General features: G+C 48.7%; 1 protein-coding gene across 3 annotated transcripts; it reads right to left on the bottom strand.

Annotated features, from left to right (window-relative positions):
• Nucleotides 1-232,144: 232,144 nt before the first annotated feature.
• On the bottom strand, nt 232,145-780,453 carry OBSL1 (obscurin like cytoskeletal adaptor 1). 3 transcript variants are annotated; one of them, XM_086954344.1, is made up of 28 exons: nt 780,357-780,453; nt 722,397-723,493; nt 637,744-638,013; nt 626,324-626,584; nt 612,850-613,152; nt 589,239-589,520; nt 582,266-582,541; nt 575,196-575,471; nt 574,739-575,011; nt 562,990-563,262; nt 561,502-561,774; nt 548,713-548,985; nt 543,433-543,708; nt 537,455-537,730; nt 477,464-477,739; nt 470,592-470,867; nt 434,580-434,855; nt 431,764-432,039; nt 427,460-427,726; nt 379,971-380,240; nt 376,257-376,523; nt 367,040-367,306; nt 330,991-331,103; nt 328,185-328,338; nt 312,348-312,509; nt 287,710-287,814; nt 266,746-267,012; nt 232,145-235,194 (listed from the first exon to the last, which is right to left on the bottom strand). In XM_086954344.1, the coding sequence occupies exons 2-28, from the start codon at nt 723,487-723,489 to the stop codon at nt 235,187-235,189; spliced, it is 7,389 nt and encodes a 2,462-aa protein (XP_086810470.1). In that variant the 5' UTR covers nt 723,490-723,493; nt 780,357-780,453; the 3' UTR covers nt 232,145-235,186. The 3 variants fall into 3 exon arrangements, with proteins under 3 accessions (XP_086810470.1, XP_086810469.1, XP_086810468.1); XM_086954343.1 differs by lacking the exons at nt 470,592-470,867; nt 637,744-638,013; nt 722,397-723,493; nt 780,357-780,453 and having other exon boundaries at nt 626,324-626,581; XM_086954342.1 differs by lacking the exons at nt 477,464-477,739; nt 637,744-638,013; nt 722,397-723,493; nt 780,357-780,453 and having other exon boundaries at nt 626,324-626,581.
• Between the last annotated feature and the right edge of the window lie 372,980 nt (nt 780,454-1,153,433).

The following is a 1,153,433-nucleotide window of genomic DNA, read 5'->3' as shown; positions in this document are numbered from 1 at the left end:
CGTAATACATAGTGACCCTTAAAGTCACGTAGAAAAAGTCTAACTCCTTCCGGAGAACAACATATCACAGCTCCTAGAGCCTTCAATGTCTTGATACCTAACAAGTTTTCTGGACATGATTTCGTGAGTAACAAGTCTGTAACGCGTGATAATGGACCTACTGCTAGGGGGACTGGTTTCGATACTTCATTTACAATAGGCTGTCCTGAAAAACCAAGGGAAACATTCTGTGAGCCTGAGAGGGGTGCCCCTGGGACTTCATCATGGCTGATTGTTGTGCGGCTTGCCCCTGTGTCAATTAAAAACTTTCTGTCTTTTCCCAATACTTGACTGTGTACATAAGGACCCTCTTGATCTACAGGAATCTCAATAAGAGGCAAGCCAACCTCCCTCTCTAGGCTGTTTCATGTGTATCGCTGATAATCGGGATAATCAGATTGGGCATACTGGCTCATCTGCCGTGAAACTTGCTGCGTCGCGGCAATAGGCTGTGGCTGTGGCTGTGATACCGCTGCGGTCTGTACTGTATGTGGTGGAGCATGCATAGGCTGTGTATTCTGGGAAGTCTGTTGCTGGACCTGGTCTTGTCTAGGCTGACGCGGTCTTTCTTTAGTTTTACCAGTTGATATATTGTGTTTCAGGACTGGACATTCGTGTACCTAGTGACCCGGCTGTTTGCAATAGTTGCATGTCCCTTTAACGGGAGCTGCTGAATTACCTGTCTGGGTCGCACCCTTTCTCTGACCGTCGGCTGGAACCGACTGGGCCACTAGCATTTTCATTTTCGTGTCTTTCATACGTTTCTGTTCGTGATCCTGTTCTTCTCTAATTCTGTTCTGGTGGTATTGTAACATTTGTAACATCTGGGATGGCGTATTTGCTTGCCATGTACTTTCAACCTTATATACACGATTCTTAACTTGTGTCAGGGAATTCTCAACTAATTTTGTTACAAAAAGATGTGGGTATGACTCGCTACCTGGTTTCAGGCCACTATTAATAATGAAACATTTCTCGAATCTTGAATAGAAATCACTAGTATCTTCATCGTGTTTCTGTTTACAGGCTGAGATTGCGTCCCAGTCTTCCTTTTTAGTTGTCAATAATCTTGGCAAAACCTGTACTATTAAACCTGGTAATGCTTTAGCTTTGTCCCCAAAGCCTAGCCCTGGAGTACGACCTTTTTCCTCGTCTTCTATTTCAGTCCAAATAATCTTTTTATCTCCCACCTCCCATTCTTTTTCCTTGAGTTTCTCGTAAATGCCGGTGGGCAGCAGTACTTTTAACAATTTTATAATGTCTGTGTATGTGTAATCTCCCATGAGTAACATGTCTTTAAGTTCTCGGTGAAACCCTGCAGGGTCTTTATCATGACAGGGTACTAGTTTTTTCATTTCTAACAATTCCAACTTTGTTAAAGGTGTGTACACAAACACACGTTCCAAGGCGTTATTGGCATTCATAACTGGGTGTACTTCTCGTAAAGGATTCTGCCTGTCAAAATGAAACATTTTTCTTTCTGGGGGTGGAGCTGAAACATATTGTGGGCCTAAGAAAGTGTTATATCTGCGGCGTTGTTCTAGAATTATTTGAATTAACTTGGTACTTAGGCCTCTCCATCTATTCATAAGTAGTGCTTCTAATGTATCAGGTAAGGGACCTGGATCAGAATGTTGTTGTCTGTATAACGTGATGAGATGCTGAATCATGTATACACCAGCTAATTTCTGCTCGTCTGGGGAAAGGTTCAGAAATGTCTGTGCTACTGTATCATCATTGTATGTGCTAGGATTGTCAGCCCATAGTACTGCTGACCGGGCTAGTTCTTGTTCATCCATAGAATTGAGTACATGGTACCCCATTTGTTCTTGAAGAATTCTATCGGTACCCTGAAACAAATATTCAGGAGAACTCGGTTTTGATATGCCAGAGAGAAAAACTCTCTTGCTTTCTGGACGAATGCCTTTCTTAAGGTAATTTCCCTTACCCACATACGCTATCATTTCTTTAGCCGTGTCATGTTCTTCAGGTCCGTCCTCCTCGGAGGAGTCATTCCTGTCACTTTCTTTTTCTTTTTCTTGTTCTTTTTCGTGTATTTCTATTACTGCTTTTCTGATTTTCTTGTACATACTTGCTATACAATTCAGTTTATCATGGTTTCCTTCGGCTATATTTTGACCCCACCTGTTTAGTGCTTCCATCTCTTCCTGGTCTACTCCAGGCCTGTCTCGTTCTCTTATTAAGCAATTTATGAAGAAACGTAATATACAACCTTGAGTGTCAACTTTCTGGTGAGCCAGGGCCTCCTTAATACTTTCAGGATTTTCCCCAGTCTGGATAAAATGATATATTCTATCTAGGTGTTCAGTCATTCCTGGAAATAACACTAGGTAATCTGTAACTTTTCGTAAACGTAGGGATGCTAACAACATTCTATCGTCTTTACCGGGTACTGGATCGTATCTGCAAATTGGAAGGGGATCTTTAAGCATGTCTAATCTTGGTGTTTGCTGTGTACGTTGCTTCATTATGTCCCTAAGGTTCAATCTGTGTGTTGGTGGCGGGGTCTGGAGACCTCCTGTCGCACCTCCTGTGGCGGATGCTTGAAAATTGTGTGTCTGTGGAGTCGGTATCTGTACCTGAACTTGTCTCTTATTAGGATCAGGCGCAATCGGATTTAGTATATTAATCTTAGATGTGGGAAGTGGTGGAGGTGGAGGAGCAGGTGGAGCAGGCTGTCGAACGGGTGAACTTTGTTGCGGCAATGGCTGGACATTGTCTCGGAGCGGGTTGCCACCTCCGTCACCGTCAGTAGGCGGTACGTTGGCACGTGGATTGGTGTAAGCGGGAGCTACATCGTCTAGATAGGAAGCAAGGAATATGTCTTTGGTGGTCCTGTGACTTACTTTAGTCGGAACCAATGGCGGCGGCAGATCTTTCGGTATTTCTGAAGTGGCTTCAGGCAAACCCTCGGCCACAAAGTACATGCCATTTACAAGATTGTTTCGCATGCGGTCTACTTGTTCTGCTTTTACTCGGATCCCTTCATTAACTAATTCGTTTTCTCGGACTTTATCCGACTCTTCTCTATGTCTGTCTTCTTTTCGGAGTGCTTTTTCGGCACGTTTATGTGATTCTTTACGCCACAACTCTATGGCATCTTTCTGAGATTGTCTGGCTTTCTTTTTCCATAGCGCTTCTTCTACTTTCATGATGCACTCGGCATCCCATGTTCCTGTAACGGGCCATCTGTGTCTCTCCTCTAGGTGCTTGGTATAATCGGCCCATAAATCTAGATACAGTATGGCATCTAAGCCATGCTTATGGTACATAAAACTTCCAGGAGTGTCCCTAGGGGGAATAGGAATTTCTTCCTCTAGTATCCCTTTCCTAGTTCCTATCTGTCTTAATTTATTGAAAAACGGCATCTTGTTACTTAGTACTGGATACTCGATACTTGTTACTTACTCTGAACACAGCTAGTTACACAAAAACACAGTAATGTACATCAAACAATCACTCATACCACGACATTAATCACATGAAAACATTTTGAACACATATGACTACCCTTGATACTAGATGTACTGCTAAACAGCACAGATACACTGTCGAGAACAGTGCAAGAACTTGAATGCCTGATGTACTGCTAAACAGTACAGATACACTGTCTAAAACAGTGCAGACCGTGTTTGTGTACCCAAACCCGTCTTTACCGGATACATAATAATGCACCCGTCTAGATGCGTCCCCAGCAATGGTACTCACCGGGAAGCACGGAACAGAAGGCCTCGGAAAACTCGACTGGACTGGACCGGACTGGACTCGACTCGACTCGACACGTGAATACTTCGGAACTGGTGGGCCTCTTGACACCTCGGACCTTGCTTCTTTCCGCTAGGCTCTGGTCGGGATCCTCCGCACTCCTCACCGCCTCGTCTGGGTGCTGATCGCAGTCTCCGTCACCTCCGTAGGCCTGAGGGAGATACAGGAAATCCTGCGGGTACGCGTAATTGTCCGTCTTGACTTATGGCAGGGGGCAAAGGTTGCAACGCACCAACCGGCGCGTAAGGTGGGGGAGGGGTCCCTATTCGGGCGCCAAAATAGTGTGGTAAATATTTAATTACCGTCCTAATTTCTATGCAGGTAAGTACTAAAAACAGAATAACTCAATCGGAAAGAAAGACGCAGAGTCCGTGGTGTTAGAGTTCTTAGGGGTTTTAGTCCTTAAAAAGGAATGGTTCTTGAACCGGATATCGGGTTCCTGACACCACTGGGGTTCAGGAAGGGATAGAGCAATGCTTTATTGACAATACATAACTTTTATACTCAAATCATATAATGGAAACCAATACAGTAGGCGTAACAGCTGAGAGAAACAAGATAAAAGCACACACGTGTTAGCAATACGTAATCAGAAGGCGTGAACTAGGCGTGAACATAGAGGTGTGTGCTAGAAACGTCACATGAAAGTGTCACAAGTGGGTGGGTACATAGCAGAATCTTGCAATGTCAGCAGAAATCTGAGATTTGGATGCGCGCGCAGCTGCATGACGTGTGATTGACGTGGAGCTGGAGGGTGCAGGGGACTTGACATTTACACTAGAGGAAAGAGACAGAAGTCTGGCATGTCAGATCAACTTGTTCCTATATCATATCTGATATCTGATGTTTGGGAACCATATTATCTAGAGGGAAAGGTCTCTTGGGCAGAGGCTATTCTATACTGACTGTGAGTGCGTGTATAAGCGTCTACGTGTCTGCATGAGATGCGAGGGGGCATGGGCCTTCCATGGTAACAGGAGCTATGAATTACTTGCACGGAGACAGTGAGGCCGGGCCCTTTGCTCTGCAGCTGGAAGGATGTTTACTTGAACTAGTAGGCAGGAATGTATTTTTCGAGGAGCGGAGCAGATAATTCGAAGGTTGAATACAGTCTTGCAGGCAACAGGCTGAGCTAAGCGCCGTTAGCCGCGCAGGGAGTAAGGCAGAGGTCACGGGTACAGAGGCAGGCCCAGGCTGAGGCATTCAGAGTCAGAAGGCAGGAAAAGGCTCGATGGCAGAATTTAGGGCCTACTTCGCCAGAGCTGAAAAACGTGTAAAGTATACCATAAAAAGACGTTGGCAAGGCATACTTAGGAACGGAATGTTCAACCCATTCAGGGTGGATCTGAAAGAGGACATGTTAACGTTGGACGCAAATGTATTTGCGTCTTCATAGCTGGCACAGGAGGGAAGTTACATGCACTTTAAGCTCATACATGAAGACGGTGGGGTACACGTTAGGGAACATTTCTTGACCATAAAATGTATATTTCCTCAGATGGAAGATTGCACTTCCTGCCTTCTGTGAGATAGGGAAGCTTGCAATAGTCCAACCTGCTGGATCTGTTCTGCAGGGGATGGAAGATTGCACTTCCTGCCTTCTGTGAGAGAGGAAAGCTTGCTGTAGTGCAATCTGCTGGATCTGTTCTGCAGGGGATGGAAGATTGCACTTCCTGCCTTCTGTGAGACAGAAGCTTGCAATAGTCGGCTCTAATGAATCTGTTCTGCAGGGAATGGAAGATTGCACTTCCTGCCTTCTGTGAAAGAGGGAAGCTTGCACTAGTCCAACCTGCTGGATTTGTTCTGCAGGGGATGGAAGATTGCGCTTCCTGCCTTCTGTGAGACGGAAGCTTGCAATAGTCGGCTCTGACAGATCTGTTCTGCAGGGGATGGAAGATTACACTTCCTGCCTTCTGTGAGAGAGGGAAGCTTGCACTAGTCGGCTCTTCCGAATCTGTTATTCAGGGGATGGAAGATTTCACTTCCTGGCTTCTTTGTGAGACGGAAGCTTGCAATACTCGGCTCTGATGGACCTGTTCTGCAGGGGATGGAAGATTACACTTCCTGCCTTCTGTGAGAGGGAAGCTTGCAATAGTCGACTCTTACGGATCTGTTCTACAGGGGATGGAAGATTGCACTTCCTGCCTTCTGTGAGAAGGAAGCTTGCAATAGTTGACTCTGACGGATTTGTTCTGCAGGGAATGGAAGATTTCCCTTCCTGCCTTCTGTGAGAGAGTAAAGCTTGCAATAGTCGGCTCTGACGGATCTATTCTGTAGGGGATGGAAGATTACACTTCCTGCCTTCTGTGAGAGGGAAGTTTGCAATAGTCGGCTCTGATGAATCTGTTCTGCAGGGGATGGAAGATTGCACTTCCTGCCTTCTGTGAGAGAGGGAAGCTTGCACTAGTCCAACCTGCTGGATCTGTTCTGCAGGGGATGGAAGATTACACTTCCTGCCTTCTGTGAGAGGGAAGCTTGCAATAGTCGGCTCTGATGAATCTGTTCTGCAGGGGATGAAAGATTGCACTTCCTGCCTTCTGTGAGAGAGGGAAGCTTGCAATAGTCAGCTCTGACAGATCTGTTCTGCAGGGGATGGAAGATTAAACATCTTGCCTTCTGTGAGAGGGAAGCTTGCAATAATCGACTCTGACGGATCTGTTCTGCAGGGGATGGAAGATTGCACTTCCTGCCTTCTGTGAGAGGGAAGCTTGCAATAGTCGGCTCTGACGGATATATTCTGTAGAGGATGGAAGATTGCACTTCCTGCCTTCTGTGAGAGAGGGAAGATTGCAATAGTCGGCTCTGAGGGATCTGTTCTGTAGGGGATGGAAGATTGCACTTCCTGCCTTCTATGAGAGAGGGAAGCTTGCAATAGTCGTCTCTGATGGATCTGTTCTGCAGGGGATGGAAGATTAACTTCCTGCCTTCTGTGAGAGAGGGAAGCTTGCACTAGTCAGCTCTGCCAGATCAGTTCTTCAGGGGATGGAAGATTGCACTTCCTGCCTTCTGTGAGAGAGGGAAGCTTGCAATAGTCAGCTTTTACAGATCTGTTCTGCAGGGGATGGAAGATTGTGCTTCCTGCCTTCTGTGAGAGAGGGAAGCTTGCACTAGTCGGCTCTGACGGATCTGTTCTGCAGGGGATGGAAGATTGAACTTCCTACCTTCTGCGAGATAGGGAAACTTGCAATAGTCGGCTCTGAAGGATCTGTTGTGCAGGGGATGCCTTCTGTGAGAGGGAAGCTGGCAATAGTCGGCTCTGATGGATCTGTTCTGCAGGGGATGGAAGATAGTACTTCCTGCCTTCTGTGAGAGAGGGAAGCTTGCACTAGTCCAACCTGCTGGATCTGCTCTCCAGGAGATGGAAGATTACACTTCCTGCTTTCTGTGAGAGGGAAGCTTGCAATAGTCGGCTCAGACAGATCTGTTCTGCAGGGGATGAAAGATTGCACTTCCTGCCTTCTGTCAGAGGGAAGCTTGCCCTAGTCAGCTCTGACGGATCTGTTATTCAGGGGAAGGAAGATAACACCTCCTGCCTTCTGTGAGAAAGGGAAGCTTGCAATAGTCGGCTCAAACAGATCTGTTCTGCAGGGGAAGGAAGATTGCACTTCCAGCCTTCTGTGAGAGAGGGAAGCTTGCAATAGTCGGCTCTGACGGATCTGTTCTGCAGGGGATGGAAGATTAAACATCCTGCCTTCTGTGAGAGGGAAGCTTGCAATAATCGACTCTGACGGATCTGTTCTGCAGGGGATGGAAGATTAAACATCTTGCCTTCTGTGAGAGGGAAGCTTGCAATAATCGACTCTGACGGATCTGTTCTGCAGGGGATGGAAGATTGCACTTCCTGCCTTCTGTGAGAGGGAAGCTTGCAATAGTCGGCTCTGACGGATATATTCTGTAGAGGATGGAAGATTGCACTTCCTGCCTTCTGTGAGAGGGGGAAGATTGCAATAGTCGGCTCTGAGGGATCTGTTCTGTAGGGGATGGAAGATTGCACTTCCTGCCTTCTATGAGAGAGGGAAGCTTGCAATAGTCGGCTCTGATGGATCTGTTCTGCAGGGGATGGAAGACTACACTTCCTGCCTTCTGTGAGAGGGAAGCTTGCAATAGTCGACTCTGACAGATCTGTCCTGCAGGGGATGGAAGATTGCACTTCCTGCCTTCTGTGAGAGAGGGAAGCTTGCAATAGTCGTCTCTGACGGATCTGTTCTGTAGGGGGTGGAAGATTACACTTCCTGCCTTCTGTGAGAGAGGGAAGCTTGCAATAGTCGGCTATGATGGATCTGTTCTGCAGGGGATGGAAGATTGCACTACCTGCCTTCTGTGAGAGAGGGAAGCTTGCACTAGTCCAACCTGCAGGATCTGTTCTGGAGGGGATGGAAGATTGCACTTCCTGCCTTCTGTGCGATAGGGAAGCTTGCACTAGTCCAACCTGCAGGATTTGTTCTGCAGGGGATGGAAGACTTCACTTCCTGCCTACTGTGAGAGAGGGAAGCTTGCACTAGTCCAACCTGCTGGATCTGTTCTGCAGGGGATGGAAGATTGCACTTCCTGCCTTCTCTGAAAGGGAAGCTTGCAATAGTCGGCTCTGACAGATCTGTTCTGCAGGGGATGGAAGATTACACTTCCTGCCTTCTGTGAGAAAGGGAAGCTTGCAATAGTCAGCTCTGATGGATCTGTTCTGCAGGGGATGAAAGATTGCACTTCCTGCCTTCCGTGAGAGATGGATGCTTGCACTAGTCAGCTCTGACGGATCTGTTATTCAGGGGATGGAAGATTACACCTCCTGCCTTCTGTGAGAGGGAAGCTTGCAATAGTTGGCTCTGACAGATCTGTTCTGCAGGGGATGGAAGATTACACCTCCTGCCTTCTGTGAGAGGTAAGCTTGCAATAGTCGGCTCTTACGGATCTGTTCTGTAGGGGAAGGAAGATTGCACTTCCTGCATTCTGTGAGAGAGGTAAGCTTGCTCTAGTCGGCTCTGCTGAATCTGTTATTCAGGGGATGGAAGATTGCACTTCCTGGCTTCTGTGTGAGACGGGAGCTTGCAATAGTCGTCTTTAATGAATCTGTTCTACAGAGAATGGAAGATTGCACTTCCTGCCTTCTGTGAGAGAGGAAAGCTTGCAATTGTCGGCTCTGACGAATCTGTTATTCAGGGGATGGAAGATTGCACTTCCTGGCTTCTGTGTGAGACGGGAGCTTGCAATAGTCGTCTTTAATGAATCTGTTCTACAGAGAATGGAAGATTGCACTTCCTGCCTTCTGTGAGAGAGGGAAGCTTGCAATAGTCAGCTCTGAGGGATCAGTTCTGTAGGGGATGGAAGAATGCACTTCTTGGCTTCTGTGTGAGAGGGAAGCTTGCAATAATCGACTCTGACGGATCTGTTCTGCAGGGGATGGATGATTGCACTTCCTGCCTTCTGTGAGAGGGAAGCTTGCAATAGTCGACTCTGACGGATCTCTTCTGCAGGGGATGGAAGATTACACTTCCTGCCTTCTGTAAGAGAGGGAAGCGTGCGCTAGTCAGTTCTGCCAGATCAGTTCTTCAGGGAATGGAAGATTGCACTTCCTGCCTTCTGTGAGAGAGGGAAGCTTGCAATAGTCAGCTTTTACGGATCTGTTCTGCAGGGGATGGAAGATTGTGCTTCCTGCCTTCTGTGAGAGAGGGAAGCTTGGACTAGTCGGCTTTGATGGATCTGTTCTGCAGGGGATGGAAGATTGAACTTCCTACCTTCTGTGTGAGATAGGGAAACTTGCAATAGTCGGCTCTGAAGGATCTGTTGTGCAGGGGATGCCTTCTGTGAGAGGGAAGCTGGCAATAGTCGACTCTGACGGATCTGTTCTACAGGGGATGGAAGATTGCACTTCCTGCCTTCTGTGAGAGAGGGAAGCTTGCAATAGTCGGCTCTGACGGATCTGTTCTGTAGGGGATGGAAGATTAGACTTCCTGCCTTCTGTGAGAGAGGGAAGCTTGCAATAGTCGGCTCTGATGGATCTGTTCTTCAGGGGATGGAAGATTGTACTTCCTGCCTTCTGTGAGAGAGGGAATCTTGCACTAGTCCAACCTGCTGGATCTGTTCTCCAGGGGATGGAAGATTACACTTCCTGCTTTCTGTGAGAGGGAAGCTTGCAATAGTCGGCTCCGACAGATCTGTCCTGCAGGGGATGGAAGATTGCACTTCCTGCCTTCTGTGAGAGATGGATGCTTGCACTAGTCAGCTATGATGGATCTGTTATTCAGGGGATGGAAGATTACACCTCCTGCCTTCTGTGAGAGGGAAGATTGCAATAGTTGGCTCTGATGGATCTGTTCTGCAGGGGATGGAAGATTACACCTCCTGCCTTCTGTGAGAGAGGTAAGCTTGCAATAGTCGGCTCTTACGGATCTGTTCTGTAGGGGAAGGAAGATTGCACTTCCTGCCTTCTATGAGAGAGGTGAGCTTGCACTAGTCGGCTCTGCCGAATGTGTTATTCAGGGGATGGAAGATTGCACTTCCTGGCTTCTGTGTGAGACGGGAGCTTGCAATAGTCGTCTTTAATTAATCTGTTCTACAGAGAATGGAAGATTGCACTTCCTGCCTTCTGTGAGAGAGGGAAGCTTGCAATAGTCGGCTCTGACGGATCTGTTCTGCAGGGGATGGAAGATTACACTACCTGCCTTCTATGAGAGGGAAGCTTGCAATAGTCGGCTCTGATGGATCTTTTCTGCAGGGGAAGGAAGGTTGCACTTCCTGCCTTCTGTGAGAGAGGAAAGCTTGCAATAGTCGGCTCTGACGGATCTGTTCTGTAGGGGATGGAGGATTGCACTTCCTTCCTTCCGTGAGAGAGGGAAGCTTGCAATAGTCAGCTCTGAGGGATCTGTTCTGTAGGGGATGGAAGAATGCACTTCCTGCCTTCTGTGAGAGAGGGAAGCTTACAATAGTCGGCTCTGACGGATGTGTTCTGCAGGGGATGGAAGATTAAACTTCCTGCCTTCTGTGAGAGGGAAGCTTGCAATAATCGACTCTGACGGATCTGTTCTGCAGGGGATGGAAGATTGCACTTCTTGCCTTCTGTGAGATAGGGAAGCTTGCACTAGTCCAACCTGCTGGATCTGTTCTGCAGGGGATGGAAGATTGCACTTCCTGCCTTCTGTGAGATAGGGAAGCTTGCACTAGTCCAACCTGCTGGATCTGTTCTGCAGGGGATGGAAGATTGCACTTCCTGCCTTCTGTGAGACAGAACCTTGCAATAGTCGGCTCTAATGAATCTGTTCTGCAGGGGATGGAAGATTGCACTTCCTGCCTTATGTGAAAGAGGGAAGCTTGCACTAGTCCAACCTGCTGGATCTGTTCTGCAGGGCATGGAAGATTGCACTTCCTGCCTTCTGTGAGACGGAAGCTTGCAATAGTCGGCTCTGACGGATCTGTTCTGCAGGGGATGGAAGATTGCCCTTCCTGTCTTCTGTGAGAGAGGGAAGCTTGCAATAGTCGGCTCTTACGGATCTGTTCTGCAGGGAATGGAAGATTTCACTTCCTGCCTTCTGTGAGAGAGGGAAGCTTGCAATAGTCGTCTCTGACGGATCTATTCTGTAGGGGATGGAAGATTACACTTCCTGCCTTCTGTGAGAGGGAAGCTTGCAATAGTCGGCTCTGATGAATCTGTTCTGCAGGGGATGGAAGATTGCACTTCCTGCCTTCTGTGAGAGAGGGAAGCTTGCAATAGTCAGCTCTGACAGATCTGTTCTGCAGGGGATAGAAGATTACACTTTCTGCCTTCTGAGAGAGGGAAGCTTGCAATAGTCGACTCTGACGGATCTGTTCTGCAGGGGATGGAAGATTACACTTCCTGCCTTCTGTGAGAGAGGGAAGCTTGCAATAGTCAGCTTTTACGGATCTGTTCTGCAGGGGATGGAAGATTGTGCTTCCTGCCTTCTGTGAGAGAGCGAAGCTTGCACTAGTCGGCTCTGACGGATCTGTTCTGCAGGGGATAGAAGATTGAACTTCCTACCTTCTGTGAGATAGGGAAACTTGCAATAGTCGGCTCCGAAGGATCTGTTGTGCAGGGGATGCCTTCTGTGAGAGGGAAGCTGGAAATAGTCGACTGATGGATCTGTTCTGCAGGGGATTGAAGATTACACTTCCTGCCTTCTGTGAGAGAGGGAAGCTTGCAATAGTCGGCTCTGATGGATCTGTTCTGCAGGGGATGGAAGATTGTACTTCCTGCCTTCTGTGAGAGAGGGAAGCTTGCACTAGTCCAACCTGCTGGATCTGTTCTCCAGGGGATGGAAGATTACACTTCCTGCTTTCTGTGAGAGGGAAGCTTGCAATAGCCGGCTCCAAAAGATCTGTCCTGCAGGGGATGGAAGATTGCACTTCCTGCCTTCTGTGAGAGATGGATGCTTGCACTAGTCAGCTCTGACGGATCTGTTATTCAGGGGATGGAAGATTACACCTCCTGCCTTCTGTGAGAGAGGGAAGCTTGCAATAGTCGGCTCTGACGGATCTATTCTGTAGGAGATGGAAGATTACACTTCCTGCCTTCTGTGAGAGAGGGAAGCTTGCTGTAGTCAGATCTGCTGGATCTGTTCTGCAGGGGATGGAAGATTGCACTTCCTGCCTTCTGTGAGACAGAAGCTTGCAATAGTCGGCTCTAATGAATCTGTTCTGCAGGGGATGGAAGATTGCACTTCCTGCCTTCTGTGAAAGAGGGAAGCTTGCACTAGTCCAACCTGCTGGATCTGTTCTGCAGGGGATGGAAGATTGCACTTCCTGCCTTCTGTAAGTCAGAAGCTTGCATTAGTCGGCTCTAATGAATCTGTTCTACAGAGAATGGAAGATTGCACTTTCTGCCTTCTGTGAGAGAGGGAAGCTTGCAATAATCGGCTCTGACGGATCTGTTCTGCAGGGGATGGAAGATTGCCCTTCCTGTCTTCTGTGAGAGAGGGAAGCTCGCAATAGTCGGCTCTTACGGATCTGTTCTGTAGGGGAAGGAAGATTGCACTTCCTGCCTTCTGTGAGAGAGGGAAGCTTGCACTAGTCGGCTCTGCCGAATCTTTTATTCAGGGGATGGAAGATTTCACTTCCTGGCTTCTGCTGGGGGACGGAAGCTTGCAATAGTCGGCTTTGATGGATCTGTTCTGCAGGGGATGGAAGATTACACTTCCTGCCTTCTGTGGGAGGGAAGCTTGCAATAGTCGACTCTTACGGATCTGTTCTGCAGGGGATCGAAGATTGCACTTCCTGCCTTCTGTGAGAAGGAAGCTTGCAATGGTTGACTCTGACGGATTTGTTCTGCAGGGAATGGAAGATTTCACTTCCTGCCTTCTGTGAGAGAGGGAAGCTTGCAATAGTTGGCTCTGACGGATCTATTCTGTAGGAGATGGAAGATTACACTTCCTGCCTTCTGTGAGAGGAAGCTTGCAATAGTCTGCTCTGATGAATCTGTTCTGCAGGGGATGGAAGATTGCACTTCCTGCCTTCTGTGAGAGAGGGAAGCTTGCAATAGTCAGCTCTGACAGATCTGTTCTGCAGGGGATAGAAGATTACACTTTCTGCCTTCTGTGAGAGGGAAGCTTGCAATAGTAGACTCTGACGGATCTGTTCTGCAGGGGATGGAAGATTACACTTCCTGCCTTCTGTGAGAGAGGGAAGCTTGCACTAGTCAGCTCTGCCAAATCAGTTCTTCAGGGGATGGAAAATTGCACTTCCTGCCTTCTGTGAGAGAGGGAAGCTTGCAATAGTCAGCTTTTACGGATCTGTTCTGCAGGGGATGGAAGATTGTGCTTCCTGCCTTCTGTGAGAGAGGGAAGCTTGCACTAGTCGGCTCTGACGGATCTGTTCTGCAGGGGATGGAAGATTGAACTTCCTACCTTCTGTGAGATAGGGAAACTTGCAATTGTCGGCTCTGAAGGATCTGTTGTGCAGGGGATGCCTTCTTTGAGAGGGAAGCTGGTAATAGTCGGCTCTGATGGATCTGTTCTGCAGGGGATGGAAGATTGCACTTCCTGCCTTCTGTGAGAGAGGGAAGCTTGCACTAGTCGGCTCTGCCGAATCTGTTATTCAGGGGATGGAAGATTTCACTTCCTGGCTTCTGCTCGGGGACGGAAGCTTGCAATAGTCGGCTCTGATGGATCTGTTCTGCAGGGGATGGAAGATTACACTTCCTGCCTTCTGTGAGAGGGAAGCTGGCAATAGTCGACTCTGACGGATCTGTTCTGCAGGGGATTGAAGATTGCACTTCCTGCCTATTGTGAGAGAGGGAAGCTTGCAATAGTCGGCTCTGACTGATCTGTTCTGTAGGGGATGGAAGATTACACTTCCTACCTTCTGTGAGAGAGGGAAGCTTGCAATAGTCGGCTCTGATGGATCTGTTCTGCAGGGGATGGAAGATTGTACTTCCTGCCTTCTGTGAGAGAGGGAAGCTTGCACTAGTCCAACCTGCTGGATCTGTTCTCCAGGGGATGGAAGATTACACTTCCTGCTTTCTGTGAGAGGGAAGCTTTCAATAGCCGGCTCCGAAAGATCTGTCCTGCAGGGGATGGAAGATTGCACTTCATGCCTTCTGTGAGAGATGGATGCTTGCACTAGTCAGCTCTGACGGATCTGTTATTCAGGGGATGGAAGATTACACCTCCTTCCTTCTGTGAGAGAGGGAAGCTTGCAATAGTCGGCTCTGACAGATCTGTTCTGCAGGGGATGGAAGATTGCACTTCCTGCCTTCTGTGAGAGGGAAGCTTGCAATAGTCATCTCTGATAGATCTGTTCTGCAGGGGATGGAAGATTGCACTTCCTGCCTTCTGTGAGATAGGGAAGCTTGCACTAGTCTAACCTGCTGGATCTGTTCTGCAGGGGATGGAAGATTGCACTTCCTGCCTTCTGTGAGAGAGGGAAGCTTGCTGTAGTCCAATCTGCTGGATCCTTTCTGCAGGGGATGGAAAATTGCACTTCCTGCCTTCTGTGAGACAGAAGCTTGCAATAGTCGGCTCTAATGAATCTGTTCTGCAGGGGATGGAAGATTGCACTTCCTGCCTTATGTGAAAGAGGGAAGCTTGCACTAGTCCAACCTGCTGGATCTGTTCTGCAGGGGATGGAAGATTGCACTTCCTGCCTTCTGTGAGACGGAAGCTTGCAATAGTCGGCTCTGACGGATCTGTTCTGCAGGGGATGGAAGATTGCCCTTCCTGTCTTCTGTGAGAGAGGGAAGCTTGCAATAGTCGGCTCTTACGAATCTGTTCTGCAGGGAATGGAAGATTTCACTTCCTGCCTTCTGTGAGAGAGGGAAGCTTGCAATAGTCAGCTCTGAGTGATCTGTTCTGTAGGGGATGGAAGAATGCACTTCCAGCCTTCTGTGAGAGAGGGAAGCTTGCACTTGTCGGCTCTGCCGGATCAGTTCTTCAGGGGATGGAAGATTGCACTACCTGCCTTCTGTGAGAGAGGGAAGCTTGCAATAGTCAGCTTTTACAGATCTGTTCTGCAGGGGATGGAAGATTGAACTTCCTGCCTTCTGTGAGATAGGGAAGCTTGCAATAGTCTGCTCTGAAGGATCTGTTGTGCAGGGGATGGAAGATTGCACTTCCTGCCTTCTGTGAGAGGGAAGCTTGCAATAGTCGGCTCTGATGAATCTGTTCTGCAGGGGATGGAAAATTGCACCTCCTGCCTTCTGTGAGAGAGGGAAGCTTGCAATAGTCAGCTCTGACAGATCTGTTCTGCAGGGGATAGAAGATTGCACTTCCTGCCTTCTGTGAGAGAGGAAAGCTTGCAATAGTCAGCTTTTACGGATCTGTTCTGCAGGGGATGGAAGATTACACTTCCTGCCTTCTGTGAGAGAGGGAAGCTTGCAATAGTCAGCTTTTATGGATCTGTTCTGCAGGGGATGGAAGATTGTGCTTCCTGCCTTCTGTGAGAGAGGGAAGCTTGCACTAGTCGGCTCTGACGGATCTGTTCTGCAGGGGATGGATGATTGAACTTCCTACCTTCTGTGAGATAGGGAAACTTGCAATTGTCGGCTCTGAAGGATCTGTTGTGCAGGGGATGCCTTCTGTGAGAGGGAAGCTGGCAATAGTCAGCTCTGATGGATCTGTTCTGCAGGGGATGGAAGATTACACTTCCTGCTTTCTGTGAGAGGGAAGCTTGCAATAGTCGGCTCGGACAGATCTGTTCTGCAGGGGATGGAAGATTGCACTTCCTGCCTTCTGTGAGAGATGGATGCTTGCACTAGTCAGCTCTGATGGATCTGTTATTCAGGGGATGGAAGATTACACCTCCTGCCTTCTGTGAAAGAGGGAAGCTTGCAATAGTCGGCTCTGACAGATCTGTTCTGCAGGGGATGGAAGATTGCACTTCCTGCCTTCTCTGAGAGAGGGAAGCTTGCAATAGTCGGCTCTGACGGATCTGTTCTGCTGGGGATGGAAGATTACACTTCCTGCCTTCTGTGAGAGGGAAGCTTGCAATAGTCGGCTCTGACGAATCTGTTCTGCAGGGGAAGGAAGATTGCACTTCCTGCCTTCTGTGAGAGAGGAAACCTTGCAATAGTCGGCTCTGACGGATCTGTTCTGTAGGGGATGGAAGATTGCACTTCCTTCCTTCCGTGAGAGAGGGAAGCTTGCAAAAGTCAGCTCTGAGGGATCTGTTCTGTATGGGATGGAAGAATGCACTTCCTGCCGTCTGTGAGAGAGGGAAGCTTGCAATAGTCGGCTCTGACGGATCTGTTCTGCAGGGGATGGAAGATTGCACTTCCTGCCTTCTGTGAGAGAGGGAAGCTTGCAATAGTCAGCTCTGACAGATCTGTTCTACAGGAGATAGAAGATTACACTTCCTGCCTTCTGTGAGAGGGAAGCTTGCAATAGTCGACTCTGACTGATCTGTTCTGCAGGGGATGGAAGATTACACTTCCTGCCTTCTGTGAGAGAGGGAAGCGTGCACTAGTCAGCTCTGCCATATCAGTTCTTCAGAGAAACTTGCAATAGTCGGCTCTGAAGGATCTGTTGTGCAGGGTATGCCTTCTGTGAGAGGGAAGCTGGCAATAGTCGACTCTGACGGATCTGTTCTGCAGGGGATTGAAGATTGCACTTCCTGCCTATTGTGAGAGAGGGAAGCTTGCAATAGTCGGCTCTGACGGATCTGTTCTGTAGGGGATGGAAGATTACACTTCCTGCCTTCTGTGAGAGAGGGAAGCTTGCAATAGTCGGCTCTGATGGATCTGTTCTGCAGGGGATGGAAGATTGTACTTCCTGCCTTCTGTGAGAGAGGGAAGCTTGCACTAGTCCAACCTGCTGGATCTGTTCTCCAGGGGATAGAAGATTACACTTCCTGCTTTCTGTGAGAGGGAAGCTTGCAATAGTCGGCTCCGAAAGATCTGTCCTGCAGGGGATGGAAGATTGCACTTCCTGCCTTCTGTGAGAGATGGATGCTTGCACTAGTCAGCTCTGACGGATCTGTTATTCAGGGGTTGGAAGATTACACCTCCTGCCTTCTGTGAGAGAGGGAAGCTTGCAATAGTCGGCTCTGACAGATCTATTCTGCAGGGGATGGAAGATTGCACTTCCTGCCTTCTGTGAGAGGGAAGCTTGCAATAGTCATCTCTGATGGATCTGTTCTGCAGGGGATGGAAGATTGCACTTCCTGCCTTCTGTGAGATAGGGAAGCTTGCACTAGTCCAACCTGCTGGATCTGTTCTGCAGGCGATCGAAGATTGCACTTCCTGCCTTCTGTGAGAGAGGGAAGCTTGCTATAGTCAGATCTGCTGGATCTGTTCTGCAGGGGATGGAAGATTGCACTTCCTGCCTTCTGTGAGACAGAAGCTTGCAATAGTCGGCTCTAATGAATCCGTTCTGCAGGGGATGGAAGATTGCACTTCCTGCCTTCTGTGAAAGAGGGAAGCTTGCACTAGTCCAACCTGCTGGATCTGTTCTGCAGGGGATGGAAGATTGCACTTCCTGCCTTCTGTGAGACGGAAGCTTGCATTAGTCGGCTCTAATGAATCTGTTCTACAGAGAATGGAAGATTGCTCTTTCTGCCTTCTGTGAGAGAGGGAAGCTTGCAATAATCGGCTCTGACGGATCTGTTCTGCAGGGGATGGAAGATTGCCCTTCCTGTCTTCTGTGAGAGAGGGAAGCTCGCAATAGTCGGCTCTTACGGATCTGTTCTGTAGGGGAACGAAGATTGCACTTCCTGCCTTCTGTGAGAGAGGGAAGCTTGCACTAGTCGGCTCTGCCGAATCTGTTATTCAGGGGATGGAAGATTTCCCTTCCTGGCTTCTGCTGGGGGACGGAAGCTTGCAATAGTCGGCTCTGATGGATCTGTTCTGCAGGGGATGGAAGATTACACTTCCTGCCTTCTGTGAGAAGGAAGCTTGCAATAGTCGACTCTTACGGATCTGTTCTGCAGGGGATGGAAGATTGCACTTCCTGCCTTCTGTGAGAAGGAAGCTTGCAATAGTTGACTCTGACGGATTTGTTCTGCAGGGAATGGAAGATTTCACTTCCTGCCTTCTGTGAGAGAGGGAAGCTTGCAATAGTTGGCTCTGACGGATCTATTCTGTAGGAGATGGAAGATTACACTTCCTGCCTTCTGTGAGAGGGAAGCTTGCAATAGTCGGCTCTGATGAATCTGTTCTGCAGGGGATGGAAGATTGCACTTCCTGCCTTCTGTGAGAGAGGGAAGCTTTCAATAGTCAGCTCTGACAGATCTGTTCTGCAGGGGATAGAAGATTACACTTTCTGCCTTCTGTGAGAGGGAAGCTTGCAATAGACGACTCTGACGGATCTGTTCTGCAGGGGATGGAAGATTACACTACCTGCCTTCTGTGAGAGAGGGAAGCTTGCAATAGTCAGCTTTTACAGATCTGTTCTGCAGGGGATGGAAGATTGAACTTCCTGCCTTCTGTGAGAGGGAAGCTTGCAATAGTCGGCTCTGATGAATCTGTTCTGCAGGGGATGGAAAATTGCACCTCCTGCCTTCTGTGAGAGAGGGAAGCTTGCAATAGTCAGCTCTGACAGATCTGTTCTGCAGGGGATAGAAGATTGCACTTCCTGCCTTCTGTGAGAGAGGAAAGCTTGCAATAGTCAGCTTTTACGGATCTGTTCTGCAGGGGATGGAAGATTACACTTCCTGCCTTCTGTGAGAGAGGGAAGCTTGCAATAGTCAGCTTTTATGGATCTGTTCTGCAGGGGATGGAAGATTGTTCTTCCTGCCTTCTGTGAGAGAGGGAAGCTTGCACTAGTCGGCTCTGACGGATCTGTTCTGCAGGGGATGGAAGATTGAACTTCCTACCTGCTGTGAGATAGGGAAACTTGCAATTGTCGGCTCTGAAGGATCTGTTGTGCAGGGGATGCCTTCTGTGAGAGGGAAGCTGGCAATAGTCAGCTCTGATGGATCTGTTCTGCAGGGGATGGAAGATTACACTTCCTGCTTTCTGTGAGAGGGAAGCTTGCAATAGTCGGCTCTGACAGATCTGTTCTGCAGGGGATGGAAGATTGCACTTCCTGCCTTCTGTGAGAGATGGATGCTTGCACTAGTCAGCTCTGATGGATCTGTTATTCAGGGGATGGAAGATTACACCTCCTGCCTTCTGTGAGAGAGGGAAGCTTGCAATAGTCGGCTCTGACAGATCTGTTCTGCAGGGGATGGAAGATTGCACTTCCTGCCTTCTCTGAGAGAGGGAAGCTTGCAATAGTGGGCTCTGATGGATCTGTTCTGCAGGGGATGGAAGATTACACTTCCTGCCTTCTGTGAGAGGGAAGCTTGCAATAGTCGGCTCTGACGAATCTGTTCTGCAGGGGAAGGAAGATTGCACTTCCTGCCTTCTGTGAGAGAGGAAACCTTGCAATAGTCGGCTCTGACGGATCTGTTCTGTAGGGGATGGAAGATTGCACTTCCTTCCTTCCGTGAGAGAGGTAAGCTTGCAAAAGTCAGCTCTGAGGGATCTGTTCTGTATGGGATGGAAGAATGCACTTCCTGCCGTCTGTGAGAGAGGGAAGCTTGCAATAGTCGGCTCTGACGGATCTGTTCTGCAGGGGATGGAAGATTGCACTTCCTGCCTTCTGTGAGAGAGGGAAGCTTGCAATAGTCAGCTCTGACAGATCTGTTCTACAGGAGATAGAAGATTACACTTCCTGCCTTCTGTGAGAGGGAAGCTTGCAATAGTCGACTCTGACTGATCTGTTCTGCAGGGGATGGAAGATTACACTTCCTGCCTTCTGTGAGAGAGGGAAGCGTGCACTAGTCAGCTCTGCCATATCAGTTCTTCAGAGAAACTTGCAATAGTCGGCTCTGAAGGATCTGTTGTGCAGGGTATGCCTTCTGTGAGAGGGAAGCTGGCAATAGTCGACTCTGACGGATCTGTTCTGCAGGGGATTGAAGATTGCACTTCCTGCCTATTGTGAGAGAGGGAAGCTTGCAATAGTCGGCTCTGACGGATCTGTTCTGTAGGGGATGGAAGATTACACTTCCTGCCTTCTGTGAGAGAGGGAAGCTTGCAATAGTCGGCTCTGATGGATCTGTTCTGCAGGGGATGGAAGATTGTACTTCCTGCCTTCTGTGAGAGAGGGAAGCTTGCACTAGTCCAACCTGCTGGATCTGTTCTCCAGGGGATAGAAGATTACACTTCCTGCTTTCTGTGAGAGGGAAGCTTGCAATAGTCGGCTCCGAAAGATCTGTCCTGCAGGGGATGGAAGATTGCACTTCCTGCCTTCTGTGAGAGATGGATGCTTGCACTAGTCAGCTCTGACGGATCTGTTATTCAGGGGTTGGAAGATTACACCTCCTGCCTTCTGTGAGAGAGGGAAGCTTGCAATAGTCGGCTCTGACAGATCTATTCTGCAGGGGATGGAAGATTGCACTTCCTGCCTTCTGTGAGAGGGAAGCTTGCAATAGTCATCTCTGATGGATCTGTTCTGCAGGGGATGGAAGATTGCACTTCCTGCCTTCTGTGAGATAGGGAAGCTTGCACTAGTCCAACCTGCTGGATCTGTTCTGCAGGGGATCGAAGATTGCACTTCCTGCCTTCTGTGAGAGAGGGAAGCTTGCTATAGTCTGATCTGTTGGATCTGTTCTGCAGGGGATGGAAGATTGCACTTCCTGCCTTCTGTGAGACAGAAGCTTGCAATAGTCGGCTCTAATGAATCTGTTCTGCAGGGGATGGAAGATTGCACTTCCTGCCTTCTGTGAAAGAGGGAAGCTTGCACTAGTCCAACCTGCTGGATCTGTTCTGCAGGGGATGGAAGATTGCACTTCCTGCCTTCTGTGAGACGGAAGCTTGCATTAGTCGGCTCTAATGAATCTGTTCTACAGAGAATGGAAGATTGCTCTTTCTGCCTTCTGTGAGAGAGGGAAGCTTGCAATAATCGGCTCTGACGGATCTGTTCTGCAGGGGATGGAAGATTGCCCTTCCTGTCTTCTGTGAGAGAGGGAAGCTCGAAATAGTCGGCTCTTACGGATCTGTTCTGTAGGGGAACGAAGATTGCACTTCCTGCCTTCTGTGAGAGAGGGAAGCTTGCACTAGTCGGCTCTGCCGAATCTGTTATTCAGGGGATGGAAGATTTCCCTTCCTGGCTTCTGCTGGGGGACGGAAGCTTGCAATAGTCGGCTCTGATGGATCTGTTCTGCAGGGGATGGAAGATTACACTTCCTGCCTTCTGTGAGAGGGAAGCTTGCAATAGTCGACTCTTACGGATCTGTTCTGCAGGGGATGGAAGATTGCACTTCCTGCCTTCTGTGAGAAGGAAGCTTGCAATAGTTGACTCTGACGGATTTGTTCTGCAGGGAATGGAAGATTGCACTTCCTGCCTTCTGTGAGAGATGGATGCTTGCACTAGTCAGCTCTGACGGATCTGTTATTCAGGGGTTGGAAGATTACACCTCCTGCCTTCTGTGAGAGAGGGAAGCTTGCAATAGTCGGCTCTGACAGATCTATTCTGCAGGGGATGGAAGATTGCACTTCCTGCCTTCTGTGAGAGGGAAGCTTGCAATAGTCATCTCTGATGGATCTGTTCTGCAGGGGATGGAAGATTGCACTTCCTGCCTTCTGTGAGATAGGGAAGCTTGCACTAGTCCAACCTGCTGGATCTGTTCTGCAGGGGATCGAAGATTGCACTTCCTGCCTTCTGTGAGAGAGGGAAGCTTGCTATAGTCAGATCTGTTGGATCTGTTCTGCAGGGGATGGAAGATTGCACTTCCTGCCTTCTGTGAGACAGAAGCTTGCAATAGTCGGCTCTAATGAATCTGTTCTGCAGGGGATGGAAGATTGCACTTCCTGCCTTCTGTGAAAGAGGGAAGCTTGCACTAGTCCAACCTGCTGGATCTGTTCTGCAGGGGATGGAAGATTGCACTTCCTGCCTTCTGTGAGACGGAAGCTTGCATTAGTCGGCTCTAATGAATCTGTTCTACAGAGAATGGAAGATTGCTCTTTCTGCCTTCTGTGAGAGAGGGAAGCTTGCAATAATCGGCTCTGACGGATCTGTTCTGCAGGGGATGGAAGATTGCCCTTCCTGTCTTCTGTGAGAGAGGGAAGCTCGAAATAGTCGGCTCTTACGGATCTGTTCTGTAGGGGAACGAAGATTGCACTTCCTGCCTTCTGTGAGAGAGGGAAGCTTGCACTAGTCGGCTCTGCCGAATCTGTTATTCAGGGGATGGAAGATTTCCCTTCCTGGCTTCTGCTGGGGGACGGAAGCTTGCAATAGTCGGCTCTGATGGATCTGTTCTGCAGGGGATGGAAGATTACACTTCCTGCCTTCTGTGAGAGGGAAGCTTGCAATAGTCGACTCTTACGGATCTGTTCTGCAGGGGATGGAAGATTGCACTTCCTGCCTTCTGTGAGAAGGAAGCTTGCAATAGTTGACTCTGACGGATTTGTTCTGCAGGGAATGGAAGATTTCACTTCCTCCCTTCTGTGAGAGAGGGAAGCTTGCAATAGTTGGCTCTGACGGATCTATTCTGTAGGAGATGGAAGATTACACTTCCTGCCTTCTGTGAGAGGGAAGCTTGCAATAGTCGGCTCTGATGAATCTGTTCTGCAGGGGATGGAAGATTGCACTTCCTGCCTTCTGTGAGAGAGGGAAGCTTTCAATAGTCAGCTCTGACAGATCTGTTCTGCAGGGGATAGAAGATTACACTTTCTGCCTTCTGTGAGAGGGAAGCTTGCAATAGACGACTCTGAAGGATCTGTTCTGCAGGGGATGGAAGATTACACTTCCTGCCTTCTGTGAGAGAGGGAAGCTTGCACTAGTCAGCTCTGCCAGATCAGTTCTTCAGGGGATGGAAGATTGCACTTCCTGCCTTCTGTGAGAGAGGGAAGCTTGCAATAGTCAGCTTTTACGGATCTGTTCTGCAGGGGATGGAAGATTGTGCTTCCTGCCTTCTGTGAGAGAGGGAAGCTTGCACTAGTTGGCTCTGACGGATCTGCTCTGCAGGGGATGGAAGATTGAACTTCCTACCTTCTGTGAGATAGGGAAACTTGCAATAGTCGGCTCTGAAGGATCTGTTGTGCAGGGGATGCCTTCTGTGAGAGGGAAGCTGGCAATAGTCGGCTCTGATGGATCTGTTCTGCAGGGGATCGAAGATTATGCTTTCTGCCTTCTGTGAGAGAGGGAAGCTTGCACTAGTCCAACCTGCTGGATCTGTTCTCCAGGGGATGGAAGATTACACTTCCTGCTTTCTGTGAGAGGGAAGCTTGCAATAGTCGGCTCCGACAGATCTGTTCTGCAGGGGATGGAAGATTGCATTTCCTGCCTTCTGTGAGAGAGGGAAGCTTGCAATAGTCGGCTCTGACGGATCTGTTATTCAGGGGATGGAAGATTACACCTCCTGCCTTCTGTGAGAGAGGGAAGCTTGCAATAGTCGGCTCTGACAGATCTGTTCTGCAGGGGATGGAAGATTGCATTTCCTGCCTTCTGTGAGAGAGGGAAGCTTGCAATAGTCGGCTCTGACGGATCTGTTCTGCAGGGGATGGAAGATTACACTTCCTGCCTTCTATGAGAGGGAAGCTTGCAATATTCGGCTCTGACGGATCTGTTCTGCAGGGGAAGGAAGATTGCACTTCCTGCCTTCTGTGAGAGAGGAAAGCTTGCAATAGTCGGCTCTGACGGATTTGTTCTGTAGGGGATGGAAGATTGCACTTCCTTCCTTCCGTGAGAGAGGGAAGCTTGCAATAGTCAGCTCTGAGTGATCTGTTCTGTAGGGGATGGAAGAATGCACTTCCAGCCTTCTGTGAGAGAGGGAAGCTTGCACTTGTCGGCTCTGCCGGATCAGTTCTTCAGGGGATTGAAGATTGCACTACCTGCCTTCTGTGAGAGAGGGAAGCTTGCAATAGTCAGCTTTTACAGATCTGTTCTGCAGGGGATGGAAGATTGTGCTTCCTGCCTTCTGTGAGAGAGGGAAGCTTGCACTAGTCGGCTCTGACGGATCTGCTCTGCAGGGGATGGAAGATTGAACTTCCTACCTTCTGTGAGATAGGGAAACTTGCAATAGTCGGCTCTGAAGGATCTGTTGTGCAGGGGATGCCTTCTGTGAGAGGGAAGCTGGCAATAGTCGGCTCTGATGGATCTGTTCTGCAGGGGATCGAAGATTATGCTTCCTGCCTTCTGTGAGAGAGGGAAGCTTGCACTAGTCCAACCTACTGGATCTGTTCTCCAGGGGATGGAAGATTACACTTCCTGCTTTCTGTGAGAGGGAAGCTTGCAATAGTCGGCTCCGACAGATCTGTTCTGCAGGGGATGGAAGATTGCATTTCCTGCCTTCTGTGAGAGAGGGAAGCTTGCAATAGTCATCTCTGACGGATCTGTTATTCAGGGGATGGAAGATTACACCTCCTGACTTCTGTGAGAGAGGGAAGCTTGCAATAGTCGGCTCTGACAGATCTGTTCTGCAGGGGATGGAAGATTGCATTTCCTGCCTTCTGTGAGAGAGGGAAGCTTGCAATAGTCGGCTCTGACGGATCTGTTCTGCAGGGGATGGAAGATTACACTTCCTGCCTTCTGTGAGAGGGAAGCTTGCAATATTCGGCTCTGACGGATCTGTTCTGCAGGGGAAGGAAGATTGCACTTCCTGCCTTCTGTGAGAGAGGAAAGCTTGCAATAGTCGGCTCTGACGGATTTGTTCTGTAGGGGATGGAAGATTGCACTTCCTTCCTTCCGTGAGAGAGGGAAGCTTGCAATAGTCAGCTCTGAGTGATCTGTTCTGTAGGGGATGGAAGAATGCACTTCCAGCCTTCTGTGAGAGAGGGAAGCTTGCACTTGTCGGCTCTGCCGGATCAGTTCTTCAGGGGATGGAAGATTGCACTACCTGCCTTCTGTGAGAGAGGGAAGCTTGCAATAGTCAGCTTTTACAGATCTGTTCTGCAGGGGATGGAAGATTGAACTTCCTGCCTTCTGTGAGATAGGGAAGCTTGCAATAGTCTACTCTGAAGGATCTGTTTTGCAGGGGATGGAAGATTGCACTTCCTGCCTTCTGTGAGAGAGGGAAGCTTGCACTAGTCCAACCTGCTGGATCTGTTCTGCAGGGGATGGAAGATTACACTTCCTGCCTTCTGTGAGAGGGAAGCTTGCAATAGTCGGCTCTGATGAATCTGTTCTGCAGGGGATGAAAGATTGCACTTCCTGCCTTCTGTGAGAGAGGGAAGCTTGCAATAGTCAGCTCTGACAGATCTGTTCTGCAGGGGATAGAAGATTACACTTTCTGCCTTCTGTGAGAGAGGGAAGCTTGCACTAGTCAGCTCTGCCAGATCAGTTCTTCAGGGGATGGAAGATTGCACTTCCTGCCTTCTGTGAGATAGGGAAACTTGCAATAGTCGGCTCTGAAGGATCTGTTGTGCAGGGGGTGCCTTCTGTGAGAGGGAAGCTGGCAATAGTCGGCTCTGATGGATCTGTTCTGCAGGGGATGGAAGATTGTACTTCCTGCCTTCTGTGAGAGAGGGAAGCTTGCACTAGTCCAACCTGCTGGATCTGTTCTCCAGGGGATAGAAGATTACACTTCCTGCTTTCTGTGAGAGGGAAGCTTGCAATAGTCGGCTCCGACAGATCTGTCCTGCAGGGGATGGAAGATTGCACTTCCTGCCTTCTATGAGAGATGGATGCTTGCACTAGTCAGCTCTGATGGATCTGTTATTCAGGGGATGGAAGATTACACCTCCTGCCTTCTGTGAGAGAGGGAAGCTTGCAATAGTCGGCTCTGACAGATCTGTTCTGCAGGGGATGGAAGATTGCACTTCCTGCCTTCTGTGAGAGGGAAGCTTGCAATAGTCATCTCTGATAGATCTGTTCTGCAGGGGATGGAAGATTACACTTCCTGCCTTCTGTGAGATAGGGAAGCTTGCACTAGTCCAACCTGCTGGATCTGTTCTGCAGGGGATCGAAGATTGCACTTCCTGCCTTCTGTGAGAGAGGGAAGCTTGCTGTAGTCCAATCTGCTGGATCTGTTCTGCAGGGGATGGAAGATTGCACTTCCTGCATTCAGTGAGACAGAAGCTTGCAATAGTCGGCTCTAATGAATCTGTTCTGCAAGGGATGGAAGATTGCAATTCCTGCCTTCTGTGAAAGAGGGAAGCTTGCACTAGTACAACCTGCTGGATCTGTTCTGCAGGGGATGGAAGATTGCACTTCCTGCCTTCTGTGAGACGGAAGCTTGCAATAGTCGGCTCTAATGAATCTGTTCTACAGAGAATGGAAGATTGCACTTTCTGCCTTCTGTGAAAGAGGGAACCTTGCAATAATCGGCTCTGACGGATCTGTTCTGCAGGGGATGGAAGATTGCACTTCCTGTCTTCTGTGAGAGAGGGAAGCTTGCAATAGTCGTCTCTTACGGATCTGTTCTGTAGGGGAAGGAAGTTTGCACTTCCTGCCTTCTGTGAGAGAGGGAAGCTTGCACTAGTCGGCTCTGCTGAATCTGTTATTCAGGGAATGGAAGATTTCACTTCCTGGCTTCTGTGTGAGACAGAAAATTGCAATAGTCGGCTCTGTTGGATCTGTTCTGCAGGGGATGGAAGATTACACTTCCTGCCTTCTGTGAGAGGGAAGCTTGCAATAGTCGACTCTGACGGATCTATTCTGTAGGAGATGGAAGATTACACTTCCTGCCTTCTGTGAGAGGGAAGCTTGCAATAGTCGGCTCTGATGAATCTGTTCTGCAGGGGATGGAAGATTGCACTTCCTGCCTTCTGTGAGAGAGGGAAGCTTGCAATAGTCAGCTCTGACAGATCTGTTCTGCAGGGGATAGAAGATTACACTTTCTGTCTTCTGTGAGAGGGAAGCTTGCAATAGTCGACTCTGACGGATTTGTTCTGCAGGGGATGGAAGATTATACTTCCTGCCTTCTGTGAGAGAGGGAAGCTTGCACTAGTCAGCTCTGCCAGATCAGTTCTTCAGGGGATGGAAGATTGCACTTCCTGCCTTCTGTGAGAGAGGAAAGCTTCCAATAGTCAGCTTTTACGGATCTGTTCTGCAGGGGATGGAAGATTGTGCTTCCTGCCTTCTGTGAGAGAGGGAAGCTTGCACTAGTCGGCTCTGACAGATCTGTTCTGCAGGGGATGGAAGATTGAACTTCCTACCTTCTGTGAGATAGGGAAACTTGCAATAGTCGGCTCTGAAGGATCTGTTGTGCAGGGGATGCCTTCTGTGAGAGGGAAGCTGGCAATAGTCGGCTCTGATGGATCTGTTCTGCAGGGGATGGAAGATTGTACTTCCTGCCTTCTGTGAGAGAGGGAAGCTTGCACTAGTCCAACCTGCTGGATCTGTTCTCCAGGGGATGGAAGATTGCACTTCCTGCCTTCTGTGAGAGATGGATGCTTGCACTAGTCAGCTGTGACGGATCTGTTATTCAGGGGATGGAAGATTACACCTCCTGCCTTCTGTGAGAGAGGCAAGCTTGCAATAGTCGGCTCTGACAGATCTGTTCTGCAGGGGATGGAAGATTGCACTTCCTGCCTTCTGTGAGAGAGGGAAGCTTGCAATAGTCGGCTCTGACGGATCTGTTCTGCAGGGGATGGAAGATTACACTTCCTGCCTTCTGTGAGAGGGAAGCTTGCAATAGTCGGCTCTGACGGATCTGTTCTGCAGGGGAAGGAAGATTGCACTTCCTGCCTTCTGTGAGAGAGGAAAGCTTGCAATAGTCGGCTCTGACGGATCTGTTCTGTAGGGGATGGAAGATTGCACTTCCTTCCTTCCGTGAGAGAGGGAAGCTTACAATAGTCAGCTCTGAGTGATCTGTTCTGTAGGGGATGGAAGAATGCACTTCCTGCCTTCTGTGAGAGAGGGAAGCTTGCAATAGTCGGCTCTGATGGATCTGTTCTGTAGGTGATGGAAGATTACACTTCCTTCCTTCTGTGAGAGAGGGAAGCTTGCACTTGTCGGCTCTGCCGGATCAGTTCTTCAGTGGATGGAAGATTGCACTACCTGCCTTCTGTGAGAGAGGGAAGCTTGCAATAGTCCGCTTTTACAGATCTGTTCTGCAAGGGATGGAAGATTGAACTTCCTGCCTTCTGTGAGATAGGGAAGCTTGCAATAGTCTGCTCTGAAGGATCTGTTGTGCAGGGGATGGAAGATTGCACTTCCTGCCTTCTGTTAGAGAGGGAAGCTTGCACTAGTCCAACCTGCTGGATCTGTTCTGCAGGGGATGGAAGATTACACTTCCTGCCTTCTGTGAGAGGGAAGCTTGCAATAGTCGGCACTGACAGATCTTTTCTGCAGGGGATGGAAGATTGCACTTCCTGCCTTCTGTGAGAGATGGATGCTTGCAATAGTCGGCTCTAATGGATCTGTTCTGTAGGGGAAGGAAGATTGCACTTCCTGCCTTCTGTGAGAGAGGGAAGCTTGCACTAGTCGGCTCTGCTGAATCTTTTATTCAGGGAATGGAAGATTTCACTTCCTGGCTTCTGTGTGAGACAGAAAATTGCAATAGTCGGCTCTGTTGGATCTGTTCTGCAGGGGATGGAAGATTACACTTCCTGCCTTCTGTGAGAGGGAAGCTTGCAATAGTCGGCTCTGATGAATCTGTTCTGCAGGGGATGGAAGATTGCACTTCCTGCCTTCTGTGAGAGAGGGAAGCTTGCAATAGTCAGCTCTGACAGATCTGTTCTGCAGGGGATAGAAGATTACACTTTCTGTCTTCTGTGAGAGGGAAGCTTGCAATAGTCGACTCTGACGGATTTATTCTGCAGGGGATGGAAGATTACACTTCCTGCCTTCTGTGAGAGAGGGAAGCTTGCACTAGTCAGCTCTGCCAGATCAGTTCTTCAGGGGATGGAAGATTGCACTTCCTGCCTTCTGTGAGAGAGGAAAGCTTCCAATAGTCAGCTTTTACGGATCTGTTCTGCAGGGGATGGAAGATTCTGCTTCCTGCCTTCTGTGAGAGAGGGAAGCTTGCACTAGTCGGCTCTGACGGATCTGTTCTGCAGGGGATGGAAGATTGAACTTCCTACCTTCTGTGAGATAGGGAAACTTGCAATAGTCGGCACTGAAGGATCTGTTGTGCAGGGGATGCCTTCTGTGAGAGGGAAGCTGGCAATAGTCGGCTCTGATGGATCTGTTCTGCAGGGGATGGAAGATTGTACTTCCTGCCTTCTGTGAGAGAGGGAAGCTTGCACTAGTCCAACCTGCTGGATCTGTTCTCCAGGGGATGGAAGATTGCACTTCCTGCCTTCTGTGAGAGATGGATGCTTGCACTAGTCAGCTCTGACGGATCTGTTATTCAGGGGATGGAAGATTACACCTCCTGCCTTCTGTGAGAGAGGGAAGCTTGCAATAGTCGGCTCTGACAGATCTGTTCTGCAGGGGATGGAAGATTGCACTTCCTGCCTTCTGTGAGAGAGGGAAGCTTGCAATAGTCGGCTCTGACGGATCTGTTCTGCAGGGGATGGAAGATTACACTTCCTGCCTTCTGTGAGAGGGAAGCTTGCAATAGTCGGCTCTGACGGATCTGTTCTGCAGGGGAAGGAAGATTGCACTTCCTGCCTTCTGTGAGAGAGGAAAGCTTGCAATAGTCGGCTCTGACGGATCTGTTCTGTAGGGGATGGAAGATTGCACTTCCTTCATTCCGTGAGAGAGGGAAGCTTACAATAGTCAGCTCTGAGTGATCTGTTCTGTAGGGGATGGAAGAATGCACTTCCTGCCTTCTGTGAGAGAGGGAAGCTTGCAATAGTCGGCTCTGATGGATCTGTTCTGTAGGTGATGGAAGATTACACTTCCTTCCTTCTGTGAGAGAGGGAAGCTTGCACTTGTCGGCTCTGCCGGATCAGTTCTTCAGTGGATGGAAGATTGCACTACCTGCCTTCTGTGAGAGAGGGAAGCTTGCAATAGTCCGCTTTTACAGATCTGTTCTGCAAGGGATGGAAGATTGAACTTCCTGCCTTCTGTGAGATAGGGAAGCTTGCAATAGTCTGCTCTGAAGGATCTGTTGTGCAGGGGATGGAAGATTGCACTTCCTGCCTTCTGTGAGAGAGGGAAGCTTGCACTAGTCCAACCTGCTGGATCTGTTCTGCAGGGGATGGAAGATTACACTTCCTGCCTTCTGTGAGAGGGAAGCTTGCAATAGTCGGCACTGACAGATCTTTTCTGCAGGGGATGGAAGATTGCACTTCCTGCCTTCTGTGAGAGATGGATGCTTGCAATAGTCGTCTCTGATGGATCTGTTCTGTAGGTGATGGAAGATTACACTTCCTTCCTTTTGTGAGAGAGGGAAGCTTGCACTTGTCGGCTCTGCTGGATCAGTTCTTCAGTGGATGGAAGATTGCACTACCTGCCTTCTGTGAGAGAGGGAAGCTTGCAATAGTCAGCTTTTACAGATCTGTTCTGCAGGGGATGGACAATTGAACTTCCTGCCTTCTGTGAGATAGGGAAGCTTGCAATAGTCTGCTCTGAAGGATCTGTTGTGCAGGGGATGGAAGATTACACTTCCTGCCTTCTGTGAGAGAGGGAAGCTTGCAATAGTCCAACCTGCTGGATCTGTTCTGCAGGGGATGGAAGATTACACTTCCTGCCTTCTGTGAGAGGGAAGCTTGCAATAGTTGGCTCTGACAGATCTTTTCTGCAGGGGATGGAAGATTGCACTTCCTGCCTTCTGTGAGAGATGGATGCTTGCACTAGTCAGCTCTGACGGATCTGTTATTCAGGGGATGGAAGATTACACCTCCTGCCTGCTGTGAGAGAGGGTAGCTTGCAATAGTCGGCTCTGACAGATTTGTTCTGCAGGGGATGGAAGATTGCACTTCCTGCCTTCTGTGAGAGGTAAGCTTGCGATAGTCAGCTCTGATGGATCTGTTCTGCAGGGGATGGAAGATTGCACTTCCTGCCTTCTGTGAGAGAGGGGAGCTTGCAATAGTTAGCTTTTACGGATCTGGTCTGCAGGGGATGGAAGGGTGAACTTCCTGCCTTCTTTGAGATAGGGAAGCTTGCAATAGTCGGCTCTGAAGGATCTGTTGTGCAGGGGATGGAAGATTGCACTTCCTGCCTTCCGTGAGAGAGGGAAGCTTGCAATAGTCCAACCTGCTGGATCTGTTCTGCAGGGGATGGTAGATTACACTTCCTGCCTTCTGTGAGAGGGAAGCTTGCAATAGTCGGCTCTGAATGATCTTTTTTCTGCAGGGGATGGAAGATTGCACTTCCTGCCTTCTGTGAGAGATGGATGCTTGCACTAGTTAGCTCTGACGGATCTGTTATTCAGGGGACGGAAGATTACACCTCCTGCCTGCTGTGAGAGAGAGTAGCTTGCAATAGTCGGCTCTGACAGATCTATTTTGCAGGGGATGGAAGATTGCACTTCCTGCCTTCTGTGAGAGGTAAGCTTGCGATAGTCAGCTCTGATGGATCTGTTCTGCAGGGGATGGAAGATTACACTTCCTGCCTTCTGTGAGAGGGAAGCTGGCAATGGTCGACTCTGACGGATCTGTTCTGCAGGGAATTGAAGATTGCACTTCCTGCCTATTGTGAGAGAGGGAAGCTTGCAATAGTCGGCTCTGACTGATCTGTTCTGTAGGGGATGGAAGATTACACTTCCTACCTTCTGTGAGAGAGGGAAGCTTGCAATAGTCGGCTCTGATGGATCTGTTCTGCAGGGGATGGAAGATTGTACTTCCTGCCTTCTGTGAGAGAGGGAAGCTTGCACTTGTCGGCTCTGCCGGATCAGTTCTTCAGTGGATGGAAGATTGCACTACCTGCCTTCTGTGAGAGAGGGAAGCTTGCAATAGTCCGCTTTTACAGATCTGTTCTGCAAGGGATGGAAGATTGAACTTCCTGCCTTCTGTGAGATAGGGAAGCTTGCAATAGTCTGCTCTGAAGGATCTGTTGTGCAGGGGATGGAAGATTGCACTTCCTGCCTTCTGTGAGAGAGGGAAGCTTGCACTAGTCCAACCTGCTGGATCTGTTCTGCAGGGGATGGAAGATTACACTTCCTGCCTTCTGTGAGAGGGAAGCTTGCAATAGTCGGCACTGACAGATCTTTTCTGCAGGGGATGGAAGATTGCACTTCCTGCCTTCTGTGAGAGATGGATGCTTGCAATAGTCGTCTCTGATGGATCTGTTCTGTAGGTGATGGAAGATTACACTTCCTTCCTTTTGTGAGAGAGGGAAGCTTGCACTTGTCGGCTCTGCTGGATCAGTTCTTCAGTGGATGGAAGATTGCACTACCTGCCTTCTGTGAGAGAGGGAAGCTTGCAATAGTCAGCTTTTACAGATCTGTTCTGCAGGGGATGGACAATTGAACTTCCTGCCTTCTGTGAGATAGGGAAGCTTGCAATAGTCTGCTCTGAAGGATCTGTTGTGCAGGGGATGGAAGATTGCACTACCTGCCTTCTGTGAGAGAGGGAAGCTTGCAATAGTCCGCTTTTACAGATCTGTTCTGCAAGGGATGGAAGATTGAACTTCCTGCCTTCTGTGAGATAGGGAAGCTTGCAATAGTCTGCTCTGAAGGATCTGTTGTGCAGGGGATGGAAGATTGCACTTCCTGCCTTCTGTGAGAGAGGGAAGCTTGCACTAGTCCAACCTGCTGGATCTGTTCTGCAGGGGATGGAAGATTACACTTCCTGCCTTCTGTGAGAGGGAAGCTTGCAATAGTCGGCACTGACAGATCTTTTCTGCAGGGGATGGAAGATTGCACTTCCTGCCTTCTGTGAGAGATGGATGCTTGCAATAGTCGTCTCTGATGGATCTGTTCTGTAGGTGATGGAAGATTACACTTCCTTCCTTTTGTGAGAGAGGGAAGCTTGCACTTGTCGGCTCTGCTGGATCAGTTCTTCAGTGGATGGAAGATTGCACTACCTGCCTTCTGTGAGAGAGGGAAGCTTGCAATAGTCAGCTTTTACAGATCTGTTCTGCAGGGGATGGACAATTGAACTTCCTGCCTTCTGTGAGATAGGGAAGCTTGCAATAGTCTGCTCTGAAGGATCTGTTGTGCAGGGGATGGAAGATTACACTTCCTGCCTTCTGTGAGAGAGGGAAGCTTGCAATAGTCCAACCTGCTGGATCTGTTCTGCAGGGGATGGAAGATTACACTTCCTGCCTTCTGTGAGAGGGAAGCTTGCAATAGTTGGCTCTGACAGATCTTTTCTGCAGGGGATGGAAGATTGCACTTCCTGCCTTCTGTGAGAGATGGATGCTTGCACTAGTCAGCTCTGACGGATCTGTTATTCAGGGGATGGAAGATTACACCTCCTGCCTGCTGTGAGAGAGGGTAGCTTGCAATAGTCGGCTCTGACAGATTTGTTCTGCAGGGGATGGAAGATTGCACTTCCTGCCTTCTGTGAGAGGTAAGCTTGCGATAGTCAGCTCTGATGGATCTGTTCTGCAGGGGATGGAAGATTGCACTTCCTGCCTTCTGTGAGAGAGGGGAGCTTGCAATAGTCAGCTTTTACGGATCTGGTCTGCAGGGGATGGAAGGGTGAACTTCCTGCCTTCTTTGAGATAGGGAAGCTTGCAATAGTCGGCTCTGAAGGATCTGTTGTGCAGGGGATGGAAGATTGCACTTCCTGCCTTCCGTGAGAGAGGGAAGCTTGCAATAGTCCAACCTGCTGGATCTGTTCTGCAGGGGATGGTAGATTACACTTCCTGCCTTCTGTGAGAGGGAAGCTTGCAATAGTCGGCTCTGAATGATCTTTTTTCTGCAGGGGATGGAAGATTGCACTTCCTGCCTTCTGTGAGAGATGGATGCTTGCACTAGTTAGCTCTGACGGATCTGTTATTCAGGGGACGGAAGATTACACCTCCTGCCTGCTGTGAGAGAGAGTAGCTTGCAATAGTCGGCTCTGACAGATCTATTTTGCAGGGGATGGAAGATTGCACTTCCTGCCTTCTGTGAGAGGTAAGCTTGCGATAGTCAGCTCTGATGGATCTGTTCTGCAGGGGATGGAAGATTACACTTCCTGCCTTCTGTGGGAGGGAAGCTGGCAATGGTCGACTCTGACGGATCTGTTCTGCAGGGAATTGAAGATTGCACTTCCTGCCTATTGTGAGAGAGGGAAGCTTGCAATAGTCGGCTCTGACTGATCTGTTCTGTAGGGGATGGAAGATTACACTTCCTACCTTCTGTGAGAGAGGGAAGCTTGCAATAGTCGGCTCTGATGGATCTGTTCTGCAGGGGATGGAAGATTGTACTTCCTGCCTTCTGTGAGAGAGGGAAGCTTGCACTAGTCCAACCTGCTGGATCTGTTCTCCAGGGGATGGAAGATTACACTTCCTGCTTTCTGTGAGAGGGAATCTTTCAATAGCCGGCTCCGAAAGATCTGTCCTGCAGGGGATGGAAGATTGCACTTCATGCTTTCTGTGAGAGATGGATGCTTGCACTAGTCAGCTCTGACGGATCTGTTATTCAGGGGATGGAAGATTACACCTCCTTCCTTCTGTGAGAGAGGGAAGCTTGCAATAGTCGGCTCTGACAGATCTGTTCTGCAGGGGATGGAAGATTGCACTTCCTGCCTTCTGTGAGAGGGACGCTTGCAATAGTCATCTCTGATAGATCTGTTCTGCAGGGGATGGAAGATTGCACTTCCTGCCTTCTGTGAGATAGGGAAGCTTGCACTAGTCTAACCTGCTGGATCTGTTCTGCAGGGGATGGAAGATTGCACTTCCTGCCTTCTGTGAGAGAGGGAAGCTTGCTGTAGTCCAATCTGCTGGATCCTTTCTGCAGGGGATGGAAAATTGCACTTCCTGCCTTCTGTGAGACAGAAGCTTGCAATAGTCGGCTCTAATGAATCTGTTCTGCAGGGGATGGAAGATTGCACTTCCTGCCTTATGTGAAAGAGGGAAGCTTGCACTAGTCCAACCTGCTGGATCTGTTCTGCAGGGGATGGAAGATTGCACTTCCTGCCTTCTGTGAGACGGAAGCTTGCAATAGTCGGCTCTGACGGATCTGTTCTGCAGGGGATGGAAGATTGCCCTTCCTGTCTTCTGTGAGAGAGGGAAGCTTGCAATAGTCGGCTCTTACGGATCTGTTCTGCAGGGAATGGAAGATTTCACTTCCTGCCTTCTGTGAGAGAGGGAAGCTTGCAATAGTCAGCTCTGAGTGATCTGTTCTGTAGGGGATGGAAGAATGCACTTCCAGCCTTCTGTGAGAGAGGGAAGCTTGCACTTGTCGGCTCTGCCGGATCAGTTCTTCAGGGGATGGAAGATTGCACTACCTGCCTTCTGTGAGAGAGGGAAGCCTGCAATAGTCAGCTTTTACAGATCTGTTCTGCAGGGGATGGAAAATTGAACTTCCTGCCTTCTGTGAGATAGGGAAGCTTGCAATAGTCTGCTCTGAAGGATCTGTTGTGCAGGGGATGGAAGATTGCACTTCCTGCCTTCTGTGAGAGGGAAGCTTGCAATAGTCGGCTCTGATGAATCTGTTCTGCAGGGGATGGAAAATTGCATCTCCTGCCTTCTGTGAGAGAGGGAAGCTTGCAATAGTCAGCTCTGACAGATCTGTTCTGCAGGGGATAGAAGATTGCACTTCCTGCCTTCTGTGAGAGAGGAAAGCTTGCAATAGTCAGCTTTTACGGATCTGTTCTGCGGGGGATGGAAGATTACACTTCCTGCCTTCTGTGAGAGAGGGAAGCTTGCAATAGTCAGCTTTTATGGATCTGTTCTGCAGGGGATGGAAGATTGTTCTTCCTGCCTTCTGTGAGAGAGGGAAGCTTGCACTAGTCGGCTCTGATGGATCTGTTCTGCAGGGGATGGAAGATTGAACTTCCTACCTTCTGTGAGATAGGGAAACTTGCAATTGTCGGCTCTGAAGGATCTGTTGTGCAGGGGATGCCTTCTGTGAGAGGGAAGCTGGCAATAGTCAGCTCTGATGGATCTGTTCTGCAGGGGATGGAAGATTACACTTCCTGCTTTCTGTGAGAGGGAAGCTTGCAATAGTCGGCTCTGACAGATCTGTTCTGCAGGGGATGGAAGATTGCACTTCCTGCCTTCTGTGAGAGATGGATGCTTGCACTAGTCAGCTCTGATGGATCTGTTATTCAGGGGATGGAAGATTACACCTCCTGCCTTCTGTGAGAGAGGGAAGCTTGCAATAGTCGGCTCTGACAGATCTGTTCTGCAGGGGATGGAAGATTGCACTTCCAGCCTTCTCCGAGAGAGGGAAGCTTGCAATGGTCGGCTCTGACGGATCTGTTCTGCAGGGGATGGAAGATTACACTTCCTGCCTTCTGTGAGAGGGAAGCTTGCAATAGTCGGCTCTGACGAATCTGTTCTGCAGGGGAAGGAAGATTGCACTTCCTGCCTTCTGTGAGAGAGGAAACCTTGCAATAGTCGGCTCTGACGGATCTGTTCTGTAGGGGATGGAAGATTGCACTTCCTTCCTTCCGTGAGAGAGGGAAGCTTGCAAAAGTCAGCTCTGAGGGATCTGTTCTGTATGGGATGGAAGAATGCACTTCCTGCCATCTGTGAGAGAGGGAAGCTTGCAATAGTCGGCTCTGACGGATCTGTTCTGCAGGGGATGGAAGATTGCACTTCCTGCCTTCTGTGAGAGAGGGAAGCTTGCAATAGTCAGCTCTGACAGATCTGTTCTACAGGAGATAGAAGATTACACTTCCTGCCTTCTGTGAGAGGGAAGCTTGCAATAGTCGACTCTGACTGATCTGTTCTGCAGGGGATGGAAGATTACACTTCCTGCCTTCTGTGAGAGAGGGAAGCGTGCACTAGTCAGCTCTGCCATATCAGTTCTTCAGAGAAACTTGCAATAGTCGGCTCTGAAGGATCTGTTGTGCAGGGTATGCCTTCTGTGAGAGGGAAGCTGGCAATAGTCGACTCTGACGGATCTGTTCTGCAGGGGATTGAAGATTGCACTTCCTGCCTATTGTGAGAGAGGGAAGCTTGCAATAGTCAGCTCTGACGGATCTGTTCTGTAGGGGATGGAAGATTACACTTCCTGCCTTCTGTGAGAGAGGGAAGCTTGCAATAGTCGGCTCTGATGGATCTGTTCTGCAGGGGATGGAAGATTGTACTTCCTGCCTTCTGTGAGGGAGGGAAGCTTGCACTAGTCCAACCTGCTGGATCTGTTCTCCAGGGGATAGAAGACTACACTTCCTGCTTTCTGTGAGAGGGAAGCTTGCAATAGTCGGCTCCGAAAGATCTGTCCTGCAGGGGATGGAAGATTGCACTTCCTGCCTTCTGTGAGAGATGGATGCTTGCACTAGTCAGCTCTGACGGATCTGTTATTCAGGGGTTGGAAGATTACACCTCCTGCCTTCTGTGAGAGAGGGAAGCTTGCAATAGTCGGCTCTGACAGATCTATTCTGCAGGGGATGGAAGATTGCACTTCCTGCCTTCTGTGAGAGGGAAGCTTGCAATAGTCATCTCTGATGGATCTGTTCTGCAGGGGATGGAAGATTGCACTTCCTGCCTTCTGTGAGATAGGGAAGCTTGCACTAGTCCAACCTGCTGGATCTGTTCTGCAGGGGATCGAAGATTGCACTTCCTGCCTTCTGTGAGAGAGGGAAGCTTGCTATAGTCAGATCTGCTGGATCTGTTCTGCAGGGGATGGAAGATTGCACTTCCTGCCTTCTGTGAGACAGAAGCTTGCAATAGTCGGCTCTAATGAATCTGTTCTGCAGGGGATGGAAGATTGCACTTCCTGCCTTCTGTGAAAGAGGGAAGCTTGCACTAGTCCAACCTGCTGGATCTGTTCTGCAGGGGATGGAAGATTGCACTTCCTGCCTTCTGTGAGACGGAAGCTTGCATTAGTCGGCTCTAATGAATCTGTTCTACAGAGAATGGAAGATTGCTCTTTCTGCCTTCTGTGAGAGAGGGAAGCTTGCAATAATCGGCTCTGACGGATCTGTTCTGCAGGGGATGGAAGATTGCCCTTCCTGTCTTCTGTGAGAGAGGGAAGCTCGAAATAGTCGGCTCTTACGGATCTGTTCTGTAGGGGAACGAAGATTGCACTTCCTGCTTTCTGTGAGAGAGGGAAGCTTGCACTAGTCGGCTCTGCCGAATCTGTTATTCAGGGGATGGAAGATTTCCCTTCCTGGCTTCTGCTGGGGGACGGAAGCTTGCAATAGTCGGCTCTGATGGATCTGTTCTGCAGGGGATGGAAGATTACACTTCCTGCCTTCTGTGAGAGGGAAGCTTGCAATAGTCGACTCTTACGGATCTGTTCTGCAGGGGATGGAAGATTGCACTTCCTGCCTTCTGTGAGAAGGAAGCTTGCAATAGTTGACTCTGACGGATTTGTTCTGCAGGGAATGGAAGATTTCACTTCCTGCCTTCTGTGAGAGAGGGAAGCTTGCAATAGTTGGCTCTGACGGATCTATTCTGTAGGAGATGGAAGATTACACTTCCTGCCTTCTGTGAGAGGGAAGCTTGCAATAGTCGGCTCTGATGAATCTGTTCTGCAGGGGATGGAAGACTGCACTTCCTGCCTTCTGTGAGAGAGGGAAGCTTTCAATAGTCAGCTCTGACAGATCTGTTCTGCAGGGGATAGAAGATTACACTTTCTGCCTTCTGTGAGAGGGAAGCTTGCAATAGACGACTCTGACGGATCTGTTCTGCAGGGGATGGAAGATTACACTTCCTGCCTTCTGTGAGAGAGGGAAGCTTGCACTAGTCAGCTCTGCCAGATCAGTTCTTCAGGGGATGGAAGATTGCACTTCCTGCCTTCTGTGAGAGAGGGAAGCTTGCAATAGTCAGCTTTTACGGATCTGTTCTGCAGGGGATGGAAGATTGTGCTTCCTGCCTTCTGTGCGAGAGGGAAGCTTGCACTAGTCGGCTCTGACGGATCTGCTCTGCAGGGGATGGAAGATTGAACTTCCTACCTTCTGTGAGATAGGGAAACTTGCAATAGTCGGCTCTGAAAGATCTGTTGTGCAGGGGATGCCTTCTGTGAGAGGGAAGCTGGCAATAGTCGGCTCTGATGGATCTGTTCTGCAGGGGATCGAAGATTATGCTTCCTGCCTTCTGTGAGAGAGGGAAGCTTGCACTAGTCCAACCTGCTGGATCTGTTCTCCAGGGGATGGAAGATTACACTTCCTGCTTTCTGTGAGAGGGAAGCTTGCAATAGTCGGCTCCGACAGATCTGTTCTGCAGGCGATGGAAGATTGCATTTCCTGCCTTCTGTGAGAGAGAGGAAGCTTGAAATAGTCGGCTCTGACTGATCTGTTATTCAGGGGATGGAAGATTACACCTCCTGCCTTCTGTGAGAGAGGGAAGCTTGCAATAGTCGGCTCTGACAGATCTGTTCTGCAGGGGATGGAAGATTGCACTTCCTGCCTTCTGTGAGAGAGGGAAGCTTGCAATAGTCAGCTCTGACAGATCTGTTCTACAGGAGATGGAAGATTACACTTCCTGCCTTCTGTGAGAGGGAAGCTTGCAATAGTCGACTCTGACTGATCTGTTCTGCAGGGGATGGAAGATTACACTTCCTGCCTTCTGTGAGAGAGGGAAGCGTGCACTAGTCAGCTCTGCCATATCAGTTCTTCAGAGAAACTTGCAATCGTCGGCTCTGAAGGATCTGTTGTGCAGGGTATGCCTTCTGTGAGAGGGAAGCTGGCAATAGTCGACTCTGACGGATCTGTTCTGCAGGGGATTGAAGATTGCACTTCCTGCCTATTGTGAGAGAGGGAAGCTTGCAATAGTCGGCTCTGACGGATCTGTTCTGTAGGGGATGGAAGATTACACTTCCTGCCTTCTGTGAGAGAGGGAAGCTTGCAATAGTCGGCTCTGATGGATCTGTTCTGCAGGGGATGGAAGATTGTACTTCCTGCCTTCTGTGAGAGAGGGAAGCTTGCACTAGTCCAACCTGATGGATCTGTTCTCCAGGGGATAGAAGATTACACTTCCTGCTTTCTGTGAGAGGGAAGCTTGCAATAGTCGGCTCCGAAAGATCTGTCCTGCAGGGGATGGAAGATTGCACTTCCTGCCTTCTGTGAGAGATGGATGCTTGCACTAGTCAGCTCTGACGGATCTGTTATTCAGGGGTTGGAAGATTACACCTCCTGCCTTCTGTGAGAGAGGGAAGCTTGCAATAGTCGGCTCTGACAGATCTATTCTGCAGGGGATGGAAGATTGCACTTCCTGCCTTCTGTGAGAGGGAAGCTTGCAATAGTCATCTCTGATGGATCTGTTCTGCAGGGGATGGAAGATTGCACTTCCTGCCTTCTGTGAGATAGGGAAGCTTGCACTAGTCCAACCTGCTGGATCTGTTCTGCAGGGGATCGAAGATTGCACTTCCTGCCTTCTGTGAGAGAGGGAAGCTTGCTATAGTCAGATCTGCTGGATCTGTTCTGCAGGGGATGGAAGATTGCACTTCCTGCCTTCTGTGAGACAGAAGCTTGCAATAGTCGGCTCTAATGAATCTGTTCTGCAGGGGATGGAAGATTGCACTTCCTGCCTTCTGTGAAAGAGGGAAGCTTGCACTAGTCCAACCTGCTGGATCTGTTCTGCAGGGGATGGAAGATTGCACTTCCTGCCTTCTGTGAGACGGAAGCTTGCATTAGTCGGCTCTAATGAATCTGTTCTACAGAGAATGGAAGATTGCTCTTTCTGCCTTCTGTGAGAGAGGGAAGCTTGCAATAATCGGCTCTGACGGATCTGTTCTGCAGGGGATGGAAGATTGCCCTTCCTGTCTTCTGTGAGAGAGGGAAGCTCGAAATAGTCGGCTCTTACGGATTTGTTCTGTAGGGGAACGAAGATTGCACTTCCTGCCTTCTGTGAGAGAGGGAAGCTTGCACTAGTCGGCTCTGCCGAATCTGTTATTCAGGGGATGGAAGATTTCCCTTCCTGGCTTCTGCTGGGGGACGGAAGCTTGCAATAGTCGGCTCTGATGGATCTGTTCTGCAGGGGATGGAAGATTACACTTCCTGCCTTCTGTGAGAGGGAAGCTTGCAATAGTCGACTCTTACGGATCTGTTCTGCAGGGGATGGAAGATTGCACTTCCTGCCTTCTGTGAGAAGGAAGCTTGCAATAGTTGACTCTGACGGATTTGTTCTGCAGGGAATGGAAGATTTCACTTCCTGCCTTCTGTGAGAGAGGGAAGCTTGCAATAGTTGGCTCTGACGGATCTATTCTGTAGGAGATGGAAGATTACACTTCCTGCCTTCTGTGAGAGGGAAGCTTGCAATAGTCGGCTCTGATGAATCTGTTCTGCAGGGGATGGAAGATTGCACTTCCTGCCTTCTGTGAGAGAGGGAAGCTTTCAATAGTCAGCTCTGACAGATCTGTTCTGCAGGGGATAGAAGATTACACTTTCTGCCTTCTGTGAGAGGGAAGCTTGCAATAGACGACTCTGACGGATCTGTTCTGCAGGGGATGGAAGATTACACTTCCTGCCTTCTGTGAGAGAGGGAAGCTTGCACTAGTCAGCTCTGCCAGATCAGTTCTTCAGGGGATGGAAGATTGCACTTCCTGCCTTCTGTGAGAGAGGGAAGCTTGCAATAGTCAGCTTTTACGGATCTGTTCTGCAGGGGATGGAAGATTGTGCTTCCTGCCTTCTGTGAGAGAGGGAAGCTTGCACTAGTCGGCTCTGACGGATCTGCTCTGCAGGGGATGGAAGATTGAACTTCCTACCTTCTGTGAGATAGGGAAACTTGCAATAGTCGGCTCTGAAGGATCTGTTGTGCAGGGGATGCCTTCTGTGAGAGGGAAGCTGGCAATAGTCGGCTCTGATGGATCTGTTCTGCAGGGGATCGAAGATTATGCTTCCTGCCTTCTGTGAGAGAGGGAAGCTTGCACTAGTCCAACCTGCTGGATCTGTTCTCCAGGGGATGGAAGATTACACTTCCTGCTTTCTGTGAGAGGGAAGCTTGCAATAGTCGGCTCCGACAGATCTGTTCTGCAGGGGATGGAAGATTGCATTTCCTGCCTTCTGTGAGAGAGGGAAGCTTGCAATAGTCGGCTCTGACGGATCTGTTATTCAGGGGATGGAAGATTACACCTCCTGCCTTCTGTGAGAGAGGGAAGCTTGCAATAGTCGGCTCTGACAGATCTGTTCTGCAGGGGATGGAAGATTGCATTTCCTGCCTTCTGTGAGAGAGGGAAGCTTGCAATAGTCGGCTCTGACGGATCTGTTCTGCAGGGGATGGAAGATTACACTTCCTGCCTTCTGTGAGAGGGAAGCTTGCAATATTCGGCTCTGACGGATCTGTTCTGCAGGGGAAGGAAGATTGCACTTCCTGCCTTCTGTGAGAGAGGAAAGCTTGCAATAGTCGGCTCTGACGGATTTGTTCTGTAGGGGATGGAAGATTGCACTTCCTTCCTTCCGTGAGAGAGGGAAGCTTGCAATAGTCAGCTCTGAGTGATCTGTTCTGTAGGGGATGGAAGAATGCACTTCCAGCCTTCTGTGAGAGAGGGAAGCTTGCACTTGTCGGCTCTGCCGGATCAGTTCTTCAGGGGATGGAAGATTGCACTACCTGCCTTCTGTGAGAGAGGGAAGCTTGCAATAGTCAGCTTTTACAGATCTGTTCTGCAGGGGATGGAAGATTGTGCTTCCTGCCTTCTGTGAGAGAGGGAAGCTTGCACTAGTCGGCTCTGACGGATCTGCTCTGCAGGGGATGGAAGATTGAACTTCCTACCTTCTGTGAGATAGGGAAACTTGCAATAGTCGGCTCTGAAGGATCTGTTGTGCAGGGGATGCCTTCTGTGAGAGGGAAGCTGGCAATAGTCGGCTCTGATGGATCTGTTCTGCAGGGGATCGAAGATTATGCTTCCTGCCTTCTGTGAGAGAGGGAAGCTTGCACTAGTCCAACCTGCTGGATCTGTTCTCCAGGGGATGGAAGATTACACTTCCTGCTTTCTGTGAGAGGGAAGCTTGCAATAGTCGGCTCCGACAGATCTGTTCTGCAGGGGATGGAAGATTGCATTTCCTGCCTTCTGTGAGAGAGGGAAGCTTGCAATAGTCATCTCTGACGGATCTGTTATTCAGGGGATGGAAGATTACACCTCCTGCCTTCTGTGAGAGAGGGAAGCTTGCAATAGTCGGCTCTGACAGATCTGTTCTGCAGGGGATGGAAGATTGCATTTCCTGCCTTCTGTGAGAGAGGGAAGCTTGCAATAGTCGGCTCTGACGGATCTGTTCTGCAGGGGATGGAAGATTACACTTCCTGCCTTCTGTGAGAGGGAAGCTTGCAATATTCGGCTCTGACGGATCTGTTCTGCAGGGGAAGGAAGATTGCACTTCCTGCCTTCTGTGAGAGAGGAAAGCTTGCAATAGTCGGCTCTGACGGATTTGTTCTGTAGGGGATGGAAGATTGCACTTCCTTCCTTCCGTGAGAGAGGGAAGCTTGCAATAGTCAGCTCTGAGTGGTCTGTTCTGTAGGGGATGGAAGAATGCACTTCCAGCCTTCTGTGAGAGAGGGAAGCTTGCACTTGTTGGCTCTGCCGGATCAGTTCTTCAGGGGATGGAAGATTGCACTACCTGCCTTCTGTGAGAGAGGGAAGCTTGCAATAGTCAGCTTTTACAGATCTGTTCTGCAGGGGATGGAAGATTACACTTCCTGCCTTCTGTGAGAGAGAAGCTTGCAATAGTCGACCCTGACGGATCTATTCTGTAGGAGATGGAAGATTACACTTCCTGCCTTCTGTGAGAGGGAAGCTTGCAATAGTCGGCTCTGATGAATCTGTTCTGCAGGGGATGGAAGATTGCACTTCCTGCCTTCTGTGAGACAGAAGCTTGCAATAGTCGGCTCTAATGAATCTGTTCTGCAGGGGATGGAAGATTGCACTTCCTGCCTTCTGTGAAAGAGGGAAGCTTGCACTAGTCCAACCTGCTGGATCTGTTCTGCAGGGGATGGAAGATTGCACTTCCTGCCTTCTGTGAGACGGAAGCTTGCATTAGTCGGCTCTAATGAATCTGTTCTACAGAGAATGGTAGATTGCTCTTTCTGCCTTCTGTGAGAGAGGGAAGCTTGCAATAATCGGCTCTGACGGATCTGTTCTGCAGGGGATGGAAGATTGCCCTTCCTGTCTTCTGTGAGAGAGGGAAGCTCGAAATAGTCGGCTCTTACGGATCTGTTCTGTAGGGGAACGAAGATTGCACTTCCTGCCTTCTGTGAGAGAGGGAAGCTTGCACTAGTCGGCTCTGCCGAATCTGTTATTCAGGGGATGGAAGATTTCCCTTCCTGGCTTCTGCTGGGGGACGGAAGCTTGCAATAGTCGGCTCTGATGGATCTGTTCTGCAGGGGATGGAAGATTACACTTCCTGCCTTCTGTGAGAGGGAAGCTTGCAATAGTCGACTCTTACGGATCTGTTCTGCAGGGGATGGAAGATTGCACTTCCTGCCTTCTGTGAGAAGGAAGCTTGCAATAGTTGACTCTGACGGATTTGTTCTGCAGGGAATGGAAGATTTCACTTCCTGCCTTCTGTGAGAGAGGGAAGCTTGCAATAGTTGGCTCTGACGGATCTATTCTGTAGGAGATGGAAGATTACACTTCCTGCCTTCTGTGAGAGGGAAGCTTGCAATAGTCGGCTCTGATGAATCTGTTCTGCAGGGGATGGAAGATTGCACTTCCTGCCTTCTGTGAGAGAGGGAAGCTTTCAATAGTCAGCTCTGACAGATCTGTTCTGCAGGGGATAGAAGATTACACTTTCTGCCTTCTGTGAGAGGGAAGCTTGCAATAGACGACTCTGACGGATCTGTTCTGCAGGGGATGGAAGATTACACTTCCTGCCTTCTGTGAGAGAGGGAAGCTTGCACTAGTCAGCTCTGCAGATCAGTTCTTCAGGGGATGGAAGATTGCACTTCCTGCCTTCTGTGAGAGAGGGAAGCTTGCAATAGTCAGCTTTTACGGATCTGTTCTGCAGGGGATGGAAGATTGTGCTTCCTGCCTTCTGTGAGAGAGGGAAGCTTGCACTAGTCGGCTCTGACGGATCTGCTCTGCAGGGGATGGAAGATTGAACTTCCTACCTTCTGTGAGATAGGGAAACTTGCAATAGTCGGCTCTGAAGGATCTGTTGTGCAGGGGATGCCTTCTGTGAGAGGGAAGCTGGCAATAGTCGGCTCTGATGGATCTGTTCTGCAGGGGATCGAAGATTATGCTTCCTGCCTTCTGTGAGAGAGGGAAGCTTGCACTAGTCCAACCTGCTGGATCTGTTCTCCAGGGGATGGAAGATTACACTTCCTGCTTTCTGTGAGAGGGAAGCTTGCAATAGTCGGCTCCGACAGATCTGTTCTGCAGGGGATGGAAGATTGCATTTCCTGCCTTCTGTGAGAGAGGGAAGCTTGCAATAGTCGGCTCTGACGGATCTGTTATTCAGGGGATGGAAGATTACACCTCCTGCCTTCTGTGAGAGAGGGAAGCTTGCAATAGTCGGCTCTGACAGATCTGTTCTGCAGGGGATGGAAGATTGCATTTCCTGCCTTCTGTGAGAGAGGGAAGCTTGCAATAGTCGGCTCTGACGGATCTGTTCTGCAGGGGATGCAAGATTACACTTCCTGCCTTCTGTGAGAGGGAAGCTTGCAATATTCGGCTCTGACGGATCTGTTCTGCAGGGGAAGGAAGATTGCACTTCCTGCCTTCTGTGAGAGAGGAAAGCTTGCAATAGTCGGCTCTGACGGATTTGTTCTGTAGGGGATGGAAGATTGCACTTCCTTCCTTCCGTGAGAGAGGGAAGCTTGCAATAGTCAGCTCTGAGTGATCTGTTCTGTAGGGGATGGAAGAATGCACTTCCAGCCTTCTGTGAGAGAGGGAAGCTTGCACTTGTCGGCTCTGCCGGATCAGTTCTTCAGGGGATGGAAGATTGCACTACCTGCCTTCTGTGAGAGAGGGAAGCTTGCAATAGTCAGCTTTTACAGATCTGTTCTGCAGGGGATGGAAGATTGTGCTTCCTGCCTTCTGTGAGAGAGGGAAGCTTGCACTAGTCGGCTCTGACGGATCTGCTCTGCAGGGGATGGAAGATTGAACTTCCTACCTTCTTTGAGATAGGGAAACTTGCAATAGTCGGCTCTGAAGGATCTGTTGTGCAGGGGATGCCTTCTGTGAGAGGGAAGCTGGCAATAGTCTGCTCTGATGGATCTGTTCTGCAGGGGATCGAAGATTATGCTTCCTGCCTTCTGTGAGAGAGGGAAGCTTGCACTAGTCCAACCTGCTGGATCTGTTCTCCAGGGGATGGAAGACTACACTTCCTGCTTTCTGTGAGAGGGAAGCTTGCAATAGTCGGCTCCGACAGATCTGTTCTGCAGGGGATGGAAGATTGCATTTCCTGCCTTCTGTGAGAGAGGGAAGCTTGCAATAGTCATCTCTGACGGATCTGTTATTCAGGGGATGGAAGATTACACCTCCTGCCTTCTGTGAGAGAGGGAAGCTGGCAATAGTCGGCTCTGATGGATCTGTTCTGCAGGGGATGGAAGATTGTACTTCCTGCCTTCTGTGAGAGAGGGAAGCTTGCACTAGTCCAACCTGCTGGATCTGTTCTCCAGGGGATAGAAGATTACACTTCCTGCTTTCTGTGAGAGGGAAGCTTGCAATAGTCGGCTCCGACAGATCTGTCCTGCAGGGGATGGAAGATTGCACTTCCTGCCTTCTGTGAGAGATGGATGCTTGCACTAGTCAGCTCTGATGGATCTGTTATTCAGGGGATGGAAGATTACACCTCCTGCCTTCTGTGAGAGAGGGAAGCTTGCAATAGTCGGCTCTGACAGATCTGTTCTGCAGGGGATGGAAGATTGCACTTCCTGTCTTCTGTGAGAGGGAAGCTTGCAATAGTCATCTCTGATGGATCTGTTCTGCAGGGGATGGAAGATTACACTTCCTGCCTTCTGTGAGATAGGGAAGCTTGCACTAGTCCAACCTGCTGGATCTGTTCTGCAGGGGATCGAAGATTGCACTTCCTGCCTTCTGTGAGAGAGGGAAGCTTGCTGTAGTCCAATCTGCTGGATCTGTTCTGCAGGGGATGGAAGATTGCACTTCCTGCATTCAGTGAGACAGAAGCTTGCAATAGTCGGCTCTAATGAATCTGTTCTGCAAGGGATGGAAGATTGCAATTCCTGCCTTCTGTGAAAGAGGGAAGCTTGCACTAGTACAACCTGCTGGATCTGTTCTGCAGGGGATGGAAGATTGCACTTCCTGCCTTCTGTGAGACGGAAGCTTGCAATAGTCGGCTCTAATGAATCTGTTCTACAGAGAATGGAAGATTGCACTTTCTGCCTTCTGTGAAAGAGGGAACCTTGCAATAATCGGCTCTGACGGATCTGTTCTGCAGGGGATGGAAGATTGCACTTCCTGTCTTCTGTGAGAGAGGGAAGCTTGCAATAGTCGTCTCTTACGGATCTGTTCTATAGGGGAAGGAAGTTTGCACTTCCTGCCTTCTGTGAGAGAGGGAAGCTTGCACTAGTCGGCTCTGCTGAATCTGTTATTCAGGGAATGGAAGATTTCACTTCCTGGCTTCTGTGTGAGACAGAAAATTGCAATAGTCGGCTCTGTTGGATCTGTTCTGCAGGGGATGGAAGATTACACTTCCTGCCTTCTGTGAGAGAGAAGCTTGCAATAGTCGACTCTGACGGATCTATTCTGTAGGAGATGGAAGATTACACTTCCTGCCTTCTGTGAGAGGGAAGCTTGCAATAGTCGGCTCTGATGAATCTGTTCTGCAGGGGATGGAAGATTGCACTTCCTGCCTTCTGTGAGAGAGGGAAGCTTGCAATAGTCAGCTCTGACAGATCTGTTCTGCAGGGGATAGAAGATTACACTTTCTGTCTTCTGTGAGAGGGAAGCTTGCAATAGTCGACTCTGACGGATTTGTTCTGCAGGGGATGGAAGATTATACTTCCTGCCTTCTGTGAGAGAGGGAAGCTTGCACTAGTCAGCTCTGCCAGATCTGTTCTGCAGGGGATGGAAGATTGCATTTCCTGCCTTCTGTGAGAGAGGGAAGCTTGCAATAGTCATCTCTGACGGATCTGTTATTCAGGGGATGGAAGATTACACCTCCTGCCTTCTGTGAGAGAGGGAAGCTTGCAATAGTCGGCTCTGACAGATCTGTTCTGCAGGGGATGGAAGATTGCATTTCCTGCCTTCTGTGAGAGAGGGAAGCTTGCAATAGTCGGCTCTGACGGATCTGTTCTGCAGGGGATGGAAGATTACACTTCCTGCCTTCTGTGAGAGGGAAGCTTGCAATATTCGGCTCTGACGGATCTGTTCTGCAGGGGAAGGAAGATTGCACTTCCTGCCTTCTGTGAGAGAGGAAAGCTTGCAATAGTCGGCTCTGACGGATTTGTTCTGTAGGGGATGGAAGATTGCACTTCCTTCCTTCCGTGAGAGAGGGAAGCTTGCAATAGTCAGCTCTGAGTGATCTGTTCTGTAGGGGATGGAAGAATGCACTTCCAGCCTTCTGTGAGAGAGGGAAGCTTGCACTTGTCGGCTCTGCCGGATCAGTTCTTCAGGGGATGGAAGATTGCACTACCTGCCTTCTGTGAGAGAGGGAAGCTTGCAATAGTCAGCTTTTACAGATCTGTTCTGCAGGGGATGGAAGATTACACTTCCTGCCTTCTGTGAGAGAGAAGCTTGCAATAGTCGACCCTGACGGATCTATTCTGTAGGAGATGGAAGATTACACTTCCTGCCTTCTGTGAGAGGGAAGCTTGCAATAGTCGGCTCTGATGAATCTGTTCTGCAGGGGATGGAAGATTGCACTTCCTGCCTTCTGTGAGACAGAAGCTTGCAATAGTCGGCTCTAATGAATCTGTTCTGCAGGGGATGGAAGATTGCACTTCCTGCCTTCTGTGAAAGAGGGAAGCTTGCACTAGTCCAACCTGCTGGATCTGTTCTGCAGGGGATGGAAGATTGCACTTCCTGCCTTCTGTGAGACGGAAGCTTGCATTAGTCGGCTCTAATGAATCTGTTCTACAGAGAATGGAAGATTGCTCTTTCTGCCTTCTGTGAGAGAGGGAAGCTTGCAATAATCGGCTCTGACGGATCTGTTCTGCAGGGGATGGAAGATTGCCCTTCCTGTCTTCTGTGAGAGAGGGAAGCTCGAAATAGTCGGCTCTTACGGATCTGTTCTGTAGGGGAACGAAGATTGCACTTCCTGCCTTCTGTGAGAGAGGGAAGCTTGCACTAGTCGGCTCTGCCGAATCTGTTATTCAGGGGATGGAAGATTTCCCTTCCTGGCTTCTGCTGGGGGACGGAAGCTTGCAATAGTCGGCTCTGATGGATCTGTTCTGCAGGGGATGGAAGATTACACTTCCTGCCTTCTGTGAGAGGGAAGCTTGCAATCGTCGACTCTTACGGATCTGTTCTGCAGGGGATGGAAGATTGCACTTCCTGCCTTCTGTGAGAAGGAAGCTTGCAATAGTTGACTCTGACGGATTTGTTCTGCAGGGAATGGAAGATTTCACTTCCTGCCTTCTGTGAGAGAGGGAAGCTTGCAATAGTTGGCTCTGACGGATCTATTCTGTAGGAGATGGAAGATTACACTTCCTGCCTTCTGTGAGAGGGAAGCTTGCAATAGTCGGCTCTGATGAATCTGTTCTGCAGGGGATGGAAGATTGCACTTCCTGCCTTCTGTGAGAGAGGGAAGCTTTCAATAGTCAGCTCTGACAGATCTGTTCTGCAGGGGATAGAAGATTACACTTTCTGCCTTCTGTGAGAGGGAAGCTTGCAATAGACGACTCTGACGGATCTGTTCTGCAGGGGATGGAAGATTACACTTCCTGCCTTCTGTGAGAGAGGGAAGCTTGCACTAGTCAGCTCTGCAGATCAGTTCTTCAGGGGATGGAAGATTGCACTTCCTGCCTTCTGTGAGAGAGGGAAGCTTGCAATAGTCAGCTTTTACGGATCTGTTCTGCAGGGGATGGAAGATTGTGCTTCCTGCCTTCTGTGAGAGAGGGAAGCTTGCACTAGTCGGCTCTGACGGATCTGCTCTGCAGGGGATGGAAGATTGAACTTCCTACCTTCTGTGAGATAGGGAAACTTGCAATAGTCGGCTCTGAAGGATCTGTTGTGCAGGGGATGCCTTCTGTGAGAGGGAAGCTGGCAATAGTCGGCTCTGATGGATCTGTTCTGCAGGGGATCGAAGATTATGCTTCCTGCCTTCTGTGAGAGAGGGAAGCTTGCACTAGTCCAACCTGCTGGATCTGTTCTCCAGGGGATGGAAGATTACACTTCCTGCTTTCTGTGAGAGGGAAGCTTGCAATAGTCGGCTCCGACAGATCTGTTCTGCAGGGGATGGAAGATTGCATTTCCTGCCTTCTGTGAGAGAGGGAAGCTTGCAATAGTCGGCTCTGACGGATCTGTTATTCAGGGGATGGAAGATTACACCTCCTGCCTTCTGTGAGAGAGGGAAGCTTGCAATAGTCGGCTCTGACAGATCTGTTCTGCAGGGGATGGAAGATTGCATTTCCTGCCTTCTGTGAGAGAGGGAAGCTTGCAATAGTCGGCTCTGACGGATCTGTTCTGCAGGGGATGCAAGATTACACTTCCTGCCTTCTGTGAGAGGGAAGCTTGCAATATTCGGCTCTGACGGATCTGTTCTGCAGGGGAAGGAAGATTGCACTTCCTGCCTTCTGTGAGAGAGGAAAGCTTGCAATAGTCGGCTCTGACGGATTTGTTCTGTAGGGGATGGAAGATTGCACTTCCTTCCTTCCGTGAGAGAGGGAAGCTTGCAATAGTCAGCTCTGAGTGATCTGTTCTGTAGGGGATGGAAGAATGCACTTCCAGCCTTCTGTGAGAGAGGGAAGCTTGCACTTGTCGGCTCTGCCGGATCAGTTCTTCAGGGGATGGAAGATTGCACTACCTGCCTTCTGTGAGAGAGGGAAGCTTGCAATAGTCAGCTTTTACAGATCTGTTCTGCAGGGGATGGAAGATTGTGCTTCCTGCCTTCTGTGAGAGAGGGAAGCTTGCACTAGTCGGCTCTGACGGATCTGCTCTGCAGGGGATGGAAGATTGAACTTCCTACCTTCTTTGAGATAGGGAAACTTGCAATAGTCGGCTCTGAAGGATCTGTTGTGCAGGGGATGCCTTCTGTGAGAGGGAAGCTGGCAATAGTCTGCTCTGATGGATCTGTTCTGCAGGGGATCGAAGATTATGCTTCCTGCCTTCTGTGAGAGAGGGAAGCTTGCACTAGTCCAACCTGCTGGATCTGTTCTCCAGGGGATGGAAGACTACACTTCCTGCTTTCTGTGAGAGGGAAGCTTGCAATAGTCAGCTCCGACAGATCTGTTCTGCAGGGGATGGAAGATTGCATTTCCTGCCTTCTGTGAGAGAGGGAAGCTTGCAATAGTCATCTCTGACGGATCTGTTATTCAGGGGATGGAAGATTACACCTCCTGCCTTCTGTGAGAGAGGGAAGCTTGCAATAGTCGGCTCTGACAGATCTGTTCTGCAGGGGATGGAAGATTGCATTTCCTGCCTTCTGTGAGAGAGGGAAGCTTGCAATAGTCGGCTCTGACGGATCTGTTCTGCAGGGGATGGAAGATTACACTTCCTGCCTTCTGTGAGAGGGAAGCTTGCAATATTCGGCTCTGACGGATCTGTTCTGCAGGGGAAGGAAGATTGCACTTCCTGCCTTCTGTGAGAGAGGAAAGCTTGCAATAGTCGGCTCTGACGGATTTGTTCTGTAGGGGATGGAAGATTGCACTTCCTTCCTTCCGTGAGAGAGGGAAGCTTGCAATAGTCAGCTCTGAGTGATCTGTTCTGTAGGGGATGGAAGAATGCACTTCCAGCCTTCTGTGAGAGAGGGAAGCTTGCACTTGTCGGCTCTGCCGGATCAGTTCTTCAGGGGATGGAAGATTGCACTACCTGCCTTCTGTGAGAGAGGGAAGCTTGCAATAGTCAGCTTTTACAGATCTGTTCTGCAGGGGATGGAAGATTGAACTTCCTGCCTTCTGTGAGATAGGGAAGCTTGCAATAGTCTGCTCTGAAGGATCTGTTTTGCAGGGGATGGAAGATTGCACTTCCTGCCTTCTGTGAGAGAGGGAAGCTTGCACTAGTCCAACCTGCTGGATCTGTTCTGCAGGGGATGGAAGATTACACTTCCTGCCTTCTGTGAGAGGGAAGCTTGCAATAGTCGGCTCTGATGAATCTGTTCTGCAGGGGATGAAAGATTGCACTTCCTGCCTTCTGTGAGAGAGGGAAGCTTGCAATAGTCAGCTCTGACAGATCTGTTCTGCAGGGGATAGAAGATTACACTTTCTGCCTTCTGTGAGAGAGGGAAGCTTGCACTAGTCAGCTCTGCCAGATCAGTTCTTCAGGGGATGGAAGATTGCACTTCCTGCCTTCTGTGAGATAGGGAAACTTGCAATAGTCGGCTCTGAAGGATCTGTTGTGCAGGGGGTGCCTTCTGTGAGAGGGAAGCTGGCAATAGTCGGCTCTGATGGATCTGTTCTGCAGGGGATGGAAGATTGTACTTCCTGCCTTCTGTGAGAGAGGGAAGCTTGCACTAGTCCAACCTGCTGGATCTGTTCTCCAGGGGATAGAAGATTACACTTCCTGCTTTCTGTGAGAGGGAAGCTTGCAATAGTCGGCTCCGACAGATCTGTCCTGCAGGGGATGGAAGATTGCACTTCCTGCCTTCTGTGAGAGATGGATGCTTGCACTAGTCAGCTCTGATGGATCTGTTATTCAGGGGATGGAAGATTACACCTCCTGCCTTCTGTGAGAGAGGGAAGCTTGCAATAGTCGGCTCTGACAGATCTGTTCTTTAGGGGATGGAAGATTGCACTTCCTGTCTTCTGTGAGAGGGAAGCTTGCAATAGTCATCTCTGATGGATCTGTTCTGCAGGGGATGGAAGATTACACTTCCTGCCTTCTGTGAGATAGGGAAGCTTGCACTAGTCCAACCTGCTGGATCTGTTCTGCAGGGGATCGAAGATTGCACTTCCTGCCTTCTGTGAGAGAGGGAAGCTTGCTGTAGTCCAATCTGCTGGATCTGTTCTGCAGGGGATGGAAGATTGCACTTCCTGCATTCAGTGAGACAGAAGCTTGCAATAGTCGGCTCTAATGAATCTGTTCTGCAAGGGATGGAAGATTGCAATTCCTGCCTTCTGTGAAAGAGGGAAGCTTGCACTAGTACAACCTGCTGGATCTGTTCTGCAGGGGATGGAAGATTGCACTTCCTGCCTTCTGTGAGACGGAAGCTTGCAATAGTCGGCTCTAATGAATCTGTTCTACAGAGAATGGAAGATTGCACTTTCTGCCTTCTGTGAAAGAGGGAACCTTGCAATAATCGGCTCTGACGGATCTGTTCTGCAGGGGATGGAAGATTGCACTTCCTGTCTTCTGTGAGAGAGGGAAGCTTGCAATAGTCGTCTCTTACGGATCTGTTCTGTAGGGGAAGGAAGTTTGCACTTCCTGCCTTCTGTGAGAGAGGGAAGCTTGCACTAGTCGGCTCTGCTGAATCTGTTATTCAGGGAATGGAAGATTTCACTTCCTGGCTTCTGTGTGAGACAGAAAATTGCAATAGTCGGCTCTGTTGGATCTGTTCTGCAGGGGATGGAAGATTACACTTCCTGCCTTCTGTGAGAGAGAAGCTTGCAATAGTCGACTCTGACGGATCTATTCTGTAGGAGATGGAAGATTACACTTCCTGCCTTCTGTGAGAGGGAAGCTTGCAATAGTCGGCTCTGATGAATCTGTTCTGCAGGGGATGGAAGATTGCACTTCCTGCCTTCTGTGAGAGAGGGAAGCTTGCAATAGTCAGCTCTGACAGATCTGTTCTGCAGGGGATAGAAGATTACACTTTCTGTCTTCTGTGAGAGGGAAGCTTGCAATAGTCGACTCTGACGGATTTGTTCTGCAGGGGATGGAAGATTATACTTCCTGCCTTCTGTGAGAGAGGGAAGCTTGCACTAGTCAGCTCTGCCAGATCAGTTCTTCAGGGGATGGAAGATTGCACTTCCTGCCTTCTGTGAGAGAGGAAAGCTTCCAATAGTCAGCTTTTACGGATCTGTTCTGCAGGGGATGGAAGATTGTGCTTCCTGCCTTCTGTGAGAGAGGGAAGCTTGCACTAGTCGGCTCTGACGGATCTGTTCTGCAGGGGATGGAAGATTGAACTTCCTACCTTCTGTGAGATAGGGAAACTTGCAATAGTCGGCTCTGAAGGATCTGTTGTGCAGGGGATGCCTTCTGTGAGAGGGAAGCTGGCAATAGTCGGCTCTGATGGATCTGTTCTGCAGGGGATGGAAGATTGTACTTCCTGCCTTCTGTGAGAGAGGGAAGCTTGCACTAGTCCAACCTGCTGGATCTGTTCTCCAGGGGATGGAAGATTGCACTTCCTGCCTTCTGTGAGAGGGAAGCTTGCAATAGTCGGCTCTGAATGATCTTTTTTCTGCAGGGGATGGAAGATTGCACTTCCTGCCTTCTGTGAGAGATGGATGCTTGCACTAGTCAGCTCTGACGGATCTGTTATTCAGGGGACGGAAGATTACACCTCCTGCCTGCTGTGAGAGAGAGTAGCTTGCAATAGTCGGCTCTGACAGATCTATTTTGCAGGGGATGGAAGATTGCACTTCCTGCCTTCTGTGAGAGGTAAGCTTGCGATAGTCAGCTCTGATGGATCTGTTCTGCAGGGGATGGAAGATTGCACTTCCTGCCTTCTATGAGAGAGGAAAGCTTGCAATAGTCGGCTCTGACGGATTTGTTCTGTAGGGTATGGAAGATTTCACTTCCTGCCTTCTGTGAGAGAGGGAAGCTTGCAATAGTCGGCTCTGATGGATCTATGCTGTAGGGGGTGGAAGATTACACTTCCTGCCTTCTGTGAGAGGGAAGCTTGCAATACTCGGCTCTGATGAATCTGTTCTGCAGGGGATGGAAGATTGCACTTCCTGCCTTCAGTGAGAGAGGGAAGCTTGCAATACTCGGCTCTGAGGGATCTGTTCTGTAGGGGATGGAAGATTGCACTTCCTGCCTTCTGTGATAGAGGGAAGCTTGCAATAGTCGGCTCTGACGGATCTGTTCTGCAGGGGATGGAAGATTACACTTCCTGCCTTCTGTGAGAAGGAAGCTTGCAATAGTTCACTCTGACGGATTTGTTCTGCAGGGAATGGAAGATTTCACTTCCTGCCTTCTGTGAGAGAGGAAAGCTTGCAATAGTCGGCTCTGATGGATCTATTCTGTAGGGGATGGAAGATTACACTTCCTGCCTTCTGTGAGAGGGAAGCTTGCATTAGTCGACTCTGACTGATCTGTTCTGCAGGGGATTGAAGATTCCACTTCCTTCCTTCCATGAGAGAGGGAAGAGTGCACTAGTCAGCTCTGCAAGATCAGTTCTTCAGAGATGGAAGATTGCACTTCCTGCCTTCTGTGAGAGAGGGAAGCTTGCAATAGTCAGCTTTTACGGATCTGTTCTGCAGGGGATGGAAGATTGTGCTTCCTGCCTTCTGTGAGAGAGGGAAGCTTGTACTAGTCGGCTCTGACGGATCTGTTCTGCAGGGGATAGAAGATTGAACTTCCTACCTTCTGTGAGATAGGGAAACTTGCAATAGTCGGCTCTGAAGGATCTGTTGTGCAGGGGATGCCTTCTGTGAGAGGGAAGCTGGCAATCGTCGACTCTGACGGATCTGTTCTGCAGGGGATTGAAGATTGCACTTCCTGCCTATTGTGAGAGAGGGAAGCTTGCAATAGTCGGCTCTGACGGATCTGTTCTGTAGGGGATGGAAGATTACACTTCCTGCCTTCTGTGAGAGAGGGAAGCTTGCAATAGTCGGCTCTGATGGATCTGTTCTGCAGGGGATGGAAGATTGCACTTCCTGCCTTCTGTGAGAGATGGATGCTTGCACTAGTCCAACCTGCTGGATCTGTTCTCCAGGGGATGGAAGATTACACTTCCTGCTTTCTGTGAGAGGGAAGCTTGCAATAGCCGGCTCCGACAGATCTGTCCTGCAGGGGATGGAAGATTGCACTTCCTGCCTTCTGTGAGAGATGGATGCTTGCACTAGTCAGCTCTGACGGATCTGTTATTCAGGGGATGGAAGATTACACCTCCTGCCTTCTGTAGGAGAGGGAAGCTTGCAATAGTCGGCTCTGACAGATCTGTTTTGCAGGGGATGGAAGATTGCACTTCCTGCCTTCTGTGAGAGGGAAGCTTGCAATAGTCATCGCTGATGGATCTGTTCTGCAGGGGATGGAAGATTGCACTTCCTGCCTTCTGTGAGAGAGGGAAGCTTGCTGTAGTCAGATCTGCTGGATCTGTTCTGCAGGGGATGGAAGATTGCACTTCCTGCCTTCTGTGAGACAGAAGCTTGCAATAGTCGGCTCTAATGAATCTGTTCTGCAGGGGATGGAAGATTGCACTTCCTGCCTTCTGTGAAAGAGGTAAGCTTGCACTAGTCCAACCTGCTGGATCTGTTCTGCAGGGGATGGAAGATTGCACTTCCTGCCTTCTGTGAGACGGAAGCTTGCATTAGTCGGCTCTAATGAATCTGTTCTACAGAGAATGGAAGATTGCACTTTCTGCCTTCCGTGAGAGAGGGAAGCTTGCAATAATCGGCTCTGACGGATCTGTTCTGCAGGGGATGGAAGATTGCCCTTCCTGTCTTCTGTGAGAGAGGGAAGCTTGCAATAGTCGGCTCTTACGGATCTGTTCTGTAGGGGAAGGAAGATTGCACTTCCTGCCTTCTGTGAGAGAGGGAAGCTTGCACTAGTCGGCTCTGCCGAATCTGTTATTCAGAGGATGGAAGATTTCACTTCTTGGCTTCTGCTGGGGGACGGAAGCTTGCAATAGTCGGCTCTGATGGATCTGTTCTGCAGGGGATGGAAGATTACACTTCCTGCCTTCTGTGAGAGGGAAGCTTGCAATAGTCGACTCTTACGGATCTGTTCTGCAGGGGATGGAAGATTGCAATTCCTGCCTTCTGTGAGAAGGAAGCTTGCAATAGTTGACTCTGACGGATTTGTTCTGCAGGGAATGGAAGATTGCACTTTCTGCCTTCTGTGAGAGAGGGAAGCTTGCAATAGTCAGCTTTTACGGATCTGTTCTGCAGGGGATGGAAGATTGTGCTTCCTGCCTTCTGTGAGAGAGGGAAGCTTGCACTAGTCGGCTCTGACGGATCTGTTCTGCAGGGGATGGAAGATTGAACTTCCTACCTTCTGTGAGATAGGGAAACTTGCAATAGTCGGCTCTGAAGGATCTGTTGTCCAGGGGATGCCTTCTGTGAGAGGGAAGCTGGCAATAGTCGGCTCTGATGGATCTGTTCTGCAGGGGATGGAAGATTGTACTTCCTGCCTTCTGTGAGAGATGGATGCTTGCACTAGTCAGCTCTGATGGATCTGTTATTCAGGGGATGGAAGATTACACCTCCTGCCTTCTGTGAGAGAGGGACACTTGCAATAGTCGGCTCTGACAGATCTGTTCTGAAGGGGATGGAAGATTGCATTTCCTGCCTTCTGTGAGAGAGGGAAGCTTGCAATAGTCGGCTCTGACGGATCTGTTCTGCAGGGGATGGAAGATTACACTTCCTGCCTTCTGTGAGAGGGAAGCTTGCAATATTCGGCTCTGACGGATCTGTTCTGCAGGGGAAGGAAGATTGCACTTCCTGCCTTCTGTGAGAGAGGAAAGCTTGCAATAGTCGGCTCTGACGGATCTGTTCTGTAGGGGATGGAAGATTGCACTTCCTTCCTTCCGTGAGAGAGGGAAGCTTGCAATAGTCAGCTCTGAGTGATCTGTTCTGTAGGGGATGGAAGAATGCACTTCCAGCCTTCTGTGAGAGAGGAAAGCTTGCACTTGTCGGCTCTGCCGGATCAGTTCTTCAGGGGATGGAAGTTTGCACTACCTAACTTCTGTGAGAGAGGGAAGCTTGCAATAGTCAGCTTTTACAGATCTGTTCTGCAGGGGATGGAAGATTGAACTTCCTGCCTTCTGTGAGAGAGGGAAGCTTTCACTAGTCCAACCTGCTGGATCTGTTCTGCAGCGGATGGAAGATTACACTTCCTGCCTTCTGTGAGAGGGAAGCTTGCAATAGTCGGCTCTGACAGATCTTTTCTGCAGGGGATGGAAGATTGCACTTCCTGCCTTCTGTGAGAGGGAAGCTTGCAATAGTCGGCTCTGACGGATCTGTTATTCAGGGGATGGAAGATTACACCTCCTGCCTGCTGTGAGAGAGGGTAGCTTGCAATAGTCGGCTCTGACAGATCTGTTCTGCAGGGGATGGAAGATTGCACTTCCTGCCTTCTGTGAGAGGTAAGCTTGCGATGGTCAGCTCTGATGGATCTGTTCTGCAGGGGATGGAAGATTGCACTTCCTGCCTTCTGTGAGAGAGGGAAGCTTGCAATAGTCAGCTTTCACTGTTCTGTTCTGCAGGGGATGGAAGATTGAACTTCCTGCCTTCTGTGAGATAGGGAAGCTTGCAATAGTCGGCTCTAACTGATCTGTTGTGCAGGGGATGGAAGATTGCACTTCCTGCCTTCTGTGAGAGAGGGAAGCTTGCACTAGTCCAACCTGCTGGATCTGTTCTGCAGGGGATGGTAGATTACACTTCCTGCCTTCTGTGAGAGGGAAGCTTGCAATAGTCGGCTCTGACAGATCTTTTCTGCAGAGGATGGAAGATTGCACTTCCTGCCTTCTGTGAGAGATGGATGCTTGCACTAGTCAGCTCTGATGGATCTGTTATTCGGGGATTGAAGATTACACCTCCTGCCTGCTGTGAGAGAGGGTAGCTTGCAATAGTCGGCTCTGACAGATCTGTTCTGCAGGGGATGGAAGATTGCACTTCCTGCCTTCTGTGAGATAGGGAAACTTGCAATAGTCAGCTCTGAAGGATCTGTTGTGCAGGGGATGCCTTCTGTGAGAGGGAAACTGGCAATAGTCGACTCTGACGGATCTGTTCTGCAGGGGATGGAAGATTGCACTTCCTGCCTTCTGTGAGAGAGGGAAGCTTGCAATAGTCTGCTCTGACGGATCTGTTCTGTAGGGGATGGAAGATTACACTTCCTGCCTTCTGTGAGAGCGGGAAGCTTGCAATAGTCGGCTCTGATGGATCTGTTCTGCAGGGGATGGAAGATTGTACTTCCTGCCTTCTGTGAGAGAGGGAAGCTTGCACTAGTCCAACCTGCTGGATCTGTTCTCCAGGGGATGGAAGATTACACTTCCTGCTTTCTGTGAGAGGGAAGCTTGCAATAGTCGGCTCTGACAGATCTTTTCTGCAGGGGATGGAAGATTGCACTTCCTGCCTTCTGTGAGAGATAGATGCTTGCACTAGTCAGCTCTGACGGATCTGTTATTCAGGGGATGGAAGATTACACCTCCTGCCTGCTGTGAGAGAGGGTAGCTTGTAATAGTCGGCTCTGACAGATCTGTTCTGCAGGGGATGGAAGATCGCACTTCCTGCCTTCTGTGAGAGGTAAGCTTGCGATAGTCAGCTCTGATGGATCTGTTCTGCAGGGGATGGAAGATTGCACTTCCTGCCTTCTGTGAGAGAGGGAAGCTTGCAATAGTCAGCTTTTACGGATCTGTTCTGCAGGGGATGGAAGATTGAACTTCCTGCCTTCTGTGAGATAGGGAAGCTTGCAATAGTCGGCTCTGAAGGATCTGTTGTGCAGGGGATGGACGATTGCACTTCCTGCCTTCTGTGAGAGAAGGAAGCTTGCACTAGTCCAACCTGCTGGATCTGTTCTGCAGGGGATGGTAGATTACACTTCCTGCCTTCTGTGAGAGGGAAGCTTGCAATAGTCGGCTCTGACAGATCTTTTCTGCAGGGGATGGAAGATTGCACTTCCTGCCTTCTGTGAGAGATGAATGCTTGCACTAGTCAGCTCTGACGGATCTGTTATTCAGGCGATGGAAGATTACACCTCCTGCCTGCTGTGAGAGAGGGTAGCTTGCAATAGTCGGTGTGAGAAGTTGGCCTGATATACAGTGCTCACTATTCTAGTGATCACTATGTATCAGTCCAAACAACCCTTATTGATGATTGGTTGTAAGTCAACCGACAGACCAGCTATCCTAGTAGCATGGACAAGAGCAGTCTTCGGGCTAAACTCTAGAGGGCGTGTTAAGCCAGCTGTTATACCATCACATATACCCCTTGAACACCAAGTGGAAGGACACCACACAAGTGTTATGAAAATAAACAGTGTATTTATTTAGATCACAACAGCCCTGTACTCTTTATGAGGACAGGGTACTAAGCACACAACAAAACTCTTACGAAAATACTTTAAGTTACACAATTTACACAAATGCCCGAGGGGCACGGAAAACCATATACTATGGAAGTGGAATGCGAAAATACTAGCAGGTAAGTACTGGACAAATAGGCTTTGGAATCGCTAGGACTACGTTACTGAACCTTCAGATTACTAGTAGGAGGCCTAGGGGACTCGGGTGCAGAGTTTGCACTCTCACGCGGGATGCGGGACAAAGTCTATGGAGGCTAGTAAAAGCAAAGTTAGTGTTCTCGGGCGAACCCTATAAAGTAGGCTGAAAGCGAAAGTGGATCTGGACCCTTGGATAGTGAGGCTATGCTGGGGCACCGAAATGCCGAAGTTACCTAGCCCAGGGGCTGCGGCTGCATAGGGTTCAAGTGTCGTCGGAAACCCTCGTTGACGAACCAGGAGCCTCAAAGAAGGAGTTGCTGGCAGGCGACCAGTGAAGATTGTTCGGTGGATCCAAGCCTGGATCGAAGATGGAAGACACCTGTAAGCAGAGGGGACCAAGTCCTGAATCACTAGCCAGTGATCAGTTGGGCACCAGGATGGCACCGGATGGAGTCACCTCGACCAGGTGAGTGGGCGACGCTGGGCTCTGCAGTCTCACGGACCAGGAGGCGTTGTCGGCGACCAGGATGGAGGTGCGAGCTGTCCCACGATGGTTGATGCTGTCAACATCGCTGGACCCAGGATTGGGGCAACAAGTCTTGGCAAATTCAAGCCCACGCGGTGGAGCTAAAATGGTGTCTGGAGTGGACCAGGAAGGTCCGGGGTGCTCCTCTTTTGGAAGGGAGCAAGGGCCAGTCTGGAGCAACCAGACTAGCAGTGGTGATGTCGTCGGTCATCGTCGGGAAGGCCACAAGCCAGCGGGCTACTAGCCAGACAACGCGGTGAGCAGCCAAAAAGCAGAAGGGCCCCACGCAGATCTCGTGGATGCTGGGGGGCTGGTCTTCGGTGCTAGAGCTGCTCAGTATTGGGGCTTCTCGGACCCCAAAGCACTCACCAGAGGATCCCTCGGCGGTCGTGCTGGATAGAAGTCGTGCAGTTCTGATGATGGCCGGTCCCTCGAGGTCTCGTCGCACCTACGGTTCTCAGCTTAGCTGTAGAGGTAGGTAGAGGTCAGAGGTGTCAGGGAAGCCGGGTCTCGTCGAGCTGGTCAGTCGGATTCCTGAGGAAGGACGTGCAGCAAACCGCAGAGTTCTTAGATGGTGCCTGCGGATGCAGGGTGACTACTCCTTAGTCACAAGGGAGAAATCTTGAGAAGAGTCGAGAGTTCCTTTCGCAGAAAGTAGTTTCTTGATTCAAAGATGATCTAATTTGGAAGGGTCCCCGCTCCTGCCTTTATCCTAAAGAAAGGGGTGGGTACGCAACTAGGTCCTGCCCTAGGGGTGGGACCAGGAAGGGGGGTGGTTACACCCCTCTCCCATGCCGGACTTTCCCCAGCTCAGGGGCTGGTGTGTCCCTGGAACTGGTTCTAGCCGGCAGATGCGTAGTGAGCACCGGGGTGCCACTTGCAGTCACCTTCCTGTAAAGCCCTGCCTACCCAGGATACACACAACCCTGTCTAGGATGGTGCTAGCACCGCCCCTGACAGGAAACCCTTTGTCCAAGCTCCCCTCGCTGGAAGGACTCCCAGCTGCAGGGGGTCAGACTTGTGTCTGTGGTGGGAGCATCCATTTTGTGATGCTGAGGCTTGAGTTAACTTTAACCGGGGTTCACAGTTACATACATGTCGTGTCCCTCTAGAAGGGTGGAATGCTAACCCCGTCGCCAGAATTGGCGAGGGGTTAGTATTCCAATTTGTTTGACACCTTACTCGACATGTTTTGATAAAGCGATACCAAAGATAGCATTTAACCGCGTGGATTATAATGCACTTAAGAGTATATGTACGCGTTATCATGGAACAGCTATTAGGACTTGGTTCCGCAAGCTGCAAACGGGCTCAGCTCATGCCAGAGCACCATCTCACACGATTCCAAGCACTCTGCCTTCAGGATTGTCAAGGCCTGCCATAGGAGTGACTGATAGGAATCTGTGTGTCCATTTTTAGGGTTAGATATAGGTATACTATATCTAAAGCAAAGGGTGATTACACCACCTTGCCCCAGCTGTCGTGCAGCCAGTTGTGTCAGATTTAGATGGCCAGCCAGGGGTGGCATAATACATGCTGCAGCCCTTGGTAGGCCCTGGGTACACCTATGCCCTGAGTTACAGGGTCTGATAAGGTGGCCCAGTACCAATTGGTAAATGCACCTAAGGTACACGTTGTAATTTAGTGAGAGAACAGCTAGGCTGTGGATCTGATTAGCAGGCTCACAGCCAGAGAAAGTCGTAAACCAGTGAAACAAAAGCAAAAAATCTGGGTGATCATAGGATTGCAGACCCTACTCTCCTACATGACCCCCCCCCCCCAAACTTTGGGACAATAAACTAACCTTGACCAGGTGAGTCTTCTTGCTCTAAGTGGAAATACCTGGAGAGCCCATCTGCATTGCCATGATCAGTGCCAGGTCTATGCTCCACTGTAAAATCCATCCCCTGTAGGGAAATGGACCACCTAAGCAGTTTGGGGTTTTCACCCTTCATCTGATTTAGCCACAAGAGGGGCTTATGGTCGGTCTGAATCTTGAAATGAGTGACAAACAAGTATGGCCTCAGTTTCTTCAGGGCCCAAACCACAGCAAAGGCCTCCCTCTCAATAGCTGACCAATTCTTCTCTCTGGGGGTCAGCCTTCTGCTTATAAAAGCAATGGGCTGGTCATTACCATCAAAATTCAGTTGAGATAGAACAGCTCCCACACCCAACTCAGAAGCATCTGTTTGGACAATGAATGGTTTGGAGTAGTCTGGACTCTTTAGGATAGGTGCTGTGCACATGGCCTGCTTTAGGTCATCGAATGCTTTTTGACAGCTTGCTGTCCACTGAACTTTCTTTGGCATCTTCTTACTTGTCAGTTCATTAAGTGGAGTCACAATTGATCCATAATTTCTGACAAACTTTCTATAGTAACCAGTCAGGCCCAAGAAAGTTTGAACCTGAGTCTGGGTGGTTGGAGGAGCCCAGTCCCTGATGGACTGTATCTTGCTCTCCTGTGGCTGAACTTGGCCTCCACCTACAAGGTGGCCCAAGTATACAACCTGTGTCTGCCCTATCTGGCACTTTGTGTCCTTGATAGTGAGACCTGCTGCTTGCAGTGCCTCTAACACTTTCCTCAGGTGGACCAGGTGATCCTCCCAGGTGGAACTAAAGACAGCTATATCATCAAGATATGCTGCACAGAAGTCATCCAGCCCAGAGAGAACTTGATTCACCAGCCTTTGGAAGGTGGCAGGTGCATTTTTCAGACCAAAGGGCATTACCACAAATTGATAATGTCCACCAGGGGTTGAAAATGCTGTCTTGGGCTTGGCATCCTCAGCTAACCTGATTTGCCAATACCCAGCTGTCAGGTCAAATGTACTTAAGTAGTTGGCAGAAGCCAATCTATCTCTAAGCTCATCTGCCCTTGGTATTGGGTGGGCATCAGTCTTAGTGACTGCATTGAGACCTCTGTAGTCTACGCAAAACCTCATCTCTTTCTTACCACCCTGGGTGTGAGGCTTTGGCACTAGAACTACTGGACTAGCCCAAGGGCTATCTGAGGGCTCAATGACTCCCAGCTCCAACATTTTCTGCACCTCTGTTTTGATGCAGTCTCTAACATGATCAGGCTGCCTGTAGATTTTACTCTTGACTGGCAGGCTGTCACCAGTGTCAACCTCATGGGTGCACCAATTGGTTTGACTGGGTGTCAGAGAGAACATATGTCTCAAGGATTGAAGAACCTGTTTACAATCCTTCTGTTGATGGTCAGAGAGGCTGCCACAAAAGACAACACCATCTACTGATCCATCATCAGGATTCTGAGTGAGCAGGTCTTGGAGAGGGTCACTCTCTTCCTCCTGTCCCTCATTTGTGGCCATGAGCAAACTCATGTCCTTCCTGTCAACATATGCTTTGAGCCTGTTCACATGAAGCACCCTGTGGGGGCTTCTGGGAGTTCCAAGGTCCACCAGGTAGGTGACCTCTCCCTTTTGCTCAAGGATTGTGTGGGGCCCAGACCATTTGTCTTTGAGTGCTGCTGGGGCCACTGGCTCCAACACCCACACCTTCTGTCCAGTCTGGTACACAGTCAGGACAGCCTTTTGGTTATGCCAAGCTTTTTGGCGTTCTTGGCTAGCCTCAAGGTTTTTGGAAGCCTTTTCCATGTACTCAGCCATCCTGGAGCGGAGACCAAGTACATAGTCCACTATGTTGGTTGCAGGCTTTCTGAGAGGTCTCTCCCATCCTTCCTTCACCAAACACAGAGTTCCTCTTACAGGATGTCCATACAAAAGTTCAAAAGGGCTGTAGCCAACCCCCTTCTGTTGGACTTCTCTATAAGCAAATAAAAGGCAGGGTATCAGGACATCCCATCTATGCCTGAGCTTTTCAGGTAGTCCATGAATCATCCCTTTTAGGGTCCTGTTGAATCTTTCAACAAGCCCATTGCATTGTGGATGATAGGGTGTAGTGAATTTGTAGTTGACACCACATTCCTTCCACATAGCAGTTAAGTAGCTTGGCATGAAGTTTGCACCTCTGTCAGAGACAACCTCCTTAGGGAAGCCCACTCTGGAGAACACTCCAACTAGGGCTCTTGCCACAACAGGTGCTGTAGTGGTCCTAAGGGGAATAGCTTCAGGATACCTGGTGGCATGGTCCACCACCACCAGTATAAACTTGTGCCCTGATGCTGTCTGGGGTTCCATTGGTCCAACAATGTCAATCCCCACTCTTTCAAAGGGTACCCCCACCACAGGCATTGGTATAAGGGGGGCCTTTGTTGTGCCACCTGACTTACCACTGGCTTGGCAAGTGACACAGGAGCGACAAAACTCCTTGGTATCCTCATTCATGTGAGGCCAGTGAAAGTGTGAGACAATTCTGTCCCAAGTCTTGTTCTGGCCTAAGTGACCTGCAAGAGGGATCTCATGGGCCAAGGTGAGAAGGAAACCTCTCAGAGACAAGGGGATGACCAGCCTCCTGGTTGCACCAGGCTTGGGGTCTCTTGACTCAGAGTATAGGAGTCCATCTTCCCAGTATACCTTGTGGGCACCTGTGGCGTCCCCTGTAGCCTCAGCAGCAGCTTGCTGTCTGAGGGGTTCAAAAGAAGGGCAGGCTAACTGTTCCTTCCCCAGGTCTTCTCTGGAGGGTCCCCCCTGAACCCAGAAACTCAACCTGATCAGGTTCAAGTTCTTTAGGCTCTGTTTCCCTCAGCTCTTTGAGGTCAGCCTCCTCTGAGACTTGATCCTCAACCTGGGGCAAGGGGGAAGGCAATGCCTTTACCCTCCTGCTCTTCTTCTTGGAAGGTGTCTGGTCCATTGTTCCAGGATCCAGCACCTCTTCAGTGGGGCATCTTCTGGCCTGTGACCTAGTCACAGCAAGCACATGTGCTGGCAAGCCTAACATCTCCATGTGAGTCCTCTGCTCCACTTCTGACCATTGCGATGACTCCAAATCATTGCCCAACAAACAATCCACTGGGAGGTCTGAACTAACTACATCCTTCTTTTGGCCATTTACCCCTCCCCAGGAGAAAGCAACAATCGCCATACTATGACTGGTAGTGACGTTGCTGGCATTGGTCACCAGGAAATCTATACCTGGCATGATCTGTCCAGGGTCCACAAAGTTAGGTGTCACCATGGTGACGCTGGCACAAGTGTCCCTATAGGCCTGAGCCATTTTGCCATTTATCAAAGGTGTCTGCCTGTATTTGCCCAAAGTATTGGGACTGACATCAGGGGATATATCCACATCCCCTGTACAGACAAGGACAGCCTGAGTGAGTGTGCCAACTAAGTTGTCATACCCCTCAGAACTCAAGGTTAACCCAACTAATCCCTTGGGAGGTGCACTACCACTGCTGACTGTACTAGGGGGTGCAGTTGCCTTAGGGGCTGCAGTGGCAGGAGTTTGCCCTCCTTTCTTGGTGCACTCACTAAACCAGTGAGTTTTACTTTTACAGTATTGGCACCACCTTTTAGACTGGCCTTCTTGAGTCTTCTTCTTCTGGGAAGCCTGACCCCCCCCCCTCTTTGTTTTGTTGGGGACCTGTCGAAGACTTCTGGTCATTTTGTTCACCTTTGGTATCTTTACCCTTCTGGTCTGCTTTCTTCTGACCACCCTGGTTCTGGCCCTGGTTCTGCTTAACCCTTGTTCTGCCCCATCTGTCTGCCTTCTTTCCCAATTCTTGGGGAGAGGTCAGATCTGAGTCAACAAGGTGCTGATGCAACAACTGGTTCTGACAATTGTTTAAAATCTGTTCCCTCATGACCAGATTGTACAATCCTGTATAATCAATAACCTTACTGCCTAGCAACCAGCCCACCAAAGCCCTAGTGGCACAATCCACAAAGTCAGACCAATCCTGAGACTGAGTTTTCTGGGTATCCCTGAACAGCAACCTGTACTGGTCAGTGGTTAGGCCAAACCCATCTATCAGTGTACTCTTCAGGACTTGGTAATTGTTAGCATCCTCAGCTCTAGTAGTGAGGAGCTAATCTCTACCTTTACCTTCAAAGGAGAGCCACAAGACAGCTGCCCACTGACTCTGGGGGACGCACTGGACAGTGCAGGCCCTCTCCAAAGCAGTTATCCATTTGTGGATATCATCCCCTTGTTTAAAGGGGGGGCACTATCTTACTCAGGTGTCTAGTGTCTAAACTCCTGTCTTTTTCTCTTGGGAGAATGCTGCCACCAGTGAGATCTAACCCACTTAACTTTTGCTCTCTAGCAAAGGCAAGCCTCTCTTTGGCCAGGGCAAGTTCTTCCCTTTCAATCCTCAGATTGGCTTCCCTCATTTTAGCTTCATGCTCCCTTCTCTTAGGGGATGACCTCCCTCTATGAGAAGAAGTCTTAGAGCCATTGGTTCGAATTGATCTGTTAGAGCCTCTGGATAGAGATCTATCTCGTCCATTCCCAATCTTAAGTCTGCCTGAGAGTGGCCCTGGGGGTCCCCCAAATCCATTCTCATGCCTACTTAAGTTGGTCCTAGTGAGTCTACTGACTTCTACCTGACCTTTGTCTGCTTCATCCCCTGATAACTCATCTTCTTCCTCCTCCTCAGCATCATCTGCTGCCTGAAGGTGGGGTTCAGGGTCACCAAGGGTTCCCTCTAGGGGGGCATATTCCCATCTGGATGAGAAGGATCTGTGTTAGCAGACCTCCTGGCATCATAAGTCTCTAAGAGATCAATCAGAAAGGGAATGGTAGGGTTAGGACCCTGTTTTAGCTTCCTGGATGTACAGATTTGTGTCATCTCCTGGAAGCTAAGAGCAGCATATCTGGAAGTGACCTGTGGAGGGTCCACAACCACAAGAGGGGTCTCTGAAGACTCTCCGTGGTTAGACATGCTTCTAGTGTGGTGTAAGTGATGCACCTACCTACACTATTTGTTTGCCTACTGATCCCTTGCTAAGAGTTGTAGTCAAGGTGTGCTAAGCCTTGTTAAACTACAACAGCTGGTTCAGTAGAACTCAGAGTATTCTAAGCTGAGTTATATGTACCTTAACTTATGTGATCTTTCACAAAGATATTCTTAGGATACGTGTGGTAAAACAACAGCAAGCTCAAATCCCAACCGCTGCTCACCAATGTGAGAAGTTGGCCTGATATACAGTGCTCACTATTCTAGTGATCACTATGTATCAGTCCAAACAACCCTTATTGATGATTGGTTGTAAGTCAACCGACAGATCAGCTATCCTAGTAGCATGGACAAGAGCAGTCTTCGGGCTAAACTCTAGAGGGCGTGTTAAGCCAGCTGTTATACCATCACATATACCCCTTGAACACCAAGTGGAAGGACACCACACAAGTGTTATGAAAATAAACAGTGTATTTATTTAGATCACAACAGCCCTGTACTCTTTATGAGGACAGGGTACTAAGCACACAACAAAACTCTTACGAAAATACTTTAAGTTGCACAATTTACACAAATGCCCGAGGGGCACGGAAAACCATATACTATGGAAGTGGAATGCGAAATTACTAGCAGGTAAGTACTGGACTAATAGGCTTTGGAATCGCTAGGACTACGTTACTGAACCTTCAGATTACTAGTGGGAGGCCTAGGGGACTCGGGTGCAGAGTGTGCACTCTCACGCGGGATGCGGGACAAAGTCTATGGAGGCTAGTAAAAGCAAAGTTAGTGTTCTCGGGCGAACCCGATAAGGTAGGCTGAAAACTGAAGTGGATCTGGACCCTTGTAGTGAGGCTATGCTGGGGCACCGAAATGCCGAAGTTACCTAGCCCAGGGGCTGCGGCTGCATAGGGTTCAAGTGTCGTCGGAAACCCTCGTTGACGAACCAGGAGCCTGAAAGAAGGAGTTGCTGGCAGGCGACCAGTGAAGATTGTTCGGTGGATCCAAGCCTGGATCGAAGATGGAAGACACCTGTAAGCAGAGGGGACCAAGTCCTGAATCACTAGCCAGTGATCAGTTGGGCACCAGGATGGCACCGGATGGAGTCACCTCGACCAGGTGAGTGGGCGACGCTGGGCTCTGCAGTCTCACGGACCAGGAGGCGTTGTCGGCGACCAGGATGGAGGTGCAAGCTGTCCCACGATGGTTGATGCCGTTGACGTCGCTGGACCCAGGATTGGGGCAACAAGTCTTGGCAAATTCAAGCCCACACGGTGGACCTAAAATGGCGTCTGGAGTGGACAGGAGGGTCCGGGGTGCTCCTCTTTTGGAAGGGAGCAAATGCCAGTCTGGAGCAACCAGACTAGCAGTGGTGATGTCGTCGGTCGTCGTCGGGAAGGCCACAAGCCAGCGGGCTAGTAGCCAGACAACGCGGTGAGCAGCCAAAAAGCAGAAAGGCCCCACGCAGATCTCGTGGATGCTGGGGGGCTGGACTTCGGTGCTGGAGCTGCTCAGGGTCGGAGCTTCTCGGACCCCAAAGCACTCACCAGAGGATCCCTCGGCGGTCGTGCTGGATAGAAGTCGTGCAGTTCTGATGATGGCCGGTCCCTCGAGGTCTCGTCGCACCTACGGTTCTCAGCTTAGCTGTAGAGGTAGGTAGAGGTCAGAGGTGCCAGGGAAGCCGGGTCTCGTCGAGCTGGTCAGTCGGATTCCTGAGGAAGGACGTGCAGCAAACCGCAGAGTTCTTAGATGGTGCCTGCGGATGCAGGGTGACTACTCCTTAGTCACAAGGGAGAAATCTTGAGAAGAGTCGAGAGTTCCTTTCGCAGAAAGTAGTTTCTTGAATCAAAGATGATATAATTTGGAAGGGTCCCCGCTCCTGCCTTTATCCTAAAGAAAGGGGTGGGTACGCGACTAGGTCCTGCCCATGGGTGGGACCAGGAAGGGGGGTGGTTACACCCCTCTCCCATGCCGGACTTTCCCCAGGCCAGGGGCTGGTGTGCCCCTGGAACTGGTTCTAGCCGGCAGATGCGTAGTGAGCACCGGGGTGCCACTCTGCAGTCACCTTCCTCTAAAGCCCTGCCTACCCAGGATACACAAAACCCTGTCTGGGATGGTGCTAGCACCGCCCCTGACAGGAAACCCTTTGTCCAAGATCCCCTCGCTGGAAGGACTCCCAGCTGCAGGGGGTCAGACTTGTGTCTGTGGTGGCATCATCCATTTTGTGATGCTGAGGCTTGAGTTAACTTTAACCGGGGTTCACAGTTACGCACATGTCGTGTCCCTCTAGAAGGGTGGAATGCTAACCCCGTCGCCAGAATTGGCGAGGGGTTAGTATTCCAATTCGTATGACACCTTACTCGACATGTTTTGATAAAGCGATACCAAAGATAGCATTTAACCGCGAGGATTATAATGCACTTAAGAGTATATGGTACGCGTTATCATGGAACAGCTATTAGGACTTGGTTCCGCAAGCTGCAAACGGGCTCAGCTCATGCCAGAGCACCATCTCACACGATTCCAAGCACTCTGCCTTCAGGATTGTCAAGGCCTGCCATAGGAGTGACTGATAGGAATCTGTGTGTCCATTTTTAGGGTTAGATATAGGTATACTATATCTAAAGCAAAGGGTGATTACACAACCTTGTCCCAGCTGTCGTGCAGCCAGTTGTGCCAGATTTAGATGGCCAGCCAGGGGTGGCATAATACATGCTGCAGCCCCTGGTAGGCCCTGGGTACACCTATGCCCTGAGTTACAGGGTCTGATAAGGTGGCCCAGTACCAATTGGTAAATGCACCTAAGGTACACGTTGTAATTTAGTGAGAGAACAGCTAGGCTGTGGGTCTGATTAGCAGGCCCACAGCTAGAGAAAGTCCTAAACCAGTGAAACAAAAGCAAAAAATCTGGGTGATCATAGGATTGCAGACCCTACTCTCCTACAGTCGGCTCTGACAGATCTGTTCTGCAGGGGATGGAAGATTGCACTTCCTGCCTTCTGTGAGAGGTAAGCTTGCGATAGTCAGCTCTGATGGATCTGTTCTGCAGGGGATGGAAGATTGCACTTCCTGCCTTCTGTGAGATAGGGAAGCTTGCACTAGTCCAACTTGCTGGATCTGTTCTGCAGGGGATGGAAGATTGCACTTCCTGCCTTCCGTGAGACCGAAGCTTGCAATAGTCGGCTCTGACAAATCTGTTCTGCGGGGGATGGAAGATTGCACTTCCTGCCTTCTGTGAGAGAGGGATGCTTGCACAAGTCAGCTCTGACGGATCTGTTATTCAGGGGATGGAAGATAACACCTCCTGCCTTCTGTGAGAGGAAAGCTTGCAATAGTCCGCTCTGACGGATCTGTTCTACAGGGGATGGAAGATTACACCTCCTGCCTTCTGTGAGAGAGGGAAGCTAGCAATAGTCGACTCTGACAGATCTGTTCTGCGGGGGATGGAAGATTGCACTTCCTGTCTTCTGTGAGAGAGAGAAGCTTGCAATAGTCGGCTCTTAAGGATCTGTTCTGTAGGGGAAGGAAGATTACACTTCCTGCCTTCTGTGAGAGAGGGAAGCTTGCACTATTCGGCTCTGCCAAATCTGTTAGTCAGGGGATGGAAGATTACACTTCCTGCCTTCTGTGAGAGGGAAGCTTGCAATAGTCGACTCTGACGGATCTGTTCTGTAGGGGATGGAAGATTGCACTTCCTGCCTTCTGTGAGAGGGAAGCTTGCAATAGTCGGCTCAGACTATTCTGTTCTGTAGGGGATGCAAGATTACACTTCCTGCCTTCTGTAAGAGGGAAGCTTGCAATAGTCGGCTCTGACGGATCTGTTCTGCAGGGGATGGAAGATTGCACTTCCTGCCTTCTGTGAGAGGGAAGCTTGCAACAGTCGGCTCTGATGGATCTGTTCTGCATGGGATGGAAGATTGCATTTCCTGCCTTCTGTGCGATAGGGAAGCTTGCACTAGTCCAACCTGCTGGATCTGTTCTGCAGGGGATGAAAGATTGCACTTCCTGCCTTCTGTGAGACAGAAGCTTGCAATAGTCGGCTCTAATGAATCTGTTCTATAGAGAATGGAAGATTACACTTCCTGCCTTCTGTAAGAGTGGGAAGCTTGCAATAATCGGCTCTGACGGATCTGTTCTGCAGGGGATGTCGGCTCTTACGGATCGGTTCTGTAGGGGATGGAAGATTGCACTTCCTGCCTTCTGTGAGAGAGGGAAGCTTGCACTAGTCGGCTCTGCTGAATCTGTTATTCAGGGGATGGAAGATTGCACTTCCTGGATTCTGTGTGAAACAGAAGCTTGCAATAGGTGGCTCTATTGAATCTGTTCTACAGAAAATGGAAGATTGCACTTCCTGCCTTTCTGTGAGAGAGGGAGCTTGCAAAACTCGGCTCTGATGGATCTGTCCTGCAGGGGATGGAAGATTACACTTCCTGCCTTCTGTGAGAGGGAAGCTTGCAATAGTCGGCTCTGACGGATCTGTTCTGCAGGGGATGGGAGATTGCACTTCCTGCCTTCTATGAGAGAGGAAAGCTTGCAATAGTCGGCTCTGACAGATCTGTTCTGTAGGGTATGGAAGATTGCACTTCCTGCCTTCTGTGAGAGAGGGAAGCTTGCAATAGTCAGCTCAGACGGATCTGTTCTGCAGGGGATGGAAGATTACACTTCCTGCCTTCTGTGAGAAGGAAGCTTGCAATAGTTGACTCTGACGGATTTGTTCTGCAGGGAATGGAAGATTTCACTTCCTGCCTTCTGTGAGAGAGGGAAGCTTGCAATAGTCGGCTCTGACGGATCTATTATGTAGGGGATGGAAGATTGCACTTCCTGCCTTCTGTGAGAGGGAAGCTTGCAATAGTCAGCTCTGATGGATCTGTTCTGCAGGGGATGGAAGATTACCCTTCCTGTCTTCTGTGAGAGAGGGAAGCTTGCAATAGTCGGCTCTTACGGATCTGTTCTGTAGGGGAAGGAAGATTGCACTTCCTGCCTTCTGTGAGAGAGGGAAGCTTGCACTAGTCGGCTCTGCCGAATCTGTTATTCAGGGGATGGAAGATTTCACTTCCTGGCTTCTGTGTGAGACGGAAGCTTGCAATAGTCGGCTCTGACGGATCTGTTCTGCAGCGGATGGAAGATTACACTTCCTGCCTTCTGTGAGAGGTAAGCTTGCAATAGTCGACTCTTACGGATCTGTTCTGCAGGGGATGGAAGATTGCACTTCCTGCCTTCTGTGAGAGGGAGTTTGCAATAGTCGGCTCCGATGGATCTGTTCTGTAGGGGATGGAAGATTGCACTTCCTGCCTTCTGTAAGAGGGAAGCTTGCAATAGTCGGCTCTGACGGATCTGTTCTGCAGGGGATAGAAGATTACACTTCCTGCCTTCTGTGAGAGGGAAGCTTGCAATAGTCGACTCTGACGGATCTGTTCTGCAGGGGATGGAAGATTACACTTCCTGCCTTCTGTGAGAGAGGGAAGCGTGCACTAGTCAGCTCTGCCAGATCAGTTCTTCAGGGGATGGAAGATTGCACTTCCTGCCTTCTGTGAGAGAGGGAAGCTTGCAATAGTCAGCTTTTACGGATCTGTTCTGCAGGGGATGGAAGATTGTGCTTCCTGCCTTCTGTGAGAGAGGGAAGCTTGCATTAGTCGGCTCTGACGGATCTGTTCTGCAGGGGATGGAAGATTGAACTTCCTACCTTCTGTGAGATAGGGAAACTTGCAATAATAGGCTCTGAAGGATCTGTTGTGCAGGGGATGCCTTCTGTGAGAGGGAAGCTGGCAATAGTCGACTCTGACGGATCTGTTCTGCAGGGGATGGAAGATTGCACTTCCTGCCTTCTGTCAGAGAGGAAAGCTTGCAATTGTCGGCTCTGACGGATCTGTTCTGTAGGGGATGGTAGAGTACACTTCCTGCCTTCTGTGAGTGAGGGAAGCTTGCAATAGTCGGCTCTGTTGGATCTGTTCTGCAGGGGATGGAAGATTGTACTTCCTGCCTTCTGTGAGAGAGGGAAGCTTGCACTAGTCCAACCTGCTGGATCTGTTCTCCAGGGGATGGAAGATTACACTTCCTGCTTTCTGTGAGAGGGAAGCTTGCAATAGTCGGCTCCGACAGATCTGTTCTGCCGGGGATGGAAGATTGCACTTCCTGCCTTCTGTGAGAGATGGATGCTTGCACTAGTCAGCTCTGACGGATCTGTTATTCAGGGGATGGAAGATTACACCTCCTGCCTTCTGTGAGAGAGGGAAGCTTGCACAAGTCGGCTCTGACAGATCTGTTCTGCAGGGGATGGAAGATTGCACTTCCTGCCTTCTGTGAGAGAGGGAAGCTTGCTGTAGTCCAATCTGCTGGATCTGTTCTGCAGGGGATGGAAGATTACACTTCCTGCCTTCTGTGAGACAGAAGCTTGCAATAGTCGGCTCTAATGAATCTGTTCTGCAGGGGATGGAAGATTGCACTTCCTGCCTTCTGTGAAAGAGGGAAGCTTGCACTAGTCCAACCTGCTGGATCTGTTCTGCAGGGTATGGAAGATTGCACTTCCTGCCTTCTGTGAGACGGAAGCTTGCAATAGTCGGCTCTGACAGATCTGTTCTGCAGGGGATGGAAGATTGCACTTCCTGCCTTCTGTGAGAGGGAAGCTTGCAATAGTCGACTCTTACGGATCTGTTCTGCAGGGGATGGAAGATTGCACTTCCTGCTTTCTGTGAGAAGGAAACTTGCAATAGTTGACTCTTACGGATCTGTTCTGTAGGGGAAGGAAGATTGCACTTCCTGCCTTCTGTGAGAGAGGGAAGCTTGCACTAGTCAGCTCTGCCGAATCTGTTATTCAGGGGATGGAAGATTTCACTTCCTGGCTTCTGTGTGAGACGGAAGCTTGCAATAGTCGGCTCTGACGGATCTGTTCTGCAGGGGATGGAAGATTACACTTCCTGCCTTCTGTGAGAGGGAAGCTTGCAATAGTCGACTCTTACGGATCTGTTCTGCAGGGGATGGAAGATTGCCCTTCCTGCCTTCTGTGAGAAGGAAGCTTGCAATAGTTGACTCTGACGGATTTGTTCTGCAGGGAATGGAAGATTTCACTTCCTGCCTTCTGTGATAGAGGGAAGCTTGCAATAGTCGGCTCTGACGGATCTATTCTATAGGTGATGGAAGATTACACTTCCTGCCTTCTGTGAGAGGGAAGCTTGCAATAGTCGGCTCTGATGAATCTGTTCTGCAGGGGATGGAAGATTGCACTTCCTGCCTTCTGTGAGAGAGGGAAGCTTGCAATAGTCAGCTCTGACAGATCTGTTCTGCAGGGGATAGAAGATTACACTTTCTGCCTTCTGTGAGAGGGAAGCTTGCAATAGTCGACTCTGACGGATCTGTTCTGCAGGGGATGTAAGATTACACTTCCTGCCTTCTGTGAGAGAGGGAAGCTTGCACTAGTCGGCTCTCACGGATCTGTTCTGCAGGGGATGGAAGATTGAACTTCCTACCTTCTGTGAGATAGGGAAACTTGCAATAGTCGGCTCTGAAGGATCTGTTGTGCAGGGGATGCCTTCTGTGAGAGGGAAGCTGGCAATAGTCGGCTCTGATGGATCTGTTCTGCAGGGGATGGAAGATTGTACTTCCTGCCTTCTGTGAGAGAGGGAAGCTTGCACTAGTTCAACCTGCTGGATCTGTTCTCCAGGGGATGGAAGATTACACTTTCTGCTTTCTGTGAGAGGGAAGCTTGCAATAGTCGGCTCCGACAGATCTGTTCTGCAGGGGATGGAAGATTGCACTTCCTGCCTTCTGTGAGAGATGGATGCTTGCACTAGTCAGCTCTGACTGATCTTTTATTCAGGGGATGGAAGATTACACCTCCTGCCTGCTGTGAGAGAGGGAAGCTTTCAATAGTCGGCTCTGACAGATCTGTTCTGCAGGGGATGGAAGATTGCACTTCCTGCCTTCTGTGAGAGGGAAGCTTGCAATAGTCAGCTCTGATGGATCTGTTCTGCAGGGGATGGAAGATTGCACTTTCTGCCTTCTGTGAGAGAGAGAAGCTTGCAATATTCGGCTCTGACGGATCTGTTCTGCAGGGGATGGAAGATTGCCCTTCCTGTCTTCTGTGAGAGAGGGAAGCTTGCACTAGTCCAACCTTCTGGATCTGTTCTGCAGGGGATGGAAGATTGCACTTCCTGCCTTCTGTGAGAGAGGGAAGCTTGCTGTAGTCCAATTTGCTGGATCTGTTCTGCAGGGGATGGAAGATTGCACTTCCTGCCTTCTGTGAGACAGAAGCTTGCAATAGTCGGCTCTAATGAATCTGTTCTGCAGGGAATGGAAGATTGCACTTCCTGCCTTCCTTGAAAGAGGGAAGCTTGCACTAGTCCAACCTGCTGGATCTGTTCTGCAGGGAATGGAAGATTGCACTTCCTGCCTTCTGTGAGACGGAAGCTTGCAATAGTCGGCTCTAATGAATCTGTTCTACAGAGAATGGAAGATTGCACTTTCTGCCTTCTGTGAGAGAGAGAAGCTTGCAATATTCTGCTCTGACGGATCTGTTCTGCAGGGGATGGAAGATTACCCTTCCTGTCTTCTGTGAGAGAGGGAAGCTTGCAATAGTCGGCTCTTACGGATCTGTTCTGTAGGGGAAGGAAGATTGCACTTCCTGCCTTCTGTGAGAGAGGGAAGCTTGCACTAGTCGGCTCTGCCGAATCTGTTATTCAGGGGATGGAAGATTTCACTTCCTGGCTTCTGTGTGAGACGGAAGCTTGCAATAGTCAGCTCTGACGGATCTGTACTGCAGAGGATGAAAGATTACACTTCCTGCCTTCTGTGAGAGGTAAGCTTGCAATAGTCGACTCTTACGGATATGTTCTGCAGGGGATGGAAGATTGCACTTCCTGCCTTCTGTGAGAGGGAGTTTGCAATAGTCGGCTCCGATGGATCTGTTCTGTAGGGGATGGAAGATTGCACTTCCTTACTTCTGTAAGAGGGAAGCTTGCAATAGTCGGCTCTGACGGATCTGTTCTGCAAAGAATGGAAGATTGCACTTCCTGCCTTCTGTGAGAGAGGGAAGCTTGCAATAGTCAGCTCTGATAGATCTGTTCTGCAGGGGATGGAAGATTGCACTTCCTGCCTTCTGTGAGATATGGAAGCTTGCACTAGTCCAACCTGCTGGATCCGTTCTGCAGGGAATGGAAGATTGCACTTCCTGCCTTCTGTGAGACGGAAGCTTGCAATAGTCGGCTCTAATGAATCTGTCCTACAGAGAATGGAAGATTGCAATTCCTGCCTTCTGTGAGAGAGGGAAGCTTGCAATAGTTGGCTCTGACGGATCTGTTCTGCAGGGGATGGAAGATTACACCCCCTGCCTTCTGTGAGAGAGGGAAGCTTGCAATAGTCGGCTCTTATTGATCTGTTCTGTAGGGGATGGAAGATTGTACTTCCTGCATTCTGTGAGAGAGGGAAGCTTGCAATAGTCAGCTCTTATGGATCTGTTTTGTAGGGGATGGAAGATTGCACTTCCTGGCTTCTGTGAGAGAGGGAAGCTTCCACAAGCGGCTCTGCCGAATCTGTTCTTCAGGGAATGGAAGATTGCGCTTTCTGGCTTCTGTGTGAGACGGAAGCTTGCAATAGTCTGCTCTAATGAATCTGTTCTACAGAGAATGGAAGATTGCACTTCCTGCCTTCTGAGAGAGAGCGAAGCTTGCAATAGTCGGCTCTGACGGATCTGTTCTGCAGGGGATGGAAGATTACACTTCCTGCCTTCTGTGAGAGGGAAGCTTGCAATAGTCGGCTCTGAAGGATCTGTTCTGCAGGGGATGGAAGATTGCACTTCCTGCCTTCTGTGAGAGAGGAAAGCTTGCAATAGGTGGCTCTGACGGATCTGTTCTGTAGGGGATGGAAGATTGCCTTTCCTGCCTTCTGTGAGAGAAGGAAGCTTGCAATAGTTGGCTCTGAGGGATCCGTTCTGTAGGGGATGGAAGATTGCACTTCCTGCCTTCTATGAGAGAGGGAAGCTTGCAATAGTCGTCTCTGATGGATCTTTTCCTCAGGGGATGGGAGATTACACTTCCTGCCTTCTGTGAGAGGGAAGCTTGCAATAGTCGACTCTGACGGATCTGTTCTGCAGGGGATGAAAGATTGCACTTCCTGCCTTCTGTGAGAGAGGCAAGCTTGCAATAGTCGGCTCCTACGGATCTGTTCTGTAGGGGATGGAGGATTACACTTCCTGCCTTTTGTGAGAGAGGGAAGCTTGCAATAGTCGGCTCTGATGGATCTGTTCTGCAGGGGATGGAAGATTGCACTTCCTGCCTTCTATGAGAGAGGGAAGCTTGCACTAGTCCAACCTGCTGGATCTGTTCTGCAGGGGATGGAAGATTGCACTTCCTGCCTTCTGTGAGAGAGGGAAGCTTGCACTAGTCCAACCTGCTGGATCTGTCCTGCAGGGGATGGAAGATTACACTTCCTGCCTTCTGTGAGAGGGGAGCTTGCAATAGTCGGCTCTGACAGATTTGTTCTGCAGGGGATGGAAGATTACACTTCCTGCCTTCTGTGAGAGATGGTATACACCTGTTACAACGCAACTTTTACAACTACCTACTATTACAACGCAACTTTTACAATGCATACCATTACAACGCATTGCGCTGGGGGGCGCTCTAGGATAGGGAATAAGTATAATTTACTATCCAACACCTTCCCTAGTGTCCACGGGGACTGGAGTTAGAATAGTAAATTATACTTACCACTATCCAGCACCTCAAAGCGCTATGCGTTGTAATGGTATGCGTTGTAATGGTCGTGTTGTAATAGTAGGTAGTTGTAATGGTATGCGTTGTAACATGGTACATCCGTGAGAGATGGATGCTTGCACTAGTCAGCTCTGACGGATCTGGTATTTAGGGGATGGAAGATTACACCTCCTGCCTTCAGTGAGAGAGGGAAGCTTGCAATAGTCAGCTCTGATAGATCTATTCTGCAGGGGATGGAAGATTACACTTCCTGCCTTCTGTGAGAGGGAAGCTTGCAATAGTCGACTATGACGGATCTGTTCTGCAGGGGATGGAAGATTGCACTTCCTGCCTTCTGTGAGAAGGAAGCTTGCAATAGTTGACTCTTACGGATCTGTTCTGTAGAGGAAGGAAGATTGCACTTCCTGCCTTCTGTGAGAGAGGGAAGCTTGCAATAGTTGGCTCTGACGGATCTGTTCTGCAGGGGATAGAAGATTACACCCCCTGCCTTCTGTGAGAGAGGGAAGCTTGCAATAGTCGGCTCTTATTGATCTGTTCTGTAGGGGATGGAAGATTGTACTTCTTGCATTCTGTGAGAGAGGGAAGCTTGCAATAGTCGGATCTTATGGATCTGTTTTGTAGGGGATGGAAGATTGCACTTCCTGGCTTCTGTGAGAGAGGGAAGCTTCCACAAGCGGCTCTGCCGAATCTGTTATTCAGGGAATGGAAGATTGCGCTTTCTGGATTCTGTGTGAGACGGAAGCTTGCAATAGTCTGCTCTAATGAATCTGTTCTACAGAGAATGGAAGATTGCACTTTGTCTCCTTCTGTGAGAGAGAGAAGCTTGCAATATTCTGCTCTGGCGGATCTGTTCTGCAGGGGATGGAAGATTACCCTTCCTGTCTTCTGTGAGAGAGGGAAGCTTGCAATAGTCGGCTCTTACGGATCTGTTCTGTAGGGGAAGGAAGATTGCACTTCCTGCCTTCTGTGAGAGAGGGAAGCTTGCACTAGTCGGCTCTGCCGAATCTGTTATTCAGGGGATGGAAGATTTCACTTCCTGGCTTCTGTGTGAGACGGAAGCTTGCAATAGTCGGCTCTGACGGATCTGTTCTGCAGGGGATGGAAGATTACACTTCCTGCCTTCTGTGAGAGGTAAGCTTGCAATAGTCGACTCTTACGGATCTGTTCTGCAGGGGATGGAAGATTGCACTTCCTGCCTTCTGTGAGAGGGAGTTTGCAATAGTCGGCTCCGATGGATCTGTTCTGTAGGGGATGGAAGATTGCACTTCCTGCCTTCTGTAAGAGGGAAGCTTGCAATAGTCGGCTCTGACGGATCTGTTCTGCAGGGGATAGAAGATTACACTTCCTGCCTTCTGTGAGAGGGAAGCTTGCAATAGTCGACTCTGACAGGTCTGTTCTGCAGGGGATGGAAGATTACACTTCCTGCCTTCTGTGAGAGAGGGAAGCGTGCACTAGTCAGCTCTGCCAGATCAGTTCTTCAGGGGATGGAAGATTGCACTTCCTGCCTTCTGTGAGAGAGGGAAGCTTGCAATAGTCAGCTTTTACGGATCTGTTCTGCAGGGGATGGAAGATTGTGCTTCCTGCCTTCTGTGAGAGAGGGAAGCTTGCATTAGTCGGCTCTGACGGATCTGTTCTGCAGAGGATGGAAGATTGAACTTCCTACCTTCTGTGAGATAGGGAAACTTGCAATAGTCGGCTCTGAAGGATATGTTGTGCATGGGATGCCTTCTGTGAGAGGGAAGCTGGCAATAGTCGACTCTGACGGATCTGTTCTGCAGGGGATGGAAGATTGCACTTCCTGCCTTCTGTCAGAGAGGAAAGCTTGCAATTGTCGGCTCTGACGGATCTGTTCTGTAGGGGATGGTAGAGTACACTTCCTGCCTTCTGTGAGTGAGGGAAGCTTGCAATAGTCGGCTCTGTTGGATCTGTTCTGCAGGGGATGGAAGATTGTACATCCTGCCTTCTGTGAGAGAGGGAAGCTTGCACTAGTCCAACCTGCTGGATCTGTTCTCCAGGGGATGGAAGATTACACTTCCTGCTTTCTGTGAGAGGGAAGCTTGCAATAGTCGGCTCCGACAGATCTGTTCTGCCGGGGATGGAAGATTGCACTTCCTGCCTTCTGTGAGAGATGGATGCTTGCACTAGTCAGCTCTGACGGATCTGTTATTCAGGGGATGGAAGATTACACCTCCTGCCTTCTGTGAGAGAGGGAAGCTTGCACAAGTCGGCTCTGACAGATCTGTTCTGCAGGGGATGGAAGATTGCACTTCCTGCCTTCTGTGAGAGAGGGAAGCTTGCTGTAGTCCAATCTGCTGGATCTGTTCTGCAGGGGATGGAAGATTACACTTCCTGCCTTCTGTGAGACAGAAGCTTGCAATAGTCGGCTCTAATGAATCTGTTCTGCAGGGGATGGAAGATTGCACTTCCTGCCTTCTGTGAAAGAGGGAAGCTTGCACTAGTCCAACCTGCTGGATCTGTTCTGCAGGGTATGGAAGATTGCACTTCCTACCTTCTGTGAGACGGAAGCTTGCAATAGTCGGCTCTGACAGATCTGTTCTGCAGGGGATGGAAGATTGCACTTCCTGCCTTCTGTGAGAGGGAAGCTTGCAATAGTCGACTCTTACGGATCTGTTCTGCAGGGGATGGAAGATTGCACTTCCTGCTTTCTGTGAGAAGGAAACTTGCAATAGTTGACTCTTACGGATCTGTTCTGTAGGGGAAGGAAGATTGCACTTCCTGCCTTCTGTGAGAGAGGGAAGCTTGCACTAGTCAGCTCTGCCGAATCTGTTATTCAGGGGATGGAAGATTTCACTTCCTGGCTTCTGTGTGAGACGGAAGCTTGCAATAGTCGGCTCCGACAGATCTGTTCTGCCGGGGATGGAAGATTGCACTTCCTGCCTTCTGTGAGAGATGGATGCTTGCACTAGTCAGCTCTGACGGATCTGTTATTCAGGGGATGGAAGATTACACCTCCTGCCTTCTGTGAGAGAGGGAAGCTTGCACAAGTCGGCTCTGACAGATCTGTTCTGCAGGGGATGGAAGATTGCACTTCCTGCCTTCTGTGAGAGAGGGAAGCTTGCTGTAGTCCAATCTGCTGGATCTGTTCTGCAGGGGATGGAAGATTACACTTCCTGCCTTCTGTGAGACAGAAGCTTGCAATAGTCGGCTCTAATGAATCTGTTCTGCAGGGGATGGAAGATTGCACTTCCTGCCTTCTGTGAAAGAGGGAAGCTTGCACTAGTCCAACCTGCTGGATCTGTTCTGCAGGGTATGGAAGATTGCACTTCCTGCCTTCTGTGAGACGGAAGCTTGCAATAGTCGGCTCTGACAGATCTGTTCTGCAGGGGATGGAAGATTGCACTTCCTGCCTTCTGTGAGAGGGAAGCTTGCAATAGTCGACTCTTACGGATCTGTTCTGCAGGGGATGGAAGATTGCACTTCCTGCTTTCTGTGAGAAGGAAACTTGCAATAGTTGACTCTTACGGATCTGTTCTGTAGGGGAAGGAAGATTGCACTTCCTGCCTTCTGTGAGAGAGGGAAGCTTGCACTAGTCAGCTCTGCCGAATCTGTTATTCAGGGGATGGAAGATTTCACTTCCTGGCTTCTGTGTGAGACGGAAGCTAGCAATAGTCGGCTCTGACGGATCTGTTCTGCAGGGGATGGAAGATTACACTTCCTGCCTTCTGTGAGAGGGAAGCTTGCAATAGTCGACTCTTACGGATCTGTTCTGCAGGGGATGGAAGATTGCCCTTCCTGCCTTCTGTGAGAAGGAAGCTTGCAATAGTTGACTCTGACGGATTTGTTCTGCAGGGAATGGAAGATTTCACTTCCTGCCTTCTGTGAGAGAGGGAAGCTTGCAATAGTCGGCTCTGACGGATCTATTCTGTAGGTGATGGAAGATTACACTTCCTGCCTTCTGTGAGAGGGAAGCTTGCAATAGTCGGCTCTGATGAATCTGTTCTGCAGGGGATGGAAGATTGCACTTCCTGCCTTCTGTGAGAGAGGGAAGCTTGCAATAGTCAGCTCTGACAGATCTGTTCTGCAGGGGATAGAAGATTACACTTTCTGCCTTCTGTGAGAGGGAAGCTTGCAATAGTCGACTCTGACGGATCTGTTCAGCAGGGGATGTAAGATTACACTTCCTGCCTTCTGTGAGAGAGGGAAGCTTGCACTAGTCGGCTCTCACGGATCTGTTCTGCAGGGGATGGAAGATTGAACTTCCTACCTTCTGTGAGATAGGGAAACTTGCAATAGTCGGCTCTGAAGGATCTGTTGTGCAGGGGATGCCTTCTGTGAGAGGGAAGCTGGCAATAGTCGGCTCTGATGGATCTGTTCTGCAGGGGATGGAAGATTGTAATTCCTGCCTTCTGTGAGAGAGGGAAGCTTGCACTAGTTCAACCTGCTGGATCTGTTCTCCAGGGGATGGAAGATTACACTTTCTGCTTTCTGTGAGAGGGAAGCTTGCAATAGTCGGCTCCGACAGATCTGTTCTGCAGGGGATGGAAGATTGCACTTCCTGCCTTCTGTGAGAGATGGATACTTGCACTAGTCAGCTCTGACTGATCTTTTATTCAGGGGATGGAAGATTACACCTCCTGCCTGCTGTGAGAGAGGGAAGCTTTCAATAGTCGGCTCTGACAGATCTGTTCTGCAGGGGATGGAAGATTGCACTTCCTGCCTTCTGTGAGAGGGAAGCTTGCAATAGTCAGCTCTGATGGATCTGTTCTGCAGGGGATGGAAGATTGCACTTTCTGCCTTCTGTGAGAGAGAGAAGCTTGCAATATTCGTCTCTGACGGATCTGTTCTGCAGGGGATGGAAGATTGCCCTTCCTGTCTTCTGTGAGAGAGGGAAGCTTGCACTAGTCCAACCTTCTGGATCTGTTCTGCAGGGGATGGAAGATTGCACTTCCTGCCTTCTGTGAGAGAGGGAAGCTTGCTGTAGTCCAATTTGCTGGATCTGTTCTGCAGGGGATGGAAGATTGCACTTCCTGCCTTCTGTGAGACAGAAGCTTGCAATAGTCGGCTCTAATGAATCTGTTCTGCAGGGAATGGAAGATTGCACTTCATGCCTTCCTTGAAAGAGGGAAGCTTGCACTAGTCCAACCTGCTGGATCTGTTCTGCAGGGAATGGAAGATTGCACTTCCTGCCTTCTGTGAGACGGAAGCTTGCAATAGTCGGCTCTAATGAATCTGTTCTACAGAGAATGGAAGATTGCACTTTCTGCCTTCTGTGAGAGAGAGAAGCTTGCAATATTCTGCTCTGACGGATCTGTTCTGCAGGGGATGGAAGATTACCCTTCCTGTCTTCTGTGAGAGAGGGAAGCTTGCAATAGTCGGCTCTTACGGATCTGTTCTGTAGGGGAAGGAAGATTGCACTTCCTGCCTTCTGTGAGAGAGGGAAGCTTGCACTAGTCGGCTCTGCCGAATCTGTTATTCAGGGGATGGAAGATTTCACTTCCTGGCTTCTGTGTGAGACGGAAGCTTGCAATAGTCGGCTCTGACGGATCTGTTCTGCAGGGGATGGAAGATTACACTTCCTGCCTTCTGTGAGAGGTAAGCTTGCAATAGTCGACTCTTACGGATCTGTTCTGCAGGGGATGGAAGATTGCACTTCCTGCCTTCTGTGAGAGGGAGTTTGCAATAGTCGGCTCCGATGGATCTGTTCTGTAGGGGATGGAAGATTGCACTTCCTGCCTTCTGTAAGAGGGAAGCTTGCAATAGTCGGCTCTGACGGATCTGTTCTGCAAAGAATGGAAGATTGCACTTCCTGCCTTCTGTGAGAGAGGGAAGCTTGCAATAGTCAGCTCTGATAGATCTGTTCTGCAGGGGATGGAAGATTGCACTTCCTGCCTTCTGTGAGATATGGAAGCTTGCACTAGTCCAACCTGCTGGATCCGTTCTGCAGGGAATGGAAGATTGCACTTCCTGCCTTCTGTGAGACGGAAGCTTGCAATAGTCGGCTCTAATGAATCTGTCCTACAGAGAATGGAAGATTGCAATTCCTGCCTTCTGTGAGAGAGGGAAGCTTGCAATAGTTGGCTCTGACGGATCTGTTCTGCAGGGGATGGAAGATTACACCCCCTGCCTTCTGTGAGAGAGGGAAGCTTGCAATAGTCGGCTCTTATTGATCTGTTCTGTAGGGGATGGAAGATTGTACTTCCTGCATTCTGTGAGAGAGGGAAGCTTGCAATAGTCGGCTCTTATGGATCTGTTTTGTAGGGGATGGAAGATTGCACTTCCTGGCTTCTGTGAGAGAGGGAAGCTTCCACAAGCGGCTCTGCCGAATCTGTTCTTCAGGGAATGGAAGATTGCGCTTTCTGGCTTCTGTGTGAGACGGAAGCTTGCAATAGTCTGCTCTAATGAATCTGTTCTACAGAGAATGGAAGATTGCACTTCCTGCCTTCTGAGAGAGAGCGAAGCTTGCAATAGTCGGCTCTGACGGATCTGATCTGCAGGGGATGGAAGATTACACTTCCTGCCTTCTGTGAGAGGGAAGCTTGCAATAGTCGGCTCTGAAGGATCTGTTCTGCAGGGGATGGAAGATTGCACTTCCTGCCTTCTGTGAGAGAGGAAAGCTTGCAATAGGTGGCTCTGACGGATCTGTTCTGTAGGGGATGGAAGATTGCCTTTCCTGCCTTCTGTGAGAGAAGGAAGCTTGCAATAGTTGGCTCTGAGGGATCCGTTCTGTAGGGGATGGAAGATTGCACTTCCTGCCTTCTATGAGAGAGGGAAGCTTGCAATAGTCGTCTCTGATGGATCTTTTCCTCAGGGGATGGGAGATTACACTTCCTGCCTTCTGTGAGAGGGAAGCTTGCAATAGTCGACTCTGACGGATCTGTTCTGCAGGGGATGAAAGATTGCACTTCCTGCCTTCGGTGAGAGAGGCAAGCTTGCAATAGTCGGCTCCTACGGATCTGTTCTGTAGGGGATGGAAGATTACACTTCCTGCCTTTTGTGAGAGAGGGAAGCTTGCAATAGTCGGCTCTGATGGATCTGTTCTGCAGGGGATGGAAGATTGCACTTCCTGCCTTCTATGAGAGAGGGAAGCTTGCACTAGTCCAACCTGCTGGATCTGTTCTGCAGGGGATGGAAGATTGCACTTCCTGCCTTCTGTGAGAGAGGGAAGCTTGCACTAGTCCAACCTGCTGGATCTGTCCTGCAGGGGATGGAAGATTACACTTCCTGCCTTCTGTGAGAGGGGAGCTTGCAATAGTCGGCTCTGACAGATTTGTTCTGCAGGGGATGGAAGATTACACTTCCTGCCTTCTGTGAGAGATGGTATACACCTGTTACAACGCAACTTTTACAACTACCTACTATTACAACGCAACTTTTACAATGCATACCATTACAACGCATTGCGCTGGGGGGCGCTCTAGGATAGGGAATAAGTATAATTTACTATCCAACACCTTCCCTAGTGTCCACGGGGACTGGAGTTAGAATAGTAAATTATACTTACCACTATCCAGCACCTCAAAGCGCTATGCGTTGTAATGGTATGCGTTGTAATGGTCGTGTTGTAATAGTAGGTAGTTGTAATGGTATGCGTTGTAACATGGTACATCCGTGAGAGATGGATGCTTGCACTAGTCAGCTCTGCCGGATCTGGTATTTAGGGGATGGAAGATTACACCTCCTGCCTTCAGTGAGAGAGGGAAGCTTGCAATAGTCAGCTCTGATAGATCTATTCTGCAGGGGATGGAAGATTACACTTCCTGCCTTCTGTGAGAGGGAAGCTTGCAATAGTCGACTATGACGGATCTGTTCTGCAGGGGATGGAAGATTGCACTTCCTTCCTTCTGTGAGAAGGAAGCTTGCAATAGTTGATTCTTACGGATCTGTTCTGTAGAGGAAGGAAGATTGCACTTCCTGCCTTCTGTGAGAGAGGGAAGCTTGCAATAGTTGGCTCTGACGGATCTGTTCTGCAGGGGATGGAAGATTACACCCCCTGCCTTCTGTGAGAGAGGGAAGCTTGCAATAGTCGGCTCTTATTGATCTGTTCTGTAGGGGATGGAAGATTGTACTTCCTGCATTCTGTGAGAGAGGGAAGCTTGCAATAGTCGGATCTTATGGATCTGTTTTGTAGGGGATGGAAGATTGCACTTCCTGGCTTCTGTGAGAGAGGGAAGCTTCCACAAGCGGCTCTGCCGAATCTGTTATTCAGGGAATGGAAGATTGCGCTTTCTGGCTTCTGTGTGAGACGGAAGCTTGCAATAGTCTGCTCTAATGAATCTGTTCTACAGAGAATGGAAGATTGCACTTCCTGCCTTCTGAGAGAGAGCGAAGCTTGCAATAGTCGGCTCTGACGGATCTGTTCTGCAGGGGATGGAAGATTACACTTCCTGCCTTCTGTGAGAGGGAAGCTTGCAATAGTCGGCTCTGAAGGATCTGTTCTGCAGGGGATGGAAGATTGCACTTCCTGCCTTCTGTGAGAGAGGAAAGCTTGCAATAGGTGGCTCTGACAGATCTGTTCTGTAGGGGATGGAAGATTGCCTTTCCTGCCTTCTGTGAGAGAGGGAAGCTTGCAATAGTTGGCTCTGAGGGATCCGTTCTGTAGGGGATGGAAGATTGCACTTCCTGCCTTCTATGAGAGAGGGAAGCTTGCAATAGTCGGCTCTGATGGATCTGTTCCTCAGGGGATGGGAGATTACACTTCCTGCCTTCTGTGAGAGGGAAGCTTGCAATAGTCGACTCTGACGGATCTGTTCTGCAGGGGATGGAAGATTGCACTTCCTGCCTTCTGTGAGAGAGGCAAGCTTGCAATAGTCGGCTCCTACGGATCTGTTCTGTAGGGGATGGAAGATTACACTTCCTGCCTTCTGTGAGAGAGGGAAGCTTGCAATAGTCGGCTCTGATGGATCTGTTCTGCAGGGGATGGAAGATTGCACTTCCTGCCTTCTATGAGAGAGGGAAGCTTGCACTAGTCCAACCTGCTGGATCTGTTCTGCAGGGGATGGAAGATTGCACTTCCTGCCTTCTGTGAGAGAGGGAAGCTTGCTGTAGTCCAATTTGCTGGATCTGTTCTGCAGGGGATGGAAGATTGCACTTCCTGCCTTCTGTGAGACAGAAGCTTGCAATAGTCGGCTCTAATGAATCTGTTCTGCAGGGAATGGAAGATTGCACTTCCTGCCTTCCTTGAAAGAGGGAAGCTTGCACTAGTCCAACCTGCTGGATCTGTTCTGCAGGGAATGGAAGATTGCACTTCCTGCCTTCTGTGAGACGGAAGCTTGCAATAGTCGGCTCTAATGAATCTGTTCTACAGAGAATGGAAGATTGCACTTTCTGCCTTCTGTGAGAGAGAGAAGCTTGCAATATTCTGCTCTGACGGATCTGTTCTGCAGGGGATGGAAGATTACCCTTCCTGTCTTCTGTGAGAGAGGGAAGCTTGCAATAGTCGGCTCTTACGGATCTGTTCTGTAGGGGAAGGAAGATTGCACTTCCTGCCTTCTGTGAGAGAGGGAAACTTGCACTAGTCGGCTCTGCCGAATCTGTTATTCAGGGGATGGAAGATTTCACTTCCTGGCTTCTGTGTGAGACGGAAGCTTGCAATAGTCGGCTCTGACGGATCTGTTCTGCAGAGGATGGAAGATTACACTTCCTGCCTTCTGTGAGAGGTAAGCTTGCAATAGTCGACTCTTACGGATCTGTTCTGCAGGGGATGGAAGATTGCACTTCCTGCCTTCTGTGAGAGGGAGTTTGCAATAGTCGGCTCCGATGGATCTGTTCTGTAGGGGATGGAAGATTGCACTTCCTGCCTTCTGTAAGAGGGAAGCTTGCAATAGTCGGCTCTGACGGATCTGTTCTGCAAAGAATGGAAGATTGCACTTCCTGCCTTCTGTGAGAGAGGGAAGCTTGCAATAGTCAGCTCTGATAGATCTGTTCTGCAGGGGATGGAAGATTGCACTTCCTGCCTTCTGTGAGATATGGAAGCTTGCACTAGTCCAACCTGCTGGATCCGTTCTGCAGGGAATGGAAGATTGCACTTCCTGCCTTCTGTGAGACGGAAGCTTGCAATAGTCGGCTCTAATGAATCTGTCCTACAGAGAATGGAAGATTGCAATTCCTGCCTTCTGTGAGAGAGGGAAGCTTGCAATAGTTGGCTCTGACGGATCTGTTCTGCAGGGGATGGAAGATTACACCCCCTGCCTTCTGTGAGAGAGGGAAGCTTGCAATAGTCGGCTCTTATTGATCTGTTCTGTAGGGGATGGAAGATTGTACTTCCTGCATTCTGTGAGAGAGGGAAGCTTGCAATAGTCGGCTCTTATGGATCTGTTTTGTAGGGGATGGAAGATTGCACTTCCTGGCTTCTGTGAGAGAGGGAAGCTTCCACAAGCGGCTCTGCCGAATCTGTTCTTCAGGGAATGGAAGATTGCGCTTTCTGGCTTCTGTGTGAGACGGAAGCTTGCAATAGTCTGCTCTAATGAATCTGTTCTACAGAGAATGGAAGATTGCACTTCCTGCCTTCTGAGAGAGAGCGAAGCTTGCAATAGTCGGCTCTGATGGATCTGTTCTGCAGGGGATGGAAGATTACACTTCCTGCCTTCTGTGAGAGGGAAGCTTGCAATAGTCGGCTCTGAAGGATCTGTTCTGCAGGGGATGGAAGATTGCACTTCCTGCCTTCTGTGAGAGAGGAAAGCTTGCAATAGGTGGCTCTGACGGATCTGTTCTGTAGGGGATGGAAGATTGCCTTTCCTGCCTTCTGTGAGAGAAGGAAGCTTGCAATAGTTGGCTCTGAGGGATCCGTTCTGTAGGGGATGGAAGATTGCACTTCCTGCCTTCTATGAGAGAGGGAAGCTTGCAATAGTCGTCTCTGATGGATCTTTTCCTCAGGGGATGGGAGATTACACTTCTTGCCTTCTGTGAGAGGGAAGCTTGCAATAGTCGACTCTGACGGATCTGTTCTGCAGGGGATGAAAGATTGCACTTCCTGCCTTCTGTGAGAGAGGCAAGCTTGCAATAGTCGGCTCCTACGGATCTGTTCTGTAGGGGATGGAGGATTACACTTCCTGCCTTTTGTGAGAGAGGGAAGCTTGCAATAGTCGGCTCTGATGGATCTGTTCTGCAGGGGATGGAAGATTGCACTTCCTGCCTTCTATGAGAGAGGGAAGCTTGCACTAGTCCAACCTGCTGGATCTGTTCTGCAGGGGATGGAAGATTGCACTTCCTGCCTTCTGTGAGAGAGGGAAGCTTGCACTAGTCCAACCTGCTGGATCTGTCCTGCAGGGGATGGAAGATTACACTTCCTGCCTTCTGTGAGAGGGGAGCTTGCAATAGTCGGCTCTGACAGATTTGTTCTGCAGGGGATGGAAGATTACACTTCCTGCCTTCTGTGAGAGATGGTATACACCTGTTACAACGCAACTTTTACAACTACCTACTATTACAACGCAACTTTTACAATGCATACCATTACAACGCATTGCGCTGGGGGGCGCTCTAGGATAGGGAATAAGTATAATTTACTATCCAACACCTTCCCTAGTGTCCACGGGGACTGGAGTTAGAATAGTAAATTATACTTACCACTATCCAGCACCTCAAAGCGCTATGCGTTGTAATGGTATGCGTTGTAATGGTCGTGTTGTAATAGTAGGTAGTTGTAATGGTATGCGTTGTAACATGGTACATCCGAGAGAGATGGATGCTTGCACTAGTCAGCTCTGACGGATCTGGTATTTAGGGGATGGAAGATTACACCTCCTGCCTTCAGTGAGAGAGGGAAGCTTGCAATAGTCAGCTCTGATAGATCTATTCTGCACGGGATGGAAGATTACACTTCCTGCCTTCTGTGAGAGGGAAGCTTGCAATAGTCGACTATGACGGATCTGTTCTGCAGGGGATGGAAGATTGCACTTCCTGCCTTCTGTGAGAAGGAAGCTTGCAATAGTTGACTCTTACGGATCTGTTCTGTAGAGGAAGGAAGATTGCACTTCCTGCCTTCTGTGAGAGAGGGAAGCTTGCAATAGTTGGCTCTGACGGATCTGTTCTGCAGGGGATGGAAGATTACACCCCCTGCCTTCTGTGAGAGAGGGAAGCTTGCAATAGTCGGCTCTTATTGATCTGTTCTGTAGGGGATGGAAGATTGTACTTCCTGCATTCTGTGAGAGAGGGAAGCTTGCAATAGTCGGATCTTATGGATCTGTTTTGTAGGGGATGGAAGATTGCACTTCCTGGCTTCTGTGAGAGAGGGAAGCTTCCACAAGCGGCTCTGCCGAATCTGTTATTCAGGGAATGGAAGATTGCGCTTTCTGGATTCTGTGTGAGACGGAAGCTTGCAATAGTCTGCTCTAATGAATCTGTTCTACAGAGAATGGAAGATTGCACTTTCTGCCTTCTGTGAGAGAGAGAAGCTTGCAATATTCTGCTCTGGCGGATCTGTTCTGCAGGGGATGGAAGATTACCCTTCCTGTCTTCTGTGAGAGAGGGAAGCTTGCAATAGTCGGCTCTTACGGATCTGTTCTGTAGGGGAAGGAAGATTGCACTTCCTGCCTTCTGTGAGAGAGGGAAGCTTGCACTAGTCGGCTCTGCCGAATCTGTTATTCAGGGGATGGAAGATTTCACTTCCTGGCTTCTGTGTGAGACGGAAGCTTGCAATAGTCGGCTCTGACGGATCTGTTCTGCAGGGGATGGAAGATTACACTTCCTGCCTTCTGTGAGAGGTAAGCTTGCAATAGTCGACTCTTACGGATCTGTTCTGCAGGGGATGGAAGATTGCACTTCCTGCCTTCTGTGAGAGGGAGTTTGCAATAGTCGGCTCCGATGGATCTGTTCTGTAGGGGATGGAAGATTGCACTTCCTGCCTTCTGTAAGAGGGAAGCTTGCAATAGTCGGCTCTGACGGATCTGTTCTGCAGGGGATAGAAGATTACACTTCCTGCCTTCTGTGAGAGGGAAGCTTGCAATAGTCGACTCTGACAGGTCTGTTCTGCAGGGGATGGAAGATTACACTTCCTGCCTTCTGTGAGAGAGGGAAGCGTGCACTAGTCAGCTCTGCCAGATCAGTTCTTCAGGGGATGGAAGATTGCACTTCCTGCCTTCTGTGAGAGAGGGAAGCTTGCAATAGTCAGCTTTTACGGATCTGTTCTGCAGGGGATGGAAGATTGTGCTTCCTGCCTTCTGTGAGAGAGGGAAGCTTGCATTAGTCGGCTCTGACGGATCTGTTCTGCAGAGGATGGAAGATTGAACTTCCTACCTTCTGTGAGATAGGGAAACTTGCAATAGTCGGCTCTGAAGGATCTGTTCTGCAGGGTATGCCTTCTGTGAGAGGGAAGCTGGCAATAGTCGACTCTGACGGATCTGTTCTGCAGGGGATGGAAGATTGCACTTCCTGCCTTCTGTCAGAGAGGAAAGCTTGCAATTGTCGGCTCTGACGGATCTGTTCTGTAGGGGATGGTAGAGTACACTTCCTGCCTTCTGTGAGTGAGGGAAGCTTGCAATAGTCGGCTCTGTTGGATCTGTTCTGCAGGGGATGGAAGATTGTACTTCCTGCCTTCTGTGAGAGAGGGAAGCTTGCACTAGTCCAACCTGCTGGATCTGTTCTCCAGGGGATGGAAGATTACACTTCCTGCTTTCTGTGAGAGGGAAGCTTGCAATAGTCGGCTCCGACAGATCTGTTCTGCCGGGGATGGAAGATTGCACTTCCTGCCTTCTGTGAGAGATGGATGCTTGCACTAGTCAGCTCTGACGGATCTGTTATTCAGGGGATGGAAGATTACACCTCCTGCCTTCTGTGAGAGAGGGAAGCTTGCACAAGTCGGCTCTGACAGATCTGTTCTGCAGGGGATGGAAGATTGCACTTCCTGCCTTCTGTGAGAGAGGGAAGCTTGCTGTAGTCCAATCTGCTGGATCTGTTCTGCAGGGGATGGAAGATTACACTTCCTGCCTTCTGTGAGACAGAAGCTTGCAATAGTCGGCTCTAATGAATCTGTTCTGCAGGGGATGGAAGATTGCACTTCCTGCCTTCTGTGAAAGAGGGAAGCTTGCACTAGTCCAACCTGCTGGATCTGTTCTGCAGGGTATGGAAGATTGCACTTCCTGCCTTCTGTGAGACGGAAGCTTGCAATAGTCGGCTCTGACAGATCTGTTCTGCAGGGGATGGAAGATTGCACTTCCTGCCTTCTGTGAGAGGGAAGCTTGCAATACTCGACTCTTACGGATCTGTTCTGTAGGGGAAGGAAGATTGCACTTCCTGCCTTCTGTGAGAGAGGGAAGCTTGCACTAGTCAGCTCTGCCGAATCTGTTATTCAGGGGATGGAAGATTTCACTTCCTGGCTTCTGTGTGAGACGGAAGCTTGCAATAGTCGGCTCTGACGGATCTGTTCTGCAGGGGATGGAAGATTACACTTCCTGCCTTCTGTGAGAGGGAAGCTTGCAATAGTCGACTCTTACGGATCTGTTCTGCAGGGGATGGAAGATTGCCCTTCCTGCCTTCTGTGAGAAGGAAGCTTGCAATAGTTGACTATGACGGATTAGTTCTGCAGGGAATGGAAGATTTCACTTCCTGCCTTCTGTGAGAGAGGGAAGCTTGCAATAGTCGGCTCTGACGGATCTATTCTGTAGGTGATGGAAGATTACACTTCCTGCCTTCTGTGAGAGGGAAGCTTGCAATAGTCGGCTCTGATGAATCTGTTCTGCAGGGGATGGAAGATTGCACTTCCTGCCTTCTGTGAGAGAGGGAAGCTTGCAATAGTCAGCTCTGACAGATCTGTTCTGCAGGGGATAGAAGATTACACTTTCTGCCTTCTGTGAGAGGGAAGCTTGCAATAGTCGACTCTGACGGATCTGTTCAGCAGGGGATGTAAGATTACACTTCCTGCCTTCTGTGAGAGAGGGAAGCTTGCACTAGTCGGCTCTCACGGATCTGTTCTGCAGGGGATGGAAGATTGAACTTCCTACCTTCTGTGAGATAGGGAAACTTGCAATAGTCGGCTCTGAAGGATCTGTTGTGCAGGGGATGCCTTCTGTGAGAGGGAAGCTGGCAATAGTCGGCTCTGATGGATCTGTTCTGCAGGGGATGGAAGATTGTACTTCCTGCCTTCTGTGAGAGAGGGAAGCTTGCACTAGTTCAACCTGCTGGATCTGTTCTCCAGGGGATGGAAGATTACACTTTCTGCTTTCTGTGAGAGGGAAGCTTGCAATAGTCGGCTCCGACAGATCTGTTCTGCAGGGGATGGAAGATTGCACTTCCTGCCTTCTGTGAGAGATGGATGCTTGCACTAGTCAGCTCTGACTGATCTTTTATTCAGGGGATGGAAGATTACACCTCCTGCCTGCTGTGAGAGAGGGAAGCTTTCAATAGTCGGCTCTGACAGATCTGTTCTGCAGGGGATGGAAGATTGCACTTCCTGCCTTCTGTGAGAGGGAAGCTTGCAATAGTCAGCTCTGATGGATCTGTTCTGCAGGGGATGGAAGATTGCACTTTATGCCTTCTGTGAGAGAGAGAAGCTTGCAATATTCGGCTCTGACGGATCTGTTCTGCAGGGGATGGAAGATTGCCCTTCCTGTCTTCTGTGAGAGAGGGAAGCTTGCACTAGTCCAACCTTCTGGATCTGTTCTGCAGGGGATGGAAGATTGCACTTCCTGCCTTCTGTGAGAGAGGGAAGCTTGCTGTAGTCCAATTTGCTGGATCTGTTCTGCAGGGGATGGAAGATTGCACTTCCTGCCTTCTGTGAGACAGAAGCTTGCAATAGTCGGCTCTAATGAATCTGTTCTGCAGGGAATGGAAGATTGCACTTCATGCCTTCCTTGAAAGAGGGAAGCTTGCACTAGTCCAACCTGCTGGATCTGTTCTGCAGGGAATGGAAGATTGCACTTCCTGCCTTCTGTGAGACGGAAGCTTGCAATAGTCGGCTCTAATGAATCTGTTCTACAGAGAATGGAAGATTGCACTTTCTGCCTTCTGTGAGAGAGAGAAGCTTGCAATATTCTGCTCTGACGGATCTGTTCTGCAGGGGATGGAAGATTACCCTTCCTGTCTTCTGTGAGAGAGGGAAGCTTGCAATAGTCAGCTCTTACGGATCTGTTCTGTAGGGGAAGGAAGATTGCACTTCCTGCCTTCTGTGAGAGAGGGAAGCTTGCACTAGTCGGCTCTGCCGAATCTGTTATTCAGGGGATGGAAGATTTCACTTCCTGGCTTCTGTGTGAGACGGAAGCTTGCAATAGTCGGCTCTGACGGATCTGTTCTGCAGGGGATGGAAGATTACACTTCCTGCCTTCTGTGAGAGGTAAGCTTGCAATAGTCGACTCTTACGGATCTGTTCTGCAGGGGATGCAAGATTGCACTTCCTGCCTTCTGTGAGAGGGAGATTGCAATAGTCGGCTCCGATGGATCTGTTCTGTAGGGGATGGAAGATTGCACTTCCTGCCTTCTGTAAGAGGGAAGCTTGCAATAGTCGGCTCTGACGGATCTGTTCTGCAAAGAATGGAAGATTGCACTTCCTGCCTTCTGTGAGAGAGGGAAGCTTGCAATAGTCAGCTCTGATAGATCTGTTCTGCAGGGGATGGAAGATTGCACTTCCTGCCTTCTGTGAGATATGGAAGCTTGCACTAGTCCAACCTGCTGGATCCGTTCTGCAGGGAATGGAAGATTGCACTTCCTGCCTTCTGTGAGACGGAAGCTTGCAATAGTCGGCTCTAATGAATCTGTCCTACAGAGAATGGAAGATTGCAATTCCTGCCTTCTGTGAGAGAGGGAAGCTTGCAATAGTTGGCTCTGACGGATCTGTTCTGCAGGGGATGGAAGATTACACCCCCTGCCTTCTGTGAGAGAGGGAAGCTTGCAATAGTCGGCTCTTATTGATCTGTTCTGTAGGGGATGGAAGATTGTACTTCCTGCATTCTGTGAGAGAGGGAAGCTTGCAATAGTCGGCTCTTATGGATCTGTTTTGTAGGGGATGGAAGATTGCACTTCCTGGCTTCTGTGAGAGAGGGAAGCTTCCACAAGCGGCTCTGCCGAATCTGTTCTTCAGGGAATGGAAGATTGCGCTTTCTGGCTTCTGTGTGAGACGGAAGCTTGCAATAGTCTGCTCTAATGAATCTGTTCTACAGAGAAGGGAAGATTGCACTTCCTGCCTTCTGAGAGAGAGCGAAGCTTGCAATAGTCGGCTCTGACGGATCTGTTCTGCAGGGGATGGAAGATTACACTTCCTGCCTTCTGTGAGAGGGAAGCTTGCAATAGTCGGCTCTGAAGGATCTGTTCTGCAGGGGATGGAAGATTGCACTTCCTGCCTTCTGTGAGAGAGGAAAGCTTGCAATAGGTGGCTCTGACGGATCTGTTCTGTAGGGGATGGAAGATTGCCTTTCCTGCCTTCTGTGAGAGAAGGAAGCTTGCAATAGTTGGCTCTGAGGGATCCGTTCTGTAGGGGATGGAAGATTGCACTTCCTGCCTTCTATGAGAGAGGGAAGCTTGCAATAGTCGTCTCTGATGGATCTTTTCCTCAGGGGATGGGAGATTACACTTCCTGCCTTCTGTGAGAGGGAAGCTTGCAATAGTCGACTCTGACGGATCTGTTCTGCAGGGGATGAAAGATTGCACTTCCTGCCTTCTGTGAGAGAGGCAAGCTTGCAATAGTCGGCTCCTACGGATCTGTTCTGTAGGGGATGGAAGATTACACTTCCTGCCTTTTGTGAGAGAGGGAAGCTTGCAATAGTCGGCTCTGATGGATCTGTTCTGCAGGGGATGGAAGATTGCACTTCCTGCCTTCTATGAGAGAGGGAAGCTTGCACTAGTCCAACCTGCTGGATCTGTTCTGCAGGGGATGGAAGATTGCACTTCCTGCCTTCTGTGAGAGAGGGAAGCTTGCACTAGTCCAACCTGCTGGATCTGTCCTGCAGGGGATGGAAGATTACACTTCCTGCCTTCTGTGAGAGGGGAGCTTGCAATAGTCGGCTCTGACAGATTTGTTCTGCAGGGGATGGAAGATTACACTTCCTGCCTTCTGTGAGAGATGGTATACACCTGTTACAACGCAACTTTTACAACTACCTACTATTACAACGCAACTTTTACAATGCATACCATTACAACGCATTGCGCTGGGGGGCGCTCTAGGATAGGGAATAAGTATAATTTACTATCCAACACCTTCCCTAGTGTCCACGGGGACTGGAGTTAGAATAGTAAATTATACTTACCACTATCCAGCACCTCAAAGCGCTATGCGTTGTAATGGTATGCGTTGTAATGGTCGTGTTGTAATAGTAGGTAGTTGTAATGGTATGCGTTGTAACATGGTACATCCGTGAGAGATGGATGCTTGCACTAGTCAGCTCTGACGGATCTGGTATTTAGGGGATGGAAGATTACACCTCCTGCCTTCAGTGAGAGAGGGAAGCTTGCAATAGTCAGCTCTGATAGATCTATTCTGCAGGGGATGGAAGATTACACTTCCTGCCTTCTGTGAGAGGGAAGCTTGCAATAGTCGACTATGACGGATCTGTTCTGCAGGGGATGGAAGATTGCACTTCCTTCCTTCTGTGAGAAGGAAGCTTGCAATAGTTGACTCTTACGGATCTGTTCTGTAGAGGAAGGAAGATTGCACTTCCTGCCTTCTGTGAGAGAGGGAAGCTTGCAATAGTTGGCTCTGAAGGATCTGTTCTGCAGGGGATGGAAGATTACACCCCCTGCCTTCTGTGAGAGAGGGAAGCTTGCAATAGTCGGCTCTTATTGATCTGTTCTGTAGGGGATGGAAGATTGTACTTCCTGCATTCTGTGAGAGAGGGAAGCTTGCAATAGTCGGATCTTATGGATCTGTTTTGTAGGGGATGGAAGATTGCACTTCCTGGCTTCTGTGAGAGAGGGAAGCTTCCACAAGCGGCTCTGCCGAATCTGTTATTCAGGGAATGGAAGATTGCGCTTTCTGGATTCTGTGTGAGACGGAAGCTTGCAATAGTCTGCTCTAATGAATCTGTTCTACAGAGAATGGAAGATTGCACTTTCTGCCTTCTGTGAGAGAGAGAAGCTTGCAATATTCTGCTCTGGCGGATCTGTTCTGCAGGGGATGGAAGATTACCCTTCCTGTCTTCTGTGAGAGAGGGAAGCTTGCAATAGTCGGCTCTTACGGATCTGTTCTGTAGGGGAAGGAAGATTGCACTTCCTGCCTTCTGTGAGAGAGGGAAGCTTGCACTAGTCGGCTCTGCCGAATCTGTTATTCAGGGGATGGAAGATTTCACTTCCTGGCTTCTGTGTGAGACGGAAGCTTGCAATAGTCGGCTCTGACGGATCTGTTCTGCAGGGGATGGAAGATTACACTTCCTGCCTTCTGTGAGAGGTAAGCTTGCAATAGTCGACTCTTACGGATCTGTTCTGCAGGGGATGGAAGATTGCACTTCCTGCCTTCTGTGAGAGGGAGTTTGCAATAGTCGGCTCCGATGGATCTGTTCTGTAGGGGATGGAAGATTGCACTTCCTGCCTTCTGTAAGAGGGAAGCTTGCAATAGTCGGCTCTGACGGATCTGTTCTGCAGGGGATAGAAGATTACACTTCCTGCCTTCTGTGAGAGGGAAGCTTGCAATAGTCGACTCTGACAGGTCTGTTCTGCAGGGGATGGAAGATTACACTTCCTGCCTTCTGTGAGAGAGGGAAGCGTGCACTAGTCAGCTCTGCCAGATCAGTTCTTCAGGGGATGGAAGATTGCACTTCCTGCCTTCTGTGAGAGAGGGAAGCTTGCAATAGTCAGCTTTTACGGATCTGTTCTGCAGGGGATGGAAGATTGTGCTTCCTGCCTTCTGTGAGAGAGGGAAGCTTGCATTAGTCGGCTCTGACTGATCTGTTCTGCAGAGGATGGAAGATTGAACTTCCTACCTTCTGTGAGATAGGGAAACTTGCAATAGTCGGCTCTGAAGGATCTGTTGTGCAGGGGATGCCTTCTGTGAGAGGGAAGCTGGCAATAGTCGACTCTGACGGATCTGTTCTGCAGGGGATGGAAGATTGCACTTCCTGCCTTCTGTCAGAGAGGAAAGCTTGCAATTGTCGGCTCTGACGGATCTGTTCTGTAGGGGATGGTAGAGTACACTTCCTGCCTTCTGTGAGTGAGGGAAGCTTGCAATAGTCGGCTCTGTTGGATCTGTTCTGCAGGGGATGGAAGATTGTACTTCCTGCCTTCTGTGAGAGAGGGAAGCTTGCACTAGTCCAACCTGCTGGATCTGTTCTCCAGGGGATGGAAGATTACACTTCCTGCTTTCTGTGAGAGGGAAGCTTGCAATAGTCGGCTCCGACAGATCTGTTCTGCCGGGGATGGAAGATTGCACTTCCTGCCTTCTGTGAGAGATGGATGCTTGCACTAGTCAGCTCTGACGGATCTGTTATTCAGGGGATGGAAGATTACACCTCCTGCCTTCTGTGAGAGAGGGAAGCTTGCACAAGTCGGCTCTGACAGATCTGTTCTGCAGGGGATGGAAGATTGCACTTCCTGCCTTCTGTGAGAGAGGGAAGCTTGCTGTAGTCCAATCTGCTGGATCTGTTCTGCAGGGGATGGAAGATTACACTTCCTGCCTTCTGTGAGACAGAAGCTTGCAATAGTCGGCTCTAATGAATCTGTTCTGCAGGGGATGGAAGATTGCACTTCCTGCCTTCTGTGAAAGAGGGAAGCTTGCACTAGTCCAACCTGCTGGATCTGTTCTGCAGGGTATGGAAGATTGCACTTCCTGCCTTCTGTGAGACGGAAGCTTGCAATAGTCGGCTCTGACAGATCTGTTCTGCAGGGGATGGAAGATTGCACTTCCTGCCTTCTGTGAGAGGGAAGCTTGCAATAGTCGACTCTTACGGATCTGTTCTGCAGGGGATGGAAGATTGCACTTCCTGCTTTCTGTGAGAAGGAAACTTGCAATAGTTGACTCTTACGGATCTGTTCTGTAGGGGAAGGAAGATTGCACTTCCTGCCTTCTGTGAGAGAGGGAAGCTTGCACTAGTCAGCTCTGCCGAATCTGTTATTCAGGGGATGGAAGATTTCACTTCCTGGCTTCTGTGTGAGACGGAAGCTTGCAATAGTCGGCTCTGACGGATCTGTTCTGCAGGGGATGGAAGATTACACTTCCTGCCTTCTGTGAGAGGGAAGCTTGCAATAGTCGACTCTTACGGATCTGTTCTGCAGGGGATGGAAGATTGCCCTTCCTGCCTTCTGTGAGAAGGAAGCTTGCAATAGTTGACTATGACGGATTAGTTCTGCAGGGAATGGAAGATTTCACTTCCTGCCTTCTGTGAGAGAGGGAAGCTTGCAATAGTCGGCTCTGACGGATCTATTCTGTAGGTGATGGAAGATTACACTTCCTGCCTTCTGTGAGAGGGAAGCTTGCAATAGTCGGCTCTGATGAATCTGTTCTGCAGGGGATGGAAGATTGCACTTCCTGCCTTCTGTGAGAGAGGGAAGCTTGCAATAGTCAGCTCTGACAGATCTGTTCTGCAGGGGATAGAAGATTACACTTTCTGCCTTCTGTGAGAGGGAAGCTTGCAATAGTCGACTCTGACGGATCTGTTCAGCAGGGGATGTAAGATTACACTTCCTGCCTTCTGTGAGAGAGGGAAGCTTGCACTAGTCGGCCCTCACGGATCTGTTCTGCAGGGGATGGAAGATTGAACTTCCTACCTTCTGTGAGATAGGGAAACTTGCAATAGTCGGCTCTGAAGGATCTGTTGTGCAGGGGATGCCTTCTGTGAGAGGGAAGCTGGCAATAGTCGGCTCTGATGGATCTGTTCTGCAGGGGATGGAAGATTGTACTTCCTGCCTTCTGTGAGAGAGGGAAGCTTGCACTAGTTCAACCTGCTGGATCTGTTCTCCAGGGGATGGAAGATTACACTTTCTGCTTTCTGTGAGAGGGAAGCTTGCAATAGTCGGCTCCGACAGATCTGTTCTGCAGGGGATGGAAGATTGCACTTCCTGCCTTCTGTGAGAGATGGATGCTTGCACTAGTCAGCTCTGACTGATCTTTTATTCAGGGGATGGAAGATTACACCTCCTGCCTGCTGTGAGAGAGGGAAGCTTTCAATAGTCGGCTCTGACAGATCTGTTCTGCAGGGGATGGAAGATTGCACTTCCTGCCTTCTGTGAGAGGGAAGCTTGCAATAGTCAGCTCTGATGGATCTGTTCTGCAGGGGATGGAAGATTGCACTTTCTGCCTTCTGTGAGAGAGAGAAGCTTGCAATATTCGGCTCTGACGGATCTGTTCTGCAGGGGATGGAAGATTGCCCTTCCTGTCTTCTGTGAGAGAGGGAAGCTTGCACTAGTCCAACCTTCTGGATCTGTTCTGCAGGGGATGGAAGATTGCACTTCCTGCCTTCTGTGAGAGAGGGAAGCTTGCTGTAGTCCAATTTGCTGGATCTGTTCTGCAGGGGATGGAAGATTGCACTTCCTGCCTTCTGTGAGACAGAAGCTTGCAATAGTCGGCTCTAATGAATCTGTTCTGCAGGGAATGGAAGATTGCACTTCATGCCTTCCTTGAAAGAGGGAAGCTTGCACTAGTCCAACCTGCTGGATCTGTTCTGCAGGGAATGGAAGATTGCACTTCCTGCCTTCGGTGAGACGGAAGCTTGCAATAGTCGGCTCTAATGAATCTGTTCTACAGAGAATGGAAGATTGCACTTTCTGCCTTCTGTGAGAGAGAGAAGCTTGCAATATTCTGCTCTGACGGATCTGTTCTGCAGGGGATGGAAGATTACCCTTCCTGTCTTCTGTGAGAGAGGGAAGCTTGCAATAGTCAGCTCTTACGGATCTGTTCTGTAGGGGAAGGAAGATTGCACTTCCTGCCTTCTGTGAGAGAGGGAAGCTTGCACTAGTCGGCTCTGCCGAATCTGTTATTCAGGGGATGGAAGATTTCACTTCCTGGCTTCTGTGTGAGACGGAAGCTTGCAATAGTCGGCTCTGACGGATCTGTTCTGCAGGGGATGGAAGATTACACTTCCTGCCTTCTGTGAGAGGTAAGCTTGCAATAGTCGACTCTTACGGATCTGTTCTGCAGGGGATGGAAGATTGCACTTCCTGCCTTCTGTGAGAGGGAGATTGCAATAGTCGGCTCCGATGGATCTGTTCTGTAGGGGATGGAAGATTGCACTTCCTGCCTTCTGTAAGAGGGAAGCTTGCAATAGTCGGCTCTGACGGATCTGTTCTGCAAAGAATGGAAGATTGCACTTCCTGCCTTCTGTGAGAGAGGGAAGCTTGCAATAGTCAGCTCTGATAGATCTGTTCTGCAGGGGATGGAAGATTGCACTTCCTGCCTTCTGTGAGATATGGAAGCTTGCACTAGTCCAACCTGCTGGATCCGTTCTGCAGGGAATGGAAGATTGCACTTCCTGCCTTCTGTGAGACGGAAGCTTGCAATAGTCGGCTCTAATGAATCTGTCCTACAGAGAATGGAAGATTGCAATTCCTGCCTTCTGTGAGAGAGGGAAGCTTGCAATAGTTGGCTCTGACGGATCTGTTCTGCAGGGGATGGAAGATTACACCCCCTGCCTTCTGTGAGAGAGGGAAGCTTGCAATAGTCGGCTCTTATTGATCTGTTCTGTAGGGGATGGAAGATTGTACTTCCTGCATTCTGTGAGAGAGGGAAGCTTGCAATAGTCGGCTCTTATGGATCTGTTTTGTAGGGGATGGAAGATTGCACTTCCTGGCTTCTGTGAGAGAGGGAAGCTTCCACAAGCGGCTCTGCCGAATCTGTTCTTCAGGGAATGGAAGATTGCGCTTTCTGGCTTCTGTGTGAGACGGAAGCTTGCAATAGTCTGCTCTAATGAATCTGTTCTACAGAGAAGGGAAGATTGCACTTCCTGCCTTCTGAGAGAGAGCGAAGCTTGCAATAGTCGGCTCTGACGGATCTGTTCTGCAGGGGATGGAAGATTACACTTCCTGCCTTCTGTGAGAGGGAAGCTTGCAATAGTCGGCTCTGAAGGATCTGTTCTGCAGGGGATGGAAGATTGCACTTCCTGCCTTCTGTGAGAGAGGAAAGCTTGCAATAGGTGGCTCTGACGGATCTGTTCTGTAGGGGATGGAAGATTGCCTTTCCTGCCTTCTGTGAGAGAAGGAAGCTTGCAATAGTTGGCTCTGAGGGATCCGTTCTGTAGGGGATGGAAGATTGCACTTCCTGCCTTCTATGAGAGAGGGAAGCTTGCAATAGTCGTCTCTGATGGATCTTTTCCTCAGGGGATGGGAGATTACACTTCCTGCCTTCTGTGAGAGGGAAGCTTGCAATAGTCGACTCTGACTGATCTGTTCTGCAGGGGATGAAAGATTGCACTTCCTGCCTTCTGTGAGAGAGGCAAGCTTGCAATAGTCGGCTCCTACGGATCTGTTCTGTAGGGGATGGAAGATTACACTTCCTGCCTTTTGTGAGAGAGGGAAGCTTGCAATAGTCGGCTCTGATGGATCTGTTCTGCAGGGGATGGAAGATTGCACTTCCTGCCTTCTATGAGAGAGGGAAGCTTGCACTAGTCCAACCTGCTGGATCTGTTCTGCAGGGGATGGAAGATTGCACTTCCTGCCTTCTGTGAGAGAGGGAAGCTTGCACTAGTCCAACCTGCTGGATCTGTCCTGCAGGGGATGGAAGATTACACTTCCTGCCTTCTGTGAGAGGGGAGCTTGCAATAGTCGGCTCTGACAGATTTGTTCTGCAGGGGATGGAAGATTACACTTCCTGCCTTCTGTGAGAGATGGTATACACCTGTTACAACGCAACTTTTACAACTACCTACTATTACAACGCAACTTTTACAATGCATACCATTACAACGCATTGCGCTGGGGGGCGCTCTAGGATAGGGAATAAGTATAATTTACTATCCAACACCTTCCCTAGTGTCCACGGGGACTGGAGTTAGAATAGTAAATTATACTTACCACTATCCAGCACCTCAAAGCGCTATGCGTTGTAATGGTATGCGTTGTAATGGTCGTGTTGTAATAGTAGGTAGTTGTAATGGTATGCGTTGTAACATGGTACATCCGTGAGAGATGGATGCTTGCACTAGTCAGCTCTGACGGATCTGGTATTTAGGGGATGGAAGATTACACCTCCTGCCTTCAGTGAGAGAGGGAAGCTTGCAATAGTCAGCTCTGATAGATCTATTCTGCAGGGGATGGAAGATTACACTTCCTGCCTTCTGTGAGAGGGAAGCTTGCAATAGTCGACTATGACGGATCTGTTCTGCAGGGGATGGAAGATTGCACTTCCTTCCTTCTGTGAGAAGGAAGCTTGCAATAGTTGACTCTTACGGATCTGTTCTGTAGAGGAAGGAAGATTGCACTTCCTGCCTTCTGTGAGAGAGGGAAGCTTGCAATAGTTGGCTCTGAAGGATCTGTTCTGCAGGGGATGGAAGATTACACCCCCTGCCTTCTGTGAGAGAGGGAAGCTTGCAATAGTCGGCTCTTATTGATCTGTTCTGTAGGGGATGGAAGATTGTACTTCCTGCATTCTGTGAGAGAGGGAAGCTTGCAATAGTCGGATCTTATGGATCTGTTTTGTAGGGGATGGAAGATTGCACTTCCTGGCTTCTGTGAGAGAGGGAAGCTTCCACAAGCGGCTCTGCCGAATCTGTTATTCAGGGAATGGAAGATTGCGCTTTCTGGCTTCTGTGTGAGACGGAAGCTTGCAATAGTCTGCTCTAATGAATCTGTTCTACAGAGAATGGAAGATTGCACTTCCTGCCTTCTGAGAGAGAGCGAAGCTTGCAATAGTCGGCTCTGACGGATCTGTTCTGCAGGGGATGGAAGATTACACTTCCTGCCTTCTGTGAGAGGGAAGCTTGCAATAGTCGGCTCTGAAGGATCTGTTCTGCAGGGGATGGAAGATTGCACTTCCTGCCTTCTGTGAGAGAGGAAAGCTTGCAATAGGTGGCTCTGACAGATCTGTTCTGTAGGGGATGGAAGATTGCCTTTCCTGCCTTCTGTGAGAGAGGGAAGCTTGCAATAGTTGGCTCTGAGGGATCCGTTCTGTAGGGGATGGAAGATTGCACTTCCTGCCTTCTATGAGAGAGGGAAGCTTGCAATAGTCGGCTCTGATGGATCTGTTCCTCAGGGGATGGGAGATTACACTTCCTGCCTTCTGTGAGAGGGAAGCTTGCAATAGTCGACTCTGACGGATCTGTTCTGCAGGGGATGGAAGATTGCACTTCCTGCCTTCTGTGAGAGAGGCAAGCTTGCAATAGTCGGCTCCTACGGATCTGTTCTGTAGGGGATGGAAGATTACACTTCCTGCCTTCTGTGAGAGAGGGAAGCTTGCAATAGTCGGCTCTGATGGATCTGTTCTGCAGGGGATGGAAGATTGCACTTCCTGCCTTCTATGAGAGAGGGAAGCTTGCACTAGTCCAACCTGCTGGATCTGTTCTGCAGGGGATGGAAGATTGCACTTCCTGCCTTCTGTGAGAGAGGGAAGCTTGCACTAGTCCAACCTGCTGGATCTGTCCTGCAGGGGATGGAAGATTACACTTCCTGCCTTCTGTGAGAGGGGAGCTTGCAATAGTCGGCTCTGACAGATTTGTTCTGCAGGGGATGGAAGATTACACTTCCTCCCTTCTGTGAGAGATGGTATACACCTGTTACAACGCAACTTTTACAACTACCTACTATTACAACGCAACTTTTACAATGCATACCATTACAACGCATTGCGCTGGGGGGCGCTCTAGGATAGGGAATAAGTATAATTTACTATCCAACACCTTCCCTAGTGTCCACGGGGACTGGAGTTAGAATAGTAAATTATACTTACCACTATCCAGCACCTCAAAGCGCTATGCGTTGTAATGGTATGCGTTGTAATGGTCGCGTTGTAATAGTAGGTAGTTGTAATGGTATGCGTTGTAACATGGTACATCCGTGAGAGATGGATGCTTGCACTAGTCAGCTCTGACGGATCTGGTATTTAGGGGATGGAAGATTACACCTCCTGCCTTCAGTGAGAGAGGGAAGCTTGCAATAGTCAGCTCTGATAGATCTATTCTGCAGGGGATGGAAGATTACACTTCCTGCCTTCTGTGAGAGGGAAGCTTGCAATAGTCGACTCTGACGGATCTGTTCTGCAGGGGATGGAAGATTGCACTTCCTGCCTTCTGTGAGAAGGAAGCTTGCAATAGTTGACTCTTACGGATCTGTTCTGTAGGGGAAGGAAGATTGCACTTCCTGCCTTCTGTGAGAGAGGGAAGCTTGCACTAGTCAGCTCTGCCGAATCTGTTATTCAGGGGATGGAAGATTTCACTTCCTGGCTTCTGTGTGAGACGGAAGCTTGCAATAGTCGGCTCCTACGGATCTGTTCTGTAGGGGATGGAAGATTACACTTCCTGCCTTCTGTGTGAGACGGAAGCTTACAATAGTCGGCTCTGATGGATCTGTTCTGCAGGGGATGGAAGATTGCACTTCCTGCCTTCTGTGAGAGAGGGAAAATTGCACTAGTCGGCTCTGCCGAAGCTGTTATTCAGGGGATGGAAGATTGCACTTCCTGGCTTCTGTGTGAGACGGAAGCTTGCAATAATCGGCTCTAATGAATCTGTTCTACAGAGAATGGAAGATTGCATTTGCTGCCTTCTGTGAGAGAGGGAAGATTGCAATAGTCGGCTCTGACAGATCTGTTCTGCAGGGGATGGAAGATTACACTTCCTGCCTTCTGTGAGAGATGGATGCTTGCACTAGTCAGCTCTGACGGATCTGGTATTCAGGGGATGGAAGATTACACCTCCTTCCTTCAGTGAGAGAGGGAAGCTTGCAATAGTCGGCTCTGGCAGATCTGTTCTGCAGGGGATGGAAGATTGCACTTCCTGCCTTCTGTGAGAGGGAAGCTTGCAATAGTCAGCTCTGAAGGATCTGTTGTGCAGGGGATGCCTTCTGTGAGAGGGAAGCTGGCAATAGTCGGCTCTGATGGATCTGTTCTGCAGGGGATGGAAAATTGCACTTCCTGCCTTCTGTGAGATAGGGAAGCTTGCACTAGTCCAAACTGCTGGATCTGTTCTGCAGGGGATGGAAGATTGCACTTCCTGCCTTCTGTGAGACGGAAGCTTGCAATAGTCGGCTCTAATGCATCTGTTCTACAGAGAATGGAAGATTGCGCTTGCTGCCTTCTGTGAGAGAGGGAAGCTTGCAATAGTCGGCTCTGATGGATCTGTTCTGCAGGGGATGGAAGATTGCACTTCCTGCCTTCTATGTGAGAGGGGAGCTTGCACTAGTCGACCTGCTGGATCTGTTCTGCAGGGGATGGAAGATTGCACTTCCTGCCTTCTGTGAGAAAGGGAAGCTTGCACTAGTCCAACCTGCTGTATCTGTTCTGCAGGGGATGGAAGATTGCACTTCCTGCCTTCTGTGAGACAGAAGCTTGCAATAGTCGGCTCTAATGAATCTGTTCTACAGAGAATGGAAGATTGCACTTCCTGCCTTCTGTGAGAAAAGGAAGCTTGCACTAGTCCAAACTGCTGGATCTGTTCTGCAGGGGATGGAAGATTGCACTTCCTGCCTTCTGTGAGCTGGAAGCTTGCAATAGTCGGCTCTAATGAATCTGTTCTACAGAGAATGGAAGATTGCGCTTGCTGCCTTCTGTGAGAGAGGGAAGCTTGCAATAGTCGGCTCTGATGGATCTGTTCTGCAGGGGATGGAAGATTGCACTTCCTGCCTTCTATGAGAGAGGGAAGCTTGCACTAGTCCAACCTGCTGGATCTGTTCTGCAGGGGATGGAAGATTGCACTTCCTGCCTTCTGTGAGACGGAAGCTTGCAATAGTCGGCTCTAATGAATCTGTTCTACAGAGAATGGAAGATTGCGCTTGCTGCCTTCTGTGAGAGGGAAGCTTGCAATAGTCGACTCTGACGGGTCTGTTCTGCAGGGGATGAAAGATTGCACTTCCTGCCTTCTGTGAGAGAGGCAAGCTTGCAATAGTCGGCTCCTACGGATCTGTTCTGTAGGGGATGGAAGATTACACTTCCTGCCTTTTGTGAGAGAGGGAAGCTTGCAATAGTCGGCTCTGATGGATCTGTTCTGCAGGGGATGGAAGATTGCACTTCCTGCCTTCTATGAGAGAGGGAAGCTTGCACTAGTCCAACCTGCTGGATCTGTTCTGCAGGGGATGGAAGATTGCACTTCCTGCCTTCTGTGAGAGAGGGAAGCTTGCACTAGTCCAACCTGCTGGATCTGTCCTGCAGGGGATGGAAGATTACACTTCCTGCCTTCTGTGAGAGGGGAGCTTGCAATAGTCGGCTCTGACAGATTTGTTCTGCAGGGGATGGAAGATTACACTTCCTGCCTTCTGTGAGAGATGGTATACACCTGTTACAACGCAACTTTTACAACTACCTACTATTACAACGCAACTTTTACAATGCATACCATTACAACGCATTGCGCTGGGGGGCGCTCTAGGATAGGGAATAAGTATAATTTACTATCCAACACCTTCCCTCGTGTCCACGGGGACTGGAGTTAGAATAGTAAATTATACTTACCACTATCCAGCACCTCAAAGCGCTATGCGTTGTAATGGTATGCGTTGTAATGGTCGTGTTGTAATAGTAGGTAGTTGTAATGGTATGCGTTGTAACATGGTACATCCGTGAGAGATGGATGCTTGCACTAGTCAGCTCTGACGGATCTGGTATTTAGGGGATGGAAGATTACACCTCCTGCCTTCAGTGAGAGAGGGAAGCTTGCAATAGTCAGCTCTGATAGATCTATTCTGCAGGGGATGGAAGATTACACTTCCTGCCTTCTGTGAGAGGGAAGCTTGCAATAGTCGACTATGACGGATCTGTTCTGCAGGGGATGGAAGATTGCACTTCCTGCCTTCTGTGAGAAGGAAGCTTGCAATAGTTGACTCTTACGGATCTGTTCTGTAGAGGAAGGAAGATTGCACTTCCTGCCTTCTGTGAGAAAGGGAAGCTTGCAATAGTTGGCTCTGACGGATCTGTTCTGCAGGGGATGGAAGATTACACCCCCTGCCTTCTGTGAGAGAGGGAAGCTTGCAATAGTCGGCTCTTATTGATCTGTTCTGTAGGGGATGGAAGATTGTACTTCCTGCATTCTGTGAGAGAGGGAAGCTTGCAATAGTCGGCTCTTATGGATCTGTTTTGTAGGGGATGGAAGATTGCACTTCCTGGCTTCTGTGAGAGAGGGAAGCTTTCACAAGCGGCTCTGCCGAATCTGTTATTCAGGGAATGGAAGATTGCGCTTTCTGGCTTCTGTGTGAGACGGAAGCTTGCAATAGTCTGCTCTAATGAATCTGTTCTACTGAGAATGGAAGATTGCACTTCCTGCTTTCTGAGAGAGAGCGAAGCTTGCAATAGTCGGCTCTGACGGATCTGTTCTGCAGGGGATGGAAGATTACACTTCCTGCCTTCTGTGAGAGGGAAGCTTGCAATAGTCGGCTCTGAAGGATCTGTTCTGTAGGGGATGGAAGATTGCCTTTCCTGCCTTCTGTGAGAGAGGGAAGCTTGCAATAGTTGGCTCTGAGGGATCCGTTCTGTAGGGGATGGAAGATTGCACTTCCTGCCTTCTATGAGAGAGGGAAGCTTGCAATAGTCGGCTCTGATGGATCTGTTCCTCAGGGGATGGGAGATTACACTTCCTGCCTTCTGTGAGAGGGAAGCTTGCAATAGTCGACTCTGACGGATCTGTTCTGCAGGGGATGGAAGATTGCACTTCCTGCCTTCTGTGAGAGAGGCAAGCTTGCAATAGTCGGCTCCTACGGATCTGTTCTGTAGGGGATGGAAGATTACACTTCCTGCCTTCTGTGAGAGAGGGAAGCTTGCAATAGTCGGCTCTGATGGATCTGTTCTGCAGGGGATGGAAGATTGCACTTCCTGCCTTCTATGAGAGAGGGAAGCTTGCACTAGTCCAACCTGCTGGATCTGTTCTGCAGGGGATGGAAGATTGCACTTCCTGCCTTCTGTGAGAGAGGGAAGCTTGCACTAGTCCAACCTGCTGGATCTGTCCTGCAGGGGATGGAAGATTACACTTCCTGCCTTCTGTGAGAGGGGAGCTTGCAATAGTCGGCTCTGACAGATTTGTTCTGCAGGGGATGGAAGATTACACTTCCTCCCTTCTGTGAGAGATGGTATACACCTGTTACAACGCAACTTTTACAACTACCTACTATTACAACGCAACTTTTACAATGCATACCATTACAACGCATTGCGCTGGGGGGCGCTCTAGGATAGGGAATAAGTATAATTTACTATCCAACACCTTCCCTAGTGTCCACGGGGACTGGAGTTAGAATAGTAAATTATACTTACCACTATCCAGCCCCTCAAAGCGCTATGCGTTGTAATGGTATGCGTTGTAATGGTCGCGTTGTAATAGTAGGTAGTTGTAATGGTATGCGTTGTAACATGGTACATCCGTGAGAGATGGATGCTTGCACTAGTCAGCTCTGACTGATCTGGTATTTAGGGGATGGAAGATTACACCTCCTGCCTTCAGTGAGAGAGGGAAGCTTGCAATAGTCAGCTCTGATAGATCTATTCTGCAGGGGATGGAAGATTACACTTCCTGCCTTCTGTGAGAGGGAAGCTTGCAATAGTCGACTCTGACGGATCTGTTCTGCAGGGGATGGAAGATTGCACTTCCTGCCTTCTGTGAGAAGGAAGCTTGCAATAGTTGACTCTTACGGATCTGTTCTGTAGGGGAAGCAAGATTGCACTTCCTGCCTTCTGTGAGAGAGGGAAGCTTGCACTAGTCAGCTCTGACGAATCTGTTATTCAGGGGATGGAAGATTTCACTTCCTGTCTTCTGTGTGAGACGGAAGCTTGCAATAGTCGGCTCCTACGGATCTGTTCTGTAGGGGATGGAAGATTACACTTCCTGCCTTCTGTGAGAGAGGGAAGCTTGCAATAGTCGGCTCTGATGGATCTGTTCTGCAGGGGATGGAAGATTGCACTTCCTGCCTTCTGTGAGAGAGGGAAAATTGCACTAGTCGGCTCTGCCGAAGCTGTTATTCAGGGGATGGAAGATTGCACTTCCTGGCTTCTGTGTGAGACGGAAGCTTGCAATAATCGGCTCTAATGAATCTGTTCTACAGAGAATGGAAGATTGCATTTGCTGCCTTCTGTGAGAGAGGGAAGATTGCAATAGTCGGCTCTGACAGATCTGTTCTGCAGGGGATGGAAGATTACACTTCCTGCCTTCTGTGAGAGATGGATGCTTGCACTAGTCAGCTCTGACGGATCTGGTATTCAGGGGATGGAAGATTACACCTCCTTCCTTCAGTGAGAGAGGGAAGCTTGCAATAGTCGGCTCTGGCAGATCTGTTCTGCAGGGGATGGAAGATTGCACTTCCTGCCTTCTGTGAGAGGGAAGCTTGCAATAGTCAGCTCTGAAGGATCTGTTGTGCAGGGGATGCCTTCTGTGAGAGGGAAGCTGGCAATAGTCGGCTCTGATGGATCTGTTCTGCAGGGGATGGAAAATTGCACTTCCTGCCTTCTGTGAGATAGGGAAGCTTGCACTAGTCCAAACTGCTGGATCTGTTCTGCAGGGGATGGAAGATTGCACTTCCTGCCTTCTGTGAGACGGAAGCTTGCAATAGTCGGCTCTAATGAATCTGTTCTACAGAGAATGGAAGATTGCGCTTGCTGCCTTCTGTGAGAGAGGGAAGCTTGCAATAGTCGGCTCTGATGGATCTGTTCTGCAGGGGATGGAAGATTGCACTTCCTGCCTTCTATGTGAGAGGGAAGCTTGCACTAGTCGACCTGCTGGATCTGTTCTGCAGGGGATGGAAGATTGCACTTCCTGCCTTCTGTGAGAAAGGGAAGCTTGCACTAGTCCAACCTGCTGTATCTGTTCTGCAGGGGATGGAAGATTGCACTTCCTGCCTTCTGTGAGACAGAAGCTTGCAATAGTCGGCTCTAATGAATCTGTTCTACAGAGAATGGAAGATTGCACTTCCAGCCTTCTGTGAGAAAAGGAAGCTTGCACTAGTCCAAACTGCTGGATCTGTTCTGCAGGGGATGGAAGATTACACTTCCTCCCTTCTGTGAGAGATGGTATACACCTGTTACAACGCAACTTTTACAACTACCTACTATTACAACGCAACTTTTACAATGCATACCATTACAACGCATTGCGCTGGGGGGCGCTCTAGGATAGGGAATAAGTATAATTTACTATCCAACACCTTCCCTAGTGTCCACGGGGACTGGAGTTAGAATAGTAAATTATACTTACCACTATCCAGCACCTCAAAGCGCTATGCGTTGTAATGGTATGCGTTGTAATGGTCGCGTTGTAATAGTAGGTAGTTGTAATGGTATGCGTTGTAACATGGTACATCCGTGAGAGATGGATGCTTGCACTAGTCAGCTCTGACGGATCTGGTATTTAGGGGATGGAAGATTACACCTCCTGCCTTCAGTGAGAGAGGGAAGCTTGCAATAGTCAGCTCTGATAGATCTATTCTGCAGGGGATGGAAGATTACACTTCCTGCCTTCTGTGAGAGGGAAGCTTGCAATAGTCGACTCTGACGGATCTGTTCTGCAGGGGATGGAAGATTGCACTTCCTGCCTTCTGTGAGAAGGAAGCTTGCAATAGTTGACTCTTACGGATCTGTTCTGTAGGGGAAGGAAGATTGCACTTCCTGCCTTCTGTGAGAGAGGGAAGCTTGCACTAGTCAGCTCTGCCGAATCTGTTATTCAGGGGATGGAAGATTTCACTTCCTGGCTTCTGTGTGAGACGGAAGCTTGCAATAGTCGGCTCCTACGGATCTGTTCTGTAGGGGATGGAAGATTACACTTCCTGCCTTCTGTGAGAGAGGGAAGCTTGCAATAGTCGGCTCTGATGGATCTGTTCTGCAGGGGATGGAAGATTGCACTTCTTGCCTTCTGTGAGAGAGGGAAAATTGCACTAGTCGGCTCTGCCGAAGCTGTTATTCAGGGGATGGAAGATTGCACTTCCTGGCTTCTGTGTGAGACGGAAGCTTGCAATAATCGGCTCTAATGAATCTGTTCTACAGAGAATGGAAGATTGCATTTGCTGCCTTCTGTGAGAGAGGGAAGATTGCAATAGTCGGCTCTGACAGATCTGTTCTGCAGGGGATGGAAGATTACACTTCCTGCCTTCTGTGAGAGATGGATGCTTGAACTAGTCAGCTCTGACGGATCTGGTATTCAGGGGATGGAAGATTACACCTCCTTCCTTCAGTGAGAGAGGGAAGCTTGCAATAGTCGGCTCTGGCAGATCTGTTCTGCAGGGGATGGAAGATCGCACTTCCTGCCTTCTGTGAGAGGGAAGCTTGCAATAGTCAGCTCTGAAGGATCTGTTGTGCAGGGGATGCCTTCTGTGAGAGGGAAGCTGGCAATAGTCGGCTCTGATGGATCTGTTCTGCAGGGGATGGAAAATTGCACTTCCTGCCTTCTGTGAGATAGGGAAGCTTGCACTAGTCCAAACTGCTGGATCTGTTCTGCAGGGGATGGAAGATTGCACTTCCTGCCTTCTGTGAGACGGAAGCTTGCAATAGTCGGCTCTAATGAATCTGTTCTACAGAGAATGGAAGATTGCGCTTGCTGCCTTCTGTGAGAGAGGGAAGCTTGCAATAGTCGGCTCTGATGGATCTGTTCTGCAGGGGATGGAAGATTGCACTTCCTGCCTTCTATGTGAGAGGGAAGCTTGCACTAGTCGACCTGCTGGATCTGTTCTGCAGGGGATGGAAGATTGCACTTCCTGCCTTCTGTGAGAAAGGGAAGCTTGCAATAGTCCAACCTGCTGTATCTGTTCTGCAGGGGATGGAAGATTGCACTTCCTGCCTTCTGTGAGACAGAAGCTTGCAATAGTCGGCTCTAATGAATCTGTTCTACAGAGAATGGAAGATTGCACTTCCTGCCTTCTGTGAGAAAAGGAAGCTTGCACTAGTCCAAACTGCTGGATCTGTTCTGCAGGGGATGGAAGATTGCACTTCCTGCCTTCTGTGAGACGGAAGCTTGCAATAGTCAGCTCTAATGAATCTGTTCTACAGAGAATGGAAGATTGCGCTTGCTGCCTTCTGTGAGAGAGGGAAGCTTGCAATAGTCGGCTCTGATGGATCTGTTCTGCAGGGGATGGAAGATTGCACTTCCTGCCTTCTATATGAGAGGGAAGCTTTCACTAGTCAACCTGCTGGATCTGTTCTGCAGGGGATGGAAGATTGCACTTCCTGCCTTCTGTGAGAAAGGGAAGCTTGCACTAGTCCAACCTGCTGTATCTGTTCTGCAGGGGATGGAAGATTGCACTTCCTGCCTTCTGTGAGACAGAAGCTTGCAATAGTCGGCTCTAATGAATCTGTTCTACAGAGAATGGAAGGTTGCACTTTCTGCCTTCTGTGAGAGAGGGAAGCTTGCAATAGTCGGCTCTTATGGATCTGTTCTGTAGGGGAAGGATGGTTGCACTTCCTGCCTTCTGTGAGAGAGGGAAGCTTGCAATAGTCGGCTCTGACAGATCTGTTCTGCAGGGGATGGAAGATTGCACTTCCTGCCTTCTGTGAGAGGGAAGCTTGCAATAGTTGGCTCTAATGAATATGTTCTACAGAGAATGGAAGATTGCACATTCTGCCTTCTGTGAAAGAGGGATGCTTGCACTAGTCAGCTCTGATGGATCTGTTATTCAGGGGATGGAAGATTACACCTCCTGCCTTCTGTGAGAGGGAAGCTTGCAATAGTCCGCTCTGACGGATCTGTTCTGCAGGGGATGGAAGATTGCACTTCCTGTCTTCTGTGAGAGAGGGAAGCTTGCAATAGTCGGCTCTTACGGATCTGTTCTGTAGGGGAAGGAAGATTGCCTTTCCTGCCTTCTGTGAGAGAGAAAAATTGCACTAGCTGGCTCTGCCGAAGCTGTTATTCAGGGGATGGAAGATTGCACTTCCTGCCTTCTATGTGAGGGGGAAGCTTGCACTAGTCAACCTGCTGGATCTGTTCTGCAGGGGATGGAAGATTGCACTTCCTGCCTTCTGTGAGACAGAAGCTTGCAATAGTCGGCTCTAATGAATCTGTTCTACAGAGAATGGAAGGTTGCACTTTCTGCCTTCTGTGAGAGAGGGAGGCTTGCAATAGTCGGCTCTTATGGATCTGTTCTGTAGGGGAAGGATGGTTGCACTTCCTGCCTTCTGTGAGAGGGAAGCTTGCAATAGTCAGCTCTGATGGATCTGTTCTGCAGGGGATGGAAGATTGCACTTCATGCATTCTGTGAGATAGGGAAGCTTGCACTAGTCCAACCTGCTGGATCTGTTCTGCAGGGGATGGAAGATTGCACTTCCAGCCTTCTGTGAGACGGAAGCTTGCAATAGTTGGCTCTAATGAATCTGTTCTACAGAGAATGGAAGATTGCACATTCTGCCTTCTGTGAAAGAGGGAAGCTTGCAATAGTCGGCTCTGATGGATCTGTTCTGCAGGGGATGGAAGATTGCACTTCCTGCCTTCTGTGAGAGAGGGATGCTTGCACTAGTCAGCTCTGACGGATCTGTTATTCAGGGGATGGAAGATTACACCTCCTGCCTTCTGTGAGAGGGAAGCTTGCAATAGTCCGCTCTGACGGATCTGTTCTGCAGGGGATGGAAGATTGCACTTCCTGTCTTCTGTGAGAGAGGGAAGCTTGCAATAGTCGGCTCTTACGGATCTGTTCTGTAGGGGAAGGAAGATTGCACTTCCTGCCTTCTGTGAGAGAGGGAAAATTGCACTAGCCGGCTCTGCCGAAGCTGTTATTCAGGGGATGGAAGATTGCACTTCCTGGCTTCTGTGTGAGACGGAAGCTTGCAATAGTCGGCTCTAATGAATCTGTTCTACAGAGAATGGAAGATTGCATTTGCTGCCTTCTGTGAGAGAGGGAAGATTGCAATAGTCGGCTCTGACGGATCTGTTCTGCAGGGGATGGAAGATTGCACTTCCTGTCTTCTGTGAGAGAGGGATGCTTGCACTAGTCAGCTCTGATGGATCTGTTATTCAGGGGATGGAAGATTGCACCTCCTGCCTTCTGTGAGAGGGAAGCTTGCAATAGTCCGCTCTGACGGATCTGTTCTGCAGGGGATGGAAGATTGCACTTCCTGTCTTCTGTGAGAGAGGGAAGTTTGCAACAGTCGGCTCTGCCGAAGCTGTTATTCAGCGGATGGAAGATTGCACTTCCTGGCTTCTGTGTGAGACGGAAGCTTGCAATAGTCGGCTTTAATGAATCTGTTCTACAGAGAATGGAAGATTGCATTTGCTGTCTTCTGTGAGAGAGGGAAGCTTGCAATAGTCAGCTCTTATGGATCTGTTCTGTAGGGGATCGAAGATTGCACTTCCTGCCTTCTGTGAGAGAGGGATGCTTGCACTAGTCAGCTCTGACGGATCTGTTCTGCAGGGCTTTCTCTGAAGCTACCTCCAGTGTGCATGCCTCGACTCCAGTGTGTGTGTGTCACTCGTAGCCTGCAGGGCTGTCTCTGAAGCAACCTCCAGTGTGCAGGCCTCGACTCCAGTGGGTGTGTGTCACTCGGAGCCACCCGGGCTGTCTTTGAAGCCACCTGTGGGGTGCAGGCCTCGACTCCAGCAGGTGTGTGTCACTTGGAGCCAGCAGGGCTGTCTCTGCAGCCAACTCCAGTGTGCAGGCCTCGACTCCAGCGGGTGTGTGTCACTCAAAGCCATCAGGGCTGTCTCTGCAGCCACCTCCAGTGTGCAGGCCTCGACTTCAGCGGGTGTGTGTCACTCGGAGCCATCAGGGCTGTCTCTGAAGCCACCTGCGGGGTGCAGGCCTCCACTCCAGCGGGTGTGTGTCACTCGGAGCCATCAGGGCTGTCTCTGAAGCCACCTGCGGGGTGCAGGCCTCGACTCCAGCGGGTGTGTGTCACTCGGAGCCATCAGGGCTGTCTCTGAAGCCATCTCCAGTGTGCAGGCCTCGACTCCAGCGGGTGTGTGTCACTCGGAGCCATCGGGGCTGTCTCTGCAGCCACCTCCAGTGTGCAGGCCTCGACTCCAGCGGGTGTGTGTCACTCGGAACCAGCAGGGCTGTCTCTGCAGCCACCCCCAGTGTGCAGGCCTCGACTCCAGCGGGTGTGTGTCACTCGGAGCCATCAGGGCTGTTTCTGAAACCACCTGTGAGGTGCACTTCCGTTCTCCAGTGCTTGCTGTGTTTGATCAGACCCTAAACTCCTCTGTGCACCCCTAGGGGCTCTCAGATTTTGAAGGGTTGCAGCTCTGAGGCTGGCTCAGCGCGTCTAGGAAACGTCTTCCAAGAGGCTTGTAGAGAGCCACCCGGGCTCTCCCACACAATGTATCTTTTCCCCCACGCACTCACAACCCCGGGGCGGGCTCGCGCCGGGGTATAAATAAACACGCGGAAGACCGCTCGGGGTCTTTCCGGCTAACTGTGATCTAGAGTCTGTGTCCTTTATTGTATGGTGTTCCCCACACGTGCTAGGCCTTACCTTGCACCACCACACTGGCGACGAGGCCGGTTGTTTCCCACGCGTGCCTGTTGCCTCCTGCAAGCCGCGTTGCCTGTATCCTGCTGCGGTGCCCACCCGCTACGTTCTGCTGGTTCCCCCTGCTCGAGGCCCGCCCACGCGTCTCCCGTGAGGGAGCGCCTTCAGCCGGTGGGACTCGTGGGGCCGGTGTGCTGTGAAATCATCCTGCGGGTGAGTGAACCGTCTGCCCCGCCTGCACAATCCCCGCATTGCCTCGATTCGCCGGCAGGCGCGGAGGAGGTGTGCCCGCCCGCCGCGAACGTCCTCCGAGGCCCAGGAGCAGCACCACGTGGCCGCAGCCTGAAGTAGACCCACCCCCCTTCCTGGAGAAGGCGTGCGAGCGGCGTTCTTACCGCGTGTGCACAGGAGGCACCGCGCCAGGCCCCGTTCATTCTGCACCTGCCTGCGCTGCACGCGCTCTCATCAAACCCTGGCAAAGGCAATCTGGGGTCATCTGCAGAGCATCCAGCACCAGCCTACGCGGCGCTTTCACGCATCAGCTGCCACCAGTGTAAAAGAAAAATACAATCAGCAAATCATAAGAAACTCTCGGCCACACAACCTCAAAGGAGCCTTGGCAAATTCAACCAGGCACCCTGCCTCGCACTCGTTCCTGCTCCGGAAAGCACCAGAACACCCTGCATAGAGCCTCACTATGAGCCAGAACGCGACTGGGGCGGCCCAGGACGGAGCTGTCCAGCCCCCACCGCCAGCAGTCCAGCCACCACCAGCTGTGCCTGCGGTTCCCCCACAGGCCCAAGCCCAAGCGGGAGCCCAGGCCCCAGCGGAACCTCCTATACCTGCACTTCCTGCCCACCTGCATGCCGGCGCAGCGCCCATCCCGCCCTTTAGCGAAACGGCAGACCCTGCGACAGCTGCGCTCCGATGGAGAGCGTGGGTCGGACGCCTCAATCTATACTTCAAGGGCACCAGAGAGACTGATGGGACAGTAAAGAGGTCACTCCTCATCCTATACGGGGGTCAGGAAATCTACGATCTGTTCGAGTCGCTCCCCAACACCGGGCCCGAGCACGACTATGATGCCGCCGTCGCTGCTCTCAACGCGCATTTCGACCCCCAGCTTAACAATTACTTTGAAAAGTTCAAGTTCAAGCGCGCCTGGCAAACTGAATCCGAATCTGTCGACATGTACTATGCTCGACTCCGTCGGCTCGCGAGCACGTGCCTGTTCGCTAACCCCCGGGAGGAAATCAGGGATCAGATCATAGTCGGATGCAAGTCGAAGCTGCTAAGAAAGCTGATCCTCAGGCAACCTGGGATATCGCTCGACGAGATACTCATCCTGGCCAGATCGCATGAACTGTCCGATGCCAGGGCAGAGGAAATGGAGGTGGCACTGCGCACCCCGGTGATCGCCCCACAAGCTGCAAGAGCCCCAACCATCAAAGAAGAACGGGTGGATGCGATCCACAGACAATTCCCGCCAGCGAAGCAGGGAAGTGGCCCACCACGAGGCAACCAATGCGGGCACTGCGGTGATGACCACCCTGCCACGGCCACGTGTGGCGCCAAAGGCAAGACGTGCCTCAAGTGCGGGCGTCTGAATCATTTTGCCGCCGTCTGCCGGGGAGGAAAATTCCGATCAGCAGGCCCGCGTGCCAGGGCAGTGACACAGCGTATCCGACAGCTATCACTCGACCAGGAGAGACCCCCTCCCGACACTGAAGCGCAAGACCGAAGGCCCAGATACGAGGACGATGAAGACGACGAAGTATACGTCGTCTCCTATGTAAGCCGAGCATCTACGAAAAGGAGGCCGCCGCCCATGTGTTCCATAACAGTGGATGGGACGAGTGTCAATGCGTTGATTGATACAGGAGCGTCCGTAAACGTCATGGACTCGGCCCAATATGAGAGGATGTCCCCGAAGCCGGCACTATCACCTTCCGTGGCAAGAATCTACACCTATGGAGGAACCGAACCGCTGCCCCTTCGGGGAGTGATCCAAACCACCGTGGTTAACGGAGAATACTCTACAGAAACCAAGTTTCACATCACAGAGGGAAAGAAGGGTACCCTCCTGAGCTGCCACACGGCAGAAGACCTCGGCCTGGTATTCTTTGCCAACCAGGTGCACCAAGCACACGCAGATTTCATGTTAAAGGACTTCCCTGAACTGTTCAAGGGCCTTGGCAAGCTAAAGGGACGGAGGTTCAAATTACACATAGACACAACCATCAAACCCGTCGCCCTCAGGCACCGGCGGGTGCCCTTCAATCTCAGGCCGCAAGTGGAGGAGGAGCTTCGTAAGCTTGAAGACCTGGAAGTAATCGAGAAAGTGTCGGGCCCGACACCCTGGGTCTCCCCACTGGTTGTCGCCCCAAAACCGAAGCAGCCAGGGGCCATTCGTCTATGTGTGGATATGAGGCTCCCCAACACGGCCGTCAAGCGCGAAAGGCATATCACCCCCACTATGGACAATATCATAGCGGACCTCAACGGGGCCAAGTGATTTTCGAAGCTGGACCTCAATTCAGGGTATCACCAGCTCGAGTTGGAGCCAGCCAGCAGGTACATCACCACCTTTTCGACACACGTAGGGCTGCGTCGTTACACCCGGCTCAGCTTCGGTGTCTCATCCGCGGCCGAAGTCTTTCAAAACGCCATTCGCGAGGTGCAATCAGGTCTAAGAGGAGTGATTAACCTTAGCGATGATATTCTTGTATATTCCACAACCCTCGAAGAACACCACGTCAACTTAAGGGCGACCTTGCAAAGGCTCGCCGACAGCGGCCTGACCCTACACCGAGCCAAATGCGCCTTCTACCAAGAGTCGGTGGACTTTTTCGGATACACATTCACGAGAGAGGGCCTGAAAGTCGATCCCAAGAAAGCGGAAGCGATCAAGGCAGCCAGCACCCCACGAAGTCAAACTGAAGTGCGCAGTTTCTTGAGCATGGCCACGTACTGTGGCCGGTTCATTCCGAACCTGGCTGCCATTGCGGAACCCCTCCGGACCCTCACCCGAGCCGATCAGAAATGGGACTGGACTGCAGCCGCCAACAAAGCGTTCCAAACCATCAAGACCAGCCTCCTGGATAACACCACAATGGCCTACTTCCAACCACGCAGGCGGACCGAGCTAATCGTCGACGCCAGTCCCGTGGGACTAGGAGCCGTTCTTTTACAATAATACGGGCCCGAAGAGTGGAAACCAGTTGCCTACGCCAGCAAGGCGCTGACGGACACCGAGACAAGGTACGCCCAAATAGAAAGAGAAGCCCTGGCCATCAAGTGGGCGTGCCAGCATTTTCATCTCTACCTCTGTGGGCAGGAGTTCACGGTGGTCACAGACCACAAGCCCCTTCTGCCCCTCTTCGCGGGGACATCGCGGCTAGCTCCCCCGCGCATCGAAAGGTGGGCTGTCCAGCTGCAGGGCTACCGATTCAAAGTTGTGTTTCGGCCAGGGGCCCACAACCCCGCCGACTAGCTGTCCCGGCACCCGGATGTCGTCACACAGCGGCCACTCACCGAGGAAGTGGAAGAAGTGGAAGAGATCGTCCACATGATCACGCAGGCCGCGTGTCCGGAGAACATGTCGCTCAAGGAAATCGGAGACGCCCCTGCAGGGGACGAGACTCTGACGAAAGTCCGTCGGGCCCTCGAGGAAAACCGCTGGGCCCATTTTCTCGACGGCGCCTCCAGCCTCCGACCGGAAGTGAGCCACGCCAGACAGCAGCTGTGGCAAGTACGCAGCGAGCTAAGTGTAGGAGATGAAGGAGTGATCTTACGAGGACACCTCATTGTCATGCCAGAAAGCCTCCAACAACGAGCTCTGAGTCTAGCACATGTAGGACACCAAGGTATGGCTAAAACGAAGGCACGCCTGAGGAGTAAGGTGTGGTTTCCGGCGATGGACAGCCAAGTAGAGACGATGATACGGTCCTGCCATGCCTGCACGATCACTGGGGGAGAGCCTGTCCCAGCACCCGTAATCACCGAAGAAGCACCCCTGGCACCCTGGACTCAACTCAGCATAGACTTTGGCAGCTTCCCAGACGGAAGGCACATGCTGGTGTTAGTTGATTCCTTCTCGAAATTCCCAACCGTAGAAGTCATAGCATCCACCGCATTCCCGCAGGTCAAGAAAGTATTAAACCGCGTGTTCGCCACAATGGGGCTCCCCGAGGAAATCAAGTCTGACAACGGACCCCCCTTTCAAGGGAGAGAGTTCCAGGCGTACCTGGAGGCTCTCCGGATCAGGCACAGAAAGATCACCCCGCTGTGGCCCCAGGCTAACGGGGAAGTGGAGAGGCTGGTGCGGACAATAAATAGGGCCCTCCAGATAGCGGTGGATAATGGCCAATGACCTAGAGGCAGCCCTGGACCAATTCCTAGGAGCATACCGTTAGACGCCCCACTCAACGACCAAGTGCGCCCACTCCCACGTGTTGTTCAAGCGGGCTCCGAGGGACAGCATCCCCACTGCGAGCACGTGGGTGCCGGAAAAAAGGGACGCCGAGGCTACCCAAGCCCGAAGACAGGCCACTAACACCAAAGCAAGCGTGTATCGTCACGCCAAGGAACCGGACATCAAAGAGGGGGATGCCGTAGTCGTCAAAGATCGTCACCCGGGGTGGAAGTTCCGAACTCCATTCGAGCCCGAAGTGTCGATAGTGGACAGAGTACAAGGGACAATGGTCACCGCAAGGAGAGACGGCCAGGCCGTGACGAGAAACGTATCATGCTTCAGGAAGGCGACCGAAACAGCCGCAGGGCACCGGAGAGCAGAAGGAACGGGACCCGGAGACCATGAGGACGTGGACTTCTACAGTTTTCCTAGTCCGACAACCGTGCCGTCACAAGGTGACACTCAACCAAGGCCAACGCCACCCGGCCCCGGCACCGAGCAAAGTCAACCAAGGGCCGTAGAGGCGAGCGCAGGTCCAGGGACAACCCCGGCTGGGGTTGTCGAACCACCATGGACCCGGAACCACCGATACAGCCTGAGGCCCAATCCGAAGCCTAGTCAGCGGTTGAGAGACTTTGCCTGGGCATCACCCTGAACGGAAGTCCAGAAGTGTGCCGGTAGAAAAGAACTAAAACAAAGGAGGGATGTAGAGAGCCACCCGGGCTCTCCCACACAATGTATCTTTTCCCCCACGCATGTACGCACAACCCCGGGACGGGTTCGCGCCGGGGTATAAATAAACACGCGGAAGACCGCTCGGGGTCTTTCCGGCTAACTGTGATCTAGAGTCTGTGTCCTTTATTGTATGGTGTTCCCCACACGTGCTAGGCCTTACCTTGCACCACCACAAGGCTGACACTGTGTGCCTGTCTAGAGCGGCGGGGAGGCCGCTCCAAATCGCAGCGCCTTGCTAGGGAACGGCTGCTTCTCAGCACATGGAAGGCCAAAGAATCCACCCAGACAGCAGGCCTCCAGGGGACAGCAGCAGATCTTTCACGGGCCGACTTTGAACATCACCCAAGTGAGAATGGTAGACTAACTCATCCGCGTATCCAGTCCTGGCAGCGAATGAAGCACCTGCTGGAGATATCTGTTCACTGCGTGACACTCACGCCTTCATTGTACACGTTCTTGGAGCGGAAGCGCCGGCACTCGTCTGCCCTACAGGGCTTAGTCTGCAGGAAACAAAACACTGCACTGGCTGCCTTCTGTGAGAGGAGGAAGCTTGCTTTGCTGCCGCCAAACTGCCCCTTTCCTTGAGGCAGTGAAGCTAGCCTGACCTTACTGCAACCCTTTACTCTTTGCCAAAAGGCACTACTGAACAAAATCCCACCCGCCTCATCTTTATTACACATAAAGCAATTCTGTCTGTAATCAGGTGGCCTTTTAGCTTTAACTTTATTCGTATTTTTCAAACTTTCATGAACATAACATGCGTAGATATATGTATGTGTGGGTATATATATATATATATATATAAATGTCTATATACATACATATATAAACATATTTATATCTGCATATCTATATCAATACCAAAATTAATGCACACTTACATATACATAGATGCACACATATGCATGTTATGTACATGGAACTTTAAAAACACTAATAAAAGCAAAACTAAAAAGCCACCTAATTACAAACAGAATTGCTTAAACTTTACTATAGACAAGACCAAATGCCTATTGCATTTGCGAGAGATTAAGCTATTGCAATTGTGAATGACAATGCCATTTATTTATCTGTTTTCAAAATCAACACATAAATAAAACATTTGTCATTTACAATGCCAATAGCTCTAACTTTTGCAAAGGCAGGAGCGTTGCATTGTAAATGCTTGTTTAGAACGTGCTCAGTTTCAACCATTCGAGAGTCTTTTGAAACATCCCTCCAAACCCTCCTATTCAAGATATATTTATTGTCAGTGACTGTCTGCGCGGGGCTTTGCCCTTCGAGATTTCAGACTCACGCGGGAGGCAATTGGCGGTTTTTCCCACACTCCGAGTGCTTTAAGAAGGTCTGTGACGTAAACAAAGATTTTGCATAAATAATGAAACTATTGTTGTTCCTGTGGATTGACTGATGCTGCAATGTCTACAATACAGTTACACGCGCAGAGTCAGTACCGTAACTGACACGTTTACAATTGTGCGGCAGCGGCACGTGGTGTAAACAATGAATTATGCGAAACTCATATGAGAATTTCTGACTTTATCTTAAACTTGCCTCATCTTCCATCCTTAAAACACGTTATCACACACACACACTGCATCGCAGCCAATCCGTGCCCATGCACAGGACGTGTGACACTCCCGCCTGTAGTCTGTGCCACACATACAATCATACATGTGCAAGGGATGTTGCCTAAAAGGCCTTCCAGGTTTTACTTTACCCGGGCCTTGTGTTTGGGGGTTCCATGCCCCTCCCCCACCTCTGGGTGGCACGAGCTCGCCCCCACACGGGGCACCGATAACAGAGGGGGCCTCAGTAACCCAGGCTGGGAGGGGTCTTTACTATCAGCCTGACTGGCCCTGCGTCGCCATGGTTACCGGATGCAGCTATGGTACAGCAGACCTGGCTGCGTTGCTAAGCAACCCTTCTCCGCAGGGGCCAGGTGCCCAGTCATGGATGGCTCATTACTGTAACGTGGACTCACCTGAGAGCGGCATCAGAAGGGGGCAGGGCCGGGGTCGGACTGGGATCACAATTTGGCCCGGGCACTGCCCAAAAAAGTGGCCCACCTTCGCGGGGGATGCACTTTCATGAAGCACCGTTTGTTTACTTTCAGAGTTCACATTTGTAGAGAAATACCTGGTAAATGAAGTATTTTAATGCTTTTAAAGACAGTAATATTGTTAAAGACTGGAAACACTGCAGATCTCAAATCTGAATTCCTGCCTGCAGTCTTAACGCCCTGCATGATGCAGTTAGGTCCCCTTTCCCAACCAGCGATGTCCTTGATTCTGATCATCACAATAATCAGAAACGAGTACAAAGGGATTTCTGGGAATAGAACATGGAATATCAAAAGTAAGAGGCGGAGCAGCTCTGAACGTCTGCCTTTGGAGAATAGAACCTCTGATCTAATGACAAACAGTCCTCACTTTTCCAAGAGAATATATATCCAATGCCACACAGGACTCAGAAGGAGCAATAAAGACCCTTTGCTCTCAGAATCATGGTCCCAATGACCCACAGACAGCTAGTGATATTGGTTTAAATATCCCATCTGTGGAACAGTCCCTCACAATTCTTCACAAGCACCTCCATGTGTAAGAAGCATGCTGTAGCACCAAATGTGAGGCACGTTCTGTGGGCCACATGCATGATAACAAAATACACCCGACCAGATAACGTTGTCCAATACCAAATGGCCGTCCTCTTGCAGCAGATTAAAGCCACGTGTTTGGGCATCACGGGGCCTAAGCCCTTAAGAGACCTGAGGCAATCAGCATGCAGAAAAGCGCCTACAAGGACAGCAATAACCATGGACACAGGAAACAATCAGAAAAAAAGATATATAACCTCAACATGCTTGAAACGGAAAATCTGGCTGCACAGAGAAAGAAGTGTCGAGTTTGTAAATGTTGCTGAGGCCTCGAGCATGGTCTAGCTTAGAATGAGGCTCACACGGTTCTCTTTTGAGGAAGCACATTACAGTCTTAAACATATCTTGAAATTAAAACACACACACGTTGTTATATTCTGACCTATAATCTAAAACAGGGTCAAATCAGAATGACCTCCAGACTACAGCCAAAACGAACCGAAAGTAACTAACTCATATTCCTGGTATATGGAGAAATACATCTCTTGTCTGCATTGTGGATGAGGCCTTTAAAATAGAGCTAAAAGGTTGACTGGCACACAAATGAATAAGTTCAATACTGCAGAAAATGGTCAAATAAATCCATAAAAATGACCCCCCCCCCTACATCCCCCCTCCACCAAGCCTTGACACCTTTTCCCCTCTCAGCTACTGGTGCCAGCCCTGGGGCCGGAGCCCCGTGAGCACACAGCATGTTCTGCAAGCACTACAGGGGGCCGAGGTTAGACCAACAGTGCCGCTCACTCTCTGACGGTGCACATTGCATCTTCCTCAGCTTTAATTCTTCATATCTTGACAGAAGGCGATAAGGCCTGCTCTTCTATTGGTAAACAATGACGGCCAGACTTCCAAAAGACAATGTGGATTCTAGTAAGAGGACTATGAAGCTGGTGTGTCACTCAGGAGCGGCGCAAAGTTAGTGCTCACAGAGCAGGATGGAATAACTGCATGCAAACTTGCAACTTTATCAGTGGCTGGTTGGAAAAATAAAACAGACTTTAAAGGCGATTTCTCAACATTTTCCAACAGATTCCTTGATGCAAGGATATTTTGTCCGGATCCTTTTCAGCTGTTGAGCCGGAGCTTCTTTCATGTAAAAAAAGAAGTCCCATTTCCCGTTATTCTTATACAATATATTTGCTGACTTTAATTAAGTGTGTCACAAACATGCTGCATTTTAAGATATCTTGCAGTGTTAAGGCACATGCTGAAAAGATGTGTGCTTCCAGCAGTTTTCAGAGCATATTAATAATGGCAAGATAGGATTAATGTACTTTTCATTAATCAGAACATAGAGGTTTAGTGTACCTTCTGCAAAGCGCAACTTGGAACATGCCTGTCACAGATTTGTATTTATTTGTAGATAGGCCAGTGGGTTTTGACACAGATATTACAGATACTCCTTCAACTCTGCTACCTTCCCAGAAAGCTGGAAACACGCCCACAGCTGACCCCTCTGAACTTAAGAACTACCGCCCCATCTCCCTCCTCCCATTCCCTGCCAAAGTCATTGAGAAAGCCATTAATAGCCAGCTCGCCGCCTTCCTTGAATCCAACAACTCCCTCGACCCCTCACAATCCGGCTTTCGAGCCAAACACAGCACCGAAACCGCCCTCATTGCAGCGACAGATGACATCCGAACGCTTCTGGACAACGGAGAAACAGTTGCCCTCATCCTACTTGACCTCTCTGCAGCCTTCGACACAGTCTGTCATAGCACCCTCATACAACGCCTCAGCAACGTCGGAATACAAGGAAAAGCCATGGACTGGATCATCTCGTTCCTCGCCGGGAGAACCCAGAGAGTCTGACTCCCCCCATTCAAGTCAGAGGCCACCGAAGTCATTTGTGGAGTCCCACAAGGATCATCACTCAGTCCCACCCTCTTCAACGTTTACATGAGTCCCCTCGCATCCATCACGCGACAACACAACCTCAACATCATCTCCTACGCGGACGACACCCAGCTAATCCTTTCCCCACCAAAGACCCTAACACCGCCAAAACCAATCTTCACGAAGGCATGAAAGAAGTAGCCGAATGGATGAAAAACAGCCGCCTAAAACTTAACTCAGACAAAACGGAAGTTCTCATCCTAGGATCTTCTCCTTCTGCCTGGAACGACTCTTGGTGGCCATCGGCCCTGGGCACAGCACCCATACCCACAGACCACGCACGCAACCTGGGCTTCATCCTAGACTCCTCCCTCTCGATGACCAGACAAGCTAACGCCGTCTCATCCTCTTGCTTCAACGTACTCCGCATGCTCAAAAAAAATTTCCATTGGATCCCCACCGAAACAAGAAAGACGGTCACCCACGCATGATCACTAGCCGACTGGACTATGGAAACACCCTCTACGCCGGAACCACAGCCAAATTACAGAAAAAACTCCAACGCATCCAAAATGCATCTGCCAGACTCATATTGGACATCCCACGCCAAGTTCACATTACCGGCCACCTGAAAGACATCCACTGGCTTCCCGTCAACAAGAGAATAACATTCCGTCTCCTCACCCACGCTCACAAGGACCTCTACAAACTAGGACCTGAATGCCTCAACACATGACTGTCCTTCTACACACCCACCCGCCAACTAAGATCCTCCAACCAAGCCCTCGCCACAGTTCCGCGCATCCACAGATCCACCATGGGAGGAAGATCCTTCTCCTACCTGGCAGCCAAGACCTGGAACTCTCTGCTCACTCACCTCCGCCTCACAAAGAACCACATTTCCTTCAGAAGGGAACTTAAAACCTGGCTATTCGATAAATAATGCACCGCCTCCCACAAGCGCCTTGAGACCCTATGGGTGAGTAGTGCGCTATACAAATTTTTGAACTTGAACTCGTTCTAAGGTTGCTAAAAACTGTTTCTTTAGGTATCGATACACTCTTATTAGAATATATAACCCCAATCACTGTGTTTGTGCTTTTCCACACTAAGCACTCGTAGCAATCAATGCCTATTAGTGTGAGAATCAGTGCAAAAAGAGGTTATGGGGGCGCAAAGAAACATTGTAGTACCAGGCGCCACCAATGTGTCAAAAAGAACACTGTTTCTGGGCTGTATGAGCTGCCATGGGTGGAGCCTGGGTGTCTCTGCGGCGGGGAGACGTCCCAAGGGTGGAGCCTGGGTGTCTCTGCGGCGGGGAGGCGTGCCAAGGGTAGAGCCTAGGTGTCTCTGCAGCGGAGAGACGTCCCAAGGGTGGAGCCTGGGTGTCTCTGCGGCCAGGAGGCGTGTCAAGGGTGGAGCCTGGGTGTCTCTGCGGCAGTGAGGCGTGCCAAGAGTGGAGCATAGGTGTCTCTGAGGCAGGGAAGCGTGCCAAGGGTGGAGCCTGGGTATATCTGCGGCGGGGAGGCGTGCCATGGGTGGAGCGTGGGTGTCTCTGCGGCAGGGAGGCGTGCCATGGGTGGAGTCTGGGTGTCTCTCTCACAGGGAGGCATGCCATGGGTGGAGCCTAGGTGTCTCTGCGGCGGGGAGGCGTGCCATGGGTGGAGCGTGGGTGTCTCTGCGGCAGGGAGGCGTGCCATGGGTGGAGTCTAGGTGTCTCTCTCACAGGGAGGCATGCCATGCGTGGAGCCTGGGTGTCTCTGCTGCAGGGAGGCGTGCCATGGGTGGAGCGTGGGTGTCTCTGCGGCAGGGAGGCGTGCCATGGGTGGAGCGTGGGTGTCTCTGTGGCAGGGAGGCGTGCCATGGGTGGAGCGTGGGTGTCTCTGCGGCAGGGAGGTGTGCCAAGGGTGGAGCCTGGGTGTCTCTCTCACAGGGAGGCGTGCCATGGGTGGAGCCTGGGTGTCTCTGCGGCAGGGAGGCGTGCCATGGGTGGAGCGTGGGTGTCTCTGCGGCGGGGAGGCGTGCCATGGGTGGAGTGTCGGTGTCTCTGCGGCGGGGAGGCGTCCCAAGGGTGGAGCCTGGGTGTCTCTGCGGTGGGGAGGCATGCCAAGGGAGGAGCTTGAGTGTCTCTGCGGCAGGGAGGCGTGCCAAGGGTGGAGCCTGGGTGTCTCTGCGGCAGGGAGGCGTGCCATGGGTGGAGCCTGGGTGTCTCTATGGCAGGGAGGCGTGCCATGGGTGGAGCGTGGATGGGTGGTGCCTGGGTGTCTCTATGGCAGGGAGGCGTGCCATGGGTGGAGCGTGGGTGTCTCTGCGGCAGGGAGGCGTGCCATGGGTGGAGCGTGGGTGTCTCTGTTGCAGGGAGGCGTGCCATGGGTGGAGCGTGGGTGTCTCTGTGGCAGGGAGGCGTGCCATGGGTGGAGAGTGGGCGTCTCTGTGGCAGGGAGGCGTGCCATGGGTGGAGCGTGGGTGTCTCTGTGGCAGGGAGGCGTGCCATGGGTGGAGCGTGGGCGTCTCTGCGGCAGGGAGGCGTGCCATGGGTGGAGCGTGGGTGTCTCTGCGGCAGGGAGGCGTGCCATGGGTGGAGCGTGGGTGTCTCTGTGGCAGGGAGGCGTGCCATGGGTGGAGCCTGGGTGTCTCTGCGGCAGGGAAGCGTGCCATGGGTGGAGCGTGGGTGTCTCTGCGGCAGGGAGGCGTGCCATGGGTGGAGTGTGGGTGTCTCTGCCCAGGGAGGCGTGCCATGAGGGGAGCGTGGGTGTCTCTGCGGCAGGGAGGCGTGCCATGGGTGGAGCGTGGGTGTCTCTGCTGCAGGGAGGCGTGCCATGGGTGGAGCGTGGGTGTCTCTGCCCAGGGAGGCGTGCCATGGGTGCAGCGTGGGTGTCTCTGCGGCAGGGTGGCGTGCCATGGGTGGAGCATGGGTGTCTTTGCGGCAGGGAGGCGTGCCATGGGTGGAGCGTGGGTGTCTCTGCCCAGTGAGGCGTTCCATGGGTGGAGCGTGGGTGTCTCTGTAGCAGGGAGGCGTGCCATGGGTGGAGCGTGGGTGTCTCTGCGGCAGGGAGGCGTGCCATGGGTGGAGCGTGGGTGACTCTGCGGCAGGGAGGCGTGCCAAGGGTGGAGCCTGGGTGTCTCTGCCCAGTGAGGCGTTCCATGGGTGGAGCGTGGGTGTCTCTGTAGCAGGGAGGCGTGCCATGGGTGGAGCCTGGGTGTCTCTGGGGCAGGGAGGCGTGCCATGGGTGGAGCGTGGGTGTCTCTGCGGCAGGGAGGCGTGCCAAGGGTGGAGCCTGGGTGTCTCTGCGGCAGGGAGGCGTGCCATGGGTGGAGCCTGGGTGTCTCTATGGCAGGGAGGCGTGCCATGGGTGGAGCGTGGGTGTCTCTGCGGCAGGGAGGCGTTCCATGGGTGGAGCGTGGGTGTCTCTGTTGCAGGGAGGCGTGCCATGGGTGGAGCGTGGGTGTCTCTGCGGCAGGGAGGTGTGCCATGGGTGGAGCGTGGGTGTCTCTGTGGCAGGGAGGCGTGCCATGGGTGGAGCGTGGGTGTCTCTGTGGCAGGGAGGCGTGCCATGGGTGGAGCGTGGGTGTCTCTGCGTCAGGGAGGCATGCCATGGGTGGAGCGTGGGTGTCTCTGCGGCAGGGAGGCGTGCCATGGGTGGAGCGTGGGCGTCTCTGTGGCAGGGAGGCATGCCATGGGTGGAGCGTGGGTGTCTCTGCGGCAGGGAGGCGTGCCATGGGTGGAGCGTGGGTGTCTCTGCGGCAGGGAGGCGTGCCATGGGTGGAGCGTGGGCGTCTCTGTGGCAGGGAGGCATGCCATGGGTGGAGCGTGGGTGTCTCTGCGGCAGGGAGGCGTGCCATGGGTGGAGCGTGGGTGTCTCTGCGGCAGGGAGGCGTGCCATGGGTGGAGTGTGGGTGTCTCTGCCCAGGGAGGCGTGCCATGAGGGGAGCGTGGGTGTCTCTGCGGCAGGGAGGCGTGCCATGGGTGGAGCGTGGGTGTCTCTGCTGCAGGGAGGCGTGCCATGGGTGGAGCGTGGGTGTTTCTGCCCAGGGAGGCGTGCCATGGGTGCAGCGTGGGTGTCTCTGCTGCAGGGAGGCGTGCCATGGGTGCAGCGTGGGTGTCTCTGTGGCAGGGAGGCGTGCCATGGGTGGAGCCTGGGTGTCTCTGCGGCAGGGAGGCGTGCCATGGGTGGAGCGTGGGTGTCTCTGCGGCAGGGAAGCGTGCCATGGGTGGAGCATGGGTGTCTCTGCGGCAGGGAGGCGTGCCAAGGGTGGAGTCGGGGTGACTCTGCGGCAGGGAGGCGTGCCATGGGTGGAGCGTGGGTGTCTCTGCGGCAGGGAGGCGTGCCATGGGTGGAGCCTGGGTGTCTCTGTGGCAGGGAGGCGTGCCATGGGTGGAGCCTGGGCGTCTCTGCGGCAGGGAGGCGTGCCAAGGGTGGAGCCTGGGTGTCTCTGCGGCAGGGAGGCGTGCCATGGATGGAGCGTGGGTGTCTCTGTGGCAGGGAGGCGTGCCAAGGGTGGAGCGTGGGTGGGTGGTGCCTGGGTGTCTCTATGGCAGGGAGGCGTGCCATGGGTGGAGCGTGGGTGTCTCTGTGGCAGGGAGGCGTGCCAAGGGTGGAGCGTGGGTGTCTCTGCGGCAGGGAGGCGTGCCATGGGTGGAGCCTGGGTGTCTCTGTGGCAGGGAGGCGTGTCAGGGTGGAGCCTGGGTGTCTCTGCGGCAGGGAGGCGTGCCATGGGTGGAGCGTGGGTGTCTCTGCGGCAGGGAGGCGTGCCATGGGTGGAGCCTGGGTGTCTCTGTGGCAGGGAGGCGTGCCATGGGTGCAGCGTGGGTGTCTCTGTGGCAGGGAGGCGTGCCATGGGTGGAGCCTGGGTGTCTCTGCGGCAGGGAGGCGTGCCATGGGTGGAGCGTGGGTGTCTCTGCGGCAGGGAAGCGTGCCATGGGTGGAGCATGGGTGTCTCTGCGGCAGGGAGGCGTGCCAAGGGTGGAGCCGGGGTGACTCTGCGGCAGGGAGGCGTGCCATGGGTGGAGCGTGGGTGTCTCTGCGGCAGGGAGGCGTGCCATGGGTGGAGCCTGGGTGTCTCTGTGGCAGGGAGGCGTGCCATGGGTGGAGCCTGGGCGTCTCTGCGGCAGGGAGGCGTGCCAAGGGTGGAGCCTGGGTGTCTCTGCGGCAGGGAGGCGTGCCATGGATGGAGCGTGGGTGTCTCTGTGGCAGGGAGGCGTGCCAAGGGTGGAGCGTGGGTGGGTGGTGCCTGGGTGTCTCTATGGCAGGGAGGCGTGCCATGGGTGGAGCGTGGGTGTCTCTGTGGCAGGGAGGCGTGCCAAGGGTGGAGCGTGGGTGTCTCTGCGGCAGGGAGGCGTGCCATGGGTGGAGCCTGGGTGTCTCTGTGGCAGGGAGGCGTGCCAGGGTGGAGCCTGGGTGTCTCTGCGGCAGGGAGGCGTGCCATGGATGGAGCGTGGGTGTCTCTGTGGCAGGGAGGCGTGCCATGGGTGGAGCCTGGGCGTCTCTGCGGCAGGGAGGCGTGCCATGGGTGGAGCCTGGGTGTCTCTGTGGCAGGGAGGCGTGCCAAGGGTGGAGCGTGGGTGTCTCTGTGGCAGGGAGGCGTGCCATGGGTGGAGCCTGGGTGTCTCTGTGGCAGGGAGGCGTGCCAAGGGTGGAGCCTGGGTGACTCTGCGGCAGGGAGGCGTGCCATGGGTGGAGCGTGGGTGTCTCTGTGGCAGGGAGGCGTGCCAAGGGTGGAGCGTGGGTGTCTCTGCGGCAGGGAGGCGTGCCATGGGTGGAGCCTGGGTGTCTCTGTGGCAGGGAGGCGTGCCAAGGGTGGAGCCTGGGTGTCTCTGCGGCAGGGAGGCGTGCCATGGGTGGAGCGTGGGTGTCTCTGCGGCAGGGAGGTGTGCCATGGGTGGAGCCTGGGTGTCTCTGTGGCAGGGAGGCGTGCCATGGGTGGAGCCTGGGTGTCTCTGTGGCAGGGAGGCGTGCCAAGGGTGGAGCCTGGGTGTCTCTCTCACAGGGAGGCGTGCCAAGGGTGGAGCCTGGGTGTCTCTGCGGCGGGGAGGCGTGCCAAGGGTGGAGCCTGGGTGTCTCTGCGGCGGGGAGGCGTGCCATGGGTGGAGACTGGGTGTCTCTGTGGCAGGGAGGCGTGCCATGGGTGGAGCGTGGGTGTCTCTGCGGCAGGGAGGCGTGCCAAGGGTGGAGCCTGGGTGTCTCTGAGGCAGGGAGGCGTGCCATGGGTGGAGCGTGGGTGTCTCTGCGGCAGGGAGGCGTGCCATGGGTGGAGCGTGGGTGTCTCTGCCGCAGGGAGGTGTGCCATGGGTGGAGCCTGGGTGTCTCTGCGGAGGGGAGGCGTGCCATGGGTGGAGCCTGGGTGTTTCTGTGGCGGGGAGGCGTGCCATGGGTAGAGCCTGGGTGTCTCTGCGGCGGGGAGGCGTGCCAAGGGTGGAGTCTGGGTGTCTCTCTCACAGGGAGGCGTGCCATGGGTGGAGCGTGGGTGTCTCTGCAGCAGGGAGGCGTGCCATGGGTGGAGTCTGGGTGTCTCTGCGGCAGGGAGGCGTGCCATGGGTGGAGCCTGGGTGTCTCTGCAGCAGGGAGGCGTGCCATGTGTGGAGTCTGGGTGTCTCTGTGGCAGGGAGGCGTGCCATGGGTGGAGCGTGGGTGTCTCTGCAGCAGGGAGGCGTGCCATGGGTGGAGCGTGGGTGTCTCTGCGGCAGGGAGGCGTGCCATGGGTGGAGCGTGGGTGTCTCTGCGGCATGGAGGCGTGGCATGGATGCAGCGTGGGTGACTCTGCGGCAGGGAGGCGTGCCAAGGGTGAAGCCTTGGTGTCTCTGCCCAGTGAGGCGTTCCATGGGTGCAGCGTGGGTGTCTCTGTAGCAGGGAGGCGTGCCATGGGTGGAGCGTGGGTGTCTCTGCGGCAGGGAGGCGTGCCATGGGTGGAGCGTGGGTGTCTCTGCGGCAGGGAGGCGTGCCATGGGTGGAGCGTGGGTGTCTCTGCGGCAGGGAGGCGTGCCATGGGTGGAGCGTGGGTGTCTCTGCCCAGGGAGGTGTGCCATGAGTGGAGCGTGGGTGTCTCTGCGGCGGGAAGGCGTCCCAAGGGTGGAGCCTGGGTGTCTCTGCGGTGGGGAGGCGTGCCAAGGATGGAGCCTGGGTGTCTCTGTGGCAGGGAGGCGTGCCAAGGGTGGAGCCTGGGTGTCTCTGGGGCAGGGAGGCGTGCCAAGGTTGGAGCGTGGGTGTCTCTGCGGCGGGGAGGCGTCCCAAGGGTGGAGCCTGGGTGTCTCTGCGGCAGGGAGGCGTGCCATGGGTGGAGCGTGGGTGACTCTGCGGCAGGGAGGCGTGCCAAGGGTGGAGCCTGGGTGTCTCTGCCCAGTGAGGCGTTCCATGGGTGGAGCGTGGGTGTCTCTGTAGCAGGGAGGCGTGCCATGGGTGGAGCGTGGGTGTCTCTGCGGCAGGGAGGCGTGACATGGGTGGAGCGTGGGTGTCTCCGCGGCAGGGAGGCGTGCCATGGGTGGAGCGTGGGTGTCTCTGCGGCAGGGAGGCGTGCCATGGGTGGAGCGTGGGTGTCTCTGCGGCAGGGAGGCGTGCCAACGGTGGAGCGTGGGTGTCTCTGTGGCAGGGAGGCGTGCCATGGGTGGAGCGTGGGTGTCTCTGCGGCAGGGAGGCGTGCCATGGGTGGAGCCTGGGTGTCTCTGTGGCAGGGAGGCGTGCCAAGGGTGGAGCCTGGGTGTGTCTGCGGCAGGGAGGCGTGCCAACGGTGGAGCGTTGGTGTTTCTGTGGCAGGGAGGCGTGCCATGGGTGGAGCGTGGGTGTCTCTGCGGCAGGGAGGCGTGCCATGGGTGGAGCCTGGGTGTCTCTGTGGCAGGGAGGCGTGCCAAGGGTGGAGCCTGGGTGTCTCTGCGGCAGGGAGGCGTGCCATGGGTGGAGCGTGGGTGTCTCTGCGGCAGGGAGGTGTGCCATGGGTGGAGCCTGGGTGTCTCTGTGGCAGGGAGGTGTGCCATGGGTGGAGCCTGGGTGTCTCTGTGGCAGGGAGGCGTGCCAAGGGTGGAGCCTGGGTGTCTCTCTCACAGGGAGGCGTGCCAAGGGTGGAGCCTGGGTGTCTCCGCGGCGGGGAGGCATGGCAAGGGTGGAGCCTGGGTGTCTCTGCGGCGGGGAGGCGTGCCATGGGTGGAGCCTGGGTGTCTCTGTGGCAGGGAGGCGTGCCATGGGTGGAGCGTGGGTGTCTCTGCGGCAGGGAGGCGTGCCAAGGGTGGAGCCTGGGTGTCTCTGAGGCAGGGAGGCGTGCCATGGGTGGAGCGTGGGTGTCTCTGCGGCAGGGAGGCGTGCCATGGGTGGAGCCTGGGTGTCTCTGCGGAGGGGAGGCGTGCCATGGGTGGAGCCTGGGTGTCTCTGTGGCGGGGAGGCGTGCCATGGGTAGAGCCTGGGTGTCTCTGCGGCGGGGAGGCGTGCCAAGGGTGGAGTCTGGGTGTCTCTCTCACAGGGAGGCGTGCCATGGGTGGAGCGTGGGTGTCTCTGCAGCAGGGAGGCGTGCCATGGGTGGAGTCTGGGTGTCTCTGCGGCAGGGAGGCGTGCCATGGGTGGAGCCTGGGTGTCTCTGCAGCAGGGAGGCGTGCCATGGGTGGAGTCGGGGTGTCTCTGTGGCAGGGAGGCTTGCCATGGGTGGAGCGTGGGTGTCTCTGCAGCAGGGAGGCGTGCCATGGGTGGAGCGTGGGTGTCTCTGCGGCAGGGAGGCGTGCCATGGGTGGAGCGTGGGTGTCTCTGCGGCATGGAGGCATGCCATGGATGCAGCGTGGGTGACTCTGCGGCAGGGAGGCGTGCCAAGGGTGGAGCCTTGGTGTCTCTGCCCAGTGAGGCGTTCGATGGGTGCAGCGTGGGTGTCTCTGTAGCAGGGAGGCGTGCCATGGGTGGAGCGTGGGTGTCTCTGCGGCAGGGAGGCGTGCCATGGGTGGAGCGTGGGTGTCTCTGCGGCAGGGAGGCGTGCCATGGGTGGAGCGTGGGTGTCTCTGCGGCAGGGAGGCGTGCCATGGGTGGAGCGTGGGTGTCTCTGCCCAGGGAGGTGTGCCATGAGTGGAGCGTGGGTGTCTCTGCGGCGGGGAGGCGTCCCAAGGTTGGAGCCTGGGTGTCTCTGCGGTGGGGAGGCGTGCCAAAGATGGAGCCTGGGTGTCTCTGTGGCAGGGAGGCGTGCCAAGGGTGGAGCCTGGGTGTCTCTGGGGCAGGGAGGCGTGCCAAGGGTGGAGCGTGGGTGTCTCTGCGGCGGGGAGGCGTCCGAAGGGTGGAGCCTGGGTGTCTCTGCGGCAGGGAGGCGTGCCATGGGTGGAGCGTGGGTGACTCTGCGGCAGGGAGGCGTGCCAAGGGTGGAGCCTGGGTGTCTCTGCCCAGTGAGGCGTTCCATGGGTGGAGCGTGGGTGTCTCTGTAGCAGGGAGGCGTGCCATGGGTGGAGCGTGGGTGTCTCTGCGGCAGGGAGGCGTGCCATGGGTGGAGCGTGGGTGTCTCCGCGGCAGGGATGCGTGCCATGGGTGGAGCGTGGGTGTCTCTGCGGCAGGGAGGCGTGCCATGGGTGGAGCGTGGGTGTCTCTGCGGCAGGGAGGCGTGCCAACGGTATGTATGTATTGGCATTTATATAGCGCACTACTTACCCGTAGGGTCCCAAGGCGCTTCGACCGCTGCGAAACCCTTCCTGGCTTCCCTGAGAGATGGTCCCTTAATGGGTATCTCCAGGGTGAGACCAGGCATCCCCGGCGGTCTGGTGGGGCCGTTAGTGAAGATGAGGCAAGCTAATGCCCAGAGTTGCAGAGTGTGATCGCTGATCAGAGTGGGCACCGAGGCGAGAGAATTATCGAGTCTGCTGACCCTGGTCCAGAAACCTGCCGCGCCGGGAATCGAACCCTGGTCCCGGGCCGTCCTCTGCTCTCGGGTCTGCCGCCTCTAACCAGTGAGCCACACTACTTCACTACTTCAACGGTGGAGTGTGGGTGTCTCTGTGGCAGGGAGGCGTGCCATGGGTGGAGCGTGGGTGTCTCTGCGGCAGGGAGGCGTGCCAAGGGTGGAGCCTGGTTGTCTCTTTCACAGGGAGGCGTGCCATGGGTGGAGCCTGGGTGTCTCTGCGGCAGGGAGGCGTGCCATGGGTGGAGCGTGGGTGTCTCTGCAGCGGGGAGGCGTGCCATGGGTGGAGTGTGGGTGTCTCTGCGGCGGGGAGGCGTGCCAAGGGTGGAGCCTGGGTGTCTCTGCGGCAGGGAGGCGTCCCAAGGGTGGAGCCTGGGTGTCTCTGCGGTGGGGAGGCGTGCCAAGGGAGGAGCTTGGGTGTCTCTGCGGCAGGGAGGCGTGCCAAGGGTGGAGCCTGGGTGTCTCTGCGGCAGGGAGGCGTGCCATGGGTGGAGCCTGGGTGTCTCTATGGCAGGGAGGCGTGCCATGGGTGGAGCGTGGGTGTCTCTGTGGCAGGGAGGCGTGCCATGGGTGGAGCGTGGGTGTCTCTGCGGCAGGGAGGCGTGCCATGGGTGGAGCGTGGGTGTCTCTGTGGCAGGGAGGCGTGCCATGGGTGGAGCGTGGGTGTCTCTGTGGCAGGGAGGCGCGCCATGGGTGGAGTGTGGGTGTCTCTGCGTCAGGGAGGCATGCCATGGGTGGAGCGTGGGTGTCTCTGCGGCAGGGAGCGTGCCATGGGTGGAGCGTGGGTGTCTCTGCGGCAGGGAGGCGTGCCATGGGTGGAGCGTGGGTGTCTCTGTGGCAGGGAGGCGTGCCATGGGTGGAGCGTGGGTGTCTCTGCGGTAGGGTGGCGTGCCTTGGGTGGAGCGTGGGTGTCTCTGAGGCAGGGAAGCGTGCCATTGGTGGAGCGTGGGTGTCTCTGTGGCAGGGAGGCGTGCCATGGGTAGAGCCTGGGTGTCTCTGCGGCGGGGAGGCGTGCCAAGGGTGGAGTCTGGGTGTCTCTCTCACAGGGAGGCGTGCCATGGGTGGAGCGTGGGTGTCTCTGCAGCAGGGAGGCGTGCCATGGGTGGAGCCTGGGTGTCTCTGCAGCAGGGAGGCGTGCCATGGGTGGAGTCTGGGTGTCTCTGTGGCAGGGAGGCGTGCCATGGGTGGAGCGTGGGTGTCTATGCAGTAGGGAGGCGTGCCATGGGTGGAGCGTGGGTGTCTCTGCGGCAGGGAGGCGTGCCATGGGTGGAGCGTGGGTGTCTCTGCGGCATGGAGGCGTGCCATGGATGCAGCGTGGGTGACTCTGCGGCAGGGAGGCGTGCCAAGGGTGGAGCCTTGGTGTCTCTGCCCAGTGAGGCGTTCCATGGGTGCAGCGTGGGTGTCTCTGTAGCAGGGAGGCATGCCATGGGTGGAGCGTGGGTGTCTCTGCGGCAGGGAGGCGTGCCATGGGTGGAGCGTGGGTGTCTCTGCGGCAGGGAGGCGTGCCATGGGTGGAGCGTGGGTGTCTCTGCGGCAGGGAGGCGTGCCATGGGTGGAGCGTGGGTGTCTCTGCCCAGGGAGGTGTGCAATGAGTGGAGCGTGGGTGTCTCTGCGGCGGGGAGGCGTCCCAAGGGTGGAGCCTGGGTGTCTCTGCGGTGGGGAGGTGTGCCAAAGATGGAGCCTGGGTGTCTCTGTGGCAGGGAGGCGTGCCAAGGGTGGAGCCTGGGTGTCTCTGGGGCAGGGAGGCGTGCCAAGGGTGGAGCGTGGGTGTCTCTGCGGCGGGGAGGCGTCCGAAGGGTGGAGCCTGGGTGTCTCTGCGGCAGGGAGGCATGCCATGGGTGGAGCGTGGGTGACTCTGCGGCAGGGAGGCGTGCCAAGGGTGGAGCCTGGGTGTCTCTGCCAAGTGAGGCGTTCCATGGGTGGAGCGTGGGTGTCTCTGTAGCAGGGAGGCGTGCCATGGGTGGAGCGTGGGTGTCTCTGCGGCAGGGAGGCGTGCCATGGGTGGAGCGTGGGTGTCTCTGCGGCAGGGATGCGTGCCATGGGTAGAGCGTGGGTGTCTCTGCGGCAGGGAGGCGTGCCATGGGTGGAGCGTGGGTGTCTCTGCGGCAGGGAGGCGTGCCATGGGTGGAGCGTGGGTGTCTCTGCGGCAGGGAGGCGTGCCAACGGTATGTATGTATTGGCATTTATATAGCGCACTACTTACCCGTAGGGTCCCAAGGCGCTTCGACCGCTGCGAAACCCTTCCTGGCTTCCCTGAGAGATGGTCCCTTAATGGGTATCTCCAGGGTGAGACCAGGCATCCACGGCGGTCTGGTGGGGCCGTTAGTGAAGATGAGGCAAGCTAATGCCCAGAGTTGCAGAGTGTAATCGCTGATCAGAGTGGGCACCGAGGCGAGAGAATTATCGAGTCCGCTGACCCTGGTCCAGAAACCTGCCACGCCGGGAATCGAACCCTGGTCCCGGGCCGTCCTCTGCTCTCGGGTCTGCCGCCTCTAACCAGTGAGCCACACTACTTCACTACTTCAACGGTGGAGCGTGGGTGTCTCTGTGGCAGGGAGGCGTGCCATGGGTGGAGCGTGGGTGTCTCTGCGGCAGGGAGGCGTGCCAAGGGTGGAGCCTGGTTGTCTCTTTCACAGGGAGGCGTGCCATGGGTGGAGCCTGGGTGTCTCTGCGGCAGGGAGGCGTGCCATGGGTGGAGCGTGGGTGTCTCTGCAGCGGGGAGGCGTGCCATGGGTGGAGTGTGGGTGTCTCTGCGGCGGGGAGGCGTGCCAAGGGTGGAGCCTGGGTGTCTCTGCGGCAGGGAGGCGTCCCAAGGGTGGAGCCTGGGTGTCTCTGCGGTGGGGAGGCGTGCCAAGGGAGGAGCTTGGGTGTCTCTGCGGCAGGGAGGCGTGCCAAGGGTGGAGCCTGGGTGTCTCTGCGGCAGGGAGGCGTGCCATGGGTGGAGCCTGGGTGTCTCTATGGCAGGGAGGCGTGCCATGGGTGGAGCGTGGGTGTCTCTGTGGCAGGGAGGCGTGCCATGGGTGGAGCGTGGGTGTCTCTGCGGCAGGGAGGCGTGCCATGGGTGGAGCGTGGGTGTCTCTGTGGCAGGGAGGCGTGCCATGGGTGGAGCGTGGGTGTCTCTGTGGCAGGGAGGCGCGCCATGGGTGGAGTGTGGGTGTCTCTGCGTCAGGGAGGCATGCCATGGGTGGAGCGTGGGTGTCTCTGCGGCAGGGAGCGTGCCATGGGTGGAGTGTGGGTGGAGCGTGGGTGTCTCTGCGGCAGGGAGGCGTGCCATGGGTGGAGCGTGGGTGTCTCTGTGGCAGGGAGGCGTGCCATGGGTGGAGCGTGGGTGTCTCTGCAGCAGGGTGGCGTGCCATGGGTGGAGCGTGGGTGTCTCTGCGGCAGGGAAGCGTGCCATTGGTGGAGCGTGGGTGTCTCTGTGGCAGGGAGGCGTGCCAAGGGTGGAGCGTGGGTGTCTCTGCGGCAGGGAGCGTGCCATGGGTGGAGCGTGGGTGTCTCTGCAGCGGGGAGGCGTGCCATGGGTGGAGTGTGGGTGTCTCTGCGGCGGGGGGGCGTGCCAAGAGTGGAGCCTGGGTGTCTCTGCGGCAGGGAGGCGTCCCAAGGGTGGAGCCTGGTTGTCTCTGCGGTGGGGAGGCGTGCCAAGGGAGGAGCTTGGGTGTCTCTGCGGCAGGGAGGCGTGCCAAGGGTGGAGCCTGGGTGTCTCTGCGGCAGGGAGGCGTGCCATGGGTGGAGCGTGGGTGTCTCTGCGGCAGGGAGGCGTGCCATGGGTGGAGCGTGGGTGTCTCTGCCCAGGGAGGTGTGCCATGAGTGGAGCGTGGGTGTCTCTGCGGCGGGAAGGCGTCCCAAGGGTGGAGCCTGGGTGTCTCTGCGGTGGGGAGGCGTGCCAAGGATGGAGCCTGGGTGTCTCTGTGGCAGGGAGGCGTGCCAAGGGTGGAGCCTGGGTGTCTCTGGGGCAGGGAGGCGTGCCAAGGTTGGAGCGTGGGTGTCTCTGCGGCGGGGAGGCGTCCCAAGGGTGGAGCCTGGGTGTCTCTGCGGCAGGGAGGCGTGCCATGGGTGGAGCGTGGGTGACTCTGCGGCAGGGAGGCGTGCCAAGGGTGGAGCCTGGGTGTCTCTGCCCAGTGAGGCGTTCCATGGGTGGAGCGTGGGTGTCTCTGTAGCAGGGAGGCGTGCCATGGGTGGAGCGTGGGTGTCTCTGCGGCAGGGAGGCGTGACATGGGTGGAGCGTGGGTGTCTCCGCGGCAGGGAGGCGTGCCATGGGTGGAGCGTGGGTGTCTCTGCGGCAGGGAGGCGTGCCATGGGTGGAGCGTGGGTGTCTCTGCGGCAGGGAGGCGTGCCAACGGTGGAGCGTGGGTGTCTCTGTGGCAGGGAGGCGTGCCATGGGTGGAGCGTGGGTGTCTCTGCGGCAGGGAGGCGTGCCATGGGTGGAGCCTGGGTGTCTCTGTGGCAGGGAGGCGTGCCAAGGGTGGAGCCTGGGTGTGTCTGCGGCAGGGAGGCGTGCCAACGGTGGAGCGTTGGTGTTTCTGTGGCAGGGAGGCGTGCCATGGGTGGAGCGTGGGTGTCTCTGCGGCAGGGAGGCGTGCCATGGGTGGAGCCTGGGTGTCTCTGTGGCAGGGAGGCGTGCCAAGGGTGGAGCCTGGGTGTCTCTGCGGCAGGGAGGCGTGCCATGGGTGGAGCGTGGGTGTCTCTGCGGCAGGGAGGTGTGCCATGGGTGGAGCCTGGGTGTCTCTGTGGCAGGGAGGTGTGCCATGGGTGGAGCCTGGGTGTCTCTGTGGCAGGGAGGCGTGCCAAGGGTGGAGCCTGGGTGTCTCTCTCACAGGGAGGCGTGCCAAGGGTGGAGCCTGGGTGTCTCCGCGGCGGGGAGGCATGGCAAGGGTGGAGCCTGGGTGTCTCTGCGGCGGGGAGGCGTGCCATGGGTGGAGCCTGGGTGTCTCTGTGGCAGGGAGGCGTGCCATGGGTGGAGCGTGGGTGTCTCTGCGGCAGGGAGGCGTGCCAAGGGTGGAGCCTGGGTGTCTCTGAGGCAGGGAGGCGTGCCATGGGTGGAGCGTGGGTGTCTCTGCGGCAGGGAGGCGTGCCATGGGTGGAGCCTGGGTGTCTCTGCGGAGGGGAGGCGTGCCATGGGTGGAGCCTGGGTGTCTCTGTGGCGGGGAGGCGTGCCATGGGTAGAGCCTGGGTGTCTCTGCGGCGGGGAGGCGTGCCAAGGGTGGAGTCTGGGTGTCTCTCTCACAGGGAGGCGTGCCATGGGTGGAGCGTGGGTGTCTCTGCAGCAGGGAGGCGTGCCATGGGTGGAGTCTGGGTGTCTCTGCGGCAGGGAGGCGTGCCATGGGTGGAGCCTGGGTGTCTCTGCAGCAGGGAGGCGTGCCATGGGTGGAGTCGGGGTGTCTCTGTGGCAGGGAGGCTTGCCATGGGTGGAGCGTGGGTGTCTCTGCAGCAGGGAGGCGTGCCATGGGTGGAGCGTGGGTGTCTCTGCGGCAGGGAGGCGTGCCATGGGTGGAGCGTGGGTGTCTCTGCGGCATGGAGGCATGCCATGGATGCAGCGTGGGTGACTCTGCGGCAGGGAGGCGTGCCAAGGGTGGAGCCTTGGTGTCTCTGCCCAGTGAGGCGTTCGATGGGTGCAGCGTGGGTGTCTCTGTAGCAGGGAGGCGTGCCATGGGTGGAGCGTGGGTGTCTCTGCGGCAGGGAGGCGTGCCATGGGTGGAGCGTGGGTGTCTCTGCGGCAGGGAGGCGTGCCATGGGTGGAGCGTGGGTGTCTCTGCGGCAGGGAGGCGTGCCATGGGTGGAGCGTGGGTGTCTCTGCCCAGGGAGGTGTGCCATGAGTGGAGCGTGGGTGTCTCTGCGGCGGGGAGGCGTCCCAAGGTTGGAGCCTGGGTGTCTCTGCGGTGGGGAGGCGTGCCAAAGATGGAGCCTGGGTGTCTCTGTGGCAGGGAGGCGTGCCAAGGGTGGAGCCTGGGTGTCTCTGGGGCAGGGAGGCGTGCCAAGGGTGGAGCGTGGGTGTCTCTGCGGCGGGGAGGCGTCCGAAGGGTGGAGCCTGGGTGTCTCTGCGGCAGGGAGGCGTGCCATGGGTGGAGCGTGGGTGACTCTGCGGCAGGGAGGCGTGCCAAGGGTGGAGCCTGGGTGTCTCTGCCCAGTGAGGCGTTCCATGGGTGGAGCGTGGGTGTCTCTGTAGCAGGGAGGCGTGCCATGGGTGGAGCGTGGGTGTCTCTGCGGCAGGGAGGCGTGCCATGGGTGGAGCGTGGGTGTCTCCGCGGCAGGGATGCGTGCCATGGGTGGAGCGTGGGTGTCTCTGCGGCAGGGAGGCGTGCCATGGGTGGAGCGTGGGTGTCTCTGCGGCAGGGAGGCGTGCCAACGGTATGTATGTATTGGCATTTATATAGCGCACTACTTACCCGTAGGGTCCCAAGGCGCTTCGACCGCTGCGAAACCCTTCCTGGCTTCCCTGAGAGATGGTCCCTTAATGGGTATCTCCAGGGTGAGACCAGGCATCCCCGGCGGTCTGGTGGGGCCGTTAGTGAAGATGAGGCAAGCTAATGCCCAGAGTTGCAGAGTGTGATCGCTGATCAGAGTGGGCACCGAGGCGAGAGAATTATCGAGTCTGCTGACCCTGGTCCAGAAACCTGCCGCGCCGGGAATCGAACCCTGGTCCCGGGCCGTCCTCTGCTCTCGGGTCTGCCGCCTCTAACCAGTGTGCCACACTACTTCACTACTTCAACGGTGGAGTGTGGGTGTCTCTGTGGCAGGGAGGCGTGCCATGGGTGGAGCGTGGGTGTCTCTGCGGCAGGGAGGCGTGCCAAGGGTGGAGCCTGGTTGTCTCTTTCACAGGGAGGCGTGCCATGGGTGGAGCCTGGGTGTCTCTGCGGCAGGGAGGCGTGCCATGGGTGGAGCGTGGGTGTCTCTGCAGCGGGGAGGCGTGCCATGGGTGGAGTGTGGGTGTCTCTGCGGCGGGGAGGCGTGCCAAGGGTGGAGCCTGGGTGTCTCTGCGGCAGGGAGGCGTCCCAAGGGTGGAGCCTGGGTGTCTCTGCGGTGGGGAGGCGTGCCAAGGGAGGAGCTTGGGTGTCTCTGCGGCAGGGAGGCGTGCCAAGGGTGGAGCCTGGGTGTCTCTGCGGCAGGGAGGCGTGCCATGGGTGGAGCCTGGGTGTCTCTATGGCAGGGAGGCGTGCCATGGGTGGAGCGTGGGTGTCTCTGTGGCAGGGAGGCGTGCCATGGGTGGAGCGTGGGTGTCTCTGCGGCAGGGAGGCGTGCCATGGGTGGAGCGTGGGTGTCTCTGTGGCAGGGAGGCGTGCCATGGGTGGAGCGTGGGTGTCTCTGTGGCAGGGAGGCGCGCCATGGGTGGAGTGTGGGTGTCTCTGCGTCAGGGAGGCATGCCATGGGTGGAGCGTGGGTGTCTCTGCGGCAGGGAGCGTGCCATGGGTGGAGCGTGGGTGTCTCTGCGGCAGGGAGGCGTGCCATGGGTGGAGCGTGGGTGTCTCTGTGGCAGGGAGGCGTGCCATGGGTGGAGCGTGGGTGTCTCTGCGGTAGGGTGGCGTGCCTTGGGTGGAGCGTGGGTGTCTCTGAGGCAGGGAAGCGTGCCATTGGTGGAGCGTGGGTGTCTCTGTGGCAGGGAGGCGTGCCATGGGTAGAGCCTGGGTGTCTCTGCGGCGGGGAGGCGTGCCAAGGGTGGAGTCTGGGTGTCTCTCTCACAGGGAGGCGTGCCATGGGTGGAGCGTGGGTGTCTCTGCAGCAGGGAGGCGTGCCATGGGTGGAGCCTGGGTGTCTCTGCAGCAGGGAGGCGTGCCATGGGTGGAGTCTGGGTGTCTCTGTGGCAGGGAGGCGTGCCATGGGTGGAGCGTGGGTGTCTATGCAGTAGGGAGGCGTGCCATGGGTGGAGCGTGGGTGTCTCTGCGGCAGGGAGGCGTGCCATGGGTGGAGCGTGGGTGTCTCTGCGGCATGGAGGCGTGCCATGGATGCAGCGTGGGTGACTCTGCGGCAGGGAGGCGTGCCAAGGGTGGAGCCTTGGTGTCTCTGCCCAGTGAGGCGTTCCATGGGTGCAGCGTGGGTGTCTCTGTGGCAGGGAGGCATGCCATGGGTGGAGCGTGGGTGTCTCTGCGGCAGGGAGGCGTGCCATGGGTGGAGCGTGGGTGTCTCTGCGGCAGGGAGGCGTGCCATGGGTGGAGCGTGGGTGTCTCTGCGGCAGGGAGGCGTGCCATGGGTGGAGCGTGGGTGTCTCTGCCCAGGGAGGTGTGCAATGAGTGGAGCGTGGGTGTCTCTGCGGCGGGGAGGCGTCCCAAGGGTGGAGCCTGGGTGTCTCTGCGGTGGGGAGGTGTGCCAAAGATGGAGCCTGGGTGTCTCTGTGGCAGGGAGGCGTGCCAAGGGTGGAGCCTGGGTGTCTCTGGGGCAGGGAGGCGTGCCAAGGGTGGAGCGTGGGTGTCTCTGCGGCGGGGAGGCGTCCGAAGGGTGGAGCCTGGGTGTCTCTGCGGCAGGGAGGCGTGCCATGGGTGGAGCGTGGGTGACTCTGCGGCAGGGAGGCGTGCCAAGGGTGGAGCCTGGGTGTCTCTGCCAAGTGAGGCGTTCCATGGGTGGAGCGTGGGTGTCTCTGTAGCAGGGAGGCGTGCCATGGGTGGAGCGTGGGTGTCTCTGCGGCAGGGAGGCGTGCCATGGGTGGAGCGTGGGTGTCTCTGCGGCAGGGATGCGTGCCATGGGTAGAGCGTGGGTGTCTCTGCGGCAGGGAGGCGTGCCATGGGTGGAGCGTGGGTGTCTCTGCGGCAGGGAGGCGTGCCATGGGTGGAGCGTGGGTGTCTCTGCGGCAGGGAGGCGTGCCAACGGTATGTATGTATTGGCATTTATATAGCGCACTACTTACCCGTAGGGTCCCAAGGCGCTTCGACCGCTGCGAAACCCTTCCTGGCTTCCCTGAGAGATGGTCCCTTAATGGGTATCTCCAGGGTGAGACCAGGCATCCACGGCGGTCTGGTGGGGCCGTTAGTGAAGATGAGGCAAGCTAATGCCCAGAGTTGCAGAGTGTGATCGCTGATCAGAGTGGGCACCGAGGCGAGAGAATTATCGAGTCCGCTGACCCTGGTCCAGAAACCTGCCACGCCGGGAATCGAACCCTGGTCCCGGGCCGTCCTCTGCTCTCGGGTCTGCCGCCTCTAACCAGTGAGCCACACTACTTCACTACTTCAACGGTGGAGCGTGGGTGTCTCTGTGGCAGGGAGGCGTGCCATGGGTGGAGCGTGGGTGTCTCTGCGGCAGGGAGGCGTGCCAAGGGTGGAGCCTGGTTGTCTCTTTCACAGGGAGGCGTGCCATGGGTGGAGCCTGGGTGTCTCTGCGGCAGGGAGGCGTGCCATGGGTGGAGCGTGGGTGTCTCTGCAGCGGGGAGGCGTGCCATGGGTGGAGTGTGGGTGTCTCTGCGGCGGGGAGGCGTGCCAAGGGTGGAGCCTGGGTGTCTCTGCGGCAGGGAGGCGTCCCAAGGGTGGAGCCTGGGTGTCTCTGCGGTGGGGAGGCGTGCCAAGGGAGGAGCTTGGGTGTCTCTGCGGCAGGGAGGCGTGCCAAGGGTGGAGCCTGGGTGTCTCTGCGGCAGGGAGGCGTGCCATGGGTGGAGCCTGGGTGTCTCTATGGCAGGGAGGCGTGCCATGGGTGGAGCGTGGGTGTCTCTGTGGCAGGGAGGCGTGCCATGGGTGGAGCGTGGGTGTCTCTGCGGCAGGGAGGCGTGCCATGGGTGGAGCGTGGGTGTCTCTGTGGCAGGGAGGCGTGCCATGGGTGGAGCGTGGGTGTCTCTGTGGCAGGGAGGCGCGCCATGGGTGGAGTGTGGGTGTCTCTGCGTCAGGGAGGCATGCCATGGGTGGAGCGTGGGTGTCTCTGCGGCAGGGAGCGTGCCATGGGTGGAGTGTGGGTGGAGCGTGGGTGTCTCTGCGGCAGGGAGGCGTGCCATGGGTGGAGCGTGGGTGTCTCTGTGGCAGGGAGGCGTGCCATGGGTGGAGCGTGGGTGTCTCTGCAGCAGGGTGGCGTGCCATGGGTGGAGCGTGGGTGTCTCTGCGGCAGGGAAGCGTGCCATTGGTGGAGCGTGGGTGTCTCTGTGGCAGGGAGGCGTGCCAAGGGTGGAGCGTGGGTGTCTCTGCGGCAGGGAGCGTGCCATGGGTGGAGCGTGGGTGTCTCTGCAGCGGGGAGGCGTGCCATGGGTGGAGTGTGGGTGTCTCTGCGGCGGGGGGGCGTGCCAAGAGTGGAGCCTGGGTGTCTCTGCGGCAGGGAGGCGTCCCAAGGGTGGAGCCTGGTTGTCTCTGCGGTGGGGAGGCGTGCCAAGGGAGGAGCTTGGGTGTCTCTGCGGCAGGGAGGCGTGCCAAGGGTGGAGCCTGGGTGTCTCTGCGGCAGGGAGGCGTGCCATGGGTGGAGCCTGGGTGTCTCTATGGCAGGGAGGCGTGCCATGGGTGGAGCGTGGGTGTCTCTGTGGCAGGGAGGCGTGCCATGGGTGGAGCGTGGGTGTCTCTGCGGCAGGGAGGCGTGCCATGGGTGGAGCGTGGGTGTCTCTGTGGCAGGGAGGCGTGCCATGGGTGGAGCGTGGGTGTCTCTGTGGCAGGGAGGCGCGCCATGGGTGGAGTGTGGGTGTCTCTGCGTCAGGGAGGCATGCCATGGGTGGAGCGTGGGTGTCTCTGCGGCAGGGAGCGTGCCATGGGTGGAGCGTGGGTGTCTCTGCGGCAGGGAGGCGTGCCATGGGTGGAGCGTGGGTGTCTCTGTGGCAGGGAGGCGTGCCATGGGTGGAGCGTGGGTGTCTCTGCGGTAGGGTGGCGTGCCTTGGGTGGAGCGTGGGTGTCTCTGCGGCAGGGAAGCGTGCCATTGGTGGAGCGTGGGTGTCTCTGTGGCAGGGAGGCGTGCCAAGGGTGGAGCGTGGGTGTCTCTGCGGCAGGGAGCGTGCCATGGGTGGAGCGTGGGTGTCTCTGCGGCAGGGAGGCGTGCCATGGGTGGAGCGTGGGTGTCTCTGTGGCAGGGAGGCGTGCCATGGGTGGAGCGTGGGTGTCTCTGCGGCAGGGTGGCGTGCCATGGGTGGAGCGTGGGTGTCTCTGCGGCAGGGAAGCGTGCCATTGGTGGAGCGTGGGTGTCTCTGTGGCAGGGAGGCGTGCCAAGGGTGGAGCGTGGGTGTCTCTGCGGCAGGGAGGCGTGCCATGGGTGGAGCGTGGGTGTCTCTGTGGCAGGGAGACGAGCCATTGGTGGAGCGTGGGTGTCTCTGCGGCAGGGAGGCGTGCCATGGGTGGAGCGTGGGCGTCTCTGCGTCAGGGAGGCATGCCATGGGTGGAACATGGGTTTCTCTGCGGCAGGGAGGCGTGCCATGGGTGGAGCGTGGGTGTCTCTGCGGCAGGGAGGCGTGCCATGGGTGGAGTGTGGGTGTCTCCGCGGCGGGGAGGCATGCCAAGGGTGGAGCCTGGGTGTCTCTGCGGCGGGGAGGCGTGCCATGGGTGGAGCCTGGGTGTCTCTGTGGCAGGGAGGCGTGCCATGGGTGGAGCGTGGGTGTCTCTGCGGCAGGGAGGCGTGCCAAGGGTGGAGCCTGGGTGTCTCTGAGGCAGGGAGGCGTGCCATGGGTGGAGCGTGGGTGTCTCTGCGGCAGGGAGGCGTGCCATGGGTGGAGCGTGGGTGTCTCTGCTGCAGGGAGGTGTGCCATGGGTGGAGCCTGGGTGTCTCTGCGGAGGGGAGGCGTGCCATGGGTGGAGCCTGGGTGTCTCTGTGGCGGGGAGGCGTGCCATGGGTAGAGCCTGGGTGTCTCTGCGGCGGGGAGGCGTGCCAAGGGTGGAGTCTGGGTGTCTCTCTCACAGGGAGGCGTGCCATGGGTGGAGCGTGGGTGTCTCTGCAGCAGGGAGGCGTGCCATGGGTGGAGTCTGGGTGTCTCTGCGGCAGGGAGGCGTGCCATGGGTGGAGCCTGGGTGTCTCTGCAGCAGGGAGGCGTGCCATGGGTGGAGTCTGGGTGTCTCTGTGGCAGGGAGGCGTGCCATGGGTGGAGCGTGGGTGTCTATGCAGCAGGGAGGCGTGCCATGGGTGGAGCGTGGGTGTCTCTGCGGCAGGGAGGCGTGCCATGGGTGGAGCGTGGGTGTCTCTGCGGCATGGAGGCGTGCCATGGATGCAGCGTGGGTGACTCTGCGGCATGGAGGCGTGCCAAGGGTGGAGCCTTGGTGTCTCTGCCCAGTGAGGCGTTCCATGGGTGCAGCCTGGGTGTCTCTGTAGCAGGGAGGCGTGCCATGGGTGGAGCGTGGGTGTCTCTGCGGCAGGGAGGCGTGCCATGGGTGGAGCGTGGGTGTCTCTGCAGCAGGGAGGCGTGCCATGGGTGGAGCGTGGGTGTCTCTGCGGCAGGGAGGCGTGCCATGGGTGGAGCGTGGGTGTCTCTGCCCAGGGAGGTGTGCCATGAGTGGAGCGTGGGTGTCTCTGCGGCGGGGAGGCGTCCCAAGGGTGGAGCCTGGGTGTCTCTGCGGTGGGGAGGCGTGCCAAAGATGGAGCCTGGGTGTCTCTGTGGCAGGGAGGCGTGCCAAGGGTGGAGCCTGGGTGTCTCTGGGGCAGGGAGGCGTGCCAAGGGTGGAGCGTGGGTGTCTCTGCGGCGGGGAGGCGTCCGAAGGGTGGAGCCTGGGTGTCTCTGCGGCAGGGAGGCGTGCCATGGGTGGAGCGTGGGTGACTCTGCGGCAGGGAGGCGTGCCAAGGGTGGAGCCTGGGTGTCTCTGCCAAGTGAGGCGTTCCATGGGTGGAGCGTGGGTGTCTCTGTAGCAGGGAGGCGTGCCATGGGTGGAGCGTGGGTGTCTCTGCGGCAGGGAGGCGTGCCATGGGTGGAGCGTGGGTGTCTCTGCGGCAGGGATGCGTGCCATGGGTGGAGCGTGGGTGTCTCTGCGGCAGGGAGGCGTGCCATGGGTGGAGCGTGGGTGTCTCTGCGGCAGGGAGGCGTGCCAACGGTATGTATGTATTGGCATTTATATAGCGCACTACTTACCGGTAGGGTCCCAAGGCGCTTCGACCGCTGCGAAACCCTTCCTGGCTTCCCTGAGAGATGGTCCCTTAATGGGTATCTCCAGGGTGAGACCAGGCATCCACGGCGGTCTGGTGGGGCCGTTAGTGAAGATGAGGCAAGCTAATGCCCAGAGTTGCAGAGTGTGATCGCTGATCAGAGTGGGCACCGAGGCGAGAGAATTATCGAGTCCGCTGACCCTGGTCCAGAAACCTGCCGCGCTCGGAATCGAACCCTGGTCCCGGGCCGTCCTCTGCTCTCGGGTCTGCCGCCTCTAACCAGTGAGCCACACTACTTCACTACTTCAACGGTGGAGCGTGGGTGTCTCTGTGGCAGGGAGGCGTGCCATGGGTGGAGCGTGGGTGTCTCTGCAGCAGGGAGGCGTGCCATGGGTGGAGTCTGGGTGTCTCTGCGGCAGGGAGGCGTGCCATGGGTGGAGCCTGGGTGTCTCTGCAGCAGGGAGGCGTGCCATGGGTGGAGTCTGGGTGTCTCTGTGGCAGGGAGGCGTGCCATGGGTGGAGCGTGGGTGTCTATGCAGCAGGGAGGCGTGCCATGGGTGGAGCGTGGGTGTCTCTGCGGCAGGGAGGCGTGCCATGGGTGGAGCGTGGGTGTCTCTGCGGCATGGAGGCGTGCCATGGATGCAGCGTGGGTGACTCTGCGGCATGGAGGCGTGCCAAGGGTGGAGCCTTGGTGTCTCTGCCCAGTGAGGCGTTCCATGGGTGCAGCCTGGGTGTCTCTGTAGCAGGGAGGCGTGCCATGGGTGGAGCGTGGGTGTCTCTGCGGCAGGGAGGCGTGCCATGGGTGGAGCGTGGGTGTCTCTGCGGCAGGGAGGCGTGCCATGGGTGGAGCGTGGGTGTCTCTGCGGCAGGGAGGCGTGCCATGGGTGGAGCGTGGGTGTCTCTGCCCAGGGAGGTGTGCCATGAGTGGAGCGTGGGTGTCTCTGCGGCGGGGAGGCGTCCCAAGGGTGGAGCCTGGGTGTCTCTGCGGTGGGGAGGCGTGCCAAAGATGGAGCCTGGGTGTCTCTGTGGCAGGGAGGCGTGCCAAGGGTGGAGCCTGGGTGTCTCTGGGGCAGGGAGGCGTGCCAAGGGTGGAGCGTGGGTGTCTCTGCGGCGGGGAGGCGTCCGAAGGGTGGAGCCTGGGTGTCTCTGCGGCAGGGAGGCGTGCCATGGGTGGAGCGTGGGTGACTCTGCGGCAGGGAGGCGTGCCAAGGGTGGAGCCTGGGTGTCTCTGCCAAGTGAGGCGTTCCATGGGTGGAGCGTGGGTGTCTCTGTAGCAGGGAGGCGTGCCATGGGTGGAGCGTGGGTGTCTCTGCGGCAGGGAGGCGTGCCATGGGTGGAGCGTGGGTGTCTCTGCGGCAGGGATGCGTGCCATGGGTGGAGCGTGGGTGTCTCTGCGGCAGGGAGGCGTGCCATGGGTGGAGCGTGGGTGTCTCTGCGGCAGGGAGGCGTGCCAACGGTATGTATGTATTGGCATTTATATAGCGCACTACTTACCGGTAGGGTCCCAAGGCGCTTCGACCGCTGCGAAACCCTTCCTGGCTTCCCTGAGAGATGGTCCCTTAATGGGTATCTCCAGGGTGAGACCAGGCATCCACGGCGGTCTGGTGGGGCCGTTAGTGAAGATGAGGCAAGCTAATGCCCAGAGTTGCAGAGTGTGATCGCTGATCAGAGTGGGCACCGAGGCGAGAGAATTATCGAGTCCGCTGACCCTGGTCCAGAAACCTGCCGCGCTCGGAATCGAACCCTGGTCCCGGGCCGTCCTCTGCTCTCGGGTCTGCCGCCTCTAACCAGTGAGCCACACTACTTCACTACTTCAACGGTGGAGCGTGGGTGTCTCTGTGGCAGGGAGGCGTGCCATGGGTGGAGCGTGGGTGTCTCTGCGGCAGGGAGGCGTGCCAAGGGTGGAGCCTGGTTGTCTCTTTCACAGGGAGGCGTGCCATGGGTGGAGCCTGGGTGTCTCTGCGGCAGGGAGGCGTGCCATGGGTGGAGCGTGGGTGTCTCTGCAGCAGGGAGGCGTGCCATGGGTGGAGTGTGGGTGTCTCTGCGGCGGGGAGGCGTGCCAAGGGTGGAGCCTGGGTGTCTCTGCGGCAGGGAGGCGTCCCAAGGGTGGAGCCTGGGTGTCTCTGCGGTGGGGAGGCGTGCCAAGGGAGGAGCTTGGGTGTCTCTGCGGCAGGGAGGCGTGCCAAGGGTGGAGCCTGGGTGTCTCTGCGGCAGGGAGGCGTGCCATGGGTGGAGCCTGGGTGTCTCTATGGCAGGGAGGCGTGCCATGGGTGGAGCGTGGGTGTCTCTGTGGCAGGGAGGCGTGCCATGGGTGGAGCGTGGGTGTCTCTGCGGCAGGGAGGCGTGCCATGGGTGGAGCGTGGGTGTCTCTGTGGCAGGGAGGCGTGCCATGGGTGGAGCGTGGGTGTCTCTGTGGCAGGGAGGCGTGCCATGGGTGGAGCGTGGGTGTCTCTGCGTCAGGGAGGCATGCCATGGGTGGAGCGTGGGTGTCTCTGCGGCAGGGAGCGTGCCATGGGTGGAGCGTGGGTGTCTCTGCGGCAGGGAGGCGTGCCATGGGTGGAGCGTGGGTGTCTCTGTGGCAGGGAGGCGTGCCATGGGTGGAGCGTGGGTGTCTCTGCGGCAGGGTGGCGTGCCATGGGTGGAGCGTGGGTGTCTCTGCGGCAGGGAAGCGTGCCATTGGTGGAGCGTGGGTGTCTCTGTGGCAGGGAGGCGTGCCAAGGGTGGAGCGTGGGTGTCTCTGCGGCAGGGAGCGTGCCATGGGTGGAGCGTGGGTGTCTCTGCGGCAGGGAGGCGTGCCATGAGTGGAGCGTGGGTGCCTCTGTGGCAGGGAGGCGTGCCATGGGTGGAGCGTGGGTGTCTATGCGGCAGGGTGGCGTGCCATGGGTGGAGCGTGGGTGTCTCTGCGGCAGGGAAGCGTGCCATTGGTGGAGCGTGGGTGTCTCTTTGGCAGGGAGGCGTGCCAAGGGTGGAGCGTGGGTGTCTCTGCGGCAGGGAGGCGTGCCATGGGTGGAGCCTGGGTGTCCCTGCGGCAGGGAGGCATGCCATGGGTGGAGCGTGGGTGTCTCTGCGGCGGGGAGGCGTGCCATGGGTGGAGTGTGGGTGTCTCTGCGGCGGGGAGGCGTGCCAAGGGTGGAGCCTGGGTGTCTCTGCGGCAGGGAGGCGTCCCAAGGGTGGAGCCTGGGTGTCTCTGCGGTGGGGAGGCGTGCCAAGGGAGGAGCTTGGGTGTCTCTGCGGCAGGGAGGCGTGCCAAGGGTGGAGCCTGGGTGTCTCTGCGGCAGGGAGGCGTGCCATGGGTGGAGCCTGGGTGTCTCTATGGCAGGGAGGCGTGCCATGGGTGGAGCGTGGGTGTCTCTGTGGCAGGGAGGCGTGCCATGGGTGGAGCGTGGGTGTCTCTGTGGCAGGGAGGCGTGCCATGGGTGGAGCGTGGGTGTCTCTGCGGCAGGGAGCGTGCCATGGGTGGAGCGTGGGTGTCTCTGCGGCAGGGAGGCGTGCCATGGGTGGAGCGTGGGTGTCTCTGTGGCAGGGAGGCGTGCCATGGGTGGAGCGTGGGTGTCTCTGCGGCAGGGTGGCGTGCCATGGGTGGAGCGTGGGTGTCTCTGCGGCAGGGAAGCGTGCCATTGGTGGAGCGTGGGTGTCTCTGTGGCAGGGAGGCGTGCCAAGGGTGGAGCGTGGGTGTCTCTACGGCAGGGAGGCGTGCCATGGGTGGAGCCTGGGTGTCCCTGCGGCAGGGAGGCGTGCCATGGGTGGAGCGTGGGTGTCTCTGTGGCAGGGAGACGTGCCATTGGTGGAGCGTGGGTGTCTCTGCGGCAGGGAGGCGTGCCATGGGTGGAGCGTGGGCGTCTCTGCGTCAGGGAGGCATGCCATGGGTGGAACATGGGTTTCTCTGCGGCAGGGAGGCGTGCCATGGGTGGAGCGTGGGTGTCTCTGCGGCAGGGAGGCGTGCCAAGGGTGGAGTGTGGGTGTCTCTGTGGCAGGGAAGCGTGCCATGGGTGGAGCCTGGGTGTCTCTGCGGCAGGGAAGCGTGCCATGGGTGGAGCGTGGGTGTCTCTGCGGCAGGGAGGCGTGCCATGGGTGGAGTGTGGGTGTCTCTGCCCAGGGAGGCGTGCCATGAGGGGAGCGTGGGTGTCTCTGCGGCAGGGAGGCGTGCCATGGGTGGAGCGTGGGTGTCTCTGCTGCAGGGAGGTGTGCCATGGGTGGAGCGTGGGTGTCTCTGCCCAGGGAGGCGTGCCATGGGTGCAGCGTGGGTGTCTCTGCTGCAGGGAGGCGTGCCATGGGTGCAGCGTGGGTGTCTCTGTGGCAGGGAGGCGTGCCATGGGTGGAGCCTGGGCGTCTCTGCGGCAGGGAGGCGTGCCATGGGTGGAGCGTGGGTGTCTCTGCGGCAGGGAGGCGTGCCATGGGTGGAGCGTGGGTGTCTCTGCCGCAGGGAGGCGTGCCAAGGGTGGAGCCTGGGTGACTCTGCGGCAGGGAGGCGTGCCATGGGTGGAGCGTGGGTGTCTCTGTGGCAGGGAGGCGTGCCAAGGGTGGAGCGTGGGTGTCTCTGCGGCAGGGAGGCGTGCCATGGGTGGAGCCTGGGTGTCTCTTAGGCAGGGAGGCGTGCCAAGGGTGGAGCCTGGGTGTCTCTGCGGCAGGGAGGCGTGCCATGGATGGAGCGTGGGTGTCTCTGCGGCACGGAGGCGTGCCATGGGTGGAGCGTGGGTATCTCTGCGGCAGGGAGGTGTGCCATGGGTGGAGCCTGGGTGTCTCTGTGGCAGGGAGGTGTGCCATGGGTGGAGCCTGGGTGTCTCTGTGGCAGGGAGGCGTGCCAAGGGTGGAGCCTGGGTGTCTCTCTCACAGGGAGGCGTGCCAAGGGTGGAGCCTGGGTGTCTCTGCGGCGGGGAGGCGTGCCAAGGGTGGAGCCTGGGTGTCTCTGCGGCGGGGAGGCGTGCCATGGGTGGATCCTGGGTGTCTCTGCGGCAGGGAGGCGTGCCAAGGGTGGAGCCTGGGTGTCTCTGAGGCAGGGAGGCGTGCCATGGGTGGAGCGTGGGTGTCTCTGTGGCAGGGAGGCGTGCCATGGGTGGAGCGTGGTTGTCTCTGCCGCAGGGAGGCATGCCATGGGTGGAGCGTGGGTGTCTCTGCGGCAGTGAGGTGTGCCATGGGTGGAGCGTGGGTGTCTCTGCCCAGTGAGGCGTGCCATGGGTGGAGCGTGGGTGTCTCTGCCGCAGGGAGGCATGCCATGGGTGGAGTCTGGGTGTCTCTGTGGCAGGGAGGCGTGCCATGGGTGGAGCGTGGGTGTCTCTGCGGCAGGGAGGCCTGCCATGGGTGGAGCATGGGTGTCTCTGCGGCAGGGAGGCGTGCCATGGGTGGAGCGTGGGTGTCTCTGCGGCAGGGAGGCGTGCCATGGGTGGAGCGTGGGTGTCTCTGTAGCAGGGAGGCGTGCCATGGGTGGAGTCTGGGTGTCTCTGCGGCAGGGAGGCGTGCCATGGGTGGAGCGTGGGTGTCTCTGCGGCAGGGAGGCGTGCCATGGGTGGAGCGTGGGTGTCTCTGCGGCAGGGAGGAGTGCCATGGGTGGAGCGTGGGTGTCTCTGCCCAGTGAGGCGTTCCATGGGTGGAGCCTGGGTGTCTTTGCGGCGGGGAGGCGTGCCAAGGGTGCAGCCTGGGTGTCTCTGAGGCGGCGAGGCGTGCCAAGGGTAGAGCCTGGGTGTCTCTGCGGCGGGGAGGCGTGCCAAGGGTGCAGCCTGGGTGTCTCTGAGGCGGGGAGGCGTGCAATGGGTGGAGCCTGGGTGTCTCTGCGGCAGGGAGGCGTGCCATGGGTGGAGCCTGGGTGTCTCTGCGGCAGGGAGGCATGCCATGGGTGGAGCGTGGGTGTCTCTGCCCAGTGAGGCGTTCCAAGGGTGGAGAGTGGGTGTCTCTGCGGCAGGGTGGCGTGCCATGGGTGGAGCCTGGGTGTCTCTGCCCAGTGAGGCGTTCCAAGGGTGGAGCGTGGGTGTCTCTGCGGCAGGGAGGGGTGCCATGGGTGGAGCGTGGGTGTCTCTGCGGCAGGGAGGCATGCCATGGGTGGAGCGTGGGTGTCTCTGCCCAGTGAGGCGTTCCATGGGTGGAGCGTGGGTGTCTCTGTAGCAGGGAGGCGTGCCAAGGGTGGAGCCTGGGTGTCTCTGCGGCAGGGAGGCGTGCCACGGGTGGAGCCTGGGTGTCTCTGCGGCAGGGAGGCGTGCCAAGGGTGGAGCCTGGGTGTCTCTGCAGCGGGGAGGCGTGCCATTGGTGGAGCGTGGGAGTCTCTGCGGCAGGGAGGCGTGCCAAGGGTGGAGCCTGGGTGTCTCTGCGGCAGGGAGGCGTGCCATGGGTGGAGCATGGGTGTCTCTGCGGCAGGGAGGCGTGCCAAGGGTGGAGCCCGGGTGTCTCTGCGGCAGGGAGGCGTGCCATGGGTGGAGTATGGGTGTCTCTGCGGCAGGGAGGCGTCCCAAGGGTGGAGCCTGGGTGTCTCTCTCACAGGGAGGCGTGCCAAGGGTGGAGCCTGGGTGTCTCTGCGGCGGGGAGGCGTGCCAAGGGTGGAGCCTGGGTGTCTCTGCGGCGGGGAGGCGTGCCATGGGTGGAGCCTGGGTGTCTCTGTGGCAGGGAGGCGTGCCATGGGTGGAGCCTGGGTGTCTCTGCGGCAGGGAGGCGTGCCAAGGGTGGAGCCTGGGTGTCTCTGAGGCAGGGAGGCGTGCCATGGGTGGAGCGTGGGTGTCTCTGTGGCAGGGAGGCGTGCCATGGGTGGAGCGTGGGTGTCTCTGCCCAGTGAGGCGTTCCATGGGTGGAGCGTGGGTGTCTCTGTAGCAGGGAGGCGTGCCAAGGGTGGAGCCTGGGTGTCTCTGCGGCAGGGAGGCGTCCCAAGGGTGGAGCCTGGGTGTCTCTGCGGTGGGGAGGCGTGCCAAGGGAGGAGCTTGGGTGTCTCTGCGGCAGGGAGGCGTGCCAAGGGTGGAGCCTGGGTGTCTCTGCGGCAGGGAGGCGTACCATGGGTGGAGCCTGGGTGTCTCTATGGCAGGGAGGCGTGCCATGGGTGGAGCGTGGGTGTCTCTGTGGCAGGGAGGCGTGCCATGGGTGGAGCGTGGGTGTCTCTGCGGCAGGGAGGCGTGCCATGGGTGGAGCGTGGGTGTCTCTGCGGCAGGGAGCGTGCCATGGGTGGAGCGTGGGTGTCTCTGCGGCAGGGAGGCGTGCCATGGGTGGAGCGTGGGTGTCTCTGTGGCAGGGAGGCGTGCCATGGGTGGAGCGTGGGTGTCTCTGCGGCAGGGTGGCGTGCCATGGGTGGAGCGTGGGTGTCTCTGCGGCAGGGAAGCGTGCCATTGGTGGAGCGTGGGTGTCTCTGTGGCAGGGAGGCGTGCCAAGGGTGGAGCGTGGGTGTCTCTGCGGCAGGGAGGCGTGCCATGGGTGGAGCCTGGGTGTCCCTGCGGCAGGGAGGCGTGCCATGGGTGGAGCGTGGGTGTCTCTGTGGCAGGGAGACGTGCCATTGGTGGAGCGTGGGTGTCTCTGCGGCAGGGAGGCGTGCCATGGGTGGAGCGTGGGCGTCTCTGCGTCAGGGAGGCATGCCATGGGTGGAACATGGGTTTCTCTGCGGCAGGGAGGCGTGCCATGGGTGGAGCGTGGGTGTCTCTGCGGCAGGGAGGCGTGCAATGGGTGGAGTGTGGGTGTCTCTGTGGCAGGGAGGCGTGCCATGGGTGGAGCCTGGGTGTCTCTGCGGCAGGGAAGCGTGCCATGGGTGGAGCGTGGGTGTCTCTGCGGCAGGGAGGCGTGCCATGGGTGGAGTGTGGGTGTCTCTGCCCAGGGAGGCGTGCCATGAGGGGAGCGTGGGTGTCTCTGTGGCAGGGAGGCGTGCCATGGGTGGAGCGTGGGTGTCTCTGCTGCAGGCAGGCGTGCCATGGGTGGAGCGTGGGTGTCTCTGCCCAGGGAGGCGTGCCATGGGTGCAGCGTGGGTGTCTCTGCTGCAGGGAGGCGTGCCATGGGTGCAGCGTGGGTGTCTCTGTGGCAGGGAGGCGTGCCATGGGTGGAGCCTGGGCGTCTCTGCGGCAGGGAGGCGTGCCATGGGTGGAGCGTGGGTGTCTCTGCGGCAGGGAGGCGTGCCATGGGTGGAGCGTGGGTGTCTCTGCCGCAGGGAGGCGTGCCAAGGGTGGAGCCTGGGTGACTCTGCGGCAGGGAGGCGTGCCATGGGTGGAGCGTGGGTGTCTCTGTGGCAGGGAGGCGTGCCAAGGGTGGAGCGTGGGTGTCTCTGCGGCAGGGAGGCGTGCCATGGGTGGAGCCTGGGTGTCTTTGTGGCAGGGAGGCGTGCCAAGGGTGGAGCCTGGGTGTCTCTGCGGCAGGGAGGCGTGCCATGGATGGAGCGTGGGTGTCTCTGCGGCACGGAGGCGTGCCATGGGTGGAGCGTGGGTGTCTCTGCGGCAGGGAGGTGTGCCATGGGTGGAGCCTGGGTGTCTCTGTGGCAGGGAGGTGTGCCATGGGTGGAGCCTGGGTGTCTCTGTGGCAGGGAGGCGTGCCAAGGGTGGAGCCTGGGTGTCTCTCTCACAGGGAGGCGTGCCAAGGGTGGAGCCTGGGTGTCTCTGCGGCGGGGAGGCGTGCCAAGGGAGGAGCCTGGGTGTCTCTGCGGCGGGGAGGCGTGCCATGGGTGGATCCTGGGTGTCTCTGCGGCAGGGAGGCGTGCCAAGGGTGGAGCCTGGGTGTCTCTGTGGCAGGGAGGCGTGCCATGGGTGGAGCGTGGGTGTCTCTGTGGCAGGGAGGCGTGCCATGGGTGGAGCGTGGGTGTCTCTGCCGCAGGGAGGCATGCCATGGGTGGAGAGTGGGTGTCTCTGCGGCAGTGAGGTGTGCCATTGGTGGAGCGTGGGTGTCTCTGCCCAGTGAGGCGTGCCATGGGTGGAGCGTGGGTGTCTCTGCCGCAGGGAGGCATGCCATGGGTGGAGTCTGGGTGTCTCTGTGGCAGGGAGGCGTGCCATGGGTGGAGCGTGGGTGTCTCTGCGGCAGGGAGGCCTGCCATGGGTGGAGCATGGGTGTCTCTGCGGCAGGGAGGCGTGCCATGGGTGGAGCGTGGGTGTCTCTGCGGCAGGGAGGCGTGCCATGGGTGGAGCGTGGGTGTCTCTGTAGCAGGGAGGCGTGCCATGGGTGGAGTCTGGGTGTCTCTGTGGCAGGGAGGCGTGCCATGGGTGGAGCGTGGGTGTCTCTGCGGCAGGGAGGCGTGCCATGGGTGGAGCGTGGGTGTCTCTGCGGCAGGGAGGAGTGCCATGGGTGGAGCGTGGGTGTCTCTGCCCAGTGAGGCGTTCCATGGGTGGAGCCTGGGTGTCTTTGCGGCGGGGAGGCGTGCCAAGGGTGCAGCCTGGGTGTCTCTGAGGCGGGGAGGCGTGCCAAGGGTAGAGCCTGGGTGTCTCTGCGGCGGGGAGGCGTTCCAAGGGTGCAGCCTGGGTGTCTCTGAGGCGGGGAGGCGTGCAATGGGTGGAGCCTGGGTGTCTCTGCGGCAGGGAGGCGTGCCATGGGTGGAGCCTGGGTGTCTCTGCGGCAGGGAGGCATGCCATGGGTGGAGCGTGGGTGTCTCTGCCCAGTGAGGCGTTCCAAGGGTGGAGAGTGGGTGTCTCTGCGGCAGGGTGGCGTGCCATGGGTGGAGCCTGGGTGTCTCTGCCCAGTGAGGCGTTCCAAGGGTGGAGCGTGGGTGTCTCTGCGGCAGGGAGGGGTGCCATGGGTGGAGCGTGGGTGTCTCTGCGGCAGGGAGGCATGCCATGGGTGGAGCGTGGGTGTCTCTGCCCAGTGAGGCGTCCCATGGGTGGAGCGTGGGTGTCTCTGTAGCAGGGAGGCGTGCCAAGGGTGGAGCCTGGGTGTCTCTGCCCAGTGAGGCGTTCCAAGGGTGGAGCGTGGGTGTCTCTGCGGCAGGGAGGCGTGCCATGGGTGGAGCATGGGTGTCTCTGCGGCAGGGAGGCGTGCCAAGGGTGGAGCCCGGGTGTCTCTGCGGCAGGGAGGCGTGCCATGGGTGGAGTATGGGTGTCTCTGCGGCAGGGAGGCGTCCCAAGGGTGGAGCCTGGGTGTCTCTCTCACAGGGAGGCGTGCCAAGGGTGGAGCCTGGGTGTCTCTGCGGCGGGGAGGCGTGCCAAGGGTGGAGCCTGGGTGTCTCTGCGGCGGGGAGGCGTGCCATGGGTGGAGCCTGGGTGTCTCTGTGGCAGGGAGGCGTGCCATGGGTGGAGCCTGGGTGTCTCTGCAGCAGGGAGGCGTGCCAAGGGTGGAGCCTGGGTGTCTCTGAGGCAGGGAGGCGTGCCATGGGTGGAGCGTGGGTGTCTCTGTGGCAGGGAGGCGTGCCATGGGTGGAGCGTGGGTGTCTCTGCCCAGTGAGGCGTTCCATGGGTGGAGCGTGGGTGTCTCTGTAGCAGGGAGGCGTGCCAAGGGTGGAGCCTGGGTGTCTCTGCAGCAGGGAGGCGTGCCAAGGGTGGAGCCTGGGTGTCTTTGCGGCAGGGAGGCGTGCCAAGGGTGGAGCCTGGGTGTCTCTGCGGCGGGGAGGCGTGCCATTGGTGGAGCGTGGGTGTCTCTGCGGCAGGGAGGCATGCCAAGGGTGGAGCCTGGGTGTCTCTGCGGCAGGGAGGCGTGCCATGGGTGGAGCATGGGTGTCTCTGCGGCAGGGAGGCGTGCCAAGGGTGGAGCCCGGGTGTCTCTGCGGCAGGGAGGCGTGCCATGGGTGGAGTATGGGTGTCTCTGCGGCAGGGAGGCGTCCCAAGGGTGGAGCCTGGGTGTCTCTGCGGCGGGGAGGCGTCCCAAGGGTGGAGCCTGGGTGTCTCTGCGGCGGGGAGGCGTCCCAAGGGTGGAGCCTGGTGTCTCTGCGGCGGGGAAGCATGCCATGGGTGGAGCCTGGGTGTCTCTGCGGCGGGGAGGTGTGCCATGGGTGGAGCGTGGGTGTCTCTGCGGCAGGGAGGCGTTCCATGGGTGGAGCGTGGGTGTCTCTGCGGCAGGGAGGCGTGCCATGGGTGGAGCGTGGGTGTCTCTGCGGCAGGGAGGCGTGCCATGGGTGGAGTGTGGGTGTCTCTGCAGCAGGGAGGCATGCCATGGGTGGAGCGTGGGTGTCTCTGCGGCAGGGAGGCGTGCCATGGGTGGAGCGTGGGTGTCTCTGCGGCAGGGAGGCGTGACATGGGTGGAGCGTGGGTGTCTCTGCGGCAGGGAGGCGTGCCAAGGGTGGAGCCTGGGTGTCTCTGCGGCGGGGAGGCGTGCCATGGGTGGAGCCTGGGTGTCTCTGCGGTGGGGAGGCGTGCCAAGGGTGGAGCCTGGGTGTCTCTGCGGCGGGGAGGCGTGCCAAGGGTGGAGCCTGGGTGTCTCTGCGGCGGGGAGGCGTGCCATGGGTGGAGCCTGGGTGTCTCTGCGGCGGGGAGGCGTGCCAAGGGTGGAGCCTTGGTGTCTCTGCGGAGGGGAGGCATGCCAAGGGTGGAGCCTGGGTGTCTCTGCGGCAGGGAGGCGTGACAAGGGTGGAGCCTGGTTGTCTCTGCGGCGGGGAGGCGTCCCAAGGGTGGAGCCTAGGTGTCTCTGCGGCGGGGAGGCGTCCCAAGGGTGGAGCCTGGGTGTCTCTGCGGCGGGAAGGCATGCCAAGGATGGAGCCTGGGTGTCTCTGCGGCGGGGAGGCGTGCCAAGGGTGGAGCCTGGGTGTCTCTGCGGCGGGGAGGCGTGCCACGGGTGGAGCCTGGGTGTCTCTGCGGCGGGGAGGCATGCCAAGTGTGGAGCCTGGCTCTGCGGCGGGGAGGCGTTCCAAGGGTGGAGCCTGGGTGTCTCTGTGGCGGGGAGGCGTCCCAAGGGTGGAGCCTGGGTGTCTCTGCGGCGGGGAGGCGTGCCAAGGGTGGAGCCTGGGTGTCTCTGCGGCGGGGAGGCGTGCCAAGAGTGGAGCCTGGGTGTCTCTGCGGCAGGGAGGCGTGCCATGGGTGGAGCCTGGGTGTCTATGCGACGGGGAGGCGTGCCAAGGGTGGAGCCTGGGTGTCTATGCGACGGGGAGGCGTGCCAAGGGTGGAGCCTGGGTGTCTCTGCGGCGGGGAGGCGTGCCAAGAGTGGAGCCTGGGTGTCTCTGCGGCGGGGAGGCATGCCAAGGGTGGAGCGTGGGTGTCTCTGCGGCAGGGAGGCGTGCCAAGGGTGGAGCCTGGGTGTCTCTGCCGCAGGGAGGCGTGCCAAGGGTTGAGCTTGGGTGTTTCTGCGTCAGGGAGGCGTGCCAAGGGTGGAGCCTGGGTGTCTATGCGACGGGGAGGCGTGCCAAGGGTGGAGCCTGGGTGTTTCTGCGGCAGGAAGGCGTGCCAAGGGTGGAGCGTGGGTGTCTCTGCGGCAGGGAGGCGTGCCAAGGGTGGAGCCTGGGTGTCTCTGCGGCGGGGAGGCATGCCAAGGGTGGAGCCTGGGTGTCTCTGCGGCGGGGAGGCGTCCCATAGGTGGAGCCTGGGTGTCTCTGTGGTGGGGAGGCGTGCCAAGGGTGGAGCCTGGGAGTCTCTGCGGCGGGGAGGCGTGCCATGGGTGGAGCGTGGGTGTCCCTGCGGCGGGGAGGCGTGCCATGGGTGGAGCGTGGGTGTCTCTGCGGCAGGGAGGGGTTCCATGGGTGGCGTGTGGGTGTCTCTGCGGCAGGGAGGCGTGCCAAGGGTGGAGCCTGGGTGTCTCTGCGGCGGGGAGGGGTGCCATGGGTGGAGCCTGGGTATGTCTGCGGCAGGGAGGCGTGCCAAGGGTGGAGCCTGGGTGTCTCTGCGGCGGGGAGGCGTCCCAAGGGTGGAGCCTGGGTGTCTCTGCGGCGGGGAGGCGTCCCAAGGGTGGAGCCTGGGTGTCTCTGCGGCAGGGAGGCGTGCCATGGGTGGAGCCTGGGTGTCTCTGCCCAGGGAGGCGTCCCATGGGTGGAGCCTGGGTGTCTCTGCCCAGGGAGGCGTGTCAAGGGTGGAGCCTGGGTGTCTCTGCGGCGGGGAGGCATGCCAAGGGTGGAGCCTGGCTCTGCGGTGAGGAGGCGTGTCAAGGGTGGAGCCTGGGTGTCTCTGCGGCGGGGAGGTATGCCAAGGGTGGAGCCTGGCTCTGCGGCGGGGAGGCGTGCCATGGGTGGAGCCTGGGTGTCTCTGCGGCGGGGAGGCGTGCCATGGGTGGAGCCTGGTGTCTCTGCGGCAGGGAGGCGTGCCAAGGGTGGAGCCTGGGTGTCTCTGCGGCGGGGAGGCGTCCCAAGGGTAGAGCCGGGGTGTCTCTGCGGCGGGGAGGCGTCCCAAGGGTAGAGCCGGGGTGTCTCTGCGGCGGGGAGGAGCACCAAGGGTGGAGCCTGGGTGTCTCTGCCGCAGGGAGGCGTGCCAAGGGTGGAGCCTGGGTGTCTCTGCGGCGGGGAGGCGTCCCAAGGGTAGAGCCGGGGTGTCTCTGCGGCAGGGAGGCGTGCGAAGGGTGGAGCCTGGGTGTCTCTGCGGCGGGGAGGCATCCCAAGGGTGGAGCCTGGGTGTCTCTGCGGCGGGGAGGCGTCCCAAGGGTAGAGCCGGGGTGTCTCTGCGGCGGGGAGGCGCGCCAAGGGTGGAGCCTGGGTGTCTCTGCCAAAGGGAGGCGCGCCAAGGGTGGAGCCTGGGTGTTCCCGCGCAGCCACCCATGGACTCTGGTGCAGCCCCAGATTTACCATGAGTGGTCGGCCTGAGCACGCATCAAAACGCTGCCCCTCCCCATGCGAGGTGCAACGAGGAGAAATATCTTTATTCGTTTTTTTTCTCCTGCTATGTGGGCCGAAGAGGAAAAGGCCTACGAGGATTGTTTTTGTGCAGGAAGGTGTCCTTTACTGCACAAAAACAGTCCTGCTTACAACGCCAGCACCCTTGAACAATGACGCAACGGCGCCGTTGTTGGCGCTGGGCAGCACATTGTGCGCCATCACAAGGAAAGGACAGGAGTGCACCATATACTGTACAGAATACGAATCTCTTATCTTTACACTATGCCTCTCGGCCAAATCATCTTTCAAGGGCATGCTGATTTATCGCCCTCCAGGGTCAAGAGCAAAGTTTTTAGCCAATATAGGCAGTCTAATTGAAGCCGCTGCAGACACCCCTCACTTTACGCCACTAGGTGACTTCGATTTTCACCTAGAGACTCTGAATAACCACGATACTATGCAGCTTCTCACAGACCTTTCAGCTGCAGGACTAATGCAACTAATAACCTCCCCTACGCACCAGGCAGGGCACACATTAGATGGTATCTTCACCAATAGCCCTCTTGTAAATGTCAACCAAATAATTCCACTCATCTGGACAGACCACTCAGCCATTTGCTTCACTGTTCAAATAAACCCCATCAAACCTAGCTTTAATACACCAGCTCCTTCATCTTACAGAGACTGGAAAAATATCAATCTAACTCAATTAGCAGAGATGATGCAGGATAATCATATTCCTAATGAGCATGACCCTACTAAAGCATCCTCCAACTACCTGACAAACTTAGACATGGCCTGTAATAAGCTGGCCCCGATTAAAACCTCTCACCGGAACAGGAAAATACCGTCAGCCCCATGGTTCACTGAAGCCCTACGCATGCAAAAACAATACTGCAGGAACCTTGAAAGACAGTGGCGACGCAACTATAGCCCTGCAGACAAATTGAACTATAAAAATGCCCTCTCCATTTATAAAAGATTGATAACCACTGAGAAAAGCCACTACTTTACCACTCAAATCGATCAGGCAAAGAACTCGGCAGTAGAACTATTTCGGGTAGTCACTACTCTATCCAACCCCCCTACCCCGCGCCTAGAAGGCTCTCAGTCACTGCCAGACGCCTTGGCCAGTTTATTTGAGGAAAAAGTCAGCTCCATTTTCCATACTTTCTCTCACTCAGCCTCCCTTCCCTCACCGGTGGCACTCCTTACGGACACTCAGCCCACCTTAACATCTTCCAATCCCGTTGACCAGGATCACATTCAACGCCTGATAGCCAGTACTAAATCCGGATCTTCCCTTGATCCATGCCCCCTTCTATTCTGAACCGCATCCCTGAAGCAATCTCCCCCGCGTTGTCTACCATCTGCAACGCCATGTTTTCAACAGGCATATACCCCTCAGTCTGGAAAGAGGCTATCATTAAGCCACTACTGAAAAAACCAACTCTGGACCCTCTCCTCCCTGCAAGCTATAGACCCATCGCTTGTCTCCCATTCCCAGCAAAGATTTTCGAAAAGTCCATGAACATGCAACTTTCGAAATTCATTAATGATAACAATTTGCTTGATGACACCCAGTTTGGTTTTAGACAAGGGCATGGGACGGAAACAGCACTCCTGAAAGCCGCAGACGAAATTAGAACAACCATGGACAAGGGAGGGGCGGCTGTCCTAATACTCCTTGATCTCTCCGCTGCATTTGACACGGTCGATCATGTCACTCTGATCGACCTGAAGGACTGGGTTCTTTAAGACCCAGCGGTGCCAGGGCACAACACCTGAAACCTTCGTGGGTAACCTGCTCCGGCGTACGAATGACAGAGACACGGGACACTTCCTTCGGCGTCAAAGATTCAAGGTTTATTTGCTGCAGGGAACACAGAAATCACGACAAGTACAACTCGTGCAACTTGGGGAGACTGCTTCAAATTGGTTCTGTGGATCGCTCCTTTTATACAGTTTTTACCCATAGGACAACATGGTACACAAAGGTTTACAACCCGGTTCCCACCATTATCCCCCAGAGGGGTCGCTTTGGTCACTTTGATACACATAAGGTCCGGAACATAAGTGCGGAAACATTTGGCGGTTCCCAACTGTAAAAACCCATCTTCCCAACATTAGTGCATTACAATCGGCAGTAAAACAGATCGAAATAGGAACAAAGACAGGTGCAGAGGAAGACGGAGACAGTGGGGAGATCGGAAAGGGTGTAAAAGGGGAGGTATCGGGAAACACGAGATGCAGGCATCAAAGGGACGTGCCTAATGAGATGCACGGCTGAGACAATAAACCGGCACGGCGAGATGAGCCTCGAGCGGGGCCATCTGCCTTACAGTATCATCCCCCTCGTCATAAAGACAGTTACAAAGAACATGTGTCTTCCGCAAATATCTTGGGAGTCCCAGGGTCGCGAAGCGGACAGCGTCCGTTCGCTGGCTACTTGAGGGCAAGAGACAAAATGGATGCCGTATCTAAGATGGAACCCGTGGGTACAGATGAAAAACCCACATAACAAACGAACGGTTTAAGTTAGCACAGCGAAACTGCGCACACTTACTAAACTCGTCATTTGCGGTTCATAGATACCAGACTCGACCATATTCTTGCGAGTCGAAAACACCACTTACAATTGTCACGGAACCTCAGACGCTCCTTTTGCCCTCATGTAGGCAAGCACTAGTCGGAATCATATTCGATATTCATCAGACCATCGAGATGTTGCTGTAGCATAGCTCTGTCCAACCGAGTCCCCTTGGTGACAGGTGGCTGTCTCATACACGTTGTAGCACAGAGGCCACATAAGGCAGGACCGCACTGCACACAAAGGCAACACGTGAACAGGAACACCACAACAACTCCGATGATCATCAGAATCTTCCAACCCCAAGTCGACATCAGGCCCCAAAACCACCCAAGTAGCGTCCAATCCCCTACATCCACGTGTATGGATTCGGAGATCTTATGCAACTTCGAGATGGCTTGATAGACGGTCGGAGCATTATCTGGAATGAAAATGCAGCAGCTCGAATGGATCACCTTACATACCCCACCTCGATCTGCTAAGATGACATCTAAAACCATACGGTTTTGTAACGTCATAAGCCTATCCGCCTGAAGTTCTGTGGTGATATTACCAAGGGCACTGGCAGTAATATTAGCTGTCGATTCTACCACTCGAGTCAACTGTCTCAGGTTCCTACTATTAACCATAGGTCCCCAAAACGGGAGGAAACCCTTGAAAAAGTCTCCTGCCTCTTGACCGGCAGTATCCTCTTCGCTAATTACGCCTCTCACAACTCTAGTCTTATGATAACGGCATCTACAGTGAACGTCGGAGGCAACAGATTTGCAATGAAACATGAGCCCATGAAGTCAGCGGGCAACCATGCATATGCACGATCATGACAGATAAAGTATGTACCCTTGGCAGCCAGAAACACAGGGGACGAGACCATCGGCAGCATGTAATTTTCAGTGCAAGCACTCTCTCCAAGTCGGGCTTTCGATCTTCGGCCACGACCTATGAGACAAAAATTACCAATGTGGGGTACGACCCATATCGGAGGCGAGCTTTTAAGCTGCTTTTCACTGGTGAACACACTATATTCGCCTCTACTTAGGACCCTATAGGCTTGTACCTCTTCTTCGTGAATAAGCGAGGGATCATAGATATCGCTATCTAGGTCCTCTATTGCTATCGACAAAGGTTTTTGATACGAGGTAGGACCAGAGTAGGGGGAACGTGGTTCTCGAATGGGGTGGAAACCCAGTGCGCTTCGAAACATTGTCTGAAATGCTCGAGCAGACCCTTGGGAACTATACGGTAACACCAGATATGGAATTCCCTTATCCGTAGTATGTGGCATCAACCCACACACCCAACAATTAGTAGTGTTAACCACTAACTGATGCTGATGAAGGAGCTGAATAAAGGAATTATTGCGGAATTCTGCACGTCTAGCCTGTTCGTGTTCGGGTAAGATATGGAAAGAATGGGAAGATGCAGTGGAGGTAAGTTTAGGGTCAGGAGTAGGTGTAGGTGTAGCAGAAGGTAAGAAGTAAAACATCGTGTAATACACCCCACCCGCCAATAATGCAGAAGCAGTCAAAAACAATACGAATATTTGGAATATAAAACATTTGGTGCGACTGAGTTGCTGCAGCTTGAATCTATGAGCCTGAGCTCCTTCCAAATCATTCAGCTTCGAGAATGCCATTCCCTACGACCGTCCGCAACGTTTCTTGACGCACTTCGTTCTGTGTAGCAATAGTCAATCCCTAGGAGTTCCCAGGAACCGACGGTCTTTAACCTAGCGTCAAGACCTACTATCCAGAAGGAAGTACGCGCGCGGCCCTACGGCCTTTAATGCACAATATATATGTATGCAAAAACAATGTCTCTCGGCTGTGGAAGCAAAAAGTATAAGGAATAAAGCTCAATGTATATATACAGGAATAATCACAATAATATGAATGTTCAAAACTGATCACGGAAAACGGGATAATGCAGTTGTCAATACAGCAAAGCAGGATCTTTTATTAGTCTTTAGTGCTAGATCGCAAAAAGTATCGGGTTTTCCCAGGACGTGTCTGTTCGTCAAACAAAGGATCCGTTGAAGAGGCAGCGTCCTGTTGATCAGCTGAATGTTCTGGTCTTGAGTCCTTTGCTGACAATTGTTCAACAGTGTCTCTCTGCTGCACTGAGGATTCTCCGACAGGTTGTGCGTCGCTAAAGGTACAAACGCCGGCAATCCTTCGGTTTCAGTTGATGCAATGCCTTTCCTCACCCACGAGTCTGCTGGCAACGGGATAGGGACTTTCTTCGTGTGGGTGGCGTGCACCCAATTCTTCCGCCCCTCAAGACGAACTGCAGTTCTCGTGGCAAGGAGGACCTGGTAGGGTCCGGTGAACCTCGGGTCCAAGTTGTTCTTGCGCGAAAAGTTCCGCGTCACCACCCAATCTCCGGGCTGGAGCTGGTGGCCTGGACCCTCCGTCCGCGTCGGCAATGCTTCGTGAACCTGTTGGTGAATTAACCTCAGTTTAGCAGTCAAGTCATGAAGATAATCGATCAACATTGGATACTCAAGATCACAGAAAATACCTGGCCTAGGAACCCCCCAAACATTCGCAGGACGATCGAACACTATTTCATAGGGACTAAGCCCTACTCGGGAGTGTACAGTCGCCCTAGTTGACAGTAATGCTAAAGGTAAAGCGTCAGGCCACGAAAGACCAGTCGTAGCCTGAATCTTCGCTAGCTTTAGTTTAAGGGTGCCGTTATACCCTTCAACCAAACCAGCTGACTGGGGATGATTGGCGCTGTGGAATTTCTGATTAATTCCAAGGCCCTTACACACACTCTTCATCACACTACCCACAAACTCACTTCCGTTATCTGACCACACGACTCTAGGCATTCCATACCGAGGAAAATATTCCTTCAGTAGGATTTTCGCAGTAGACAAAGCAGTATTGTCTTTGTGAGGATAAGCCTCGATCCATCGGGAGAATGCGCAAACCACAACTAAAACGTATTTCAGGTTATTGCATCGCTCCATATGGATGAAGTCCAATTGAATCACCTCAAAGGGACATGAAGGGGGAGCAAAACTGCCAGGAGGAGTTGGGGTTCCTTTGCCAGGATTGTACATCATGCACACCATACAATTCTTCACCAGGCGTTCAGCACATTTCGTGATACCATCATTCTTCCATACAGGAGACAACAACTTACAAATACCTTTCGTGCTAATAGGTGCTAACCCATGCGCCATTGTCACAACGGCCAGTACATACGCATCCGGTAACATCCATCTTTTCTGATCCGACAAATCAATCCAACAACCATTCGCATCCAACTTTCCCGTACTTTCTTTCCACTTCGTCTTTTCAGCCTCGGTGGCCTCATTCTGAATTTCTTTCACACTTTCGATAGTGTCTTCACACATGCTCGATTCTGTAGGCCATCTAACCGAACTCGTCACATACATTCGAGTGCTAAGGTTCCGGGCAGTCTCCTTAGCAGTCTCATCCGCAAACGCATTACCACGACCAACATCATCCGTCACCTTACGATGCGCACTACATTTAACAATCGCCACTTGTTTAGGCAACGTCAGTGCATCCAAAAGATCATTCACAAGCTGGCCATGCTGAATCTTCGTACCATGCGACGTCAAGAAACCTCTCTCTCTCCACAAACGTCCAAAACTATGTGCGACGCCAAATGCATATTGGCTGTCGGTAAACACATTCACACGTTTCCCTTTTGCTAACACACACGCTCTAGTGAGAGCGATCAATTCTGCAGCTTGGGCAGAATTCTGATTTAATCTTGCAGTCTCAACAACAGTATTCAGCGTTACAATAGCATAAGCAGTAGTCACATCGCCATTCGGCAACTTAAAACATGACCCATCCACATACAGTGTACCATCCGGATCTTCCAATGGGGTGTTTTTAAGGCCCACTCGACCTTTTGTTTCTTCTTCTGTCCTCAAGTAACAATCATGTTCTGCTACTTCATCTGACTCTGTGCTAATTGGTAACAAAGTTGCCGGGTTCAGAACATTACAACGTTTTATTTGAATGTGGCTTGCCAACAGCGTCAACTCGTACCCAGACAACCTTGCACTCGTCAAGTGCTGAGTTTTCGTCCTATTCAAAAGAGTATCGACTGCATGCGGAACCATCACCGTAAGCATATTATCCATGACCAATCCTGCTGATTGTCGGATGGAGACCGCGGCTGCCGCTGTTGCTCTCAAACAACTCGGCAATGCTCTAGCTACTGGGTCCAAGGTCGAGGAAAAATATGCACATGGACGTTGCTTACCACCAAAAGGTTGCGTTAAGACACTCAAAGCACAACCTTCTCTCTCGTGAACATATAATGTAAACGGCTTGCTGTAGTCAGGAGTACCTAACACAGGAGCCGAACATAATGAATCACGCAGTTCAGAAAAACTTTTCTGACATTCTTCCGTCCATGGTAAAGGAGTTGAAACATCCTTGCACGTAAGAGCCACTAATGGTTTCGCTAGCAATGAAAAATTAGGAATCCATTGCCTGCAGTACGACGTAATACCTAAAAAGGCACGCACATCTCTTTGGGTTGTTGGCACAGCCATGCGCGCAATTGCTGCAATTCTCTCTGGGGTCAACCTCCTTCCCTCCTTTGACAATAAGTGACCTAGCTAGGTTACTTCTTGACAACAATATTGGAGTTTAGAAGGGGACACCTTATGATTCAACTCACAGAGATGTTGCAGCAACGACACCGTAGCAATTTTGCAAATGTCCTGAGTATCTGCAGCCACCAATAGGTCATCGACGTATTGGATTAAGGCCGCACCGGCCGGCAACCTAAACGCATGCAGTTGACCCTTCAAGGCTTGACTGTAAATCGATGGACTTTCACAGTAGCCCTGAGGAGCACGCTTAAATCGGAAGCTGCGTCCACCGAGAGAGAAACCGAAAAGGTCTCTGCTCTCCTCGGCAATCGGGATGCTGAAAAACGCATTTTTCAAGTCAATCACCGAAAACCACGATGCAGAAGCTGGAATCAGAGTCAGTAGCGCCGTGATGTCAGGCACAACAGGGAATTGAGGAACCACAATTTTATTCACCTCCCGTAAATCGATAACAAAGCGATAAACAGGCGGTTTTGAAGGATCAGTACGTTTAAGAATGGGTAGTACAGGGCTGTTGCACACGTTTCCCCGAGTCTCTTCAATAACGTCTTTCTCGATCAGATCATAAATGATCGCTAACAGTGCTCGTTCACCATCAAGGGAGATACGATATTGGGGAATACGTGGCAACCGCACATTAGATTTCAACTGAACAACATAAGGGGAGATGTCAAGCCGGCCCACGTCATTTGGACCTGTTGCCCACAAAGACGCAGGAAGAGAACTCAATTCCGGTGGGAGCTTGTCGAGAGACAAGTACATGGGAGAGACAACCCTCTCTCCCAACTTAAGCTTTACACCCGCAGGAGAACAATACAAAGTTGCATACAAACGTTTAAGCAAATCCAGGCCCAAAAGATTTTTACCACAGCCGGTAGTCAAAATTAACGGAGCTCGGAGCTCACGTGGCCCAATTGTAAGGGGCAAAGGGCGTGAAACTGGATTGCTAACGGGGGCGCCAGAGAATCCAACGGAAACATTTGTTAAGCCAGACAAAGGTGCGCCAGGGAGTTTCGAATGCTTAATGGAACTTTTCGCTGCACCAGTGTCCAACAGAAAAGGCTCAACGACGCCCGATGTAGCAACTGCGACGTAAGGCCCTCTCTGATCAACCGGAACTGATACCACTCCCTCTCCTTGTCTTTGGCTGTCCTAGTAAGTACTGTCGTCAGTTCCCTGATCGACGTAATAATCGTCTACATTGTACTGCGCAGATCGTCCTTCCGACGATCCACGTTGATCGAAACAATTATTAGAATTAGATGAGTTATCTGAACGATCGTTCTGAGCACCACGACCTCTACCACGTGGTGCCTGCTGCGAACCACCACGACCTCCTCTAGATGAGTTACCACTATTACGTTCGGTTAGAACAGGACAATTGAATTTAATGTGACCCTCTTGTCTACAATAAGCACATTGATTGTACCCTAACGAGGATCTTTGGGAAGAGGAGTCATTACGAGTTTGGGATCGGTTCGATTGCGGCTGCGATCTATTTTGTTGCGAATTATTCTGATTCGAACGTGGAGGATACGCTTGCTGAAGCAGCACTTTAGTTTTAAGCTCTTTCGTCTTTTTATCAGCACGGTCGCTCTCCTCTTTCTCTCTATTCTCATAATATTGTGCCGTAGCCAATATCTGAGCTGAAGTAGAAACGGCCCATGCACTTTCTGAATTCTTTAATTTATTGCTCAAATCGGGCAATAAGTTCGAAACAAATTTATCCACGAACAACCTTTGACCACCCTCAGTGCTCATATCCTGACCACTATGGTCAATGAATGCCTCCTCGAACCTCGTAAAGAAGTCGGAAACACTCTCGTCCTTCTTTTGCTTACAAGCTGACAATTTGTCCCAGTTCACCCTCATAGCTGGCATAAGAGTTTTCATTAATGTTATAATTCTTTGAGGAAGATCAACAATCAGCTGGTCGGGTTTAGCAGCAGCCGTTTGTCCGGCATCTGCCGCTACAATGGCAGCCCAAGCACCACCTAATTCATTCGGATGGTTTTCATGGCGAATCTTAGCCCATACCGGTTGCGGTACGACATTGCCGAACAACATATCGATATCGGCAAGATTCATTACCGTAGCATCTACGAGCTGCGATAATTCTTTGTAATACCCTGTAGGATTTTTGCGTGGGTCAGGCAAAGATTGCTTCACCTGTAATACTTCCGAGCGTTTCCATGGGAGATGTATCCATATTCTCTGGAAATGCGCCAATACCGGGGGTTGAGCATTAGGATCAGCTGGTATCCAAACCGGTGGAACTTCTCGCATAGGAAATTGACCAGACTCGTCTGGCTGTCTTTCAATATCCTCAACAAACAAGGCTTGAGGTATAGGAATGGGACGAAAAGATAGCAACCGTTCAACGGCTCGTCGAACGTTGGTATCCACTATCAGTCCAGCCGAAAACTGAAGCTGTAAATCAGACAACGCGGTCAGCACCTCGTCAGGTGCGTCGGCCGATATCTGATCACGAAGGACCTTGCACATTTCCTCGAACACAAATCTCTGGGTTGGTATATTGAACTGACAAAACGTGTCGAGTACAACACGGGGTGGATTTCTAAGGGGGTGCGTCATCCAACCCATCGCCATATTATATAGCGAAGCACGTTCCCTATTTCCTGGAAGCTGACTACGTCTCTGAGGACCATCTGAACCAGCGGACCCAAGAACAGGTCCGAGGGAATGAAAGAAGCTAGCCGCAAGAGGAGAATTACGACTACGAGTAGAGGGAGAAGTATAGGACACAGGACTAACAAGTGAAGGAGTAGAAACAGAAACAACAGCAGGGGTTAACAGAGCAGGAGCAGTAGCGGGAGCAGGAGTATGTGGAAGCGGAGGAGCAGTAGGGATAGCAACAGACGAAGGAGCAGGAACAGTCGGAAGAACGGGTGCAGGTTGAGGAACAGGCAAAGGAAGAATAGGTGCAGGAACAGGTACAGGGGGAATCACAGGGGCTGTGGTACCCTGTACGTACGGAGGTGGCGATTTCATAAGATAGGACATTAAAGGATCCTCAACTGACTCATCCTTCTTTTCCGACTCCGTAGGCAAAGCAGGATAGCACTTATCTATAGTCATACGCTGTAATCTGTCAAACACTTCCTTTTCCCTAACCTCCTTATCATGCTGAAATTGCTCTGCTTTCTTTACAATGGTACCAGCACTATCTCTCTGATTTCGCTTAGTCTGTCTGATTTCTTTCTGTCGGGCTTCTTTACACCACAACCGAAAGGCATCAAACATGGCCGGCCTTGACTTTTTCGCGAACAATTTAACCTCTAGATTATCTAAGATCGGGGCCTCGAAGCTACCATGTGGTGGCCAGCGAAGGTCACCGTCCTTCTTCGTGTATTTGATCCAGTATTCATTAAAAGTAATCGGGCCTAGCCCATGTTTACTGTACAGTTCATAAGTGGGAGTTCCAACCGGAGGTATCGGACACGAGTCCTCCAGTCGGGAATCCGTACCACAAGGTCTGAAACAACTAAACAAAGTACTACGACCAGGCATCTTGCACACTAGCCGAGTTTCACAAACTTCAAGGGTTACGGGATTTACCAAGTCCCAGCAAAGAACAAAACCCTCGGTTTTTGGTGGCTGCAGTCGTCAAACAACACAACAAAGTACCAAGAACTACAAATGCAATGGAACCATGCAACCACTAAGTAACCACAACCAAGAACTCTGGGAGCGACCCACAAATACTTAACTCAAAGATCGATGGCGTCTCCAGGAAGGCCCGTCAATCGTCTCGCTATACCAAGGTCTACGCCAGGCGCCAAAACAGGTCTACAGTCAGGGCAGCAGTCCGTCGCAGCCGTCAGGAGGCGGGAATCTTCGTGGGAAAAGTCTTCGGGCCACTTGTTTCGACAACAGGATCGATGAAGCGGAGTGCACCTTCCCTCGGAGATTTCACACGAAGTTCCTCACGATCGTCGGGCTTGGACCGGTACCACTGATGCAGCCCCACGTTGGGCGCCAACTGAAGGACTGGGTTCTTTAAGACCCAGCGGTGCCAGGGCACAACACCTGAAACCTTCGTGGGTAACCTGCTCCGGCGTACGAATGACAGAGACACGGTACACTTCCTTCGGCGTCAAAGATTCAAGGTTTATTTGCTGCAGGGAACACAGAAATCACGACAAGTACAACTCGTGCAACTTGGGGAGACTGCTTCAAATTGGTTCTGTGGATCGCTCCTTTTATACAGTTTTTACCCATAGGACAACATGGTACACAAAGGTTTACAACCCGGTTCCCACCATTATCCCCCAGAGGGGTCGCTTTGGTCACTTTGATACACATAAGGTCCGGAACATAAGTGCGGAAACATTTGGCGGTTCCCAACTGTAAAAACCCATCTTCCCAACATTAGTGCATTACAATCGGCAGTAAAACAGATCGAAATAGGAACAAAGACAGGTGCAGAGGAAGACGGAGACAGTGGGGAGATCGGAAAGGGTGTAAAAGGGGAGGTATCGGGAAACACGAGATGCAGGCATCAAAGGGACGTGCCTAATGAGATGCACGGCTGAGACAATAAACCGGCACGGCGAGATGAGCCTCGAGCGGGGCCATCTGCCTTACAGTATCATCCCCCTCGTCATAAAGACACTTACAAAGAACATGTGTCTTCCGCAAATATCTTGGGAGTCCCAGGGTCGCGAAGCGGACAGCGTCCGTTCGCTGGCTACTTGAGGGCAAGAGACAAAATGGATGCCGTATCTAAGATGGAACCCGTGGGTACAGATGAAAAACCCACATAACAAACGAACGGTTTAAGTTAGCACAGCGAAACTGCGCACACTTACTAAACTCGTCATTTGCGGTTCATAGATACCAGACTCGACCATATTCGTGCGAGTCGAAAACACCACTTACAATTGTCACGGAACCTCAGACCGTGTCTCAGCTGTGGGAATAGGAGGCACAGCTAAAGATCTGATTGCCTTATTCCTCGCCAATCGTCCCCAAACTGTCAGGATGGGCAATTTCACCTCCCAGACCTTCTCACTCCCCTGCGGTGTTCCTCAGGGCTCCTCGCTAAGTCCGACGCTTTTTAATATCTATGTATCGGACTTAGCGAGGGTGATAAAATCTTATGGAATTGCCCTTACCACATACGCCGATGATACGCAATTAGTACTATCGGTGCACAACAACGGAGCAAGCGTTGCAGCCAACTTTCAGGAGGGAATGAAGGCGATAAGCTCCTGGATGTCATCAAATTGCCTCAAACTCAACTCCGATAAAACGGAGGTGATGACGTTCGGGAGCTTACAGCCAGCATGGTCCCCGCAGTGGTGGCCACATGAGTTGGGCTCCCCCCCCAACCAGTGGTAAAGGTCCGCAATTTAGGAGTCACCTTTGACAATAAGCTGACCTTCCACCATCACGCCAATACCGTCGTGTCATCCGCCTTTTACACCCTCAAAAAAATCAAGAAACTTCTTCCTTACCTACCTCAGTCAGCCGGCAAAACTCTCATTAGCACCTTAGTCTTTTCAAGAACGGATTACTGCAACTCACTTCTTCTGAACGCCCAGGAAGGGGTTCTCAACAAACTACAGACCGTGCAAAACGCGGCGGCTAGAACCTTACTCTCCATTCCTAAATTCACACCCACCTCCCAGCACATCAAAAAGCTCCATTGGCTCCCAATCAGGAGTCGAATCAAATTTAAGGCTCTGTGTATAGCCTATAAGACCCTGAACAACACAGGACCACAGTTTCTAAAAAAAGCTCTTCGCCCAGTGGAGCAACGCAGGACTCTACGATCCTCTGCAGCCTTATTGCTGAACGTCCCTTGGACAAAAAAGGCCACCTGGGGAGACAGATGCTTCACTACAGCCACAGCCAAACTGTGGAACACCCTCCCACTCCATATCAAATCCGCACCCACGCTTCTTAAATTCAGAAAAACCCTCAAAACATGGCTCTTCTCCTCCTAACTCCCCCGTCATACTTTAGTGAGCTCTGAGACCACCAGCGCCGAGACACCCGTACGGGTATTTGTGCGCTTTAAAAATTTTGAAAAATAAATAAATATGGCGCATTCCTTCTCTCTGTCTTCCATGCAGCGCAGCATTGCCGCATGTTTTATTAATTTGTCTCATAGTATCAAAAGCCCCGTAGGACGAGATGTGTATTTCTGCTGAATATCCCCCTCCCCCGGCAGCGTGCCTGCCTTCGATGCCACATACTTCACGGGGTGACTCCTGCCCCCTCAGACTGGCAGCGGGTGCCAGTGAGTGAGTAGCCCAGGTTTGCGGGCCTTTCTACCAGTGTATCCCAGTTTCCCCTTTCAGTCTCCCCTGACCCAAACCCTTATCTTCCGCCGCCTCAGTGTGTGCGTGCTGCTTACACGGACATGCTCTGGTTACTTACCAGTAATCTTCATTACTCCGAGTATAATCTTCCTCGCCACATGATTAACAAAGTGAGCTTCAGCTCCGCACCAGAACCCTCCAAAGCAAATGTCGGCCTCCCATGCCTCCCATCCCTTCCCAATATGACCGAACAATATCACCCACGACCTCTATAAGAGGCGGGCCGGCCCAACCCCACAGCGTGAAACTACCAAGCCTAAACATGAGCCAATAGCCAGATAGGGAGGGAGGGATGGGAACTCATTTATTAATTTATTTATTTATTTAAGCTTGTATCGCGCACAGCTACCCACAATGGGTTTCCCGGCGCTAGGGATAGACTATAGAAGAAAGGAGGGAGTTTCACCTAACTTGAGCCACAGCAGACTATTGGGCACGTTGAGTAAAAAGCAAAGTCTTCAAGGCCTTACGGAAGCGAAGCAAATTGGTCTCTAATTTTAGAGCCAGTGGGAGAGAGTTCCAATATTTGGGGCCCAGAGTAGAAAAGGAGCGACCTCCCATTTTTGTCAGCTTCCATCTTGGCATAGTGAAATTTCCCATGTACGATGACCTTAGTGGACGTAGGGGTCTGTAGGGTGTTATCAGCCCTTGGATATAGGCTGGGGCACTGCACTGCTTAACCTTGAACATATAGCAGAGTGCCTTAAATTTAATACGTTCAGGGATGCTCAACCAATGAAGGTCACGTAAGGCGGCCTTGGCAGAAGTGCGTCTGGGGATGTTTTTTAACAGGCGCGCAGCCGCATTTTGCACTACCTGTAACACCTGTAAGGTGGCTTTATCTGCGCCCAAGTAAAGAATGTTACCATAGTCCAGGCGTGATGTTACAAGCGCCTGGACTACGGTTCTGCGGGAGGAGAGTGGAAGCATCCACAGGATCTTATGAAGCCACCGCAGCGTTGAAAAGCAGATGGCCGCAACCTCAGTGGCCTGTTGTCTCATAGATAACCTGTCGTCTATAATGACAACTCATGTGGCGAGGAAGTCAATACTCGGAGTAATGAAGATTACTAGTAAGTAACCGGGGCATTACCTCCTCGTAAGTCTTCCTCGCCACATGAATAACAACGTGAGCACATACCAAAGCAAAGCGGCTTCATGGAAACTCACAAGAAACCAACGGACCAGAAGGGGAAGTCAATGAAGCAGAAAGATAAACATGCAGGACATGGACCCCAGTCGCTCAAAGAACCCCCCGGAAGGCAGCGCAACACCAATGAGAGAACCCAGGCAGGCACAGGCAAAACAGACCCAGGAAACCGCAGGAACAGCCCGGCCCCCAAGGGAACCCAACCGGCCAAAAGTGAAAAGCCCATAAGGACGCTCATGGAGCCCAAAGAGTGGAAGGGACCAGGCCCAAGGCCAAGCCACCAGAAAGGAAGCGAATGCCCACCAGGGGCCCCCATGCACAAGAAAGCAGATAAAACCCGGCAGTGAGGGGAACGTAGCACGGAGGAGCGAGACCTCCCCGCTCAGGGGCCAAGCAAACCGCCCCAGTGACGTCCACATGTAGTAAGCGAGCCACGAAGCAAGCACCCAGTAGGCCATACAGCCAGCCAACAACTAGGCCCAGCCAAACGATGAAGAGGCGACAGGAACAGAAGCGGACAGGGAGGCAAGGCCACAGGCAGAAACACACCAAAGGCGAGAAGGACTGAAGAGCCAGGCGAAACCAGCCAGAGCAACGTAAACACCTCCAGGTAGTCAACCCGAACTAGCAGGCCCCAGTACCCCAAAACCAGGGACAAAGAAGAAAAGGAAGCAAATACCGCACAGGAATCATAGGCCCCACCCGGGGAAGGATAATGGGGACATCCCAGTGTCCCCGGACAATTAAAAGCACTGTCCGAATATATACCCACGCGAGACACTTCGAAAGAAGCAGCAGGAGACAAATCCATGCCCTGTGCAAGCCTGTACCCCCAGAAGCACAACACAAACCATTGAGCCATAACTCCATGGTCCAACACTCGCAGCAGCAGAAAATAAGAGAGAAGCACCCAGTTGAGCACCACCAACAGGATAAACACCCTGTCCAGGCCACACAAGCCCAGACCCCTGTAAGCAAAGGGCCAGAGGAAAGCACAAAACCAGGCGCCCCAGGGGCACAAACCGAAACCGGAACAAAAGAGACCCAGTCAAGGACAGCACAACCGTGCCAAAAAGCCAAAGGACCCAACCCAGAATCCCCCTGGAGAACGGGGCAGGTGAAAAACTGCCCAGAACAGAAACAAGAGGCCCCCGCAGGGCAGGGGCAAACCCCAGACAAGCCAAGGAATGGCCAACAGAAGCCAGATGAGAAACCTGCCAGCAGGGGGACCAATCGACCCTGCACCGACCGGGAACCCAAGCAGGTCCCCTAGCCCCAAAGGGTGGAAAAGGCTGCAACCACCCAGGAAGGGGACACCAGAAAAGGAAGACAGCAGGCCAAACCTGCAAACAGGGCAGAAAAAGGGAGCCGGGTGCCTGACCCACGACCAAAAGGAAGGGGAAGAAAACGGGCACCACCAACCCAGACCGGCCTGAGAAGGGACACCCACAGGAATCGGTGAAGAGGAGTATGAACCAGAACCCATGACAGCCCAGTGGCACTGAGACCCCCCGGATGGATAGATCCCCCAAGAGAAAGGCAATGCCAAGCATCGCCTGTCAACAAGGCACAACAACACCAGAAAAACTCCCTGCGGAGAACCCCGACCAAGGTCGAGAACCCCTACACGAAAGCCAGAGGGGCCGAGGATAAACCAAGGGAGAGCGCCTGGAAATGGGAGAGCACGCCAATGAAAAGCACGGCATGAAAATTCACCATATTGACATACAAAGAAAACACTGGTGGGATGTGAAGCCTTGTGAAGTGGAAGCCCGAGCCACCAGAGGCACAAGACCTACCATTGAACCATAGTCCTGTGGGCCACACATGAAACCAGGGGAACAGGCACAAGGACGTAGGCAATCAAAACTTGAAGAACCAGAAACAGGACGGGGCAAAAACACCAAATCCCCACTGGTAAACAGAAACCGGACACACAGGCCCACTGGAAAAGAACCTGAGAGATCGTCAAGGCAACCCCGCAAGCACAGACAAATACGTAAATACGTACCCAGTGGAAGAGGCGCGTGCTGAACCCCCGGCCTGACCCAGCCGCCACCACCAAAAGTCAGCAGACCAACCAACGAGCTACAGCACTCCGGACACGAGCAGGTGAGCCAAGCCACCAAAAACAGGTGACAACAGGGCGACACGACAGCAGGCAGGACCCACGGAACCGAGACAGAGGCCACCCAGGTCGTGAGGAGAGGCAACAAACGGCCCCCAACAGAGCCCCAACTGCCAGGAGCTGAGGAGAAGCACAACACAGAGGGGAACGCAGCAGCAGCCAACCGAGCAGGGAGCAAGAGGAAAAAGGGTCCCCATGGTCAAGCATCGCCCAAACATAAACCACAATAGGATACACGGAAAGCAATGGCAGGAAGAGAACCCACCAGCTGTGGGAGCCTGCGCCACCAGAGGCCCAAGACCTACCAGTGAGCTAAAGCCCCTAGGACCATGGCCCCGGTCACGAGAAGGCAAGCCCACCCAGGAGCAGGCACAGAAGCAAACGCCCACACGGCGACCACAGAAGAGGCCCAGGGAAGGAAAGAACAGGTGCCAACAGCGGTACACAGTCAAAATATCGAGTTGTAAATATCGACCTACCATAATATCGAGTCTGAAATATCGAAGGTGCATAATATCGAAGGCAAGAATATCGTAGGACAGAATATCGACCCAAGGTAAGTAATATCGAAATACTTAATATCGATGTAAGTAATATCGAAGTAAGTAATATCGATAGCATATATATCGATGTTACTAATTTCGATGACACTAATATCGATATTTGTATTATTGTATAGTTTTTTATTATGTATGTGTTATATGTTTAATTTAAGTATTTAAAATAATTACTATTATATGTGTATAAATTTTATATAATAATAAATAATTTTATAAGTAAATTTTATGTTTTTGTACCGGAGCGGGTTGTGGGTTTATAGGGGAATAGGGTGGGAAGTAATTTAATTATGGTAAGTTGATTAATAATTAGTAGGATTAATTAATTAATTATAACTAATTGCTAATTAATATTGATTAATTGGGGAAAAAATTAATTGATTAATTGATATATATTTTCTGTAGCGGGATGTGGGTTTATAGGGGAATGGGGTGGGGAGTAAGTTAATAATAATTAATTAATTAATATATGTTTTTATAAATTTATTGGGAAATAATTAATATTAATTAGTTAATTAATTATTATTATTTTGTACATATTTAACATTATTAATTAATTGGTAATTAAATAATATTAATTAGTTACATTAATTAGAGTAATTTATTGATATATAATTTTTAATTACTGTTAATTAATTAATTGGGAAAAAATAATATTAATTATTAAATTATAATAATTACAGCTAATTTGCTAATATATTTACTTTATTTGTTATTGTTCATTAATAATTAATTGCTAATTAAATAATATTAATTAATTTTGGGTAAAGGAGTATTTTTAGTGTTTAGGGTCAGTTTTGAGTTTTTGGGTAAAGGGTTTTTTTTAGGGTTTAGGGTCAGTTTTCAGTTCTTGGGTAAAGGAGTATTTTTTGGTTTCTGGGTCAGTTTTCAGTTTATGAGTAAAGGGGTATTTTTAGGGTTCAGGGTCAGTTTTCAGTTTTTGGTAAGGGGGTATTTTTTGGTTTCAGGGTCAGTTTTCAGTTTATGGGTAAAGGGGTATTTTTAGGGTTCAGGGTCAGTTTTCAGTTTTTGGGTAAGGGGGTATTTTTGGGTTCAGGGTCAGTTTTCAGTTCTTGGGTAAAGGGGTATTTTTTGTTTTCAGGGTCAGTTTTCAGTTTTTGGGTAAAGGGGTATTTTTAGGGTTCAGGGTCAGTTTTCAGTTTTTGGGTAAAGGGGTATTTTTTGGGTTCAGGGTCAGTTTTCAGTTCTTGGGTAAAGGGGTATTTTTTGGGTTCAGGGTCAGTTTTCAGTTTTTGGGTAATTGGGTATTTTTTGGGTTCAGGGTCAGTTTTCAGTTCTTGGGTAAAGGGGTATTTTTAGGGTACAGGGTCAGTTTTCAGTTCTTGGGTAAAGGGGTATTTTTAGGGTTCAGGGTCAGTTTTCAGTTTTTGGGTAAGGGGGTATTTTTTGAGCTCTGGGTCAGTTTTCAGTTCTTGGGTAAAGGGGTATTTTTTGGGTTCAGGGTCAGTTTTCAGTTCTTGGGTAAAGGGGTATTTTTAGGGTTCAGTGTCAGTTTTCAGTTTTTGGGTAAGGGGGTATTTTTTGGGTTCAGGGTCAGTTTTCAGTTCTTGGGTAAAGGGGTATTTTTTGGGTTCAGGGTCAGTTTTCAGTTTTTGGGTAAAGGGGTATTTTTAGGGTTCAGGGTCAGTTTCAGTTCTTGGGTAAAGGGGTGTTTTTTGAGTTCAGGGTCAGTTTTCCCTACTGTTGTACTCTCTGGAGTAGGAATAGAAATTTTTAGCCTTACGCTATCCAACGTTTTATTTAATTAATTGTTAAAATATCAAATATTTATTTTATTTTTTATATTACTTACATTTTATTTATGTTACTCTTTTATGTTTGTAAATGTGTTAGTAAATTAGAATATATTTCATTAATTTATAAATTCGTAAAATAATTATTAATACTTATTGTTCAGTGTATATATATTACATATTTACTGTATATATTTAATTAATGTATTCTTAATATATGTATTATTTATTACTTTTAAATATTATTAGATACTTTTAAATATGTTTCTTTTATTTATTAGTCTTATAGACTTAATTTTACATTTATATATTTAAAAAAAAACAATATTTTTAACATCGATATTTTTTACATCGATATTTTTTTTCTCGATATTTTTGTACTTACCATGTTGTAGATAGGATGTCGATATTTTTGCCCTCGATATTGTTGACTCGATATTCTTGTAGGTCGATATTTTTGTAGTCGAAATTCTGTCAGTGATTCGCCAACAGCAGCCCATCCCCAATAGACAAGCAGAAGCCAACAGCCCCCGGAAATCCCAGGCAAACGCTCAACCACCCGTATGTCAACCGGGTCCAAAGGAGAAGCAACCACGGAAATGAAGGAGCCCTGAGAGGCCAGACCAGCCACGAGCAAGACCACCAACATGGCATGAGGGAACACAGAAGCCAATACCAGCACAGCATGTATATCGACCACCCTCGACTCACAATCCAACACCAACTGGAATGAAGAAAAGCAGAGGGGATTAAGGCAACCTTCGCTGGAACTGCAAGAGGAAACCACCGAAAGCACACCAATCCGAGGGAGCCGGAAACGCCCAGACCTCCCAACGTACAGTAGGGTCGACGCAGTGTCCGCCCCTAGACAAACCGACCCCGGAGGAAACATCAAAAAAATCCCGCAACAAAGAGCACCAGGACCCACCATAGGGGTGACCCCGCTCCAACAGCACTAGGACCATAACCCCTACAGCGACAAACGAAGACTGGGAGGGGGTAAGGCATGGACGCAGGGGGAAAGAGATCCCAGGCCTGAGGAGCAGAGCAAAGCCCCAAAAGACAGAAAGAAAAATCCCAGTGGAGATCTGAGAAGCAGCGCCAGCCACACCGGAGGATCCGCCCCATGTAAAAGGGAAAGCAAACCTCGCCATACACTGAACAGCAAAAGTGCCGGACTCCAAAAAGGCGAAAAACACCACAGACAACCGCTCAGGGAGCAGCAAAAGCCTCATGGCACCCATTGCCCAGCAACCAGCTGCGTGGAGAAAAAAGAACAAGCCCGGACCCCTCCCACAGGAGGCTGGCCACAACATGCGGGAAGAGCGCCCCGCAGGAAAACTCAGGACGGACTGCTGGTATCCCACAACCGAAGTACGTGAACAACCGCCCGCACCGCACTATGAGCACCAGAGGACCAGGACGTACTGCCAGATTATGGCATAGGGAAGTGAAAACCTTCCGGATGCAGAAGACAGCATTCAAAAAACAAAAAGAGTGATCAAGGGTGTGCATTTAAACTAGGAGTCCCCAAACCGGTCCTGGAGGGCCGATCCATGCCAGATTTTTAAAATAACTACATGTATCTCAATGGGGATATCCAAAAAATCTGTCATGGATCCGGCCCTCCAGGACCGGTTTGGAGACCCCTGGTTTAAACCAAACTATAGGTCATTCACGCCAAGGAGTTTAAGCAAAGGAAGACAAACAAAAGAGGTGGGGAAAGGTTAGTGAGGGGACAGATACCAGTTTAGTATGAAGAACCCTCACTCACCGACCTGGTCGGTGACATGCTTCATCATAGGGTTCCCCCCGGGTAAACAGAATGTCTTCCCGGTGTGCTTCAACGCCTGATGCTACAGCGGAGCTGGTTTTTGTGTTTATGCATGGTGTAAAAAAGGTTTGCGATATTTTTTTATTTAGGGACCAGATTGCATTCGTTAAAAACAGTGTAGCGGATGCCAAATGGTTGTACGTTTGAACCAATAGTGTCCTTAATGTGAAAAAGTATTGGTCGACATGTTTTTGCTCAAATTGGCTACGTCAGCCGAGCTTTCATCAGGACCAGTAAGTACCCCAGGCGGTATACACTCGCTAAGGTATATCCTAACCTCGGGGTATGGTTAGTCAATGAACCAGACTCACTGTTTGGTGGACCGTCCTGGAATTTCCCCAGCGTCAATACCCTGTGAAGAAAAGAAAGGAAAGGGAAAATACGGCGCATAGCAACGTCAGTCTATTGTTTCCCACGTGGTAAATGCAGACACACACTTACTCTAAATTTCGTGGGTTGTTGCTGTACCATCCTCCACCTTTAACACAACCACAATGTACTACCTTTGTGGCTAGAGTGAATTAAAATTCTTGTAATTATCAATGGTGCAAAAGTGCGTAGTGTAGCTTTAGAAAAGGTCTATAGCTAAGTTAAAGAATATCAAAGGTGAACTCAATAATGAACAAAGAGTACTCAAAGGGAACCCACATGAAAAGAACCAATTTGATAGAAAATTGCGAAAATTTGTTTATTAATCAAAAGGCTAGTTTTAGAGTTCTCAATCGGATTTCATACTTTTATATGTTCAAGAGATAATCTATTATTCACAGCACATTAAAAACTCCATAAAAGGGGAGGAGCTACTCTAGCAAACAAGATGGCTGCTTAGGCTCCCAGCTCCGCCGACCTCTGTATCCTGCCAGATGATCCTGTCGATAATCCTGTTTTTACGCCCTACCACCGTGTAGATGAACCGATGCACACTCCGATGGTGCAATCCCGAACACTTAACCGGCTTGGTTGACAAAGTTGTGTCGAGTTGAAGTTTGCGGCCTAGTCCAGCAGGAGAGCCTGGACCTCAAGTTTTGACTCAGCTGGGTGGCAGTTGAACAACATCGGCCCCGAGAATCAAGCAGGGTCCGGTCTACCGCAGTGGAGGTCTTTTTGCCCGATTTTGACGGCGATCATTCTGATTGACTAACATCGAGGGAGGAGTGACGTGGCACGATAGTGGCTGTGGGTGGAGGTCCCTGTCCCGCTGGGTCTGTGGGTCAGGTCTTCGCCTGCGGCAGCGGAGTACAGTTTGCTGCCACAAAAACAGATCAGTCCGCTCCTATCTGTTCCCCCGGAGAAACAAGGCTCTCTGGGAGAAGTGAACATGATCGGCACTGAGCGAGGAGAAATGGACCGGACGGAGCGTGAGCCGTCGCTGAAGACAGTATTGGTAGCCATCAGGGCATTTCACTCACATATGGATGCCCTGATTCACAAAATGATTACGGGCTTAACTGAGAAGGAGTGTGTGGAACCGGACCTTGCTCCACTGCCGGAACTGCTGCCAGCTACAGTTTACACGACGACCATTTTGATTCCGGACGAGGACCCCTTGCGACAAGAGGTGCCAAAGCCCTCGGTTGGTACTCTGGAGAATCAGGAACCCGGTGTTTTGACCGTTTTACTACACCTACCATAATTGCTGACTTTGGGAGAATCGATTGGCGTTCCCTTCCCGGAGACTCATGTTGGTGATTGTTCTTGGACTTCTGTTTCATCCTTTCCCTCTTTGGTGACCGTACGATCGTGGAGAAAACAACGTTGGGACTTTCCGTCCAAGAGGGAGCGTTTTTGTGCTGATGGAGTTCTTGAGGAATCACTGACTTTGATTTGTTTTGGACTAACTTTTTTCAGATACTTTATGCACTTTGATTCTCCTGTAGAAGTAGTGGTCCTACCGGGAGGGGTTCGTATGATGGTTCGGAAGGGCCAAGGCTGAGATCGATTGACCGGGGTTGGTATTATGGCCTTAATGGATGGGATTCGTAACTGTTGGTTTCACAAGAGGCTGGGTGGTGTATCATGGCTCCCCCTAATTTACTTTTTCTGAGATTGCTGATAAAATTGTATTTTTATCATAGGGGATGCCTGTCTCTGGCGGGGAGAAGAGAGGCCGGGAGCCCATACGGAAATGCCCTCCCCCATGTTTTCTCTTTTCTATTTTTAGAACCTAGTTAGTCGGGGCAACAGGCACACTGCTAGTTGGGGTTAGGCGATAGCCATATGCAGGGGTGCAGGGTGGGGGGATGGGTTTACTGTTTTCTTTCTGGTCTCGTTCTTATGGTTTTCTTTTCTTCAAGCTACTCTTTTGTCTCTCCCTTATTAGTAATATTAGTGAAATATCTTGATTTTGTTTAGATTCCAGTGTCTGGTTGCCATGCATTTTCTATTAATCTGATTTTATGGGGGGGAGGGCTCTGAGGGCCTGCGCTTAAATTGTTTGTCGATAGTAATGCCATAAATCCTGCTTCGTACTCACTAGCGCAGGCGTTTCACCGATTCTTCTGTTGCTTCACGTCTTCTAGATTTAGCTAGTACGGTGTATTGACCGGGTTTTTGGTTCTATTTCTGAGTGATGGTGACTTTAGTTTACTACCATCCTAGATCCCTATTCTTAGCTTGTTTTGGTCCTTTTCAGGCCTCTTTTCAGACCTAGAAGCATAAACTAGAGGATAGCCGCTTTATATGATGATAGATCCCTTATTTCTGACTCTAATCCGCCTATTGGCTTTGACATAATTATGTGTCCTTTCATCATTTTCAGGCATGAAGACCTATAGTAGAGGGTGGATCCTGTAGTTCTGACTTTATATTAACTATTGGTAGGGTTTGTGTATGTACTTTGATAGAGCTATGTGTCTATTTCATCCTTTTCGGGCCATCAAGGCCCAGAACCAGAGAGACTCCATTTTGCTTTCTGCCTCTGCAGACTGAGATGTTTGTAGGTCAAGTGTGATGTTTTAGGTATGAGGTGTTGTTCGCTCTTTGCAAACTAGAGAGAACCGGCCGGAGCTGAATCTTTTCAAGAAATGTTGCTGGGGCTCAAATCTCTAGACGAAACAAGCAGCTGGTCACTGTGAGAGCGTCTGGAGCAGGGAGCCTGGTACATGGATTTGGTGGGAGGAGGCTACTGGCTGGAACTTTCCACTAGGGGAGAGCATTCCATATTAGCGAAGTGCAGAGAGGCAGAGTGTTCAGATGGATCTTGGAGCAGTCAGATGAATCTTGGAATGGTAGAAGTCAGATGGTTTTTGGAGCTGAAGAGAGCAGTCAGTTGGTCTTTGGAGTTGAAGCAGTCAGAGATGATCTTTGGAGTTGGAAATGTCAGCTGGAGCTGCCAGTTTGTCAGAATGTATTGAAGCAGTTACCAGGCAGATGGAAGAGCTTGGAGCAGTTGGAGCCAGTGGAGTGAAGCCGTGGTGACAGAGGGGGAGATCCCTGATTCCACCAGAGAGAGAGGAACATTCCTTTCTTGTAGGGTGAGGTATTCTAAACTAGTTTGCTTTACACTTAATCATTCACTTTCCTTTTATTTCCTAGTCTATATTCCCTACTGTATTGTTGCACTGATTAATCCCTTTTCTTTCAGCGGTGTGCAGTCCTGTTATAATCCATTATTTCCCTTTTTAGATATCTACAGTTCCTGTCAGCTATATGTGGATGTGTTAGTAATAAAGCTTTATGTATTCCTTAGATGTGTCTATTTCCCTTTACTTTTCAGGCTATGTCTAGATTGCTAGTTATTGTGATGTTATAATTTGCTATTGTGTAATAAAGGGACCCCAGTTCTTAGTGAACAGCTGTGCAAGTGTTGTTTCTTGATTAAACTAACCTTTCTTCTAGTCAGATGCTGTTATGTGGACGGATGTGTTTCCCGTCCGGGTAAGTGGTAACTGAGCAAGGGAGCAGGGAGCGCCTAAATCAGAGAATAACCTTTGCATGTTGTGATTTGGCCATTTTTGTGTGAGAGGATTGAACTGTCTATCTATCACATAAAATATAATATTACATTCCCAGTAGATATTAGACATATAGAGAAACTTCCCAACAGAGAGAGAGAGTTGAAGGTATCAATAGGACAGTGATCGCCGTTGTGTAGCGGCGTTAGTGAGAGCACCGGGGGGATACGGTGTGTATCATCACCTGATTGTGGCCGCAGCGTGAGCACCGGGAGGATACGGTGTGTATACCCACAGGATTGTGGCTTGAGAGAGAACACCGGGAGGATACAGTGTGTATACCCACAGGATTGTGGCTTGAGTGAGCACTGATTGAGGTCAGTGCGTAATGGTAAGTGATCAGAACTGCCCCCTTCACTATGAGGAGGAGGGTAGCATAGTCTGGGCCTGAGTTGCCGTGAGACTATAAGGTGAGATCATAGGATGTGACATGGAATTCCTTAGTAATCAGTGAGTATTCCTAGTAATCCTATAGATTTAGTGGTGTTTTTGATGATATGAGCTTGTATATTGCTAATTCCCCATCCCCAGGAAGGTACCTAGGTACTGTGGAAAGTAGGCTCTGGGGAGAGAGATGGGTACGTTTCGGCTGGATTGGTGGTGTCTTGGTGAGCTGGTGATATCTGGTCTGAAAATCCGGTCGTTACATACGGTTTCTAATTTTATAGTGCTGGGAGACCTGAATCTCTACTTTAATAATTTCTCAGATCTCACCGCAATGGAACTGACTAAGGATTTAGCCACCTGTGAATTGAGTTTAATAGTCTCACATCCCACTCACTCCAAAGGGAACCTTCTAGATCCCATATTTTCAAACATAGCGGAGTTAACTTTAGCTGATCCATATTTGATCCCTTGGTCAGACCATATGGTTATTCCTTTCATATGGAAGGCATACAGACCCAGTCCAACTATACCTTCTCACAAAGCCTGAGGTAGGTGCTGGACGAAACTAGAGCTAAATGAATAGCTAGAAATATTGAAGAAGAGCGAGCCTCTGGGTAATCAGGACATAGATAGGGCAAACAAAGACTTCAATCAATGGATTGAACAGTCGTTGGATACTGTGCTCCCAAAAAAACTTATTACAAACAAGAAAGGCCCTACTAAACAACCTTGGTTTAATTCGGACCTAAGGTCCCTTAAACAGGAATGTAAACGGGAGGAGAGGCAGTGGCGGAAACATTTTGATGAGGAGAAGAAAAATAAATACAGATCCACCATAAAAAATATAAATCTGCCTTTAACATGGCCAAATCCACTTTTTATGCAGGAAAAATTGAGGCTTCCTTCAACGCCCCGAGAGAGATGTTTAAGATAGTCAAATCTCTGCTGAAAGCCCCGGACCCGCCATCATCTTCTGATGAATCTGGTGTTCGCTGTAACGAATTAGCAAATTTTTTTGCCACCAAAATTCGAAAGATCCTTCTCTCCCTTCCCCCCTACCTATGGGTGAACTAACTCCCCCTCTGGTAGGTGGCACTGACTCTATCTTGCCTCAGCTTTCTATGTTCTCCCCCCTCAGTGTAGAACTTCTACCCCCTCTCATCAATTCCATAAAGAGTGGTTCTCCGCTCGATCCTGCCCCTATGACCATCTTAAACTCGGCTTTGCCCCACATTAGTACGCCCATCATCGACTTAGTCAACGCTTCGATTGAGTCAGGCACTGTGCCACGAGATTGGAAGTTGGGTATGGTCAGGGCTTTGTTAAAAAAAAAAACCTTGACCCTGACGATTTTTCTAACTATCACCCCATTTCCCTTCTCCCTGGCATTAGTAAGCTGACCCAAAAATGGGTAAACAAACAGCTGGTGTCTTTTTTAGAGACCCACAACTTGCTCCACCCAACTCAAACAAGGTTCCGGAGAGGGCAGGGAACAGAGACAGCTCTGTTGAGGGTGGTCGAGGACTCCAGGAGGATTCTGGGCGCTGGTGGCAGTGCGGCCATTATCCTCCTGGACCTCAGCGCCACCTTTGACACGGTCAACCACCGTGTCCTCCTATCTCGCCTTGGAAGGATCGGGGTCACGGACAAGGCTCTTATGTGGCTCAAGTCTTTTCTTAGAGACAGATTTTTTAAGGTCTTTTCGGAGAACAGTTGTTCCATTCCAGTACCATTACAGTGTGGGGTGCCACAGGGCTCCTCCCTCAGCCCCACACTGTTCAATGTGTACATGGCGCCTCTGGCGGAAGTAGTGGCCTCCTTTGGAATCCATTTAGTAAGCTATGCTGATGACACCCAGCTGGTTGTCTCTTTGAATCAGGTAGAGCCCCTTCCGACCAACCTTTGCAACTGCCTGGAAGCAGTTGCAAAATGGATGGACCTATCCCCCCTTAAGTTGAACGGGGGAAAACTGAGCTGATGCTATTGGGGAAATGAGACACATTTAACAACCTGACACTCTGGCCTTCCTGCATGGGGCCTGGGCCCACTCCAAAGACCGAGATTCAAAGTCTCGGATTTTGGCTGGATGCGGAGCTGTCATTCAAAACCCAGGCAAGGAAGACAGTAGCTACTTGCTTTGGGTTGTTGAGGACAATCCGCAAAATCCTTCCTCAGCTACCTGAAAAAGCCAAGAAAACCATAGTCCAGTCCCTCATTCTATCTAGGCTGGACTATGGGAACGCGCTTTATCTAGGAGCCCCTGTCTCGGTTATTCGGCAACTTCAGGTCGCCCAGAACTCTGCAGCGAGGCTACTTACGGGTGCTAACTATCGCTCCTCAGCTAGACCCGCGTTGAGTGTTCTGCATTGGCTTCCGTTAAGGGAGCGGGTTCACTTCAAGACCTTCTGTACGGTCCACAAAACTCTATGGGAGAGGTCCCCCCATCCTGGATGACATGATTAGGCCTTATAAACCATCTAGGAACCTTCGTTCCAATCAGCAAAATCTATTAGCAATTCCCAGGATTAATAGGGCCCACACAGGGGGCCGTCTTTTTTCGTATAATGCGGCTAAGTTATGGAATGCCCTTCCTCCATCCCTCCGACAAGAGCCTAACTTACTTGCATTTCGAAAGAAGCTGAAAACTGTTCTGTTTCCCAGGATCTAGAGTCTGGGCTTCCGCATTCCTTGCAATCCACTTCCCTTTGGTCAGTCCTAAGCGCTGGGATGCTCCCGAATAGCCATGCGCTATAGAAGAGCCTTTAAATTACATTACATTACATTACAATATCCTGTCATTGTACCTGTGCACCCTATTATTATTTATGACTGTATTAAAAAGATTTTTTTTTTTTAAACTCCATAAAAAACATGACAGACAGACATAATATAAGACTAGAACTACGATGATGATGGCAATGCGGTAGATAGAGACTACGCGTTTTTCGGCTTGTCAGCCTTCTTCAGGTACCCGTCTGTTGCAAGACACAAGATACAAATAAGAAAAGGATAGACCAACAAATCGTCTGTGGCAGATACCCCAAACAGATAATAAAATGGAGAAAATGATAAAACATAAATGAGGTGACGTAGATCCTGGAAGATAAAGAGGATCACATAGATAACCTTTCACAGATGTGTAGAGGCCGAATGATGGAAATGAACCACAAAAATGGTGACGAAGGGACAATCTGGCAATGGATAGCAGTAATCTGAATAACACGACTAGGCACCAATCAGGAGAAGAAAAGGAGACGAATGCTAATTTGCACATGCAGGGATATCTGCGCAGCTTGGCAGTAGACGGAGGGCTGGCCCTCGAACTTCGTGGCGCGCCGCTACATCGGGAGTCTTAATGAGATAAACGGTGCAGCCGGTATCAAAACTGCGTAGTGTGCCATGCACAGATACTTAATTGAGCATGCATTCAAAAAGACACTTATTTAAGTGATTGCTAAGGCAGTGCTCCTTAAAATTATGGGCCTGTCAACTAGTTTCATGTGGTCAAACAGTATGTGCCCCTAAATACTCAGCCGAGTATTTGCCGCATCCCGAAAAAGGTGCAGGCACCGCAGTATGGAAAAAAGTGTATGTACTAATTGCTCTGGAAATCTTACATGTCACAGCGTAAAGTCCCGCACGCGTGGGCTCACGGCGAGGGGTTAGATTCTTCACGTCAGGTATTTTGCTGTGGCAGCAGCAAAAAAATTGGGAAAAGGTTGTTAATGATTGATCTAGCCAATAGTTTCATCAGAATACCCTGGTTAAGAATTTAGCGACAAACAACCCGAGGTCTGGTATCTAAGTGTGTTATGATCCAGCCAGGCCGTCCCATCTTGAATATTTAGCCACTAACATTATTGCCAAAAAAACCTTCACCCGGGTCAAGCGCTCATCAGGGTATGTGCCTAATTCAAACCCTCAGTTACCAAAAACTGAACTAAAGGCCTCAAGCAGCCTTTTTAAGAAAGCGCAATACACGAATGAAGCTTCTATACTCAAAGGGTAAAACTGACCGATAACGTGTTCCCCAGTCGCCGTGTTAGAGGGGTAAAAGGTAAGGTGGATCCCCACCCCCGTTTTGCCCACACTTGTTAATGGCCTATCGCGGCTCTGTGGTTTAGTGATTACATGGTAAAAGTTCCCACCGGGAAGTGCCCTGTAGCTCTCCCATTAAACAGCCATCGTCAGGTGCATTCTCGCACGATTGTGCTCTGCCTTAAGTATGTTGCCCCTTGTTATATCCACCCGTCTATTCTATTTTAGGAACAACCGGTAGTGATTTTAATGCCGGAATATTGTGTTAGAAGTGAACGATGGTGGTCTAAGCGCATGCGCTTTAAATCGTAGCTTTAAACAAAAGAGCATGCCAAATAGTAACCCCACAAGGATTAACAGGGCTAACTCGGACGCTCAATTTACTTCAATCCTGGCGACTCCCCTCATGTACACCTATCTCTGGCACGTCGTGGCCAGAATGTTGCCGGAAAGGGAGATCGCGGAAGCAGAAGTGCTTCACAGCGATCACGTGACTGATACGTCATGCGTATCGCCAGTGACGCTTTCTTAAAGGGGAAACTCGTTGTGGCTATCTGGAACTTTATTGACCATGTCGTTTACACTGACATTTAGAAAGAACGGGGGGGATTCAGGTCCGTAGAGGCTAAGGTGGAGACATGCTATTGTTCAGATTAGTCAAATGATATTATATGAGTATTACGGATCAACTGGAAATCTTATCGGGTTGGCGCCCTGTTCCAGAAGAAAGAAATGTCATCCAGAAGCTGGGTGTTAAAAGGGGTATAATGTGAAAGCCAACGTTATTCCGGGGGGCACTCTGAACTAGAGAAAAGGGATAGGACAGTACTTGCCCAATGTGGCTGGAGAAAGGGGGGGGGGGCTGGAGGTTTGTATCTCTGATTAGGTCCATTGCGCTGTAATCCTTTCTAGGTTGGAAATCAGAAAAGGTGTGTGCGAAGGATTAGGCAATGTATAGGTACATCTTGAATGCGTGAAGCATAGAGAGGGTAACCTCTCATCGTCGCATTGCTGAGCCCCATGGAATATTATCATTCAGCCCCACTAGATGTGTCGACAATCGGTAAATCCACCGTTGTTCTTTCTCGAACAGGCGGTCCTGGGTACCTGCGTAATTCTCCAGTTGTTCTATTACGGTCCAACGGACATCATCAGTGGTGTGGTTCATTTGAAGAAAGTGGGCCGTTAGTTTAGTCGTGTTCCTTTGGAAACGTATGTTGCTGAGATGTTCTCCAATCCGTTGTTTTACTTTTCTTGTAGTCATGCCCACATATCTTGACCCACATGGCCACATAATCATGTATATCACATTTTGCGAATTGCAATTCGTATGTAAGCACATGCCACACCAAGGAGCCCACAAGAAACATTCACCAGGAGTCTAACACACGACTCTCTGACAGACCCTATTAAAAGAAAAACAGGACCCAGCAGCAACCTGCACGACGTCGACTGCAACCTGAGCCGCGTGCAGACAGCATGCAGACAGGACGCGAGAAGCGTACCCGGGATCCGACCCAATGTGGAGAGAATAGGCAAACCGGGCACCCCCCTTGGAGGCTAACAGGAACCTGCCCCACCTGCACGGGGAGAACCCGGGAGCTGGAAAAGAACTGTAACAGCACAGCCGTGGGTGAGATCACAGGCAAGGCACCAAATAGAATGCCGCGCGAGGGCAAGATGGGCCAACAGGCAGAGACCCAGACCCACGGCTGCCCCTATTAACCCTAGGCTCACTATAGCAGAGCCTAACCGCCCCAGAAAGAGAGGAAACGGGGTAAGAAAGGTGGAGGATACCCAAGCACACGGGCCCGCCAGTGCCACCACCCAGGGACCCAAGTACCCGCTAAAGCAGGAACACATGTACCTGAACAGCGCACTTGGAGAGTCAACGCAGAGATAAAAAAACAGGCTGATGGGTTGGGCCGGTCCGCCTCTTATAGAGGTCAGGGGTGTATTGGGTCGGCCATATTGATAAGGGATGGGAGGCATCGGAGGCTGACTTTTTGCTTTGGAGGGTTCTGGTGTGGAGCTGAAGCTCACTTTGTTAATCATGTGGTGAGGAAGACTTACGAGGAGGTAACGTCCATTACTAGGGAGAGCGAGGGAGCCTGCATGCATTTTATCCCCGTCTTCTCTTCTTTCAGTGGCACGTCCCTCCTCTCTCTGCTCTCCCCTGCTCTCTGCACCGCCCTGTTCTCTGCTCTGCCCTGCTCTCTGCTCTTCCTTGCTCTCTGCACCGCCCTGCTCTCTGCTCTTCCTTGCTCTCTGCTCTTCCTTGCTCTCTGCTCTTCCTTGCTCTCTGCACCGCCCTGCTCTCTGCTCTTCCTTGCTCTCTGCTCTTCCTTGCTCTCTGCACCGCCCTGCTCTCTGCTCTTCCTTGCTCTCTGCTCTTCATTGCTCTCTGCACTGCCCTGCTCTCTGCTCTTCCTTGCACTCTGCTCTTCCATGCTCTCTTCTCTTCCTTGCTCTCTGCTCTTCCTTGCTCTCTGCTCTTCCTTGCTCTCTGCACCGCCCTGCTCTCTGCTCTTCCTTGCTCTCTGCTCTTCCATGCTCTCTTCTCTTCCTTGCTCTCTGATCTTCCTTGCTCTCTGCTCCGCCCTGCTCTCTGCTCTGTCTTGCTCTATGCACCGCCCTGCTCCCTGCTCTTCCTTGCTCTCTGCACTGCCCTGCTCTCTGCTCTTCCTTCCTCTCTGCTCTTCCTTGCTCTCTTCTCTTCCTTGCTCTCTGCTCTTCCTTGCTCTCTGCTCTTCCTTCCTCTCTGCTCTTCCCTACTCTCTGCACCGCCCTGCTCTCTGCTCTTCCTTGCTCTCTGCTCTTCCCTACTCTCTGCACCGCCCTGCTCTCTGCTCTTCCTTGCTCTCTGCACTGCCATGCTCTCTGCTCTGCCCTGCTCTCTGCACTGCCCTGCTCTCTTCACTGCCCTGCTCTCTGCCCGTCCTTGCTCTCTGCTCTTCCTTGCTCTCTGCTCTTCATTGCTCTCTGCACTGCCCTGCTCTCTTCTCTTCCTTGCTCTCTGCTCTTCCTTGCTCTCTGCTCTTCCTTGCTCTCTTCTCTTCCTTGCTCTCTGCACTGCCCTGCTCTCTGCTCTTCCTTGCTCTCTGTTCTTCCTTGCTCTCTTCTCTTCCTTGCTCTCTGCTCTTCCTTGCTCTCTGCTCTTCCTTGCTCTCTGCTCTTCCTTGCTCTCTGCACTGCCCTGCTCTCTGCTCTTCATTGCTCTCTGCACCGCCCTGCTCTCTGCTCTTCCTTGCTCTCTGCTCTTCCTTGCTCTCAGCTCTTCCTTGCTCTCTGCTATTCCTTGCTCTCTGCTCTTCCTTGCTCTCTGCACTGCCCTGCTCTCTGCTCTTCCCTACTCTCTGCACCGCCCTGCTCTTTGCTTGTCCTTGCTCTCTGCACCGCCTTGCTCTCTGCTCTTCCTTGCTCTCTGCTCTTCCTTGCTCTCTGCACTGCCATGCTCTCTGCTCTGCCCTGCTCTCTGCACTGCCCTGCTCTCTGCTCTTCCCTACTCTCTGCACCGCCCTGCTCTTTGCTTGTCCTTGCTCTCTGCACCGCCCTGCTCTCTGCTCTTCCTTGCTCTCTGCTCGTCCTTGCTGTCTGCTCGTCCTTGCTGTCTGCCCGTCCTTGCTCTCTGCTCTTCCTTGCTCTCTGCACCGCCCTGCTCTCTGCTCTTCATTGCTCTCTGCACTGCCATGCTCTCTGCTCTTCCTTTCTCTCTGCTCTTCCTTGCTCTCTGCACTGCCCTGCTCTCTGCTCTTCCTTGCTCTCTGCACTGCCCTGCTCTCTGCTCTTCCTTGCTCTCTGCTCTTCCTTGCTCTCTGCACTGCCCTGCTCTCTGCTTGTCCTTGCTCTCTGCACCGCTCTGCTCTCTGCTCTTCCTTGCTCTCGGCACTGCCCTGCTCTCTGCACTGCCCTGCTCTCTGCACTGCCCTGCTCTCTGCTCTTCCTTGCTCTCTGCTCTGCCCTGCTCTCTGCTCTGCCCTGCTCTCTGCTCTTCCTTGCTCTCTGCTCTGCCCTACTCTCTGCACTGCCCTGCTCTCTGCACTGCCCTGCTCTCTGCACTGCCCTGCTCTCTGCTCTTCCTAGCTCTCTGCTCTGCCCTGCTCTCTGCACTGCCCTGCTCTCTGCTCTTCCTTGCTCTCTGCTCTCTGCTCTGCCCTGCTCTCTGCTCTTCCTTGCTCTCTGCTCTGCCCTACTCTCTGCACTGCCCTGCTCTCTGCACCGCCCTGCTCTCTGCTCTTCATTGCTCTCTGCACTGCCCTGCTCTCTGCTCTTCCTTGCTCTCTGCTCTTCCTTGCTCTCTGCACCGCCCTGCTCTCTGCTTGTCCTTGCTCTCTGCACCGCTCTGCTCTCTGCTCTTCCTTGCTCTCTGCACTGCCCTGCTCTCTGCACTGCCCTGCTCTCTGCACTGCCCTGCTCTCTGCTCTTCCTTGCTCTCTGCTCTGCCCTGCTCTCTGCTCTGCCCTGCTCTCTGCTCTTCCTTGCTCTCTGCTCTGCCCTACTCTCTGCACTGCCCTGCTCTCTGCACTGCCCTGCTCTCTGCACTGCCCTGCTCTCTGCTCTTCCTTGCTCTCTGCTCTGCCCTGCTCTCTGCTCTGCCCTGCTCTCTGCTCTTCCTTGCTCTCTGCTCTGCCCTGCTCTCTGCTCTGCCCTGCTCTCTGCTCTTCCTTGCTCTCTGCTCTGCCCTACTCTCTGCACTGCCCTGCTCTCTGCACTGCCCTGCTCTCTGCTCTGCCCTGCTTTCTGCTCTTCCTTGCTCTCTTCTCTTCCTTGCTCTCTGCTCGTCCTTGCTCTCTGCTCTTCCTTGCTCTCTGCTCTTCATTGCTCTCTGCTCTTCCTTGCTCTCTGCACTGCCATGCTCTCTGCTCTGCTCTCTGCACTGCCCTGCTCTCTGCACTGCCCTGCTCTCTGCTCGTCCTTGCTCTCTTCTCTTCCTTGCTCTCTGCTCTTCCTTGCTCTCTGCTCTTCCTTGCTCTCTGCACTGCCCTGCTCTCTTCTCTTCCTTGCTCTCTGCTCTTCCTTGCTCTCTGCTCTTCCTTGCTCTATGCTCTGCCCTGCTCTCTGCTCTGCCCTGCTCTCTGCTCGTCCTTGCTCTCTGCTCGTCCTTGCTCTCGGCACTGCCCTGCTCTCTGCTCTTCCTTGCTCTCTGCACTGCCCTGCTCTCTGCTCTGCCCTGCTCTCTGCTCCTCCTTGCTCTCTGCTCTTCCTTGCTCTCTGCACTGCCCTGCTCTCTGCTCGTCCTTGCTCTCTTCTCTTCCTTGCTCTCTGCTCTTCCTTGCTCTCTGCTCTTCCTTGCTCTCTGCACTGCCCTGCTCTCTTCTCTTCCTTGCTCTCTGCTCGTCCTTGCTCTCTGCTCTTCCTTGCTCTCTTCACTGCCCTGCTCTCTGCTCGTCCTTGCTCTCTTCTCTTCCTTGCTCTCTGCTCTTCCTTGCTCTCTGCACGGCCCTGCTCTCTTCTCTTCCTTGCTCTCTGCTCTTCCTTGCTCTCTGCTCTTCTTTGCTCTCTGCTCTTCCTTGCTCTCTTCACTGCCCTGCTCTCTGCTCGTCCTTGCTCTCTGCTCTTCCTTGCTCTCTGCTCTTCCTTGCTCTCTGCTCTTCCTTGCTCTCTGCTCTTCCTTGCTCTCTGCACCGTCCTGCTCTCTGCTCTTCCTTGCTCTCTTCACTGCCCTGCTCTCTGCTCTTCCTTGCTCTCTGCTCTTCCTTGCTCTCTGCCCTGCCCTGCTCTCTGCTCTTCCTCGCTCTCTGCACCGTCCTGCTCTCTGCTCTTCCTTGCTCTCTGCACTGCCCTGCTCTCTTCTCTTCCTTGCTCTCTGCTCTGCCTTGCTCTCTTCTCTTCCTAGCTCTCTGCTCTTCCTTGCTCTCTGCACTGCCCTGCTCTCTGCTCCTCCTTGCTCTCTGCTCTTCTTTGCTCTCTTCTCTTCCTTGCTCACTGCACTGCCCTGCTCTCTGCTCGTCCTTGCTCTCTTCTCTTCCTTGCTCTCTGCACTGCCCTGCTCTCTGCTCTTCCTTGCTCTCTTCACTGCCCTGCTCTCTGCTCTTCCTTGCTCTCTGCTCTTCCTTGCTCTCTGCTCTTCCTTGCTCTCTGCACTGCCCTGCTCTCTGCTCTTCCTTGCACTCTGCTCTTCCATGCTCTCTTCTCTTCCTTGCTCTCTGCTCTTCCTTGCTCTCTGCTCTTCCTTGCTCTCTTCACCGCCCTGCTCTCTGCTCTTCCTTGCTCTCTGCTCTTCCATGCTCTCTTCTCTTCCTTGCTCTCTGATCTTCCTTGCTCTCTGCTCCGCCCTGCTCTCTGCTCTGTCTTGCTCTATGCACCGCCCTGCTCCCTGCTCTTCCTTCCTCTCTGCACTGCCCTGCTCTCTGCTCTTCCTTGCTCTCTGCTCTTCCTTGCTCTCTTCTCTTCCTTGCTCTCTGCTCTTCCTTGCTCTCTACTCTTCCTTGCTCTCTGCTCTTCCTTGCTCTCTGCACTGCCCTGCTCTCTGCTCTTCCTTCCTCTCTGCTCTTCCTTGCTCTCTTCTCTTCCTTGCTCTCTGCTCTTCCTTGCTCTCTACTCTTCCTTCCTCTCTGCTCTTCCCTACTCTCTGCACCGCCCTGCTCTCTGCTCTTCCTTGCTCTCTGCTCTTCCCTACTCTCTGCACCGCCCTGCTCTCTGCTCTTCCTTGCTCTCTGCACTGCCATGCTCTCTGCTCTGCCCTGCTCTCTGCACTGCCCTGCTCTCTTCACTGCCCTGCTCTCTGCCCGTCCTTGCTCTCTGCTCTTCCTTGCTCTCTGCTCTTCATTGCTCTCTGCACTGCCCTGCTCTCTTCTCTTCCTTGCTCTCTGCTCTTCCTTGCTCTCTGCTCTTCCTTGCTCTCTTCTCTTCCTTGCTCTCTGCACTGCCCTGCTCTCTGCTCTTCCTTGCTCTCTGTTCTTCCTTGCTCTCTTCTCTTCCTTGCTCTCTGCTCTTCCTTGCTCTCTGCTCTTCCTTGCTCTCTGCTCTTCCTTGCTCTCTGCACTGCCCTGCTCTCTGCTCTTCATTGCTCTCTGCACCGCCCTGCTCTCTGCTCTTCCTTGCTCTCTGCTCTTCCTTGCTCTCAGCTCTTCCTTGCTCTCTGCTATTCCTTGCTCTCTGCTCTTCCTTGCTCTCTGCACTGCCCTGCTCTCTGCTCTTCCCTACTCTCTGCACCGCCCTGCTCTTTGCTTGTCCTTGCTCTCTGCACCGCCTTGCTCTCTGCTCTTCCTTGCTCTCTGCTCTTCCTTGCTCTCTGCACTGCCATGCTCTCTGCTCTGCCCTGCTCTCTGCACTGCCCTGCTCTCTGCTCTTCCCTACTCTCTGCACCGCCCTGCTCTTTGCTTGTCCTTGCTCTCTGCACCGCCCTGCTCTCTGCTCTTCCTTGCTCTCTGCTCGTCCTTGCTGTCTGCTCGTCCTTGCTGTCTGCCCGTCCTTGCTCTCTGCTCTTCCTTGCTCTCTGCACTGCCATGCTCTCTGCTCTTCCTTTCTCTCTGCTCTTCCTTGCTCTCTGCACTGCCCTGCTCTCTGCTCTTCCTTGCTCTCTGCACTGCCCTGCTCTCTGCTCTTCCTTGCTCTCTGCTCTTCCTTGCTCTCTGCACTGCCCTGCTCTCTGCTTGTCCTTGCTCTCTGCACCGCTCTGCTCTCTGCTCTTCCTTGCTCTCTGCACTGCCCTGCTCTCTGCACTGCCCTGCTCTCTGCACTGCCCTGCTCTCTGCTCTTCCTTGCTCTCTGCTCTGCCCTGCTCTCTGCTCTGCCCTGCTCTCTGCTCTTCCTTGCTCTCTGCTCTGCCCTACTCTCTGCACTGCCCTGCTCTCTGCACTGCCCTGCTCTCTGCACTGCCCTGCTCTCTGCTCTTCCTAGCTCTCTGCTCTGCCCTGCTCTCTGCACTGCCCTGCTCTCTGCTCTTCCTTGCTCTCTGCTCTGCCCTGCTCTCTGCTCTGCCCTGCTCTCTGCTCTTCCTTGCTCTCTGCTCTGCCCTACTCTCTGCACTGCCCTGCTCTCTGCACCGCCCTGCTCTCTGCTCTTCATTGCTCTCTGCACTGCCCTGCTCTCTGCTCTTCCTTGCTCTCTGCTCTTCCTTGCTCTCTGCACCGCCCTGCTCTCTGCTTGTCCTTGCTCTCTGCACCGCTCTGCTCTCTGCTCTTCCTTGCTCTCTGCACTGCCCTGCTCTCTGCACTGTCCTGCTCTCTGCACTGCCCTGCTCTCTGCTCTTCCTTGCTCTCTGCTCTGCCCTGCTCTCTGCTCTGCCCTGCTCTCTGCTCTTCCTTGCTCTCTGCTCTGCCCTACTCTCTGCACTGCCCTGCTCTCTGCACTGCCCTGCTCTCTGCACTGCCCTGCTCTCTGCTCTTCCTTGCTCTCTGCTCTGCCCTGCTCTCTGCTCTGCCCTGCTCTCTGCTCTTCCTTGCTCTCTGCTCTGCCCTGCTCTCTGCTCTGCCCTGCTCTCTGCTCTTCCTTGCTCTCTGCTCTGCCCTACTCTCTGCACTGCCCTGCTCTCTGCACTGCCCTGCTCTCTGCTCTGCCCTGCTTTCTGCTCTTCCTTGCTCTCTTCTCTTCCTTGCTCTCTGCTCGTCCTTGCTCTCTGCTCTTCCTTGCTCTCTGCTCTTCATTGCTCTCTGCTCTTCCTTGCTCTCTGCACTGCCATGCTCTCTGCTCTGCTCTCTGCACTGCCCTGCTCTCTGCACTGCCCTGCTCTCTGCTCGTCCTTGCTCTCTTCTCTTCCTTGCTCTCTGCTCTTCCTTGCTCTCTGCTCTTCCTTGCTCTCTGCACTGCCCTGCTCTCTTCTCTTCCTTGCTCTCTGCTCTTCCTTGCTCTCTGCTCTTCCTTGCTCTATGCTCTGCCCTGCTCTCTGCTCTGCCCTGCTCTCTGCTCGTCCTTGCTCTCTGCTCGTCCTTGCTCTCGGCACTGCCCTGCTCTCTGCTCTTCCTTGCTCTCTGCACTGCCCTGCTCTCTGCTCTGCCCTGCTCTCTGCTCCTCCTTGCTCTCTGCTCTTCCTTGCTCTCTGCACTGCCCTGCTCTCTGCTCGTCCTTGCTCTCTTCTCTTCCTTTCTCTCTGCTCTTCCTTGCTCTCTGCTCTTCCTTGCTCTCTGCACTGCCCTGCTCTCTTCTCTTCCTTGCTCTCTGCTCGTCCTTGCTCTCTGCTCTTCCTTGCTCTCTTCACTGCCCTGCTCTCTGCTCGTCCTTGCTCTCTTCTCTTCCTTGCTCTCTGCTCTTCCTTGCTCTCTGCACGGCCCTGCTCTCTTCTCTTCCTTGCTCTCTGCTCTTCCTTGCTCTCTGCTCTTCTTTGCTCTCTGCTCTTCCTTGCTCTCTTCACTGCCCTGCTCTCTGCTCGTCCTTGCTCTCTGCTCTTCCTTGCTCTCTGCTCTTCCTTGCTCTCTGCTCTTCCTTGCTCTCTGCACCGTCCTGCTCTCTGCTCTTCCTTGCTCTCTTCACTGCCCTGCTCTCTGCTCTTCCTTGCTCTCTGCTCTTCCTTGCTCTCTGCCCTGCCCTGCTCTCTGCTCTTCCTCGCTCTCTGCACCGTCCTGCTCTCTGCTCTTCCTTGCTCTCTGCACTGCCCTGCTCTCTTCTCTTCCTTGCTCTCTGCTCTGCCTTGCTCTCTTCTCTTCCTAGCTCTCTGCTCTTCCTTGCTCTCTGCACTGCCCTGCTCTCTGCTCCTCCTTGCTCTCTGCTCTTCTTTGCTCTCTTCTCTTCCTTGCTCACTGCACTGCCCTGCTCTCTGCTCGTCCTTGCTCTCTTCTCTTCCTTGCTCTCTGCACTGCCCTGCTCTCTGCTCTTCCTTGCTCTCTTCACTGCCCTGCTCTCTGCTCTTCCTTGCTCTCTGCTCTTCCTTGCTCTCTGCTCTTCCTTGCTCTCTGCACTGCCCTGTTCTCTGCTCTTCCTTGCTCTCTGCTCTTCCTTGCTCTCTGCTCTGCCCTGCTCTCTGCTCTTCCTTGCTCTCTTCTCTTCCTAGCTCTCTGCTCTTCCTTGCTCTCTGCACTGCCCTGCTCTCTTCTCTTCCTTGCTCTCTGCTCGTCCTTGCTCTCTGCTCTTCCTTGCTCTCTTCACTGCCCTGCTCTCTGCTCGTCCTTGCTCTCTTCTCTTCCTTGCTCTCTGCTCTTCCTTGCTCTCTGCACGGCTCTGCTCTCTTCTCTTCCTTGCTCTCTGCTCTTCCTTGCTCTCTGCTCTTCTTTGCTCTCTGCTCTTCCTTGCTCTCTTCACTGCCCTGCTCTCTGCTCGTCCTTGCTCTCTGCTCTTCCTTGCTCTCTGCTCTTCCTTGCTCTCTGCTCTTCCTTGCTCTCTGCACCGTCCTGCTCTCTGCTCTTCCTTGCTCTCTTCACTGCCCTGCTCTCTGCTCTTCCTTGCTCTCTGCTCTTCCTTGCTCTCTGCCCTGCCCTGCTCTCTGCTCTTCCTCGCTCTCTGCACCGTCCTGCTCTCTGCTCTTCCTTGCTCTCTGCACTGCCCTGCTCTCTTCTCTTCCTTGCTCTCTGCTCTGCCTTGCTCTCTTCTCTTCCTAGCTCTCTGCTCTTCCTTGCTCTCTGCACTGCCCTGCTCTCTGCTCCTCCTTGCTCTCTGCTCTTCTTTGCTCTCTTCTCTTCCTTGCTCACTGCACTGCCCTGCTCTCTGCTCGTCCTTGCTCTCTTCTCTTCCTTGCTCTCTGCACTGCCCTGCTCTCTGCTCTTCCTTGCTCTCTTCACTGCCCTGCTCTCTGCTCTTCCTTGCTCTCTGCTCTTCCTTGCTCTCTGCCCTGCCCTGCTCTCTGCTCTTCCTCGCTCTCTGCACCGTCCTGCTCTCTGCTCTTCCTTGCTCTCTGCACTGCCCTGCTCTCTTCTCTTCCTTGCTCTCTGCTCTTCCTTGCTCTCTTCTCTTCCTAGCTCTCTGCTCTTCCTTGCTCTCTGCACTGCCCTGCTCTCTGCTCCTCCTTGCTCTCTGCTCTTCTTTGCTCTCTTCTCTTCCTTGCTCACTGCACTGCCCTGCTCTCTGCTCGTCCTTGCTCTCTTCTCTTCCTTGCTCTCTGCACTGCCCTGCTCTCTGCTCTTCCTTGCTCTCTTCACTGCCCTGCTCTCTGCTCTTCCTTGCTCTCTGCTCTTCCTTGCTCTCTGCTCTTCCTTGCTCTCTGCACTGCCCTGTTCTCTGCTCTTCCTTGCTCTCTGCTCTTCCTTGCTCTCTGCTCTGCCCTGCTCTCTGCTCTTCCTTGCTCTCTTCTCTTCCTTGCTCTCTGCTCTTCCCTACTCTCTGCACCCCCCCTGCTCTCTGCTTGTCCTTGCTCTCTGCACCGCCCTGCTCTCTGCACTGCCCTGCTCTCTGCACTGCCCTGCTCTCTTCACTGCCCTGTTCTCTGCGCTTCCTTGCTCTCTGCTTTGCCATGCTCTCTTCTCTTCCTTGCTCTCTGCACTGCCCTGATCTCTGCACTGCCCTGCTCTGCCCTGCTCTCTGCTCGTCCTTGCTCTCTGCTCTTCCTTGCTCTCTTCTCTTCCTTGCTCTCTGCTCTTCCTTGCTCTCTGCTCTTCCTTGCTCTCTTCTCTTCCTTGCTCTCTGCTCTTCCTTGCTCTCAGCTCTTCGCTGCTCTCTTCTCTTCCTTGCTCTCTGCTCTTCCTTGCTCTCTGCTCTTCCTTGCTCTCTGCTCTTCCCTACTCTCTGCACCGCCCTGCTCTCTGCTCTTCCTTGCTCTCTGCACTGCCCTGCTCTCTGCTCTGCCCTGCTCTCTGCACTGCCCTGCTCTCTGCTCTTCCTTGCTCTCTGCTCTTCCTTGCTCTCTGCACTGCCCTGCTCTCTGCTCTGCCCTGCTCTCTGCACTGCCCTGCTCTCTGTTCTTCCTTGCTCTCTGCACTGCCCTGCTCTTCCTTGCTCTCTGCTCTTCCTTGCTCTCTGCACTGCCCTGCTCTCTGCTCTTCCTTGTTCTCTGCTCTTCCTTGCTCTCTGGACTGCCCTGCTCTCTGCTCTTCCTTGTTCTCTGCTCTTCCTTGCTCTCTGCTCTTCCTTGCTCTCTGCTCTTCCTGCTCTCTGCACTTCCCTGCTCTCTGCTCTTCCCTACTCTCTGCACCTCCCCTGCTCTCTGCTTGTCCTTGCTCTCTGCACCGCCCTGCTCTCTGCTCTTCCTTGCTCTCTGCACTGCCCTGCTCTCTACACTACCCTGCTCTCTTCACTGCCCTGTTCTCTGCGCTTCCTTGCTCTCTGCTTTGCCATGCTCTCTGCTTTGCCATGCTCTCTTCTCTTCCTTGCTCTCTGCACTGCCCTGCTCTCTGCTCTTCCTTGCTCTCTGCTCTTCCTTGCTCTCTGCTCTTCCTTGCTCTCTGCACTACCCTGCTCTCTTCACTGCCCTGTTCTCTGCGCTTCCTTGCTCTCTGCTTTGCCATGCTCTCTTCTCTTCCTTGCTCTCTGCACTGCCCTGCTCTCTGCTCTTCCTTGCTTTCTGCTCTTCCTTGCTCTCTGCTCTTTCTTGCTCTCTGCTCTTCCTTGCTCTCTTCTCTTCCTTGCTCTCAGCTCTTCCTTTCTCTCTGCTCTGCCCTGCTCTCTTCTCTTCCTTGCTCTCTGCTCTTCCTTGCTCTCTGCTCTTCCTTGCTCTCAGCTCTTCCTTTCTCTCTGCTCTGCCCTGCTCTCTTCTCTTCCTTGCTCTCTGCTCTTCCTTGCTCTCTGCTCTTCCTTGCTCTCTGCTCTTCCTTGCTCTCTGCACCGCCCTGCTCTCTGCTCTTCATTGCTCTCTGCACTGCCCTGCTCTCTTCTCATCCTTGCTCTCTGCTCTTCCTTTCTCTCTGCTCTTCCTTGCTCTCTGCTCTTCCTTGCTCTCTGCACTGCCCTGCTCTCTGCTCTTCCTTGCTCTCTGCTCTGCCCTGCTCTCTGCTCTTCCTTGCTCTCTGCACTGCCCTGCTCTCTGCTTGTCCTTGCTCTCTGCACCGCCCTGCTCTCTGCTCTTCCTTGCTCTCTGCACTGCCCTGCTCTCTGCACTGCCCTGCTCTCTGCTCTTCCTTGCTCTCTGTTCTTCCTTGCTCTCTTCTCTTCCTTGCTCTCTGCTCTTCCTTGCTCTCTTCTCTTCCTTGCTCTCTGCACTGCCCTGCTCTCTGCTCTTCCTTGCTCTCTGTTCTTCCTTGCTCTCTTCTCTTCCTTGCTCTCAGCTCTTCCTTGCTCTCTGCTCTCCCCTGCTCTCTGCTCATCCTTGCTCTCTGCACTGCCCTGCTCTTCCTTGCTCTCTGCTCTGCCCTGCTCTCTGCACTGCCCTGCTCTCTGCTCTTCCTTGTTCTCTGCTCATTCTTGCTCTCTGCACTGCCCTGCTCTCTGCTCTTCCCTGCTCTCTGCCCTGTTCTCAGCTCTTTCTTGCTCTTTGCACTGTGCTTCTCTCCACCAGAATAGCATTTCAAACATGTTTCAAGCCGACGATTGCAGGCCTGTGGGTGCCCTGTTGCGCTTAGGATCAGTTGACAGGTTTAACTCATTCGGCAACCCTGAATGGGCCTTCCACTACCATTGGAGCACCCCTAGGGTACGCCCTGAGGAGAGCTGCAGTGGTAGACGAAAGGCAGGGCAGGTACACGGTCCATGCCCAGGTAGTGAAGAACCCCCTTGTGGGTTTTCCCTCCCTAGGAGGTCGGCTCTTCCCATGGGATAACACCGGGGTTTTGCTGATTCTCTTTTAGGGGCTTGGGGCTCTGTGCACTTTCCCACTATTAATGCAGGAGCATATTTACAAGGGGATATTGCCACCAGAATGTCACTTTTTTACGTTCTGGTGGTGATAACCCTTCACCTTATTTACAAGGCGACGTTAAGCCACTTAACGTGGTTTAACGGCACCTTATAAATAATGCCCCTATTCATGCAGCACTTACCGTTTTAGGGGCACAAATGGGTGTTGCAGTGGGCGTCCTGCCGTAAACAGCCATTGCCTTTTTACGCTGCCCCCTATTTATAATGCTGGTGTAAATATGAACAGCGCCAAAATGAAGATCAGGGAAAACCTGGACACAAACTGGCGAAACAAGTAGAAATGTTTAATTTCTTCTCATTTTTGCTGAATCTGTGTGTGCAACATTCTGCAGCTTACATCGAAAGCAGATCATGCTCAGTGATTGTTCATGTGTAGTCAGGTCTCCTTTCCTGCACATAAACAATCATGAAATCATGACAAGTAGCACATTCTATGTGCTACAGTCTGCATAGAAGTAAGTCAAGTCAAGTCAGAGAATTTATATAGCGCACTACATACCCAGAGGGTCTCAAGGCGCTTAAGGAGGGGTGGGGAATTACTTGTCAAATATCCACGTTTTAAGTTGCTTTCTGAATGCTAGGTGGTTCTGGGTAAGGCGAAGGTAAGTGGGAAGTGAGTTCCAGGTTTTAGCTGCCAGGTAGGAGAAGGATCTACCTCCCATGGTGGTTTTGTTGATGCGAGGTACAGTGGCAAGGGCTTGGTTGGAAGATCGAAGCTGGCGGGAGGGGGTGTAGAAGGACAGCCGTGTGTTGAGGCATTCTGGTCCGATTTCGTAGAGTGCTTTGTGTGCGTGGGTTAGGAGCCGGAAAGTGATCCTCTTATTGACGGGAAGCCAGTGGAGGTTTTTCAGGTGACCAGAGATATGTTCTTTACGCGGGATGTCTAATATGAGCCTGGCTGAGGCGTTTTGGATTCGTTGGAGTTTTTTCTGGAGTTTAGCGGTAGTCCCGGCGTAGAGGGTGTTTCCATAGTCCAGACGGCTCGTGACCAGGGCGTGGGTGACTTTTTTCCTAGTTTCGGTGGGGATCCAGCGAAATGTTTTTTTGAGCATGCGAAGAATGTTGAAGCAGGATGAGGAGACGGCGTTGACTTGTCTGTTCATTGAAAGTGAGGAATCCAGGATGACGCCCAGGTTCCGTGCGTGGTCTGTCGGGATGGGTGCTTTTCCAAGGGCTTCTGGCCACCAAGAGTCGTCCCATGCGGAGGGGGAGGTACCTAAGATGAGGACTTCTGTTTTATCTGAGTTCAGTTTCAGGCGGCTGTGTTTCATCCATTCGGCTACTTCTTTCATTCCTTCGTGTAGGTTAGTTTTGGCGGTGCTAGGGTCATTGGTGAGTGATAGAATCAGTTGAGTGTCATCCGCGTAGGAGATGATGTTGAGGTTGTGTTGCCGGGCGATGGCCGAGAGGGGGCTCATGTATACGTTGAAAAGGGTGGGGCTGAGTGAAGATCCTTGTGGTACGCCGCAGATGACTTCAGTGGCCTCTGACTTGAATGGTGGAAGGCGGACTCTCTGGGTTCTCCCGGTGAGGAACGAAGTGATCCAATCTAGTGCTTTTCCTTGGATTCCGATGTTTCTGAGGCGCTGTAGAAGGGTGCTATGGCAGACTGTGTCGAAGGCTGCGGAGAGGTCGAGGAGGATGAGGGCGACTGTGTCTCCATTGTCCAGTAGAGTTCGAATGTCGTCTGTTGCTGCGATGAGGGCGGTCTCAGTGCTGTGTTTCGCTCGGAAGCCGGACTGTGAGGAGTCGAGGGATTTGTTGGCTTCGAGGAAGGCGGCGAGCTGGTTGTTGACAGCTTTCTCGATGACTTTGGCCGGGAATGGAAGGAGCGAGATGGGGCGGTAATTTTTGAGTTCGGTGGGGTCCGCTGTGGGTCTTTTCAGAAGGGCGCTGAGTTCAGCGTGTTTCCAGCTTTCCGGGAAGGTGGCGGAGTTGAGGGAGCAGTTGATGACGTCTCGGAGGTGTGGTGCTATGATGGAGTCTGCTTTGTTGAAGATTTGGTGAGGGCATGGGTCTGTGGGAGATCCCGAGTGGATGGAGTTCATCAGGCGGATGGTGTCCTCAGTGGAGATTGGGTTCCAGTCATTAAGGATGTTCGAGGGGGGTGAAGGTCCAGCAGATGGTTGGGTGGGTTGGTCTCCGGGTTGGTTGTCGAAGCTGATGTGGATGTCTGCAATTTTGTTGTGGAAGAATGAAGCTAGGGAGTCGCAGAGGGCTTGAGAGGGGGTGATGTCGTTAGAGTTGGCCGAGGGATTGGTAAATTCCTTGACGATGTTGAAAAGTTCCTTGCTGTTGTGGGCGTTGTTATCTAGTCGGTCCTTGAAGGCGGTTTTCTTGGCCTTTCGGATCAGTTGGTGGTGTATGCGGGTGGCGTTTTTGAAGGCGTCTTTGGTGCTGGTGGTTGGGTCTTTTTTCCAGGCCTTCTCAAGGGAGCGGCAGAGTTTCTTGGATTTCTTAAGATCATCGTTGAACCATGAGGCCTTCTTGTTGCCAAGTTTGCTTTGTCGTTTTTTCAGTGGTGCTAGGATGTCGGCGCTGTTGGATAACCATAGGGTGAGGTTGGTGGCTGCTTGGTCGGGGTTTGAGGAGTGGGCTGGGGGGTTTAGAAGAAGCGATGAGGAGATCTGGTCGATGGTGATTTTGTTCCAGTTTCTTTGCAGAGTTGGTTGGGGGTGGTTGTTGGGTTTGGGCTTGTTGTAGGTAAAGTGAACGCAGCTGTGGTCAGTCCAGAGGAGAGCCGTAGTGTGGTTGAAGGAGACATGATTGCTGGAGGTGAAGATAGGGTCGAGAGTGTGACCTGCGATGTGGGTGGGGGAAGTGACCAGTTGTTTAAGTCCGAGGTTGGCGAGGTTGTCCAGAAGGGTGGTGGAGTTGCGGTCGTTGTTCTTTTCAAGGTGAAAGTTGAGGTCTCCCAGAAGGATGTAATCTTTGGAGGGGAGCGCGTGTGGAGTGATGAAGTCCGTGATGTCCTCACTAAATTGTGCGCGGGGTCCTGGTGGCCTGTAAAGGAGGGTGCCTCTAAGTGTGGTCTTGGGATCGATGTGGATCTGGAAGTGAAGGTGTTCAGAGTTGGCGAGATTGACGTCAGAGCTGGTTGAGATGTGGATGGATTTCTTATGGACGATAGCGATTCCTCCTCCTGTGTGGCCGGTACGGTCCTTGCGTATGATCTTATAATCTTCTGGGATGGCAATGGTGATGTCTGGGGCGGAGGAGGCATTCATCCATGTTTCTGTAAGGAAGGCGACGTCCGGGGAGATGGTGTCTAGTAGATTCCATAGGTCAATGGCGTGCCTGTGGACCGATCGGGTGTTGAGCAAGATGCATTGTAGGTGGTTGGGGTCGGGAATCTGAGGTGTTATCGTAGCGGAGTTGTTGACGGTGCTGATGAATTTGCAGGAGTAGCATGAGAAAGGTCCATGGGTGTGTCCAGGAGCGGCTTGGACGCAGTTGGGGGGACGGCCGGGGTTAAGGGCTAGGAGGGTGGTGGCATCGTAGGTAATGCGGGAGGGCTGGGCAATGCGAGGACTAGGGGCTCTGGCGCTGGGCGCGGTCCAGGAGCGGACGGGCGTAGACGGGCTTACCTTTGGCGCACCTTCGGCGCGGCCGAAGCGCGTGGACGCTGCGCGTGGGGGCATTGGCCATAAATGGATGGTGGAGGGGGCGGAGCGTGGGAGGGTCAGCTGGGAGGCGGTCTCGGGGAGGCGTGTCAGGGGAAAGCACAACACACAAGATGGTGGTGGAGCCAAAAACGAAACTTATCAAACAATACCAGCAAGCACAGCCAGAATCAGCAGCGCGCTCTATAATGGCACCAGGTGATAGTGCTAACACTTTAATAAAGCTGCGGTCACAGAGCGTAACAGCAATGCACAGTTACAAATCGCTGCTAGCTGATTAGTTAAAAAAAAATGCTCAGCGCGCAATTCCTTATTGTAAATACGGTGCATCCCTGCGTTTTCAGAATGTCAGAGCACAGAGTGACTAATCATGGCGAACACCGCTCTCCACAATTCTGTTGTGAATATGCCCAGCAGTGTGAAAGTCTGCGCACCCTTCTACACATGTTAAAAATGGGTGCTTACCTGATGTTTTTAAACATGTCTCAAGAATGCAATTGTAGGCCTGGGTGTACGCTCTTGCTTTTATGTTCAGGTTGGCCTTTCTAAACAACTGGCCAATTCCGAGAATACCTTTCACTATCGCTAGATCATCCCTAGGGTAAGTCCTGAGGGGTGAGGCGAGTGGTAGGTGGAAGGCAGTGCAGGGACACGTGTGTTCTCTGCCCTGGTGGTGAAGAATACCCATGTGTGCATTCACTATGTATGAGTGAATACTCATGAGGTTGACTCTTCCCGTAGGTGAAAATGGGGGAATGATTGACATTACTTTCAGCTGCAATAGTGTCTTACAGTGGGGCAACCTCTTCATGAGGGAAACAGTCGGAGCGCCGCAGTCTAAACCACAAGTGTTCCGACTCCGCAAGCTAAGCCATGCTTGCCTTAACCACACATGTGCCATAGCCACGCATGTGCGTGGTCAAGGCAATGCGCTGTCTAGCTGCTGACTGCTGCGAACGGAGCAGGAAGACCTCGCCGGAAACATGAGGTAAGTGGGGCTAGGTGTAGTTAGGGGCTGTGGGTGGGTTGGAGTTGTTTTGTGGTAGTTTAGTAGGCTGGGGGTCAGGGTAGTTTAATAGCCTGGAGTGGGTAGGGGTCGGTTTTGTTGGCTGGGGTGAGCCGGGGGGTGTTTTGTGGACTGAGGTTGTTTTGTGGGCTCGGGGTTGGTTGGGGGTTGTTTTGTGGTAGTTTAGTAGGCTGGGAGGTTGGGGAGTTTTATGGGCTGGGGTGGGTTGCGGTAGTTTTGTGGGATAGGGGGTGGTTTGAGGGTAGTTTTGTGGGCTGGGAGTGGGTCGGGATAATTTAGTGGGCTAGGGGGTGGGTTGGGGTTGTTTTGTGGGCTGGGGGTGAGTCTGAGGTTGTTTTGTGGGCTGGGAGTGGGTTTTGTAGTAGTTTTGTGGGCTGGGATGGGTGGGGGTAGTTTTGTAGGCTGGGGGGGTGGGCCAGTGGTAATTTTCTGAAGTGGGAGGTTGGAGGTTTTCAGGGCTGGATGGGTATGGGTAGTTTTCAGGGCTGGGGGTCGGGGGAGGTTTTCAGGGCTGGGGGACTTGGGGTCATTTTTAGGGCTAGGAGGTCAGGTAGGTTTTTTATTGGAGGTTAGGGTATTAGGGCTCAGGGCAGGGGAGGGGAATGGGTAGTTGGGTAGTTTTAAGGGCTTTGGGGAGAGCAGGGTAGTTTTTAGGGCTGGGTAAGGGCTGGGCTGGGTCATGTTAAGTGTTAGATTTGGGGGTCCCTAGTTGGCACAGGTAGGTACTTGTAACAAATGAACAAGTTACTTACCTTCGGTAACGCTTTTTCTGGTAGATACAGTATCTGCCTGTGGATTCCTCACCTTGTGAATATCCCCTTGCGTCAGCAACATTCGAAAATTCTTTTTGTAGCTTCGCGCCGACGTGGACTTGGACGTCATAGAGACACGGCATCGCACGCGACTCCGCTAACGTCACCGACGCCTACAATAGGCCCACGCCGGCGTGATGACTTCAGTTCCGCCCTTTTTTCCGTGCCTTCGAGGCACACAGACGGACCAATGACAGTAGATATATACACAGTATACACAGTACACAATAGTCAAGGTAACACACACAGTGTTCAAGTTCAAGTTCAGGTATTTGTATAGCGCACTACTCACCCAGAGGGTCTCAAGGCGCTTGAGGGAGCGAGTGTGCATTACTTATCGAATAGCCAAGTTTTTAGCTGCTTTTTGAAGGAGAGGTGGTTTTGTGTGAGGTGGAGGTGATTGGGGAGAGAATTCCAGGTTTTGGCCGCTAAATAGGAGAAGGATTTTCTTCCCATGGTGGATCTATGGATGCGCGGAATTGCGGCGAGGGCTAGATTGGATGATCGTAGTTGGCGGGTGGGTGTGTAGAAGGACAGTCGTGTGTTGAGGCATTCGGGTCCTAGGTCGTAGAGGGCCTTGTGTGCGTGGGTGAGGAGGCGGAACGTTATTCTCTTGTTGACGGGGGGCCAGTGGAGGTCTTTCAGGTGACCGGAAATGTGAGCTTGACGGGGGATGTCCAGTATGAGTCTGGCTGAGGCGTTTTGGATGCGTTGGGAGTTTTTTCTGTAGTTTGGCTGTGGGTCCGGCGTAGAGGGTATTTCCATAATCCAGTCGGCTAGTGACCAGAGAGTGGGTGACTGTTTTTCTTGTTTCAGTGGGGATCCAACGGAAGATTTCTTTGAGCATGCGAAGGATGTTGAAGCATGAAGATGAGATGGCATTGACTTGTCTGGTCATCGAGAGGGAGGAGCCCAGGATGAAGCCCAGGTTGCGTGTGTGGTCCGTTGGTATGGGTGCTGTTCCCAGGGCTGGTGGCCACCATGAGTCGTTCCAAGCAGAGGGGGATGATCCTAAGATGAGGACTTCCGTTTTGTGCGAGTTTAGTTTTAGACGCCTGTTCTTCATCCATTCGGCTACTTCTTTCATTCCTTCGTGTAGATTGGTTTTGGCGGTGTTTGAGTCTTTGGTGCGGGAGAGAATCAGTTGGGTGTCGTCTGCGTAGGAGATGATGTTGAGGTTGTGTTGTATCGCGATGGATGCGAGGGGAATCATGTAAACGTTGAAGAGGGTGGGACTGAGTGATGATCCTTGTGGTACGCCGCAGATTACTTCGGTGGCTTCTGATTTGAATGGGGGAGGCGGACTCTCTGGGTTCTCCCGGCGAGGAACAAGATGATTCTCTCCCTCACCAAAGACCCAAACACCGCCAAAACCAACTTACACGAAGGAATGAAAGATGTAGCCGAGTGGATGAAGAACAGCCGTCTAAAACTAAACTCGGACAAAACGGAAGTCCTAATGTTAGGCTCATCCCCCTCTGCTTGGGACGACTCATGGTGGCCACCGGCCCTGGGAATAGCACCCATACCAACGGACCACGCACGCAACCTGGGCTTCATCCTGGACTCCTCCCTCTCGATGACCAGACAAGTCAACGCCGTTTCTTCATCATGCTTCAACATCCTACGCATGCTCAAAAAAATATTCTGTTGGATCCCCACCGAAACAAGAAAAACGGTCACTCACGCACTGGTCACAAGCCGACTGGACTACGGAAACACCCTTTACGCCGGAACCTCAGCCAAACTACAGAAAAAACTCCAACGCATCCAAAACGCCTCAGCCAGACTCATACTAGACATCCCCCGCCAAGCTCACATTTCAGGTCACCTGAAAGACCTCAACTGGCTCCCCATCAACAAGAGGATAACGTTCCGACTCCTCACCCACGCACACAAAGCTCTCTACGACCTAGGACCCGAATGCCTCAACACGCGCCTGTCCTTTTACACCCCCACCCGCCAACTTCGTTCGTCTAATCAGGACCTCGCCGCTATTCCGCTCATCCACAGATCCACCATTGGGGGAAGATCCTTCTCCTACTTAGCGGCCAAAACCTGGAATTCTCTCCCCACCCACCTCCGCCTTACACAGAACCACCTCTCCTTCAGAAAGCAACTTAAAACTTGGATTTTCGATAAGTAAAGTACCCCCCTCCTCCCACAAGTGCCTTGAGACCCTCTGGGTGAGTAGTGAGCTATACAAATTTCTGAACTTGAACTTGAACTTGAAATTTATCCATTTTAGTTGGACCCCACTTTGTTCCTAGACTCACCACATTCAAAACAGATACGCATACTTTAGTCAACATGGATTTTCCTATGAAGTAGCATCTGTATTTGATTTCATCTAAATCCTAAACTTTTACTGCAGTTTTAGACTCGTCATAGCTTACCTTTAGTCTAAGGAGTAAGTTGTTATCTTCTCATTGCAAAGGAATTTTTAAATGAGACAATACAACAAGGGGATCACTGCTCCCAATAGGGAGTTTGGTGAGCAGAGGGGCTGCGTAGGTTCATCGACAAGGGAATGCTGACACCAACCCCGCTAACAGCTGATGCCCTCTGTGCGTACCCTGAGGGCATAGCTCTCCGACCTATTAGTTGGACAACCGTTTTTCTTCACACAGCTAACAGGTACCACCCACCTATGGGTGACCAAATGTACTATACTTTATAGTGGGCTAGGCAAATTAGCCCTGCTCTTGGTCCTGAGGAAGCGCCATAGATCAGTTTGACCACTAGGCGCGAAACATCTCGACCTGCACCTTCACCTAACGAGCTGCTTGGACATATTCCTTGATCTTATTAGTAGCACCAGCATTTTTAAACTTGACAGGAGAGTTGCCAGAATAAAATCTAGATCGGACTACCCCTAGTCAATTTTAATTCATCTACAGAATTTTACACCAATCACCCCACTCTAGGACTCTCTCGCACTCATATGGCAACAAAAATAAATAGATCTCCCCCAAAGTGACCCTTCTGGGGACCCATAAGGCATTGCAGCGCCGGCACTCGCCCAATGATGAAGCATGACGCCCCCGGGGGTTTGTGAGGGCAACAAGAAACAGTTTTTTTGACTGTCTGTTACCTGGTGTGTCCACCACTTTTCATTCTTTTTTCTTTCCTCTCTTTCATCTTAGGAACAGTGACCCCTTTGTTCGATTGTTGTCATTTCGGAGCACATGCACTGGACCTCAAATTGCTCGAGTCCCCCCTATCCTTTTTGTTGATAACACTTCTTAAATGCGGACAAAATTGCACCTTAGTGGATCAGGCTCGCAACTGAGTCTGTTGTTGCTAAATGTATGGATTGAACAAGTGATACTATGATTTTGCTTTGTTTTTACAGTTTTATTCAGACCACCGGTTTTATATTGTGATGGATTTAAATAACTGTATACAAAAAAAAGTATCTCTCTATCTCTTGTGACACACTGACTGCATGTTCATTGCATTCAGTGTCCAATTCACAGGTTGCGAACCTCAGAGGGAGGACGTACCCACAGTAGTGCCTCATTCTACCTCATGTGGCACAGCTGAACTTGTGCCAGTGACTGGGACCGAAATTGTCTGGTGTGACCCATATCAAAGCGCACCAGGCTTTGTGCCTTATTTCCATGCCGGTACGAAATTTGTAACTCTTCGTTGCGTGAGACCGATAGTGTCTGGTGGACCAATATCAACACGCGCCAGTTGTGGTGGCTCATTTCCACGGAGTTACAGAATTTGAGACTCTTCGTTGTGTATGTACGGTATTATCTGGTGCGTACCATATCAACGAGCACCGGATGCTGTGCCTCATTTCCAGGGAGTTATGGAATTCAGAACTCTTCATTGAGTGTGACTGGAACAATCTGGTGCAAATTGGATCAACGTGCACCAGACGTTGTGTCTCCTTTCCAGGGAGGTTGGGAGGAGCAGATTTGAGTTCCGTTGTACCGGATAGCCTGGGTGCTACTTTGATCAATGCATGTCTGACAGGGTGCCTCCTTCTTCCGTGAGACTCCCCCACTTCACCCCGGTTCATTGATTGTCGCTTCTGTGCCCTCAGTGCGGCGAATCAACTATCAACTCCTCACCGGACCTCAATACCTTTGTGTTGCTAGGTAGTATTGCCCAGATCGGGCCTGGGTGATGAGAGTAATTGACTGAGCTGAGGAAAGTTTTAGAGAGCGATCGGAAGACGGTCAAAAGACTGCGTTACCCCTCCAATGCTTCACAGATCTGAGCTAGAGTTGGAAGGCAAATTGTGGAATCCTTTGATTGAACGACTATCGCCCTCAGTCCACGACTGCTTTGTATATTGTGGGTGAACTTTCAGAGTGGTGGCCAAACCCCCATTTGTCGACTACCATCTAATTAGCCCTGCTACCCACCCCCACCTCTTCCCAGGGATCCTGACTAACTGTGACTCCGGCCACAATCTGCCTAATATCAGGGGGAGTATTTTTTTTATCTCCAACAAGTGGGCGTAGGGTAGTCGCGGTTAGCTGAACGATGGAGGAGGCCTTGGGCCACGGGGTCTGCATTTGTATTATTATCTGTCCTGCTGGATATCACTTGCACCGCATTACGGTACTTTGTGTGTGCAACAGCGCTCCATACAGACCTGCTTGATATCCATTGCACCCGCATATCGGTACTGAGTGAATGTGTGGGAGTGACTGCATGAGGACCTCCTGCTAAGAATTACACTGCCCGGCGGTGTTGCTTTACACGTTAATTCCTTGCCAAAATAATATTACATTTGACATTGGTTTTTGCCTGTGCGGCTTGGGTGACTGTTTAAAAGTGGTGTAATTATTTGTGTGTACACATTTCTGATATTGTGTGATCTGGGGGCACCCTAAAACTGTGTGGTTTTGAATAGTAACAATTGCCAGGGCATAGTTCTGACAACATTTCGCACCGCATAAGGATGCTGGGGGTAAAGTAGGATCTTTTGCACGCGTGTATACTACTGATGTCATTTTAACGTGGTTGGGCCTAGTTCTCCTAGTAATAATTCTAAAGGTTATTTATGCCTAGACACGCAACGTGTTCATAATGTGTGTGTTGAATACAATCTTTATTTACAAACACCACATGTGTAGTCTCTTTTGTGATACTCTGTGTATTTGTTTTGAGTGGGTGCTGTGGCAATGCTTTATACATCGCCTCTGTGATAAGCCTGACTGCCCAGTGCTAAGATAGTCATGGGTGAGCGCAAGTTATGCAGTGAGTGTAATCACCCGCCCACTGACGGGAGGGGTCGGTTCTGCCTGGCAGGGGGCCCCACCCCATCCAACCAGAAAGGGCCAGTTCCAACAACAGGCCATCAGCAAATTCATTATCTTTACCAGCAACAAAATGCACGGTAAAATTGAATACTTTCATGTTTACCAACCATCTTGCAATTCCCAAAGGCACCATACCTGAACCTTTAGTGAAGAGTAGGTGCATTAAAGGTTTGTGATCTGTTTGTATTACAGATGCTATATATTCAAAAGTGTTTACAGCCCACAATTCAGCCTTTATAAATCACTAAGAATCGTTGTTCAATGTGTGATCAAGTGCATGCGGTAAATGCAATTACGACCTCTTTTCCATCTTGAATCCGGCTTACCACAGCACAGAGACCATAGACACTGGAATCAGTAGTATATTATGGATTTATTAGCTACCCTAAATTTACTCAGCAATGGGGCGAATGCCATTTGTTGCTTTATGCCAACAAAGTCAAGTCACCATCTTTCATTGTTTTAATTGTCTAAGTTGTTGAAGTAACTCTTGTATATTTGGTAAAAAGTTGTTGTGAGCCGTACGCACCACCCCAAATTCAGATACAGAAGTTTCTCCATTCATCTTACCAAAGGGCCGCCTTCCATCTTCCAAATTGTTAAGTAAGTGGATGGGTGAGTTTAGTCTACCGGTAGACAAGATAAAAGAAGTAGGGGAAAAAAGAGTAGAGAAATCAAGTATGTTCAAAATAATTTTAGAGAGCTTAATGTGAAAGTTGGTGATCGAGTTAGAGTCAAATGTGCTCGTATCGTGCTTAAGGGTGAATCCAAGTTCTCTAATCTTAAGTCTGTTGTAAAATTTAACAAGAGTGCAGTACAATTAGAGGACGGAAGATGGTCGAACAAAAACATGATCTCAGTTTCCAAATCACCCCATCTTCAATCAATCAATCAATCAATCAAAGACATTTATAGAGCGCAATACTTACCCGGAGGGTCTCAAGGCGCTTGGGGGGGGGGGGGGGGGGGGGGTTTGGGTGCTGCTACTGCTCGAACAGCCAGGTCTTGAGCTTCTTCCTGAAGGAGAGGTGGTCTTGGGTCAGGCGCAGGTCGGTCGGGAGGGAGTTCCAGGTCTTGGCGGCCAGGTAGGAGAAGGACCTTCCTCCTGTTGTCGTTCTCCGGATGCGGGGGACGGCGGCGAGGGCGTGACTGGCTGATCAGAGGTGGCGTTTGGGAGCGTAGAAGTTGATGCGGTTGTTGAGGTAGCTCGGGCCTTGATCGTGTAGGGCTTTGTATGCGTGGGTGAGGAGACGGAAGGTGATTCTTTTGTTAACGGGGAGCCAATGCAGGTCTCTCAGATGTCCGGAGATGTGACTGTGTCGTGGGATGTCGAGGATGAGTCTGGCTGAGGCGTTCTGGATCCGCTGGAGTCTCTTCTGGAGCTTGGCGGTGGTTCCGGCGTAGAGGGCGTTGCCGTAGTCCAGTCGGCTGGTGACGAGGGCCTGGGTGACCGTCTTCCTGGTCTCGGTGGGGATCCACCGGAAGATCTTCCGTAGCATGCGCAGGATGTTGAAGCACGACGAGGAGACGGCGTTGACCTGTCTGGTCATGGAGAGGGAGGAGTCCAGGATGAAGCCCAGGTTGCGTGCGTGGTCTGTCGGTTTGGGTGCGGTGCCCAGGGCGGGGGGCCACCAGGAGTCGTCCCAGGCGGAGGGCGAGGAGCCCAGGATGAGGACTTCCGTCTTGTCCGAGTTCAGTTTCAGGCGGCTGGTCGTCATCCACTCGGCAACGTCTTTCATCCCTTCGTGAAGGTTGGCTCTGGCGGCGGCGGGGTCGTTGGTCAGGGAGAGGATCAGCTGGGTGTCATCGGCGTAGGAGATGATGTTGAGGTTGTGTTGGCGTGCGATGGCCGCGAGGGGGCTCATGTAGACGTTGAAGAGGGTGGGGCTCAGCGAGGATCCTTGAGGGACGCCGCAGATGATTTCGGTGGCCTCTGACTTGTACGGTGGTAGGCGGACTCTCTGTGTTCTTCCGTCGAGGAAGGAGATGATCCATTCCAGTGCCTTCTCCTGGATTCCGATGTTGCTGAGGCGCTGCACTAGGGTGCGGTGGCAGACAGTGTCGAATGCCGCGGAGAGGTCTAGGAGGATGAGGGCCGCTGTTTCTCCGTTGTCCTTCAGGGCTCGGATGTCGTCCGTGGCAGCGATGAGGGCGGTCTCGGTGCTGTGGTTGGCTCGGAAGCCAGACTGTGAGGGGTCGAGGGATCCATTCGTCTCGAGGAAAGCGGCCAGCTGTTTGTTGACGGTCTTCTCGATGACTTTGGCTGGAAACGGGAGGAGCGAGATGGGGCGGTAATTCTTGAGTTCGGTGGGGTCCGCTGTTGTTTTTTTTAGTAGAGCGCTGAGTTCGGCGTGCTTCCAGCTCTCCGGGAAGGTGGCGGTGTCGAAGGAGGTGTTGATGATGTCCCGCAGGTGGGGTGCGATGACAGCGTCGGCCTTGTTGAAGACGTGGTGAGGGCAGGGGTCGGTCGGAGATCCGGAGTGGATGGAGTTCATCATGCGGACGGTGTCTTCGATGCTGATCGGAGTCCAGGCGCGGAGGGTGGTGGTGGGGGGCGTTGGTGCGGTTGTGGCGTGCGTCGGTTGAGTGCTGAAGCTGTTGTGTATGTCCGCGATCTTGTTGTGGAAGTAGGAGGCGAGGGAGTTGCAGAGGTCTTGCGAAGGGGTGATGTCGTTGTTTCCGGCGTTGGAGTTGGAGAGCTCTTTCACGATGTTGAAGAGCTCCTTGCAGTTGTGTGCGTTGTTGTCCAGCCGGTCCTTGAATGCAGTTTTCTTGGTGGCGCGGATCAGTTGGTGGTGCTTCCGGGTGGCAAGCTTGAGGGTGGTCATGTTGTCCGGTGTTGGTTCCCTTCTCCAGGCTTTCTCGAGGGCTCGGCAGTTCTTCTTGGAGCTCTTGAGTTCGTCGGTGAACCATGGGGCCTTCTTGCTGCCGGGTCTGCTGGGCGGGGTCCTCAGTGGGGCGAGTTCGTCCGCGCAGTTGCTGATCCACTTCGTGAGGTTGTCGGCGGCCTGGCTGGGGTTCGCTGAGCTGGCGGGAGTGTGCTGGCTCAGGGAAGCGGCGAGCTGGTCGGCTGTGATCTTGTTCCAGCTTCTTCGAGCAACCTGTTGCTGGTGGTGGTGGATCGTCGTTCTTCTGAAGGTGAAGTGGACGCAGCTGTGGTCCGTCCAGTGGAGTCCTGTGGCGTGGCTGAAGGCGATGTCTTTGCTGGATGAGAAGATGGCGTCGAGTGTGGGTCCAGCGAGGTGGGTGGGGGTGGACACCAGCTGCTTGAGTCCGAGGTTGGCGAGGTTGTCAAGCAGGGTGATGGTGTTGCAGTCGTTGTTGTTCTCCAGGTGGAAGTTGATGTCCCCCAGGAGGATGTAGTCAGCGGAGGGGAGGGCATGCGGGCTGACGAAGAGGAGGAAGATGTGCTGGGTTGAATATGTTGTTGTTAATGTATATTTCTTATGTACCGTGCCTTTCGTTTCTGTAAGGAATTTCCTCTACTGTGGGATTCCAGAACAGAAGGTCCGGCGGTGAACAGTGACGTTTGAACTGAGGAGATGATGAGACCTGCAGTCGTTGCTCTTGTCTTGTTGGAGAATTATAAAATATAAGAATTGAAGTACTTACCTTCTTGCTTCTTTTCACTGGCGACGGGGTGCGTACAGCCCACAACAAATTTTTACGTTCACTTTTGCAATTTAGACTAATGGCTTTAGACAACTGTATGTTGTCTTTAATAACTCTGTTAAATCTCTCTACGAGGCCATTACTCCTAGGGTGATAAAGTGAGGTGTTGGTGTGCTTAATACCCATGAAGCTTACAAATCTCTCAAATTCAGAAGAAGTAAATTGGCAGCCATTGCCTGAGACTATTTCGTCTGGAACACCTTCCCTAGCAAATAGAAATTTATGAAATTCTACTACACAAGAAGTGATGGGGACCTTTACAAATGTCAACTCCAGCCAACGACTGTGGTAATCTATTACAACTATACCATATTCCAAAACGCCACTATCAGACAAAGATAAAGGGCCAATAATGTCAATGGCCAGTTTGGACCAGGGCTTGGAAGGAACACTCACAGCTTGAACAGGACTCGGTACTGTCACCTGAGACTTGTCACTTACAGCACAATGTAAACAGTTCCTCACAAAATGCTCTACTTGCTTATCAAGACCGGGCCACTAAAACTGCTCTCTAATCGTTCTCTTCATGGCACGCACACCAATATGGCCTTCATGAACTAAAGTAAGCACCTGGACTCTCATGCTCAAAGGAACCACAAGTAAAGAAGAGCGATATAGAAGCCCATTGACAATAGAGAGTTCATCAAAAACATGCTTAAATTTACTGATAGTTTCATCACTCAAATATTCTCTGGTCCAACCTGAGTGAATCAAACTTATGAGCTTTCTAATGTCTAAGTCAGTATCATACGCTCTCTCCGTTCACTTTCTAAAATGGCTCCATCTGAATGAGATACTGTGTAACAAAAGATCCCCGAGTCAAATTCCTTATCCTCATGAATATCCACATCAAAAGTACTTTGCGGCATCCCGGACAAACAATCGGCTAAAATGTTATGTTTTCCAGGAACATATTCGACATCGAAATTATGTTCTATCCATCTGTACTGCCACTTTGCAATACGGGGAATGGCTTTATCTCCTCCTTTGGTGGTAAAGAGTTAAACCAAAGGTTTATGGTCCGCTCTAACAGTAAGTTTGGAGCCCCATGAACACTGTTTGAAATGAACAATCCCCCGTCAGCAGGATAATGCTTCGCGTTCCATCACTGAGTAAGAAGCTTCAGCACCTTTCAGGCCTCTTGAAGCAAACGCTATCACCTCATCCCTGCCATCCCAATGCTGCATGAGTCCAGCGCCGAGACCCTTCTGACTGGCATCGGTCATGATTATTGTGAGATCATTGATGGCAAAAAGTTTCAGAGGGACAGCATGTACAATCTCTTTTTTGATTATGTGAAATTCCTCATCACATTCAGCATTCCATTTGTAAATTACATTTTTTTTGTAAATTCCTCATATGGAATGTTTTCGCAGAACAATTAGGCACAATTCTTACATAGAATTCGATGAGTCCCATGAATGATCTCAATTGATCTTTATCACTAGGTGCACAAAAATCCTCTATAGCTTTAACTAGGATGGATTTAGGTTCGACACCCTTGGCAGAAATTCTGTAACCTAAATAATCTACAGAGGCTACATTTAATTTACATTTTTCAAGACTCAAAGTGACACCTTTTTCTTTCAGAACGGAAAAAACATGACGCAATCTTTCATTGTGTTGAATCTGATTAGAACCATGAACCAACACAAGGTCCTGGAACTCCATCACCCCTAGAGTATCTTTGAACATGCTTTCCACAATTCTTTGGAAAACTGCATATGCAGAAGCAAGCCCAAAAGGCATTTGTTTGTATTGGAACAAACCCTCGGGGTGATGAATGCAGTATAGTGTCTAGAATCAGGGTGTAAATCAATTTGATGGTAAGCTGGTGTCATAGCAAGTAAACTGAAGAATTCACCATTTTTAAGGGTAGTTGTATCAAAAGACTTAATGGCTGTAGCAGACTCATCCTCAACGCCATCACCTTCACACTCGATGCACAAGACTAACACTTTAGGAGTGTGTTTTAAAATAGTGTGTCCTTCAGAACCAAAACAATGTTTTAAGATTGCTAATTTTTTCTTACTTGTAAATGAGTCACCGTCGAGGGGTTCTAGGTATGCCTCGAAACTTTCCTTCCACTTTTCCCAATCCACCTCAGGAGAAGCAGGATTAGGTGAAAAAAACAGAAGGAGGTGACAAAAATTGTTGCATGTTTCAAAAATTCACAAATATACAACCTTAAAAGAGTTGTTGGAAAGTACAATGTTATTGAATACTGAATTATATATTATGTGGAATTCTAAAGAAAACTGTGCACGAGAGCATGTTAGTTCTTTGAACTTGACTGTGTGAACTTGAAAGATGAAAGAGCTGTGCACGTCATTGATGTTTTAATAGCAATGTGGTCGACAATAAACTTCCAATGAGCTGTGCGCATCAGCGATGTATTTATCAACTGTGCGCACACATTTTGTACCTTTGAATGAAGCAAGAAGGTAAGTACTTCAACTCTTTATTTTATAATTCTCCAACAAGACCGGAGCAACGACCGCAGGTCTCATCAGCTCCTCAGCTCAACTGTCACTGTTCACCGCCGCACCGTCCATTCTGGAATCCCACCGTAGCGGAAACTCCTTACAGAAACAAAAGGCACGGTACATAAGAAGTATACATTAATAACATAAAAATACATATGCGACCCAACAACTGATCAAGGCAATAACATCCATACCCAATCCACCAATCGTACTTGACAACTCAAAGTGCAACGCAAGGAGTGACCACCAAGACAATTAAAAGTACCCAAACCACTATCTAAACGGGAGAGAAAACGGCTGAGAGAGTCCAGAAAGAGCAAGCAAACAAGCCAGACATCAGATCTAATCTTGGCAACATCCATTCAAAACGGAATTCCTCGAGAAGATAAAGTAATTCAAAATAGCATGGAAGCAGTAAGTCTTAAGGAGCAATCAATTTCATCTCCTATTTTGCCCGCCATTCTTAGTATCACAAATCACAATACAAGGAGGCTACCTCCGCCAGAAAAATATATAGTTTATTTAAACCTGCCGCAAGTAAGGAGAAATACAATCTAAAAACTCAGGCCACACAATCAATAGCAGGGAGCACCACAGTGGCAATAAGGAAAACATGCCAGGGTGAGGCTACCTTGACTGAGGAAAACGGCACAGGCGTAAGCCATTAGCCGTAATTCGGAAACAAATAGGGGAGGCGAAATTCATCCACAAAAAACACACTGGAAATAGAGATTGATCTCCGGCTTCCTCGGAGTTCATGGCGGTGAAGAAAGAAACAGAAAGGAGCTCAGTTAATGAGCGGCAGTACGACCCTTCAAATAACAACAAATTGGTCTTTAATCTACAATACGTCTCAAGAGGAACGCATGACATTCTTAATGGAATTGTATTGCTCAAACTATTTAAAGCTCCCCCCCCCCTTTGAGATATATCAATACCAACTACATCGAAAGCATGGAGTTCAAACAAAACTCAACCCTCATGGGTCAAGAATTCACAACAGCCACATTCATCAATAATTCTCTCACCAAACAGATTTGGCAGCAGAAGGACTCGTTCGCTAAATGGGGTCTTGAGTTAAATAAGAGAGTCCCTCTCCATTACCCCAGCCCGTTACAACCATCACTTCACACAGCGAGTCTGTTAAAAGGGGCAAAAGGCCTGGACCATCATAGCCTAATAAAGGATAAAAGGATAAAGAATGCTCAGCCACGAAAATGACCATCACCTTTGACCATCCTGAAGCTAGTAAGCCTTCGGGTCCCCGGCACTCGAACATGGCAGTCACTCCCTTGGGAAGGGCACGAATAATCCCCTCAACAGCTCCACACACATGTCAAGGTTGTAACATCTGCTCCTGGAACGTGTACGGCCTGCACACAGAAGTAGAAGATCCCGACTTCATGGATTTTATAACACAGCCCAGCATTCTTCTTTTTCAAGAATCTTGGCAGAAAACCCACTCCCCAATAGCCAGTTACAAAGAATTTCTGAACCCGGCCAAGAGAGCTACAAAATACAGATGAGCAAAAGGGGGTCTCTCCACCCTTATTTCAACAGAAATCCCATGGCACGCGTCTATTATGGACCCAGACTGCTCTTGGATGTTATGTGTCTTGATGACTTGATACCCAACATCCAAACAAAAGAGGCCAAGAACTGAACAACGAATTACATCATCAACAACATTAAAACTAGCCTATGCAGATGCCAACATCATACTGTCGGGTACTTCAACATGAATCTACAACAAGTCAGGAATAAGGGTATAACAGAGGCCACACCAGCCCCTAATCGACAGGACACACTGGGTAAGAGATGCACAGCCCGCCTGAATGACCTCTCAATGTGTGTACTCAATGGTCAAAGCCCGACAGATTAGCCCGCAGCACACACAAGGGTCACCCAAAAAACACGCTCAACCATTGACTACATCTTAATGGACTACGACCTTCTCCCGTACATTGAGAACTTTCAAACAAAAGACAGGGCGGAAAGCGATCATCAACCGCAATCTTTTACTCTATCAGGAACTTTTGCAATTACAGAGAAAGCAAATGTGATGTCTTCTCTAACACAATGTTACAACCTAAAACGCCTTTGCTGGAAAAAGGAAAATACTGAGGACATCACAAGTATATATACCAGTCTCTTGGAAAGATTCAACCTGAAAACGTTGAGCATAAAGGCCTAGGAGTTTTTCATCCATGTCATAAACAATTCTTATTCCAAGTATGCCCATGGCATAAAGCAGCCTGGCTCACCGACAGCTGAGGAAACAAAAACAACAACTAAATAAGTACCTTAGACAACTATGATCTCAGGGTCCAGAACACCACCAGGAAATCCGGATTTTAATTATAAAAGCAAGAAAGGAGCATAAAAGGGACATAAAATTGGCAAAAAAAGGGTACTACGAACATATTTGGGCCATGCATGTAAACTAAGGGACTCCAAGCTCTTTTGGGATCATATCAATCAGCTAATTAACGGGCGGAATCAACATTACAACCCGGATGTAATGAAGGCCACTTGGAAAGCACATATCGAACACTTATATAACGATTTTCAATTGCCCTAAATAGCGGAACATCAACAGGGAAGGGGGCCGGTGGTGGAGGACAAGTTAACGACATCCTGATCCACGAATCACCCGAAGTCTTCGAGTCGTTTGCAGAAGAACAAGTACTAAAAATCATGAAAAATTTTAAACCTGAGGGAGCTCCAGGTCCCAAAGGACTACCAAATGCCCTGTTTCGGCATGACCCCTCATTCTGATCTTGTCTCCTGACTCCTCTTTTTACCAAAGGTATAGCAGGCAGTCTGATTCCTGACTCCTGGAGAATAAGTATCCTTAACCCAATCAACAAGTAGGGGTTCCCGCTCGACTCCTTCCAACTATAGGTTGATTGCACTAATAGATGTAGAGGCGAAAATATACGCATCTAATCTCTTGGTTGAGTTGGAGGCTTGGGTTAGCCGAACAAACATAATAACCTACACGCAAACTAGATTTCGGGCAGGGATGGGCACCCTCACAAACATCTCTGTGGTTACTTTCCTAGTCAATCAAGCCTTTGCAAAATCTAGGCATTTGTATGCCTGCTTTATCAACCTTAAAGCGGCCTCCAATAAAGTTTCAAGAGCTAATTGTTGGGCAAAAATGCAAGACTGAGGGGTCCTGCCGAGACTCCTGGAGGCAATCATCAATCTCTATTCACACACGTGGGTCCAAATCAAGAAAGGAGATGGGTCCAGTTTAACCGGCAAGATTGCAACATTCAATGGGCTAAAACAAGGTTGCGTTTTAGCGCCCTATCTATTTAACATTTACACCTCCGATCTTGATAAGCGCCTTCGGTTAATCCAAGCAGACCCCCAAAAATTGGCCAAAATACTGACACCATGTCTCCAATATGTGGATGATATCGTCTTGCTAGCACAAACTCCTGTATGCCTGCAGAAACTGGTTACGGAATTGGGAGCCTACACAACCCTGAACCAACGTATGATTAACCATCAAAAAACAAACGTTATGAGTTTCTCCAAACACAATAAAACATTGAAAAGGCATACTTTTTCCTTGATATTGGGTGAGCAACCACTGACCACGGTAGCTACCTATAAATACCTAAGCTTTCAGCTAGATTGCAAGCTTAACTTGAAGCTACATTTGGACCAAGGGCGTATGAAAGCCAAACAATTGTTATTCGCTTTCAAAATCCTAAGAAAAAACACTCATAGGCTGTTCCACCGGTCACCTGCTAAAAGTGATTGCCGCAAGATTCCTACCTTCTATCTCATATGGCTCGGAAATTGTGAACATTACAGATGCCACAGTCTTACACACAGCACAATCCACATTTTCTAAGAGATTGTTTTCAATACCGCTACATACCTCACAGCCACAAATCCGCCTAGAATATGGATTAAAGAAAATCAGATCATGGCAAGACAAGGAGCGTTAGTGAAGTATTACTGGAGGATGAGGGAAGCAGAAGACAACACCCTAGCCCACCTTTGTTGTGTCGAGATTGAAAATCGAGTGAGACTAGTCAATTCAACCACGACAGTCCTGAAGGAATCTATCAAGCGGATCTCTTTACTAACAGACAAAACGACCTTTGCAAAAAAACATCACCCCTGGGCTGTGATACAGGCCTACCAGAGGCTGAAGCCGCAACAGTATTTGACTGGGTGAACATTTCTCCCACCAGAAAAGGTATTTTCTGACGTTGCTACAAATGGGATCATTCCCCTCAAAGGATCTGACCCCAAAATGGAAACAAACATGGCCCTCCAAGGAATGCCGCCTCTCTGGTCAAGGGGAGGAGTCAATATTACATCTACTATGATTTTGCGCTTTTTTATTGGAAACTCGAAAAACCATCCTTCGGGAGGCTCTAAGGAAGGAACAAATAAGAACATGTAGAGCAGCAGTCATCAGGTATCTTGGAGGGTCGTCGATCCCCCTGTCCTGTAGAGCCATAAAACTTTGGAAAATCGCAGCAAAAGAACTGGAAAAAAGCGACTCTAGCCAAGCAGCCAACTAATAACTTGTTGGCACATATTCTTTAAATGTATTGTTATACTTGGCATTAATTTAATTTATTTAGCTGCCCCCTATTTGTGGTTACAACCTAAAGAACTTTTTACATGTTTAAAATGTACACTTAAAGAATTGTGTTTCATTTTGGTTGTCCAGCCTTTTATGATTTTTAACAAATCAAATTAAAGTATATTTGACTTGACTTGACTTTTTAAAGTTTGACTACTGACCTTGTAATCTTTAAATACCTGCTGTTACGTTGTAGATACCCACTGAGTTCGGATCTGGGAGCAGTACCTCGTCGCCACTATTGAGGTCCTTCTGCTCGCCATAAGGAAGAAAGTCCAGAACCACAAGGTTGTAAAGCTGCTGAGAATACTGAAACAACGACAACCCAGAGGAGGGCACTAAGGGTGACACTACTGGTGCAGCGTCAACAGGGAGCACACTTTTGATTCATCCCCAGTTGTGACTTTGCAATTGGAAGAATTCAATCTACCTTTAATGCTGAGGGTGATATTATAATGTCTGCCCAGATTCCAGCAATAGATTGGAGATAGAAGGGGCTCAGAACTGTTTTCGCCAGGAAGGGGGCAGAGAGCAGCAGACTCGTTCACGGATGAATCTCCACCCAAACACCTACTATCGGAAAAGTCTCCAGGAATTAGGGAAAGAAAACTGTGGCAGTGATGGAGCAAGGTTTCGCAGAAAATAAACTTGCTCGGAAGCTATCTGCTCCTTTAACTTACTAACTAGTTACTAAAATTGTTTTGTGTTAAACTAATGCGCACCACATGAATACGCGGGTTAGTGAAGCTTGCTTATGTGTTTACTGACGATAATAACAAGAACGAAGGACTAAAACTGCTTTAAACAGGAAATCTTTACTGCACATGCGTCAACTGCATCTATGTAGTATGACGAGCTATTGCTTGGTGGAAAATTCTTGTGCATGAGCAGAAGGCACTAAGATGGAGTCTTGAAGACTCACTTGCATGGTATCTGCTTGCTTGAAATGAAAACATGTTCTTCTTACTAATGCTAATGCGGGAAAAGCATTATTAAGTAAAAGGGAATAGAGTAGAGGTGGGTGGTATACCCCTTCACATAGTTCACTTCCAAGTGCTCCTGCGTATCCGCGAGTCGTAGCACGCCGCATCCCGTAGAGGGGTGCGAAGGCCCCGATGATGAAGCATGACACCAAGGGGCCTGTTGGTGTGTGAGGGGCATTTAAACAACACTGTGTGTTCCCCATCACTTTAGGGATCACCATCACTGTGAGTGGATTCTACTTTGTTTATTCATATTGGTATACAGTGTGACCACTTTATTTGTGAATCTAATATTTGTCTTTCTGAGTTTATCACTAGTGTGCAATTGGGCCTCTCATGTATACTGAAGTAAGCTGAGTCATGTGATGACTGCGCATGTCTATTGAAAGTTACCCCGGAATGATGATTTGGATGTTGAATGAAAGCCAAGGTCACAAAGTGTTCTAGCCCGAGAACGAACGGTGAAAAGTTCATCGACACAGAATTGCAATCGGACTTTATACAATTTTGTTGCAAATAAAACATGAATGCGGGTGGGAAATAAAATTATGTATAAAAATTAAGGGGATGGGTTTGTGAACAATGGCTTAACTAAATTTAATAACATGTAAGCATGGTGTGATCTCCCTCCCTCCCCTTGCCTGACCAATCAGATTTAGTATTTTTACAATATTGAAACATGGGGAACATCCTTTTCAACGCAACTTTTACGACGCATGCCTTTACATCGCAAGTTTTACAACGCATGTCATTACAACGCATTGCACTGTGGGCGCTCTAGGATAGGGAATAGATTTAATTTACTATCCAACACCTTCCCTACTATCCACGGGGACTGGAGTTGGAATAGTAAATTAAACTATTCACTATCCAGCACCCCTCAACACTATGCGTTGTAACAGCATGCGTAGTAAAACTTGCGGTGTAAAGGCATGCGTAGTAAAAGCATGCGTTGTAATATCATACAACCTTGAAACATTAGTGGGTGGAACATGTAGAACGAAAGGCATAATTGAGATAGCTTTAGTTAGTTAGAAAGAGAACTGAATGCTGTCAGATGGGGTCTTGACGAATGCTGCAGAAGAGAGATCGGGAGACACAGGAGCAGAGAGCCAGAGTGCGATTTGGGATGCTGTTGCTGCCGGAGGTGCTGTTGCTGGGAGAGATGCTGTGAGATGCTGATGAAGAATCAAATGCAGAACCTTCTATCCTAATTTAATTGGGTTAGACAGAAGATCTCAGAAGAGGAGCAAGAGGGTGTCAGAGAGGGGTGTGGCGCAACCGTCAGTATCTTAGAGGGGGTAACTATCCTGTCCTGAAGTCTTCGTCGGCTGACCTATCCAAGGGGTCCCTTACCAGCCCTTTGGCCAGGGGGTTGGTCTTCATGCCATTCTTGGTAACTGTATGTTTACGTTATTTGCAAATGTTCTTTTCTCTCTATCCTCTCTTTTCCTTAGACATTGTTCATTGAATAAGTCTGTGTTATATTTGTTTGATGATTTAATTGAATTTTCTCTCCTATGAGTGATTGTAACTGTACTGTAATTTTGAGTGGTTCACATGCATTTAATTTAGATAAAGATTTAAAAATTTCCTGAGTCTGTGGTTATTTATACTGAAATATAAGTATAGTAGATTTATGTCATTATCACCATCAACTAGTGTAACTAATGGTCTTTTGACCAGAGGAAAGAACTTTTTGATTAGTGAAAGATTAGTTAGGAGTTTAAATAACTAATCTTGAACACTGTGAAAACGTATAAACTTGACCCCAGCGGTTTTAAGCACTGTGAGTTTATGGGCCCAGGTGAGTATATGGTGGTGGAGTATCTGTTGTTGTTGAACCGCTGGATCAGCAGAACTGCTGGGAAGCTGGTTCAGCTAACGTAAGCATTCCAAAACTAAGTGCGAGTATCAAGGACCCTCTATATTACTGAATGTAATTCCTAGGACAGGGCAAATATGCAATTGAAAATAAAATTCCCAGGCAATATACAATTTATCAAAATCACAATGGAATAGATTACAAGACAAGAGTTCAGTGTAACTACCATATGTACTAAATCTGTTTTTAATTATAAAAAACAGATATGACGTTCATATTGAAACAGTTTGTTAAAAAAGACATCAAGTTGATGACATTATATAGACAGTGTTATAAATATCTCCATATACACAAAACATAAAAAATACAATACAGTTTAAATCAAAGGTGGCAGAAGATTACTTTTCTGCCACCTATGATTTTAAACTGTATTGTATTTTTAATGTTTTGTTTATATGGAGATAATTATAACACTGTCTTTATAATGTCATCAACTTGATGTCTTTTTAAACAGGGTATTACAAAGTTATTACAAATAGTATCTCAGTTCAAACAAAGCGGCGGTTGACACCAGTGTAGGTTAGAAGAAACCGTTTTTTATGGAATCTTAAAGCAACGACTGTATTGAGCCAAACAACCAGCCGACACGTGTTTTGTCACAGGGATTTATACTGTGACTCTTCAGGGCTGTTTCAAGTCGGACGGAGTGGGAGAAGGCCCCTACTGACTGGTGATAACTCCAAACCGGTCTAGGGTGGCGATGTGCGTGGAGGAGTCCAGTGTCAGCAGATGAAGTGGGTTGAGAGCGACAGGATGCGGCGAGTTTAGGGCATACCCTAAACTCACCGCATCCTGGCGCTCTCAACCCACTTCATCTGCTGACACTGGCTGCCCCCTTTACTGACACCTGGACGTTCATCTTCCATTGGCAGTCCTCAATCTGTTTGGACCACTTTGGGCGTCACCGTAGCCCATGGACATCACGTCCGTTTCATTTAACACATCGCCACCCTAGACCGGTTTGGAATTATCACTGTTCAGTAGGGGCCTTCTCCCACTCCGTCCGACTCGGAACAGCCCTGAAAAGTCACTGGATAAATCCCTGTGACGAAACACGTGTCGGCTGGTTGTTTGGCTCAACACAGTCGTTGCTTTAAGATTCCATAAAAAACTGTTTCTTCTAACCTACACTGGTGTCGACCACCGCTTTGTTTGAACTGAGATACTACTTGTAACAACTTTGTAATACCCTCACCACGTGTGCCCAGGACAGTGCATAACAACAAAGGGGCAATGAACAGCTGGGGAGGCACGTGAGGGGAATGTTTAAGGAGATTCATAGTTTCCAACCAAGAGACGAGTAGTCAGATCTTTAGGGTCTTCTAAAAATATCTTTGGGAAATCAGTATGGCAAGTCAAGGAGGTGTCGCCAACTGGATACTCTGCATTGCTACCGTTGAAGAGTGGTCTTTGGGAGAATGTCAACAGTCCATGATGACCATCAAGAATGAACTGGCCAGAGGTCACTGAGCAGATTTTGGACAATAGGTAAGGTTTGCAATAACTGTTACCAGATCCTTATATTGTCAGATGTGAGAGGTGGGGATAGCAAAGAAGGCGTTCCTGGTTCCCGGAGAAAGAGCAGAGACATTTTATTTCTGAAACACCTCTGCATTCATCTCTGCCACCTCGCCATCTTCAGCTCCATGTTGAACACATTTCCCCTCCTTCCATCGCTGGTTCGCCGTTGGAATGTCACCAATCCAAGTTCCCAACAATCCCCAGATCTAATATTGTATTTTCATACTACTGAAACTCTTAATATGATGAGTGCTCGCACCGGACCATATTGTGGTTTCACATGTACGTCACTATGTGCACCTTGAACGTCACCTCTGTCACCCCAACGAAGGGTCCTTTTATCAATCCTTGGATCCTTGAGCCGTCTCCCGCACCACTCCTTCACATTCAAGCTGCATTCATTTCCCTAACTTACTTCCAGCGCATGCGCATACAAGAAAAGGAAGACTCAGATTGTAAAACAGTGAGAAGCTTTAATGGGTGAAGAGTTGAGGCAGCATCCCAGGACCAGGGATTATGAAAACTCCCCTCACCCTCTTCCGAGTCCAGACACACTGGGACACACTGGACCAGCCAGAGAGGTTCCACCGACTCACCCTACTCTGCTTCACAGAAGCACACAGGCAAATATACAGGCTGCACCTGTAGGAGGTGCCAAGTCATCAAGGGGGAGAAGTTTGGTAGAGAGGCAGCGGGACAAAGAATATAGCAGAGGAAGCGGGAAGGGGGAACTATGGTCACAACACTGTTCAACAGATTAGCGAGTCTGCTTGATAAGCAATACAGGTTGTATTGATTCGCCACACCGCAACTGGTTGAATGTCCATTGAAGGCCCAAAGCTATCTGTGGTATCCTTGTGCTATAAAAGCTCCAAGACTCCAGCAAAAGTCCCACAGAAATGCAGCTGCGATGCTCCTGCGGTGTAGGCTGACTGCTCAGAGATGTGCGGGCAGGAACAGTCTTCATGTGCTAAACTAGGTGCAATATGTTGTGTCCCGCTGACTTCTCCCAGTTCAAGAATCGCTCCTTGAGAACTCATTCAGCATCAATGGGGGAGAGTCCCACAGCTCCTGAGCCAGGGAGGGTTCTGCTGCTCCTCACTCACTAATGGTTCTTGCCACATAAACTAAACTACTAAGTTGGACAACAGATTGTGTTGAATTTGTAAGGCAGGTCCACAATACACTTATAATGAGCCAGAAGAGGGTGTTGTGTGTGTGGTGCGCTCTCCGTAACACGCCAGAAGCCAGAAAGGGTCTTCTGTGATTAATCATGTGCTAATGAGTTCAAACCAGGTGATACAAGCCACCTGGTGCATTATGGGAAGAGAGGGGATCTATATCCCTCTTACCAGGCATAGAATGTTTAGTCTCGGCTGCTTCCACGGGGTCTGTGTAATGTACCTGAGCCCACCCTCCCAGGACTGCACTCGGGCACAGGAGTGAAGTTATCAGGCATGAGATGCAGTGACTGGACATTGAACCTAGTGCCGCCTCCAGTGAGCACCGCAGAAGACCTCAGGAATGAAGACACTCCAGCCAGACTCACAGCCAAAGATCCTGTCACTGAGCTCAGCTCTCAAGGGTCTACCCTAGGAAAGAGAACCCGTCGAACGTACCCTATGGACAAGCCGTGTCTGGACTATGTACTGTCTAGAGACATGAGGACATTTCACACTTCAGCCCTGCAGATAATGTCCAGATCATGCACCCCTGCCTGCTCTGCAAGAATCCCCTCTGGGGCCCTGACCACAGTTCATAGTTCGGCCCTGCAGATCTACAGAGCCCCGTTTATGTGTCACACCCCTGGTCTCCAGGAATCACCTCTAGGGATTCCAGGAAAGTTAACTCTATCCCTGTGGCCAGGCAGCAGCAAGACTAGTTACTCCACCCCAACCTTCAAGGGCCACCTCTGAGGACCTGAAGAATGGAACCAGTCCAGCAGCACAGCCAGGCAAAGTCCATATCTTTTACTCCAGGCCGACTACCGAAGGGTCAACAGTTCAGACCTTAAGAGAAATAACACGTCAACCATACACTGTGGATAGGCACTGTCCGGACCATGTACCATCCCTCCAGGGACTATCTCTTGAGATCTGATGGAGGTTTTCACTTGAGGTATACCCTACGGATAGCTAGTGTCCTTATCATGTTCCCCAGTCTGTCCCATTCAAGACCTAAGCAACGGTAATAATTTAACTGCACTCTATGGATGGGAAGTGTCCAGATGGGGCGGCCGACCTTCCTTTCCAGGGACCATCTCTAGAGGCCCAAGGAAAGTTATTACTCCAATAGATAATTGTCAAGCCCTACATACAAGGTCTATGAAATGCAGCTGTGAACTTCACCAGAGAAGTCCAAAGCAGGAACTCAAAATCTTGTCGGAATTCACAACTGATCAGCAAACACTGCATTCTCAGAGTAATGACCGTAGAAATATATGGGCCTTTCCCAATTATTCTCCAATCATGCTCAGATGTCCAACTGCACACTTCTTTTTCCTCACACTAGCCTAATTTTTTTAACTTCCTTAACCATCATGTCACGTAGAATTTCTTCTGTTTTCACCTCACTTTTCCCTTCTCATCACCCATTTCATAACCTTTCTCAAGTTCTCTTTCACACCTGTCACCTCACATACATTGTTTCTTCCTTCCCCCTCACTTTTATTCCCTCTTCGGCTCCTTAATCTCATTTCCCACCTGGCCCGCCATTCCTGCTCACCACATGTCTTCAGTAGATCGTCTAACTACAAGTTCTCCCCACAGCCATCATTCTTCCCCAGGCTCTTCTACCTTTACCTTGATACCCTCAACTGTTTATTGTGGTCTATCCTGCCTGCCCTGTACAGAGCGTTTGTGTTCCTAAATCTTGGTCTCTTTCACGTTAGTGCTTCTACTTTCATCCCTTTCTACCACATATTCACCTAGGTCCTGTATCTTTGCAGTGATTGCATACCGTAAAATTTGTTTCCTGGTCTCCCATGCCCACCTTACCTTGCTCCTACCCACACCTCCCTGCTCCCTCCTCTACAGCTTCACATCTTCTGTCCCCTCATCTTCTGGGGAATGAATCAAGCAAAGACCTACATAAAGCTCATTCTTTCTAGAAAGGTAGAGAATACCCTATCAGAAGATTGAGGCCACATAGCTGTGGTGGTCATTACATAACCTGCCTGAGCGGGGAAGTGTGGGATGGAGCGAGACATCAGGCAAGAAGGGTTGGGGCTGTTGACACACTGATCACTGTTGTCTGTCTTCAGGTTGACTACTGTCTGGAATTGAGGAGAGCCCACTAGACACTGGGGACTGGTCCAGGCACTGCGGAAAGGAGCTGGAGGAAGGGCCTTGGGATAAAGAAAAAGGGCATTGTGGGATTTCCTGAATCCATCTGAGGGTGCCGAGTGGAGATGGAGGGCTGGCATGAGGTGTCCAGGGACCACGGTTCCGCAGTGTGCTTGAAGTTTTAGTTCATGCTCCAATTCTTGGACCAGACTCAAAGATCTGTAGAGAGAAAGTAAAATAGAGGAAAAGTGACAAAAAGTTTGGGAAAAGGAAGGTCATGACAGTATGCCACTACAGTGACACATGCCGGAACAGAAAACAGAAGGAACACATAGCTTCTCAATGTAAAGACTTTAATGATGTGCTGAGAGAGACATGGGCTGCGTAGGACAGTTGAGTTAGAGTGTGCATGCATGAGAGGCAACGGGAAAGAGAAGGAAGAGCAAGCATTGTTAGGGACAGAGAGGGGCACATGTGGAGGGAGGCGGGGACACTGGTGAGGAGAACAGGGGGAGGTAAGAAAAGGAAAATGAAGGTTGGATAGTGAGAGGCAGGTGGCTGGGCTGCGGAGAGGCAAAGGAGACAGGAGGTGAGATGCCGTTGCAACTGAGTCGAGCCTCAGGTGTGACTAGTTAAAGGCCGAAGACATAGATAGTGAGTGGCGAGGACATATTTATTGAGAGGTAGGAGACATAGTCAGGAAGAGTTAGGAATATGCTTATAGAAGAGAAAGGATGTGGTAGGAGAGAGGCAGATGGCTTGATTAGAGAGAAAGACAAGCTTTCGGGGTTCACTAGACCTGCTTCTACTGGAAGCATTCATGTGGTGCAAGAGGACATGTACTCTGGAGAAGTGAGGTCATGGCTCAGTTATTCTCCTGACTTGCTTCCAATAGCCTCGACCGACATCGGCGCTGATGCTGAACTTACCTACCTCCAGTAGGTGTCGCACACTTTAATTTTTGCAATGGGAGCTTGTGCGGCTGTCCGAAACCGCCCGCAGTGCAAGCTCTCAATGTACAATGGAAGTTTTTGCACATCCCTGCACGGTGTGGCAGGCCCCTCACAAGACCTGCCACACAGTGCAGGGATGTGAAGGGGGACCCAATAGGTGCCCCGCAGGACCACAACCGGACATTCAGGGGAGAAGGAGGCCCCCAAAACTACTTTCCGACAGCCATTCCATGTCAGAAATGCCGACATGGAAAGAATGTCGGTAACCGACATCATAATCGATTATGAGCGATTTCCGATTGGCCGATGGGCTCCTACGGGCTCAGGGCTGCAGTAGCCCTGAAGGGTGCCCCTGGCTAACAGTCAGCTCTGCCTGTGCGAAAGGATGTTAGGTGGAAAGTCCAGAGGCAGGAATATGGTGGTATGGGGGACCAGAGATGCCAGATGAATCCAGGGTAGGGTGTCGGACAGTCGGTCTCTTTTTTTGCGCCTGCCATACAAGCCAATTCTACTTTTCTATGGTGTGGGTGAGGTTAGGGTTATATTAATTCTTAACCAAGATGGTCGTCTTCCCTGTTAGTGATGCAAGAGCTTCTTTGTTGGAGATAGTTTTCAATCAATTTCCTGTGAAGTCATTTCCTGTTCTACTGAGGGATGAATGAGCGTGAACCTGATAACGATGCTTTGTCGCACTTTCAATTCCCATATTTTGCAACACGTTCTTTGCTCACCTTTGGATATTTTCTCTCTCTTACTTTTGTAGTTTTTTTGCTGCTGTTTTTCTTTGTTGTATTCTTCAGGCTGAAAGATCATGCCAGACTCTTTCTTTACTCTACCTCAGGGTGGTTTTGGTATCTTGCTACTCAACCCAGTAAAATCTCCTCATCTTCAAGCAAACACTTTCCTTACTGTGACGGAGTGGTTTTTCTGCCCTTTGTGCCTTTCTCTTGCTAACTGGGACCCTCTGAAGAAGACACGTGACACATTCCACATGTATGTTGAGTGCCACATCCACCATGAGTGCTGCAAGCAGCCCCTCCCACTTCATCCAGGCAGTGATGCTCTCACTCCCTGTAGGACACCAACCACCTGGTCTTTGACCTAGTGACCAGCATTTGTGTGTTCTTTTTTTCTAGGTGTGGTCTGTGATGTCAGGGCTCCAAGGTCGCCATAAGATGACATCCTCTTTTACAAGACGTCACTGAACGAATTCAGTACATAAAACACAGACGTTGTCATTACAGGTGTAATCCTTGGAGCCTGATAAATGTGTAGCCTCTATGGGGTGAGGGGTGAGAGGGCACGACTCACTAAAGGCAGAGGCTCTGGAGAGTCCCCGGGGGCTCTGATATCATGATGTGCAGGGGCATGGCTACCACTGGTGCAGCAGTTGCAGCAGCACCAGGGCACTGAGTCACTAAGGGCAGAGGCTCCGTGGAGACCCTGGGTGTGGAGACCTGGTGTGGAGGTGAGGGATATGGGCCTAGGAGTGCCCCACAGTGAAAGAAATGGATGCCACACACTAGTCCTTACATACTTGGCAGGTTGGCCCCGTGCAGTCTCTCCGCCGTTTATTTATCTCCTTTTGGATGGCCCGCCCCGACTAATGCGTGCGGGGATACATTGTATAAGAGGTCCTAGGTCGCTCTCTACATCCCTCCTTTTCTTTAGCTCATGATAATACTGCAAACTTTCATTTAGGGCAAGATACATACAAAGTCTTGGAGCCACTGACTAGGGGCAGGATTTGGGCGGAGACCATACCCTTGGCTTCGGGAGTTGGAACTGGTCCCTGCCCTGTCTCAGCTTGGGATCCTTGTCTCGATTGGTGATGGTCGCTGGGGATCCTCTTGAGCTGGGGCAACCGCGCTAGCCTAAGCTTCTTCAAACTTTGGTGCTTCTTCAGAGTTTTGTGAGGTTGGGGGGCATTGGTGACATTTCATGCATGTGGTCTCCTCCTTCCTCATGCACAGCAATGTCTCTCCCAGTTGGGCAGTGTAGGAGAGTAGGGTCTGCAATCCTATGATCACCCCAGATTTTTGCTTTTTGCTTCACTGGTTTGCGACTTCTCTGGCTGTGGGCCTGCTAATCAGACCCACAGCCTTGCTGTCCTCTCCCTAAATTGACACGTGTACCTCAGGTGCAATTACCAATTGGTACTGGGCCACCTTATCAGACCCTGTAACTCAGGGCATAGGTGTACCAAGGGCCTACCAGGGGCTTCAGCATGTATTATGCCACCCCTGGCTGGCCATCTAAATCTGGCACAACTGGCTGCACGACAGCTGGGGCGAGGTGGTGTAATCACCCCTTGCTTTAGATATAGTAGCTCTATATCTAACCCTAAAATGGACACCCGTATTCCTATCAGTCACTCCTATGGCAGGCCTTGACAATCCTGAAGGCAGAGTGCTTGGAATCGTGTGAGATGGTGCTCTGGCATGAGCTGAGCCCGTTTGCAGCTTGCGGAACCAAGTCCTAATAGCTGTTCCATGATAACGCATACCATATACTCTTAAGTGCATTATAATCCTATCGGTTATATGCCAACTCTGGTATCACTTTATCAAAACATGTCGAGTAAGGTGTCATACGAATTGGAATACTAACCCCTCGCCACTTCTGGCGACGGGGTTAGCATTCCACCCTTCTAGAGGGACACGACATGCATGTAACTGTGAACCCCGGTTAAAGTTAACTCGAGCCTCAGCATCACAAAATGGATGCTGCCACCACAGACACAAGTCTGACCTCCTGCTGCTGGGAGTCCTTCCAGCGAGGGAGGTTTGGACAAAGGGTTTCCTGTCAGGGGCGGTGGTAGCAACATCCCAGACAGGGTTTTGTGTATCCTGGGCAGGCAGTGCTTTAGAGGAAGGTGACTGCAAGTGGCACCCCGGTGCTCACTATGCATCTGCCGGCTATAACCAGTTCCAGGGGCACACCAGCCCCTTGTGAGAAGGTGGCCTGATATGCAGTGCTCACTATTCTAGTGAACACTATGTATCAGTCCAGCAACCCTTATTGATGATTGGTTGTAAGTCAACCTTATAGACCAGCTATCCTAGTAGCGTGGATACGAGCAGTCTAAGGCTAAAGACTCGAGAGGGCCAGCTGTTATACCACATATACCCCTTGAACACCAAGTGAAAGGACACCACACAAGTGTTATGAAAATAAACAGTTCTTTATTAAAGATCACAACAGCCCTGTACTCTTTATGAGGACAGGGTACTAAGCACAAACCAAAACTCTTACAAAAATACTTAAGTTAGCACAGTATATACAAATGCCCGAGGGGCACGGAAAACCATATACTTGAAAAGTGGAATGCGAAATTACTAGCAGGTAAGTACAGTACTAATAGGCTTAGGAATCGCTAGGACTTAACTATAGAACCTTCAGATTACTTATAGGAGGCCTAGGGGACTCGGGTGCAGTGTGTGCACTCTCACGCGAGATGCGGGACAAAGTCTATGGTAGCTAGGAATTGCAAAGTTAGTGTTCTCGGGCGAACCCGACCTGGTAGGGAGAAAACGAAAGTAGATTCTGACCCTTGGATAGTGAGGCTATGCTGGGGCACCGAAATGCCGAAGTTACCTAGCCCAGGGGCTGCAGCTGCATAGGACTCAAAAGACGTCGGGAATCCTCGTTGACGGACCAGGAGCCTGGAAGAAAGAAGTTGCTGGCAGGCGACCAGTGAAGAAAGTTCGGTGGATCCAAGCCTGGATCGATGGAAGATGACACCTGAAAGCAGAGGGGACCAAGTTCGAGACTACTAGCCAGTAGTCAGTGGGCACCAGGAGGGCACCGGATGGTAGCCACCTCGACAAGGCGTGTGGGTGACGCTGGGCTCGGAGATCTCACGGACCAGGAGGCGTTGTCGGCGACCAGGAAGGAGGATCGAGCTGTCCCACGAAGATAGAAGCTGTCGGCGTCGCTGGACCCAGGATTGGGCAACAAAGCCTTGGCAAATTCAAGCCCACGCGGTGGACCTAAAATGGCGTCTGGAGTGGACCAGGAGGGTCCGGGGTGCCTCTCTTCAAGAAGGAAGCAAGGGCCAGTCTGGAGCAACCAGACCAGCAGCAGTGATGTCGTCGGGCGTCGTTCAGAAGGCCACAAGCCAGCCGGCTAGTAGCCAAACAACGCGGTGCACAGCAAACAGCAGAAGGGCCCCACGCAGATCGTGGAGATGCAGGGAGGCTGATCTTTGGTGCTGGAGCTGTGCAGGGTCGGGGCTTCTCGGACCCCAAAGCACTCACCCGTGGAGGACACGGTGGGCTTGCAGTAAAGATGTCGTGCAGTCTTGGCGATCGTCGGTCCCTCGAGGTCTCGTCGCACTCACGGTTCTCAGCTTTGCTGTAGAGGTGAGTAGAGGTCAGAGGTGCCAGGGAAGCCGGGTCTCGTCGAGCTGGGTCGTCGGATTCGTGATGAAGGACTTGCAGCAGACCGCAGTGTTCTTAAGGATGGTGCCTGCGGATGACTACTCCTTAGCCACAAGGGAGAATCTTGAGGAAGAAATCTTGAAGTCCTTTCGCAGAAAGTCGTGTCTTGATTCCAAAGATGATCTAATTTTAACAGGGGGCCCGCTCCCATCTTTATACTAAAAAAGGGGGCTGACCCGGTGACTAGGTCCTGCCTATGGGTGGGACTAGGTGGGGGGTGGTTACACCCCTCAGCCATGCCGGACTTTCCCCAGGCCAGGGGCTGGTGTGCCCCTGGAACTGGTTCTGACCGGCCTATGCGTAGTGAGCACCGGGGTGCCACTCAGCAGTCACCTTCCTGAAAAGCCCTGCCTACCCAGGATACACAAAACCATGTCTGGGACGGTGCTAGCACCGCCCCTGACAGGAAACCCTTTGTCCAGGCTCCCCTCGCTGGGAGGACTCCCAGCTGCAGGGGGTCAGACTCGTGTCTGTGGTGGCAGCATCCATTTTGTGGAGCTGAGGCTTCAGTTAACTTTAACCGGGGTTCACAGTTACATACATGTCGTGTCCCTCTAGAAGGGTGGAATGCTAACCCCGTCACCAGAATTGGCGAGGGGTTAGTATTCCAATTCGTATGACACCTTACTCGACATGTTTTGATAAAGCAATACCAAAGTTAGCATTTAACCGCGAGGATTATAATGCACTTAAGAGTATATGGTATGCGATATCATGGAACAGCTATTAGGACTTGGTTCCGCCAGCTGCAGACAGGCTCAGCTCATGCCAGAGCACCATCTCACACGATTCCAAGCACTCTGCCTTCAGGATTGTCAAGGCCTGCCATAGGAGTGACTGATAGGAATCTGTGTGTCCATTTTAGGGTTAGGTATAGGTATACTACACCTACAGCAAAGCGTGTTTACACGACTTTGCCCCAGCTGTCATGCAGCTAGTTGTGTCAAATTTAAGAGGCCAGCCAGGGGTGGCATAATACATGCTGCAGCCCCTGGCAGCCCTGGGTACACTTATGCCCTGAGTTACAGGGTCTGATAAGGTGGCCCAGTACCAATTGGTAAATGCACCTAGGGTACATGTCGTAATTTAGAAAGAGAACAGCAAGGCTGTGGGTCTGATTGGCAGGCCCACAGCCAGAGAAAGTCGTAAACCAGTGAAACAAAAGCAAAAAATCTGGGTGATCATAGGATTGCAGACCCTACTCTCCTACATGACCCCCCCCCCAAACTTTGGGACAATAAGCTAACCTTGACCAGGTGAGTCTTCTTGTTCTAAGTGGAAATATCTGGAGAGCCCATCGGCATTGCCATGATCAGTACCAGGTCTATGTTCCACTGTAAAGTCCATCCCCTGTAGGGAAATGGACCACCTAAGCAGTTTGGGGTTTTCACCCTTCATCTGATTTAGCCACAAGAGGGGCTTATGGTCGGTCTGAATCTTGAAGTGAGTGCCAAACAAGTATGGCCTCAGCTTCTTCAGGGCCCAAACCACAGCAAAGGCCTCCCTCTCAATAGCTGACCAATTCTTCTCTCTGGGGGTCAGCCTTCTGCTTATAAAAGCAATGGGCTGGTCTTGACCATCAAAATTCAGTTGAGAAAGAACAGCTCCCACACCCAACTCAGAAGCATCTGTTTGGACAATGAATGGTTTGGAGTAGTCTGGACTCTTAAGGATAGGTGCTGTGCACATGGCCTGCTTTAGGTCATCGAATGCTTTTTGACACCCTGCTGTCCACTGAACCTTTTTTGGCATTTTCTTACTTGTCAGTTCATTTAATGGTGTCACAATTGAACCATAGTTCCTGACAAACTTCCTATAGTAACCAGTCAGGCCCAAGAAAGCTCGAACCTGAGTCTGGGTGGTTGGAGGAGCCCAGTCCCTGATTGACTGTATTTTTCTCTCCAGTGGCTGAACCTGGCCTCCACCTACAAGGTGGCCCAGGTATACAACCTGTGTCTGCCCTATCTGGCACTTGGTGGCCTTGATAGTGAGGCCTGCTGCTTGCAGAGCCTCTAACACTTTCCTCAGGTGGACCAGGTGATCCTCCCAGGTGGAGCTAAAGACAGCAATATCATCTAGATAGGCTGCACAGAAGTCATCCAGCCCAGTAAGGACTTGATTCACCAACCTTTGGAAGGTGGCAGGTGCATTTTTCAGACCAAAGGGCATTACCACAAATTGATAATGCCCACCAGGGGTTGAAAATGCTGTCTTGGGCTTGGCATCCTCAGCTAACCTGATTTGCCAATACCCAGCTGTTAAGTCAAATGTGCTTAAGTAGTTGGCAGAAGCCAATCTATCTATCAGCTCATCTGCCCTTGGGATTGGATGGGCATCAGTCTTAGTGACTGCATTGAGACCCCTGTAGTCTACGCAAAACCTCATCTCTCTCTTACCACCCTGGGTGTGAGGCTTTGGCACTAGAACTACTGGACTAGCCCAAGGGCTATCTGAGGGTTCAATGACTCCCAACTCCAACATTTTCTGCACTTCAGTTTTATGCAGTCTCTAACATGATCAGGCTGCCTGAAGATTTTACTCTTAACTGGCAGACTGTCACCAGTGTCAACCTCATGGGTACACCAATTGGTCTGACTGGGTGTCAGAGAAAACATATGTCTGAAAGACTGAAGAACCTGTTTACAGTCTTTCTGTTGATGCTCAGAGAGGCTGCCACAAAAGACAACACCATCTACTGACCCATCATCAGGATTCTGAGTGAGCAGGTCTGGGAGAGGGTCACTCTCTTCCTCCTGTCCCTCATCTATGGCCATGAGCAAACTCATGTCCTTCCTGTCGACATATGCTTTGAGCCTGTTGACATGGAGCACCCTGTGGGGGCTCCTGGGAGTTCCAAGGTCCACCAGGTAGGTGACCTCTCCCTTTTGCTCAAGAATTGTGTGGGGCCCAGACCATTTGTCTTTGAGTGCTGCTGGGGCCACTGGCTTCAACACCCACACCTTCTGTCCAGGCTGATAAACAGTCAGGACAACCTTTTGGTCATGCCAAGCTTTTTGAAGTTCTTGACTGGCCTTAAGGTTTTCAGATGCCTTCTCCATATACTCAGCCATCCTGGAGCGGAGACCAAGTACATAGTCCACTATGCTGGTTGCAGGCTTTTTGAGAGGTCTCTCCCATCCTTCCTTCACCAAACACAGGGGGCCTCTCACAGGATGCCCATACAAAAGTTCAAAAGGGCTGTAGCCAACCCCCTTTTGTGGGACCTCTCTGTAAGCAAACAGAAGGCAGGGAATCAGGACATCCCATCTACGCCTGAGCTTTTCAGGTAGTCCATGAATCATCCCTTTTAGGGTCCTGTTGAACCTTTCAACAAGCCCATTGCATTGTGGATGATAGGGTGTAGTGAATTTGTAATTGACACCACATTCCTTCCACATAGCAGTTAAGTAGCTTGACATGAAGTTTGCACCTCTGTCAGAGACAACCTCCTTAGGGAAGCCCACTCTGGAGAACACTCCAACTAGGGCCCTTGCCACCACAGGTGCTGTGGTGGTCCTAAGTGGAATAGCTTCAGGATACCTGGTGGCATGATCCACTACCACCAGTATAAACTTGTGCCCTGATGCTGTCTGGGGTTCCATTGGACCAACAATGTCAATCCCCACTCTTTCAAAGGGCACCCCCACCACAGGCATTGGTATAAGGGGGGCCTTTGTTGTGCCACCTGACTTACCACTGGCTTGGCAAGTGACACAGGAGCGACAAAACTCCTTGGTATCCTCATTCATGTGAGGCCAGTGAAAGTGTGAGACAAGCCTGTCCCAAGTCTTTGTCTGGCCTAAGTGACCTGCTAAGGGAATCTCATGGGCCAAGGTAAGTAGGAAACCTCTCTGAGACAAGGGTACAACCAGCCTCCTGGTCATGCCAGGCTTGGGGTCTCTTGACTCAGTGTACAGGAGTCCATCTTCCCAGTATACCTTGTGGGTACCTGTGGCGTTCCCAGCAGCCTCAGCAGCAGCCTGCTGTCTGAGGGGTTCAAGAGAAGGGCAGCTTAACTGGTCCTTCCCCAGGTCTTCCCTTGAGGGTCCCCCTGAACCCAAGAATTCAACTTGATCAAGTTCAAACTCTCTGGGCTCAGTTTCCCTCAATTCCTGTAGGTCAGCCTCCTCTGAGACTTGATCCTCAACCTGGGGCAAGGGGGAAGGCACAGCCTTAACCCTGCTGCTCTTTTTCGTGGGAGGTGTCTGGTCCATTGTTCCAGGATCCAGCACCTGTTCAGTGGGGCATTTCCTGACCTGTGACCTAGTCACAGCAAACACATGTGCTGGCAAGCCTAACATTTCCATGTGAGTCCTCTGCTCCACTTCTGACCATTGTGATGACTCCAAATCATTGCCCAACAAACAATCCACTGGGAGGTCTGAACTAACTACAACCTTCTTTTGGCCAGTTACCCCTCCCCAGGAGAAAGCTACAATTGCCATACTGTGACTGGTAGTGACATTGCTTGCATTGGTCACCAGGAAATCTGTACCTGGCATGATCTGTCCAGGGTCCACAAAGTTAGGTGTCACCATGGTGACACTGGCACAAGTGTCCCTATAGGCCTGAGCCATTTTTCCATTTATGAAAGGTGTCTGTCTGTATTTGCCCAAACTATTGGGACTTATGTCAGGGGACATATCCATATCCCCTGTACTGACAAGGACAGCCTGAGTGAGTGTACCAACTAAGTTGTCACACCCCTCAGAACCCAGGGTTAACCCTACTAAACCCTTGGGAGGTGCACTACCACTGCTGGCTGTACTAGGGGGCACAGGTGCCTTAGGGGCTGCAGTGGCAGGAGTCTGCCCTCCTCCTTTCTTGGTGCACTCACTAAACCAGTGGGTTTTACTTTTACAGTATTGGCACCACCTTTTAGATTGGCCTTCTTTCTTCTTTTGGGGAGCCTGACCCCCACCCTCTTTGGGTTGTTGGGGACCTGTCGAAGACTTCTGGTCATTTTGTTCCCCCTTAGAATCTTTACCCTTCTGGTCTGCTTTCTTCTGACCACCTTGATTCTGGCCCTGGTTCTGTTTAACTCTTGTTCTAACCCATCTGTCTGCCTTCTTTCCCAATTCTTGGGGAGAGGTCAGATCTGAGTCAACAAGATGCTGATGCAACAACTGGTTCTGACAATTGTTTAAAATTTGTTCTCTCATGATCAAATTGTACAATCCTGTATAATCAGTAACCTTACTGCCCAGCAACCAGCCCTCCAAAGCCTTAGTGGCACAATCTACAAAGTCAGCCCAATCTTGAGACTGAGTTTTCTGGGTATCCCTGAACAGCACCCTGTACTGCTCAGTGGTTAGGCCAAACCCTTCAACCAGTGTATTCTTCAAGACTTGGTAGTTGTTAGCATCCTCTACCCTTGTGGTGAGGAGCTTGTCTCTTCCTTTACCTTCAAAGGAGAGCCACAAGATAGCTGCCCACTGAGTCTGGGGAACACCTTGCACAGTGCAGGCCCTCTCCAAAGCAGTAATCCATTTGTGGATGTCATCCCCTTGTTTAAAGGGGGGCACTATCTTCCCAAGGTGTTTTGTATCAAAACTCCTTTCCCTATTGCTAGGTACAATGCTGCCACCAGTGGGGACTACCCCACTTAACTGTTGCTCTCTAGCAAAGGCAAGCCTCTCTTTGGCCAGGGCAAGTTCTTCCCTTTCAATCCTCAGATTGGCTGCCCTTTCTTTAGCTTCATACACTCTCCTCTGAGGGGATGTCATCCCTCTTTGAGAAGAGTTGTGAGAGCCATTGGTTTGAAGGGATCTGCCAGAGTCTCTTGACAGAGATCTGGCTCGTCCATTCCCAATGTTAAGCTGACCTGATAGTGGCCCCAGGGGTCCCCCAGTACCACTGTCATGTTTGCTTAAGTTGGACCTGCTTAGTCTAACGACTTCTACCTGTCCCTTATTTGCCTCATCCCCAGAGGGATCCTCATCCTCATCATCCTCCACATCTTCGTTCTCAGTTGAGAGGTGGATGAGGTCAGGGTCACCTCTGGTTCCCTCAAGGGGAGGCATACCTCCTTCTGGATTAGAAGAGCTAAGAAGGGTCTCAGCTTTTCTGGCATCATAGGTCTCCAAGAGACCAATCAGAAAGGAAGTTGTGGGGTTAGACCCCTGCTTGATCTTCCTGGAGTGACACACCTGTCTTAACTCCTTGAAGCTCAGCACAGTATATCTTGAAGGGATGACCTGTGGAGGGTCAGCTGACACAAGGGGAGACTCAGAGTTTCCTCCTTTGTCCGACATACTGTTTCTAGTGTGGTGTAAGTGATGCACCTACCTACACTATGTGTTTACCTACTGATCCCTTGCTAAGAGTTGCAGCCAAGGTGTGCTAAGCCTTGAGGAGCTGCAACAGCTGGTTCAGTAGAACTCAGAGTATTCTAAGCTTTAGTTATATGTACCTAACAGTACTTATGTGATCTTTCAACAAGATATTCTTAGGATACGTGTGGTAAAACAACAGCAAGCTCAAATCCCAACCGCTGCTCACCAATGTGAGAAGGTGGCCTGATATGCAGTGCTCACTAATCTAGTGAACACTATGTATCAGTCCAGCAACCCTTATTGATGATTGGTTGTAAGTCAACCGTATAGACCAGCTATCCTAGTAGCGTGGATACGAGCAGTCTAAGGCTAAAGACTCGAGAGGGCGTGTTAAGCCAGCTGTTATACCACATATACCCCTTGAACACCAAGTGAAAGGACACCACACAAGTGTTATGAAAATAAACAGTTCTTTATTAAAGATCACAACAGCCCTGTACTCTTTATGAGGACAGGGTACTAAGCACAAACCAAAACTCTTACAAAAATACTTAAGTTAGCACAGTATATACAAATGCCCGAGGGGCACGGAAAACCATATACTTGAAAAGTGGAATGCGAAATTACTAGCAGGTAAGTACAGTACTAATAGGCTTAGGAATCGCTAGGACTTAACTATAGAACCTTCAGATTACTTATAGGAGGCCTAGGGGACTCGGGTGCAGTGTGTGCACTCTCACGCGAGATGCGGGACAAAGTCTATGGTAGCTAGGAATTGCAAAGTTAGTGTTCTCGGGCGAACCCGACCTGGTAGGGAGAAAACGAAAGTAGATTCTGACCCTTGGAGAGTGAGGCTATGCTGGGGCACCGAAATGCCGAAGTTACCTAGCCCAGGGGCTGCAGCTGCATAGGACTCAAAAGACGTTGGGAATCCTCGTTGACGGACCAGGAGCCTGGAAGAAAGAAGTTGCTGGCAGGCGACCAGTGAAGAAAGTTCGGTGGATCCAAGCCTGGATCGATGGAAGATGACACCTGAAAGCAGAGGGGACCAAGTTCGAGACTACTAGCCAGTAGTCAGTGGGCACCAGGAGGGCACCGGATGGTAGCCACCTCGACAAGGCGTGTGGGTGACGCTGGGCTCGGAGATCTCACGGACCAGGAGGGGTTGTCGGCGACCAGGAAGGAGGATCGAGCTGTCCCACGAAGATAGAAGCTGTCGGCGTCGCTGGACCCAGGATTGGGCAACAAAGCCTTGGCAAATTCAAGCCCACGCGGTGGACCTAAAATGGCGTCTGGAGTGGACCAGGAGGGTCCGGGGTGCCTCTCTTCAAGAAGGAAGCAAGGGCCAGTCTGGAGCAACCAGACCAGCAGCAGTGATGTCGTCGGGCGTCGTTCAGAAGGCCACAAGCCAGCCGGCTAGTAGCCAAACAACGCGGTGCACAGCAAACAGCAGAAGGGCCCCACGCAGATCGTGGAGATGCAGGGAGGCTGATCTTTGGTGCTGGAGCTGTGCAGGGTCGGGGCTTCTCGGACCCCAAAGCACTCACCCGTGGAGGACACGGTGGGCTTGCAGTAAAGATGTCGTGCAGTCTTGGCGATCGTCGGTCCCTCGAGGTCTCGTCGCACTCACGGTTCTCAGCTTTGCTGTAGAGGTGAGTAGAGGTCAGAGGTGCCAGGGAAGCCGGGTCTCGTCGAGCTGGGTCGTCGGATTCGTGATGAAGGACTTGCAGCAGACCGCAGTGTTCTTTAGGATGGTGCCTGCGGATGCAGGGTGACTACTCCTTAGCCACAAGGGAGAATCTTGAGGAAGAAATCTTGAAGTCCTTTCGCAGAAAGTCGTGTCTTGATTCCAAAGATGATCTAATTTTAACAGGGGGCCCGCTCCCATCTTTATACTAAAAAAGGGGGCTGACCCGGTGACTAGGTCCTGCCTATGGGTGGGACTAGGTGGGGGGTGGTTACACCCCTCAGCCATGCCGGACTTTCCCCAGGCCAGGGGCTGGTGTGCCCCTGGAACTGGTTCTGACCGGCCTATGCGTAGTGAGCACCAGGGTGCCACTCAGCAGTCACCTTCCTGAAAAGCCCTGCCTACCCAGGATACACAAAACCATGTCTGGGACGGTGCTAGCACCGCCCCTGACAGGAAACCCTTTGTCCAGGCTCCCCTCGCTGGGAGGACTCCCAGCTGCAGGGGGTCAGACTTGTGTCTGTGGTGGCAGCATCCATTTTGTGGAGCTGAGGCTTCAGTTAACTTTAACCGGGGTTCACAGTTACATACATGTCGTGTCCCTCTAGAAGGGTGGAATGCTAACCCCGTCGCCAGAATTGGCGAGGGGTTAGTATTCCAATTCGTATGACACCTTACTCGACATGTTTTGATAAAGCAATACCAAAGTTAGCATTTAACCGCGAGGATTATAATGCACTTAAGAGTATATGGTATGCGATATCATGGAACAGCTATTAGGACTTGGTTCCGCCAGCTGCAGACAGGCTCAGCTCATGCCAGAGCACCATCTCACACGATTCCAAGCACTCTGCCTTCAGGATTGTCAAGGCCTGCCATAGGAGTGACTGATAGGAATCTGTGTGTCCATTTTAGGGTTAGGTATAGGTATACTACACCTACAGCAAAGCGTGTTTACACAACTTTGCCCCAGCTGTCATGCAGCCAGTTGTGTCAAATTTAAGAGGCCAGCCAGGGGTGGCATAATACATGCTGCAGCCCCTGGCAGCCCTGGGTACACCTATGCCCTGAGTTACAGGGTCTGATAAGGTGGCCCAGTACCAATTGGTAAATGCACCTAGGGTACATGTCGTAATTTAGAAAGAGAACAGCCAGGCTGTGGGTCTGATTGGCAGGCCCACAGCCAGAGAAAGTCGTAAACCAGTGAAACAAAAGCAAAAAATCTGGGTGATCATAGGATTGCAGACCCTACTCTCCTACACCCCTGAGCTGGGGAAAGTCCGGCATGGGAGAGGGGTGTAACCACCCCCCTTCCTCGTCCCACCCATGGGCAGGACCTAGTCCCGTACCAGCCCCTTTCTTTAGTATAAAGGTGGGAGCGGGGACCCCTTCCAAATTAGATAATTCCGAATCTTGATGACTTTCCATGAAAGAACTCTTGAACCTTTCAGAAGACTCTCCCTTGTGGATAAGGAGTAGCCACCCTGCACCCGCAGGCACCATCCAAGCATTGCGGTTTGCTGTAAGTCTCTCCCCCGGATCAAGACTGCCCAGCTCGACGAGAACCGGCTTCCCTGGCACCGCTGAGCTCAACCTGCATCATCAGCCCAGCTGAGATTGGTGGGTGTGACGAGACCTCGAGGGACCGGCCATCTTCAGGACTGCAGGACGCTTACCCAGCACAACCGCTGAGGGATCCTTGAGTGAGTGCTTTGGGGTTTGAGAAGCCCCAACCCTGAGCAGCTCCAGCACCGAAGTTCAGCCTCCCAGCATCCACGAGATCTGCGTGGGGCCCTTCTGCTCTTTGCTGCTCACCGCGTTGTCTGGCTACTAGCCTGCTGGCTTGTGGCCTTCCCGACGACGAACGACGACATTTCCAACGCTGGTCTGGTTGCTCCAGACTGGCCCTTGCTCCCCTCCAACAGAGGAGCACCCCGGACCCTCCTGGTCCACTCCAGACGCCATTTTTAAGTCCACCGCGTGGGCTTGCATTTGCCAAGACTTTTTGCCCCAATCCTGGGTCCAGCGACATCGAGAGCAGATACCATCGTGGGACAGCTCGCACCTCCATCCTGGTCGCCGACAACGCCTCCTGGTCCGTGAGACTGCAGTGCCCAGCGTCGCCCACTCACCTGGTCGAGGTGACTCCATCCGGTGCCATCCTGGTGCCCATCTAATCACTGGCTAGTGATTCAGAACTTGGTCCCCTCTGCTTACAGGTGTCTTCCATCTTCGATCCAGGCTTGGATCACTTCGAACTTCAACACTGGTCGCCTGCCAGCAACTTCTTCTTTCAGGCTTCATAGACTGCAACGAGGATTCCTGACGTCTTTCCAGACCTATGCATCCGCAGCGCCTGGGCTAGGTAAACTCAGCATTTCGGTGCTCCAGCATAGCTTTGCTATCCAAAGGTCCAGATCCTTTTTCGTTTCAGCTCTACCTAGTCGGATTCGTCCGATAACACTAACTTTACGAAATCTAGCATCCATAGACTTTGTCCCGCATCCCGCGTGAGAGTGCACACTCTGCACCCGATCTCCCTAGGCCTCCTGCTAGTAATCTGAAGGTTCAGTAGTCAAGTCCTAGCGATCCCAAAGCCTATTAGAGTAGTACTTACCTGCTAGTAATTTCGCATTCCACTTTTGTAGTATATGGTTTTTCGTGCCCCTCGGGCATTTGTGTAAATTGTGCGATTTGAGTATTTTCCTAAGAGCTTTGTATTGTGCTTAGCACCCTGTCCTCATAAAGAGTCCAGGGTTGTTGTGTTCTAAATAAATATACTTTATTTTCATAACAACTTGTGTGGTGTCCTTTCACTTGGTGTTCAAGGGGTATATGTGATGGTATAACAGCTGGCTTAACACGCCCTCTAGAGTTTAGCCTAAAGACTGCTCTTGTCCATGCTACTAGGATAGCTGGTCTATAAGGTTGACTTACAACCAATCATCAATAAGGGTCGTTTGGACTGATACATAGTGATCACTAGAATAGTGAGCACTACATATCAGGCCAACTTCTCACAGGCAGGGCCCCAACACTTTCTTGAACCATGATAACATTATTCGTGACCATTTGTTGTCCTCTCCTTGTGGATATCATGGTCCCGCAGGTGTGGGAGACTCTCCACACCTCTGGCTCATATGGTGTCTAGAATTTCCAGCCAGGATGTCTGTATTTGACCACCGTGTAGTATCCCAACTTTATGGACTGTGCCTTGTTGTTTGTTGTTTCTCTCCATGCCTGCACCACTGCATCGTCTCTCACAGGGGGCCTCCAAGCCGGGTCGGTTGGGGCTCACTTGAAAAGTAGGCGGGAAGGTGCGCAGTGGGTGGTGCTGTGAGGTGTCTGCCCATAGGCATCTATAAATCTGTGCAAAGCTCTTTCCGCGTCTTCTCCCTGTTCCACAGCAATGCGTAGTATCCGATTGAGCGTCCGCATGAAACACTTGACCTGCCCATTTGCTTGGGGCCACTGGGGTGTGATTTTCCTGTACCTGATGGATTTCTTCTCCAAATACTCCTGAACTCCCTCCCTTGAAAAGGAGGTCCGTTGTCTGATCTTAGTTCTTCCGGGAGGCCCAACAGTGCAAATGACCTTTCAAATGCCGTTTGGACTTGAGGGAATGCCACGGATGCGACCTATTCCACTACTGGGAATTTAGAGTAATAGTCCATTAGCACCATCGTGCTGCGTCCATCCGGAAAACTGCCAAAGTCAATGCTGATCCTTGGACTAGGGTGCTTCGCTCGACTCCTCAGTGATTACTGGGGCTGGGGCAGGGTCACTGCCGGTGATGGCACCCGAGTGACAGCCTGTGATCCTCTCTTCCACAGCAATATCCATGCCAGGGAACCATACCTTACATCTCAAGCGTGCCCTCGTTTTCGCAATGCCCGGGTGTCCCACGTGTGCTAGACTGATGACTTGGTCTTGTAGCTCTTTTGGGGCTACAATCAGGTGGCCTCTGACCATGCTCTCCCACGCTGAGTTCACTGTGGATTCTCCATAGCTGCTGGCAAGCTAGCTGGTCCTCGGTGTTAAGCTCCTGAGCATTGTCCAAGAAATGAGTCCAGCCTCTCGAAATTAGGGCCTCCTAGACCCTCACTAGCATTTTGTCTCAGGCAGTGGCTTGTCCAATCCCTTCGGGTGTCACTGCTGTGGGGCACGCTTCTCGGGTGATCATCCGTACTAGCGTTTCGGTGTGTCCTTCATCACGATGTGCACACTGCGTGACTGTTGCCTCTCGAGACTGTGTCTTGAGAGGTAGTCTGCTGAGTTGTGCGCTCTGGGGCGGAATATGACCGTGAATCTGTATGCCTGCAGCTGCACTGCCCACCTCGCTATCCTGCGGGGAGCCAGTCTCGACGTCCGTGAACAGGGGGAGCAATGGCTTGTGGTCAGTCACCAATTGAAATTCCTGTCTGAAAATTAGATGAAAGTGCTGGCATCCCCATTTTAAGGCTAGGGCATCCCTCTCGATCTGGGCGTACCTCTTCTCAGTGTCGGAAAATGGACAGTTGGCATATGCAACAGGCACCCATGTTTCTCGATTACACTCTTGGAGAAGGACTGCCTCGAGCCCCACCGGGCTGGTGTCTATCACCAACTCGTTGTGTCTTCCTGGATGGAAGTAGGCCATGACAGTTTTATCCATTAGGGCCTCTTTGATGGCATGAAATACCATGTTGGCTTTGGTAGTCCATTCCCATGGACATCCGCTGCGAGTCAGGGCTCCAACTGGTTCGGACAATGAGGCGAGATTTGGTATGAAGCGACCACAGTTAGGGGCCATTCCTAGGAAGCTGCGGACTCCCGTGGCCGATGTGGGGGTTTGAGCCAACAGGATGGAAGTTGCCTTCTAGGGGTCCACCTTCAATCCATCACAGGAGAACGTGTAGCCAAAAAAGTCTATGGACTCCTGGTAGAATGAACACTTGGCCTTGTGGAGTCTCAGACCACAGTCCGCCAGTCATGACAGGAGGCGTGCATGGTGATCCTCCAGTGTCTGTGAAAACAAAGGGATGTCGTCACTCAGATTTATGAAGCCTTGTATTGTAGGTCAGATAAGATCTCCCAGATTGCAATGTCATCTATGGTGCCTGTGAGATGACGCTCTTGCTTGATGGCTTGGTTAGAGAGGTGCATATCCACGCAAAGTCTGATGGCGCCGAGCTGTTTGGGCTTCGGGGCAATGGCTAGTGGTGACACTCATGGAGTTGGGCCTGATACCTTCTCGATGACATCGAGATCTTCCAGCTTCTTCAGTTCGGCTTCCACTTGCAGGTGGAAAGGCACTCTCCGATGTCTCAGGGTGATTGGTCGGATGGATGGGTCGATGTGCAGTTTAAACTGTTTGCCTTTGAGCTTTCCGAGGCCCTTGAACAATTCCGGCAAGTTGTGTAGTAAGGCGTTGGCGTGAGAGTCATGCACCTGATTTGTGAAAAAGACTAGCCAAGGTCCTCTGCAGTGTGGCAGCTGAGTAGTGTTCATTTTCTTCCTTCGGTGATGTAGAAGCGGGCTCTTGTCGCAGGAAACGTCAGCTTCAATCACCCCTCTTAGGTGGGGAGGGTGTTGTAGGAGAGTAGGGTCTGCTTCATATGGTTACCCCCACTTTTTGCTGTGATTCTCTGGTTTTTCGACTTTAGTCTGGCTGTGGCCCTGCTAATCAGGCCCACAGCCTAGCTGTTCTCTCTCCAAATTGATACCATGTACTTTAGGTACATACCAGATTGGTTACTGAGTCACCCTTATGAGCCTCTGTATAGTGTACCCTAGGTACGCAGGGCATAGGTGCACACTAGGCCTACCAGGGGCTGCAGCATGTATTGTGCCACCCCTGGTTTGCCTTCCAAACTGACACCACAGGTCTGTTCACAAAGCCTGGGTAAGGTGGTGTAATCACCCCTTACTTAGATATAGTATACCTATATCTATATACCTATATAGACACATATACACCTATAAGTCACTCCTATGGCAGGCCTTGACAATCCTGGAGGCAGAGTGCTTGGTTTTATGTGAGAGGGTACCCTGGCATGAGCGAGCCCCTCTGCAGCTTTCAAAACCATCTCCTTATAGCTGTTCAATGATATAACCATACCATATACTCTTAAGTGCATTACAATCCTCGCGGTTAATGCTAACTTTGGTTTGGCTTTATCAAAACATGTCGTGTAAGGTGTCAAATACTTTGGAATACTACCCCCGCCAGTCCTGGCGGCGGGGGTAGCATTCCACCCTTCTAGAGGGAGAAGACATGTAGTTACTGGTAAACTCGGTTAAAGTTAAACAGAGCCTCAGCATCACAAAATGGATGCTGCTGCCACAGACACGAGTCTGCCGTCCTGCTACTGGATGAAACTCTGGCAGGGGAGGCCTGGACAATAGGTTTCCTGTCCAGGGAGGTGCCACCACCTCCCCAGACAGGATTTTGTGTATTGGGGCAGGGAAGGCTGCATTCAGTGAATGCTTTCCAGACACTCCCTGGAGTACACTAGGTGCATCATGCATTTCCCAGTTCAAACCAGTTGCTGGGGCACTCTGCCCCAGCTCTGGCGTGAAACTAGACAAAGGGAAAGGGGTGTAACCACTCCTTTCCCAGGTCCACCCATAGGAGGGACCTTAAATGTAGTCCAGCCCTTAAACTTAGTATAAGTATACGATCCCAGTCCCTAAGACTTTAGATTACCCTGGACGAAACCCTGAAACATAAATCCTGGACCTTCAACATTCCATTTCGTCTGGAAGACGGCAGACATCTCCCTTGTGGTCAAGGAGTGACCTCCCTGTTCAAACAGGCACCAACAGCAACTTTGCCGGTCTGCATTTTCCAGGCTACTGCCGGATCCCAAAGAATCTGCGTCACAGGACACGGACTTCCAGACATCTCTGACCCTGACCTTTGCTCACAGCAAAGCTGAGACCCTTGGCGGACATGAGAGACATGGGACCGGAACTCCTGGACATCCTGCATTTTGCAAGATGTACTCACTTCCCAAGGAATCCCGAAGTTGTGCATTGGAGTGCTTAAAGCCCCAGTCCCCGGAAGACTTACTTTTGAATTTAACTTGCTTTCCTGGTTGCTTCAGGCTTGCTCCAGTTTCCCTACAAAGGAGAAGCGTCCCAGAACTTGCTGGTCTGCAACAAAGCCAATCTTGACATCCTGAGTGGATTGCGTTTGCCAAGGCTTGTTGGGTCCAATCCGGATACCGACACCGCAGTCAACTAGATCCTTTGTGGGACAGCTCGAATCCAGCTCCTGGTTGTCGTGGACACCTCCTGGACCTCGTGGCTGAAGAGACAAACTTCACCTTTTCACCTGAAATCACCTGACATTGGCTGGCAGCTGTCCATCGCCATCTTGGTCACTGGCAAATGACCCAGACTCTGTCCCTTCTGCTTTCAGGTTCTTCAGATCTTCGATCCACCCTTGGATCTACCCGGACACTTTTCCTCTGGACGCCTGCAGCACTTCTTTGCAGCTCTCCATTGAAATAAACGACGAAACCCGACATCGAAAGATACCTATGCACCCGGCTTCCATGGGTGAGGTAACACAAGTACTCTGGTAGTCTCTAGGGTATTGGCCCTCCTAGTGTCTAAGTCTAAAAGGGTTCCATCGTAGTCTATCCGGAAATACCCTTAAATTGTAAATTTGTAACTTGTTAGTTTCCCATAGAAAGTCAATGGTAACCCGCAGCTGTGTTTAGACACTGCACGCGTCTCCCGTGGGCCTCCTACTTCCTAACCCTTGGTTGTTCCTAGAAGCCCCAGCGATTCCCTAGGCCATAGGTCTGCTTTCTATCTCAGACGTGGTTCTTATACCACTATTTGAGTATATGGTTTGTGAGGCCCCTAGGGCAAAACGTGTACTGTGCAACTTATCGTATACTAATTCAGATCCTTGTATTGTACTTTTACCTCTGACCTCATAAGGAGCGCAGAGGGGTTGTGTTTAGAATAAATACATATATATTTGATATAAACCTTGTGTGGTGTGCTTTCATTTGGTACTCAAGGGATGAAAATTGGTAAAACAACTTGCTTAACTCGCCTACTGAAGTCTTAGCCTGAAGACTGCTCGTCACAGCTACCCCTAGGATAGCTCTCTATAAGGTTAACTTTACAAACACAATCAATAAGGGTCCATTAGACTGGTGCAAGGTGCCCACTAGAACTAGTGGACATCATATGCCAGGATAACTTCTCACAGGTGTGTTCCTGCATACGTATATATTCTGGCTTTGGTGGAAGCCAACAGGGGTCATGGAAAATGATGGTCGTACTGCTCAGAGTCTGTGACGTTCACGGATTTCCCGGTGTCAATCAGCGTCTGGATGGTCGACCCTGGTACTTGGACGGTGTACATGGGAGGCGGTCTCTTGTGTTTGTCCGAGCGACTCACAAACAATATGACAAAGACATCATCGTCATCGTCGTTGAGGGTGCATTTCCATCCTTGCACGACACTCTCCTCTTGGATATGAGGATCGTCGATTGACAATCGACAAATTTGTGACGTGGCCCCACGTTGCTTTGTGAACCCCCGGCGAGACCTGCTGCTTTGGCACACCTATGTGAAATGGTTTGGCTTCCCGCATTGCAAACAGGTCTTCCCTTTGGCAAAGCAAAACCCAGTTGGGGATGTTCTGCCCCTCAGTTGCCGCAAGTTACAACCCCTTGCATCTTTGTAGCAGCACACCCGGGGTGGGGGCGTCGTTGAATCGCCTCAACTCTCCCCTCTTTGGTCGGGGCATGACTTGGGCCATGGGGTGTTGTGGCGCCTCTGTTCAGGGCAGCTTCCATTTCTTCCGCTCGGGCATCTGACAGTTCATGGGACCGGGGTATTTTGTCTAGTTAGATCCCTGGTTGTCAGAGAATCAGCTTCTGGAGCATCACCAATCGATATCCTTGAATCACCTGGGCCGGTATTTCTTCCTTTTGATCAGCGAATGTGCAGATGCTTGCCTGCCTCCTCAGCCGTGCGTAGAACATATTCTCGTCGCCAATGTGGTGACCTGGTGTGGGGGACAGGGGTATGAGCCTAGGAGTGCCCCACAGTGGAAGTAATGGAAGTCACACACTAGTCCTTACGTACTTGGCAAAAAGACCCTGTGCGGTCTCTCTGCCGTTTATTTATCTCCTCGGGACAAGCCCGCCCGAGGAGTGCGTGCGGGGATACATTGTATTAGAGGGACCGGGTGGCTTTCTACCACGGGGACTGGGATATCATGATGTGCAGGGGCACGGCTACCAAAAGTCCAGCAGGCACAGTGGCACAAGGGCCCTGAGTCACTAAAGGCAGAGGCTCCGTGGAGTCCCCGGGGACTCTGATATCATGATGTGCAGGGGCATAGCTACCAAAGGTGCCACAGGTGCAGTGGCACCGGGGCCCTGAGTCACTAAAGGCAGAGGCTCCGGGGAGTCCCCGTGGGCTCAGATATCATGATGAGCAGGGGCGCAGCTGCCACTGGTGCAGCAGGTGCAGTGGCACCAAGGCCCGGAGGACTCAGTGGCCCAGTTAACCCTAATCATTGCTGTGGGTCCCATATCAAACAACAGCCAGGGGGCCCGTTTCCTTCCGTGCACGAGGGCCCATGGCAGACTGGCTGCACCTCTGACGATGCGCTCTAAAAATCCCTCTGCAGTCAGGGATCGAGCTGGCATGATGGTGAGTGAGGCAAAGACAGGTGCAGAGAGAGCGAGGCAGGCACAGAATAACAGGATGGAACAAAGAGCGTTTGAACCACAGGGGCTGTGGGACGGTGAAGGCGGAGAAGCACTACTGGCCTCGGGCACTAGTTTTTTAGGTCTACATGCCCCGTTTGCAACTCATAATTTGCAAAAGAAAACGTGCTAATGTGTCTTAGGGACATTTTAGCAATTCCCAATGGGGCTGCCAATGACCTGAAATGGACAATAACACCGGGATGGTGGCCTGCAAATGACCTGAAATGGGCAATAACACCGGGATGGTGGCCTGCAAATGACCTGGAATGGGCAATAACACCGGGATGGTGGCCTGCAGCCCCCGTCTTTGGTTACTTTTTAAATAAAGCAATATTTTTTTTAATCCAGCCCAGTTTCCTTAAAGGAAAACGGGATGTATATCAAAAACAAAAATAAAACATTTCAGTTTCATTTTTTAAGAGTAGGCTCTTAAAAGATGTTTTCGCTGCCAATCACAGAGGGGAAGCGGTCCCCTGGAGACTCCTTCCTGCTTGCGCGAGGCTGACCACCTACTTGAAGTTGGCAGTAAACTGGGATTGTTTTGAGACCGCATTCCGGCCGCAAAACAATCATAAATCCTCCTGTGACTCGCTATTAGGAAGGGACGCCCTTAGCTGACCCTTTCCAAACCCTATTTTTCGAGTCTGTAACAGGTTACTGACTCGCAAAATAGGGTTGATACATACTACAATCCTTTTAGCAGTCTCAAACAGCCCTTAGACTCGTGCAGCGGAGGGCTTCTTGCAGTTCATCTTATGCAGCACTGCCATCTAGTGGCCATTTCAACCACTAATCAATGTGTTTTAATGCGTCTTGTCAGCAATGAGTTCATGGAATCAAAATGTGCAAACACAAAACGATAACAGGTATAAATAGTGTTTAGGAAAAATGATGTTATTCTAAGTCACAAGGACTGGCTGGGGCCATGCAAGAGCAGAGGTCGGACACAGACGGTGCAGGACACACAGACAGTTAGCGGCATTAGTTTCATATAATGGTGCAACGCTGTGAGCCACCTGGCTGTGCTGCGTTACAGAGAAAGGGCAGGAATGCGCTGTACTTAACATGATACGCCGCATTCGGTCGTTTCCCAGCACTGGTGCACACAGCCTCTCATTGATGGGGCATTGGCGCCGTTCAGCGCCGTAAATCAGCCTGCGCTACCCTACACCACAGTGAAGGGGCAGGGATTCACCGTACTTATGCAATATGGTGCATTCCGGTCCTTCCCCTGCACTGGGGCCGTTTCGGCAGCCTAGTGCCAACACAGGCACCTTTGTACCGTGGTGCAAGGGGGTGTCTGTTGAAGGCAGGAGCGTTTTTGTGCAGAAAGTGGCCCCTTCCTCAACAGAAATAATCCTAAGAGTTGTTTTCATCTTTCTACGAGTGCAGTGAAGGCCTCTTTCCTTGTTACTCCTCACTCGGGAGGCGTCAGGCTTTGCCCCTTCCCCAGGTTCACGTACTCTCGTAAATCTGAGGAAGTGACTGATGGAAAAAACCCAACGCAACGCTCATAGAACCCCTCTCGAGTGCAGAGTTCAGAAACACAGCGATGTACGCTGCAACCCCTCACTCCATATCTGTGAGACAATTCAAAATCACACATGGGGCCATACGTAGGTAATCTCGATTTACCGATTCTTAAATACCTATTTTTACCGATTCGGTATTTAAGAATCGGTAAATAGTATGTAGGTAAAAATTCGGCAAATTTTACAGAATCGTTAATATTCTGTATTACCGATTCGGTATTTTCCCGATTCACTAATTCCCATTCATTCCTATGGGCCTGGAGGCCCATAGGAATGAATAGGAAGCCATTCACTATTATCGATTCGGTAAATACCGAATCAGTAATAGGGGGAACCTATTCTAGGGTGGCAGGGTGTCACATTGACACCCTGTTGCACCCCTGAATCGTGCATGTGTGCATATGTGGCGCACATACATACCCTACGGGCACTGATAAAAAAGCAAAAACTTTCTTCCTCAAAGGTATTCATCACCAAATTATATTTGGTGGTAAATAGCGAATCCTGAATGCAAAACTTTACTCACTTGAGTGCCTCCTACATAGGATTTAAGGATTCGGTAATTTACCGATTCAGTATTTTAAGAATTTGGTAATTTACCGATTCCTTAAATTAACGATTCAGTAAATTAACGAATCCTTCAAACCTGCCTCCTACATCTCAAATCTCTAAATACCGGTCTATAACGGTGAAATTGACTCAATTTCACCGTTGCTGACCGGTATTGCCCCACCTACATTTGGCCAATGGTGTCTTTGCGTGGTCTCATAGATATGACATATGTATCAAGCAAATTAGCATTCGCAAAGGCCGAAATTCGCTAATTTGCAAAATGGTATGTATGACACATTTTGGCAGCAAAATAAGGAATCGCAAAATTTGCTATTCCTTATTTTGCGATTGCACTTAAGGAATCGCAAATTGTGCGATTCCTTAAATGCAATGTATCAAAGGAAATTTTATGCAAAAATGCCCATAAGGATTCGCAAATTACCACCAACTTCTAGTTGGTGGTAAGTTGCAAATTCTTTAAAAAAAGCAATTTATTTAAAATCCAAAGGTTCAAGTTCAAGTTCAATAATTTATATAGCCCACTACTCACCCTGAGGGTCTCAAGGCACTTGGGGAGGGGGGATTATTATTTGTCGAAAAGCCAGGTTTTAAGTTCTTTTCTGAAGGAGATGTGGTTCTGTGTAAGGCGGAGGTGAGTGGGGAGTGAGTTCCAAGTCTTGGCCGCTAAGTAGGAGAAGGATCTACCTCCCATGGTGGGTCTTTGGATACGCTGAACTGCAGCTAGGCCTTGATTGGAGGATACTAGTTGACGGGTGGGTGTGTAGAAGGATACTCGAGTGTTGAGGCATTCGAGCCCTAGTTTGTAGAGGGCCTTGTGTGCGTTGGTGAGGAGGCGGAATGTTATTCTCTTGTTGACGGGAAGCCAGTGGAGGTCTTTCAGGTGGCCGGTAATGTGATCTTGGCGAGGGATGTCCAAAATGAGTCTCGCTGATGCGTTTTGGATGCGTTGGAGTTTTTTCTGTAATTTGGCTGTAATTCCTGCGTAGAGGGTGTTTCCGTAGTCTAGACGACTCGTAACCAGTGCGTGGGTGACAGTCTTTCTTGTTTCGGCGGGGATCCAATGGAAGATTTTTTGAGCATACGAATGACGTTGAAGCAGGAGGATGAGACGGCGTTGACTTGTTTGGTCATCGAGAGTGAGGAGTCTAGGATGAAGCCAAAGTTACGTGCGTGGTCTGTGGGTATGGGTGCTGATCCCAGATCCGAAGGCCACCATGAGTCGTCCCAGGCAGAGGGGGATGATCCTAGGAGGAGCACTTCCGTTTTGTCTGAGTTAAGTTTTAGGCGGCTGTTTTTCATCCATACGGCTACTTCTTTCATGCCTTCGTGAAGATTGGTTTTGGCGGTGTTGGGGTCTTTGGTGAGGGAAAGGATCAGCTGGGTGTCGTCCGCGTAGGAGATGATGTTAAGGTTGTGTTGACGTGCGATGGAAGCGAGTGGACTCATGTAAACGTTGAAGAGGGTGGGACTGAGTGATGATCCTTGTGGTACACCGCAGATGACCTCGGTGGCCTCTGATTTGAACGGGGTAAGTCGAACTCTCTGAGTTCTCCCAGCTAGGAACGAGATGATCCAGTCCAAGGCTTTTCCTTTTAATGTTATGTTATGTTATGTTAATTTATTTCTTCTATAGCGCTCGGCTACTCCAAGGAGCATCCCGGCGCTTTGGCGAAGAATATCAGCAGGTAAAACAACAACACAACAGCTAAAATGCAAACAGAAAAAGGAAAAAAGAACTATTTAGTAAAAAGCCACGTTTTTAGGTCTTTTAAGCCGATGTTGCTGAGGCGTTGTATGAGGGTGCTGTTGCAGACAGTGTCGAAGGCGGCGGAGAGGTCGAGTAGAATGAGGGCCACCGTTTCTCCGTTGTCCAGTAGTGTTCGGATGTCGTCTGTTGCTGCGATGAGGGCGGTTTCGGTGCTGTGTTTGGCTCGAAAGCCGGACTGTCAGGGATCGAGGGAGTTGTTGGATTCGAGGAAGGCGGCGAGTTGGCTATTGACGGCTTTCTCAATGACTTTGGCCGGGAATGGGAGGAGGGATATGGGGCGGTAGTTTTTAAGTTCAGAGGGGTCTGCCGTGGGTTTCTTCAGGAGGGCGCTGACTTCGGCATGTTTCCAGCTTTCGGGGAAGGTAGCAGAGTTGAAGGAGCAGTTGATGACATCACGGAGATGGGGTGCGATGATGGAGTCTGCTTTGTTGAAGATGTGGTGGGGGCATGGGTCGGTTGGCGAGCCAGAATGGATGGAGTTCATTAGGCGGATGGTGTCTTCAGTGGTGATTGGGTTCCAGGCGCTAAGGTTGTTAGAGGGCGGTTTAGGTTCTGAAGGGGGTGGAGAGGATTGTTCGTTGGAACTGTTTTCGAAACTGTTATGTATGTCTGCAATTTTGTTGTAGAAGAAGGAGGATAACGAATCGCAGAGGTCTTGGGAGGGAGTGATGTCGTTTGAGGCTGCAGTGGGGTTGGTGAATTCTTTGACGAATTTGAATAGTTCCTTGCTGTTATGGGCGTTGTTGTCGAGTCGATTCGGGAATGCTGATTTCTTGGTGGATCGAATCGACTGGTGGTGTTTGCGGGTGGCTGCCTTGAAGGTGGTCATGTTGTCGGTGGTTGGGTTTTTTCTCCATGTTTTCTCGAGAATGCGGCATAGCTTCTTGGATTTCTTAACGTCATCTTTGAACCAGGGGGCCTTTTTGCTGTCTTGTTTGGTGTGATGGTTTTTCAAGGGTGCTAATTCGTCAGCGCTGTGAGGGATGCATTGTTTGAATTTGATGGCCGCTTGGTTTGGGTCCGATGAGAGGGCGGGTGGGTTTTGGTTGAGCGATGTGAGGAGTTGGTCGGTGGTTATTTTGTTCCATTTTCTTCGGGGAGTAGGTTGTGGGTCGAGGTGGTTTTGTAGCTGAAGTGAATGCAACTGTGGTCCGTCCAATGGGGAGCTGTGGTGCGATCAAAGGAGATGTGTTTGCTGGAGGTGAAGATTGGGTCGAGCGTATGTCCGGCAATATGGGTGGGGGTGTCAACAAGTTGTTTGAGGCCTAGATTGGCCAGGTTGTCAAGAAGGGTGGTGGTGTTGCTGTCGTTTTTCTTTTCCAGGTGGAAGTTGAGGTCTCCTAGTAGAATGTAGTTCTCGGAGGCGAGGGCATGTGAACTGATGAAGTCAGTGATATCTTTGCTGAATTGTTTACGGGTTCCTGGGGGCCTGTAGATGAGGGTGCCTCCGAGTGTGGTCCTAGGGTCGGTGTGGATCTGGAAGTGGAGGTGTTCGGCGGTTGTTAGGTTATCGTCGGAGTTGGTCGTGATTTTGATTGTGTTCTTATGGACGATGGCGATGCCTCCTCCTGTTTGGACGGTGCGGTCTTTTCGGATGATCTTGTAGTTGTCCGGGATGGCTATGGCGATGTCGGATGTTGATGATGCGTTCATCCATGTTTGAGTAAGGAAGGCGACGTCCGGTGATGTAGTGTCCAGTAGATCCCAGAGTTCAGTGGCGTGTCTGTGGACCAAGCGGGTGTTTAGCAGGATGCACTTCAGGTGGTTAGAGTCAGAGCTGTTTTTGGGGTTAGTGGAAGTGGTATGGGTCTTGATGCTGGTAAATTTGCAGGAGTGGCAGGCGAAGGGACCGTGGGTACGTCCCGGGGCAGCTTCGTAGCATTGTGGTGTGCGTCCGGGGTTAAGGGTTAGGAGGGTGCCGGCGTCATACATTATGCGGGTGGAGTGGGTTTTGTGAGGACCAAGGGATCTGGCGCTGGGCGCGGTCCAGGCGCGGACGGGCTTAGACGGGCTTACCTTTGGCGCACCTTCGGCGTGAACGCTGCGCGCATAAGCATCCGTCATAAGAGGGTAGTGGAGGGGGGAGGGGCGAGGGAGGAGCAGCTGGGAGGCGGGTGCGTGGTGGAGAGGGCAGGCTCCGGGCACAACAACAACAACAACGGCGGCAGAAACAAGACCGCAAACCGGTTGGGGCAAATAAATAATTAAATAACGCTGAGGGCAGAGAGGCGCTTAAGGAATGGGGCACAAAATGAATTAAACGATCAGGTAATGCTACGTATTCAAGGCAATAGAGGTCCTTTACATAAAGAATGCGAGCAGGCAATAGAGGCACTTTAAATGAATAATGCAGGCACAGTCAGGCGCTATTTAATGCAGCAGAGCAGAGCAGCGCTACGATACCCAGGCAGAGTAGGCACAGGAGACCAGGGGCTGTAGGGAGCGACCGCATAAGTGCCTTATGACGCTCATACATGCCCTTAGGGCATGTATGGGTGCCATATGCCAACACATGTCATTTTCAGGGGTGCAGCAGGGTGTTCTTGTGACGCTTAAATGATCCAGTGCTCCTAACACGCGAGCATTCAGCAGAGCGGCAACATCGGTAGAAGTAAGACTTAGTGATTATGCGGACAAAAGCGCCGCGGTGAAATCCTACCGATTGTCAGCTCATGGGGCACCACGTACTTGCCACAACAGGACCATATTTGGGTCACCTATTTTTGACAATTTTTGCTTCCCAGGGGGCCAGCTCATGCCCTGAAGCATAAAACTAGCAGTGGAATTTTACTGTTAGTTTTTAGGAAGACAGGCTGACAATACTTAGCAACTGAGCTTATTCCCGTAGGGACCAGTAGAAGGTCCTGATGAGTAGGCAGTAGGGGACTGCCTACGAAACATGTAGACCAGGTTGTAGCGATCGGCTCAACCCCAAAACCCCCTTCTTAATGTCCCCAGCTAGAGAAGCTAATAAATTGTTTTTTTTCTACTAGCCAGAGGATTTTTAATTTTTGTACTCACACACATTGTTAGGTCCCTACACTTTCACTGACACCTTGCACCATCACATAGTCCTGTCACCACTTTAGTGCTCCCGCGTAGTCGGTCAGGTCGTAGCACGCCCCGCCCCGTAGAGGGACGGGAAGACCCCCAAGATGAAGCATGACACTACTGGATTTTTTTAGTGTGTGAGGGGTATTTTAAAAAGCACATAGTGCTCTCATCTTTATCACCCTAAGAGAGAGTACTTTCACTATCTTCTCATCACTGAAAAACCAACAAATAAAATACATGTCCACACATTGATAGAATCTCTTTGTTTAGATATGTTCTTGTGACACCCCTGAACCCTTGAAAATATTCCTAAATTGCGATTAGCAAATTGCTAATCGCAAATTTCGCCTTCATTCCTATGGGCCTCCTGGCCCATAGAAATGAATGGGAAATTTGCGTTTAGCAATTTGCTAATCACAATTTAGGAATGTTAAGGAATCACTAAAAACAAGCGATTTCCTACATACATACCATTTTGCGATTTCTAAATAGCGATTCCTTAAAAATCGCTCTTTAGAAATCGCAAATGGTCAGGATGATACATATGGCCCTTTGTGATTTCCGCCGCCGGAGCATCCCCAGTGGTTAATTTGTAAAACAAATAAGTGCCAGGACTCTCGTCAGCAGGCAGCTTTGAGCAGCCCATTTCTCCTGTTAGGGCTGCCTACTACATGCACAAGTAGGAAGAGGATGTGGCGTAATGGCCTGAGCTGTGAACTTCGGAGCTGTGAAACCAGGTTCGTGTCTCAGCGTCGGCTCAACTACTGTGATTCTGGGCGAATCACTTATTCTCCATGTGAATGTGTCCTTAGCTGGTGCTCAAGCGCCGGTGTTAATGATTCAGTGCCGGTGCTGAGCACTGGAAACCACCGGCTGAAATTATTCACTGACTGATACAAAAAGTGAGGCTCCAGTGGATCAAGGGGCCCGTAAATATCCCCTAAAGTGCTGCCTAGCAGCAAGGCAGGCACGCTTCACCATGGTGTCAGGGTCCCGGTATTGTAGGCAGGATTGTTTTTGTGCAGGAAGAGACCCCTTCGAGCATGAAAACCATCCCGAGAGGCTTCTTTCCTCTTATGTGCTGCAGACCCCAGCACACACGGAAACAGGAAAAAATGAGGAGAAATAAACGTATCTCATTGCGCCTTCCCTGGGAGCCATATCCTCAGGTATACATGGTTTTGTTACCCAGGGGAAGCGTAATAAAACATGGATTTTGAATGGGAAACCCCACCACAACGCCCAAGGAATGCCTCCCTAGCACAGAATTAGGCAACGCAGCGCTTAGCTTCCTACATATCTATGAGGCCATTGCCTTAACTCGGCACAAACACAGTGGGGCACCTTAAGTTTTATGATAGCAAAAATAAATATTGCCCAGCTGTGGAGATCCGAACAGCCCCCCACCCTTGAGAGTTGGAAAATGGTTTGGATTGGAGTATGTTCCGGGATAAGACTGTTTACGTGGCAAGAGGCCGCCCTCGAAAGTGGGCCTCAATATGGGGACCCTGGAATAAATATAGAGGAGAAATTACCCCACAGATATGATTTTGCAGTTTGTGCCGCCAGAGCATCACAAAAAGTGATGCTCCCGCGGCGCATGGAGCTTGTAAATATGCGCCTTGGTGACCTACCCCTGACCTGGAGTCACCTTGAGAGCTCTAATTTCTGGGTCTCACTTTGCCATTAAAAATCATGAATCCAGCACCTCCACATCAAACACAGTGCTCCTCGATGCATAGCTCCTGGATGCATACCTTCTACCAGCAGCCGTGCAGAGGTCTTGTCTTCGGAAGTGTGGCAGGTGTAGGTGGCCTCGTCCTCTGGGCTCACATTGTGGATGACGAGCTTCCGGTAACAGTCCTCACTGCACACCTGGTACTTCCCCGATGGAGTGATCTCAGTGTCGTTGCACAACCAGCGAACCTGGCCCCGCGGGTTTGAGACCTTGCACTCGAGGATCACCCGGTGTCTGGCCTTGGCCGTCTTATCCCGCAGAGGCTTGACAATACGGACTGGAAGCTCTACAGTGGGTGAAGGATTACAAGAGCTGTCAGAGAGGTGTCACCTGGCATCTGGCACGCGAAGAGAATGTGGTACATTAGCATTTTACAGACAACAAGCATTTGCAATGCAATGGTCTCGGCATCATTAAAGGTAGAGCTATTGGCATTGCTCATGACATTTTTTTTCTTTAAATCAAAAATAAATGGCATTGTCATTAACATTGCCAATACACAGCACTCTGCACTCAACAGCACACAATGCTCTGCACACTCACTCTGCACACTCACTACTCTGCACACTCACTACTCTGCACACTCACTACTCTGCACACTCACTACTCTGCACACTCACTACTCTGCACACTCACTACTCTGCACACTCACTACTCTGCACTCACCACTCACCACTCTCCACTCACCACTCACCACTCACCACTCTCCACTCTCCACTCACCACTCTCCACTCACCACTCTCCACTCACCACTCACCACTCTGCACTCACCACTCTGCACTCACCACTCTGCACTCTGCACTCACCACTCTGCACTCACCACTCTGCACTCACCACTCTGCACTCACCACTCTGCACTCACCACTCTGCACTCACCACTCTGCACTCACCACTCTGCACTCACCACTCTGCACTCACCACTCTGCACTCTGCACTCACCACTCTGCACTCACCACTCTGCACTCACCACTCTGCACTCACCACTCACCACTCACCACTCTGCACTCACCAATCTGCACTCTGCACTCACCACTCTGCACTCACCACTCTGCACTCACCACTCTGCACTCACCACTATGCACTCACCACTATGCACTCACCACTCTGCACTCTGCTGTGGGACCAGGGGCTGGATCAGCGATGAGCTGCAGAGCAACATAGGCGGTTCACGTTGGGGGCGCAATGCTCCGGGCAGCAACAGTTTATTGGCCGAGGTTGTGCGAGGCTAGAATCCTGCTGTCTTCATACGGTCCGGCCGGGGGTATCAGAGTTGGACCAACGCCGAATGCTGCAGTCCCGCGTGCTCGGCCCTGGAATGGTGAGTGTACTAAATGCACTTAGAAGCATTATGGAGCACTAATACATGGTTCGGCGGCGCGTGCAGATTACTCTGTGTAGGGGGGCTTAGTGCACTACTGCCATCCGCTGTGGGGGACTGTGTATGAACTCATACTATCTGAGTTGCAATGCTTTAGGATAAGCTACAGTGAATAGTTACATTCTGCAGGCGGTAATATCCCCTTGGTCTTAGCGTGGCAATACGGAGGTGAGTTTATATAAGTAACAAATATGTGAAACCCGAGTAGCGGTTGTGGCCGCCGCTGATGCCAGGCCAGACTTTATGGTAGTTACCGGGTATAGTCGTTGATATTCATTCCATCGTGTTGTGTTGTTTTCTAATGCGGTGTACATTTTCCTTTCATTGCTACTCTGAAAATGTGACTGGTCTGGCCTGGTATGACCTACCTTAAACTCCTCATCTCTGTCCACATGGAAATACGCATCAAAAGTAGAACCTCTAAGTGGGAAATATGCAGTCTCTTAGTATCGCGGCCGCCCCGGAAGTCAGGCACGGTCGCCTGTGACGGGGGCGGGGCCACGTTCAGACCGGAAGAGGAGGCAGGCGGAGTTGTTGCGTCTCGCGGCCCGGGGCTCCTGTGAGCGGTGTAGAGCCCCGGGGCCGCGCCAGCAGGAGGTTGGGCGCCGCGTGCTGAGAGCAGAGTCCCCGACATTGGCAAGGTAAGTTCCAAAAGGTTGGGGCGGGATTGGTGCACGTGTGTGTGTGTATGCTCGTGTGTGTGTGTGTATGTATGTGTGCGACGGTGACGGCGGGGGAGGGGGGGCCTCGGTGCACTTGTGTGTGTGCGAGTGTGTGTGTATGTGTCAGGGGGGGGTGTCTCTGTATCTATGTATGTATGTGCGTGCGTGCATGGGCGCTTGTGTGTGTATGCGCATGCGTGTGTGGTGCTTGAGCTTCCCAGGAGACAGCGCCTGGCCACAGCGCGCGTTCCCGTTTCAAATCGGCTCCAGGGATGCGCGCGGCCGAAACTGTCTCCTGGGAAGCACACTCCCTAACAAAAGATCTTGGCGGAGACGCGCTTCCGCGCGTCTTTAGCCGAGACCTAAAAACCTGTGAATTGAAAAATCATAGTTTGCAACAACCAACCAAAATAACTCCATATGATGCACGGAAACTCCTCAACGAGTTTGAAAAGTCTTTCTGACTCTCAAAAGGGCTCCTGTCATCATTTTTAATTGTAAAGTAAAGGAAGCATCCCCGCTTAATTGTGAGTCACAGAGGTGTATATCAGTGATCGAGACCGCAATGGCTGTCGCAAACCATTGATCAGTTACTGACACCTGAGCTGGGGTAGTAACTGATTTCATACATGTGAGCTGGGGTAGTAACTCATTCCTTACATGTAAGCTGGGGTAGTAACTCATTCCTTACATGTGAGCTGGGGTAGTAACTCATTCCTTACATGTGAGCTGGGGTAGTAACTCATTCCTTACATGTGAGCTAGGGTAGTAACTGATTCCATACATGTGAGCTGGGGTATTAACTCATTCCTTACATGTGAGCTAGGGTAGTAACTGATTCCATACATGTGAGCTGGGGTAGTAACTCATTCCTTACATGTGAGCTAGGGTAGTAACTGATTCCATACTCGCGAGCTGCTGTAGTACCTGATTCCATACATGTGAGCTGGGGAAGTAACTGATTCCCTACACGTGAGCTGGGATGGTAACTGATTCCCTATACGTGAGCTGGGGTGGTAACTGATTCCCTACATGTCAGATGGGGTAATACCTGTTACGGGGCCCCGCCTTGTACAGATGGGGTTGACTGATGTCGGATGATGTAGGCGGAAATGTGGTCTTGTGGGGACATTCCTCCATATTGATTGGGAGTGTCGATATGTTGCGGAGTATTGGCGTGGGATTCACACCACTGTGCACAATGTTTTGGGGGTCTCCTTACTACCAGAGGCGAGGAGATGCCCCCTTCACAATGGGAGCCCACTGAACTTAACTCGGCACAAACACAGTGGGTCACCTTAAGTTTTATGATAGCAAAAATAAATATTGCCCAGCTGTGGGGATCCGAACAGCCCCCCACCCTTGAGAGTTGGAAAAATGATTTGGATTGGAGTATGTTTCGGGATAAGACTGTTTACGTGGTAAGAGGCCGCCCTCGAAAGTGGGCCTCAATATGGGGATCCTGAAATAAATATAGAGGAGAAATCTGTGTGCCGCCTAGGGATGCGGTTTTTGATGTACCCCCATCCCCGTAAAGTTTTTAATATGTCTGTATTTTGGTTTCCTGCACCTCCGCAGACATTACATTGATTATAACATGATTCCTCTGTACTGTGTTCTGTTTTGATGCCTTGTTCAATAAAAAGAATTGTTTAAACAAAAGCTGGGGTAATACCTGATACGACTCATTCATCCATCAAATGCATCAAAGAATTCTGGGCAAGTCTCACAAAGTCATTTGCAATCAGCAGCCATTATTTGCAGACACCAAAGATATCAGGCCTCAAGTTACAACAGCAAGCACTGGCCAAGGCAGGCTACGGCCCTCACGCACTCTTACACAAAGTCTCTGCTTCGGAGAATATTTCCACATATCTGATTACAATTCCTAGCACTCAGGTGTAACACCAAGCAACATAAATCATGTTAAACACTCCAATATTAACAGCAAAACTGGGCAAGAACTGAACATATATATATATATATATATATATATATACACATATATATATATATATATATATATCTATATATATATCTATATATATATATATATATCTATATATAGATATATATATATATCTATATATAGATATATATATATATATAGATATATATTACCTACTGGCGATAGCCAGTAGGTATATATAGTTAGGATTATTTGTCTATGGGACTTTTGAAAATTCTATGTCTAATAACTTTGGCGTTTGTGGACGGAATCGGCTGAAATTTTCAGGAAAATGGCACATTTGGTTTCTGAGCAGCCCCTGAAAATTTGGTGGGGTTTCGTCAAGGGGGGGCTGAGAAAAAAGGGGGGGTCCAAAACACGTTTTTTACATTGAGTTTTCCATAGGGCGGTTGGACTCACTTTTAGCTCGAACGGCTGAATGGATTTGCACGAAACTTGGCAAAATTGTAGGGACTGTTAGCCCGATGTGCCTTTGCTAGGTCTCAATATATGTGCTTCAGTGGATTTTGAGAAATTAACGTTCAAAACAAGATATATATCTGTAACAGCGCTCCGGGCAGCGATCCGGTCCGCTTACTTTTCGCTTATCGGAACTTTGCGCGCAGAAAGCTGATTGGCTCTCCGGTGTCTGTCAACATTCTAAACAGTCCGGAGCGGCCGCCATCTTGTCTCTCGGTAGGATCGAGAGAGAAGAAGAGGTGAAAAACGAAAGGGGAATTTAATGAAAGGGGGCAAGGTATCCCCCTCTTGACCCCCTAGGAATGTTGTTGGGGTTATTAAAGGGTCCCGTGGGGAAAAGAAAAAAAAAATGATTTTTCACGGTAGAAGCGCTTCACGGGCCGCGAACTGGGCCGCAAACTGGTAGCGAAACGGGAATTCGCCATTTTGTGCTTCGTTAATTAAATTACTAGGTATAAGGGGGTGCGGGAGACGTATCCTAATCCCCTATGTTTCCTGAGGGTGGCTGAGGAGGCTGATATATGTTGATACATCTCTTCCAGCGGCTGCGCCATCTTGCCTTTTTTCCAATGCCACAATTTTGTCGTGCACGGCAGCCATTTTAGATGCCAGGCTGGTCCCATGCTATCACCTAACCCTGCGGATGTAGTTTATGGCCCCAGCTGTAGAGAATTCAGACATGCCAACCCTCCCGATTCAGGCGTGTGACTACTGATTTCAGTGCTAGTCTCCCGCCTCCCGATTTCTGCAAGCAAAAACCCGGGGGCATATTACGAACAACTAGCGATAATTTTTGTCTCTAACTTGTTTAGAGACAAAAATTATCGCCGTACATCGGCGATTTTTATCGCAGATAAACCTTGCTATTATCGCAGAAAAGTCAGCGATATTCATGTATTATCGAGCAAATGCTCTTAGCCATGTTATCCACCTCCCATTGGATAACATGGCTAAGAACTGCTCAGGGCAGGTGTTAGATTTTGGAGATATCTCCAAAAGTTGGTAATAGAAGGTAGCGATGTTAGGGACTGTTTCCAGTCGCTAACATCTTGGCACGCCACTTTGCATGTCATTAGTGATAAGTATCACTGACATGCAAAGCGGGGCCCAAGATGGTCGCTATCTCCTTTTAGCTGTCACTAACTGGTGTTAGCGACAGCTTGGTAATAGGGAGATAATTTTATCTCCGCTTTCAAGGCTTTTAAAGCCAAAAAAGCGGAGATAAACCCCCTTGATAATATGCCCCACGATTCCTTGGGGGTTTCAGCTGACAGGGCTTGGTATTGTGTTACATGGTAATTTTTCCAGGAAACGTCAGAGGGTCGATGCAGGGGTTCTAGAAGAGGTGATAAACCATTTAAGCCTCATGAACAAGCGCATGGTCTTTTAAAGATTTGTGAAGTACTCGGAGCGGCGGTGTGTGTGTTTCCTCTTTCAGGAGCGGGCGGGGGGGCACTGCCAGCAACTTGCCAGGTCAGGTAGTGTTCAACACGTGCATCACCCTTTCTCTGCTTGCTATTGCGCTCCATGCTTCGGAAAGGTAAGAAAAAGAACGTGCATTTGAGTTTGAAATGTCCGATCCTGCAGCAGTACACTTCCAAAGCCCACACATGACAATAACCCGATTCAAGGCCCCATTCACCCGTTTTTAAAAAAATAGATAACACTCCAACAAAGTAAGGTTATAAAACTTTATTAACTATTAACTTTAACGAACGGAACAAAAACTAAAAACATTTAAACATTTCTCAACACAAAAAGCAACAATGGTTAGAAGCTGTCTTTTGTGCGAATAGTCCCAAGGCAGCACAACGTGCAGAGTTCTGGACGGCACCCAGGTGATGTCGCCTGGGTGCCACACTGGTTTAGGGATCCTACAATGCTGCTCCGAAAATTGGCGTGGGGCGTCCCGGGTGGGGCGGGGGGAGGCCTCGTCAGTAGCGGTCTGTTGTGCGAATAGTCCCAAGGCAGCACAACGTGCAGAGTTCTGGACGGCACCCAGGTGATGTCGCCTGGGTGCCGCACTGGTTTAGGGATCCTACAATGCAGCACAGAAAAACAGCGTGGGGCGTCCCGGGTGGTGCGGGGGGAGGCCTCGTCAGTAGCGGTCTGTGTCCAGTGTCACATGGCTGACACAACATGTACGACAGGCACCCAGGTGATGTCCAGTAAACTGCTGCACTGGTTTTGGTATCCTACAATGCTGCTCCGAAAATTGGCGTGCGGCGGCCCGGGGGGGGGGGGGCGTGGGGGAGGCGGCGTGAACGGGCCTCCCCAGGTGGCGGCCATCTAGCTGAGTTGCGCCCGCTCTTGCGGCTACAGCGTCTCGCTCACCATGTTGTTGAGTTGCTCCCACTCTTGCAGTGCAGCGATAGGCGGCTGCCACATGGCTCTTAAAATGGCGGACGGCTCCTCGGTTTTGGGCCTGGTCCACTGAAATGGCCCTGGGACACTTTGGAACTCGGACGCTTGCCTGCTAGGGCTTGGGCTCCATTCTCGAAAAGCGTCCCCTCAGCCGTGAAGATTGTACAAAAGTCTTGGGGGCCCCCGACTCCCGCAGGCTACCGGTGGGGAGCGGCTGCCATGATTGCTCGCGGAATGACCACGACGGAGCCACGAGATGGTGGTGCTCTCATGCTGACGCCAGCTTCAGTCTGAATGATCCAGAAACAAGGTGGGGCTTTCATCGTTTGGGAAAAAAAAATGTTCTAAACCAATGAAAAGTGTTATTTTTAGGTCATATGACCAAGCCTTCCATCTTTAGGAAACCAAAAGTAAAATGAACCAATGAAAAGTTTTATAAACAAGTCACATGACCTGTTATGCGGCATAGGGCTACAAAAAGCGTAGAAAATCCGTTGGCACGTGAGGCGGCGTCAGTAGCGGACCGATGTGCGAATAGGCCGAAGGCAGCACAACGGGCCGAGATCCGGATGGTACCGAGGTGGTGTCCAGCAAATTGCCGCACTGGTGTGGCCATCCTACAATGCTGCGCCGAAAGACGGCGTGTCCAGCTGAGTTGCGGTCACTGTTGCGGTACAGTGACTCGAACGCGCCGAGATCCGGATGGCACCGAGGTGGTGTCCAGCAAATTGCCGCACTGGTGTGGCCATCCTACAATGCTGCGCCGAAAGACGGCGTGTCCAGCTGAGTTGCGGTCACTGTTGCGGTACAGTGACTCGAACGCGCCGAGATCCGGATGGCACCGAGGTGGTGTCCAGCAAATTGCCGCACTGGTGTGGCCATCCTACAATGCTGCGCCGAAAGACGGCGTGTCCAGCTGAATTGCGGTCACTGTTGCGGTACAGTGACTCGAACGCGCCGAGATCCGGATGGCACCGAGGTGGTGTCCAGCAAATTGCCGCACTGGTGTGGCCATCCTACAATGCTGCGCCGAAAGACGGCGTGTCCAGCTGAGTTGCGGTCACTGTTGCGGTACAGTGAGTCGAACGCGCCGAGATCTGGATGGCCCCGATGTTGTGTCCAGCAAGTTGCCGCACTGGTGTGGCCATCCTACAATGCTGCGCCGAAAGTCGGCGTGGGGTGCCCCGTTGGCTTATGAGGTGATGTCAGTAGTGGACCGATGTGTGAATAGGTCGGAACCAGCACAAGGCGCCAAGATCCGAATGGCAAGTCCTGGATGTTGAGTGCCTCAGTTGAGAGTTCTGAGCAGTGCTTGTAAGACTGTCTGAAGCTTATTTGCACCTGCTGCAGCTTCACTAGGTCCGGCGGAACTTTTTGCCTTTTCCTTTCTGCTTCTTTTCCTACAATCCGTTTCATCTGAAGACACGATCAGGTCACTGAATGTGTGCAGGGGGACGCTATTGATTGAATGAAAATGGCGGCTTGACACAAAGCTGACTCAAGCGTTACTGTTGGTGCTATACAGACAAAAATTGGTTTTCAGTTTGTACATTCTTCAGGTTTTTTTTTTCCATCCAAGTCTGATTGAGAGTTTGTAGAAAAATGGCTTCAGATTTTCCACATACTACTCTTCAACATTCTTCCTAAATGTAACAATGTGAAACTCACTAGGAGAACGGCTGTTTCTGTTTCCTTTCAAAATGCTGCCAACAATATTTTCTGAATGGAAGACACCATCTTGTAGCATAAAGGGCCGAAAGGGGTTTTGGTCTGGCCGATGGTTGGTGGAGACATTTTGACTATATCTTGGACCTGCCCGGCCTCGCCCAAAATGGCGCCGGTATAAATGGGACTCGTAACTCCTTGCCCGCAAATGTATATCTAGAAAATGTTATTGTAAGTGGCCCTGTTCTATTTTAATTACAAAATGTATGTCCACCGATTCCGCAACTGTTAGACACCTTAGTTCTTGCAACCTAATGGCCCGCTCGTTACGTTCCTCTACAGTGTAAATGTCTCCTCATCATATACGATTTCAGTTTGCTCCGTGGCCGGCCCACGTGGTTATAGGCCCGTATTTGTATACTGACATTTTCACAATAAAGGTTTTTAAAACAAAACACGGTAGTAGTATTTACATTGGTAAAGTTTTTACTTTTAGTCACTGTTTTCGAATCAGTAAAAGGCAAGTGAAATAAAGCAGTCCAATTACATGACGGATAAAAGGTTTTATATGTAGGAACGCAGTAAAGATAAATGGTCAAGGGCAGTTGTGTTTTTCATGTCTGCAACATAAAGTGATCGATAAGAATCTGATAATCAGGCGTATCGGCGACTAAGACAGCAGGCCGAATCTCTTTTACTCAACGGCTCCGTCATGGAAGGAAGAAACGCCCTTTTTCTCGAAAAAGGAATATATTTTACTTGCAAGACAGTTGTAAATTTTCCGGGAAAGTACATTAGCCTGGAATATTATAACATATGTTTGAAAAAAAAATATTGTTCGAAAATAATAAAAAGCGTAATTTTTAGGTCATATGACCAAGCTTTTCATCATTAAATTAACAAAAGTAAAATGAACCAATGAAAAGTTTTATTAACAAGTCACATGACCTGTTATGCTTACGTTACGCGCTGCGCGCCGCGCCTCGGATCACTTCCGGGTGCGCTAACGCGGCGTGTCATAAAACGCATTACGCGACAACGTAGGTCAAGAATATAGTCTAAATGTCTCCACCAACCAGCGTTCAGAACACAACCCCTTTCAGCAGTCCAAAAAGTTCTGTTAAATGAGAACAGAGGGGACAGGCAACAAGAACTATCAGTCAAAGAGGGGAGGGCAAGTTCTTCTCTTCCGGGTCATGTTGGGGCGCTACCGGAACTGATCGAATTGGTAGTCTATAGTGTTTCTGGATGTTTCAGACTTAAGCAGGCGTCAGCATGAGACCACTACCATCTCGTAGCTCCGTCGTGGCCATTCCACGAGCAATCATGGCAGCCGCTCCCCACCAGAAGCCTGCGGGAGTCGGAGGCCCCCAAGACTTTTGTAGAATCTTCACGGCTGAGGGGACGCTTTTCGAGAATGGGACCCAAGCCCTATCAGGGAAGCGTCCGAGTTCCAAGGTGTCCCAGGGCCATTTTAGTGGACCAGGCCCAAAACCGAAGAGCCGGCCGCCATTTTGAGAGTCCTGTGGCAGCCGCCTATCGCTGCACCGCAAGAGCGGGCGCAACTCAACTACATGGTGAGCGAGACGCTGTAGTCGCAAGAGCGGGCGGTAAACAGCTGAATGGCGGAAGAGGCACAGTGTAGCAAAAGCGGGCGGAATGGCAACTAAAACGATAAAGGGGCGCCCCACTACAGCTTGTCTTCAGGTCAAACGGATTGTGGGACAAGGTCCAGAATTGAAGAGTCATCAAAAGGCAAAAAGTTCCGCCGGACCCCGGGAGCCGGCCGCCTATGTCGGGGGCGATCTCAGGCTACACCAGTGCTATAAGACTTGGGGAGGGTGTCGGAGCCATGCGTCTTCTCCGAGTCCATGGCCATCACACCGCCCCTCAGGGGCTTCCGTCAAGCTGTTTAGGAAGGTAACATATCACATTGTTTTCTAATGCAGTCAGGTCTACAAACGACACTCACTTACTTTGAGAATAGTGAAGCTGCAGTAGGTGGAAATAAGCTTTAGACAGTGTTACAAGCACTGCTCAGAACTCTTAACTATGGCACCCAACATCCAGAACTTATGCTATTTGAGAATGGCAGTGACATCGAAGCATCTCAGGGACCAAAACCATTAACGTACTTTCACGTATGAAAATCTTACTTGGGGAGGGGGCAGGAGCGAAGCGCCCCCTCCCAGTCAGCGCCACCACACCGTATGTTGAAAATCTGAAGCCATCGTTCTACAAAGTCAACCAAACTTGGATTGAAAAATCTAGAAAAATGTACAAACTGAAAACCAGTTTTGGTCTGCATAGCATCAGTAGCAACGCTTGAGTCAGCTTTGTGTCAAGCCGCCATTTTGATTCAACAAAGCACAGGCATTGAAAAAGGCTGAAATTCAGAACTCTAAACTATGGCACCCAACATCCAGGAGCTTGCCATCCGGATCTTGGAGCCTTGTGCTGCTTTCGATCTATTCACACATCGGTCCACTACTGACATCATCTTATAAACCAACGTTATGTAAATAGTTTTTTAATAAAATGTTTTACCCTGTTTCTTTGCTGGTGTGTTGTCTATATTTTTAATATTTGCATAGGGTTTGTCGTTATTTTGTGCGGGATGGGTGATGGAGCCGAGCTGTCTTGCAGCCCTCATGGTGTGGAGCTCAGTTCATCTCACTATTTTCGTATTTCTCATGAAGGGTTGTTCCTAATATTTCTATTTTAGCGAGGTCAAAAAGAGATCCAATTAGTGGCCTACTGATTTTGCTCGATTACTTTTATTTTTTTACACGATTTTTCACTATCTGCAAAGACTAAACAGAGTATTGCGACTTTGTGCTTGTTTGTAAATAGAGAATGATTCAAAGAGAACCAATTCTAAAACAGTAAATGCTTGGACAACAATCAATCAAATGGAGAGACAAGGAGGCACGACGGATTACAACGGGGGTAAAGGCCTGCGTTAACTACCCTTCAGTATCTGCAAAGAGAGAGTACTACTAAGACAAAAGAGGGGAGGGGGGGGGGTGCAGCGTTCAAAGCACATCAGCGTGCATAAATACGAAAATGTTTTTATCTATCGCGTACTTGACATTTTAAAGCTTTTCATATTTGCTATTAAAAAACCAATGAAATTCATAGAAAAAACCATAGGTTATAGTGGATATATAGTTAGGAATTTGCATTTACAAAACCTTGAAAATTCAATGAAAAAACCATTGGTTTTAGGCCATATATAGTTAGGAATTAGCATTTACAAAACCTTATTTTACTCGCATAAAACCATTGAAATTCCATATATAGTTAGAAGCGCTAACTATATATCGCGCACCCGCAATCCACTGCTGATGATGTCACATATTACATCATTCATGACATGGTCAGTGACATCACTGATGACATCACTGATGACATCTCAAATGACATCACTGATGACATCACTGATGACAACTCAAATGACATCACTGATGACATCTCAAATGACATCACTGATGACATCACTGATGACAACTCAAATGACATCACTGATGACATCTCATTTGTCATCACTGATCACATCACTCATGTGATAATACAATGAACCTCTTCAGACTCTAATATAACCTTACATACACTCAGTATAAACAGACACTCACAGACTGTCACTCATCCATGGAGTTACTCACACACCTAGTCAGTCATGCAAAGAATCAATCACACCTCCATTTCCTCAACTATACAGTTATACACATCTTACTTATTCAAACATATAATAACACATATTTACTCTCTTATATAATCCCTGATACAAGCTCACAGTGATCGATACAGCCACTCACACATTCACTGGCTCTTATGTTCAGTTATTTATATATCTCAACTCTCACATGTATTGTGTTTTACATACGTACTTACTTGCACATGTAGCAATGAGAAATCCATTCACTCATCAACAGACCCATGCACAGTCAACCGCCCATATAGCTGTTTCCACATGCACTCTTGAACTCATACTCCTAGTGAATCAACTGCTTACACATCTATGCACAGAGTCACGCACCTCCCAGCCACCCACACACACACTCAGCCTCCCATTCAAATACTTGGGCAACCAATCAATAACCCATATGGCCACTCTTATAGCTACTGATCAACACATGCAGCAGCTTACACAACAACAAACATACTGATGCACAAATTAAGACAGTTTAGTCACTAACCCATGCACTCAGTGAGACACATTTAATCACTCTTTCATACAGTCAGTCATGCACCTACTAAATTCTTCATCCAGACACTTATACATCCACTCATTCTTCAATATGTAAAACATATTTAAACTTTACAGACACATACAATCACTGGATGTTGTCATCAGTGATGTCATTTGAGATGTCATCAGTGATGTCACTGACCATGTCATGAATGATGTAATATGTGACATCATCAGCAGTGGATTGCGGGTGCGCGATATATAGTTAGCGCTTCTAACTATATATGGAATTTCAATGGTTTTATGCGAGTAAAATAAGGTTTTGTAAATGCTAATTCCTAACTATATATGGCCTAAAACCAATGGTTTTTTCATTGAATATATATATATATATCTATATATATCTATATATAGATATATATATATATATAGATATATATATATATATATATATATAGATATATATATATATATATATATATATATCTATATATATATATATATATATAACCTACTGGCGGTTGCCAGTAGGTATATATAGTTAGGATTTTTTCTCTATGGGATTTTTGAAAATTCTATGTCTAATAACTTTGGCGTTTGTGGACGGAATTGGCTGAAATTTTCAGGAAAATGGAACATTTTGTTTCTGAGCAGCCCCTGACAATTTGGGGGGGTTTAATCAAGGGGGGGCCGAGAAAAAAGGGGGGTCCCAAAACGCGTTTTTCCCATGTTAATTTCCATAGGGCGGTTGGCCTCACTTTTAGCTCGAACGGCTGAATGGATTTGCACGAAACTTGGCAAAATTGTAGGGACTGTTAGCCCGATGTGCCTTTGCTAGGTCTCAATATATGTGCTCCAGTGGATTTTGAGTAATTTAGGTTCAAAAAAAGATATATATCTGGGCGGAGCCTAACCACACCGCCTAGGTGGGGCAACCTGGACATTTAAGGAGGGGTGGAGTTATGCCGGGTATATGGCGGCACCTGAGGAAGGCCGTGCGAGGCCGAAATGCATTGTGCAACGCTGTTCTGAATAAAAGCCTCTTCCAACGTTTCCCCCGAGTGGCCTTCACCTGTTCCGTGAGGATTGGGAGTTGTGAAGATTTTCACGCCAGCCAGAGGCGTGTTCGAAGACCCCGCTCCTTAAAGTGGCAAGAGTTTTCACTGGCTCCCCGCTGCTTGCAGCCCCTTTGCACATCAAGTGATTGATAAACTTTTGCTCTCCACAGAGTGCACCTTCAACGAGGGCCGCTGCGCTCCGCAGCTCGTCACTAAAACGAGGAGGCAGGTTCAAACTATCCTGCTTCGCGATCCCGTTGACACACGCACTTTGGGGAAGGAGTGACAAAGGGGACCGGAGGAAGAACTTGGATTCTACCCAACTCGCCAATTTAACACCCCGTCCCTTCCAGTAATTCTTTCCTCACCTACCACACTCGCCCAGGAAGAGTGAATTCTGGGAGCTGTAGTCGTGGCAGGTCTGCAGCCGAGTTGGTGCCATTTGACTGACGTCAGCGGACTTCCGCCTAGGTGGGGCAACCTGGACATTTAAGGAGGGGTGGAGTTATGCCGGGTATATGGCGGCACCTGAGGAAGGCCGTGCGAGGCCGAAATGCATTGTGCAACGCTGTTCTGAATAAAAGCCTCTTCCAACGTTTCCCCCGAGTGGCCTTCACCTGTTCCGTGAGGATTGGGAGTTGTGAAGATTTTCACGCCAGCCAGAGGCGTGTTCGAAGACCCCGCTCCTTAAAGTGGCAAGAGTTTTCACTGGCTCCCCGCTGCTTGCAGCCCCTTTGCACATCAAGTGATTGATAAACTTTTGCTCTCCACAGAGTGCACCTTCAACGAGGGCCGCTGCGCTCCGCAGCTCGTCACTAAAACGAGGAGGCAGGTTCAACCTATCCTGCTTCGCGATCCCGTTGACACACGCACTTTGGGGAAGGAGTGACAAAGGAGACCGGAGGAAGAACTTGGATTCTACCCAACTCGCCAATTTAACACCCCGTCCCTTCCAGTAATTCTTTCCTCACCTACCAACACTCGCCCAGGAAGAGTGAATTCTGGGAGCTGTAGTCATGGCAGGTCTGCAGCCGAGTTGGTGCCATTTGACTGACGTCAGCGGACTTCCGCCTAGGTGGGGCAACCTGGACATTTAAGGAGGGGTGGAGTTATGCCGGGTATATGGCGGCACCTGAGGAAGGCCGTGCGAGGCCGAAATGCATTGTGCAACGCTGTTCTGAATAAAAGCCTCTTCCAACGTTTCCCCCGAGTGGCCTTCACCTGTTCCGTGAGGATTGGGAGTTGTGAATATATATATATATATATATATATACATATACATATATATATATATATATATATATATATATATATATATATATATATATATATATATAACCTACTGGCGGTCGCCAGTAGGTATATATAGTTAGGATTTTTTCTCTATGGGATTTTTGAAAATTCTATGTCTAATAACTTTGGCGTTTGTGGACGGAATTGGCTGAAATTTTCAGGAAAATGGAACATTTTGTTTCTGAGCAGCCCCCGACAATTTGGGGGGGTTTAATCAAGGGGGGCCGAGAAAAAAGGGGGGTCCCAAAACGCGTTTTTCCCATGTTAATTTCCATAGGGCGGTTGGCCTCACTTTTAGCTCGAACGGCTGAATGGATTTGCACGAAACTTGGCAAAATTGTAGGGACTGTTAGCCCGATGTGCCTTTGCTAGGTCTCAATATATGTGCTCCAGTGGATTTTGAGTAATTTAGGTTCAAAAAAAGATATATATCTGGGCGGAGCCTAACCACACATCTGATCTGATTGGCTGTCAGCACTTCATCCAAGAAGTGTTGGCAGCCATCTTGGGACCAATATACATGATAGCACCTCATTAAAAAGCATTGTAGTTAATAGAGGGTTTTAGGACTTTAGTTACATTATAAATCATTTGTTGATGGTACCATACTCGTTTTAGGAATTGTGGTGGGTTCTAAGGTGATTTTACCATGTGAAAAAACCTTCTGCTGTGATATCATGAATATTGTTTGAAAGAAAACTAATATCTCATGATTTTCCCACAGTGGTTTGGAAGGGGATCTATAAGCTAAACTGAAAGCATATTTTCTGTAAATTCACATTATCTTTCTCAGTCATGTGAAAATGAAGTCTGACATTCTCAGTAAAACATGTACATCCAACAAGGACAGAGACTGTCGTTTGATTCCTTTGTGTTCTACTGCAGCCTCCTAGAGTGTTCTAAAGAACAACTAGAGCGCTAACAGTCCTACTTATTACAAAGGTCTGGCACACCTGAAGCCATCTTGATTGGAATAAAGTGGTAACTCTTAAAACATTTAATTTAAAAAGAAACAACATGAGGGGGTATATTTTGCCATAGAAAGTATGATTAGTGCTGCAGAATGAAAAATTAGGGCACATTTTGAGTGACTTCTCAAATCCTTTTCTATTTCATGAAAACATTCTGACATGCAGTCTCCCAAAATGGCCACCAGAGACAAAAGAGCCAAAATGTAGCCCAAATATCACCCAGATGTAGCCCAAGTATAGCCCAATGACAGAATGTCCCAGAGTGTTCTAAAGAACAACTAGAGCGCTAACAGTCCTACTTATTACAAAGGTATAGCACACCTGGAGCCATCGTGATGGGAATAAAGTGGTAACTCTTAAAACATTTAATTTAAAAAGGAACAAAATGAGGGGGTATATTATGCAATAGAAGGTATTATTAGTGCTGCAGAAAGAAAAATTAGGACACATTTTGAGTGACTTTTCAAATCCTCTTCTATTTCATTAAAAAATTCTGACATGCAGTCTCCCAAAATGGCCACCAGAGACAAAAGAGCCCAAATGTAGCCCAAATATCACCCAGATGTAGCCCAAGTATAGCCCAATGACAGAATGTCCCAGAGTGTTCTAAAGAACAACTAGAGCGCTAACAGTCCTACTTATTACAAAGGTATAGCACACCTGGAGCCATCGTGATGGGAATAAAGTGGTAACTCTTAAGACATTTAATTTAAAAAGGAACAAAATGAGGGGGTATATTATGCAATAGAAGTTATTATTAGTGCTGCAGAAAGAAAAATTAGGGCACATTTTGAGTGACTTTTCAAATCCTCTTCTATTTCATTAAAAAATTCTGACATGCAGTCTCCCAAAATGGCCACCAGAGACAAAAGAGCCCAAATGTAGCCCAAATATCACCCAGATGTAGCCCAAGTATAGCCCAATGACAGAATGTCCCAGAGTGTTCTAAAGAACAACTAGAGCGCTAACAGTCCTACTTATTACAAAGGTATGGCACACCTGAAGCCATCTTGATTGGAATAAAGTGGTAACTCTTAAAACATTTAATTTAAAAAGGAACAAAATGAGGGGGTATATTTTGCCATATGAATTATGATTAGTGCTGCAGAAAGAAAAATTAGGGCACATTTTGAGTGACTTCTCAAACCCTCTTCAATTTCATTAAAACATTCTGACATGCAGTCTCCCAAAATGGCCACCAGAGACAAAAGAGCCTAAATGTAGCCCAAATATCACCCAGATGTACCCCAAGTATAGCCCAATGACAGAATGTCCCAGAGTGTTCTAAAGAACAATTAGAGCGCTAACAGTCTTACTTATGACAAAAGTATGGCACACCAGAAGCCATCTTGATTGGAATGAAGTGGTAAGTCTGAAAACACTCAATTTAAAAAGGAACAACATGAGGGGGTTAATTTTGCCATAGAAAGTATGATTAGTGCTTCAGAAAGAAAAATTAGGGATCATTTTGAGTGACTTCTCAAATCCTCTTCTATTTCATTAAAAAAATTCTGACATGCAGACTGAAACATGCACTTTGAATACCAGCAGCAGACGTCCCTGGTGAGCAGTAGCTTTACTACAGTGATCTAATGTGCAACTAGAGTGCTAACATTCAGAATTTATGGCAAATGTGTGACACATCTGAATGCCTTCTTGATGGAACCAAAGTAAACAAGCATTGAAAATGCAATAGATCTCGCCCTCGTTTAAGTTAAAGCCATTCTGTTTGTAATGAGGTGGCTTTTTAGCTTTGCTTTTATTAGTGTTTTTTCAAGTTTCATGTAAATAACATGCAACTGTATGCATATAAGTATATGTATGCATGCATTTATGTTTGTATTTATATAGATATACAGATGATATATGTTTATATATGTATGTATATATATATATTCACTGAAAAAACCATAGGCTATAGACCATATATAGTTAGGAATTAGCATTTACAAAACCTTGAAAATTCACTGAAAAAACCATAGGTTATAGACCATATATAGTTAGGAATTAGCATTTACAAAACCTTGAAAATTCACTGAAAAAACCATAGGTTATAGACTATATATAGTTAGGAATTCGCATTTACAAAACCTTATTTTACTCACACAAAACCATTGAAATTCCATATATAGTTAGTTGCACTAACTATATATCGCGCACCCGCAATCCACTTCTGATGATGTCACATATTACATCATTCATGACATGGTCAGTGACATCACTGATGACATCACTGATGACATCTCAAATGACATCACTGATGACAACATCCAGTGACTGTATGTTTCTGTAAAGTTAAAATATGTCTTACATATTGAAGAATGAGTGGATGTATAAGTGTCTGGATGAAGGATTTAGTAGGTGCATGACTGACTGTATGAGTGAGTGATTAAATGTGTCTCACTGAGTGCATGGGTTAGTGACTAAACTGTCTTAATTTGTGCATCATTATGTCTGTTGTTCTGTAAACTGTTGCATGTGTTGATAAGTAGCTATATGAGTAACTATATGGTTTATTGATTGGTTGCCCAAGTATTTGTATGGGAGACTGAGTGTGTGTGTGGGTGGCTGGGAGGTGTATGACTCTGTGCATAGATGTGTGAGCAGTTGATTCACTAGATGTATGGTTTCACAAGTGCATGTGGAAACAGCTGTATGGGCGGTTGACTGTGTGCATGAGTGTATTGGTGAGTGAATGGATATCTCAGTGCTACATGTCAAAGTAAGTACATATGTAAAACACAGTACATGTGAGAGTTGACATATATAAATAACTGTGCATAAGAGCCAGTGAATGTGTGAGTGGCTGTATGGATCATTGTGAACTTGTATCAGGGATTGTATAAGAGAGTAAATATGTGTTAGTATATGTTTGAATAAGTAAAGTTTGTATAACTGTATAGTTGAGGAAATGGAGGTGTGATTGATTCTTTGCATGACTGACTAGGTGTGTGAGTAACTCCATGGATGAGTGACAGTCTGTGAGTGTCTGTTTACACTGATTGTATCTAAGGTTATATTAGAGTCTGAAGAGGTTCATCGTATTATCACATGAATGATATCATCAGTGATGTGATCAGTAATGTCAAATGAGATGTCATCAGTGATGTCATCAGTGATGTCATTGGAGATGTCATCAGTGATGTCATTTGAGATGTCATCAGTGATGTCATCAGTGATGTCACTGACCATGTCATGAATGATGTAATATGTGACATCATCAGCAGTGGATTGCGGGTGCGCGATATATAGTTAGTGCAACTAACTATATATGGAATTTCAATGGTTTTGTGTGAGTAAAATAAGGTTTTGTAAATGCGAATTCCTAACTATATATGGTCTATAACCTATGATTTTTTCAGTGAATTTTATATATATATATATATAATTACAAGCACTAGGCAGGAACCTCACACTCTCCTGTGACCTCAGAACTGTAATGTAAAAGGCATTTCTAACGTGCACTTCTACTCCGAAGAGTGACCTGGTGCTCTGAACAACCTGTGGGGAAAACTGAGATGCCTGAGAGAAGCCAGATAACTCGTTCATAAAAAGCCATGTTTTCAACTTCTTACAGAACTGGGGGTGGATAAGATGCATCTTAATTCCAAAGGGAGAAATGGGAAGTAACATCATTCCATTAATTATAAACAGCGGGCAGAAAGGTATCGTAGTTAGCACTGATGAGAAGAAACTTAGGGCACGATGTAGGTGGCCCAAATAAGGTAAATAATACCGAAAATCGGTAGATTTCAGCGTTACCGACCGGTATTGAGCAATTCCCAATGTAGGAAAGGAATCAGTAATACCGATTCCTTAAATGCAATGTAGGAAGCACTTTGAAGAGTGCTTTTGGGCCTTAAGAATTCGGTAATTACCACCAACTTCAAGTTGGTGGGATTCCTTTAAAAAAGCACTTTTTTGCTTTTTTAAAAGTGCCATGCCCTCAGGGCATATATGTGCGCCACATGTGCACACATGCACATTTCAGGGGGTGCAACAGGGTGTCCTTTGGACACCCTGGCACCCTTGAAATACCTCCCGGTATTACCGATTCGGTAATACCGAATGTCTTCCCATTCATTCCTATGGGCCTCCAAGCCCATAGGAATGAATGGGTAGGTATTCCTTATTACCGAATCGGTAATAAGGAATATTAACAATTCAGTATTTTTTACCGAATTTTTACCTACATATGAAATACCGATTTCTTAATACTGAATCGGTAAAATTCAGTATTAAGAAATCGGTATTTCACTATTACCTACATCCGTCCCTTAATGAATTCCACTATCACCTGGACTATTCAGTGACCTCATGCGCACGGCTCTCCATAGGTCTGCCAAGTCACTTCTCACACATTGCTACCGCACAGGACCTCCATGTGAGCTCAAGCACACAGCTATCCACAGGTCTGTTTAGTATTCTCTCTCACCCGGCAATCCACAGATCTGTTCATTCATCAACCACACTTGGCTATCCACAGGACTGTCCAGTAACCTCTCACATGCGACTATCCACAGATCTGTTTAGTAATGGCACACCACTTGGCTATCCACAGGTCTGTTCAGTAACCTCTCATGCTCAGCTATCTACAAGTCTGTTCAGTATTCTCTCACACTTGGCTATCCACAGGAGTGCTCTGTAACCTCTCACACTCAGCTATCCACAGGTCAGCTCAGTATTCTCCCACATTCGGCTATTTACAGATCTGTTCAGTAATCGCACACACTCGGCTATCCACAGGTCTGTTCAGTAATCACGCACTCTCGGCTATCCACAGGTCTGTTCAGTAACGTCTCACACTCAGCTCCCCGCTGGTCTGTTCAGTCATTGTGCACTCAGTTCTCTGCAGGTCTGTTCAGTGACCTCTCATGCTCGGCTGTCCACAGGACTGCTCTGTAACCTCACACACACGGCTATCCAGAGGTCGCTCCAAGAACAACTATGCATTGCTTTTTCTATTTCTCACCCTTGATCTGCAGGTTCGCTGTGGATATGGCCTTCTTGGCGAGGAACATGATCTCTCCGGCATCCTCCGCCTTGACATCACAGATGAGAAGGAAATGCTTTGGTCCTGATGTAGGGAAAGGAAAGCAGAATGTTTCAACATTAAGAACAGTTAAGCTTACAGAGAGCCCTCTTTCAGTTATGTTCCTTCTATTGTAGTGTAGTTCCTATATTCCCAATAGGCTCTGCGCATCGGAATAACATAAACAGCAGTGTAGATGTAGGACTGAGGTCATCTAGGTCTCTACTGACTATGTTAGACTTAATTCGTTTTTGCCAGCTAGCTCAGAGGTCACTAGAAACTTTCTCAAATCAATAGGGAGGGGTTAACTTCCCTGATTTAGACAAGAAGGGATTAGCTTCTGACAACCATAAAACATGACAACTTTGCTCCACCAGAATAAGGAGTGTATCTCCAGAGTCGTGTGAAAACAATAGACAGCTATTTCACTCAGTCAATCGTGCATACTTAATTTCACCAGGGTGCAGAGAAATAGAAAGACAGGCGTTTTTCAATAAAAGGTGTTATTTTATTGAGCAGTCTTCTTTCTCATGCAAGAGAAATGAATTGCCACAATTGCAATACTTGTTATAAAGTTAAGTGCGTACAGTAAAAGGAGTATTATGAAATAATACTGTAAAATCATTGATATGGTTTCTAAGCCATATGATACTTTAAAACGGATAAAATATTTACATACATAAAAAACATTGACTAACAAACTCAACTTGTGCTTCTAAGATACGCCTACCCCGGTGTACCTGACCTAAGCCTAATACATGGGAAGGAGTAAGTAAGATGCAGTGTTAAGTTAAGTTGGGTTTTTGCCAAGAATCTGAATCAAGAATTCTCTCTAAGGTTTGAATCAGCTCCGTACCTTTGTTATAGAATGAAGGAGATCTTGTATCTCGTTTCTCAGGACTCGATCTCCCAGAAACCCGCAAGGGTGACTTGAAAACACCGGAGCTGGATTTCTCGGCGTGAGAAAAGGCAGCTTCTCCAGCGTGTCAAAGGGGAGGGGCGGCTTCCTTCGGCTCTCGCATCAGCTGGGCTTCGGATAAGTAGATAGCCGCTCTGCTCCACACCACTGTGTGTTGCTTAAGGCAAGTGTTGGTATATTTATACCTGGAAGGTACCGTGTTTGACGTAAGGTTGGACATAAGACGTCAATAAAAGATGTCACTAAGAACTGACTGTTCCTTTAGTGCTTGCAGGAGTTCAATGACAAATCAAAACAAAGGCATGGGGAATTCCCAAGTTGCCGAAGATTTGGTGGGCTGCGTGGGCTATGACTGAATATGGGTAAGATTCGTATATCTTCATTAGGACATGGTATATCATAACCGCATGAAGGCATGAATCAGGAATATTTAATTAGGGTCCTAGATACATTCACAACACTATTGTCTTGTGACTGAGGGTCTTGATTGTGTTATACTGAGTCAATGTCCCAGATCCCAGCAACAAAATGATCATGCTTGAAAGAAGTGTCTGCAGGTTAACAAAGCAAAGATCTTGTATCACCCGATTGGGGCGTAGAAACATCAGGACCCACGAAACGCCCTTCTTCGGCCGATGATCATTTGAACATCTCGGACCTGAGAATTGTCTCTGAAGGGCCGGATCCTGAACACATCCGGTCCGCTTGCAGTCAATGCTGGCTGCCACTTCAAGGTCCTGCTTCTGTATTTTCCATCATCTTAACTGTACTGGTTTCCTGTTAGCTATCGGATATATAGTACACATGTTTGAGACCCATCCCAACCCATCCCAGCCCTTGTGACCTGTGACCCTAGCATGCTGCTGCACATCTGTGTACTTAATGTCTACTTTACCACAGCTGTGTACCGGTGAATTACTACTCACATCAAAGAGGTCCTTGAAAACAAGTCTTAAAGATTACGGCCTTGAATTAGAGTTTGTGGATTGGTTACTCCGTCATAAACATGACAGATATCCCGTCCACCTATTACAAGCGCCACAGGATATGATGCACTCGAAGCAGACAGGATATGATGCACTCAAAGCAGACAGGATATGATGCTCTCAAAGCAGACAGGATATAATGCACTTGAAGCAGACAGGATATGATGCACTCGAAGCAGACAAGATATGATGCACTCAAAGCAGACATGATATGATGCACTCGAAGCAGACAGGGTATGATGCACTCGAAGCAGACAAGATATGATGCACTCGAAGCAGACAGGATATGATGCACTCGAAGCAGACAATATATGATGCACTCGAAGCAGACAGGATACGATACACTCAAAGCAGACAGAATATGATGCACTTGAAGCATGCAGAATATGATGTAAATGTAAATGAATTTATATAGCGCAAATCACCGAGCGGTTTCTAAGCGCTTGCTTAGGGAACCCGTCCTGGAATTCCCCTGTGAGATAACCCCGGCAGGGTATCCGCAAGGTGAAAGCCAGGCATCCCACCGCAAGGGGCCGTTGTGGGGATTAAGCAAGCTATTGCCCAGAGTCGCAGAGTGTGAACCCGTGAATCGAGTAGGCACCCGAGCGAGAATTGTCGAGTCCATAGACATTTTAGGACTCAAGACCCCGCCGAGCCGAGAATTGAACCCTGGTCCCGGGCTGACCTCTGCTTCCAGGTCTGCCTCCTCTAACCAGTGAGCCACACTTCTCCACTTCTCACTTGAAGCAGACAGCATATGATGCACTCGAAGCAGACAAGATATGATGCACTCGAAGCAGACAGGATATGATGCACTCGAAGCAGACAGGATATGATGCACTCAAAGCAGACAGGATATGATGCACTCCAAGCAGACAGGATATGATGCACTCGAAGCAGACAGGATATGATACACTCGAAGCAGACAAGATATGGTGCACTCGAAGCAGACAGGATATGATGCACTCGAAGCAGACAGGATATGATGCACTCGAGGCAGACAAGATATGATGCACTCGAAGCAGACAGGATATGATACACTCGAAACAGACAGGATATGATGCACTCGACGCAGACAGGATATGATGCACCCAAAGCATTCAAGATATGATGCACCCGAAGCAGACAGGATATGATGCAATCGAAGCAGACAGGATATGATGCACTTGACGCAGACAGAATATGATGCACTTGAAGCAGACAAGATATGATGCACTCGAAGCAGACAGGATATGATGCACTAGAAGCAGACAGGATATGATGCACCAAAAGCAGACAGGATATGATGCACCCAAAGCAGACAGGATACACATCACATTTGTGGCAGAATAGCACATCCGCTAAACTATAAAGAAAGCCCTAAACCATGAAACCCCAGAGTTCTAAAAAGAATCCTACCTAAAACACTTATAAGCACAAGTGCAAATACACTCTATGACTGTATGCTCACCCCTCACTTCCATCCACCTACAGACCAGCTGAAGACTCATTTCAGAACTTCCCTCTTGAGATCACCCACAATGGGTTGCAATGAGTGCTCCAAATCCAATTAAACTCCATTTACACAAAACACCCTTCTCTAGACTCCTTATAGCTACCACATCCCTGAAGCCTAAGTGCACCACACTTTCCAATTGTGTCCCTCATACTGTACATCTGACCCCTGCTACCTGCCCCAGGTGACATTCTTTCTTCTTCACCAGATCAGACCTACACTATCAAAAGGTAAACAAGAACTTAACACAGTGAGAAACCGGCCATCCTCCATCCATGCCATGAACCCTGGGTGCAGCCTCTGACGTCCGTGTAGTAAGCAAGGGCCCGATGTACGAGGGTGGTGGCTCGAAACGGTCAGTCTTTTTGGCATGTCGAACGGTTTGCAACCCCACCTTCATCTTGCAGTGCTACTGCTGTACTAATCAGCGGCATCACTAAATGCACATACACAGGGATGCAAGAAGAACCCTGCCTGCTTAACATTCACGAGGCAGGACTCGTTCTCCCAATGCTTGTGAATGTATGGATGGACAGCAGATGTCATGGGGGCATGGAGGCCTTCGAGGGACAGCAGGTGTCAGTTCCTGCATTTGCGCTCTCTGATTGGCCGTTTTTAAGGTTTCGCCTGGCGTCCACTGCACAGCAGTGTTCGCGCAGGCAAAATCTTATGTTTTAGCAGTACGGGGCTTTGTCCCGCCTCTCTGTTCCATTGGCTTGCTCCATAAATGGAGGCTAGCCATTGGAAGAGAGATCTGTCCGTAATTGTCGGAGCAGATTCGTGGGCGATCTGGCGATTTTTTCATTTTTTCGCTCTTCGTCCCTCTGTGAACGTCATTGCGGCGGTGGGCGGATGTATTTTTTTTTTTCTCAGCATATTTTGGCCATTTTAGACGTGTCTTTGGAAGGGGTGGGCTGCGCACTGAGGCCGCTGGCCGATGTCGGACGAGCTGTAGACGGCAGGAGTCACCGCAGCCGAGGTTTGGAAGCTGACCAGTTGCCTGGACCTACTAGGTTATACATAGAGCTCGAATCTTTTCTTGAATCCAGGATGCCGCGCGTCTACATTGGCAGATTAAGCTACCAGGTTCGGGAGAAGGACATCCAGCGCTTCTTCGGCGGCTATGGCAGGCTCCTGGAGGTAGACATGAAGAACGGGTACGTTGAGGGTAATGAAAGGAGACCCAACTACAGATTTGCTACCTCTTTGTTTTATTGTATAGCCCCATAAGACGATCCTCGAGCCAGCCTTTGGATTTAAAGCTCTCAAATGGAAATATTTAATCGGTGACAAGCTGCGTTGTGGGTGGCACGTTGCGTGCCTGGACAAGACTTCTCAACTGTTTTTCAATGTACATGTCTTAATTTTACAGTACGCACTGAGCTAGTTGAGTCATCAAGTTTTACAGTTATGTTCATATGCTTTAAAGGCACTTTCCATAGTTGCACGGCGCAGAATGTTCCCCTCTAATGGTTTGGTCGGGCCGTGGAGTGGTTCTATTGCAGCTGCATTGCGCATGAGCAGTAGCCACCATCTTTGTTCTGGCTCGATCTAGGGACAGATCGCCACACTCCATATGCTGTGTTGCATTAATGTCTGGGCACGTTCTTGCCAGTGAACTAGACCTGCCAGTGTCTGCTATGTCTCCCTTGTGACTAAATTAACTATTAGCGCTGGCCTCCGTTATTCTGCATCTGGTGCATGTAGCATCTATTCCAGGGACGTTTTTTTTCTCTGACTCTGCATTGACTCAGGGTTGTCATCCTTAATTCTACATTTAGTGCATGTATTCTAGTAACTTGTTCTTTGTTTGTTGACTCTTCGCACTGACTCATGATTGAGGATTCAAACAGATTAGTGGAGAGTGGGGGAAGAGCTTCATAGGAATGGGTGTAATAATGTTTCTACTTCTGAGGTTTCATTTAGCTATTTAAGGTATTCTGGGAGTTGTTTTTGTTTGAGTGGCAGGCCGGATACCAATGGTTTGTTCAGAATAGCCAAGCACTGGAAACATGGCTGTGCTTACTTCCTTGACCCCTGGCTGTGCTTGCTTCCCTGCCCTCTGGCTGTGCTTGCTTCCCTGCCCCCTGGCTGTTCTTGCTTCCCTGCCCCCTGGCTGTGCTTGCTTCCCTGCCCCCTGGCTGTGCTTGCTTCCCTGCCCGTGCTTGCTTCCCTGCCCCCTGGCTGTGCTTGCTTCCCCGCCCCCTGGCTGTGCTTGCTCCCCCGCCCCCTGGTTCCCCTTCCCCTGGCTGTGCTTGCTCCCCTGCAACCTGGCTGTGCTTGCTTCCCTGCCACCTGGCTGTGCTTGCTTCCCTGCCCCCTCGCTGTGCTTGCTTCCCTGCCCCCTCGCTGTGCTTGCTTCCCTGCCCCATCGCTGTGCTTGCTTCCCTGCCCCCTGGCTGTGCTTGCTTCCCTGCCCCCTGGCTGTGCTTGCTTCCTTGCCCCCTCGCTGTGCTTGCTCTCCTGAGTGTGTGTGTGGCTCTGGGTGGGTGTGTGTGGCTCTGGGTAGGTGTGTGTGGCTCTGGGTGGGTGGGTGTGTCTCTGGGTGGGTGGGTGTGGCTCTGGGTGTGTCTGTGTGTGTGGCTCTGGGTGTGTGTGTGTGGCTCTGGGTGTGTGTGTGTGTAGCTCTGGGTGTCTGTGTGTGTGTGTGGCTCTGTGTAGCTCTGTGTGTGTGTGTGTGTGTGTGGCTCTGTGTGGCTCTGGGTGTGTGTGTGTGTGTGGCTCTGGGTGTGTGTGTGTGTGTGTGTGTGGCTCTGGGTGAGTGTGTGTGGCTGGCTCTGGGTGTGTGTGGTTGGCTCTGGGTGTGTGTGTGTGGCTCTGGGTGTGTGTGTGTGTGGTAGTAATTGCTGTCTGCTGAGCTCGTCCGTAGGGTACAATAGGTCTCACATTTGCGAGAGATTAAGCTATTGGCAATGTAAATGACAAGCCATTTACTTATCTGTTTTCAAAACCAACACATAAATACAAATTTTGTCATTTACAATGCCAATAGCTCTAACTTTTCCAAAGGCGAAACCGTTACATGGTAAATGCTTTTTTTTTAAAGCAACCAGAGACATCTTCCACTTTGCGGATGAGTTACCACCTCGATCCAGATAATGGTAACACCTCAGTGGATTTCAACCACAGCTCTGGTTTCAAATGTCTGATGCAGCGCATACTGACTCCCAAAGGGGAGAGGCTCCCATCACCAGCCCCCTGTCCTTTGCCAGCTGCTGTGTCGTGCAAAAGGCACATTACGACCTGGAAAGAGTTTTCTGCATCGCAATGTGTCTTTAGTAGATCGCAACATGTAGGGTCGCAGAGCCTATGATTTTGTGAATCACAGGAATTGTGACTGCAAAACACACCAGGCGATAAGTCCTTTATTTGCTGTTGGTGAGCGGACTCTTATTCCAACACAACATAATAAAAAGTAGAATAAAAATAATAAGTTCCAATTAAAAACTGATTTGCCCACTCTAATCCCTCGAAGATGAAAGCTTAACTTCATTTTTTCACCATGGCCTAATTATGATAGAGGTCTGTTGGACCGCCGACCGCAAACGCATCGGACAGGAGACCGTCCCTGACTATCAGTTAGCAGTCACACCCACCCTACTGTGATGAGACCGTCAGCAGTCCCACCCGCCCTCCTGTGATGAGACCGCAAGCAGTCACACCCGCCCTCCTGTGATGAGACCGCCAGCAGTCACACCCGCCATCCGGTGATGAGACGGCAGCAGTCACACCCGCCCTAACGGTGATGAGACGCAAGCAGTAACACCCACCCTCCTGTGATGAGACCGCCAGCAGTCACACCCGCCCTCCGGTGATGAGACGCCAGCAGTCACACCCGCCTTCCTGTGATGAGACCGCCAGCAGTCACACCCGCCCTCCGGTGATGAGACGCCAGCAGTCACACCCGCCCTCCGGTGATGAGACGCCAGCAGTCACACCCGCCCTAACGGTGATGAGACACCAGCAGTCACACCCGCCCTCCTGTGATGAGACCGCCAGCAGTCACACCCGCCCTCCGGTGATGAGACCGCCAGCAGTCACACCCGCCCTCCTGTGATGAGACCGCCAGCAGTCACACCCGCCCTCCGGTGATGAGACGCCAGCAGTCACACCCGCCCTCCGGTGATGAGACGCCAGCAGTCACACCCGCCCTCCGGTGATGAGACACCAGCAGTCACACCCGCCCTCCTGTGATGAGACCGCCAGCAGTCACATCTGCCCTCCTGTGATGAGACCGTCAGCAGTCACACCCGCCCTCCTGTGATGAGACCGCCAGCAGTCACACCCGCCCTCCGGTGATGAGACGCCAGCAGTCACACCCGCCCTCCTGTGATGAGACCGCCAGCAGTCACACCCGCCCTCCTGTGATGAGACCACCAGCAGTCATACCCGCCCTCCTGTGATGAGACGTCAGCAGTCGCACCCGCCCTCCTGTGATGAGACCACCAGCAGTCACACCCGCCCTCCTGTGATGAGACGTCAGCAGTCACACCCGCCCTCCTGTGATGAGACGTCAGCAGTCACACCCGCCCTCCTGTGATGAGACCGTCAGCAGTCACACCCGCCCTCCTGTGATGAGACCCCCAGCAGTCACACCCGCCCTCCTGTGATGAGACCGTCAGCAGTCACACCCGCCCTACTGTGATGAGACCGCCATCAGTCACACCCGCCCTCCTGTGATGAGACCGTCAGCAGTCACACCCGCCCTCCTGTGATGAGACCGCCAGCACGGAGGTGGGAAAGGGCTCCTTTCTTCTGCAGCTTATGCTGTGGCCCAGGAAAAGGGCTGCGGCACAAGCCGCATATAAAAAGCACTTTGTGCACACCCATGTGCCAGGTACCATGTGGGGCATGGATTTGTGGGGGCACTACTGCTTTAGCCCCCAAGGCCACTTGGCAGTGGCCAATGGCGGATAGGGGCCCTGCCTGGGTCACCTAAAGTCTGTTTCCTGCAGCCCTTTCATGACGGTCGGACCACCATGAAAGGGCTGGGTAAAGGGGCATCCTAATCCCTAAGGGGTGCCTGCGCAGGCAGCGCCTCCATTGTAGGGATAGGATTGCGACCCCTGCCCCTACGGGATCATGGATCCTGTCAGAGGCGGTGGTCTATCCCCTCCACTACTGTGCTCCAACCTCCAGCCTCGTAATGCGGCAGTCGGACCGATCGTCTGGATGTCGGATGGACCGCCACCGATGACCTGTTGGTGGCGGTTAAACCAACGTCGTAATGAGGCCCCACGTTTAAATTTTGAAATTAAGAATTGAAACAAAGCAATTACGTACAAGGTTGTACAAAGTTACAGTTTCTATAGTACATACCACAAGTTGCAAGTCTACGAGTAAGTATCAATGTTCGCAGCCTCCACCCTTCAGAGATGACAGAAATCCCGTCTTTAACACACGAAAGGCTGATATTTCAACCTGCATCCTCTCCAACTAAGCTGCCTCAGCTCCTCGCCTGCCTTCCTCATCTCTGGCCTGACAATCTAAGGTTGATGTCCGGTAACATAGAATAAACCCTCCTATCCAAGCATGAACATTGGAATCAAGGCTGCTTAGACTGCTTCTTCCTCTCAGGGGTGGGTCCTTCTTTTTTTAGGGTTTGTTTGGAGGTCACTCCCATTTCACTTCCTGTTTTACTTCTGTGCACAGGGAGTCCCTGTCTTGAAGCTGGAGATGAGTGCTGTGTTTTATGTTCATATTGGGTATTATAGGGTCTTGCTGCAGTGATCCCCAGCTCATGCCTGTTTTAGTGCTCGGCCCTTCCCTCCTGGTTGGTGGTCTGGGTGAGCCGCGATACTTTGTCACTATAGTAGTGTGCAGATGTAGGAAGTGTCGCCCGGTTGCCGGCAGCCTTGGCATTCTGGTGTTACCTATGAGTTCCGTAAGCAGAACCCCATTATCTTCAACCGGCTCAGGCCTCCACTACTGCTTGGAGGAGAAACATCTGGAGGGTTCTAACCAGGTCCCACGCTTAAATAAAATCCAGATGATGATTGAGCAAAACATTGAAGCTGGCTCTTCAAGCAAGAAAGAGGTCTCCACCACCTGAAGAGCCAAGTGTTTCTGCTGCTCGCGAGGAGGATGAAGAGGCGGAAGGGGAGGTCTTTAGAGGGCACCGAGCTACGCAGGCTTTTCAGCACGTAAGGAAACACCCGTCGGTCCCACATCTGGCTGTACATCCCCAGAAGGAAGATCCGGAAAGTATCGTATCCACTTACATAAGGGTGCTCGGAATGGACTGTGAGTGGAAGGAAATTTAACACGTTCCCCAGGTTTGTGCTAAGGTGTTACCTGTGGAGCAATCTATCGAGACCACGCTTGAGTTGTGAAGGTTGATTCGCTGCAGCATTATCATCTTTCCACGGCACCATAGTGTCAGAAGAGTTTACCGCTGAAGATGTTTGATGAGAACTTGGAGGTGGCGGTGAAGAGAGCATGTTCTGCATCTTATCTTGCTACAGGACCCTCTGTTGCTCCATATCGAGCGCAGTCATTGACGAGATCCGTTCAAATACTTCCAGAACAGGAGCGAACAGGAGAAGGTCTGTCATCCATTTGGACAATAATGAAGCCGCTGGTCTGGTTCCTTTTAGATATGTTGTTGGATGGATTACAATCAGTGATTATGCAGCATATGGTATATGTATGCATGTAGCTCACGGTGCTTCCGTGCACCCTGAAGACCCATCTGGATTGGTTCATGGATGGCCAATGCTCCATACATCTCAGAAGGACCTACGTATGTGTCTTCCATTTACGTGATCACATTAGTGGTCCTCAACTAGACGACTTGGTTAGTGGAGGCCACAAACGTAAGATGGCCGCCCATCCTAAAGGAGAGGGGTGTGTGTTGGGTTCTAGAAGGTGATGTACAGGTATCCAAAAGGCTTTATTGCCCACTTCAAATGATACTTGTGTAATGATCAGCAGTCAAACTGAATGATTTCACTTCTGCACCCAACCAGTCATAGGTACAGAGGCCCAGGTTTACAAGCCCCATGCCCCACTTTTGCGTCCCTTTTAACATGGGAAAAGTGACGCAAAAGTGGCGCAAGAGGCTTGTAAATCTGTCCCAGAGTGAGAATCGAGGAATGATTATGCATTTTTATTTTTTTTTGTCCTCATTAGCCATTGAGTCGATCCAACTGTGCTCTTATCCGCACAGACAAGAGGGCAGACCCCCCTATAGCACCAAGAAGCCCAATAGTAAGCTCCAAGTACTCAGAGTCCGTCCCCATGTCACCAACAGAGCTTGGACAAACATTTTCCCTTCAGACCAGTTCGGCCAGTTGTCCAATAGCTGTACGGTGCCTCCCTTTGGACAGAGAGATTTTAGGCTTAACCATCGGACCCGGGGAAAAAACAAAACAAAAAAAAACAACAACAAAAAAAACCCCGGGTTAACTAACTGTCCCTTCTCCAATTAATCAAGAGGTCCCAAAATCTCAAAGATCGAGGACTACATGATCTAGATAGATCCTGCTTTGACGTTGCATATAATGAAGACAGCCACTCTGCATGTGTTGGGGGGTTTGTGTTGACCCAGTTTTTGCAGATTTCTCTTCTTGCCAATAAAATGGCGTAAAACAGAAATTCTCTCTCTAGTCCCTTGATATTGTCGTTTATTCCAAAGATAATTAAAAGCCATGTGCACGGGATAGATGAACCAAGAATAGATTCAAGTGTTGTTCTGACTTCGTTCCAGAAGGTAGCAATGCTCGGGCACTCACAGAACATGTGAAGATCTGAGGCAGCTAGGAAAGAACAAGGAATGATTATGCATTGATGGATGTTCATCGTCGGTGATACTTTACATTTTGCGTCACTAAAGCACATGTTGGCATTACAGGGAACAGAACTGAATGGATGGTTGTACGCTGCCATAAAACAAGCATTGGAAATGCAATAGGTCTCGCATTAGGAAAGTTTGAGCGATTGGTATTGTAAATGACACTTTTTTTTATTTGTGTCAGTTTTAAAAATAGCAAAATTAATAGCTTTGTCAGTTACAATGTCAATAGTTTTAACTTTCGCAAATGTGACACCTATAGCATTTGTAATGCAATGTGTGTTGTATTTACGTGACTTAGATGTATTGATATTACAAATAACAATGTCTTTTAATTTTGTAAATAATTAATACTTAAATAAAAGTTATTGTAATTTATAATGGCAATAGCGTAAACGTTTGTAAATAACTTTTGTGAAGATTATGTCCAGTGTATTTTATTGTGACGAAAATCCAAGAACATTGCATTTGCACCTACACACACACACAGCCACACATATAGATGTGGTGATGGTGGATCTGGGGGATGTGGTGGTGGTGGATGTGGTGGTGATTGTGGATGTGGTGGTGATGGTGGTGGATGTGGAGATGGTGGTGGATGTGGTGGTGGTGGTGGATGTGGTGGTGGTGGTGGTGGGGGTGGATGTGGTGGTGGTGGATGTGGTGGTGGTGGATGTGGTGGTGGATGTGGTGGTGGATGTGGTGGTGGTGGTGGATGTGGATGTTGTGGTGGATGTGGAAGTGGTGGATGTGGAAGTGGTGGATGTGGAAGTGGTGGATGTGGAAGTGGTGGAAGTGGTGGATGTGGAGGTGGTGGATGTGGAGGTGGTGGATGTGGTGGTGGTGGATGTGGTGGAGGTGGATGTGGTGGATGTGGTGGTGGTGGATGTGGTGGTGGATGTGGTGGATGTGGTGGTGGATATGGTGGTGGTGGATATGGTGGTGGTGGATGTGGTGGATGTGGATGTGGTGGTGGATATGGTGGTGGTGGATATGGTGGTGGTGGATGTGGTGGTGGTGGATGTGGTGGTGGTGGATGTGGTGGTGGTGGATGTGGTGGTGGTGGTGGATGTGGTGGTGGTGGTGGATGTGATGTGGTGGTGGTGGTGGATGTGATGGATGTGGTGGTGGATGTGGTGGTGGCGTATGTGGTGGTGGTGGATGTGGTGGTGGTGGATGTGGTGGATGTGGTGGTGGTGGATGTGGTGGTGGTGGATGTGGTGGTGGTGGTGGATGTGGTGGTGGTGGTTGTGGTGGTGGTGGTGGATGTGATGTGGTGGTGGTGGTGGATGTGGTGGATGTGGTGGTGGTGGATGTGGTGGATGTGGTGGATGTGGTGGTGGTGGATGTGGTGGTTGATGTGGTGGTGGTGGATGTGGTGGAGGTGGATGTGGTGGATGTGGTGGTGGTGGATGTGGTGGTGGTGGTGGATGTGGTGGTGGTGGATGTGGCGGTGGATATCATGGTGGATGTGGATGTGATGGTGGATGTGGTGGTGGTGGATGCGGTGGTGGATGTCTTGGTGATGGTGGATGTGGTGGTGGATGTGGTGGTGGTGGATGTGGTGGTGGTGGATGTGGCGGTGGTGGATGTGGTGGTGGTGGATGTGGTGGATGTGGCGGTGGTGGATGTGGTGGTGGGGAGAGAGTGGGCAGGGCTTCAAGTCCATACTCCAATACAGCACACCTTGCATAGCAGTGCATGGGCTGACTAGGCTCGACCTATTAAATGAAATTAGAAGAGAGAAGTACGTTGGGAGTAGATAACAAAGGAGTAAAGGGAAGAAAAGTCGGGATAAAGAATGAGTTACGGAGAAGGAGGGCAACATAATGATTCAAAATTAAAAGTACAGAGGATATGGAATGTGGAGGTGACAGCTGGCAGGAACGAGAGGAAAGTGAGAGATGTCTCTTTCTTTATAAATAACTTTTCGAGCTGTGGATAGAAGCATCACAGAATTTGAGTGAACGCAAACGTTGTCCCATTTTTTCAGCTCTTAGAGCGTGCACTCTTTCTCGACATTAAAGCCTTGCGGACCCTAGTGAGAGTTACTTGTTTTGAGTTTCGTTCAAAGCCACTTTGCCGCTGTCTGCATTGGCTTCACAGTACATATAGCTCAACTTTAACAACTCTGGCTAGTCCCCCAAAAATATGGCTGGTGTGCTGAAGAGTGAAGAAGGTGACGTTGTTCGTGTGCCAGCAGGAGAGGTCCGCAGTTGTGCGTCTCCTCCCTCATCAGCTGGCTCCTGGAGGAGGGTTAGCGGCTCTCGTGATGTCCTCGGGGCAAAGGGAGGAGGGTGGGAAGAAGCCGGGGGGAGGGAAGGAAGGGGGAGGAGAGGCGGGAGGTATTTTCAAGTTTAAACAAGGGGCGGAGTGAGGGGGAGGTGTGCTGGGAGAGAGAGTGGGGAGGGGGGCGGAGCGGGAAGAGCGTCGTGAGGGGAGAGAGAGTAGGTAGAGGGCTGAGCGTGAAGAGCTGCTCTCGGCAGGCTGGGGAACTAGGGGTTAATGTAGGAGGAGTCTGTCCTAAATATCTCTTGACTCTTAATTAACCTCAGGGAACTGCAACCATTGTGAACTCCTCTAGATAGCATTCCATTCTGTCGTTTCTTTTTCAAAACAAATGTTACTGCATTTCTAGCCATCTTACAGGCCGAGGGGCCACATACATATGTACGTATTCTTGCATACAGTGACATAACGTTGCATATTGGTGATGACAACAAAACGAGTACAACACGCTGAGCTATAACTAGTCTGCATCCCTCTGAACTGTCCCAGACAATGGCCGATGAACCTGAATGACATCCCACAACGTACATCACGCAACTGGACTATAGGACTGCACGGCCACTCTATGGGGTTAGCAATCGACAACTGAGGTCTGGGGTCAGGCCTCGGTAGTGAGCCCACCGCTGTCACATTCGGTCGTTTTTAGCTCATCTGTGAGATTACATAGGTAAACCGTCTTCTGTGAACCTGCATTGGTATCTCTGTCCCGTCCCTACAAGGGGCTGCTCAGCACAGCCTTCTGGCTGGTAAGCACTGCAAGAGGCAGAAGCTAGCCTGTACGGAAAGCACAGAGACACTGCGGCAGACAAGCTTAACAGTAGTATGAGCCATCTACATCATGATCGACTCTACAGCCTATTTCAAGCTCTGGGATGAAACGTAGCCCGAATCTTGCCTTGCACATACAACTGTTTCATACGCAGGCATGTGACTGCATGGCACACGTGTGGCTGCACAGCTGCCGGATCAAATTCCATAAATGCGGTGGGTATATCGATGTAGGTCAGCATGGTCATGGCCAAATGGGTTTGAACCCTTTTGCAGTTAAATGCGTAAAAATATACACTTAGCGTGCCCTTTATTTTAACCAAATGTCGATTCACCGATAGCAGTAATCAAATGGCAAAGCCGTCTTTGTCATTTACAGTAACACTGCTGTGCCAAAAAAACATCCCGAGACCAGGAGTGTGCGACACAACTAACATCGCAAAGTTCAAGAACTGACCAATGTCCCTCGTGGTGCACGTTTTGTGATCTCCTACATGCACTCTGAAGAAATAAATCTAGGAAGATAGGAATCTCTTACTGTTTATTTTAAACCCCCAGCTGGAAGGTCGTCCACCAACCGACCCGTTAGCGTTCAAAACATAACCAGGCTCAGAGCACTAAGCACAGGCATGAAGCTGTGCAAACTCAAGCGATAGCAGTCTACCATTGAAAATTCGGAGAAAGGCACAGATAAGCAAGCCTCAGAGAAGAACACGATGAAAAACTCCTACAACTGAAGAAATATTAATACCAGTCGACAATGAGCACACGTTTTCCCTTTTTTGCAAAACAAAAGCGTGCGGCTTCCCCTAGGCGGTCAGACCCACCTTCTCCTCCACAGCGTGCGTAACGAGTGTTGCGTATTTGCTACTGATCCAGCGGAAGAAGGCCGGGACTCCCATGGCGGCGCTGGCGGGGAACGAGGAGACTCAAGCGGTGGCGGCAAGGCTAGAGTTCCACCTTAGCCGAGATGAGTTTTGAGAAGAAGGAGGAAGAAGGAAGCTGGATCCGGTTGGAGTAAAGCATACCGGAAGCAGAAGCGCGGCACGACCTTTCACCCATGTGTAGGGTGCGGGGGAAAGAAAGGAGGAGGTGCTGCACAAGGGAATTACCCAGTTCCCGTGAAGTCATAGTGGGATTCTATTGCAACGTCACTTTTCTTTGTACCTTTGTTGCTACATTTGCTCTCACCTGAGGTTTGCTTGTTATTTTTTTGGGTTTGCATATAGCGCGGACGTAGCATCAGAGCGCTTTAAAACAGTTGTAGGGTACAAGGGTTACAGCTAGTAGTCGGGGGGGGCAAATTAGGGAACTTTGGGCGGAGAATCAGAGGGCGGATATAATTGGGACGGTGGCAGTGCTTAATTTGTGCCGGTGCTTTCCGGTGCTTAGCACCGGCACTTAATTATCAGGGCCGGGTCTATGCATCTGCTGCGCACGTCCACATTGATGTGTTTTAAAATGTACCTTTACTGTACTCGGTGCAGCCACAGGCCCGCAGCGTGATTTTTGCTTATTCCGCCGAGTGAGTCACAGTGTCACGGGGTTTAGCGTTGTGACTCACTTCTTAATCACCCTGCCCAAGTCCAAGAGAATATTCAAATTAATGATAAATATACATGTCATGGCGGCCGTGGGGCCGCGCGGGCCTTCTTCATTCAGTCAGTGCGGTGTTGACTGTTTGCCGCTTGTCAGTGGGCGGGCCGCGGAACACACAGATACACACTGATTTATTTGGGCGGGCCGTGCTGGAGGTTCTGATGGGGTAGGGGCTGTGCGCATGGCAGCATGCGCACGCCGCGCCAATTTTTTTCACTTTGCCACCAGGAGCCATGACCCAGCATAACCACCGCAGCTCCCCATGAGTAATCGTCGTCGACGTTGTGAGCCCAGCCCGGCCTGACCCGACCCGACCGACATCGACATTAAGGGCAGAGCTGGGCAGCCTGTGCAGGCAAGCAGGCAGCACCAGGCCGCCGCGGCCTAATCAATTTAAGCAAAGGCACAAGGCAGTGCAGTGCAGCCAGTGTGTGTCCCTGTCGGCCGGCCCACAACGAATAATGGTAAGTGGATTCCTCATGTTTTCATAACGATTTATTTACATAAGTGTATGTGTGCATTCTCACACTCTCCGCGGCACTTAATGATTATGTGCAGCAACGCCGCTGCACCACGTTTACTGCACATCTCTAAACTGTATACACCTCACCCCACACTTCTCTCGTAGGTAAGACAACCTACGTGACGTCTAACAAGCGTAGTGTGACCTTGTCAGGGGTTGGAAGCCCTATGCACATACTACAATGTAATACAATACACACACAAGCAGTCACGTATGCGCACACACAAGCTCAAACATACACGCACACACAGTCATAAAAACCCACACACAATCATGCTTTCACACATGTGCTTGCATGATGCACACATACGCGCTCACTGTCACAGGCACATAAGCACACACACACACACACTGGCACTCACTAATGCACTTACTCTGCCATATTATCAAATTTGCAGGGACCATCAGCAAGACAGGGGCCCCTTTGATTGACTACACAAAAGGGGTTTCCAGGGACTTCGCAGCCACAGGGATCTGAGTTTACACATCCATGCCCAAGACGCCTAACTGCACCAAATTGCTGGAAAGCAGGATGGCAGAGAAACAAAGCACGAATGCCGGAAACAAGGGGTGAAACAAACATGTTATTAAAGGGGTCTACAAAGTGCAGCACCTTAGTCCAGCACTCCAGCTCAAGGTGCGGTTTAGTGCAAAATGCTGGACGGCACCGTACGAAAGAGGGTGTTAAAGAGACCGACCAGTGTACAGAAAAAACACAGTTCTCTTTATCGAGCCCTGCATCTTTAGAATAATAATAACTATTTGTAAAGCGTGAGCATATCAGCCCTTAATGTTTCAAGGTGCAGTAGGGTCGCCAGGGAGATTCAGTGAGCTATTGCCCAGAGTCACATGATGCCACAGGGGATCGTCATGTGACTCCCGCGAACCTTCTTTCTGTCATTAACCAATAGTAGGTGTTATAGAATGCAAGTTTGATGATGTCAGCGCAGGTTTTGCGTTGTTTTGTGATGTCATCTACTACATGACCTCTGGTTTATAGCATGTGTTCAGCTGCTTCCGCTATTTTGTGGGCGCTGGTAGCAGTGGCACAAATTAAGAACTGGTAAGATTAGAAGTTAAGCATTTAAGCAGTGATTGTAAACTAACTTTAGTACCAGTAGCTACGCGAAGCCAGCGAACTAGGGATGCCATTGATTATTCAAATGTTATTAAAAAATGTACTTGGGGCCCTGGAGGGGAGGAACCTTCTATCAAAAACATGTTGGAGAAAGGCTCGCTGGCTGAAATTCAACTCAGGTATTACATCTGGCTGTTGTAGAATATGGACGGAGCATATACCGATGTGGGTGGAGCTAGTAGTGGAAGTAGGTGGAGCAAGGGGAAGTGGGTGTGGCCTAATAAAAAAATTGGAGCACCTGCACTTAATATTTTACAAATTAAGCACTGGACGGTGGGTAGTCAGAGGTATGACCAGTGTGTGTGTGCCGTCCGTGCCTATACACGATCGTGATTGTGCACTATACCGCAAACTAGGCGTCAAGGGGCGCCATCTTGGGTGAGAAAAAGTGAGATAGAACAAGGTTGTGCTGGGAGAGAGAGAGTGGGGAGGAGAGTAGGAGGAGGAGGGGGGAGGAGAGTAGGGGAGGCACGACCTAGCGGCCGTGCAACCAAGAAGTGAGGGGGCGGAGCTGGGGGAGGCTGTGAGAGAGAGAGTGGGCAAGGCAGGCGGCTGGGGGCATGTGCACGCGCTTTTAAGCTCAATGCGCATGCGCATTGAGCTTAAATTTCACTGGCACTGCAAGGAATCGCCACGATTCCTTGCAAGTTGGTTAAAGAGTGTTTAAGCCCCCATAGTCTCGCAAGCTCGATGCGCATGCGCATCGACAGGCGAGACCTAAAACAGGTGCAGGCTCATAATAATAATGATGAAATATAAAATCTGTGCTTACAGTGTGCGCTACAGTACAGTGTGCAGCAGAGAAATGTGCCACACTGAGGAGAGCGCTCGCTGCTATTGCTCTCCCAAGGCTTGTGTGCACTAACATTGACATTTGGGCAAAATACATGGCGTTGCTTTGGGCCGGATAATGGTGTTGCTTTGGGCCTGGTAATGGCAGTGCTTTGGGCCTAATATTTAAAGGCCATTGCGGTTGCCAGGTTTGTCCGTCGTATTGGGCTTCCTGAAAAAAAGTGAGGAATGCTGGCTCTGCTGGTATCATAGGAAGAGAGCAGACTCGGCAGGGTCTCCAAGGGAGTACAAGAAGGACCATTTACAGCTCCGGGTTGGGAAGGGAAGACTAAGCTTGCTTCGCCGGTAAAATATATGGAGCCCGCTTAATTACTTTTTGATTCCAGTGGGCTGGTTTTTACTTATCGACCTGGACAAGATGAAAGGCTATACTGGCTCCTTCGGTATTGAATAATGTGGCGCGCAGATGCACTAGCATTCTAGCAGCATGTACAGTAACTCTAAAGTATCCTAGCATATAAGATACGGCTGGATGAAGTGTTCGCATCTAACATGGGGCAGCTTCAGATATCTGCACCAATAGCTATTTTATGGGGAAAGACGGGCATTTTACAGCATATACGAATACATATTTACAAAATAAAAACAAACAACAAATAAAAGTGTTCAAACCCAAAATAATAGACAATACAAATATGTGCATTTAAGAGCCCAGGAGTGAGTGACTGCCCAGGGCATTCTTCACACCGCTACCACACAAGAGGGTGGGTGCATTTAAAGGGGAGCTGCATGTTTTGGGACAACTCAAGCACAACCGAGCTAAGGAAGCACAGAGCTATTTGTCGTGCAGCAGTCTCTGCATAACCTTGATCCAAAGCAAAGGGTATTTAGTCACTGTTTTCTGCCGGCTTGCGGCACTGATGTGAGAGTAAATTCACACAATGTTTATACTTTAAAAACCTGTGAAGTACTTAGCTGCGGCTCCAGAAAGACGGACACAAAGCCACGGAGCTACTTTGAGGTGATTTGTTTTTTTGTGCATATAAAGCATACAATTTCAAGAGCACCTGGGTGCAGCTTTAACACCAAGCAGCAAGTTTAAATGTAATCTCTTAAAAGACGGCCAGCTCACACTAAATCGCTCTAATAAAAAAAAGTGTGTGTTTTGGCCAAGAATGCAACTGATCGGCAGGGGCTGTAACTTTTTGCATTTCATGAACATCACCCGCTTAGCAAAATACAAAAAGAGCATAGCATAAAAATAAAATGTAATCCAAAATAATAATACCTAGCGGACCAAAACTAGGCAACATCTGGAAATATATATAAATGATAACCCGATATTCACACAGTTGGTAGGGGAAAAACGACACATATAGCTATCTCAAATTTTAGCAGCTATAGGTAGACAATTTTGAACAAAAGCGCCTCCTGAGTTGGGCTTATCTCGAGGAAGCGTATTCCTCAAAGGCTCTGTTAAAACTAGCTGAAACGCGAGAACAAGCCCCCAGTAACAACAGGATGTTTATGGGCTGTTACCAGAGCTATTATACACATTAAACCAGGAAAAATTAGAAGTTGATCCCAAAGACTATTTAAACCTATGCACAAAACAAAAAAATATATAAAACACACACCGATTTGCAGCAAGCAAAATAACCTACAAAGTTACATGCAGATTTAATGGTTAAAAAGAAACAACGCGATTAAGAAGGCACATCCTTTTTAGCCCCGGTCACAAAGTAATGTTGGAGAATAAAACGTGAACTAGGTGAAAGTTCCCCTTAGCAGCAGACAATAACAACTACACGGGGAAATAGAGGATATATAAAATATGTGCATGGAGCGCACGTTCTACCTAGGTGCTCTAGGCACTTTAGTGCGTTGAGGAAAGATACAAGGTCCTTAAAAAAAGCTACGAAGGTTCTGGTGTTATTGTAAGGTGAATGAGAGTTATACTTCCCTTACTGCAGCGGTTCTAGGGGCCTATGGAGAGTCTTAGTGGCACCATTAAAGTATAGTGTACACAAGTCACTCATTAAACCACAAAAAAGTAGAAACTTATCCCAAAGACTGTTCCAACTATAACTGCTGTTCTTATAGTAAAATACCGCACTGGCAGGGTTCAAGGTGCCCGGTGCCACTGCACCAACTGTAGGTGCGCCCTTGCTCTGCAGTCCTGGCAGCCGTCTCTTCGGTAGCGTAAAATAAATGGCGTCTATTTTAAGAGAACATGGGAATCTTCAGGTCACGCACTTTCAGTAAAAGCAGTCGGTTTTCGAGCTGCTCTGGGCCCGTGGTGGGGTGAGATGCGCCTGGGGCCTACTCGAGGACGGACCTTGCCCTGGCGCTGAAGGAATGCAGCCGGCCTTGAGAGGCACTTCGCAGTGAGATTTTTTCCCATTTCTCGCAGAGAACAGGCTGGGCTGGGCAAAGTCTGCAAATAAAGCGCCCTCTCGCATACCTGTGATTTTCGCCTTCCCTGTGTGAGTGGGCTGGGAGCCAAGAGGCACTCCCCGCTGTCCTCTTTACGCTTTTACTTCCCGAGGCAGGAGGCAGCTGCAGGGCTTTTTTTGTTCCCGCTGTTCAGGTCCACCTTCGGCGCGGCAATGAGTGATTTGCCGACCTCAGTAGAGGAGAGCAGCGCGCCCCCAGGAGGTGAGTGTGTGCACGTGCCCGTGTGCTAGTCTCAGTGAAAGGGTCCGTCAATGAATGCTGTGACGTCACTACCATTCTCAAAGCCCACACTCTGACAGTGTGGAGATCTGTCTGATGTCAGTGGGCATTGGCTGATCAGGATGTATTGATTGGGTGAAGAGGACAGAATGCGATTATAAATCCAACAAGAGGAACAAGCCGTGAGCGTGCACTCTCCCGAACTTCCGGTGTCGGGATGTGCACGCTCACGGCTGTCGTGGGGCGGGACATCCGTCTTATCCGCCCACGGAGTGGATGGCTGGTCCAGAGGAGCGGTGGCAGCAGAAGACAGGAGTGGCGGCTGAGGCGCTGATGTGGTAAGTGGTGCTTAGTAGTGGGGGTGTGGGTCTGTGTGTGTCTGTGTGTGCGCGCGTGTGTGCATGTGTGTGTGTGTGTGTATATGTATGTGTGTGCGTGTGCTTCCGTGAGTGTGAATGTGGAGCAAAAGATGTGCACGGCTGGGGGGCGGGGCATGCGCGGTCACGATGTGTAATCGGCGCTCGTGGCCAGATCTAGGTCGCTTGACAAGGAACTTGGCAGCAATAGGTCTAGCGAGACCTAAAAAGGTGTTTGAGAGAAAACATTGTCATGCATTATAGCTTGGCTGTTCATTTATATTTTCAACAACTTAACAGGAGGCCAAGAATTTATTTTAAAACTGAGTGCATATCCTTGCACGAGCTGCAGAAATTTACCATGGATCATGGAAAAAGCCTTTTTTTAATTGTCAAATAAATATTAATGTTTAACAACATTTTTGGTGCCTCCTATACTTTTATGTTTAAGATTCTAGAATACAGATTAGTCCTTTTTTGTCATTTAAGGGAAAGCAATCATGTGCAGGGAGCCCTTTTCTCAGAAAAGTCTCAGCAAGCACCAGCGCTCCAGCGCCTTTCTGTTCAAAATTAAGACTGTCAGCAGCTCCAGCTAGTCCAGGGGGGGAATGTCTAAAGAATTGAGTCTGAAGCTGGTATTCCTTAATCACAGACAGCATGGGTGTCTCATATCACAGAGACAGCGATTGAACACAGGTCCGAGAGTCCCCAGGTGTCCACTCCACCGTGAATCTTTTCTCGGAGGCACTGAAGACATATTGCTGTGATTTGGCAAGTCCTGAAGTTCGAACCAGGGCAGCTTCTTATTCAGTTTTATTCCAGGTACAAAAATCATCCTCGTTGCTAGACTTAAAGACAGTCAATTCTTTCATTCAGCGTCAGCATACAAGATGGTGACTCTACAGACAATCGCCCCAGGGACCATGGCCTGAGATCCACTTCACAAGATCTGCGCGGCTCACACCTCCATCCTCCCATTCTTGAAAAAAGATCTCAGGTGTTGCGTTCTAGGGCGGCACATTCAGCTCCAGGTGGTTCCTTTCAGATTGTCTGCTTTATTGAGCCAAACAGAAGCAACAGCTTTCAACTGGTGAAGGTTTCAACATGGCAGCTTGCCTACTGATGACACCGGCGACATCCGCTTCCCCTGGCCAGGCATCTTTTACAGACGTGGACCCCGGCTTCAGAAAACTACGAAGCTGTGGTCCCAATAACAAGTCAAGTCCACGAAGCACTACAACGGTTCTGAGGACATCTAGATAAGGCTTTACTCTTGCCCTCTCTCCAACCATTGATAATCACCACAGACTGAAAGGGGGGAACCGTAAAGGCCCTTTAAGCCACAGACCTGATGTCTGTGGCATCAGTCAATATTCTAGGGAGGAAGAATGAGTATGCAGGTCAGTGGATTCAGATGTTTCCCACCTCAATGGATCTGTCTCAGAGCCCTATTGTGTTTCAGAGACGGTCAGCGTTGTGTGGCTGCCCTTGGTTGCATCTGTCGGCCACAGCGGATCATGCTCGGAGTTCTTCAGTTTTGTTTCATCGCTGAAGATATGACAGATCAATGCTTTACCTCTTCAGTGGCTCGAGGTCTGCTGTTTGCCTTCTTTCTATTTCTGATGAGACCTCAGGGGCTTTGGTAGCTCAAGGATGACCATCCAAGGAGGATGGTGATCACCCCATGTCTGCCATATTTCCAATGATATCCTTTGCTTCTGCAAATGTTGCTAAAGAAACCTATCCTCTCCCTTCTGGGCTCCCCTTCTCCAGGAGCTATCCCTTCTGAAACTACGCCTGAGGGTTGGATTGGGAAAGGTTAGTTCTGAAGGCCTAGGAATGTTCCATCAAGGTCGCTTCAGTATAAAGCAGAACCACTGCCCATCAACTCCTAATGTATGTGTCCACCACTTGCGCAAGATTGGAGCCAGGTGTATGTCAAAGAATCTTTATACAGCTCCTGTGGATAGTTAAAGTACTATTTTCCTCAGAGATGGGTTCCTGTTGGGTTTGTCAGTTTCGATCAGTAGAAGCCGACGGGCGGCTACCCAGCCTTTTAGGGGTCAGGGATGATTTCAATTTCAGACTTCGCTTGTCATCTACTGTAGAGAGTTTGTCTTCGAAGAAGTGTGGTTCACCCCCCAGACCCTCCACTGAATCCTTCCTTACGACTGCAGTTTCTTCAAAGACCTCCATTTCAGCCACTACCAGAGATTGATCTAAAGATTTTTTTGTGGGCTAAAGTTTTGTTCAGAGGCCTTTTGCTCCATCAGAAGCATTGGGCAATTAGGTGCTTTTCTCTCCTCTTCTTTTTTATGTTATTTGAGGACAAAGTGGTCTTAATCGAGCACATCTTTACTTCCCAAAGTACTGTATTTTTTTCACTGTACATAAGAGTTGGTTCTTCCAGTTTTTCTCCTCATCATCTTCAGAGGAACAGACACAACTTCATACCATAGAGACCTTTCTGTTTACCGAGAACAGACCGCGCCTCTTCGTAATGACTTTATTACCTTAGGTCAAGATCATCACTCCTCCGCACTGACTACCCATAGATGGCTTCGGCTAGCGAGTTATCTGGCTCGTGATTCACAGGTGTTGGCCTTCCGCGTCCCGGTCAGGCATGATGTACCAGGGCAGCGCTTGTCTCCTGAGCACTCCTCCTCAAAGACCTTTGTAATGCTGCCTCGTGATCTCTACTCAAACCTTTATGAATCATTATAGGTTGCATGTAGGTGGGGGGCGCGGAACCTACGATTATGGAAATCAGACATTGTCCTGAATCAATGAACCTGTAATTTCAGACTTGGCGAGTTTTCCTTTCTTGAATGATTTCTGTTATGAAAACATTACTGGGAGCAGCAGGATTTGTATTGGCATTTTATTGGTACTGCTTTGATGGTCGCCTCCTCATGAGCGTGGACATATCCTGAAGTGGTCAGTACTTGGAAGACGAAAGACAAGGAGGTAATGGCCTGGTTACTTACTGGTAATCTACAGTAATCCCCAAGCATGAAGGCTAATCTGTAGAAAATTGTTTGAGTACATGCATGGCACGCGTCTTTAAAGGGACTGACACCAAACCCACGCCTCTGTGAGTTGGCTCATTAGCATTCATAAACTATGCCCAGTTCAATGTAGCCTCCACCCTACTCCTAAATATGTGCAATCATTGGAACATCCTACCACTCAAGCATGGTTCTACCTATCTACCTAGACTGTTTCCACTCTTTCTAAGCCTGTACCTTCTTGACGTATCTTGATGGTGTTCGTGGTCCGTATCTTCTCCCCGTTCTTGAACCAATCTCCCGGCACGTCTTTGTGGGAGAGTTCGCACATAAAGACAGCATTGTCATTCTCAGAGATTTCCACATCTTCCAGCCCCTGGACAACCTTCACCTCACGCTCTGAAAAAACAAGAGGAACGGGTGAAGGACATCGAAAGTGATGACCATGTGGTGAGATATTGAGACACTAGGCACAGAAGTGTAGAGGTACATGTGGTCAGAAACTGGCCTCACATCCTGAGTAACTTAAAGCAAGCAGGTAAAAGACACAGAAGGAGATGTACAGATGGTCAGAAACTGAGCTCACACCCTGATCTGTATACGTGGTAAAAAACTTCACATAACGACTAACAAAATCAGGTACACAAGACAAAGAGTTGGATGTACATGTTGACAAAAACTGACCTCACATATGAGAAGGAAAGCAGGTGTGAGGCACCGAAGGAGAGCTGCACTTGGTCTTAAACAGAGGTGTACACATGGTTATAAAGAGACCTCACACCCGGAACAACAACACAAGACAAGCTGGTCCAAGAATAGCGGGAGAAGCACATGTGGTGAGAACTTTGATGCACACTTTCGAGGATGAGGCTGAAGATCACCAACCTTTACAAGTTGTCACAGTTCTAACCGGCAACCCTCTGCCAAAGACAGGAAGTGACTGACACAGAGATTGAGAGTGAAAGACTCAGAACAGCTCAGTATCCCCAAAACTATGTGTCGGGGCATCATTCACTCAAACCTACAGCTAAGCCAAGATGGAGACCAGTCTGAGGAGTTTTAGGAGTCATGATTGACTCTAAGCTGAATCTGGGACAAAGACAGAGGTCATTACAGGCACATATTTCTATCACAGCACACAACTGGATTACTACAGGGAGAGGAAGTCCACACCCCTTGTGGCTAACCACAGAAGGGGTGACCAGCAGCACCGAAGAAGTAACATGAGATATCTCCTCTTTAAAAATGAATGCGAGGACTGAATGTCCCACTCTCAAGCCACCAGATCCTTATGCGTTTCGTACTTTTTAGGTCTCGCCTACGTAGTGCGCATGCGCTACTTAGGAAAAAGACCTTAAGCTATCGCTTTGGTTTTTATTCCTTAAACGTGCACACGTTCCATTGCCTTCAATGACAACATGTGCAGGCTTGGCGATTCCCTTGCGGGAGCGAGCTTGACACCTTATGTTTGCAACACATGGTGCCCCAGGCTCGCTCCCGCAAGGGAAATGCTTTGGCCGCACTCCCCTCACCCTCCCACTTTTAGTGCGAGGCACGTGGGCTTGTTTAGATTTCCCTACGTGTTTGTCGTCTTTGATTAAAACAGGCTTGTATAGTTAAGTGATCCCGCCCTTATGGAAGGCCTGCGTGGGGTTTTGGAAATGTGCTGGACTTTGGCGCTCATCAGTAGTATACATGGTTAGCAAGTGATACAAATAAATAAAAAACAGATTTCACTGTGCAACCAGTGCAGAGGCAATACCCTAAACCTCGTGGTTGAGCCAAGGATGAGAACCCTTGTCACCAGAACAACATACAGCAGGTACTGGGAACACCTGTTGGGATAAACAGTGTTGGTACTGAGAGATTTGCATGAAATCAAGTAGACACCGGTAGTATGACAAACAAGTTGTTTATGTAGCTATGGGTATTGCCTTGTTGACGAAACTGGTGTCGGCTGGCGTTGTATGTTTCTGAAGATAAAAAGCTACATAAACAACTTGTTTGTCATACTACCGGAGTCTACTTGATTTCATGTAAATATCTCCGTACCAACACTGTTTATCCCAACATGTATGCCCAGTACCTGCTGTATGTTGATCCCGCCCTTATGTTGTGAAACATTGACAGAAATACTCAAACCAACAGGCCCCCTTTCGTGTTTTAACTCAACACCTCAGTGAACGTTTTCAGATCACCTGTAGCAAGAAAGTCCCAGGCAAAAACCCAAAAAGTCAAATTGTGCTGTTTTTCAGTTTCTTTTCTTTTATACAAATGACTTTTGTACAATGAATGGGAGAGCTACTATTGGAGAATTGCCACAGACTATCAATGAAGCTAAAAACTTGTGTTTACTCCCTCCCTTTAATTATTTTTGTAATTGTAGTTTCTTTTCTACATTTTACTTTGAATTGAAGCAGCTATGGTACATTTGTAAAAACAACGTGATTCAAAACACCGTTGTATTGTAGAGCATTAGTGAACAAACAGATGAATGTTGTGTGTCGGGGTGACAATGTCTTTAAATACTGCTTCAGAGACGTGCCGCGCTCACTAGAAAGGCAGAAGGGTTTGCACGTGACTGTTCCACAGGGTACCTCCGTTTGTACTCGATTCTCCATCTCACACTAGCGCGTTGATCATTTAATTTTGGCGTGCTGCCAAAGCCCTACCACCTGCGTGGGAGCTGCTGAGTGGGCCGTGCGCCTCAGGTGTATGTGACCTCCCCAGCCCCCCATCTCTCATAACATACACTGACTTACTTGATTCTGTCCAATCACTGCCAGGTTTCTGAGGTCTACCACTGGGATTATCTTTCACACAATAGCTTTCCAGCATCCATCACAGATGACCAGACCCTTTCCCGTCACCTCTAGAAATGATAACACTACATTCTACTTTCCATGATTAATGAGAGAAATGCATGCCAGAAAACAGAGGCTGGAAAGCCGCAGAATCTCTGCCAGACGAAAGCCTGAATGAGATGGTATTTCCAGGAACCCAAAATGTGTACAAATGAATAACTGCTCCTTAATACCAAAAACCCAATGAAACATAAACCCCTGGTTACTGGCCTGGTCGCTTCTCAGTGCTGAGCCCCAGAGAGGATGACACCACTGCGCTCTTTGACTATGTGCCTTTTGGTTTTAGGAATGTTGCTAAAGAGAGGGGTGACACTGCAGATAGATAAGGGCAAGTTCTTGTCTGAAGAGGTTGAATATTTTGGTCACAGAGCAGTGGCGGGGATCAAACCAAAACAATCTTTGCTGGGGGCAATTAAGGAAGTACCTGCCCCTAAATGTAAGAGACAATGATCTTCATTCCTGGCCCTATGTGAGTTCTAGTCGTGTTTTGTAGAAGGGTTGTCTCTGTTAACCAACTTCGTGAGGTATTTTTTGAAAAAGAATTCTTAATTTAAGTTGACACATCATATAGAATTATAGATGGATAACAGTGCATTATGGGGATGTTCTTTCGCCCCAAAATTATCAGGTTTTTAGGTTTGAATTAATAAGGTGAAAAGAAGTAGACATATAAAGGGGTGGCCTTTATGTCTCTTGTTGATCTCCAGGTGGCATTTGGCGTAGTCTCCTGGAATAAGTCATGGCGTACACTAGGTGACCTTCGGCTCCCCGCCCTCTTCTTGATTCATTTGCCAGGCTTGACCACAATAACTTTGCTCAAGTCAGATGGGGTACAAATGGGGAAAACAATGATCCCTTTAAGGTTGCAAAAGGAGTCAGGCAGGGATGCATTGTTTTACTATTCATAAATGCTGCATTGATTACCTCTTCAGTTGTGGTAACTCTTTAGAGAATCAGTAATGTTGGAGCGAGGAGCTTCAGAAAGTGCTAGATTTTGATTATCTTGTCATGCACCTCTGTATTGCAAATACCTGGGGTCCCCAGGTTACTAAAGGTCCTCTTATACCAAAGCACAGGGCAGCAGCAATTTTAAAATTCGCCAACAAGTGCTCATTCCATCCAATTTCCCCCTTGTCTTGAGGTCTGGAGGGTCAAAGCACAGGTCGCCGCCACATATGGAGCCAAACTCTGGGGTTATGTTAATTTAAAAGCCCTGGAGGTGGTTGCAAAAACATTTTTAAGAGCTACCCTTCAATTGCCCCAAAGCACACCACTGATTTTAAAACATAACCTAGGCTTCATGTCTATTGCACCCCTATCACACCTGAAGTCTATTCTGTTTGGACTAAGGATTTGGTCTACGCCCCAGCTTGCAAAATACAGGGTTAAAGATATTCAATACGTTTCTCAAAGTCTGCATGTTGCGACCGCAAATGCGTTTGTCTCTTCAGAAACTCCAAAGTGAATTTGGAGTTGCTGAACAGAAGAACGCATTTGCAAGTCGCAACAAGCAGGCTTTATTGTGCCTGTAAATACTTCGAGGGCTGCCAGCGCAATATACTGGAGAACATTGTCAGGATCTGCCAAGGCGCCTACCTAAAGACATGAGACTACAACTCCCATAATGCCTAAACAGGGGGCGGGGTCCTATATAAGTCAGGTGGACCCATTGCTTCCTGTTCGTAATTTTGTGACCGACAGTGCTTTTTGGTTCTAGTAATACTTGGTTTCCTGTCTTCTCTTGGGATCGTTATTCAGAGAAGTTTTGTCTGTTTAATTCCTGGCTCCAGCGCGAGTGATTGAGGGACGCGCAAGGGGTTTGGTAGTTTGCCTGTGGAAACGGGAACGGAGTTTCCCTTACATTTGATTGTCTCCGGCCGGTCAGACGGGCCATTAATCATCGGGACTGAAATCTGGAGGAAGAGCCACGGATGAAAGGCGAACCGAAAGGAAGCAGCTTTGGGTACTGTGAGTTTACACGCAACGTGTGAAATTAACACGCTGTAGTGAAAGTTAAAACTGTGATGCATAGACATTGAACTGCTGACTGTCTAAGACTTGTATTGGAATACATTTGTTTTTGTCGACGGAGAGCGGAGTGTAGTGGGGTCAGACTCTGCACACTGCCGCTACGAAGTAGGCACTAGTGTCCATTGTGTTAAGTGCCAAAGCGGAAGATAGTGGGAAGTCCTACATCTTGCCGTGTTTGGAGCCTTGGATTTTTGAGAGACATTTGGAGTTTGCTGAAAAGGAGCGGAGGACTGTAGTTGGTTGCTACGTCTTGCCGTATTCCTGAAGGAGAATATTGTATGTACTGGCATCACATATATGCTCTTTTGAAGAACATAACTTTGTTTGAGTTGATAACACTTACTTGGTGGATTTATTGCACGTTTATTTAAGGCACACTCTTTTCAAAGGAGGGGTAGGTATTGCCACGATACCAATAGTTTTACATTCCTTATAGGGGTGAGTGAGACCTAATTACTGTTTATATTCCTTAGGAATTTGGTGCAGCCCTATTCACAACCATTGCACAGGGAGGAGGTTAAACACACCCATGATACTGGGAGGAGGAGGAGAGCGTTGATTCCAGAAAGGTGAACCCTCTAACAACAAGTAGCACAGAGGTATAGAGACAGGGGTTTGAAGTGACTAGATATAACCAGTGCATTGTTTTTCTTGTCTTTCAGCCATCCCTTCCCAGCAGCCCCCTTCCTTTCCCTTCCTTGGTATCCTGTTATTTCCCTCGCCCTATCGCTCGAACCCACTGTGTTTTTTACCAGTGTGTTGGTGAGATCGGGAGGTGGAGTTTATGTGCATCATCCGGACCCTGCAGTGTGGAGTCTGACAGAATTACGAACCCACGAATTACATACTGCCTGGTCCGGTTGGGGTACATATGGCCACCTTGGATGATGTGTTGAGGGCTTTGGTTTTGGTTCAGCAAGAACTAGTGGCGTCCAAGGCTGAAGCGGTAGCTCTGAAGGATAGGGTTGAGCAATTGTCCAAGAACCCTTTTTCTTCGGGTGCATCGCAGATTCAAGTTACTGTTCCTCCCCCTATTCCTCTAGCTACTCCGGAACGATATGGGGGGGATCCACGCAAAACACAGGCTTTCATGACGCAGATTCTGCTGCATTTTTCTTGTAAGCCGGCGTCTTTTCCTACGAATCACTCTAGGGTGGCGTTTGCCCTGTCATACCTGGTGGGGGATGCAGCCAATTGGGCTGTGCCCTTAGTCAAAAATGATGATGCAATGCTGTCCAACTGGAATATGTTCAGGGAGGAGTTTGAGAAAGTTTTTGACAGAAGGGCCACCAATTTCAGTGCGGATAAGGAGTTGTTGTCATTGCGTCAGGGGAGAAGCGATCTGATAACGTATTTGACTACTTTCAATCGCTTAGTAGCTGAAACAGAATGGCCAGAGGGTAAAAGAATGTCCCTGTTCTATCAGGGTTTAAGAGATGAACTGAAGGACGCAGTGGCGCACATAGACCCGCAGCCAACCACTTGTATTGACATGGTGAATCTGGTGTTGCGGTTGGATGGTCGTTTGACTGAGAGGAGTGGGGGTAGACGGAAGTGGGACAGGGGCTATGCCCGTAATGTAGGGTTTCCTTCTAGAGCTACGGGTTCTGCAGAGGCAGGGGTGGAGCCAATGGAAATCGGAGCTATTAGGCCCCCTTTATCGAAAACTGAGAGAGAAAGTAGAAGAGTCCAGGGTCTCTGTATGTACTGTGGAAAGAAGGGACACTATGTAAGAGAATGCCCTTCAAATCCCAAGACCTCTAATACTTGGAATAAGAATCAGAGGGTGGCGGCTTCTAGCACGGCAAGGGAGAAGGAAGAAGTACAATCATCATTGCCTAAGGCGGAAGAGGTCCCCGATTGGAAACTTACCTCCTTGGCTTCCTCTGGTATAGGGGAAACTGAGTCCCATTTGGTGTTAGAGATGTCCTTGGAGTGCGAACAAAAAACCCATTCTGTAATGGTGATGTTGGACTCCGGGGCGACCGGGAATTTTATTGACAACGGGTTAGTGAACTGTCTGTTGTTACCTAGGGTACCCCGAGGCAATCCCGAGGAGGTTTTAGCGGTCGATGGGCAGCCCATTAAATCGGGTCTCATAACCGAGAAAACAGCTGAGGTGGAGTTGTCTATAGAGGTATCAGAAGGGAGACACGTGGAGAAAGTGGAATTGAACATCATAGATGCTCCCCAATATGAAATAATACTGGGAATGCCATGGTTCACATATCATAATCCCTCCATTGACTGGAAATCCCGTACAGTGCTTTTCTCTTCGGGGATGTGCAAGGAACATTTGGTGCCTTATGTATCTTCTCCAGGGACAGCGTTAGCCTTGCAATTTATGGTGGCTACAGCAGCCGAGAAGGAGGTAGCACTTCCGAAAACATACGAAACCTATCAGGATGTTTTTAGCGAAAGCAGAGCTGAGAAGCTACCGCCGCATAGGGCCTATGACTGTAGGATTGATTTGATTGATGGGGCAGTGATTCCTACATGTCGTGTATATGCGTTGTCTGTACCTGAAACTGCTCATTTAAGGGAGTACATCACTCACTATGAGAGCATTGGCTTTATAAGACCTTCTCGTTCCCCCGCAGCCTCTCCCCTTTTCTTCATAGCAAAAGCCAATGGGGATTTGAGGGCATGTGTGGACTACCGCGTCTTGAACAAAAATACCATCAGAAACCGTTATCCTCTCCCCCTCATTACAGTGTTGATCGACCAGGTGAGGGAAGCAGTGATTTATACTCGCTTGGATTTGCGAGGGGCTTATCACTTGGTCAGGGTAAGAGAGGGGGACGAGTGGAAGACGGCTTTCAAGACGCGGTATGGGCTATACGAATATCTAGTCATGCCGTTTGGGCTCTGCAATGCCCCTGCGGCGTTTCAGTTCCTGATTAACGATGTGTTGAAAGAGTACATTGACCTGTTTGTAGTCGTGTACATCGATGACATCCTGGTGTACTCGATGGACGAGAACTGTCATGTGGAACATGTGTGCAAGGTGCTGGACAGGTTGCGAGAACATAGCCTCTTTGTGAAACTCAGCAAATGTGAGTTTGGGGTGTATAGTGTGGAGTTCTTGGGAGTAATGATCAGTCCATTGGGGTTGCAAATGTCTGAACGTAAGGTGGAAGCAGTGCGTGATTGGCCTGTTCCGAGAAACGTGAGAGAGGTCCAGAGTTTTCTGGGCTTCGCGAATTACTATCGCCGCTTTATTTTACATTTCTCATTGACTGCGGTGCCGATTACTAGACTTTTGAGGAAGGGTAAGCCTTTCGAGTGGACCAGAGAAGCAGGGGAGGCTTTTGAAACGCTGAAAACCTCATTCATTACAGCCCCGGTGTTGTCACATCCCAATTTAGACCATCCCTTTATTGTTGAGGCTGACGCTTCGGATGAAGCTATCGGGGCGGTGTTGTCACAGAGAGATGGGAGTACAGGGCAGTTGCACCCGGTGGCCTTTCTGTCAAAAAAGTTGAGTTTGGCGGAACTCAACTATACTATAGCTGAGAAAGAATTGTTGTCGATAAAAAGGGCTTTTCAGGAGTGGAGGCAATACCTATGGGGGGCCCTTCATACCATCACTGTGTATACCGACCACAGGAATTTGCAATTTATGTCATCTGCTAGACACTTAACCCAAAGGCAAATGAGATGGATGCTTTTTTTTGCCGAATATAATTTTGTGGTCACTTTTCGTCCTGGGTCTGAAAATAGAAAGGCAGATGCTCTATCACGGCAGTCCCTGCCCTCAGATAGTGTGGAAGAAAGACAGGCCATCATTCCGGAAGGGAAAGTTCTGTGCATAGTCAGAGCTGAGACCTTTTTGGATGATGTACGAACTTATCAGTATCCTGGAGGTTGGATGTCATGGGCTCATGGCATAGCAGAGAGGAAGGTGAGAGATGGGTTGCCTTTTTATCAGAACAAATTATTTCTGCCCTCAATACCGTTGCAGAAAAAGGCGTTTGTTTGGGTGCATGAGGGAGAGCTGGCGGGACATCCTGGTGTTCGTAAAACCCTGGCAGCACATAAGCTTGGATTTTGTGTCTGGCCTTCCGTTGGACAAGGGATTTTCCGCTGTGTTAGTGGTAGTAGACAGCCTCACCAAAATGGAACACTTCATCCCCTGTAAAAGTCTTCCGAATGCCAGTCAAACGGCACAACTTCTAGCTAGCAACGTTGTCCGGTTGCATGGTATTCCCCGGGTGATAGTGTCCGACAGGGGACCCCAGTTCATTGCCAGGTTCTGGCGCATGTGGTGTCGCGCCCTGAATATTGAGTCCAATCTGTCTACCAGCTTCCACCCACAAACAGACGGGCAAACAGAGCGACTGAACCAGACCTTAAAGAAATATTTGAGATGTTTCTCTAAAGAAGCTCACGAATCCTGGGTAGATCTTTTGTGGATGGCGGAGCTTGCCTACAATAACACCTGGCACAGTTCAACGGGGATGTCGCCTTTCAAGGCTACTTTCGGATTTGATGCGAAAACATTGCCGATCGACATACCCCTCGATCTCCAAGACCAACCCTCTGTCAAGGAAAGGGTATTGATGTTGAGGAAGGTACATAAGGGAGTTCAGGTACATTTGAACAAAGCTAAGGAAGTGTACAAGAGGTGGGAGGATCGCCGCAGGATAGAGAGTCGTCAGTATGTGGTGGGCGATAAGGTCTGGCTGTCTACCAGGAACATTAGGTTCAAGTTGCGCAGCGTGTTCCACCCCAGGTTTATCGGCCCTTATTCCATCGTGAAACAAGTGAACCCTGTCACATACAAGCTGAAATTGCCTGGTTCCTTACGCATACACCCGGTGTTCCACGTACAGTTGTTGAAACCTGCTCTTTCCTCCCGCAGGGCGGCCCCTCCGCCAGTGTTGTGTGATGGGGGTATGGAATACGAGGTGAGGAGCATAAAGGACTCAAAGTGGAGCAGGGGTGTTCTTAAATACCTGGTTTCATGGAAAGGGTATACCGCAGAGGATGATTCCTGGGAGCCATGTTCGGATGTGCATGCTCCGGCGGCGGTGCGCTCTTTCCACCGGAGATTCCCTGCTAAGCCTGGCCCTAGGAGGCGCTAGGGGCGGGGACATACTGTCAGGATCTGCCAAGGCGCCTACCTAAAGACATGAGACTACAACTCCCATAATGCCTAAACAGGGGGCGGGGTCCTATATAAGTCAGGTGGACCCATTGCTTCCTGTTCGTAATTTTGTGACCGACGGTGCTTTTTGGTTCTAGTAATACTTGGTTTCCTGTCTTCTCTTGGGATCGTTATTCAGAGAAGTTTTGTCTGTTTAATTCCTGGCTCCAGCGCGAGTGATTGAGGGACGCGCAAGGGGTTTGGTAGTTTGCCTGTGGAAACGGGAACGGAGTTTCCCTTACATTTGATTGTCTCCGCCGGTCAGACGGGCCATTAAACATCGGGACTGAAATCTGGAGGAAGAGCCACGGATGAAAGGCGAACCGAAAGGAAGCAGCTTTGGGTACTGTGAGTTTACACGCAACGTGTGAAATTAACACGCTGTAGTGAAAGTTAAAACTGTGATGCATAGACATTGAACTGCTGACTGTCTAAGACTTGTATTGGAATACATTTGTTTTTGTCGACGGAGAGCGGAGTGTAGTGGGGTCAGACTCTGCGCACTGCCGCTACGAAGTAGGCACTAGTGTCCATTGTGTTAAGTGCCAAAGCGGAAGATAGTGGGAAGTCCTACATCTTGCCGTGTTTGGAGCCTTGGATTTTTGAGAGACATTTGGAGTTTGCTGAAAAGGAGCGGAGGACTGTAGTTGGTTGCTACGTCTTGCCGTATTCCTGAAGGAGAATATTGTATGTACTGGCATCACATATATGCTCTTTTGAAGAACATAACTTTGTTTGAGTTGATAACACTTACTTGGTGGATTTATTGCGCGTTTATTTAAGGCACACTCTTTTCAAAGGAGGGGTAGGTATTGCCACGATACCAATAGTTTTACATTCCTTATAGGGGTGAGTGAGACCTAATTACTGTTTATATTCCTTAGGAATTTGGTGCAGCCCTATTCACAACCATTACACAGGGAGGAGGTTAAACACACCCATGATACTGGGAGGAGGAGGAGAGCGTTGATTCCAGAAAGGTGAACCCTCTAACAACAAGTAGCACAGAGGTATAGAGACAGGGGTTTGAAGTGACTAGATATAACCAGTGCATTGTTTTTCTTGTCTTTCAGCCATCCCTTCCCAGCAGCCCCCTTCCTTTCCCTTCCTTGGTATCCTGTTATTTCCCTCGCCCTATCGCTCGAACCCACTGTGTTTTTTACCAGTGTGTTGGTGAGATCGGGAGGTGGAGTTTATGTGCATCATCCGGACCCTGCAGTGTGGAGTCTGACAAACATTAGCTGTATTAGGAGTCCGTCATTGAGAAATGTATCGAATATCTTTAAGCCCTGATGAAGTTCCCCTTGAGGGAATGAAACGCGTTGGCTGAGATTTGTTTACCATTGAAATCTCGTAGGAAATGTAAAATAAAGAAACATTTTTCAAAATACCTACGGTCTTTTGGACTTCATTCTCTGTCGCACCCCCATTTGTAGTAATTAACTATATGAATGTTATCCACCCTCTGCAGAAAAGCCCAGGTTCAGGTGAGGTTCATTATCGCTTGCTTCCTTTACCGCTAAATGGAATAGTCAACAAGATGGAAACAACATTTGTCCTGCCTGCAGATGTGACGAAGAAAGTGATGATCACCCCCTCTTTTTCTGCCCAAGGTATTATAAGCAGCACATGCGTTGGATTGCTCCTTTGTGACGCCTTTTAGATATAGTCAAGTGTAGGGTAGCGATAAGGATATGCAGAGCAGACGCGTCCCAGGTCATTGTTTTCACCATCGCTAAATTTTGGGAGAGTGTATGGCCAATTTGACAAACAATTTGCTTTTTTACCCTTTCTTCGCTCTCTGTCTAATTAATATCCCCCTCCGTCTTGTGTATCATGGTTTTACTGATGTTTGAACTTGTTTCTATGCACTTGCATTTCATTCATCTCGGTTGATGGTGTAACAGGGAAGGATACGCAGCCCTAGTTGTATTCCTGTATCCATACCATCCTGCTACATGCAAATGTAGTACGCACACGTCTAGCAGTGTAATTCACTGGGGTCCCAACTTTTTAAAGTGTATTTTTCTGGTCTGAAGCTTTTCAAACCTTTGTACCCTTAGTACAGCATGACGTGTATAAAACTGTAATTTTAAGCATGACGGACCATAATAGTAGGTACATCTATAAAGGTTTGATTAGGCTCGAGAGCAGAGAAGGAAGGACCACTGTTTAGAACGAGGCAGGATCTCCGGAGACACGCCTGACGAAGGTCAACATTGACCGAAATGCATTGGGTGAACTTAATTGTAAACTGAGGATTCAAGTTTCATAATGTGCCTGTGATTAGGCCCGGATGGGCAAATCTGGAGCATTTAAAATACACAAAAATATTGAACCTTGTACCTTTGACGTGATGGATAAAATTATGAAGAATGAACAGAAATACTTTGAAGACTTTTGAGTACGTGAATAATGTGGATTACATATGTGCATAAGGCTGTGCAGCACTTAGGTGACTCCTAACTGCGTGTCACACCTTCTTCATGTATTTACACATGTGCATCTGGGACGGGGCACAGTAGAGCGTATGCACGCCAAATTGGAGGACCTGTAGGGAAAAGATGAACTTTAAAAAACATGGGTGTACTTCGAGACAATTTTTGACGACATCTATAAAGGTTGCCAGTCCTCTGTAATTTAAAATAATAATAAGTCTTGAGGTCATATCTCACAACTGTTCCTGAAAGGACGAGGAGGAGAAACAAACAGGGTGATCAATATTGTTAAATATCCAGCCCAACACAACAGACAGAATCCCTCACTCCAGCTAGGGTCGACACGTTTCAACTAGGCAAATGCAAAGCCCGGACGTGACACTAAATAGAGCATTCTATGAAATCATCTGCACTTATGTGCAACATCACTTTTCTGTTTTTGTTTACTTCCTTTAAAAGTCGTCGATCATTAAGGCAGCTCCAAAGCTGCTTCCATTTTATATGTAAAGTTTAATATTTGTGCTGATAAGAGGGAGAAATACAGCTTTAGGTGACTTTCCAAATTTGTCTCCTGGCCAGGACATATAAGTACTAGTCATGCATTGGCGGTACTTGTTGTTTACTTGTGTCCAAACATCATGCACTGAGGGAGAACTTGTGAGAATTTGGCCTGGCATATGCTGTCCACTATTCTAGTGGGCACCGTGCACCAGTCCAAACAACCCTTATTGATGGTAGATTAAAGATAACCTTATAGAAAGCTATCCTAGTGGTAGCTGTGGAGAGCAGCCTTCAGGCTAAGCCTTGAAGGAATGTAAAGCAGCTTGTTTTACCAGTCTATAATCCCATGAATGACCAAATGAAAGGATAACCACACCAGGTATATATATAAAATATATGTATATATTCTAAACACATCCCTCTAGTCTCTTTATGAGGCTAGAGGCAAAAGTACATTCAGTAAACTTATTTAGTACACAGTAAATTAGCACTCTATATGTTGAGCCCTAGGGGCGTACCAAACCATATATTAAGAAAGTGGTATAAGAACCACGACTGACATAGATACAAGGCCTAGAGCCTTTAGAACCGCTGGGGCCACCAGGAACCACGCAAGGTAGTGACACAGGGGACCCACGGGGGACGTGTGCAGTGTCTAAACACAGCTGTGAATCACTATTTACTTCTATGGGGAAAGTCACGGTTGGAAAATTACAGATTAAGGACACTTAGAAGAGGACTTGGAGCAAACCCCTTCAGAACTAGGAGGTTCTAGAGTCAACACCCACGGTAGCACCGGAGTACTCGAGTTACCTCACCCAGGGAAGCCGGGTGCATAGGTGTCTTTTCGTGTCGGGTTTCGTCGTCGATTTCAATGGCGAGCTGCTGAAAAATGCTGCAGGCAACCAAGTAGAAAGTGTCCGGGTGGATCCAAGGGTGGATTGGAGATCTGAAGAACCTGAAAGCAGAGGGGACAGAGTCTGGGTCACTTGCCAGTGACCAGGAAGGCGAGTAGAAGATGCCGACCGATGTAGGGTGATTTCAGGTGAAGAAGGTGAAGCTTGACTCTTCCACCACGAGGACCAGGAGGGGTCAATGACAACCAGGAGCTGTCCCACGAAGGATGTAGAGTGCTGCGGTGCCGGTTTCCGGATTGGACCCAACAAACCTTGGCAACAGCAACCCACGCAGAAGGCAGAGATTGGCTTCGGTGCAGACCAGCAAGTTCTGAGGGACTCACCCTTCGGAGGTGAGTCAGGGCACGTCTGGAGCAACCGGGAAAGCCCAAACAGAAGAGTTACCTTCGTGGGGACCCACCAGTTGACGGAACAAGGGATTGCGAAGGGGCCTTGAGCAGAAATTCTAGAAGCGGGCTCACAGAACACTTGTGAAGTGTAGGTCCACAATCTTCGGTGCAGATGGTGTTCGGGGATTGGATTACAAGTAGCCCAATGCACAACTTCGGGAAAGCTCGGGAAGTCGATGCACTAGCAAATGTGCACGGTGTCCAGGAGTTCCGGTCCCACGTTACTCGTGAGGGCTGCGGGTCTCACCTTTGCTGGGATCTCGTGTTGGCCTCAGAAGTATGGAAATCCATGTCCTGAGTCGCAAATCCGTCGGGATTCAGCGGGAGCCTTGGAAATGCAGACTTGCAAGATGCTTCTTTGGTGCCTGTTTGAACAGGGGAGTCACTCCTTGACCCCAAGGGAGATTCTTCCGTCTTCTAGTCGATGTAGAATGTTGAAGTTCCAGGATATATGTTGCAGAGTTTCGTCTAGGTGTTGGGGTCCCATACTTATACTAAGTTAGGGGGTTGGACATACTCTGAAGACCCACCTGTGGGAGGATCCATAGAGGGGGATGGCTACACCCCTTTCCCATTGTCCAGTTTTGCGCCAGAGCAGGGGCTGAGTGCCCCTGCAACCGGTTTGAACTGGGATATGGACAGAGACACCAAGTGTGCCCCCAGCACTGTCTGAAAAGCATTCTCTGAATGCACCCACCCAGCCCCAATACACTAAAGCCTGTCTGGGAGGTGGATACACCGCCTTGTGACAGGAAACCTATTTTCCAGGCCTCCCCTGCCAGAGTTTCGTCCAGCAGCAGGAGGCCAGACTCGTGTCTGTGGCTGCAGCATCCATTTTGTGATGCTGGGGCTCTTTTAAACTATTACCGGTTAGGTCAGAGTGTACATGTCTTTCCCTCTAGAAGGGTGGAATTCTACCCCCACGGCCAGGACTGGCTGGGGGTAGGATTCCAAAGTGTTTGATACCAAATACAATATCTTTCCATGCAGCCATTCCAAAGTTAGCATTTACTGCAAGGTTATAATGCACTTAAGAGTATGTGGTCTGGTTGCATCACAGAACAGCTACAGAGAATAGGCTCCGAAAGCTGCAGAGGGGCCCTGCTCATGCATGGGCACCCTCTCACACAAAACCAAGCACTCTGCTGTCAGGATTGTCAAGGCCTCCATAGGAGTGACTTATAGGTTTATATGTGTCAGTGTTTAAAGGTAGATATAGGTAGCCTATATCTTAGTAAGGGGTGCATGCACCACCTTACCCAGGCTGCAGTAGCAGACCTGTGGTGCCATTTTGGAAGGCTTCCCATGGGTGGCATAATAAATGCTTCAGCCCCTGGTAGGCCTCTGGGGTACCTATGCCCTTAGTACCATATACTAGGGACTCACAAGGGTAACCCAGTAACCAATCCGGAGTGTACCTAAAGTGCATGCAATCAATGTAGAGAGGAAGCAGCTAGGCTGGGGTCCGGGATAGCAGGGCCCCAGCCAGACTAAAGTCGAAAAACAGTGAAACACCAGCAAAAAGTGGGGGTAACGATAGTCAGCAGATCCTTCTCTCCTACAGAACTAATAGCATGAGATGGTGCAAAACACACCGTTTAATCATCCCAGTCTCTGTTCACCAGGATCCCCACTCGTACCAGACCATCATTGACAGAGCAGCCCTGAAATAGTAAGGCTTTATTTTTGGACACTCTTCGAACGCCCTGCTGAGTGCAAGTGGAAGGTCTTAATTATACCTCCACCTGTGATGTATCATGATGCAATGCATGCTTGAGACCTTACCGAACACCTGCAGTCTTGCAGACGCCTTGCACTCTCCAGCGTCGCATGTGTAGGTCCCAGCATCTTCCAAGCAGCACTGGTTGAACTGCAGAAACCGCCGACGTCCCATGGAGTAGATGCGGCAGTTTGGGCTCGGCTTCAGCTCCTTCCCGTTCTAAGGTAAGGAAAAAACTATCCATTAGAGACTCAAATCTCAACACTGGATCTGTACTTTGTAGGGCTTGACTTTCGTTAACACCTTATTGTCCATACACTCCAACAGGATTGCAACCTTCACCATCAGAACAAGCAACACACCATAGTAACCTCCTCGAGACTGACCGAGACTTCTTTACAGACTACAGTGTACTTTACAGTCACAATCAACATGTCAAAAACACTAACCATTTTTCTTTTAAGAACACATTTTTAAGACAAACATTTTTTAGACTGAACTGGAGTGGAAAGAAGCCCCCAGGGGCCACCTGTGAAAAATGTTTCATTGCCTCTTCGTGCGAAGTAGAGAAGGATGCTGCTCTTATTTTATTCATCTTGGGGGCAAATTTACAAGCGCATGGTGCCGCCGGAGCGTCACTTTTTTGGACGCACAGGCGGCACAGTGGCCTGCTCATATTTACAAGGCCATGTAAAGTCACCCTGTGTCACTTTTCATGGCCTTGTAAATATGGCCCCTTTCACGCATTACTCAGTAATGAATGCTGCTGTGGGTGTCCTACGCAACACCCATAGAACCTGACACATTCCAGATTTACGACGCTTTGTAAGCTGGGAACGCGTCCGAATCTGACGCCTCCCAGGGGAGACGTATGAGTGGCACTACGAGGAGAAATACTTGTATTTATCCTTGTTTTTCCCTCTTTGTATGCATGCTTCATTCTGCAGCCCGCATGAAAAGAGGAAACGCTGTCAATGATGATTTTTGTGCAGGAATGTGTCCCTTCCTGCATAAAAACGATCATCTCTGCAACGCAGGCACTGTTGCAACATGATGTTAGGGGGTCTGTGTTGGCGCACGGCTTCTGTTTGAGTGGTGCTGCAGGGGAAGGACAAGAATGCGCCATATCTTGTAGATAAGGCTCCTTCTAGCCCTATTATTTTGATGCGCGGCAGTGCAGCAGGAAGGGTGGTTGCCCTGCATTCAAATATGGTAAATGAGGCTGTGGGGCCTTTACAAGGGCTTGAGATGCCCACGCATCACGCACGGTGACACAAGGCAACTCAAAACCGTTACTAGGATTTACCAAGACACCTTGCTTGCGTTACTCTGCTTTGGGGGGCGTTCCATGGGTGGATCCTGGGTGTTCCATGGGTGGAGCATGGGCGTTCCATGGGTGGAGAATGGGCGCTGCATGGGTGGAGCATGGGCGTTCCATGGGTGGAGAATGGGCGCTGCATGGGTGGAGCATGGGCGTTCCATGGGTGGAGCATGGGTGCTCCATGGGTGGAGCATGGGCGTTCCATGGGTGGAGCATGGGCGTTCCATGGGTGAGCGTTCCATGGGTGGAGTGGTGGCATTCCATTGGTGGGCGTTCCATGGGTGGAGTGTGGGCGTTCCATGGTGGGCGTTCCATGGATGGACGTTCCATGGGCGTTCCATGGGTGGAGCATGGGCGTTCCCTCGCATCCAACCAGGGGTTTGTGATGAACTCCCAAATTTACTAAGGTTAGCAAACCTGGGATTACGTCAAAGTGGTTCGCCTTCCCAACAGCGGCGTGACAAAGAAAAATATGTATGTCATTTTCTCTTTCTTGTGGGCTACATCCTGCAGTGCACATAGAAAGAGGGAAATGCATGTAAGGATTGGTTTTGTGCTTAGTTTGTAAAACAATTAAGTGCCAGGGCCCTTCCCGGAAGGGCAACGACACCCTGCACAATGCATTGCCCCTGCCAGCGCTGCCAATGACAGTTCTAACATAACCCCTAACCATGGCACTCTCACACGTTTGACAATTCAGACTATTTCAGGCCCCACAACGCTATATTAATGGTGGGAGAGGCTGGTATTATTCATTTTCAATGCAAATTGACGCAATAAACACAGTTGCTGTGCTCCTTTCAAATGTAAACAGAGAGCGCAACCATATGGTAGACTGTCACTAGTGCCGGTGCTGAGAATTAAGTGTGGGCGCTGAGCACTGGACATTACCGGCTCAAATTAAGGACTGTGCAGGATGCTCTCTCTTCCTGCACAAAAGCGATCCTGAATGCAACGCAGGCACCCGTGCACCCTGGTGCAAGAGTGCCTCTGTTGGTGCTCGGCAGAACTCAGTGCGTCAGCGCAGGGAGAGAACAAGAATGCGTTCTATCTTGGTAGATAAGGGGCACTCCTGCTCGCTCCCTGTCACGCAGGGCAGCAAGTTGTCCAGCTGCGTTGCAGGACTTTTGGATAAATCTGCCCCTTGGTCTTTCCTGACTCAAGGCCAGTTGACGCTGAGCCCCTGAGTTCCAACACACATCATACCCACTGGCCAGCACTGCCAAACCCAGCATGGCCTCTCCATTACACCCAGTGTCACAGCACAAAACAACTCTCTGAAATATCTATCTGACCAACCCTTCATCCACCATTCATCACCTCTAACAAGAGCGCGCTTCGCAGTCCCACTCCAGCGCCCTGAATACCAACCAGTGCCATCCAATTCACGCAGCGATTGGTCAGCTTCAAACCCACGACTCAATCATCAGAACACTGAGCCACCCTCTTACAATCAGCATCTCAAGCAGCATCCATTCCAGCAGCACAAACCCCAGCCAGTGACATCCATGGGACCGAAAGATGCTGCCCGACCCGCCCCACTGCATCACCTTGAACCACTTGACGTCAGCCATGGCGCGGGACAGTTCACACTGCAGGGTGGCGCCGGCCGTCTCTGCAACCCCAACATCCTGCGGCTCCTTCACAATGGTGATTGGTGGCTCTAAGGTGGGAGAAGAGAGAGGCGAAGTGTGAGAGAAAGTCTGAAGTGGTATCCCACAGGAAAAGCATGGTATTCACTCGAAGACTTGTAATCTCCAGAACTGTGCCACAGACGTAAGAGGCGAGAACTGAATTCAAACACACACAAATGCACACATACACACTCGCATGTGTGCGCTCAAACACAGGCACACACACACACATCTACACATACACACACACGCACGCACACACTAACACACACACACATATATTCACACACATCCATCACTCAATAGGACAACACTGCACACACACAAAAAAAATACATAACAACCAGACATGGGGGCTTATTTACAAGAGGCCCTCCGTCTGCAATGTTACTTTTATTGATGCTCTGATGGCGCAGGACTCTCAATCAAATCAAAGCTACCCTGTGTGGTTCTGCGCCACCTCATCCATATGGAGTGAGACAAAACAGCGCGAATCACTGCCATGCCTTACCCTGCATCAAGGAGACGCTCCATGGGCGTTGCGGTGGGTGTTCCCACGCAAGACCCATAGACTTGGACGCTGCCCCAGATTAACTTAATCGTGTAAACGTGGGGCAGCAACAACACCGTACGCCTCCCCAGAACAGGCATAATGAGGAGAAATATGTTCATTTCTGCTAGCTTTCTGACTCCTTTCATGTGTGTTGTATTCTTCAGCACACATGGAAAGAGGAAAACACCTGTATGCATTGCTTTTGTTCATGAATGTGCCCCTTCCTACACAAAAACAACCCTGCCAGCAACAGAGCCACCCTTACACAGGGGTGCAAGGGTGCCTATGTTGGCACTTGACAGCAAATTGTGCACCAGCGCAGGGAGAAAGGACAGGAATGCACTGTATTGAACAAGGTACTTACCTTCGGTAACGCTTTTTCTGGTAGTTACAGTATCTGCCTGTGGATTCCTCACCTTGTGAATATCCCCCTTGCGCCAGCAACGTTCGGAAAATTCTTCGTAGCACGCCGGCGTGGACGACGTCATAGGAGCACGGCATCGCGCGCGACTCCGTCTGACGTCACCGACTCCTCATAAGGCCCACGTCGGCGTGATGACGTCAGTTCCGCCCTTTTTTCCGTGCCTTCAAGGCACCCGGACGGACCAACAAGTACATATATATATATATACAATGTACACAGTACATGCAACCAAAAACAATTAAAGTGCAAAACTATACAATTTCAGATATACAAAATCATAAATACATTTGCACACAAACCCAGGTAGAGCAGAGTGGACAACGGGGAGGCGGGTGGGTCAGTGAGGAATCCACAGGCAGATACTGTATCTACCAGAAAAAGCGTTACCGAAGGTAAGTAACTTGTTCTTCTGATAGATACATCTGCCGTGTGGATTCCTCACCTTGTGAATAGAGTCCCACAGCAGTCCCCACTCCCGGAGGAGGGTGACCACTCTGCTATACCAGGAAATCCTGGAGAACAGAGCGCGCGAAGTGGCCGTCCCTCCTCACCTCAGCATCCAAGCAGTAGTGCTTCGCAAAAGTGTGGAGGGAAGCCCACGTCGCGGCCCTGCAAATGTCCTCAACAGGAACACCTCTAGACAATGCAGAAGTAGCAGACATCGCTCTAGTTGAATGAGCTCTAATACCCTCAGGAGGGTCCTTACCCGCCAGAGAGTAGCAAATCTTGATGCAGAGAATAATCCATCTGGAAAGTGTGCGCTTGTGCACCGCTCTGCCCTTCTTGCAGCCAGCAAAACCCACGAAGAGCTGATCGTCAATACGATAGTCCTTAGTCCTATCAAGATAGAAACTAACCGCTCTCTTCAGGTCCAGGCGATGAAGCCTCTCCTCCTCCTTGGAAGGGTGTGGAGGAGGATAGAAGGTAGGCAGGGTAATGGATTGTCCTAGGTGGAAGGGAGTAACCACCTTAGGCAGAAAAGCAGCCCTGGTCCTGAGAACCATTCTTTCAGCATGGATAGACAAGAACGGGGGCTTGGAACTAAGAGCCTGAAGCTCACTTACCCTCCTTGCCGAGGTAATTGCAACCAAGAAGACCGTTTTAAAAGAAAGAAGCCTCATTGGACACTTATGTAAGGGTTCAAACGGGGAACCCATCAGATAGGTTAACACAAGATTCAAGTCCCAATGAGGCACAATAAAGGGAGAAGGAGGGAACTTATTAGTAAGCCCCTTCAAAAATCTTAATACCACAGGAGATTTAAAAAGAGAGGGCTGATCCGGCAAACAGAGAAATGCCGACAAGGCCGAAAGATAACCTTTAACAGTGGCAACAGCAAACCCTTGCCGTGCCAGAGAAAGAGCAAACAACAAAATATCAGACAAATGAGCCTTTAACGGATCAACATCCCTCTCCCTACACCTAGAGACAAACTTAGACCACCTTTGCGAATAGATGGACTTGGTGGAGTCGCGCCTGGCAGAAAGAATGACATCCACCACATCGTGAGGGAGAGAGAAAGAATTCAGATTGCCCAGTTCAATCTCCAGGCATGAAGGTGTAATGTCTGGAGGTGGGGGTGTGGAACCTGCCCCTCCATCTGAGAGAGGAGGTCTGCCCTGAAAGGGAGACGGAGCGGCGGGTGAGAGGAGAGGTGGAGAAGATCTGTGTACCACACCCTTCTTGGCCATTCCGGGGCGACCAATATGACTTGGGCCCGGTCTTGGCTAATCTTCCTCAGAAACCGAGGAATCAAGGGTATGGGAGGAAACACGTAAAGGAGCTGACCTCCCCAGCTCAACTGAAACGCGTCCCCTAATGCTCCTTGCATCGGATACTGGAGACTGCAGAATGACGGGCAGTGAGCATTCTCGCGAGTGGCAAACAGATCCACCCGAGGAGTTCCCCACATCTGAAAGATGCTGTGAACAACCTCCGGGTGAAGTCTCCACTCGTGATCGGCAGAGAACTGCTGACTGAGAACGTCCGCACGCACGTTCAGGACACCGGCCAGGTGATTTGCCATCAGACAAATCTGGTGGTCCTGAACCCAGGACCAGAGACGCAGAGCCTCTTTGCAAAGACACCACGACCCTACTCCTCCCTGCTTGTTGATGTACCACATCGCGGTCGTGTTGTCCGTCAGGACTTGGACCGACCGACCGCGAAGGGAAGGGAGGAAGGCCTTGAGTGCCAGACGTATGGCCCGCAATTCCAGAAGGTTGATGTGAAGCAACCTTTCCTCTGGAGACCAAAGACCCTTGACCTCCATGACCTCCAAATCCTCCAGATGAGCACCCCACCCTAGAGTGGACGCATCCGTTATCACCGTGGCAACCGATGGAGGCAGATGGAAAGGCTTTCCTTGTGACAGATTGCCTTCCACGCCCCACCAAGACAGATCCGCCGCAGTTTCTCTGGAGATATTCACTGACTCCCCGAGATCTCTGTTGTGCTGATACCACTGCCTGCGGAGGCACCACTGGAGTGCCCTCATGTGCCAGCGTGCATGGTTGACCAGGAGAATGCAAGAAGCCATCAGACCGAGCAGACGAAGGACCTTCAGGACCGGAACAACCGCTCCATTGTGAAATAAAGGAATCATTTCCTGAATGTCGCGAATCCTTTGTGGAGGAGGGAATGCACGACATACAGTAGTGTCCAGTACCGCACCAATGAACAGGTTGCGCTGGGAGGGCACAAGGTGAGATTTGGGCACGTTTATCGAAAAACCCGACCTGAACAACAGCTGCGATGTCTCTTGCAGGTGATGAAGCACCTTCTCGGGCGACTCCGCTTTGATCAGCCAGTCGTCCAGATACGGGAATACAGGAATCCCCGACCTCCTGAGATGTGCCCCCACCACTGCCATCAACTTGGTGAAAACTCGAGGCGCAGTAGTAAGACCAAACGGAAGGACCGCAAACTGGTAGTGTTGCGATCCCACCGTAAAACGGAGATACTTCCTGTGCGACTTCAGGATCGGGATGTGAAAATACGCATCCTGCAAGTTGATTGACACCATCCAGTCTTCTTCCAACAGCGCTTGAAGAACCTGCACAAGAGTGAGCATTTTGAATTTCTCCTGCTTGAGATAGAGATTCAAAATCCTGAGGTCCAGGATAGGACGTAACCTGCCATCCTTCTTGGGGATCAGGAAATACCGGGAGTAGCACCCCTAACCCCTTTCCTGCTCTGGAACCACCTCTATTGCACCTTTTTTGAACAAAGCCAGGACTTCTTCCTGCAGGTGAATAAGGTGGTCCTCCGAACAAAAACCCTGGCAAGGAGGGTAATTGGGAGGGAACTCCTGGAAAGGAAGAGCATACCCATTCTCTACGAGATTGAGAACCCAAAGATCTGATGTAACCGATTCCCAATCCCGTAGAAAATGGGTAAGCCGACCCCCCACCGGAGCCACATGATCCAGAATGGCGGATCTAGGGCTGCTTTGCTGCAGAGGGAGGGGGTTGATTATTAGAGGAAGAGGAGGAGGAGGAGGCCTGGCGTCCACGTCCACGGCCTCTTTGCTTTCCTCTATAGGTTTTATACAGAGGATTCTGACGCTGCTGCTGCTGCTGCCCTTGGCTGTAGGAACGAAAATTGGATCTACCAAATCCCCTAACTTCCTAGCCGCAGAACCCCTTGTCTGAAGGCCCAAAGACTTCGCCGTAGCCCGGCTGTCCTTGAATCTCTCCAGGGCTACGTCAGCCTTCTTACCAAAGAGGCCTGTCCCATCAAATGGCAAGTCCAACAAGGTAGACTGAACATCAGAAGAAAAATCGGAGGACTTAAGCCATGCGGCCCTTCTTGTTGCAACAGTAGAGCCCATTATCCTGGCAACAGAGTCCACCGTGTCCATACCACTCTGTATAACCATACGAGCTGCAGCCTTAGTATCAGCGACCACCTTGTTAAAGTTCTTCCTATCGTCCTCCGGAAGCTTAGAAGAAAGTTGTTTAACAGAGCCCATCAACGCATGAACATACCTCCCCAATAGGCAAGTAGCATTGGTGGATTTCAAGGCCATGCTACCCGAGGAGAAAATCTTTTTAGCAGACTGGTCCAATATTATAGAGTCCTTGTCTGCCGGCACCTGAGGGAAAGAGCCCGCAGCCCTCCTGGAACAGGCGGCCTGCACTACCAGACTCTCCGGAGCAGGATGCGAGGAAAGAAATTCAGGGTCATCAGGAGCCACCCTGTAACGCCTTGCCACTGACCTGGAAACCGCAGGAGCAGTCAAAGGTCTCTTCCAAACCTCCTTTATCGGCTCAGTCAATGCCTCCGTAAAAGGAAGTGTAGGCTCCACAATTGAAGAAGGCGAATGCAAAACTTCCGTAAGGATGTTGGGCTTGTATTCAACTGTGGGCAAAGTCAAGCCTAGCAAATCTGCAGCCTTCCTAATAACAACATGATAGGGTGCTAAGTCCTTAGATCGAGTATCTGAAACGGATGTCAAACCCCACTCAGGAGAAAGTTCCAGGCCACTTGCGCTTTGGAGGTCCTCAAAACAATCCCCCTGATCTTGCAACTCTCCTTCCTCAACCTCGGAGTCCATATACTCCTTCTCCTCCAAGAGGCGTTGTGCCCTGCGCCTCGACCATTCCATGTGGACCGAAGTCAATGGGTCCAGCAACGACTCTGACGGCGCCGGAGCCGACGTCGAGCGAGGAACCTGAGGACGGGAAGCACCACGATCCGAATCACCACGAAGCCGATCCGGAGTCGGCGAAGCCGCATGCGAAGTCAACGACCTCGGCGGCGTCGCACCGAGCCAAGGAGTACAAGGCGTCGGCATAAACGGCATAAAGGGGGCCGGGGCATAAGCCTGGGGCACACCTAAATTAAAAGACAAAGGACCCATGGGACCAACAGGCGCACCAGTGGGGTACATAGCCCTCGAGTAAACACCAAACATGGCGTTTAAAAACTGCGAGGGATCCTGACCTGGACCTGGAAAGGGAGGGTACGAACCCAACGGCCGCTCCGAAGGAGGCTGATCCGGTAAAGGTGCACCGTGGCCCTCTTGATCTTCAGACTCCACAACCGGAGTCGGTGCTCGAGGAACCTCTTCTTCATGCACTGAAGAGTGGTGCGACTCCAGATCCTGATCCTGCTCCTGCTCCTGAACTGGAGAGCCCACATGAGATTGAGCTGGAGAAGGAGACACGAAGTCCTTGTGATGTTTACGTGACTTCTTCCTCGAATCCGAAGACTCCTTGCCAGAGTGATGTCTGGAGTGATGTTTACTCCTCTTATGCTTCTTTCTCGAGGAGCTCGAAGCACGGCCCGAGGCCGACTTGGATCCGGACCTCGACCTCCCTCTGTACCTCGACCTCTCTCCGGACCTTGATCTCTCTCTCGATCTCGACCTCGCCTTGGTCCTCAAAGCCGACCTCGACTTCGACCGCGACATCTGCCTCGACTTCGAGCGCCTGGACACCGACCTCGAAGACCTTCCGGCTTCTCTTCCCTTCACCTTCGCGAGCAGAAGCTTCGCCTCCCGCTCTCGCAAGGCCTTGGGGTTCATCTTGAAACAGGAACGACAGTTCTTAACATCGTGATCCGATCCAAGACACCACAGACAGTCGGAATGCGGATCGGTGATCGACATCATATGGGCACAGGAACCACATTGTTTGAAACCCGTCTTCCTCGACGACATCCTCGGCGAAGAAGTAAATCTCAACAGAGAAACTGTAACAGCTAAACAGTGATAAGATACAAAAGTATCGCAGAAGATCCCAGAAACCGTTAGCGTCGACGACGCGAAAAAAAGGGAACTGACGTCATCACGCCGACGTGGGCCTTATGAGGAGTCGGTGACGTCAGACGGAGTCGCGCGCAATGCCGTGCTCCTATGACGTCGTCCACGCCGGCGTGCTACGAAGAATTTTCCGAACGTTTCTGGCGCAAGGGGGATATTCACAAGGTGAGTAATCCACACGGCAGATGTATCTATCAGAATTATAAATACGGTGCATTCCTTCCCTTTCATTATGACGTTGGCAGCACAGCCAGAGGACGTGTGCCGCTGCCCTACGCCAATCCCTCATACATAAGGCCAAGAGTGTGCATAACCACGCTGTACACATTTACTCATCACCCAAATCCATGAACATTTACATCCCTCACATTTATAACACACAGTCACAGTCAGCATCACTCAAGCATGCTACAAACACTGCACACCTGCTCGACACACCTAATCTACACACACACATGCACACACACACACACATACACATTTAACTCTATAATACTACAAACATCCGTTTCATCCTGTCCACCACACAAACTACTCTCACACCACACTACTGTGTGATAAGTGCACATTCCACAGACCCACCGCACAAAAACTCCTGACTCCCCTTTACAGTCCCCACACTGGCCAGGTAAACTCATCGGATGTACCTCTCACACACAAACACCTTGAACTGGCCCTGCAGTGAAGGGTAACACAGACTGCTGTTTAGAGAAAGACAATCCAGGCAGGGCGTGCTTTAAAGCGCAGTACACAGTCAGCAGGGGGACCAGATGACACGCCTACATCAGGGGTGCGAAACTGATGAGAAGGACGGTCAACTCTCCTAGGGGAGCATTTACAACAAAGAGGCATGCACACAGCGAGGACAGGACCTAGCTGGAGGGTGTGGGTCTGACATCAGCAGCATGCACACTGCAAGGGTCAGGACACACACAGCCAGGGTCAGAACACACACAGTGAGGACCATGACACACACAGTAAGGGTCAGAACACACACAGTAAGGGTCAGGACGCACATTGAGGGTCAGAACACACACAGCAAGGGTCAGAACACACACAGCGAGGGTCAGGACGCACAGTGAGGGTCAGGACCCACACAGTACTCTGCCACCACCAGACATGTTTTTGAACTCTTGGGGTGAGAGCCAGCACTTTCAGAGGGCAGAAACAAAGCCTGCTCTGGGCAGAGGTGCTTCACGCCTCCTCCAGGACAGGATGATATTCCTGCGCGGGAAGCTTCAAAAGCAACGCCACCTTTGAAATCCAACCCAGCAACCTCCAGATAGTGCGGGAAACCAAGACCCCTTTCATGATCCTCTTTTGGCAGGAGGAAAGGAAGAGGGCCCCTCCGATAGACTGCACCACCATTAGGGCAGGGCAGGTGATATGAACCCCTCTCCTGAAAGTCCGTCTTGAAATGGTGAGAAAACCTCTGATCAGGGCTAGGGTGGTGTCTCTTACCACAGTAAGTGGTCACTAGAGGGTGTAGACTCCCTAAAAATAGATAGCCCATTGGCTATTACCTGTCTCCCCTTGTAATGCCCCAAAATTCAGAATTTAGGTGGCAACCCGTGACATGAACATCAGATCCGCCAGACAAGAGAAGACCAGGAGAAAGAAGAGCCACTGCACGAGAACTGAAGCCCTGCGGCAGCAGCACAAATGCACCAAACCCTGCCAGCTGCTGCCAGGACTTGATAATTTCTGCTGCTGTGGCATTCTGAAACCTGCAAGGACTCCAAGACCCAAGGAGCACCTCCAGCCTTCAAGAAATTGCTGTCAAACTCCCTTGGAATGGAGGCACCATTACCCGTCACACGTCATGCAACGAGCCTCTGAAGTCAGGTTTGTCGACTTGTTGCTCCTTGATGACTTTGACGCAGAAGCAAGAAAAGGTACAACAGCTCCAGAGGGTCAGATCAGCCTCTCCACCAAAATTGGAGGAACTAGGTCAAACTGGGGCTGCGGTGCGGGATCGGGCCATGCCACGAGGCCGGGTCCAACAGTCTTAGGTCCTGGGAGTAGGTTTTACATCTCAGGATGGAACAATCCCTCTACCCCTATGACTGTGTCCCGGTCCGTCCCCTCTTCCTCCTCCTTTCCCTCTCCATGTGCTGCCACCCAAGCCCTCAAACTGGTCTGCAGTTCCCCCTTCTTGGCACCACGCTTAAAAAAACACTCCCATCTTCTGGCAAAAGTCTCTAAGCTGGGCTGCAGAATAGGTTTCCAGTTCCTCCAGAGCAAATTCCATTTTGCTGATGAGAGATATCGGGACAATCACTTGGGAAGAATTGGTTCAAAGGGGCAATTCGAAACTACCTCCACCCACCACCAGGACTAAATTTAGAAAAAGCAAAAAAAAATAATTGGGAAGTCCGCCAGGAGAAAACTCAAGGTGTAGGCCCGTGGAGTACACTTAGTTACTGCAGAGTAGACGCAAACACTGTTCTCATCCCACCGCTAGACACCAAACATGTTGGACCTGGGGTCTCCAAGTCACATAGGGTAGCCTGATCCAGAGCAGGACGGTCTATTTCAAAAGCCTCAAGGTTAAGTTTGCGTCACACCCTCACAATAACTCAGCATCGATCCATTCAAAAACGACACTACACCACGTTCTTAGGAAAATATGTACTGTTTTATAAAAATAACTCTGTTCTCTTTTAGATATCTCTTCTGACAGTTTAGTTGCTGTACAAGTATTTCTAACAATTTCTTTGCATCAACACAACAGATCCCTTTTACTGAGTGAAATACTTATTTTCCCAATTTAAAAGTTCTAAACATCCACTTTACAGTTTTAACTAAACAGCGGCAAGTGGGGTGTCTCCCGAGGGAGTATTCAGAAAGATTGTTAAACTTAAAAGCTCTTCGACTTTCCAGCTAGAATGTGATATAGGTTTGGCACCCTTGATAACTTTAATAAAATGACATTGACACTATGCGGAAAGGAAGCTGTCCTTCACAAAGGTACTAGGTTTCTCTGTGTCATTTCAGATGGAAGGAAAATTAGTTACACAACCTGCCTCGCTAAGGGACATCAGAGATTTACCACATCAAATTGGCAGACAGCTTTCTCCCCCACCTCTGAAATGAAAGTGTTAAGTAACCTCACAGACAGTAATGGCCTATAAATAACCTCCGAGGCCTTTCTCCCTGCTTATAAAGGTAACACTGGCTTTCTGAAGCTCAATCCTCCCTGTCCTGCCACCTCGATTCTTCTAGTCAAGAAAGAGAGGAAGTGTCTAAACTCCGGGACCTTCTATGGGGAGGTCCCGGTCCACTCGTTTTCCCCCAGTTCGCTCCTTACTTCAACAACTGGGCATCTATCGCCAAAGTCCTGTGAAGCAGGGTAAGCCAGCAGTACCGCCAGGCCTCAGTTCACTCCCCGCTGTGCCTCTCCCGCAGGTCGTTCCACTCGTTCACAGGATTGGCACTCGGGAACAGCTACGCGGCCTGAAAGGAAGCGGCGGCCGCTCCTCTCACTTCTCCTCACCATGCACCGCCTCTGCCGTCCTCCGAGAAAGCGGCACCACCGCCCAAACGCCAGCGACCAGTGTTCTCTCCACTGAGCCGGCTCGGTCGTGGCAATCCTCCTGTCGCCGCTCCGCCCCTACCCTGGGACTAGCGTTCTCCTCACTGGGCCTGCGCGATCCCGCGGAGGCCCGGCTCTCTCAGATGCGCCCCTCCTTCACAGGGACTACTGCTCTCCTCGCTGAGCCTGCACAATTCCGCAGCGACTCTCTCCTCACAGCCACGCTACCGCAAGACACTGCCCTGTCTCCTCCTCAGGCACTCTCGTTCCTCGCTTATCTCACCCATGGGGATTTCTATTCCCGCTGTGGCAGTTTCTAGATCAGGTGAGAGGGGGTGAGAAGGGGAGAGCGTGAAGCGCGTATGGCCATAACAAAAGGAGTACAAGGAGGGATGGGAGGGTTCAATTCCCCAGCATCGATTCTCTTCTTCGGGGGTAATGTCCTCAAAGTTTCTAAAAAGCTTACCCACTGGACCACAGGGCAGAACGATCTCTCAGTTCAGTCCCCCAAGTTCACTCCCAGTCCCTTCCCAAGGCTGGGGGGTCGATTTTCCAGGTTTTTGGGAGGACTTGTGTCCAGGGTCAACAGGAATCCAACGTGGCAGGGCTAGGTCAGTAGCTACAAGGGGGAAGGGGTGGTGAAGCAGTAAGGAAGCAACCCTACACTGGGAAGTCAACCCTCTGGGTATCCTACCCCCGCCTTATACTACAGCATGTACTCCAGCTGACTCTCTCTGTAAGACAAAATGGCTGCCCTGCAGCTGACCTTTTATAGGCTGGCCTCAAAAGGTCCAGAAGGGACCAGAAGGTTCTGGAAGATCCCTATTCTAACCTATGGGTCCTGTCCTGAGGTGACCGTTATGGCAGTTACTGTCCACCATTTTGTGGTTCTTGTGGGTTTCTAGTCAGAAAAGGCACCTGGGCCTCAGGAAAAAGGACTATGAGGGCAAAAGAGCATCTAACCCCCTAGGTCAATACCACAAAAATCCAGTGGACATAAAAAGATAACAAGGTTTGAGGGGCCAAAAAGGTGACAAAATAAATAATTAATTAGGAGGGACTACCCAAAGGGCAGACAGGTCCAACACGCGTCCCTCCCAGCTGAAAGTGGGGAGAGCTACCCAACCCCTTGGGAGTCCTCATCACTAAGGCGGAAATACCTAGAGAGACCGTCTGCATTGGCGTGGTCCACTCCAGGCCGATGTTCCACCCGGAAGTCCATTCCCTGTAGGGAGATGGACCATCTCAACAACTTGGGATTTTCCCCCTTCATTTGCATCAGCCAACGAAGAGGTCGATGGTCAGTCTGAACCAGGAAGTGCGAGCCAAACAGGTATGGCCGCAACTTCTTCACAGCCCACACCACCGCAAAAGCTTCCCGCTCAATTGCACTCCACTTCTGTTCCCGGGGAAGCAGTCTCCTGGATAAGAAGACTACAGGCTGATCCAGGCCCTCTTCATTTAGTTGAGATAACACTGCCCCAATGCCATGCTCTGATGCATCTGTCTGGACAATGAACTCTTTGGAGAAGTCTGGGGCCCTCAGGACCGGTGCTGCACACATTGCCTGCTTCAATTTCACAAAGGCTTGCTGACAAGCCTCTGTCCAGACTACCCATCGAGGTTGTTTCTTGGATGCGAGCTCTGTGAGGGGTGCTACAATAGTGCCATACCCCTTCACAAAGCGACAGTAGTAGCCTGTGAGGCCCAGGAAAGCTCGGACCTCAGTCTGGGTCTTGGGGGGTTCCCAGGCCATGATTGCCTCAATCTTTGCCTGGAGGGGCTGCACAGTCCCCCTACCCACCAAGTGTCCAAGGTACACAACCGACCCCTGCCCAATCTGACATTTACTGGCCTTGATTGTTAAGCCAGCCTGCTTCAGGGCCTGGAGAACAGCTTGCAAGTGACGCAGATGGTCCTCCAAACTGCTGTTGAAGACAGCAATGTCATCCAGGTAAGCAGCGGAGAAAGCCTCCATTCCGGAGAGGACCTGGTTCACCAGCCTCTGAAAAGTGGCAGGGGCGTTCTTGAGCCCAAAGGGCATCACACAGAACTGGAAGTGTCCCTCAAGCGTGGAGAAAGCTTTTGCTCCATCTGTAAGGGAGATCTGCCAGTTCCCTGAAGTAAGGTCAAAGGTACTCAGATATTGGGCAGCTCCCAGCCGGTCAATCAATTCATCTGCCCTAGGGATCGGATGAGCATCAGTCTTGGTCACTGAGTAAAGGCCCCGGTAATCCACACAGAACCTCAGTTCTGGAGTGGTGCCTGGTGGGGCAGCTTTTGGTACCAAAACCACCGGACTGGACCAGGGGCTACTGGAAGGTTCAATAACTCCTAGCTCCAGCATCTTGGTAACCTCACTGTGGATGCTGGCCTTCACCTTGTCTGACAGCCGGTAGGTCTTTGACTGGTCCTTCCCGGGACAAGGGAGAACAACGAAGAGTACTGCTCCAGTATCTGGCGGCAGTCCTCCCGCTGCTCAGGAGTTAGGGATGGGGAGAGAATCACTCCCTCCACCGACCCATCCTTTTCCTGAGACGAAAACAGGTCAGGAAGAGGCTCGCTTTCCGCTTCCTCTCCTCCATCAGTCACCATCATCAAGATGACCTCGGGCCTCTCATGGTGGGGTTTGAGGGGATTAGCATGCAGCACATGTAGGGGCTGTCGAGGGGTCTTAAGATCCACCAGGTAGGTGGCCTTGCCCTTCTTTTCCAACACCTCAAAGGGGCCTGTCCAGCGATCCTGGAGAGCGCTTAGCTCTCCAGGCTCCATCACCCACACCTTCTGGCCAGGCTCCAACTCCACTGGGTGGGCGTTGTGGTCATACCACTCTTTCATTACTGATTGACTGGCTTCCAAGTTGTCAGAAGCTTGCTTCCACAGCTTGGTCATTTAGCTCCGGAAACCCAGCATGTAGCTCACCACATCCTGGGGAGGCTTCCTGGGAGATTTTTCCCATCCATCCTTCACCAGGCTGAGAGGTCCACGCACAGGGTGCCCATACAGAAGCTGCGGCACTTCCCTGTAGGAGAATAGCAAACAGGGCAGGAGGACGTCCCATTTCCTCTGCAGGCTCTCAGGCAGACTTCTTATCATGCCTTTCAAGGTCTTGTTGAACCTTTCTACCAGTTCATTGGACTGGGGGTGGTATGGAGTGGTGAACCGGTATGTCACTCCACACTCCTTCTACATTGCCCGCATATATGCTGACATGAAGTTAGTCTCCCTGTCGGACACAACTTCTTTGGGGAAACCCACTCGGATAAAGATCCCCATCAGGGCCCTAGCCACAACAGGTGCAGTAACAGTCCTCAGAGGAATTGCCTCTGGGTACCGCGTGGTGTGATCCACCAGAACCAGGATAAACCTGTGACCAGCGGTAGTTGGTGGATCCAATGGCCCCACAATGTCGATGCCCACCCTTTCAAAGGGGGTGCTAATGACAGGAAGTGGTTCCAGGGGAGCTTTCAGCTTCACCCCTGTCTTCCCACTGGCTTGACAGGATACACACGTCCGGCAATATGTGTCGGATGCCACTTTCATCTGAGGCCAGTAAAAGTGGGGGACAAGCCGGGCAAAAGGTCTTGTCCTGACCTAAGTGTCCTGCCAAGGGAATCTCATGAGCCAATTCTAGAAGAAAGGCTCGGTATCGTTGAGGGACTACCAGGGCCCGTGATGAACCGGGCAAAGGTACCTTGGGTTCACATTAGAGGAGTCCGTCCTCCCAGTAAATATGATAGTGCCCTGCAACTATTCCCTGCTGCCTGGGCTTCGGCCTGTCACCTCAGTCCCTCAAGGGTAAGGCACTCCTTCTGGCCCTTACAGAACTCTTCTCTGGTAGGCCCTCCCTCCACATGCCACTCGGCAGGGATAGGTAAGTCCTCCAGGGAGACTACTTCCCCCTCCACGGACTCCTGGTCCACCACCGCAGGTGGCCGATCTGTCTCATGGGGTGTGGAAGCCGAAGCAGGCTTCTCCTGTCTTCGGGTCTGTCCCTTTTTGGCAGCGGGCTGGGCCATTGTTCCAGGCTCCAGCCCAGGCGAACTCCCTCTCTGGGCAGTCTCAGACCTTGTGCTTGCACAGGCCCAGTCAGGTGTACCCAGCATCTCCGAATGAGTCCGGTATTCCACCTCTCTCCAAGCATTGTGCTCCATGTCATTTCCCTTTGTGTAGTTAAGGAGATAGGTCCCGGGATGTAGGGTCGGCTGGACCATATACTACTTTTTAGAAAAAATAGATGCCAACCCCACCAATTTTCAAGTGCTCAAAACTGCGAGCAAACAAATCAAATTGAATTCCAGATTTGTTCGGTATATTTATTTATACCCTTTACTTAGAAATTTTCAACATGTAAGATCAGACAACCTGTCTGAGAAAGACACTCAACATGTAACAACTAGCATGAAACAATACAACAAAGTAATACAAATCACAAGATGAATTACAAACAAACAATTATGTGATACACCTTTTGTATATTGAGTGATAGCAAGCGATAAATCTCTGCACATATTGAAACAACACTCAATAAAGCATAATCAGTATTTCAACTAAATGAAAGAGACACGTTCAAGGTAAAAATTGAAGAATATAAACTAATTAATCAGTGAGACTCAGAAATGAATTCTGTATCCTTCGTATATTCTTTCAATACTGCCGACGCGTTTCGAATCCGTAAAACAAGTTGACGGACTCTCATCAGGGCTCAATCAATGTAGTTCTGCAAGGTGTTTTTGTTTAAAAAAAGGAGAGACAAAAAGAGAGCAGCGTGTCACCAACCATTGTCAATAACAGGGTGACTGCCCCCAGTACCCCACATAGCCCTTTGTGTACCTGAGAGTGGCTCCGGAGACCTTATCTCGGGGATCTTTTAACACCAATGCGTGTAGCGGGACCTTGTTATCTGCAAGATAACATCAAGCTCAGAATGTGCAAAAGCAGTGTACTTCAAGTTTATGCACACGCGGGTGAACCCGCTAAACACAGAAGAAAATTCAAAGTTCATACCTCGGACAGTGGCAAGTGTTTCTCCCTGTCCCCATTATTCAGATATCCTGTAGAGCCTTATTTGACCTGTAAATAGCGAACCAAAGTCGCTACATTAAGTCCAATGCAGCATTTCAAAGGACGTGTAAAAGCATTTTAAGTGACATTTCGGATCAGATTGGTTAGATCTGAAACGCATACCTGGAAACACAACGTTCGATCACAAAGTTTCTGGGAAATCCTTACGATCACAGGTCTCTAGAAGCTGGCCGATCTATAATGGCAAAGAGCGGAGCACAATTTTAAAGCCTGCTCACAGACAGACTATTTTCGCTAAAGGCTTGAACGGAAGAAATCCATTTGCCAGTTACCTGCACTTGCACGTCGCAGGTTCGCGATCAGACCGCTGTGTGTTCATAAAGCGGAATGCAGCGGTGTTCGAATCACGCCGCGCTGTCTCCTTTCCCTCAGCTTATAACCTGCCAGCCAAAAGCGGGAGACTTGTAACTTGTCATCCCCGATTCAGAGTGCAAATATTGCTGTCGTCTATTCTCATGAGCACTCACCAGTTCAGTTAGGGCTCCATCGTTAGGCTGCCAGATTCAATTCAGAAACGCCAGCGCCATCTTTAGGGCGGGGATATAAACAATCAATGAGTACCTGGAACTGTGGGACATGTAGTTCCGACTGGGTCCAGCATTACTAATGTGGAGTGGAGCACTAAAATACCACGTAGTCACAGGCTTATAGCCTTGAGACTTCAGACATACTGTTCAATCCAGTTTGGGCGCTATTGAATCTCATAATCAAATAGGCTTCTTTGCGCAACAAGGTTTCCTCAATGTCGACAAGACCTTTTTTGGTGGGCATTGTGTACAATACTGTCCAAGAAAAATCAGTTTCTGCATGTGATTTGTCTACAAAGTGTTGGACCATAGGTGCACTAAGCACTTTATTTTTAATACGGGATCGATGTTGTGTAATCCTTGTGTTGACTTGCTGGTTAGTTTTCCCGATGTACAGTTTTGGGCACCCATAAATGATGGCATACACGACGTTTTTGGTCCTGCAATTTGAAAACCCTTTGTTGGTCCATTTCACTTGCTTATGTTCGAATTCACAACCCTCAAGACAGGACCCACAGGAAACACAATTCCCACACTTGTGGTGTCCCTCAACAGGTTTGAGACCCCATTTGGATAATAGGTCTTGCTTGGGTCTGGGTGTAGCCATATCGGCACGTACTAAATGTTGGCCGATACTCCTATTCTTTTTGTAGGCAAAAATGGGCCTAGGGAAAGGGCACTCCAATTCTTCCAACAAGTGCCAATTTTTCAGGACCATCTGTCTCACTCGATGTGTGTCTGGTCCGAAAGTCGTGACGCACACCATTTGTTCCAATTCCCGTTTAGCTTTATTCTGCAGTAGACATTCCCTTGGCGTGTAGCGTGCCCTTTTGTATGAGTGTTTCAGCATCTTCTTAGGGTACCCACGGGTGATCATCTCATCACAGAACTTGTCCGCATGATGGTCAAAGTCCTCCAGACTCGAGCAGTTATACAATATGGCTACCTCTGGAGCATAGGGGCAGCCCATGGCCGTCCCTTTGATTTGCATATAGAATTGATCATTGAACCGGAAGTAATTCTTTTTCAATGTCAATTCCGCAAGTTGTACAATAAATTTGGTCGGTACTCTGTGCGGTCTCTCTCTGGTGTCCAAATACATTTCTATCACCTCAAGCGCCTCATCTTGAGGGATCTGTGTATATAAGGACGTGACGTCCATTGTGACCATAATTTCAGATTCAGGATCAAATTCCATATCCTCCACTTTGACTAGGAAATCGGTGGTATCCTTTAGGTAGGACCTTACTCCACTGACAAAAGGTTTTAAAAAGAAATCGATGTATTTGGAGATAGGCTCCAAACACGAATCACACCCCGAGACTATAGGCCGTCCCGGGGGATCAGTCAGGTTTTTGTGAATTTTTGGGAGAAGGTACAACACTGGGGTTCGAGGGAACTTCTTCACAAGATATTCACTTTCTTTATCACCTACATATCCACTGGCTTTGCCCTCCTGAATCAATTCCATTATCATTCCTTGAATTTCCTTAACTGGGTCTCCCTGCAGTTTCCTGTACCGTCCTTATATACACAGATCCCTCAAGACGAGGCGCTTGAGGTGATAGAAATGTATTTGGCGCATATTGTATATGGCGCAATATGAACAAATGTTCATTGAAAACAATAATCCCTTTCACAAACACATCAAGCAATGGCTACGGTACATCGATGACGTGTGGCCCCTGTGGCAGGGGAGCCACACCGAATTGATGGCCTTCCATCAGTGGCTCAATAATAAACATCAGGATATTAAATTCTCCCTTGAACAGAGTAAAACTGTCATGACGTTCTTGGACGTCTAAATCACTTGTAGTGAGGGGCACCTGAAATCATCACTTCACCGCAAAAAGACAGACAAAAACGCCATTCTCCATCATCGGAGTGCTCATCCACGGAACTTGAAAAGCAACTTACCTTAGGGACAACTACTCCGGATTTGCAGAAACTGCTCGAGTCTGGAGGACTTTGACCATCATGCGGACAAGTTCTGTGATGAGATGATCACCCGTGGGTACCCTAAGAAGATGCTGAAACACTCATACAAAAGGGCACGCTATACGCCAAGGGAATGTCTACTGCAGAATAAAGCTAAACGGGAATTGGAACAAATGGTGTGCGTCACGACTTTCGGACCAGACACACATCGAGTGAGACAGATGGTCCTGAAAAATTGGCACTTGTTGGAAGAATTGGAGTGCCCTTTCCCTAGGCCCATTTTTGCCTACAAAAAGAATAGGAGTATCGGCCAACATTTAGTACGTGCCAATATGGCTACACCCAGACCCAAGCAAGACCTATTATCCAAATGGGGTCTCAAACCTGTTGAGGGACACCACAAGTGTGGGAATTGTGTTTCCTGTGGGTCCTGTCTTGAGGGTTGTGAATTCGAACATAAGCAAGTGAAATGGACCAACAAAGGGTTTTCAAATTGCAGGACCAAAAACGTCGTGTATGCCATCATTTATGGGTGCCCAAAACTGTACATCGGGAAAACTAACCAGCAAGTCAACACAAGGATTACACAACATCGATCCCGTATTAAAAATAAAGTGCTTAGTGCACCTATGGTCCAACACTTTGTAGACAAATCACATGCAGAAACTGATTTTTCCTGGACAGTATTGTACACAATGCCCACCAAAAAAGGTCTTGTCGACATTGAGGAAACCTTGTTGCGCAAAGAAGCCTATTTGATTATGAGATTCAATAGCGCCCAAACTGGATTGAACAGTATGTCTGAAGTCTCAAGGCTATAAGCCTGTGACTACGTGGTATTTTAGTGCTCCACTCCACATTAGTAATGCTGGACCCAGTCGGAACTACATGTCCCACAGTTCCATGTACTCATTGATTGTTTATATCCCCGCCCTAAAGATGGCGCTGGCGTTTCTGAATTGAATCTGGCAGCCTAACGATGGTGCCCTAACTGAACTGGTGAGTGCTCATGAGAATAGACGACAGCAATATTTGCACTCTGAATCGGGGATGACAAGTTACAAGTCTCCCGCTTTTGGCTGGCAGGTTATAAGCTGAGGGAAAGGAGACAGCGCGGCGTGATTTGAACACCGCTGCATTCCGCTTTATGAACACACAGCGGTCTGATCGCGAACCTGCGACGTGCAAGTGCAGGTAACTGGCAAATGGATTTCTTCCGTTCAAGCCTTTAGCGAAAATAGTCTGTCTGTGAGCAGGCTTTAAAATTGTGCTCCGCTCTTTGCCATTATAGATCGGCCAGCTTCTAGAGACCTGTGATCGTAAGGATTTCCCAGAAACTTTGTGATCGAACGTTGTGTTTCCAGGTATGCGTTTCAGATCTAACCAATCTGATCCGAAATGTCACTTAAAATGCTTTTACACGTCCTTTGAAATGCTGCATTGGACTTAATGTAGCGACTTTGGTTCGCTATTTACAGGTCAAATAAGGCTCTACAGGATATCTGAATAATGGGGACAGGGAGAAACACTTGCCACTGTCCGAGGTATGAACTTTGAATTTTCTTCTGTGTTTAGCGGGTTCACCCGCGTGTGCATAAACTTGAAGTACACTGCTTTTGCACATTCTGAGCTTGATGTTATCTTGCAGATAACAAGGTCCCGCTACACGCATTGGTGTTAAAAGATCCCCGAGATAAGGTCTCCGGAGCCACTCTCAGGTACACAAAGGGCTATGTGGGGTACTGGGGGCAGTCACCCTGTTATTGACAATGGTTGGTGACACGCTGCTCTCTTTTTGTCTCTCCTTTTTTTAAACAAAAACACCTTGCAGAACTACATTGATTGAGCCCTGATGAGAGTCCGTCAACTTGTTTTACGGATTCGAAACGCGTCGGCAGTATTGAAAGAATATACGAAGGATACAGAATTCATTTCTGAGTCTCACTGATTAATTAGTTTATATTCTTCAATTTTTACCTTGAACGTGTCTCTTTCATTTAGTTGAAATACTGATTATGCTTTATTGAGTGTTGTTTCAATATGTGCAGAGATTTATCGCTTGCTATCACTCAATATACAAAAGGTGTATCACATAATTGTTTGTTTGTAATTCATCTTGTGATTTGTATTACTTTGTTGTATTGTTTCATGCTAGTTGTTACATGTTGAGTGTCTTTCTCAGACAGGTTGTCTGATCTTACATGTTGAAAATTTCTAAGTAAATGGTATAAATAAATATACCGAACAAATCTGGAATTCAATTTGATTTGTTTGCTCGCAGTTTTGAGCCCATGTCATTTCCCAGCAGACAATCGACTGGCACGGCAGGGCTTACTGCAACTCGAAGTGGACCTGCAACCCCTTCCCACTCAAATGGAACCTCGGCCACAGGGTAGTGGCCCAATCTGCCGTCAGCCATCGCGGCGGGGTGGAGTACATGTGGAATCACCTGCTCTGGAGACACCAGTTGACTCCTTACCATAGTCATACTGGCTCCTGTGTCTCTCATAGCCTCCCCTCTTTGGCCATTGATGGTGATCCATTGCCCATACTTTGTAGTATTTGGGGGCACCTGGATCTTAGGAACCATCTCCCGATCCCCCAGGGACACTAAGGTGACACCCGCCCACTCACCCCGCTTATCTAAGGGCAACTCCTCCCCGAGCACTACATTAGCTACTCCCGGGGCTTTTCCTCCGGTGGGAGGGGGTGGTCTCTTTGGGCACTTGACATCTCCCTTATAATGTCCGACACCACCACACTCAAAGCAGTGGACAACCCTTGGCTGCTGGCTTTGGCCAGGATGAGGGTTTCTGGGCGGGTTAGCCTTAGGGGTGAAACCTGTTCCCTTTTCCTGGAAACTGTTTTGGGGACCTTTAGAGAACTCCCTCTTTTTCTCCCCCCCTCCTTCTTCTGGGGAGCGCCCTGTCCGGCCCTTTGGGAATCCCCTCCAGTCCCCTTTGAGGACACCCGGGTACTTGCCCAGATGTCCGCCTCCTCTGCAAGCTTCCGGGGGTTGGTCAGCTTGTTGTCCACCAGGTGTTGGCGCAGCTCGGGAAAACATTTCTCGAGTAGATGCTCTTTGAGAAAAAGGTCGTACAACCCCTCATAGTCCCTCACCTCGCTGCCTTGTATCCAGCCCTCCAGTGCCTTCCTTGCATAGTCCAGGAAATCCACCCAGTTTTGGGTGCCTAATTTGTGACTTCCCCATAACTTTTGACGATACTTCTCTGGGGTCAGCCCAAACTTCTTAATTAGAGCCACTTTCATGGTGGGGTAGTGGGTCTGCTCTTCCTGTTCTAGGGCCAATAATGTGTCCCGTCCAGTAAGATGCATGTACTTGTATAAACCCCCCCCCCCCCAGTGTTTTTCCTGGATCCCATGGGCTCTTAATGAAAACCTTATAGGCCGCCAGCCACTTGGCGATGTCATCCCCTGGGCTGTAGCTGGCAACTATATCTTTAGGTAGGTAGGGTCTGGATTCCCTGGTCAGTTCTTTGGGTTCGCTGCCACCATTTGGAGAATTGGAGGGTCCTAACTGTAGGGCCTTGAGTTCTAGCTCCATAAGTTTCAACTCGTGAGCCATCCTCTGTTCCTCCCTCTCCTTTTTCAACCTGGCTAACTCCCACTTAAGCTGTCTTTTTTCCCTCCTGTCCACTAGTTCAGCTTCGGTTAAGCTTCTTCCGGAGACACTGCTGCCCCCCTTGAGAAGGTCTATGTTAGACGGGAAACCTGAGGGTCCTCTCCTCAGATCGTACGGACGGGCAACCACCCCCCCACAGATGGACACCACACAAAGATAGATTCTCAACACTTTTATCAGTATTCTTAGGCAGGTTAACGGAACGTTACGGAAGGAGCAGGATACTGGGACCCCTGCAATTCTAGTCTCTGTGGGAATGGGGTAGCAGGACAGTCTCGGTTCTAGTCTGGTACAGGTGTATCGGGTGGTCAGTTCTCGATCCTCGAGCTGGAGGGTTCTCAAGTAGGGGCAGCGGCAGCGCCAGCAGGCTTTCAAAGATAGTTCACGGAGATGAGCCGCGGCAGCGCCAGCAGGCCTTCAAAGATGGTTCACGAGGATGAGCCGCGGCAGCGCCAGCAGGCCTTCAAAGATGGTTTCACGAGGATGAGCCGCGACAGCGCCAGCAGGCCTTCAAAGATGGTTCACGAGGATGAGCCGCGGCAGCACCAGCAGGCCTTCAAAGATGGTTCACGAGAATGAGCCGCGGCAGCGCCAGCAGGCCTTCAGGCATGAGTTTGTCTCGGTGTCTCTCGACTCCAGGATACAACTGGCTTCCTGCTCTGGAGCTGCCGCAGTTATAGGTCTGGTGCCCTTTGATGTCCGGACCCTCGCACTTGGAGGTCGGGGGTCCGGGATGAGGGAGTCCAGACACCCAGCAGGGGGGTGGAGCCAGCGCCCAGGGAGGCTGGGGGTGATCGAAACCTGGCGGAGGGGAGCCATCGACACTCCTTCTCCCATTGACTCGCAGAGAGGTCTCTTTACCCCCTGGGTGGATGGTGGTGCCTCGATGTCGTCGCTTGGCTGGGCCTGAGGCTGAGGTCGACCCGAGGCCACGAGGCCTGGTCGTGGAGGGTCCAAGATGGCGGCTGGGCCGGGAACGGTGGTCCGGGAAAAGGGGTCCGGGCCAGCCGAGAAGGTTGCGGACATGAGTCTGGGGAATAGCTGGGGTAGCCCGGAGGGCGGAAGGTGCGGCTCTTGTCTGGGGAACAGGGGTGATGGTAGTCCGGGACCCGCCATGCGGGAGGGATCGGGCCACGCCACGAGGCCGGGTCCAACAGTCTTAGGTCCTGGGAGTAGGTTTTCTATCTCAGGATGGAACAATCCCTCTACCCCTATGACTGTGTCCCGGTCCGTCCCCTCTTCCTCCTCCTTTCCCGCTCCATGTGCTGCCACCCAAGCCCTCAAACTGGTCTGGAGTTCCACCTTCTTGGCACCACACTTAAAAAACACTCCCATCTTCTGACAAAAGTCTCTAAGCTGGGCTGCAGAATAGGTTTCCAGTTCCTCCAGAGCAAATTCCATTTTGCTGATGAGAGATATCGGGACAATCACTTGGGAAGAATTGGTTCAAAGGGGCAATTCGAAACTACCTCCACCCACCACCAGGACTAAATTTAGAAAAAGCAAAAAAATAATAATTGGGAAGTCCGGCAGGAGAAAACTCAAGGTGTAGGCCCGTGGAGTACACTTAGTTACTGCAGAGTAGACGCAAACACTGTTCTCATCCCACCGCTAGACACCAAACATGTTGGACCTGGGGTCTCCAAGTCACATAGGGTAGCCTGATCCAGAGCAGGAAGGTCTATTCCAAAAGCCTCAAGGTTAAGTTTGCGTCACACCCTCACAATAACTCAGCATCGATCCATTCAAAAACGACACTACACCACGTTCTTAGGAAAATATGTACTGTTATCTAAAAGAGAACAGAGTTATTTTTATAAATCTCTTCTGACAGTTTAGTTGCTGTACAAGTATTTCTAACAATTTCTTTGCATCAACACAACAGATCCCTTTTACTTAGTGAAATACTTATTTTCCCAATTTAAAAGTTCTAAACACCCACTTTACAGTTTTAACTAAACAGCGGCAAGTGGGGTGTCTCCCGAGGGAGTATTCAGAAAGATTGTTAAACTTAAAAGCTCTTCGACTTTCCAGCTAGAATGTGATATAGGTTTGGCACCCTTGATAACTTTAATAAAATGACATTGGCACTATGCGGAAAGGAAGCTGTCCTTCACAAAGGTACTAGGTTTCTCTGTGTCATTTCAGATGGAAGGAAAATTAGTTACACAACCTGCCTCGCTAAGGGACATCAGAGATTTACCACATCAAATTGGCAGACAGCTTTCTCCCCCACCTCTGAAATGAAAGTGTTAAGTAACCTCACAGACAGTAATGGCCTATAAATAACCTCCGAGGCCTTTCTCCCTGCTTATAAAGGAAACACTGGCTTTCTGAAGCTCAATCCTCCCTGTACTGCCACCTCGATTCTTCTAGTCAAGAAAGAGAGGAAGTGTCTAAACTCCGGGACCTTCGATGGGGAGGTCCCGGTCCACTCGTTTTCCCCCAGTTCGCTCCTTACTTCAACCGCTGGGCGTCTATCTCCAAATCCTGTGAAGCAGGTTAAGCCAGCAGTACTGCCAGTTCACTCCCCGCTGTGCCTCTCCCGCAGGTCGTTCCACTCGTTCATGGCGTTGGCACTCGTGAACAGCTACGCGGCCTGAAAGGAAGCGGCGGCTGCTCCTCTCACTTCTCCTCACCGTGCACCGCCTCTGCCGTCCTCCGGGAAAGCGGCACCACCGCCCAAACGCCAGCGACCAGTGTTCTCTCCACTGAGCCGGCTCGGTCGTGGCAATCCTCCTGTCGCCGCTCCGCCCCTACCCTGGGACTAGCGTTCTCCTCACTGGGCCTGCGCGATCCCGCGGAGGCCCGGCTCTCTCAGATGTGCCCCTCCTTCACAGGGACTACTGCTCTCCTCGCTGAGCCTGCGCAATTCCGCAGCGACTCTCTCCTCACAGCCACGCTACCGCAAGACACTGCCCTGTCTCCTCCACCAGGCACTCTCGTTCCTTGCTTATCTCACCCGTGGGGATTTCTATTCCCGCTGTGGCAGTTTCTAGATCAGGTGAGAGGGGGTGAGAAGGGGAGAGCGTGAAGCGCTTATGGCCATAACAAAAGGAGTACAAGGAGGGAAGAGAGGGTTAAATTCCCCAGCATCGATTCTCTTCTTCCGGGGTAATGTCCTCAAGGTTTCTAAAAAGCTTACCCACTGGACCACAGGGCAGAACGATCTCTCAGTTCAGTCCCCCAACTTCACTCCCAGTCCCTTCCCAAGGCTGGGGGGTCGATTTTCCAGGTTTTTGGGAGGACTTGTGTCCAGGGTCAACAGGAATCCAACGTGGCAGGGCTAGGTCAGTAGCTACAAGGGGGAAGGGGTGGTGAAGCAGTAAGGAAGCAACCCTACACTGGGAAGTCAACCCTCTGGGTATCCTACCCCCGCCTTATACTACAGCCTAAACTCCAGCTGACTCTCTCTGTCAAAATGGCTGCCCTGCAGCTGACCTTTTATAGGCTGGCCTCAAAAGGTCCAGAAGGGACCAGAAGGTTCTGGAAGATCCCTATTCTAACCTACAGGTCCTGTCCTGAGGTGACCGTTATGGCAGTTACTGTCCACCATTTTGTGGTTCTTGTGGGTTTCTAGTCAGAAAAGGCACCTAGGCCTCAGGAAAAAGGACTATGAGGGCAAAAGAGCATCTGACCCCTGGGTCAATACCACAAAAATCCAGTGGACATAAAAAGATAACAAGGTTTGAGGGGCCAAAAAGGGGACAAAATTAATAATTAATTAGGAGGGACTACCCAAAGGGGCAGACAGGTCTAACACTGGGGTACCCAACCCCCAATGGCAAACACCAAGAAGAAGAGTCCACTCCAGACTCCCGAAGTACCAGAAGGACGCACCCGTCAAAAGGACATCAAGAAACCCAAAGCCTACTTCCTAAGTGGCCCAGCTGTCCGGAGACTGCCTCTCCAAGTAGCCTGCTGTTGACCACAAGGACCTCAAGATGCACAAAGCCCAGATGACCTGTTCACTCTGCACCCAGGCCCACCGGCACCAGTACCAACCAACCAACCCTGCTTTCGTGGTCCCCATGCCCATGCAAACTCTGCCCTCTAATAAGACCCACTGGACTAACCTGCAAGTCCCTCTGTGCAGTACATTTTCATGGGACCCGCTTCGTCTTTGGGTACCCGTTTTCAAGACCTCAGAACTCTGCTCCCACCTGATCCGGGATGCTCCCAAACTTCTCCTGCTGAAAATTTGGACCTGGTCCCGACATTGACCTAAAAGAGAAGGTGAAGTTTGTGAAAGCATTGCGGGAATTTATATGCATTTTTCTGCTTTTTCCCTATTGACCCTATGGTGCATAATTGTGCATAAAAGTGATATATTTATCAAACTTTGAAAATTCATCACTTCAAAAATATTTATCCTAGAACAGTGTTATGGTCTTACAAATTATTTTAAAAAATCAATGTTATTTTTTATAATTTGATCTCAACTCTATTCTTAAGAGGTTGTCTCATTTCTTGCCACTGTGAGTACAACACATGTTTAACACTACCCTCTGATAAGCCTAGCTGCTCGCCCACTCTGCCACAAAAAGAGCATGATAATTATCTAACTTTTATACTATCTGGGGATTCACCTGACTCTCTGCACAGTGTACTTCTTTTTAGTGCACTACATAGAGAGCCAGCTTCCTACATGGTGGTTAAACAGTGGGATAGAATTCTTTGCATTTGCCGGATCCACTTTGTCAACATAATATCGATGTTTATAGAATTTTTAAGACCAAGAACACAGCTCTAAGGTAAGTACCTTCGGAGTCATGATTTTTCAATGTTCAGAAAGTATATTACATTTATGCGCAATTACGCACCATATGACGTTGTTAGGAAAAAGCAGAAAAATGCATAGAAATTTAGGCAACGCATTCATGAAATTCACCTTCTCATTTTAGTTCGATGTCGGCATCAGGTCTAAAGTTCCAGTAGGAGAAGTTCGGGAGAGTCCCATATCGGGCGGGAGCATAGTGATGGGGGTCTTGGAAGCTGGTATGTAAAGACATTGGAGGTCACAAGAAAAGACACTGCACAGTCCGGCTAGTAGGTCTGAGGTGGCTCCTTCAAGGAAGGAGGTCGCAATGGACTGGGGACCATGAGAGCACAGCAGGTTAGTCAATGCCGGGGCCGGTGGGCTGGGTGCAGAGCACAAACGTCAGCTGGGTGTTGTGCATCTATAGTTCCTCGTGGTCAGAAGCCAGCAACTTGGAGAGACAATCTCAGGACAGCGGGACCACTCAGTAAGTGGATCTTGGGTGTCTCAAAGTCCCTTGACGGATGCTTGCTTCTGGTGCTTTGGGAGTTCAGAGTAGACTCTTGTTCTTGGTGTTTGCTTTTGGGTTGCGTACCCCAGGTATTGGTACGCTGTGGTGCTGGTAGGTCCTGGTTACTCCAAACTTGGTAAAGAGGCAGATCTTACCCTCCAGAACTGTTGTACCTTTTCTTGCTTAGTGCTGCATCAAGGTCATCGAGGAACAGCAAGTTGACACAGGATCAGTGACTGCAGAGTGCAGGGGAGTGATACCTCCACTACAAGGGAGCTTCTTGGGGACTTCTTGAAGGCTCTAGTTGCTCCAGGGTTCATGGAGTCCTTTCAGGTTCAGGACAATAGAGCTGCAGCGATTGTCGAGTCTTTGGAGCAGTAAGCAAGATTTGGTGCCTTTTGCTTCAGTTCTCAGGATGTAGTCTTCTTTGTTCTGGTCTTCTCTTGTCCTTCCAATCTGATGTTCAGGTCTTGGGGAGCCACCTAAGTACTGAATTTAGGGGCATTACAAGGGGGGACAGGTTGTCTACAACCTCTAGTGATTCCTTCCAATGGACAGGGGCACTACCCTAGCCCTGTTGGAGGTTTCTCCACCATTCCAAGATGGAGGAAATTCAGCAGAGGGGTTACATTGCCTGCCCCGCACTAGGGGTGGTGTTGGCTAAGTGGGGACCCTCCTCCTCCTCATCTAACTAATTTTCACACCTTTCCTTCCATAAACATGGAGCAGGCATGGGGCTTGGCCTCCTCCACCATCTGGAGGTTCCTGGCTTGGGTTTCAAAGGCGGCATCACCTTTGAAGCTTCCCTGCTCAGGAAAGCCATCCTGTCCTCGTGGAGCCGTGAAGCACCTCTGCCCACAGCAGGCTTTATTATTGTCCCCTGAGAGCGCTGGCTCTCACCCCATGAGGTCCCAAACAAGCCTGGTGGTGGCAAACTAGTGAAAGCAGTCAAGGACCACACCAGGGATTGGTAAGTATTCAGGAGACCCTCTACAAGGGTCTCCTGTGTGAATTTGTTAACAAATCTTACACTGGCATCGGTGAGGAATTATTAATACAAGATGTTTGTTACCAAACAACTTAGAAATCAGTGAAGCCTTCAAGGAGCTGGGAACACTTATGTAGAGAAGTATCCAGCCCGTGTACTCCTTATGGATTCCCTGTTCACTTACAACATCACAGAATGGACTGGGCATTTTAGGGGCATGTCTGCTCATGCTGATATGCCCACACATAGGGTATTGTGCACCCTGCCTTTGTGCTAAAGGCCTGCAGTAGGGATGACTTACCTAAACCGTATGTAGTGCATGGGAAGCATGACACGCAGGACTATGTGTCATGTCGACTCTTTGGATTTTGTTGCACGAAAACACGCAGCCTGCATTAGCAGAGTGCACATCTTTGGTGGCACAACTAGTGCTGCAGCCCCAGAGGACTCTCTTCAGTACCCATGTCCTAGGTACCAGGGGTACCATTTACTAGGGACCTGCAAGGGTAGTGGAAGCTGTGCCAATCATGGTACAGTGTTTGGGGAATGAGTTCTGGCACTGGGAACCTGGTTAGCGGGTACACAGTGCACTTATAGTTCGAAATCACAACAGGCAAAAAGTGGGGGCTAACCTCGCAAAAAGAGGCACTTTCCACAGGACACACACAAAGATGGTCAGGACACACTCAGTGAGGGTCAAGACAGACAGCGAGGGTCAGGACACACAATGAGGGGCCTACATCTGCAATGAGCAGTCAGGCACGCCGTGAGGGTAAAGAGACACACGCATTGAGGGTCCGGCCACGGACAGCGAGGGTCAGGACACACAATGTGGGGCCTACATCTGCAATGAGCAGTAAAGTAGCGAGGGTAAAGATACACACGCAGTGAGGGACGGGACACACAGTGAATCACATGACCCACAGTTAGGGACCTATATCTGTAATGAGCAGTTCAGCATGCAGTGAGGATCAGGACACACGCAGTGAGGGTCGGGATGCACAATGAATCCATGACCCACAGTGAAGGGCCTTCTTTTGCAATGAGTAGTTCAGCATGCAGTGAGGTTTGGGACACACACAGTGAGGGTCGGGGGGTAGAATGAATCTATGGCACTCAGTGAGGGGCCGACACCCGCAATGAGCAGCTATGCACACAGCAATGGCCAGGACACATGCAGAGAGGTTCAGGACACATATAGTGAGGGTGAAGATGCACACAGTGAGGGTCAGAAGATGGTCAAGACAGTCAATGAGAGTCAAGACACATATGGGCATATTTATGAGAGCTTTGTGTCATGCTTGCACCACGCAGCGTGGTACACACGTGACACAAACCTCTAAGACATATTTATGAAGCCACACAAATCCACTTTGCGTGGCTTTAAATGGCTTTAAAAATGTGGAGCTAGGCAAACCTGTACAAATCACTGCGTTGCCGTACTCTGCCCAAGGGCGGCGTTCCATGGGCGTTGCACTGGTCTTTGACACAGACCCAGATTTACAAGACCCTGTAAACCTCGGAATGTGCCAAAAAAATATGGATCCCGTGGGGAGACTTAGCGAGGAGAAGGAAACTGCTACTTACCAGTATGCATCGGTTCTTGGCATGTAGAACTGCAGATTCACACGCTGTGCGTAGATCGCAATCTGGTGTTGGGCCCGGATGTTTGCACTTTGTTGTTGTCCTGAAAAGTCTTTGGAAGTCACGAGATAGGTGACTCCTCCTTTGGACGATAGTGTGCATGGGCATCGGCTCCATCTTCAGATTGTTTTTTCGCCAAGAAGGCAAATGGTGGAGTTTGGTGAGAAACAGAAAATATGCCCATGTAAGCTGTATCTAAATAAGATAATACTGGATCAGATAAAGGCAGCTGGGGAGGCGGGTGGGAGTGTGTGAATCTGCAGCTCTACATGCCAAGAACAGATGCATACTGGGAAGTAGCATTTTCTGTTCGAGGCATATGAGCTGCAGATCACACACTGTGCAGAGATTGTATAGCAGTTTTCCACCTTAGTGGCGACCACCAGTATCTGTTGCAGTCGTTTGAAATAGTGTTTTGAGTACAGCTTGGCCCACACTAGCTTGCTGTTTTGTCTGCACACCTACACAATAGTGTTTTGTGAATGTGTGTGGCGTGGACCATGTAGCTGCTCTGCAGATGTTGTCTAAGAGAATGTTCCCTAAGAAAGCCATTGAAGCCCCTATTTTCCTGGTAGAGTGGGCTTTAGGAGGAATGGATAATGTACATTTTGCTTTTTGATAGCAAATTTGTATGCATTTGACAATCTACCTAGAAATTCCAGTTTTTGACATAGGATTGCCTTTATGTGGTGGTGAGAAGGATACAAAAGGTTGTTGAGTTTTGCGGAAAGATTTTGTTCTGTCAATGTAGTAAAGAAGTGCTCTTTTGACGTCTAGCGTCTGAAGAGCTCTTTCTGCGACTGTTTGCGAGAAAAATATTGGCAACTCTACAGACTGGTTGAGATGAAAGGGAGAAATAACTTTAGGAAATAATTTTGGGTTTATTCTGAGAACCACTTTGTTATGATGAAGTTGTAAAAATGGTTCTTGAATAGTGAGTGCTTGAAGCTCACTGACTCTTCTAAGGGAAGTAATGGCCACTAGGAAAGCGACTTTCCATGTAAGAAATTGTAATTCGCATTTGTGCAGAGGTTCAAATGGAGGACCCATTAGCCTTGTGAGAACCATATTTAAGTTCCACACAGGTGAGGGTGGTACTCTGGGTGAAAATATTCTTTTGAGTCCTTCCATGAAGGCTTTGATGGCAGGTACTCTGAATAGTGACAAATGTTGTCTGTTCTGTAAATAGGCTGCTATAGCAGCGAGGTGCAACCTAATAGATGTGTATGCTAGGTTAGACCTTTAAAGATGTAGTAGGTAACATATAATGTGTTGGATTGACATATTTAAGGGATTGATGTGGTTATTGTTGCAGTATATAACAAATCGTTTCCACTTGGCTGCATCGCAAGCTCTAGTGGTAGGGCGTCAAGCTTCTCTGAAAACATTAATGCAATCAGGGGGAAGGTACAGGTAACCAAACTCTAGGACTTCAGGAGCCAGATTGATAGGTTGTGCTGTGCTGGATCTGGGTGTCTGATCTCTCCATGTTTCTGGGTTAGGAGGTGTGGAGAGAGGTGTAATTTTGGGTGCGGGATTACAGATAGTTCTAGTACTGTGATGTACCACGGTTGTTTGGCCCATGTAGGAGCAACTAGGATAAGTGTCAGTGAGTGTTGCTGCAGTTTGTGCACCACCAGTGGAATGAGTGGGAGAGGCAGAAAAGCGTACGCAAATCTGCCTGACCAATTCATCCATATTGCATTGCCTTTGGACAATGGGTGTGGATACCTGGTGGCGAAGGTTGGGCATTTTGTGTTTTTGTGTGTGGCGAAGAGATCTATCTCCGGGTGCCCTCACAACTGGAAAAACGGTTGACAAACTTGTGGATGAAGTTACCACTCATGAGTTTGTTGCATTTGACGGCTTAACAGATCTGCTATGCTGTTCTGGACTCCTGGAACGTGCTGGGCTAGGAGAAAAATGTTCTGAGGAATAGCACATCTCCATATTCTTTGTGCTAGCTGGGAGAGTTGCAGAGAGTGTGTCCCACCTCGTTTCTGTATGTAGTACATTGCAGTCATATTGTCCATGTGGACTAGGACAGCTTTGCCTAGAATGTGTTTCTGGAAGGACTTTAATGTCAGGAATATGGCTAGTAACTCTAGGTGATTGATCTGAAGCAACCTTTGTTGGGGTGTCCATATGCCTTGTATGGTATGATGCAACAGATGAGCTCCCCAGCCGGAGAGCGATGCGTCTGCTGTTAACACTATCTGTGGAACTGGCTCGATGAATGGTTGCCCTTTGGAAACGTTTTTGGTGTTCCACCACTGCAGAGAGCGATGTGTGCGACCGTCCACCAACACCAGATCTGTTAGCTGACCTTGAGCCTGGTTCCACTGACGTGCTAAACATTCCTGCAGAGGACGCATCTGGAGTCTTGCATGAGGTACTATGACTATGCAAGAGGCCATCATTACTATTAGTTGCATGAACACTCGAGCTGGAAGAGTGTTGCGGATGAAACTTTGTGAGAAGGCTTTGTATGCTTACTATCCTGGCTGGGCTGGGGTTTGCAAGTGCTTTTGCGGTATTCATTGTAGCCCCGAGGTATTGTTGTATGTGGGATGGTTGTAGGTGAGACTTTGGGTGGTTTATGGTAAACCCCAAATCATGCAGCATTTGGATTGCAGCGTGAGTTTGTTTTACGCACTGGTTGTATGACTCAGCTTTTATGAGTCAGTCATCCAGGTAGGGGTAGACATGAATATGCTGCCTCCTTAGGTGAGCTGTAAACTGCTGCCAGACACTTGGTGAAGACTCTGGGTGCTGTGGTAACTCCGAATGGGAGTACCTTGAATTGATAATGCTGACCGTCCACTACAAACCTGAGATATTTCCTGTGAGAGGTGTGAATGGGAATATGAAATTACGCGTTCTTGAGATCTAGAGTGGCAAGACAATCGCCTTATGCGAGTAAAGGAAGGACCTGTTGAAGCGTAACCATGTGAAGGTGGTCCGATTGTATGTACAGGTTTAGGGGTCTGAGTTCTAGAATGGGTCTCAGAGAGCCGTCCTTTTTTGGAATGAGGTACTATAGGGAGAAAACCCCTGTGTTTTGCTAATGCAGGGGTACTGGTTCTTTTGCATATTTTTGCATAAAGGAGATGACCTCCTGTTTTAGCAGCGATAAATGTTCTAGTGACATTGGGCGCTGCCTAGGTGGTATGTTTGGGGGGGTGGAAGTGAGTTCCAGACAATAACCTGTTTGAACTATTTGTCTCACCCACCTGCTGTTGTTCCAGACAGGAAGGAACTGTTGTATTCTTCCCCCGACAGGAGTGAAATGGTCAAGGGGGAGCAGAGGGAAGTCATTGGGTAGGGGTGGGACAGATCTAATATTGTTTGTCTTGCCTCTACCTGAGGTGGTGGAGCTGGGGCAGGTGTGTCCAATTGTCTCTTCTTTGAACTTAGGGTGAGCTGATCAGTTTTAGGGTATTTTCAGAAGAGTTTTCTGTCTAGGGTCTGGTGTAAAAAGCTCTTCTGATGGTGGGTGCTCTATTGGCACCGATTTCTTCGGTTCGGTAAACTTGTGCAGCACCGACACCGGAACAGTCTTGTGTTATTTTGGCTTGGAACTGTGATGTTTTGCAGTGTCTATGGCTGTCTGTGGAACCGGTTGTATTTTCTATTCCGAGGATTTTTTCAGCTCCGAAGGGTGTGGATCCGAACTTTTCGGAAGCGTTTTTTTGCTCTTTTCCGAGTGTTTTTCGATGTCGATGGGTCGGTGCTTGCATATTTCGGTGCCGGTTGTTTAGATGTGGCAGCGAGGGCGGTTTATTTTTCGGTGCCGGTGGTCGAGTTCTGGAACCGATGACAGACTGACTTGAGCCTGAGTCGCCTGAAGGCTTAATAGGCTTCTTTGACGAGCCCAAGGGTGGGGCATGGGAAGCAGTCTGACGGTGTGCACCCGAAGGTGAAGGTGTGACCAAAACCTTTTTGGATGGTGTATGGAGGGGGTCTGGGTCGATGTCTTTTCTTACGACCCGCAGTGCAGGAGTGAGGTCTTTGAAGTTGGAGTCCTCCGCTTCGGAGGCGCTGATGTGAAGTTGTTCAACCCGCTCCTGTTCCGATACATCGACGCCCTCTTCGAAGATGTTGTCAGGAATGGATGTCGACGAGCGAGCCATTGTTCTTCGAGCTCGACGATCCCGAATGGTCTTCTTGGAGCGGAAAGAGGCACAAGCTGCACAGTCTCTGGCCTCATGCTCCGGTGAAAGATAGAGGTTGCACACCTCATGCAGATCGGTGTGGGGAAACTTCGACCCACATTGAGGACACTTTTTGAATGGAATCCTTTCCATGAGCCAGATGCCAAGGTCCAAATAGTCCCGAAGGCCCTCATCGGCCATTGGAATCGAGGACTTCGACGTTGAAGAGATGCGCGCCGACTGGGAATCGCGATCAAAAACAATATCGTAGAAAGGGTGAAGGATTGCGCTTCGAAAGTAGAATTGGTAACGCTACCGAGCTGGAGCGCGACAAACATAACCGAGCCCGATTGCGGAAAAAAAACGATCTGAAGATGGAGCCAATGCTCATGCGCACTATCGTCCAAAGGAGGAGTTACCTATCTTGTGACTTCCAAAGACTTTTCAGGACAAAAACAAAGTGCAAACATCCGGACCCAACACTAGATGATCTATGCACAGTGTGTGATCTGCAGCTCATATGCCTCGAACATATGTTTATTTCGGATCACTGAAATAATATCGACTACCAAAATATCGACTACCCAAAATATCGAGGAAAAAATATCTACAACCAAAATATCGAGTTTGTATGTACAAACAGGTAAGTACAAAAATATCGAGTACAAAATATCGTTGTAAAAAATATCGTTGTAAAAAATATCGACTTTACTAAAAACAATGTTTAATTACATTAATATAAAAAATTAATTACTAAAATATAATTAACAATACTTAAAATAACTTTTAATAATTAAATAATTAATGAAAGTAAAAAAATAATATTTTTTTAATCATATTTCTTAAAACATATATATATATATAGTAACAAAATGTAATTAAATAATAGGCAATATTGTATATGTACCCCAAAAACCCAAAAATGACCCTGAACCCTAAAAATACCCCTTTACCCAAAAACTAAAAACTGACCCTGAACCCTAAAAATACCCCTTTACCCAAAAACTAAAAACTGACCTTGAACCCTAAAAATACCCCTTTACCCAAAAACTAAAAACTGACCCTGAACCCTAAAAATACCCCTTTACCCAAAAACTAAAAACTGACCCTGAACCCTAAAAATACCCCTTTACCCAAAAACTAAAAACTGACCCTGAACCCTAAAAATACCCCTTTACCCAAAAACTAAAAACTGACCCTGAACCCTAAAAATACCCCTTTAATTTAACATAATTAGCAATTAATCTATTAAATTAAATTAATTACCAATTACATTTTAATTAAATACCATATATTATTTAATTACCAATTAATTAATTATTACTACCAATTAATAAATTTACATATTTAATTAATTATAATTAAATTACTTCCCACCCTATTCCCCTATAAACCCACAACCCGCTACAGAAAATACATTATTTTAATTTACATAATTAGAAATTAATCAATTAAATTAAATTAATTACCAATTAAATTTTAAATAATTAACATATATTATTTAATTACCAATTAATTAATTATTACTACCAATTAATGAATTTACATATTTAATTAATTATAATTAAATTACTTCCCACCCTATTCCCCTATAAACCCACAACCCGCTACATAATAAAATTACACAATAATTAAAACAATCATTAATTAAAAATAATTATAAAATAAAATGACACTTTTCACACATATTATTACATAAAAACACTATAAATAATTAAATATTATTTTAAAAACTATATTTTTTACTATCTAGATTATATACTTGGATATTTTCACTGTCTATATTATTTACAGTCGATATTACTTCACTTACCTTAAAAACGATATTTTGGCTGTCGATATTCTGTCTAGTCGATATTTTGTCCAAACGATATTTAAAACTCGATATTCTGTCCAAACGATATTTTGGAGTCGATATTATGTCTGTGCACCGTTTATTTCTCCTCGTTTTTTCCTCTTTCTATGTGTGCTGCATTGTGCAGCACACAAAGAGGGAAACACCTCTAAGGAAGGGTTACCTTCCTGCACAGAAACAATCCTTCCTACAAGACAGGCCTCCTTGTACCATGGTGCAAAGGTGACTGGCACGGGGAAAGGACATGAATGCGCCGTATTGGACAAATACGGTGCATTCCTGCCCTTTCTCTTTGAGGCAGGGCAGCACAGTGAGGTGACTTGCTCTGCTGCCCGGCACCACTAAACTCGTAAATATGGCCAATAGTGAGAGACAGGACATAGAGTGAAGATCAGGAGACACAGTGGGGGGAGGGCACGCAGCAAGAACATGGACACAGAGTGAAATTCAGGACACCCAGAGGGTTTCTCACTGTATGTGAGAGTGAGGACATACAGTGAGGACCAGGATCACCCTGCATGTCAAGAGCCGCATCGAGGTTCAGGGCCCTCAGTCACTGCAGGTGGACAGGAGAGGTCCTACCTTTCACTCGGAGTCTGGCGGAGCAGCGGATGTCATCGGCGGTGAAGATGATGGTGCCCGAGTCCTCCAGGGTGAGGTCGGAGAGAGTTAGGCTGTGCAGGCAGCCACTGGCGCTGATCCGGAAAGCATTGCAGGGCTTGAGGCGCAAGCCATCCTTGGTCCAAACCCCATCCACTCTGGGGTGCGACAGTTCCAGCTGAAAGGTGGCTGCCTCCCTTTCAAAGGTGTCCACGTCTGACAGCGGCTTCCGCAACACCACCTTCCTGGCTGAGGACCACAGGAGAGAGGAAAGAAGGTTAGCTAAGAGACTTCGAGGCACTACCTCTTGAAACTGATAGTCCAGGTTACAGGGAAGGTTTGTTTTAGGGCTGGTATAAGGGATGTTTTTTGAGTGGGGTTAAGGTAAAGACCGGCCCTCAGTCGGCATAGGTATCTGACTCAAGGGATTAGGCTTTAGGGGTTGGGAACTTGCGATCTGAGGTTGGTTGAGGTTGAGTTTAGGGTTGTGCAGAAGATTGGGTTTAGGGTTATGGTTAGAACTGAGTGTTGGGATGGGGTGGACATAGGGATAATGGCTAGGATAAGACTTTTTTTATTTTAATAAACTTTATTGGCATTTTCAGAAAACAAAGAGACATGACATCTTACAGTATAATGACAGATCATATAAGCAAGCAAATAAGTGGATACAAGAAATATTATTCTCAGCATTATCCCTCGCAGTTCGCACCTACCACACATTCTTAGTTATAAACAGCAACAACAAATATCTCCTATCGCAGTAGTGTTTTTCATGGCAGTAACCCACTCTGAAGGATCAACATCGCAATACAACGTGCCCCCGGCGCCCACAGATCGAAGCTTTGCCGAAATTCTAACATTATGCACCCCCTCTAAATGTCAGGAACTAAACAAATTCTCCTTCCCTCACTCCTCCCCTACCTCATCTGAAGTAGCATTTAGTCCTGTGGTCTCACTTTCCTTAGCCATTTGATATGTCTTGTATAGTGCCCAAAAGTTTTTAGGGCGACTGCGCGGCAGGAGTAGTTCGCTATAGTTCTCAGTTTGCGTACTACAGTATAGCATGTCCCTGGACCACTCCGTAATGGTAGAATGGTAGGTGACGGGCCTCTCATCCAGTGCATTGCCACCCTGCGCCTAGCTATTAGCATGCTCATGTCTACCAAACTGTGGACCGCCTGTGGCAATTGCTTGGAATAGCCCAGTAGGGCCAAAAGGGCTAGGATAAGACTTAAAGGCATTAACGTAGGGTGGGCAATGGTGAACCTATGCTTCGAAGTGGCAAGTAAACCTGCCCCCTACAGCAGCCGCAGGGCATGCAGCCCCGGATGTACCGGAGATGTCCTGAGAGATCTTACTACCTGAAGAGACTGTTCCCTAGGACTACAGCTTGAGGAATTCCTCCTTCATTCTCTATACTGGACCACACGCTTCTGGCTTAAGGGGTTGTACCACTGCTACAATACAGAAATATCCCATTAGGGGGCGGTGTTGCTGTCCCATAGAGAGACATCAACTTTACTCCACAGTTATGTAATACACCCATATATGTACCTTAATGTTATACCTGTCTCCAAGGTACGTCAAGTTATGTTATAGACATTTATATAGCGCATTATCACCAAAGGTCTCTAAGCACTGTCCGAGAGGCAACCATGAGGCGAGACAGAGTCAGGAAAGTACTTTACGTAGACCTCCAGGCTTCCTGGAAGAGAACCGTTTTTAATCTCTTCCTGAAGGTGAGCAGGTTTGGTCTCCTTGCGCAGACTTTCCGGAAGTCGGTTCCAGACTAGCGGCATTGTGGTCGAAAAGGCTCTTCCCCCCGACGATGACCGCTTGAAACATGGGCAAACCAGGAGACATGTTTCTGAGGACCACAACCCCCTGCCGGGAACGTATAAGGTCAGTCTGTCCTTGATATAGCTTGGGGCTGAGCCATAGATGGCTTTGTGCATGATACAGAGACTCTTGAACTGAGATCTCTGAGATATCGGTAGCCAGTGTAAGTCCTGTAGCAACGGGGTGACATGGGTCCTCCTGGGTTTTTAAAAAATCCGTCTGGCAGCGTCGTTCATAACGCTTTGAAGCCTGGTCAGAGATTTCTTAGGTAGCCCGACATATAAGGAATTCCCATAGTCTAGGCGGGCCAGGATCAAAGCGGAGACCGCCGTCCGGATAGTTGAAAAAGACAGCAGCGAGGACCGTTTCCGAAGTTGTCGCAGTAGTCCCACACAAGTTCCTACCACTGCAGAGACCTGTTGGGACATTGACAGCAAAGTGTCGATTTTAATGCAGAAACTTTTTACTACGGACGCTGGCTCTGGGGACTGTCCCAGTTCCCTAGGCCAGAACAGCTCATTCCAGGGATTTGCTGCTGTCGTGACCGCCAGCACCTCCGTTTTATCCGGATTCAGTTTCAGAGAATTCGCCAACATTTAATTCACTGTAAATTTCAGGATATCTTGCATTCCCGCCTGTGATGTGGGCGACTGGTCTATTTGGATCAGGATTTGGGTGTCATCGGCATAATTATATACCCTACAATCCAGGTTGTTTAAGGCGGTGACTAAAGGCTGTAAATAAATATTAAAAAGCAAGGGGGACAATGCTGATCCCTGCGGTGTTCCACAGGCCAAGGTCACCGGGTGAGGTACCAGATTTGTTAGTTGAACTCTTTGAGAGCGATCTCTAAGGAAGAAAGCTAGCCAGGCCCTGGCTGTGCCCTGGATCCCTAGGTTAGCCATTCGCAACAAGAGTTGACCATGATTAACCGTGTCAAAAGCTGCGGATAGATCGAGCAGGACCAGAGCACACGTAGTCTTTCTATCTGCTCTCATTCTCTTCTCATCCAGCACGGAAAGCATGACTAATTCCGTGCTGCGGCCTGAAACCCGCCTGGTTGGGTTCAAGGAGATGGTTGGCCTCCAGGTGGCAGGCAAGGGACTGCAACACATGTTGTTCTAAAATTTTTGCTAAGAATGGCAGCTGTGATATCGGTCTAAAATTCTTCAAATCCCTCTCATCCGCACCTGGCTTTTTTAATAGTGGAATCACCCTGGCCTCCTTAAAATTACTAGGGACCTATCCAGTTTCCAAGGAGAGGCTGAGGAGAGGGAGAACCCTGTCCTTAATTCCAGGTAGTGCCAATCTAAAGATCTTGGGCGGACAGGGATCCGATGGAGAACTTGATTTCACCCTCCCGGCTAGCCCAGTCAATTGTTCTTCTGTAAGGGTATGGAATGAGGACAGGGTAGCACCTACCACTGGAGGTAGAAAATATGGCTCAGTTGTACAAGGAAAGGTTGGAGTGTGCTGGATTGCTGTCAACAAATCACTAATCTTTCTTGTAAAAAAGGTTTGGAATTTTTGGCAATCTACTTGTGTGAAGGCCGGTGTTTTCACCCTCTCTTTCCTCAGTTCATTTAAGACCCTGAAGACCTCTTTATGTGGGTTTGCCGCTTCCGTAATCCGAGCCTCATAAAAAGCCGCTTTCCTGGTTAGAATAGCTTTTTTATAGGCAGCAAACTTTATGTTGTAGGCTGCATGTGTGGTGGGGCATAGGTTTTTCGCCATGCCCTTTCATACTGGCGAAGAGATTGTTTTTATTGCTGCAGTGCGTCATTAAACCAGGAAGCCGCCTTGTTCTCGTCGGCGACTCTGACCTTGCGAGCGGGCGCTATACTCTCTACCGCCTCCTTAAGTGTTTGCATTATGGCGGCACTTTCCATGTCTAAGGTGGCACTTTTGGATGGGGCGTGGTTGGACAAAATGGCCATCAGATCGTTGGCGTTAACTTTGTTCCAACTACGCCGCATGTTCCATTGTAATGGGACATTGGTAGTCTGTGTGGTGATGGAAAGGAGGCCTTGCAACAGGAAATGATCCGACAGGCGCATGGGGAGATGGCTAGGGGACTAGACAACGCAGACGATGCCCAAATCAGGTCCAAAGTGTGACCTTTCTTGTGGGTTGGGCCAACCACCAATTGGTTCAATCCCAACGCAGTTAGGGCCTCCTCCAGTTGTTGTGCTTGACCTTCCTTTGGGGTTAATTCCCAATAGAAATTTTTATTTATTTAGTATATTTATAGAGCGCAAGCCTGTCACCCAGAGGGCATCCTGGCGCTTTGAGCTTAAGCAACAGCACTATTCACTTACACAGCATTTTTTTGGAATTAAGTGCATTTTTAGGGCTTTCCGGAACGGAAGATAGTTGCTGTGGCTTCTCAGAGAAAGAGGCAGGGAGTTCCATAGCTTGGCAGCAGCCACACTGTATGAACGGCCGCCCATCCTGACTCTCTGAAACCTCGGGACTACCAACAGCTGCGCAGAAAAGGATCGGAGAGGTCGCGAGGCAGAATACCAAGAGAACATATTCTGCAAAGGGATCGGGCCCTGATGGTGTACAGCTTTGAACACTAAACACGTGGCTTTGTACAGCACCCTCAGATGTACCGGGAGCCAGTGTAACTCTCTCAAAGGCAGGGTAGAAGAACTAGACCTAGGCCATGAGAGGGCCAACTTGGCTGCCATGTTCTGCACGCGTTGTAACTTCCCCACCAGATTTTTTGGGGCCTCCGGAAGTAGCGCGTTACAATAATCTAAACGACTTAGAATAGTGCCGCGAACTACTTCCGGCCTGGCATGGGCGGGGAGAAGGGGCAGAACTTTACGCAGCATGCGTAACAGCATCATGCACGTGGACGTGGTTTTATTAACGTGCAGGTCGAGCTGTAAATTAGGGCCGAAGATCACCCCCAAGTTGCGAGCAGATGGTGCAGCCGAGACTGGCTCGGGAAAGGAAGCTGGCCAAAAGTTCTCTGGCAATGTCCGTGAGATCCGATCGGTAGAACAATAAAGAACCTCAGTCTTCGCAATGTTAAATTGTAGGGAGTTGGCCCGTAACCAGTCCGCTGTGGCTGCCATGCAGCGATGGAATGTCTCCAGCGAGACCGCCTTATCACCCTCCAAGGAAAAGACCAGCTGGGTATCATCGGCATAGTTAAATGCCGAGACACCAAAAGATTTAATAAGCTGGACCAGGGGGCGGAGGTACAGGTTGAAAAGTATTGGGCTGATGGCCGAGCCCTGTGGCACCCCCTGCCCTACTTTCCTTGGTTCGGAGCAGAATGGAGGAAGCGATACCAGCTGTTGCCGACTGTCAAGGTAAGATATGAGCCAGTCTCTTGCCTCCTCTGTGACCCCACACTCTTCAAGTCTCTTGATGAGGGTTCGATGGCACACCGTATCGAACGCGGCCGACATGTCGAGCAGCACTAAGAAGGCTGCCCGACCACTGTCGACACGCGAACGAAGATTGTTCAATACAGTTACAAGCGCAGTCTCCGTCCTGTGCCCGGGACGGAAACCAAACTGTGCCTCATCGAACCAACCGATGTTTTCCAAGAAGCCTGAGAGCGCGCGGGTCACCCATTTTTCCATGATTTTAATAGGAAAGGGGAGCAAGGAAATTGGCCGGTAGTTGGACAGACAAGTCGGGTCCAGCGTTGGCTTCTTAAGCAGAGGAGACACTACTGCTAACTTCCAACACTCAGGGACGGATGCCAACTCCAGAGACTGGAGGCAGATGGAATGCAACGGTTGAAAAAGTTCCGCCTGAAACGCCTTTCAAAATTTGGGAGGCAGCGGATAACGCGGAGAGCCAGAGGATACCGTGTTAGCCAGACTGCAAAATTCCTCGAAAGAGGGACGAGGAAAGGATTTTAGTTGGGGTCGACTGGAAGGAGAAACCGGAGCTCCCAAACTAAAAGCAGGAATGCTCAACTGGGGTCGACTGGGTGAGTTGTCCGGAGCTCCCAGACCAGAGCCGAAGGCATCTGTCTGGGGTCGACTGGACAAGTCACCCGGAGTTCCCAGGACAGGGACTGTAGTTGGAAGGCACGGTCCGGTCGACTGAGGTCGACTGGATAACCCATTCGGAGCTCCCGGGTCAGGACAAGAGTCAACTGGCCGGGGTCGACTGAGCGGGCTAACCGGAGCTCCCAGATCGAGAGTACTGGGCAAAGGATGTTTTAAGCCCTCTAAGATCTTAGTAGTTTTCTCTTCAAAAGCCCCCGCCAGGGAGTCGCACAGGGCCTGTGATACAGGGACCGTATTAGCGGCACATATAGGGTGGGACATGTCCCTGACGATTTTAAACAGTGCTTGCGATTTATTAGGCGTCTGATTCAAGGTAGATTCCAGAAAGGTCACCTTAGCAAGCTTAATCTGCGCTTTATAGTCCTGCAGTATGAGCCTGAACGAGGCCTTTGCTGATGGTAGATATTGTTTCCTCCAAGCCCTCTCCGCACGTCTACAGCTCAGCTTCAGTTGTCGAAGCTCTTCCGTATACCAGGGGGAAGGCCGATTCACTCTCCCACGGGACTTACGAAATGGGGCCACCTTGTACAGCGTGTTAGTAATCGATTGGCAGAGAGTAGAGTAACTTTCCTCCACTGAGTCACTCAGACAAAAATTGTCTGGTAGTAGGGAAGGCAACGGAGAACGATTGAGTAGTCGGGACCAAGGTCTGCCCAGTTTTGCCACTCCTACCCCCGAGGTCTCAGAGGAGTAGTCACCTATATGAAGGGAGAAGGCCACAAGTGCATGGTCCGTCCAGCATTGGCACAAGATGTCGGTGACCGCTGCAGATTGAGCGTCAGCAAAAATCAAGTCAAGAATATGACCTCCCTTATGGGTCGCAGAGCAGACCAGTTGTTGCAGCTGGATGTCGCCAAAGGCCTGGCAGAGTGTCGTAAACGCCCCGTCCAATGGACCCCCCTGCCATAAGTTGAAGTCTCCCAGGACCAACAACTTAAAGTGGGTGTTGGAAAGGTCATAGATTAGGTCAAGAAAGTCTGATAGAGAGGGGGCCGATCCCGGTGGACGGTAGCAGAGCACACCTGAGAGCAGCGTTCCCTCCAGACCTCTAATGGAAAACCCCATCAACTCGAATCCCAACACCTCCCTAATTTTGAGCTGGAAGATACCAAGCTTTTCTCTATAGATGATACCAATTCCACCACCTCTGTTCTTCAGCCGAGGGGTGTGAATGATTTTAAAGCCTGGGGGACATGCAAGTCACAACTCAACTAGGCAGTCCTCCAGAGTCCAAGAAATTGAAGTCTCCGAGTACTAGCCTCTCCTTGTAACAGGAATGTAAGTTCTGAACCAGCTCCAAGAACGGTTCCATAAAGCCGATCGACGTATGTGGGGGGCGATAGACTATCAGTGCGACTATGCAGTCCCGCGAGGAGCAAAGCTTAACCCCCAGTACCTCTGCCCCTGCAATGTGTTCAGAGCAAAGGGTTTCCAGTTTCAGTGATTGATTAAACAGGACTGCGACCCCCCCACCCCTAGTGCCACTAATTCTATTACAGTGAATAGCAGAGAAGTCGGGTGGCAGTGCTGCCACCAGATCCGGCGTGGAGTGCTCATTCGGCCAGGTTTCTGTGACGCACAGCAGATCCAGACTGTCCTTTTGCAGGAGTGAAAAGACCTCTGAACTATGTTTATTCAATGAGCGGGTATTAAGCAACTCAAACCTACAGCTCGTGTGGCATGTTGGCTTCTCCGGCTTCCCAATTAGGGGCACAGGTCTATCCCTAAGATTGTGGCTGAAATATGGCATCAGCAGCCTATGCTGATTAAGTTTCGTGATAGTATGATGTTTTAATGCGAGGTTAACTTTTCATCACGCGCAGATCCTGCTTTGAATAGCAGAGGATAGGTCCAGGGGTCCTGGCCCCGGGTCCCGGCCTGGCGCGGACGGGCATAGACGGGCTTTTTTTGGCGCGCCCGCTGCGCATGCACGCTGCGTGCTTGCTCCATCCGGAATTAAGTAACCTGTGACTTCTCCCCACCCATCACACGGCCCTGCTGTGCAGCGGCCGCAACAACTAGACCGCCGACTGCCGCAAATGCAGTGGGCGGAAGCGGCTGGTAAAAGGTACAAGTTTGGTGTTCAGTGTAGTAAATGTATACTAACCTATATGTACCTTGGCAGTCAAAATAACAGCTACAATATGCTTGTAGGGTGATATTAACATCCATAATATTCTGACATTCAGCCTCTCATGAAGGTACTCACTGCCCACCAGTAGCCTGACTGGCCTAAGTGCTTTAATGCAGGTACTCACGCTTCATGGACAGCTTGCCATGAGTCTTATTATGTTCTAGTGGTTTCACTTTACACACACAGGTTTCGACCTGAGTAAAGCCACAGCTCAAAGGACCTCACCCTCCGCGGACAGCTTGGCTTGAGTCTTGTCATGACACGGAGGTCCTCACCTTATGCACACAGGATTCAGCCTGAGTGATGTCATGTCAAGTAGATACCCATGCTCCACAAAGGGCTAGTCCTGAGTCATGCTGCGTCGTGGAAGTACTCACCTTCCACAGGTAGCATAACCCAATATAAGTTGTATAACACAGGTACTCACCCTCTCCAGAAAGCTTGCCTTGAGTCTTATTGCGTTATAGGTATCTTCATCTTACACACACCTGACTTGGCCTGGCTAAAGCCATGTCACAAATGTACTAACCCTCCACGGATAGCTTGGCTTGGGTCGTGTCAGGGTATAGAGGTCAACACCTTCCACACACAAGAGTTAGGCTGAGGATCATCACAAATGTACTCACCTTCCATGGATAGTTTGGCTTGGGTCTTATCATGTTATAGGGTCTTCACATTTCACACACAGGATTTAGCCTGAGTATCATCACAAATTTACTCACCCTCCATGGATAGCCAGGCTTGGGTCTTGTCTTGCTATAGGGGTCTTCATCTAGCACAAACAGGATTTAGCCTGAGTATCATCACAAATGAACTCACCCTCCACTGATAGCTTGGCTTGAGTCTTATCATGTTATAGGGTCTTCACCTTTCACACACAGGATTTAGCCTGAGTATCATTGCTAATGTATTCACGCTCCATGGGTAGCTGCCTTGGGTCTTGGCAAGCTGTAGGGTCGTCCCCTTCCACACATTATTTAGCCTGAGTATCATCGCAAATGTACTCACCCTCCACATATAGCTTGGCTTGGGTTTTATCATGTTATAGGGTCTTCACATTTCACACACATTATTTAGCCTGAGTATCATCCTCCATGGATAGCTTGGCTTGGGTGTTATAGAGGTCCTTACCATATACAGACTGGATTTGGGCTGAGTAATACCACATCACAAAGTTACTCACCCTCAACGGACAGCTTGGCTTGGGTCTTGTCATGCAGGCTCTCGCATCGGTAGTTGCCACGATCAGAGAACCGGACATCGTGGATGGTCAGGGCGCGTTTCCGACCAGACTCCCCGAGGGTGTACTTGGCCCCAGGCTGTATGACCACACCATGCTTCATCCACTGCACCTCAGCACTGTCCGTGCTGACCTCCACCTCCAGGGTCACGTCTTCCATCTCCTCCACTGTCACATTCTGCAGCTTGGTCAGGAAGGACACCAGGGCCTCTGCGAGACACAGCGAGAGATTAGCAAGGACACCAGTGCGAAGCCACACAACATGTAACCTTCGCCCAGCAAACATATGACAGGAGAAAACACACAGCAGTGAGCCTGGAGCAACAGTAGAAAGGGACATAACATATTGTAACTTCCAGGTGACAACAGTACTTAAAAATGGGGTGCATGTACATTTCATATGCAGGCTCTATTGGGCCACTGGCATTCTTTGGACATTGGAAAATCTTAGCTATATCTTGTTTTCCTTAGAAACTTTTTACTTACTGTGGAAGAGAGCTTCACACGTCCTAGCAGATAATGGTCGGGGGAAGGCGTTAGATGGAACAGAGCTTGATAGCAAGCGCTATCTTCTTGACTGGATAGCAATATCCTAGCACCCCCCCAAACCTGCAGAATTGGGATACACAATTTTATAGTGAAGAAAAAACCCTGAGAGTGCAGCTCTTCATCCACAGCCCTCAACTCTAGTGAAGAGACACCTATCTGATGACCCCTTTTCAGTCATCAGCTCTAATCTGAAACTCCTCCCTGTGGAGGGGGAGTGGGTGGGGGTCGCTCCTAATCCCAGCACTGAAATGATGAGAGGTTGAATGGCACCTTTCCGGGCTGAAAGGGGCTCGCGACGTGGAGGCAGGATGTTCAACTCTGCCCTTGTCTGAAGCACAGCAAACTCAACAAGATGATAGACTCACCCCCAGTCACAGTTCTGGGCTTAATCCATCATTCTGTTGCTCACTATGTCAACGCAGGTTATCCCCAGTCATATGAAAATCAGTCAAGACCCTGCTGCCCATGGGAACAGTCCAGCCCGAACTGCCAAGGCAGGTCCTCTCTGGATTAGAAACAAGGATTTGTGGACCGGTTTTAGGGTATCACCCCTCATCAGCCAGGCTAGCTTGAATCCAGTGGCAAAGCGAGCAAGGGACCCACGTTTGGGCATACAATTGACCACTTAAAGCGAACACATCAAACATAACAAGATGATGGATGGAGTGTTGAAACTTTTTAACCACTCATCCCAGTCAAGAGATCTGAGTTGAATCCATCTTTGCTTTGCTCACTATGCTACCCCACTTTAGACCCAGCCATATGCTAATCATCCTTGACCCTTCTCCTCATGGGAACAGTACAGCCTGAACGAATAGGCCAGATCCTCCCCTGCACCGGAAACAAGCATCCTGGGACCGGTTTCAGGGTATCACCCCTCATCAGCCAGGATAGCTTGCATCCAGGGGCACAGTGAGCAAGGGGCTCACGTCTGAGGCACAGCATAACCTCCATTCCGCCACAGACCCCACCATTCTTTTGTCCAACTCCGGGGTAAATGTATCTGAGGAGACTGCAGACTTGTATTCAGAGGAGCATCCATTCAGAGACATGTCTATTCATTCATGTCCCCTTCTGTTCAGAGTCTTCTCTTCTAGAGAGCATCCACTCAGAGACATTCAGAGACATGTTGTTGTGTTCTATCTAGGACCCCGATCAATATTGTGACCTCATGCCCCTATACGGCTATAATCAATTGATATCCCTATAATGGCATAAAGGATCTGAGCCATATTTTAGTAACTCGTCTCTGCAGCTCATTACAGTACATGACACAGCAGAAGCCACTTCCTTAGATTCCTAGATAACACACCGAGTTCTTTCAACAGATAAAACACCCAGCAACCTGGGAAAGCCCCGCTTGCTATGCTTTGATTAGTAATAGAACTCTAATGAGCACTGTAAGAACGACCAGTTCTTAGTGACATCTTTATTGACGTCTTATGTCCAAAAACTTACGTCAAACTCGGCACCTTTCAGGTATAAATAATACCAACGTTGCCTTAAGCAAGCACAGCGATGGTGGTGGTGAATACAGGAGCAGAACAGCTGTCCCTTGCAGAGCCCAGCAGATGCGAGAAGCCCACGGACGCTGCCCCTCCTCCTCCTTGATGTGCTGAGAGAGACGCTGTCTTTTCTTTTGCCGAGAAAATCCAGCTCCGGCGTTTCCAGCCTACTCTTGCGAGTGACTGGGATATCGAGTCCTGGAAGGAGATACCAGACCTCCAACATTCTATTCCAGAGGTATGGTGTTGACTAAACCCTTAGAGAGAGTTCTTGAAGCAAACCTTGGCAAAACCAACTTAACTTAAACTGCTACTTACTCCCTCCCAAGTATTAGGCTTAGGTCAGGTACACTGGGGTAGGCGTAGTTAGAAACACCAGTTAAGTACGTTAGTCAAATGTATATATGAATGTATATATGTTTTATTCATTTTAAACCATTGTATGGCTAAGAAACCATATCAATGCTTTTACAGTATTATATCGCAATACTCCTTTTACTGTACGCACTTTTTATAATAACAAGTCTTGCAATTGTGGCAATTCATTTCTCTTGCATGAGAAGAAAGACTGTTCAATAAATAATACCTTTTTATTGAAAACGCCCGTCTCTCTATTCTCTGCATCTTGGTGAAAGTAATCTGCACAACTGACTGAGTGAAATAGCTGTCTATTGTTTCACACGACTCTAGAGATTGACTCTTATTCTGAGGAGCAAAGTTGTCATGTTAATGCGGTTGTTGGAAAACTGAATCCCTTCTTGTCTGTACCAGGGAAGCTGATCACTTCCTATTCAGTCAAGAAAGTTTCCAGTGACCTCTGAGCTAGTTGGTAACAAACCCAATTAAGTCTAACATAGTCAGTAGAGACCTGGAAGATCCGCACTTCTACGTCTACACTGCTGTTTATGTTATTCCAATGCGCAGGGCCTATGGGGAAAATAGGAACTACACTACAATGTCAATTTCTTTATTTATGTCCATTCAGAACCTTCTCTTCTAGAGGGCATCCACTCAGAAACATGTCCATTCATTCAAGTCCATGTCTGTTCAGAGTCTTCTCTTCAAGAGAGCATCCATTCAGAGACATGTCGATTCATTCAAGTCCCGTCCGTTCAGTCTTCTCTTCTCGAGAGCATCCATTCAGAGACAAGTCCATTCATTCATGTCCCGTCCGTTCAGTCTTCTCTTCTCGAGAGCGTCCATTCAGAGTCAGACAATGTCGATTCATTCATGTCCCGTCCGTTCAGTCTTCTCTTCTCAAGAGCGTCCATTCAGAGTCAGACAATGTCGATTCATTCATGTCCCGTCCGTTCAGAGTCTTCTCTTCTCGAGAGCGTCCATTCAGAGACATGTCTATTCATTCATCCTGTCCGTTCAGTCTTCTCTTCTCGAGAGCATCCATTCAGAGAAACGTCCATTCATTCATATCCATGTTCATGCAGAGTATTCTCTTCAAGAGAGCATACATTCAGAGACATGTCCATTCCTTTATTTATGTCCACTCAGAGACATGTCCATTCATTCATGTCCGGCCTGGGTCACAGGCCCTCAGCATCAAGGGACACAAGGGTATAGACTGACCTCCCAGGGACTCCTCACTCACCTTGGACATTCAGCCTGGCCTTGGTCACAAGGCCCTCCGCATCGAGTGATACAGTCGCAGTATCGCTGAGCCGACACTGCCGGATTGTCAAGGAGTGGCAGAGTCCATTCCTGGTCACCTCCATCCTGCTGCTGAGGGGCAAGGGGGCATTGTCCAGTTTCCAGGTCACTTTAGCATCTTCTGGGGAAATCACACACTTGAATGTGGCATCGTCTCCTTCCAACAAGGTCACATTCCTTAAGTCGCTGATTATCTCCACCTCCCTGGGAACTGAAAAGAGAGACAGTGAATGAGGGTGGACAGAGGAAAGAACAGGGTGGGAGAGAAGAGGGAGGTTGAGATGTTAGTGAGAAAATGTGCTGGGAGCAAGAGAAGGGAGGGAAAAGGTGAGTCAGGACGAGAGAATGGTAGAAGCGGGTGAGGGGAGGGACATACGCGCCATTTGGTTTCATATGCTTGTGGAAAGGTAGGAGCTGTGTCAGATTACTACCAGTAGCTGCAGCTAAGTGAGGTCTGTTAATTGAAAGCACGATATTTACATTGTGTAGATATCCAACTGGACTCGCCACGGTCACGCAGACAACGAACAAGTGTTCCCACTACACCCTCCTTTCCGCCGACTCCCTACCCAACCCTACAAGGATGTTTCCAGCGCCAGGAAGTGATGCCTCTGATGTTACAACAATATGTTATGTGTATTGATAAAGGGCCCTAAGCTATGTCTGGTGGCTTTATGGACTAATGTGTCCCCTGCAGGGGCCTGTGTACAACCTCATGGTCACAGGTTCCAATCCTGGCGAGCCCACTCAGCTTTTCATACTTCTGAAGTCGCTAAAATGAGTACCATTGAGTTGGGTAATAATAAGCATCTGTTATTCAGCGCCAAGATACACATAGGTGAATGTGCGCTTTATAAATACACACACAGGTTGTTATGTTATCAGTCGGGCTCCCTGTTTTATGGTATTTTTTCACATTTCCGTATGTATTTGTCCATGTTTATTTTTGGGCTATTTTAAATGTATTTATCCATATTTGTTATGTGTTTTTGCAATAAATGAAGCAGTAACTCGTATATTTCCACATTTATTTGAGAAATAAATGTGCAATAATGTTTTGATACCTGTCCGATTTTAGCATATTTATCAGGCAAATATAATAACATTTTTAAGCCATATGAAAATATTTGCATAATAGCATAAACATGTTAAAATAGGCTGTTATTGAAGGAAACATATTATGTTTTTTGACTCCACACACTCGCAAGCTGCACGACAATTGGCTCGGAATGTATGAAAGAGAGTCACTGAGAAAATGCTACATTTTCTGTATTTGCTAACTTTTAAAAATAAAAACAAACTGGAAACACATTGTTTTCTGTCTGTGCTTATCTGTAAAAATAGGTAAAAAGGGAAACTGGGGGCCTTAGTTATCACCTACGAGGGTATCCTGGCTTGGAGCAGGTGTGTGCATGTCCAGCTGTGCCTATGAGAGGTTGGGTAAACACCGCGAGGGTATCATGGCGGTTGAGCAGGTGTGTGCCTACCTCTGCCTATGAGACGTTGGGTAATCACCCGCGAGGGTATCGTGGCATTGAGCAGATGTGTGCCTACCTCTGCCTATGAGACGAGGGTATCGTGGCGTTGAGCAGGAGAACGCCCGTCCTGATCTGGTTCAGTGTATGCATGGGACGTGTGCGAGTCGGAGTCTTGCGGAGCGAATGCATCTGGGTGGGCGATGCGACTGTTCAGGAAGGTGAGGCCTGAGTTTTGAATTGAGTGTGTTTGTGTATCAGGAGCCAGTGGAGTTGCCTTGGAGTTGTACTTTTCCAACCACTGATATGTTACATCCAGTCAACCATCATTTTCGAAAGTCCATGATCTCTGAAGTCAGTTATGTGATTAATGAAACTATATACCAAGATTCTGTTGAAATAAAAAGGGTGGGCGGGATTTTTCACACACTCATGTATTTTCACTCATGCACTTTTCGGACACTCAGATATTTCCTTGACAGGAAGGCACTGGGATGTTTAGCTGGTGCACTTTGCATAACCTCAGGTGTTTAAGAGTGTGTCTTTCTTTCAGCTAGAAGCAAGCTGTCCAAATACTGTGGCCCCCATTAGGATGACGGGCGGACTTTGTCCGCCCGTCATCCTACCGGTGAATGGGACCACCCGCCATAAGGGCTGGGGTCCCGTTGTATATATTAGGATGCGCCTGCCACAGTGGCGGGCGCTTCCCGCATTTTTAGCATTGCGGCACCGCCCACCACAATGCTAAAAATGCACGTTGTGCATTGAAATGCACGGGGGTACCATAGGTACCCCCCATATTCACCCCCCACCCCCGGAGTCCCTGGTGGCCCGCAACGGGCCCCCCAAAGGAGGACTCCACATGCCTTTCCGTGGCGACATTGCTGCCACGGAAAGGCATTCACAAATGCCCATCATAATATGGCTGTCGGTGTCTAATAGACACCGCCACCATATAAACCGTTTTCCGCCCCGGCCGCAAGGCGACAAGGGCGGAAAAGCGGTGGACGGTCTTTCCGTCCGCCGCTGTACCCCCGCCATGCTAATATGGCGTGGGGTCATTCAGGATAGGATGGCGGGCAGATCGCCCCCGCCAGGCCGGCGGTGGAGAACCGCCCGCCATCCTAATGGGCCCCTCTGTATCTACACATATACTTATAAACCTTTCACACACTCGGTCGATCTCCCCGAGCACACCTATAAGGCAAGGATTACTCTAGGGCATTTTCACACAATTAGATATTGCCCATATGTATGTTCAACATTGTAGTAAATAGTGTTTCCTGCATAAACGTTTTCAACCCGCATACTCTCACACGCATGCTTCGTCTCTCTCACACATTATTTCCCACATCCATGTTTCATGCTCTGGTCTTTCCTGCATACTCGTTTCAAGCCCTGAGGTGTTTTCCACATGCACTGTTCACGTATGCGGTTTCATCCCACATGGCTCAAATGTTTCACATAGGATACAGGACAGGAGCGCACTCCATGAAGACCCCCACCCCTACCAAAGGCTAGTGAGAAACAAGAATACATCCCACGGCCAGGGGCGTCATGCAGGCCCCAGGAGCACCTGTGGTGCAGAGGGGTCCCCAAACCTTCAGGGGGCTCCCAATACGCTTTGATTTTTGCATCCCCGAAGAAAATCGCGTCTAGCAGTGATTCCCCGTTTTTGTCTTACATGAATGGGGGGCATCTCTCTATCTTTTAAGGTAGCCAAAGCCTGGAATTCCCTTCCTTATGAATTGCAGAATACTCAACATCCCAGGCTGTTTAAGAAGCAGCTAAAGACCTTGCTTTTTAATTAATCCGCAGCTCCTCTCAGCTCCTCGCAGTTGGCGTCCGCGCCGGGACACTCCTGAGTATCCGTGCTAGTGTTAATAACATAACATAACAAATATAACACAAAATATCCGGGGGCCCCATTCACCCCAATAATAATGAATATCGGTGAGATATGTGAGACTCTGGGCCCCTCATCACATTCTGCAGGGGGTCAAATTATTCTTCCTTACGCCCCTGAACCTGGCCATGGGTTACAGATGCAACCAACCTCTATGGGCCGTGACGTCATCTCATGGCGCTGCTCTGAGCACTAAGCTTGGAGACCAGCGTGCGACTGTAGGGCCAGGGTTGGGCCAGTCCCACTCATTGTGTCACCAGGACTTAGACTGGTTGAGTGAACCCCATCACAATTCTACTGTGAGAGACTAGTCCCACCTCAACCTCCCCTCCAAGAAGAGGTGACCTCGCTGAGGAGCAACACACTGCAGACGCAGCACTGTAAGGAGGGTGTACGGCAGTGTGGGTAGGTTTACACATCACCCAAATACACTCTTCCTATATCTTAGCTGACCTTTACACAGGCTAACTATGTAGTATGTGCATCCCAAGCTGAGGCCATTCAGCCGCCTCTTCCCACATCTGGGGGCATATTTACAAGCCCCGTAGCTCACGGACGGCTGCTGTTGCCAGTGAGGACCGTGCAGTGATTGTGCCTGCCGTTCCCGGACCCGCTGATTAAGAGTAGGTGGATAAATACGCGTGATTTGGAACGCTGACTGAGACCCCGAGACTGGATGTATATGTTGTGTGACTACTCGGAGAGATATATAGTTGCTCTAGTGGACGAAGTGCAGACCCTTTCCTTGGCGGGTGTGGTTCCACCGAAGACTTCCACCAACCCGGCTGTACGCCTTAGTACCCATGTCCTGATGAAGACAAAGAAATCTGGCTGAAACGTGACCGCGACTGCGTCAACACTTTGTCCTTTAGGAGTCCCCAAAGAACTATAACTAAGCTTGAGTTTTCTCTTTTGCACCTTGATAAGTAAATGTTGTGTAGAGAAGTTAGTTCTCAGGCGCACAGTGTGGGACTTCCTATTTGCAATGTACTTCACTCGAAGCTAGAAGTGGATACGGTCATAAGTTGTGTATTTCTTTCTTAGGGTACATTCTTTTGATAGATTGTAGTATTTGTAATGTATAGTTTGTGTATGTGATTTGTATATATTGTATATGCTCTATTGTTGTATATATATATATATTGTGTCATAGATGTTTATTTTTACACTGAGCCACTCTCGCTGTTCCCGTATATGTCTATATGAATTATTGTATACAAATTGATTAATAATTTGCAGTCAACAAGATAATAATTATTTCTTGTTTGTAATTAAAAGTTTGATTAATCCCTTGAGTACCCCTTGTTCTACTTTTTCATCCTTGGATGTCCCTCGCTAAGGTACAGGAGGGTTAAGTGGGCAGAACCCCTAACCATTTTCCCGTAGCGCAGGGACGCGCAGCAAGTGACTTGCTGCGCTGCCCTGACCACAGTGAAAGGTCAGAAATGCGCTGTAGCTACAAGATACAGCGCATTCCTGACTTTCACGCCACCACTGGTGCACAATGGGCTCCCTAGCCCCGACGCAGGCTCCTTGGCACCATGGCGCACGGATGCCTGTGCTGCAGACATGATTGTTTCTGTGCAGGAAGGGGAACATTCCTGCACAAAAAGAATACAGAGAGGCTTTTTCCTCTTCCTATATGTGCTACAGAATGACACACACACGGAAAGAGGAACAACGAGGAGAAATAAAGATATCTATCCTTGTTGCATCTCCCTGGGACGCGTAAGATTTTGAGGCATTCCAAGGTTCACAGCAGGTTGTAAATCTGGGTAGGTGTCAAAGCCATGGGTGTTAAGTGGAAACACCCATCGTAACAGCTGTGGCACGCTCCCCCAAAGCAGTGAGAGGCATCGCAGCGCGTTGCACTGCGTCGCCGCCCTCCATATCTAAAGGGTGGCTTTATGAGGCTTCGTACATATGGCGAAGTCCTCTGCGCCCCCGGCATGTCACAAATAGTGATGTCCCTGCAGCGCAGAGAGCTTGTGAATATACACCTGGTGATTCTCTTCCCAATGCTTGTTTGTGCACCCTTGTCCGGCTCTCCAAGTTTCTAAGTTGCACAGGACCTGGTGAAGAAAGTAAGTAAAGTTACCTTCTCCTAAATCCTGTTATTGCAGGATTGATCTTCAAAAATAATAGAATCATTTCTCATGAAAAAAATAAGCTTGATCAGCAAATAATATGACAGAATTCGGAAGGAAATTTTTAGAAACGAGACGTGAGCACTAAGTGCCCCTGCCTCTCAATGCACCTGGTCCTCTGGCACTGGAGCAGACATGACGAGGCCAGGCATTGTCCCAAGTGGTGTCCATTTTTCATCCAGGCTCCACAGGGATTAGCTGTACCAGGACTGGGCAGAGCTGCCAAGTTTCCAAAGTTCATGCACGATGTGCTGCTTCAGTCCAGGTTTTTTCTTTGAATTCTGGGACTTGTAGTCCCCTTTTTGTAAAGGAATAGATACGACTACAATTAATAGAATTGGAAGAAATACCCTGAACTGGAGATGCTTGAAACTGCACAACTTGGCAGAGCTGCCTGGGCAGGAAGTACATCTCTTACTCCCTTCTCACTAAATCTGGGTGACCCAAGGTGCCCTTACCCAGGAGTTCCAAGCTCCCCTGCCTCTCAATGCACCTGGTCCTCTGGCATGAAGGCAGACATGACGAAGCCAGGCATTGTGCCAAGTGGTGTCCATTTTACATCCAGGCTCCACAGGGATTAACTGTACCGAGACTGGGCATAGCTGCGACGTTTCCAAGGCGCATGCGTGATGAGCTGCTTCAGTCCAGGGTTTTCTTTGAATTCTGGAACTTGTAGTCCACTTTTTATAATGGAATACACAAAATTACAAAATTAAAATAATCACTCCCGCCTCACTAAATCTGGGTGACCCGGGGTGTCCGCACCCTGGAGTACGGCTACAGCTGGTAGAGAACAGGTGACAACTGGTTTGGACCAGTTTAGGCCATGTTAAGGTCCTAAGGGCAACCACTGTCCCTGTATAAAACACAGTAACCTGATATCATCAACCACATGTGCATCTACATGCGTCCACTGCCGGCAACACCTGTGCTCCACCACAAGCATCCCACTACCGCCCCCTAAGTTAGACTTGTCCCAGGGCTGATGGGCACGTTCCCTGCTTGTAGATGCCTAGAGACTTATTTATATGTTGGTGGGGAGCGAACTCCAATGAAACAGAGATGGAGATCCCTCCCTGTCAACACAGTGGTCTGCTCGCCCAATCGATTTGCAGACTTATATATAGGTTTGGCTTCGATGGTAGTTACTCTGTCACTGTCGCAGTCAAACTACTCTAACGGCCCAACGGAGTAAGGGAAGTTGGAGGATTGGCTATCTGTCCGTGCGCCCAGTTAGGATGGACATATTGCTCGTTTTTCTACCTCCTGTGACTTTGCTCCCATTTATGATGTTGCCTCTACCTTATATTTTATGCCCACCTGTGCATTTGATGCCGACCTGTTGTGTCCACAGTTCAAAGTTCACATTCACCGCAAACCTGCAGATCTTGCTTTTCCTACTTGCTGACCTACAATTGAATCCCTACAGTGTACAGGGCTTTACTCCCTCATGGCCTGCACCTCCTCCAGCCTCTTGTACTCACTATATACACACCGGCCTCTCTGGACACACTGGCTACCTGGTATGTGTAGGGAAGTGTAGATATTCTCGACTTTACCTGTCCGCTGGGGCTGCTCGCTGTCCACCAGCGGATCCATCCTTTGCTATCCATGAGGGTCCAATCTCTATGAAAATGATACTCATATCTTTCTCTAGTTTCCTACTTTTCTCCTGACCTTGACGATGTAATTTCTGGCCTCACGGGACTCTCTCTGACCTCTGTATACTTCCCTCATCTCACACTGTTGGCACAAGGTCTAACCAGGACTCTCTCCGACCTCTGCAGACTGCCCCTAGCTCACACTTTTGGTTCAAGGCCTCACCGGGAATCTTTTCAACCTCTACAGACTTCCGCACCCAGCGCAGTGTGACCCTCACGGGTGAGTATTTGCTCTTTGTAGACCCCCGATTGATTGATTGACAGTGTTGGCACAAGGTTGGATGACGATCGTCCAAACAGGGCATTCGACAATGTACATGTCCTAGTTGTCAAACTTATGAGTGGGCTACTCACGCTTTACCTAGCTGCAATCACAGTGAGCTCACATCCACACCCTTAGGTCAGGTAACCACTACTCTTCTAGCCAGACCTAACCACCCTGTGCCTCCTGAAGGTCCTGGTGCTTCAAGGTGCTTCAACCACATCACTGGAATTTACTCCAGGCTCAATCTCTTAATCTACACTTTTAAGATTGCTCTAAAGCCATCCCTTCTCAAACCTCCTGAGACCCTGGAGCCATGTGACCATGCCAGTCATGTCCCCTTGTACACATATGTGCTGTATGCTAGATTATTGTCTATGATGTCTTGTAATATATGCATTTGCTTATATCATCATTCCATTGCTAGCCATAGTAACACAGTGCTACTTATGTCATCCAACAAGCTGTCTGTTAATGAGTGAGGTGCTCCAAATCTGTGGTTCTCGTGGTAAGGCTCTTTCAAACTGTTATGTAGATCAATAAATCGTTCATAAATAGGCTGCCCGGATTAAGGTTTAAAGCTATAATAACTGCCAAAACTAACCCTGGGCAAAGCACTATGCTATGCTCGCGTAGCTTGCGAAGTTTCTGCTACTTCGCACTACGCAAATTGCACATAGCACAGTGCAAACATGCGTAGCGCTCATTTTTTGCTTGCTCGTGGTCTGCAACGTCAAGTTTGCGACCGCGAGCAAGCAAAATGACATCCCGGTGAGACTTTTTCCTTGTTCGCGATCAGCAACATCAAGTTGCCGATAGCGAGCGTAGAAAATAAACCTCCCGGCGAGATTCTCAATGCGTGGAGGTCAGGTTTCTCATTGCGAGTGGTTGCGTATGCTCGCGACCACTCGCGATGAGAAACTACCAGTCCGCGTTGAGAAATTTGCCCCTCAAGTAAAAATCTACTCGAGACGCAGAAAACTACAGCTCGCACTGTGCAAGATGCCATTTTCAATAATTGCACAGTGCCGGATGCTTGTCCACACTGTGCAATCATTGAAAACTGCATCTTGCACAGGGCGAACAGGCTACTACGCAGTGCGTGTAGTGCTACGCTTAGCTCACGTAGTGTGAGGTGCACTTCGCGTAGCTACACGTGGCGCTACTTCGCGAACTATGCCCAGGGTTAGATAAAACCCCACTGAGAGGGAAATAGCCCACACCAGTGTAAATATATCAATACTGAAAAAACCCCTGCACAACCACAAACTAAATGTCATTCACAGAAAGCAAAAGGAGAGTGAAAGAGTCATTTTTATTCTTACTGAAGGGCCCAATACAATGTACCTTTGTTACACAAGGGAGCAGCAAGACAGGCTGGGCTAACATTATTCTGCTTGAGTTATTTTGCTTAGGGATGTCACAAAAATATTTTTTCTTCCTTTTGTTTTTTTCAGTTTGGTGGTCTTTGGTCTAAAGTTGCAGGGTTTAGAAGCATGTTTTAGGTCGTGTTTAATTATTTTATAAACTGTATAGAATCAGGAAATACTTCAAATGAAACCTGAGATCTCGGGTTCGAGGACCTAGTCAAAGGATAAGGATGAGGTTTCCAATCAATATGATCAGAGATTGCCTTCAGGAAAGAAAATGAATATGCTACTTACCAGTATGCATCTGTTCTTGGCATGTAGGGCTGCTAACATTCATATCTTAGCATTAGATCGCCGCCTAGTGTTGGGTCCGGATGATCGCACATTGTTGTCCTGGAAGAGTCTTCGAAGTATCCTGAGATAGGTGGCTCCTCCCCTGGACTACAGTGCGCATGGGCATCGGCTCCATCCCCAGATTGTTTTTCGCCATTGTGGCAGAGGATGGAGTGAAAAGTGTAAAGGATGTCCATGCTAATGATTGAATACAATAGTATATCTGCAGCTGCGACAGGCACCGGGGAGGAGGGTGGGCGATATGAATGTTAGCAGCCCTACATGCCAAGAACAGATGCATACTGGTAAGTAGCATATTCAGTTCGAGGCATGTGGGCTGCTAAATTCATATCTTAGCATAGAATACATAGCAGTCCCTCCATCAGCGGCGGTTGCCCGTGCCAGCTGCAGAAACCTGAAAAAGTGTCTTGAGAACAGCCTGTCCTACAGCCGCTTGCTGTTTGGAATGAACATCAAGACAGTAGTGTTTTGTAAAGGTATGTGGTGTAATCCACGTGGCTGCTCTGCAAATGTCCTCTAGAGGAATGTTTCCTAGGAAAGCCATGGATGCCCCCAATTTGCGTGTGGAGTGCGCCTTTGGGGGTATTGTTAAAGTGCGCTTGGCTTTTTGATAACAGATTTGAATGCACTTAACAATCCATCTGGCTATTCCTGCTTTGGAAATCGGGTTGCCTTTGTGTTGTGGTGAGAAGGCAACAAAAAGTTGTTTCGTTTTCCTAAAGTGTTGTGTCCTGTCTATGTAGTACATCAATGCCCTCCGTACGTCTAACGTATGGAGCATTCTTTCCGCCACTGTTTGTGGGTTCTGGAAGAATGCCGGCAAATCGATAGTTTGGTTGAGATGAAAATGTGACACCACCTTTGGAAGGAATTTGGGGTTAGTACGTAGCACTACCCTATTTGGATGAATCTGAATGAATGGCTCTTGGATTGTGAGCGCTTGTATCTCACTAACACGCCTTAGTGACGTAATAGCAATTAGGAAAGCAACTTTCCACGTTAGGAATTGCAGTTCACACGAGTGCAGTGGCTCAAATGGTGGTCCCATCAGTCTGGTGAGGACCACATTGAGGTTCCACACCGGAGCTGGCGGTGTTCTTGGGGGAATGACTCGTTTCAGACCTTCAAGAAACGCTTTAATGGCAGGCACCCTGAAGACCGAGAGATGCTGCCTGTTTTGAAGGTAAGCTGCGATGGCGGATAGATGTATCCGAATAGAAGTGAACGCTAGTTTGCACTTATAAAGGTGTAACAGATAGCAAATGATGTTAGGGATAGATGCATCTAGCGGGTTTATGTCATTGTCTGCACAGTAAATGACAAAACGCTTCCATTTTGCGGCATAGCATGCTCTGGTTGACGGCTTCCTCGCCTCCTTGATGATGTTCATGCATTCAGGAGGTAGGGTGAGGTATCCAAACTCTAAGACTTCAGGAGCCAGATCGCTAGGTTGAGCTGTTGCGGATCTGGATGCTGAATTTCTCCATGGTTCTGCGTCAAAAGTCTGGGCGTGAGGCGCAGTCTTTGATGCGGTACCACTGAGAGTTCGAGGAACGTGGTGTACCAGGCCTGGCGCGCCCACGTTGGAGCAACTAGGATGAGTGTCATCGAGTGTTGCCTTAGTTTTCTCGCCACCAGTGGTATCAGAGGTGTCGGGGGAAAAGCGTACGCAAATTTGCCTGACCAGTTCATCCATATCGCATTGCCCTGCGATTGCGGGTGTGGGAACCTGGCGGCGAAGCTTTGGCATTTTGCGTTCTCCCTTGTGGCGAACAGGTCTATGTCTGGACGACCCCACCTTTGGAAGTACGGCTGGAGTACTGATGGATGTATCTCCCACTCGTGCATTTGATGGCTGTATCTGCTGAGCAGATCCGCCATCTGATTGTCCTTCCCTGGGAGGTGTTCTGCCATGAGGAAGATGTTCCTCTGAATGGCCCACTTCCACATGCTCTGAGCCAGGTGAGACAGCTGCGGTGAGTGGGTGCCCCCCTGCTTTTGGATGTAGTACATCGCGGTCATGTTGTCCGTCCGGACTAACACCACTTTGTTGCACAGATGTACAATGAAGGACTTGAGCGCCATGAAGATCGCCATCAGTTCTAGATAGTTGATGTGCATCTTCTGTTGCTGCGTCGTCCATAGTCCCTGCACCGTGTAAGTGAGCAGATGAGCTCCCCATCCCTGGAGAGATGCGTCCGTTGTCAGGATAACCTGTGGCACTGGCTCCTGGAACAGTCGGCCCTTGCAAAGGTTGTGTGGAGTCCACCAATGCAGAGAGTTGTATGCCCGACTGGTAACCAACACTAGGTCTGTTAATTGTCCCTGAGCCTGTGTCCACTGATTTGCTAAGCACTCCTGGAGCGGGCGCATATGCAACCGTGCGTGAGGGACTATGAAGATGCAGGAGGCCATCATGCCTATCAACTGCATGAACACTCTTGCTGGAAGTGAGTGTCTCGGTCTGAACTTCTGGATTAGAGACTGCATGCTGTCTATCCTGACCTGGTTTGGTTGCGCCTTGGCCGTCAGGGTATTGATTGTCGCACCCAGAAACTGCCGGACATGTGCCGGCTGAAGGTGTGACTTTGGGTAATTCAACGAGAAACCCAGGTCGTGGAGGAGGTGAATGGTAGTCGACATGTCCGCGGCGCACTGTTGTTCCGACCTGGCTTGAACGAGCCAGTCGTCGAGGTAGGGGTAGACATGGATGTTCTGCCTCCTGAGGTGCGCTGCTACTGTCGCCAGGCACTTGGTAAACACCCTTGGGGCTGTTGTGACTCCGAAGGGTAGGACTTTGAACTGATAATGCGTGCCTTGGATAGTGAACCTGAGGTACTTTCTGTGGGACGGGTGTAGTGGAATGTGGAAATAAGCATCCTTGAGGTCTAAGGTTGCTAAGAAGTCTCCTTTGTTTAACATAGGAAGAATCTGTTGCAGTGTAAGCATATGGAAATGCTCTGACAGTATATACAGATTGAGGGGACGGAGATCCAGAATTGGTCTGAGAGATCCGTCCTTCTTTGGAATGAGGAAGTACAGGGAATATACCCCTGTGCCTTCCTCCCCCACTGGCACGAGCTCGATTGCTCCTTTTTGCAGCATCACCACCACTTCCTGCTGCAATAAGTGCAAGTGCTCTGCGGACATAGGTCTTTGCCTTGGTGGAATGTTGGGTGGAGTGGATTTTAACTCTAGACAATAACCGTACTGGATAAGTTGTCGCACCCACCTGTCTGTGGTGATGTTGATCCAGACGGGCAGGAACTGCTGTAGTCTCCCCCCGACAGGTGTTAAGTGGTCGGGGGGCAGTGACAGAGAGTCACTGGTTGCTTGGGGCAGAGGAGCGTGAATTGTTGGTCCCTCTGCCGCGTCCTTTGTTGCTGTTTCCCCTGTAGCCCCTCTTGTTCTGTTTGGGGTACGAGGATTGTGCTCCACCTCTAGGGAACTGTGACTGCTGACCCATCTGTCCTCTGGTGACTCCACGGGCACCTGAGCGACGAAAACTATTGCCACGAAACTGCTGTGATTGTAGGGCCCCCATAGATTTAGCAGTTTCGGTGTCTTTTTTAATTTTTTCCAGGGTGGTGTCAACATCTGGACCAAACAGTCTATCAGGATTGACTGGTTGATTAAGTATGGTTGTTTGAATGTCAGGTTTAAACCCCGATATGCGGAGCCACGCCTGTCGTCTCAGCATGACACTGGTGTTAATGGCCCTAGCGGCTGTGTCCGCGGCATCAAGTGCACACTTTATGGCCGCGTTGGAGATCAGTTGTCCTTCCTGTATAATCATTTTGGTGCCCTCTTGAAACTGCGGAGGCAGGTGTTGCACAATTTGCTCTAGTGTGTCGTAATGTGACCTATCATAACGAGCCAGTAGTGCCTGTGTATTTGCAATACGCCAGAAATTGGCAGCTTGCGCAGCCACTCTTTTGCCTCCTGCCTCTAGCACTTTGGACTCCTTATCCGGGGGAGGAGCTTCACCCGTTGTTTGGGAGTTGGCCCTTTTACGGGCATTTGCGACCACAAGGGAGTCAAGCGGCAACTGTCCCCGAATGTATGCAGGGTCTGCAGGCGCTGGTCTGTACTTTTTTTCAATACGTGGGTTGACCACCCTCGCCCTGGTAGGCTCTTTAAAGATGTCCGCAGCATGCTTGAGGACCCCTTTGAGCATAGGCAGTGTCTTTACAGTTCTTTCCGAGACTGAAAAAGTGTCGAATAGAAAGTCTTCTTCAACTGGGTCAGCATGCATGTCCACATCATGATTAGCAGCTGCCCTCTCAATGAGTGCATGGAAACCTGCAGAATCCTCTGTTGGGGATGCACGTGTACTGAAAGCCTGTGGGTCTTGTCCCACATTTTGGGTGCCTTGGTCCCCAATGTCATCATATGAATCCTGCTGTGCATCTGGTTCATTGACCGGGAAAGTGTATTGGTCATCTTCATCATAGCCCTCACTTTCAGAGTGGTCTGGAGACGGTGTTGGGCTCCTTCTTGGAGGGGGCTGGATAGGTTCCATGAGGCCTGAGGCGTCCTGTGGAAACTTTTTCTTCTTCAGTGGGATGACATAGGATTCCACCGGCTGTGAAGTGATCTTCCTTTTGTAAAGGGTTAATTTGCCCGTGTCTGCGTCTATGAAGCACTCCGAATCCTCTTCTGAGTCGAGTACTCGCGCTGAAAATGCCCCTGCCGTAGAAGATTCCGACTTCTTTGGCGTCGATTTTGATGAAAAGGCCTTCGGCGCCACTTTTGGCGGCAGAAGGAAGAGGAGGTTACTTGCGGGCTTGACCGGGACGTCTGTCGCCTTCTGCGGCGATGGCGCCGGCGCCGACGAAGCAGAGGCCTTCTCCCTAATTCTTTGTAGTGAAGAAGCAATGAGAGATGCGTTGGTGACAGTGGCCTTTGGCACCGACGAGGTGGCCTTGCCTTCGGATCCGACGTTCTGTTGGTCTTTTGGAGGGTTGGACGATGATGCCACGTCCGCCGACCCCGAGTCCTTGGACCGATGCGCAGATGTCCCAGTCGGAGCCGGAGCTGTGTCGCTGGCTTTGGCGGGCTTCGCCGGCGCCGGCGCGCTTGTCTTGTGCGTGCCACCCTTTTTAGAGAATCTCTCCTCCGGCGCCGATTTCGACCCTGTGGAATCGCCAGATTTCTTCGACTTCTGCGGACCGGAGGTCGACGGAGTCGATGAGGCTGCAGGCTTATTCGTTTTTGTTGTTACGATCGCCATCTTAGGGACGCCTGAGTCCTTAAGTTTCGGTTTCGGGTCGGCCATTTTAGGTGTAGTCGATACCGTTGCTTTCAGTTTCGGTTTCGATACCCTCTGCGCAGCAAGTATGTCCGTGGCCGGGCCCGCAGGCGGGGCCGTGGCTTGCGCTACGGGGTCTTGGGTAAGGCCGACAGGCGATCCCGTGACCCGCTCCTTATGTCCGTAAACTTCGGGGCATAGCTCGTCCTCTGAGCTATCTTCCACGGCCCCATAAACCTCTTCGTCGTCCCCTACCTCGTCGACGTATTCAAGGCCTTGACCCACGACTCCGTCGTCGTCTTCCGGATCTGCCTCGACCTCCGTCTCGGGCGGGGAGATTTGAAGATGATGGCTCCGGTCCTCCTCTTCTTGGTCGTCGAAGATGTTTTCTGGATCCGGGGCCGCTTGTTTGGCCACAAGGCGCACCGCGCGCCGAATCGTGAGAGTCTTCTTTGACCTGAAACTCGCACAGGCCCTGCAGCTTCCTTCGTCATGATCTGGCGAAAGGCATTTGTTACAGACCGGGTGCACGTCTATATGTGGGTATTTGGACCCACAGAGCGGACAGAGCTTAAACGGACTCCGCTCCATGTTGGAAAATCGGTGTCGAGTCGCGATGAGAAGGCCTCGATGTCCGAAGAGTTGAAAAACTCCGCTGATTCCGGCTCCGAGAGACGGAAGAACTCGAGACCGCACGCAAACAATACCGACGTAAAGAACACACAGCCTTTTGGCCGTTTAAAGTTATGTTTTCTCGGTTCCGACGGAGAGACGTCGAGACCGCATCCGAACCCAATGGCGGAAAAAAACAATCTGGGGATGGAGCCGATGCCCATGCGCACTGTAGTCCAGGGGAGGAGCCACCTATCTCAGGATACTTCGAAGACTCTTCCAGGACAACAATGTGCGATCATCCGGACCCAACACTAGGCGGCGATCTAATGCTAAGATATGAATTTAGCAGCCCACATGCCTCGAACATGTATTTCTTGAGTCCCCTCACTCACCAGGGTTTCCCCACGGTGACATGCTTCATCATTGGGGCCATCCCAGTTCTCTACAAACTGGTGCGTGCTGCGACTTGCGGAAAATACGTAGGAGTGGGTTAAGGTGATTAAAAATACCTTGCTAGTGGGCTAAAATATTTCATTATTGCTCCTAGGTTGGTTTATCTTTGAAAAAGCAGTAATGAAGGAGGTCTCACAGTTGAATCCCAGAAGCATTAAAGTGTTCCACAACACCAGTAACAAGGAACAGGAGGCGATACAACAACTGTCTAATGACAAATCGATAACCATAAAACCTGCAGACAAATGGGTAGCCATCGTACTACAGAACACCACTCACTACCGAAACAAATGCCTCCGTTTGCTGGCAGATGAAAGGAACTACACCAATATAAAAGAAGACCCCACGGAACGATTGAGCATGGACATTGCAATTCTCATTGGGGAATCATTGACAAACAACTGGCTAAGCAAAAAAAAGCCAATTTTTGGGAGAACACCAACCGAACAACCCCTTATTTCTACACGATTCCCAAAATTCACAATTCTCTGGAAAAAACCCCGGGAAGGCCAATAGTGTCAGGAATAGGGTCCATCTTAGAACCGCTGTCCAAGTTTGCAGACACATTTCTGCGTCCCATAATACAGAAAACAGACACCTATTTACAAGACACTAAAACAGTCCTCTGTCTACTGAAAGATCTCCCTTTTGATCCCACATCCAGCATACTCATTGGCTTGGATGTGGAGAGTCTCTATACTAGCCACCGCAGAAAGAAACACTTGAGATTCTAGAAGAGGTCCTATTTGAGAACGATTGGACCTACCACACATCTAGACACGTCGTCCTAGAATGCTGTAGACTGGCACTAACTGAGAATTTCTTCAGGTTTGAAGAGAATCTGTATCGCCAACAACATGGTACCAGTATGGGGAGCACTTTTGCGCCAAGCGTAGCCAGCCTCTACGTGCACCATCTGGAAAGACACAAGATACTAAATAACAACAACCCCCACATACAACGTGTCCAATTGTGGAAAAGGTACAGAGATGATGTACTACTGATCTCGGAGGGCACTGAGTTAGAAGCAACTAACTTCGTGGTTTGGCTGAACCAACAAGACCCCTTCCTAAAATTCACCTACACAATGAGCAGATCACACCTTGTCTTCCTTGATCTTAATATACTAGCACGACAAGGAGCTTTGGCTACCACTACCCATGTTAAGCCTACTACCAGAAACTGCCTTCTCATCTATGACAGCTTTCACCCCAGGCACCTAAAAGAGAACCTCCCCTTCGGGCAATTATTGCGCCTGAGGAGGAACTGCACCGACAAACAGGATTACAACTCTCAGGCCAAAGATCTGAGTGATAAACTGCTGAGGCGGAATAACCCTAAACATTTGGTGTCTAAAGCAAAAAAGAGGGCCTCTAACAACAATAGAGAAGCCCCGCTGGAGCACAAAGTTAACAATACTACAGAAACAAAGAGACCTATCTGCATTACCACATTTAATGTTGCCTCTGACAAAGTGACTAAGATAGTAAAAAAACACTGGCGCACACAGTGGGAGGTTGAACATACCTACACCAATGTTCAGCCACAGGAGAGGCAGGAACCTAAAAAACCACTGAGCACATACATGACCCAATGCCTCCAATGAGGAAGAAAGGAGCGTACGACGACTGCACCCACTACCCCCAGGACACTACCCATGCAGTAACTGTAGTGTCTGTCACCTCACTTCAGCCACCAAAACAGTGAATCTAAATAACAACACCACATGGGAATTGAGACATTTCACAAACTGCAACACGACAGGGGTGGTGTACCTAATCACGTGCACATGTAATCTCTAAGTGGGGATGACTACAAGAAAAGTCAGCACCCGAACAGTTAAACATCGGAGTAATATACGCTGTAAACCAAGAGAATGACCACCCACTTTCTCGAGAAACAACACACCCCTAATGATGAGGTGGGTGGTACTGGAACACATCAAAAGTAAAGGGAACCTTGAGAAAAAGTTACATGAGAAGGCACAAGGCTGGGTTTTCAAACTACGTACGGACACGCAGGGCCTTAGTGATGACACTCCCTGGGGTCAGTTTGTTAAAGCGGAGTGGCATCGTCATACCATGAGCTGTCAAAACTAAGGAGGAAACTGACCCACTTTACCATTCTAGGTTTCAACTCTTGCCCCACAGTGATTGCTAACATACACCATTGTGAGACACTAGGTCCTCTAAACTGGGACAGACACATTTTTTGGATGCCATGACTAATTGGTGACACCTACAACCAGAATACACCATTTAGCCAGCATGGCATTAACACCTGTGACATCACCTTTGTATATCTACATCTTTGTATGGCACTAACCAATGTGACATCATTTTTGTAAGTCTACACTACTACATGGCAACAATATTCGTGCTGTACAAGGATGGATCTGCCACCATGACCCTATCTTGTGACATCACTCGCCCTGTGCACTGACACAGCAACTGTGCTCTACTCTCCTATATAATAAACCCCTTCCTATATGCACATTTACCTGGGTTTATTGTATTCTATTTTTATCTGGGTCCTTAAAAATACAACAGCCCTGTGAATATTCAATTAACTTATTCATCCGGGACCAAAGCATTCCACTATTCAGGAATATTTAATGCTAATTGGGTATTACTGAAGGATATTGCGGAGCCCACCCGCGTATCCTTCCAGCATGGCCGCCGCCTTTACCGTCGGCAGAGGCCATTTTGTGATACTTCGTCCGCGGTCTAGTCTCCCTAGACCTCGTGGCGGGCGAAGCAGGAAGTATTTATTCTGTCCCCCGCCGAAGACACGCCAAGATGTGGTCCGATGGGGAGACTAGTAGGTGTCCAGATGCTGTTTTACCCGTTTTGAAGTAGGTGCCAATTCCCTCCACAGGAACGAGACGACAGGATGGAAGTCTATTTCATTCACGGGGGTTTCTTTTTCTGACAGCGCAAACGATCACCTACCCGTTTTCCTCAATTTTGCAGATAATATTTTCAGGGAAACACCGCCGCGCGAGTCCATGAGGCACAGTTCTGCTCGCAAAGAAGTATGTGTTTATAGTCTGATAATACAACTTTTTCCCTGTTTTTATGTGTGTTATGTGAAAGTCACCTCATGTATGTTGTGTGTTTTTAATAGATGACCAACTACCATGCAGCACGTTTGGCCAGCATGTTTATACCTTTCTAGGTTGCAACCACGCTCTGAGCCTGGACGACTGCACGCCCCATTAAGGAGCATCTCACTAGCAAGGAAGTACATTGAAATGTGTACCCACCTACTCTACAAAAAAGAGAGGGGGCTGTTCCCTAACCATGTCTTTCTTTATTGTTGCAGACATACTACGTGACATAGTGATCGTATGTATAACCACACATGCTTTATTAGTTGCAGCGTTATGTTGATTTAATACTTTATTTCCACATTTAGGTTTAATAGGAGTGGCATACACAGGGCTGGTCCCTGTGTGGTCCTGACGAAGAGCTAGGGGTAGGCTCGAAACATGTTGATCTTACACTGAACTTCTAACCCATCATAGTTAGTTTTTTCCTTGTAGTACCCCCTTTTAGATATACCTGCCTAGGAGCAATAATAAACTATTTTAGCCCACTAGCAAGGTATTTTTAATCACCTTAACCCACTCCACCACATTGTGCACTACACATAGTCTTCCATCTAAAGTGCTCCTACGTATTTTCCGCAAGTCGCAGCACGCCCCAGTCCGTAGAGAACTGGTAATGGCCCCACTGATGAAGCATGTCACCTTGGGTAAACCCTGGTGAGTGAGGGGACTCAAGAAATAAATGTTTCCTTCCTGAAGGCAATCCTTGGTCATATTGATTGGAAATCTCATCCTTATCCTTTGACTAGGTCCTCGAACCCGAGATCTCGGGTTTCATTTGAAGTATAAACTAAGGAGGGTGGACCCAGTTCTATGAAACCTCTACCTCCCTTTCCTTTTGTGAATAGAATCAGGAAATATCAGGAAAAATCATATTTGATATTTTGGCTGTGTTTCAATTCTTTCACTGATAGGTAAAATGGCTGGATTCACAAGAATCTTTCTCAATATGTGCCATCACATTTACCCACAGAGAAAGGGTAAAAACCCTTGATACATCAACCCCAGGTTTCTAGTGAGTCAGTATTGATAGAAGGTGAATTGCCAACATCTCTTTAAACATTCAATGCAAGGTATAGTGACAAGTATATGTGAAAAGAGTGCAATCACCAAGCATCGGGATAGTGGTGAAAACATGACAACAGACGTTTGGAAAACATGGAACACAGTGTCAATTGGAATGCTGTGCAAAAAGGTTTTTTCCAATTTCTACAAAGATTGGAGGGATATTGTTTGTATTTGCAGTGATTCAGCAACGTATTTGAAAAAGTTGTTTGATGACCTGTCAAAACTGATCCCTAATCCGAAGTGCTTCCCTGTAAGAGATCCATTTTGATGCACTGTTTTGTTATGCGCTGGATTTAAAACACAAATATTTCTCATTTTGTGCTTTGTGTGGTATCAAAGAAAGAGTCATCCCGACTGTGTCACTTACACTTAGCTGATGGTTCTCAGTCCTAGAGGCTGTGAATGCTATTTTATCCATGTGGCGACCGTTTACAGACTTTTTGATGAGTAATGATGCCAAGGGCAAGAAATGTGAGAATTTTTGATCACATATTGATAGTGATGTGAAAAGAAAAGAAAACTCTACTGCATTCTTAGATTTTTACAGGGAAACATAACTGCTGTAGTGGACATAATAAACAAATTAGAGTCTGAAAACACCCTTGTCTTTCAAGAGTTCAGCATAATTGGTGTAGATGTGAAACATCTACTTGAGAGTCGGCTGGGCGACACCTTTAGTAAATTTGGCACTGCAACATGTTCCATGTTAGAGTGTTTGCCACTTAGTAAGCAAAGCAATGTTGAAGAGAAATTCAGGAGCTTTTATTTTACAATCTTTTGGAAATGGCATGCAATGATGCATAGAAATGTCCCTCCACCAACCATGGCATTTGAAGTCAATGAAACCTCACTGTGGTACTCTGTACAAGTTCTAGATCGCTTCCGTAAAGGGAATCTTCTCCGTAGTTTCAAACGTGCTGCTTCATTTTTGACTGCTTCAATAACTCCAAGGGCATAACCGCCCAGTTTAACGCAAATGTTGCAGAACCTGCCCAGAGAATCGCAATCTTCAAGTGCACCAGTATTGGCATGGAAAGTTATGTCAGTGGCCAAAGTTAGAAAACTGTGTACTGGCTGTTTGGGCGTCGCCTGTCTCAAGTCCCAACATTGAGAGGGCCTTTTCCCAGAAGAAAGTGTACGTGAGAAGAAAAGAGCAAGTGCACATGACCAAAGACTCCTTAAGAAGTATTGTATGGTGCACTACAATAAGTTTGATTTGCAAAAATGTTTTTGGACCTTGTATACACTGTACATATATTGTCTATATACCATGCACTACCAGTGCAGAAAGCAAGCAATAATAAAAGCAAAACGTTTGATAAACACCGGAAAAACACTGTTTCTATTATTTTTAATGGCGTGGAAATATGAAACCACTGATAACCACTGTTTTTTAAGGTATTAAAATCACTTGAAAACACTGAAAAAACCCTGCCAGATTTTACCAAAGATATGAACTGAAAACAGGAAAGCCTATTCATATATAAATATATTCAAAATGTGTCCTTCAGCATCACAGATGGGACACCTGTTATGTTTAATATTAAAATGACACATACTACAAAACTACAAACATGTACTGACATGGAACACCTCCAACATCTTGGAAATTAATAAGAAACAGCTTTTTTTAAATATATTTTTTATTGAAAACTTAACAAAGAATGTATCCAAGGCAGTGAAAATACAACAAACTATGTACACAATTTCAGAGGAAATAATTCTGACGAACACAACTCCACCTAAACACCACTTCCTTGAGCAACCCGGGATAGCCACCTTTATTTCAGCTAATGAAATCCTAGCTCCCTAAAACATACACCCGAATCCCACCCTAAAGCTCCCCAATATCTAGAGATTCTCCCCAAAACAATTATGAAAGCACCCTGTGTTTTATGCCAACGATGTGAACAGACCCAAAGTGCTGAAGGTGACCAGGCCTGGAGGTACCGAGGCACCCTGCAGGGACTCAAGCTCTGGTGGCCAGACTGGCTCTCACTCAGAGGACTCCCAGTGGAGATTGAAGGGCACAGCGCCTGGAAACCCTATGAGGTGATAACTAGCGCTCTACAAGACCTATTGACAGAGGAGCTGTCCAGGCGCCAGGATTTGCCCAGTCATTGGGCCCAAAGGGGCTACTGGTGCTGAGATCTTTGACACACACAGACATTGTGAAATCAAAAGCTTCCTTCCTCTGCTAGAGAAGGGGCTCTGAGACCCAGTGCAACTAGCTCAGAAGATGCTGATTTGGGAAATCCCTGAAAGGATTTTATGTTTACGAGAAATTCAAAGTGCATTACTTACAGTACATATGCAGAGGCGAAGAGGGTGACGTACAATTTCTAACAAGGCTCAGCCCTTAATTCACACTCTTAGCTCAATCTGTCTTCAAATGTTCATATGTAAGAAGTCAATGTTAATATGAAAAACGAAACATTCATTTCTGAGAACGAAATTGCATCATTATTATCAAATTCGCCTGTTGTGAACTTCACGTCAACCCCAAATCAGAAATACACGGTCAAGCAGGCTCTGAGACCTAAGCCTGAGGTTACTGATTGACAGGTCTCAGGTGGGGTGTATGTAGCTGGCAGACAAAGGACAGGAAATCCCAGATCAGTCCCACAGATAGGTGCAGCGATATCTCAGAGCCCGATTGCATCTCTGCTCGCACCACATCTTCCACAGAGCCGCCTCAAACATCGCACCCGAGCTACGCTGCACCATCAACTGCTCCATCAAGACCACCACCTTCTCTGATAACTGGAAACACGCCGAGATCAACCCCCTGCTGAAGAAGCCTTCTGTGGACCCAACGGACCTCAAAAACTTCAGGCACATCTATGCCCAGCTCGCCCATTGAATTGAAACCAACCACATCACGGACATCCCCCAATCCAGTTTCCAAAACAGCCACAGTACCGAGCCCACTCTCCTTGCCTCCACCGACGACATCCACTCCCTCCTCGACCAGAGCGAAACCATGGCCCTCATCCATCAGCGACCTTTGACACTGTGTCCCCCCACACCCTAAGCACAAGATTCCACTATGCTTGCATCCGCGACAAAGCCCTGGACTGGATCCGCTCTTTCCTCACCAGCTGAACACAGCAGGTCAGACCACTGTACCACTCAGAACCTACAGAGATCAGCTGCTGAGTGCCCCTGGGCTCCTCCCTGAGCCCCACCCTCTTCAACATCTACATCTACCTGTTTGCAATTTTTCCTTATAGCATGTAATTCTCAAAGTACCTCCGCCTTACGTAACTTACAATTCTTCCTTTGGCCTAGTTGAACAATTGATTTGGAAGCACATGCATTTACACCACACAACATACGCTGACACATACTTTACACAACATACACTGACACTTACAATAAACCATGCAATATACGCTGACACATACTTTACAAAACATTTGCTGACACATACAATACACCACGCAACATACGCTGAATCTGTGAACAATACACCAGGTAACATATGCTGACACGTACTTTACACAACACACACAGACATGTACAATACACCACACAACATACGCTGACACTGTGAACACTACACCATGCAACATAACTGACACGTACAATCCACCACACAACATACGCTGACACGTACAATACATTACACAACATATACTGACACGTACTTTACACAACATACGCTGGCACGTACAATACACCACACAGCATACACTGACAAAGTGAACAGTGCACCACGCAACATACCCTGACACGTTCTTTACACAACATACACTGAGAGGTACAATACACCACACAACATACGCTGATACATACAATACATCACACAACATACACTGACACGTACAATACACCACACAACATACGCTGACACGTACAATACATCACTCACAAAACATATGCGGACACTGTGTATAATACGATTGTATGACGTTACAACGCATGCCATTACAGCGCAGAATGCTACAACGCAAACCTTTACCCTGATGAGCTGGATGTAATAAATTAAACATATATATATATAACATATAAAATATATACTTAATAATAATTTTTAATAATTATTTTATTAACTTATACATTTTTCAAAAATATCTTATAAATTACAAATACATCTCTACACATAAAGCAAAAATAAAAATACAAATTAAATACATATATATAACAAATTAAAAAAATTACAATTATTTTCAAAATTAATTATATGACATTAACTAAATTAATACAAAAAAAATTAGATAGCGGAGGGAATAAAATTACTATTCCAACCCCAAACAGTCCAACAGTAGTGAAAATGTTCGATAGCATAGGGGTAGACATTACCATTCCCACTCCAGTGAGTGCAACAGTAGTGAAAATGTTGGATAGCGTAGGGGTTAAAATTACTATTCCCACTCCAGTGAGTGCAACAGAAGGGAAGGTGTTGCATAGCATAGGGGTAAAAATTACTATTCTAACTCCAGTGAGTGCAACAGTATTGAAAGTGTTGGATAGAGTAGGGGTTAACTTACTATTCCTACTCCAGTGAGTGCAACAGTAGGGGAAGTGTTGGACAGTGTAGGGGTACAAATTACTATTCTCACTCCAGTGAGTGCAACAGTAGAGAAAGTGTTGGATAGCGTGGGGGTTAAAATTACTATTCCCTCTCCTGTGAGTGCAACAGTAGGGATAGTGTTCAATAGCGTAGGGGTTAAAAATGCGATTTCCACTCCAGTCATTGCAACAGTTGGAAAAGTGTTGGATAGCGTAGGGGTAAAAATTACTATTCTCACTCCAGTGTGTGCAACAGTTGGGAAAGTGTTGGATAGCATAGGGGTAAAAATTACTATTCCCACTTTAGTGAGTACAACAGTAGGTAAAGTGTTGGATAGCATAGAGGTAAAAATTACTATTCTCACTCCAGTGTGTGCAACAGTTGGGAAAGTGTTGGATAGCGTAGGGGTAAAAATTACTATTCTCACTCCAGTGTGTGCAACAGTTGGGAAAGTGTTGGATAGCGTAGGGGTAAACATTACTATTCCCACTCCAGAGAGTGCAACAGTAGGGAAAGCGTTGGATAGCGAGGGGTTAAAATTACTATTCTCACTCCAGTGAGTGCAACAGTAGGGAAAGCGTTGGATAGCGTAGGGGTTAAATTTACTATTCCCACTCCAGTGAGTGCAAGAGTTGGGAAACTGTTGGATAGCATAGGGGTAAAAATTACTATTGCCACTCCAGTGAGTGCAACAGTAGGGAAAGTGTTGGATAGCGTAGGGGTAAAAATTACCATTTCCAGTCCAGTGACTGCAACAGTAGGTAAAGTGTTAAATAGCGTAGGGGTTAAAATTACTATTCCCACTCCAGTGAGTGCAACAGCGGGGAAAGGGTTGGATAGCGTAGGGCTAAAATTACTATTCCCACTCCAGTGAGGTCAACAGCGGGGAAAGTGTTGGATAGCGTAGGGGTTAAAATTACTATTCCCACTCCAGTGAGGGCAACAGTAAGGAAAGTGTTGGATAGCATAGGGGTAAAAATTACTATTCCAACTCCAGTGAGGGCAACAGTAGGGAAAGTGTTGGATAGCGTAGGGGTAAAAATTACTATTCCAACTCCAGTGAGAGAAACAGTGTGAAAAATGTAGGATAGCATAGGGGTTAAATATATATACTTATTAATTTTAAAAATAAAATAACATATTAATAATTAATTTACAAAAATATTAATAATAAATACCGATACAATGAAACAAATATTTACTTAAATAACATTAAATTACTTCCCACCCTATTCCCCTATAAACTCACAACCCACTACACATACAAAATAACACAAATTTCATGAAATTATCAATTAATCAATTAATAAAAATGAATTACCAATTGATAATTATTTATCGATAAATTAACAATAAATACAAAATAATAATAAATTAATTATAATTACCATAATTATCAATTAATCAATTAATAAAAAGTATTTCCCAGTTAATAATTAATTAACTATAAATGAATTAACAATAAAACGAAATACAAAATATTAAATTAATACTAATTAATATAATTATAAATTAATCAATTAATACAAAATAATGACCAATTAATAATAATTAATTAACAATTAATTCATATTCAATAAATATTAAATAAAACATATAATTATAATTAAATTACTTCAGACGCTATTCCCCTCTAAACCCACAACCGGCTCTGTAAAACGCAAAATTTACTTTAAAAATAATACCAATTTCTAAACATTGAGTACATATATTTTAAAATAATTAAAAAACAGTACAAAAAATGTCAAATACATACATATAAAATACATACTAAAATACATAACACTAATATAAATATCCATATTATTAACAATATTTTTGCTAATGTTATTAATTACTTCGATATTACTTATTTCGATATAAAAAAAACAATATTATTTACCTTAAGGTCGATATTCTGGTCAATGATATTCTTGACTGATATTCTGTCCCTACTATATTTAAAACTTAATATTACTGTACGTCGATAACAAAAAATCGATATTATGACTGCATAACCTAAAGTTGTACACAGCAGAAGTGCAGGGAATTTCAGTGTCTGAACTGGGGTGGCAAAGTGAGCTGGATTCAAGCTAGCCTGGTTGATGAGGGGTGTTAGCCCAAAACCGGTCCCAGGATGCTTGTTTCCAGTTCAGGGAAAACATGTGTTGGTAGTTCAGGCTGGACTGTTGCCATGAGGCACAGGGTCAAGACTGATTTGCATATAGCTGGGTCTGAACTGAGGTGGTGAAGTGAGCTAAAGAATCATGTTGGATTCAACCCAGATCTGTAACTGGGGGTGAGTGTCTGAAAAGTTTCAGCGCTCTGTCAATCATCTACTAGTGTTTGCACTGAGGCAATGATGTCACTATTTTGATGGGGACACTACGCTGGGGTATCGATGTCACCATTGTGATGGGGACACTGAAACTGGGGCAATGGCATCACCATTGTGATGGGGACACTGGCACTGGGGCAATGACATCACCATTGTGATGGGGACACTGGCACTGGGGCAGTGGCATCACCATTGTGATGGGGACACTGACACTGGGGCAATGCCATCACTATTATGATGGGGACACTGGCACTGGGGCTATGATGTCACCATTGTGATGGGGACACTGACACTTGGGCAATGACATCACCATTGTGATGGGGACACTGGCACTGGGGCAATGACATCACCATTGTGAAGGGGACACTGACACTAGGGCAATGACATCACCATTGTGATGGGGACACTGGCACTGGGGCTATGATGTCACCATTGTGATGGGGACACTGACACTTGGGCAATGACATCACCATTGTGATGGGGACACTGGCACTGGGGCAATGACATCACCATTGTGAAGGGGACACTGACACTAGGGCAATGACATCACCATTGTGATGGGGACACTGGCACTGGGGCACTGACATCACCATTGTGATGGGGACACTGGCACTGGGGCAATGGCATCACCATTGTGATGGGGACACTGGCACTGGGGCAATGCCATCACCATTGTGATGGGGACACTGGCACTGGGGCACTGACATCACCATTGTGATGGGGACACTGGCACTGGGGCACTGACATCACCATTGTGATGGGGACACTGGCACTGGGGCAATCCCATCACCATTGTGATGGGGACACTGGCACTGGGGCACTGACATCACCATTGTGATGGGGACACTGGCACTGGGCACTGACATCACCATTGTGATGGGGCCACTGGCACTGGGGCAATGACATCACCATTGTGATGGGGACACTGACACTGGGGCAATGCCATCACTATTATGATGGGGACACTGGCACTGGGGCTATGAGGTCACCATTGTGATGGGGACATTGGCACTGGGGCTATGACATCACCATTGTGATGGGGACATTGGCACTGGGGCTATGACATCACCATTGTGATGGGGGCATTGACACTGGGGCAATGACATCACCATTGTGATGGGGACACTGGCACTGGGGCTATGAGGTCACCATTGTGATGGGGACACTGGCACTGGGGCTATGGCATCACCATTGTGATGGGGACACTGGCACTGGGGCACTGACATCACCATTGTGATGGGGACACTGACACTGGGGCAATGACATCACCATTGTGATGGGGACACTGGCACTGGGGCTATGAGGTCACCATTGTGATGGGGACATTGGCACTGGGGCTATGACATCACCATTGTGATGGGGACATTGGCACTGGGGCTATGACATCACCATTGTGATGGGGACATTGGCACTGGGGCTATGACATCACCATTGTGATGGGGACACTGGCACTGGGGCACTGACATCACAATTGTGATGGGGACACTGACACTGGGGCAATGACATCACCATTGTGATGGGGACACTGGCACTGGGGCTATGAGGTCACCATTGTGATGGGGACACTGGCACTGGGGCTATGAGGTCACCATTGTGATGGGGACACTGACACTGGGGCAATGACATCACCATTGTGATGGGGACACTGGCACAGGGGCAGTGGCATAACCATTGTGATGGGGACACTGACACTGGGGCAATGCCATCACTATTATGATGGGGACACTGGCACTGGGGCACTGACATCACCATTGTGATGGGGACACTGGCACTGGGCACTGACATCACCATTGTGATGGGGACACTGAAACTGGGGCAATGGCATCACCATTGTGATGGGGACACTGGCACTGGGGCAATGACATCACCATTGTGATGGGGACACTGGCACTGGGGCAGTGGCATCACCATTGTGATGGGGACACTGACACTGGGGCAATGCCATCACTATTATGATGGGGACACTGGCACTGGGGCTATGATGTCACCATTGTGATGGGGACACTGACACTTGGGCAATGACATCACCATTGTGATGGGGACACTGGCACTGGGGCAATGACATCACCATTGTGAAGGGGACACTGACACTAGGGCAATGACATCACCATTGTGATGGGGACACTGGCACTGGGGCTATGATGTCACCATTGTGATGGGGACACTGACACTTGGGCAATGACATCACCATTGTGATGGGGACACTGGCACTGGGGCAATGACATCACCATTGTGAAGGGGACACTGACACTAGGGCAATGACATCACCATTGTGATGGGGACACTGGCACTGGGGCACTGACATCACCATTGTGATGGGGACACTGGCACTGGGGCAATGGCATCACCATTGTGATGGGGACACTGGCACTGGGGCAATGCCATCACCATTGTGATGGGGACACTGGCACTGGGGCACTGACATCACCATTGTGATGGGGACACTGGCACTGGGGCACTGACATCACCATTGTGATGGGGACACTGGCACTGGGGCAATCCCATCACCATTGTGATGGGGACACTGGCACTGGGGCACTGACATCACCATGGGGACACTGGCACTGGGCACTGACATCACCATTGTGATGGGGCCACTGGCACTGGGGCAATGACATCACCATTGTGATGGGGACACTGACACTGGGGCAATGCCATCACTATTATGATGGGGACACTGGCACTGGGGCTATGAGGTCACCATTGTGATGGGGACATTGGCACTGGGGCTATGACATCACCATTGTGATGGGGACATTGGCACTGGGGCTATGACATCACCATTGTGATGGGGACATTGACACTGGGGCAATGACATCACCATTGTGATGGGGACACTGGCACTGGGGCTATGAGGTCACCATTGTGATGGGGACACTGGCACTGGGGCTATGGCATCACCATTGTGATGGGGACACTGGCACTGGGGCACTGACATCACCATTGTGATGGGGACACTGACACTGGGGCAATGACATCACCATTGTGATGGGGACACTGGCACTGGGGCTATGAGGTCACCATTGTGATGGGGACATTGGCACTGGGGCTATGACATCACCATTGTGATGGGGACATTGGCACTGGGGCTATGACATCACCATTGTGATGGGGACATTGGCACTGGGGCTATGACATCACCATTGTGATGGGGACACTGGCACTGGGGCACTGACATCACAATTGTGATGGGGACACTGACACTGGGGCAATGACATCACCATTGTGATGGGGACACTGGCACTGGGGCTATGAGGTCACCATTGTGATGGGGACACTGGCACTGGGGCTATGAGGTCACCATTGTGATGGGGACACTGACACTGGGGCAATGACATCACCATTGTGATGGGGACACTGGCACAGGGGCAGTGGCATAACCATTGTGATGGGGACACTGACACTGGGGCAATGCCATCACTATTATGATGGGGACACTGGCACTGGGGCACTGACATCACCATTGTGATGGGGACACTGGCACTGGGCACTGACATCACCATTGTGATGGGGACACTGGCACTGGGGCAATGGCATCACCATTGTGATGGGGACACTGGCACTGGGGCAATGCCATCACCACTGTGATGGGGACACTGGCACTGGGGCACTGACATCACCATTGTGATGGGGACACTGGCACTGGGGCAATGACATCACCATTGTGATGGGGACACTGGCACTGGGGCACTGACATCACCATTGTGATGGGGACACTGGCACTGGGGCAATGACATCACCATTGTGATGGGGACACTGGCACTGGGGCACTGACATCACCATTGTGATGGGGACATTGGCACTGGGGCTATGACATCACCATTGTGATGGGGACATTGGCACTGGGGCTATGACATCACCATTGTGATGGGGACACTGGCACTGGGGCAATGACATCACCATTGTGATGGGGACACTGGCACTGGGGCAATGACATCACCATTGTGATGGGGACACTGACACTGGGGCAATGACACAGGGACAATGAAACACGCAGAGGGACACACATGGACATGGAGACACTAAGGGCCTGATTACGGGTTTGGCGTTGGGTCACCACGCCAGCTCCTAGCTTTCACACCGCCAAACCTGTACTGAGACTGGAATCCAGGTCGGGTGGTCCTGCTTTGGCGTTCCTACTTCAGTGCAGTGCTAAGGCTCATATCTGAACCTTAGCAAGGCATCGACCTCGGATGACCAAAGTTCTTACCTGCACGCCACGGACTGTGAAGTCCATGTTGTGCAGATTCTGGGGGTGCATGAAGATAGGGGGCCCAACATATGTCCCCTGCATGCATCCCCTGGCCCTCTAGGGTCCCCTTAGTTTCCTCACAGACACGCTTTTCATGATGGGCTCATTGTGGTAGTAGGGAAACTCGTAATATGCTTGGGGGTGCTGCAGCGGAGCGGCACCACCAGCATATTGCGGGCCTCAAACCACTACAAGCCTGCCAGGGATCATGTATCCCTAGCAGTAGCAGCGGTCCCATGGCGGTCCAACTGCCAAACTTGGAATACAGAGGTCGGACTGCCTGTGCGGCGGTGGCCGCACCGCCACTGTGGGTTTGGTGCTCCATCAGACGGACCGCCAACTCATAATAAGGCCCTAAGACTGATACAGGGACATTACCAGGTGAACACTAATATTGGGGCACAATGTATGGATAGGGTGACTGATGATAGCAGTGTGCGACTGACCCTCCGAGAGTCACACTGGGATATGGTGATATTGGAAGTCTGGTCACTGACAGGGTCAGTAAAACTTACGAAAGGTCTTCCTCGGTTAGATTGCACCTTGTGCCTCTTCCGCCAGTTCCCATTCCAGTATCTCGCAGTACTCTTGCAGATTCCCTCCTTCGTTGAGGTTTTATTTCACTTCTCTTTCTCTATCTTTTTCCCATCATTATATCTTTAGGTGAGGTAGAAAGTCTGATAGTGAAAAATAACTTCCCGTCCTCAGAAATGAGTGCCAGAGAGCCTCGCCCACACAAATGAAGGACTGGCAAGGCTGATGGATATGCAGCTGCCTGACTAGTGACGGTGAACCCCTCACCACAGTCCTTCCCCGAGTTGAATTTGAGGCCATTGTCTCTCATCCAGCCAACTACCTCCTGCATGCAACTGCTGAAACGTTTGGCAACCTCGCCTGGATCACTCGAGATCGAGACTACAATTTGCGTGTCATCAGCGTATGAGACTGTGGTAACACCAAAAGCTCGGCTAGTGATGTTACATAAATATTGACGAGCGTGGGGCTCAACGAGGACCCCTGAGGATCTCCAGTGGGTGAGGCCTCAGATCTAAAGTCACCTAATGATACTGATTGTGCTCTATGAGTGAGAAAAGACCTCAAAAGGCTCTGGGCCTTCCCGCCAATGGCTACGCTTTCTAGCTGTTCGATAAGCACCAAATGACATACGGTATCCAAAGCGGTGGATCGATCTAAAAAGATAAGTGCCCCCTTTCCCCCCATGTCCACAATCATTCTAGGTTCTTCAGTTGCTCCAATTGAAGCAGACTTGGTGCTATGAATTTTCCTGAAGCCATACTGAGCGTTACCCAATACTTCATTCTTATCCAAAAAGGACGAGAGTTCTGAGTTTAGATGTTTCTCTAAGATTTTTTCCGGTAAAGGGATAAGAGAGATTAGTCCATAGTGTTTTACCTTATTTTTTAGATCAAGCACGTTTTTTTCAGCAGGGGAAGGATGGAGGCTCTCTTCCAGTGGTTGGGGAAATGTCCGGTGAGGATTATCGGATTCAAGAGTTTAGCACGATGAGCAGTGACTTCTTGCAGGATTTTTGGATGACAAGGGTCTGAAGGGGCACCTGGCTTAGTGGAGTCCACTAGCTTAGTTACTCCCTCCTCACTAAAAAGGGAAATGCACAGAAGGTGCCATATAATTTATTGGGATACCAAAGGGGATGATGGACGGAGCGCTTGAGCTAATCAAACACTCACCCCCAGTCAACAGATCTGGGTTTAATCCATCACCGTTCTTTAGCCCACTCCACCACCCCAGTTCAGACATGGCCATATGCAAATCAGGCTGACCCTGTGCCTCCTGGGAACAGTCCAGCCGAACTGCCAAGCGGATGTGTTCCTCTGTCCCTTTTAAAGGCCGAAATAGAGGGGTGGAGCTACACACCAAGCACGAATCAGCGCTTCGGCTTAAAATAGGTGGCCCAAACAAAATACACAAACTGGAGTCCAGTGGCCCACAACTTCTAGCACAGGCTCCCCTATGCTAGGGGAATACTTGAAATAAAAGTAGCAATTAAAGGAACAGTGCAAATATTAAAACCTTAAAATAAGCATAACAGGGTGATAGCCTTCCAATATGGCGCTTCCGAATAGGCACTTCGTTGGAGACCAAGGGGGTCATTAGTATGGCGGGTAGATTAAGTCCGCCCGCCCCAGGAAATGGGACCGACTGCTAAGGGTGCAGCAGTCCCGCACATCCTATTAGGATGTGCCGCCACACTGGCGGGCGCATCCCGCATTTCTGACATTGCGGTGGGCGGTACCTGCCACGTTGTACTGTAAAATGCAGGGGGGTACCATAGGTACCCCATGTCTACCCCCCTATCCCCCAGACCCCAGAATCCCTGGTGGTTCGCTACGGGGCCCCCAATGATGTGAACCACATGCCTTTCGTTGACGGCATTGTTGCCACGGTAAGGCATGTCCCCTCATGTATGCTAATATGGATGGCGGTGTCTACCAGACACCGCCACCATATTAACAGCTTTTCCACCCGGTTGAAGAGTCGATTAGGCGGTCTTTCCGTCCGCCGGGGTCCTCCCCACCATGGTAATGAGGTGGGGTAAATGTACATGCGGGCGGGGGAATATATCGGGTGGATCGCCACCGCCTCCGCCTACTAATGGGGCCCCTGCTGTCTTACAAGGAAATCAAATTTGGATCAGGTGTTCGACTATGTGCAGACACACAACTCTGTCCCTTTTAAATGCCAACTTCGAGCGCTGTGCCCAGGGGCATGACTACACACACAGCGCAAGTCAGCGATCAGTTTAAAATAGGTGGGTTAAACAAAAGGTACATCACATCCCTTGGCAGAATCTACCTAAAAGCCCAGTAACAGAACCCAAAGACATCCCCACTCCTTTCGTTCTTCAAAGAGCATTCTATTCCATCCTGTTATTCCTTTCTGTATCTGCAACCATCCCAAGTGTCGAAGCAGGAAATTGTAAAGTCATTGGTTGTCCATCTGTGTGTCCTTACACTGATTATGCTATTAATGTCCCTGGAAAGTACCTAATAAAACATAATCATCATATTTCATGCATTAATGAGAGCCCTTTTCTACAGTTGTACACAGGGACTGCGGACTAAGGGTGCAGTTTAAGCTAACCTCCTAACCGTTTCATCTCAGCGCTGCATGTCTGGCAGAAGGGAGGGGTTACTCCTAGATTTGCCCCCCCCTCATCCTCTCCTCCCTGTTCACTGCCCATCACCCAGGCACTGAGGGGGCCATGTCAGTATAAGGATCACACGTGTATTGTTGCACTACTCAGATATTTCACACATACATGGTTGTACCACACAGATGTTTAACACATGCATTGTTACATCCCTCTGGTGTTTCACACATGAATTGCTGCACCACCAAGGTGTTCACACATGCATGATTGCCACTCAGGTGTTCACACATGCAGGGTTACTAAACAGGTGTTTCACACATGCATTGCTGCACCACCAAGGTTTTTCACACATGCATGGTTGCAACACTCAGTTGTCCACGCATGCATGATTGCCACTCAGGTGTTCACACATGCATGGTTGCAACACTCAGGTGTCCACGCATGCATGATTGCCAATCAGGTGTTCACACATGCATGATTGCCACTCAGGTGTCCACGCATGCATGATTGCCACTCAGGTGTTTCACACATGCATTGTTGCGCCACTAAGGTTTTTCACACATGCATGATTGCCACTCAGGTGTTCACACGTGCATGGTTGCCATTCAGGTGTTCACAGATGCATGATTGCCACTCAGGTGTTCGCACGTGCATGATTGCCACTCAAGTGTCCACGCATGCATGATTGCCACTCAGGTGTTTCACACATACATTGTTGCACCACTAAGGTTTTTCACACTTGCATGGTTGCAACACTCGGGTGTCCACGCATGCATGATTGCCACTCAGGTGTTCACACATGCATGGTTGCAACACTCAGGTGTCCAGGCATGCATGATTGCCACTCAGGTGTTCACACATGCATGATTGCCAATCAGGTGTCCACGCATGCATGATTGCCACTCAGGTGTTTCACACATGCATTGTTGCACCACTAAGGTTTTTCACACTTGCATGGTTGCAACACTCAGGTGTCCACGCATGCATGATTGCCACTCAGGTGTTCACACATGCATGGTTGGAACACTCAGGTGTTCACACAAGCATGGTTGCACCACTCAGATGTTTCTCATATGCATTGTTGCACTACTCCGATGTTTCACACATGCATGGTTGCACCACACAGATGTTTAACACATGAATTGTTGCACCACTCAGGTGTTTCACACATGCATGGTTGCACCACTCAGGTGTTTCACAAATGCATTGTTGCACCACTCAGGTGTTTCACATATGCATGGCTGCACCACTCAGATGTTTCCTACATGCATTGTTGCACCACTCAGGAATTTCGCACACACATTAGTGTATCAATCAGATGTTTCACACATGAATTGTTGCTTCACTCAGGTGTTTCACACATGCATGGTTGCACCACTCAGGTGTTTCACATATGCATGGTTGCACCACTCAGATGTTTCCTACATGCATTGTTGCACCACTCAGATGTTTCCTACATGCATTGTTGCACCACTCATGAGTTTCGGACACACATTAGTGTATCAATCAGATGTTTCACACATGAATTGTTGCACTACTCCGGTGTTTCACACATGCATGGTTGCACCACACAGATGTTTAACACATGAATTGTTGCACCACTCAAGATGTTTAACACAAAAATTGTTGCTCCACTCAGGTGTTTCACATATGCATGGTTGCACCACTCAGATGTTTCCTACATGCATTGTTGCACCACTCAGGATTTTCGCACACACATTAGTGTATCAATCAGATGTTTCACACATGAATTGTTGCACCACTCAGGTGTTTCAAACATGCATGGTTGCACCACTCAGGCGTTTCACACATGCATTGTTGCACCACTCAGGAGTTTCACACATGCATTGCTGCACCACTCAGGAGTTTCACACATGCATTGCTGCACCACTCAGGAGTTTCACACATGCATTGCTGCACCACTCAGGAGTTTCACCCATGATTTGCTGCACCACTCAGGAGTTTCACACATGCATTGCTGCACCACTCAGGAGTTTCACACATGCATGGTTGCACCACTCAGGTGTTTCACATATGCATGGTTGCACCACTCAGATGTTTCCTACATGCATTGTTACACCACTCAGGAGTTTCACACACACATTAGTGTTTCAATCAGATGTTTCACACATGAATTGTTGCACCACTCAGGTGTTTCACACATGCATTGTTGCACCACTCAGGAGTTTCACACATGCATTGTTGCACCACTCAGGAGTTTCACATATGCATTGTTGCACCACTCAGGAGTTTCACACATGCATTGTTGCACCACTCAGGAGTTTCACATGTGCATTGCTGCACCACTCAGATGTTTCAAACATGAATTGTTGCTTCACTCAGGTGTTTCACACATGCATGGTTGCACCACTCAGGTGTTTCACATATGCATGGTTGCACCACTCAGATGTTTACTACATGCATTGTTGCACCACTCAGATGTTTCCTACATGCATTGTTACACCACTCAGGAGTTTCACACACAAATTAGTGTATCAATCAGATGTTTCACACATGAATTGTTGCACCACTCAGGTGTTTCACACATGCATTGTTGCACCACTCAGGTGTTTCACACATGCATGGTTGCACCACTCAGGTGTTTCACATATGCATGGTTGCACCACTCAGATGTTTCCTACATGCATTGTTGCACCACTCAGGAGTTTCGCACACACATTAGTGTTTCAGTCAGATGTTTCACACATGAATTGTTGCACCACTCAGGTGTTTCACACATGCATGGTTGCACCACTCAGGAGTTTCACACATGCATTGTTGCACCACTCAGGAGTTTCACACATGCATTGCTGCACCACTCACGAGTTTCACACATGCATTGCTGCACCACTCAGGTGTTTCACACATGAATTGTTGCACCACCAAGGTTTTCCACACTTGCATGGTTGCACCACTCAGGAGTTTCACACATGCATTGTTGCACCACTCAGGAGTTTCACATATGCATTGTTGCACCACTCAGGAGTTTCACACATGCATTGTTGCACCACTCAGGAGTTTCACACATGCATTGTTGCACCACTCAGGAGTTTCACACATGCATTGTTGCACCACTCAGGCGTTTCACATATGCATTGCTGCACCACTCAGGAGTTTCACAAATGCATTGTTGCACCACTCAGGAGTTTCACAAATGCATTGCTGCACCACTCAGGAGTTTCACACATGCATTGCTGCACAACTCAGGAGTTTCACACATGCATTGCTGCACCACTCAGGAGTTTCACACATGCATTCCTGCACCACTCAGATGTTTCAAACATGAATTGTTGCTTCACTCAGGTGTTTCACACATGCATGGTTGCACCACTCAGGTGTTTCACATGTGCATGGTTGCACCACTCAGATGTTTCCTACATGCATTGTTGCACCACTCAGATGTTTCCTACATGCATTGTTACACCACTCAGGAGTTTCGCACACAAATTAGTGTATCAATCAGATGTTTCACACATGAATTGTTGCACCACTCAGGTGTTTCACACATGCATTGTTGCACCACTCAGGTGTTTCACACATGCATGGTTGCACCACTCAGGAGTTTCACACATGCATTGTTGCACCACTCAGGAGTTTCACACATGCATTGTTGCACCACTCAGGAGTTTCACATATGCATTGCTGCACCACTCAGGAGTTTCACACATGCATTGTTGCACCACTCAGATGTTTCCTACATGCATTGTTACACCACTCAGGAGTTTCGCACACACATTAGTGTATCAATCAGATGTTTCACACATGAATTGTTGCTTCACTCAGGTGTTTCACACATGCATGGTTGCACCACTCAGGTGTTTCACATATGCATGGTTGCACCACTCAGATGTTTCCTACATGCATTGTTGCACCACTCAGATGTTTCCTACATGCATTGTTGCACCACTCATGAGTTTCGGACACACATTAGTGTATCAATCAGATGTTTCACACATGAATTGTTGCATAACTCCAGTGTTTCACACATGCATGGTTGCACCACACAGATGTTTAACACATGAATTGTTGCACCACTCAAGATGTTTAACACAAAAATTGTTGCTCCACTCAGGTGTTTCACATATGCATGGTTGCACCACTCAGATGTTTCCTACATGCATTGTTGCACCACTCAGGATTTTCGCACACACATTAGTGTATCAATCAGATGTTTCACACATGAATTGTTGCACCACTCAGGTGTTTCAAACATGCATGGTTGCACCACTCAGGCGTTTCACACATGCATTGTTGCACCACTCAGGAGTTTCACACATGCATTGCTGCACCACTCAGGAGTTTCACACATGCATTGCTGCACCACTCAGGAGTTTCACACATGCATTGCTGCACCACTCAGGAGTTTCACCCATGATTTGCTGCACCACTCAGGAGTTTCACACATGCATTGCTGCACCACTCAGGAGTTTCACACATGCATGGTTGCACCACTCAGGTGTTTCACATATGCATGGTTGCACCACTCAGATGTTTCCTACATGCATTGTTACACCACTCAGGAGTTTCACACACACATTAGTGTTTCAATCAGATGTTTCACACATGAATTGTTGCACCACTCAGGTGTTTCACACATGCATTGTTGCACCACTCAGGAGTTTCACACATGCATTGTTGCACCACTCAGGAGTTTCACATATGCATTGTTGCACCACTCAGGAGTTTCACACATGCATTGTTGCACCACTCAGGAGTTTCACATGTGCATTGCTGCACCACTCAGATGTTTCAAACATGAATTGTTGCTTCACTCAGGTGTTTCACACATGCATGGTTGCACCACTCAGGTGTTTCACATATGCATGGTTGCACCACTCAGATGTTTACTACATGCATTGTTGCACCACTCAGATGTTTCCTACATGCATTGTTACACCACTCAGGAGTTTCACACACAAATTAGTGTATCAATCAGATGTTTCACACATGAATTGTTGCACCACTCAGGTGTTTCACACATGCATTGTTGCACCACTCAGGTGTTTCACACATGCATGGTTGCACCACTCAGGTGTTTCACATATGCATGGTTGCACCACTCAGATGTTTCCTACATGCATTGTTGCACCACTCAGGAGTTTCGCACACACATTAGTGTTTCAGTCAGATGTTTCACACATGAATTGTTGCACCACTCAGGTGTTTCACACATGCATGGTTGCACCACTCAGGAGTTTCACACATGCATTGTTGCACCACTCAGGAGTTTCACACATGCATTGCTGCACCACTCAGGTGTTTCACACATGAATTGTTGCACCACCAAGGTTTTCCACACTTGCATGGTTGCACCACTCAGGAGTTTCACACATGCATTGTTGCACCACTCAGGAGTTTCACATATGCATTGTTGCACCACTCAGGAGTTTCACACATGCATTGTTGCACCACTCAGGAGTTTCACACATGCATTGTTGCACCACTCAGGAGTTTCACACATGCATTGTTGCACCACTCAGGCGTTTCACATATGCATTGCTGCACCACTCAGGAGTTTCACAAATGCATTGTTGCACCACTCAGGAGTTTCACAAATGCATTGCTGCACCACTCAGGAGTTTCACACATGCATTGCTGCACAACTCAGGAGTTTCACACATGCATTGCTGCACCACTCAGGAGTTTCACACATGCATTCCTGCACCACTAAGATGTTTCAAACATGAATTGTTGCTTCACTCAGGTGTTTCACACATGCATGGTTGCACCACTCAGGTGTTTCACATGTGCATAGTTGCACCACTCAGATGTTTCCTACATGCATTGTTGCACCACTCAGATGTTTCCTACATGCATTGTTACACCACTCAGGAGTTTCGCACACAAATTAGTGTATCAATCAGATGTTTCACACATGAATTGTTGCACCACTCAGGTGTTTCACACATGCATTGTTGCACCACTCAGGTGTTTCACACATGCATGGTTGCACCACTCAGGAGTTTCACACATGCATTGTTGCACCACTCAGGAGTTTCACACATGCATTGTTGCACCACTCAGGAGTTTCACATATGCATTGCTGCACCACTCAGGAGTTTCACACATGCATTGTTGCACCACTCAGGAGTTTCACACATGCATTGCTGCACCACTCAGGAGTTTCACACATGCATGGTTGCACCACTCAGGAGTTTCACACATGCATTGCTGCACCACTCAGGTGTTTCACACATGCATTGTTGCACCACTCAGGTGTTTCACACATGCATTGCTGCACCACTCAGGAGTTTCACACATGCATGGTTGCACCACTCAGGAGTTTCACACATGCATTGTTGCACCACTCAGGAGTTTCGCACACACATTAGTGTTTCAATCAGATGTTTCACACATGAATTGTTGCACCACTCAGGTGTTTCACACATGCATTGTTGCACCACTCAGGAGTTTCACACATGCATTGTTGCACCACTCAGGAGTTTCACATATGCATTGCTGCACCACTCAGGAGTTTCACACATGCATTGTTGCACCACTCAGGAGTTTCACACATGCATTGTTGCACCACCAAGGTTTTCCACACTTGCATGGTTGCAACACTCAGGTGTTCACACATGCTTGATTGCCACTCAGGTGTTCACACATGCTTGATTGCCACTCAGGTGTTCACATGTGCATGATTGCCACTCAGGTGTTCACACATGCATGGTTGCACCACTCAGGAGTTTCACACATGCATGGTTGCACCACTCAGGTGTTCACACATGCATGGTTGCCACTCAGGTGTTCACACATGCAGGGTTACTAAACAGGTGTTTCACACATGCATTGCTGCACTACTCCGATGTTTCACACATGAATTGTTGCACCACCAAGGTTTTCGCACTTGCATGGTTGCAACACTCAGGTGTTCACACATGCATGGTTGCAACACTCAGGTGTCCACGCATGCATGGTTGCAACACTCAGGTGTCCACGCATGCATGATTGCCACTCAGGTGTCTCACACATGCATTGTTGCACCACTAAGGTTTTTCACACTTGCATGGTTGCCACTCAGGTGTTTCACACATGCATGGTTGCCACTCAGGTGCTTGCATATGCAGGGTTGCACCACTCAGCAGCGTGAATCCCCAGCAGCATAGACTGCTGGACTGTGGCCTATGACCAAGCTGGGAGACCCCTGCCAGGAACAGCTCCCAAAGGTGCTCTGCCTCCATGATCCGCCTGTTAGCTCCTGGTGCACTCTACTATTCCCCAGAGGATGCTGGCCCTGCATGCTCTGGTGGCTCTGACAATTTACACTATTTGCAAGCATATTCCTGCCTTCTTTTGTTCTTGATGTAACTCCATACGTGGCCACCCGCATGCCCAGTCGTGGGTCTCGTGCTCACTGTGCCACTGGAACCAGGCTACACCCCAATGAGGAGGCTCAATTAGGGCGCACTGTCTTGGGCTGCACGTGTTCCAGTTCAAAAGGGATCTGGCTTGGTATTCGAGCTAGAGCTTTCCTATTGGAGCAGGGCCACAGCTGATTTGCATATGGCTGTGCCTAATCTGAGGTTGCATAGTGGGCAAAACAAAACCAGAAATAATTTTCTTTCTTCAGTAGAAAGATATTATGTGTGCAAAAGTTCTTCCCAATAATCAGGTAAAGATGATTACAGGGACATAACACTTGGCAGTTATATTACTTTCTGTGATTACAAATGGCATATTTTTTTTACTACTGAAGAGTTATCATAGTTTTGTCACTTTCCTGAAATTGCAGTTTCATTTTTTCAGTTAGAGTTTTAGAGTTTTGAATTCGCCAGCATGGAAGGTGATGCTGTCCACCTTGAGGCATCCGCGTGAAACCTTCAGTGCTCGTGAGTTTTGCTGCATTGAGAGTCGTCAGTCAGGGAAGCGCCTCACCCTGACCACTTACTCCAGACACTGGTGGTCTCAAACTTTGGATTTGTACCCTCAGCTCTGATGTGGTGCTCATGTATGGATGTTCATGGCTCTGCCTGAAAGATGCCTGGACAGGTAATATTTAGGTGAGTGTCAGGAAGTCGGGCTGCCATTCCTTCTGGGTTTTGGGAGCTATCACCGGGAATTCTATTTCTGTTGTGTTGAAATTCGCTTATAAAATTCAAATTTTTATTGACAGCATTTTTAAGGGTGTAAAAAAATATATATATACTTTCTTGTTCTAAAAGTTGTGTTTAGTGTGCATCGCCACAAGTAGAAACCGAGGGGCATATTTACCATAAACGGGCTTATACCCAAAATTGCTAGCGCCGCACTCCGTCAGTTTAACAATGCGGGGTTGCACCATAGTAACTAGAATCCGGCGCGCCTCTGCATTTCCCCCTGCACTGGCGCTAAATCCAACTACCTAGCGCCAAGGCAGACACCCTTGCACCATGGTGCAACGGTGTGTGTGTTGCAGGGAATGATTGTTCATGTGCAGGAAGGTTCCCTTCCTGCACATGATCAAGCATTAATGCCAATTTGTAAATTCTATGTGTGCTGCTTTATGCAGCGCACACAGAAGTTGCAACTTGTCACTATGTAATGATTGTTCGTGTGCAGGAAGGGACACCTTCCTGCACATGAACAATTATTAGCGGCGATTTGCTACTTCCATGTGTGCTGCACAACGTAGAACACACACAAACAGCAAAAAAGAGTAGAAATGAATCATCTCTCCTCATTTCGCCATGTTACGACCAGGTTTTCCCTGGCCTTAATTTTAGCACTGCCTCATATTTATGCCACCCTTGTAAATACGGAGCAGGTCAAAAGCAACGGGTGATGCAGCACAACACCCACAGCAACACCCCTTGCCCTCCCCTTTCATGCTGCATGAAAAGGGGCCTTTTTTAAAAGCGGCAATAATCCATGTTAAGAGGCTTAACAACTCCTTTTAAGTAAGCCAAAGGTCTTATCACCAACAGAATACCATAAAAAGTGACGTTCTGGTGGCGATGGGGGCTTGTAAACATGCCCAGGGATTCTTGTTTTTAATTGCTCGGAGTTACCTTGCTTTGTTTGTACTGTTGGAATTACATGAATGAAACTGACTGCTATCGATGCCTTGAGATTATAAATGCAATAAGAGGATGAGGAATTGTAAGGAATGTATGGTTTAACCAGAGTTTGATCTTAACTTATATGTATTATTGAAGGCACAAACATTATATTTAAATGTCATTTTCAATAACAAATTAAAATGACAGTTTTTTTAAAATAGGGACAGCGTTATCAATGTTTTTATGTAAGTAGACTTGTTTACCATATTCTATTTTTTAGATCCAATCAGGCATTATTCCTACTGTTTGGAAAGAAGCATATGTACAACCCATCCTGAAAAAACCTACAGCTGACCCTCAGGTTCTTAGTAACTACCGACCAATATCTTTGTTACCCCTGCTGGGCAAGCAATTGGAAACCATAATACACAGGCAGCTAAGCTCATATCTCGAGTCCAATAAAATCTTAGACCCCTCACAATCTGGATTTCGTCCAGGTTTTAGCACTGAGACCGCTATCTTGGCAGTAACTGACTCCGCGAGGCATGTAATGGATGCCGGGGGATCAGTGGTTCTGATCCTCCTAGATCTCTCTGGGGCATCTGATGCCACCTCACACTTACTGCTCGTGGAGAAACTATACTCATGAGGCATTCCAGGCACAGCCCTAAAATGACTGGGAATGTTTTTGTCAGATCGATGGCAATTGATAATTTTAGGACCTTATCTTTCTCAGAAATCTTGTCTGGACAAGGGCGTACCTCAGGGCTCTTGTCTAAGTTCTACATTATTTAATGTTTACATGGCCCCTCTGGCAAAAATTGTCGAACCGTTTGGGTTCGAGATAATCTCCTATGCTGACGATACTCAGCTGATGTTCCCAATCGGTTCCAATTTAGAAGATGAGAAAATATGATTTTCGGCAGGTATGCTCGCCATCTCTAATTGGATGACGGAGAACTGCCTCCAGCTGAATCCCAGCAAAACCGAGATTATGCTTATGGGTAAAGCTCAACCATTTGGACGGAGGACGGGTGGCCTTGTCAGCTGGGAACGACTCCCATTCCAACTCGATTCGTGAAAAATCTTGGATTAAAATTGGACCAGACACTAACTATGAAGGATCATATTGCGACCACTATTAGCTCCTGTTATTACAGCCTATGTCTCTACCACAAGATACTTCCTTATTTGCCTATCAAACATCGGAGAACCTTGGTCCAGGCTATGGTGATGAGTCGCCTTGACTATGGGAATGCGCTGTTGGCTGAAGTAGGTGAGACGCTGCTTGCCAAACTGCAGGTGATTCAAAACACCGCGGCAAGGATGATTCTGAATTGCCCTCCACGCTCTTCCTCAGCCCCCTTGCTGAGAGAGCCCCACTGGTTACCAGTGAAGAAGCAATCCTTTTTAAAGATCATCTGCCTTACTTTTAATGCATTGAACGGTAAAGGTCCTCATTATCTGCAAAAGAAATTTACAAAGCAGGTTTCGGGCTGTAACCTCAGATCTAACTCGTTAGCTCTTCTAAAGGTCCCCCGAATACGTCTAAGCCGCACTGGGGGTACAGCCTTCTTGTACCTTGCCCCAAGGTACTGGAATCAGCTCACCATGGCCCTGCGAAAATGTACTTCGTACATTGCTTTTAGGAAACAACTAAAAACCCTTCTGTTTTAATATATTCAGCAAATGTTAGCGGTTTCTTCCTCTCCTCACTAGGTAAGCGCCGAGATGCCCCCGGGTGAGTTGTGCGCTATAGAAATTTACTTAACATAACATAACATAGTGCACATTAATTGGAACTTGCTGATAGCACTGGGGACATTTAGCAGTTAGGTTACACAAAAGGGAGCGTCTCTTACTGTGAAATTCGCTCCTAGTCATCGCTGTTTCATTCCATGCAGACCTTACAAACCAGGGCACAGATTTCCAAAGATTTAGTGCTGAGTTTGCATTACTTTTTTAATGCAAACCTGAGGCAATGTGTTGCATTGTTATTTACAATTGCGTTTGAGTTTGATCGTAACCACAAGTAACGCAGCGCTGCGCGATGTGCTGCCTTGCGTTACTCTGCGTCAAGGGTGCATTCCATGAGCGGCGCATGGGCGTTCTGAGAGAACTACCATGAGTTTTGATGCAAATCTCTATCTACAAAGACTTGCAGATGGGGAATCACACGGAAACCCCGTGCCTCCCTGAAGTAGGTGTAACGGGGGCAAATGTTTTCAATCCTCCTCGTTTATCCCTCTTTGCATGTCGGCTGCATTCTACAGCATGCATGCAAAGCGGGAAACGTCTAAGAGTATAGTTTATGAACAGGAGGCATTACTCGTGTAAAAAAACAATGCTTACCACATCGGAGAAAGCTTTACATTATGGCGCGTCTGCCCTAGCCAATGCAGGATAAAGCACATCCGTAAAGGGCAAGAGCACAACAGCGCCTCAGCTTAGCACCCACGACGCTCCTCTGCTCTTTACTTGCTGCGCTGCAGGATTTCTTGTAAATCTGGGCCCAGCCTTTGAAGCACGTTCTTGCCCTTATTGGCTGCAGCTTTTTTCAGAGCCACAAGAGTCCATTTGGAGTGATGTAGCGCTTTACAAAAACTCCTAACTGAAAAGAAAACACGTGCGGATGCTCCTGGGAGAAGGAGAGATGCAGTCAGCGCATATGTGCGCCCTACTACCACCCACCACCCACAAAGAAGACAGAGGCGGCGACATTTTTTTTTGTATTAGATGAAGCATACTATCACGAGCGTGACCCTCTGCACGGATTTTGCTCTCTGGGCTGATTCTGCAGAGGTGAGGTGCAGGGCCCAGACAGCCACAAGACACCCTTTACCCCAGCACCATGGCTCTCACCTGGTATACACCTGTTACAACGCATTTGTTACTCCGCACTACCATTACAACGCAACTTTTACAACGCATACCATTACAACGCATTGCGCTGGGGGGCGCTCTAGGATAGGGAATAAGTATAATTTACTATCCAACACCTTCCCTAGGGTCCACGGGGACTGGAGTTAGAATAGTAAATTATACTTACCAGTATCCAGCACCTCAAAGCGCTATGCGTTGTAATGGTATGCGTTGTAATGGTCGCGTTGTAATAGTAGGTAGTTGTAACGGTATGCGTTGTAACATGGTACATCCCTCTCACCTCTGCTTCCCCAGCACACAGCAGCTAAAGGATAACACAGGAAGAGTAGGAAAGTTAACACTTGAATGACCTTTCTGCAGCTTGCCTGAAACACTCCAGTCCAGTAATTATTCTGAGGATTTAAAGGGCACCTCAATGTTGGTGATAATTTACAAGTTCAGTGATGAGAGGAAATTGTTCAGTATGCGTCAGTGTAACGCCTGATGAGTGACACTTGGCAGGACTGCACTGAGTGGCTCTCTGCAGTGTAAGGCGACAGGCTGCAGCTTCGTGAGTGTAGGTAAGTGTCTCAGACAGCTCGTCTACAATGTCTGTTTGAAGATTTGCTATTATTATTATTATTACATTTTATAAAGCGCGTAGTCACCCGTGAGTATCCCAGCGCTAAGATCCATACAACTGCAGGTCAGTAGGGACAGGGGGGAAGGAGTCAGCATTTAGGGAAAGAGATGAGTCTTCAACCGCTTCCTGAATTGGAGATAGTCTTGTTCTGGTCTAAGGTCGCGGGTAGCGCGTTCCAAAGGCGTGCAGTGTGGACAGAGAAGCGTCTTCCACCCGTGCGTGCCTTCTTGACTCTAGGGATGATGATAAGATATTCCTGGTCGGATTGTAAGGATCTTGGGGCTTTGTATGGTCTGATAAATTTTCTTAAAATAGGGGGGCCTTTGTTTTGTAGAAGTCTGTGAGCCAAACATAGGGCCTTAAATTTCACTCGCTCTCGCACCGGGAGCCAGTGGAGAATCTTCAAGGCTGGTTTGGCCGAAGCTCTGGCCGGGGTATTGGTGAGGATCAGGGCTGTGGCATTCTGTATCCTTTGTAGTTTGTTCAGGGTTGCCTCAGGGGCGCCTAGGTAGATGGTGTTGCTGTAATCCAGCCTTGATAAGATAAGGCCTTGGATTAACAGTTTTTGAGAGGTGGAAGGAAGTAATGGCAGAATCTTCCTGATCGACTTGAGAAGCCCAAAACATGTCCCGGCAACTTTTTTGGCTTGTGTCGTGAAAGACAGATCTCTTTCGAGCCAAATACCCAGACTTTTAATCTCTGTCTCAAAGTTTTTGTCCCCAGCTTCTGAACTTAGTTTCCTATCAGGAGCTTGTCACTCACTTTGCAAAGACAGATAACGACTTTTTCTTCAAAAACCTGTATTTTTATTTATCACTGTTCACATTGCTCATCACACCCCCTGTACTCGTGTGTGTATGACCCAGAAGTTTATGTAAACATGGAACAGGAGGCATGTCACGCCTGTAAATGACTAATGCTTCAACCGTAAAAAAAACTACAAAACAAAAATCATTCAAACATATTTCCAACAATCCCAAACCCTATTTGTAGTCTGCAAAACCCTTATTTGACATTGCTGGCCCCATGCCCCCTCGCCCCCTGACCCCACTCACTCTCCACGGTGAGCGTGGCCAGCGTGCGGTCGTCCTTGGACTCGCACGAGTACTCGCCGGCGTCGCTGGGCTGCAGGTGCTGCAGAGTGAGGGAGCGTTCCCGCCCATCCGCCTTCATCAGGCACCGGCGGCTCGCCTCCAGGGGCTGACCATCCTTCAGCCACATCACGTCCCCCTTTGCCTTGCACAGCTCACACCAGAAGACCACTGAACCGCCCCGCACAACATGAGTATCCGCAAGGCCGCGGACAAAGGTGACCGGCAGTCCTGGAGAGAGACAGGGAGAAGCAAGAGTAGGATATATATATAATTTATACAAAGTTCACCACAACAATCAAGGTGTGAAGAGAAGCAGAGAGCTGCAGCGCTATGAGGACACAATAGGTAATGACATCCAGTGCCCCCCTTGGGTGCAGCAGAGAACATACTACAATGAGCATAAGGTGGTGAGGGTAGCCGGTAAAATGTCAGGTGTGCAGGTAGCCACTCATCTAGCAGAAAAGTTGTGCATGTGCTCCCAATATCAACGGTGCCACTCTGTTTTGTGCCGTCCCATTATGTAAGTTTCTTCTAAAGTATAGTGTGTTGTGTACAAGCCATATTTGCCGTACTGTATTGAGTTCTTATCACGGCCTGTAAAGTTTTTGTCCCCAGTTCTTGAGACTTCGTCAATGGACTGTACATGTCTCTGGAGATGTCATAAAGAGTATTGTGCCCAGGTCCAGTGACCTCTACGATAACACTCTCGCTGTCTGTGGTGACGTCATCTAGAATATTGTACCCAGTTCAGGCGACCTCAAATATAAAAATTTGGGCCTGATTCACAGAACTGACTTCAGACAAAATCCTAAACTTACTACCATTTTGGTATTCACAGAAGGCACTCACTCATCTTGGTATTCCGAGAAGGCACTCACTCATTTTTGTATTCACAGAAGGCACTCACTCATTTTGGTATTCACAGAAGGCACTCACTCATTTTGGTATTCACATGGCAATCTTTTTTATTTTCCTCAGTGTCAGGAAACAGAGCCTATCTGGGGTGTCAGGCTAAGCTTATTGTCAATAGTAAAAACTAAGCTTTTAGCCGATGTTTTAGTGACGGGGTTCCCCCAGTTCAGAGTGAAAGTTCCCATTGTATTTGTATTATTTGCAAATTTCAGTCTTGCCCTAAATATTGTTTTAAAAAACTGTGTCCCAGTAGAGGTGTGTATGACCCGAGTTCCTACAGACCCATCTCAACGCTGGGGGTCGACACAGAAATATTAGCTGGGATACTTGCGACAAGTTTGAGCAGAGTGGTGACCCAGCTGGTACATGAAGACCACTGTGGGTTTATGGCAGGGAGTGGAACTCATGGGAATATTAGTCGTCTCTCACACGTGTTGCATTCGGTGGCAGACCAGGACAGCTGTGCGGCAGTAGTCGCCCTAGATATTGAGAAAGCCGTCAACACCCTACGGTGGGAGTACCTCTGGGAGGTCCTCTGGAGAATGGGTCTTGACAAGAACTTCTTAGCCTGGATCCAGCTCCTATACCACCAGCCAAAAGCTCATTTGCGCACTGGTGGTCAGATATCGCAGAGTCTAAATATCGAGAGAGGTACCAAACAGGGGTGTCCCGCCTCTTCGTTTCTGGAGGAGCTAGCAATTCAGCTACGATATGACATGGATGGGTAGGGCATCACCATCGATGGGCGCACACACTGAGGGGGAGTTCAGTTGGGAGTTGGGCCACTAGATATCTGGGCATACAGGTTGCACATCGCCCAGATGCTCAAGACACAATGAACATGGGAGCTGTCATCGCGGGACTGAGAGAGTCTATCCGGTTCTGGAATGAACTCCACCTCTCAGTTATCGGACGGGTGGCCTTGGCAAGGATGGTCATGCTTCCTGGGAACCTATATGCACTTCAAAACATGTTCTGGGACATCCCGCAAGCTACTATTGAAGTGTTAAACAGCCTGCTGGTCCAGTTGGTGTGGGCTGGAGGATGCTATAGAGTGAAATTAGACATACTCAAATTGGATGGGCTCTGAGAGACTGGGACTCCCGGATTTCAGACTTTGCTACTTCGCGGGATTGTTGCAATAAGTAGCACTGAGGTGCGCAGATGGCAACAACATTTAAAAAGTGCTATTGGCCGATGGAGAAGCGGAGGGGATCTGCAGATATTTGATGATGGGCTCATGGGTCCCAAGGGAAGGCACACACATAGTACAGCAAGTGTCGAGGGCCTGGAACAAGTTGTGATCGGGGTTGTCCGTAGGGCACCCTACAATAACTCACTTCCATTACAATAGCCGCAGGGGTGTTGCCAGATCCAGTCGGTCATGGATATGACTAAATGGTAGGAGGGGGATGCACGACAGCTGGGGGCTTGTGTATGAACGGGATATTGTTGTCCTTTGAGGAGGCGAGGGAGTGGTTTCCAGTCCCAAGGGGACCCTTCCTATAATATGCAAAAATCGCAAGCACGGCCCGCGAGATATGGATCTCATAACCGGACAAGCTGACAGAGTCCCACACACTAGCACTACTACTCAACCCAGGGTCCACCAGAGGGCTAATGTCACGTATTCAAAAAGCGCTGAAAGAGGAGCGCACAGTCGAGACCTCGAAGACGAAAGATAGATGGACAGCCGATCTACCCGTCCCACTCACGGATGGTAAGTTTTAAAAAGCATTTGCCCAGGTACAGGAGGTAGCTAGCAATGCCAGATTCAAATTCACACAGTTCTACTATCTACACCGCACCTACATGACACCTCAGTGACTAGCCTGTGGTAATCCGGGGTGCCCATCGCACGGCCCCCGATGCTGTAAAGACCCTGCAACTTTTTAACATATGACCTGGTCCTGCGCCCGTCTGCAGCAGTCCTGGCAACAAGTGCCCTGGGTGCTCGTCTCGGCCGCAGCGGTTCGAATAGAAGCATCGACCAAACACAGCCTGCAAGGAGTCCTACGCACACCTCAAAAGGGGATGCGGATAGGACACAAATTTGCTTACCTGGGCCTAGTCTTTGCCAAAAGGCGCACAGCCATACATTGGGGGCACACCATCCCCCCAACAGTGGATCGATGGAGGGCAGACATGCGATAGTGGGGGTGGCTGAGGAGTGCTGTATGCCCGCAGTGCAAACAGATGAGAACGCAGAGCGTGACTTGCAGGACTGGGGGCAGCAGCCTCCCGGAGACCACGACAAAAAAAGCAGCCTAGCCACACAGCTGATCCGCAACACACAGCAACTGCCAACACTCCTGGCTTCTCTGCGTAGCACTGACCCATGGTCAGGTGTGAAGAGGTGTGGCGCAGCGGCCAGGGTGCTGGACTTCAGACCTCATGGTTCGATCCCGGCTCCGGCGGCAGGTGAGCCCAGCACCATCTGACTCTGAGCAATAGTTTGCTTAATCTTCCCGAAGGCCCCAGCGCCGGGACACGTCTCAGGAGGTAGCTGTGCGCTTTACAAATGCTGGCATTCACATTTACATTTATGGTGGAAAGCAGTCAATATTGTCCCTTTGTTGTTATTCGATAGATAGCCATCGAAGACTGCAGCCGCACTGCCTGCTCTCAATGGTTTTTGAACAAGTTATTTGTGAGAGGGTTTTTGTTAGTAGTTGCAACCAAGATGTACATGATTTTTCTGTTTTATTTTTTTTTTTAATTCTCTGCTGTTGTCCCATAGAAAACACTGTAGCACGTATTCCGCCAGGCGCTTGGAAGATGGCAAAGATGTAACTTGCGAAGGAGCCCCATGGGCCATTTGTAACACCCTTCTCACGATAATGTACAGGGGTGCTCATGCAGAGTTGCAGGTGTAGATTTTCTAGCACTAACTCCAATGGGGCAGCATTTCTATAAATGCTATTTTGGGTAGAATGTTTATGTTAGATGATATTCTAGCACTGGGCCATCAGACATAGGAAGGAGCACATGACGGTAATCTCTCTAGCAGACCCCTAGCCGTCTGCATGAAGACGAGCTCATACTTTTACACATCTAAAGGCTGTGTTTACCTGCAACAATGAAGGACGTTTCCATAAAGGGGTAAGAATGGATTTAATAACTTGTAGTTATGATGTTCCGCATGGAAAAGGGTTACTTATATCAATATTGGTGTCATGTTCCTTTCCTCTTGTGTCACTGTTACACCTTACACGCTGTGCTGACAAGACACCTCGATAGTTAGTCAAAGAATGCACCTAAAGTTATGCTACACTGTTTGAAAATATTCTCAAATACAATATTAGTTTCAGTATAGTTTCCAATCTCAAGAAAAGAAAGGAGTCTTTCCTCACCTTTCACCCTGACTTCGAACTGCATCTGGTGGTCCTTGGTGTGGCAGGAGTAGAGCCCAGCATCCTCCCTGCACAGGTTCTTCACCGTCAGGCTGTGTACACGGCTCTCCCGTCCCACCTCGTACTTGTCCCCAGCCTCAATGGGCTGTCGATGCCGGGTCCAGGTCACCACGGCGGACTCTTTCGACACCACTGCGGAGAGAACTGCGCTGGCGCCCTCCAGGCCCAAGACATCCTCCGGCTTCTCTTTCTTGTTGAGAAACACCACAGGACCCTCTGAGGAAATAGGAGAAAAGAGGGGGGGAGGAGTGCTTAATTTGTAAAACATGAAGTGCCGAAGTCCTTCTCGGAAGGCCACTGCAGCTTGCACCATCCATTGCCCCTGCCAGTCCTGCCAATGACAGAACCCACCTACCCAACCACTCCTACAAGTGTGACAATTCAGACTATTTCAGGCTGCACAAAGCTATAATAATGGCGGGAGAGGCTGGTATTATTCATCCTCTTTGCAAATTGACTTAATAAACACAGTTGTTGTGCTCCTTTCAAACTTAAACAGACAGCACCACCATGTGGTGGACTGTCACGAGGGTTGGTGGCGACAATTAAGCGCTGGTTTGAGCACCAGAAACCACCGGCTCAAATTAAGCACTGGATGACCCTGTGAATGGAGGGCATAGGTAAGGGGGGCACAAAAGGAAACGGATTATGGGGTATTAAGAGACCAAGTCAGAGATGGAGATGCACAGAGCAAGAGGGATATAGGAATGACAGCGGGGGAAAGGAAATGAGACACACGATGTGCAAGAGAAGGAATGGAGGGATAGGCCATAACTGAGGGAATGAGGGAAGGGGGTCAGGGAATGACACAGGACTAGGAGGGACAAAAAGTAGTGTAAGGAAGGGACAGAGAATAGAGAGGGAAGGCGTGCCGTATGGTAGTAGAGGGAGGGAAGGAGGGACGCAGACGGTATTGGAAAGTAGAATATAGAGTGAAAGCAGAAGTGAGAAGAGACGGGCAGGAAGTATTAGGTACAACTATATGGCAAGAGGAAAGCATGAGGGAAGAAGCATGGACACCTAGCACGAGGAGGAAGAAAAGACACCTTCACACCAGCTCCTAGAACCATTGTGGCATTTTGAAAATCTTGAATGTATAGGAGCTTGAAATAAGCTCAAAATGTCTTGGTATCCTTATGGTAAATTTTGGGGAGCCCAGCAAGTACAGCAACAGGAGTCTGGCATGGCGGACTGGTGGCCTCAGTTGAAACGCTGGTGTGTACAAAGAAAAGGAGAGCATGGATTGGGAGCAAAAGAGACAAAGTGATGCTCTAGAATCAATCGCTTCATCATTTAAAAATAAAATGACATTTTGAGTAGCTCAAACCTTTCTGTTAAAATTTGGTGTATTTCTCGTTTGTGAAATGAATACATATAACATTTTTAGTGTATTTGCTGTATCTGTGTTTTCTGATTTGTATCTATTGTTTTGAGGCTTCCAATATTGATTCTGTGGAGGTCCACAGAAGTCAGAAAGCCTTGAGCCCTGACTTAAGCTCGTAGTTCCTGCTTTACTAATCCCGCTGCCTTCTCAGCGCTTCCAGGATCCTTCCGACAGATCCCAGAGCCCCCGTTCCCTCTGTATCACCTCGGTTCATAAAGATGCATTCCCCTCCACCATCTCACAGCCTCTGGGTCTTCAGTCAGTTCCCTGACACCTCTACCCCCCACCACCCTCTGCATCCTCTTTCAGTTCTGTGAATCCACCATCCTCCACGTCTTCCAACAGTTCCCAGAAACCATAAATCCTCCCCACCATCACACAACTCCCAGACCTCGCCTGACCTCTACAGCTTCTCAGTTCTTGAATCACACATTCACCTTTAACTTCGCACAGTTCCCAGTATCTCCATACTTTTTCCACACCTTCTCACAGTTCCCAGAATCCCCCACTTTTCCCAGACCTTCTTTCAGTTCCCAGAATCCACCACTTTTCCCAGACCTTCTTTCAGTTCCCAGAATCCCCCACTTTTCCCAGACCTTCTTTCAGTTCCCAGAATCCCCCACTTTTCCCAGACCTTCTTTCAGTTCCAAGAATCCCCCACTTTTACCAGACCTTCTTTCAGTTCACAGAATACCCCACTTTTCCCAGACCTTCTTTCAGTTCCAAGAATCCCCCACTTTTCCCAGACCTTCTTTCAGTTCCAAGAATCCCCCACTTTTCCCAGACCTTCTTTCAGTTCCAAGAATCCCCCACTCTTCCCACACCTTCTCTCAGTTCCCAGAATCCCCCACTTTTCCCAGACCTTCTTTCAGTTCCCAGAATCCCCCACTTTTCCCAGACCTTCTTTCAGTTCCAAGAATCCACCACTTTTTGCACATCTTTCCCACATGTTCTCTCAGTTCCCAGAATCCCCCCGTCCTCCACAAGCGCATTAAGTTTAAAATGTGTTCCACGGTCTATAAAGCTGTGTATGGGAGAGGCCCTGCCTACCTCACTGCGAAATTTAAGCGTTATACCCCCACCAAGGATCTTCGCTCTGGAACCAAATCCCTTCTTGTAGTTCCTCGGATAAAGAAGGCGAGGATGGGTGGCAAAGCTTTTTCGTACCTTGCTCCCCTGTATTGGAATCAGCTCCCCATCCCACTGAGGCAATGTCTGGACCATCTTCAATTTAGAAGGCTTCTTAAAACTGTTTTGTTTTACACTCGCATTGTGTCAGCTTCCTCTGTATTTCTGCAGCGCAGAGATACCCCTTTGGGGGTGATTCAGGTGCTATACAAAACTCAGAAATAAATAAATCAACAAGTCTTACCTTTTACTTTGACGGCGAAGTGCATGTCATCATCCTTGGCCTCACAGGTGAAGATGCCGCAGTCATGCATCTGGGCATGGTGTACGGTGAGCACGCGCAGCGTCCCTTCACTGCTGATCTTCACTCGGTCACTCGCGATGACGTCACACCAGTTCTTCAGCCAGTGCACCACAGCCGTCTCGCGAGACACTTGAGCAGTCAGGGTGATGGTCTCGCCTTCTGGAACCTCCACTGGGGTCTTCGTAGCTTCCTTATTCACAAACTGAACAGGAGGTTCTGGAAAGAAACAAGTTCAAGTTCAAGTTTAGCATTTGTATAGCGCACTACTCACCCAGAGGGTCTCAAGATGCTTTTGTAAAATCAGAGACAGATGCATGCAGTTCCAAACCGTGGTCACCAAAACGTGGATGTGCTGCATCTGGCGGCATCTCACTGAAGCCAGTGTAGGTAAAAGTGTCTCATGCGTTCAACTAAAAGACTAGACCAGTGAAGCAGATAGTTCTGGAAGAGGAGCGGGTGACGTGGAAACTCTACACTCATTGCTGTTCCACAGATATCTAGAAAACATGGCTGTAAATGTAAATGTAAATGTATAGGCATTTATATAGCGCACTACTTACCCGTAGGGTCCCAAGGCGCTTCGACCGCTGCGAAACCCTTCCTGGCTTCCCTGAGAGATGGTCCCTTAATGGGTATCTCCAGGGTGAGACCAGGCATCCCCGGCGGTCTGGTGGGGCCGTTAGTGAAGATGAGGCAAGCTAATGCCCAGAGTTGCCGAGTGTGATCGCTGATCAGAGTGGGCACCGAGGCGAGAGAATTATCGAGTCCGCTGACCCTGGTCCAGAAACCTGCCGCACCGGGAATCGAACCCTGGTCCCGGGCCGTCCTCTGCTCTCGGGTCTGCCGCCTCTAACCAGTGAGCCACACTACTTCACTTAATACAAATAAAGCAAACACAAGGAGATGATGAACGGAACGCTGACATTTTTCAGACACTCACCCCCTGTCACAGATCTGGGTTGAATCCATCATCATTCTTTAGCTCACTCCTCCACCCCAGTCCAGACCCAGCTGTATGCAAATCAGTCTGACCCTGTGCCTCATTGGATCAGTCCAGCCCGAACAGCCAAGCCATGTCTTCCCTGGACCGGAAACAAGCATCATGGGACCGGTTTCTGGGTAACACCCTTCATCATCATATAAGAGCGAGTTGCACACCCTGCTTAGACCACAAGTTTCTCAATTTTTTTTATATCTTCCACTTTTTACTGTTGCGTGCTCAATGTCGTCGTGCCCAGCCCAAACAGCACGTGTGAAACTAAACAACAACATATATTGGGACACCTTTCTGCCCCTAACCATTGGCACAGCTATTTTCAAAATTGCGATTGCAATGTTGTTTTTCTCCACATTTTCCTCTTTTCCGTTTTACAAGTCATTATTTTTCTCCATTACTAATCCACACTTTCACTTGAATTAATTATACTCCTCATGCAAGGAAAAAGCCATTTCCCAAATTTCCAATGCTCCTGCTGGGCCATCCGTACCTCTCTTCAAGAACACGACTAGAGCCAAATTCATCCATAGCAGTTTTATTAATATCCAATGCATTTCGGGCCTCTAGGGCCCTTCGTCAGGGAAAATTAAAAATAACAATTACACATGTTTTAATGTTACATCAGCTAATATATACGAATAAATGCAAAAAATCTTGCGTTTAAAGTTGCCCTCTCTTCTTATTCTTAATGATTAGTAAAACTTAGAATGTATTCTTTTCACTCCCCCTAGTGTTTCTGACATACTCAAGCCCCACTTTATAAGGGAACCTAACTTGCTTCCTTTCACTCGGTAACTCATTACTATACCTTAACCATGACTGCCTGCAGCCTTGATCTACTCTTTCCTACTTTCCCCGTCATATAAACGTGACCCTCCCGAGTCTCTCCTCTCCTTTCTCATGTCATACTTCACAACTTTACCATTAGAGAGCATTTATCATTACCATTCCAAAGATATGAAACATGATTTAGCTACTCCTTTCTAATCAGGAATTACAGCTTTAAAGTGTTTTAAGAAATTCCCAATTCTAGCCTATCAGAGGGGTAGGCCTCACATTAGTGAAAAACAAATGTAGCTATTTGTCACTACCAGGACATGTAAAACTTAAAAATACATGCCCTACCTTATAGTTACACGCACCCTGCCTATACGGCTACGTAGAGTGTACCTTAGGGGGTGACAAATATGCAACAAAAGGGGAGTTTAAGGGTTGGCCATTCATTTTAAATGCCTAGTCGAAGTGACAGTAAACTGTGCACACAGGCACTGCAATGGCAGGCCTGAGACAGGTTTGAAAGGCTATTTGTGTGTGTGCACAATCAGTGCTGCAGGCCCTCTAGTAGCATTAAGATCACAGGCCCTGGGTATATGGTAAACCACTTTACAAGGGACTTATAAGTAAACTAAATATGCCAATCAGGTATATACCAATGCCACCATGTTTAGGGGAGAAGCATATGCACTTTAGCACTGGTCAGCAGTGGTAAAGTGCTTAGAGTCCTAAGGCCAACAAAAGGGCACAGCAAAAAGTGGAGGTAAGCGAGCTAAAAGTTGGGGGAAGACCACCCTAAGGATGATAGGTATAACACCCTCGCCAATCAGCCACAACTCTCTAAAGTTTCCTTGCCACGACCCTCATGAACTGACAGCCCCTGTTCCCTTCTACTCTCCTCCCAAGGATTAAGTCCTGTGCGCAGGCTCTATAGGAGGCATGCCAGGACCTCTGGGAACCTGTTTACTCCCACCTACGGCCAAGCAATGCCGCCTTGGATGCAGGCTCTGGGAGGAGGCTTGGCAGGACTTCCAGAGACCTGTTCCCCCAGCTGACCTCACAGTGATGCCGCCGTGAGTGCAGACTCTGCTGGGGGACATGCGAGGACTTGAAGGCACCACTGCTCTCCAACCCATCACCCAGAGATGCCACCGTGTGCAGAGAGGCATGCCAACACTTCAAGTTACCTGTTCCTGCCCACTCACCTCCAAGTGAAGTGGCCTTTTGAGTAGACTCTGCAGGGATGCATGCAAGGGCCTGAAGTCACTAGTGTATCTATATATTTGTGTGTGAACCTATATCTTTATGTGTAGATTTCAATATATCCACACATACATACAAATTCGGATTTAAACATTTTAAACCCACAACGCTGCTTCACAGTGAAAGGTATTTGAACATATAATGTGTGACAAGGTGCAGTGTCTGTACTTCTGTGCTGCCTCTTGGGCCAGTCAACAGCAGTCGAGGTGGAGTAGAAGGGGCGGGACAAAGAATGCCAGGGCACAGGCTCCAGAGGCCCTCTGGAAGAGATGCCAGTGCCAGAGATGCCATTGTATGATCCTCCTACGCAGGGAGGCATGTCAGGGCCCGCAGCAGGGGTGTTAACTATACATGCCAGTGGATCATTACTCAGGGGAAACCCCTTCATAGAAATAACTCTGCATTAGTGCTTTACACAGGGGATCACATGCACAGCTCACAGGGCAGCATCTGAGTCCAACATCTGACAAGGAAGATGAGAGACAGAATGAGAGGGACAGAGATGAACGTGAAGAGAGGGGTGGAATGGGGGTGCATTAGGGAGTGAGACAGCGAGGGAAGAAAAGAGACCGACGGGCTGATTAAGTTTGGTAGACAGGGTCCTCCATCACAAAACCTTCCCAGGTTAGTGGCAGTTGCCTGGTGCCATTGGGATACAGCGCGCACTAAGAGATATATTGCGGCAACTGTGGAGCATTATAATCTGTGTTTGAAACTCTGCTGATGCAATTTATTTTCATTTTACTTCATTGTGTTTTTAAAAACGGAAACTGTGATATTTACACTACTGCGGCTCACTGCAGAGCAAAGGCAGGCGCTTAGCTTTTTTAATTGATTACGAATTGCTGATTGTCACGCAGGTGCGCCTAAGGTAAGCCCGTCTGCGCCCGTCCGCGAGCGTCCGGGACCCGGGGCCACAGACACTGGACAAAATTATACCTACTCTACTTCGGACTTATTTGCTCTCAGACCTATCGGTAAGCTGTGTCCACCATTACCTCCGCATACACTAAAACGTACTTTTCAATTCGGCATTTCCAAAGTTACCGCTCCTATAGATTTCTCACTTACAAAGACATTATGCACAGACCATGGTACACTCAACAAACTGACTTCCGAGTTTCGGTGCATCTACCTTAACACCAGGTCGATGATTAAACATCAGGTAGACATCTTTCTATTATTGACCGATGAAAAACCAGATATGCTTTTTCTAACTGAAACTTGGTCCACTCTTGACTCATTACCAGACATACTTCCATCTCTTCCCTCTGACTACTACATTCTCTCAGCCAACCGACCACCAGGAAAAACAGGGGGGGGAGTAGCTGCTATTATTCGTAAAATCCATCAATTCAGAGAACTCTCACCTCTGTCCCTTCCAGATACGGAGAACATCGTTATCAGGTTAAATACTGACAGTGGGGCACTAATACTGGTATTAGTATACCGTCCTCCGCAGTATATGGCCACTTTTCCCCCTCTCTTAGCAGAACAGTTGGCTTCATGCGTTGTCAACTATTCTAAAATTCTTCTGATTGGGGATCTGAATTACTGGTTTGACAATGTAACTTTAGACCCCCAAGCAGCAGAACTCAAGGATATACTATTGGACCTTAATCTGATACAGCATATCCACTCTCCTACCCATCAGAAAGGACATAGTCTGGATCAAATCTGGTCATATAATCTGTCTCTACCTTCGCCCTCTATACATCCTTGCAGCTGGTCAGACCATTTCTTCATTCATTTCTCTTTTACTATAAATGGGACCATCAAATCTAGGCCACAAGCGGGCAGAGAAATTTGGAAATGGAGGTCTGTAGACTTACCCGCATTCCTAAATACTCTGGCTACTACCCTTCCCCCTCAGGGCGAAGATATAGAACCCAATGAAAAAGCACTCTCACAATGGCTGTGCCAGGCGGCAAATCTCCATGCTCCTTTGATAAGCTTTCCCAAATCACGAGAGAAGGAGGCCCATAAATGGTTTACTCCAGATTTGAAGAAACTAAAACTTAGCATTAGACAAAAAGAAAGGAAATGGAGAGCAAACTATCTATCGCAGGACAAGGAGACTTATTGCTTATCAAGGAAAATGTATCAAAAAACGCTTTTAAAACATAAGACTGATTACTTTTCTGCAAAGATCATGAACTCCTCGAATAAATCAAAGGAGATATTCGAAATTGTAAATGATCTCTGCAATGATGATAGGACAGCCCCCCCTATAATCCCCACCCAAAAATTATGTGATTCCTTGAATAACTTTTTCAGGGATAAAATCATCACTATTAAACAGAACATAATCAGTTCTCCCATTTTAACCCCATTAAATGATATATTCTGTAATCCTCACACATTGGACACCTTCTCTCCCATTGAGCCTAAAACTTTTTCGGAACTCCTGGTACGTGTGAAATCTGGTTCGCCTGATGATATCTGCCCCCCCCTAAATTTTTAAAGAAATTAGACTTGCTCTCCCTCAAAGTATTCTCTCCTTATTAAACAAATCACTAGCGCAAGGCAAAGTACCCAGCAGTTTTAAGCATGCCCTACTGATCCCTCTAACAAAAAAATCTGGCATTGGTCCATATGACCTTACGAACTATAGGCCGATCTCCCTCTTGCCCTACCTATCAAAAATCCTGGAAGCTCATGTCTCTAACTGCCTCTCGAACTTTATTGAGCTAACTGAATATCTGGAACTAAAATCAGGCAGGTTTTCGCCCAGGCCATTCTACTGAGACAGTGATACTCACGGTCCAGAATACCCTGAGATCTAACGCAAACAGAGACGTCCATCAGGCATTGGTGCTCCTTGATTTGTCGGCTGCGTTCGACACGGTTGACTATTCTATTCTTGTCAACCGTGTCGAGCAGGCCGGCCTCAGGGGCCCTGCCTTGAGCTGGCTGGAGTCCTTCATCTCTGAACGTACTCAGTCAGTCAGACTGGGGTCATTCACAGCACCTAAAACCGTCTCTACCTGTGGCGTTCCCCAGGGGTCGTCCCTGTCCCCATTGCTTTTCAATTTATATTTACGTCCATTACTGCATTCTCTGAAAAATCACAGAGTCACAATTTTTAATTATGCAGACGACTTGCGATTGGTTTTCTCACTGGACTCCCCTGATGCTGTGGTGGAATTTCAGGAAACCATGACCCATATCCAGAGATGGATGAATCTGAATCACCTCAAACTTAACCCGGACAAGACAGAACTTATCTTGCCCGGGAAAAGTGAAATCAGTTGGGGCCCCCACTTCTGTCCGTCGGACATGGGAATCCCACCCACTAAATCCCACACAGTTAAGAGCTTAGGGGTGACTCTCAGTGAGGACCTTTCACTAAAAAGTCAAATAGGGACGGTAGTTTCATCCAGTTTCTTTCAACTAAGAAAAATAAAGAAAATCTCCCATCTCCTAACTCATTCTGCCTTGATTCAAGCAATTACTGCGTTAATTCTATTGCGGCTTGATTTCTCAAACAGCCTGTACCTTGGTCTTCCAGTAGGTCAGTTGAAGAGACTACAATACGTCCAGAACCAGGCAGCCAGACTCATTTGTAAACAATCTAAATGGCAATCCATCAGACCAGGATTAGAAAAACTTCACTGGCTGCCAGTAGCTTAGAGAGTTGCATTCAAAGCCGGCTGCATCATTTTTAAAGCTTTGCAGGGTAAGGGCCCGAAATTCATTAGAAATTTGGTTGGCAAGTATACCCCTTCACGGAATCTTCGCTCGGCCCACCAAGAATTGCTAATGATTCCCCCTTACAAGAAAAAACGCCAAGGTGGCAGTAGTTTCCATTTTCTTGCCCTCTCTTTATGGAACTCCCTACCATTATCGCTAAGACTGAGCGATGATCTTCTTTCCTTCAGACAGGTTTTAAAACCCTGCTATTCAGACATGCTTACTTTTAATACTTTTAATATAAATTGATGTGAACTCTCCTTTGCTCAATGTACTTAGGTGTTATGCTATGTTCCCAAAAACTTCAGTAGCGCCATGAAGACTACGGGCGTACGAGCGCTGTACAGATAAAAATTTAACATAACATAACATCCGTCAAACCCTTAGTTTGCCAGCTCTACCTTGAATCTGACAGACCTTCATCTTTCCAATGCGGGTGGCCCTTTGGCTTCACTGTCTCCGATAGACAGATGGAGTAGAGCCAGTTAGAGAAAAGACATTAGAACTTGCACACAGCTGCATCACCCCACGATACCGCGTTGCTGATTTCTTCAATTTCGTGCTCTGGGTAACATCTTACTGTAGCGCTGCTTTACATAGAATAATAGCGCTGTGTATCCTCCAATTGTACAATTGTAGCGCTGTGCGACAGAGAATTGTAGCACCTTTGTAGCATCCATTTGTAGCGCTGTCTCATATAGAATCGCTACGCTGTGCATCATCCTATTGTAGCGCCGTTTTTACATAGCTTAGTAGCGCTGTGTAGCCTTCACTTATAGCGCTGTGTAACATTCATATTTAGCGCGGTTTAGCAGTGAATTGCAGCGCCGCAGCTTTGATTGGTTTCATCAGCGCGACCTCGCTCAGGCAGCTGCGCTCATTTCTCCAGTGTTCTTGTTCATGCACTGATCTCTAAGAACTCGCATTTGTTGTCCCTGTCTGGCTTTCCCCTTTGACCCTCCATTTTGTTGTTGGGATCCCCTGACCCGCCCCTCACCCACACTACCGCCTCCCTGCTGCCCCTCCCACCCACGTTTACCGAGCCTTCCATTCCCCTGGCCAAACTGTGACCACCTGGACTCTCTTCGGAACGGTCGCTCACCCTTGCCCCTCCTCACTCACAGCTGCATCACCCCACGATACCGCGTTGCTGATTTCTTCAATTTCGTGCTCTGGGTAACATCTTACTGTAGCGCTGCTTTACATAGAATAATAGCGCTGTGTATCCTCCAATTGTACAATTGTAGCGCTGTGCGACAGAGAATTGTAGCGCCTTTGTAGCATCCATTTGTAGCGCTGTCTCATATAGAATCGCTACGCTGTGCATCATCCTATTGTAGCGCCGTTTTTACATAGCATAGTAGCGCTGTGTAGCCTTCACTTATAGCGCTGTGTAACATTCATATTTAGCGCGGTTTAGCAGTGAATTGCAGCGCCGCAGCTTTGATTGGTTTCATCAGCGCGACCTCGCTCAGGCAGCTGCGCTCATTTCTCCAGTGTTCTTGTTCATGCACTGATCTCTAAGAACTCGCATTTGTTGTCCCTGTCTGGCTTTCCCCTTTGACCCTCCATTTTGTTGTTGGGATCCCCTGACCCGCCCCTCACCCACACTACCGCCTCCCTGCTGCCCCTCCCACGCTCCGCCCCCTCCACTGTCCATTTATGTCAGATGGTCCCACGCGCAGCGTCCACGCGCTACGGACACGCCGAAGGTGCGCCAAAGGTAAGCCCGTCTACGCCCGTCCGCGCCTGGACCGCGCCCAGCGCCAGACCCCCTGCCCCTCGCGCTGCCCAGACCCCCCGCATTACCTATGATGCCGCCACCCTCCTAGCCCTTAACCCCGGTCGCGCCCCCAACTGCGTCCAAGCCGCTCCCGGACACACCCATGGACCTTTCTCCTGCTACTCCTGCAAATTCAGCGGCACCGACAACATCTCTGATACGACTACTCCACAGACTCCCGACCCCAACCACCTACAATGCATCCTTCTCAACACCCGCTCGGTGCACAGACACGCCATTGACCTATGGAACCTTCTAGACACCTTCTCTCCAGACGTCGCATTCCTTACGGAAACATGGATGAACGCTTCCTCCGCACCAGACATCACCATTGCCATCCCTGAAGACTATAAGATCACTCGCAAAGACCGTACCAGCCACACAGGAGGAGGAATCGCTATCGTCCACAAGAAATCTATCCGCATCTCAACCAGCTCTGACACCAACCTCGCCAACTCCGAACACCTTCACTTCCAGATCCACATCGACCCCAAAACCACTCTCAGAGGCACCCTCCTCTACAGACCACCAGGACCCCGCGCAAAATTCAGTGAAGACATCACGGACTTCATCTCTCCACACGCGCTCCCCTCCAAAGACTACATCCTTCTGGGAGACCTCAACTTTCACCTCGAAAAGATAAACGACCACAACACCGCCACCCTCGTGGACAACCTCGCCAACCTTGGACTTAAACAACTGGTCACTTCCCCCACCCACATCGCAGGCCACACACTCGACCCCATCTTCACTTCCAGCAATCATGTCTCCTTCAGCCACACTACGGACCTCCTATGGACCGACCACAGCTGCGTTCACTTCACCTACAACAAGCCGAAACCCATCAATCACCCCCAACCTACCCTGCAAAGAAACTGGAAGAAAATCACCACGGAACAAATCTCCGCATCGCTCCTTCGAAACTCCCCAGCCCTCTCTTCTAACGCCAACGAAGCCGCAGCCAGCCTCACCCTATGGCTATCCAACACCGCCGACATCCTAGCACCACTGAAAAAACGTCAAAGCAAACCTGGCAGCAAGAAGGCCTCTTGGTTCAACGATGATCTTAAGAAATCCAAGAAACTCTGCCGCTCCCTCGAAAAAGCCTGGAAAAAAGACCCATCCACCAGCACCAAGGACGCCTTCAAAAGCGCCACCCGCACTCACCACCAACTGATCCGAAAAGCCAAGAAAACAGCATTCAAGGATCGTCTTGACAACAACGCCCACAACAGCAAGGAACTTTTCAACATCGTCAAGGAATTTTCCAACCCCTCGGCCAACTCCAACGACATCACCCCTTCTCAAACCCTCTGCGATTCCCTAGCCTCTTTTTTCCACAACAAGATTGCTGACATCCACAACAGCTTTGACAACCAACCCGGAAACCAACCCACCCCACCATCTGTTGACCATCCTCCCCCCGTAAACACCCTTAACGCCTGGAACCCAATCTCCACTGAGGAAACCATCCGCCTGATGAATTCCATCCACTCTGGATCCCCCACAGACCCATGCCCTCACCACATCTTCAACAAAGCAGACTCCGTCATAGCACCGCACCTCCGAGACGTCATTAACTGCTCCTTGATATCCGCGACCTTCCCAGAAGACTGGAAACACGCTGAACTCACCGCCCTTCTGAAAAAACCAACAGCGGACCCCACCGAACTCAAAAATTACCGCCCCATCTCGCTTCTTCCATTCCCGGCCAAAGTCATCGAGAAAGCCGTCAACAACCAGCTCGCCGCCTTCCTCGAAGCCAACAAAGCACTCGACCCCTCACAATCTGGCTTCCGAGCAAAACACAGCACTGAGACCGCCCTCATCGCAGCAACAGACGACATTCGAACTCTACTGGACAATGGAGACACAGTCGCCCTCATCCTCCTCGACCTCTCTGCAGCATTCGACACAGTCTGCCACAGCACCCTTCTACAACGCCTCAATAACATCGGAATCCAAGGAAAAGCACTTGAATGGATCACCTCGTTCCTCACCGGAAGAACCCAGAGAGTCCGCCTACCACCATTCAAGTCCGAGGCCTCTGAAGTCATCTGCGGCGTGCCTCAAGGATCATCACTCAGCCCCACCCTCTTCAACGTATACATGAGCCCCCTCGCGGCCATCGCCCGCCAACACAACCTCAACATCATCTCTTACGCGGACGACACTCAACTGATCCTTTCTCTCACCAAGGACCCCAGCACCGCCAAAACTAACCTACACGAAGGAATGAAAGAAGTCGCCGAATGGATGAAACAAAGCCGTCTGAAACTGAACTCAGATAAAACAGAAGTCCTCATCTTAGGCACATCCCCCCATTGCTTGGGACGACTCCTGGTGGCCGGAAGCCCTCGGAAAAGCACCCATCCCGACAGACCACGCACGGAACCTTGGCGTCATCCTGGATTCTTCACTCTCAATGAACAGACAAGTCAGCGCCGTATCCTCTTCCTGCTTCAACATTCTTCGCATGCTCAGAAAAACATTTCGCTGGATCCCCTCCGAAACAAGGAAAACAGTCACCCACGCACTAGTCACGAGCCGACTGGACTACGGAAACACCCTCTACGCAGGTACCACCGCTAAACTCCAGAAGAAACTCCAACGAATCCAAAACGCCTCAGCCAGGCTCATATTAGACATCCCACGCAACGAACACATCTCCGGTCACCTTAAAGACCTCCACTGGCTCCCCGTCAATAAGAGGATCACTTTCCGACTGCTTACCCACGCACACAAATCACTCTACGACATCGGACCAGATTGCCTCAACTCTCGACTGTCCTCTACACCCCCTCCCGCCAACTACGTTCTTCCAGCCTAGCCTTCGCCACTGTACCTCACATCAACAAGACCACCATGGGAGGCAGATCCTTTTCATACCTGGCTGCTAAAACATGGAACTCACTCCCCGCTTACCTTCGCCTCACCCAGAACCACCTAGCGTTCAGAAAGCAGCTTAAAACGTGGATATTTGACAAATAATCCTCCTCCCCTTCCTAAGCGCCTTGAAACCCTCTGGGTATGTAGTGCGCTATACAAATTTTATGACTTGACTTGACTTGTCCTGTCAATCACTGCAAGGAAAGCCAGGCGGTACTAGGCAGAAAGACACAAATGCCCCCCACCCCCTTACACACTGCAAGAAAACTACCGGAGCGTGGGGGTCATTTGTTTAATGAATCCAAAAAGAGTTGTGCCGTTCCTCGAAAGGGGGGGAGAAGAAATGTACGTGTCAACGGATTGTCTGGAAGCTGTTGGTCAGGTAACGACCTACAGTTGGGCATCCATTTCATTGGATGTAATGCCCTCACACACTCTTGCAGGTGTCATGCTTCATCATCTGGGCTGCTCCTCGTTGGGTCGGCGGTGCAATACCCAACTGGCGACACCTCAAAGAGGGGCTCTTTGGCGGAGATCTTTTATCCAACAGCCGTAGAGTGAAGTGCAGGTGTGGGGCCAGTAGTGCGTAGACGTATAGGTGAGTTAAAATAAAGCTGGGAGTACCGGTGCAAAATTTATTCTGGGGGTCTCCTGCTCTAGTTAAAAAGGACAAGCCTAACCGGTCCTTGATGGGTTGTAATGTTCCCTACAAGATTCTCAGTTAGTGTGTGAAGTGGTTGACATGTTTCTCGCGTAAATGTGGATTCACTCGCGATTCTTCAGGACCTAAGGAAAAAGGAATGTGTCCTAAAAAACTGCCTACGTGTCATGGATCTCACCGGGTATCCAGTGTGTTGTTCTAAAACAAAACAAAAACAAGATAATAATGTTGTGTGTCGGTGTGTACCTGATTGATGCTGGAACTGCCTAATGTGTGAAGTTTCCACGTACCATCAGTTCCCGGCGGGCTGTACACCGGATTCAAACTGCCCTAAAGTGTGGAGTTCTACTGCCGTGTATCAGTCCTCTCGACCTACCCTTAGCCGCCGGATCTGGGAGGTCATTTGTGTAATGCCTGAAACACCACGGCTATGCATCAAACTTCCTAATTCCAACTTCCAAAAATCAAACTAAACGTGCAACTGATGCCGCTTGAGATGTCATCAATGATGTCATAAATGATGTCATAGAACATGTCATGAGTGATGTAATATGTGAGATCGTAAGCAGTGCATAGCGGGGGCCCAAGTTGTAGTTAGATTTGCAAGCTATATCTGGTGAATATCTGTGGTTATAGATCAGTAGACGACAAGCAAGAACCCACTTATCTTGGACAGTAACTACAGAAGAGACAACGCTCCAATAATTCAACGATGCATTCATCTCCATCAAGGATTTCAGGTGCAATTGTAAACAAAACACTCTGTCCATCAGCCTGGAAAATGGTGGGATCACCGTTACATACTACTAACGTGGAAGGGGTGGTCTGTATGCTTGTAGGTGATTTAGCGCCTTTGCATAGTAAGCAGCAATTAAAAGGGAGAACCATGGACTCTACCCTCAGACCAGGAGACAACAAGAAAGAGCACACTCATCCTGGGCAGTCACTACAGAAGAGGCTGCACTCCAATAAATCAATGATGCATTCATCTCCATCCATACATGCACACGTAGAAACAGCACCCAGCCTGTTTGTAAAAGTTGAAGGGGTCATGTGCCCCCCATGAGCCTCATAAGGCCCGGAGGACCTCATCCCCCAGGGCTGATTTTTTTCAAAGGGGGGAGGATGGCTCCTCTCCCCAGCCAATTTTGACTCCGGGGATCCCATTCCCCAGGGGCCTCTGTTTAATATAGGTGGGTGCAGCGATGCCCACCCAGGGCACCACCATGCACAACGTTGGAGGCCGCTGGGGGAGTCCCAGGGGCCTGCTGCGGGAGCCAGCATTGCTCCCGCTCAGAGAGAGCATCGATTTATGATGCTGTCTCCGGGTGGGAGCAATATGTTGATCTGTTTCCCTGCCTGCATCAATACGGGCAGGGAAACAGATGTCAAGTCTGCTCCCAGCAGGCGGGAGCATTTTTAAAGCTCCTGCTCACTGGGAGTAGACTTTGTGTTTGCTCCTGTTTAGCGCAAGATTTAAAAATGATCCCGCCAGGCGGGAGCAAACATAAGTTTCTCTGCCTGTACCGTGCAGGTAGGGAAACTGCAGTGTCCTGTGGTGCGCACCCTGACACACAGTAAGAGAATATAAGAAGTTACAACACAAACAATTACAATGCATGCCTTTACAATGTGTTTTTTACATCACAACTACCATTACAACGCATGATACACATATTATCACAACGCATGCTACTTTTGGGGCAACAGTGGGGTAAGTGTTGGATAGTATAGGGGCAAAAATTACTATTCCGACTCCAGAGAGTGCAATAGTGGGAAAGCTTTGGATAGCGGAGAGGTAAAAATTACTATTCCTACTCCAGTGAGTACAACAGTAGGGAAAGTGTTGGATAGTGTAGGGGTAAAAATGACTATTCCCACTCCAGTGAGTGCAACAGCAGGGTAAGTGTTGGTTAGTGTAGGGGGAAAAATAATATCCCCATGTACCCCAAAACCCATACCCAAACTAAAACTAAAACATCCCCATTACTTACCTTATAATGCGTTGTTATGACATCCGTTGTAGTGACATGCGTTGTAATGGCCTGCGTTGTAATGGCATGCGATGTAAAGGCAGTTGCGTTGTAACAGCTGCGTTTTAAAGGTAGTGCGTTGTAATGGTTGTTTAACCAGTAGGTGAGCTGGCCCCGGGAGATGTCTCCGGGGTCATAGAAGACTCGGGGAGGGGGAGAACATGGCCCCCTCTCTTTTTAAAAGTTAATCAGCCCAGGGCACAAAATCACTGCGGCCTAAAATGGCTCAGGGAGGGGGGCAGCATAGCTCCAATTCTTTTAAAAACATTTAGGCCCCCAGGGTGGACTCCGCGGGCCTATATTCCTGTGAGTATTTGCCTATGTGTATCTGTCTGTCTGTGTGTACATGTGTCTGTAGGTGCATGTGTCTGTGTGAGCGGGTGTCTGTGTGTATGTGTCTGAATGTGCCTGTTTGGGTGACTGTGTGTACACACCTGTATGTGCATGTCTGTTGGTTTGAGTGATGTGTCTGTATATTCATGTGCCAATCTGGGTAATTGTGTGTAAACACCTGTTTGTGTATTTGTGTCTGTCTGTGTGTGTATGTGTCTGTATATTCATGTGATTGTGTGTACACACCTGTATGTGTATCTGTGTCTATTTGTGTGTGATGTGTCTGTATATTCATGTGCCTGTCTGGGTGCCTGTGTGTTCTCACCCGTGTGTGCTGTGTGTGCATGTGTCTGTATATTTATGTACCTGTCTGTGTGCCTGTGTGTACATGCCTGTATGTGTATATGTGCCTGTCTGTGTGTGCATATGTATGTATATTCATGTGCCTGTCTGGGTGCCTGTGGGTACATGCCTGCATGTTGGATCGGTGCCTGTATGTGTGTGCGAGTGTATGTATATTCATGTGCCTGTCTGGGTGCCTGTGTGTAAATGCCTGCATGTGCATCTGTGCCTGTCTGTGTGTGCATGTGTATGTAAATTCATGTGCCTGTCTGGGTGCCTGTGTATACATGCCTGCATGTTGTGTCTGTGTCTGTCTGTGTGTGCATGTGTCTGTATATTCATGTACCTATCTGGGTGCCTGTGTGTACATGCCTGTATATCTATCTGTGCCTGTCTGTGTGTGCATATGTATGTAAATTCATGTGCCTGTCTGAGTGCCTGTGTGTACATGCCTGTATGTCTATCTGTGCATGTCTCTGTGTGCATGTGTATGTAAATTAATGTGCCTGTCTGGGTGCCTGTGTGTACACCTGTATGTGTATCTGTGCCTGTCTGTGTGTGCATATGTATGTATATTTATGTGCCTGCCTGGATGCCTGTGTGTACATGGCTGCATGTTGTATCTGTGCTTGTCTTTGTGTGCATGTGTATGTATATTCATGTGCCTGCCTGGGTGCCTGTTTGTACATGCCTGAATGTGTATCTGTGCCTGTCTGTGTGTGCATGTGTATGTAAATTCATGTGCCTGTCTGAGTGCCTGTGTGTACATGCCTGTATGTCTATCTGTGCCTGTCTGTGTGTGCATGTGTATGTATATTCATATGCCTGTCTGGCTGCCTGTGTGTACATGCCTGTATATGTATCTGTGCCTGTCTGTGTGTGCATGTGTATGTATATTCATGTGCCTGTCTGAGTGCCTGTGTGTTCATGCCTGTATATGTATATGTGCCTGTCTGTGTGTTCATGTGTATGTATATTCATGTGCCTGTCTGAGTGCCTTTGTGTACATGCCTGTATATGTATCTGTGCCTGTCTGTGTGTGCATGTGTATGTATATTCATGTGCCTGTCTGAGTGCCTGTGTGTTCATGCCTGTATATGTATATGTGCCTGTCTGTGTGTTCATGTGTATGTATATTCATGTGCCTGTCTGAGTGCCTTTGTGTACATGCCTGTATATGTATCTGTGCCTGTCTGTGTGTGCATGTGTATGTATATTCATTTACCTGTCTGAGTGCCTGTGTGTACATGCCTGTATGTGTATCTGTGTATGTCTGTGTGTGCAGCATGTTTGTATATTCATGTGCCTGTGTGCACGTGCCTGTCTTTACACGTGTCTGTCTGTCTTTGCACATGCCTGTCTGAAGAAACACACCCTGCCCCCCCCCCCCTTCTCTTGACCCCCTGCCCCGACGGTGCCCCTGCCTTGGCATCCAACGAGCTGGGGGCGTTGAGTGACCCCTTCCAGTTGTCACTGGAGCCGGGGCCAGGGTGGCGCCTCCCTCCGGGGTCAGGCCCCCGCCACTGACCCGGGGGCGATGACACGGGGCTGCAGCTTAATAACGGCACAGGCTGGGGGGGCGTGGCGTGCAGCCAGGAGCGATGCCAGGCATGCCGCCGGGGGAAGGGGGGGCTGTAACACATGAGGACAGCAGGGGTCGGCGGCACGTCCAGGGGTGTCGGGTGACCCCCGGCAGGCTGGCTCCAGGGCATGGCTGGATCCCTGCAGTGCCAGGGACAGCTAAAAGCGGCTCAGGTATGCCACCGGGGCGGCAAGAGTTAAAGGTTCCCACCGTCAGACATGCCGGTCTGAACAGATGAACAAACAGGGCCTCAGAGGGGACAGAGCAGGGGCTGCGGGGGAGCCCCGCCTGACTTTAAAGCCCCGGGGCTGCAGGGCGTGGGGGTCTAAGGGGTGTGAGCCCTGGTGCCCGTGGGCTCCTGTGCCCTGGGGCTCATGGACACAGCTGTAACAGGGGGGTTCACCCCAGGTCAGCTCAAACCTGCACTGCTACAGGGAAAACACAAAATCAAAAGGACACAGACAGGCAGAGAGCTACAGCCAGAGACAGACAGGCAGAGAGCTACAGCCAGAGACAGACAGGCAGAGAGCTACAGCCAGACAGGAAGGCAGCTACAGCCAGAGACAGACAGACAGGCAGAGAGCTACAGGTAGAGACAGACAGCCTGAGAGCTACAGCCAGACAGGAAGGCAGCTACAGCCAGAGACAGACAGGCAGGCAGCTACACACAGAGACAGACAGGCAGGTGGGTAGCTACAGCCAGAGACAGACGGACTGACAGCTCTAGCCAGAGACAGACGGACTGACAACTCCAGCCAGAGACAGACAGGTTGACAGCTCCAGCCAGAGACAGACAGGCAGGCAGGTAGGTACAGCCAGAGACAGATGGACTGACAGCTCCAGACAGAGACAGACGGACTGACAGCTCCAGCCAGAGACAGACAGGCTGACAGCTCCAGCCAGAGACAGACAGGCAGGCAGGTAGCTCCAGCCAGAGACAGACATGCTGACAGCCCCAGCCAGAGACCGACAGGCAGGCAGGTAGCCGGAGACAGACAGGCTGAGAGCTCCAGCCAGAGACAGACAGGCTGAGAGCTCCAGCCAGAGACAGACAGGCTGAGAGCTCCAGCCAGAGACAGACAGGCATCCTTTATCCAAGGTCAGAAGAGACACAGGAGCCCCTGAGAGGTAAAGAGCTGGCTGTACACGGCGAGAAAACAAAACACACAGGTAGGAGGGGGAGTAAGTTCCAAGAGAGGTATCACTCACTCGCCCACCCCTACGGCGACGCAGCGCCTTTCCTAACATGATGAATGTATAGAATGCTGTAGGTTGAGCCCTACACTGCTGCTCCTGTGTCTCCTGCCCCAGAGAGCAACTGGCTGCCAGGGGCCAACCTGGCACCCTTCTGTTGCCCTGTTCTATGCCAGGCCTCCATGGCAGCTGAAGGACCTGCTCCTGGACTAGACCCCGCTGCTGCCGGTCAGCAGCTCTGTGCTGCCGGCATCCGAGAGGGCACTGGCCATGTATCACAGACAGGCTGCATGGCTGCTGCTGGGACCCTGACCATACATCACTCTACCATGAGCAATCAGATAAACACCGGTCTCCTTCCCAACTGCAGCGCATCGTGGACACCGTCACCATGGCAAATGTAATGGTAAGAATTGCACCCAAAGCTTTGTTCACTTTATCCCCACAGATCTCTTAAACTCCACCCTCAGTCTGGCAGACTTTTGTCCCGTAGACCTGTGAGCTCAATTCCAATTTAGGAAATTAACTTCCAGTCCGCCATTTCGCTGTGTTTTCCAAGTGCGGGCCTGGTCTTTTGTTGAGCATGCATTGCCTTCAATTGATCTGGCCCACAGACCACAGTTCTCACCTTATCCAAGTCAAGGTTCCCTTTTCCAAATGACGGTCACAAAGCAGTTCCAAAGACTATCTCCTACCGCAGTTTTGAACATGAAGGGTACTAGTTAATTTCTGTTTCCTTTTTAGGTCTCGACTATTCTATCCCGCAGGAATAAATAGACGAGAGTATAGTACGCCAAATAAGTTCTCAAACCATCGCCGGATTTCGTACAGTTCACGTGAACACAAGTACGCACATTCTCACACATGCGCTTTTTAGGGCTCGCCTATTAATATCCTGCAGGGATATAATAGACGAGCCCTATAGGGGCTAAACTGAGAGCTAAACTAAGCTCTCAAAAGCAAAGTGGATTTCCAGAAGTGCACATCCTCGTGCACGAGCTTGCCCGAGCCTTCCAGCAGCATTTCTCCTCCCCTTACCATTTGCTCCTGCCTCCGAGAGCTTCAAAGGGATCTGCTTCCCCGCCCACTGCTTCACACTTCACGGCCGCCAGGCCGTGACTCGCATTTCTCCTTCCTTCGTGCCCAGCCCCCCTCCCAGCGCTGCCTTGAAGGCTTTCCCCACATGCAGGAGACAAGGAGAACACGTTTTCCACACATAACTTCTGCAGTACGCAAATGGCATGACGTCAAGAGCGGGAAATCACTGATATAGAGCCAATATGCAACCAGTATTGGGAACACACAACAGAGTTTAATTAATTAATGTCCCCTCTCTGAGCAGAGGCAGCATGCTGCTGCTTTTCACACTCCCTCTGGTGCAGGGGTTCAACAGAGGACCAGTAATTACATTCCGTTCTGTGCGGTTTGCGCATACCTTCAGGCTCTCTTTAAAATCGTCTGACAGTGTCTGGTGCTTTTTGTGTCAGATGTGTTCTGCATGCAATAACGGATGTATTGTGGTAAAGGTACATAAAAATGGGCTATTGAGAATGAATGACTATGGGCAGCCATGGCAGTTGACAGTCGAACTTCTAAAATAGTTGCTACCTCTCACGTCTCATTATTGCACGCAACCGCATGCTGCTTTTTTCTGCATTTTTTGGGGTCAAAAAAATCTTTATTGATCTGGACTGCATGGTTGATGCGAACCTGTGGCCGTAAGTTGAAAAGCTGTGCTGATCTCAAAACAGAAACCAGTGCATGTTTTTACATCAGAGGCATCCAAAGTTCATACACAAAATTCGTAATTTTTACGAGTTAATAAATCAACTTTAGACAGAGAAAGTCGGAAAGAGCGATCCGCGATTGCCTCTCCTTGTTTCCGACTTGTTCTCCCTACAGTTCAAGCATTGAGTTGGATAAATTCCAAAACATACGTATGAACTTAGAGGCCTCAGAGGCAAGCTCTAACTGACACAGCTGATATCGCCCCTGAATTCAGCTAAGTGGGGCTGTGCCGTGTGTCTTTTTTTTGGGCGGTTTGATAGAGCGCGAATTCGAACCAAAAGATTTTGGAGCGCGGTATACGATCACCGTTACGCTACACAGGGTCACACATCCATATTTTTAGACAGGTGGAGAATAAGTGATTTGCTAGAATCATACGGTGTTGAGCCGACGCCGAGACTCAATACTGGTTCTCGAGTTGCAAAATCGGCAGCTCTGGCTATTAGGCCACATCCTCTCCCAACTGAACGCGTTGACTCTTCCCGTGCTTCCGCAAACGGACATGATCCCTTTCAATGTATTCAACATATGACAAGGAACGAAGCAATAAATAAACTGCGCTGGGGAGAAGCTGTAGGGGTCGAGGTGGCAATGGGGGGACAAGCAGAGCCAGAGGGTTCCAACAGTCAGAACAGCAGAGACTCAGGAGGGATAAATAAACATGATGCCTGTTCGCAATGATTAATATGTAAAGACGCATGTTAACATGCTTCGCGTTGATGGCATGAATATGTATACCATCATTTTGATCGCGCACATCCTTTGCTGCATTATTTATTACTGAGGTACAGACTAACACCGAAGGAAAAATGTTGTCATTTAAAAATTATGATGGGCCCATTCAAGGCATGCTTATTAATCCTGATACGCCCACTCACATTTCCCTCTGAATGTATCCCAGTACCAGAAGGGATGTGACGTTCGATGTTACCCAAAACAACAAGTGAGCGCGCCATATGTTTTCGCTGTTGTAAGGCACCTCACAGCTGGCGCCAATCACTGCTAGGGACCCTGATGCAATTGCCACTAGTATGAAGCAGTGTTTGTCTAAGAACATTTTGGAGTCACTCTGCCATCGTGTCTCGCGCGGCCATCGACTGTGGCAGCAGGCCTCCCTTCTAGGTGCCATTAGGGGCATTCCGAGTAAATATGCGTCTGACCCACTCCTTGCATGCGCTTGGCTTTCAGATAACTTCCTTTCAGGCCGAATACTTCTTCTCAGGGCTCAATTTACTTCACCAATTACCTGGACTCCAGGGCCCTTAATTACAGACGTTTGACAGAGACCAGGTATTTTCACAGGACCAGGCCGCCAACTTTCCTGGACTCCCTGGGGACGAGCCCTGCCCCGGGCCTGGCGACTTCTCTCAGGGCACTGGAGCTCCAATTCCGACTGTGCCATTGCTGTTTCACAAAGGAATGCCAACTCCGTCCCCGGGCTATTTTTTTTTTTAAGTCATTAATTCGCGGTAGCAGGACAAAGACCATGGCTTACATCCACAAATAGATGAATTTTGCCCCCATCCTTCCCACACAGACCTTGTCTTGCTTGATTCACGTGGCTATTCTTTATAGGACTAGTAGTCTAACAGGAACTATCAGTACTGTATTAAAACGTCCTGCGTGGCATCAAGGTGTCTTCTCACAGTACCAGTACTCAACGACACACACTTTGATAACCGAGGAAAGATGTCATTCCGTTATCTCATCAAGCTTGGGAAACAGCCCTCCTCCCTCCCCGGGGCCCTGTTCTGAATTAAGCCACGCACTTTGCTGTCAGACATTCCTTTCAGGTTAGAGGCGTTATTCGGGATAAGAATCTCGACCTTTGTTTTCTTTTAGAAACTCAGCTCTGCGAGGATGATGACCCCTCCTCTCTGATCTCGCTCCTGATGGCTATCTTGTCCTGCTGTCAGGGGGTGAGGATGGGGGCAGTGCAGAGATGGCATTGGTATTGGCTGACTTTTCGAGCGTGTCTTTTTATTATTTTTTATATAGGTTTTGCAGGGAAACTCCTCTGTAAATGTAAATTCAGTTCATTTCTGAATACTTCTCTCTCTGATGGTGTGATGGTGTGTCTAGGCTCTCTTACAGTATACAGTGGCTTGGCCTAACATGGTACACCCCCCACATCCTCATTACTCATCTCAAGCCACCTTTTACTGCTGTGATAAAAAAAGAACACTTTCAAGACCTTCTATCTTCTATCCCTCCCCTGTCCTTTTCAATCCAACTAACAGATTCACATTTTCACCGCTTAAATTAAATTCATATCTCCCTATACTGATTCACCACTAATCCTCTTTTTGTTCCGGAGTAGCATTCTACTTGCCGAAAAACGCTTTGACCCCTCGCCAGGCGTAGTAAGCGCTATATAAATGAAATTACAATTACTTCAGTTGCAGTGGTACTCTTGCCTAAGTGTGTTTGTGTGGCTCACTGCACCCAGCATATGAACATCTTTGCCCAGCACCTGACCTCTCTTAAAAAATTACTGCAATATTTTTTTTATAGGCCTGAAGTTATCCAAGACCTTTTCATTTAACTTAAAATATATACAGACTATGCTTTCTTATTAGTGCTTTCGTCCAGCGCTCTTCATCCACTGGTCTGTTGTTGTTTCAGTTACATGTCTCTTCTGTCCATTATAGCACGGGACATGTTGCAGTAGGTCAGGTCAGACCTCATCAGCAATGACTGACTGACTGACTGACTGACTGAAATACTTATAAAGCGCTTGAATGCCTTGGCGTCTTGGCGCTATAATTAGCAATTGGCTAACTTCACTGTGTCTGACTGCTTTTTGCCCTTTACCAAGGCTTACATCTTGCACTGAGCCGTTCTTAGACTACGAGATGTTAATCCAGCCTGCTTCTTTCCCTCTCTCACTTACCGCTTAATCATGAGACACGTCGAACCTTTCACCCCAGAACATTGTTTTCGACACCTGTGTTTCAGGTTGAAATAACCACTCTGAAATGCTCCAAAACAAATGCAGAACGTGAAAGGCATCTACTTATAAAAGCCTTGACATCTTTGTTCAAGCAACGTCCCTGAAATACCAATTAAATGAAGCAGGCCAACAATTCCTATGCAAACAGTGTACATTGTAGAACAACCACCCCTCCGTTTCATGATCCTATTCCCATGGAAAAAGTTGGAATTTACCTACTCAAATCTATCCCCCTCACTCCATCTATCTATTTATCTATCTATCTATCTATCTATCTATCTATCTATCTATCTATCTATCTATCTATCTATCTATCTATCTATCTATCTATCTATCTATCGCACTCACTCTATCTGTCTCCCTCACTCTATCTGTCTCCCTCACTCTATCTATCTATCTATCTATCTATCTATCTATCTATCTATCTATCTATCTATCTATCTATCTATCTATCTGTCTGTCTGTCTGTCTGTCTGTCTGTCTGTCTGTCTGTCTGTCTGTCTGTCTGTCTGTCTAACTATCTATTTAGCACCCTCTCTATCTATCTATCTATCTATCTATCTATCTACCTACCTATCTATCTATCTATCTATCTGTCTATCGCCCTCCCTCACTCTTTCTATCTATCGCCCTTCCTCTATCTATCTATCGCCCTCTCTCCTACTCTCTATCTATCTATCTATCTATCTATCTATCTATCTATCTATCTATCTATCTATCTATCTATCTATCTATCTATCTATCTATCGCACTCTCTCTATCTATCTATCGCATCACCACAGAATCACTCAGCACCACCAAAGCATCATTGAACGCCACAGCATCACTCGTCGCCACCACAACATCACTCAGCGCCACCAAAGCATCAATCTGTGCAACCATTCAACAACAACTGGTTCAAATATGTTCTCTCAATGTTTCAAGCTTTATTACAAATGTCACAAAAAGATGTTAATATTTCACTTCTGTTCTTGGATTTTCGTCAAAATAAAATACACTGAACATAATCTTCTCAAAAGTTATTTACACATTTTAAGCTATTGCCATTATAAATCACATTTGCGAAAGTTAAAACTATTGGTATTGTAAATGACAAATGTATTCATTTAGCTATTTTCAAAACCAACACATAAATAAAAAATGTGTCATTGACAATACCAATAGCTCAAACTTTCCTAATGCAAGACCTATTGCATTGCAAATGCTTGTTTTAGAGCTTTCATTGGCTCTTCACTTTCAGTCCTCCCACCCTCTCCATGTCCAGCGCGCGCCTCTCGTTCATCACACCTCCTCATTGGCTCTTTACTTTAAGTCCTCCCACCCTCTCCCTGTCCATCACGTGCCTCACGCTCAGCACACCCCCCTTCTCTCTACCACGCTAACACTCATCCCACAGGCTCTCTCCCATTGGCTCTTCACTTAGTGCACGCTGCATTCAGCTGACGCGCGCGCCTCGTGGTGATCACACCGCCTTTCTCTCCATCACGCTAACACGCATCTCACAGCCTCTCTCCCATTGGCTCTTCACTTTCTGCACGCTGCATTCAGCTGACCACTCTTCCCACAGCCTCTCTCCCATTGGCTCTTCACTTTCTCCACGCTGCATTCAGCTGACCACTCTTCACAGCCTCTCCCTGTCCTGCGTGCGCCTCTTGCTCATACCACCCCCTCCCTCACACAGACTCACCTTTCATTGGCTCTTTACTTAGTGCACGTCACCAACACGAAGCCCACAGGCATTCTCCCATTTTGCTGGCTACTCATCCCACCCCCTCCCTCTACAGCGCGCAACTCGTTCTCCATTCCGCAAAAATCCTTTCCTTTTCTATAAATTTTTTTTTTTTTTTAAAGTACGTACTTTGTCTGCGTACATAAAAATACGTTTCTTTTGAATATTTAAAGTTTAGCTCCCGGTTATTTTTTTAAATTACATTTTAAAAAAAATTAAAAATTACTTTGTATGCATAAAAATACGTTTACCCTCTACCCTTGCACGTTAAATGTTATTACTTTACATTCAGGCTCCAGACTTGCACGTAAAATGTTATTAATTTGTTGGCGTACATCGTTTTCCATTTGGTAAAAAATCACTCTGCCCCCAGACTTTCTGGTAACATGTTATTACTTTGTCTGTGTTAGTGAAGTAAAAATAAAAGATCTTCTTTACACCAGGCATACAAACAACAACGTTGCCATAAAGGCAATACTCCCACCACCATACATCACCAGCAAACACTCAGCCTACAGACATCCTCATCCGCGTGCGCCATTCAGCCCACAGCCTCAGCTTACACTTAAAAGACAAATCACACAGCCTCTCTCCCATTCAGCTGCATACTAACGGCCACCCTCCTCCCTCTCCAGCGCGCGAGCCAAACAGCCTCTCTCCCATTCAGCTGCATACTAACGGCCCCCCTCCTCCCTCTCCAGCGCGCCAGCCACACAGCCTCTCTCCCATTCAGCTACATACTAACGGCTGAGGTTCCGAGAGAATCGTAATGGCGTTTTTGGTCTGATCGAATATGGGTGAGTTTGGTATCTACGAACCGCAAATGACGAGTTTAGTGGGTGTACGTGTTTTCGCTACACTACTCCAAAGGGTTTGTCTTATTTACGGGTTTCTTCATCTGAACCCTTGGGTTCCATTTTAGATACGGCATCCATTTTGTTTCTTGCCCTCACGTAGCCGGCGAATGACCAATGTCTGCCTTGTGACCCTGGGACTCCCAAGCTCTTGCGGAAGATGCATATCCCTTTGAGTGTGTCTTTATGACTAGGGGAATGACACGGCAGAGGCAGATGGCTCCGCTCGGGGCTCATCTTGCCGTGCCTGTCTATTGTTTCAGTCTTGCATGCGCTAGGCTCGAATCCTTTGATCCTGCTTCCGATATTGCCCCCACATTCTTTTCAATCTGTTGTCTGTCTTTGTTTTTCCTTGCACCTGTTTCTGTCTCTTCTCTTCGCTCGTTTACAACCAGAATGGAATGTGCCTGATGGTGGGATAGCGTGCTTTTACAGTTGGGAACCGGCAGTACACCGTGGCACTAGACAGGGCTGCCCACTTTTACCCTTTGCTTTTTGCCCTTTATATAGAGCGGTTTATTCAAACTCTGAATCAGAATATGAATATTATTCCATCAGCAATGGCATGTACCAACTTAAGGCTATAGCGTACCCGGATGATATAGCGGTTTTTACTTCAGACCCAGCAACTATAGTCAGTATTATTCAGGAAGAAGCTAAAGTGTTTGGCCGATTTCCAGGGTATAAACTTAATATACATAAAACTCAAGTATTACATAATCTAGAATCTAGGGTATTTATTAAGGGCACCTGTACTGTCACAACCTACTTGGGTATCAGGATCACTGCAAAAGAGGACCAAATATGGACACTTAATTATGACATACTACTTCAAACAGTAATCAAGAAGTTTAAAAATTGGAATAAGCTCCCAATAACTATTATCGGCCTGATTAATATAATCAAAATGATAATCTTGCCTACATTTTTTTATTTATTTTGTGCCGTTCCTATACGGGTCCCTATTTATTGTTTTCACAAACTAGAGGGTTCAATCAGTAGTTTTATTTTGAGATATAAGAAGGCGCGATGCTCGATAAAACTTCTTAAGTTTCCCTATAAGTTTGGTGGTCTGTTAGTGCCGGATTTTAAATTGTATTTCTGGGTGACGTTTACAGGGCGTATACAAAGATTATTAATTGAAAAACAGCCATACTATGGGCTTGTCTTAGCATTGGGGATAGATAGTCGCATGTACAGGGTTACTGAACCTAACTATTATAAAAGAGTTAGGTTCAAGACTATTAGAGATATCGTCTGCATATGGAATGAAATTCTTGATTACTTTTCACTCACTTTTGAGGATCTTATCAGCCATGTGCACTTTAAACTATGGAATAATCCATCTCTCCCGAACATATTTCATGAGTCAGTCGCTTGTGCTTGGGCTAGATGTGGAGTCGAAAGTTTGGGGCAGTTGAATGATCACTCTGGTTTTGCTACGTTTTCTTCGCTGCAACAGTCTTTTGATCTTCCATATCAGTCATTTATTAAATATTTGCAACTTAGAGACTACTTTTTCAAATGGAAATGAATGCAACCTTTACACTCACATATAGCTCTTACAAGTTGTCTAAATCCCATTATTAAAGTTGGGATCAGTTCAATGTATACCTATTTAAGCTGCTTCGGTAGTGCTGATCTTAGCCATCTAGCTCGTAAGTGGAGCCGGATACTTAACATGGAAACAGATGCATCGGAAATTTCGTAGGCCTTAGATAAACTAAATACCTGTACATTCTACCAATTTAAAGTTGCAACAGAACCGCACGATTTGTATGTTATATCATACTCCAGATAAAATAATCAGGTGGCAGCAGGCATCACAGGTATCTGCTAATAGGGGTATGGATGGAACATGTTGCCCTAAGTGTGGTCTAAAATCAGCTGATATTCTCCATATGTTTTATTTATGCCATATGCTTTCGGATTTTTGGTGGAATTTCACACAGAATGTAGGACAATGTCTGGGCCTTGATTCAACTTTTTCTGTAAAAGAGATTATGCAGGGGTTCAAATCGTGTGAGTACACTTCTATCGGGTGCTTTTTAGGTCTCGCCTGGCAACACAGCGGGAAAGTGCTGTCGCCAGCGAGATCTATTGTTGTCGACTTGCCTCGGAAGGGACACAGGAGATGGGCATGGCAGGGAGAATGGAGGTCGTGAACGTGCACGTACAGCCACGCAGGGTGCACTTCTCCTGTCCCCCTTCCGTCCTCGCAAGCCTCATGTAATTTCACTTTCACTTTTTTTTTATGCGCATGCGCGCTCAGTGAAAAAAAACGTGTTATCCACATAAGTATCACAATTCATTCTTTGAAAATATAAACAGAGTTTGTCTGACACTAATTGCACAAAATAATTATTAGCAAGTGACATTATTATATGTCGAAAATCCCAATCCGCGTCGCAATTTGAACAATACAACTCCATTTCTAGAGATTTTGTAATCCCCCAAGTATAACAAACAATTTCCTTTGCTGAATTACCCTTGCACCAGGCTTAGTAAGCGCGTGGCATAACATCTTCTTTTAAAGAAAATAGCACGCTCTCTCTCTCCTACTGCGGTCCATAAGTCAAACTGTACTACTACAATACACCCCCACAATTCTATCATAGGAGCAGTTGGCATTTAGAGCATTCCTGCTCCTCGTGTAACTAGCCATCTATGACTACAATAGCCTCCCCACGGACGACTGCCCGCATTGAGAAAAACTTCCTGGGAGGCGTTCTAGCACCTGTAAATCATGCTAGGGGATGCTTGTAATAAATCTTTATTGCTTGATTACTTAAAATCATTGCAATCACAACAACTTCACATTGCAATCATAACTAGATTAATCATTACAAAAATCCTTTACAAAGACATATTCCCAGCAGATATTATATAAAACATCCGATATATACAATTTTAAAACTTATCAAAAGGATAAGATCCATTCACATAGCATCAATAATTACAAGATAATATTGCACATTTTATAGTTTAAAAGTAACGTAGTGCATGGCATACTTTTCCATATACATATCCCCAAAAAAATTATCTGTGAGAACAAAATTTTCTCAGGTAAATTTCATGCATAAATTACATTTCAACGCTCTAATAATAATAATAATAACATGTATTGCCTTAACCATCATATTAAGGTGATAATAAAGTGCATCATTTTACTATAAAGTGCTACTATGCAATTATTGCACTAACCATCAAATTAAGTCAAACATAAAGTACGTCAATTTACAATAATAGTGGCACGTCTGTTTTTAGAATCCCTTATAACATTATTATTAAGTGATAATACCTGTGTGCCAGATAGTACTGTAGATCTACCTTATTGTATCAAACATTTTTTCAACCGCCATTAAAATGTTTACTAAATGACACAACGGAATCGATTCCCCAGAAAAAGACATGATTAATGCCTGACGAGCAGATCTAACCCTGCTCTTCAAGAAATAAGGTCTCAAAACTATACGCCGAAGCTTGATCAATTTAGGGCACACACACACTGTATGTACTAGAGTTTCCTGTGGCCAACCACAAAGTCTACAATTAGAGTCCGGCCACTGCTGCCCTCCTTTGTTGGGTTTAATCCTATACGCAGTCTTAAAAACATATTTTTAAAGTTTGCTGAGAAAAAAACATTCAAATATGGCTGAATACGTAGTGATTGGTATGAATTAATCACATACCATGCATAATTTTTCTCTGCTAAATTAATTTTATCTAGTTTAAACGATTCAGTTTTAATAAAAAAATATATATAAGCTCTCCATTGAGCCGCATAGACAGACCTTTCTATTTCTTGCCAACAAATGTTCCCTAAGGATGATGGATCTGATGCAGACAATGTTGCCATGCATTTTAAAAATGCTCCTTTTGATACCAGGGTCTGTCTCTGGAGACCAAACTCCATTCTTATTCCTGCTTGACACACTGATTTAGCAATCCCAAAGGTTGCTTTAAAAAGCTTAACCACCAATAAGTCAAGTATTTTCAAGTCTTTCCCTCTAGTAATAGGAGAACCATATATGGAGTTGGTTGTAATTTAGCTCTGTTTACCTTAAGAATAAAATCATATGATTGGCAGTTCAATTACTTTTTAAGACATTTAAAATCATGGATCAGAGTCACAGCCTTAGCCCTTAGATCCTTAAGATGGAATTTAAAAGTGACACGATTGTCAGACACCACCCCTCGGTATCTATATGTCTTAACAGTATCAATTGTACCTGCTCCTACCTTCCAGGTATGAAGGCCCACATGCATCAAGCATTTTTGTAGTCGCAAACGGTGCGATTTCTTAAAATCGGCCGTTTGCGAATGCAAAAGTGCTTTTTGGGATGCATGAAGCAATTTTAGAATTCGTAACATGTTTGCGAGTTCTAAAATTGCGGGTGCATTTAAGAAGTCGCAGATGTGCGATTTCTTAAAAGCAATGCATCATTATTTTAAGAAGTGAAAATTCGCAAATAGGGTGCCAAATTTACCGAGTGGTTGAACCACTCGGTAAATTTGGAAAAATTGTTTAAAATGTTGAAAATGCTTTTTTTTCAACATTCATGTTACGGACACACATGTCCTTAGGACATGTGTGTGTGCAACATGATGCGAAAAATACATTTCAGGGGTGCATGGGGGGGTCCTTTGGACCCCCCCTGCACCCTTGAAATTTTCTAAGTGCCACTCGCAATTTTCATTGACTCCTATGGGCCTTTTGGCCCATAGGAATCAATGGGAATTGCGAAAATGAACTTAAGAATTCGGTATTTCTTTGGGATTCGGTAAAAATTGCGATTTTTACCGAATCACAAGGAAATACCGAAAAAAATGATGCATAGCATTTTGCACTTCTTAATTTGCGATTCCTTATTTTTCGCAAATTAGGAAGTGCAAAATGTCACAATGATGCATGTGGGCCTAAATTCCTGTTTTGCTACACCAACTATCAATACTTTAGTTTTTTTGACATTCAATTCCAGACCATTCTGTTGGGAGAAGTCGCCAAAGACGGTAATAGGTCTTTGTAAGCCGATAGGGGTATGACTCACAAGAATAGTATCATCGGCATACTGAAGCTAACCAATTTTCTACCCCCCCCCCATCCTAGGAACATGGCCTTTTTCCACATCCAAATATTGGGAAAGATCTGATAAAAATAAATTAAATAGACTGGGGGCAAGAACACATCCCTGCTTTAGACCGTTATATGTTCTTATTTTCCTTGATAAGAAGTTGCTATCACCCAACTTGACTTGGACCCAGGTATTGGTATACAAAAGAATGATAGCATCAACAATTCCCTCGAGATGCCACGATCCACCAATTATTTCCATAACAGGTTCCGTGGCACTGAGTCGAAGGCGGCCTTAAGGTCAATAAAAGCAATATATAAATTTTGCTTATTTAAGACAGCCCTTTTTGGCGATTAAAGTTAAGGCCAGCAAGTTTGTAATAGTGGATTGACCTTTCCGGAAACCAGTCTGATTGAATAGTATTATGCCCTCCTGTGTAGCCCAATCTTCCAATTCTATCAAAAGAGTTGAGGCAAACACCTTTGCATCAACACCAGTAAGCGAAATCAATTGATAGTTAGCAGGATTAGCTACTGAGCCGCTCTTAAAAATAGGTTGCACTATAATGCCTTGCCAAGATTCTGGGACCTTTCCCATAGTCAAAACTTCCCTAAATAGACGATGAAGAATACCTGCCCACATATCACCATTTGCGCTGAACAGGGCATTTGGTAACCCATTAGGTCAGGGGCCCCATTTGCCCGAAACCCTCTTAACAGGGTCAATACTTGGTCACGACTAGGGATTTCTAAATCAAGATTTAAGTCAAAACTGGAATCAATAAGCTGGTCAATGGAGTTCAAACACAGATACTCACCATTCCCCACATTTTTTAATAATATTTTATTCCCAATACTTCTTTCCAATGTATCAATAGGTTTTTCCCTCTGACCCGACATACCATACAAATTAGTTATAAACATAACCCAGCTGTTTTCTGGAATATTTACAGAAAAGCCCTACAACCTCTTCTTTCAAGCTTGTTAATAACCGCCCAGAATTTTTTTGCATTATTTTGTTTTGATGCGGATAATAAACTATTCCATAACCCAGCTTGGTATTTCAGTTTAAATTTTCAGACTTCTTGTTTATAGGTCTTCTTAAGTTCCTCCAGATTTTCTTCATACACAGAATGGGACTGGCAAAATCTATGCGCATATGCCACCCGAACAGCTCTATTGAGCAGTTTCTTTAACTTTTGTAATTTGGCAGGGAACCATATTTTTTTAGTATTTAAATGAGTATTCATTTTCTTAGTCTTACCGTCTACAAATTTTCCCAAGAGAGACATTGTAATAAAATTCCATTTATTGATCATAATCATATCACCATGGGTTTCCGAGTCACATTCCTTTAATAAAGCTGGAGCAGTTTGCATAATTTCATCCTCTTTGGCTAAATGCCAAACCAACCTCTTCAGGCAGTTTAGCATCCCCCTTACATTCATATTTGACCACACCCTTCTGTATGAAGTAATCTTTAATACTTGGCTGGGAAGGAATAGGCCGACCTCCTTCTTCAACAGAGACTGAGGTACTACGTTGCCCCACAATCCTCAGGGCAGCCCCCGGGCTTGTTCTTATTCCGTTTTTGCCCAATCCACTCTTGTTGGCAGACTCATTTTCCTCCTCGATATTCATTTTCCTGGTAACTCTTCGCCTTCTTTTTAACGGCTCTTGAAATGGCACTTGCGTTTGACCCCTCACGCTACCAGATCTCATAGTATAAGAATGAATATCAATTTGATAAATTTTAGACTATGAATTGTTTGTTGCAAGAACTCAATAACAGGCAGACAGGTAAACAACAGGCCCGTTAATGATTTAACGCTCTGTGTGAACGCTCCGAAAACACAGACTAGATTCTCTCCCTTTGTAAGTTACCTTAAAAAAGTCCTTTAAAGACTTGCAGATATTTGAAGGTTTTAAGGTTTAAAAAAAATGTATTTTGTTCTCAGCCTCAGTCCTGGACAACCGTAGATTACGATGTTTCAAACACGACACCCATTGGTATACCCAGGGCAGTCCTAGGGGGCTGCTTTTCAAGATCCTCTGGTTCCCTCCGGTTCCCCTAAGTGTAGGTGCAGGCGCAGCCAGGCCCAAACAAGCACAGACCCGGCACCACACCACGCCCAGGCTCAACCAGGGCTCAGCCAGATACCAAACGGGTCCCCTGGCACCAGCGCGGTCAACTGCACCAAGTCATGCTAGGCGGGTGCTATGCATCTCCTGAGTCAGCCTCTCTCTCGCTCTCGCCACTTTTTTCCAACTCCCGCCTCCCTTGTGCTCCCTTGGCAGACTGCAGTACGCAGAGGGTGCGGCGTGCCACCAATTTAGGCGAGATGCAGCACCACACCTCTAGCTTTTCCTGGTGGCCCACCTCGCAGCTGTACCACCGTGGCAGCAGTAGTGGCTTGGAGCCACTAGTCTTGTCACTTATCATTGGAGGCAAACCTCTGTTCAATGTCCTGGTTGTTGGTCACCACTCTTCAAGTTCTCACCAATCACGGCCTTTCCTGGTACACCACAACACTGATTTGAGGTGGCGGCGATAGGGCTTGGCGGTGATACTGCTGCTGGCGGCGGAGGCGGTAGTGCTGCGGTAGTTGCGGTCGTCGCGGTTCTTCCTCCCAGCCCACGCGAGCCTCACAGCCCGCCTTGCTGCCTCTCAGCCTCTTAGCGGCAAGGCAACAGCAGCCGTAGCACCGCAGCTCTGTTCACGCTGCCTCCCCGGCTCCTTGATTCCGTGCTCATGTCCCAGGTGCAACGAAAACACGGCGCTGGAACCCACACAATCTGCTAGGGGATGCAAATTCTTGTCGAGCTTGTTACCTTGACGTTGGTGAGTCGTGCTTGAGTAAAAATTAGGCCTGGCCGCACATGGCGGACTTTTGCTGGAACTGCGAAATACTCGAGTAGCGCAGAGTGTGCAAAACTCTGCGAACTCCTCTTGCGTAGCGGAATTTTCCGCCCACCTCTACTGATTAGCTAGTTACAAGGATGAAGCCTCATGATTATTTAGATCCTGGGGCAGCAGCTGATGTTCTCATTCCAGCTGTGGATTAGCTGGAGCTGAAGAAGGAGCTTCATAGTTGTTTGGACACTGAGGTGCCCATAGGTGCTCACATGCCAGTTGATTACCTGGAGCCCATGATTGCATAGATGTTGAGGTATGCCGTCTGTTGATTAGCTGGAGATACAGATGGGACCCCTAATTTGGTGAGAGGCTCAGGTAGCGGTGGGTGCTTTAAAGGTAGCTTTTCACTATCAGAATTGGTCTTCACTGATCTGCATGTCTACAGAGTATTCCTTGGATGGTTCCATCTGCAGCTGAACAGGGGTGGTCAGCAGCTGAGGCACCATATGGACACAAACTGGAGATTCCTAAGCAGGCATGGATACACCAGGGTCTGTCAAGATGGCTTCTCTGCAGGTTCTAGAGTGAAAGCAATATGACTATTTAAATCCTTCTCCATTATAAGAAAACAAACACAGTTTCGCAGTCTGGGACATTGTGTCCTGGTGATAAGGTCCATGCATGGGGAAAAGTGGCCCCTGGTGAGTGTGCATGGCCTCCGACGCTCCATGGCAACACGCTCCAGGTCCTCACCTATACTTTAACCAGCCGGTCCTTAACAAGCTTATAATAGGTGGGGACTGCAACAGAGTCATCTCAAACAGCAAGGTGCAGGGCAGGTCTGACCCTCAACCTCACACCAAACGTCTAGTCTTGCCAACTGGGCAGATTCCCTGGTATTGGGAGATGTGTGATGTATCTGGCATACGTAGGGTGAAGCCTTTGCTCTCCACTCCAAGGCAGACAACTCACTATCTCTTTTAGATTATTCTCTCCTACTTGCTATAGACATACAGGAGATGGCTGGAGTAGGTATCCTTCCAAGAGCCATATCAGATTACTTACTACTGGTATTAAAATTATGTGGTGCCGGGTCAAAGCCAAAGGAATATTTTGATCTGGTTCGATCTGTTTCCACAATACAAGCTATGACTAGAGTTAGAGCCATGGATCATACAGGTTAGACATGAAGAGAGGTACCAAGAGCCAACACAGTAGCTCTGGAGACAAAAAAGACTGCGCTCTAGAGAGATGTCTCTTTTCGGACAGCTGGAAGTCACAAGGTCTCAACTGATTGACTTCGCATATTGGGAATGTGTCACTAGGCAGAGTCTACAAATCAGGAGACAAGATGGACAAGCTCATATGCTGGCTTGCCACCAGCAAGATGGCTCCAAGGATAATACGAAGCATAAGAGATGCGCAAGGTGAACTGCCGACTGATGCAGAAAGTATAGCAGACACCTTTGAACATACTGTAACTCTATAGGCAAACACCCTCTTTCCAAAGCAGAACTAAATATTTGACTGATTTAAATCTCTCAGAGGCAACACTATAAGCCTTGGACTCCGACACAAGCCTCCCGGGAGGAACCTTTCTGGGTGAAATCCACCTCAAGCCGCTCAGTCTGAGGAAAGCTTGTTGAGACATTGGGTCCACAGAGTAACCTGGACACTTTGAGACAATGTGAAGGTCTTAGGCAAAGCTTCAAGGTGACGAGGAGAAGCAGCTGAAGCTAGTGAGCGAGCATGCCCACCCAGATGTGAAGCAGTGTCTTACGTCGAGTGCAGCACTACTGTGCTCCATAACCATCTCTGGCTGCCTTGAAGAACATACTCACAGCTCACGATTCTCCTCAACTGAACTTGAAAACCAATTGGATGGCTCAAGCAAACCACTGTTACTCCTTCATCTGCCACTCCAGGTTTCCCAGTAGATGGGATCTCTTGACACACCAGATTTCTCCCTATATGCAACTGTGGAAGACCCACTTATTCCCTTTTTACTTCTCCACCTTTACATTTTTGTTTTGTTACTTTAAGGTTGAAAAATGCTTTCTTATTGTAAACATTGGCTCTATTTATGCTCTTGTTGTCCATTTTGCGCTGCGCAGTCATTGCCATACCACTGCTAAATGTACAGTTATGTGTAACGGTGAGGAGTGCTGTGTTTCAACTCAAGAGAGCGGCAGCGTAAATGCCAACATGTGCACCAAACCTGGATGCGGGAGAACGACAGAGCAGAGAAGAAAGAGACAGTTGATGACCCAGAGATGGAATCACAGAGCAGGAAAGACAGATGAAGTTTCTTGGCCCAGTCATGTACACAGTCAAAAATAAGGTTAAACTATGGCCTCTCTTGGAAGTCTATTTATACACCAAATGCAACCATGGCTCGTTCATGAATGAGCACTGAACAAGGCTGGAGCAAGATGCATCATGGAGGGGGACATGGTCCTTACCAAAAGCATTAAGTTTAGGTCAGGACCAAAACCCTCTCAAATGTAGGTCAGGTGCTGAAGTTAAGCATCTCTGAATGTCCCTGCTCTGATCCTGTGACTGAAGAAGAGAGTCCGGCTCTGTGAGTGGTGCAGAGGACACAAGAACAAATAACATAATGCTATACAACAAGGAGCAATGAGACAATACTTAATGTGCCACTGTTGATGGAAGAAAAAGGTACAAATGAAAAAAGCAGAACTACACTACAGGGTCAATAGAGTAGAGAGAAAGGAAAAGAGATAAAAGAACAAACAAAACAGAGACACAGAAGAGTGGAATTGAGAGCCCTTGAGAGGGATCCAGAGGAAGTGAGAGATAAAACATTGAGTACATAGACAGGGAACAGAAGGTTTAATCAACAAAGAAGAGACAGCAATAGATCAAAAATAAAACAGAGTAACATGGTGGGAAAAACAAAGAAAATGGAAAATAAGGCCAGAGAATGGGTGGAGACGGTTATAGTTGAGAGAGTCTGGGAGGGAGGAATGAATGAAAAAAGGCCAAAGAGAGAACTCAGCAGTGGAAAAGGAAGGGAGCAGATGCAAGTGCGAAGGGTACTGGAGCAATAGCAAAATCGGGGGCCAAGACAAAAAAAAAGTCAAATCACAGAGATGGGCCACAGCACTCTGGGGCAATCCCCTAAACTCTCACCTGCCACCTGAACCGTTGTCACCATCTTGTCCTGGATGGCATCGCAGACGTATGTCCCTGAGTCAGATGGCAACGCCCCATGGATAGTGAGCTGCCTGTGGGCACCCCGTTTCTCGATCCGAACTCTCTTCCCCGACACCAGCTTCTCCCCGTCTTTATACCAGTGCACAGAGGCAGTGGGCCGGGACAGCTTGCATGCCAGGACTAGGTCATCGAAGGCCTCCAGGCAGTGGTGCTCGGGAGTCCCTGTGTTTCCAACGATGACCACCGGGGGCTCTAGACCAATGACACATAGTATGGTCAGTACTAGCCAAGATGATCAATTGGCAACACCTCAATATCCCCAAGTGAATTATTACTGCACAGAGGACAAGCAGGTAGGGGAAGGAGCAGGGACATCACTGGGAGCTTGTAACAGCAGCTAATGTGGAACGCAGAAACTCGGTGAGGAATAAAGAACTGCAACAACATCACAGATAGTCCAGCACAGCAGGAATATGCAGGGAGGCAAGCTGTAGCCCGGCTAGGGACAGTGAGCTGGAAGGACAAAGAACTAGACGCATGCATGACTTCTGGGGACAGTGAGCTAGAAGCATGAAAAACTAGATGCAGGCAGCACAGCTGGGGAAAGTGAGCCGGAAGGACGAAGAACTAGACGCAGGCAGCACAGCTAGGGACAGTGAGCCGGAAGGACGAGAAATTAGACACTGGCAGCACAGCTAGGGACAGTGAGCCACAAGGACGAAGCACTAGACGCAGGCATGCAAAATGGAGGTGAGGCAGAACAGTGGAGACCTGCATGTCCCATGTCAGATGAGCTGAGGAAAGATGGAGCCAGAGCACATGAGCGATGGGATACTCAATATCGGACTAGCAGAAGGTACGGGGAGCCAATGAGCAGCTGAGATAGGCAAACATTTAATAGCAGTGAAGTGTGTTGCCACTGTTGACTCAATACCGAACATCAAACAATGGTTCAGACATTGACAGTGAGTGGACAACAGAAGCAAGCAGAAACTCGAAGCCAATCATGGGGAGAAGCAATGTGGAATTAGACCACCAGAGACAACTTGATAGATACCATGCAGAGAAGGGGAGACATGGAAGCCTAAATATCAGACATGCACAGAAGAGGGGAGCATGGGAGCAGTACAGGCAGGCATGGATTTACAGTGTAGCAGGCAAAGAAGGGGGTGATGGGTGAGTGAACGCCATGTTTGGGCAAGCAATCAATGACAGACATGCGGAGCAGAGCGGTGGTTAGTGAACAGCAAGGAGAGATGAACAAAAGCAATGCAGAGAATGAGAGAGATGGAGACTGGTGGTGACGTACCGTGGATGAGGCGAGAGGAACAATCCAACAGGAAGAATCTATCAGGGAGGATGGTACAGCGCGCTCACTGCGAATCAGTGGAAGCTCGAGGTGATGTTTGGAAAGTGAATGCACAGGATGAGGCGGTGAAATGTAGTAGAGCACAGACTCTGAACACACACAGACCACCCAGTAAGCTGTACACCATAAAAAGACCACATACAAATGAGACAGCACAAAATCAAGAAATAAAGAGACATTTATGAATGATATTTCGAGGAGCATCCCTGAAAAACTGATGACCGAGACTTGATCTTCTCTAAAGTGGTAGCGGTACGGGAGGAACAGAAATATAGCTGGATGAGTCTTATTTGGACAGTGGTCACATTGAAGGCTTCATTCGATATTGAAAGTGAAAAGTAGATGGGGCGGGGAGGGGGACTGCTAAAATATGATACGGAAAAGCGAGACTTAAGTAAACCAGAAGATCGATGCCTACAATAATCCGACTCGCCTGATGGCAGGGGTTCCATGACACAAGCAAATTTCCGAATGGCTTCTATTACACTTGCACATTAAGTTGAAGACCCTAGGTTTTGCTGACCGAGTGTGCTATTTGATCTTGACTTGTTCTTTCTAGTTAACAAAGTCCCTGATTGCACTTCTTATGAGCACTTTACTGATGGTTGAACCTTTGTTCTCTAGTTGGAGGAAGTTGGCGAGTGGCTTCTCGATCTTGGCAGCAGTCAAACGGAAGTCTCTTTTGGCAATCTGTTCTAATGAGAATCATTTTGCCTTGCATATGAAAATAGAGCTCCGTCTGTCTGCAGAATGATATATTTCTTAATCCTAGTATTCAAGCTCAATGCAATTGATAGGCCCAAGAAGGCTACCTAAGATCTCAAGAAGCTTAAGACATGCTCTTAAAGTGAACTAAGATAACAATTTAACATGGAAATTTAGTTCAACCCTTTAAATATTAGTGTGGAAAATTAAGTCAAATACAGTGTGGCAGAAAGTTATTACAATTTGCGACTTCAACTGCGCAACACTGCATTTGGAAGGACACGCATGCAGAAGACTTAAAGTAAGGAAGTCTTAAGGAAGGGAATCAGTCTACATCTATTAATAAGAAAGAAGGAAGCGATCAGCAACAAAGTGGAGACAATAACAAATTCTGAGTACTGAGACCATTTATTAGGAAGGCAAATGCAGAATAAATAGAAGTCAGCACCAAAAAAGTCAACCAAATAAATAAATAGTTTATTAAGGATAGAGTGAACATCATCCTGAGTGGTGATATGAATCACAGAAGCGGTCCTGGCAGGGACATTAGAAAGTTTCAGAACCCCCCCAATGACTGCTGTAATCAAAATATAGAAGAAAAGTGGAGCATTTCTAAATTATTTTAAAAAAAATCAAGACTGCTTTACACCTATAAATACAGACATGAATCTAAGAATGATTAAGGATGCTTTTGGGCAATCCATACATTTTCAGTACATTACTTTCATGGAAAATTGTTTTGCAATTATTCGAGATAAATGGAATGAAAAAAAGATTGGTTTGACTACTCATGTACAAGCTCTAGTGAATAAGCTGGGTAACAGAAGAGCGACAGCTGGAGGAAAAAACTAAATTCATTAGGCAATCCTGGTGATGAGCCAGATAAGTATCACTAGAGCAGAAACCCTGCAGCCAATGTAGTCTGTGACCTAAGTCAGTAGATGCTGAGGGCAGATACCACCCAAAGGTCTGCATTAACTGAGGTGCTTCACCACGCTTTCAGTTTCAGGGAATGTTAAACATGTTTTCTAAGGTAGAATTTTGATCCTGTAAATATAGGTCCTTCTTGTCATATCAAAGCAGGGAGGCAAGGCCAGTGGGCATAAAAATCAAATCCCATTGCCTTACCACCCTTGTCCTCTGAAGTATTAGGAGTGGTATGAGGCAGTTGCCTTGGCCACTGGACAGCAACCCTGACCAATAAGAAGATTAACTAATGCAACATGCATCACAGGGGGTGCATCAAGATAGGACTTCTTGCTCTTTGTCCCAATTCCACTCAACAAAAGGCTGGTGGGTTGGGCCTTCGAAAGTACTAGAGAAACTAAGGCAAGCAACTTAAACTTTGTACTGGAATGTACAGAGACATCAGATGCAAGTTTAAACTTGTCATGTTAAGTGCTCAACCACCCTTTTATTCAGGACAGCCTGGTGCATCTTGGAGGTCAGTATGGAAGACGAGGAAGACTTTGGAGATAGATGCACAGAGACTGCTCTGAGGAGCAGGGCACCAGCCTCCATGCTAGGGATATCTAAGAGGTCACACCCAGTATCAGTATTATGTGCTAATTCTGATAGTAAAACATGTTAAGACATCACTGGGTACATAATCTCAAATTTGGGTACAGCACCATGCCCTTAATGGATCCACCTAGCTGCCCCCTTAAACATTAGCTAAACTACATCATTACCACTTGGCTTAAACCTGTTATAATTGCCTCAACAACAGATGGTGGGTAGTGAGTCTGCGTAGATTTCTGATGCTCTAACTCAACGACAATAAGGGATGGCAAAAACTATCAAGTGAAGAATCCAGTGGTATGCATGCTGTACATTCAAGAAGAACACAGGATCATAGGAAGTGATGGCCTGACTTCAGGGGAGGTCTTCCTTCTTGACTTCAGGGGAGGTCTTCCTTCTTAGAAGCTATGAGTTTATAGTGATGCCTGTGGCATGACAAAAACACTAAGTCCATTAGCATCCAATGAACGAGTTGTTTCACGGAACATACTTATTTTGATTTGCAGATTTGATGCTTTCATCAATCTCACAATTAATACGCCTACTTTTGTTTCAATCAATCAGTCAATCAATCAATTCTTGTATAGCGCGATTACTCACCGAATCTGCCGTTCAGTCGACGATGAGAGGAATGCTGTGGGTGAGCAGTGCACAGCGATAAACGGAAGCTCATTCACAATTAGGTTCAGTCTTACATAAGAAGCTTGTTAAGAGCAGCAGGTATTTACAAGGTACCAGCATCACACTACAGTATGATTGAGCACCACTCTGAGGGCAGCCTAAGCGTAGTCATTCACAACAGTCTAAGAGGTTCTACGTACAACACCTACATGTGACATCCCCGATGCACATCCTCTATACATTGCCCACTAAGAAGATTCTAGGAGAGCAGTAATAATGGTGTAAGTTTATATGGATGGCTGGAGAGCACTTAAGGGTCTTTCTACATCTCAAGCCAGCCCTACTGAGGAAGAGTCAATCAATCAATCAGGGAATTTTAAAGTGCCCTGCTCACCCATCAGGGTCTCAAGTCGCCGGTGAATTACCTCATGGATGTATGTAGGGACGTGGTATTTCCATAGCATGGACCACCTCACATGACGTCAACGGGTGACAGGTATGGTAGCTGGTTTTGAAAGTTTAATGTGGGGTTACTGAAATTATAAGACAACCACATCTCTATGAGAAAGTCTATGAGAAAGTCAGAAGCAACATATGTTAGCATAATCTGAGACTTTCACAGAGAGGAAAATAACTTCCCTGAAAATATTAATTGGTAAAAAGAGATACTTGCAAGTGACAATGAGGAAAGATAAGGAGAGACATTGGAACAATGTAAGTATGCGCTCACTAGAAATGACATATTTCTTTCATGGAAGCCCAGAAACATTGGATTTGAGCCTACATTTGAAAGACAATGTTTAGTCTCTATCATATGTGAGTTCTTGGGAACAACATGAATTGTTTGTAACTCATATGAGAGGGAACTTGATATGCTGGATAATGTTTTTAATTGTACTCTTAGATTGATGTTTGTGTTATAAGCTTTATTTTTTCACTTTTCTTTTCAGAGGTGCCTTGCGAAAGCTACAAATTTAAATCAATGTCCTGATTTAAAGGGATACCCTGATTAAGTGAGGCATTCTTGTGAAGCACGTTGGTATAACAAATGATAAAATGATTGTTCAAATATAAACAACGAGAATCATAACCAAGTTAAAATATGATGATTTAAAGATGATAAAATGTGATTAGTGAAGTTTTCATGAAGAAGGTACTTTGAAGTGTTTGCCCACATTTTGTTTTGAAGCACATGACAGTGGTTTATCACTCGGGGTGAAGATGAAGTATGTGGGGACACGCTGCATGTATGGCACAGCTCCAGCCTCATGTACATTCATGGACATTGATGTCTCATGAATGTATGTATGTATGTATGTATGTACGTTAGGTCACCTTTGAACCAAACCCTTCATTGAAGGAAAAAAGAGGATAAATACGCCTTCCTGCCCATACATTCCCTGTTCTGACGAGAATGTCTGACATAGAAGAACTTGAACCATGCGCTGATCACAAGAAGGGTTGAGGCCACTGCTCCTGCGTGGTCATGCCGCTCATGGTACCCACTGGTGTGCTCCTGTGCTGGTAAGTGCTGCTGAATGCCAACGCGCAGTGGTGGATGCAGCCACTGTGACCTGTCCTGGCTCATCGACGCCCTTGATGTGCCACGGACGAACCCAGAGCAGCTTCCACAGCTCATCCGCTGACTCCTCTTGTGACCAGGGCAGAGCGCAGCCAAAGCAGCCTTTCCTGAATCGCCCCCACTTTAAGAATCAGTCACCATTATGGTAGGAGATAGCCATTGATGGAGATAATCAGCGAAGAGCGAGACAGAGACATTAATTGAACAAGAGAGGGAAAAAATCCCTGAATCCAATGGAGGGAAACTTTCAATGGAGTCAGAGACTGAATATGAAAGAATAGAAGAGAAGAGGAGCGTCAGTCACAGTGACTGTTAGAGTCAGACAGTCACTGTGCCACCTGGTGAGAAGATGTAGGCTAAAGCCAAGGTACACAGATGGATAAAGAGAGAGAATCATAGCAATGACTAGCAGATAGAGGAAGAAAGGGGGAAGTAGGATGATGTAATAACAAAGAGAGATAAAGTAATGGACAAGAAAACAAAGAAAGACAGGTAGAAAGCGAAAGACATGATGACATGGACCAAGTAAAGAGAGACACACTGGCAGGGATCTAAGGGGTGCAGATGCCGCAGGCTCGGTGCAGGAAGCACACTGGTGCAGATCCTGTGGCCCTGTGTATAAGGGGGCAAGCTTGTGTAGATTTGGTTATCCTATCAGTAAGGTGTTTGGTGGGCCACATCCTGTAGCCCTACATGTAGGAAGCAGTCAGGTGTACGGGTGATTCAGTGATCAAATGCTTAGACGGCACTCTGGTGTAGATCCTACAAACTATGAGAAGAAAGCACATTGGTTCAAGTCTTTTTGCTCTTCATGTGTTACCAAAGAGGGGGCATTTGGTTTTAAGTGTTAGGAGCTGGGTGGGTGGAGGGGGGATTGGAATGGAAGACATCACAAGAGCAAAAGCAAGCATTGCAGCCAGCAAGAGCATTCAAATGCCCAAAAAGGGGCTCAATAGAGCAGAGAATGGAGGGGGTACAGCTAAGCATGGATTGCAAGGGACGTGCAAGGTCTGTAGATGCCAGAGGCAGTTTGCATGGCCGTGCTGTTACCTTGCACGGTGACTGTGAAGATGCAGCTGTCATCACGGGTGTCGCACAAGTATTCTCCTGAATCCCTGCCCTTGGCACCAACGATCACCAATGAGCGTTTGGCTCCATTCTCCTCCAGGCGGATCCTCTTATTGTCCACAATCTTCTCCCCATCTTTGAACCACTTCACCTCCCCGCCGGCGAGAGACAGTGTGACGGACAGGGTCAGGTCCTCTGACGGCAGGCAATGGCGATGGGTCTCTAACTCCCCCTTCCCCACAATCTTCACCAAGGGCTCTTTGAAGAACCAAAAATGAAGAGTAAATACCGATGCACATCTGTCTTGACACATAAAGTTTCAAATCACAGAACCAGTCTACCCAAGTAAAAACCTATACAATGTTTTAAAGAACAATCCCGCAAATCAAGGTGGACTGTTCACAGGATTTCAGCAATCATAGACCTTTTTGCAAAACACAACTTTATCACACAGGCACACATTCCAGAATAGTCAGAGTTTAAATTTTCTCTACACAACTCAAAGCAAAGACCTTCTGCATATCCAGAACAGCACACTCAGAGATCAAACGTCTGCTCCCTCGCCAGCTCCACCAGGCGCTCATCTGTCAGCCAGTTCTCAGAGGTGAGCTTGGAAGAAGCTCTGGTGAGATCTGAGCTCTACCCCAAGCACCAGTAACATACTGAGCATCCTTCTCAAACAGATCAAGATCTGCTAATTAAGGTGAGGCAGACCCAGGCAGAGAAGACACAAACTCTAGTATAAAGAATCAGTTCTTCCAGAAAGCGAAAGACCCAAGAGCGTTCTTCAAGGATGACCCACATTCTCACTTCATACACATACCTTCAGTTTCACAACAGTTCTCTGATGTTTAATGGCATCCCTTTGACTTCTGTCCAGGTCTGAGTTTTTCCTTGCATCAGGGCTCAGTCAGAAGTGGGCAGTTATGGACATTCACAAAAAGAGGTGGAAGTCCTGTCGGCCCACCTCTTGGCCTCCTCACCTCAATCCACATTGTACCTAACAGTGCAGCGGCTGCGCCGGGTTCCTAAGGTGATAATGGCGTCAATGAAGGTGCCTCATTTATGGTGGTTCTTCCAACACCATTTTCCCCTGCTGGAACTAACAGGCACGGATGGAGGGTAGGAAAATAAATTCATTTCCCCCATGTGCTGGGGGAAAACTCTATGTGGAGTAAGAACACTTACTTTTTTATTTCCCAAAACAAACTTTAGCTTTGAAGATTTCCTTTTGGAAAACAAAAACAAATACCACCCGATCTGCCAAGCCACCCTAACATGTTGGTGCTAAATGTGCTCCTGCCATATTGCCGTAAGCCCTTCAAGCACACATTGGACACCCCTTTGCCAGGATATAGTGCCTTTGGTGGACAAGCTGTGGGGCTGGAGGCAATGCTTCACTGCCTCTGATGCTTGACGTCTGCAACTCAAATGATGTCTTGTCCACAGTCCTTCAATCTGGCACCTGGGCCACTTCCAATCTCTGGGTCACCTGGTCTCCAGATCCCATGCTCTACATCAGATCATGCAAGTGATTCTTTGGGTATTGTAGTGTAGTTCCTAGTTTCCCACTAGGCCCTGCGCATTGGAATAACATAAACAGTAGTATCGACGTGGAACTGCGGATATTCCAGGCCTCCACTGACTATGCTAAACTTAATTGGGTTGTGTTACCAACTAGCTCAGAGGTCACTGGAAACTTTCTTCTCTGCATAGGAAGTGATCAGCTTCCTTGGCACAGACAAGAAGGGATTCAGTTTTCCAACAACCGTGCAACATGACAACTTTGCTCCTCAGATCAAGAGTCGATCTCTAGGGTCGTGTGAAACAATAGACATAGATTTCACTCAGTCAGTCTAGTGCAGTTTACTTTCACAGTATGTAGAGAATAGAGTGACGGGCGTGTATCAATAAAGGTTAACATTTATTGAACAGTCTTTCTTCTCGTACACGAGAAATGTATTGCCACAATTGCAATAACTGTTATTATAAAAAGTACGTACAGTAAGATAAGTATTGCGAAATAGAACTGCAAAAGCATTGATATGGTTTCTTAGCCATACAATGGTTTTAAAGTAATAAAACATATATACAGTCATATATACATTAGGCTAACATACTCAACTGGTGCTTCTAACTAAGCCTACCCCAGTGTGCCTGACCTAAGCCTAACACGTGAAAGGGGAGTAAGTAAGTAGCTTAAGTTAAGTTGGTTTTGCCAAGGTTTGTTTCAAGAATTCTCGTCTAAGGGTTTAGTCAACACCATACCTCTGAATAGAATGATGGAGGATTGGTATCTCCTTCAGGGGTCTCTCTCGATATCCCAGTCACCCGCGAGGGTAAACCGGAAGCGCCGGGACTGGATTTCTCTGCACAAGAAATGCAGCGGCTTCTCTCAGCGTGTCGAGGAAGGAGGGGGGACAGCGTCCGCGGGCAGCTGGGCTGGATGTCTTCGCAGAGGACGGCTGCTCGGCTCCTCAAGCGTACTGCACCATAGTTCGCGCTGTAGCGGCGATAATGGTAATCAGCAGCTTCACCACCACAGGATAGCAGGCTGCAGCGACAGAGTGCTAGTTTTTACCAACACAGGGTCATGCAGGCAGCTGGCATCAGCAACAGGCAACGAACTCGCAGTTCGTATCTCTCTCAGCTCACAGCTCACATTGCTTAAGGCAACGTTGGTAATATTTATACCTGACAGGTGCCGGGTTTGACGCAAGTTTGCTGGACATAAGACGTCAATTAAAGATGTCACTAGGAAGTGACAGTTATCAGTTGCTCATTAGAGTTCCATTACTAATCAAAACATAGCAAGCGGGGATTTCCAGGTTTGCTAAGTTTTTATCTTGTTGAAGAACTCGGAGTGTTATCTAGGAATATCAGATAGTGACTGCTGCTCTGTCATTGCACTAATTGGTCGCAAAGGAAGTAGCAGAGAGTCATGCTGGAATGTGGCTCTGTTCGTGTGAGGCCAGAGATGACTTTTCAGAAAATCGTACTTGAACGGTTATGCCAATATAGGGAATAAATGGATTTATAGCCGAATAGGGGCATAAGGTCACAGTATCGATCAGGAACCTAGATAAGCACGCAACACCCACTCCACGTTTTCATGTCCATCAAAAATTACTAAAACTAAGCAATAAGATGCATGTGTAACATTGCCCACCCCAAAATACATAAATGCATTCGAAATAGGCGTACTTGTAATACATGGAATTTCGGTACTGTACGTTTTTTTTTAAAGCATAGTAATCATTCAAAAGGTATTGCATATGAAATCAATGAACGATTATGCAAAAAGAATTACACATGAAGTATCTCTGACAGAAGAAATGCGAGATAAATCATCACATAAAAATGCATTGTAATAACATGTGTGCTAGAGGCTGGTGTTATGTTGTTATGTCTCTAGATGTATTTAGAAATAGAAGTGTGAAGCTTCTGTTCTCTAAGAATAGTTTTTACGTTAAGCAAAGAATTGTTCGTGCCAAAAAAAAAAAGGTCAATATTAGAAAAAATTGTCCAATTCAAAGAAAATAGATTTCCAAAGCTCTTGGCAGTTTTTGTTGATCAAAACTGAAGGCCGAATTCAGAGTTCATGGGAACACTGTGTGTCGGAAAGCTTCTCAAAAGTTATTGTTTCTCTATGGTTGAGAACATCGTATCAGACAGGCTCGCAAAGAATTGGTCTACAAAATCAGGTGATAGTTCAACCAAATTAGATAGCGCTGTAACTTGGCAGGTGTGAGAATGATTGCTGTCATCGAAGGCAGGACCAGCAATGCTCACAGAACGTTGTACCTGGATGATGTTGCTTTTGTCACTCGCTCCACTGTTACCACTTGGCTGTAGTACAGGAGTCTCCGCGAATGCCGTCATCAGGATTGGTAGCCGCTGGGGACAACACAATGCGTGAGCCGTTATTGGACTGAGCAAAGTATCGACGTCCATTGGTACTGCTGATGGAAGTGAAAGACAGATGTCCAACACGCATTCATCGCCGCAAAGCATACACCGTAGCACAGGTAAAATGCAATTTTGCCATATCGGTCTGAATGAAAGGAACCAGGTCATGTTTAGATCTCTCAGCCTGGCCAATCCGAGGACGTTAGTTATCCTGTCCCTGTAGCGCATTGCTAGGATTGTCTCTTCCATTCCCATGGGAGCTATGTCTGAGCTGAGGCTTGCCATAACGTAGCAGGATGGTCAAAAATAGAATCCCTGCGATGAGTCCCAAAAATAGTGGTATGCCGCCAAAGATGGAGTGCACAAAATTAGGGAAGATTCCCAAAATTGCCTGGAAGGGTGTTAGCAGTCCCGTAAAGACTGTCTTAAATATGCCTGGGATGCTTGTAGCACTAGACATGTTAAGGAGTTGGCTGAACATTTCTACGAAATGCACGGGGCAATTTGTTGATAAAAGGTCATGGACTTCAGTAGCCGTCCTTGCGACTAGAAGATCATACGTCTCTTTAGATGACATTATAGGCACTGTTGTCTGTAAAAGCACAGATTTCATTTTGCTTAATGTATCAATTCGTATAGAATAGAGATTCAGACGAGGCCAGAGGGGAGTCACTATGTCTGGAGGCCCGCTCGGAAACAATGCTTGCATACAACATTTGACCATGGACGTTACTTGTACTAGATAACTTTTCCCTGGCGCGAGGCCACAGCACCTGTGATCCGTTCTAAGAATGTAACTCCCGTTTGCGAGTTGCATAAAGAAGGGCTCTATCTGAGTTGCAGGTGTGACTAGCTGGTGGCATGAAAGGTTGTTTGAATTTCCATCACATGCTCCGTGTAAATTAATACCCTGACACAAAAGTATACCGCTTAGTGAGTGTTTACAGTTGTCACCACTAAGAAATACATTTTTGTCGCTGTCACTATAGCAAGAATGAGTGTATGGTAATTTCCATTCGGATTTTACATATCCTTTACCCAATTGTTCATATTGGCCAGCAGGTATGTACTCAAGGCACTTTTTAAATCGGAAAGTTGTAATCGGAATTGTGATAATTCCGTGTATTATCCATTCAATGACAGGGCTCTCTGACATTGTCAATGGTAATCTCTCGAGTTTTTCGATGCTCAGGATTGTATAGTCTGCTCCTTTCTGTGCCAAACTGATCTGTTTATCAGTAAGGTTAAAACTGGAAAATAATGACGTTGTGTTGATTAAACGCCAAGGCACATAGCCTGAACGAAGATTTTGCAGCGTCCAGCCTAATTCTATAATAGAGCGTAATTGAGACTGGCCATGTTGTAACATTAGCAAATCTCTGTCTATCACATCAAAGGCAGAGGATACAATATTGTCCAAAGAATATATTCTGGAAGACAGAGTCATTAACCCATTGTCTACTACAGAAAGTGATTTCTCCAAATTAATACGATCAATTTCTCGTATTTTTTCAGCAGTTTCAATTTGCTTTACTTTCCAAGCCTCGTTGTAAGCAGCATAGATACTGGTCGCTATGAAACGCTTTTGACGCTGTTTGCGTGGTCCAAGAATGAAATCGCGCAAATCAGCACCATCTTTTAATAAAGACAAGTGTTGCTTAATTTCAGCCAGTGTGGACGAGGTTAGCCATTCTAGGCAGAGTTTCCCTACACTGTATGTTGTTATAATCCCTGGATGTTGTCTCTGGGAGTATCTAGGGTCTAATCTGGTCATTTTTAAACCCTGTGTTTTATTCAGGAATCTATCTTGACAGCTATTTGTGTCTGTAGGCCAGATTAACCACTTTTTCCAATCAGGATGTGTTCTGTTGAAATGTAAAATTTGTGACACGTCTAACTCAATATCAGCTGTTGCATTTTCAGGTATTGGCTTTGGTATAGACGGTGTTTTCAGTTCTTTGTTCTTAGCTAGGCCAAGACAAGATGTTTGGTGTATTGTGTCATTTAAAAACAACATTTGTTCAGGTATCATGCAGGTTCTAAATAGTGCTTCTATGCCTTGCACCTGCCAATCTTTTGTACCCCAAATTGTTTTCGTTTCAATATTATTTTTCCAATAATCAAAACCAAATGTCATCATTTTGTCATAAAATGCTTCTGAATATATCAATTTAGAATTTGTCAGCATTGTTTTCATTCCTGTTTTATCTAATAGTTTGTAATAAAACGTTTCTGCATCACTGGTGTTAAACCCTGAGAAGTATTTGAATTTCTCAAAAAATGCTTTAGAACTGCTTTTAGGTGGTGTAGCACAATGTTCCCATTGATTATACATAAAAACATTTCTAGGCTGTGCAGATTTATGCAAGTAATGATCCCCATAGTGGGTGTAACAGAATAACTGCTCATAACTAGATGAACCTTGTAAATAATCATGATCTGTGAATCTAGCTGACATTACTAAATCAGACATCATGTCATTAATACTGTTAAAGTCCCAATCATCAGAGAATGTATTTGGTGTCACAAAGTCACTTAAGGAAACCTTTAGTTGATGAGGATACTTCAGGATTTCGACCGGACCATAGATCTCATAGTCTGTTTTCTCCCATACTACCCCACCAGGTATTGGAATTGCTGTGACGTTTACTGTTGACAGTTCTCTTTTCTTCACGTGGGATGATCTGTGTGGTTTCAGGACTAGGTTGATGTTCTGACTTGCTGTGTCCATTGTAATATATTTTCCTTCAATGAATTTTCCCAAACACAGTACCATGATGAGCCAAAGCAGGAGGAAAAATACACCTAGACCAAACCAGAACTCTAGCCAAGGGGAAATTAGGTAGATTTCCTTCAGTTGATGAAAGAGTTCCGTTGCTTTTTCTTTAAAAGACTTTTTTGTTTCTGGCATCACTTCGGGGTCATTTAAATCTTCAGAGAAGTTGTCGAAGTTGATGAAATAACCAGAGGCAGTTCTGTCAATTGATGGGATTGTTCTTTCAATCTGTCTCTCGGTAGCACTTTCTGATGCCACATCATTGTAGACTGGTGTTGTTTCTTGACGAACTGTTTCAATCTGTGTTTCAAGAGGCACGAGTTCCATGGCATTATTGCATAGTCCTTCATTGTGCACTGCAGGCTGATCGAATGTGATGAGTCTTTCAGTTTGAACCTCTTGGATTGTTGCAAGTTTGGGTATTCTGTTGTTTCTTGGGAGTCCACTGGGCCTACTGTTGATTATAGGCCACATGCTTGTGGTTTTACCAGATCGATGGACACGACTCTGTTCTCCTTTTTACCAGCAAGGGGCGGTAGCACAACTGATCTTGTTCCGGTGACTGCTAAGACAGGTACTGCTTTTCTGTAAGAAGGCCCAAATTCCTTCTTAACCGCGATCTTTTCTCTGACTAGATCCCCAATCTTTGGAATCCAGACAGGCCTTGCTGGGGCTGTTGCGGGTGGTGCCTCGTCAGTGGTACTTGGCTGTTGCTTTAACTTTATGTTGCTTAATGATTTTCTTGTTTCATTCAGTTCCTGTAAAACAGCCAAACGGTCTTTTACATCAAACTGCGTTTTTTCTTCTTGTACCACTGACATCTGACTATCGAGGTCCTGAACGTTCATTCTAATTCCGAACAATAGTTCGTATGGGCTGAAACCTTTTAGAGAATTTCTTGGCATGTTGTTAAGACTAGTCTGGACACTTATTAAATGTTTGACCCACCCAGCGCCTGAACCTAATACCTTCGCTGTTATAGATTGCTTTATGTCACGGTTTTTTCTTTCTACCACACTATTCCCTTCGGGGTGCGACGGACAAGAATACCGCAACCCAATTCCCATGCTCGCCATGGCCTCCTTATAGGCTCGAGAGCTGAAAGCAGGACCCTGGTCAGAATGGAACGTGGTAATTGCGTATGTGCCGATATTGACTCGCAAATCTTTTATAACTGTTCTAGCGTCAGCCGAGCGCTGGAGGCCTCATTATTTAAGTGCTTTTTCGCCTTAACTGTTAATAGGACGCAGGGTGGGGTGTAGGCAGCGTTACGCTCTTTCTGACTGGTAGCCGGTAGCAGGGTTCGCTACTGCGATCCCTATTGCAGTTTTCACAGTTGTTTGCATATATTTGGTGTTCCACACTCATACCCGGCCACCAGAATACTGATTGTAATTCAGTCAGTGATTCCTTGATCTCTCTGTGCCTTAGACCCAAACCCATGTGTGCGTCTGCTATTAAAAATATTCTCCTGTTCATGTTTGGAATTACTCTGTCCCCCACTCCAGGGATTCGAGCAAAAGGAACGGAGTTTGCATCGATTATGTATGCATAATTGAGTGGATAGTTTACGGGTAGTGCTGCGCAGTCGCCTTTTACGGTCGTTTTTACTGCCAGCATGGTTTCCCCGTCTATGTATTTATCTGTACGCTTTTTTGTGGCTACGGAAGCCGGGTTAGTTGCTTCCGCTTTGGCTGTATTAGCCAATGAATTCCCTGCAACGTGAACGCCATCACGTTGAAGACTCTGTGCGTGAATCACGTGAGTCTTTTGTAGTTCTTTGTGTAAAAGAGCTACCTCGTTCCAGAGCAATTTATGCTTTATTGTGGCACCTGTGTCATCTTTGTAGTCGTTTTCGATCCAACTCTGCAGTTTATTGTTGTAAGAGTTGACGCAAAAATGAGAATCGCACACTATAAGTGTCGGGAATTCACGTTCTGCATTTTCTAGCGCCATCTTTAAAGATCTGATTTCAGTTCTCTGAACCGAACAGTTTCTTACAGATTCAGTTTTTGTTATTTTCGGTCTGAATTTACCGCACAGCCAACGACCTTTAATAATCGCACATGCTGCATTGTAGGATTTGCTCTCTACATTAAAATGCTGTACAAAGCTATCTGTATAGATTATACAGGCGTATTGTGGGAGAGGCAGAATTTCGATTGGCAGAGGATATTCTTCTTCATATTCTAAATCATTCAGTTCTGTGTATTGCGGGGCGAAATAGTATTTCACGTCTTCCGCTCCAAGAGAATCTATGCACTGTATCCACTTCGGATCCAGTGACACTGTAGGCAGGTTTACTGGGCTGAATAGCGCCTCGAAGGCGGATTCCGCTGTAAGGATATTAATCCGTTTGCCGTGTGCTAGTTCTCGTTCATTTGCTAATGCGATTTGCACTGCGTTCACAGTTCTTTCTGTGCGACTGAATGTTTTTTCTGCTTGTGTGTACAAGTGAGATTTAATTGAAATTGGTACCTTTTCTCCCTCATTAGAGGTCAGGTACGTGAATCCGCATCTTCCTGGGATGACTCGGATTACCAGATCGATCGTGTTGTCACGCGTATCTAATTTAGTTTTTGCTAACATGTCTGTTTGCAGTGATCTCAAAATTTCTGTGTGTTTTTGAGTCCAATTGATTTGTTTTAAATCAGGTTTTATTAGTTCGTAGAGAGGTTTAACCCTCTCTGCGTAATTTAGAATGTAAGTTCTTCCGAAATTCAGAAAACCTAGTATTGATTGTAAATTCTTCAGCGTTTTTGGAGCTTGGAGTACAGCGCACTTCTCTAAGAAGTTGTCCGCTAGGCTTTTCCCTTCACTTGATAATTCGTACCCTAAAAATAGTACTGTCAGATGGGCAATTCGAGACTTTTTAAAGTTGAATTTGTAACCATCTGCTGCGAACCCAAGTATAATGGTGTTCACTCTTTTCAAGTGAGTATCCAAGTCGTCGTCTGTGAGATAAATATCATCTACGTAAGATAATGCTTCATCATCATAGATTTGTAGTAACTCTGTTACCCTAGCTGAGAATAGTCCTGGGCTGTTCTTGAACCCCTGTGGGAGTCGACAGAATTTTTTCTGTGACCCAAATGCGGAGAAAGCGGTCAAATATCTGCTTTCTGGTGCAATGTTTTGACAAAAGAAACCATTAGATATGTCTAATGTTGTTTTGTATTTTTTCCTAACTATGTTATTCATTAGGGCTGCACTATGCGAGTTTTGTACTGCAAAAGTTTTGCAACATGTATTAAGGTGTCTGTAGTCCAAAACTAGACGATATGAATTGTCTGGCTTGGAGACAGGAAACAAAGGATTGTTCATTTGAGAGGTGCATGTTTCAATCACCCCCTGGTACTCAAGTTGATCTAAGATCTCCCTGACTTGTTTTTTAGCTTCTTGCTTTATGGGATACTGCCGTTGGGCAGTTGGTTCACTTTTTAGTTGGATTTTGTGAGGAGGTGAATCCTCATCCCATCCTACATGATTTTTATACAATGAAGGTGCCTGGGCTACTGCCCATTTACTTGCATATGTGTATTTTTTGTGAATCGGTATGTGATTCGAGAAGGCAGGCATAATCACTTCTTCGCCACGAGGGCACTCCCTGACAAACTCCGGGGGCCAATCTTTTTCAGCTAACAGAATATCATAGCCTTTTGAGAGCTTATCCCAAAATAGACCCTTAATTTTCCTAGTCTTATCACCCTCTATACGCAATGTTATTTCGTATATTTTATGGGGCTCGCTAAGCCTGACGTCGGCAGTTTCAACCTGAATGTATTCATTCGTGTCCACTGTCTCCAGATGACTCATCAAGATCTTGCGCGCTATACTGATTTCTGCTGCACTGTCCAACATTGTCAATGCCCACTTCCCGTTTTTCAACTGTGTCCTCAGTATTCTCGGCATGGTTGATTACTCGAATACTGGCTACCTTCTTTTTCTGAAATTGAGATTTCTTATTTTGAGCAGGTTCCTTGTCTTTGGACTTGGTGTGCTCTCCTGGGTCTGACCGTCCTCTTCTTTCCGAATTCTGTGGAGAAGATCGAGAGGGACGTGTATCAATACTTTGATATCTATCAGGTTTTTTCAGATTATCCCTATTTCTAAGGTTATATCTTTTCTCAGAGGGCTCCCTCTGGGGAGACTGGCGTTCTCGAGTCAGAGTTTTTTCCCTCCGTCGAGGAGACCTTCCTCTGGACTGGAAAACTTTTTCCTTGGGAGTGGATTGTTTATTTCCATCCCAGCTCTTTTTAGGAGTGTTTGAATTATTTTTAATAAATAATTTTTCAGGATTTTCGAGCAGTTGGGGCTTAACTGGTTTTCCACCCAAGCTGTCTCTACCTAATTCTTCATAGCATTTTTCTATGATTTTTGCAAGCTCAACAGGATCTTTTATATCTGTTTCCCTCAACTTCTGGCGGATCGCCACAGATGCTGCTTCTCCCTTAATATTGGCTAATAATATAGCCGTGACCTGCTTGAAATCTTTCAGTAATTTCATACCTAGATTTAAAGCGGGCTCTGGACCGAATTCATTTTGAATCTGTTTTAGCACTTCTGGTATTACCGCCATAGACGGAACACCGTGTGTTTTTGTGTAAATGGAAGCAAAGACTGTACCCCAAGTGTCGCAGTCCTCCACGTGTGGTGCGATTCCCATAGGAAGGCAGATGGTCAAGATTCTGTGTTTCTCTATAGGGGTAGTATCAGGAAATACTGCCTCTATTTGAGTGATTTTCTGGGCTAACCAGAAAGGAATTTGTTCCCGTTTTACGGGTGTTTTACCAAGACATGACTGTATGTTCTGTGGTGTAATTTTATTTGTGTTCCCCTGGTGAGGGGTCAGCTGGTGTGAATTAACAGCTGGCTGGACTGTTGCAGTCCGCATTACATATTGGACTAATTGCCTATGTATTTTTATTAATGTGTTTAGCTGTGCTAACAGCTCTTCTCTAGACATTTTTGCAATGTCAGGATGTGGTGTGTAGCTGGCTAGAACTGGCCACGTGGCTCCTGGTCTACCTAGTGGACCGAGCCTAGTTATTTGATCAGTGTGTTTTAGGGCGCCATTAAACCAGAGCAGGTGCTCTTGAAATTTAAGTGGGATTTCAATCTCCTCGAAAGGAGCGTACTCTCCCGGAGGTTCCTCTATTTTGTAATAGTGAAACTCTTGTGTTATAGCGTTTACCGCTGGAAAGTTTATCCATGAATAGAATACCTCTGTCTGCCGATACTCGTGAGCCTCTATCACGAAAATTACTGTACCACCTTGAGGTGGCAGTCCGTTTTCTATAAGTTTTAAAGTTATAGATCTTCTTAACTGGACCGGGATGATAATAGCACCCGGGTCTGTGTATTCGGGACCTTGCTGAGTCGCATCTGCTGCGGCCCCAGTGGTGCCGTTTTCTGGCATTGTAAAAATGCGAGGTTTGCAGAGTAGGTCTCCAAGGAGACAAAGATTAGATGCACAATATTTTGGAACACTGTATCCTTCAACGTTGAATAAACCAGAGCTTTACATAGGAATCTCTTCCTACTAAGGTCGGGCGGATTTTAACCTTTCACCCACTCCAGACGTCTATTGGAGTATTTACGGGAGAAAGGGGTGTGAAATATGCACGACTGAGTTACTCTATAAGTCTTACGTTAGTTTATCGCCTTTCCAAACGTTTGGGCGCCATGTAGTGTAGTTCCTAGTTTCCCACTAGGCCCTGCGCATTGGAATAACATAAACAGTAGTATCGACGTGGAACTGCGGATATTCCAGGCCTCCACTGACTATGCTAAACTTAATTGGGTTGTGTTACCAACTAGCTCAGAGGTCACTGGAAACTTTCTTCTCTGCATAGGAAGTGATCAGCTTCCTTGGCACAGACAAGAAGGGATTCAGTTTTCCAACAACCGTGCAACATGACAACTTTGCTCCTCAGATCAAGAGTCGATCTCTAGGGTCGTGTGAAACAATAGACATAGATTTCACTCAGTCAGTCTAGTGCAGTTTACTTTCACAGTATGTAGAGAATAGAGAGACGGGCGTGTATCAATAAAGGTTAACATTTATTGAACAGTCTTTCTTCTCGTACAAGAGAAATGTATTGCCACAATTGCAATAACTGTTATTATAAAAAGTACGTACAGTAAGATAAGTATTGCGAAATAGAACTGTAAAAGCATTGATATGGTTTCTTAGCCATACAATGGTTTAAAAGTAATAAAACATATATACAGTCATATATACATTAGGCTAACATACTCAACTGGTGCTTCTAACTAAGCCTACCCCAGTGTGCCTGACCTAAGCCTAACACGTGAAAGGGGAGTAAGTAAGGAGCTTAAGTTAAGTTGGTTTTGCCAAGGTTTGTTTCAAGAATTCTCGTCTAAGGGTTTAGTCAACACCATACCTCTGAATAGAATGAAGGAGGATTGGTATCTCCTTCAGGGGTCTCTCTCGATATCCCAGTCACCCGCGAGGGTAAACCGGAAGCGCCGGGACTGGATTTCTCTGCACGAGAAATGCAGCGGCTTCTCTCAGCGCGTCGAGGAAGGAGGGGGGACAGCGTCCGCGGGCAGCTGGGCTGGATGTCTTCGCAGAGGACGGCTGCTCGGCTCCTCAAGCGTACTGCACCATAGTTCGCGCTGTAGCGGCGATAATGGTAATCAGCAGCTTCACCACCACAGGATAGCAGGCTGCAGCGACAGAGTGCTAGTTTTTACCAACACAGGGTCATGCAGGCAGCTGGCATCAGCAACAGGCAACGAACTCGCAGTTCGTATCTCTCTCAGCTCACAGCTCACATTGCTTAAGGCAACGTTGGTAATATTTATACCTGACAGGTGCCGGGTTTGACGCAAGTTTGCTGGACATGAGACGTCAATTAAAGATGTCACTAGGAAGTGACAGTTATCAGTTGCTCATTAGAGTTCCATTACTAATCAAAACATAGCAAGCGGGGATTTCCAGGTTTGCTAAGTTTTTATCTTGTTGAAGAACTCGGAGTGTTATCTAGGAATATCAGATAGTGACTGCTGCTCTGTCATTGCACTAATTGGTCGCAAAGGAAGTAGCAGAGAGTCATGCTGGAATGTGGCTCTGTTCGTGTGAGGCCAGAGATGACTTTTCAGAAAATCGTACTTGAACGGTTATGCCAATATAGGGAATAAATGGATTTATAGCCGAATAGGGGCATAAGGTCACAGTATCGATCAGGAACCTAGATAAGCACGCAACAGTATATAATATGACAGTGCTTCGGATTTAAGAGTTACATATAAAAATGAAGGACAAAGTCCATGCAAAACCTTCCACAAGTAAACTGTCAGCCTTCAGCAGAGTGGTCTCCAAAGCAGAATTAAACTCTCCCAGTACAGTCTCCTATTACAAAGTTACAACCATGGTCCTCCACACTGAACTCAATCAAACAGGCAAGCGTCACAGTAAAAGAGAGCCATGAAGGAGCGATATCATTGCTAGCAGACACAAGTACTATAGTCTGCATAAAAATGATCCGTCTGTCTGTCTGGCCATCCGGAGAGGCGTCTAATATCCTCACCCGCAGGAATCAGTCCTTGAATATTGTGCTCTGTTTATATCTCCACAAATACTGTTGTAAGTTTTACCAATATCCAAAGGAGGTCCCACTCCCCTCAGAGTGGCATGTTCTACTGATCACAATAGGACTGTCACAAGAGACAAACTCCAGACTATGACATTTCAAGGTCTCCTACCTTAGTACAAAACCCTGCAACATTACACAACAAAAGACAGATGTGGAGCGCCACTGTGTGTGAGTGGCTTTCAGTGGGTGGCTGTTGGTTGGGTGGAACTTTGTTGATGATCTAAACTGAAGCCTGAGATGTAATTGCTGCTAAATATACTGGAGGAGGGGATGTGTGATAGCACTGGTGAGAGAGATTCTTTACCTTGCATTTGTTTGAATTGTTTATCTTGAACCATACAAAACAGACAGATAATGCTATTGGAGTAGGTTTATCATAGAAAGGTACAAAGTAACTGGGCGAACAGCTCACGAGCTGCGCAGAACTGTTCCAGGCTCTCAAAGGACCAAGGACCTACCTCCGTCTGTAGTGTAAGTGCAGCTGGCCTGTGATTGGTGGCGATGAGCGACACATCTTGCACACAGTACTCTCTCCAATCCGAATAGGGATCTTGACCCTGACTCTCTTTAATGGCCCTATTCGCCACAGTAACACATGCTGTTTGTCAGTACTACAGGTATCTACCATCTTGCACCTCTTTCAGGTTGTGCACACCTGAGTGCTGAAATCTTTTGCACTTCTTGCTTTGGGAGTCGGTCTGATTCTTGATACTTTCAATTACTTACAATGTAGGAACTGTCAAGATCGTTTAATTAGAGCACAACTAGCAGGAGCAACAGGTAAACAACAAAGTTTGGGAACAGTGAGAAAAGGAACACTTCCTTGTTTAAACTGAAGTAGTTGTCACATTGTTCTCAAATAAAATACCATATTTCATCTGGTTAAACTAAGAGAATCCTTGTGGTGGATACTTGAGAGGTTGAAATGCAAATTCGAGGTCACAAAAGTAACTGGACTAAGTTTGAAAAGCCATTAGAAGACATACGCTCTAGTACCACAACCAACAATCACATGAACATTCCTTTGAAGGGCTTCTGTCAGTTGAATCCGATATCGATTGTTAGACATTAGTATTACATACGGAAAGGCTTCTGGATCAACAAACTCAACTTGGTTAGCCCAAGAGGCTTAAATGAACTACATGACTGGAGATGTTTATGCCAGGATTCTAGGGAAAGCAAAACATAGATTTTTGATGGAAGTGACGTGAGTGAGGTTTTCAGATGGGAAGAATTAGGAACATAAATTGATTGAGGACGCCACATGACCGTGTCCCACAAAGGTTCCTGATTTCTATCTGTATGCGGATCAACACACTGAGCTGTGATGTGAAAGTCAAAGTATAGTAATGAGCAGGATGATGGAATTGATTTGTCGGAGCAGAGTGAGGAAGGGTTTAGATTAAAAAGCAGAAAGGCACTGAGCCACAACAAGCAGTTCACACTACTCAAAGTACAAATGCAATGTCATTTCGAATGCTGAAGCGGAATTACAATTTGAATGTACTACTAAGACCAAAAACCCAACAACTGTTGTTTACGATTTTTCCTCACAACAAGGATATAATTGAGTATGGCTGGATATATCAGTTGATAGGCACCATGAGGACCTGACATCCGTCATCCATGACGTAACCATTGGATGCTGGCAGTCTGGAATAACTCTGGACTGCTCTGGGAAAGATCTTCTCCAGCTCTCAACGGGGAAAAAGGGGGAACTGCAGAGCTAATCCCTGACATGTTCTTAGATATCAAGACTATTCATTTTACTCTCTGAGCCTGAGACTCACAGGAATCTCTGAAGATGAATCAACCAACCTCATAAACAGAGAATTCTAAAAGCGAAGGCAGCTGAGGCTCCATTGCAGGAAATCCAGTCCTTGCCCAACCACAACTGGAGCAGCAGAGCTGTGAGTTTGCCGCGATGGCAAGAACAACGATTTAATGTGATGCTCCCTTTCTTGCAAACCCTTAAGGATCCCCTGAGTGATAACAGGTCATGTAAAGAAGGGGCTATTCATGGCAGATCCCCCACATTATCCCGTGATTAGAGGTCTTTTAAAGAAGGGGCTACTCACCACAAATTCCCCACATTATTCTTTCATTACAAGACATGTAAATAAGAGGCTACACACAGCGGATCCCCCATACTATCCAGTGATTACAGGTCATGTAAAGGAGGCACTGCTCACAGCAGACCCCAACATTATCCAGTAATTACAGGTCATGAAAAGAAGGGAATACTCAGAGGAGATCCTTCATGTAATCCACGATTACAGATTGTGTACAGAAGGGGCTGCTCACAGCAGATCCCCCACATTATCCCGTGATTACAAGACATGTAAATAGGAGGCTACACACAGCGGATCCCCCATACTATCCAGTGATTACAGGTCATGTAAAGGAGGCACTGCTCACAGCGGACCCCCAACATTATTCAGTGATTACAGGTCACAAAAAGAAGGGGCTACTCCCAGTAGATCCCCCACAGTATCCAGTAATTAAAGGTCATGAAAAGAAGGGGATACTCACAGCAGATCCCCCACATTATTCTGTGATTACAAGACATGTAAATAAGAGGCTACACACAGCGGATCCCCCATACTATCCAGTGATTACAGGTCATGTAAAGAAGGGGATACTCACAGGAGATCCTTGATATAATCCACGATTACAGGTTGTGTAAAGAAGGGGCTGCTCACAGCAGATCCCACACATTATCCGGTACTTACAGATCATGTAAAGTAGGAAGAACAATTGATGGACAGAATGCAGAACAATGTCATGCATTCACCCCATTACAGAGATCTGGGTTCAATCCATCGTTTTTTGCTCACCATGCCATTCCAGTTTGGGTCCAGCCATATGCAAATCAGTCTTGACCCTGCGCCCAATGGGAAGAGTCCAGCCCGAACGGCCAGGTCCTCCCTGGAATGGAACCAAGCATCCTAGGATAGGTAGCTTGATTCCAGTGGCATGGAGAGCACGGGACTCACGTCTGGGCACACCCGTCCCACTAACAAATGGAAAAAGGTTGGTTGAAAGCTTTATTTCGATATGCAGTTATATCTTAAAAGCATTACATACATATAAAAAGCTGCAGATCGATAATACAAATGTAACAAGAATTAAGAACAAGTAAAAATGCCACTTATGCATACAATAAATTAACTAAAACTGGATTAAATTGAGATAAAAAGAACAATTGATGGACAGAATGCAAAACAGTGTCATACATTCACCCTAGTACAGAGATCTGGGCCTAAATCCATTGTTTGTTTGCTCACCATGCCATTGCAGTTTGGATCCAGCCATATGCACATCAGTCTTGACCCTGCACCCAATGGGAACAGGCCAGCTCCTCCCTGGACTGGAAACAAGCATCCTAGGACATAGCAGATCCCCCACATTATTCAGAGGTCATGTAAAGAAGGGGCTACTCACAGAATATCCCCTGCTTCATTAAGTGATTACAGGACATGTAAAGAAGGGGCTACTCACAGCAAATCCCCCACATTATCCAGTGATTACAGGTCATGAGAAGAAGGGGCTGCTCACAGCAGATGCTACACATTATTCAAAGATCACAGGCAATGTATCAATCAATCAATCAGAGCACTTGTATAGCGCGCTACTCACCCGGAAGGGTCTCAAGGCGCTTGGGGGAAGGGGGCCGCTACTGCTCGAACAGCCAGGTCTTGAGTTGTCTCATGAAGGCGAGGTGGTCCTGGGTCAGCCGAAGGTGGATGGGGAGGGAGTTACATGTCTTGGCCGCCACGTAGGAGAAGGATCTGCCTCCGGCGGTGGCTCTTGGAATGCGTGGTATGGCGGCGAGGGTGAGGCTAGTGAACCGTAGCTGGCGGGTGGGCGTGTGGAAGGTCAGGCGGTCGTTGAGGTACTTGGGGCCCAGGTTGTGGAGAGATTTGTGTGCGTGGGTGAGGAGCCTGAACGTGATCCTTTTGTTGACGGGGAGCCAGTGCAGGTTCCTCAGGTGGCCGGAGATGTGGCTGCGTCGAGGGACGTCCAGGATGAGTCGGGCGGAGGCGTTCTGGATGCGCTGTAGTCTTTTCTGTAGCTTGGCTGTGGTTCCGGCGTAGAGGGTGTTTCCGTAGTCCAGCCGGCTGGTGACGAGGGCCTGGGTGACCGTCTTCCTGTTTTCGATCGGGATCCATCGGAAGATCTTGCGGAGCATGCGGAGGGTGTGAAAGCATGAAGAGGAGACGGCGTTAACTTGTCTGGTCATCGAGAGGGAGGAGTCCAGGGTGAAGCCCAGGTTGCGTGCGTGGTCTGTCGGCTTGGGGGCAGTGCCCAGGGCAGGGGGCCACCAGGAGTCGTCCCAGGCGGAGGGTGATGGTCCAAGGATGAGGACTTCCGTCTTGTCTGAGTTCAGTTTCAAGCGGCTGTCCTTCATCCACTCTGCGACGTCTTTCATCCCTTCGTGGAGGCTGGTTCTGGTGGTGTCGGGGTCTCTGGTGAGGGAGAGGATCAGCTGGGTGTCGTCGGCGTATGAGATGATGTTGAGGTTGTGTTGGCGTGCGATGGCTGCGAGAGGTCACATGTAGACGTTGAAGAGGGTGGGGCTGAGTGATGATCCTTGCGGGACGCCGCAGATGACTTCGGTGGCCTCGGAGTGAAACGCGGGGAGGCGGACTCTCTGTGTTCTTCCCGCGAGGAACGAGATGATCCACTTCAGTGCCTTCTCTTGGATGCCGGTGTTGCTGAGGCGTTGGACTAGGGCGTGGTGGCAGACAGTGTAGAACGCTGTGGAGAGGTCCAGGAGGATGAGTGCCGCTGTTTCCCCGTTGTCGAGAAGGGCTCGGATGTCGTCGGTGGCTGCGATGAGGGCAGTCTCGGTGCTGTGGTTGGCTCTGAAACCGGACTGCGAGGGGTCGAGGGATCCATTCGTCTCGAGGAAGGCGGCAAGCTGTCTGTTGGCGATCTTCTCGATGACTTTGGCAGGAGAAGGGAGGAGCGAGATGGGGCAGAAGTTTTTGAGGTCGGTGGGGTCCGATGTAGGTTTCTTCAGTAGGGCGCTGAGCTCGGCATGCTTTCAACTCTCCGGAAAGGTGGCGGTATCGAAGGAGGTGTTGATGACGTCTCGGAGTTGGGGTGCGATGGTGGAGTCGGCCTTGTTGAAGACGTGGTGGGGGCAAGGGTCAGTCGGAGATCCAGAGTGGATGGTGTTCATCAGGCGGGCTGTGTCTTCGGTGGTCACTGCGGTCCAGGTGCGGAGGGTCGTGGTGGGGTGCTTTGGTTCGGCAATTGGGTGCAAGGATGGTGTGCCGAAGCTGTTGTGGATGTCGGCAATCTCGCGGTGGAAGAACGAGGCGAGGGAGTCGCAGAGATCTTGTGAAGGGGTGATGTCGTTGTTGCCGGTGCTGGGGTTGGAGAACTCCTTGACGATGCTGAAGAGTTCCTTGCTGTCGTGGGCGTTGTTGTCCAGTCGATCCTTCAGTGATTTCTTCTTGGTGTTGCGGATGAGCTGGTGGTGCTTGCGGGTCGCGTGTTTGAGGGTGGTCATGTTGTCAGTGGTCCGGTTGAGGAGCCAGGCTTTCTCGAGGGTGCGGCAGGTCTTTTTGGAGTCCTTGAGTTCGTCGGTGAACCAGGGGGCCTACTTGCTTCTGGGTTTGCTGGGAGGGTTCTTCAGTGGTGCGAGGTCGTCGGCGCAGGCTGTCAGCCACTACGTGAAGTTGCGGGCTGCTTTGTTGGGGTCCGGTGTGCTGGCAGGTGGGTTCTGGCTGAGGGAGGTGGGGAGCTGGTCGGCGGTGATCTTGCTCCAGCTTCTGTGAGGAGCCTGTTGCGGGTGGTGGTGGGTAGTGGTTTTTCTGAAGCTGAAGTGGACGCAGCTGTGGTTGGTCCAGTGAAGTCCGGTGGAGTGGCTGAAGGCGATGTGCTTGCTGGATGAGAAGATGGAGTCAAGCGTGTGGCCGGCGTAGTGGGTGGGGTGTTGACCAGTTGCTTGAGTCCGAGGTTTGAGAGGTTGTCCAGCAGGGCGGCGGTGTTGCGGTCCTTGTTGCTCTCCAGGTGGAAGTTGAGGTCCCCTAGGAGGATGTAGTCGGCGGAGGGGAGGGCGTGTGGGCTGATGAAGTCCGTGATGTCTTCTCTGAATTGTGTGCGTGGTCCCGGGGGTCTGTAGATGAGGGTGCCTCTGAGGGTTTGTTTTTGAGTCGGTGTGAATCTGGAAGTGGAGGTGTTCGGCGGCGGTGAAGGTGTCGTCAGCGTCGGTCGTGATGCGGATGGTGTTCTTGTGGACGATGGCGATGTCTCCTCCGGTCTGGTTGACGCGGTCCCTCCTGATGATCTTGTATCCATCCGGGATGGCGATGGCGATGTCGGGGGCTGAGGAGGAACTACTCACAAAAAATACCCCACATTATCCATTAGTTGGAAGCCACGTAAAGAAAGGGTTGCTGACAGCAGAATACCCCACATTATGCAATGATGACAGGTTGTGCAAAGAAGGGGCTGCTTACAACAGATCTCCTTCATTATACAATGATGACAGGTCATGTATAGAAGGACCTTCTTAGAATCCAAACATATTATCCAGTGATTACAAGTCAGATAAAAAAAAGGGACAACACACAGCAGATTCCCCATATTATACAGTGTTTACTGGTCATGTAATGAAGAGTCATTTGTTTGTTTTGGTGACACTCTGCTGGAACCCAACTCACCTGCTACTTTGTTCAGGGGCCCAGGACGCTGCCCCCAACGTTCCCGCTCTGACACCCGTCCCGCTGGTCTGGACGAGGGAGGCCATCTATAGGGACTGCATATTCCAGCAGCCCTCAACGGCGAGCACCAACGACGTCAACGCAAAGCGCCAGGTGGAGCTTAAATCCACCCAGTGCCTCCCGCAGCGCTGCAGTCATTTGTTTGTTTTGGGGACACTCTGCTGGAACCCAACTCACCTGCTACTTTGTTCAGAGGCCCAGAACGCTGTTCCCAACGTTCCCGCTCTGACATCCGTCCCGCTGGTGTGGATGAGGGAGGCCATCGATAGGGACTGCATATTCCAGCAGTCCTCAACGGCGAGCACCAACGACGTCACCGCTATGCGACAGGTGTCACTTAAATCCGCCCAGTGCCTTCCGCAGCGCGGGACGTGCGCGGGCGTGCCCGGGTGCTGCCCGGGCAAAGCCTGGGCCAATGGCAGACCCGTCCGCGCCCGTCAAAACCCAGAAGAGGCCGGGCTGGGCCACGTCATTGACATCTACTGCGGCGAACTGTAAGCTTGTGACTCTTGTTTGGGTTCTTTTTCTCGCAAGCTAGTTGGGGGGCTGCCACTGTGTGGTTTCGAGGTTCTAAGATCACCATGAGTAAAAGGAAGGTCGGGGATAGGGTGGTGGTTACACTAGATGCTTTCCTAAACCGAGCCGAATCTGTTTTAATACATGAGATCCAAGCAACAGAGCGTAGGCTCTCGCTCAAACCCCTACCATCTAGGGGAGGCTCCTTGCCCAGTGTCCAGATACCCCACTCTCTGGCGAATACCGAATCAGATCCTGTTTATGATACAACAATGCCAAGGTTGGCATGTGAGTTGCCCATGTCCCAGACCCCGGGCGCCATGCAAATTCAGCGTAGCATACAGAGCCCTGCTATGGTAAAGACTAGGGGGAAGAAAGCTACAGGGGGGTCAGGGGCTGAACAGCCCACAAAAAAAGGAAAGGCTGTTGTACAGCCAAACAAAACACATTTTATGCCATCAATGAATCAAGTGGGGTCTATGTCTTTGGGAATTCAGGTGTTAATACCTTAGAGGCTAATCCCGCTGCTTGCCCAAATATTCAGCTCAATCGAGAAGACCTGTGTTAATTATTTAGAGATCAAATATCTGCCCTTATTGATCCCATACTTAAAAGATTAGATTCAGTTGATGTCAGGCTTAATAAGATTGAACAATGCCTAGCTGGCACCAACCAAAGGAATCTCGCTCAACCTATTGTTCAGGCTAATGGGTGGGTCCAAAGTAACACCACGGGGTTGTTCACAAGACACAGCTGGGTAACAAGGTAAAAGCCCAAATAAGTGCTGATCCGGCAAAATCGGTGATAAGTTCAGTCTGTCCTCCCCCAGCTTGCTCAAATAATGGTATTGATGTACCTTTGGTGGTGCAGTGTGGGTCAGAAGCTAACAGGGGGCGGGCCGAGCAAGGTATAGAAGGGGGTTCAGTTATGTTACCTAGTCTTCATCTCCCTCCTGAAGCCACACCCTATTCGGTCATCTTAGCAAACGTACCCACACTTCCCCCGGGTTCACAAGAGCATTGGTCAATGCTCAAAAACAAGGCTCTCCACTTCCTGAGCAAACGGACAGGTATAAGACACAAATTATTTAATGAATTTAAAATGGTACGTCGGATTAACTGGGTAGGCCACTCATACAAAACCATGGCTGGCGATTGTGTGGTATTGAGTTTCAGGTCAATCTCCCTGGTACGTTATATTTTAGAGATGGCTGGGCATTGTCCCCCTGTTGCAGAGGAAATCAGTATACTTCCCTTAGGGCTATTCTATAATCCACGGACGATGCCTAGAAATAGGGAAGCATGGGTCTCCCATAGGGCTCACAAACTGCCTGAATATCCTATTCAGACTAATAATCGCTTCGAGTTACTATCTACTCTTGAAGACATCGACTGACTGAGTAAGAGTGATACTGCTCAGTGGGACGTAGGCAGTGGGGTTAAAATGATGGTTGCTAGGAACCCATCAACCGGCAGCTGTAAAAATCTGGGAAGTGGGAGTGTTTCCTCTAGGGTTACATTGATAACTGGCACAGAAACTGTCTGTATGGATAGTGCATCATCGCTGGTCGATCAGACCGATTTTGAGGTACAACTTCTTTTAAGAACCCCGAGTATAGGTCAGTTCGCAACAATGGAAGCAAATATAACGGAGGGTATGATTAGCACTGTGAATGTAGGCCTTAGTCCCTCGAGACCTATCAGTCTAATTGATGCTGCGCAAAAGATCGTAGGAAGATTGGTATTGGGGAGGATACAGGGTTGGATGACAGAAGCTGACATCTTGACACCCTTACAGGCTGGGTTTCGGTCACACACAGGGACCCTTGATCAAGCCTTTAGATTTGTACTAATCTACTGGAAGGAGGTGACTCTAGGCGGGGGCATGCTTTTTTGCGGCATTTGTGGACCTAAAAAACGCTTTTGATCTTGTTCCTAGGGTAAAACTGTGGGGAGTATTACTGAAAATGGGGATGCCAAAAGAGTTGATTTCTATTTTGGTCAAACTCCACAAACACACCTATGCAAAGGTTCGTTGAGGCAAACCAGGTGAGGTAACTGAAAAGTTTGAGGTGAGGAAAGGCGTTTGACAGGGCTGTGTGCTGGCTCCCACCCTGTTTTCTTTATTTATTAATGGGGTGGTTCAGTACTTTGTGAATCATCAAACAGATGTGCCAATGTCAGCTGGCATGAAAGTGCCAATGCTCATGTTCGCGGACGACACCTTGCTTATATCTAAGACGAGACAGGGACAGCAGTTGGCTCTGTCTCGTTTTGAGGTGTTTTGCCGAGAACATGCGCTTGTGGTCAATATAGGGAAAACTAAATTTATGGTGCTCCATGGGTCAAAGGCAGTTAAAGCACGTGTTTTTATGGATGGCGACCTATTGTTTTTACCTACCTGGGTGTCACGTTTAATGATAAATTGAGTTGGAAGCCCCAAGTTGATACACTAGCGCTGAAACATGCTCAGCTAGCCGGTGTCCTAATTAAGGAGGATAGGTTGTCCTTAACCAAGCCTATTGCCCCCATTATTAAAATCTATACTACTAAAATCTGCCCAGCTATCTTATATGGTGCCGAAATCTGGGGGGTTTGCAACTTAAACCCACTCTCCCCAGCCCAGAACAAATTTATGCCTCAAATCATCCCCTCGCATTCTTGATCTTGGTTGTCAGGCACTTGAAGATGTTGCACGTTATAGACCGCTGGCATTCTGGAGGCGTCTCTGGATTACTCCGGAACTCTTCCTGTATGCCAAAGCATTGCTGGAAGTAAGGGGGTTAAGCTGTTCACATAATATCCCATGGTTGACTAGTATTAAGTCCTTGTTGACTGATATGGGGATGAGGAACCTTTGGGATCACCCAGAGATTGAGATTTTTCTATCAAAAAGGTCCTATAAAGCAGCGTACTGGGAGTTGATCAAAGTCAGGAGATTCTCCTCCCATATCAGTCAATCTCTGTCGAGGAATTACCTTGCCATCAAGGACGAACCCCTTTTGGAAGGCTATTGGGATCTTATAACGAAGCAACATGATCGTAAACTTTACCATCAGTTCAGGGTAGGAACATTACCCCTACGATGGCTTACTAGCAAATGGACCCCTGCTACTAACAACAAGTGCCCATTCTGCCATGATCATATAGAAAATATTGATCACTTTGTATTTGTATGCCCTGTGTATTACCAACCGAGGAACATCTGGTTGAAACCAGTATGCTTGCCCATGGGAACTAGATCAGAGATGATTGCAAAGAGAATATTGAAATCTGATACTTCTAACCTCACTGTTATTGGAGTAGCTAAGTTTTTGAGCTGGGCATGGGTACTACGCGTCAAAAATGGGGGGGCGAATTAGCCACGCAAAGATCTAAGCTGGCCCCTTGTAATCAGGGGTTGGAGTTGGTTATAATTAATGGATTACTTAATGATTGCAACTAATAGATGTATAAGTCTTTATGCTGGTTCATATATTTAATTCTTTCTTAGACCTGTTTTTAAAATGTAGATATATATATGTATTTATTTATTAATTATTGTGGATGTGGTATTGTTGTAAGTTTTAGATTCATGATAATTCTGGTACATTTAAATGGATGAAATATGTAATAATTTGATAACCACTGTCTTTTATGATGAAGAATCGCAATAAAGACTCAATGAATGAATGAATGAAGGGGCTACTCACAGCAGATTGCGAGCTAACCCTGTGTTTACAGGTCATGAAAAGACTGGGCTACTCACAGCAAATTCCCACACATTATCCAGTCATTACAGGCCATGAACAAAAGGGGCTACTAACAGCAGAACACTCACATTACCCAGTGATTACAGGCCAATGAAAATAGGGCTGTCGAAGCAGATCCAAGCGTTATTCAGTGATTACAGGCTTTGTAAAGAAGGGGCTACTCACAGCAGACCCCCCACATTATCCAGTCATTACAGGCCATGAGAAGAAGGGGCAGATCACAGGAGATCCTCCACATTATCCAATGCTTACAGGTTATGTAAACAAGGAGCTGCTCACAGGAGATCCTCCTCATAATCCACTGTTTACAGCTGATGTAAAGAAGCGGATGCTCACAGCAGATCAGCAACATTATCGAGTTATTACAGGCCATGTAAAAAGGGGTCTGTTGCAGCACATCTCATGCATTAGACAAAGAAGGGCCTGCTCACAGAAGATCCCCTAACACGATCTAGTGATTACTGGCAATATAAAGTAGGGGATACTTACAGCAGACTCCCACATTATCCATTGATTACAGGTCATGAACAAAAGGGGCTGCTCACAGCAGATCCCTCACATTATTCAGCTTTTTACGATCATGTAAAGAAGGGGCTACTCATAATGGATTCCCCAATTATCCGGTGATTACAGGCTGTTAGATCTGCGGGTCTCTAGTTGGCAATGGTTTGCACCTTTGTCCAAATTGGGACCATTACTTCTAGTTAGGATAAGGGGCATACACTCCTGCTCACCCCCTTGGTAGCTTGGCACGAGCACACAGGCTTATCTCAGAGGCAGTGCATAAAGCATTTGTGAACACATACTGAAATACAGTGAAAACACTACAAATGGAAACCAAACCTGTTTTGAAAAATACGTAATCTTTACTAGACTTAACACAAGACCAAACGACAAAAATCCACAATACTGTAATCAAAAATAAGTCTTTAAAAAAGTAGAAATAGCTTACTTCAATGTAGATGGTAAATGCAACACTTCACTCTCAAAGTCCCTTGGATGCGTCATGCAATGCAAACAAAAGAGTCGCAGGGAAGTTGATGCCTCATTCCTTACACTCAAGGGAGCGGATGCGTTGGTTTCTTACTGCAGAGCAGGGGAGGTGATGCGTGGCTTCCTTACTGTTTGGAGAGTTGATGCATCGTTTCTGACAGCAGCCCGGTGAGGATGCAACAAGATGACGCCTCGATGTTATGTGACGATCCAGTGCGATGCTACAAAATGGCGTCTTTGATGCCATGCGACAACGTGGATGCAATGTGTGCACGCCCGACGGCCGTGCGGCGAAGTGGGTGATCTTTGGAGCCGCGACAGGTCCTGCGACACACTTCTCTGGTGATGCGACGGCGACCTCTGCGGAGGCGGCATGCTTCTCCGGTGATGCGACACCCTTCGTCTGCAATGCGATGGCGAACAACTGCGGCGGCACGCTTCTTCGGCGATGCAGCGACAACTGCTGCAGCAACACGCTTCTCCTCATTGTGTTGCGCTTCCAGCTCCCAGCGACACGCAATCTCTCAGAGGGCCCTACCAACAGCTGGCACCTCACTGCAGGTAGAATTCCCAGCAAGAGAATTCAGGAGATCTGGTGCTGAAGTCTTGTATCCCTGAGACTTCAGGCAGGAGGTAAGCACACTTCAAGCCCTTGGAGATTCTTCTTCAAGATGATGAATATTCACATATTTCCTTTTCTCCTTTCCTTGGCAATAAAGTAACCACTGCAGGCCAACCACAACAGCACAGCACAGGGACAGTCTCCTCCTTCAGCTTCCTTGGTTCTTCTCCTTGGCAAAGGGTTGTCTCGATTCCCAGAAGTGATCAAAAGTTCTGGGGTCTGGGCCCCAATATTTATACTGCAAAATGTGTTTTTTTCAAACACAGAATGTAAAAATCACCCTCACTAAAAGATGTATTTTAACATTCTGAGTTCAGACATACTAAACTCAAATTTCTAACTTGTTTCCTGGGTCAGTTAGGATTATAAGATGTTATAGTCAAACTGCCCATTCTGGCCTATGGGAACAGATAGCCTTGCAATAGTGAAAAACGAAATTGACTGTAATTCATTATCAGAACATGGCATGTCCTACCTTTTACAGACAATGAACTCTGCTCTTGGGCCTACCTTAGGAGTGACTAAGATGTAGAAAAGGGAAGGTGTAGGGACTGGCAAGTGTGTGCACCTGCCAACTGGACATAGCAGTCCCAGACTGCACACAGGCTCTGCAATGGCAGGCCTGAGCCACTAAATAAAATTTTCAAGCTGCTTCTGTGGGTGGCACAACCAGTGCTGCAAGCCCACCAGCAGTATTTGATTTACAGGCCCTTGGCATACATGGTGCACTGTACTAATGTCTGACAAGTAAATCAAATAAGCCAATCATGGAGTCACTAACCATTACAACAATTTACAATAGGGAGCACTTGCACTTTGGCACTGATTAGCAGTGGCACAGAGCCCAAAGCATTTAGACCAGCAAAAATATAGCAAAACAGAGGAGGCAACAGCGAAAAATGGAAGGGAGACCCTCGCCAAAGGTACCAGGTCTAACACAGACCATGTAAAGAAGGGGCTACTCACAGCAGCTTCACTATATATATATATATATATATATATATATATATATATATATATATATATATATATATATATATATATATATATATATATATATATATATATATATATATTGATTACAGTCCATGTAATAAAGAGGCTACTCACACCGGATTCCCTACATTATTCAGTGATTACATGCCATGCAATGAAGGGGCTGCTCACAATTGATCCCCTGCGTTATTCAGTGATTTATAGGATGTGTAAAGAAGTGACTGCTACTCAGTGCATTATTCAGTGATTACAGGCAATGTAAAGAAGGGGTAGCTCACAGGAGATCCCCCAATTTATCCATCGATTACAGATCATGTAAAGAAGGGCCTTCTCACATCAGATCACCCACATTATTCTGTGATTAGAGGCCACGTAAAGAAGGGTCTGCTGCTCACAGAAGATCCCTTACATTATTTGGTAATTACAGGTTGTGTAAAGGAGGAGTTGCTCACAACCTATCCTCCACATTATCCAGGGATTACAGGTCATGTAAAGAAGGGGCTACTCACAGCAGATTCCCCATATTATCCAGTGATTACAGATCACACGAAGAAGGGGCTACTCGCAGCAGATCCCCCACATTATCCTGTGATTAGAGGTCTTTTAAAGAAGGAGCTACTCACAGCAGATCCCCCAGATTATCCCGTGATTAGAGGTCTTTTAAAGAAGGAGCTACTCACAGCAGATCCCCCAGATTATCCCGTGATTAGAGGTCTTTTAAAGAAGGGGCTACTCACAGCAGATCCCCCAGATTATCCCGTGATTAGAGGTCTTTTAAAGAAGGGGCTACTCACAGCAGATCCCCCAGATTATCCCGTGATTAGAGGTCTTTTAAAGAAGGAGCTACTCGCAGCAGATCCCCCAGATTATCCCGTGATTACAGATCACACGAAGAAGGGGCTACTCACAGCAGATCCCCCAGATTATCCCGTGATTAGAGGTCTTTTAAAGAAGGGGCTACTCACAGCAGATCCCCCAGATTATCCTGTGATTAGAGGTCTTTTAAAGAAGGGGCTACTCACAGCAGATCCCCCAGATTATCCCGTGATTAGAGGTCTTTTAAAGAAGGAGCTACTCGCAGCAGATCCCCCAGATTATCCCGTGATTACAGATCACACGAAGAAGGGGCTACTCACAGCAGATCCCCCAGATTATCCCGTGATTAGAGGTCTTTTAAAGAAGGAGCTACTCGCAGCAGATCCCCCAGATTATCCCGTGATTACAGATCACACGAAGAAGGGGCTACTCACAGCAGATCCCCCAGATTATCCCGTGATTAGAGGTCTTTTAAAGAAGGAGCTACTCACAGCAGATCCCCCAGATTATCCCGTGATTAGAGGTCTTTTAAAGAAGGGGCTACTCACAGCAGATCCCCTAGATTATCCCGTGATTAGAGGTCTTTTAAAGAAGGGGCTACTCACAGCAGATCCCCCAGATTATCCCGTGATTAGAGGTCTTTTAAAGAAGGAGCTACTCACAGCAGATCCCCCAGATTATCCCGTGATTAGAGGTCTTTTAAAGAAGGGGCTACTCACAGCAGATCCCCCAGATTATCCCGTGATTAGAGGTCTTTTAAAGAAGGGGCTACTCACAGCAGCTTCTATATATATATATATATATAAATATATATATATATATATATATATATTGATTACAGTCCATGTAATAAAGAGGCTACTCATACCAGATTCCCTACATTATTCAGTGATTACAGGCCATGCAATGAAGGGGCTGCTCACAATTGATCCCCTGCGTTATTCAGTGATTTATAGGCTGTGTAAAGAAGTGACTGCTACTCAGTGCATTATTCAGTGATTACAGGCAATGTAAAGAAGGGGTAGCTCACAGGAGATCCCCCAATTTATCCATCGATTACAGATCATGTAAAGAAGGGCCTTCTCACATCACATCACCCACATTATTCTGCGATTAGAGGCCATGTAAAGAAGGGTCTTCTGCTCACAGAAGATCCCTTACATTATTCGGTAATTATAGGTTGTGTAAAGGAGGAGTTGCTCACAACCTATCCTCCACATTATCCAGGGATTACAGGTCATGTAAAGAAGGGGCTACTCACAGCAGATCCCCCATATTATCCAGTGATTATAAAACCTGTAAAGAAGGGGCTGCTCACAGCAGATCCCTGCATTATTTGGTGATTTCAGGCTGTGTAAAGATGGAGCTACTAACAGAAGATTCTCCACATTATACAGTGATTACAAGACATGTAATGAAGGGACTGCTCGCAGCAGATTCTACATATTATTCAATGTTTACAGGTCATGTAAGGAAGGATAGGCAGGAATGAGCAGTTCTATCCAGCAGTGCTGGGAGGTTTCTCCACTTTCATTGCAGCGGAGAAGAGGGAGGGGCCTTTACTGAGGGTCCATATGTCTGTGTGACCGGTGGGTGGGGTAGGGCCAGAGGAGAGCGATGAGGAGGATAGGGAATGAAGGGAGACGGTTGGAGAGGGGGGTATAGGTGAATCAGAAAAGGGATATGAAAGGAGGGAGGATGGACCATAGTTTGGGGTTATAAGAAGAGAATAAAGAAAGGGAGCGGCAGGAGTAATAGAGAAAGAGTGTGTCTAAGACGGTGAGATACACTTCAAGAGGAGGAGGGGTGAAGAGGCAGAAAAGAGAGAGTATGAGAGAGAAGGAAGGGAAGTACAGTAACTCGGGTGCTGGACAGCAACGTCAGCTTCGCTCTGGACATTTTAGACTGTTGCAATGAAGGTTGGCACATGAACGCTTGGTGTAGGATTTCCCCGTCTTCCCCGTGCGCAGAAAGGGTGCCCATGTCTATAAAAATAGATTTGTCTGGTCTTGTAAGTTGTAGATGACTCGTTTGTGAGAGGCAGTGTGTATTGTAGCAACTAGCCAGGCCTCCTGAGATGGGGGTGTGGGTGACCTCCATTGTCAGAGGATGCATATTTTGGCTCTTGCCATTACTGTATGAAAAAGGCGATGTTGCAGATTCGACAGTTCAGGTACATTCCGCAAATCATGTAAGAGGATAGCTGAGGGGGTAAGTGGCAATTGGTGGGGCATTTAAGTGCTCAGGACCTGACCTACACAAGACAAGAAGGGATGGATCGATGGGCACTCACAGATGATGTGGGTTGTGTCGCAGCGTGTATACTTGCATCTCCAGCAGTTTGCATGTGGGAGTAAGCCATATCTGCTCAGTTTCATTGGAGTCCAGTGCCAGTCGGGTAATGTCTTGAAGAGGCAGAACTTCAGCTGTGCCTCTCTGGTACCTCTATCCAGGGCTTTCAGGGTGTCCGCCCACTCATCCTCTGGTATAAAGAGCTTGCAATAGACATTGCGAGAAGAGATGAGAAGGGATCCTGGTGTACAGTCCTGACGTCACCCCTTTGTGTTTACCCCAGGTATGGAGATATTATACCAACAGTGATGTAGTCAGGGACCACGGGTGTGGTTCCAGGCATCCCCTCAGGCAATGCTTTAATTGCATGTAGCACCAGGATTGTGGGGCAGCGAGGTCAAACTCCTATCCAAGTCATTCGAGCAATTTGAAATCCTCATTATGAAAGAGCTGGTCAAGGGTGTGTATTCCCACTGCTTGCCATTGGGCCAGGACAGACTCTGTCCATCGATGCATATGCAAGCATTACCCCATAAGGGAGCTTTCTCATGGAGCCGTGGATTTGAGACCAACCTGCTCACCTTCAGGAAGAGATGAAAGACTGCTCTCTTCCTGGAAGCCTGGAGCCCTATGTAAGCCCTCCTGCCCCTCTGCCTCTCTCTATTGGGACCCCTCTCTGACAGCGCTTAGAGACCTTTTCGGTGATTATGCGCTATATAAATATCCCATAACAATAACAATAACAATTTGCACCTCCAAGCGGTGTGCGGGCTGCCAGGCCTTGTGCATGGCATGCAGCATAGGATGGGTGGGGTCATGTTGGCATGCCTCTTTCCCATACAGAGCAGAAAGGCCCTGATCTGCTGATAGTAGCTGCTATTCGATGTGCACCCACTGTGGCAGGTCTGAGGCCCCAGGTAGCATGTACGCCAACCGAGAGAGCTGGAGGGGGAGGGCATTGTGTTGAATAGATGGGAGGCCCAGGCCCCGGCTGCTTTGGGGTCTTTCAATTTGGACGCTACTATGCAGGGTTTTCGAGGCGCCCCATACAAAGGACAGTATCTTGGAATCTATAAGGCAAACTGTGGTAAGAGGTACCTGGATGGCAAGCGTGGGAGGGTCACCATTCGTACGGCTTATTCCCTGCCCCACATAGAGAACGCCCATTTCACAATGTTACTTCCCATCTGACCAATCAGTGGGATCAGTTTGCCCGGTGCCATTCCCACCAGTTCTCTGTTCACCAGGATACCTAGATATTTAAGGCGGGAGGGTTGCCAGCGAAAAGGATGTCCGTGTATGGCCGCCTTAGTGGTGCCAGCCGAGATGGGGAGAGCTTCGCTCTAGTCCCAGTTGATTTTGTAGCCAAAGAAAGTAAAGAAGTCATCTTCAATGCCTAGTAGAGATGGCTTGGAACAGTGCAGGTCTGTGAGCGTTAGCAGGATGTCATCTGCATAGGGGTATGTTTTAGGGGTGCCCGTAGGGAGGGGTATGCCCGTGACATTGGCCATGTTGCATATTGTGGAGGCCAGGGGCTCCATGGCTAGGAGGAAAAGGAGCGGCCAAAGGGGACACCCCTGGCGAGTACCTCGACAAATCAGGAAGGGGTCTGAAAGGTAGCCCCCACAGTTGACCTGAGCAGTGGGGCTGTCATACAGCAATCGCACCGTAGCGATGAATTGATCACCCAGGCCAAAGCGTTCCATCATCTTAAAGAGGTTGTTCCATTTGATGCAATTGAACTCCTTCTTGGCGTCAAGTGAAAGAGCAAGTGCATATGTTTGAAGGGTTTTGGCTGACCAAAGCGTGTGGGCCAGGGTGCATAGGTGGTTTCTGGAGAAGTAGTTGGGCACAAAACCTACTAGAAAATGATGTATCAGAGAGGGAAGGACTTTGCGTAGGTGGGAGGCCAAATGCTGGCCAAGATTTGGTATTGCAGTTTAGCAGGGAGATGGGCTGATAACTGCTGCATTGTAGGTGGTCTTTCCCAGCCTTGGGTAGAACGGCAATCTCTGCCTTGTTGGAGAGGGGGCCTAGGGAGGAAGTTTGCCCCCCCCCCTTTTTGGAATGCAGTCTGTAAAGTACTGACTGCTTTATTTCCTGCCCACCGATAGAATTCCGCTGGGAAGCCGTCCTCCCCGGGGGCTTTGTGATAGAGTAATTTAGATATTGCTAACGCGATATCCTCCTTGCTGAAGTTGCCATCCAGAAGCTCTCTACCCTTGTCTGAGAGAGGGGGAGGTCCATCTCCTTCTAGAAAGTATCCATGTTGCCCTCCGCAGAGGTGTCTTGGATTACAGAAATAGGTTTTGCCAGATAGTTGTTCCATTGAAACATTGAGATGGGATCCTTCATCGTCGCCATCTTGAAAGTGGTCATTGTTCACTAGGTGTAAGTCTAAGATTGGGCTTACAGGTACCGTTTTCTGCCATTACAATATATATATATATATCATGCGTAGTCCTTGGTTATCTTCCAGTGAGGCACTTGAGTAAGGCTTGCACCTCTTTCAACAACAGTTGAACTTTATAACCAAAGTTTCTATATTTTGTTCTGACACCTAGTAGTTTCATTGAAATTTTATACGTTAACCCTAGTTAATAATCTCTAGATCTATCTTTCTTAAAATATACATTCCCACGCCTAGGGTAACATGGTCAGGGAGCATAAAATATGTTAATGTATGTTACAGGAACAGCCTCCTTCATCCCCTTCTGTTCGGGGTGGCATCCCAGCCATCATTCTTTTGCTCTCCATTTCACCTCAGTTTGGACTGTTCCCATGAGGAGCAGAATAAACACTGATTTGTATAAAGCTGCATCCAACCTGAGGAGGCGTGGCTGGCAAAAGAACAATGCTTGGGATGCTACTCTGAATGTTTAGACACAATCCAAGCATTTCTCCCCTCACCTTTTGTGTGTTTCATGTACCGCCCTAAGTGGCAAGGGTATGCCCGGACCTGGGTCCCATGCTCACTGGGCCACTGGAACCAAGCTATACCAGGCTGATGAACCCATATTAGAGAAAAACCAGTCCTGGCCTGCTTGCCTTCCAGTTGGAAGTGCCTTAACCATATTCTAAATCGAGTTGCCATCCTCTGCCTCTTGTTGCTGATCACTACACATTCCAAGGCAGAGGTTTTAAACCTCTCAGTTGGGAGGAATCATGCTTTCTTTCTATTGTGAAACATCCCACCTCTCACCACCCATCTTTTACCACCAGTCCTTGGTACTGGGTTCTGGAGGTGCCAGGCAACAACCAACCCCATCTGGGTCATAATGGTCACAATGCAACTTCTCTCTCCCACCCTGCCAACCACGTCTCTCCCCATGCCCCCCACTACAGCTATCCTCCTCTAATCAGTACACCCTGCAAGCAGGTTTGATTAATTGCCGTTCTCTTCCCCGTCACGCCAATGACATCTGGATGTCCATCTCGTCTGATGAATGGGATATTCTCTTTCTCACCGAGTCTTGGATCACAGACTCCTCCTCGCCGGATATCTATCTGGCTATCCCCCCAGGTTATGACATCAAATGCTTGAATCGGGCTGGAGGTAAGTCTGGAGGCGGTCTAGCTGTCATTTATAAATCCTTTTTCCAGCTGACTTTTACTAAACTTGCTGATATAGGTACCATCGAAGCCATGTACTTCTCCGTCTCCGACTCTGCGGCAGTTATCCTGGCTGGCACATTAGTTTATAATCCCCCCCCCGTCACTTCCCCCTCCCTCACTGCCCTCGTCCACCAATTGGCTGACTTATCTATTAAACACCAAAACTTCATTGTCCTGGGTGATTTTAACCTTCACATAGACAACCCGCTCTGTGTGAAGGCAACCAACTTGGTGGATACTATGGAGAGCCTCAATCTCAAGCAACTGGTTGTAGGTCCCACGCATGTGGCAGGCCATACTCTGGACCTTATATTTGCCAATTTTCCACTCATCACTGTTCTCCAGCCTCTCCCTCTTACCTGGACTGATCATTACCTCATTCCATTCTCTCTCACCCTGGGACGCAAATCGGCCCCAATGGCCCCAAGGAAGGAGCTGGGAAGAAAGTGGCACAAGGTTACCTGCGCCACCTTGGACCCGCTATTCCACTTTCAGTCGGAGTACCTCTCCCCGGACATCGACGAAAATGTTTCTAGGTTGAATTCCACTCTCCTTGAAGCGATTGATTCTATCGCCCCCCAGAAAATCATCACCTCCACTAGGCCGCGACCCTCTGCTCCCTGGTTCTCCACTTCCCTTCGGGAAGAGAAAAGCAGATGCAAGGTTCTCGAACGTAAGTGGAGACTTAACTACGACCTCGAAGCCAAACATCTATACAGAACGGCCCTAAAACTATTCCTTAAACATAAAAAAAGCGCGATGAAAGACCACTTTGCCTCTCAAATTAATAAAGCTAAAAATTCATCTAAAACGCTCTTCAGCATTGTTAAAGACTTTATTAACCCTTCGGCCAGGGCTCCCCAGAACACCGCTTGTCAGGCTCTTTGCGAGGGACTCTCAGACTACTTTCTCGAAAAGATCAACAAACTCTGTGTCTCCTTCCCCGCAGAGTCTGTCACCCCGTCTTCTCCCACTAGTCCCCCAGAGTCACCGTCCTTTCTCTCATTTAACAAACTTAACCAGGACGAGGCTATCAGACTACTCATTCGCTGCAAATCCGGTGCCCCCTCTGACCCTATCCCCGCAAAAATCATGGGAGAACTGGCGCCTTCACTTGCCTGCCCCTTCCTTTCCGTCTGGAATGCCTCCCTTCACCATGGCTTCTTCCCTACCACCTGGAAGGAGGCATTGGTGATCCCTATTCTAAAAAAAGCAGACGCAGACCCCACTGTCTTTGCTAATTATCGTCCCATCTCCCTTCTTCCTAAACCCGCCAAAGTCCTGGAAAAAGCCGTGCAGCTTCAACTCACGGAATACTTAGAAGACCATTCTCTGCTGCATGGATCACAATCCGGTTTCAGAGCCGGATTCAGCACTGAGACGGCCTTGCTGGAAGTATCTGAAACCATCCGAGAATGCGTGGACAGGGGCGAGGAGGCAATGCTGGTTCTCCTCGACCTGTCCGCAGCATTCGACACGGTCTCTCACTCCATCCTCCTTGACCGACTCAAGCAGATAGGCATTGGTGGCACTGCCCTCAGCTGGATCGAGTCCTTCCTCTCATCCAGAAGTCAAAGGGTATTGTTGCGTCCCTTTAAGTCAGAGAAAAAACCTCTGTCATGTGGGGTGCCGCAGGGCTGCGCCCTCAGCCCCCTGTTCTTCAACGTCTATCTTGCCCCCCTGGCTGACGTTGTGGAGTCCTATGGAGTCAGGGTGGTCTCTTACGCTGACGACACACAGTTGGTGTTTTCCTTCAGGGACCACTCGGACTCCGCATTCATCAATTTTCGCCAATGCCTCAATAACATCAGTATCTGGATGACCGCGAACCACCTCAGATTGAATGCAGATAAAACGGAGGTTCTGTTTTTCAATCAGAAAACCTCCATCCCCTCCTCCTGGTGGTGGCCCACGGCGCTTGATCCTGCCCCGTCCCCCGTTCACTCGGCGCGGAATCTTGGTTTCCAATTTGATGACTCCCTGTCATGCAAATCCCAGGTTAATAAAGTTACTTCCGCCTGCTCTATGAAACTACGCATGATTAGAAAAATCCTTCCCTATCTCCCCCTGGATTCCCGCCGCACAGTCACCCAAGCCCTTATCACGTCCCACTTGGACTACGCCAATAGTCTCTATGCTGGGGCCCCCCAGTACCTGATAGGCCGGCTGCAGATTGTCCAGAATGCTGCAGCCAGACTGATCGGTAATATCCCGTACCGTCAATCTGTTTCTGCCTACCGGAGGGAACTCCACTGGCTTCCAGTGGCTAGCCGCATTCAGTTTAAGGTCCTCACCCTTACCTATCGAGCCGTCAACGACTGCGGACCTACTTATTTGAAAAAACGGGTTTCGATATCCCGCTCCACCAGATCTCTGAGATCCAATGACCTCCGCCTCCTGATCTCGCCCCGTTTTAGACTATCTAGAACTGGTGGCAGAGGGTTCAGCGTCATTGCTGCCAGACTGTGGAATTCCCTTCCAATTGAGCTGAGATTCTGTCCTTCTGAATCCATCTTCCGAGCCAAACTTAAAACCTGGCTCTTCTCCGGACTTTAGTCTCTTCACTGTTCCTTCTGCTTCACTCCCCCTCTCCCTTGGTAAACTCTGGATTTCAGCGCCGGGACACCCCTTCGGGGGTAGCTGCGCGCTTTACAAACTACATAAAATAAAATAAAAATAAAAAATGGTCCTGGGAGCCCTCTATGTGGCAAGCCTTGAACCTCCATCGCTCCGGTCAATGAATGAACCCATCACAGGGTTGAGATCTTTTAACCCCACAAACCATTTTGTTATCTGGGGAGGCGCTATACATTTCAATTCTATTTCTTAAGGAAATCTGATACTTTTTGTTAGGGGCTTCTGTGTTGATTAATATTGTGCTGTAATCACGGAACAAGGTCAGGAGATGCATCACACCCAAGTGTTAGTTATCAGTGTCCTTCATTAATGTTTGCTCATTGAAGACCATTCATTTTATGGCACAGAATAGGTTCTCGCCTCAAGACTGCGTGGGTAAGGTTAATGAAGCCCCTGAGGTGAACAGACCTTATGCACACAGCCTCTTTCTAGCTTGGCATCTTCAATGAGAAGTGTCCTGTAGTAGGCAAAGCTAGCTTTACAGAGTAATCAGTTCCCTAGTTTGTTTCACTTTGCTGTGCAGGCCGATCATTCTTTGGGGCAAGACCCGTCGGCCAGCCTTCAATGGAGACCGGGGTCGAGAGCTTCATGGGCACCCCAAAGTGGTCATAACATTAGTCTGGATTATCAGTGTGAGCCAACGAATGTTTGCATCGGAAAAACCACTGAGAGGGAATCCATTTTATTATCACAAAGAGTATAACAAAGGACAGGTTTTAATTAAGGAGGCCAGTATTTCACCACTACCCTAAGTAGGGGAGGCAAGTACATCACCCTATTAGGCCTGCCCCATGAAATTACCAGGGATGTGTGTGCCGAGACGTACAGTGGCAGGGAAAGTCTGGTGGTTTGGACGCTAATTACAGGAGAGGATAGAAGGCAACAATAAATAGGGTATGTGGTCAATAACATGGTGACCAACTGAAACAACATGCTGGGCTTTCCCAGGCCCTTCAATGCACAGAAAGTTCTGGTTAAAGGAAGAACTTAGCAAGAAAACAAGAGAATGAGTCAGCTAACGGGTAAACAAAGTATCCGGCTAATATTCAAAGGGTAATTGTGCGTTATGACTATCAGGCATCACTAGGAGGTCAGTGAGTCCAGTGTATGGGGTGCTGGGCAACGGTAGCTCAAGACATTGTCCCCTCAGTTTTATTGTGCCTTGAAGAGCTTTCCTAACTACTCAAACAATCACCACTCTTGTCCTCCCCATAGAATGAGGATGTTCCAGTTTATGGATCCCGCAATCACGGTGGAAGTATTTTCAAATCCTCAGGAGTTTATCAGTCGGGATAGGGTTGCTGACCTTCTCATGTCTCAGTACTGCCTCTAATTTGTACTCAAACTCTTTCTGGTCTTCCTCAATAAAGAGGCGCAGCCACCCGGAAAGGAGGTGGTGAATTAGATGTTTTTTCCTTCAATTTTCATCTTATGTCTCTGTAGCAGGAGTGTCATCGCAAGACACAGTGTAATATTTTTCAAGGTTGTTGCACCTGCAAATGAATTTAAGATTGGCCCCTCTATCCTGCATCATTTAGGACCTTTTGTTTTGTTTGGAAGTCCAGGAAACTGACATGAGAAGACATCTTGCAACATCTATGCTCATCTTAGGTCTTCTTATGGAATCTTCTATCATTGGGACGTATTACAGCTGCGCTAAGGAACATTTAGCTAGGCCTTTCCATCAACATGCCAGCCTCATCCATCTCTGTTATACATGATATCCGAACGTTGTTTATTCTTACTATATTCTCTGCATCCTTCTATTTGTCTTTACTTGTGGAAAAGTCTTGTACCTCAGGATATCATGACCTTGAATATTGCTAGCCCTCTCCTCCGTTTTCTCCTTTCTATTCTTAATTTTTTGGGTATTGTTCTCTGTCCCTGAGAACCTCTTTATTGCAGGGTGTTAAGTTTTCCTGCTCTAGGTGCTAGTTTCCACTGGGTGTTGGTTTACCACTGGTTGTGTATTCTGTTGTTTTAGATATCTCTGTAAGGTTGAGATTTTGATTTCTGTATTCCAGAATATGTTTTATACGGCCTTTGTTATCATGCCTATGTGTTTATTAACTACAGCAAAATAAACCAGTTTAAACCTTTTATCTGAGCCTTGGCTCTTTCTTTCCATTCCAATGCCAGGTGTGCATTGGCTGTTTCTTAGCCTCCCTGTGCCAAAGTGGTTCTGATTGTTTTTGTCCAGTGAGGTTCTGTGGGATAGCGGCCCACGTTCAACAGGTAATGGCGGAATAATAGTTAGCAGTATAAAGACAGAAAATGAGACAGCACATCGGCACCTCAATATCTGACAATTTCAGGTAGAATCCTGCAGTGGTGCTCCTTCAAAGCCGCTGGCTGCAGCTTGCTCTTTCCAGGTCATACCCTGTCTGCTTGGGTGATCAGCATTCCATCATCCTAAGTAACTGTGGTTGGGACGGGGCAGTGTGTAGTGTCTAGAGAGTGGTCCTGGTGTTAAGGATCTTGGAGTAGAAGTGATTAGCCCCGAGGGTGGTTATTGCCAGTGCTTGTGATGGAAGACACGTGTGATGGACGCGGTGATGAACTGGCAGGACCAGCCCACAGCAGTGACTGAAGAGCATGGGGTGAATGTTTTTGTGACGAGATTAGTTTTTGTTAGAATGTTCATTTATCTTCATCGACGGCAGCAGTGAAGACACTGCAGGCTATATTATATTCTTCAAGATTGCTGGAGAATTTAGACTTGTAGGTTTATTTATTTATTTATTTATTTTGTGTACTTGTAAAGCGCGGTCCTGTCACCCAAAGGGCATCCTGGCGCTTTGAACTTGAACGGTTGCACTTTTCGCTGCTCAAACATTTTTAGGAAACAAATGCGTTTTTAACGCTTTCCTGAACGGAAAGTAGTCCCTGTGGCTTCTCAAAGAGAGTGGCAGGGAGTTCCAAAGTTTGGCCGCTGCCACACTAAATGAGCGGCCACCCATCCTGACTCTCTGAAACCTTGGGACTACCAGCAGATGCGCTGAAGAAGAACGGAGAAGCCGCGGGGCAGAATACCAGGCGAACATGTTCTGCAGAGGTATTGGGCCCTGTTGATGTACTGCCTTAAACACCATACACGTGGCTTTATACAGCACTCTCAGGTGTACCGGGAGCCAGTGTAGATCTCTTAAAGCTAGAGTAGAAGAGCTAGACCTAGGGCGGGAGAGAGCCAACTTGGCGGCCATATTCTGCACCCGTTGTAGCTTCCCCAGCTGGTTTTTTGGGGCCTCTAGAAGTAGCGCATTACAATAGTCTAACCGACTTAGTATGGTACTGCGGACTACTTCCGGCCTAGCTTGGGCGGGGAGAAGGGGCAGAACTTTACGCAACATGCGTAACAGCATCATGCACGTAGAAGTGGTTTTATTGACGTGCATGTCAAGCTGTAGATTTGGGCCGAAGATCACCCCCAAGTTGCGAGCAGATTCCACCGCCGACACTGGCTCGGGAAAAGTGGCAGGCCAGAAGTTCTCTGGAAGTACCCGCGGGATCCGATCTGTGGAACAATAGAGCACCTCAGTCTTTGAGCTGTTAAATTGTAAGGAGTTGGCCCGTAGCCAGTCTGCTGTGGCTGCCATACAGCGATGAAATGTCTCCAGCGAGACCGCATTGTTTCCTTCCAGGGAAAAGACCAGCTGGGTGTCATCGGCGTAATTAAAAGCCGAGACACCAAAAGATTTTATAAGCTGGACCAAGGGGCGGAGGTACAGATTAAAAAGTATAGGGCTGATGGCCGAGCCCTGTGGGACCCCCTGCCCTACTTTCCTTGGCTCAGAGCGAAATGGAGGGAGCGAAACCAGCTGTTGCCGACTGCCAAGATAGGATATCAGCCAGTCTCTTGCATCCTCTGTGACCCCACACTCCTCTAGTCTCCTGATAAGGGTCCGGTGGCAGACCGTATCGAACGCGGCCGACATGTCGAGCAGCACTAAGAAGGCTGCCCGACCACTGTCGACACGCGAGCGAAGGTTGTCCAATACGGTTACCAGCGCGGACTCCGTCCCGTGCCCGGGGCGGAAGCCAAACTGTGCCTCGTCGAACCATCCGATATTCTCCAGGAAGCCTGAGAGCGAGCGGGTCACCCATTTTTCCATGATCTTAATAGGAAAAGGGAGCAAGGAGATTGGCCTATAGTTGGAGAGACAAGTCGGGTCCAGCGTTGGTTTCTTGAGCAGAGGTGACACTACTGCTAGCTTCCAGCACTCGGGGACAGATGCCAACTCCAAGGACTGGAGGCAGATGGATTACAAAGGCTGGAAAAGTTCCGCCTGGAAAACCTTCCAAAATTTGGGAGGCAGTGGGTCAAGCGGAGAGCCAGAGGACACCGTATTTGCCAGGCTGCAGAATTCCTCAAAGGAGGGACAGGGAAAAAGTTTTAGTTGGGGTCGACTGGAAAAAGTGTCCGGAGCTCCCAAGCTAAAAACTGGGACGCTCGGCTGGGGTCGACTGGGTGAACTGTCCGGAGCTCCCAGACCAGGGCCAGGGGCACCCGTCTGGGGTCGACTGGGCAGGCCAACCGGAGCTCCCAAACCGAGGGCTCCTAATATGAGAGCAGAGTCAGTCGGCTGGGGTCGACTGGGTAACCCGTTCGGAGCTCCCACGCCAAGGCTGAAACCAACTGGCCGGGGTCGACTGAGCGGGCTAACCGGAGCTCCCAAGCCGAGAGCAGCGGGCAGAGGGTTTTTTAGGCCCTCTAAGATCTTAGCAGTCTTCTCTTCAAAAGCACCCGCCAGGGAGTCGCGGGGACCGTGTTAGCCACACACACAGGGTGGGACATGTCCCTGACAATTTTAAACAGGGCTTGAGATTTGTTAGGCGCCTGATTCAGGGTGGATTCCAAAAAAGCCGCCTTAGCCAACTTAATCTGCGCTTTGTAGCCCTGCAGTGCGAGCCTGAACGAGGTCTTTGCTGAGGTTGAATACTGCTTCCTCCAAGCTCTCACAGCGCGTTTGCAGCTCAACTTCAACTGTCGTAGCTCTTCCGTATACCAGGGAAAGGCCCGGTTCACTCTCCCTCGAGACTAACGAAGGGGAGCAACCTTGTCTAGCGTGTCAGTAATAGACCGGCACAGAGTCAGATAGCTTTCCTCCACCGAGTTACTCAGACAAAAATTGTCTGGTAGTAGAGAAGGCAAAGGAGATAAACTGAGTAGTTGAGACCAAGGTCTACCCAGTTTCGACCGTCCTACCCCGGCTGCTTCAGAGGAATAATCCCCTATGCAGAGGGAGAAAGCCACAAGTGCATGGTCGGTCCAGCATTGGCATAGGATATCGTTGATCACTACTGATTGAGCGTCAGCGAAAATCAAATCCAAGACATGACCTCCCCTGTGAGTCGCTGATCAGACCAATTGCTGCAACTGAATGTCCCCAAAGGCTTGGCAAAGTGTTGTAAACGCCCCATCCAGTGGACCCCCCTGCCATAAGTTGAAGTCCCCCAGGACCAACAGCTTAGAGTGAGTGTTAGATAGATCACATATTTGCCAAACTAGCTTTTGCATCTCACCTGTAGGCAGTGGTTGCTGGTGGAAATGCAGTGCCAGGAAGAGGACAGAGGCCGGGAAGGCATGGATGGGACATTGTGCCTCATGGCAGGGCAGAGTGAGGCTGAAGTCCTTGAAGAAGCAGTGCTTGGTAGGTGGGCGAGATCTGCATGAGCTTGAAGGAGGCGTGTCAGATGGGCATTCAGACTTGTTTTTTTTTTTTTTTTAATTTTTGAAAACCTTTATTAAGAACAGAGCACACAGCTATTCAGCCTGACATCCCGGAGGCAAGGCAGCATGGATCATAGGAGGACATTAGTGCAAGAAGATTAACACATAATCATTGAAGGTTAATTTTATGTTATATATGATGACCTAAACAAGGACGCCCTAGGGCGCGAAAAGATGGCAATTGAGTCCAGTATGAGTCAGGGTGTCAGGGACAGGTATGGGCGGAAAGGCAGGGAAGCGGCCAGTAAGGAGAGAAATCAGAATGGGAAGGAGGGGGGGGAAGACACCAGGAGAATACAGTACATCAAATCACAGTTGGCGTCACAGGTCAGGGTGACACATGCTCATCCAGAGAGATAGGTTCAGGTGGCAAGCACACATCTCCCCTATATGCGTTCCAGGCCCCCCACACTTTAGTCCAGGTACGGGGTCTCCCTCTCGCCACATAGACTGTCTTTTCCCGGAACATACACCAATCCATATTGGCTTTCCATTGTACCACCAGGGGGGCCGCGGACGCACCCCATTTCTGAGCAATATCCCGTTTGGCCACCATGTTCCCCAGGGTCACCCACCTAGTCTGCGCCGTGTTGGGGTCGGACGGTTCCCATATGTTAAGTAGGCACCGCCGAGCTTCTGCGTGAGCGACCACACCCGTGACTTCATCCATAATTCGGTGCACCCTCCTCCAGTAGGAGGCTATTACGGGGCATTCCCACAGGATGTGGAGGAAGGTAGCAAGGGCTCCACAGCCTCTGCGGCAGAGCCCGTCAGGCGAGTACCCCATGCGCATCAATCGGGGGCCTGTTACATACACCCGGTGCAAGATCTTGAACTGCACTAGGCGGAGACGAGAGGAGATTGCAACCTCCTTAGGGGAGGAAACCGCGCCCTGCCAGTCCTCGTCATCAAGTTCTAGGCCATCCGCCACCCACTGGTCCCGCAAACCAAGGAGAAGATCTGTACGCACGTTTATCAGTTTCTTGTAAGAAAGGGAGATCGCGCTATCTGGCATATGCCCATCCAAGATCCTATCCTCCAGAGGGGAGCTCTCGGGGATGTCACCGTCCGGCGGTGTGGCCGAGAGCAGTGCATGTCTCAGCTGGGCGTAGCGGAAAAACTCCGCAGCACCCAACTGGTATTCGGTTTGCAGCTGGGGAAAGGTCTTAACAGCGCCCCTGGAAAGCATGTCCTCCACTCTGGTAATGCCAATGAGGTCCCACTTGTCAAAACCCTTGGTGTGCCACAGTCTACCCAGGATGTCCGATTCAAATAGAGGGGTGAGTCTGGTCAGTCTACCCTGCCAACCCTGCGCCTTGGTAACTGCCCGCCAAATGTGGACCGCCGTACGTGTAGGGCCCGACAGCCGCCGATCGAAGGTCCTCGAGTACAGGACCCGGTAGTAGTTGCCGCCACCCAGAAGCCATCTATCCATGGCGTAGCTGGGATTTTCCACAGGACCATACAACCCGTGGTTAAGGGCTGCAAGTTTGGAGGACCAATAGTACCGACGCACATCAGGAAGAGCAATGCCGCCGTCATACCATGGAAGCGTGAGCTTATGGATAGCGACACGAGATCGACCGTCCCAGAGGAGGGTCCGCAGGAGACCCTCAAGCTCACGGAAATAGCGGGCTGGAACCGGGTCTTGAGCGTTCTGCAAGGCGTATAAGAACCTGGGCAGGGACATCATCTTAAACAATGCCGCGCGGCCGAGGAGGGAGAGCGGGAGTTTACGCCAACTGTCCACATCCCTGCTGTAGACGTTGGAGAGGAGGGAGTAAATTGTAGTCGTACCGCACCTTCGAATTTCCGGAGATGTAAATGCCCAGGTACTTGAAACCATGGCTGGCGATCTGGATATTGCAGCCCCTGGGGAGTCGCGGAGTATCCCCCTTAAGTACGTACAGAAACGACTTGGCCCAGTTTATAATCAGGCCTGAGTGGCGTCCGAAATGTCGAAGTACATCGCAGGCCACAATGAGGGACTTACAAGGGGAGGTCAGATAAAGCAGGATGTCATCTGCGTACAGGGAGACCCTGTCTTCAAAGCCAGGGGCCCAGGTGATGCCGTGTAAGTCAGGGTGCGTATGCAGCCGGGCCGCGAGCGGTTCAAGGGCCAGAGCGAACAGTAGAGGCGACAGGGGACAACCCTGTCTAGTACCCCGGTGTAAGGGGAATGGCGCCGATAGGCGGCCGTTGACCGTGACGTTAGCCAGTGGCTCGGCATACAGCAACTTCACCCAGCTCACAAAGACCGGCCCAAAGCCGAGTTTTGACAACACTGCCCAGAGATAAGGCCACTCGAGGGAGTCAAAGGCCATTGTGGCATCAAGGGACGCAAGGATCGCTGGCTCCTCGAGAGTGTGGGCTCTAGCCATAACGCCATGGAGTCGGCGCAAGTTGAGGGCGGTATTCCGGTGGGGAATGAAGCCCGACTGGTCGGGATGTACTAGATCTCCAATGACTCCAATCAGTCGATTGGCGAGTAGTTTGGCGAGGACCTTGGGCTCCACATTAAGGAGAGAGATGGGGCGGTACAATCGACAGACGTCCCGCGGTTTACCCTCCTTATGGATGACCACGATAGTGGCCAACCTCTGATCGGGGGAAGACGGCCTTTCTCAAATGACTCCAGGAACATTTTCCGCAGGTTCGGGGACACCGCATCCGGTCGAATCTTATAAAGTTCGACCGGAATGCCATTAGGACCAGAGGCCTTGCCGGTGCGCAGCGAGCGGATCGCCAATGCAATCTCGTCAGCGGTTATCTCTCTGTCTAAGTCTGCGCTTTCCTCATCAGAAAGGCGGGGAAGTTCCACATCCGACAGGAAGGCCGTCGAGTCAGCTTCGGAGAGATCCGAGGTAGAGGCGTAGACCCCCCGAAAGTAGCCAGCAAAGGAGTCGACAATGGCGCTCGGGTCCGTGAGGACAACCCCGTCATCACCCACAAGCTCAGGCACCACTCGACTGGCCATCTCCTTTCTGTCTAACCAGGCCAGCAATTTCCCGGCCTTGTCGCCTACGTCATAGATACGGCCCTGTTGTTCCTTAGCCAGAGTCAATGCAGCATTCGTTGCAAGGTCGTGGTATTCCGCTTGCTTAAGCGAGAGGGCATGCAGAACCGAGGGGTCCGGCTCGGGTCCTAATTGGGACTCAAGACTCAGGACCTCCTCCTCAATACTCAGTAAGTCGGCCTCCCTAGTCCTCCGAGCCTCTGCGATGAGAGCCAAGGCCTCACCTCTGAGCACAGTTTTAAAGGACTCCCACAAGGTAACGGCCGAGCCGACCGAACCCACGTTTTCGGCAAAATAAAGGTCAATGGCCTTGGCCAGAAGGGAGCGAGTCTGAAAGTTGCGGAAATTCCACGGGTTAATCGCCGCCGGTCGCCCCGACAAGGCTACATCAAAGTCAAAGGAGACCCACAAGGGAGAGTGATCAGAGATGCCCCGCGCCAAGAAGCGGGCCTCAGACACGGCCGATGCGTGCGCCGCCAGCGTAAGGACCTAGTCAATACGGGAGAGACTCCAGTGTGCGCCCGAAAGAAAGGAAAAGTGACGGAGCATCGGATGGAGAAGACGCCAACCATCCACCAGGCCCATAGACTCAAGGAAGGAAGGCAGCCACAGCTGTGAGCTACAGAGATCACAAGGCGGTTGACGGTCAAGGGAACCAGAGCAAACCGAGTTAAAGTCACCCCCCACTATCAACAGACCAACCGGCATAGACAAAATGGCACCACCAAGGTCCTGAAAGGTACTGGACTGCAGCCCCGGGGGGACATACACAGAGAACAACAAGAGGGAACGCCCTTCCCATCTTCCCGCCACAGCAGCATAACGCCCCCTGTCATCAATCACAGTGACATCTATCTCCAGGGGAAGGGACGCGCGCACCAGGATACCCGCCCCCCGGGATCCGGAAGAGAACCCTGAGTGGGCCACCATCTTGTAGCCTTTGCGGTTCAAAGCTTTACACGAGTTGCCCACCAAATGTGTCTCTTGGAGAAGAACTATATCAGGCATATGGCGTTTAATCAATTGTATCACCACCCCTCTTTTGACCCGATCACCCAACCCGTTAACGTTCCAACTGAGAACTCTTAACTTCTTACCCCCCATCACCCCGCAGCCCGCCCCACCCAGTCCCAAAAGACACCGACATCGAATACAGTCCAACAAAATACACGACCCATTGCCAGATAGAAAAAGGGAAGAGAAAACCAACAAACAAGAACACTCGTCCCAACTTACCCCCCACCCTGCACCCCTGCATCAGACTAAGAAGCCCTCCCAACCAGCAGTGTGCCTGTCGCCCCATTAACTAATCTACGAAAAGACCCCAGAGGAGTAAGAATCACCGTGAACACGTCCCGCCACCCACCCTGTGAACACCAGGAGAGTCAAGTCTAATTACGGCTACCAGCACCGGCAGTCATTCAAGGCGGGGGTGCCACAAGTCCACCGCTCAGTGTCACTATCCCAAACCACCAGAGGCACCTCCATCTTGATCCGCTTGTTCGTCCCGCTGAGGAGAGACCGTGTCCAGCCATTCGCTGACGTTGTCCGGGAAGTCAAAGAAAAGGGCTCGTCCCTTATGTTCAACGCGAAGTTTGGCGGGTAACATCATCGAATATTTGTAACCCATTTCCCTGAGTCGCCTCTTCACTCCCGCGTAGCTCTGTCGTTGGCGCTGCACCGTCCTGGTGAAGTCAGGATAGAAATGCACCTCCGCATTTTGGTAGTGGAGTGGCCCATGCGATCTGGAAGCTTGTAGGACAACGTCCCGATTTCTAAAGTTGAGGAGGCGCGCCACAATAGGTCGCGGCGCGACTCCTGACTTCGGCGGGCCACCCGGCACCCGGTGGGCACGTTCCACCGAGAAGAAGTTACTCAGTCCAGTGGGTGCTAGATGAGTTTGGATCAATTCCTCCACAAACAGGTCCGTAGCAGCCTCCTCGGAACCCTCCGGTACGCCAACTATGCGGACGTTCTGCCGCCTGGCTCGCCCCTCAAAATCCTCCAGTCGCCTCGAGAAAAGGTCCGTTGTCATCCGCAGGTTGCGGACCTCGGTTTGCAGTTCAGATACATCAGAGGTTAGGCTGGAGGTTTTAATGTCCAGTGCCTTCACACGCTCATTGGTCTTGCCCAAGTCGGCCCTTATAAGAGTGATGTCAACAGCCATCGAGTCTACCTTGTGATTCAGAGTTTCATGCTGTTGTTGCATGTCGGCCCGAAAACTCGTGATTGCACCCATGATGTCGCTAAGGGTAGGATCCGATCCCTCAGGCGAGCTCGATGAAGGAGGGCCCTTAGTCGCGGCCCCCGCTGCAGGCGGTGACTTTAAATTGACATAGCGCTCAATGCGGTTCAGTTGCATCTGCGACTTGCCTCGGCCGCCCTTGTTCGATGCCCTGTCCGAGTCACCTCTGCCCGCCATGATGGGTTCGCAGAGAACAAAGGCAAGGCGCCACCCAAGCTCGGGTCCGCAGCCAACGGGCAAGTAGGGCCGAAAGCAAGACCAAGGTGTAGGGAGCACGAACTGGAGACACTATCACTCCGCCGGTGGGGACAGCAGGCAGCCGCTACGCTTTCCAGTCGTGCGAAGTGGCGAAGTCCGGAGGGACAATGACAACGTCCCGGCGCGGAGTTCAGCTCGACGTATCTCAGCTCTGGAACCACCGATTTGGAGGCGGAAGGCAGCCCCCGTCTCAGCAGACCACCAGCAATAAGGTTCCACCAACGTGGATCAGGATTTCGAGCAGGATATTTGCGGCGGGTCGGACGGTCCACGGAGCTCCGAGCTTACGCGGCCATCTTGGTTGCCCGCGAAGCTCCTCCTCCCTCAGACTTGTTTTTCATCTCCTGCTGGGGGTGTGTGCAGTCACTGGAGGGCGCGGGAGGGCCTGATGATGGGATGGATGTGGACATGGTGAGTGGGAGGACTCAAGGTAGATTTACAGAGTGAGTAGAGATGAGAATGATATTCAGAGCATCCCCCTGCAAGTGATAGCCATTGGTGTGGAGATGAATGTCACAGAGGACCTGTAAGACAAGGATGTTCTGACTGAGCTTAGGCCTCTGAGGAACTTATGTGGGAGGGAGCGGCTCGAGACCAGGTAAATGAAGGAGGGTTGTATTCGACCAGGCGGGCACTCGGTGATCATCATGTGAAAGACAATGAGACTTATAGAGGAAGTCAGTAGGACAGGAAGAGTAACATAGATTGGCATGGCTCATTTTTGGAGACGTGTATGAGGTTGGATCATGTGGCGATGTAAGTGTTGAGGGCAGGTGTAATGGTTGAATCATTCGAGCAACAAAGGTCTCTTTGACTGCACCGAAGAGCACTGAGGGCGTTTGGGGGTCCCAAAAGATGTCTTGTTGCAGACTTATCCTCCACTCAGACATAAAGAGATGGTTTTGGAGATGTTGTTTGCACAGACCACAAGCTTGTTTGTGCATTTAGTCGGTCAAAAGAGAGATGGAGGTAGAGTGGTTCGTTGCAGGACCTCGGTTGATTTAAGGGCTATTGCGGCAGTTAAAGGGCAGATATGGCTGGAGGGTGGAGCTATCTGGGCAGAGGGAGAAGGACCAGTCGGCGAATAGGAAGTAGGGGCTGGGAGACACATAAGAATAAGGAGCATTGCTGTGGAAGTAAGTCTGTTGTGCCTGGAGCGCCTCTGAGTGGTCTTGTGGGTAAGATCCGGTCCGGCAGAGCACAGTTCACTTGAAAGGGAGGAGCGAGGGGGTTACCAACACTGCAGAAACAATATTATGTTGACGGATTCAGGGGGTACAATAACAAAAGTCTTTCAGAAGTACCATAGGGCAGTATTTCAGGGGGAGGGGGTACAGGGGTATCAATCATCTTCTCGTACAGTAAGACTAACATTAGTTCAGCCTGAAAACACATTTATCATATTATTGTCACATATCTTTGAGCAAATCTGTAAACGAGTGCCCAGGATGCACGTAACTCTTCTTCCGGGACCATGGTCTGATGGGCACACAGAGGTAAATAATGACCAGCTTGAGGTTTAGAAACCTTGGACCGTTGCAGAGCAGTCCTGAAATTACTTGTGCTAATCTGACCCTTTTACCGTCCCTTACCCCTTCTCAGATGCACTGTCATTATACATAGAGACTGACCACAGACGGCTTTAACTCACTCTCTGCTCTGACCACTTCTCAGTACAATCTTCCTTCGCCCTGTGCCACACCGTTACTTCCAGACCCTTGCTGTACCTACCGGTCTCCCTCTCTGCTACAGCCCTCCTGCCTGGCATGACTAGAAATGGTCCAAAGACATGGGGCCTGGTTCAAAAAGGTCATCTTACACTTTTGTGTAACTTTACAACTTTTCAGTATCCACAAACGTAAACTGAGACCAAAAGTCTAACTTTACTACTTTTCAGTATCCACAAAGGTAAACTGAGACCAAAAGTCTAACTTTACTACTTTTCAGTATCCACAAAGGTAAACTTAGTTCAAAGTCTAACAATACTACTTTTCAGTATCCATAAGGATAAACTGAGACCAAAAGTCTAACTTTACTACTTTTCAGTATCCACAAAGGTAACCTTAGACCAAAAGTCTAACTTTACTACTTTTCAGTATCCACAAAGGTAAACTGAGACCAAAAGTCTAACTTTACTACTTTTCAGTATCCACAAAGGTAAACTGAGTTCAAAGTCTAACTTTACTACTTATCAGTATCCATAAGGGTAAACTGAGTTCAAAGTCTAACTTTACTACTTTTCAGTATCCACAAAGGTAAACTTCGACCAAACGTCTAACTTTACTACTTTTCAGTATCCACAAAGGTAACCTTAGACCAAAAGTCTAACTTTACTACTTTTCAGTATCCACAAAGGTAACCTTAGACCAAAAGTCTAACTTTACTACTTTTCAGTATCCACAAAGGTAAACTTCAACCAAACGTCTAACTTTACTACTTTTCAGTATCCACAAAGGTAACCTTAGACCAAAAGTCTAACTTTACTACTTTTCAGTATCCACAAAGGTAACCTTAGACCAAAAGTCTAACTTTACTACTTTTCAGTATCCACAAAGGTAAACTGAGACCAAAAGTCTAACTTTACTACTTTTCAGTATCCACAAAGGTAACCTTAGACCAAAAGTCTAACTTTACTACTTTTCAGTATCCACAAAGGTAAACTGAGTTCAACGTCTAACTTTACTACTTTTCAGTATCCACAAAGGTAAACTTAGACCAAAAGTCTAACTTTACTACTTTTCAGTATCCACAAAGGTAAACTTAGTTCAAAGTCTAACAATACTACTTTTCAGTATCCATAAGAGTAAACTTAGACCAAAAATCTAACTTTACTACTTTTCAGTATCCATAAGGATAAACTTAGACCAAAAGTCTAACTTTACTACTTTTCAGTATCCACAAAGGTAACCTTAGACCAAAAGTCTAACTTTACTACTTTTCAGTATCCACAAAGGTAAACTGAGTTCAACATCTAACTTTACTACTTTTCAGTATCCACAAAGGTAAACTGAGACCAAAAGTCTAACTTTACTACTTTTCAGTATCCACAAAGGTTAACTGAGTTCAACGTCTAACTTTACTACTTTTCAGTATCCACAAAGGTAAACTGAGACCAAAAGTCTAACTTTACTACTTTTCAGTATCCACAAAGGTAAACTGAGTTCAACGTCTAACTTTACTACTTTTCAGTATCCACAAAGGTAAACTGAGACCAAAAATCTAACTTTACTACTTTTCAGTATCCACAAAGGTAAACTGAGACCAAAAGTCTAACTTTACTACTTTTCAGTATCCACAAAGGTAAACTGAGTTCAAAGTCTAACTTTACTACTTATCAGTATCCATAAGGGTAAACTGAGTTCAAAGTCTAACTTTACTACTTTTCAGTATCCACAAAGGTAAACTTCGACCAAACGTCTAACTTTACTACTTTTCAGTATCCACAAAGGTAACCTTAGACCAAAAGTCTAACTTTACTACTTTTCAGTATCCACAAAGGTAACCTTAGACCAAAAGTCTAACTTTACTACTTTTCAGTATCCACAAAGGTAAACTTCAACCAAACGTCTAACTTTACTACTTTTCAGTATCCACAAAGGTAACCTTAGACCAAAAGTCTAACTTTACTACTTTTCAGTATCCACAAAGGTAACCTTAGACCAAAAGTCTAACTTTACTACTTTTCAGTATCCACAAAGGTAACCTTAGACCAAAAGTCTAACTTTACTACTTTTCAGTATCCACAAAGGTAAACTGAGACCAAAAGTCTAACTTTACTACTTTTCAGTATCCACAAAGGTAACCTTAGACCAAAAGTCTAACTTTACTACTTTTCAGTATCCACAAAGGTAAACTGAGTTCAACGTCTAACTTTACTACTTTTCAGTATCCACAAAGGTAAACTTAGACCAAAAGTCTAACTTTACTACTTTTCAGTATCCACAAAGGTAAACTTAGTTCAAAGTCTAACAATACTACTTTTCAGTATCCATAAGGGTAAACTTAGACCAAAAATCTAACTTTACTACTTTTCAGTATCCATAAGGATAAACTTAGACCAAAAGTCTAACTTTACTACTTTTCAGTATCCACAAAGGTAACCTTAGACCAAAAGTCTAACTTTACTACTTTTCAGTATCCACAAAGGTAAACTGAGTTCAACATCTAACTTTACTACTTTTCAGTATCCACAAAGGTAAACTGAGACCAAAAGTCTAACTTTACTACTTTTCAGTATCCACAAAGGTAAACTGAGTTCAACGTCTAACTTTACTACTTTTCAGTATCCACAAAGGTAAACTGAGACCAAAAGTCTAACTTTACTACTTTTCAGTATCCACAAAGGTAAACTGAGTTCAACGTCTAACTTTACTACTTTTCAGTATCCACAAAGGTAAACTGAGACCAAAAATCTAACTTTACTACTTTTCAGTATCCACAAAGGTAAACTGAGACCAAAAGTCTAACTTTACTACTTTTCAGTATCCACAAAGGTAAACTGAGACCAAAAATCTAACTTTACTACTTTTCAGTATCCACAAAGGTAAACTTAGACCAAAAGTCTAACTTTACTACTTTTCAGTATCCACAAAGGTAAACTGAGTTCAACGTCTAACTTTACTACTTTTCAGTATCCACAAAGGTAAACTGAGACCAAAAGTCTAACTTTACTACTTTTCAGTATCCACAAAGGTAAACTGAGTTCAACGTCTAACTTTACTACTTTTCAGTATCCACAAAGGTAAACTGAGACCAAAAGTCTAACTTTACTACTTTTCAGTATCCACAAAGGTAAACTGAGTTCAACGTCTAACTTTACTACTTTTCAGTATCCACAAAGGTAAACTGAGACCAAAAGTCTAACTTTACTACTTTTCAGTATCCACAAAGGTAAACTGAGACCAAAAATCTAACTTTACTACTTTTCAGTATCCACAAAGGTAAACTTAGTTCAAAGTCTAACAATACTACTTTTCAGTATCCATAAGGGTAAACTTAGACCAAATATCTAACTTTACTACTTTTCAGTATCCATAAGGATAAACTTAGACCAAAAGTCTAACTTTACTACTTTTCAGTATCCACAAAGGTAACCTTAGACCAAAAGTCTAACTTTACTACTTTTCAGTATCCACAAAGGTAAACTGAGTTCAACGTCTAACTTTACTACTTTTCAGTATCCACAAAGGTAAACTGAGACCAAAAGTCTAAATTTACTACTTTTCAGTATCCACAAAGGTAAACTGAGACCAAAAGTCTAACTTTACTATTTTTCAGTATCCTCAAAGGTAAACTGAGACCAAAAGTCTAACTTTACTATTTTTCAATATCCACAAAGGTAAACTGAGTTCAACGTCTAACTTTACTATTTTTCAGTATCCCCAAAGGTAAACTGAGTTCAACGTCTAACTTTACTACTTTTCAGTATCCACAAAGGTAAACTGAGTTCAACGTCTAACTTTACTACTTTTCAGTATCCACAAAGGTAAACTGAGTTCAACGTCTAACTTTACTACTTTTCAGTATCCCCAAAGGTAAACTGAGACCAAAAGTCTAACTTTACTACTTTTCAGTATCCACAAAGGTAAACTGAGACCAAAAGTCTAACTTTACTATTTTTCAGTATCCTCAAAGGTAAACTGAGACCAAAAGTCTAACTTTACTATTTTTCAATATCCACAAAGGTAAACTGAGTTCAACGTCTAACTTTACTATTTTTCAGTATCCACAAAGGTAAACTGAGTTCAACGTCTAACTTTACTACTTTTCAGTATCCACAAAGGTAAACTGAGTTCAACGTCTAACTTTACTACTTTTCAGTATCCATAAAGGTAAACTGAGTTTAATGGCTAACTTTACTACTTTTCAGTAGCCGCAAAGGTAAACTTAGACCAAAAGTCTAACTTTACTACTTTTCAGTATCCACAAAGGTAAACTGAGTTCAACGTCTAACTTTACTACTTTTCAGTATCCATAAAGGTAAACTTAGTTCAAAGTCTAACTTTACTACTTTTCAGTAGCCGCAAAGGTAAACTTAGACCAAAAGTCTAACTTTACTAATTTGGGGTATTTATAAAGGTAAGTTACCACTAGTAAAGTTACACATTTGGTCTAAGTTTACCTTTGTGAACACCGAAAAGTAGTAAAGTTACACAAAAGGATAAGTTTTCCGTTGTGAATCACAACAATCAGGGCCCCTACCCTGGTTGTTGTGGAGGGTGACGCACGCTGCACTTCGGTAGGAGATTGATTGCAGCTGGCGGGGCTCGGCGGAGGTGTGCTCTGACGGTCACATGACCTACATGTAGCCTGCCATTCCTCACGCGCATCAGACGGATCAGGTTGGTGGATCTTAGCGCTGCCTGTAAACTCTTTTTAAACCACTTTGTCCTCACGCTACTTATTTTAAAAACCTACCTCTTGTTCAGGAACCTTTACCGCCGCACTTTCTCCTGAAGGAGCTCCCGCACCTCGTTGCACCGCAGGGCCCCTACCCTGATTGTTGTGGAGGATGATGCACGCTGCACTTCGGTAGGAGATTGATTGCAGCTGGCGGGGCTCAGTGGAGGTGTGCTCTGACGGTCACATGACCTAGAGCCTACCCCTACATAACACCCATGCCATTCCTCATGCGCAGCGGACGCGGGAAACGGGCGCGCCGCAGGCAAGCCCGTCTGCGCCTGTCCGCAGCCGGCCGGGGCTAGGGGCAGGGAACCCTGCCCATTTCATCTCCCACTCCGCCGAAGCACTTATTCACCTTCATGACAATTGGCCCCTTAGCCCTAGCACTCAAGCCCTTCTTGTCCCACTAGGGGTGTTCAAACCTAGGTCTGCATGTCCTGAACTTATAGCCCATTCTTCCCTCCCAATCCTCCTGAGTCATTGTATATCTCTCTCCCCCTCATCCAAGGGGTAAAAGTAACACCTCCCTGACACTTAGCAACTTAAACACCCGCTCCCTGGTTAAACACCAGTTAGAAATTTTTCAGCTACTAGACTCAGAGAAACCCGACATACTCTTTGTCACAGAAACGTGGCTCACGGCAGAGTCTGCTCCAGACATCCTCGCGGCAGTGCCTCCAGGCTACTACATCCTCCAAGCCAACAGACCCCCCGGGAAGCCGGGCGGCGGGGTCGCGGCCATTATTCATCACTCACTCAGGTTTACTGCCTTAAATGTCGCTAGCATTCCCTAGTCGACAGTCTCATCATAAAACGTGAATCCTCCCTGTCCCCTCTCATATGTGTCCTTGTTTATCGCCCCCTTCAACACATGCCTGATTTTTCCTCTCTGTTCGGCGATGTGCTATCTCAATTAATAATCAACAACTCCAGAGCGCTGATCTTGGGCGACTTTAATTACTGGCCCACAGACCTAAAAGAGAGCTCCAACTCCGCTGATTTTACCGACCTTCTATCTGGTATGAACTGCACTCAACACATACAATCCGCTACGCATGTTAAGGGACACATCTTGGACCAGGTCTGGACATCCAATCTGGAAATCACCCAACCCTCAATCTGTCCTTGTTCATGGTCCAACCACTACATCATCTCGTTCTCCCTGACCTGTGCCCCCCAGCCAAAACAGGTTCCCTTAGGGAATCTGTCGGCAAGAAACTGGAGCAGAGCTGATCTCTGTGAGTTTCGCACCTTACTTAGCGCCTCACTCCCTACTGAACAGGACTCTTTAGACAGCCAGACTGCCAGCATCAAGCACTGGCTTGAATTAGCCTGCAATATCGTCGCACCCTTTAGCAGAATTAAACTAAAACGCCCCCATGATGCCCAGAGATGGTTCTCGGAGGAACTAAAAAATAAGAAACTCTCACTCAGACAGGCTGAACGCGGCTGGAGACGAAACTACACCCCGGGGAAAAAAGCTCTATTCATAGCGCTGCTGAAAGACTACAAAAAATCTATTCTCCAGGCCAAAATTACATCATTCTCTCAGAAAATCACTGACTCTGCCAACAAGACCAAAGATATCTTCTCCATAGTTAATGAGCTCTCAACCCCAGACTGAGTGACTATTAAGCCCCTTCCCTCCCAAACTCTTTGTGATTCCCTCAACTTTTATTTTATGGACAAGATTGCAAAAATTAAAAGAAGTATCCCTCCCCCATTCCACTCACCACCTCTGTGCCCACTATAAATAAACCTCCAAATAGTGGACCAAATACCCCTGATATCCGAGGACGAGTTCTGGGTGCTACTAAAAAAGGTCGCCTCAGGCTCCCCCACCGATTGCTATCCACCAAGGGTTCTACAGGAAGCCTTCGCCTCCTGCCCCAAACCCCCCTTGTCACTTCTTAATAACTCCCTTAGTTTAGGCTCAGTTCCTGATTCTTTTAAGATAGCTGAAGTTGTCCCCATTCTTAAGAAACCCAACACTGACCCTTCCATTATGAGCAACTTTCGCCCTATCTCGCTGCTCCCTTATCTTATTAAGGTACTTGAGTCTCATGTCACCAACTTCCTTAGCTCTTTCATAGAGCACTCTCAGTTCCTTGCCCCCCAACAGGCAGGCTTTAGACCAGCTCACTCTACTGAGTTAGTTATTCTCTCAGTCATGGATGTACTTAGAAGGGGAGCAGACCACAACGTCAGCCAGGCCTTAGTGCTCCTGGATTTATCGGCTGCCTTTGACACGGTCGACCACAACATCCTGATTGACCGTGTCGGGGACACTGGCATCCAGGGGCCGGCCCTTAGGTGGATCTCCTCCTTCCTTAGCAACCGCCGTCAGGCCGTCCGCCTCTCCAACTTCTCGGCAGAGAAAGGTAAGTTGACATTTGGCATCCCCCAGGGATCCTCCCTCTCCCCTCTTCTTTTTAATCTGTACCTGACCCCCCTTATTTGGTCCCTGTGTGGTAACAAGGCCACTGCTTTTAACTACGCAGACGACATCCAGCTGGTGTTCAACATTGACCCTTCCGATCACTCAATCAACAACTTTCAATCCACCATGCGCCTCATCAATGACTGGATGGCGGACAATCATTTAAAACTTAATCCCGACAAGACCGAGCTGGTCTTGATCGGAGGTCCCTCCAACCCAAGGAACTCCAATTTCTGCTCCCCCCCCCCCCCTCCCCGGCTAGGTACTCCTCCCTGCCCTGCCGATTCAGCACAGAGCTTAGGGGTCATATTCAGCAAAGATCTTTCCATGAAGTCCCAGATTAGTGCAGTGGTATCATCCTGTTTCTTCCACCTACGCAGAATCAGAAAGATCTCCAGATTTTTTACCACGGAAGCCTTAACCTTGGCTCTCCTGGCCCTAGTCATCTCGCGCATCGACTATGCCAACTCACTATACGTTGGCATTCCCGCCTATCAGCTCCATCGTCTGCAGCTAGTACAGAACCAGGCTGCCAGACTCATCTCTCACCAATCCAGACACCACCACGTCCGCCCCCTGCTTAAAAGCCTCCATTGGCTCCCGGTAGCCAAACGCTGCAATTTCAAACTAGGCTGCATCATTTTCAAAGCACTGGCCGGCCTTGGTCCAGTCTTTACTTCCTCCTTGCTCCACCGCTATCTTCCCTCTCGTAATCTTCGCTCCTCCCACCAGGCTCTTCTCACCACTCCCACCTTCATCCGCAAGAAGCACAGTGGTCTCAGATTCTCTTTCCTTGCCCACTCTTGTTGGAACTCCCTTCCTTTGGAACTGAGATTAACCACGTCCTATCCCCATTTCAGATCCCGCCTGAAAACTCTCTTGTTCCGCCAGGCCTTTGAGTAACTCCTCGCCTTCCTATCACTTCTCACTGCTGGTTCCGCTGGTTCCGCTACCTCCCGTTCACAGCGCCATGAAACCTCCTGGTGTAAGTGCGATCTAAAAGTACTTTAACATAACATAACATAATCGGACCAATAGAGACTAGTTGTTCTATCCTGGTAATTCACTGATGAAAGATTTAGATGTAGCTAAAATCTGTAGGTAGAGGAGCAGATATGTGACATCTAGTCGAAGGAGGTGTGATGGTGTGGCCAACAGGCAGAATAGGTGGAGATATATGGGATGTAGCAGTGACAAAGGAAGATTTGTTGGAGTACAGATGAGGGTTGATCTGGTGATGCAGGATTTGATGCAGTAGACAACAGATGAGATCTAGTGAGGAGAAGATGGAATCTAGTAGAGATCCGAGGATGTATAGTGGACAGAAGCTTTGATTCACAAGCGATCTAGAAGGGAGTAGATGGGACACTGCAGTAAAATGAGATCTTGATCTCAGGAAATGCCATTAAGGATAGATATGCTGTGCTCAGTTGATCTGGTGTAGAGAATTTGTGATTGGATACACAAGGTAGTGCTCTAGGAAGAGAGTGCTGGCGGGTATTCTGAATGTACTCTATTTCTTCAATAATCTTTTTTAACATTTCAGTGACTTTTGGTTTCTATGTGCCAGAGGTGCTGCGGTGTTCCCTGGTGTTTGAAGATGCTCAGCCGAATGCAATGATGCCTCATGGACACTGGTGTGCAGCATTCCTGAGGCGTTGGCTGTCGCTGGGCCACTTCTGTATGGACATACTTTATGCCACATCAAATAGTCAACATATAGGGCCAGATGTAGGTGGGAGATTTTGGCCATTTACCGGCCGGTAACGGCCGAATTCGGACGTTACCGACCGGTAAATGGCCATGGAGATGTAGGGCGATAAAAAACATGCATTTTCGGTAATTTTACCGAATCGCTAATTTTACCGATTCGGTAAAATTACAGAATCAGTAAAATTACTGATTCTGTATATTTTACCGAATCGGTAAATATACCGGTCGGTAAAATTACCAAAAATGCATGTTTGGTATGTAGGAGCCAATTTTAACATTGACACAGGGCTTTGAAAATCGGTATTTTACCATGCAATACAATTGCATGGTAAAATACCGATTCAGGTGTACATGTACATCTGTGCATGTACATGCCTAAGGGCATGTATGTGTGTCACATGGCACACAAGCCTAAAACAGGGGTGCCAGAGGGTGTCAAAGTGACACCCCCTGCACCCTTGCAAAATTCGGTATTTACCGATTCGGTAAATACCGAATCGGTATTTGATATTGAATCCTATGGGCTTCAAGGCCCTTAGGATTCAATAGCAAATACCGAATCGGTATTTACCGAATCTGTAAATACCGATTTTTACCGATTCGGTAAAATTTACCGAATTGGTACCTACATTAGAAATACCTACTCTTAATTACCGAATCGGTAAAATTTAGTAATTAAGAGTCAGTATTTCTGATTTTGCTACATCTGGCCCATAGTTCTTCAGTTTGACCACGACTCTACATTACTGACCGCCACACGATACGTGGTCATCACTGGTAGTCCTTGGTGCATCATAACTGCAAAGCATCCTAAACAACGGGGACCACCACATGCACATGTGACCTGGGTCTCTATCGAAACACTGATCCATGCGGATTTACTCACCAGAAATGTGGACGGCGAAGTGCCTGGAGTCATCTACTGCATCACACACATATTTCCCAGAATGCTCCAGTCCAGCTGACTGAATCATCAGCTTTCTCTGGACGCCCTCAGTAGTCAGCAAGACATTGCCATCCTCTCTGACTTCCTGGCCGTCCTTCCGCCAGCGCACGTGGGCATTGCTCCGCGAGAGCTCGCAGGCCAGTGTGAAGGGCTCTCCGGCGAAGACCTTCAGCGGTGGTGGGTCTTTACTTGGGTAGAGGATCTTCACCGCTGGTTCTGAAGGGGACAAGATGAAGAATGCACTGATAGGTAGTAAGCTATCATGCCACAAGCGTTCTCTCCTACAAATAACATCGTGTCAGATACGGCTCATCTCTACAAAATTTTCACCTAAGATTTTCATATGATCTGTATTATTTACCACGTTGTTCTTCTGCGAAGAAACGTACATTTTTACCACAATTACCATGCATGTTTTAGGAATGCCAAACAGGTGGAAATCACTGGTCCCAAAAAGTATTCAAGTGTGTGTTACTTTGTTCCTCAGGACAGATTTCTGGCTCATAACTCTAGCACAGGTGCTACATCAACCCACTTATAATACACCAGGCCTTTGTCTGCAGATCACCACCTCCTCGAGAGATCGCTCCCCTGCCTGCGCTCTGTGTGATATTTGGTATCGTTATTCCTAAGCTGCACTGTTTGGCATTTTGAAGGCGTGTGCATTTACCTACCATTACTCGCTCATTTCTATTAGTCCTGCGCATTGTTATTTGTAAGCTGCACTGTTTAGCGCTGTGAAAGCGTTTACCTGCCATTGCTCGCTCATTTCTATTAGTCCTGCGCATTGTTATTTGTAAGCTGCACTGTTTTGGCGCTGTGAAAGCGTGTGCATTTACTTGACATTACTCGATCATTTCAGGTAAACCGGTGCATTATCTGTGAGATCCCCCGGCGCCCTGCTCTGCCCTGCCCTCCCCTCCATTTTGAGCTTCTTGTTGTTGTTGTTGTGCTCTGTCCCTTGAGCCCGCCACGCCCCCGCAGCTGAGCCGCCCTCGCCCCTCCCCCTCCACTCTCCATATATGACAGGAGTTCCCGCGCGCAGCGTTCACGCGCAGCGACCGCGCCCAATCCGCGCCGAAGGTGCGCCAAAGGTAAGCCCGTCTACGCCCGTCCGCGCCTGGACCGCGCCCAGCGCCAGACCCCCTGGTCCTCGCGCTCCCCAGCCCTCCCGCATTACCTACGATGCAGCCACTCTCCTAGCCCTTAACCCCGGTCGCGCCCCCAACTGCGTCCAAGCCGCTCCTGGACACACCCATGGACCTTTCTCATGCTACTCCTGCAAATTCATCGGCTCGGTCAACATCTCCGCTACGCCCACAGCACAGATCCCCGACCCCAATCACCTTCAATGCATCCTTCTCAACACCCGATCCGTCCACAGACATGCCATTGACCTCTGGAATCTACTAGACACCATTTCTCCGGACATCGCCTTCCTGACAGAAACATGGATGAATGCTTCCTCCGCACCTGACATCACCATTGCCATCCCTGAAGACTATAAGATCACTCGCAAAGACCGTACCAGCCACACAGGAGGAGGAATCGCGATCGTCCATAAGAAATCAATCCGCATCTCAACCAGCTCTGACGCCAACCTCGCCAACTCCGAACACCTCCACTTCCAGATCCACATCGACCACAAGACCACACTCAGAGGCACCCTCCTCTACAGACCACCAGGACCCCGCGCAAAATTCAGTGAAGACATCACAGACTTCATCACCCCACACGCGCTCCCCTCCAAAGACTACATCCTTCTGGGAGACCTCAAATTTCACCTTGAAAAGAGTCACGACCGCAACACCACCACCCTCTTGGACAACCTCGCCAACCTCGGACTTAAACAACTAGTCACTTCCCCCACCCACATCGCAGGTCACACACTCGACCCCATCTTCACCTCCAGCAATCATGTCTCCTTCAGCCACACTACGGATCTCCTCTGGACTGACCACAGCTGCGTTCACTTCACCTACAACAAACCAAAACCCAACATCCACCTCCAAACTACCCTGCAAAGAAACTGGAACAAAATCACAACGGACCAAATCTCCGCATCGCTCCTTCAAAACACCCCAGCCCTCTCTTCTAACGCTAACGAAGCCGCCGCCAACCTCACCCTATGGTTATCCAACACCGCTGACACCTTAGCTCCACTGAAAAAACGTCAAAGTAAACCTGGCAGCAAGAAGGCCTCATGGTTCAACGACGATCTCAAGAAGTCCAAGAAACTCTGCCGCTCCCTTGAAAAGGCCTGGAAAAAAGACCCAACCACCAGCACCAAGGACGCCTTCAAAAGCGCCACCCGCACTCACCACCAACTGATCCGAAAAGCCAAGAAAACAGCATTCAAGGATCGACTTGACAACAACGCCCACAACAGCAAGGAACTTTTCAACATCGTCAAGGAATTTTCCAATCCCTCGGCCAATTCCAACGACATCACCCCCTCTCAAACCCTCTGCGACTCCCTAGCCTCTTTTTTCCACAACAAGATTGCAGACATCCACAACAGCTTTGACAACCAACCCGGAAACCAACCCACCCCACCATCTGCTGACCATCTTCCCCCCGTGAACACCCTTAACGCCTGGAACCCAATCTCCACTGAGGACACCATCCGCCTGATGAATTCCATCCACTCAGGTTCCCCCACAGACCCATGCCCTCACCACATCTTCAACAAAGCAGACTCCGTCATAGCACCGCACCTCCGAGACGTCATCAACTGCTCCTTCAACTCCGCTACCTTCCCAGAAGACTGGAAACACGCTGAACTCACCGCCCTTCTGAAAAAACCAACAGCGGACCCCACCGAACTCAAAAATTACCGCCCCATCTCGCTTCTTCCATTCCCGGCCAAAGTCATCGAGAAAGCCGTCAACAACCAGCTCGCCGCCTTCCTCGAAGCCAACAAATCCCTCGACCCCTCACAATCTGGCTTCCGAGCAAAACACAGCACTGAGACCGCCCTCATCGCAGCAACAGACGACATTCGAACCCTACTGGACAATGGAGACACAGTCGCCCTCATCCTCCTCGACCTCTCTGCAGCCTTCGATACAGTCTGCCACAGCACCCTTCTACAACGCCTCAATAACATCGGAATTCAAGGAAAAGCACTTGAATGGATCACCTCGTTCCTCACCGGAAGAACCCAGAGAGTCCGCCTTCCTCCATTCAAGTCCGAGGCCTCTGAAGTCATCTGCGGCGTACCTCAAGGATCCTCACTCAGTCCCACCCTCTTCAACGTATACATGAGCCCCCTCGCGGCCATCGCACGCCAACACAACCTCAACATCATCTCTTACGCGGACGACACTCAACTGATCCTTTCTCTCACCAATGACCCCAGCACCGCCAAAACTAACCTACACGAAGGAATGAAAGAAGTTGCCGAATGGATGAAACAAAGCCGTCTGAAACTGAACTCAGACAAAACAGAAGTCCTCATCTTAGGCACATCCCCCTCTGCTTGGGACGACTCCTGGTGGCCGGAAGCCCTCGGAAAAGCACCCATCCCGACAGACCACGCACGGAACCTTGGCGTCATCCTAGATTCTTCACTCTCAATGAACAGACAAGTCAACGCCGTACCCTCTTCCTGCTTCAACATTCTTCGCATGCTCAGAAAAACATTTCGATGGATCCCCTCCGAAACAAGGAAAACAGTCACCCACGCTCTGGTCACGAGCCGACTGGATTACGGAAACACCCTCTACGCAGGTACCACCGCTAAACTCCAGAAGAAACTCCAACGAATCCAAAACGCCTCAGCCAGACTCATATTAGACATCCCACGCAACGAACACATCACTGGTCACCTTAAAGACCTCCACTGGCTACCCGTCAATAAGAGAATCACTTTCCGACTGCTTACCCACGCACACAAATCACTCTACGACATCGGACCAGATTGCCTCAACTCTCGACTGTCCTTCTACACCCCCTCCCGCCAACTTCGCTCTTCCAGCCAAGCCCTTGCCACTATACCTCGCATCAACAAGACCACCATGGGAGGCAGGTCCTTTTCATACCTGGCTGCTAAAACATGGAACTCACTACCCACTCACCTCCGCCTCACCCAGAACCACCTAGCGTTCAGAAAGCAGCTTAAAACGTGGATATTTGACAAATAATCCTCCTCCCCCTCCTAAGCGCCTTGAAACCCTCTGGGTATGTAGTGCGCTATATAAATCTTCTGACTTGACTTGACTTGACATGTAGCACACTCTTTTAGAAGGGGTGGAGGGGATAGCTGAGATGAGTAAATAATAAGAGGGGTGGTCTATTACCACCCAGACACAACAAAACTTCAATGACCGCTTCAATGGGAGCCTTGACTCATCCCTGACCTACGGCTCAGACAGCTGATAAATTCAGAGATGCAAAAATGTTTAGATTAATGTTGTTATCTAAATGCAGTGAGAATGTAAAATAATCTGTAAGCTAATGGTGGAGATTGAATTGGCATCAATCAGAAACCTTCCTAAATGCTTTTCTCTTGCTGGAAAATAATGTTTAATCCTACCTTTAGCACAAGCTCTGCAACAATCGTTTAACAATGTCTGTTCTATCACCAGGCGATTTGCTCCTTGAATTCTGTCTTTTAGGAGATTACTTCCAAAGTCCATAATCTGGGGCTTCATGTGCTAAATGCGTTTGTGTGAAGAATGTGAACTTTCCAATGGTTTAGGTCTGAACTCTAGATCACAAATCATTGCTACCAGCAATGAGCAGGGGGTGCCTTCTTCAAGCTCCCTCCTGCAGGCGATTCTGAGAGGGTCTCAAAGCTCACAGACTGCCGCGCTCAATGGAATGGTGCCAGGGTCACTGCCAGCGCCAGAGGGGCATCATGAGCCCTTATGCATGTGTCCATCACTGAAGGTGGGGCTCCCGCTCCTCCAGGGTATATCACATGGAGAGAACAAGCTGGACTGGGGCTGGTTTATATCAATTTAATGAGGTGACCTCCTTAGTGGCTTTCTTTCTGGTAAACCAACCCTGGGTACCAGGGACAAAGGCTTGCTTTGAGATTTAGATATCAGGAAACGTAAGGGTTAAAAGGGCAATCCATCTCAAGTCAACAATGACCTCTGAGTACAATATCACAGTGTACATCGCATGATCATCTTGCACCACTGATGTCATCCTAAAGTTCAGCAGACAAAAGTGAAGCACAGCTACATATACATTTGAGTGACTTTTAATGAGTGAGCGCACCATCTAGTGAGTGAGGGTATCAAGAGTGAGTGAGTGAGGATTCCTTTCTGCGAGTGAGGCACCTTCCAGTATGTAACAGAATCTCCTGGATGAAGGAAGAGTGAATCCGCCTACACTGATCGTGGACATCTGCCAAGGACTGAGGGAACATGTCAGAGAGTGAGTGTATCTTGGAGTGATGAGGCTGCAGTTCAATCAGTAGAAAAGGCACAATCATCCTAACTTCCACTATTGGAACTCGCGTCATGAGGCAGTACTCTCGAGATGTTGAAGCTTCTCCTATCCAGCTTTGCCTGTTTTTAATGTGTTTCTATCTTGGTGTGCTGGATTGTGAGGCTCCTGCCACTCAAGTCAAAGGGAACATCACAATCCCAAAAACGTTTGTTCTTCTTGAAATAAGAGAGACATGCACCACCATCCTCAACTCAAGGCTTGAATTCAGCATCTCAGCAACCACTGAGACACCAGCGAAGACCATTAACTGCTTCGTTACTGCCCGAAAACACCCCTATGTTGAAGCCCACTGCATGACCTCTCGTCAGAACATCAAACGACATGAACTAATGTTGTGTCACCACCCTGTAACTGGACTCACACTAGATCTCAACATATCGCCTTTCACTAGGACAGCTAAGGACACAGAATCATCACTGAGTCATCACCTCTAACACCAGATTCTAACATCTCACCTTTCACTAGGACGTCGAACAACACAGAGTCATCGCTGGCATCACAGATATACTCCCCAGAGTCCTCCAGCGAAGCATGAGGCAGGATGAGTATTCGTCGTAGGCCGTCCACCTTCAAATGCAGATTTTCGGATTCGTCCACCTCCAGCCCATCCTTGAACCAGCGTACCTCAGCATTTGCACGGGACACTTCGCACCTTAGCTCCACGTGCTCCAAGGTGAGGAAACTAAGCTCTGCAGCACGACTTGTGGGGTAGGTTATCCTCACCGGAGGCTCTGGCCAAGCAAATTGAGCAACAGAAAAACAGTAAGTATGAAATCAGACACACACAAACAATACCTTCCCACAAACTCAGGCTCCGCTACCGCGCCCCCTGTGGGGCTCTACCAATTGTCTGTGATTGCATCTTTAACATTGTAAACATTATAGGGTCACTGCCAATAGGATGTTGAGATATATTTGAGGAGCGGTGTTCTGACAAAATATTGTGTAAAAATAACGTGAGACACAAATGTTGTGACTATATATCAGGATGCAAAGAATGTCCTGGATCAGAATATAAAACATAAGACTATCATGTTTTAGGCATTCAATATTATTTTTTTAAACTAAAGTTGTATATAATATTTTAAAAATAGCTGTATATAATATTGTTTTTAATTAGTTTAAGAAATGTTAGTTATTTAAGTATTGTAAGTTATTTGTTTTCTAATAATATTTGAGTTACATTTATTATCATATATAATGCACATTTTGATATGAAATGCATTTTTAAGTTTAATTAGAAATTGTTAATTTAGTAGCAAGAGGTTGGTTGGTACGTTTTTAATATGTCATTTTTGTTAATATTGTAACTCATGTTTTATTTATTGTATTTATTTGATATTCAAGTATGCAAATCAATTGATTATTTTAAATATTTACAGATTTTGTATTGTTTGTCAATGGCTTTATCACAAATTTTTTTTTGAATTGTGTTCTTTTTTACTTAACAATAGTATATTTGTAATTGTTTTTTTAATTTTTCATGTTTTGTTAATAGTTTTCAATTTTGCTTTTTGTTTACGAATTTCAATTGTTTGTCGGTGTTCATTTTAAGGTATTAGTGTGGGAAGGGTCTTAATTGAAAGCATTTTGCTTTTTTTCAAAAATTTCAATACATTTCATTTTACGTGTAATATTAAATTTGTATTTATCAAATTAAACTGTATTTGTTTTACATTTAATGAATATGGTTAATGTTTTAAAGATATTTTAAAATATTGTTGATTATGTCTAAATTTAAATGTTTAAAAAGAAAAAGATTGGGAATGAAATACTAAATCTCACCCCTCCAAAATAAAATTTTTATCCCAACTTTTGCTCATATTGTATTGTGGCTTGCTAATCCAACACTTCTACCACTGTTGCTTACAATGAAGTGGGAATAATAAATCTGACCCCTCCGATGTCAAACACTTACCCTACTGCTGATCAAGTAGGAGTGGGAGTAGTAAACCTGAACCTTCCACGTGCAATTATTTTATCTAACTTGTTCCGAATCATTTTAGCATGCATTTTCGTTACTTAAATTTTGGTTTCGTTTTTTTTAATTAATATTTTATTATTTTATATTGCTATCTTAGTTTAGCATTCAAATACCAAATGCCTATAATTATAGTTTAGTAGCATGTTGTATTATTTGGTTAAATAATATTTTTTTAATTTAAATGTTATATTAACGTTTTTGTGGTTATTTTGAAGTATATTTTTCAATTTTGTTTTTAAGTTAACATTTTCTGTAAATATTTTAAATTATAATTATATTTTTTAACAATTTTAATATATTTATTGTTAACATAAGTTTTAAAGTTAACATAGTATATAGTAGTATACATTAGCAAAACGTTTATATTTTTAGATGATATTGTAGTCTTCTATATTTTTGTTGTCAATATTGTTGACTTTATATGCAAGGTTCTCACAGTCTTTATTGGCAGTCTTTATGTTGCCGATATTTCATCATCGTTTCACTCTTCTGTCCAATCTCCATACTTTGCAGTACAATTCTTCAGCTGAATCAGTATGGGCCTGATTAACAAAAGGCCTCCACACTGATGTTGGAGGCCGCGCAGTCGTGGGGGAGTCTCTGCACTCGTGTTGGGGGCCGCGCAGTCGTGGTGGAGTCTTCACGCCCAGGCAGAATCTCAATGATGATATTCTGCCCGAGTGCGGTGACTCCCGCACACCTGCAAGGCCTCCACCACGAGTGCGGCGAGTCCCCCACGACTGTGAGGCCTCCACCACAAGTGCGAAGACTCCCTCGCGACTGCAGATCCTCCACCACAAGTGCGGAGGCCCTTAGTGAATCAGGCCCTTCGTAATCCGCTGAGATCAGGATAACAGCCTTGCTGTGCGCAGAATACGGTTATCCTGGGCTGGTTAATTTGTGTGAATTTGGCTATTATGTCCACTTCAATCCCCTATTCGCTACATGTAAAAGCATCTTCTAATACAGCTGTTTGAAATGTTGTATGATGCTGTTTTAGTTTATTCATGCTATAACTTTATCTTTCCTGTAACTCTAACTTTAACTTTGCCTTTACTGTCTCCATTGACTGAGGCTACCAAAGCATAAGTGTGGCAAGCTTTGACTGAGCGGGGCTATCATCTGATGAGTGTGATTATCTTATAATGTGTGGTTCTCCCATCCAATGGGTGACAGCTATACTGTCCAGTGAGAGAGGTATCGTCTATATATTTGGATACCGGTCCATAAATGATAATACTTTCTAATAAACTGAGTTACCTTCTTATGAGTTTGGTTTTCTTTCAGTGATTTAAGCTACGTCTCAATAGGTGATTATAGGCCCTTGCCATACTGGACGACTGCTGAAGGTAAACAATCCTCACAAATAAGCCGTCACCCCACATGCAATTATAACGCGGTCGTTACAATGACTGCGCTGTAACAACACATACAATTACCCCGCAAGTCAAAACAACGACTTGCGGAGGGGGTAGGTGTTGGATTTAAAATCCAACACCTTCCCTACTCCCTGCACAGACTGGAGTTGGAATAGTAAATTATACTATTCCAACATACAGCGCCTCCCACCCCCCCCCCCTCCTCTGCAAGACGTTGTTCCGACTTGCCGGGTAATGGTATGCGATGTTACAACGTGGTTGTTGTAACAACCGGGTAGTAATTGCATACAGGGTGATGGCATGCGTGAAAAGGAGGCACATTCACTGCTGAATATCGTGGACAAACTACCACCCTTCAAAACTATCATACCAAGAATAATATCTATTATCGAAAAAATTTACATATTGTGAAGTAAGGTTTTATAGGTAAATATTGTAATTAACTCCACATGTAGGTAGAAGTAAATGTTCTATGTACATGTATGCGGAGTTAAGACTGGTAAGCCTATTCTTTCCTATACACAATTATATTTGGTTTTAGATATTTAAGCGATGATATTTTTGTAGAACGATATTTCTGTGCTCTGTATTCTGACACCTTCCTGTGACGAGGCTTCTTTCCAATGAGTGAGGCTGCCAGTCGTTATATGGCCTTTGTTCTAGAGAATGGGATACCTACAAATGAGTGAGCCTGTGTACATGCGAATGATACATAAAGCTAACGATGAGTGAAGTTAACTCTAAAAGTGAAGCACTAGTGCAATCATTAAGACTCTCTTCCATCAGTAAAGGCACTGGCGAGACCAGTGGGGTTACCTTATGATCACCAAGCCTCCCTTCCATTGAGTGAGGAAACCAGCCTATATCTTCTGATGAGTGAGGCTCCCGAACAGCGAGTGTCTGCCTTCACTGTGTAAAATATATTCTTAAAACCAAGGCTAACGACCAATGAAAGACTACTGTTCCACACAAGAAGCTCCCTTCGCATAAATGGGGCTACCTCCATTGGGTTAAGCCCCACCTCCAGCGTGGTAGGATTCTTCTTAATGAGTGAAAAAATCTTTAATACGTGAAAATAACTCAAGGAGATGGGCTATCTTCCATGAGAGAGATCACCTTCCTATGAGTCTATCTTACAAAGAGTATGGATATCTTCTAATAAGTGATAACAGCTTACAACGAGGGAGTCTACCTTACAAGGATATCTTCGAACGAGTGACAGTACCTTACAACGAGTAAGTCTACCTCAAACAATGAATAAGTATTTCTTCTGATGATGTCAATACCTTACATTGAGTGAGTCTATCTTACAATGAAAAAGGATATCTTCCAATGAGTGATATTACCTAACCTTGAGTGAGTCTACCTTACAACGCAGAAGGATATCACTGAACAAGCAATAGTACCTTCCAATGAGTGAGTTTACCTTGCAATGAATAACGCATCTTTGAATGAGTGATAGCACATTACAGTGAGTGATAGCTCATGATGCGCAAGGATTTCTTCTGAGTGACACTAACGTACATTGAGTGTGTCTACCTTACAATGAACAATGATATATTTGAATGAGTAATAGCACCTTACAATAAATGAGTCTTAGTCTAACTTGCACTGTGAATAAGGATATCTTTCGAACGAGTGATAGTACCTTACAATGAGTGAGTCTAGCTTACAATAAGCAAGGATATCTTATAATAAGTGATAGTATCATACAATGAGTGAGTCTGAATCTTCCTTGCACAATAAATAAGGATATCTTTCGAACAAATGATAGTACCTTACAATGAGTGAGTCTAGCTTACAATGAGCAAGGATATCTTATAATGAGTGATAGAACCCTACAGTGAATGATAGGACCTTACAATGAGTGACCCTATCTTACAATAAGTAATGATGTCTTTGAATGAGGGATAGCACCTTACAATGAGTGAATCTACCTAATGATGAGCAAGGTTATCATCTAATGAGTGACAATAAACCTACAATTAGTGAGGCCGCCTTTCAATGAACAAGGATATATTTGAATGAGTGCTATTATCTTACAATGAGTAAATCAACCCTACAGGGAGCATAGATATTTTCTCATGAGAGATAGTATCCTACAATTAGTGAGTTTACATTACAATGAATGCAAAGATCTTCAGATAAGTGACAGTACCTTACATACCATCTGAGCGCATACCTCCCAGTGAATGAGATTAGATCCTAAAAAGTTGGTGCAACCTACAGGTGAGGGTACCGCCTGACAGTAATGCTAGGGGACTTTCCAATGAATAACACTACAGTTCTAAGAAAAAGAACTTGTGAAATAGTGCAATCCCCAACAAATAACTTCCTTCTGTAACCCCACTATAGCTGTTACTGTCACTGACCAGTCACTGTCACGTCGTAGTACACCGAGTCATCTCTGGCATCGCATATAAACTCGCCCGAGTCCTGAGGCTGGGCAGAGGCGATGACCAGCTGCCGATGGGCCCCGTTGGCTTCTAGTCGGATGCCCTCGTTGTCCTCCAGCTCTACACCATCCTTGTACCAGCGCACAGGGGCATTTTCCCGAGATAGCTGACAGCTGAGCACCACCTGCTCCAGGGCCAGGTAAGTGTGCTTGGAACTGCTGTTTGACTTCATGATTTTTACAGGTGGCTCTGAAAAGAGAGGCATAAGAGTGAACAGAGAGTCACGCTGGGGCTCATATGCTTAATGTCTGATCAGTGTCACAGTGAATTAAAGATAATTTACAAATGAATATTACTGAGCTTTCACTTATGTTTAGACATGCGTTAAACAAGCATTGCTGGTTGGGAGGGCAGAAGTGGAACTGTTCCTCAATGGGCTGAATATGTAAAGCTTAAATCCTGAGTCCACTTTATAAAGTAGGTCGGAGAAAATATCCTTCCTAAATACAGATGGAGTAGCCACTAATTCAGGAAGGACTTGTAATCAGATAGACTTGTAATCAAGGCTGAAATTTGGTGCTGAGAAACTGTTAAACTCTACGCTCAAGAGCTAATCTCTCTTTCCAACCCAACCCAGAGATACAGGAGGAAAGAATGAAAGAGAGGCATGGTAACGATAAACTTTGTAGAGGTACAAAATGTCCCAGCTCTAACTGAAGTATGGGGTCCACCGAAATAGTAGGACACCACGAATGTGGCGATGGTGTAGTGTGCCCATGTACTTCTGTATTACCAGGATGTTTTACATAAACTATAACGGTTTACAAACTGCAGCCCCATATTTGCAGTGTATATTTTCTGTCTAATCAATTTAGCTTGCTTGCGGCAAGAAGTAAGGGAGGGTGTGCAGGACCCCTGCCCTAGCACATGGGTTGCAAAAGGCCCTGCTCAAAGTAACTCCTTCCCTGATCGGTTCACATTCTGCAAACGCTATCACCTGATCTACTACAGAATCATGGAGCAAACACCCTGGAGAGAATCCTGCTCCTTAAGGACCAGAAATTGATCAGATGATCTCAAATTGGCAGCATTGACGTGCTTGAGTGAAACGAGCCAATATCAGTGTTTAGGGCAATTAATTAGAATTCATGTTTTTTTAAGTAGCTCTACTTTAATGATTATTTGAAAGAGATACCTGGAATCTTTTAGCCACCATGCTCTGACTAATTTGACACTCTTGATCAAAACATGTATGTGTAATTGTGCAGATATGCCTTGAATCATTATGTGGAAGGTGCGCCATAGAAGGACACACTGGTATGAATCCTGTTGGCATGACGTGCCAGGCTGTTCCTTGCATAATGCTGTCAAATTCCTTTGTTGAATTTAGCTTGGTGAAAATGATCTGCTGTGCATGTTTACTTTCACAAATTTTATACATTTGTCTTCAAAGGTGTTATAGGTCCCAACCAAGCAGTGGGCTGCTATTGTATGCCACAAGTCGAGATCAAAGAACAAGGGGACCCTACTCACAAGGAACCAGGGTAATCAAATTATTATCAGAAACAATGGTTCTTGCGGAATAATACAACAATCTGTACTTATATGAATATGCACAATCGCAATGGGAAGGGACCACATACACCTTTGTTTTTTTATCACAGTTGTTTTTATGGTTCTCAAATATATACAGAAAAAATGATAGGAATAATAGTGCAAGGTGTCCACAGTGAAACTGGAACCTAAAACATAGGTGACATATTTGTGACAATTGTGCTTGGTTTCCAAAGAATTATAAAGTCGACCATTTTAAAATGTACACAGAGTGGACTGCGACTATATGCAATGATACGCGCTGAGTAATGGTTCACTTTAGTTCATTGTCGACGATATTTGAAGTGCATGTGGATCTTTGAAAATGTCTTCCTTCACACTCTACGGCTTCCATGAAGACTGATGTTCCTTCCTTTAAAACTAGACTCATATGTGACAGTCTCTGTTAATTTCCCTATAATTTTCACGTGTGCTTCCTTCACAGGTTATATTTGACGGCTGCTTCTTTATTAAGTCATCTTTATTTTTTTTTCTCTTTTCCTATCATCATTGCAGACCATCCGGACTTCTTTCAACGGGCTTATGTTCGTGCTTGGCTTCCCGATGTGGTGCTTTCCTTCTGTTGGCTGTGCTGTCTTTATTGTCTGTCGCCAGTCCTTGTGTTTGCTTATTTCCTGTTGAAGGTACATATCTTACTGTACTTTTCCCCTAAATACTCTTCCTCTTAATATTTTACTCCCCTTTTCTTTTGCTGTTGATCGTGTTGTTTCATATTTAGCTCTATTTTTCTACATTCAGAGTTATATCTTCGAATGTTAAAGGAACCCTATAAAGAGCCAGAGAATATTATCCCATTTGGCTTCATACATTCCTGACTTAGTTATTGCAAGAAACCCATTTGAGGGAGACAGAGACTTTGAATCTCAAAAGGAATTGGGTTGGTTTATTCAAAGTGTCTCCTACGACTTCTAAGAAAAATGGCGTAATTATCTTATGTAATAAAAAGTTGAAATGTTTTGTCATTTCTCAAGACATGGACTCGGAGGTTAGATGGTTATTAATTAAGCTACTCATTAATATAAATACCTTTAACAGTATTTAATGATTATGGTCCGACTCAACCAGATTACTCTTTCTGGCCTAATGTTACAAAAAAAGTGTCCAATATAATGATGAATTTTTTATCCAAGGAGGTGATTGTAACCAAGTAAATGACCCATTTATTGACCGCCAATTCCAAGTTCACTTTATCCCTCACAAGTCTCATAAACAATTCCAGAGTACAATCTCTCAGAGACCTGGAGACTATGTAAAACAAATGTAACAGAATTTTCTTTTTTTCACTTCTGCGTGGTTCCCTGATATGGTTAGAATACATTTTTCTTTCTTAGCCTCTGACTCAGAATCTTATTTCCTCCTCAATTGAACCTACGTTGATTTTTGATCATGCCCTGTCTATTGCTGACTTCAATTTGCTCCGTCCACAACCCAAGTCTTCTAGATGGAGGTTTAATAATGCTCTTCTGCAGGATCCTTTTTTTCTCCGTCTTTTACCTCTTGTGCAGAAGAATATTTTTCCTTAAATGTGAATCTGGGTGCTTCTCCTGCATTTACATGGGATGCATTTAAGGACAGTGCTCATGGTTTTATCATACATTTTGGTTCCAAAAAAAGAATCACTCAATCAACAAAAAATATATTAGCCAACATTAAATGCCTAGAGAATCAATTTTACACTTCCTCATCTAATTCTGCTTTACAGGAGCTTGTTCGTGTGGAGATAGATCTTAACAAAATAACTACAGGTAATCCCTCATCTATCCTCCTTCGAAATAATGCTTGTTACTATGAGGAACGCAATAAAGCTGGCAAACTCTTAGCTAATTATCTCAAATCTCAGAAAGAGCGTGTGTTAATAGATTACATATATTGATTGGATGGAAATCATATTTTTAAAGATCAGGACATCATAGATGAGTTCATGAAATTCTATAAAACTTTACATACTACGAAATCCCCTGCATCGGCCTCTTTTACTGATACCTAGCTTAGTTGTTTTTCCCCTTTATCTCATATAAACCTTTACTTTGCATCTCTAGAATCTGATTCTGGAACTATCTAAATCCTTAAATCTCCTTAAAAAATATAAAACCACAGGTCCAGGTGGGTTTAGAATTTCAATTACATTTTTCAAACCTACTACTTCTGAAACTCTTGCATATTATTCAATACTTTCATGTCACTAGTAAGGCGGATGGCACCTTTCTAGAAGTTACAATATGTCTAATCCATAAAAAAGGTTGTGATCCTAAGCAATTGAAGAACTATCGACCTATATCCCTTGTAAATGTTGACCATAAATTGTTTTCCAAATTACTTGCTTTACGCCTTGAATTTCTTTTGCCAAATCCAATTGGTCCAGAGCAATGTGGTTTTGTTAAAGGTAGAATAACTTCCAATAATTCTTGCTTACTATTTAATGTTTTAAACAAGTCTCCAACACTTTCTTAAACTTTAGAGACAGTTTCTATTGATGCCCAGAAAGCTTCCGATAGAGCCTATTTGTACTTTTTATTTAAAGCTCTTCGTTGGCATGGTTTTGGTCCAAATTTTATTTCTCTTAGCTCTTTGCTTTATACGGTACCTAGGGCTTCTGTTGCGGTTAATGGTCTTATCTCTCAATTCTTTTCCATTGCACCATGGTGGACATCAAGGTTGCCCCTTATCTCCTCTTTTATTTATTTTATCGCTGGAACACTTTCTATCTCATATCAGCTAGAATACCTCTATCTCTGGATTTCTTAATGGGAATCAACCTTTGAAGATATCCCCCTATGTGGATGACATTTCGCTTTTTATATCAAACCCTGAAACTTCTCTTCCTCCTTTATTGCAAGAAATCTCAGATTTTTCCCCAGGTTTCAAGTTATAAAATCAATTCTGACAAGACAGAAATCCTTCCTATCACCAAATTTTGTCTTAAGCAGCATTTTGATTCAACTCATTTTGGAAGGAATAGTTCTTAAATCAAATACTTAGGCATTTGGTTTAATAATTCCATATTGGATTCAATTGAACTTAATATGAAGGAAGGGCTAGATCGTATTTCTAAACTAACTTTCATCCTGGGACCGTCTTTTTCTCTCATGGTGGTGACGTCTTGATTCTATTAAAATAATGATTACTCCCCTTTTGTTGTATATCTTTTCCAAGATTCCCATTCACATCCATCTATTAACTTTTAAAAAAAAATACTCCCTTCTCTCCAAATTTTTACGAAATAATAAGAGATTTAGAATATCCTTGTTAAATATTAGGAAATCTAAATCTAACGGAGGAGTAAACTTTTTGAACTTTTGACCTTATCATAGGGCTTTTGTCTTAGGCTAGTTTCTATGTGGCTTCTTACTGATTCCCCTCCTCTCATACCTTTATGGGTTCCATTGAATGGTCCCTACTTGCACCTTTTTCTTGTCTTTACTACAAAGGTCAATGTTACTTCTCTTCTCCGTTAAACATACATGCTCAGTGTTAAGGCCTCATTGCCAGTTGAAGATTATTTCTAAGGATTCCTTCCTACATTTGTCTCATTACCATTAACAATAGACCTCTTTATTGGAAATACTGGAGATTTAGGGGAATTGTTTGGGTCCAAGATATGTTTGATGGTATGACTCCTTGATCTTTACCTCAGTTTCAGGATAGCTTTAGGTGTCCTCGCTCGTTTTAGCACAAATTTTCAATCCTTATTGGAATAATTCTAGATGTTTTTTATACTCTTCCTGCAAATGAATCTACACTCACAGAAGATCTGATTCTCAGAATATTGACGTTACTTCCCAAAGAAACCCTCAACTGTAAATATCTTCTTATCCTACCCTCTGACCGACTTAAATCTAAATTAGAACTTACCTGAGAGATGGATTTTGAATGTGTTTGGTGCACTGATTTCTGGAACAAGATCTGGGCTACATCTTTGACGATCTCTAGATCCGCATCCACCACTCAGTCCATGTTTTTTCGATATCATAGATTATATTTTACTCCCCTATCCTAGTGAAGGCTGTGATTGCCCCTACACTGCTCTTCCTTCCTAGGGTCTTATTGTCTGCCATTTTTGCCTGAGACTGTGACTAATCAAAAACAACCTCAAGATGAGGACATGAACCTACCAACTCAAATTCAGAGTGCTGCTATAAAAATAAGAAATTTTTTCTACCCACCGCCAACCTTGGTGCAAGAATAAAGGATTTTGCCTCATTGACCTGTAAATCTAATGAGGCCATAAAGGCTACATAGTCCCTTATTAAGTGCTGGAGGGCCAAACCTGTTTTGGCAATCAGGACAGCGTTGTCCGCATATACGAGAATTAGAACACTGCAGCCATCAAAAGCGGGTACATCCTTTGTTAACCCCCTAAGAGCTTCCCCTACCCCGTTAGTGGAAATTGAATATTCCTTTATTGAATTTTAATCTTTTTACAGGAAGTTTATCAGAGTTGTTGGGATTATTTTTACATGAAAAGGGGTTATTTCACCTGATGTTGGCGTTAGTCTTTCAGCAAATGACACTAAATTGGAAACGATCAACTAAACTTGCTGGGCTGTCCTTTTTGTCCTAAAGAAGACCCGCTATAACATCACGCTAACGCATCATCAGGGTCGAAACGTCGACGATAACACATGGTTCAGTCCTAACAAATCTCTTGGTGTATACTATTGAGCAGCCCTGCCACAACCAGAGATATTGTTTGTGTTGCTGTCCTGACCATTCATCATCTTGTACAAACTTGTAAGTTCAAGTTCAAGTTCAGGAATTTATGTAGCGCACTACTCACCCAGAGGGTCTCAAGGCGCTTGAGGGAGGGAAGGTTAATTATTTATCGAAAAGCCAGGTTTTTAGCTGCTTTCTGAAGGAGAGGTGGTTCTGTGTAAGGCGGAGGTGAGTGGGGAGAGAGTTCCAGGTCTTGGCCGCTAAGTAGGAGAAGGATCTTCCTCCCATGGTGGATCTGTGAATGCGCAGAATTGCGGCGAGTGCTTGATTGGATGATCGTAGTTGGCGGGTGGGTGTGTAGAAGGACAGTCTTGTGTTGAGGCATTCGGGTCCTAGGTCGTAGAGGGCCTTGTGTGCGTGGGTGAGGAGACGGAACGTTATTCTCTTGTTGATGGGGAGCCAGTGGAGGTCTTTCAGGTGACCGGAAATGTGAGCATGACGGGGGATGTCCAGTATGAGTCTGGCTGAGGCGTTTTGGATGCGTTGGAGTTTTTTCTGTAGTTTGGTCGTTGTTCCGGCGTAGAGGGTGTTTCCGTAGTCCAGTCGGCTAGTGACCAGTGTGTGGGTGACTGTCTTTCTTGTTTCGGTGGGGATCCAACGGAAGATTTTTTGGAGCATGCGTAGGATGTTGAAGCATGAAGATGAGACGGCGTTGACTTGTTTGGCCATCGAGAGGGAGGAGTCCAGGATGAAGCCCAGGTTACGTGCGTGATCTGTAGGTATGGGTGCTGTACCCAGGGCCGGTGGCCACCATGAGTCGTCCCAGGAAGAGGGGGATGATCCTAAGATGAGGACTTCCGTTTTGTCTGAATTCTGTTCTTCATCCATTCGGCTACTTCTTTCATTCCTTCGTGTAGATTGGTTTGGGCGGTGTTTGGGTCTTTGGTAAGGGAGAGGATCAGCTGGGTGTCGTCTGCGTAGAAAATGATGTTGAGGTTGTGTTGTCGTGCGATGGAAGCGAGGGGACTCATGTAAACGTTGAAGAGGGTGGGACTGAGTGATGATCCTTGTGGTACGCCGCAGATGACTTTGGTGGCCTCTGATTTGAATGGGGGGAGGCGGACTCTCTGGGTTCTCCCAGCGAGGAACGAGATGATCCAGTCCAATGCTTTTCCTTGTATTCCGACGTTGCTGAGGCGTTGTACGAGGGTGCTATGACAGACTGTGTCGAAGGCGGCGGAGAGGTCGAGTAAGATGAGGGCGACTGTCTCTCCGTTGTCCAGTAGTGTTCTGATGTCATCTGTAGCTGCAATGAGGGCGGTTTCGGTGCTGTGTTTGGCTCGGAAGCGGGACTGAGATGGGTCAAGGGAATTGTTGGATTCAAGGGTCAAGGCATTCGCCCGGGTCAAGGCACTGACACCGCCTTGCTGGCAGTCATGGAGGAGGCACGCTGCATTTTGGATTCAGGGGGATCAGTGGCAGTGATCCTCCTGGACCTGAGTGCAGCGTTCGACACTGTTAACCACCGAGTGTTACTCCAGAGACTGTCGGATGCCGGAGTGAGGGGGACTGCGCTGAATTGGCTTAGGTCATTCCTCAGCGAAAGATCTTTCCAGGTCTGGGAAGGGGCGCACGATCGGCATCCACTCACCTCCATTGTGGCGTGCCTCAGGGCTCCTCCTTGAGCCCTAAACTATTTAACATGTATATGGCCCCCTTGAAGGAAGTGGTGGCTCCATTCAACATCAAGATCGTGAGCTATGCCGACGACACCCAACTGGTGTTCGCCCTCTCCCAATCCATAGAAAACTCCCAGATACTTCACGCCTGCCTCTCAAAGGTCCATGCCTGGATGGGGGACTCAGCACTTAAACTGAATGGGTCCAAAACGGAGATTAAGCTTATGGCACCAAAAAACACCTCTCTCCCCTGCTTGGCCTGGCCCAGTTGCCTAGGTCCTCTTCCTGAACCAAAGGTTGAGATCAAGAGCCTGGGCATTTGGTTGGAACAAGATCTCTCTCTCAGAACTCAGGCTTCCAAATTAGCGGGTGTCTGTTTTGGTCTCCTCCGATCGGTACGTAAGGTACTACCCCTCATTCCTTTTCTATCCAGGAAACTCTTAATCCAGGGCCTGAATATTTCTAGATTAGACTTCAGTAATGCGATCTACCTCGGTGCCCCTGAGAGCACTCTGAACAGACTCCAACAAGTTCAGAATGCGGCAGCACGAATGCTTTACAACATCCCTATGTCTCGTTCTGCAAAACCAGCACTGAGGGCGTTACACTGGCTGCCAATACGGAAAAGAGTGAAATTTAAATCCCTTTGCCTTGCACACAAAATCTTGCAAGGCAAAGGCCCCCCCGTCCTTCAAAAGATGGTGATCCCGTATAAAGCCAGTAGAACCTTACGCTCAGACCAGCAACACCTGACTGTTGTCCCTAGGGTAAAAAAGGCCCGATCAGGAGGAAGGAGATTCTCCGTTAACGTCGCCACCCTCTGGAATGCCCTCCCTCTAGGCCTACGCGCGGAACCTTGTCTTCTGCGCTTTCGAAAACAACTCAAAACTTTCCTCTTCTGCTAACCTGTTCTGTCTTTGCTACTTCTGATATTTTCTGTTGGCAAAGCACTGGGATGCTCTAGGGTAACCGTGCTCTGTACAAAACCGATTTATTAATAATAATAATAATAATAAGGAAGGTGGCGAGCTGACTATTAACGGCTTTCTCAATTACTTTGGCAGGGAATGGGAGGAGTGAGATGGGGCGGTAGTTCTTGAGTTCTGTGGGGTCGGCTGTGGGTTTTTTCAGAAGTGCGCTGAGTTCGGCATGTTTCCAGCTTTCCGGGAAGGTGGCGGATTCGAAGGAGCAGTTGATGACATCGCGGAGATGGGGTGCGATGATCGAGTCTGCTTTGTTGAAAATGTGGTGGGGACATGGGTCGGTTGGTGATCCAGAGTGGATGGAGTTCATCAGGCGGATGGTGTCTTCAGTAGTGATTGGGTTCCAGGCGCCAAGTTCGTTGGAGTGCTGATTTGGTTCGGGGTGGGTGGAGTGGACTGTTCTTCGGATTGGTTTTCAAAGCTGTTATGTATGTCGACGATTTTGTTGTGGAAGAAAGAGGATAGAGAGTCACAGAGGTCTTGAGAGGGAGTGATGTCGTTGGTCCCGGCGGTGGGGTTGGTAAATTCGCTGATGATGTTGAATAATTCCTTACTGTTGTGGGAGTTGTTGTTGAGTCGGTCCTTGAATGCCGATTTCTTGGTGGATCGGATCAGTTGGTGGTGTTTGCGGGTGGCGTCCTTGAAGGTGGTCAGGTTGTCAGTGGTTGGGTATTTTCTCCATTTTTTCTCGAAAGTATGACATAACTTCTTGGATTTCTTACGGTCATCGTTGAACCAGGGGACCTTCTTGTTACCTAATTCGTCAGCGCTGTGGGTGATCCAAAGTGTGAGTTTGGTGGCAGCATGGTTTGGGTCCGATGATATGGCAGGGGGGTTTTGGTTAAGCGATGTGAAGAGTTGGTCGGTGGTGATTTTGTTCCAGTTTCTTCGAGGAATAGTTTGTGGGGGGTTGTGGGTCGTGGTCATTTTGTAGCTGAAGTGAACGCAGCTGTGGTCCGTCCAATGGAGAGCTGTGGTATGATCGAATGAGATGTGTTTGCTGGAGGTGAAGATGGGGTTGAGCGTATGTCCGGCAAGGTGGGTGGGGGTGTCAACAAGTTGTTTGAGACCGAGATTAGCCATGTTGTCCAGAAGGGTGGTGGTGTTGCTGTCGTTTTTTTTCCAGATGGAAGTTGAGGTCTCCCAGTAGAATGTAGTTCTCGGATGTGAGGGCATGTGGGCTGATGAAGTCAGTGATGTCTTCGTTGAAATGTGTCTGTGTTCCTGGTGGTCTGTAGATGAGGGTGCCTCTAAGTGTGGTCCTGGGGTCGGTGTGGATCTGGAAGTGGAGGTGTTCGGCGGTCGCGAGGTTATCGTCGGAGTTGGTGGTGATTCGGATGGTGTTCTTATGGACGATGGCGATGCCTCCTCCTGTTTGGTTGGTGTGGTCTTTTCGGATGATCTTGTAATCGTTTAATGTGTATGTGGCCCCCTTAGCCAACTTAGCAAGATCATTTGGGTTTACCCCGGTGTCGTACGCCGACGACACCCAACTCCTCTTTCCTTTTAAAAATCTGACACCTGCAATAAAAAGATCCTTTGCAGATGGTATGAGAGCAATATCAGAATGGATGTCATCAAACTGTCTTCAATGTAACGTAGGGAAAACTGAGGTCATGCTGTTTGGACAAGCAGCAATACATTGGTCACCTGAATGGTGGCCCTTAGAATTAGGCCCTGTTCCCAGCCCTAAGAGCATGGTCAAAAATCTTGGAGTGTTATTAGATCAGACACTCACTTATAAAGACCACGTAAACCAAGTGGCTGGTACCTGCTTTTGGGCAATTGGGATGCTAAGGAGAGTGTTCCCCTATCTGCCAGACTGTCACAGAAAAACACTTGTGCAGGCGTTAGTCATCAGCAGAGTGGATTATTGTAACGGCCTTCTATTAAGAGCAAATGAAGGACAGTTCAAAAAGTTACAAGTGATCCAAAATACGGCAGCAAGGACAGTCCTTAATGTTCCCCCTAGGACTCCCTCTCGCCCTCTGCTGATTACACTCCACTGGTTACCAGTGAAGAAGCGAGTGCAGTTTAAGACCTTATGCACCATTCATAAGAGTGTGATAAGTGAAGGTCCAAAATATCTGGCCAAAATCTTTCAGCCATACACCCCTGGGCGATCCCTGCGCTCTGGTAACCTGCAGTTTCTACAGGTGCCCAGAATAAAGAAGTCCAGACAAGGAGGTCGAGCACTAGCCCATATGGGACCAAGGCTCTGGAATTCTCTTCCTCTCGAGGCGAGATCACTCACCAGCCATCTGACCTTCCGAAAGATCTTAAAAACACACTTATTTTCCAGCAACTGATCTTTCCCTGATAAATTGTACCATCCTCTCTGACTAGGGACCATCTGGAGTTATGTTCTTACTGGCAAAGCGCGGAGATACCCCTTTGGGGGTCTATTCAGGCGCTCTATAAGAATATAAAAATCGTCCGGAATGGCTATGGCGATGTCGGGGGCTGATGATGCGTTCATCCAGGTTTCTGTAAGGAAGGCGACATCCGGCGATGTGGTGTCGAGTAGGTCCCAGAGTTCAGTGGCGGGTCGGTGGACTGAGCGGGTGTTCAGCAAGATGCATTTCAGGTGGTTAGAGTGGGAGATGTGTTTGGAGTTTGTGAATTTGGGTTGGGGCCTGACGCAGCCGAATTTGCAGGAGTGGCAGGCGAAGGGTCCATGGGTGTGTCCAGGGACAGCCTTGCAGCATTGTGGTTTGCGACCGGGGTTAAGGGCACTGAGAGCAGCGGCATCGTACGTAATGCGGGAGGAGTGGGTTTGGCAGGGGCCAAGGGGTCTGGCGCTGGGCGCGGTCCAGGCGCGGACGGGCGTAGATGGGCTTACCTTTGGCGCACCTTTGGCGCGCATGGGGCGCGACTGCTGCGCGTGAACGCTGCGCGCAAAAGCATCTGTCATAAATGGATAGTGGAAGGGGAGGGGCGAGGGAGGGTCAGCTGGGAGGCGGGCGCGGGGTGGAGAAGGCAGGCTCTGAGGCACAACAACAACCAAACGGCCGCCGAAGTGAAACCGGAACAGGACGGGGCGCAAAGCGGGGGCACGCTGTGGGAAGCGTGAGACACAAACAAAGTGAAGGTCTAAATTAAAGCGATAAAGCGATCAAGCGATGCAGGCCAGGACAGCACAAAATGCGAAATGCAACAAATGGATCAATGATTAATGAGGCACAGCGCTCTATCTTAAGGCAGGCAGCAGTTCAATAGGCTTAGAGCAGCGAGCGCCGCTTTACGATACCAGTCAGCATGCAGTAGTTTTGCACGACGTGAGTCACAGATCACTGCTCAGCTGTAACGCAGGTCAGCAGGGAGCGACCGACACAGAGTATATAGGCACTGCACTACCAGCACTAAGCACCAATTGTCACTTTAAATCACTGGTCACTTCACAATTGCACCTCAACTTGACAGCCCTTGAAATATGTGTTTTTAGAAATTTATGTGAAAACTCAAAAATAACAAATAATAATATATATTTTTGCAAGCAATTTGGAGTTTTTGTTGCACAGTTGTGTTCCAATATATTCATGTTGTCATGTCATGTCATGTCGCGTGCTGAGACTTAACACACTGTATTCTCTGGCATATTGGTTGGGCAGAGTAGTTTATACAGTACTCGTTATAAGACTTGTCTTTATTAGCAATGTAATTGTCGCCTCCCCGACAGAACCATTGTAGCTCTACTTATACTTACCCAGGTTCTGATGGACACAGGGTTCCCCCATTGTATTTATAGACTATGTTACAACAGTGCCAGGCCTAGAAACAGAAAAAGGACTACAAGCCAATCATGAGTTCATGATGTGTACATATATGCCACTGACCGGACACTTTCACCTCGAAGAACACCGAGTCATCTCCAGCATCACACATAAACTCGCCCGAGTCCTGCGGACGCGCTGAGGCGATGACCAGCCTGCGATGGACCCCGTCCACTTCCAGCTGCAAACCCTCACTCTCCTCCAACTCTACGCCATCCTTGTACCACCTGACCGGGGCATTCTCGCGAGACAGCTGGCAGTGTAGCACCACTCGCTCCAAGGCCATGTACTTGTGTGAGGCGTCATCACTGGCATTCACAATCTTCACAGGAGGTTCTGGAAATACACAGAAGGAATATTGGTGAGCTGAAAAAACGGCAGGGTGAACTTGAATGACCTATTTCCTCCTTTTAAACTCTCTAATCTGTCTTAGTTTCTGTTACTCTCACTCCAAACCACAGGAGAAAGAGAGAGACAGAATGTATGAAAGAGAGAGGGAGACAGAGAATATGAGCAAGGGGGGAAGAGAGAAATAATGAGGTAGAGAGTGAGAAGAGGATGAAAGAGGTAATTGTAAAAGACAGCAAGAAAGCTAGAGAGAATAAGAGGTTTCCTCAGATACTCAGTCTCAAATCCTGGCTCTACAGTTCTGTGTTCTCACTCTTCTCATCTCTTCTGTATCCTCTGTCCCTTCTGTCCTAGTTAGTCATGTCTCTCTGTCCTGTCCCATCAACTCTGCTCCCTGATCCCTGTCCTACCAGGACTGTCTGCTGTGTCCCTTCTGTCCTGGCTAGTTCATCGTCTCAGTACTGTTCCCTCAGCTCTGCTCCCTCACTCCTGTCCTACCAGGACTATATGCTGTGTCCCTTCTGTCCTGGTTAGTTCATCCTCTCAGTACTGTTCCCTCAGCTCTGCTCCCTCACTCCTGTCCTACCAGGCCTGTCTGATGTGTCCCTTCTGTCCTGGTTAGTTCATCCTCTCAGTACTGTTCTCTCAGCTCTGCTCCCTCACTCCTGTCTTACCAGGACTGTCTGCTCCCAGGTCCACTCTGAATCCTGCTCCTGCAGTTCTTTGTCCTCACTCCTACAGTCTCCTCTTCCTACTCCCACATATCTTCTGTCCGTTCTGTGCTGGTAAGCCTTTTCTCTCATGCCCTCTCATTACTGTTCCCTCAGCTCTGCTCCCTCAGCCCTGTCCTACCAGTCTCCTTCAAGGTCTGCTCTCAGTCCACTTCCTGAAGATCTGTCTCTTCACTCCTGCTCTGCCCAATTAGTCCTGCTCCCTCAGTCCTGTGCTATAGGTCCTGCATCTCACTCCCTTCTCCTCAACCTTGCCACTGCCCTCTTATCCTCCCAGTTTTGTCTCCTCAGTTGTGGCTGTCCCTTCACTATTAGTCTCCTTGTCTTTTTGGCCACAGCACTGTAACATCAGTTCTCCTGACCTCCAGCTTTTGTTTCTACAATCTTGCCCAAGTCCGGTGTCTCCAGCCCTGCTCCTCCATCTTGGGCGGCTAGCTTTGTGTGACAGTTCAGACTGATCAGAGCTACCAACCTTTCACCCTGACCTCATAGAATACTGAGTCTTCTCCGGCATCGCACATAAACTCGCCCGAGTCCTGCGGCCGGGCGCAGGGGATGACCAGCCTGCGATGGACCCCGTCCACCTCCAGCTTCAGAGACTCGCTCTCTTCTAGTTCCACCCCGTCCTTGTACCACCGCACAGGGGCATCCTCGCGAGACAGCTGGCAGCTCAGAACCATCCGTTCTGAGGCCAGGTAAGTGTGTGAGGTGTCATCATTGGTGTTCACAATCTTCACCGGAGGCTCTGGAAACACACAAGGACAACTTGTGAGATGAGGGAGTTAGCAGCTTCCATAGTATTCACTCTCTTGAAATCTGGCCAACACAAGCCCAGCCCTACTCAGTGGGGGAACACAAAATGATGGGGCTCCCCTGCAAAATGTGATAAGGGGCCGGTCGTCTCCCAGATTGCACAAATATTCATTGAACTTGGGCTCAATGGGGTCTGCCCCCCCTCCCCTATGAAGCAGGTTGTTTTTATTAATAAACTGTGCGATTACTTAAAATCTTTACAGTATAAGATACAATGAACTACAGTAAAATACAATGAAATACCCCCCCCCCGTCGCGCCCAACTCCAAGTAAAACCGAGAGTGCAACTATATAGTTACAAAACTGACTGTGTTAACTGCTTTTGTCCAATGAGGGTGCTATAAAAAAGAATAAGAGTTTTGATTTCTCCATGAGTCCACGCCTACTAGAGTCTGAGAGACGTGCAGAAGTTCGGCATCATCAGTCACGCTGCGGAGCCAGTTGACAGTGGGTAGGTTCTGCATCAGACTCTTAGCCGACCCAGATTAAATACCTCAGTCTAATGGTTCCAATTACTTTGTGACGTCTCCCTGAATTAACTGTAAGATGACAACTATGAGGCGGCAGGGAAAACGCTAAGCCCACTGTCGGGGCCCTTCGGATCAGTAGCCTTTAATTGGGAATCGAGTGCCATTTTGACTTGATGGATGAACTTGCCGACCCTAGCTAACAAGCAGGTCATAGTTTCTGAGAAACACCAGTCCGAGGCCTCTCTGCATGTTCTATGGCCCAGGTTCCGTAATGCTGGACGCAGCAATCGCTGTCGATCGCTGGCCAACTTTGTGCAGCGACATAGCAGATGTAGCCAGGATTCCCTGCGATAGTGGCAAAGTCGGAAAGCAAAGGCTCCTTCCGTTCGGGCCCAATTTGGATTGCAGTCCGCAATCCTGAGGGCCAAAAGGCACAGAAACAGAATTTTCTGTCTTGCATGGGTTGTTAATGAATCTTGCAGGTATGGTTGGGGTTTGCCGGGAATATAGGACTTGTCCAGGGCCAGAGTTAGTGGGTTGTGCCGGAGCGAAGAAAGGTCAAGCTCAAAAGAGATGAACTGGACTTGGCGCTTAACGGCTTGGGCCCAGGCAGATCCAGGCTCCTTCCCTCGATTTTCAGAACATCAATGGCTAATTCCACCTTGGAGTGCCATGGGGAGCCTGCATCGTCAAAGATGGCTTTTAGGAAGTGCTTTAAGGTGTTTTCGGACAATTTCAGTACTCTAATATGATATTTTAGCAATTCCCCCAGTAGTGCCAACTCTGGTCGTTTCAGGCCTATTTCTAGTCTTAGCCTGATTTTCCGTGCCTGTCTAGGGACCTGTAACACCATCTTATATGCTTTCACCTGGGCCGCGTGGACCACTTTCTCGAATGCCCCTGGGTAGGCTATGTGGCCGTACGTGATGGCGGGGATCAGTTTAGCCCTGAGTACTGTCAGCATCGGTTCTGCTGAGGGACTGGCCAGGCCATGGCTTAAGCGTCTTAAAGACGATATTATTTTGTCTATTTTTGGTTTAAGCTCCTTCAGATGTTTAACTGCGGTGGCCCTCTCAGATACCCATATGCCCAGATAGTTGTAAGATGGGGCCGTGGTGATTCGGTGCTCCCCCAAGGACCATGAAGCTTTTTTTTGTGATGGTATTTGCCAAAGATTACTATCTTGGTCTTGCTCACGTTGATGCATAGATTATTCTCCTTGTTGTAGGTGGCAAGACTATTTAAGGTTCTTTAAAGCCCTACCCTGGTGTGGTCCATGATAACCATAATCGTCTGCGTACTGGAGCGTTCCCAAGACCAGCTTCCCCAGTCTTGGAGGTGCTAGGCTGGCATCTTTCAGGGCTTTCCCCATGTGTTATGGCTGCCTTTTTGCTAGTTCTTTGGAGAAGGAGAATGATGGAGAGTGACTCCAGCCTATCACCCCCATAGTATAGGGATTAGGCCGATAGACAGGGACCCTATCTTACATATATTAGGGCATTTTCGTACTATTTTCCTTAGAGTAAGGCTTATGAATTTAAGTTAGGGGATAGATATATAAGTATTAGTCATGATTCGCTCATTTGCTAACATGCTGGGCTATTTTCCATGGAGCTATGCATATTGTGGGCTCCGTAGGCCTTAAACGAGACAGACTCCATTTTGCTTTCTGCCCGGTAGCTCGAGAAGGCTTTCTAGGTGAAGTGTAGTGTTTTAGTTTCAAGCTGTTGTTCGCTTGGAGAGAACCGGTTCAGGCTGACCCTTATCGAAGGAATGTATTTTTCTCCACTCCGAAGACACAACTTCAGGCCGGCCGGCTGGGAAAGTGTCCTTGGTACGGGGAGGTACAAGAATTTGGTGGGCGGCAGGTTACTGGCCGTGAATTTCCATGAAGGAACGGGCTTTGATATTAGCGAAGGTGTTAGTCAGTTTGTTAGTTAGTCCGTAGGCGGCATCTAGCCGTTAGCATCTCTGCCATCATTCATTTTCATGGTGGACAAGTCGCCATCTTTGAAGTCGGAGAAAGATTTAAGACCGAAACTCTCTGAGAAAGACTGAACGAGAAGTAGCGCGGAGCGCACTGATACAGAGAGAGAGAGAGACGGTAGCTAATAACCAGCAAGGTTCCGGTGTCCTGAGGGGAAGCAGACGAGGTTGAGCTTAGCGGTGCAGACGTGTACTCGTGACGGCTGAGGGTGACTGCAAGGCGAGCCAGGATACAGAGACGAGAAGGGAACCTAGATGACTGCCGAGTCCAGACTTCCCACTAATAAGGTGATATCTGTCTACTGTAACTAGGATGTGCACTCTAATCTTTACCTTTTTCTTGCTAAAGTTATGCGGCATAGTAATGTGATTTGTGTCAATTGTGTAATAAATACCCTAATTCATATAGAATTATTGTGTACCTGGTGCTTATGTTCAATCCTGGTAAACTGCACTTCTAGTCAAAAGCTGTTTGGGTGAACGGATGAGAAATCCCGATCAGGTAAATGGTGATTGAATAAAGAGGGAGTGAGTGGACCTTTGATGCCAAGGGCAGGGAGTACACTATCTAATCTGGAACCATATTCAAAGTTATTATAGTAGTTTTATTCCGAGTAGGTAACTGAGATATTATCCTGATAACTGTTCATAGGAATGTGGTCGTCGTTGATATGCGGCGTTAGTGAGAACACTGGGGGGGATCACCAGTGTGTATACCCACTGGATTGTGGCTTGAATAAGTGAGAACACTAGGAGTTTGAACTAGTGTGTAGTTTCGCAGGATTGCGAACAGTTTGGAAAAGGGAGCATTGGGTTCTGCAGGCCCATGTGTAGACACACCGGATTGTGTGTCAGATCTGCCCTAGGGTAGAACGGTCTGGGTCGGGGTGGCCGCGAGACCAACTGATGTGAATAAGATATTGTAGAAAATCCGTACATACATATATTGTCATTCCCCATCCTTAGGTGCGACCTGTATATTTACCTGTATATCTACTCATTGTGAATACGATCTGAGGAGGGAAGGGGAGTACGTTTTGGCTGGGTCATAGGGGCCCCTGGGGGCTGATCCCATCTAAACAGAAAATCCAGCCATTACACCATGTCCGCTGTATACAGATTAAAGAGTAGGGGGCCCAAATGGTACCCCCGCTTTAAACCAGAGTTGGTGGCAATTCTTGTTGTTGTGATTGTAGGGCTTAGCTTCACCTGGAACCAGGTCCCCTCATAAAGTGCTTTTATGGCTTTGAGCAGGGCTTTGGGGAGCCCCCAGGACTGTAGTTTTGCCCAAAGCCGGCTTCTGTTCACTCGGCCAAAGGCCGTAGAATAGTCTATAAAGCAACAGAACAGAGGCAACTTATTCCTCATGTTGGCCTTCTTTGCGAGGTAAGTGAGCGCTATGATGTTATCCAGAGTGGAACTGTTAGCCCTAAAGCCAGTCTGTGAGGGTGGAAGAATGCCGTTCTTATCCACCCAGGTCTCCAGGTCCTTTAAGAGAAGGCGGGCAAATACCTTAGCTTCAATGTCAAGAAGGGCTATGAGCCTGTAATTAGCCGGGTTCGAGTGATCGCCTTTTTTATGGATGGGAAATAGGATTGAGCCTTTCCAGGAAGTTGGCAAGATTGCGGTTGCGAATGAGTGGTTGTATAAAGGAGTAAGTGTGGTTGTAAAGAAGGCTGGGGCGGTCTTAAAAACCTGGGCGGGGATGCCGTTTGGGCCAGGGGCGCCGTCGGTTCTGATGGCCTTGATGTGCTTTACTATCTCCGCCTCCGAAAATTTTCCGGGTCGGTCTTAGGTCTTCTGTCAGGGCACTTTCAGTTTTGATGGTAGCGGCTGCCGCCTTGGACCACGCGGTTTTACAGGGAGTTGGCCGATTTGGCTCACAGGTATACAGCCCCTTTGCATACTGTTCCCACACTTTACCTGCAACACTGTTTTCCTCCAGGGGACAAGCTATTGATATAGCGCCAGAGCTTGCTGTTGTCTTTTTCTTTGATTAAGGAAAACACTGTTAGCCAGTTCTGTTCGGTCCGCTGTCTTTTCAATTCCTAGATTTTCTTTTTGTAGTTGGCTCGCAAAACAGCAATGGGGGCCCCCCTGGCAGGTGGGTGCCTTTCTTTTTTGCCCTAGCTGCCTTGTTGAGTGCACACTTAATCTGACTCCGGCTCTGCGTTTTTAAGCGGCTTGGCCTGGTGTTTTTTTGGCAGCTTCTTAGTTGGTGAGTGTTGCCCAGGCAATTTAATATATCCTTGGTCATTGTTTCCCATAGGTGTATGATATTCTCACTGTCTTGTGGCCTTAGTTCTACCTCCCTGCTGGCTACATATGCCGAAAGTCTATGGCTGAGATTGGTCGACCATTTTATTCTTTTGAGGACTAGATGATGTTCTTCGCCTGTGGTCGTACCAATTACTTCGTGGGAGTCCACCTGTTCACGTGTCAGATTAAATATGGCACGGAGGGGCCTATGGTCACGTTCGACTCTGTCATCCACGGTGAAATTGCAAAGTTTGTGAGCCAGTCCTTCATTGGTAAAGATATAATCTATAGTGGAGACGTTCCTAAAGGTCGGATTAGCGGTCCATGCGGGGTGGCTCATTTTTTGTGTCCCATGGGTGGATTACAGATTATAGTTTGCGAGAAGTTCCATCAATGGGGCTGACTTCTTACTTGGGGGTGCCACAGGGATCAAGTCCAGGCCTCTCAGCTTAAAGTCACCCGCTATTATTACATCATGGTGCAAGCGGATTATTAGTAGGTCTTCTAGAGGAATGGTGAGTGATTCCAAGGCGTGAGGGGATTGAAGTTTTGCTGGGTTGAGATAGCAGTTGATTAATAAAAGCGGGCGGGGTGTTTGATCCGCTCTCAACCCTTCTATTGTGATGGCTTGCAAGTCAGGTGACTCAAGATTTAGTTCTTTTACGTTGAATTTACAGGCATGGTTTACGAAGATGGAAAGTCCCCCTGACGGGCGACCAAAGATTGTCCTTTTAGTTGCTGATTCGAAATGTTCGTAAAAGCCAGCTATTGGGGCCGTTGACCTCGCCCAGGTCTCCTGAATGCACAATATGTCCCCCTGTGCAATGTAATCAAGAGTAGTCGTGTCCCTGAAAATATTACATAGCCCCGCGATGTTCCATGAGATGATGGTTAGCTTGCGATCTTGGCCCCTTAATGGATTTACGCGTGCTCTGTTTTCGTGGGTGTTGGCAGGGTTAGGGGCCCTGTCTCCATGTGTCCTCTGTGTGAGCCAGTCCTTGCTGAGGCCGCTGCACTCTACGCTGCTTTTCTTTTAGCAGGATTTTTATTTTTAGCGGGGTTCTTGGCCTCCCTGATTTCAATCCCCCGCCTGGGTGGTAGATTGTGTGCCTTTGAGAACAGAGAAAGGTTCTTGAAGGCCGTAATGAGGTCTGAGGACATGTGGGTATTTTGATGCCCTGGGGGCGGTGACTTCGATGCCCCATTCTGCCAGTTGTGTTACTTCATTGAGGACAGCCTGTTGGGCTTGCTGGTTCGCAAATCCGAATATGGTGGAGTCACCGTGGGTGTTTGTCTCCAGACTCTTAAACATCACCCATTTGATCATCTCCTAGGTGATTTGTGCCAGGGAGTCAATATGGCCGAATAGTCGGACAATATTGGACCTGTTCAGAGTGTCAAAGGAGCCTATGGCTATGTATCTAGGAGTAAACAGCAGCTCATGTATTTCTGATGGATTTTTATATTCGGTGAAGCACCGTTTTACCCCTTCTCCCAAGGACGTGGGTCTCTGATGAATTGAGGGTGGAAGGTTTTTGTGGGTGTCTCCTGGCCGCTGTCTGTCTGACGCCACGATTGATACTCCTACCTCTCTTGACGTTCCTTGCCACTCGTCATTCATTGATTGCATTCTGGTGTGGGAGGTTTTTATATGTAACTCCTGGCTGCTGATTGCCAGGTGCCTCAGTTGGTAGTCCTACCAGACAGGACAGTCCCAACTGCGCCCCCTGGTTTAGTGAAAGATTTGTTTCTGTCTTACTTTGAAGTGCCCAACCAGTTGGGCCGGTGGCGCTGGGTTGTGCGCCGATTACCACCCGTGAAGACCTTAATTGAGCCTCCGCGTTGGATTGTTCCTCCAGGTGAGGGATTTGATAACTGAGGGCCTCGCATGGGACGAGAGGTGCATCGCTAGGCTTGTCGGTCTTGGGTGCGTGTTTAGGGATGAAAATGGGAAAGGGTGGTTTAAGGCCACTTTTAATTTCGGTGGCGCCAGAGGTTAGTGTGGCTGGTGATATGTTCCTGCTTTTGACTTTACATTTTTTTAGTTGTTTCTTTAGTCTTTTTTTGGCTCTCCTTGACAGCGGAGCATTTACACTAGCCGGCGCACCTTTGGCCTTCTCGGAGAGAGGTGTGGTGACGGATGAGTCGTCACTTTCGATGTCGTGGTCCAAGACCTCAAGGTCCCTACTCCCTTGTTCTGCCAAGATGAAATTACTGCATGGCCCTACCAGTGGATCTTTTGGTGAGCTGATAACCGCGGTGCAATGGTCGGTCATTACGTCATGCACTTTCATCAGAGCTGGTAACTTTTGTGCGGCATGTACTTGAGGAGACCTCTCTCCCAGACCCTTGGCTAGTGCAAGCATGTCTTTTAGAACTTCGGGTAGACTTGCCCATTTTTCTATAATTGCGGCACAAGAGTTGATATTAACCGCGTGGGCGTATTGGGCATCGAATAGAGCCTCTAGGTTTGTCAATTTATCATCTTGGCGCACCAAGTGCTGGGCAATTGAATGCAGGAGGTCGACTTGAACTTCCATCTTCGTGGACTGCCATAGTAAGCCCCTGGCCATTGTCTCTTGAACTTCTCTTATTACGGTCAGGTTTAAATCTTTGACGGTGAGTCCGTCGATAGAGTCTTGATGTTGTGTCAGGCCCAAGGGGCTCCATTCCTCCGTCTGTGATGTTCTCATGGCATTCATTCTACCTGAGTTTATAGGTGTAGCTACAAGTGTGCGTTCTATTGACTGTTCTAATTTTTGTAGGAACGATGCCCTTAGCGCGACCATACCCGGAGAGGTCGACTTCGTTATTATCCGGGGTGTCACCGTTGTGTTCAGTTGATTCCCAGTGCTCTTTGGGGAAGGGGGTGCGGTAGCCACGTTTTGCTTTGCAGTGTCTGTCTCCACGTTGGCCCCAGCAGTGGGTCTCGTGTGAACATCGGCTGTGATCCTTAATGGGCTCATTTTTGAAAGTAGGGGACCCCTATATATTAGTAAAAATATACTTGCTATACATAGGGAAGTAACTCAGGTTGAAAAAGGTCTATAGCCAAGTATTCAAATCTCATAAAAGCAAAATGATATTTCTTATGGTAAATTTCCAGTGTTTAAGTGAAAAAGTCACCCAACAGAACCAATTTGGAAACAGATTATTTCATTTATTTATTGTTGAAATTAGTTTCAGAAATATATATATCTTTTTTTGTAATGTTTTTGTTATTTATGAAAAAATGTTTCCTTATTTTTGTATAACAGTTAATTATATCATTGATAAATCATATACATTCATTCTTCAAATAGTTATAAACAGACAGTGAATGGAAAGAGACAAAAGATGTTAGCAATACGGCAAGGTGGTCACGACGCGCGTTTCGGCCAATATAGCCTTCCTCAGGTGGCCGTGTATTGCTTTGGAGGCTATTTTTAGAGATCTTCAAATAGCCACACTTTGCTAATAGTCGCGTTTTCTAGGTTTCTGTCTTAGATTGTATACCTATGATGTCACGAATCTGCCAGATTATATGAAAATTAGCCGTCCCGAAAGTGAGTGTCCGGATGGAGTGCTGTTTTATATTGTATACGCTTTCTGGAGTATCTTTTATTGTGGATGGCTTCTCTTTGTGGATAATTTTTTCGCTGAGATAACTTTCTTTGACAGCATGAAGATAGTTTGTTCGTTGAGATTACTTTCTTTAACAACGGTACTCGTTTCGTAGTGTTGGTAAATGACGGGAGCTTCTTGAATTTAAAGCCGCATCTCGGCGGGTCCGGCGTGATGTGTGGCTGCTCGCTGGATGTAAACGGGCTCTTCACCCTGGCGACAGGCTGGGGTCGTGCTTCCGGGCTTCCGATTTTTTCGGTGTTGGCAAGCTCGCTGGAATGAAGGCCCATCTGATCTTGGTTGGGCTTTGGTGACCCCGGTTTGGCACTGCCCTTGGGACCTGGTTGTCTCGCGTCCGGGGCTGTCGGGCCACTGGGGGCCTGAAAGAATTGAGTAATGAGACCTTGTGGGAGGGAATTGCCAGAGAATGAGTCCTGGGATTTTTGGGTGCTAGTGCTTCTAGTTACTCTTCTTTGTGTCGTGTTTTCAGGGTTCACCTCCGCCCCTCCTCCTCCATGCTAGACTTGGTCTTTTTGAGAGTCATCCTTTAGGCGCCTTAGTCTTGGGCTCTACGTGGTAAAGTTTGTTTACTTGTGGGGCTACTTGTGGGAGTATTTCACCTTTGAGGGCCTTATATTTCTTGTATATGTATATGTCTAGTTTATATGTTTGGCTCTCCACGCGGACTGTATTGATCTGCGTCTCTACTGGGGGAGAGGGAGGCGGCAAGCTGTGCACACAGGGGGGCCGCAGGCTGGGGGACCTAGTCTAGCAGCCCCTTGGTCCGCACCCTCGACTCTTACTTCGCGGCCGCCTCTAATGGCAGCTGCGCTCGCCACCACCACTTACCTCCCGCACTGGCTGCTCAGACGGCTCCAGACGGCTCCAGGCTCCAGGCACCAAGTACTCCAAATGCACACGGCTCCAGGTATTCCAGATGCTCCAGTACTCCAGGCACCCCACAGTGGGCAGCACGGCTCGCAACCGCCCGAAGCTCTCGGCCGCAGCCGAAGTGTCTATGCTGCTCAACCATCGCTCAGCTCAGCTGCGGCAGCAGGGTCGCGCCGCCCCTCCACACGCCGCACGCCACTTGCCGGAATACACTCCGGCGCTGCACTGCGGACGCGGGCTCCGGACTGCACAGCTTCTTGACAGCCTCGGGGACACGGGGGCTACGACCTCCGGCCCCCCTGACCTCTTGACTTTGGAGTCTGATGGAAAGCCCTGAACAACCCCCGAGACCGGGTTTCGGCTGGACACGGCTAGACGCGGCTGCTGCAGCCCAGCACACGCTGCACGCCGCTCTCTCTCGACTCAAAGCTCACAGCTCGCTCTGCTCACTAGCCCCACGTCAGGTCAGGTCAGCTCAAAACCAAGAGCAGCTTCACACCTCTTGCAGGATGTGACTGGCACCCCTATGAAGCAGGTGGCGTGCTCTGGAAAGCTTTTACCTTTTTCTTAGTTCATGTTGTTGAACACATTTTGCAAGCCATGCAGTGGCATGGGTTTGGGAGGTGGGGGGGGGGGGCTGTAAACAAAAAGGAACCTTCAACCCCCCATTACAGGTGCCTCAGTTACCCCCTTGGCCTTACTGCCTTTAATAGGCAATAACTTGTTTGATAATCACTTGAATTCTATACACAACATCCCTCTTTGATTACATACAGCACAGGTTAAAATATTCACTGTCTAAACAATAAACTTTTATCTGGCATATTTATACTAATTACAGATACTTTTTGTCTTTCCTCTGTGAATGTTTCTGTAAATAGAGGTGCACAAACACAGAAAAATCATAACATTTTTGAGAACTCCATGTCTCTGATTGCTTTTAAATACAGCAATCATTTTTTTAATACAGCCCATTTTCCTTATATGAAAAATTAAGCATTCAAAAAAAAAAAGTTTATCAAACATGTTTTAAGAGTAAACAGTGGCACACAACATTTTGTAATATATTAATATTTTGCGACTGGATATCGGTCTCAAAACCTGAATAGATCCTATTCCGATTCATACTTGGAAGGGACACCCTAAGCACACCTCTTCCAAATACCAATTTCATCTCTAGTCGCAAACACAATTTGCAATTCGGCAACAGGTAATTTGTGTTTGAAACATGCCAAAAGGCCACTTTGTGGTTGCAAACTGATTTTGGGAATCGGACCCTTAGAGACCACAAAAAGCTTGAGTACAACCGTCCCAAAGCCTCACAGCACTGACTTTGTAATCACTGCAGTTGGAACTCTTCCTGTGTTTTACTTTGCACTTTGGTGATTTACTGGTGCTTAGAGTTTGGTCAAACAAATAACACATGAACAGCATAAAAGCTGGCAGAATAGAGCCGGTTAAGTGAGTTGTTTGTCCAGTGTAGATATTTATACACAACCAACGATGTTTGCTGTTAGTGTTGTGGTTTTTGGTGCTCTTTAATATTTATTTGCGTTTTTATATTAATGTGTTGTTTAGTTTTCCATGTTGTTCTTGTCTTCTTGTGTTGTTTTTTCTCCCTTTTAAACCTATTCTTTTTGAGTGTATTGATTTCTGTTCTTATCACTTTCAGCCCTGATGAAGTTCTCCCTAGAGAACGAAACGCGTTGGCTAAACCTTATATATATATATATATATATATATATATATATATATATATATATATATATATATATACTTGCATATAAATTGATCAATAAAGAACTTTGAAAATCCTACTTTCGATCTCTGGACTTTTGTCACTCTGTGCACGCCCTTCATTCACAACCCAGAGCTCACAACAGATAAGAATTTCCACCGGTAACCCACGCCTTGACTCTTTACCCTTTGAAGATGACTGTGCCAGGGCCTGAATACCCTTGTGGGTGATAAGCCACACTCTACAAATTCACATAACATAGCATAACTGTAAGAAGCTAGGTAGAAAGAAGACTAGGTTTGTGAGCTCTTTGAAACACTTTGGCTTATTATGTGTCATACAAAAGGCCTACGTTATGAATATCAAGTAGCGCTCAAACAAGTCCCACTTCTAGCTCTTAATCACATCCATTTGGAATTCTACCCCAGCGCATTACATGCTCTGTTAAGAGGGTCACTTACCTGCCACTTTCACCTCGAAGAACACAGAGTCGTCTCCAGCATCACACATGAACTCGCCCGAGTCCTGCGGACGCGCAGAGGCGATGACCAGCCTATGATGGCATCCATCCACCTCCATCCTCACAGTCTTGTTCTCCTCCAGCTCAACTCCATCCTTGTACCACCTCACCGGGGCATTCTCGCGAGACAGCTGGCAGTTCAGCACCACCTGATCCGAGGCCAGGTACGTGTGTGAGGCATCGTCACTAGCATTCACAATTTTCACAGGGGGCTCTGGAGACACAGTAGAACAGTGGTGAGCGAGGAGACCATCCATAAATTGAGATACCTGCATGTGGTTTCACTCTTCATTGGCTCACTTCTTCTTCACCCCATTCACTGTCCACATTCTCATACCACCATATGTCTCTTCCCAACTTCTACTCCCCTTGCCGTTGCTCACCTGACACATATTTACCTGAAACTTCAACTTTGAAGCAGAGTTGGTCATCAGTGGCATCGCACGTGTATGTCCCGGAGTCTGAAGAACGGGTGGTTGTAAGAACCAGCTTTCTCGTCCTACCGTCCGATTGGATGTAGATGGGCTCTTGACTCACCAGCTCCTGCCCGTCCTTGAACCAGCGGACATGGGCGTCCGGACTCGAGACCTCGCATTCCAGGACCACAGGCTCACCTGAGACAAGAGTCTTCGTACCCTCTCCTTCTGGGATCCGTGTGAAGGAGACCTTGGGAGCTGAGCGGGAGACGGACCATCTTAAGGTTTCATATAATGCGCCACTTGCACAGTCCCCCAGTATCACCCTTAACTTCCACTAACTCTAGTTTGGATCCATGATTCCAGATTTACACAAAACTGTGATTCTCCAATTGTGGATGGCAACTTTTCAAACAATAATTACAATGTTCAAATAGTAAGATACAATTATTATTTATATATACATATACCGATATATATATATATTACTATTTGAACATGGCAATGATATCCTACTTCCTTACTTGTATATATATTTTTTTCCACTCGAAAAAACAAAGGTTAAAGTAACATTATAGTTAGGTGAATATGTCAGTGACTACATTAATGTTTAAACGCAACAAAACTACAGAAATTCAGCAGTTATAGTTAGTACAACAAACTATAACTTGCGTCCCTGACATGTACTGCGGACCTCATATATGACATCACTCATGACATGTTCTATGACATCATTTATGATGTCTCAAATTACATCATAGATCGCATGACCTCACTGATGACATCATACAAGCTTCTTTAGTACACATTGCTCTTTATACGGTTATAGCATTAAAGCTATGAAAGTAAGTGCAAAATAGCTCAGAATGTTATAAAGCATCCTTGCTGCCATAGTACATAAGAACCCCAGCTATTGTTGTGTACAACGTTGACCCGATACCATACACTTCTTGGGTAGCTGAGTTCATGTTGGCTATCAACCACAGATGAAAGGGTGACCTATCTTGAGCAAGGTGTTCAATCTGTGTGCAACTGTTCAGGGAAAACCAAGTTCCTCCAGATAATGAAGTCCTGCTACATAACTAATCCCCTAGTACGGACAGATTTACCTGTATCAAACCCCTGACAGTCACTGAACCCACATTGAGAAATGAAGTGGATACGAGTAGGAAAGTGGGTGCTGTTAACACTGCTTACTCTAAAGAGAGAGTTTATTCTGTACCATACACTTTGCAGACTATGAAGCTCTCATGAGAAATACACCGCAGAGTATTACAAAGTGTCTACTAAGCACAGTGTGCACTCTACACAAAAGGTGTCCAAAGAGCGACTAGTCACTTAAAATAACCAAGGTCTGAAGGTGCTAAAGATCGTACTACCTGCAGCCTCCATACTGTGGTGAAAGCTTTACAGACAGCCCATCTTCTGAAGCAAAACAAGCACGTGTTCATACCTTAGTGCCTGGTGCACAGCGTCTTCTATGCAATGCAGAAACTCTCAAGCTGAGATGAATCTGTCTAATAACTCGAAGCTGCGCACAATACTAAGAGGTTTCATATCAAATCTTTGCCCTGTTGGAAAGTTTTCTCCAGAGCCTGAAAACATGTGTGAACATAATGAACACAAGTCGTCCACTGTCACCAGCACACAGAGTTAGTCTTCAATGCAAACACTTACGTGTTCAACACCCCTACACACCTATGATGCATTATGAGCAGATGCGTTTTGGAAACACTTACAGCAACTAGCTGGACACAGGCTGTTAGAAGTAGGTAGAAAAGTAACATGGCAGTTACCTACGACTATGTAAACTATAAAACAAACTTGAACATTTGTTGGATGATGTCAACAGTGATGTCATCAGTGATGTCAACAGTGATGTCATCAGTGATGCCATGTGAGATGTCATCAGCAATGTCATAAATCATGTCATAGAACCTGTCATGATTGATATAATATGATAGGTCATAAGAAATGCATGGTGGGGGATCACGTTATAATTGGCCCTGCTAACTATAACTGGTGAATTTGTGTGTCACTGACAACAATACAAAATGTAGTGTGGCAACTGAGCTGGCAAGACTGTTTATGGAAGTGCACGAGTGATAGTACCTGCAAGGTGGTACGTCAGCATAAATGTGAGTCATACAGTAATATGAAAGAGGTGCACAACTGATAATCTCAACAGATAAGTCTACATTGTGAATTCGTTATGGTCGAGCAGTATAAGGTATGTTTGGTAGAAATACATTACAAATAACTGCGAAAGTGGTGCATAAATAACACAATTAAGAAATAAGTATAACTGTAGAAATTCAAAGGTTTTTGGAGCTTAATTTGGGTTTGTAAACCAAAGCTAAAGAAAGTTTCCCTAACTATAACTGATTTCTAACCTCTTTGTTTTTTTGTGAATATATATATCTTTACTTATGTGAGGGCTACTAGGATTATGTGGCATGGAGGACAAAATAATGTGGAATGTTTATTTAAAATACACAACAAAATACAAATTATGCAGCACATTCGCTGGCAGTGATTTCATCAATTTGAGCAAGAAACAAACTTTTTTTGTAAAATCTACAAATTATGGGCCAAATTACATGCACAATCTGTGTCAAACGCAGTAAACCTATTTTTATACCGTGAACACTGCAGACACAGAACTACATAAACCACTGGTCTCTTTTCCATTTTCAAACAACAATTTATTAATGCAAAGTAATCAAACCCTAAATATTTCAATGCCAGTCAGAACCCATTGTTATTTGCACTTTCAAAAACATGGGTATTTCAAGTTAACTACCCCAGAATAAACATGTAACAAAAACAATACATACTGGGTGACGTGTAATATTGGGTTCTGGTGATATTTACAAACCACTTGGACTTCGCCTGGAGGTTTATGATTTCACCAGAACTTTGCAATGACGATATTTAACCACATTACATGTACATGACCCGTTATCTATTCTCTCTCTCTCTCTGTCTCTCTCTCTTTCTCTCTCACACACTCTGTCTCACACACTCTCACTCTCTATCACACACATACACACTATGTCTCTCTAACACACTCTATCTCTGTCACACAAACACTCTCTGTAGGAAGGTAGGATCCTTCTGCATGGTTATCCCCACTTTTTGCCTGGTGCTAAGCTGTTATTGACTAGTCTGACTGGGATCCTGCTAATCAAGACCCCAGTATATCTGCTTTCTCCTTAAATTGTTGTGTTCAGTACTTAGGTAGATCCCAGATTGGATACTAGGGTATCTTCACAAGTCCCTAGTATATGGTACTAAGGTACCCCGGGCATAGGTACGCAGAGGTCCCCAATGGGTTGAAGCATACATTATGCCACCCGTAGGAGACCATTCAAAATGGATCTACAGGCCTGCCTTTGCACCCTGTGTAAGTTGGTGCATGCACCACTTACCAAAGATAAAGGTTTCCTATATCTAGTATCACTGCACTTTAAACCTATAAGTCACCCCTGTAGCAATCCTGAAGGTAGGGTACGTGGTTCTAAGTGTGAGGGTGTCTCTGGATGAGCAAGACACCCCTACAGCCTATGGAGTCCATTCTCCTGGGTTGTCAGTGAAGCAGCCATATACCATATAGAGGGGCACCGCGCAATTACACGATGACCCTCTCGAAACTGGCTGCAACGAATCCTACCAAGTTTGGTATCAAACATGTGGGATCATAAGGCTCTCCATCTCCCCGGTACCAGTCTTCTAGGCCCGGACAGCATAAAATGGTTGCTGCTGACCAGAGACATGATTCTGCCCTCCTACTGCTGAGCCAAGCTCAAGCAGGGGAAGGTAGAACAATAGGCATCCTGTCACAGGGAGGTGTGACCACTTCTCAGACATGGTTTAGTGTATTGGGGCCGGGTGGGTGCGCTTGCCAACACCAATCAGTCTGCATGAGGGGCATATTTGGTGTCCCCATGCATAGTCCAGTTCAAACCAGCCCTGGTAGCCGTTGGCTCCCGCTATGGCACGAAACTGGACAAAGGACATGGGAGTATCCTCCCCACTGTCCAGACCCTCCCCTGGGAGGGTCCCCTGAATCATCCTAACCTTAGGGTACTTAAGGGCTTACCTGTGGGTGGGTCCCTAGATTCGTCGTGGGATGAGATTCAGATCAAATACCATTTCTTCTACCGTCAGGTCACTCTGGACTTTGCTGGACTTCATTTGGGAGCGACTTCGTCCCCCTTCCAATCTGCTGCATTGTCTGTGCCTGTGCATCATACAGGAACCTTCGAAGGCCTGTGGGCATCAAAGACACATGAAGGAATCTCCCTTGAAGTGGAGTTACTTCCCTGCATTCGAAGGCACCACAACTAAGTGGACCAGTCGGCTGACCCTGAGCTCCGCCAGACTCCGCAAGGTTCTGCAACACAGGTGGTGGTTTTCCATAGCTCCCAAGGCCTACCCGGCCCTCTCACATAAACTTGAGGCCATATCCCTAGCGGGGGTTGCAATAACCAAACCCCTGTGCACAGTGTCAACTTGCAGTTGCAAAGGCTTGTTGTCTTTCTTCCAAGATGATCTTTGGGCTTCAAGTCGCCCCAACCTCGAGCATCTCCTGTGACCAGAATCTTTAGCCACACTGCATTGTGTGCATCATGGCCTGCATCTTTTGGTCAGCTGCTTGAGGCCCTCTTGCGACTCCAGTGCCTCCGGCCTGTGGGTGCATTTGAGGGTCACCTTTGCTTCTCTTGAGCTCCCCCGATTGCTCAGGCCGGCAGGCCGCCCTAACTTCCCTGCTTGTGGCGAGCCCCCTGGACCTTGCCGGTCCCGGCGTTGCTCCTTTTTAAGCACATGCGTTGGTTGCAGTTGCCAAGGTTTGTTGGTACTTCCGCTGGATACTGACACCTCAGCACTCGACATCCTTCGTGGGACAGCTCATACACGGTTCCTGGTCCTCACAGCTGCAGAGTCCAGGTCCTCATCAACTCTCATGCAGCTCCTGACATCGGTGGGCATTCGTCTTCCGCATCTCATGCTCACTCCAGAGTGACATAGACTCTGTCCCTGCTGCTTTCAGGTACCTCTCAACTAGAATCCACCTTCGGATTCCAACAGACACTTTCTCCTCCTTCAGCAGCTGCACTTTCCTGAAGTCCTCCATAGTGTTTGGCGTCGGTTTCCGACACCACTTCACACCTATGCACCTGGATTCTCTGGTGTAAGTAACGTGGGTACGAGGGTATCCACGGGTGGGGTGGCTCTCCAACCTTCTGTCTTCCACAGGGTTTCTTCAGGGTCCACTGGGAAGGGTCCTTAACCTTTAAAAATCCAAACTTGACTTACATGTAGACTTGTACGGAGCACACAGTCGTGTTCTCACACTGCAAGCTTGCTCTGTGGGGTTCCCAGTCAGTCATCTTGGTTGGTTCCTTGGTTCCCCAGCACTTCTACGTCCTCTTGACCTTATCTTGACCCGAGTCACAGTTCTTATACCACTTTCTTAGTATATGGTTTGGTCCCCCCGGGGTCCACTGTGTATTGAGTGCTATATACTGTGTTTCTTTGCAAAGTATTGTATGTAGTGTGCATATCTCCAGGTAGCAGCTATTTGCATGTGTTAGAGAGTATTGTATAACAAATACATATTTTTATAAATACCTTGAGTGGTTCTTTTTCACTTAATCTCTACTATAAGATTGTATTTCGGTAAAACAAGCTGCTTTGCACCCCTTCCGAACTAAGCCTGAAGGCTACTCTCCACAGCTACCACTTAGAGAGCATTCTAAGGTGGTCTAAGACCTCTTAAATCACCATAAGGGTGGTCTGGACTGGTGCAAGGTGTCCACTTACATAAGTGTACATCATATACCAGGCCAGCTTCTCACACTCTCCCTCGCTCAGACTCTCTCTCTCACTTCCACTCTCACCTCCACACAGCCATTCACACTCTTACACTCACTCCAACACTCACACTCACTCTTTCTCTCTCTCTCTCACTCTCTCGCTCTCGCTCTCTCTCGATGATATATGTACTAGCCTAACCCTTTTACAAAAATGTCAAAAATTGCAAAGGGAAATACCAGATCCAAATGAAGGAAATTCAAAATTTTATTTTTGAAAAAAGGGCATACAAAAGTATGAGGGTTGGGATTGCCAGATACACCCACTTTAGTGTAGGTAACCTATCACCTGTAAAAGGATTGCCTCTGATGGACCTGATTGACAGCAGCCACTAGCCAATCAGTGGGGCTGAGAGGAAGAATCACCATCCTGGAAATGAAAACATCCACCTAAGACAGGTAAGTATCAAAAGTACTGCTGCCTGCCCCCTCTCTGCTTCCTGAGGCTTCGCTGTGTGTAATGAAGAGCAGAGAACAAAAGGGGAGGCCTTTTGACATGTATGTTGTCAGGCACATGTTTTAAGGCCTACTGAGTGCACACCAGTGTCACATACTAGCTCTGCCAACTCTTGGCAATTCACCACACATAGGATACAAACTACAGAAGGGGATCATATCTGAGCAGCAGGGGATCATGTGATAATACAATCGCCTCGTTACAGGGGTCACTTCATGAGCCTCATCTAAGCTGTCATTCTAAAACCAGATAAAGTCATAGATGTGTCTCAGTGTATCATGTTATTTTGTGGATCATTCATAACTATTCAAGTCATGTGTAAAATTAAAATAACGCAAAAAGTAACCCCTGGATTTTCATCATCTTCCTTGAATCTTCTGGGCTCTTCCAGAGGACCAAACAAGACTAGGGGGTGTTGACTATTTGGTGGAAGAGGACAGGCATCCTGTGGTGGTCACAGAACGCCAATGTGTAACAACACATGACTGTGATGATCAGACTGAAGTCTAACTACAAAGCACAGACATGTTACATGAACAAGAAGGAGTTTGAGACCAAAGGTGTTGCGGAGAGCACGTGAATGAGGCCGGAGCGAAGAGGACCTGGTCTACTCCATGTTCATAGCCTTGATGCCAAACCTCTCTCTACACTCACCATATCTACACTCAGCGCATGCCCCCGCTTCATCCGCATCCGCCCCACCACGAACATGCCATTACCTGACACATTAACCGTGAAGTTCACTTTGTCATCGACTGCATCGCAGGTGTATGTCCCAGAGTCTGATGCACAGGTAGATGAAACAAGCAGCTTCCTCATCCTCCCATCAGCCTGGATGCAGATGGAGTCTCTTGGTACCAGCTCTTGCCCATCCTTGAACCAGCGGACGTTGGCGTCAGGGCTGGAGACCTCACACTCGAGTACCACAGGCTGTCCTGACATGAGAGTCTTTGTACACTGTTCCTCTGCAACCTTCGTTATGGACACCTGAGGAGCTAAACATGAGGAAGACCATCAGACTCTCTTGCCTACAGACCGAAACATGTCGCTATCGGCTTCGTTACACTAATACACTCTGTTCAACACACTCCTGCACATTTCTGTTATACACATTATCTACATAACAACCAGCAACACAATTAGTTCTCAGTGTACACTCTGTAACACAGCTGAAACATATCCAGCATCTTATTAGAGTGGGCAGGGCTTGTGTAAAGGAACAAAGGACCACGCCCACTTTGAGTTGTGACTGTAATGAGATGCACCAACTGAACAAAGTTCATACCTCAAAGATAATGTCGGTGACGGGCTGAGGGTCCTTATGGAAAAGGGTCCTGTGCCTCAAGTGCATGCAAACCTGTGCCAATGATTCAGATTTTACTCTACAAGTCAATAACTCCATAAGCCATGTCTTGGAATCATCCCAAGGCTCAGCTGGTAGCTTCGGGTGTCTTTGGAGTGTTAACACATCATCTTGAAAACTAAATAACACATAAAGAATAAAACCCAGAGCAGAATGTCTTCATTTCATCACACCAGGGCCCTGTTCAGAAGGCCATTTGCACACTTCTTATGTTATGTGTATTTATAAAGTGCACTTTCATCCGGAAAAGTATCCTGAAGCTGTAAGCAGAAGCAAGTCTTTCCTGGTCTACGGCTGGTTAGTGGCAGTCTGTTTGAAGAGCCACCTCTTCAGGTTCTTGCAGAATTCAAGAACTGAAGAAGCAGCTCTAACGTGTAATGAAGGTTCGTTCCGGGCTTAGGAGCGATGTCGGAGAAGGCCCAACTGCCGGCTCTGCGTACACGCGGGACTGTGCGACTAGGAGTCCAGCAGACTGGAGGTGCCTGGTGGGTTTGTGGAATGACATTTGGTTGTTGAGATAAGGTGGGCCTGTTTTGTGTAGGGCTTTGAAGGTGTGTGGGAGAAGTTTGAATTGGGCTTGTTTGTGTATCAGCAGCCTTAGAAGTCCCTGAGGTGTATTGTAATGTGTGTGTGGTGTGGAAGGGTGTGGGTGATCCTGGATACTGAATTCTGAATGGTTTGGTTTTGCCTGGTGATTTATTTGCTGATAAAAGGTGTTCCTGTAGTCCATGTTGCGTGTGACGAGGGACTGGGTGATGTTTTGAGGGTGCTGGTGGGAAGCCACCTGAAGATTTTGCTCATCAATCCTCACTTAAAATGAACGTACATGAGAAAATGGCTTGCTTTAGGAGTACAGTGACTTTATTGACATGTTGTGTAACTTGAGAGTGGTTCTGCTCCATGTGCAGGGAATGAGAGATCCAGGGAGGGTACAGCCTGGGATTTCAGGGTATACACAGAAACCTGTGCGTTTGTGAGCATCTACATAGCTTGTGCCACTTCCTTCCTATTTCCTACCTACTGTGGAAAGTAGATCGCCGATTTGAGAGCTGGGCCAAGACCGCGGATTGACAGAGTAAAGGAACCGCCCACCGTAGGGCTGTCACGTTAACGTGTGTGGCTGCTTGTACCCCCTCCCCAGCATGCCCTGCGTTGCCTGTGAGGAGGGTGGCATTGTGCCTGCGATCCTGACTGCAGTCGGAGGCGCCACCAGGCTACACCAGGCCAGCAACCTGGGCAGAGACCGCGTACCAGAGAAGCAAAGAAACTACCTGCCGGGGAACTACCGCATTGGCATGTGAAGCTGCTTGTTCATGCGGATCAGAAAAGAAGGAGCAGATTGTCGAAAGGTTGCTGCATTGATGAGTGCAGCAGTCTGTCCACCCCTTCATGCCCTGCATTGCCTGAGGGGGCCCCCTGGAGAGTGTTTACGTGGGGGAGTGAGGCCTTTTGGCCAAGTGGCGCGACAAAGCTGCCATAATCAACCTGTACACGCACATACAGACACTACATACACAACAGTGATTGGTAGCGATTCCTTGGTGACAACTAGTCCCATTGAGCAGCATGACTGAGATGTATCCCCGCCATAATGTTTGTGGTGAGTGCACCCTGGGATTGGTTTTACCTGTTTAGCGACAGAATAGGACTACGCCCCACGCAGACTCGTCTCCAGGGTTGGGGGTGCCGCCTACATCTACTTAGGGATCAGCATTGGGGGCGAGTACGAATTTCTGCACTGTGCCCCCCCCCCCCCCCCCCCAGCTTCCCCGGACACAGACGGGGGTCTGCCTGGGGCTAGATACAATGATGCAGGCCAAGTGAATTAGACAGCCTGACAGTCTGCAGACAGAGTGGAAGGTGCCTCATGTGCCAACATCCCAAGGGACTGAAGAGGCTCCCATACGGACAGCTGGTGAGAACCCCTTCCGTTAAATTTATCTAGCACATCCAGAGGCCTTTGACTTCGAGGCTCTGTTGCGTAGCTGGTCAGCTTGGGAAAAGGATAAGCTGGTGAGGGGAACCCGATCCAGCAAAATAGTGCAATACACGGTGCCGGTGGCAGTCCGCAAGAGGGAGGCTGGGACCATGCCCTGCTCAGAGAATGAGGAGAGCAGACGGCGGGCACCTCAGAAATTCCAGAAGTAATAAAAGTTACTACTACTAAATTCCTTCTGTGAATACCAAAATTAGTAAGTTTAGGATTTAGTCTTACGTAAGTTCTGTGAATCTGGCCCAATGGCCATGGATATTAACCATCTACGCCTTGCCCTCAGAAAAGTGGTAGAGAGGGTCACGGACGCGGATGGGGAGGTGGCAACACTCCATTCAATGGTGCAAAACCTACGAACAACAGTGGCTGACTTGAAATGCGAACAACCCATTTAGAGGAGTGCCAAGAAGACTCGGAAGGTCGCACCAGGCTGAACAATCTAAAATTTCTGGGCTTCCGGGAGCACACTGACAATCGCTCAACAGAACTGTCCCTGGATGACTGGATACCTGCAGTGATGCCTGAGATACATGTCTCTAAATTCTTTACGATAGAAAGGGCGCATAGAACCCTGGGGCCCGAACCACGTCCAGAAGCATCACCAAGAGCAATAATAGATCGGTTCTTTAATCACCAGGACAGACACATTATCCTGAAATATGTCAGGTCACACGGTCCCCCACTATACGAAGGTATGGCAATTCAAATATATGCAGACTACACTAAAAGATATAGATTCATTCACTCAAGCATTCATCAGGACCAGTGAAAAGAAGAAAGAAATAAACAAAGACAGACACGGTCAGGGGCGCACTCTAACGTGTGCCCATTCCATGCTGTCCACACGGGTGATTCACCCACTCACTGTACTTCTTCCTAGAGTGCTTGTATTTATCGAACGAGGTGGTTACTCATCATGGGTGCATCGCGGAGGCAACCTTCACGCTCGATATTAGAATCTATCGAGCGGCTCCCCGCTCGTAACCTACGTGGTACACGTCCATGCCCCGAATAATCATCTCAATTTAGCAGAAACATGTTGACCATATTTATATTTATCTTTACAAAGGACACCAGGTTTTCATTGTTACTACCTAGTAATGTCCGTTGTTGCACTTGTTTCTAATGGAAGTTGGCTATCCCTTTATTAAATTGATGTCAGGGAACTGCTATACCTCCTTTTAACTTGCACTTTTTTGCTGTGGGCTGATTGTTTATGCCCTTTCCTTTCTTAACAAGCATTTGCAATGCAATAGGTCTCGCATTTGCGAGAGTTTAAGGTATTGGCATTGTAAATGACAATGCTATTTTATTTATGTGTTTGTTTTTAAAACAAATAAATAAAAAGCATTGTCATTTACTATGCCACTAGGTTAAACGAGACTTATTGCATTGCTTACTGTTGCAGTGGAAGAGAGGGAGCAAACATGGAGGAGGAGGAGTCAGCTGCAGTGAGCCGCACCGATTAAAAGAAAGGCACGGCTCATTGAAGTCTATTTTTTCAATATTGTAAGATTTTGGTAAGCAGCGCATCACGTCGCATGTGGCGCACTGCTTACTATAAGCTTACAATTTTGGAAAAATAGACTTCGGCTTGCACTGGCTTCCTTTTCTTGGTCGCGGCTCGCAAAGACTATTTTTTCAGTATTTTTAAGTTCTACTTTGACAGGACCAAGGAGTTCAAACATTCTTCACACCTGTATTGCTTTGGGCATTGCTTGTGTATATATGCTGAATTGATGTTGTGTGTGATGCAGTGCTTATGGGCATTGCATGTGCATACATGCTAAATGGAAGTCCAGGGTGATATATGGTGGGTAAGGCGTTGCATGTGTATATATATACGGAATGGAAGTCCTGGTCACGTGTGTTGTTCGGGTATTGCATGTGTGCCTCTGCGGAATAGAAGTTAGCAAAAGACTTTGATGTTGGATGTGGAGGGGCTAACAGACCCTTGACATGAGTCAGTCACCAGTCTTTAAATTGAGAACCCACTCATTTCCTGAGACTGACAGTTTCATGAAGACGCAGTGGCATATATTTTAATGTGAACGTTTTTATTACAGTTTTAAAAGCAGCAGTGGAAAGGAATACATCAACTCTCCCTCCCATTTGCCCTCACGCTAATGAATACCAGGAGCTATTGCAGAGGAATGCAGTCGGATCTGTAGGGCGGGTGTCCTGGCAAGCGCAGGACGAGGGGCTTGCCTTTCCCCTATGGTCTGCCGGTAGAGGCCAGTATTTCATTTGGCATTTACAGGCTGGTGCGGTTCTTACCCAGTGGGACATCTTGCTTGAGGAAACACTCTGGGGCTCGGTTGTTTTCACAAGGAAATCCTCTTAATTCATGGGCGCATATCATGGTTTGCACAGACGACCAGCGGTGACTCTGTTTGGGCCACTTCCCTGAAAGCTCATGAGAACCTTCCCAGCCCACAGCCACTGCTGAGGCACAGCTCCTGCCGGATTTACGAGCTTCTCTAGAAGCTGGCGGCTTGCAGCCCCCACCCTCTTTGGGGACTTTGTTCTCCAAAAACTAGTTTAGCGTAGTTACTTTATCATCAGAGGATGCATCTGTGTGGTGGGTAGCAGTGAATGTTCTAATGCAGCGTCAGTCCGTATAATATATTTTAGCATAGACAAAAAGGCCCAGTACGATTCGAAGCTAACAACTGGGCAATATTTCAAGGTCAAGGCTACCAAGTCACTTCAGTTTAGAGTAGTAAGTGCTTTTGGGACTGAAAGATATTGCCGCTCTCTTGCCCCTGTATGTAAGACAAGCTTGTGAGATCTCCCACCCACTCTCATAACTACCTTATTTAGATCTCTGCCTCCCTAGGCATTTCTTGTGATTTCTCACTGTGCCACTTTTCCGTCTGTCCTGAAAACTGCTGTAGTTGTCCCTGTAGCCTCTTGTAATACACATTATGTAAATAAACCAGCAACAAAACAAAAAAAATGCGTGGTAAAACGAGGCCTGACACGCAAATAGCATTTCCGGCCGGGAGAAAGGAGAGGCGTGACACGCACCTGAAGGGGCGGAGAAACAACGGAGCGGGCTGCGGAGTCTGGACACGGAGGGACAGGACGAGAGGAGCCGGTGAGGGGGGGCATCGAGGGACAAGAGGGGCGGGTGAGTTTGCCTGTATGTGTGTGTCTGTGTGCCTGGGTGTGTGTGTGTGTGTGTGTGCCTGCCTGCCTGCCTGCACGCGTGTGTGAGTGTGTGTGCCTGTGCCTGCGTGCATTCACCAACGCAAAAGCGTGCGCGTTCACTAGGTCAAATCTCTGGCAGGAGAAGCTCGTGACAGTCTGCTGTCCACATTCCCCCAAAAGTGATCACATAAGTTGTCGAGACCTAGACAGCAAAGCTTTCGCTTTGCTTTCGTCTAGGCTCGACCTAAAAAAGAGCCCAATGATGAGAACAAACACCTACTTGTTTGGTGTATGAGGGTTAATTTTTTTACAGCTTTCCCCCACCTCTACCTGTCCAACTGTCCTTCCAACTGGTCTTTTCCTCGTCTTGTTTTCCCACGGTTCAGACTTTTGACTGCGGGTTGTCGGGGGGTAATTTTTCGTGTGTTCCGACGCTCTTAATTTGTTTTGATCTAATTGATATTGGGGGTCAAAGAGCGTTCTTGCTGCAGCCCTTTCTCTCCGATTGTTTGGATTATGGAAATGATCTGAGCCTGCTCACATAGTCACGTTCCCAAAGGGAAGCTACGCCTGAGAGTTTGGTGGAGAATGTATAGTGACCAGGGTGGAAACGAATATGCTACTTACCAGTATGCATCTGTTCTTGGCATGTAGGGCTGCTGACATTCATATCTAGTGATACTTCGAAGACTCTTCCAGGACAACAATGTGCAATCATCCAGACCCAACACTAGGCGGCGATCTATGCACAGATATGAATTCAGCAGCCCACATGCCTCGAACAGAGAGACCCCCACGGCCGTTGGGAGCTGGCATGATCACCATGACTCTGTTGATGGAAACAAATTAAAAACAACTTACCTATCATGGAAGCTCTAGGGGTGAGGTGGGTGGAGGGTGAAGTTGGAGGTTCTGGGGTACACATTGCTCAATGTCATACTAGTGATAATAAGTTGGATAGGCTTTCTTATAGGTCAGCGGTCATTCTCAGTATTTGTAAGATACTCATGATGTAGGCGCCTTAACAACCTATGTATAAGTTGCCTCTCTTGATTAACAAACTGAAAATAAAGATTTTTTAAAAAAAAGCATATTTGTGTGATAAAGACCCAATGAACCTCTGTGATGCCCTGCGGTGTCTACGACGAATGCACTATCTGCCCATCCACCGCGCTCACCTTACCTTGGACACGGAGAACTGCGGAATCCTTGACTCCGTAGGCCACGAAGGTGATCTCAGCTCCACTCTCCTCCCGCCGCGCTTTGCGGATCAGCAGTGTGTGAAGTGTCCTCCGGTGCCGGATGGAGCAGCGCCCGCCGTGCTCTTCCTCATCCTCACCCAGCTGCATCCCGTTGAGAAACCAGCGTCCATTGACCGAGGTGGAGAGCTCCAGCGTAAACTCTGCATCCTCACCTTCCTTCACCTGAAGGTCATGCAGCGGGGTCTGCAGCTGGGCCAATGGCACTGGAAGAGAAGCGGAGGTGAGACCAGCCACCAGCAAGAGGTCCTGAACAACATGGTTGGACCTCAAGGGTGAAGCATAGATGGCTCCATGAGAAGGACAGAACACAATAACACTCACTCAAATATGCAGACCAATTAATTAAGGAACCATCTTATATAAAACCTTTAACCAAGTTTAAATTCCTAAATTCAGCCCAAATCATTTCCCCCTATTCCAGGACTCAATTTAGTTAAATTGTAATCCAGTCCTAGCATATTTAAGGCAGGGTTCGAAGACATCAACCAAGATATAGGTATCTCCCTGGAAAAGTCTTAGCATACCTAAATCCGCCACCAAAATATTGCCTTATTTTACACTAAAACTTCGAAAAATCATAACCTAGACATGTGCAATGTACATATAACTCAGAAAGCTATGCACTCATGTGTAAGACACCCACCTGTGGGCTTGAACTTGTATCAGACAAGTGGGAGTTCCCAGGGGGCCTTTGAGCTGGGTCATTTTGCACTGGATATCACACATGCTTTACCGCTATGATGGTTCATTCCGTAGCCTTTGCGCTGCTTGAGTCTGCACTGAGCATCTCGCTTTATCTGTTCTGAAATAGTTTATTCCAAATCCGATGTCCTCCAAGTTTTCTCTCTAGGCTCTCCCCCTGCTGTGTCCCTGACATGGTTCAGTCTGCACTAGATATCTGATATGCTCCTAGACTCCTGATTCCATGGTATATGTACACCCCTACGTTTTGACGGTGGGATGGTCCAGTCCAAAGTGGATATCCCCAAAGCACTGGCTCTGTGACGGATTATTCTGCTTTGAATATCCCCATGATCCTGATGGTTCGGTCTGCATTTGATCGCTCTATAGGCCACATGTATCAAAAATCTATTTTCCGTTCCCTAAATAGGGAATTTTAGGTACTCATTATTTAAGGAATGCAAAATGGTATGTAAGAAAATACCTAAACGCAATTCCTACAAAGTCACAATCAAAATTAGGTAATCACTACTAGGCAATACCACTCCATTCGTTCCTGTGGGCCTAAGGGCCAAATGTACAAAGCATGTTGCAGCTCACAAATGTCCCTATTTGCAGAATCGGACCGTTTACACCCTGAAAAAAGCATTTTTAAATGTACAAAGCCCAATTTGCGATTCGGTAAGCTAGTACCGAATCACAAATTGGGTTTGCAACCCGCTATTCGGAAGGGGCGTGCCAAGGGCGTCCCTTCCTAATAACGAGTTGCAGGGGCATGTATGAAGGTTTTGCAACTGGAATGCCGTTGCAAAACATTCATACTTTACCAACTCCATGAACGAGGTGGTAACCCATTTGTAAATGGGACAGGAACCCCAAGGGACCCCTCTCCTTTGTGAATGTGGGCGCAGTGGACCACTGCCTACTCTTAAAAAATAAAAAAGGAAACTTTTCGTTTTTCTTTATTAAACGCATCCCATTTTCCTTTCAGGAAAACAGGCTGCATTTCAAAATAAAAGAGATGCTTTATTTAATAAGCAGTCACATAAATAGTGGTCTGCTGATCGCAGCAGGCCACCATCCCTGTGAGTGCCGGCCATTCCCAATGGGTCGCAAATTGCGAGCTGCTTCATGAACATTAATGAGGCAGGTCCCTTGCGACCCGCTGGGAATCGCAAACAGTGTATAACACACTTTTGTACATGATACCCTTGGATCTAGCTAGCGCTATATAAAACTGTTAAATAAATAAATAAATAAATAGATAGGTGTTTGCAATGTTCTAATATTTATTTATGATCTACCTCCTAGGTTCAGGGTCCTAGAATTATTTACATGTGGTGTATTTCTCGATTCGAGAATTTATAAAGCTTGGATGTTGTCCAGGGGAGAAAGGGAGTGAGGCGCTGAGCAATGCAGCCGGTAAGGTCAGTCTCTAGGCACTGAAGCAGAGCATATGAGGAAGATGAGGGGTGTGGTGAAGAAGAAGATGACGTTGCCCACAGAAGGAGATGAAGTAATTGGAAGATTCTAGGCATTGCACATTCTATTGGCGAGGTGTCGTAAAAATGCATATTAAAGAAAGAACATCTGGTAATACTGGAGGTAGAGTGAAATGTAAGAAGCAGAGTGATGCGTTGACGATGCCGCGACCCCCTTCAGGCAGCAGAGAGCACCCATTATGGGGGACTTCCTGTGCAACGTCATCGAGTCACTGGTCTCTTGTGACGCAGCGAGCACCAAAAATTAAAGATGATCGACAAGACACTCCAGATTGAGCTTCTTATCAAGTGACGCCCAACGATTAGCCGAGTTGATTATTTTAGGATGAAATCAATTCTCATGGATGTCACTGAGCCAGATGTCATGAAGACTGCACTTCTGTTTCTTTAGAAAAAGAGAAATTCTGCTTTAGTGTAATTCAATCTTAGTTCCTCATACGGTGCTGCATTTTGACCTGGACGTTTATCAGGATTTTGCGATTTGTGTTTTTGCAGATTAATACCTAAAGTTGTGTCTCATCTGTGGATATTAAGACCTAGGTGACTGTAAGAAATGGGGTTGCCAAATCTCCAGGGGGGGGGTAGCATGGAGCAGAGCGGGCAGGCCAAACTACGGAGGACATGTGAAGCACTCATGCAGTACCCACAGACGACACACCAGGCACACCACAAAAGAGGCAGGACACCACCTCTGGTTGGAAAAAGAAGTAGTTTAGTATATCTCCAACCTGCAAGGCAAAAATGCAAAACAGTGGTAATCACAACAGGGTGCCAACTGGCGCCAGAGCCAAGTATATCAGGGGGGATTATTTACAAGGGGGCAATGGGAAAAATGGCTGAGTCCATGAGTCTGTGGCTGAAATAACAAGAATGTGATTAAATTGACATTAAACCTGGGGTCAACATGGCGGGGACAACTCAGGCTCTAATCCTTAGTTGTAGGCTGTGATTGCAAATTACAACATTAGCATAAGTACACGCCGTGCACTATAACTCCAACACGACCCCTGTAAGGGAAAAACTTCATGGCCTCACAGCACATGATCACCGACAGGAGCTCCTGTAATAAAGCAGCAAGGCTTGCTCATTAACATGGGGCATACCCCGACCCTTCCTGATGCAGGACTGGATATGGCAGTAAAGATCTAGGCAGGAATAAAGTTACTTCTGCCAAAATAACACCTTTCCGTCAGCAGGGATAAGCAGTGCATTAAATGAGGACATAACATTCCTTTCACTGTAAAACATTTCATTAAATGTAAACACTTTCTCAAATGAAACCCCTTTCAGTAGTCGCAGCATTAAGTTTGAATTACTCTTCCCTGGGTCGCCTTAGAGGAAACAATAACCCATGGGGCATAGAACCGTAGGCCTACGAACCTCAGCATAGGGCAAACCCTCCCCGGGACCTAGACATGCAGATTGGCAAACACACAGGGTAACTTGCGTTATCATAGATCGCAATCAACAGGGAGCACAAGGAAATGACATGGGACATCAGGCGGTCAGCACTGACCCCAGTAACACACTTTACTGTAGGCCAGTAATCAGCACTTCCTTAACCAGGGATCACTATGTCATTAGGCCAGGATAGCCAGTTCCTTGGGACTCGGGTATTACTCTGGGATAACCTTTCAGAGCCTTTCCTTTCCCCTAACCAGGGATTAATCCTGGCAACTGTCTGACACTGGGGCTTAACTACTGTCCAGGCCCATCTCGGAGGATGATCCCAACAACGGTCGCCAGGGAGCGGGCATCAACCACATGCCCCGACACGCCCCCTATCTCCCACAGTCTAGCCCGCACTCACCGGGCTCCGGATGTCCTGGCGGGGTCCTCCTTTGCGGTAGGGGCAGGCACCGACAATGTCCCTCGAGGCCCCTGCCGCACAGCACTTGAGTCGCAGGGCTCTCCTCAACACCTGAGAGCCCCGGGGCACCTCCTTGGGTCTGGGCGGGTCACGCGGGGCCCGCAAGGCCTCACTCAGGCCCATGCAGCACAATCGGGGCTCCCCCTTCACCATGGGAGCCCCGCACCAGCGCAATACCTCCGACCGGCTTCCTGCTTCACCCGGGCCACTCCTCTCTCATGGGGACCCGGGGCTTGGGGACGGCTTCTCTTCCGGCGACTTCCTCAGCGCGGGGCTCCCCTCAGCTCACGGGGACCCCGCAGCACCTCCCTTGCCCCTTCTGGGCCTCCCTGTCTCTCTTCCTCGGGCCGCCCGGCCTATAGCCAATCTGCTTGCGGCCTTCAGGGGGTGCGGCCGCGAGGACCAATGGCTGCGCGGCAAGGGCGGGGGCGCGGCCAATGATGCCGCGTTCCTCCCCCGTCACGTGAGGAGGATGACGGCGGCCTCAGGGCCTAACGCGGCCCTCTCTACCCCTCGGCGGCCCTCTCCTGGTCCCGGGGGACGCCACAACGATGACCACAACAGCGGGGCTCTCCTCAACGTAGCGCCGGGCCGCGGCGGTGATTTCCGGCTCTGTACAACAGGCGCGAGGCAGCGCCAACACTCCCCGGGCTGCGGCAGTGAGGACGGCAGCAATAAGGGGTAGGCTCCCTTTTATTAATTAATTAGATTGCGGCAAGCGCGCCAAAACGAGGGGTAGGCTCCCGTGGCGCTATTCCCCTCACAGTTCCTTCAGGCCACACAGCCCCAGCGCTTCAAGGGATCACAGCGCTGGGGTGGAGCAGGAAAGTCCCACGCAGCACAGCGCTCAGGACAGCGCTTGGGAGGCCGATTACATCGAGATTGAAAGGCCAGCAGCACTTCACTTCTCTAGCGCTTCGAAGCTATAGCGCTTAACAGGCAGCTCCTCACAGCACAGCTTCTTGGGGGTACAATCCTCCCCAAATAGCGCTTCGCAGCACAGCGTCTGGCAGGCACACCTCACAGGGGGCGAACAGTTCCACAGCCAGCCCCAGGGGCACACTCCTCACCTCCTGGGGTTGGGGGGGTTCCAGTCCACAGCAGCCCCAGGGGCACACTCTTCACCTCCTGGGGGTGAGGGGGTTCCAGTCCACAGCACTCCTCGCCTTCTGGACGCTTCTCTTGCTCAGCGCTGGTGTGGTTCAAGGTCCCAATAGTGACAGGGACCTAGGTGGGCCCTCCTTCTTCAGGGGCCCTGGGGACAGCAGAGGAGGGGGTTTTAGGGTGCAGGGCCCAGCTCACAGGCCCATGTGGCTGTAACACCTCGCAGCAGGTCCCCTAACGTTCCTGTCCCAGCTCTGTGTGGCTGCATGGTGGCACTTCCCCCTTACTTATACCCTCCTCCCAGGAAGTGCCAGAACCTTCTAGAATGTTGGCAAAGCTGGCCTAAACTGGCTAAAGGGGAGGGGTTGAGCACCCTGGGTGCCAGGCTTTCCCTCCAAAAGCTAGGGGTGACTGGGTACCTAACCACTAGACTGCTAACCTCCTGCAGTCAGGTGGCACACACATAGCCTGGGCATCCATTTTAAAAACACAGCATTTTACCAGGGTACATTTTACACAATGGGGGAAATTTACAATTGCTCACACCATTACATGACATTCCATATTAACAAGGTGTCTCACACCACACATGGCCTATACAGGTTTATTACCATGGGGGAGACATTTCAAATTAGGGGGGCAAAAGCGAAAAATTTCGGGGGAGAAGGCCAAGTCCAACAGTGACCAACTCTTCCAGGAGTTCATCCAGGGGCTCAACCTTGGCATAGTAGAGGGGCTGGAAAAAAGCCATCGAGGAACCTGCAATTTAAGGTTAATTTGATCTTTTTTCAGGAGGCATGTTTCATTTTTGCTCATGGTGTTCTAATACAATCTTAAGACTAAGGTCAGTGAGAACATTCCCTTCCATGTTCATTCTTTGTCAGATCCTATGAGAAGAGGGTCCGTAGAAGGAGGCCATCTTCATGGTCATCGCACGTGGTGAGTCAAGTTGCCCTCATGTTCCCGCGTGGCCGTTTCTGCCTTGATATCCGGTACTGGATTCAAGGACAGATTGCAGCTGGGCTCGGGTCCCCTTTTCAAATCAACAGCAGTAGATCTGCGGGGGGCATGCACTCACTACTTTGTTAAGTCTGATGTAGGCTTTTTGAGGACAGGTTTTAGACAAATAAGGTCTAAAGATAATATGAAAAACTGATCTTTCCCAGATGGCAGGGGCTTGAGGGACGTGTCGTGTTTGTGCTGATCTCAAGTGCGCAGGCTACACAGGTTCAAAATATGAACATTAAGTTAGATTTTTTCTTGGAGTCAGTGAGCATTGGACAGTCTATGGGTAGATCTTGATCAAAGTTTTTGATATTGTTATAGAAAAATACTGATAATTTCCTTGCATCTTTCCTCTGATACAAGGAATTTGTAGGGGTGCAGAATTCTTTGAAATAGACCAGGCTGTGATTTGAAGATATCTGATATCGGTCTTGAAAACGCTTCTTTACTTTAGGTGGAGTTTGTTGCAGTGGGTGGGGGTTTTCCTCCATTTACACTCTATCAGTTGGAGTCCCCTCCTTTCCTTGTTAAGGTCTATAGAGTAGTAATTGGATTTTTTATTTTATGCTCGATGGGAGCAAATACATTTACAATGCTGGACATACCTCTGTCCATGTTCTAGTTGCGTGTCTCTTTCAATGGACAGATGTGCTGCATCTGGACTGCTGCTCTTAGGATGCCGAGTTTGTTTCTGGAGAGATTAACCAGAGTTTCACAGATCTCTGGCCCATGCTGCTTTAGGTAGAGATTATTTATCAGGTATAAGCCCTTCTGAGGCAACAGGGATGGGGAGAAGGAGTGCTCAGACCAGTCATGCCAACTGTACGGTATCTTTTTTGAACCTCACAAGGCCCAAGTTGCCTCCTTACTGTACCTGAGAACCCGTAAGTGTTGTGAGAAGTTGGGATTGTCCACAAGCTGAGAGATTTCAAGTGAGTTGTTTGGGCTGAGAGCTCCATTACTGGATGAAATCCCTTTTGAAAATGTCCTTTGAGAAGGAAGGGTTTAGTTCATCATGTAGTCAAAATACTTGTCAATAGAATTCTTGATTTGGCCTGAAGGGACCCAACAATGTGGAATCGTGTGAAGTTTGAAGTGTAAAGTTATACGACAATTAAAAGGCGTGGGAAATACTGCTTTGTGAGGTGCCCGAGGACGGTACAGCACCTGGAGGTGATGTGAACACAGTCACTGCAATACCTATCTTATCTATTCCACACTGTTGTAATAAAGAGTAACCCCCTCTGTAATGAGGGTCTTTAGGTGAGACTGATAAGCCTGGGTTGAGCATTTCATCATGAGGATAAGAGACCCATGTGGTTGTGAATCACGTCGCTATCTCGGTGGCGTGTCAGATGATGGATCAGCAGAGTAGTCGGGACATTTCAAGCGGGCGAGATCCTCTGATTCTGAATTCTATGGATGGTGGCGGATGTTTGGAAACTGATGGCTCTTGTGAGGGTCTTTAGATCCTGTCTGGGTGTCATTAGAGTTGGGATGTCCCGAGATAGGTTGAGGCTTCAAGTGTTGTTAAAGTCCCAGCACTCCGTTTTTACTGCCTTATTTAAGTAAGGGTATCTTCAATTGACCTTCTTCAGCAGCGAGTTCCTCTTTATTGGTCGTGGTGTTTGTGGGTCTTTGGTATGGTTCTTATCCTTGGGTTCAGGGGATGGAGCAGTAGTTAGAGGTCTTAGGCATCTGAGGGAAGTGTGTACAGTTGCCGTGGGGATTAGTATCTTGTGTGTTGCCTTAGAAGGCTGGGAGAAGCTCCTATTGTTGTTCTGAATTTTGGCCAACAGACATGTCACGGTCAGATGGTAGTCACACAGTGGCGTAACAGAGTCCCCCGCAGCCCCTGCTGTTGAAGGAGGGGCGGAGCTCCTGGGGGAGGGAGCGACCAGCACAGTACCCTGATCTGAGCACTCCAGAGTGAGCTCATGTACTTTGCAAGGCCCCCCCCTTCCAGTTTTGTTACGCCACACTAGTTACATTGTGCTGTTGACCTAGGGTGGAGAGGTTGCGGTATTTTTCGACGGGTGGTGTTTGATTTCTGGTGGTATATTATGTGTCGTGATGGTGGCAGATGGATTTATCTGAATTTGAGGAAGAGCTGCAGTAGCTTTGTTGTGTAAGTGCGGTGGAAAGATGTTCCCGTCCTCTGTTATTGTTTAAACATTTAGGAGCTTTATGAACCACTGCATGCTCCCTATCGGTTCCAAAGCGCACTAGCGGACTAAACAATACACAGTTTTGTGTTAGCAAGCGAAGCTAGAATCTAATCGGGAAAGCCAATGTTCTTTGACAGCAGCCATTAATCCCTTAATCAGATGGAAAAAGACAGTAACAAAGTGATTGAAAGACTTTGGTCTTTATGAGTTTACTGAATTGAGGCGGATGGACATCAGATCTCAAGGTAAAAATAGCGTGCATGAAGCACAAGGCCAAACATCACAATCCACCCAGCTATCTCGCACAGAAATTGTTGATCTCTGGTGGGATAAGATCTTCAAGAAGTGCGGAAAACCTACTACTGAAACCGCAAAGATTCAACAAGAAGAAAACATAAACAAACCTTCTCTGGGATGGCGCCCAGGATATGGAATACATTCCCCCCAGAGACCAGACTGAACTCTTCTACTGCATCTTTCAAAAAGGAACTAAAATCGATTCTCATGGCAAAATTCACCTGAGCATGGACTAAAGAAATTCTGAGAACAATCGTACCCTCACTAGTAATCCTTATTATGACAATGGTCCACCTAGACAACCTAGTCACTTTATCTACCCTTGACCTGATTCAACGGGTATGTCTTGTTATGTACCCTACTGCTTTCCTTTGCACAAGATTTTATGTATACGTGATTTACCTGCATTTATTTGTTTGTATAATTAACCTGACTTAATGTAAAGCGCTCTGATATCTGCAAGGGTCTTGTATGCGCTCTATAAAACCTTCAAATAAATCATAAATAAATAAATAAATAAATAAATAAATAAATAAATAAAGATGCAGAGCCTGGGCCTTGGAGTCTCTGGTACCAGCCTTCATCTTTCATCCTCTTGATTGACCATTGTTGGGTCATGTGGATGACAGAAGATCAAAATTCCTTGGCTGAAGCAAAATGAAGAGTCGGTTTCTGCATACTTTCAGGGCCTCTCCCCAGTCTGCTTTGTGGACTGTACAGATAAACTGGGTAAATTGGAATTTGATCTTGGCTCCTCCTGAAAGGCAGGGGCTTGGTTTGTTCACGTTTGGAAAGGCCTCGACAAAATCCAGCAGCCTGGTTTGCTGTCCTTTGCATCTAGTAATCAGTTCCTTGTTCAGTCTACGTAGGTGGTGTTACGGCCATCCAGTTGGCTCAACACAAGGGTTGGCTTGCCGATGGGCGAGGATTTTGTGGAGCATGGAGAGATGAAAGAGACTACTATGTTGACTTAGAAGGCAAATGAAAGTGCAAACTCAAACGGGGGCTCCATACTCCTGGCTTCATTGTGCAGTTGAAGGAGTCTGGAGTTTTTAATGCCAAACAAAAGAGAGTTGAATGGCTCCAGGATCTGCTAATGCAAGGATCTCAGTGTTGCTTGGTTCTGGTACAGTTATTTGGTGTCGCTACAAGAGCATGTCTGCTGCTTGGGGCGTGGTGTTACAGCAGGTAGGGAATGCGTAGGACGGATCGAGCATGGGCTAGATTCGGCGGGATTACAGCAGAAGTGATGGTATCTGGATGGAAGCTGGGGAGGCCCATGTGGGTTCAGTTGTTTGTGGGTTTTCGGTCATTGAAGTGCAAATCTTATTAATGGCCTAGCCTCATGTTGGGTGTTGTAGGTGGTTTGGAGATGATATCTCGGGTTAGGATGGGTGGCACTAGTTGGAAGGCAGACAGAGGGGAACAGGTGTTGAAGTGAAAGTTCTCTGAGAGACAGGCTTATGTTTTAGTCATTGGAGGGTGGTTGAGATCAGATGTTGGAATAAATGTGGTATAAATGATGACCGTAGAGCAAAGAGAAGTTAACGTATTTGTTTACAAGCTGAGAAAGGGAGGTTTGAAGAGAATCATATGGAGTCTTTACCTAGGCCCGTATTTCTTAAAGGGTAAATTTGTCCTGTTTGCACAATGGCACACCTTTAAACATGTGTGCCGGGTGCAAACAGGTAAAATGCACCCTATTGTGATACATGTGCTGCCCTCACAGCAGCGATGAACTCACGTTGCTCTGGGGCAGCGCATTCAAGTAAAATACGGAGCAGCTTTTAAAAGCTGCACATGTTGGACAGTGCAGACGGCAGCTCGCCTGCATTTTCAAGCGCGATTGGAGATCCCTTTGCAGAAGGGTGTAGTGAGTGACTGCACTCACCAGCAAGGGGATGACTGGGCAGCAATGAGACTCCCCTTTCATCCCTAAAGAGAGCTGCCCACAGGGGGCACACTGACAGTGCTCAACCTTTTCGTGGTGCACTGTCAGTGTGCCTCTCAAGGCCATGGATGCCTCTGCGCCCACATTGGTAATATGGCACAGGTGCATAGATAAAGTGATTCCCTCATTTACATCCGACCACGCCTCCACACAAATGAGGGAATGCCCTCTCACGATAGTGCACCATGTGCAACAGCAAGAAACGCGTTACTTACCTGTAACAGCAGTTATCCAGTATTGGTGTCTTTCATAGATTCACATGCCTGAATCATTCCCCGTCGTCGAGACGGGAGCCTCCGGTACATAGAAAAGTAATGTCCTATAGACATACATAGAGAAAATAGGCCTAAGGGCCTCACCTTAGTAGCCTATCCTTATCCTTATGTAAAAAGGACCAAACTCTTAGAGCCAGCCAATCAGCTATGACCTCCCTCTAGAACCTTCCTGGCAGGCGCCTCAGTCCCTCAGATTTTTGTACGCACCAAGCTAGGTAGGCGTAATACAGTTAGAGAGAAACGTGAGTCCTTCCAGGGGAGGCGGGAGGGTTGCATGTGAATCTATGAAAGACAAAATACTGGATAACTGCTGTTACAGGTAAGTAACGCGTTTCTTATCCAGTATTATGGGTGTCTTTCATAGATTCACATGCCTGAATCAGAGTAGTCAGCAATACATTATGCACATTTCTGATGTAATCATGCTACATAGTCATTTTAGATAATACACATATTACCATGAGACTTTAAAACATTAGTATATATCAATATATCATAACAGCAAGAGATGTGCATACCAGGATGGCGGGATGTTGGAAGGCTCACCTCACTGGAATAGATGGCGAAGCACCGCCTGGCCCACTGCTGCATCCTTCAGAAGTTCAGCATCCAGGCAGTAGTGTCTGGAGAAGGTGTGCGGTGACTTCCACGTCGCCGCTCTACATATGTCCAAAATCGGCACTCCAGCGAACAGCGCTGCTGATGTGGACATCGCTCTGGTGGAATCCGCTTTAACATTAGCACTCAAAGGCCGTCCGGCCCTGTCATGGCAGAATGCTATCGCTGAGGAGATCCACCTTGAGATGCTCTGTTTCGTTAGAGGCATACCCATCCTTGGCCTACTGTAGGCCACAAATAGCTGTGATGACTTCCTGAAACTCTTTGTTTTGTCTATGTAAAACTTTAGACACCTTTTGATGCCCAAGGAGTGTAGCGTCCTTTCTGCTGCGGTGGTAGGGTTTGCAAAGAAAGAACGTAGAACCATTGGTTCATTAAGGTGAAAGTCTGAAGGCACTTTCGGTATGAACTTGGGATTTGTACTCAGCACCACCCTGTCCTGTTTGAACTGCATGAAGGGTTCCTGAATGGATAGAGCCTGCAGCTCGCTTACTCTCCTAGCAGATGTTAGAGCGAGCAGCAGAGCCGTCTTCCATGAGATGTACTTGATGGATGCTCGATGAATGGGCTCAAAAGGGTGCTTCATGAGTTGGTTGAGGACTAAATTGAGGTGCCATGTCGGTGGGACCTTTCTAGGTCTTGGGAAGGATCTATATAGTCCCTTTAGGAACTGCTTGATAAGCCTATTGGACCAAAGAGACGGTCCTTTGAAAGTCCTGGTGAATCGTGAAATGGCCGCCAAATGCACCTTTATGGATGCATGCGCCAGTCCCGACTGTGCCAAAAGCAGTAGATATGGCAATATCTGTTCGGGTGTGATATGGAGTGGTCTCAGGCCTTTCTCTAAACACCATATGCAGAATCGTTTCCATTTTAGAGAGTACGTTTTGTTGGTACTGTCCGCTCTTGCTTTTGCCAGCACGTCCCTGCATTCCTGCGGGATGTTCAGATGACAGAACTCTCTGTGCTCAGGAGCCAGGCCGATAACCTGAGCGATTGCAGGTTCGGGTGTTGCACCTGCCCGTTGGACATTGTCAGCAGGTTCGGGTGCTGCTTCAGACGAATCGGTGTCCTGATGGAGAGGCGATGAAGATCCGAGAACCAGTGCTGCCTCGGCCAGAACGGGGCAATTAGGATCAGGGTACAAGGCTCCGCCTTCATCTTCCTGAGGACCCTGGGAATCATCGGAAATGGTGGAAAAGCGTACGCAAATACGCTGAACCAACCGATGGAAAAAGCATTTCCGAGTGACCTTGGGTGGGGACGCCAGCTTGCGTAGTTTGGGCATTTGGCGTTCTCCTTGGTGGCAAACAGGTCGATTCCTGGGACTCCCCATTCTGAGAATATGTGATCCAGCGTACTCTTGTCGAGCTCCCATTCGTGGGAGAGGGATTTCTGTCTGCTTAGGGCGTCCGCAATGGTGTTGTCCTTGCCCGGGACATAGTCTTCCCTTAGCGTGATCCCATGGAGTACAAGCCAGTTCCAGATCTTTTGCGATTCGCGTGATAGAGTGAGCGAACGAGTTCCTCCCTGTTTGTTGAGATAGTGCATCTTCGTGGTGTTGTCCGTTCTGACGAGCACCTGGGAGTTCTGGATGCGTGGTAAAAAGGCTTGTAGTGCCAGATACACAGCCCTCAGTTCCAGAAGATTGATATGGAGTTGCTTCTCCTGATTTGTCCATTTGCCGCTTATTCGGAGGTCCTGGAGGACAGCTCCCCAGACTTCTAGGGAGGCATCCTTGGTGATCACCAGAGGTGTTCCTGGAAGTAGGAATGGCAGTCCTATAGACAAATTCTTGTGATTTCACCACCATTCTAGACTCTTGGATATTTGTGGTGTTATCTTCACAATGTCCTCGAAAGAACCTGTACTCTGTGTCCATTGGTTCGTGAGGGCTTCTTGCAATGGGCGCATCCTGAGTCTGCAGTGAGGGATGAGGAGTATACAAGAAGACATCATTCCTAGCAGTGAATTGTAGGTTCGAACTTTTAGGGACTTCCTTGATGCCACAGCCGTGGCCAGAGATATTATTTTGTTTTTCCTGTCCTCTGAAGGAAATGCCCTTGCGCACTCCGTGTTCAAGGACGCCCCGAGGAAGGTGATGTTTCTTGTTGGGGTCATGCAGGATTTCTCGTGATTGAGAGTTAATCCTAGCTGCTGAAAAAGATTGGTGCAGGCGTTGGAGGATTCGGTCACGCCTGCAGCTGAAGGTGCCTTTACCAGCCAGTCGTCGAGGTAGGGGAAGACTTGGTGACCCATTTGACGCAGGAAAGCTGCCACAGGTGAAAGGCACTTGGTGAAAATCTGCGGAGCGGATTTGAGGCCAAACGGTAGGACTTTGAATTGGTAGTGCTGTCCTGCCACCTCGAATCTCAGGAATTTTCTGTGACCCTTGAGGATCGGGATGTGGTAGTAGGCATCCTGGAGATCCAAAGATGTCATAAAATCTCCTTTTTCCAGTATGCCCAGTATTTCTTGGATCGTCACCATCCTGAACGACTGACTCTTCAGGAAAGAGTTGAGTGCCCTGAGGTCTAGAATGGGCCTCCACTTTTTCTCCTTCTTGCGTATAAGAAAGAAGCGGGAATAGAATCCTTTCCCTCTTAGAGACGATGGAACTCGTTCGATCGCTCCTTTCTTCAACATCGCAGATATTTCCTGGAGAAGCAGGCGTAGATGTTTGTGCGGAAGCCTGCGGGGAGGGGTTGCAGGTGGGATGGTGGTGAATTCCAGGGAATGGCCGAATCTTATTAATTAGAGTCCCCACCGATCTGTGGTGATGAGATGCCAATTGTCTAGGAAATGGGTCAATTTTCCTCCAATATTTAATGAGGGATATAGTTGCTGGACTGGCTGGAGTAATTGGTCACTGGCGTCCGCCAGTGCCCCTCTTCTGGTTTTTGCCCCTGAAGTTTGATATCCCATAAGAAGTCTGACAACCTTGTTGCTGCTTCTGTTGGCACTGGGATTTATTCTGGTAGGAATACGAGGACCTATTTTGATAGGATCCCCTGTAGGAGGACTGGCCCCTGGATTTGTTGCCTCGAAAGCACTTGTTCCTTGCCTGTCTTTCTTGATCGCTTGGAGCGCCTCGTCAATCTTGTCCCCGAAAAGGTGTTGGCCGTCGAAGGGCATGTCCAGCACCTTTGTCTGCACCTCTTGTCTGAATGATGTTGCCTTAAGCCATCCCTGACGGCGCAGGACTGCTGCCCCAGCTAGTTGTCGAAAGCCCGTCATGGCTGCATCTATGGCACAATCAATGATCTCAGCTGCCGAGGTTTGACCCTCCGTAAGCAGAGCCTTGACCTCCTCCTGAACTGTGTCTGGCAGTTCCGCTATATATGGGACTATATCTTCCCAGAGCTGGCGGTTATAACGCCCCAACAGGGCTATGGAGTTGGCCACCTTGATGGTCATGGCCGATGTTGTTGTAAACCGTTTACCGATTGTGTCCAACTTCCTGCCTTCCTTGTCCGGTGGGGCTGACAGAGGAGAGGAAGGGTTGCGAGAATTCTTTTGGGCCGCCTGGGTCACAACCGAATCCGGTTTCGGGTGCCCATTAAGGCAAGCTGCCGCAGTGGTTGGAGCCTTGTATTTTTTATCCAGGCGTGGAACAACCGCAGGTACAGAGGCCGGCGTCATCATCAGTTTCTTTCCCTGGTCCCAGAGAAATTCTATTATTGGGATAGACTTCGTTGTCTTCTTTGTTTGCTCCTTGAAGTCATGTAAGAAGCACTCTGTCTCGTTGATTCCATCACCATATGAAATCGCTTTGCTGCTCTTTCCACTATTCTATGGAAGCAGCCAATGTCCACTGGTGGTGAATCTGCCTGGCGTGGTTGGGGTGAAGCTGGGGAAGATGCCACATACTCTTCCACCTCTTCGTGGTTCGTCTGGATTTCTTGTACTTCCCCCTCTTCCAGTTCTTCAGCCTCCTCATCTGATGATTCAATCACCTGAGGTGGTACTCTCTCATGGCGGGCCTGAGGAGCTGGCCGTGTCTGTTCTGGGGCTGCCGCTGGTGTATTTGTAGCAGGCGTCGGGACCCCTGTCTCAGTTGCCGGTGTTTCCGGGAAACGTTGTTTGTAGTCCTGGATAAGGTATTTAAGGTCATTTACAATTGAAACGGGAAGGCACACCATCGGGGTGACCTCTGTGCGAACATGAGCTTGGAAAGAGTGTTCCTGGTAGCTCATTTCCTCCTGTTCCTCGTCCGTGCTCTGACATTTCACGTGAAGGTCTGAAATAGAAGTAGCCTGATCCAGGAGTTCTTCTTCTTCAGATTCTTCACTCTGGAGAATGTCCGTAGGCAACTGAGTTTGCACCTTACTTGGTGACGTTGTTTCTGGTGTAATCTGCTTCTTGGTCAGTTTGCCAGACGCAGAACCTTTTGCAGGAGCCCCTGCCGTCGTCTCTGGTGTTGTCGACGGTGGCAGGGTCAGAGACGACGTTTCTACCAGCTTGGATTTTCTCCACGGCTCAGTAATGGCCAATGTCGACGACGATTCCCCTGTCGACGGTGCCCTGGTCGACGGCATGACCTTCGTCGACGGTGCCTCCGTAGACGATATTTTCATCGTCGACGACACCTTCGTTGACGATGCGCTCGTCGACGCTTCATTCCTCGTCGACGGTGATTTCGTTGTCGCCGTCTTCGTCGTCGACGTCATCGTCGTCAACATTCCCGTCGTCGGGGGGCTCTTCGTCGACGGGACAATCTTCGTGGTCGACGGGGTTTTGGACGTCGACGACGGTTTCAGCAGTATTATAGATGGAATAGGTTTACCTGCTGACGAAGATGAAGGAGTTGTCGTCGTCGATGAGAAAACCGACGACGCTGTTGTCGTCGACACAGTCGTAGTCGCTGTGGAGACGTAAACTGGCGCCACAAGTCTTTTTTGTGCAGAAGAGGATGTCGCTAGCCTGCTGGACGACTGTGTATGCTTCTTAAAAGTCTGAGAATCCTTTACAGACACTGAAGATTTTGTCGATCTTGCCTCTGAAGACTTCTTTTGTGCCTTCATAGGAGGAGTGTCTGAGGGGCCAGGGGAAACCACCCTTGGCCTCTTCAGGAAGATTTCTGAGGTAATTGAAATGCTCCCCTCTGAAGATTCCACATTTTCCCTCTCTTTAAGCCTGTCCAGCCAGATGAGCAGGCGACCTTCTCTGCCCCTCAAGGTCTTGTTAGGGAAAGACCTACATATCTTACAGTCTTTAGGGACGTGGTCTGGATAAAGGCAATATAAGCATAGGGCATGCTTATCTTCAACATGTAGCCTTTTCTTCCCACATGAAGAGCAGGCCCTGAAAAGGGCTTTCTTCTGGGATTCTATGTCAGGACCGGAGGCTTCAGATTATGCTATATCTTCCTTCGCTTTATTAACATAAAGAAACCACAGCAGCTCAGGAAAAGATATAATAAGAACAAAAAATGCTTTAAACATAAAGCATTGACGTAATGTTCAACAAAAAATCAACAACTCCCAAGAGTCTCTTTGCTTATAATAATAGTCCATAGTCCTTCGTCTCTGTCCATCATCACTATATAACCGGACTTCCCATCATCTTCCTCCTCTTTCTTCGCTGCTCCCGCAGCCAGATAAGTGCTTTTCTATTTCGACTTCTTTTTATTGTGATTGATTGTCTTGTGTGCGGTCTTTGGGGACTCCTTGCATGGTTTATTCCCTTTCAGAGTCCCCGGTTGCGGGAACGTTCTATCGTTCCTACGCGACTTTATTCCCACTTGTGTGCGGTGTGTACATAGACCGCAAGGGGGCGGCCTGTCGTCTCGCCGACCCTCCGGCGCGCCTCCGCAGTGCGAGGAGCCACGCCGTGGGGTCTGCTTGCGCAGGGGCCGACCCTCGCGTACCCCTCTGACACCTGGTGATCCGGGTCTGTACTTTACCAATTTGACGCCCTCTGGGGTCTGTATAGCGGTTCTGACCGCGTGAATCGCCCTCGGGCGAGATCTGTGCACCTCTTTCCCGTGTGTGGCCTAGCGCGCTTGAGGGGTACGTAGACCCGGTCCCGGCGAGGAGGGTCTGCGCGCTTGGGGGTTGGTGCAGCCCACCTGCCACGTCAGCTGGCCCAAAACGTGATCGCAGCCGCTGGGCCTGCCCACATTCGAGAACTTTCTCGGTTGCCGCCCTCTTGGGTGCCCCGCATTTGCCCCTTGGTTCCGAGATGGAAGGGGAGTACGATGAGGAGGCCTGCCCCTATCTGCAGGATGATGAGTTTTATCAGGCGGTGGACAACTCCATCTATCGTTGCGTGACGGAGGTGGTAGGGCCCATGGAGGACCGCCTTTCTGCCCGCATCGTGGAGGAGTGTGCGAAGCTGGCAGCGGCACAGGTGCCTCCGTCCCCCGAACTCCCGGGGACGTCCGGCGGGTTGCCACCCGCTCCGAAGAGACCCCGTGGTGAGGGACCTTCATCGGAGGCCCAAGGCGTGGACAAGGGCGCTTTCGAGCGACTTCGCGACGCCTTCCTGGCTAAGGCGACGGCGGTGCCTCCGGCGCCCTTGGTGGACCCTGGCACTTCGGGCGACGTGTCTACTGCGCCCGCCTCCCCGATCTACGACTCTCCGGACACGGATGACGACGGGGAGTCGACCCGTTCTTGGCTTCTGGCACCTTCAGCGAAGGAGATGCCCCGAGACGAGTCGGGCATGCTGGACCCGGACGAGATCGTCCACCCCCGTTCCGCGGCCTGGGCCCCGGGGGAGACGGTGGCGAAGTTTGTCGCGGGCAGACTGCGCAAGCCCCTGGAGAAGGAGGCGAGGGGTTGCTTGCGCGGGGAATGCCCTCGGCCTACACTGGAAGGGAAAGTGGCCATGACACCAGAATTGGACCCCAAGATGGCCACCTTCCTGGCGAAATTCATGAAGGACCCCAGGAAGGGGATCGACCGGTCCTGGCGGGCCTGCCAGGACAAGCTGTTGGATGCGGTCGGGCCCGCCACGAAGATCCTCGATATGGCGGAGGAGGCCCGAGCGAATGGCACCGCCATTTCACCGGAGGTGCTCTCCAACTGGGCCCAGAGGGTGATCGTATTTTTGGGCAACGCCAACTGTGCCCTATCCACGGAGAGGCGGCGTTCGCTCCTTATCAAGCTGGATCCGAAGCTGGGGGACCTGGCCTCGTCGGAGGCAGGTGCCGTGGCCCAGGGTGGCCTCTTCGGTGAGCCTTTCATCCGCGAGCTGGGAAAGTTCGTGAATACGTTCACGTCGCTGGACAAGGCCCAGTCCAGCATCAAGAGGGTGTTCCACCAGCGTTTTTCTGGAGGGGCCGGTCGCGGCAGGGGCCGCGCGATCGGCCGTGGTCAGCAGACCAACAACCGTGGACAAGGCTCCGGAAGAGGTCAGTACCAGACCTCGGCCAACTACACCAACTTCTACCCCACCAGGGGACAACGCTATGGTGGCAGAGGGTTCAAGAAGAACTCCGGACAAGGAAATGCCCCCGGTAAGTGTACTTTGCTTAGATCACGTGCCGATTGGGGGGCGGCTGGCAAGCTTTTACGGGGAGTGGGAATTACTCACTGCCGATGCTTGGGTTTTGCAAACTGTGAGAGGTTTCCATATAGAGTTTTACGACCAGCCAACTCAGGTGAGGCCCCCGCGCCCTATGGTTTTTGCAGATTCCGACGCGCGCTTGATAGACGAAGAGGTCTCAGACTTGCTGCGCAAGGGAGCCATCCGTCTATCAACGCGCCACCCACGTGGGTTCCTCAGCAACGTCTTCTTGGTAGACAAGACGGATGGGGGCAAGAGGCCTGTGATCAATCTCAAGGAGTTCAATGGGTGGTTGGTCTACCGTCACTTCAAGATGGAGGGGATCCACCTCCTTCGGGACGTGCTCCTCCCTCGGGATTGGATGGTGCGACTGGATCTCAAGGATGCCTACTTGGTCGTTCCCATCCACCCCCCTCATCGTCGTTTCCTACAATTCCTGTGGAACGGCAAGGTGTTCGAATTCACCGCCCTACCGTTCGGTCTCTCGTCGGCCCTGTGGTGCTTCACGAAGGTCCTCCACCCGGTAGTGGAGTTTCTCAGAAGTCAGGGGGTCCGGATGTTAGTATACTTAGACGACATCCTCCTCATGGGACAGTGCCCAGAGGTACTGGCGGGACAGCTGCGTCAAGCTGTCGGCCTGCTTCAGAGACTGGGGTTCGTCATCAACGGCTCCAAGTCGGTTTTGGTTCCCACTCAGCAGATCACCTTTTTGGGTTTCGTGGTGGACTCGGTACAGGCGGTCTTGAGCCTGCCGGGTCGGAAGGTCGCAAAGATACGACACCTGCTCCGGCAGACGATCGCGAAGGATCGTACGTCACTGCGCCATGTCGCCAAGGTGGTGGGTCTTCTGTCGTCCTCCATCCAGGCGATTTTCCCGGGCCCGCTGCACTACAGGGCTCTTCAGCGCCTGAAGGCGCAGCATTTGCGCCGTGGGATGTGTTACGATCAGTGGGTCCCTCTCACGGACGAAGTGAAGGAGGAAATGTCATGGTGGCTGTCTCACATGGAGGCATGGAATGGGCGAGCGATCTTCGGTTCGGCTCCGGACCTGATCATAGAGTCCGACGCCAGCAGGTCGGGCTGGGGCGCCCGGTGCGGGGATTTTTCCACCGGCGGCGCCTGGTCATCAGAAGAACAACAATTGCATATCAATTGTTTGGAGCTCCTTGCGGGCTCCTTCGCAGTTCGCTGTTGGACCAAAGATTCAATCAAGGCTTGTGTCCTGCTACGGATGGACAATATTTCGGCGGTCCGGTATGTGAACCACCTAGGAGGTCCTCGGTCCCGCGCCTTGGCGGACTTAGCGAAGGACTTCTGGGATTATTGCCTGTCTCGTCACATTGCGGTGACGGCGGAGTATCTGCCGGGCCAGTGCAATCAGGTAGCGGATTGGCACTCTCGACATCTCAGGGATGCCAGCCAGTGGAAACTGGATCCGGGAGTCTTCCGGTGGCTGCACTCCCTCTGGGGCCCCTTCTCGGTGGACCTCTTCGCGTCCCGTCTCGACCACCAGCTGCCGCGGTTCTACAGCTGGAGGCCGGACCCTCTGGCAGAGGCCACGGACGCGTTCTTGCAGGATTGGAGTCGGGAACAGCCGTTTGCGTTTCCCCCGTTCTCCATGATCATGCGAACGGCGGCTCAAATACGCCGCCAGGGTGCGGAACTGGTGTTGGTTACACCGCTGTGGAGGTCTCAAGTATGGTTTCCGGTTCTTCTGGAACTTTCTTGGGATTTTCCAATCCTACTCCCCCTGTTTCCTCTGCTCCTGACGAGCCCGGATCAGGAACCTCACCCTCTCGTCATGCAGAACACTCTCCGCCTCGTGGCGTGGAGGCTCTCAGGAGACGCTGGACGCTCCCGGGCCTTTCGGGGTCAGCTGCGCACTTGCTCTCCAAAGCATGGGCCGATAGTACGACGAAGCGTTACAGATCCGCTTGGCTTAAGTGGATGCGTTGGTGTTTACGAAGGGATTTGGATCCCATGGTCGCCGGCCTTGTTCCCGTGCTGAATTTCCTGGCTCATTTGGCCGACAAGGGTTTAGCGTATAGGACGATCAATGCTATCCGGTCGGCGATTTCTGCGGGCCACGATAACATCGATGGCCATCCGGTAGGGGAACACCCTTTTGTGTGCCGGCTTCTGCGAGCGGTTCGCCTCGCACTGCCGCCGGAACCCAGGTACTCCGTCCTTTGGGACGTCAATTTGGTTCTGAATCTGTTCCTGTCGTGGCCAGCGAATTCTTATCTGTCTCTTAAGGAGCTCTCGGCGAAATTAGCCATGTTGTTATGTCTGGTCTCTTGTAGGCGCGTCTCGGACGTGCGCGCGCTGGATGTTTCTGCACGCATTTTCTCCCCGGATGGGGTTACCTTTACGGTGGGCCGACGCACTAAGACGTCGTCGCGTTCCATTTCTTATCCAGCCTTTACTGACACTCCTAAGTTGTGTGTCGTGCAATGCCTCAAAGCATATGAGGACCTGACCTTGGATCTGCGCCCTCCGGGCGAGCGTCAGTTGTTGATTGCCCTGCGGAAGCCACACAAAGCTGTCTCCTCTCCCACTATTGCTCGGTGGGTGCGTTGGGTCATGCAGGAAGCGGGCATCAATACTTCTCTCTTTGGAGCACACTCCGCCAGGGGGGCCATGGCCTCTAAGGCATTCTCGGTGGGTGCTCGTCTGGAGGACCTTATGCGAGCGGCGGACTGGTCCTCGGATTCCACCTTCAAGAGGTTTTATTTTAAGCCGGTGGTGGATTTGGCTCAGTTGGTGGTAAGTAAGCTTTAAATTAGCATAATCTGAAGCCTCCGGTCCTGACATAGAATCGAAATTTGCCTAGCTTACGTAACGGTAAGTTTCAATTCTATTAAGGACACGGAGGCGAGGATTATCCCACCCGGACTACGGTGGTGTCTCTACCCACCCGTATGGCAGTAAGTAAAGCGTTTTCCTTTACGTTGTCGGTACTGTGTTGTTCACTGAATGCTCCTCGCCTTGTTGTCGCATTTTTCCTGGGCCACCTCGCTGATGCTGTTCCTTTTTTGGCAGGCAACGACGGTGCTAAACAGGACCAATGAGGCTTAAGCGTGATCTGCGCGAAGAAAGAGGAGGAAGATGATGGGAAGTCCGGTTATATAGTGATGATGGACAGAGACGAAGGACTATGGACTATTATTATAAGCAAAGAGACTCTTGGGAGTTGTTGATTTTTTGTTGAACATTACGTCAATGCTTTATGTTTAAAGCATTTTTTGTTCTTATTGTATCTTTTCCTGAGCTGCTGTGGTTTCTTTATGTTAATAAAGCGAAGGAAGATATAGCATAATCCTCGCCTCCGTGTCCTTAATAGAATTGAAACTTACCGTTACGTAAGCTAGGCAAATTTCGATTCAGACATGCCAGAATTTTGAAGAAATAAATCACTTACTGCAGTGATAAGTGGCTTGAAGTAATCCTGTTGGAGATTTTGAAGAAAGAACTCACTTTTAAAAGTGAACAAGTTGGTTTTGAAGAGATCCTGAGGAGAACTCAGGCTGGAGACTCCCTAGCACAACGTGCGGTAGAAAATCTGAGGGACTGAGGCTCCTGCCAGGAAGGTTCTAGAGGGAGGTCATAGCTGATTGGCTGGCTCTAAGAGTTTGGTCCTTTTTACATAAGGACAAGGATAGGCTACTAAGGTGAGGCCCTTAGGCCTATTTTCTCTATGTATGTCTATAGTACATTACTTTTCTATGTACCAGAGGCTCCCGTCTCGACGACGGGGAATGATTCAGGCATGTGAATCTATGAAAGACACCCCTAATACTGGATAATATCATTATTACAAAAGGAGCCACGCAAGCGTCCGCGGATCCTTCTGTAATACCAACGTGCCCCAGAGGTGCGCCAAGCAAGCGCTCATGCCCGTTGCACACCCGGGGCGCATTTTGTAATGCGGCCCTCGAAATCATCACTTCTCCATTGTTAGAAATGTTCGTTGAAAGTTCAATGCTGTGAGGAACTTCAGCCCTCTCTGTCTGGGGGAAAGTTATACGGCAGGATCTGCTCTACTGCCTGATGTCGACCAGCATACATTAACCACCGCCTCAATTTCCACCAACCCTCCAGACTGCTGCACCCCACCTCCCTCTCCCTCACGCACAACCCCTGCATCTGCAAAACAAAAGTGAAGGATGCTCCTTCTCGTACCTCACAATAAAACCCTTGAACAACCTCCCCCTTCACCTGTGGACCTCATCCTCTCTTTTGGAATTAAGGAAAGGACTCAGGACCTGGCTGTTCAACTGAGTCCTTTAGCAGCTATTCTCCCAGCGCCTGGACACCCTCACGGGTGAAAATCCATGCTCTATAAATCCGCTCTTATGATTTTTCCTTTTTTATATGATCAAGTAGGTACAGTAGTACTAGTACAAAATGCAGTTGTAAATAGGCCCCTGCGTGTGAGTGTGCGGACTCAAAATCTTTGTATGTGCACTTATTAGTGTGTCACTTCCCCAAGCACCTGCTGAGCACCACCAGGGTATGTGTGTGAATGTGTGAGAAGATGTTCACTCACCCAGGTGCATGCTCCCAGGGAACTCCACGTGGGCACTCCTGCCGTACTTGTTGATGGCGCAGATGCGGAAGCGGTAGTTGGCTTCTCGGGGTACACTGTCCCCCAAGATTTCCACCGAGCTGGCGGAGTCTGTGCTAAAGCACTGCACCCACGACTCACTGCCCAGCTCCTGCCGCTCCAGAATGAAGGTGCAGGGAAGGTGTCGCTGGTCGGTCCCGGAGCCCCACGTCAGTAGGGCAGCATTGGTCTTCTCCTTGTTCATTTGTGGGGCCACTGGCGCACTCGGAGCGGAGTGATGAGCACCTTTAAATAAATGGTCAGAGAGTTACACATGCTTAGAAGGGCCACTCCAGCACATCGTGCACTTGTGCACCATTAGAAAATTCATGGATACGCCCTGTCCAAAAGCTAAAAGTAGAAGAGTGTATTCACTGCTGCAGACTGAGCATTATGCACAAGCAAACAGTTCATTAGTGCATTCACTGATGCTCGGTGAGCCCTGTGGACAAGCTAACGGCACATTCGTATATTCACTGCTGCTCGGTGAGCCCTGTGCACAAGCTAACGGCACATTTGTGTATTCACTGCTGCTCAGTGAGCCCTGTGTACAAGCTAACGGCACATTCGTGTATTCACTGCTGCTCAGTGAGCCCTGTGTACAAGCTAACAGCACATTTGTGTATTCACTGCTGCTCAGTGAGCCCTGTGTACAAGCTAACGGCACATTCATGTATTCACTGCTGCTGAGTGAGCCCTGTGTACAAGCTAACAGCACATTCGTGTATTCACTGCTGCTCAGTGAGCCCTGTGTACAAGCTAACGGCACATTCGTGTATTCACTGCTGCTCGGTGAGCCCTGTGCACAAGCTAACAGCACATTCGTGTATTCACTGCTGCTCAGTGAGCCCTGTGTACAAGCTAACGGCACATTCGTGTATTCACTGCTGCTCAGTGAGCCCTGTGTACAAGCTAACAGCACATTCGTGTATTCACTGCTGCTCAGTGAGCCCTGTGTACAAGCTAACGGCACATTCGTGTATTCACTGCTGCTCAGTGAGCCCTGTGTACAAGCTAACGGCACATTCGTGTATTCACTGCTGCTGAGTGAGCCCTGTGTACAAGCTAACGGCACATTCGTGTATTCACTGCTGCTCAGTGAGCCTTGTGTACAAGCTAACGGCATATTCGTGTATTCACTGCTGCTCAGTGAGCCCTGTGTACAAGCTAACAACACATTCGTGTATTCACTGCTGCTCAGTGAGCCCTGTGTACAAGCTAACGGCACATTTGTGTATTCACTGCTGCTCAGTGAGCCCTGTGTACAAGCTAACGGCACATTCGTGTATTCACTGCTGCTCAGTGAGCCCTGTGTACAAGCTAACGGCACATTTGTGTATTCACTGCTGCTCAGTGAGCCCTGTGTACAAGCTAACGGCACATTCGTGTATTCACTGCTGCTCAGTGAGCCCTGTGTACAAGCTAACGGCACATTCGTGTATTCACTGCTGCTCAGTGAGCCCTGTGTACAAGCTAACAGCACATTCGTGTATTCACTGCTGCTCAGTGAGCCCTGTGTACAAGCTAACGGCACATTCGTGTATTCACTGCTGCTCAGTGAGCCCTGTGTACAAGCTAACGGCACATTCGTGTATTTACTGCTGCTCAGTGAGCCCTGTGTACAAGCTAACAGCACATTCGTGTATTCACTGCTGCTCAGTGAGCCCTGTGTACAAGCTAACGCCACATTTGTGTATTCACTGCTGCTCAGTGAGCCCTGTGTACAAGCTAACAGCACATTTGTGTATTCACTGCTGCTCAGTGAGCCCTGTGTACAAGCTAACGGCACATTCGTGTATTCACTGCTGCTCAGTGAGCCCTGTGTACAAGCTAACGGCACATTTGTGTATTCACTGCTGCTGAGTGAGCCCTGTGCATGAGCCAATGGTACTATAATATATTCACTGCTGCTGAGTGAGCCCTGTGTACAAGCTAACGCCACATTTGTGTATTCACTGCTGCTCAGTGAGCCCTGTGTACAAGCTGACGGCACATTTGTGTATTCACTGCTGCTCAGTGAGCCCTGTGTACAAGCTAACAGCACATTCGTGTATTCACTGCTGCTCAGTGAGCCCTGTGTACAAGCTAACGGCACATTCGTGTATTCACTGCTGCTCAGTGAGCCCTGTGTACAAGCTAACGGCACATTTGTGTATTCACTGCTGCTGAGTGAGCCCTGTGCATGAGCCAATGGTACTATAATATATTCACTGCTGCTGAGTGAGCCCTGTGTACAAGCTGACGGCACATTTGTGTATTCACTGCTGCTCAGTGAGCCCTGTGTACAAGCTAACAGCACATTCGTGTATTCACTGCTGCTCAGTGAGCCCTGTGTACAAGCTAACGGCACATTCGTTTATTCACTGCTGCTCAGTGAGCCCTGTGTACAAGCTAACGGCACATTTGTGTATTTACTGCTGCAGACTGAGCATTATGCACAAGCAAACAGTTCATTAGTGCATTCTCTGCTGCTCGGTGCGCCCTGTGCACAAGCTAATGGCACATTCATGTATTCACTGCTGCTGAGTGAGCCCTGTGCATGAGCCAATGGTACTATAATATATTCACTGCTGCTGAGTGAGCCCTGTGTACAAGCTAACTATACATTTGTAAATTCACTGCTGCTGATTGAGCCCTGTTCACAAGCTAACAGCACATTTGTGTATTCACTGCTGCTGAGTGAGCCCTGTGCATGAGCCAATGGTACATTAATGTATTTACTGCTGCTGAGTGAGCCCTGTGTACAAGCTAACGGCACATTTGTGTATTCACTGCTGCTCAGTGAGCCCTGTGTACAAGCTAACAGCACATTTGTGTATTCACTGCTGCTCAGTGAGCCCTGTGTACAAGCTAACGGCACATTCGTGTATTCACTGCTGCTCAGTGAGCCCTGTGTACAAGCTAACGGCACATTTGTGTATTCACTGCTGCTCAGTGAGCCCTGTGTACAAGCTAACAGCACATTTGTGTATTCACTGCTGCTCAGTGAGCCCTGTGTACAAGCTAACGGCACATTCGTGTATTCACTGCTGCTGAGTGAGCCCTGTGTACAAGCTAACGGCACATTCGTGTATTCACTGCTGCTCAGTGAGCCCTGTGTACAAGCTAACAGCACATTTGTGTATTCACTGCTGCTCAGTGAGCCCTGTGTACAAGCTAACGGCACATTCGTGTATTCACTGCTGCTCAGTGAGCCCTGTGTACAAGCTAACGGCACATTTGTGTATTCACTGCTGCTGAGTGAGCCCTGTGCATGAGCCAATGGTACTATAATATATTCACTGCTGCTGAGTGAGCCCTGTGTACAAGCTGACGGCACATTTGTGTATTCACTGCTGCTCAGTGAGCCCTGTGTACAAGCTAACAGCACATTCGTGTATTCACTGCTGCTCAGTGAGCCCTGTGTACAAGCTAACGGCACATTCGTGTATTCACTGCTGCTCAGTGAGCCCTGTGTACAAGCTAACGGCACATTTGTGTATTCACTGCTGCTGAGTGAGCCCTGTGCATGAGCCAATGGTACTATAATATATTCACTGCTGCTGAGTGAGCCCTGTGTACAAGCTGACGGCACATTTGTGTATTCACTGCTGCTCAGTGAGCCCTGTGTACAAGCTAACAGCACATTCGTGTATTCACTGCTGCTCAGTGAGCCCTGTGTACAAGCTAACGGCACATTCGTTTATTCACTGCTGCTCAGTGAGCCCTGTGTACAAGCTAACGGCACATTTGTGTATTTACTGCTGCAGACTGAGCATTATGCACAAGCAAACAGTTCATTAGTGCATTCTCTGCTGCTCGGTGCGCCCTGTGCACAAGCTAATGGCACATTCATGTATTCACTGCTGCTGAGTGAGCCCTGTGCATGAGCCAATGGTACTATAATATATTCACTGCTGCTGAGTGAGCCCTGTGTACAAGCTAACTATACATTTGTAAATTCACTGCTGCTGATTGAGCCCTGTTCACAAGCTAACAGCACATTTGTGTATTCACTGCTGCTGAGTGAGCCCTGTGCATGAGCCAATGGTACATTCATGTATTCACTGCTGCTGAGTGAGCCCTGTGCATGAGTCAATGGTACATTAATATATTCACTGCTGCTGAGAGAGCCCTGTGCACAAGCTAACGGCACATTCGTGTATTCACTGATGCTGAGTGAGCCCTGTGCATGAGCCAATGGTACATTAATATATTTACTGCTGCTGAGTGAGCCCTGTGCATGAGCCAATAGTACATTAATATATTTACTGCTGCTGAGAGAGCCCTGTGCACAAGTTAATGGTAAATTAGTATATGAACTGCTGCTGATTAAGCCCCGAGCATCATCTAATGGTACATTCGTACATTCACTGCTGCTTGAGTGAGTCCTGTGCTCAAGATTACCCATCCTGTCCTGGAGTATGTGTGAGGCACCTCCACCCAGAGCAGGCTTTGTCTATGTCCTCTGAAAGTGCTGGCTCTCACCGCATGAGGTCAAAAACATGTCTGGTGGAGGCAGACTGACAAACACCAGTCAGGAGCAACAGCAAAAGTTGGTAGGTTGTCAGGGAACCCTCTAAAAAGTTCTCCTGTGTGAAATTATTTACAAATCCATTAATGGCATCAGTGAGGATTCATTAAGACAAGATGTTTAGTACCAAAGCCTTAAAAATCAGTGAAGCCATCATGGAGCTGGGAAACTCGCGCTGACAAGTATCCAGTCTGTGTACTCTTTATGCTTCCATGTGCACTTACAACATCGCAGAATGGACTGGGCATTGTAGGGGCACATCTGATCGGCCCACACCTATAATAGACTAGCAAAATACAAGTGATGCCAATGGTATCAATTTAGACATACTTATTTATGGAGAAAGATACCATCAATTATCTATCTCCACTATACACATTTGTAAATGACTAAATCAACTGTTCTATTTTTACGTTCATCTTACGGCTAATTATCTGAAAGAAACACAAAACACATCAGTGATATCTAGTACTCATTTAGTAGTCGTTTCAAAAGTTTTTTTGTAGTATTATAATCATACACATCAATAAATCACATGATTTTTAACAAGACATACAGGTAGAAGAATTAAATAACAAATAAAGTTATACAAACGTTGACCCTTAATCCATGGGTTATGTCTGAAGCCCAATAGTTTGCAAATAAGGAAAAAACGGTAATGTCTATAATAGAGCACCCTGCCTTAGGGCTAAAGGGGTGACTTACCTATACCTCAAGCAGTGTATCGGAGGCATGGCACACAGGGCTGTGCCATGTCGCATCTTCAGATTTCTTTGCACCAAGACACACAGCCTGCATTGTCAGAGTCCGCAGCCTTAGTAAGTGGTCTCTGGGGTAGCACAATCAGTGCTGCAATCCCAGCAGCCCTTTTCCAGTACCCATGCCCCCTAGGTACCAGGGGTACCATTTAGTAGGGACTTACAGGGGCAACGGAAGTTGTGCCAATCATGGTGCAGTTTTGGAGAAAGGGATCTGGCAGTGGAGGTCTGGTAAGCAGGTACCCAGTGCACTTACAGTTCAAACTCACATCAGACATCAGGAGAACAGGCAACAGGAGAACCATCACACTGGTCGCAGCTAGCAGAAGAACCCTCACACTGGTCTCAGGCAGCAGGAGAACCATCACACTGGTCGCAGGCAGCAGGAACCATCACACAGGTCGCAGTCAGCAGAAGAACCATCACACTGGTTGCAGGCAGCAGAGGAACCATCACACTGGTCGCAGGCAGCAGAAGAACCATCACACTGGTCGCAGGCAGCAGGAACCAACACGCAGGTCTGAGGCAACAGGAAAACCATCACACAAGTCACAGGCAGCAGAAGAACCATCAAACAGGTCACATGCAGCAGAAGAACCATCACACAGGTCGCAGGCAACAGAAACCAACACACTAGTCGCAGGCAGCAGGAGAACCATTACACAAGTCACAGGCAGCAGAAGAACCATCAAACAGGTCGCAGGCAAGAGGAACCATCACACTGGTCGCAGGCAGCAGGAGAACCATCACTCTGGTCGCAGCCAGCAGAAGAACCCTCACACTGGTCGCAAGCAGCAGGAGAACCATCACACTGGTCGTAGTCAGCAGGAACCATCACACAGGTCGCAGTCAGCAGAAGAACCATCACACAGGTCACAGGCAGCATAAGAAACATCACACAAGTCGCAGGCAACAGAAACCATCACATTAGTCGCAGGCAGCAGGAGAACCATCACACAAGTCAAAGGCAGCAGAAGAATCATCACACAGGTCGCAGGCAACAGGAACCCTCACACTGGTCGCAGGCAGCTGGAGAACCATCACACTGATCGCAGGCAGCAGGAACCATCACAAAAGTTGCAGTCAGCAGAAGAACCATCACACTGGTCGCAGGCAGCAGGAGAACCATCACACAAGTCACAGGCAGCAGAAGAACCATCACACAGGTCGCAGGCAAGAGGAACCATCACACTGGTCGCAGGCAGCAGGAGAACCATCACACTGGTCGCAGCCAGCAGAAGAACCCTCACACTGGTCGCAGGCAGCAGGAGAACCATCACACTGGTCGCAGTCAGCAGGAACCATCACACAGGTCGCAGTCAGCAGAAGAACCATCACACAGGTCACAGGCAGCATAAGAAACATCACACAAGTCGCAGGCAACAGAAACCATCACATTAGTCGCAGGCAGCAGGAGAACCATCACACAAGTCACAGGCAGCAGAAGAATCATCACACAGGTCGCAGGCAACAGGAACCCTCACACTGGTCGCAGGCAGCTGGAGAACCATCACACTGGTCGCAGGCAGCAGGAACCATCACAAAAGTTGCAGTCAGCAGAAGAACAGTCAGCAGAAGAACCATCACACTGGTCGCAGGTAGCACAAGAACCATCACACTGGTCGCAGGCAACAGGAACCCTCACACTGGTCACAGGCAGCAGGAGAACCATCACACTGGTCGCAGGCAGCAGGAACCATCACACAGGTCGCAGTCAGCAGAAGAACCATCACACTGGTCGCAGGCAGCAGAAGAACTATCACACGGGTCGCTGATGTGCAAGACTCTTTGCACAGCACAGTTGATACTTTGCTTACACACTTGCACAGATGTGTGAGGCTCTTTGCACAGCACAGTAGATACTTTGCATACACACTTGCACAGGAATCTATGACAGAATTTCGACGGACATAATATCGACCTACAGAACATCAACGCTGGAATATTGAAGGCAAGTATATCGACACCCTATCTACAACATGGTAAGTACAAAAATATTGAAACCAAAATATCGATGTTAAAAATATCGTAATTAAAAATATATGTTTATTTTCTGTGTAAAAAAAAGGTAAAATAAAGTAAATAATACTTATAAATAAAAGAAACATATTTAAACATATTTAATAATGTTTAAAATTAATAAATAATACATATTGAAGAATATAACTTTAATTAAAAATAAACATAACATATAATATATACATACCAAATAATACATTTTATTAATTATTTTAATTACTTATAAATTATTAAAGTATACTAAAAATTACAAAAATATCTACACATATAAAATAATAAAATAAATACAAATAAACAAATAGATTTGAAAAATTAAAAACATTAAATATACTTTCAATATTTTTAAACTTAATTAAATACAACAGTATCTAAAATAATACAAAAATATTAAATACATAAATAAATAAAACTACTAAAGTCCAAAAAAAACTACAGTAGTGAAAACATTGGATAGCGTAGAATGTAAAATTACTATTCCCACTCCAGAAGATTAAACAGTAGGGAAAGCATTAAACAGCGTAAGGGTAAAAATGACTATTCCCACTCCAGAGAGTGAAACAGTAGGGAAAACGTTGGATAGCGTAAGGGTAAAAATTACTATTCCCACTCCAGAGAGTGCAACAGTAGGGAAAGCGTTGGATAGCGTAAGGGTAAAAATTACTATTCCCACTCCAGAGAGTGCAACAGTAGGGAAAGCGTTGGATAGCGTAGGGGTAAAAATTACTATTCCGACTCCAGAGAGTGCAACAGTAGGGAAAGCGTTGGATAGCGTAGGGCTACAAGGGGTAAAAATTACTATTCCAACTCCAGAGAGTGAAACAGTGCCGAAAACGTTGGATAGCGTAGGGGTAGAAATTACTATTCCCACTTCAGAGAGTGCAACTGTAGGGAAAGCGTTGGATAGCGTAGGGGTAAAAATTACTATTCCGACTCCAGAGAGTGCAACAGTAGGGAAAGTGTTGGATAGCGTAAGGGTAAAAATTACTATTCCCACTCCAGCGAGTGCAACAGTAGGGAAAGCGTTGGATAGCGTAGGGGTAAAAATTACTATTCCGACTCCAGAGAGTGCAACAGTAGGGAAAGCGTTGGATAGCGTAGGGCTACAAGGGGTAAAAATTACTATTCCAACTCCAGAGAGTGAAACAGTGCCGAAAACGTTGGATAGCGTAGGGGTAGAAATTACTATTCCCACTTCAGAGAGTGCAACTGTAGGGAAAGCGTTGGATAGCGGGTGGGTAAAAATTACTATTCCAACTCCATAGAGTGAAACAGTAGGGAAAACGTTGGCTAGCATAGGGGTAAAAATTACTATTCCCACTCCAGGGAGTGCAACAGTAGGGAAAGAGTTGGATAGAGTAGGGGTAAAAAATACTATTTCCACTCCAGAGAGTGCAACAGTACGGAAAGCATTGGATAGCATAGGGGTAAAAATTACTATTCCAACTCCAGAGGGTGTACCAGTAGGGAAAACATTGGATAGCGTAGGGTAAAAATTACTATTCCAACTCCAGAGTGTGTAGCAGTAGGGAAAACATTGGATAGCGTAGGGATAAAAATTACTATTCGAACTCCAGAGGGTGTAACAGTAAGGAAAGCGTGGGATAGCGTAGGGGTAAAAATTACTATCCCAACTCCAGAGGGTGTAACAGTAGGGAAAACATTGGATAGCATAGGGATAAAAATTACTTTTCCAACTCCAGAGTGAGTAACAGTAAGGAAAGTGTTGAATAGCATAGGGGTAAAAACTACTATTCCAACTCCAGAGGGTGCAACAGTAGGGAAAGCGTTGGATAGTGTACTGATAAAAATTACTATTCCAACTCCAAAGGGTGCAACAGTAGGGAAAGTGTTGGATAGCGTAGGGGTAAAAATTACTATTCCAACTCCAGAGGGTGCAACAGTAGGGAAAGAGTTGGATAGCGTAGAATTCAAATATAACATACTTACAAATAATTTTTATATTGAAAATAATGTATATTTAAATTTTAAAATAAATCTACATCATTTACAATTAATAATTATTAAAATCAATTACATTTGAATAATTAATTAACAATAAATTAACAACAAATACCAATAAATATTAATGAATAAATATTACTGACAAAAATATTAAATATTAAACAATAAAATATTTTTCATTACAAAAAAATATTACTTAAAATTAATTAAAAATGAAAAATTATTAAACAATCAAATTATTTTATACCAAATAATACTTTTTATAAAACATTGATTACCAATTAATTACAACATTTTCCAATTAATAAGAAATAATTACCAATTAAAAATATCAATTGCCAATTAACAAAATTATTTACCAATTAAATAATTAATTACCAATTACAAAAATTATTTCCCAATTACAAACATGAATTACCAATTAAAAAAATTAAAAAACAATTAAAAACATCACCAATAAAAACTTATCAATTTAAATAATTAATTGCCAATTAATAATTAATTATATATAAAATAATTATCAATAACAAAAAAATTATAAATCATTAATTAATTACAATTAAATTACGTCCCACCCAATTCCCCATAAACCCACAACCCGCTACAGAAATATAAACAAAAATTAATTAAAATTAATTTATAATTCCTAAAAATTATTAATTAATTAAGTATATTTTAATTACTTCCCACCCTATTCCCCTATAAACCCAAAACCCGCTCCAGTACTAAAACATTAAATTAATATATTAAAATAATACACATATAATTTAAAAAAATTAAAATACTTAACAAAAACATATTACACATACATAATTAAATACATAAAAATAATACAAATATCGATATTAGTAACATCGAAATTAGTTACATTGATATATATGCTATCGATATTACTAATTTCGATATTACTTACATCGATATAAATAAATTCAATATTACTTACCTAAGAGTCGATATTCTGTCCAACGATATTCTTGACATCGAAATTCTGTACCTTCGATATTTCCAACTCGATATTTGTGTAGGTCGACAATTAGGAATCGATATTTAGACTGTGTACCACTTGCACATATGTACACGACTCTTTGCCCAGCACAGTAGATACTTTGCTTACACACTTGCACAGATGCGTGAGGCTCTTTGCACATCACAGTAGATACTTTGCATACACACAAGCACAGATGTGCAAGTCTCTTTGCACAGCACAGTAGATACTTTGCTTACACATTTGCATAGATGTGTGAGGCTCTTTGCACAGCGCACTAGATCCTTTGTTTGCACACTGACACAGATGCGTGAGGCTCTTTGCACAGCACAGTAGATACTTTGCTTGCACACTTGCACAGATGTACAAGACTCTTTGCACAGCTGAGGGACAACAAAGGCACCCAATAAGTCAGCACAGGACCTCGGGTAATATAGTTTATATTTAACAACAGTGGTCCTATGCAAGAGTAGGAATGAAGAATATAATAATATAGACACAGTGGAACTATATTGGTTGAAGTGATTTGTCCAGCCGGACAGTGATCACAAATAATCTTAACTATAAACAAAAATAGACAAGGAAAAGATTCTCTTACATTCAACAAAGAGTGAGACACAAGCCTGTGCCTTCACGCTTACAGATTGGCAAAGTGAAAGAATAGGGAAAGAAAAGGGATATTTCTTTCACTTTGCCAATCTGTAAGCGTGAAGGCACAGGCTTGTGTCTCACTCTTTGTTGAATGTAAGAGAATCTTTTCCTTGTCTATTTTTGTTTATAGTTAAGATTATTTGTGATCACTGTCCGGCTGGACAAATCACTTCAACCAATATAGTTCCACTGTGTCTATATTATTATATTCTTCATTCCTACTCTTGCATAGGACCACTGTTGTTAAATATAAACAAGACTCTTTGCACAGCACAGTAGATACTTTGCTTACACATTTGCATAGATGTGTGAGGCGCTTTGCACAGCACAGTAGATACTTTGCATACACACTAGCACAGATGTGTGAGGCTCTTTGCACAGCGCACTAGATCCTTTACTTACGCACTAGCACAGATGTGTGAGGCTCTTTGCACAGCGCACTAGATCCTTTGCTTACGCACAAGCACAGATGTGCGAGGCTCTTTGCACAGCGCACTAGATCCTTTGCTTACACACTAGCACATATGTGTGAGGCTCTTTGCAGAGCGCACTAGATCCTTTGCTTACGCACTAGCACAGATGTGTGAGGCTCTTTGCACAGCGCACTAGATCCTTTACTTACGCACTAGCACAGATGTGTGAGGCTCTTTGCACAGCGCACTAGATCCTTTGCTTACGCACAAGCACAGATGTGCGAGGATCTTTGCACAGCGCACTAGATCCTTTGCTTACACACTAGCACAGATGTGTGAGGCTCTTTGCACAGCGCACTAGATCATTTGCTTACGCACTAGCACAGATGTGTGAGGCTCTTTGCACAGCGCACTAGATCTTTTGCTTACGCACTAGCACAGATGTGTGAGGCTCTTTGCACTGCGCACTAGATCCTTTGCTTACGCACTAGCACAGATGTGTGAGGCTCTTTGCACAGCGCACTAGATCTTTTGCTTACGCACTAGCACAGATGTGTGAGGCTCTTTGCACTGTGCACTAGATCCTTTGCTTACACACTAGCACAGATGTGTGAGGCTCTTTGCAGAGCGCACTAGATCATTTGCTTACGCACTAGCACAGATGTGTGAGGCTCTTTGCACAGCGCACTAGATCCTTTACTTACGCACTAGCACAGATGTGTGAGGCTCTTTGCACAGCGCACTAGATCCTTTGCTTCCGCACGAGCACAGATGTGTGAGGCTCTTTGCACTGCGCACTAGATCCTTTACTTACGCACTAGCACAGATGTGTGAGGCTCTTTGCACAGCGCACTAGATCATTTGCTTACGCACTAGCACAGATGTGTGAGGCTCTTTGCACTGCGCACTAGATCCTTTACTTACGCACTAGCACAGATGTGTGAGGCTCTTTGCACAGCGCACTAGATCCTTTGCTTACGCACAAGCACAGATGTGCGAGGCTCTTTGCACAGCGCACTAGATCCTTTGCTTACACACTAGCACATATGTGTGAGGCTCTTTGCAGAGCGCACTAGATCCTTTGCTTACGCACAAGCACAGATGTGTGAGGCTCTTTGCACAGTGCACTAGATCCTTTGCTTACACACTAGCACAGATGTGTGAGGCTCTTTGCACAGCGCACTAGATCCTTTGCTTACACACTAGCACAGATGTGTGAGGCTCTTTGCACAGCGCACTAGATCCTTTGCTTACGCACAAGCACAGATGTGTGAGGCTCTTTGCACAGTGCACTAGATCCTTTGCTTACACACTAGCACAGATGTGTGAGGCTCTTTGCACTGCGCACTAGATCATTTGCTTACGCACTAGCACAGATGTGTGAGGCTCTTTGCACTGCGCACTAGATCCTTTACTTACGCACTAGCACAGATGTGTGAGGCTCTTTGCACTGCACACTAGATCCTTTGCTTACGCACTAGCACAGATGTGTGAGGCTCTTTGCACAGCGCACTAGATCCTTTGCTTACGCACTAGCACAGATGTGTGAGGCTCTTTGCACTGCGCACTAGATCCTTTGCTTACACACTAGCACAGATGTGTGAGGCTCTTTGCACAGCGCACTAGATCCTTTGCTTACGCACTAGCACAGATGTGTGAGGCTCTTTGCACAGCGCACTAGATCCTTTGCTTACGCACTAGCACAGATGTGTGAGGCTCTTTGCACTGCGCACTAGATCATTTGCTTACGCACTAGCACAGATGTGTGAGGCTCTTTGCACTGCGCACTAGATCCTTTACTTACGCACTAGCACAGATGTGTGAGGCTCTTTGCACAGCGCACTAGATCCTTTGCTTATGCACAAGCACAGATGTGCGAGGCTCTTTGCACAGCGCACTAGATCATTTGCTTACGCACTAGCATAGATGTGTGAGGCTCTTTGCACAGCACACTAGATAATTTGCTTCCCGCTAGCACAGATGTGCGAGCTATGCTCATTTTGCTTACTGTTTTATTGAGCCTGTAATTCTGCACAAGTGATCCTAGACCCTAGTCCACCGTCTCACCCAGAGCATTCTGGGTATTACGCTCACACTTTAGGATGGGGGGACCTACTTTTGACCCTCAGGTGTGCTGAGGTCTGCGAGTCCCTCGTGCAGAAGGTGATCACACCAGCGTCCTGCACGGCCACGTTCACCAGCACTAGGATGTGGGTCCGGCCGAAGCTCTTCAGAACGGTTTTGTGGCTCTCCTCTAGATCATGTCCATCCTTGGTCCAGCGAACTTCGTCAATGGCCGTCTCCGTCTCCACGCAGAAAGCTGCGTTCTCGCCCTCCATCACGTCCAGCTTACGGGGCAGACGTTTCACGATGGGCCCTGGAAATAGAGGAGAGGTCAGCTCTGTTCAATAGACACATCCACACCAGACCTCTGGACCGCACAATGACCTCCCCAGCCTCTGGTTGGACCAAGCCTGGGCTCCCGGTGCGATGTTACAGTGGCCCTCAGTCTAGCCTGGCTTTGGGCTCCAGTTTTCCCAGCCTCCAGTTTGCCTTGTACCTGCTGCGTACAGCCTAGCATTCCTTTGTGGTGTAATCGGACTCCAATCTAACCTCTTCCATGCTCATGACGTCTCCCGGCCATCATGAGTGACGGTGGGCGTGTGCTCATGACGGCTGTGAGCCGTCATGACCACACCCACGATTGTAAACTCCAGCACTGCGGCGGAATTCCGGCCACAGTGAAGAGGTTAACCTAGACCTGGTCATTAGTGTGACCTGCCCTAGGCCCCCAGGCTTACCTGCTCCTGACCTAGAACTGGCCTAGAACTGGCCTGGAGTAAATTAGGATTCCGGCATGACTCTTGACACCAATCTACCGTGCCCAAGATGGTATACAAGTAGGAGTTCAAAAAGGGGTGAGCCCTCAAAACTCATGGACCTGATGGTGAAAGAAAATGGTCCGAGTTCATTAGAAGTATTATTACAATGATTTTGTTTTAGTGTATTTTTAGAAAACACCACATTTCATAGTTCTCCTTAAGTAAGCTTGATATAATGAGAGTAGGATATGCAGTATAAAGAATAAATTGTATTTATTCCACATACAAGTTCATTCGTTGTACCTCTAATATTTACTTCAAGGTCAACTGTATTTCATCAGTATAATTATAAAAGCATTGCATTGTAGGTGCTCTCAGTGCAAAGAGAAAGGGGAGTGAAGGGTTTGTGAGGGACAAGGTAAAGGTGGTGTGACAATGTTACATCACATTTAAATCATAACACCTTTACAATTAAGGTAATAGCAATGTTCCCACAATACATCACACATAGGTAAGGTTCAATCTTTCTTTTTTTCTATGGTGTGGAGATTTTAAGCGTAGTCTACGTTTCGACCCCCGAAGCGTGAAAGGGTTAATTATCCCTCATGTTGGGGTCTTCATCAGGACAGAAGAGAGAGCCTGGAAAACATAGCATTAACTTATATTAGTGATCTATGTGGTGAATAGGCACTAGAATGTAGGCTTATTTGGAAGATTACCTACATAGAACATGGCGGACGGTGATTCTCGCGTCACGTCTGGGGCCTGGTTGTGCTCCTAATCGTTTCTGAAATATATTGAGGGAGTTTTTGAGCGGGATTGCTAACCACCTCATTTAAACAACTGGCAGGGAAGTAAGACTAACTAATTTCCACTTACTTCAAATTTTCATCTGATAGTGTAGCGAAGCTCATTGGAAATTCTTCATATGTGTCTTCATCTTACGCCACACATCATTCTAGAATGGGGCATGAGACAGATCTTGGTCAAAAAACGGTAGAACCTAATCCTTTAAACCATTTGGAAATGGAGGTATAATTACTATGCCTGAATAATTAGTTAAGAGCTGGTGAAAAATACGGAGATTTATTTAAACCGCTGTGTTAATAAGACAGTTGTATACATTCATAGCATTGACATTGAACCATTTAGAAATGTAGGTATAATTACTATGCCTGAGTAGTTAGTCACGAACTGGTGGAAAAATATGGAACTCTATTTAAACCACCGTGTTGATAAAACAGTTGTATGCATTCATAGCTTTGACAGAACAGTCCGTGGTTATCGGTACTGTGCTTAATGTGGTTTAGTTACGACCCGCGTGAGCAATATGTATCACCGCCGGGTCGGCATAGCTAGTAAGACCGTGTTGGTTCTACAGGTCTTCGTAATCTTTTAGTTATACAGCAAAGGTGACGGACATTTGGAAGGCTCATATACCTGCATTCGGTCTGAGGCAGACTGCTCGCATCGCGTCCTCCAAGATTGTGGAGATGCGATCCGCGCGGTGCTGCAGCTAGATGCTGGATGCGGGGGCTCGTCACAGACAGCCAATCAGAGGCTGCCCTGTGTGTATGCCGTGACGTGACGCGGGGGACTATCTGTAAAGAGTGTTTCCAGCCTTTACTAGTAATACCGTCCAGGGGATGAGCACAGGTGGTTAGCAATCCCGCTCAAAAACTCCCTCAATATATTTCAGAAACGATTAGGAGCACAACCAGGCCCCAGACGTGACGCGAGAATCACCGTCCGCCATGTTCTATGTAGGTAATCTTCCAAATAAGCGTACATTCTAGTGCCTATTCACCACATAGATCACTAATATAAGTTAATGCTATGTTTTCCAGGCTCTCTCTTCTGTCCTGATGAAGACCCCAACATGAGGGATAATTAACCCTTTCACGCTTCGGGGGTCGAAACGTAGACTACGCCTAAAATCTCCACACCATAGAAAAAAAGAAAGATTGAACCTTACCTATGTGTGATGTATTGTGGGAACATTGCTATTACCTTAATTGTAAAGGCGTTATGATTTAAATGTGATGTAACATTGTCACACCACCTTTACCTTGTCCCTCACAAACCCTTCACTCCCCTTTCTCTTTGCACTGAGAGCACCTACAATGCAATGCTTTTATAATTATACTGATGAAATACAGTTGACCTTGAAGTAAATATTAGAGGTACAACGAATGAACTTGTATGTGGAATAAATGCAATTTAATTCTTTATGCTGCATATCCTACTCTCATTATATCAAGCTTACTTAAGGAGAACTATGAAATGTGGTGCTTTCTAAATATACACTAAAACAAAATAATTGTAATAATACTTCTAATGAACTCGGACCATTTTCTTTCCTGTACTTACAAGATGGTATACAAGGCACAGCCTGTCCCGCTTGAACCCAAGCATGCCTCACCTACGCTGCGCCCCCAATCTGGCCTTGCCCCTAACTATACAATACTCTAAGACTGACCTTTCTCTGACCTTGGCCTAACCCCAATCTGCCCTCCCAAGGATTTAACACCAGCTTCAGCCTGGCCTGTCCCCATCATTTCCCAGACTGATGTCTGCACTGTTCCGGGCTTCAGCCTAGTGTCAGCACAGCCTGTCCCTGACTTTGCCCCAGCCCCTGATGGTGTATGTCCCTAAGTTAGTGCAAGTCTGAGGTGCAACATGTTCTAATACATACACCCTGAACCCTAGATTTTTACTTTGAGGTGCACTTTAATGTACATGTCAGACCAGGGTGAAGTCATGGACAGAGAGTACTGAAGGCTGCGGAAGGTTAAGGAGGGGTCAGGCTGAATGCAGGGTTGGATCAGGAGTAGGGCAGGGTGAATCTAGGGTGAGATCAGGAGCAGGGCAGATTGAATCTAGGGTGAGATCAGGAGCAGGGCAGGCTGCATCTGGGGTGAGATCAGGAGCAGGGCAGGCTGAATCTAGGGTGAGATCAGGAGCCGGACAGGCTGAATCTAGGGTGAGATCAGGAGCAGGGCAAGCTGCATCTGGGGTGAGATAAGGAGCCTGTCAGGCTGCATCTAGGGTGAGATCAGGAGCAGGGCAGGCTGCATCTGGGGTGAGATCAGGAGCCTGTCAGGCTGCATCAAGGGTGAGATCAGGAGCCGGGCAGGCTGCATCTAGGGTGAGACCAGGAGCTGGGCAGGCTGCATCTGGGGTGAGATTAGGAGCCTGTCAGGCTGCATCTAGGGTGAGATCAGGAGCCGGGCAGGCTGCATCCAGGGCTGGATCAGTGGCAAGAGAGGCTTCATCTAGGGTGAGATCAGGAGCCGGGCAGGCTGCATCTAGGGTGAGACCAGGAGCTGGGCAGGCTGCATCTGGGGTGAGATTAGGAGCCTGTCAGGCTGCATCTAGGGTGAGACCAGGAGCCGGGCAGGCTGCATCTAGGGTGAGACCAGGAGCTGGGCAGGCTGCATCTGGGGTGAGATTAGGAGCCTGTCAGGCTGCATCTAGGGTGAGATCAGGAGCTGGGCAGGCTGCATCCAGGGTTGGATCAGTGGCAAGACAGGCTTCATCTAGAGTGAGATCAGGAGCCGGGCAGGCTGCATTTAGGGTGAGATCAGGAGCCGGGCAGGCTGCATCAAGGGTGAGATCAGGAGCCGGGCAGGCTGCATCCAGGGTGAGATCAGGAGCCGGGCAGGCTGCATCTAGGGTGAGATCAGGAGCTGGGCAGGCTGCATCTGGGGTGAGATCAGGAGCCTGTCAGGCTGCATCTAGGGTGAGATCAGGAGCCTGTCAGGCTGCATCTAGGGTGAGATCAGGAGCTGGGCAGGCTGCATCCAGGGTTGGATCAGTGGCAAGACAGGCTTCATCTAGAGTGAGATCAGGAGCCGGGCAGGCTGCATCCAGGGTTGGATCAGGAGCCGGGCAGGCTGCATCTAGGGTGAGATCAGGAGCCGGGCAGGCTGCATCTAGGTTGAGGTCAGGAGCCGGGCAGGCTTCATCTAGGGTGAGATCAGGAGCCTGGCAGGCTGCATCTAAGGTGAGATCAGGAGCCGGGCAGGCTGCATCCAGGGTTGGACCAGGAGCGGGGCAGGCTGCATCCAGGGTTGAATCAGGAACCGGGCAGGCTGCATCCAGGGTTGGATTAGTGGCAAGACAGGCTTCATCTAGGGTGAGACCAGGAGCCTGTCAGGCTGCATCTAGGGTGAGATCAGGAGCCGGGCAGGCTGCATCTAGGGTGAGATCAGGAGCCGGGCAGGCTGCATCCAGGGCTGGATCAGTGGCAAGACAGGCTTCATCTTGGGTGAGATCAGGAGCCGGGCAGGCTGCATCTAGGGTGAGATCAGAAGCCTGTCAGGCTGCATCTAGGGTGAGATCAGGAGCCGGGCAGGCTGCATCTGGGGTGAGATCAGGAGCCGGGCAGGCTACATCTGGGGTGAGATCAGGAGCCGGGCAGGTTGCATCTGGGGTGAGATCAGGAGCCGGGCAGACTTCATCTAGGGTGAGATCAGGAGCCGGGCAGGCTGCATACAGGGTTGGATCAGGAGCCGAGCAGGCTGCATCTAGGGTGAGATCAGGAGCCGGGCAGGTTGCATCTAGGGTGAGATCAGGAGCCGGGCAGGCTGCATCTAGGGTGAGATCAGGAGCTGGGCAGGCTGCATCTGGGGTGAGATCAGGAGCCGGGCAGGCTGCATCCAGGGTTGGATCAGGAGCCAGGCAGGCTGCATCTAGGGTGAGATCAGGAGCAGGGCAGGCTTCATCTAGGGTGAGATCAGGAGCCTGTCAGGCTGCATCTAGGGTGAGATCAGGAGCCGGGCAGGCTGCATCTAGGGTGAGATCAGGAGCCGGGCAGGCTGCATCCAGGGCTGGATCAGTGGCAAGACAGGCTTCATCTTGGGTGAGATCAGGAGCCGGGCAGGCTGCATCTAGGGTGAGATCAGGAGCCTGTCAGGCTGCATCTAGTGTGAGATTAGGAGCCGGGCAGGCTGCATCTGGGGTGATATCAGGAGCCGGGCAGGTTGCATCTGGGGTGAGATCAGGAGCCGGGCAGGCTTCATTTAGGGTGAGATCAGGAGCCGGGCAGGCTGCATCTAGGGTTGGATCAGGAGCCGAGCAGGCTGCATCTAGGGTGAGATCAGGAGCCGGGCAGGTTGCATCTAGGGTGAGATCAGGAGCCGGGCAGGCTGCATCTAGGGTGAGATCAGGAGCTGGGCAGGCTGCATCTGGGGTGAGATCAGGAGCCGGGCAGGCTGCATCCAGGGTTGGATCAGGAGCCGGGCAGGCTGCATCTAGGGTGAGATCAGGAGCCGGGCAGGTTGCATCTAGGGTGAGATCAGGAGCCGGGCAGGCTGCATCTAGGGTGAGATCAGGAGCCGGGCAGGCTGCATCTAGGGTGAGATCAGGAGCCGGGCGGGCTGCATCTGGGGTGAGATCAGGAGCCGGGCAGGTTGCATCCAGGGTTGGATCAGGATCCGGGCAGGCTGCATCTAGGGTGAGATCAGGAGCAGGGCAGGCTGCATCTGGGGTGATATTAGGAGCCTGTCAGGCTGCATCTAGGGTGGCATCAGGAGCCGGGCAGGTTGCATCTAGGGTGAGGTGAGTCAAGTCAAGTCAAGTCAGTAAATTTGTATAGCGCGCTACATACCCAGAGGGTCTCAAGGCGCTTGAGGATGGGAGGGGAATTACATGTCGAATATCCAGGTTTTAAGTTGCTTTCTGAATGCTAGGTGGTTCTGAGTGAGGCGAAGGTGAATGGGAAGTGAGTTCCAGGTTTTAGCCGCCAGGTAGGAGAATGATCTTCCTCCCATGGTGGTTTTGTTGATGCGAGGGACAGCGGCAAGGGCTTGGTTGGAAGAGCGAAGCTGGCGGGGGGGGGGGTGTAGAAGGAAAGTCGCGTGTTGAGGCATTCGGGTCCAAGTTCATAAAGTGCTTTGTGTGCGTGGGTTAGGAGGCGGAATGTTATCCTCTTGTTGACGGGAAGCCAGTGGAGGTTTTTCAGGTGGCCAGAAATGTGGTCTTTACGCGGGATGTCTAGTATGAGTCTGGCTGATGCGTTCCAGATGCGTTGGAGTTTTTTCTGAAGTTTGGCGGTGGTACCGGCGTATAGGGTGTTTCCGTAGTCCAGGCGGCTTGTAACCAGAGCATGGGTGACCGTTTTTCTAGTTTCGGTGGGGATCCAGCGAAATGTTTTTTTGAGCATGCGAAGAATATTAAAGCAGGATGATGAGACGGCTTTGACTTGTCTGGTCATCGAGAGTGAGGAATCCAGGATGACGCCCAGGTTCCGTGCGTGGTCCGTCGGGATGGGTGCTTTTCCTAGGGCCTCTGGCCACCAAGAGTCGTCCCAGGCGGAGGGAGAGGTACCTAAGATAAGGACTTCTGTTTTGTCTGAGTTCAGTTTCAGACGGCTGTGCTTCATCCACTCGGCGACTTCTTTCATTCCTTCATGTAGGTTGGTTTTGGCAGTGAGAGGGTCTTTGAAGAGTGAGAGGATCAGTTGAGTGTCATCGGCGTAGGAGATGATGTTGAGGTTGTGTTGGTGTGCGATGGTCGCGAGGGGGCTCATATATACGTTGAAGAGGGTGGGGCTGAGTGAGATCCTTGTGGCATGCCGCAAATGACTTCAGTGGCCTCTGACTTGAACGGTGGGAGGCGGACTCTCTGAGTTCTTCCGGCAAGGAACGAGGTGATCCAGTCGAGGGTTTTTCCTTGGATTCCGATGTTTCTGAGGCGTTGTAACAGGGTGCTATGACAGACTGTGTCTAAGGCAGCGGAGAGGTCGAGGAGGATGAGGGCGACTGTGTCTCCATTGTCCAGTAGAGTTTGAATGTCGTCTGTTGCTGCGATGAGTGCGGTCTCAGTGCTGTGTTTGGCTCGGAAGCCGGACTGTGAGGAGTCGAGGGATTTGTTCGTTTCTAGGAAGTCGGCGAGCTGGTTGTTGACAGCTTTCTCGATGACTTTGGCCGGGAATGGTAGGAGCGAGATGGGGCGGTAGTTTTTGAGTTCGGTGGGGTCAGCCGTGGGTTTTTTCAGAAGGGCGCTGAGTTCGGCGTGCTTCCAGGTATCCGGGAAGATGGCGGAGTTGAGGGAGCAGTTGATGACGTCTCGGAGGTGTGGTGCTATGATGGAATCTGCTTTGTTGAAGATGTGGTGAGGGCATGGGTCAGTGAGGGAACCTGAGTGGATGGAGTTCATTAGGCAGATGGTGTCCTCAGTGGGGATTGGGTTCCAGTCATTAAGGATGTTCAATGGGGGGGTTTAAGGGGGGTTTGGGTTCGGAGGTATGTTGAGTGGGTTGGTCTCCGGGTTGGTTGTCGAAGCTGTTGTGGATGTCTGCGATTTTGTCGTGGAAGAATGAAGCAAGGGAGTCGCAAAGGGTTTGGGAGGGCGTGATGTCGTTGGAGTTGGCAGTGGCGTTGGTGAACTCTTTGATTATGTTGAATAATTCCTTGCTGTTGTGGGCGTTGTTGTCTAGTCGGTCTTTGAATGCGGCTTTCTTTGCAGTCCGGATTAGTTGGTGGTGTATGCGGGTGGCGTTTTTGAAGGCGTCCTTGGTGCTGGTGTTAGGGTCTTTTTTCCAGGCCTTCTCAAGGGAGCGACAGAGTTTCTTGGATTTCTTGAGATCATCGTTAAACCAGGGGGCGTTTTTGCTGCCTAGTTTGATTTGATGTTTTTTCAGAGGTGCTAGGTTGTCGGCGCTGTTGGTGAGCCATTGAGTGAGATTAATGGCTGCTTCGTTGGGGTTCGAGGAGTGGGCAGGGGGGTTTTGAAGAAGCGATGAGGAGATCTGGTCGATGGTGATTTTGTTCCAGTTTCTTCGCAGAGTAGGTTGAGGATGGTTGTGCATTGTCGTCTTTTTGTAGATAAAGTGCACGCAGCTGTGGTCCGTCCAATGGAGAGCTGTGGTGTGGCTGAAGGAAATGTGTTTGCTGGAGGTGAAGATAGGGTCAAGTGCGTGACCTGCGGAGTGAGTGGGGGTATTGACAAGTTGTTTGAGTCCGAGGTTGGTGAGATTGTCCAGAAGAGTGGTGGCGTTTCTGTCCTTGCTCTTTTCCAAGGTGAAAATTGAGGTCTCCCAGAAGAATATAGTCCTCGGAGGGGAGGGCGTGTGGGGTGATAAAGTCAGTGATGTCTTCACTGAATTGTGCACGGGGTCCTGGTGGCCTGTAGAGGAGGGTGCCTCTGAGTGTGGTCTTTGGGTCGGTGTGGATCTGGAAGTGGAGGTGTTCGGCGATCGTGAGGTTGTCGTCTGAGCTGGTTGAGACGCGGATGGTGTTCTTATGGACGAAGGCGATTCCTCCTCCTGTTTGTTTGGTGCGGTCTTTTCGGATGATCTTGTAGCCTTCCGGGATGGCAGTGGCGATGTCGGGGGCTGAGGAGGCGTTCATCCATGTTTCTGTTAGGAAGGCGACGTCCGGAGAGATGGTGTCTAGTAGATTCCAAAGGTCGATGACGTGTCTGTGGACCGAGCGGGTGTTGAGCAGGATGCATTTTAGGTGGTTGTGTCAGATTTATGTTTTGTGTTAGTGGATGATGAGTTGGTCTTGGTGCCTGCAGAAGTTGCATGTGAAGGGTCCATGGGTGCGTCCAGGAGCGGCTTGGGCGCAGTTGGGGAGTCGGCCGGGGTTAAGGGCTAGGAGGGTGGAGGCGTCGTATGAAACTCGGGTGGGGAGGGTGGTACGGGGGCCAGGGGGTCTGGCGCTGGGCGCGAGCTTGGCGCAGACGGGCGTAGACGGGCTTACCTTTGGCGCACCTTCGGCGCGAATTGGGTGCGACCGCTGCGCGTTAACGCTGCGCGCAAATGCATCTGTCATATATGGATGGTGGGGGGGGGGAGGGGCGAGGGAGGCTCAGCTGGGAGGCGGGGCGGGCTCAAGAGGACGGGCTTCTACTCAAAACAACAATAACAGGTACAAAATGGCAGTGGAGGGGAAAGCAGAGCACCGGGGATTATCGCGCTATCAATTTCAAAGGCACTGTAGCAAGTTTAGCGCACAGAAAGCGAAGCAGCAATCACGTGGCACTTTTAAAGCCAAAAGCAGCACAACGATACCAGCTCTAGGCAGGAGCCTGGGGAGCGACCGCTCAGCACAGCAGCGATGAGGTGGTCACAGCGCTTCCAGGTGCGGGAGCGCTGTATGTAGTCAGTGGGAGGGAGGCTCAGCTGGGAGGCGGGGCGGGCTCAAAAGGACGGGCTTCTACTCAAAACAACAATAACAGGTACAAAATGGCAGCGGAGGGGAAAGCAGAGCGCCGGGGATTATCGCGCTATCAATTTCAAAGGCACTGTAGCAACTTTAGCGCACAGAAAGCGAAGCAGCAATCACGTGGCACTTTTAAAGCCAAAAGCAGCACAACGATACCAGCTCTAGGCAGGAGCCTGGGGAGCGACCGCTCAGCACAGCAGCGACACTACACTACACTTGTTGTAGTGTAGTTGTAGTGTAGCCCCAATAGTACCCTGTCATGCAGGACCTATGACGTTTACGTGGGGTCTGGTGGCAGACTGACTCTGTACACCCCCGGCACATATATCAGCCTATGGTTTGGAGTAGCTAGCTCGCAGTGCCACTAGACTCTCCTATTATCAGAGAGATTAGTTTCTGGCAACCTAAGAACACAATAACCTCAGACGTGTGGAATCAATATATTACTTTTCACCCAGGCATTCGTGCTTGCTTGTTTTTGCTTCAGAGAGATACACAGAAGAAACATTTGAGCGTGTTAACAATGAGAATTTATTGTACCGTAGTTCTTCTCATGTAAAATAAGTGTGCCGTTATGACTGTAACACAGTGGCAGACATATTGAACCAGCAGTTCATTGAATAAAAAGGAATAGTATTGTTCTACCATTTTGCAACAGTCGTGAACATATACATGAATATAAAATGCATTCATGAAATAAAGTGGGTACTCCTAAGACGCCTGACTAGATGTACCTAAGTGTACCTAGCATGTGAGTAGGTGCAATATAGCCTAAGAGCCAAGAATCCCTCTAGGCTTTAGTTGAACCCCCATACCTGAATAGTGAGAGTAAGGGACTTAATCCCGGACTTGAGCTGGACACCCCGCAAGGGATCGTCAGACCACTCTCCGCTGGAGCGATGGCATGTCGGATCCACAGCGTCTCTGGTCAGTGTGTCGGCCTTGAAGTCTCAGTTCCCTCCTGCCTCCTGATAGCAAGAGGTGCTGTATTTATACAGTCTATGTACGTGTGTTCCCATTGTTCAGTATGAGGATGACGTTGGGGATTAAACCTTGTGCATCGATGGGAGAAGTGAAGTGCACCCCCTGGAGAGTGTACTCATCAATTATTCATATGTGCTAAGGATAACGTCTTAGCAATATAGATTGGGAAAAACCCACCCTCTGCATGGAACTAGGTGAAAGGTTTAGTCCATATAAGGCGGTATGTCTGTATAAGGCATTCTGTCCTTATTTGGAGTTCTTTCCTAATAAGGCCCGTTCATATGAAATAACGGGAGCTGATGTAGGGAAAGTATACGATGTTCCCTAGACCTACATTAGGGTACCGATATGAAATATACACTGTGACCTACTCTACATTGCTTCACCCTCATCCCTTCATCTGATGCAGGTGAGTGAGCGCTCACCTGTGACCTCCACCTCCATATTGATTCACCCTCACCTCTTCATCTCACGGAGGAGATAGAGCGCTCACCAGTGAATGCTACCTCTGTGATGCTCCGCGCTCCTCCTTTCACCTTTGGTCAGCGAGCACTCACCTGTGACCGCCACCTCGGCGATGCTCCGCGCTCCTCCTTTCATCTCGCACAAGTAGATGCCGTCGTCATCTATGCGTGTGTCCCGGATGGTGAGGCGGCGGACAGTGCCCTGCTCCTCCATCAGGTACTTGAGGCTGGGCTGCAGCCTCTGGTCCTCCAGGTACCAGGCTGTGGGCATGAGCTCCGAGGGCACCTGGCACTCCAGCACGGCCTCCGTCCGCTCCGCCACCTCCACGTCCTCCAGCTGGCTGAGGAACTTCACCCGGGGCTCTGTGGGAGGGAGAGAGTTTGTGGGTGAGAGAGGGCTGAGGAGCAGAGGGGAGAGAGGTGAGGGACAGCGAGGGCTGAGGAGCAGAGGGGAGAGAGAGTGAGGGCGAGAGAGGGCTGAGGAGCAGAGGGGAGAGAGTGTGAGGGTGAGAGAGGGCTGAGGAGCAGAGGGGAGAGAGAGTGAGGGGGAGAGAGGGCTGAGGAGCAGAGAGGAGAGAGGTGAGGGTCGGAGAGGTCCGAGGAGCAAAGGGGAGAGAGAGTGAGGGGGCGAGAGAGGGCTGAGGAGCAGAGGGGAGAGAGTGTGAGGGCGAGAGAGGGCTGAGAAGCAGAAGGGAGAGAGTGTGAGGGTGAGAGAGGGCTGAGGAGCAAGGGGTGGGAGAGAGGTGAGGGTCAGAGGCTCAGGGGCAGAGGGGAGAGAGTGTGAGGGTCAGAGAGGGCTGAGGAGCAGAGGGGAGAGAGAGGAGGGTCAGAGGGCTGAGGAGCAGGGGGACGGAGAGGTGAGGGTCAGAGGGCTCAGGGGAAGAGGGGAGAGAAGTGAGGGCCAGGGAGGGCTGAGGAGAAGAGGGGAGAGAGGGGAGGGTCATAGAGGCCTGAGGAGCAGAGGGGAGAGAGGTGAGGGCCAAGGAGGGCTGAGGAGCAAAGGGGAGAGAGGTGAGGGTCAGAGAGGGCTCAGGAGCAGAGAGGAGAGAGGTGAGGGTAAGAGAGGGTTGCGGAGCAGAGAGGGCAGAGGTGAGGGTCAGAGAGGGCTGAGGAGCAGAGGGGAGAGAGTGTGAGGGTGAGAGAGGGCTGAAGAGCAGAGGGGAGAGAGTGTGAGGGTGAGAGAGGGCTGAGGAGCAGAGGGGAGAGAGGTGAGGGTAAGAGAGGGTTGCGGAGCAGAGGGGGCAGAGGTGAGGGTCAGAGAGGGCTGAGGAGCAGAGGGGAGAGAGGGAAGGGTTAGAGGGCTCAGGAGAAGAGGAAAGAGAGAGGGGAGGGTCAGAGGGTTCGGGAGTAGAGATGAGAGAAGTGAGGGTGAGAGAGGGTTGAGGAGCAGAGGGGGAGAGTGGGAGAGGGGAGCGTTAGAGAGGGCTGAGGAGCAGAGGGGAGAGAGGTGATGGTGAGAGAGAGATGAGGAGCAGATGGGAGAGTGGTGAGGGTCAAAGCGGGCTCAGGAGCAGAGGGGAGAGGATACACTCACGGTTGATTAACCAACCTACCATAGGCAGGGCTGGGCACACACACCTGCTCAGCACCAGGATACTCTTGAGGTGATAGTGCACTTTACCAATACACTTACCACACCATACCATACCACACCATAACAAAATATAATATAATACATGACATAACATATTCTCAACAGTTATAGCAGAGTCAGAGGGCCAAGGGAGCTGAGGCGGAGCCCTGAAAGGTGAGTCAGAGAGTTCTGGGAGCTGAAGAAAGACAAGTGAACGGCAGCAGGTTTTAACCTGCCAGGAATTGACTATTTCCAAATCTGGCAATGGCCACAGCATGACCATTGGCTCCCATTGGCTTCCACTGGCTTCCATTGGCTTCCATTGGTTTCCATTGGTTTCTATTGGCTTCCATTGGCTTCCATTGGTTTCCATTGGCTTCCATTGGCTTCCATTGGTTTCAATTGGTTTCAATTGGCTTCCATTGGTTTCAATTGGCTTCCATTGGTTTCCATTGGCTTCCATTGGCTCCCACTGGCTTCCATTGGCCAGGATCTTAGGGTTAATCCCTGCCCTTCAAGCACCAGACACATCATCCTATGAGAACATCCCATATCACCACCACCCACATTGTCACTACTATTCATAAGCCACATGTCCATCCCTACTCTGCGCTGCACGCTGCATCAGCGAGCAGCGTTTCCACCAGACAGCACAACACCACAACATATACCACCTCCCACCACTCTACACCACATACCCCAGAACATATCCACAACCCATACTTCACTTACCTCCACTCCATCACAAAGACACAAGCATCAGTCCTGAGTTAGAACAAACTATGAAGGTAGATCCTCTCTACATTCAAGAAACGGATGAGCCCCCTAGAATTAGTGCCGCCCCCGTAACTCAGACACAAAAGTAGAGCAGCTCAGACACGACAGAGCAGTGCAACCCTTGTAAGACACCATCACAGCAGCTTACGAGAGGGCATCGGTCAAGCCGTTCATCAAAGGTCTGTCCGCGGGCCATGAGTGACCGACAAATCCACCACAACCAACATGGACCAGGTGGAGGGTCTAAAGACCACCAGACAGCCCCAAGAGAGACAGCTCAGAGCCCACTCACCTCCCACAGCGCTTTGGCTCGCAGGTTCTGTGCACGCCCGCCTCTGGCTCGGGATCTGTGACCCAGTATCCCATCTTGCACAGGGATGAGGGTCAGTGCACCAGTAAGCCCAGAGGGTGAATCTTCATTGCATATCTTTCTGCCCCAGGTCCACCTTATACGTCATGGCAGGACAAATGATCAAAAGCCAACAGCCCCCCGCCCTCCCCCCCTTACAGGCACCTCCGCCCAACCAGTGAAAAAGCTGTCCCAGCTCACTTTGAATTTAAAAAACCTCATGGGCTGGTCAAAGAAGGCCTATCTGAGGAATGATCTTGAGTTTCCATGATGGGTGCCCATCACTCACGACTGATCGCCGAAGAAAGAAGAAAAATCCAGAGAAGCTGAGGCGGACGCGACAGCATCGGAGGACGTCAGAGGATGGTGACTGCCCAATGTACGGGAATACCGGCAAGGTTTGTGAGTAAGTGAATGGTGAATGGAAATTGATCGGCTGTGGATATCAATGGAAAGCAAAAAAGAAATGCGACTTGTGCACTGAGCTGATCATGAGGCAGAGATAATAATAAAAATCTAAGCTGATTAAAAAACGAATAAACTAAACTCGGGTTAATCTCAACAGAGAGCAAATGCAATTACTTAAAGCTAAAAGACTGAAGGGGGATAAAGAATTGTTTCAGAAGCCAGACTGCAAGTAAAACTGCAACTACACAATGTAAAAGTGCAACACAAATGCTCTCAAACAATTCTACAACATGAAGAAAACATCAAAATGAAAGAAATGAAGAGATGGAGGGATGTTTCTTCATTGAAAACACACAGTGATGTGAAGAGACTGCCCGGGGGCTAAAAGGTAGACACTGTGCAGCCACCAAGGTACAGGTGCAGAGATGCTGCAGGAGTGAGTGAACCAAGCACCAAGGTACAGGCGCAGAGATGCTGCAGGAGTGAGTGAACCAAGCACCAAGGTACAGGCGCAGGGATGCTGCAGGAGTGAGGGAACCAAGCACCGAGGTACAGGCGCAGAGATACTGCAGGAGTGAGTGAACCAAGCACCGAGGTACAGGCGCAGAGATGCTGCAGGAGTGAGTGAACCAAGCACCAAGGTACAGGCGCGGAGATGCTGCAGGAGTGAGGGAACCAAGCACCGAGGTACAGGCGCAGAGATGCTGCAGGAGTGAGTGAACCAAGCACCAAGGTACAGGCGCAGGGATGCTGCAGGAGTGAGGGAACCAAGCACCAAGGTACAGGCGCAGGGATGCTGCAGGAGTGAGGGAACCAAGCACCGAGGTACAGGCGCAGAGATGCTGCAGGAGTGAGTGAACCAAGCACCAAGGTACAGGCGCAGAGATGCTGCAGGAGTGAGGGAACCAAGCACCAAGGTACAGGCGCGGAGATGCTGCAGGAGTGAGTGAACCAAGCACCAAGGTACAGGCGCAGAGATGCTGCAGGAGTGAGTGAACCAAGCACCAAGGTACAGGCGCAGAGATGCTGCAGGAGTGAGGGAACCAAGCACCGAGGTACAGGCGCAGAGATACTGCAGGAGTGAGTGAACCAAGCACCGAGGTACAGGCGCAGAGATGCTGCAGGAGTGAGGGAACCAAGCACCAAGGTACAGGCGCAGAGATGCTGCAGGAGTGAGTGAACCAAGCACCAAGGTACAGGCGCGGAGATGCTGCAGGAGTGAGGGAACCAAGCACCGAGGTACAGGCGCAGAGATACTGCAGGAGTGAGTGAACCAAGCACCAAGGTACAGGCGCAGAGATGCTGCAGGAGTGAGTGAACCAAGCACCAAGGTACAGGCGCGGAGATGCTGCAGGAGTGAGGGAACCAAGCACCAAGGTACAGGCGCGGAGATGCTGCAGGAGTGAGGGAACCAAGGTACAGGCGCAGAGATGCTGCAGGAGTGAGTGAACCAAGCACCAAGGTACAGGCGCGGAGATGCTGCAGGAGTGAGGGAACCAAGCACCGAGGTACAGGCGCAGGGATGCTGCAGGAGTGAGGGAACCAAGCACCAAGGTACAGGCGCAGGGATGCTGCAGGAGTGAGTGAACCAAGCACCAAGGTACAGGCGCAGAGATACTGCAGGAGTGAGGGAACCAAGGTACAGGCGCAGGGATGCTGCAGGAGTGAGGGAACCAAGCACCAAGGTACAGGCGCAGAGATGCTGCAGGAGTGAGTGAACCAAGCACCAAGGTACAGGCGCAGAGATACTGCAGGAGTGAGTGAACCAAGCACCAAGGTACAGGCGCAGAGATACTGCAGGAGTGAGGGAACCAAGGTACAGGCGCAGGGATGCTGCAGGAGTGAGGGAACCAAGCACCAAGGTACAGGCGCAGAGATGCTGCAGGAGTGAGTGAACCAAGCACCAAGGTACAGGCGCGGAGATGCTGCAGGAGTGAGGGAACCAAGCACCAAGGTACAGGCGCGGAGATGCTGCAGGAGTGAGGGAACCAAGCACCAAGGTACAGGCGCGGAGATGCTGCAGGAGTGAGGGAACCAAGGTACAGGCGCAGAGATGCTGCAGGAGTGAGGGAACCAAGCACCAAGGTACAGGCGCAGGGATGCTGCAGGAGTGAGGGAACCAAGCACCGAGGTACAGGCGCAGAGATGCTGCAGGAGTGAGGGAACCAAGCACCAAGGTACAGGCGCAGGGATGCTGCAGGAGTGAGGGAACCAAGCACCGAGGTACAGGCGCAGAGATGCTGCAGGAGTGAGGGAACCAAGCACCAAGGTACAGGCGCAGGGATGCTGCAGGAGTGAGGGAACCAAGCACCAAGGTACAGGCGCGGAGATACTGCAGGAGTGAGTGAACCAAGCACCAAGGTACAGGCGCAGAGATGCTGCAGGAGTGAGTGAACCAAGCACCAAGGTACAGGCGCAGAGATGCTGCAGGAGTGAGGGAACCAAGCACCAAGGTACAGGCGCAGGGATGCTGCAGGAGTGAGTGAACCAAGCACCGAGGTACAGGCGCAGAGATGCTGCAGGAGTGAGTGAACCAAGCACCAAGGTACAGGCGCAGAGATGCTGCAGGAGTGAGGGAACCAAGCACCAAGGTACAGGCGCAGGGATGCTGCAGGAGTGAGGGAACCAAGCACCAAGGTACAGGCGCGGAGATGCTGCAGGAGTGAGGGAACCAAGCACCAAGGTACAGGCGCAGGGATGCTGCAGGAGTGAGTGAACCAAGCACCAAGGTACAGGCGCAGAGATGCTGCAGGAGTGAGTGAACCAAGCACCAAGGTACAGGCGCAGGGATGCTGCAGGAGTGAGGGAACCAAGCACCAAGGTACAGGCGCGGAGATGCTGCAGGAGTGAGGGAACCAAGCACCAAGGTACAGGCGCAGGGATGCTGCAGGAGTGAGGGAACCAAGCACCAAGGTACAGGCTCAGAGATGCTGCAGGAGTGAGGGAACCAAGCACCAAGGTACAGGCGCAGGGATGCTGCAGGAGTGAGGGAACCAAGCACCAAGGTACAGGCTCAGAGATGCTGCAGGAGTGAGGGAACCAAGCACCAAGGTACAGGCGCAGGGATGCTGCAGGAGTGAGGGAACCAAGCACCAAGGTACAGGCGCAGGGATGCTGCAGGAGTGAGGGAACCAAGCACCAAGGTACAGGCGCAGAGATGCTGCAGGAGTGAGGGAACCAAGCACCAAGGTACAGGCGCAGGGATGCTGCAGGAGTGAGTGAACCAAGCACCGAGGTACAGGCGCAGAGATGCTGCAGGAGTGAGTGAACCAAGCACCAAGGTACAGGCTCAGAGATGCTGCAGGAGTGAGTGAACCAAGCACCGAGGTACAGGCGCAGAGATGCTGCAGGAGTGAGTGAACCAAGCACCAAGGTACAGGCGCAGGGATGCTGCAGGAGTGAGGGAACCAAGCACCAAGGTACAGGCGCAGGGATGCTGCAGCAGTGAGGGAACCAAGCACCAAGGTACAGGCGCAGAGATGCTGCAGGAGTGAGTGAACCAAGCACCAAGGTACAGGCGCAGAGATGCTGCAGGAGTGAGTGAACCAAGCACCAAGGTACAGGCGCGGAGATGCTGCAGGAGTGAGGGAACCAAGCACCAAGGTACAGGCTCAGAGATGCTGCAGGAGTGTGTGAACCAAGCACCAAGGTACAGGCGCAGGGATGCTGCAGGAGTGTGTGAACCAAGCACCAAGGTACAGGCTCAGAGATGCTGCAGGAGTGAGGGAACCAAGCACCAAGGTACAGGCGCAGAGATGCTGCAGGAGTGAGTAAAGCCAGCACCAAGGTACAGGCGCGGAGATGCTGCAGGAGTGAGGGAACCAAGCACCAAGGTACAGGCGCAGGGATGCTGCAGGAGTGAGGGAACCAAGCACCAAGGTACAGGCTCAGAGATGCTGCAGGAGTGAGGGAACCAAGCACCAAGGTACAGGCGCGGAGATGCTGCAGGAGTGAGTGAACCAAGCACCAAGGTACAGGCGCGGAGATGCTGCAGGAGTGAGTGAACCAAGCACCAAGGTACAGGCGCGGAGATGCTGCAGGAGTGAGGGAACCAAGCACCAAGGTACAGGCGCAGGGATGCTGCAGGAGTGAGTGAACCAAGCACCAAGGTACAGGCGCAGAGATGCTGCAGGAGTGAGTGAACCAAGCACCAAGGTACAGGCGCAGGGATGCTGCAGGAGTGAGTGAACCAAGCACCAAGGTACAGGCGCGGAGATGCTGCAGGAGTGAGGGAACCAAGCACCAAGGTACAGGCGCAGGGATGCTGCAGGAGTGAGGGAACCAAGCACCAAGGTACAGGCTCAGAGATGCTGCAGGAGTGAGGGAACCAAGCACCAAGGTACAGGCGCAGGGATGCTGCAGGAGTGAGGGAACCAAGCACCAAGGTACAGGCTCAGAGATGCTGCAGGAGTGAGGGAACCAAGCACCAAGGTACAGGCGCAGGGATGCTGCAGGAGTGAGGGAACCAAGCACCAAGGTACTGGCGCAGGGATGCTGCAGGAGTGAGGGAACCAAGCACCAAGGTACAGGCGCAGAGATGCTGCAGGAGTGAGGGAACCAAGCACCAAGGTACAGGCACAGAGATGCTGCAGGAGTGAGGGAACCAAGCACCAAGGTACAGGCGCAGGGATGCTGCAGGAGTGAGGGAACCAAGCACCAAGGTACAGGCGCAGAGATGCTGCAGGAGTGAGGGAACCAAGCACCGGGGTACAGGCGCAGAGATGCTGCAGGAGTGAGTGAACCAAGCACCGAGGTACAGGCGCAGAGATGCTGCAGGAGTGAGGGAACCAAGCACCAAGGTACAGGCGCAGGGATGCTGCAGGAGTGAGTGAACCAAGCACCGAGGTACAGGCGCAGAGATGCTGCAGGAGTGAGTGAACCAAGCACCAAGGTACAGGCTCAGAGATGCTGCAGGAGTGAGTGAACCAAGCACCGAGGTACAGGCGCAGAGATGCTGCAGGAGTGAGTGAACCAAGCACCAAGGTACAGGCGCAGGGATGCTGCAGGAGTGAGGGAACCAAGCACCAAGGTACAGGCGCAGGGATGCTGCAGCAGTGAGGGAACCAAGCACCAAGGTACAGGCGCAGAGATGCTGCAGGAGTGAGTGAACCAAGCACCAAGGTACAGGCGCAGAGATGCTGCAGGAGTGAGTGAACCAAGCACCAAGGTACAGGCGCGGAGATGCTGCAGGAGTGAGGGAACCAAGCACCAAGGTACAGGCTCAGAGATGCTGCAGGAGTGAGGGAACCAAGCACCAAGGTACAGGCGCAGGGATGCTGCAGGAGTGTGTGAACCAAGCACCAAGGTACAGGCGCAGAGATGCTGCAGGAGTGAGGGAACCAAGCACCAAGGTACAGGCGCAGGGATGCTGCAGGAGTGAGGGAACCAAGCACCAAGGTACAGGCGCAGGGATGCTGCAGGAGTGAGTGAACCAAGCACCAAGGTACAGGCGCAGAGATACTGCAGGAGTGAGGGAACCAAGGTACAGGCGCAGGGATGCTGCAGGAGTGAGGGAACCAAGCACCAAGGTACAGGCGCAGAGATGCTGCAGGAGTGAGTGAACCAAGCACCAAGGTACAGGCGCAGAGATACTGCAGGAGTGAGTGAACCAAGCACCAAGGTACAGGCGCAGAGATACTGCAGGAGTGAGGGAACCAAGGTACAGGCGCAGGGATGCTGCAGGAGTGAGGGAACCAAGCACCAAGGTACAGGCGCAGAGATGCTGCAGGAGTGAGTGAACCAAGCACCAAGGTACAGGCGCGGAGATGCTGCAGGAGTGAGGGAACCAAGCACCAAGGTACAGGCGCAGAGAGGCTGCAGGAGTGAGGGAACCAAGCACCAAGGTACAGGCGCGGAGATGCTGCAGGAGTGAGGGAACCAAGCACCAAGGTACAGGCGCGGAGATGCTGCAGGAGTGAGGGAACCAAGCACCAAGGTACAGGGATGCTGCAGGAGTGAGTGAACAAAGCACCGGGGTACAGGCGCAGAGATGCTGCAGGAGTGAGTGAACCAAGCACCGAGGTACAGGCGCGGAGATGCTGCAGGAGTGAGGGAACCAAGCACCAAGGTACAGGCGCGGAGATGCTGCAGGAGTGAGGGAACCAAGCACCAAGGTACAGGCACAGGGATGCTGCAGGAGTGAGGGAACCAAGCACCAAGGTACAGGCGCAGGGATGCTGCAGGAGTGAGTGAACCAAGCACCGAGGTACAGGCGCAGAGATGCTGCAGGAGTGAGTGAACCAAGCACCGAGGTACAGGCGCAGGGATGCTGCAGGAGTGAGGGAACCAAGCACCAAGGTACAGGCACAGGGATGCTGCAGGAGTGAGTGAACCAAGGTACAGGCGCAGAGATGCTGCAGGAGTGAGTGAACCAAGCACCAAGGTACAGGCGCAGAGATACTGCAGGAGTGAGTGAACCAAGCACCAAGGTACAGGCGCAGAGATGCTGCAGGAGTGAGTGAACCAAGCACCAAGGTACAGGCGCGGAGATGCTGCAGGAGTGAGGGAACCAAGCACCAAGGTACAGGCGCGGAGATGCTGCAGGAGTGAGGGAACCAAGCACCAAGGTACAGGCGCGGAGATGCTGCAGGAGTGAGTGAACCAAGCACCGGGGTACAGGCGCAGAGATGCTGCAGGAGTGAGTGAACCAAGCACCGAGGTACAGGCGCAGAGATGCTGCAGGAGTGAGTGAACCAAGCACCAAGGTACAGGCGCGGAGATGCTGCAGGAGTGAGGGAACCAAGCACCAACGTACAGGCGCGGAGATGCTGCAGGAGTGAGGGAACCAAGCACCAAGGTACAGGCACAGGGATGCTGCAGGAGTGAGTGAACCAAGGTACAGGCGCAGAGATGCTGCAGGAGTGAGTGAACCAAGCACCAAGGTACAGGCGCAGAGATACTGCAGGAGTGAGTGAACCAAGCACCAAGGTACAGGCGCGGAGATGCTGCAGGAGTGAGGGAACCAAGCACCAAGGTACAGGCGCAGAGAGGCTGCAGGAGTGAGTGAACCAAGCACCAAGGTACAGGCGCGGAGATGCTGCAGGAGTGAGGGAACCAAGCACCAAGGTACAGGCGCAGAGAGGCTGCAGGAGTGAGGGAACCAAGCACCAAGGTACAGGCGCGGAGATGCTGCAGGAGTGAGGGAACCAAGCACCAAGGTACAGGAGCAGAGATGCTGCAGGAGTGAGTGAACCAAGCACCAAGGTACAGGCGCAGAGATGCTGCAGGAGTGAGTGAACCAAGCACCAAGGTACAGGCGCAGAGATGCTGCAGGAGTGAGGGAACCAAGCACCAAGGTACAGGCGCAGGGATGCTGCAGGAGTGAGTGAACCAAGCACCGAGGTACAGGCGCAGAGATGCTGCAGGAGTGAGTGAACCAAGCACCAAGGTACAGGCGCAGAGATGCTGCAGGAGTGAGGGAACCAAGCACCAAGGTACAGGCTCAGAGATGCTGCAGGAGTGAGTGAACCAAGCACCGGGGTACAGGCGCAGAGATGCTGCAGGAGTGAGTGAACCAAGCACCAAGGTACAGGCGCAGAGATGCTGCAGGAGTGAGGGAACCAAGCACCAAGGTACAGGCGCAGAGATGCTGCAGGAGTGAGTGAACCAAGCACCGAGGTACAGGCGCAGAGATGCTGCAGGAGTGAGTGAACCAAGCACCAAGGTACAGGCGCGGAGATGCTGCAGGAGTGAGGGAACCAAGCACCAAGGTACAGGCGCGGAGATGCTGCAGGAGTGAGGGAACCAAGCACCAAGGTACAGGCACAGGGATGCTGCAGGAGTGAGTGAACCAAGGTACAGGCGCAGAGATGCTGCAGGAGTGAGTGAACCAAGCACCAAGGTACAGGCGCAGAGATACTGCAGGAGTGAGTGAACCAAGCACCAAGGTACAGGCGCAGAGATACTGCAGGAGTGAGGGAACCAAGGTACAGGCGCAGGGATGCTGCAGGAGTGAGGGAACCAAGCACCAAGGTACAGGCTCAGAGATGCTGCAGGAGTGAGGGAACCAAGCACCAAGGTACAGGCGCAGGGATGCTGCAGGAGTGAGGGAACCAAGCACCAAGGTACAGGCGCGGAGATGCTGCAGGAGTGAGGGAACCAAGCACCAAGGTACAGGCGCAGGGATGCTGCAGGAGTGAGTAAAGCAAGCACCGAGGTACAGGCGCAGAGATGCTGCAGGAGTGAGTGAACCAAGCACCAAGGTACAGGCGCAGAGATGCTGCAGGAGTGAGTGAACCAAGCACCAAGGTACAGGCGCAGGGATGCTGCAGGAGTGAGGGAACCAAGCACCAAGGTACAGGCGCAGAGATGCTGCAGGAGTGAGTGAACCAAGCACCAAGGTACAGGCGCGGAGATGCTGCAGGAGTGAGGGAACCAAGCACCAAGGTACAGGCGCAGAGAGGCTGCAGGAGTGAGGGAACCAAGCACCAAGGTACAGGCGCGGAGATGCTGCAGGAGTGAGGGAACCAAGCACCAAGGTACAGGCGCAGAGATGCTGCAGGAGTGAGTGAACCAAGCACCGAGGTACAGGCGCAGAGATGCTGCAGGAGTGAGTGAACCAAGCACCAAGGTACAGGCGCGGAGATGCTGCAGGAGTGAGGGAACCAAGCACCAAGGTACAGGCGCAGAGATGCTGCAGGAGTGTGTGAACCAAGCACCAAGGTACAGGCGCGGAGATGCTGCAGGAGTGAGGGAACCAAGCACCAAGGTACAGGCACAGGGATGCTGCAGGAGTGAGTGAACCAAGCACCAAGGTACAGGCGCAGGGATGCTGCAGGAGTGAGGGAACCAAGCACCGAGGTACAGGCGCAGAGATGCTGCAGGAGTGAGTGAACCAAGCACCAAGGTACAGGCGCAGAGATGCTGCAGGAGTGAGTGAACCAAGCACCAAGGTACAGGCGCAGAGATGCTGCAGGAGTGAGGGAACCAAGCACCAAGGTACAGGCGCAGGGATGCTGCAGGAGTGAGTGAACCAAGCACCGAGGTACAGGCGCAGAGATGCTGCAGGAGTGAGTAAAGCAAGCACCGAGGTACAGGCGCAGAGATGCTGCAGGAGTGAGTAAAGCCAGCACCAAGGTACAGGCGCAGGGATGCTGCAGGAGTAAGGGAACCAAGCACCAAGGTACAGGCGCAGAGATGCTGCAGGAGTGAGTGAACCAAGCACCAAGGTACAGGCGCGGAGATGCTGCAGGAGTGAGGGAACCAAGCACCAAGGTACAGGCGCAGAGAGGCTGCAGGAGTGAGGGAACCAAGCACCAAGGTACAGGCGCGGAGATGCTGCAGGAGTGAGGGAACCAAGCACCAAGGTACAGGCGCAGAGATGCTGCAGGAGTGAGTGAACCAAGCACCAAGGTACAGGCGCAGAGATGCTGCAGGAGTGAGTGAACCAAGGTACAGGTGCAGGGATGCTGCAGGAGTGAGTGAACCAAGCACCAAGGTACAGGCGCAGAGATGCTGCAGGAGTGAGTGAACCAAGGTACAGGCGCAGAGATGCTGCAGGAGTGAGTGAACCAAGGTACAGGCGCAGAGATGCTGCAGGAGTGAGTGAACCAAGCACCAAGGTACAGGCGCGGAGATGCTGCAGGAGTGAGGGAACCAAGCACCGAGGTACAGGCGCAGAGATGCTGCAGGAGTGAGTGAACCAAGCACCAAGGTACAGGCGCAGAGATGCTGCAGGAGTGAGGGAACCAAGCACCAAGGTACAGGCGCGGAGATGCTGCAGGAGTGAGTGAACCAAGCACCGGGGTACAGGCGCAGAGATGCTGCAGGAGTGAGTGAACCAAGCACCGAGGTACAGGCGCAGAGATGCTGCAGGAGTGAGTGAACCAAGCACCAAGGTACAGGCGCGGAGATGCTGCAGGAGTGAGTGAACCAAGCACCGGGGTACAGGCGCAGAGATGCTGCAGGAGTGAGTGAACCAAGCACCGAGGTACAGGCGCAGAGATGCTGCAGGAGTGAGTGAACCAAGCACCAAGGTACAGGCGCAGAGATGCTGCAGGAGTGAGGGAACCAAGCACCAAGGTACAGACGCGGAGATGCTGCAGGAGTGAGTGAACCAAGCACCAAGGTACAGGCGCAGAGATGCTGCAGGAGTGAGTGAACCAAGCACCAAGGTACAGGCGCAGAGATGCTGCAGGAGTGAGGGAACCAAGCACCAAGGTACAGGCGCGGAGATGCTGCAGGAGTGAGGGAACCAAGCACCAAGGTACAGGCGCAGAGATGCTGCAGGAGTGAGTGAACCAAGCACCAAGGTACAGGCGCAGAGATGCTGCAGGAGTGAGTGAACCAAGGTACAGGTGCAGGGATGCTGCAGGAGTGAGTGAACCAAGCACCAAGGTACAGGCGCAGAGATGCTGCAGGAGTGAGTGAACCAAGGTACAGGCGCAGAGATGCTGCAGGAGTGAGTGAACCAAGGTACAGGCGCGGAGATGCTGCAGGAGTGAGGGAACCAAGCACCAAGGTACAGGCGCAGAGATACTGCAGTAGTGAGTGAACCAAGCACCAAGGTACAGGCGCAGAGATGCTGCAGGAGTGAGTGAACCAAGCACCAAGGTACAGGCGCAGAGATGCTGCAGGAGTGAGGGAACCAAGCACCAAGGTACAGGCGCAGGGATGCTGCAGGAGTGAGTGAACCAAGCACCGAGGTACAGGCGCAGAGATGCTGCAGGAGTGAGTGAACCAAGCACCAAGGTACAGGCGCAGAGATGCTGCAGGAGTGAGGGAACCAAGCACCAAGGTACAGGCGCAGAGATGCTGCAGGAGTGAGGGAACCAAGCACCAAGGTACAGGCGCGGAGATGCTGCAGGAGTGAGTGAACCAAGCACCGGGGTACAGGCGCAGAGATGCTGCAGGAGTGAGTGAACCAAGCACCGAGGTACAGGCGCAGAGATGCTGCAGGAGTGAGTGAACCAAGCACCAAGGTACAGGCGCGGAGATGCTGCAGGAGTGAGGGAACCAAGCACCAAGGTACAGGCACGGAGATGCTGCAGGAGTGAGGGAACCAAGCACCAAGGTACAGGCACAGGGATGCTGCAGGAGTGAGTGAACCAAGGTACAGGCGCAGAGATGCTGCAGGAGTGAGTGAACCAAGCACCAAGGTACAGGCGCAGAGATACTGCAGGAGTGAGTGAACCAAGCACCAAGGTACAGGCGCAGGGATGCTGCAGGAGTGAGGGAACCAAGCACCAAGGTACAGGCTCAGAGATGCTGCAGGAGTGAGTGAACCAAGCACCAAGGTACAGGCGCGGAGATGCTGCAGGAGTGAGTGAACCAAGCACCAAGGTACAGGCGCGGAGATGCTGCAGGAGTGAGTGAACCAAGCACCAAGGTACAGGCGCAGAGATGCTGCAGGAGTGAGGGAACCAAGCACCAAGGTACAGGCGCAGGGATGCTGCAGGAGTGAGTGAACCAAGCACCGAGGTACAGGCGCAGAGATGCTGCAGGAGTGAGTGAACCAAGCACCAAGGTACAGGCGCAGGGATGCTGCAGGAGTGAGGGAACCAAGCACCAAGGTACAGGCGCAGGGATGCTGCAGGAGTGAGGGAACCAAGCACCAAGGTACAGGCGCAGGGATGCTGCAGGAGTGAGGGAACCAAGCACCAAGGTACAGGCGCAGGGATGCTGCAGGAGTGAGGGAACCAAGCACCGAGGTACAGGCGCAGAGATGCTGCAGGAGTGAGGGAACCAAGCACCAAGGTACAGGCGCAGGGATGCTGCAGGAGTGAGGGAACCAAGCACCAAGGTACAGGCGCGGAGATGCTGCAGGAGTGAGGGAACCAAGCACCAAGGTACAGGCGCAGGGATGCTGCAGGAGTGAGGGAACCAAGCACCGAGGTACAGGCGCAGAGATGCTGCAGGAGTGAGTGAACCAAGCACCAAGGTACAGGCGCAGAGATGCTGCAGGAGTGAGTGAACCAAGCACCAAGGTACAGGCGCAGGGATGCTGCAGGAGTGAGGGAACCAAGCACCAAGGTACAGGCGCAGAGATGCTGCAGGAGTGAGTGAACCAAGCACCAAGGTACAGGCGCGGAGATGCTGCAGGAGTGAGGGAACCAAGCACCAAGGTACAGGCGCAGAGAGGCTGCAGGAGTGAGGGAACCAAGCACCAAGGTACAGGCGCGGAGATGCTGCAGGAGTGAGGGAACCAAGCACCAAGGTACAGGCGCAGAGATGCTGCAGGAGTGAGTGAACCAAGCACCAAGGTACAGGCGCAGAGATGCTGCAGGAGTGAGTGAACCAAGCACCAAGGTACAGGCGCAGAGATGCTGCAGGAGTGAGTGAACCAAGCACCAAGGTACAGGCGCAGAGATGCTGCAGGAGTGAGTGAACCAAGCACCAAGGTACAGGCGCAGGGATGCTGCAGGAGTGAGTGAACCAAGCACCAAGGTACAGGCGCAGAGATGCTGCAGGAGTGAGGGAACCAAGCACCAAGGTACAGGCGCGGAGATGCTGCAGGAGTGTGTGAACCAAGCACCAAGGTACAGGCGCGGAGATGCTGCAGGAGTGAGGGAACCAAGCACCAAGGTACAGGCGCAGAGATGCTGCAGGAGTGAGGGAACCAAGCACCAAGGTACAGGCACAGGGATGCTGCAGGAGTGAGTGAACCAAGGTACAGGTGCAGGGATGCTGCAGGAGTGAGTGAACCAAGCACCAAGGTACAGGCGCAGAGAGGCTGCAGGAGTGAGGGAACCAAGCACCAAGGTACAGGCGCGGAGATGCTGCAGGAGTGAGGGAACCAAGCACCAAGGTACAGGCGCAGAGATGCTGCAGGAGTGAGTGAACCAAGCACCAAGGTACAGGCGCAGGGATGCTGCAGGAGTGAGTGAACCAAGCACCGAGGTACAGGCGCAGAGATGCTGCAGGAGTGAGTAAAGCAAGCACCGAGGTACAGGCGCAGAGATGCTGCAGGAGTGAGTAAAGCCAGCACCAAGGTACAGGCGCAGGGATGCTGCAGGAGTGAGGGAACCAAGCACCAAGGTACAGGCGCAGGGATGCTGCAGGAGTGAGTAAAGCAAGCACCGAGGTACAGGCGCGGAGATGCTGCAGGAGTGAGGGAACCAAGCACCAAGGTACAGGCGCGGAGATGCTGCAGGAGTGAGGGAACCAAGCACCAAGGTACAGGCGCGGAGATGCTGCAGGAGTGAGGGAACCAAGCACCAAGGTACAGGCACAGGGATGCTGCAGGAGTGAGTGAACCAAGGTACAGGCGCAGAGATGCTGCAGGAGTGAGTGAACCAAGCACCAAGGTACAGGCGCAGAGATACTGCAGGAGTGAGTGAACCAAGCACCAAGGTACAGGCGCAGAGATACTGCAGGAGTGAGGGAACCAAGGTACAGGCGCAGGGATGCTGCAGGAGTGAGGGAACCAAGCACCAAGGTACAGGCTCAGAGATGCTGCAGGAGTGAGGGAACCAAGCACCAAGGTACAGGCGCAGGGATGCTGCAGGAGTGAGGGAACCAAGCACCAAGGTACAGGCGCGGAGATGCTGCAGGAGTGAGGGAACCAAGCACCAAGGTACAGGCGCAGGGATGCTGCAGGAGTGAGTAAAGCAAGCACCGAGGTACAGGCGCAGAGATGCTGCAGGAGTGAGTGAACCAAGCACCAAGGTACAGGCGCAGAGATGCTGCAGGAGTGAGTGAACCAAGCACCAAGGTACAGGCGCAGGGATGCTGCAGGAGTGAGGGAACCAAGCACCAAGGTACAGGCGCAGAGATGCTGCAGGAGTGAGTGAACCAAGCACCAAGGTACAGGCGCAGAGATGCTGCAGGAGTGAGGGAACCAAGCACCAAGGTACAGGCGCCGAGAGGCTGCAGGAGTGAGGGAACCAAGCACCAAGGTACAGGCGCGGAGATGCTGCAGGAGTGAGGGAACCAAGCACCAAGGTACAGGCGCAGAGATGCTGCAGGAGTGAGTGAACCAAGCACCAAGGTACAGGCACAGGGATGCTGCAGGAGTGAGGGAACCAAGCACCAAGGTACAGGCGCAGAGATGCTGCAGGAGTGAGTGAACCAAGCACCAAGGTACAGGCGCAGGGATGCTGCAGGAGTGAGTGAACCAAGGTACAGGCGCAGGGATGCTGCAGGAGTGAGTGAACCAAGCACCGAGGTACAGGCGCAGAGATGCTGCAGGAGTGAGTGAACCAAGCACCAAGGTACAGGCGCGGAGATGCTGCAGGAGTGAGGGAACCAAGCACCAAGGTACAGGCGCGGAGATGCTGCAGGAGTGAGGGAACCAAGCACCGAGGTACAGGCGCAGAGATGCTGCAGGAGTGAGTGAACCAAGCACCAAGGTACAGGCTCAGAGATGCTGCAGGAGTGAGGGAACCAAGCACCGAGGTACAGGCGCAGGGATGCTGCAGGAGTGAGGGAACCAAGCACCAAGGTACAGGCGCGGAGATGCTGCAGGAGTGAGTGAACCAAGGTACAGGCGCGGAGATGCTGCAGGAGTGAGGGAACCAAGCACCAAGGTACAGGCGCAGAGATACTGCAGGAGTGAGTGAACCAAGGTACAGGCGCGGAGATGCTGCAGGAGTGAGGGAACCAAGCACCAAGGTACAGGCGCAGAGATACTGCAGGAGTGAGTGAACCAAGCACCAAGGTACAGGCGCAGAGATACTGCAGGAGTGAGTGAACCAAGCACCAAGGTACAGGCGCAGAGATGCTGCAGGAGTGAGTGAACCAAGCACCAAGGTACAGGCGCAGAGATGCTGCAGGAGTGAGTGAACCAAGCACCAAGGTACAGGCGCAGAGATGCTGCAGGAGTGAGTGAACCAAGCACCAAGGTACAGGCGCAGAGATGCTGCAGGAGTGAGTGAACCAAGCACCAAGGTACAGGCGCAGGGATGCTGCAGGAGTGAGGGAACCAAGCACCAAGGTACAGGCGCAGAGATGCTGCAGGAGTGAGTGAACCAAGCACCAAGGTACAGGCGCGGAGATGCTGCAGGAGTGAGGGAACCAAGCACCAAGGTACAGGCGCGGAGATGCTGCAGGAGTGAGGGAACCAAGCACCAAGGTACAGGCACAGGGATGCTGCAGGAGTGAGGGAACCAAGCACCAAGGTACAGGCGCAGAGATGCTGCAGGAGTGAGTGAACCAAGCACCAAGGTACAGGCGCGGAGATGCTGCAGGAGTGAGTGAACCAAGCACCAAGGTTCAGGCGCAGAGATGCTGCAGGAGTGAGTAAAGCCAGCACCAAGGTACAGGCGCAGAGATGCTGCAGGAGTGTGTGAACCAAGTACCAAGGTACAGGCGCGGAGATGCTGCAGGAGTGAGTGAACCAAGCACCAAGGTACAGGCGCAGAGATGCTGCAGGAGTGAGTGAACCAAGCACCAAGGTACAGGCGCAGAGATGCTGCAGGAGTGAGGGAACCAAGCACCAAGGTACAGGCGCGGAGATGCTGCAGGAGTGAGGAAACCAAGCACCAAGGTACAGGCGCAGAGATGCTGCAGGAGTGAGTGAACCAAGCACCAAGGTACAGGCGCAGAGATGCTGCAGGAGTGAGTGAACCAAGGTACAGGTGCAGGGATGCTGCAGGAGTGAGTGAACCAAGCACCAAGGTACAGGCGCAGAGATGCTGCAGGAGTGAGTGAACCAAGGTACAGGCGCAGAGATGCTGCAGGAGTGAGTGAACCAAGGTACAGGCGCGGAGATGCTGCAGGAGTGAGGGAACCAAGCACCAAGGTACAGGCGCAGAGATACTGCAGGAGTGAGTGAACCAAGCACCAAGGTACAGGCGCAGAGATGCTGCAGGAGTGAGTGAACCAAGCACCAAGGTACAGGCGCAGAGATGCTGCAGGAGTGAGTGAACCAAGGTACAGGTGCAGGGATGCTGCAGGAGTGAGTGAACCAAGCACCAAGGTACAGGCGCAGAGATGCTGCAGGAGTGAGTGAACCAAGCACCAAGGTACAGGCGCGGAGATGCTGCAGGAGTGAGTGAACCAAGCACCGGGGTACAGGCGCAGGGATGCTGCAGGAGTGAGTGAACCAAGCACCAAGGTACAGGCGCAGAGATGCTGCAGGAGTGAGTGAACCAAGCACCAAGGTACAGGCGCAGAGATGCTGCAGGAGTGAGTGAACCAAGGTACAGGTGCAGGGATGCTGCAGGAGTGAGTGAACCAAGCACCAAGGTACAGGCGCAGAGATGCTGCAGGAGTGAGTGAACCAAGCACCAAGGTACAGGCGCAGAGATGCTGCAGGAGTGAGGGAACCAAGCACCAAGGTACAGGCGCAGGGATGCTGCAGGAGTGAGTGAACCAAGCACCGAGGTACAGGCGCAGAGATGCTGCAGGAGTGAGTAAAGCAAGCACCGAGGTACAGGCGCAGAGATGCTGCAGGAGTGAGTAAAGCCAGCACCAAGGTACAGGCGCAGGGATGCTGCAGGAGTGAGGGAACCAAGCACCAAGGTACAGGCGCAGAGATGCTGCAGGAGTGAGTGAACCAAGCACCAAGGTACAGGCGCGGAGATGCTGCAGGAGTGAGGGAACCAAGCACCAAGGTACAGGCGCAGAGATGCTGCAGGAGTGAGGGAACCAAGCACCAAGGTACAGGCGCGGAGATGCTGCAGGAGTGAGGGAACCAAGCACCAAGGTACAGGCGCGGAGATGCTGCAGGAGTGAGGGAACCAAGCACCAAGGTACAGGCGCGGAGATGCTGCAGGAGTGAGGGAACCAAGCACCAAGGTACAGGCGCAGAGATGCTGCAGGAGTGAGTGAACCAAGCACCAAGGTACAGGCGCAGAGATGCTGCAGGAGTGAGTGAACCAAGCACCAAGGTACAGGCGCAGGGATGCTGCAGGAGTGAGGGAACCAAGCACCAAGGTACAGGCGCAGAGATGCTGCAGGAGTGAGTGAACCAAGCACCAAGGTACAGGCGCAGAGATGCTGCAGGAGTGAGGGAACCAAGCACCAAGGTACAGGCGCAGAGAGGCTGCAGGAGTGAGGGAACCAAGCACCAAGGTACAGGCGCGGAGATGCTGCAGGAGTGAGTGAACCAAGCACCAAGGTACAGGCGCAGAGATGCTGCAGGAGTGAGGGAACCAAGCACCAAGGTACAGGCGCAGGGATGCTGCAGGAGTGAGTGAACCAAGCACCGAGGTACAGGCGCAGAGATGCTGCAGGAGTGAGTGAACCAAGCACCAAGGTACAGGCGCAGAGATGCTGCAGGAGTGAGTGAACCAAGCACCAAGGTGCAGGCGCAGAGATGCTGCAGGAGTGAGTGAACCAAGCACCAAGGTACAGGCTCAGAGATGCTGCAGGAGTGAGGGAACCAAGTACCAAGGTACAGGCGCAGAGATGCTGCAGGAGTGAGTGAACCAAGCACCGAGGTACAGGCGCGGAGATGCTGCAGGAGTGAGGGAACCAAGCACCAAGGTACAGGCGCGGAGATGCTGCAGGAGTGAGTGAACCAAGCACCAAGGTACAGGCGCGGAGATACTGCAGGAGTGAGTGAACCAAGCACCAAGGTACAGGCGCAGAGATGCTGCAGGAGTGAGTGAACCAAGCACCAAGGTACAGGCGCAGGGATGCTGCAGGAGTGAGTGAACCAAGGTACAGGCGCAGAGATGCTGCAGGAGTGAGGGAACCAAGCACCAAGGTACAGGCGCAGGGATGCTGCAGGAGTGAGTGAACCAAGCACCGAGGTACAGGCGCAGAGATGCTGCAGGAGTGAGTGAACCAAGCACCAAGGTACAGGCGCAGAGATGCTGCAGGAGTGAGTGAACCAAGCACCAAGGTACAGGCGCAGAGATGCTGCAGGAGTGAGGGAACCAAGCACCAAGGTACAGGCGCGGAGATGCTGCAGGAGTGAGGGAACCAAGCACCAAGGTACAGGCGCAGAGATGCTGCAGGAGTGAGTGAACCAAGCACCAAGGTACAGGCGCAGAGATGCTGCAGGAGTGAGTGAACCAAGGTACAGGTGCAGGGATGCTGCAGGAGTGAGTGAACCAAGCACCAAGGTACAGGCGCAGAGATGCTGCAGGAGTGAGTGAACCAAGGTACAGGCGCAGAGATGCTGCAGGAGTGAGTGAACCAAGGTACAGGCGCGGAGATGCTGCAGGAGTGAGGGAACCAAGCACCAAGGTACAGGCGCAGAGATACTGCAGGAGTGAGGGAACCAAGCACCGAGGTACAGGCGCAGAGATGCTGCAGGAGTGAGTGAACCAAGCACCAAGGTACAGGCTCAGAGATGCTGCAGGAGTGAGGGAACCAAGCACCGAGGTACAGGCGCAGGGATGCTGCAGGAGTGAGGGAACCAAGCACCAAGGTACAGGCGCGGAGATGCTGCAGGAGTGAGTGAACCAAGGTACAGGCGCGGAGATGCTGCAGGAGTGAGGGAACCAAGCACCAAGGTACAGGCGCAGAGATGCTGCAGGAGTGAGTGAACCAAGCACCAAGGTACAGGCGCAGAGATACTGCAGGAGTGAGTGAACCAAGCACCAAGGTACAGGCGCGGAGATGCTGCAGGAGTGAGGGAACCAAGCACCAAGGTACAGGCGCAGAGATGCTGCAGGAGTGAGGGAACCAAGCACCAAGGTACAGGCGCAGAGAGGCTGCAGGAGTGAGTGAACCAAGCACCAAGGTACAGGCGCGGAGATGCTGCAGGAGTGAGGGAACCAAGCACCAAGGTACAGGCGCAGAGAGGCTGCAGGAGTGAGGGAACCAAGCACCAAGGTACAGGCGCGGAGATGCTGCAGGAGTGAGGGAACCAAGCACCAAGGTACAGGAGCAGAGATGCTGCAGGAGTGAGTGAACCAAGCACCAAGGTACAGGCGCAGAGATGCTGCAGGAGTGAGTGAACCAAGCACCAAGGTACAGGCGCAGAGATGCTGCAGGAGTGAGGGAACCAAGCACCAAGGTACAGGCGCAGGGATGCTGCAGGAGTGAGTGAACCAAGCACCGAGGTACAGGCGCAGAGATGCTGCAGGAGTGAGTGAACCAAGCACCAAGGTACAGGCGCAGAGATGCTGCAGGAGTGAGGGAACCAAGCACCAAGGTACAGGCTCAGAGATGCTGCAGGAGTGAGTGAACCAAGCACCGGGGTACAGGCGCAGAGATGCTGCAGGAGTGAGTGAACCAAGCACCAAGGTACAGGCGCAGAGATGCTGCAGGAGTGAGGGAACCAAGCACCAAGGTACAGGCGCAGAGATGCTGCAGGAGTGAGTGAACCAAGCACCGAGGTACAGGCGCAGAGATGCTGCAGGAGTGAGTGAACCAAGCACCAAGGTACAGGCGCGGAGATGCTGCAGGAGTGAGGGAACCAAGCACCAAGGTACAGGCGCGGAGATGCTGCAGGAGTGAGGGAACCAAGCACCAAGGTACAGGCACAGGGATGCTGCAGGAGTGAGTGAACCAAGGTACAGGCGCAGAGATGCTGCAGGAGTGAGTGAACCAAGCACCAAGGTACAGGCGCAGAGATACTGCAGGAGTGAGTGAACCAAGCACCAAGGTACAGGCGCAGAGATACTGCAGGAGTGAGGGAACCAAGGTACAGGCGCAGGGATGCTGCAGGAGTGAGGGAACCAAGCACCAAGGTACAGGCTCAGAGATGCTGCAGGAGTGAGGGAACCAAGCACCAAGGTACAGGCGCAGGGATGCTGCAGGAGTGAGGGAACCAAGCACCAAGGTACAGGCGCGGAGATGCTGCAGGAGTGAGGGAACCAAGCACCAAGGTACAGGCGCAGGGATGCTGCAGGAGTGAGTAAAGCAAGCACCGAGGTACAGGCGCAGAGATGCTGCAGGAGTGAGTGAACCAAGCACCAAGGTACAGGCGCAGAGATGCTGCAGGAGTGAGTGAACCAAGCACCAAGGTACAGGCGCAGGGATGCTGCAGGAGTGAGGGAACCAAGCACCAAGGTACAGGCGCAGAGATGCTGCAGGAGTGAGTGAACCAAGCACCAAGGTACAGGCGCGGAGATGCTGCAGGAGTGAGGGAACCAAGCACCAAGGTACAGGCGCAGAGAGGCTGCAGGAGTGAGGGAACCAAGCACCAAGGTACAGGCGCGGAGATGCTGCAGGAGTGAGGGAACCAAGCACCAAGGTACAGGCGCAGAGATGCTGCAGGAGTGAGTGAACCAAGCACCGAGGTACAGGCGCAGAGATGCTGCAGGAGTGAGTGAACCAAGCACCAAGGTACAGGCGCGGAGATGCTGCAGGAGTGAGGGAACCAAGCACCAAGGTACAGGCGCAGAGATGCTGCAGGAGTGTGTGAACCAAGCACCAAGGTACAGGCGCGGAGATGCTGCAGGAGTGAGGGAACCAAGCACCAAGGTACAGGCACAGGGATGCTGCAGGAGTGAGTGAACCAAGCACCAAGGTACAGGCGCAGGGATGCTGCAGGAGTGAGGGAACCAAGCACCGAGGTACAGGCGCAGAGATGCTGCAGGAGTGAGTGAACCAAGCACCAAGGTACAGGCGCAGAGATGCTGCAGGAGTGAGTGAACCAAGCACCAAGGTACAGGCGCAGAGATGCTGCAGGAGTGAGGGAACCAAGCACCAAGGTACAGGCGCAGGGATGCTGCAGGAGTGAGTGAACCAAGCACCGAGGTACAGGCGCAGAGATGCTGCAGGAGTGAGTAAAGCAAGCACCGAGGTACAGGCGCAGAGATGCTGCAGGAGTGAGTAAAGCCAGCACCAAGGTACAGGCGCAGGGATGCTGCAGGAGTAAGGGAACCAAGCACCAAGGTACAGGCGCAGAGATGCTGCAGGAGTGAGTGAACCAAGCACCAAGGTACAGGCGCGGAGATGCTGCAGGAGTGAGGGAACCAAGCACCAAGGTACAGGCGCAGAGAGGCTGCAGGAGTGAGGGAACCAAGCACCAAGGTACAGGCGCGGAGATGCTGCAGGAGTGAGGGAACCAAGCACCAAGGTACAGGCGCAGAGATGCTGCAGGAGTGAGTGAACCAAGCACCAAGGTACAGGCGCAGAGATGCTGCAGGAGTGAGTGAACCAAGGTACAGGTGCAGGGATGCTGCAGGAGTGAGTGAACCAAGCACCAAGGTACAGGCGCAGAGATGCTGCAGGAGTGAGTGAACCAAGGTACAGGCGCAGAGATGCTGCAGGAGTGAGTGAACCAAGGTACAGGCGCAGAGATGCTGCAGGAGTGAGTGAACCAAGCACCAAGGTACAGGCGCGGAGATGCTGCAGGAGTGAGGGAACCAAGCACCGAGGTACAGGCGCAGAGATGCTGCAGGAGTGAGTGAACCAAGCACCAAGGTACAGGCGCAGAGATGCTGCAGGAGTGAGGGAACCAAGCACCAAGGTACAGGCGCGGAGATGCTGCAGGAGTGAGTGAACCAAGCACCGGGGTACAGGCGCAGAGATGCTGCAGGAGTGAGTGAACCAAGCACCGAGGTACAGGCGCAGAGATGCTGCAGGAGTGAGTGAACCAAGCACCAAGGTACAGGCGCGGAGATGCTGCAGGAGTGAGTGAACCAAGCACCGGGGTACAGGCGCAGAGATGCTGCAGGAGTGAGTGAACCAAGCACCGAGGTACAGGCGCAGAGATGCTGCAGGAGTGAGTGAACCAAGCACCAAGGTACAGGCGCAGAGATGCTGCAGGAGTGAGGGAACCAAGCACCAAGGTACAGACGCGGAGATGCTGCAGGAGTGAGTGAACCAAGCACCAAGGTACAGGCGCAGAGATGCTGCAGGAGTGAGTGAACCAAGCACCAAGGTACAGGCGCAGAGATGCTGCAGGAGTGAGGGAACCAAGCACCAAGGTACAGGCGCGGAGATGCTGCAGGAGTGAGGGAACCAAGCACCAAGGTACAGGCGCAGAGATGCTGCAGGAGTGAGTGAACCAAGCACCAAGGTACAGGCGCAGAGATGCTGCAGGAGTGAGTGAACCAAGGTACAGGTGCAGGGATGCTGCAGGAGTGAGTGAACCAAGCACCAAGGTACAGGCGCAGAGATGCTGCAGGAGTGAGTGAACCAAGGTACAGGCGCAGAGATGCTGCAGGAGTGAGTGAACCAAGGTACAGGCGCGGAGATGCTGCAGGAGTGAGGGAACCAAGCACCAAGGTACAGGCGCAGAGATACTGCAGTAGTGAGTGAACCAAGCACCAAGGTACAGGCGCAGAGATGCTGCAGGAGTGAGTGAACCAAGCACCAAGGTACAGGCGCAGAGATGCTGCAGGAGTGAGGGAACCAAGCACCAAGGTACAGGCGCAGGGATGCTGCAGGAGTGAGTGAACCAAGCACCGAGGTACAGGCGCAGAGATGCTGCAGGAGTGAGTGAACCAAGCACCAAGGTACAGGCGCAGAGATGCTGCAGGAGTGAGGGAACCAAGCACCAAGGTACAGGCGCAGAGATGCTGCAGGAGTGAGGGAACCAAGCACCAAGGTACAGGCGCGGAGATGCTGCAGGAGTGAGTGAACCAAGCACCGGGGTACAGGCGCAGAGATGCTGCAGGAGTGAGTGAACCAAGCACCGAGGTACAGGCGCAGAGATGCTGCAGGAGTGAGTGAACCAAGCACCAAGGTACAGGCGCGGAGATGCTGCAGGAGTGAGGGAACCAAGCACCAAGGTACAGGCACGGAGATGCTGCAGGAGTGAGGGAACCAAGCACCAAGGTACAGGCACAGGGATGCTGCAGGAGTGAGTGAACCAAGGTACAGGCGCAGAGATGCTGCAGGAGTGAGTGAACCAAGCACCAAGGTACAGGCGCAGAGATACTGCAGGAGTGAGTGAACCAAGCACCAAGGTACAGGCGCAGGGATGCTGCAGGAGTGAGGGAACCAAGCACCAAGGTACAGGCTCAGAGATGCTGCAGGAGTGAGTGAACCAAGCACCAAGGTACAGGCGCGGAGATGCTGCAGGAGTGAGTGAACCAAGCACCAAGGTACAGGCGCGGAGATGCTGCAGGAGTGAGTGAACCAAGCACCAAGGTACAGGCGCAGAGATGCTGCAGGAGTGAGGGAACCAAGCACCAAGGTACAGGCGCAGGGATGCTGCAGGAGTGAGTGAACCAAGCACCGAGGTACAGGCGCAGAGATGCTGCAGGAGTGAGTGAACCAAGCACCAAGGTACAGGCGCAGGGATGCTGCAGGAGTGAGGGAACCAAGCACCAAGGTACAGGCGCAGGGATGCTGCAGGAGTGAGGGAACCAAGCACCAAGGTACAGGCGCAGGGATGCTGCAGGAGTGAGGGAACCAAGCACCAAGGTACAGGCGCAGGGATGCTGCAGGAGTGAGGGAACCAAGCACCGAGGTACAGGCGCAGAGATGCTGCAGGAGTGAGGGAACCAAGCACCAAGGTACAGGCGCAGGGATGCTGCAGGAGTGAGGGAACCAAGCACCAAGGTACAGGCGCGGAGATGCTGCAGGAGTGAGGGAACCAAGCACCAAGGTACAGGCGCAGGGATGCTGCAGGAGTGAGGGAACCAAGCACCGAGGTACAGGCGCAGAGATGCTGCAGGAGTGAGTGAACCAAGCACCAAGGTACAGGCGCAGAGATGCTGCAGGAGTGAGTGAACCAAGCACCAAGGTACAGGCGCAGGGATGCTGCAGGAGTGAGGGAACCAAGCACCAAGGTACAGGCGCAGAGATGCTGCAGGAGTGAGTGAACCAAGCACCAAGGTACAGGCGCGGAGATGCTGCAGGAGTGAGGGAACCAAGCACCAAGGTACAGGCGCAGAGAGGCTGCAGGAGTGAGGGAACCAAGCACCAAGGTACAGGCGCGGAGATGCTGCAGGAGTGAGGGAACCAAGCACCAAGGTACAGGCGCAGAGATGCTGCAGGAGTGAGTGAACCAAGCACCAAGGTACAGGCGCAGAGATGCTGCAGGAGTGAGTGAACCAAGCACCAAGGTACAGGCGCAGAGATGCTGCAGGAGTGAGTGAACCAAGCACCAAGGTACAGGCGCAGAGATGCTGCAGGAGTGAGTGAACCAAGCACCAAGGTACAGGCGCAGGGATGCTGCAGGAGTGAGTGAACCAAGCACCAAGGTACAGGCGCAGAGATGCTGCAGGAGTGAGGGAACCAAGCACCAAGGTACAGGCGCGGAGATGCTGCAGGAGTGTGTGAACCAAGCACCAAGGTACAGGCGCGGAGATGCTGCAGGAGTGAGGGAACCAAGCACCAAGGTACAGGCGCAGAGATGCTGCAGGAGTGAGGGAACCAAGCACCAAGGTACAGGCACAGGGATGCTGCAGGAGTGAGTGAACCAAGGTACAGGTGCAGGGATGCTGCAGGAGTGAGTGAACCAAGCACCAAGGTACAGGCGCAGAGAGGCTGCAGGAGTGAGGGAACCAAGCACCAAGGTACAGGCGCGGAGATGCTGCAGGAGTGAGGGAACCAAGCACCAAGGTACAGGCGCAGAGATGCTGCAGGAGTGAGTGAACCAAGCACCAAGGTACAGGCGCAGGGATGCTGCAGGAGTGAGTGAACCAAGCACCGAGGTACAGGCGCAGAGATGCTGCAGGAGTGAGTAAAGCAAGCACCGAGGTACAGGCGCAGAGATGCTGCAGGAGTGAGTAAAGCCAGCACCAAGGTACAGGCGCAGGGATGCTGCAGGAGTGAGGGAACCAAGCACCAAGGTACAGGCGCAGGGATGCTGCAGGAGTGAGTAAAGCAAGCACCGAGGTACAGGCGCGGAGATGCTGCAGGAGTGAGGGAACCAAGCACCAAGGTACAGGCGCGGAGATGCTGCAGGAGTGAGGGAACCAAGCACCAAGGTACAGGCGCGGAGATGCTGCAGGAGTGAGGGAACCAAGCACCAAGGTACAGGCACAGGGATGCTGCAGGAGTGAGTGAACCAAGGTACAGGCGCAGAGATGCTGCAGGAGTGAGTGAACCAAGCACCAAGGTACAGGCGCAGAGATACTGCAGGAGTGAGTGAACCAAGCACCAAGGTACAGGCGCAGAGATACTGCAGGAGTGAGGGAACCAAGGTACAGGCGCAGGGATGCTGCAGGAGTGAGGGAACCAAGCACCAAGGTACAGGCTCAGAGATGCTGCAGGAGTGAGGGAACCAAGCACCAAGGTACAGGCGCAGGGATGCTGCAGGAGTGAGGGAACCAAGCACCAAGGTACAGGCGCGGAGATGCTGCAGGAGTGAGGGAACCAAGCACCAAGGTACAGGCGCAGGGATGCTGCAGGAGTGAGTAAAGCAAGCACCGAGGTACAGGCGCAGAGATGCTGCAGGAGTGAGTGAACCAAGCACCAAGGTACAGGCGCAGAGATGCTGCAGGAGTGAGTGAACCAAGCACCAAGGTACAGGCGCAGGGATGCTGCAGGAGTGAGGGAACCAAGCACCAAGGTACAGGCGCAGAGATGCTGCAGGAGTGAGTGAACCAAGCACCAAGGTACAGGCGCAGAGATGCTGCAGGAGTGAGGGAACCAAGCACCAAGGTACAGGCGCCGAGAGGCTGCAGGAGTGAGGGAACCAAGCACCAAGGTACAGGCGCGGAGATGCTGCAGGAGTGAGGGAACCAAGCACCAAGGTACAGGCGCAGAGATGCTGCAGGAGTGAGTGAACCAAGCACCAAGGTACAGGCACAGGGATGCTGCAGGAGTGAGGGAACCAAGCACCAAGGTACAGGCGCAGAGATGCTGCAGGAGTGAGTGAACCAAGCACCAAGGTACAGGCGCAGGGATGCTGCAGGAGTGAGTGAACCAAGGTACAGGCGCAGGGATGCTGCAGGAGTGAGTGAACCAAGCACCGAGGTACAGGCGCAGAGATGCTGCAGGAGTGAGTGAACCAAGCACCAAGGTACAGGCGCGGAGATGCTGCAGGAGTGAGGGAACCAAGCACCAAGGTACAGGCGCGGAGATGCTGCAGGAGTGAGGGAACCAAGCACCGAGGTACAGGCGCAGAGATGCTGCAGGAGTGAGTGAACCAAGCACCAAGGTACAGGCTCAGAGATGCTGCAGGAGTGAGGGAACCAAGCACCGAGGTACAGGCGCAGGGATGCTGCAGGAGTGAGGGAACCAAGCACCAAGGTACAGGCGCGGAGATGCTGCAGGAGTGAGTGAACCAAGGTACAGGCGCGGAGATGCTGCAGGAGTGAGGGAACCAAGCACCAAGGTACAGGCGCAGAGATACTGCAGGAGTGAGTGAACCAAGGTACAGGCGCGGAGATGCTGCAGGAGTGAGGGAACCAAGCACCAAGGTACAGGCGCAGAGATACTGCAGGAGTGAGTGAACCAAGCACCAAGGTACAGGCGCAGAGATACTGCAGGAGTGAGTGAACCAAGCACCAAGGTACAGGCGCAGAGATGCTGCAGGAGTGAGTGAACCAAGCACCAAGGTACAGGCGCAGAGATGCTGCAGGAGTGAGTGAACCAAGCACCAAGGTACAGGCGCAGAGATGCTGCAGGAGTGAGTGAACCAAGCACCAAGGTACAGGCGCAGAGATGCTGCAGGAGTGAGTGAACCAAGCACCAAGGTACAGGCGCAGGGATGCTGCAGGAGTGAGGGAACCAAGCACCAAGGTACAGGCGCAGAGATGCTGCAGGAGTGAGTGAACCAAGCACCAAGGTACAGGCGCGGAGATGCTGCAGGAGTGAGGGAACCAAGCACCAAGGTACAGGCGCGGAGATGCTGCAGGAGTGAGGGAACCAAGCACCAAGGTACAGGCACAGGGATGCTGCAGGAGTGAGGGAACCAAGCACCAAGGTACAGGCGCAGAGATGCTGCAGGAGTGAGTGAACCAAGCACCAAGGTACAGGCGCGGAGATGCTGCAGGAGTGAGTGAACCAAGCACCAAGGTTCAGGCGCAGAGATGCTGCAGGAGTGAGTAAAGCCAGCACCAAGGTACAGGCGCAGAGATGCTGCAGGAGTGTGTGAACCAAGTACCAAGGTACAGGCGCGGAGATGCTGCAGGAGTGAGTGAACCAAGCACCAAGGTACAGGCGCAGAGATGCTGCAGGAGTGAGTGAACCAAGCACCAAGGTACAGGCGCAGAGATGCTGCAGGAGTGAGGGAACCAAGCACCAAGGTACAGGCGCGGAGATGCTGCAGGAGTGAGGGAACCAAGCACCAAGGTACAGGCGCAGAGATGCTGCAGGAGTGAGTGAACCAAGCACCAAGGTACAGGCGCAGAGATGCTGCAGGAGTGAGTGAACCAAGGTACAGGTGCAGGGATGCTGCAGGAGTGAGTGAACCAAGCACCAAGGTACAGGCGCAGAGATGCTGCAGGAGTGAGTGAACCAAGGTACAGGCGCAGAGATGCTGCAGGAGTGAGTGAACCAAGGTACAGGCGCGGAGATGCTGCAGGAGTGAGGGAACCAAGCACCAAGGTACAGGCGCAGAGATACTGCAGGAGTGAGTGAACCAAGCACCAAGGTACAGGCGCAGAGATGCTGCAGGAGTGAGTGAACCAAGCACCAAGGTACAGGCGCAGAGATGCTGCAGGAGTGAGTGAACCAAGGTACAGGTGCAGGGATGCTGCAGGAGTGAGTGAACCAAGCACCAAGGTACAGGCGCAGAGATGCTGCAGGAGTGAGTGAACCAAGCACCAAGGTACAGGCGCGGAGATGCTGCAGGAGTGAGTGAACCAAGCACCGGGGTACAGGCGCAGGGATGCTGCAGGAGTGAGTGAACCAAGCACCAAGGTACAGGCGCAGAGATGCTGCAGGAGTGAGTGAACCAAGCACCAAGGTACAGGCGCAGAGATGCTGCAGGAGTGAGTGAACCAAGGTACAGGTGCAGGGATGCTGCAGGAGTGAGTGAACCAAGCACCAAGGTACAGGCGCAGAGATGCTGCAGGAGTGAGTGAACCAAGCACCAAGGTACAGGCGCAGAGATGCTGCAGGAGTGAGGGAACCAAGCACCAAGGTACAGGCGCAGGGATGCTGCAGGAGTGAGTGAACCAAGCACCGAGGTACAGGCGCAGAGATGCTGCAGGAGTGAGTAAAGCAAGCACCGAGGTACAGGCGCAGAGATGCTGCAGGAGTGAGTAAAGCCAGCACCAAGGTACAGGCGCAGGGATGCTGCAGGAGTGAGGGAACCAAGCACCAAGGTACAGGCGCAGAGATGCTGCAGGAGTGAGTGAACCAAGCACCAAGGTACAGGCGCGGAGATGCTGCAGGAGTGAGGGAACCAAGCACCAAGGTACAGGCGCAGAGATGCTGCAGGAGTGAGGGAACCAAGCACCAAGGTACAGGCGCGGAGATGCTGCAGGAGTGAGGGAACCAAGCACCAAGGTACAGGCGCGGAGATGCTGCAGGAGTGAGGGAACCAAGCACCAAGGTACAGGCGCGGAGATGCTGCAGGAGTGAGGGAACCAAGCACCAAGGTACAGGCGCAGAGATGCTGCAGGAGTGAGTGAACCAAGCACCAAGGTACAGGCGCAGAGATGCTGCAGGAGTGAGTGAACCAAGCACCAAGGTACAGGCGCAGGGATGCTGCAGGAGTGAGGGAACCAAGCACCAAGGTACAGGCGCAGAGATGCTGCAGGAGTGAGTGAACCAAGCACCAAGGTACAGGCGCAGAGATGCTGCAGGAGTGAGGGAACCAAGCACCAAGGTACAGGCGCAGAGAGGCTGCAGGAGTGAGGGAACCAAGCACCAAGGTACAGGCGCGGAGATGCTGCAGGAGTGAGTGAACCAAGCACCAAGGTACAGGCGCAGAGATGCTGCAGGAGTGAGGGAACCAAGCACCAAGGTACAGGCGCAGGGATGCTGCAGGAGTGAGTGAACCAAGCACCGAGGTACAGGCGCAGAGATGCTGCAGGAGTGAGTGAACCAAGCACCAAGGTACAGGCGCAGAGATGCTGCAGGAGTGAGTGAACCAAGCACCAAGGTGCAGGCGCAGAGATGCTGCAGGAGTGAGTGAACCAAGCACCAAGGTACAGGCTCAGAGATGCTGCAGGAGTGAGGGAACCAAGTACCAAGGTACAGGCGCAGAGATGCTGCAGGAGTGAGTGAACCAAGCACCGAGGTACAGGCGCGGAGATGCTGCAGGAGTGAGGGAACCAAGCACCAAGGTACAGGCGCGGAGATGCTGCAGGAGTGAGTGAACCAAGCACCAAGGTACAGGCGCGGAGATACTGCAGGAGTGAGTGAACCAAGCACCAAGGTACAGGCGCAGAGATGCTGCAGGAGTGAGTGAACCAAGCACCAAGGTACAGGCGCAGGGATGCTGCAGGAGTGAGTGAACCAAGGTACAGGCGCAGAGATGCTGCAGGAGTGAGGGAACCAAGCACCAAGGTACAGGCGCAGGGATGCTGCAGGAGTGAGTGAACCAAGCACCGAGGTACAGGCGCAGAGATGCTGCAGGAGTGAGTGAACCAAGCACCAAGGTACAGGCGCAGAGATGCTGCAGGAGTGAGTGAACCAAGCACCAAGGTACAGGCGCAGGGATGCTGCAGGAGTGAGGGAACCAAGCACCAAGGTACAGGCGCAGAGATGCTGCAGGAGTGAGGGAACCAAGCACCGGGGTACAGGCGCAGAGATGCTGCAGGAGTGAGTGAACCAAGCACCGAGGTACAGGCGCAGAGATGCTGCAGGAGTGAGGGAACCAAGCACCAAGGTACAGGCGCAGAGATGCTGCAGGAGTGAGGGAACCAAGCACCAAGGTACAGGCGCGGAGATGCTGCAGGAGTGAGTGAACCAAGCACCAAGGTACAGGCGCAGAGATGCTGCAGGAGTGAGTGAACCAAGCACCGAGGTACAGGCGCAGAGATGCTGCAGGAGTGAGGGAACCAAGCACCAAGGTACAGGCGCAGAGATGCTGCAGGAGTGAGTGAACCAAGCACCAAGGTACAGGCGCAGAGATGCTGCAGGAGTGAGTGAACCAAGCACCAAGGTACAGGCGCGGAGATGCTGCAGGAGTGAGTGAACCAAGCACCAAGGTACAGGCGCAGAGATGCTGCAGGAGTGAGTGAACCAAGCACCGAGGTACAGGCGCGGAGATGCTGCAGGAGTGAGTAAAGCCAGCACCAAGGTACAGGCGCAGGGATGCTGCAGGAGTGAGGGAACCAAGCACCAAGGTACAGGCGCGGAGATGCTGCAGGAGTGAGTGAACCAAGCACCAAGGTACAGGTGCAGAGATGCTGCAGGAGTGAGTGAACCAAGCACCAAGGTACAGGCGCAGAGATGCTGCAGGAGTGAGTGAACCAAGCACCAAGGTACAGGTGCAGAGATGCTGCAGGAGTGAGTGAACCAAGCACCAAGGTACAGGCGCGGAGATGCTGCAGGAGTGAGTGAACCAAGCACCGAGGTACAGGCGCGGAGATGCTGCAGGAGTGAGTAAAGCCAGCACCAAGGTACAGGCGCAGAGAGGCTGCAGGAGTGAGTGAACCAAGCACCAAGGTACAGGCGCGGAGATGCTGCAGGAGTGAGGGAACCAAGCACCGAGGTACAGGCGCAGAGATACTGCAGGAGTGAGTGAACCAAGCACCGAGGTACAGGCGCAGAGATGCTGCAGGAGTGAGGGAACCAAGCACCAAGGTACAGGCGCAGGGATGCTGCAGGAGTGAGGGAACCAAGCACCAAGGTACAGGCTCAGAGATGCTGCAGGAGTGTGTGAACCAAGCACCAAGGTACAGGCGCAGGGATGCTGCAGGAGTGAGGGAACCAAGCACCAAGGTACAGGAGCAGAGATGCTGCAGGAGTGAGTGAACCAAGCACCAAGGTACAGGCGCGGAGATGCTGCAGGAGTGAGTGAACCAAGCACCAAGGTACAGGCGCAGAGATGCTGCAGGAGTGAGTGAACCAAGCACCAAGGTACAGGCGCAGAGATGCTGCAGGAGTGAGGGAACCAAGCACCAAGGTACAGGCGCAGGGATGCTGCAGGAGTGAGGGAACCAAGCACCAAGGTACAGGCGCAGGGATGCTGCAGGAGTGAGGGAACCAAGCACCAAGGTACAGGCTCAGAGATGCTGCAGGAGTGAGGGAACCAAGCACCAAGGTACAGGCGCAGAGATGCTGCAGGAGTGAGTGAACCAAGCACCAAGGTACAGGCGCAGAGATGCTGCAGGAGTGAGGGAACCAAGCACCAAGGTACAGGCGCAGGGATGCTGCAGATGTGAGGGAACCAAGCACCAAGGTACAGGCGCAGGGATGCTGCAGGAGTGAGGGAACCAAGCACCAAGGTACAGGAGCAGAGATGCTGCAGGAGTGAGTGAACCAAGCACCAAGGTACAGGCGCGGAGATGCTGCAGGAGTGAGTGAACCAAGCACCAAGGTACAGGCGCAGAGATGCTGCAGGAGTGAGTGAACCAAGCACCAAGGTACAGGCGCAGAGATGCTGCAGGAGTGAGGGAACCAAGCACCAAGGTACAGGCGCAGGGATGCTGCAGGAGTGAGTGAACCAAGCACCGAGGTACAGGCGCAGAGATGCTGCAGGAGTGAGTGAACCAAGCACCAAGGTACAGGCGCAGAGATGCTGCAGGAGTGAGGGAACCAAGCACCAAGGTACAGGCGCAGAGATGCTGCAGGAGTGAGGGAACCAAGCACCAAGGTACAGGCGCGGAGATGCTGCAGGAGTGTGTGAACCAAGCACCAAGGTACAGGCGCAGAGATGCTGCAGGAGTGAGGGAACCAAGCACCAAGGTACAGGCGCGGAGATGCTGCAGGAGTGAGGGAACCAAGCACCAAGGTACAGGCGCAGGGATGCTGCAGGAGTGAGTGAACCAAGCACCAAGGTACAGGCGCAGAGATACTGCAGGAGTGAGTGAACCAAGCACCAAGGTACAGGCGCAGAGATGCTGCAGGAGTGAGGGAACCAAGCACCAAGGTACAGGCGCAGAGATGCTGCAGGAGTGAGTGAACCAAGCACCAAGGTACAGGCGCAGAGATGCTGCAGGAGTGAGTGAACCAAGCACTGAGGTACAGGCGCAGAGATGCTGCAGGAGTGAGGGAAGCAAGCACCAAGGTACAGGCGCAGGGATGCTGCAGGAGTGAGTGAACCAAGCACCGAGGTACAGGCGCAGAGATGCTGCAGGAGTGAGTGAACCAAGCACCAAGGTACAGGCGCAGAGATGCTGCAGGAGTGAGGGAACCAAGCACCAAGGTACAGGCGCAGAGAGGCTGCAGGAGTGAGGGAACCAAGCACCAAGGTACAGGCGCGGAGATGCTGCAGGAGTGAGTGAACCAAGCACCAAGGTACAGGCGCAGAGATGCTGCAGGAGTGAGTGAACCAAGCACCAAGGTACAGGCGCAGAGATGCTGCAGGAGTGAGGGAACCAAGCACCAAGGTACAGGCGCAGGGATGCTGCAGGAGTGAGGGAACCAAGCACCAAGGTACAGGCGCAGAGATGCTGCAGGAGTGAGTGAACCAAGCACCAAGGTACAGGCGCAGAGATGCTGCAGGAGTGAGTGAACCAAGCACCGAGGTACAGGCGCAGGGATGCTGCAGGAGTGAGGGAACCAAGCACCAAGGTACAGGCGCAGAGATGCTGCAGGAGTGAGGGAACCAAGCACCAAGGTACAGGCGCAGGGATGCTGCAGGAGTGAGTGAACCAAGCACCGAGGTACAGGCGCAGAGATACTGCAGGAGTGAGTGAACCAAGGTACAGGCGCAGAGATGCTGCAGGAGTGAGTGAACCAAGCACCAAGGTACAGGCGCAGAGATGCTGCAGGAGTGAGTGAACCAAGCACCAAGGTACAGGCGCGGAGATGCTGCAGGAGTGAGGGAACCAAGCACCAAGGTACAGGCTCAGAGATGCTGCAGGAGTGAGGGAACCAAGCACCAAGGTACAGGCGCAGGGATGCTGCAGGAGTGTGTGAACCAAGCACCAAGGTACAGGCGCAGAGATGCTGCAGGAGTGAGGGAACCAAGCACCAAGGTACAGGCGCAGAGATGCTGCAGGAGTGAGGGAACCAAGCACCAAGGTACAGGCGCAGAGATGCTGCAGGAGTGAGGGAACCAAGCACCAAGGTACAGGCGCAGGGATGCTGCAGGAGTGAGTGAACCAAGCACCGAGGTACAGGCGCAGAGATACTGCAGGAGTGAGTGAACCAAGGTACAGGCGCGGAGATGCTGCAGGAGTGAGTGAACCAAGCACCAAGGTACAGGCGCAGAGATGCTGCAGGAGTGAGTGAACCAAGCACCAAGGTACAGGCGCAGAGATGCTGCAGGAGTGAGTGAACCAAGCACCAAGGTACAGGCGCGGAGATGCTGCAGGAGTGAGGGAACCAAGCACCAAGGTACAGGCTCAGAGATGCTGCAGGAGTGAGGGAACCAAGCACCAAGGTACAGGCGCAGGGATGCTGCAGGAGTGTGTGAACCAAGCACCAAGGTACAGGCGCAGAGATGCTGCAGGAGTGAGTGAACCAAGCACCAAGGTACAGGCGCAGAGATGCTGCAGGAGTGAGTGAACCAAGCACCAAGGTACAGGCGCAGAGATGCTGCAGGAGTGAGTGAACCAAGCACCAAGGTACAGGCGCAGAGATGCTGCAGGAGTGAGTGAACCAAGCACCAAGGTACAGGCGCAGAGATGCTGCAGGAGTGAGTGAACCAAGCACCAAGGTACAGGCGCAGGGATGCTGCAGGAGTGAGTAAAGCAAGCACCGAGGTACAGGCGCAGAGATGCTGCAGGAGTGAGTGAACCAAGCACCAAGGTACAGGCGCAGGGATGCTGCAGGAGTGAGTAAAGCAAGCACCGAGGTACAGGCGCGGAGATGCTGCAGGAGTGAGGGAACCAAGCACCAAGGTACAGGCGCGGAGATGCTGCAGGAGTGAGGGAACCAAGCACCAAGGTACAGGCGCGGAGATGCTGCAGGAGTGAGGGAACCAAGCACCAAGGTACAGGCGCAGGGATGCTGCAGGAGTGAGGGAACCAAGCACCAAGGTACAGGCTCAGAGATGCTGCAGGAGTGAGGGAACCAAGCACCAAGGTACAGGCGCAGAGATACTGCAGGAGTGAGTGAACCAAGCACCGAGGTACAGGCACAGGGATGCTGCAGGAGTGAGGGAACCAAGCACCAAGGTACAGGCGCAGGGATGCTGCAGGAGTGAGGGAACCAAGCACCAAGGTACTGGCGCAGGGATGCTGCAGGAGTGAGGGAACCAAGCACCAAGGTACAGGCGCAGAGATGCTGCAGGAGTGAGGGAACCAAGCACCAAGGTACAGGCGCAGGGATGCTGCAGGAGTGAGTGAACCAAGCACCGAGGTACAGGCGCGGAGATGCTGCAGGAGTGAGTGAACCAAGCACCAAGGTACAGGCGCGGAGATGCTGCAGGAGTGAGGGAACCAAGCACCAAGGTACAGGCGCAGAGATGCTGCAGGAGTGAGTGAACCAAGCACCAAGGTACAGGCGCAGAGATGCTGCAGGAGTGAGGGAACCAAGCACCAAGGTACAGGCGCAGAGATGCTGCAGGAGTGAGGGAACCAAGCACCAAGGTACAGGCGCGGAGATGCTGCAGGAGTGAGGGAACCAAGCACCAAGGTACAGGCGCGGAGATGCTGCAGGAGTGAGGGAACCAAGCACCAAGGTACAGGCGCAGAGATGCTGCAGGAGTGAGTGAACCAAGCACCAAGGTACAGGCGCAGAGATGCTGCAGGAGTGAGTGAACCAAGCACCAAGGTACAGGCGCAGAGATGCTGCAGGAGTGAGGGAACCAAGCACCAAGGTACAGGCGCGGAGATGCTGCAGGAGTGAGGGAACCAAGCACCAAGGTACAGGCGCGGAGATGCTGCAGGAGTGAGGGAACCAAGCACCAAGGTACAGGCGCGGAGATGCTGCAGGAGTGAGGGAACCAAGCACCAAGGTACAGGCGCAGGGATGCTGCAGGAGTGAGGGAACCAAGCACCAAGGTACAGGCGCGGAGATGCTGCAGGAGTGAGGGAACCAAGCACCAAGGTACAGGCGCGGAGATGCTGCAGGAGTGAGTAAAGCAAGCACCGAGGTACAGGCGCAGAGATGCTGCAGGAGTGAGTGAACCAAGCACCAAGGTACAGGCTCAGAGATGCTGCAGGAGTGAGGGAACCAAGCACCAAGGTACAGGCGCAGAGATGCTGCAGGAGTGAGGGAACCAAGCACCAAGGTACAGGCGCAGAGATGCTGCAGGAGTGAGTGAACCAAGCACCGAGGTACAGGCACAGGGATGCTGCAGGAGTGAGGGAACCAAGCACCAAGGTACAGGCGCAGGGATGCTGCAGGAGTGAGGGAACCAAGCACCAAGGTACAGGCGCGGAGATGCTGCAGGAGTGAGGGAACCAAGCACCAAGGTACAGGCGCAGAGATGCTGCAGGAGTGAGGGAACCAAGCACCAAGGTACAGGCGCAGGGATGCTGCAGGAGTGAGTGAACCAAGCACCGAGGTACAGGCGCGGAGATGCTGCAGGAGTGAGTGAACCAAGCACCAAGGTACAGGCGCGGAGATGCTGCAGGAGTGAGGGAACCAAGCACCAAGGTACAGGCGCGGAGATGCTGCAGGAGTGAGTGAACCAAGCACCGAGGTACAGGCGCAGAGATGCTGCAGGAGTGAGTGAACCAAGCACCAAGGTACAGGCGCAGGGATGCTGCAGGAGTGAGGGAACCAAGCACCAAGGTACAGGCGCAGGGATGCTGCAGGAGTGAGTGAACCAAGCACCAAGGTACAGGCGCAGAGATGCTGCAGGAGTGAGTGAACCAAGGTACAGGTGCAGGGATGCTGCAGGAGTGAGTGAACCAAGCACCAAGGTACAGGTGCAGAGATGCTGCAGGAGTGAGTGAACCAAGCACCAAGGTACAGGCGCAGAGATGCTGCAGCAGTGAGGGAACCAAGCACCAAGGTACAGGCGCGGAGATGCTGCAGGAGTGAGTGAACCAAGCACCGAGGTACAGGCGCAGAGATGCTGCAGGAGTGAGTGAACCAAGCACCAAGGTACAGGCGCGGAGATGCTGCAGGAGTGAGGGAACCAAGCACCAAGGTACAGGCGCGGAGATGCTGCAGGAGTGAGGGAACCAAGCACCAAGGTACAGGCTCAGAGATGCTGCAGGAGTGAGTGAACCAAGCACCAAGGTACAGGCGCGGAGATGCTGCAGGAGTGAGGGAACCAAGCACCAAGGTACAGGCGCAGAGATGCTGCAGGAGTGAGGGAACCAAGCACCAAGGTACAGGCGCAGGGATGCTGCAGGAGTGAGTAAACCAAGCACCAAGGTACAGGCGCAGAGATACTGCAGGAGTGAGTGAACCAAGCACCAAGGTACAGGCGCAGGGATGCTGCAGGAGTGAGTAAAGCAAGCACCGAGGTACAGGCGCGGAGATGCTGCAGGAGTGAGGGAACCAAGCACCAAGGTACAGGCTCAGAGATACTGCAGGAGTGAGTGAACCAAGCACCAAGGTACAGGCGCGGAGATGCTGCAGGAGTGAGTGAACCAAGCACCAAGGTACAGGCGCAGAGATGCTGCAGGAGTGAGGGAACCAAGCACCAAGGTACAGGCGCAGAGATGCTGCAGGAGTGAGTGAACCAAGCACCAAGGTACAGGCGCAGAGATGCTGCAGGAGTGAGGGAACCAAGCACCAAGGTACAGGCGCAGAGATGCTGCAGGAGTGAGGGAACCAAGCACCGAGGTACAGGCGCAGAGATGCTGCAGGAGTGAGTGAACCAAGCACCAAGGTACAGGCGCAGAGATGCTGCAGGAGTGAGGGAACCAAGCACCAAGGTACAGGCGCAGAGATGCTGCAGGAGTGAGTGAACCAAGCACCAAGGTACAGGCGCAGAGATGCTGCAGGAGTGAGGGAACCAAGCACCAAGGTACAGGCGCGGAGATGCTGCAGGAGTGAGTGAACCAAGCACCAAGGTACAGGCGCAGAGATGCTGCAGGAGTGAGGGAACCAAGCACCAAGGTACAGGCGCAGAGATGCTGCAGGAGTGAGGGAACCAAGCACCAAGGTACTGGCGCGGAGATGCTGCAGGAGTGAGGGAACCAAGCACCAAGGTACAGGCGCAGAGATGCTGCAGGAGTGAGTGAACCAAGGTACAGGCGCAGGGATGCTGCAGGAGTGAGTGAACCAAGCACCGAGGTACAGGCGCAGAGATGCTGCAGGAGTGAGGGAACCAAGCACCAAGGTACAGGCGCAGAGATGCTGCAGGAGTGAGTGAACCAAGCACCAAGGTACAGGCGCAGGGATGCTGCAGGAGTGAGTGAACCAAGCACCGAGGTACAGGCGCAGAGATGCTGCAGGAGTGAGTAAAGCAAGCACCAAGGTACAGGCACAGAGATGCTGCAGGAGTGAGTGAACCAAGCACCAAGGTACAGGCGCAGGGATGCTGCAGGAGTGAGTGAACCAAGCACCGAGGTACAGGCGCAGAGATGCTGCAGGAGTGAGTGAACCAAGCACCAAGGTACAGGCACAGAGATGCTGCAGGAGTGAGTGAACCAAGCACCAAGGTACAGGCGCAGAGATGCTGCAGGAGTGAGTGAACCAAGGTACAGGCGCAGGGATGCTGCAGGAGTGAGTAAACCAAGCACCAAGGTACAGGCGCAGAGATGCTGCAGGAGTGAGTGAACCAAGCACCAAGGTACAGGCGCGGAGATGCTGCAGGAGTGAGTGAACCAAGCACCAAGGTACAGGCACAGAGATGCTGCAGGAGTGAGGGAACCAAGCACCAAGGTACAGGCGCAGAGATGCTGCAGGAGTGAGTGAACCAAGCACCAAGGTACAGGCGCAGAGATGCTGCAGGAGTGAGGGAACCAAGCACCAAGGTACAGGCGCGGAGATGCTGCAGGAGTGAGGGAACCAAGCACCAAGGTACAGGCGCAGGGATGCTGCAGGAGTGAGTGAACCAAGCACCGAGGTACAGGCGCAGAGATGCTGCAGGAGTGAGTGAACCAAGGTACAGGCGCAGGGATGCTGCAGGAGTGAGTGAACCAAGCACCAAGGTACAGGCGCAGGGATGCTGCAGGAGTGAGGGAACCAAGCACCAAGGTACAGGCGCAGAGATGCTGCAGGAGTGAGGGAACCAAGCACCAAGGTACAGGCGCGGAGATGCTGCAGGAGTGAGTGAACCAAGCACCAAGGTACAGGCGCGGAGATGCTGCAGGAGTGAGGGAACCAAGCACCAAGGTACAGGCGCAGAGATGCTGCAGGAGTGAGGGAACCAAGCACCAAGGTACAGGCGCAGAGATGCTGCAGGAGTGAGTGAACCAAGCACCAAGGTACAGGCGCAGGGATGCTGCAGGAGTGAGTAAAGCAAGCACCGAGGTACAGGCGCAGAGATGCTGCAGGAGTGAGTGAACCAAGCACCAAGGTGCAGGCGCAGGGATGCTGCAGGAGTGAGTAAAGCAAGCACCGAGGTACAGGCGCGGAGATGCTGCAGGAGTGAGGGAACCAAGCACCAAGGTACAGGCGCAGGGATGCTGCAGGAGTGAGTAAAGCAAGCACCGAGGTACAGGCGCAGAGATGCTGCAGGAGTGAGTGAACCAAGCACCAAGGTACAGGCGCGGAGATGCTGCAGGAGTGAGTGAACCAAGGTACAGGCGCAGAGATGCTGCAGGAGTGAGTGAACCAAGCACCAAGGTACAGGCGCAGAGATGCTGCAGGAGTGAGTGAACCAAATACCAAGGTACGGGCGCAGAGATGCTGCAGGAGTGAGTAAACCAAGTACCAAGGTACGGGCGCAGAGATGCTGCAGGAGTGAGTTAACCAAGTACCAAGGTACAGGCGCGGAGATGCTGCAGGAGTGAGTGAACCAAGCACCAAGGTACAGGCGCGGAGATGCTGCAGGAGTGAGGGAACCAAGCACCAAGGTACAGGCGCGGAGATGCTGCAGGAGTGAGGGAACCAAGCACCAAGGTACAGGCGCGGAGATGCTGCAGGAGTGAGGGAACCAAGCACCAAGGTACAGGCGCAGGGATGCTGCAGGAGTGAGTGAACCAAGCACCAAGGTACAGGCGCAGGGATGCTGCAGGAGTGAGTAAAGCAAGCACCGAGGTACAGGCGCAGAGATGCTGCAGGAGTGAGGGAACCAAGCACCAAGGTACAGGCGCGGAGATGCTGCAGGAGTGAGTGAACCAAGCACCAAGGTACAGGCGCAGAGATACTGCAGGAGTGAGTGAACCAAGCACCAAGGTACAGGCGCAGGGATGCTGCAGGAGTGAGTAAAGCAAGCACCGAGGTACAGGCGCAGAGATGCTGCAGGAGTGAGGGAACCAAGCACCAAGGTACAGGCGCGGAGATGCTGCAGGAGTGAGTGAACCAAGCACCAAGGTACAGGCGCAGAGATGCTGCAGGAGTGAGGGAACCAAGCACCAAGGTACAGGCGCAGAAACCCTAAAACCCCTCAACACCACTGCACTTCACCCATCGGTAAACTTTAAAAACACCTCACGCCCCTAAAACTCCACTTATACATAATCCCTAAAAAGACCTCCCCACCCTAAAACTCCATCCATTTCTGACACCTAAAAGAAGAGTCACCAACCCTGAATACCACCCATGCTGAACCCTAAAACACACTATGCCTGAACTCCAGCCATTCTTGACCAATACATTCCCTCATCACCCCTAAACACTACCCATCTCTTAACCCAAATATCCCTCACCAATCATATCTGATGGCCAAGTTTAATGTAATTTGGGATTTTTCCTTAAAATTATCTTTTCCTTTAAAATGGTTCCTTGAAATTTTGATTTATTTGTATTCCCTTGAAAACGGCCTTTCCTTAAAATTGATTTTCCTTGATTTGGTTTCCTCCAATGTGGGTCCTCACTTTTTGTTTCCCCATTAATTCACATAAATCACCCACAAAAACAACACTGGGCAAAGGGAGACGGAGTCAGAGGTATTGATATAAAGGGAGGAGAGAGGGGGAGATATACAAGCCGACAGAGGTGACTCGAAAGAGAAGGTTCACTCCAGATGAAAGATGGGGGCCCTGGACAATTGCTCACTTTGCCCATGCATTAAAGCGTCTCTGCTGCTTTGGAGGCCCATCTCTGTCTTTCTGATGCTGCACTGGCCCAGACTGGGCCATCCTGGACCTATGTTGGACACCCCAGCTTTAAAGGCCCCTGTCTGTGCTGCTGCAGTGACCTTGACTGGGCCATCCTGGACCTATGTTGGACACCCGTGCTTTAAAGGTCCCGGTCTGTGCTGCCGCAGTGACCTTGACTGGGCCATCCTGGACCTATGTTGGACACCCGTGCTTTAAAGGCCCCGGTCTGTGCTGCTGCACTGGCCTGGACCGGACCATCCTGGACATATATTGGACACCCCTTCTTTAAAGGCCCCTGTCTGTGCTGCTGCACTGGCCTGGACCGGGCCATCCTGGACCTATATTGGACACCCCTGCTTTAAAGCCCCCTGTCTGTGCTGCCGCAGTGACCTTGACTGGGCCATCCTGGACCTATGTTGGACACCCGTGCTTTAAAGGCCCCGGTCTGTGCTGCTGCACTGGCCTGGACCGGACCATCCTGGACATATATTGGACACCCCTTCTTTAAAGGCCCCTGTCTGTGCTGCTGCACTGGCCTGGACCGGACCATCTTGGACATATATTGGACACCCCTGCTTTAAAGGCCCCTGTCTGTGCTACTGCACTGGCCTGGACCGGACCATCCTGGACCTATGTTGGACACCCCTGCTTTAAAGGCCCCTGTTTGTGCTGCTGCACTGTCCTGGGCCGGACCATCCTGGACATATATTGGACACCCCTGCTTTAAAGGCCCCTGTCTGTGCTGCTGCACTGGCCTGGACCGGACCATCCTGGACCTATATTGGACAGCCCTGCTTTAAAGGCCTGTGTCTGTGCCTGTCCTGCTGCACTGCCTGCTCCTGACGGAAAGATCTGTATCTGTGCCCGTGCTGCCCCAGTGCTTGGCACACACTTCATGACATGAGACTACTATGAAAATAAACATTCCTGGGCAAGTCCAAGGGCCCTAAATTAAGCCGTCGGTTTAGTTTACGTGCCACATTTATAGCAATTTCCGATTGCATCACCAGGAGGTGACGTAAGACTGATGCCCTCAGAGAGTGTCACCAGCGCGCGTTCTAGAGACTACTGCCGCCTCCATGGTGACCCCAGGGTCACCACTGCCCTCTGTGCCCTCTAAGCAGGGGGGCACCGTTCACTGCTGCTAACCCAATCATGGGTACCACAATGTATGTGTGCGTGCATGTATGTATCTATGTATGTAAGTGTGCATGCATATATGAATGCTTGTGTGTGCATCTGTGCATGTAGGTATGTAAGTGTACATGCTTGTATGAATGCTTGTGTGTGCATATGTGCATGTATGTATCTATATATGTAAGTGTGCATGCATGTATGTGCTTGTGTGTGCATCTGTGCATGTAGTTTATTTTTAGGGTCACAGCGCCAAACAGGGTCAAAGGCAGAGCTACAGCCAATAAATGAACAGAAGGAAACAGTTTTGTTCCAACAGTAAAGGGGGCACTCAAACCCTCCAGCTGTGCTCTGAAAGGGAGGTCACCCCACAGAGGGTACTCACCCACAGGGCGAGCTCTGGTACCCTGAGAAGGTGCCACCGCTGCCCGCTCTGCTGTACGCACCCTGGGACCCTGGCATCAAACCCTCCACCTGTGCTCTGAAAGGGAGGTCACCCCACAGAGGGTACTCACCCATAGACTGAGCTCTGGTACCCTGAGAAGCTGCCACCACTGCCAGCTCTGCTGTGCCCCACCCTGGTACCCTGGCATCAAACCCTCCACCTGTGCTCTGAAAGGGAGGTCACCCCACAGAGGGTACTCACCCACAGGGTGAGCTCTGGTACCCTGAGAAGGTGCCACCGCTGCCCGCTCTGCTGTACGCACCCTGGGACCCTGGCATCAAACCCTCCACCTGTGCTCTGAAAGGGAGGTCACCCCACAGAGGGTACTCACCCACAGACTGAGCTCTGGTACCCTGAGAAGCTGCCACCACTGCCCGCTCTGCTGTGCCCACCCTGGTACCCTGGCATCAAACCCTCCACCTGTGCTCTGAAAGGGAGGTCACCCCACAGAGGGTACTCACCCATAGACTGAGCTCTGGTACCCTGAGAAGCTGCCACCACGGCCCGCTCTGCTGTGCCCACCCTGGTACCCTGGCATCAAACCCTCCACCTGTGCTCTGAAAGGGAGGTCACCCCACAGAGGGTACTCACCCACAGGGCGAGCTCTGGTACCCTGAGAAGGTGCCACCGCTGCCCGCTCTGCTGTACGCACCCTGGGACCCTGGCATCAAACCCTCCACCTGTGCTCTGAAAGGGAGGACACCCCACAGAGGGTACTCACCCATAGACTGAGCTCTGGTACCCTGAGAAGCTGCCACCACGGCCCGCTCTGCTGTGCCCACCCTGGTACCCTGGCATCAAACCCTCCACCTGTGCTCTGAAAGGGAGGTCACCCCACAGAGGGTACTCACCCACAGGGCGAGCTCTGGTACCCTGAGAAGGTGCCACCGCTGCCCGCTCTGCTGTACGCACCCTGGGACCCTGGCATCAAACCCTCCACCTGTGCTCTGAAAGGGAGGACACCCCACAGAGGGTACTCACCCATAGACTGAGCTCTGGTACCCTGAGAAGCTGCCACCACTGCCAGCTCTGCTGTGCCCCACCCTGGTACCCTGGCATCAAACCCTCCACCTGTGCTCTGAAAGGGAGGTCACCCCACAGAGGGTACTCACCCACAGGGTGAGCTCTGGTACCCTGAGAAGGTGCCACCGCTGCCCGCTCTGCTGTACGCACCCTGGGACCCTGGCATCAAACCCTCCACCTGTGCTCTGAAAGGGAGGACACCCCACAGAGGGTACTCACCCACAGACTGAGCTCTGGTACCCTGAGAAGCTGCCACCACTGCCCGCTCTGCTGTGCCCACCCTGGTACCCTGGCATCAAACCCTCCACCTGTGCTCTGAAAGGGAGGTCACCCCACAGAGGGTACTCACCCATAGACTGAGCTCTGGTACCCTGAGAAGCTGCCACCACGGCCCGCTCTGCTGTGCCCACCCTGGTACCCTGGCATCAAACCCTCCACCTGTGCTCTGAAAGGGAGGTCACCCCACAGAGGGTACTCACCCACAGGGCGAGCTCTGGTACCCTGAGAAGGTGCCACCGCTGCCCGCTCTGCTGTACGCACCCTGGGACCCTGGCATCAAACCCTCCACCTGTGCTCTGAAAGGGAGGACACCCCACAGAGGGTACTCACCCATAGACTGAGCTCTGGTACCCTGAGAAGCTGCCACCACGGCCCGCTCTGCTGTGCCCACCCTGGTACCCTGGCATCAAACCCTCCACCTGTGCTCTGAAAGGGAGGTCACCCCACAGAGGGTACTCACCCATAGACTGAGCTCTGGTACCCTGAGAAGCTGCCACCACGGCCCGCTCTGCTGTGCCCACCCTGGTACCCTGGCATCAAACCCTCCACCTGTGCTCTGAAAGGGAGGTCACCCCACAGAGGGTACTCACCCACAGGGCGAGCTCTGGTACCCTGAGAAGGTGCCACCGCTGCCCGCTCTGCTGTACGCACCCTGGGACCCTGGCATCAAACCCTCCACCTGTGCTCTGAAAGGGAGGACACCCCACAGAGGGTACTCACCCATAGACTGAGCTCTGGTACCCTGAGAAGCTGCCACCACTGCCAGCTCTGCTGTGCCCACCCTGGTACCCTGGCATCAAACCCTCCACCTGTGCTCTGAAAGGGAGGTCACCCCACAGAGGGTACTCACCCATAGACTGAGCTCTGGTACCCTGAGAAGCTGCCACCACGGCCCGCTCTGCTGTGCCCACCCTGGTACCCTGGCATCAAACCCTCCACCTGTGCTCTGAAAGGGAGGTCACCCCACAGAGGGTACTCACCCACAGGGCGAGCTCTGGTACCCTGAGAAGGTGCCACCGCTGCCCGCTCTGCTGTACGCACCCTGGGACCCTGGCATCAAACCCTCCACCTGTGCTCTGAAAGGGAGGACACCCCACAGAGGGTACTCACCCATAGACTGAGCTCTGGTACCCTGAGAAGCTGCCACCACGGCCCGCTCTGCTGTGCCCACCACTCTGGTACCCTGGCATCAAACCCTCCACCTGTGCTCTGAAAGGGAGGTCACCCCACAGAGGGTACTCACCCACAGACTGAGCTCTGGTACCCTGAGAAGCTGCCACCACTGCCAGCTCTGCTGTGCCCCACCCTGGCATCAAACCCTCCACCTGTGCTCTGAAAGGGCGGTCACCCCACAGAGGGTACTCACCCACAGACTGAGCTCTGGTACCCTGAGAAGCTGCCACCACTGCCCGCTCTGCTGTGCCCACCACTCTGGTACCCTGGCATCAAACCCTCCACCTGTGCTCTGAAAGGGAGGTCACCCCACAGAGGGTACTCACCCATAGACTGAGCTCTGGTACCCTGAGAAGCTGCCACCACTGCCAGCTCTGCTGTGCCCACCCTGGTACCCTGGCATCAAACCCTCCACCTGTGCTCTGAAAGGGAGGTCACCCCACAGAGGGTACTCACCCATAGACTGAGCTCTGGTACCCTGAGAAGCTGCCACCACTGCCCGCTCTGCTGTGCCCACCCTGGTACCCTGGCATCAAACCCTCCACCTGTGCTCTGAAAGGGAGGTCACCCCACAGAGGGTACTCACCCACAGGGCGAGCTCTGGTACCCTGAGAAGGTGCCACCGCTGCCCGCTCTGCTGTACGCACCCTGGGACCCTGGCATCAAACCCTCCACCTGTGCTCTGAAAGGGAGGACACCCCACAGAGGGTACTCACCCATAGACTGAGCTCTGGTACCCTGAGAAGCTGCCACCACGGCCCGCTCTGCTGTGCCCACCACTCTGGTACCCTGGCATCAAACCCTCCACCTGTGCTCTGAAAGGGAGGTCACCCCACAGAGGGTACTCACCCACAGACTGAGCTCTGGTACCCTGAGAAGCTGCCACCACTGCCAGCTCTGCTGTGCCCCACCCTGGCATCAAACCCTCCACCTGTGCTCTGAAAGGGCGGTCACCCCACAGAGGGTACTCACCCACAGACTGAGCTCTGGTACCCTGAGAAGCTGCCACCACTGCCCGCTCTGCTGTGCCCACCACTCTGGTACCCTGGCATCAAACCCTCCACCTGTGCTCTGAAAGGGAGGTCACCCCACAGAGGGTACTCACCCACAGACTGAGCTCTGGTACCCTGAGAAGCTGCCACCACTGCCAGCTCTGCTGTGCCCACCACCCTGGTACCCTGGCATCAAACCCTCCACCTGTGCTCTGAAAGGGAGGTCACCCCACAGAGGGTACTCACCCACAGACTGAGCTCTGGTACCCTGAGAAGCTGCCACCACTGCCCGCTCTGCTGTGCCCACCCTGGGCCCTGGCATCAAACCCTCCACCTGTGCTCTGAAAGGGAGGTCACCCCACAGAGGGTACTCACCCATAGGGTGAGCTCTGGTACCCTGAGAAGCTGCCACCACTGCCAGCTCTGCTGTGCCCACCACCCTGGTACCCTGGCATCAAACCCTCCACCTGTGCTCTGAAAGGGAGGTCACCCCACAGAGGGTACTCACCCACAGGGTGAGCTCTGGTACCCTGAGAAGGTGCCACCGCTGCCCGCTCTGCTGTACGCACCCTGGGACCCTGGCATCAAACCCTCCACCTGTGCTCTGAAAGGGAGGTCACCCCACAGATGGTACTCACCCACAGGGTGAGCTCTGGTACCCTGAGAAGGTGCCACCGCTGCCCGCTCTGCTGTGCCCCACCCTGGGACCCTGGCATCAAACCCTCCACCTGTGCTCTGAAAGGGAGGTCACCCCACAGAGGGTACTCACCCACAGGGTGAGCTCTGGTACCCTGAGAAGCTGCCACCACTGCCAGCTCTGCTGTGCCCACCACCCTGGTACCCTGGCATCAAACCCTCCACCTGTGCTCTGAAAGGGAGGTCACCCCACAGAGGGTACTCACCCACAGACTGAGCTCTGGTACCCTGAGAAGCTGCCACCACTGCCCGCTCTACTGTACCCACCACCCTGGTACCCTGGCATCAAACCCTCCACCTGTGCTCTGAAAGGGAGGTCACCCCACAGAGGGTACTCACCCACAGGGTGAGCTCTGGTACCCTGAGAAGGTGCCACCGCTGCCCGCTCTGCTGTGCCCCACCCTGGCATCAAACCCTCCACCTGTGCTCTGAAAGGGAGGTCACCCCACAGAGGGTACTCACCCACAGGGCGAGCCCTGGTACCCTGAGAAGGTGCGACCGCTGCCCGCTCTGTGCTCCACCCTGGGGCCCTGGCATCAAACCCTCCATCAGTGCTCTGAAAGGGAGGTTCCAGTGCTTGGAATCATACATCCCACACCATTTACAGTGTGGTGGTATGATTCCAACATGTTTGATACCAAACATGATAGAATTGGTTGCAGTCGCTTTCGAGATGGTCATCGCGTAATTCTGTGGTGCCCCTCTATATGGTATAGGGCTGCTTCCCTGACAACACAGGAGAATGGACACCGTAGGCTGTAGGGGTGTCCTGCTCATGCAGGGGCATCCTTTCACTTAGAACCAAGCACCCTGCCCTCAGGATTGATAGGGCCTTCTATAGGGTTGACTGATGTGTTTTAAGTGCAGTGACCCTAGATATAGGAAACCTCTAGCTTTAGTAAGTGGTGCAAGCACCAGCTTACACAGGCTGCAATGGCAGGCCCGTCGTTCCATTTTGAATAGTCTCCCACGGGTGGCATAATGTATCCTTCAGGCCATGGGGTACCTATGCCCGGGGTATCTTAGTATGATATACTAGGGGCTGATAAGAGTACCCCAGTATCCAATCTGGGATGTACCTTAGCACTGAACACAGCAATGTAAGGGAGGAAGCAGATAGACTGGGGTTTGATTAGCAGGATCCCAGTCAGGCTGGTCAAAAACAGAATCACAAAAGCAAAAGGTGGGGGTAACCACAAGAAGCAGATCCTACTTTCCTGCACATACTATACAGGCACATTCACTCGACACATAGAGGCCGTCGACACAAGCTTCGGGGTTTCATATAATAGCAGAACTGAGAGTGCCCGGCAGGCCACACTCCTAGTTGGGCTGATAAGAATGCCTGGTCCAACTATCGTATGGAAAACATGGTATGCGGCCACCACATCATATGTGCTACACTCGAGACAGGGTCAGTCGTCCTCTCTCCGCTAAGAAGGCCTGCTTGATACGCACCTCCAGGTCAGAGGGCAGGTTTTAGGCGTCTGTGTTCGCGCTTAGATTGGCACGCTGCTATGACCAAAATAAACACTAGGATATCAGATACACTTGCAATCAGGCACTCAGGGCCGGGGATCAATCCTTTATAACACGCAGGGGACATTCCCATCCCAGCAGCACGAGTGAGAGAGAATGTGCGCGCGTTATACTTGACCCTGGCGTACTGGGGCCATTATTACTTATAGAGGCCCTCACGGAAACTATTTCTATTAGCATATGGAATCTCAGTGACAAAATGCAAGGCCTGCCATACCATAGATAATACTTGGTATATGGGATATCGGACACCTATCATATAATCCTAACACGGGCATTCTGGGGTTTAATCGAGACAACCTTTCAGCATTGCTGCAACCCACCTCTGGAACAACCTCCCCATCGACATCAGAAAAATCAATGACCTTCTGACCTTTCGGAAAAAAGTAAAAACCTGGCTTTTTCCAAAAAACTCTCCCAAAACTCATCACCATAAATAAATTTATTCTCCTGTCCATGCTCCTGCCCCCCCATAAAGCTGTAGCCACATAACTAAGCGCCAGGATGCCCGCAGGGTTACAGAGCGCTCTATAAATGCCATAAATAAATAATTCCTGGCATTACGGGTCCCCGTGATAAAATGCTTGCATTGTCCTACCGCAGGTCATTCTTGGCATGTGGGTCACCCATGCCAAATGCCAGAACTGGCATGTTACAGATAATTCTTTCCAAAACAAAAACAACAAGCATTTGCAATGCAATAGATCTGGCATTAAAAAAGTTGGAGCAGTTGGCATTGCTAATAATATTGCATCACTAGCACCTGAGTCCCTCAAACTAACTACACAACATAAAAAAGAACACAGTTCTTAAAATTAGCCACAATACCTGAAACTGATCACAGTACGTGAAAACAATGGAAGCAAGTATGTGAAATTGACACTTGTTTTACTGGCAGTCCTTCACCAACCGCTTGAGTATGTGAGGCAGGGTTGCCTTTGCCTGAATTTAAACTTTCGAACGCCAGATGACCCACAGGTATGTAATGAGTGTTTGGATAGAGAAGATGTCGTAACGCTCTTGACAAAGACGTTCCGCTCAGGATATGTGGATTGTCTTTAAAATGTGCATGCCAAATCAACGGATGATAACACTTTTATAGCGGAATACGACACAGGCGTGTCTAGGCACTAGTTGCTTTCCTAGCACAGGCGGTAAACTAGTGAGTGAAATCCCAGCACACGCGCTTTCATGCTGAACGGCCCTCGTTTCAGTATTAAACAAAATGTCCTAAAATTGCCAACAGTGCACGAAAAACATATTACGTCGACTAGGTAAACAGTTAAACTAGCTCAGCAGGATGAGGAGCTGCAGATCCGAAGGTGACACGGTTGAATCACTAGGGTTATTTTTTCCAAGCTATCGTGCTTAGTGATAGGGTCTTATTTCAGCGCTAATAAAACCAGGGATGAAAAAGAGCAGGCGCGTTTGAGAAACAGTCAGGAGGTGCAGAGTGGAAGAAAGAAGCAGGAGGTGGAATAAAACTAAAGGTGCTACCTGTGCCACCCTACGCCTTGTTGTGCAGTCTCCTGCGATACTATGCATTCCACTACTTATAGGTTGTTAGGAGTTACACCACCTGCTATGCCACCCCTCCCTTTCCTCAGACGCACCTGTGCGCTGAGGTAAAATGGCGCTTTAAGAGGAACATCGGCCGTTCCAAGAGGAGGCAGGAATGTGGAGAGTCAATCGCCAGGAAGGGAGTGGCTCTGGGTGGCGTGGCTGCCGTTGGGACTGGTACCTCAGGTATCAGGCCTACCCTGCCCTCATTCCACCTGTTCATGCTCTCGGTGCTGGACGCGGAGCTCACCCCGGAGTCCTCCCTACTCAGAAAAGCAATCCTTTAACTGTTTGGTATTTTTAACATTTGCATTAGTTGTTTTCTCCTTGAATTTACCACCCTTCCCGTCAGCCAGGAGGACTCCTGCTTAGTAGATCGAAGGTGACCTATTCGTTTTCCACATAAAAAAAGCCAGCCAAGTCCCCGTTGTGTTTTTTTCCGCCCGGAAAGTTTGAAGGCCCTTCCTTTTTTTAGGGTGACCTAATCGAGGGGTGCCACCGAGAGGGAACCCCCAACTGGACACCGAGATTGGCGATGGGTCTTGCGCCCACCCTCACTGCTGTTCTGCTTCTGGTCCATCAAGGTGAGGAAAATAGACGGAACCACCCGGGGCGTAACGGAAACACGTGGAGAGGGGGAGGAGATGGGGTCTGTAAAAAACATACAACGCGGAGGGCATGTGTGACATGTGGAAGAGGTGTTAGTCGTTAATTCACTTGCTTATACCATATCAAAAGCTGCTGTTGCCGTAACCAGATTTTTACTGGTGCAAGTTCTCCATAGTCTCTCGTCTCACTATTGCATGATCACTGGGGTGAACTCAAAGACTTATTTACAAGCCCTATAAGGATTTTTATATTAATCTAGTCAATATGAATTCATAGTTGCTACATGGAGAAGAATCGCATACAGAGACCCACACTCACCATGGTCCAGTCTCTGCAGAAACTCCCAAGAGCCTCCATGAGAGGCATCAGCTTGATCTTTTGGGCAAGGACTTCGGTAAGGACGAGCCTGACCCTGCACCAGTAACTACCTATTGTAGGTAATCGCCAGACCAGGTGAAAAAAGTCAGCATTAGGTTGCTTGCAGTGAAAGCATATGGGGTGCGGGATCTTGCCAGCTCTCCAGGGCCGGAGGGGGTGAGGTATGTTGGATGGAAGTAGAAACAAGCAGCAGTGAAAGCGATCGCTTTCACTTTTGCGATCGCTAAAGCAAAACACTGAAACTCAAGAGTGGTGCGCGCGCCACAGCGAGACATGTGCTTATTGCGCCCGTGTGTGGGCACGATAATTGAAACCACAGGGTCTTTGGTGCGCGTAACAGACACCAATAGGCCATGGGAAGAGCAATGCGCCCGCCTTTGGCCTATTACGTGCTCTGTTTTAAAAAAACACACAATCAAAGTCCAATAGCGGAACCTAAAAGGAAAAGCATACGCAAGAGCGTGTGCGATTCCAGGGTCCGTTTTCAAACCCCAGACAAAAGAGCTCTAGCCTGCGCAAGCAGGGCGCGAGCCCTAAAAATGGGGAAGGGGAGTCCAAGCCATGTTGAAATGTTGGCGCGATATGCTAGAGGTAATTTGTTACATACGGGTTGTCATTGGAAACAGATGACTATCTTCAAATTTCTACCTCTCAAAAGAAGGGGGCCCCTGGTAAGGATAAATGTAGAGAATAACAGGGGAAACAGACCATAGAAATCTCAGCAATGAGAGTTCTCTACCTATTTAATTTAGGTTATGTAATAAGTCAATAAAATATCCACAAATGAACCAGTGTGGAAATTGTGAGGTACAAGTGAGCCAAAGATATCAATAGAAAAGTATCAAAGAAGTTTATTTCATGGGGAGAAGATGCCGACTGACTAAGGAGCCTCACCGGGAGCTCCGCCCCCTGAGATACGCTAAATAGTCGAAAATGGCCATCTAAGCCGAGAAACAAACCCCATTAGGAAAAGAGTGAAACCGGAATGTACCATGGCCAGATTTGATACAGCAGAAGCACTACTGAGGTACTATTGAGGCATCAAGAACGCGGAACGCAGAAAAGAAAGCTAGGGATTCTACTTACTCGCTCGGCTGATCTCGGGACCACCAGCACGTTGACGTGCTGCTTTCTGCCATATCTGCTGTTCATGCTGCATCGGCCATCTCTGCCACTCGAGCGGCGTTTGTGGGCCCCCTGTGAAGCCTCCGATACCGGATCCTGGTGCGGGAAAGCAGGGAGAAGAGAACAAACAAAACGTAGACCAAAGCAGTGGAGCCCGAGGCAGCGCTTCCTCCTGCTCAGCAGGAGTGTGGGCAGAAGCAATCAAAGCACGCCGCAGCGGCAGGAGAACCGCGTTCAGAGTCTCCTTCCGGGGAAGAGAGGTGGCGTCAGTCGGGGGACTCTCTGAGAGAGAGAGAGGGAGGAGCAACCCATTTCACAACGGTGCCAACAGTCCTGGATGGGAGGAAATAACTAAATCAGAGCACACTATTACAGAACAGCAGGCGATTACAGCACAGCGTGAGCCGGTAAGTGAAGGGGGCTCTGACTCTGGTCTTGACTCTGGTTTCGGGTTTGGTGTGGACACAAAGCCAACTGTAACGGGCTTAAAGAAGGGAAAAACTCCTGCAGTGGCATCCTCAAGGGCACTTTCAGAGCTCACTAACAGTCAAAAGGTAGCCGAAACAGGGAATCTGGAAGGTATTAGGGACCCCCTACCACCAGTAGAGGCTTGGAGGGTGATCTGAGTGAGGGAGGAGGTTACAGCCTGAGGAGCAGGTACTTGCTGGCAAAGGGAGTGCTGGATCTAGGTCACACATAGTTACTAAAGATATAAAAGCCACCTAAAGAGAAAATCATGTCCTTGGCAAATATATCACCAAGAGGGACAAGAGGGCAAAGAAAAAGCATATCCCAGGGCAGCCGCAGGCCCCTCTGTCAAGAGCAAGTCGTGCAAGTTTAAAAACACCAAATCTGTGCAACACACAGAAAATTACCCCGTCCCTAAGATCTTACTTTGGGGTACAAGAAAAGGAGTATAAACCAGAGAAAGGAAGGACTGGATCAAAAGTCTTGGAAGAAAACCACAGCTGTGTCACTACAGTTGCGGACCCTCAAGCACCCATTCCACCTTTGACAGGTATCGTAAAAATAATAGCCACAAGAATGGCAGAGAAACCTATGGATGAGAGCTTAGATCTGGTAACAAGCAATAGGTACTAAGTAGGTCTCTCTACACAAGAGCCAGAAACAGGAGGAAAAACCCTAGAAGGTGATGTCCCGGGGAGGGGGGTGGGGAGCAGAAAGCATCCCGAGCACCAGACCAGAACAAGCTTCCTCCAGTAGCCCTCATACAGAAAAAAACCTAGAGTAAATGATGAAGGAGATGAGAGCCAATTTTGTGATTTCTGAGAGGAATCAGACAAAGATACAAGAGGCACTCGATCAGAAAATAAATACGCTTATAGACAAGAGTGACGCAAGTGGAGGGTGAGGGAGAGCTGCTGAATAAGAAGTCTGAGGCTAATCGTGATGAGATAACCAGGTTAAAAACCAGATAAACTGAGATTGGCGAAAGAATAGAATCCCTAGAGAACCACGCTAGGAGGAACAACCTCAAAATGTTAAATGTGCCAGAAGGCATTGAAGGGAAGGATATAAAGCGAGTCATTATTCAGCTACTGGAAGAGAAAATTCCCTAGACCAAATCGGTCAACCTCGCGGAGGACATTCAGACGATACATCGAGATCCCTTCAGAATGGGGAACCGAGGAAAAATCCAAGAACATTTTTTATCAATTTTATGACATACTCCCTGAAGGAGAAAATCCTGAGTGAAAGCCTAAAAGCTGGTTCTTTCTCCAAAGGCGATTGGACCTGCAGAATCAGGTCGGACATATCAAGAACAACCCAAGATAGGCAATGGGAAACGGGCCAGCATATGCCACAATTAGGATCACGTGGGGCTACGGTTCAAATGCACTTCTCAGCTTCCTTGAAAATCATGTAGGATAACAAGATGCACAACATGAGAGACCCGCAGGAAGTTGAAGGCCTCATTGAACAAATCAAATCACAACGGAAAGACCACTCCTAAGATGTAAGGCATGATTCATAGGGCATAAGATGGGTTTGTAGTGGTAATAGATGGAAACGCTTTAAATAATGTCGGAGGGCAAGAAGTTCAAATGGGCAGAAAATCTGCCCAGAACAAAGAAGGAAAAGGAGTCTCTCCAGGGAGAGGGAAGGTACACTGTAAAGATTGCACACTAGAAAACTTTGAAAAAGAAAAAAATTACAGCACGGGGTGGGAGCAAAATGGGGAAAAAAAGAAAAAAGAAGTCCTAAAAGCGAAATCAAGAGGAGGAAAAGGGCCCTCAGGCTGATCACAGCGGATCAAAAAAAAAAAGATGCTAGCCGTTGGTAAGTATGCCAAGAAAAAGAGTCTTAACATCTTAACGTGGAACACAAATGGGCTAAGGATAAAAAAACGGAGATTGAAGATCCTGGAATATTTAAAAAACATTGATTGTGAAATAATCATATTACAGGAGACACGCCTATTAAAGGAAGAATGGGCAATGATCTGTAAAAATCAAAGATGGGTGGATCAAAATGTCTGTACAAGCCAAGAGTGTAACGTAAAGGGCGTAGCAATTATATTTAAAAAATATTTGAAAGCAGTTATTGAAAAAACAGAAATAGACAAAAAAGGAAGATGGGTATACGTAAAAGTAAGGATTCACAACAACCTGTATACATTAGTGGGGTATTATGGCCCCAACGTAGATGACTCAGAACCACTTCAAAAAATATACTCTCATCTACTGACAACCCAAGCACCAATAATAATGGGTGGGTACTTTAACATAATACTAAATCCCAAAGTTGATCGATACCCAGCAAAAAAACCTCCCCAACCTACCGAAGATGAGAGAATGGGTCAGGATGTTTATTAAGGATTTAGGCATTGTAGACGTATGGGAGGATAAAGGAAACAAAAATCACAAATGTACCCTCAAAAATGAAAGGCTAGGTCATGCTTCCAGAATCTACTTTTTTCTGATTGACAGAAGCCTGGTGGAATGTACAAAGAAGGTTGAGCATATACCAGAACACATCTCGGATCACTCAGCAGTGCAACTTAGCCTCAAGTTAAAAACCTCCCTCGGCAATCAAAGATGGACAGTGGATAGAAGCATCTTCATAGACACATCGTGTACGGATAGGTTGGCAGAAGAGACAGAAATGTTCTTCCAAATGAATAAAGAAGGCACAACAACACAAATAGCCTGGGACGCCTATAAGGCTTTTATCAGGGGGAGAATCATCAACATCGCAGGGCATAAGAACAAGGAGAAAGACCTTCATTAAACAGATTGAAAAATAACTTGATACTTTGGATGAAGAGCTTAAACAAGCATTTACAATGCAATGGTTTCGCCTTTGGAAAAGTTAGAGTTATTGGCATTGTAAATGACAAAATTTGTGTTTATGTGTTGGTTTTGAAAACAGATAAATAAATGGCATTGTCATTTACATTGCCATTAGCTTAATCTCGGCAGTCACTCTGCACTCCCTAGCAGTCACTCTGCAGTCACTCTGCACTCCCTAGAAGTCACTCTGCAGTCACTCTGCACTCCCTAGTCACTCTGCAGTCACTCTGCACTCCCTAGTCACTCTGCAGTCACTCTGCACTCCCTAGTCACTCTGCAGTCACTCTGCACTCCCTAGTCACTTTGCACTCCCTAGTCACTCTGCAGTCACTCTGCACTCCCTAGTCACTCTGCAGTCACTCTGCATTCCCTAGTCACTCTGCAGTCACTCTGCACTCCCTAGTAACTCTGCAGTCACTCTGCACTCCCTAGTCACTCTGCAGTCACTCTGCACTCCCTAGTCACTCTGCACTCCCCAGTCACTCTGCACTCCCTAGTCACTCTGCACTCTCTAGTCACTCTGCACTCTCTAGTCACCCTGCACTCCCTAGTCACCCTGCACTCCCTAGTCACTCTGCACTCCCTAGTCACTCTGCACTCTCTAGTCACTCTGCACTCCCTACTCTGCACTCCCTACTCTGCACCCACACACCCAGAGCCAAACACACACCTAGGAGAGCAATCACAGCGAGGGGGCAGGGAAGCAAGCACAGTGAGGGGGCAGGGAAGCAAGCACAGTGAGGGGGCAGGGAAGCAAGCACAGTGAGGGGGCAGGGAAGCAAGCACAGGGAGGGGGCAGGTAACACCCATCAATCTTGAAACCCAACTTCAGAAAAACAGTGCAAGCCTTGGGCCTTACCTTGTTAGGTAGAGGCAATGCTCTGCTTAACAGCATCCTGAACATCACACTGGTACTCCTGAAATACATCCTACACGCTGCTGCATCAACGTCCTGAAAAGCCTGGCCACATAATCCCAATATTGAAGGTACTATGCTGGCTCCCCTGCAGGTGTCCATCAACTTCAAGACCTGCTGCTAGTTTATAAGTCCATCAGAAATTACTTCTTTGCATACCTAACTGTGAAATTAGCCATCTTAGGTGGAAAGTGTTACACCAAGTGCCATGATATCACCAGATTGGAAGAGAAGAACTACCTATGCATGATGCAATAGAAGGTCTGTAATCCGTCACACTTGCAGAAATTGTCAACTTTTGCCACACTGAACATGGAAGACCTGTCTTTTACATGCAAAGGTGAGGCTGTTATAAATGGCCATGAATTAAACCATGCATTCGTGTATGGTAGGAAGGTGGGTATTTTTGTGTGCTGGAGGGTAGGATATGCGGATGCTGAGGGAGGAAGGCAGGATAGCATGAGAGGGTGCCAGCTACCTTGATGCAATTTACCAGGGGGGTATCAGAGTGAGATGGGGAGAGGGAAAGACCAGGAATTTAAAGTAGTTTCATGAAGAATAGTGGTGATAGGAGGCAGGTATGTTTTTATTGAGGGAAATGGGCATCAGCGTGGTGGGTGTGCCGCTGATCATTGTATCTTAACACCTTTCGAAGTATAGTGCTTTGCTTAGCCAAGCTATATTTCTACATTGCTGTCTTAAGTCATTAACCACATCGCTGCTGTGGTTATTTTTCCCCTGTGCTGGAAATTGCCATTTTGCTGGTGTCATGACAAGCTCAGCTCGTCATCAGCACAGCTCAACTGTGCCTCATGACGAGCTGAGCTCGTCATGAGCATGGAAGGGGTTAAACAAAATCATCATTGATTTTTCTGTCCACGTTTCCTTAAAGCATACAATTCTATATAGTTGATGTTTTCTGCAAATCCCGACAACCATATAAATATTACAAAAAGAAAGACATCTGCTTTTTTTTGTTCGCAATAATTGATATTTAAAATGTTGCCATAGCTTACCTGTATCTGGTGCAGCCATCTTTCTGCTCTCTTGAGCCATGCCCTCGAGGAAGTGTAGGTCGTGTAAAGTCCCGCTTCCATGCTTGGCTCTTGAATCTAGGATTTTCTAATTTATATTTTTGAACCCGCTTGAAGGTCGTCTGCCTACGTATTAATGATTGCAAGATTCTGCCCGGTGGAACTCGTGTTTCAGACTCATCACTTGGTCTCTACTGGAGCCCTGTATACGAAAACCTATGCGTTTAGGCCTTGACTCTCCTTGAGCATCAGTGGCACATTTCTGGCACTGGCTGATCTCTGTTGCCTGTTTCTGTGATTCACAGCTCGATTTTTTTCTTTTGTCAATAAATATTTTCAGCCTTTGAATTAGCATGCGGACATATCATCTTTAACAAGAGCATTATAAAGCAGCTCACAAAGGAAACTGTAATTATACCTGGATTGCAAACACTTCTGTTTCCATAGTGGAAACTGCAGAACACAAATACCTGCAGGTGTGTTACGTAAGAGCCCCACAATGTGAGATGTGAGATGTGCTTTGTCACAAAGCCTAGGAGCCCGTGACAAACTCTCTCCCTTCATTCCTACACCTGTCTTTGTCTGCCACAACAAAGGAGAGGCCATTCAAGCACCAGCACAGTCACAAGGTGTGCTGAAGCAGGCTACGATTGGAAGACACGTGAGCACTGCAGAATCCACACCTGCAGCCCGTGCTTTGTTACTTTATGTCGCCCAAGCCAGGCCACTCGTCACTAGAAATCAGTCATATGTTTCATGAAATGAGTGCAAGTGAGAGCGTTGTTGTCTAAATAAAGCAGGTGCCACTTGGAGTTTCGGTTGCCCTGTTGCTTGTCGCAGGTCGCCATTAAAGCAGTGAGCCTGTGGCCTGCCCACAGTGAGACCGGCGTGTCCTTGCAGTCAGCGACCTTCAGTGCTGCTGACTGTGCTGTCCGAGCAGCCGGGCGGGGAGAGAATGAAAGCAGAGCTGTGAACATAAAGATGGGGTAAAGCGCCTTCTGTAGCAGTGAAGGCGCTGCCTCCTCACACACGGAGGGAGTGGGCTTAGCCTCACCCCCCTGAGCACAGGGGGTTCTGAGGCTATGCGAATCACCCACCAGCTGGGTGAAAGGCCATTGTCCCAGTTCACAGCTCCTCAACACATCACACATAACAATGTGACCTGAGGCCTGCCCCGGAGGAGGCGCTGCCCAGCACGGTGGGTGGAAACAGCTGACACAATGGAAATCAAGAGAACGTCCATTTCTACAAGGGGATGGCAACGGGGGGTGGGGGGCACCAATGTGGATATGAAGGGGGGGTAATGGTGGTTGCCCAGTGCGGGCGTGGGGGAGCCTTGGGGGTAGGGGTGGAGCTCGAGTGGGAGGCGGGGGCCTCTCGGGATGCGGGACAAAAAACATTCATGGCAAAATATAAAATGAAAGATGCAAGCAAAAACGTGGGGTACCGATGCCGCTTGACCAACCTGGCAAGCGGGCTCGACATGTGGTCAAGGGGTGGCCGGCTGTTTTTCACAGAGTAAACACAGCATATTTCCTTATTTACCAACTCCATGCAGTGAAGTATTGCAGCCACTGCTCACACATGTGAGTAAGGAGAGCGGGCTGTGCAACCCTGAAGTCACCACCGCAGCCTGCTCCCCTGTGCGCTGGGAGAATGGGGGCCTGGAATCAGTGGGGGAGTCTGGGGGCGATGCCATCAGCTCGGATTATCTGGCATTTCTCAGACCCTTTGAGGTGCCAGGGTGTGAGAAGAGGCGGCTTGCGCGTCCTGCGGGAGAGGGGGCTATTAACATAAATTCCACAGCATGCCCCGCCGGAGAAAGACATGGAGGGGATTGGGGGTAATCAGATAAGACTCTTCCGGGGTCGTAAATGTTCTATAGATTCAATTACAAACACCAATATATACAGGGATCACGCAGCCAGCTCGAATTGTCATGGGCGCCACCTGCAGTCAGTCTAACTTTTTAGACAAGAACATCAACGCCTGGCTTTTAGTGTCCTTCGCATCTGGTGTTTCAGTCGCTGCCTCGGGCTGCAATGTACCGTGGACTGAAAAACCAGTGTTTGTGACACGGTGCTTTTTCACGGAGTTACAGCTGCAACGACTGCTGTTAGAGCCACCCTACTCCCCGAGCGAAAATATACTGCTTACCAACAACTCCGCACAAACTGTCTTGCGTTGTGAACTCACGGACTCCGAGGGGCTTCTGGTCCCGGCTTCGCCTTCCACGGACGAGCTGCCGCCCATGCTCTTCAGTGCGGAGTGCGGTCCTCACGTGCACCGACCCCCTCTGTTTCTCTGTGGGGGTGGGGGTGTCTCATGGTTTCCTTCGCGCGAGCTTTCCAGCTTGAATGAACAAGCACCTACGGGCACACGGGGAGGGGGGGCGGGTACGGCAGCGGGAGGGGGGCGGGTACGGACAGCGGGGGGGGGGAGGAACGGGCACTCACCTGGACTTCTTCCGGCGGCCGTGGTCGGCATGAAATGAGGAAAACAAACACCCCAAAAAAAAAAAAACGAAACTCCGCCCACCGCCCAATGATGATGCAAAAAGGGCGGAGAGGGAAAAAAATGCAGGAACGCCCACGAATCTGGTCCGGCCATGACGGACAGATCTCTGTTCCAATGGCTAGCCTCCATTTATGGAGCTAGCCAATGGAACGAAGGGCGGACTCAAGTCCCCCATACTGCAAAACTAAAGATTTCTCCTGGGGGCGGAGCTAGGAGCTCCGTGCCCCAGGCAAAACCTAAAAAGTAAAAACCGAAGAAGAGAAGGCAGTTATAAAGGAAAAAAGAAAGGAAAAAAGGTAGAGTTAGCAGACTTCCTCAAAACAAATGTGAGGCCAGTAAACTATCACACTATGAATATGGAGAAGGTTGTGGGTGAGTCCTGGCATGGAAAACGAAAACTGAATCAATTTGAAATAGGGTCACAAAGATACAGACGGAAGGCCAACATGGACACTGCTTGGAAAATATTGAAATTAGGCGAGAATTTACAAATTTCTTCGACAAATTGTATATGGAAGAAACATCTAGCCCTGAAGAGCAAATACAAGATTTTTTAGATAAGATAACCACTCTTGAGGCGTCGCCTGAGCAGAGAATAGATCTTAACCAGGAGATCTCCAGAGAGAAAGTCTTAGACGCCATAAAAAGTCTAAAGAAAGGAAAGGCAGCAGGCCCAGACGCGCTACCAAACTAACTGCACCTAAATTTGAGAGAAGTATTAGTAACTCCCTTAACAGAACATATAAATGATATCTTCTTAAGGAAAAAACATCCCCAGAATCATGGAATGACGCAATAGTGAGTATTTTACTAAAACCAGGAAAGGACCCAGCCAAATGCGAGTCATAGAGACCCATCTCTCTTTCAAACTCAGACTACAAGATCTACACACAGGTGTTAGCCAAAAGATTAGGGAAGTGGCTGGGTCCCTGATTCACCCAAACCAAAAAGGGTTCATCAAGGGCAGACAAATATATGAATTATTGCAAGAACTTATTAATGCCATAGACATCGCAACCCACAATTCCAAACCAATGGCAGTTATTACTTCTGACGCTGCAAAAGCGTTCAATAGGGTTAGCTGGCCCTTTTTGAACGCCACTCTAGTTAAATTCAATCTGGGAGATAACTTCTAGAGTGCAATAATAAATATATATAAAAAACCAACAGCCAAAGTGTTGGTTAACAACGTTCTTACTGAAAACATAAAGATAGAGAGAGGCACAAGACAAGGGTGCCCCCTATCCCCACTCCTCTTCAATTTTTATATAGAGTCCTTAGCATGCCTCTTGAGAAGGGAAGAGTGGATCATACCTTTCAAACACCAGGACTGGGAAAATCCGGAGATATGGAAAAGAGCAGTGATTAAATCCCTACTAAAAAAAACATCTTTGGATCCATCGCAGTTAGCAAACTATAGACCTATAGCTTGCCTCCCTTTTCCTGCTAAGATCTTTGAATCCCTTATGAACCATCAGCTCTCGGAATATGTCAACCAACACCATTTACTGGATGATAACCAGTTTGGATTCAGACAGGGCCACGGCAAAAAAAACGGCACTAATAAAAGCAGTCGATGAAATCAGGATAGTATTAGACCAAGGCGGGGCGGCGGTCTTCATACTGTTGGACCTATCTGCCGCATTTGACACGGTCGATCACTCTATCTTGATCGACAGTGTCTCCGCCTTGAGGGTCCACCACCGAGCCAAGGATCTTTTACCCTCCTTCTTAGCCAACCGCACACAATCGGTTAAACTGGGCACATTCTACTCACCTACCTTCACCTTGCCGTGCGGAGTACCCCAGGGATCATCGCTAAGACACTATTTAACATCTATGTGTCGGACTTGGCGAGGGTCATAAAATCTCATGGCATGAGTTTAACCACCTATGCAGATGATACCCAATTAGTGTTGGCCGAGCACAAGGATTGGGGTAGCGGTCGCCTCGAGATTCCAGGACGGCATGCGAGCCATCAGCCACTGGATGTCGAGGAACTGCCTAAAATTAAACTCGGATAAGACCGAGGTCATGATCTTTGGCAACCTCTCCCCAGGATGGTCTGACAACTGGTGGCCAAACGATATGGGCCCCCCTCCAGAACCAGTCACCAAGGTCAGAAACCTTCGAGTCATATTTGACAATAAACTGACATTCCACCACCACGTCAATACAGTGGTCTCCTCCTCCTTCCTGGTTCTAAGGAAAATCAAAAAGCTGCTTCCATACCTACCAGCAGATGCTGGCAAAACTCTTATTTCCACTCTGGTCTTTTCCAAATTGGATTACTGTAACTCTCTCCTGCTTAACGCCCAGGAACAGGTCCTAAATAAATTACAGTCCATCCAAAATGCTGCAGCCAGGGTTTTACTGTCCACCCCCAAGCATCATTTAATTGCTGCAGGAATCCGGCAATTGCACTGGCTGTGCGTCAGATGCTGTATCAAATTCAAAGCGCTTTGCACCGCCTATAAGGCAATGCACAACTCAGGACCTCATTTCTTGAGGAAAGTATTTGCAACCTATACCCCCAACAGACCCCTTCGTTCATCTCTGACCTGTCTCCTACCAGTTCCGCGCACCAGGACAGCTTCCTGGGGAGACAGACATTTTCAAGTGGCCACGGCGAGATTCTGGAACACCCTCCCTCTCTCCATCAAGACCAGCCCTACGCTTATCATTTTTCTGAAACAATTGAAGACCTGGCTCTTTGACCAATGACCTCCTTCAGTGTATTGCATGTCCTTTGCTAAATCCTAGGCGCCGAGACACCTCCGGGTATTTGCACGCAATACAAATCTAAAAAACATAAACATAAACAACTTGAAAAGAACGCCACTCCACTTACATTCCTTACCCTCAAACAAACACACGACTTCCCAGACATAGAACTGTACAGGTTTCTCAAAATCAAAGCAGCCATAACGAAGGCGAACCTAGCGCATGCAACACCCACCATCATACAATACATGAGCAACCTCAATAGGGTTGGTCACCAGACAGCGCACATATACAGGCTGCTCCAGCCTAAAACGTCTAACCTAAACACCAAAGCAATGGGATTCTGGGAAACACTGTACAACAGACGACTCAGTGAGGGCGAGAAGAAGACACTGTGGGGGTCAGCCACGAAAAACAAGATAACGCCGCAGTTAGCACAGACCAGATTCTTGCTCCTGCACAGAGCATTCTGGACCCCAGCCAGACTAGCAGAAATGGGCATCAGGGAGGATGACACATGTTGGAACTGCCATAGAACAAAAGGAGACCTACAACACCTCATCTTCGACTGCCCCAAAGTTAAAACGTTCTGGGATAGAGTAAGGGACCTTATAAGCACAGAGTAGTAACCGTCTTCATGGCACCAGATCAACACAGCAGGGGGGATAGAGACCTGGTAGACCACCTACTCACAGCTGCAGTTAAAACCATTCTAGCAAATTGGAAGAACACAGCCAAAGCCACATTCAGGAGCTGGATTAACTGGGTCAGCTTCCTTAGAGGAGCCGATAACATCACAGAAAAGCTTTCACCAAGCCACACAGCTAAGAAGGAGATGTGGACAGCCTTAGACAGACATCTAGAGTCACACAAACCCCCATAGGCACACAACCATAACAAGAAGAACACGAAACAAGTTGGGCTAAAGGAGGTCAACTAGATCCCCACCCCCGCCCTCCCCCCTCTCTTTCTTTTCTCTCTCTTATTTACCTGTCTCTTTGCCCTCCTCACTCCAAGGAGGAGCACAAATGTAAATCTCAACCAACCCCATGCAACGTAAGCCTAATGTAACCACGAAGGCGCCAATCACAACGTCAGTACCCTTGCAATACTTTATTTTTGTACTGTATAAAAAGAAAATTCTTAATAAAAATCTTTGAAATAAAAAATAATAATAATAATAATAGAATAAAGAAGACTCAAAGTTCCAGAATGGAAAGTAAAAGCCTGGACTGGAGCAGCACATCACGCATGGAGCCGGGAACCTTGGCAGAATGCGTCTATGCAAATGCCTCTGAAAACACCTGATTTTGATGCAAAATTACCCGATTCGAGTGCAAAGGTGTCTTCAAGCTGTGCAAGCTGCATGATCTGACGCCTTTCAATTCTGCCCACACTTCTGGCCAGCAGCACCTTTGGAAGGCGGGAGCAGAGGGCCTGGGGCTGTGACCCACCCTTTGGGGTCCAGGAGGCGCTGACCATCACAGACGGTGGTCCCATCAGCCTGTTGGAAGCCCTCCCGGGCAGAAAGAGTACCCCTGGGGGTCAGAGTTCAATGGTGGCCACATTCTGCTTTCTGAAGTCCCTTGAAGATGGCTGGCTTTGTGGCCCTTCCGTAGCTGCCTTTTACAAACAAAACAACTCTCCTTTTGGGTCGTTTTTTCAGGAGCTGAATGCAGAGCGCTGCCCTTGGCTGGTTTCAGGCTGAGCTGAGGAGCGAGGCAGCTGTAGGGGCTGTAGGGCGGCGGCCTGGGGGCCCCACAGAGGCCAGGGGGCCCCTGCTTGAGGACGGGGTTCACCCAGTAACCAGGGAGGCGTCGACTCCACGGCGCGTGCGCCGCTCCGTCCCTTTTATGTCCTCAGTGGGCCGTGCGTGCGTGCGTGCGTGCACACGTACCTGCGTGCGTGCGTGCGAGCGTGCTTGCGTCACCCTCCTTGCGCTGCTCGCGTGCTAACGGGCCAACTGTCCTACTGCATTCCCTCTCTTGACGAGTATTATTGTTTATTTTGGTGTTAATTTTGTTATTGTTATTTTATCCCTCTTACAAAGATAAATAATTTCAAGAACTAAAAGGCTGGGTTTTCGCCCAGGTACCAAATCCGTAAATTATGGACCAACTTGTAACTTTGACATCGGTAATTTTCCAATTCCACATTGGACACAGTGCTGATCCTTGAGGCACGACGAGGAGCCTGTGGTCTTGGTACCTGTGCCCTGGCCCTGTAGGATGCTGGGACTGTATGGGAGGAAATGAGAACAGAATCTCAGACCCTGACCCCCTACATAGGAACAGCAGCCGTTCCCTGCTTTCAGGGAGACGCCAATCCATTGATGCACCATCACTGACGCCCATAAGAGGAGGAGGGCGAAGGAGGCTGCGGGCACGGAGCGCAAGGAGCTGGAGTGAGCGTCAACCATGCGTCGCTGCAAGTAGGCCGGTGCACCGGGAGTGGGTGGAGCACACGCTGTGAAGAGTGAGCATTGGTGAGCCGGTGAGCATGGAGATGTGCCAGGGGGCTTCAGATAGCGGGTGAACGTAGAAACGCTGAGCGTCGGTGGCGGGCAGCAGTAAATCAGCGCGTTAGCAGGTACATCACCTGCACGGAAACCAGCTCCCCTGCCGCTGCTATGCTACTCCACCACCAGTGAGTAATACGCTACCAGGCCACCAATGAGTAAAACGCTACCACCCGACCGGTGAGTAATACATTACCACCCCACCACAAAGTAATATTCTACCATCCCACCAGTGACTAATACGCTACCACCCTACCGGTGAGAAATACATTACCACCCCACCACAAAGTAATATGCTACCACCCCACCAGTGAGTAGTATACTACCACCCCACCAGTGAGTAATAAGCTACCACCCCACCAGTGAGTAATATGCTACCACCCCACCAGTGAGTAATAAGCTACCACCCCACCAGTGAGTAATATGCTACCACCCCACCAGTGAGTAATATGCTACCACCCCACCGGTGAGAAATACATTACCACCCCACCACAAAGTAATATGCTACCACCCCACCAGTGAGTAGTATACTACCACCCCACCAGTGAGTAATAAGCTACCACCCCACCAGTGAGTAATATGCTACCACCCCACCAGTGAGTAATAAGCTACCACCCCACCAGTGAGTAATATGCTACCACCCCACCAGTGAGTAATATGCTACCACCCCACCGGTGAGAAATACATTACCACCCCACCACAAAGTAATATGCTACCACCCCACCAGTGAGTAGTATACTACCACCCCACCAGTGAGTAATAAGCTACCACCCCACCAGTGAGTAATATGCTACCACCCCACCAGTGAGAAATAAGCTACCACCCCACCAGTGAGTAATAAGCTACCACCCCACCAGTAAGTAATATGCTACCACCCCACCGGTGAGAAATACATTACCACCCCACCACAAAGTAATATGCTACCACCCTACTAGTGAGTAGTATACTACCACCCCACCAGTGAGTAATAAGCTACCACCCCACCAGTGAGTAATATGCTACCACCCCACCAGTGAGTAATATGCTACCAGGTCACGAGTGAGTAATATGCTAACAGGGCGCCAGTGAGTAATAAGCTACCACCCCACCAGTGAGTAAAATGTTACCACCCCACCAGCAAATAATATGCTACCACCCCACCACAAAGTAATATGCTACCACCCCACCAGTTAGTAATATGCTACCACCCCACCAGTGAGTAAAATGCTACCACCCCACCAGTGAGTAATAAGCTACCGCCCAACCAGTGAGTAATATGCTACCAGGCCACGAGTGAGTAATATGCTACCAGGGCGCCAGTGAGTAATAAGCTACCACCCCACCAGTGACTAATATGCTACCACCCCACCAGTGGTAGCATGTGTAATATGCTACCACCCCACCACTGAGTAATATGCTACCACCCTACCAGTGAGTAGTATACTACCACCCCACCAGTGAGTAATAAGCTACCACCCCACCAGTGAGTAATATGCTACCACCCCACCAGTGAGTAATAAGCTACCACCCCACCAGTGAGTAATATACTACCAGGCCACGAGTGAGTAATATGCTACCAGGGCGCCAGTGAGTAATAAGCTACCACCCCACCAGTGAGTAAAATGTTACCACCCCACCAGCAAATATTATGCTACCACCCCACCAATAAGTAATATGCTACCAGTCCACAAGGGAGTAATATGCTACCACCCCACCAGTGAGTAATATGCTACCAGGCCACCAGTGAGTAAAATGCTACCACCCCACCAGTGAGTAATGAGCTACTACCCCACCAGTGAGTAAAATGCTACCACCCCACCAGTGAGTAATATGCTACCAGGGCACCAGTGAGTTATAAGCTACCACCCCACCAGGGAGTAAAATGTTACCATCCCACCAATAAGTAATATGCTACCAGTCCACAAGGGAGTAATATGTGGACTGGTAGCGTAAGTGAGTGAGTAAAATGCTACCACCCCACCAGTTAGTAATATGCTACCAGGCCACCAGTGAGTAATATGCAACCAGTCCACAAGGGAGTAATATGCTACCACCCCACCAGTGAGTAAAATGCTACCACCCCACCAGTTAGTAATATGCTACCAGGCCACCAGTGAGTAATATGCAACCAGTCCACAAGGGAGTAATATGCTACCACCCCACCAGTGAGTAAAATGCTACCACCCCACCAGTTAGTAATATGCTACCAGGCCACCAGTGAGTAATATGCTACCACCCCACCAGTGAGTAATAAGCTACCACCCCACCAGTGAGTAAAATGCTACCATCCCACCAGTGAGTAATATGCTACCAGGGCACCAGTGAGTTATAAGCTACCACCCCACCAGGGAGTAAAATGTTACCATCCCACCAATAAGTAATATGCCACCAGTCCACAAGGGAGGAATTTCCTACCACCCCACCAGTGAGTAATATGCTACCAGGCCACCAGTGAGTAAAATGCTACCACACCGCCAGTGAGTAATAAGCTACCACCCCACCAGTGAGTAATATGCTGCCACCCCACCAGTGAGTAATAAGCTACCACCCCACCAGTGAGTAATAAGCTACCACCCCACCAGTGAGTAATATGCTACCAGGCCACGAGTGAGTAATAAGCTACCACCCCACCAGTGAGTAAAATGTTACCACCCCACCAGCAAATAATATGCTACCACCCCACCAATAAGTAATATGCTACCAGTCCACAAGGGAGTAATATGCTACCACCCCACCAGTGAGTAATATGCTACCAAGCCACCAGTGAGTAAAATGCTTCCACCCCACCAGTGAGTAAAATGCTACCACCCCACCAGTGAGTAATATGCTACCAGGGCGCCAGTGAGTAATAAGGTACCACCCCACCAGTGAGTAAAATGTTACCACTCCACCAGCAAAAAATATGCTACCACCCCACCAGTGAGTAATATGCTACCACTCCACCAGCAAAAAATATGCTACCACCCCACCAGTGAGTAATATGCTACCACCCCACCAGTGAGTAGTATGCTACCACCCCACCAGTGTGTAATAAGCTACCAGGCCACCAGTGAGTAATATGCTACACCCCACCAGTGAGTAATAAGCTACCACCCCACCAGTGAGTAAAATGCTACCACCCCACCAGTGAGTAATATGCTACCAGGGCACCAGTGAGTTATATGCTACCACCCCACCAGTGAGTAAAAATCTACCACCCCACCAGTGAGTAATAGGCTACCACCCCACCAGTGAGTAATAAGCTACCACCCCACCAGGGAGTAAAATGTTACCATCCCACCAATAAGTAATATGCTACCAGTCCACAAGGGAGTAATTTCCTACCACCTCGCCAGTGAGTAATATGCTACCAGGCCACCAGTGAGTAAAATGCTACCACACCGCCAGTGAGTAGTAAGCTACCACCCCACCAGTGAGTAATATGCTACCACCCCACCAGTGAGTAATAAGCTACCACCCCACCAGTGAGTACTATGCTACCACCCCACCAGTGAGTAATAAGCTACCACCCCACCAGTGAGTAATATGCTACCAGGCCGCAAGTGAGTAATATGCTACCAGGGCGCCAGTGAGTAATAAGCTACCACCCCACCAGTGAGTAAAATGTTACCACCCCACCAGCAAATAATATGCTACCACCCCACCAATAAGTAATATGCTACCAGTCCACCAGTGAGTAAAATGCTTCCACCCCACCAGTGAGTAAAATGCTACCACCCCACCAGTGAGTAATATGCTAACACCCCACCAGTGAGTAATAAGCTACCACCCCACCAGTGAGTAATATGCTACCAGGGCGCCAGTGAGTAATAAGCTACCACCCCACCAGTGAGTAAAATGTTACCACCCCACAAGCAAATAATATTCTACCACCCCACCAATAAGTAATATGCTACCAGTCCACAAGGGAGTAATATGCTACCACCCCACCAGTGAGTAATATGCTACCAGGCCACCAGTGAGTAAAATGCTACCACCCCACCAGTGAGTAATATGCTACCACGGCACCAGTGAGTTATAAGCTACCACCCCACCAGGGAGTAAAATGTTACCATCCCACCAATAAGTAATATGCTACCAGTCCACAAGGAAGTAATATGCTACCACCCCACCAGTGAGTAAAATGCTACCACCCCACCAGTTAGTAATATGCTACCAGGCCACCAGTGAGTAATATGCAACCAGTCCACAAGGGAGTAATATGCTACCACCCCACCAGTGAGTAAAATGCTACCACCCCACCAGTTAGTAATATGCTACCAGGCCACCAGTGAGTAATATGCTACCACCCCACCAGTGAGTAATAAGCTACCACCCCACCAGTGAGTAAAATGCTACCATCCCACCAGTGAGTAATATGCTACCAGGGCACCAGTGAGTTATAAGCTACCACCCCACCAGGGAGTAAAATGTTACCATCCCACCAATAAGTAATATGCTACCAGCCCACAAGGGAGTAATTTCCTACCACCCCACCAGTAAGTAATATGCTACCAGGCCACCAGTGAGTAAAATGCTACCACACCGCCAGTGAGTAATAAGATATCACCCCACCAGTGAGTAATACGCTACCACCCCACCAGTGAGTAATAAGCTACCACCCCACCAGTGAGTAATATGCTACCAGGGCGCCAGTGATTAATAAGCTACCACCCCACCAGTGAGTAAAATGCTACCACCCCACCAGTGAGTAAAATGCTACCACCCCACCAGTGAGTAATATGCTACCACCCCACCAGTGGTAGCATGTGTAATATGCTACCACCCCACCACTGAGTAATATGCTACCACCCTACCAGTGAGTTATGTTATGTTATGTTATGTTATTTTATAATGGCTTTTGTAGAGCGCACAGCTACTCAAAAAGAGTGTCCTGGCGCTTTTTAAAAAGGAGGGCTGCGGTCTACTAACATAACACATTAAAAGAGAAAATATCACAGATAAAAAGAACAGAACAAGCAAAAAGGCCTACTGGGTGAACAGCCAGGTTTTGAGGCCTTTTCTAAAAGCTAGTAAGCTGGTAGCTCCCCGAAGTATAAGAGGCAGAGAATTCCAAAGCTGTGGCGCCAGTAGTCCAAAGGAGCGACCTCCCCGGCGCGCTCTCTTCACTCGTGGGACAGTCGTTAAAAACAGGGATTCTGACCTCAGAGAACGAGCCGGCCGGTAGAAGGCAAGTCTCTTTTGGAGGTACTTAGCTCCCGTCGCATGAAGGGCCTTGTATGTCAAGGTCAAAGCCTTAAAGGCAATCCGCTTGCGGATTGGGAGCCAATGCAGGGTCTGCAGTAAGCCCGCTGCACTAGCACGTCTATTCAGGCCAAAAATCGCTCTCGCCGCTGCATTCTGCACAACTTGGAGCCGCTGTAGCAGGTACTCTGGCAGACCCAGGTACAGAACGTTTGAATAATCTAACCTAGAGCCTATCAGGGCCTGCACAGTCAGCTTCCTGTGCTCCTCCGACAAGAGAGGAAGAAACCTCCGCAGCATCCTAGGGAGGCCGAAGCAGGTGCCCGACAACCCCAGGATCTGGGACTTCATAGTCAACCCCTTGTCCATCTTGACCCCCAAGTTCTTAGCCATTTGGGATGAACAAGTGGGGGGGAACATACCAGTAGGCCACCATGCCTGCCAGTCTGGCTCCGTGTCACACCCAAAGAAGAGTACCTCGGACTTATCGGAATTGCACTTGAGGCTGTTCAGTTGGAACCATTGGAACACAGCCCCAAGGCAATCCCGGATACTCTCCCCATCAAAGTCTCCTCCTCTCTTGCACGAGAAGAGGAGCTGGGTGTCGTCTGCATAGGATACGATCTGGGCCCCAAACGACTCCGCCAACGCCGCCAAAGGGGTCATGAAGATATTAAAGAGGGTCGGACTCAAAATAGAGCCCTGGGGGACCCCCACTCCCAGAGGCGGCATCACAGCGGAATCTGGCGAGGCCCAGACCGTTTGCCGGCGGCCGGCTAGAAAGGACGAAAACCAACTGAGCACCGTCCCCCGTAGTCCAATCTCACTGAGTCTTGTGAGCAGGCCATCATGGGGGACGGTGTCGAAGGCCGCCGACAAATCCAGCATCACCAGCATGGCTTTTCCCCCAGCATCCAGCACCCCTTTGATGGTTTCTGAGACCTCGAGGAGCGCAGTCTTCGTGCTGAGATTTGGGCGAAAGCCCGACTGGGTGGCATGCAGAATCTCATTTGTCTCTAGAAAATTGGACAGCACCGTCTGCACGTGCTTTTCTACAATTTTCGTGAGAGCAGGCAGCAGGGAGATAGGCCGGTAGTTGACTGGGGCCTTTGGATCCAGACCAGGCTTCTTGAGCAGCGGGATGACCATTGCCTGCTTCCAAGCCTGCGGAACCACTCCCTGGCTCAGCGAGAGATTCAGTAGCGGGTTAGCCAGCGGATTAATCACCTCGGCCAATTTCGCCAGAATTTTAGCAGGGCACGGGTCCAAGGGCGAGCCCGATTTCAAGTTGCCCATAAGTGCTAAAGAAGCGGGCGCAGATATAGGTGGGAACTCGCCCAGCGTCACACCTGGCGAGGCCGGGGGCGATCGGTTGGCCTCAGAATTAATCAGCCCCGCGGGTACAGCCGATGGAAAAGAATCCTGTATGAGTTGGATCTTGCTAGTAAAAAAACTAGCCAGATCAGAGGCCCAGGAATCAGAGGGCCTCTCCTCAGAGATGTTGGACCGTGGAGATATAAATTCTCTAACTATAGAGAAAATCTCCTTGCAGGAGTTGGAGGCAGCTTCTATCCTCCCTGCTAGGTAGGCCTTCTTGCCCAGGCGGATATCCCGGTGATAGTCTTTAACCGCACTCTTATAGTAGGAGTAGTTTCTTACCTGTAACTCCAGTTCTGTAATAGGGGTATCTCTGTTATAGTCATAATCTTGTGAATAGTCCGGTCCATGTGCATGGACCCCGGAGCAATCAAAATAGTCTCTTAAGTTGTCCTCTTCTGCAGTCCTGCATAGACACTTAAGAGAAAATCAAAGACAAATAATGCAGCCTAAACTACAAGGCTGATCAACCAGTCGTCCAGGTACGGGTAGACAAACACCTTGTTCTTTCTCAAGTGTGCTGCCACCACCGCCATGCATTTTGAAAAAGTTCTGGGTGCAGACTTAAGACCAAACGGTAGTACGGAGTACTGATAGTGATTGGTGCCGGCTAGGAAGTGCAGGAACTTCCGGTGTTTCCGTGCAATGAGCACATGGAAGTACGCATCCTGCAGATCAATTGCACAAAGCCAGTCTCCTCGTTGCAGCTGAGGAAAAATCTGGTGCAAGACAGCATGCAAAATTTCTCCCTGCGAATCCATTTGTTTGCTTGTCGCAAATCCAGAATGGGCCTGAACTCGTTTTTGTCCTTTTTGCATACCAGAAAGAACCTTGAGTATAGACCTTTTCCCCTTTGAGACAGAGGGACGTCTTCTATCGCCCTTTTTCTTAACAGGGTATCGGCCTCCTCTTGCGAACGAACCGGTGGAATAGCTGGATGAAGACTGACAAAACGAAGACTGTTTCTGTTGCAAACAATATTCAGCACCCACTTGTCCTGAGTAATTTTTCTCCACTCTGCCTAGTAATTCTGTATGCTTCCCCCCACCGGAGCGGGTAACGGACGAGGGGGAAGTAATTACTTAGGGCTTAGACCCAGCCGGGCCCTTATTCGCTGAGTGGCCACCTCTGACGCTTCTGGAAGGGTTGTCGCTGATATTGCTATTGTTGCTGCTGCTGTTGGCCAGCTTGGCGACCTTGCCCTCGCTGAAATCTTTGGGAAGAGTAACGCCCCTGGAAGGAATTCCGCTGGTCCGTTGGTTTCTCCAAACCTACCGCTTTTAGCGTTTCAACTTACCCCTTCATGCGGGCCATTTCTTCGTCCGCATGAGACCCGAAGAGGGTAGATCCTGAAAAGGGCAAGTTGTCAATCTGCTGTTGCGCCTCAGGCTTAAGAGAGGTAAGGTGCAACCAGGAGTGGCGTCTCAAGTTTATACCATGGCGGTACCCATGACCAGCCAGGAGAGAGGCATCTGCCGCCGAACTGATGACCTGATTTGAGAACATCATGCCTTCATTCAAGATCTCCTGGAAGTCTTCTCTCCTGTCCCTCGGGAAGAGCTCAATGAATTGCTGCAGGGACTCTCACAAGGAGCCGTCGTACCAACCCAAAAGCGCTGATGAACTCGCCGCTTTCATAGAGGTGGCAGCTGTACTGCAGACTTTTCTTCCTGCCGAATCCATTTGACAGCTCTCCTTGTCTGGAGGGACCATAATCGAAGGGGCAGTAGAATGCTGCTTCTCGGCTGCTGTCACAATGACAGAATCCCGAACAGGATCTGATCTTAAGAACGCTGGATCCGAATCCGGGGGCCTGTACTTCTTTTGAAGTCGAGATGGAGCCAACTTCACAGAGGCCGGCGTCAGAAACAGCTCCATGCCGGTTCCTCCAGGCCTGGCACCCAAGGCAGCAAAGGGCGGGAGAGGTGCCTACGCTGCAACGTTGCGAAGATCACAGAGGTGGAAGGGGTGGGCACCGTCAGTGTGATCCCCAACTTCGCTGCCCCCCTCAGCAGCACATCCTGAAACGTCACGATATCATCCACTGGTGACAGTCTCTTAGGAGGAGAGTCCGACAAAGTGGGAGAATACCTCCTGTCACTGGACGAGTCCGTGTACCTGGACCGTGACCTTTCCCTCCACCGACGATGACGTGACCTCATTGAAGATCTACGCTCACTGTGAGAGCGATGCCTCCCTCAGGATCTTGACCTTGGCTTTCTGGGCCTTGCGGAAACCACTGGTCCAGGAGGCTGCGGAAGAGGCTGAGCCGGGACCAAAGGCGTCGATTGTGGAAGCCGAGGTGTTGGAGGAGGAGGAGGTGGTGGAGGAGGAGAAGGTCTCGACGTCCTACCCCTCGATGCCAAACATCGACGTCGCTTCGACCCTGAGCCCTGGGTCGATGGGGAACAGATGGTAGTCATACCTCTCGACGCCGACGTCGAAGCCATCGATGTCGACCGGGACCGGTGCCTTTTCTGGGCCTGTTTCTGACTAGGGAGCCCCCCAGAGGCCGATGCAGGGGCAGAGGACGATGACAGAGTGCCTCCATGCCCAGAAGTCCCACCTGGTTCTTGATGTCTCCTCTGCTCTAGGCCTTGGAGACAAATCTTCTCCCTGTCACGCAGGGTCCTTCTGGAGAAAGAGTGACAGATACACAGGAGTCAGGGACATGGGTAGAAGAGAGACAGAGTATGCACACTCTGTGGGGGTTAGACTTAGCCTTCTTCATACCACACTCAGGGCACTTGTCGAATAAAGCTGGCATTTCGACAATATAGAGGTGGCAAAACTGGTAAAAAAAAGACAGCAAGACGTCGAGTGAAACACTCAAATCACTGGAAAAGCTCCAAAAATTGTAGAAATACCCAAAAAGGTAGAGCTCAGTGCTCCAGTGTCCTGCTAGCAGGAGGCGCTAAAAAGAACTGAAAGTAACTTGGCTTTGGCTGTGCATCCTGGGATACCGAGGGTCTCTGGAGAGTTCCTTAAAGGCACGGTATCCCTTTTCCAGACACATAATGGCAGCCTATGGGGCTTGTCTGTCCAACCCTTCCTCTCTATCATGACAAAGGAATTTTGTGAAGGGAAGTTTCTCTAGGTGTGAAACTTAACAAAGTGTGTAAAATTCAATATCATTTGGCTATCTTTTTCACTTCGAGATGAAGTGCTGGCCAATCTAGCCTTGTAGTTTAGGCTGCATTATTTGTCTTTGATTTTCTCTTAAGTGTCTATCCAGGACTGCAGAAGAAGACAACTTAAGAGACTATTTTGATTGCTCCGGGGTCCACGCACATGGGCGGGACTATTCACAAGATTACGACTATACACAGAGATCCCCTAATACAGAAATATGCTACCATCCCACCACTGAGTAATATGCTACTACCCCACCAAAGAGTAATATGCTATCAACCCGCCAGTGAGTCCTATACTTCTAGGCCACCAGTGAGTAATAAGCTACACCCCATCAGTGAGTCGTATGCTACCAGGCCATCAGTGAGTAATAAGCTACCACCCCATCAGTGAGTAGAATGCTACCAGGCCACCAGAGGGTAATATGGTACCACCCCACCAGTGAGTAATATGGTGCCACCCCACCAGTTAGTAGGATGCTACAAGGCCACCAGAGAGTAATATTGTACCACCTCACCAGTGAGTAATATGCTACCACCCCACTGGTGAGTAATATGCTACCACCCCACCACTGAGTAATATGCTACCACCCCACCACTGAGTAATGTGCTACCACCCCACCACTGAGTAATGTGCTACCACCCCACCACTGAGTAATGTGCTACCGCCCCACCACTGAGTAATGTGCTACCAGGTCACAAGTGAGCAATATGCTACCACCCCACCACTGGGTAATGTGCTACCACCCCACCACTGAGTAATATGTAACCACCCCACCAGTGAGTAATATGCTACCAAGCCACCGGAGTGGTAGCATATTACTCACCGGTGGCCTGGTTGCAATTGTTCCTCTGTGAAATGGTTACAAATGACGAGCGGGCCAGTGTTCTTGTTCCCTTGTGTAGTTGATACAAATATTCGAGTCAAGGGCAAAGACGAGATCTGTCCTTACAATAGACAGTTATCTGCTGCATGACATTCAAATTGGCTCCATCTTCTTGCCCTTAGCAAAATTAATGCCAAAAACATGTATTGATTTATGAACAATGAGTGTTAAAAAAGTTATGGCAACGCTGTGATTTAATTCCTCTTTTAGTTCAATTTTAGTTAATCTTGCCTCCCTCAGAGTTAGCAGAGCTGTGCAGGTGTTTATGAGGGGCTTTGATTGAGAGCTCTGACTTTGACCCAGAAGTCAAAGCAAAGTGCCTGACAGTGGGTTGGCCTCTCTGCAGAGAACACAGAACTATGCTCATGTCCTCCAGTTGTAATTGCAATTTTATGAAAATGAGTGTGAAGGGGGTGCATATATGGCAAAATATTTACAGAGCAAAAGAAAATAAATGTCTTCAATGTGAGTGAGCACAGTGTATATTTGGACGTGGTGCGATGAGGGAGATGCAAGGAATTGCATTCGGGGAAGAGTGAAAAGAGGGTGCTGAAGAGGAAAGAGAGGAGGTTGAAGATGTGCAGATCTTTTTTTACATTTTTTCCACTGGAGGAGGATCCAGCCTGGACCCAACATTTTTTCATTAAGCTTGCCCGCGTCCCTCACTACATAAAAGTCCTACCAAACTTTTACGCCTCACCGCTTTCAAATGTCACCATCCGCCACTGTCTTACATGAAATTATGCAAGCCTATTAGGAGGTGACTAGTGTCTGGTTTTATGGCCAATAACATATGCACTATGCATGTAGTAAAAAAAGACATGACTCGTGGACAGGTGCGTGGATGGGGAAACGGGGCCCCTGACTTCGTATGGAAGGGTGCACAGGATGAATGAGCCCAAAGCAGGGTCATAGATCGTTTGGTGGATTGTCTGAATGGAAAGGAGTGAGAAGCAAAGGTCGCTAGGTTAACAAGCAATGGCATACCCAATAGGTCTCGCTTTTGGGACCTTATAAGTATTTAGTTATGCAGCACAATTTCCTTGGTGCAAACTCATCAACTGTTGCATGGCTAAACACTAATAAGGTCCCAAAGGCGAGACCTATTGGCTATGCCAATGCTTGTTGTTGTTGTTGTTGCATATTTATATAGCACAAACTCGTATTGGAAAGCTTTACATGAGCACCATATTTACGTTTCACATTCAGGCACGGGGAGATTCAGTGATTTGCCCAGAATCACAGGATATAGATGCAGCCCGAAGCTCGAACCCTCGTCGCCAGCACCAAAGACGACAGTCTAGCTGATGGACCACATCCTAATTGATAAAACGCACCGGACGGTGAATGGGGAGTTAAGAACACTTAGTTCACCCGGACATACGTTCTGAAGAGTAGGACTTCAACTGGGATGTAGGGGTACATTTGATTGTGATGGGCACGGACCAGTGCCTGAAGCAGGTAAGGGACGCTCTGGAATGTTTGCTGGGTAAGAGACTGGGAGTTATTTGGTGAGGCAAAAAAACTTTTGGAGGGTTTTTCTGGCGACAGTATTGGAGAGTGCTGCAGAACTATGTTACTGCTCCAGCAGATCATCACGGGGATAAGAAAGTTGAGTATCAAGAATTGAAAAGGTAGTCTAAGTCTACCTTGGTATGTTGTTTACTGATGTATGAAAGTTCTGAGATAAGACGATTGAGCGTCAGTACATGGTAATGTTAACCCCTTCGATGCTGATGACGAGCTCAGCTCGTCATCAGCCACGGTGGTCGTGTGCTGATGACGAGCTGAGCTCGTCATGAATATATGGCATCAAGAATTTTCCAGCACAGGGGAAAAATAACCACAGCAGCCAAGGTGTTAAGGGTTTGTTTTAGGGGAGAACAATCAATTTCAGTAAGCTTTGCTTAGTGAGGCGTTGTTTCTAGTCTGTAAGGCAAGTGCTAAGGGCTATTACTTTTTTCATTAAAGCAGCCCTGGGAAGTTGGGGCCGCTCTGGTGAAGAAAATTCTGAGTCCAATGTGTGCTGCCGGAACATACACAAACAAGCACTTGCTGCATGAGACGGGACTCGCTGACCAGCTACGTATGGACCTGAAGGAGCTTTTCTTGTGAGACCTGTCTCTGCCACATCAAGCTGAGAATGGGTAAAGCGAAAATAAATATTGCCAGTAAGAGAGGAGGGGGAAACGCGCTGTGTCTCAGGAGCGGGTTGGAGATTGCACGGTGTACACCTCGGAGGAGGCGTAATGAGGAATCAAAGCCTCTCCTCGGGCCGCGGGAAACCTCTCTGATACCGTGCTCGATGATTACAGTGGCATCGCAGCAACGGTGCCTGTGAGTTTAATGGAGAGGGTTTCCATGGACAGTAAAGGAAACATTTAAAGATGCCGATACATTGTTTCTTTTGGCACGTGGTAAACTAACTCCAGTGGACAAACACTCACAAGTGCAATCCAGGCCAGGTTTTGAATTAAGGAGGTCAATGTTTTTTGTCCGAGACGATCTTTATTAACAAACAATTGCCACATCTCGATAAATGCAAATTGAATTGTTGAAAAACACACATTGCACAGAGGAAACAACAAGAATAACATCTTCTACGAGAGAGGAAATATATTGATTGCACAGAAGAGGCATCTGTGAACTTTGAAACAGGAACAAACATTCTGGGAACAGTGCTGAATCATGAACAACAAGCCAAGCCACGAAAGTGAAAGTTATCGGACGGAGGTAGAGGTGAAAGCAACTTTATGACCCGTGACGGAGGAGCCAGATGGTGGCGCATGTATGCACACATGCACTCAAGCTTCGGGCCAGCTAAACTCTGGTAGGTAGTTGTGTATCTGAAGAAGTACTGTCATCATAGGTAGACCAGGAGCCAGAGATGTAGTCAAGTAGGTTTAATAGTTCATGTAAGATGGTACAGGGTGCCCCACCGGGAGCAGCATCCTGCTGCTCAGCCCCACTCAATCTAACTGATCACTCATTCAAAGCATACACACACTGGATGAGCTGAGAGGTATGGCTGACAGTAAGAAACCGAGCGCCCTGATACTTCTAGACATATCAGCGGCGTTCGATACTGTCAGCCATTCCCTGCTACTGGACAGATTGGCCACTTTTAGGATAAGGGGTCGGGTCCATCAATGGCTTCAATCCTTTCTGACAGGCAGGACCCAGAGGATTCAATTAGGGGATGCCATCTCCGAGGTGGGTATTCTGGAGTGCGGAGTCCCTCAGGGCTCCGCATTATCCCCACTACTATTCAACCTCTACCTCCAACCGCTAATTGACTCTCTAGCAAACATGGGTTGCCGTGTGTTTAACTACGCTAACGACACCCAGTTGCTACTGAGTATTGACAACACGGTCCTGGCGCAAACTAATGCCCAGAACATTCTCAGACATACGGTGGGCTGGATGACCGCAAACCTGCTGAAAATAAATCCGGAAAAAACAGAGGTTCTGGTGGTCTCCACATAAGCCTCACCCTGGAGTGATCTTTATTGGCCCCAGGAATTAGGTCCCTCACCGATACCGTGTGATAAAGTAAAAAGTCTCGGTATCAAGATTGGCAATGAGTTGTCACTGGCCAGTCAGATTTCCTTAGTAGTAGGGATGTGTACTGGTTTGCTCAGACAGCTGCGAAAGTTGGCCCCTCTTCTCTCCTTTTCCGCACTCCGTATGGTTGTTTCTGCTACCATCGTCTCCAGGCTGGATTATGGGAACGCCCTTTATCTAGGTCTGCCTAAAATCCTGACCAACAGATTGCAGGTGGTCCTGAATGATGCGGCGGGTCTGATCTTCAAGCTACCTAGAAGATCCCACGCCTCTCGTTTACTGCTCAAGTTACATTGGCTTCCCATTGAGCAGGGGGTGGAGTTCAAGAGCCTGTGCACGGCCCATAAGGCTATCTATGGGCAAGCCCCTGCCTACATTAAAGAACCCTTGGAGGTGTACACCCCCAAGCGAGTCTTGAGGTCTGCTGATTCCCAGCTACTGGTCTGCCCTCGTTACAAGCTAAAAACCAAAGGAGGGAGATCCTTTTCGGTTCTGGTTCCACAGATTTGGAACAATCTACCAGAATCACTTCGGAAAGAAGCAAATCTCCTGCGTTTCAGGAAGCTGTTAAAAACCCTCTTATTTAGGGAGGCACTCGGCTCATCTAAACAAGCTGTATTATAGGCCTTTCTGCCTCTCTCATGTCCTCAATCTCTGTTGTTTGTTATCTGGTCTTGAGCGCCTAGAGACCTGTAGGTGAGTTGGCGCTATAGAAAACTAAGTTAACAATAACAATAACAATAACACACCCAACATTCTATGACATCCCACTCATGCAGGCAGAGCAGCCACGACTAGGAATCATAGGATATAACATATCTCCTTCCTTTAGAAACAATAAAACAATAAGAAGCAAAGTGAAGAAATAATCACATTCCGTTCCTTGGAAATGAAGTCGAAGTAGATCACAAAAATCATATATGATAGGTAAATGCATTCTTAGTTCACAACAAAAATCAAATAGCACTCTAGGATATCAACACCTTGGCTGCTAGAGGTTTTCCCCTCCTGTGCTGCAAAGTGGGATTTATCATTGTTCATGACGAGCTCAGCTCGTCATAAGCACAGCTCTACTGTGCCTCATGACGAGCTGAGCTCGTCATGAGCAGGGAAGGGGTTAAAGTCAATTAGGTCAAATAAGATGGTAAGCGATAAATGATTCCTCTCTAATTCACTTACGAGATAAATGATTCCTCTTGAGTTCACGTACGAACATATAGCATAAATAATTGTATTCTTGATATAGAATGGTAATGAAACTCAACATTCTATAACATCACGCTCATGCAGACTGAGCAGCCAGGACTAGGAATCATAGGATATAACAGGTAGCACTTTCTTTACCCTTTACAAAAAGTCGAGCAAGCAGCGCATGCGCTGCTCTAGGCTAGACCTAAAAAATGACTATTGATGCAACAATGAGTAACCATGAAGTGTACACAGATGTCCCAGAGAAAAGACTCATGGAGCAGGATCACATGTAGTAACTCGTGATAAACTAATCACTTTGGAGCTTGTAACATACATATGGCTGGTGCAAATTAAAAATTCAATAAAGAACCATTTAAAAAACCTGCATTGCAATACCGCTCCACGGTATTTTGGTTACTCTAAAAAGCAGAGTCAAAGTTTATAGTATTAATAAACATAAAGATCAACAGAACCTTTTTGATTTTACATTCTTCATTTCCTACCTAATCCATTATCAGTTTATTGTCAGAGTTTACTCATTACACAATCTTTAATAAGAAATCTGTTTCAGAAACTGATTCGAATATTGTGTTGACATGCCCACAGCAGTTTTTCCTAAGTACCTTCCTGCATCTTCACGATCTTAAAGAGACTTACCTGCCACTTTCCTATCAAGGACCTAACCCGTCCAGCTCTCACTGCTGTCAACAGAAACCACCACTTGCATCTTCTACCACACTCGTCCTCCTTGGTCACGCTGATGCCTTTGGTAGGGTCATGCAGAGTAGCCCACTAACACCCGTATCTGCTCCTGAGCATCGTGTACAGTATCACGTCAACAGCCATTCCTGTACCTGAGTCCTACATGTGGGATCCGTCAACAGCTCCTAAGTCTTACATGGGGAATCCTAAAAGCCAAACCTACCCAACAGCAGTGCCTACCCCAGAGCTTCGAATGCCGCACCCCACCAAGAGTCACATTCAAAAATAGGCCACACATGCATCAGGCCACTAACAGCCACGTCTCACCTGAGCATCCTGACAACAGCCATGCCTACCACTGGCCATCATGCACGACATGTCACCCAGAGGAATGGCTTCCTCTGTCCCTGAGGTTTACACTTGTCATACCACCAACAGCCATGTCTACCCCTGAGCATCACTTACAACATCCCACTGATGAACCATTGTCGGTCACTTAGACAGTGCATGTGTGTCTGTTGCTGTTTAACCCCTAAGGGCCCTATTTATGTGGGGGCTGTGCCGCTTTTCCATGCTTGATGCAACCCCAAAATCCAATTAATCAAGCCATGTGAGGCCTCTTCTCATGGCCCTGAGGGGCTTGATATATCAGGAGTAACACAACACAGTGCAAACCGCTGTGATGCGTTTCTCTGCCCTCAAAAGGCCTTTCGTGGGAACACCCAAGGAAAACCCATGGACATCTAGGCATTCCCAGATTTGCCATTACTGGCAGCCCTGGGAGAGCAGCAAACTGCTAATTGTCTTCATTTACCCACGTTCCTTCCTCTTTTTTATGTGTGCCCCTATAGGTGCCCCTTCCTGCACAAAAACAACCCTGCATGCAATGCAGGCATCCTTGCACCATGGTGCACGGGTGCCTGGGTTGGCTCTAGGCAGCCCATTGTGCACCTGTGCTTTGAAAAGGCAGGAACGGGCCGTACTATGATAAATATGGTGCATTCTTGCCCTTACCCTGTAACACAGCACAGCAGGATGACTTGCCGCGCTGCGTTATTTTTTCATAAATACGGCCCTTAATGTTTCGTGACTTAGCGATGTTATGGGAGAGTGAGTAACTTTACACATATGCATGGACATGCCCAAGTATTGCGATATTTTGGTTAGAGAGCATATATACAATGTCTACAATTCTGGGAAGAACAGAACTATTGATTTCCACGTCAAATGATCCTACATGTGCTGATGGAGGAGGTTGGTGGCGAGAAGTCAGAAAGGACCCCGTTGGCCTTATAACACTCTTAGCCAAGAGAAGTATCACCTCGCGCCTGTGGTTGCCTGAGAGAATATCAATGTCAAAAATATGGTGTGGACAGAATAAAGTGTCAAAAATATTGAGTTCCAAAATATGGAAAAGGTCGGTGCAGATAGGTGATTATAGACGTGCTATTCTTAACTCCACATCTACGTACCTTGAAGAGATATATTGTCAAGGCACATTTATGTACCGTAGTTAAGTCTAGTAAAACTTACTCATAGAAACTTACCATCACAGTATTTTGGTCCTCAATATTCTTGACACAATAATCTGTCCACACAATATCTTTTTCTTTAATATTTTGCTTAAACACTGCATCCTTATCTCACAAGCAGCTTCATCCCACCTCTTACATACCCTGTGATTTTACCCCTCATATACAGTCTGATCCTCACATGCAGTATTATCCTCTCACGAGCAGTATCATCCCACTTCTCACAGGCAGCATTATCCTCTTACGTACAGCATCATCTCACCTCTCACATGCAGCCTCATCCTCCCTCTTACAAAGTGCCTGATCCTACCTCTGACGTGCAGCTGCACGGCGCTCAGCGTCTGCCCAGCGGTGTTCGAGGCGCTGCACACGTACAGCCCCGCGTCCTGTTGCTTGCAGTATAGCACCTTGAGGATGAAGTAACCTTCTCGGTCCTCGTACACCAGGTGCCTCCGGCCCACCGACAGCACCCGCCCGTCTTTCCTCCAGATAATCTCCGGTTTGGGCTTGCCCGTCACATAGCAGCGGAACTTGGCATGCTTGCCCTCACTGACGGCGAAGGCCTTGGCTTTGGGGCAGGCAAGGGGCACCTCGCCGTTCTGGTGTAGAGTCCGGGGCTCGGGCTCGGAGTCCATCCAGTGCCGGTGGCGTCCACGCTGCCTCCGGTCATTGCGTTGCTCTGGCCCCAGGGGAAAGCTGTTCTTGGGGAAGACTGGGTGGGGCCCATCTTTCTGGGCCCCCCGGTCCACCAGCAGCATGGCTGCGGCCAGGCTCTCCCCGGAGGAGTTGCGTGCCCGGCAGACATACACTCCCTCATCGGGCACACGGGCACTGTGGATCTTCAGGTAATGCCACCCTTCCAGCTCGCTGCCCACGGCGAAGTGGGCACTCTCAAAGATGTCCGACAGCCTCTTGCCATCCTTCTCCCAGTGCAGTGTAGGGCTCGGCTGACCCCACACCTTGCAGGCAAAGGCCACGTTGTCCCCTTTGGTGACTTTGAGGGACACTGGTTTGATGAGGAACCGCGGCCTCTTATCTGCTTCCACATTAAGTACTTCTTCACCCCCCTCCACGTTCAAAGCCGCCGCTGCATAGGTCTCCCCCACACCATTGCGGGCTTTGCAGATGTACTGCCCGCTGTCCTCCAGGGTCACAGCAGAGATGACGAGGTGGTAAGCCGTGCCATCCTCCAGCACTCTGTACCGACCAGACGGCTGGATCGGGCACTTATCCTTCTCCCAGATCACAGAGGGGCGAGGGTCTCCAGCAATCTGGCATCTGAGGGTGGCATCCTCGCCGCTTCTCGCCGTGAACGTGCGAGGGTATGAGAGGAATCGTGGGGCCCCCCCAATGGTCTCCATCTGGACCTGGTGGTAAGGGTGGCACACAGCAAGAGTCGTCATTAACCTGAGAGAGAGAAAGAGAGAGAGAGGGTGTGAATTAGGTCACACAAGAGGATGAGAGTGTAAGAGAGAGAGAAAGATCATGAGACATCAAGAGAACACATGGGAGTGGTGAACACAGAGCGGGAAGAAAAGGGGAGTGGCAGTGATTGCACACGTGTGTGCAATGACAAGTGGGTGAGGCCCCCTTGTCCAACCAACCCCCATGAAACCACCAGTAATATTGAAACCAACAGCCTCTTTATCCTGCGAACAAGACACCAGCCGCCCAACAGATAGTATCTAGTAAAGCATTGGTCAACAGCCAGCCACCTTAGTCAGTTCACCATTAACAAAGTTAAAGCACACACTACCCATCAAAGCAACATGCCACCACCCATAAATTCTATCCACAAAAACGCATAAATACATGAAGAAGTCAACGGCCTCATTATCTCGTCAACCATTGAGAAATCACAAGCACAGCTGATCCAATAGACTACAGAGGAAACCAACCAGCTTGTGCAATCAGTGACCAGCCGCTGGACATCCACAGGTGACCATCATAAAGCAAGCCATCATATGACTGTCCATCCATCTCACCCAGAATAAATCTCTCGCCCGCCATATTCAACTCCCTCTCAAGCTCTATAATGGCATCTATCAAAGGTTACTCTACATCTTAGGGCTCGATTCACAAAAGGAATCTGAGACAAAATCCTAACTTTACCACTTTCGGTATTCACAAAAGGCATTTCGTAGTAGTTATGTTAGGATTCCTAACTTTACTACTACTAAACTGAGACAAAATCCTAACTTTACAACTTTCGGTATTCACAAAAGGCATTTAGTAGTAATAAAGTTAGGAAACCTGGTCCCGATTCACAGAACTAATCTGAGATAAAATCCTAAAGGTACTACTTTTGGTATTCACAGAAGGCATTTAGTAGTAGTGAAGTTAGGATTTCTAACTTTACTACAACTAAACTGAGACAAAATCCTAACTTTACAACTGTCGGTATTCACAAAAGGCATTTAGTAGTAATAAAGTTAGGATTCCTAACTTTACTACAACTAAACTGAGACAAAATCCTAACTTTACAACTTTCGGTATTCACAAAAGGCATTTAGTAGTAGTAAAGTTAGGAAACCTGGGCCTGATTCACAGAACTAATCTGAGATAAAATCCTGAAGCTACTACTTTTGGTATTCACAGAAGGCATTTAGTAGTAGTGAAGTTAGGATTCCTAATGTTACTACTACTAAATGCCTTTTGTGAACACCGAAAGTCTTAAAGTTAGGATTTTGTCTCAGATTACTTTTGTCAATCGGGCCCTTAGCGGCTATTTACACAGCTGACACAAAAATATAATGAGAGGTCCAGAAAGAGTAATTTCAGAGCAATTGAATCTAATGCTTAGGGATTGGTATCAACTAAATCTAACCCCAAAAAAATCAATTTAAAACAGATTGAGGATCCAAATTGATAGGCACCGACAAAGGCGTACTCTGCACCAGGTAATAATAAATATAGACAGTTTATTCGAACAATCAGTGTTTTCATGTTTTCAAAACTAAAAAATAAGAAATGGCGATGAACTATCAGGAAAGCAGGATCAAAAGAGTAGCACACACTAACGCAGGCCACATAATAACATACACAGAGTCCACTAATGCGTACGTGCCTTGATTAGTGCACAGACCACTAGTCAGAGATTGCTTCTAACATAGTCTTCATAATCCTATGAGGAAAGCGCTGTGTGCTAACATTAAGGCTGACTTGGGATGGTTGTCAACGTTTCGGCCTCTTAAAGCATCAACCGATGAGGCCATCTTCAGGACTCAGGGTGCAGACACAAACAGGTACATGCATCATTGGTGCCGTTAGCGATTCCTTAATTGCGAAATTAAGGAATCGCAATTAAGGAATCGCAAACGGCAATGCATCAAGAAATCGCAAAAGTTTTAGCGATTTCGTTTTTTTCCTTATTTGCAATTCCTTAATTGCGAATCGCAAATAAGGAATCGCTTTACATTGATTCCTATGGGCCTTGAGGCCCATAGGAATCAATGAGAAAGGCATTTTCATTTTGCGAATTCGCAATTAAGGAATCGCAAAATGAGAATGCAATTTCAAGGGTGCAGGGGGGGTCCAAAGGACCCCCCCTGCACCCCTGGAATGTCACGTAAGTACATTTTACTCACACACATGTCCCAAGGGCATGTGTGTGTGTAACATGTAAGTGTCAAAAATGCATTTATTTGCATTTTTTTAACTTTTTGCAAATTACCATGAAGGTTTACTTCATGGTAATTTTTCCCTTCAAAATTGAGAATTCGCAAATTAAAATTAATCATGCATAGCATTTAAGAAATCGCAAATTTTGCGATTTCTTAAATGCTATCGCAATTTGAGAAATCGCAAAAAATTGCGAATTCTTAAATTGCGATACATAAAAAATCAATGATGCATCCCAAAAAGTGATTTTGTACTCGCAAATGGCCGATTTTTGCAATTGTCACCGTTTGCGATTCCAAAATAGCTTGATGCATGTGCCTGAAAAAGACCTCCCAAAGTGTTTGATTACTTTCTTTGGTATCTGGAGCTTGTTTCCTGCTGCACTTATTTATCGATTTCGTTTATTTCTATTAGATTTTCATCTCTTGAATAGGATTCTTGCATCTAAATGAAGTGATTAAATAGACTTGATCTGAAGGGTCAACCATTTTTGTATCTAGACGCTGATTCCTAAGGTCATTTATTATTTATTATTGAAAAAAACGATTGATCAATAAACTGCCCACCTGTATCATTACCGGACACAACGTTGATTTTCTTGGGTTGGATTCGACTGATACCAATTCCACAACAATTGATTCAATTTCCCTAAATTTACTCCATCATGAGTTCCTCGCTATAATTATATGTACATACATAGCCTGTCTCCTGGGGGAATATTGGGGTGCCCTGTTTTGTGATTAATTAGTTTAAACATTTGTCATCACATCCTCTTTAGCCTGCCCTAAAACCCGCAAGTTATAAAAGGCCCTTGAAGTTCAAACGACTGCACACAGCTGGAAAAATAAAAAAACAGGAGAATTTTAGAGTCTTTTCTCACTGACCTTCTGTTTTCGACCACAAACCAAATGCTCCTAAAAGCAGTTCTCCCTTCAACAAGCCTCACTGCTGCCCATCGTCTGGCCCTCTCTCTCTGAGACCTATGGGGGTACAGTGCCCGCTGTACTCCTGGTTCTAGCGCCGCTGTCTGGAGGTTAGTACAGTGCTGTATTTTGCTGCCAAAGTATTATGGGGCATCCAGGAATGCAGTGCTGTAATGTTGCTGAACTATATGGGTGTAATGCTGTCTTTTGTTGGATAAGGGTAGGGGGCGTTCGGGGTGTACAGCGCCATTTTTGGCGCATTCAGGGATGTATAACTTGTTGCTTGCTGAGGTGTTGTGGGGCGTGCAGGCTTCTAGTGCTACATTTTATTCGATGAGCGTAGGGGGCTTCCAGGAGTATTTCGTTGCTGAGGTGGTTTGAGCCGTCCATGGATGTAGTGATGTATTTTGTTTTTTCAACATAGGGGCGCCCAGAATTAATATGCTATGTTTAGTTGCTGTGGGGTTTTGGGGGCTCCTCTTGGGAGGAGGAGCTTGAGAGTGCATCGGGCGTGGTCGCTTGGTCAATGTGGTGTATTCGGGGTAAGAGAGATGGTGTCTGCAGAGTTTTGGGACATGGGACCGGACATTCCGCTGGCGCTTGGTTTTGCCAGGTGAAGGGGGGTCCTAAGTTCTGTTACCAGCCAGCAGCACTCACCTCCTTACAGCAAGAAATCACGAGCAGAAAGAGGTACAGCGTCAAGCCAGAGAGCTCACAACCCCACAACCCATTTTGCTGCATAGGACATGTCTGAAGACAGAAAAAAACTATTCCTCCTACACCCAGGCAGGGCAGAGGTGTGCGAGGGCTGGGAAAATGTTGTGGAAGCTGGACCCAGCGCACATACCAGACGCTAAACGACGCCATAACAGCGTACTTTGAACCGTTCTTAAATCCACACTACAAATGCTACTAGCTGCATCAGGCGTGCCAGAACCCAGATGAACAGGTAGACATCTTCTATGCCCTTACGCGATGATGAAATCAGGGTGCAATTCATACCAGGTTAGGCGTCCGCAAAACTCCAAGAACAAATCCTGCAGGTTGCCAACATGCCTATGCACAATGAAAAATTGATGGACAGAATAATGAATAATGTCATACACTCACCCCAGTACAGAGATCTGGGCCTAAATCCATCGTTTTTTGCTCCCCATGCCATCCCAGTTTAAACCCAGCCATATGCAAACCATTCTTGACCCTGCGCCCAATGGGAACAGTGCAGCCCGAACTGCCAAGCCAGGTCCTCCCTAGACTGGAAACAAGCATCCTAGGACCGGTTTCGGGGTTTCACCCCTCTTCAGCCAGGCTAGCTTGACTTCAGTGCCATGGAGAGCAGGGGACTCACGTCTAGGCGTACCCGTCCCACTCTGGTTGATAAATGTAAAAAAAACAATTGATGGACAGAATGCAGAACAATGTCAAACATTCACCCCAATGCAGAGATCTGGGCCTAAATCCATCATTTCCCCCCCCCCATGCCGGTCCAGTTGAAGCCCAGTCATATGCAAATCAGTCTTGACCCTATTCCCCATGGGAACAGTCCAGCCCAAACTGCCAGGCCAGGTTCAGCATTCCGTCCATCATTTCTTCCTTTTGGACATGCCTATGCCTAACATTCTCGTCCTAGGAAACTCAAAGGAATTGTTGAAGGCCAGAGCATACCATATGGCAGCTGCCCTACAATCCCCATCAAAACTGAGCTCGTCAATTTAGTCAGCAAAGGACCCATAAAAAAAACCAAGAAGCCGCCAAACCCAAAGCAGCCAGCCAATGCTGTGGGTGTCCATTGCCGCACCGCACCCTGTGGAAAACAAAACCACTTGGCGATGGTCTGTTGCTCAACCCCACAATGGGACAAACCACAACAGAAAAGGGTACACGCAGTCAAGACCGCTTCCGAACACCCAGAGGACAGCAGCGTGGATGGTGACGAATGCAGTGAAGCCATCCATGTTATAAAGGCAGTGGCGACCAGACAGCATACCCATGGGGAACCTCCAAAAGTGCTGAGTACACAGGTGCATCTATTAACCTCATGACTAAAGAGCAGGTGGGGCACAAAAGTCAAAGTGTTTGCATTCCACAACTATACCCTGGGCCGCACCACCCATCCTAAGACAGACAAAAGTCAAAGGGCCTCATTTATGAGGCTGTGCGTCACTTTTACGCTGCCAGTGCGTCACTTTTGTGATGCACCAGTGGCGTAAAAAATGCGCCTTGTTGCGCCATATTTACAAAGTGATGCATCTAGGTAGATGCGTCACTTTGTAAACCCCTGCGCCACATTATACCGGCGCCAGGTACAAAGTATGCAAGGGGGGCGTATTGACGCAAGAAAGGGTCATGAAAGTGACGCAGTGAAATCTATAAGATTTCACTGCTCCACTTCTAGGACACAAATGCGTCAATTTCTTACGCCTGCCTCACAGCAGGCACAAGACTGATGCAGGCCCTTTCACATGGGGCTTGCCCCATGTGAAAGAACACATTTCTGCAGTTGCGTCACTTTTGCGCCATACAAATACGTCAGAAATACTGACAAATCTGTAACTCCTTGCGCCTTGATGCGTCATACTGTAAATATGATGCATCATTGGTGTCGCAAGGAGGGTGCAGTGAAAAGTGACGCATCGCTGTTTTCACGCAGCGTTGCGTCACTTTTCATAAATGAGGCCCAAAGTGTTTGCATCCAGCAACCATACCCATCTACAACTAGCATCTGCCTTTCCTGCAGATATCAGCCGCGGTCCACCTCCGCAAGAGCTAAATTCTATGTCTACGGAGAAGGATCAGGGTTTCTCTTAGGATTCCAGATGGCTTAATACCTCCACCTGGTCAAATTCTCTTTTCTCATCCATGCCACGGAGGTAGAGGCATTAGTGCAAGAATTTGCTCCCCAACTCGTCGGTGCCTGAAAGGATGGCCGGTCCAGCTCAACATCAAGGCCCTCACTCCGCCACCAGAGTGGCATTCCATTTACACCACAAAGTCGAACAAGACCTAAAAATCTTCGAGGATGCTGGCATTATTGAGAAAGTCACTTTCAGAGTCGCTTTCGGGGTGCCGCTCGTATTGAGGCTCTTACCGAGTGTTCCCTTGCAACCTGCTTCACGCTACAGGAGTAGCTTTCATCTGCCCAAACCATCGTGCCATCAGAGGGAGGAGGAAGCCTTCGCGAGGCCGCAGAGGAGGTGAGAGGCGCGGCCCCGGGACTGCGAGGAACAGCGTTAAGTCCATCACCTGTTTCCTCTTCCCGCGTGAGCCGCGCCCCCTCCCAGTGCCCGCCCCCATCAAGGACTTCAAAACCTCTCGCGGCCCCCGCTGTGCGGGAGCCGCTCGTATTGAGGCTCTTACCGAGTGTTCCCTTGCAACCTGCTTCACGCTACAGGAGTAGCTTTCATCTGCCCAAACCATCGTGCCATCAGAGGGAGGAGGAAGCCTTCGCGAGGCCGCAGAGGAGGTGAGAGGCGCGGCCCCGGGACTGCGAGGAACAGCATTAAGTCCATCAGCTGTTTCCTCTTCCCGCGTGAGCCGCGCCCCCTCCCAGTGCCCGCCCCCATCAAGGACTTCAAAACCTCTTGCGGCCCCCGCTGCGCGGGTGCCGCTCGTATTGAGGCTCTTACCGAGTGTTCCCTTGCAACCTGCTTCACGCTACAGGAGTAGCTTTCATCTGCCCAAACCATCGTGCCATCAGAGGGAGGAGGAAGCCTTCGCGAGGCCGCAGAGGAGGCGAGAGGCGCGGCCCCAGGACTGCGAGGAACAGCGTTAAGTCCATCAGCTGTTTCCTCTTCCCGCGTGAGCCGCGCCCCCTCCCAGTGCCCGCCCCCATCAAGGACTTCAAAACCTCTTGCGGCCCCCGCTGCGCGGGTGCCGCTCGTATTGAGGCTCTTACCGAGTGTTCCCTTGCAACCTGCTTCACGCTACAGGAGTAGCTTTCATCTGCCCAAACCATCGTGCCATCAGAGGGAGGAGGAAGCCTTCGCGAGGCCGCAGAGGAGGTGAGAGGCGCGGCCCCGGGACTGCGAGGAACAGCGTTAAGTCCATCAGCTGTTTCCTCTTCCCGCATGAGCCGCGCCCCCTCCCAGTGCCCGCCCCCATCAAGGACTTCAAAACCTCTCGCGGCCCCCGCTGCGCGGGAGCCGCTCGTATTGAGGCTCTTACCGAGTGTTCCCTTGCAACCTGCTTCACGCTACAGGAGTAGCTTTCATCTGCCCAAACCATCGTGCCATCAGAGGGAGGAGGAAGCCTTCGCGAGGCCGCAGAGGAGGTGAGAGGCGCGGCCCCGGGACTGCGAGGAACAGCGTTAAGTCCATCAGCTGTTTCCTCTTCCCGCGTGAGCCGCGCCCCCTCCCAGTGCCACGCCCCCTTTCACTCCATACTGATTTAAACGAGGCCAGCAACGCGCATCGCGGGACGCGCGCGGGTCGCAGCCCGGGGCGAAGCCCGGGCAAAGGGCGGGCCCGTTTAAGCCCGTTCAAGCCTGGGCAAGTGAGGAAATATAAATTTTATGGTCAAGGAATGTTCCCTAACGTGTACCCCACCGTCTCCATGTACAAGCTTAAAGTGCATGTAACTTCCCTCCTGTGCCAGCTATGAAGACGCAAATACATTTGCGTCCAACGTTAACATGTCCTCTTTCAGATCCACCCTGAACGGGTTGAATATTCCGTTTCTAAGTATGCCGTGCCAACGTCTTTATGTAGTGTACCTTACACGTTTTCCAGCCCAGGCGAAGTAGGCCCTGAATTCTGCCATCGAGCCTTTTCCTGCCTTCTGACACTGAAAGCCTCAGCCTAGGCTGCCTCTGTACCCGTGACCTCTGCCTTACTCCCTGTGCGGCTCACGGCGCTTAGCTCAGCCTGTTGCCTGCCAAGACTGTATTCAACCTTCAAATTATCTGCTCCACTCCTCCAAATACACATTCCTGCCTACTAGTTCAAGTAAACATCCTTCCAGCTGCAGAGCAAAGGGCCCGGCCTCACTGTCTCCGTGCAAGTAATTCATAGCCTCTGTTACCATGGTAGGCCCATGCCCCCTCGCATCTCATGCAGACACGTAGACGCTTATACACGCACTCACAGTCAGTATAGAATAGCCTCTGCCCAAGAGACCTTTCCCTCTAGATAATATGGTTCCCAAACATCAGATATCAGATATGATATAGGAACAAGTTGATCTGACATGCCAGACTTCTGTCTCTTTCCGCTAGTGTAAATGTCAAGTCCCCTGCACCCTCCAGCTCCACGTCAATCGCACGTCATGCAGCTGCGCGCGCATCCAGACCTCAGATTTCTGCTGACATTGCAAGATTCTGCTATGTACCCACCTACTTGTGACACTCTCATGTGACGTTTCTAGCACACACCCCTATGTTCACGCCTAGTTCACGCCTTTTGACTACGTATTGCTAACACGTGTGTGTTTTTATCTTGTTTCTCTCAGCTGTTACGCCTACTGTATTGGTATTCATTATATGCTTTAAGTATAAAAGTTATGTCTTGTCAATAAAGTATGCTCTATCCCTTCCTGCACCCCAGTGGTGTCAGGAACCCGATATCCGGTACCAGAACCATTCCTTTTTAAGGAATAAAACCCCTAAGAACTCTAACACCACGGACTCTGCGTCTTTCTTTCCGATTGAGTTATTTTTGTTTAAGTACTTACCTGCATAGAAATTAGGACGGTAAATCAAATATTTACCACATTAATCTGGCGCCCGAATAGGGACTCCTCCCCCACCTTACGCGCCGGTTGGTGCGTTGCAACCTTTGCCCCCTGCCACAAGTCAAGACGGACAATTACGCGTACCCGCAGGATTTCCTGTATCTCCCTCTGGCCCACGGAGGTGACGGAGACTGCGATCAGCACCCAGACGAGGCGGTGAGGAGTGCGGAGGATCCCGACCAGAGCCTAGCCGAAAGAAGCAAGGTCCGAGGTGTCAAGAGGCCCACCAGTTTCCGAAGTATCCACGCGTCGAGTCGAGTCGAGTTCAGTCCGGTCCAGTCCAGTCGAGTTTTCCGAGGCCTTCTGTTCCGTGCTTCCCGGTGAGTACCATTGCTGGGACGTATCTAGACGGGTGCATTATTATGTATCCGGTAAAGACGGGTTTGGGTACACAAACACGGTCTGCACTGTTTTAGACAGTGTATCTGTGCTGTTTAGCAGTACATCAGTTATTCAAGTTCTTGCACTGTTCTCCAGACAGTGTATCTGTGCTGTTTAGCAGTACATCTAGTATCGTGGGTAGTCATATGTGTTCAAAATGTTTTCATGTAATTAATGTCGTGGTATGAGTGATTGTTTGATATACATTATTGTGTTTTTGTGTAACTAGCTGTGTTCAGAGTAAGTAACAAGTATCGAGTATCCAGTACTAAGTAACAAGATGCCGTTTTTCAATAAATTAAGACAGATAGGAACTAGGAAAGGGATACTAGAGGAAGAAATTCCTATCCCCCCTAGGGACACTCCTGGAAATTTTATGTACCATAAGCATGGCTTAGATGCCATACTGTATCTAGATTTATGGGCCGATTATACCAAGCACCTAGACGAGAGACACAGATGGCCTGTTACAGGAACATGGGATGCCGAGTGCATCATGAAGGTAGAAGAAGCGTTATGGAAAAAGAAAGCCAGACAATCTCAGAAAGACGCCATAGAATTTTGGCGTAAAGAATCACATAAACGTGCCGAAAAAGCACTCCGTAAAGAAGACAGACATAGAGAAGAGTCGGATAGAGTCCGAGAAAACGAATTAGTTAATGAAGGGATCCGAGTAAAAGCAGAACAAGTAGACCGTATGCGAAACAATCTTGTAAATGGCATGTACTTAGTGGCCGAGGGTTTGCCTGGAGCCACTTCAGAAATACCGAAAGATCTGCCGCCACCATTGGTTCCGACTAAAGTAAGTCACAGGACCACCAAAGACATATTCCTTGCTTCCTATCTAGACGATGTAGGACCCGCTTACACCAATCCACGTGCCCACGTACCGCCTACTGACGGTGACGGAGGTGGCCATCTGCTCCAAGACAATGTCCAGTCATCACCGCAACAAAGTTCACCCGTTCGACAGTCTGCTCCGCCTGCTCCTCCACCTCCACCACTTCCCACATCTAAGATTGACACACTAAATCCGTTTACACCTGATCCTAGTAAGAGACAAGTTCAGGTACAGGTACCGACTCCACAGACATACAATTTTCAAGCCTCCGCTACAGGAGGTGCGACAGGAGGTCTCCAGACCCCGCCAGCAACACACAGATTAAACCTTAGGGACATGTTGAAGCAACGTACACCCCAATCACCCCGTCTCGACATGCTTAAAGAACCCCTTCCATTTTGCAGATATGATCCAGTACCCGGTAAAGACGATAGAATGTTGTTAGCATCACTACGCTTACGAAAAGTTGCAGATTACCTAGTGTTATTTCCAAGAATGACTGAACACCTAGATAGAATATATCATTTTGTCCAGACTGGGGAAGATCCTGAAAGTATTAAAGAGGCCCTGGCTCACCAGAAAGTAGACACTCAAGGATGTATATTACGTTTCTTCATAAATTGCTTAATAAGAGAACGAGACAGGCCTGGAGTAGACCAGGAAGAGATGGAAGCACTAAACAAGTGGGGTCAAAATATAGCTGAGGGAAAACATGACAAACTGAATTGTATAGCAAGTATGTACAAGAAAATTAGAAAAGCGGTAATGGAAATACACGAAAAAGAAAAAGAAAGTGACAAGAATGACTCCTCCGAGGAGGAAGGACCTGAAGAACACGACATGACTAAAGAAATGATAGCGTATGTAGGTAAGGGAAATTACCTTAGGAAAGGCATTCGCCCACGAAAGCAAGAGAGTTTTTCTCTCTGGCATATCAAAACGGAGTTCTCCTGAATATCTGTTTCAGGTAACCGATAAAATTCTTCAAGAACAAATGGGGTACCATGTACTCAATTCTATGGATGAACAAGAACTAGCCCGGTCAGCAGTGCTATGGGCTGACAACTCTAGCACATACAATGATGATACAGTAGCACAGACATTTCTGAACCTTTCCCCAGACGAGCAGAAATTAGCTGGTGTATACATGATTCAGCATCTCATCACGTTATACAGACAACAACATTCTGATCCAGGTCCCTTACCTGATGCATTAGAAGCGCTACTTATGAATAGATGGAGAGGCCTAAGTACCAGATTAATTCAAATAATTCTAGAACAACGCCGCAGATATAACGCCTTCTTAGGCCCACAATATGTTTCAGCTCCGCCTCCAGAAAGAAAAATGTGTCATTTTGACAGGCAGAATCCTTTACGAGAAGTACACCCAGTCATGAATGCCAATAACGCATTAGAACGTGTGTTTGTGTACACACCTTTAATAAAGTTGGAATTGTTAGAAATGAAGAAACTAGTACCCTGTCATGATAAAGACCCTGCAGGTTTTCACCGAGAACTTAAAGACATGTTACTCATGGGAGATTACACGTATACAGATATTATGAAATTGTTAAAAGTACTGCTGCCCACCCGCATCTACGAGAAACTCAAAGAAAAAGAATGGGAGGTGGGAGATAAAAAGATTATCTGGACTGAAATAGAAGACGAGGAAAAAGGTCGTACCCCAGGGCTAGGCCTTGGGGACAAAGCTAAAGCATTACCAGGTTTAATAGTACAGGTCTTGCCAAGATTATTGACAACTAAAAAGGAAGACTGGGACGCAATATCAGCCTGTAAACAGAAACACGATGAAGATACTAGTGACTTCTATTCCAGATTCGAGAAATGTTTCATTATTAATAGTGGCCTAAAACCAGGTAGCGAGTCGTACCCACACCTTTTTGTAACAAAATTAGTCGAGAATTCCCTGACATCAGTTAAAAACCGTGTATATAAAGTTGAAAGTACATGACAAGCAAATACGCCATCCCAGATGTTACAGATGTTACAATACCACCAGAACAGAATTAGAGAAGAACAGGATCACGAACAGAGACGTATGAAAGACACAAAAATGAAAATGTTAGTGGCCCAGTCGGTTCCAGCCGACGGTCAGAAAAAGGGTGCGACCCAGACAGGTAATTCGGCAGCTCCCGTTAAAGGGACATGTAACTATTGCAAACAGCCAGGTCACTACGTACATGAATGTCCAGTCCTGAAACACAATATAGCAACAGGTAAAACTAAAGAAAGACCGCATCCGCCTAGACAAGACCAGGTTCAGCCACAGACTTCACAGAATTCACAGCCTGTGCATGCTCCACCACATACAGTACAGACCGCAGCGGTATCACAGCCACAGCCCATTGCCGCGACGCAGCAAGTTTCACGACAGATGAATAAGTATGCCCCGCATGATTGTATAGAGATCATTAATGCAGTAACAAAGCCCCGACGAGACTTAACAGATGTTCCACTGACAAATCCAGACCTGACACTTTACGTGGATGGTTCATGTATGAGAACAAGTACAGGAGAATTAGTGGCCGTATATGCAGTGACCACTGAAACTGAAGTTAAAGAAACACATCGTATTGATACACTGTCCGCTCAAGCAGCAGGGCTCATCGCTCTGACCCGAGCCTGTATACTAGCCAAGAACAGAAATGTTAACATATACACAGATTCACGTTATGCTTTCGGAGTCGTACACGACTTCGGAGTGTTATGGCAAGAACGAGGTTTCTTGACCTCTCACGGTGCCAAGATCCAACACGGTCCCCTCATTCAAGCACTATTAGAAGCAATACATCTGCCTTCAGGCATATCCATCATGAAGTGTAAAGCACATACTAAAGTTACAGACTCTATTTCCCAGGGTAACGACCTGGCGGACCAAACAGCAAAACATACAGCATTGACTCACACCCAGACAGCTGATGTGACAAAAACAATAGTGCCGACACATTGTATGACAGTAAGGGATCCCACACTAGATGTAATCGATATTCAGACACATGCTCGTCCAGATGAAATCAAGAAATGGACTGAACTAGGAGGGATCCAGACAGATCAGGGATGGATGACGAAGGGAAAATCTACATGGTTTCTCCCCGACTCTATGGTTCAAGTCATAATAAATACAGCACATAGTCCAGCACACCTAGGAGAAAAAGCTATGTTAGACAGTTTACAGAATCTCTGGTACAACAAACATTTACGAGCAGCAGCAAAACAGAAAGTGCGTACTTGCATATTCTGTTGTCAGTTCAATCCAGGTAAAAGCGTCCCAGTAGAGCAAGGTGGATTTCATCCTCCCGATCACCCTTTTGAAGTTCTCCAGATGGATTATATCCAGATGGACCGTTGTCGAGGATTCAAGTATGTCCTCGTAGTTGTTTGTGCACTTTCCCGTTGGACCGAAGCATATCCAGTCCCAGATTACACTGCCCCGACCACTGCCAAGCAGCTGGTTCGTGAATTCTTCCCACGGTACGGCTTGCCTCGTATCGTGTACTCAGATAACGGACAGCCATTCTCGTCCGAGCTCATGAAGCAAGTTTCACTTCTGCTAGGATATCAGTGGAAATTCCATTGCGTCCGACATCCCGAAGCAGCTGGCCTTGTAGAAAGGCATAACCAGACACTGAAAACACGCCTTGCGAAAATATGTAAAGAGAAAGGGGTCGACTGGATAGTCGCCCTGCCAGTTGCACTGTTCTATATGAGAATGGTCCCCCATTCGAGATCAGGACTATCCCCGTATGAGGTGGTCTTTGGCCGACCACCAAATATGTGGGGGACGCCCATGCCTAAGAAAATAACCGATGTTGACTGTAATATGCTGACAGATTACCTTGCCTCCTTGATGTCTGCACTCCAATCATGTCGTTCACAGGTTGCCACAGCCTTTCCCGACAACACTGATGTAAAGCCACACGATGTCCGTCCAGGTGACACTGTATTGATCCGCAACTTCGACAGGAGAAGCCCGCTGGAGCCCCGCTGGAAGGAGCCGAAGATCGTCCTTCTGACCACGAGGACTGCAATTAAAGTGGAGGGCCGAAAGGGGTGGATCCACACGAGTCATATTAAAAAATGTAATGAACTGTTGCCAGAGACTGACTCTTCCACCCCCTCAAAGGACTGCCTCGATTTTAGTGACTTTAAAGTTCCCAAGAGAGAGAAAACTCCACAAGAGGAGTACAAAACGAAATTGCGGTCTAGCAAGTCAGACAGTTTAATTGTTTAAGTCCTCCCCTAGGTGAATCGGTTAAATAGTTTCTGACATGTACCCCCTAGACCGAGATAGAGAGAGAGAGAGACAACTCAAGAAACGTGCATATTGTAAATCACTTCGTAGTCACTGTATAGTGACATTATTGGTTATGTTTTTTCTAAGTCTTTTGATTATTGTTACCAGTATATTGCTGCCCATATATTACCCTATCTTCAAGCGTGAACAATCTGCTTACAATGTCACTGCCGAACATTCTTTTAGCGAATTACCCCCTCATGAATTATCTTACAGACTTGCGCTGCGCAACAACACATTCATTAGTATGTTACATCACTCCCATCAGACCAATAATGCTACAAACTGTTGGATATGTGGCCGACTCCCTCCCTATCAGAAATACAAGGGAGTTCTGCCCCTCTTTCCATACCCGTTCACTCACAATGGCTCATGTGGAGCATGGTTTAGAATAATTAATTCTTTAGATTCTGATATTGCTGTTTTCGAAGGAAATTGGGTTTGGGGAAACCTGAACTTAGTTCTGCTTAACGCCTGTTATCCTGACATAAAGGGACTTCCCACTAGGATAGGAACTGATCTAGAAAATGAAGTATATGGATTAGGTAATTATACAATTAACCTCATGATTCTTACTGTTGAATCCGAAGCTGCACCAGTTTTGCCTGCTATGTCAGTATTACCAGTCACAGGTGATTTATGTGTCATAAAGAAGGGTTCAGTACACTTAGGTCATAGTAAATGTACTATTGTGGTCGAATTCAGTGATCAAGGCAAGTCTTCATTTAGAGCTACTCGTCATTCCTACTTTGTTTGTGGCCATACCGCATACATACGCTTACCTCCAGATTGGGATGGTACCTGTTACATTGCATTCCTTCTGCCACCTGTTTTTCTAGCCCCTCCTGATTATCACAGAAATACAAATCTAGTAACCACTAGACTTCGAAGAGATCTCCCGATTGTCGACTATACTGAAACGGCATGGGAGCAATACACAGACTTCAATAAAGGTTTCTTCCCCTACTTAGGTACTGTCTTTAATAGTAAACTGATACGAAAATTAACTAGAACCCTCGAAGCAGTAGTGAATGAAACTACCTCCGCTCTAGGCAACTTAACAGAGGAGCAATCTGCCATGCGGGTTGTTGTTCTTCAAAATCGTCTTGTTATTGACGTCATCCTAGCGGATAGGGGCGGAGCCTGTAAGGTCATCGGGTCAAGTTGCTGTGTTTTCATTCCAGAAAACGCGCCAACAGTATATAAAGCTATCACACGTCTTCATAAAATTGCAAGTTTGATACATCAGAATCCAGGCACCTGGACTTGGTCCGGTTGGTTCTGGACAACGTTGACCGCTTGGGGATGGAAGATCCTATCCTTCCTAGGCATTGCCCTCGTCATAGTATTCAGTTGCTGCCTGTGCCTACAATGTGGGCCAGCGATTTGTGGTCTGTGCGCCACATCATGTATTCCGTATTCAAGTTTTCACTCAAAAGGCGAAAAGAAGAAAGAAGAGCAAATGATGTTACATGAACAGACTGATCGGTTCATGAGGATTGATATATCATGAAGGGTCCGTAGGGAACAAGGAGGGAATGAGGAAATATAAATTTTATGGTCAAGGAATGTTCCCTAACGTGTACCCCACCGTCTCCATGTACAAGCTTAAAGTGCATGTAACTTCCCTCCTGTGCCAGCTATGAAGACGCAAATACATTTGCGTCCAACGTTAACATGTCCTCTTTCAGATCCACCCTGAACGGGTTGAATATTCCGTTTCTAAGTATGCCGTGCCAACGTCTTTATGTAGTGTACCTTACACGTTTTCCAGCCCAGGCGAAGTAGGCCCTGAATTCTGCCATCGAGCCTTTTCCTGCCTTCTGACACTGAAAGCCTCAGCCTAGGCTGCCTCTGTACCCGTGACCTCTGCCTTACTCCCTGTGCGGCTCACGGCGCTTAGCTCAGCCTGTTGCCTGCCAAGACTGTATTCAACCTTCGAATTATCTGCTCCGCTCCTCCAAATACACATTCCTGCCTACTAGTTCAAGTAAACATCCTTCCAGCTGCAGAGCAAAGGGCCCAGCCTCACTGTCTCCGTGCAAGTAATTCATAGCCTCTGTTACCATGGTAGGCCCATGCCCCCTCGCATCTCATGCAGACACGTAGACGCTTATACACGCACTCACAGTCAGTATAGAATAGCCTCTGCCCAAGAGACCTTTCCCTCTAGATAATATGGTTCCCAAACATCAGATATCAGATATGATATAGGAACAAGTTGATCTGACATGCCAGACTTCTGTCTCTTTCCGCTAGTGTAAATGTCAAGTCCCCTGCACCCTCCAGCTCCACGTCAATCGCACGTCATGCAGCTGCGCGCGCATCCAGACCTCAGATTTCTGCTGACATTGCAAGATTCTGCTATGTACCCACCTACTTGTGACACTCTCATGTGACGTTTCTAGCACACACCCCTATGTTCACGCCTAGTTCACGCCTTTTGACTACGTATTGCTAACACGTGTGTGTTTTTATCTTGTTTCTCTCAGCTGTTACGCCTACTGTATTGGTATTCATTATATGCTTTAAGTATAAAAGTTATGTCTTGTCAATAAAGTATGCTCTATCCCTTCCTGCACCCCAGTGGTGTCAGGAACCCGATATCCGGTACCAGAACCATTCCTTTTTAAGGAATAAAACCCCTAAGAACTCTAACACCACGGACTCTGCGTCTTTCTTTCCGATTGAGTTATTTTTGTTTAAGTACTTACCTGCATAGAAATTAGGACGGTAAATCAAATATTTACCACACAAGTCTGGTCTGGGCCAACCCATTTTCATCCCCACTTATACGTTGCTATCCATATTGCATCTTGGTCCCGATTTGATCATAATACCTAAGATCACATCTGTGCTACAGCGCCACTATGACAACCAGGGCAATGAGAAACAAGACGGCACAAGGAGTGGGTCCGATAATTGGGCCGATCGACCAATTTATCAATAAAGCTAATGACGCGATCAATCAGGGGATCGTACTCCTAGAAAGACGTGTCTCCCAGGACCTAGCAGCAGCACGAAGATCCTCAATGGGCCTTTTGGCCCTAGCCAAAACACCCACTCAACAGGAAACAAATGTCCCATTATTGCGAGAAACCCGCGCTGAACTTCACACCATTCCAACGAGTGTTGACCTATCTGTCACTCATCTATCACTTGGAGAAGACACCCTGGATGACCTTGAAAAAACACCTACTTTGGTGATTAGTCCCACCCAAATCACCCAAATTCCCCTGCTAACCCTGACCGGGTCACAATCTTTAACCGAGTCCCTACTTCCTGTAGCAGTTTCTCCATTAAAAATCGACAAGGAGATAAGGGAGGGTCCTCTTCTTAACCAAGACAACACAAGACCAGCATTTAAGAATAAGATTTAGCAAAAAACTCTACCAAGGCGTACAAGGCCCAAAAAAACGCCCTGCAATAACTACCGGAACAACGCAAGTCACTCATCAACGGTTAACGCGGATGACCCCTTTGTTTCAGCTGCACCGTCGGACGACGTCCACAGGGGTCACGGTGCTGCCAACTCAAATTATCTTGAGCTTAATTCACAAGTAGTAGATATAATTAAGGACCTTATAAAAACTCAATTAACACCAATAGAGCGAACCCTAAACAATATCGAAAAACAGATGGCAAGACTAATCAATAATACTAGTCATCTTACACCTCCCACTACCACCCTAGCTTCCTTGGCTCCCACGATTGCCACCCATCCTAAGGCAGCCACAGTAAAGAAATCTATACCTACGCCAATAACTCTCCCAAAACAGAATCCCCAAAGCAATAGCACAACAGTTGTAAACAAACCTTCAACGTCTAACACTACATCACTTACTTCTAACACAAACACCCAATCAGCCAATGCACAACCGGCGAGCATACACGTATCATCTCAAAAAGGACCACAGAAATCAACACAGAAACCCACACAACTTAATCAGTCTACTGCAAAGTCCCAGCAACCAAAGATACCATACGAACAACCATATAGGTCTAGACAGATTCCGGCACGCATCACCCTTCCACCCGAATGCGGAGCCTACGTCCTTGTATTGGTAAACGTACCAACACTTAAACAAGAACAGAGTGAAACAACATCATCCCTGAAAAACAAGGTACTCCATTGGTTAAGTTTGAACTGCAACTTCCCAATAGAATGTGCTGGGGAAATCTCCCATACGCAAAGAGTAGGTTGGATAGGCCCCCTACGTAAAAAATTCGAGGGGGACTGCGTAGCTATTACCTTCAGAAACCCCCAGTGGGCCGAACAGACACTAGTTAAGGCACCCCCACCCTCCACATGGGAATTCAATACAACCCTTCTCCCATTGGGCTATTTCTATAGGCACTTACTAAATACAAACAACAATATTCCGCCTACCTCTATGAATCCTTTCTCAGAAAGATCTTACCCCTCCACTTCCTACCCTCCCATTTCCTACCAGAATTCTAAGTTCCTATACCCAACAGGCTCGGTACAGTGGCATCAAAGCCAAACGCCCATACCGCCACCTACCCATCCTTATCTCTCTGAAACCCCTCAGCAAGAGAATGGAGATAATCGATGGAGACAAGCAGCCCCCCCATTAGCTACTCCTTTTAATATTCCAACATTTAATAGATTTAATGCTCTCTCTGGCTTAGATTTTAACGATTGACTTCCCAATTCTTATTCCATCAGGGAATTCTCACAACCAGATAAGTCGGAGCTGACCCCATCATCTAACTCACGCCCTACCCTCGAAACACCTCCAACGCACCTGCCTCTAACCCCCAGTAATCCCAATTGTTCAAAAATCAATCACGAAGTTATGCCAACTGTAACATCGCCCCCAATTAACCGGGAAGCCGCTGAACGATTGGCTAACATAGGCAACTCTGTTGATCCCATTTCAGACACTTTGCAGATCCATTTTACTTTTTGGAACATCGCAGGTCTTCCCGCAAAGAAGAATGACCACGATTTCCTGAGCCAGATCAATTTGAGCGGTTGTATCTGCCTACAGGAGACGTGGGCCATAAGGCCAATACACATACTGGGCTTTAAAACCTTCTGGTCACCTGCGAAGAAATCAACCTCTGGCAGAAATAGCGGAGGCTTAGCTACCTATATTAAAAACACCCTTCCCGTGGATGAGATAATCCCCTTAAGATTAGACACAAATTTTCAGATTATAGTGGTAAAGGTCACCAAACAAAGACTATACTTCATTATAAACTTTTACAACAACCTCTCTCACTCTGATATGAGTACTCTACTCCCAGAGATCTCCGCAACATTACAAGAGCAACGAACTAAACATATTAAAAAGACATGCACAATAATCTGGGGAGGAGATTTTAATCTTCATCTATGTAGCAATAGCGATAACAATAAGTGTGGTATTAGTGATGAGGCTGATACAAACCTTACGCACTTTTCACATTCTAATGTGGGGGAAACAATGAACGAAATCATGGCTGAACTAGAACTAAGTTTCGCTAATGAAATAAAGATTCCACCTGTTCAATTCCAGCCCACATTCAACGGAAGAGGTCTAGTAAGCCTAATTGATTTTATACTGATCTCACCACCCATAGGATTCACCGTAGAAGACTTCAAGGTCCCTAGCAATCCTCTAAGCGATCATTTTCCCATCATTATGGTTCTTGCTGAAACAATAACGAACAAACCATATGACATTCTGACCGCTCTAAATCAAAGCGATTTAGAATTAGGCTCTCTGAATGGCTTTACATTGAAGTGGGGCAATATTGACAAAGAAGCAACAACAACAAAAAATAGTCGTAAATAACCAAACGGATATTATAAATTGCTTGGACTCCACCACACAACCAAGCGAAATCATAGTAAGCTTCCTGACAATTACAACAAGTATACAAAAATAACTAACCAGGAGGCACAAACAAAGGCCCCAGCCAAAGAAAGGTTGGTTCAATTCAGCATGCACCAAAGCATCTACACGCTTAAGGGAAGCTCTGAATAGTGATCATAGGGACAGAGTCGAAATCATCAGACTCAGAAAGGAGTACACAGCCGCCTTAAACAACAGGAAAAAAGAAGTAAAAGCTGAATTATGGTCAAAACTGATCCAAAGCTCGGAACTAAATAATAGTGCCTTGTTCTGGCAGGTAGTTCGTTCCCCATTTTTAACAGAGAAAGACAATTCTCCATCAATTGATGTAGCTATAAGTCAACATGAATGGGTGAGCCATTTTACTAAAGTCTTTGCGAAAGATCTGACTGAAGACACGGACCAGCTTGAATCTCTGTCACACATCGCCTATCCTTTAAATCTTCACTTTTCCCACGAAGAGGTCCAAAAAGCGTTAAAATCCTCAAAATCAGCTAAAGCCCCAGGCCCGGATGGTGTTCCTGTTGACGTTTTTAAACACCTCCCAGATCTTTGGACCCCTCTACTAACCAACGTCTTGAACGCCACCATTGAAGTAGGCATTTTGGAGTCTTGGAAAACATCAACGTTGGTACCTATTTTTAAGAAAGGAGATCGAAACAGTCCAACATGCTACAGGCCGATCTCTCTCCTGGATTCATTAGGCAAGATGGCAGGACGAATACTCCTCGACCGCCTCCAGGAGTGGGCTACCGACCACAAAATCATCTCAGACCTACAATACGGTTTCCGGGAGGGACTAGGAACAGTTGATCAGGCCCTAAACCTGTCCCTACTGGCGGGCAAATATCTGGAAGCTAAAGGGTCCTCATTCCACATGGCATACGTCGATCTCTCCGCAGCGTTTGATTGTGTGGCACACTCAACGCTGTGGAGTACAATCTTGAAAATGGGAGTTCCTACGCCAATTGTGGACTTTCTCCGTGAATTGTACACAGGCACCACAGGTAGGGTAAGATTCGGGACAAAGGGTGAGCTCACTAACCCCTTTAGGGTGGAAAAGGGGGTCAGGCAGGGGTGCGTACTGGCCCCCTTTCTATTCACCCTTTATACGAATGGCTTGGAGGCTGCCATGCTACAAGGCAGCAAGGACCTCCCGTTAACAGCTCGCCGGCAGATACCAGCACTTCTATATGCCGATGATGCTGTTATTTTAGCAAGAACACCAAACGAACTACAGATGGCCTTGAATAGATACTGTGACTTTATGGCAAGTCTAAATCTGAAACTAAACGCAAAAAAAACTTACACAATGCACGCAGGAGAGAAAAAGAAATGCAAAATATAGGCAGTTACTGGTACAGGGTGAACATCTGGATAGGACCAAAACCTACCCCTATTTAGGGATCGTCATTGACGAAAAATTCAAATGGACCCCAGCTATCAACGCAAGAAAATTGGTATTCCTCCGAGAGACATCCTCGCTAAAAACCTTCTCGCAGAGATTGGGGCAGCGACCAATTAAAGAACTAGTGCAAATATATAACTCAAAATGTGTAAGCACAGCAACATATGGGGCGGGGATTTGGGGCTTTATAAACGTGGATTCAATTCAAAGAATAGAGAACTCTTTCCTTAGATATCTGTTGGCGGTGCCTAAAACTTGTTCCACCTATGCCTGCCACACCGAGCTGGGCATTGATTACATTACAGACATTATAAAACTGCAACCAATAATGCTGTGGCGCAGAATATGGGTTACCGAGCAATGCCATTTGACCAGGGCGATTATTCAAGACATTTTAACGCTAGACTACTCTAAGAAAATCAAATGGCTGTCATATGTCAAAGCGCTACTTACAGATCTTGGATACAGGAAGTACTTTGATCATCCATCGCTGATAAAGGAAATCCCAAAAAAGAACCTAAAGAGGGAGTGTCTAATTCATCTACGTCAGCTACGCTTATTATCTGAGGTCCATAAACCATCTGTCCAACACTCCATACTAGTCCAGACTGTGTTTACTGCTGAACCCTACTTGAATTTTAAAATAACACAGTTTGAAAGAATGCTGCTCACCCGCTTTAGACTCGACCTGTTCCATTTACTAGTTGCATTTCCAGAGCAAAATGTTAGGACATCTACACTTCCTATGTGCCCCTGTGACTTGGTGTCCTCACAATCAACGATACACACAATGTTATTCTGCAAATTCTTTACTGAGCCCCGTAAACGTTGGATATTGCCTATTTTGAAGTTCTGGGGTCTTCGACAATGTCGCCCAGCGTACCTGGCATTACAGCACCTTGAAAATGAAAACTATGCAAAAGCGATTGTATTTTATCTTAAATTTTGTATACGCCATCGCACAAATTTATAAGTATGAACAACATTGCTATTTCACATCAATGAAGGAACTGAGATAATAGGAAAACTGTACGCTATCGTAAATGTCGAAAAAAAACCTTGCACAAACGGAACTGAGAAGCACTTGCTACTTTTAATATGTTTTCTTTTAAACAAAATGCATACTTAACAGTTTTTTTTAACTTTTCTGATAAACTTGTAACTGTTTTTTTTCTCTCTGAACTTTTATGGTGTTTTTATAAAACTACCGAATAAAGTTATTATTGAATTGAATTGAATTGAATTGAATTGAGAAAGTCACTAAACCCATCCTGTGGGTCTCCCCCATAGTAGAGGCCAACAAACCCAAGCATCCGGGAGCAGTGAGAATCTGCACAGATATGAGACCAAATCTCACTATAAAGAGGTAGGGCCACCTTGCACTGTCAGTGAACAACATCATCGGAGAGCTGGCAGAATAATATGGTTCTCAAAGATGTATTTATGGTCAGTATACTATCAAATACCACTACACCCTGACTCTTGTCATATCACCACCTTCTCCACCCATGTGGGACTGCGTGGTTAGAAAAGATTGAATTTTGGCTCATCCAGTGACATTGAGGTCTTCTAGAATATCATCAGGGAAGTACTCACTGGCCTCCCCGGTGTGCTAAAAGTCAGATGAAATTCTCGTCAATGTGCTGACCATAGCCAGCCAAATTACCCACCTACAGGCTGTGTGCAACGGCTAAAGGACCATGGACTAACCTCACTGCGAGAGACAAGTGAGCTCCTCAGACAGAACATTAGGTTCTACAGATACCTGTTTTCAATGCACAGAGTTGTGCCAGACCCAGAAAAGGTGAAAAGGTGAAAGACATCGAGGAAACTCCAGCATCCATGTCCGTCACAGGAGTTTGGGGTTTTCTTGAAATGGTCACATACTGTGCCCGGTTCATTCAGAACCTGGCGAACCTTACATCCTCCCTCTGGGAGCTCACCAAAGGATCCACCCCTTGGGTGTGGGGAGAGGATCAAGAGAGGGCCTTCCAAAATAGAAAATAGCTGGAGGTGCTAGGGGGCGCACAGCGAGATGGCTGCCTGAGCAGCAGCTCCGCCGGGCGATTGTAAACTTTGGTGGATCTCGCCGGTTTCGCCTCAGCCGCCGGCTCCCCGGGCACCTCAGCGGATGGGGGAAGTGCTGTGGCAGTAAATGCGGTGAAGAGGGCCCCCCGGCAGACATGGATTGCACGTTAAATCGTCGGTGAAGGCAGCGGAGCGTCCGAGTGCCTGACAAGATGGCCGCCGCTAGGGGACATATGCATAGCGACGATGGAGCAGGCGGACCTCGTTCGTCCATCTATGCTAACCACAGCATTTCGGAGGTAGGGGCTTGATCTCTGGCCCTTCCGCTGCTGCTGCTCTATCCTTTTTCACGTTGCGGAGCACCGGGAACCCCCACAATAACGCCGAAGCAAATGCCTGACAAGATGGCGGCCGCCTCTGAGAAAACGCGGGCTTAGCCGACCCCTCTCCAGACTCGGGGAAGATACCACGACCTTGATGGTGCTCCGGAACAACAGCGGAGGTGATTGCCGTCTGCAACGCACCCAGAGTGGAATGCAGGACTGTTCGCAGGCAAAAGAGGTGGAGTGTTCACATGCCTGACGGATAAATAACGCTGGATGATAGCAGCGCGCTCTGAGGGAGGCGGACAGTCTGCGCTCATCTGTGCTGCCTACTGCACTGCGGGGGTAAGGCCTTGCTCCGGGAACCTGTCGATATCGCCGCCCTGCCCCTTCAGCCTACAAGAGCACGGTGCTTCTCTTCCTTAGCGCCCAGGTCAGTGACTGACGGAGTAGCGAGGGCTGACTGGCGACCACGTGCGTAGCTGACCCCTCTCAGGTCGGCGCACACAGACCCCGGCTTTATTGGTCCACCAAGGCGGGAGCGGAGGTTTGAATCTTGTCACGCGTCTGTGCCTGCAGGGAGGGCATGCATACTGTGATGGCTGTCTAGCGATATTGCACGCAGGGTGTGAGTGAAGTGCCTACTGCGACCACACGCCGCCTGTGGGGTCGGTGAGGCCCGGGAGCTCATCAACACGGCGCACTGACACACCAGAACGCATATTCTGCACGGCTGTGTGGCCACTGGCCGACTGTGTTGAGTGGGTCCGCTGGACGGCGGGGCAGCCAGCGATCGGCCAGCGTTCGGCCAAATATCCTCACACCCAGACGAGTATCACCTTTACCCTTTACGCAAGGCGGTGGGACGATATCTTCAACGGCGGGCGTCCCACTGGTGGGGATCACCACGGCGACAGCGACCAGAGTTACGAGGGCATCGGGGCCCACAAGCAGGAAGACAGTATCCCCGAACACCACCATGGGTAAGCCGGACAAGCAACAACAGAAGCTGTCCTTTGAGGCCAAAAAGACGCAGAAGTCCACTGACGAGGTGGTGGAGGAAGGCGATGGGGCAGGGCCGGCGCCCAACAATAACATAGAAAAGATCCTCCTGGCGATTCAGTCGAACCTGCAGGACATTAATGGCAAGCTGGATAACCTAACTTGCAGAATGGACAGCATGGCGGCACGACAGGAAAAGCATGGCGAGCGACTGGATGAGGCCGAAACACGCATATCCGCGGTCGAAGATGAGGCGCGAGCCTCCACCTCAAAGTGCGCGGATATGGAACGGCTCCTGGAGGTGATCAGAGCGAAGGAGGAGGATTTGGAGGCGCGCTCGAGACGCAACAACGTACGGATCGCGGGCCTGCCGGAGACCACCAACACAGGACGGATGGAGACCTTCGTGGAAACGCTATGTAAAGACCTGTTCGGGGCTGAGGCCTTATCGCCCCTATTCATCGTGGAGCGTGCACATAGATCACTGGCCCCGAAACCACCACCCGGCGCCACGCCAAGACCGATTGTGGCGCGAATCCTCAACTACCGCGACAGGGACACGATCCTTCGACTAGCGAGAGAAAAAGGGAAGATCCAGCATCAAGGAAACTCCTTAGAGTTTTATCCTGACCACACGGTTGCGGTCCAGCAGGCCCGGAAAGAATACACCACAGTGAAGGCCAAATTGCGGGATTTGAACATTGTGTATTCAATGATGTATCCGGCGCGCCTAAGGGTGGTATGGAAAGAGAAGGCGATTGTACTGACGTCACCGAAGGCAGCGCAAGAATTTGTCAAGAAGGTGCAACGCGAGATGAGGGACAACTCGCAGAATGAACAACGCCGTGATTCGGACTGAAGGCATGGGGTTGATTCTTGGTCTGCCAATGGTGAGTTTATTGTTCTGTCCGAATACATGCGTTTTAGCATGGCCACTGTTGTCTACACTTGACTGGCCTGCATGACTCTGATCTCCTGTGTGAACGGTTATGGTGTTGGTACAACATAAACTGCATGTTTGGATGGAGAGGGCCTACTGGAGCACGGAGACTACTGTTCGATAATGTGGGGTACTGCTGACTTTGGTTTGTAAATGCCCCACGATCCATGCACCCTTGCTGGCACTGTACTGGCCAATACTGACAAGCGACACTGGTGCCATTTGGAGATTACTCTGTGCAGGTTGATTCACGTATGTCGGACCACTGCTCCTTGTGTGATGTGCTCTGCTTACTATGCACTAGCTTTGCGACGCCTCAATCACAGACTACCTTTGCGGTTTCCGATACAATGTGTGTGGCGGTCAGCACATGTGGGGGGAGGTGGGCTCTGTTCTTTGCTGTTTAAATGATGTAACTACGTTGAGGTCGCACTGCTCCAGGCATGTTGTTCAACCAGTGGCTCTGTTGATGGGTGTTCGGGGGGCGGCGGGGGGGGGGGGGGCGGCGAGTGTTCACCTAAACTGCGTCTCATACAGCTTATTTAGCATCGCCCACACCTGTACACCGGGTGGAGAGTTGTGCCCCTGGCGGTCCTCTGTGAGGGTATAACCCAGTAAGAGTTTGGTTCTGGGCACTGTATTTATGGTTGTGAAAGTTACGGATTGGTGCACTGGATGGGAATGGCTTCGGCAGGTTGGGGTTGCTGGAGTGGGTGGGGTAAGGGGTGGCGGGTTGTTTGGATGTATAGTTAGACCGACAGAGTATGAAGTATCTTTTCGTGCTGGTTCCCCGTTAGTTCTGGCTACTGCTGTGCCAATTGGGACTCCTACCGGTGAGGAGCCGGCAACTCCTATACAGTCGACTGAGAGGGTGCTGTCATGCATTATGTTACTCAAATTTGATGGGGGCCAGGGAGTCGGGTAAACGCAGCCTAAACGTTCTCACATGGAACATTAGAGGTTTCTCGCAGCCACGTAAAATAAGGCAGATATTTGCCAGCCTGACAAGGTGGAATGTGGACATAGCATTCCTACAGGAATCTCACCTGGCACCGCACACACACGCTCAGCTGGGGTCAAGGTGGGCGGAAGAGGTTTATGGGGCCTCGTACTCTTCTTACTCTAGAGGGGTGGTCATTTTAGTAAAGCGGGGGGTGGGGTTTGAGACTCGCACTGTAACGCAGGACCCATCAGGTAGATTTTTGCTGGTATCAGGCACATTGAGAGGCCAGACAGTGACGTTGTTGAATGTGTATGGTCCTAACACAGACGCCCCGGACTTCTTCCGGGAGATATGGGGACACTTGCAGAAGCACAATAGCACGCACATATTATGTGGGGGTGATTGGAACGTGACTCTAAGTGACTGCTTGGACCGATCAGCTAACTCCGTGGAACAACACAAGCAATCACGCCTACTGGTGGGACACATGATGAAAGACCTGGGTTTGGAGGATCTTTGGAGGTTGAGGAACACTGACGCATCTGGGGCCACGCACATAACGGCTTCACACAACAGTTGGTCCAGGCTGGATTACTGGCTGGGTACCAAAGACCTGGCGCTATGGGTTCGTCACCTGCAGGTGCTCCCTCGCACACTTTCGGACCACAATCCCGTCCTCCTGCAGTTAGACATTCCGAGATACACACCCCCTCCCTTCCAATGGCGTTTTAACTCGCGTGCACTGAATGACACGGTTTATGCAGACACGATTAAAAAGGCGATTAAGGATTACTTTGACCTTAATGCTCCATCCACTGACGACCCTTGCATCCTCTGGGAGGCATTCAAGGCCACAAGGCCACGATAAGAGGGGTCTGTATTAGTACCACATCGGGGGTTCTAAAGGATATTAGGGCCCAAATACGCAGATGCGAGCAGCAGATGAGAGACCTGGAATCCCTATATGAGTCCACTCAGGATGTCCTCCACCTAGCTAAACTCCGGGAAGTACACACTGAGCACGCAGACTTTCTCGAATCCGAAATGAAATACCTAAACCGCACGCATGTGGCTAGAGCCTTTGGAGAGGGAGGTAGACCGGGGGCTGTTTTAGCTCGGAAAATATGTACGGGTCGCGGTCCTACTGCGATACTTAGGGTGAAGACCAAGGAGGGAGAACCACAGACTCATGCTGCAGACATCTTGAAATGCTTTGTTAATTCTTTTGGGTCCCTCTACAAGTCCCAGCCCACTGCTCCGGCTGCTGACACCTATGACTACCTGCACGATGTGGCGATTGGTTGGCTGTCAGATGCGCATAGGGAATACTTAGCAAGGCCTATCACGGCGGATGAGGTAACTGAGATCATAGGCTCACTGCCGAACGGCAAGGCGCCTGGCCCGGATGGGTTTACCTCGGAATTTTACAAACAGTATGCGGGCGTCCTAGCACCACACTTAGTGGATATGTATGGCACTTCATTTGAAAAAGCGGTGCTCCCCCCCACGCTACGCGAAGCTATGATTATCGCTCTCCTCAAACCGTCTAAAAATCCGGAGGAATGCGACTCGTACCGACCGCTGTCATTAATAAACGTTGATTCGAAAATTCTTGCGAAGCTTATAGCCAAGCGACTGTCACCTCTGATGACCAGTTTGGTCCTGCCGGACCAAGCTGGCTTCGTGCCCTCCAGATCCACCACGCATAACACTAGGACTCTATTTGCACTCTCGCACTACCTGCAACCATCGGTCAAAGCGGTGGCGGTCATGCTCGACGCGGCAAAGGCGTTTGACTCCATTGAATGGCGATATATGATCACCGTCCTAAATAGAATGGGGTTTCCTAAGCGATTTGTGCAGTGGGTCTCCCTGCTTTACACGCAACCTCGTGCCAGGGTCAGAATCAATGGATACGTTTCGGATCAATTTGCAATTGAGCGAGGGACGAGGCAAGGCTGCCCGCTTTCACCTCTATTATTCGCGTTAGCACTGGAACCTCTGGCATGTCTGATACGGCAGAAATACAGGGATTCGGCACTACACTTCATAGCCAGGCCGCTTCACATATCATTGTATGCGGACGACATGTTACTGTATGTCCGTGACCCTGAGACTCACTTGAACGCCCTGCTCCGGGAATACATCAGATTCGGGGGGCACTCGGGTCTAGCCATAAATTGGTCCAAATCCTCTATCATACCCCTCACTGACACCACCTCCCCCTTTGTAGTGGATTTTCCGCTAGAGTGGCAACGGGACCCGATCAGATACCTAGGGGTCATGTACCATAGGGATCCGGAGGAGGTGCTAAGGGCGAACTACGGTGTGGTGCTCTCGAAACTGGAGGACAGTATCAAGCGCTGGATACATCTGCCCCTCTCACTAGCTGACAGGATAGCGGTTGTTAAAATGGACATACTGCCCAAACTACTATACCTGTTTAATAACATTCCAATCACACCACCGCAGGCTATATTCCGTCGAATAAACTCCCTGGTGAGGACCCTGATTTGGGCGGGCAAACAGGCCTGTGTGGATCTGCGGACTCTTACACTTCCACTTGCGCGTGGCGGTTTCAGTGTGCCTGATTTCCTCCTATACTACCTGTGCGCGCAGGCACAATACGCGGCGTATTGGTACCATGCGGTTCCCTACCTCACTCATGCAGCTATAGAGGAGAGCGATGCACACCCTGTTCCCCTCACAGCAATAATCTCACACACCCGCCCCCGCTACATGCTAGGGACATCAACACAGTGGACACTACGGTTAAAGCCTGGCACAGACTGGGGCAACTGGCACATAAGACCCCATTGTATGCACCGGCCATGATGCTACACCACCATCAGGAGCTCTCAGTAACTGGGGAGAGCGTCGGAATGTCACTACTGAACAGAGCTGGTATTGATAGGATGGGGGACGTGTTTCAGGGAGGCGAATTCGTAGGCCTCGACAAACTGGGTTATGTTCAAAACCAAACATCCATGTTTCGCTTCACATATTTCAGACTCACTAGAGCCTTGAGGGAACATTACCCCACGTTCCCTTCGGAGCCAGAATGCCTTGCACCACTGCAATTATTGATCACAACTAACGATTTGTCACACCTGGTGTCTAGACTTTATTCAGCTGCACAATCAGAACTAGCTGGGCACGAGTTGAAAGCAAAGGGGCGGTGGGATGCACTACTCGACACACCATTGTCAGATGAAGAATGGGCTAGCACCTGCGCCCTGACACAGATACTTACACCCAACGGCAATCTGAGGATAATTCACTTTAAATTCCTTCACCAAATTTATTACACACCGGCAAAACTGCTAAAATTTGGATTACAGGAGGAGGACAGATGTAAAAGGTGTAACCGGGAGGGGGCGGACTTTGCGCATTTGGCGTGGGACTGCGCCAAGGTAGAGAGTTACTGGGTGGAGGTTACTACCACATTGTCTGTTATGCTGGAGGAGGAGGTACACTGTACACCCAAAGTCTGCTTGCTGGGGATAGTACCACAATTCAGGGCTTTGAAGCGCAAGTTCTGTGCAGTAGCATTATTATTGGCTAAGAGGCAAGTGGCACAATGCTGGCACAGTCGCAAAGTGCCGAAGGTAAAAACATGGTTGCATGACATGTCCACCTGTCGCGACAAACTACAAACTTATGAAGAGTTATTACCAGCAAAGTCAAGACCAAAAAGTATTTGGGTTTATTTGGAGGATTATCTTGCATCCCTACAGGATAATGAGGAACTTCGACCCTTGGATTGAATGGATTGGACGACTGAATGGGTAACCACGAGGCAGGTGCAGGGTAGCGGCGGGAATTGGGGGGGACTCTGAATGTCACTACAACTGACATGTAGCACGTTGGGGTTACACTGTACGGTCTGAGTTGGGGAATGTTGCTCTATTGTTCTTGTTATCAAATGAGAAAATGTAAGACTCAGTTCTGTTACCAGCTATTAGCCATACATACGATACACTACGGTGTTCTGCGTCATATATCACAGTCATTTACAATGTTGGTTAATGGTATTAACGTAGCGAGCCGGCCCCAGGGTTGTAGGCTCATGCTGTGTCAACTGCTTTGTGATCAATAAAGGTCTTACGCAAAAAAAAAAAAAAAAAAAAGAGAAAATAGCTATCTCTGCCAACACAATGCTCGCCTATTTCGATCCTCAGCGAGAATCTGAACTCGCAGTGGACGTCAGTCGCACCGAGTTAGGGACCATGCTGTTCCAATAACAAAGCTGACCAGAGCCCTCACACCCACTGAACAAAGGTTCTTGCAGATAGAAAAGAAGGCCTTCACAGTACATGGGAGTGGGCATCACTTTTATGTGTACCTGTATGAGAACCCATTCACCGTTCACAACGATCACAAGCCATTATTCCGCTCTGCTGTGCCTCCAAGCCACAGCCTAAAATAGAGAAATGGATACTACAGCCCCAGGAGCCCTACTTCATAATTGAATATCAACCTGCGTCCCTCAACCCTGATGGTTCCTCTCATGACAAGCACGATCTGCCATCTCAGCAGAAGAGGAGACGACTAAAGACATGAAAGAGTACAGACTGGTACTGGACCGGGCCTGCCACTCCCCATGTCCATCAGAGATGTGGTAACGGCCACCACTCAAGATGACTGCCTCCAACTAGCCATCAAGGCAGTCCAGGCCAACAACTGGAAGCCTCAAACAGATCGCCCGGCCCATCGCATCGAGGAAGCAAGGCTAAGTTTGCTGTCTCTCCACAAATGAATGCAGAAGTTGACTTCCACCGTAGAAGGGGGCCTTATGTGAGGACGAGGATGGTCCTCCCTAGAAGCCTCCAGCAGCGACCAGTGCAGCTCGCACATGCATAACATCAGGGAATGGTGAAAACAAAGACCTGACTCTGGAGTAAGGTCTGAATTAACTTTTAGAGAAAATGTTGAAAAACTGTGTGCCATGCCAAGTGACCGGCAACCGCGAAACTCCAGCCCCCCATTGACACAGAAGATGGATTCAGCGACCCGAGGCAGTGCTGATTTTAGAAGTCTCCTAGATGGACAACAGACGTTGATAATCATGAACGGAGTCTCAAAATACCCAGACGTAGAGATAGTGACATCCCCATCAGCATTGGAAGTCATAACTAAAGTGGAAAAGAAAATGGCCACGCACAGCCTTATGTACCAACAAGTAACCCCCTTCAACAGCCGAGAACAGGCCGACTATCTTCAGTCCCTAAACACCAAACAGAGACATATCCTGCCACGGTAGCCACAAGTGAATGAAGGAGTAGAAAGGTTTCTGAGAACTATAACCAAGGCAATCCATTAGCATTACTGAGTCTGAACAACAAAATGTTGCAAATGTTATCTACACCTTCCAATGGGAGTGCAACCTCCTATCTAAACGAGAAACTGAATATCTAGGAAGCAAATAGGGGTTCCAGAAACACCCAGTCCCTGCTCCTGGAACCCCCACCTTCAGTCGAGAAAATACATTTAAAACAATCTAAAATGATGGCAGTAAACCATCACAAGAAGGCAAACCCTAGGTGGTATATGGCTGGTAAACGTCTAGACCAAGTAACAAACTATGTGGGCGTGCTCTTAGATCAAAACAACTCCTTCAAGCCACATTTGGAATCTCTACGAAGGACGGGAACTATGATCTATTTAGCACTAAGACCTTTGAAGAAGTTGCTGCCCGACGAAACATTGGACCCCTTTCTAAAAGTCCTGCAAGCCAAATTGCAGCCTACGATCACCTAAGGGAGCGAATAACTGACAGGAAAAGACGCAGCAATCCTCAACAGCGTAATAGCAACTGCTTACCGAACAATTTTCCAGCTTCTCAAATACAACTCAACAGCCCAAATAAGGCTGGAATTTGGCCTTTAAAACCAGGCGATAGAAATAAAGTGAGCCTTTGTAAGAGGCTGGCATAAAATTAGAGCTGCTGACAAAGGGTCCTTGAATGATCATCTGTGGGTTGAGCTGTCCCGCACTGGAAAACTGCCAGATAACGTGTACCTTCAGGAATCTGTTAACTCTCTAGGTCTGACCTACATCTGGAAAACCTCAATGGGCCACTCGGTTAAAAGAAAATTAGTAACAAAGTCAACAAGACTCATATCGGTCATAGAAAACAAGAAAGCATTATCCAAACAGAAAACCTTACTCACATCATATGTATTTGCAACAAGCTAAAGGACATACGGAATTCTTTGCTAAAACCATTTTTAACCAGCACAGAGCAAGGTCCTGCAGGCAGGTAGTGATGCTCTGCTTTAAACCGCCTTTAGTACAGCTAAACTGCTACTTCACAAAATTCTTTGACTTAACACTATTACGACTTGGGCACTATCCAAGCAAGCCCCGCAATGCTAAACAATGGTACTGTATATTGACATAAGGGGCCGATTCCGATCCGGTAAAAAGCGCTCCGAATAGCCGTTCAGAGCGTTTTTCCCACACAAATCGTACCCTGCAACGTCCCCCGTACGTACGACAAAGTACGATTCGTACCAGGAGCTGGACTCCGTACGAATCGAACAGAGACCGTACGACTCTAATCTCCATACGAGTCTCACTCGGAACCCGCTGGACGTGACATCTGTACAGTTCGCGGCTGGTTTATATGACCCAGCAAGTACGATACGTGTCGGGTATGCACCGTACGACCCTTTTTCTATGGGAGCTGAAAACAGCCGTAAAAGCAGAGTTCGCGGCGAAACAGGTACGGAACGCCCCCCCACCCCCCTGGGTACGGAGCGTACCCCTCATGATTGGAGGGGTACGCGCCGTACCCATGCGATCATGGGGGGGTACGCGCCGTACGGTGTGTATGTGATTGTGCGCTTTTCCGTACGAATCGCCCTTACTTGACGTGGACCGTACGACTCGCGTCCTGATACCCCGGTCCGGATCGTACTCGTCAGGTCGTAAGGCGTGTGTACGAGTCGTACGGAGACGGCTCCGGATGCGATTCGTACGGATGGTAATTTCACCAGATCGGAATCGGCCCCTAGGATGTCACAACCAGAGGTAACACGGTGCCGTTATTTGTTGTTCGGGAGCATCTTGTCAACTTAAACAGACAGCTCTTATCAAACAGACTTTATAACAGACTGAGCATTTACTGTGTCAATGATGCAATGTACCTCAGAGATTATTTTAACTTTTATGCACAAAACAAAGCAACTTATTTTACATTTTGTAATTCTTATACTAGTTCAATGTTCTTTGATTTTATCATTAATGGGCAGTATGCAATGGTTTTATTTAATCACGCATAATAAAATGTGCTTACTTACTTACAGTTGAGAATGATACATGAACCAGTATACCTTCTGTATAACCACCTGTCTAGTAACCTTCAAAAAGGACCTCAAGCTCCTCCTTTTTGACTGACGACTTGGTTAATTCACCCTCAACCTGACTTAAGTACTCTCCCCACTGCGATCTGACCTGCCCTCGTTATATGATCCAACCATCTAAGTTGATTTAACTGTGTATTTCTGCCGTCCATTTGCAGTAACGGTTTCTTGCGATACCTCCTGCACACACCCACCGATGGAAACGTCAGAGTTAATTACTGTTATTGTAACCAGCTGTAACCCGCTGTAATTCTGCTTGTTGTAAAATGCTCTGATGCCTTCGGGCCATGTCCGAACTATATAAAATTGAAAAAAAAAGAATGATGCCATACTGCACTACAGGGTGCCATCCAGCCAGCTGTGCATAGGGAGAGCTATTGCTGACACCATTCAACATCATCCCCTATGGATGGAGTACCCAGACACCCGAGATCCCGCAGACGACCGCCGAAGGTGCCAAAACAACTACGCCAGCAGCTGGAAGTGACCCAGGGTGCGGGACATGCAGCCTGGAGAGAAATTGTTAAAACATAACTGCCACTGGGGAGGAAAGTTCAGGCTGCTGTTTGAGCCACAACCGTGGGTGATCGTAGGAGCCAAAGGTGCCATGATCACCGCTCGGCGAGGAGCTGAGACGGTCACTAAAAATGCATCTTATTTCAAAATGTTCTGCAAGGGCTACTGGACCAATCAGGCCACCCAAGACTGGCCAGCATAGAAGAACCTGCAGATTCCGACAGACAGCCCCTAGACGCGACATTTGAAACAGGGGGAATGAGAGTGTACTCAACCACCTGAGTAACCACCAGGACAGTCTAGGGGAAGGAGGGTCTCTCTCTGGTCAGTCCTCTGGAGATGATCATCATTCTCAAGCTCCATCCCAATGGGGCAGAGCTGACGATGCAACCTCAGAAACACTCACAACGGCATAAAGACTAGGTGCAGGATGAATACAGGCGCCAAGCAAAGAGTAAATTAAGTATATAAGTAAAACAAAACGCAAAAAGAAAATATCTCTATAGGAAGATCAAGCAATATAAAAACGAGAAATGAGACATTATCATTGGCGCTCTTTCTTTGGAAGCCAAACTCAATACTAAACTAAACTAAAATTTCAAATCTTAGCAGCTGTGAGTAATTGGTAGTAATAAGTCAATTGATTATTTTACAAAGGAAGATATATTGGATAAAAGGTTTGGACAGCCTGTCCCCGAAGGGACTTAATGGATGGGTGGAGATGTCTAGAATTCTAAAGAAGAAAGATTGGAAACTATGATTGATGATAAAACATATTATGAGCTAAACTAGCATGGGGAATACTTTATGGGTCCCTTCTATTGAAGAAAATCTACAAACTACAACAGAAGACAAATACACATTAGGAAAGCAGGAGAAATCATATTATGAGTTGGCACAGGTAATGATGGACGAAGATGTTTTACAGGGCGTATAGACAGCCAAGCAATATGCAATGGACTGTGAAGCTCTTTTCTTCAAGATAGTGTATGCTCATAGACGGTGCAGAGACAGAATATTAAGTTTTTAATATCGAAATACAAAAATATTGAGTCGTAAACATCGTGATACAGGAATATTGAGAGCAAGAATATCGTGGTACAGAATATCAAGTTTAAGGTTAGAAATATTGTTTCTTAAAATATCAAAGGGCCCGATTCACAGAACTAACTTAAGACAAAATCCTAAATTTACTACCATTTTTGTATTCACAGAAGGCACTTACTCATTTTGGTATTCACAGAAGACACTCATTTCAGTATTCACAGAAGTTAGGAGTCCTAAATGCCTTCTATGAATACCGAAAGTCTTAAAGTTAGGATTTTTCTCAGTTTAGGAGTCGGGCTGGACTGTTCCCATGAGGCACAGGGTCAGACTGATTTGCATATGGCCATGTCTGAACTGGGGTGGCAGAATGGGCTAAAAAACGGTGATGGATTAAACCCAGATCTTTTGACTGGGTGTGAGTGTTTGATATGCTCAAACGCTCCGTCCATCATCCCCTTTTGTTTTCGCTTAACCAGGCCTTGTCACTGTCACAACTCAACTCCCCATCATGGCTGTCAAAACCATCGCTACCACGAAGACCATCCACTTGGGAGCCCAATCTGACCCCTGCCTCCACCACGCCTGTACCAAAGGACACCTGCCAATCAGAGAAGCACTGACACTCATACTCAGCCCCCACATTGAATGAGCCACATTCCTGGACACCATGAAACACACCACCATCATGCCTCTGTTCCAGAAATCCTGTGCTGACCCAGACATGCTCTTCAATTACAGACCCATCTCCCTCCTACCTTAGGTCTTAGGCAAACCAATCAACCGATGCTTCACCGACCACCTCAGCAACCACCAGCTCCTCAACGCTATGCAGTCTGGATTCAGGCCCAACCGCAGTAGAGAAATAGCACTCATCCTCGCCACAGAGGACATCCACAGGATCCTTTACAGAGGAGACGCAGCTGCCATCCTTCTCCTGTACCTCATTGCAGCATTAGACACAGTCTCACGCTCCGTCCTCATCAAATGTCTGTCTAAACAATATTGGCATCGAAGAGCCGGCTCTCCACGGGATCTGCTCCTTCTTAATGGATAGAAGACAAGCTGTCAGCCTGGCAGCTAACTTCACGGAAGCCTGCAATCTCATCTGAGGAGTGCCTTAAGGTTCATCATCCCCTTCAACATGTAGAGGATCACTCTGGCCAACGCCATCCATGCCCACAACATCAACATCCTCTCCTACATCGGTAACACGAAACTCAAACTCCTCCCAGGGGCGAGTTTTCACCCACTTCTTAGCGCCCTGCCCCCTAAACTGCATCCCTTTCCCCATTTACCATTCTAGTGACTACATGATATGGTGCATAGAAAGGCCGCAGTTAACTAAATCATGGTTTGTACATCTCGCAACGTTTGATTGATCATTTATAAACATCCATTACATTTTTACATCGTGCATTGTCCTCTAAAATTCTTGTTGCTCCTTTGATGGCAGCGTTGTCTTTGATGGAGGTGCTACTGAAATTGTGGGCGACCGTTAGGCCCGGGCCAGGCTGCAAGCGCCGTTCCGCTTGCCCTGGACCCTTGCTGGCCACTCGCCTGCTCCTGAGTGCCCCTGCCGTGTGGCATCCCAAGGACCCTGTGCGAGCCTCTCATCTACTCTGTCTGAGGTTGTCATTCGCTCACTCCGTGTCCCTGCTGTGAGGCATCCCAAGGACCCTGTGCGAGCCTCTCATCTACTGTCTGAGGCTGAGGCTGTCATTCACTCACTCTGTGACCCTGCCTTGAGGCATCCCAAGGACCCTGTGCGAGCCTCTCATTGACTCTGTCTGAGGCTGTCATTCGCTCACTCAGTGTCCCTGCCATGTGGCATCCCAAGGACCTTGTGCGAGCATCTCATTGACTCTCGCTGAGGCTGTCATTCGCTCAATCAGTGTCCCTGTCGTGTGGCATCCCAAGGACCTTGTGCGAGCATCTCATCAACTCTGTCTGAGGCTGTCATTCGCTCAATCAGTGTCCCTGCCATGTGGCATCCCAAGGACCTTCTGCGAGCATCTCATTGACTCTGTCTGAGGCTGTCATTCGCTCAATCAGTGCCCCTGCCGTGTGGCATCCCAAGGACCCTGTGCGAGCCTCTCATCTACTCTGTCTGAGGCTGAGGCTGTCATTCGCTCACTCCGTGTCCCTGCTGTGAGGCATCCCAAGGACCCTGTGCGAGCCTCTCACTTACTGGCTGAGGCTGTCATTCGCTCACTCTGTGACCCTGCCTTGAGGCATCCCAAGGACCCTGTGCGAGCCTCTCATTGACTCTGTCTGAGGCTGTCATTCGCTCACTCAGTGTCCCTGCCATGTGGCATCCCAAGGACCTTGTGCGAGCATCTCATTGACTCTCGCTGAGGCTGTCATTCGCTCAATCAGTGTCCCTGTCGTGTGGCATCCCAAGGACCTTGTGCGAGCATCTCATCGACTCTGTCTGAGGCTGCCATTCGCTCAATCAGTGTCCCTGTCGTGTGGCATCCCAAGGACCTTGTGTGAGCAGCTCATCTACTCTGTCTGAGGCTGTCATTCACTCACTCAGTGTCCCTACCGGATGTATGACGTTACAACGCATACTTTTACAACGCCTACCTTTACAATGCAATTTTTACACCGCAACATCCATTACAACGCATACCATTACAACGCATGCCATTACAACGAATTCTTTGAAACTACCTTTACATCGCATTCCACTACAACGCATACTACATTTACAACGCATACCATTACAACGCATAACATTACATTGCATGTAAGGTAAGTATTGGATAGTGTAGGGGTAAAAATTACTATTCTAACTCCAGGGGGTGCAACAGTAGGGTAAGTGTTGGATAGTGTAGGGGTTAAAATTACTATTCTAACTCCAGGGGGTGCAACAGTAGGGTAAGTGTTAGATAGTGTAAGGGTACTATGTGTTGTAATGCTATGCGTTGCATTGGTATGCGTTGTAATGACTGCGTTGTAATGGCATGCGTTGTAGTGGTGTGCGTTGTAGTGTCATGCGTTGTAATGGTTGCGTTGTAAATGCATGCGTTGTAATGGATGTTGCGTTGTAAAAGTTTAGTTGTAATGAAGGTGCGGTGCAAAAGTTGCGTTGTAAAGGTTGTTTCCCGTCCCTATCGTGTGGCATTCCAAGGACCCTGGGTGAGCAACTCACCTGCTCTGTCTGAGGCTGTATGTTGTCATTCCCTCACTCCGTTTCCCTGCCTTGAGACATCCCAAGAAAGCTGTGTGAGCAGCGTATCTACCTGTAGTAATTTCTCTTTTTGGACATTTTTTTCTGGGTATCTTCTACACCTCCCTCTCTCCTCGACCTTGGAGCTGCCACACCTGCATCCTTTTGCCATTCTGCTTCAGACTGAGGGGTTTTTGTGCCCAACTGGGGACCAACACTCCCTTTTAAACTCCCCGGCCGCTTACCATCTCACTCCAGGATTGGGTGGCTAGCAGCTGGTTTGGGAGGATGACCAAACCGGTGCGCCCACCTTTTGGCGAGCTTGCTGCGGGGTTCCCGCCTCCAGGTGGCATTCGACACGGGCCCCTATCACCCAGGTACGGCTTTGCCTCTCCCGGCCCATGTTTCTGCTCACCCTTCGGACACACCCCCAACTCAAGAAACAGGTTTACTGCCTGCATGACCGCTGTTGCTAACTGAATGACAGCCAACTGCCTCAATCTCAACATCAACAAGACAGAAGTAGTGATTTTCATCAAGAACACGTCACCACAGGACTCCAAATGGAGGCGGGCTGAATTCAGACCCATGCCAAACACACACAACGGGAATCTTGGAATCGTCATGGACAGCAAACTGGACTTGACAGCGTGGGTCAAGGCCATCACTGTATATTGCTTCCATACCCTGAGATACTTAGAAAGATCTTCAAATGAACCCAAGTGCCACCAGAAAAACCTCACTCACTCCCATCACTCACACTCTAGTGACCAGCAAGGTTGACTATGGCAACACCCTCTATTATCAAGTAATTCACCAGAAGAGAAGACAACAAGCTAACTAGATCTCCGCAACCAAACTCATCCTCAAAGTTGAACAAATATTGGCAACAATGGGACCTGTGCTTGAGGAAGGTATTTTCTTCATTTGACTAAGAGGAGCACCGGAGAAGGGCTCGCTCTCACCTTTTAGAATTGTCCTCTTTTTAAAATAACTTGTACTTTTAAAAAAAACTATTTCGTTCTTTTAAAAACAGAGTGTTGCACTATTTGTATTTTGCACTCTCCTACCTGTCCTTGATCCCCGGTCCACCGCCAATCATTTGGTTTGAGTAGTGTGACGCAGGACGAGATTTGGGCTCCGGAAGTGAATTACAACTTCTGGGTCCTACTGCCAATCAGACACTTGCAGCTGGCAGCCCTCACACTACAAATCAGATGCCTTTCAAGTCGCGCAGCAGACGCGCGCAGCGGGCGCGCCGCTGGCGCACCAAAGGCAAACCCGGCTGCCCCTGTCCACGCCAGTCCGGGCCCAGGGGCCACAACCCCAGAGTGCCCTGACTCTGCGGAGCCTGGCAGGCCCTATGGACCCAAAATGGTTGCACTTAACAGACATTGCGACCGGCTCCACCGGCTGCTCCCAATGCCACTTCAAGCGGGAAATGTATCAGCCCATTCCCCTTGTCCTCCCCTAAAACTGTACCTACTGAATTGCCGCTCTATGGTTAAACACTCAACTGAACTCCTACTGACAATAGTAGACCTCTGCCCGGACGCATTATTTCTCACTGAGACCTGGCTTCAGGATGAGTCAGACCCAGTTGCCACCCAAACCTACCCCCAGGCTACTTAATCCAAAGAGCGGATCGCAAAACGGGTAGAGGGGGAGGGTTAGCGATAATCTTTAAGGACCAGTTTCAATGCCGGTCCTCTACAGAGGACCTCCCGGACTGTGAAAATATGAATATTTCTTTAAAGTTCTCTCCCACCAACACGTTCTCTGGCTTACTTCTCTATCGCCCCCCAGGACCTCCGGGCCAATTCATGAATGCTCTCCCAAATATAGTCGCCAATTTAGCTCTCTCCCCATTCAATTACACAATTCGAGGTGATCTCAATATTCACTTCGATAACCCCGCTGATAACAGGGCTAATGAACTTGTATCCAGTCTATCAGCCTTACAATTCACCCTGAAAGGCTTCGCACCGACTCACATAAAAGGTCATCTTCTGGACGCCGTGTTCAGTAATTCACGTCATCTCCAGAGTGATATCCCCGTTCCCCTCCCGTGGACCGACCACGCATTAATCCCCCTCATCTGGACAATCCCAGCCAGCACCTCCCCTATGAGCAACACCAAGACTCACGACAGGAAATGGTCGAACCTCTCCGCTAGCCAGTGGTCTAACCTCCTAGAGAACACCCTACCACCCTCTAGCCCAGACCCAGAGAGTGCTAACAACAACTTTAACCTCTGGATCCAAAGCTCTTTAGACACGCTAGCCCCCATAAGACCTACTCATAAAAGACCAAACCGTAGGCCTGCACCGTGGTTCTCCACAAAACTAAAAGAGCTCAAACAAACCTGTAGGAAGTTAGAAAGGAGCTGGAGATTGAACACTACAGAAGAAAGTAAATCAACCTACCTAGAGGCAATAAGGAAATATAAGGCAGAATTAAAAAGCGCACAATCCTCCTTCTATGAGGAAACGATCTGTGCAGCAGCAAACTCTCCCAGGGAGATTTTCCGTATAGCCAAATCTCTGATCACCATACCCCAACAAATCCCCAATCAGGAAGATGCGCTACCCAGGTGCAACAGTCTCGCAGAATTTTTCCACCAAAAAATCGAACTCATAGCCCGCTCCTTCCCTCCATCCCAGGACGACTCTGGGGAGACCGACACTAAGAGCCCTCCCCCGACACTCCGCTGTTCCCTTGTAGAGTTCCCTTTATTAGATGAGGACTCCCTGAAAGCAATCATGCCCAGAGTGACCTCAGGTTCCCAACGTGACCCTACCCCTCCCCGATTCCTTCCCTTAGTCACCAATATTATAAGCCCTGTCATTTTGGACACCATAAATGCCTCAATTTCAGCTAACACGGTCCCCCACGCCTGGAAGCGCGCCCAGGTAAAAGCCCTGCTGAAAAAACCTAGCCTGGATCCCTCCAACCTGTCCAAATACCGTCCCATATCCCTCCTCCCCTGGCTAAGTAAGATAACTGAGAGGCACATAAACTCCGTCCTAGTTCAATACCTAGAACTCAACAATCTGCTTCACATATCTCAAACAGGTTTCTAGCCCCGACTAGGGACAGAGACGGCCCTCCTGGCCGTAACCGAAGAGGCCCGAAGACTTATCGACCAGGGTGGCTCAGCAGCTATTATCTTGTTGGACCTCAGTGCCGCCTTCGACACTCTTGACCACAAGATCCTGCTGAGCCGGCTAAAAAATCTAGGAGTGACTCATTCAGCTCTCGCCTGGCTACAATCATTCCTTAAAGACCGGGTCTTTCAGGTATTCGAAGGTAATGCCTTCTCTGATTGCTGGCCGCTCGGTTGTGGGTTCCCCAAGGCTCCTCCTTGAGCCCCACACTTTTTAATACTTATATAGCACCATTAGCAGAAGTAGTTCTACCCTTTGGCATATAAATCATAACATACGCTGATGACACCCAGCTGGTGGTATCCTTGAACCACCCAGAGGGTTCATCGTGCTCCCTCGGCAGCTGCCTAGAGGCTGTAGCCGACTGGATGAAACTCTCCCATCTAAAACTAAACAGCGACAAGACCGAGCTCATGTTTCTGGGAAAACTACCATCCCCCCTATCATCACAGCTATGGCCGACCTGTCTGAATCCAATGCCCACTCCAAAACAGCAGAATAAGAGCCTCGGCATATGGCTTGACAGCTCTTTGGGCTTCGGCCACCAGGCCACTAAGCTAGCAGCTGCCTGCTTTGGCCTGCTTAGGATGCTCAGGAAAGTTCTGCCCCTGCGTCTCTTCAAAGCCAGAAGGATCTTGGTACAGGCCCTAATTTTGTCACGCCTTGATTATGGGAACGCACTGTACCTGGGCGCCCCACAGACAACCCTACAAAAACTCCAGGTGTCACAGAACAGCTCAGCCCGCCTTCTGCTCCAAATTCCCCGGAGACAATCGGCTAAACCTGCCCTAAGGGCGCTGCACTGGCTCCGCATCCGGGCCAGAATCCAGTTTAAATCTTTGTGTCTGGCGCATAGAGCCACGTGGAAAACCGGTCCAGCCATCTCACGGTCCCTTATCACGCCATATCAACCATCAAGAAACCTCCAGTCCAGTTCAGCCTTTCTGGCCACCACCAGGAAAGTCCGCTAGGCCAAGTGGGGTGGCCGCTCCTTTTCCCTGAATGTCTAAAATCTATGGAATTCCCTGCCCCCCCCCCTCCCACCCCCCTCTGCACAGCGAACCTAACATACTGGCTTTCCGCAAGCTCCTCTATGACCCACCTTTTCTGCAGTGTCCCCTAATCTGTTGAGATCCTCAAGCAATCCACAAGCGCTACGAGGCCTTAGGGTAGATTGCGCTATACAAATATTATTTCATTTCATTTCATTTCATTTTACTGCACTGCCATGCGTGTTATTTACTATTTCCCACCTTAGATGGCTAGTTGCCAAATATGCCAATAATTAATCATATTCAAACACAGTAGAGAGGCAACGTTGCTGTAGAAAATGAGTAAGGTCAATATAATGTGTGAACAACAAAAACAGATGGACAGAGAGGTCTTTTTGTTGAGTCTGTGAATCTTTACACAAAATTTTCCATTTAGGAAAACAGTTTTGCACAGCCAACGTGTTTCGCTCAGTTATGGGCTGCTTCAGAGCCAAAAAATCCTGATACGTGATATGGAGCTCAGGATACACTGTGTCATAATTCAAGCATAATTCTCCTGCACAAATACTTGGGACACAATCCAGTAATGTTGTGTCTCTTGATCTCTCGATACCAGGCAGGGTTACTCCTAGCATCCATTCATCCCGTGCCGTGTCCTACTGTCAAGGATTCATTTGTGTGCAGTTGGCGTCTTCCTACTGTTGCTGAGTGAAAGAAAACTGTCTCAAGCTCAACATCAACAAGACAGAAGTAGTCAGTGCCAGGATACCCTTGCGGGTAATTACCCAACCTACCATAGCAGGACTGGGCACACACACCTGCTCAGCGTCATGATACCCTCAGGTGATTAACCAACCTACCACAAGCAGGGCTGGGCACACATACTTGCTCAGTGCCAGGATACCCTCGCGGGTGTTTAACCAACCTACCATAGCAGAATACAAGAAGTCCAGTGTGTGGAATTGGCTTGATACACACACACCAAACAGAATACAAGACGTCCAGTGTGTGGCATTGGCTTGACACACACACCAAACAGAATACAAGAAGTCCAGTGTGTAGCATTGGCTTGATACACACACAGCAAACAGAATACAAGACGTCCAGTGTGTGGCATTGGCTTGACACACACAGCAAACAGCATACAAGACGTCCAGTGTGTGGCATTGGCTTGACACACACACCAAACAGAATATAAGAAGTCCAGTGTGTGCAATTGGCTTGATACACACACAGCAAACAGAATACAAGAAGTCCAGTGTGTGGCATTGGCTTGACACACACACACACCGAAGAGAATACAAGAAGACCAGTGTGTGGCATTGGCTTGACACACACACCAAACAGAATACAAGAAGTCCAGTGTGTGGCATTGGCTTGACACACACACACCAAACAGAATACAAGGAGTCCAGTGTGTGGCATTGGTTTGACACACACACACACACCAAACAGAATACAAGAAGTCCAGTGTGTGGCATTGGCTTGATACACACACACCAAACAGAATACAAGAAGTCCAAGGTGTGGCATTGGCTTGACACACACACACCAAGTAGAATACAAGAAGTCCAGTGTGTGGCATTGACTTGACACACACACCGAACAGAATACAAGAGGTCCAAGGTGTGGCATTGGCTTGACATACACACACCAAGCAGAATACAAGAAGTCCAGTGTGTGGCATTGGCTTGACACACACACACCGAACAGAATACAAGAAGTGCAAGGTGTGGCATTGGCTTGACATACACACACCAAGCAGAATACAAGAAGTCCAGTGTGTGGCATTGGCTTGACACACACACACACCGAACAGAATACAAGAAGTCCAAGGTGTGGCATTGGCTTGACACACACACACACCAAGCAGAATACAAGAAGTCCAGTGTGTGGCATTGGCTTGACACACACACCAAACAGAATACAAGGAGGCCAGTGTGTGGCATTGACTTGACACACACATCGAACAGAATACAAGAGGTCCAAGGTGTGGCATTGGCTTGACATACACACACCAAGCAGAATACAAGAAGTCCAGTGTGTGGCATTGGCTTGACACACCCACACCGAACAGAATACAAGAAGTCCAAGGTGTGGCATTGGCTTGACACACACACACACCAAGCAGAATACAAGAAGTCCAGTGTGTGGCATTGGCTTGACACACACACACCAAACAGAATACAAGGAGGCCAGTGTGTGGCATTGGCTTGACACACACACACACCAAACAGAATACAAGAAGTCCAGTGTGTGGCATCGACTTGACACACACACCAAACAGAATACAAGACGTCCAAGGTGTGGCATTGGCTTGACATACACACACCAAGCAGAATACAAGAAGTCCAGTGTGTGGCATTGGCTTGACACACACACACCGAACAGAATACAAGAAGTCCAAGGTGTGGCATTGGCTTGACACACACACACACCAAGCAAAATACAAGAAGTCCAGTGTGTGGCATTGGCTTGACACACACACCAAACAGAATACAAGGAGGCCAGTGTGTGGCATTGGCTTGACACACACACACACCAAGCAGAATACAAGAAGTCCAGTGTGTGGCATTGGCTTGATACACACACACTAAACAGAATATAAGAAGTCCAGTGTGTGGCATTGGCTTGACACACACACACCAAGCAGAATACAAGATGTCCAGTGTGTGGCATTGGCTTGACACACACACCGAACAGAATACAAGAAGTCCAAGGAGTGGCATTGGCTTGACACACACACACCAAGCAGAATACAAGAAGTCCAGTGTCTGGCATTGGCGTGACACACACACACACCGAAGAGAATACAAGACGCCCAAGGTGTGGCATTGGCTTGACACACACACACCAAGCAGAATACAATATGTCCAGTGTGTGGCGTTGGCTTGACACACACACCGAACAGAATACAAGAAGTCCAAGGTGTGGCATTGGCTTGACACACACACACCAAGCAGAATACAAGAAGTCCAGTGTGTGGCATTGGCTTGACACACACACCAAACAGAATACAAGAAGTCCAAGGTGTGGCATTGGCTTGACACACACACCAAACAGAATACAAGGAGGCCACTGTGTGGCATTGGCTTGACACACACACCAGACAGAATACAAGAAGTCCAAGGTGTGGCATTGGCTTGACACACACACACCAAGCAGAATACAAGACTTCTAGTGTGTGGCATTGGCGTGACACACACACCAAACAGAATACAAGAAGTCCAGTGTGTGACATTGGCTTGACACACACACCAAACAGAATACAAGAAGTCCAGTGTGTGGCATTGGCTTGACACAAACACACCAAACAGAATTTAAATAAGTCCAGTGTGTGGCATTGGCTTGACACGCAAACCAAGCAGAATACACGAAGTCCAGTGTGTGGCATTGGCTTGACACACACACCAAACAGAATACAAGAAGTCCACTGTGTGGAATTCGCTTGATACACACACACCAAACAGAATACAAGAGGTCCAGTGTGTGGCATTGGCTTGACACACACACACCAAACAGAATACAAGAAGTCCTCTGTGTAGCATTGGCTTGACACACAAACACCAAACAGAATACAAGAAGTCCAGTGTGTGGCATTGGCTTGACACACACACACCAAACAGAATACAAGAAGTCCAGTGTGTGGCATTGACTTGACACACACACCAAACAGAATAAAAGAAGTCCAGTGTGTGGCATTGGCTTGACACACACCAAACAGAATACAAGAAGTCCAGTGTGTGGCATTGGCTTGACACACACACACCGAACAGAATACAAGAAGTCCAGTGTGTGGCATTGGCTTGAAACACACACACACCAACCAGAATACAAGAAGTCCAGTGTGTGGCATTGGCTTGACACACACACACCGAACAGAATACAAGAAGTCCAAGGTGTGGCATTGGCTTGACACGCAAACCAAGCAGAATACAAGAAGTCCAGTGTGTGGCATTGTCTTGACACACACACACCAAACAGAATACAAGAAGTCCAGTGTGTGGCATTGGCTTGACACACACACACCAAACCGAATACAAGAAGTCTAGTGTGTGGAATTCACTTGATACACACACACCAAACAGAATACAATAAGTCCAGTGTGTGGCATTGGCTTGACACACACACACCAAACCGAATACAAGAAGTCTAGTGTGTGGAATTCGCTTGATACACACACACCAAACCGAATACAAGAAGTCCACTGTGTGGAATTCGCTTGATGCACACACACCAAACAGAATACAAGAGGTCCAGTGTGTGGCATTGGCTTGACACACACACACACCAAACAGAATACAAGAAGTTCATTGTGTCGCATTGGCTTGACACACACACACCAAACAGAATACAAGATGTCCAATGTGTGTCATTGGCTTGACACACACACACCAAACAGAATACAAGAAGTCCAATGGGTGGCATTGGCTTGACACACACACACCGAACAGAATACAAGAAGTCCAAGGTGTGGCATTGGCTTGATACACACACACCAAGCAGAATACGAGAAGTCCAGTGTGTGGCATTGGCTTGACACACACACCAAACAGAATATAAGAAGTCCAGTGTGTGGCATTGACTTGACACACACACCAAACAGAATACAAGAAGTCCAGTGTGTGGCATTGGCTTGACACACACCAAACAGAATACAAGAAGTCCACTGTGTGGAATTCGCTTGATACACACACACCAAACAGAATACAAGAGGTCCAGTGTGTGGCATTGGCTTGACACACACACCGATCAAAATACAAGAAGTCCAGTGTATAGCATTGGCTTGACACACACACCAAACAGAATACAAGAAGTCTAGTGTGTGGCATTGGCTTGACACACACACCAAACAGAATACAAGAAGTCTAGTGTGTGGCATTGGCTTGATACACACACACCGAAAAGAATACAAGAAGTCCAAGATGTGGCATTGGCTTGACACACACACACCAAGCAGAATACAAGAAGTCCAGTGTGTGGCATTGACTTGACACACACACCAAACAGAATACAAGAAGTCCAGTGTGTGGCATTGGCTTGACACACACCAAACAGAATACAAGAAGTCCAGTGTGTGGCATTGGCTTGACACACACACACCGAACAGAATACAAGAAGTCCAGTGTGTGGCATTGGCTTGAAACACACACACACCAAGCAGAATACAAGAAGTCCAGTGTGTGGCATTGGCTTGACACACACACACCGAACAGAATACAAGAAGTCCAAGGTGTGGCATTGGCTTGACACGCAAACCAAGCAGAATACAAGAAGTCCAGTGTGTGGCATTGTCTTGACACACACACACCAAACAGAATACAAGAAGTCCAGTGTGTGGCATTGGCTTGACACACACACACCAAACCGAATACAAGAAGTCTAGTGTGTGGAATTCGCTTGATACACACACACCAAACAGAATACAATAAGTCCAGTGTGTGGCATTGGCTTGACACACACACACCAAACCGAATACAAGAAGTCCACTGTGTGGAATTCGCTTGATGCACACACACCAAACAGAATACAAGAGGTCCAGTGTGTGGCATTGGCTTGACACACACACACACCAAAGCGAATACAAGAAGTTCATTGTGTGGCATTGGCTTGACACACACACACCAAACAGAATACAAGATGTCCAATGTGTGGCATTGGCTTGACACACACACACCAAACAGAATACAAGAAGTCCAATGGGTGGCATTGGCTTGACACACACACACCGAACAGAATACAAGAAGTCCAAGGTGTGGCATTGGCTTGATACACACACACCAAGCAGAATACGAGAAGTCCAGTGTGTGGCATTGGCTTGACACACACACCAAACAGAATATAAGAAGTCCAGTGTGTGGCATTGACTTGACACACACACCAAACAGAATACAAGAAGTCCAGTGTGTGGCACTGGCTTGACACGCACCAAACAGAATACAAGAAGTCCACTGTGTGGAATTCGCTTGATACACACACACCGAACAGAATACAAGAAGTCCAAGGTGTGGCATTGGCTTGATACACACACACCAAGCAGAATACGAGAAGTCCAGTGTGTGGCATTGGCTTGATACACACACACTAAACAGAATATAAGAAGTCCAGTGTGTGGCATTGGCTTGACACACACACACCAAGCAGAATACAAGATGTCCAGTGTGTGGCATTGGCTTGACACACACACCGAACAGAATACAAGAAGTCCAAGGAGTGGCATTGGCTTGACACACACACACCAAGCAGAATACAAGAAGTCCAGTGTCTGGCATTGGCGTGACACACACACACACCGAAGAGAATACAAGACGCCCAAGGTGTGGCATTGGCTTGACACACACACACCAAGCAGAATACAATAAGTCCAGTGTGTGGCGTTGGCTTGACACACACACCGAACAGAATACAAGAAGTCCAAGGTGTGGCATTGGCTTGACACACACACACCAAGCAGAATACAAGAAGTCCAGTGTGTGGCATTGGCTTGACACACACACCAAACAGAATACAAGAAGTCCAAGGTGTGGCATTGGCTTGACACACACACCAAACAGAATACAAGGAGGCCACTGTGTGGCATTGGCTTGACACACACACCAGACAGAATACAAGAAGTCCAAGGTGTGGCATTGGCTTGACACACACACACCAAGCAGAATACAAGACTTCTAGTGTGTGGCATTGGTGTGACACACACACCAAACAGAATACAAGAAGTCCAGTGTGTGACATTGGCTTGACACACACACCAAACAGAATACAAGAAGTCCAGTGTGTGGCATTGGCTTGACACAAACACACCAAACAGAATTTAAATAAGTCCAGTGTGTGGCATTGGCTTGACACGCAAACCAAGCAGAATACACGAAGTCCAGTGTGTGGCATTGGCTTGACACACACACCAAACAGAATACAAGAAGTCCACTGTGTGGAATTGGCTTGATACACACACACCAAACAGAATACAAGAGGTCCAGTGTGTGGCATTGGCTTGACACACACACACCAAACAGAATACAAGAAGTCCTCTGTGTAGCATTGGCTTGACACACAAACACCAAACAGAATACAAGAAGTCCAGTGTGTGGCATTGGCTTGACACACACACACCAAACAGAATACAAGAAGTCCAGTGTGTGGCATTGACTTGACACACACACCAAACAGAATAAAAGAAGTCCAGTGTGTGGCATTGGCTTGACACACACCAAACAGAATACAAGAAGTCCAGTGTGTGGCATTGGCTTGACACACACACACCGAACAGAATACAAGAAGTCCAGTGTGTGGCATTGGCTTGAAACACACACACACCAACCAGAATACAAGAAGTCCAGTGTGTGGCATTGGCTTGACACACACACACCGAACAGAATACAAGAAGTCCAAGGTGTGGCATTGGCTTGACACGCAAACCAAGCAGAATACAAGAAGTCCAGTGTGTGGCATTGTCTTGACACACACACACCAAACAGAATACAAGAAGTCCAGTGTGTGGCATTGGCTTGACACACACACACCAAACCGAATACAAGAAGTCTAGTGTGTGGAATTCACTTGATACACACACACCAAACAGAATACAAGAAGTCCAGTGTGTGGCATTGGCTTGACACACACACACCAAACCGAATACAAGAAGTCTAGTGTGTGGAATTCACTTGATACACACACACCAAACAGAATACAATAAGTCCAGTGTGTGGCATTGGCTTGACACACACACACCAAACCGAATACAAGAAGTCTAGTGTGTGGAATTCGCTTGATACACACACACCAAACCGAATACAAGAAGTCCACTGTGTGGAATTCGCTTGATGCACACACACCAAACAGAATACAAGAGGTACAGTGTGTGGCATTGGCTTGACACACACACACACACCAAACAGAATACAAGAAGTTCATTGTGTCGCATTGGCTTGACACACACACACCAAACAGAATACAAGATGTCCAATGTGTGGCATTGGCTTGACACACACACACCAAACAGAATACAAGAAGTCCAATGGGTGGCATTGGCTTGACACACACACACCGAACAGAATACAAGAAGTCCAAGGTGTGGCATTGGCTTGATACACACACACCAAGCAGAATACGAGAAGTCCAGTGTGTGGCATTGGCTTGACACACACACCAAACAGAATATAAGAAGTCCAGTGTGTGGCATTGACTTGACACACACACCAAACAGAATACAAGAAGTCCAGTGTGTGGCATTGGCTTGACACACACCAAACAGAATACAAGAAGTCCACTGTGTGGAATTCGCTTGATACACACACACCAAACAGAATACAAGAGGTCCAGTGTGTGGCATTGGCTTGACACACACACCGATCAAAATACAAGAAGTCCAGTGTATAGCATTGGCTTGACACACACACCAAACAGAATACAAGAAGTCTAGTGTGTGGCATTGGCTTGACACACACACCAAACAGAATACAAGAAGTCTAGTGTGTGGCATTGGCTTGATACACACACACCGAAAAGAATACAAGAAGTCCAAGATGTGGCATTGGCTTGACACACACACACCAAGCAGAATACAAGAAGTCCAGTGTGTGGCATTGACTTGACACACACACCAAACAGAATACAAGAAGTCCAGTGTGTGGCATTGGCTTGACACACACCAAACAGAATACAAGAAGTCCAGTGTGTGGCATTGGCTTGACACACACACACCGAACAGAATACAAGAAGTCCAGTGTGTGGCATTGGCTTGAAACACACACACACCAAGCAGAATACAAGAAGTCCAGTGTGTGGCATTGGCTTGACACACACACACCGAACAGAATACAAGAAGTCCAAGGTGTGGCATTGGCTTGACACGCAAACCAAGCAGAATACAAGAAGTCCAGTGTGTGGAATTCGCTTGATACACACACACCAAACAGAATACAATAAGTCCAGTGTGTGGCATTGGCTTGACACACACACACCAAACCGAATACAAGAAGTCCACTGTGTGGAATTCGCTTGATGCACACACACCAAACAGAATACAAGAGGTCCAGTGTGTGGCATTGGCTTGACACACACACACACCAAACAGAATACAAGAAGTTCATTGTGTGGCATTGGCTTGACACACACACACCAAACAGAATACAAGATGTCCAATGTGTGGCATTGACTTGACACACACACACCAAACAGAATACAAGAAGTCCAATGGGTGGCATTGGCTTGACACACACACACCGAACAGAATACAAGAAGTCCAAGGTGTGGCATTGGCTTGATACACACACACCAAGCAGAATACGAGAAGTCCAGTGTGTGGCATTGGCTTGACACACACACCAAACAGAATATAAGAAGTCCAGTGTGTGGCATTGACTTGACACACACACCAAACAGAATACAAGAAGTCCAGTGTGTGGCACTGGCTTGACACGCACCAAACAGAATACAAGAAGTCCACTGTGTGGAATTCACTTGATACACACACACCAAACAGAATACAAGAGGTCCAGTGTGTGGCATTGGCTTGACACACACACCGATCAAAATACAAGAAGTCCAGTGTATAGCATTGGCTTGACACACACACCAAACAGAATACAAGAAGTCTAGTGTGTGGCATTGGCTTGACACACACACCAAACAGAATACAAGAAGTCTAGTGTGTGGCATTGGCTTGATACACACACACCAAACAGAATACAAGAAGTCCAGTGTGTGGCATTGGCTTGACACACACACTGATCAAAATACAAGAAGTCCAGTGTGTGGCATTGGCTTGACACACACGCACCAATCAAAATACAAGAAACCCAGTGTGTGGCATTGGCTTGACACACGCACACCGATCAAAATACAAGAAGTCCAGTGTGTGGCATTGGCTTGACACACACACACCAAACAGAATACAAGAAGTCCAGTGTGTGGCGTTGGCTTGACACACACACCAAACAGAATACAAGAGTCCAGTGTGTGGCATTGGCTTGACACACACACCAAACAGAATACAAGGAGGCCAGTGTGTGGCGTTGGCTTGACACGCAAACAAAGCAGAATACAAGAAGTCCAGTGTGTGGAATTCTCTTGATACACGCACACCAAACCGAATACAAGAAGTCCACTGTGTGGAATTCGCTTGATACACACACACACCAAACAGAATACAAGAGGTCCAGTGTGTGGCATTGGCTTGACACACACACACACCAAACAAAATACAGGAAGTCCTCTGTGTAGCATTGGCTTGACACACAAACACCAAACAGAATACAAGAAGTCCATTGTGTGGCATTGGCTTGACACACACACCAAACAGAATACAAGAAGTCCAAGGTGTGGCATTGGCTTGACACACACACACCAAGCAGAATACAAGAAGTGCAGTGTCTCGCATTGGCTTGACACACACACCAAACAGAATACAAGACGCCCAAGGTGTGGCATTGGCTTGACACACACACACCAAGCAGAACACAAGAAGTCCAGTGCGTGGCGTTGGCTTGACACACACACCGTACAGAATACAAGAAGTCCAAGGTGTGGCATTGGCTTGACACACACACACCAAGCAGAATACAAGAAGTCCAGTGTGTGGCATTGGCTTGACACACACACCAAACAGAATACAAGAAGTCCAGTGTGTGGCATTGGCTTGACACACACACCAAACAGAATACAAGAAGTCCAGTGTGTGGCATTGGCTTGACACACACACCAAACAGAATACATGGAGGCCAGTGTGTGGCATTGGCTTGACACACACACACCAAACAGAATACAAGAAGTCCAGTGGGTGGCATTGGCTTGAAACACACACACCAAGCAGAATACAACAAGTCCAGTGTGTGTAATTCGCTTGATACACACACACCAAACAGAATACAAGAAGTCCACTGTGTGGAATTCGCTTGACACACACACCAAACAGAATACAAGAAGTCCAGTGTTTGGCATTGGCTTGACACACACACACCAAGCAGAATACAAGAAGTCCAGTCTGTGGCATTGGTTTGACACACACACACGGAACAGAATACAAGAAGTCCAAGGTGTGGCATTGGCTTGACACACAAACACCAAGCAGAATACAAGAAGTCCAGTGTCTGGCATTGGGTTGACACACACACACCGAACAGAATACAAGACGCCCAAGGTGTGGCATTGGCTTGACAAACACACACCAAGCAGAATACAAGAAGTCCCGTGTGTGTCGTTGGCTTGACACACACACCGAACAGAATACAAGAAGTCCAAGGTGTGGCATTGGCTTGACACACACACACCAAGCAGAATACAAGAAGTCCAGTGTGTGGCATTGGCTTGACACACACACCAAACAGAATACAAGAAGTCCAAGGTGTGGCATTGGCTTGACACACACACACCAAACAGAATACAAGAAGTCCAGTGTGTGGAATTCGCTTGATACACACACACCAAACAGAATACAAGAGGTCCAGTGTGTAGCATTGGCTTGACACACAAACACCAAACAGAATACAATAGGTCCAGTGTGTGGAATTCACTTGATACATACACACCAAACAGAATACAAGAGGTCCAGTGTGTAGCATTGGCTTGACACACACACACCAAACAGAATACAAGAGGTCCAGTGTGTGGAATTCGCTTGATACACACACACCAAACAGAATACAAGAGGTCCAGTGTGTAGCATTGGCTTGACACACAAACACCAAACAGAATACAAGAAGTCCATTGTGTGGCATTGGCTTGACACACACACCAAACAGAATACAAGAAGTCCAGCGGGTGGCATTGGCTTGACACACACACACCAAGCAGAATACAAGAATACAAGAAGTCCAGTGTCTGGCATTGGCTTGACACACACACACCGAACAGAATACAAGACGCCCAAGGTGTGGCATTGGCTTGACACACACACCAAGCAGAATACAAGAAGTCCAGTGTGTGGCGTTGGCTTGACACACACACCGAACAGAATGCAAGAAATCCAAGGTGTGGCATTGGCTTGACACACACACACCAAGCAGAATACAAGAAGTCCAGTATGTGGCGTTGGCTTGACACACACACCGAACAGAATACAAGAAGTCCAAGGTGGGCATTGGCTTGAGACACACACACACCAAGCAGAATACAAGAAGTCCTGTGTGTGGCATTGGCTTGACACACACACACCAAACAGAATACAAGAAGTCCAAGGTGTGGCATTGGCTTGACACACACACACCAAACAGAATACAAGGAGTCCAGTGTGTGGCATTGGTTTGACACACACACACACACACACCAAACAGAATACAAGAAGTCCAGTGTGTGGCATTGGCTTGACACACACACACCAAACAGAATACAAGGAGTCCAGTGTGTGCCATTGGTTTGACACACACACACACACCAAACAGAATACAAGAAGTCCAGTGTGTGGCATTGGCTTGACACACACACACCAAACAGAATACAAGAAGTCCAGTGTGTGGCATTGGCTTGACACGCAAACCAAGCAGAATACAACAAGTCCAGTGTGTGGAATTCGCTTGATACACACACACCAAACAGAATACAAGAAGTCCAGTGTTTGGCATTGGCTTGACACACACACACCAAGCAGAATACAAGAAGTCCAGTGTGTGGCATTGGCTTGACACACACACACCAAACAGAATACAAGAAGTCCAGTGTGTGGCATTGGCTTGACACACACACACCAAACAGAATACAAGGAGTCCAGTGTGTGGCATTGGTTTGACACACACACACACACACCAAACAGAATACAAGAAGTCCAGTGTGTGGCATTGGCTTGACACACACACCAAACAGAATACAAGAAATCCAAGGTGTGGCATTGGCTTGATACATACACCAAACAGAATACAAGAAGTCCAAGGTGTGGCATTGGCTTGATACACACACCAAACAGAATACAAGAAGTCCAAGGTGTGGCATTGGCTTGATACACACACCAAACAGAATACAAGAAGTCCAAGGTGTGGCATTGGCTTGATACACACACCGGAAACAGAATACAATGAGTCCAGTGTGTGGCATTGGCTTGATACATACACCAAACAGAATACAAGAAGTTCAAGGTGTGGCATTGGCTTGACACACACACCAAACAGAATACAAGACGCCCAGTGTGTAGCATTGGCTTGACACACACACACACCAAACAGAATACAAGGAGGCTACAATCTGTCACCAGTCTTCCCCAGACATATAAAAGAGAATATACACACTCAGAACCACACGCAGACACAGGTACGCACACAGGTACACACACACACACACACACAGGTACAAACACACGGACGCATAGGTAGACACACGCACACGGACACACAGGTACGCACACAGTTACACAGACACACACACAGGCACAGACACACAGGTACAGACACACAGGTACAAACACACGGACGCATAGGTAGACACACGCACACGGACACACAGGTACGCACACAGTTACACAGACACACACACACAGGCACAGACACACAGGTACAGACACACAGGTACAGACACAAAGGTACAAACACACGGACACACAGGTACGCACACAGTTACACAGACACACACACACAGACACAGACACACAGGTACAGACACACAGGTACAGACACAAAGGTACACACACAGGTTCACACATACACCTAGACACACGCACGATGCTACGTGAGCAGACCTCAACCCTCGATCGGAGTGGGAGGCCTCCTACCTGTGCCCGTGCCCTGCGACGCCCGCTCCAGCCCGGGGTGCAGTGCCAGCCGCCGCGGATCCCTGTGCCCGGGTCCACGCCGCTGCCCCGGCACCTCGGTGCCCGGTCCGGTCCGGTCCTTCCTCTCCCCGCGGACTCTGCTTCCGGCTCTGGCCACGAGGGCTGCTCCGGGGGCTGGGGGCCGGGGCCGCCCCCCTTCATCTCACCCTGGGGAGGAATCTTGGCTAATTTTAGGTGTGAGCGGACATGTGGACAGCTGACATGCCCCAGGCTGGCAGGGAGCCCGCCAGGGCGTCTGCAGCCACCGCAGCCTGCCAGTCAGAGGCACGGCCCGGGGTAACCTGGCACTGCCCACCCTACAGACATACACCCCTGCTGGAACAGACACCCCTGCAAGCACAGACACCTCTGCAGACACCACCGGATGCCAGTCAGGGGCACCTCCTGGTGTAACCTGGCACTGCCCACCCTACAGACAGACACCCCTGCAGGCACAGCTCACCCCTGCAGAACCACTCATCAGAACCGGCACAGATGAGACCTCGCCGGTGCTCCTGCCAGGCACGTGCTGTGCTCGCCCTTCAACCGTACCGATGACCCGCCTTTCAATACTTCAAATCACCTCATGTTTCAGCGGCGATCGTTTAACTCACTGGGCCATTCTTACAACATTTCACGAACATATTCCTGTGCTCTCAGAACAGTAAGACCACTCTTAAGACAAACACGAGCTTAACAAAAAAATAACCCATGAGAGGCTGCGGTCTCCAACCTCCAGACAGGGGCGTCCATCTAATGACATGCTGGGACAGCCCAAGTGACGTCACGCAGTCTCTGGCACACATTGGCACCCAGGCTTGGCCCTTTGACCTCTAGACCCCGCCAGTTTCCCGTTTGCTGCTGAAGGGCCCGGACGGGCACCGAGCAGAAGCCTCGAAGCTAAAGATGCTGCTAGAAGCCCGGCTGGCTCTCTGCCCCTGCCCTCTTACCCCACAAGGCCCAGCTGGGCCCTCCGGGGCCCCAAGCCTTGAAGCTAAAGATGCTGCTAGAAGCCCGGCTGGCTCTCTGCCCCTGCCCTCTTACCCCACAAGGCCCAGATGGGCCCTCCGGGGCCCCAAGCCTCGAAGCTAAAGATGCTGCTAGAAGCCCGGCTGGCTCTCTGCCCCTGCCCTCTGACCCCACAAGGCCCAGCTGGGCCCTCCGGGGCCCCAAGCCTCGAAGCTAAAGATGCTGCTAGAAGCCCGGCTGGCTCTCTGCCCCTGCCCTCTGACCCCACAAGGCCCAGCTGGGCCCTCCGGGGCCCCAAGCCTCGAAGCTAAAGATGCTGCTAGAAGCCCGGCTGACTCTCTGCCCCTGCCCTATGACCCCACAAGGCCCAGCTGGGCCCTCCGGGGCCCCAAGCCTCGAAGCTAAAGATGCTGCTAGAAGCCCGGCTGGCTCTCTGCCCCTGCCCTCTTACCCCACAAGGCCCAGCTGGGCCCTCCGGGGCCCCAAGCCTCGAAGCTAAAGATGCTGCTAGAAGCCCGGCTGGCTCTCTGCCCCTGCCCTCTGACCCCACAAGGCCCAACTGGGCCCTCCGGGGCCCCAAGCCTCGAAGCTAAAGATGCTGCTAAAAGCCCGGCTGGCTCTCTGCCCCTGCCCTCTGACCCCACAAGGCCCAACTGGGCCCTCCGGGGCCCCAAGCCTCGAAGCTAAAGATGCTGCTAAAAGCCCGGCTGGCTCTCCGCCCTGCCCTCTGACCCCACAAGGCCCAACTGGGCCCTCCGGGGCCCCAAGCTTCGAAGCTAAAGATGCTGCTAAAAGCCCGGCTGGCTCTCTGCCCCTGCCCTCTGACCCCACAAGGCCCAACTGGGCCCTCCAGGGCCCCAGACCCCAAGGCCCATCAGCAGCTGGTGGCTGGTGCTGCCTACCTCGGATCCCCGCTTCGCACTGGGAGGGCGGGCAGCCGGTGCCTCAGGGGCCCTTGTGGGCCGGTGTTTGTTAGGACCAATCCTCGGAGCCTTTCTGTCTCTTCCCGCGGCGCCAGTCACTGTAATGTGGACCAGCCAGCACCAGGGGCAGGCAGGCTTCGGAAGGGGGCGGGGGGGTAGCTTGCAGCAACGTCACTAGGCCAGCATGGTTCAACTTCTGGCCGCTGCAGTCTTGAGCTGGTCCCACCCTGCCTGTGGAGCCGGCAGACGCCCCCACTCCCTGCTGTGCTTCCAAACCGAAGCGCCTGGCTGTGGGCGGGTGAGCGGCCCTCGGGCCAGCATCACCTCGGCTCCCCTGGACTGGAGCAGCAGCGCCTCTGTGCTGTACCTCACCCTCCCCTGCGTGGCCAGCGCCTAGAGGCTGCAGTTTCTGGGGAGAGTGAGTGAAGCGGCCCGAGGGCCCGTTGTTGGCCCCTCAACCCCAGAGTCTCTCAGGCCTTGGTGGAGGGGGGTGTATGTTTCCCCAGGCCTCGCAGGGAGGCGCCCTCCTAGAGAGGAACATTGAGAGGATGTAATGCTATGGTCAGAGCTGCCGAATTTGGACATAGGTTCCAATCCCAGCCTCAGCTCAACATCCTGTGATTCTGGGCAAAGGACTTAATTCGCAAGGCCTAAAATAACAAGCACTGGCATAGCCAATAGATCTCGCCTTGGGATCTTATAAATGTTTGCTTATCCAGCACAATATCCTTGGTGCAACAACATCAACTGTTGCATGGCTAAACACTTATAAGGTCCCGAGGGCGAGATCTATTGGCTGTGCCAATGCTTGTTTTTTGTTAGTAACTAGTGATTGGTTTCACAGATAAGTGGCTCTCCTAGAAATGGCTAAAGACCTTCTGGGAGGTAATCCTAAGGTTAAAGAGCTGCAGATGGCCGCCTGGTGTGTGGATGATTATCAGAAGGCCGCCACATATGAAGAACTATAACAAAACTTAAAATAAGAATAAATAACCTCCACATTAACTCGGGTGTTCAGTGTAATGTAACACATTGTTTTATTTACGAATTTGCAGACATCCTGGCGCGATCAGGCGCTGTCTACAAGAACTTCAAGCACTGTCCACATCTAATGATATTCATTCATCTTGCAGTTGCACGCGCACCGGCAGATGTTTAGCTTGCAGTTTCAACCCCCGTCTTTACCCACAACATTCTGTTGGTTTTCTCCTGCATCCCAGGCCCCCAGCCAGTTCGTGTGAGGATCCGGGCATTTATGGAGAGCGGACAGTGTATGCGCCCTGAAACCCGCACTGGAGCACAGTAAAGCACCAGTTCCTGTGCGAGGCCCAGCGACTGACAGCAGAGGGTCTATCTAAGGCTGCAATGAGAGCGCACGCCGGTAGCACCCCGCTCTTATGCTCCCAAGTCAAGGGTGAAACAGCAGCTGTTCTCACCGAGGGCTGCCTGGAGCTGGCAGGCCTGAGCACAGACAGAAAAGTCAACTCATGTGCTCGAAATATGCAAAAAACTGGCTTCTAAAACTAACAGCTTTTCCATATTTGGCATCACATTAGTAGGCGGAAAACCAAGCAACATGATTCAACCTAGAGAATCTCCCAACATAGCACAAGAGCGTTCAAAACAAGAGCGGCCCGCGGCCACAAAAGTTAAAGATTACTCATGCACGCAGAGCGTTTGCCTTGCGGGAGCGGGCAAGCGCGATAATTACAAACAGTTGGCGCCACTGCTCGCTCCCGCAAGGCAAACACTCTGCATGCACAAGTACTCATTGGAAACAGTGCAAAACATGGACTAGTTTCCAAGAATGTACAGAGAGATTCCAAGAGGTCTCTCCTATGCAGCACTTGTGCGCTGCATAGGTGAGACCTAAAAATGAATTTGATCTTCTGTAATGTGGCTGGTGCTCATATAATCACTGCCCTTCGGTCATGTTCACACTCAAACTACAATAAAAAATGTTCTTCTGTTTGCTCATGTTTGAAGAGTGCAAAGGCTGGAATTTAATTAAAAAAGAGGATTCTTTACACTGTAATAAAGACATCCGGATTCCTTCTTAACATACATTTACTGCCTTTATTTTATTTTTAACTATCTGTCATGGATCATTAAAGCAGCTTTAGACCACATTTCAAACTGCATTCACCTTATGTTTATTGTTTAAAGTATAAATTGATCAGAGAAGAAAAGACCAGCTTTGGGTGATATTCTTTTTTTTTTTGCAGAGTTTTATATAGGCCGAACTTGACCCGAATCGGGTATCAGGGCGCTTTACATAGCACCAGTTATGTTACAAGAGGACACATTAATTTTTTTGTTAGGCACGGGGAGATTAAGTGATTTGTCCAGAATCACATGAGGTTTTAGCGTCATTACCGAGACTCGAACCCAGTTCCTCAGGTCCGAGGTTGAGCAGCCCTAGCTGTTAGGCCAACTCCTCTTCCCACTCTTGATTTTCTTTCCGGCAGGGACATTAAAATACCAGTAATGGTGGTTAAAAGATACAACCAGGTGGCAAACATTGCCACATCAGGAGTTGTGGCCTTTGGGCCACTTTATTTCACTTTGCCCGTCCGCCAAAATGTAGTGCTTCTGGTTTTCACCAATGTTTCTGGCTCTGTGAACTTTAAAATACATAATTTATCAAATATTTTGCCATAAATTAGCCAAATGAGACTAGCCAAATGCTGTTTCATAAAGGGGTATGATCCAGGAATGTGGGCCACTTTTTTGGGGATGACCAGGCTGAATTGTGATCCTAATCTGACCCTGCCTGATTCATATCGCTGTCTTCTGGGAGGTGGGCGGCCTTTCCCATGGAAAGGAAAACCAGCTCAGTGTGAGGAGGTGTGGTATCAGAGAGGAGGGCAAGAGAGCCAGCAGCCCCACAGAGGTATGATCCTGGACTGCGCCATTTGCAGCCCACAGACGTGCATGCCTGGACTGTGCCATCTGCAGCCCACAGAGGTGTGAGCCTGGACTGTGCATTCTACAGCCCCATAGAGGTGCGAGCCGAGGCTGTGCCATCTACAGCCCCACAGAGGTGCGAGCCTGGGCTGTGCCATCCGCAGCCCCACAGAGGTGCGAGCCTGGACTGTGCCATCTGCAGCCCCACAGAGGTGCGAGACGGGTCTCTGCCATGTGCAGCCCCACAGAGGTGCGAGCCTGGACTGTGCCATCTGCAGCCCACAGAGGTGCGAGCCTGGACTGTGCCATCTACAGCCCCACAGAGGTGCGAGCCTGGGCTGTGCCATCCCCAGCCCCACAGAGGTGCGAGCCTGGATTGTGCCATCTGCAGCCCCACAGAGGTGCGAGACGGGTCTCTGCCATGTGCAGCCCCACAGAGGTGCGAGCCTGGACTGTGCCATCTGCAGCCCCACAGAGGTGCGAGCCTGGACTGTGCCATCTGCAGCCCACAGAGGTGCGAGCCTGGACTGTGCCATCTGCAGCCCCACAGAGGTGCGAGCCTGGACTGTGCCATCTGCAGCCCCACAGAGGTGCGAGATGGGTCTCTGCCATGTGCAGCCCCACAGAGGTGCGAGCCTGGACTGTGCCATCTGCAGCCCCACAGAGGTGCGAGCCTGGACTGTGCCATCTGCAGCCCACAGAGGTGCGAGCCTGGACTGTGCCATCTGCAGCCCCACAGAGATGCAAACCTGGACTGTGCCATCTACAGCCCCACAGAGGTGCGAGCCTGGACTGTGCCATCTGCAGCCCCACAGAGGTGCAAGCCTGGACTGTGCCATCTACAGCCCCACAGAGGTGCGAGCCTGGACTGTGCCATCTGCATCCCCACAGAGGTGCAAGCCTGGACTGTGCCATCTACAGCCCCACAGAGGTGCGAGCCTGGACTGTGCCATCTGCAGGCAGTAGAAAGCTGGCTCTGTATATACTATGCCAAAATGAGGTATAGTGTGCACAGAGTCCAGTGGAACCCCAGAGGTAGGCAGAGGTAAAAGTAGATAACATCTTTCTCTCTATTTGTGGTAGTGTGGGCGAGCAGTAAGGCTTTATCAGAAGGCAATTATATGCATTTATTGTACTCAATCAGCAAATGATGTCACACACTCAAAGACTGAACTCAGACCACTTTTGTTTGTATAGAAATATTATTTAGTTATTTTATTTCTAGAAACAAGCCAGGCCATGTGCAGGTCAGCAAAATAACACTTTGCAGTACTTATGCACTTAATTACAGTTGAATGCAGGTTCAACTGCAGTTGGTGGATTTATGGTTGGTGAACAGATACATTCATCAGAATTACCTTTCAGTTACTTTGTAGATTACAATGCTCGTTGCTTATTGGATTACTTTTTAAGTTACTTTTGCTAATTAGTGTGATATACCTAGATATCACACTGAGACATTTCCTAGACAAAAGGTAAGTAAATCACTTTTGGTACATTTGCAGTTTTTCAAGTTTTCATACAAACCAACTCCACACTTTGAAGAATTTATAAAGAAAAGCAATCAATGCAAACCTATGGGAGGAAATTAAGTTATCGGTTTACAGGTAAGCACTTGTTTGTGGGAGTTGGTATTCTGGGGTTAGAACCAGAGTTCCGCCAGGGTCGAGGATGCACTCTCAGTACACCCTCAGCTGCCCTGGGGCGGCCGGGTGCGGAGTGTGAGGCCCAATGTTATCTAATGGGGGATACGGGGCCTCCAGTTGGTGGCTGCTCACGAGCAGCCACAAGGTTGTAGGAGCAAAGCTCCTGGTCTTAGGCTCAGGGCAAAAGGGGATCCGATTTACCACACAAGGTGCACCCACAGCGGCGTAGGGGCAGCTGGGTGCAGGGTGCTGTTTTGGCGTCGGGTGCTCTGTTGTTTTCAACAGGAGTTGCCAGTTTTGGATTTTGGCTGCAGGCTTGGTCCAGGAAGTCTTTCGGGAAGAACCAACAGCTGGGCAGGTAAGTTGGAGGGCTCAGGGACGTAGGTGCACCTTGGGTTCTCTTCTCCAGGGCGCAGGGCGGCTGGAAACAGATAGGTCTTTTGAGGTCAGATTTCACCATCCGGGCCACTCACATTTGGGGGGGGGGGTCTCCGTGCAGAGTCTGCAGGCGATGTCAGGGAGTCCTGGAGGGGTCAAAAAACAGTGGACTCGGACTCTGAGTGCTGAGGGGACCTCCCTGGGACCATTGGGCCATCCGAATTCTGGTTGTATGCGTCAGGTGCAGTGGTGACTTCAGGCGTTAGGTTTATCCAGTATTATGGGTATCTTTCATAGATTCACATGCCTGAATCATTCCCCGTCGTCGGGGTAGGAGTCCCCGGTAAATAACAATAGTAATGTCACATAGACATATACTTAGTACTAGGCCAGAGGCCTCACATTAGTAGCCTATCTAGGTCCTTATGTAAAAAGGACCAAACTTTGGCCAGGAGCCAATCAGCTACCATCACCCTTCTCACCCTCCTGGAAGGAGCCCTAGTCCCTCAGATTTTCTACCGCACGTCGTGCAGAGGAGTCTCCACTGAGCTCTGCTCAGGTTTTTTCCTATATCTTTGGGGTTTTTTTTGCCTACTTTTTCTTCAGGTTCAGTTGGAAAAGGAGTATTAGTATTTAATATGTCTACTACTCCTAAAAAAGGACTTTTTAGGCCATGTGCCTCATGTAGTAAAATGAGGTTACACATAGAGGAAGCATGAAGAATGTTTGTACTGCCTCTATCCTCGGCATTCTGCCAAGGAATGTAAGATTTGTCGCACTCTCCCGGTCAAGACATTGAAAGACAGGGAAGGGCGACTGCTTCTGTGGCTCCAGAGACTGAAGGACAAGGACCAAGTCTCCTCAGGTGAGAGTGAGTGTTCCTTCAGAAGTTTCCACTCCTCTCCTAAAAGGCCTCGACAGACATCTCCAGGTCAGTCTGCTGTGCCTCCTCACAAGAAGCCAAAATCTATGGAGGGTCATCCTAAGGTCAAGCCTTCTCTTCAGATGACAGCCTTCAAAAAGCCTGCTGTGGTATCTTCTGGCCTGCCTGTGACGATGTCGACAGTATCCATTTCGACATCCACGGCGTCTACTTTCTCCATGGCTTCCACTGCCACAACGTCGTCGACGATGGGTAGGTCAATACCTTCTGTTATTCCTCTCACAAAACCGTCGACGACGCTCCCGTCGACGTCTGCAAGGCTTCCAGCGTCGACGAAAAACCCATCGTCGACGTCGAGTTCATCGTCGACGAAGACTTCATCGTCGTCGAAGCCACCGTCGACGAAGACACCGTCGACGTCGAGACCGTCGACGAAGACTACACCGTCGACGACGACGCCGTCGACGACGGCACCGTCGACGAGGACACCGTCGACGACGGCACCGTCGACGAGGACGCCGTCGACGAGGACACCGTCGACGACGACACCGTCGACGAGGACACCGTCGGCGACGACACCGTCGACGAGGACACCGTCGACGACGGCCCCGTCGACGAGGACACCGTCGACGACGACACCGTCGACGAAGCCATCGTCGTCGACTTCTGCAGTCGACGTCGACGAGGACATCATCGACGTCGATGCAGTCGACGATGAAAATGTATGATAAAATGTCAACTATTGTAGACGCTCCATCAGACGCTACAATGAATCTACAATCAAAGGGCTCTCCATCATTGAAGTATTCCTATACCCATTTTAAGATGTCATCATGCATGGTGACACCAGAGATGATTTCACCTAGCAAAGTCCAGCAACTGCTGCCAACGCAGTTTCTAGAAGCAGAAGACCCTGACGTGGAGAACATGTTTCCCATAGCATCCAGTCCCTCTCATCTTAACATCAAGGTTCATGAGAGTTCAGACTGTGAAGATCTTGAAGAGGTGACAATTCAAGAAGAAGTTCGACAGCATACCACTGTTCAGCCTATGGTATGCCTTCCGGCGTCAATCGTCTCTGACCTACAGTTTCTGATTTCAGACTATAAGCAAAGATTTCCGTCTTCTGCTCCTGCTTCAGGGGTACCAGCACAGCAGGAAGCTCCAACCCCTCAACGTCGCCAGCGACCACCTCCGCTGGTTGTGCATCAGGAGCAAGAGAAATTGCCTCCTCAAATTTCTTCTGAGGAGGATGAATATGAGGAAGAAATGAGACATGATGAAGTCCAAGATGAGGAAGGTGAAATACATGATGAGGATTCTGATAACGCCAACCAGGATCCGGCATCCCCAGAGCAAGTACAGGATGATTCACCCCCTGAAGATTTAGGGGGATTCCATAATATAGTAGGGAGAGCGGCTGCAAGATTCAACATTCAAATAGCTTCGGAAACGCAGGACTGTTTCCTCCATGACTTTAAGGAATCCTTCAAAAGATCTGTTCGATCCATCCCAGTAATCGATTATATATGGGAGCAAGGACTTAAAATTATGAAAAATCCTTCCTCTCTCATTCCAGTGCCGGCTAGACTTGAAAGGAAGTACAAAGCCCCAGACACTGCTCCCGCATGTTTAACTGGCCAAACTAAACCGGACTCAGTCATATCACAGGCCGCTCAGCAGAAGTCTAGCAACCCGTCAGCGGCGATAACAGCGCCTCCTGATAAAGAGGGGAGAAAACTTGATGCCATCGGCAAAAGATTTTCTTCTATGTCCGCCCTATCAGTCAGGGCTGCAAATTCTCTAGCATTACTAGGTCGCTACAATCGACAGATTTGGGCAGATATAGCCCCATATCTAGAGGAAATCCCAGAAGACCAGAAAGAAGAGGTTAAGAAAATTTTGCTGGAGGGCGAACGCTCTGCCTCAGAAATGATCGATGTGGCCTTGGATATCGCTTCTACAGGATTTCGTCAACTGGCAGGAGCAGCGGTTTTGAGACGCCAGGGCTGGCTAAAAGCCACAGCATTCCGGCCTGATGTGCAAGCCAAAGTTCTAGACATGCCATTTGATGGAGAACTGCTCTTCGGTGAACATATCGATGATATGCTGCAAGGTATTAAGAAGGATACCGACACGGCGAAAGCCTTAGGCACCCTACAATACAAAACTAATTCCTTTCGAGGATCCAGAGGTAGAGGGCAGCAGAATCGAGGCAGCTATCAAGGTTACAAGTCCGCTTTTAACTCTTCTCAGCAGTACAAGCCTCAATATCAGCAGCGGCAGCAACAAGGACGAGCTTCCTACAACAAGTCGTCCTTTCGAGGGAAAGGAGGAAAGAAGGATAATTACAGACGCCAATGACTGCTTTCTCCAGCATGCCTCCACCTCTTCTCCACAATTCGCAGTTGGAGGAAAAATTACCAACTTCCTTCACAATTGGAAGCAAATTACAACAGATCGTTGGGTGCTGCAGTTAGTTCGCTTCGGACACACTTTGGAGTTTGTAGAACATCCTCCTCCGAACCCACCATGTCCTATGCAGCACAAGAATCTACGCCTACTTCAACAGGAGCTCTCTCTAATGCTCCAGAAAAGAGCAGTGGAAAGAGTTCCTCGAGGTCAGAAGGGGAGAGGATTCTATTCCCGATTCTTCCTGGTCAGAAAAAAGGAGAAGAAGCAATGGAGACCAATACTGGATCTGAGAAACCTAAATGTATACCTCAAGAAGCAGTCCTTCCGTATGGTTACCCTCCAGGAGGTACTACATCTACTCAACTCAAAAGACTATATGGTATCCTTAGACCTCCAGGATGCCTATTTTCATGTCCTCATTCACAGGAGTCATCGACAATTTCTGAGGTTTGCAGTGGCGGGTAGGCACTACCAGTTCAGAGTTTTACCATTCGGCCTGAAGTCAGCTCCACGCATCTTCACGAAGTGTCTGTCACCAGTAGAGGCATACCTTCGCCAGCATCATCACCAAGTCTTTCCCTACCTAGACGACTGGCTCATCAAAGCTCCGACTCGGTCAGGCGTAGCCAAGTCCTCTTCGGCCTGCCTTCATCTATTCAAAAATCTGGGCCTAACACTCAACCAGGACAAGTCAACTCTCCAACTGTCACAACGTCTCAATTTCCTGGGAGCAACGTTGGATACACAACAAGAGAAAGCCTTTCCTTCCAGAGAACGTCAGGTCAAGCTGAAGACTCTGGCTGTCCACATTCAGGCCAAACAGAGAGTCAAAGTTCGACTATTCAAATCATTGCTAGGAATGATGTCTTCCAACATTTTTCTCATTCCTCACTGTCGCCTACACATGCGGCCTCTACAGGAAGCCTTAACAAATCAGTGGATCCAATCTACAGGGTCTTTCGACGACTGGATCAGGATCACTCAGGTCATGAAGAAAGCTCTGAGATGGTGGCTTCTGGGCGACAACTTAAACAAGGGTCTCCCTTTTCTTCTCCCAGTCTCTCCTCATGTGATAACCACAGACGCTTCCCTGGAAGGATGGGGGGCGTTCCTGCAGGAACTGCAAGTACACGGTCAATGGTCAGTGGCAGAAAAACAACTCCACATCAATCTGCTGGAATTGAGAGCAGTGCGCCTGGCACTTCGAGCATTTCTGCCCCGAATCAGGAACTCCCCAGTGCTTGTGAGGACGGACAACACCACCACAATGCACTACCTGAACAAGCAGGGGGGTACTCGATCCAGGACGTTGTCTCGAGAATCTCAGCAAATTTGGATCTGGCTGGTACAACACGACATTTCTCTGCGGGCAGAGTATGTCCCAGGAGTAGACAACACCCTGGCAGACTCGCTAAGCAGGCAGCGTTCACTTTGCCACGAGTGGGAGCTCGACCAGCAGACGCTCGACTCGGTGTTCTCCCGTTGGGGCAAACCTCACCTGGATCTCTTTGCGACGGAAGTGAACGCGAAATGCCAACATTACGCAAGCTGGCTTCCCCAGAAAAGGTCCCTAGGGAATGCCTTTTCGATGACATGGTGCAACGTCTTTGCTTACGCTTTTCCACCGTTTCCCCTGATCCCCAGGGTTCTCCGGAAACTGAAAGCAGAGAGTTGTACCATGATCCTGATAGCCCCAGCGTGGCCGCGCCAACACTGGTATACGGAGCTACACCTTCTATCGCTGGAACCTCCAATTCTATTCAGGACATGCCCACATCTCCTCACAATGAACCAGGGACAAGTCCAGCATCCGGATCCAACATCTCTAAAATTATCAGCTTGGCTCCTGAGTTCAGAGAGTTCCAGGATTTAGATATTCCACAGGAATGCAGGGCCGTCTTAGCCCGGGCTCGGGCTGAAAGTACTAATAAGACGTATTCCCTCAAGTGGAAAAGGTTCTGTTTGTGGTGTAGAGCTCAGAATTTGCATCCGTTCACTTCTACTCCAGCACAAATTCTGCCCTACTTGCTCCACTTGGCCAATTCTGGACTGGCACACGCTTCAATAAAGGTCCACCTGGCGGCCATATCCAGGTTCAGACGATCTTCGTGTGGAGCTTCCTTATGGACCAACAGACTAATCAAACAGTTTCTGAAGGGATTATTCAGATCTTTCCCTCCAGTTAGAGCGCCTCCACCTACATGGCAACTGAATGTGGTTCTAGCTCAACTAATGAAACACCCGTTTGAGCCAATCCACAGAGCAGATCTAAAATATTTGTCATGGAAAACAGCTCTTTTGCTGGCGCTCACGTCAGCAAGGAGAGTGAGTGACCTGCAGGCCTTTTCTGTGCAAGACCCCTTCATCCAGTTCAAGAACGACAGGGTCATTCTACGGACTAACCCTAAGTTTATACCGAAGGTTCCGTCCTCTTTCCATCTCAACGAACATATTGTCCTACGATCTTTCTTCCCGAATCCATCATCTGCGGCTGAAAGATCTCTTCACTCATTGGACCTCAAACGATGTCTCAAATTTTACCTTCACAGGACGGAGCAATTTCGAAAGTCCAACCAATTGTTTGTTGCATTTAGCAGACCCAGGAAAGGCTTAGCCTTAACAAAACAGAGCATTTCCAGATGGATTTCAGCGGCCATCGCCTTCTGTCACCAACAGGCGGGCCACCCTCTGCCTTCAAAAGTACGAGCACACTCCACTAGAGCGGTTTCCACCTCCATGGCGCTCTTTGCTGGGGTATCCATTGTCGACATTTGCAGGGCGGCGACATGGAAGACACCACATACGTTCACGAAGCACTACTGCTTGGACTCTGAACTTATGAAGGATGCAGCAGTGGGACAGGCTGTCCTACGTCATCTATTTCATTAGTGGTGAGCCTTCTTCCTATCATCCCACCTTCCAGGTAATTTATCGCACATTTCTTATCAGGTTGTGAGTATCATGTAAACTGTGTAACAACTTACGATAAGATTACTATGTCTTTACGAATGTATTATGCGAAATGTGCTCATTATTGCTTGCTATTCTGATTCAGGCATGTGAATCTATGAAAGATACCCATAATACTGGATAAGAAATGCGTTACTTACCTGTAACAGCAGTTATCCAGTATTGGTATCTTTCATAGATTCACATGCAACCCACCCACCTCCCCTGGAAGGGCTCACCTTCTCCCTTTCAGTAGGTACTACTTAGCACTGTGCTTACGAAAATCTGAGGGACTAGGGCTCCTTCCAGGAGGGTGAGAAGGGTGATGGTAGCTGATTGGCTCCTGGCCAAAGTTTGGTCCTTTTTACATAAGGACCTAGATAGGCTACTAATGTGAGGCCTCTGGCCTAGTACTAAGTATATGTCTATGTGACATTACTATTGTTATTTACCGGGGACTCCTACCCCGACGACGGGGAATGATTCAGGCATGTGAATCTATGAAAGATACCAATACTGGATAACTGCTGTTACAGGTAAGTAACGCATTTCTTCTTTGTCCTCAGCAGGCTCCGAGTCTTTCTTGGGAGTTTCTTTTGAACAGAGCTGGCGTTTTACGGGACTTAAGGTCAGTAGCCAACAGTGGCGGTGCGTCCATGGGGGGTGTTGGGGCGTTGCCCCACTAGCCATGGACGACCGCGCAACATGCTTGCATGATCTAAACTCTGAGGATTTTTTGAAATAAATCATTGCGATATCGCCCCGGCACAAGCCCGACAGAATCGGGCAGCACATAGGAAGTGGGGAGTGGGGGTTGGGACTGCGACAGAGAGTGTTAGCAGAACAGCGTGTCAGCGGAGTAACTGCTGGCCAGTCAAAATACTGAGGACTCCTGGATTTCAGTACCTCAGTAACTGTACAGACTGCGCATGTGAAATCCAGGAGTCCTCAATATTTTGACTGGCCCGCGCATGCGTACAGTGGTCCCCCCCTCTCCTAGCCACTCAGAGACACAGGCAAGGAAGTAAGGACCCGGGGCCCTGGTCTCATCATGGGCAGATAGCATCCTGCTCGTAGCCAATCCTGGCACAGGGGCGCTGTTAACACTGCGCCAGGATTGGCTGCTGCAGCAGGATGGTGCCGCACGTGGGTGTTGGCTGCTGTGCTGAGGGCCGCACTGCATGGCCAATCACATATGGCTATATCCAGCCATGTTGATGTGATTGGCCATTACCGCGCGTGGCGCACCACTGTCTGCCAGTGCCCAACAACAACTAGGCTAAGTGAAAGTAAAAGTAGTCACTAGAGTCTGTCTGAGAGAGTCCTAGAGTGATTCGTCGTCGTGTGACACTGACTCATTGTTGTTGTGTGTGCCGTCCGTCAATGTTGCTGCTTGAACTTTAAAAAAGCAGGAAACTTGACAGGTTTTTTTCAAAGTGCTTTAATTGCTCCTTTGAATGGGCTAAGTAGCGCTTCTTAACATTGAGCACCTGACCGTTTTCAGAGCTTCAATATATTACCGGGCGGCTACCGAACTTTAATACTGGTTATCCTCACTCCCAGTACAGGGCTCGCAGCTGCTCTCCGCACACCTCGGTATCCTTAAATTCACACCCTTGCCTTTCTTCTTGTGTAGCGCGCGAATGCGCTACCAGTATAGGCTATCAAAATTATGCTCTGTAGTGTGCCCTTTGACCCTGCCCCCATCGCCTTGCAAGTCTCAGTTCATTCCAAGAGCACCCCCGTCTCAGCCCAAGCCCACAGCTCCAGGTCCTACGGCCAGTGATAGCTCCCCCACCCCACCCCCATCATCTCCATCAACAGCATCCCTATGGCCCCCTCACCATAGTGACTGCACCCCTGCATATATAAACTTCAGTGACTGCATCACTTCACCATCACCCTAATACCTGCATCGCTGCCTCCCCCCCCCCCCTCCCGCGCCCCACTGACTGCATCCATGCTCACTATCGCCCCCAGCGACTGTATCCCTTTCAGCCATCACCACACGACTGCATCCCTGACCAGTGAGAGCACCGGGCATTAATAATCGGATCAACCCCTGTCAGAGAGACTTGAGATTTAAGCGCCCATTTCCCCCAATCCTTCTTCCACAAGGCAATCCTTCCTTCTGTTATGTCATGTTATTGTAAAAGAGATATGCCTAGAACTGCATTGCCAACTGTGTGTCCTTAGATTGCTGCCTGTGGCAAACATTGCCATTAATCTAAAGTGGTCAGCCTAGGTCCACAACCTCCTTATTGGCTGAGTTAATTTCTAACCACTTCACGATGGCATGCCACTAACTCCTTTAATCCATCACCATTATGAGCCCCAGAGCAAAGCAGCATGGAATTTAGTTTACTGGTTGGGCAATATAAAATATGCTTTGGTATTCCTGCTGTGTTTGTTTTTATTTTCAGCATTTATTGTATTTCTGTAACTTGGAGCAAGCCATATTTGGAATTTGATCTTTTTGGTAAGAGAGCTATGTGGGTACGTGTTTATTTGGTAGGAAGCTGAAAAACAGTTTGCCATTTAGAAGGAAGATTGCTTCAGTTATGATATGTCATGTTATTTGTGTACAATAAAATCTGTTTTGGCAAACATTTTGCTATAAGTACTTTATAAATGTACAGTTTTGTATGAAGGATAACTAAGGACCACTCCTAGCTTTCTCTCAACCCTACAGCTAGCTTACCCAGGAGTTGTTTTGCAGAGGGCACTGGGAAGTGTGCACATAGAGGGTTTCTTACTGCACATGGAGAAATTAAATTAGAGGGTACATTGGTGTGTACAACGTTTGTGGCACGTTTCCAGGCAAGTTTTCAACCTAGTGATTTTCCTAGTCACATGCACACAGCTGGTTACTGATCTGGTGCCTTCATTTCCCCTTTGGTGATATCATTTGGGCTTGTCAATCACGGTTTGGGGTACTTTTCGACTATTTTGGCTGTGCCCATGCTACTGTTGGATTACCTACATGCCACTTTACTATCTGGCATCTTGGATTTGGACTAAGTTCTATTTGGTAAACTATCTTCACACTATTTCGCTGTCAGCCATCCTGATTCTGTTACGTTTCATTACACAGAATATCCTCACTCTGTTGCCTTGTCAGCCATTTTGGATTGGGCAGTATTGTTTACTTTAAATATAATTGCATTGGATTTCCATAAGCACTAGTGTATCTTGACAGCCTTTGATCTGCCGGCATTTTCAGCTGCTTCATCTTTTGCTTCTGCTGCTTATCCTTCAAGATGGCTTTCACTCATCACTTAGTTTAAATCTCGCCATTTTCACAGCATCCTAGAAAACCACATGTCAAGTGGAAGTCATGGATATGTACCTGTTGAAATGTTTCTGGGCATAGATGGTGAAGATTTTGAAACCAAACACAAGGCAGCATTACTTTTCTGCCACCTCGGTCAAGAAAGACAACACATCTTTGACAATCTTCCCATTGTGAATGCTCCATGTGGATTATCTGGTGAAAAAGCATTTGCAGACTTGAAAGGAACTTTTCTGAAGAACCTTAAACATTTCAATTTCTTCAAGAGGAGGTAAAGCCCAGAGGAAATTGTAGAAGAGTACACTGAGGCATTTTGCTTCTACAAACAATTTTGGGGTTTCTTCTGCAGCTTGCTCTAGTTAGAGAGAGTACTGGGGCATTAATACTCGGTTCAACCCCTAGGCAGCTCTGGCCAGAGAGAGCACCAAACACTAAGACTTGGATCAACCCCTAGCCTGCTCTAGTCAGAGAGAGCATGTCAATAAGCAGGAAAGGAAGGTCCGAGGCCAGGTATTTGCACTGATTAAGAACCGTTGCCTCACACCTTTCAATAGCTTGCTGCCTTGGATCATTGGTAAGGTAGTTCAGTGGGCCTACTGCTGAGACTCATGGCTGATAAAAATTTCGGGGGGGGGAGCTAATTCTTCGGCCATAGGCAGAGGCCTTGTTAATACATAAATGGTCTTTTAAAGACCTGTGTAGTGTTAGGGTGCGGCTGACAGTGGCAGCTCAAAATTGTCTGCCTGGGAAAATGTCTCAGCCCGGGCTGACACACACAGGGGGGGGGGGCGTTGAGCACAATGGCCGTTGGACGCCTGGTGGGCACAGAGGAAGAACATGTGGGTAATGTGTGAAACTTGAGTGAATGAAACAGTAGAAGGTGACACCGAGCTTCTCACATTTAGGTAAAAATCAGAAGTGCCGACATTACACTAGCAGAAGGAGTCATCATGTTATCACCGAGTGCAACTGGGAAACAAAATGCTGCATGGCGCAATGGGGGGGGGGTGGGGGGGAGGGTTCTGGGGTTTGATGACTGGAGAATAAATTCAGGCTCTGTACGTTCCTATTTAGTGGGATAAGGAATGCTGTCCTGGTTTTTCTGGCATACGGTGCAGAATTTAGATACAAAAAGTAAATATGTTGAATGGTGATAGTTTGTGACCTGTTTAGTTGGTTCTTTTGTTGTTTGCAGTTTAAATCAAAAAAGTTGTTTGTTTTGTTGTTTGCAGTTTAAATAAAAACAATCTGTGAGGTTCTCAGCATTGTATCTTGAAGTCTGTTATGAAGCTCTGTGGTTATACTGAATAAGCAGCTACCTATGTTATATGACAGCTCTTTAATAATATAATACCTGCACTTTCACAATTGCTTTATTAACCTTCCTGCTTTCTCAAATTTGCTTGAAAAAGCACAATTTTTCCACAATTTTTTCAAAATTTTCTTGGGGGGATATCCCCCCGAACCGTCCTTGAGGGGGTTTGGGCTCGCTCGCTACGGTGCAGTATGATTAGCAGTTTACGCCTCACCACTTTCAAATGTCACCAGCTGCCACTGGTAGCCAATGGGCTGCTGACCTTAGGGCAGGGGTCTTCAAACTGTGGGGCGCGACCCCCAGGGGGGCCGTGGAGCGATGCAAAGGGGGTCGCGCCTTCACAGTGACACTTCTGCCCTGGCCTCCAGGGCTTCAGCCCCCCTCCTCCCCCATCCTGTGTCTCAGCCCGGGCTGCTGCAGTGCAGCTCGCGCTCCTGGGGCCTCGGCTGGGCAGTGTCTGGAGTCTTATCTCCATCCCGAGTTTTTCACAGGTCCTTAAAGACCATTAGCATATTTACATGCCTTTGTTAACTGATTACCAAAGGTTAGTTTTTTTATGGTTCCAGGGCCCAGGGGGTACTGGAACCATAAAAAAACTAAGCTTTGGTAATCAGTTAACAAAGGCATGTAAATATGCTAATGGTCTTTAAAGACCTGCTGAAGCGTTTGAAGAGCAGCGCCTTTCTTTTTTTTAAACACAGAACAGCCACCTTACAAGCAGTAATGGGTGGGGAAGGCATAGCGAGGCGCCGAAGCTAAACACGCTCACATTAAACTATGCTTTAGAGGAGATGGAGTTAAATTGACCAGCAGGAAGTGGTGGTTAGGGGATGGCTAGGAGCAGACAAAGAAATGCGATTTCGGGGGATAGTTTTTTAAAGAAGAAATGACTGCATGTATTTCTGCATTCTAAATGAAGATCGAGTTTGGGGTGAAACAAAAGTGCACATGATTTATGAGTGTCAAGTCAAGTCAAGTCAGATAATTTATATAGCGCACTACATACCCAGAGGGTCTCAAGGCGCTAAGGAGGGGGTCGCACAGTCTGTTTATGTACCACTAATGCTTGTTGATTGAATCCTGCATTGGAGCCATCCACAGCCTGCATGCGTGGGGGCGAAGTGTTAATAAATGAGTGGCACACATTGACTCCAGCTGTGCGGCGACCGCTGTTATCTGAGAGCTGAAAAGTGCCTCACCTGCATTGGGAATTAAGTTATATCATGATCGCTTTTAAGACGGCAGACACTCATTAAATGTGATCCCCCTGGTCCCCCACTCTGCCTATTCCTTACATTTGTATTTTTACACTTACTGCTGTAGTGTGAGAATGCATTTAATGAAAAGAAATATAAAGTTGGGTTGCCAAAAGAAACATCCCTGCTATGTGTTGTTTAAAGATCCTGCGGAGACCTGCTCTTGACACAATTAAAAGTGCTTTCTATTTATATTTGCTGTTCTAAGTATTCACAGATAAGTGAAAAAAAAACAGCTGTAGGTGACTGTTTACTTCTGGGCCATCAAAATAATGAGCTGGTAACCCTAATCATTAGACTGGAAGTTTGTTGCAGGATCAGCACATTATTTATTTCCTCCACCCTCGAACCCTGATTAATGCCATTATAGCAATAGTTTAACTTATATCTGAAACCCTAAGCTTCAAGTTTCTGGGAATGCACCCTGCTTTTGGACTACTCACTTCCATTCTCGCCTTCACTTTCACGTTCACCCTGCACTCCCAGCGATCACAATACACTCACACTGATCACAATGCACTCACACTGATCGCCATGCACTCACATCATTCACTCGCTCACCCTGCACTCACACCAATCACCATGCACTCACACCAATCACCCGCTCACTCTGCTCTCACAGTGATCACTGCACTAAAAATTTGCTTGCATTGTTCACTCTGTACCTCACCCTGCAGTCACAGGAGAACACTTCTCACCCTGCACTCATGTGACACTTCACTCACCTGTCCCCCCCTTACTGCTCAATCTGTAGCTAACTCAAACAAGGCCATCACTAACCATGCACTAATTTGTCCCACTCTGCACTTACCGCTGAACCCAAATTCATATGGTCACCTCACTCACCCTGCAGTCACTCCTTTTACCCTACTCTCACACTGTTGCATTGCTCACCGTGCAGTCACATGGGCACTCTTGTCACCCACACAGTGCAGAAGGTTAAAGTGCCTGGTACAAAGAAGATGTACCATGCACATCACAGAACTGAGTGCGAGTAAACTATGAGTAGCGCTATAAAAAATGAAATGTTTGTCAGACAGGTGCTATAGAGAGATGAGGTGTATTGTTGGTGAGTGGTAGTGAGGGAATTCATGGAGAAGGTGGAAAGACTGTTGCACCGTGTGCGACCAGTGCTTGGACAAGCCCTGGCTGGGAGTGTTAAGCCCCCCCCCCCCCGAATTTCGGGTCTAGTGGATCCCCTGCTTCTACCTATTATTTACATTTGTAGTGTGCTACTGTTACCAAAAGGTGTCCTGGGACTAATAACCATCTGCCTGCAATGTGAGAGAGGGATCCGGGGTTGGGAGAGGAGAGAAGAGAGGGATGGAAGGAAGGGGGTGAGAGGAAAGGGGCATGGGTAAACTGCTTAACTCTGCACATGACCGCCATGGTTTGAATGCACCCTTGCTGCTCCCGGCCATGGCCAGGTGAGCTTCTAATGTGGCAGCGCGTATTCCTGCGGATTGGGAGGCCCTTCACAGAGGTTGACTAGACATCTTTCTGATGTTAATTGCTGTATTTTGGTTATAAACTGGTACTGGTGGGGTGAAATCTTTCCTCAGTATTACTGTGTTTAAAAAAAATCTAAATAAAGCAATGCTACCCCAAAATACGCAGCATCACAGAACATTATTTACATTTTCTACTCACACAATTTAGTTAAGCCTGTAGTATAATTTGGTCCTCACCATCCTCATAACCTAGACGTTTAGAAATTTTTGTCAGGAGGGGGTCCTTACGCTTGAAAATGTTGACAGGGGGGTCTCGGCATCCAAAAGTTTGAAGACCTCTGCCTTAGGGTGACTACATCCTTGCTGTGCTTACCCCACGTATTGGAGTGGGGACAATCCCTAATCCTGATTGGACAGTGTCTGCCATCTCGCCTCCCCCACCTGAGGGGTGGAGTTGGCAGAGGTGGGCACACCTTCTGGGCTGTTCTAATTTTTCCGAATGTCTTCCCGCCGAAAAGGAGGGGAGACAGGAAGGGGGCCTGCTCCTGATAGCAGGAGAGACTGGGGGTCGCATTACAAAGGCTGCCTTTGATTCTCCCCTGCCACAGATGGCTCTTCCTGGCCTTGGGGAGGTGTGAACACCTCTGTCCAGGAAAGACTTTGTTTCTGGGCTCAGGGAGCGAAGGCTCCCACCCCAGGGGTCCAGAAACATGTCTCATGGTGGCAGGCTGGTGTGTACCAGTCAGAGAACCCACCAGAGGATGGTCGTTTTTCAGGGAGCAACTCTAAGATGCCGTCTGAGTGAATTTTTCATTAAATCTGACACTGGCATCTGTGTGGGTTTAATGTGCTGAGAAGTTTGATGCCAAACTTCCCAGGTTTCAGTAAAGCCATTATGGTGTTGTTGAGTTCATAATGACAAACTCCCAGACCATTTACTCTTTATGGCATTACTTCACTTACAATGTCTAAGAATGGACTTAGACACTGTAGGGGTACAGGGCTCATGCCTCTGCACCCTCACCACTGGTATAGAGCACCCAGCTAGAGGGGTAGCTGATCTATGCCAGAGCAGTGGGTTGTAGGCATGGCACACAGGGATGTGTGGTATGTCGACTCTTTACTTTGTTCTGCACCAAAACACGCAGCCTGCAAAGGCATGGTGTGTAAAGGTACAGGGCCTCTAAGGGTGGCACAATATGTGCTGCAGTCCTTAAAGGCCCTCCCAGGTCATAGTGCCCTTGGTACCCATGGTACCTTTTACAAGGGTCTGACATGTGGCCAGAGAGGTGCCAATTGGGGGTACAGGGTACTGTTTTGGGAAAGAACATATGCCCTGGGAACATGATTGGCAGGGACATCAAGTTAAAGCGCATCAGAAATCTGGCAAAAAGTGTGGGGGGGGGGCGGTTACTGCAACAGACACCCAGCTTCCTATTCAGTCCCATAGAGGTGCAAGCCTAGACACAATGCCACCTGCAGCCCCACAGAGGTGCAAGCCTGGACTGTGCCATCTACAGCCCCACAGAGATGCGAGCCTGGACTGTGCCATCTACAGCCCCACAGAGATGCGAGCCTGGACTGTGCCATCTGCAGCCCCACAGAGGTGCGAGCCTGGACTGTGCCATCTGCAGCCCCACAGAGATGTGAGCCTGGACTGTGCCACCTGCAGCCCCACAGAGGTGCGAGCCTGGACTGTGCCATCTGCAGCCCCACAGAGGTGCGAGCCTGGACTGTGCCACCTGCATCCCCACAGAGGTGCAAGCCTGGACTGTGCCATCTACAGCCCCACAGAGGTGCGAGCCTGGACTGTGCCATCTGCAGCCCCACAGAGGTGCAAGCCTGGACTGTGCCATCTACAGCCCCACAGAGGTGCGAGCCTGGACTGTGCCATCTGCAGCCCCACAGAGGTGCATGCCTGGACTGTGCCATCTACAGCCCCACAGAGGTGCGAGCCTGGACTGTGCCATCTGCAGCCCCACAGAGGTGCAAACCTATGCAGCGCAATCTGCAGTCCCTCAAAGGAGCAAGGCTAGACAGTGTGAGAAGTTGGCCCGATATGCAGTGCTCACTATTGTAGTGATCACTATGCATCGGTCCAAACGACCCTTATGGTGATTGGTTGTAAGTCAACCTTAGACCAGCTATCCTAGTAGCGTGGATACGAGCAGTCTTCGGGCTAAACTCTAGAGGGCGTGTTAAGCCAGCTGTTATACCATCACATACCCCTTGAACACCAAGTGAAAGGACACCACACAAGTGTTATGAAAATAAACAGTGCATTTATTAGAATCACAACAGTCCTGTACTCTTTATGAGGACAGGGTACTAAGCACACAACGAAACTCTTAGGAAAATACTTCAAGTGCACAATCAATACAAGTGCCCGAGGGCACGGAAAGTTTAGTGGTCTCGGGAGGACCCGATAAGGCAAGTCGGAAGCGATAGGGACTCGGGACCCTTAAATAAGGAGGCTATGCGGTCACCGAAATGCCGAAGTTACCTAGCCCAAGGGCTGCGGCTGCACAAGTCTTTACAGACGTCGGGAGTCCTCGCTGACGAGCCAGGAGCCGGAAGGAAGGAGTTGCTGGCCGGCGACCAGTGGAGATAGTTCGTAGAGATCCAAGCCTGGATCAGAGATGGATGACACCTGAAAGCAGAGGGGACCAAGTTCGTAACTACTAGCCAGTAGTCAGAGGGTACCAGGAGGGCACCGGATGATCATCACCTCGACTAGGTGAGTGGGCGACGCTAGGCTCTGCAGTCTCACGGACCAGGAGGCGTTGTCGGCGACCAGGATGGAGGTGCGAGCTGTCCCACGAAGGTTGATGCTGTCGGCGTCGCTGGGCCCAGGATTGGGGCAACAAGCCTTGGCAAATTCAGGGCCACGTGGTGGGCCTAAAATGGCGTCTTGAGTGGACCAGGAGGGTCCGGAGTGCTCCTTTCTCAGAAGGGAGCAAAGGCCAGTCTGGAGCAACCAGACCAGCAGCGTTGGTTGTCGGGTGTCGTCAAGAAGGCCACAAGCCAGCGGCTAGTAACCAGACAACGTGACGAACAGCAGAGAGCAGAAGGGCCCCACGCAGATCGTGGAGATGCTGGGAGGCTGCACTTCGGTGCTGGAGCTGCTCATGGTTGGGGCTTCTCGGACCCCAGAGCACTCACCAGAGGATCCCTCGGTGGTCGTGCTGGTTAAGAAATTGTGCAGGTTTTGATGATGGCCGGTCCCTCGAGGTCTCGTCGCACCCACAGATCTCAGCTGAGCTGACGATGTGGGTAGAGGTCAGAGGTGCCAGGGAAGCCGGTTCTCGTCGAGCTGGGCAGTCGGATTCCTGAGGAAGGACTTGCAGCAAACCGCAGAGTTCTTAGATGGTGCCTGCGGATGCAGGGTGACTACTCCTTAGCCACAAGGGAGAAATCTTGAGAAGAGTCGAGAGTTCCTTTCGTAGAAAGTATTCTTGATTCAAAGATGATCTAATTTGGAAGGGTCCCCGCTCCTGCCTTTATCCTAAAGAAAGGGGTGGTTACGTGACTAGGTCCTGCCCTAGGGGTGGGACCAGAAAGGGGGTGGTTACACCCCTCTCCCATGCCGGACTTTCCCCAGGTCAGGGGCTGGGGTGCCCCTGGAACTGCTTCTAGCCGGCAGATGCGTAGTGAGCACCGGGGTGCCACTCCGCAGTCACCTTCCTGTAAAGCCCTGCCTACCCAGGATACACAAAAACCTGTACGGGATGGTGCGAGCACCGCCCCGGACAGGAAACCCTTTGTCCAAGCTCTCCTTGCGGGAAGGACTCCCAGCAGCAGGAGGTCAGACTCGTGTCTGTGGTGGAAGCATCCATTTTGTGGAGCTGAGGCTTCAGTTAACTTTAACCGGGGTTCACAGTTACGTACATGTCGTGTCCCTCTAGAAGGGTGGAATGCTAACCCCGTCGCCAGCATTGGTGAGGGGTCAGTATCCCGATTCGTATGACACCTTACTCGACATGTCTTGATAACGCGATACCGAAGTTAGCGATATGGTACGCGTTATCATGGAACAGCCATTGGGTCTTGGTTCCGCAAGCTGCAACCGGGCTCGGCTCGTGCCAGAGCCCAATTCACACGATTCCACGCACTCTGCCTTCAGGATTGTCAAGGCCTGCCATAGGAGTGACTGATAGGAATTCGGGTGTCCATTTTTAGGGTTAGATATAGGTATACTATATCTAAAGCAAAGGGCGAGTACGCCACCTTGCCCCAGCTGTCGTGCAGCCAGTTGTGTCAGATTTAGATGGCCATCCAGGGGTGGCATAATACATGCTTCAGCCCCTGGTAGGCCCTGGGTACACCGATGCCCTGAGTTACAGGGTCTGATAAGGTGGCCCAGTACCAATTGGATAATGCACCCAAGGTACACGTGTCAATTTAGTGAGAGAACAGCTAGGCTGTGGGTCTGATTGGCAGGCCCACAGCCAGAGAAAGTCGTAAACCAGTGAAACAAAAGCAAAAAATCTGGGTGATCATAGGATTGCAGACCCTACTCTCCTACAGACAGGACCATCTGTAGCCCCCCAAGGTGTATGCCAAGACGGTGCCATCTGCAACCCCACTGAGGTGCAAGTCTGGACACAATGCCATCTGCAGCCCCATAGAGGTGCAAGCGTGAACTGTCATCTGAGGCCCATAGAGGTGCAAGCGTGGTCTGTGACATCTGCAGACAGTCCCACAGAGGTGCAAGCCTGGACTGTGCCATCTGCAGCCCACAGAGGGGGCATCTGCAGCCCCAAAGAGGAGTGAGCCTGGATTGTGCCATCTGAAGCCCACAGAGGTGCGAGCCTGGACTGTGCAATCTGCAGCAGGCAGCCCACGGCAGCCCCGCCCTCCCTGGGTGTTAGAGTGACTCATGGCTGAGACATCCCGGCCTATCAGGACCCAGCACAGCATCTGCATTCCTGGGGCCTCTGGAGTCCGTCACACAGAGAGGTGTGATAAGTAAATGCATCCTTACACCCAAGAGAGCGGCAAGGGGGCCAGAGACCCCGTGCCCGAGCAGAGGCATGCGGAGTAAGAGGTACACCAGGCACTCGGCTAAATATGGGATCAACACAAAATTAATTCACTGATTGTGCACTGACACAGCCTATGCCACACAACAGAGAGAAGGCACCCTAGATACACTGTGACCACCACAAGCCAGATGAACACCACAGATACACAGCAAAGTCCACACACCAGAGGCAAGGCACCCCAGATACACTGTGACCCCCACAGACCAGAGATACGGCACCCCAGATACACAGTGACCACCACAAACCAGAGATAAGGCACCCCAGATACACTGTGACCACCACAAACCAGAGATAAGGCACCCCAGATACACTGACCACCACAAACCAGAGAGAAGGCACCCCTGATACACTGTGGCCACAACAGACCAGAGATAAGGCACCCCAGATACACTGTGATCACCACAAACCAGAGATAAGGCACCCCAGATACACTGTGACCACCACAAACCAGAGATAAGGCACCCCAGATACACTGACCACCACAAACCAGAGAGAAGGCACCCCTGATACACTGTGGCCACAACAGACCAGAGATAAGGCACCCCAAATACACTGTGATCACCACAAACCAGAGAGAAGGCGCCCCAGATACACTGTGACCACAACAGACCAGGGATAAGGCACCCCAGATACACAGTGACCACCACAAACCAGAGATAAAGCACCCCAGATACACTGTGACCACCACAAACCAGAGATAAGGCACCCCAGATACACTGACCACCACAAACCAGAGATAAGGCACCCCGGATACACTGTGACCACCACAAACCAGAGATAAGGCACCCCAGATACACTGTGACCACCACAGACCAGAGATAAGGCACCACAGATACACTGTGATCACCACAAACCAGAGGGAAGGCACCCAGATACACTGTGACCACCACAAACCAGAGAGAAGGCCCCCCAGATACACTGTGACCACCACAAACCAGAGAGAAGGCACCCCTGATACACTGTGACCACAACAGACCAGAGGGAAGGCACCCAGATACACTGTGACCACCAAAAACCAGAGAGAAGGCCCCCCAGATACACTGTGACCCCCACAAACCAGAGAGAAGGCCCCCCAGATACACTGTGACCCCCACAAACCAGAGAGAAGGCACCCCTGATACACTGTAATCACCACAAACCAGAGAGAAGGCACCCCCGATACACTAGGATCACCACGCACCAGAGATAAGGCACCCCAGATACACTGTGATGACCACAAACCAGAGAGAAGGCACCCCTGATACTCTGTGACCACCACAGACCAGAGATAAGGCACCCCAGATACACTGTGACCACCACAAAGCAGAGAGAAGGCACTCCAGATACACAGTGACCACCACAGACCAGGGATAAGGCATCCAGATACACTGTGACCACCACAAACCAGAGAGAAGGCACCCTGATACACTGTGACCACCACAAACCAGACTGAAGGCACCACAGATACACTGTGACCCCCACAAACCAGAGAGAAGGCACCCCGATACACTGTGACCACCACAAACCAGACTGAAGGCACCACAGATACACTGTGACCCCCACAAACCAGAGAGAAGGCACCCCGATACACTGTGACCACCACAAACCAGACTGAAGGCACCACAGATACACTGTGACCTCCACAGACCAGAGATAAGGCACCCCAGATACACTGTGACCACCACAAACCAGAGATAAGGCACCCCAGATACACTGACCACCACAAACCAGAGAGAAGGCACCCCAGATACACTGTGACCACCACAAACCAGAGAGAAGGCACCCAGATACACTGTGACCACCACAAACCAGAGAGAAGGCACCCAGATACACTGTAATCACCACAAACCAGAGAGAAGGCACCCAGATACACTGTGACCACCACGCACCAGAGATAAGTCACCCCAGATACACTGTGATCACCACAAACCAGAGAGAAGGCACCCCAGATACACTGTGACCACCACGGACCAGAGATAAGGCACCCCTGATACACTGTGACCAGCACGGACCAGAGATAAGGCACCCCAGATACACTGTGACCACCACAAACCAGAGAGAAGGCACCCCAGATACACTGTGACCACCACGGACCAGAGATAAGGCACCCCTGATACACTGTGACCACAACAGACCAGAGATAAGGCACCCCAGATACACTGTGACCACCACAAACCAGAGAGAAGGCACCCCTGATACACTGCGACCACAACAGACCAGAGATAAGGCACCCCAGATATACTGTGACCACCACAAACCAGAGATAAGGAACCCCAGATACACTGTGACCTCCACAGACCAGAGATAAGGCACCCCAGATACACTGTGATCACTACAAACCAGAGAGGAGGCACCCCAGATACACTGTGACCACCACAAACCAGACTGAAGGCACCACAGATACACTGTGACCCCCACAAACCAGAGAGAAGGCACCCCGATACACTGTGACCACCACAAACCAGACTGAAGGCACCACAGATACACTGTGACCCCCACAGACCAGAGATAAGGCACCCCAGATACACTGTGACCACCACAAACCAGAGATAAGGCACCCCAGATACACTGACCACCACAAACCAGAGAGAAGGCACCCCAGATACACTGTGACCACCACAAACCAGAGAGAAGGCACCCAGATACACTGTGACCACCACAAACCAGAGAGAAGGCACCCAGATACACTGTAATCACCACAAACCAGAGAGAAGGCACCCAGATACACTGTGACCACCACGCACCAGAGATAAGGCACCCCAGATACACTGTGATCACCACAAACCAGAGAGAAGGCACCCCAGATACACTGTGACCACCACGGACCAGAGATAAGGCACCCCTGATACACTGTGACCAGCACGGACCAGAGATAAGGCACCCCTGATACACTGTGACCACAACAGACCAGAGATAAGGCACCCCAGATACACTGTGACCACCACAAACCAGAGAGAAGGCACCCCAGATACACTGTGACCACCACGGACCAGAGATAAGGCACCCCTGATACACTGTGACCACAACAGACCAGAGATAAGGCACCCCAGATACACTGTGACCACCACAAACCAGAGAGAAGGCACCCCTGATACACTGTGACCACAACAGACCAGAGATAAGGCACCCCAGATATACTGTGACTACCACAAACCAGAGATAAGGAAGCCCAGATACACTGTGACCTCCACAGACCAGAGATAAGGCACCCCAGATACACTGTGATCACTACAAACCAGAGAGGAGGCACCCCAGATACACTGTGACCACCGCAAACCAGAGAGAAGGCACCCCAGATACACTGTGACCACCACAAACCAGAGAGAAGGCACCCCAGATACACTGTGACCACCGCAGACCAGAGATAAGGCACCCTAGATACACTGTGATCACTACAAACCAGAGAGGAGGCACCCCAGATACACTGTGATCACCACAAACCAGAGAGAAGGCACCACAGATACACTGTGACCACCGCAGACCAGAGATAAGGCACCCCAGATACACTGTGATCACTACAAACCAGAGAGGAGGCACCCCTGATACACTGTGACCACCACGCACCAGAGATAAGGCACCCCAGGTACACAGTGACCACCACAAACCAAAGATAAGGCACCCAGATACACTGTGACCACCACAAACCAGAGATAAGGCACCCCAGATACACTGTGACCACAACAGACCAGAGATAAGGCAACCCAGATACACTGTGATCACCACAAACCAGAGAGAAGGCACCACAGATACACTGTGACCACCGCAGACCAGAGATTAGGCACCCCAGATACACTGTGATCACTACAAACCAGAGAGGAGGCACCCCAGATACACTGTGACCACCACAAACCAGAGATAAGGCACCCCAGATACACTGTGACCACCGCAGATCAGAGATAAGGCACCCCAGATACACTGTGACCACAACAGACCAGAGATAAGGCAACCCAGATACACTGTGATCACCACAAACCAGAGAGAAGGCACCACAGATACACTGTGACCACCGCAGACCAGAGATAAGGCACCCCAGATACACTGTGATCACTACAAACCAGAGAGGAGGCACCCCAGATACACTGTGACCACCACAAACCAGAGATAAGGCACCCCAGATACACTGACCACCACAAACCAGAGATAAGGCACCACAGATACACTGTAACCCCCACAAACCAGAGAGAAGGCACAACAGATACACTGTGACCACCACAAACCAGAGAGAAGGCACCACAGATACACTGTGACCACCGCAGATCAGAGAGGAGGCACCCCAGATACACTGTGACCACCACAAACCAGAGGGAAGGCACCCCAGATACACTGTGACCACCACGCACCAGAGATAAGGCACCCCTGATACACTGTGACCACCACAAACCAAACTGAAGGCACCACAGATACACTGTGACCCCCACAAACCAGAGAGAAGGCACCCCAGATACACTGTGACCACCACGGACCAGAGATAAGGCACCCCAGATACACTGTGATCACAACAAACCAGAGAGAAGGCACCCCAGATACACTGTGATCACCACAAACCAGAGAGAAGGCATCCCAGATACACAGCGACCACCACAAACCAGGGAGAAGGCACCCCTGATACACTGAGACCACCACGCACCAGAGATACAATAACTTCCAGAGATAAAGCACAAGACACAGAGAAACCACCAGACACTAGAGATAAAGGATCCCAGATACACTGTGACCACCACACCCCAAATAAACACCACAGAAACACAATAACTACCACATACCAAGATGAAGCACAAGACGCAGAGTGACCACAAGAGATAAATAGTCTGTGACCACCACACTCCAGACAAACAACAGAGACACTCAGTACTTACCACACACCAAGATAAAGCACGAGATGCAGAGAAACCACCAGGCACCAGAGATGAGGTAACCCAGATACACTGGGCCCGATTCACAGAACTAACTTAAGACAAAATCCTAAACTTACTACTTTTGGTATTCACAGAAGTTAGGATTTTGCCTCAAGTTTGTCTTAAGACAGACTTAAGACAGACTTAAGACACACTTAAGTTAGGATTTTGTCTTAAGTCTGTCTTAAGTCTGTCTTAAGACAATCTTAAGACAAAATCCTAACTTCTTTGAATACCAAAAGTAGTAAGTTTAGGATTTTGTCTTAAGTTAGTTCTGTGAATTGGGCCCTCCGTGACCACCACACCCCAGATAAACACCACAGACACACAGTAACTACCACAAACCAGAGATAAAGCACAAGATGCAGAATGACCACCACACACTAGAGATGAGGCAACCCATATACATGGTGACCACCAAACCCCAGATGAACACCAAAGACATACAATAACTACCACACACCAGAGATAAGGCAACCCAGATACACGGTGACCACCACAAACCAGCGTTCAAATCTTCCCAGGTGAACAGAAGCTGAGTGTTGTCAGCGTAGGCCATAATCTTTGCGCCCATTTCTTCGGCCAGGAAGATTAGGGGGGTCATGTATATATTAAAAAGAAGTGGGCTCAGTGTCGAGCCCTGGGGGACCCCCGTCTGAACCTCTCTCGCCGAGGAAGAATAAGGCGGCATCCAGACTTGTTGGGAGCGGGAATTCAGAAAGGATTCCAGCCAGGCCCACACTGACCCGGAGAGGCCGATGCATGACAGTCGTGCCAGGAGAAGTTGGTGAGGTACCGTATCAAAGGCGGCAGAGAGGTCCAATAAGATCAGAGCCGCTCTGCCGCCCCTGTCCAGACATTCCCTGATGGCCTCTGTCACTTCAACAAGTGCAGTCTCCGTGCTAAAAGATGATCTAAAGCCTGACTGTGCTGGGTGGAGGGCCCCCGAATCATCCACAAAGGTATTTAGTTGGCGAAAGGCCACCTTCTCGCAGACTTTAGCTAATGCGGGTAGCAGGGAAATAGGCCGGTAGTTAACCGTTAAACACATATAAACAGATAAACACCACAGACCCACAATAACTACCATACACAAGAGATGAGGCAACCCAGATACACTGTGACCACCACACTCCAGATAAACACCACAGACACACAGTAACTACCATACACCAGAGGTAAAGCAGAAGATGCAGAGTGACCACCATCCACCAGAGATGAGGCAACCCAGATACACTGTGACCACCACACTCGAGATAAACACCACAGAAACACAATAACTTTCACACACCAAGATAAAGCACAAGACACAGAGTGACCACCAGAGATAAAGTACCAAATACAGAGTGACCACCACAAACCAGATAAACAACACAGACACACAGTAACTACCACTAACTGGAGGTAAAGCACAAGATGCAGAGAACCCACCAGGCACCAGAGATGAGGCAACCCAGATACAATGTGACCACCACACACCAGAGAGGCGGCAACCCAGATACACTGTGACCACCACACCCCAGATAAACAACACAGACACACAGTAACTACCACCCACTGGAGGTAAATCACAAAATGCAGAGAAACCACCAGGCACCAGAGATGAGGCAACCCAGATACACTGTGACCACCACTCACCAGAGATGAGGCAACCCAGATAGACTGTGACCACCAGACCCCAGATAAACAACACAGACACACAGTAACTACCACTAACTGGAGGTAAAGCACAAGATGCAGAGAAACTACCAGGCACCAGAGATGAGGCAACCCAGATACACTGTGACCACCACACACCAGAGAGGCGCAACCCAGATACACTGTGACCACCACACCCCAGATAAACAACACAGACACACAGTAACTACCACCCACTGGAGGTAAATCACAAGATGCAGAGAAACCACTAGGCACCAGAGATGAGGCAACCCAGATACACTGTGACCACCACACACCAGAGAGGCGCAACCCAGATACACTGTGACCACCACACCACAGATAAACAACACAGACACACAGTAACCACCACTCACTGGAGGTAAAGCACAAGATGCAGAGAAACAATCAGGCACCAGAGATGAGGCAACCCAAATACACTGTGACCACCATGCCTCCGATGAACACCACAGAGACACAGTAACTACCTCACACTGGAGGTAAAGCACAAGATACAAAGTGACCACAGCATACCTGTGATAAGGCAACCCAGATACACTGTGACCACCACACACCAGATAAAACACCCTACATGCACATGAACAAACTGCCACACACCAGAGAAAAGTCCCTTGAGCATAGTGACCACAATGCACCAGAGATAAGGCACCACAGATACACTATGACCAGCATACACCATATAAAACATCACAGACACTGTGACCACCACACACCAGATAATGGAACCCAGATACACATTAACCACCACATACCAAAGACACACAGTAACTGCAACACTCTATAGATAAAGTACAAAATGCAGAGTGACCACAAGAGATAGAACATCCCAGATATAGATTGGAAAGTGTACACCAGAGATAAGTACCCCATAAACACTGTGACTACCAGACACCAGATGAAGCACAATAGAGATAGAGTGACTGCCACACACCAGAGATAGTGTTTCAGAAATTCAGTGACCACCTGAAACCGGAAATGAGGCATCGCAAAAACAATGGAACCACCACATACCAGATAAAAAAAAAGTGGATACACTGTTTCAACCGCTCACCATAAAAAGCACCATAGACACACAGGAACAAATTAACACACACCCGAGATAAAGTACCAGATACAGTGGGACCATCAGACACCAGAGTTAAAACACCCCAGATACATAGCAACTACTACACACCAGATATAAAATACCAGTTACAGAGTGACCACAACCTACCACTAATAAGTTGCCCCAGTTAAAGTGTGACCACAACACACCAGATAAAGAACAGCAAATACACAGTAACAACAACACACTAGAGATAAAATATCAGGAACAGAGTGACCACAGCACACCATTGATAAGGCAAACCAGATACTCTGATCACCACACAACAGATAAAGCACCAAAGATACACAATAACTAACTACCACAAGTTAGATATAAAGTACCAGAAACACAGTGACCACCAGAGAAAAGGCACCCCAGATACATTGTGACCACCATGCACCAGATAAAGCACTACAAATACACAGTCACTATCACACACCACAGATAAAGTACCAGGAACACAGGGGCCACAGCACACTATAGATAAAGCACTCAAGAAACGGCGTGTCCACCAAGCACCACAGATACACAGTAACTAACTACCACAAACTTCATACAAAGTACCAGAAACGCAGTTACAACCAAACACCAGAGATAAAGCACACAGATGCACTGTGACCAGCGCACCCGAGGTAAAGCATTCCAGATACAGAGTGACCACCACACACCAGCGGCAGGCACTCCAGATGCATTGTTACCACTTTGGGGATTGTGGTGTATTATATGGTATGGTTGTGCAACCTTACTCGCAAAACTGTCTTGGGTCAGGCTGGCTTATTTCTAAAACATTTAGCTCAACCCTTGGTAGCAGTGGCTTTGAGCAGCAAGAACTGAAATAGGAACTACTGTGACGTTCTAGAAGTACTAAACAACAAAATGAGAAAGTCACACAATACAAAAGAAATCCAACACCAATTTATAAAAATAGATTATATTTTTAGGAACTTTTAGACAGCAAGATTAGCAAAATCCTCCAGAGGCTACCGGAGATATAGATTTTTAAGTGAAACGTAAATCTCAGCTCTTTAGTCCAAAGTGAAAACAAGCATTGGTAACCGTAAAGTTTGGAAACTTTTGAAAAGTTTGAAAGAGTTGTGTTCGGCTACTCCTGCTCCAGTGGGCGACCAAATCTGGCAGGGAAACGGTCAGGGGGTGACTGAGGAGTATTTGGACATACACCTGGCCACCAAAACAGTCTTAAGTCCAGTTCCACACTTTACATCGTGACCGCCGTAGACTTCAATGGAGTGGTCCTGATGCTGCAGATGCAGGATGCTTAGGATGCTGAATGGTGCTCTGGGTGCTCTGCAGTCAACGGAGGTACCTTTGCAGTTATTCCTCCGTTCGTGGGTAGGGTGGGGTGACTTTGGCCGCAGGGATTGGTTTCCCCGGAAGTCCTCCTTGAGCCAGCAGAAGGCCAGCTGCAGCCGGACCACCACTCTCCGTACACAGCTGATCTAGCTGTGTTATTTTGTGGGGACTGGTGTCCCTCTTTGGCGATCAGCCTGGAATCAGACAACACTCCCAGGAAGAGCAGACTCACGTGCAAATTTGGCTGTTGAGGATCAGTCTCTTGGGTCGCCCAGCCAAGCCAGCCGTGATTCAGCAGTGATTCAGAGAATGTTTTTGCTGACTAACTGGAGAGTTCAAATGAAATCGGTTCTGTCAGGTGCGAACAACAATTACTTTTCTAAGAATATTTCTTCTTATATGATTTGTAAACCAAAAACCAAAAAACACACAATTCAGACCCCCTCTGAAAAGCAAAAACAAAAAAAATGACTTCTAACAATCAATGACAAGAAGGCTTATATGTGACTTAATATTCTCTTTATAGATTCATATAAGTCACTCTTTTGCAAGAAATTGCATTTATATAAACGTGACTGTCAATATCTAAAATAAAGTGCAAACACAGTGAACCAATTTCATTTTGAACTAATAATTACCCAGGTTCTGAGGGACACAGGGTCAACCCCGTTGTTATTATAAGACTAACTGGAGAGGGCTTCAGCTTTGACAGCACTGGTGCTGGTTACAGGGGGTAAGCTGACTGACCATTGGAATCACTTCTTTGCTGGGGCCCGAGAGCGACTTTTCCACAAACCTGGAGTCACAGATACAGTCCTGTTTGCTAGCCCAAGGTGCACCAGGTGCAGTCCAGCAGTCGGTGCAGCCTCTCTTGCCAGGTCCAGGGATCGGCAGGCAGTCCTTCTTTAGTCTCTTCTCCAATTTCATCATGATCTGGGGTTCAGGGTGCCATCTTTATGCACAGAGAATGCCCTGGGTGACGATGCGGTCACTAACCAATGGGCTACAAGGATCCATCCTGCTCTTTGACAGCTTCCGGCTATGTGTGTTATTGAGCAATCTCAGAGTGCATTATTCTTCCCACTCCCAAGAAGTCTTAACCACAAATGCCCATTGGAAAACCCTCTCCGTTCCTACCGCCAGCCTGTCTGCCTGAACAATGGGGCAACCCTTCAGGAGTGTGATGGACATGGCTTTGCCTTGAAGCCTGCCTTTTGGACCAACAACTGGATGATTTCCTGCAAGAGAAAGGTAACACCTCTCCTTGTAGCATGCCTCTATTGTTCCTGAGCCTGTGAGTCATTCACACCACACCCCGAAAGGACAGAAGGCTGTCTGGTGTCCAACAATCGTGCAAGATCACTAAACTAACTGGGTAACAGAGCGGCAACTTTCTAAAAGTTGCTTTTCCTTAAAAGTGACAATAAATTTGACTTGTGCATCAAGTCACGCATAATGCCGTGATTCATTTACCACCCTAGAGTACCCAGTATAGTAGTCCGATTCAGAAGTTAAACAGAAGTCAGTCGATAACTCTGTATTAGCCAAAGGGGATACTAACTTTTCCACAGCAGAAACAATAATTTGGAAGTTTTGCTGATATATTGCTATGGGAAGTGGGGACTTTGCTATTGGTTTGAATGCAAAGCCGAGCAAGCATTTTTAAAACTGCTCTTCTGGGCTACAGTGGCAGGCTGGGGGCCATTTTGTACTTTGTCATACTGGGGTTGGTACAATCAGTGCTGCAGCCCTGGGTGGACACTCTGTTTTACATGCCTTGGGTAGCCTGGGTACCATATCTTAGAGAATTATAAGTATCAATTATACCAATTCAACATTCACTTTGTAATGGATTAGGACACGGGCACTGAAGTCTGGTTAGCGGCCCCAGTGCACTTTCAGAGTCCAAAAACCAGCCGCATCAGTCAAAAACGTGGGAGGTGATCCTGCATAATGAGTCTTTTCCTTACAACAACTACCTCAAATGTGATACCAGTGATTAATTCGTAAAACAATTTCAGCTCCAGGGCCCTTGTCAGGAGGCCGCTTCAGCTCGGACTGCCCATTGTCCCCCCAGAGCTGCCGCGTACAGCATCAACACAGCAGGTAGCAATCGCACTCATGGCCAGTGTGACAAATCTGGCCATCCCAGGCTCACAAAGCTATAGGCATGGCTTTGGGGGCAGGTATTAATCATTTTAATGTTTATTGAATTAATAACTGACTGTTGTGATTGTCTGTAAATTAGATAAACAGCGCCACCATATGGCAGACTGTCATAAGTGCCGGTGTGGACAATTAAGTACTGTTGCCGAGCACCGAAAGCAACCGTCTCAAATTAAACACTGGATATGCCGTAGATACATTGTGACCATTACAAAGCACATATGATAGGCCTCAGATACACGGTGATCACTACACAGCACATATGAAAGGTTGTCTCACATGGCATTTTCATACATTGAGGAGCATGAGGACATGTCTAGCTGTCTTGACAAGAATTTAAATACATACATTTCGTCATGATATTGACATATACTATGAGCCCTGATGAAGCTCATGCATGAACGAAACGCATTCTCTGTTTTTATATGAAACAATACCAAATAACCTTTTGAAATTACATCAGCTGGAAACCGTTCTAAATACTGACTGGTGGAGTTTGTGTTAAAAAACCTCAGTAGGTGGGTTTGATATAATCTCTGCCTCTCTTGTCCTATATATAATTTCCAATGTTGGAATGTTTGACAGCTAACCTACTTTGGAAAAGGGGGTGGTGATGGACAGAGTTTCTGAATGATGCAGAATACTCCTACCCAGTCAAGAGATCAGGGCTTGATCCATCACCGTTTTTTAGGTCACTGCACCATCCCAGCTCAGAACCTGGCTACATGCAAATTAGTCTGTTCCTCTCCCAATGCATGATGGGAACAGGGCAAACCAAACTACCAAGCCAATTCTTATACTAGGAAGGAAACAAGCTTCCGGGGACCGTGTTAAAAAACCTCAGTAGGTGGGTTTGATATAATCTCTGCCTCTCTTGTCCTATATATAATTTCCAATGTTGGAATGTTTGACAGCTAACCTACGCCAATGTTCCGATACATACAAGGGAGCTCAGTGGTCAAGCGGGCATTGGTCCTCAACTGTCTAGGTAATTTGCAAACACATATGATAGGCCTTAGATACACAGTACATACAATAGGCCTCAGATACACTGAAATCACTTCATGACACATTTGATAGGTCTCAGCTACAATGGAAAATACCCAGCACATATGGTGTGCCTCAGACATGTCATGCTATGTCTTCTGACAAATTGACCCTTATTTTTTTTCTCTGAATTCAAAGTGAAAGGAGTTTTTACACTGAATTATGTGACAATATTGCTGGGGTACAAGGAGTGTGAAAGGAAAGCCTGTAAGGTGTTGTCTTTTTGCAACATTCAACAAAATTCAAATGTCTGTAAATGCACTGTATGCATTCAGAAGTCAGAAAAGCAAACATGAAACACATTTTTTGTAATTCTGAAGTGCGATGAAAACAAAGATTTCAAAAGGATCAAATCAAATCAAGACACTCTACTTGTTGTCGACCAATTTATAAATATTCACAGAAAGTCGATTTCCACACCATATCATTTGTGTGCAATATAGTTTTATCAGTGAATGTCTGTGCAAAGTTAGTGGCCATTTCCGTGGAAAATGTGCTTCCACACAATACTTAAGTTACATTAAAAAATCGCCCCTCCTTGTGTCCATTGAAGGTAGGTGGGCCGAAAAGGTTTTTATTCAAAAAAGTGGGTGGTGGTCACTGGCTCAGCATTTTCCTGCTGCATTGCCACATTGCTGTGTGTTCATTCATTCATTCAGCAGAGCAGGAGCTCCCACAACACCCGAGTACGTTCAGAACCTATGAACAGCGTCAAGTGCATCCGGTGCCCCTGGCTTCAAATGCACCCTCCGGTGAGAACATTAATGCGACTCTGGTCTGGTCTTTTTTCACTCTATCATTAACCTTGTGCGAACAAATGGGGAATAACATGCACAAACGTAAATTGTCCCCATTTTGTAAGTATTTTTCCCCCTTGTGCAGACAGACAACACGGAGTGTGTTTTTAGCTCCTAGTGGGGGTCGTGTAACGTAGTGCAGCGCCGCCCTGGACCCTCATTCACACAAAGTAAGTACACACACAGACATAGTACTTGGTGAGTAGAACTGGCCCAGGGCATGTGCGCCCAGCCCTTTTGATTGGCAGGGTCACATGTCCGGTGACGTCTGTGCTGGATGGGTGTGGTGTAGGGTGTAAGCCAGCCCTCGGGAGTTGCTGGTGCATGATAACAACTAGACTAGTGAGGCAGGGGCTATTCTAGAACTAACTGACTGCTCTGTGCTGGGCTGTAAAACCCCTACCTTACCCCAGCCGTCCGAGGTACCCTCCGGTACAACAACCGGTTACTTCGATCTTTTGATCTTTTCCACCTGTCTATAATGATGCTTATAAACGTTATGGTGTGTAAACGGACGCAGCTTATTACATCGAAAAACGTGAAGCATGCTGGGTAATAACTCATCAGGAGGCATCGGTTACTGGTATGAACCGTGCACCATACATAGCGTAGACATATAAACCCAATCTTTGCATCGCTGTGCCTGTGGATCATATCATTATGCGGTCATAAGACTTCTCAGGGGCGTAACACAGGACCCCGCAGGCCGGGGGGGGGGGGCTCACGCTCCGGGGGCCCCCCTCACTCCCAGCAGAGGAAGACTGCTGCAAGCAAGGCAGTTGTTGTCTATGAGTCTGCGCGCCGCGGTCTTCTGGGTGGGGGCTGGTGAAAAATGCATGCAATTTTGTCATGCGCATTGTAAAGTGTGCGTGACTTTAGTGCAGACAGACTTCGAAGAAGGGTACGGCCGCCGTTGACCGTAGTAGAAGTGAGTATTAGCCCCTGTCTTCTGCTGCCCGCAGCCCGCCCCGCTCTCATTCAAAGCTGCAGGCCAGCCAGGCCTAAGGAGGTGAGCTACCCGCATCCCTGTGTAGGGAGCTCCGACCTGTGTCAAATAGGTCTGTGATTGCCGTCTTTATTTCTTTGAGGTCTGTCTGCACTCTGCCTGAGTCTGACTTACCAGGTCACATTCAAAGTGGCACCGCCCACAAATCATGATATTAAGCTGAGACATTTTCTTAGAATCATCACAGTAAACATAGATCAAATATTTCCTCCAAAACTTTACAGTTCCTCAGTCTCTCCCCTTGTGATTCTGGGAAGTCTCGGCCAGGAGCGTAATGCCACAGGTGCAGTGGCAGGGGGGTGAAGGGGGGGGGGGGGGGGCTTGGAATGGGATGCGTGCATGCATTATCATGGGCTGGGCAGTGGGCGGGCAGATGGGCCGGGATTTAATGCCAAAAGTAATATAGGCCAGGCCCGGTTCTGCGCAGAGGACGGAGTCTGTGAAGATACAAATCTCCCGTTTGTAAGAGAGAAGCGAGGGGGCTGCGGCTTGCGTACCGTCGTAGGCCCGGCCGTGGCCAGCTGCTATGGATCAACATACTTAATCATGATCATTATCACTGTGACCGTGACAATCATGATTAAAATGTTTGATTGCGTAGTGCAACTGCATGCATCATTGGGTAGACCGCAGCCGGCTTTGCCGCAATTTAGGAGTATATTACAGGCCCCGGGCCTGGGTCTGCCAGGCGCTGCGCAGTGGAGACCGTGACGAGGATTGCCAGCCCCAGTTTCAGTTTGTGAGTGAGAGCGAGGTCGGTCAGTGTGGTTACTGACATTATAAAAACATGAGATTACATAGCGAGCTGCAGTAATCTCACTTAAATGTTTTCATTTGCCCATATGCATGTGTATATAACCTTATAGATCGAGCCTTTCTCATCCTTACAAGCACATAACTGTCTTGCCGACTCAGGGAGCTTTGCCTGTTGTAACTACATGTGCTGATTTCAGAACTACTAGGGAACTGTAGGGTTTTGTTGACGTTTTTCGGCATTACAAACACGGTGGCCGGTGCACGAGTATTAAGTACTTATGTCTGTATTTTAAACACATAATCAGACATTATGTTGTTACATTGCTAAACGTGCATTCGCCCTGCAGCTTTACAACTGTGGGCGACTGGCTGTCAGGATTACGCACTTTAGGACCCAGGGGTGTGGACCTTCACCTAAGCTTTTGTGAGGAGACAGGACTTGACTGCTACCGGGTTCAGGTTTACTGTTCACAGTGTTCGTAATGGACTGCAATGGTGACCTTTAACACAGCATAGGAAGATGAGTACTGGCGCTTGTGCACTGTCATCACATCACATCTTACACATATGTACTACACAGCCTTAAGCGCTCAGCTTCCTGGGGAACTTTCTCCTGCTTTTACCCCACCCTTCATAAATTCATCACATGATGCGGTTTGCATACTGTCGAGAGGCAGGCTGCAATAATTAAAAATGTAATCATAACAGGTGGTTGTCACGTGACAATTATCATGATTCAAATTTTTGATTAATTGCAGCCACGTGACAGTGCGCAAGCTGCAACTACCATCGTTGCTCTCACAAACTGCACCCCCACCGCCGCGAATTGGAATTGCAGAGGAAGTAAAATATAGCTGCAGGCTGTAATGTTATCGATTCCCCAGCAATGATGACGCTGCAACCTGGTAGTGTTTAACCTTCTTTATTAAAACACGTCTACCCTTGAAGAGCACCGAGCCTCAACTGCCGATTAACGGTTATGCGCGCCAAACATTTACGCAGCCTGCATAGCCTTGCGCGGGCGCGGCACGTCACGTGGCCCACATGACGTGCGTACACTAGAGCGCGCTACTACATATCTCCCCTTTTTTCCCAACATGGAGACAGTTACTCATTGTCCACAGTTCAGTTCATAGTCTCTGAATTTTGCTGGTTTAACCACCACCCTTCCACTACGGGTCAGTCTTACCGGGGTGTTGAGGTTCTCACATTCGTTGCTTCCTTCTGACTCCTGCGCGGCCGCGCCTTCTTCTCCTTCTCTCCAACATCCTCGGGCCATCCACTCCTGCTCGCGTTCCATTGTCTCTAGTTCTTGTGCACTTTCTCCATTCTCCTCAAACGCTCCCTCCGGAGCCTCCTGCTCCTCCAACTCCGTCTCTTCCTCATCCAAGTCTGTGGTCCTCTGATTCCAGCTCAAGATTTTGTTACACCTCGCCATGCGGTCTTGCGACCACACGTTACCATCACTCAGTAGGGCCGCCCTGCCCCGTACTTCCTTCACCTGCATGGGCTTGCTGTATTTGCTCTCTCCTTTTCTCTGCGCATTGGCCAACCTCACTCGCACCCACTCTCCTTCCTCTAGTCCGGTGTTCCGTACATTCCGTCTGCGATCATAATATTTGGTGTAGGTTGCTTGGGCTCTCTCTAGGTTGGCTCGCACTACGGCGGGCGACCATTCACTGGTGACTGTATTCTCCTTCCACACTCAGTTGTCCTGTGTGAATGGTTCTCGTCCTCTTAGTATTTGAAACGGGCTGTATCCTGTGCTTGTAGGCGTTATCCTGTAGGCCCAGATCATATGCCAAATTTCCGCTTCCCAGTCCTTGTCATCAGCTATGGCAGCTTGGATTGACCCCATTACCACCCTGTTGAACCGTTCCACTAAACCGTTTCCGGCTGGGTGATAGATGGCTGTGTGCTTGGCTCCTATACAACAACAACAAGTGAGGAGGGTCTAAGGGCAAGTTTACCGACCAACCAGATATACGCCCCTAACACAATCTATCACAACAATTGATATCTGGGGGTCAGAAAGAGAAAGGAAAGTTTTGACAGTAGGATCCACTATACCAGACAGTAACAGTGAGAAATGATAGAAGAGTGGTCGAGTCAAGACTCAAGGGTACCAGGAGGGAAATATTGTTCCCATCAGAAGCCACACTGTACCGCCCTTATTATCATCATATGGGATCTCCTTACCCAGGAGGCAAGACGGCCGGTAAATATTACCGTGACCGAGATGTAATATGAGGTATGAGAGCAGAACAGAGAAGTGTGGTAGTGGCTGCTGAAAAAAGCAGTGTATAGTGATGAAAAAAGTGAAGGGTACTAAAATTAGGTGAATGGGTGGTAAAAAGAATTTTAATAATAACCCCCAAACCCTAAGATTAAAAGGCAGGTGTAGGTGCAGGCTTTAAATAATAACCGCACTTAGTGGTCGACATGTTTCAGCATATTGTAAGATGTTCTTAATGCATTCCTCAGGACCTGTATATAATACACTACTGCTTTCAAAAAATAAATTAAAGGTGTCACCTGCAAGTCCAGGCGTGCTCAACCGTAAACCTTATGTGTAGGCTGAGGAGCTTCACCCCACCTGGCTGCAGCGCAGGTAAAAGGAGCACCGCTCTGGCCGTCGGCGTCTCCAGGCAGTCTTCAGTACTGCTCGGGGGGGCCCTCAAGGGTACCAGGAGGGAAATATTGTTCCCATCAGAAGCCACACTGTACCGCCCTTATTATCATCATATGGGATCTCCTTACCCAGGAGGCAAGACGGCCGGTAAATATTACCGTGACCGAGATGTAATATGAGGTATGAGAGCAGAACAGAGAAGTGTGGTAGTGGCTGCTGAAAAAAGCAGTGTATAGTGATGAAAAAAGTGAAGGGTACTAAAATTAGGTGAATGGGTGGTAAAAAGAATTTTAATAATAACCCCCAAACCCTAAGATTAAAAGGCAGGTGTAGGTGCAGGCTTTAAATAATAACCGCACTTAGTGGTCGACATGTTTCAGCATATTGTAAGATGTTCTTAATGCATTCCTCAGGACCTGTATATAATACACTACTGCTTTCAAAAAATAAATTAAAGGTGTCACCTGCAAGTCCAGGCGTGCTCAACCGTAAACCTTATGTGTAGGCTGAGGAGCTTCACCCCACCTGGCTGCAGCGCAGGTAAAAGGAGCACCGCTCTGGCCGTCGGCGTCTCCAGGCAGTCTTCAGTACTGCTCGGGGGGGCCCCCCATATGATGATAATAAGGGCGGTACAGTGTGGCTTCTGATGGGAACAATATTTCCCTCCTGGTACCCTTGAGTCTTGACTCGACCACTCTTCTATCATTTCTCACTGTTACTGTCTGGTATAGTGGATCCTACTGTCAAAACTTTCCTTTCTCTTTCTGACCCCCAGATATCAATTGTTGTGATAGATTGCTTGGCTCCTATGCCATTTCTATTCATGAATCTGTTCCACTTCTCTGACTTAAACTGGGGCCCATTGTCGCTAAGCACAGTCTTGGGGATGCCTTCCCTCACGAACGTGTCTGCCAGGAACTTGATAATTGCATCTGTGTCCATGGTTTCTCCTATCATTATCTCCGGCCATTTCGAGTACCTGTCCACCATGACACACACGTATTTTTGAACTCCTTGCATGTCCAGAATAGGGCCCAGGATGTCCACACTCAGATCTTCCCAAGGGTTCCTTGGTAGTTCAAACTTGCCCAGCTCAGGGCCGAGGAGTTTGAGGGTTTTATCCGCTCCTTGACACCTGATGCAGTTCCTGACATGTCTTTCTGCCTTCAAGTCCATTCCGGGCCACCAGTAGTCTTGTCTGGCTCTCAGCCTCAATTTGCAGATCCCGAGGTGTCCCTCATGGAGTGTGTCTAATAGTCGGTTGATGAGGTTAGCGGGTGGTATTACTTTCTCGCCTCTGTGTACAAACACTCCCTTGTCACCTATCGATAGTTCTTCTCTGACTTCATAGTAGGGTCTGAGTTCCCCTCCAAGTGCTCTCTTTTCGGGCCACCCTTGCATCAGGAACTTCTTCACCTCCTTTAACGCTGCATCCTCATCGTATGCCTGTTCCCATTCTGTGAGACTGATGGAGGCCTCCTGGTCCTCTGTGAGTGCCACCCATTCCTCTGTTCCTGCCATGTTCTCGCCGCTGGATTCCATTGCAGCAGCTCTGCTTAGGTAATCTGCCACACGATTCCTGTTCCCTGGTATATGCTCCACGTCATACCGGAACTCTAGTAGTTTCAACTACATTTTTGATATTCTTGGTGTGGCTTCGGCGTGCCCAATTGACGTCAGCACCTTTAGCAGAGGTTTGTGGTCCGTTCTCAATAGGAACCGTGTGCCCCACAGAAATTGTCTGAACCTCGCGGTGGCCCACACCACTGCCAGCATCTCCTTCTCAATTACACTGTACCGTTTCTCAGTGTCCGACAGCGTGCGCGAGGCAAAACTTATTGTCTCCATCTGTCCTTGCCCTCTGTCCTGCATAAGGACTGCTCCCAGACCTTTGTCGCTGGCATCCGTGGTCAAGACCGTTCTGCCTTGGGGGTCATACCCCTGGAGGGGAATGGCTTCCGTGATCGCTTTCTTGACATCATCGAACTCACTCTGTGCCTCTCCTGACCATCGAAACTCGGTGCTTTCCTTTGTTAGTTGCCTCATATGGTGGGTCCTGGAGGCGAAATGTTGCACAAATTTTCCATAGTACTCGGCCATGCCGAGAAACGATCTTACTTCATCCTTACTAATTGGAGGGGGTGCCTCGTGGATCGCTTTGACATTTTCTGCCTTAGGGGTCACTCCTTCCACGCCTATTTCATGTCCTAGATATGTTACTCATGACATTCCAATGCGACACATTGACCATTCCGCGGTGAGACCTTTCCCTTCCAATATCCGTAACACCTTTTCCAGTTTTGCGTCATGGTCCAGCTTGTCTCGGCCCATTATCAGGATGTCGTCCTGAAAGTACTGGACGCCCGTGTGAGAAGTTGGCCCGATATGCAACGTTCGCTATTCTAGCGACCGCTATGTATCGTTCCAACGACCCTTATGGTGTTTGGTTGTAAGTCAACCTATAGACCAGCTATCCTAGTAGCGTGGATACGAGCAGTCTAAGGCTAAAGACTCGAGAGGGCGCGTTAAGCCAGCTGTTTACCACACATGTACCCCTTGAACACCCAGTGAAAGGACACCACACAAGTGTTATGAAAATAAACAATATATTTATTAAGAATCACAACAGCCCTGTACTCTTTATGAGGACAGGGTACTAAGCACAAACCAAATCTCTTTAGTAAATACTTCAAGTGCACAGTTTAAAACAAGTGTCCGAGGACACGGAAAGGTTAAGGCAAGTCGGAAGCGAGGGACTCGGGACCCTAGAGTAAGGAGGCTATGCAGGCACTGAAATGCCGAGTTACCTAGCCACGAGGGCTGCGGCTGCACAAGTCTTACAGGCGTCGGGGTCTTCGCTGACGAGCCAGGAGCCGGAAGAAAAGGAGTTGCTGGCCGGCGACCAGTGCTGAATAGTTCGTAGAGATCCAAGCCTGGATCGGAGATTGGTGAAACCTGAAAGCAGAGGGGACCAAGTTCGTACTACTAGCCAGTAGTCAGAGGGTACCAGGAAGGCACCGGTTGGCCGTCACCTCGACCAGGTGAGTGGGCGACGCTAGGCTCTGCAGTCTCACGGACCAGGAGGCGTTGTCGGCGACCACGGTGGAGGTGCGAGCTGTCCCACGACGGATGTCGCTGTCGGCGTCTTGAGTGGACCAGGAGGGTCCGGGGTGCTTCTCGAAAAGATGGAAGCAAGGGCCAGTCTGGAGCAACCAGACCGGCAGTGATGATTCTCGGGTGTCGTCACAGAAGGACACAAGCCAGCGGCTAGTGACCAGACAACGTGCTGAGCAGCGAGCAGAAGGGCCCCACGCAGATCGTGGAGATGCTGGGAGACTGCACTTCGGTGCTGGAGCGGCTCAGGGTCGGGGCTTCTCGGACCCCAGAGCACTCACCAGAGAGTTACCTCGATGGTCGTGCTGGTTTTTAAGAGCGTGCAGGTTCTGATGATGGCCGGTCCCTCGAGGTCTCGTCGCACCCACAGTTCACAGCTGAGCTGATGACGTGGGTAGAGGTCAGAGGTGCCAGGGAAGCCGGTTCTCGTCGAGCTGGGCCGTCGGATTCCTTGAGGAAGGACTTACAGCAAACCGCAGAGTTCTTAGATGGTGCCCGCTGATGCAGGGTGACTACTCCTTAGCCACAAGGGAGAAATCTTGAGAAGAGTCTTGAAGTCCTTTCGTAGAAAGTATTCTTGATTCAAAGATGATCTAATTTGGAAGGGTCCCCGCTCCGGCCTTTATCCTAAAGAAAGGGGTGGGTACATGACTAGGTCCTGCCCTAAGGGTGGGACCAGGAAGGGGGGTAGTTACACCCCTCTCCCCTGCCGGACTTTCCCCAGGCCAGGGCTGTCGCCCCTGGAACTGGTTCTAGCCGGCAGATGCGTAGTGAGCACCGGGGTGCCACTCCGCAGTCACCTTCTCGCCAAAGCCCTACCTACCCAGAATACACAAACCCTGTCTGGGACGGTGCGAACACCGCCCTCGACAGGAAACCCTTTGTCCAAGCGCTCCTCGCTGGAAGGACTCCCAGCAGCAGGAGGCCAGACTCGTGTCTGTGGTGGCAGCATCCATTTTGTGGAGCTGAGGCTTTCGTTAACTTTAACCGGGGTTCACAGTTACGTACATGTCGTGTCCCTCTAGAAGGGCGGAATGCTAACCTCATCGCCAGAGTTGGTGAGAGGGCAGCATCCCGATTCGTATGACACCTTACTCGACATGTCTTGATAACGCGACACCGAAGTTACCGATGTGGCACGCGCTATCATGGAACAGCCATTGGGTCTTTTCTCCGCAAGCTGCAACCGGCTCGGCTCGGGCCAGAACACAGTTCACGCGAGCCCATGCACTCTGCCTTCCGGATTGTCAAGGCCTGCCATAGGAGTGACTGATAGGGACTCGGGTGTCCATTGTATGGTTAGATATAGAGCTACTATATCTAAAGCAAAGGGTGATTACACGACTTCGCCCCAGCTGTCATGCAGCCAGTTGTGTCAAATTTAGGAGGCCAGCCAGGGGTGGCATAATACATGCTGCAGCCCCTGGCGGCCCTGGGTACACCTATGCCCTGAGTTACAGGGTCTGATAAGGTGGCCCGGTACCAATTGGTAAATGCACCTAGGGTACATATCGTAATTTAGAAAGAGAACAGCCAGGCTGTGGGTCTGATTAGCAGGCCCACAGCCAGAGAAAGTCGTAAACCAGTGAAACAAAAGCAAAAAAATCTGGGTGATCATAGGATTGCAGACCCTACTCTCCTACATGACCCCCCCCCAAACGTCGGAACAACTAGCTAACCTTGACCAGGTAAGTCTTCTTGTTCTAAGTGGAAATATCTGGAGAGCCCATCGGCATTGCCATGATCAGTACCAGGTCTGTGTTCCACTGTGAAGTCCATCCCCTGTAGGGAAATGGACCACCTAAGCAGTTTGGGGTTTTCACCCTTCATCTGATTTAGCCACAAGAGGGGCTTATGGTCGGTCTGAATCTTGAAGTGAGTGCCAAACAAGTATGGCCTCAGCTTCTTCAGGGCCCAAACCACAGCAAAGGCCTCCCTCTCGATAGCTGACCAATTCTTCTCTCTGGGGGTCAGCCTTCTGCTTATAAAAGCAATGGGCTGGTCTTGACCATCAAAATTCAGTTGAGAAAGAACAGCTCCCACACCCAACTCAGAAGCATCTGTTTGGACAATGAATGGTTTGGAGTAGTCCGGACTCTTGAGGATAGGCGCCGTGCACATGGCCTGCTTTAGGTCATCGAATGCTTTTTGACAGCTCGCTGTCCACTGAACCTTTTTTGGCATTTTCTTACTTGTCAGTTCATTTAATGGTGTCACAATGGAACCATAGTTCCTGACAAACTTCCTATAGTAACCAGTCAGGCCCAAGAAAGCTCGAACCTGAGTCTGGGTTGTTGGAGGAGCCCAGTCCCTGATTGACTGTATCTTGCTCTCCAGTGGCTGAACCTGACCTCCACCTACAAGGTGGCCCAGGTATACAACCTGTGTCTGCCCTATCTGGCACTTGGTGGCCTTGATAGTGAGGCCTGCTGCTTGCAGCGCCTCTAATGTCTTCCGCAGGTGGACCAGGTGATCCTCCCAGGTGGAGCTAAAGACAGCAATATCGTCAAGATATGCCGCACAGAAGTCATCCAGCCCAGTAAGGACGTGATTCACCAACCGTTGGAAGGTGGCAGGTGCATTTTTCAGACCAAAGGGCATCACCACGAACTGATAATGCCCACCAGGGGTTGAAAATGCTGTTTTAGGCTTGGCGTCCTCAGCTAACCTGATTTGCCAATACCCAGCTGTCAGGTCAAACGTACTTAAGTAGTTGGCCGAAGCCAGCCTATCAATAAGCTCGTCTGCCCTTGGTATTGGGTGGGCGTCAGTCTTAGTGACTGCATTGAGACCCCTGTAGTCTACGCAGAACCTCATCTCTCTCTTACCACCCTGGGTGTGAGGTTTCGGCACTAGAACTACGGGACTAGCCCAAGGGCTATCCGAGGGTTCAATGACTCCCAGCTCCAACATTTTTTGCACTTCATTTTTGATGCAGTCTCTAACGTGATCAGGCTGCCTGTAGATTTTACTCTTTACGGGCAGACTGTCACCAGTGTCGACCTCATGGGTGCACCAATCGGTCTGACTGGGTGTCAGAGAAAACAGATGTCGGAACGACTGAAGAACCTGTTTACAGTCGCTCTGTTGATGTTCGGAGAGGCTGCCACAAAAGACAACACCATCTACCGAGCCATCGTCAGGATTCTGAGTGAGCAGGTCGGGGAGAGGGTCACTCTCCTCTTCCTGTCCCTCATCTAGGGCCATGAGCAAACTCATGTCCTTCCTGTCGACATATGCTTTTAGCCTGTTGACATGAAGCACCCTGTGGGGGCTCCGGGGAGTTCACAGGTCGACCAGGTAGGTGACCTCTCCCTTCTTCTCCAGGATGGTGTGGGGCCCGGACCATTTGTCCTTGAGTGCTGCTGGGGCCACTGGCTCCAACACCCACACCTTCTGTCCGGGCTGGTAAACAGTCAAGACAGCCTTTTGGTCATGCCAAGTTTTTTGGAGTTCTTGGCTGGCCTTAAGGTTTTCAGATGCCTTTTCCATGTACTCGGCCATCCGCGAGCGGAGGCCAAGCACATAGTCCACTATGTTGGTTGCCGGCTTTTTGAGAGGTCTCTCCCATCCTTCCTTCACCAAACACAGGGGTCCTCTTACAGGATGCCCGTACAGAAGTTCAAAAGGGCTGTAGCCAACCCCCTTCTGTGGGACTTCTCTGTAGGCGAACAAGAGGCAGGGGATCAGGACGTCCCATCTACGCCGAAGCTTTTCCGGTAGTCCATGAATCATCCCTTTCAGGGTCCTGTTGAATCTCTCAACAAGCCCATTGCATTGTGGATGATAGGGTGTAGTGAACTTGTAGTTGACACCACATTCCTTCCACATAGCAGTTAAGTAGCTCGACATAAAGTTTGCACCTCTGTCGGAGACGACCTCCTTAGGGAAGCCCACTCTGGAGAAGACTCCAACCAGGGCTCTTGCCACAACAGGTGCTGTAGTGGTCCTAAGGGGAATAGCTTCAGGGTACCTGGTGGCATGATCCACTACCACCAGTATAAACTTGTGCCCTGATGCTGTTGGTGGTTCCATGGGACCGACGATGTCGATCCCCACCCGTTCAAAGGGCACCCCCACCACAGGCATTGGTATAAGGGGGGCCTTTGTCGTGCCACCTGACTTACCACTGGCTTGGCAAGTGACACAGGAGCGGCAAAACTCCTTGGTATCTTCATTCATGTGAGGCCAGTGAAAGTGCGAGACAAGCCTGTCCCACGTTTTCGTCTGGCCTAAGTGACCTGCTAAGGGAATCTCGTGGGCCAAGGTAAGTAGGAAACCACGCTGAGACAAGGGGACGACCAGCCTCCTGGTCATGCCAGGCTTGGGGTCTCTTGACTCAGTGTACAGGAGTCCATCTTCCCAGTATACCTTGTGGGTACCTGTGGCGTTCCCAGCAGCCTCAGCAGCAGCCTGCTGTCTGAGGGGTTCAAGAGAAGGGCAGTCTAACTGGTCCTTCCCCAGGTCTTCCCTTGAGGGTCCCCCTGAGCCCAAGAATTCAACTTGATCAAGTTCGAACTCCCGAGGCTCAGTTTCCCTCAATTCCTGTAGGTCAGCCTCCTCTGAGACTTGATCCTCGACCTGGGGCAAGGGGGAAGGCGCAGCCTTAACCCTACTGCTCTTTTTCTTGGGAGGTGTCTGGTCCGTTGTTCCAGGATCCAGCACCTGTTCAGTGGGGCATTTCCTGACCTGTGACCTAGTCACAGCGAACACATGTGCTGGCAAACCTAACATTTCCATGTGAGTCCGGTGCTCCACTTCTGACCATTGTGACGACTCCAAATCATTGCCCAACAAACAATCCACTGGGAGGTCTGGACTAACTACAACCTTCTTTTGGCCAGTTACCCCTCCCCAGGAGAAAGCTACAATTGCCATACTGTGATTGGTAGTGACATTGCTTGCATTGGTCACCAGGAATTCTGTACCTGGCATGATCTGTCCAGGGTCCACAAAGTTAGGCGTCACCATGGTGACGCTGGCACAAGTGTCCCTATAGGCCTGAGCCATCTTTCCATTTATGAAAGGCGTCTGTCGGTATTTGCCCAGCGTATTGGGACTTATGTCAGGGGACACGTCCGCGTCCCCCGTACTGACAAGGACAGCCTGAGTGAGTGTGCCAACTAAGTTGTCACGCCCCTCAGAACCCAGGGTTAACCCTACTAAACCCTTGGGAGGCGCACTACCACTGCTGACTGTACTAGGGGGCACAGGTGCCTTAGGGGCTGCAGTGGCAGGAGTCTGCCCTCCTCCTTTCTTGGTGCACTCACTAAACCAGTGAGATTTACTTTTACAGTACTGGCACCATCTTTTGGATTGGCCTTCTTTCTTCTTTTGGGGAGCCTGACCCCCACCCTCTTTGGGTTGTTGGGGACCTGTCGAAGACTTCTGGTCATTTTGTTCCCCTTTAGAATCTTTACCCTTCTGGTCTGCTTTCTTCTGACCACCTTGATTCTGGCCCTGGTTCTGTTTAACTCTCGTACGAACCCATTTGTCTGCCTTCTGTCCCAATTCTTGGGGAGAGGTCAGATCCGAGTCGACAAGATGCTGATGCAACAACTGGTTCTGACAATTGTTTAAAATTTGTTCTCTCATCATCAAATTATACAATCCTTGGTAATCAGTAACCTTACTGCCCAGCAACCAGCCCTCAAAAGCCTTAGTGGCACAATCGACAAAATCAGACCAATCTTGAGACTGCGTTTTCTGGGTATCCCTGAACAGCACCCTGTACTGCTCAGTGGTTAGGCCGAACCCTTCAACGAGTGTATTCTTCAAGACTTGGTAATTATTAGCGTCCTCTACCCTTGTGGTGAGGAGCTTGTCTCTTCCTTTTCCTTCAAAGGAGAGCCACAAGATAGCTGCCCACTGACTCTGGGGAACGCCTTGCACAGTGCAGGCCCTCTCCAAAGCAGTAATCCATTTGTGGATGTCGTCCCCTTGTTTAAAGGGGGGCACTATCTTCCCAAGGTGTTTCGTATCAAAACTCCTTTCCCTATTGCTAGGTACATTGCTGCCACCAGTGGGGATTGCCCCACTTAACTGTTGCTCTCTAGCGAAAGCAAGCTTCTCCTTGGCCAGGGCAAGTTCTTCCCTTTCGATCCTTAGATTAGCTGCCCTTTCTTTCGCTTCGTACACTCTCCTCTGAGGGGACGTCATCCCTCTTTGAGAAGAGTTGTGAGAGCCGTTGGTATGAAGGGATCTGCCAGAGTCTCTTGACAGAGATCGGGCTCGTCCATTCCCCAGGTTAAGCGGAACCGACAGTAGTGCCGGGGTTCCCCCAGTACCACTATCGTGTCTGCTTAAGTTGGACCGTGTTAGTCTGACGACTTCTACCTGTCCCTTATCTGCCTCGTCCCCAGAGAGATCCTCATCCTCATCCTCCTCCACATCCTCGTTCTCGGTTGCGAGGTGAATGAGGTCAGGATCGTCTCGGGTTCCCTCGAGGGGAGGCATGTCTCCTTCTGGATTAGAAGAGCTACGAAGTTTCTCAGCTCTCCTGGCATCATAAGTCTCCAAGAGACCAATCAGAAAGGACGTTGTGGGGTTAGACCCCTGCTGAATCTTCCGGGAGTGACACAATCGTCTTAACTCCTTGAAGCTCAGCACAGTATATCCTGAAGGGATGACCTGTGGAGGGTCAACTGACACAAGGGGAGACTCAGAGTTTCCTCCTTGGCCCGACATACTGTTTCTAGTGTGGTGTAAGTGATGCACCTACCTACACTATGTGTTTTCCTACTGATCCCTTGCTAAGAGTCGTAGCCAAGGTGTGCTAAGCCTTGAGGAGCTACAACAGCTGGTTCAGTAGAACTTAGAGTATTCTAAGCTTTAGTTATATGTACTAACAGTACTTGCGCGATCTTTCAACAAGATATTCTTAGGATACGTGTGGTAAAACAACAGCAAGCTCAAATCCCAACCGCTGCTCACCAATGTGAGAAGTTGGCCCGATATGCAACGTTCGCTATTCTAGCGACCGCTATGTATCGTTCCAACGACCCTTATGGTGTTTGGTTGTAAGTCAACCTATAGACCAGCTATCCTAGTAGCGTGGATACGAGCAGTCTAAGGCTAAAGACTCGAGAGGGCGCGTTAAGCCAGCTGTTTACCACACATGTACCCCTTGAACACCCAGTGAAAGGACACCACACAAGTGTTATGAAAATAAACAATATATTTATTAAGAATCACAACAGCCCTGTACTCTTTATGAGGACAGGGTACTAAGCACAAACCAAATCTCTTTAGTAAATACTTCAAGTGCACAGTTTAAAACAAGTGTCCGAGGACACGGAAAGGTTAAGGCAAGTCGGAAGCGAGGGACTCGGGACCCTAGAGTAAGGAGGCTATGCAGGCACTGAAATGCCGAGTTACCTAGCCACGAGGGCTGCGGCTGCACAAGTCTTACAGGCGTCGGGGTCTTCGCTGACGAGCCAGGAGCCGGAAGAAAAGGAGTTGCTGGCCGGCGACCAGTGCTGAATAGTTCGTAGAGATCCAAGCCTGGATCGGAGATTGGTGAAACCTGAAAGCAGAGGGGACCAAGTTCGTACTACTAGCCAGTAGGCAGAGGGTACCTGGAAGGCACCGGTTGGCCGTCACCTCGACCAGGTGAGTGGGCGACGCTAGGCTCTGCAGTCTCACGGACCAGGAGGCGTTGTCGGCGACCACGGTGGAGGTGCGAGCTGTCCCACGACGGATGTCGCTGTCGGCGTCTTGAGTGGACCAGGAGGGTCCGGGGTGCTTCTCGAAAAGATGGAAGCAAGGGCCAGTCTGGAGCAACCAGACCGGCAGTGATGATTCTCGGGTGTCGTCACAGAAGGACACAAGCCAGCGGCTAGTGACCAGACAACGTGCTGAGCAGCGAGCAGAAGGGCCCCACGCAGATCGTGGAGATGCTGGGAGACTGCACTTCGGTGCTGGAGCGGCTCAGGGTCGGGGCTTCTCGGACCCCAGAGCACTCACCAGAGAGTTACCTCGATGGTCGTGCTGGTTTTTAAGAGCGTGCAGGTTCTGATGATGGCCGGTCCCTCGAGGTCTCGTCGCACCCACAGTTCACAGCTGAGCTGATGACGTGGGTAGAGGTCAGAGGTGCCAGGGAAGCCGGTTCTCGTCGAGCTGGGCCGTCGGATTCCTTGAGGAAGGACTTACAGCAAACCGCAGAGTTCTTAGATGGTGCCCGCTGATGCAGGGTGACTACTCCTTAGCCACAAGGGAGAAATCTTGAGAAGAGTCTTGAAGTCCTTTCGTAGAAAGTATTCTTGATTCAAAGATGATCTAATTTGGAAGGGTCCCCGCTCCGGCCTTTATCCTAAAGAAAGGGGTGGGTACATGACTAGGTCCTGCCCTAAGGGTGGGACCAGGAAGGGGGGTAGTTACACCCCTCTCCCCTGCCGGACTTTCCCCAGGCCAGGGCTGTCGCCCCTGGAACTGGTTCTAGCCGGCAGATGCGTAGTGAGCACCGGGGTGCCACTCCGCAGTCACCTTCTCGCCAAAGCCCTACCTACCCAGAATACACAAACCCTGTCTGGGACGGTGCGAACACCGCCCTCGACAGGAAACCCTTTGTCCAAGCGCTCCTCGCTGGAAGGACTCCCAGCAGCAGGAGGCCAGACTCGTGTCTGTGGTGGCAGCATCCATTTTGTGGAGCTGAGGCTTTCGTTAACTTTAACCGGGGTTCACAGTTACGTACATGTCGTGTCCCTCTAGAAGGGCGGAATGCTAACCTCATCGCCAGAGTTGGTGAGAGGGCAGCATCCCGATTCGTATGACACCTTACTCGACATGTCTTGATAACGCGACACCGAAGTTACCGATGTGGCACGCGCTATCATGGAACAGCCATTGGGTCTTTTCTCCGCAAGCTGCAACCGGCTCGGCTCGGGCCAGAACACAGTTCACGCGAGCCCATGCACTCTGCCTTCCGGATTGTCAAGGCCTGCCATAGGAGTGACTGATAGGGACTCGGGTGTCCATTGTATGGTTAGATATAGAGCTACTATATCTAAAGCAAAGGGTGATTACACGACTTCGCCCCAGCTGTCATGCAGCCAGTTGTGTCAAATTTAGGAGGCCAGCCAGGGGTGGCATAATACATGCTGCAGCCCCTGGCGGCCCTGGGTACACCTATGCCCTGAGTTACAGGGTCTGATAAGGTGGCCCGGTACCAATTGGTAAATGCACCTAGGGTACATATCGTAATTTAGAAAGAGAACAGCCAGGCTGTGGGTCTGATTAGCAGGCCCACAGCCAGAGAAAGTCGTAAACCAGTGAAACAAAAGCAAAAAAATCTGGGTGATCATAGGATTGCAGACCCTACTCTCCTACAGCCCGTGCTATTTTGGAAGAGCTGGTGCATCAATTTTTGGAAGACTGCCGCTGCTGAAGCCAGCCCAAATGGCATGTGGAGAAACTGGTAACACCCAAACAGGGTGATAAACGATGTAAGGTGGCGGCTCTCCGGATGCAGGGCAATTTGGTGGTAGGCGGAAGTCAGATCGATGGTGGAGTACCATTTGATGCCATGGGTGCTGGCCAGCATCTCCTCTATTCTTGGCAGGGGAAACCTTTCTACTACAATGTTCTTGTTAAGCTCCCTAAGGTCCACGCACAACCGGACCTTTCCGTTGGGCTTCTTAACCACCACCAGTGGCGCCAGCCATTCCGCACAGGTGATGGGCTGAATGATCCCTTTCTTCTCCAGCTCTTGGAGCTCTTCTTGCACCGCCTCTCGTACTGCGATGGGAATGTTCCTGGCCCGGTGAGCCACGGGTACTGCCTTGTCCTTCAGGATGATTCTATGTGCAAATTTCTCTAGCTTCCCCACCGTGCCTCCAAATACTTTGGGGAATGTCTTCCTCCATCTGTCTTGGTCAGTCCACGATTTGTGTTCGGTTAGTAAGATCTGCGCCACGCCCCCGGGGTCCAACTTGATGCCCAGGTCACCCTGGTCCAGCCACCCCAGCACGAAGGGTCCCTTTTCTGATACGTAGAGCTTGCAGAAGGCCGATCGGCCCCGAAACTCGAACTTCAGTGGTCGGAATCACGCCATTGGTATGCGTCCCCGTTGTACGTGACTGGGCAGATGTCTAACCTCTCCAGTTCCGGGCCTAGTCGTGGTGCAAACTTCTCCTCCCACACGGCCCTCTGGACGATGGTGTACGGCGAACCAGTGTTGGCTATTACGCTGATCATTATTCCTCCTATGGCCATTTCCAACACCGGCTTCATAGATCTTTTGCCATCCACATTCATGACTTGTCCATCCACTCCCAGTACCTGGTCGTATATGCACAGCACAGTGGCTGCCTCCTCCTCCGGTGTCTCCTCCTGTGTATCGCTGTCCTGGCTGATTAATCTCACCGTGCTCTTGGAGGCTTTCTTTCTGCACACCTTCTCGAAGTGTCCGATTATTCCACAGTACATGCATTTGGCACGAAACGTCAGACATTTTTTATCATGCGCTTCGTGCGTCCAGTTTCCGCAATTGTAGCATGGCTTCCGGTTGGTTCCCGCGTGCCTTCCTGGAGGTCCGCCATTGCCGCTCCACTTGGCGCCACTCTTTTCTGCTGTCCTTTTCGTCGAGTGGTCCTTACGGGACTCGTCCTCGTCTACCTTGTTCACCATGACGCTGGACGCCGTCTCTTTCTTTGTTGCGTCCGCACACCTCCTCGCCAGCTCTGCCCTTTTGACGATGACCATGACATCTTTCAGGGTGGTTTCTCCACTGGCCCATAGCTTATCTTGCACGGAGGTGCATGTGGTGTGCATTACCACTTGGTCCTTTATGAACTCTTCCTCCCAGTTGTCGTACTTGCACGTGGCCGCCAGCCGTTTAAGCGCTGCCACGTACTCCTCTACCGTCTCCCCGGGGCGTTGTTTTCTTTGTTGAAAATTAAACCTGTCCACTGACACACACACCGCTGGTCTAAAGTGTTCGTTCAGGTCATCGACTGCGTGAGCGTACACATCATCGTCCGTGCTGTTCCTTTGCTTCGGCACCAGGCTTTTATACACTCTCAACCCTTCCGGGCCTAGGTTCAACAGCAGGATGCGTTTTTTCCTCGATGGTTTGAATGTCTCTTCGCTCTTGTCCTCTAGCACGCCAATGAAGTTGTCGATGTACTCTCTCCAATCCTCCCACTTCATCAACGGCTCTCCCGGCCTGGGCAGGAATTGCACCGGCGCTGTCGCATATCCTGTTTGAACGCTCATTCTTTCACTCTTGATCGTGGGCTGGTGGCTCGTTTGGCCCTTGGGGCTTCCTGGCGCACTATCTTGTTCTGCTTTGTATGTGTGGTTCTGGGGACCACATGTGTCAGCCCCCTCGCTCTTTATCAAGGTATCCAGCTCGTTCCTTGGCCAGTGGACGCTACCTCGTTGGCTCACTGCTCTGCGTGCCTTCCTCGACTTTTCGCTGTTCCGACCTCTGGGGGGGGAGCTTGGGGTTGTTCGGCCCTGCCGCGCTCTTCAGGGTGCTTGCTTGGTGGTTGTCTTGGGTTCACTGAGGGGTTAGGGATCGGCTATCCCACTCTCGTCGCCATTGTAATGTTATTGATTCCCCAGCAATGATGACGCTGCAACCTGGTAGTGTTTAACCTTCTTTATTAAAACACGTCTACCCTTGAAGAGCGCCGAGCCTCAACTGCCGATTAACGGTTATGCGCGCCAAACATTTACGCAGCCTGCGTAGCCTTGCGCGGGCGCGGCACGTCACGTGTCCCACATGACGTGCGTTCACTAGAGCGCGCTACTACACAGGCCAGAACTGGAATGGCAGGCAACCGGCCCGGTCAGCCCACCACGCGGTAATTGTAAGAACATTAACTGAGTGACTCACACAGTAGGTCATGACTTATGTGAGAACCTTTCATGCTCCTAGGAGAGGACCCGCCGCTCAGCTCTTGCAGTGAAAGGCCTGGTGTCTCTGCCATGACTTGGGCCTGAATAGAAGTGAAAGGCTATGCATCCCAGAGACAATTGAGATCTAGTGATAAAAGGTCATGAATGAATGAACACCTCTACTAATCTAGCTCTACATTTAAAAGGCATCACAACTAGGTAGTAATCCAGCACTACTAGTTAAAAGTTCTTCCTCACTAATAACCCACCCTTGAAGGTGATTTACCATCTATCCGTATGATGAGTTAGCCATATAAGTAAAAGGTCCTGTATTCATGTGAATGTAATTGTAATTTAAAAGGTTATTTATTCATCCAATGGCTCCATATTGCCACATTATTCCATTAAGAGGATGAAAAGTTAATATTCTCCACTATTTTCGTAGTTGTTAGTGACACACACGGGCAGCCTCATCACCAGGCACACTATTACTGGGTAATAGTGCACTTTAGAAATATATAAATCGCTCAAATTATCCAGTCATGAAGGCTACCAATATGCTTGGCTGGATTCACGAGATAGCCACCATTGGAAGTAAAACTATATGCATTTTCGGCTGATAAAATGGTCATATGGGCTAATACATTCACTGTCAGTGTAGAACCTTCAAATCAAAACTTTGAATCCCGGCGAGTCTGCTGAGTCGCCTATATTCTGATGGCAATTAAAAGTATTAATCATGGAGCTCTGCAATAGTAATCCACCATGTTGTAAGAGCTTAGAGATGGTTTAATTCATTTTGTGTGCCATAGGTGAAAGCTACTGCACCCCTGTGTCAGCCCACTACTAGATGTGAAAGTTACTGTATCCCCTGGATAACCCATCCCTTTGATGGTTCAGTAACAGAAGCAAACGGGTCCTAATCCCCACTGTTTTTTGCTTTAGTAGTGAACAGTTCTTAATCCTATGAACTACCCATGGGCGTCAGAGGCTCTGTATCTCTAGCGATAATCCAGACCTAGGCGTGAAAGGCCTGTATCCGTGTTCTAATTCAGTCACAACTGCAAAGATCATAGATGAAAATATGTAAAGGATGTTTACCCAAGATAATGCATACCGTCATGGTGCAAGGCTCTGTGTCCTTACGGTAAACTAGCCTCAGATGAAAGACCTTGTATGGTGGTCGTAACTGAGCCATAGGAGGTGAAGTCTCTGTAGTTCTATGAAAATGAAAAATGTACATTACAGGGTGTAGCACATTATATCCTGGATGCAACACACGTCCTATACGAGAAATAATGCATCCTGGTTTGGGTTTCATGGGCTATGCAGAGCTAGAGGTGAAGGGCTCTATCTCACTGGCTGGGGAAAGGGTTACACTCCTGGAATGCCTGCACATTTGCTCATTCTTCTGACGCACGTACAATGAACAACAACCTCTTGGGTAACAGCCTGCATCCAGTCCCTAGAGGTAAACCAGAACGTAGGCTGTGCTGTAGGTGAAAATATGTGCAACTGAGCCAATCCAGCCATATAACAAAAAGCACAACAACCCTAAATCGGTGTAGAGCTAGGGGTCAAGTGACTCTTGGCACCAGCCATATGGTGATTCCCAGGAGGAACTCTGCCCTAGTGGTCAATACACTGGTGATTACACAATACTTTACATGCGTAGAGCTTTTAAGAATGTGTCTTTAAAGTTTAGTAACTGTTTCCTAATGAGGCCTCAGAGGCTGGGGTCTAGATTAGCTTTTTATGGTGGGCCCGAGGGACACTTATATTTAATAAATGGTTGTATCCATATAGTCTGCTGTGGCTACGACAGACTCAGCTCTTTATTTATCTTGTAAAAGTGACAAGCAGTAAAACAGTAGTAAGGCTGGTCTAGATAGGACTTTCTCAGGCTGTTACACTGATGTAGGCCACTCAGTGGGATTCCTTACTTTTATTTATTTCAATTTTAATTATACAGCCCCCTCGCCCTAATAAAAACTTTAGTTTGAATAATTTGTGCCGTGACTCATTTCTTCCTTACTGAAGTGAGCAACTCAAGATGAATACATTCAGACTGAATATTGTCAGACTGAAAAGGAAAGACCGTATTTAGAGTTAGCAATCAATGTTACAATAGCTTAAATATTCCTATCACACGTGCAAGCACAGTAACTCCACTGAGCCATAAGCCAGATGGAATACGTTGATCCCACCCTGAGCCAATGCCCAAGTAACGTCAGTACTGTAATGAGCCTCAAGCTAATAATACCTTTAAGCCACAGCGAGACTAGACCTAGTAACTTCATGCTTCCCTGAGCATGGTGCAGCAATCTCAGGCTCTGAGAAGAGGCCACACATTGCAGAATAATGAAAGCCCATAAACAATGCCCCGAATGGGTCCAAGTCTGTAATATGTATATTTTTTAAAGAACACTGAATTTGACTATCTCCTTCTTAAAAAGATGATACTGCAGACAATGTGTGTTTGGAAGGCAGTATTCATGTTCATTTCCTTCTTAAAATACTGTAGCTGTTTTGGTTAAGTCAGCAGCACAAGACTGTTAATGACACTGGATCATATTGACTACTGGTACCAGTATTAAAGAAGGGCTTATCCACTGGAAATGTGGCAATGGGGTCTACAAATGAGCTCAAAGGTGAAAAGGTTGAGGTACGGTTGAGTCTGAGTAGAACACTCAGTCTTTGGAATGTCACTCATAATTACACTGAAAGTATGAAAATGTCAAACATGGCAATCAAACCTTGGCAGCTATGCCCGCAGCAACCCCCGTGTTCCAGCCTCCAGGGGCCCCATCAGCGCTGTAGCGCACACAGTCAGCACTACACTCTCTTGCCGGCGTTGGTTGTACCAGTGAGTTGCCTCATAACAGTCCTGCCTCATAAATTAAATGGTGCTTGCGGTGGGTGCAGGTGACCAGCTTCCAGGCCCAGCAGCAAGGGGGATGAAGGCAACTGCCGTAAGGCCAGAGACCATTTGCATATTTACATACTTTGGTAAACTGGTTACTGAGGCTTAGCTTTCTTTTTAGTTCCAGTACCCCCTGGTCCCCCACTCCCCCAATGCCTTACATTTGAAATTTACATTTACTGCTGAAGTGTGAGAATGCATTTCATGAAAAGGAATATATAGTAAGGTTGCCAAAAGGAAAATGCCAGCAATGTGTTTAAAGAGCCTGGAAAGACCTATTGACACTAAATAGGGTTATAAATAAAGTATGTGTATATTTGTAATGTGACATTTCTGTCTTTGTCCTTATTCTCGCCCTTCCCTTTCATGCTACCATGCACTCACAGCATTCACAATGCACTCACACTGATCACCATGTCCGCCGGGGAGGGGGGCCCCCTCCATGTGCTTTGCAGGGGGGCCCCCTCAAGTTTCGTTACGCCACTGAGACTTCTGTGTTTAGTGTTCGCTCCTTGCTGTAACATCACCCCCCTTCGGCTGACAGGTTTTGTTCGTGGTGCCGTTGTTGTCAAGCCCTGTGGCTTCGAGGCTTCCCCTTGCTGCCCATGTATGCCGTTCGCGACCCTTTGGCCGTGCCTGGGCTGCAAGTGCTGTGTCCGCCTAGTGCTGACCCTCAGCTGACCCTCAGCTCCTCCCACCGAGAGTCCCTGCCGTGAGGCGTCTTATGGACCCTGTTCGAGCGTTTTGTTTCTTCCTGGCCTTCGATGTTCCCATGGGCATTCCCAGATGTTGCCAGCGGTTTCACGACCGCTGGCCGCTCCCCTCCTATCCGTCTACCTTTTACCTTAGAAAACACTCCAGGTCACTTACTATGTTCAACAGGATCATATCCATCCCAACTCCAGACAAATGAACCCATTCCTGGGTGTAGTTGCAGAAAGCCTAAGGTTAATGAGGCAGCACCTGACGTTTCCACAGCCTTTGGGGAACTTTCTCACTGATATATTTTGTTTTCACCTTGACCTCTCTTTCACGACACGGGTCCGAGCCCCCCTCCATTTGAATCAAGTAATGACTAGGGGTGGGCGGAATTGGAGGAATTCAGTAGTTCTGCATTATTCTTGTAATGTGGAATTACTAACACATTCCAATACCTGCAGAATTAATGATTCCGCATCATGCACTACGCCCCCCTATAAAACTAACACAGTGCAGAACTTGGATGCCAGGTTCACACAACTAATCAGATGAAAGCTACATTCAATTTGTGGGGGAAGAAACTATGGGATGGTATCATGGTTTACAATTTGCAAATGTCAGTGTTGATTGTAGAGTTGACACCACAGTCAGCACTGAGAGGAACGCAAATTGTGCGCTGCATGTACCATGATGCAAAGGAGCAAACTTTTCTGGGTTATGTTCTGTCCGGCCACACCCTTTTCCATGCCCAAACTATTTTTCATGACCTCCTCTACAATTTTTCGCACATTCCTAATGTTCATTTTTGTAAAAATTGTATTCCAGCCCATTGATTACACTTTATCGCCTGAGATTACGGTTTAAGCCTGAGAGTACAGCCCTAGCCAGAGAGTATGGTCCGGATGCAGGGAGTACGGTCCAGGTGCGGAGATTCCGGCCCAGTGATTTCTGTGAATACCAAAAATCGGCCCCCTTCAGACTAACCCCACCATCAAAGAACCAAAGACCAAGAGACTAAACCCACCATAAAAACCCAAAGGTAATATACACTACCAGCTACCCACAGACCAAAAACACTGCAACACAATGACTAAACAGACCATCAAACGTTGGACGCTAACATGAGCTACCAGCTACCCAGAGAGCAACAAACATAATGACTAAACCCACCATCAATCACCCGAAATTAACATACCCTTCCAGCTACATAGAGACCAACAAACACTATTACACAATGACTAAACCCACCATCAAAACAACCAAAGTTCACATACCCTACCAGCTCTATAGGAACTACCCTTCCTGTAATTACTACTACTCAAATATAGGAATGTTAGTTTGTACCTTGTTTAGCTGTATTCAATTGGCTATACAAGTAGGGAGTAATTGTCATTAAGGCACTGTTTTTTGTTGTTATCATTTGTTTTTAAACATTGGTGTAATTTAGAATGTAACCTTTGAATGAAATAGTCACATATGTGTTTTGATTAATTATGAATCAACTATGTTTTTCAGATATTATTTGTGGCTCCTGAGGAAGGCGTTTCCCATAACGCCGAAACGCGCGTCGAATAATATTGATTGCCACTGTTATAGAACCTTTTTACATGTATTTTTTATGTATTGTATGAAAATTGTATATCTTGTTTTTTGTATAATTGATTTAAATTCATGCTTTTTATTAACTGTTTTTTATATAATTGATTTAAATTCATGCTTTTTATTAACTGTTTTTAAATATGAACATTTATATACCTATTAAATGAAACATAGTTTTTTATAATTATCTGGTTTGTGTTTCCTTCGTGCAATTTCTCCCACCTACTTTGTTGATATTATGCCATGTTTTTTACACTGTAAACCCATGATCAAACATACGAAGGGAATATATGCTACCATCTACCCATAGACCAACAAACCTAATGACTAAACCCACCATCAATCACCCGAAATTAACATACCCTTCCAGCTACATAGAGACCAATAAACACTATTACACAATGACTAAACCCACCATCAAAACACCCAAAGTTCACATACCCTACCAGCTAGCCAGAGGCCAACAAACACTATCACACAATGACTAAACCCACCATCAAACACCCCCAGAGACCAACACACACTATCACATAATGACCAAAACCACCATCAAACACCAAAAGTAAACATTTGTTACCAGCTACCCAGAGACCAACACACACAATCACACAATGACTAAACCCACATCAAACACCCGAAGTTAACACACCCAACCTACTACGCAGAGACCAACAAACACTATTACACAATGACTAAACCCACCATCAAACACCCCCAGAGACCAACACACACGATCACATAATGACCAAAACCACCATCAAACACCAAAAGTTAACACGTGTTACCAGTTACCCAGAGACCAACACACACAATCACACAATGACTAAACCCACATCAAACACCCGAAGTTAACACACCCAACCTACTACGCAGAGACCAACAAACACTATTACACAATGACTAAACCCACCATCAAACACCCCCAGAGACCAACACACACTATCACATAATGACCAAAACCACCATCAAACACCAAAAGTTAACACGTGTTACCAGTTACCCAGAGACCAACACACACAATCACACAATGACTAAACCCACATCAAACACCCGAAGATAACACACCCTACCAGCTGCGCAGAGACCAACAAACACTATCACACAATGACTAAACCCACCATCAAACGCCCAAAGTTAATATACAGTACCATATGCCCAGAGACCAACGCCAGCTGCCCAGAGACCAACAAACTCTATCACACAATGACTAAACCCACATCAAACACCCGAAGATAACACACCCTACCAGCTACGCAGAGACCAACAAACACTATCACACAATGACTAAACCCACCATCAAACGCCCAAAGTTAATATACAGTACCATATGCCCAGAGACCAACGCCAGCTGCCCAGAGACCAACAAACTCTATCACACAATGGCTAAACCTACCATCAAACACCAAAAGTAATATAAAGGGCCAGCTAACCAGAGACTAACACCAGCTAACCAGAGACCAACAAATACTATCATACAATGACTAAACCCACCATCAAACATCCCCAGAGACTAAAAAACACTATCATACAATGACTAAACCCACCATCAAACATCCCCAGAGACTAAAAAAAAACACTATCATACAATGACTAAACCCACCATCAAACATCCGAAGGTAATATATGCTACCAGTTACCCAAAGTCCAACAAACACTATCACACAATGACTAACCCTGGGCGAAGTACTACGCTACGCTTGTGTAGTTTGCGAAGTTTGCGCTACTTCGCACTACGCGAATTGCACGTAGCACAGTGCAAACACGCGTAGAGTAGTGTAGCAGTCATTTTTTGCTTGCTCGCGGTCCTCAACAGCAAGTTGGCGACTGCGAGTGCGCAAAATGACATCCCGGCGAGACTTTTCCCTTGTTCGCGATCAGCAACATCAAGTTGCCGGTCGCAAGCGTGGAAAATAAACCTCTCGGCGAGATTCTCAAATGCGGGGAGGTCAGGTTTCTCATTGCGAGTGGTGGCGTATGCTCGCGACCGCTCGTGATGAGATACTACAAGTCTGCCTTGAGAAAGCTGCAGCTCGCGTAGAAACCTACAAGAGTGGCAGAAAACGACCGCTTGCACTGTGCAAGATGCGGTTTGCACTGATTGCACAGTACGGACAATCATTCGGCACTGTGCAATTAGTTCGAACAGCATTTTGCACAGTGCACTGCGCAGTTCGCGTAGCTATGCATAGCTCATGTAGTGCGAAGTGCACTACACCTAGAGCTACAACGCAAACTACGCCCATGGTTAACAATGACTAAACCCACCATCAAACACCCAAAGTTCACATACACTACCAGTGACACAGAGTCCAACAAACACTATCACACAATAACTAAACCCACCATCAAACACCCAAAGGTAATATGCGGTACCAGCTACCCCGAGACCAACACCAGCTACACAGAGACCAACAAACACTATCATACAATGAATAAACCCACTATCAAACAAAAGTTAATATACCCTACCAACTTCTCAGAGAGCAACACTACCACACAATGACTAAACCCATCATCAAACACCCAAAGGTAATATATGCTACCAGCAACACAGAGTCCAACAAACACTATCACACAATGACTAAACCCACCATCAAACACCCAAAGTTCACATAGGCTACCAGCTACCCAGAGACTAACAAACACTATCACACAATGACTAAACCCATCATCAAACACCCAAAGTTCACATAAGCTACCAGCTACCCAGAGACCAACAAATATTATCACACAATGACTTAACCCACCATAAAACACCCAAAGTTATTATACACTACCAACTACTCAGAGAGCAACACTATCACACAATGACTAAACCCATCATCAAACACCCAAAGGTAATATATGCTACCATCTACTCAGAGACAAGCAAACAATACCACACAATGACTAAACCAACCATCAACCACCTAAAGGTAGTACATGCTACCAGCTACTTAGAGACCAACAAGCACTATCACAGAATGACTAAACCCACCATCAAACACCAAAAGTTAACATTCTCGACCAGCTACCCAGAGAACAATAAATACTATCACACTATGACTAAATCCACTTTGGTAGCATATATCACCTTCAGGTGTTTCAAAGTGGATTTAGTCATAGTGTGATAGTGTTTGTTGGTCTCTGGGTAGCTGGTAGCGTTTCTTAGCGTACAGTGTTTGATGGTGGGTTTAGTCATTGTGTGATAGTGTTTGTTGGTCTCTGGGAGTCTTTGATGGTGTGTTTAATCAATCTGTGATGGTTTTTGGTGGTCTCTGGGGGTGTTTGATGGTGGTTTTAGTCATTCTGTGATAGTGTTTGTTGGTCTGTCCGTAGCTGGTAGGGTGTGTTAACTTCGGGTGTTTGACAATGGTTTAGTCTTTGTGTTAAAGTGTTTGCTGGTCTCTGGGTAACTGGTAGCATATATCACCTTCAGGTGTTTCAGTTACCCAGAGACCAACAAACACTTTAACACAAAGACTAAACCACTGTCAAACACCCGAAGTTAACACACCCTACCAGCTACGGACAGACCAACAAACACTATCACAGAATGACTAAAAGCACCATCAAACACCCCCAGAGACCACCAAAAACCATCACAGATTGATTAAACCCACCATCAAAGACTCCCAGAGACCAACAAACACTATCACACAATGACTAAACCCACCATCAAACACCCAAAGTTCACATAAGCTACCAGCTACCCAGAGACCAACAAACACTATCACACAATGACTAAGCCCACCATCAAACACTGTACGCTAAGATACGCTACCAGCTACCCAGAGACCAACAAACACTATCACACAATGACTAAACCCACCAACAAACACCGTACGCTAACATACGCTACCAGCTACCCAGAGACAAACAAACACTATTGCACAATGACTAATCCCATCATCAAACACCCCAGAGACCAACAAACACTATCACACAATGACTAAACCCACCATCAAACATCGTACGCTAACATACGCTACCAGCTACCCAGAGACCAACAAACCCTTTTGCACAATGACTAAACCCACCATCAAAAACCATTAGTTAACATACACTACCATCTACCCAGAGACCAACAAACACTAAAGCACAATGACATCAAGAGTTCAGCCATTGATATTAGAAATCAGCAGTATTTCAGACATCCAAATTGCTCTAGAAGGCCCCCAGTCAATAATACACACTGTCATACACCTAGACACCGACTGAGACAATCAAACACAAACAAGCCAACTCAACGCCTTCCACCACACGCATAGACACCAGTGGATACTATCTGACAGTGGAAGACTAAGACACACATTGTAGAGTAAAAACAGACTAACAAGCGGATCAACAAACAGTATTAGACAATGCAAAGAATAACAGACATATTTAGAGACACAGATCAAATTAGTGACAGATTACCAGAAACTGTCAGACAGTCAGAGGTTAACATTCATCACAAAGTCAAAAGAGAAGCATTGAGGCCCCTGTGGCGTCCATCAAACACAAGGACTGAAACACACAGCACTCAGCCAGCACGGACCAGGCAGACACCGTCAAGTTCAAAGAGACCCAAACACACCACCCGACAGTGAAAACAGGGCAGCTTTCAGCTCCCCAGAGAAGAAAAAACCCTAACAAACACCCTCTGGAAAACAGACACCGTCAGACACCCAGAGACGAAGCAACAACAAACAGACACTGTGAGTTACTCAGAGATAAACCATCACTTTCCAACACCCACAGACAAACAGAAGCGTCAGACACACAGAGACGAAGCAACAACAAACAGACGCTGTGAGTTACTCAGAGATAAACCATCACTTTCCAACACCCACAGACAAACAGAAGCGTCAGACACACAGAGACGAAGCAACAACAAACAGACACTGTGAGTTACTCGGAGATAAACCATCACTTTCCAACACCCATAGACAAACAGACACCGTCAGACACCCAGAGACGACCCGTCACTACCAAATCCCCATCTACAGTCACTGTCAGTCACCCAAAGATAAACTGTTACTATCAACTACCCATAAACAAACAAGACCCTCTCAGACACTTAAAGATAAACCAAGACCACCAAATACCCATAGACAGACACTGTCAGACACCCTGGGATGACCCAACACCATCAAAACCCCCACATGTTGCGCAGAGGGGGGGGGGGAGTGGTTGGTAGACCAGAGAGGTGACAGGCCCCTGCAGACACTTCGATGCAGGGGGGTGGGGGAGTGGGCTTTCAATGTCCCCCCTCCCACCCCCCGCACTCAGCCCAAAGCTGATGTGTGTTTGTGAAATATTGGTGACTCGGGTCCCAACTCACATTCTGGAGGGGCCAGTCCGTCTGCGTGAGGCCCCTGGGGCAGAGGAGGCTGGTGAGGGCAGCTGGGGCAGGTGCTAGGTGTTAGGGGCAGGCTTCAGGGCGCTGGAACAGGCTCTGTGAGAAGGAGCTCTGAAAGCGACCGATGGAGGCCTTTCCTGCTCCTCTGCAGCCTGGGATGCTTTAGGGACGACAGATCCTCAGGTGTCGCCGCCTCTGACCAGCCGTTGATAATCACTTCAACCCTGTTTGCTTTTGCTGACTCCAAGGGGAGGCATCTTGTGACTTGACCCCGATGACGCTGGTGACGTCAGTGACGCTCTTGCTGGTGCATAGGACAGGGTGCAGGGAGAGGGGGCAGTCACTCGTGCATGGAAACATCTGCTTCACGCACACACAACAGTGCAAAACATGTCAAAACATAACAGCAACATTGAGGGAGAGGGCAGGGTGTCCCTCGCAGCTCAAACCCCCTGGTGTCTTGAGGCCCAGGAGTGAGGGCAGGGTGTCCCTCGCAGCTCACTCAACCTCTCCCCTGGTGCCTTGAGGTCCAAGAGTGAGGGCAGGGCGTCCCTCACAGCTCACTCAACCTCTCCCCTGGTGCCTTGAGTCCCAGGAGTGAGGGCAGGGTGTCCCTCGCAGCTCACTCACCCTCTCCCCTGGTGCTTTGAGTCCCAGGAGTGAGGGCAGGGTGTCCCTCGCAGGTCACTCACCTTCTCTGGTGCTGTCTTGAGGCCCAGGAGTGAGGGCAGGGTGTCCCTCACAGGTCACTCACCTTCTCTGGTGATCCGCTCAGTAGCTGGTGATGTCCGCGGAGTGAGGCCCTCAGAGGCCTGCACTGAACATCCCTGGGCTCTGAGGGTCCGGGGGTGAGTCCACTCCGGTGAATGCAGCTTCGTCCTCAGAGCAGGGGTCCTTGTGGCTCAGGGGTCCTTGTGGCTCAGGGGTCCTCAGCTATCCCTTGCCCCCCTCCCCCCACTTCCTGGCATCGGCAGAGCTCTCTTGTGTGCCAGTCCCGGCTCCTCTTCAGACGCACCGTCTGCCTGCGGCGCTTGTGGGATGTCTCACTCTCTACCCTGCTTCAGGCGACCCCCCGGGATCCACGTCTGTCTTCAGATTCCCGAGTCTCCTTGTAGTCTCGTGGAAGGACTCCCTCTGTCTCCCCCTCTCAGCAGCCGGCAGTCAGTCCCCTATGGGACTGTCTCTCTCTCATCAGTGTCTAGCTCCCTCCTGGGCTCCGGACTCCCAGCCACTAAGCTCCTCGGACCCTCTCCCGGGCTCTGGACTCTCTCCCTCCCCTCCTCTGACCCTCTCTCGGGCCCCTGGCCCCTCACAGGCTCTGGACTCCCTCCCTCCCGACCCCAGACCCTCTTTCAGACCCCTGACGCTCTCTCGGACCCCTGACCCTCACCTACGTGTGGACCTCCGACTCTCACCCGCCCCTTACCCTCGCTTAGACTCTCTGGCACCTGACACTCTCCTAGCTCTGGACTCTCTCACGCCCCTGACTCTCTCCTACCCCGACTCTCTCCCCTGACCCCGGCTCTCTCCTACCCTGACTCCCCCCTGGCCCCGGCTCTCCCCCCTGACCCTGTCTCTGTCCTACCCTGTCACCCCGGACCCTGGCTGTCTCTCAGCCTGGCTGTCTCCCGGTCCCAGACTCCCTCTTCGTCCCCGGCTCTCTCCTGGAGCGCCCCCCGGGCCGTGTCTGCAGTGAGCGCCGCGGTCTCCCCCCTACTCCCACCCCGCCCCCTCCCCCCGCAGCTGTTCTCCCAAAATACCCTCCGCTGACAGGGGGGTGATAAGGCGGCCCTGAGGGTCTGCAGCTGGAGGGGCTAAGTATAGGGTCACTGCGGGGCGCCGGCCCTGCCGGGATGGATGCTGGGGGCAGTGCCAGCCGGGGCCCGGGGTGCCCCCTACAGTGCACCACCCCCAGCCTGAACTGGTCAGACCCTCAAGATGTCTGACAGAACAGACATGAGCCCTCAAAACCAGCCCCCACATGTCCGGACCCTGCCTGTGCCAGACCCTCAACATGTCTGACAGAACTTATGTGAAGCCTCAAAACTAACCCTCGATATGTCTGGACCCTCAGCAGGTCAGACCCTCAAGATGTCTGACAACACATATCTGAACCCTCAACACTAGCCCTGGACATTCTTGTCGTATCGCTGTGCCTGACCCACTTGTGATGTCAGGGTCAGGCATGGCCGGAAGCGGAAGGGGTGGAGTGGGGGAGTAGGCAGATAGGGCCCAGCAATAGAAGAATAAGGACGTGCTTGACCCCAACTGGTGCCTGAGTTTTATTTCACCAGCGCGATCTGATATCTGGCGACGAGGTTGGGATGCGGGGACACCCCCCTCTAATTGGCACACTCGGCATACACCGACAGAGCGCTGCAGTGTCCACGGTGAACTGAGCGTTGTCACCATCAGTGTGAGCGGGTGCGGCGGTTCCCTCTACAACAGAGAATTAACCGCCAAGGCCACCAGCAGCCTGAAGTCGGAGGACCCCCTAGAGTTCAGACAAAAACGAACATGACGTCGAGCTGGGGTAAGCCCCATTATTCATTACTGAGGCTGGTGTACGGAGGTTGCATTTGGTGGCCATCTTGAAGTCAGCACACCATACCAGAAGGCCAGGTTACCAGTCTGGTGGCCATCTTAAAGTCAGGCAAAAAGAGGAAAGCATTCCTGTGCCCGTCAAAGTACAATTTGAAACCCCCTGTAGATGGTGCCTCAGACTGCTGGAGTGGAGAGTGAGGTCGTTGTGCTTCATCATGACTACACAACCTGACTCCTCGCAAAATGCACCACCTCGCCCAGCACAAGCTGCACCGCCCGGACCAATACTGATTGGGGTATCATTCCGGCGCTCTCCCGAACTCCTGATGCTGGCCTCCAGAAACGATTTACAAAAAGGGGGTGGTGATGAACAGAGTGTCTGAGTTAAACAGACCACTCTTACCCAGTCCAAAGATCAGGGCTTGATCCATCACCGTTATTTATCTCACTGCCCCATCCCAGCTCAGAACCTGGCTATATGCAAATCAGTCTGTCCCTGGCCCAGTGCATCATGGGAACAGGGCAGACTAAACTACCAAGCCAATTCTTCACCAGAAAGGAGACAAGCTACCGGGGACCGGTTTCTGGCATTTCAGCCTTCTTCGGCCCGGCTTGCTTGAATCCTGATGGAGCAGTGAGAAAGGGACTCATGTCTGAGTATACCCTGCCACACCTATAGTGGCCAAAAACGATTTACAAAAAGGGGGTGGTGATGAACAGAGTGTCTGAGTTAAACAGACCACTCTTACCCAGTCCAAAGATCAGGGCTTGATCCATCACCGTTATTTATCTCACTGCCCCATCCCAGCTCAGAACCCGGCTATATGCAAATCAGTCTGTCCCTGGCCCAGTGCATCATGGGAACAGGGCAGACTAAACTACCAAGCCAATTCTTCACCAGAAAGGAGACAAGCTACCGGGGACCGGTTTCTGGCATTTCAGCCTTCTTCGGCCCGGCTTGCTTGAATCCTGATGGAGCAGTGAGAAAGGGACTCATGTCTGAGTATACCCTGCCACACCTATAGTGGCCAAAAACGATTTACAAAAAGGGGGTGGTGATGAACAGAGTGTCTGAGTTAAACAGACCACTCTTACCCAGTCCAAAGATCAGGGCTTGATCCATCACCGTTATTTATCTCACTGCCCCATCCCAGCTCAGAACCTGGCTATATGCAAATCAGTCTGTCCCTGGCCCAGTGCATCATGGGAACAGGGCAGACTAAACTACCAAGCCAATTCTTCACCAGAAAGGAGACAAGCTACCGGGGACCGGTTTCTGGCATTTCAGCCTTCTTCGGCCCGGCTTGCTTGAATCCTGATGGAGCAGTGAGAAAGGGACTCATGTCTGAGTATACCCTGCCACACCTATAGTGGCCAAAAACGATTTACAAAAAGGGGGTGGTGATGAACAGAGTGTCTGAGTTAAACAGACCACTCTTACCCAGTCCAAAGATCAGGGCTTGATCCATCACCGTTATTTATCTCACTGCCCCATCCCAGCTCAGAACCTGGCTATATGCAAATCAGTCTGTCCCTGGCCCAGTGCATCATGGGAACAGGGCAGACTAAACTACCAAGCCAATTCTTCACCAGAAAGGAGACAAGCTACCGGGGACCGGTTTCTGGCATTTCAGCCTTCTTCGGCCCGGCTTGCTTGAATCCTGATGGAGCAGTGAGAAAGGGACTCATGTCGGTGTTGGATCTAGCCCTGATCTCTTGACTGGGTGAGAGTATTCTGTTTAATTCAGAGACTCTGTCCCTCACCACCCCTTGTTGTAAATATTTTTGTCCACCCTAAGCGTGGAAGGGTATACTCAGATGTGAGTCCCTTGCTCATTGCACCATCAGGATTCAAGCAAGCCGGGCCGAAGACGGCTGAAATGCCAGAAACCGGTCCCCGGTAGCTTGTTTCCTTCCCAGTGTAAGAATTGGCTTTTGTAGTTTCGTTTGCCCTGTTCCCATCATGCACTGGGACAGGAACAGACTAATTTGCATACAGCCAGGTTCTGAAACTGGGCTAGTGCAGTGAGCTAAAAAACGGTGTTGGATCTAGCCCTGATCTCTTGACTGGGTGAGAGTATTCTGTTTAATTCAGAGACTCTGTCCCTCACCACCCCTTGTTGTAAATATTTTTGTCCACCCTAAGCGTGGAAGGGTATACTCAGATGTGAGTCCCTTGCTCATTGCACCATCAGGATTCAAGCAAGCCGGGCCGAAGACGGCTGAAATGCCAGAAACCGGTCCCCGGTAGCTTGTTTCCTTCCCAGTGTAAGAATTGGCTTTTGTAGTTTCGTTTGCCCTGTTCCCATCATGCACTGGGACAGGAACAGACTAATTTGCATACAGCCAGGTTCTGAAACTGGGATGGTGCAGTGAGCTAAAAAACGGTGTTGGATCTAGCCCTGATCTCTTGACTGGGTGAGAGTATTCTGTTTAATTCAGAGACTCTGTCCCTCACCACCCCTTGTTGTAAATATTTTTGTCCACCCTAAGCGTGGAAGGGTATACTCAGATGTGAGTCCCTTGCTCATTGCACCATCAGGATTCAAGCAAGCCGGGCCGAAGACGGCTGAAATGCCAGAAACCGGTCCCCGGTAGCTTGTTTCCTTCCCAGTGTAAGAATTGGCTTTTGTAGTTTCGTTTGCCCTGTTCCCATCATGCACTGGGACAGGAACAGACTAATTTGCATACAGCCAGGTTCTGAAACTGGGATGGTGCAGTGAGCTAAAAAACGGTGTTGGATCTAGCCCTGATCTCTTGACTGGGTGAGATTATTCTGTTTAATTCAGAGACTCTGTCCCTCACCACCCCTTGTTGTAAATATTTTTGTCCACCCTAAGCGTGGAAGGGTATACTCAGATGTGAGTCCCTTGCTCATTGCACCATCAGGATTCAAGCAAGCCGGGCCGAAGACGGCTGAAATGCCAGAAACCGGTCCCCGGTAGCTTGTTTCCTTCCCAGTGTAAGAATTGGCTTTTGTAGTTTCGTTTGCCCTGTTCCCATCATGCACTGGGACAGGAACAGACTAATTTGCATACAGCCAGGTTCTGAAACTGGGATGGTGCAGTGAGCTAAAAAACGGTGTTGGATCTAGCCCTGATCTCTTGACTGGGTGAGAGTATTCTGTTTAATTCAGAGACTCTGTCCCTCACCACCCCTTGTTGTAAATATTTTTGTCCACCCTAAGCGTGGAAGGGTATACTCAGATGTGAGTCCCTTGCTCATTGCACCATCAGGATTCAAGCAAGCCGGGCCGAAGACGGCTGAAATGCCAGAAACCGGTCCCCGGTAGCTTGTTTCCTTCCCAGTGTAAGAATTGGCTTTTGTAGTTTCGTTTGCCCTGTTCCCATCATGCACTGGGACAGGAACAGACTAATTTGCATACAGCCAGGTTCTGAAACTGGGATGGTGCAGTGAGCTAAAAAACGGTGTTGGATCTAGCCCTGATCTCTTGACTGGGTGAGAGTATTCTGTTTAATTCAGAGACTCTGTCCCTCACCACCCCTTGTTGTAAATATTTTTGGCCTCCAGAAACAGCATGGGTCCTAAGTGGAAATGCTGGATAGAAGATTTTGAAGACTTTATGAAGGGTTCACAAGTCAGCGACCCTGACCAACAACTCATCTCTTTGCAATACTTGGTGGACAAGGATGTTGGACAAATCATCAAAGAAATGCCGCATCATACACAGACGTAAGGGAAGCCTTAAACAGGAAATTTCTCCACAAACGAAACCTGGACTACGAACGCTACACCTTCAACCTCGCGTCTCAAGAACGAGGTGAGTCCATGGACGATTTCATTTCTCGCCTCAAGCGTTGGGCCCGCTACTGTGAATTTGACAATTTTAACACTGAAGACGCGCTTCCTCTATGAATTATTGAGGTGTGCCAGTCAGAGTCACTGTGCTGTCGTCTGCTGAAGAAGCAATACTCGCTCGACGACATTGAGGAGCTCACACAAATAAATAACCAAGCGGAAGAGCATGCAAAAAAGATGGAATCTAGCAAGACAGAGAAACGGGAACAATCCTTCTGAATACATTCTCAAACAGACTCAAGACATTGACCGGATCATCAGAAACCTGAAAAATTCACAAACATGCCCCACAGCGGAAACAAGAGCATTAACAGCTGGAAACAACAGCTGCAGTGCTATCACTGCGGCCAGGACTACCCCCACACAGGCCCCTGCCCAGCCATCGGACAACAGTGCCACCGATGCTGGAAGAACAATCACTTCGAAGCAGTGTGCCAAACCCGTCACAAGGAAGCCGGGACAACCAAGTGAAGCACAGGATCACGTCACCACGTGAGGGCAGTGCAAGGAAGAAGAGACCGCTGAAAAGCTCATCGAGATCCAGGACACAGTTGCAAGGTTCATATTGATCCAGACGATCAACCTCAAGAGAGTCATCTGCCCTCACTCCCTTATCACAAGACAGTAATGAGTATGTGTGCATGGTAGCAGACCGACTAAAGAAGTACCCCCATGTAGGAGAGTAGGGTCTGCTATCCTATGGTCACCCCAATTTTTGCTTTTTGCTTCACTGGTTTTCGACTTACTGAGGCTGTGGGCCTGCTAATCAGACCCCCAGCCTGCTGTTCTGTCTCTAAATGTATAATACATGTGCTATAGGTACATACCACAATTGGAAATGGACTCCTTGTCAGCCCCTGTACCATGCACTATAGGTGCTCAGGGCATAGGTGCCACCAAGGCCTACCAGGGGCTGAAGCATAGCTTTTGCCACCCCTGGCTGGTTCTTAAATTGACACAACTGGCTGATCACTCAGCTGGGGCAAGTGGGTGTAATCACCCCTTGCTTAGATATAGTATACCTATATCTAAACCTATATCTGGACACATATATAGCCTGTAAGCCACTCCTATGGAAGGCCTCATCAATCCTGGAGGCAGAGTGCGTGGTTTTATGTGAGATGGAGCTCTGGCATGAGCTGAGCCTGTCTGCAGCTGTCGGGAACAACTCCCTAAGCTGATCCGGGATAATGCCATACCATATACTCTTAAGCGCCTTATAATCCTCGCGGTTATATAGCAACTTTGGTTTGGCTTTATCAAAACATGTCGTGTAAGGTGTCATACGAATTGGAATACTACCCCCTCGCCAGTTCTGGCGACGGGGGTAGCATTCCACCCTTCTAGAGGGATAAGACATGTTACTTTACTGAAACGCGGTTGATTTAAAATGAGCCTCAGATCCACAAAAAGGATGCCTCGGCCACAGACACGGGTCTGGCCTCCTGCTGCTGACCGAAACTCAGCATATGGTGGCCTGGAAAAAGAGTTTCCTGTCGCAGGGCGGTGTCAAACCACCCCAGACAGGAGATAGTGGATTATAGTAGGGAGGTTTCAAAGAAACCAGACACTGCCTGGGGAGCACAAGGCTGCCCCTTGCATAATCCGGCCAAACCGGTTCTGGGGCCTCCCAGCCCCTGTCCCAGCGCGGCCTGGATCAAAGGAAAGGGGTGTAACCACCCCCTTCCTGGGTCCCACCCATAGGAGGGGACCTAGCAGGATGTCCAGCCCACCAGATTCGAATAAGAGTGGGAGCAGTGCCAATGCAACTCAGATCATCCTGAAGAAACATAAGAAACGAATTCTGGACCCTTCGACTTTCTACTCAACGCAGAAGACTAAAGAATCTCCCTTGTGGTCAAGGAGTGACCACCCTGTGCAAACAGGCACCATCCAGCCCTCGACCCTTGCTTTGTTGCAGTTCCCGCCGGAACTCGAGCGACAGAGATTGATGAGATCAAGCTTGCCTGCCTTCTCCCAGCCCGATCCACAGTCCCTGCAGAGCTGAGACCAGTGGAGGTGACCGGAAGCGTGGGGCACGCCATCTTGAAAAGGCCACGAGATGCTGACCGTGCAGCCCACGAGTGATCCTCGAAGCTGTGCACCGGGGTTTGAGAAGCCCCCACCCCGAGCTCCACTTGCACCAAAGCTACCCCCTCCACACTCGACGAGTGCTGCGTGGGGCCCTTCTGCTTGTGGCGGCTCGACGCGTTGGCCCGGTCACTTGCCAGCTGGCTTGTGGCCCCTGTGCCGACGAAAACTGAAATACGACTTGCTTTTCTGGTTGCTCCAGATCTGCACCAGCTCCTGTGAAAAGGAGCCCCCACTCTGACCCTCCTGGTTCGAGTGATAAGCAATCTCCCGGTTCCGCGTGGATTGCTTTTGCCAAGTGCTGTTTGCTGCAATCTTGAAGCCGACGGTGCTGACGGCGAGAGCCTACTTGGGACAGATCGTGACCTGCTCCTGGACGTCGCAGATGCCCCAGAGCCCACGTGACAGCGGAGAGAAGCCTATCGACAACCACCTGATTGCGCCCGACATTGCCTGGTTCCGTCCTGGTTCCACCCTGGTCACTGCTGAGTGACCCAGACTCTGTCCCCTCTGCTTTCAGGTACTTTTCTACTTCGATCCACCCTTGGATCGCACCGGACACTTCTGCTTCACATCGCCTGCAGCTGCAACAGCTTCAAGCACCAAGAGCCTGCGTGTCAAAACCCGACGCCACTTCGACCCTGTGCACCCACGGCCTGTGGGTGAGGTAACATTGCAACGCCGGTGTTCCCACACTGGTACACACCTCTAGGGTCTGTGTCTAAAGTTTTGTTCCTCTAGGTTCAGCGGAAGTATCTTTTAATTCACTTTGTGTAACTTTTACGCACCATTGACATTGCATTGGTGCAGGCCGCACTTTCCGTGCTGCACCCGTCTCCTGTGGGCTACTCCCGACTTCAGCATTGCTAGTCCTGACTGCTCCCAGCGAATCTCTAGGCCCTAGGCCTAACCACTGTTCGATTGGTATCTCTTATACCACTTTTTTAGTATATGGTTTAAGTGGCCACCGGCCCTTATCCAAAATTGTGCAACTTTGTATGTTATACTGTGCTTTTGATTTAACGCTTGTGCCCCTTTCCTCATAAAGAGTACTGGGGAGTAATTTAGAAATAAATACATATATTTTTATAATATATACTTGTGTGGTGTCCTTTCATTTGATTACAGGATTGTATGTGGTAAAACAGCTCGCTTAACACGACCTCTTAAGTTAAGCCTTTAAGGCTGCTTAGTCCATGCTACCACTAGGATAGCTTGTCTAACAAGGTTGACTTACAACCAGACATCTTTGGGGTTTGTTTGGACTGATACCAAGTGGTTCCAGAATTGGAAACACTACATATCAGGCCAACTTCTCACACCCCAGCTACACATTCGAATGGGAACTGGCTCTGCAAAGTTCCTCTTAGATACTGGAGCGTCACTCAACTACATATGCGCAACAGAGTACAAGAATGAGGTAACTGAAATTTTTATGGTCAAGTGTGTCCCCTAACGTGTACCCCAACGTCTCCATGTATGTGCTTAAAGTACATGTAATTTCCCTCCATGACCGAATATGAAGACGCAAATACATTTGCGTCCAACGTTAACATGTCCTCTTTCAGATCCACCATGAATGGATCGATAATTCAGTTCCTAACCATACCATGTCAACGTCTTTACATGGTACACTTTTACGTTTTTCCTGACTCTGCCGAGCTAGGCCCTGAATTCCGTCTCCGAGACCTTTCTGCCTTCTGCCTCTGAAAGCTGCAGCATGGACATGTATCCCTGACCTCTGCCTTACTTCCTGCCAAGCGAAGCGGTGCCTGGCTCAACCTGGCCTGCCTGCCGAAACCGTATTATGCCTTCAAGTTATCTGTTCAGCCTCCTCGAAAATACATTCCTGTCTAGTGATTTAGGTAAACACCTCCCCGGCTGCAGAGCAAAGAGCAAGCCTTCCTGTCTCCATGCAAGTAATTTACAGTTCCCGTTGCCATAGTAGGCCCATGGCCCTGCACGTAGACACGTAGACACATATGCACGCACTAGCATTCAGTATAGAATAGCCTCTGCCCGAGAGACCTTTTACTCCAGATAATACATCCTCCAAACATAAGATACCAGATATGTTATAGGTCCAGGTCGTTCTGACATCCCAGACTTCTGTCTCCTCTACTAGTGTTAAAGTTCTCCCCAGTTACCACATCTATGTCACGTCATGCTAGCTGCGCGCGCATCCACACTTACTGCTGATTCTGCAACTTTCTCTATGCACCCACCCACATGTGACGATTCTTGTGACGTTCCTCTGACATGTACAGTGCACGCCTTCGTGTACGCCTATTTTCATGCCTCCTATTACGCACATGTGTTCTTATCTCGCTCTTTTTCACCTGTTACGCCTACTGCATTGGATTCAATTATGTTACTTTACTATATATAATGTGTAATGTTGATAAAACGTTGACTTTTCCCTTCCCGAACCCTAGTGGTGACGGAACATGATCTCCAAACCTCGAGGTTTTCTAATAAACCCCGTAAAACTCAGATACCACGGACTCTGCCTCTCATTTTTATGAGCTGTCTTGTAATGATAATTATACGGAAAAACTGACCAGGTAATTTTATTTACCACATAATTTGGCGCCCGAATAGGGACCCCTCCCCCACCCCACACGCCGGCGATGCGTCGCAGGCCTTGCCCCCTGCCACAGCCGTGACGGACACCTATGCGCATCTGCAGGTTTTCCTGTATCTCCCTCAGGCCTACGGAGGTGACTGAGACTGCGGTCGACATCCAGACGAGGCGGTGAGGAGTGCGGAGGATCCCGACCAGAGCCCAGCCGAGAGTAGCAGTGTCCGAGGTATCCAGAGGCCCACCTGTTCCGATGTGACGAGGCGGATGCGTAGTAGCAGTACCAGTAGACGTCCAGTCCAGTCTGAGGCCTTCAAGTTCAAGTTCAAATATTGCTCCCGGTGAGTACCGTTGCTAGGGACGCATCTAGACGGGTGCATTAGTTTGTGTCCGGTCAAGACAGGTCTGGGTACACAGTCCTGGTCCGTACGTGTTCACTTAGGTGAGCGCGGTATGACGTGTCTCTTTATGGGACCGGTCTGTACTGTTTAGCAGTGCATCTAGTAATTCAGTAATTCAGTGATTCAAGATTCAAGCCTTCTAGCATTATTCTCACGTGATTCTAAGTATTGTGTTTTATGTACTAGACAGTATCTATTCGAAATGTTTTTAATGTGTTTCATGTCGTGGTATGAATGACTGTTTGCTTTTTATTGCCGTGTTTATTGTATTCGAGTCAAAGTAAAGATACCGTTATTCTCGAAATTGCGTCAGATAGGAACTAGGAAAGGGATACTCGAAGAAGCAGTGCCTGTCCCACCTAGGGACACTCCAGGATATTTTATGTACCACAAGCACGGCTTAGACGCTGTGTTGTATTTAGATTTGTGGGTGGATTACACTAAGCATTTAGAAGAGCAATTTAGATGGCCTGTCTCAGGGACATGGGATGCCGAGTGCATCATGAGAGTAGAAGAAGCATTATGGAAAAAGAAAGCCAGACAATCTCAGAAAGATGCCATAGAATTGTGGCGTAAAGAATCGCATAGAAGAACAGAAAAAGAATTCAGAAAAACAGAGAGAAGTAGAGAAGAATCCGAAAAAGCCAAAGAAAAAGAGTTACTAGAAGAAGGAGAACAGGTCAGATCAGAACAATTAGACCGTAAAAGAAATGCACTCATTACAGGCATGTATCCAGTTGTTGCCGAGGGCCTGCCTAAGGCCAACCCGGAAGTATCCAGTAACTTGCCACCACCATTGATTCCGACTAAAGTACGTCACCATAAGACCGCAGCAGATATTTTCCTTTCTTCCTATTTAGATGATGTAGCTCCCGCATATACCAACGTACAACCTGCTGATAACAATCCGCCACAGCGTATTCCTGCTGATCGATTACCACAAGCCACGACCCCTCCACGTCAGCATTTTCCCGCACCTGGTATTACTTCCACTACTGTTCCCCCTCCTAATCCTTTTTCGACAGACGCAGCCCAAGGTTCAACCCCGCTACAGCCAGGTTATGCCCATGCATCCGCCTCAGGAGGTGCCACAGGAGGTCCTTATCACACCCCGCCACAAGTACAGCAACTGACAATGAGAGAATTAGCTACACTGCGTACCCCGAAAGCGACCCCAGCTGAAATGCTTAAACAATATCTTACAGATTGTAGATATGATTCAGTACCTGGCAAGACAGGACCCATGATGTTAGCCTCGTTACGTTTAAGACGTGTTGCAGATTTTTTGGTTACACTACCAGGAATGCCCGAACAATTAGATAGGATATATCATTTTATTCAAACAGGAGAAGGCCCTGAATGTGTTCGTGAAGCCATGGCATATCAGAAAGTTGATACACAAGCTTTAATATTACGGTTCTTGATTAATTGTTTGATAAGAGAACGAGACCGACCAGGTTTTGATCAAGAAGAGATGAATGTATTGACTAAATGGAGTCAGAATATTGCAGATTGCAAGCATGACAGAGAGAAATGTATAGAGGCCATGTCTAGGAAAATCCGTAAAGCAATAGAAGCTATACATGCCCGACAAAATGCCGAAAGGACAGCCGAGTCAGACGATAAAGAATCCTCAGAGGAGGAAGAACCAGAGAATACTACAGTAACTCAAGATATAGTAGCGTATGTAGGTAGAGCGAAACCTCCTAAACAGTACCCTTTAGGTAATCCTTTTGACAGACCCATTCGTCTAGAAAGCAAGAAACAATACCTTTCCCCGATACCAGAGCAATGTTCTCTTGAACACTTATTCCAAGTTACTGATAAAATCCTGAAAGAAAGAGTAGGTTATCATGAACTCACTACCTTACGTGATCAGGAACTAGCCCGGTCAGCAGTTCAATGGGCCGGGGATGACAATATATATAAAGACGAACTAGTAGCGCAAACGTTTTTAAGTCTTACTCCAGAAGAACAGCGATTAGCTGGTATATACATGACTCAACATCTCATCACCCAGTATGAAAACCAACAGTCTGATCCAGGTCCCCTGTATAATCTATTACAAGACTTACTCCTGAGAAGGTGGAGAGGCCTAGGTACCGATTTAATTGATATCATTGTAGAACAACGTCACAAATATAGTACGTTCCTGACTCCACGTCTTGTTTCAGTTCCACCCCCAGTTAGACAGCCATATCACCTAGACAGACAGAATCCTTTACGAGAAGTACATCCAATTCGTAAGCCAGATGATACGCTTGAACGTGTATTTGTATACACTCCTTTGACTAAAATTGAATTATTGGAAATGAAGAAAATAGTACCTTGTCACGATAAAGACCCTGCAGGATTCTACCGTGAATTGAAAGACATGTTACTTATGGGCGATTACACATATTCAGACATCCTTAAAATGTTAAAAGTATTATTGCCAGCAGGGATTTACGAAAAACTGAAAGAGAAGGATTGGGAGGTGGGAGATAAAAAGATTAATTGGACCGAATTAGAAGATGAAGATAAAGGACGTACCCCAGGTTTAGGTCTTGGGGATAAAACCAAAGCATTACCAGGATTGTTAGTACAGGTTTTGCCTAGATTATTGACAGTTAAAAAGGAAGATTGGGATGCAATTTCAGCCTGCAAACAGAAACCAGACGAAGACACTAGTGATTTTTATTCTAGATTCGAGAAATGTTTTATTATTAACAGTGGCCTAAAAACAAGTAGCGAGTCGTTCCCACATCTTTTCGTAACCAAATTAGTTGAGAATTCCTTACCCCAGGTCAAGAACAGAGTATTGAAAGTCGAAAGTACATGGCAAGCAAATACGCCTTCCCAAATGTTACAAATGTTACAGTATCACCAGAATAGAATCAGAGAGGAACACGATCATGAACAGAGACGCATGAAAGATACTAAAATGAAAGTATTAGTTGCCCAGTCTGTTCCAGCAGATGGTCAGAAGAGGGGTAACATGCAGAACACACAGACTAGTCATCCTACAGGTCCCGTTAAAGGAAACTGCAATTATTGCAAACAGCCAGGTCATTTTATTAGTGATTGTGCCGTTCTGAAACATAATATTGCTACAGGCAAAACGAAAGAAAGACCACGTCAGCCTAGGCCAGAACATGTTCAACAGAATATTCAACAGAATCCGCAACCTGCTCCACAACATGTTCAGCAACAGACCGTAGCGGTACCACAGCCCCAGCCCATTGCCGCAACACAACACGTTACACAGCAGATGTACCAGTATGCACAGTCAGAGTATCCAGATTACCAACAGTATTCATGAAACAGCCTAGAGAGGGAAGTGGGTTTGCCTCTCATCGAGATTCCTGTAGATCAAGACGGTCCTTATGTACATAGTCAGGTATTAGGAAAAGACAGAAAATTTTTGATTGACACAGGGGCAAGCAGAACTACCATTAGTCATGACGAGGTTCCAGGGGCACCCCTCTCAGGCTCACAGAATGTTTCCCTTGGATTTTCAGGAAAGCCTATTGTTAATGAAGTATCGAAACCAGTTCCCCTAGCAGTTGGTCCATTGTCCCGTACTACAGATTTATTGCTTACGAAGTCATGTCCAGAAAACTTGTTAGGTATTAAAACACTGAAAGCTCTAGGAGCTGTAATATGTTGTTCTCCGGAAGGAGTGAGATTGTTTTTACGTGACTTCAAGGGTCACTATGTGTTGAGAGATTTTGATCCCCGATTACAGAATGTACCACAGCATTTATGGGCACAAGGTCCGACTGATGTAGGTTGTATGCATATCACACCATATCGTGTCACACTCAAGCCAGGAGTTGTTCTGCCCAGAATTCGACAATACAAATTGCCACCCGAGGCCTTAACAGCCTTATTGAAAATCATTGACGAGCTCATTGCTCACGGAGTAGTTGTAGAAACTGACTCCAATATCTGTAATTCTCCAATCATTCCGATTCTCAAACGTACTGATCCAAATGAACCTCCTGTATATCCTCTAGTGATTGACCTTAGAGAGCTTAACAAATGTATCATACCTCAGTTCCCAGTGGTCCCAGATATTTCATCCCTATTGACTGCTATTGATTCCGAAGCGGTGTTCTTCACTGTAATTGATCTGAAGAATGCCTTCTTTAGTTTTCCCATTGATCCGGAAAGCCAGTACCTTTTCGGATTCAGTTTAAATGGCCGAAGCTTTAAATTTGCACGTGCACCTCAAGGGTTCACGGAAAGTCCGAGTATCTATAGCCAAGCACTGAAAAGACAACTTGACAGTATCCACATGCCTGCTAACACTGCCCTACTTCAGTATGTCGATGATCTATTGATCACCGCTCGAAGTGAACGAGAATGTGAACAAGCATCTCTGACAGTCCTATTTTTCCTGGCCGACAAGGGACACAAAGTGTCTCCTTCGAAGCTGCAATTCTGTGTTCAGCAAGTTGTGTACCTTGGTCACTTGCTGTCCAAGAGGGGGAGACAGCTTACACCTGACCGCATCCAGTTAATTGTACATATGCCACAACCCAAGACACAAAAGGAGGTACGGGCCTTCATAGGCCTCACCTCTTACTGTAGACAATGGATCCCTCAGTACGCATATCTAGCCAAGCCACTGATACAGTTGACAACCCAGGAGGCAGCGACATCGACTGTCCTCCCTTGGACTCAGGAACATACACATGCTTTTGACGACCTGAAGAAAGCCCTATGTCAAGCACCTGTTCTAGCGACACCATGTTACAGCAAGCCTTTTACACTTTTTGTCACAGAGCGCGAAGGTACTGCATTGTCAGTACTCACCCAAGATCAAGCAGGTTCACACAAGCCATGTGCTTATTTTTCTAGTACATTAGACCCAGTAGCCCAGGCTCTGCCTGCGTGCTTGAAATCTGTAGCAGCAACAGCTCTAGCAATCAGACAAAGTGATTCCATAGTATTAGGACACCAATTGACAGTACAGGTTCCAGATTCTGTGGAAGTTCTCTTAAACCGAACACAGACTCAGCATTTGACTATAGCACGACTGACAGGTTATGAATTGACGTTATTTCAGCCACACATAGAAATCAGACGCTGCAACACACTGAATCCTGCTACACTTTTACCAGTAAGCACAATAGACCCTTTGGCACATGACTGTGTGGAAGTCATTAACACTATGACGAAGCCCAGACAAGATCTGACAGATATCGCATTACCAGATCCGGACCTGACACTTTATGTGGATGGTTCATGCATGAGAACCAGTACAGGAGAGTTGGTGGTCGCATATGCAGTGACCACTGAAACTGAAGTCATAGAAACACATCGTATTGACACCCTGTCTGCCCAAGCAGCAGAGCTCATCGCTCTGACCCAAGCCTGTATTCGAGCCAAGAACAAGAAAGTTAACATATACACAGATTCCCGTTATGCATTCGGAGTTGTACACAACTTCGGAGTCCTGTGGCAAGAGAGAGGTTTTTTAACTTCCCACGGTGCCAAGATACAGCATGGTCCCCTCATTCAAGCTCTGTTAGAAGCAATACATTTGCCTACAGCCATAGCTATCATGCAGTGTAAGGCACATACGAAAGTCACAGATACCATTTCCCAGGGTAACGACCTGGCAGATCGAACAGCCAAACATACAGCACAGACTCATACTCATACGACTGATATGACAAAGACAATAGTTCCAACACATTGCATGACAGTTAGGGATCCCGCACTAGATGTAATTGACATACAGACACATGCTACCCCAGACGAAATCAAGAAATGGCCAGAACTAGGAGGGATCCAGACAGAACAGGGATGGATGACGAAGGGAAAATCCACTTGGTTTCTCCCTGACTCTATGGTTCAAGTTATCATTAACACAGCGCATAGTCCTGCACATTTAGGAGAAAAAGCTATGTTAGACAGTATTCAAAGCCTTTGGTTCAATAAGCATTTACGAGCAGCAGCAAAACAGAAAGTGCGTACTTGCATGATCTGTTGTCAGTTCAACCCAGGTAAAGGCATTCCCGTAGAGCAAGGTGGATTTCATCCTCCTGATCACCCATTTGAAGTCCTCCAGATGGATTATATCCAGATGGAACGTTGTCGAGGATTCAAGTATGTCCTCGTAGTTGTATGTGCACTTTCCCGATGGACAGAAGCATATCCAGTCCCAGATTATACTGCCGTGACCACTGCCAAGCAGTTGGTTTGCGAATTTTTCCCGAGGTTTGGTTTGCCTCGTATCGTGTATTCAGATAACGGACAGCCATTCTCGTCCGAGCTCATGAAGCAAGTTTCCCTTTTGTTAGGATATCAGAGGAAGTTCCACTGTGTTAGGCATCCCGAAGCAGCTGGATTAGTCGAGAGACACAATCAGACTCTGAAAACACGTCTTGCCAAGGTCTGTGCAGAAAAAGGAGTAGACTGGATAGTAGCTCTTCCAGTTGCCCTCTTCTATATGCGAATGGTAGCCCATTCTAGAACAGGGCTATCCCCGTATGAGGTGGTTTTTGGCCGGCCACCGAATATGTGGGGGACGCCTCTGCCACGCAAAATAACTGATGTTGACAGTAATATGCTGACAGATTACCTTGCTTCCTTGATGTCTGCACTACAATCATGTCGTTCACAGGTTGCGGCAGCCTTCCCAGACAACACTGAGGTGAAACCACATGAACTGGTTCCAGGAGATGTCGTCGTAGTCCGGAATTTCGATCGATCAAGCCCTCTGGAGCCCCGTTGGAAGGAGCCGAAGATCGTTTTGTTAACAACCAGGACTGCAGTGAAACTAGAGGTGAGGAAAGGCTGGGTCCATTCCAGCCACGTTAAGCGATTCCATGGACTTCCGCCAAAAACTGATTCCCAGGACTTTCACATTCCCGAGACTGATACTAAACTCCCCCTGGTAGAGAAAACTCCGTCCCAGGAGTATAAATTAAAGTTGAGGTCTAGTAAGTCAGACAGTTTAATTGTTTAAGTCCCCCCTGGGTGAAGCGGTTAGACGGGTTCCTGACATGTACAAGCTAGACCCCCTAAATGAGAGAGAGAGACAGGAGATCAAGAAACAGAAATATTGCAAGAATCTGCGAAGCAGATGTATCGTTACTCTACTTATCATGTTCTTTCTGAGTCTTACGATTATATGCCTAAGCTATATGTTACATGTATATTTTCCTATACAAGCACACTCTTCTTTCAATGACACTGCAGACCACACCTTTAGTGATCTGCCCCCGCACTAACTTTCTTACCGACTTGCACTGCGTAACAATTCTTTCATCCGTATGTTACATCATTCTCACCAGACCAGCAATGCTACTAATTGCTGGATATGTGGCCGACTCCCTCCCTACCAGAAAATGACGGGAGCCTTGCCTCTTTTTCCTTATCCGTTTACACATAATGGTTCGTGTGGTGCATGGTTTACATTAATGTCCCCGTTAGACAGTAAGTCCGATGTTTCCCAAGGTAATTGGATATGGGGAGACCTGAACACAGTTATGCATAAGACATGTTTCCCTGACAAGGAGGGTCTTCCCCAAATGACAGGTACCGATCTAGAAAATGAAGTATATGGATTAGGTAATTTTACACTTAACCTCATGATTTTGAATGTCCAGTCAGAAACTAGTTCGAACTCACCTTCAATTACAGTCTTGCCAGTGAGAGGTGACCTATGCGTTAGAAAGAATGGTTCAGTACATTTAGGACACAGCGATTGTAATACAGTTATTGAATTCAGTGATAAAGGCAAGTCTACATTCAAAGCTTCCCGACATTCCTATTTCATTTGTGGCCATACAGCTTACATACGTTTACCTCCAGACTGGGATGGTACTTGTTATATTGCATTCCTATTGCCACCTATTTTTCTAGCCCCACCTGATTACCATAGAAATTCCCATCTCATTCATGTTAGACCCAAGAGAGATCTCCCAATTGTCGATTATACTGAAACAACATAGGAACAATACACAGATTTCAATAAAGGATTCTTTCCCTATTTAGGAACTGTCTCAAACAGTAAACTGATACGTAGATTGACCAGAACCCTTGAAGCTGTAGTGAATGAAACTACTTTTGCCCTAGGTAACTTAACAGAGGAGCAGTCTGCTATGAGACTTGTCGTTCTTCAAAATCGTCTCGTCCTTGACGTCATCCTGGCAGATAGGGGCGGGGCTTGTAGAGTCATCGGATCCAGTTGTTGTGTTTTCATTCCAAATAATGCACCGTCAGTATACAGAGCCATCACCCGGCTCCACAAGATTGCTAGTCAGATACACCAGAATCCAGGCACCTGGACCTGGTCCGGTTGGCTCTGGAGCGTGTTATCCGCCTGGGGATGGAAAATCCTATCCTTCCTTGGAATAGCCCTACTCATAGTATTCAGTTGTTGCCTATGTCTACAATGTGGGCCAGCGATTTGCGGCTTGTGCGCCACATCATGTATTCCCCGTCCAAGTCCACGTTCTCGTGCTCGAATGAAAAAAGATGAGCAAATGATGTTATATGAACAGATAGATGGACTCATGAAAATCGATATATCCTGAAGGGTCCGTAGGGGACAAGGAGGGAATGAGGTAATTGAAATTTTTATGGTCAAGTGTGTCCCCTAACGTGTACCCCAATGTCTCCATGTATGTGCTTAAAGTACATGTAATTTCCCTCCATGACCGAATATGAAGACGCAAATACATTTGCGTCCAACGTTAACATGTCCTCTTTTAGATCCACCATGAATGGATCGATAATTCAGTTCCTAACCATACCATGCCAACGTCTTTACATGGTACACTTTTACGTTTTTCCTGACTCTGCCGAGCTAGGCCCTGAATTCTGTCTCCGAGCCCTTTCTGCCTTCTGCCTCTGAAAGCTGCAGCATGGACATGTATCCCTGACCTCTGCCTTACTTCCTGCCAAGCGAAGCGGTGCCTGGCTCAACCTGGCCTGCCTGCCAAAACCGTATTATGCCTTCAAGTTATCTGTTCAGCCTCCTCGAAAATACATTCCTGTCTAGTGATTTAGGTAAACACCTCCCCGGCTACAGAGCAAAGAGCAAGCCTTCCTGTCTCCATGCAAGTAATTTACAGTTCCCGTTGCCATAGTAGGCCCATGGCCCTGCACGTAGACACGTAGACACATATGCACGCACTAGCATTCAGTATAGAATAGCCTCTACCCGAGAGACCTTTCACTCCAGATAATACATCCTCCAAACATAAGATACCAGATATGTTATAGGTCCAGGTCGTTCTGACATCCCAGACTTCTGTCTCCTCTACTAGTGTTAAAGTTCTCCCCAGTTACCACATCTATGTCACGTCATGCTAGCTGCGCGCGCATCCACACTTACTGCTGATTCTGCAACTTTCTCTATGCACCCACCCACATGTGACGATTCTTGTGATGTTCCTCTGACATGTACAGTGCACGCCTTCGTGTACGCCTATTTTCACGCCTCCTATTACGCACATGTGTTCTTATCTCGCTCTTTTCCACCTGTTACGCCTACTGCATTGGATTCAATTATGTTACTTTACTATATATAATGTGTAATGTTGATAAAACGTTGACTTTTCCCTTCCCGAACCCTAGTGGTGACGGAACATGATCTCCAAACCTCGAGGTTTTCTAATAAACCCCGTAAAACTCAGATACCACGGACTCTGCCTCTCATTTTTATGAGCTGTCTTGTAATGATAATTATACGGAAAAACTGACCAGGTAATTTTATTTACCACAAGAAGATGAAACTGCAGCCTAAGTTAGAACCAGCTGCAGTGCGTGTCTACACGTGGATGTCCAAAGAACCGCTGCCGTGCTTGGGCCATTTCGTACCTTCAAAGACAGGACAGGACAGTTAATGCACAAACTCATGTGATAGAAGGCCCTAAAGCAGCTGACTGCCTTCTCAGCCTACCAACTGCTGAACGTCTGAAGTTAGAAGAGATTCTATATAGAGTTGACGATTCACCTGATATCATCAGCAAGTTCCCAAAGCTGTTTTCTTGTTTAGGGAAACTAGCTCATTTCAAAGTCCGATTGCACATCAATGAACAGGTGGCGCCTGTGGCTCAGCTCCATTGGAAAGTACCATTCCATCTCCAACAGGCAGTGGATGACGAACTCCAAGACCTGCTGAGAGCAGACATCATAGAAAGGTCAACAGGGTCTACTCCATGATGTCACCGGTAGTGTTTGTGCCCAAACGAGGACAAGAAAATAGACTATGCTTGTGTATGGACATGCAAGCCCTGAAAACAGCCATTGAGCGGGAGCGGCATCCAGGACCCCATATCAGCGACACAATCACTCACCTAAATGGAGCAACAGTCTTCTTGAGATTAGACCTCAACAAGGGGTACCACCAGCTCGAATTTCACAGAAAGTCTAGGTACACCACTACGTTCACCACACACCAAGGGCTCTTAAGATACAAGCGCCTCAATTTTAGAATCTCTTTGGCAGCAGAAATATTTTAAGAGGCAGTACGGTGCGTAATCGAACACATCCCGAACTCATTTAATTACAGCAACGACATCCTAGTGTTCTGGGAGTCCTACAAGGATCACGACAAAGCACTTGATCACGTATGTCATGCCCTTCTCAATGCCAACCTCACGTTCAACCGAGACAAATGTGAGTTCCACAAGTCAACTTTAAAATTCTATGGTCACATCTTCTCCAATGACGGCATGAGACCCGATCCTGAAAAAGTCTTGGTGCTATCTGATACGCCACAACCCCAAGACATCAGTGACATTTGAACTTTTCTAGGCATGGCTGCGCAGTGGTGTAACGAAACTTGAGGGGGCCCCCCTGCAAAGCACAATGAGGCCCGCCCCCCAGCGGCCCGGCCCACCACCTACCACTTTGCCCCACTGACAAAAATAAGCAGTCACCTAAAGCCTTATAATCAGCACTTATCTGTGCATACTTCGACCGGGCAAATATAAATTGAAAGCACTTTCATTGTGTTCTAGGGCTGCCTCAATGATGAGATCCAATAATTGCTAATTAAAGGGAACAAAGACAGAAAAGTTACATTACAAATGAACACATACTTTTTTATTTATAACCCTATTTAGTGCGAAGACGAGGTCTTTCCAGGCTCTTTAACCCCTTCCACGCTCATGACGAGCTGGGCTCGTCATGGTGTAGCCTCCTCGCACGCTGATGACAAGCCCAGCTCGTCATGTAACATGGGTTTTTAAAAATCTCAGCATACGGCCGTAATTACAATAGCGCCCATGAGGTTAAACACATGGCTAGCATTTTTGTTTTGGCAACTCTACTTTATATTCCTTTTCATGAAATGCATTCTCACAATACAGCAGTAAATGTACATTTCAAATGCAAGGAATAGGCAGAGTGGGGAGCAAGGGGGCACTGGAACCAGAAAAAAACCTAAGCCTCTGTAACCAGTTTACAAAGGTATGTAAATATGCAAATGGTCTCTGGCCTCGAGGCAGTTGCATTCAATAACCCTTATTTCTGGGCCTGGTAGCTCAGGTCACCTGCACCCACAGCATGCAGCACGCACCATTTATTTTATGAGGTAGGACTGTTATGAGGCAACTCACTGGTACAACCAACGCCGGCGAGAGAGTGTAGTGCTGCTCGTATGAGCTACAGCGCTGATGGGGCTCCTGGAGGCTGGAAACCGGGGGCTGCTATGTGTGACATTTTCATAATTTCAGTGTAAGTATGAGTGACATTTCAAGTACTATGATGTGACACTTTCTTCCGAGCAAAATTAAGCAATGAAGACGATCAACACATATAGAAAACAGAAATAACAAAACACAAAGACCATTCCGGTAGAAACACGTCAGTCTTTTGAATAAACTACTATGGCAAATATATCTCAGAAAGCGGGTTTTCCTCTGTGTGCGATCACGATGCAGGGCTGTTTGCATTTTTATAGTGGGACTTGCTCCCACTGCTGTGCACCAACCCTGACAGGTGGATACGATCGGAAGACTATAGTCATTTCATATATACATACTTATAGCCTTTCTTTCATGCATCCACAAATCATTATATCCATGGATCAATCTACACATTATTTAAACTATTCATCCTTAACTCTTCCCAATCTATCTATTCTTCACCCTTCACTCCATTCACCCAACCTATTGATCTTTCACTCTTCCAGCCATCATTTCAACATTCCCTCTATATTTAGTCTTCCACTACTCCATTCATTAATTCTTTCATCGTTCCTTTCATCCTTCCATCCTGCCTTTTCTCCCTTATTTCCTTTGATGTTTCTTTCCTTCCAGTCTTTCTTTCTGTCTTTCCTTTGTATACCCATCTGCTATTTCACATTCTTAATTTTTCTTACGCTCACTTTTTCTATTTGTCCCTTTATCAAGGTGTTTCCCCTAATTTCTCTTGATCTATTTCCTTGCTCCATGTCAGCCTACTAAATTACTAACTGGACCCGAGTTTATTAGATTAAGTAAAATGCACAAGTCACTTTTATTTGCCAGTTAAATATAGGCTAGAAAACATATTGCAAGAAGCAAAGTTGTGCTGAGTTACAGCAATTGCGTAATAGTTATCTGTTGACATACCAGTGTGTGAGTTATACACACAGGCATTTGTATGCATTACTTAAAGTACTTTAGGTTATTACAAGTACAATTCCCAAACACATAAAATATTTGAGGTTGTTGCAAACTTTTGTCATTAACAAATTCGATTCATGGCCATTGACTGGCTAAAAACACAATATCCCGAAATCATCCATTCATCTGAATTTTGCCACATTATTTTCAAACTTTAACTGCTCAAAGCGAATCCTTGACATCTGTCCCGTTGCTCCCTCCTTGCCGTACGCCATGTGTTTATTCGTGTGCAGTAAGTGAGAGCCCATGGTGTTTTCAATTCCCTCCCCCCGGTGATTGTTTTTGTGCAGTGAAGGAGTCTTTAGTGTGTGATTGTGTGCAGTGCGTAAAGCCCTACTGTCTCTTGAAGGTGGTGTTTAGGGATAGCTGGCCTCTGTATGTACCATGAGGGTATGAAGGAATAGACCTTCGCATTCAAACAGATATACTGCTAAAGGATAATATCCATTCTACGCTACCTATAGCGCTGTAAGCAAAGGTCTACATTTTGGCATGCAACTTACTGGCGGACAGAGCATTTAGAATCTATTTAGGGCAGCTTTTTGTATATACAGTGTTTGCCAAGATGTTCTTTGTGTTTTCCTATTTAGGTTTACTATTCTAGAGTTCATGGCCATAAGCATCCTTAGTAAATAGATTCTACGTGCTTGCGTTGCATTGCTAGATGGGTTTTCGTGCTTGTATATGCATTGTTGGCACACTGTCCATGCATTGTTGGTATAGAGCCTTCGTGCTAGAGTGTGTGCAGGGTTGGTGATCATTCTTTCCGGGTATGTGCATTGTTATCATAAGAGCGGCTGACATCGGAACTGGGGAACCGGGTTCGAGTCTCGGCAGGGACGATCAACATCCCGATCTGGGTAAATCAATTAATTTCCATGTGCCTAACAAAAAATGAATGTGTCTGTCTGTGACGCAACCGGTCCTTATGTAAAGCGCTCTGATACCTTCGGGTCGAGTTCACGCGATATAAAGCTAGAAAAAAAGCACCTTTTAGTGCCTTTCGGGTTATTGCTGTTTATTGTTTACATTGCGCTTACTGCCTGTGTGTATACGTGTTATTTGCGCAAAACCTCTTGAAAGTGTATATACGATGTTAGTTCATGTGAGTTGCATCAACAAAAAGACTTAAAAGATCTAGAGCTTCTGGTGCATTTATGATTCTGTGACTAGTAGAAGGCAGTAGTTTGAACAGAATCTCGTTCAAATTAAAAGGTTTGATTATAAATAGTTCGAAAATGTCTATGTGTGTTGGTTTGAGCAGCAGTTTGAAGCATTTGTTTCATATTTTCTTTTTCTGCTTTTCGAACCCTGCCTGAACCTTGACCCTAATTCTATCTCTGACTCCAATATGTAAACTGACCCCGATCATAATCGAATCCTCACCTTCACCTTCACACTAACATTTGTATTTGACTACAGACCCAATTCTCACCTTCATGCTAATCTGTAGACATCCGCGCGCCACGCATTATTTAATTAACCTGTTGGCTGCTGCCGTCGGCCAACGGTCATCGCAAGCACTACCTCGGTAGTGCTGTGCACATCCGTTGGCCGACGCGGCCCCACCCGTTTCTTTGAACGTTCAGCACTGGCGCAGAACGTTCAAAGCAGCCAATGGGTTAATGAAGAGGCCTGACTCCGCTAAGTGAGGGGTTTCCTGGAGCGCGCCCCCACTCTCCTGCAAAGTGGGGGCCTGTGTTACGCCCAGGGGCCTACTATATAATATTAGTTTCTACTTTTATTCCCACCCACACTGCAAAGAACTCAAACTGTTAGTATGAAGCGTAGGGCTCCATTCTGGAGAGTTTCTGTTCCCCAGGAAAGTACAACAAAGGATTCTATACCTGGGCGGCCACCTTACAGTTTGGCATGATGACTTTGCTTTGCATGTCCAACGCGGGTGACAGTTGAGATCTAGCCTAGCGCAGGTTTGAAACAAACGGCTTGTTTTGTAAGAGTTGATGAGTTCACACCAATTCATTTTCAAGGACGAGCGACTTCGCAACAGGGGGCTGCGTGCTAGCGCCTAGAAGTCACAAATCTCATTTAACAACCAGAGCAGGCTCCAACGCGCTTGTGAGAGAGCGCAAACTGAACAAAATGTATGAGTGCACCAGAGTTGCAGGTAGTACGCACAAATCATAAAGAGAAATGCTATGAGTGCTGAAAATATATTCACCTATACCTTGAAATGTGTAGTTAATTTAGAGATTTCATATAGAAGTGGAACTAATGCAAACATGTGTGAAAATGTAAACTTTTATTAGAAGTGATTAATCAGGATCCATGTTATGTAGCTGCTAAATGGAAGAAATCATGATGCAAGGCATAGAAGGGTTTAGAAACGAAGATTGCTTTACATGGACATGGATTGCACTAATGCTACACAGATTTGTTTATTCATTAGATTTATATTCCATAGATGTGTTTTCTTATTATGCTAAGAGAAAGAAGCTAACATGTTATTTTAGTTAACTTGTGAAAGGGTTGTAGGCCTGAAATGATGAAGGGATTTCTGATTTACATGCACCGGTACAGGCCGACTTGTGTCAGGAAATAAGTTGCAAAACTTCTGTTAGAAGTCTATGAGAATGGAGACTCAGCTACGGATGTCTGTCTGCAAATGTGAGGGGGATCCAATTAATAATTGGATGAATAGAGTTTTGTTCAAAGATTGGTGCAGACATGGAGGAGGGTTCAGGAATGTTTTAGGGGGTATCGGCGGGCCGGAGAAGAGTCTGAGAAGCAAGGTCAACGCTAACGCACGAGGCCCAAGTGAAGAACATCATGGAAAAAGCCAGAAGCGACACCACGTGAGGGGCGTCTCACGAGGGGGGTCTCAAAGGGTGTTGTGATTTTGTATTAGGGTCAGCACCCCGGGGTGGAGTTAGAGCAGATGCCTGAGGACCCTTTAGAGAGCGGATGGGTAGGCAGAGAGGGGTCATGACTGGCGATCATAGGTTTTCACCTAGAGACTAATTGTGGGTGATCTTCTTAGGAAGTCATTCACAGCTGACACCTTTGGTAGGTTGGGACTCTGTTAAGTAGGGATACCATCTAGAGCAGGGTAGGGACAGCCTAACCTGAAACCTTCCCTCCTCTTGTAAATGACGGAGAGATCACAATATGTGTCTATGCTTGCAGCCCTTTTAATTTTGGAATTAGTCTTAGTCGTATTCTTTGCTCGCTTAAGGGCTTTTCGAGAGCACATGTATGTAGTGGTGCCTGTATACCTTTTGAATCTCATTTTGAGATGCCTGTACTTGCAGCTAACCTTGACTCTATAATAAATCTTTAAAAGCTAGAAGTAGTTTGTGGTTTTTCTGAGTCGAGTCCATCACTAGCAAAGTTAACCTGGTATTGGATGCACTTTCTTTCCTCAATGACAGGCAATAAAGGTTCAGTTGACCAGAACGGGGTTTAGATCTAGAGTGATAAGATAGAGATCTACAATCTCGCCCTTGCAGTTGGTAGCTATAGAGGATGGTTGCTTTCTTGAGGAAGGTGATCTAGGCCAGGTTAGATTACCCCAAGGCCCCTAGAGATCGATGATCAGAAGAACCGCCCGCCGAAGAAGGTCCGGATGACGTGAGACAGAAAAGCAGCAGTATCGGTCGAGAGTGAGTATAAAGGGTCATGCGTGTTAGATTGCGGTGTTTTTGTGTTGTATCTATGTTGTAATGTCTGGCGGAGTTGAATGCCTGTAGAGTGACTGCGGAACAGGTTGTGAGCGCGCGCAACCGGTGCAAATCTTAAGTTCAAGGAGAGCTTAAGTGGTTCAGGTGTATCGGACATCCAGAGTAATTGTCAACCAGTGTGAAGGGGGTCATGAGGTACCATTGATCGCCCGCAGGACCGTGATAGGGGGAATGTAAGTGTGAGTGCGTGAGTAATGGACGCTGGTCGGAAGTTACTGTGTGTAAGCAACCTATCAGAGAGACGGATGACATTTCGTCAGTTGTGGTGACAATTACAGATAGACTGTGGACGTACAGTCAAGGGAAGTGACGGCTTGGTCGGAAGTAGTCATTTTTCGGTGTATGAATGGGACGCATGTGTGACCGAGAGACGAGCTGAGAAAGGAGGGGTGCTGCTGCGAAGCGGAGGCGAGTGACGTCAGAAAGTGCCGCGCTGGGATTGGCCGGCCGGAGCAAGACCGCGCTGTGATAGGCCAGTTAGCAAAGCCGCGCTAGGATTGGTGGATTGTCATCAGGAAGTAAACAGAATAGAGAGGTTGGAAATTGTACGTATAATCATGAAGGGCCCGATGTAGGTAAATACCATTTACCGATTTTGAAATACCGAATTTTACCGATTCGGTATTTCAAAATCGGTAAATGGGATGTAGGTCCCAACATCTGGATTCGTTACCGAATCCTTAACAATTCTTTAATTACCGATTCGGTAAATACCGAATCGGTAATGCCCATTCATTCCTATGGGCTTTGAAGCCCATAGGAATGATTAGGCATTACCGATTCGGTATTTACCGAATCGGTAATTAAAGAATTCACAAGGGTGCAGGGGGTGTCACTTTGACACCCTCTAGCACCCCCAAAACGGCCATGTGTGCAATGTGGCACACAGACATGCCCTAAGGGCACGTCTGTCTGTCACATGGCACATGTGTACATGCACAGATGTGCATGTACACAGGAATCGGTATTTTACCATGGATTTGTATTCCATGGTAAAATACCGATTCTGTAAGCCATGTGCTGATGGAACATTGGCTTCCTACATTGCATTTTCGGTAATTTTACCGAATCGTTATCATTACCGAATCGGTAAATATTACCGATTAGGTAAATTTACCGATTCGGTAATGATAACGATTCGGTAAAATTACCGAAAATGTGCCCCTACATCTCGATAGCCCTTTACCGATCGGAAACGGCCGAAAATCGGTATTTTCGGCCGATTCCGATCGGTAAAGGGCTACCTACATCGGGCCCGAAATGTTTTAAATGGTTAAGGGCGGCTTTTAAAAGAGAGAGGCGGAGATCTTATGATGGGGAAGAAGCCCCGCCGGAGGGTACGCCGGCTTATTATATGGCGACAAATGTTGGGCTACACACTATATTGTGGATTTCAGAGTGGAGTAAGATTACAGAAGGAAATGAAGAAAGTACGGGACGTTCAGATTACAGGTGCTGCACCGATTAAAAGCAGTCATGACCTCAATGAGACCTATGCCTAGACCGACCCAGTTTGAAGCTCTCAATGCGTGGATTAGGGCAGCGCACGAGAGGAACCTGAATAGACGACAAGAAAGGGTGAAACGATCGGTAAGAGCAGTGCAGGATGCCAAATGGGATGCGGATGCTAAAAGATGGAGAGTGAATAACTTAGAAGTAAATAAACTGTACCCAGTAATAGAGGTGGCAGGAAACAAGAGCCCATTCGAGGAGGATGAAGAGAGCGAGACAGAAGATAGCCTGATAAATAGGTTATTAACAGATAGGCCACCACCGTACAATAATGAGACAGGAAATGTCGAGCCATGCAGAGAAGGGGGGTCTGGTAAAGGGGAGTATGGACCGCTTCCCACTACAGATTGGGATCCCACGGCAAGTAAAGAATTGCTTCAATCTAGTCCGGTGCAGAAGGTAGTCGGAAGGTTTGTGGTACAAAGGGTGCCAGAAACGGAGTGTGCCACTTCCTACGCACTGCCAGATGCCCTGCAAGTACCTGTTACCATAGGTCCTATAGTATCGATCTACGACCCAGAGAGAGCAAAAGGGGAGGAACAGGTACGACTGGACAGGGAGAGAGCAGAAATGACAAGGAGGAATGATACAATCAATTCCCCAAGTCAGTTGACAAGACCGAGAGATTGGAGCACCCCAGTTCAAACAGCAGTAGATCCAATAGGAGATCCGGGGGGCCCTAGATGGCCGGAGGATCTGAGGGGATCAGGACGGAAATCCTTCCAGGAGCTAAGTGAGTACATGAAGAAATGGGATGAGGCAGTGGAGGCTCACAAGAGCATCATAGCAGCGGAAGCTGGAAGGGAAAGCCAGGACAGCAGGACCCGGACTCACTGTGGGGCTGACGAAAGCAGTCCGGAGTGGGACGGGAAGGGACAGGACAGTAGAGGAGACACATGTCCTACCAGGAGAAGAGGGAGACCAGACCTGGAAAACAGGAGCCCCGAGTGTGGGGGGGTGTCGCGCCCAATACACAGCGAAGGGGATAGGAGAACGCAGGAGTACAGGAATAGTTTTAAGTGCACCCACTATGCGTCTGAAAATAGTGGGCAGAACGAGAGTTGCGAGAGGCCTCGCCATAACCCCTGTGACTACGGACAGGAACGCAGTCCTGGGGAGATGGGGAGTCGAGAGGGAACCTACCGAATCTTGAGTGATACTAGGCAACGAGAAAATAGCGACAGAAGGGAGAACAGCAGGGAATCCTATCAGGGAGCAAGAGAAGACAGAGAGAGTGGACGAAATGAGATTGGGGGAAACAGGCCCGTGTTTCATCACCTTCCAAGGCAGGATGGCCGAGCATGGGACCTAGAGAGATGGGAACAAGGGAGGACTCTCCTTAACTCCCCCGAGCCCAGGCGTAGGACTCGGAGTTGGGATGGTAGAGAGACCAGTGAACCCCCTAAGAAAGACATACTGCGAGCAGAGATAAAAGCCAAGAGACTTGATGTTGCCAGCCTAAAATCAGATCTGGATGACATGGTGGATGGTACCTTGCCTCTAGAGAGAATGGAGATGTATGAACAGGATGAGATACTGTTCATGGCAAAGGACATCACTCGGAAAGCGAGAGCGGCACATGAGAAATTAGTCGAACTGGCAGGAAAATATATGGTAGACCTGTCAAGGACCAAAGCATTACAGGGTAACCATAGGCTCCATTATTCCGATCAGGACCTAGATGAGCGAAGAACAATAGGACTAAAAACACACATAAGGGAACTGATCACGGGAATAAGGACATGGAGAGCGCTTGATAAATGGGAAGAAAGGTGGTCCAAGAAAGGGACCGTTAGGAGAAGCATGCTTGGGATGACCCCAGAGGGAGGACTGCAGAGAGTAGAGGCATACCCTTTGCGTGAGGTTGCAAACGGGAATTATGTGCATGTGCCATGGAGTAGAGGAGACTTAGCAGCCTTTACCAACTCCTTCCCTAAATTTAGGGAGAACCCAGTAGAGTGGTATAAACAGGTGGAGAGGTTCGTAAAAATCTCCAAGGTACTGTGGATAGATCTGAATACACTGTTTGACATAGTGGTACCAGGACACTTGTGGACAGCATGTAAGGTTAGTGCCGAGTGGCCCACAGCAGAACCAGAGAGAGATGCACGGACCAATGGGCCGTCCGAGACAGTAATGGTAAAATACGAGAGAGTGATAACTTGGCTGAAAGACAAGGTGCCCATGCAAGACATAGATTGGGTCAAAATAGATCGAACTAGGCAGGAACCCAAAGAGACAGTTCATGAATATTATGAGAGATTGCTGAAGGCGTTCAAACAGTATAGCGGGTTGGATGTAATGGACCCGAAAGACATAGGGCAGTTTGTGTCTAAGTTTGTCTTGGGTTTGAGACCGGATATTAGTCTAATGATTCAGCAACACTTGATTTGTTGGCAAAATAAACCTTTGGATGAAATTCTGAGATATGCTAGGTACTGTTGTGATGAGATAGACTCAAAGGCAAAGAAGCTAAAGGAAAAACTGATGGTGGTGCAGATGCAGTCAGCTGGTAAGGGTGGACAACAGCAACAGCAACAGGGGACAGGGACTGGGGGTAAGAAACAGTATGGTCAGAACAAGGGCAATGAGGAGAACTCCACCTTTAGACCTAGGGTGGACATTGCGGCATTGAAAAAGACGACCCGGTGCCATCAGTGTAACGAGGTGGGGCATTGGAAACGCGAGTGTCCCTACAACATTGAAATTGGAGAACAAGAGGTAGAGGAGGAAGAGGCTCAAAGCACTCCAGGAAAAGGGGTAACGCCGTACCAAGGGAAGATGGTCAAAGGGGGGACCCCAGCTCCGCGAGCTCAGTTCCCTCAACCACCCAGAATAGGGACAACGGAAAAGACCTATAGACAGATGCCTCTGTTTGTAGGAGGAGAGGAGTGTTATTACGTTGATCCCTTAACCGGACAGAGAGTAGAGAGAGAAGACTGTACCCTCGGGGCAGCCTGAGATGTGGATCAAAGGGGACCCTATGTTGAGGCAGAGGTGGCAGGGTGCCCCACGACATTCTTAGTGGACACAGGAGCCACCAGATCCACGATAAGATCAGCTGCAGTTCCAGGCCTGCCTATGTCTGGAGAGACCATTCAAGTGGTGGGGGTCGCAAACAGGAGAATAAAGAGCTCATTGACGGAACCGGTACAGTTGAAAATAGGGAAGTACAGCGATGAGCATCAGTTTGTGGTTTGCGACTCTAGTCCTGTATGTTTATTGGGAAGAGACCTATTGTGTAAATTAAATTGTACAATATATTGCACCCCACAGGGAGTGGAGGTATTAACCAACGATGATGACGCTGACTTCAAAGTCGCTAATTCAAGAATATGTGTGGAGCTGTATCCCACTTTGACGGTGGATGAGCTCCCATGGGATCTAAGGGAGACCGTGGCACCAGAAGTGTGGGATTTCACTGGAGAGGAGATTGGACTAGTCAAAGGAGTGGACCCAGTGAAGATAATAGTGAAACCACACGCTGAGTTTCCAAGAACACCCCAATATAAATTGACCCCAGAAACGATTGCAGGTATAAAGCCCGTGATCGAGTCCATGATTAAGCAGGGAATACTGAAAGAAATCGTGGGTAGTCCGTGTAACTCCCCGATGATGGGTTTGCAGAAGCCCAACGGGAAATTCAGGATAGTGCAGGATCTTCGAAAGATTAATAACATAGTTGTCTCATGTTGTCCAGTGGTACCGAATCCATCAGTGATACTGTTTCAGATACCGTTCCAAGCCGAATGGTTTACTGTGATAGATCTTTGCCAGGCTTTCTTTTCGATCCCTCTGGACGAGGAGAGCCATTTTCTTTTCGCATTTAAGCTGGAAGGTCGCGTTCTAACATGGTGTCGTATTCCTCAGGGGTATACAGAAAGCCCATCGATCTTTAACCAGCTGTTGAAGAAAAATCTTGAAAGTCTAGTGCTGCCCCAGAAGTCAGTTCTGGTCCAGTACATAGACGACCTACTTGTGGCGTCAGAAACGGAAGAGGCTTGCAGGGAAGACTCCATTGCTTTGCTAAATCACTTAGCTGCAAATGGGCACAAGGTGTCCCCGGGAAAATTGCAGTACTGCCTGACAGAGGTGCAGTACTTGGGGCACAGAATAGAGAAGGGGAAACGGAAGGTGTCCCCAGACAGAATAGAGGCGATCATGAAGATGAATGCGCCCAAAACACAGAGAGAGGTCAGGATGTTCCTAGGGATGGTGGGGTATTGCCGACAGTGGATAGCGAACTTTTCACTGAAAGCAAAACCCTTGCAAAAACTGACGCACAAGGAGGTGAGTGATCCGGTACCATGGGACAAGGACTGTTTGATGGCGTTCCTGCAGCTGAGAGAGGATCTGTGTCGTGCTCCTGCTCTGGGAATGCCTGATTATGATAAAATATTCTTGCTCTACTGTTGTGAAAGAGAGGGTTGTGCTTTGTCTGTCTTGGCCCAAATCCATGGGAATGCCCGTAGACCAGTTGCCTACTTTTCGGCTACGTTAGACCCAGTAGCCGCAGCGTTGCCCGGATGTCTCAAATCCGTTGCTGCAACAGGTGTCAGTATCGAACGTTGCGAGAACATCGTCATGGGACACCCGTTAGAGGTGTACGTGCCGCATTCTGTTGAATTGTTAATGACCAGGACCAAAACACAGCATCTGACCAATAGCAGGCTCACGCGCTATGAGCAAGTCATTCTTGCTGCAGAGAACGTGACTCTCAAGAGATGCTCTGTTTTGAACCCTGCCACCTTGATGCCACTCCCAGGTGACATTGATGATGATGTATGTACAGACCATGATTGCCTTGATGTGACTGAACTATGCACCAAACCGAGACCCGACATCGTGGATGAGCCACTGACTGACCCCGATGAAATTTTCTTTGTCGATGGCTCATGTGTAAGAGACGAAGTTGGGCAGTTGAGAGCAGCTTATGCTGTTTGTACAATTACTGGAGTAGTGGAAGCCGGATGCCTGGAAGGAGTATACTCCGCTCAGGTAGCTGAAATTATTGCCTTGACGCGTGCCTGCCTGGCAAGCAACCAAATTCGAGTTACCATATACACCGACAGCCAATATGGTTTGGGGGTAGTTCATGATTACGGGCAATTATGGTCTCAAAGAGGTTACATGACTTCTTCAGGCTCTCCCATTCGTAATGGAGAGTTTGTACGTTTGCTGTTAGAAGCTTTGCAATGTCCAGCAGGTATTGCAGTTGTAAAATGTACCGCCCACACCAGGAATATGGACTTCGTGTCACAAGGCAATAGATATGCCGACGAAGTCGCGAGATATTGTGCAGAACAAGGGTACTCTTTCACGGAGGTGGAAGTGGGCGGAATAAATGTAAGAACTGAATTAGCCATGATCTTGGAAACTGTAGACACTTGGGATGAGTTAAAATGCATGCAAGAAAATGCACCCGATTTTGAAAAGCAAACCTGGAGGACAGCAGGATGTGTGATAGGTGAAGCGCATTTCTGGGTTTCAGCAGATGGAAGAGCAGTGTTGCCCAATGAGATGGTGAGCCCAATGGCCAGACAGATACATGGTCCAGTACATTTAGGGAGAGATGCTATGTTGAGAGTATTCAGACAAACCTGGTACAATCCTAAGTTCAGAGTAGCAGCAGAAGCAGTGTGCCAGCGTTGTGTGACCTGTCAGCAGTTGAATGTAGGAAAAAGAACACCAGTTACATTGAGTCACATAGGGAGGTCTGGAGGTCCGTTCAATAGGATGCAGATAGACTTTATTGAAATGCCAAGGTGCAACCGCCTTCATTATGTCCTGGTGGTTGTTTGCATATTTTCCAGATGGGTCGAGGCATACCCTACACGCAGGTGTGACACCCTCACAGTAGCCAAGTTATTGCTTAGGGAACTCATACCACGATTTGGGGTACCGGCCTCTTTGGAATCAGATAGGGGAACCCATTTCAATAGTGAGCTTGTGAAGATGGTTTGTGCGGCTCTGAACATAGACCAGAAATTGCATTGTAGTTACCGACCAGAAGCTTCGGGAATTGTGGAGCAGATAAACAGCACCATCAAAAATCGGATTGCCAAAATGTGTTCATCTACGTCCCTGAGTTGGCCTGATGCTCTGCCATTGGTCCTTATGAGTATCCGTAGTACGCCAGACAGGAGAACGGGACTGTCACCGCACGAGGTGTTAATGGGGAGGGCAATGAGATTGCCATAAGTACCAACTGCTGCACTGTTAAACATCACAGATGATATGATCCTGGACTATTGTAAGGGGCTGTCTGACGCCATTCATTCTGTGTCCCTTCAGGTGCAGGCTGCCGAGGTTCCGTTGTGCCAGGACCTGTGCCATGACCTGTACCCTGGAGACTGGGTGCTTGTGAAGAAGCACGTAAGAAGAAGCTGCCTAGACGTTCGTTGGCGTGGACCCTACCAGATCATCCTGATCACGAACACTGCAGTGAAGGTGGGAGGCCTGCCCAATTGGATCCACGCGTCTCATACGCGGAGGGTTCCAGCACCTCTGGAAGAAACAGCTCCTCTCTCGGATGGAAGTCCAGCAGTGGACCGAGAAGCCATAGAGGGGGCCAGCCAAGCTGTAGAGGTGCAAGAAGAAACAGGGAACTTGTCTGACCAAGCTGAGGACGGTCAGTACAACAGCGAAACGGACGACGCTACAGAAGGAGGAAGCAGCTGGGAGTATGAATCAGACACCGACCAGTCTGAAAGAGAGCGCGAGCAGACCAGAAGGAGAAGGAGCAGAAGGGTACGTGGAGAAGCCAGTTGGCCGCAAACAAGGAGTTCTAGCCTGAGGTCAACTCCAGAGAGAACCCTTGCTCCAATATCGGAAGATTCAGACCCGGAGGAAGGTGCGCAGGGCGCTGAAGCACCAGATCTAAGAAGGTCAAGAAGAGTACGTGTGCCTAGCAGAAGATACGCCACTCCTGAGTGGACATATCTGGCGACAAATGTCTTTGGAGCGAGAGACAGGGAGGATACGAGCGGTGGTGGTGACCAGCTCTGAGCCCATCATCACTGTGGAAGTACAGCTGTTAGTGCCCGGAGTCGAAGCAGAAGGGTCACTAACGTTCACACTCCCCAACCCTCCACGCCTGAGCAAGTTAAAGCACATGTTTTTCACCGAATTGCAATTCCCTGACTTTGGAACAAAGATAACCAGCCATGAAGAGCACACTCTTCGCCTGGAAATATTGAACTATGCTATTCAAGCCACAGGCTCAAACCTCATCGTAGATGCTTAAAGACTTTGTAAATAAGCAAGAAAAAGAAGATTACCTAGCGCCTAGGAAGCAGAGAATCTTAAGGGACCTTCCTATAAGTTGACGGAGAAGGGCTTGGGTTGTCTGTGTTAAAACTTTAAAGGACTTTGCAAAAGGGATTGCCAGCTTCCAATTGTATGGTTCTAAAGACTGAAAGATCAAGAGAGACTGTAAAGGGACAAAGAAGAAAAGAATTTCGGAATTGAAGCAGAGGGAGGGAACCATACTGTCTAAAGAAATGGAGGCCGGTAGTCCAACTCGTAGAGCTAAATGTATAATAGGCACACTAATAGTAGGAGTGATACTTTTAATAGCTTTAGTAGTTACTGTATCGTATGTAAAGGGACATGAGAGGGAGGCAAGGGCATCAGACGAGAAGTCTGTAGTGACACCAAAATCCACTGTTGCTGGTAAGAAAGGGGAAAACATACAGGAGAAAGCGTTATTAGCAGCAGAAGCCCGCAGGTTACACATGGATAAGTCCCAAGGTGACTATAGGTCAAATGCTATGCCAAACTTTTGTATGAATACGTGGATGCCATGGATGTCAAAGACTGCTACGTCTGCATGCAACTGCCGGCGTCTGTAGATGAAGGCATTAGATATCATCACCTCCCGTTGACATATGGCATTACATGTAGCTTATTGCTTAGCATATTTTACGGAAGAGACAGTTTTGAGTATTATTTCTCTAACTATGATTCCGTGTTACCAGAAGTCCCAAATTATAAGCAGATGAATAAGTGGGACTACTGGAAGAGTGAAGACCGATTGGCCAAGTTCTTCATTCCTTGGGATACCTTAGATACTTCACATGCCCCAGAAATAACTTGACATGCAAGGTGTCAGAAGTCGAAAAGAAGTTTATAGGGCAGGTGGATGATCGATATAGACGGCAAAAGATTTTGAAGAAATCAGGACAATGGAAAACAGATTGGACCGAGGAAGAGAAGGCACACAAGAGAAAGGGTAGTAGTGGTCCAATAGCTTTGGATAAGACACAGAGAGGGAAGTTATGTCTTCACAGAAGCAAAACGTATTACGAAAATGTATTCGTAGGAGAAGTCAGTTGTGAACATGCTTTCAGATTAGAATATTACACAAAGGATTTCTTGAAAGGAATGCAAGTGATTCCAAATGTATATTTTGTATGTGGGAGAAATGCTTACGTGAGACTACCTGACAATTGGTATGGATCATGTTACTTGGCAATAGTTTTTCCCAAAATATACCATGCTCAAGACTTAGAGATCATCGAGGGCAAGGCCTCGACAAGAGGGAGAAGAGATGTAGGAGATGCAGAATTAGTTGGAGATGTATTTGGAGCTGCATTTCCTCTTTTAGGACTGATCCTTAATGATGTCAAAATTAGGCGACTGGCAACAGTCGTAGACAGGTTGTCTGCCAGCACTGCTAGATCCTTAATGCTGGTGGAAGGAGAGATGCAATCGATAAGGGCCATGGTGCTTCAGAACCGTCTTGCATTAGACGTTCTGCTAGCAAAGGAGGGCGGAGTCTGTAAGGCTTTGAAGGTCCAGGAATGTTGCACTTACATTCCAGACAATTCAAAACCTCTTGAGAAGGTCATTATGAATAGAACTAATATTCACAAGGAGATCGAAGACTTAACTAAAGTAAATGTTTGGGAAAAGGTGGGTCATGGAATGGGCGAAGTTGGAGGTTGGTTCGCCAACCTAGGGAAGAGTTTTGTGTGGTATGTGCTGAAACCTATCATCATAATAGTGATCTGTGTGATCCTGTTGTGGGGACTGGTGAGGTCATACCAATGGTATAGATCGAGGAGATTGGAGAGATCCAGAAAAGAGCAGTTACAGAGATTGGCTGCAATGCAAGATAATCAGTACCGGAGTCTGAGGGCTCTGGAAACGCAGAAACGAGGGGCATTAGCAATTAGTTCAGTTTAAATGTTGGTGATGACCCCTAGAGGTCATCAAAGGGGGGAACTGAGAGAGCGCAAACTGAACAAAATGTATGAGTGCACCAGAGTTGCAGGTAGTACGCACACATCATAAAGAGAAATGCTATGAGTGCTGAAAATATATTCACCTATACCTTGAAATGTGTAGTTAATTTAGAGATTTCATATAGAAGTGGAACTAATGCAAACATGTGTGAAAATGTAAACTTTTATTAGAAGTGATTAATCAGGATCCATGTTATGTAGCTGCTAAATGGAAGAAATCATGATGCAAGGCATAGAAGGGTTTAGAAACGAAGATTGCTTTACATGGACATGGATTGCACTAATGCTACACAGATTTGTTTATTCATTAGATTTATATTCCATAGATGTGTTTTCTTATTATGCTAAGAGAAAGAAGCTAACATGTTATTTTAGTTAACTTGTGAAAGGGTTGTAGGCCTGAAATGATGAAGGGATTTCTGATTTACATGCACCGGTACAGGCCGACTTGTGTCAGGAAATAAGTTGCAAAACTTCTGTTAGAAGTCTATGAGAATGGAGACTCAGCTACGGATGTCTGTCTGCAAATGTGAGGGGGATCCAATTAATAATTGGATGAATAGAGTTTTGTTCAAAGATTGGTGCAGACATGGAGGAGGGTTCAGGAATGTTTTAGGGGGTATCGGTGGGCCGGAGAAGAGTCTGAGAAGCAAGGTCAACGCTAACGCACGAGGCCCAAGTGAAGAACATCATGGAAAAAGCCAGAAGCGACACCACGTGAGGGGCGTCTCACGAGGGGCGTCTCAAAGGGTGTTGTGATTTTGTATTAGGGTCAGCACCCCGGGGTGGAGTTAGAGCAGATGCCTGAGGACCCTTTAGAGAGCGGATTGGTAGGCAGAGAGGGGTCATGACTGGCGATCATAGGTTTTCACCTAGAGACTAAGTGTGGGTGATCTTCTTAGGAAGTCATTCACAGCTGACACCTTTGGTAGGTTGGGACTCTGTTAAGTAGGGATACCATCTAGAGCAGGGTAGGGACAGCCTAACCTGAAACCTTCCCTCCTCTTGTAAATGACGGAGAGATCACAATATGTGTCGATGCTTGCAGCCCTTTTAATTTTGGAATTAGTCTTAGTCGTATTCTTTGCTCGCTTAAGGGCTTTTCGAGAGCACATCTATGTAGTGGTGCCTGTATACCTTTTGAATCTCATTTTGAGATGCCTGTACTTGCAGCTAACCTTGACTCTATAATAAATCTTTAAAAGCTAGAAGTAGTTTGTGGTTTTTCTGAGTCGAGTCCATCACTAGCAAAGTTAACCTGGTATTGGATGCACTTTCTTTCCTCAATGACAGGCAATAAAGGTTCAGTTGACCAGAACGGGGTTTAGATCTAGAGTGATAAGATAGAGATCTACAATCTCGCCCTTGCACTTGCAAGGTGGTACAGGGCTGGGCGATGCACGACCCCACGCTGGTGCAGCATCTTTGCACTCACCACCACTGGGACAGCTGCTGTAACCCGGTGGGGGCATCAGCACAGTGTCAGGCCTTGGAGTCCCCATCACTGCTGTCATGGCACTCTGTTCACACATGTCCCTGCACTGGAAAAAAGGGCGGGCGCGGATTGGCATTGCAAATACCCAGTAAGGATACCTACTCTATTGCCCTGGCCTCTGCCCAATTAATTCCAGCTGAGAGGCGCATTGCTGTGTGAAAGGGACCCTAGACTAGAAGCTCAAGCGTCAAAGTGCAAGAGCTTCACTGGGTGTCCCTTCGCTTGGTTTGTGTGCTAGCCCACGTGTGACTCACAACAAAGCAAGAGAGTGCGAATTTGCCTAGCCTTGGTGCTGGTAAGTTCCAATTCTATTAAGGACTCGGAGGCGACGATTATGCCATTCTTTCATCGCTTTATTCTCTACAGCAGCAAGAAAAAATAACACAAACTACTTTTCCCATGAACATTTGGGGAAAAAAATAAAGTCAAACATGAGTCCTATCACAGTGTCCATGCACCGGTGTCTCCCATCATGCTCCTCTGTACTTGTCTCCTCCTCTTTCTTCGCGCGAAGCCTTAACACCAGACCACTCACGCATCTTGTTTCGAATTATCCGCTCCTGCAAGAGAACACACCATCAGCTCCATTCTGTTCTAATAGAACGTCAGCAGTAAAAAAGGAAGAGCATTACACCGCAGAGCAACAAGCGCACATCCTACGAAAAGGAACATAAACGCTTTACTTACATTGCATACGGGGAGGGTCCCCTTCCATGAAGTCACTGGGAGGGATAATCCTCGCCTCCGAGTCCTTAATAGAATTGGAACTTACCAGCACCAAGGCTAGGCAAATTCGCATTCTATGTCAGGACCGGAGGCTTCGGATTATGCCAGTTCAAAGCTTATCGACCACCAACCTGGCCACATCAATAACTGGCTTGAAATAGAACCTGGAGTCCGAGGACCAATCGGCCGCTCTCATCAGGTCCTCCAACCTAGCCCCAAGGGCAAAAGCTTTAGATGCCATGGCTCCTCGCGTAGAGTGAGCCCCAAATTGCTTAGTATCAATCCCCGCCTCCTGCATTATCTAACGCACCCAACGGGCGATCGTCGGTGAAGTAACCACCTTATACGGTTTTCGCAAGGCAATAAGCAGCTGCCGCTCACCCGGAGGGCGAGTATCTTCAGTCATATCCTCATAAGCACGGAGGCACTGCACTACGCACAGTTTAGGGGAGTCCTGAAAAGCTGGGTACGAAATGACCCTAGTATGCGTTTTGGTCCGCCTGCTGACGGTAAAAGAAACCCCATCAGGAGAAAAAACCCTGGCCGTTATATCCAGCGCTCGCACGTCCGAGACTCGTCTGCAGGACACTAGGCACAACAACATGGCCAACTCAGCCGTTAACTCCTTACGAGACAAAAACCTGTTCGGTTGCCAGGAAAGGAACAAATTCAGCACCCTGTTCACATCCCACAGGGCGGAATACCGAGGTTCCGGCGGTAAGGAAAGCCGTATACCCCTCAAGAGCCTGCAGACCAAAGGGTGTTCGCCAACCGGGGATCCCTGAACCAGGTCATGCCCCGCCGACACCGCTGATCTGAAAGTGTTGATTGACCGATAAGCCAGGCCCTGATCAGACAGTTCCGCCAGGAAATTAAGGACACGCACTACAGGCGCCCCCACGGGATCCAAACCCCGTCGCACACACCAACGGCTCCACCGGAGCCAAGCCGATCGGTAACGTTTGGTCGTGCTGTCAGCCCAAGCCTTGGAGAGCAAGTCCTCTGCTGTTCTCGAAAGGCCAGGCAGCGTCCAGCGTCGCCGGAGAGCCTCCACGCCATCAGGCGCAACGAGCCTTCCAGGACCAATCTGTGGGGCGCTCCCTCCGGATTCAGCAGAATGTGGGGAGACTGGGGGAGTAGGATCGGAGAATCCCAGGAAAGTTCCAGTAGAGCTGGAAACCAAACTTTCAACCTCCACCACGGAGTGATCAGCACTACCTGCGCTAACTGGCGGCGCAGCAACGCTGACACTCGCGTTATCATCAAGAACGGTGGGAATGCATATCCCTGTACACCCGACCAGTCCTGGAGGAACGCATCTGTCGCTTCTGCCAGAGGGTCGGGCGCCAGCTGAAATACCGCCAGAGTTGGTGGTCCAGGCGGGACGCGAAGAGATCCACCGAGAATGGACCCCAACGGTCCGAGAGCCTGGCAAACAGGGAAGGATCCAGCTTCCAAACGCTGGCGTCCAAGATATTCCTCGAGTGCCAATCGACCACCTCGTTCTGGCGACCCGGCAAATACTCCGCCGTAACCGATACCTGGTGGTCCAGACAAAAGTGCCAGAAGTCCCTGGCGAGGTCTGCCAACATTTTGGACCTGGTACCACCCAGGTGGTTGATATAACGGACCGCGGACACGTTGTCCATCCTGAGAAGGACGCAAGATTGTACCCTGTCCTTGGTCCAACATTGCACTGCGAAGGAGCCCGCTAGCAACTCCAAGCAGTTGATATGCAAGGACTGCTCGAGAGCAGACCAGGCGCCGCCCGTGGAGAAATCTCCGCACCTGGCACCCCAGCCGGAACGGCTGGCGTCCGATTCTATCACGATATCTGGGGCGGAACCGAAAATCGCACGGCCATTCCAGGCCTCCATGTGCGTGAGCCACCACCGCATTTCGTCCCTCACGTCGTCCGATAAAGGGATCAATTGAGAGTACGTCAATCCCCTCCGGAGATGGTACGCCTTCAAGCGCTGCATGGCGCGATAATGAAGGGGGCCCGGGAAGATAGCCTGAATCGAAGACGACAACAGGCCCACTAACCTCGCCAGATGGCGCAAGGAAATCAGCTGCTTCGCTAGAGTTTGACGCAGCTCGTGTCTGATCCTCGCCATCTTCCTGGCTGGCAGACTCAGAGTGGATGCCACCGAGTCTATGTTGAAGCCGAGAAACGTAGCGCACTGTGCGGGAACCAAAAGAGACTTTTTCTCGTTGATCACGAACCCCAGGCCTTGCAAAAGGTTGACCGCAGACTGCAACTGTGACCGTAGCCTCTCGGGGCACTGGTCCATGAGCAGCATGTCGTCCAGGTACACTATCATTCTGACCCCCTGAGCCCGCAAGGCCTTTACGACCGGCCGCAACACTTTTGTGAAGCACCATGGCGCTGAGGAGAGCCCGAAAGGTAGAGTGGTGAACTCGTAGACCCGATCGTCCCACCTGAACGGGAGGAAACGCCGGTGAGGGGGAAAGATTGGAATCGTCAAGCAGGCGTCTTTCAAGTCGAGCCTGACCATCCAATCGGACGGGCATAAGACATCCCGTAAGAGATGTATCCCCTCCATTTTGAAATGACGATACACCAACCACTCGTTGAACTCTTTCAAATTTATCACGGGGTGACTGCCCCCATCGACCTTGTCTACCAAGAAGAGATTGCTGATGAAACCTGAGGGGTGTTCGCAAGCGCAACAAATCGCCCCTTTTTGGAGGAGGGCTGCGACCTCTTCGCTCACCAAAGTTGCATTGCGCTGGGAAAAGGTAATGGGGCGAGGACATTGTAGCTGACAAGGACGGCCATGGAACTCCATTTGGAAGCCCTGAACCGTCTGCAGCACCCAAGCATCGCTGGTAAGGGAGGCCCATGCAGGAAAGAACTGCGCCAGCCGCCCCCCCCCACTCTCAGGCTCGCGGAAGGCAGCACACTCAGCTCGACCACCGCCTTGCTGTTGGCCACGCTGACCTCCACGTCCTCCGAACTTCTGCCCTCTCGTGGGGTAGAAATTGTTGAACCTGGCCTTGTCCTGGTACTGGCCACGTCCGGAGCCTTGACCTCTATCCGAGCTGGTGCCCCGGCCGAACAAGCGGCCCCTGCCTCGTCCGGCCTTGTCAAAAACACGAGGCGCGAAGACCTTCTTGATATTTGACTGAGCGCGGTCCAGGGACGTAAAGGTGGCCACGAATTTCCCAAGTTCCTTGATGAATGGGTCACCGAACAACCCCCCCTGGGCCACTGCACCTGCCTCCGACGAGGCGAGGTCGCCCAGCTTGGGGTCCACCTTAATAAGTAGAGAACGCCTCCTCTCCGTAGAGAGGGCGCAGTTTTCGTTGCTGAGGAAAATGATGGCCCGCTGGGCCCAGTTGGACAGTACCTCCGGGGAGATCGCGTCACCCGACACCTTGGCTTCCTCCGCCATATCTAAGATCTTGGTCATGGGTCCAACAGCGTCCAAAAGCTTGTCCTGGCAAGTGCGCCAGGACCTGTCGATCCCCTTCCGAGGGTCCTTGACGAACTTCTGGAGAAAGGTCGCCATTTTCGGGTCGATGTCCGGGGTCATGGCCACCTTACCCTCCAACGAGGGCCGGGGACACTCCGCACGCAGGCGGCTCCTAGCATCCTTGCCCACCGGCTTCCTCAGTCGATTAGGGACGTACTGGGCCACCTTGTCACACGGGACCCACTCGGAGGATCTGGGGTGGACGATGTCGTCCGGGTCCAGCATGTCGGACGGACCCGCGGAGGATGAGGGCTGAGAAGGCAGCCACGACCGGGAGGAACAGGCTTCCTCCTCCGAGTCCAGAGAGTCGTCGTCTTGCTGCGGGTCCGGAGACATAGCAGGGGGTGAAAGCGGGGGAACTTCCGAAGGAAGAGGTTGAGGAGGTTTCGAGTCCTCCAAGGCCTTGAAGGCGCTCTTCACCCTAGCGAAAGCCGCCAAATCAACTCCCTCGGTGCAAGGCTTCTTGGGAGGCGGGGGGGAGGGGAAGAATCCGCTCCGGAGGCCGGAGCCGGCGCCGGAAGCAGGGCGGCAAACTTGGCATAGGCCTCGTCCAGGCGCGCCGAAAGACGTTGCTCCAGGGGGACCATGGCCTGGTCCACCGCGCGATAGATTGAGTCATCGACCGCCTGGTAGAAATCGTCGTCCAACGGGACGTAGTTCAGAGGGTCTTCCTCTGGGTACTGGTCCGCGTTCCCCTGCATCGTGAGGTAAATTAGGCTCCAGCAGCGGGAACGGAAAGGAAAACCAAATGACCCTCCTCAGGGCGCTCTACGGTCTGGGGAGTCCCAGCGATATGGGTGGCCCAAGGCACACAATTAACGGGCTAGGCCCTGGAAATGCTGCAGCCCTCAGAGTCTTGGGGCGCCCCTCGGCAAAGCGTTCCCACGCCGAAACGGCACAATTTCGACCCCGAAGGGTGTTCGACAAACAATACAACCCAAAGGGCGTCCAGAGAAACAGGGAAACCTAATTGCGACCCCGCAGGGTGTCAGAGCCGGGAGGCGAGGCACGGGATCCGCTGGTGACAGGAGCGCACCAGAACACTCTAGAAGCACCTGGGAGCGGCCCTTCAGCAGACGACACACCGGCCCCTGGTGGCAGCGCCACCACACCGCACACTACTAGGCAAATAATCGCGTAAGGAGCGCACTAGACGTTCCGCGACCAATAAAAGGGAATCTGTTGAAAAACAACAGAAAACCGATACCCGGCCAAAGGCCCAAGGCACCACACAGAACCCAAAACCCAGGAGAGAAGGAAAAAACCAACTTAACTTGCTGCGAGCAGCGAAGAAAGAGGAGGAGACAAGTACAGAGGAGCATGATGGGAGACACCGGTGCATGGACACTGTGATAGGACTCATGTTTGACTTTATTTTTTTACCAAATGTTCATGGGAAAAGTAGTTTGTGTTATTTTTTCTTGCTGCTGTAGAGAATAAAGCGATGAAAGAATGGCATAATCCGAAGCCTCCGGTCCTGACATAGAATTCACGCTTACTGCCTTGTGCCAGCTGGACCACCCCCCGGTTTTACACCCCCGCCAGCACAACTCCTCCGTGAAATCTCTAAGCACCGGCCCCAAGCCCCCGCCACAGCGGAGCACGTACTCACAAGCCAGTGACCACAGGCAGCCTGCCCATCACATGAACGCTACTGCGTAGTGCACCGAAGAAGCCAAGACCTTCTTCTGACGCTATAAAAAAAATACTACTCATAAGACGAGTTAGCTTTAGAGGCCTATTCTAAAACAATGTAAATACTGCCCTATACTTGAGCCCTATAAATGCTGCTCTTTTCTAGAACATAGCCAATACTAACCCATTCTTGAGCAGGGCGGCCTTGAGTAGGATATGAACATGATAGGGAGGCAGTACCAGGATATCTCTTGAAAAAAAACATCTTTCTTTATACATTAATGAGTATAAAATGAAAGCAATATATATCTCTGTTAGACCTGTCTGCATCTGGGGATACTCTAACCAACATTATTTATTTTTGTCCCCCTTAGCCTCCCAGAGTTTCTATTTTTATTTTTTATATGTCCACCAGGATTTTTCAGTGCTGTCAGGGGGCTAGGTGTTCCTTGATTAGGACGCCATTTTCCCCTCATAATCTGTGAGGCCTAGTTATGCTCCTTGAAACTCTAGGGACACTCAGGAATCTAAAATGGTGTCCACCAACTGCCATAACGGACATTCCAGGGGAACAGGCCCATAGGCTAACATGAGGAACTCTCCAGAAGCATCCAGTGACTTCTGCAGTTCTCAGGCCACCCTATAAAAGGCCAGTGACCAGCAGCCATTTTGTAATAGTCTCAGGAGTGACCAGTGAGGAGAGAGGCGACTTGTGGAGGAGGATTACGCACCAGAGGTGACCAGATCGACCTGTGGGCCGGCTGTCGCGTGTTGGGAAGTGCCCCCTTTCAGGCTGACCAAACCCCACTGTCACACCAGCCATAAAGTGTGACCAGAGACTTTGTGACTAGTTTGAAGAGCCCGGGTCGTGTTGTAAGAAGACCTCCATAATCTACAACCCAAATCGACCTATGAGAGCGACCTGCGTCCCTACCCTGAAGGCGGTGGGCATATCAGTTGAACATTAAAAATAGAACTGTGCCACCCGGCTGGGGAACGTCAGACACATTCCATTACCCTCGTGACTGACCCTCCTTTCGTGAAGTAAGGCAGTGACGCCGGCGGAGTCTCCTACCTGTGGGGAGCACCGACAGCACGCGAGCGGAGTGACCAGCTGATCGCCTGTGAGGCGTGTGCGGAGAGCCCAGCTGATCGCCTGTGAGGCGTGTGCGGAGAGCCCAGCTGATCCGCCGGTGAAGCGGAGAAGGACGCCGTCGCGTCAGAGGAGGTGCGCTGAGCCGGAACCAGGAGGAAGGGCCCAGCGCGACTGAGGAGGCGTGTCGAGGCGGAGCCTCACCCTGTGGAAAACCGGAAGGAGGCAGAAGCGCCGCCACGGACCCGCCCGAGGAGCGTCCCGTCAGGCAGTAAGCTCTCCCGTTTCCCCACCCCGAAGCCGACACTGCTGAGGCTTCGTCGTCGGCGCCGAGTGAGGAGAACGGAGCGCAGGGGTGGCTACAGACGGATCGCTGCCCAGAACAAGTAAGCAGGGATCAAGGGGAAAGGGGGAGGCGGCAGCGCCGGCTGGCCAGGAGCCCAGAAGCGGCCTCACTAAACCCACTAACTGAGTAATTGAGGAGCTGCGGGGGATTAAGAGACAAGAACTTGGCCTCTGACTCACGTAGTAAATTGGCATTGGAATTACCAAGTCCACTCAGAGAAGGGGGAAAGCAGCGAACAGGGGAAATAAAGTGTTAAGCTCCCATACCTGACAGGATAATAGCGCAAGATTGGGCAGAAGAGTGACAGTAACCAACAGGGCCAGTCGCAGCTAACCGACTAGTTAGACTTTTACCTAGCAACAGTTCCCATCAGGAAGGTGTAGCTATAGCTGATATATAGGGCAACACTATTAACGTGCCTTATCTTTTCTAGCCAACTAGCTGGCTGCCTGAATTGAGAGGAGCGCGGCTGGGGGTGGAAATCTATTGAGCTGCTCTGAAGTCTGAGAGAAGAGGGGTAATGTACAAGCCAAGTGACGCAATGAATCTGTAATGTGAATTTTCACTTCTGTAACCATTGATTGAAGAAGTAATTTTGTAGAGTTGACAATAACTTATCTCAAGTGAAATGTACCTGTGATTTAACCTTGATATAGTGAAAAGTGTATTGAAGTCTGCGTAACACGTGAATTGATGCTGAGCTAAATGTAAACAGAATTTTGCATAAGGACCAGAAAGAATATTATTTTTTATAAATGGTACTGGTATTTTTCTAAATTGGTGTTGTGTCTTTTATTTTAGTGGTCAATCATTGAGTTACTGTGAGTGGGTTTTGTAAGCACTTAACCAACGCCTTGAGATTAGCTGTGTCCACTACTGTGCCAGGCTACCCTATGTAGTCTAGGATACCCTAGGTCTAACAGTCTCAGCCTGAGGCTCGGACCACTCCTGCCTCAGACAGACTCACTCACCTTAGACCTGGCCTGCAGCTTCAGAGGCAGGCGCGAGCGGGCAGCAGAAGTCAGGGCAAGGCTAGCCAAGCAGGGGCTAGTATTTGTAATAATTAAATTATGCCCGGTGGCCGCACAGTGACAGTGCTTCAGTACAGTAGTCTTTGGCTGGGTCCATGGATGGGAAACCACATAAGTCACCCACACTTTTAATTGCGCTGCGCAATGCGCATGACTGACAATGGCATTGGTCAGAGGTCAACAAAAACCAAATAATAGCAATGGGTCAGGAAACAACAAAAGCTATCTGTAAACTGTGTATGTGTGTGTTTGGATACAATCTATGAATTCAAGGTATACAGTTGAAAAAATTGTGTTCCCATCAGATACCCGACCTGTACCGCCCTACATCATTTGGGATCCTTCACCCGAAGGAAGTGGAAGCATATCCACTGTGGATTAGGTAGATTGTAGCCTAATCGAGTGGAAGGATGTAGGGGTGTTGTTGATAGAAAAGTGGTATCAGGGGTAATGAAAAAATGCAGTGCAAATAAGGAAAGTGCTATGTGCAACTAATGAGTGAATAGATTAATATTGGGTTGCAGGAGTGGAAAATGAATTTTAATAGGATCCTACCCACACCCAAGGTTAAAAAACAGTGCAAAGTAGTATAACAAATCACTACTTGGATGAAATCGAGGTCGACATGTTTCTGCAGGATGATTGGGTCACAAGATCCCTGTCTGCTTCTTCAGGACCTTAACATAAGTTGCTACTGCTGATAAGTGAAAATATAATGATTAAAACCATATCACCTGGGGACATCGGTCTAGATGTTCAGGATAGTCATGGAATCATCGTAAACAGACATACATACACACACAAAGAGAGAAAAACACAGTTAATGACGATAGCTGATGAAAAGAGACTATTATCTCAGTGGAATAACACGATTGCCAAAATAATTTTGGCACTGGTTGTCTATTAATCAACCGGAATTTATAAAGAATCAACTTTGACTCGACAAGGAATGACAGTATCCTCACTCACCCACTTTCTGGGGACTAAACTCTCCACCTCACCCGGCTACAGCTCAGGTACAAATGGAGCACCGCTCTATTGAGAAGAAAAAGGAAGAAAACATTATAGAAAGAGGAAGAGCCAAATGAAAGTATAGGCTAGACACACCCTGTCCTTAATACGCATAAATCACGTGTTTCTAGAGATATTTAAATTGAACATCACCGGTTTGCAATGACAATGCGTTTAGGAAACATAGCTCGTATCAGAAGTATTGGCAATAGGTGTTATATCGTTACAAATACTATCTGATCAGTTGAACTATATGCGCTGGGGAACTGTAGTAAAAGTGGTTTCACACAATGACTCATGCTAGAGGCGAAACACAAAACTGTTTGTTTAGCGAGCGGAAGTTTGTAGTCGAGAGTATTTGAAATACGCAACGATACAAACTAACTAAGCCACCACCAAGTACAAGAGCGCTACATGATTACGTGAGCCCACTCAGTTAGTCCCGTACTGTATCGGAAGTGCATACCTGTCCGTCGGTACTCCTGACATCCGTCTAGGCTGTCATGTGGGAGGTGACTAAACGGACAGGAAGCAGATATTTAAGCTATCGCGGGTTACTGAGAAAAAGTCACATGACTATGTGTTGATACGCGTTACAAAACCCCGAGGCTGCTGGGGATTGTAGTTTTTTTCATGTGATTGTCAGCGGCTCCTGAATGGAAATAAAAGAAACACTAAGGGCATTTTCTCGCCGTGAGTCAATTATTATTTTTCATTTGTTTTTCATCCTTATTGTTTACATTGGTATTTGTAAACTAGTGCAAGCTAATTAACAGGATGATATATTTAATTTGTTGAGTCGCCAGTGGAGCGAGAAAACAGTAATCATACATCTAATGATAGCGATGACTATACTGTGCAGCATTTGAACAACCAACTGAATGCATACCTACAATGACATCCACGGAATATCTTCATTGAGACCCGTTTTATCAGTTTGTAATTTAAACACCCACCTTTGTTCTCTTCTGTGTAGGAAGGTGCTGATGTCAGAGATGTGTTTCGGTATCATCGGTTGCTCCAACACTGTCCAGTGTAAGTCTGTAGGAGCGTGGTGGGCTGCTAAGAAATGCTTTGTTAATCTTGTAGCCTGCTTGTTGCAGCGTATTGAGCTCTTGTGCTCTGATACCCTCGTTTTTATTTTTCTAGTGGTCATACCCACGTACTTTTTTTCACATGGGCAACTGATCAGATAGATTAGGTTCGAACTGTTGCAGTTCGTAAACCTGCGTTGTTCCCATGGACGTTCTGTGCCGATATTAATCTGGGTAGATTTAGAAGTTTGGGAGCATGCTGCGCACTGTCCACATGGATGATGTCCAACAACTGCCGGCATCTCCCAAAGGGTGCCCGTAGTTCTTGGAATCATCATTTTTGGTCTTGTGTGGACCAATTTGTCCTTTAGATTTTGTCCCCTTTTAAAAGCAAACAGGGGGAGAGGCAGTTTGTCATTCCCGGTGTTAAGGATACCCCAGTGTTTTTTAATGATTTTGGAGATGTGGTTTGACAGTGTACCGAATGTTGTGACACATGTCAGACGTTCAGCTTTCTCTTTGGGGGGCATTATTTCTAATAGGCTAGCTCTGTTGTTATTCGCCGCTTGTTTTTTGGACTGGTGTATTAGTTTTTTTGGATAGTCTTTGTCCAATAAATCTTGTGTCAGGCTCTTCGCATGTGTTTCAAAAGAACATTTGTATGTACAGTTTCTCTGTATGCGCAAAAATTGCCCATAGGGCAGATTGTCCCGAAGGGACCTGGGATGGCAGCAGTGATAATTAAGCAAGGAATTGCGGGCCATTGGTTTTTGATAAAGATCTGAAATGAGGCCATTGGATGTGCCTTTAATCAATAGGTCTAAAAAGGCCAATTGACAGGGATGGTACTCCATGGTAAACATCAGATAGCGATTCCTCTGATTGAGCCACTCATGGAACTCCTTAAGTTAGATCTCATCTCCCCGCCACACCACGAAAATATCGGCGATGTATCGTCTCCATGCTCGCAGACACCTAAGATGGGGGTTGGTGTCTGCGAGCACGTGCTCCTGTTCGAATTTGTGCACGTACAGATTAGCGAGACTAGGGGCAAAAACGCTGCCCATACTAGTCCCGCTAATCTGCAAGTATAGAGAGTCTTCGAAGGCAAAAAAGTTTTCCGTCATGGCCAGTGTCGCCAATGTCATGATGAATCTGACCGGAGTTATGGAATCTAATTCCCCTTTGAGTAATAACTCCTCTATCACTTGTAATGTCTCTGTTTGAGGTATAGATGTATATAAACTTTCGACATCGAATGACACCAACAGGTCACTGTTCATGTCGTATTCAATGTCAGGTAATAATCTTAGGACATCTTTCGTGTCCTTCAAAAAGGTCGGCATTTCTTGTACCATCGGTTGAAGGAACACATCGACAAAAGTCGATAGAGGTTCCAGAAGTGAACCTATCCCAGATATTATGGGACGACCCAGTGGGGGACGTTGGGCCTTGTGTATTTTTGGTAGCTGGTAAAAATAGGGGATGACAGGATTAGATACGCGAAGGTATTGTCCCTCTTTAGGCGTAAGCCATCCTTCCACAAGGGCTTCTTCTACGATATGACCTATGATGTTTGTAAGTCTAGCTGTCGGATCTTCTTTGAGTTTTTTATACAATCGTGTATCATTGACTTGTCGTAAGCACTCATTGCGGTATGTTTCTACAACCTTGGGTGTGGGTAGGATCCTATTAAAATTCATTTTCCACTCCTGCAACCCAATATTAATCTATTCACTCATTAGTTGCACATAGCACTTTCCTTATTTGCACTGCATTTTTTCATTACCCCTGATACCACTTTTCTATCAACAACACCCCTACATCCTTCCACTCGATTAGGCTACAATCTACCTAATCCACAGTGGATATGCTTCCACTTCCTTCGGGTGAAGGATCCCAAATGATGTAGGGCGGTACAGGTCGGGTATCTGATGGGAACACAATTTTTTCACCTGCATACCTTGGATTTATAGATTGTATCCAAACACACACATACACAGTTTACAGATAGCTTTTGTTGTTTCCTGACCCATTGCTATTATTTGGTTTTTGTCAGTTTGTAGGGACCGTAGCAATGCCAGGTCAATAAATATTTCCCGTATACACCCTCTTTATTGTATTATTGGTCACAGGTCACCATAGCTGCCAAGATTTCAGATTGCTATGTGTGAGATTTTCATATTTTCAGTGTAATTATGAGTGACATTTCCACAAATATGAGTGACACTTTTTCACAAGGAAAATCAGGGAATGAAGACTAGGAAAACACAAATAGCAGAAATAGCACCCATCTGAGCAATGAGAGAGTGTTAACTTAGCTGCTGCAAAGCACTAGAAATGGAAGGGCATTAAGGTAGTGCCCTTCAGGACTAGGCCACCCTAACAGGATGTGTGAGGCCCCAACAAACTCTTACCCCGAAGCAAGTGGTCCACGGCCCAGTTGGCACGCCGCTACATGCCCAGCACCGGCGAAGCCAGCGGCCAGGATGAATAGCCTTCATGGCGGCCAAGGTTTCAGATCGCCATGTGTGACATTTTCATACTTTCTGTGTAATTATGAGTGACATTCAACAACTACGAGTGAAAATTTTTCCGAGCAAAATAAAGCAACAAGTGTATGGAAAGAAATATTAGAAATGACACTGAGGAATGAGAAGCTTCAAAGAGATCTTGAAACTGCTACAAAAACACCTGGAATGGAATGTCACTAATAGACTCTCCTCGAAAAGGCCTCTATACACTTGCACAATCTCTACACATTCTAACTTTTACACCTGCTCCACTGCACCTGCTTGCACTACTAAGGATAAATCACAATGCCTGACTATGTTTGACTCTATACACTGACAATTAAATCCAAACTCTTCCTTTTCATAGGTAAATACCAAATTACACCTCTCTAAAGAGACATCACTCTAACCAGGTAGATGCCCCTTTTGGCCTGGCTACTTACCCACTGATGGGAAGTGTTGGATGCTACACTGTGTGCGTCTCAATGCTGCGCAGTGCTGGACTCTTTGCCCAGCTGGCATCACACAGGCAGGCAGGGTCCAAGCCTTTCTCTGGACTGAGGGGGTGTCTCAGATGGTGAGCTGAGTGTTAAACTTCTCAGCTATGTCTTTTAAAGACCGGGGCACTGCAGCGCTTATCCCCAGACACAAGCCTGTGCCCCCGCTGCCCTCCAAACACATGTGGAGGGCAGATGAGTTCTTAAATGGCCTGCCCGAGCTGCAGAGATGTCTGCCTGGGGGCCACGGCGGCTGATCCAGGGGCCAGAGGAGCCGAAGTCACAGATGATCTGGCAGAGGACACCTTTCCCTTAATGGCCATGTACCCAAGACCATTCAGAATCCTGGGATCAGGCCTGGTGTCACCTGTTGTGCTTCCCGCCCGTGCACCCTGATGCTGTACATGTCAACCTGAACACCTTTGTGCTCTCTCTCTCTCACTCTCCGTGTCTGGAGAGTGTTCCTCCTGTCACCGCGCTGTTTATTCCAAGATTGAGTCAATCACACACAACTCTACAAATGCCCCTCAGTTCTGAGTATCTCACACAACTGTTGCAAAGCACATTACCTTTTACCTGCAGCACCTGCTGCAATGACAATACCGGGGTCATGTGGCTGCAAAGCAAAGAGTGCTGAATCCGCTCTGTGTTATCAAGTTGAATACTCCGTTCTCCCAGCACATATAGAAACAGACAGGCATAGCTGCCAAGGCTTCAGATTGCTCATGTGTGACATTTACATTTTTTCAGTGTAATTAGGAGTGACATTCTAGGACAATGAGTGACGCTTTGTCGCGGGCAAAATCAAGCAATGAAGTCAATGGGAGCATTTAAATATCAGAAATGACACCCATTTGAGCAACGACAAACAATAAACACTTAGCAACGCTCTTTGTACATATGCAAAGACACACAGTTAAATAAAAATAAACAAGCATTAGAAATGCAATAGGTCTCGCAGCATTAGAGTTAGTGCTTTTAGAATTGTTTATGGGTTTTTTTGTAAATCTTTAGCATGAGGTTGAGGGTGAGTGAGGGTGAGGGGTTGAGGGTGAGTGAGGGTGAGGCTGAGGGGTTGAGGGTGAGGGTGAGTGAGGGTGAGTGAGGGGTTGAGGGTGAGGGGTTGAGGGTGAGTGAGGGTGAGGGGTTGAGGGTGGGTGAGGGGTTGAGGGTGAGTGAGGGTGAGGGGTTGAGGGTGAGTGAGGGTGAGTGAGGGTGAGTGAGGGTGAGGGTGAGTGAGGGTGAGTGAGGGTGAGTGAGGGTGAGGGTGAGTGAGGGTGGGTGAGTGTGAGTGTGAGTGAGGGTGAGTGGGGGTGAGTGTGGGTGAGTGTGGGTGAGGGATTGAGGGTGAGGGGTTGAGGGTGAGTGAGGGTGAGTGAGGGTGAGGGGTTGAGGGTGAGTGAGGGTGAGGGAGGGTGAGGGGTTGAGGGTGAGGGGTTGAGGGTGAGTGGGGGTGAGTGAGGGTGAGGGGTTGAGGGTGAGTGAGGGTGAAGGTGAGTGAGGGTGAGGGTGAGTGAGGGTGGGTGAGTGTGAGTGAGGGTGAGTGTGGGTGAGTGTGGGTGAGTGAGGGTGAGGGATTGAGGGTGAGGGGTTGAGGGTGGGTGAGGGGTTGAGGGTGAGTGAGGGTGAGGGTGAGGGGTTGAGGGTGAGGGGTTGAGGGTGAGTGGGGGTGAGTGAGGGTGAGGGGTTGAGGGTGAGTGAGGGTGAGGGGTTGAGAGTGAGTGAGGATGAGGGGTTGAGGGTGGGTGAGGGTGAGTGAGGGTGAGTGTGAGTGAGGGTGAGTGAGGGTGAGTGAGGGTGAGGGTGAGTGAAGGTGGGTGAGGGTGAGGGGTTGAGGGTGATTGAGGGTGAGGCGTTGAGGGTGAGGGTGGGTGAGGGGTTGAGGGTGAGGGGTTGAGGGTGAGTGAGGGGTTGAGGGTGAGTGAGGGTGAGTGAGGGTGAGGGGTTGAGGGGGAGGGGTCGAGGGGGAGGGGTTGAGGGTGAGTGAGGGTGAGGGTGAGGGGTTGAGGGTGAGGGGTTGAGGGTGAGTGGGGGTGAGTGAGGGTGAGGGGTTGAGGGTGAGTGAGGGTGAGGGGTTGAGAGTGAGTGAGGATGAGGGGTTGAGGGTGGGTGAGGGTGAGTGAGGGTGAGTGTGAGTGAGGGTGAGTGAGGGTGAGTGAGGGTGAGGGTGAGTGAAGGTGGGTGAGGGTGAGGGGTTGAGGGTGATTGAGGGTGAGGCGTTGAGGGTGAGGGTGGGTGAGGGGTTGAGGGTGAGGGGTTGAGGGTGAGTGAGGGGTTGAGGGTGAGTGAGGGTGAGTGAGGGTGAGGGGTTGAGGGGGAGGGGTCGAGGGGGAGGGGTTGAGGGTGAGTGAGGGTGAGTGAGTGAGGGTGAGGGGTTGAGGGTGAGTGAGTGAGGGTGAGGGGTTGAGGGTGGGTGAGTGAGGGTGAGGGTTTGAGGGTGAGGGGTTGAGGGTGAGGGGTTGAGGGTGAGTGATGGTGTTTTTGCTACAGATGAGCGGGAGCAAAGCTGCTGACTCGTGCTTGTACGCAGCAGCCATTCAGCATTAATCATCAGTGTGCTTATTTTTGGTGCCGGTGGAAGGAGCCTGCGCCATCATCACATTTTAATCCTCGTTTCCTTGGACAGTGGAAATGTTGTGATTTATGGATTGGGATAGCATTGATTGTGGACCAATATGAATTTGTCCTTAAGTCTAAGTGTGTTGGTTTGCTATGCACCATTCTGTATCCCTCGTAGTTCCGTGTTACGCAGCAGTTAAACAGCCGTTCACCTTTTCTGTTGCTAAAATAGGATTTTGAAAATAGGAACACCACCAGATCTTTAAGAACCGCGGTCGGCTCAAGGATAAGTGGTGCCTCTTACTCATGTCATGAATGTTCATACACTGGACGAAATCTGATGTAGCACCCCCAACACACACACACCTAACTCACGGGTGGTGGGGGGAATACTGCACAAAATCGGAGACAACACATTGCTTCCTTTGCTCGATGTCCCTAGGGTTTTATGTGATAGATCTGTGCATAACTAACCCGTTTCTCTATAATTGTACTTTAAGGCTGCCAGGCCGTTGTTTTTTTAAGCTTAGCAAGAAAGTCCAGATTTGAAATAAAGACACCAACTGAACTATTATGCTATGCATTCTTACTTTACCTCGTCAACAGCCAGAAGGATTCTAAAATAAAGTAAGAATTGCGTAAAAAAATTAAAATTCCCAGCAATCTCTGGCAAATGACTGCAACAGTGATAATACAGGTGACTACATTTCTCAATTACTTATTATACATAGCCCAATAAATAGTAGCCCCTCGTTATTGATGCAAGCCTTTATGGAAACCTGCGCAGAAATGGAAAGATTAAACACATACACCTTGTAAAGATGAGGAGGACGGCAGTCCATTCTTTGTCTTCTGTATTTAATTAGGAAGACTGACATATTGACTATGGCAACACTGAAAAACGAAACTAGGATTTTGTCTACTGACATAGGGACCTTGAAGAAAAAGGTATACAGAAAGTTATTGTGTGGCTATACAGAAGAAGAAAAATTAGAAGAAAAATTAATCCGCATCAGAATTCGGGTATTACGGAATCCTTTTGGATAAAGTACTTAATCACGGTATTCAATGAAGCGACACAGCATAGCACATCAACAAGACCAGCAAAACGGCGAAGGAGGAGAAATGCGTCTCGGCCGGAGCAGGGGGCGGAGCAGGGAGAGCGGGCTTTGAAATGTAATTGACACGGCCGGCCGGGAAACTGAAAGCATGGCCGGCCGGCCGTGAAAGCCTTTGATGCGGCAGGGGAAATGCGAGACTGCGGGAAGGGGAGGGGGCGGAGTGTTCACCTTACGCCTGCATTCCCCTCCAGGAGAAGGTTTGGACTGCGCAATCCACTCTACCAGAGTCAAGTGCTGTAGGGGTACTTTGTCATAGTAGGTTGGGCCCTGGGACATGGCCAGTAAAATGCCTTGATACCCACGGTTGGGCCCAGTAACTTGCTTGCCCCATGCTCCTCTGAACGGAGTTCGGATACCAGTAAATAGAAAGACAGTAAATAGGAATGAAAAAACACAAAGCAAATGGTAAGCATAGGAGGAATGCATTCCTAGGTAAGCTTTAAGCATGTCCCCAACATGTCTTTGCTGTGCTGTCTGGCAGTTTTCGAATTAAACCCTAAATGCTTCCGAAACCATCTAAAACATTAACAATCTTTGAAAAACGTCTTTGTACAACTTGAAATATTCATTAAAAACAACACCCAAACAAACCGGCTTCTGTAAACGATGCACCACTGAGACTGACAACACAAACAACAAGACGGAGGGAAGAGAGGGGAGGGGGGAGGAGAAATGCGACACGGCGGGAAGGCAGGGGAGGAGAGTAGGAGGAGGAGGGGGGAGGAGAGTAGGGGAGGCACAGCCTAGCGGCAGGCAGGCAGGGGAGGAGAGGAGGAGGGGGGAGGAGAGTAGGGGAGGCACGGCCTAGCGGCCGTGCAATCAAGTAGTGAGGGGGCGGAGCTGGGGGAGGCTGTGAGAGAGAGTAGGCGGCTGGGGGCATGTGCACGCGCATTTAAGCTCAATGCGCATGCGCATTGAGCTTAAATTTCTCGTGCACTGCAAGGAATCGCCACGATTCCTTGCAGTGTGGATAAAGAGCGGATAAGTGCCAATACTCTCGCCTTGCTCGATGCGCATGCGCATCGACAGGCGAGACCTAAAAATGACTGGAGAGCAGCAACATGAATGCAGTTAGACGCCTAAAGAGGCACGAATCATGAGGGTTGCTTAATTAGTCTTTTACCTAAATGGCAGTCGGTTACCAGCAAAGGCACCTCTCAGGCAAACGCTGCCCAGGTCGGCTGTCATGACACGGTCCCAGGAAGCCAGGTAGACACAGGCAGCGGGGCTGCAGACAGTGAACGTGTATGTGAGCAAGCGCGGGCAAAGCACTCGGCAGCAGGGTAAGAACTGGGGGAGAGAGGGGGGGGGGCGTTGGGGTTAAACTGATGTAAAGAGTCACAGACATGCCGAGAGAGACATTGACGGAGAGGCTATAAAGAAGGAAGACATAAAGAGGGGATAGAGCGAGAGTGGAGAGATAAGAAAGGAGAGAGGAAATTAAAGAAGTAGCCAAAGAGAGTTAGAAAAAAAGAAACAGATATAAACCGACAGATCGGAAGAGCACCATGGAGTGATAGAGGGAGATAGAGCGATAATAGGGGGGAGGCGAGCAAAAGCGTGAACATGAACAGAAAACTCTAGAGGGTATGAGACAGAGAAATAAACACAAATGGATGCTGAGAGTGCCAGATGGAGTGGGGGAAGAAAGCGAAGGTTGAGAGAGAAAAAGATAAGAGAAGCACACTACGAGATAGTGAGGCCATAAAAGAGCCTGTCACAGTACAAATATTATCAGGGAAAGTGAGACTAACGAGGGAAACATGAAGTCTGTACAAAGACAGGCTGAAGAGATGAGAGATACCAGTGGAAAAGGACAGATTCTTGAAGGAAGGTGGGGCAGTGAAAGAATCAACCGATTGGAAGCAGGGATAGCAAATCATACGGGTCAACAATTGTCACGCACAATAGGCTCGTTGCCTAGTCTCACTTTTTGGGGACGACTCCTCGACATTTTGTTAATATGTTGTGTGGACTGTCTTCATTTAATTTTCATCTCATCATTCCCTCCATGGAAACGTTATTTTCTACAGTTGGCTTGAATTGTCCACGCCTTACGAACAGTGTTTCTATCTGCCTCCCTACCCCTGCCCCCCTCCAATCCTCCACCACCAGGTCACTGCCCTTAAATGTAGGTGCAACTGCTTGCCACATCTAGCATCTCTCACCTTAAGGAGTTGCAGAGGGATGCTTCATGCTGGTGTTAGGGGCATACAGAGGCGCACGGACAAGCCCAGAGCTCTTCGCGCAATAACCACTCCACGCATCAGTTTAGCGTAAAAGGCCATTTATTAGGACAGGCATGACAGACCATAATCAAACATAACATCTTTAACAGTTAACAATCCCCCCCAACATCCTGCCTTTCAACCATCATCCACTCACATATTCCACTGGGCACTCTTAATTCACACCACGACCTCTCCACGTATACCATTCACATCCCCCTTCACTTCCAAACTCTTCCAGCATCTCCATCCATCGCACTCACATCTACCACACCCCCATCCTGCACCTGTAACACCCTCCCCGAAAGGGTGATTCTGCCCGTCATGGGCGCCACCCAGGGAACCCCCGGAGTGCGGTTACCTGCCCCACCAATCGTGCACCTTTCGCACTCAGTCACGCCTACACCAAATCGACTCATTCCAAAAAAAACTGAGCAAATCCCGCAGCTCCATAAGGTAGTACACATTTCCAATGTGCGAAAGGTGCACACCGTCATCTCGAAAGAGAAGTGGTTCCTCCAGCCTGAGGCCGCCATGAGCCAGCACTTTGAGTCCATGATCCGCACATTAACTCCATGATCAGCACAAAAGAGTCTCATTGCCCTGTTCAATTTCCTACGGGCCCTTTCAATGGCCGCGGGCATAGGAGCCCCCCTCCAGATCCGTCGTGTTATGAACTCAGTCCACACAATACAGGCGCCAGCCAGATTGCGCTTCATTGCTTTCAAGTCCTGCTGCATCAGGTGTAACAAGGACACCCCCGATTGTCTTACCAAGTCATTCTCCCCTAAATGGATCACAAGCATGTCCGGACAGCCCAGTTGTGACACCTTCTTGGTAAGCCATGTCAGCAATTCGCCCCAACGCATTCCGCTCTTAACTCACCATTGGACCTCATGATGACTGCTCCTCAGGCCCAGGCTACGACCGTACACCCGCCTGTCCGCATACTTCGAGGCCCAATGTACAAAAGAATGTCACACTATCCAGGTGACCGTCTCGGCCCCTGGCCCCCGGACACAACCTACGAAGAGAAAGAGATTAGTACCACAGCAAAGACAAAAGTGCAACAACAACTGCAGCCGCCAAGGCAAGCCCGCGCCCCTCCCTTTACTTGCGCACATAGCGTTCACAGCAGTGAGACCGCCAGCGACCAATCCGCCGAATCTCCCCCCACGACCAACCTAGCCCCGCCGCTGCCATGGCTGCCCCGATCCTAAACGAGTGTGTGCCAAAACGCGCCGGATCCCTGCCAATCCTCCGCAAAGCCAACCCCAACACCGCCAGCAACTGAAAAGGCGTCAAACGTCTCAAGGAAACATGCACGAAAATCTCCCAAGCCGACCTCCGCACTCGTCCACAGAAACCCCTCCACTCAGGTACCGGGCACGCTGCCACACAACCGCTCTCAGACAGCCACACCCACTTGCCACGACCAAACTGGTCCGTCTTGGAGCGTCCCAACCATATCCCCAGACGTGACCCGTCCAACCGCACATCCGCAAACGTCCTCCCCTGCGCCCCACGAGCCCCCAACAACTCAGACACTCGGAATGCCCCAAAAAAATCCACACCATGCATAAACGAAACAACGCAACTTCATCCGCATCAGAACAGCAAAAAGGTAACTCCCCCAACAACTGTACCAACAATTCGAAAGTAATCGCTTCGCGAGGCATCTCCCCCTCATTCCCCTCCGCCCTCAACCTTCCCCAACCTTTCAATATACGACTCAGCAGATCCGTCCTGGCCGGATCAAAACCCAAATATACCATGCTGTAAAATGAAACGCCTGCCAATTTGCCCGCAATTGTCGTCTGAGACAAACCTCTGTCCATGCAGTCCAGCACAAAATGCACCACCCCCTCCTCACACGCTGCCTTGGGCATCCGCCACGCACCTTTCTTCCAACCCAAAAAGGCTCCAAACTCAGACCACGCCAACCTGTATGCCCACCTAGTAGACTCAGCTATTGAACTTTCAACCTGCCCCACCACTCTCACTCCCCCCAGGCCCAGATACCCTCCGGAACCTTGGTCTTGCAAGCCTCCGCTCCCGGCGCCAGCTTCCTGAAGCGCTGCCACTGCGAACGAGATAACGCATCCGCAATTTCATTACTCGCGCCAGGCACATGTTGCGCGCGGAACAGCACATTAAATAGCAGACACAGCAGCATGAAACTTCAAAGCAAGCGCAGCACTCGCAGGTCCTTTGCCTTCTGATTGTTCACCAGGTCCACCACCGTCCTGTTATCCACGTGGAACAGCACGACCTGTTCCGGAATTCCGGTCCCCACACCAACAGTGCCACCAACAGGGGAAAGAACTCCAGAAACGCGATGCTCCTGCCCTGGCGCAACCAATGAGCCGTCCCCTGTTCCGCGCACCAACGGCCATCCCAGAACACCCCGAAACCTGCCGCTCCCGCCGCATCGGAGTAGAGCTGCACCTGCCACACCATCCTGTCCCGGGCAAAATCCAGTGAGACACCATTGAAGTCTTCGAGAAACACCAGACAGACCCGCAAGTCAGCCCGCACTCCCAATGTGACCCTGACCCTGTGGTGAGGGAGAACCGCCCCAGACATGGCCATGCCGAGGCGCCTAGAAAACGTCCTCCCGGCCCTCACCACCCTGCATGCAAAGTTCAACAAACCCAGCAAGCACTGCACAGACCTCAACTCAACCTTGCGGACACCGAGCACCTGTCTCAAAACCTCCTGCATCTCAGCCACCTTCTGGAGCGGTAAATGCGCCTGCCAAGCCACAGAATCCAACTCGATTCCTAAGAAGGTCAGACAGCAACTGGGCCCTTCCGTCTTTTCCGGCGCCAGCGGCACCCCAAACTCCTGGGCCAACAACTGAAACTGGCCCAAGGCCTCTCCACATTCAACCGACTGACCCACTCCAACAAACAGAAAATCATCCAAATAGTGAGACACCAGTCGGTGCCCACTGCGGTCCACAAAGGCCCACTGCAAAAAGGAACTGAAAGTCTCGAAGAGTGCACAAGAAATAGCGCAACCCATCGGCAACACCATGTCAACGAAGATGGACCCATCAAACTGCATACCCAGCAAGGTGAAATCTGCCGGATGAATGGGGAGGAGGCGAAAGGCCGACTTGATATCGCATTTGGGCAACTCAGCCCCCCCTCCCACATGCCCGCACCAGGCCCACGGCATCATCCACCAACGCATACAAGACCCTGGAGTCCTCCTCTGCGATGAAATAATTTACTGAACCTCCCTCAGGCCAAGACAGATGATAGATCAACCTGAACTCGCCCGGCTCCTTCTTGGGCACCACCCCCAGAAGAGAGACAATGAGATCCGACAACGGCCACTCCTCGAACGGTCCCGCGATCCTACCTTCGGAAACCTCCTTTTCCAATTTGCTCGCCACCACCTCTGGCAGTTCCTTTGCAGATCTCAAGTTCTCAGCCCAATGCCTCACCCTCGGTCCCTGATAGCCAATCCGAAAACCTTCCACAAATCCCCAGTACAATCTCGACGCCGCCTCTCTATCAGGGTACCGTGAGAGCCATGGACCCATGGCCTCCACCCTAACCGGAGTATGGGCCCTTCCGCCCAGCCTGTCCCCTGCCCCTTGCAAACTTCCACTTTTCTGAGGGCGTAGCCAGCGTGAGACATTGCAAGACCCCGTGACGTCCCCCACACTTGGAACACTCATGTTTAAACTTATAGGAAGGTCGATTGCAGAAACCCTTGTTGAAACCCCAGCATGCCCAAAAGCGTCCCGGTTTGTACTGCTGTCCCGCTGTCCCTGTCCACCCCGCTTGCGTTCTCTGCCCTGCGGCAACACTGACCAACCGCCCCAGACTGGGCGGGACGCGACTGAAAAGACCGGAAGCCCACTCGCCGTATGCGTAGACGCCGCCGCCTGCGTCGAAGACATCCATTGGACCCAGAGCTCCTGGTCCACATCCCCCCACAGCTTGTCCGGGTTAACAATGATCCGCGCCCTAAACTCTTCGTCTTAGCTCAACCAGGCAAAACCCCCGAAGTGCAATTGCGCCTTCCTGATTACATCCATATACTTAAACAGCGCAATCGCCCGATCCACATGTTTCTCACAATAGATGCTCGCATAAATCACAAAGGCCGACGTCCAAATCTCCATCGTCACCGGCACTCTCGGCCGCCTGGTCAACTCCCACTCCTCCTCCTTCGACCCTTCTTTCGCCTGAATCTCCCTGTGCAGGAGTTTAAACACATCCACGTACTCATGCCGCCAAATCCTCGTTTTTTCGGACAAGTGCGACCCGAGAGGCATCGCCAGACCCATGTACGGCAATTTCTTCCGCAATTTCTCAACACCATCCTCTTTACCCGCTTGGTCCTCAGTTTTGTCAGTCTGTGCGCTTGCTGCCACCAACTGCTTTGTACCCTCCACCTCACCTGGGTGCCCAGCCTCCCTCACAGACCCGTGCCCCACACCCACCGACCTGCAGGCCTTTTTCCTGGCCCCATTAGTCCCGTCCCCCAGGCGTCCCACCAGGCGCCCTCACCTGATAAAGTTGCCGGGGCATCCCGCTCCGTCCGCCGCGTCTCCGCCGGCTTCACAGTCCCAGTGATGGCCGGACCGGCGCCATCTCGTGCCTCCTGGAAAACACAAAACCTGCTCGTTGCCGCTCTGCTCTGCCCTGCCGCTCTGCCCTTCCCCCAGCTCTCAACCTCACGCACTTCACCCTCCTCCAACTCATCCTCCTCATCCTCGTAATCCAACATCTCATCCTCCACAACCGGTGTCACCAACTCGCGCACTTCAGTTACCACTCTCTTCGCACCTTTCCCTTTCACTCCAGGCATAAACTCGTACTCCAACATCGCCGTTGCCCGCACCCTCGATGGAGGTCAGGCCGCCGCGGACCCCCCTGCTGCTTCGTCCCGGCGTTTGGAGGCCATTTTGTGCCCCGCCGGCCCACCCCGGCCTCTGCCAGCTGTCCCCAGTGCCACCAGGTCTCTGCGCCACCAAGGCAGTCCCTGACCCCTCTACCCAGACCCACTCCTCTTGGGCCCCCGGAGCGCCCCTACCCTGGGCACCAATTGCACCCCTTCCGCGCGTGGGTGCCGAGCCCTCTTTGCCCCTGGGCACCCCACCCGCCTTCGCCTCCCTGGCCGCACAAAGGCGCAGCCACTCCCCCTCTGACTCCTCAATAATACGACCCTGGTCGCGGACCCTCTCCTCCTCCGTCATGTTTTCCCATCTGGCGTACCACGCACCCCTGCCCTCCAGGTCCCCCAATGTCACCTTCCCAGGCGGGGGTGTCTGGGGGCTCCCCGTTGCCTGCCCTGTCCCTGCCTGCTGCTGCGCTCTCAAGGGGCCCTTGCCCTTGGACCCATGGTCCCTGACCACTCCCTTCTTGCACCCTGAAAGGTCCATAGGCTGCTCATTATGGGGTGCCTCCTCCTCCCCCCCAGACTCTCCCCCGGACAGCGTGAGGTCAAATTCATCTCCCACCGCCACCTCCCAATCACCCAGGTCCTCCCCCCAGCTAATATCACTATCCCTGCTGTCACCATAGGCCACCAAAGGCCCCTCGGTACCCGGCCCACCAACCGGTGGAGCTGAATTAACCTGGCCCAGCCCGGGGGCCACGCTAGATTGTTGCGGGGTACCGGCCCTCTCCCCCAGGCCTCCCAACCCACCCGGCACCTCACCCCCCCTCCCGCACCTACAGGGTGGCTCTGCCGCCTCCCTCCATGCTTGGAAGGCTCCTGCTACTTCTTTCCTCTCCCCCGCCCCGACATACCTCCACGAGCCCTCAGGGGCTCATCCATGCACGCGGTGACGACCGTGGCAACTCGCGCAGAAGCGGACCTAGGCGTGCGGGTCATCCCCACCCACGCCTGGTCCAGAAAGCCGGGCTGGAGGAGGTCGTCCCTCCCTGCCCGGCCGAGCACCAACAACGCCGCCCGCACTGCCTCCGCGTCGGGGGTATTCATTGTCGGCCCGGGGCTCCTTAAACGTCCGTCCGCCCAGAAATGCCCTCACTGAGACACTCTGCCTGCTTGCACACCGGGGCACCAGTGGCAATGCTCGGTCGCTACAAATCAGACACCGCCTCACTAACTAACCTGCAAACCACAAGCTAAGCTAATCCCTCCACAAAACTAAACCTATTACCTGAGGCACTGGGGACAGGAAGAGGAAGTACTTCCCCTTCTATCCCCTTAAGTAACCTCCTATCCTCCCACCCCAAAAAACCCACCCCCTAACCTAACCCTCTGCCTGCCGTCCTCTCGCGCGAACACCCCGGGGAAAAGACTGGTCTGTCGACCTGCTTTCCCCGGAGGCCGCAGTGGCAGCTTCAGTCAGGGGAGCGAGGCAGCGACTGATCCAGGCCTGCACAGAGGCGCAAGGATTCCTCCAGACCACCGGGCGAGGTTACAAGCTTACGCACTCTGCCCCCACAGCACCTACCCCGATGGGATGAGGGGATGCTGCTGCTTTACACCAAAGGCAGGAGGGAGATTGGAAGCAGAGGCCGCAGGCGCTGCGCCCCCTCCCTCTCCCACCAAACGATCTGATTGACAGACTCCTCCTTCTGGGCTCACCCCGAGGCGTCCAGAGTAAGTTCATTTTGCTCTCATTAGAGGCTGCCGGAAACAACGGAGTGCAGAAGAGCCTCAGAGGGGCCGCGGCCCAGACGTGTGCACCAACTCGTTAGTTATTGAAGAGGCCGCCGGGACGTGGGCAGCGTGTGCGGCTGCGCACCATTTAATTTAAGGGAAGGCCGGGCGTGCGCACCATTTAATTCATGAATGAAGCCTTGAAGAGGCTTGCATGCACCAATCAATGAGGGGCCCATGGAGCAGGGGGGCCCCCAGCACCGCGGGGCTGCGGGGGCCTGTGTTACGCCCCTGTGGCTGGCTACTGTGCCATTACATCAAAGACTAAGCGACCATCAGCTATCTGCTGCGAGAACTCACAAGACAAGGCCAACATTTTCACTGGTCAGCTAAATGCGATCACGCTTTCAATAAAATCAAAACAACTGTGAGCTCTGCCATCAACCTAGCATACTTCACCCCTTGGAGAAAGACAAAGATTACAGTGGACGCTAGCCCTGTCGGACTTGGCGCCATTCTAGCTCAGTATGATGATGAAGGAGAACAACACCACATTGTGGCAAACGCCAGTCACAGCCTCACTGAAATGGAGAAAGCATACTCACAGCCTGAAAAGGAAAGCCTGGCGGTCGAGTTGATGTGTGAACATTTCCTTCTGTTCGTCTATGGGAAGCAATTCAAACTTATCACTGATCACCATCTGGTAAATATTTGATTTACTGTCCTAATTTCTATGCAGGTAAGTACTTAACAAAAATAACTCAATCGGAAAGAAAGAGGCAGAGTCCGTGGTGTTAGAGTTCTTAGGGGTTTTATTCCTTAAAAAGGAATGGTCATGGTACCAGATCGGATATCATGTTCCTGCCACCACTGGGGTGCAGGAAGGGATAGAGCAATATTTTATTGACAATACATAGCTTATATACTTAAATCATACAATAGAAACCAATACAGTAGGCGTAACAGCTGAGAGAGACAAGATAAGAGCACACACGTGGTAGTGATACGTAATTAGAAGGCGTGAACTAGGCGTGAACATAGAGGCGTGTGCTAGAAATGTCATATGTAAGTGTCACAAGTAGGTGGGTACTTAGCAGAATTTGGCAATGTCAGCAGAAATCTGAGGCCTGGATGCGCGCGCAGCTGCATGACGCGTGAATGACGTGGAACTGGAGGGAGCAGGGGACTTGACATTTACACTAGCGGAAAGAGACAGAAGTCTGGCATGTCAGATCAACTCGTACCTATATCATATCTGATATCTAATGTTTGGGAACCATATTATCTAGAGGAAAAGGTCTCTTGGGCAGAGGCTATTCTATACTGACTGTGAGTGCGTGTATAAGCGTCTAAGTGTCTGCATGAGATGCGAGGGGGCATGGGCCTACCATGGTAACAGAGGCTATGAATTACTTGCACGGAGACAGTGAGGCCGGGCCCTTTGCTCTGCAGCTGGAAGATGTTTACTTGAACTAGTAGGCAGGAATGTATGTTTGAGGAGCGGAACAGATAATTCGAAGGTTGAATTCAGTCTTGGCAGGCAGCAGGCTGAGCCAAGCGCCGTTAGCCGCACAGGGAGTAAGGCAGAGGTCACGGGTACAGAGGCAGCCCAGGCTGAGGCGTTCAGAATCAGAAGGCAGGAAAAGGCTCGATGGCAGAATTCAGGTCCTACTTCGCCAGAGCTGAAAAACGCGTAAAGTACACCACAAAAAGACGTTGGCATAGCATACTTAGGAACAGAATATTCAACCCATTCAGGCTGGATCTGAAAGAGGACATGTTAACGTTGGACGCAAATGTATTTGCGTCTTCATAGCTGGCACAGGAGGGAAGTTACATGCACTTTAAGCTGGTACATGGAGACGGTGGGGTACACGTTAGGGAACATTTCTTGACCAAAAAATTTATATTTCCTCATTCCCTCCTTGTTCCCTATGGACCCTTCATGATATATCGATTCTCATGAACCGATCAGTCTGTTCTTGTAACATTATTTGCTCTTCTTTATTCTTTTCGCGTTTTAAGTGAAAACTGGAATGTGCAATACATGAAGTGGCGCACGACCACAAATCGCTGGCCCACACTGTAGGCACAGGCAGCAACTGAATACTATGACAAGGGCAATGCCTAGGAGGGATAGGATCTTCCATCCCCAAGCGGTCAACGTTGTCCAGAACCAACCGGACCAAGTCCAGGTGCCTGGATTCTGATGTATCAAACTTGCAATCTTATGAAGACGTGTAATAGCTTTGTATACTGTAGGCGCGTTTTCTGGAATGAAAACACAGCAACTTGACCCGATGACCTTACAAGCTCCGCCCCTATCTGCTAGGATGACGTCAATAACAAGACGATTCTGGAGAACAACAACCCGCATGGCAGATTGCTCCTCTGTTAAGTTGCCTAGAGCGGAGGTAGTTTCATTCACTACTGCTTCGAGTGTTCTAGTTAATCTTCGTATCAGTTTACTATTTTGGATGGGACCTGTGAAGAAAAAGAATCCTTTATTGAAATATGTGTATTGCTCCCATGCCGTTTCAGTATAGTTGACAATCGGGAGATCTCTTCGGAGTCTATTCTTTACTAGATTTGTATTTCTGTGATAATCAGGAGGGGCTAGAAAAACAGGTGGCAGAAGGAATGCAATGTAACAGGTACCATCCCAATCTAGAGGTAAGCGTATGTATGCGGTATGGCCACAAACAAAGTAGGAATGATGAGTAGCTCTAAAGGAAGATTTGCCTTGATCACTGAATTCGACCACAGTAGTACATTTGCTATGACCTAAGTGTACTGAACCCTTCTTTCTGACACATAAGTCACCTTTGACTGGTAATACTGACATAGCAGGGAGAACTGGTGCAGCTTCGGATTCGACAGTAAGAATCATAAGGTTAATTGTATAATTACCTAATCCATATACTTCATTTTCTAAATCAGTTCCTATTCTAGTGGGAAGTCCCTTTTTGTCAGGATAACAGGCGTTAAGCAGAACTAAGTTCAAGTTTCCCCAAACCCAGTTTCCCTCGAAAACAGCAATATCAGGATCTAAGGAATTAATTATTCTAAACCATGCACCACAGGAGCCATTGTGTGTGAACGGGTACGGAAAGAGGGGCAGAACTCCCTTGTATTTCTGATAGGGAGGGAGTCGGCCACATATCCAACAATTTGTAGCATTATTAGTCAGATGGGAGTGATGTAACATATTAATGAAGGTGTTGTTGCGCAGCGCAAGTCTATAAGATAGTTCATGGGGGGGTAACTCGCTTAAAGAATGTTCGGCAGTGACATTGTAAGAAGATTGTTCACGCTTGAAGATAGGGTAATATATGGGAAGCAATATACTGGCAACAATAATCAGAAGACTTAGAAAAAACATAATCAATAATGTCACTATACAGTGACTACGGAGTGATTTACAATATGCATGTTTCTTGAGTTGTCTCTCTCTCTCTCTATCTCGATCTAGGGGATACATGTCAGAAACTATTTAACCGATTCACCTAGGGGAGGACTTAAAAAATTAAACTGTCTGACTTGCTAGATCGAAGTTTTGTTCGATACTCCTCTTGGGGAGTTTTCTCTCTTTTTGGAACTTTGAAGTCTTTAGTATCGAGGCAGTCCTTTGAGGGGGTGGACGAGTCAGTTTCTGGCAACAGTTCATTACATTTTTTAATATGACTCGTGTGGATCCACCCCTTTCGGCCTTCCACTTTGATTGCGGTCCTCGTGGTAAGAAGGACGATCTTCGGCTCCTTCCAGCGGGGCTCCAGCGGGCTTTTCCTGTCGAAGTTATGAATTAAGACTGTATCCCCGGGACGGACATCGTGTGGCTTTACATCAGTGTTGTCGGGAAAGGCTGCAGCAACCTGTGAACGACATGATTGGAGTGCAGACATCAAGGAGGCAAGGTAATCTGTCAGCATGTTACAATCAACATCGGTTATTTTCTTAGGCATGGGCGTCCCCCACATATTCGGTGGTCTGCCAAAGACCACTTCATACGGGGATAGTCCTGATCTCGAATGGGGGACCATTCTCATATAGAACAGTGCAACTGGCAGGGCGACTATCCAGTCGACCCCTTTCTCTTTACAGATTTTTGCAAGGCGTGTTTTCAGTGTCTGGTTATGCCTCTCTACAAGGCCCGCGGCTTCGGGATGTCGGACACAGTGGAATTTCCACTGATATCCCAGCAGAAGGGAAACCTGTTTCATGAGCTCGGATGAGAATGGCTGTCCGTTATCTGAGTACACGACACGAGGTAAGCCGTACCGTGGGAAGAATTCTCGAACCAGCTGCCTGGCAGTGGTCGGAGCAGTGTAATCTGGGACTAGATATGCTTCGGTCCAACGGGAAAGTGCACAAACAACTACGAGGACGTACTTAAATCCTCGACAACGGTCCATCTGGATATAATCCATCTGGAGGACTTCAAAAGGGTGATCAGGAAGATGGAATCCACCTTGCTCTACAGGGACGCTTTTACCTGGATTGAACTGACAACAGATCATGCAAGTACGCACTTTCTGTTTTGCTGCTGCTCGTAAGTGTTTGTTGTACCAGAGATTCTGTAAGCTGTTGTAACGGCTGCCCTTTTGTTGGCCTTTTGGAGAGGGAGAATGATGGAGAGTGACTCCAGCCTATCACCCCTATAGCATAGGGGTTAGGACTATAGACAGGGCCCCTGTCTTACATATATTAGGGCATTTGCGTGTCACTTTCCCTAAAGTAGGGCTTATGAATTTAAGTTAGGGGATAGATATATAAGTATTAGTCATGATTTGCTCATTTGCTAACATGCTGGGATATTTTCCATGGAGCTATGCATATTGTGGGCTCCGTAGGCCTTAAACGAGACAGACTGCATTTTGCTTTCTGCCCGGTAGCTCGAGAAGGCTTTCTAGGTGAAGAGTAATGTTTTAGTTTCAAGCTGTTGTTCGCTTGGAGAGAACCGGTTCAGGCTGACCCTTATCGAAGGAATGTATTTTTCTCCACACCGAAGACACAACTTCAGGCCGGCCGGCTGGGAACGTGTCCTTGGTACGGGGAGGTACAAGAATTTGGTGGGCGGCAGGTTACTGGCCGTAACTTTCCATGAAGGAACGGGCTTTGATATTAGCGAAGGTGTTAGTCAGTTTGTCAGTCAGTCCGTAGGCGGCATCTAGCCGTTAGCATCTCTGCCATTAATTATCTCATGGCGGACAGTCGCCATCTTTGAAGTCCTAGAAAGATTTAAGACCGAAACTCTCTGAGAAAGACTGAAGGAGAATTAGCGCGGAGCGCACTGATACAGAGAGAGAGAGAGACGGTAGCTAATAACCAGCAAGGTTCCGGTGCCCTGGAGGGAAGCAGACAAGGTTGAGCCTAGCGGTGCAGACGTGTACTTGTGACGGCTGGGGTGTGACTGCAAGGCGAGCCAGGACACAGAGACGAGAAGGGAACCTAGATGACTGCCGAGCCCAGACTTCATATTAATCAGGTGACGTCCGACCAGCTCTAATAGAACGTGCACTCTAATCTTTACCTTTTCTTTGCAGACGTTATGTTGCATAGTAATGTGATTTATGTTTACTGTTAATAAATATCCTAATTCTTATGGAATTATCGTGTGCCTTGTATTCATGTTCAATCTTGGTAAATGTGTCTCCTAGTCGAGCGTTGTTTATGTGAGCGGATGTGAAATCCCGATCAGGTAAATAGTGATCGAATAAAGAGGGAGTGAGTGGACCTTTGATGCCAAGAATAGGAGGTACACCATATAATTTGGGAACCGTATCAAAAGTCATTATTATAGTTTTATCCCGAGTAGGTAATTGAGATATTGTCCTGATAATGGTTCATAGGAATGTGGTCGTCGTTGATATGCGGCGTTAGTGAGAACGTTGGGTGGGAGACCAACGCCTATACCCACAGGATTGTGGCTTGAATAAGTGAGAACGCCAGGGAGGACACTGGCGTGTAGTTTCGCAGGATTGCGAACAGTTTGGAAAAGGGAGCATTGGGTTCTGCAGGCCCATGTGTAGACGCACCGGATTGTGTGTCAGATCTGCCCTAGGGTAGACCGGTCTGGGTCGGGGTGGCCGCGAGACCAACTGATGTGATATTGTAGAAAATCTATATATATTCCCCATCCTTAGGTACGACCTATATATATATATATATATATATCTGTACATCTATCCATTGTGAATACTGTCTAAGGAGGGAAGGTGAGTACGTTTTGGCTGGGTCATAGGGGCCCCTGGGGGCTGATCCCATTTCAACGGAAAATCCAGCCATAACAGCTGTCTAACATAGCTTTTTCTCCTAGATGTGCTGGACTATGTGCTGTATTTATTATGACTTGAACCATAGAGTCGGGGAGAAACCATGTAGATTTTCCCTTCGTCATCCAACCTTGATCTGTCTGGATCCCTCCTAGTTCAGTCCATTTCTTGATTTCATCTGGAGTAGCATGTGTCTGAATATCGATTACATCTAGTGTGGGATCCCTAACTGTCATACAATGTGTCGGTACTATTGTCTTTGTCATATCAGTTGTCTGGGTGTGAGTCAATGCTGTATGTTTTGCTGTTTGGTCTGCCAGGTCGTTACCCTGGGAAATGGAATCTGTAACTTTAGTATGTGCTTTGCACTTCATGATGGATATGCCTGAAGGCAGATGTATTGTCTCTAATAGTGCTTGAATGAGGGGACCGTGTTGGATCTTGGCACCGTGAGAGGTCAGGAAACCTCGTTCTTGCCATAACACTCCGAAGTCGTGTACAACTCCAAAAGCATAACGTGAATCTGTGTATATGTTAACATTTCTGTTCTTGGCTAGTATACAGGCTCGGGTCAGAGCGATGAGCTCTGCTGCTTGAGCGGACAGTGTATCAATACGATATGTTTCTTTAACTTCAGTTTCAGTGGTCACTGCATAGGCGGCCACTAATTCTCCTGTGTTTGTTCTCATACATGAACCATCCACATAAAGTGTCAGGTCTGGATTTGTCAGTGGAACATCTGTTAAGTCTCGTCGGGGCTTTGTTACTGCATTAATGATCTCTATACAATCATGCGGGGCTGAATTAGTCATAATCGAAGGTAACAATGTTGCGGGATTCAGGATGTTACAGCGTCTGATTTCTATGTGAGGCTGGAATAGTGTCAGTTCATAACCTGTCAGTCGTGCTATAGTCAAGTGTTGAGTCTGAGTTCGGTTTAGAAGAACCTCTACAGAATGTGGAACTTGTACTGTTAATTGATGTCCTAAGACAATTGAATCGCTCTGTCTGATTGCTAGGGCTGTCGCTGCAACTGACTTTAAGCACGCAGGGAGCGCCTGGGCTACTGAATCCAATGTACTTGAAAAATAAGCGCAAGGCTTATGTGAACCTGCTTGATCTTGAGTGAGGACAGACAACGCTGTACCATCACGTTCTGTAACAAAAAGTGTAAAGGGTTTGCTGTAACATGGTGTTGCTAAAACTGGTGCTTGACATAAAGCTTTCTTTAATTCCTCAAAGGCCTGTGTATGTTCCTGAGTCCAAGGAAGGGCAGTCGAAGTCGCTGCCTCCTGTGTTGTCAACTGAATGAGTGGTTTAGCTAGAAATGCATACTGGGGAATCCATTGTCTGCAGTACGAGGTGAGGCCTATAAAGGCCCGCACTTCCTTTTGTGTCTGGGGTTGTGGCATATTTACAATTAACTGAATGCGGTCAGGAGTGAGCTGTCTCCCCACTTTGGACAGCAAGTGACCCAAGTACACAACTTGCTGAACACAGAATTGTAGCTTCGAAGGAGACACCTTGTGTCCCTTGTCGGCCAGAAAATGTAAAACTGTCAGTGATGCTTGTTCACATTCAGGCTCACTTCGTGCGGTGATCAGCAGATCATCGACGTATTGCAGTAAAGCGGTGTTAACTGGCATTTGAATACAATCGAGTTGTCTTTTCAGTGCTTGACTATAGATGCTGGGGCTTTCTGTGAATCCTTGAGGTGCGCGTGAAAATTTGAAACTTCGTCCATTTAAACTGAATCCGAAGAGGTATTGGCTCTCTGGATCAATGGGCACACTGAAGAAGGCGTTCTTGAGGTCAATTACAGTAAAGAACGTTGCTTCTGAATCAATAGCAGTCAATAGGGAAGAGATGTCGGGAACCACAGGGTACTGTGGAACAATGCATTTATTTAGTTCTCGTAAATCAATCACCAACCGATATACTGGCGGTGCATTGGGATCAGTACGTTTAAGAATCGGAATGATAGGGGAATTACAGATATTGGAGTCGGTCTCTACGACCACTCCTTGGGCAATGAGCTCTTCAATGATTTCCAGTAAAGCCACTACAGCATCGGGTGGTAACTTGTATTGTCTGATTCTTGGTAAAACAACTCCTTGTTTGAGTGTAACACGGTATGGTGTGATGTGCATGCAACCTACATCGGTCGGGCCTTGTGCCCACAGGTGCTTTGGTACATTTTTCAATCTGACATCAAACTCTCGTAATACATAGTGACCCTTAAAGTCACGCAAAAAGAGTCTAACTCCTTCCGGAGAACAACATATCACAGCTCCTAGAGCCTTCAATGTTTTGATACCTAACAGATTTTCTGGACACGATTTCGTAAGTAACAAGTCTGTAACACGTGATAATGGACCCACAGCCAAGGGGACGGGTTTCGATATCTCATTTATAATAGGCTGTCCTGAAAAACCAAGGGAAACATTCTGTGAGCCTGAGAGGGGTGCCCCTGGGACTTCATTATGGCTGATTGTTGTGCGGCTTGCCCCTGTGTCAATTAAAAACTTTCTGTCTTTTCCCAATACTTGACTGTGTACGTAAGGACCCTCTTGATCTACAGGAATCTCAATAAGAGGCAAGCCAACCTCCCTCTCTAGGCTGTTTCATGTGTATCATTGATAATCGGGATAATCAGATTGGGCATACTGGCACATCTGTCGTGAAACTTGCTGCGTTGCGGCTAAGGGCTGTGACTGTGGCTGTGATACCGCTGCTGTCTGTGCTGTATGTGGTGGAGCATGCATAGGTTGTGAATTCTGTGAAGTCTGTTGCTGACCCTGATCTTGTCTAGGCGGATGCGGTCTTTCTTTAGTTTTACCTGTTGCTATATTGTGTTTCAGGACTGGGCATTCATGTACGTAGTGACCTGGCTGCTTGCAATAATTGCATGTCCCTTTAACGGGAGCTGCGGCATTACCTGTCTGGGTCGTACCCTTTCTCTGGCCGTCGGCTGGAACCGACTGGGCCACTAACATTTTCATTTCGTGTCTTTCATACGTCTCTGTTCGTGATCCTGTTCTTCTCTAATTCTGTTCTGATGGTATTGTAACATTTGTAACATCTGGGATGGCGTATTTGCTTGCCATGTACTTTCAACTTTATATACACGGTTTTTGACTGCTGTCAGGGAATTCTCGACTAACTTTGATACAAAAAGATGTGGGTACGACTCGCTACCTGGTTTTAGGCCACTATTAATAATGAAACATTTCTCGAATCTTGAATAGAAGTCACTAGTATCTTCATCGTGTTTCTGTTTACAGGCTGAGATTGCGTCCCAGTCTTCCTTTTTGGTGGTCAGTAATCTTGGCAGAACCTGTACTATCAAACCTGGTAATGCTTTAGCTTTCTCCCCAAGGCCTAGCCCTGGAGTACGAGTTTTTTCCTCGTCTTCTATTTCTGTCCATATAATCTTTTTGTCTCCCACCTCCCATTCTCTTTCCTTGAGTGTCTCGTAGATGCCGGTGGGCAACAGTACCTTTAACATTTTCATGATATCTGCATATGTGTAATCTCCCATCAGTAACATGTCTTTAAGTTCTCTGTGAAAACCTGCAGGGTCTTTATCGTGACAGGGTACTAGTTTCTTCATCTCCAATAGTTCTAACTTGGTCAGAGGTGTGTGTACATACACACGTTTCAAGGTATTATCGGTACCCATAACTGGATGTACTTCTCGTAAAGGGTTCTGTCTTTCTAAACGCTCCATATGATACATTTTTCTTTCTGGGGGCGGAGCGGGAACATATTGTGGGCCTAAGAAAGTGTTATATCTGTGCCGTTGTTCTAGAATTATTTGGATTAACTTAGTACTTAGGCCTCTCCATCTATCCATGAGCAGTGCTTCTAATGTATTGTGTAAGGGACCTGGATCAGAATGTTTATTTCTGTATAACGTGAGGAGGTGCTGAATCATATATATACCTGCTAATTTCTGCTCGTCTGGGGATAGGTTCAGAAATGTCTGCGCTACTGTGTCATCATTGTATATATTAGGATTGTCAGCCCATAGTACTGCTGACCGGGCTAGTTCTTGTTCATCCATAGAATTGAGTACATGGTACCCCATTCGTTCTCGAAGCATTTTATCAGTGTCCTGAAACAGATATTCAGGAGATTTCGGTTTTGATATGCCAGAGAGAAAAACTCTCTTGCTTTCTGGACGAATGCCTTTCCTAAGGTAAGTTCCCTTACCTACATACGCTATCGTATCGGTAGTTATTTCTGGTTCTTCAGGTCCTTCCTCCTCCTCGGAGGAGGCATTTTCTTTTTCTTTTTCGTGTATTTCTATTACTGCTTTTCTTATTTTCTTGTACATACTAGCTATACAATTCACTTTATCATGTTTTCCTTCGGCTATATTTTGACCCCACCTGTTTAGTGCTTCCATTTCATCCTGTTCTGTCTCAGGCCTGTCTCGTTCTCTTATTAAGCAATTTATGAAAAAACGTAATATATATGCTTGAGTGTCAACTTTCTGATGTGCCAGGGCCTCCTTAATACTTTCAGGATTTTCCCCAGTCTGGACAAAATGATATATTCTATCTAGGTGATCAGTCATCCCTGAGAATAACACTAGGTAATCTGTAGCTTGTCGTAAGCGTAGTGATGCTATCAACATTCTATCGTCTTTGCCGGGTACTGGATCGTATCTGCAAACTGGAAGTTGTTCTTTGAGTATGTCGAGACGGGGTGACTGGAGTGTAGGGTGCTTCTGCATGTCTCTAAGGTGTAATCTGTGTGTTGCTGGCGGGGTCTGGTAACCCCCGGTTGCACCTCCTGAGGCGGAGGCTTGGGCATTATCCCTCTGTGGAGTCTGTATGTGTACTTAAACTTGTCTCTTAATAGGATCAGGCAAAAACGGATTTGGTATCTTAACCTTAGGTGTGGGAAGTGGTGGGGGTGGGGGGACGACAGGCTGTCGGACGGGGGAACCTTGTTGCGGTAATGTCGGGATATGGTCTGGAGGCGGGTTGCCACCTCCATCCCTGTCACCGTCAGTAGGCGGGGCGTGTGAATTGGTGTAAGCGGGTGCTACATCGTCTAGATAGGAATTCAGAAATATGTCTTTAGTAGTCCTGTGCTTTACTTTAGTTGGAACCAATGGTGGCGGCAGATTTTTCGGTATTTCTGAAGTGGTTTCAGGCGAACCCTCGGCCACAAGATACATGCCATTTACAAGATTGTTTCGTGCGCGGTCTACTTGTTCTGCTTTTACTCGGATCCCTTCATTAACTAATTCGTTTTCTCGGACTTTATCCGATGCCTCTCTAAGTCTGTCTTCTTTTCGTAGCTCTTTCTCGGCTCGTTTATGTGATTCTTTACGCCACAATTCTATGGCATCTTTCTGTGATTGTCTGGCTTTCTTTCTCCATAGTGCTTCTTCTACTTTCAGGATGCACTCAGCATCCCACGTTCCTGTAACCGGCCATCTGTGTCTTTCTTCTAGGTGCTTAGTATAATCGGCCCATAAATCTAGATACAATATGGCGTCTATGCCATGCTTATGGTACATGAAATTTCCAGGAGTGTCCCTAGGGGGGATAGGAATTTCTTCCTCTAGTATCCCTTTCCTAGTTCCTATCTGTCTTAGTTTATTGAAGAACGGCATCTTGTTACTTAGTACTGGATACTTGGTACTGGTTACTTATTCTGAACCCAACTAATTACACAAAAACACAATAATGTACATTAAACAATCACTCATACCACGACATTAATCACATGAAAAACATTTTGAACATATATCTCTACCCTAGATACTGGATGTACTGCTAAACAGCACAGATACACTGTCGAAGACAGTGCAAGAACTTGAATAACTGATATACTGCTAAACAGTACAGATACACTGTCTAAAACAGTGCAGACCGCGTTTGTGTACCCAAACCCGTCTTTACCGGATACATAATAATGCACCCGTCTAGATACGTCCCAGCAATGGTACTCACCGGGAAGCACGGAATCGGAAGGCCTCGGAAAACTCGACTGGACTGGACCGGACTGGACTGGACTCGACTCGACACGTGGATACTTCGGAAACTGGTGGGCCTCTTGACACCTCGGACCTTGCTTCTTTCGGCTAGGCTCTGGTCGGGATCCTCCGCACTCCTCACCGCCTCGTCTGGGTGCTGATCGCAGTCTCCGTCACCTCCGTGGGCCAGAGGGAGATACAGGAAATCCTGCGGGTACGCGTAGTTCCGTCTTGACTGATGGCAGGGGGCAAAGCTTGCAACGCACCATCCGGCGCGTGGGGTGGGGGAGGGGTCCCTATTCGGGCGCCAAAATAATGTGGTAAATATTTGATTTACCGTCCTAATTTCTATGCAGGTAAGTACTTAACAAAAATAACTCAATCGGAAAGAAAGAGGCAGAGTCCGTGGTGTTAGAGTTCTTAGGGGTTTTATTCCTTAAAAAGGAATGGTCATGGTACCAGATCGGATATCATGTTCCTGCCACCACTGGGGTGCAGGAAGGGATAGAGCAATATTTTATTGACAATACATAGCTTATATACTTAAATCATACAATAGAAACCAATACAGTAGGCGTAACAGCTGAGAGAGACAAGATAAGAGCACACACGTGGTAGTGATACGTAATTAGAAGGCGTGAACTAGGCGTGAACATAGAGGCGTGTGCTAGAAACGTCATATGTAAGTGTCACAAGTAGGTGGGTACTTAGCAGAATTTGGCAATGTCAGCAGAAATCTGAGGCCTGGATGCGCGCGCAGCTGCATGACGCGTGAATGACGTGGAACTGGAGGGAGCAGGGGACTTGACATTTACACTAGCGGAAAGAGACAGAAGTCTGGCATGTCAGATCAACTCGTACCTATATCATATCTGATATCTAATGTTTGGGAACCATATTATCTAGAGGAAAAGGTCTCTTGGGCAGAGGCTATTCTATACTGACTGTGAGTGCGTGTATAAGCGTCTAAGTGTCTGCATGAGATGCGAGGGGGCATGGGCCTACCATGGTAACAGAGGCTATGAATTACTTGCACGGAGACAGTGAGGCCGGGCCCTTTGCTCTGCAGCTGGAAGATGTTTACTTGAACTAGTAGGCAGGAATGTATGTTTGAGGAGCGGAACAGATAATTCGAAGGTTGAATTCAGTCTTGGCAGGCAGCAGGCTGAGCCAAGCGCCGTTAGCCGCACAGGGAGTAAGGCAGAGGTCACGGGTACAGAGGCAGCCCAGGCTGAGGCGTTCAGAATCAGAAGGCAGGAAAAGGCTCGATGGCAGAATTCAGGGCCTACTTCGCCAGAGCTGAAAAACGCGTAAAGTACACCACAAAAAGACGTTGGCATAGCATACTTAGGAACAGAATATTCAACCCATTCAGGGTGGATCTGAAAGAGGACATGTTAACGTTGGACGCAAATGTATTTGCGTCTTCATAGCTGGCACAGGAGGGAAGTTACATGCACTTTAAGCTGGTACATGGAGACGGTGGGGTACACGTTAGGGAACATTTCTTGACCATAAAATTTATATTTCCTCAACCAGACCCTAATAACTATCTTCGGAAACCCCTGAGTGAAGATGCCTCCACGGATTGGACGGTGGGGGATTCGCCTTCAAGACTACACCAGATACACCATCATTCACAAACCGGGGAAGGCGGAAAACCCGGCGGATTATATATCGCGACATCTCCAAGCCTTGACGTGGGCAAGTGGCTCGCTAGCCAAAGAATATCTCCATTTTGTTATTTATCAGGCCTGATCACCTGTCATCCCACCGGACGCCATTATAGAAGCCACTGCCAAAGATGCCACACTCCAAAATATCATGCAGCGAATCTGCACAAACTCCTGGAGACATCTGGAGGACCCGCAGAACAATGACGCCATCAGCACGCACAAGCTAATATCATGCAGACACGTCAAGGATGATCTCACGCTCAGCGCTAATGGATTTCTACTGAGAGACCGGAGAATTGTCATTCCTCAACAATTGAGACAAGGAACTGTCAACCTAGCACACCAAAGTCACAGAGGTGTAGTGGCCATGAAGAAAGCTTTGTGAGAGCGAGTCTGGTTCCCATCCCTCGACCAGATGGTAGAAGCCACACTCCAAGACTGCCCTAAAACAGTAGGGCAGGATGAACCACACTCCCCACTGCAAATGTCTGACCTCCCTGACAGCGTGTGGCAGAAAGTAGATGTCAACTTATTGGGTCCGCTAAAGTCTGGGAAATACATCATCATGGATGAATATTCCCCATTGCGCAACAAATCTCATCAACAAGAGCAACCGCCATCATACCCGTCATCGACAAAGCCTTTTTGGCATGGGAAATCCCCACATTAGTGAAGACAGACAACGGGCTACCGTTCAACGGGCATGAATTTGCAGTTTGCGAGCACCTGAACTTCAAACACAGAAAGATCACTCCTCTGTGGCTCCAAGCCAAAGGGATGGTTCAACGAAACATGGCCACCATAAAGAAAACGATACAACAAGCGGACCTTACTCAGAGACATCCAACCAGCGCTCAATGAAGTAATACAAGCATACAGGACCACACCACACAGCACCACCAATAGAAGCCCCGACACTCTGATGCTCGGAAGAGCCCCACGCACCAGGATTCCAACTGCAGACATTTCCATGCAGTCCATATCCACGACCTCGGACCATGAGACCCCAGTGAATCTTGACAGGACCAAGAAAGCAAAGATGAAAGAGTATGCTGATAACCGTCGACATGCCAAGACAGCTGACATCCAAGAAGGAGACTGGGTGCTAGTAAGGCAGGAGCAAAAAAACAAGGCCAACAGTCGATACTGTGCTCACCTGTTGCAAGGAATGTGGCGGAAAGGAACTATGATCACAGCCGCCTCTGGAACTAAGAAGACAACAAGAAAAGTGTCAGACTTTAAGAAATGCAATCCGGCCGTGTACACTCGAGCAGTCGAACCCTGATGCTTGGTAAATACAAATGAGATGAGAGAGGGCGCATCTCTCACAGACCACTGAGAAATATCCGGAGACCCAGCGGCTCATTGGAGAACTCTAAGAAAGTAAACCTGGGACACTTAAAATAAAAAGGGGGCAGATGTCGTATCACTGACGCGCCTGTGATGTCAGGATCAGGCATGGCCGGAAGCTGAAGGGGAGGAGCGGGGGAGTAGCGGCAGATAGGGATCAGCAATAGAATAATAAAGACGTGCTTGACCCCAACTGGTACCTCGATCTGAAAATTCTCAGCCCCTTACCATGTCAGACCATCAAGATGTCGAACAGCACATACGTGAACCCTCAAATATTGTCCTGGCCATGTCAAGAGTAGACCCTCAACATGTCAGACACTCAAGATGTCCTATAGACCATATGTGGACCCTCAACACCAGCCCTAGACATCTCTGGACCCTCACTGTGCCAGACAATCAAGATTTCTGATAGAACATATGTGAACCCTCAACACTAGCTCTGGATATGTTCAGACTCTCAGCAGGTCGGAACTTCAAGATGTCTGGCAGGACATATGCAAACGCTCAATACTGGTCCTAGACATATCTGGACCCTCTACATATCCGACACCAGACCTGGACATGTCAGACCTTCAAGATGTCCGATAGGGCATATGTGAACTCTTCGCCTGCCCTCGACATGTTCAGACTCTCAGAAGGTCAGACGCTCAAGATGTCTTTCAGCACATATGTGAACCCCCAACACTAGCTCTGGACATTCTTGTCCGACACGACACCTATAAACTCTCAACACCAGCGCTGGACGGTGCTTTAAAAGGGGGTATGGAAGTGCAGGTACTCAACATTCAAAGTGCCGCTTTGCCCCTGAAGTGCCAGTGCTCGCCCATAAAAATTATTGCAGCGGCGCTGAGAATTGCAGGCACTGCCCCTTTCAAATGAAAGAAGTGCAGGTACTCAGTACCGGACAGCACCTGCCCATGAAAAGCACTGGCCCTGGACACATCCACCTGTAAAAATGAAAGACTATGTTTGTTCTTAGTTTTTTTTTTTTTTTGGAGGGAGGTGTGTTATATGCTGCCTGTGTGCTTCCCAGCACACAGGTTTCTCAGAACTTGGAATGTTTTACCAAGCTTCTCTTTTGGGGCTTCTGTTTCTCTAACTTCATTAAACCTTTATCCTGGAACCAACTCTTCTTGAGGACCTCAATTCTTTCCAACAGTATGTAATTTTGGGTCTCTTTGTGGTGAAGCTTTCTAATGATTTGTCAACTAAAAGGATATTCCAATATTTCCTCATGCTATGCAATAGCTTGAGAGTTAGCTCATTGTGGTTGATGATGAGTCTAACTGGTTGGTTGGATGGTGTCTTGCTCTTTCTGTCTTTAAGAGTCTCCCTTCTTGGAATTTTCAGAACTCGTTGTTCTGCCTTCGTGAGGCTGGATGAATTGTAACCTCTGGCTCTTTATCTGCTTTTCATGAAGTTAAAGGCAAGCGAGCAACTCAGTCTCCTCCCTGCAGTTCTTTATGGCTCTGGTGAACTCAACGAAGGGGATGGCCCTGATTTGGTGAGAGGGGTGAGCACTAGTAGCATGCTGCTCGAACAGCCAGGTCTTGAGTTGCTCCCTGAAGGAGAGGTGGTCTTGGGTAAGACGGAGGTGGATGGGGAGGGAGTTCCAGGTCTTGGCTGCTAGGTAGGAGAAGGATCTTCCTCCCATGGTGGCTCGGCGAATGCGAGGAACGTCTGCGAGGGCGTAGTTGGTTGATCGTAGCTGGCGGGTGGGAGTGTAGAAGGTCAGGCGGTTGTTGAGGTACCTTGGGCCCAGGTCTTGGAGGGCCTTGTGTGCGTGGGTGAGGAGGCGGAACGTGATTCTTTTGCTGACGGGGAGCCAGTGCAGGTCTCTCAGGTGTCCGGAGATGTGGCTGTGTCGGGGGATGTCCAGGATGAGTCGTGCGGAGGCGTTCTGGATGCCTTGGAGTCTTTTCTGCAGTTTGGCTGGGGTTCCGGTGTAGAGGGTGTTTTGGTAGTTCAGTCGGTTGGTGACGAGTGCCGGGGTGACGTCTTCCTGGTTTCGGTGGGGATCCAACGGAAGATCTTTCGGAGCATGCGTAGGATGTTGAAACACGATGATGAGACGGTGTTGACTTGTCTGGTCATCGAGAGGGAGGAGTCCAGGATGAATCCCAGGTTGCGTGCGTGGCCCGTTGGTTTGGGTGCGCTGCCCAGGGCCGGGGGACACTAGGAGTCGTTCCAGGCAGAGGGTGATGATCCCAGGATGAAGACTTCCGTCTTGTCTGAGTTCAGTTTCAGTCGGCTGTTCTTCATCCACTCGGCTACGTCTTTCATCCCTTCGTGTAGGTTAGATCTGGCTGTGGCGAGGTCTTTGGTGAGGGAGAGGATCAGCTGGGTGTCGTCGGCGTAGGAGATGATGTTGAGGTTGTGTTGGCGTGCGATGGCCGCGAGGGTGCTCATGTAAACGTTGAAGAGGGTGGGGCTGAGTGAATATCCTTGTGGTACGCCGCAGATGACTTCGGTGTGCTCTGATCTGAACAGGGGGAGGCGAACTCTCTGGGTTCTTCCGGCAAGGAACGAGATGATCCACTCCAGTGCCTTCTCTTGGATTCCGACGTTGCTGAGGCATTGTACTAGGGTGCGGTGGCAGACAGTATCAAACGCTGCGGAGAGGTCCAGGAGCATGATGGCCGCTGTTTCCCCGTTGTTGAGCAGGGCTCGGATGTCATCGGTGGCTGCGATGAGGGGGGTTTCGGTGCTGTGGTTGGCTCGGAAGCCGGACTGTGAGTGGTTGAGGGATCCGTTTGTCTCGAGGAAGGCGGCTAGCTGTCTGTTGACGGTCTTCTCGATGAATTTGGCCGGGAATGGTAGGAGCGAGATGGGGCGGTAGTTCTTGAGGTCGGTGGGATCTGCTGATGGTTTCTTCAAGAGGGCGCTCAATTCGGCATGCTTCCAGCTCTCCGGAAAGGTGGCGGTGTTGAAGGAGCAGTTAATGATGTCCCGGAGTTGGGATGCGATGACGGAGTCGGCCTTGATGAAGACGTGGTGGGGGCATGGATCGGTTGGCGATCCGGGGTGGATGGTGTTCATCGTGTGGATGGTGTCTTCGATGCTGACCGGGGTCCAGGTGCGGAGGGTGGTGGTGGGGGGCGTTGGTTCTGTGGTTGGGTGCGAGGTCTGTTCGTTGAAGCTGTTGTGTATGTCTGCGATCTTGCTGTGGAAGAACGAGGCGAGTGAGTCGCAGAGGTCTTGTGATGGAGTGATGTTGTTGTTTCCGGCGCTGGGGTTAGAGAGCTCTTTGACGATGCTGAAGAGCTCCTTGCTGTTGTGTGCGTTGTTGTCAAGTCGTTCCTTAAATGCTGACTTTTTGGTGGTGTGTATTAGCTGGTGATGTTTGCAGGTGGCGTGCTTGAGGGTGGTCATGTTTTCTGTGGTTGGGTTCTTTTGCCAGGCTTTCTCGAGGGTGCGGCAGTTCTTCTTGGAGTTCTTGAGGTTGATGTTGAACCATGGTGCTTTTTTACTTCCTGTCCTGCCGGGATTGGTTTTCAGGGGTGCGAGGTCGTCGGCGCAGTTGGTGATCCACTGTGTGAGGTTGAAGGCTGCTTTGTTGGGGTCCGTTGATCTGGCGGTAGGGTTCTGGTTCAGTGATGTGGTGAGCTGGTCGGTGGTGATCTTGTTCAAGTTCCAACGGGGAACCTGTTGTGAGAGGTGGTGAGTTGTTGTCTTTCTGAAGCTGAAGTGGATACAGCTGTGGTCTGTCCAGTGGAGGCCGGTGGAGTGGCTGAAGGAGATGTGCTTGTTGGAGGAGAAGATTGGGTCAAGCGTGTGTCCGGCGTAGTGGGTGGGGATGTTCACCAGTTGCTTGAGTCCAAGGTTGGCGAGATTGTACAGTAGGTTGGAGGTGTTCTTGTAGTTGTTGTTCTCCAGGTGGAAGTTGAGGTCCCCTAGGAGGATGTAGTCGGCGGAGGGCAGGGGGTGTGGGCTGATGAAGTCTGCGATGTCTTCGCTGAATTGTGTGCGGGGTCCTGGGGGTCTGTAGATGAGGGTGCCTCTGAGTGTGGTCTTGGGGTTGGTGTGTATCTGGAAGTGAAGATATTCGGCGGCTCTGAGGGTGTCCTCTGGGTTGGTCTTGTGGATGGTGTCCTTGTGGACGATGGCGATGCCTCCTCCCGTCTGGTTGACGCGGTCCCTTCGGATGATCTTGTAGCCGTCTAGGATGGCTATGGCGATGTCGGGTGCCGAGGAGGCGTTCATCCAGGTCTCCGTGAGGAAGGCCACGTCCGGGAAGGTGGTGTCAAGCAGGTTCCATAGTTCCACGGCGTGTCTGTGGATGGAGCGGGTGTTGATCAGGATGCACTTCAGGTGGTTGCTGTTGTTGCTCGGCTTGGTCGGTGCGGGTGAGTTGCAGGTCCGGATGCAGGAGAACTTGCAGGAGGGCGGCGTCGTCGTACGTCCGGTGGGTGGGCTGGCACCGGCGAGGGCCAAGGGGTCTGACGCTGGGCACGGTCCAGGCACGGACGGGCGCAGACGGGCTTACCTTTGGCGTACCATTGGCGTGCCCGTTGCGGGCACGCGCAGACTCTGCCATAAATGGAGAATGGGGGGGGCTGAGCGAGGGAGGAGCAGCTGGGAGGCGGGAGCGAGGTGGCGAGTGGGGAGGGCAGCGGTGCTGGGATCCTGGAGGGGACGGGGGTGGGGCCGCGGGGGAGCAGCGGCTTGGAGTGGGGAGCGGGGGAGGAAACGATGATGGCGTCACACTAACTCAATGAGGGGCACAGCGGAGGATGAGAGGGGACAAATACTGGCACAATACAGGTCCTGGCAAACTAATACGGCAGAAACGGGCAGAGGCGTGACAGAGGGCGAGAGCAGGCACAAAACAATACAGATACTGGCACAATACAGTACAATGCGGATACTGGCATACTTACGAAATACAGATACGGTGAGATCAGGGGCAACAGTGAGGCAGAACTCACGGGCAGCAGCGGCAGCAAGGATACCGGGCACACTGAGGGTGGGCCACGCGGCGGGAGGAGCGACCGGATCTGACCAGGTCAGGTCACAGCTCCCCGCCTCGCGGACCTCACCCTAAGTAGCTAGTGGGAGGGAGGAGCAGCTGCGAGGCGGGAGCGGGGTGGTGAGTGGGGAGGGGAGCGGTGCTGGGATGCTGGAGGGGACAGGGGTGGGGCCGCGGGGGAGCAGCAGCTTGGAGCGGGGAGCGGGGGAGGAAACGGCGATGGGGTCACACTAACTCAATCAGGGGCACAGCGGAAGACAAGAGGGGACAAATACTGGCACAATACAGGTCCTGGCAAACTAATACGGGCAGAAACGGGCAGAGGCCCGACAGAGGGCGAGAGCAGGCACAAAACAAGACAGATATTGGCACAATATGGGCAGATACAGGCACAACAGTGAGGCGAGACAGAGGGGGAGAGCAGGCACAAGACAATACAGATACTGGCACAATACAGTACAATGCGGATACTGGCAAACTTACGAAATACAGATACGGCGAGATCAGGGGCAACAGTGAGGCAGAACTCACAGGCAGCAGCAGCAGCAAGGATACCGGGCACACTGAGGGTGGGCCACGCGGCTTTTTGTCTTAACCTCTGGGCTAAGATTTTGCCTGTCTGATCATTTAATTCATAGCATTCTGCTTTATGTTGTTTATACTTGATGGCGACCTGATCGGCTAAGTAAGCATATAAGGCAGCCCGTTCATTGGTTAAAAAACGCTGACCTTCCTCAATTCCATAGCCCCTACTGATAGTACTGGCTAATTTCCACTCTGCACTCCTAACTTGATCAGATTTATTCTTAAATTCTTCCTGTATTTTTTTCTGCCGAAAATTGGAGAAGTTTATTGTTTCCCCTCTGACAATTGATTTAAATGTATCCCAGATGATCTGGGTCGAGGCTGTCCCATTATTACATAGGAAAAAATCCTGCATGATTTTAGCCATGTGTGACAAATATTGTTCATCTAGGAGTAAACTACTTTGAAACGACCATTGACAGTTTAGATGAAGACTCTGGGAGGGTATTAATAGTTCTAGTATAACAGGGTTGTGATCCGAGACTGATTGAGGCATGATATCGATGTTAGCCCTCTCCAAAAAAAAAAGAAGATATAAAAAAAATAGTCTGATCGAACAAATTTTCGGTTGTAAATGGCAGATGCATAGTCTCTACGGTGTCACTGTCACCCAAAATCATTTCTCAAGGTACTGTGGTAGATGTTTTAACACCGTCCACCCATTAGGAGTAAGAACATGTCCTAGTAATGCATGCCTTTTTATTTTCTTTTGGTTGAAAGCAACCCCATCTATGGCATCAAAATAAGTTTTAAAACCTTTTTTTTTCACTGCTCCCACTCTGGAGGGGATATTTACAAGAAACTGCTGGAACCAACATTGTTAAAGTCACACTCTGACATTTTTAAAACACAGGGATATTTATAAAAATGAGGCGCACCTCAGGGTGTCCCCTAGCAATGCTGCTAAATTTAGCGAACGCAGGCACCCTTACACCATGGGGGAGGGGCCTCTGTTGCAGGGAATGATTGTTCATTTGCAGGAAGGTGTCCCTTCCTGCACATAAACAGTCACTAATGGCGATTTGCTGTTTCTATTTGTGCTGCAGAAAATAGAACACATAGAAACAGTGAAAATAAGGAGAGATTAATCATTTCTCCTTGTTGCTCCTGTTTAAGCCCAGGTTTTCCCTGCTCTTTCTTTTGGTGCTGCACATAGTTACGACACCCTTGTAAATAGGGGTCAGAATCAAAAAGCGATGGGTGTTGTGTGGGAACGCACACAGCTGAGTGCTGCTGCAAGGGGCATATTTGCAAGGTGGGGTTAATACACGTAAAGTGGCCTAGGGTCACCTCATAAATATGGAGCAGGGCATTGCGCCACAGAAACGCCATTAAAAGTGACCTTCGAATAGTGAAATGCCCTTGTCCGGAAGGCCTGGATAAAAACAACAATATGAGAGGAACTAGATTTGTTGCCTTATAAAGGTGCAAGACTGCAGAAAACTTGCATAAAGCTCAATAAAATGACTGTGCTGCTTCATGCTTCATGCTTATTCTTAATATTATCCTGGAGAATCCTCTGTTCACGTCTTCATGTTCTGCACAGGCCACAACATAATTCTCTAAGTAGAGCTTTATATGAAATTGTCTTTATTTTTTTAACCTAGCCATTTTCTTTTTGTTTACTTACTTTTTTAGGTGGGTCAGTAAGGCAGCTCCTGAGTGTTTTCCTCTAAAATTATGTGTTTAAAGTATGTTCTGATAAGAGGAAAATACACTTTAGGAGATTTATCGAATATCACAGGGACAATAAAATACCAGTCTTACCATTATCTATCTATCTATCTATCTATCTATCTATCTATCTATCTATCTATCTATCTATCTATCTATCTATCTATCTATCTATCTATCTATCTATCTATCTATCTATCACCCTCAATCTATGTATCTATCTATCTATGTATCTATCTATCTATCTATCTATCTATCTATCTATCTATCTATCTATCTATCTATCTATCTATCTATCTATCTATCTATCACCCTCAATCTATGTATCTATCTATCTATCTATCTATCTATCTATCTATCTATCTATCTATCTATCTATCTATCTATCACCCTCAATCTATGTATCTATCTATCTATCTATCTATCTATCTATCTATCTATCTATCTATCTATCTATCTATCTATCTATCTATCTATCTATCTATCTATCTATCTATCGGCCTCACTCTATCTATCTATCTATCTATCTATCTATCTATCTATCTATCTATCTATCTATCTATCTATCTATCTATCTATCTATCTATCTATCTGTCTATCTATCTATGTATCACCCTCAATCTATCTATATATCTATCTATCTATCTATCTATCTATCTATCTATCTATCTATCTATCTATCTATCTATCTATCTATCTATCTATCTATCTATCTATCTATCTATCTATCTATCTATCTATCTATCTACGCATCTCCACTCTATAAGACTCTATGCCACTCCACAACACTCCACCCTGTGCCATTCCACTCTGCTCTATTACACTCTAATCCATAATTACGCCACTCCTCTCTTTGACACTCTGAGCCACTCCTTGACGCTCCACTTCACTCTACACCACTCCACTCCACTCCATGGCAATCCCTGCAAATCAATTCTAACAGTCTATTCAACGCTATGAACATCTATTAGATTCTGCACCATTACACTCTATTTCACTGTGAACAATTCCATCTATGCCACTCCACACCACTTTACTCCACTCTACTCCACAACACTCTACTCCACAACACTCCACCTCACACTACGCCACTCCACACTATGACACACTTTGCCACTCTACTCTAGACACACTACTTCACTCTGCAACACTTTACAGCATTCCACTTGATGTCACTTTACTCCATTCTACACCCTTCCATTCAACTCCACTCCACTCTACTCCCTCCACAACACCCTATGCCAGTCCACTCGATGCCACTTCACGACACTACACCATTTTACTCTACGCGACTTCATGAAACTCTATACCCCACCACAATACTCAATGCCACTCTCTGCCACTCCATGCCACTCCACTCTATGCCACTCTGGTCTAAAACACTCAATTCCACTCCATGACACTCTCCTCTACACCACGAACAATTAGCCATGCTGCGCAGCAGCCACCCTGGTGTACAACATGGCGAGACACATTGGTAAATCCAAAAGCTCCTCCATAGGTACAGCTGAATGTACCATGGAAACTACTGCAGATGCCCTGTGAATTACTTCTACAGAGTTGTTGGTGAGTGAGAAGGTCCAGGCATGATGGGGGTCTCCTCTCCTTTTCTTGCAGGAGGCTCCCAAAGGTTTTGTTTCGGCGCTGGGTTTAAAGATGGCAATATGCAACCGTCCAGACTTGCGTGCTGCTGTGCATGTCAGAATTCTTTTTACTGTGCTTGTCAACAACGTTGAGGGTCCCATCAACATGGCGTGCTGTGACGTCTAAATGTCGCGGTGGTCCAATGGAACTCTGGCACCAAGCATCCACTCTCGTCAAGACCTCTGCCCTGCAAATCATGTAGAAAGTCCACAACTGGAGCAGAGAACCAGAAGAGAAGTCAGAGAAAGCTCTGGATAACAATGTCCACTGCCAATAAGCTCTATGTTCATCAAGTTGAAGATCACAAAAAAAACCTGAGGAAACTGATTTGAAAAGCATGCGAAAAACACACATGACTACAAACCAGGTGAGATTATGTTTGTTTTCATCAAGTCTAACCCACAGAGCTGGAATCAAACTGTCCCAGTGCTCCAGCGTATCATAATGCACCTTAAAATACTGATACACATAGACTGTTCCAACACGCGTTAAGTGACACCCCAACACGCAGCGAGACTCTAGGAACCCTGTTTCAGTTTCGCTGCTTTGCCTCATGGACACATTATTCTTGGCCTTCCTGTGTGCACGATTTTTCCGTCTGCAGGTTGGGATTCAGGGAGTGCCTCTCAGTTAGACAGGTAGTTTCCAGAAGATGCAGAATTTGTATTGGCTTATCTGTATGATCAACTATAAATTGTGTTGGCCTCTAAAGGGGTGATGTGCACAGGTTGATTCTGTTTCCTCATAATATTCAGGGTTTCAAATTATGATTGATCAGCAACTGGATTAAACTTTTACTTGGTTTTTCTATTCTTCGTTTTGGTGCAACAGGGATTGTTAATGACCCAGAACGTCTCCCTTTAAAAGATCATAAATTTAAATAGTATGCAAGTTACCGTAAAGAGCATTTCTTTCTCTATTGCTGTGATCATGTTACGAGAATAGCACTGTGCAAGTTCTCCGTGGGCCCGCTTCAAATCCTTGGCTATGTACTTAAGCCCATCAGCTGCTCATGTTTATATCTGTTGTGCCACCAGAATATCACTTTTTTCATGCTCTAGTGGTGCTATGTGCAGCGTCATATTTACAAGGTCACGTAAAGCCAATTTACGTGGCTTTTCGTGGCCTTGTAAATATGCGCCCCTTTCATGCAGAACACTGCCCTAAAAGGGACGTTCCATGGGTGTTGCTGTGGGTGTTTCACACAACACCCATGGAATATGAAGCATTCGCAGATTTTCGAGAAATCGTAAACCTGATAATGCATCAGAATCTAATGCCACTCCAGGGGTGGAGTTAGGGAGGTGCAACACGGCAAAGTGTTTTTATTTCTCCTCGTGTTTTCCATTTTCTATGTGTGGAGCATTCACCCAGCACAGACACTGACCATCTTCCCTGGGGCTCTGCAGGCAACACAGACACTGCCCCCTCCTCTGAGGCTCTGCACCCAGCACAGACACTGCCCATCTTCCCTGGGGCTCTGCAGGCATCACAGACACTGCCCACCTCCCCTGTGGCTCTGCACACAGCACAGGCACTGCCCACCTGCCTAGCTGCAATGGAGCCCACCCAGAGTCTGCCCACCTCTCCTTGTCTCTGCAGCCATTGCAGACAGGGCCAGATCCCCAAATACTGCTGTGCATGGGGGGCTCTTGGCTCTGAAGCAAAGAGCTTCACCATCACCACTGACCCCCCACGGTATCCATGCCACATGCCCATAAGCGGTGGATTCAGTGGCTGGCCTTTTACCCCATGCCCTGGCCTAGCCCACGGTACACCCTGCACTTGAGAAACATCATTACCTGTGACAGACCCATCAGGTTAAACATTGTGCCCCTTTACCCTAAGTGGTCTTTCTTTAGTCTTTGAATAAATGTTGCTGTGACAACGATGTCGTTGTCACGAGTACTCCTCCTTTCAAAGTCAAAAGTCAAAAAGTACTTTATTCGGCTAAAAAGGTATAACCATAAAAGCAACAGCAATCATCCTCCTCCTTTCACTTATTAAATGTTTGAAATATACTTATCGCCCAAATTAGTCTACTTTCGACATGAAACCCATGGGCAGGATGTACTGCCCTGCAATATTTCAGTTTCGAAAGTTACCATTGCGAAGTGGTTCGTTTTCTGAGAACCTTTCTCGACTGTGCGTTTGTCACAGACACAGCAGCACATACTGCTCTCTCCCACATGGATACAAATAGCTGCAAAGACTGGAGCCTTCTGTAGCAGTCGAATGATGCGGTGATCAGGGAGGTGAGGCTGAGCAGCATAAGACACACTATGTTTGTTTTACTTCCCCACCATGATGCCCTGCCTGAATCCAATCCAAATTATCTGATAATTCTGATTACCACCCCGCCACCCACTGAGACTCGGACGGTCCTCGCCACCGCCCACGGACACTCGCCTGTTGCTACTAGGCTCGGCCTCAGAAGCAGACTCACCTGACCAGAGGGTTTGGCCTAGCCAGCAGCTTCAGAGTTAGGCGTGAGTGGGACAGTCAGGCAGCAGAAGGCAGGGGCAGGCAGTGGAAGTCTAGCCCGGCAGTGGCAGGGGGACTAGTAATACATTGATTTAAATTATGGCTCGGTGACAGACTTTGGACAGTGAGCCCTGCTGAGGAGCTTGGCTGGGTCGTCTTGGGAATGGATGCCACACCTCAGTCTCATGCACACTTTTAATTTCCTGTGCTCAATGCGAATGTCAGGACAAATTCAAATCAGGGCATTGGGCACCAGCCTGCCCCACCCTGAATAACGTGCATATGGGTCCAGGAAGCAAAATGGATGTGGTGCGCCACGAACACCCATCCTGACCCACTATACCAATCTAATATAAAGAGCCTCAGAGGTCCCGGCCCCGGCCGGGCACCATTTATTAAGAGCCTCAGAGGCCCTGGGCGGGGCCCGCGCTAGTACAGGCAGTTGTTGCTGTGCACCATTTAGTTCATGCAGACCGGGGCAAGCCTCTGCTCATTCACCATTTAATTAGAGATTAGCTTCTGAGGTCCGCCACCTGGAGGGGCCCAGGCATGCATGCCTTGCGCACCATTTATTTTTAAAGGTGCCGTGCACACTGCGCACTGTGCACCATTTAATTCAAGTAAGTGAGGGGGCCCCTGGAGCACGGGCCCCTCGCACTGCAGGGGCTGAGGGGGCCTGTGTTACTCCCCTGCCTGCAAAGGTTATATTCTAGTCCTCCTTCCTAAATATGCCTACTCCAGTTTAAAACATACTCAGGTGGGCAGCTGAACTGTGGAACTGCCTTTCTGCCAGGCCTCAGGGAGAAGTCACCACCCTTGGTTCTAAAAACATCTACACAGTTCTGTAGAGCATATTATGACCAGGTTGTGGGTCCTAACCACGAATGAAGAACTTAGGGGCATTTTTATGAGGAAGTGACGGAGTGCGGCATTAGCCGGCTTGGCTTAACACCCGACTCTGCCACTTCTGAAACACAGTGCAGCCCTTCAAATCCCCCTGTGCTGGTGCTACTTTCAGATGCCTAGAGCCAACACTGGCACCCTTGCACCATAGGAGTGAAAGTGACAAACATTGGGATAGTGAAAACAGAATAAATAAATAAAACCAATTACCTGACACTCGTGGCATCGCCAAACCCCTCAGACTTCAAATTTATGAACATGTTATATCTGCACAGCTCTATACACAAAAGCTCTTAGAAACAAAGTCTGGAAACCCCATGCAGAGGAGAGGCAGATAAAATAAATCACAACAAAGGGGACCCAGGTGGAGAAAGGAAGAGAAAAATAGGGAAAGTGGAAGAGAGAGAGAGAGAGAGAGAGAGAGAGAGAGAGAGAGAGAGAGAGAGAGAGAGAGAGAGAGAGAGAGGCAAAAAAGAAGAGAGAAAGGAAGGACATAGGAAAATAGGGACTGAACTGTTACAAGAAGGAAGGGCCAATATGATTTAAGACTAAAGGCAAGGATGTAAATGTTGACGGATGGAGTGGTAAAAGATTAGTTACATGATTGGGCGAAAGAAAGTATGGAAGGATTGATAAAAAATAGGATGATTGTGTAGTTGGAAAAAAAAAACTGAATTGAAGAGTGAAAGGATAGGTGTGTGGATTGATAAAAGGAGGGTGAAATAATGGGTGGATGCATGAAAAAGAAGGCATGGATGGGTAAAAGGATGGATGACTGTTGGAAGGATGGTCGAAGAATGTAATGGTAAAGGGTGGATGGGAGAAAGACTTAAATTCTGGAGATATTGATAGACAAAGGACGGATGAATGTACCTCTTCTTGGTTGGGAAGGGCATACTACTCCCTTGTACTATTTCCTGCATGTACTGAGAGAGCAAGTACACCGAGTGAGCAAAAGAAGCGGTCCCAAACTTACCTATCATTTTTCATTTCCTTCTTTGCCTCTGCCTTTCGTCTTTCTCCTCAAGTGTCACCTTTCTCTGTTTCTTTTTCACAAATGTTTTATAGTTTTTTTAGTCATTCCTTATTTACCCCTTGTCATCTTATCACTCACATCAAGTTTTCTCAATATGTTAGCCTTCTTTTAAATTAACAGCCCCCTTACCTCTCAGTACACTCTCTTGCAGGTTATTTAAGGGGGTGTACCGCTGATGCTTCTGTGCAGTCTCAGACACTGCAGTTTAAATATCTTAATGTGACAGATAGACAATAGCACCGGGGAACGGTCACTGCTCCCTCCCGCCAGGGCCCCTATGATATGTTTTTAAATAGCACTTAATGCTGTAGGAAGGCTGTTGAAAAGTGTTGGATGTGACAGGAAAGTAGACAACATGGTGGAAAAGTGAGGGAGTGAGGAAGTAGCTTAATCAAGAGCCCAGAGCCGACCCGCCACCATACCGACCCCGACAACGCCGCCCGCAACCTCTGACAGTGGATCAACGATGGCGCCAACACCCTCGCCCCAATCATGAAACTCTCCAACAATCCCACCAACAAGAAAGCCAGCTGGTTCACTGAAGTTCTCCGGGCCACCAAGCAAACCTGCTGAAAGCTGGAGAAGATCTGGCTCCATGAACGAACACTGGACTGCCACGCCACCCACAAGAATGCCACCCACAGACACCATCACCTAATCAGATCTGCCAAAAGGGCCTCCTTCAAAGACCGCCTAGACAACAACACGCACAACAGCTAAGAGCTCTTCAACATCGTGAAGGAACTCTCCAACCCCAGCTCCAACCTCAACGACGTCCCACCCTTGCAAGACCTGTGCGACTTGCTGGCCACCTTCTTCAACCGCAAGATCATAGACATCCACAACAGTTTCAATGCCACGACCGCCCGACAACCACTGAGACCTCCGCCCCCACAACCATCATCCGCACCAACCGCCTGCTCTACTAGACCGACATCAATGACAATGACACCATCAAAATCATGAACACCATCCACTCCGGATCTCCGTCAGATCCATGCCCACACCAAATCTTCAACAAAGCCAGCACATCCATCGCACCCCATCTCCGGAAAGTCATCAACACCTCCTTCAAAACAGCAACCTTCCCAGAGAGCTGGAAGCACGGCAAGATCAACGCCTTACTCAAGAAACCCAAGGCGGACCCCAAGGACCTCAAAAACCTCCGGACCATCTCCCTTCTCCCGTTCCCGGCAAAGGTCATCGAGAAGAGCATCAATGAACAACTGACCCGCTACCTCGAGGAGAATAACATCCTGGACCCTTCCCAGTCCGTGTTCCGCAGCAACCAGAGCACCGAGACTGCCCTCATCGCCGTCACCGATGACATCAAGTCCCTGCTGGACAACGGAGAAATGGCGGCCCTCATCCTCCTGAACCTGTCTTCCGCCTTCAACACGGTCTGTCACCACACACTATGAACACGCCTCCACAATGCTGGGATCCAAGAGAAGGCCCTGGACTGGACCACCTCCTTCCTCTGCGGCAGAACACAGAGCATTGGCCTTCCCCCCTTCCGCTCCAAAGCCACTGAGATCATCTGCGGCGTACCCTAGGGCTCATCCCTCAGCCCAACTCTGTTTAACATCTACATGGCACCGCTCGCCCACGTCGCCCAGTGGCATGACTTCAACAACCTCTCCGACGCCTATGACACCCAGCTGATACTCTCCCTCACCAAGGACCTCCACACCATGAAAACCAACTTTCACAAAGGAATGAAGGCCATTGCTGAATGGATGAGGAACAGCCGACTGAAGCTGAACTCGGACAAGACGGAGGTCCTCATCCTTGGATCCAACCCTTCGGCCTGGGACGCCTCCTGGTGGCCGACTGCATTGGGAACCACTCCAACACCCGCGGACCACGCACGCAACCATGTGGTCATCCTCGACTCCACCCTCTCCATGACTTAACAGGTGAACGCCGTCTCCTCCTCCTGCTTCAACACCCTCTGCATGCTCAGTAGGATCTACAAGTTTATCCCCACTGAAACGAGAAAAACAGTCACCCAGGCCCTTGTCAGCAGTAGGTTGGACTATGGAAACGCCCTCTATGCAGGAGCCTCGGCCAAACTCATGAAACGGCTCCAACGCATCCAGAACGCCTCTGCACGCCTGATCCTCGACATCCCTTGCCGCAGCCACATCACACCCCACCTGGGAGACCTGCACTGGCTCCGGATCAACAAGAGGATAACCTTCAAGCTCCTCACCCATGCACACAAGGCACTCCACAACACCAGACCAACGTACCTCAACAGACGACTCAGCTTCTACACCCCCACCCACCAGCTCCGCTCCGCAAACCTTGCCCTCGCTACAGTCCCCCGCTTCCGAAGAGCGACCTCAGGTGGCAGATCATTCTCCCACTTCACCGCAAAGACCTGGAACACCCTCCCCATCCACATACGGCAGACCCAAGACCTGCTGACCTTCAGAAAACTCCTCAAGACCTGGCGTTTCGAGCAGTAGCAGCATTCCCCACCCCAGCGCCTTGAGACCCTCACGGGTGAGTAGTGCGCTTTACAAATGATATGATTGATTGATTGATTGAATCAACAGCATGATGCTTTCTACTAAAGAAGCAAGCTGCAGTTTATAAATACAATTACATTTTCAATAGTGCCCCATGAATTCTCACATATAAATTGGAGGTAAGTCCCCACGTACATCATTTAATACATCACTTAACATTATTGAATGAGGTAGATAACACTCCCATGATCTGTCAATGCAAACAAAATACTGCTTGCTGGAGACTTTTACAGGTATTGCAGAAGTGTGTAATAAAATTGTAAGTTATAAAACCCACTGCAAGTGCATGTTATGGATCGGAGAACATAGTACCTCAAAGCTGCAGAATGGGCTGATTGCCTTTTGTCAAGGAGGCATCCCGACGGTGGTGCATGGGCCTTCCAATGCGTTTTATGCAAATCCCCCTCTACAACGGGATGTGACAGTGATTTGCACCAAAATCCTGCACCTCCACTGAGCCACCATAAAAGGAGAATTGTAAAGATTTTGCCTCATTTTATCCTTTTCGCACGTGTGTTGCATTCTGCAGCACACGTGCAAAGGTGAAACACCTTAAAGCATAGTCTTTCAACTGGGAGAACTCCTTTCAGTAGAAAAAACTATGCTGCACACAACATAGACACTATGTTGATAAACAGTTCACCAACTATGTTGAAGGTTCTGGCCTGTCCCATTCTGCCCTAACAGGCTTCAGAACCTCATATCGCACTGAGGCGGCCCTTGTTGAAATCTCTGAAGCTATTTAGAATTGTTTGGATGCTGGTGACAGAGTGGCTCTGATGTTGTTGGACCTCGCTGTGGCATTCAATACTGTGCCTCACTCCTTGTTACTGGCTCGCCTCTTGGATATCGTTATCTCTGAGTCTGCATGGAACTTGCTAAATTCATTCCTTAAGGACAGATGGCAGCAAGTTTGGTTTCCCTCTTCTTTGTCGGCCCCTCAAAGTGTGACAACAGGAGTACCTCAGGGCTCCACCTTGAGCCCCCACCTCTTCCATATATATGACACCCCACTAATTCAGGTGTCAGAGGTGTTGGGTGCCAAGATCATTGCATATGCTGATGATATGAAAAAATAGAAGGGAGAGCAAGGGATTGTGTTCACATTGCGTGAACAGGGAGTACTCCTGTACCCCTGGGTTTATCAATAGAAACAAAAAAAGGAATACCACCACCGTGGAATCAAAAATTCCTAATGGGGTCTGTGATTGAATAAAAGTGAGAAAGTTCTCCTTTTGTTAATAAACCCCTCACTCACCACCTAGTGGTGACATGCTTCATCATCGGGGTCCACCCTAATGACCTAGCACCATCAGGGTGTGCTACAACACCTGTTTACAGTGGAGCAGGTTGTGATTGAAGGTGCATACACAAAAGGTATGTTAAAAATTGTCCTGGTTTAACTTGTGAGAAACAATTTTTTTTTTATTTTCAAGCAACTGGACAATGTTAAAAACAATGGCGAGATAGAGTGAGGGTGATTATGACCCGTGTATCTCTATGTGTGTCTGGTCTACATGTTTCAACTGTGAAACAATTACAAACACATCCTTTCACTGAAAAGGCACACCCAACAGCCCCTTTGCGCCCTGACTTTTTGTGACGCCAAGTAATCAGTTTATCCTAATGGGAGTGACAGCATGCAGGCACGATCCTGAGACACTGCACAACGTTACAGGCATGTAGTAGTCTAAATTTTGACGTTTGTCTTTATCCTCCTTTACAGGTATTTTGATTATTTTTATGCTTACCCATTGCGGTTTAAGCTGACACCACAGGCACACTTTTGCCCCCTTGTGGTTCCAGAGAGTAGGATCGGGTGCGTCTTTTAGGGGACGCAGACCATCTACTCCTCTGGCTTTTGGTCCTGAAGAAAACCTGGTTAATTAATACCTTCACGGTTGAAACATGTAGACCAGACACACATAGAGATACACGGGTCATAATCACCCTCACTCTATCTCGCCATTGTTTTTAACATTGTCCAGTTGCTTGAAAATAAAAAGTTTTTTGTTTCTCACAAGTTAAACCAGGACAATTTTTAACATACCTTTTGTGTATGCACCTTCACTCACAACCTGCTTCACTTTAAACAGGTGTTGTAGCACACCATGATGGCGCTAGGTCATTAGCGTGGACCCCGATGATGAAGCCTGTCACCACTAGATGGTGAGTAAGGGGTTTATTAACAAAAGGAGAACTTTCTCACTTTTGTTCAATCACACACCCCATTAGGAATTTTTTTGATTCCACGCTGGTGGTACTCCTTTTTTTGTTTCTATATGCTGATGATACCCAGCTCCTATTCACTTGGGAAAACAAGCATTTGCAATGCAATAGGTCTCGCATTAGGAAAGTTTGAGCTATTGGTACTGTAAATGACAAATTTTGTATTTATGTGTTGGTTTTGAAAATAGCAAAATGAATAGCTTTGTCATTTACAATTCCAATAGTTTTAACTTATGCAAATGTGACACCTATAGCATTTGTAATGCAATAGGTGTTGTATTTACGTGACTTGGATGTATTGATATTACAAATAGCAATGGCTTTTATTTTTTTTAAATAATGAATACTTAAATAAAAGTTATTGTAATTTATAATGGCAATATCTTAAGCTTTTGTAAATAACTTTTGTGAAGATTATGTTCAGTGTATTTTATTGTGACGAAAATCCAAGAACAGAAATGAAATATTAACATCTTTTTGTGACAATCGTAATAAAGCTTGAAACATTGAGAGAACATATTTGACATATTTTAATCAGTTGTTGAATGGTTGCACAGATTGATGTTGTGGTGGTGCTGAGTGATGTTGTGATGGCGACGAGTGATGCTGTGGCATTCAGTGATGCTGTGGTGCCCCTGTGTGATGTTGTGGTTCCCCTGAGTGATGTTGTGGTGACCCTGTGTGATGTTGCTGTGCCCCTGAATGATGTTGTGGTGCCCCTGTGTGATGTTGCTGTGCCCCTGAGTGATGTTGTTGGGCCCCTGAGTGATGTTGTGGGGCCCCTGAGTGATGATGCGGTGCCGCTGAGTGATGCTGTGGTGATGGATAGATAGAGGGAGTGCAATAGATAGATAGAGGGAGGGGGATAGAGTGAGGGCGATAGAGTGAGGGTGATAGATAGATAGACGTGTAGAGAGGGGTGTAGAGAGAGAGGGGTGTAGCGAATGAGGAATGTAGAAAGAGGGGGATATAGAGAGGGGGGTGTAAAGGGAGAGGGGGTGAAGAGAGAGGGGAGTGTACAGAGAGATGGGGTGTAGAGAGAAGGGGTGTAGAGGGAGAGAGGTGTAGAGAAGGTGGTGTAGAGAGAGAGGGTGTAGAGAGGGTGGTGTAGAGAGAGAGAGGTGTAGAGAGAGGGGTGTAAAAAGAGAGGAGGGTGTAGAGAGAGAGAGGGGTGTAGAGAGAGGGGTGTAGAGAGAGTGGTGTAGAGAGCGAGGGGGGTGTAGAGAGAGTGGGCTAGAGAACGAGGGGGTGTAGAGAGAGGGGGTGTAGAGAGAGGGGGTGTAGAGAGAGGGTTGTAGAGAGAGGGGTGTAGAGAGAGGGGTGTAGAGAGAGGGGTGTAGAGAAAGAGGGGTGTAGAGAGAGAGGGGTGTGGAGAGAGAGGCGTATGGAGAGAGAGAGGTGTGGAGAGAGGGGGGTGTAGAGAGTGAGATGTTGTGGTGCCCCTGAGTGATGTTGTTGGGCCCCTGAGTGATGTTTTGGGGCCCCTGAGTGATGCTGTGGTGCCGCTGAGTGATGCTGTGGTGATGCAATAGAGTGAGTGTGATAGATAGATAGAGGGAGTGCGATAGATAGATAGAGGGAGGGCGATAGAGTGAGGGCGATAGAGTGAGGGCGATGGAGTGAGGGTGATGGAGTGAGGGCGATGGAGTGAGGGCGATGGAGTGAGGGTGATGGAGTGAGGGTGAAAGATAGAGTGAGGGCAAAAAATAGAGTGAGGGTGATAGATAGATAAAGGTGTAGAGAAAGATGTAGAGAGAGAGGGGTGTGGAGACAGAGGGGTGTAGAGAGAGAGGGGTGTAGAGAGAGGGGTGTGTAGAGAGAGGGGGGTGTAGAGATAGAGGGATGTAGAAAGAGGGGGTATAGAGAGGGGGGTGTAGAGAGAGAGGGGGTGTAGAGAGAGGGGGTATAGAAAGAGGGGGTGTAGAGAAAGGGGGGTGTAGAGAGAGGGGGTGTAGAGAGAGTTTAGTATAGAGAGAGAGGGGGGTGTAGAGAGAGGGGGTGTAGAGAGAGAGGGGTGTAGAGCTAGAGGGGGTATAGAGAGGGTGGTGTAGAGAGAGAGGGGTGTAGAAAGAGAGGGGGTGTAGAGACAGAGGAATGTAGAGAGAGAGGGGTGTAGAGAGAGAGGGGTATAGAGAGGGGGTGTAGAGAGAGAGGGGTGTAGAGAGAGAGAGGAGTGTAGAGAGAGGGGAGTGTATGTAGGGAGAGGGGTGTAGAGAGAGGAGTGTAGAGAGAGTGGTGTAGAGAGCAAGGGGGGTGTAGAGAGAGTGGGTTAGAGAACAAGGGGGTGTAGAGAGAGGGGGTGTAGCGAGAAGGGGTGTAGAGAGAGGGGTGTAGAGGGAGAGGTGTAGAGAGAGAGAGGTGTAGAAAGAGAGGGGTGTGGAGAGTAGGGGTGTGGAAAGAGAGGGGAATGGAGAGAGGTGGGTTTAGAGAGAGGGGGTATAGAGAGAGAGGGGTGTAGAGAAGGGGGGTGTAGAAAGAGAGAGGTGTAGAGGGAGGGGTGTAGAGAGAGGGGTGTAGAGAGAGAGTGGTGTAGGGAGAGAGGGGTGTAGAGAGAGGGGGTGTAGAGAGGGAGTATTGAGAGAGAGGGTTGTAGAGAGAGGGGTGTGGAGAGAGAGGGGTGTAGAGAGAGATGGGTGTAGAGAGAGAGGGGTATGGAGAGAGAGGGGTGTGGAGAGAAAGGGGTGTGGAGAGAGGGGGTGTAGAGAGCGAGGGGGCTGTAGAGAGAGAGGGGTGTAGAGAGAGGGGTGTAGAGAGCGGGGGGTGTAGAGAGAGAGGAGTGAAGAGAGGGGTGTGTAGAGAGAGAGGGATGCAGAGAGGGGGGTGTAGAGAGAGGGGGTGTAGAGAAAGAGGGGTGTAGAGAGGGGTTTACAGAGAGGGCAGTAGAGAGAGTTAAGGAGGTCCCTTATCTAAGATGACTTATTCATTACACGTCCTTAATTTACCAAGAAAATGCGAGAATATGTCTTCTTATTCCCATACATTGAAAACTTCTTAAAGTATGTGCTTGCAACAAAGTGTAAACAGATCAGTGGCCTGTTTGCTCACACTACAGATTTTAAGTTTATTTCGGATCAAAATCAGTTGGGGTGTTGTGTTTACTTATAGGAATAGGAAATGTGTTAATTCCTTAACAGGTGTTGATGCAATTCATGTCAGAATTGTGGAATAATTAGCCAGAATAATAACCCTGTGTCAATACAGAAGGTTTGAGAAATAAGTGCTTGAGTGTATACCTTATCTTCCAAAAAAGCTCTTTACCATTATCAAAACAGCTATTAGTGTTTAGGAGCATTTTTACTCAGAAAGAAACTCAAAAATACTGTCTCATGGACCAATAGTTGAGAAAAGAAATTTGCCACAGCTCTATAAACTGTCATGTCTGTACAGGAACGAATTATTCTGACTGCCTGCCACCGACCCCCTGTCAGCGCCCATCAACCTGCACATTGGCCGTAGCCATATTCTCTTGGGCTCGTACTCAGGGCATTCAAATAGTAGGTGGCCAATGGTTTCCAAGAGCTCTGAGCACGATGGACAAGCGGCCTTAGCTCCCACGGACCACCTGCTAGTGAATTCCCCAACTGGTAAGCTCCTGATTCTCAGGTGAAAGTAGAGTTTACGATCTAAGGGTTTTAGGATAACATCCCAAAAGGCTTCCAATTTTGGCGCTTCTTTAATGTCCATAAACAATCCGGTCAGGGATCCAGGATCAATAGACCTAAAGGTCCTGGAGACTACAAGCTGCCAATACAATTCTTTGAGGACATTCTTAGGGGGGAACCTAGCATTTGTGGGATCCGCCCACAGATCCCGTAGACACAAATCGATCAAGAGACCCCGGATATGCCCTAGCCACTTGATTTCATGAGAGGTGTCACTTCTAATTATATCCAACAAGCCCCATGAAAAGATTTCTAATTCCGGGGTGGTCCAGATCCTCCTCCAGTCTAAAACTGGTCTCAAGGATGCAATAAACGCTATTGGGAACATCCCTAGATCATAGAAGAGAGGATTCAGGGGGGTGCTCTGTGGTAATTTTATTAAATTTCTAAGAAAAGAATTTTCAGAGACTGACATCCCCCTAAGATTTTCAGGTCCCCACATTTCAACCCCGTACAAGGTGGAACTGACCACTTTACCCTTGTAGACCGCCAATACTGGTGATATTGGTTTAGTAAGGGACTTAGAGTGCTTCTGGCTCAGGGCCCCAGAAAGCTGCCTATGTTTTAGAGTGGCCAACTCAATTTGTTGTTTCCAGTGCAAATTGTGCTGAATACAGACACCCAAATAGGTAAAAGCTTGGACACTTTCCAATGGACCCTTGTTCATGATCAAATCATCCTTAAAAGATTTAGAAGGATTAAAAGTCATAAACTTAGATTTCTGCATGTTTACTTCTAAACCCCGTGCAGTACAGAATCCTTCAAAGAGACGCAAACCCTTTTGAAGTCCGCTTGGAGTTTTTGCTACTAAAAGACAGTCGTTGGCGAACATTAAAATAGGAACTTTTGCTCCAGCAAGGATCGGTGCATCAATATTAGAGTCAATTAATATTTTGGCCACATCATTGATGTTTAAAGAGAATAAAGTTGGCGACATGACGCAGCCCTGGCGTACTCCAGATTCCACTGGGAACTGCGTGGTGACACTCCCAGGACTCCCCCACCTGATCTGGGCATAGTTTTGCTTGTGAAGTCTTTTTACCAGTGACAGGAGAGGCGCTGGCAGACCCATGTCATTGAGGACATTCCATAGCGTAGCGTGTGAAAAAACAACCACAGCACTTGAGCTAGAAAATCTTAATAATAGGCTAAATAAATTTAAAAAAGAAGAAGTAGTAGGTCTGTACTTAAAGTTTATTATTAACCTAATTGAAAAAGATTAATTACAAAACATATAACATAAAATAACCATCAATTGAGACACGGTCAAAATATTCACAAATTCAACAATACATCATTTATATACATTCAAAAATAGCATAACACAATTTAAAAAGTGTCAAAACAGATAGTTCTCTTCGAGCGTTTCGGCGACCAGCGCCTTCTTCTGGAGTAGCCACGTATATCCTAAAATAGAGGAAAGCAATAAAAGAAAACGATATTGAAAACAATATACACAAATAATAGGTACAATTGTTTAAAAACTAGTGAGATCATTTACAATCTAGTACAGTACACCTACGGCAATATGATTACAACATCTTCTTATACAACATCAACGAGTTAAATAACTCAGTACTGCCTAAATGGGGGCCTTCATTTCAATGTGCATTCCAGTTTCAAACATGAGAGATGACACAAATAATAGTACATTACAGTTCTATACCCAGGATTTACCAAAAGTAGAAAATTCTGATGAGGTGAGTCAACCATAGTTTCTAACTGTGAACGTGGAGCAAAAAGGGCTGTTATTTTTAGGTAAAAATGCTCTCATGTATTGAAAAGTACCACCAACCTACTTACTTGAATTAAGGAAGAGAGCGTAGAACATGGAACTAGGTCAAATGCCACTCTTAAATCTATAAATGCGGCATATAAAATACTGTGTCCAATTATCACGGTCTTCCAGTACAGCATAGCAAAATGCAGCACCTGATCGATCGTGCTAATTGCAGTTCTAAACCCAGTCTGCAAATGGGATAGAATCGTATTGTCCCATTCCCAGTCAAGAATTTTATTTAAGACCAGCCTTCCGAATATTTTTTGAGAGGTGTCAATCAGGCTGATTGAACGGTAATTTCCTGGCTGGGACTTGTCCCCTTTTTCAAACACAGGAATGATTACAGCCCCATTCCAAGAACGAGGAATGGGGGCTCCCCTGGCAACTACATTTGACAAAAGGAATATATAGCAACCCCAAGAATTCTTATCCTGCAGAAATATATCCACGGGTATACCATTGATACCTGGCGCTCTGCCAGGGACCACTAGGTCTAAGGCACACTGAATGTCTTTCTGGGTAAAAACATCTTCCGTGGAAGGTTCAAAGGGGACTTCCACGGTTGGTTGCATATCCTCCTCCTTAGCATATTGTGGCTGAAAGTGTGCTACCCACTTATCTTTGGGGACCCAATTCTGCGGCTTATCCGGGTTGCCATCCGCGCCCCACTTGTAGATATTCCAGAATCTTCGTGTGTCTTTATGGGATCCTCCCTCCTTAAGGTCATTCCACCTTTTCTCATCCCAATCACGTTTAGCTCTAGAGACAGCATTTTTATAAATCAACCTGGCTGCCCTAATATTCTTAATTGACTCAGATTTAATAGCTCTTCCCAGGTCAAGGCAGACCTTCCTGCATACACCTGAGTACCAACGTGGTGCCTCTGGTGTGCGGGAACCATTCCGCCCACAAGGCATAAGAAAGAGACTTTTTAGTTCACCAAAAAAAACCTTGTGAATCCTAGTTACTTTTTCTAATTTTAAAAGATTACTATGCACTTTAGATAGCAACCCTAAATCTAGTGTTGCCTGGTCTAGCTTGCTGATTATAAAATCCACATTCTCTTTATTTAGTGAAACTTTGGACCATCGGACGTGTCGCATGTCATTAGATATCACAATATCTGGGGAGGGAGTAGGAACCAACTCAACCCCAGGATGGTCAGGAGATTCCCAATAGGTGAGATTCATACACAAACGATTGTGATCACTCTCAACCCTATCTGTGATTAACATATCATGAAGGTATCTTCACATGCCCAGGTTAAGCAAGATGTAATCTATTCTACTCTTACAAGTACCACTCTTAAATGTAAATGCCCTAGCCTTATTGCCTGTGGTCCTGTTATTAGTTGCTCTTAAACCTTTATTTAGACAGATAGAATTCATTTGGACCACTATATCGGACCATTTGCTAATCGGTTCAACATCCAATTTTGGAATCCCCCACTCCCTATCCTCCTCGTCTGATACATTCCAACTTCCTTTCAAAAGAGGTTCAAAATTTACATTAAAATCCCCCCCAACAATTGTATTAGAGGGCAAGTAGCGGCTTTCAAGTAATTCTTCCAGGAGCAATAGAACCTCAGATTTTCTACCCCCAGTACTTCTCGCATATACATTTTAAACATAGACTGGTACGTGATTTGGAAACTTGAGTCTTAATACCGGCAAATCCCTGTGGTTGGTGGGTATGGTTATTATTTCCACCCCAAGGTCCTGTCTTATCCAAATCGTTAGTCCTCCAACTGGTCGCCCCCTCCCTCCCTTCTCTGCAGGGATACTAAAATTTAAATAACCAGGGGAATGTAGTTGGTCCATTGACCACGTTTCTTGGAATTAGCATATTTCATATTCCCTGATAAATAGGGCCCATTCAGGTGACTCTAGTTTAGACTTCAGGCCACCTATATTCCAAGAAAGGACAGAACCAGGTTTACCATTAATAGGCTCAAGACAGTCTTGTGGGAGAGGGTTTAATGGAATACTACTAGAAACCTGACCAGTTATTTCACTATTGGGTATTTCACTAGGTATTTCTATTGGAACTTGAGGTTGGAGTCAATCATTGCAATCCAATCTCGAGCTTTCCCTACATAAGCCCTCATCCTGCTTCTCTCTTATGGGCTTCCAAGATTGCGGGGGGGTTGCTCTCATCTGGATCCTAGAATAATCCGGAGAGCAAGATCTAAATTCTAGATTTAATGGTTCTCCGGCTACCATTGGATTTTTCAAAATAAGTTCTATGCAATCATAGGCATCACCCTGGAAAGTAAGCCTGTTTGCACGTAGAATGTCCTCCCTAATCACTGACCTGCATCCCCTTACATGCCTAATCCAATGGATTGCTTTGTTGGTCAGGGTATCAGGTGATTCACGATCCCTACCAATAGGGAGCTTGGGTATATTGATCAGGTATACTGGTGGAGACTTGCTAAAATGTGGATAAAATTTTGTGGCACCAGTGTTTAACCCCTTCGCTGCTGGCCCGTTTCCGCCGCTGATGATAAACAAAAGAACAGGGGCGGGCCATGACGAACCCCAGCCGTCATCAGCACACGAGCACCGTAGTGCATGACGGCTGGGGTTCATCATCAGCATACAAGGGGTTAATGGAACAGAGCCCACTTGCTGCTGGCTAGGTGGAAGGTTCCGCTCAGCCTGGTTTACTCTAGGTGTTCGTTTACCCACCGAATGCCCCAGTTCGCCATTTATTGGAGTTTTACCCTGGCCCTGGGGTAAGTGTTTGTCTACAGACGCTAAATTCCCTGCTCTAGCAACATCACTAGTCCTGTAACTTTTGGATGCAACAGCATCGGGTCTAGGCTTTTGACTTTGCATGGAGGAAACCTTTCCTACACCATCTGCTACCCCTATCGGGTTGGTGCTAGGGGCTTTAGTTGGTAAAGGACCTTTGTTATGTTCCACCTTTAAGCTGCTAACAACAGTAGTTAAGTGGTCAATCTTGACTTGCATGCCCTTTATTAAGTCGCATAAATGGGTTATCAATTAAACAGAGGGTTATCAGATAGGTCAGCTACCCCAGGGGCCATTTCAGAGACATCCTGTGTTGGGCGTAAACCAAGTTCTGTCATTTCCAGCGCATTTTCTAAATACAACTTTTCAATTTGGGCTAGAACAGTGAATCTATTAGTACAGGGTAGGTTTATCAAGCCATCAGAGCTCTGGTTAGAGATTGCAATAGATCCGCTCTGATCTGGGTTATCCTCGACATTTCTATTTGGTGGCGTTTTAACCCCTGAGTTTAGTTTGCCCTTGAACATTTCAGGTATTACAGCCGGCCCTCCTTTTTTACCCTTTCCACCCTTTGCACCCCCAGAGCTGCCAACCTCACAATCCTCCCCTCCTGGGTTGGGGGAGGCTGCTAGCAAGTCTGTGCAATCTTGCACAAGTTCATCAATCCTGTCCATTACACAATTTCCTCCCGCCTAGGCTGGCGCTTTCTGGTGAGCTTGCACTTTTGTCTCTTAGCATGCGTTCCTCTCTTAGGTGCCCCACCAACAGAGTCGTTGATATCCTCTGGATTTTTCCTTTTCCCCATTGTTCCAGACCTATAGGCCCGTGGACAGTAGGCAAGCAATAAATGTACAGTACCTTTTGCTAGTAGATGAAAGGGGCGTGGCCCAGCCCTGCTTCCGCCTGCCCCGGACGGCCACAGATGGCTGCCCTTTGCCGGGCTTCGCCCGGCGCCACCTGCGTGCGTCCCGCGGTGCGGGAGGCGTTCCCCGCTCTTGATGCGCCTCCGGTCGCGTTGGGCACATCACTCCTGCTGCGCCCTCCCAGGTGGTGCTGGGAGTTGTAGTACGCCCTTCTGCCGTTTCCCTCACGGCGTGGGGTTGGGCTGGTGAGACAGATGCCGTTTCCCCCACCGCAGGGGATGTAAAAAATGCGGGGATGTTGCACCGTTCCCCTCACGGCGGTGAGTCACTCTGCAGCCACGTCAGTGTGTTCTTGAATGTGTGTGTGTAAGAAGCTTATGCAAATGCAGTATGCATGCACACATTAGCATATACATTATAAAGCTATAGATCAATGCACCTGAATACACACAAACCTGTATGTATGAACATATAAATAATGTCTTGACCTATACGTGGAGGAGATGACGAGTTCTGTGTTCCCAAGACAGAGTATTCAGCGTAAAACCGCCATGGGCACTTCCTGATTTTTGTGCAATATTCCTGAGTGAGGGGAGGGGAAGCTGAGGTTTTGTGAAAAGTAAGGATAAAAAGAATGAACAAAGCAAATTTGCTGCATGGGGATCGGAGGCACGGAGAGAGACTGGCTGAGGCAGAGAGGGAACAAAATAGAGAAGCACACCGGGACAGAGAGAGAGTGATAGGTATATGCTGCTGCGAAACAGAGCCAGAAGTAGGAAGGATAGACAGACAGCGGATGGATGGATTTAGGAAGCTGTGGTAAATTTTAATTACCTATACGGAATTTATGCGGTAAAGTTCAATAAGAATAACTCAGTCAAAATGAAGAGGCAGAATCCGTGGTATCTGAGGTTTGAATGGGGTTTTATTCCTTAAAAAGGAATTGGTTTGAACCAAGGTAGCATGACTCATTGCCACGAGGGTTCAGAGTGGGAATTGCAATGGACATGTACAATGATTTATTAACAAGTAATCATATATATAGTCATTTCATACAGTAACATTGAATGCAGAAGGCGTAACAGCTGAGAGAAACGAGATAAGAGCAGAAATACGTAACAGGAGGCGTGCACCAGGGCGTACACGAAGGTGTGTGCAAGAAACGTCACAGAAAGGTGTCATAAGTGGGTGGATCCCTAGAAGGATCCTGCAGAGTCAGCAAGAACATGTGGCAGAGATGCGCGCGCAGCAGCATGACGTATGATTGACGTGTAACTGGAGGGTGAAGGGGACTTGACATTTAGCCCTACATGTGGAGACAGAAGTCTGGAGTGTCAGAACAACCTAATCCCAAATCATATCTAATATCTTGTGTTTGAGGAACTGTATTATCTAGAAGGAAAGGTCTCTTGGGCAGAGGCTATTCTATACTGACTGTTAATGCGTGTATATGCAACTGCGTGTCTACGTGTAAAGCAAGGGGGCCATGGGCCTACCATGGTAACGGAGGCTATGAATTACTCGCATGGAGACAGAAAGGCCGGGCCCTTTGCTCTGCAGCTGGGAAGGATGTTTACCTAAACTACTAGACAGGAATGTATTTTTCGAGGAGCGGAGCAGATAACTTGAAGGCTGAATACGGTCTTGGCAGGCCGGCAGGCTGAGCCAGGCACCGCTAGCCGCGCAGGGAGTGAGTGAAAGGTCATGGGTACAGATGCAGGTTCAGGCTGCAGCTTCCAGAGGCAGAAGGCAGGAGAAAGCTTGAATGGCAGAAAACAAGGCCCAACTCGCCAGGGCCAGAAAAACATGAAAGTGCACCATGTAAAGACGTTGGCAAGGCACACTTAGGAACTGAATATCGGACCCATTCATGGTGCATCTGAAAGAGGACATATTAACGTTGGACGCAAATGTATTTGCGTCTTCATAGCTGGTTGTGGAGGGAACTTACATGTACTAGAAGCAGGTACATGGAGCCGTTGGGGTCTACGATAGGGGACACAATTGACCAAAAAATTCATATTACCTCATTCCCTCCTTGTCCCCTACGGACCCTTCATGATATATCAATCCTCATTAATCTATCAATCTGTTCATGTAACATCATTTGCTCTTCTTTCTTCTTACGGCGTTTTGAATGAGGACTTGAATGAGGAATACATGATGTGGCGCACAAGCCGCAAATCGCTGGCCCACATTGCAGACATAGGCAACAACTGAATACTATGAGAAGGCCAATACCTAGGAAGGATAGGACTTTCCATCCCCAGGCTGACAACGTTGTCCAGAACCACCCGGACCAAGTCCAGGTGCCTGGATTCTGGTGTATTAGACTTGCAATTTTATGAAGACGGGTAATGGCTCTATATACTGATGGCGCGTTTTCTGGAATGAAAACACAGCAGCTCGACCCGATGACCTTACAGGCTCCGCCCCTATCGGCCAGGATGACGTCAAGGACGAGACGATTTTGAAGAACAACAATCCGCATCACAGACTGCTCCTCCGTTAAGTTGCCCAGGGCGGAAGTAGTTTCATTCACTACAGCTTCAAGGGTTCTAGTTAATTTTCGTATCAGTTTACTATTAAAGACAGCACCTAGGTAGGGAAAGAAACCTTTATTGAAATCTGTGTATTGCTCCCATGCAGTTTCAGTGTAGTCGACAATCGGGAGATCTCTCTGGGGTCTATTATGTACTAGATGGGTGTTTCTATGATAATCAGGAGGGGCTAGGAAAACAGGTAGCAGAAGGAATGCAATGTAACAGGTGCCATCCCAATCTAGAGGTAAGCGTATATATGCGGTATGACCACAAATGAAGTAGGAATGACGTGTTGCTTTAAAAGTAGACTTGCCCTTATCACTGAATTCGATCACAGTAGTACATCTATTATGACCCAGGTGTACTGAACCATTCTTTCTAACACATAATTCACCCTTGACTGGAAGTACGGACATGGCGGGCAAGACTGGTACTGTTTCGGATTCAACACTGAGAATCATGAGGTTAAGTGTAAAGTTACCTAATCCATATACTTCATTTTCTAGATCAGTTCCTGTCCTTTTGGGGAGACCCTCCTTGTCAGGGAAACAGACTTTATGCAAAACGACATTCAGGTTTCCCCATACCCAGTTACCCTGGTAGACTACGGAGTCTGAATTCAAGGAATTAATCAAACTAAACCATGCACCACAGGACCCATTATGTGTGAACGGATACGGAAAAAGAGGCAGAACTCCTTTGTATTTCTGATAGGGAGGGAGTCGGCCACATATCCAACAATTAGTAGCATTGCTGGTCTGATGGGAATGGTGTAACATACTAATGAATGTATTGTTGCGCAGCGCAAGTCTGTAAGAGAGTTCATGTGGGGGCAGTTCACTAAAAGAATGCTCGGCAGTGACGTTGAAGGGAGAATTTGCACGCTTGAATATAGGATAGTATATGTGTAGAAGCACACTTGCAGCAATAATCATAAGGCTCAGAAAAAACATAATCAATAAAGTCACAATACAGTGGCTGCGAAGAGATTTGCAATATTCACGTTTCTTGAGCTGTTTCTGTCTATCTCTCTCTCTGTTGGGGTCTAGGGGATACATGTCAGAAAACACGTCTAACCGATTCACCTAGGGGAGGACTTAAACAATTAAACTGTCTGACTTGCTAGACCTCAATTTTTCTTTATACTCCTGCTGTGGAGTTTTCTCTATCAGGGGAAGTTTAGAGTCACTAGAATCTGGACAGTCCTTAGAGGGGGAGGGTGAGTCAGTCTCTGGCAATGCACGAAATTTCTTCACGTGACTCGAGTGGAGCCACCCTTTGCGGCCCTCGACCTTGATTGCAGTCCTCGTGGTGAGAAGTACCAACTTCGGTGCCTGCCACCGGGGCTCCAGCGGACTTTTCCTGTAAAAATTTCTTACAAGTACAATGTCTCCTGGAACAACATCATGCGGCTTCACCTCGGTGTTGTCGGGAAAGGCTGCAGCGACCTGTGAACGACATGATTGTAGTGCAGACATCAAGGAGGCAAGGTAATCTGTCAACATATTGCAATCGACATCAGTAATTTTTCTTGGCAAAGGCGTCCCCCACATATTCGGTGGTCTACCAAAGACCACCTCATACGGGGATAGCCCTGTTCTGGAATGGGCGACCATTCTCATGTAAAAAAGGGCGACTGGCAAAGCTACGATCCAGTCGACACCCTTCTCCTTACAGATTTTTGCTAGACGAGTTTTCAGGGTCTGATTGTGTCTCTCTACGAGACCTGCTGCTTCAGGATGTCGGACACAGTGGAACTTCCATTGGTAGCTTAGCAGGAGTGATACCTGCTTCATAAGCTCGGACGAGAATGGCTGACCGTTGTCTGAGTATACAACACGGGGCAAACCATATCGAGGGAAGAATTCACGAACCAGCTGCTTGGCAGTGGTCGGAGCAGTGTAATCTGGGACTGGATATGCTTCTGTCCAACGGGAAAGTGCACATACAACTACGAGGACATATTTGAAACCTCGACAACGTTCCATCTGAATATAATCCATCTGGAGGACTTCAAAAGGGTGATCGGGAGGATGAAAACCACCTTGCTCTACGGGAACGCCTTTACCTGGGTTGAACTGACAACAAATCATGCAAGTACGCACTTTCTGTTTGGCTGCTGCTCGTAAGTGTTTATTGAACCAGAGATGTTGAATACTGTCTAACATGGCCTTTTCTCCTAAATGTGCTGGACTGTGTACGGTATTAATGATAACTTGAACCATAGAGTCGGGGAGAAACCATGTGGATTTTCCCTTCGTCATCCATCCTTGATCTGTCTGGGTCCCTCCTAGTTCAATCCATTTCTTGATTTCATCTGGTGTAGCATGTGTCTGTATGTCAATTACATCTAGGGCGGGATCCTTGACTGTCATGCAATGTGTCGGTGTCGCGACTATTGTCTTTGTCAGGTCAGTGGTGTGAATCTGATTCTGAGCTGTATGTTTTGCGGTTCGGTCTGCCAGGTCATTACCCTGGGAAATAGTATCTGTAACTTTTGTATGTGCCTTGCACTTCATGATGGATATCGCTGTAGGCAGATGTATTGCATTTAATAGAGTTTGAAGGAGGGGACCGTGTTGAATTTTGGCACCGTGAGAAGTCAAAAAACCTCTCTCTCGCCAGAGGACACCGAAGTCGTGAACAACTCCGAATGCATAACGGGAATCTGTGTATATGTTAACTCTCTTGTTCTTGGCTTGAATACAGGCTTGTGTCAGAGCGATGAGCTCTGCTGCTTGTGCTGACAAGATGTCAATACAATTTGTTTCTATGACTTCAGTTTCCGTTGTGACTGCGTAGGCGGCCAATAATTCTCCTGTACTTGCTCTCATGCATGAACCATCCACGTAAAGTGTCAGGTCTGGATCTGGTAATGGAGTGTCTGTCAAGTCTTGTCTGGGTTTCGTCGTGATAGTAATGACTTCAATGCAATCATGTGCCAATGGGTCTGTTTCAGTTAATGGCAAAAGTGTAGCAGGATTCAATGTATTACAACGTCTAATCTCTATGTGTGGCTGAAATAGTGTCAATTCATAACCTGTCAATCTTGCTATAGTCAAGTGTTGAGTCTGTGTTCGATTTAAAAGAACTTCCACGGAGTGTGGAACTTGTACTGTCAATGGATGTCCTAACACTATTGAATCACTTTGTCTGATTGCTAGAGCTGTTGCTGCAACTGATTTCAAGCACGCAGGCAGAGCCTGGGCTACTGGATCCAATGTACTAGAGAAGTAAGCACAAGGTTTGTGTGAACCTGCTTGTTCCTGCGTGAGTACCGACAATGCAGTACCTTCACGTTCTGTGACAAAAAGTGTAAAAGGCTTACTGTAGCATGGTGTCGCTAAAACTGGTGCTTGGCATAAGACTTTCTTTAAGTCGTCAAAAGCTTGTGTATGTTCCTGAGTCTAAGGGAGGACAGTCGAAGACGCTGCCTCCTGAGTTGTTAACTGAATGAGTGGCTTTGCTAGAAATGCATACTGAGGGATCCATTGTCTGCAGTAAGAAGTGAGGCCTATAAAAGCCCGCACCTCCTTTTGTGTCCTGGGTGGTAACATACCTGCAATTAACTGGATGCGATCGGGCGTTAGCTGTCTCCCCCATTTGGACAGCAAGTGGCCTAAGTAAACAACTTGCTGAACACAGAATTGCAGCTTCGAAGGGGATACCTTGTGCCCCTTGTCAGCCAGGAAATGTAAAACCGTCAGTGACGCTAGTTCACATTCAGGTTCGCTTCGGGCGGTGATCAGCAGGTCATCGACATACTGTAGTAGGGCAGTGTTTTCAGGCATGTGTATACTGTCGAGTTGTCTTTTCAGTGCTTGGCTATAGATGCTGGGGCTTTCTGTGAATCCTTGAGGGGCGCGTGCAAATTTGAAGCTTCGTCCATTTAAACAGAATCCGAAAAGGTATTGGCTTTCCGGATCAATTGGGACACTAAAGAAGGCGTTCTTAAGATCAATAACAGTAAAGAACGTTGCTTCAGAATCAATGGCTGTCAATAGAGATGAGATATCTGGGACCACAGGGTACTGCGGTACAATACATTTATTCAATTCGCGCAAGTCAATAACTAATCGGTAAACTGGTGGTGCATTGGGATCTGTACGTTTAAGAATTGGAATGATAGGAGAATTACATAAATTCGAGTTGGTTTCTACAACCACTCCTTGTGCAATGAGCTCTTCAATGATTTTCAGTAAAGCCACTACAGCATCGGGGGGTAACTTGTATTGTCGGATTCGTGGTAAAACAACACCTGGCTTGAGTGTGACTCGATACGGTATAATTTGCATACAACCTACATCAGTGGGGCCTTGCGCCCATAAATGTGCAGGTACATTCTGTAATCGGGGATCAATATCTCTCAACACATAGTGACCTTTAAAGTCACGTAGAAACAACCGTACTCCTTCCGGAGAACAGCAAATAACAGCTCCTAGAGCTTTCAGAGTCTTGATACCTAACAAGTTTTCTGGACATGACTTTGTGAGCAGTAAATCTGTAGTACGTGTCAATGGACCAACTGCAAGGGGAAGTGGTTGCGATACTTCATTAATAATAGGCTTGCCTGAAAAACCAAGGGAAACATTCTGTGAGCCTGAGAGGGGTGCCCCTGGGACCTCGTCATGACTTATTGTTGTTCGGCTTGCCCCTGTATCAATTAAAAACTTTCTGTCTTTCCCTAATACTTGACTGTGTACATAAGGACCCTCTTGATCTACAGGAACCTCAATAAGAGGCAAGCCAACTTCCCTCTCTAGGCTGTTTCATGTGTATCGCTGATAATCAGGATAATCAGTCTGGGCATACTGGTACATCTGCTGTGATGCATGTTGAGTTGCAGCAATCGGTTGAGGTTGTGCCACCGCTACTGTCTGTACTGTCTGTTGTGAGGCTTGCATAGGCTGAATATTCTGTGGTACTTGTTGTTGGACCTGGTCCTGTCTAGGAGGATGCGGTCTCTCTTTAGTTTTTCCCGTAAGTATATTATGTTTCAAAACTGCACAATCGTTTATATAGTGACCTGGCTGTTTGCAATAGTTGCATGTCCCTTTAACAGGAGCTGTTGAATTATTTGACTGTGTCGTGCCTTTTTTCTGACCGTCAGCTGGAACTGACTGAGCAACTAACATTTTCATTTTCGTGTCTTTTATGCGTCTCTGTTCGTGTTCATGTTCCTCTCTAATTCTGTTCTGGTGATACTGTAACATTTGTAACATTTGTGAAGGTGTATTTGCTTGCCATGTGCTCTCGACTTTCTGTACACGATTCTTAACTTGGGGCAGGGAATTTTCTACTAGCTTTGTTACGAAAAGATGTGGATATGACTCGCTACTCGCTTTCAGGCCACTATTAATACCAAAACATTTCTCAAATCGGGAATAAAAATCGCTAGTGTCTTCATCGGGTTTCTGTTTACAGGCTGAGATTGCATCCCAGTCCTCCTTTTTAGTTGCTAATAAACGTGGCAATACTTGTACTAACAATCCTGGTAATGCTTTAGATTTGTCCCCAAGCCCTGTTCCTGGGGTACGAATCTTTTCTTCGTCTTCTAATGCAGCCCAATCAATCTTTTGGTCTCCTACCTCCCAATCTTTTTCTTTGAGTTTCTCGTAAATACCGGCAGGCATTAACACTTTCAATATTTTCATAATGTCGGGGTAGGTGTAATCCCCCATGAGTAACATGTCTTTGATTTCGCGGTGGAAACCTGCTGGGTCTTTATCGTGACAGGGCACTAATTTCATCATTTCTAACAGTTCCATTTTCGTTATGGGCGTGTACACAAGCACGCGTCTAAAAGTATTATCAGCATTCTGGACTGGATGCACTTCTCGCAAGGGGTTCTGTCTGTCTATGTAATACATTTTTCTGTCTACGGGTGGAGCTGGAACAAACCGTGTATTCAGGAAAGTATTATACCTGTGTCGATGTTCTAGAATTACTTTAATCAAGTCAGTACCTAGACCTCTCCATTGTGGCGAGAGTAGTTCTATTAATATATCAGGTAAGGGACCTGGATCAGAATGTTGGCCTTTGAATAATGTAATGAGATGCTGAACCATATATATGCCAGCTAATTTCTGTTCATCAGGGGAAAGGTTTAAAAAAGTCTCCACTAAACCATCATCACTATATTTATCAGGATCGTCAGTCCATTGTACGGCTGACCTGGCCAGTTCTTGTTCATCCATGGAATTGAGTACATGGTACCCCATTCGTTCCTGAAGTATTCTATCAGCGGCCTGAAATAGATGTTCGGGGGTCTTTGGATTTGACATGGCAGCTTGAAAGATTCTTTTACTTTCCGGACGTACCGGACGCATTGAATTATTATAGGGTCTTCCCTTACCTACATATGCTATCATTTCTCTAGCTGGTAATTGTGATTGTCCTGTTGCCGTTTCTGGTGTTTCCTCCTCCCCTGAGGATTCGACCTTGTCTGAATCTATTTCTGGTTCTGGCTGTCTTCTTTCATGTATTTTTATTACTGCATTTCTGATTCTTCGGTACATGTTTTCTATACAACTCTGTTTATCATGTTTCCCGTCAGCTATATTCTGACATCATTTGTTAAGTGCTTTCATTTCTTCCGGGTCTACACCCGGCCTATCTTGTTCTCTTATTAGGCAGTTTATGAAAAACCGTAATATCTTGGCTTGAGTGTCAACTTTCTGGTAAGCCATGGCCTCGCCAATACTTTCAGGGCCTTCCCCTGTTTGAACAAAATGATATATTCTGTCTAGATGATCAACCATTCCTGGTAGTAACAGTAAAAAGTTTGTAACCCGTCTTAGTCGTACTGATGACAACATCATTCTGTCGTCATTTTTACCGGGTACTGGATCATATCTACAGTCTGAGAGACGTTCTCTAAATATGTCATAATTGGCTGCTTGAGGTGTACGTTGTTGCGCTAGATCCCTATAAGTCAATCGGTGTGCTGGTGGCGGTGTTTGAAAACCTGTCGCACCTCCCGAGGTGCCAGGACCAAAAGGATTTAATGGGTTAGTGATCGGAAGAATAGGTGCAGGAAAGGTTGGGGGAACAGGTGCAGGGGGTGGAACGGGAGAAGGAGTTCGTTGCGGAGGTGGGAGTAGATGATTTCGGGGTGGAGTACCATCAGCGGGTAGTGGTTGAGCATGTGGATTTGTATATGCGGGAGCTACGTCGTCTAGATAGGAAGAAAGGAATATGTCCTTTGTGGTCTTGTGATGTACTTTAGTCGGGAGTAAGGGAGGGGGCAGATCCTTCGGTATTTCCGGAGTGGCCTTGGGTAAACCCTCGGTCAGCAAAGGATACATACCATTCATAAGAGTGTTTCGTTGTCGGTCTACTTGTTCTGCTTTTACTCGTATCCCCTCCTCAACTAATACGTTTTCTTGGGCTTTGTCTGAATCCTCTTTATGTTTCTCTGCTTTTCTGAGTGCTTTCTCTGTGCGTCTGTGCGATTCTTTACGCCATAGTTCAATGGCGTCCTTCTGTGACTGTCTGGCTTTCTTTTTCCATAACGCTTCCTCTACTCTCATGATGCACTCGGCATCCCATGTCCCTGCGGCGGGCCATCTTTGATTCTCTGCTAAATCTTTAGTATAGTCTACCCACAAATCGAGATATAATACAGCGTCTAGGCCGTGCTTGTGGTACATAAAGTGCCCTGGAGTGTCCCTAGGTGGAACAGGCACTGCTTCTTCTAGAATCCCTTTTCTAGTTCCTATCTGTCTTAGTTTGGAGAACAGCGGCATGTTTAAGTCGTGCTACTCTGGGCTTGATACTTACTCGAATTTGGACACAACTAATACAGTAAACACAATAATGCAGATCGAACAATCACTCATACCACGACATTAAAACATACTAAAACATTTCAGAACGAACAATAACGATTAGAATAAAACTAGACAATTTCATACTGGATATACTGCTAAACAGTACAGATACACCGCTAAACAGTGCAGACCGGGTCTGCGTACCCAAACCCGTCTTGACCGGCACAAATTAATGCGCTCGTCTAGATGCGTCCCCAGCAACGGTACTCACCGGGAAGCACAGAACAGAAGGCCTCGGAAACTCGACACTGGACTGGACTCGACTCGTGACGTAAGCACTTCGGAACTTCGGAACTGGTGGGCCTCCGGATACCTCGGACTTTGCTCTCTCAGCTAGGCTCTGGTCGGGATCCTCCGCACTCCTCACCGCCTCGTCTGGGTGTCGATCGCAGCCTCAGTCACCTCCGTTGGCCTGAGGGAGATACAGGAAATCCTGCGGGTACGCGTAGTTGTCCGTCAGCGTTGTGGCAGGGGACCGGGCCTGCAACGCACCGCCGGCGCGTGGGGTGGGGGAGGGGTACCTATTCGGGCGCCAAATTATGTGGTAAATTTTAATTACCTATACGGAATTTATGCTGTAAAGTTCAATAAGAATAACTCAGTCAAAATGAAGAGGCAGAATCCGTGGTATCTGAGGTTTGAATGGGGTTTTATTCCTTAAAAAGGAATTGGTTTGAACCAAGGTAGCATGACTCATCGCCACGAGGGTTCAGAGTGGGAATTGCAATGGACATGTACAATGATTTATTAACAAGTAATCATATATATAGTCATTTCATACAGTAACATTGAATGCAGAAGGCGTAACAGCTGAGAGAAACGAGATAAGAGCAGAAATACGTAACAGGAGGCGTGCACCAGGGCGTACACGAAGGTGTGTGCAAGAAACGTCACAGAAAGGTGTCATAAGTGGGTGGATCCCTAGAAGGATCCTGCAGAGTCAGCAAGAACATGTGGCAGAGATGCGCGCGCAGCAGCATGACGTATGATTGACGTGTAACTGGAGGGTGAAGGGGACTTGACATTTAGCCCTACATGTGGAGACAGAAGTCTGGAGTGTCAGAACAACCTAATCCCAAATCATATCTAATATCTTGTGTTTGAGGAACTGTATTATCTAGAAGGAAAGGTCTCTTGGGCAGAGGCTATTCTATACTGACTGTTAATGCGTGTATATGCAACTGCGTGTCTACGTGTAAAGCAAGGGGGCCATGGGCCTACCATGGTAACGGAGGCTATGAATTACTCGCATGGAGACAGAAAGGCCGGGCCCTTTGCTCTGCAGCTGGGAAGGATGTTTACCTAAACTACTAGACAGGAATGTATTTTTCGAGGAGCGGAGCAGATAACTTGAAGGCTGAATACGGTCTTGGCAGGCCGGCAGGCTGAGCCAGGCACCGCTAGCCGCGCAGGGAGTGAGTGAAAGGTCATGGGTACAGATGCAGGTTCAGGCTGCAGCTTCCAGAGGCAGAAGGCAGGAGAAAGCTTGAATGGCAGAAAACAAGGCCCAACTCGCCAGGGCCAGAAAAACATGAAAGTGCACCATGTAAAGACGTTGGCAAGGCACACTTAGGAACTGAATATCGGACCCATTCATGGTGCATCTGAAAGAGGACATATTAACGTTGGACGCAAATGTATTTGCGTCTTCATAGCTGGTTGTGGAGGGAACTTACATGTACTAGAAGCAGGTACATGGAGCCGTTGGGGTCTACGATAGGGGACACAATTGACCAAAAAATTCATATTACCTCAAAGCGAGCGACTGGGAAAGAGGAGATAAAATATGCGGAAAGGATAAAGAGGCATGAGAAAGATAGCATGTCCACTACAGTAGTGGGAAAGACATTGAGACAGAGGGATGTTGAGGAAGTGTGACTGAAAGGCAGAGGGCAAGTGACTAAGACATGAAGGAGATGAGAAGAGAAAGAGAGAGATTGGAAAGCAATCTAGCTAGTAGCATGGAACAGGGCACGAAAGGCCTAGAGATGTGTCGAGAAAGAGAACATACAGACAGATTTTGGTTGGAAAAAAGAAAGGGTTGAACAGGAAAGACTGAGAGAGAGGGAGGGAAAGACAGAATGAAACAGACCTAGTGTTTTTAAATAGTAAAAGTGGCTCACTGAGGAAACAAAAAAGTCTTCACGGCTCAATGCTGTTTGGGAGATGGGAGGGGAAGTAGGAGAGGGGGGGTGATAGGGATGAAAGCACTAGCGGCAAATGGTGGAGCACGTGAAAAACAATCACTTCAGAGCAGCGCATTGCTTTGAAGTCTCATGGCGGGGGCGGGGGAGCAGCTTGGCAGGCATTCCATTGAAGTCTGGTGCTGTGAGGCTGATGGGTTTGACGTGGATGCGCGTCTCACACGAGTGCATCACATGAACTGCAGGGAATCAGCTTGGTCAAGAGTTTGTTTCCCCTACTATATGTTCGAGCTATTAATCCCTGCGGGATATAATAGCTCGACCTAAAAATTATTCATCCACCTCTCGAACTAGAACATGCCTTAGGGCAGTTTTTAATTGGCTCCTCTCCATGCTGCACAGTGTAACTAAGACACTCCAGAGATCTCTTTGTTTGTGACTTTTCCTCCCTAGTTTCGCCAGTTTCGGGTATCACTGCGGCCGGTTGGCTATCCAATGCCCGAATTCGGGGGTCAGCATACCAAAAACCTCAGAATTTGGTTCGACCGAAACTTCTAGTTTTCCAAACATATTAAAATACTGGCTGGGCTTTGCTTTGGCACCCTTAAATTACTTAGGAAATTCCTTCCCCTCCTCTCCAGGGTAGCTAATGAAATGGTCACGCGTGCCTTATTCCTCTAATGCATTGATTATGCGAATGCCCTGTATTTTGGCCTTACAGGGTACCTGCGAAAGAGGCTGCACTTAGTCCAGCATGCTGCAGCAAGTTATCTTCTTAACATTCCAGGGAGATCTGGTATAAAGCAAAATCTTCACTGGCTTCCTGTGACTAAAAGAGTAAAATTTAAAGCCCTTAATATGTCCCCAAGAGACAGCTATGCTCAGCGGCGCAGCACCTGGCTGTAAATCTGCACTTTCGCCCTACGAGAATTAGTGGTAGTTCTCTGGCTTATAAGGCAGCAGTGGCTTGGAACTCTCTTCTCCTGGACTTTCACAACATGCAGGATCTAAAGCGCTTCAGGAAACAGTTCAAAACTCTGTTTTTTAATCTAATGAACAATTGATCTCTGCCTATCTGTGTTTTGCACTGGGACACTCTTTGAGTAGCTGTGCATGTTATGAATGCTAATAACTTAACATAACATAACATAACATAACATGGCACAAGGGTGTCGGTGTTGGTAAATGGTTTCCAAAAGGGCACCAGAGAAGGGAGAGAGAGAACAGTGCTACATGTTAGTAGATCTGGTGCTGTTCTGATGTCTCTCACGTTCATGCAAAACAGCACCGTGCTGCAAATGTATTTGCTTCACTGAGTTGCATGATTTGTACATGAATCTGGGTCTTGGTGTTTTCTTTACAAAAATCCTGGTTTAGATAAACGTAACAGAGTGAAAGATGGGTGTTAACAATGTAGTTTAAAACCAACATATCTGCTTTCACCTCATGTAACCCCTAGGTAAACTAATTCATCAGAGAGTTAATGACAGGTATGGACATTGGAGCGCAGATAATAATGGGCCTTACTGGCATAATTCTCTCTAGTGTCATTACTTAATTGTGCGTACTTAAGTGAGAAGTGTAATGTAGAATTTGTGCTATTGTCTTGGTGTAAAATACACCATTGCTTCCAATATGGGACAGAGGGTGCTTTTTGCGCTAAGGAAATGGCACTAAATGCTATAGGACATAAACAGCAGTAGTCGGCCGCGCCTCACTCTCTCTTAGAACGTTGCTCCTGTGCTCCTGCGGTAGGTGTTTTGCCCTACATTACTTTTAATTACACTCACAGGCATAACTGCATAATTCCTGTAAATTTGCAGGATGTGTAATGCGTAATTACTGAAATTACTCCCAGGAGTAAAAATATCACGCTTTGGTGCAATATTCAAGCCTGAAAAACTCAACTCCTTCAATGCAGGTGGGTTTTGTGCCCAGAACCTATCCAAGGTGGTTCACCAGCAGCACAGCAGTGATCTTAGGGCAACAAAAAATGCCTGTTGGTGCAGATATATACTGGTCCATCAATGCAGGTGGGTTGTGTGCCCAGAACCTATCCAAGGTGGTTCACCAGCAGCACAGCACTGATCTCAGGGCAACAAAAAATGCCAGTCGGTGCAGAAATATACTGGTCGCCAGTCCTCATTGTGCTACCACTGTTCCTTATACACAGTACACACCGACCAGGGGAGTCCACTCTGCTTTGTTTGCTTTCATCTGTCATTACTAGGTGCAGAAGACACACTACTGTCACAGATGTCATTGGTAGATGGTTAGCAGTACCCTTAGTGCCTCCGCAAGATCAGAGTGTTCTTAGTGCTGCAGGCAGGGACAGGACATCCTTAGTGCCTCCGGCAGAGACATTTCTTCCTTAGTGCCACTGGCAGGAACAGAGCGTCTCTCCTGTTTAAAGCAGTAAACCCCTAATGCCACTTTTCAACTTTCAGCTCTCGAACATGCTGTTTATTAACCTGAATCCAGCAGTGCTAGAATGTCTTACCAATCCATTTTTTTATATTTAAAATAAATTATTTATTACACACTGTAAAGAAGTCACTATATTAACCTGAGCCTAACCCCTTAGTAGCTATGGCACAGGGCATACATTCTTAACTTGAAGGTAATGAGTAAAGTTTATATTTACTAAATGAATAATACAGTCAAAATGCACAACAATAAAATGTATTTAGTTCATTTTTTCAAATCCAAACTGGATTAGGGAAAAATAAACTAAAGTTTACAAAAAAAGAATTACACATAAAAAATCTAATAAGGGTAAGGTTTATGCAAAAATAATACAGAGAAGCAGTAAGTGCTAATGAAAGTCAATGTTTTGCTCTATTTGAGGATTACTACAAAGGAGCATGGGTTGGATACAATAGTTAGGTTCACATCAGTCAAAGATTTTCCTTATAGACTTTTAGTCATTCAAGTGCCAATTTACCACTGGAGTACACATCTAAAGCCCTCCAATACCTTGTGAGAGGCACTGAGAAATTCAGAGTGTGTCAGGCAGAGGCCAAACAGTAGGGTCCATGACAGGTCTAGTTAGCACTGGCTCAACTGGGAAGTTGCAGGAAAAGGCCTCTTGAAGTTCCATTTGTCATTGTAGCTTTGAAAGGAGGTCAGCCTCATGACCATTAGATATTGTTTCTTTGTTCTGGACAGAGAGGGAAGTACAGGTCCAGTTTACTCAGCTGTTCTCAAGTCTTAGGAGGTTTGATCCTCTTTTGATTTTCCACAAGAATGTTCTGTACTGGATGCCTTGAGGTGCCACATTCATGCCTGGCATGAGCTAATGGGTAGGGGTGTGAGGAATTTGCGTAGTCTCGCTACACAAAGCTATGTGAAACAGTAAAAATTATCCGCAAGCACGCAAAAGTTCAGTAAACATTCGGAATTGCTTGTTCCGCCCATTTGCAATGCTTTTTTCCTGTTTGTGAACGCTGTTTGCGTGCCCGGAGAGAAATATCTTGCGAAAATGCATTTTGAAAGCGTGAACAAGCAAAAAATTCCGGGAAGCTGCAGATGGTGAAAATTTTGGCAATTCCGCGTTCTCCGCAAAACACAAAATTACCCAAATTCTGAAAAATCCACGAGCGGAATGGAATTTACCTCCAATGCCTACTAATGGGTGGGAATGACTCCTGAGCATGCCCTAATCAATGGTTTAAAAGTTAATGGGGCCAACCCAACCTACTTTGGCCATTATCAAGAAGGTGAATTCCTTTGGCCACAATAAACCTTCCAGATCCATACTAACCCCTAAACGACTCTCTGTGGATCCCTTGTTTACAGACTGCCTGACCCCACTCTCATTTCAATGACACCTTACACCCTCTCCTTCACAGACTACATAGTTTCTACCTCAACAACCAATATGACCTCAACACCACCACCCTCCTAGAGAGCCAGCATTGGACTGAAACAATTTGTCACCGCTCCCACTCACTCAGCAGGACAAACATTCAACCCATATTCGCAGGAGGAAACAGCGTCTTCTACCGGCTCACCATGGAACTGGATGGACCATCACTTCATCCTTTAGAAAACCCACCATACAAAATCATGCATGTTGCCCTGCCACAGAAGGAACAAATTCACCTAAGAACACCTCACCTCCAACCTCAGCAGCACTCCACCTCCAACGAGTCCAGATGCAAACGCCGTTGAAAGCAGCCTCCACCGCTAGATCACCAATTGTGCCGACACACTTAACACCCTCCAGAAAGCCACAGAACGATACAACAAGAAAGCTAGCTGGATCACCACAGCACTACAAGAATCCCCATGCTCTCCTGTCGAGAACTTGAAAAGACATGGAGAGACAGCAAAACCCCTGTAATGCACCATGTGGTATTCTGCATTCTGCAATGGACCTGGAATACACTGCCGTGTACCAGATTCCAGAGTAGGACGGTTAGCTCAGGCTTGTTAGGATGTATTATAGCTTGTTCCTGATAATATAATAAATATATAGAAACTACTATGTCTACTGGTCATCTCTAAGGAAGGACATTACACTGGCGACGATCTGGAATTAATTCAGAAAAAAAAGAATATGTTTGTTTTAAATGTGGTTTTCCTGGGCATTTAGCTTCAGATAAACGCTGTCCAGCTATTGGTTAAGAAAGCAAATATTGCAAATCTAGAGGTCATTTTGCTAGGATGTGCAGAAATAGGAAAACATTTAGGAGCAAAAATGTGGAATCTAAGTTTTCAATGTCAGAAAATGTTAAAGAGGTTAATAGTGATGTTGATGATTCTGAATATTTATTGGCTGTTTATTAAATTGATGATACCTGTAGAGATGCACCATTTTGCATGTTACAAATTGGTAACAAAGATATAAAAGTAATGGCTGATTCTGGTGCAAGACTTACGTTAATTGGAGATGAGTGGTTAAAAGAATTTCCTAATGTATCATTGTTTCCACCTGACATCAAACTTGTAGGATATGGTAAAAACCAATTGATGTTTTGGGTTGTTTTGTTTCTAATCTTACTTTCAAAGGTAAAACCATATCAGCAAAAGTCTATGTAGCTAGAGAAGGATCCTGTCTTTTGGGTTGGCCACAACAACGAGACTTGTTGATCACTTTGGATCCTAACCACCCTGATCAAGTATTGGGATATTCTGATGTGATTGCCCAAGTCACCAGTGATATTAAAATTGACTGGGAAAAATGATTTCCTAATGTATTTTCTTCTTAGTTAGGATTATTGAAAACGTTTGTATGTAAAATCATTTTGAAACACAATGCTAATCCTAAAGTCCATAAAGTTAGGAACATGCCATTAGTAATGAGAGATGCTTTAAAAAATGAATTGGAAAGATTGTGTAAATAGGATGTGATAGAAGAAATTGAGTCTTCTGAATGGCTTTCGCCAGTTGTCGTGGTACGTAAATCTAACGGAAAAGTAAGAATATGTGTGGACATGAGAGATCTAAATTCCAATGTGTGGGTTGACAGACATCCTTTACCAAATATCGGGGAAATGTTTGCTAAACTTAAGGATGCTGCAATTTTCTCAACATTGGAATTATCAAATGCGTACCATCAGATTGCATTACATGAGGATATTAAGCATCTTACATCTTTTATAACATCCAAGGGAACTTTTAGGTGTAAAAGGATGCCCTTTGGGCTAGTTTCAGATTCGTTTTCCAGAGGGTGATGTATAAATTGTTTAAAGATGTTGATAACGTTTTGTATTTTCAAGACGACATATTGATCTTTGCGAAAGATGTGAAGCAGCACTCAGAAGTTTTACATAAAGTTCTGTCAATTTTACAAGACAATGGTTTAACCTTAACAAAAGAGAAATGCAAATTTGGGATGGATTCTGTTGATTATTTGGGTCATTCTATAAGTAAAAATGGTATTTCTCCTAAAAGTAAGTTGGTGAAAGAAATTGAAGATGCTCCTGAACCCCAAAATAAAGACCAGTTGAGGTCGTTTCAAGGCCTAGCAGAGTATTATGCTAAATGTATTCCATCTTTTGCAGATAAAACAAAACATATGAGAGACTTAATGAAAAAGCATCAATTGTTTGTGTGGGATTCTTATTGTAATGAAGAATTTCTTATCCTCAAAAAATATAGCTTATGCACCCGCTTTATCCCCTTTTGACACATCTTGTGAGTCTATCATTGTTTCTGATACAAGCAATGTGGGAATCAGTGCAGTGCTTATGCAGAATCAGAATGGTCATCTCGTTACCATAGCATTTGCATCAAGACCCTTAAGAGGTGCTGAAGATAAATATTCCACTCTTGAAAAAGAAACACTTGCTTGTTGGTGGGGGATTGAATATTTTCATAAATATGTATATGGAACACAATTTAAAGTCAGGACTGACCATTGTCCATTAGTAGATTTGTTTACAACAAAGGGTTGTGAAAAAGCAAGTGCTAGAATTGCTAGATGGCAATATAAATTGCAAGATTTTCACTTTAAAGTGGAATATATACCTGGGGTAAAAAATGTCCTAGCTGACTGTTTGTCGAGATTACCCATCAATGACGACAATAGTGTCATTGATGATGCTGATTACGAGAAAGTTGTATCTATTTGTGAAGTCTACAATGGGTGCATAAAAGAAGATCAATGGAAAATTGTGGGTTAAAATCTTTTGTCAAAACTGTTTAGCCTAAGAAATCTGATGTGTCTCAAAGCCTGTTACCTTTTATTCAAATTGCTCATGAGTAATCCATTCAAAATTATATTTTAATGAGGGGGTTACAGTCAGTGGTACCTCGTGATTTCAGGGAAGTTGTTTTGAATATGGCCCATGAAGGACATCCAGGTATGTCTTGTATGAAAAGAAGAATCAGGAGCGAATTTTGGTGGCCTGCTATGGATAGATGCATTATAATAAAAGTTTGTTCTTGTATTGAGTGCAGCATCAGTGATAAGTCACAGAAAACGTTGACTTATGATCATGCTCCGGTTTCAAGACCTACTAATGTGTGGGAATGTGTGTCTCTAGACATTGCTCGACCGATGAGTTTTGATCACAATCCAATTTATGACATTATTTTGATTGATCAATTATCACAATGGCCTGAAGTTAAATTCGTCAGAAGTTTATATTCAATTTTTGAATGAGGTTTTTGAAAAAGAAGGTTTTCCAGTGTCAATTTTAACTGACAATGGGGTGCAATTATCCTCGGTGGAAATGAAGTCATTCCTTGATAATCATGGTATTATACATATGCGTTCTTCTGTTTATTATCCTCAAAAGAATGGAATTGTTGAGCGCTTGATAAGAGTATTGTAGGAAGGATTATAACTTGCTTTAAGTAATGGGAAGAATTGCTATGATGCTGTAAACAAGTTGCTTTGGAATTATAGAAATACTCCAAGTGAATTATCACCTTTTGAAAAAATGAGAGGTAGGAAGAGTTTGTGCAATTTGAGTCAACTTTCGATGAGAGATTTGGTTGTTAATACAGATGGAGCAAATAAAGCGATCATAAGACAGTCACATGTTAGGGATAATGATTTTGACAAGTTTACATTTCGTCCTGTAAATGTCGGCGATTGGGTTTGTGTTAAAAAAGAAAGATTCATTAGAGCAGGTGAATCTCGATTTTCTGATCCTATGAAAGTGGTCAGGGTTGGGAGATAAGTTGTGGAATTGACAGATGGGAATGTGTGGAGTTTTTCAAAAGTTGTAAAAGTTCCTAAAAGAAACAGTTATCAAGCTGTGCCTTCTCAAAACAAAAATATGTCACATAAAAATGTGCATTGGTGCAGGGGTCATCGATGTTCGTATAATGCTGGAAGAAATTGAGTTATGTGAGACAGAGACATGCACCAGGATGGAGTAAAGATTACGTCATGGGTAAATAACTCTTTATGACACAGTGATTAATTTGTGCTTTAATAATAGGATTCATTTTTGTGCAATATTACAGTGTTACTCAATTTTGTGCTATATAAATGTTATTTATAATGATATTTTTGTTAAGATGTATTTCATCTTGTTCTATCAAAGAAGGGGGATGTTTGGTATTCTGCATTCTGCAATGGAATCTGGAATACACTTCTGTGTACCAGATTCCAGAGTAGGATGGTTAGCTCAGGCTTGTTAGGATGTATTATAGCTTGTTCCTGATAATATAATAAATATATGGAAACTACTGTCTACTGGTCATCTCTATGGAAGGACATTATACACCACCTACAGAACAGCCACCACAGCACACCACTAACTCATTAAATCCATAAAGAAGAACTTCCTCCAAGACAGAATCCTCTCCAACACCCGCAAAGTCAAGGAACTATTCTCCATTATTCAGCAGTTCAAGTTTTAGATTGTATGGCGATGTTATGCAAGAATGAAAGGAGAGTTTTGGTGTCCTTCAGGTAAGTATGTTTTCTTTGTATCCATGGTTTCAGAAAATGTCTTGAAGACTCAACCATCTTGGTCTCTATGGACATAGAAAGCTTGTACACAAGCATTCCCCAAGATGCAACCATTACTGTTCTAGCCAAGGCTTTATCGGAGGCGCAATGGGGTTATAATGTCCCACAACAGTTCATTATCGAATGTGCCACACCAGCACTGAAAAGAAATTTCTTTGAGTATGAGAGAAAACTTTTTCTACAAACTACAGGAACTTTGATGGGCTGCACTTTTGCTCCAAGTGTGGCCGATCTGTTTGCGTATGATTTTGAGCAAAAGTACATCTTGGCCACAGACAACCCTTTTGCACCCTGTATATCATGCTGGAAAAGATATATAGACAATGTCTTTGACATCTGACATGGTCCAGAGGGCATCCTGATGGATTTTTTCAAATGGATCAATACCTGTGATGCTAACCTGTGTTTTACCCACACCCATGAAAAGAAGGAAATGGTGTTCCTGGACATAACCATCACAAAAGAGGAAGAAAGGCTTGCCACTAAAACATACTACAAGCCAACATAGAAAAAAAACTCCTAGCCTTCACCAGCTTCCACCCAAGAGCACTCCGGGAAAATCTCCCATATGGACAATACCTTAGGATCAGGAGAAACTGCAGCAGTACCAATGACTATTGCTCCCAAGCTACGGAATTATCAAGGAACCATGGCTACCCTGAACACATCCTGAAAAAAACTTACAAGCGAGCGAGGAATCAGCACAGCGATACACTGTTGAAAGACAACCCCACCAACAAAGAGGAAATCCCGCTGACATGCATGACTACGTACAGTACAGCCTCAAATGCAGTCACAAAAGCAATCAATAAACATTGGAAATTCCTTGAAACTGGGAACAGGAAATGGGATAAACCCCTTTTCTCTATTAAAAGGGCGAGGAGCCTTAAGGATTGCTTGGTCCATACTCGACCTAAAAAGTCTGTGCCTATTTGTAATATACCAGTCCTCAATGCTTGGGGCCAACCCAATATAGTTGGGCACTTCCCCTGTGGGAATTTCAGTATCTGCCATTTGACCACTGCTTGCAAAACATTTGACCTTGAACCCAACAGAACCTGGATCAAAAAAGCCCACACAAACTGCAATTCTAGTAACCTGATATATCTTATCACACGCCCCTGCTGCTTATTCTACTTGGGCATGCCACCAGAAAGATCAAGTAGCACATCTGCGAAAACCGGAGTAATATTGGGTGTAAAAATAATAGAACTAAACTGACCGAACACTTCATGCAGGCCTAATCATACCACCAACGACATACGTTGGACAGTAATTGAGCAACCAGGACCAGGCAAAAATACACAAAGATCCTTCTTCGAGAAAGAGCTTCGCTGGGTATAGCATCTGGCTACCCACAACAGGGAATGAATGATAATATCCTATGAAGTTCAGTATTAAAATGATGATTAACAATTCATAAGGTTACTGTCCCACATACAAATCTATAGTGGCTGCTATCAGTCACCCTCCGACGATCGCCATCTGATACAGCCAGGTAATATTGAATAATATTAGGCCTTCTGCAAGACAGATCCTTTAAGTTGTGGAGCTGTGCCTTCATTGTGGTGTTTCAGAACCAGGAGGCTCTGTTCTCTCCACTAAATTATGATTTCAACAGGCATTAGCAACTTGCCCTATCCCCCTGTGTAAACTACTCACGTAGGTAATTTGTCCATGTGGTATTTTATCCTCACCCACGGAAGCAGGCCCTTTTCCTGCTGTTTTCCCATAGTCATGAGGATATGACATTCTCTGACCCTTTGGCCTATTCATTAACCACATGGTACAGGTACTGCAATGTGTTGCTACATTAATTTTTCTATCCGGCATAAATTGTCATATAATGATTATTAGAACATTGAAATATTGGGAGCTCCATTGAAAACAATGGAGTGCTCTGGGCTTATAATGGCTGGTATAAGCCTGGAGCTCCAACATTCCAATGTTTCTTTGTTCACAGCTCTGGCTGTGAACAAATGCTTCAGGGAGCCTGAGGGGATTCCAATCCCCTCACGCTTCCAAAAGGCTTTGTTTTTTTTGTTAGAACATTCTGTTCTCTAGTGACAGAATGTTCTAATAGCCTTATAGCCCTTCGTAGATGGGCTATACCGCTATTAAAGTCCCTCTCCCTTGTTAAAGACCCTCTCCTTCGGCTCGGGGCCTTTAACGCTGGAGAGGGCCTTTAATAGCTGGTATAGCCCTCTACGGCGGGCTATAAGGCTATAAGATAAGTCTGCATTCAGCCCTGACACTACACCATTAAATGCACGTGGATATCACCGCCGGGGCGTCAGCACGCCTGTCACTAGGTTAGCGATACACTACTATGATATGATTGACGCGCGCGCATGCGCGTTGACGTCATTCTGTCAGCTGTGCCACGCCCTAGAGACCGCAGCGGTACAACTGTCTTTATTTTCTTGATGGAGGATCACAGTCTTTGGGTCATGTAGATGGGCATGACCTAAGCAATGCAGGTGGCTGACTTTGAAGCAATAAGTGACACAGGACGATCCGGTCAACACAAGGTATTTTCCCTAGTGCAAAATCGTAATGATCCTCGTTTTTCTGTTCCCCACCCACCAGCGTGTGACTTTCAGTCACCACCCCCTACCAGGACCCATGCTGTGATAGCACTTCATTTTGAAATGTAAGTTTTCCATCTCCTTAACTTTATTCTCAGCTGTCCTAACCAGAGAATATTTGATCAAACAGGTTTTTCCAATATTACGAATGCAGTTCCAGCATGTTTTCTTAGGCAACTATCTAAGGCAATTCTGAATTGACAATTAGTCACGGTGAGCACCGGCTATAGGATGGTGTACCCTATGACGGAAAAGCATTATTGCGAATTAAACCTGAATAAGTAAACTGGCGCACCTCAAAACTTCACATTTATTGGCAGTAATTGCACATAGAAATCCAAATAGGTAGCTTAACACGCATCACTATGTCTAAATACTCGCACACAAGGCCTCCAACTGCAGGTGACGGTAACTACTCGAGCAGTCTTATTTTATGGGAATTTGCGGTTACACAGGATCGCTCGTGTTTTTGGACTATACACAAGGCAAAATATGTGTATTTGTCATGTGTTGTGTAAGTGTTTTTCAATATCCCTTTCTCCTTACCGATCTACTTACGCATTCAGAAGTGCTCAAGGAGTGATTTTCCCAAACCGTGAGTAATCCGGTTCTTTATGAGTCCATAGGTTAGGGTGCATCTTAGAGAGTGCATACCACCATGGTCCCTGGTCATGAGGAAAGCCTCGCAACTGGCACACAGAGGCTGAAACATGTCGACCTAATGTTTTCTTTCTGGATGTGGCTGATTAATTTATTCAGTCACTGTCCATCACTCACTTTTTAATCTAGTTTTACTACCCTACTATTACATTTTTTAAGAGTAGTAAAACCTATTTTAACACCACTTACTAGCACACAAAACCTGCTCTGCTGTTATCAGGCATTTAAGCACAACAGAGAGGCATTCGGCCTCTCTGGTGGGGCTCCTACGAGGAAGCATGTCACCAATTCGACTGGTGAGTGAGGATAATTTATAAAAACATGAGTGATCCCTGTTTACAGTGCTTGACAGTCTGGCTTCACTCTTCTGTTGTTTATTGTATAAATATGGGGACCCAGACCCCAAGAAGTTAGATCACTTCTGGGAACACAAGACAAACCTTTGCCAAGGTGGAGAACCGAAGGAAGTTGCAGGAGTTGTACTGCCCCTCTGCCAGTGTACTGTTCTTGGGTTGGCCTGCAGTGTTGTCTTCATTGCAGAGGAAAGGAGTAGGAACTTTTACAGAACATTCATCATCTTGCAGAATATTTCTCCAAGGGCTTGATTCGAGTTTGCCTCCTGTCTGAATTCTCAGGGTTACCATAGAGTTCAACCCTTTTTTTGCTTGTTTCTGGAATTTGCTGTTTCAGTTGCTATGGAAGCAATCTGCAAAAGCAACGCCAGCAAACGTCGCTGAAATCTGCATCCGTAGACCAAGGCCTGCTGCTGTGCAGGATCGACTCCGGAACCAACATCATCGTGGAGAAGATCCTAGACGAAGGCGGCCCAGAACTCATCCACATTGTGACATCGTAAGGAACCATGGTGTCGGTGCCATTGTAACATCACCTCCTCTCCGGCCAGGAAGCGGCGCCTCCCCTGTCTGCGCAAGTATCCAAGACACCAACGCATCATCTCCCCTGAAGCTAAGGAACCAACTATGCAACACACCAAGGACAGCACATCTCCCTGACACCGTGAGCTGTCTTTGTTTTTGCTTTCCAAGGTACTTTTCTCTGGTGGTCCATTTTAACTTCAGATCCATTGCCGCACACCTCGCGGTCAGTGCTGTACTTTGGTAACACTTTGACCTTGATGTTGCAATAACTCCAGTGAGGGTTATCTGTTGCTGAAGACTGCTTTAAGTGAAGAAACTATCTTTGAACTGCTTCTACCATCGTGAAGTATTAATTGTGATTACAGTATTGTGGATTTTCTTGTTTGTGGTCTTGTGATAAGTCTATATAAAGAATACTTATTTTATACAACCTGGTATGGTGTCCATCTGTAGTGTTTTCACTGTATTACTGTATATGTTCACAAATGCCCTCCTCCCTAGTCAATAGCATTTAGCTTCTGGTGACCCCATCCGGTACTGAGTTGCTTATTTTCTGGTTCAGGCATTTTGCTCTGGACTATTCTGATTGAAACAGGAGGAAGACTGATTTCCATTTGTCTGGGTCCAAACTGAGGTGCGTGGTGTATAAAATCGTGATGAATTGGGATTTGACCCTGAGTAAGTACCTGTTCTTGGGCTTAATGCAAACATTCTATCCCTCACATCACTTTCTGTATACTTCATTGTTTTGGCCTAAGTGGGACAGGTAAGCCCAGACATGGGCCCCAAGCACACTGTGTAAATGGAACCAAGCTATACCTGGCTGAGGAGCTCTATTAGGAGCAAAACCTGTCCTGGGCTGTTTGTGTTTTAAATCCAGGGAGCTCTTGGCATGGCAGCTCGGGCTGGACTGGTCCCACTAGAGCAGGGTCAAGACTGATTTCCATTTGGCTGGGCCCACACAAAGGAGGCATAGTGTGTAACATAGTGATGCATTGGGATGCCTCCCTGAGAAGTTACCAGTGGCTGAGAGGTGAGTGGTTGAAAAGTATCAGAACAGCATCCATTTTCTTCTTGTGTTTGCTATATTCAAAGTAAGTGGCCACTAGCTAATGAGGAGTGATACTTTGCAATTGGTCGCAAAATGACTGATTTCTGAAGCCCCCACAACATTAAATAATGCTTGTTGGTTCCGCGGCCGCTTTTTATGGACACTTAAAATGGTATAGCAATAACCTGCATGGCTTTATGGAGCTGTCCATGCCAGAGCTGTAAATGATAAATGATGAGCTCCTGCTCTATTTTGTGAATATTTTCTGTGCACTGTTGCGCACAAACATCTTGTGTTGGGATTCAGAGGAATGCCCTGAGATCCTGCATTCCTGCTGGATCCTTGCAAGATGCCCCATGAAGCCAGCTACATGTTTGGCTTTTTTAATAATTTTTTTTAAATACTGTGTTGCCTTGGTGCCCACCCTTAACATCCCACAAAATATTTTATCCTTTGGTTGTGGGAAAAGACACAGGGGTCACATTGCCATATGCAAGTCAAGGAACTTTCCACCTTCCTTTTTTTTGTGAATAGTGATAGCCTTATTATCGGCACAGGAGTGTATATAAAAAGTGATTGATGGAATTCTTGAATTAATCTCAGCAAACACAATAAGAAGGTGGATGGAGTATAAAGCGTTTCAACCCCTCACCTCTAATCAAGAGATCTGGGTTTTATCCATCAATTCTTTTGCTCACTGTGCAATCCCAGTTTGGACCTAGCCATATGAAAAACAGTCTTGACCCTGCTCCTTATTGGCACAGTTTTGCTTGAACTACCAGGCCAGGTCCTTCCTGGACTGGAAACAAGCATCTAGGTCCGGTTTCGGGCTTTCAGCCCTCATCAGCCAGGATAGCTTGATTGCAGTGCCATGGAGTGCACGGGGCCTACATCTGGGTATACCTGTCCCACTCAGGGTGACAAATCAAAAACAACAGTTGATGGACAGAATGCAAAACAATGTTATACATTCACCCCAGTACAGAGATCTGGGCCTAAATCCATTGTGTCTTTGCTCATCATGCCACTCCAGTTTGAACCCACCCATATGCAAATCAGTCTTGACCCTGCGCCCAATGGGAACAGACCAGTCCAAACTGCCAGACCAGGTACTCCCTGGACTGGAAACAAGCGGGCATCGCAGCCGCAAGTTGGAGGTGAGGCAGAGGAAACACAGGAAAGACATCAAAAAGAGAGAAAATTACTATAGGTAGATGGAAGGCTCATACAGTGTCCTTGGGATGCTTCATGACAGGGGCATTGGGGGAGCTAACGACGGCACACAGCCACAGACAGAGTATATGCAATGCTCACACAGGATCCTTGAGAAGCCGCTTGGCAGGGTTGCAGAGGATCAGGCGAGTGGCCAACAAAGGATGCAGGACAAATGGAACGGCAGTAGTAGACCGGGCAGGTCCTAACGGACATTATCGGAACAAATGCTGCAAATCGGCATAAAGGAGCAGCAGCGGGCAGGTCAGGTTTGCTGTGAGAAAATAACAGTTGAGCTGCTCTGAGGGCAAATAGGCTTTGTGTCGGATAGAGAACTGGTAGATTTTAAACCGGGAATTTCAAAATACCCAGTGGGGGAATCCAAGGCTTGCTTCCATTCAGTGTTGTTTAGCACCTTCCCTATGTCGTCCGCCCACTTACCCCGCAGAGCAGTTGGTGGAAAGCCAATGTGTACCCCTGTCTGATAGTTGTTGGTGATCAGCACTTAAGAAGCTCAGCTCCGTTACCAGGGATCCAAATTTGTTCTCCGTGGAGATTCAGGAGCTTTTAATGACTGTGAGGACCATGTACAGTTTATCAACTGCAGGTGGCAAGCGGCGTTGTGAGCTCCATGGCATTAGGATGCCAGTCACGATGGTCGGTGGTTCAGCCATCATGGAGGCCTGGTTCGGCACAGGTCCCTGCCCCGGTCTACAATTGCCTCCAAGAATCAGACTCCCCCAGGCGCTTGGGAGGCAAGACAGGTGAAGAAGAGAGCAGCTGGAAGATCAGCCTCATCCCCAAATCATAGTGGCCAGGGAAGGAGGATGGCCCTCGGTGGTGATTGAGGTGGAAACATGTATACATTCTTATTGTATTTATTGAAACTACATGGTTGTGGAACAAGTAGGAAATGGCTCCATCAGGCTCAGCATAAAAACTAAACTAACAGCAACTACAGAGTATCTGGGCAACACAAGAATTCTCAAAATCAAACAATGGGGAGGAGGAATTTGATGTGTCTATTCATGTTCCTCATTCATATACTACAAAAATCACTAAAGGGGGGGAATGGACAACTTGTAACTGCGTTATCACAGTTTCACATTTAGAACCCTCATATACGCATTGATAGGAATGGTGGCAGTATATCTTGGTTCTCCGCCTTCAAATATGCGTCATTGCATCATTATTGGGTTCAGTTGTGTTGTATGCAAGCCTCAAGCCTGAGGCAACCACTTGAGAGCGCAGTAGTGTCCAGTGATTGGTGGTTAGTCTCACTTATGCATGAAGTGGTCAAAATTACAAATTAAAAAACGTTCCCATATCCATAAAAAAGGAAACTTTAATTAAGGCGTGAATGGGAGAGGTTATTAAAAATATCTATTGGGTATACAGTTGGAGCTGAAGGACTGGGTTCTTTAAGACCCAGCGGTGCCAGGGGACAACACCTGAAACCTTCGTGGGTAACCTGCTCCGGCGTACGAATGACAGAGACACGGGACACTTCCTTCGGCGTCAAAGATTCAAGTTTTATTTACTGCAGGGAAATACAGAAGTCACAGGAAGTACAACGAGTGTAGTTCGGGGAGACTGCTTCAAATTGGTTCTGTGGATCGCTCCTTTTATACATGATTCTCCCATAGGTTTACATTGTACACAAAGGTTTAAGACTTGGTTCCCACAATTATCCCCGAGAGGGGTCGCTTTGGTCACTTTGATACATCCAAGGTCCGGAACATAAGTGCAGAAACATTTGGCGGTTCCCAACTGTAAAAAACCCATCTTCCCACCAGTAGTACATTCCAACCAGCAATAAAACAGATCGAAGAAGGAACAAGAACAGGTGCAGAGGAAGATGGAGACAGTGGGGAGATTGGAAAGGGTGTAAAAGGGGAGGTATCGGGAAACACGAGCTACAGGCATCAAAGGGACGTGCCTAATGAGATGCACGGCTGAGACAATAAACCGGCACGGCGAGATGAGCCTCGAGCGGGGCCATCTGCCTTACAGTATCATCCCCCTCGTCATAAAGACACTTTCAAAGGACATGTGTCTTCCGCAGATATCTTGGGAATCCCAGGGTCGCGAAGCGGACATCGTCCGTTCGCTGGCTACTTGAGGGCAAGAGACAAAAATGGATGCCGCATCTAAGATGGAACCCGTGGGTACAGATGAAAAACCCACGTAACAAACGAACGGTTTAAGTTAGCACAGCGAAACTGCGCACACTTACTAAACTTGTCATTTGCGGTTCATAGATACCAGACTCGACCATATTCGTGCGAGTCGAAAACACCACTTACAATCGTCACGGAACCTCAGACGCTCCTTTTGCCCTCATGTAGGCAAGCACTAGTCGGAATCATACTCGATATTCATCAGACCATCTAGATGTTGCTGTAACATAGCTCTGTCCAACCGAGTCCCCTTGGTAACAGGTGGCTGTCTTATACACGTTGTAGCACAGAGGCCACATAAGGCAGGACCACACTGCACACAAAGGCAACACGTGAACAGGAACGCCACAACGACTCCGATGATCATCAGAATCTTCCAACCCCAAGTCGACATTAGGCCCCAAAACCACCCAAATAGCGTCCAATCCCCTACATCCACGTGTATGGATTCAGAGATCTTATGTAACTTTGAGATGGCTTGATAAACGGTCGGAGCGTTATCCGGAATAAAAATACAGCAGCTCGAATGGATCACCTTACATACCCCACCTCGATCTGCTAAGATCACGTCTAAAACCATACGGTTTTGTAACGTCATAAGTCTATCCGCCTGAAGTTCTGTGGTGATATTACCAAGGGCACTGGCAGTAATATTAGCTGTCGATTCTACCACTCGAGTCAACTGTCTCAGGTTCCTACTATTAACCATAGGCCCCCAAAACGGGAGGAAACCCTTGAAAAAGTCTCCTGCCTCTTGACCGGCAGTATCCTCTTCGCTAATTACGCCTCTCACAACTCTTGTCTTGTGATAGTCTGCGTCTACAGTGAACGTCGGAGGCAACAAATTTGCGATAAAGCATGAGCCCGCAAAGTCGGAGGGCAACCATGCATACGCACGATCATGGCAAACAAAGTAGTTACCCTTGGCAGCCAGAAACACAGGGGACGAGACCATCGGCAGAATGTAATTTTCGGTGCAAGCACTCTCTCCAAGTCGGGCTTTCGATCTTCGGCCACGACCCATTAAACAAAATTTACCAATGTGGGGTACGACCCATATCGGAGGTGAGCTTTTAAGCTGTTTATCACTCGTGAGCGCACTGTAATCAACCTTACTCAGGACCCTATAGGCTTGTACCTCTTCCTCTGGGATGAGTGACGGCTCATAGATATCTTTATCTAAGTCTTCTATCGCTATGGACAAAGGCTTATAATACGAGCCAAGGCCAAAGTAGGGAGAACGTGGCTCTCGACTGGGGTGAGAATCTAGTGCGCTTCGAAACATTGTTTGGAATGCTCGAGCTGACCCCTGGGAACTATACGGTAAGACCAAATATGGAATTCCCTTATCAGTGGTATGTGGCATCAACCCACACACCCAACAATTGGTAGTGTTAACCACTAACTGGTGCTGGTGAAGGAGCTGAATAAAGGAATTATTGCGGAATTCTGCACGTCTAGCCTGCTCGTGTTCAGGTAAGATATGGAAAGAATGAGGAGATGCAGTGGAGGTAAGTTTAGGGTCAGAAGTAGGAGTAGGTATGGCAGAAGGTAAGAAGTAAGACATCGTGTAATACACCCCACCCGCCAATAGTGCAGAAACAGTCAAAAGCAATACGAATATTTGAAACACAAAACATTTGGTACGACTAAGTTGTTGTAACTTGAACCTTTGCGCCTGAGCTTCTTCCAAGTCCATCAGCTTCGAAAACGCCATCCCCTATGACCGTCCGCAACGTTTCTTGACGCACTTCGTTCTGTGTAGCAGTGGTCAATCCCCAGGAGTTCCCAGGAACCGACGGTCTTTAACCTAGCGTCAAGACCTGCTAACCAGAAGGAAGTACACGCGCGGCCCTACGGCCTTTATTCACAATGTATACGTAAAATGTCTCTCAGCTGTGGAAGCAAAAATATATGTGGAACAAAACTCAATATATATACAAAAATGATTACAATGATACGGGGGTTCAAACTGATCGTGTAGAACGGGATAATGCACTTGTCAAAAGGGCAGAACGGAATATTTTTATTTGTCCTTAGAGCTAGAACGCAAAAAGTATCGAGTTTTCCCAGGACGTGTATGTTCATCAAACAATGGATCCGATGAGGGAACAGAGTCCTGTTGATCAGTCGAATGTTCTGGTCTCGAGTCTTTTGATGACAAATGTTCAACAGTGTCCTTCTGCTGCACTGAGGATTCTCCGACAGGTTGTGCGTCGCTAAAAGGTACAAACGCCGGCAATCCTTCGGATTCAGATGAAGCAATGCCCCTCCTCACCCACGAGTCTGCCGGTAAAGGAATAGGAACTTTCTTCGTATGGGTGGCATGCACCCAATTTTTCCGGCCCTCTAGACGAACAGCAGTCCTCGTGGCAAGGAGGACCTGGTAGGGTCCAGTAAACCGGGGTTCCAAGTTCTTCTTGCGGGCAAAATTTCTGGTTACCACCCAGTCTCCGGGCTGGAGCTGGTGGCCTGGACCCTCCGTCTGCGTCGGCAATGCTTCGTAAACCTGTTGGTGAATTAACCTCAGTTTAGCAGTCAGATCATGAAGATAGTCAATCAACATTGGGTATTCGAGACTGGAGAACACACCCGGTCTAGGGACCCCCCACACATTTGCAGGACGACCGAACACTATTTCATAGGGGCTAAGCCCTACTCGTTAGTGTACGGTTGCCCTAGTTGACAATAAAGCTAAGGGTAAAGCATCAGGCCACGAAAGACCAGTCGTAGCCTGAATCTTCGCTAGCTTCAGTTTAAGGGTGCCATTGTACCCTTCAACCAAACCAGCTGACTGGGGATGATTGGCGCTATGGAATTTTTGATTAATTCCAAGGCCCTTACACACACTCTTCATCACACTCCCCACAAACTCACTTCCGTTATCAGACCATACAATCCGAGGCATTCCATACCGAGGGAAGTATTCCTTCAGTAGGATTTTCGCAGTCGACAGGGCAGTATTGTCTTTAAGAGGGTAGGCTTCAATCCATCGGGAGAACGCGCAAACCACAACTAAAACGTATTTCAGGTTATTGCATCGCTCCATATGGATGAAGTCTAACTGGATCACCTCAAAAGGACATGAAGGGGGAGCAAAACTACCAGGAGGAGTTGGGGTTCCCTTACCAGGATTGTACAACATACATACCATACAATTCTTAACCAATCGTTCAGCACATTTCGTGATACCATCATTCTTCCACACAGGGGACAGCAACTTACAAATACCTTTCACGCTAATATGTGCTAACCCATGTGCCATTGTCACAACAGCTAGCACATACGCATCCGGTAACATCCATCTCTTATGTTCCGACAAATCAACCCAACAACCATTCGCATCCAACTTTCCCGTACTTTCTTTCCACTTCGTCTTTTCAGTCTCGGTGGCCTCATTCTGAATTGCTTTCACACTCTCGATAGTGTCCTCACACATACTCGATTCTGTAGGCCACCTAACCGAACTCGTCACATACATTCTAGTGCTAAGATTCCGGGCAGTCTCCTTAGCAATCTCATCCGCAAAGGCATTACCACGACCAACATCGTCCGTCACCTTACGATGCGCACTACATTTAACAATCGCTACCTGCTTAGGCAACGTAAGTGCATCCAAAAGATCATTCACAAGTTGTCCATGCTGAATCTTCGTACCATGCGATGTCATAAAACCTCTCTCTCTCCACAACCGTCCAAAATTATGAGCGACGCCAAACGCATATTGGCTGTCGGTAAACACATTCACACGTTTCCCTTTTGCTAACACACACGCTCTAGTTAGAGCGATCAGCTCTGCAGCCTGGGCAGAGTTCTGATTCAATCTCGCAGTTTCCACAACAGTATTCAAAGTCACAACAGCATACGCAGTAGTCACATCACCATTCGGCAATTTAAAACATGAACCATCCACATACAACGTTCCATCTGGATCTTCCAAAGGAGTGTTTTTAAGGTCCACTCGACCTTTTGTTTCCTCTTCGGTCCTCAAATAGCAGTCATGAGCTGCTATTTCATCTGACTCTGTGCTAAGTGGTAACAAAGTCGCCGGGTTCAGAACATTACAACGTTTTATCTGAACATGACTTGCCAACAGCGTCAACTCGTACCCAGACAACCTCGCACTCGTCAAGTGCTGAGTTTTCGTACGATTCAAAAGAGTGTCGACTGCATGCGGAACAATCACCGTAAGCATATTATCCATGACCAATCCTGCTGATTGTCGGATGGACACCGCAGCTGCGCTGTTGCTCTCAAACAACTCGGCAATGCTCTAGCTACCGGGTCCAAGGTCGAGGAAAAATATGCACATGGACGTTGCTTACCACCAAAAGGTTGCATTAAGACACTCAAAGCACAACCTTCCCTCTCGTGAACATATAGTGTAAACGGCTTACTATAGTCAGGAGTACCTAACACAGGAGCCGAACACAATGAGTCACGTAATTCAGAAAAACTATTCTGACATTCCTCCGTCCATGGTAAAGGAGTTGAAACATCCTTGCATGTAAGAGCCACCAATGGTTTCGCTAGCAATGAAAAATTTGGAATCCATTGCCTGCAATACGACGTGATACCTAGAAAGGCACGCACATCTCGTTGGGTTGTTGGCACAGCCATTCGCGCAATCGCTGCAATTCTCTCTGGGGTCAACCGTCTTCCCTCCTTTGACAATAAGTGACCGAGATAGGTTACTTCTTGACAACAATATTGGAGTTTAGAAGGTGACACCTTGTGATGTAAGTCACAGAGATGATGCAGCAACGACACCGTAGCAATTTTGCAAATGTCCTGACTATCTGCTGCTACCAATAAGTCATCGACATATTGGATTAAGGCCGCACCAGCCGGCAACGAAAACGCATCCAGTTGACCCTTCAAGGCTTGACTGTAAATCGATGGACTTTCACAGTAGCCCTGAGGAGCGCGTTTAAACCGGAAGCTGCGTCCACCAAGAGAGAAACCAAAAAGGTCTCTGCTTTCTTCTGCGATTGGAATGCTGAAAAACGCATTCTTCAAATCAATCACCGAAAACCAAGATGCAGAAGCTGGAATCAGAGTCAGTAGTGCCGTGATGTCAGGCACAACGGGGAACTGAGGAATCACGATTTTATTTACCTCCCGTAAATCGATAACAAAACGATAAACAGGTGGTTTTGAGGGATCAGTACGTTTTAGAATGGGCAGTACAGGGCTGTTGCACACGTTTCCCCGTGTTTCTTCAATAACATCTTTCTCGATTAAATCATAGATGATCGCTAACAGTGCTCGTTCACCATCAAGAGAGATACGATACTGGGGAATACGTGGCAACCGTACATTGGATTTCAGCTGAACAACATAAGGGGAAATGTCAAGCAGGCCCACGTCGTTGGGACCTGTTGCCCACAAAGATGCAGGAAGAGAACTCAATTCCGGTGGAAGCTTATCGAGAGATAAGTACATAGGAGAGACAACCCTCTCTCCTAACGTAAGCTTTACACCCGCAGGAGAACAATACAGAGTTGCATACAAACGTTTTAGCAAATCCAGGCCCAAAAGATTTTCACCACAACCCGTAGTTAAAATCAACGGAGCTTGAAGCTCACGAGGCCCAATTGTAAGGGGCAAAGGGCGCGAAACTGGATTGCTAACGGGGGCGCCAGAGAATCCTACGGAAACATTTGTTAAGCCAGACAAAGGTGCGCCAGGGAGTTTCGAATGCATTATGGAACTTTTCGCTGCACCAGTGTCCAACAGAAAAGGCTCAACGACGCCCGATGTAGGAACTGCGACGTAAGGCCCTCTCTGATCAACCGGAACTGATACCACTCCCTCTCCTTGTCTATGGCTATCCTAGTAATTACTGTCATCATTTTCCTGTTTGACGTAATAATCGTCTACATTGTACTGCGCAGATCGTCCTTGCGATGATCCACGTTGATCGAAACAGTTGTTAGAATTTGGTGAGTTATCTGAACGGTCGTTTTGAGCACCACGACCTCTACCACGTGATGTCTGCTGAGAACCACCACGACCTCCTCTAGATGAGTTACCAGTATTACGATCGTTTAGAACAGGACAGTTAAATTTTAGATGACCCTCCTGTCTACAATAAGCATATTGATTGTACCCTAATGAAGATCTTTGGGAAGAGGAGTCATTTCGAGATTGTGATCTATTTGATTGCGACTGCGGTCTATTTTGCTGCGAAGTATTCTGATTCGAACGCGGAGGATAGGCCTGCTGCAACAACACTTTTGTTTTAAGTTCTTTCGTCTTTTTATCAGCGCGGTCGTTCTCCTCTTTTTCTCTGTTCTCATAATACTGTGCCGTAGCCAATATTTGAGCCGAGGTAGAAACGGCCCACGCACTCTCAGAGTTTTTTAATTTATTGCTCAAATCGGGCAATAAGTTAGAGACAAATTTGTCCACGAGCAACCGCTGACCACCCTCAGTGCCCATATCCTGACCACTATGATCGATGAATGCCTCCTCGAATCTCGTAAAGAAATCAGAGACACTCTCATCCTTTTTCTGTTTACAAGCTAACAGTTTGTCCCAGTTCACCCTCATAGCTGGCATAAGAGTTTTCATTAAGGTAATTATTCTCTGAGGGAGAGCAGCAATCAACTGTTCGGGTTTAGCACCACCAGTTTGCAACCCATCCGCCGCTATAAGGGCAGCCCAATCACCACCTAATTCGTTCGGATGATTCTCCTGACGAATCTTAGCCCATACCGGTTGAGGTACGACATTGCCGAACAGCATATCGATATCGGCAAGATTCATTATCGTAGCATCTACAAGCTGCGATAATTCTTTATAATACCCTGCAGGATTTTTGCGAGGGTCAGGCAAAGATTGCTTCACCTGTAACACTTCAGAGCGTTTCCATGGGAGATGTATCCATACTCTCTGGAAATGCGGCGGAACAATAGGAACAGCGGCATTATCACCGGGCATCCACACAGGTGGAACTTCCCGCATAGGAAACTGACCGGACGCATCTAACTGCCTCTCAACATCCTCAACAAACAAAGCTTAAGGTATAGGAGCGAGACGGAAAGATAACAACCGCTCAACAGCACGTCGAACATTAGTATCCACTATCAGTCCATTCGAGAACTGAAGCTGTAGATCAGACAAAGCGGTCAACACCTCGTCAGGTGCATCGGCCGATATCTGATCACGCAGAACCTTGCACATTTCTTCGAACACGTATCTGTGTGTCGGTTCATTGAATTGGCAAAACGTATCGAGTACAACACGTGGAGGATTTCTAAGAGGGTGCGTCATCCAACCCATCGCCATATTGTATAGCGAAGCACGTTCCCTATTACCGGGAAGCTGACTACCTCTCTGAGGACCATCTGAACCAGCGGACCCAAAAACAGGTCCGAGAGAATGGAAAAAACTAGCCGCAACAGGAGGAGTACGACTACGAGTAGATGGAGAAGTATAGCACAAAGGACTAACAGGAGAAGGGGTAGAAACAGAAGCAACAACAGGGGTTAATAGAGCAGGAGCAGTAGCGGGAGCAGGAGTGTGTGGAAGCGGAGGAGCAGTAGGAATAGCAGTAGGCAAAGGAGCGGGAACAGTCGGAAGAACGGGTGCAGGTTGAGGAACAGGTTGAGGAATAGGCACAGGGGGAACCACAGGAGCTGCGGTACCCTGTACATACGGAGGTGGCGACTTCATAAGATAAGACATTAAAGGATCCTCAACTGATTCTTCCTTCTTATCCGACTCCGTAGGCAAAGCAGGATAGCACTTATCTATGGACATACGCTGTAGCCTATCAAACACTTCCTTTTCCTTAACCTCCTTATCACGCTGAAAATGCTCTGCTTTCTTTACAATGGTAGCAACACCATCTCTCTGATTACGTTTAGTCTGTCTGATCTCTTTCTGTCGGGCTTCTTTACGCCACAACCGAAAGGCATCAAACATGGCCGGCCTTGACTTTCTCTCAAACAATTTAGCCTCAAGATTATCTAAGATCGTTGTCTCAAAACTACCATGAGGTGGCCAACTAAGGGCACCATCTTTTTTGGTATAACGGATCCAGTAATCATTAAAAGTAATCGGGCCTAGCCCGTGTTTGCTGTACAGCTCATAAGTTGGAGTTCCAACCGGAGGTATCGGACACGAGTCCTCCAGTCGGGAATCCGTACCACAACGTCTGCAACAACTAAACAAAGTACTGCGACCAGGCATCTTGCACACTAGCCGAGTTTCACAAACGTCAAGGGTTACGGGATTCACCAAGTCCCTGCAAAGAGCAAAAACCCTCGGTTTTTGGCGACTGCAGACGTCAAATATCACAACAAAGTACCTAGAACCACAAATGCAATGGAACCATGCAACAACTAAGCAACCACAACCAAGAACTCTGGGAGCGACCCACAAATACTTAACTCAAAGATCGATGGCGTCACCAGGAAGGCCCGTCAATCGTCTCGCTATACCAAGGTCTACGCCAGGCGCCAAAACAGGTCTACAGTCAGGGCAGCAGTCCGTCGCAGCCGTCAGGAGGCGGGAATCTTCGCGGGAAAAGTCTTCGTGCCACTTGTTTCGACAACAGGATCGACGAAGCGGAGTGCACCTTCCCTCGGAGATTTCACACGAAGTTCCTCACGATCGTCGGGCTTGGACCGGTACCACTGATGCAGCCCCACGTTGGGCGCCAACTGAAGGACTGGGTTCTTTAAGACCCAGCGGTGCCAGGGGACAACACCTGAAACCTTCGTGGGTAACCTGCTCCGGCGTACGAATGACAGAGACACGGGACACTTCCTTCGGCGTCAAAGATTCAAGTTTTATTTACTGCAGGGAAATACAGAAGTCACAGGAAGTACAACGAGTGTAGTTCGGGGAGACAGCTTCAAATTGGTTCTGTGGATCGCTCCTTTTATACATGATTCTCCCATAGGTTTACATTGTTCACAAAGGTTTACGACTTGGTTCCCACAATTATCCCCGAGAGGGGTCGCTTTGGTCACTTTGATACATCCAAGGTCCGGAACATAAGTGCAGAAACATTTGGCGGTTCCCAACTGTAAAAAACCCATCTTCCCACCAGTAGTACATTCCAATCAGCAATAAAACAGATCGAAGAAGGAACAAGAACAGGTGCAGAGGAAGATGGAGACAGTGGGGAGATTGGAAAGGGTGTAAAAGGGGAGGTATCGGGAAACACGAGCTACAGGCATCAAAGGGACGTGCCTAATGAGATGCACGGCTGAGACAATAAACCGGCACGGCGAGATGAGCCTCGAGCGGGGCCATCTGCCTTACAGTATCATCCCCCTCGTCATAAAGACACTTTCAAAGGACATGTGTCTTCCGCAGATATCTTGGGAATCCCAGGGTCGCGAAGCGGACAACGTCCGTTCGCTGGCTACTTGAGGGCAAGAGACAAAAATGGATGCCGCATCTAAGATGGAACCCGTGGGTACAGATGAAAAACCCACGTAACAAACGAACGGTTTAAGTTAGCACAGCGAAACTGCGCACACTTACTAAACTTGTCATTTGCGGTTCATAGATACCAGACTCGACCATATTCGTGCGAGTCGAAAACACCACTTACAATCGTCACGGAACCTCAGAGCGTGTAACTGGATCCACTATACCCTATATTCGGTTAGGTCGACATGTTTCTGCCCCACTGTGCCCGGCCGGGTCTATGGAGCATTCATCAGGACAAGAACAATTGTACTCACACGATTTGTGCAGCTGCAATAGTGGACTATCTTGTTGCCACTGTATTTTCAATTGAGGTTATGTTGCACCTCTTTGGCTTTTTAAGCGTACTTCTTCGGGGCTTATCGGGAAATTATTCCAGAGCCACTACTTTCGTTACGCCTCCTTGTGCTGGCTCTGCCCTGGAAATCTTTTCCAATAGTCTCCTCAAGACCTTCTACAATTTGAGTTAACATGGCCCCTAGACCAACCTGACTAGCGTCAACTGTGATGCAACAGTCATGATTGGGATCATAAGGTTTAAGAGCTTTGCAATTGGGCAACTATGTTCCCACACGTTCCAGGGCAAAAACACATTCTTCACTCCATTCAAAAGGTACACCCTTTTTTAAAAGAGAACTAATGGGGTGATCGACAGTGGTAAAATCAGGAATGAATTTTGAATAATATTCACAAAGTCCTAAGAGGGACTTAACACCGGTCAAGTCTGAAGGAGGAGGGGCACAAGTGATAACTTCTAAGAACCTGGTCTGGGACAGACACCTTCCTGGTACACAACATGTCCCAAGTATTCCACTTTGTCGCAATTAAATTAACATTTTTCAGATTTCAATACCACTCCATGTTCTTCAAATAATTCATTTTGAAGATTATAATCATGAGAATGAGAGTCTTTGCCAAATACCAGAATAACGTCTTGAAACACAAGAACATAATCAAAATCGCTAAGGATGTTGTTCCTGACTCTTTGGAAAATGGAACCCACTGAGGCTAAGCCAAATGACATCCATCGGTCTTTGAAAGTCCCTAAAGGTGACACAAATGCAGTGAGGTTGGAGTTCTGGACTTTATTAAGGTCCAGAGGTGTCAGGGACAACACCCGAAGACCCCTGAGTTCTACCTGTCTCGGTGCACAAATAAACAGAAACACGGGCTTCTCGATGGTGGCGTCAAAGACCAAAGGTTTATTACTGCAGGGACACAGAAGTCACAGAAACTACACACGGGCAGATTCTAGGAGCCTGTTCGATTTGCACTAAGTTCGTTGCTCCTTAAATACAAGTTTTTTAGCTGTGGGCAACATTCTTCACATACTAGTACGTTTCTTAAACTTTGTATCCTAAACAATAAATATTTGGCGTCAAACAGGAATCGTCAACAAATTTCTGATGTCAAACATTACGAATGAGGGGTTCCCACTGTTCGATCATAATCCCATGTCATCTTCTCATTCAAGAGCCGGACCGCCTCATCGTAAATTTCGTTACCTCCCCTAATAAAGGCCCAGAAGGAAAGGAGCAGAGCCAGGTGTAGAAGATAGAAAAACAGGATAAGAGATGTTTGTGGGTCGTAAATGGGCAAGGCTACCGACTTCGGCCGCCTAATCATGATCAGGCCAACGAGCACGAGAACCAGTATAGCAGGACTGGCCTCAGTCAGAGGAGGCAGCTTCTGCCGAGTCATGCGGCCACAGCGTTTCTGACTTTAGGTGTACGTGTCATTTTAGCAAGGTGAATCGCCGGCTAAAGCCTACGTGTCCTTTAAGCGAAATGAATTGATCAGAGGTCACTGTTTGTTCATTGACTGTGTGAGGGCAAGAATAGAAGATGGATGCCATAATCTAAAATGGATGCCATCGGTGTACCGGAAATGTGCTCATAACAAGAGTGCTCTTGCTCATAGCATAGCGAAAACACCAGGATATACTATATGGATCATTTACGGTTCACTGGTACCAAAATTATGGGTCTACGACGATGTTGAAAACACGGGTTCGAATCGTCACGGAACCTCAGACCCTCCTTTTGCCCTTACATAGGCAATTACTCACTCTATGTCAGAGTCTATCTCGATGTTCATTAGGTCAGCGATATGTTGCTGTAGCATTATTCTTTCTCGCACCTTGTCTCCCAACACAGGTGGTTTTCTTAAACAGGTTGCAGCACAGAGGCTACACAAGGTGGGACCACACTGGATAATAAGACAGCACGAGAATAGGAACACTAAGACAATACCAACGACCATCAGAACTTTCCATCCCCACGCTGATAATAGAGTTCCAAGCCATTCCATTAACGACCAATTTCCCTTGTCTACATGAATAGAGTCGGAAATCTTGTGTAGCTTAGAGATCGCTTCATACACTGTCGGAGCTTTATTGGGGATATAAACACAGCAGCTCGATTGGATCATTCTGCATACCCCACCTCGATCTGCAAGTATTACATCAAGAACCATACGGTTTTGTAATGTCATGAGACGATCCGCCTGGAGCTCAGCTGTTAAATTACTAAGGGCACCAGCAGTTTCTGTAATAGTAGACTCAACTACCCGTGTTAGCTGACGTAGATTTCTACTATTGGCCATAGGCCCCCAGAACGGAAGGAAACCTTTGAAGAAGTCTCCGGCTTCCTGACCAGCGGTGTCTTCTTTGCTGAAATCACCTCTTACTACTCTGGTCTTGTGATAATTCGGGGCAGCTGTGTATGTCGGAGGCAACAGTCGAGCAATATAGCATGAACCTGAAAAGTTAGCAAGCAACCATGTATATGCCCTATCACGACAGATGAAGTAGGTACCCTTAGCAGTTAGGAAGGCAGGGGAAGAGTTTGACGGATACACGTAAGTTTCAACACAGTCACTCTTCCCTAGCAGAGCTCTTGGATTTCTCCCATTACCTTGCAAGCAGAATTGACCTCGGTGAGGTACGACCCAAACTGGAGTGGAGCTCTTACGCTTGTTTTCATCCAAACTAATGCTATACTCCGTAGAATTCCAACTCAGATAAACTCGTAGCTCATCTCTAGGGATAAATGGGGAGTTATTGACGTCTTTAATCATGTCAGTTATTCCCTTTAGCAAGGCTTTATTAGCGGAGTTATACTTGGTGGAACGTGGAGGACGCGGGGGATAGGTCTCGAGAGCATAGACAAATACAGTCTGGAAGGCCCGACATGATCCATTATAGCTAAAAGGCAAGACCAGATAGGGAATGCCTTTATCCATAGTGTGTGGTATCAAACCACATACCCAGCAGTCCGTTGTATTAACTACCAGTTGGTGTTGATGCAAGAGCTGTACAAAAGTGTTATTTATGAACTCTGAGCGTCGAGCTTGCTCATGTTCAGGGAACGGATGAAAGGAATGAAAAGAAGCAATAGTAGGAGAAACAAGATCAGGGGGAGGTACTGTAGTCGTGATCGGTGCAAAAATTAAATGTATACCAAAGGCAATTCCACCCACCAACGTTATTAAAATAATCAAAAACGTAATTGCACATTGCATCAGAAAACATTTGTTATGTAGAATTTTGTATAATCTATTTCTGCGAACATAAATTACATTCTCTCGGTGCAGCCCAGGAAGCTCCATCTTCTACAACCACTCGTGACCACTGATGATATGTACGTAGTTGAAAATGCCTCTATCAGCCCTGGGAGTTCCCAGAACTAACAGAAAGACCGACCTTGTGTCTGGCCCCCGCAGAGTCAACTAGGCACAAAGCCACGACCCTACGGCGACCCAGACGGCAAGTTAATAGAAACAACAGTAATACACAAGGAAACGTAAAATATTCAGCAAACTTCCTGGCTGGAGGCAATGTAGTAGATCAAATATGAAAAATAGGCAGTTTCCTGCTTTATTTGTCCTTAGAATGAGAACAAGGTTGTATCTCAGTTTTCCTGGTGTTGTTTGATCCGGGAATAGTCGGTTTCCAGCAGGGGTAACAATGTTCGAATTCGCAGAGGACAAATGTTCGTTCGATGCAGTGTTCTGGTCAGTGATCAAAGAAGCAGCTTCAGGGGGGAAGTCAGGGTTCGGTGAATCAGTTGTCAGTTCTGCATCACTGAAAGGAACATATCTAGGAACAGGTTCTGTATCAGAGGCACCAATACCTTGTCTAACCCAATTGTCATAAGGGAGTGGAAGGGGTACACGCTTAGTGTGAGTAGCGTGAACCCAGTTTTTCCGGCCAGCCACACGTACAGCAGTCCTTGTCGCCAAGAGCACTTGAAAAGGGCCCACAAACTTCGGTTGGAGATTTCTGGTCCGTCCAAAGTTTCGGATGACGATAAAATCACCGGGTTTCAGCTGGTGACCTGGGCTTTCCGGAGGCTTTGGCAGTGCATCAAAAACCTGTTGGTGAATGAGACTCAATTTAGCAGTCAAGTCAAAAAGGTAATCAATTAACATTGGGTATTCTAGTTTCTTAAACTCCCGTGGTCTCGGTACCCCCCAGACATTGGCAGGGCGACCGAACACAATCTCGTATGGGCTAAGCCCTACTCGAGAATGCACAGTCGCTCTAGTGGATAACAGGGCCAGCGGTAGTGCATCTGGCCAGGACAAAACCGTGGAGGCTTGTATCTTGGCTAGTTTCAGTTTAAGGGTACCATTGTACCCTTCAACTAAACCTGCTGACTGGGGGTGGTTCGCACTGTGAAATTTTTGCTTGATCCCTAAGCCTGCACACACACTCTGCATAACTTTCCCTACAAATTCACTCCCATTGTCTGACCGTACAATCCGTGGCATGCCATATCTGGGGAAGTATTCCTTTAGGAGGATTTTAGCAGTGGACAAGTCAGTGTTATCTTTTAGTGGGTATGCTTCAATCCATCTTGAAAAAGCACAGACTACCACTAGGACATATTTAAGGTTGTTACATCGGTCCATGTGGATAAAATCCAACTGAATCACTTCGAAGGGGCAAGAAGGAGGAGCGAAGTGTCCAGCAGGTGTGGGGGTTCCCTTGCCAGGATTATGCATCAGGCATATCATGCAGTTTCTAACCACTCTTTCTGCACACTTACTGATTCCATCATTCTTCCAGACTGGGGCCAACATCTTACAAATCCCTTTAGAACTGATGTGCGCTGCCCCGTGCGCCATCGTTACCACCGCAAGCACATACGCATCAGGCAACATCCAACGCTGATGCTCCGACAAATCAATCCAACATCCACTCGAGTCCAATTTACCCGTTTTCTCTTTCCATGCAATCTTTTCCTCTTCAGTCGCTTCTTCCTGAATTGCTTTCACACTTTCCACTGTGTCCTCACACATTCCTGATTCAGCAACCCATCTCGCAGACGTTGCAACATACATCCCACTCATCGTATTCCTAGCTGTCTGTTTAGCTATTTCATCAGCAAAAGTATTTCCACGACCGACATCATCCGTAACCGCTCGATGAGCACTGCACTTCACAATCGCAACTTCAGTCGGTAAGGTTAGAGATTCCAACAAGTCATTGACTAACTGACCATGCTGGATCTTAGTCCCATGGGACGTAATAAATCCTCTTTCCTTCCACAGTCGACCAAAACTATGCTTAACCCGAACGCATACTGACTATCTGTGAATACATTCACTCTCTTTCCCTTTGCTAAGACACACACTCTAGTCAATGCAATTAATTCTGCAGCTTGGGCAGAATTCTGACTCACTCTTGCAGTCTCCACAATTGTACTCAAAGTCGTTACTGCGTAGGCAGCTGTTACATCACCATTTTCCAATTTGAAACAAGACCCATCAACATATAACGTGCCATCTGGATCTGGTAACGGAGTGTCCTTAAGATCAATCCGTCCTTTTGTCTCTTCCTCGGTTCTAAAACAACAGTCATGGGGTTCAGAATCACTCGACTCCTGGCTAGTCGGCAACAGTGTTGCTGGATTCAGTACATTGCATCTTTTAATCTGAATATGACTTGCTAGCAGTGTCAGCTCATAGCCTGATAATCTAGCACTGGTGAGGTGCTGTGTCTTCGTTCGGTTCATGAGTGTATCCACAGCATGTGGAACCATGACCACCAACATACTGTTCATGACCAAACCAGCAGATTGTCGAATGGACACTGCTGCTGCTGCTGTAGCTCTCAAGCAACTTGGCAACGCTCTGGCTACCGGGTCTAATGTTGATGAAAAATACGCACAAGGACGTTGTTTATCACCAAATCGTTGCGTCAGAACACTCAATGCACAGCCTTCTCTCTCGTGAACATAGAGTGTAAATAGCTTACTGTAGTCAGGTGTACCCAACACCGGAGCTGAACACAGTGCATTTCGTAACTCAGAAAAGCTCTGCTGACATTTGGCAGACCATGGCACCGGACTCGGAACACCTTTTCCAGTCAGGGCCACCAATGGTTTTGCCAAAAGGGAAAAATTTGGGATCCATTGCCTGCAGTATGAAGTAATACCTAAAAACGCACGCACTTCTCTCTGTGTACTAGGAACATTCATCTGCGTAATTGCTTTTATTCTCTCTGGGGTCAACCTTCTTCCCTCCTTTGACAAGAGATGACCTAGGTAGGTCACTTCTTGGCAACAATATTGCAGTTTGGAAGGTGACACATTGTGATGTAAATCCGACAAATGATGCAATAGGGAAATTGTAGCTGTTTTGCAAGTTTCCTTGTCATCAGCAGCCACTAGAAGATCATCCACATATTGCACCAAAGCAGAACCAGTAGGGAGTACAAAAGAATCTAATTGACTTTTTAATGCCTGACTGTAAATGGATGGGCTTTCACAATAGCCTTGTGAAGCGCGTTTAAACCTGAAGCTTCGACCTCCTAGAGAGAAGCCGAAAATATCTCTGCTTTCCTCTGCTATTGGAATGCTGAAAAAGGCGTTTTTCAAGTCAATCACTGAAAACCATGTGGCTGTAGCAGGAATCAGCGTCAACAATGCAGTAATGTCTGGAACCACAGGGAACTGTGGAATCACAATTTTGTTAACCTCTCTAAGGTCAATTACAAATCTGTATACTGGAGGTTTCGAAAGATCAGTGCGTTTTAGAATCGGCAGGACAGGACTGTTACAGACATTTCCTCTAGTTTCTTCTATTATGTCTTTCTGGATCAAATCTTGCACTATCAATAGAAGCGCGCATTCACCTTCGCTAGAAATCTTATATTGAGGGATTCGTGGGAATTTAACATTTGCTTTCAAACTTACTACATAAGGAGGAATTTCCAAAAGGCCTACATCGTTAGGACCAGTCGCCCAAAGAGTATCAGGGAGAGAACGCAGCTCCAGTGGGAGCGCATCCATTGACAAGTACATCGGGGAGATGACTCTCTTACCCAACGTAAGCTGTACTCCTGACGGAGAACAGTACAGTGTCGCATACAGGCGTTTTAACAAGTCTAAACCAAGCAGATTTTCATTGCAACCGGTTATCAAAATCAGGGGTGGTTTTAATTGACGAGGCCCAACAGAAATAGACAAAGGACCAGAAACAGGGTTGTGAACAGGGGCACTTGAAAAACCTACTGAAATGTTTGTTAAGCCAGACAAAGGTGCGCCAGGGAGTTTCGCATGCATGATAGAACTTTTTGCTGCACCAGTATCCAACAGAAACGGTTCGACTACACCTGATGTAGCTACTGCGACATAAGGCCCACTCTGTTCTACTGGAACTGATACTACTCCCTCTCTTTGTCCATGGCTGTCCTAGTACTCATTTTTGTTGAAATTCCTCACTAACTTCACAGTAGTCTTCAACGTGATACTGTTGAGATCTACCTGGCTGTACAGATTGTCCGTTTCGCTGATCAAAATAATTAGAAGGGCGATCACTTGTCTGCGGAGGCATGGCGCCTCGTCCTCGACCTCTAGCAGTTTGCGTAAAACCACCACGACCTCTCTGAGCTGAAGCACTAATATTTTGTGCTAGTACTGGACACTCATTCTTATAATGACCTTCCTTTTTGCAGTAAACACACTGATTTTACTGGTACTGCGATCTTTGGGAACTGTAATCGGTCCTCTGATATGGCCCTTGCTGTGAGTTTGGCTGATTCGTGCGAGGCGGGTAGGCTTGCTGTAAAAGGACTTTAGTTTTTAAATCTTTTGTTTTCTTTTCTGACTTCTCTTTCTCTTCTTTATCCCTATTTTCATAGTACTGAGCAGTCGCAAGTATTTGCGCAGTCGTAGAGACAGCCCACGCACTTTCAGAATCTTTCAATTTATTACTAAGCTCTGGTAACAAATTGTGCACAAATTTATCAACAAATAATCTTTGGCCTCCCTCCGTGCTTATATCCTGACCACTGTGGTCTACAAAAGTTTCTTCAAATCTAGTGAAGAAGTCGGAGACGCTTTCGTCTTTCTTCTGCTTGCACGCGGACAATTTGTCCCAATTAACGCGCAATGCTGGCATCAAAGTTTTCATTAAATCAATTATCCTACCAGGCAAATTAGCAATTAGAGGTTCGGGCTTAGAACCACCAATTTGTTGACCATCTGCCGCTATTATAGCTGGCCAATCACCACCAAGGGCAACTGGATGATTTTCGTTACGAATTTTAGCCCAAATAGGTTGCGGCACTACATTGCCAAATAGCATGTCAATATCTGCTAAGTTCATAACACAAGCTTGAACCGTCTGAGTCAGCTCTTTATAATACCCAGCTGGATTTTTACGCGGATCTGGCAAAGCCTGTTTTACTGCTAACACTTCGGCTCGTTTCCACGGAATGTGTATCCACACTCTCTGGAACTGTGCTGGAGCGGCTACAATACCATTGACCGCATCAGCTTGAATGGCTTCGCGCCATATTGGCGGAACTTCTCTCATAGGATATTGGCGACCTTGTTTTGTGCTACGTTTCTCTAAGTCTCTTGGTGAACGGAGGGAAGGATCAAACCTAAAGCCTAAAATCAGTTCCATTGCTTCTTTTACATCCTGACCGACTATCATACCTGCAGCAAATTTTTGTTGAACATGAATTAATTCATCCGGAACTGGTTCAGAGTCGTCCTCCTCCCACTCTTCACGCAAAAGGGAACACATTACATCAAACGCATAGCGCTGTGTCGGTTCATTCCATTGCATAAATGTATCTAATACATCTCGTACATCATACCTTCCAACTTTCGAAATCCACCTAAGGGCTGTAGACTCTAATATTCCTCGTTCTTCAACACTAGGAAGCTGACTACGTCTCTGAACAGATTCAGAGGCAGGACTCCTAATTAGAGTTTTGTAAAAAGGAGATAGGATATTAGAGACAGATTCAGTGATTCTTCGACGAACAGAAAGCGGAGTCATATAGCTTGCTGAAGTTTTGAGTAGAGTAGTAGTTGGAACAGAAGAAGCAGCAAGAGTAGGGGTAGCAGGCAGAGTGACTTGCGAAACAACAGGTATAAGCGGAGCAGGCATAGGCAGAGGAGCGGGCAACCCTGGAAGAGGGGGTGCCGGAGGAATATTGTTAACCACAGGGAGTGCAGGGGCTAGATTCAAGGGAGCAGGAGCAGGCATCCCAGGCTGTCCAGCAGCCGGTAACAAAACATTTGGCAAAGGTGGAGCTGTAGCACCCTGTGCATACGGTGGAGGTGACCTCAACAAGTAAGACAACAGGGGATCCTTTTCAGGGTCCACTTGTCTATCGCCAAATTACGTTCTCTATCAGCTATCTCTATCGCCTTCTCAGTTTCATTGAGTTGCAGCTGCTTAGCAGACTGTAACAAGGTCAGTTCTTGTTCTTTTTGCTCTTTCTTCAATTTTTTAGTCTCTCTTTGTTTGGATTCTTTTCGCCAACAACGGAAAGAATCAAACATTGCCGGCAGGGCTTTCTTCTTAAACAGTTTTATTTCCAAATTATCGAGAATTTCGGGTTCAAAACTACCATGTAGTGGCCAACTAAGGACACCATCTTTTTCCGTGTAACGGATCCACACCTCATTATAAGATATAGGACCCACACCAAGCTTGCAATAAAGTTCATAAAGAGGAGTTCCAATCGGAGGAACCGGACATGAGTCCTCCAACCGGGAATCCCTGTTGCAACCAAAACATGAAAACATACAATTTTTCCGACTTACCATTTTACAAACCGGAACACAGAAAAAACACAAACAAAGGTGCGCACTCGAACTTAGAACTTAGGCCTACAAAATGAACAAATGTATCGATACCCAAACCAAACCAAAAGATTATCGCCACGAGAACAACCAATGATAATCTTATGGAACCAAAACCAAAGAACTAAAAAGGATTATCCAAACAGGAGCAACCAATTGATAAATCCTTATGAAATAACCAAACAACTAGCAACCACTTAATACTTAACTGAGGCACTGAAGACGTCACCAAGGAGAAACCCGTCTACGTCTCGCCGTACTAAGGTCTGCACCTCGGGTCCAAGACAGGGCGACAGTCAAAGCAACCGTCCGAACGGGAACCCTCGTGGAAGAGAACGTCGGGCCACTTTTGCGATATAACGGGATCGATGAAGTGGGGCGCCTCCCTCTGGAATCTTCACACGAAGCTTCTCGAACTCTTCAGGCTTTTGGACCGGTACCGAATGACGTCGCCCTACGTTGGGCGCCAATTGGAGTTCTGGACTTTATTAAGGTCCAGAGGTGTCAGGGACAACACCCGAAGACCCCTGAGTTCTACCTGTCTCGGTGCACAAATAAACAGAAACACGGGCTTCTTGATGGTGGCGTCAAAGACCAAAGGTTTATTACTGCAGGGACACAGAAGTCACAGAAACTACACACGGGCAGATTCTAGGAGCCTGTTCGATTTGCACTAAGTTGGTTGCTCCTTAAATACAAGTTTTTTAGCTGTGGGCAACATTCTTCACATACTAGTACGTTTCTTAAACTTTGTATCCTAAACAATAAATATTTGGCGTCAAACAGGAATCGTCAACAAATTTCTGATGTCAAACATTACGAATAAGGGGTTCCCACTGTTCGATCATAATCCCATGTCATCTTCTCATTCAAGAGCCGGACCGCCTCATCGTAAATTTCGTTACCTCCCCCTAATAAAGGCCCAGAAGGAAAGGAGCAGAGCCAGGTGTAGAAGATAGAAAAACAGGATAAGAGATGTTTGTGGGTCGTAAATGGGCAAGGCTACCGACTTCGGCCGCCTAATCATGATCAGGCCAACGAGCACGAGAACCAGTATAGCAGGACTGGCCTCAGTCAGAGGAGGCAGCTTCTGCCGAGTCATGCGGCCACAGCGTTTCTGACTTTAGGTGTACGTGTCATTTTAGCAAGGTGAATCGCCGGCTAAAGCCTACATGTCCTTTAAGCGAAATGAATTGATCAGAGGTCACTGTTTGTTCATTGACTGTGTGAGGGCAAGAATAGAAGATGGATGCCATAATCTAAAATGGATGCCATCGGTGTACCGGAAATGTGCTCATAACAAGAGTGCTCTTGCTCATAGCATAGCGAAAACACCAGGATATACTATATGGATCATTTACGGTTCACTGGTACCGAAATTATGGGTCTACGACGATGTTGAAAACACAGGTTCGAATCGTCACGGAACCTCAAGGTGTTTGGATTTGGGGTAAAGTTCAACTTGATGGTATGAACTAGCAAGATCAAGTTTACTAAAGCATTTAACTCCCTTGGTATCAGCCAACAAATCAGATATCTTGGGTAGCAGATGAGCATCAACCCAAATTTCCTTGTTAAGGCATCTCAAGTCGACACAAACCCTGAGCTGTCCAATTTTTTTGGGGGCCACCACCAAGGGAGAAAGCAAAAGGGAAGATTCAGCAGGCTCAATGACTCCCTTAGCACATCATTCCTTGAGTTCCTTCTCGATCAAGGCCCGAGCTACCTCAACAACCGCATCAACTTCTACGCTCCCAAACGCCATCTCCAATCAGCCAGTCACGCCCTTGCCGCTGTCCCCCGCATCCGAAGAACGACAACAGGAGGAAGGTCCTTCTCCTACCTGGCCGCCAAGACATGGAACTCCCTCCCGACCGACCTGCGCCTGACCCAAGACCACCTCTCCTTCAGAAAGAAGCTCAAGACCTGGCTGTTCGAGCAGTAGCAGCACCCTCCCCCCTCAAGCACCTTGAGACCCTCCGGGTAAGTAGTGCGCTCTACAAATGTCTTTGATTGATTGATTGATTCTCTAAATCTGACCTGACGTTAAAAGGTACCCCCCTAAGTTTGTGTCTCACAGGTACAGCACCTTGCTTAACCACAATACTGTGCTTGAACGCACTTATCTTACCTAAGCGATCACAAAACACGTAGGGAAATTTGGATATCCACTACTGCTTGACGTAATTTTGTAATAAATCGTCCCAACACTTTACTACTAACACCTGTTCACGAGTCCCAGGTTTCAATATCATTCCAAATAAACTCTGGTGAAACCACCCAAGAATGTTTAAACCTTTGACTGCCACATAAATGTTTCCCTTTATGTTTTTTCCTTTGAAAGATAACACATCTTCAAAAAATCCAAGAAGATAAATTTTGCGACCTTCATAAGATACAGGTGATCTATCTGGAGGAGATAACTTAATAGAGTTTCCCCATGTCTCTTCAAAAAATGTGTTTGTGATCATTGTAATGCGAGCACCTGAACCTACCAGTAAGTGAAGGATTGTATTGCAAATACCTTACAATGGGATCTTCGCAATCAGAAGGATCAACTTCAATAACACTAGAAGAATAGATGTGTTCATTGACCATCAGTGAGGTTAACTCACTCTCTTCGCGAATGACAGAAATAACTTATTTACGTATTTATTTATTTCGAGTTTTGTATAGCGCATAGTTACCCTAGAGCATCCCAGCGCTTGTTCCAGAACAACAGAAAGGTAGCAGTCAAACGTACGCAAAGGCATCAGTTAGGAAAAAGGTGTGTTTTAAGGAGTTTGCGGAATTGGAGAAGGCAGGTCTCTGAACGCAGACTCAGGGGGAGTGAATTCCAAAGAGTCGCTATATTCACTGAGAATCTTCTCCCCCCCCGTACGTGCCTTTTTAACTTTAGAACTTTAGGAGTTTTGAGCAGATGTTTCTGATCTGAGCGCAAGGCTCTATTGGCCTTATAGGGTACAACTAGATTCTTCAGGATAGGAGGACCCTTCTCCTGCAGAATTTAATGCGCAAGGCAGAGGGACTTAAATTTGACCCTTTCGCGCACCGGAAGCCAATGCAGTGCCTTCAATGCAGGTTAGCTGACCACGACATTGGGATGTTCTTAAGAAGCCGCGCTGTAGCGTTTTGGATCTGTTGGAGTTTGTTGAACATTGCTTCAGGGGCACCAAGAAAGATAGCATTGCTAGGATCCAATCTTGATATGATCAGCCCCTGAATGAGCAGCTTCCTAGACGGTGGTGGGAGGAGGGGCAGAACTTTCTGAGCTGAGCGGAGAAGACCGAAACAAACTCCCGCTATTTTTTTCGCCTGGGTCCTGCAGGAGAGGTCTTGTTCCAGCCAGACCCCGAGACTCTTAATCTCCTCCTTTGGACTCGGGAGTTCACCCAAACAGCTGGGCCAGATAGTCGAGGGGAGTGAGGAGCCTTTATGCCCAAGAAGCATTATTTCGGTCTTTGAACCGTTCAGCTTCAGTGCTGATTCACTCATCCAGGTGTGGACTCTGGACATTCAGGAATGCAGCGTGTCTGGACTTTCGGCAAGCTGGGATAAAGCGACCACCAGCTGAGTATCATCAGCGTAGCTCACGATTTTGATACCAAATGGGGCAAACACATCCTCCAAGGAGGCCATATACACATTGAACAATGTGGGGCTTAAGGAAGAGCCTTGTGGCACACCACAGTGGAGGGGGATTGACACTGATCGTGCGCTACCTTCCCACACCTGGTAAGTCCGGTCGCTAAGAAATGACTTAAGCCATTTCAATGCCGTCCCAGTCACCCCTACATCTGACAGCCTTTGAGTTAATACTTGATGATTAACAGTGTCGAAAGCCGCACTGAGATCCAGGAGGATCACTGCCACTGATCCTCCCGAATCCAAAATGCTTCTGGCTTCCTCAACGACTGCCAGTAGGGCGGTATCAGTGCCCTGTCCCGGCCGAAAGCCTGTTTGCAAATTTCTCAGCACACCATTGGACTTAATAAAGTGTGATAGATGTAAGTTCACCAATCTTTCTGCGATTTTACTGAGTCCAGGAATCAAAGAAATAGGCCTGTAATTCGCCAAGTCTAGAGGATCTAGATTGGGCTTTTTCAAGAGAGCTTTTACAACTGCTCTCTTCCAGCTCAATGGAACCAGACCACATGCCAAGGATGCATTGATTAAATCGGTCACAGGGTTAGCAATGGTGAATCCTAGCTGTTTCAAAATCCTCATAGGCACTGGGTCACTAGGAGAGCCTCTCTTAATAGTGCCCAGTACCTTAAGGACCTTAAGGACCTCATCCACAGATACTGGTCCAAAGGCTTCCAAATGGACGGGGGCTCCAGCTGACTCACTGCTAGCCTCTACTCTCTGGTTCATCTGGGGCAGGGCACTTAAAATGTTCACTATTTTGGTATGGAAATAGTTCGCTAAGTCCTTACATTTATCTTCTAGATTATCATGGGCTGGAGAAGGCTCAGGAACCCTCAATAGTTCCTTAACCACTAAGAAGGTTTCTCTGGGGGAGTTCGAGGAGTTTTTAATTCTTTCATCAAAGAATTGTGCTTTAGTACACCGAAGAGCAAGTTTATACGCCCTTATCGCAGAGCGGTATTCAATTCTATTAGATCGCTCCCAGTCCTTCCTCCAAGCATGTTCAAGCTACTTACAGCCCTTTCTAAGGGTTCTTAGCTCGGGCGTATAGCAAGGAGCAGAGCCCATTCTCTTCTCTCTTTTTGTGACTGTTCTTTTAGGGAGGATAGAATCGAGTGAGCTGGTCAATCAGGTATTGAGGTTCGCATCTGCCAGTACTGGGTTCAGAGCAGGGGGGGGCGCGAACATTCAATTTTAGGAATCCAATTCTCGACTGACAGCCTAGACCAAGCTCTTTCTGAGGAGCGAACACTAGGGAAAGATGTAGTCATGGCCTCGATTTGCCAAGTGAAAGGAATCAAGAGTGGTCCGACCACGGGAGTGCAAAGGGAGGCATGGCTCTCAAAAAGGACACGTTAGAAAAGATCGGGTCAAGCAAATGGCCCTTGTTATGTGTTGCTCCTGAGTTAATCAGGTCTACCTCATATACCTTAAGATCACATTGTAGGTCTGCCGCCAACGGGTCCGCCGGGTCATTAAAATAAAGGTTAAAATCTCCCAGCATCATAAAATTGGTAGTAGTGGAAGCCAAAACCGTGACGGTTTCCATCAAGGAGCTGACAAAATTTCCGATGCATCCTGGTGGACGATACACCAATAGACCTGACACTGATACCATAGGTGAAATCTGGAAAGAGAACTTACAGCTCTCGTAGTCCAACACCCCACTATTCTGTGCCCTACACACAAAAGAATCCCTATATAGTATGGCAATACCACCTCCCCGACCTACTGGTCTATTCTGAGAGTAAATTAAAAAGCCTGGAGGGAGGGCCTGTACGATGTTTACCCCTGAGCCTGGTGTGAGCCACGTTTCCGTTAAAAACAAGATATCTAAGTTATGGTCCTGTAGGAGAAAATTAATCTCTAAGGAGTGCCTCAGGAGGGATCTGCAGTTCAACAAAGCCATTTGCAGGGAATTCTTTACCATAGATTGCTGGGACGGGCAGCATACCTTACAATAAGAGAAAGGTTTTGCTCCTCTGTGCATGTAGTTGCAGGTAGGTATTTTTGGGGGGCGTTGTGATATAAGATCATCGCGGGTTATACTGAGCCCTAAAGAATTTAACGTGGGTTCTAGCCCCGAGCCCACCTGGGCCCAGACGGGCACAGACGGGCTGGATTCGGTCACGACTCCGGCGAGAATCCGGCGAGCCCGCTGCACGTTAGCATGACCGTATTAAATAAAGGTCTACCGCCCTTATGACGACTAGACCGTCAGCCAAGATGGCGCCGGCAGGCATCCTTCACTCCCCCAGGATGTCCGCCGAAGTGGAGATGCTCGGCAAGGGGCCCGCAGAAAAAGCAGTGAGTTTCCAATTACAGTGCAGGCAAGTGGGCCAAGTATTAAAATAAGGGAGAAGGCAAAATAAACACTAAAGTAAAGGCAAAACGGGATTTTTAAAAATATCGCTACAAGCCTCGCAGAATAACGCAATTGAGCACAGCACGCTCTGATTACATGCTCGTGCCACCAGTCAGTTCTAAATCACTTTCCGAATTGGTGTCAACAACAACGCACAACAGGTTTAATAGTGCTTTTCCTCTTTAAGCAAACCTTCGCAAAATGACCGATTTTTTCGCAGTAGTTGCAATTGAAGGTGAGGATAGGACACCTACTACCTTTTGCATGAGTGGGATTACCACATCTAATACACAAATTAGAGTAGAAACCATCAGGTTTAATAGCTTTCGTAACATTTTTGTTTAATGCATTTTTTTGCTTCCCTTGAAACGTATTGATCTTAATAACGTTTATTTTATTGTTAAGTTTATCAGTACTTTTGTCCTCATGTTCTTTTAGAGATGACATCAAAATCTCGAGACACCTGAGAAGCCCTTGTTACAGCGCAACCTACCTGCTCTCTGCTAACAGTCCCGGGGGGACTGCAACACCCGTCTACACTGTTCAAACAGTCCCGGGGGTCTGCATCAATCACCGTGTCCTGCCTGTTTGTTGCCGTTAGCGCAGAGGAGACTCCAATTCCAAGAGTCCCTCTTGCCACACCCACCGTCGCGTCAGTCCAGCAGCGCCCGGAGGTGCCATAAAATCACTTGTGGGCCCCCGCGGCCCATCAGCAACAGGAAGAGGTTGGGCAGTGCCACCCCGGGCTTGCTCACTAGACATTACTCACCTCAAGACTATTCCTCTGGAAGTTATTGTTGAACTACAATTTCACTCCATCCAAACAACAAGCAGTCCACTTTTTCTGACTGAGGGACTTGATACTAACCTATATTTTGTAATTGTTACCCTAGACTGGGCAGCTACCTCTTTATTCAAATATTGATGGGCTTAGAGTTATCTACCCCCGGGGATTTATAGTTTGGACTTCCTAAATTGCTTGGGTTTACTGAACTGTATTATAACTTAGAACTGCACTCGTTAACAACTAGGTCAAGGGGCGATTTACATAAATATTTAAAGCTCCAAAATGGGGAAACCTACCTGTATTCCGAAGAAAAAAGTGCAGTCTGGGGTCAACCCGTTAGATCCACGTCACCGCCAGTGACATCCATTGATAAAATGTTGCCAAAGGCTTTAGGTGTTGTTACTTCGGAAATTCCATGGAATTAAAGGCGGCTCTCAATCACCCCAGAGCTTTGTTTGCCCACTTTAGATCTACCTATTCAAACCAATCTGTCTGGTACCCCGACAACCCCTTAAGTTGAGTTATTGTCGCCTCCACTGCAAGTGGACCGTGATTTACCACTAAATAAGAGTATGGTCACGAGCAAAAAGGGGAAGCATAAACAGTCAGTTGGGAAGGCAACCACAAACAAGAAGACAAGAACGGGGTGTGATTCAAGAAAGGAAGTTCCTACTGACCGGGATCTCATAATGTCAAGTCAAGTCAAGTCAACGAATTTATATAGCGCACTACATACCCAGAGGGTCTCAAGGCGCTTAGGGAGGGAAGGAGGATTACTTGTCAAATAACCACGTTTTAAGTTGCTTTCTGAATGTTAGGTGGTTCTGGGTAAGGCGAAGGTAAGTGGGGAGTGAGTTCCATGTTTTAGCTGCCAGGTATGAGAAGGATCTACCTCCCATGGTGGTCTTGTTGATGCGAGGTACAGTGGCGAGGGCTTGGCTGGAAGAGCGTAGTTGTCGGGAGGGAGTGTAGAAGGACAGTCGTGAGTTGAGGCATTCTGGTCCGATATCGTAGAGTGATTTGTGTGCGTGGGTTAGAAGTCGGAAAGTGATCCTCTTATTGACGGGTAGCCAGTGGAGGTTTTTCAGGTGACCAGAGATGTGTTCGTTACGCGGGATGTCTAATATGATCCTGGCTGAGGCGTTTTGGATTCGTTGGAGTTTTTTCTGGAGGTTAGCGGTAGTACCTGCGTAGAGGGTGTTTCCGTAGTCCAGTCGGCTCGTGACCAGAGCATGGGTGACTGTTTTTCTTGTTTCGGTGGGGATCCATCGAAATGTTTTTTTGAGCATGCGGAGAATGTTGAAGCAGGATGAGGAGACAGCGCTGACTTGTCTGTTCATTGAAAGTGAAGAATCCAGGATAACGCTTAGGTTCAGTGCGTGGTGTGTCGGGATGGGTGCTTTTCCAAGGGCTTCCAGCCACCAAGAGTCGTCCCATGCAGAGGGGGATGTACCTAAGATGAGGACTTCTGTTTTATCTGAGTTCAGTTTCAGACGGCTATGTTTCATCCATTCGGCAACTTCTTTCATTCCTTCGTGTAGGTTGGTTTTGGCGGTGCTGGGGTCATTGGTGAGAGAAAGGATCAGTTGAGTGTCATCCGCGTAAGAGATGATGTTGAGGTTGTGATGGCGGGCGATGGCCGCGAGGGGGCTCATGTATACGTTGAAGAGGGTGGGACTGAGTGAGGATCCTTGTGGTACGCCACAGATGACTTCAGTGGCCTCGGACTTGAATGGTGGAAGGCGGACTCTCTGGGTTCTTCCGGTGAGGAACGAGGTGATCCATTCAAGTGCTTTTCCTTGTATTCCGATGTTTCTGAGGCGTTGTAAAAGGGTGCTGTGGCAGACTGTGTCGAAGGCTGCAGAGAGGTCGAGGAGGATGAGGGCGACTGTGTCTCCATTGTCCAGTAGAGTTCGAATGTCGTCTGCTGCTGCGATGAGGGCGGTCTCAGTGCTGTGTTTTGCTCGGAAGCCAGACTGTGAGGAGTCGAGGGATTTGTTGGCTTCGAGGAAGGCGGCGAGCTGGTTGTTGACAGCTTTCTCGATGACTTTGGCCGGGAAAGGAAGGAGCGAGATGGGGCGGTAATTTTTGAGTTCGGTGGGGTCCGCTGTGGGTTTTTTCAGAAGGGCGGTGAGTTCAGCGTGTTTCCAGCTTTCCGGGAAGGTGGCGGAGTTGAAGGAGCAGTTGATGACGTCTCGGAGGTGCGGTGCTATGACGGAGTCTGCTTTGTTGAAGATGTGGTGAGGACATGGGTCTGTGGGGGATCCTGAGTGGATGGAGTTCATCAGGCGGATGGTGTCCTCACTGGAGATTGGGCTCCAGTCGTAAAGGGTGTTCAAGGGGGGAGAATGTTCAGCATATGGTTGGGTGGGTTGGTCTCCGGGTTGGTTGTCGAAGCTGTTGTGGATGTCTGCAATTTTGTTGTGGAAGAATAAAGCCAGGGAGTCGCAGAGGGCTTGAGAGGGGGTGATGTCGTTGAAGTTGGCCGAGGGATTGGTAAATTCCTTGACGATGTTGAAAAGTTCCTTGCTGTTGTGGGCGTTGTTGTCTAGTCGATCCTTAAATGCTGTTTTCTTGGCCTTTTGGATTAGTTGGTGGTGTGTACGGGTGGCGTTTTTGAAGGCGTCCTTGGTGCTAGTGGTTGGGTCTTTTTTCCAGGCCTTTTCAAGGGAGCGGCAGAGTTTCTTGGACTTCTTAAGATCATCGTTGAACCATGAGGCCTTCTTGCTGCCAGGTTTGCTTTGACGTTTTTTCAATGGTGCTAGGATGTCGGCGCTGTTGGATAACCATAGGGTGAAGTTGGTGGCGGCTTGGTCTGGGTTAGAAGAGTGGGCTGGGGTGTTTAGAAGGAGCGATGAGGAGATCTGGTCGATGGTGATTTTGTTCCAGTTTCTTTGCAAAGTTGGTTGGGGGTGGTTGCTGGGTTTCGGCTTGTTGTAGGTGAAGTGAACGCAGCTGTGGTCAGTCCAGAGGAGATCCGTAGTGTGGCTGAAGGAGACATGATTGCTGGAGGTGAAGATAGGGTCGAGTGTGTGACCTGCGATGTGGGTGGGGGAAGTGACCAGTTGTTTAAGTCCGAGGTTGGCGAGGTTGTCCAAGAGGGTGGTGGTGTTGCGGTCGTTGTTCTTTTCAAGGTGAAAGTTGAGGTCTCCCAGAAGGATGTAATCTTTGAAGGGGAGCGCGTGTGGAGTGATGAAGTCCGTGATGTCTTCACTGAATTTTGCGCGGGGTCCTGGTGGTCTGTAGAGGAGGGTGCCTCTGAGTGTGGTCTTGGGGTCGATGTGGATCTGGAAGTGAAGGTGTTCAGAGTTGGCGAGATTGACGTCAGAGCTGGTTGAGATGTGGATTGATTTTTTATGGACGATAGCGATTCCTCCTCCTGTGTGGCCGGTACGGTCCTTGCGTGTGATCTTATATTCTTCAGGGATGGCAATGGTGATGTCTGGGGCGGAGGAAGCGTTCATCCATGTTTCTGTTAGGAAGGCGACGTCTGGAGAGATGGTGTCTAGTAGATTCCATAGGTCAATGGCGTGCCTGTGGACCGATCGGGTGTTGAGAAGGATGCATTGTAGATGGTTGGTGTCGGGAGTCTGAGGTGTGATTGTAGCGGAGTTGGTGACGGTACCGGTGAATTTGCAGGAGTAGCATGAGAAAGGTCCATGGGTGTGTCCAGGAGCGGCTTGGACGCAGTTGGGGGAACGGCCGGGGTTAAGGGCTAGGAGGGTGGAGGCATCGTAGGTAATGCGGGAGGGCTGGGCAGCGTAAGGGGCAGGGGGTCTGGCGCTGGGCGCGGTCCAGGCGCGGACGGGTGTAGACGGGCTTACCTTTGGCGCACCTTCGGTGCGAATGGGGCGCGGTCGCTGCGCGTGAACGCTGCGCGCGGGAGCTACTGTCATAAATGGAAGGTGGAGGGGGAGGGGCGAGGGCGGCTCAGCTGGGAGGCGGGGCGGGCTCAGGAAGCACAACAACAACAACAGGGACAAAATGGAGGGGGGAGCAGAGCAGGGCGCCGGGGGATATCGCGCAAAAAGCAAACTACAATGCAGAAATGGTACAGGCAAGCGAGGCAAACACAAATTAAATTGCAGGCGAAAAACAATGGCACAGTTATATGCAAAGCAGCACAGCTTCTACGATACCGTGTCTCGGCAGAGAGATAGGGGAGCGAACCACTCAGGGCAGAGGCGATGAGGGGTCACAGCGCTACGAGGTCTGGGGGCGCCGTAAATAGGTAGTGGGAGGGCGGCTCAGCTGGGAGGCGGGGCGGGCTCAGGAAGCACAACAACAACAACAGGGACAAAATGGAGGGGGGAGCAGAGCAGGGCGCCGGGGGATATCGCGCAAAAAGCAAACTACAATGCAGAAATGGTACAGGCAAGCGAGGCAAACACAAATTAAATTGCAGGCGAAAAACAATGGCACAGTTATATGCAAATCAGCACAGCTTCTACGATACCGTGTCTCGGCAGAGAGACAGGGGAGCGAACCACTCAGGGCAGAGGCGATGAGGGGTCACATAATAGAGCCTCCTACTGTCCCCAGTGCTGCAACAAAATACGCAGCCTGGGCACAGTCATTAATAGCTGACCTCTTGACCCAACTTGGTGACTTGATTAGGCAAGAGGTTGCTCCATTAGTTGAGAAATTAAAATTAAAGACAGCCATGGCAACAACGAGGCAAACGCAACCTATCCCTCTTGACAAAACTCAAGGAGCAAAGGGGGGAGGATCAACTATCAGCCTAAATGCATGCCCTGGGGAGCCCACAAATAAACATATGACCAACAAAGTTCCATCACAAGACAGTCTACTAGCCAGGGCCCTAGCAACATTCCACAACCCTTGCTTACACAGCATGAGCATGACTGGATTATAAATAGCGCACAGAGGCCAGCTCCTGCTGTGATAGAGAGTAGCCAGCCATCGGGCTGCCTCATCCCCCCCAACCCGCAAGTACAGAGGAGGATTTGGATGTAAGGAGTAAAGAGGTAGGGGGTAAGGGTGATGCTGTTTTGCCAACTATAAACCTCTCTCCACAATCATTACCTTATATAATTGTTCAAATTGGGGCCCCTCCCTTAAATGGTTCACAGAGGGAGTCGCAGCTGGAACTTAGGAATAAGAGCGTGTTTTAGTTAGCATTACACAGGCACTTTCCCTATGAGAGGGCAGGGGAAATTCTGATGGTACGGGAGTGGATTGGGTGGGACCCAACAAAAAAAAACACTGTGGGCGATTGTGTGATCGTTATTTTCAAAAAAACCCAGATGATAAGCTCCTTACTCAACAACAGAAGTGTTCCCGTTGAGATTCTTACATGAGTGAGTATGCTCCCTCTAGATCATTTTTACTACAACTGTGCCAACCATGAGAGGCAAATGACTCTCTTAGGCCATACTAACCAGAGGGTGGAGGGACAGCATCTGACCCATAGACATTTTATCAATAGGCCTCTGCTTTATGGCCTGCCGGTAAATAATCGCTATGGACCCTTGGAAGATGTCGATTGACTATCAACCACAGAAGTCCTGGGTTATGCCAAGAGTATTAAGGAAAACCAGGAAGGGAATGTGTCAATAATTTTGGGTAATCAGCAGTGGCCATCCTCGCTTGTTTTGAATCCCGAATTAGGGACATGTGTTTGGCTGACCCCGAGGGTTGGGGTTGTGTAATGTCAATCTTCCTCCTCTCCAGTGGAGATTGTACTAACTACCCCCACTAATCTCCCTACTGACACCACAAAATCACCAAATTGCCAAAAGATATCTGAAATCGCCCACAGACAATCGGGTGAAGCACCTAGTCCTGGTGGATACTTGAAGATCTTATCCTGGAATCTGTCTGACATCAAGGGCAAGCTCTCCTCTCCCGAATGGGGTTTGTTCGATGATCAGTTTGATGTTTGCCTGTTCCAGGAGACATGGGCAAGTGAGGACTGTGCAAGGGTGGGATTTGTCACTTTTAACATACCAGCTACTACAAGAGGGAGGGGAAGGCGTCCGGTGGACTATACATTTGGGTAGCCTCTCATGTGGGTTGTAATCCTATTACCTTAAACAGCTACTCCTATGAAATCCAATTGGTAATGCTTACTTTTCCATCCAAACTGAGACTCCCAATTATTAATATCTATTCCAGGTCTGTAACCCTGGCCCAGGAATCTAAAACTCTTGAAGAGGTAAATTTTTTCATCCCGAAGGTGCCTCCTAATTCAGGACTGATAGTGGGGGGAGACTTAAATTGCCACTTTGAACCCCTTCCAGGCTCACATGATGTTATCACCAACGAGGAGGACCTGCAGTGGGCTATACCCGATCCCCAAACTTACCCAGTTAAATCTTGGTCTCCCTTAGTTTTACAAACTAATGCCATCTTTTGGAACCAATCCCTGAGGGCCTGTATTGGCCGTACTCCCTCGGATAGGCCGAGGAAGCCCACATTTAATAGAATCGGCCAGGCTACTCATATAGACTATAATATGGTTGAGTGCAGGTCTTGGCATAGGGTCACAGATTTTGAGGTCATCTCACGTGTTGATAGCGACCATAATGCTTTGATATTAACTCTCAGGGTCCCGGATTCAGGTATATCTCCTGCAAGTAAGATCCCCATTGATGATAGGTCAATTCTCACCAATAACAGGAGAGGAATAAAGTGGGGGACAATGAAAAAGTCCCCAGAGAAGTTGCAAGCACTGTATGAAATGGTTAATCCAATACTGCAGGAACTTGGAACTGCCATGATCGATGGGGATAACTCGGCCCACACACACTTGGTTGCAGCACTCCATAACCAGCTCATAGTCAATTTAGCTAACATTTTAAAACCTATTAGCAGCTGAATTGTTTCACAGCTCTGTTTGCAATCGACCCAGAACAGGATGCTCAAAGAGAACCTACAGGCACACTTTGTTTACAGATATTTGCACAGAGGATCAATCAACACTAGCTACTAGACAGATAAATGAGGTCTATGAAGGGATAACACTACGTGAGGTTATTGTAGCATTAGAAGAAGTACCAGCCGGAAAAGCACCTTGTTTAGACAAACTCCCCTGGGATCTGTTTCGGGTAGAACCGTCTATTTGGGCCCCTTTTTTGTGGGTGCTATTCAATGCCATCATGAACGGCATGCGCATTCCTGACACCTGGGCCGGAGCCAAAATTGTCCCAATATTCAAAAAGGGCTCTCCATTACACCCTGCAAACTATAGAGCGATCAGTTTGATGGATGTCACGCAAAAACTGTTTGCTGGGGTAATATCAGAACGGATCCAAGGCTGGCTGGAAGAAAATTACATCATTAGCCCCTATCAAGCAGGATTCAGGAAAAACACCTCCACAGTGGACCAAGTATTTAGATTCCAACTAATTACTTGGAAGACGGTATCAATAGTGGGTGGCAGCCTTTATTTGATATTCGTGGACCTGAAAACGGCCTTTGACCTCGTGCCCAGACCCAAACTTTGGGGGGCCTTAAGAGATATGGGGATCCCTTCTTATCTACTTGACCTGCTAATCAAGCTACATGAATCCACCTATGCCCAAGTAAGATGTGGAAGGGGAGGAGAATTAACCAACAGGCTCCCAGTTGGCAGAGGCATGAGACAGGCTGTGTGCTCGCACCGACCCTATTTTGCCTCTTTGTCAATGTACTTATCCCACTTCTTGCTGAGGTTGTAGACAATGACGCCCCAAAATTAGCAAACACCAAGGTGGCAGCCATGATTTTTGCTGACGATACCCTTCTGTTATCCAAGACGCTGATGGGTATACAGAGGTTATTGGACAGCTTTTCTGTATTCTGCAATACTAGCGGTTTGGCGATTAACCCCACTAAAACCAAGCTTATGATTGTTAATCCACCTAAGACAACATGGCCCACTCCACAATTGAATGGGATAGCTTTGGAAAGGGTGTCTGTCTTTGAGTATTTGGGATTCACCCTTACAGAAGATATGCAGTGGGTGGCCCAGATAGCCAAAGCTCAGCTCAAGTTATCCCAGATTGCTGGGAGTATAGCCAAAATGGTAAGAGAATCACCATCTAAACCCATTGGCCACGCGATTGACATGTACAGGGCGCAAGCGAGGGGAGCCACATTGTACGGGACGGAACTCTGGGAACACTGCTCGTCCACTCCCCTAACTGTAGTGGAGAACAGTTTCCTAAGACAAATTATGGGCCTTCCAGCTGGTACCCCGCTAATCCCTTTGCGATTAGATCTTGGCATCTCACCGATCGAAAACGAGGTCGCTCTAAGACCTTTAGCCAGTTGTCGAAGACTATGGGCGACCCCCAAACTAGCATTATACCAGGCAGAAACTAATGAGTTACTATCCTACCCTGGTCTACTGAAAAAGGTTCCTTTGTTTGCACATGTGAAGCATGAGTGTGAAAATCTAGGCAAACCAACCTTGTGGAGTACACCAGGGGCGACTAGTCCCTCCGTTCCTCGAGCTTTGCTACCGAGAATCCATCATACCCAAAAGCTCCAGGCCATGTATTCAAATACAAAACTAGGTACTCTCACATTTCAGTTCTTTACTGTGAAGGATAACTATAAATGTGAAACTTTCATGGATGATATCCTTTCACAGGCAGCAAGGAAACTGTATGTGCAGTTTAGACATAGCACTCTACCTGTATGTGCTTTTACCAACAAATGGGCTGTGCAACTTGAGGATGGGTGCTCTGCTTGCAACACACAGGAGGAAACAGAATTGCATGTTTTTTTTTTGCCCTGGTTATCAGAAAGCGAGCTGCTATTGGCTAGTACAAGTCTGCCGGAATCTGGGGTTTGAGCACTGCAGGGAGGCATTTCGAGTCCTAAAATACAAAACATTCAAACCCATTGTATTTGCTGTTTCACGCTATTAAAATACAATGTGGCAAAGGAGATGGGGCTTTATCAAAAAGGAAAAACAACCATAAATTGCCTATCGCCATCCACCAATAACATAAAGTGACCTGCATGAGAATAGTATTTCCGAGATACAGTTTTTTAAATTGCTTTTTTACATATACGTTTTTTACGAAGAACGTGATTTTATTGTAAATTGCCTACTTTTTGATTATTTATTGAAATATTCCTGTATTCTCTTGGCTGTTTGCTGAGTGCACTAACATTAATTGAAATGATTGCTTTCCACTTATGCCCACTTTCATGTCCTCCCCATCCCCAACCCTATTTATCCAGTAAAATCCAGTATTATGAGTTATAATTAGTTACTGTAATATTTTATAGAGTTGTTGTCTAGAATTGTATGAATTGCTCATATTTGCTTATCATCCTGTTGATTTGAGTATACTTTTATGGCCCTAGCGACCGAAATAAAAGTTTTCGAAATGAAACGATACTTTTGGCAATTTGATGGTCTCGTCGAGTGAAGGATTACTTAAACTAAGAAGCTTCAGTCTAATGCTTTTCTCTTTGCAATGACAAACAAATTGGTCTCTTATGACTTGTGCCGTGAAATTTTCAAACTTGCAGTCTGTAGCTAGTGTCCTCAAAGCAGACATCTTCATTATCCTAATGTTTCCTTTTGAAAAATGTATTTCTTAGAACCATAAGATTAGGTTGTTTATCAAATCTTTTTTTATTATGGTTTCTCTATACTCATCTAGACCATCGCTCTATTATGGAGAAAGAATTAGTAAATGTTTGAATATAGATCTTCCTTTGAACCCAAGAGAATGGAGGAGTATGAATTTTTTTCTATCAGCAGTATATCTTGACGCTCCTATTACTCCTAAATATGTTTCCAATGCGTCGAACCATATTTCCCAATGTACTGGAGGTTCATCTGGAGTATCTAAAAATGTAGGAGGAGAGTTAATAGATTGCATTGTACATATAGTAAAACCCCTAACAAAAATGATAGTAATAATACTACATGACTTAAATGAATTGAAAATGTTAAGATAATGAGCAAAGAAGAAAATGTTGGAATTTGCTGGGAAGAATAAGGTGTATGTATCACCAAGGTTTGCAGCATAAAAAGAAGTGGTGTGTGTATCACCGTGTGACACACAGGAAGATAGATCCTTTGGAATAGTAATTGTAGGAAATGATGAGGAGATGTATATCCAACATGTACAATGTTGAATAAATCGATGTTGCCATAGAAAATGCAGAACTGCTGCTAAAATGAAAATATTTGAGTAAGAGGTGTGTGTATCACCGTGATACGCAAAGTTGATGAATATTTGAAAGGCTATGTTAAATAAGATAAGTGTGAGCTGTGGCAATACATAAAAAGCGTATGCAACAGTTTTTTTATTTAAAACAACAATGTTGTTGTCAAAGCAACACTTCCTCAATAGGCATGCCAGGTGCTGGAACGCAAAGATTACGTAAACCAAGTAAATTGGAACGCAAGGAGGAGCTTTAGAAGATTAACGTACATGACAATAAACGCTGACGCTTCACTCTCCAAGGATCCAGGAACTCCCAGAATATGACACTCGAGGAAAGAATGTTGATGTGAGGAATAATGGCTGCCGTTCGATGTAGGAGAAATGCGATCAGGTAAGTGGCCGTTAAAACCTAAAAAATGCCAAGAGCAAGCTCTGTCAGACTGATAGCAGAACGCTCACTGAAATGTCCACAAACATGAAAGCGGTGATGTTGAGATTGAGCCTGGAATGTATGTTAAGAAAGTCTAGGCACACACAGTAGTGGACGATAGAGAAAGAGGAAATAAACGTCCTACCAGTGCGTAGTTTTCAGGCAAAATACAAACGACTAGTCAGTCCCTCCAATCTTGAATCAAAATGCACTTGACTGTCAAAATAATTTTGATCTTAGTCAGTTATGTTTTTTGCCTTCTTCCTCTTCTTGTTGATAGTGTCACGACCGCGTATCCTCAGGATCAGGGCGATGCTATATAGGGGTCCACCTCCAGACTGCCCTATACTCTGAAATCAAAATACACAGAGCATAAGGGAATCAGGTGAGGGAAAAAAGACCAGGAAGGGACTGGAACGGGACGGGAGACTGAAATGAGAAAAACCAAGAAAACAACAATCATTAGTAACACATTTCTACTAACTACTCTCGGTAAGTCTCGCTAGGACACCACCTACCACGGGCACTAGCTACAATTTCCTCTTCTCCCTCTCGGTAGGTAGTGTAAAAACCTTCTTCCACTGTAACACACAAATCTGGAAGGCAAGAAACAGGGTCAGCATTCAATAAGGCATTTCCACACCCCAAACACTCTTCCAATGTTGAGTACACCCACACACACCTTCCAGCCTTCCTGGGTAGCACCAAATTATATTCCCTAATAGTGTACTTTCTTAAATCCAAAATAAGAGGTGAATGTGCACAAAAATAACTTGATTGTTCTTTGAAAGTCTCGAGAATGATCCAAAGCAGAAAACAGTCTTGCAACCACAAAGTTCAGTAATCCAAAATTATAAGCGTTATCATCCCAGGATGTTTAGCCATCAAGCTCCAAAGTACTAGACTGCTTCTCTTAACTAAGCGCTAGTGCTCACTAGTTCATTAATTACGCATAACTCACGGAATCCTTTCACTTCAGGAGAAGTCCAATTCTTATCAGCTTTGAAGGACTCCGCTAACACCAGCCGGTGCTAGAACCGCGTTCAACAGCCGTTGAACGCTCTAAAGGGAAGCCGCCACTCCCCGCTCGTTCGTTCTCTCAGCCGAGAAAACAAAGGCTTGTCGGAAAGGCCGCCTTGGGTTACAGCCACTTCACCCCTCTTGTAACGCCGGATACTTTCCAGCCGGGATTGAGGGGAAAAAATCCAAACAGCAACACAGCTGAGGCACACGGCAGCCGCCGCACGCCTTCTCTTCGTCGATCGAGAACTCCGCCTTGGCTGGCTCACAACCAACGCGGGGAAAACACAAGTTCAAAGCTCCGGTAACAGGTCAAAATCACGTACACAGCGCACCAGCAGGCAGGTAACTTTATAGACGATGGCGCCTCCCCCTGCTAAGCATTCTGGTATTCGTAGTTCTTTTCTTTATGTACAACCCAGCTAAGGTGGCAACCCTTCCATAATCCTACTCATGACAGATAGAAGTCGGTTTCTTTGCTTGCTTCATCTTTTGCTTGACAAAGAATTTCTGCACGCTTAGATTTGAAGAGTGATTAAGTAGTTGAGATATCATCACCAATCAATTTATAGTGATTGAGGCGAAAACAAGTAAAAATACTTGTTGTGTTTATTGAAGCTATATGGTCGGGAAGCCAGTAGGAAACAGCTCCATCAGGCTCAGCATGAAAACTCAACTAACAGCAACTACAGAGTATCTAGGCAACACAAGAATTCAACAGGTGACATCATAAGGAAAGAACTCTTTACATCAAAACACTTGCTGAGGACAAATGTTCAGTAGCAGGACTGGGACAGGTCTCTTGTAGGTTCTGTAACATTGTAAAATAATTATCTACATCAAAGGTTGTGGCAGCCGCCGCAACGTCTAGACTATCAAAGTCTTGCACAAGCATTTCGATGCCAAAGAGAATCTTGTATGGGGTCTGCCAACCCAGAGGTCTTCTAGGGAGATTATTAAGTCCACATTTGACTCCATACAAATTGGATAACCAGTTTCTGCCAGTACCTAAGACTCGAGCTGTCAAGGATTGCTTTAAGTCACGGTTCATTCGCTCCACAATTGAGTTGCCTTCAGGCCTGTATAGAGACAAATACTGCACCAGCACACCAATAGACTGCATTGCATTCTTGTATGCCATTAAGTTGGACCTTGTATGCCTTAGAGTTGGACCTTGGTCAGAAATATAGGAGCCACAGGTAAATATTCCTACAAAGACACACAAACTCCTGATGACATTTTGAGCGTGAGCTCTGCGTTGTGGTCACACCCAAAGGAATCTGGTGCACAAATCAACTGCGACTAAATTGTATTTATATGCCGTATCAGAAGAACATGGACCGCAGTGATCAAATTCAAGATACACACAAGCAAACAGGCGATTGGCAATGCAAATAGGTATTTGTGGTGGTTGTTTACCATAGAAGGCTTGATCTGTTGACAGATGTCACAAGAAAGTACATAGTTACAGGTCTGTTTATATAAACCACACCTCCAATAACGGTGTTGCAAAATAGAAACAGTCACACCTTCATGCAGTCTTTTGTAAAGTTTGTCTGTGGTCCACGCTGGGAATCAGCCAATCACAAACGTCAGGGATTCTCATCAAAGGAACTTGTTCAGGAGTTAACTGATAAGAATCGTTAGAAGGGAAACCCTGTGGATAATTAAAGCTCTCCAAAGTTGCAGCAATCGCAGCCAAAATATTATAATCACTCTTGGTCATGGTCCTAGTAACGTCTGCTATGGAACAAGTGGCTACTGCAGATTTGGCCGCTTCATCAGCCAAACAATTCCCAAGAGCATGTGCTACTACATGCTGATGGCCAAGAGTATAAATAACATGTGTGAGGGGCAGACATTCTTTAAAATCTGCCACTCAAACCCAAATCATTTTATGCTTAATAGTGCTGCCTTTAGAATCTTGGTAGTCTTTTTGAGACCAAAAGAATAAGTTGCCATTGAAAGACTGAACACAGTAATATGAGTCACATACAATAAGAGTTGAAACTTTTGGATTAGCAAACTCAAGAGCAATAACCAGAGTGCACAGCTTGGCAATTGTGCGGCACAGTCTCCTAGTGCCTGAATATGCACTACGTTGGACTTAAACTCACCATTCACCATTTTACCTAAAAAACATAGTGCAAGACTTTGAATAAGCATGTTTAGAACCAGTGGCCAGTTGCGCCGAACCATTAGTGACAGAGGAGGCAGATTAATGTGTTCATACTGCAGATAAATGTGGCATTCGGAGAAGTCAAAGAAGTTGCCCACTGTATCTAATTGGGGTATAAGGCTTTCGTCCTAGGCACACTTGCCTTGGTCACTGCTTCCAAAGCAGGGTAACCATCAAAATGCATTTCCCCTGCGCCAGTGCTCATTCCTTCAGGACCGCCATCTGTACCGCAGTCAATTGCATTTCAGCGAAGTGCACAAATGTGATTTGTATGCGAGCGGTACTATGTCTCCTTCATTGTGTGTTAAATAAGCAAAACCCACTGTGCCTGGCACAATTTGTATCACCAGCTTTGTGTGGTTGTCACGTGCCAGCAATTACGTTAATTCAGGGAGACCATACTGCAAAGATTGCAGTATAGTTGAATGTTCTCCGGAGCCAGCTGGCTTTCAAAAATATAGGTTGTATCAAGGCATAAAGAGGCTTGATACGTTGGGCATATTTGGGAATGTAAGTCCGGAGGAAGTTAAAAAATCCCAGCAAAAACTGAAGTTTTTTCAGAGTAGATAAAGACTGCAAACACACGCAGTCCTACAGGAAGTCGGGCACTAAGGGCCAGATGTAGGTAAGTAACATTTACCGATTCTTAATTACCGAAAATTACCGAATTTTACCGATTCGGTAATTAAGAATCGGTAAATGTGAGGGGTGGGTATGTAGGGAATCCAGATGTTCCTTTTTACCGAATCGGTAAAAGTCGGTATTTACCGATTCGGTAAATACCGAATCGGTAAAGCCTATTGATTCCTATGGGCTTCAAAGCCCATAGGATTCAATAGGCTTTACCGATTCGGTAATTACCGAATCGGTAAATACCAAATTTCACAAGGGTGCAGGGGGTGTCACTTTGACACCCTCTGGCACCCACTAAACAGGATTGGGTGCCATGTGGCAGGCATACAAGCCCTAGGGGCAGGTCTGCCTGCCACATAGCATAGGTGTGCATGCACACACGTGCATTCACACCGGAATCAGTATTTTACCATGAAGTTGGATTTCATGGTAGAATACCGATTCGTTTAGGCCTTTGGGACTCAGAAGAGTCCCACCTACATATGGAATTTACAGAATCGGTAAAATTACCGATTCGGTAAAATACCGAATCGGTAATTTTACTGATTCTGTAAATGTAGATTTACCTACATGTGGCCTTGGATTTAGGCCCCTACATACCGATTGGCCATTTACCGGTCGATAACGGCCGAAATCGGCCGTTACCGGTCGGTAAATGGCCTGAAACGGCCACCTACATCGGGCCCTAAGCCCCTACCTTCATTATTGAGTTCATAGCCCAAAAACGGATCACTGAAATAATATAGACTGCCAAAATATCGACCTGCAAAAATATCATTGCCAAAATATCGACAGACAAAATATCGACTTTCTATCTACAAACAGGTAAGTACAAAAATATCGAGTACAAAATATCGTTAACAATAATATAGATGTAAAAAATATCGACTTTATTAAAAACAGTGTTAAATTAAATTAATATTAAATTTTAATTACTAAAATATACTTAAAATACTTAAATTAAATTATAATAATTAAATAATAAATGAAAATAATAAAAATAATTTTTTACAATCTTATTTGTTGACCCTGAACCCTAAAATATACCCCTTTACCCAAAAACCCAAAACTGACCCTGAACCCTAAAAATACCCCTTTACCCAAAAACTAAAAACTGACCCTGAACCCTAAAAATGCCCCTTTACCCAAAAACTGAAAACTGACCCTGAACCCTAAAAATGCCCCTTTACCCAAAAACTGAAAACTGACCTTGAACCCTAAAAATGCCCCTTTACCCAAAAAACTGAAAACTGACCCTGAACCCTAAAAATGCCCCTTTACCCAAAAACTGAAAACTGACCCTGAACCCTAAAAATGCCCCTTTATCCAAAAACTGAAAACTGACCCTGAACCCTAAAAATGCCCCTTTACCCAAAATCTGAAAACTGACCCTGAACCCTAAAAATGCCCCTTTACCCAAAAACTAAAAACTGACCCTGAACCCTAAAAATACTCCTTTACCCAAAATTTATCAATATTATTTAATTACCAATTAATTAACAATAACAATAAAGTAAATATATTAGCACATTAGCTGTAATTATTTTAATAATTAATATTATTTTTTCCCAATTAATTACTTAACAATAACACAAAATTATATATATTAAAATGTACTCTAATTAATGTAATTAACTAATTACAATTAATCAATTACCAATTAATTACTAAATCAAAATATGTACAAAATTATATTAATTAATTAACTAATTATTATTAATTATCAATTAATTATTAATTATAAATATTTACAAAAATATATTAATTAATTAATTATTATTAAATTACTTCCCACCCTATTCCCCTATAAACCCACAACCCGCTACAGAATTACATAACGCAATTATTAAAAAAACAAATTCCATTTAATAAAATATTTTATAACATTAATACACACTTTTCACACATATTATTACATAAAAATACACCATAAAATATTATATATTATTAAAAATTCGATATTTTTGCTATCTATATTTTATACAGTCGATATTTCTTCACTTACCTGAAAAACGATATTTTTGTAGTCGATATTATGTCCAGTCGATATTTTGTCCAGTCTATATTTAAAACTCGATATTATGTCCAGTCGATATTTTGGAGTCGATATTTTGTCTGTTCACCCCCAAAAACAGCACAGCATAATATGCAATGCGTGATTTAGCAAAGTTAAATCTGTGTCAGTAATCCGCAAATCCAAGAATTATGCACTCAACATGGCAGAGATGCAGCTATAATTTTTCAATCATGAGATAAATGGCATCAACATACAAATATGCATCTGGGTCAATGTGGTCTAACAAGGAGACAACACGCGCAGTGAAAAACCTGGGGCTACTCTTATACCCCATAGGTAAACGGCAACAATTTTTTCTGTTTTCCACCGGCTGTGAAAGCTGTTCATTGACTGCATTCAGGGGACAGGTAATGACTGTAGAAGCTGTAGGAAATATCAAGTGTTTTTTAATATATTTTTTTGGGACAAGACTGTCTACCAAAGCAAAACTATGGGTATTCTGTACCACAAACGTATGGCAATGAGAGTTCAAATGCTGATAAACCAAAAATATGCTGTGAGACCCATCAGGTTCTGATACAGTAAAAAGGGGATTAATCATTGGTGACAAACATGTCTCAATCACACCTTGATACTCCAACTCAGTCAGAACACAGGAAACGGGACATTCAGCTTCCCGCCGGAAGGGATATTGGGGTAGAGACTGAGGCATAGACGGCAATAAAATCTCATGTGGCAGAGAATCTTTATTCCAGCCCACTTGATTAGGGAACACTGCCGGTGCAAGGGCCAAAGCCCACTCAGCTGCTAAATCCTCTGCATGCTCCTTGGGGACTTAACACAAAGAATCATACCCACCCCTTTCGATGCGGCTAGAATCAATGGTGGGCGCCAATCCGGCTCCGCCAACAAAATGTCATAAGCGGAGGTTAGATTTTCCCCCAAAATCACTTGTACTACATGTTCAATGTCACCTTCAATTTGAAAAACTATGTTATACAGTCTATCAGAGTGAGCAACTCGGCTGTTTCGACCATAATAAACTCATCAGTTTCTGTCGCCTCCAGACAAGGACTCAGTGCCCCCACCGTGCTGTTGAGCAGAGTCACCACCCAAGTCCAATCTAGGAGTCGTGTCCTCACCATCATAGGCATACCTCACTGTTAAAGCAGCAACTTTCTTCTTTTGAAACGCTGGGTGAAAATGAGGAAAATCTTTTTGTTTTCCTTTACCTTCAACCTGATGAGGCTGATCTTGTCCTTGTGGTGCAGCTTGACTCTTGGCACAATCTTGGCGTTCCCCTCTACTAACTTGAGAGCCTGATGTTTCCAGTGAAGAACGAGGAGCACACTGATCTGGGAACTGAAATCTGTCAGGAGAATGAATTGTTTGCACAGTCGCGCAAATCATAAGTACACTCAGAAAACTCAGGTGTCAGTCAACCAGCACGCAAACCTTGTTTCTTTTGTTGCTGCCCCTGTTTCTTATTTTACAATTCAGACAGAACGGATGCCTGACGTTATCAGACTGAGCTTTCTGTTGTGTCTGAGACTGTGTTCGCGTTTGAGCAAAAGGCTTAACTCCCAAACTATTGCAGCCAATGGTTTTATAAGCATTTGCAATAATGTTGGGTAATTTGCGTGGTTTATCCTCTTCCGGGACCATCTCCAAGAGGATTTCCACTTGGAAGGTTACTGCATCCCCCTTGACATTGGCCTGGATCAGATAAGCAACCTCGTTAAACACTCCCACAAGTCTCATCCCCAATTCCACAGTCGTGTGCCTTTTGAACACATTTAATCACTGAGATCCCCATAAACAAATATTGAGTTGTAAATATCGATGTAAAAAATATCGACATCTTATATTTATAATGGTAAGTATAAAAATATTAGAAAAAAATATTGATGTAAAAAATATAGATGTACAACATATCATTTTTGTTGTTATTTTTTATATATAAAAAATAATGTTAAAAAATAAAACATACATATATAAAATGTAATATATATTTACTTTAAAACAATTAAACGATTCATTAGAATGCATTTATAATTTGTATTAATATATACAATTGTACAAATAAATATAACTATAAACATACACCTATAACATAAAATCTAATCAAAAATAAAATTATAATTTAAATTAAAAAAATTAAATGTTTAATAGTCTTTTAACCTAAATGTTGCACTCCATTGAGTGCAACAGTAAAAAAATACTATTCTTACTCCACTGTGTGCAACATAGCGACAGTGTTGGTTAGGGGGGGGGGTAAAAAATACTAATCCCACTCCAGTGAGTGCAACAGTAGGTAAAGCAATGGATAGCATAAGGTTAAACCTTAAAATTACCACTCCAGTGAGTTCTATAGTAGAGAAAATGTTGGATAGTGGAGGGGTTAAACTACCTATTCCGACTCCTCCTATGGCCTTCGTTATGAAATCGCAATGAGGTGTGTAAGAGACTGCCACAAGTACCCCCTGAAGCTTGAAGCCTTACTTCTCTATATCCTCTTCCCCAAATTTTGATTTTTGATCTTGTTGCCTTTGTGTACCTGATCTTAGTTTTTGATTGCTTTCCTCACCTCTGGGTTCCCGCTCTGGGCACTCATTGGGATTGCCTGACAGGCTGGTGATTCAGGTGCTCAGTGTTCGGTGTTCGCTGTTGGCTGGAGGGCTTCCCAAGAGTGTAACGGATTGATTCTCCCCTCTCTTTCCCAGCGGCTGCTCCGAGTGATCCCTGTGATGGGGAGGAGCTAACGCGGTGTCGTTGAAAAACTGACAAACTGCCTGATTGCCTGGCTCCGAGTAGAACAGCGGATAAATTAGGAGTCAGGAGGGAGCGAGGCCAACGAAAATCACGACGCTCGGGCTGGTGTGAGCTCTGCTCCATCAGACGTGGTGAGAGCCAGGAGGATGGTAGTTTATTGTTTACTTGTTTATACTTGTTTCTACTGTGTTCCCCTTCATTTTCTTTATTATTCTCCTGAATGTACAGAGACTTACATTTCCACTCTTAAGAGTGGCAGGGGCACTTGCTGAGCACTGTGTGCCTTGCTTCGCTGTCATCGGCTGACCAGTCCCTGCTTAACCCCGATAATAAGGCAAAGTGGGGGGCCCTAATGGCATAGATTCTATCTTTCCTGTCAGAATTCAGTCACAATTGGAACTGGAACACAAGTTCAGTAACATTCAGGGAACTGGGCATCTGGGCCAAATGCCATGCCACTCACTTGGAATATCTAATTAAGGTAACAGGGACAACCATCTAACTTTTCTTCAGGCCATAACCTCTGGAGAATCTTAACAACTTTGGACTCCACACATTACCATCAGATAATTCGGCTACCTGTCTACCAACATGTATCACTTTTAAAGGACCAGAAAATCGAGATTCTCCTGATTTGACAAATCTACCTTTCTTTACACATACCCAATCATTGACATTTACAGGAATAGGTATATCCTGAGGTTATACTTTCCTTTTGTTACTTTTGTCATCATTGTCAACAAATAAATCTCTCATCCAGGTTCGACTCATATTAGATGTACTCATCCTTCCTCTCAATTTCTCAAAAGGGGATAAATCACCCATGCTCCTAGGAGTGTTCCTATAACACCACAGAACTTCACTAATCGTTTGTCTGCAATCTTTTCTATTTTTCATGGCCAATAGTAACCCTTCAATAAATACTCTAATCCACCTTTCCACAATTCCGTTACTCTGTGGATAATAGACGGAAGCACGTTTATGAATTATGCCATGACACTCCAGAAAATATTTCATCTTGGTAGATACAAATTGTACACCGTTATCAGTTACAACAGACTCAGGAAAACTCTCTCTTTCAAAGACATCATTTAAAAATTGTATCACCACTTTTGAAGTAATATTGGACACACTTTTTACTTCAGGTCACTGCGACATTTGATCAATAAGTATGATGGCATACGCATAATTCTTATTAAAGCTAATGGGGCCTGCAATGTCCAATGAAACACATTGCCACGCACATCTAGGTCAATATATTGGAAGATGTTCATGAGAAATCACTTAAACAACATTCCATGCAATCCCTGACCTTACGTTCAATGGCTCTGTCCATAGCTGGCCACCAAAATTCGCTTCTAATCCTTCTTTTCATGCTTGTCATACCTGGATGACTTTCACAAGCCATGTCTAGAATACATTGTTGTAAATCACATTGTAGAGCAAACTGTAAACCTCTTACCAACACCTCATCTTTTAAAGACAACTCATGGGCAATCTGAAAGAAAGGAAGATTTTCTGATAAATCTACTTTTCTGGGCCATGATGACTTTACATATTCAATGACCTCTTTGAGTGTAATATAGTTTTCACATTGAAGTAATCAGGGTTCCCAAGGCCTACATGCTCCGAAGATAACCCACTTACACTCAAGAACTGTTGGCACGGAAACTGTAAAAGGCAAAGAACAAGTTTATTAAGACCCCATGGGGTGGTGGTACACTCAAACAGCACCCTTCGGTAATGCAAGAGGTATCACACCGAACACTGGTGTGACCCCGATTTATATACAGTTTTGGGGCAATAAAAGATAGGCGGCACAAGTGAGAACACATTTTAGAGACATATATGGTCATGTTTTGGAACACCGCCAGCTCATTGGAGGGGGCACAACTCCGCTGGTCAGTTTGGCGCACATTCCTAAAGGCTTACTGGTCAATTGGGACTGCGCATGTGCAAGCTTGACCAGTACTAAAAATAGCCTGTTGCTGGGCAGACTGAAGTGGTCAGTGAAACGGACAATGGACTAAAGGGCACGCCGGCCACGAGGCCGCTTATGATCTAAGATGGCCGCTGCAGTATTCAAAATGGTGTTCTCGTTTTCAGCCAAGTTAAAGAGGACAACGTGTAGTTTCAGCTAATCGCTAACGCGGCCATGCCAATTACGACAGACGACCCTTTTAGCGTTTAGCTGAATCTACCTCATAATGAACATAATCAGGATGTTCGTCCTCGATGTCAATTAACATTATTTGAGTTACCTCTTTATGAAGCATCACTTTGTCATGGGCAAGAGCTCGTCGTGATGGTATGCAAACTGATAGGCACATAGAACATAAGGCTGGGCCACATTGAATACATAGGCACATAAAAAACATTGCTCCCACAATTATACATAGAATTGTCAACAGTTTCCAGCCCCAAGTAGCAAGCATGGACCAGAACCATCCTGAAAGTGTCCAAGTTCCATTGTCCGGATGTATCTCAGCTGCGATCTTGTGGAGCTTAGATATCGCATCATAAACAGATGGAGAATTGTCTGGAATGTATACACAACAGCTGCTTCCGATAATTCTACATGCCCCCCCACGATCAGCCAAAACTACGTCCAACACCATCCTGTTTTGAAGCGTAACGATCCTCGAAATCTGTAGTTCCTCGGTAATGTTTCCCAGGGCAATGGCAGTGTCATTCGCTACAGCCTCAACAACACGTGTCAGTCGTCTTATTTTCCGGCTGTTCAGTGCAGCCCCCACAAAGGAGAATAGTCCCAAATTAAAGTCCACATACTGTTGCAAAGCAGTGTCGGTCTGGTCGATGTCATCCAGAACAACAGTTCGCTTAACCCTATTCAAGACGAAATCGTGGTATAATGTATAATCATTGTGATACATTGGTGGGGCAATGAATACAGGAGGTAGTACAAACGATACATAGCACGTGCCCAACCACCCCAATGGAAGCTGATGGTAACCCTTCGTTCCACAAATAAAATACGTATTCCGTGATGCAACAAATGAGATGCCATTCGGGCTATCAAAAGTGAGAGTAGTATTACATTCGCTTTTCCCCACTGCAATCGAACCCTTATTTCTGATACATAAATCGGCTTTTGTGGCAATGACATTAATGACATGTGCACTGGATACATTAATATTCCTCTGGTTGCTGTACACACGTGGGGCAGACACGTTATCGGGCCTGTACTCTTCCCATTCAAATCGAGTACCCTCAGCCCGTGGAAACCCATCCTTGTCATGGGAACATACTTTATTCAAACGGAAAAGCACCCCCCCTTTGGTTGGCCATCTCAAAGTAAAGAGGAGGGTGTACCAGGCGTTGCATGATCCATTATGTGAAAACGGGAGTGGAATAAGTGGGGTGCCCCCTCTCTTTTGGTGCCCTGGCAACATCCCACACACCCAACAGTTTGAGGTATTGGTCATGTTATGTGTGTGGTGAAGAATCTGAATGAAGCTGTTATTTAGATACGTTTGCCTATGACGTTCTTCATGAAAGGGTAATGTAAAATGAAAATGTTCAGACGGAGCCGGGGTAGTCGGCAGCAAATGTTCACGTACAGGCACCACAAGTTCAACTACCCAGGCTATAACAGCTATCACCACAATAGTCAGGACAAAAAGAAAGGCACCCAATACTTTTTTATCTCGTGATGTTGTCGATGCCATAGTTCAGAAATGTTCGTGCAAAGTCTCAAATAGCACAAATTGTTCACAAAGTCTCAGATACACGTGCGTGTATACCTAAAAAAGAAAAATACGGTGCTGAACTCCGAGGTAGCCGTTGTTTTCTTCTCCGGGCCAAGACGGGTGTCGCTACACTGGCAGAACTGATCCCCCCCCCTTGGAATTCCCGGTTTCCGTTTCACAAACCTGGAGCGGTAACCAACCAGTCATAAAAAACAAAAATCTTCTTATCGAGGGCGCAAGTTGTAGCGCTCTCGTCCGGCAACAGCGTGGTCCGGGAAGGCTCCCTCTACTTCGGCCGACGTCACAGCTGGGCTCTTTTCTTTATCCAAGATCTCTTTGTAGTCGGTCAGCACAGCAGGAGTCACCAGATCCGGAGAGACACGGCGGCAGTGTGTCGAATGCACCCACCGCTTCCTGTTGGTCACTCGTACAGCTGTTCGGGTTGCAAGGAGGACCTGTTCGGGGCCCTTCCACCTGGGCTCCAGACTGCTTTCTCTCTCAAACGACCGAATCATCACGTGGTCACCAGGGCGGAGATCATGGCCCTCTCCAGTAGAGTTGTCAGGGAGCGCTTCTCGAACCTGTTGATGAATAGAGAGTAAATCACTTGTTAATCGTGCCAAATAGTCGTTCATCATAACACAAGGCACATCATGTATTAGTCGTGGTTTAGGCACCCCCCAGATATTCATGGGGCGCCCAAACACCACCTCATAGGGCGTAAGGCCAGTTCGTGAATGGGGTACTGATCTAAGAGAGAGTAGTGCTAGCGGCAAAGCGTCTGGCCACTTCAACGATGTAGACGCCACAATTTTGGCCAGTTTAAGCTTCAACGTAGCATTGTACCGCTCGACCAGACCTGCTGACTGAGGGTGGAATACAGCGTGGAACTTCTGTTGAATCCCTAACCCCTTCAGTACATATTCCACAATCTTTCCAACAAAATGAGGCCCATTATCGCTCCACAGAAATTTACAAACTCCAAAGCGAGGAAAGAATTCCTTAAGCAACACCTTAGCTGTTGTCAAAGCCGTATTGTCTTTCGTGGGGAAGGCCTCAACCCATTTGCTAAAAGCACATACCACCACTAAGATGTACTTCAGGTTGTTGCAGCGCTCGAGTTGGATGTAATCCATTTGGAGTACCTCAAATGGTGCAGAAGGTGGAACGAACCCTCCTTTCGGAGTATGGGTCCCCTTTCCAGGATTGTGCTGTAAACAAACCAGGCAGGTCTGCACTACTCTCTTCGCAGTGTTAGCAATCTCAGGATGTTCCCAAACTCGTGTTAAAAGCCGAGCAATTGCAAGAGCTCCGACATGCGCCAGTCCATGTGTCATCTGGACCATCGCCTGCAAGTAGGCCGCAGGCAATTTCCACTTCTCCATGTCTTTGCTTCTCCAACAACCCTCATCATCTAGTACCCCATCTGCTGCCCATGCCGCAAGTTCAGATTCAGTAGCTGACTTTTGAATATCCAATATTTCTGCTCTAGCATCACTCCATCGCTCAGCCTGCGATTGTATCACGTACATGGGGGAGCTAGTTCGGGACATAGCCGTTTGTCTTGCTATGCTGTCTGCAAAGGCATTTCCTTGGCCCACTTTATCCGTGATCTTTTTATGGGCACTGCACTTCACTATCGCTACTTTCTTTGGGCCAAGCAGCGCATTTAGGAGATCACGCACTAGCTCTCCGTGCATAATGTGCTCTCCATGTGATGTCAAAAACCCACGTTCTCTCCAGAGTAGCCCGAAGTCATGTGCCACTCCGAAGGCATACCGGCTGTCCGTGTATATGTTCACACATAGACCAGTACTCAATTCGCAGGCTCTTGTTAAGGCTATCAGCTCTGCTGCCTGAGCCGATTTTTGTGATATCCTAGCTGTTTCTACCACTGTCTTAAGTGTCGTGATCGCATAGGCTGCGGAAGTCGTACCATCTGGCAGCCTTACACACGATCCATCAACCCACAGTTCCCCATCCACATCTGGAAGTGGGACATCCTGTAAATCGACACAACCCTTTGTCTGTTCCTCGGTCAGGAAAACACAATCATGATGTTTTTCTTCCTGACCCTCCTCGGCCGGATAGGGCAATAAAGTGGCAGAGTTCAAAGAAGCACATCTTTTCAGTGTAATATGTGGCGCCAAAAGTGTCAGCTCATATCCTGTTAGCCGTGCACTCGTAAGGTATTGGGTCTTTGTTTGGTTTAGCAGGGCATCTACTGCGTGAGGAACTAACACCAAAAGTTTGTGGGATAACACTATTCCCTCACTCTGTCGTATGGCCACTGCTGTTGCTGCTACCGCTCGAAACACCCAGGCAACCCTCGTGCTACAGGATCCAGAATGGCAGAGAAGTATGCACATGGTCTCTGCTTATCCGCGTGTAATTGCACCAACACTGACAACGCGCACCCATCATACTCGTGCACGTACAATGTGAAAAGTTTCGTGTAGTCTGGTGTGCCTAACACGGGTGCGGAACAAAGGGCCTGCCTCAACTGTTCAAAAGCCTTCTGACATTCATCTGTCCACTCAAGGGGCATTGGTGTAGCTTTGGACAGTAGCGCTAGCAAAGGTTTTATGATATGTGAAAACCCCATGATCCATTGTCTACAAAAAGACGTCAACCCTATGAAGGCACGTACATCTCTCTGCGTACGGGGGACTGGTGTGTCTAAAATTGCTTGAATTCGATCAGATGTTAATGCACGCCCCTCCTTAGACAACAGATGACCGAGGTAGGTCACCTGGGGTCTACAATATTGAAGCTTTTTCTTCGAGACCTTATGATTGTTCTGTGCCAAAAAGGAAAGCAACGCAAGTGTACTTTGTTCACATTGTGCATAAGAGTCAGCAGCAAGCAGAAGGTCATCCACGTACTGGATGAGAGCAACGCCAGACTGCAATTTAAAAGAATCCAGCTGCCTTTTCAAAGCCTGGCTGTAGATGCTAGGGCTTTCAGTATAACCTTGGGGAACACGACAAAATCTATACGATTTATTATTTAGCGTAAAGCCAAACAGGTATCTGCTATCAGGATGAACAGGGATGGAAAAGAACGCATTCTTTAAATCAATGACGCTAAACGTGGTGGCCGTTGGTGGAACCAAGGTAAGCAAGGTCGTAATATCGGACACCACCGGGTATTGGGGAATGACAATTTTGTTGATCTCTCGCAGATCAATAATAAAACGATAGATTTTGCCGTCAGTGTCTCTCTTAAGGATCGGAAGAATAGGACTGTTGCAAACATTATAAGGGACCTCCTCCACAACCCCTGCAGAAATCAAATCCTGAACAATACGTGACAATGCAATTTCACCTTCTCTCGAGATCTTATATTGTGGCACTCGTGGTAGAGGGGCCCCCTCCTTAACAGTAATGTGTATTGGTGGAATACGCATCTCTCCCACATCCGTATCTGAGGTCGCCCATAACGTATGCGGTAGAGAGGCCAAAGCTGGAACATCTAAGATGGCGTAAAACCTATCGGGGTCAGGATAATTGTCATTCAGGATAACCCGCACTCCCTCAGGGGCGCAACGTATCGTTGCTCGAAAATATTTAAGCAAGTCAATACCTAGGATATTGTCTGGTGTATGGGGCGATAACAAGAATTGACCAAAACTAAAGTATTTGTCAAGACATAGTGCAAGGGGCTTGGACAATGGGCTGGGGGAGGGTGTGCCATCAAACCCTACACATGTAATCATTTCGCCAGACAGGGGAGCCCTCGGAACCAAGTTTTTCGACAAAGCGCTACGTGTAGCCCCTGTGTCGACAAGAAATTGATCAGTAGAACCCAGAATACCCGCTGTTACATATGGACCCTGCTGATCTACCGGCACTTCAACTGATTCCTTACCCCATCCTACGCAGTCCTATGCATGCACATAATCCTGGTGTTCCACATTATCTCCCTCCGAAATCTGATATTGATTCCGCCTATCAAACGTATTTCGTTCATCCTGGCCACGGCCCCTCTCCTCAACCCTTCCACGATCACTTCCGCTACCTCTCGCTCCCGTATAACCTCCTCTCGACCTTCCACCTCCTCGACCACGCTGACTACGCTGCTCACGAAGTACCGGACAATCTTCGGCCCAATGCCCAAACTCCTTACAATAAGCGCACTGATCCTCCGCAATGTCCGTACGACCATACGACGTATTTACTCCACCCCGTCTACCTCTATCATTCCCTCTACCCTGTGGTCCCCGAACCTGCGCCAACATCACCTTCGTTTTCAATTCCTTCGCCTTTTTCTCAACACTTTCTTTAGCCTCCAATTCCTGCCGCTCATAATACTGGGCCATAGTTAACAAGGACGCAGGGGTCGCCGTGGCCCAGGAACTTTCACTCGACTTCAATCGTTTTGCAATCTCCGGTAGGAGATTAGCCACATACTTATCTACAAACAGATGCCGACCCGTATCGTCTGTTAAAGATTGACCACTGTAATCATGGAACGCCTCCTCAAAACGTGTAAAGAAATCTGAGACCGTTTCATCGGATTTTTGCTTGCACGACGTTAGCATGGTCCAATCAATCTTTTTAGAGGGAACAAGCGTCTTTAATTTAATCAAGATAGCCGCCGGAAGATCTAGAATTAACTGACAAGGCTTACATGCCGGTTCCCTATCTAATTACAACAAGGGGTGGTGAGGGACAGAGTCTCTGAATTAAGCAGAAAGCTCTCACCCAGTCAAGAGATCAGGGCTAGATCCAACACCGTTTTTTAGCTCACTGCACCATCCCAGTTTCAGAACCTGGCTGTATGCAAATTAGTCTGTTCCTGTCCCAGTGCATGATGGGAACAGGTCTGCCCTGTTCCCATGATGCACTGGGCCAGGGACAGACTGATTTGCATATAGCCAGGTTCTGAGCTGGGATGGGGCAGTGAGATAAATAACGGTGATGGATCAAGCCCTGATCTTTGGACTGGGTAAGAGTGGTCTGTTTAACTCAGACACTCTGTTCATCACCACCCCCTTTTTGTAAATCGTTTTTGGCCACTATAGGTGTGGCAGGGTATACTCAGACATGAGTCCCTTTCTCACTGCTCCATCAGGATTCAAGCAAGCGGGGCCGAAGAAGGCTGAAATGCCAGAAACCGGTCCCCGGTAGCTTGTCTCCTTTCTGGTGAAGAATTGGCTTGGTAGTTTAGTCTGCCCTGTTCCCATGATGCACTGGGCCAGGGACAGACTGATTTGCATATAGCCAGGTTCTGAGCTGGGATGGGGCAGTGAGATAAATAACGGTGATGGATCAAGCCCTGATCTTTGGACTGGGTAAGAGTGGTCTGTTTAACTCAGACACTCTGTTCATCACCACCCCCTTTTTGTAAATCGTTTTTGGCCACTATAGGTGTGGCAGGGTATACTCAGACATGAGTCCCTTTCTCACTGCTCCATCAGGATTCAAGCAAGCGGGGCCGAAGAAGGCTGAAATGCCAGAAACCGGTCCCCGGTAGCTTGTCTCCTTTCTGGTGAAGAATTGGCTTGGTAGTTTAGTCTGCCCTGTTCCCATGATGCACTGGGCCAGGGACAGACTGATTTGCATATAGCCAGGTTCTGAGCTGGGATGGGGCAGTGAGATAAATAACGGTGATGGATCAAGCCCTGATCTTTGGACTGGGTAAGAGTGGTCTGTTTAACTCAGACACTCTGTTCATCACCACCCCCTTTTTGTAAATCGTTTTTGGCCACTATAGGTGTGGCAGGGTATACTCAGACATGAGTCCCTTTCTCACTGCTCCATCAGGATTCAAGCAAGCGGGGCCGAAGAAGGCTGAAATGCCAGAAACCGGTCCCCGGTAGCTTGTCTCCTTTCTGGTGAAGAATTGGCTTGGTAGTTTAGTCTGCCCTGTTCCCATGATGCACTGGGCCAGGGACAGACTGATTTGCATATAGCCAGGTTCTGAGCTGGGATGGGGCAGTGAGATAAATAACGGTGATGGATCAAGCCCTGATCTTTGGACTGGGTAAGAGTGGTCTGTTTAACTCAGACACTCTGTTCATCACCACCCCCTTTTTGTAAATCGTTTTTGGCCACTATAGGTGTGGCAGGGTATACTCAGACATGAGTCCCTTTCTCACTGCTCCATCAGGATTCAAGCAAGCGGGGCCGAAGAAGGCTGAAATGCCAGAAACCGGTCCCCGGTAGCTTGTCTCCTTTCTGGTGAAGAATTGGCTTGGTAGTTTAGTCTGCCCTGTTCCCATGATGCACTGGGCCAGGGACAGACTGATTTGCATATAGCCAGGTTCTGAGCTGGGATGGGGCAGTGAGATAAATAACGGTGATGGATCAAGCCCTGATCTTTGGACTGGGTAAGAGTGGTCTGTTTAACTCAGACACTCTGTTCATCACCACCCCCTTTTTGTAAATCGTTTTTGGCCACTATAGGTGTGGCAGGGTATACTCAGACATGAGTCCCTTTCTCACTGCTCCATCAGGATTCAAGCAAGCGGGGCCGAAGAAGGCTGAAATGCCAGAAACCGGTCCCCGGTAGCTTGTCTCCTTTCTGGTGAAGAATTGGCTTGGTAGTTTAGTCTGCCCTGTTCCCATGATGCACTGGGCCAGGGACAGACTGATTTGCATATAGCCAGGTTCTGAGCTGGGATGGGGCAGTGAGATAAATAACGGTGATGGATCAAGCCCTGATCTTTGGACTGGGTAAGAGTGGTCTGTTTAACTCAGACACTCTGTTCATCACCACCCCCTTTTTGTAAATCGTTTTTGGCCACTATAGGTGTGGCAGGGTATACTCAGACATGAGTCCCTTTCTCACTGCTCCATCAGGATTCAAGCAAGCGGGGCCGAAGAAGGCTGAAATGCCAGAAACCGGTCCCCGGTAGCTTGTCTCCTTTCTGGTGAAGAATTGGCTTGGTAGTTTAGTCTGCCCTGTTCCCATGATGCACTGGGCCAGGGACAGACTGATTTGCATATAGCCAGGTTCTGAGCTGGGATGGGGCAGTGAGATAAATAACGGTGATGGATCAAGCCCTGATCTTTGGACTGGGTAAGAGTGGTCTGTTTAACTCAGACACTCTGTTCATCACCACCCCCTTTTTGTAAATTGTTTTTGGCCACTATAGGTGTGGCAGGGTATACTCAGACATGAGTCCCTTTCTCACTGCTCCATCAGGATTCAAGCAAGCGGGGCCGAAGAAGGCTGAAATGCCAGAAACCGGTCCCCGGTAGCTTGTCTCCTTTCTGGTGAAGAATTGGCTTGGTAGTTTAGTCTGCCCTGTAACCATGATGCACTGGGCCAGGGACAGACTGATTTGCATATAGCCAGGTTCTGAGCTGGGATGGGGCAGTGAGATAAATAACGGTGATGGATCAAGCCCTGATCTTTGGACTGGGTAAGAGTGGTCTGTTTAACTCAGACACTCTGTTCATCACCACCCCCTTTTTGTAAATCGTTTTTGGCCACTATAGGTGTGGCAGGGTATACTCAGACATGAGTCCCTTTCTCACTGCTCCATCAGGATTCAAGCAAGCGGGGCCGAAGAAGGCTGAAATGCCAGAAACCGGTCCCCGGTAGCTTGTCTCCTTTCTGGTGAAGAATTGGCTTGGTAGTTTAGTCTGCCCTGTTCCCATGATGCACTGGGCCAGGGACAGACTGATTTGCATATAGCCAGGTTCTGAGCTGGGATGGGGCAGTGAGATAAATAACGGTGATGGATCAAGCCCTGATCTTTGGACTGGGTAAGAGTGGTCTGTTTAACTCAGACACTCTGTTCATCACCACCCCCCCCCTTTTTGTAAATCGGTTCCCTATCTAAATCGGCAGCATTTATTTCTTTCCATGTGCCCCCCAATATTGTTTCATCATTATTTTTACGAATTTGCCTCCACATATCAGGTGGTAAAATTAGCCCAAAGAACAAATCTATATCCACAAGAGTCATCACACAAGACGAAATAGCCCCTTCCACCCCTTCATAAAATGCCGCCGGATTCTTCCGAAGATCAGGTAAAGAATTTTTCAATGCCATAACATCTGCTCTATTCCAAGGCGTGTATACCCAGTTATATACAAAATACCCTTTCGCATCTTTTGATAATTTATCATCATCTGTACCTTCCCCTTTAGGTGGAACATACAAGGGCGCAGCTTCACGCATAGGCATAACATGCAACGCAGAACTCTTATCTGAACCACGGAGAGAACACTCCTTAGCCTGCCCGTTATTCTCCAATTCGGACTCCTTTTGCCTCCTTTTCCGCTCCTCCCGCAATCTCGTCGTTTCGTCTCGCAGCTGGATCAGTTGCGTGAATAGGTCGTCAACATCTGCAAGATCAAATACACCTTTAACCAAATTCTCACGATACACTGACAACGATTTAGGTTCTAACGTGACAGAAAGTTCACGATACGCAGCAACAACTTCATCTGCCAAACTAGATAAAAAATACATTAATTCAAGATCCGACCAAGCCCTTTTCTCCGCAAGCAACTGATCCTGAGAGACGCACTTCTTATTCACTTTACGAGCCCAACTACGTAAATGTGCGGACCTCTCCGCAGTAAACCTGAGAGCAGATACCCCCTTCTGTTCCGACTTATTCTGTCCATCGTCCTCCGAATCTGCAGCTGGTGCCGTCGGCCAAACGTACGGAGGCGGTGACCGATCTAGCAATGAAAAATCATCAATTTCATTATTAAGGACAGGATAAAGCGGTCGGCGAATAGGAAATTGACCAGTCGTTTGCAATTTACGTTCCCGTTCCTCCCTCTCTTTCTTCTCCTGAGCCTCCTTTTCCTCAAGCTGTAAAGCCTTATCCCGAGCAGCCTTGCGCTGCTCTTTGTCCGCCAAGGCAACTTCACGCTTCATTCGCTCGCGCACCGCTTTCTCCCACATTCGCACACAGTCAAACATGTTTTGTCTAGACCTGCGTTGGAACAAACATTGTTCCACAAACTGTACTTTTCGTAAATCGAACGACCCATGTAGAGGCCATTGTAATTCGGGATCGGCCTTTGTATACTTATGCTATCATTTGCTGTACATAATAGGGGGAAGGCCTAGTTTGATATACATCTCACAATTTGGTGTTCCCTCTGGGGGAGCCGGCTGTGCTTCCGCTAACCTAATTGTGGTACCCTCTCCAAGACAGCACATCCCTCGGAGTGTGCTGAAAACAGGCATGTTCAAAAAGTATCACGAAAGCGTGACACCGTACAAAATGGCACTTACAGTACTTCACACAACTGTGCCGCTCAGAGGAAAAAAACAAAGTTAGAGAAACATCTCTACATGCCTGCCTATGTGAAGTGCACTACACATATAAGTTCAAAGATCACAAAATCACAATGTTAGCTAACTCAAATCAAAACGTAGATCGTAGGACTTCGGCAAGCGTCCGAGGACTACCTTACCGATCACAAATCATAGAACTTCAGTAAGCGTCCAAAGACTACCTTACCGAACACAAATCTTACCCAAATTCTCAAATGTCCAGATTCCAACTGCCAAGGTCTTGTAAGCCAAATCAGCCAAACTGCACTTTCTCAGCAACGCAGACACTCGAAAACTCAGTCGGAGACCGGCGCCACCTGGAAGGTCAGATCGGAAGGAAAGGAAGAAACACCGTGGCAGCCAAGACTCGGGTCACTCGTGGCAGCGCGCGTCCATGGCGAGTTTCCAAGCCTTCGTCACGACCTCTCCTTCGGGCATCCGAGTCGCCGATGAGTCCCTTCGTGGTCGCCAATTTGAAGTAATCAGGGTTCCCAAGGCCTACATGCTCCGAAGATAACCCACTTACACTCAAGAACTGTTGGCACGGAAACTGTAAAAGGCAAAGAACAAGTTTATTAAGACCCCATGGGGTGGTGGTACACTCAAACAGCACCCTTCGGTAATGCAAGAGGTATCACACCGAACACCGGTGTGACCCCGATTTATATACAGTTTTGGGGCAATAAAAGATAGGCGGCACAAGTGAGAACACATTTTAGAGACATATATGGTCATGTTTTGGAACACCGCCAGCTCATTGGAGGGGGCACAACTCCGCTGGTCAGTTTGGCGCACATTCCTAAAGGCTTACTGGTCAATTGGGACTGCGCATGTGCAAGCTTGACCAGTACTAAAAATAGCCTGTTGCTGGGCAGACTGAAGTGGTCAGTGAAACGGACAATGGACTAAAGGGCACGCCGGCCACGAGGCCGCTTATGATCTAAGATGGCCGCTGCAGTATTCAAAATGGTGTTCTCGTTTTCAGCCAAGTTAAAGAGGACAACGTGTAGTTTCAGCTAATCGCTAACGCGGCCATGCCAATTACGACAACATGATAATTTCCATTCCTTCTCTTGTATGCATCCCTTTGACACCTCACAAATAGAAATACCATTTTCCAAATCATTGTCTTCCTCAACAATTTAGTCGTCAGGTACAGGAAATCTTGATTTACAATCTGCCAAGATATTTCTAACCCCAGGTATGTATTCTTTTTTTAAATGAAAGTCATGTAACTTATAGTGTCACCTTGCAATTCTTGATGTGGCTTTGCCTCATCCTTTTGTTGTAAACAAAACAACTAAATGTCGATGATCTGACCTAACTTTGAACCATATACATATTTTCAAACATTTCAATGCCCCACCAACATGCGAGCGTTTCTTTTTCCAAAGAAGAGTATTTACATTCTGCACCCCTTAATGGTCTAGATGCAAATCCAATGTTGACCTTTTTTGTGATCAGATGATCACCAAATTTACATTTTTCTTTTTTAAGTGTAAGCCCATTGTCTTGCAAAATGCATAAAACCTTGTGTAGAATGTCAGTTTGTTCAGATGGATCGGATGCAAAAAACAAAATATCGGCTTGAAAATATAGAACATTTTCAATGTTCTTAAATAAATTGTGCATTACCCTTTGGAAAACTGATGATGCCGAAATTAAACCAAAGAGCATTCCTTTTTATCTAAAGGTACCTTCTGAAGTAATAAATGAAGTGAGATGTTTGCTATCTTAGTGCAGTTCAATTTGTTGGTAGGCATTAGATAAATCAAAGGTGGAAAATAAGGATGCTCCTTTCAATTTCGTGAACATCTCACCAATATTTGGCAATGGATGTCTGTCGACCCACACATTGTTGTTCAAGTCTCTTAAATCCACACAGAATCTAACCTTACCATTAGGTTTGTATGTGACTACAACCAGAAATAACCACTCCTAAGATCGTATTTCTTCAATGACATCAAGATCACACAGACTTTGAAGTTCGCCTTTAACAGCTTGTCTTAGATGCAACAGGACATTTCTAACGTTATGAACCTTGGCTACTGCATCTTGTTTAAGAATGAGTTTATGTACACATTTTTTAGAAGGCCCAGTTTTGAAGTTGTAAATAAACTAGGAAATCTCTTTTCCCATTCCGATGTTGGATCAGATTCAACATGTAAAATCAAATCTGAATACCCAAGTACCTGTGTTGGAATATAAAATCATATATAATCATGATTGTACCACTATGTACCATACAACCGCATATACGTATTCATAATCGTGAATAAACCAATATTGTATGATAGCCTAATGATAGGTTATGAAGGTTCGTTTTGACCTATTAATGTAGTTAGGACTACTTTGTTTCATCCCCCTTTATCTATCTATAAAGTCTCAGATGTTACATGGTATAACGCAGGATACAAAAACAGGTTACGTTGCTTAGTCTGCTTCTCTTTCCATTCAAACATAGCTCACGGAAACCCAAGGTCACACTTGCTCTTCCCATAGGATGCATACATTCTAGCAGGGTCTGTTTCTGTACTCCATGGGTCTAAGATAGACAAGAAGGGCATCTCACTGACCTACCCTCGGAATAGCTTTTAGCTTAGCTATTGACAAATGTGTAAGAACCTTAAATGGGTATTCCTGTAGACTAAAGGATTACTTGTGTACTTCCTTTTTGGGTGTTAACCAGAATATGTAAAACGTATATATACTCTGTGTTATGTGTATTTCGTTAGTCTCCTCTGCGCACCTCCATGGGTCGTGTAGACCAAGGCTCCCCTGTCAGGGCTTGTATTTTGATTCAATAAACGATTCGACCTTCTTCATTGCTGACTGCCTTGTTATTCTTTGATTATAGATATATTAATATATATCCTTGGACTATTGGTAAGTAAAGTTCGGCCTTCAGAAATTTAGATCCTTCACTTGGCGACTACGCCGGGTCTCCGTGTTAGGGTCGTCCCCTCCTGTAATCAGGAGCAGAAGGGACAGGGAGGAGTTCTGGCCGAATGGGTGGACAAGAAGTATTTATTTAAAGACCCTGTTAGTGGAGAGTCCGCCCTCTAACCCAGTATCCCTCCCGGCTGCCGGAGACCCTACGCCGGAGTCCTACGGGCTTAACCCGAGAGAAACACAGACTGTGTCGGTCTGTCTAAAAATCGGCAGTGGAGAAGTCGGGATCGACCTGAGTGCACCAGGTGAGTGAATCTTCTGATTAAGATTGGAAACGTCCATTTGGAAATTGTAAACTGTTTGTTTGTCGGTGGCCGGGAAAGCCGGACCACGAGGGAATCAGGAAAAGGGTCTGGCGTTGTGGTGCAGGGGCTGCACGGGCAGACACCTTTTAGGATTTGTATTGACTTTGTGAAATTGCACTTGGTACCTTGCGAAGCACTGGGTGTTCGCTCGGCCAAACTCACTCGGGAGTAGCCCTGGGAGCAGCTGGGTAAGCTAGGGTTCTGGAGCCTTGTGCCCCGAAACACCGGCCCAACCAGAATACAACCAGGGGATATCTAAGAAGTGAGTTTGTGGTTTTCCTACCAAGAGGTTTAATTGTGGTTGTTGGAATTCTTTGGCATTTGATTCCTCAACAGGCTCCGTTCGTATTAAAAGACATGTCATTTGTGTTTGATTTTTTATAAGAGCTCATTTCTGAAACCCTGACGCAGTCTTTGCGGCATCTTGTATGAGAACAAAAAAGGAAGAGAATAAGAGAGTGAATGGTGAAGAGGGCGCGCCCGTATGAAAGAAGCGATTGACAAATTTGTAACCCTTGTAATATTATTGTTATCATGCCTTCTTTTAGTAAACTATGTTTTGGGTGCTGCTGTCGGAGAGGTGTTCGGCTGGAAGAAAGACAGCCTGCCCCGCCTGAAGGAAGCCCCAGTTTTGATATGTATGTTAAACATGGTCTTACTCCAATTTTATTTAATACATTATGGAATAAGTACACAAGAGATAATGCCGAATTGCAATGGCGCCTTACAGGGTCGTTTGATGAAAACAAAATAACGTATTTGCAAAATAAAATGTTTATGAAGAAAAGTCGCCAGTCTATGTTTGACTCCTTGAACCTATGGTTGAAGGAGGCTAAACGTCGGCGAATAAGGGAAGAGAAATTGGGAAGGATTAAAGCTGGACCGGCCATAACTCAAAAGGCTGTAGCTTATGATAGGGGAAAATTGGAGGAAAATATTGCTCAAATGGATAGACAGTTCCGTTTAGAAACAACTGTGACTCGACCCGATACGGGAGATGAATTAGAAGGGTTGTTAGAAGCTCGTCCGCCTCCTCCTTAAGCCCCACAGGGTCTATACCCAGCAGTGCCATTGGTTCACCAAGCGCCTGCGCCTCCGCCGGCGCCCCCACTACCACCAGCCTCTCCCATATGAAATCTTGTAGGAGCAATGGCCACGGCCCCATTAGACAGGTCTGTACGGGATGCGCTGCTTCCCCCTCCTTTGCTCCGACCCTCTACTTCACCCCTGGTTACATTACAACCGGATTCGGTTGTACCGTCTATATCAAGTCCGATATTTATCTCCCCTCCGGCACAAAGCATTATAGATCCTCGAGCTCTGGCTACCCTAGACACGACCCCTAAACATCTGGGATCGGATCTGAGTGACCCACGGGTTTATACCAGATCTGCGCTGGGTATGGAAGAACGAAAAACTATAGTAAATCTGGCGTCCCAATGGATGCGGAATGCTATTTATACAATAGAGGATATTTGGAGTACTATGAAGGATTACCAGCCTGTTGCCCAACAATTAGCTTTAGAAAATATGGCGATTCGTTTGATTTCGCTGTGGGAACAGTGTTTTGAGGAGGGGTATGCCCCACAAATTATAAAAGATATAAGAGACAGAGCCCACAAATCCCACCTACAGGCCGATGAAGTATTTCAGAACGTGGCAACTCTCTTGCAGTATCATGAGCGAATGCATCGGAGATGTACTAATTGGGGAACACAGAATCCTATGAGAGAAGTACATCCTCTTTTCTTTCCTGAATTACCTGAACTTAGGGATGCCGGGGGCAATGCAACTAGAGCTAGGGAGGACGCAAGACTTCAGGAACAATGGGTTTTATACCCCTTGGAAACGAAGCGAGGTCCTTACATTGAAAGCTCAGCTCCCTGACCCTCGTAAGAATCCCACTGCTTATTATAAAGAAATGGGCGAAGCTGCTAACTCTGCGATCATGACTATACCCGACATTGAGTTGTTCTTTGGCCTTTTGATCCCGGTCGATATCTGGAGACAGATACATGATAAGGATCATATTCCCAAGTTAGGAGCACCGTGGGTACAATTAAAAGTTTGGGATAAAGAACGGAAGCCTCGGGAAAAGCCCCGAGATGAAATATTAGCAGTACCAGATAAAATAATTACGTACATGCAAACACTCCTGCCTCCTAAGAAGATAGATTGGGATAAGTTAGCTGCTTGTAAACAGAAAAAGGACGAGGGTGTCTGGGATTTCTTCACCAGATTTGAGAAAACATTTATAGATTTTAGTGGGCAGGATTTATCCACGGATGGGGGAATACGATTGTTTGTAAATAGATTTGTGACAAATTTGTTACCGGAGATTATGACACGCCTTCAGGCGTCCGAAAGTACATGGACTACGTCAACCCCATCTGTGATCCTTAGTATGGCTCAGTATTACGAGCACCGAGAGAATGAAAATAAGGAAAGGACGTAGAAGAAAATGAAAGATTTGAAGACTAGAGTCTTGATGCAACAAGTCAGTAGAGGACAGCATTCAGGACGAAGTGGGCGCGGTTCCTTCCAAAGAAGGGCCGGCAGAGGACGAGGAGGTCCCCCGAATGTTGGCTTGAATCAATGCTCGTATTGTAAACAAAAGGGGCATTGGAGAGTGGACTGCCCGTTGTTAATGGCCAGAAATGTTCCCAGTAGGGGCCGAGGCCGAGGCCGGGGAAACATTGATTGAAATAGCATGAGAAGAGAAGATGGTGATTCTCGGAAAAACTATTTCGATAATCCACAGAACAGGCAGTACTATAATGAGAATTTCGTAGATGATGACTACGATGAACAAGATTATGCATGAGACAGCCAGGACAGAGAGGGGGCCACATTACAGTACCAATTGACCAAGAGGGACCTTATGTACAGGGGGAACTGTTGGGTGCATCAGGAAAATTCCTAGTGGATACTGGAGCAATGAATAGTTCAGTTGCTCATACCATGGTCCCAGAGGAGGCTCTGTCTGGCCACAAAAATGTATCAGTAGGGTTCTCTGGAACACCAGTGGTGAGCCCCATTTCTAAGCCTCTGCCCTTCACTATAGGACCTATTTCTATACAGTCCCCCTTTTTGTTAACATCTAACAGTGGTGAGAACCTTTTGGGTTTAGATATCTTTAAAAAATTACATGCTCCGATTTACTGCTCACCGGATGGTGTATATTTTACAATACAGAAACCTTCTTTGCAGGATTCTCAATATTTTGGAAGGAACGAGAATTTACCCCCTTGAATTCTCTACCATTCCTCAGACTTTGTGGGTGACAGGGGGCACTGATGTAGGTCTGTTAAAGATAACCCCTGTGTCCATTACTCTGAAACCTAATGCGCAGCTGCCTCGCATTCCACAATATAAGATTTCACCTGAAGGTGAACGGGCTATGTTAGAAATTATTCGGGATCTTATTCAAAAGGGGGTGGTAGAAGAAACATCAGCTAATATTTTTAATAGCCCAATTTTGCCGATTCTGAAGAAGACACCAGTTGATGGTGCTCCAGATTATAAGAATACTTACCGTTTTGTGATTGATCTTCGTGCAGTTAATAAAATGGTGGTTCCACAGTAGCCAGTGGTACCTGATATAACAGCTATTTTAACAATGATTCCTCCCACGGCCAAATACTTTTCGGTAATTGATCTGAAGAATACCTTCTTTAGCATCCCAATTCATCCAGATAGTAGGCATATCTTCGGATTCTCTTGGCTGGCCGAAGTTTCAGATTTACACGCGCTCCTCAAGGCTATATTGAAAGTCCCAGTGTTTATAGCAGTCCTAGATGAATTAATTTTGCCTGCCGGAAATTCCATTATTCAGTATGTGGTTGATATACTAGTGGCTTCAGATACTAAGGAGGGATGCAAGCAGGCCACAGTAAAATTGTTACACCATTTGGCCAAGAAGGGAAATAAAGTGTCCCTTTCCAAATTTCAATATTGTCGACAGGAAGTGACCTACTTAGGTCATTTTCTGTCGAAAGCGGGGAGAGGATTGACTCCAGAGCGAATATCTGTAATAACTAACATGTCTGTCCCTCGTACACAAACGTGATGTTCGTGCTTTTCTTGGTATAACCTCTTACTGTCGCCAGTGGATTCCTAACTATTCCCTTCTCCCTAAACCCTTGTTGCAATTGACAACCAAAGATGTGCATGAACCCCTGCCCTGGACGGATGAATGTCAAGAAACCTTTGTATCTTTAAAGTCTGCTCTTTGTTCTGCACCTGTGTTGGGAACCCCAGATTACCGGAAACCTTTTTCACTTTATGTGCATGAGGTGGACGGTTGTTCATTATCGGTGTTAACACAGACTTTTGGGGAGAAACAGAGACCTTGTGCATATTTCTCTTTGATTTTGGATATTGTAGCACAAGCCCTCCCAAGCTGTCTGAGGGCCACTGCTGCAGTAGCACTGGCCATCCGACAGTCTGAAGGAATAGTCCTTAACACTGATCTCACAGTCATGGTACCGCATGCTGTGGATATTCTTTTAAACAGAACCAAAACTTAACACCTCACGAGTGCTAGATTGACAGGATATGAATTGACATTGTTTGCCCCCCATATTACGATTAAGAAATGCACTACTTTGAATCCTGCTACGTTATTACCTCTCCCTGATAAAGATGAAAGAGTTGATGTTCATGATTGCGTGTTCAGAACAGAAAAAGAAACAAAAGGACGTGTAGATTTAACTGACACCCCTTTACTTGAACCAGATGGAGAATTATATGTTGATGGCTCTTGTTTCAAGTTACCAGATTGCTCTACGACAGCTGCATATGCCACCACTACTCTGAAGACCATAGTGGAAACCGCAAAGATTCCACATCATTCAGCTCAGGCAGCTGAACTAATAGCCTTGTTAAGAGCCTGTGAAATGAGTGAAGGTCTAGAAGTAAATATTTTCACAGACAGCCAGTACGCCTTTGGCGTCGCCCATAGTTTCGGAAGGCTGTGGAGGGAGCGGGGTTTCTTTACTACTCATGGCCAGAAAATACAGCATGGTCCCTTGATCGATCGATTGTTATTTGCCTTAACCTTACCAAAGAAGTTAGCCATCATTAAGTGTAGTGCGCATAAGAAGGTTGTAAACTCCATTGGAAAAGGGAATGCTTGTGCCGATTCAGTAGCAAAAGAGACAGCTCAGACTAAAGGAAGTCCTATGTTTTCTAGTGCATCTACCCTATGGCCCACTGAAACATCCCTATTTGATAATACCCTTGAAAGTGTAAAACAATTACAGAAAGAAGCAACTCGAGAAGAAATACAGAAGTGGGAACAGGACATTGGGAAATTAGATGAGGATGGGTGCTGGATAGATCGATCCGAGAAGCAGCGATGGTTGCTTCCAAATGCAATGGTATATGCAGTAGTTATGATGGCACATGGACCGGCCCATATTAGTGCGAAAGGAATTAGCACAGTACTAGATCCGGTGTGGTATAACACTAATATTGCTAAAACAGCAGCCCACATTGTGAAATATTGTCCGGTGTGTTTACGACATAATCCTGGAGGTAGAGAATCTGTTTTGAGTGGCAACTTTGCTCCGCCATCCTTACCCTTTGAGGTTTTACAGATAGATTTCATACAAATGGAACGTGTAAATACTTTAAAGTATGTCTTGGTGGTGGTATGTGCTTTCAGTAAGTGCGTTGAAGCCTACCCAACCAAGGATGCAACTGCCATTACCACTGCAAAAGTACTGATTAAAGAATTCTTTCCTCGGTATTGTTTGCCTCGAATTATCTGGTCAGACAACGGACCCCACTTTAATGCTACCCTTGTACAATATGTTTGTGATGGCCTGCAGATAAAGCAGAAGTTTCATGCCGCTAGGCACCCGCAATCTGCGGGACTGGTTAAAAAATAAAATGCATACTGAACCTCAAGATGGCCAAAGTTTGTGCAGACACTAGACTAAAGTGGCCTGATGCCCTCCCAATAGCTCTGCTATCTCTTAGAACAACTCCTCATGCAAGGACTGGCCTGTCCCCTTATGAGATCGCATTTGGCTATCCTGCAAACGTGTGGGGAGTCCCTAGACCTAGATCTTTTAGAGATATTGATTATCCATTGATGACAGATTATCTTTATGAGTTGACTAAAGATCTGCGTTCTATTCATCAACAGGTATTGAACACATTGCAGCCACTACTGGAGGGTCCTGGACATCGATTGGAGCCTGGCCAGTGGATACTGGTAAAGAATTATCAGCGGACATCGAGTTTAGAGCCCAAGTGGTCTGGTCCTTACCAGATATTGCTGGTGACGAGGACGGAGGTGAAGGTGCATGGCCCCAAGCACTGGATTCACGCCAGTCACGTCAAGCGCCTCCCGCTACTACTGCCCTCTGATAGACAGGACAAAGATGGAGTGCCGAGTCAGGAAGGAGAATTGATTTGGAGCTTTTTGCCCTTTTCGGATGCTCAAGAGAAAGAGCGATTGAGTGATGTGTTGCTTGAAGGGGAAGGTGAAATAGCTGAGTCAAAAGTAACTGCTACTCCCGAGGCAGCACGAGAGGTGACCAGGCCTGTTACCCGTGCCATTGAATTGCTTTCTGACCAGGAGCAACCTGACCGTTGTCGATACGATCTGCGGCCCCGAAAACAGCGCGGTACCCCACTCGCTTTAGAAGGAGAATAGAACGAGACATTGTGATCAAGCAGAGTGATTGGGGTGCTGAGCGAGACCCTGGACTGAACTCGTAGAGAGCTGGGAACATTGTGTAAAAAGCTCTGTTCAGAAAGAAGCACCGAGAAAAGGGCCGCAATCATGCTTTTGGAATTTGAAAGTTTGCTTTTCCTTTGGATGAACAGATAAGAGTCTGCCTGTGAGGCTCTGAAAGAAACAAAACGGACACAGGGAGAAGATCCCTCGCAGGGAAGAAGAAATCCTCTGGTGGTTGGCGTGCTTTGTGGGTGCAAAGATTAGCTTTGGACTTTTAGCAAGGGACAGAGATAGATTTGGAATTTTAGAGATTATGTTTCCCTTTGGTCGAATTATGATGGAGGATGAAAGACCGTTGGCCCCTCGGCGCCAGATTCGTGATATGCAATTGTTTTCTGGATGGCCCACCAGAGTGAAGGTGGCATTCGTTGTTTTAATTGCCTTAATTACTGTAATTATGATATGTGTGTTTGTATACTTAGAATTTCAATATCCAGTTCGTAAATTATTGAAGACTACTCCTGCTCCCGAGGAACATCAATTTTATTCTCTACCCCGGCATAAGGCTAGGCATAGGGAGACTTATTCGAAAATTGAATTCATAGAGATGTCACACCAGACTCACAGTACCACAAAAAAACGAACAGCTGGGTTTGTGGGTTATTGCCATCAGTTATGCATCAACATTAATTATTTATATCTCTCCCTCTATCGTATTTAGCTAGTTGTGAGGCATGGTGGCAATTGTTATCGTTGATGTATTCCCATTATGTTGTGAATCCCAAAATATATTCCGAAAGAGACTATGAAGCTATTTTAAAATATATAGAGAGACACCAAGGATTTGATGCGGAAGGAGATAAAGGTCAGGGTTCTTTAGATCCAAATGCTTGCATGAATGTATATACAAATTCTAAAAATGATACTTTGTTACAAGAAGAGATGCAAGACTTTGAGCTTTTTAATCCCACTTTGTATTTCCAACATTTTAAGAAACGCAATGTTACAAATGATAGGGCTCTGCCAGTCCCCATTATAAATTCCACTTCTTTGTTTTGTATTAGGGGGCGAGGTCACATTAAGGTAGGGAGTAGTACCTGTAATTACACCTACACGTTGCAAACTGATAGTACTCCTCCGATGATCACCCCCCTAATGTGTATTTTGTTTGTGGGGAAAATGCTTATACTTGGCTTCCCCGGGGATGGGCAGGACGGTGTTATCTGTCTTTTCTTTACCCTCCTGTTTATGTTGCCCCTTCCAATTACCATAAGACTCATCAGCTGATGAAAAGAGACTTAGAAACCAATAGGACTATAAGAAGCTATAATACTGATAAGACTGACCAGACAGATACCTCACTACAACAGTTTGAAGATATTTCAAAGGGCCTGGTTCCATTTTGGGGTCCGATTTTCAACAGTCGGAACATAAGGTGCTTGTCTAGAATTGTGGAAAATGTTGTCCAAACAACGACTGAAATATTAGCTAATATCACTGTAGAGCGTCAGGCTACGAGACTTGTTTCTCTTCAAAATCGGATGGTGTTAGACGTCATCCTGGCAGATAGGGGTGGAGCTTGTCGTGTGATCAGCAGCTCTTGTTGTGTTTACATACCTGATTCGGCCCCTACTATACATCTCGCTATCAAAAAATTGCATCTATTAGCTAATGAACTACATGAAGAGAATGGTACCTGGTCCCTCAGTGGGTGGTTCTGGAGTCTTTTAGCTACATGGGGATGGAAGGTATTTATGATTTTAGTAGGAATATTTGGAATAATTTTCACTTGCTGCTTATGCCTTCATTGTGGCCCAGCATGTTGTACATTTTGTGCTACCAAAATAACGTCTTCTTTGACCCAGGCCCGACAAAAGAAGGTAGAAAAACAGATGATCCGGAAGGAAGTAGCAGATCTTTTGCAGATAGATGAAGGGGTATTCATAGATTAAGAATAACATAGTTATATTGGCCATAATGGGCCAAAAGGCCCGTCTGTTGGAAAATAAAATCATATATAATCATGATTGTCCCACTATGTACCATATAACCGCATATACATATTCATAATCGTGAATAAACCAATATTGTATGATAGCCTAATGATAGGTTATGAAGGTTAGTTTTGACCTATTATTGTAGTTAGGACTACTTTGTTTCATCTCCCTTCATCTATTTATAAAGTCTCAGACGTTACATGGTATAACACAGGATACAAAAACCGGTTAAGTTGCTTAGTCTGCTTCTCTTCCCATTCAAACATGGCTCAGGGAAACCCAAGGTCACACTTGCTCTTCCCGTAGGATGCATACATTCTAGCAGGGTCCGTTTCTGTACTCCATGGGTCTAAGATAGACAAGAAGGGCATCTCACTGTTCTACCCTCGGAATAGCTTTTAGCTTAGCTATTGACAAATGTGTAAGAACCTTAAATGGGTATTCCTGTAGACTAAAGGACGACTTGTGTACTTCCTTTTTGGGTGTTAACCAGAATATGTAAAACATATATATACTTTGTGTTATGTGTATTTCGTTAGTCTCCTCTGTGCACCTCCATGGGTCGTGTAGACCGAGGCTCCCCTGTCAGGGCTTGTATTTTGATTCAATAAACGATTCGACCTTCTCCATTGCCGACTGCCTTGTTATTCTTTGATTATAGGTATATTAATATATATCCTTGGACTATTGATAAGTAAAGTCCGGCCTTCAGAAATTTAGATCCTTCACCTGATCGGGGTGATTGAGGTCTAGAGTTATCATCAACTCTCTTTGTTGAGGCCATCCTAAATGACAAGAACCTTTTTTTGACACATATACTTTAGATGAACTAGTTTTGCCTTTGAAACTTATAGTGGTTGTGAAAAATATTAAAACATCAATGTTTTTTTTTCCATACCCAGCTCACCTTATGTCAGGAGGAGATAAGCATAAGGTGGGGAATTCATTTATCCACTCTTCTCTAATAGGTGTGTGTCTGGCGAATCACTGACATAATATCGAGGGACATAATATCGACTACCAAAAATATCGGCGACAAAATATCGACAGACAGATTATCGACTTTGTATCTACAAACAGGTAAGTACAAAAATATTGAGTAAAAAATATTGTTTACAAAAATATAGTTTGTAAAAATATCGACTTTATTAAAAACAATGTTAAATGTAATTAATATTAAAAATTATTTACTAAAATATACTTTAAAATACTTAAATTACCTTATAATATTCAAATACTTAAATAAAGTTATACCAAAAATGTTTTTTACAATCATATTTGTTAAAACATATAAATATAGTAACATAATATAATTAAAAAAATATCCAATATGATGACCGTAGGATAGCGAAAGTGTTAAATTACTATTCCCACTCCAGAGAGTGCAACAGTAGATAAGGCGTTGGGTAGTGTAGAGGTAAAAATTACTATTCCCACTCCACAGAGTGCAACAGTAGGGAAAGCGTTGGATAGTGTAGGGGTAAAAATTACTATTCCCACTCCAAAGAGTGCAACAGTAGATAAGGCATTGGATAGCGTAGAGGTAAAAATGACTTTTCCCACTCCAGAGAGTGCAACAGTAGGGAAAGCGTTAGATAGCGTAGGGGTAAAACTTACTATTCCCACTTCAGAGAGTGCAACAGTAGGGAAAGCGTTGGATAGCGTAGGGGTAAACATTACTATTCCCACTCCAGAGAGTGTAACAGTAGGGAAAGCGTTGGATAGCGTACAGGTCAAAATTACTATTCCCACTCCAGAGAGTGCAACAGTAGGGAAAGAGTTGGATAGCGTAGGGGTAAAACTTACTGTTCCCACTCCTGAGAGTACAACAGTAGGGAAAGCGTTGAATAGCATAGGGGTAAAAATTACTATTCCCACTCCAGAGAGTGCAACAGTAAGGAAAGCATTGGATAGCGTAGGGGTAAAAATTACTATTCCAATTCCAGTGAGTGCAACAGTAGGGAAAGTAGATACTTCATATATTATTTAAAAATATATATATATATATTAATATGTATAAAAAAATTAATTAAAAGTAATTACCACTTTAATATAATATAATAATTAATTAATTACAAATACTAATTTAATGTAATCATTACAATTAATTATCTATTAACACTAATTAATTACAAATTAACAATTAATTAATTAGTAATTACACAGTTACATAACAATTAAAATCTAATAAATACACAAAAAAAGTAGCATATGTAATTAGTTATAATTAAATTACTTCCCACCCTATTCCCCTATAAACCCACAACCCGCTACAGAAATTAAATTACTTAAATGAACATAATTATCAATTAATCAATGAAATACAATTATTTGGCAATTAAAATGTAATTAATTACCAAATAAATATAATTTAACAATTAATTATAAATAAATACCAATAAATATATTTACATATTTAATTAATTATAATTAAATTACACTCGATAAATTTACATATTTAATTAATGATAATTAAATTACTTCCCACCCTACTCCCTTATAAACCCACAACCCGCTACAGAAATTAAATTAGTTAAATTAACATAATTATCAATTAATCAATTAAATAAAATGTATTGGCAACTAAAATGTAATTAATTACTAAATAAAAATTAATTACCAATTCATTATAAACAAATACCAATAAATAAATGTACATATTTAATTAATTATAATTAAATTACTTCCCACCCTATTCCCCTATAAACCCACAACGGCTACAGAATTAAATTACGCAAAATTTAAATAACATTACATTCATTAATTAAATTACATTGTAACATAAATAAACACTTTTAACACATAAATACACTATATAAAAATCGATATTATTAAAAGTTCGATATTTTTCTTAACCTATATTATGTACTTCGATATTTTGACTATCTATATTTTAAAATTCAATATTACATTACTTACCTTCAAACGATATTTTCGATGTCTATATTCTGTCTATTCGATATTCTGTCCAGCCTATATTTTGTACTCGATATTATGTCCATTCGATATTTTGTAGTCGATATTTAGTCTGTTTACCGTGTCTGGCACCAGAATCAGCCATGATTCTTACATCTTTACCACCAATAATAACTGTACAATATGGAGCATTTTTGACATTACTATTGACCTCATAGACAGCTAAAAGAAATTCCTCATCATCAGTATCACTTCTAACTTCTTTTACATTTTTGTCATTTTGACCTTTACAATCAATTCTATTTTTGAATTTGTTCTTGTTTCTGCACATCCTTGTATAATGTCCTTTTAATATAAAATACCTACATACCTGACCCAATGCTGAACATTTCTTGTTGTTTGTCAAATGACCTCAAATACCACATTTAAAACAAATGTATTCTTTTTTTTCTTGAAGATGTTGACTTTCATATTTCACTTTGTTGGAATCTGTTTCTGAAGAGTTAGACTTTTTAACAGCATTAATTTTGGATATGTTTTGCTCAGCAAGTTCTTTTAAGCCAATTTTCATATCTTTAAAGCAATGAGCAATGTCTAAAGGTGTGTCTAAAGTTATATCCTCCACAGCTAACAATTTTTCCTAAAGGTTGACATCAGCAACCTGTGCACCATTTGGTCTCGTAGCATTTGATCATGAAAAGTCGAATAATTGCATTTTGACGCTAAAATTCTTAAATCATTCACAAATGAATCTATAGATTCATTGACCAATTGTCCTCTACTTAGAAATTTATGACGAGATACTACTTAATTGACTTTTTTTTATATAACGTGTGTCCATTTGTTTGATAGCTTTCTCAAATACATCAGTGTCATCTTCAGATGATGATACTCGATTATTACTACATGGTAAATGACTTAAAATGTGTCTCCCTTCTGCACCAATACAATGTTTTAGAATCGCTAATTTACGTTTATCCGTATAATCTTCTCCACCAATGACTTCAATATAGGCTTGAAAACCTTCTTTCCAATGTTTCTACTCCAAAATAGGTTCCCCTGGTGATGCTTTGAAAGGTGCATTAAGAAATATCAATATTATCAATAAACCACAATATATATACAAAGTGTTCTTTGACTCTTTTTGTTGTTCAAAAACAGAACATTTATACAACAAAAGATAGGACGTTGTTATCCTTTAATTGGAAATATTGTGGAAGATCTTTCAGTTTCTAAAACAAAAAACAACAAAAAAATATGATAATAATTCCTTATTTTCATTGAGCTGTGATGAATAATAGACAGCTTTCACTACTGTATCTTTTATGTGCACAATTTAATATTTTAAACTTAGCATAGTGCACAATTTCATTTAAATGATTGTGGGAAATTAGGAGATGTCATCCAGTTTACACGATGAGTTTCTTGCTATTTTATTCTCATCGCATTGAACTTGACACCGTAGGAAATTGTCATCCAGTTCATGTGATGTGTATTTAATAATAAACGTCTCACTGCAATGAACTTGACACTTAAAATTCAAAATAAAATGGCTTCCACATTGCGTGTTCTTTTCCCAAAGCGTACATGGTTAAAAATGGCCATCACGTTTCGCTTTTACATCCCAAAGTATGGCCACTCAATGTGTCAACGTTGTGACGTCATACGCTTTTCCTGACAGACATGAGCATTGTATGGATGTTCTGTTTTCATGAGAAACGTTCACAAATAACTAAAACTCTCACTGAGTGTTTCTCAAGAACGCGATTTTCACGGGATGTTACTGGACAACACCATCCCATTATCGGAACATCTCCCGACTTCTACTAATCATTCTTCATGCAACAGCAACATTATCTTCACTTAGTAGGACTCCAAGCTCCATTAAAAACCTTTTTTCAGATCGTCGCCAGTGTTATGATGAAGATACTTTGCACGCACCAGATAAGTAAATCATTTTATTCTTGCGAAATTCAAATATACATCTGATCGATGAGCCTGGGTCTTAACTGTCCTCTCTGGAATCCCGAACACCTCGGTGTTCTTGATTCCAGATATGACATCAAGACATCACAAACATCTTAACCGGCATGATCCCCGTGCCTGATTCCTGGAGTAATGCAGTTATTGCACTGATTTTAAAGAAAGGGATGGACCCCATTCAATGCCAGTCATTCCCGCCAATTATTTTACTAAACACCCTCTACAAAGTTTTTGCCGGAATCTTGAAGAATAGGCTTAATAAGATCGTGGGGCAAATAATTCATATGGACCAAAAAGTTTTTTTGCCGGAAGATATCGACCTGGGACACACTTTCATCAGGTCGGTTGACTTGGCTTCATCACAGGACCTCCCTCTTTCAATCATAACTGTGGACGCAGCCAAGGCCTTTGACTGGGTCAACTGGCACTTTCTGGATAGAGTCCTGAATATCTTTGGTTTTGCTAACAGATTTAGGGAAGTGCTGAAAAAAAAATATAAATCCCCCTGGGCTCAGATCTTGGTTAACGATAATCTCTCCCCTGCAGTTAAGACAGAGTGTGGCACTAGGCAAGGCTGCCCATTCTCCCCTATCTTATTTAATCTATATATAGAACCACTAGCCCAGAGTATAAGACTAAACTAGAAGATCGTCCCTTTTCAAACAAATGGGTACATACGAAAATTAGCATTGTATGCGGACGATTTGATTCTACTTTGATCCAATGTTTGCACCACACTTCCAGAGCTTTTAGTTGAAGCCCAAACATTTGGGAGTTTATTGAGCTATGAGATAAACTAAGAGAAAACCAAGATCATGGCTTGGAATATCGCTGATCATGAGGGGAATTTTGCCAAAGATCTTAGATACCTTGGAGTTATAATAACCCAGGATCCCACCCAAATTCCTAAAACTAACCTAGAAAGAGTTTCAAATGAGGTTGGTGACCTATTAAAAAGATGGCAGAACATACCACTCTCACTTTATGGGTGGGTTAATCTGATCAAGATGTGCGTTCTTCCAAAGTACATTTACTTTTTTTAATAATATCCCCTTAGAATTTGCAAAAAACAATATTCTTAAAATCCAGGGGTAGATAGCATTGTTTATCTGGGCAAGCAAAGCGATTCGGTTATTGTGGAAAAAAACTCAGATGTAAATTACAGCGAGGGGGTATGGGCCAGCCAGATCTTTAGCTGTACTGTTGGGCCTTCCAATTAAAAAACTATAGGATGTTCTTACATTCCCCTGATGACTCTTTATAGGTCAGATGTTCAAACCTATGCTTGTAGGCGTAAGGGAGCTGGGCTTTATTTATATATTTGTTGGCTCACCAAAAAGTTTCGAAAAATGTGTTTAAAGACCCTACGTATGGCTGCTAAGCTGTGGTTAGACTGCTGAGACTGTTTAGGTCTATCCTACTATAGTGAGTGGGCCCCAGTCTGGTACTCTCTCGGTACACCGGAGTGTCTTTTAGACATTTTTTCTGATCCATTAAAAAAAAGCAGGAATCGTATATTGGAGAGATCTTGTAATGGATGACAAATGCCATTCTTGGAAATATTGGAATCATATTACTACTGGAACACTTTCTAGGCTCAAGTTCTATCAAATCTCCTCCTGCTGCAAGAGTCATTGCTGGCCACATTTGGAAGACAACAGAATGGAAAATGAACTTCAAGACTCAGCCTCTAGGAAGAAAGAAGTGGCACAATGGTATAATCACTTCTTGGCAGCAACAGACAGAAAGATGGAACAATAATACAAAGAGTTAGTCTGTGGAACCCCAAAGATTAAGTGTCGCACAGTTGTATGGCTGACAGAGCCTAAGCAAATTAATCAATGTTTTCTCCTCATATATCATAAAAATAAAACATTATATTTGAAAGGATGAGTTTCTCAAAAGCTTTCATTTAAGGGTACAAGCTCAAAGCAAAAATAAACATATCCAGTATAATTTCATTCGTTGTACATTTGAGTCCAAAAGATCTCTATGAATTAAACACAGAATATGATGTTTTGAAAACAATAAAAAGAATTTAACATATGTACAAATCATTTCACAGTTCCCAATGCATTTCGGGTTCAATCCTGAACCCTTCTTCAGGGGTTGTGTAAATAAACTAAATGTATTTGATGTAATTTATAGTTGAAAAGTTCTTCTTTGACAATTTTGTCCGTATCTACAACACAAAACAGTATCTTAATGAATAAATGAACCACGGGTGGATTAATTCAGCATACCACAATATATCAATAATGTCTTAAAGAAGACTCAAGACTTGCATTAAAAGAATAGGAGAAAATATCCAGATGGAAAGATCAAATAAAGGAAAAGAAAAAAAGAAACGCCACCAGAATACTGTAAACACCATGCCAGGTAAGCAAAGATGAGCTTAAAAAGAGCTTAAATAAAGATGTGAAAAGACACTGAAGTCTGTGCAGTCGCCATATGTGAAACCTGCAATGGTATGTTGTGTAGAGACACCCCCAGTGCTAGGTGCCGCTTACCCAGATTGAACATCGAAACAGAAACTAAAGATGGACCCCCTCTGTCCACAAAAAAATGAAGGATATCAAAAACTGTAAAACCAATAAAGCTGCATGACTTAGACCAACATCAGAGTGCTGCGCACGGTGTCATACCTGATAGTACTTAACGTAACTGTCTTTCAACGTATATACCCCATGCATTGATTCAATTCTGCAATAATAGGAAGGGAAACTCAGCATGCAAAAACTAGAGGTCTCGAAACCACTTTAGTAAAAAGTTCTGCTCTTTGCGCCTTACCCGATAAAAATGCTCACTTGCCGAAGGCCGAGTAAAGTTACAGTTTTTTGAGACACTGCTCTAGAAGAGGAACAGACACGTAAGACTCAGTAACTTCCCTCCTATGGCATACACAAAGGAAAAAATATTCAATAAAAACCACCATCCTGTGGCTCAATGGTTAGAGTGGCAGACCATGATGCAGAGGTCTAGCCCGGGACCAGGGTTCAATTCCCGCCTCGGCGGGTCTTGGGCTCAATTTCCTCGGACCTGCTAATTCTCGCTTCGGTACCTAGTCTAATCATGGGTCCCACTCTGCAACTCTGGGCAATAGCTTGCTTAATCTCCACAACGGCCCCAACAATGCAAGGATGCCTTGCTTCACCTTGGGGGTGCCCAGGAATGGGCACTCCTCAAGAAAAAGCCAGGAAAGGTTCCACAGCGGTATGCGTACTAGCGCAGAGATACCCACATGGGTCGATTTGTGCGCTATACAAGTACTACTACATTTACATTTACTTCCGCGGAGGCGATCTGGGAAGAGAACGCCCGTCGGGTGCTGGAACGGAGTGCACATCAGCTGCAGCGGTGAGCCAGACTTGGAGGGCAGTTGCGGGGCGGACCGGGGCACCGGAGTATTGCCCCCACACAGTGCCTGACTTTAAGATGGCGGGCGGTGGCTGACATTGCAACAAAGGCACTCTTGGGCTGAATACTGATTGAAGCGGAGGTCACGCACAGCACGGAGCATACAGGGAGCCCGCTCCGGTGATCACACTGAGGATTGACATAGCACTGCAAGGGGGGACACCGGAGGCTCAAAGGCAGATGACACAAGGTCTGCCTGCTTCCAAGATGGCCGAGACCACACATGATGAGCTCGATTTCATGTAGCACCAGAGTGCACCTTTACAAGCAGGCATCAGGCCGGACAGGGCACCTTATTTTGATTAGGGGCACTCCTATAAGACGCTTTGGAGAATTGTATGACCATAATTACAGCTCCCGACGCAGGCTACGGGAACACGAACGCAGAGGATAGTGCCCTGGTGGACTCTGGAGGACTTTTTCGTTGGACTAGTCCCTCCCTCTATACCCTGCATCCTACCCACCCTTCCTCTATGCGGTGAATGCTGCTGTTTTTTTCTTGGACAGTTCTCGCTGGACTCTAGCCCTTCCTTCCCTCCAGACCTTTGCATCCCACCCACCCCTCCTCTATGCTGGTACTCGTGTAGTGTTTGCAGCGGTCCTTTGTACTCTCTACCACCCCTATATTACCCCTAGAGTGTTTCCAGTCACATCCCTCCTGTCAAGATAGAAGATAACTCTAATGACTAGTATACTATTTGATTTTTAGATTGTATCCATGTGTATCCCCTCCCTGTGTTAGAATCATAGCTTTTACGACTAATCGCCGGTGGAACTGTTGGAATATAGCCAGGTGTACCCCTTCCCCCGTGTGAAGAGATAACCCTATCCACTAGAGCAAAAAGAAAGGTGTTCCTGAAATGTGTAACGTAACTGATTTTATGTAAAGTGCCTTGTAAAGGGGCAGCTGAAATTCCAGGAGCCTAGTCCCGACAGCTCGACGACTTCGGAGAGCTGGAAGTGGTCCCCCGCTACACAGCGGAGGAGGGCACTGGACATCGAATGCTGTCTTATGTAAAGCGCTCTGATAACCTAATCGGTTCAAGATCCTGAAATGTGCAACGTAACTGATTCTATGTAAACTGCTGTGATAACATGTAACGGAACTGGTGCTATGTAAAGCGCTCTGATAACCTAATCGGTTCAAGTTCGCGCTATAGAAAACTCTAAAAATAAAAATAAATAAATAAACAGACGTTGACATTCAGAGACGTGGCGTTAGTCCAAGGTCTCATGTAAGCCTCATAGCCAATCCTTAATCCTATTTTACTGATAATCATGGAAACAACAATGAAACAACCAGTCCCTCATCTAGACCACGTCATGAAAATAAAAGACGGACTAATGCAACCGCAATGCAAACTTTATTAACAACGGAGTCCAACAACCGACAAAGCTCAATCTACCTCTACTGCTGAGTTTACATCAAACCTCTATAATAAAAGGTGAATAATATGCCGCAAATGCCAAATGGTATAAAAAGATAAATGCCACAAATAGAACAAAATGCTTCTAAATCTGTAAAATGAAGCAAAATACATGAAAAGGGGGCAACAGCTTAGTATACCAAAGTAAAATAAATATAAAAAACTTCAAAAAAAGCATAATAAACGATTAGGTGGCCCAAAACCCACATGCAGGTGCCATCAAGAAACGCTTTATGATCCAAGAAGTACAGCAAAAAAAGGAGAAGAAAGGAAGCTGTATAATGCAAGTCCCTTACATTCTCGAGTAATTTACAGGAGCACCTGAAGTTCATAATGGTCATTGAGACCCCCCGAGATTACAGTGCCTAAGAAGTGTATCCAGTGTGTTTTTCTACGCGCTGGCATTGTGTTCATGTCAATGCCTGTGTGAGTGTTAATGTGTTCCAGAATAGTAAAACGTAATTGTGGAATCGTGTGGGAGGCGGTTACCCAATTGGCAGCCAAGGAAGAGGCCATGTTTTTATTGTGAGTTCTACTTTTGTGCTCCACAATCCGCATTTTTATTTTCCTACTGGTTCTGCCAACATATACAAGCCTGCATGGGCACTTGATGGCATAAATCACCCCTTGTGTCGTGCAATCCGATGTGTGTTTTAGAGTGAGCGCTTTTCCTGTGTGTAGATATCTAAACGCTTTGTCAATAATAACATTAACATATTGACGACAATTGTCCCAATCCATTTTTGGAGGTTTGAGCATTTCTCGTAAATTTTGTGATCGTGTGTGTGCAAATAGAGGGGAACCGTGAAAAACTTCTCTGAAATCTGGTTCATTCTCAACCAATTCCCACCGTCGTCATACCAATTTCATGATGGGTGAATTGTATCCGGGGGTTGCCCTTGTTTTAATCTGCTATACATGCCTCGAGTAACTGTCTCGGCCCCTTCCAGATGACGAGGATGTCATCTATATATCGCAGGAACATCGCTGCATGTTGTCGCCACTGTGGGTGTTTTAAAATAAATTGATCTTCAAAATACGCCATGAATGTATTAGCGTATGCGGGTGCTCCAGGAAAACGCATGGACGTTCCAGTCCTTTGTACATAAAATCCTTTCTTCCAACTGAAGTAGCTGTGGTACAGCGCGAAGTGTAGCAGTTCTAACAGAAATAAACTCTTCCCCTGGGCTATGTCTGAGTGTAAGAGTCTTTATTCTACTGCCTCCAGCCCTTCATTGTGGGCTATAAACGTGTATAAGGCCACCACGTCAATAGTGCACAAGAGAATGTTATCCAAGAAAAGATCTTTAATTGTTTCTAATTTGAGTAAGCAGTCGGTGGAATCTTTAACATAAGTTACCCATGATTGTACCAATGGTTGAAGATGAAAGTCCAAAAAGAAACCCAGTAATTCATGAATCGATCCACATCCTGCCACAATGGGATGAAAAGGAGGATGCAATTTATTCTTGTGCACTTTAGGTAACATGTATATCTCAGGAGTTCTGGGAGTTGACTTTGTCAGTAATTTATGCGTGTTCTCATCAATAACAGAGAGTTCGACTACTTTTTGTAAGATATTGTTAAGAGTGATTTGAAACTCCTTCTTGGGGTCTTGCTCCATACGAATAGATGTGTCTTTATTGTTCACGTGTTGGTTAACACTGTAGTTGTAAAACTCGGTATCAAGAACTACTAGGGCACCACCCTTGTCTGCTGGTTGGAATGTAATTGATCTGTCCTGCCGGAGTTTATTGAGAGCACGCCATTCCTGCTTAGATACATTGGGATGTGGGGATGCAACATAACACATTTGTTCTAGATCTTTCTTTACTAGAGTCTCAAAAGTATCAAGTGTCTTGTGTGAAATGGGTGATATGAATTTGCTCTTTTGTTTGAATTTATGCGTAGGGTCAACCTGGCTCTCAGGTAAAGTGTTTGTAGAAAATAACCATCTGAGTCTTAATTTACGCATAAATTTGAACAGCAACACTTCCGTTTCCAAAATATGTGATGTCTAGGTTGGAACAAAGGACAACCCTTTGTTTAAAATCCGCTCCTATACTCTGCTCAGTGCCCTCTTGGAAATGTTCATCACAAGAGATTTCATTTCTTCAGGTTCCTCTGCAGTCTGCCTGTCTCAGTTATTGCTTTTTTTGTTTTTTCCCCTACGGATGCTTCGTTTTTGGGTGCCGTTTTGTCTGGGGGTGTCTTGGCATCTGGCCTACCACTAAAAAAGGCGGATAGACTGATGAGGAGGTCTCTGTAAGATATTTTAGAACTTTAGATCAAAGAGTAAATGCATATAGAGAAAACCAGACAAGGCGCTGTTTTGGAATCTACTGGGTGATGCAGCTTCTGGTTGAGCCTAGGGATAGGACAATGATCCAATAATTAAAACCACTGGTCAGCTCAGGTTATATGCTATGGGTATTTCCTGTAAAGCACTTCAGCTGAGTGTGAAACCACCAAGTTAATAGCAGCAGAGGTGATACAGGTCAAATGGGTGCTATAGCTACAGAGGTCATATGAGGATATAAAAATAAAGAAAAGATTATTACAAACAAAAAAAAGATAACAAATACAAATATTAAAAATGTACAAAAAATTGCAACAAATATAATGTTATTAAAATGTAACAAACTACCTAGAAATATATTTGTTTTAAATTTAAAAAGAATTTACTTACAAACCACTATTTTCAATAGAAATTATTTATAATCAAAAACATTAATAATTACATAAATTGAATCTTTTATTTCCTACCCTATAGCACCACACAATTCAATACACACATCTATTTTTTTAAATGTACCAGCATAAATACCATAATTAATTATCAACTAACAAAATATTATGAATTAAAAACAAATTAAAATGGTTAGAAAATAATTTACTCCCCAAATGCTAACACTATAAAAATTAAAAAAACACACAAAATAAAAATAAACAATTACCATGAATATATATTAGATGATGAATTATTAATAATCATCAACTAATTATTAATTAATGAAACATAAAGTACTTTCCACCCTCTACCCAAATAAACACCACAACCCACAACTAAAAATCATTACACAATTTTTATAACTATTTTAAATGAAAACATTTATATCAATTAAACACAACTTAATGTATTAATTTAAAATAATGTACTTCCCACCTTTTACCACTATGAACACCACAACTCCTCACGTCTTAAAATAATTACACAATTGACATATCTAAATGGTAATTGATTAATTAGCATTAATTAACAAATAATGAATACTCCTAAAACAATAACACATTTAAAATAATTAATTATCAAATGAATTAATAATAATAATTAAACAGTAATTCATACGTAATTCATAATAAATCAATTTCCACAATGAACACTATAACAAATAAATTAGATAAATATTAATAAATGAAACATATCAACACATTTTTTTTATACTAAATTACTTCCCATCCTATTCCCCTATAAATCCACAACCCGCTCCTACAGAAATGACACAATTAACATAGTTACCAATTAATTAAAAATAATTAACAACCAATTAATAATTAACTAAAAATGTATTGATTCCCACAATTAATAACACAATATAATCTTAATTAAATAAATACTGATGAATAGAAAATAATAATTAAAGTGTTATAATTCAGAACTAAAAAATGCAAAATGTAATTAAAATTAAATTAATAACTACAAGACATGTAACACATACATTAAAAAACAAAAGCATTACTAAAAAAATAGTTCACATACTGTTAAAATACATACTAAAATACATAACATTGATTAAAACATCAATATTTTAAACAACCATACTTTTGTAAACAATATTATTGACTTTGATATTTACAAAAACCTCCAAGTTAATATTCTTGACCATAAAATTCTTGCAGTCAATATTTCTGTATCACGATATTTCCAACTCAATATTTATGTATGTCATAATTTCAAACTCAATATTCTGTCTGTGCACCCTTTCCTGGTACAACAGGCAGGAGCACCAATCGCTAAGGAATTTCAAAGCATTAGAGGCAAAATCCCTTTCAAGCTGGGACCCAAAATGACAAATTACAGCTTGCAAAAGATGCCAAACCTGGTCAGATGGTCTGGTAAACATTCTACTATGAACGGCAGACAAAAAGTGGTCTAAACAATAATAAATTAATAAAAATCTTCCTAAATAGCTTTTTTATGTGTACAAACAAGTTATGTGTGTGGATTATTTGGACCCCAGAAAGGGTTATTTTTGCCCCTAAATGTGAACTCTATGCCATAAAATTCTTGGACAGATTCATGGAAAAAGTTGGCAAAACGTGGATCCGAAGCTTATCCATTGTGATAATTTCAGACTGGTTACCTCATTCACAAATGACGAGGCATGTGCAAATCTAGTTTAGAATGTTTATAAATTATTCAGGTAACTTTATGTGCTGCACACACTATCCTGGCTTATGCCTCTTTTCCCTGGCTGTTACTGCTGTCCAATAGGCAGTGTGAATTATTCTCAAGCATGTACTGCCCTGCTGGCTGCAGGAGGAGTGACATGACAGGACACACTGACATCAAGGTGATGGGCGCTACAAGGAGGCGAAAGAATGATTCATTCAGATGCTCTCTCGCAGTGATACACCTATTAATCAGGGAAAAAGGAGGACTCAGACATATGATCTGTGAGGTGAGTCTTTGGACATGGGAGCTGTGGTGTAGAGCGCGAACCTTCCGCTGCCACCTGTTACAGACAAAATATTTTTACTGTGTAATTTTATATTACCTTCTATTGATAAAAAATGACTTTAGGGAAAAACAATGACAATGTGTTTTTATAAGATGCATAGTTACTTCAAACTCTGTCATGAAGTTCTCTGGTTATACAGAATAAGCAGCTATCTACGTCATTATCATATGAAATCTCTTTATTGATGTCAAACCTACATGTTCACCATTGTTTTATTAACTGTCTTGCTTTCTCAAAGTTGCTTGAAAATACAGCATTTGCTCACTCTTTTTTTAACATTTTCTCGCGGGCAGAAACCCCAAATCCTGCCTTATGGCAGTTGGTGTCACTTGGTAAGTTCACTCGCCACAATGTCACCAGCTGCCACTGAACTAACGTAAGGATTGAAATGGTTGGTTCCTGGTGGTTTGTGAGGAGCTGCAACTGTTGCTGAAGTTTTTGTGTGATTTAGTTAAGTTCACACTGTTAGGCGTCAATCGATCAATCAATAAGGGTTTGGTAAAGGGCAGCACTTACCCCTGTGCGTCTCAAGGCAACCCTGATTAGATGATGTTAAACTCATTCATGTTTAAAATTGAGAACCCAAAGTTTTTTGAAGAACTCCTATTTGTAATAATTAGGGGCCAATTAAAATGGCGGGGGAACATGAGTTTGCTAACCACTGATGCTAAGGTTCTGAAAATTATGAATTTGTTCGTAATCAGCCTCCATTTTGTAATCGCCGCCATTTTATGTTGCCCTCACTCAGGCAGCTTGGCGAACGCAATGTTTTTGTCATTTCTGCCTTTGCGTGTCAGGTGGCTTCTTTGCTTATGTTTACTAGCGAGTGTCAGGGTCTGGCCGAGTACACTAATTCCTGTCTGAGCTGATTAATCCCCGTCCGGACTACATGTTGGTTCACACCATTGTTTCCTTTAAGTTATCTGATCTACTGTCCTTCGCTACACGTCTCCTGCATTCTCCTGTTTCATAACTGTCCTTCTATGACACACAGCTGTGTTTTTCTCTGCTTGTAAATCGAATAATGTGGATTCATTTGTAATTTACTGAAGGGGTCGAGTGACAAACGGGACCAGGAATTTGAGTTGCCTTAGTCTTAAAACATTGTTTCTAACGTTTGCCTATAGCTCATGCTCGTGTGTAATTGCCTTTTTGCATTATGTTGTATCGCATATAAACCTGTGTGCCATGGAGTTAAGTGGCAGTCTCTTTTGAACCTCGTTGCATTGACGACTTCTAAGACCACTGTAATAGCTGCAGCTAATAAATACCATCCTCTACGCCAGACGAAGAGTCCGTGTCTCAGTTTTTGATAAGGCAGGTGAACTCTGGGGATTTAGGCATACCCTGCGCCACCGGGCCTTAAGGCCGCGGTTCTCCAACTGGCACCCAACATGGGGCGATTTCAGGGGTAGCGGTTGAGCCCGAGGGTCGTGAGGAGCCCGCAAGAATATTCCGGAGGAGGCGCAGCACCTGATCCACCCCTGTATGTCGGAAGTGGACCGAAGGTCTTTGACAGCGTGGCTACTCCTCTCCGACGGCTGCTGACGACTGCTGCCCTGACTGTCGCCCTGCCTTGGACCCTTCTGATGACGTTTGGTAGAGCGAGACAATAGATGGACCTTCGCTGGTGTAGAACGATCCTTAGTTAAGTATTTGGTGGGTTGCTCCCACAGACCTTTGTTTTGTTTTGTTTTTGGTACATTCAGGTATTGCAATAGCTGAAGCCAAGGGGTGAGTACGATTGTACTGTTTCACTGATCTATACCCCTTGTTGTTTGTGATCAGTCTAGAGAGGTGACGATGCCTGGGCTGAGTAAGTTTAAGAGATTTTGTTGTTTAGGTTGTACAAGGGATTCCCAGTTAGAGGAATCGTGCCCGATCCCTCCAGTTGGAACTTCCACTTATGAGCTCTATTTGAAACATGGTATTGGTCCCATTACCTTTAACGAGATATGGGTCCGATATACGAAAAATAGTGGAGTTTTAAGATGGCCCCAGAATGGTAGCTTTGATCCCACTACATTAGATAATCTAGAAATGATTTTGTTTAAAAGAAAAGCCCGGCCGGCTATGTTTGACTCCTTTCGCCTTTGGCGTAAAGAAGCCAAACAGAAAGAAATTAAACAAGCGAAAAAGGATAAGAAAGCACACGACATGTCGATTTTACAGGCTGCCCAACAGTTTAAAGATAATGAAGTAGATGGCGCAAAGAAGGTATCAGAGAGACAACATCGTATGGCTATAGATAGATGCTATCCAATGCTGCCTACTTCCTCTTCAGATAAAAATAAGGAATTAGAAGAAGATGCCCTAATGACTTGTTTATTGAATTCCCCTCTGCCCTATGTGCAAAATGCTACCGCACCTCCATTATCCCCTCCTGTTGCTCAGCAAGTGGTTGCTCAATTGCCAATTATTCAGCAACAGGCTCAGTCTATTATTACTTATTTGCCTGCTCCTGCTCCATCCTCACAGTCTGCAATTCAGCCTCCGCCTTCTCCTGCTCCTACTCTTCAGCCTGCTATGTTTCAGTCTTCGCTGCCTTCTACATCTGTCATGCCTCCTATTCTTTTGAAGGATTCTCCTACTTTGCAGAGGAGGATAGCGGATGCTGTTTTGAGTTTCTTTTCTCCTCTTATTTGGTCATTTAATCTGTCTCCAGCTTTCTACAGACGGCAATCTCATTGTCAGCTTCCTCTTACGGACGAGAAAGTAGTTTTGGGTTCTCTTGCTTGTAGATGGATTGAGCAGGGATTAGAATATAGCACCGCAGATATTATGAGTAACTTCTATCAATTGCCAGAACCTATGCAGAGATATGTTTTTCACGTTATGTGTCAAACTCTTATTAAAGGTTGGGAAGATATGGAGAAGTTGCAAGCTGACTTTAATAAAGGCATTATTGTAGGAAACCGGGTTGAAGAGGCAGTGAATAAACTCATTGCATTCCGTACAATGTTCTTGTCCTTGTCTGTTTCCAAGACTAATGCCACCAATAAACAGGGTAGTAAGAATTATCCGATGCGTGAGGTTCCCCCGGTATGGAGAGAAGAGGTACTTGGTCCACCTCAAGTCCCTGCTCATTTCCAGCGTATATTGGTCCATGAACCCTGGAAGAGGTCTGAAGTTTTGGCGCTTAAGAACACTCTTCCGGAACCCCGTAAAAATCCTGCTGGATATTATAAAGAATTGTCCCAAACAGTTGACGCTTGTATTATGAATTTGGCCGACATTGATATGCTATTTGGAAATGTGGTTCCGCAAGGTATATGGGTGCGGATTCGTAAGGAAAATCACTTGGCGGAATTAGGTGGCGATTGGGCTGCTATCAGAGCAGCGGATGCGAATCAGGTGGGCAGTGCGAAACCTGAGGATTTGATTATGGCTCTACCAGGTAGAATAATTGAATTGATGAAGACAATGAGTGCGAGTAAATTGGGATAAGCTGGCCGCGTGCAAGCAAAAGAAAGACGAAAGTGTCTCGGATTTCTTCACTCGTTTTGAAGAGACGTTTATAGACCTCAGTGGTCAGGATTTGAGTGTAGAGGGTGGTCAGCGGTTATTTGTGGACAAGTTTGTATACAATTTGCTTCCCGAGTTATCGAACAAATTAAAGAGTTCTGAAAGGGCATGGGCTGTCTCTTCTCCTGCTAAAATATTGGCTATTGCACAGTATTATGAGAACAGAGACAAGGAGGAAAATGAGAAACAAGAGAAGAAAAATAGAGATTTGAAAACAAAAGTTCTTTTGCAGCAGGCGTATCCACCTCGCTCGAATCAGAATCAGCAATCTTCCCAGTTTCAGCAGCCTCCACATTTTCAGAGATTGTTGCAAAAACCAGAGTATTATGCGCCGCGACCTTCGTTAGGTCCTAATCAATGTGCATATTGTATGGAAGAAGGGCATTTTAAGAATAATTGTCCGGTTCTATTACAGCGTAATATTGGGATGTCTGCTCCCCGAGGTCGTGGTCATTTTCAGGCAGGATCTAGAGGAAGAGGACGGGGTGCGTCCTCCCAGGAGCAACATTCTTTTTCTTCATCTACTTCGAATTACTTTTATCAACAGGCAGTTCTGTCCACACAATATTACAATGATGATTATCATGTTAAAAATAGGGTCGATGATTTTCAGATTGAATAGGTCAGCCATGGACAAAGTAAGGGAGTTGTGTCGATTCCAGTAGATCAAAATGGGCCATATGTTACTGTCAATACTATGGGCGTTTTAGAACCGTTTCTTTTGGATACTGGTGCGATGAGAAGTTCTATCATGCATTCTAAACTCCCCGGGGCACCTTTTTCTGGCATTATGAATACATCTGTGGGTTTTTCTGGCGCCCCAGTCCGTAATCCGGTTTCTTGCCCCTTGCCTGTCTAGATTGGTCCTTATGATTTGGAAGCTTCCCTTATTCTGACGACTGGTTGTGGTGAGAATTTGCTAGGTTTGGAGTTGTTAAAAAGGTTACATGCAACATTGTATTGTTCTCCTTCTGGTGTGCATCTTACATTGGGAAAGAAATTGATGTCTTCTATGTGCTTGTCCCGAGATCAGTTTCCACCTGAGTTGCTTTCTCTCCCGGAAAGTTTTTGGGCCACGGGTCCGAATGACGTGGGTCGTCTTGCTATCCCACCGTATGTTGTTACAGTTAAAGAAAATGTTAGGATGCCACGTATTCCCCAACATTGCATTTCAAGTGATGGATAAAGAGCACTATTGGCTATTGTTGATGACTTTATTCGGAAAGGTGTGGTTGAAGAAACGAGAGGCAATGTTTGTAACAGTCCTGTTCTTCTGATTCTTAAGAGAACGGATCCTTCACAGCCTCCTGTCTATCGATTTGTTATCGACCTGAGGGAGGTGTCCTGGATATTACAGCTTTGTTAACGATGATCCCTGCTTCAGCAGTTTGGTTTTCTGTGATAGATCTAAAGAATGCCGTCTATAGCATTCCTATTGCTGAAGAAAGTAGGGACATCTTTGGTTTCTCTTTAGGTGGCCAAAGTTTCCGCTTTAAGAGAGCGCCTCCAGGCTATTGTGAAAGTCCTTCCATTTATAGTAAAGCTCTTAAGTCCCAGATTGATTTTTTTTCTTTGCCTCCAGGTGCTACGCTTATTCAGTATGTGGATGACTTACTGGTGGCTGCTGATACAGAAGATGTGTGTAAGAGTGCGACTGTTGCTTTGTTGCGTCATTTGTCTGCTTTAAATCATAAGGTGTGACCCTCTAAGCTGCAATATGCCCGCCAAGAAGTGACCTATTTAGGTAATCTCTTGTCGAAGGAGAGAAGGCAATTGACACCAGAACAAATTCATGCTATTTCACAGAAGTCTGTACCTATCACACAGAGAGAAGTGCGTGCCTTTTTGGGTATCATTCCTACTGTAGACAATGGATTCCCAAATTTTCTCTTTTGGCGAAACCATTGTTGGCCCTAACGTTGAAAGACACGCCCCATCCGCTCCCTTGGACGGATGAATGTCAGAAAAGTTTTGTTGATTTACGAACTGCCCTGTGTTCTGCTCCGGTGTTGGGTACCCCAGGTTATAGCAAGTCCTTTACACTGTACGTTCACGAGAGAGAAGGTTGTGCATTGTCAGTTCTGACACAGCAATTTGGAGATAAGCAAAGGCCATGTGCCTATTTCTCCGCTACATTAGACCCAGTAGCTAAAGCTTTGCCCAGTTGTCTTCGAGCTACAGCAGCTGCCGCAATCTCTATTAGACAGTCTGCTGGATTAGTAGTGGATAACACACTCATTGTTATGGTTCCACATGCAGTGGATACCTTGCTGAACAGAACTAAAACACAGCATCTCACGACGAGTGCTCGTTTGTCTGGTTACGAGCTGACACTTTTAGCGAGTCATGTACAAAAGATGTAACACGTTAAATCCAGCTACACTGTTGCCACTCCCAGATGAGAAAGATGATCAGGAGAAACATGATTGCTTTCTAAGCATGGGCGAATTTAGCGAATCTGGCGTTCGCGAATTTTGCGAATTTGCGAAGTCGCAATCTGCAAAATCTGCGAATTCTCGGATTTTTTTTTTTTTGTGTTCGCAAGGATTTCTGCCAGTTCGCAAGGATTTCTGCCAGTTCGCGAGGGTTTTGTACCAGTTCGCAATTGCGAACTTACATGTCGGCTCGCAACGGTCGCGATTATGTTGTTTCTACGTCTGGTTCATCATCACAGGTTCCCAGCACCCTCTGTTTCACCCCTGCCACCCTCTGTTTCACCCATGCCACCCTCTGGTACATCAATGCCACCCTCTGGTTCATCATCACTGTAGATTATGGGGGGAAAAGTAAGCACACCTGCCTGCTTCAACTGACATGAATTAATTTGGGGTTGATTTATTAATGTGTCACTGTTTTAAAATTCCAGTCTGGCACCTGCTTCCTTATCTGTAATTTGCTTTCTGTTGCAGTGCAATTTTTTTCCCAGGACCTTTGTGGCCTACTTGAGCCTGCTGTGAGGGTCAGAGCAGGGTCATACAATTGTTGCAACTAGTAACTGCACTCTGGAGGGGCCCTTGTCAGAAAGCTTTACAGGGAATGGTTACTAATGATGAGTTTGAACTTTTGAACCTGCTGAATGCTTTCACTTTTGCAAAACTCGTTTTTCTGCAGAACAGCATTACAGCAACTGTAATGCCCCAAACAAGCTTATATGAGAAAGTTGATTTCTAATCCAAAAGTTATCCAAAGAAAATCAAAAGGCCTCAAATCCAAAAAAGTGCAGGCAAATGTCAACCTGAGGAGTTATTCTGATAAAAATCATCATTTTCAGAAGGTCTATGCTGCTTGCTAGTGGATTTCTTGTGCAGAATTGCAATTTTTGTAATTTCGCGAGTGCGAGATTGTTGCTGCCCGCCGCACCTACATGTTCGCAATTGCGAACTTACACCACACGCCGCAAAATTGTATCACCACGAAAAAAAAATCTGCTGCGTGCGAATTTGCGGATTTTCGGTAAATTCGCGAGCGTTCGCGGATTGCGAATTTACCGAAAATCCGCAAAATCCGCGAGCGGAACGGATTTTCCGCCCATGCTTATTGCTTTCTCCGAACGGAAGAAGAAACAAACGGTAGGATTGATCTGAAGGACACTCCGCTCAAGGACCCGATGGGATCCTTTTAGTGGACGGTTCTTGTTTTAAGCTTCCGAATGGAGAAAGCACTTCTGCCTATGCTGTCACTACTTTATGCACTATTGCCGAGACGGCACGTATTAGACATAATTCTTCCCAAGCAGCTGAATTAATAGGCTTGACTAGAGCGTGTGTGTTGTCAAAGGGAAAGAGAGTGAATGTGTAAACGGATAGCCAGTACGCCTTTGGTGTTGCACATAGTTTTGGCAAGTTGTGGAGGGAGAGAGGATTCTTCACTTCCCATGGGACGAAGATTCAGCATGGCCAGTTAGTGACTGATCTTCTCGAGTCACTTACCTTACCTACACAAATAGCGATCATAAAGTGCAGTGCACATAAGAAAGTTACAGATGATGTGGGTCGTGGAAATGCGTTTGCAGATGAGGTAGCGAAAGCAACAGCCAGAAACACCGCTAGCCGAATGTATGTGGCAGCCCTGCAAATTGGGTTAGGGAAATTGGAATGTGTGAAGACATGATTGAGAGTGTGAAAACGATACAGGGAGAGGCTACTGAAAAGGAATTGAGTACGTGGAAGGAAAGTAAGGGAATGTTAGATCAGATGGGCTGTTGGACAGAGTTATCGGAACATCAGCAATGGTTGTTACCCGACGCTTATGTGTTACCGGTCATAACTATGGCTCATGGTCCAGCTCATATTAGTGCAAAGGGCATATGTAAGCTTTTGGCCCCGGTATGGCAGAATGAAGAAATTGCGAAATGTGCAGAAAATGTGGTTAAACAGTGCATTGTTTGTTTAATGCATAACCCAGGAAAGGGTACCCCAACTCCAGCAGGTCATTTTGCTCCCCTGTCATATCCTTTTGAGGTGTTGCAGATTGATTACATTCATATGCATCGCTGCAACAACCTCAAGTATGTTCTGGTGGTGGTATGTGCCTTTTCCCATTGGATAGAGGCCTACCCCTTGAAAGATAATACTGCTCTGTCGACTGCTAAAGTACTAATCAAGGAATTCCTCCCTAGATTTGGTTTGCCGCGGATTGTCTGGAGTGACAATGGAAGTGAATTTGTGGGCCAGATTATGCAGAAAGTATGTTCTGGTCTTGGTATTAGACAGAAATTCCATGCTGCAAACCACCCACAGTCAGCAGGTTTGGTCCAGTGTTACAATGGTACACTCGTACACTCAAACTGAAGCTAGCCAAGACTCAAGCCAGCACTGGCCTTGCTTGGCCTGATGCTTTGCCCCTAGCCCTTTTGTCTACCAGAACTACTGTGCACTCTCCTATGGGACTTAGCCCCTATGAGGTGGTATTTGGACGCCCGGCTAACGTTTGGGGCGTCACTCGTCCCAAAAGATATTCTGACATACCATATCCTTTGTTGATTGATTATTTGCACGATTTGACTACTAAATTGAGTGTTATTCGCCAACAGGTGCAAAGTGTTTTGCCGGAGGACTCCACAGACCCAGGTCATACGATTCAACCTGGAGACTGGGTCTGTGTGAAGAACTTTCAATGGATCAAGAATCTGGAGCCTCGCTGGTCTGCGCCTACACAAGTTTTGCTCATCACTCGCACGGCTGTAAAGGTGGTGGGAAAGCGAAACTGGGTCCACGGCGTGCACTGTAAAAAAGTGCCACTGCCGTTGCCCTTTGACCAGTGGATTCGTAGTGGTGTGTGAGAATCGGACACTGCAGCAATTCCTTGTTTCATTCCCTTCAGTGACGCTCAAATCTATGGGACTCAGTCGGAAAAAGTGGATGATGATATTCTTCAAGCTGCTGTGCCTTTGCATCGTCGGATAGATAATACAAATCCAGAAGCTCTATTTCAGGACCAGACTTTGCCGAGCAAAACACGTTACAATTTAAGACCAAGAATTAATAAAAAGAACTGAATTTTTTTGTGAACATTTTACTATTTAAACACATTTCTTTTTTAACCTTGTTGCTTCCTTTTTGATACAATTTTAGTTTTAGATGTGCCATCTGTCTCCGTCGCAAGGTCACAGTAGGAGTCTCAGACTGTAACCTGGTTTTTGATCTTTTAGTAAGTGGCTAGTGCCTCAGGATATACAGAAATAAGTAGCTGAGTGATTAAGGAAGATTGCCATGAGCGACATTTTTTTTTTTTAGATAAAGATGGATGGCGCAACAACCATAGATAGGGAAAACAGGAAGCAGGAAATGAGAACCAAATATTGCAAATTGTTGCGTAGTCGCTTTGGCGTAACTTTGTGTGTTTTGATGATTTTGTGTATTTTATTAGCTTGCACAGGATGGATCGTTCATGTTTTGCAAACCAGAAATGTTGCTAATTCTACATCTTCTTTGCCTACTCGTCTTTCTGTCTTTTCACATAAAATGCATACTCTACCCCTCATGAGCAGATAAGGAGAGCTGAGTATATGAACAATACGTTCATTTAATTGTTGCACCAACATCAGTTGGCTATTAACATGACTGACTGTTGGGTGTGCGGTCTTATGCCACATAATGAGCAAAAGGGAATGCCATATCTGGTTCTTCCCTTCTCATATGAAGGTTCAGCTTGGGCTTATCCGACGATGTTCTCAGCCGCATACCACAGCAGACTTAGAAGCCCTGTAAGAACTTCTGGGAATGGACTAGATTTCAGTCATAGCTCTCTGATAAAAGGCATAGTGATAATGGCTAAAATGCTGACGCTGGAATCCAGGGATTATGGTTCGATCCCCGGCTTTGGCGGCAGGTTAGCCCAGCACCATGTGACTTTGGGCAATAGCTTGCTTAATCTTCCCGACGGCCCCAGCGCCTAGAGACCCTTACGGGTGATTGTGCGCTTTAAAAATGTGGATTATTATTATTATTATATTATTCTATTAGATGAGAAGAGAGCTTACGATGGATGGAATGTTACCCACTATGTCTCTATTCTTGGTGACAAAATTAAGAAGGGTGAGTCTTCCCCAGTATGGACTGTGCCCCATCAAGGTAATTTTTGTCTCCAAGTAAATAGCAAGAAAGCTGACATGCAGCAGAAATGTGCATACACATACTTCTTTTTGTCCCTTGATTTTCCTCCGTTGGTCCCGTCACAAGGAACGTATTTTGTCTGCAATGACTGAGCTCATACTTGGCTCCCTTCCAATTTTTCTGGAACTTGCTACATAGCTTTTCTTCTTCCTCCTACATATACAGCTCTGTCAGACCATCACAGAGTTAGACATAGCATAGGTGTAATTGATGCCAAAGACACGGCAAAACAAGAGGGAGGAGATTTCCTTAAAGGATTCCTTCCCTTTTGGGGTCCGATGATTAACAGCAGACATATTAGGCAGCTGGTTCGAGTAGTTGAGACCACTAATAATGTTACTGCAGGTGCGATAGGTAACATTGCAGCAGAGCTTCAGGCTGACAGTCTCATGACGTTGCAAAATCGAATTGCATTTGAGGTGATCGAGGAGGTGTCTGTAGATTTATCGGATCTAGTTGCTGCATTTATATTCCAGACGACGCTCCGGCAGTATACCAAGCCATTTCCAAATTGCACACGATCTCCGAGTCGATTCACCAGGACGAAGGAGATTGGTCTTTTATGGGATGGTTTGGGGGAATATTGTCAACTTGGGGATGGAAGATCTTAACGTTCCTTGGAGCAATCTTTGCCGTCATATTCTCTTGTTGTGTATGTGTGCAATGTGGTCCTGCAGTTTGTGGCCTGTTGGCTACTTTATGTGTTCCACATTCTGCTACTCAGAAGACAGAGAATATCCAAATGATGGTGCAGCAACAGCTTGAAGATCTTATGAACATCAGTGTCGATTCTGACTCAGATTAGCTTGAATTGGTTTGTCTTTGCCTGAGTAATGGCAAAAGGAGGGTCTGAGGTTCTGAAAATTACGAATTTGTTCATAATCAGCCTCCATTTTGTGATCGCCGCCATTTTATGTTGCCCTCACTCAGGCAGATCAGTGAACGCGATGTTTTTGTCGTTTCTGCCTTTGCGTGTCAGGTGGCTTCTTTGCTTATGTTTTCTAGCGAGTGTCAGGGTCTGGCCGAGTACACTAATTCCTGTCTGAGCTGATTAATCCCTGTCCGGACTACATGTTGGTTCACACCATTGTTTCCTTTAAGTTATCTTATCTACTGTCCTTCGCTACATGTCTCCTGCATTCTCCTGTTTCAAGACTGTCTTTCTACGACACACAGCTGTGTTTTTCTCTGCTTGTGAATTGAATAATATGGATTAATTTGTAATTTACTTAAGGGGTCGAGTGACAAAGGGGACCGGGAATTTGAGTTGCCTTAGTCTTAAAACATTGTTTCTAACGTTTGCCTATAGCTCATGGTCGTGTGTAATTGCCTTTTTGCATTGTGTTGTATCGTATATAAACCTGTGCGCCACGGAGTTAAGTGGCAGTCTCTTTTGAACCTCGTTGCATTGACGACTTCTAAGACCACTGTACTTGCTGCAGCTAATAAATACCATCTTCTACGCCAGACAAAGAGTCTGTGTCTCTGTATTTGATAAGGCAGGTGAACTCCGGGGATTTAGGCGTACCCTGCGCCGCCGGGCCTTAAGGCTGCGGTTCTCCAACACGGGGACTGGCACCTACCATCTGTAAGGCAGCAGTCCCGCACCCCTAATTACAATGAGACCACCACCATGATGGTGGCATTTACAGGTTTAATATTTCAGCGGGTGCTGCTGGCTGTGGCACTCGCTGCAATGGTAAAAAAGCATGTTGTGCATTTTCCTGCATTACTTGGCAGGTACCATGCGATGCCTGCCACCTGGTGCAGCGAAATATAGGGTAGTACCATGGATATCACTAGTGTACAATCCCCTCCACCGAATATAAGGGGGGCCCGCAACAGACCCCCGAATCCAATCTCTGCCATCCTTTCCATGAATGGCTGGCTTCAAGCAGCATTGTAATTTGGCGGACGGTGCCTGCTAAGTACCACCACCATTCCTCTTATGCCGGACGGGTCTGCCAGGCAATTTGGTACGATTGCTTGTGGTGGACCCGTTGGAGATGGACTTTATATATGCCAGCACACCGTCCACTATCTCAATATGGCAGGCAGAGAAGTGATTGGCGATGGTAGTGAAACGACCACCGTCAGCCTGTCGGTGTCAGTTTCACCGCCATCATGATTGGCCTCTTAGTTTTTGGATTATTGTGGCTGTGATTGATTTGTATCTTATCTTACTGAGACTGAACATATTGTGATATTTTAATTTGCCAGGTGTAATCTATCATCTTTTAATATTCTCCTCACATTAATTTATATATGATTGATTATTAATTGGAAATTAAATTCCTTAACTTCAAGCACTGATTCACGGTCCTTATTGTGTGACTAAATGGGCTTCACAGAGATAGAATTGTTATTTACTGCTAACTACTCAGTCAATAAATCAATTGGAGGAGAGATTATAAATCATGCATGTAGGAGAGTAGGGTCTGCTTCCTATGGTTACCCCCACTTTTTGATGTGTTTCACTGTTTTTTGGACTTTAGAATAATAATAATAATAATTCACATTTGTAAAGCGCACAATCACCCGTAAGGGTCTCTAGGAGCTGGGACCCGTCGGGAAGATTAAGCAAGTCATTGGCCAGAGTCACATGGTGCTGGGCTAATCTGCCACCAGTGCCGGGGATTAAACCGTGATCCCCAGATTCCGGAGTCAGTCGCCCTCGCCGCGGCACCACACCTCTTCCCCGGCTGCGGCTGCGGCTCTGCTAGTCAGGACCCCAGCCTAGCTGGTCTCTCTCTGAATTGATACCATGTACTTTAGGTACAAACAAGATTGGTTATTGGGTTACCCTTGTGAGTCCCTGTAGCTGGTACCCTAGGTACCCAGGGCATAGATACCCCAGAGGCCTACCAGGGGCTGAAGCATGTATTGTGCCACCCCTGGTTAGCCTTCAAAACTGACACCACAGGTTTTCACTTGCAGCCTGGGCAAGGTGTTGTAAGCACCCCATAGTTGGATATAGTATACCTATATCTACCTTTACATATAGACACATGTTAACCTATAAGTCACTTCTATGGCAGGCCTTGATAATCTTGAAGGCAAAATGCTTGGTTTTGTGTTAGAGGGTGCCCTAGCATGAGCTGAGCCCCTTTGCAGATTTCAGAAATCCCTCCTTATAGCTGTTCTATGATATAACCATACCATATACTCTTATGTGCATTATAAACCTTGTGATTATTGCTAACTTTGGTTTGGCTTTATCAAAACATGTTGTGTAAGGTGTCAAACACTTTGAAATACTACCATTCTACAATTCTGGCAGTGGGGGTAGCATTCCACCCTGCTAGAGGGAAAAACTATGTATACACTGGTAAACCCGGTTAAAGTTAAACAGAGCCCCATCATCACAAAATGGATGCTGCTGCGACAGACACAAGTCTTCCCTCCTGCTGCTGGATGAAACTCCCACAGGGTAGGCCTGGACAATCAGTTTCCTCTCCAGGAAGGTGCCAGCACCTCCCCAGACAGGCTTTAGTGTATTGGGGCAGGGTGGGTTGCATTCAGTGAATGCTTTTCAGACACGGCCTGGGGCACACAAGGTGCTCCATGCATTTCCCAGTTCAAGCTGGTCACTGAGGTACTCAGTCCCAGCTCTGGCATGAACCTGGACAAAGGGGAAGGGGTGTACCACCCCCTCCCCAGGTCGTCTCATAGGAGGGACCCTAGAGTTAGTCCAACCCCTAAACCTACTATAAGAATAGGAACCCAGTCACTAGGACTTCAGATTTCCATGGACGAAACTCCGCAACATATATCTTGGACCTTAGGCATTCTATATTGACTTGAAGATGGATGTAATCTCCCTTGTGGTCAAGGAGTGACCACCCTGTCCAAACAGGCACCAACAGCAAATTTGCCCATCTGAATTTTTGAAACTCCTGCCTGATCCCTAAGAATCGGTGGCACAGGACATGGACTTCCAGACATCTCTGAAGCTGATACGAGTTCCCAACGGAGCTGAGACCTGTAGTTGACATGAGAGACGTGGGACCGGAACTCCTGGACATCCTGCATTTTTGCAACTGCACCTACTTCACGAGGTATTCGGAAGTTGTGCATTGGGGTAGTTGAAGCCCCTGCCCCAAGCACCTTTTGTACCGAAGTACAAATGCCAGCACTCCATGATTGACCTGTGAGTCCCCTTTCTTCACTGCAGCTCAAAGCTCCTTCATGGTTTCTAGTCCGTTGGCTAGTGAGCCCCCACAATGGCCAATATTTTGTTTCTTGAGTTTTCCTGGTTGCATTAGACGTGCTCTGACTCCACTCCAGAGGAGGAGTCCCTCTGACCTTCCTGGTCTGAACCAAAGCCAATCTTGTAATCTTGTTTTGGTTACTGTTGCCAAGGCTTGTTGAGTCCAATCTGGATTCTGACGCTGCAGCACTCGATATCTTTTGTAGGACAGCTTGAATCCTAGTCATCATCAACGCCTCCTGGTCCTCGTGGCTGAAGAGTCAAGCTTCACCCCTTTCCCCTGAAAACACCTGACATCGGCTGGCATCTTCCTGTCGCCATTCTGGTCACTGGCTAGTGACACAGACTCTGTCCCCTTTGCTTTCAGGTTCTTCACATCTCCGATCCACCCTTGAAACTACCCGGACACTTTTCTTCTGGTCGCCTGTAGCATTTCTTCGCAGCTCTCTATTGGAATCGCCCACGAAACCCGACACCAAAAGACACCTATGCTCCCGGCTTCCTTGGGTGAGGTAACATGAGTACTCTGGTGCTCCTGTGGGTCTTGTCTCCCGAAGTGTCTAAGTCTAAAAGGGTTCCATCGTAGTTCACCTCTAAGTGCCCTTATTCTTTAAAATTGTAACTTGTTCATTCTCCTTAGAAAGTCAATAGTGATTCACGGCTGTGTTTCCTGCGTCTCTACCTTGGGTAGTTCCTGGTTGTCCCCGCGGTTCTACAGGCCCTAGGCCTGCTTTCTAACCCTCATGTGGTTCTTATACCACTATTTTAGTATATGGTTTGTGAGGCCCCTAGGGCATAACGTATACTGTGCAACTTATTGTATGCTAATTAAGTTCCTTGTATTGTACTTTTACCTCTGACCTCATAAAGAATCCAGAGGGGTTGTGTTTAGAATAAATACATATATATTTGATATATACCTTGTGTGGTGTACTTTCATTTGGTCAGTCAAGAGATTATAGACTGGTAAAATGACCTACTTAACTCGCCTCTAAGTCTTAGCCTGAAGGCTGCTCTCCACAGCTACCACTAGGATAGCTTTCTATAAGGTTGACTTCAAAGCTACCATCAATAAGGGTCATTTGGACTGGTGCAAGGTGCCCACTAGGCCAACTTCTCACAATGCTCCTACACGCTCTCATCACTATAGGGTATCTTTAATTTCTTCTTTGTGCAAAAAACACATCAGGCACACATACCCTTACTGGCATTGCAACCTAGGCCAATCATACTGCGCCTGTTGAACGACAGAGAGAGACCGCATTTTACAGGTCTACGGAATACATGTTCATTGGTCATCAAAAGTGACAAGGTGCCCATTTTCCCAGACTATATGCAGCCGTGCAACAAAACATGACTGCTCCCATAAAGTGGCTCAACTACTATGCTACAGGACTGAAGGGCATACTAATCTTGCCAGCCAAACTGAAATACTAGACAAGGACATTATTCACTTCTTTACTGAAGTGAAAAAGCTGCATGATGTGTTAGATCGTTTATTGTTGTAATGTAAGTGTACAGATGGATTTTGAGTTTTATCACAACAGCCCTTGAGGCTGACTGGACAGCAATGATACTAAGGGGTATATTTACAAGAATTACTGCTAAGCAAAGTAAGCATTACTTAGCAGTAATTTTGTTTGCCCCTTGTGTCGCTGAAATCTATCACCATGGTAGCGAGATATTTACAATATGTCACTAAATGCCGATCGGATAAGCTTGCGTTGAAGATTGTAACAGCAAATAAATCTTGCCACCAACGTCAAAAAAGTGGCAGTCGGACAATTAGCAGCCAGACGTCACTTTTTTCACGTTTCACAGGAAAAATAAACCCTCCAAAAGCCAACGAAAGACAACAAAAACACTGGAAGCAAAATGGAGCAAGCTGGACTCAGTTCAGCAGGAGATAACAACCCGCCTAATCCACCTAACAGCCAGGATGTCCAGCCAGATTCACTGGGGAAGAGGAAGAGGAAAATAAGATTCAGTCAGGAGTAAAATGATATCCTGATTGTGGAGGTGATGGAGAATCATCACCATCTCTTTTTCAGCTCCAGGGTGTCATTGGGGACTAAAAATGCCATTTGGGAGTCCATTTACAGCAAGGTGAATGCAGTAGCAGAGGTCAAGAGGACAGTGAACAACTGTAAGCAGTTCTAAGGTAATGCCAAGCACAACACTAAAGAGTAAAGGGTCCAACAATCGGCAGGCAGCACTGAAGACAGTAGGTGGAAGTCCAGCACCACAGGGGGAGCTAGATGCCTTGGAGGAACAGGTGTCCGCAGTCATACGTGAGAATTCAGTTGTTGGAGTTGAGGGACAGGATAAATCTGACTATGACCAACTACATGGTCATAGTGGCATGGCTTGGCAGTTCGGGCTGGACTGTTCCCATGAGGCACAGGGTCAGACTGATTTGCATATGGCCATGTCTGAGCTGGGGTGGCAGAGTGGGCTAAAGAACGGTGGTGGATTAAACCCAGATCTTTTGACTGGGTGTGAGTGTTTGATTGGTTCAGATGCTCCGTCCATCACCACCCTCTTTTGTACCGCTATGACCATCAAGTAGCTGCCAGAGACATGCGGGCAGGGGAGTAATGTTTCTTCTTAATATGTCTTAGTGCCCACCCACACTCAGAGGCAACCGGCACAAATAAGCACAGTGAAGTGGTGAGGCAAGCGGGTTAAAAGGGAGGGAAGTAAACAGATGAAGGAATATGTATAATTAAATAAATAAATAATACCTATTCTGTTGTCTGTTGGCTTCCCCCAGCTGCATCCCACCCACCCACCGGGCTTACCTATGCTGGCTGCCACTGCCCACACTGTGTGAAGATAAAATTCTAGCTACATAGGTACTTGGGGCTACTTGTCTATACAATAAGCACGTCATCGATATATCTTCGCCACTCGGTGATGTTGTTCCTGTATGGGTTAGTGGGTAATAGTATTCAGCTTTGTTCAAAATCATCCATAAACAGGATAGCCAAATCTGGGCAAAGGCAGCCCCCATAGCCACACCTTTATTTTGAATGAAAAATTATTTTTGAAAAACAAAAATAATTTTGGTCATTGCTACTTCTAATAATTCTATTAAGAATTCTGTAGGTACGACGACAGGTTGCGATCTTTTTTGTAAAGCTCTTGTCATTGATTCAAAAGCAGGTGATTGTGGGATGCTTGTATAGAGTGAAACGATATCTATTGTCACCATTATTTGCTTGCTCTTATCGAATGACATCTTATCCACCAAGTTGATCACTTGCATGGTATCTCTCAAATACATTCCAGTTGTTTCTGCCAATGGTTTCAGAAAAAAATCCACATATTTGCATATTGGTTCCAACAGGGACCGACATCCAGATATTATGGGGCGTCCAGGCGGTTTAAGTGGGTTTGTATGCACTCTTAGTAAAGTGTAGATGGTGGGAGCTCTAGGGTGATTGACATTGAGATATTCATATTCCTTGTTAGTCAAAAAACCTGCTTCCTTCCCTCTTCTCGTGATGTCTTGAATCTTCATCCTACTGGACAGGAGGGGAACAAGACCTGTTATCCTCCTTTACCTGGCTGAACTCATAATCTGAAGACATCAAGTTTACTATGCAATACAACAGAGACAGCCTTGACTTCTTGGACATCAGCCTAAAGGTCAATGAGGACCATTTGCATACCACCGTATACAGTAAGCCAGCTGAGAGAAACACACTGCTGAGATATACAATCCGCATACTTAGACTCAATCTAGATGAGGGAGATCTACATCTTATCCGAATTAGCTCTACATCAAATGAAAGAGAGCGAACATCCTGGCATATTAGCAATTACAGTAACTTGTTACCACACTCTGAGAATGTACTTCTGAAGAATTTTACATATTTATTTACAATTTTTATAAAACAATGATAATCAAGAGACGGCGCAAGGACTATTAAGTATAGTCGGTGAAAAAGTAAAGGGTGCTCAAGTGTTTAGAGAAGGAACAGAAGAAATTGAGTGCACAGTTTTGATATTTACAGTAGAACAAAAGCGGGCAACCTTCCGCTATTGATGTGTGCCTGTCCACACACTCAGTTGGGGGGTGGGGGGGGGGGAAGTTTGGGGGAGGTTGGGGACGTATTAGGTACAGGCACAGTGGTTATAAAAGCGTCGACGTTTCGACCCTGATGCTCATGGGTTGTTCGGACCTCGGCGGCGGGTCTTCCTCAGGACAAGGGTGGGAAGGGGGAGGGGCCGGGGGTGGAAAGCTGGCTTGGCCGTGGTCCAATAAATGGTCTGGATCAGGTACCGATGATGCCGGTCAACTGAGAGTTCAATTCAAGCTTGCAGGGTATGAATCACCTACTGTCTTGGGAATTGATACATCAAGTGGGTCAATCTGTTCCTGTTTCCAGTACCCAAGGATGGTTTATAATAGGGCAGTCCTACTGGTGCCCCCACGGGCAATCCGGTGGTTAGGGGAAGATATCGCCTCTGTTTGTTGGTGTCAGCCGAGTAAAAACGCTGTTTTCTGCCGGTGGAAGCAACTGCTCCCCGCGTTAGACGCTGTCCCTGCTAGACGCTGCCTGGGCCAGGAATTACACAAACTCAGGTGATTTGACTACTGACACCAACAAACAGAGGCGATATCTTCCCCTAACCACCGGATTGCCCGTGGGGGCACCGGTAGGACTGCCCTATTATAAACCATCCTTGGGTACTGGAAACAGGAACAGATTGACCCACTTGATGTATCAATTCCCAAGACAGTAGGTGATTCATACCCTGCAAGCTTGAATTGAACTCTCAGTTGACCGGCATCATCGGTACCTGATCCAGACCATTTATTGGACCACGGCCAAGCCAGCTTTCCACCCCCGGCCCCTCCCCCTTCCCACCCTTGTCCTGAGGAAGACCCGCCGCCGAGGTCCGAACAACCCATGAGCATCAGGGTCGAAACGTCGACGCTTTTATAACCACTGTGCCTGTACCTAATACGTCCCCAACCTCCCCCAAACTTCCCCCCCCCCCCCCCCAACTGAGTGTGTGGACAGGCACACATCAATAGCGGAAGGTTGCCCGCTTTTGTTCTACTGTAAATATCAAAACTGTGCACTCAATTTCTTCTGTTCCTTCTCTAAACACTTGAGCACCCTTTACTTTTTCACCGACTATACTTAATAGTCCTTGCGCCGTCTCTTGATTATCATTGTTTTATAAAAATTGTAAATAAATATGTAAAATTCTTCAGAAGTACATTCTCAGAGTGTGGTAACAAGTTACTGTAATTGCTAATATGCCAGGATGTTCGCTCTCTTTCATTTGATGTAGAGCTAATTCGGATAAGATGTAGATCTCCCTCATCTAGATTGAGTCTAAGTATGCTGATTTAATTCGCATTTTCAAAATTCAAAATTTTTTTTTTCATGTAAAGCTTGTTCTATGATCAATAGTCAAGGACCACTGTTTTGCAAACCAATTTATACCCAGGCCCTTTGATTTGATGGGTAATACCCCATTGATTTAATGGAGATATACAATCCACCACACGGGAGGACTCCGTGACAATTTACCCTTTGGCATCAGGAGGAACTGCTCTGTTATGTTAAATGTTTGTTATGTTAAAAAGCTTGTACTGCGCACGTACATCGAAACGGTTTCTTGGCGCTCATAACAGACATATCGAGCCAGGGCAGAAGGATTTACTCGAAGGCCGCTTTGAATAGGTAGGTTTTTAATGTTTTTCGGAACAACTCATAAGAGGGGCAGTGACGGAAGGAGGAAGGGAGGGAGTTCCAAAAAGAAGGGCCTAGAAAAGAAAAGCGCAGTCCGCCGTGTTTTTTTCCGGCGGTTAGAAGGGATGCATAGAAGATTGTCAGCAGAGGAACGTAGATTACGGGTTGGGAGATATCGCTTTAACTTGGAGGAGATGAACACAGGTGCACGGTTATGAAGGGATTTGAATATGGTGCATCCGAGTTTGAAGGAACACCGTTTAGCCACTGGGAGACAGTGGAGGCTCCTCAAAAGGGGGGAGACATGCTGGTGTTTGGGTTGATGGAACACCAAGCGAGCGGCCTGGTTCTGAATTAACTGGAGTTTTTGGAGCTGATAGGCAGGAATCCCTACATATAGGATATTTGCGAAGTCAACCCTGGAGATGACCAAAGCCAGTATGACTAGTATGAGTGCCTCTCTGGTTAGAAATCGGCAGATCTTGCGGATCCTGCGCAGCTGGAAGAAGCAGGATGATGTTACAGCCGAGATCTGAGATTTCATGGATAGATCCTCAGAGATGAGCACTCCCAGGCTTTTCACGGAGCTGACCGGGCGAGGGGGGACGCCAAGAGAAGAGGGCCAGTAATTATAATCCCATGGATTGGTGGGACCACCCACCAAAACAAGTTCCGTCTTAGACGGATTCAGCTTGAGCTGGCTGTGAGCCATCCAGTTGGAGATGTATAACATTGTGGTTTGGAAATTAGTGCGGGAGGAAAGTGAGGTGTCCAAAGGAAAAATCAATTGCAGATCGTCTGCATAATTATATATAGTGGCAGGGGAGTGACGAAGAGAGACCATGAGTGGTTGCATATATAAATTGAAGAGAAGAGGGGAAAGAGCCGAACCCTGGGGGACACCGCAAGAGAGGGGGGAAAAAGGAGCAGAGAAGGTGGAAAGGTGGACTGCCTGGGAGCGGCCTTGCAGAAAAGATCGAACCCAGTCGAGGGCAACGCCCTGGATGCCGGCGTTGTTGACACGGTCGATCAGTATGGTGTGATTGACCGTGTCAAAAGCCGCCGACAGGTCCAACAGTACAAGGGCTTGAGAAATGTTGTTATCAGCTCCTGTTCTAAGAGTGCCCATGACAGCCGCAATCACCATCTCTGTGGAATGGAGGGGGCGGAAACCAGCCTGTTGGGGGTCCAAGAAAAAAGAAGTCTCCATGAAAGTGCTCAGACACCTAGTTACGTATGTTTCTAAGATCTTTCCCAAGAAAGGGAGAAGGGAAATGGGTCTGTAATTGCTCAGCACAAGTGGGTCAGCGTTGGGCTTTTTCAGGATGGGTAACACCACGGCCTGCTTGAAGGATTCTGGGACAACTCCTGAGGCTAAGGAGGAGTTGAGGAGAGCCAAGGCAGGATCAGGGCAGGTCATAAAGATTTCTTTGAGAATGTGGGGGGGGGGCAGCAGTCCTTGGGAGACCCGGAACTGACTTTGTGAAGAAGACTGTGGAATTCAGTGATGGAAATGGGAGGAAAAGTATGGAATTTCTGAGGGTTTTCAGAAGGGAGGGAAAATGATTGGGAAGGGGAAGGTGGAGAGATATTGTTTTTAATTGTGGAGATTTTGTCTTGAAAGAAAGCATTGAGCTTGTCACACAAGGCCTGGGTGGGCATGGGGGGGAGGGTGATGCGGTCGGGAAGAGAAAGCTCATTGACGATCGAGAAGATGTCTTTGGTTTTTGAGGCCGACTCCAAGATTTTGCGGGAGAAGTAGAATGTTTTTGCCTCTAGTATGGAGGATTTATATTTATTAAGTAGGGTCGTGAATTCTGTTTTGAGTAAGGGGTCATACTTATGGCGCCAACGACGTTCGGCTTGGCGGAGGGCCAGTTTGTCGAGTTTAAGCTGGTCAGTAAACCATCCCTGGGCGTCGTGGGGACGCAAGACTTTTATGGTTTTTAGAGGAGCTACAGTGTCGACGGCTGCCTTCAGCCAGTGCTCGAGAGTAGAGGCTTGGTGGGAAACTGATTCAGAAGTTGGTGGAACTGAGGCTGCCAGAAGAGAATGAAGTTCAGTCAACTTGGCATTCTTCCAATTGCGGGCCGTGATGTTAGCAGGGAGCAGAGGGCGGTGAAAGCTAGGAAGGTCAACAGAAAAGGAGATGAAGTAGTGGTCGGACCAATTACAAGGGGTGATCAGTTGAGGCGAGATGTCTAGGTTAGCCGTCCAGACCTGATCTAGTATATGGCCCTTGCAGTGGGTAGGAGTGGAAATCAGTTGCTGACAGTTCATGCTAGTAAGAGTTTCTGAGAACTGCTCAAACAGTCGGCTTTCTTGAGGGTCGGTAGGCCAATAATAAAGTCGCCCAGGATGATGATTTTGGAATGGTTGATGAGAAGCTGGGAGACAAAGTCCCCGACTAGTTGTGGGAAAGAAGGCATGTAGGTAGGGGGTCTATACATGAGAACACAAATAAGGGAGGTCTTGGCCGAACGAAGCTGGATGACAAGAGTTTGAGTGTTAGGAATGGGAGTGCAGTCTAAGGTGGAAAAGACGTGTTCTTTACGAATAATGGCTGCGACTCCACCACCAGCTTGTCCCCCAGGACGGTTAACTTGTAAAATATAGTAACCGTTGGGAGTAGCGGCCAGGATATCAGGTACAGAATCATCTGTCAGCCAGGTCTCGGACAGGAAAAGGATATCTACGTTAGTATCAACGAGTAGGCGGTGGATCTCTAATTGGTGTTTCACCATGGAACGCGTATTGAGGTAGAGGATGGTTAGGACACAGGTGACAGGTGTAGAAGAGGGGGAGTTACGGGGTGCGGGGGAAGGAACAAGTCCGGGCAAGGAAGGAGTGACCGTGCAAGGAGTGGTTGAAATGCCTCACTCCTGGGTCCTCCTGATGGCGTCAGGCGGCAGAGGGACTGCATGTTGCAGGGTACATAAGTCTGCTGACGAGTACATAAAAGTTTGGGCAGGGTGTAAGGCTGCAGGTCGCGGCCGGCCGCGGACGGGCGCAGACGGGCTGGACTTTGGCTCGACTTCGGCGCGAAGTCGGCGCTCCCGCTGCGCTCGTCCGCTGCGCTTCCGCCATACCGTCATTTTATGTGATTCTGCGTTTAACCACTAGACCGCTAACCTGCGCTGGGTGAGGCAGGGCGGAAGTGGTGAAGAGAAGGCGGGGAATGGCGCTCTACAGTTCGACCCTCCGCACAAACGGCACTCAGCCGGGGCGGAACGGGGTCTGGAGTGTAAGTAATACAGGTGATATCTCTCACTGATAGCAATAACAAAAAGCTAAATTGCAGTTTTTAAAAGTAGCAGTAAATTAAAATTACACAGCAATAAATGCGGAGAGCCGCGTTAAAAAGCTATTAGTCAGCTTAGCAGTATTCACGGAGAGATAGCGAGTAACCACACATCAGCAGCCTAGATCGCCGCGTCTGTCCTCTGAAAGAAGACTTTTTAAGGAATCAGAGGAACTCATCTCCGTCTACTGGTGAGAGGGTAACCAAAAAGGCTAGTCAAGAGAGCCAGAAAGAGGGCCTGGTACAACAAAAGAGAAAACTTACTTATACTCAAAGAACGCTCAACTAGACAAGATAGAGTGATATGTGTGACACACTGCACAAGAAACAATGACATAAGAAGGACAATCAACAGACATTGGGACCTTATCTCTGATACCATTGAGATGCCTGAACCTCCCATTCACACCTGTAAAAAGGCCAAGAACATCAGAGACCATGTAGTCCGTTCACTGCTGGAAACACCCCCCACCCCAACGATTCAGACAATGTGGAACCGACTGGAGGTGGTGGGTCACTACAAATGTACAAGATGTAAAGCGTGTTCAATATGCCTGGAGTAGTCAAAGTATATCAATGACATGGGTCAAATGGTCTAGCGCAAGATGTTCCTACGCGCGCATGCTAGGTTTCAAGCACACGTATGTGAGTTAATGCTGACCGCACCGCTATTTCAAGGTACTGGCAAGTTTCCAAAATCAAAAACTTCCTTGTGCTTTAAGGCCGTTACGAACCTACACTAATCATGTTCTTTAAGCCTTGAACACTGTACTTGGGGGGCGCTTTCACTAGAGAGCATGCGAGCCTCCCATTAACTAACGTGGTTGTACCCAAGCGCCACTCTACTCCATGATACTATACATGACCCGTCCTTATGTGCAGTTTTGGCTAACAAGCACCAATATCCTTTAGCAAACCGGCTCCCTTCAAAATTGTGAATGAATCTTATTTCAAATTTTAACCATGGATCGACACAGCCCGTGTCTCCATGGTAACCTAGCCTCACACAGTACACCGGTGGTGCTCATTGGCCGAAGGGAAGACAAGCCCCTCACTAGCTTTGAGCGGCGGCAACGCGTGACGCGGCCTCACCCCTTCCAAACGTTTTTGTTAAACGCGAGGTTCAGTAGCGATCAGCTTGGCACTAGAGATACAGATGAGATCAAGGTAAGAGCCTGATCACCATTCGGTGGCGATCTGAGTGTTTTTCTCTTTATGTAAACGTCTGTACGATGTCAAAATAACCCTCCCCCCCCCCCAGCGTTTCACAGCCCGAGGCTCCACAGCAATGCTATATTTATGACATGCTTGCGTACAACCTATTTAGCAGAGTCGTCTCTGAACAGTTGATAAATCACATGCCACTGCAATCATTGTTCCCTTCTAGTAGAGTTGCATTCACCCTCACATGATGCAGAGTCAGTCATCTATGGACTGGATTCCTATTTAACTCATTATAATGCATTAGGCACTTATTTATTTATTCGTTTGGAAGCCCAACCACAAGCGGGGTTCACATCTCCTGATTAAACTCAATGCGCCCAACGCACAGGTCGTTGCCGAGCATCTCCGTATTTTTTGGATCGTCAAATCTTTAATGAGGTCAGCGATTTTATAGCGCACACCATACCCTTTTGTTTTGCAAGTTGATACACCAGTTTCCCTGATCTACATTCCTTGCCATTCATTCACAGACTCCTCTTGGTTGACTTTAGAGCTACACACGTAGGGAGAATAATAACCCTGGATTTTTACCATTCATCACACTGAATCCTCATTCATGGTTCCTCAGCCATAGACTTTGTCCTGTTGACTTTTCCAGCAACAAGCATCAGGAGATTAACTACCCTTGATGGTGATCGTCCATTACTGTGAGTCCCCTTTTTGCGCGTTTTATTAGTTATGCAACTACCTTTTTGTAACCTCTCAGACGGAGACATTAACTCCGCCTACGCGGCCTTTCAAAATTGGATTAACCTAGGACTAGACTCCCTAATACCAGCAAAATGGACTAAAACCCGTAACACGCCATTTAACCCATGGTACAATGAAAATCTTCTAACCATGCGGAAAGACTGCAAAAGGGCTGAACGCCAGTGGAGGAAAGAATATAAGGACACTTACAAAGCTGCCTACCTGCTAAAATTGAGGTCATGCCACAAGGCGGTGCGCACCACCCGCGCTTCCTTCTATGCGGAAGCAATCGGCTCCAGTGAGAATCCCTCAAAAACTATTTTTGAACTTGTTCAAAAACTTAAAGATAGTTCTAATCCTGCCCCCGGTATAACCTCCGCGCAACAATGCGATGAACTTGCCACCTTCTTTACAGAAAAGGTAAAGAAAATCTACACCTCCTTCCCTCAGAATCTCCCGGATACCTCCAAACCACGTGAGCCTTTGCCAGACAGTCCCAGTTTGTCTCTCATCCCCAGTTTAACATCTGACGAACTTGCCAAACTGTGCATCAAAGTCAAATCTGGCTCGCCCACAGACGCCATGACACCCGCCAAATTCCTAGAATCTCTCGAGTTCTTACTTCCTCCTCTGGCTACCCTACTTAACCTATCATTCTCCTCAGCAGTGGTCCCCACAAGTTGGAAGCAGGCCTGGGTCTCTCCAATTATAAAAAACCCACCCTAGATCCATCACAACCAGAAAATTTCAGACCAATTTCATTGCTTCCATGGGCCTCAAAATTGGCAGAAGCCCATGTGAACAAGGTTCTAGCCAACTACATGACGCAACACCAAATTCTAGACCCATCACAAAATGGCTTCAGGTCAGGATTCAGCACCAAATCCACCCTGCTGACCACCATCGAAAACTTACGGAACATCCTGGACGCCGGTCAAAGTGCTGCGCTAATTTTACTCGACCTCAGCGCAGCCTTTGATACGGTCTCCCACTCCATCCTACTAAAACGTCTTGAAGCCATAGGTATCAAAGACCTTGCTCTAGAATGGTTCCGATCATTCCTAACAGACAGATCTTTCCGGGTCTCTGCCCCCCCGTTCATATCCCAGCCTCACCCCATAGAGCAAGGCGTCCCCCAGGGATCGGCGCTCAGCCCGTCCCTATTCAATCTTTATGTTCAGCCTCTCGCCGAAATAGCAAAAGAATGGGACCTGACGCTAGTGTCGTACGCCGACGACACCCAGCTCGTCATCTCCCTGACTGAGGGCCCCTCGATCTCAGCGGCGAGATTCAAGAACGGGTTAGAGGCAGTTGCTTGCTGGATGTCACACAACTGCCTCCAGCTGAACGCTGGCAAAACAGAGGTGTTGCTTTTGGGTAAAAACCCTGACTACTGGACTGACCACTGGTGGCCGTCCGTCCTGGGCCCTACCCCCCCCCCCCCCCCAAAACCGTGGTAAAAAACCTTGGTGTCTGGGTGGACGCATCTCTTAACTTCCAGACCCTCACTAAGAAACTGGCTGCCACCTGTGTGGGCCTGTTGAGGAGCCTTCATCCTATCCTTGGCTTTTTTGATCACCATACGCGCCAACTGATAGTCCAATCCACCATCCTGGCTTGACTGGACTACGCCAATGTCCTTTTTCTTGGCCTTAATAAAGCTGAGATGGCGCGGCTACAACGTATACAAAACTCTGCTGCCAGGGCAGTGGTAGGCCTTCCTCGGAGGTGCTCTGCAAGAAACACCATCCAGAAACTACACTGGCTGCGCATGGAAGCCCGAGTCCAGTTTAAAGCCCTCACTACGGTTTTTAAAATTCTCAAGACTGACTGTCCTGGTCTCTTACGTCCACTCCTAGAGCCCTACACCCCTGAGCGGGCCCTACGCTCCTCGGTTCAAAACTTGGTTGTTACCCCACGTATAAGGCTAAACAGAATGGGCGGTCGCTCTTTCAGAGTCTTGGGGGCAAGGCTCTGGAACTCCCTTCCACTTCACATTCGCTCCATAACTAACCTGCTGGCCTTCCGCAAAGCGATCAAAACATTCCTATTCTCCCCATCCTAACCTCTTACTGCCCTTCCTTTCCTTCTCCCCCCTCAGGTTTTGTTATAGTTTAGCGCCGGGACGCCTCGTTGCTGGGGCAGCTGTTCCACGCTCAATAAAACGTTATAACATAACATAACATAACATAACATGGAGACTGCACATCTCGTTACAGATACCAAGGAGCGGCTTGCTGCCAACTAGGATCGATCATTGATAGTTCCTTCTTCAAGTAGGTACCTTGGTTGTCACCCACTTGAATAGTTCACCACACCCTACCACATGCACTGAATACATTTTATTACTTTTAGTTGCTCCATACACCATGAAGAAGACCCCACACTGAGGAACTAACAACCCTTCATCCATCAGGGGTCGAAACGTAGACTACCACACACCCTTAAACCCATGAGAATAGAAGAAATCAATTCATTTTGTACCTATGTGTAATGCCTATAGGGGAACTATGGACCAATATTAGGCTGTAAAGGTTCTAATTTATACAAATATAATTGTGTCTATGTCACAATACCTTTAACCTGTCCCTCACTCATCCATTCACACCCATTTCCCCAAACACCTTCCTTTTCTCTATTACACTGTGAGCACTGTAAATATCACATGCAATAAGAGTACACTTAAGTAGATACATGGATTAACATTAATGCTTTGATTGATAAGAGCATTTAATGAATGTTTCACTTATGAAAAAATAAACCTTTGTTCCTGGTGAACAGAGGTGTAACTGCTTTGAGGTGGATTGTTTGTGTAAATTTAAGGTTATAGGTACTACTTCGACCCTTTCTCGAACGTACTGTGAATGTAGCATTAGCCTCCTTGGCTTAACACCACGCTCTGCCAATTCTAAAACACAGAGCTTCCCCATATTTACAACAATATGATGCAGCCCTTCGTTTCACTGTACACTGGTGCAAAGTTTGCAGCCTGCTTTCAACACAGTCACCCTTGCACCGTAGTTCAAGGGTGTTTGCATTGAGGGGAAAGTTGTCAGTGTGCCGGAAGATCTTCCTTTCTGAACATAATCAACTAATGACCTTTTGCTGCACCTATTTGTGCTGCATAACACAGCATTCATGGAAACAGCAAAAGCAAGGAGAAATAAAGCATTTCCCATTGATTAGCCAGATTAAGACGATATTTCCCTGGTCTTCATTTTGGCACTGACTTCCTTTTACGCTACCCTTGATAATATGAGGCTTTGGCTGAGTAAAGTGGGAAAGATCGACATTGCTGTTTAGCGCCTCGCGCTCATGCTGCTAATTAGCGTTTGTTAAAATAACCTGTTCTATATTTGTTTTCATTTTTTGTTCTTAGCCCTTGTTTTTAATTTGGCCTCTTACCTGCATCATAATCGGATTTCACCACTGCTCGAGCGGGTCCGGTTCCCGGGGTGGGCTCATTCAGCAGCAGACATCTTGGAGTGGGGTAGTTGGTGTTTGTTTGTTCGGGCGCCATCTTTAGGGAGCGCTCTAGTGCGCAGAAGCATAGGTGGGACGCCTACTTAAGGCGAGCTGCTTCAGGGTTTGTCCTGACTAAGATCGACATTGCTGTTTAGCGCCTCGCGCTCATGCTGCTAATTAGCGTTTAAAAAAAAAACCTGTTCTATATTTGTTTTCATTTTTTGTTCTTAGCCCTTGTTTTTAATTTGGCCTCTTACCTGCATCATAATCGTATTTCACCGCTGCTCAAGCGGGTGCGGTTCCCGGGGTGGGCTCATTCAGCAGCAGACATCTTGGAGTGGGGTAGTTGGTGTTTGTTTGCTCGGGCTCCATCTTTAGGGAGCGCTCTAGTGTGCAGAAGCATAGGTGGGATGCCTACTTAAAGCTCCCTGCCAAGCGCAGCGGTATCGCGCAGCGGGAGCGCCTTCGCTTAGCCTTAGTCGTGCCAGAGTCCTGCCCGTCTGCGCCCATCCGCGGCACGGAGGCGGTTGGAGCGGCGGGAGGCCAGGTTCTGGTGTGCAGACTTTCCGTTGCCAACATGGTTTGTTATTCTGCCTCGTAACTGCGGTCCTTACAAAAGGCACCGGGTGATTGTGTGAAGGTGTTTCCAGGTCGCCACAGGGGAAAGAACAGATGCCCTGGTTGTGGCTGGTCGCCATGCAATGCTCCCCTGACACTCCCTGTCCGGGAGGGGCCCTCTGTGGACTATCTCTGTATGCTGCTTAACACCAGGTCTGTGCGCAGTCACGCTCAGGAGCTCTTTGACCTCCTGACTACGGAAAAACCTTTGTGTTTGATGCTCACAGAAACCTGGCTAGGTACCTCTTCCAATCCAGATATCGCCTTAGCGATTCCCCCGGATTATAGTATCCACAGGCAGGACAGATTGGAAGGAAGGGGCGGTGGTGTAGCACTCGTGGTGAAGAAATCCGCTGTATGCTCTATTATTCCCACTGAGGCTATTAAAGGGTCTGAATCCCTCGCCTTTTCTCTATCTTTGGCGCCACATCAGTCTGTGAAAGTGTTGTTGGTGTACAGACCCCCGGGCCCAGCTGGTACTTTTTTTGAAGACCTCCAGTGTGCTATGTCGACGCTGACTTTGAGAGTGGACCACTGCATTTTGGCCGGTGATTTTAACTTTCATATGGATGAGGCGTCGGACCCAGACGTGATTAAACTTTCTGATATCACGGCCTCTCTGGGCTTAGCCCCTATCTTTTCGAACCAACACATGACAAAGGCCATACCTTGGATCAGGTCTTTTCTACGGTCCATATTGAAGTGGCGGCACTCCTGCCGGTTTTGTGGACGGACCACCGGTTGGTTAACTTCTTCATATCGGGCAATACGAAACCCCTCATTATTACCCCAAGACAGCTGGGATCTGCGTCTCGGGCATTTCATAGTGTGACTCCAGAAATGTTGTCTCAGGCACTGTGTGAACATCCCTGCCCTCTTACGGGGGCGTTGGAGAGGGACTTGGAGTCTTTGCAGTCCTGGTTTGTAGACAGGTTGAACGATCTGGCCCCTTTGAGGGCTCCTCGTGCTTTGCCAAAGCGGGTGTCTGCTCCATGGTTCACCGGTGCGCTGCTTGCTTCCCGCAGGCAGTGCAAGGTGGCGGAAAGGGCTTGGCATGCTAAGTATGACCCTGCTTCCAGACTTGAATACAAAGCCTTGGTCAAAATCTATCATCGAGATATTCACCTTGAGAAGAAAAGCTACTTTGCGAGGAGGATCGAGGATGCCTCAAACTCCTGCAAAGAGATCTTTACAAATGTCAGGGAATTTACTGCCCCTCGGTCGAATGCGAGTCAGTCTGCCCCTACTGAGACCTGGGCATCGGATCTGGCACTTTTCTTTACTACAAAGATTAAGTTAATTCAGGATTCATTTCCTCCTCGGCCGGTCGTTGCCTCTTTGTGTGCTGAGGCTAGTCCTGCTTCATCGGTGCCCCCAGGCCCAGTCCTGTCAGATTTTCCGCCTCTCTCAACTGCTTCGTCACTGTCGCTTTTGGCCAATCTCAAATCTGGCTCGCCACTCGATCCATTTCCGGCCAAATTTCTGGCGAAGATGGCGGAAGTGGTAAATCCGCTGGTGAACCCCTTCCTGAATCTTTCTCTGAGTCAGGGTGAGGTCCCGTCGGCGTGGAAAGAGGCCATGGTTATTCCCCTTATTAAGAAGCCCGGTCTGGCTCCTGAGGTCTTAGCCAATTATAGACCTATTTCTCTGCTCCCTGCACTGGCTAAGACCCTGGAGAAGCACGTTCATAACGTCCTCTCCAATTTTTTGGAATCACACGACCTGTTACATTCCACCCAATCGGGCTTTCGCCCTAATCTTAGCACGGAGACTGCGCTTCTGGAGGTCTCCGAGGCTATCAAGGAGACATTGGACGTGGGTGGCAGAGCCATGCTTATTATGCTGGACTTGTCGGCGGCCTTCGACACCGTCCCCCATGAAGATCTGCTGGTCAGACTCTATGAGATCGGTCTGAGGGGGACGGTGCTCAGCTGGTTTACTTCCTTCCTGGCTGGCCGTCGACAAACGGTCTGGGCCTCCTCTAGCTCTGCGGAGATGCCGCCATTGGGAGTCGGAGTCCCGTAGGGCTCGGTTTTGAGCCCGACTCTTTTTAACATCTTTATGACCCCTCTGGCGGCATTGGTGGAGTCTTTCGGGGCCCAGATCGTATCCTACGCAGATGACACCCAGCTGCTTTTTACCTGCCGGAAAGGAGAGGATTTCGATGGAGAGAGCATCCGTGAGTGCCTGAGTGCTATTTTTAAGTGGCTCCAACTGAACAGCCTCAAGTGCAACTCTGACAAATCAGAGATGCTTTTCTTTGGCTGTCAATCCGATCCAGACTGGCAGGTATGGTGGCCGGCTGATATGTCTCCTCCTGGGCGATCGTCTCAGCTCGCTAAGAACCTGGGGATCAAGATAGACAACGGTCTGACTCTAAGATTACAGGTCCTGGCCCTTACTGGCACCTGCTTCGGCCTGCTCCGTATGTGTCATGTACGCTCCACAGGATCCGGATGTTGATTATAATGCCCACCTCCAAACGTCACAAACACTCCGATATAATATCAACAGAGTATTTGAGCCATTAGGTGAGGGGTAAATAAAAAATAATAAACAGGGAAGGAAGGGAAGGGGTCTGCTGGGAAAGGGAAATACCTGAAACGACAAAACATACAGAGATAAGAACACCATTCGTCTAACACTGCCAACACCAATGTACTTTCCTGATAAACTAAATACCTGTGGATATAAGCAGGAATACGGAAATATGTTTCTCTGATTCCCCTCTTGGCAGTAATGCTGGTGTCCTATATGGAATATAAATATTGTAAGACCAATATCATAACTACAACTGAAGAAAATGGACCTGGTAATATACCGCCTATCCTACCTTCTATATGTAGTTGCTCTTTAGTATAAGGGGTTCCTGAGGTGGGTTTCCACCAATGACACAGAATAAATGGACTGAGGAGATTAAGGGTATAAGCACTGAAGTAGAAATGCAGACCACGGTAATGCGTAGGAAGCAAGAACCACAGCACTCCGCTCTGCTTAATCCACTGGACACTACCAAGTCAGTTAACAATCCACAGATACCAAAATGAAGATGTCCCAAAAGAAAAAACGGAATATTGTTGAATAGTATTATACCAGACTAATACTATAAGAGCACAAAATCCCATGAATCCACAGTTTGCTTACACAGCAACGCGTAGCTGCGACCGCCACCGCGCTCCGCATGCGGGTTTAGTAAATACACACACACCCTAACAAGACACTTGTTCTGGTGCCACTGAGCTGCGACCGCCACCGTGCACCTCCTACTCACACTAGTAGGAAAAGTGAAAGTCAAATTGCGTCTACACAAAGTACACAAAGACACGGCGGCGTGTGGTGCCTTCTAACACTCCGCTCCGCTCTTCGACGAAAACTCAAAGCCAGGAAGTAACATCCGATGCTCCTAAAAGACATGGCAGCGTGTGGCGGAATACCACCACGCTCCGCTCTATCAATAAGCAAACCAAGGATAATGCGCTGCAGTTCCTTCACTGCTCGCAATGTGAAAACGGCAACGCGTGGCCGCCACCACAGCGCTCTGCTCAATGACAGTCACAAAAGGGCGGGCACCGCTCCTACCTTCTGCCGCTGGTCCCAACGACAGTGCCTCAGGCGTTCTACTCGAAGCAGCGTGGAAACGACCTTCTTCTCCACTCGAACCCAAACACAGGAATAACACGCAACAGGAAGCGTGTCACACAGACTAAAGTAGCCTCAGCCGAGGCTTCTGGGAAATGTAGTCTTTCCTGCCAGAAACGGGTTTGACATCTACAGTCCTCCTAGCAAAGTCATGCAGGCGCTTAGTCAGACCCTGACAGTATGTCCGCCTTCTCAGCGCCTACTAGGACCAGGCCGCATAGGGAACCTACGATGGAATGAGCGAATGGCTTCGGGAGCATGGATGTTAGACACGGGTTCCCATGAGTCATCCTCAACCGAATACCCCTTCCATGACACAAGGTACCATAGCACACCCCTACGGAACTTCGAATCCTTGATGCTCCGCACCACATATTCAAAGCCCCCATCACACAACACAGGGGGGGGTGAGCCCTACGCCTGGCCGAGAATGCGGGTTTCAGCAGATTACAATGAAATACTGTATGTATGCGAAGAGAACCAGGCAGTTTCAGTTTATAGGCCACAGGATTAATCTGTTTCACCACCATGTAAGGCCCAATGAACTTGGGGTGAAAGATGCTGCGTAGTTTGAATCTGATGTTTTTTGTTGAAAGCCACACCTTATCACCCACCACAGAAGAGAAGTGTGGCTCAGGGGTTAGAGGCGGCAGACCCAGAAGCTGAGATCGGCCCTGGACCAGGGTTCAATTCCCCGCCTCGGCAGGTCTTGGGCTCAAAAAATTCCACGGACTCGATAATTCTCGCTCCGGTGCCTTCTCAACTCACGGGTTCACACTCTGCGACTCTGGGCAATAGCTTGCTTAATCTCCACAACGGCCCCTCGCGGCGGGATGCCTGGCTTTCACCTTGTGGATACCCTGCCGGGGTTATCGCACAGGGGAATACCAGGACGGGTTCCCTAAGCAAGCGCCGGGAAACCCTTTGTGGGTAGCTGTGCGCTATATAAGCTCAAATACATTTACATTTACATTCACATACGATGGACCTTGTCTCCTGTGTCTATCTTCATATTTCTTATACTCTCTTTTAGCCTTTATTAAGTGGGACCTGATTTTCTTGTGTATGGCCTGAACCTTACGCATCTGTTCCAAAACAGTAGGCTGATTGGCTACAACTTCAGGAATAGTAATGGGAAGGATTTTAGCATCGTACCCATATGTAGCACAAAACGGAGACACACCCAAGGAACAGTGCCAGGCGTTGTTGTAGGCTACTTCAGCCATCCACAATAATGAAACCCATGAGTCGTGAGCCTCCGCAGCGTAACACCGAAGATATTTCTTAAGGGTTTGATTTAAGCTTTCTGTTTGTCCGTTTGTTTGCGGATGGAAGCTGGTAGAAAGAGAGGATTGAATGCCCAGGGCCTGACACCAAAACTTCCAAAACCTGGCGATGAACTGCGGACCCCGATCAGAGATGATGACTTCGGGTACTCCGTGTAGCCTGATGACGTTGGTCAACAGTAATTGCGCTGTCTGACCTGCCGTAGGCAGATTTACGCAGGGTATAAAATGCCCAATTTGGAGAGACTGTCGATCACCACTAGAATGGCTGTCATCCCCTGATCCGGGGGTAGACAGGTAACAAAATCTAAACTTATAGTCTGCCAATGTCTTTTCGGAGTAGGTAGTGGGATTAACAACCCTTTCTTTTTCCCTGTCTCTTTTTTGCCATAGCACATTCACTGCAGGATCTCACCCAAGTGACAACGTCTATCTTGACCGTGTCCCACCAAAAGTATCTTTGCAATAACTGCATGGTCTTACACACACCTGGGTGTCCCACCAACTGAGAAATGTGACACCATTCAAAAGCAGTTTTTCTCATAGCATCGTCTGGCAGAAACAACTTGTTGTCTTGAAAAGGAAGTCCTTTCTTTAATGTGCGACCACTCCCCTGGGTGACCCACTGTACCCACTCCCCTGGAGTCTGTGCCTGGCAGATGTGTTCCAAGAACGAGTCGGCTTGTATCACACACACTACCTTTTTTGGATCCACAATGGCCTCAAGTTTGGTTATCTCGGTATATGCCTCCCCCTGATGTTGTCGGGATAGAGTATCAGCCTTTTTGTTGTCAACCCCAGGACGAAAGGTGATAACAAAGTCATATTCCGAGAAGAAAAGCATCCACCTCATTTGTCTCTGGGAGAGATTGCGGGCGGTTTTCATGTACTGTAAGTTTCGGTGGTCAGAGAATACAGTAACAGGAAAAGCAGCCCCCCACATGTGTTGACGCCATTCCTGAAACGCCTTTTTGATAGCTAACAGTTCTTTTTCCGCTATGGTGTATCTTTCTGCCTGGTTAAGCTTCTTTGATAAATAAGCCACCGGATGTAATTGTCCCGTGAGGTGATTTCTTTGAGACAAGATAGCCCCTACCGCTTCATCTGAAGCATCTGCTTCGACAATGAAAGGATGTTCCGGTTTAGGGTGTGCCAAGATAGGAGCTGTCGTAAAAGCGGCTTTTAGGGTCTGAAAAGCTCCATCAGTGACATCTGTCCACTGGAAAGGAACCCCTTTTCTTAACAATTTAGACAAAGGGGCTGCCACCTGAGAGAACTGTGCTATGAATCTGCGATAATAATTAGAAAACCCTAAAAAGCTCTGCACTTCCTTGATGCTTTTAGGGACTGGCCACTCTTGCACTGCCTTCACCTTTCTTTCCGACATCTGCAATCCAGAATGACTCAGCACCACCCCCAAGAATTCCACTTCAGGCACACTAAACTCCCATTTGGAAAGATTGCAAAACAGTTTGTTCTCCCCTAGCTTCTGCAATACCTGAGATACCTGAGCATGGTGCTGTGTGGTGTTATCTGAATAGATAAGGATGTTGTCTATGTAAACAACAGCGCAAACATCCACAAACTCCTTCAGGACGTCATTAAGAAAATACTGAAACGCAGCAGGGGCGTTACACAGCCCAAACGGCATGACAGTATACTCGAATAGGCCATAACAAGTCTTGAAGGCAGTTTTCCATTCATCGCCTTCTCTAACCCGGACCAGGTGGTATGCTCCCCTCAAATCAAGACGTGTGTAAATCCTAGCATCCTTCACCTGATCCAGAAAAACAGAAATTAGAGGTAAGGGGTATCTATTTCTTACAGTGTTCTTATTTAACACCCTGTAATCGACACACATTCTCAACTCCCCGTTTGCCTTTTTTATAAAAAACAAGGGGGAGGCCGCAGGAGATCTGAAGGGACGGATGAACCCAATGTCCACATAATGGTCAAGATATTCTCTCAAATGCGCTGTCTCAGGGACAGATAGGGCATTCACACGACAGGAAGGTAGTGTAGCCCCGTCCACCAAGTCTATCCGACAATCATAAGGTCGATGAGGAGGCAGTTGTTCAGCCATAGTTTCACTGAACACGTCCTCATACACCTTATATTGTGTGGGCAAAACTACCATTTTTTCTGCAGTTGTGGCCACTACTAAAGGTAGATAAGACACTGCAGCCTTCCCCACACATGAGGAAACCACATGCTCTCTGCACTCCTCGGACACAAACAGAACCTCCTTTGTTTTCCAATCAATCGTCGGATTGTGGTGACTCAACCAGGGCATTCCCAGAATAACCTCGTATTGAGGCGCCTCTATTATATTCAGTTTCAATTCCTCTCTATGGTGACCTTCTGGTATTTTCACTGACAACACAAGGGTGTCTGTTTGTTCAGTGATCTTTCCCGATTTCAACGGTTTCCCGTCCACGGCTAATACCTCTTCAGGGAAATCTCTTGGCACTCTTTCTAATGACAAGGCAGTTACCAACCCGCTATCTATGAAGTTCCCTGTGGCTCCGGAGTCAATCATGACTCTCACCTGATGGGTCTGTAGCTGACTCTCCAAGCCCATGGGAAGGAGTCTGTGTGTCTCTGTCTCTAACAGCGTCAATACAGTTAATGAAGGAATCTGGAAAGGTGGGGAACCCTTTTCTGATGCAGACTCTACATTCCCTCCTTTCTCCATGGTTCCCATCGATGTGATGGCCAACCTTTTGCTTCGATTCCATACACCGCTTGCTTTTGGCTTAGTAGGGCATTCCCTAACATAGTGACCTTTTTTTCCACAGTAAAGGCACAGACCCAAGGCTCGGCGATGTTCCTTTTCTTCTTTGAACAGTGGGGCTTTGACTACCCCTATCTCCATAGGTTCGGAACTTTGGTCTGTAACCGTCAAAGCCCTTCGTGGGCTAGAGTCGGACACAAAGAACCCACGATCCCATCTTCTCCTGTCACCCCCTCTGTCACTCATCCTTCCATCCAGACGTAAGGTCAGATTTATCATGTCTGCACAGGTAACTGGCTGGGGGTCTATCTGTGCTATGACATCCTTGAGTCCGTCCCTCAACCCTTGATAAAAAAGGGACATCCTCTTTTCCTCCGGCCAAGCAGTTTCAGCTATCAACCTGTTGAAATCTGTCATATAGGATATCAGATCCCTCTTTCCCTGTCTAAGTGTCAGTAGCTCCCTGTCTGCACTGAAGGAAGTGGCTCGGCGATCGAACACTCGCTCGAACTCTGCCCTAAACGCCGTCCAATTATTCAGCACAGGGTCATCATTGCGCACCAAAGGCACTGCCTAATTTGCCGCATCTCCAATCAAATAGGAAATAGCGAAAGCCACTCTAGAATGGTTGGTCAGAAAGGAGGCCGGTTTGCACGAGAAGTGCATCATGATTTGTGTCAAAAAGACTTGGGTTTTAGACGGATCCCCAGAATATCTCTCAGGGCTAGCAAGGGGTATAGGAGGTGGAACAGTAACTTGGATTTGTGAGGGAAAGGCATCAAAGGGGTTCCTGCTTAATCTGTCCACCTTTTCTTTTAGGGCAGTGGCCTCAGCCTTGGAAGCAACAAGTTCCTGTTGCACCAACACCAAGGCCTGAAGCCCATCCTCTAAGGTAGCCATATAACCCCCACCCGGATTGGGTGTAGCTTAATTCGTGGGCGTGTTATTCTGTCATGTACGCTCCACAGGATCCGGATGTTGATTATAAAGCCCACCTCCAAACGTCACAAACACTCAGATATAATATCAAGAGTATTTGAGCCATTAGGTGAGGGGTAAATACAAAATAATAAACAGGGAAGGAAGGGAAGGGGTCTGCTGGGAAAGGGAAATACCTGAAACGACAAAACATACAGAGATAAGAACACCATTCGTCTAACACTGCCAACACCAATGTACTTTCCTGATAAACTAAATACCTGTGGATATAAGCAGGAATACGGAAATATGTTTCTCTGATTCCCCTCTTGGCTGTAATGCTTGTGTCCTATATGGAATATAAATATTGTAAGACCAATATCATAACTACAACTGAAGAAAATGGACCTGGTAATATACCGCCTATCCTACCTTCTATATGTAGTTGCTCTTTAGTATAAGGGGTTCCTGAGGTGGGTTTCCACTAATGACACAGAATAAATGGACTGAGGAGATTAAGGGTATAAGCACTGAAGTAGAAATGCAGACGACGGTAATGCGTGGGAAGCAAGAACCACAGCACTCCGCTCTGCTTAATCCACTGGACACTACCAAGTCAGTTAACAATCCACAGATACCAAAATGAAGATGTCCCAAAAGAAAAAACGGAATATTGTTGAATAGTATTATACCAGACTAATACTATAAGAGCACAACATCCCATGAATCCACAGTTTGCTTACACAGCAACGCGTAGCTGCGACCGCCACCGCGCTCCGCATGCGGGTTTAGTAAATACACACACACCCTAACAAGACACTTGTTCGGGTGCCACGGAGCTGCAACCGCCACCGTGCACCTCCTACTCACAGTAGTAGGAAAAGTGAAAGTCAAATTGCGTCTACACAAAGTACACAAAAACACGGCGGCGTGTGGTGCCTTCTACCACTCCGCTCCGCTCTTCGACGAAAACTCAAAGCCAGGAAGTAACATCCGATGCTCCTAAAAGACACGGCAGCGTGTGGCGGAATACCACCACGCTCTGCTCTATCAATAAGCAAACCAAGGATAATGCGCTGCAGTTCCTTCACTGTGAAAGTGAAAGTCAAATTGCGTCTGCACAAAGTACACAAAGACACGGCGGCGTGTGGTGCCTTCTACCACTCCGCTCTGCTCTTCGACGAAAACTCAAAGCCAGGAAGTAACATCCGATGCTCCTAAAAGACACGGCAGCGTGTGGCGGAATACCACCACGCTCTGATCTATCAATAAGCAAACCAAGGATAATGCGCTGCAGTTCCTTCACTGCTCGCAATGTGAAAACGGCAACGCGTGGCCGCCACCACAGCGCTCCGCTCAATGACGGTCACAAAAGGGCGGGTACCGCTCCTACCTTCTGCCGCTAGTCCCAACGACAGTGCCCCAGGCGTTCTACTCGAAGCAGCATGGAAACGACCTTCTTCTCCACTCGAACCCAAACACAGGAATAACACGCAACAGGAAGTGTGTCACACAGACTATAGTAGCCTCAGCCGAGGCTTCTGGGAAATGTAGTCTTTCCTGCCAGAAACGGGTTTGACATCTACAGTCCTCCTAGCAAAGTCATGCAGGCGCTTAGTCAGATCCTGACAGTATGCTTCGGAAGTTCTTCCCTCTGCTCTCCGTGGACCACAGGAGGGTTACGGTACAGGCCTTGATTGGTTCACGTTTGGATTATTCAAACGTCTTATATCTTGGCCTGCCGGAATACCTCCTACAACGTATGCAGGTGGTCCAGAACGTGGCAGCGCGTGCCATTTTTGGCCTGCATAGGCGAACCAGAGTCTCTGGCTTATTGAAATCGCTTTACTGGCTGCCTATTCGCCAGAGGATAGCTTTTAAAGCCTTAACGCTCGCTCATAAGGCCTTTTATGCAACAGGGGCTAAATACCTGCAGAAGAGGTTCTTTGCCTATCGCCCTCTCCGATCGTTGAGGTCTGAGTCTTTGTTCTTGGCTACTGTTCCTCGTGTGAGGAAGACACACATGGGAGGTCGCTCCTTTAAACTCCGGGCCCCTCAACTCTGGAACTCTTTGCCCCTGACTCTTCATAGCACTTCTAATTTGCTGGCTTTTAGGAAGGGCCTGAAAACCTGGCTCTTTGCCTCTTAGATTTTTGCCCTACTGACCTTTTTTTAGCTGTTTGTTGTATTTAGCGTTTTCAGCTTGTCAATAAAGCGCCGGGACACTCTTTTGAGTAGCCGAGCGCTATAAAAGACACAAACTAACATAACATAACATAACAAAGGGGACCTCACATATGAGGCAGTGTTAAGCTTCATTCAATGGCTTAAAGCTGCATATTAAATAAGGCGAAACACATATTGCCATAAACAAATCTATCCAAAAAGCTACTAGTGGATCTGACAAATCTGGGCCTCATATCGATAAACGGACGATCACCGGGGGATCGAGCCCAAGCAGCAACTTTCCACAACTCCAACTCTAGCTCAGCGATTGATTACACCTTTTTATCTTATTCACTTTTTGCATTAGTATACTGTGGCACCTCGGGGTTAACCTGTACGCTAACGGGGTTCGTAGCGGCAGCTACAGCCCCGTCTAATAGATTTACAGACACTGGTACTCTGGGTAACGCTGGTTTTATTGGTTTAAATATACGCTTTCGACGTATTGCTTTCCTGTAGTACGGCAAAGTTGATTCGGCCTCGTCGGTGAGTCTCTGGTAACGTTTTTCCACAGCTGTTCGTCGAGCGTCCCGAGGGCTTCTGGGACTGGTGGTCCAGGCGTTCACCTCCACGATGTCGGAACGACTCCGCCGGGTAGGAAGGAAAGAGAACAGCGTTTTAGTTTACTGGTTTTGGACCAACACACAGGGAACGGGGTGAGGACTCACACGTGCACAATTCTCTGTCTAGTGTCGGGTAGTGAGGGAAGGGTAGTGCATAGGGTGAGTGACGGTTTTACTTTCGTGGTTTAACCCACTTAAATCCCGCCCAGCCTGAAAGCCGTGATCGTACCTCTGGTAGCCACACTTCCCTCGATGAAGTGTGGCTGGGCGAAGCGCCTTCCTGTTGGCCTCCTGGCTTGTCGTTTTCTTCTTTACGTCCTCCATTTTCCCCGGTCCTCGGGTCTCCTTCTTCGGGGTTCTGCTCCTGCTCTGTAGACCTTTCTTGCTCCTGGGACTGTTCTCTCGGACTCCTTTCGTCTGCTTCTCGTCCTCGTCCGAGGTGCAGTCCTCCGTTACCGTCTTCTTCTCGTCCTCGTCCGACGTGCAATCCTCCGTCACCGTCTTCTTCTCGTCCTCGTCCGACGTGCAATCCTCCTTCACCTCCGGGTGTAATACACACCTGTGAGAAGTCCTGGGCGGCTTTTACCGGAACTGAGTGGGCGTAACCGATGTCGTGTTCATTGTCCAACTCCGCCCAGTTAAAGTAGCAGGATTCGCCATCGTCCTCTGGATCCGAGTCGTAGGGCTCTTCACTGCGCCGCCATGTCCCAGAATGCTGTTCAAAGAGAGGCGAAACAGGTAAGCCGGAAGGGTCAGAATCCCCGACCCCGTCACACACCTCCCCCCTAGGATTCTCCCGTTCAGGGAGAGGATATCTGGAGAGAAAATCAGCATTGGCATTGTCCTTCCCCTTACGATGTAACACTTGGAAAGAAAAGGGCTGTAATGATAAGAACCACCTCATGACTCTGGGATTATTGGAGGCATTGCGACTCATCCACTGGAGTGGCGCATGATCAGTGTACAATCGGAAGGTGCGACCCTCAAGGTAATACCTTAGTTTATCCACAGCCCATTTGATCGCTAAACACTCTTTCTCGATTGTAGGGTACTTCACCTCTCTGGGGAAAAGTTTTCTACTAATATACAAAATGGGATGTTCAAGCCCCTCTTCCGTTAGTTGAGACAACACAGCTCCAACCCCGAAGTCAGAGGCGTCAGTGTGGAGAATGAATGGTTTAGTAAAGTCTGGTGACGTCAAGACTGGACGGGAAGTTATCGCCTTTTTGAGGGTTGCAAAGGCGGTTCTCATCTCCGGTGTGGGATATAAGAAGTCCGTTTTTGAACTGTGCTTCGTCAGAGTGTTGGTAAGAGGAGCTGCAATGTCGGAAAAGGAAGGGATAAATCTCCGGTAATATCCCACTAAACCGAGAAAGGCCCTCATCTCACGAACATTGGTGGGAAATGGGGTGTCCGCTATGGCCCTCACTTTTTCATCTTGAGGTTCAATGAGTCCACGACCCAGGACATATCCCAGATATTTCACCTTCTGAAATCCTATCCGGGACTTTTTGGAGTTGATGTGTAATCCTGCTTTCGAGAGTTGTCGTAAGATGGTTTCTAGGTGTCGGAGGTGAGTCTCCCAGTCTGGACTAAAGATGATGATATCGTCCAGGTAAGCAGAACTGTATGCCTGATGTTCTCGCAGAACTTCATTCATCAACCTCTGGAAGGTCGCCGGGGCCCCATGTAATCCAAATGGAAGTACCGTAAATTCAAACAAACCGTCGGGTGTCGAAAATGCGGTTTTCTTGCGGTCTTCCTCCCGTAATGGCACCTGCCAGTACCCTTTGGTGAGATCTAGGGTGGTGATGTATCTGGCCTCTCCCAACTTCTCGATCAGTTCGTCTATCCTGGGTATGGGGTAGGCATCAAACGTGGACACAGCGTTGAGGGCCCGGAAGTCCATGCAGAACCTGCTACTCCCGTCGGGTTTGGGAACCATTACGATCGGCGAGGACCAATCACTCCTTGATGGACGTATGACTCCTAAGCGGAGCATCTCCTTCACTTCCTTGCTGATAGCATCTCTTTTGGCGGCCGGTATCCGGTATGGACGTTGTTTTACAACGGTCCCTTTAGGTGTTTCAATCCTGTGTTCGGCCAAAGTCGTGGAACCCGGTAGGTCTGAAAATATGTCTGCACAGTTGTGGAGAATTCCCTGTAACCCCTCTTGTTGCTCCCGGTGTAGCTCTTCGTTGATAACCAACTGGGTCACTGTGTTTTCTTTTCGGTTTTCCTTCTCTGTAAAGGCTTTGAGCGGAGGAGCTCCGAGCCACTTCTTCAGGACATTGATGTGAAAGACCTGGGTTCTCCTGTTCGATAGTCGTAGGCGGTATGTAGTCTTCCCGATAGTTTCGATGACCTGATAGGGTCCTTGCCATTCCGTTTGAAACCGTTTTGTGGTGGAGGGTAACAAAACAAGGGCCCAGTCGTTTAGTTCGAGTTTTCTCCATCTCTTCCCCTTGTCATAGTGACTCTTTTGTTTGGATTGGTTTTTCTCTAGTTCTGCAAAGGCGAGTTCCCGGATCTTACCAATCTGGTTTTTAAGAGTCTGGCTATATTCAAGTAAGGTTTTCGTTTCTCCAGTAGGTTCGGCCTCCCAATATTCCTTCGTCATGTCTAAAAGACTCCTTGGCTGTCTTCCATACAACATTTCAAAGGAGGAACAACCAAGGCTGCTTTGGGTTTGGCCTCTGATAACATACAAAGCCAGAGGAAGAAGGCGGTCCCAGTCTTTTTGATTGGCTGTGAGCATTTTCTTTAGTATGCTTTTCAGGGTCCCATTATAACGTTCCACCAGCCCATCTGTCTGGGGGTGGTATATGGACGTCTTGATCTGATGTAGGTTTAACAACTGACAGACTTCTTTCATGACTTGGGACATAAATGGGGTCCCCTGATCCGTTAAAATTTCCTTCGGGAAACCAACACGTGAAAACAATTCGAGGAACTTCTCTGCAATGTTCTTGGAGGTTGGATTCTTCAAGGGGAAAGCCTCGGGGTATCTGGTGGCATAATCTACAATGACAAGGGCGTACTGATTACCCTTACTTGTTCGTGGGAGAGGCCCTATAAGGTCCATTGCGACCCTCTCGAATGGTGTCCCGATTATTGGTAAAGGTTGTAACGGGACAGCCGAAGGTTTCTGTATGTTCTTGCGTTGACATACGTCGCAGGTTTGGCAGTGTTTCTTTATGTCTTGATAGACTCCTGGCCAATAAAAATTCCTCAAAATATTTTGGGTAGTTTTCTCGCTGCCTGTGTGTCCTGCGAGGAGATGGGTGTGAGCGTAGAACATGATCTGTTCTCTAAAACACACTGGGACTAGGAGCTGCTTCGGTTCATTCTCTTTTGCCTGTCTATACAATAGCTCGTCCTGGATTACGAACCTAGGGTACCTGGGGTTCTGGTTATCCTGATCTGAATGGGCTTGTTCCCATGCGTTGAACAGAGTGCTGTCATTGGCTTGTGCAAACTGAAAACTTCGATCCCCCTCCCAGGGATCAGGGGCTATAAGGACTGGTTTGGAATCTACGTTTTCTTTTTTCAGTCTTTTCGAGAATAGGTCTAGAAAGTGAGGATTATCAGTTCCAAGCAAGAGTTCTTCTGGCAGATTGTTCATTATTCTGACTTTTACTACTACCTGTCGCCCTCCCTCTAGTTCTAAAGGAACATATGCGACTCAGTAACTCTTCACATCCCCGTGCACGCACTTAATGTTAACCTGGGACTCAGGCATTATCTGAGATTCACACACAAACCTGCCTTGCATTACAGACTGCTTACACCCTGAATCTAACAGAGCTTTAACCGTTTTGCCATTGACTTTGACACTCACGTGATATGCGCCTCCGAGTTCTGCTGAAAACATAACGGCTCGGGGCAGGTAGCCGACCTCCATGGGTTCCTCTTGCATTCTCTTCTTGGGACAAAATCTGGAAATGTGACCCCAGGTGCCACAATCAAAGCATTGAGGGCCTCTTACTGGGGAGACCTCTGGGTTCGGCGGTCGGGTAACAGGAACCCCGGGAGGTAGTCTTGGTTTCCTGTCTATTCGCACAGGGACTTTTACATTTTTTTCTGTTTCCATGGGATGTAATTTCGGCTGAGCACGTGCATATGTGGAAGCCATCTCCATGGCTTGCGCTGTGGTCAGATTTGAATGTTGCCGTAACCAGCGTTGAGTCCCAAACGGCAGAGCCTCAAGATACTGTTCTAAATATATTTTGTCCATTATGGCGTCTTTTGAACTTTGGGCTGGAGTTAAGCATTTGTCAGCAGCGGCCTTCAAACGGAAAAACAGGGTCTTTGGATTTTCGCCTGGGTTTCCACTCTCCTTCCGGAAGCGGACTCGGTATGCTTCCGCGTCCAGCCCCAGGTGGTCTAGGATGATGGTCTCGATTTGTGCATACGGTGTCTGTCCGTTTCCATTGGCTACTTGGTATGCGGCCTGTGCTTCTCCCGTTAACAATGGCGCCAGAAAAAACGGCCATTTCTCCAACGGCCAACCACAAGCTAGTGCGACTCTTTCAAAATTGATTAGGAAGGCATCCGGGTCTTCCCCGGCTACATATTTTTGTAGGGAAATTCCCGAAGGCGTGGGATTTGTTTGTCTTACTTCCCTTACTGGGGTGCCGGTTGTATCGATCCGTATTGGTTGTAACTCCCCGAGGGTTTTTACCACACTGTCTCTGAGAGCGTCTCTGTCGGCTTGTGCGGTAGCTAGTTGTTGTTCTACAGCCCAACCCAACTGTTCCTGGCCCTTCACTAAGCGTTGTAGAAGTTCTTCCATCTTTGGTTCACAGATGGCTATCGGCGTGCCCGCATTCTCCACCACTTGTGGCACCTCGGGGTTAACCTGTACGCTAACGGGGTTCGTAGCGGCGGCTACAGCCCCGTCTAATAGATTTACAGACACTGGTACTCTGGGTAACGCTGGTTTTATTGGTTTAAATATACGCTTTCGACGTATTGCTTTCCTGTAGTACGGCAAAGTTGATTCGGCCTCGTCGGTGAGTCTCTGGTAACGTTTTTCCACAGCTGTTCGTCGAGCGTCCCGAGGGCTTCTGGGACTGGTGGTCCAGGCGTTCACCTCCACGATGTCGGAACGACTCCGCCGGGTAGGAAGGAAAGAGAACAGCGTTTTCGTTTACTGGTTTTGCACCAACACACAGGGAAGGGGGTGAGGACTCACACGTGCACAATTCTCCGTCTAGTGTCGGGTAGTGAGGGAAGGGTAGTGCATAGGGTGAGTGACGGTTTTACTTTCGTGGTTTAACCCACTTAAATCCCGCCCAGCCTGAAAGCCGTGATCGTACCTCTGGTAGCCACACTTCCCTCGATGAAGTGTGGCTGGGCGAAGCGCCTTCCTGTTGGCCTCCTGGCTTGTCGTTTTCTTCTTTACGTCCTCCATTTTCCCCGGTCCTCGGGTCTCCTTCTTCGGGGTTCTGCTCCTGCTCTGTAGACCTTTCTTGCTCCTGGGACTGTTCTCTCGGACTCCTTTCGTCTGCTTCTCGTCCTCGTCCGAGGTGCAGTCCTCCGTTACCGTCTTCTTCTCGTCCTCGTCCGACGTGCAATCCTCCGTCACCGTCTTCTTCTCGCCCTCGTCCGACGTGCAATCCTCCTTCACCTCCGGGTGTAATACACACCTGTGAGAAGTCCTGGGCGGCTTTTACCGGAACTGAGTTGGCGTAACCGATGTCGTGTTCATTGTCCAACTCCGCCCAGTTAAAGTAGCAGGATTCGCCATCGTCCTCTGGATCCGAGTCGTAGGGCTCTTCACTGCGCCGCCATGTCCCAGAATGCTGTTCAAAGAGAGGCGAAACAGGTAAGCCGGAAGGGTCAGAATCCCCGACCCCGTCACATATACGATTTTAAAATCGGCACATCTGATTGCAGCGATCATCTTCCGCAAGAATTGTCACTGAGGGCACATGGGACAGCACTAACAATTCCAACTGATGTGCAAAATTTAACGACCTTGTCAAAATGTAAAAGAATCAAATGCAAAACTAGCGATCCAGAAAAACTTGCAAAAGACGCCAAGATGTGTTGGGAAAGTGCTAAACCACTGTATGATAATAACATAATCCCCAGGGAAACCTTTCTGAAAACCTTTGGCCTAGCTAATTCCAAGACCAACCCGTCACAAGAAATCTATGCACCAACGAGCCAAAAAAAACTACTCACCTGGCTGACAAGTAACCCAAAAATTCATCCTCTGACACCCCACCCTGCAAATTAACGCAAATAAAATCTGCAATCAATAGAACACTCTGCAGGCTGCGGAAAAACAGGAGCGATAACAACTTACTGACCGGATTGAGGTCATTAAAGATCAATAAGAACAAAATCCTGTGGCAAATAAAACAGGACTCCACAGAAAAAACATGGGCGAAATTGCTTTACGACTCTAGAAATAACAACAGCGCAAGATACTGGAACAATGTTAACAAAATAGAGAATCCTAACGCCCCGGGGTGCACTCTTACGTAACGGAGGAGATCTGGGTAAAACATCTAACCAAGCATTTCAACAATGAAACCAACAAAGCGTATCAAGACCTAGAGATCCGGGAGGAGAGCACGAAGGGCCCAAAGCCTCCAGTTGAGGAGTCCATCTTCCCAGGCTCTATTTCACAGATCAAGGGAAGAATTACGTAAGGCTGGAAAGAGGGAGCCTCAGGGCCAAACGGAATTCCCCCGTTCTCTACAAGCAAGAACCAAATTACTGGGCCGAGCAACTGCTTCCTCCCTTCTTAGAAATCTGGGTGGCAGAACAAATCCCGACCTCCTGGAAGGGATCAATCATCGCCCCGATTTATAAAAAAGGTAACAGGAGCGAAGCCAAGAACTACAGGCTCATTGCCCTTAAAGACATAGATGCCAAATACTTTGCGGGGCTTCTACTAGAATAGCTAACTGCTTGGGCGTCAAAGAAAAAATTAATCCCCATTAATCAGACCGGATTCCCCAAAAAATCAGGGACAAAAACAAACATTCTAGCCCTTTCCCTGTTAATAGATTCCACAATTAAATATAAAAAAAACGCTATATGTGTGCTACTTTGACTATTCAGCAGCATTTGATAGCATAGATAGAGGAAATCTCTGGGCTAAGCTCTCAAGCTGGGATATCGACCCCAAATTGTTGAATCTACTGATTTTATTGCATACAGGAACCTGGATTCAAATAAAACTGGGGTCAGGCAATTGCCTATCAAGAGAAATACCGACTACAAAAGGTTTGAAGCAGGAGTGCGTTCTCGCACCGACCCTGTTCAATCTCTTTTTGTCTGACCTCTCCGAAGACCTTAACAACTGCAATCATCACGCCCCAAAGCTAGGGGGCTTCACCCTGTCCAACTTACTGTACGCGGACGATTTAATATTAATAAGCCAAACTCCTGTAGGTCTCCAACACCTCATTAATGCAACAAGCAATTTTTCAGAAAAGAAAGGGCTAAGTATAAATTCAGAAAAATCAAAGGTGATGATATTAAATCAAAAATTCAAAAAGCAACCCCCACAGTGATTTATGCGCGACCAAAAGATGAAAACAGTCAAAGAATATACGTTTTTGGGTATAATCGTCGACACGAAAGGCTCATTTAAGAACAAAAAATGGCAATTAAGAACAGAGGGATTTCAATGGCCATCGCACTAAAGAGCATTAAGAACAAAATAGCGGGAACAAACCTAATCCCCCTGCTAGACATATTACAAGCAAGACTATTGCCATCGATAAACTACGGCAGTGAATGTTTGAGAGGGAGAGACGAGGGCACCTTAGACAAAGTGGAATCCAAAACCATGCGAATACATTTCAGTCTCCCGCCGTATACCTCGCCAGCACAGTTAAGGCTTGAGTTTAGCTTACAGAAACGACAAAAAGCATGCAAAGGTGCTTATATAAAATGCTGGCACAAAGTAAAGAGTGCTGAGATGGGCACCCTGAACACTTACCTTTGGAAAGAACTGGAAAAAAATATGGACTCCCCCGCTATGGTCTATCTCCAAGCAGCAATAAAAACCCTTGTGATAAAAGTCCTATGGGAAACGAGCTGTTCACACAAATGCTTTAAGTGCCTCCTTAACAAAATGGAGAAAATAAAATCCCTGGAAGAAGATAAAGCAGCACTAACTAGGAGGACTCACAGGTGGTTCGGGATCCAGAGCTACACCAGGCCCCTACCACAGGTATACCTAGGCACTGGCTTCTCCCTAGGATGGCAAAGGAATTCCTTTCTGCGGTTGAGGATGGGGGTAATACCATCAAAAGAACATCTTCTCCGGTGGAGACGCTTGGATTCTAACACCAAGTGCAGACTCTGCGAAGATCCAAAGGAGGACGTTCTGCACTTGCTAGGCAGCTGCAAAGCCTTAGATAGTGAACGAAGGAGTCAACTAACACAGCTTTGGAACCAAAGACGTTTGCGAACCCGCAGACAAGCTCTGTTGGCCAGCTTTAAGGGGGAAAACATTCAATTAGCCTGTAGACTGGTTCGCTTTATGAAATTTGCAAACACTGCGCTAAATCCAGCAGCTAGTCTATGAACTGGATAAACTCTGAACTGCTTTTGTACATATATACATTTTCATATTTATTAACATTGCACATTTTTAAATACTTTTATATTAATGTTTTGTGGAGAAGTGTGGCTCAGGGGTTAGAGGCGGCAGACCCGGAAGCTGAGATCGGCCGTGGACCAGGGTTCAATTCCCCGCCTCGGCGGGTCTTGGGCTAAAAATTCCACGGACTCGATAATTCTCGCTCCGGTGCCTTCTCGACTCACGGGTTCACACTCTGCGACTCTGGGCAATAGCTTGCTTAATCTCCACAACGGCCCCTCGCGGCGGGATGCCTGGCTTTCACCTTGTGGATACCCTGCCGGGGTTATCTCACAGGGGAATACCAGGACGGGTTCCCTAAGCAAGCGCCGGGAAACCCACTGCGGGTAGCTGTGCGCTATATAAGCTCAAATACATTTACATTTACATTTACATTGAACTAACCTGTATTCGTTTATCTTTCTTTTTCTTTTATCTGCTTTGCAAAAGTGCTCAACTATGTATTTTCTGATCAAGTGCAAAGATTTTTATCAATCGTGCAATAAAGAATTACTTACATATAGCCACTGGAAAGTCATTCAAAGTGAGGTTCCTGTGGTGTTAGTGTCATTAATATATTCACTAAAACCACTGAGTGTTGGGTTGGCCCACTTGGCTCAATGCAGCCCCCTGCCACTCTAGAAATGCAGCACTGCACTGTATGTATAAAAGTATGGCTCACTCTTGTGTCACACAATGCATTGATGATCAATGTAGTCACCAAGTGCGAAAGCAAGCATTCATGCACCATGGCGCAAGAGTGTCTGCATAGGGGCTAGCCATCTCCACCAATTCCATGTGCATGCCAACATTCAATGCATCAACATGATATAGTGACTAAGTCTGAGCACTGCTTCACAGAAGTGGCAGAGTGCTGTGGCAAGCCGAGAAGACTGTGTCACTTTAGAGCTTTTTACAAATGAGCCCAGGTACCTAATACAAGTGTAACTCCCTTACAGTGTCCTTTCAATCCACATCAAGTGGGCCAACCCTGCCCTTTAAATATTGTGAAGCATGCTTTCCCTCAGTACCCAAGATTTGAGTATGGTCCTGTCGCAATAGTGCCTTAGAACTAGGCAGAAACAATTGCAATGGTTGCTTTTATGTGTGCAGCTCAATGAAGCACACATAACCACATCTAACAATGTTTGAGATCATTTTTTAAAGTAGACTCACCCATATTACCCACATCAAAAGCTGCTCTGGTTTTACAAGCACCTTGTGTCAATGATGTGCACATCACATAAATTAACATACTGGATGTCCAAGGTGCAGTTCAACTGTGAGTAAAAGGTATAGGTATTTCAAAGTACAGTTTAAGGCCTCAGCATGGTAGGAATGTGTACCCTAAAATCATAACATGCCTGTTATGTGTGCACTGCTCCTAGAACCACACACTCACTGTTACATGCATGTTAAGTGAAGTATGAGAATGGGCCTCATTCACTATGTGTCAGCTACATGTTGCCTTGACAGTAGTCCTCAAAAAGCAGTCAAATCAAATCAAATCAAATATATCTTTATTCGGCACTTGAAAAGATACCATAAAAGCACATAAGATCAGTTAAAAATACATTAAAAAGAAACAATTCATTTTATTCCTAACATTACATTTAATTTTGTCCAGAGTCTCTATATACAGGTATTATATTCAGCTCATCTCTCTTGAATTCACTGCCATCTTAATACAACTCATAATACAGGACAGGGTATATGCATTGTTAGCCTTCTGTAAAAACATTAGTGCTACCTTGGCGTCTTTAAACTTTGCTTGAACTTTCGCCTAGGTAGTGAATAAAATGAGCATAACAAAACAAAATGAAGGGTATCCTGCGGAGACCTATTGTCAAAGCCGCAGGTACCCTTCTGCTCAACCGTTACGGTAAAACCAGGGGGATCGGACAACAGGTGGTGCAACAGGTTAAACCTAAAACGGGGCATGTAAAATCTATCCTGTGCATTATGGATCAGTGAAAGAAAAGGTTCCCTTCCACACTCTATTTTCAATAATCCATAAGCCGCAACTGTGGATTTACACTCTTCAATGGCCACCCTACTTGCAGTTTTCCGTTCCCCAAACATTTTTTTGACAGTCATTTTGTTCTGGGCAGTAAGGGCTTCAGGCTCAGTAAAGAGGTTCTTACAACCAATGGCCTCTAGAGTGCACTTGACATTTTGTATCCAGGTGATAGAGCTCCCTTGTCTCGTTTCAAACAGTCTGTGATCATTTGTCTACTGATATAGGAAGCAATAAATATAGACAGTCACTCAGAATATAGAACTGATTCTGTCTATATTTATTGCTTCCTATATTGGTGTGCATGGGACCACAGTTGTTTGAAAAAGTAAGTTCCCCGAGGTCCCCTCCTGACTAAATTGGGGCCCCTTGTTGTTGTTAACATATATATACATTTGTCGACTGAGGCCTGCCTCGGGGTTGGACCAGATTTTCACCCAGGCCAAAAGTGGCCTGATCTTAATCTGGTCTTCAATATAAGGTTCTCCCAGTTCTTCATGTCAAATATAGGTAGATGTACTATGTGGGACTTTCAATATCCTTCTGAAGAATTTGCTTTCCTCTACCTGGACCTGATATATGTTCACAAAACCCCAGACTTCTTCCCCATAACCTGCCTTAGCGCAGCATATTGATCTGTACAAGTTCAGCACTTGCTCGGGAGACCATCTTCCCAGCCTTCTCCGATAACACATTATAGCCCCGGATGAGGCCACCAGTTTTGCAGAATGTTTGTCCACTAAAGATCTGAAATTTAAAAGCCCGTCAAATAGTACACCTAGATAGGAAATGGACTGGGCCAGACTGATTTTGTAAGTTCCTATCTTATAAGAAAATTTCTTATCTGGTCTGGCCCCCGCGAGCATGACATATGATTTGTCCAGGTTTGCTGACAAATCAAGTGTGGACATAAAACTCACAAATCCGTCAACAAGCCTCTGTAACCCCCTCGGTGTCCAAGCTAGCAACATGCGTCGTCCGCGTAAAGCCGGACGGGGACTTGGTGGGTACCTACTTGAGAGGAGTCCACTCCAAGTTTACATAATTCCCTGTCCAAATTATTAATATAAAGTGAAAACAAAAAAGGAGCTAAAATACAGCCCTGCCGCACTCCACTAGTCCATGGGAATGATGAAGTCTTACTTGCGTCTTGGTTAAAACGGATAGACGCAGTTGTGCTCCAATAAAGGGCCTTAAGGATATTAACTAAATCCTGGTCCACCCTGTGAGAAGTTGGCCTGGTGTATGATGCTCACTAGTTCTAGTGATCACCTTGTACCATGCCAAGCAACCCTTATGATGATTGGTTGTAAGTCAACCTTATAGACCAGCTATCCTAGTAGCATGGACAAAGCGGTCTTAGGCTAAACTCTGTAAAGGCATGTGAAGCAAGCTGTTTTACCATACACAATCCCCTTGAATACCAAATGAAAGGACACCACACAGATATATATTGAAAATATATATATATATTTATTACTACAAGTATCCCCTATACTCTTTATGAGCACAGAAGCAAATGCGATAAAACAAAACTCAGTTTAAATACACAAAAGTTGCACAATATGGATGAGCCCTAGGGGCCACTGAAACCATATACTAAAATAGTGGTATAAGAGTCACTATCAGGAAAGGAAATAGGCCTAGGGCCTGGGAAATCGCTGGAGCTGTTCGGGACTAACAGTGAAGAAGTCGGGAAAGGCCCGCGGGACGCGGGTGCAGCGCTTAAAGCACACGCATGTACCAATGCAATGTCAATTGTGCGTAAAAGTTACCAAGTTAGTGTTTTAGGAACCTTCCGATTGACCTTCAAGGACAAAACTTTAGACCTAGGCACTAGAGGTGTGTACCAGTGTAGGAACACCGGCGTTGCTGAGTTACCTCACCCACCGGAAGCGGGTGCACAGGTGCGAAGTAGTGTCGGGTTTCGTCACGCAGGTCGATGGTGCCTGGTGATGAAGATGCTGCAGGCGGTTCGTCGAGGAGAGTTCCGGTGGATCCAAGGGTGGATCTGAAGAGGTGAAGACCTGAAAGCAGAGGGGCCAATGTTCAAAGTGACTAGCCAGTGACTACCGTGGAACCAGGATGGAACCAAGTGATGTCGGGTGCAAACAGGCGATGAGGTCAAGATTGTCTCTGCAGCCACGTAGACACGAAGAGGTCGAGGATGTCCAGGCATCGGTCACGAGCTGTGTAACAAAGGCTCTAGCTGATGGCGGTGTCGGCTTCTTGATCCGAGCAAGCAGGCCTTGGCTAATGCAAGCCACGCAGGAATCAATGCAAGCTTCTCACTCGGACCAGCAAGGTCAGAGCGGGTGCTCCTTTTCAGGGGAGCGAGGGCTAGTCTGAAGCAACCAGACCAGTGGGGTTGATTGTAGGTTTTGTCGCCAAGATGGCCACCAGCCACGCGGCCAGTGATCGGGATGGCGCGTCGAGTGGAAAAATGCACGCAGATCGTGGAGATGCTGGGAGGGCTGATCTTTGGTGCAGATGCTGCTCGGTGGTGGGGCTTCTCAAACCCCAGAGCACAGCGTCGAGGGTGCCTCGCGTGCTGCGCAGTCAGCTTCTCGGGGGTCTTTCAAGAGGTCCGGTCTCAAGTCTCTCGGTGCCTCCACGGGTCTCTTCTTTTCAGGGACTGTGGATGGGGCTCTGAGATGTCTGGGAATCCAGGTCTTGTCGGGCTCTGAGCTCGGGCTCCGGCGGGAGGCGGCGGCAAAGCAGACGTCGAGTTGCTGGTTGGTGCCTGTATTCACAGGGTGGTCACTCCTTGGCCACAAGGGAGATTCTCTTTAGTCTTCTGTGCAGCAGAATGTCAAAGTCCAGTCTTCCTTCTTAGTTTCAAGTCAAGTTCAGGATGATCTGAAGTCTTGGGACACAGCTCCTACCCTTATTCCAAATCTGGGGGCCGGATAACCTGCTAGGTCCCTCCTCTGGGTGGGACCAGGAAGGGGGGCAGTTACACCCCCTTTCCTTTGTCCAGCACCGCACCAGGGCTGGGGCTGGAAAGCCCCAGCACCGGTTTGGACTGGCTTATGCACAGGGACACCTTGTGTGCCCCAGGCATGTCTCAATCTATTCAGCCCTGTCCTACCCAATACACAAAATCCTGTCTGGGGTGGTGCTCGCACCTCCCAAGGCAGGAAACCCTTTGTCCAAGCCTCCCTCGCTAGAAGGACTCCCAGCAGCAGGAGGTCAGACTTGTGTCTGTGGTGGCAGCATCCATTTTGTGATGCTGAGGCTTTGGTTAACTTTAACCGGGGTTCAGGTTATGTACATGTCGTGTCCCTCTAGAAGGGTGGAATGCTATCTCTGTCGACAGAATTGTTGAGGGGATAGTATTCCAAATCGTATGACACCTTTCTGGACATGTTTTGATAAATCCAAACCAAAGTTAGCAAATAACCGCGAGGATTATAATGCACTTAAGAGTATATGGTATGGCAGTATCCCGGAACAGCTAAGGGAGTTGTTCCCGACAGCTGCAGACAGACTCTGCTTGTGCCAGAGCACCATCTCACATGAAACCACGCACTCTGCCTCCAGGATTGTAGAGGCCTTCCATAGGAGTGGCTCATAGGTTAACATGTGTCCAGTTAGGTTAGATATAGGCATACTATATGTAAGCAAGAGGTGATTACACCAACTTACCCCAGCTGATTGATCAGCCAGTTGTGTCAAATATGGAGGCCAGGCCAGGGGTGGCACAATACATGCTGCAGCCCCTGTTAGGCCTTGGATACACCTATGCCCTGGGTACCTGGAGTACACTGTTACTGGGGCCTATACGGTGAACCAGTTCCAATTCGTAATGCACCTAGAGTGCACTGGCAGTAATTTAGAGAGAGAACAGCAGGCTGTGGGTCTGATTAGCAGGCCCACAGCCACATTAAGTCATAATCCAGTGAAGCAAAAAGCAAACATTTGGGGTGACCATAGGATAGCAGACCCTACTCTCCTACACAACCCCCCCCCCCCCAAAACGCAGGGACATTAGTCTAACCTTGACCACTTGTGTCTTCATGTTCTAAGTGGAAGTACCTGGAGAGACCATCTGCGTTGCCATGGTCAGTCCCTGGGCGGTGCTCCACTGTAAAGTCCATCCCCTGTAGGGAAATTGACCACCTGAGTAGTTTGGGTTTTCACCCTTCATCTGATTAAGCAATAAGATGGGCTTATGGTCGGTCTGAATCTTGAAGTGAGTGCCAAACAAGTATGGTCTCAACTTCTTCAGGGCCCACACCACAGCAAAGGCCTCCCTCTCAATAGCTGACCAACGTTTCTCTCTGGGGGTCAGCCTTCTGCTAATAAAAGCAATGGGCTGGTCTTGACCATCTACATTAATTTGTGAAAGCACAGCTCCCACTCCCAACTCAGAAGCATCTGTTTGGACAATGAACTCTCTTGAGTTGTCAGGACTCTTCAGGATAGGTGCAGAGCACTTGGCATCTTCAGGTCATCAAATGCCTTTTGACAGTTTACTGCCCACTGAACCTTTTTGGGCATCTTCTTGGATGTCAGATCATTAAGAGGAGTCACAATGGACCCATAGTTCTTAACAAACTTCCTGTAGTACCCAGTCAGGCCAAAGAAAGCTCTGACCTGAGTCTGGGTAGTTGGAGGGGACCAGTCCTTTATGGTCTGGATCTTACTCTCCAGTGGTTGAACTTGGCCTCCACCTACAAGGTGGCCCAAGTACACAACCTTACTCTGCCCTATCTGGCACTTGGTGGCCTTGATAGTGAGGCCTGCCTTTTGCAGAGCCTCTAGCACTTCCTTCAGGTGGACCAGGTGATCCTCCCAGGTGGAGCTGAAGACAGCAATATCATCAAGATATGCTGCGCAAAATTCATCCAACCCAGTAAGGACTTGATTTACCAACCTTTGAAAGGTGGCAGGTGCATTTTTCAAACCAAAGGGCATCACCACAAATTGGTAATGCCAACCTGGGGTAGAAAATGCAGTTTTGGCTTTAGACTCCTCAGCTAACCTGATTTGCCAATAGCCAGCTGTCAAGTAAAATGTGCTCAAATATTTGGCACAAGCCAACTTGTCAATGAGCTCATCTGCCCTTGGAATAGGGTGTGCATCTGTCCTGGTGACAGCATTGAGTCCTCTGTAATCCACACATAACCTCATCTCTCTCTTGCCATCTTTGGTGTGAGGTTTGGGGACCAGAACCACTGGGCTAGCCCAGGGGCTCTCTGAAGGCTCAATAACACCTAATTCCAGCATCTTTTGTACCTCAATCTTTATAAAGTCCCTGGCATGGTCAGGTTGCCTGTAAATCTTGTTTTTCACAGCAAGACTGTCACCAGTGTCCACCACATGGGTACACCAGTTAGTCTGACTGGGTGTCAATGAGAACATATGTCTGAATGACTGCAAAACTTGTCTACAGTCATTTTTCTGATGTTCAGTGAGGCTGCCATCTAAGGCCACACCATCAACTGATCCATACTCAGGGTTCTGAGTCAGCAGGTCTGGGAGAGGGTCACTCTCTTCCTCCTGCCCCTCATCTGTAGCCATGAGCAAGCCCATGTCTGCCCTGTCAACATATGCCTTCAATCTGTTAACATGGAGCACCCTGTGGGGGCTCCTGGGAGTTCCTAGGTCCACCAAGTAGGTAACCTCTCACTTCTTTTCAATGATAGTATGGGGTCCAGACCATTTGTCTTGGAGTGCTGCTGGGGCCACTGGCTCCAACACCCATACTCTCTGTCCAGGCTGGTACTCAGTCAAGACAGCCTTTTGGTCATGCCAAGCTTCCTGTAATTTTTGGCTAGCCTCAAGGTTTTTGGATGCCTTCTCCATATACTCAGCCATCCTAGAGCGGAGACCAAGTACATAGTCCACTATGTCTTGCTTAGGCTTTTTGAGAGGTAACTCCCATCCTTCCTTCACCAGACATAGGGGTCCTCTTACAGGGTGCCCAAACAACAATTCAAAGGCGTTGAAGCCAACCCCCTTTTGTGGGACCTCTCTGTAAGCAAACAGAAGGCAGGGTAGAAGGATATCCCATCTTCGCCTGAGCTTTTCAGGTAATCCTTTAATCATACCCTTTAGGGTCTTGTTAAACCTTTCAACAAGCCCATTACACTGTGGATGATAAGGAGTGGTGAACTTGTAGTTGACACCACATTCCTTCCACATAGCTGTCAAGTATCCTGACATGAAGTTGGCATCTCTATCAGATACTACCTCCTTAGGAAACCCCACTCTGGAGAAAACTCCAAGTAGGGCCCTGGCCACAACAGGAGCTATTGTGGTCTTAAGGGGAATTGCCTCTGGGTACCTGGTGGCATGGTCCACCACCACCAGTATGAACCTGTGCCCAGATGCTGTAGGGGGATCCATTGGTCCTACAATATCAATCCCCACTCTTTCAAAGGGCATCCCCACCACATGTAGTGGTATTAGGGGGGCCTTTGTGGTACCACCTGCTTTGCCACTGGCTTGGCAGGTTACACAGGAGCGACAAAACTCCTTGGTGTCTTCAGACATGTGAGGCCAGGGAAAGTGAGGGACAAGCCTGTCCCAAGTCTTGTTCTGGCCTAGGTGTCCTGCTAAAGGAATATCATGGGCCAAGGTTAGAAGGAAGCCCCTAAATTGCAGAGGTATATCCAACCTACTGGTTGTACCAGGATTGGGGTCTCTACCCTCTGAATAAAGGAGCCCATTATCCCAATATACTTTATGGGTACCTTGAGCAATCCCAGCAGCCTCAGCAGCAGCCTACTGTCTGAGGGGTTTAAGAGAAGACAGGTTAACTGAGCATACCCCAAGTCTGCCCTAGAAGGTCCCCCTGCCCCCAGAAACTCAACCTGATCAGGTTCAAGTTCTTCAGGGCTAGTTCCTTCAGGGGTCTCAAGATCATCTTCCTGTGAAGGCTGATCCTCACTTGTAGGCAGTTGGGAAGGCACAGCCTTTACCCTCCTGTTCTTCTTCTTGGAAGGTGCTTGGTCAATTGTTCCAGGATCCAAGACCTGAGGTTCAGAGAGGCACTTTTTGGCCTGTGACCTGGTCACAGCAAGGATATGTGATGATAACCCTAACATCTCTGCATGAGTCCTGTACTCAACTTCTGACCATAGAGAACTCTCCAGGTCATTGCCCAACAAACATTCAACTGGGAGATTAGCACTAACCTCAACTCTTTTTAGGCCAGTTAACCCTCCCCAGAAAAAGTTAACAATTGCCACACTATGTGTAGTAGTGACATTGCTGGCATTGGTCACCAGGTAATTATCACCTGGCAGGTATTGTCCAGGGTCCACAAAGCTAGGTGTCACTATAGTGACACTGGCACATGTGTCCCTGTATGCTCAAAGGCGTCTGCCTATACTTGCCCAGGTTACTGGGGCTGACAGTAGGGGTCGGATCTAGTTCCCCATCACAAATCAGAACAGCCTGTGTAGGGGTTCTGACTAGGCCAGAAGCTTCCTCAGTTCCCAAGGTGATACCCACTACCCCCTTAGTTTGTGGACCAACACTGCTAGCTGTACTAGTGGGTGCAGGTGCTTAGGGGCTGCAGTGTTGGGGGCTTCACGCTTTTTACACTCACTTGTCCAGTGAGAGGTGTTTTTACATGTACTACACCAGGGTTTTCTTTGACCTTCTTTCTTCTTCTTCTTGGAAGTTTGGGACCCACCCTCAGTATTAGTTTGGGGCCCTGTTGAAGACCTCTGGTCTTTAGCTTTCTGCTCCCCACCCTTCTGGTCTGTTTTCTTTTGGTCACCACCCTGGTTCTGGTTCTGGTTCTGGTTCTGATTCTTTTGCTTAACTCTGGTTCTTACCCATTTATCTGCCCTCTTTCCCAATTCTTGGGGAGAGGTCAGATCTGAGTCAACTAAATTTTGATGCAACTGCTGGTTCTGACAATTATTTAAAATTTGTTCTCTCCTAAGCAAATTGTACAATCCTTCATAGTCTGTAACCTTACTTCCCAGCAACCATCCCTCCAGAGCCTTAGTGGCACATTCAACAAATTCAGACCACTCCTGAGTCTGTGTCTTCTGGGTATCTCTGAACATTAACCTATACTGTTCAGTGGTTAAGTCTAACCCATCAATCAGAGCACTCTTCAGGACCAGGTAGTTTCTAGAATCCCCATCACTAACTGTGAGGATTCTGTCTCGGCTTGTACCTTCAAAGGAGAGCCACAAGATTGCTGCCCACTGCTCCTGAGGGATCTGCTGTACTTTGCAGGCTCTCTCAAGTGCAGTCATCCATTTGTGGATATAATCCCCAGCTTTGTAGGGGGGCACAATCTTACTCAGGTTTCTGTTATCAAAAGACCTGTCTTTATCCTTGGGGATAATGCTGCCACCAGTGGATCCTAACCCACTCTCTCTAGGCTGTCTTGCTCTAGCAAGTTTCTCTCGGGCCTGGGCAACTTCTAACTCTTGCTTCTGGATCCTAAGCTCAGCCTCTCTCATTTTGGCCTCATGTTACTGTCTCTGAGGGCTAGCCATCCCCCTTCTGGAGGGACCATGAGAACCTCTAGAAGCTTGGGAAGTATTGGATTCACCTGAGTGATTCCTCCTCCTCCTGGGCTCCTGGTTAAGTCCACTTGGGGGTCTGGGTAAGGTCATCCTTAGCTCAGTCCCAAATACACTTAAGTTAGCCTGGCTAAGCCTGCTGGCTGGCACCTGAGTAAGTCTACCATCATCAGAATCACTGCTCCTCCCTTCTGTCTCCTCTTCTTCCTCCTCAGGATGAGTATCTCCAGTGACGTGGTCATTCTCGTCTATCTGGACTACAGGGACAGGGGTGTCAGTATTATCATCTTCAGTGGGAGAGCCTCCTTCACCATTCCCTGTGGGGTCTGGGTTAGAGGTATTCAGAGCTTCAGACTGGTCTAAGAGCTCTCTAAGGTGGTCTGTGGTAGGGGATGGACCCGTATTGAGACCTCTTGAAGCACAAAGCTGCCTCAATTCCTTAAAATTAAGCATAGAAAATTTGGATGCTGGACTTGGAGGGTCACTCTCAACAGGAGTAAGTCCAGTGGACCCTTCTGCTTCAGACATTGCTCTAGTGTGGGTGGATATCTTGCAATCTACCTACACTGGTGTTTACCTACTAAACCTATCTAGTAGTTGTAGTCAGGGTGTGCTACTCCCTATCCTCTACAACAACTAAGTTCAGTATAACTTAAGTATACCAGTCTTGTTTTAATATGTACCTAGCAGGTACCTGTATGATATTTAAAATAATACTCTCAAAGATTGTAATGGTAAAACAACAGCAAGCTCAAATCCCAACCGCTGCTCACCAATGTGAGAAGTTGGCCTGGTATGTGATGCTCACTAGTTCTAGTGATCACCTTGTACCATGCCAAGCAACCCTTATGATGATTGGTTGTAAGTCAACCTTATAGACCAGCTATCCTAGTAGCATGGACAAAGCAGTCTTAGGCTAAACTCTGTAAAGGCATGTGAAGCAAGCTGTTTTACCATACACAATCCCCTTGAATACCAAATGAAAGGACACCACACAGATATATATTGAAATATATATATATATATATATATATATATATATATATATATATATATATATATATATATTTATTACTACAAGTATCCCCTATACTCTTTATGAGCACAGAAGCAAATGCGATAAAACAAAACACAGTTTAAATACACAAAAGTTGCATAATATGGATGAACCTTAGGGGCCACTTAAACCATATAATAAAATAGTGGTATTAGAGTCACTATCAGGAAAGAAAATAGGCCTAGGGCCTGGGGAATCGCTGGAGTTGTTCGGGACTAACAGTGAAGAAGTCGGGAAAGGCCCGCGGGACTCTGGTGCAGCGCTGAAAGCACAGACATGCACCAATGCAATGTCAATGGTACGTAAACGTTACCAAGTGAGTGTTTTAGGAACCTTATGATTGACCTACAAGGACAAAGCTTTAGACCTAGGCACTAGAGGTGTGTACCAGTGTAGGAACACCGGCGTTGCTGAGTTACCAGCGCCAGGCCCCCTAGCCCCCGCAAAGTCCACGCCACCCGCATAACGTACGACGCCGCATCCCTCTCTGCTCTCAACTCCGGCCGACTCCCACACTGCTACCAAGCCACCCCAGGACGCACCCATGGACCCTTCACCCGCCACTCCTGCAAGTTCGACTGTATCAGGACCCACACTAAATCCACAAACACCAAACAGAGCTCCGACACTAACCACCTGAAATGCATCCTGCTCAACACCCGATCTGTCCACAAACACGCCACTGACTTATGGAGCCTACTAGACACCAATACGCTGGACGTCGCCTTTCTTACAGAAACTTGGATGAACCGAACGCCTCATCTGCACCGACATCGCCATAGCCATCCCGAACGGTTACAAGATCATTCGATAAGACCGCATCAACCAAACAGGAGGAGGCATAGCCATCGTCCATAAGAACACCATCCGCATCACAACTAGTTCCGATGACAACCTCACAACCGCCGAACACCTTCACTTCCAGATTCACATCGACCCTAAGACCACACTCAAAGGCACCCTCATCTACAGACCACCAGGACCCCGCACACAATTCAGCGAGAACATCACCGACTTCATCAGCCCACACGCCCTCCCCTCCAAGGACTACATTCTACTAGGGGACCTCAACTTCCACCTGGAAAAGAACAACGACAGAAACAACACTACCCTTCTGGACAACCTCGCTAATCTCGGACTCAAACAACTGGTAAACATCCCCACCCACTACGCCGGTCACACGCTCGACCCAATCTTCTCCTCCAGCAAGCACATCTTCTTCAATCACGCCACAGAACTACATTGGACGGACCACTGCTGCGTCCACTTCAATTACAGAAAGACCACGACCCACCATCACCCACAACAAATCCCCCACAGAAACTGGAACAAAATGACCACCGACCAGCTCAACACATCGCTTTTTCAAAACCCTCCCGCCAAATCACTGGACCCAAATGAAGCAGCCATCAACCTCACACAATGGATCACACATTGCGCTAACGAATTAGCACCCTTGAAAAACAATCACAACAAGCAAGGTCTCAAAAAATCCCCCTGGTTCAATGACGAACTTAAGAAGTCCAAAAAGACCTGCCGCACCTTCGAGAAAGCCTGGCGAAAAAATCCAAACACAAACAACATGACCGCCCTCAAGAACGCCACCCACAAACACCATCAGCTAATCCGATCCACCAAGAAATCAGCATTCAAGGATCGACTCTACAACAACGCCCACAACAGCAAGGAACTCTTCAACATTGTCAAAGAGTTTACCAACCCCAGCGCCGGCACCAACGACATCACCCCCTCTCAAGACCTCTGCGACTCTCTAGCCTCGTTCTTCCACAGCAAAATCGCTGACATACATTACAGCTTTGGCGACCAGTCCACCCCCCTCACCACCACTGAACTGAAGCCCACCACCACTACCCTTGATGCCTGGGACCCAATCAGCACCGAAGACACCATCCGCTTAATGAACTCCATTCACTCCAGATCACCAACCGACCCATGTCCTCGCCACATCTTCAACAAAGCCGACTCCATCATCGCACCCCATCTCCGGGATATCATCAACTGCTCCTTCAACACAGCCATCTTCCCAGAAAGCTGGAAACATGCCGAACTCAGTGCTCTACTGAAGAAACCCACAGCAGACCCGACTGAACTTAAGAATTACCACCCCATCTCGCTCCTCCCTTTCCCTGCCAAGGTAATAGAGAAGACCATCAACAATCAGTTTGCCACCTTCCTCGAGTCCAACGGCTCCCTCGACCCATCACAGTCCGGCCTCCGAGCCAAACACAGCACCGAGACCGCCCTCATCGCAGCCACAGACAACATTCGAACACTTCTTGACAACGGAGAAACAGTTGCCCTCATCCTACTGGACCTCTCCACAGCGTTTGACACGGTCTGTCACAGCACCCTCATAAAACGCCTTAGCAACGTCGGGATACAAGGAAAAGCATTGGACTGGATCATCTCGTTCCTCACCGGAAGAACCCAGAGAGTCTGCCTCCCCCCCTTTAGATCAGAGGCCACTGAAGTCATCAGCGGCATACCTCAAGGATCCTCGCTCAGCGGCACCCTCTTCAACGTCTACATGAGCCCCCTGGCAGCCATCGCTCGCCAACACAACCTCAAAATCATCTCCTACGCTGACGACACACAGCTGATCCTCTCCCTCACCAAAGACCCAAACACCGCCAAAACCAACCTACACGAAAGGATGAAAGACGTAGCCGAGTGGATGAAGAACAGCCGTTTAAATCTAAATTCAGACAAGACGGAAGTCTTCATCCTAGGATCATCCCACTCTTCCTGGGACGACGCATGGTGGCCACCGGCCCAAACCAATGGACCATGCTCGCAACCTAGGATTCATTCTAGACTCCTTCCTCTCGATGACCAGACAAGTCAACGCCGTCTCATCATCATACTTTAATATCCTACGTATGCTCAAAAAGATCTTCCGCTGGATCCCTATGGAAACAAGAAAGACGATCACCCATGACTTGTCACAAGCCGACTCGACTACGGAAACACCCTCTACGCCTGAACCACAGCCAAATTACAGAAAAAACTTCGACGCATTCATAACGCCTCCGCCCGACTCATCCTAGACATACCCCGCCACAATCACATATCCGGTCACCTGAGAGACCTCCACTGGCTCCCCATCAATAAGAGAATAACGTTCCGTCTCCTCACCCACGCACAAGGCCCTCTACGACCTAGGACCCAAATACCTCAACACGCGCCTGACCTTCTACACCCCCCCCCCGCCAACTACGATCATCCAATCAAGCCCTCGCCGCGATTCCACGCATCCAAAGATCCACCATGGGAGGAAGATCTTTCTCCTATTTAGCGGCCAAAACGTGGAATTCTCTCCCCACCCACCTCCGCCTTACAAAGAACCACCTATCCTTCAGAAAACAACTCAAAACTTGGATATTTGATAAATAACGTATCCCCCCTCCCTCAAGCGCCTTGAGACCCTCTGGATGAGTAGTGCGCTATACAAATTTTAACTTGACTTGACTAGACTAGCCAGTGACTACTGTGGAACCAGGATGGAACCAGGCGATGTCGGGTGCAAACAGGCGATGAGGTGAAGATTGTCTCTGCAGCCACGTGGACATGAAGAGGTTGAGGACGTCCAGGCGTCGGTCACAAGCTGTCCCACGAAGGCTCTTGCTGATGGCAGTGTTGGCTTCTTGATCAGAGCAAACAGCCCTTGGCTAATGCAAGCCACGCAGGAATCGATGCAAGCTTCTCACTCGAACCAGCAAGGTCAGAGCGGGTGCTCCTTTTCAGGAGAGCGAGGGCCAATCTGGAGCAACCAGACCAGCAGTGTTGATTGTAGGTTTCGTCGCCAAGATGGCCACCAGCCACTTGGCCAGTGATCGGTATGGCGTGTCGAGTGGCAAAATGCAAAAGGGCCCAACGCAGATCGTGGAGATGCTGGGGGGCTGATCTTGCGTGCAAATGCTGCTCGGTGGTTGGGCTTCTCAAACCCCAAAGCACAGCATCGATTGTGCCTCGGGTGCTGCACAGTCAGCTTCTCGGGGGTCTTTCAAGAGGTCCGGTCTCAAGTCTCTTGGTGCCTCCACGGGTCTCTTCTTTTCAGGGACTGGGGATCGGGCTCTGAGATGTCTGGGAATCCAGGTCTTGTTGGGCTCTGGGCTCGGGCTCTGGCGGGAGGCAGCGGCAAAGCAGACGTCGAGTTGCTGGTTGGTGCCTGTATTCATAGGGTGGTCACTCCTTGGCCACAAGGGAGATTCTCTTCAGTCTTCTGTGCAGCAGAATGTCAAAGTCCAGTTTTCTTCTTAGTTTCAAGTCGAGTTCAGGATGATCCGAAGTCTTGGGACACAGCTCCTACTCTTATTCCAAATCTGGGGGCCGGATCACCTGCTAGGTCCCTCCTCTGACTGGCACTAGGAAGGGGGGTGGTTACACCCCCTTTCCCTTGTCCAGCTCCGCGCCAGGGCTGGGGCTGGAAAGCCCCAGCACCGGTTTGGACTGGCTTATGCACAGGGACACCTTGTGTGCCCCAGGCATGTCTCAATCTATTCAGCCCTGTCCTACACAATACACAAAATCCTGTCTGGGGTGGTGCTCGCACCTCCCAAGGCAGGAAACCCTTTGTCCAAGCCTCCCTCGCTGGAAGGACTCCCAGCAGCAGGAGGTCAGACTTGTGTCTGTGGTGGCAGCATGCATTTTGTGATGCTAAGGCTTTGGTTAACTTTAACCGGGGTTCAGGTTATGTACATGTCGTGTCCCTCTAGAAGGGTGGAATGCTATCCCCGTCGACAGATCTGTCGAGGGGATAGTATTCCAAATCGTATGACACCTTACTGGACATGTTTTGATAAAGCCAAACCAAAGTTAGCAAATAACCGCGAGGATTATAATGCACTTAAGAGTATATGGTATGGCAATATCCCGGAACAGCTAAGGGAGTTGTTCCCGACAGCTGCAGATGGGCTCAGCTCATGCTAGAGCACCATCTCACTTGAAACCATGCACTCTGCCTCCATGATTGTAGAGGCCTTCCATAGGAGTGGCTCATAGGTTAATATGTGTCCAGTTAGGTTAGATATAGGCATACTATATCTAAGCAAGAGGTGATTACACCAACTTACCCCAGCTGATTGATCAGCCAGTTGTGTCAAATATGGAGGCCAGGCCAGGGGTGGCACAATACATGCTGCAGCCCTTGGTAGGCCTTGGATACACCTATGCCCTGGGTACTTGGAGTACACTGTTACAGGGGCCTATAAGGTGAACCAGTTCCAATCCATAATGCACCTAGAGTGCATTGGCATTAATTTAGAGAGAGAACTACAGGCTGTAGGTCTGATTAGCAGGCCCACAGCCACATTAAGTCATAAACCAGTGAAGCAAAAAGCAAAAACTTGGGGTGACCATAGGATAGCAGACCCTACTCTCCTACACACCCCTAGGCCTATCATCAGGGCCCATAACTAGTTGCTGGGGCATGTTTCTATAGATTGAAATTATTACGGAAGATCCTTCCTTTTATTCCCATGACACATCGCAGAACGCTGACCCAGGCGACTATTATCAGCCGGTTGGATTATGGAAACGCTCTGCTTGCTGAAGTAGGTGCAACACATATAAGGAAACTGCAGGTCATTCAGAATACGGCCGCTAGGCTTGTTCTGAACCAACCGGCGGGTACCCCATCTATGCCTCTACTGAGAACCCTACATTGGCTTCCAGTGAAGCAAAGATCCTTTTTTAAAGTCTGCTGCCTTACCTTTACTGCTCTTCAGGGTCGCGGTCCATTGTATCTCCAATCAAAACTGGAAAAATACTCGCCCAAACGCCAACTGAGATCTAGTTCACGGCATCTTTTGCTTACCCCGCGCATCAAATTAAGTAGGACTGGGGGTAGGGCCTTTTCTTACTTGGCCCCTAAGTACTGGAATAGTCTCCCTATGACTCTTCGAGACATCTCCTCCTACCAATCCTTTAGGAAACTCCTTAAAGCCCACCTGTACTAGTCCTACTGACCTGTTATGCCTTCTTGTGTTTGCGACTAAGAAAAAAAGCACTGAGATGCCCCCCGGTGATTCGTGCGCTATACAAGCTAGAATAACATAACATAACATAACGTGATAAAATGCCGCTGAGAGGTCCATGAACCCCAAGTAGACTGCCTCCTTGCCGGCTATGGTATACTTAGCGACAAACAGGTAGAGGTTCAGGCATTTGTCCGTGGTTGACCTTCCCTCCCTAAACCCATATTGCATGTTCGTTATTACCTGGTGGGTGTCTGCCTAATCAGTTAGGCGATTTAGGACCACCCGACCCAGGACCTTCGCCGTGACATCAATCAAGGTTATCGGGCGATAACAATTGGGGTCATCCTGATTTCCTTTTTTAAATATTGGAACAATGGTAGCCGAGGACCAAGAGCACGGCAGACCCGCCTCCACTGCCGCGTTCAGGACCCTCGTGAGTATGGGTGCCCACAGCTCCACTTTACTAAGATATAGGTCGGGGGGAATGCCATCCGGGTCAGGCGCCTTGTTTTTAGTTAACCCCAGGATTGCCCCTTCCACTTTGGCCTGGGTAATCTCTGGCCGTACAGTCAATTTTAACCTCTGCTCTTCATCGTTGTTCATTTCACCCGTATGGTTATATAAAATTTTAAAGTGGGAGTGCCACTGCTCTGGCAGAATGGTATTTAAATGTTGTGAGGCATTTGAGTCCTGGAAACATGGCTTATTTATAATTTTCCAGAACTCGGTCAGGTCTCTTCTTTCCGCCGCCTCCCTTAGGTCCACGCAGGCCTGCATTTGGAGGCTAGTTTTACGGGCTTTTAATGCCTTTTTATATGTCAACCTACATTGGGCTATGTAAATATTATCTCTTGGCCGTAATTTTAAACTAGATGTAAGATCTTTATGTGCCTTTGAGCATTCTTTGTCGAACAATCAAGGTGTGGAGGTCGTTGATATCATGGTCCTAGTGGTCTTTAATAGTCCTTCAATGAAGTGCGCCATCTTTTAAAATGCAGCTACTACAGCGGCCCCCTCAATATTGGGGTTGAGACATACGTCTAGTGCATCTGCCCCTGTGATTATTAGGCTTTTGTAAAAATTATCCCCATCTATTTTAGACCATCTCAGTCTTCTCCCTTGGTCTGATATCGTCTCCACCATTCCTACCCCACGTGATGCATTTTTAGGTCTCGCTAGACCTATTGTTGCCGAGTTCCTTGTCAAGCGACTTAGATCTGGCCACGAGCGCCGATTACAACTCGTGGCCCCCCCAGCCGTGCACATCTTTTGCTCCACATTCCACATTCACAGCGGCAGCCTCTCACAATCATGCGCGCACACAGCCACACTCACGGAAGCACACACACACACGCTGGCGCACGCACACACACACACACCTCCTCCCCCTTACCTCAGCACATCTCTTGTTGCACATTCACAGCGTCAGCCTCTCCCATTCACGCGCGCACACAGCCACACTCACGGAAGCACACGCAGGCATATACACAAACACCTGCACCACTCCAGAGACAAGCCAAGACATAGGGAGTGAGGCGGGGGGGGGATGGGTCACAAACTAAATAAAAAGCCGGTCAAAAGAGGTCTCCATTAATTAGACAATGTTTGCCAACATAACTTGAAACGCTGGACTCGGCGCTTTGCTCACCTCTGGTTGTGCATTAAAAGCACGCAGCACGGACACAGATTTTCTCCCGACCCTCAGGCACTGCAGTGCCACGGAGATGGTGGCGCCAAACTTCCGTGCAACCTTTGCCGTCCTGCGCAGAAGCTGATTGCCAACAGTTCTCGCGTGATAAGATCGTCGGCTTCCGGCGCTCTCCCCGTCATTATTTTAGTAAATGTGGATGCCAGTTATTATTCTATAAATATTAAATTCTCTAAACCTCACAATAACATTTTAAGTTCAAGTTCCCCTTATCTGTAGATGTTAATATTAATTTACCTAAACACAACCCAGGTGTGAAATAAAAGTAGGACCAGCGTGAAGGGGGGAGGAGACAGATAAGTGCACGAGCAGAATTGGCTCTGTGGACGCGCTTCCACGAGCCGATTCTAAGATGGGAACGCGCCTCCCAAGGACAGCTTTTCTGCATTCAATTGCAGTTGATTGGTCCTCGCCGGAAGTCCTGCTGGGCGTCAATTATGGCTGAGTGCTCCTGTCCTGAACACTGGTGAGCAACATCTCGGGCAGAGTGCTTCGGGGCCAGGCGGCATGCTGTGATAATTGCTATGCTATTTACTTTTCCTTTGTTGTGATCGTGAGCAGGCGTCTTACTGGCACCACGCGTTCATTAGGAATTAAAGTTGCACAGCTGGTGATAATTAGAGCGGCATGTTTTAGGACTTTTTTTGCACTTAGTGTTGTTTACTCAGTATTTTAAATATTACTAATGGATGTATCTGTACAGCGCCGTTTGTGTGGCCCCACCTTTGGTGATTGTTTTGAGGAGCGGCAGTGGAGGCGTGCATCTCTAAAGGCAGACACATGCTGCGATGTTTACTGAATCCATTTCGGCTCTTGAAGGTTACAGATCGGATGTCATGGCCAGCCTAGGAGGCAGCTTGTCGGCGCTGCCTTCTGCAGGCCTATCTCATCTCTAGCCCTCTGTGATCAGAGCAGGGCTGGCATGCATCGCACGGAGACCCGGCCGTCCGCCCGCATCGGGTCCCATCCCGCACCCCTAGCCTAGGGCCGGCGCCAGGGCAGGTGGACCGCTCGAGCTCCCGGGCATCATCTGTTCACAAGGTAAAGGGCGTTCCTGGGGCTCTGAGCTGCATCCTAGCCGGGCGGGCGGAGAGCAGCTGAGCGACGAGCTCAGGAAGATGGAGGTCATCAGAGCGGACGCATCCCGATGAAGGATTAAGGCGAGGAGGGCAAGTATTTAGGCCTATAGAGGGGTTCGGGGTAGATGCTTCTCTTCTGTTTACTACTACGGGGGACCAGCCGTGGGCTGTGCCAGGGCGTCCACTCCGGCGGCTGATGGGGGCCGAGAGATGCTGCCGTGCACTGCGGGTGCCCATTGATATCTTTATTGCGGTGGCAGATGCTTCCTGGGCTGGGCGCGCGCAGGAGAGCAGCATGCCATCCACATAGCAGGTGCACGTGTAGTGCACAGTGGCCCAGGTGCCACCCTGCTGGACGGGCGGCCTTCCCTCTGCAGAGAGGGGCCCTACTGCATAAGCTGTGCATGGGGTGTGCTGGAGAGTGTGACAGGCGTGCACGCCCGCTCCTCTGTAAAGAACATCAACACGAGCTGAGTGAGCACGTGATTGAGTACCGAGTTCCCATACGTTACACTTTAATATGTCCAGTATGTTTAAAAGTGCGTCCCCACCGACATTTTGGTCATTGGTAAGTTTATCTGTACATGGCTAGTTGTTCATGAACGTAAATGCTCAAGTAGGGCTTGGTTACATAAAATTAAGTGTATTTCTATATTTTCTTTATAACATATATACGAGTTAACAGTTTCGTTAATGACAGTGAGCGCTACCAAATATCTTTTTGATGCAGTTTTCTTGGCAGGCGCTTTATTGATTCAGAAGAGTGATTTTACCCATCAGACGCAGAGCGCTTTTCTTTTTAATCAACCTCTGAAGGCTGAAAAGCCGAGGCCACCGATCCGAATTCTGCTCTTTGATTTCCTCATTTCATGTATTAACCAACGGAGCTGTCTTACCAGCGTTTATTGACCTGTGTGTATGTAGCTTAGGTGATTTTTTTTTCATTTTGGAAAGAAGTCTTGGGCACAAAGAAAAAGTAGTAAGCTGTCTCTGTGCCCATGCTGGGAGCAGCTCGGGGCTCAAGGGCTCTGCTGCTGACCAACTTTGATGTTTTTGAGGGGCAGCGGTGGGATGAAACAATGAAACCATTATTTTGCGCAAAGAATCTGGCCTCTATGCCCCTGTTTGTGCTGCGCTTTCTCCAAGTGCGGGCAGAACATGTGCCGGATTCCTGGCTTTGCTGTTGAACATGAATCGTTTACATGTATTATTAGCTCTGGCCTTTCTTGTTTTTTCTTTCGGCGATGTTCTTGATCTGATAAGGGAAACAGTGACACATATCTCATTTGCATGCAGTAGCCAGCCGAGCACGCTGTATGAACACTGACACATGCTGCTTTTGTACATTTAATATTGTATGTGTTCAGATTGCGTGAACTACTTGTCCTCTCCGGGCCACTGCAGGCTGCGCCGCGCCAAGCACTTTTTTTTGTTGTTTAAGCACTCCATGAGTGCTCCACCATCAACCCCCCACTTGTTTGTTTTATTTCTTTCTGCAGTCTGGCTCTCTTATATTCTAGAAGGTCAGTAACTTCACCGTAGGGTAACGCAAAATTCACTTAAAACTTAACCCAAACACGCTCACAAATTTCTTCACTGTAAATGCATTTTCCAAGGAGTATGTTTCGGTTTTTAAAGTTCTGCCAATACTTTCTTCCTCTTCGTGCAGCTGGTCAGTCTCCAGCACCTCCGTTGCTCCCTCACCCGCCGACTAACCATTGTTCCCCCCCACCGTCTCCTTTGTTGCTCTCCAACACCTAGTGGCAATGCTTTTCCCCTTTCCTCCATGTGCTCCCCTTCCTCCTCGCACTGCTGCTAGCCCTACTCCACGATCTGCCCCCACTTCTCTTTTCCATCGTCGACACACTACTGACCCTCCCTTGTTTGTTCACATTTCATTTATTTTCAAACACTTCTTCAACCTCTCAGGACTCTGTTCGTTTCGTGGATGTTGTTAATCTCCTGAGTTTTATTTTTGACATTTTGCTACGATGAGGTGCTCCAATTCACGATTTCTTTTCATGAATTCATCCTGTACCACAAGAGACAAAAATGTAAGCGAAGCACTATGTAATGTGAAGAAGGGGACAACTTAATCACAAATGTCACTCTGGAAGCTTTGCTTCGCACGTGCCCCATTACCACCTCTGGGGACACTGCTTTACACATACCAGCTTTCCCACCTCAGGAAACAATCGCAGCGCACATTCAACTCATAAAGCACTGTCTGGCACGTACCCCTACCAACACCTCTGACTCTACCAATCTACCGCCCTCACTCTACCACTCTACTGCCCTCACTCTACCACTCTACCACCCTCACTCTACCACTCTCACAACCTCACTCTACTGCCCTCACTCTACCACTCTACTGCCCTCACTCTACCACTCTACCGCCCTCACTCTACCACTCTACTGCCCTCACTCTACCACTCTACTGCCCTCACTCTACCACTCTACCGCCTTCACTCTACCGCCCTCACTCTACTGCCCTACCGCCCTCACATCACTCCACCGCTTTCACTCTACCACTCTACTGCCCTCACTCTACCACTCTACTGCCCTCACTCTACCACTCTACTGCCCTCACTCTACCACTCTCACAACCTCACTCTACCACTCTCACAACCTCACTCTACCGCCCTCACTCTACCGCCCTCACTCTACCACTCTACCGCCCTCACTCTACCACTCTACCGCCCTCACTCTACCACTCTACCGCCCTCACTCTACCGCCCTCACTCTACCACTCTACCGCCCTCACTCTACCACTCTACTGCCCTCACTCTACCACTCTACTGCCCTCACTCTACCACTCTACCGCCCTCACTCTACCGCCCTCACTTTACTGCCCTACCGCCCTCACATCACTCCACCGCTTTCACTCTACCACTCTACTGCCCTCACTCTACCACTCTACTGCCCTCACTCTACCACTCTCACAACCTCACTCTACCGCCCTCACTCTACCGCCCTCACTCTACCACTCTACCGCCCTCACTCTACCACTCTACCGCCCTCACTCTACCACTCTACCGCCCTCACTCTACTGCCCTCACTCTACCACTCTACCGCCCTCACTCTACCACTCTACCGCCCTCACTCTACCACTCTACTGCCCTCACCCTACCACTCAACCGCCCTCTCTACCACTCTACTGCCCTCACTCAACCGCCCTCACTCTACCACTCTACCGCCCTCACTCAACCGCCCTCACTCTACCACTCTACCGCCCTCACTCTACCACTCTACTGCCCTCACTCTACCGCCTTCACTCTACCGCCCTCACTCTACCACTCTACCGCCCTCACACTACCGCCCTCCCTCTACCACTCTACCGCCTTCACTCTACCGCCCTCACTCTACTGCCCTCACTCTACCACTCTACTGACCTCACTCTACCACCCTCACTCTACCGCCCTCACTCTACTCCTCTACCGCCCTCACTCTACCACTCTACTGCCCTCTCTACTGCCCTCGCTCTACCACTCTACTGACCTTACTCTACCACCCTCACTCTACCGCCCTCACTCTACCACCCTCACTACCACTCTACCGCCCTCATTCTGCCCTCACTATACCGCCCTCACTCTACCACTCTACCGCCCTCACGCCCTCACTCGACTGCCCTCACGCCCTCTCTACCACTCGACCGCCCTCACTTTACCACTCTACCGCCCACACACACTCTCTACCACTCTACCGCCCACACTCTACCGCCCTCACTCTACCACTCTACCGCCCTCACTCTACCACCCTCACTATACCGCACTCACTCTACCACTCTCATGCCCTCTGCTGCTCTTTTCCACCCTGCCTCCTTCTCTAACTCCCTGTTCTCTTCTCTCCGCCTGTGCTGATCTGCTGCTCTCTTCCACCCGCCTCCTTCTTTAACTCCATGTTCTCTTCTGCTGTGCTGTTATGCTGCTCTCTTCCACCCTGCCTCCTTCTCTAACTCCCTGTTCTCTCCTCTCCGCCTGTGCTGATCTGCTGCTCTCTTCCACCCGCCTCCTTCTTTAACTCCATGTTCTCTTCTGCTGTGCTGTTATGCTGCTCTCTTCCACCCACCTCCTTCTCAAACTCCCTGTTCACTTCTCTTCTCCAGAGCTGATCTGCTGCTCTCTTCAGCCCGCCTCCTTCTCTGCCTCCCTGTTCTCTTCTCCCGTGCTGTTCTGCTGATCTCTTCCACCCCCTTCTTTAACTCCCTGTTCTCTTCACCTGTGCTGATCTGCTCTTCTCTTTCACCCGCCTCCTTCTCTAACTCCATGTTCTCTTCACCTGTGCTAATCTGCTGCTCTCTTCCACCCCGCCTCCTTTTTTTAACTCCATGTTCTCTTCTCCCATGCTGATCTGCTGTTCTCTTTCACCCCGCATCCTTCTCGAACTCCCTTTTCTCTTCTCCTGTGCTAATCTGCTGTTCTCTTCTACCAGCCTCTTTCTCTAACTCCCTGTTCTCTTCTCCTGTGCCAATCTGCTGTTCTCTTCCACCCGCCTCCTCCTTTAACTCCCTGTTCTCTTCTCCGGTGCTGATCTGCTGCTCTCTTCCACCCGCCTCCTTCTTTAACTCCCTGTTCTTTTCTCCCGTGCTGATCTGCTGTTCTCTTCCACCGCTTCCTTCTTTAACTCCCTGTTCTCTTCTCCTGTGCTGATCTGCTGCTCTCTTCCACCCCACCTCCTTCTTTAACTCCCTGTTCTCTTCTCTTCTCCTGTGCTGATCTGCTGCCCTCTTCCACCGCCTCCTTCTTTAACTCCCTGTTCTCTTCTGCTGTGCTGATCTGCTGCTCTCTTCCACATACATCCTTCTCTAGCTGCACACATACAACCACACACACACCACACATACAATCTCACACACAACCACACACACACAATCACATCCAACCACCACACACCCAACCACACACCCAACCACACACCCAACTACACACCCAACCACACACCCAACCACACACCCAACCACACACCCAACCACACACCCAACCACACACAACCACACACACAACTACACACAGCCACACAACCACACACCCAACCACACACACAACCACACACACACAACCACATAGACAACCACACACACAACCACACACACACACACAACCACATAGACAACCACACACATCTATCTATCACCCTCTATCCATCTTTCGCCCTCACTCTATCCTTCTTTCGTCCTCTCTCTAGCTATCTATCGCCCTCACTCTATCTATCTATCGCACCACCACAGCATCACTCGTCGCCACCACAACATCACTCAGCGCCACCACAGTATCAATCTGTGCAACCATTCAACAACAACTGGTTCAAATATGTTCTCTCAATGTTTCAAGATTTATTACAAATGTCACAAAAAATGTTAATATTTCACTTCTGTTCTTTGATTTTCGTCACCATAAAATACACTGAACATAATCTTCACAAAAGTTATTTACAAAAGTTTAAGCTATTGCCATTATAAATTACAATAACTTTTATTTAAAAATGTATTATTGAAAGAAATTAAAATCCATAGTTATTCGTAATATCAATACATCTAAGTCACGTAAATACAAAACACGTTGCATTACAAATGGTATAGGTGTCACATTTGCAAAAGTTAAAAGTTTTGGCATTGTAAATGACAAAGCTATTAATTTCGCTATTTTCAAATCCAACACATAAATAAAAAAATTGTCATTTACAAGACCAATAGCTCAAACTTTCCTAATGCGAGATCTATTGCATTGCAAATGCTTGTTAATATTTGGTCCTGTTAGCTCTAACACCAGGGGGTTATGGTCGCTAAATATGCTAATTTCTATGTCCGCCCTACTAACCCAAGCTTTGAATATAGATGAAACCATAATATAAAATCTGGAGGTACTAAGGGCCCGATGTAGGTAAACTCCACTTGCTGAGTAGATATTATGTTAAATCTACTCTTTTTTCACTATTCACCTGTTTTTAAATTTGGGGGTCTGAGAGAAAACATTAAAAATATTCCACTTGCTGAGTAGATATTATGTTAAATCTACTTTTTTTTCACTATTCACCTGTTTTTAAATTTGGGGGTCTGAGAGAAAACATTAAAAATATTCATTCTACTCAGTTCCACCTAATTTTACTCACGTCGCTCATTTTCACTTGCACTGCTTTTTTTCAGTTGTAAATACCAACACCATACTGACACCACCCAGCAACAACACTAAAACCAACATCAGTCTCCTGACTCATACAGTCCTCACCTTTTAACTAGGGTGACGGACTTCATACTAACTCCTGGGTAAGGAGAACCCAAATGATGTAATAGTGGTGGTACAGAACGACAACTGATGGGAAAAATTTCCTACCTTGGTTGTATGTCATATGTATGAGTGTCTAGATGGTGTTTACACATTAATTGTATTTAACTCACAATTTAATTTGTTAGTCATATACTGGTCAGTCTAAAGTACGATAACAGGGTTGTGACTCCTGGATACCTTTTGTTGAAAGTAGTTCAATTGGGGGCATGTGTCCAGTATGGAGTCATTAAAGTAGCCCTTAGACCCTCATTTAGATAGTATGTGTTTGTGTTTCAGTTGGAAGCCCATAATCCGACATGACTAAATCGGCAGGCACAAACTTCTGGTCTACTTGATTCAGGGGAACTTCATTTTTGCTCAGTCAATCACAATCATTCAGCCCTGAGAGAACTGCAAATCCATTTTGCCCCGGAGCAAAGGAGGAAAGATGACAATCACCCGAGGATTATCCCTTTCTACCCAGGGGTTAAATATACCAGTTCTACTCTGTTCCACCGGCATATGGGGCCAAGTATAATGCTCTAAATTCAGATTATTCTGTTTGGGGTTCTCCACCTTATAAAAGAATCCCAAAGGCAGTATCTGTATACCTTGGCCCCTATATGCATTGACCTCCCTGAAAATACTCTCTACGGGCAGTGGGTTGCTGAAAATCACCACAATACAAGCCCCCCTTCTTGTTTTCCTGGAACTTCCCAACCAGGCAACACGACGGACCATAATGATGTTATGTACGGTGGATGGGTTACCTTATTTTTAAGTTGGGCATAATCCTCCTTTGTTCCAACTGGGAGGGGGGGGGGCAAATTCCCTAAAATTGCCACCAACGGGTTGATTGTGGGGATAAATCAATAACTGGTAGGTTCTGTGGTACATCATTGGTGTAATCCTGCGACATGCCCCCTTTCTTTCCCACAACATTAAGTGCTACCCCAGGTTTCTTCCACTACATGATTTCCGTCTTTTGGCAAACAATCAGGAGTCTTATCATTCCGCCCCCAGCACTACTAGTAATCAAATCTATGACCGGCAGGGCACGATTGTTTAATTGACAGTGGGCTCCAACCTTCCCCTCAACAAGCACCTTCGATAATTCAGTATTTGAAACAGAAGGGACTGCTGATGCTGTGCATCTACGGTTTTGAAAGGATTGTATAATATTGTGCTTGTCTACTATACTTTGCTCAATAATATGTCATTTGATCATGATTGGGCGTAATTTATCTTCCAGTATACTGTATAAGGTAGATTTAAACACTTCTATTAATGGGAGATCAAGCACAGGCGAGGCTGCCCCAGTTAGTGATGCTGGTATAGATGGTACAATAGATTTAGACTTTTTCACTTGACTGCCCATTTCTTTTCTCTTAGTGCTACCAGTAGGGCAACGTGCCCCCCCAATTGTTGCAGTAAATTAAAATTACTGGCAGCCTTAGCATTACTGTGAGTGGTAACAGTCAGACTTTTTTCCACACCTTTTTTGTCAAAATCTGGGGGAACAACCCCTGCTTATTTATCACCGTAACAATGGAAGATAGGGGTATAGGTGAAATGTCCTGCTGGGCCTCTAAAACTGGGGAAAGCACACCTGAATCAGGTATACCATTCCCCAACCCCTGTGTAGAAATAGTGCTCACAGTTTTGTCTGTGCAATTAGTTGATTGGATTATATCCCCCTGCCGTAGCGCTAAAGAGACGTTTGTCGGTGATCTAGAAAGACGTCTGTTTCCCAGCTCAATCTCCCTATCTATCACCGTAGCAGCTCTGGTCAGGAAGGCATCCATCGTGGTCACGGTTACTCTTGCGTTACCCAGAATCCCATCCTAATTTGCCTGTGTCTTGCGCCTCCTCATATTTAGTGCACACCAACAGTGACCTCTGCTTAACTTGAACTAATAATACCCCAATAATAGGTCTCATACAGCAATTTTGTCAATAGACTCCCTCAGGTCAAGGCTACTAAATAAAAGTGGGTAGATATATCCAGGATCTAGCAGTTATATCTCAAAATCACCGTGTAATAAAGTCCAAGAACACTAACCAAGTCTTTATGGGCACCGCTGCAGCATTGAAAAAGGGGTGGTCCTACCCTGCCTCCTCCTGGCTACGACGGGCGCGGACGGGCCCGCCCTTGGCCCGGGCAGCGCCCGTGCACGTCCCGCGCACATCTCGCGCTGCGGAAGCCCCAACTGGGCTTTAAGCGCCTCCTGGCGTGAAATCGCGGCGTGAGCAGCCGCAAAGGAGCCTGGGTCATGTAGTCTCCCCCAGCAATGAATCGCCAATGGTGGCCCTCAGCGCCCTCAGCGCTGAGCCCGCAATCCTTCTCCTGCGTGGCAGCAATAGCAGTGAACAGAGCAGGTATGTGGCAAATGGCTGGCGAATTCGGACTCCTGCATCATCCACATCATAGTATCTTCTTGTGTTGTTTAGTTTACAGTATGTCATTGTCATCATGTTCCTGGATTTGTATTGTGCCTTCTGTTTTCTCACCATTACTCTTGCTGTTTTTGTTTTCCTGCCGCTGCTGCCCCTCGGCCCCACCCACCTCCCCTACTTAATGGTGACCGCTCGCAGCGGGCACGCCGCTGGAATGCGGAAGATGCGCCAAAGGCTAGCCCGTCTGAACCCATCTGCACCTGAACCACACACAGCACCAGACCCCCTGACCGCTGCGAGAGCAACGACCCAGGATGCCGCTACGATGCCAACTTCCTCCATGAACTCAACAATGGAAGATCATCCAACTGCTTCCAAGCCACCCCGAAGCACACCCATGGACCCTTCACCTGCCAAAGCTGCGTCTTCACCAGCCACCGAACTACTGCACGTCCCACCCCACCCGCCAAAGCAGAACGCAACCACCTCAGATGCATACTACTCAACATACGCTCAATCCTCAAGCATGCAATCACACTCTGGGACCTTCTTGACTCAGCCTCCTTGGACATCGCCTTCCTAACAGAGACTTGGATGAACGCCTCCTTGGCACCCAACATCGCATTAACCATCCCTGATGGCTACAAGATCACCAGAAGGGACCGAACCAACAGACCAGGAGGAGGAATCGCCATCATTTACAGAAACACCTTCAGAGTCTTGACCAGCACAGCAAACACCTCCAAGACTACCGAACACCTGCACTTCCAGATTCACACGGACCCCAACACCACCCTCAGAGGAACATTCATCTACAAAACCCCCTGGACACCGGCCACAGTTCATCGACACCATCACCAACATCGTCAGGACACACACCCTTGCCTCCACAGACAACATCCTCCTCGGAGACCTGAATTTCCACCTCGAGAACGCCAACAACAGCAAATCCGTTGCTCATCTCGATACCCTCGCCAACCTCAGACTCAAATAGCTCATCATGACCCGCACTCACTCCGCTGGACACACGCTTAACACCATCTTCTCCACCAGCAACCACACCTCCTTCAGCCACACCACTGAACTCTACCGGACCGATCATCGATGCGTCCACTTCACCTTCAAGAAACCCATTTTGCACCACCACCCACAGCAAATCCCCTACCGCAGCTGGAACAATGTCACTGAAGACCAGCTCATCACCACCCCCAGCCAAGACCCACCACCGAGACTGACACAGCCGCCCTCAACCTCAGACAATGGATCGATGACTGCACCAACACCCTCACCCTGATTAAAAAAAAACTTTAAACAGACACACCAACAGAAAAACAGTTGGTTCACCACCGACCTCCAGGTATCCAAAGAGACCTGCGAAGACTCCAGAAAAAGTGGTGCTGTAGGAAGGTGGATACCTGACTATGGTTGCCCCCAACTTTTTTTCCTGGTGTTTTGCTGGTTTTCCGACTTAGTTGGCCTGGATCCCTGCCAATCAGGACCCCAGGCCTACTGCTCTATCTCTAAAATGGATTCCATGTACCTTAGGTACATTTCCAATTGGTACTGGGCCACCTTATCAGACCCTGTAACTCAGGGCATAGGTGTACCCAGGGCCTACCAGGGGCTGAAGCATGTATTATGCCACCCCTGGATGGCCATCTAAATCTGACACAACTGGCTGCACGACAGCTGGGGCAAGGTGGTGTACTCACCCTTTGCTTTAGATATAGTATACCTATATCTAACCCTAAAAATGGACACACAGATTCCTATCAGTCACTCCTATGGCAGGCCTTGACAATCCTGAAGGCAGAGTGCTTGGAATCGTGTGAAATGGTGCTCTGTCATGAGCTGAGCCCGTTTGCAGCTTGCGGAACCAAGTCCTAATAGCTGTTCCATGATAACGCATACCATATACTCTTAAGTGCATTATAATCCTCGCGGTTAAATGCTATCTTTGGTATTGCTTTATCAAAACATGTCGAGTAAGGTGTCATACGAATTGGAATACTAACCCCTCGCCAATTCTGGTGACGGGGTTAGCATTCCACCCTTCTAGAGGGACACGACATGTATGTAATTGTGAACCCCGGTTAAAGTTTTTTTTTTTTTAAACCTTTATTTGGAGACAAGCAAAAGACAGCAGTGGTACATTCATAATCCATACAAATAGTGAGAGACAGTGCAATGTGGCAATGTGATCAAAATGTCCGGGCTTCATGTCAAGGCATAATACAAAGCAGACAGCAATGGAAAAGACACATAACAGCTGTAATCTCGCATCGTGTTTCGCATCCGCTCAAAGCAGTAGGTGATGGCAGGGGTATAAAACTGTAGCACACAGACCGTGAGGCAGGGAGACAACCATCGGCCTAGTGGACGACCAACCACCATGTATCATGTGGTCAGAGGAGGGCCCACCCACAACCATCAACAGGAGAGTACCTGCTGGCCCATCACACCTCACACAATGCCATCGCAGTAGGACAAACAGAAGCAGCACAGCAACAGAAGAACGAGATGACCCCAGTCGTACCGGGGCATGGAATCCGGCAGATGCCTGCGCGACTCAGCAAACCTCGCGCCGTTTAGCCCACCCCAACCCGGTCTTCACTGTCAGAATCAGAGTCCTGCACCGCCCTAGTGAGGAGGTACACCTGCAACGGGCTCCAAAAATCCTTAGGCCTACAACGCACGGGCATCAGCTCCGCATACACATTGTATTGGTCCTGACAATAAATGATATCACGTAACCAGTCCTTGAACTGCGGCACCCTGCCTCGCCCCCAACAGCAAGCCACTCTCCGTTTGGCCAACAATAAGGCCACATCCACAAATCTATGGTGGAGGGCAGGTACCCCCTTAGTATACCCCAACAGGAGAACCATGGGGTCAAACAACACCCCGTCCTCCGTCATGATCTGCAAAGCAGCATGGACCTGCATCCAGTATTCCATAACGGCTGCACACTCCCATGCCAAGTGCAGGAAATCGGCGCCTACTGCCCGGCATCGGGCACATCTATCGTCCTCCGACAATCGAAACCGAAGTTTCCTGGCTTGGGTGTAATAAAACCTCTGTATGAATTTGTAGTGTATAATTTTCAAACGGCAACTGGAGGAGATATTGGCAGTAACACCACAACAGTACTGCCACTGTTAGTCAGAGATAGTGATGCCCAGTTCAGCGTCCCATTGCTCCCGCACCCGACTAGACTGGGTAGCTCGCTGCCGTCTAATGGCACCATATAGCTTCGAAACCAAATGTCGCCCATCGGAGACTAGTAGTACGTGAAGTGGCAAGGTCACATCCGGCTCCTTAGGGAAATCCGGCAATAAAGAACGCAGGCCCTGTCGCAGGCGGACATAATAGAACAGCTCCAAGGGGGAGCAGATCACATTACCAAAAAACTGTTCCCGGGTACGGAAGGTGCCCTCGCGAAAAAGGCCTCCCCAAGTAAGTACCCCAAGACGCTTGCACAGACGCCGAAATCCTGTCTCCTGTAACAGGGACAGGGCAGGATGGTACACAAGGGGCAGTGCAGGTGAGTAGAGAAATGGGACACATCCAGTGGTATGCATAGTGTGTCTGAGCACTTAGATAGTAAAGTTCAAAGTCA

This window comes from Lissotriton vulgaris, chromosome 2_1 (assembly GCF_964263255.1).
Source record: "Lissotriton vulgaris chromosome 2_1, aLisVul1.2, whole genome shotgun sequence".
Lineage (NCBI taxonomy): Eukaryota > Metazoa > Chordata > Amphibia > Caudata > Salamandridae > Lissotriton > Lissotriton vulgaris.
This window is presented reverse-complemented; position numbering and strand designations above follow the sequence as displayed.

What these genes read in the sequence shown, in the direction of transcription:
- OBSL1 (XM_086954344.1), bottom strand. Translation starts at nt 723,489, where the DNA reads ATGACGACTCTTGCTGTGTGCCACCCTTACCACCAGGTCCAGATGGAG. An exon ending in CTTCACGGTTAATGTGTCAG is followed by an intron (nt 575,472 to 582,265) that starts GTAATGGCATGT and finishes TCTCCCGCTCAG; the next exon opens with CTCCCAAGGTCTCCTTCACA. An exon ending in CATCAAGATACGTCAAGAAG is followed by an intron (nt 287,815 to 312,347) that starts GTACAGGCTTAG and finishes TCCCTACATCAG; the next exon opens with GACCAAAGCATTTCCTTCTC.